This window comes from Nyctereutes procyonoides, unplaced genomic scaffold, assembly GCF_905146905.1.
Source record: "Nyctereutes procyonoides isolate TBG_1078 unplaced genomic scaffold, NYPRO_anot_genome, whole genome shotgun sequence".
Classification (NCBI taxonomy): Eukaryota; Metazoa; Chordata; class Mammalia; order Carnivora; family Canidae; genus Nyctereutes; species Nyctereutes procyonoides.
In genome coordinates, this window is record NW_026575131.1 from 38,071,029 (window position 1) to 38,996,489 (window position 925,461).

The window sequence follows — 925,461 nt, forward strand, 5'->3', positions numbered from 1 at the left end:
CGGTTACACACACAGAACCAAAGATGTGTGTATGTATGTGCTTCTGCAGGTACATAGTCACTGACAGGCACAGCAGGGATATCCTCACCTGCTGAGCAGATACCAGCATGAGCACAGGTACACTCGAGCCACAGACACAAAGGCATCCCTTGGAAGTAGAGGCTGTGAGTTCCCCAACTCCTGAGCCCTGAAGGATACCCTATGCTTGGCTCTTACACTCCTTGACCTGCTCTGCCTGTTTCCCGGCAACCTGGGGGAGCCTCTGGGACAGATTCAATGGAGGAGCAGCTGTCAACTGGGGCCACAAAGCAGGGAGTGGAGAGCCTTCAATATTCCTTTCCCCCTCTCACCCTACAGTACCTTGCCACATTTCCTCCCCTCCTCAGCCTGGGGGGGTACTCCTGCCCACTCCCAGCCTGTCTGCACTGGGCTCCTCAAGGTGAAACACACACACACAAAAGCACAGCCCAAATCCAGATGAAACAGGAAAATCATTTGCTTTATTCTGGGTCCTGGAAGCTCCAATGTGAATCTGAAAAAACATGTCAGAGGGGCGGTAGCCCCGGGGTCTGGGTGCAGAATATAGTCCCTGGCTTCTTTGGCCCTGGAAGCCGAGAGGGTGGTGAGAAGGCTTGGCTAGAGCCCGGGGCAGTGGAAGTCAGGTCCCCCTGAAACCCCTGGCCCCAGCTTGGGCCTGAGAGGTGAAGAAGAAGAGGGCTGGAGAGTCTGCTCAGTTCCTCAGCAAATGCACCCCAGAAGGGTACAGGCCTAGGGTTACTCCTCACCCTTTTCAGGAGTACTAGGTTCCCGGGGCCATTTGGTAGCCCCCAGGGGCTCAACCTCAGGGCTCAGCCTTGGCTCCCCCAGGGGTCCCTCGCCTTCCAGGTCCAACTCTTCAAAGGATGAGCCACTGGCGCCTGACTCGCTATAGCTGTGCTCACTGCGGGTATCACCGTCGTCCCAGCCACGGCTGCTCACTCCAGGGGACAGTGTGGCAGCTGAAGTCTCCCGGCTGCCAGGACCCACCTCCAGGCTTACAGAACTTGTGTCACTCGTCGTGTCAGCTCCTGTGCCAGGAAGAGGGAGCACACGTTAGCTAGGACAGGGAGAGGACAGACGCCCTGCCATTTGCTTAGGAACCGGCATACACAGTGTGCTCATGAATAATAAAGTAGGCCCTAGCTCAGGAGGCTCATTCCAGCTGCCCTCTGCCCTCACCAGAGCTGCACTGACAGGGCAACGGGAGGGAGGGAGAGGGAGAGAAAGAGAGAGAGCACAGGCAGGCAGCCTGCTATGCACTCCTCTCCCTTCCCCTGAATTAGCCTTACAACTCCCTGTGCTCTCACAAAGCCTGCTGTCCCCCTCCCCCCCCAACAGTCCATTAAGGACCACTCAGCCCTGAGGTGAGGATCTGAGGACAGAACAAAGAGACTCAAGCTAATGTCCCCTTCTCCACATCCCATTTCAGGCTTGGAGAGAGGTTTGTCCAAGGCCAGCTATAGATAGTACCCATAAGGCATGAGGACAGGAGAATGGACCAGGAGGCCTACTCTCTTGTCCCCTCCCCCATGCAGGGCTCCCCAAGGAGCAGCTATATCTAGGAAGGCAGCTGGCTTCAGCCTCTTGCCCCGGTTAAGTCCTAATGTGAGAAGGCAGCAAGGGTAGGGAGAAGTGGGATAGAGAAGTCCTGAGAAACCAGTTCCAAGGAAGGAGTGTACTAGGATAAAGCTTTTTATTTTTTTTATTTTATTTTTTTATGAGGAGGTCCTTTATTTATTTTTGACCTGTGCCTGTTTATTTTTTTTAATAAATTAATTTTTATTGGTGTTCAATTTACCAACATACAGAATAACACCCAATGCTCATCCCGTCAAGTGTCCCCCTCAGTTTTAAAGGCTTTCTTCCCCTATGCCTGGGTCACCCCAGAGGAACCCTTAATTATCCCCAACCATTACTGGTGGTTCATGCACCACAAAACAGCAGAAGGGGACCATGAGAGCACTATTCTGGCAGCTGGAGAACCCTGAGACAGGGCTGAGGGTCCAGATCCCTCCCAGTCTGTTCCTCCCACCCCTAACACATCTTCCAGGCAAGGAGACACTTCATCTGCCCTGTTCAGGAGCAGCCCCTTAATCCCTTAATTTATCTCCCCAGATCAGAGGCACTGACAACAGTTGGTGAGGGGCAAGGAGGAACAAAGAGCCCAGGCCCACTGTGTAGGAATCCAGATTGAAAGAAGGCTGATATGCCTCCCTTCTGTGTTATCCGGAGAGAGGCAGCTGTCAAACATCACAGAGGTGAGGGGTGGGCCAACTTCCCCAGATCTTGTCTCCATGGTGATGGAGCCCAGAGCCAGGAGCAGCTGGGGACTGTTTGGCATTTGGACTTGGCCTGCAACTTTCACTGAGCCTCAGATGGGGACTAAAGTAAGGGTGGGGGGATTTGAGGCCTGCTCTTCCTGTTCCCTTGGCTCCAAGAAGATGCCCCTTGGGCCTATTGGCAGAGATGAGGTGGGCTCTGGAAGTGCCAGGCTACTGGCCTAGGGCCCTCTTCTTGCTGGGGCCCCAGTCATGGCATCCAGAATACAGGCAGCCAAAAGTGAGCCTGGGCTATACCTTCAGTTATGAGTGGTTGCCTTCTAACTCTGGGGCAGGACTCCAGCTCTTTATTCCCTCTTTAAATGACAATCAGTGCCCCGAGTGCTACAGGCCTGAAATGAGGAAATGAAATGGGGCTCCCAGGCCCCATTAAACTGTCATGTTCCACCAGCCCACCTATCCAATGGCTCTCTTGGGACCCAGGATGGGAACCTGCCTGCTTGCCAGGAGGCTGACTCCTCCCTCTCCCAGCTTCTAGGATAGGAATGATCAGAAGAAGGAGTCCAGGGATGCCCCTTCAGGCTAGGGCCCAGTATGCTAAGATGAGGACAAGCCCTGGAGACATGTGGACACTTCTGGCAAATGACTCCAAAGCAAGAAAAGTGGCATCCCTCCAGCCCCACCAAGGTCTGCACCAGAGGAAGTTCCAAAGTCTTGGGCCTGTGTCCCAGGGCAGAAAAGGCCAGGCAAAGAAGGGCAGCACCTATGTCTCCAGGGCAGCTAGGGCAGGGAATGAAGCTGCCATCTTCACCCCAGTCCCTCCCTCCTCCACTGCCCACAGCCAGTGCAAGGAGATCAAATATTCATCGCCTCTCTGGAGCTAAATAATACATCAATGTAATAACAGGCATAAGGCAGCTAATCACCCCCTTTCACCTCCTAGCCCAAGTGGGGGCCCCAGTGGGGAGGCAGGCAGGGGCAGGCCAAGCCTTGGGCAGCCAGGCCCCCAGCATACATTGCTGTGCAAATGGCATGCACCTGGCAGGCACATACTCAGAGTCTGCCCTGAGTGTCAGGGCAGACCCTGTCAGAGGTAGGCAGACTCCTCGGCACTCCCACCAAGGAGTGGGCGGGCAGGCTAGTGCGGAAGACAGGCCAAGGCGCTGGGGGCGTGGGAGCCACACTGTAGCCAGCTGTAGCCGGTGCCAAGCAGTCCTTCAACACCCCTGGCAGGCAGTGTTTGGGAGAGAAGCTGGGTGGGTGGGCCAAGCACAGGGATGCAGGCAGCAGAGGGAGGTTGAAGGAAGGTCAAGACATCCCCCTTCTTGCCCTGGGGACTGCCTGGGCCTGCTGACCTTGTGCCATGTCTTGTGCTCACAGTAGGGGCACTGGAGAATGTCCGCCGGGCACTACCAGGCGGGTGGGAGCAGTGCCCCACGGAGGTAATTAAACAGCAGATGAAGTTAACTGTGTTGGACATGGCCTCTAGGGAGTGAAGACTGCCTGCCTCTCAGTACCCCCACCCGCCGCCACAACATACGCCTCTCTAGGGTGACCTTGGCTATTGAAGATTGGCTGGACAGAGGAAGTCTCCTAAAGAAGGAGGGATAGCTGCTCTCCTCCCCACTGTCCATTGGGGGGAGTGTACCACTCCCACAGGTCATGGACCTCCACAGTTCAAGGCTCCAGCAGCATGGACTAGGGCCCCCCTGCTCCTGGGGAAAGCCTAGGGTCACAGGAGATGATGGCAGGGAGGTGGGTTGAGAGCAGACAAATTACCAGCTGGCCTAGACATGGAAGTATGAAGGCTGGCTCTGGTGGAAGGGGCAGGGCACTTATCTCCTGGCCCCCCCTCTGCAGGCTTTCTGATTGTCCTTCAGCAGGGAGAAAGTAGCTGCCTCTGGGTGGGGCTCGGTACTGGAAAGACCCTATTCTCCTCTTTACCTTCCAGATCAGTGTCAATCTTATTTCCTGATGAGCTCCACCCAACTGATGCCTTTCCTGAACAGCCTCATTCTCCTCCCATGAGCATCCAGCTGTCTGTGATCTCTGTTTCCAGGGTACTCCCCGTTGCATCTGGAGGGAATTCGGGCAGGGTCTTTGTATCTGTACTGCCAGGGCTAACACACAGATGAAATCCAGATGGATCCACATATCTAGAAATATGCAATTCTGCATGTGGGTCCTGGGGTAGGCAGGTCTCCTTCCACCTCTGCCAAGTTTAGCCTGGAACACTCACAGTGCCAGCCCAGGCAGGAAGAAGTCTCTTCAACCATGCCCCACAAGTCCAGGGATAGGATTCACACAGGGCCCCACCCTCCATACCTGTGCCATCCATCTGGGTGTCACTGGCCTCCGCAGGCCCCCGGCTTTTCCGCTCTGTCTCCTTCACCTCAGGCACATAGAAGTCTCCCTGCCGTGCCAGTGGACACATGAAATAGATCTGGTCTTGCTGGTAGATCTCCAGCCGAGGGTGGGCACACAGCTTCCGCTCCTTGTCAGAAAGTGGCAGAAGGTGGAATGAGCCCTACAGGGCTTCTGACCCACTTGTCTCTGAGAGGCCCTAGGAACTATCTATTGTTCACTTCCTCCCAGAGGGCTGGCTCTGCCTTTTGCCTCAATCTCCCCCAAGTACCAAACCCCTGCTGAGGGAGGGACACCAGGACAGGGCCCTAGACTCCAGGAGGCAGTGATCTAAAGGACCAGGGGGTCCTTGGGACAATACACTGGGACAGGTGCTAGAAGAATCCAGGGGCCTGGCACCCTAAGCCAACCTACTTGTATGTCTGCGACCAAAAAGCTGTTCCAGAAAGCACTAGCCTCAAGCCATGATGCTTAGCATCCCAGACTACCCCAGGGACAGGGACCCCATGAACTCTGGCCCCAGGCACCCAAGCCAAGCCACGTTCTAACTTCCCATCCCAGGATCCCCTGACCCTGACCTCTTTCCCACCCTGAACAATGCTGACTGACCCAGAGCTCTCAGGAAAGGCCAGGGTCCCTGACCCTTAGGCTTTCAGCTCCTGCTCTTGCAGGCATGTTACCAACAAACCCTGGACAGGGGTTCCAGGCCAGCAGAACCCCTCTTCCACTCCCATTTCCTACTGGTTTGGGTCTATGCCAACCTCTGGGATTATCAGATGTGGTTGGTTCCCACCCCTTCTAGCACCTGTCCAGAGTTATAGCCAAGGGGAAAGAGGCAGACCCTACACCTAGAGGCATAGACAGGACAAGTAGAACTACCACTGAACATTATCCTGACTCCCCAGTATGCCAAAGTAGCAGCTTATAGGGCCCCAAGCTCTGAGACAGGCACACTACTCCCCTCTGCCCAGATGCAGAGCCCAAAGCTCCCCTCCCCCAGTGTGTATGGAATGGAGCTCAGACGCATGCTAGAGCTGCACTGAGGCAGGCAGGGATGATCAGAACAGAGGTCAAGAGCGCACTGCTCCCCAGCCTGTCCCCCTTTCCTGCTATGGAGTGCAATTACCCACTGAGATGACTGTGAGGCCCCGGCCCTGTCACTGCTCACCCGCCAACCTTCACAACACGACTATTTATAGCACCCGCCTGGCTCTCACCACGAGCTCTGAAATGAGCCTTCCACTTAGCGGTAATGAGACTTATTGCCTGGTAGGGAGAAGCCACTCTAGGGCTCCACTTGTCCGCCTGCCTGGCCAATATTAGGGTTGAGGAACCCCTTCCAACTAAAGTAGTGAAGAGGGTTAAAAAAATTGAGGCCCCCCCCCCGCCTCCAGGGAAAGAGAAGAAGAAAGGTGGGCCCATAAGATTTATCAGCCAGGATGTCCAGCAGCCAGTGGGGGGCAGGGTATGCCTAGGAGCCCACAGGGGAGATGGATGGTCTGGCCAGTCTAGCTATAGCTCAGCTAGCCTGACAACATGGGTAACCCAAGCACAGTCCTGCACATTAAGTCTCCATGTGCTCAAACACAGAGAGGAACACCCCAGCCCTGACACCGCAGGGTCAGTGAAGAAGTCATTACTTTTAATAGTTTTGAGTCCAGTATTTTTTTGCCAACATGACTGCTCTTTGTGCCACCTCATGAGTCCATGGATCCACCTCCTCCCATCTCTGCACACAATGATGGCTGCCTCTGCTTCTCCAACTGCCCACATACTTACCCAGCCCTGGTCCTCAGAAGGCTGAACAAGGAAGCCATGGAAGCAGGAGCTACCAGGCTCTGGGGCTACCCTACTGCCAGCACTTGGGAATGAGCATCTGCCAAACCTGAGCCCCATGCAGTGAACTGAGAAATGTCGCCAAGCCCAGGGTCAGAGGACTCCCTAAAGAAGGTCTAGGTCCTTCCCTGATAGCTAGAGGGAAGAAAAAGGCCACTGAGTGCAATCAGGGCATTCAAAAGGTCCAGAGAAAATCTGCTAAGTGGTCATCAACCTGGTAGCCCATCCCTCAAGGGCTGTAGACATTTGGCTTTGAAGGATGCTCCCAGGAACCACAACCTGTGACTACCAAGAAATTCCAGGGACAATGGAACCCCACCTCAACGCTTGTCAACATTCAAGCCAGGCAGGGATGATAAGAGGGAGTAGTCCTCTTTATCACTCTCCCTTCTAGGCTGGGCATCAGGGTGGGCAGTAGCAGGCAGCCACCATTACCACCTGCTCTGCCAGCCCCCTCATTGGCAGGCGGGAGGCAGCTCTGCGGCTGCTCTGCGCATCTGCCTCCTCCGGAGAGCCCGGCTCTGAAGTTGCCTGGCTGTGGACAGCCCCGTTGCCATGGAAACTGCATCCTCCATCCTTGCCGTCGCCTTCATCTCAAAGCCATCAGGGAGAACAGAGGAACAGGGGAGACAGAGGAGAGAGAGAAAACTGGCCTGGCTACACAGCCCTTCCTTCCCTGCCTAGCTCTTCCTTCTTATAGCATCCCACACAGGGACTGCCAGCCGCCCAAGCCTGCCCTCAGGCCCCTGGAGGGGCAGCCTCCCACCCAAGCCCAGCCTGGTCCTACCCCTACCACCTGGGGGCCCCTGGAACTAATTAAAAATCTCATTGACGGCTTAGCCCCAAATCATTTTAACACATGCCAGGTCCTGCCAAAATTCAGACTCAGGAGAGGAGCAGGAAGAAGGCAAAGGTGCAAACTTCCAACTCAGGCCCATAGGCAAGAAAGGGAGTTTTTAGTTGTCTCTATGGCATCTCAAGACTCACTCTGCATTCTGCCCCCAGAGCAATAATGAGCCCAATCAGGACTGGGGCAGGGGAGGAGGGACAGAACTAGCCATAAGCCCTATCTCTAAGTGATCAAGCAGAGGACAAGCCCTTTCCTTCCAAGCCAGGTACAGACTCTGAGGGAAGAGAGGGTAACCGTTGGCCAGCTCTCAGGTCCTCACTACACAGCAGGAGCTGTGGCCTGGACCACATGTCAATGAGCTGATAAATATTGGAAAATCATTGGAGGAAGGCAAGACCAGCTGCTTCTCCCTCAGCTAGCCCCAGGGAGCCCTTGGAGAACAGACTGCCAAGGGCCAAGGACACCAAGTCAATGGCACACTGGGCTAGGACTGCTAAGGAAAGGGGCCTGGATGGGCCTGATGTCCTTCCAGCCCTGGGAACACCCCTTCCCACAGCCCAGACAGCCAGACGCCCCAGGAAGCATCACCAGGACAGGGGAGCCTGCTCTGGCCACTGAAGCTACTGGCCATCTGATGAAGCCACAACCCAGAGCAACTCACTCCTACACAGAATCAAGGGGACCACAAGGTTCTCTCCAAAGGAGAGATGCAGACATCCACAATCCTCCTCACCTAATAGGAAGAAGTCGCCATGTTAAGGTGCCATCAGGAACTGCTAGAAACTGGATTCGGGAGTTCTAATCTCTCAGACATATATCTCCAAGGCTTGCTTTCCACAGCAGAAATAAGAGAGGGACTCGGAATACTATTCACAATGCAGGGACTTCTAGACGGCCTCAGTCACCAGCACTTCCCCCAATACCACTGCTGCACCGACATGGGCTCACCCCCTGCCAGGGGTGCTGGCAGACAAGGGAAGGAGCGGTGTACATAGGCTGCCATGGTGCCACTGCTTCAGCTACCTTGGGAACACACCCCACATTCTCTTCTCACTCTAGGCTGAGCTCATTCCTGGGTAGTGGGCATGGATTTAGCCCATGCAGCTCAGGGCTCCCACAGAGACTTAGATGGCCAAGGTTGCCCCACAGCACCCACACTGCTTCCCCTGTGAGTTTATACTGCATCAGAAGAAGGGAGGAGGGGGGAGAGAGAAGACCTAACTCCTATTTGGGCACCAAACAACCCATGCCTTTGGCTAGGGGTGGGGAGGAGGTGTGGGGCAGAAAAAGTCAGGTCCAGGTGGAGACTGAGGGTGGATCCTACTCTCAGGCTGCCCAGAGGCTGGGTTTGCTCAGAGCTGGGTGGTCTCAAATCCCCAAAAGGATGAGGCAATGGGTACAGGCCAAGGATTGGGTCACACATCTCCCACCTCTACTTGAGCCCCAGAAAAAGTTCTGCTCTGTTGTTTCTACCCAATCACAACCCCCTAACCTCCTACCTCACTGGCATGAGGGACCCTGGGCCTTCCTGTTCACCATGAGCTGCCCAGTCCTTCCTTACATCCCTCCACTCCAGCCTGGACAGCTGGGCAGCTACACAGGCAGCAAACAGCTGTTGCATCCCACCCGAGGTGGTGGCGTCTCCTCACTGGGTGAAGTGAGGCATGTTCATTTTTAATTACACAGACACCAACGTGTACCCGCCTGCACACAGCACTCCCTGCAAGTGGAGGCTCAGACCCTAGAGGCCCCTTAGGCAACTGGTCTGCATCGCACGTGCAAAGTGATGGGGGAGGCACAGCAGGCGCTGTTGCAGCTAGAATGTGGCACATTGTTATTATTCTGCCCAAGAGCTTCCGTCAACTTCCCTCTCCCTGGCTGCCTCTCATCCTCACTGGGCCTCCCAACAGCCTCTGGCCCAGAACCTAAACCTTCTATGGGGCAGGAGGTGACAGCAGGAGATAGCTCTGCAGGCCTTGCAGAGCCAGCAGGGAGAGCCTGCAGAAGGGTTGGTGAGCATCCTCCCCCTTGTAGCAGGAGGGCCCAAAGCTATGAAAATGAAGGGTCAAGGAGACAAGGAGAGAGATGGGGCTGCCATGGAGGGAAGTGAGGAAGCAGAAGTGGCAGAGAGAGCTCAGGCAGGATCCCAGAGCCTGGCCATTGACAAATAGGTAGTTTCTCTCTGTGTCTCAATATCCTCAACTGTAAAATAAAGAGACTGAAACAGATGATCCTAAGAAAAGTGAGAACTGGAAAAGGTGAATAAAAACACCATCACTGAAAGATAATTATATACTTGAAAAACCCAAAAGGAATCAATGGGAGAAATTACCACAAATGTTAAGATTGCAAAATTAACAAAAAAGCACAGCCCAGTTTTCTGTGTGCCAGTCAGCCAGTTAGAAAATAAAATGAAGCAACAGATGAAGGCCCTCTTGGGGTTAGGTCTATCTGGGAGCCCCTCAAATGGCAGAGGAAGGGATGGCAGAAGAGCCAGGCCTGGGTGGGAGGCTGGGGAAGACTGCAAAAAGGGGAAGGTGTGAGGAAGAGCGGGGTGCGGAAGCAGGGTGCTGTGCCTGGCACCCCAGCCTGCTGTGCCTGCTGGTGCCACTGCCTCAAGACTTTTCATTTTCACCTCAGAGCTGACAGCTTGCCATGTAATTTACACCTCTGCTCATATTCCTGTGCACCCAGGCTCTGGCTTCCTGGGCAGCTTGAGAGGGGGCCTTGGCAGCCATCAGAGCAGGGTGGGCTGGGGCACTAAGGAGCAGGGGAGGGTGATTCCTTCTAAGTAGGCACAGGGGACCCCTGCTCTGAAGCACCCTAGTATGTATCTGGACCAGGAAACCTAGCCTTTCCCTCACTAGGGCCCACAGAGCCAATTTCCAACACCAGCTCAGTCCTACTCTGGCCTTCTTGGGCTCTCGTGGAACAGGACCAGGAGAGGGGAGTCTGAGGGTACTCAGGGAGACTATGGGAGGCTTGGGGACTCAGCCCTGGGATCCTCCACTCTCCTTTCCAAATCTGGGAGGGAAGTCACCGACTCCAGATGCTGTTGCTACCACCACAGGCTCACCCCTTTCCAAGATCCAGCCATTCTCTGCAGCATCTGTGCAGTCAAGGACCTTGAGCCCCATCCAGTTCACAGGCTGATGAAAATGCTACTGATTGATGATCCAGCAGCAGGAAGGCTGCTCAGTGCAGATGGAACCATGAAGGCTAGCACCTGGGAGCCAGAAGCATCAGGAAATGCCAGAGGGGAAGGACAGGTGGGCAAGTAAGGATGAAGAGGAGAGGGGGAAGGAGAGGAGGTAGGTGAGGAGAAGGCAGCCCTGAATTTCTCATCTCCAACTGGTATCTCTGACTTCTGTCTTCCATTACCCCCAGGAAAGCCCTTCTCCCTAGAGCCTTAGATTTCCCATCTATATAACCAGGCAGCTAATCTCCCCTTATACGAAGGCTCTGTTAAAGGACAAAGTGATTCTGCTCGGGAGGGCAAGCCTCCTCAAAATCTCTCCCCCTTCTCCTCCCTCGTTGCTGGAATCCCAAGCTTTCTGGAGAAGAGCAATAGAATTCTTCCTTGGTAAATCCCATCTGCCTGGGGAATAAGGCTCCCTCTGAATTAGTGACAGCCCAACCCCACAGAACCATCCAGACAAGCCTCAGCCCCCAGGGTCCTGCAGGGCTGCCAAGCTACCACATTTGAGCTGGTATTTCAAGAGTGGTGGCTCCCACACCCGCCCCAGCAAAGGCTGGCTTTGTGCTTTCAGTTCTGAGGTAGGGGAGTGGGGAGAGGTGTAGCCAGAGAGACTAAGGAACAGGTTCCAGGGCCTAGGCCAGCAGTGGGGAGACCTGGCCTCCTATGGGTAGCCCCCCATACCTCAGCATCCACGGCAGCTCCCTAAGTGGAGAAGGGAACCCAGGCCCTGGTAAGGGAGGGGGGTGGGGGCTTCTCTTGGCTTGAGGGTATCTGGGAGTAGAGTCATTCAGAGCTCAGTTCTGTGGCCTCCACCTCTCCCTCCTCAACTCCCTGTGCTGAAGTCCTATTCCAAAGCCCAGCCTAGACTAGAAGCAGTCATTTATCCACTCAGACACCATCAACGGTTCCCTAGGGCTTCATCTCCTGGGTCCAAACGCTTGCTCCTCCCTTGCACTCTAGCCACAATGTACATAAAAACCATGCTCAAATCAGTAACTCTGCCTGACCTGCCTTTTCACCTAAAGAATGCTACCCTTCCTTCAAGGCTGAGGGCAAATGCCACCACTTTCCAAAGGTTGCTTTGCCTTTCCTGGTGAATCCATCCTTCCTCTCCCTATCCCACTCTCCCTGGGCATGGCTAAATCCTGTGTCTGGGAGAAATGGGGGAGAAAAGAATTCTGGGGGCCCATCACTCAGCCCCAGGTCTTGGTGCTGCTGAGAGTGCTCCTCTCCCTGAGCTGAGACAGGCCAATTAGCATTCGGCAGCACTGGCAAGTGAGCTGGCCCTGGAACACCAGTAAGGGAAGCCTGGGAATGGAGCCGTCTCTACCTCACTGAGGGTGAGGACATGAAGCCCAATAAGGCACCTGCAGCAGCTGCATCCTGTGCCCAAAGTGACTGCCAATGTCTTCCATAATGGGCACCTGCTGGGCAAATGGGCGGCCAGGTTCTCCCTGCCCTTTGCTTTTGGCTCCTCAAGCTAACTCCCAAACCAGCAGTTTCAGCCTTGACTCTGCCCACCGGGCCTACAGACAAGGGCCAATTAGATGTTGACCAATGTGCTGCCATCCCAGGCCCACCATGGGGACCATCTCAAGTATATCCCAAGTTCATGACAGGTCTTGGGCCCAGCGCTACTCATGGATGGGGCAAAGTGGCAGAAAGCACATAGCCATCAGAATGATCCTCAGCCCAGGGCACCCAGTCTGGACTCAGCCACTGCTTCATCCATTGACCCTGCGTAACCTCCCCTCCTCAGCCCTCAAGTCTCCCCATTTGTAAAATGATGGGAATGTTGGCTTTGATTATGACCCTATGATTGCCTCCTAGTTGCTTCCCCCATCCCCTAAATAATACCATATAAAAGGCTCAGTAAATAACTGCTGAGTAAGCAACTGAGCGGAAGGGCCGCCAGGTGGCCTCCCTTATGAAAAATAAAGTTCCAGACCCTTCCATGTTGTTCAGCACAGGTGATAGGCACATAAAGAGAGAGGACCCCAAATTTCATACTCCACTGGGGCATCCTCACCTAGGTTCCCACTGCCAGGGCTATGTTGCTTCCCACTGGTGTTCTAGCCCCAGAATGGACTCAAATTCCCCACTTCCCTGCACTGACTCCCTCAAAGTTCCCCAGGTAGGTTAAGGGGAAACACAGAAGATTCTGAGCCACTGGACAGGACCCTAGGCTCTGACCATGCTGCCTCTCAAGAAGAAGCAACAGACTCCCACAGCTCAATAGACTGACTCACCCCCACAAGCACCTTGCTGAGGCCACTACTCCTTAGGGCCAGCTGGCTGCCCTAGGACAACACCATCTGATCCACCACTCAAGAGTTCAGTCACTACCACCCCAGGGAGAACTGCAGGGCTCCCCTCAGGTCCAACTCCCAGTCAGTCATGCTCCCCAGAAACAACTGCCTCTTCTGGCAGCCCTGTCCCTGCCTGCACACAGGACAAGCCCTGGTGTCTCCCAGATCCATTCACACTGCAGCTGCCACAGTGTCCTCAGGATCTGCAATGGACAAGCAGTAGGCCAGGGGTGAAGCAGGATATTGCCAAGCTGTGTACCTCTCTGAGGACTGAAGTTTCAAACCACTTAAATCTCAGATGCCCTCCTCCAAAGAAAAGATCACGAGGTCATCTGGTTCATTAAAACCCAGAGGAAGAGCTACTCCAGTTGAAGCAAGTAAGGGTCCAAGTGCAACCCCCAAACCTGGCAGCCAAGCCATGGGGACACCTCAGCATAGCCATAGGCTCCTGCCCCAGAGAGGTCTGAAAACTATGGTCTGAGGTTCCTGCTCACTTTAAAACCCCTAGTATGACAACCCTGTCAACCCAGTTGTCCCAGAACTTTACCACCAAGACACCTTCCAACCAACCAGCTCACTATATCCACCCTACCCACCCTATCCCCCAATTTCTCCACAATTCTATGGAGAAAGAGCCAATGTCTGACTCCCAAGGCCTGCCTGCACTTCCCAGCCAACCAGCTTCCACATGGACAATGCCCTGTGTCTTCCTAAACTCAGGAGAAGATAGCCAAACATCACAAGGACCCTCTCCCTGAAAACTCCTGGAAGGCAGGGACCCTGGGAAGGGGATTTATGAAGATTAAGGATCCTGTTGAGAGGAAGTCAGGCACAAGGGGGAATTGGCTAAGCAGTCTAACACTCTCAGTGACCTCTCTGCCAACTGCTGAGTTCAGGGGCCTCTCACACACAAGGCATCCCCAGTCCTCTCACTTGGTCCTGGTCTGTCCAGGTGCCCAAGCCTTCCCTGGATACTCATTAAGACTGGTTTTATCCTGTGGTGAATTCTGGGGCCCTTGCTTTTTGCTCTGGATAGACACCTGGACCCCAAATCAACTGTGGCCCTACAATTTGATGGAAGTTCAGTACCCTCCTGCAGCTGCCAGAAGACCCCCTCATTCCTGAAGCTCGGGGGTGATCTTTTTCTGTCCAAGTAGGCCACCTCCTTGGACTCTGGTGGAGCAGCCTAACAAAGCTGGGGCACCTTCCACATAAAATGATAGTCACATGGTACCCAGGCATCCCCTTGCACAGACGCTGTCCAGATTGCTCTGCCTGGGGCCCCCCAGTGGTTTATGTGAAGAAAGGCAGAGTTTTAGCCCTTACAGCTCAATTTGCCAGGCTACCAAGCTGAAGAGGGCTAGCCAGAGAGTCAGGGGCTGTCACATAGATCACAAAGCTGGAATCTACACATTCCACAGAAACCTGACAAATGACTCTCTTTGGGTTCCTCACAGTGACCCCTAGGACCTTTCTGTCCCATCAGGTCAATCCTACCCCAGTCTCAGGCACATCTGCAACTGCCACGACAGCAGCTGCTCTCTACCTCCCTCACCCAAAGTTCTGAGACCACTCACCCCTGTCGCCTGTCCCAGCCTGCCAAGTCCTCCCTCCCATCCTTCTGGCAGCAGGGTTACTGGCCTCCCTTACCCCTCACGCCTCCTGAAACAGAAAGCCAATGGTTGCTGTCATTCTATTTGAAACACCTCCCCAGCAGACCTAGCCTCAGATCCAGAGAGAAAGCAGAGAGGTGGAGAAAAAGAAGGGTGCACATATGCGTACACACACACACACACACACACACACACACACACACACACAAAGGCAGCCAGCTGTCAGAGCTGGGAGAGCCCACAGTCTCATTATCAGCCTCCTTTCTCTGGTCCCAGGCCAGTGGGGAAGAGGGCAGCTGTGGGAGGGAGCTTTCTATTCTTTTCTCTCTGTTTCCCAGGCTAAGAGAGGCCCAGGGCCACTCCTCTATCCACTGCAGGCTGAGCCCCTTCCTCGTTCACATGGTACGCCCCCCAGAATGTAAGATCAGGCTAAACACAGGGACAGAGGTGACCTCTGCCTCCAGAAACCATCAGAGCACCTTGGGCCATGTCTCCACTGTGGGAAGGCTGGCATCTCTCTCACTCTCCCAGCTGGTAGCCAAGCCACAGCAGCATGCCTCACAGACATCCCTGGAGAAGCCCCTTGCTCTCTCTTGTATCCTTGGCTTCCTTATCCAAGGCAGGAAAGAGAATGGTGGCCCCCTGCTCCAGGCCCCACCCCAGGAGAATCAAGCCCAGAACACAGCTGACAGGCTCCCACGGGAGGAGGAGGAAGGAGGAAGGGCTTTCATCAAAGAGGTGACGTCAAAACCAGGCAACTTGTGAAGCTGTCAGGGGCCGGGAAATTTGGACAAAGGTGTCTAAAAATAAACCCCTGAAGCCAGGAAAAGGCTTTGGTGGCTGAGTTGCTCGCCACCACACCACATGCTACACGTCCTGTTCTGAGGTCTGGAACCCAGAAAGTCTCTTCCCGGGGTGCACCTCCAATCCTGAGGTTGAGGATGGCATCTACAGGACTAGAGACACTGCCCAGCAGCCTTTCTTGGGTGAAATGGTTGAGGCCCCCTCAAGATGCATACTAAGCAGGCCTCAGGCACCAATGTCTGCCTTCCTGCCCTCATCACCAACCAGCTACCCCACCTCCTGCCTCACTCTGCCTCACTCAGAGTCTCCAGTCCAACTCAACTCCAGGCAAGCAGCTCCTCCTCAGCACACTTCCGGCTGCCACTGGCCAGCTCACAAAGAACTCCACCTCTATTCTCCCCTGCCCCTGCCCTACCACAGCAATAGCTGTCCTGTTTCTTCTCTTCCTGTCCTTGACCAAGAAGGCCACAGCTGGTGACCTATTTATACATTCCCCAGCCCTAACACCAGACTCCTTTCATCTCCTTAACCAACACCTGTCTCAGCTCCCATTTCCATCACCAAGGCCTTGTCCCTTCCTCTAGGCTGCTCTGGAAAACACCCATCAGGTTCCCTCAAATCCATCAAATTCAAATTCCTGCTTTCTTCCCCTGAACCTTGACCCCAGCCACAATAGCCATGCCCTCTGCACAGCCTCTGCTGCTAGGAGCTGCCCCCAGGGCATATACTTTCCACAAGCGCAGGTCCCTTAAGATAACCACCAGCCCAATCTTCTCTGAGGTCTAGATCGCACATAGCACTGGGGATTCCACACCTCTCCCTGAATGTTTCTCAGGCAGCTCCCCACTACACAGCCTACTGAGCTGGTTGCCTCCCAAACCAGATCCTCCCTCTGATCTCCGTATTTCAGTGAAAAGCACCACTACACACCTGTCCACCTGCCCAGGCTGAAAGGAACTGGAGCCTGCTGTGACTCTGCCCTCCCAGCTCCTCCACAACATCCAATCCATACACAAGTCCATTAGTTCTGGGACACCTCAATAGCTCAGTGGTTGAACGTCTGCCTTTGGCTCAGGGCGTGATCCCGTGGTCCCAGGATCAAGTCCCACATTGGGCTCCTCATGGGGAGCATGTTTCTCTCTGTGTCTCTCAATAATAAATAAATAATACCTTAAAAAAAATCCCAACAAGTCCATCAGTTCTATCTCCAAAATAGATGGTAAATTTCCACCTTTTCTGCACCTCAACAGCCACTGCCCCAGTCCAAGACAACCATTCACATAGAAATCCTGCCTCCTTAAAAAAAAGAAAAGAAAAGAAAAGTAAAAAAGAAAAAAAGGAAATCCTGCCTCCTAAGCACCTCTGCTGGCCCCTGTGATCTGGATCTAGTCCCACCTTGCCCAGGATGAGAGAGCCTGTCTTGTACATGTATGACTAAGACGGTCAGATCATGTGTTACTTTCCTGGCTGGAACATTACAGTGACTTCCCAGTATCTTTAGGTCACCCCATGCTCCCACTCCGCTCTGCTTGGAATCTTCTTATCCCCTTCTCCAAGGTTACCTTGGAGAGGTTACCTCCTCCAAGAGGCTATACCTGACCACTCTATCCAAGTTAGTCCCCGCACTTCCTCACCATTCTTTTCTAGCACATATCCCATTTTTGTCTGACATTTATTTTTTCTTAAGATTTTAAGTTATCTCTACACTCAACGTGGGGCTTGAACTCACACCCTCAATATCAAGAGTTATATACTCCACTGACTGAGCCAGCTAGGTCCCCTATCTGACATTTATTACCTGTCTCTACCACTTGCTGTAAATGCCTATTTCATATACCAACGCTTCACATTATATCCAGCACAGTACATAGACATTCAATAAATTCAAGTTGAATGGATGACTTTCAAGCCCAACTATGTCATTCCCTAGTACTCAACTTTACAAAATGTTCTAGAGGACGAAGGATGTGCAACAGGGAAAGTTTAAAAAAATCTGTGGAAACAGAGATGCACAATCAGATCTCCTGGTGGTTGGCTCTTTTCCTTCCTCCAAGTAGCCCAGTCTGCAAGCACTGCCAATGACCAGGTCAGGAACTAAAGGAGACAGGCCGCTGCTGCCCCAGTCCTGTGCTCAGGGAGGAAGTGCATAAGCTCATGCAGGGGCCAGGCCTGGGGCAACACATGAACACCTGGGGACTGCCAGCCCCTGGAAGCCTCAGAGCTCTTGCTCTGTGGGCCCCCAGCAGGAAAAGGTCGGGGTGGACCTCTCCATCCATCTGAGCCTGGAGTGGGGAGCTGAGAACTAAAAATGTCTCTGGTCCAAGCCAGAGCTGAATTGATCAGGCTAGGTTTCTGAATAAGCTCCCTACGCTCCTAGTAGATGCCTTGGCATCCATAAGGTCTCGGGCATTTGGGATGGATGCAACAACCTCTACCCATCTTCCTAGCTCCACAGGCTGCTCTATGAGGGCCCCAGGGTGCTGCCCTCACAAAAACAGCTTTTCATCCCAGCCTGGACAGTCCTCTCTGGCTCCTACCCAAAGGACTAGCTGTCCCCCAACATACACATACACTAGACCTGTTTCTCACCTTGATGTAGGCATCCAGGGCAGGGTGGACACGGCGGGTAGCCAGCCAGATGGACAGGGTAGAGGTGTAGGGGAAGGTGGTTGTCACCACATGGCTGGGTGCTGGGAAGGAGAACACCTTGAAGCCAAATTTCTGGTAGAGCTGAATGAGCTCAGGGGAGGGTGACTCCTCACCCTCACTCAGAATGCTGCCCACTGCACAGCGGCACTTCTCAGGGGGTACCTGGGGAGGAAGAAGAGGTGTGTCAGGGTTGAACAAAGGAATGAGGCTCTCAGAACTCTTGCCACCTAGGTTCTGTGCCAGCTTAGGCCTGGAAGAAGCATGAGTTCCAAAAGGCCACAGCCCCAGATACCACAATGGAGAAGAGTATATTCCTTTTGAAACTTACGTGGCCCAGTCTATGGCATCCTGCTATAGGACGCATCCATCCTTTCATTTATGCCTCCAACAAATATGCTAGGCCCTGTGCTGTGGAAGGGGTACAGGAAACACTGGTCAGGAAGCAGGACCACGCTGAACTCTGGGTTGCTGATGAAACAACCATCTTTGGGGAAGATCCTCATCCCCAAACCCTCAGGCTGGGCCAGCTACCATCACCAAAGCCTCCAGACCTCCTCTGTAACCTGTGCCCCATCCCAGGCCCTGTCACACTTGCCAAGTACCTTCTTGTCTCAGCTATAGATTGCTGGTTTCCCTCCAAGTCTCTATGGGCCCCCAGTACCTGGACATCACTGCACTCTGCTCCCCTCCCTAGCTGCCCTCCCTCCCCTGGATCCCATAAACCTAAGGCAGGTCGGCTCAATATTAGTCTCCAACACTTACTAAGCCTGACCCCAGACTTGCAAGGTCCAGCACTCACCTCTTCTCCTGGCATCGAGGAGCCCCAATTTGTCTCACTTCCTGCACCTGAATATATACCAGTCCCTGATACCCCTAGGGGTATCTGATCCTAAATCTAAGACACTTTTCACGGACCTTGTTCTGTTAATCTTGGATTTCCCTCAACCTGAAGGTCCCTCTCTCCCACCACCTGGGTCCCACTGGCCCTTAAATTCAAACTTCCTCTACCTTCAATTGCTTCTCTTGGCTTACCTTCACAGCACCTGAAGTTATTTTTACCTGTTCTTCCTTCTGCTCTCCCTTTCTAAGCCCTGTCAACAATCCCCTAGGGGTTTCTCAGCCCAGTCCAGCCCTGTCCTTGGAATCTCACTTTGCCTGGGACTAATGCACCCACTCCAGGTTCTCACTTCCATGCAGTCCCTGGGGGTCACTCCCAGCTCTCTGCAGCTAGGGGCCCCTTGCTGCCCCCTAGAATCCTATGTCATTAAGCCTAGTTCAGGACTTTTCTGGCAGGCAATATGGTGCAGTGGTCAGGACCACAACTTCTGGAGAGAAGCAGGACTGGGTATGAATCTTGAGTCGTGTAACTTTGCATAAGTCTCTTGGTTTCTTGGAGTGAAAGTTCCTTACAGGATTGATGTATTGAATGAGATACTTCATATTAGGGTTCAGCCGGGTACAGCACTCAGAAACTGCTATAAAGGTCATTGGTTATCAGCAGCTATGACACAGGCCAAAGAAGTGACCCTTGGCCTGCAATTCACCAATTCACCATTCACCAAACCTCTGAACATGTAGTGCCTCCCGCCCATTCTTTAGGTTCAAGCACCCTCCAGGGGAGTCTTTCAGGGTAGCTCGGTGTCACACACCAGCACCCCCTCCACACACACAACATTTTGCTGTGAACTTCTGCCTCCATCAACTCTACCTGGTAGCAGTCACTTTGGCTGGCCTGACACTCCTCCCACCCTACCCAGGCAGAGGCACCGGAGACAAGTGCAGTACCACTTCTCGACTACAGATGGTGCAACTGCTCCATTCACATCCCAGGCTTGAGGCAGGAGGCTCTGGCAAGGCCTCCCGCTGACAGACTTAGGGACAGTGCCCACTGCAATGCCAATCACTATGATCCTGAGCCCAGGAACTTATAGATGTACAAAAGAAATATTCAATACAGTTTAGATGAAGAAATGGGTTAGAAGGTCACCTGACTGATCATCTCTGGCCCACCTGGGTTTGGGTCCCAGGGTCTTTTGTGTGATCACTTCAGCAGCCTTTATGGAGCTCCCAAGTTCAATATCCTCCTTGATCCCCCAAAAGCACAACACCCCAGAAAGCACCACAACACCCATGACCACCCTGCTCAAAACTTTTCAATGGCTCCCAATTCTGCTCTAGGTTGAAACTCTTGAGTCCAGCATGCAATGTTGTCTTAAGTGATCCATGCAACACTGCCTGGATTTGTCCACACACTCCCCTAGCACTCCTTTTTTGCATTCCTAGGCCCCAGAAGGGGCCAGAACCCAGGTGAGCAGGTGTCCACTGAGCATCTGAATGGCAGAGGGAGGGGCAAATCCAGGCTTTGGGCCAGCCCGCCTTGCCAGCCTCCTCTCCCACCACAACCCCGCACACACCCACACAGAACTATTTGCAGCTCCCCAAACATGCCACGTCCTCCCATGCTTCCTGCCTTTGCATAAGCTACTTTCTCTGCTTGGAATGTCCTTCTTCACCTTACTCCAGGGTCCCTTCTGCCTGGGAAATTCCTGCCCATCCTTCAAGATTTAGCTCAAACAACCTCCTCAAAGCCTTCTGATGCTCCCTGCCTAGAGCCCTTCTTCTGTAATCTCAAATAACCAACTGAAGGAGCAGGCCTTGTGCTGCACAGTAACTGATGGTCTCTCCATCTCTTCCCACCACTCCAGGCTTCTAGGCAGAAAGGCCCAGGATCCTGGGTACACATTAAGTTCTTGGGGTATGCTCAGCAACAGCACATGCATGCATGCACATGCACACACAGGCCCTGCACATTAGCAAAATTCTTCTCCCTCTACCTCGAAAGAGGAACTCCCACTACAGGGAAGGGAAGAAGCTAATAAAGAGACAGGACTCAGGACGCCTGGATGGCTCAGTGGCTGAGCACCTGCCTTCCGCTCACGGTGTGATCCCGGGGTCCGGGACTGAGTCCCACATCAGGCTCCTCACAGGGAGCCTGCTTCTCCTTCTGCCTATGTCTTTGCCTCTCTCTGTGTGTCTCTCGTGAATAAACAAATAAAATCTTTAAAAAAGAGAGAGAGAAAGAGACAGGACTCCTGAGATCTGGGAGGTGTGTTAGCCACAGGTATTCTCTTTCTGCCTGAGCAACCCCTCAATTCCACAAGTGAGGATACTTCCTGCCCTGTTCTGCCCTGGCCAGTGACTAAAGGGCATCCTAGAAAGTTACTCAGCAAACCCATCACCAGCTAAGCAGCCCTGTACTGAGCTGGAACCAGAAGGAAGCTAAACCAGGCACCAGCAAAGAGATGGAACAGGCCCTAAGACCAGCTGGGGAGTGGCAAGGCTGATCAGGGGAAGGCTTCCCTGGACTCCCTGGAGAGCCCATGCCCACCACCAGGAGAATGGCCCACTAAGGTTGTCAAGGGCATGGAAGATAGAAGAGTGTCCTGATAGCTAGAAATTTCACACACCTTGGTTCAATGCAATGCCTCGATTTGGGCCTGACCCTAGGAGGTCAGCCTGAGCCTTTCAGTTCCAACTGCTTATTCCCTTTCTTCCCTGAATCAGTCATTTCTTTAGGTACCTGAGCCCAGAACAAGAGCTGTGAGAACTCTTGAGTCCTGGCATATGAGAAGAGGGCAGTCTGCTTGGAATCTAAAGCTTCTGGGTACAAGCTGGCCCCAATGCTCCTTCCAAAGAGGTCTTGCAATACCAGGTTGCCCTTGTCGGTGAGGCCATCATGAAAAGAAGTCCCTGCCTGGCCAAGACTTCATGGAGTCTAGAAACTGGACAAGATTGTTATCTTCCAGGATCCAGGAAGAAAAAATGGTGTAAGCTGGCCCAAACCAAACCCAGATATTGAGTTCAATAGAAATGGCCAGCCCTAGATCCATAACCTGCAACATCTGATGAGGACAGCTGCAATGCCTGCCGATCCCAGGCCTAGAAGGCTGCCATGACTCCTGCCTGGCCAGCAAACCCAGCCCTGAGTAAGGTGACAAGTAGGGACAGTACCCTTCACTGGCACTGGTACCCCTGAGGAGAAACAGAGCAGCCACAGCTGTTCATTATTGGAGGGCAAACAATGGGTTCATTTAACCTTCAGGGTGCTGCAGGTCAACACATCAAGCCCCACAGGTCCAACTTCCCCAAGCAGGTGGTATCCAAAGGCAAAAGCTGGGCTGGTACTAGGTCAGGATATGGGTGACACAAACAGCAGGGCCAGAGGACAGGACCTATATTTCAGGCTGGAGGGGAGGGGAGTCGGCAGGACACCAACCTCCAAAGAGGGGTCCAGGGGCTTTCTGGGAACTCTCACCTAGAGGTCTTTCAGGGCCTTGTTTTCACCCCCAAGCATAATCCTAACAACAGCTGGTATCTGACAAGGTGCTGTCTGCCCCAGTTGTTGCCTTCCACCCATCAGCTTATGCAATCCAAACAACACTGTGCAACAGGTACCATTATCAACTCTGTTTCTGAGACCCAGACAGCAAAACTATTCAGCAAGGCCCACACAGCAAGGCATTGTTGGAGTTAGGATTCGAACCCAGGAAGACTGGCTCCAGAGCAGTGCCACAGGACCCAAAGCCACCTGGGAGCCCTAAGAAATAGGTCCTGGCTAGGAACAGCCTGTATAACAGAGTCTCCCTATGCTGCACCTCCTCTCATGGCCCAGGCAACCTGCAAGAGCCTAGGCCAGAGGTAGGCAAGCATGATTCCCAAAATTACAAAGTCCTAATGGCATGAGGCCCAGAGGAGGGGACTGCTAAGTATCTATTGGGAGCCAGGTACTGGGCCTCATCCTTATTTAGTCCCCAGAAAAACAAAACTCGAGGTAGGGATTCTCAGAAAGAACAAGTGACTTCCTCAGAATCACACTCTAGTAAGCGATGGGGCCTTGATTCAAACTCAGAAAGAGTCCAAAGACCTCTTCTCCCATACCTTCCTCCCTACCAAAGGCAGCTCTACTAAGAAGAGAGATCTGTGTCTTTCTAGTGCTGCCCCACACAGTTAACCCACTGCAGAGCAAAAGCCTGGACTCCATCCAGAAGAAAAATCATCACACTGGGGTAGGGAATGGCCTGGGCCCTTGGAAACAGCAGTTAGCCCACATTCCCACTGCCCTTGTTGAGAGGTCAACCCTCAGAAATCCTATACTCTCTCATTACTTCCCAGGCTCCATGTGGTCTTAGTGCCTCCAGGGATGGCAGGGGAGGCCCCATCCCCACACACACTAAAGGGGAAGGGGAACTGTGGCATAAGCCTAAATCAATACTTTTACCAGCCTTAACCCCTGCAGACTTGAAGGTCCCAGGCTGACTCTCAGTGGACTAGGAGAAAAAAGGGAGCTTCAATACAGTCTTGTTTATTTTGGCAGAACCCAAGCACCACCAGTTCTCCAATCTGCCTGAGACCTGGGGCAAGCACCCCCTCCTAGGCTTCAGCCAGGTAAACTGAACCAGCTGCTATGCCCCATTTGCCTCAGCCAGACTCCCCATAAGGGCAGGCAGACAGGTTGCTTAAGGCAGTGTAGGTGGTAGCAGCAGAGGGTGGAGCAGGAGGTAGAGGGCCAAGATGACACACAGGACAGATCCATGGGCATGGTAATAGCCACTGAGCCAGAAGGGTCCATCCACAGGCCAGAGCTGGCTAGGATCCAGTGAGCCACTCATGATCCTCCTGGCTCTTTCATTCCCCTCTGACAACCCCAGGTTCCCCGAGGGACCAGGCTAAAGTCACTGTCTAGACCCCCATACCCCACCTCAGAAGCAGGGATGAGGGCAGAGCAATCTTGATTCTTCTCTAGCTTTACAAGAATAGAACTGGATCTGTATGTCTATGTTCCCATGTACATTGTGGGGAGGGGGCAGGCACAAATCGGTGACTGACTCTGGAACTCACTCCTTTCCCTTGGTACTTAGAAGAGGAAATGGCCGCACTCCAAGAATGCTGGGCCCTGGAGAGGAGAGGAACACCTATGAGCCACTGCCAGGGTCTCTCTACTTCCTGTCACATGTTCTCTCATTCATCCTCCTACCTCTCCAAAGGCCCTCAGGCATGGAGAATGGAATCCTTTCTCTTGACCAAGAACCAGTTGCCCAGATCCTAAAACTCCCTCCATACAAAACTCTCACGACCTGGAGTTGACTGACATATATAGGGTGACCCTCCAGGACACAGAGTTAATGATATACATGCTCCAAAAGCATCTGACATGAAAGAGTCTACAGCAACTTGCCTTGGCGGTGCCCTTTCCTGTGTCACTCCTGGGCCCACAGTCAGACCAAGTGAAGGCCTTTCTCAGAAACCCTGTCCAGCTGAATCCAGGAGCTGAGGCCTGGAAGGGGAGTGGCTAGAGAGCTGTCAGTCTGCACCTTATGGGGGAGGGCAGCGTTGACTGCAGGTGGCCACCTCTCACCTGGTCACTCCCTGCCCCACTCACAGAGCCTGAAATAGCCTCATTCCTCCGTACGCACACTCACACAGAAGCAGGTTCTGGCTCCCATTGTGCTCACTGGGGAGGGAGAAGGTATGGGGATGGGCCACACAAAAGCTCAGCCTATATTCTGTCCCCTCTATGAATCAAAATATGCAGGGTCCCATGCTGGACACTGCTTAGGGAGGCAGCCTAGGGAGAAGGCTTGGGTTCTTAGCTTTCCCCAGGCCTGGATGGGGTCTCTCACCCAGGCTCCCCTGATACACCCACAATGAGAGGTCCTGAAGGCTGGGCCCCTTGGCCCTCACGGAGCCCAAGTGTCCAGCAGCGTGGCACAGATCAGGTGCTCAAACATGTGTTAAATAAAAACAAGAAGTATGAGCGAACTGTATGAGATCAATACCTCAACTCTTGCTCTCTGATCCTCAGTCTCCTCCTCTATAACATCAGCAGTGTGGACCAGACAGTCTGCGATAACCAAGAGCACCTAAAATCTGGGGGTCCATGGTTCCTTAAACCCTCTGTGAGAATCCCTCCTAGGTAGAGAATATACTGCCCAGCTCTCAGAGTAGATGGAGACTATACATCCCTAAGCTATTCCAGGTGTCAGGGTATGACCCAGCTCTGACTGGGGACACTGGTATCTTCTGAAGTGACCCAGGACTGAGAGGGACAGGATCAGAGGGGCCACTTTGACTTATACATTCATCCTCTGAGCTAGCCAGATGTCCTCAGTCAAGCCAAGGATCTAGGCCTTGGTCCTGAGTGCACAGGATGATGCTTCAGTGCACCTAATTAGCATGGATGTTTTATCCACCCTTTTTTTTTGTTGTGGTTAAACAGCTATCAAGAGCCAAGTGGCAGGATGAATGCCTCACATATGTCACCTAATTTAACTCTTGCCAGACAACATACGAAGCATATATCTTAACATAGCTCTATAGATGAAGAAACAGAAACTCAGAGATATTATATGATATGCTCAAGATCACACAGCATGACAGTGATGAAACAGAATCAGAACTCAGGACTGCCAGCCTTGAGGCTGTACTCTCAGGCTGTGGCCCCACCCAGACTGGCACCCAAGTCAGGCTGCACCCAACCAACCCTGGACATCCAGGCCCACCACCTCCTCAAGGACAGTTATATGGTGGGTTGCCTTGAGGCAGTGGCTGGGCCAGGAGGCCATGGGGAGAGCACACCATGCCAGGATTCTTCTATCTCACTGCTCCCATTGTGCTCACTGGGGAGGGAGAACAGCCTCCCTGGATCAGCCTCTAGCACTGACCCCAAGGTACATTGCTTCCTTGGTCCTTTCCTATTCTGGAATTAGCATTTCCAACCTAAGAGGCAATGCGCTGCTTTAGTAATAGAACATGTGGATGAGGAAAGAGGTGACTGCAAGGACTCTCCTCCTTCCCACCAAGGCCTTGCAGAGGGCTCCAACTAGACCAGATACGGAAGGAGGGGCTAAAACTTACAGAACAGAGCCTGTAGGATTGGGGGTCGAGCATCTGGTCGAGCTCCTGCACCACATCACCTAGGCTCCAGCAATCTTGACTCCCACTTACTGCCATCTCCCAGCCATGTGGCCTCAAATCCTCACTGTCTACTCATCCCTCAACCAGGCCATGCCACCTCTCACTTAGGGCAAGCCCTATCTCCTCAATGGCCTCCCTGTCTCGTTTCCTCCTCTCCTCCATCTGCCATCCAGTTAGCTTCCTAAATTATAGGGGGCAAACTGTTGCACCTTGCCTCCCAACCTGCTGTTCCTCCCACTGCCTGGCCCAGCAAACCCTTCTACCGCTTTCTTCAGCCACCACGTGTTCACTGGCCACACTTCCCCCATCGTCTCATGTCTGCAAGCCTTTACTGTTGTACTTCCCTCAGCCAAGAGGCCCCTCATGGCACAGCAAAGTTCGACTCGTGGGAGAAGTCCCAGGTAGAGTCCACCTCCTCTCTGAGCCTCTCAGGCAAACTTGAGGTATCCTCCCCAGACCCAGAGCTCCAAGCTCTGTGGGCATCAAATTACAGTGCCTATTAGAGATTCATCTATAGTGCTGACTTGCCAACTGCATGAAACTTTTTGAGGGCAGGGCTAGGTTTGTTCATCTCTGGAGTGTAGGTGTCGAGCAGAACCTGGCACAGAGTCAGCACACCCTTGCTTCTTTAAGTGCCCCCGTGAGGCTTGGTAGCAGATAGCAGGTAGGCAGTAGACCTTGCTTACTTGAGCTCTTCAGGCAAGAAAACCAGAGCTGGGGATTCCCAGGGCTCTATCTGCCAAGACTCAGAGCTGAAGGCTGAAGAACTCTTGGTAGAGCTGCCAGCCCATGAAGCTGTGGGCAGTACCATCCCATGGTATGGCAAAAGGCCACATTGGTGAGACCTGACTCAGGACAGGCTGTAAGTACAGCCAGACACCCACAGGGTGCCAGTGATGCTAGGCTCATCTCTGACCCCAGCATCCTAAACATTCTGGGCAGCTCACCTGGTTCCACTTGTCACTCCCTTCACTCCCTCTCCAAACCAGGCAGTGTAACATCCAAAGAAATGCCATATCACTGAGGCAGGGGCCACTAGAATGAGGTAGGATTTTAAGCTCCATGCCCAGGACTTGCTCTCTCAACAGCTTGAGGAGCTGTAGCCACAGCAGGAAAGCTGAAAGAGGGAAGGCACAGAAACAAGATACGACCCCAAAGAGCAGGTGGAATCTGAACAGCTGGTCTTAGAGTACTAGCCTCAAGTGGGGATGGAAGAGAGAGGGACAGCAAGAAGAGGCAGGAGACCAAAGCCCTGGAAGAAACTAGGGACACACAATGATGTGGCCCCTGCATTCAGAAGTACATGGGTAGCCATGAGCCGAGAACCAGATCTGGAGAAGTAGAAAGGATGCCTGGAGTAAGACTCCAGACTAAATCTGAAAGGAGCTTCAAGCTCACAGAGGAGGTGGTCTGTAGGACCAACAGATTTTCCCACCCTTTCCTCAGAAACTACAATACCCCTGCCCCATGTCCAGCCATGGGGTGGAACCCTAGCCAGGGAACAGAAGGTTCCTTACCACGTGGGGGTTGTCGTAGTAGATGGCGATGGAGCGGAGCTTGGGGGAGACACTGCAGCTCTCGGTGAAAAGCCGCCCAGTCTCGCTGTAGGGCCCAATGTGGAACTTGTAGGCCACGGTGACATTGCGGATGGGGGGTGAGCCGGCACTCACGGTCACCCCAGCCAGCAGCCCTGAGTATCCAGCAAAGGCCAGCAGTGTCAGCAGGAGCAGCAGAGTCAGGCCCCCAATCAGGCCTAGGAGGAGCAGGTCAGACATGGCTCTGTGCCCCCCACACCGTGCCCCAAGACAGCTGCAAAAGAGACAGGAGGGAGAGGAGGCTGGTAGCCTGCTCTGACCAATGTCCCCACCTGCTTGCCAACCACTTCTGGCCCAACCTCAGTCCTGCCTTGGGTGCTCTGACCCAGGAGGGGGAGGAGCCAGGGTGTTTACACACAGAGTGACCCAGAAGAGAGCTATAAAGGATGACTGAAGCCACAAGCCTCTTTATTTCTTAATCACAATTGTTGAGGCTCTCAGAGCAGCTCTGCCTGTCAGCTGGCAGCCTTGGTCACACCTGGGGAAACTGAGTCATAGAGGAGCACAGGAGTGAGTCAGCCAGGGACATACTTCCAGCACTGACCAGCCTCCCCAAGATGGGCAAGATGTCAGCCAGGCTGCCTTTTCCCTACATTACCTCTTCCTTCCCACACACTGCCACACTGCCTGCCCAGCCTCCCCAGGCCTCATGGACCACTGCCAAGGGGAAGATGGGCAAGTGCTAGGCCCAATCATTTATCAAAAAATAGGGAAACCATAAGGAAAAAACCCCAGGGAGAAAATGACCCAGGAAGAAACTCTCACAGGAAACTCTCCTTTGCTAAAGCACATCTGTCCCTCAGAATCTTGTTATCCAGCCAATTCATCTATCCAGAACCAAGGAAAGATGAAACCAGCCTGAGCAGCCAGAACAAAGTCCAGCACTGTGCTGCCCAGACTTGAGCCACTGGTGCTAACAAGCTTCACCCCCACTTTTTCAGCCCATAGATTAGAAACAAGGGGGAGGAAGGAAAGTTTGCTAGAAATGGAAACACACCAGGGAGAACAATTACTACTCCCTGGCCCAAGCACTTCATCCCATGGGGAAAGGGTGCTGGCATCGGGGGAGTAACAGCTGGGGCCACTTGCTGCCTTATTCTTCCCCTCCACCAGCATCTCCAGGTGTTTGGAATTTTTTTGTGGTTTTGATCCTGCCACCCCACCTCCTCTACTAGATAGTTCACAGCAAGGCATGAGGTGAGGTGCGGGAGTCTTTTTTTCTTTTTTGTGTTTATGTTGTTTACCTGACAATTGCCCCTCCTCTCCACTGGCCTTTCCTCATTCCTTTTTGTGTAGTACAAGACATTCATATCAAGGAAAGAAAAAAAAAAAAAAAAAGCAGAGAAGCTATCCAAGAGCAGGCCCAGAACACAACAGAGGCTGGTATGTGAGCCATTTAAGGCAGACCATTCAGCCCTCCATGAAGGTTGGGGCCAGAAGTCTAAACCTCTTATACAGAGGGCTTGACCTGAATCACCCAGGGGGGAAAAGAAAATCACAGCACAGAGAAGACTGTTTAAAGAGGAAGGGAAACATATGACCCACTAGAGGAACATAACATTCTCACCCCAAGAATTTAAAATTCAAAAGATTTGGGAGCTGCAAGACAACACTTCAGCTCTATAGAAAACTTAGTTCTGTGGAATAATTTGTACCCTGTGGGTTCTGGGAATCAATTTTTTTTTTTTACTGAAAAATTCTTTGGAGTCAATGTACACATAATGTTTGCCTCATAAAGAGGCAAACTAAACTCCTACATCTTTGATGTCCTAACATTGAGGTGCATCACATTGGTCTTCTTACCCATATGTGTTCCTGCCCCACAGTTGTGCTTCTTTTTGGATGCATTTTGCCTCCACTTAATTTCATTCCTGTTCTCTTTGGTGATAATGATGATGATAAATCTTTCACCAAGTACTTACTATATGCCAGGCACTATCTAAATGTTGAAACACAGCTACTTTATTAATCTTCAAGACAAGATAGATAGGTATGAATCAAGAGGTTAAGAGACTTGCTTAAGGTCACACAGGTACTAAATAGAGCCCCAGACTAAAATGCAGGCAATGGGAATCCAAGCAGTCTGAATCCAGATCCATTTCCACATTCTCCTTCCCGATGACAGGGTTTCCTCAAGCATTTGATCCATGCTGGGACATCTCTGAACCCAAGGCTCTCAGCTGGGAGCTCTCACTCAGCAGCTAGGTCTCTCAGTTGCCTTGAGAGTGACCATCCCTCATTTGACCTACCCTCTTTGCTGCACACTCTCCATCCTCCTCAAAGCAACGCAGTTCCCACCTCCCTCTTCCTCTCACCTCCTGAACTACCCAGAAGAGAGGGGAAAATGGGATCCCAGAACTTAGGTCTGCACAAGACTGAGGCAGGGAAAAGTGAATTCCCCCATATTCCAGAGAAAGGGCAGGAGGAGGGCTGGGGAAGCTCACCTGAAAAGACAGGCTCACTTTAGCAACTCATAGCATCCAGCGCCGCAGGGACCAGGTGCTTCAAGTGCTCCAGTGCTGGGGGCAGAGAGAAAATCACCACTGAGCCGGGCACCCCTGCCTTGACTGTTCCCTTTTCAGGGAAAGCCCACTAGGGCCTCTACAATAACTCTCTCTTCACCACAAGGTTGCACCTCTACCTCGTCCTCCTACCCCTTACGGAAATCAGAAGCCCAACTGGGCCTCGGAAGGTCAACTCAGAGTGGGGCCATGCTCATGCCCCCGTTCTTGGAGTCCTCTTCCTGGAGGGTTCCGGCCACCGCACCTGGCTCTGAAACAGCCCCGGCCGCTGACACGGGGCAGGCTGTCCCCCTCCGGCTTCAGGGTCTCCTCAGGTCGGAGACCGGGGGTGGGCGCCTCAGGCGGCGGGGTTGTGGGCGGGCTGTCCCGCGCCGGCTTCCTGAGGCTGCTCACTTGCGCCGCGGCAGCGGGCCAGGCCTTTCAACTTCGGCGCCGGCGGAGAGCAGACAGACCGGGGTTCTGAGTGGCCTGAGCGGGAAGGGGGCGCGCCGCCTCCCACTCTGGGCTTCCAGCGCTGCTCACCCGCACCTCGCGTATTTACCCAGAACCTTTCTTTTCAGCCACGACCTCACCGGGCCTCACACACCTCCCCGAGTTAAGAGACGCTAAAGTTTGTAGCCACCGCTGCGAGGCGCGGCCTCCAGGGGCAGGGGCGGAGTTAAAGTGCGGTTCTGGCCTCAGTTCCCCACCCCCACACCCCGCTCCGGCTTCACTGCCTCGGGGCGTGCCCCGCACCGGAGGCCGAAGCAGGGCGGCCCGGGGTGGTGGACTGGTCCAAGACCTTTGAGCCCTTGGACCGGGTCAGGGCCAGCTGCGGGTGAGACGAGATGCAAAGAGCGGCCTGGGCCGCGAGGATCACGGAGGGGACGCGGGGGCCCCTGAGGCCACGCCCAGGCGGACGGAGGTTCCAGGCCCTCGGCGCGCGTGGGGCCGCCCCGGCGGGGACGCCTCTCCTCCGGCTCGGCCCTCACCTCAGCGGCCGCCCGCCGCGGACGCCGATCGGCGCAGGCGGCTCCGGGCTAGGTCGCGGAGCCTGCGCGCGCCCGCCGCGCACGCTCGCTCCGCCCCTCTCGCGGCGGGACGTGGCCGTGGCCGTGGGCGCGTGCGCGCGCGCGCGGGACCCGGAGGGCGGAGGCCTGCCCCGCCCAGTCTCCATAGCAACGAGCGGCGCCCATTCCCCTCCTCCCCAGCCGTCGGGGGCGGAGCCCGCTGAGCACCTTCCCGCCTTCCACAACTTACCGGGCCTCAGTCGTGGGAGGCTGATGGCAGTCAGCGTGGTGGGTCACAGTAGAGAGCTGGGCTGGGCTCCAACAGGGAAGACCGCACCAGAGTGAAGCGTTTGAAAAGGCTTGGGAAGTTCAGCACAGCAGTATCCGCCTCTGGCATTTATTTGTATCACACTTCGTCTTGCCACTTTCTCTCACTGAAGCTTCCCGGCAGACCTGGGAACCCAGCAAGGCAAGGCTACTTGCCCCCCTTTTACAACCGAGGAAACTGACGCCCAACTTGGACTCAGGGAAGAAGCGAGCGGATCCAACCTCTGGAACAGCGCAAGTGTCAGTCATGTCTCCCAACACTCCACCCCACCGCACCCCTAACCAGAGCACAGGAGTGGTCATTCATTGGTCATTCATCCACCCAACACTTATTCAGTAAGCTCTCTGCCAAGATAGTTCTAGGGATTGGGGATACTGAGTGAGCAAAACCAACGCCCCGCCCCCTTGGAGCTAACCAGGAACCGCCCCCCTCCGGGCTCCTTTCTCTTGAGCCCAGGATGTGCTTGGGTGGAGGCTGGTCTGCCCTTCTAGTTAAAAGTGTTCTAGGTAACTCCCAGATCAAGTGTAAGCTCCTCGAACATAGGTTGAATCTTCAGCTCATATTTCCGAGGACCTACAAACTACAAAGCACTCTTCTAGAGCCCCAAAGATCAAACTTTGCCCTCCTGAGAGGCCCAGTCCTGCAGTGGAGGGGCAAGGGGATGGGACAACTATGCTCCTAAGCTTGGCTACAAGACAGGCTGGGCCAAGAGCTAACTTGGTGCTCCTGACACGGAAGATTGCTATTGGAAGAGGAATCATCTTAAAGTGGATCCCACTGCTGCACTAGCAAAGGGCAGAGTGGGCACAGAGGCACTCATAATCCTGGCTTCCTTTCCCACCACTTCACACAGTTCCTTCCACAGGCAGGAAAGGATGACCCTCATCCACAGGGCCAAGACTGACCTCAGCTCTCCAGACAAACACTGGCAGAAAGAGCAGCTGGCCTTTCACAGGCACTCAAGGTTGGGTTGGCAGGGTCATGGCAGTTGTTTTGCTTATGGACATCAAATACATGATCAAATCCTTTAAGTGTTCCAGGTAAGTGGGCTATACACTTAGAACCATTTCCTGTGAGACAAGGGCCAGTTCATGGTTCAGAGACCATACAGCTTCTGCCCATATTTGCTGGGGCATTTTTCTTGTTCTCAGAATCTGATGAGCTTCTCCTAGGAAACCCGTTGTATGGAGCTGCCTTTCCTCTTGCCCTCTCTGCTCACTTCCTTCAGGCTGGTTGGGGAATTCCAAAGGCCAACTCATAGTTCAGGGTGTGCCTTAGGAACTTCACCGCCTCTGTTGTGAGAGTCAGCCCGAGACTGAGGCTGCTGGCCAGAAGACCCCCCCCCCACCTCCTTTATCTCTGTCAGCTTCCCAACTGAGCAAGCCCAACCCTGGTAGGGATCTCCACAAGACCTCTGCTGGCCACCAGGAGGCAGCAGCCAAGACAAGCTACCAAGTGAATTGTTCCTCTTCCCTTTTGAAACAGGTGAAAGCTGACATGTTCACCTAGCCATCTGCCCTACCCACACTCCACTCCCAGTTCTCTCCCCCAGTAACATATATTCTCTCATGAGCCCGTATTTAGCCTTTTTTCCCTCCTGCCTTTCTCTGTCCAAGAAATCCCCACAGAGCTTCTTTAATTCTCCTCCAGTAAACTTCCAGAGACTGTTTCCCTAGGGCTCCTCCCCTTACAGGGGTCAAACTTGGAGAGACAAAGGGTGGACTACTCCCACCTTCCCTTATCTCCTCATATTCCAAAGCCTGGCTAATTCGGTGAGGCAGTGGTTAGAATCACTAACTCAGAGGACAAATGGAGAGGACATATACAGTGTAAGATGGTCTGCAGACCCTGCCACCAGCCATCTCCCACCCTCTGAAGGCATGCACGCTGTACCTAATCCCCAGCCACCCACTCTGGTTAGGGCTGCGCCAACAGGACTTGCCTTGATTGAGGACCATCTATCCTCAAACTACTCTGAGTCAGTTTCACTGTTTCCTTTATAGCCTGGAAATGTGGTTTTCTTCAGTGAGCAAAGGCAGAAAAAGCCTAGTGAACCCCACTGCAACAAAGCCTGCCAGCAGTCTGCCTTCTATTCCCACCTCCCTCTCCCAACCCACCAAACCCAAGTGGCATCTCAGTGTCCACTATACTCTGGTTATATCCCTTTCACCACCATCCAGCCAAATAGCTGTTCAGACAATTCCTTGATCAAACAACACTGCCTTCTTGAGTTTAAATTTTATTTTACAAAAAGAGAAATAAAGAAAACTGATAGGCAGTTATACTGACTTACAATTGTTCTGTTTGCTTTTTTAAAAAAGTGACATGAAACACAAGTAAAAATAAATACGTCATAGAAACAGCCAGTTGCCCAGTCTCTGGGGCAGGAGCACCTGCCCTGATGAGAGAGGAGGGAAGCCCATGATCACACCAGCAGCTGGAGCACCCAGCCACAGATGCTCCTCAAAGCCAGGTGCAGCAGGTCCCAGGCCTCAGGGGGCATCCTGAGGAAAGAAGATGGAAAACCAAAGCCAAGTGCCAGGTCCCTGGGGCCATTTCATATCCCCCTACTCTTCCCGGCAGCAGTGTGGCCTCAGTGGTTATCCACTGCGACCCCCTCAACCCACCTGGACCCTTCCCCTGACCCTTCTAGAGAGGGTACAGGAAAAAAACCAGTCTTGGGCAGGCTGAGGGGGATTTTTTCCTGTGAGCCCCCAGCCCACCCTGAGTAACACAACCAGATAACAGTTTACACCCATGCCCATGAGTGCACACTCTATCTCGCACGTGCACACGCACGCACCCATGTACACGCACACACACTCATGCACATACACACTTGGGCTGAGCTCTCTTCCAGAGGAGGGTCCTGGGTCAGGTCACAGTATGAGGTCCCCTCTTCAGAATATCATCCCAGTAGTGGTAACAGAGTATCCAAATCTCCCCAGCCCTCTGCACTAGACTCTGCAGCCTACCTGGCTACCTCTTCCCAATGCACTGGATTACTATAACCAACTAACTTGTGAAAGGAAAGGGGCAGACTCAGGTCCCTGAAGAGTGAAGAAGTTGGACACTGCCTGCTTGGGAAGTTCATCGTTAAGACTTGGGTATTCATAAAAGGCCTAGGGCCAAGCTAGTGGCACAGAAGAGACATGAAGGAGTCACATTGGAACACGTAGGGCAGAAGAGTCAGTAGAAGGGGACAGAGTCTGAAGGTGACTGATGGAAAGCGCAGCATTCTCAGGCCTTGAGGTGCAGATTTCCTGGGAACAAGTTAGAGGAGGGCCAGAAAGTCTTCTGTGAGTCCATTGGGGTTAAGAGCTCTTCTCTCAGAGGAGGTTTTTTTGGGGAAAGAATGACTTAGCTGAGTGCACAGGAGGCCATGGCTCAGAAGGGAAACTGGTTTCCTGAGAAATCACAGGAAACAAAGTGGGAGGAAGGGGGTCATGGCCAGGAACACTAGAAATAAGGAATGTAAACCCCCCAGACTTTCCCCAGGGGATGAGGACTCAGTTCCAGAGCAACGCTAGGCTCAAACGGACTGAAACCGAGGGCCTTGCTCTGCTGAAAGCTTTGGGAGTGACAGTCCCATCCAGACTGCTACAGTTTGGTTGAGTGTTTCAACCTATCAGCAAAACTTTACCCCAGCTATTTGCTTCATGCCCTAGAGAGGGGAATTTCATATTTAGTTTTGAATCACAAGTATACAGAGAAATACCACACACTAATTCCTAGGGAAGAGAGTTCCAGGGACCAGAAAGAAATAGATGCTCAAGAAGCATAACTTGAGGGGGTGAGGACTTGGCAGATATCCGATGATCTGATCCAACATGGTTCACTTACTTTCTTACTGAAATGGCTACTTTGTCTCTGGTTCAATTTTTATCCACAAAGATATTAAGAAAAGGAAATTGGGTATCATTACAAATGGTAATCCTGAATCATTAATGTAGTATTATATACCCTAGCCTGAGGATTTAGGCTAACTAAACCAGATGGATGGGGCTTGAATACATCCTATGGAAGACAATGGTGAGGGAAAATTCTGAGGGGCCTGACCTACTGCACCCCACCCCCACCTCCATCCCATATCACCACCCTTCCTTTACTCAGCCCTGGACGGATGGCAGGTGGAAGCCACCACCAAGTGTTTCTGATCAAAGAGGCTGTAAAACATGTAAAACATGTTCTTGGGCTCTGAGACGTTTCCTGCTTCCCTCACACACATGCTCATGTTTGGTGTGCATGCACACTTGCCTACCAGCATACATAAAGAGACAGCAGAAAAGTCAGAAAAGTGTTTTTCAGATTAAAAAACAAAAACAAAAAACCCCCAAACATGAAACTGGTAGCATTCCAATTTCCCATGATCCCACCCTATCCCCCCTATACAATAAATGCTGCACATATCAAAGAAAGTCTTCTCTAGCCAGGTCAGCCTCCCAAAACTATTGCCTCTTCTGACCTGAAACAAGACCCAGCCCCTGGAATCGGTGGGTAGAGAAAAGGTATGTGCTGCCTCTCAGAATACCCATTCACTTCCTGGTACCTTCAGAGACCCATCCCTCCAGTGACTGGTTTCAATTCCTTGCTGATAGTTTCCAGATTCTCAGAGCCTGCTGCTATAATTTCCTAGAGGTGAACACAGACATACTCCTCCTTCCCCAACACCATACACACATACACGCGCGCGCGCGCGCGCGCGCGCACACACACACACACACACACACACACACACACACACGTCTCTGGGATCTCAGTATTCCGGGGCCTTAGAGGCATCAATTGTAGCCCAGGTTGTGAGTGTGCTCTGCAAATCAGAGATCCAGGCTAGCTCACTCCTACTGCACCAGTCTCAAACCTGAGAGCCCACTCCAACTGAGTCCCTTCAGCATCCATTCTTGGGATGCATCTGGAAGAGAAAGCACTGGTTGGAACTGCTATTTTAAAATCATTAAAATAATTTGCATAGCTAAATTGTAGATCTAAGGCTTCTATGAGTAGGAGAGTTAAGTGTCTGACAGGGTACCTATGAAAACAGAGAGTGAAAGCTCCTTAAGTTCCACTTTTGGTGCAACCAGACAGCACATAAACGCGCGCATGTGCATGCACGCACGTGCGTGCGCACACACACACACACACACACACACACACACACACACATGCATGCAGCCCCATCAGCCATTTCCTTGTCTCTTCTCTGGGGACAATACCCCAGAATGTGCTAAAGCCCTACAACAATGGAAACAGGCTGGTCAGAAGAATTGCAGAAGCAGCTACTATTAGGGGTGACCTGGCTAAGCTGCCTCCAAAGTTGGGAAGAGGCAAGTGCAGCAGCTGCTCAGTGGGGAATGACCCATGAATAGGTGGCAAAACTCTAAAGCCAGACAGGTTTGTTCATCATAAAGAACTGCCTAGCAAAGTCTTGGTAGCAGGGGGAAAAACAGCCAATAGGAAGACAGCCAGTGTTTATACTTAAAGATTAGATGCCCCTTTCCCCACCACTGACAAGAAAGGTAGACCCAGAATGCCTGATGCATTCTTTCAGACAAAAGCCAGACTTAAGGCTCCTATAGAGGAAGGGCTGCTCTGTGTTCCTTCACAGAGGACAGAGCTAACAAACACTAGGCCCACAGTAATCATCTGATAGACTGAGGAGGCCACAGCATTTCCCAATAGGAAACCAACAGCCTATTCTCTCAACCCAGCAGTCACCAATGCATAGTTTCACTGTTCAGCACAGAGGGCCTGCCTCTAAGGTCATCCGAAGAGGACATCGTTCCAAGTTGGGGGTCACTGACTTCCCAAGAGCAAACTCCATGATCCCAAGTTTCAATCTCTGTGGAATGAGTCTCACCCCCACTAACTATCCAGTCACAAGATTCTCTGATCTTCCTGAGAGGCCATTTCCCGAAAACACAGTTGTTTAGTGTAACCTTTGGTCAAGCCTAACTCTCTTTCCTTGGTCAATTCACCATCTACCTGGGATTTATTCACCAGCAGTTATGGGGTCTGGGAGATCTTAACATTTCCCTTCCTATTCCCTACCCTTCCCAAATCCAGCCCCCCCCCCCCAAACAAGACACAAGGAAAGTCCGAATAATAAATAATTGCCCATAAAAAATAAATTAACATGGAGCTTTCTAGAGGGGAAGGAAAGGAAAAGGAAAGGCCACAAGGATAGGCAGGTGGGGGCTCAGTTCCATCCTTGTGAAGGTCTATTCTGGCCACAACTCCATGATCTCTTGCTCATATACCGCAGTATCCCTGTCCCAGCCTCTGCACACAGACAATCTCACACCCTGGGAAGGGAGATCTGCTCAGAGACAACCACTGGGGAAAGATACAGAGATTGATAATGCCCCATTTTCTCTCATAATTTCCCCTAAATTCAAAATAAATGTGGCTCTGATAACCAGGGACTTGGATTAGCTGGGCCTTCTTTTCACCCAACTAGAAGGAAACTTATGGGTTCCATGGCTCTTCTCCTGGGCTCATCCCAATGTTCCTAATAATAGTTGCCATGAACCACCACACTCTTATTTCCACTTTAAAAACAATAAATTCATTTTTTAGTTTCCCCCTTAGTCTCTCCCACCCTCCCCTCCCACCTCCATCCCTGCTGTTACATACACGTATAGACATAAACATACACATGCACGCGCGCACACACACAAACACACATACCTGGTCTGCTTCTTTCCTGCCCCTAAAAGGACTCCACTTCACATGAAATCTCCATCTGCTCTCCCTGCCCACCCTCCTTCACTTACCCTTCTTCCCTCCCCTCCCCTCTCTAGGCCAAGCTAAGTCACCCAGTAAGGCAGCTCTCTTGGGAGAGAATGTTCCCAAAGACAGAAATGGGATGTGAGCTTCTATACTCAGATGGCAAGCAAGCAAGCACACAGCATAAGCAAGGCAGGCAGGAAGAGAGGCAGGCTGCCCTGCCCCTCCATTCCTGTTTTGGGTCCCTGATTTCCCACTATTGCTGCTCTGTTGGCTTTTTTTTTTTTTTTTTTTTTTTTTTTGCCTCTTTTGTTAAACAGCAACAGAGCCCTGCCATTATGGTCAACCACCTTTCTTTGTCCTCTTCCTTTTCCCTCCTGCCAAGTGCCCAATCTCAGAAAGCCCAGATTGCTGCCTTTCAGCTTGGTGGGCAACCTGCCGGGGGCCCCAAGTGAGGTGGAGAGGGGCTCCCCAGCTATTTACCAGTGACCTCTATCACATCATCGTCCTTATCCTCATCGTCATTAGAGCTGAACCCCACCTCAGCAACCTCATGAGAGTCAAATGGAGGCACCTGGGACCGGAGGAGGCCACTAGCTGGGTAGCCTGCATGTGGGGACATGTAGCCTGGGTAGACAGACATGCCCCGTGAAAGGTTGCTGGGTAAGACAGGGGAAGGAAAAGGCGCGAACATCCTTGGCTCGGACAGGAGTGGCTGTGAGAATGGGAGTGAGTAGCTGGGTAGTATCCCTGGAACAGAGGGGTTGAGCATGAAGGTGGGGTTGCTGGCAGTGACTGAGGTAGCCGTGGAAGAGGAACTGACGGGGCCTGCTGGCACCAGAGGGTCAGTAGTCACTGGAAATACCAGGCGGGCATCTGCCAGCAAATTGGACAGCTGGTAGTAGGAGGGGGTACTGCCCATAAACAAGGAGTTCTCCCCAGCCTGGGAAGTGAAGGGAGCGGTGAGGTTATGGTTTAAGGAGACGGGTGGCATGGCAAACCCGCCAGAAACTGGATACCCGTGTTCATACGGCTGCACGGGGGCTGGCAGGTGGCCCTTCCTGGACCGCCGGCGGGCTGACTCCTGGGCAGCAGGTGGTGTGGCCAACTTTCGCTTATGGCCCCGTAAGTCCAACACTGGGTTCCTGTCACCACAGGGCTGGCCGGTCACCAAGAGGGAACTATTGAGGCAATGACCCCCATGTCGAGGCTCAGTCCCGAGAGCTGTCCCAGGAACAGCAGTGCTGTCCACAAGTTGGGCTGGGGGTCCAGGCAGGCAGGCATTGGAACTTGGGGAACTCTGTTGGGATTCCCTGGCGGCAGCCACATCTGCATACTGCTGGAGCTCACTGATGATCTCTGGGCTGTCTGGAGAGACGGGCCGGGCCAGCCCCTCAGGGTCGGGGGCTTTGGGTGATGAGGCACTGTGTCTGCCATTGCTTGTGGAGTCGAGAGAAGGCCCCTGGGAACCTGGGGAATAAAATGTAGGTCACTGAGAACCAGAATGGCCAGGGAGAGAAGGAGGACATAGGAAAAATTCCATTAAAAAATAATCTTGTCCTGTGGTCCTCCAAATTCAAAGAGTATGATATCCAAACAATATCCTTCAGTCAACTTTTCCCAGTCACAAAGAAAGAAATCATTTGATTGAGGAAACAAGTCTATGATAAGACATGTAACTTCTCCATATCCCAGTTCCCCAGTCTGTGAAATTAGATCAAGGTGAATCCTAGGAGATAATGAATATGAAATGCTAAGAAATCCTTCTTATAACTAGCTGGATTCTTTCTGAGAAGGGACAGAGACAACCAGTGACCAGGATGGGACAGAAAAGGAAAATGAAGTTTAAAAAGTGGTCCATTCTTGTTTAAAAACAAAACCAAATCCACACTGTAAAAGACAACTGGGACAAGTGAGAATACAGCCTGGATTTTAGGTAATACTATGGAGTTTTATGTTTTTGTTTCAGTGTGATAATGGTGTTGTGGCTAGGAGGAGAATCTCCTTACTCTTAAAAGATGTGTGCTGAAGTACTTAAAGGCAAAATGACATGACATCTTCAGCTTACAAATAGTTCCAGTAATAGGAGAGAGAAACAGAAGAAAGTTTATGAGAATAATAGTCATTGGATCTAGATGTGGGGTACATGGGTGCTGTTCTTTCAACTTATCTATAGGTATAAAAATTTCCATAATAAAAGTTGGGAACAAGAGCGGTGTAGTGCTCATACTCCATGGCAGGAGGATAGATGAAAGCCACGCTATAGAGGAGAACCTGGCCAGAGCTCCTAACATTATTAATGTGCCACACACACTCTCTTTTGACGTAATCCCACTGGTAATCCCACTTCTAGGAATTTATCTTTTAGACATATCCACATGATTATGACCTGTTGCTGTTAAGGGCGGGGGGGGGGGGCAGAGTGGGGCAGATAAAACAATCTAAATGTCCAAGGACAGGGAACTCGGTAATGCACTGTGTTATACCCATCTAATGGTGTCCTGTGCAAACCATCAATGAGGCACATCTAAAGAAATGATAAGGAACAAGCACTGAGATACACTAGTGAGTGAAAAAAATAAAAATAAACACTATGGTATTGTGAGTTAGCATTTATTTTAAAAACATGGAGAGGGGGATCCCTGGGTGGTGCAGCAGTTTAGCGCCTGCCTTTGGCCCAGGGTGCGATCCTGGAGACCCGAGATCGAATCCCACATCGGGCTCCCGGTGCATGGAGCCTGCTTCTCCCTCTGCCTGTGTCTCTGCCTGTCTCTCTCTCTCTCTGTATGTCTATCATAAATAAATAAAAAATTTAAAAAAAATTAAAAAAAAAAACATGGAGAGGGGTGCCTGGGTGGCTCAGTTGGTTGAGCTTCTGACTCTTGGTTTTGGCTTGGGTCAGGACCTCAAGGGTCATGGGATAAGGCCCCATGTTGGGCTCTTCACTCACCCCAGAGTCTACTTGTGATTCTCTCTCCTCTCCATCTGCCCTTCCCCACCCCCACTCTCTCTCTCTCAAGTAAATATATAAATCTTTAAAGAAAATGGAGAAAAGTTATGTATATATATTTAACACAGAGACTGACACACATACATAGAAGTGCACATACATTCCTGTATATGTATAATAGATCTCTGAAAAAAGCAAATGAGAAAAGCACCTCCAGAAAGGAGCAATAGATGGTTGGGGGCTTGTAGGGAGAAGAACTTACTTTTCACTTTACCTCTCTTACACCTTTTGTTGAATTGTGAACCATGTATACATTATTCAAAAAATAAACTAATTATATACCAAACAAAAACAAACAAAAAAAATGCCATGTAGATCTATAGAAAGTAGAAGCCACTATACCTGAGGCAGCCATCCGACCATCTTCTGGGACCTTCGGTTTGCCAGTTGCCCGGACAGCAAAGATCCGCCCATCACTGGTGCGGATGTATGTCCCTAAGAAACAGGAGGAAAACTGCTAGGAGCAGACATGCAATCAGCCAACTTTGGGAAACTCTAGGCCTAGACACCATGGGTTGGGAAACAGCTATAAAATTAGGTCTCATACCCTCTCTCAAGGTCCCTAAGATAACAAGTGGAGCACTGAGCTATGGACCCGAAATTATTCATTCATTCCACACAGCATGACTACCATGTTTGAGGTATTGTTCTAGACACTGAAGAGCACAAGACAGAAAAGGGCCCTGTCTCATGGGGCTCAGGCTCTAGAGGAGGAGAAAGACAAAGATGCCAGAAAATATCGGGAAAGGTTAACACAATGGAGGAAATAAACAGGTTGCTGGGAGAAAGAGTAAGATGGCTGCCTTGGTTCTGGCCAAAGGACTCTGGCAAGGGTCTTCTTGATCTGTGAGGAAGGAGCCTCATTGCCTCAACACCCTCTTCTCCCTTGGAATAATTCAAGACCAGCATTCTATTCCCATAGGACACTAACCTACCTCTGTCTTTTGATCAATCTCCTGGAAGGTCAGAGGTCAGCAAACATTTTCTTTCTTTTTTTTTTTTAATTTTTTTTTTATTTATTTATGATAGGCACACAGTGAGAGAGAGAGAGGCAGAGACACAGGCAGAGGGAGAAGCAGGCTCCATGCAGCGGGAGCCCGACGTGGGATTCGATCCTGGATCTCCAGGATCGTGCCCTGGGACAAAGGCAGGTGCTAAACCGCTGTGCCACCCAGGGATCTCAGCAAACATTTTCTTAAAGGACCAGTTAGTAAATATTTTTGCCTTTGTGGGCCATGAGGTTGCAACCACTCAACTCTGCTACCATAGCATGAAAACAGCTGGAGGTGGCTGTTCTCCAAAGATCTATCTTTATGGACTCTGAAATGTGAATTTCATATAATTCATATATTTCAGGTTCCACAAAATATTTTTTTGATTTTTTTCAATCAATTGAAAATGTATAACCCATGCTTAGCTCACAGGTACAGAAACAGGAGGCAGGCAGGATTTGGCCCATGGGCCATAGTTTGCTGACCTATGCTCTAGGCTAAGACAAGCCTAGTAAAGGGGCTGGTTATAATCTTCTCTTTATGTCATGTGCTTCATGGCATCTTTTTCCTGAGCCTAAAGGTAGGCCATCAAGGCAAGGTCAAAATCTCCTTGATAAACCCATCAAGGCAAGGTCAAAATCTCCTTGATAAACAAAGAACCCCAAGGAGGGGATCCCTGGGTGGCGCAGCAGTTTGGCGCCTGCCTTTGGCCCAGGGCGCGATCCTGGAGACCCGGGATCGAATACCACATCGGGCTCTCGGTGCATGGAGCCTGCTTCTCCCTCTGCCTGTGTCTCTGCCTCTCTTTCTCTCTCTCTCTCTGTGACTATCATAAATAAATAAAAATTAAAAAAAAAAAAGAACCCCAAGGAGCCTCATACAGTAAAGGATGATATGAACAATAGGCTCAGATTGCATCCTGACAATGTCCAGTCCAAACTTCTAATTCCAGCAATCTCATCTCCCTCTGTAAGAAGGCCAGAAGCAGTGGACTTTTAATATTACCACACTCAAGGGGTGTCTGAGTGGCACAGTTGGTTAAGCATCCAATCTTGGTTTTGGCTTAGGTCATGATCTTGGTATTGTGGAATCGAGCCCTGCATTGGGCTTCACACTCAGCACAGAGTCTGCCAAGGACTCTTTCCCCCTCTCCCTCTGTTCCTCCCCATCCCTCTCTAAAATAAATAAATAAATCTTAAATTGCCACACTCAAAATATCTGTCATGCAACCCACATATACTAATTCATCTACTCAATGCATTTCCTAGTTGGAGACCTCAACTCTACTCTGAGCAAGTGGGTAAGGGGACACAATAACATATATGTTCACTTATAATCCATTCCACAGCTCTTTCTCTCCACTTTTGGAATCCCTGTGTGTAGTTTAAATGCCAAGTATTAAGCTTTCGATGGCCAAGGCATCCATCTTGATTGAATAAACAAATTGCACCTGTATGACACAGCTCCTAACTAAAGAACTAGATAAGGAAATAGGCTGTCCTCACCAAGTTCCCCTTGCAGAGAGCCCAGAGTAACCCAGAAAGCTTGACCTTGAGTGGACCCTGCTTTTCCCTTCCCATGCCCTAATTTCTGCTCTTATGTTTTAAATTCATCAACAAAAGTAAACTCCAAGACACTAACCATCCCAACACCTGGACTCTAGTAAAGACGCAAGTCTCCTTTCTCTCTCTCTCTCTCTTTCTACCTATGACCTCACTGTGTGGCCCTGGAATGCTGTATGCCCTCCAGGATCTGTGAGTAATAAACCTTGTTTTTTCCAAGTTCACTGGTGGTTGTTGCTAAGGTACATCTTGCAATCATAGTAAGAACCACAAGTGCCAGTTCAGTCATGACACTGGCTCTGGTAAATGTCTGTGGGGGCTTGCCACAATTAGTATACCAACAGGTGAGTCATGAGGTGCTTTTAGCTAAGAATATCATTATCAATAGGCTGAGACTGACACAAAACACAGTTGTCTATACAAACCCATCGCAACATTCTCCAAAAAAACAATGGCGAAATGCACGGGCCCTAAGTCTCTTCTTTTAAGCCACTAACAAGTCTCTTTTGGGCCTGCTCCAACTCTGCTAAGCTCTTAGAATTGTCTTTTTCTCATGCTTCTTCCACATGTGACACTCTTATAGGATAATCCCTAACCTCCCTCTAACTCAAGCCATATATATTTCTTCTGCTTCCTAGCTCCACACTCTGAACCAAAGGTAAAGGATGGGCATCTTGATCAGGCTCTCACCTTTTGTCCCACGGATGATGTGGATGCTCTCACCAGCATTAATTCTTGCCTGCACATCTGTGGAGCTGTTGAGTCCAGGAATAACAATATCTAGTGAAGAGAAAGACCTCATATTTAGATTACTTGATTGAGAGGGCAAGAAGATGCTAAGTCTACATCCTCCCCTGTTCCTTAGTAGCTTCCCTAAAACCTCTCAGTGGAGTCTGAACCAAGGAGGATAAAGCAAGCAGGACTTCTTCTCACAGTTGTCTAACAGAGAATACTAGGAAAATGAGAAACTTTTTAGAAACCCAATCATCTTTCTGATCAATTTCCTTTGATTTAATTAAAAATTCATAGAGTTTTAGTTTGGAAAAGGTTCTAGTTCAGATGGTTTGTTTGTTTTCCTCCTCCCTAAGCTATCTGCATCCATCTGCTCCACATCTCTTTAGACTCCAAAAGTGGCCTCATCTTCTTCCTTGCTGGTATTACTTCACACCTAACTAAAAAATAAAAAGTATGCTCAAGAATCAGCAGAGAAGTAGGATCACAAGGGGTTCCCTTTTTGTTTTTACCCATTTCACAAATATTTTACAATAGACATGCATTATTTTCATACTCAAAAAAATCAAGATATTTTTATTAAAATTTATATACCATAAATATTTCTAGATAATAAGATGAAACACAGCTCCAAGAAATGCTTTCCTTCCCAATTACCCTGAATCACAGAACCAATCGCAGGGACAGATGGATTGCCAGCCTCCTACCACAGGCCCACCATGCTCAACCCGTATCACTCACAAAGAAAGAAGCAAGTAGCATTCACGTATTCTAATTAAGTAGGGAGTTTGATGTTGTCTTTTATACACAGCTAACCCTACAGTTAGGACTCAATACATTCATACCTCTCTCAGACTAACCCTGTGTCCCAGTGACATTTCCACAACCTCTGAAGTGCTCAGAGTCTATCCCACATATCACATTTAAAAAAACCCTGTTCTGCTAAAATTCTTAAGATACTCCATCAGAATGCAAATTCCTCAAGATCAGGGACTATCTTCTCTAGTTTTACCCACAGTGCCAATGCAGTAAGGCCTAGAATACAAAAGGTGTTTATAAATACTTCCTGAACAAACAAAGTAAAGGGACAGGCAGCCCCAGAAGAGGACCTAGGAATTCCCAACCTGTTGTGGTGACCACCTTCTGCACAAGGACCCCAGCGCGCTGCAGGTAGTTGATCGGGAAGTTCATAGCTGGATTTGTGCTAGAGGCAGAGCTTACACTGCCTCCCAGTGGGACATGCCGGGGCATCATGGGGATGGGGGTGGACTGCACAGGGCGAACACTGGCCACAGGCTTCTCATCACTCTTCAGTGTTGGCTGCCTATGAGAGAAGGACAAGCAAACTAATAAAGTTCAGCAGAACAGCCCTTACTTATGTTTCTGCAAAGGCTGCAGAGCTTCTCTAGATTCCCCCATTCTACAGCCTTACTTGCTGCTGAGAAGGATCAGAAGAATCTGTAGAGTAGGGGTAATTCAAAAGGAAACTGGAGGTAGGACCAAGACCAAGTGTAAGTGAGGGATAAAGCCTCTCAGAGTCTAAGAAGAATCAGATGTTGGTGAATAATACCTTTATGGAGATGCAAGGTGACACCTGCTCCTCTAGAATTCGGACTGTCTACATACTTTAGGAATTAGTCCTTGGAGGGAAGTTAGGGAGAGGTAAAGATGCAATAAGGGAGAAAAAAATCTTAAGAACACAGTGCATCGCCAAGTTGAAGACAAATGGGTGAAACTTTCCCACTCACCCAAGGAAAAAGGGCCACGTGATGTCACACATTCAGGTTCTCTTGAGAGAGCATCTGTCCAACTTCAACCATCTTTACTCTCTGGAATCTCAAGTTTTTCTTTTTCTTTTTTTTTTTAAGATTTTATTTATTTATTTATTCATGAGAGACACAGAGAGAGGCAGAGACATAGGCAGAGGGAGAATCAGGCCCCTCGCAGGGAACCCAATGTGGAGACTCAATCCAGGACCCCAGGATTACGACCTGAGCTGACAGCAGACACTCAACAGCTGAGCCACCCAGGCATCCCTGGAATATCAAGTTTCAATAAGTAATGCAGACATCTCTCTCTCCTCCACATTACCTTTCATTGGGCTCCTCCAGGGACCAGTGTCCAAAGTGGCCCTCTTAAGTCATCACCACCACAAAAGCAGCAGCAACAGCCAAAAAGCTGTTCACAGAAACCAGGCTTCTAAATGGCACATGGCCATGGCCATCCTGAGCACTAGCTATGCATGTTTTAAGCCAGCATGCAAAAATGCTATCCCATGGCACTCCTCATTCTTTTACATTTTCAACTGGATTTGGTACTCTGAGAAAGCTATTCCTGATTCAAGATTTAAGACCCTGTCTATAAGCATTCTGAAGTTTGTGCCTTTGGTCTTTAGTTTTGGGGGAGAACCTCCCTGGACTGGTATATTCTTCCTTACCCGACTGAAGAACATTGCTCTGAGGTTGCGATAGGCACCTTTGGGCAGCTCTCTGGGCCCTGTGGACTCCCACATTTCAAGATAGGCCAAACAGCACAGCTAACTCACCATTTCTGGGTCCCATTTCCTTAGTCTGCCCAGGGTGGCTTTGCAGGAGCTACAGGGCTCTCGTCAGATGTCAGTGGGACTCTTCCCAGGATCCAAAGTCAGATCAGAGTAAAGTCAGGGTAACAGGAACCTATTGTAAGCCCCCTACTCTGGAGGAGCTAAAGCGAGGAAACTGGGCCAGAAACGCCCTTCACGTACACCCAGACAGGAGGAGCAATCAGCAGGATCATAGTATGGCTTATCAAGTGCTATGAGAGGCTAGTGCCTCCCATAGGGCCAGAGCTGGGCCAAAAAAGGAGCTGACATTACCTCAGAGCCCAACCAATTTGTCACATCTTTCCCCCCCAAAAAATGGCTTTTCTTCCACTAGCTTTAGGTTTGGGCATTCCTGTTGTTACATGGGAAAGCCCAGAAAAGAGAACAAAAGGAGTGGAGGACAAAAAAGGAGAACATTCCCAGGCAACACTATCCTGGAAAATGACACAGAAATAAAGTCTGAAGGCTATGAAAGAGAATAACGTTTTTCTTCAAAGCTTCTTGTACCAAAAAGCAGCAAATTTACTCACCAAATATAAGAGACTTTCATAAAATTTACACGGTTTCAGTTCTTTTACAATCTCATTTGTCATTTTTTAACACGTAATTCTCAAAAGAAAAAAGTTTTAAATCGCTCCCCTCAAATAAAAGAATCTTTAATTCAAGATAATAAAAAAGTCTTAACAAACCACTTAAAAATAAAAAAAATTAAAATAAAATAAACCATTCAATCAGGTGGCTGATTCTGGTAAGGCCTATGAGGCACTTTGTCTTGAAATGAAAAAAAAAAAATAGATTAACAGTTTTGTAATGTCTTAGAAAGAGCAGAGCTCTCTCTTCACTCAGCAATTGGCTTCCATCACGTTAATACTCTGAGCAGTTCTAGAAGGATTCAAGAAAAGTATTTTTTTCTCAGGATCATGGCACAGCCACAGAATAAAATCTCATTAAGAACAGGAAAATTCTGGGGATCCCTGGGTGGCGCAGCGTTTTGGCGCCTGCCTTTGGCCTAGGGCGCGATCCTGGAGACCCGGGATCGAATCCCACGTCGGGCTCCCGGTGCATGGAGCCTGCTTCTCCCTCTGCCTATGTCTCTGCCTCTCTCTCTCTTTCTCTCTCTCTCTCTCTCTCTCTCTCTCTGTGGCTATCATAAATAAATTAAAAAAAAAAAAAAAAAAGAACAGGAAAATTCCTTGACGACAATCTAAGACCCACAAAAGACCTGGCCTTCACCCTTGAACTTCACTGCTTAAGCAAGATCTAGGACCAAGGCACTATAGACATGAAGGCAGCTATGTGGAAGGGTTAGGCCTCTGTGTCTTAGGAAGCTGCACTTCTCCAGGAGTCCAGAAGGACTCTCCTGCGTCATAAGGCCAGTGGCTCACTCTTCCAGCCAGAGCCATTTAAAACACCAGGGCTGCTGAACTGCTTTGGCACCTCATCCAAGAGCAGAACCTGTCAGTTTACAAAAGGCAACGAGCATGTTGTAGGCTCTCCCTTTGTTTAAAAACAGAACCAATCAAAACGTTTGGGCTGACCCAGCAGCATATCTTCCTCCTCTTTCAGTGACTCACCAGTTTCTCTGACTGAAAGCAGGGATGCTGGTTAGGCTCTGGTCACTGGCGGGGTAATACTGCGCATATGATGGGCGGGTGTAGGGGACGGATGTGCGCTTATCTTCTTCATAGCTTTTCTTTGCTGCTTTTTTCTCAGCCTTGGTCAGCTTGTGATCCTTTCGGTTAAGGAGCAATGACTCATGCTCAAAAGGCTCCTGGGGACACAGGAGGATGTTGATTTAATTACCAATCTTTGTGCCAACATGACTGATATACAATGAGGTTTCCTCTGAAAACAAAATAGGGATGGCTATTTCCAACACCTGCAAAGAACCTGCTCACAGACACCCAGGCAGGTTTACCTCTTTTTGACAAGAGTAGAATTCACGACTCTAACCCGGCCCCACCTTTACAAAACCCAAGTCTACTTTCTATATCAAAAGGATGTTAAAGTTCAGAGAATTAAGACTACATTTCTAGAATTTACTCCCTTCTTTCTGCTAGGAATAACTCATACTGGCCGAATTATTCCACATAGCTGAGCTGAGCACTCCCAGGACAAGACTGGGGTAGGAACAGGTGGCTGGGGGACTGCATGGGGCACGGAGAAGAATCAACTGAGTTCCAGTCCTCTGCATGGAACAAAACTTTAGTTTTGCCAGATAAGCCTCCCTCAGGGAGACTACTGTACCAGGAACTGCATGCAAGCCAGGTTCTGACCTTGGTGATGAGGTGAGGGTATTTCAGACAGGCAAGCTGCAGGACTGGCTCCTTGATCCCCTTTACATTCAAGGATGCTTGGGGAGCTGGCTCCTTCTCAACAAAGTGCAGTAGGTTCTCCACCTCCTTCCGGGTAAAGTTCAGCATTGGATTGAGATCATCTACCACCCGATCTAGAAGGGAGAAAACATGGAGAAAGTCAGTACATGGCAGAAGAGACTACAAAAGCATAGCTACAAAAGTTGGCAGAGAAGAGAGGTTGTTACCGGCATAATTGTCACTAAAGCTAAAACTACCTCAGGCCATCCCATATTTGAAAGGTCTGAGGCTCTGGTGAAATGGAAATATTATAAAAGAAACCTGCACACCTAGCTCAGCTCTTTTCATTACACCTGGCCTCGACAAGTTGAGTTCAAGTCCCTCTTAAAGCAATTATTTGAACTGGGATAAGATGTGAGGAACTGCTGATTTTCTGTGATTCAAACCCTACATGTGTTCCCACACAAGCCCCTCCCCTCCCACCACTCACATAATAAGGATAGTATTGAGCCTGAAGGATGCCCCACCTGACATGCCCTGCTTGGAAATCTGACGGTCATAGATCTTCTTTTCAAGGGTGAAATCAGCCACAAGGCGATAGATATGACAGGGCTTTTTCTGGCCATAACGGTATACCCGACATACTGCCTGGGCATCATGGCAAGGGTTCCAGGAAGCATCAAACACCACCACTCGGTTGGCACCGATCAGATTTACACCCAAGCACCCGGCCCTTTAAAACAGAAGCCAACAATCACAGAACTTTTAGTTTAAAAACAGTTTTAAAATTGGTTTTACTCTGTGATTCCTGCCCCAGTATTACCTCCTTTATCCTAAGCACAACATACTGGAAGATTCTACTGTTCTGCTGATGAACAGTACATTCCTCAAGCACTGAAAAATATGCCCTGATAATCCAAAACAGAAGTGCCTACCAGCTCAGAAAGAAAACCCACTCACTTGGGAATCCCTGGGTGGCTCAGTGGTTTAGCACCTGCCTTTGGCCCAGAGCGTGATCCTGGAGTCCCGGGATCAAGTCCCACATCAGGCTCCCTGCAAGGAGCCTGCTTCTCCCTCTGCCTGTGTCTCTGCCTCTCTTTCTCTGTGTTTTTCATGAATAAATAAATAAAAATCTTAAAAAAAAAAAAAAAGAAAGAAAGAAAGAAAGAAAACCCACTCTCTGCTCCTCTGTACTGGGAAAGGCTCCTGCATCCTGGCTCCAGAGCAATGTCACTCAAAGGGAGACATCTGTATCCAGATGTTTCTGGTGTGTTTAGTCTACCAGATAGGAAAATGACTATTTCATACCCATCAAGGGCATTGTGGTGGCAGAACAGAGCATAGCTTTCAAGCTGCTTGGCATGAGACAAATAATGCCACCAGCCTTTAATAGTTACATTACACTTTATACTTTTTAAAGCACTTTGATGTTAATCCCATCATCTAAGAGAATATTTCTGAGAATATTTCTGAGGGCTAATTATGCCCATTGTTAATGAAGTTCTCAAAGAACTTCATGACACTATCATGATCACCCTCCTGATACAACTTCCTTTTGGGATCCCCTGTGTGACCTCAAAAACAAGTCACACACCTGAGCAGATCTCTTCTGACGGAACTTGGATGAGCCTTTGGGTATCTGCCTATATGACCAACTGCCCTGAACACAGCACTCTGACCTCACCTCTCAGGATCCACTCACCTTGTAGACAGAAGGAATAGCCAGGTTGTGAGGTTGCTGGGATCATTGAACTGATTAATGAGCCGCTCCCTCTCAAAGGCAGGGGTGCTACCATCTAGCCCTAGGACAGAAGGAAAATCACAAGAAATGGACAGATGAGGGCAGAGGTACACAGCAAAATCACTGGGAAAATGTGTTTTAAAAACAAACAAAAACCAAATATACTACAATACTCAGATTCCATTCCCTTGGACATTTCATGGGTTTATGGTGAGACCCAGACATCTATAATTTAAAAACACCCCATGTACAACAAGGATTATAAACCATGTTTCTCCCTTTAGTATTTTAGGTCAATTCCAAAGTTCCTAGACTTCAGAGTGCATAAGAATTATCCTAAATAGGGCAGCCTGGGTGGCTCAGCGGTTTAGCGCCGCCTTTGGCCCGGGTTGTGGTCCTGGAGACCCGGGATAGAATCATAAGTCAGGCACCCTGCATGGAGCTTGCTTTTCCCTCTGCCTGTGTCTCTACCTCTCTCTCTTTCTCTGTGTCTCTCGTGAATAAATAAATGAAAATTTTTAAAATGCTTAAAAAAAAAAAAAAGAATTATCCTAAATAAGGAAGCTTGGTAAACATTGGCTCAGGGTGACCTCTCTGCTTCAGTCCTGTAAATCTTGGTGAGTGCAGAAGGACCAAGAGTTCTATTTTGATATGGATTATATCCCTCCATCAGGAATTTGTTAACAAACTCCTATGATTAAGGACTTGCTCTAAGGAGACATTAAAAGGAACAGATCTGGAACAGTGGAATGGGATACATGGCTGAAAAGAGGGAAGTTCAAAGGAAGGAGAAAAAAGTAATCTTCAGTTTAGAAGAAGCATGAATAAGAGAAAAGGGGGCTTTGTCACCCCAGGGAAAAAAGAGAAAAGGGCGAAGCTAAAGAGATGAAACACCACATGGAGAACTGGATTGCTACTGCTATAGGAAGCCTTAAAGTGCCTGTATTAGAGGCTCAATCAGCACCCAATCTGAGTTCTCACAATTTCCAAGCACAGCTCAGCACTGACTCACACTTGGTAACCCTGCAGTCAACACAAGGCTGTGAGCCAGGTCCTGTGCTAGAGGTCTTCCTACAACTCACTGCACCTCCATTCTCTAAATACTTCCTTTAGGCCAGTGCTTCTCAACAAGGGTGATTTCCTTGCCCTCCTCCTCTACAGGAGACATTTGGTAATGTGTGAAGACATTTTTGGTTGTTAAAACTAGGTGGATATTAATACCATCTAATACCGGGATCCCTGGGTGGCGCAGCAGTTTAGCGCCTGCCTTTGGCCCAGGGCGCGATCCTGGAGACCCGGGATTGAATCCCACGTCGGGCTCCCGGTGCATGGAGCCTGCTTCTCCCTCTGCCTATGTCTCTGCCTCTCTCTCTCTCTGTGTGTGTGACTATCATAAATAAATAAAAAAAAAAATTAAAAAAAAATACCATCTAATACCAGGGACGCTGCTAAACATCCTACGATGCACAGGACCACCCGCCTAAAAAGAACTATTTGGCCCAAAGTCAATATGCAGACAGTAAGTACCTGAGGTTAATAGTTCTCAACTTTTGCTTTTCATTACCACCCTCCTAAGGAGCCTTTTTATACATTTTTTTTTACCAATCAACATGCCCTTCATGAAATTTTAAATATCACAGATAAACTGCATATGTTTATTTACTACATGCCCATTTGTGCCCTATACTTTTGAAAAGTTAAAAAAAAATTTGTCCCCTCAAGAACTAATTTTTACCCGTTTAGGGACACGATCTCCCCTATAGAGAATGCATGATCTGGGCTTATTTACCTTCACTCTGCTTCTTCTTCCTAGAATGACCTTTGGGCCACACTAACTCTATATATTTAAGTTCTGCCCATATTTGCAAGTCTACTGCAAGTTCTACCTCCTCTTTAAGGAAGCTTTCTCCAACCATCCTCCCTGCAATGATTCTGTTTTCCTTAGAAACTGTTAGGACACTTAACCAGTACTACTCTGCATTTGTCTTAGAGTTGTCAAATGAAGACAAGGCTTATGCTTTCTACTTCTTTCTCTGCTCTCCCCCTATCTCACCCAAGCTCCTCAGTCTCCAGAATAATGCCTCACACACAGCAGCTTGTTCTCAGTGTCTCTCTGCTCCTTGGCTACTCCAGATACTCCTATGCAGTTGATGGAGAATGGAGTAGAAGACAAAAAGGCAGAGAAGGAAAGGGAATCCTTAAGCAGAACCTGCCAACACTCTAGAAACAAAGCAGCAATGAACTCACGGAAGTAGCTGACGTTTCGAACCCACTTCTGTACTCCTTGCCCATCAGCACCAGGTAGACAGGGCACTTCTCGTTTCCCTAGGAACTCCTCGATGAGAGCCAAGGTGGAAAGGCTCTGGCTGGAAGGGACAACATTTGGTTCAGAAGGCTCCCAGACCCAAGGGAATCTTGTTCCCCAATGGGCTCATAATCATGTGCAGCCTTCTGACAGTGGGAGCTACTAGAACCTGGCCCCTTGAGGCATAACCCCACAAAGAACCCCCAAGGGTATTCTCCCTAGTTCATAATGGGAGCAAAGTCATCCACACATTTATTATCACCATCTCACTACATATGTTACCCTATTACTTCCTCAGTTGAAAAATTCTGGGGTTTAGCTCAAGGCATAGTAACAAATAGCATCATCAAAAACCAACATTGCATGAATATACATTAGATGTAATTATAGGCCACAATCAATATTATCTGTCTCACTAAGGAGACAGAATTATTTGGCTGCTTTCAAAAGTTATACAGAGAGAGAGGCAGTCTTGTATATGTTAAGTGATAACATAAAACCAGTGGAACACTAGACTGTCCCCTAGTTAGAATCACTGCTGTGCTCTCAAAGTGTGTCACACATGGAAATCCTTACTCTGGGAGGCTCCCATTAGCTCTTGTTGGAGCATTATTTCGTCAGAACAACAACAAAAATCAATCAACTCTATGTCTATTTCCCTGAGGAGTCAGGCCTTGATGGACATCAAAGTTCTGGCCAGACTGAGAATGTGACTCTGGAACAAATTGTATTATTTATTTGGCCTTATAAACAAAGTATATGTAAGTTCCACACCCAACATTGGGCTTGAACTCATGACCCTGAAAGTAAGAACTGCATGTTCTACCAACTGAGGCAGTCAGGTGCCCCCCACAAAATCTATTTAGTTAAAAAAAAATAAAGGCTGGGTAAGGACTGAAGCAGATTAGACCACAAGTCAGCAAATGTTCTCTGTAAAGGGCCAGATAGTAAATATTTTTAGGATTTGCAGACTATACACAGTCTGTCAAATATTCTTTTTTTAAAAAAACCCTCTTCTTCTTTTTAAAAACACTTAAAAAATGTAAAAGCTAGGGGTGCCTGGGTGGCTCAGTTGGTTGAACGTTCGACTCTTGATTTCAACTCAGGTCATAATCTCAGGGTCATGAGATCCAGTCCTATGTTGAGTCTGCTTGTCTCTCCCTCCTCCTCTGGATCCCCCCACTCAGCTTGCTTATAAGCACTATCTATCTATCTATCTATCTATCTATCTATCTATCAATTAATCAATCTTTTAAAAACAAATGTAAAAACTAGCTCTATCAATCAATCTTTTAAAAATAAATGTAAAAACTAGCTCTCAGGCAGGCCATAGGCCAGATCTGACCTGGGCCATAATTTAAAGAATTAGACTATGACCTCCGATGTCAGCCTAGGGTTATTTATTTATTTATTTATTTAATTTTATTTTTTTTTTTCCAGCCCAGGGTTTTAAATTGTTCTCTGCAGAGAAACCACATTGGGTAAAATAAGAAAACTCCAAGAAAGAGATGAAATGCAAGAAGGTCCTCACAAAAAGCACTGGGCTGAAGAGGCATGAAGGAAAAAAAGTGGGGGAGCTGTGGTGACCCAAGATGGTCTCACTCTGCAGGGGCTGTGTCACTCTTCTACAGAGACACAGTGTCATAGGGGAATTTCTCTTCCTACCTGAATACAAGAATCTTGTCCCCAAGCTTCACACTTTCCTCAATCAGGTGGAAAAGCAGTACCATCTTGGGAGAGTTCTCTAAGACCCCAGTCTGGTAATTAGTCAAAAGGTCCTTAGCCTGTAAGACAAAAATGAGGCAGCTTAGAGCAGGTCCATGACAGAACACTAGAAATAAAATTCAGTCTTTCCCAAGCAGAGGCTCATGGGCAACCTTTATAGTTCCCTGCAGAGACCTTGGTAGTATAGTACACTGTGCAGCCCCCACCATTTCCCCACATAGAATTTGTACCATCCCTTCTCAGCAGTGGTTTATGGGCACAGAAGGATCTGCTTGACTCACCCATTCATATGTAACAATGTTGTTGCCTCGCTCCTGGAAAGGGTTGAAACCAACCCCCTGTAGGAACTTGCTGTTGGTTGCCTCTCCCATCGAGGAGGCCAAGGTGCTGTCTTCCCCCTTGCCTTTTGTTCCCTGGGACGGGCAGCGGGCACTAGTCCCCGCTGAGCCAAGCTCTTCCACATCTAGGTCCTGCTCATTGGCCAGACTCTCCTTCTGAAGGGCTTCATACAGCACATCCGGGTGATTCCAGATCTGAGATTCAAGTTAAAGGAGAAATGGCACAGGGCAGAAACAATCTAAGGGTATCCCAGGAAGCCTGGAAACATGCACTTGCTCAAACACACACCTCCCATAGCATAGTGTCACACCAAAAATCAAAGTATCTCCAACCCCCTCATATCCAAAGAGCCTACACATTCATTTTAACTAACCAGCTGTGACCATCATAATGTGAGTGAAAGAGTTCATACCAGTGGGCATGCCCATGTTTGGTACATAATCAGAAAGGCTATGTCAAAGGCTTGCATTCTTATTTAAATAAGAATAATAATGTTCCTGATTTGCTGTGTGACTATAGCCAACGACTATATGAAACTATGAAACAAGATTAATCTCTCCCTATGGATAAATGTATCTGACTTACAGATGACCAACCAGAAGTCATTTCAAGGACTACTCCTGGCAGGAGTTGAGAATTAGTGGGGTGCACGGGGCTGGGGGAATGGGCGGGTGGGGGGACAGGAAGGGCATGTTGGCTCAAACACCATGTCTGCTCTAGCTTTCTGGCTCTGGTCTAGGACTGTGGCTACAAAACAAACAAACAAACAAACAAACAAACAAACATTTTGAAATCTCATCTGTCCCCTGACATACACCTTCAGCTGACTTATTAAAGCAGTGGTCAATTGGGAATAATAACCAACAAGTCAGCTGAGAGCTGTCAAAGAAACAAGCCCCTCATTAGGCAACAGGGAGCACATACTAAAGATAAGTCAGGGTTCATCCACCTGTTCATGAAGCTTGGTACTGAAGATATCTGGGCCCTGCTATCCCCAAAACCATCTCAAGCATTACGAGGATGAATGATATCTCAATCTCATTAAACACAGAATCAAACAGAAGGTACCCCAATAACTTGTCTAAGCTATATATTTCTTGAATCTTGATTACATTAACAGTCATAAACTGCCCCACAATGTTCTTTCATTACCCAATTTTTCCAAGGGAAAAAAACTGGTGAGAAAGGAAGTGGTTCCCAAATTTTGTACAAATTCTACAAATGAATTGCACAACCTCAAGAAACACCATTTATATCCTCGGCTATGAGTGGCACCCCCAGGAATTGTGCAGCACACATTGGCACACCTCTCTTTGGGCTCCCCTGTTCCCTGATGCAGCCAACCAGGGAAGTAGCCCCTCTCATTTTATTCTTCCTTTATCAAGGACTCCCAGTAGGAAGAACTCCCTTGGGACTGTGTGCATCCTTCATCTGTGTGTCAGTATTCCCTGAGGCCTCAACACACCTTGCAGCACACGCAGAAAGCCTTGAGGGGGTTCAGCCCCAGCCAGCCACTGCTACCACAGTCTCGGAAGCGGTCCATAAACTGTGTGTACAAATCTCGCTGGATCTTCGAGAGCCGCACCAGGATTACATTTTCTTCCTTGGCAGGGAGATGAATCTTCAGCACAGTGTGGCCTCTCCTACAAAGGTAGAGATCAGAATTGTCAAGCCTGTGTGGCCAGGAGAGGTCAGTGCAGGAAAACAAGAGAACCTTGCATTTCTGCCATACCTCCTCTTGATCTCACCGTTCACAGCAGCCTTGCAATAATGAGAACTGGTTTAGCGACCATCAGAAGAATCACATTTTAAGACTAAGAATTAAAGCAAAGAGGATAGGGTGGCAGAGACTGGGAACTTCAGGTTGGTACCTGGATCCAGGGCTATTTCTTTAAGCTTTCTGCACACATGCCATCTTAACAAGGAAAAACAAGGGGATTGCTTTAGACTATCCTAACTACATCTACCAAGATGATGAAATGGGTGAGGCCACGCCCCTGAGAACCAGCACTTGTATGCTTTTGCCAAGTCAGCAGAAGGCTAGCTCTCTTTTGCTTTTCAGTAAGTAAGGCAGGTATCCCTGGAAACTTCAAAGATTAACTTCTGAGGGAAGCACTTCTAAGCCAAACTTTCAGAGGACTGAAACAGTGGCTATCCATCATCTGTGTGCTATTCAGGAAAAGCTACTCACTAAAAAGAAAGTTTTACTATCACCCACTAGGAATGGACCCTCCTGCTGTAACAGCTCCCCTTTGGGACACCTTTGCATGCCCATTACACCAAGGTCTCTCTGAGGGTTCAAAACACAGGGCCCTAAGGATGGCTCACCTTTGCACAAAGCCCTCTAGGAGGCTGTGCAATACGTGGCTCCGGTAACGCATTAGGCGAACATCCTGAGGCGTGCTGTCAATACACTGTCCATTCAGGATGGGGCGTTCAAACATGTTGCTGAACTCCTGCCGGGTGCCAAGGAAGTCTGGGCGCACAAAGTCCACCATGCACCAGTACTCAATGAGGTTGTTCTGCAGGGGGTACCCGGTCAGCACCACCCGACGGCGAGAGCGAATGTTCTTCAGGGCCTGCGAGGTGCTGGCCTGGCAGTTTTTGATGCGGTGTCCCTCGTCACAAATCACCACATCGGGGCCAGGGCGGCATAAGGCCTTCTCAAACTCTAGGGAGGGAAGAGGATCCGGAGTCAGAGGGTGAGAGGGCCTGCTCTTAGTCAACAATATGAGAAGTAGGGGTGCACCCTGGAGGAGACAGAAGAAATGAAGGAAGCAGGAAAGCAAGAGTCAGCCCCCATTAGTGAAAGGGAGCCAGCCATCCAGGCTCCTGTGCATTTGGTGTGACATGTTAACCTGGACTATTGACTCTTGCAGTAAGTATCTTTTCCTTTCCTTATTTTTTTTTCCTTTAGGCTAAAAGTAAAACACCTTGCATTCCTAGGGCTTATACCAACTGGGTGGCAGAGAGTGTGACTTTACAAAGTACCAGACTAGGATTAAAAAAGAGTCTGGGTGAGACCGATGGGAATCATCCAGACACTGAGGTGGCTCTCACCCTTGTCAGCGTCTTGGCACCATCTATGGACTGGCTGGTGGTGAGCTAGCTAAAGGACAAAGTCTTCCTGGAGTTACCTGCCAGAATTTGCCATCTAGCAAATTCATCCCAGCACTACCAAAGAAGCAAACCTAGAACATAATCTACAGATGAAGAGACCCCTATAAAATGAAACAGCTTCTGAACTTAAAACAAACTTTTTTCCCCAAATGGGCAAAAAACCCTTAGAAGAGGGAACAGAACTAGAACTATGAATGGAATGGCTTTCAGTAAAAAAAACTGGGTTAATTCTTTTATAAATTCATAATATTATCACTGCTCTGTATACCAGTGATATAAATTTTTTATAAATATTTTCTTATTGCTATTCCAGAACACCTCTAGAACGAAGTGAGGTGAACGGTCACTCTCCCAACTGCTCTGTGAGAGAAACAGGGCCAGATGGGCAGAGGAGTCTTCCTGAGACAGCCTGTATGTGGCCCACCCAGAATTCTATAGCAGGCAAGGAGAGCAGTACCTTCTCAAAGCTATTGGAGGTCATTCCACCTATCTTAGGGGTCAGGATTTCTGGTTCATGACAATACAACTCACATCAATAATCTTCATATCTGACTTGGTGCTACTGCAGACACTATTTCTTTTTTCCTGAAATACCACCCCCAAGGGTATCCAGGGATAGGCTGCCTACCTCTCCGAAACTCCTGCTGTCGATCTTCCTCATCTAGATCAATGATGACCGGGTGAGAACGTTTCTTGGTTTTCTTCGATCTACCTGTGGCAAAGGATTTCTTCAGGGTGAGGAGTCTGTACATTTCGTAACCCATCAGCAGCACCCCACCCTCTGACACCCAATCAGCCATCACTTTAGCACGAGCTGCCATTGTCCTGCAAGAGTGAACAGAGAAAAAATTACTGCTTCCACTGGTCCCTAGGAAGAATTGCTCACAATCAGAGCCATGTTGATGGACATTCAGTGGCAGCATCACAGTGGCCGGCCAGCTGCCCCTGGACTTTCCCAGCATCTCAGAGATGTTCATCACACTGAGGACGGACTGGTTGGCTGATGACAGTTAAATAGTAGAAAAACAGAAATACAATGGCACAAGGCAAACAAAAGTGACAACTCCTGGGACACCTGGGTGGCGCTCGGTCAGTTAAGTGTCTGACCCTTGATTTTGGCTCAGGTCACAGTCTGAGATTAAGCCCATGTTGGGCTCAATTCACACCCAGCACAGAGCCCGCTTAAGATTTCTCTCTCTCCCTCTCCCTCAGCCCCACCTCTTTGTCTCTTAAAGAAAAAGTGACAACTCCCTTAGATATACATGCATGGCTATAATTCTACATTTGAGAGAAAGAATTTCAAGTTATTCTCATAATAAATATAAGGTAAAAGCAAGGACAATATTCCACATTTTACCTGTCCAGGCCCTGGTGAGTAAAGAACCAAGGATAAGCAGTAAATGAGAAAAAGCAGCAAAGCCCAGATGACACTCAGCACAGTTCCTCTACTCCTAAACAACTGAGCCCTGACTGTAATTCATTAACTGCATGTGGACTAACAGTCCTGAAATCCAAGAAAGAAGAGCAGGTGATCAAACCATTTAGGGGGCCACTCACAGTTTCCTCATTTTGATGTATGTGACCAAACATCACAAAAGGCAGCCTCTGCAGAAAACAAAGTCTATCTTCTCAATTATCCATGCCAGTAAGGGGAAAGGATAGCATGGATAGCTAGCTTGAACCAAGAAACAGTTTTAGAGTTTTGGAAATCAAGTTGAATTTATGGAATGGAAATATAAATAATTTTATTTAAATCTAAAACAAGGGATCCCTGGGTGGCACAGCGGTTTAGCGCCTGCCTTTGGCCCAGGGCGCGATCCTGGAGACCCGGGATCGAATACCACGTCAGGCTCCCAGTGTATGGAGCCTGCTTCTCCCTCTGCCTGTGTCTCTGCCTCTCTCTCTCTCTCACTGTGTGCCTATCATAAATAAATAAAAAACAAAAACAAAACAAAACAAAAAAATCTAAAACAAAAGCTTGTACTTTTCAAAGTTGGAAGTTGTACCATTAAAGGTCAACTATAGATGAGTGCTGAAAAGAGACTGCTGATTACGCTTCTAAGAAAGAGAAATGTAAAAGGTGAAAAGTTAGAAGGTGGACAGTTTTATTTCATCATGTTGAATTCTATTACTATCCACATGGGAAAATAAGACGATGTATGCATATTTTTCAGAATATAAAAGCATCTTTAAGCAGAATGTAAGAAATTTCTCAGGCTACCCAACTCTGACTTTACTAAAAAGCTAGGTGGGGAAACAAAAGAGTAAGGGGGGAGGCGGGGCAGGACACATTGAGAAACCAAAAGAATCTAGGAAGGCAGGATTCAAATGCAAATAGACTCCCTTAATATCCAGACCCAGGGAAGAAGTTTAAAAGGAAAGGGCAAAGAGGAGAGGGTAGGCCACCTACTTGTGCTCATCATTCAAAATGTGAACTTTAAAGAACCGAGGCTGGACTTCTTCAGGCTTGTTGTCAGCTGGAAGGGCTTCAGGAGCTGGAAGCCACATGTTGAACTCTGCCAGCCAATTCTGAAGAGTATTAACCTGTCAGCCAAGTCCAGAAAGACGGTTTTAAGAAATAACTCAAAACAAAAACAAAACAACAAACAAACAAACGAGCAAAAAGAAACAAGCTCAAAGCTGGGCTCATTGAGCTTTTCAGTACCCAGCAAGGCATTAACTCAGACCTCCTCTGGGGCTGACTAAACAATGCCTTCCCCAACTCTTACCGGCACAATGGCAAGGACAGTTTTGGCTGGCGTGTGGCGGAAGAGGACGTCAATGAAGGAGATCACTTGCAAAGTTTTCCCCAGACCCATGCTGTGGGCCAGAATACAGCCAAAACCACTACTGGTCTTAAACCTCTCAAGAGATTCAACCAGGTTATCATACAGGAACCGGATCCCACCAATCTAACAAAGGACAAACACAGACAATAGTTAAAGGAGCTGGCAAAGACCAGGGCTCTAGTTTTATTCATCTTGGAATTAGTTAGAATTAAGTAAATGAGCAGGCACCACAGCAGACAGTTGGTATGGACAGCTACAGAAGTTTTCCTGTACCCTGACTAGTCTATAGGCTGGTGACAGTTTTCTTGGAGAAAACACAGAAAATCATTCACCTGGTAAAATGGCCCATATAAGGCGAAAATCTGCAGTACCAAATTCTTGACAGGGCCTCTCACTCAACCCTTGGTTCTTACCTCAAGAGAGTCCATTCCATTAGGAGTAGTTCTTATTAAGGGTTGTTATGTTAAGTCATCTCTATCTTCATGGAACTTCCACTCATTGGTCTGGGTTCAGGGCTCTGGGTCAATACAAACTACTCTGCCCCCTCCTATCAGAAAGTCCCTCAGACTTCTGACTCCTGAATCTCTTCTGGAACGACTTCCAGAATCAAATCAATTTCCTAATCAAAGCACTGCCCTCTAGATAGCATCTTAATCAGTCTTGCAGATCTCACAGAAGGAAGCTCAAGATCATCAAACCAAGAGATCCAGCACCTCCTACACAATAGGGCATCTAAGGCTTGACCTTCCCATTCATCAGAAATCCTGAAGCATCAACTGTTAGGAGGAAGGATCAGGCCTTTGCAATAGCTGCTTGAGGTACCAAACAAGTATTTCATAGACTGTGGTGCTAAAAACTACCAGCAGGTGATGCCCTCAGCAAGGAAGCTGAAAGGAAACAAAGGAGAGTCAAGATCTGCTGTACCTGATGAGGTTTCACTGCCCTTGCCAACTGCGGGGCCAGGAAGACATTCTCCTCCTCTGGAGGGTGGTTCAGGTTGACGAGGACCCGCCCCAGAGCATCACGCTGGTTTAAGATGTCATTCACATGGGTGCCACCCTTCTCCTCTTCCTCATCCTCCTCACTGACAGACTCACTGCTGTCTACAATGTGCAGAGTGTCCTCCTCTCCAGAGCTCAGTTCAATCACCTCTGAGACAGCCAACAAAACCAAACAAAAACCCAGGGAGCAGAGATAATTTATTGCCCATCATTAAAGCATTATAGCATGGAAATAAAGTTAGAATTTGTCATCACTTGTAAAATTTTAAGTTTTATTATTTCTCTCTTCCAAGTTCAAATTAAGATAAGATAAGGGAAAACTCTACATTTACAAGGAGACTCAGGGACATTTGTTATGGTCAGACCCCAAACCAAATGGAGAAGGACTAATTTTTATTCAGAGGTACAGCCAATTACTCAGGGTGAACACTGAGTAAGGAGAAAGTAGAGGTACCTCTGGCTCAACCTTACCATCTCTACTGCTTTTTTCATCCTCACTGCCACTGCTGCTGTCCAAACAAATGACTTCCTGGGCCAGCACCCGAGGAGGCAGCTGGGGACCATCGCTTGCTCTTAAGACAATTTCCTCTAGGGAAGGAAAGATGGAAAGGAATGTGAAAACCACATTTAGCTCAAACCCATCTCCCCAAATGATTCATCAGTTTCTTTCTTTGTTGCTTTCAAGGGGACTGAGGAGAGAATTAGAGGGGGGTGTCTCAATCACCTTCTGTCCCCCTAACTTCCCTTGTCTTTACTAGTTCTCACCTCTGAGTGTCCACCTGACCACTAGAAGAGATCCTAATCCCTTGGCAGGTTATGATCCAAAATTATGGGAGAAAAAAAAATCTAAATAATAGGTCAATCTGAGGAGTATATTTTTTAAAAACCCACTTATTATCATTATTGCTTTATTTTGTTTTTTTTTAAAGTAAAGTCTATGCCCAATGTGGGGCTTGAACTCACAACCCTGAGATCAAGAGTCACATGTTTTACCCACTAAGCCAGCCGGGGGCCCCTGAGGGGTACATTTTTACTCATTTAACTTTTTAGATGTTTCTGATCATTTGCTCCTAGAAAACTGAATGACTGAGCAGCCATGGTCTTATTTCCCACGGTTTTATTTCAGATATGCCCTTCACCACTGTGTGTCCAAGGCCTCTTCTCCCTACACTGAAGGGCCTCTCCTCCCACCACCTCCACTGCCCCTGGCTTACCGGGAAGGAACTCCAGGGGAACTGTAGGAATGGGAGCTGCATAATCCTTCCTCTGCTGCTCCAGGCGTTTCCTTCTTTCCAACTCTTCCTGTTGTGCTGCTTTGGTAACCGGCTCCAATTGATCCTCCCGGAGCAGCTTTCTAAATATTACAATAAGAGTGAGCATTTGGGTTGGTTTACTTGAGATTTGGGCAACATAATGTCAAACTAAAGAGCTCACTGCTGAGCTCAGAAGTCTGAGGCAAGAGAAGGAGAAGCTCCGTCAGTCCCCACACATCCATGCAATAGGCAAGGTTTAAAAAAAAAAAGGACTTCAAGGCTCAGGTGATTCTGGGCCAACATTTTTTCCATATTATTTAACTTCCTGAGACATGCCACTGAAGATTCATCTTTTTTTTTTTTTAAGATTTTATCTATTTATTCATGAGAGACACACAGAGAGAGAGAGAAAGAGAGAGAGAGAGGTAGAGAGACAGAGGGAGAAGCAGGCTCCATGCAGGAAGCCTGATGTGGGACTCAATCCCAGTAATCCAGGACTACTCCCTGGGCCAAAGGCAGGCGCCAAACCACTGAGCCACTCAGGGATTCCCCCCCCTGAAGGTTCATCTCTGCACATAACAGATCCAAGAACAAAACAGAGCAATTCGTGATTCATAAAATTGAAAAACAATATTTAAAATAGAGTTGTTATATGGGAAAGTAGGGTTATAGATGATTCTGCATCTTTATTTCCTAAATTTTAAGTAATGTTTTTAAGCTATCATTATGATTTTTAAAAAAAATGAAAGTAGGAGGAGAAAAAGATCTCGGTGATCTCCTTTCAATAGCAAAAAGGGTTATGTGGCAGAAGGAAGGGCTGTGAGAGATCTGGACAGTTAAGGAAGCTCACATCTGCCACTCACTTAGGTCAAGGAAAAAGCCCTGCTTTGGACCAGACAGTTCCTACCAAATGAAGGTGAGCTCTAAGAAAATGAGGATTCAACTTATCTCCTCCTGTGTTTTTTGTTTTGTTTTGTTTTTATTAAGATTTTATGTATTTATTCATGAGAGACACAGAGAAAGGTAGAGACAGGCAGAGGGAGAAGCAGGCTCCATGCAGAGTGCCCAATGAGGGAATCAATCCTGGAACTCTAAGATCATGCCCTGAGTCAAAGGCAGATGCTCAACCACTGAGCCACCCAGGCATCCCTATCTCCTCCTGTTTTGAAACATAAGGGAAAAATAAAGGAAAAAACAGAGTCCAACCAGAGTTCTCTATCATCTTTAGGCTGCCCCCAGAGCCTCCAGAGAGTAAGAGACTCCCCAGCACAGCTTGAGCACCAACCACGTTTGCCCATAACCTCTCACAGCATGAGGTTGTCCTGAGCTGCATCTCTCTATAAATCAGGAACACAGATTACACCTTTCTTCTTTGATAAAGGGACTCTCTTGCTCAAACCAGTCCTGCTACTGACAGACTTCAAATGAAAGTAATGCCTCTATTCCTTCCCTTCTCCTCTTATCCTGAGCACAGCTCACCGTATGTTTCTCCTCATATGGGAGGGCTTCTGAGCTCTCTTCTTTTTGGGGTCCTCGGAGGCTAGGCTCTTGCCTTGGTGGCGCCTAAGCTGCTCTGAAGGCTCAGACTGAGATGAGGTAGTTGAAGTGCACCGTGGTGGCCGCTGCCCATCTTCGTCCAGCTGGGCACACTCAGTGCCACACATGTCTTCCAGGGATGGGTCTGAAAAGACAAAGAGAGAAAGGTGCCAGGGACTGAACTTTACAGGGAGAAAAATTGGTTTTGATGCCAGGCAAACCTGGGTTCAAATCTCAACTCAGCAACTTATTAGCTGGTAAGCTAGGGCAAATGACTTAAAGCTCTTTGAATTTCAGTGGGCTGATCTATAAAATGAGAGGAGTGATGTATACATTTCAGAATTGTTATGAGAACTAGTGTGCATGTCTAGAACCACGCTGCTCCAGAGTAGGCTCACAACAAATGATAGCCATCACGCTTGCTTTAATTTAGCACTCTGCTCAGAGTGAGGAAGCTTCATGGCCTCAGAATGCTCTGAAAGGGGCAGTAGATTCCAAATTCAGCTCACACTCATTTGTGTCTCATCTGCCAACAAGAGAAATATCCCTCCTTTCAGGGTCCTAAAGCGTTCATTCCTTCTTTTTTTTTTTTTTAAGATTTTATGTATTTATTCATGAGACACACAGAGAGAAACAGAGACATAGGCAGAGGAGAAGCAGGCTCCCTGCAGGGAGCCCAATGCAGGAGTTGATCCAGGGATCACCACTTGAGTCAAAGGCAGACGCTCAGCCACTGAGCCACCCAGGTGCCCCACATTCACTCCTTCAATTCACTGGCCATTTAATGACGGCCTCCAACATGCCAAACTGTTTCAAGATGCTTCAAGGGATGTTTAGAAGACCTCTTCCTTGTAAGAAGTTTGTTTTCTAGAGATAATAAGGCAAGATGTGCTAACCACCACAGGAAGGGCAGGCTAACTGACCTAAAGAACTTCAAAATGTAAGACATTACTTTTCTAGCCAGAGATAATTAGCTAAATCAAGAATAACTGCCTTAGGGTCACAAGAATATGGAAGATACTACTTTGTGGTGTGATCACACAAGAATTTTTGAGAGGTAAAATCTGAGTGAGGCCTTGTAAAGTGGCAATGTCTAAAGATACTGCCTTAAGGGGGGGGGGGCGGAAACGAGGAAATTCCTGGCAGAAAGAATGTCATTTGTGGCATCAAACACCAGCAAAGACTGGGGTTGGTGTAGGAGGATCCGTGTGCACATCCCTCTTCCTCGGTCTGCTGAGCAGCATTCTGTTTACTGGATGGGCAAGCCTTGACAGTCACACAGACCGTAAGCCTGTCCCCAAATCCACCAGAGCCTCCCAACTATAAGCACTACACAACTAAAAGGTCTTCCCCAAAAGTAAGAGCAATTTAAAACAAGATCATAGGGATGCCTAGGTGGCACAGCGGTTGAAGTCTGCCTTTGGCTCAGGTCGTGATCCTGGAGTCCCGGGATCAAGTCCCACATCGGGCTTCCTGCATGGAGCCTGCTTCTCCCTCTGCCTATGTCTCTGCCTCTCTCTCTCTGTGTCATTCATGAATAAATAAATTAAATTAAAAAAAAAAAAAAACTAGGGATCCCTGGGTGGCGCAGCGGTTTGGCGCCTGCCTTTGGCTCAGGGCGCGATCCTGGAGACCCAGGATCGAATCCCATATCGCGCTCCCGGTGCATGGAGCCTGCTTCTCCCTCTGCCTATGTCTCTGCCTCTCTCTCTCTCTCTGTGTGACTATCATAAATAAATAAATTTAAAAAAAAAAAAAAAAAACTAGATCATAAATGCTGTAACTAAGGTGTCAATGGAACTTGGCTTTCAGGCAGGCAGGAAGGACTCAGGAAGTCTGGGGTTTTGGTGGGATTTTTTTTTTGTTTGCTGTAATTTATTTTTATTTTTTAAAATTTTTTAAGGATTTTACTTATTTATTCATGAGAGACACAGAGGGAGAAGCAAGCTTCCCATTGGGAGCCAGATGTGGGACTCGATCCCAGGACCCTGGGATCAGGCCCTGAGCCAAAGGCAGACACTCAAACACTGAGCCACCCAGGTGTCCCTTTTGTTTGTTTTTTAACTAAAGATTTGCTTGTTTGCTTATATATTTATTTTAAAGATTTTATTTATTTATGCATGAGAGAGATAGAGAGATGCAGGCTCCCCACCGGGAGCCTGATGTGGGACTCAATCCCAGGACCCAGGAATCACTACATGAGCCAAAGGCAGATGCTCAATCACTCCCACTCAGGTGCCCTGATTTGTTTATTTATTTTAGAGAAAGAGAGCATAGGCAAGAGGGGCAGAGGGAAAGGGAGAGAGAACCTCAAGCAAACTGCACTGACCATGAGGCTGAAAGGGGGCTCAATCCTACAACCCCAAGGTCATGATCTGAGCCGAAGTCAAGAGTCAGACATTCAACCAACCACACCACCCAGGCACCCCATGTTTTTAACTAAACTTTAAAGTTTATTTGGATTTCACCAGTTTTCCACTAATCACTAATATCCTTTTTCTGTTATAGGATTCCATTCAGGATATCATACTGCATCTAGCTCTCATGTCTCAGTCTCTCTAAACTGTGACAGTTTATCAGGCTATTTTTGTCTTTCATGACTATGACAGTTTTTTGAAAAGTACTAATCAGGTGTTTTGTAGACTGTCCCCTAATTTGAACATCTAATATTTTCTCATGATTAAACCACAGAAGTAAAGTGTCTTTCTCATGACATCTTACCAGGATACATGATATCAATATGACTTATTACTGGTGATATTAACCTTGATCACTTGTTTAAAGTGGTGTCTGCCAGATTTCTTCACTATAAAATTACTACTTTGTCTTTTCCATATTTTTATTCATTAGAAGCAAATCACTAAGCCCAGTCCACATTCAAGGGGAAGAGAATTAAGTGCTATATCCTGAGACGGGCAAAGAATTTCTGGACATATGTTAAACCAGTGAAAATATTTGGAGTGGTAGGGAACTGTGAGGCTTTGAGAATGCAAATATCCTGTTTCTAAAAATTTACCCACCAGTTTTAACATTCATCAATGGATCTTGCCTGGAGAAATTATTACTATGGTGTTCTAATGGTGGCTATTTCCCTCTTCGTGTCTACATTTATTATTTGGAATCCTTCTCTTCTGTAAGGAAGATTTTGTCCCTTCTCCCTCCCTCATTTACCTCATTTACATATTCAAAAACTTTTTTATGTCAGTATGGACTCAGATGCCAAAGGGGGGTAAATAAGAAACACTGAATACTGTAGGCTTTGGTAAAAGATACAGTGTTGCCATAGGCCTCAATGAGTGAACCAGTAAGCTGATGTCCCCACACCAAAGGAAAAACATACCATAAGTCATCACCATATGCACTTAATCACCAAAAAAACAACAAATGGACCATCTCATCAGCCAGTGGCAAGTCACAGAATCATGAGTGTCCCAGACACTCCATCACTGCTTACCTGCTGTGGTTTAGTATACCTCTATTACCATTGTGAGTTCCTTATGATCTCTTTCATATTGATGCCAGGTTCTAGAACAGCATGGTGTTGGAAACTAACGTTTCCTGAGAGATAACCAGGCACAGGGGTTCACTATGGACACTGAAACCAGACTTCTGGGGTGTGAATGTCAGCTCTGTCCCTTATTTGTTCCTCAATTATAATAAGGGAATAACAACTGTCATGCTATTCCTCAGTCTGATGGTTGAAGAGATGGTTATGTGAGGTAGCCTAGATGAAGCTCTGGAACAATGCTCGACATGTAATAAATACCATATAAAACAGCTGCTGCTTTTTCTAGAACTACTACCATTCCAGGTACAAGGAATGGGTTTGGTTTCTTATCTCCTTTCTTTTTTAATAACTGCAAGGTGAATTTTGCTCCCTTCATTCTAAATTTGAAAAACAAAGCCCTAGGGATCCCTGGGTGGCACGGCGGTTTGGTGCCTGCCTTTGGCCCAGGGCGCGATCCTGGAGACTCGGGATCGAATCCCACATCGGGCTCCCGGTGCATGGAGCCTGCTTCTCCCTCTGCTTGTGTCTCTGCCTCTCTCTCTCTCTCTCTCTCTATCATAAATAAATAAAAATTAAAAAAAAAAAGAAAAACAAAGCCCTAAAAAGTTAAAAAAGAAATAGCTGGTCTATGGGTATATCATAAACAAGCAGAAACACAGGAGCAGACAGTTAACAGAATGAGCTTCATAGGCAGTACTAGTGTTGAATCCTGGCTCTGTCACTTACTTACTAGCTCCATGTTCACAAGTTCAATTTCTCTGAGCCATAGTTCCCCACATTTGTAAAATGGGGATGTCAATAGCTCTCTTCAGGAAAATATTCTTTTTTACACCCAGGTCTGCACACTCCCTGGAACTTCATACTCCCAACGACATTGAACTGTCTAGCAGCAAAGCTACAGGGCTTAGTCAGCCATGCAGAATAGTAATATTTATTTGTGTGGAAAATTCAAACTTTAACTTTTTTATCCTAATCAAAAATCAGAAAATAAGAAAGCAAAAGGAGGAGAAATGACATAAACTGCTTTGTTCTCACAAAGTGTTTCTTACAAATACGCATTTGTGTGTATACCCCTCACACACATACCACCAGCCACATGAGACTATTGACCACATCTTTATTCTAAACCTCTCTGAATGAGACTACTGCAAACTAGCCACTGATGCCTTTTCCTGCCCCTTGCCTTTTAGTTTAGCCTAACACACTAAATGAGCATTTATATGAGCATTTGAGTACCAGCTCTGCGCCAAGGCACAATGGAATGATGCACATGGGAAAACACATGAGGTGAGCGCCTAATAGCAACAAATCTTGGGGAAAGGACACCCAATCCAGCCTTGCCTAGGGCTGGGCATGGGGGGCAGAGTGCTTCCTTGAAAGGTGAAACCTGGGTTTAATCTAATACAGTAAGTAGGCACCAACTACTACAAGGGGGAAAAAACATTCTAGGGAGATATAGGAGCATAAGCAAGAGGAATAGAGACTTTAGACAAGGTGGAATAGTTGGAAAGATACCTGCAGTTCAATACTGGCTAAAATTAATTAAGCAAAACAGCAGCAGGAGGGGCCTCCCAACCCAACAACCACTTCCCTACCTCTCCCCAGGGAATAACCCCTTATCCAAGGCAGACTGAGGTGTAGACCCAAAAACCTTCCTGGATGCTGGCACAGACATCAACCCCTGTCCCAGGGAGGACTACTTCCAAGACCCTTTTTTCCTAGCCTTCTACATTCCACTGACAACCGTTTGGTAAGGAGAGGAAGTTAATGTAGCCAATGTAAAATTTGGGGCTGGAGGAGGGTAGTGGGTGTGGACATGTGTGCACAAATGCACACAACACTCACATGTCAGTACCCAGGGTGATTTACTCTCCTGCAGCAGCAGTGGAAGCATCTTCCTTGGCCCTCATGCTGAGTGGCCACTGAAGGTTTTTAGTTAAATAACTTTTGCTTTTTGAAAAGCAAAGGGGAAATGGCGAAGGGAGGCACCAGTCAAAAAATGTTCATGAGCGGTAATGCAATACCATTAACAGGAGGGAGAAGTTAAAACATCACACTCCCCTCTCCATTACCACAGGATCCACAGCAGGCCTTTTGTAAAAAGGCGTCCCAAAGACAGCAGAGTCCAGGGTGACAAAGAGCATTGGGAATGCAACAGGAACCTTGGCTCGTGCACATCTTCCACCCACTGAGAAAGTAAGGTGCTACTGCTTGTGTGTCCAGCCAGACACAAGAACTAAAAGAGAAGCTCCATAAGAGCTGCAAGTCTCACTGGCTGCCCTCTCAAGTTTATTATCCTCCCATCAAATAGTCCTCTCCTATTTCCTCCTGAAGCACAAGAGGAAAAGTCAGCAATTCTGTTTTCCTTAAGAAGAATTACCATTCCTTCAGGCCTCTCGCCCCTCAAAAGAGCTAATATTTCCATGGCATTATCACATATTATTGTCATCTCTCTCCTAACTCATAGCCCTCAATTTTTCCCTCCTAAAGGAGGAGGCTATTATATTCTTCCTCCCAAAGGAATAGGTGGCTGGACAGCAGAGTCCCTAAGAGGGGATCTCTCTTGCTAAATGGCTACTTCCATCAACACTGCAGCTTGCCCTATACAATTACATGAGGCTGGGTTGGTACACTACAACTTGGTGTTTTGCTAGGTCCTCTGACCTGGTTCTGATAATGAAATTTGATGTTCTCCTGGCCTTAAGGCCTTTTGTTTCTATTTCACAAGCAAATTTATTGAGTAACCACTTGGAGGGAACAGGTGGAAGCAAAGTTAGAGAGTAGGCAGATAGGACAGAGTCACAGTATAGAGGGTAGGCCTTGAATGTCAGATTAGAATCTGAACTTGGTTTATTGGGCAGTGGAAATTTGTTGCCAACTGCTGTATTTCCTTTTTCTGGTTTCTGTCTTGTAGAGACGACTGTTTCTGGGGGGAGAAAGACAGAATCTGATAACTTTTCAATATCACAAATTCACAAACATCCAACTTGTGAGGTCTCGCTATAATTCCTGTTTGAATCAGGGTTGAATGTGGCCAAGTACAGAAGCAATTTTAAAATGATCATAGTATACACAATTCTCACATACACATAGTAGAGACAAAGTAGAGACAAAGGTTTCCCCTTTACACTGAGGATACAGGTCCAAACCGGCTTCTTACCAACTGGTATTCTTTGAATGAATCTTCAGCTTCTGGGTTCAACAATTATTATTTATTTGTTAAAGAGTTTTAGTTTATAGATGTACTAATATTTAAAGTTTGTTGTAATGTAAGTCAATGTTTTACAAGTGCTTCATTGCTGCTTCATGATGCTTATTATGAAGTTTCTGGTTTTTACAAAACATTTTGTACCACATCTTAAACTATTCTTGTTAATAAATTATTATTTCAAAAATTCTATAATTAATTTTCCCTAAATCAAAATGTAACTTTCCACTGCATGCTCTTTTGTATCTTCTGAATAACGTACCATGTGAATTTACAACCTAGTTAAAATAAATTTAACTTTCAAAAAAATAGCCCTCCCTAAAATTCTGAAATATAATCTACCAAAAGCCACTAATGAAAAAGAGAAAAGAGTCAACAAAGAGGTAATGAGACATGTGGTTTAAAAGTTAATGATTATTACCACCCAAATGCAGGATCATAGAATCAGATCTGGTTGCAAATACCCCTGAACTTTCTCCTTCAAAAAAATAGCCCTCCCTAAAATTCTGAAATATAATCTACCAAAAGCCACTAATGAAAAAGAGAAAAGAGTCAACAAAGAGGTAATGAGACATGTGGTTTAAAAGTCAATGATTATTACCACCCAAATGCAGGATCATAGAATCAGATCTGGTTGCAAATACCCCTGAACTTTCTCCTTCACGTGAGCCAGCTGTGAGCAGCAATCACCAGAGTTATATAAACACCAATGAACACTTACATAAGCTTCTCAGGAATGAGTTATGAACACCACCACGACAAATATGACTAGGCAAATGAGGAACGTTGAAAGAAAAATTTGTTTCACTCATTGGGGGTATGAGATATAAGCACTTCCAGGACCCTTTCTCTAGCTGTTCCACCTCTTCTTCTTCCTTCCCAATCCCATCTGTATAAACAAAGTTCAGTGAATTCCAAGTCTTACTATATGCCTCCTGATGTTATCCAATAGGATGTATACACTACAGCTATTATGTATGTGTGCCAAAACATTACTTGAATCTCAACACACCTTGAGATCTCACTACTGGTTTGCAAAAATACAGGGAAAAAGGACCATGTTGACAGAGTGGAGTGGCCACTGGAGATGCCTGACACTCTGTTCTAAGGAGTGACCAGCTGTGTGATGGAGCAGGCCAGGGATCGCTTACACCTGAGATATACTACAGGACAGCACGTACCAGAGGTGGAAGTCCAAGTCAAACGCAGAAGGACAGCCTCACTGAGCAACCAAGAGTGTCATCTGTACCCGAAGCGATTTCAGCAGCAGCCAGTACCTGTGGTGGATTTCCAGGTGAACTGAGGCATTCTTAGCTGAGACACCAAGATGTGGTTAAAGCAGTATTAGAACATCCAGGTAGCTGACTTCCAAGCAAAAAACCAACTGACAATGTATTGATGTATTTGAATCAGTTGACAACGTAATAAAGATAATGTCCATGGTTTTTAGAAAACAAAAGAATTATGTTAAATTTGTTAAGCAAGACCACAAGGATGCAATCAGCAAAATCTAGAAATGCACAAAACTACAATAACAACTGAATCCTTTTCTTCTGCAAGCAAGTTGCAAGAAAAAAAAAGAAAAAAAGAGGTAGGGAAAGTTCAGATTGAAGAGATTTAAAAGACAAATGAACTAAATGTGGAACTTGTATGGATTTTATAGCAAACTGGCAGTAAAAATAATCTTTAAACGATAATCAGGGATTATCTGGATATTTCATGTTATAAGGAATTACTGATTTAAAAAATTTAGATGCGATAATGGTATTGTGTTTGTTTTTGTTTTTGCTTCTAGGAGAAGATTGAGTAAATACACTATGAAGTTTACCGATAAAGTGTTACAACATAAGGATCTACTTCCAAATAATCCAAGGTTGGGGGGAAACAGATTAAACAAGACTAGCCTTGTATTCACAACTACTGGAGAGAATACTGAGAAATACAGGGTTCATTTACTACTGTCTCTTTTTATTTCATTTGAGATTTTCCAGAATAAAAACTTCATGGCTGTTTAATTTTAGAAATTTTAACAGAAAATATAATAAGCACTAATCTCTAAACTATTTAGATCTCAACTTTTCCACATTTGTTAATATACATTTGCATATTTTATCCTGGTAACCAATGAATACACATCATTTTGTGTTCTGCTTTGGTCACTTATTACATACATATAAGTATTTCTTTGACATAGTCCACATACTCATCATTTTAATGGCAGGCTATCAGTATATCACAGAATGCTTTGTCATTCAGACTAGTTCTTAGTTTTTATTTGCGTCTACAATGGCATAAATATCTTTGTACAAATTATTTTTCCTTTTGATTTATTTATTTATGGTACAATCCACTTCAGTTGGGGAAATGAGCGAAGAGCTTAAATGTTCGGATATTGGCAAACTTTTTCTATGAAAAGCCTGATAATAAATGCTTTAGGTTTGTGGATCATAAGGTCTCTGTTGTAACTACTCAAGTTTTCCAGAGTAGCTCAAAAGCAGTCATACTTAAACATATAAGTGAACAAACATAACTGTGTTCTAGTACAATGCTGTTTACAAAAATAGGCAAAAATAATTTTGAAAAAGAACAAAAGAGGACACACACTTCCTGATTTCAAAACTTACTATGAAGCTACAGTAATCAAAACAATGTGGAACTGGCATAAAGACAGACGTATGAATCAATGAAAGGATAGAGAGCAGAGAAATAAACCCTCAAATACATGGTCAAAGGATTTTCAACCAGAGTACCAATACCATTCATAGGAAAAGGACAGTCTCTTCAGCAAGTGGTGATGGGAAAATCAAATTTCCACAGGCAAAAGAATGAAAATGGACCCTTACCTTATACCATATACAAACATTAACTCAAAAATGGTTCAAAGACCTAAATGTAAAATCTAAAACTATATAAAACTTAGAAGAAAACATAAGGGGAAAACTTCATGACACTGGGTTTGGCAATGATCTCTTAGGAAACCAAAGGCACAGGTAATAAAAGAAAAAAAAAGACAAACTGAACTTCATGAAAACTTAAAAACTGTGGGCATGAAAAGACACTGTCAACAGAGTGAAAAGACGACCCATGGAATGGGAGTAAACATGTGCAAACCATGTATCTGATGAGGGATCAATATCCAGAATATATTAAAAAAAACTCCTAAAATTTCAACAGCAAAAACTAAACTGACTCAAAAATGGCAAAAGATATAAATAGACATTTCTCCCAAGAAGATCTATAAATGGCCAATAAGCACCTGAAAAGATGCTTAAAATCACTAATCACTAGGGAATTGTAAATCAACATTACAATAATGTATCATCTCACACGCATTTAGAATGGCTAGTACTAAAAAAACAAAACAAAACAAAACAAAACACACAACAACCAAAGAACCAGTGTTAGCAAGGATATGGAAAAGTTGGAACCCCTGTGCACTGCTGGCAAGAATGTACAATGACACAGATGCTATGGAAAACAGTATGGCAATCCCTCAGAAAGTTAAAACATTGGATTGCCGTATGATCCAGCCATTCCACTTCTGGATGTATACTCAAACTGACAGTAGGGTCTTTTTTTTTTTAATTTTTATTTATTTATGATAGTCAGAGAGAGAGAGAGAGAGAGAGAGAGAGAGAGAGAGAGAGAGAGAGGCAGAGACACAGGCAGAGGGAGAAGCAGGCTCCATGCACCCGGAGCCTGATGTGGGATTCAATCCGGGGTCTCCAGGATCGCGCCCTGGGCCAAAGGCAGGCACCAAACCACTGCGCCACCCAGGGATCCCGACAGTAGGGTCTTGACATGACATGCAGCCATGTTCATAGTATCATTTCTCATAAATAGCAAAGATGTGGAAACAACCTATGTATCCACTGATGGATGAAGGAATAAGCAAAATGTGATAGATGCATACAATGGAATATTATTCAGCTTTAAAAAGGAAGGAAATTCTGACACATGCTACAGTACGAGTGAATCTTGAGGAGATTATATTAAGTGAAATAATTCAGTCACAAAAGGACAAATACTATATGATTCCATTATATGAGGTACTTAAAGTAGTTAAAATCATCAAGACCGAAAGTAGAATAATGGTGGTTCCCAAGAGCTAGGAAGTAATGGAGTGATGGTTTAATGGGGATAGAGTTTCAATATGGGATGATGAAAAAGTTTTGGTTATGGAGAGTGGAGATGGTTGTAGAACAATATAAATGTACTTAATACCACTAAATCCTACACTTTAAGATGGTTAACATAGGTGCCTGGGTGGCTCAGTCAGTTGTGCATCCAACTCCTGATCTTGCCAGATGTGAGACTTGATCCTGGGACTCCAGGATCACGCCCTGAGCCAAAGGCAGACCTAAACCACTGAGCCACCTGGGCATCCCTGGACTGTATTACATTAATAACTGTCTGTCCTTGCTCAAAATCATAATTAATGTAGTTTTAATCAGGTAGTACAAGAATTGCAACTTTGTTGTCTTAAAAAATTATTTTGATTACTCTAGGACCTTTGCATTTTCATAAAAATTTTAGACTCATCAATTTCAGTTGCAGTCAGATAGTGGCTGCAGTTAAAATAGCAAACTGGGTGGAAGCTACATTGCCTTTTATGCAACTTTGGAAGTTACAGTTTCACTTCTATGCTGCTCTTTTGGTTATAACCAGGTAATAAGCCTACCCAGACTCAAAAGAAAAAGATTAGACTCTACTTCTCAATAAAAGATATTACTGCTTTCATCTTTGGAAAAAACTGTCTGCCGCATTCCACCCTCTGGCCACAGTAATTTACATCATTCCCTATGCAAAATATGCTGCCTCCTTTCCTCAGGACCCCCAAACTTTCATCCCAGTACAGCATCAGTTTATAGTCCAAGACTATAACTCAGATCTATGTATGAATGTGGCTTTCAATCGTTGTTTCTTAAGTTCACTCCTTAAGTACAGTTTCTCTTATCTGAAGACTTTTATGAACTAAAGAGACCAATTACCTGCCTCTCTATCAACTTAAGATTATGGGGACAAGATATATACTCTCATTCAAAAGATGGAGCAGAGGAGGTTGGGAGAGAGAAGGGAATGAGAGGCACACAGCAGTCATTGATCCATAGCAGTTCTGAAATCACTAGCTGAGCATTTTGCTAGTTTCTTGATTAGAACTCAGTATTACTTATTGGGAGCTCAATATTTCTCCAGGGATTTTGTTGTTGTTCTCTAGGATCTTAGTTCTACCCTCTGAATAATCCTTCCATTTCACAAAAAGTAGCTTGGATTGCAGTTGCACCCCAGCTTGCTGGCTGATTGCCTCTAGAAGTTTGACGGTCTAAATCCTTTTTTCCTTTTGTATTGTTTATATCCCTTTTAGTTCAGGCTCATATATTTCCTTTATAAACTTATGTATCAGCATAAAATCCACTTCATTAGATAAAAACTGTATCGGGATCCCTGGGTGGCGCAGCGGTTTGGCGCCTGCCTTTGGCCCAGGGTGCGATCCTGGAGACTCGGGATCGAATCCGACGTCGGGCTCCCGGTGCATGGAGCCTGCTTCTCCCTTCTGCCTGTGTCTCTGCCTCTCTCTCTCTCTTTGTGTAACTATCATAAAAAAAAAAAAAGGATAAAAACTGTATCCATAAATCTCTTCAAGATAATTTCTTTTCTGGTTGGCCTTCTTGTGAGGTTGCTATAGGATAATACTCTCAGATTTTTCTAAGTTCTGTGTTTTTGTTTGTTTGTTTGTTTTGTTTTGTTTTGTTTTTAACAGGGAAAGATCAGTTAGGCATGCCTGCAGAATCTTTAGGAGGCCTTTTGTCTGAAAAGGTCAATGAGGTATTACTTTAAATATTTCTGATATCATAACAAAGAATCTTACAGATCTACCCTGGATTTGATTTCAAGTTTTCATGTTTTTTAAAAAAGATTTTATTTATTTATTGGAGAGAGCATGCACATGATGGAGAGACTCTGAGGGGCCCAGGAGAGGGATAAACAGATTCCCTGCTGAGCGTGGAGCCCAATGCAAGCCAGACCCAGGACCCTGAGATCATGACCTGAGATTGAAGTCAGATGCCTAAAAGACTTAGCCAGGAGGCCCATTAATTTTTTGTTACTGCTGGTGATAGAGTTGCTAAACCTTCTGAAACAGTGTTTCTTTTCCTTTAGCTTCCTATAACATTTTCCTTTAAGCCTTCATCTCCTTGAGGCCCTGCGGGCTTTTAATAAAGTCTCCTCATGGCTCTTTTAGCTTCCACTAACCACTTGACCCCAAACATGAGGCCATAGTTTTATTTTTTATTAAATTTTTAATTTTTATATACCCAGAGTACCAAGTTTCTGTGTCAGTTACTAATACTATGTCATAAGTTTCCCCAAAACTTAAATGATTTAATACAGTAACATTTATTATTTCTCATGGTTACTGCTTGGCTGACAGTCCTAACATTTAGGCCATCAAAATTTCCCTTCCTCCTTCCCTATATTCCTACCTTCCTTCCTTCTTTCTTCCTCCCTTCCTTCCTAAAGTAAGCTCTATACCCAACGTTGGGACTCAAACTCACCACTCCAAAATCAAGAGTTGCAAGCTCTACTGACTGAACCAGATAGGCACTCCTAGATTTCTCTTGATTCAGTTTTTCTTGACTATGGGTATTTTTCCTGTTTGTTTGCATTATTGGTGATTTTTAATTAAATAGAATGGCCTTTGTACATAATTATCATAAAGGCTCTGCATTCTGTGATCTTCCTCTAAAGAGTACTCATTCTAATTTTAGTGGGCAGTTCAATTACTGATTGATCACCTTGAATTTGTGAAGCCTTGGTTTTATGCCATTTAGTACCAATCTGTGAAAAAAGTTCAAGATATTTCCCAATCTAATTTAGTAGGACTCAATTTTTGAATTTTGCAGACCATGTCAGGGCTTGGTTTTAGGCTTTTCAGGGAGGATCTAGTATAGGTCTTACTCTGGAGTATGGTTCTTACTCCTAGGGACAGCCTTTCTTTTGTCTCAGCTGGATGATAGGGGTGTTTTATATAAGATGTTAATGAGATCTTTCAACTCTGGCAAGTTTAGAACTCCCTGGTTGCCCTGGCACTGCTCTTTTTCTAGCACTGCTAGAATTTACTATCTCTATTCTGCTCCTACTGTGGCCAGATACATATAATGAATGATTCCATGTTTGAAATTTGTTGAGATTTGCTTTATGGTGCAGGAAATGGGCAATTTTGATAAATCCTGCATAAGCTGTTGAAAAGAATGTGTGATTATAATGTGTGTGTGGGGGGCACATTTAGAATGTGTGATATTTGTTTATCTCATTTGTCATTGTCGAGTGAAGTGTTCTAAATAAGTTCGTTAATGAAACTAAATTATATTTCATTCAGTTCTTGTGTGGCGTGACTGTATTTTTTGTCAATTGGCTTTTATTCTTGAAAGAATCATGTTAGTTTCTACACTTGCTCTTAGCCAAAAGGCCGAGAAGTGATCATGTTAGTTTCTCATCATGATTGTAGATTTCTGAAATATAGATTGCTGTATTTCTTCTTTCAGTTTTGTCAATTTTGATCTATTTTGAAGCTAAGGTATTGTGTGCATACAGATTTGATACTAGTATATTTTCTTTGTACATTGACCTTTTTGTCATTATGAAACATCCCTTTTTATTTCTAGTAAAGCTGCTTTTTTTTTTAAGATTTTATTTCTTTGAGAGAGAGAGCGCATGAGCAGAGGGGCAGAGGGGGCACAGGCGGGGGATGGGAGAGAAACAGACAGCCCAATGTGGGGCTGGATCCCAGGAGATCATGACCTGAGCCAAAGGCAGATGCTTAACCAACTGAGCCATCTAGGTGCGCCCCCCCCCCCCCCGTAATACTTCTTATGCTAATATCTCTTTCACCTGGTATAGATGTGTCAGCTTTTAGTTAGCTGACATTAAATTAATGTCTGGTTTTTTACTTTTTTTTTCTATTTCAATTTTTTTCTATTAAGTTTTTCATGCTAGCACCAGTTAGTTGGGTTTTGTTTTTTTAATTCAGTCTAACAGTTTTAGTTTTTGAATTGGAACATTTAGTCTATTTATATTTAATGTAATTATTGATATAGTTGTGTTAAAATTTGTCATCTTGGTATTTATTTTCTATCTCGTCTTCTATCTTGTTCTTTTCCTTCCTTTGGATTAAGTTGTTGTTTGTTTTGTTTTTTGTTTTTTTAATGACTCAGTTTTCTCCCTACAGGCTTGTTAGTTACACAGTCTTTTACTATGCTTTTAGTGGTTATCCTAAATTGCAGTATATGTCCTCCTCTCATATAAATCATTGCTTTTATTACCTCCCAATTTCTTAGAACATTTTTTTTATTTTAAAATTTTTTAAAAAGATCTATTTATTTGAGAGAAAGAGAGCAAGAGCAGGAAGGACAGAAGGAGAGGGAAAGAGGATCCCAAGCTGACTCTGCCCTGAATGTGGAGCTGATGTGGGGCTCTTTCTCAACACCCTGAGATCACAACGTGACCCAAAACCAAGAGTTGAATGTTTAACTGACTGTGCCATGCAAGCACCCTACCTTAGAACATCTTAAATCTGTTTACCTCTTTCCTGCCTTTTATGTTATATATCCTTATTTTAACTCTACACATTTTAAATGCCACAAACTGTTGTTTTTCTTAGTCAGTATTCATTTATATTTCCACACCTAGACCTGTTTTGTTGTTCTTTTTGATTTTTAGGAGTTTATTTGAATAAACATCAAATCAAGCAGTGCCAATTGGAAATGGCTAGGAACACTTCCCTTTTTGTTGTCTTTCATTCCTTCCTTCATTTCTCTTTTTTGTCTGAGATAATTCTCTGGAGGATTTCCTTTGGTATTTATTTTGGATATGTTTCTTGGCAACAGATTTAATCTGTGTTTTTGTTTGTCTGAAAGTAGCTTTATTTTGTCCTCATTTTTTAAAAAAGATTTTATTTATTTATTCATGAGAGAGAGAGAGAGAGAGAGAGAGAGAGAGAGAGAGAGAGAGAGAGGGGAATACAAGCAGGCTCCATGCAGGGAGCCCGACACGGGACTCGATCCCAGGACCCCAGGATCACGCCCTGGGCCAAAGGCAGGTGCTAAACTGCTGAGCCACCCAGGGATTCCCTTGTCCTCATTTTTGAATGATATATTAGCTGGTACAAAATTCTGGATTGCCAGTTATTTTCTTTCAAAACTTAGAAATTTTCCACTGTCTTCTAGTGTCTTTCATGTCTCAAGAATCCATTGTTCTTATTGTTGCTCCTTTGAGGGTAATGTATTCTCCCCCACTCATGACTGCTTGTACAATTTTTCTTATTAGTTTTCAACAGTTTTGCTTTATAATCTCCATAGGAATGTTTTGTTGTTGTTGTTGTGTTTTTAGTTTTTTTCTGCTTTATCCTACCTGTCATCCACAGAGCTTCTAGATTCCAGTTACTATATGTTGTTTCTAGAATTTCCTTTGATTCTCTTTTTTTAAATATTCTGGTTACCTAGTGACATTATACATCTTTTCATTTTTTTCTCCATTTCTTTCTTTGTTTTTTTGCACATTTTATTATTATTTTATATCTAGATCGCCAGTGATTCTTGTTCTGTTGTCTGTCCCTCTTAATTTTTGATCATTTGATCTTGTCTCTGGCACACCTGGTAATATTTCATTGAACACTGAGCATGTTTATAAAAAAATTATTGAGACTATGGATGATATCTTTAGAGAGGGTTTCCTTTTCCTCTCCTAGGCAGATATAGTGGGGCTGATCACCTTAATCCAGCAGGACAAAGCTGATTAAATGCTGATCATAGGCATGATTATAAACATGCCTTTGTTTACTTTTGGCACACCCCTGTTTCTAGAGTGTGGCCATCCCACATGGGTTCCAGCTGAGAGCCAAGATGTTCACTGGGACCATCTACTCTAGTGGTTCCTAAATTCTAATCCTTATCTTCTCTGCACCTCAAGATTGCAGAAACATCTGCTCTGCTTTTCAGTGGTTTTCTGTGTATTTTCTTTTTTTTTTCTAATTTTTATTTCTTTATGATAGTCAGAGAGAGAGAGAGAGAGAGAGAGAGAGAGAGAGAGAGAGGCAGAGACACAGGCAGAGGGAGAAGCAGGCTCCATGCACCGGGAGCCCGACGTCGGATTCGATCCCGGGTCTCCAGGATCGCACCCTGGGCCAAAGGCAGGCGCCAAACCGCTGCGCCACCCAGGGATCCCGATACAGTTTTTATCTAATGAAGTGGATTTTATGCTGATACATAAGTTTATAAAGGAAATATATGAGCCTGAACTAAAAGGGATATAAACAATACAAAAGGAAAAAAGGATTTAGACCGTCAAACTTCTAGAGGCAATCAGCCAGCAAGCTGGGGTGCAACTGCAATCCAAGCTACTTTTTGTGAAATGGAAGGATTATTCAGAGGGTAGAACTAAGATCCTAGAGAACAACAACAAAATCCCTGGAGAAATATTGAGCTCCCAATAAGTAATACTGAGTTCTAATCAAGAAACTAGCAAAATGCTCAGCTAGTGATTTCAGAACTGCTATGGATCAATGACTGCTGTGTGCCTCTCATTCCCTTCTCTCTCCCAACCTCCTCTGCTCCATCTTTTGAATGAGAGTATATATCTTGTCCCCATAATCTTAAGTTGATAGAGAGGCAGGTAATTGGTCTCTTTAGTTCATAAAAGTCTTCAGATAAGAGAAACTGTACTTAAGGAGTGAACTTAAGAAACAACGATTGAAAGCCACATTCATACATAGATCTGAGTTATAGTCTTGGACTATAAACTGATGCTGTACTGGGATGAAAGTTTGGGGGTCCTGAGGAAAGGAGGCAGCATATTTTGCATAGGGAATGATGTAAATTACTGTGGCCAGAGGGTGGAATGCGGCAGACAGTTTTTTCCAAAGATGAAAGCAGTAATATCTTTTATTGAGAAGTAGAGTCTAATCTTTTTCTTTTGAGTCTGGGTAGGCTTATTACCTGGTTATAACCAAAAGAGCAGCATAGAAGTGAAACTGTAACTTCCAAAGTTGCATAAAAGGCAATGTAGCTTCCACCCAGTTTGCTATTTTAACTGCAGCCACTATCTGACTGCAACTGAAATTGATGAGTCTAAAATTTTTATGAAAATGCAAAGGTCCTAGAGTAATCAAAATAATTTTTTAAGACAACAAAGTTGCAATTCTTGTACTACCTGATTAAAACTACATTAATTATGATTTTGAGCAAGGACAGACAGTTATTAATGTAATACAGTCCAGGGATGCCCAGGTGGCTCAGTGGTTTAGGTCTGCCTTTGGCTCAGGGCGTGATCCTGGAGTCCCAGGATCAAGTCTCACATCTGGCTCCCCATGGGGAGCCTGCTTCTCCCTATAGCTGTGTCTCTGCCTTCCTCCCTCCCTCTCTCTCTCTCTCTCTCTCTCTCTCTCCTGAATAAATAAGTAAAACCTTAAAAAATATAAAACACAGTCCAGAAGTAGACCGCATATTTGTGGTCAACTGATTCTTTACAAAGGTACTAAAGTAATTCAATGAAGAAAGATAATCTTTCCAAAACAGCATCTGCAATAGATACAATCCTCACCTCATTCCATAGCATACAGAAACAATTCTTTTTTTTTTTTTAAGATTTTATTTATTTATCCATGAGAGACACAGAGAGAGAGGGAGGCAGAGACACAGGCAGAGAGAGAAGCAGGCTCCATGCAGGGATCCCAGGACTCCAGGACCACGCCCTGGGCTGAAGGTAGACACCCAACCACTGAGCCACCCAGGGATCCCTGAGAAACAACAATTCAAAATGGATCAAGGCCTAAACATAAAAGCTTAAGCTATACTTTAGTAGATAACATAGTGGGAAATCTTTGCAACTTTAGAGTAAGTAAAGATTTCTTAAGCAGGACACAAAAAGCTTGAACCACAATGGAAAAAACTGATAAACTGTCCTTCATCAAAAGTAAAAACTACTGATCCTTAAAAGAAAAATAACAAATCATAGTCTTGTAGACAGTGTGTGTGTATATATATATCTATATATGTATCTAATAAACAACTTGTATCCAGAATATATATATATTTTTAAGATGTATTTATTTATTTATTTATTTAGAAAGTGCGAGCATGTGGAGGGAAAAGGAGGGTGGGCAGAGGGAGAGAGAGGCCAACATGGGTCTCAATCTCATGACTCTGAGATCATGACCCAAGCCGAAATCAAGAGTCATGCACAACCAACTGAGCCACCCAGGCACCCCTATAATATATTCTTTTTTTTTTTTAGATTTTATTTATTCATGATAGACGGGGGGGGGGGGGGCAGGCAGAGACACAGGCAGAGGGAGAAGCAGGCTCCATGCTGGGAGCCGGATGCGGGACTTGATCCCGGGACTCCAGGACCATGCCCTGGGCCAAAGGCAGGCACTGAACTGCTGAGCCACCCCGGGATCCCCAATATTCTTTAAAAACTCTACAGCTCAATAAGAAGATAACAACAAGCAAAAGAGGAGGTGCAAATATTCCACAAAAGAGATACACAATGTTCAATGAACACATGGAAAGATATTCAATATCATTAGGGAAATGCACATTTAAACTACAATGATAGAATAGCTAAAATTAATAATACTAACTGAAAGAAGACGTCAACTACTTCCATTTTGACCTCAAACTTTCTAATTGATTAAGCTCTTCTTTTCAGCTTATCTCTTAACTAAGGCAAAAGATCCTGCAGGTAAAACACTCCCTGATGGGAACCAAAACTACCACACTTCAAGCAATAAGAACTGTCTTGAGCCAGCAAGATCTCAGGCAGTGATTGACCCTAGGACAATGATTGACTTGACCTTCACTGCCCACCTGCACATAACCACTGACCTTCGTCCCACATTTTCCTTATATAAACCTGGAAGTATTTTTAGCACTTTGGAGACAGCTTGGGACACTAGTCCACTATCTACCCCATGTTGGCCTCACTAAAATAAATTCCTTTCTTCTTTCACCACCACTAGTCTCTCTGCCTTTAGATTTCTTCTTTCACCACCACTAGTCTCTCCGCCTTTAGATTTTGTCAACAGCAAGCCAAACCTGCTGTGTTTGGAACCCCAGAGCCAGGTGCTCTTACATCTCTGTGCTTGGCTATATGACCATACCAAGTGCTTACATGCACACTACTGGCAGGAGTCTAAAGTGGTGTAATCATTTTGGAAAACATTCTGGTAGTTTCTAATAAAGTTAAATATATACCTACCATATGACCTAGCAATTCACATCTTGGTATTTTATCCAAGGGAAATGAAAACTTATCTCTAATGATTAAAAACCAAGTTAACTTCACAGGAATGTTCAGAGCAGCTTTACTCATTAGATTAAATGTCTATCAATAGGTGAATGGGTAAACAAGTTGTATTTAACTTTTTACAGTTGGAATACCATTCAACAAAAAAAACGAACAAACTAAGGACATGTGCAACAACAGATGAATCTCACAGATATTATGCTAGCAAGAGGCTAAACGCAAAAAGAAAAAATGTACTATGTAATTCCATTTATATGAAATTCTATAACAAGAAAAGCCTATCTATAATGACAGAAATCAGTTCAAGTGATTTCCCAGAAAATGGACTACAAATGGGTATGAGAGGACTTTCTGGAAAAATGGGTATTTTCTGTACTTTGATCAGGTAATCATATTGGTCAACAGTTACCAATTTATATATGTGAATTTTACTGTATGTAAGTTATACAGTAAAACTGATTTTTAGAAAGATTTTATCCATTTATTTGAAAGAGAGAGAGCAAGAGCAGGGGAAGGGGCAAAGGGAGAAGGAAAAGCAGACTCCCCACTGAGCAGGAAGACTTATGTAGGTCTGGATCCCAGGAACCTGGAACCACAACCTGAGCCAAAGTCAGATGTTTAACTGACTGAGCCACTCAGGTGTCCCTAAAGTTGATTTTCTAAAAATCTGTGATATTGCTAAGTTATACTTAAAAATCTGTGATATTTAAGTTATACTTAAATGTAAATCCACAGCCTAAAATCAGTAATCAAAAAATAATAAAGAGGGCAGCCCCGGTAGCGCAGCGGTTTAGCGCCGCCTGCAGCCTGGGGTGTGATCCTAGAGACCCGGGATCGAGTCCCGCATTGGGCTTCCTGCATGGAGCCTGCTTCTCCCTCCGCCTGTGTCTCTGCCTCTTTCTTCGCTCTCTCTGAATGAGTGAATGAATAAATAAAATCTTTAAATAATAAAATAATAATAATAATAATAATAATAATAATGAGTGAAAACCAATGCTGTAAACTTTCTTCTCAAAAACTGACAAAAGAACAAGAAATTAAACCTAAAGAAAGTACCAGGAAGAAAATAATAAAGATAAGAGGAGATGGGGCGCCTGGGTGGCTCAGTCAGTTAAACATCTAACTCTTGATCTCAGGCTTCTGAGTCCAAGTCCCATACTGATCTCCAAACTGGGTGTGGAGCCTACTTAAAAAAAAAAAAAAAAAAACAAAAACAATAAGAGCAGTTGAATCAAATAGAGAAGCAGTTGAATCAAATAGAGAGTAAGTTCTTTAAGAGCAAAAAACAAAAAAAAAGTTGGTTCTTTGAAAAGACAAGCATAGTCCTACATCCTCAGAAAGCTCTACCACCATTCCCACCACCACCCTGGTTAAAGTAGACCCTTCCTCCTTACCCCTGGGGCTCTTTCTCTTCCTTTATGGTCTACATGGTTCTTTTTTGTTGTTGTTGTTTTTTGAGATTTTATTTATTTACTTGAGAGAGAGAGAGAGAACATGAGTAGGGGATAGGAGTAGAGGGAGAGGGATTAGCAGATTCCCCACTAAACAGGGAGCCCAATGTAGGACTCAATCCCAGGACCCAGAGATCATGAACTGAGCCAAAGGCAGATGCTTAACCGACTGAGGCACCCTGCCACCCAGGCAACCATCTACATAGTTCTTATCAAAATCTGAAGTTACTTTAATAATTTGATTCAACACTTAATCATCTGTTTCTCCTTCAAGGCAGGGACTCTGTCCATTTCATTCACCAGTGTATCTCTAAAGCCAAACTTAAAATGCCTGCCACATAACAGTTGCTCAAAAAAAACAAAAGTCTTGATTTTTTTTTTTAAATGAGCTTGTTTATATAAAAATTGCTGGGGAGTCCGGGTGGTTCAGCGGTTTAGCGCTGCCTTGGGCCCAGGGCCTGATCCTGGACACCCGGGATCAAGTCCCACATCGGGCTCCCTGCATGGAGCCTGCTTCTCCCTCTGCTGGTGTCTCTGCCTCTCTCTCTCTCTCTCTCTGTCTCTCATGAATAAATAAATAAAATCTTTAAAAAAAAAATTGCCACTAGAGGGGCACCTGGGTGACTCAGTCGGTGAAGCAATCAACTTGATTTGGGCTCAGGTCATAATCTCAGCATTGTGGGATTAAGCCTCATGGTGGGCTCCACACTCAGAGGGAGAGTCTGCTTCTACCTTCTCCCTCTGCCCCTCCCCCTGCTCATACAAATACACTCTCTCTCTTTAAAATAAATAAATGAATAAAAGTCACCCTCGTGGCTCAGTCGGTTAAACATCTGTCTTTGGCTCAGGTCATGATCCCGGAGTCCGCAGATTAAGCCCCATATTGGGCTCCCTGCTCATCAGGGAGGCTGCTTCTTCCTCTACCCCCCACACCTCACGTGTACTCTCTGTCTCTCTCAAATAAATAAATAAATAAAATCTTTAAAAAAAAATAAACGAATCTTTTAAAAAATTACTACTAGAGAAAAAAATGTGTATGAATAAAAAAATCTACTGAAGTATATCAGATCTTATTAAATATGTTTATTTATCATATGTAGGCACATATTGACGGTTGTCTAGGACCAGACTTCTCTGACTCTGCAAATGTCATGGAAAGCCAATATATTTGCCAATAGGCCTTAATAAGTTTAAAAGTTATGCAAGCCAAATGTGATTCACATTCAAAATAATGCTGGAAACCAGATTAAGAGAAAAAAAAATTCTCATTATACTTGCTCTTTGGGAAGAATAAATTTTCATAGTATTAATATACTAAAAAGCATTAGTGGATTCTAAATTAAACACATTTTAAAAAATGAGATCCAAGAGCAAGGGAACCAATACCATTCTGACTATTTCATGAAACAAAATAAGACACAAAGAGAAAAAATGGCCAGCCTTCCCACTTGGCTCTCACAGCAGAGGGGAATGAATGCAAATCATTTTCAGATATCAAGCCTACACAGGGTTTCTCAACCTCAGTACTGCTGGCATTTTAGACTGAATAATGCTTTGTTGTGGAAGACTGTCCTGTGCATTGTGGGAGGTTTAGCAGCATCCATAGCCAGACTATAATCACACCTTCCCAGTTGTGACAACCAAAAATGTCTCCAGATATTGCCAAACGTCCCCTTGGGAACAAAACCACTCCCTATTGAAATACACTGCTTTTAGCACAATCAAGACAAAAACTATAAGGAAACAATTATTTCTAAACACAACTACACACCTTTTCAATCAATCTGAAATTCTAGCCCTGTGCTGTGAATGATTTAACTTGGATTCTGCTCAGCATGATGATGATTTTTGGCCTTCTCTGCAACCACAGGTAAAAATTACCGGGTGCTCAGCAAAGCAGCAAAGCAGGAACCTCTGAGCAAAAGGTGGAAAAGAAGACAGACTAAGGCTGATTCCTTGAAAGAGTCTAGTCTCATTTCTGAATAACATTTAAGGAGTTATGAGAAAATTTAAAGCAAATGCCTGGTTCTACGAGAGTCTTATAGAAAAGTGATATCTAAAATAACTTCATAAAATCAAAATTTAAAAATCCATATAAAACCATAGATGCTGATGAAAACCACATTCCAATCTTTAAAATATGCATTCCCTATGTCCTCTTACTTTTTTCGCCCATGAAATAAATGACTATCAAATCATGGAAAAGCTTATTTAAACTGACTACAATAAAATTACAGATTTTTTTTTATAACAAAGAACACTGTAAATGATGTTAAGAGATAAGCTACAGAATACATGCTATTTACAATGTAAATAACAAAGGATTAGTATATCCAGAATATAATAAAGAACACTTATAAATCTGAAAAACTTCAGGACCTCTAATAGTCAAATCTGAAATCATGACTTCAGAAATTTAAGTTGGTTCTTAAAATATTTCTTCACTTTCTCCAATCAATTTTATTATTCCATCAGCCACAAGAAAACATCCTCTAATTTTGTCTCTCCTTAACTAAAGTCTTCACGTTAAACACAAATGCTGAATTACATACTCAGCCTGATTAATGCCATCCTTCCATCCCCCAGAATTCCAGAAGCAATCCCATACCTAGCCATCGTAACACGTTAAGGAAAGGAAACCCTAGTGCCCAGGGTGCGAAGGTGGAGAAAGAGCTAAAGCCTATCTGAAACTGGCTACAGTCCATCCAAGAGCAATACCTGAGCCAAGGTACCTAAGTGACTGTAGCATCAAGCAACATGCAGCTAGGTGCCTGGGGCAGGGTGTCTTCCTTTCAGACTCTGCCAAAGGCCTCAAGTGATAATATACTAGCCAGTCTTTCCTCAAAATTTCCCCCTTGCAATTTTACTTCCAAAAGTCTTTCATCTCACAAGTAAAAAGAAATAGGTTAGGGGTGCCTGGGTGGCTCAGCTGGTTAAGCATCTGCCTTTGGCTCAGGTCATGATCCCAGAGTTCTGGGATCAAGCTCCAAATCAGGCTCCCTGTTCAGTGGAATCTGCTTCTCCCTCTACCCCTCCTCCCACTCATGCTCTCTCTTGCTCACTCTCTCTAATAAGTAAATCTTTTTTTTTAATTTTTTTTATGATAGTCACAGAGAGAGAGAGAGAGAGAGAGAGAGAGAGAGAGGCAGAGACATAGGCAGAGGGAGAAGCAGGCTCCATGCACCGGGAGCCCGACATGGGACTTGATCCCGGGTCTCCAGGATCGCACCCTGGGCTGAAGGCAGGCACTAAACCGCTGTGCCACCCAGGGATCCCTCAATAAATAAATCTTAAAAAAAAAAAAATTTTTTTAAAGGAATAGGCTAGAAAAAAAAGGGGGGGGGATCCCTGGGTGGCACAGGGATGAATAAATAAAAATTAAAAAAAAAAGGAATAGGCTAGGGATCTTAATGGGAAGACAGAATCAATGAAATGTTTCCTTGCTTCTCAAAGTATGAGTGATTCAAACATGGAAAAAATAAAAATAGAATTAAATACTCAAGCTTAAATTATCCCTGGAAACTTCAGAATTACTAAAGGGTCAGTGCTTCCTCCACTTGCCATTCAGCACTACAAGGAATACAGTGGCTCCAGAAGCTGCAGCTGCTCGATGTTATATGACCAGTAAGAGGTATCAGAACTGGAGCTAGTTCAAGGGCCATGTCAGTCCATGCTGGGCTTCCTGCTCTTCATGGGAACTCCACCTGGCAAGCCTCTCTCAAGGAGGTTAGAAAGCAATCTCCTGGCACCCCCATTGAGCCTGAAAGCTGAGATTTACAGGAGCAATCAGGATTTCTGCATCCCCAAAATGAGGATTTTAAAAGAATGAAGAGAACAAGCCTATTTGTGGCCTTAAGGATCTGTGGCCCCTCCCTCTGGAGCTCAGGCTGGTAAAGCCCCACATACATTCCCCCACTTGGAAATCCATTTTAAATGGTAGCAGAAGCACAGAATAACATACAACTCTTTCCATAGCATGAGAACTCCACTAGGGCCCCATGTAAGGGTATTCACAACAAGCAAGAGGAAACTAGGACAGCGTAAGTGCTGCCTCTTTTAAGAGGGAATTAGCAAAGAAATAAATACCAATAGCTCATTCCCTTTCTTTTGAGAGAGGACTTGGGTACACAAACTAAGGTGATAATCCTCCAAAATTGTTCTCGCATCTGTGAACCTAAGAGTGAAGAAGACAGTAAAACTGGTCCAATGGGCAAACAAAAATATGCTAGTAACCTGTATGGCAGTGGGGGTGGGGTGGTGGTTGGTTGTAAATTAACAGAAACTCCTTTTACTATTCCATTCTACTGATGAACACTTTGAAGCACTGAGGCTACAACCACAGAAAATAAAGCCACAAAATTCCCAGAGGGACTCATTAGTTGAGAAAAGGCTATGAACAAAGACTGGGGTTTCCCAAGCACAACATCAGACTTCACAACAGAAATCATGGTGGGAAAGCACAGAAGAAAGAGAGAAGATACCTTCATAAAATGCCCCAATTAGAGAGAATCCTGCTACAGCACATAACTTCCTCTACAAAATGCATTCATGTGTAACTGAAATATTTAAATGATCCCTTCAGACTCTAAATGATCAGAATTTCTGATCTGACAGCAGAGAAGAGGGTAGGTTGAGAAGCAAATACTGTGGAGGGCTGGGCCCAATGACCAGTCCCCACAGTCCATCCTCAAGAGAGCATCACTGAAAGTCACATCTTGGCAAAATAATAAACTAGTGCACATCACAGATCTTTGGAACAGTCTTGTTGGTTGGAACCTTAAATGTTAACTCTATGAATGCAAAAGACTATAGAGGGTGACTTTGATCAGAGAAAGAAAGGTAAGGCCTTTCCAATCGATCACATTAAAAATTAAACAACAGGGATCTCTGGGTGGCACAGCGGTTTGGAGCCTGCCTTTGGCCCAGGGCGCGATCCTGGAGACACGAGATCGAATCCCACATCAGGCTCCTGGTGCATGGAGCCTGCTTCTCCCTCTGCCTATGTCTCTGCCTCTCTCTCCATGACTATCATAAATAAATAAAAATAAAAATAAAAAAAATAAACAACAAACCTTTTCTGTGGGCAAAGAAAATATGTACTTATCCAGGAGCACACTGCAGCCTTGCTTCCTGATGGGTGAAGGGGATAATTAAAAAAGAGTGGCTAAGAACAGAAGTACAAAGTCTATGGTGAAAGAGCATTCCATAGCGGCTCTCCTAGCACCCTGCACCAGAGCAGCAACTCTTTAGACTTCCACTAAGCCTCATCCTTCCTTTTTTCCTCTCCTCATATTTAGTCATGAATTCTATGCCTGAAGAAGGTACCTAAATATCTCTCTCCTCTTCTCTCCACACAATGGTACTACCGGGTCTGGTTCCTGCTCTGGTCTCTAGAGTCTCCCTGCCTCTGGCCTGCTCCCCCTATAATCCACACTGCAGAGTGAGCTTTCTGAATCTACTTCAGTCAGTTTCTAGGCACTCAGGATCTTTTAAAACACTTTAAAATGGTCCCTTCTGCCCTTAGGATAAGACCTAAAATCCATCAGGCCTTTCCAGATTGCTAGCCTCCAGCCTTCTTTCTGACCACCAAATACTTCTCCTCCACCCACACCATGCTCTCTAGTCTCAAAAGCATGATGCTGTGTCCCTCTTTCCCCATCTCCTTATCTAACAGGTATGTATTAGATTCTAATTTCTAATTTACTTCTAACCCATACTCTTTCAGGTCTCTGCCTGAAGGTTAGCTCCTTGAAAGCCTTCTTTTTTTTTTTTTTCTTTTTTTTTTTTAATTTTTATTTATTTATGACAGTCACAGAGAGAGAGTGAGAGAGGCAGAGACACAGGCAGAGGGAGAAGCAGGCTCCATGCACCGGGAGCCCGACGTGGGATTCGATCCCGGGTCTCCAGGATCGCGCCCCGGGCCAAAGACAGGCGCCAAACCACTGCGCCACCCAGGGATCCCTTGAAAGCCTTCTTTAAGGTTTCTTCCTTTATATTTTTATTTCAGTGTGTTCCCAAGATTGCTAGGCTGCAGTGCCTGTCAATATATCTGTGGAGAAAAGGTTAATAACTGTCGCTTTCTCTCTTGGTATGCTGTTTGGGGAATTTTATTTAAACTGGCACACTCTGCTTCTGTACTCTTAATTGGACCAAAGATTACTTTAAAACTTCAGAAGACGATTCAGAGAATATTTTAAAACCTTCCCTTCAGGAAGGTTACTGGGAACTCTGAAGTCAGGGCAGAGAAAGCAGCTAGTGAATGGCTATAGACCCCACAACAGGTCTGTGGTGAGCCCTACTAGATAACGGACCCAATGCACTGCCTCCCCACTCATGCTGGAGGCCAAACAACAACCCCTCCAGTCACTAGAACTGCCCCCAGAAGCACTGGGGCTCACCTCACCAATAATACTATCAGTTAGATTCATGTTACAAATATTATAAACAGGGATCCCTGGGTGGCGCAGTGGTTTAGTGCCTGTCTTTGGCCCAGGGCGCGATCCTGGAGACCCAGGATCGGGTCCCACGTCGGGCTCCCAGTGCATGGAGCCTGCTTCTCCCTCTGCCTGTGTCTCTGCCTCTCTCTCTCTCTCATTCTGTGTGACTATCATAAATAAATAAAAATTAAAAAAAAATTTAAAAAAAAGAAAAAAAAAACAAATATTATAAACATTGGGGCGCTTGGGTGGCTCAATCAGTTAAGTGTCAAACTCTTGGTCTCAGCTTAGGTCTTGATCTCACAGTTGAGAGTTTTGGAGTCCCTCTTTGGGCTCCATGCTGGGCATGGAATTTATGTACATACATAAATAACATTAACTCATTCAGTCCTCAAAACAGCCCTATTAAGTAGATGATACTATAATTATTCCCATTTTACAGATAAGGAAACTTGCTCAAAAAGCTGTACATAGTAAAGACAGGATTTGAACCCAGGTGACTGATCTGTCTCCAGAGTTCATGCTCTTAGCCACCATACTGCATAATTTATCCTCTATTCCCATTTCCCGTCATGAAAGTTATGTAGAAAAAAAAAAGAGTTCAGAGAAAGAGCTACATATGTACTGTGCCTCGGTTTACAACAAAAGGTGTAAGAAAATGCAATACAGAATTCTGGATCAATTAGATGATCATATTTGGGGAAGAGAGGGATGAACCTTGACCCTTACCTCATAACATACAAAAATCAATTCATGATGGATCACAAACCTAAATGTGAAGGCAAAACACTTAAAGCTTCTGGAAAATAGAATATCCTCTTAACCTTGAGGTAGCACAAAGCACTAAACATAAAAGAAAAAAATAAATCTGATTTCATTATAATTAAAACATCTAATCATCAAAAATACAATTGAAAAAGGAGCATAAAACTGAAAAAAAAAGGAAGAAAAAAACTCAATCAAGAGGGTGAAAAATCAAGCAATATAGAAGGGAAAGATGTATGTGTAAGTGTACCCAATAAAATTCATATCCAGATATGGAGAATTTCTATAAATCAATAAGATATAGATGAAAGGAAAGAAAAATGCTCCAAAAAATGTGTTCAGACACTTCCCAAAAGTGAAAATGGTCATAAGCATGTGGAAAAAGGCTAAGGTCTTAAATAATCAGGGAAAGGCAAATTAAACCCACAATCAGAAGCTCCCATCCCCTGGATTATTGGGAAGAGGGTTAAAGGTCCTTCAAAGTCACTCTGAACAACTGTGTCAATATCTGACATGCTTTCCTTTTTTTTTTTTTTTTTTTTTAATTTTTATTTATTTATGATAGTCACACACAGAGAGAGAGAGAGAGAGGCAGAGACACAGGCAGAGGGAGAAGCAGGCTCCATGCACCGGGAGCCCGACGTGGGATTCGATCCCGGGTCTCCAGGATCGCGCCCTGGGCCAAAGGCAGGCGCTAAACCGCTGCGCCACCCAGGGATCCCCTGACATGCTTTCCTAATGCAGATTTTAAAACAATCTTCTCCTCCCAGCACACCCAAACTCTACCTATTTGTGTTTTTAAGCTTGGAATGCAGAAAAGGACAGGAAATGGTATTAAAATTTGCACTACTTCATTTCTAACAAGAAGTCAACCTATCTTTCTCTGACTTATTTCACTTAGCATAATACAGTCTACTTCCATCCACATCATTGGAAATGTTAAGTTTTCATTCTTTTTGAGGGCTGAGTAATATTCCATTATATACACATATATGTATATATAATGGAAAGTATGTGTGTATATATATATATATATATATATACACACATATACATACAAACACACACATATACCTACCTACACATCTTCTTTATCCATTCATCAGTCGATGGACATTTGGGCTCTTTTCATAGGTTGGCTATTATTGATAATGCTGCTGTAAACATTGGGGTGCATATACTCCTTCAAATCTGTATTTCTGTGTCCTCTGGGTAAATACCTAGTAGTGCCACTGCTGGATCATATAATTCTATTTTTAACTTTTTGAGGAACCTCCATACTGTTCTCCAGACTGGCTACACCAGTTTACATTCCCTTTCTTTCTTTCTTTCTTTCTTTTTTTTTTTTTTTTTTTTGCTTGTTTTAAAGATAGTATGTATTCATTTATGAGAGACACAGAGAGGCAAAGACATAGGCAGAGGGAGAAGCAGGCTCCTCACAGGGAGCCCAATGTAGAACTCAATCCTAGGACCCCGGGACCATGACCTGAGCCAAAGGCAGATGCTCAACTGCTGAGCCACTAGGCCTCCCCTAGTTTGCATTCTTAAGGAAGGCACATGTTGTGCTATATGTAAGTGACGAATCACTGAAATCTACTCCAAAACCAATACTGTGTTGTATGTTAACTACGTAAAATTTAAATTAAAAAATTAAACATTAAAATTTAGAAACACTCAGAACAGTTTTTTTTTTTTTTTAAATGTCACTCTACACTCTCAATTTAGGCTATTCTGAAAGATCAGTCCAATGACAGATATTCAAGTTGTCTCAGGAAAAAGTTATACAATTTTCTGGGGCAGGGGAGAAGGAGGATAAAACAAATACAGAATAAAAAGATCTGTCTTGGGGCACCTAGATACCTCTGTCAGTTAAGCATCCGACTTTTTTTTTTTTTTTATAACAATTTTTTTTTAACTTTTATTTATTCATGATAGGCACACAGTGAGAGAGAGAGAGGCAGAGACACAGGCAGAGGGAGAAGCAGGCTCCATGCACCGGGAGCCCGACGTGGGATTCGATCCCGGGTCTCCAGGATCGCGACCTGGGCCAAAGGCAGGCGCCAAACCGCTGCGCCACCCAGGGATCCCCAGCATCCGACTTTTGATCTCAGTTCAGGTCTTTGATCTCAGAGTTGTGAGTTCAAGCCCTACATTGGGCTCCATGCTGGGTGTGGAGTCTACTTAAATAAATAAAAATCTAAAAAAAAAAAAAAAAAAAAGATCTGTCTTAAATCTGTAATTTTTAAGAAAACAAACAAACTTCTATTTATTTATTCCAGAGAGAGAGAAAGACAGCAAGTGAAGGAGTAGGGGAAAAGCAGAGGGAAAAGGACAAGCCAACTCTGTACTGAGTTCTGAGCCTGACGCAGGACTAGATCCCAGCATCCTGAGATCATGACCTGAGCCAAAACCAAGAATCAGATGCTTGACTGACTGCGCCACCCAAGCGCCTTTGTCTTAAATCTGTAATTTAAGGAATGGTGCTGGTCATCTAAGTTGAGAAAAAAATGCTGAAATGCAATAGAGATCTATTTACCCTGTCTGTTGTCTGTACTGCATTCAGTCACATGGCTAAACTGCCCTTTCAAGCTCATTCATAGCCCTTTTCTCTGCTTTGGTGATTTCTCTTCTTTGTTCCTAAAAAACATGCCCATCCTTCCCTGTCCTCATCTAGAACAAGAAAACAACAGATCTAGAGTTTAGGTTGCAGAATTTCATCTTGTGGAAGTGAACCAAAAAGGCTTAGCAAGGTCTTGCCCAAGATCACAAAAGTTTAGATGAAGATGATTACTTTGGCCTGAGGGCCCCTTTAGCAGCTGAGGCAAAGGCTTTTTCCCAGGCCCTAGGCAGTATGGACTGCCCCCAATTTTCCTGCCTCATCTATTTCTCCTTCCCTACCTGAAAAGCCCCATTGGCAAAAAGTTAAGATAAAACCTTTCAACTTTTAAAAAAGCCTCTCCTTGGTCTTAATTTACTGTTTTGATTTCCTTGTATACCAAAACTCCTCAAAAATACTGTCTGTTCTTGGGGTCTCCAATTTCTCTCCACCTCTTCTTGTTTATGCCCCTATCATGGCACGGAAACTGCTCATCAAGGGCACCAAGGACTCCCATACTGCTAAATCCAACAGCCAACTATTCTCCTTTAATTTTAATTCCAGTGTAGTTAACAGTGTTATATTAATTTTAGATGTACATTATAGTGATTCAATAGTTCCATATCTTACTCAGTGCTCATCAAGATAAGTCTATTAAGGGGGCACCTGGGTGGCTCAGTCAGTTAAGTGGCTAATGTTGGCTCAAGTCATGATCTAGCCCCACGTTGGGCTCCATGCTCAGCAAGGAGTCTGCCTCTCCCTCTCCTTCTGCCCCTCTCCTTGCTCATAAAATCTCCCTCAAATAAATAACTGAAATCTTAAAAAAAAAAAAAAAGATAAGTCTATTCCTAATCCCTTCACCTATTTCACCCATGCCTCCACCCACCTCCCCTTCCGTAAGCATCAGTTTGTTCTCTATAGTTAAGAGTCTATTTTTTATTAGGTCTCTCTTTTCCCCCTCCTTTGTTCATTTTTTAAATTTCACATAAGAGTGAAATCATATGGTATTTGTCTTTCTCTGGCTTATCTCACCTAGCATTATACTCTCTAGATCCATCCATATTGCTACAAATGGCAAGATTTCATTCTTTTTAATGGCCAAATAATACTCACAATAGAGTGAGTATAGAGTATTATCCACCTCACATCTTCTTTATCCATTCATCTCCTGATGGATACTTGGGCTACTGCCATATTTGCCTATCCTAAGTAATGCCACAATAAACATAGTGGTACATGTAACTATTTGAATTTGTGCTTTTGTAATTTGGGGGTAAATACCCAGTAGTGTGATTCCTGGGTTACAGGGTAGTTCTATTTCTAATTTTTTGAGGAACCTCTATACTGTCTTCCACAGTGGCTGCACCAGTTTGGATTCCACCAACAGTAGTACACTAGGGTTCCTCTTCCTCCACATCTTCGCCAACACTTGTTTCTTGTGTGAGATATCACTCAGTGATATCTGTCATTTTGATTTGCATTTCTCTGACGATGAGTGATGTTGAACATCTTTCCATGTGTCTGTTGGCCATTTGATATCTTCTTTGGAGAAATGTCTGTTCATCTCTTCTGCCCATTTTTAATTAGATTATTTGATTTTTTTTCAGTGTTGAGTTGTGTAAGTTCTTTATATACTTTGGGTACAACCCTTTATCAGATATGTCACTTGCAAATACCTTCTCCCATTCAGTAGGCTGTCTTTCAGTTGTGTTGGTTGTTTCCTTTTGTGCAGAAGGCTTTTATTTTGAGGTAGTCCCAATAATTTATTTTTGCTTTTGTTTCCATTGCCTTCAGGAGACGTATCTAGAAAGATGTTGCTATAACCAGTGTCAGAGAAATTACTGCCTGTGCTCTCTTCTAGGATTTTTATGGTTTCAAGTTTCATATTTAGGTCCTTAATCCATTTAGAGTTTAGTTTTATGTATGGTGTAAGAAAGTGGTCCACTTTCATTCTTTTGCATGTAGCTGCCCAGTTTTCCCAACACCATTGTTGAAGAGACCTTTTACCCTTGCATAATTCTTTTCTCCTTTGTCAAAGATTAAGTGACCATGTAAGTGTGGGTTTATTTCTGGGCTTTCTATTCTGTTTTATTGATCTGTGTGTCTATTTTTTGTGCCAGAACCTTACTGTTTTGATTACCACAGCTTTGTAATATAACTTGAAGTCTGGAATTGTGATACCTCCAATTTTTTTTCTTTTTCAAGAATACTTTGGCTATTGGGGGGGTCTTTCTTGGTTCCATTCCAATTTTAGGATTATTTGTTCTAGTCCTGTGAAAAATGCTGTTGGTATTTTGGTAGGGATTGCGTTAAATCCGTAGGTAGCTTTGGGTAGTATATACATTTTAATAACATTTGTTCTTTTGATCCATGAGCATGTAGAATATCTTTCCATTTCCTTGTGTCTTCAATTTCTTTCATCAATATTTTATAGTTTTCAGAATACAAGTCTTTTACCTCTTTGGTTAAGTTTATTCCCAGGTATTTTACTATTTTTGGTGCAATTGTAAATGGGACTATTTTCTTAATTTCTCTTTCTGCTGCTTTTTTATTAGTGTATGGAAATCCAACAGATTTCTGCATATTGATTTTGTATCCTGTGAACTTACTGAATTCATTTATCAGTTCTAGTAATTTTTGGTGGAGTCTTTAGGGTTTTCTATATATATAATCATGTCATCTACAAATACTGGAAGTTTTATTTCTTCCTTACTGATGTGGATGTCTTTTATTTCTTTTGTTGTCTGCTGTGGCTAGAACTTCCAGGAATATGTTGAACAAAAATAGAGTGTACATCCTTGTCTTGTTCCTGATCCTAGGGGAAAAATTCTCAGTTTTTTCCCACTGACAATGATGTTGGCTCTGGGTTTTTCATATAAAGCCTTTATTATGTTGAGGTATGTTCCCTCTAAACCTACCTTATTGAGTGTTTTTTATCATGAATGGATGTACTTTTTCTGCATCTACTGAAATGATGATACAGTTTTTATCCTTTCTCTTAATTGATAGGATGTATCACATTCATTAATTTATGAAAATTGCAAATATCCAACAGTCAATTCTTATTCCTCATAGTACTCTGGCTATTGCTAGACTTTGACACAGTGAATCACTTCCTCCTTGAAATAATTTTTTGGGGGGCTATCATAGCAATTTTCTCTTTTCTACAACCTCAGTGGCCATTTCTCCTCAGTCTTGTTTCCTAGACCATCTTCATCCCCCTCCCCACCGCTGAGTGCCTAGCACTTAGTCACTCAGACCACTTTTCTCAACTTCTCTTATTTCTGGGATGATCTCATCCTGTCCCATGATATATATTTATACACAGATATATCCCATGTTTTTATCTTCAATGTAGAGTCTCCTCTGAACTTCAACTCCATAATCTGCCTTCTGGATATCTCAACTTATCAAATTTAACATGTCTCCAAAACGAGGCTTTTGTCTGTCCCCAATCTGTTCCTCTCCCTCAATCTTCCCAAGCTCAGCAAATGGCATCTTCAAGTTGTTCAGTCCAAAAACTTTGGAATCCATTCTTGTCTTCTCTTTCACACAATCTATATTCACTTTATCAACAAACCCTATTGCTCTATCTTTAAAACATATCCAGAATCTAACTACTAACCATCAAGCCACCAATCACCTCTTGCCTGGATCTTTTTTTTTTTTTTCTTGCCTGGATCTTGCAGTATCCTCCTAGTCTGTCTCTCTGCCTTTTGCCCTTATCTCCTTTAGCCTATTCCCTACATATCAATCACAGTGATCTTTTAAAACCTAGACCAGATCTCATTCCTCTGCTCAAACCTTCTAGTAGCTCCCATCTCACATAATAATGCCCCACACGGTCTGATCCCAAGGCTAGCCTCTCATCCAGACATATTCTGCTTCAGCTACCATGGCTCCCTTGTTGTTCCTCTCACACATTGAGAAAACTCCTGCCTTTGGATCTTTGATCTTGCTATCCTACCTGTCTGGAATGCTTTTTCCCTAGACAATCACCAGACTAGCCCCCTAACTTCCTTCATGGCTCACTCAAAAGTCACCAGTTCAAGTGAGGTCCTTCTTGACCATGCTACATAAAATGAATGCAACATCGTCTCTACCTAATGAATAAAAATCCCATGTGTAGAGGCAATTTTATCCCCTGTTACATTTTCAATGCCCGTGACAATGCTTAACAAAGAGTAAGTGCTCAATAAATATTACTGAATGACTAAGTGAATGCATTCCTTTCCCCTGCCACTCTTGCACACTGTATTGCACTCCTAATGTCCTCTGCTCTCTTGGCAACCTGCCACTCTTTTAGGCATTGAAACTCACTGGACTACACAGATTTTTTACATAATTTGACTCCTAAAAGACTCTATTAGGTACCTTTCCCACAAAAACTTCATTTTGGGTGCCTGGATGGCTCAGTCAATTAAGTGTCTGCCTTCAGTTCAGGTCATGATCCCAGGGTGCTAGGATCAAGACCCATGTCTGGATCCCTGCTAGCAGGGAGCCTGCTTCTCCCTCTGCCCTCACCTTGCTCATGTTCTCTCTCAAATAAATAAAATAAAAATAAATAAAATCTTTTAAAAAAATTTCATTTCAACGAATGCATTTAATAGCCTACTCTAATAAGAGTCTTATAAATAGATGGTGGTTGGTGGGCTGGAGAATAGTCATTTGGACCTACAGAGAAATAAATAATCTTATTCACTGAACATCTAAAGAGAAGTCTCTAGCAAAATGTCATTACATTCAATTCTCAGTTCTGATTCCCCATGACTTGGATAGCTAATAGAGATGACAAAAACCATCATCCAAGTAAAATGAAAGCACATATCCATACAAAGGCTTATATATGAATGTTCATAATGGTTTTAATTATAATAGCACAAAACAAAAAGGAAAGAAAGATGGAAGGAGGGAGGCAGGGAGGGAGAACCCACAGGGAATAGATAAACTGGGGCATACCCATGCAATGGAATACTATGCAGCAATTAAAAGAAATGAACAATTGATATACACAACATAGATGAATCTTAAAATAATTATGCTAGGTGAAAGAGGCCCAACGCCCCAAAAGAGAATGAATACCCTACATGGTTTCAATTATACCAAAATTCTAGAAAGTATAACCAATAAGGACAGAAAGCAGTTCAGTGCTTCAACAGGGACAGGGTTCAGGGCAAAAAAAGGAAGGAATTCAAAAGGGAATAAGGAAACTTTCAGGGGTAAAGAATATGCTCATTACCTTGATTTTGAGGAGAGTTTTAAGGGTATATACATACCATACAATTAAACCTCAATAAAGCTGGAAAGAAACAAACAAAAATCCAAAATACAGTACCCTGACTATACAGCTTAAGTGGGATATATTAAAAGAAAAAAAAAACTGCAAAAAAAAAACCCCACACTATTGAACTTTAGATTTATTGTCTGTAATGGAACTATCTGAAACTATTTTGAGTCTACCGTAAAACCGAGCAAATGAAAAAATACACTGATGCTACTGAGAACCAGGTTCTCACCATGAGAGAAGGGACTTCAGATATGGAATGGGAGAAGGATTAAAATTTAGAGCATTGTTCATGAACACAATTTTTAAAATAAACGTATTTCCTAGCTCTACAGACCAAAAGAACCTACAATCAGGGATATGTGAGTGGCTCAGTGGTTGGCATCTGCCTTCAGCTCAGGGCATGATCCCAGGGTCCTAAGATCGAGTCCTGCATCAGGCTCCCTGCAGGGAGCCTGCTTCTCCCTCTACCTATGTCTCTGCCTCTCTCTGTGTGTCTCTCATGAATAAATGAATAAAATATTAAAAAAAAAAGAACCTACAATCAATGATATCCCAGAAGTACTGAACACATGTATAGCCCAGATCTTGGTTTCTCAGTACCATTTCCTTCTAAAAGAAACCAGGAATCTTTGGAGAAAAAGCCAATTCCCAGGTTGGAACAGAGAAAATACAAGGTAGGCCTGGAACACTGCTGTGCCAGAAAGAAAAGGTAGTGTTCATAAATTGTAGGAAACATGTCAAAGAACACTGAAGTTACCTGGAACACACGCTCCCACTAGCCAAATCTAGGACAATTTGAGCATCAAAATGAACAACAGAATGGATTCTATCACTCTGAAATTTTTTTTTACAGATTTTATGTATTTATTTAAGCAGCGGGAGGGACAGAGCAAGAGAGATAGGGAGACTCCCCACTGAGCATGGAGCCCGACACAGGGCTCGATCCCAGGACCCTGAGATCAGGACCTGAGACGAAGTCAGACACATAACCCACTCAGCCACCCAACCAACTCAGCCACCCACCCAGATGCGTCTATCACATTGAATTTTTAAAAAAAGGATCTGAGACCCTATGGGTATTTCTAAAATAATAATAATGATGATGATGGTGACGAAAAATAAAGTGAAGAGGGAAAACTCATCTTTACCAAAAAATACAAATAAATGTAGAAGGAAACAGAATCAGGTAAGTCACCATTTTGCAGCTACCATATTAAGAAATTATGTAGGTAGGAATCATAAATGGAAGCTGAAAACACTGGGTAAAAGACTGGAGGCACAGGATATTCCCAGAGTTTTAGGTTCACAGCAAAACTGAGAGAAAGATACAAAGATTTACCATATATCCCTGCCCTAACACTCGCATAGCCTTCCCCCCCCCCCCCCGAGAACCTATTTTTATTCCCGGTTGAGACCCTGAGTCTCTTCTCTCCATGTAAAGATGTAAAGGGTACAGCAGTGTCAGGGCACAATGAGGTCAGTATCTGCTCCTCACCAAACCACCCCCACCAGCCCCTGGGCCACAGCTCTAATGCTAACTGATGAGGAGCTGAGCCAGCCAGCTTTCCTCAGGACGGACAATGGCTTCATGAGAAATACAAACATGTTTGCAGTAAAATAAGAAGTCGCTATCTTAACCAGAAAGGGGGTGTAAATGGTGGCATCTCAGGCACTGAGACAGGCGAGGGGAGATAGGGTTTGAGGATTAAGGGTCTCCCGCGGTATGTGTATGTGGCGGGGGCTATCCTTCCCTCTCTGCATTGAGAGTCTCTGATCCCATGCCCCATTATCAATATTGCCCAGCAGAGTGGTCCATTTGTTACAGTGGATGAACCTACACTGTCACATCATTATTACCCAAAACCCATAACTTACATTAGGGTTCACTCTTGATGTTGTACATTTTATGGGTTTGGACAAATACATAATGACATGTATCTATCATTATAGTATCATACAGAGTAGTTTCACTGCCCTAAAAATCCCCTGTGCTCTACCAACTCACCCCTCCCTCCCCTCTAAAGCCCTGGTAATCATAGTTCTTTTTTTTTTTTTAAGATTTTATTTATTTATTCATGAGACACACACAGAGAGAGGGGCAGAGATACAGGCAGAGGGAGAAGCAGGCTCCCTGCGGGGAGCCCGAAGTGGGACTTGATCCCAGGTCTCCAGGATCACACCCTGGGCTGAAGGGCGGTGCTAAACCGTTGAGCTACCCCAGCTGCCCAACCACCGTTCTTTTTATTTTTACTTTTTATTTTTTTTTAAATATAAACAGAAAAGTAAAAATAAGTGGAATATCATGGAATTACAAAGCCACCATAATTCTGAAGAATTTTAAATGGCACACATAAAAAGGGATACACAATAGCATTCTAGTTTTGTAAAAATACATATTTGCATAGCAAAAAGACAGGAAAAACTATGACAAAATATCTTGCTATCTCTGGCTGAAGGAATTATGAGTGATTTTGTGTCCTTTATAATATTCTGTATTTCCAAAATTTACCTAATAAAGCAAATATTACTCATGATCACAAAGTTATTAAAAAGTAAAAAGGGATCCCTGGGTGGCGCAGCGGTTTGGCGCCTGCCTTTGGCCCGGGGCGCGATCCTGGAGACCCGGGATCGAATCCCACGTCGGGCTCCCGGTGCATGGAGCCTGCTTCTCCCTCTGCCTATGTCTCTGCCTCTCTCTCTTTCTCTCTCTGTGACTATCATAAATAAATAAAAAGTAAAAAAAAAAAAGTAAAAAAAAAAAAACCACATAAATCACAAAAAAAATAGTAAAGTCAACAAGCCACTTGGCATTACAGATTTTGAAATATTATCCAAATTCTAGCCACATTCTCTAAAGAAGGATCTAGGACATTAGGCAATCATAGGGTCCATAATGTTTCTTTAACACTATTCTTAGAAAATAAATCTAGGTTCAAAATAAGGATATTTAATGTGACAGAAAGACCATAATAAATGGTGCAAACTTTATAGTTTTCCATTAACCTATGCTGCCTTGTGAAGGGCTCTGCGGGCTTCCATATGAGGGAAAGAACATTGGGTAGGATTCCCATTAGATTGCTGAAACCATTCCTCCCAGGTGCAATTCTTTATGAAATAAAACCACACATTCTGATCTTAGTACAAATTTCTGGAAGTTCTCCCACAGTTCTTGCACTTCCAGCTGCTCAGAGAGCATGACTTTTACTGCAGGGTGTTAACCATTTACTGATATGTCCAGAACTCACAGTGAGGATCTGAAAGAGCAATGACTAAGACCCAAACAAATAAACCTGGGCTTCCAAGTATATCTCAAACTGCCACCACTGGCCCTACCTGCTGAGGGACCTGCCTATTGTCATCCCAGACCACTCTGGCCTTTACTCTAAGCTCCAGCCACCATGGCCTCTACATTCCTGATTCTTAAACAAGCAAATTTATTCTCAACCAGGGCCTTTGCCCTGGCCCTCTGCCTAGAACATTTTACCCCTGATTCTTTACATTGTAAGCAAAGAGGACAAACAGAAAGGGGTCAGAGAAAAAGCAAAAAACAAACTCCCTGCAGAAGAGTCAGAGATCTAGGGGTTGAGAAGGAGATCAGCCTTCCCTACCCAATGGTACAAGATGAAGAAAGTCAGCCTGAGGCCAGAGTTAGCTTTCTGTCAACAAGATGGCTATGAAGCAGGTTCCAGAAGAAATATATCTAACTGCAATTCCAGGATCTCAGTACCCTGATATGCCATGTAAAATGGACAAGAATAAAACGAAAAAGAAAAAAAAAGAAGAAGAAAAAGGCCTTCACATTCTAAAAAGATGTACCCATCAAGGCAGTCTGTGCCCAGATCTTGACTAACTTAAACTAGGACTTGTCAAATGTTTCCACTGAGGTGTTCCTAAATGCCTGCAGAAAACGTTCTTATCCTTTTGGGACTCTCAGGGTATCACTCAAACTCTACTCTAAAATTTATTTGAAAAAAATTCTATTTTACTTTAAAAATGCATATGAATTCTAGTTTCTATGTCTAATTTTCATTACAGAAATGTTTTTAATTCTTTACCAGTTAAAGTACTAAGCCTCAAGCCCCAACACCATTCCCCCCAATCTCCTGATAAAATTGGCACTCCAACAAGGTCTATCATGTTCATCCTGAAGCTCCATAAACTTCCAATATGCCTACCACAACCCAAGGAACCAAGTTTGGAAATAAAACTCTTCAGCAAACAATCATTCTTAGAATAACCAGGAAGTTCTTAGTCTGCAGTTTTTGGCTAGGGCTTTGGTTTGTTCTCTGGTAAAACTCCTTTAGAAAAACCCTACTCTTCTCTTAGCTTAAGAAGGCTGCTCACAACATGGGCCAAACAGCTTCAATGAGTAGAATGCTCTCAGAAGAAAAGGGCAGTGGTAGCCCCAGAACCCTGCTAGAGAACCAGGCAAAGGCTGGAGAAACTGACACAGGTAATAAAGTAAAAATACCATAGGAAAGAAGTGGGGCATCTGGCTTTTCCTTGCAAATATTTCACAAGAATAAAGGTAGCCTACAAGAAGTGCAAGTGGTAGTGGAAGGGGGAATCATATTATTAACTAAGATTCATCATGCACCTGGAGAACAAGCAAAATTAGGAACTGGATCCATTAATCCAGGTGAATGTTAACAAGAAATACAAGTTCTTATTTAATAAATATCTTAAATTTTAAGCATCTCCTCCACTCACCAAACCTTTAGGGCATATTTAGGTTCAGGTTTCTTTCCCATGTCTCCCTGCTGAAGGGTTACAAAAAGCTACCTTGGGGAAACAGATGTTAAGATTTTTGCCATTTGTATAGATGGGAAAACACTTGAAAATATCTCTTGATCTAAACTCTATCACTTGTGGTTGCCAAAGCCATGAAAGGAAGAATCTACTATAGGCTTAGAGGTGGAGTGGTGCTGAGGAAAACAAATGTGCCAACAAACCACCAAGGCAAAGGAAGATCTCTTTACAAAGCTAAGTAAACATAGGACTCTGTGACATGAACAAGCCATGTCTTACTTTCACATCCACTAAAACACACATTAAACAGCAACTGAGGGATGCCTGGGTGGCTCAGCAGTTGAGCGTCTGCCTTCAGCTCTAGGTGTGATCCAGGGTCCCGGGATCAAGTCCCCACATCGGGCTTCCTGCATGGAGCCTGCTTCTCCCTCTGCCTCTGTCTCTGCCTCTCTCTCTCTCTCTCTCTCTCTCTCTCTGTCTCTCATGAATAAATAAATAAAATCTTAAAAAAAAAAAAAAAAAGCGGGGATCCCTGGGTGGCGCAGCGGTTTGGCGCCTGCCTTTGGCCCAGGGCCCGATCCTGGAGACCCGGGATCGAATCCCACATCAGGCTCCTGGTGCATGGAGCCTGCTTCTCCCTCTGCCTGTGTCTCTGCCTCTCTCTCTCTCTCTCTGTGTGACTATCATAAATAAATAAAAATTTAAAAAAAAAGCAACAACTGAAAACAAACCTTTTTTATAAAAGCTAAATTATTCTAGGAGTTTCCTTCATCTAAATATTTCAAAGTATCTTATCTGGGGTAAGATATTGGACCTAAAGCTGAGTTAGAAAAAAATACCAAGCCAGAAAAACCACATTTCATAAGGAAAGTCAATTCCAGAGGCACCAGGTTTTTTTTTGTTTTTAAAGATTTATTGAGATGCCTGGGTGGCTCAGTGGTTGAGCGTTTGCCTTCAGCTCTAGGTGTGATCCTGGAGTCCCAGGATCAAGTCCCACATCAGGCTCCCTGCAGGGAGTCTACTGCTCCCTCTACCTATCTCTGCCTCACTCTCTATGTCACTCATGAATAAATAAATAAAATCTTAAAAAAATGTATTTTATTTATGTGAAAGAGAGAGAGAGAGAGAGCACAAAGCATGGAGGCGTAGCAAGGGAGAGTGAGAAGCAGACTCCCAGGTGAGCAGAGAACCCGACTCAGGGCTCGATCCCAGGACCCCAGGATCATGACGCAAGCCAAAGGCAGACATTTAACCAAATGAGCCACTTAGCCATCTCCAGAAGCACCAGGTTGTGAACTTCTGCCTCTGATAATGATAGACCCTAAAGGTGCTGCCATCTAATTTCTCCCACCATTCCAAGAGAATAGAGAAAATCCAACACAGACATTAGGAGAAAAAAATGGGAATGAAAAACCAATCCAAAATGTCTCACAACATGCCATAGTCCCCCAATATGTTAGAAATGGAAATCAGTCTTCTCCCCACTCTTTTTTGAAAGATTTTATTTATTTATTCATGAGAAATACAGAAAAAGAGGCAGAGACATTGGCAGAGGGAGAAGCAGGCTCTGTGCAGGGAGCCCAATGCGGGACTCTATCACGCCCTGAGCCAAAGGCAGATGCTCAACCACTGAGCCACCCAGGGGCCCCTCTCCCCACCATTTTAAAGATAAAATCAGGGTGCTGCTCCCCTAAAGCCAAAGCCTCCATGTTCTCAGACTGCTATCCCATACGTCAACATTCAAAGATCAGTATCAAGGGGAGTCAATGCCCTAAATTAATATAGCAAAGCTAAAAATATCTCTAACTCCCTCACCCACTTCCTATCTATCCCATTCTTCCCACGTTTGTATAGATTTCATCATCCTCCCCAAGTTTTACCTGTTCCATCTTCAACTTGCCCCACATATGCAATAAGTCACCAAGTTCTATGAATTCCACCAGAACAACTCTGACCTTTTACTCCTCCTATGGGGTGAAGTGACCCCAACAGTTCAAATACTCACTAACCTTTCTACCTAAGGTAGAAAGTGCTACCTTAAGTGCTACCACAGACCTAATTGGTCTTTACTATCTACAAGCTATCTCTTCTGTACACTGCTAAATAACATTCCTAAAAATTAAAGGTCTAATGAATGTTCTTCTGTAAAAACTTCCATCAATTCCATGTTGCCTTTATTTTGTTTTTCCCATGCTGCCTTTAAAACAAATTCTAACTCCTCCCTAACTTGATTCCTGGCTATCACTCCAGTCTCACTCTGGTCATCCCTCTAATGTGTAACCAGTTCTATACCAAATAAGATAGGTCATCATTCTTTAGCATATGTCATACTTGCCCTTCTACTATGCCTTTACTCATGCTATTACTTCTAATTATCCTCTCATGTCTAGTCAGCAGTATTACCAATCAACCTCTCTCCTAAAAGTACAAATTGAGAGAGAAAGCAACCCATCACAGGCAAGGTAATTACATGAATCTATAGTCTCAGAAGTAGCATGGGTTTGAAAAAGGAGCACCACTTTGGAAACCAAAGTCCCAGCTTTGTCATTTTCTGCCAAAGTTATACTGAGTGAGCCATTTGCTTTTCTGAGCCTCAATCTCATCTCTAAAGTATATCTGCCCTACCTAACACACAGGATTATCAAGATAATCAAGTAGGATAAAGTGTGCTAAAATGCTGTGAGAGGATGAACTAAAGCAGTACTTAGAGGGAAATTTATAGTTTTAATTGTTTTTATTAGGAAAAAAACATAAGCACATTCTTTAAGATTTATTTATTTATTTGAGAGTAAGCAAGAAAGCACAAGCAGGAGTGGCAGGGAAAAGGGCAGAGAGAATCTCAAGCAGACTCCCTAGTGAGTACAGAGCTGATGTGGGGTTCAATATCATGACCCTGAAATCATGACCTAAGCCAAAACCAAGAGTTGGGGGATCCCTGGGTGGCGCAGCGGTTTGGCGCCTGCCTTTGGCCCAGGGCGCGAACCTGGAGACCCGGGATCGAATCCCATGTCGGGCTCCTGGTGCACGGAGCCTGCTTCTCCCTCTGCCTGTGTCTCTGCCTCTCTCTCTCTCTCTCTCTCTGTGTGTGTGTGTGACTATCATAAATAAATTAAAAATTTTAAAAAAATTTAAAAACAAACAAACAAAAAAAAAAAACAAAAAAAAAACAAGAGTTGGGCGCTTAACCAACTGCACCACAGAGGTGCCCTGGTAAGCTCATCCTTAAAAAGTTTGAAAGTGGGCAGCCTGGGTGGCTCAATGGTTTAGCACCACCTTCAACCCAGGGCGTGATCCTGGAGACTAGGGATCGAGTCCCACATCAGGCTCCCTGCATGGAGCCTGGTTCTCCCTCTGCCTGTGTCTCTGCCTCTCTCTCTCTCTCTCTCTGTTTCTCATGATAAATAAATAAAATCGGACAGCCCTGGTGGCTCAGCGGTTTAGCGCCGCCTTTAGTCCAGGGCCTGATCCTGGAGACCCGGGATCAAGTCCCACGTCGGGCTCCCTGCATGGAGCCTGCTTCTCCCTCTGCCTGTGTCTCTGCCTTTCTCTCTCTCTCTCTCTCTCTCTGTGCCTCTCATTAATAAATAAAAAATAAAATCTTAAAAATAAATAAATAGGGATCCCTGGGTGGTGCAGCGGTTTAGCGCCTGCCTTTGGCCCAGGGCGCGATCCTGGAGACCCGGGATCGAATCCCACGTCGAGCTCCCGGTGCATGGAGCCTGCTTCTCCCTCTGCCTATGTCTCTGCCTCTTTCTCTCTTTCTCTCTCTCTCTCTCTCCATGTGACTATCATAAATAAATGAAAATTAAAAAAAAAAAAAAAAAAAGAGGGATCCCTGGGTGGCGCAGCGGTTTGGCGCCTGCCTTTGGGCCAGGGCGCGATCCTGGAGACCCGGGATCGAGTCCCACATCTGGGCTCTCGGTGCATGGAGCCTGCTTCTCCCTCTGCCTATGTCTCTGCCTCTCTCTCTCTCTCTCTCTGTGACTATCATAAATAAATAAATAAATACAATTTAAAAAAAAAAAGAAAAATAAATAAATAAATAAATAAATAAATAAATAAATAAAATCTTTAAAAAAAAAAAGAAGTTTGAAAGTACTGTTAAATAAACCCTAAAGAAGTAGAAGAAAGAATATTATAAAGTAGAGGTTACAAAGAAATCAAACACAAATAGAGGGAATCACAAAATTCAAAGGACAGTTTTTGAAAACATTAGTAGAATTATTCAGATGTTTGTGTAAATGAGGAGGAAGCCTATAAAAGTAAGTTATTGTCATCCAGTAGAGATGAAACTTAAAAAAAAAAAAAGGAGCTGAAAGGTCTTTTCCTTTTCCTTCAAAAAGGAAAGGATTTCTCAACCTCAGCACTACTGATATTTGAGGACAACAATTATGTGTAGGATGGAGTTTTCCTATGCAATGTAGGATGCTTAGCAACATCCCTGGTCTCTGCCCACAAGATGCCAGTAGCATCCTTCCCTTACCTTCCAGAAGTCATCACAGTCAAAACTGTTTTCAGACATTGTAAATTGTCCCCTGGGAGGCAAAATCATCCCAGGTTGAGAAACACTGCTCTAAGAGAACAAAAGGCCACATCACATTATACCAGCTAAGACTATTCATAGCTATTTCTAATTTTAGAATAGCTTGCTGCTCTACCCATTAAGACTGTGGGATGACCAGCAAGCCAAGGCAGGAAGGGCAAGACTGAAAAAATAGGCAGGTCTCAGATGTTCAGCAAAATTGCAGTATTCAAAATGAGAGAACCAGGAAAACTACAAGCTCTAAAACAGAGGAAGAGTTGCCACAAGTAACAGAAGTATCACTTCTGTCTGGGAGTGACTGGATGATTAGAGCTCAAAAACTACTGTGAAACATCAAAAATTGATCAAATTCCAAGAAGTGAAATACCCTAGCAGAGCAAGAGAAGACAGTACCTATGGAATATATTTTTTAAGACTCTGAACTTCATAAGTAATAAAATAATTCATTTCAAATTTTTAAAAATCATCTCATCTGAGAATTATATATTTATTCTTTTTTAAAAACTCCAGTCATGGGGCACTTGGGTGGCTCAGTGGGCTAAGTGTCTGCCTTCAGCTCAGGTCATGATTCTGGGTCCTAGGATCGAGCCCTGTGTCCGGCTCCTTGCTCAGCAGGAGCCTGCTTCTCCCTCTCTCCACCACCTCATTCATGCTTTCTCATGCTCTCTCTCTCAAATAAATAAAATCTTTAAAAACAAAAAACAGGGCAGCCTGGGTGGCTCAGCAGTTTGGCGCCGCCTTCAGCCCAGGGCTTAATCCTAGAGTCCCATGTCGGGCTCCCTGCATGGAGCCTTGTTCTCCCTCTGCTGTGTCTCTGCCTCTCTCTCTCTCTTTCTCTCTGCGTATTCTCATGAATAAATAAATAAAATCTTTTTAAAAATAAATAAAATAAAAACAAAAACAAAACAAAACACTCCAGTTACATAGCTATACTATTCTGAAACAAACCACAATTAAATTCTCACCACTTCTAAATAAATAATAATAAAGTCCACAGAAGCATGACTTTTTTTTTTTTTAATAATTAAGACTCTAACAAGGAAAACAGAATTCCAAGAAGCCAAGATAGAAGACAGCGTGTATATATCCATTATACCCATCAGGAGCATCTAAAATCCAATTTAAACTTGACAAGATTCTAGGGGGTGTCTGAAAATATAATTCTGAGAACCCAAATGATAAAAAGCAAAAAGTGATGCAGACACCTGGGAACTCTAATGCCATCTTAAGAACCATGAGAGCCAAGTAAGACAGTCTGGTGGTGTACCCCTCCAGCACTATCCTCCACTATTTCTATTTATTCTACTTTATAGAAAGGAACTACAGAACCAGTTGGGGAGACTCCAACTGAACAAACTAGCAGTGGATAGCAAACCATATCAGGACAAAAATAAATTAAAATGGTAATTTCTCTCCCAGCAGTGAAGTGGAAATGGAGCAGAGACTCCTAGACAGTAAAAATGAGGGAAAACTGATCCCCGAACCATATGACATCTGTTAGGATGAATGAGAACTGAACATAGTACTTCAGCAAAGAAAAAGGACCAATGTTCATTCTTTTTGAATCTGGAAAAGAGTAGTAGCACATTTTCCTAGGCTCCTGCAATGCTCAGTTCTACCAAGGTGGTTTGTTATAAACAGACAAAAACTATTCCTCAGTCAATAGGAAGCTTACAAACAACTAAATCCTATGTCATGAAAGGCTAGAGTTAATTGAGAAGCCTTGTGGCTGGCCAGATGACCTGACATTAGACCGAAGATGAAAAGAAAAAGTCAATGGAACTTCAACAAGTTGGGGGCAAAGGAAAGGGTGGCCAAATAGGAGTCCAGAGGGTCTACTAGCTATGGAGGTGCAGTTCTCTACCATTAGGAGCAATTTACAGTTACTGGTAGTGACTGAAAAGCAAAGCAGCACCACAGGAGATGCAATAAACTTTCTGGAGTGGTGAACTTACCATCCGAGAATCTCTCCCCACATAATCCCCTCATGTCCATACAAGAAGAATTATAATTTCAGGAAACTCATGGTTACCCCCATGCCTGCCTATGGCCACCTGATGAATCCATGACTCCAGACCACAAAGTCTCACCACAAGGACTCTGCCATTGACTCCTCTATGACTTGGGCAAGAATGCTTCAACTCTCAAATCTTTGGATCTGAACCTGCACATCTGTCAAAGACAAGTTAAACACTAATGTTTCTTCCAGCACTAAGGTGAAGCCTCTGTAGAAGGACAATCCATTTCCTGAAAAACAGCATATGGGTTAACTGTTGCTGTTACCAGTCTCTGCCTTCTCACAAGAGATGACCTAAGAAATCCAAGTGAAAATACCATGCTCTCCCAGCAAAAAAAAAAAAACCCATGACAAGAAAAGATAAGGCCATCTATGTCACTCACTAAGAGCCACTTACCATCTAGTAGGTCTTCCGCATCATCCCTGCCGTGCTCCTCCACTGCCACCTCCTCCTCCTCCTCCTCCTCTTCCGCATCCTCCAGCTCCACGTCCGGGTCCAGGTCTGGATCGCTCCCTGAGGCAGATTCGTCTGACATGGCTCCCAGAGGTCCTCAGTGGGCATTACCGACTCATGGTCCACCACAGGGGTCCTGGAAGGAGGACAAGAGGCATCAGAATCACCAAGCACTTCACTTAGGAACAGGAATCTTTCAAAGAGAAAATGCCAAGGATGAATTTCAACCTTCCTCACCAGTGCACTGACACTGATATATGTTTTGGGGACTCTGCCAGCTCAAGCTTTTCTTAGGTGCTTGGACAAGAAAAAAAATTTTTTAAGAAAATATTTTAAAGTGAAAAAACAAACACACTCTATGTCTCAGAATTTCCATTTCTTCATTCCTTCAATTTCCTGAGCACCAATTCTTCATATCTTGATATATCCATACATATACATATATACATTAAGGATATTTAATCACAGACATTGTACTAGGCTTTGGGGACACAATAGGAAGCACAACAAATTATGTTGGGGAGTTGGTCTATGCCAGAAGGAGATCAGAGGCCAGAGGGTGCCACACAGACATCTGGAGGGAGTGTGTTCCAGGCAGAGTGAGCAGCAAGGGCAGAGCCCTGGAGTGAGAGTAACTGGGAATACTCAGGGAACAGGGAGTGGGTCCTGCCTGGAGCTGCCTTAGTGCACCACCTAGAAGATAGTACACTCTCCAATCACCTGAATGGAGGGCGTCTAGCAGGCACCACACTGCCATTCTTCCTAAGTATGTGGGGAGCTTCAGGCTCCTATAACCATCTCTACTCTCAGGCCCTGCCCTACCTCTTATCCCAGTTCCAGCTCCATTTCTTCCAAGAAGTCTTGGTCAACTGCCCCTAGTCTTCTGGAATCAATTCCCTTTTCTGAACTCCAGTAACCATACTTGACCATGCTGACCTTCACATGGGCTACCCGGCAAAGTGGTTTGCCTTCTGTGGTTTCTGAACTGCAGACCCAAAAGAAACCACTAAGGGCAGGAAATTAAGTGGGAACTGTTTCTTTGTATCCTGGAGATGGAAGCATGTCCTATTCAGATCATTCATTCATTCACATTCACTCCCACATTTGTCAATTTGCTCTATTATGTCTACTATGTGCCAGGTAGTACGCATGTCTGTCTGTCTCTCTCACTTGCTCTACTTTACTATTAGCTATAAAGGTCATTTCTCCTTGAGAGGGAACACAACAAGATAAAGAGAAAGCTAGACAAACTGCTTTGTGATAGAGCAAACATTAGCAAAATGTTAACATAAAGATTCACTGACCAATTCTTTCAATTATTCTATATATTTCAAATTTTCCATAATGAAATGTGGGGGAGGAGCACAAAATAAATAATCTTTTCTAAGACAAACTGCTACAGACAACCACATCCACAATCAGGTTATCCTAAAATTCCTCCCTTCTCCCAAAATAAAAACCAAAACACAAGTCTCTAATTATTCAACACAAAAACTATTCCAGAACTGAAATCTCTTATTAAGGTCCAGACACAATTTGAAACAGAACTTTTACATTCTCCTAAGAAGACAGAAACAAAATGAAGTAAACTGAAACCTTAGAGTTCTGGAAAACTAGAATTTAAATTTAAGACTGTTTAGTTAACAACCATAGGAATTACGAATGTTGTGTGTACTGATGGATCATGTACTTAGCCTCTCAAGGAAATGAAAGCAAAAAAAAAACAGCTGAAATATGATTTAGTAATAAAATTTAAATTTTCTCGTTAATAGCATACTTCCAAAAACACCTACAAAGGGTATTAAGGCAGAGGAAAGAAAGGTGTTCCACAAATACAAATTAATATAACTAATGCATTCACTGAATAACAAGCATATTCTAAATTTCTGAGGGAATAACTATCTTATATCTTTAAGTTCATTAAGTTTTAGAAAGGAAGCAGTAAATCAATTAGATGTCATCAGCTTCGGAAGTGAAATTTATTCTGAATATGTGTATGATGATAATTCAACAGCAGCTACTCTGTGCGGAAGTCAATGTTTGTAATTAGCATAACCCCTCTGGTTCATCCTACACTGCTTGAGATAAGTGTTTTGCTTACAGCATGTTTGCCTGATTATGGAGTAGCTTTTAGAGGACAATTTTTAATTAGCTAGTACCTTTAAGTAATCTGAATGCCTGTCATTTTAGAGAAGAAATTGTGTAGTAGTGAAAGAATGACAACCACTTTGATGTAAACAGTAACAAGGAGACACCTCCTGTAAGCCCCCAGTTAATGAATATCTTCAAAAACCTCAGCCCCAAGCTCCTGATAGAAGCAAATATCACTTAAACATCAACAACTACACATACTATTAGAATATGAGACATTGGTCCAGACTCCTACTCAAAACATTTTAAAAACAGGACACTTTGGAGACGACTGGGGGCTCAGTGGTTGAGCATCTGCCTTCTGCCCCAGGGCGTGATCCTGGAGTCCCAGGATCAAGTCCCTCATCGGGCTCCCTGTATGGAACGTGTTTCTCTCTCTGCCTATGTCTCTGCCTCTCTCTCCGAGTTTCTCATGAATAAAAAATAAATTAAAATTTAAATTAAAAAAAAAAACACACACACACACACAAAAACCCAGCACGCTTTAAAACAATACCCAGGTGATCAGATGCCCAAAACGGAGAATACACTAGAAGTGATGGATTTCTTAAGTCCCACCAAAATTGGTTATTTTCTTTCCCTACCTTCTTTGAACCACCAAATTTCTTTACAGAGATGACACAATGAATTCTTTACTCTTCAGAATCACACCAACTACTTAAGGGGCAAGTTTTGCTGTTACTGATCTCCTTCAAGAAAGTAACAAAGGGAAAACAGCAGGGGAAAAGCTGATCCTGGCCGGCAGCAGCGCAGTCAATTACATTCTGTCTCTATGGAGCTCCACCTACACATACGAACACTTCCAAGTCAGTACAGCCTTTCAAACACAAAGAAGGCAGCCCTGATTCAAGAAATTAACTCTCAGTAGAACTGTTAAGCAGACATAAGGAAAAAAGTTGGTAAGGCAAAAATGCATCTCCCTCATTTGCTCCTCAACCCATGTAAAACTCTGTCTCAATCTCCAGGGAATAGGAGCTCTAGGAGAGATTATGGGTGTGCTGTACCTTAATGAGGACCTGTATTCCTACAAAGCAAATTCTGGGAATCAAATTCTATTTTAATGAAACTGGAGAACTAGCTATTTAAAGAAGCTCTGAAAAGAACCACTCGGAAAAGTAAATATTCAATCTCTAAGTAATATGTTAATGTCTATAGTTTAATATATTGGGTTTACTAAAGGAAGCTGTAATTATGAAGAAACCCACAGCCAATCCCTTTCCAGCCCTTTATAGCAATCTTTTTTTTTTTAACTTTTTTTTGTGGTATATTTTTTTATTGGAGTTCGACTTGCCAACATATAGTATAACACCCAGTGCACATCCCATCAAGTGCCCCTCTCAGTGCCCCATCACCCAGTCACCCCTTCCCTCCGCCCACCTCCCATTCCACCACCCCCTGTTCGCTTCCCAGAGGTAGGAGTCTCTCATGTTCTGTCACCCTCTCTGATATTTCCCACTCATTTTCTCTCCTTTCCCCTTTAATCTCTTTCACTATTTTTTATATCCCCTGAATGAATGAAACCATACAGTGTTTGTCCTTCTCCAATTGACTTACTTCACTCAGCATAATACCCTCCAGTTCCATCCACGTTGAAGCAAATGGTGGGTATTTGTTGCTTCTAATGGCTGAGTAATATTCCACTGTATACATATACCACATCTTCTTTATCCATTCATCTTTCGATGGACACCGAGGTTCCTTCCACAGTTTGGCTATTGTGGACATTGCTGCTATAAACATCGGGGTGCAGGTGTCCTGGAGTTTCACTGCATCTGTATCTTTGGGGTAAATCCTCAGCAGTGCAATTGCTGGGTCATAGGGTAGCTCTATTTTTTATCTCTTCGAGGAACCTCTACACAGTTTTCCAGAATGGCTGTACCAGTTCACATTCCCACCAACAGTGCAAGAGGGTTCCCCTTTCTCCACATCCTCTCCAACATTTGTTGTTTCCTGTCTTGTTAATTTTTACTGTTCTCACTGGTGTGAGGTGGCATCTCATTGTGGTTTTGATTTGTATTTCCCTGATGGCAAGGGATGCGGAGCATTTTCTCATGTGCTTGTTGGTCATGTCTGTGTCTTCCTCTGTGAAATGTCTGTTCATGTCTTTTGCCCATTTCATGATTGAAATGTTTGTTTCTTTGTTTAATAAGTTCTTTATAGTTCTGGGATACTAGCCCTTTATCTGATATGTCATTTGCAAATATCTTCTCCCATTCTGTAGGTTGTCTTTTAGTTTTGTTGACTGTTTCTTTTGCTGTGCAGAAGTTTTTTATCTTGATTAAGTCCCAATAGTTCGGGGATCCCGGGTGGCTCAGCAGATTGGCGTCTGCCTTTGGCCCAGGTGTGATCCTGGAGTCCCAGGATCGAGTCCCGTGTCAGGCTCCCTGTGTGGAGCCTGCTTCTCCCTCTGCCTATGTCTCTGCCTCTCTCTGTGTGTCTCTCATGAATAAATAAAATAAAATAAAATAAAATAAGTCCCAATAGTTCATTTTTGCTTTTGTTTCTCTTGCCTTCATAGATGTATCTTGCAAGAAGTTGCTGTGACCAAGTTCAAAAAAAGGTGTTGCCTGTGTTCTCCTCTAGGATTTTGATGGATTCTTGTCTCACATTTAGATCTTTCATCCATTTTGAGTTTATCTTGGTGTATGGTATAAGAGAAAGGTCTAGTTACATTCTTCTGCATGTGGATGTCCAATTTTCCCAGCACCATTTATTGAAGAGACTGTCCTTTTTCCAGTGGATGGTCTTTCCTGCTTTGTCGAATATTAGTTGACCATAGAGTTGAAAGCCCATTTCTGGGTTCCCTATTCTGTTCCATTGATCTATGTGTCTGTTTTTGTGCCAGTACCACACTGTCTTGATGATCACAGCTTTGTAGTACAACTTGAAATCCAGCATTGTGATGCTGGCTATTCGGGGTCTGGTTTTCTTTTTCAATATTCCACTGGCTATCTGGGCTCTTTTCTGATTCCACATAAATCTTAAGATTATTTGTTCCAACTCTCTGAAGAAAGTCCATGGTATTTTGATAGGGATTGCATGGAATGTGAAAACTGCCCTGGGTAACATTGACATTTTCACAATATTAATTCTTCCAATCCTTGAGCGTGGACTATTTTTCCATATCTTTGTGTCTTCCTCAATTTCTTTCAGAAGTATCCTGTAGTTTTTAGGGTATAGATCCTTTATCTCTTTCATTAGGTTTATTTCTAGGTATCTTATACTTTTGGGTACAATGGTAAATGGGATTGATGCCTTAATTTCTCTTTCTTCAGTCTCATTGTTTGTGTATAGAAATGCCACTGATTTCTGGGCATTGATTTTGTATCCTGCCGCACTGCCTTCCATCTTCAATCTTAAGACCTTCAATCTTAAGATGAAGAAAAAGGTTCCTCTGATTTGCTAAGTTCAAAAACATGGACACCTGTCTATAAAGCAGTGCCTAGCCAAGAATCAGTGAAATTAATCATGCAGGCACAGCCCTAAGACACAACCCTGGGGAAGAGAATACACAGAAGAGAAAAACACAAAGACAAACACATACTTGCAAAGTCTTTCTTCACAAAGCAGACCATGTTTAGAGAGTCTACACTGAAATCATAAACTGTGGCACATACTGCCTCCCTCCTTCAGGGCAGCCCATGCAATTTCAGAGATGTCTTTCTGGTCCTCAGCAGCATCCTGATGCTGTGTTTGATATAAAAGAAACCATTCCAAGGGATGCCTGGGTGGCTCAGCTGCTGAACATCTGTCTTCAGCTCAGGGTCATGATCCCAGGGTCCCGGGATCAAGTCCCACATAGAGCTCCCTGCATGGAGCCTGCTTCTCTCTCTGCCTCTCTCTCTCTGTCTCTCATGAATAAATAAATAAAATCTTAAAAAAAGAAAGAAACCATTCTAAACTGCCATGTCCTCATTAATTTTGGTGACCCTGAGTTGTATTAAATTTCCTCAAATTATCTCAAAGCAATTCCACAGCCGAGTGCCACACACACTTCTTTTTCCATTAAGAATATAAACAGGGATCCCTGGGTGGCGCAGTGGTTTGGCGCCTGCCTTTGGCCCAGGGCGAGATCCTGGAGACCCGGGATCGAATCCCACGTCGGGCTTCCGGTGCATGGAGCCTGCTTCTCCCTCTGTGTCTCTGCCTCTCTCTCTCTCTGTGACTATCATAACTAAATAAAAAATTTTTAAAAAAAATAAAAAAAAAAGAATATAAACAAAACCATGCATTTATGCTAATATACAAGGGGGGAAAAGCCTTAAGAGCATGAAAACATTCAGTCTAAAACTTTAGGCAACACTTATCCAAAGAAATTGCATTATTCAAGCAATTTATGTAATTCAAAGACTTAAAAAAAAAAGTTTAGTCCATTTCCAGTACTCACAGAGTAAAGGATTCTTCCAGCCTGCTGAGAGATCCACTATGGATCTCTTAAGTTATTTCAAAACACCTTTTCTGGGCAAGAGAAAAACCTGACACATATATATATGTAGCCCAAATGCCTTTTGATTATCTTTCAGTTACTTAAAAACACATTTAATACATACAAAGCAGCCACAGAGATAGAAAGTGACACAGCTCAAAATATTTTATTTGGAAATCTAAGGAGACTTCTGGCGATATGGACCTTAATTAAGACAGAATAAGGAAGAGAAGGTGAACAAAACATTCAGGACTCCAAGGAGCAGGGCCACAGGAGACAACTCTCTCTAAACGGCAATGCAGTGAAGCCAGGTCCAGGGACTCAGCACCAAGCACAACGAGGAACTGGAGCCATGTTTATATAATCAGTCAAGAAATCTAAATTCTAGCCATGCCTTATGGGAAACTAGTTGCACGACCTTGGTCAAATCAGTTCTCCCTCAGCTTCCATCATCCCTTTACACTACCCAGGAGATAGACAGACCCAAGTTCATCTTCCAGATTCTATGACAGCAGTTCTCAGAGGGTGGTCCAGGGACCCCTGGGATCCTCAAGACCCTTTCAAGGCAGCCACAAAGTAAAAATCATGCATAGGTTAAAGAGTCATTCAAAGTGCAAGATAGACCAATAGATTTTAATGCAACAGAATATAAACAGTTCTTTGATATAATTTCAAATTCTATATTACAATTAATCTTGAAACTACCACTAGTCAGAGTTATGGTACAGTATCAAAGAATACAATTATCTGAAAAGGCTGTTAACATAGTCCTCCCTTTTCCAACTACATTCTTCATCTACTTCAACAATACAGTAAGTCAACAAAACAGTAAGTCACGACATAAAGAAGCAGATCTGAGAATCTGTCTCTATTCAATCAGACATTTTCAAATTTTCAAGTGTGTAAAACAATTCTATTCCTAATTTTTTCATTTTGGAAAATATAGTTATTTTTTATTAAAAATTATTTATGTTTTGGACTACGAAGGGTGGAGCAGCAACATGGCAGTGCCTGGTGCAGGTGACTCTCTCAATGCTAAGAGTGGACAGGCCCCTGTGGCTCAGTGCATCGACCCGACCTGGGAGAAGCTGACTCCCGCGCAGTTGCAGTTCATGTGGCAAGTGGAGCTCGCCAAGTGGCAGAAGAGGCTGCCGCAAAGGCGGACCCAGAACATCCTGACCAGCCTGGGCATCGGGGCTGTGGTGTTAGCTATTTATGGCTACACCTTCTACTCCGTGTCCCAGGAGCGTTTCCTAGATGAGCTAGAGGATGAGGCCAAAGCTGCCCGAGCCCGAGCCCTCGCGAGGGCATCAGGACCCTGAACCAGATGGACACTGCACATCTCCAACCCGCTGGAGCTCCTTTCATGTGGTGGATGATGCCCGGTGACCCTGTGGAAATCCAAGCCTGCACACAGCATTGATGACCTCAAACTTGAACGATGATTGAGCCCAAGAATTTATTGCATTTGGCCAGGTCAAGGGAGTATTGCCCACCTTACACAAACTGTGTCCACTGAGCCCTTCTTGCAGTTTGTTTCCTTTTTTGAGAGCTGTATAACCTTGGCTTTTCTCAGGCTTTCAGACTTTGTGGTTTACCCTCTTTACCTCCCTGGGGCTTAGCTGTTATGGAGGTGGCAGCTGTGTATAATGTTGGAGCCTCAAGTGGGAAAGATGGAGTTAGGTTGAGAATAATAAACTGAGTCACCTCTCTTGGAGCCAAAAAAAATTATATATATATGTTTTAATAAATAATGAGTTTATAATTTTTTTAAAGAAATTGATATTTTTGTTTTAGTTTCTAACACAGTAAACATTGACCATTATAACCCACATAAACAAAAGCTTTTTGGGATCTTCAATAATTTTTAAAGTATAAAAGGATTTAAGAACAAAGTGTTTGAGATCTATGGTCTTAGAGTCCCTATTTTCAGGTATCATAAAGAAAAATTAGCATTTTTTAAAAAATGCAACAAACAGAACCACATTACATGAATAACATAAATGTTTAAACAGCTCCATTCTGTATTCAAACAAAAAGTACAAGATTAAACTAATATATTAATGATATACATGGGTTATTTTATAAATATAATTAACCATCAAGGGCAAACTTTCCCAGTGACTTAAGTTAATATTACATTTCCAAAGTCAAATTTTTACTTTTGCTATGGAATCTCGACTATCCACATGCCACTTTAAATAAGTGGTCAAGGATTGGGATGTCTGGGTGGCTCAGCGGTTTAGCACCTGCCTTTGGCTCAGGGCATGATCCTGGAGTCCCAGGATCGAGTCCCACATTGGGTTCCTTACATGGAGCCTGCTTCTCCCTCTGCCTGTGTCTCTGCCTTTCTCATTCTCTCTCTCTCTGTCTCTCATGAATAAATAAATAAAATATTTAAAAATAAATAAAACATTTTTTTAATTTTTATTTATTTATGATAGTCACACATAGAGAGAGAGGCAGAGACATAGGCAGAGGGAGAAGCAGGCTCCATGCACTGGGAGGCCGACGTGGGATTCGATCCAGGGTCTCCAGGATCGCGCCCTGGGCCAAAAGCAGGCGCTAAACCGCTGCACCACCCAGGGATCCCATAAATAAAACATTTTAAAAAATAAATAAAATGGTCAAGGGCTGAGGTTCCCTGTGCTTGCCCCCAAAGCTTCCCTAACTTAGGTCCTTCATCCAAGAGGTCACTGAGCAGCATATCCCTGCAGGATCAGTCCCAAGCATTTTGAAGAAGTAGGAAAACTCTAGAAGGCTGCTACTGAAGGAAGCAAATTTTAAAAACTCATTTTATTCTCCATGGAGTCAGCTGGAAAAAAAAGGGAGAAAGAGGGTGATAAACAATTGTGTTGGGAAGATATAAGCTAAAGCAGAGTGACAGCTTTGGCTACGAGAAGGCTGTATGATATAGGCTCTGCTCCTCAGAGGGACCTGGGCTCTGAAAAATTCTCTCCCTCTCTCTCTCAATCACAAACACACCACATGAACATTTTAAACCATCAGTATAATGTGAGGGTAATTTAAAAAAAAAAAGAAAAAGAAGAAAGTAAGTTTCCTGAATCTCTGAATACAGAGGATGAGGCATGAGAGCCCTGCAAACATTAGGCACCAACTTTGGTGAAGACTTCTCTGTATCTAGTCAACCTATCCACCAGACACAATCCTGAAAACCTCTAAGCCAGTAGCATTTCGACAAACCAAAGCTTTTAAAAATAAGACTATAGCAGAAACTCTACATAAATCCTTCTATAATACAAACAATAAACACAATTTTCCGAGTTGATATGGATCACTTTTGAGTTCCAATTGTCATTCATTTTAAAATAGCTGTAACTACATGGTATACAGGTTGCATACTATGGTTTTTCCTAAAATGGCATCTATTACAGACAAAAGTTTTAATGTAGGGCTACTATTTTATGACATATACTCATATTCCAAAATATTCTACAGGAAAAAATACAACATACTAACATGACTGTTTTTACATGGTTACTCAAGTTTTTCACTTTGGCTTTGCCAAGTGACTTGGGCACTCCGTGTGCTTAGCTCCTTAAACACAAAGGTAAATTCTTAATATCTTTTTTCTTTTTTTAAAGTAGGTTCCACACCCAACATGAGGCTTGAAGTCATGGCCTTGAGAACAAGAGTTGCATGCTCTACCAATGAAGCCAGCCAGGCAGGTGTCCCAACATAGGTAAACTCTTCTGGCTCTGCTTCTCTCAGTTCTAAAATAAATGGTAATATTAGTCAGGTGCAGACCCCTATGGTGCTTGTGGTACAAAACAAAAATGTATTTGGTCTTTTCCCTTGGTTCCTGGCAGAGCTCCCAAAATCCTTGGAATTTTCTGAGTGACAAGAGTGTCTTTTGCTGTTTACACTGAGCCTCCTTTTGATCAGACCTGAATTTGTGCCAATGAAGTGACTTGGGTGAGGCCCCCAGATAGCCTCAGGATGGGACTGGTCATCAGAAAGATTGAGTCTAGAAGGTTGGCACTTTCAGCCCTACCCACCAACCTCCCAAGATGGAGATGGGGAGCTGGAGATTAAGCTCTATAAAAACTCTTGAACATTTAGATTCAGAGAGCTTCTGAGGTCAGTGAACACATCAAGATACTAGATGGCACAACTAGAAAAAGTATTGAGCTCCATGCCACCCCTCCTCCATACCTTGCCCGATGCATCCCCTAGGCGTCTTCTTCCATTTGGCTGTTCTGAGCTACATCCTTTAAAATAAACCGGTAAACATAATCAAAGTATGTTCCTGAGTTCTAAGAGTCATTCTTAGAAATTACTGAGCCATTTTGAGTTTATCTTTGTGTATGGTGCAAGAGAGTGGTCTAGTTTCATTCTTCTGCATGTGGATGTCCAATTTTCCCAGCACCATTTATTGAAGAGACTGTCTTTCTTCCAGTGGATAGTCTTTCCTCCTTTATCAAATATTAGTTGACCATAAAGTTGAGGGTCCACTTCTGGATTCTCTATTCTGTTCCATTGATCTATGTGTCTGTTTTTGTGCCAGTACCACACTGTCTTGATGACCACAGCTTTGTAGTACAACCTGAAATCTGGCATTGTGATGCCCCCAGATATGGTTTTCTTTTTTAAAATTCTCCTGGCTATTCGGGGTCTTTTCTGATTCCACACAAATCTTAAAATAATTTGTTCTAACTCTCTGAAAAAAGTCCATGGTATTTTGATAGGGATTGCATTAAACGTGTAAATTGACCTGGGTAACATTGACATTTTCACAATATTAATTCTGCCAATCCATGAGCATGGAATATTTTTCCATCTCTTTGTGTCTTCCTCAATTTCTTTCAGAAGTGTTCTATAGTTTTTAGGGTATAGATCCTTTACCTCTTTGGTTAGGTTTATTCCTAGGTATCTTATGCTTTTGGGTGCAGTTGTAAATGGGATTGACTCCTTAATTTCTCTTTCTTCAGTCTCATTGTTAGTGTATAGAAATACCACTGACTTCTGGGCATTGATTTTGTATCCTGCCACGCTGCCAAATTGCTGTATGAGTTCTAGCAATCTTGGGGTGGAGACTTTTGGGTTTTCTATGTAGAGTATCATGTCATCGGCGAAGAGGGAGAGTTTGACTTCTTTGCCAATTCGAATGCCTTTAATGTCTTTTTTTTGTCTGATTGCTGAGGCTAGGACTTCTAGTACTATGTTGAATAGCAGTGGTGAGAGTGGACATCCCTCTCTTGTTCCTGATCTTAGGGGAAAGGCTCCCAGTGCTTCCCCATTGAGAATGATATTTGCTGTGGGCTTTTCGTAGATGGCTTTTAAGATGTTGAGGAATGTTCCCTCTCTCCCTACACTCTGAAGAGTTTTGATCAGGAATGGATGCTGTATTTTGTCAAATGCTTTCTCTGCATCTAATGAGAGGATCATATGGTTCTTGGTTTTTCTCTTGCTGATATGATGAATCACATTGATTGTTTTACGAGAGTTGAACCAGCCTTGTGTCCCGGGAATAAAGTCCTACTTGGTCATGGTGAATAATTTTCTTAATGTACTGTTGGATCCTATTGGCTAGTATCTTGTTGAGAATTTCTGCATCTTACACTGTTGGTGGGAATGTGAAATGGTGCAGCCACTCTGGAAAACTGTGTGGAGGTTCCTCAAAGAGTTAAAAATAGATCTGCCCTATGAACCAGCAATTGCACTGTTGGGGATTTACCCCAAAGATACAGATGCAATGAAACACCGGGACACCTGCACCCCGATGTTTATAGCAGCAATGTCCACAATAGCCAAACTGTGGAAGGAGCCTCGGTGTCCATCGAAAGATGAATGGATAAAGAAGATGTGGTTTAGGTATACAATGGAATATTACTCAGCCATTAGAAATGACAAATACCCACCATTTGCTTCAACATGGATGGACCTGGAGGGTATTATGCTGAGTGAAATGAGTCAATCGGAGAAGGACAAACATTATATGGTCTCATTCATTTGGGGAATATAAATAATAGTGAAAGGGAATAGAAGGGAAGGGAGAAGAAATGGGTAGGAAATATCAGAAAGGGAGACAACATGAAAGACTCCTAACTCTGGGAAACGAACTAGGGGTGGTGAAAGGGGAGGAGGGCAGGGGGTGGGGGTGAATGGGTGACGGGCACTGAGGGGGGCACTTGACGGGATGAGCACTGGGTGTTATTCTGTATGTTGGCAAATTGAACACCAATAAAAAATAAATTTATTATTAAAAAAAAAAATTACTGAGCCAAGGACACCTGGGTGGCTCAGCGATCGAGTGTCTGCCATCGGCTCAGGACATGATCCCAGTGCTGGGATAAAGTCCTGCATCAGGCTCCCTGCAAGGAGACTGCTTCTCCCTCTATGTCTCTGCCTCTCTCTGTGTGTCTCTCATGAACATATAAATAAAATCTTTTAAAAAAAAAAAAAAAGAAAGAAATTACTGAGCCAAAGGAGAGACTCATGGAATTCTTGATTTACGGTCAGTCAGAAGTATGGGTAATCAAGGACTTGCAGCTGGCATCTGAAGTAGGGGCAAGTCTTACAGGACTTCGTCCTTAGCCTTAGGGTCTCTGCTAAATCGAGATAGTGTCAGAAATGAATTGTTGGATCCCTGCTCGGTATCTGGAGAATCAGATAACATCCCAGTGCCACAAGGATTTAAGTGACAAATCACAGAAAAAAAATTATATCTGAAAAGTGCAGAAAGTCGGAAGATCCACTGTTTCTTGACTTCCCATGTACAAAAATAAATTGTGTATTTACTTCAATGCAAGAGGTAACCTGCACCTTTAAACTATTAAATGTCACATTTCTGGTGGACTTAGATTATTAAGTGGTACAGAGATTAAAAATGAAAATCCGTATTAGGTTCATCTCTCAAATCACAAAAAAGGAAAAGAACCACATATCAGTCAAATCTGTTTCAGATGCATTCTTTCCTGTATTTCTAATGGACGATAAAAACTGATTAGGAGAAAACTCACAGAACCAATAAGGATCATTAGTAATTTAAGCAGTTCAAAACATATAGAGTCTAACCATTACTTGTCTATTAGATACTTCCCTTAGCCAACAACACACCCTCTTACACTGCCAAATTTATTAGCAGCTGCCAAACGTGGAAGAATAAAAATGAGTCCTATTCAAACACAACCCCTTTCTTCTCAAAGTGGCAGCACCCTTCTCTAGAATGCCATGAGGAAGTCAGGATTAGAATGCGAACTAGAAGGTAAGAATACTGGGGCTAACTGTGTACACCCCACCATATATGTAAAATAATTCTTGAAAAATTGTTTCAGATTAGAGGAGACTAAATGCAATGTGGGATCCTGGATTAGATCTTGGACCTGGGGAAGAAAATAGCTATAAAAGCCAGTCCTGAGGACAACAGTTGAAGCAACTGAATATGAACTATGGGTTATACAATAGTATTGTATCAGTATCATGTTTCCGGATTTTGAGACTTGTTTTGCGGTTATATTAGAAAATGTCTTTGGGGTGGGGGGCGGTGCTGGGTGGATTGGTCCATTAAGCATCCAACTCTTGATTTTAGCACAGGTCATGATATCAGGGTCCTGAGACTGAGCCCCCTGTCTGGGCTCTCCGCTCAGGGGGAAGACTGCTTCCCCTCTCTCTCCCTCTGCCCCTTAACCTACTCATGTGTACAAGCATACATATGCTTGCTCTCTCTCTCTCTCTCTCTCTCTCTCTCTCAAATAAATAAATCTTTAAGAAAAAAGAAAATGCCTTTAGGAATTACACATGCAGCATTTGTGTATTTAAGAAATACACAATGAAATTAAAAATCTTCTAAAAGACAGTTTAACAAGAGAATAAAATCATCTATTCCTAGTTCTCCAAAGATTTAAACACCTGAGTACGAAAATCTTATTTCAAAGTACAGAATTGAAAGATTACCTATCTGACTATTCTCTATAGTTAATTAGTAACACATCAGTATGAAACTTCCTTTTAAGACACAAAAATGTAGGGTTAAAAGGCTTATAATTAAGCTTCCCAGCATCCCCATGTGCAGACAGAATGTCCTCTTGGTAGGAGATAGGCCTCTCTCTCTCTCTTCTCTTGAGCCCAGCAGGAGCTGGAATCATCTCTGAGGCAAGTCTCACCTGGGTTCCCTCTGGAAGGCTCTAGGTCTGGTCAATGTCATAAACAAATAGCACCCCACAGGCAGGTAGAAATTGGACTCACCAGCTCACCCTCCCTCTTTGTATAGATGTGGTCCAATCTGAACAGTCTTCTAAGGAGCCTTATGTAATTTATCTAGATTACATGTTTCACTGTTACTTATGGCCAAGGTTACTGAACCTGTGCTCAGTTCTTAGGCTCCTACACACACATACACACACACACACACAGATGCATGCGCATGCATGCACTTCAGCATTACAGAAATAAGGAGTTTAAAATTCATACCACTGAACCACTTACTTAAGTACACTTGCCCTATGTCTCTCTCTGGTCATGAGTATTGATGAAAACAGTGATATCTGAACATTAGCAAAACTAAGTGGAAAAAAGAGTGTACACTTGACCTAAAGCCAATATAGTGAAGTAGAAAAAAAAAACTGCTTCTTTCAAACTTCTCTCTTCTCTGGGGAAAAGCATATGGAGTCTGGACAAAACTCAGGCTTCAGATTTTGTAAGTAAGAAGAGGACCTGCAGGGGGTGCCTTGGTGGCTCAGTGGGTTAAGCATCTGCTTTTGGCTCAGGTCATGATCCCAGGGTCCTGGGATGAAGCACCAGAGTCTGGCTCTCTGCTCAGTGGGGAGTCGGCCTCTCCCTCTGCACCTCTCCTCCACTCATGTTCTCTCTCTCATGTGCATTCACTCTCTCAAATAAATAAAATCTTAAGAAAGAAAAAAAGAAGAAGAGGACCTGCAGGAAAACCTCACCTCTATAAACACAAAATAGCAGATGTTGACCATCTCTCAAAGACTGGAACATGGCTTGTGTAGTAGATGCACACACCAAACCAGGTACCTCTCATCCCTCTTCAGATAAAGATGCTTTATTCCATGAAGACAAGCCGTAACTTCATTGCACCATATAGGATGTACAGAAACCAAGATAATTCACACAAGAATCTTATGGCCATGATACTGTCTTGGTAGAGGGGACAAAGGGCACAGATTGAGATGAACAAAAAGTCTGAGGAAATACTTTAAAGAAAAAAGTAACTGACAGTTATTTTGTAGAAAGAATGGTCAAAGGAAAAGGCAGAAAGGTTAGTGATGAATTCAGTCCAAAACCTAGGTATGATATAAAAAGACACTATGCTAGGCATTGTGGGAATAATACAAATATATGCCTCAAAGAATGATGCAGAGTAAGAAGCTATAAGACTATCTGACTCCAAAACAGAAAGAATCAATGTCATTTTGCGACACCAAAGAAATCTGTAGCATTTGAGTAAATAACAAATACCAAGTCAAATCTAGTCTTAATTTAAAATGATGTCCCATGGGACGCCTGGGTGGCTCAGCGGTTGAGCGTCTGCCTTTGGCTCAGGGAGTGATCCCGGAGTCCCAGGATTAAGTCCCACATTGAGCTCCCTGCATGGAGCCTGCTTCTTCCTCTGCCTGTGTTTCTGCCTCTCTCTCTCTCTGTGTCTCATGAATAAATAAATTTTTTTAAAAAATAATAAAATAAAATGATATCCCTAATACAAAAATGGAAAATGACATTTTTGTCCCACTAGGAAATTTACAATGCATTTTCCCCCTAATTATACTAAACATTTGCCCTAAATACATTCACACTCTCTTATTTGATCCCTGGTGCCCAAGATATTCATTCACCCTCATGCAGTTAAGGGTACAGTCCAGACCTACATGGTTTCTCTCAAACCAGGGTGAGGCTGCCCTGGAATTAAACCACAAGCCTCTGCCACATCAGCACTTACTATGCCGACCTACAACAGTTGGCAACCACCATCCTAGAATAATCTAGTTGACTGAGAGTGAAGAATAAAAGTGGAACACCTAGAGACAACTGCCAAATCTCAAGGGCAGAGACTCCAGGCCTGTGTTTGGGTGAGACTAAGGAAGTTCCAATCTTCTGATCATTTACTCAACAATTAGTTATTACTACTTGTTCTTGTGGCTTGTTCTCAAGTGAACATTGCCCCAGCACCATGGCCCAAATAAAAATGTACAAAAAGGAGAAAAAGAGTGACAAAAAAAGGAAAAGATGAGGAGGTAATCCTTCCTCCTGCTCACCACAGCATGCAAGAATGAGTGTGACTCACTGTTACATCACAGTGAAGCTAAACAAAAAACCTAGCTAAGTCAATGATGGCTCTGGCATAGTTAGAAATACAGGGCTAGAGGCTGCCACTCTGCCAACCTAATTGAGAAACTACTAAACTACTACTGTCACAGGTAGTTCCAGAATCTCCTAATCCCATTAAATAAAGATTAAAAAAAAAAAAAAAAAAGGGCAGCCCCGGTGGCACAGCGGTTTAGCGCCGCCTGTAGCCGGGGGCGTGATCCTGGAGACCCAGTGGTTTAGGGCCTGCCTTCGGCCCAGGGCATGATCCTGGAGTCCCCGGATCGAGTCCCAATTCAGGCTCCTTACATGGAGCCTGCTTCTCCCTCTGCCTGTGTTGTCTCTGCCTCTGTGTGTGTGTCTCTCAGGAATAAATAAATAAATTCCTTAAAAAAAAAAAAAAGAGCTATACTCTCAGAAAAGAGTGGTGTAGAAAAAAATCTAACCACCAATAGAGAAGACAACATAAAAGCTTATGTCAACCTAGTTTGGAGGAAGGATAAAAAAATTCAATCTACATGGTCCAAGAAATTAATCAATACTAAAATGGTCCAGGAGCACCTGGGTGGCTCAGTCAGCTAAGCATCTGACTCCTGATCTCAGGTTAAGTCTTGATCTCAGGGTCATGAATTTAAGCCCCACATTGGGCTCCATACTGGGCATGAAACCTACTTAAAAAAAAGGTGGGGGGGGCACCTGGGTGGCACAGTCAGTTAAGTGTCCAACTCCTGGTTTCAGCTCAGGGCCGTAAGATGGAGCCCCACACTGGACTCTGCGCTCTGCGTGGAGTATGCTTGAGATTCTCTCTCCGCCCCCTCTCCCTCAGCCCTTCCTGATCAAATAAATAAATAAATGAATCTTTAACAACAACAAAACCACTAAACCAAAGTGGTGCCAGGCAAGTGATAGATACGAGTTGCCAAGAAGTAAATGTAACACATCCCTGGGACATACCTCAACCTGAGCCATGTATGAGTCCCATAGATAAAACATTACTGAAGATGAGCATACAACCCCAAATTACAAACACATAAGCAATTAATCAAACAAAAGTTTTAGTTTCCTAAAAATTTCTGATAATAAAACTACCAGATTAAAGGAGATAAACTACATACTATCTGAAAAGAGGCAGAAAAAACTTTAAAACCAGGACGTCTGGGTGGCTCTGTGGTTCGGTGTCTGCCTTTGGCTCAGGGTATGATCCCAGGATCCAGGATTGAGCCCCATATTGGGCTCCTTACAGGGAGCCTACTTCTCCCTCTGCCTGTGTCTGTGCCTGTCTCTCTGTGTCTCTCATGACTGGATAAATGAAATCTTTAAAAAAAAAAAAAAAAACCTTTAAAACCCATGCATGATGACAAAAGCAAACAAACTCTTCACAAACTAGATGAAAACTTCTTTGACTGGATAAAAGGAATCTACCAAAATCCACCACCCAAAATAATAAATAAAAATTCTGACAGACAGCCATCCCGAAAAGTCATTTCTCAGCATTAAAAATCAGTTTCAAAAAAAAAAAAATCAGTTCATATAACACATTTAGTATGAGACACTGGGGCATACACTATAAATTCAGGAATAAGATACAACTGCATGCTACCAATACTTCTAGGATTCTTTTTTTTTTATTCTTTTTTTAAATATTTATTTATTTACTTTAGAGAGAGAGAGTGAGCGCAAGCAGGAGAAGGGGCAGAGGGAGAGAATACCCAAGGAGATTCCCACTGAGCGCAGAGCCCAACATAGGACTCAATCCCAGACCCATGAGCTCAGGACCTGAGCTAAAACAAGAGTCAGATGTTCAATCAACTGAGCCACCCAGGCACCCCAGAGTTGTTAGAGATTCTAACAAACAAGTAAGACACACACACACAAAGCATAGAGATTGAAACAAAGAAAGAAATTGTCAACAATAGAGGATCCTATTATTTCAACATAGAAAATCTACAGGTAAACTACTATTAGAAATACAGAAAAGTGGGGATCCCTGGGTGGCTCAAGGGTTTAGCGCCTGCCTTTGGCCCAGGGCACAATCCTGGAGTCCCGGGATCGAGTCCCGCGTCGGGCTCCCAGCACGGAGCCTGCTTCTCCCTCTGCCTGTGTCTCTACCTCTCTCTCTCTCTCTATGTCTATCATGAATAAATAAATAAAATCTTTAAAAAAAAAAAGAAAGAAAGAAATACAGAAAAGTTTAGTAAGGCAATTAGATGAAAGAACAATATGGAAAGGTCTATCTTTTAAAAATATTTTTTTATTTGTATTTATTTGAGAGAGAGAGAGAAAAAAAAAAACACACAAGCAGGGGGAGAGGCAGAAGGAGAGGGAGAAGCCAACTCCCTCTGAACAGGGAGCTCAATGCAGGGCTCAATCCCAGGGCTCCAGGAACATGACCTGAGCTGAAGGCAGACACTTAACCGACTGAGCCACCAAGGCACCTCAGATCTATCTTATTTCTATACACAGTCAACACTCACTTAGAAAGTATAATGTTAAAAATAATACCTACAAGAGTAACAATGACCATAAATTGTCTGGCAATAAATCTAGGGAAAGATATGTAAGACTTCTGCGGCAAAAAGTGTAATGCTTCACTTAAACAGACCTAAATAATCAGAAAGATTTGACATGTTCTAAGATGGACACTATTACAAAATGTCAACTTTCTCTAAAAACTCCACGCACTTCTAATCAAAATCCCAAGGCACAAAATATGTAATATAAAGGGAAAGATCAATAAATTTCACTACATCAAAAATGAAAATATAAACAAAGATAAGCAACAGTCTGGGGGATATCTGCAAGCATAGGACCACAATATACGAGAAACTCTTAAAAACCAGTAAGAAAATAAAAGATACAACTAGGTAACTCTTCAAAGAGAAAACTCAAATGACCAAAAACCATTTCACACACATTTGAATAATTGGAAATATCTAGCAAGGTTAAAGATTCCCAGCCCTATGAATCATAAATTTTGCCCTTAAAAAATTCTAGAACAGGTATACAAGGAAATTTGCAATCTACATTGTATCATTGTAAGGATCAGTAGGCGGGGGGGGGGGGGAGCAATCATTCATCATTCATTAATAAGAAAATGCACAATTGTTGTCCTCTCACCTAATGGAATATTATAACACAACTTAAAAATAAATGAACCAGAATATAACATAAATCAATATGGATAAACTTCAATAACATAATATTAAGTGAAAAAGAAAGTTACAGAAAATTAAATACAAGATAATATCCATTTATATAAAGTTTTAAAATATACAAAACATCTAATTGTTGTCAAGAAAACATACATGCAGTAAAAGAAGGAAAACATGCATGGGAATAATATATAATTCAGCAGAGTGTTACTTCTGGGGGTAAGGAACTAAATGTGACTAAGAAGTTAAATATCTTCACTCTGGTTTGTTTTTTTTTAAGTATGAATATCTGAAACAGAATTATGATATAATATTGAGATATGACAAAGCTGGAGGGTCATAAGTATTTTTTGTTATATTATTCTGATTACTTTTCTATATGTTTGAAATAAATGAAATGAACAATATTTAACCACTACCCAAAATAATAAATAAAAGTTCTGAGAGGCAGCCATCCCTAAAAGTCATTTTTCAGCATTAAAAATTAGTTTCAAAAAAAGCAGTTCTGGGGCACCTGGGTGGCTCAGTCATTTGAGCAACAAACTTTGGCTCAGGTCATGATTTCAGAGTCATAGGATCGAACCTGAGTCGAGCTCTGTGCTCAGTGTGGAATCTGCTTCTCCCTCTCCCTCTGCTCCTCCCCACCCCCACCCGAAAATAATAATAAAATAAATAATAAAAATAAAATCCTTTAAAAATCAGTTTCAGCTCTTATGATGGAAACTTGGATAAGTGGAGATTCATCACATCATTCCAGCTGGTAACCCAACCCTCAATCACCTTTGTCAGTGACTTGGGGACACACACTACTGGCAATATGATCTGCTGAGTTTCCTTCCACAGGCATGCTAAGTTTCACAAAATTCTCACATTAGTTCCAACTGTATTAATATGTATAGATTTTTTTTAAGTAATAAGAATCAACATTTGATTAACATAAACACACTGTGAAGGAAGACCATACTTGCCAATTAAACAGGACAGCATCTAGGCTAGTTTCTTCAATAGGCTATCTCTGGTTTAGACAAGAAGCCAATATCCATGGTGTACTAAAACCTAAGAATATTAATTAGCCTCTTCTTTAGAGGGTTAAAGGAAAAGAAAACTCCATGTTTGTTTGTTAGTTTGTTTTTATTTTAAGTGGGCTCCATGTCCAACATGGGGCTTGAATTCAATACCCTGAGATCAAGAGATACATGCTCATGCTCATGTTCTACCAACTGAGCCAGCCAGGTGCCTGAAAAAGGAAGACTCCAAGAGCACTCCTTATACTCCAAGAGCACCCCTTATGCCTCATATCTAGCCCATTTCTAACTCCTTGCTCTGTTTATATTTGGTTAGGTGTCCTAGATAACAAACTTCACATCTTCATTTATATATAACGTAGGATTCCAAGTCTACTGTATTTTACTAACTGGCCCACAGTAGGCATGTGTTTTCCTATGTAAGGCAGAGAGATAAATTCCTTCATTCTTTGGAAAGGATATTCCTGGACTGTAGATTTCCTGGGTCTTTACCAAGCCCTGGCAGCAGCTTCAAGGACTTCAGAAGATTTATTATCTATACAACACATTAACACCAGGATAAAGACATTACCACCTGCTGACTCAAAACCCCGAAAAACACATCAATAGCTGAATCAGTTATTTAAGTCTGCTTTCCAAAAAGTGTTTCCTCTAGTCTGCCTCTAAACTTGACAGAAAGTATAGTGATCCTTCCCTTATCTGAGATGGTCTTCCTTCTGATCTATCATCAGAAGATCACTGGTAACCTAACACTATGTCACGATGCCTAAGTCATCCACCTCACTTCATCTCATCACACAGGCATTTTATCATCTCATATCATCACATGAAGGGTGAGTACAATAAAGATATTTTGAGAGAAAGTGACCACATTAACATAATTTTTATTACAGTATAGTTATAATTGCTCTTAATTATTGTTAATCTCTTACCATATCTAATTTATAAAATTCAACTTTATTGTAGGTATGTATGTAGAAGAAAACACAATATATACAGGGTTTGGTACTATCTGCAGCTTCAGGCCCCCCACTGGGGCTCTTGAAACATATCTCCCACAGGTAAAGGTCAGCGAGGGGCTGTTGTAATCAATTTTTAAGGAAGATTCTAAAATAACCACAGTATAATTAGGGAACTGAGAGGAACATTAGTGAAAGGAAAGGGATTATGATCGTGGAGGACAAGCTGATACTCTACCACCTAGTAACTAATCCTCCCATACCTGGGCATTTTCCAGTGTCAGGGAAAGTCAATACTTCCATTATCTGCAGACTTAACAATCAGTTAAAACTCACTAAATGTACTACCAAATGCTTACACATGGAAAAGAGTTAAAAAGGAATAAACCGTTCTCAGCAAAATGATAAAGCAAATACTATGGTACTACTACATTCTAACTGGTGACCCTTGTGATTTTTTATAAATACACTGGGGCTGATGGGGGGTGGGTGGTAGAAGGTAGAAGGAAGGTATAGAGACCATGACTTTACAAACCAAGAGGTTCTTTTACTAAAATTCTCTGGGAGGTGCTTGGGTAGCTCAGTAGGTTTAGGCATCTGACTTTTGATTTCAGCTCAGGTCATGATGTTGGGGTCATTGGGTAGAGCCCCCCAACAGACTCTGCACTCAGCATGGAATCTGCTTGTCCCTCTCCTGCCACTTCTCCCCACGTGCACACATACATGCACACTCTCTCTCTAATAAATAAATAAAATCTTTTGAAAAATAATAAAAATAAAATAAAATAAAAATGCACCTTCTCTGTACTCTGTCATAAAGAGGCTCTGCAATCTTGGATCAAGCTCTTCTATGAAGCTTCAGAGAATGAATAGAAGTGATGATGGAGAACCAGTACTTGAAAAGCTCAAATACCATATAAAACCAAAGCCAGTATTGGTTTGGCTCCTGGGGTTCTAGTCAACAAAGAATACTGAGTAGCAGTAGAGGTCCACTCAGCTCAGTATTTAGCATACTCTAAGTTCAAAATATGGCCTAGATCTATACTCTAAAAACTACAGAACACTTATCAAAGAAATTGAGGAAGACACAAAAAGATGGGAAAATATTCCATATTTATGGATTGGAAGAATAAATATTATGAAAATGTCTATGCTACTCAGAGTAATTTACACATTCAATGCAATCCCTATCAAATTACCATGGACTTCCTTGACAGAATTAGGACAAATAATCCTAAGATTTATATGGAACCAGAAGAGACCCCAAATAGCCAGAGGAATGTTGAAAAACCAAAGCTGGGGGCATCACAATGCCTGACTTCAAGCTGTGTTATAAAGCTGTAATCATCAAGACAGCATGCTATTGGCACAAAAACAGACACGCAGATCAATGAAACAGAATAGAGAATCCAGAAATGGACCCTCAACTCTATGGTCAACTAATCCTCAACAAAGCAGGAAAAAATAACCAATGCAAAAATAGTCTCAGGATGTCTGGGTAGCTCAGTGGTTGAGCATCTACCTTTTGCTCAGGGCATGATCCCCAGGTCCTGGGATTGAGTCCCACATCAGGATCCTCTCGGGGAGCCTGCTTCTCCCTCTACCTATGTCTCTGCCTCTCTCTCTGTCTCTCTCATGAATAGATAAATAAAATCATTTAAAAAAAATAAACAAAAAAAAAACAGTCTCTTCAATAAGTGGTGTTGGGAAAATTGGACAGCCACATGCAGAATGAAACTAGACCATTCTCTTACACCATACACAAAGCTAAACTCAAAATGGATGAAAGATCTAAAAATGAGACAGGAATCCACCAAAATCCTAGAGCAAAACACAGGCAACAACCTTTTTGAACTTGCCCACAGCAACTTCTTGCAAGACACATCTATAAAAGCAAGGGAAACAAAAGCAATAATGAACTATTGGGACTTCATCAAGATAAAAACCTAGGATGCCTAGGTGGCTCAGTGGCTGAGCATCTACCTTCGGCTCAGGGTGTGATCCCAGGATCCGGGATCGAGTCCTACATTGGGCTCCCTGTGAGGTGCCTGCTTCTTCTGCCTATCTCTCTGCCTCTCTCTCTCTCTCTGTGCCTCTCATGAATAAATAAATATTTTTTTAAAAAAGATAAAAACCTTCTGCACATCAGAGGAAACCATTGACAAAACTGAAAGGCAACCTACAGAATGGGAGAAGATATTTGCAAATGACATATCAGATAAAGGGCTAGTAACCAAGATCTATAAAGAACTTACCAAACTCAACACCCAAAAAGCCAAACAATCTAGTCAAGAAATGGGCAGAAGACATGAAGAGATATTTCTCCAAAGAAGACCAACACACAATAACCACATGAAAAAAATGCTCCACATCACTTGTCATCAAGGAAATATGAATAAAAACAATGTGATACCACTTGACACCAGTGAGAATGGCTAAAATTAACAAAACAGAAACCAACAAATGTTGACGAGGATGCAGAGAAAGGGGAACCCTCTTACACTGTTGGTGGGAATGCAAACTGGTGCAGCAACTCTGGAAAACAGTGTGGAAGTTCCTCAAGAAGTTAAAAATAGAGCTACCCTATGACCCAGCAACTGCATAACTGGGTATTTATTTACCCCAAAGATACAGATGCAGTGAAATGACGGGACACCTGCACCCCAATATTCATAGTAGCAATGTCCACAATCGCCAAACTGTGGAAAGAGCTGAGATGTCCTTCGACAGATGAATGGATAAAGAAGATATGGTGTGTTTATATACATACATACACACAATGGAATATTACTCAGCCATCAGAAAGGACCTACCATTGACATGGATGGAACTGGATGGTATTATGCTGAGTGAAATAAGTCAACTGGAGAAAGACAATTATCATATGGTTTCACTCATATGTAGAATATAAGAAATAGTGAAAGTGACCATAAGGGAAAGAGGGGAAACTGAGTGGGAAAAAATTAGAGCGGAAGACAAATCATGAGAGTCCTAACTCTGGGAAAGAAACAAAGGGTTGCAGAGGGGGAGGTAGGTGGGGGGGTAGGGTAACTGGGTGATGGGCATTAAGGAGGGCACATGATATAATGAGCCCTGGATGTTTTACTGTATGTTGGCAAATTGAATTTAAGTTAAAAAAATTTTTTTAATTAAAAAATAAACAAAAAACATGGCCTGGGAGAAAAATCTTGCAAAGATGGAGTAAAACAGGAAATAGAGCCAGTTAAAAAGATAGAGGAAAGGCCAGAACTGAGAACTATTTAGGAGATAAACAGCTAATGGAAGAAGACTGTTCTTCAAGTCTCAGTGAAAGTGTAAAAGACACATGAGGCATCTCTTCCAGGTTTCTCTAACCAATGCCTAGGGTGCTGCTGTCACCTCCTCCTCAGACACCAGCCCAGGCTGGAGACCAGATGTCATGCATATGCCAGCTTTTACTATCAGCAATGTTGAAGAGGAAGTGGGTGTATCACAGAGTGGTGTTAGAGAGACTCAGGTTAAAGGCACCACTTAACTGGAGCAAATTATTTACCTTCTCATCTGAGTAATGACACCTTACACATCAGGTGCAGTAAGGTTTCACAGAGCATATGACCCAGCAACATAAGTACTTAATAACCTAGCACAATGCAAACAAATACTACATCAATGTGAAACTTATTACACTTATTACAAACTTATAGCCTTATTGCAGCTCCAGCCCATTTGAAAACTCCAGTAGGTGAGACTGCCCAGTATACAGTAGTATGTTGGTTCTCATATATTCAACCAATGTTCCACTTAGGGAGAGACCTGTTTTTCTTTCCAGTGTGTGTGTAACATCTTCTACCATAATATGTACTATCTGGTTTCTAAACAAATAAAACTGTTTTTGGAGAGCTCATCTCTGTGGACAGCAGCTGAGTTACTGTACAGTTTTACCCAAAAGTTAAGTAAAAAATTGGTCCTATGCCCAGAAAATAGGCATTCCATCCAGACAAAACTGGATAAACCAAGTCTACAAACAATGAGTGAATAAAACAGCAGGGAAGAGAAGAATACACAGACAGTAAGAATAACCCACACCAAAAGGCCCACTCACAGAACCAAATAGGGCTCTGAAATATATCAGTTCATATCTGCAGCAATCAGGTGAGGCAAAAGTTAACAAGTTAACTATTAAGATACCACCAAAGTTACTAAATGAAAAATATCCAGGACAGAGATATTCTCCCTTTAGGCTAGAAATAAGATTTATGTAAGCAGTAAGAACCAAATGTTCTACCCACATTAAGATTCAAGATTCCTTGTAAGAGGCTAGATAGCTTGAGAGACATAACCTGGGAAAGGAAGAATATCAGCAGATACAAAATTTAAACATATTAAATGTGAAAGACAAAACAGTTTTCACTTCAATAGGCTACCTTACTGAGCTGCTACTATTGCACAGATTTGATTTCTTGCAAGTAATGCAATGATTTTATACTTCACAAGGCACTCTTTGCTACTTTCACTTATGGAATAATAGTGCGAGAAGTGAATCTTCAAGGGAGAAAAACTAGACAAAATGCCCTTGATGTGAAATTGTTAAGATGCTATCATAGTACATGGTTTCAATTTAATTTTAATTTAATAAAAGAAAAAAAAATCAAGCCTTCCTCTAAGCATCTAAAATGTTTTTTAAAACATTTAATATGAAATATCCACTCTAGTGTCAATAGATGAGAAACAAGTCTAGAAGGGACCATCTGATAGATGAGACCAGGTCACAAGTCTCTCTGATGGAGAAATTTAGGCTGAGACACTGGTTGGGTCAATTGCGTGAATTCCAATTTGCCCTAATCAGAGCTTGCAAGACAGACCTGGTGAGGTTCATGAACAATTAAGTCTACCAATATATGAAACAGATGGCTCTATCAAAGAGGCTTCTTACCTTTACAGGAAGAATCTGAGAGCATAGACACAGTAGAACAAATTTCAGGAAAGAGTTTCAAGACCATTTTTATAATACACTTTTTTTTTTTAAGATTTTACTTATCTATTCATGAGAGACACAAAAAGAGAGAGAGGCAGAGACACAGGCAGAGCGAGAAGCAGGCTCCAAACAGGGAGCCCGACGTGGGACTCGATCCCGGGTCTCCAAGATCACACCCTGGGCTGAAGGCGGCAGTAAACCACTGAGCCACCCGGGGTTGCCCTATAATATACTTTTGTATAAAAAGTACCCAAATGGCTTATTAATATTTAAATCCCAATTTAAAAAATAAAGTAACACTCATGCAAGTATTTATATATGCACAGGAAACACACAAACACAAAGGAAGTGCACCCAAAGGTTAACTGTTTTTATCTCTGGGTGGTAGTTTTACCAAAAAAGTTATCGTCTTTATTCTTTTGTTTTATAATAGATATGACTTTATAATTGTAAAATCAGCATTTTGCCTTTATACAAGTATTCTCTCTCTCTGTAAAGTCAAGCCATCAGAGAACAAATTCACCTTGGCCTCATCCCTATCCTTAGTAGTATCGTATTTTTCAGGCTGTGACTGCCCCTATTCATATTCACATCCAGTGACCACACTCTCATTCTGCCAACAAAAATTCACTAGGTACCTACTACACAGGCTCCATCTTAGCTAGGGCCCCCATGAAGGCCTAAAGCAGCATGTGAAAAAAAATCATCAATAAAGTCACCTTTGAAAAGCCTTTTCAGGATGCCTGGGTGGCTCAGCGGTTGAGTGTCTGCCTTTGATTCAGGGTGTGATCCCGGAGTCCCAGGACCAAGTCCCACATCGGGCTTCCTGCACGGAGCCTGCTTCTCACTCTGCCTATGTCTCTGCCTCTCTGTATGTCTCTCATGAATAAATAAATAAAATCTTAAAAAAAAAAAAAAGCCTTTTCAATTTTTCAATTGTCCACATAAATACAGTATAGTTCCATGTATGTACTCCTGTAGAGATATATACACTGAAAATAATTCCAAAATGGTTATAGTATTCAGAAATTAATGTGTTTTGTTGCTTGAACCAGTCCAAAAATTTTATGAAGATTCCAGCTTGCAGACTTTCCCTATTTATCATCTTCCTTATCATTTCCAACAAATGTTTTTAAGTCAACAATTCTCTATGACTCCCCATTATCATTCTCCTTATCATACCACCTAAATAATATCTCTCCTACCAATGATCAAGAATTCTTTAAATGTATAGATTTTGTCAACCATATTAATTATAACATCACTGCCTGTGGGTACTCATTCACTGAGTAAAGTGGTGAGTAGAAATTACCTCACTGTTTAAGTCATTATTTCTTGCTCCTTTTTTTTTTCCTTTTGCAAGGAATAGTTCAATTTAAGGTAAAATGTTAGATATAACTCCATTACATAATTAGAGTACCTTTTTATTGGGAGTACAAAAAAGGAATCAGTGTTGGTGGACCTACTGTCAATCCAGTTAAGGACAGAGTTAAGATTATATTTATTAAGTGCCTAATGAATGATAGAAACCCCAAATGCACCAGAGTTCAGACTAGGAAGCAATAGCATCTTCTACAGAGGCTACAGGTTTGAATACTCTTGGAAGGCTTTCTAGAGAAGGCTGACCTTGACACAACCCTGAAGCACAGCAGAATTAGACAAGTGAGGAGAGAAGGAGAAGACATTATCCACACAGGAATCATAGCTTGGATCTGAGGGATGCTGAAAAGGCAGAAAAGTGTCAGGTTTTCTAGAAAAGGAGATAGAAGGGCAGCCTGGGTGGCTCAGTGGTTTAGTGCCGCCTTTGGCCCAGGGTGTGATCCTGGAGACCCAGGATCGAGTCCCACATCAGGTTCCCTGCATGGAGCCTGCTTTTCCCTCTGCCTGTGTCTCTGCTTCTCTGTCTCTCTTTCTCTGTCTCTCATGAATAAATAAATAAAATATTAAAAAAAAAAGGGAGATAGAACAATTCATCACTGAATAATGATTAAACATCTACTGACCAGTACTTGTAGGCACTAAAGATACACAGAATCCTGGTCATAGAGTGATAAATGGAGCCCTTTAGGGATCATCCCATCAACTGACACAGATATGTAAGCATACACTGTAAGCAATCTGGTAAGTACAACATATGACTAAGGTTCAACTGATGAGGGCAGCCCTGGTGGCGCAGCGTTTAACGCCGCCTGCAGCCCAGGGCGTGATCCTGGAGACTGGGATCGAGGGTCATGTCAGGCTACTGCATGGAGCCTGCTTCTCCCTCTGCCTGTGTCTCTGCCTCTCTCTCTCTCTCTCTCTCTCTCTCTCTCTCTCTCTCTCTCTCTCTCCGTGTGTGTGTCTCTCATGAATAAATAAATAAAATAAAAATCTTTAAAAAATAAATAAACAGTATTTCTTTAAAAAAAAAAAAAAAAAGGTTGGGATCCCTGGGTGGCGCAGCGGTTTGGTGCCTGCCTTTGGCCCAGGGCGCGATCCTGGAGACCCGGGATCGAATACCACGTCGGGCTCCCGGTGCATGGAGCCTGCTTCTCCCTCTGCCTGTGTCTCTGCCTGTCTCTCTCTCTCTCTCTCTCTCTCTCTCTCTCTGTGGGACTACAATAAATAAATTTAAAAAATTTAAAAAAAAAGGTTTAACTGATGAATGGATTAACAAAACGTAGTATATCCACAGAACGGAATATTATTTAGCAATAAAAGAGAACGAAGTACTGACACACATGCTGATGAACCTTGAAAACATCACACTAAGTGAAACAACCCAGTCACAGAAGGCCACATACTGATTGATTCCATTTATGTGAAATGAGAATAGGCAAATCCATAGAAATAGAAAGTAGATTAGCAGTTACCAGGAGATAGGGGGAAGGGAGAATAGGGAGTGATGACTTAATACCTATGGGTTTCTTTTTGTACTAATGAAATGCCCTGGAATTATATGGTGGTAATGGTTGTATAATCTTGCAAATGTACTAAGAGCCACTGAATTGACTTAAAAATGGTGACATTTATGATATGTGAATTATATTTCAGAAGAAGGAAGGAAACAGGGGCACCTGGATGGCTCAGTTAAGCATCAGTCTTGCTTTCTTTCAGCTCAGGTCATGATCTCAGGGTTGTAAGATCGAGACTCATCGGGCTCCATGCTGGGTGTGGAGCCTGCTTAAGATTATCCTCTGTCCAGAACACCTGGGTGGCTCAGTGGTTGAGCATCTACCTTCAGCTCATGGCATGATCCCAGGATTCAGGATCGAGTCCCACATCGGGCTCCCTGCAAGAAGCCTGCTTACCCTTCTGCTTATGTCTCTGCCTCTCTCTCTGTGTGTCTCTCATGAATAAAAAATAAATAAATCTTAAAAAAAAAAAGAAAGATTCTCCTCTGTCCTTCTCCCCCTACCCCCTACTTGCATACATGAGTGGGCTCTAGCTTTCTCTCTCCCTTTCCCTCAAAAAATAAATAAGTAAAAAATAAAAACACAAATAACACTCTGGTGACTGCATGGAAGCAAGATTAAGTAGGAAGCTGCCATAACACCGGGCAAAAGGTGGTGACACCATGAACCACAGCAGGGACAGTGAGAAAGGAGAAAACTGGAAACAGTAAAGACTGAGGACACAAAACCTGTAAGGCTTCAGGTGCCAACTGGAGCTCCACTAGGGCAGCCTTGCTCACCAATATCTCCCCAGCATCCATCACAGTCCTTGGTACATAGGGAGGGCTCCATAAAATTTTTTTTAAGATTTATTTACTTATTTATTCATGAGAGACATAGAGAGAGAGAGGCAGAGACACAGGCAGAGGGAGAAGCAGGATCCATGCAGGAGCCCGATGTGGGACTCAATCCCAGGACTCCCGATCATGCCCTGAGCCGAAGGCAGACACTCAACCACTGAGCCACCCAGGCATCCTGGGCTCCATAAATATTAATGAGATAGTTATTTTATTGACATTCTCTCATTATATCTTCAAAATAATACCATGAGGAAAGTAATGTTATCCCCATTCACAAAGAAGAAACCTAAAGTTTATTAGAGAGGTTAAGTGACTTATCCCAATTATACTCAGCTAAATAGTGGTAGTTCAACTCAGACTTCTAACTCTAAGTTCTTATCGATGGCCCAGGTTTCCAGCTTGAACAATGGTGTAGGTAATACTGTTGTTAAATAATAAAATGCCAGAAACAGCTGGAAAATGAAATGGGGTCAGAGATACAGATTTGAGTGTCCCTGCCATACTCTGGTAGCTGAAGTCCCAAATATGTAAGAGACTCAGGGAGTATGTGTAGAGGGGGAAGGAGAGTAAAGGAAGGCCAAACCATGAGGGAGTGGAGAAGAAAGCCTGCAGATAAAGTCGTAGAGGCAGAGGAAGAACCAGCCAGGGGAGTATGCTATTCAGGAAAGACATCAGCAAGATGGGCATAATCAAGAGTCAAAAACTACAGAAATTTCACATATGGAGGGATCATGGAACCACAGAGACATTTTAGAAGGAATTCTAAAAGGAACTGAAGGCTGCCTGGTGTTTCCGAAACCTGGTGCTTTTCAGGGCATCAGAATCTGAAGACCTTATTAAAAATACATAGTTCCCAAGTTCCTACCAATAGTGATCTAGTATAAGTGCCTTGGTCTCATGAAGCCTCTGTTTTCTAATCTCTAAACTGCAAATAATAGCATCAAAGTCATACTGTTATTCTAAAGACTTTATAAGCATTAAAGAAGCCCCACAGATAATTATGACACTATTTGAAAACTGGTTTTTAGAAATCACAGCTACAGGAACCACAGGACTTTTAACTGGAGGTAGATGGGTGAAAGACAATCCTTTTGTGAAGAACTACAAAGATTGAAGAATGGAGGAAGGAAAATCAGCTGTCACAACCCCGGACTAGACTCAAAGTGCTTGAGTTAAGGGAAATGCAAAGAAACCAGAAAAAAATTAAGAAAGGGTAAGGCATTATCAAGGAAAATTCAACAGAATTTTCTGCACAGGAAGGAATAAGAGGAATTAAATAGGACTCTGGGGGGGATCCCTGGGTGGCTCAGCGGTTTGGCGCCTGTCTTCAGCCCAGGGCGTGATCCTGGGATTAAGTCCCACATTGGGCTCCCTGCATGGAGAAATAAATAAAGAAAGAAAATAAAATCTTTAAAGAAAAATAAAATCATAAATAAAATAAAATCATAAAGAAATAAAATCTTTAAGATAGAAAGATAGATGATAGATAGATAGATAGATAGATAGATAGATAGATAGATAGATAGATAGGACTCTGGGCCTTAAAATCTAGATGATTCCAAGAACAATGGCATACCTTCACCAAAATCAGGAAGAACAGAAGGGTACTTGGTTTGGGAAGGAAAAAATAAATTCACACAAGGTATTCAATAAGGAATGAGTGAAAATAAGCATCAAAGAGTTAACTGGCAGTAAATGTGTTCTGAATAGGAAAGCAGTAAATCAATTAAGAATATGGGCTCTGAAAAAAAAAAAAAGAATATGGGCTCTGAAAAAATAAATAAATAAAAAATTAAAAAAGAATATGGGCTCTGAGATAAGATGGTCTGGGTCAGAGTCCTAGCATTGCCACTTCCTATCTAAAGAACATTAAAGAAGTTCCCTAATTTTGCTAAGCCCACATTTAATTTATAAAATGAGAATAATGAAGTGTATGCTTCCTATAAGATTTTTTTAATTAAATGAAAAAATAATTAGCACATTGCCTAGCACACGGTAAGTTAAATTTCTTTTTTTTTTTAAGATTTTATTTATTTATTCATGAAAAACACAGAGAGAGAGACAGAGACATAGGCAGAGGGAGAAGCAGGCTCCATGCAGGGAGCTCAATGTGGGACTTGATCCCAGGATTCCAGGATCATGCCCTGAGCCAAAGGCAGACACCCAACCGCTGAGCCACCCAGACACCCCAGTTAATTTCAATAAATGTGATTACCTTTAGCTATCCTATAATGACACAGTGTTAACAAAGATTCTTCAGAGAAGCTAAGTCATATTATTCAAGAGTCAGAAAAATCTCACAACTCTGAGACAGGACAGGAAAGGAGAGGATTATTTGAATTTTGAAATCAAGGAATTAGTACCCATCTGTACCATTTCACAATCCAGGCCTTCTTTATTCTTGACTATGTAATTATCACATCTTTTGAACACTCAGGTTTAAAAACATTTCTTTTTTTTTTTTTTAAATTTTTATTTATTTATGATAGTCCCAAAGAGAGAGAGAGGCAGAGACACAGGCAGAGGGAGAGCAGGCTCCATGCACCGGAAGCCCGATGTGGGATTTGATCCCAGGTCTCCAGGATCGCGCCCTGGGCCAAAGGCAGGCGCCAAACCGATGCGCCACCCAGGGATCCCAGTTTAAAAACATTTCTGTAAATGTTCTTACCTTGAAGCAAAGTCCACTTTATTTTTTTTAAGTTTTTATTTATTCATGAGAGACACACACAGAGAGAGAGAGAGAGAGAGAGAGAGAGAGAGAGAGAGAGAAAGGCAGAGACACAGGCAGAGGGAGAAGCAGGCCCCATGCAGGGAGCCTGACATGAGACTCGATCTCGGGACTCCAAGATCACGCCCTGGGCTGAAGGCGGTGCTAAACCGCTCAGTCACCTGGGCTGCCGGCAAAGTCCACTTTAGTTCAGGCACTTACTCCATCAGTATTTATTGCAAAACTATAAGCAAAACAAATTGTATTAGACACTGTATGATGCAAAACTACACATAATGTAAATGTGGTACCTGTACTAAAGGGGATTACAAACTAGAAGGTAAAAAAACAAAAAAACTTATGCAAATATATGAAACCAGCCATCCCTGGGTGGCGCAGCGGTTTGGCGCCTGCCTTTGGCCCAGGGCGCGATCCTGGAGACCCGGGATCGAATCCCACGTCGGGCTCCCGGTGCATGGAGCCTGCTTCTCCCTCTGCCTGTGTCTCTGCCTCTCTCTCTCTCATTCTATGTGACTATCATAAATAAATAAAAATTTAAAAAAATTAAAAAAAAAAAAAAAAAGAAACCAGGCATACTGTGAAATGTCACTGAAATAACGCTAGTCATGAAGAGTCGGAAGAGGGAGGACTCAATTCCACAATGTGGATGAAGTGGTCACCTGAACTAAGCCTACAAAGATGGTCATAATTTCAATGGCCCAAACACAGGTTTGAGGAAACAACATGAATACCACCAAAGGATACAATGTGAATACAGATACAAAGCTGAAAAGGCCCAAAGATGTGTTCCAGGAAGAGCCAGGAAACAAGATTACCTGAAGATCTATCCATGAGGTAACTAGCCTTATGCTGACGACAAATGAGAGCATAGAGTCACAGGGTAAAGCCTGGATTTCCCAGAAGAGGCCCTGTGGGGAAAGTCAGAAACTTGTTTGGGGAGCAGAATGGACGCTCTGGTTCCATCTATGCTGAGGACATTTCTAAAACTACCTTTTCACAGCTGATAGGCCTTTAAAGCTACAGAAGACTTCAGACTCTAATCCAGCCCTTCTGTCCTTCTGCCTAAGGACATCAAGACCAAGAGAGATGACTGAACTGCCTAAGCCATGACGTTAGTGGCCAAGATGGAGTCGCAACCCTAGTTTGCAGACTCAATTCAGTGCACTTTACACTCATCCCACTGGCCAGACAGAAATGTCCAAAAGTCAAGATGAAATGTAGGTTTGCTGCTTGGAAAAGAAACCACAGTTATAGAATTGAGTCACCTGGACAGACTGAAGTGGTGGAAGTGAAAAAGCAAGGTCTCTGAGGGCCAGGAATGGAAGAGAAAAACAACAAATCTGGGTTACATCCATATCCAGGGGGATAAAAGGAAGGGCTTTTACAAAAGCACATCTGAGAGACAGGCAGAGAATCAAGACAATGTAGAACCCTGGAAGTCAAGGTCAGTGTTTCCTCTTCACCTAAAACATACATGTTCAAAAAATATCTGCTGAATGAATGAATGGATAAAGACAAGAGTGAGACAAAAAATATTTGTGCCTCACACAGGTAAAGCACTGTGCTAAACACTTTATGTAGGAGTATATATGATGATCTCACAATAATCCTATGAGATAGAATTATCATGATTATCCTCACTACCATTCAAGAGGGAAAAAACATGCTTATAAATTACCCAAATTAAACAGCAAGTATCAGAGTCAGGATTAAAAATCATGTCCAGCAGTGCCTGGGTGGCTCAGGCTGGAAAGTGTCTGTCTTCAGTCATCATCTTACCTGGGATTATGCCCCACATTGGGTTCCCTGTTCAGCAGGTAGTCTGCTTCTCCCTCTCCCTCTGCCCCTTCTCCAACTTGTGCTTTCTCTCTCTCCTTCTCTCTCAAATAAATAAATCTTTTAAAAAACAATAAAATAAAAAATCAAGTCCTCACAAGTCAGGAAATAGTGTTAATTTTTATTAGGGTAGAAAATGGCAAGGTAATGTTTAAAAAATAGAATGTTCTTAATAGTAAGGCATAGTGACAATGTCTGAGATTTCGCTTTGAAATATGTCAAAAAGAACAAAAAAGTGGGGAGGACAATTGAGAGAAAAAAATTGGGGAAATGTTGATAATTGTTGAAATTGGGTAACGGGTACATGGTATTCATATATTATATTCCCTGTTGTTGTTGTATATGTTTGAAATTTTCCATAATAAAAACTCCACTCCTGCGTGGCTTCCCTCCCTGCAAAGATGGTGGAAAGTGAGTTGGTCAAAAGAAGAAACAAACATCAAGAAAAAAAAATCACTGTCCCAGCAATAAGGAATTCACCTCAGATAGTGTTCAGAAGAAATGCAAGACCAGAAGCCAGACTACAAAGCAGTAAGAGACATAGATAAAACAGGTGGTAAGGAAATGGCAAGTAAAATTGCACTTTAGATAAGAAACAGGGATAAGGGGCGCCTGGGTGGCTCAGTCAGTTACACATCTGCCTTCAGCTCAGGTCATGATCCCAGGGCCCTGGGATCAAGCCCAGAATTGGGCTCCCTGGAGCCTGCCTCTCCCTCCTCCTCTTCCTCCCCCCTGCTGGTGCTCATGTTCTCTCTCCCTCTGTCAAATAAAATGTTAGGAGAAAGAAAAGAAAGAAAGGAAGGAAGGAAGGAAGGAAGGAAGGAAGGAAGGAAGGAAGGAAGGAAGGAAGGAAGGAAGGAAGGAAGGAAGGAAGGAAGGGGAAAGAAAAAGAAAGAAAGAAAGAAAGAAAGAAAGAAAGAAAGAAAGAAAGAAAGAAAGAAGAAAAGAAAGAAAAGAAAGAAAAAAGAAAAGAAAAGAAAAGAAAAGAAAAGAAAAGAAAAGAAAAGAAAGAAAAGAAAAGAAAAGAAAAGAAAAAAAAACGAAACGAAATGAAACAGGGATAAGAAAGAGAAGACTAGGGTGACATGAGAGGCCCAGAACTAAGTAAAGTTACTATGGTTCTACCTTACATGTACGTAAAAAACAAAAGGGGAGAGGAGGATAGGAAGATGCTAGAAAGGAGACACTGATTAATCAACTAATTAATCAATCAATTAATATATACAAACACATGAAAAGACGCTCATCCTCCTCAATAAGAAAATGTTACCCAGGCTTCAAAAAAAAAATTAGTTCAAAATTAGGCTTCAAATTGGCAAAGATTAAAAATATTGATAATGTTCAGTGATAAAGGAGAACGATAAATACAATCTTTTCAGTTATTTGCTATTATCTCGAAAATTTTTAAACATGCATATCCTTTTTTTTAAGGTCTTATTTATTTGAGAGAGAGAGTCAGCACACACAAACAGGGCTGAGGAGTAGAGGGAGAGGGAGAAGCAGACTCCTCACTCAGCAGGGAGCTGATGTAGTGGGATCAAGACTGGAGCCAAAGGCAGAAGCTCAATTGACTGAGCCACCCAGGCACCCCAACATGCATATGTTTGGCACAGAAATTCCACTTGTAAGACAGTACAAAGAACTATACAAAGTATAGAAATATGTATACAATGTATACAAAGAATACAAAGATATATAGACACAAGGATCCTTGTAGCTACAAAGACAAAAACAAATGTCTATCACCAGGGGACTAGAAAAATTGAGACAAATATATAATATAATATGTAACTATTAAATATATGATAGATATGTGTATTAAACATGGGAAAATGCCCAAGATAAAAGCATTAAATGGAAAAAAATCACAGAAGAGTAGATACATTGTAATCCCTTTTCTGTAAAAAGGAATTACTTTACCTCCCTTCCTCTCACACACATATACATTTACCCTTACACACATTAGCATACACAGTGGGAAAAAATGTGGATATAGGTCAAAAAAATTTTTTTAAGATTTATTTATTTGAGAAAGACAATGAGCACACAGACCCACACAGAGGACGGGCAGAGGGAAAGGGAGAGTCTTAAGCACACTCTGCCCCATGCAGAGTTCTATCTCAAACACCCCAACATCATGACCCCAGTCAAAATAGAGCAATTTTTAATGGTATTTTATACTGAGACACAGGATTATGGATTTCTTTCCTTATTTAAAAAGGCCTAATTTTGCTGTACTCAAATACGACTAGTATAATCGGGGGGGGGGGGGTTAAAAAGCCAAGGATTTTCCAAAAGCAAAAGACTGAGCGATGAAAGTGTCATGATAGAAAGGTTAGGGTTGAAAAAATAGGGAGCAGGAGCCTTAAAGTGAGGACACAGTCAAGAAAGAGGAAGATGGAGAGTAGGTAGATCCAGGGCCTACGGAAAAAATGAGCCTTGAGGTACCTGGCCAGCTCAGCTGGTGAAGCTGCAACTCTTGATCTCAGGGTTGTAGGTTTGAACCCAAGTTAGGTATAGAGAATACTTAAAAATTTTAAAAAGAAAAAAAGATGCTTGGGAAACATACAAGCAGTTGCTATGGGAAATGCCCTGAGAAGGCAAAGGAGTACCATGAGGGACAGACAGAGCTCAACTCAGGGGGGAAGTGGGAACTGCTGTCAATCAAGACATCCCATTTTCTTGACTCCCCCAAAACACTTAGCAGCCTAGGATTGGTTAGCAAAAGAAGCCCTGGGATCAAATCCCGTATCAGGTTCCCCGCAGAGAGCCTGCTTCTCCATCTGCCTATGTCTCTGCCTCTCCATGTCTCTCATGAATAAATAAATGAAATCTTAATAAAAAAAATAAAAAAAAAAAGAGGGCAGCCCGGGTGGCTCAGTGGTTTAGCACTGCCTTCAGCCTAGGGCATGATCTTGGAAACCTGGGATCGAGTCCCATGTTGGGCTCTCTGCATGGAGCCTGCTTCTCTCCTTTTGCCTGTGTCTCTGCCTTCTCTCTCTCTCTCTCTCTCTCTCTCTCTCTCTCTGCGTGTCTCATGAATAAATAAATAAAATCTTAAAAAAAAAAAGAATTTTTTCCCAAACTTTATTTTGGTCCAATTGCTATACATCATCACATTAGGAGGAAGATCACTACTAGTGTCAACTATTGCAAAAACATCTCAACCTGGGCAGCCCAGGTGGCTCAGCAGTCTAGCGTCGCCTTCAGTCCAAGGCCTGATCCTGGAGACCCGGGATTGAGTCCCACATCGGACTCCCTGCATGGAGCCTGCTTCTCCCTCTGCCTGTGTCCCTGCCTCTCTCTCTCTCTCTCTCTCTCTCTGTCTGCCTCTCATGAATAAATAAATAAAATATTAAAAAAAAAAATCTCCACCTGGCTCTAGTTTTTCTCTTGAGCACTAAGTGATCTGTGAGGAAGGTGGGGCTTCCTCTAGGTTCCTTCCCCATCCAGCTCTTTCAAAGTTTCCTGGCTGTTGTTAACAGAACAGGTGGTCTACGCCCTGTGTGGCACTACCTTCTTTGTGTGTACCTTGTACTGGCCAGAAGCCTGAAATAAGGAATAACTGTAACCCAGAGTGAAGCCCAAACAATATCCTATAAAGATATAAATGGGGTCCTAAACTTAGAATCAGAAAATCTGGCATCAAGTCCCAGCTTTTCTTCTTATTGGCTTTGTGCACTTGAAAGCAAGCCACTTTGTCTCTTTGTTTTGCTTCCCCATCTGTAAAATGGCACTACCTGCCTCATAGGGTTGTTGGGAGGGCAAAGTAAAGGAAATGTATATTAAAGTATTTTATGAACTATATCATTCATATGCAAGGTATAATTATCATAAAGCAAAATTTTCATTTCTGCCTATGTACAACTTTCACTGATGGTATCTTAAGACCATTAAGTGGGCACTGGTACTCCCAATGTGTCTATCCTGGCTGAAATGATCCTTGTTTTTATTGCTTCTAACCTATAATATAACAATTTCCTTCTCAAAATCTCAACACTCCTCACAAAATATCTTCAACTTAAGAGCTACTTGCCATAGTTAACAAGTCTTAAACTTTGCTTCAGTTTTCCTTATATCAATTTTTATCTTTAACTACAGTTAATTTTCATGCTTTCCTTTTCTGCAGCCTGTTATGTTTGTTACCTGCATGAAACAACTGCATTAAATAGGCTTTAAAAAGGTTCCTCATACCTAGCCCTTCAGTGGGATTCCTATGTGGTCTGATCAACCATGAAAACTAAGGCAAAGTAATTTAGATAGTACACTCCCAAGTTAATTTACCAAGAAGAACCAAGAGGGTGACTTAATGAATCAGCACAATTCCATAATTTCTAGGTTAGTAACTCAGAACACATAGCCTCCTACCAAAGAATTAATTCATTAGTTTCAGTGTTAGTCCGGTATTAAGCTGAGCAAAGAACTAGTGTTACAGATAATTTCATAGTCACTGAACTCAAATTCCTGAATAAAGTTTGGGCAAATAATCCTTTATCCCTGAAAATGCTGATATTGAGCTCAACTTCCAAAAGAAAAAGTCACAACATACTGGTGTTAAATCCACTACCCACTCCCAGGCTGGCTGGCCACTAGTGTCTGGAGACCTTGTGACCCAAACTGACTAATTACTCTTCTTCACACATGAGAACAAAGTCCTCAGAGTAGTAAATGGCCAAAGGAACATCTAGATAATACCAATGAAAAACTTTTATTTCTTCCAAAGCAAACTGTTCTAAGACCCACAGAAAGCAAGGAATAGCCCCCCAGCCTGAAACCAAAAACATATGGAATAAGCAATACATTTTCAAGCAAAATACTACTTTTAACAACATGGAAGTACAAAAGCAGAAGCACTATTTCAGCTAGGATGAGATGCAGCCATAAAATCAGAATTCTCATCACACCACCAGCTCCATAAGGAATGACTTCCTTCATTCATTTTGCATTCAAACAACATTTACTGAGTACCTTTTCTGTGCCAGAGATGGTTAAGTATTAGAATATAAGGATAAACAAGACAAGGTCCTGCTCTCAAGTAGGGCACAACCTACCATGGAAAACACACAAATATACCAAAAGTTAAGAGTACAGTCTAATTATGAAAGAAGCTTAAGCAGATTGCAATGGCCACACAAAGAAGCATTCAGCTTAATCTAGAAAGAATCAAAGAATCTTTTAAGAGATAGTGGTGCCTTAATTCCTGGTAAATGCAAGCCTAGGAGTCAGAAAATCACTAGAATGGAGAGGAAAATTAGCAGGAGAAATGTCCTACGCATGCCAGGACCCTTAAGGAGTTTACTATCACTAGGGCCTCAAGTGCCAGAGAAATTGTGGCAGAGGAGGGACTAGAAAGGAAGATACAGAAGAGGCTAGGTCATAAAGGTCCTTCTGAGATGTTGGAGTAGAGACATACCAGGATCTAGATGTTCACCATATTTTAAGGTCAAAGGAATACTATTTACTTTTTTTTTTTTTTTTTTTTTTTTTTTAGAATTTATTTATTCACAGAGACAAAGAGAAAGAGGGAGGCAGAGACACAGGCAGAGGGAGAAGCAGGCATCATACAGAGAGCCTGACGTGGGACTCGATCCAGGGGCCCAGGATCACGCCCTGGGCTACAGGCGGCGCTAAACCACTGCGCCACTGGGGCTGCCCTATTTACTTTTAACTGGAATTAAAGACCAGCCAGAATGGAGGGGGAATTTGACTGAGGAAGACTAGAAGAGATTTGGGGCCAGTTATTTCTAATCAGTTCTATCAGGTTCATATTTATTTTTCTCTTGACTTTTTTTCCTCTCACAGGGGAAAAAAATAAAACTGAACAATTCTGTAACAAAGGCTGTGAACCTTCTGTTCGTCAAAAACATTTCTGAACAGAGTGCTATATTCTATCAAAATAGACCAAATTAGAGAGAGATGACAAATCCCTCCAGCATCTGGAGTCTTCCTAGCAGAAAGACAAAACCAGGTCTCTGATAAGACGAAAACTATAGAAACATCCTGACCATGGCCTACACAGAACATCATGCTGCCTGGCATGGGAATGCTTACAGTTCTCAAAACAAGGACATACCGAACAGTTACCTCCTGGCTTCTCCATAGAAACTGCCAGGAAAAAAACCTACCAGTGCCAGGAATGACCTTGGACTTTATAGTATGATCTACTGCCCACCAGTACTAGATAAAGACTACCTCGACAATTCTCTCACCTGTCCAGAGTGCAAACAGGTATAGGCAGCAGGCTGCCTTCCTCAACAAAGAAACTGAGCCCCTCATCCACGCATGGCACCCAGCTATATTCCTAATTAATACTACTGAGAATAGTGCCACCATTACTACTTCTAACTACACTAACAGCTACTAACAACAACACACTACTACTAACACCAAGTACTGACCACCCACAAAACACTAGGCCCTCATCTCCAGTCCTCAATACAATCTGCAGAGAAGGTTATAGTAACCCTATTTTACAGATGAAAAAAATAAAATAAAAAACAAGGCTCAGAGAGGCTAAAAGCTTACCCAGGTAAAAAGCAAGCAAGAGGTGGAGGTGGGGTGACTCTAAAGATATGCCCTCCCTATTGTACTAGGTATCTCAGAACTTTCCTAACTAAAAAAAGCAAAAACTCTGAGCTTTCTTTCCAAGAGTTCCTGAAGTTGATCCATTTGACTAAAAGGTAGTCAAATCAAAACAACATATGTAAGCTAGTTTTTATTTTCTTTGATCAAGTGGATATTCTAGATAGAGAATAAAAGGTATTTCAAAGAATTTGTTATGTGAATGCCTTGCTTTTAAATTTCTTCATTTATTTTTGGCCAAAATATAAACACAGAGAAGACAGCAAAGGATAGAATTGCATTCTACTAGATCAGAATGGAGATTAGCAATTAAGGCAAAAAAAAAATTTTTTTTTCAAATAAAATTTACATTATATTTTACACAATGAATAACAAAGGGCAAGCAATTTCAAAGAGACTGAGCATTACCTCAATCTTATTCCTCCTGTTCTAGGGGACAGCACTCCAAGTGATCAGCAGATATTCCCAGCCTACATACAGTGAACCAGACAAAGGGGATAAGCAACGCCTTCATGCTCCCAAACCACAGTGGAAAGGAAAGTGTGATGGCTTCCTGGGGAACCCAAGCACATATACAGTATTCATAAATCACTTTTCATCCAGACACACAGAAACAAAATGTTACCTGTGGTTTGTCTACAGAAATATTTAGTTAAGGGGTGTATTTAAATGAAATCATGCAAAAACAATCCCATAATAATGTAGCTAACCTTTTTCATGTAAATATATAACCAGTTTTCAATAGTCAAAATTAATACTGTATAAAAACTTCATTCAACAGTTTTACCAATTAAGAGCTTCATATACTTGAATCACTTCTTCCTTCACAGGCCTATAGCCACTTCTGAACTAAGAGCTACTATTAAAATGTCAAAAATATCACCATTGTGGAGATGCCCTACATGGTATCTCGCACAATTCAACAGATATTGGTTTATGAAAAAATTAATGATTTAAAATAGAAAAATTTTAAAGGAAAAAAGAAATGAAGGGAAATAAATGATTTTTTAAAGATTAAGGGGAAAAAAACCAATCCCAGAACGATTAGTACAACTACAGATAGAATTACCTCACATTCCACCTGAAAATTTATAGTATACTCCAGTACCTCTTAACACTAAATAAACTCAGAAGGTGCAGTGACTCTGATACTGTTTTTTCCATCTAGGATTTGATACCTCATCTACCTTCCCTACACACCAACTTTTGTCTGAATACTACAAACAGAGCTCTGGTGCACAGCTGCAGGCCTCAGAGCTGGAGTTTGCACACTGCCTTTGAATAATACAGACGAGACACAGTGTACAGACCAAACTCATTGGAGGCGGATAACACTTCTAGTGAAGATAACGTCCTGTGAGAGCTCAAATAGCAGTCACTAAGATTTAACAGATTTAACATAATGACTTCATGGCAGTAGGAGAAAACGAAGTTTCATGAATTTGGGGATACAAAGAACTTCTAACAACATAAACAGTTGGGGTCTTCACATCCCCCTCTAGAGTTGCACACATTAAACAATGACACAAAAGTCAGTGAAAAAGGGATCTTAAATTAATCTAGATTTATAAGAATTGGACTGAAAACCCCTATAATTTACATATATCACAGTGTCTAAGTTTGTCTAGCATTACAAACAATAGTCCCAGTGCTGAAAAGAAAGTATGAGTCACAATTCAAAAACAAGAGGAAAAAAAAAAAAACTGAACAGAAGAAAGCTTTGGATCCAAATAACCACACACACACACACACACACACACACACACACACACACACACACACAATTCTTTACTTAAAATATTGTCAATGACAGCCACCATTGTGACTCGGGAGTGAGAAGGAATGATTTCACACTACCTTCTACTCAGGAACAAGCTCCTTCAAACCGCCAGAAGCCCTTCCCATTCCCATCCACCTTGGTGTCCTGCCACTGATAGAGTCAGCCACATCCACTAGCAAGCACTGGAATTCAGACAGATCTGAGTCACCCACTCCCCCGCAGGAAGAGGTCATTCTCTATCGGGAAGCCCACTCTGCGAAGTTCTTGATCATCTCCCCAGGCTGCCACCACCATGGCCCACATAAAGCAGCCTACCAAACTCGGCAGCCTACCCACACACTCCTCTACACTCTCGACCTCACAACTCCGGCCTCATCCTATCGCCCAGGTGGCCAACGCTACTCACCGTGGGGCACTCTTGTGACACTCGGTTCCCCTGCCCGAGAATCTCTCAACGCCAGGATGCACCTGGGCCCCGGAGAATCAACTCCCCCGTGCGGGGCTGAGCTCCTGCCTTTCCAGGAACTGAATCCCTGGACACCCCACCCCCACCACCACCCCACTACCACCACCACCACCCCCACCCCCACCCCCACCAACCCACCCCGCCCGCAGAGAAGCTAAACTCTCAGTGCCTCTTCTCCCCAGCCAGACCCCATCTAGTCCGCCAAGTTCACAGACCTCGGGCGGCGGCGGCGGCGGGGAGGGAGAAGACCCATCCGATGCGCCTTAGGCACCAGGCACAGTGAGGCCCCTAGAATTCCAAACGCAAGCACCACCACCACCACCACCACCACCACCACCACCACCACCCCACCCCACCCCACCCCCAGCCACCCCACTACGGTCAGCCTCCAGGGCGTCCGCATCCAGCGTCAAGAGCGCACGCCGCTGGAGTTAGTCTCCGTGCCCCTGTGACTCCCTTTCCTGGCTACCACGATACAAAATAGAAGCCACCGAGGCCCCAGGTCGAGGCCAAGACCAACCCCCTCCCCCCCACCAGGCTCCGGCCACTGGAGTTTCCCAGTGAGGATCCAGCTCCCCAAGGCCCGGGCCGCGGGGACCGGCTTGCTGCCCCAGGCCGCTCAGCGCCATGGGCCCGGGCGGGCCGCGTCCCCACTCGGTCCCCATTGTTGCGGGTCCCGGCGGCCCGAGCCGGGGGCCGGGGGCCGGCACCGGCACTCACCTCCCGCGCCGCGGCTCTGGGCCGCGCAGGGCCGGCAGGGCCAAGTGGCCGCGCGTCCCGCGGCTCCGGCCTCGGCGGCGTCGGCGCCCGGCGGAGGCGGGGGTGGCGGCGGAGGCGGGAAGCGGCCGGCCAGGCCCGGGCGCCGCGGGCTGGCTCGGGCCGAGCGTCGGTCTTCTCCGGCGGCGGCGCTCGCAGGCTCCGCTCGCGGTCCGCGCCAGAAAGCGTCCCCCTCCCGGCCCGCGCGCCCGGCCGCCCGGACGGGAACACGCGCCGCCGACAGTAAAGTTCCGCTGAGAGCCGCCCGGAGGCCGCTCTCCCCCAGCGCCGGGTGAACCGTGATTCTTCCCTCCCGGATGGAGCCATCTCTGCCACAGATGACCGTTTCAGGAGTGAAAGCGGTACGAAAATACCAGGCCTGAATCCACCTGGGAACGGTTCCGGGGTGGGATCGACAGAATGGGTCGGCACCCCGCCAGCCACCTGGCTACTAAGTGCTTCGACTGAACCTGGTTCCTCTTCGCTCTTCACTTAGGGGAGGCTTGTTAGGACTGAATGAGATGATGCAAGTGCCTGGCACGGAGATGTGGGGCCCAACATTGGGGCCCGATCATTGGTGATGCTGCTAATGATGATTGCTGCTGTTACTACCATCTCATACAGAGGTTGTGCACAGCCCTCAAGGACCCTTGAAATTGATGCGCGCCCTGTAACTCTTGGTTCACACACACACACACACACACACACACACACACACCTCCTTTCTTTTCCTATTGACTGAAGCTATCTTCAGAACCCCCTAAAAGAAAAGCAGGGAAAAGAAAGGGCTTTTATAATCACTGACACGGGGACAAGAGGTAAGGATGCAGATTCTCCTCCCTTGAGTTGGGAATTGCTGCCTTGTGGGCTCTAGTTAATGAGAAGAGTGTACTGTGTCAGCTCTCTCCCTACAACCTCAGGTTTTCCTCCTCCCTGCTCCTCCTCCTCCTCCTCCTCCTCCTCCTCCTCCATCACCACCTCCTCCTCAGCCTCAGGTCCTCCTCCTCCTCCTCCAAGGAAGTGAACATCGGCAAGATGGTTTAAAAAAAAAAAAAAAAAACTCAAGACGGATCTTTTTTTGGAAGGTTTGTTTTGTTTTCTTTATAAAATCAAGAGGATAAAAAATCTTTTTCTCTTTCCCACTTCCTTTTCCTTCTAGGCCTTCACACCTCTGGATATCAGTCATAGTTATTTTCGGAACAAATTAGGTTATAAAAATCCAAGTGTGTGTTCCAAACTATTGATGGAAATTTAGATCTGCAGAGGTCCTCCAAAAAATATTATTGCTTTTCCATGTTCTCAAATGTCCCATTCTCAGTCCTGTGGCTACTGAGACTCAGGACATTTTGCCTTGATACCCTTCTCCCTTGTCTGAAGGGACTTTCCAGAAAGGCTCTGATATCAGTCACTTGCACCTGAATAAAATTTTGTCACTGTGTCACACACTTATACATTTCCTTTTAGATTATCCCCTGGGAATAGGGAAAGGGCTCTGTCTAAAGGCATTTTGATAACCCTCTGAAAACGCAGGCTTGTGGATTAGAAAGCAGCTCTCTCAAAGCCTCTGGAGGCTCTCTGCTCCCTCAAGTAAAAGGACTTCATCCTATGCTCTTAAAAGACAAAGGATCCCTCAAAAGCTCATTCACTTTTCTTAGCATCCTGAGGTCAGATCAAAACTCTGATGCCTCCTTGCTCCAGGTCTTGAATTTTCCTAATTGGCCTCTTAGTTTGGACTCCTTGTGTGACACATAAAGCAGATTTGGTCTCAAGGATTGAAGCAGGTTTAGATAAGAACCCTTAAGATAACCAAAGTGAGAAAAAAGAAACCAGTGAAGCTAGGCAGATGCTGGGAAAAGGAATCATATTGTTTATCTCCCCTCTAAAAGACCAAATACACAACCATCAAAGACACTTACACTTATCTTCCTCCTTTGTTACTGAGATTGGAGCAACAAGGGCCAGCACTTGCTCCCCTTCTATTCCCTCTTCCCAAGATGCCATTGTCCTTCTGTGACATCACTATTTCCTTTCCTTCCAGGAGCTTCCTTGACTACTTCGATAATATTATGCCCTCATGATCACCTCTAGGGATCATAGTATCCCCAATTCACCTATAGGAAATGGATTCTATTAGGAGGAGTCCCTAGAGTGAGTTAAATGCATACCTTCTTGTTGATGGCCCTATGTTCAAGAGAGGTTTAAAAATCTGGATCTTAAAAAATAAAAAAAATAAAAAAAAATCTGGATCTTCCTGCTAAAATTAGGGAATTCACCAGCAATTTGCTAATCAATCAGAAGCTAGAACTAGGCCTCCTCCATCACTGTGAACTCACACTTGGAAAAAACACCCCCTACCTTTCCCTGTTTCACCAGCTCCTCATTCCTTAGGAGCCAGCTTAATCCTTCCTCCACCAGCCAGACTTCCATCCCATCCCCACTTCTGGATGCCAAAGATCCCAGATGCCATGATCACTCTGAACCAGGTTCCAAAATGGCAGATGATTGTATTTCTTTCTTCAACACCCATCTTATTCTTGGAATGTTTTTTTAAACTATCTGCTTACACACCACTTCCTTCCTACTAGATTATAATCTCTAGGAGACTTTTTAAAGAAATCCACCAAAGTCTAATGAAAGCCTGGCAAAAATGCTATACCATAAAATTCCATGTTCAGCAATTATTTATTGAGTACCAGACACTGCTGGATGCTAGAGAATAGTAATAAGACATGCCAAACATAACTATAAGCATTTTATAAGTATTAACTCACTTAATCCTTACATTGACATTGTGAAGTATATACAATTAGCATCCCTCCAAAGTTGGAAAAACTAAACCTGAGAAAAAGGAGGTTGGGGTTTGAGTACAGAACACTTAGGGCCAGAGTCCACTCATAATCACACACTAAAGTGAATGAAGAATTGAGCTTGGAGGACTCTCCTCTGTAGAGTGTGAACTAATAAAATCCTGTTCCATGTGGATGTTCATTCAGCAGATATTTATTGTCCTGTCCCCAAACTGTATTTCAGATGCTGATCTAGGCCCTGAGGAGCACAGCACTGAACAAGAGAAAACATATCTCTGCTCTGAAGTAGCTCTTCTAAACAGGAAAGATAAACACTACAAAATCAAATTCTAATGATTGCTGAAAAGAACATACAACAGAGATCTGTATGGGAGAGGGAGTCAGGAGAGGGGAGACACTGGATAAGACCCTGATGAGGTAAGACCCTGAATGCCAAGAATGCTAGAAAGACACGCATAAAGGCTCAGGGAAGAAGAATTCTAGGCAGAAGGACCAGAGAGCAAGGGCAGCACGGTGTGTAGTGAGAGTCCCAGACGATTATCCTAGAGAGAAGTGGCCTGTAACTCTGCTCCCAGATTGCATGGTTTTGAGACATCACTTTTAGGGTTCGCCCTGGAAAGGGTATGAAAGATGCTGTTGATCAACTGTTCTAGGGAAGCAGCACAGATTACTGTACCTGATAATTGACCATGTATATCTGTTAAGTCCATACACAGTTGTCATGGAAACAGTTGCTTTTAAGAAAGAATATTTCCATTCAGTTCCATCAACTCTATCCGCTTCCTCAGAGAAGCCCTCCATGACTACCTACCCAGTCTAAGTAGCTGCCCAGGCACCATTTTACCACCCTATTTTCTCTATCTGCAGAGAATTTAATGCTATCTGATATTCTTCTTCATTGGCTTATCATCTCTCTCCCCTAATTAGATTGTGAAGTCCATGGAACAAAGAACTTTGTCAATCTTATCAAGATCCCCAAGACCTAGAAGAGGTACAGAAAAACTCAATAAATATGCTTACCAAGCATGAATATGTGTTGGGCCCATCCTTGAAGCAGGCCTATGAGGCACTGGAGATGAAAGGGGAGGAAATAAAGAGCCCTTGGACTTTCTGGCATACCTGGTGGAACTTACCTGAATCCTGATACCCTACAGAATGAGGTCATTTCTCCGAATCATGGGCTATGGGAAAGTAAAAGGGGTGGAAAGAGATCCCCTGCACTGGGCGGGGATGTAATGAAATGGAAGACTTTCCAAAAAGAACCCTTAAGGATAAGGCCTTGGGGAACAGCATGAGGAAAATCGGGGAAATAGAAAGATAAGAAAAAAGTCATCTTACCTCTTAACTATAGAGAATCAACCAATGGGTACCGGAGGGGAAGTGGGTGAAATAGGGATGGGGATTAAGGAGTGTATTCATTGTGATGAACACCAGCGATTAAAATAGAAACCTCAAGGGCAGCCCCGGTGCCTTAGCAGTTTAGCGCTGCCTTCAGCCCAGGGCCTGATCCTGGAGTCCCAGGATCGAGTCCCATGTTGGGCTCCCGGTATGGAGCCTGCTTCTCCCTCTGCCTGTGTCTCTGCCTCTCTCTCTCTCTCTCTCTCTCTCTCTCTCTCTCTGTGTGTGTGTGTGTGTGTCTCTAATAAATAAATAAAATCTTTAAAAAAAATAGAAACCTCAAAAAATAAAAATTAAAAGGGATGCATGGCTCAGTCATTTGAGTATCCAACCCTCGATTTTGGCTCAGGTCATGATCTCAGGGTCATGGGATGGAGCCCCATGTTGGGAATCCATGCTCAGCAGGGAGTCTGCTTGAAGTTCTCTCTCTCCCTCTCCTTTTACCCCTCCTTTTTTAATCATGAAAAGGCCAATTTGGATGCTTTTTCATTTTTCTCACCTAATTGCTCTGACTAGAACTATAATTGACCATGTATATCTGTTAAAATAAATAATTATTTAAAAAAACAAAAATGAATCATCCTAGCTGGACTTTGGGATTTGGCTTGATAGGTTGGGATGTATAACTTCTGATAGCTCTTTAGTGGCCACTCCTAGATCACCTCAGAGCCAGAGGTTTGGTGGGCTGGGTGGGAAATGCAAAGGAGTCTCAACATAAGAGTCATGAGGTTTTGCCTACCCTCACTACACATGGATCCTCCCAGAGGCAGGGTTCACCTCCATGATAAAAAACACTCAGAAAACTAGGAAAGTGGGACGCCTAGATGGCTCAGCGGTTGAGCGTCTGCCTTTGGCTCAGGGCGTGATCCCGAGTCCCATATCAGGCTTCCTGCATGAAGCCTGCTTCTCCCTCTATCTATGTCTCTGCCCCTCTCATGAATAAATAAATAAAATCTTTTTAAAAAAGACAAATAAATTAAAAAAAAAGAAAACTAGGAAAGCAAGGACCTTCCTTAACATGATAAACGGCATTTATAACAAATTCACAGCTAATACCATACTCAAAGGTGAAGTACTGAAAACTCTGAAAGCTTTCTCCAGACCAGGAACAAGATCAGGATGTCTGTTTCACCACTGCTATTTAACATTGTACTGGAAGTTCTAGTCAGAGTAATTAGGTGAGAAAAATGAAAAGCATCCAAATTGGCCTTTTCATGATTAAAACAAAAACAAAAAGAAAAATACCTCAACAACTAGAAATAGAAAGAACTTACCTCAACATAATAAAGGCCTTATAAGAAAAGTCCACAGCTTATATCATATAGTCAATAGTGAAAAACTTAAATTTTTCCCTCCAAGATCCGGAACAAGACAAGGTTGTCCACTCTCACCACTTCTATTCAACACAGTACTGGTGGCCCTAACCAGAGCAATTAGACAAGAAAAGGAAATAAAAGGCATCCACATTGGAAAAGAAGAAGTAAAATTATCTGTTCACAGATGTCATGATTTTATATGTAGAAAACTCTAAAGATTCTCCACCCTCACAAATGGACTAATAAATATTCAGCAAAGTTGTGGAATACAAAACCAAAATATGAAAATCAGCTGCGGGATCCCTGGGTGGCGCAGCGGTTTAGCGCCTGCCTTTGGCCAGGGCGCGATCCCGGAGACCCGGGATCAAATCCCACGTTGGGCTCCCGGTGCATGGAGCCTGCTTCTCCCTCTGCCTGTGTCTCTGCCTCTCTCTCTCTCTCTGTGACTATCATAAATAAATAAAAATAAAAAAATAGGGGATCCCGGGGTGGCGCAGTGGTTTGGCGCCTGTCTTTGGCCCAGGGCGCGATCCTGGAGACCCAGGATCGAATCCCACATCGGGCTCCCGGTGCATGGAGCCTGCTTCTCCCTCTGCCTGTGTCTCTGCCTCCCTCTCTCTCTCTCTCTCTGTGACTGTCATAAATAAATAAATAATTAATTAAAAAATTAAAATAAAAAAAATTAAAAAATAGTTCTTTATTAAAAAAAAGAAAATCAGCTGCAATTCTATATGTGAACAATGAATAATCTGAAAAAGAAATTAGGAAAACAATTCCACTTACATTAGTATCAAAAGATATAAAATACTTTGGAATAAACTGAAGACCAAAGACTTATACTCTGAAAACTATAAAATATTGGTATAAGAGATTAAAGAAGATACAAATAAATAGAAATTCTGTGTTCATGGACTAGAAGACTTAATATTGTTAAAATGTCAATGCTACCCAAAGCAATCTACAAATTTGATGCAATCCCTATCAAATTGCAATGTTTTTGTTTTCTGCAGAAGTAGAAAAATCCATCCTGAAATTCATGTGGAGTCTCAAGGGATCCCAAAGGGCAAAACAATCTTGTAAAAAGAACAAAGCTGAAGATTATCTGATTTGAAAACTTACTACAAAGTTACAGTAATCAAAAGAGTGTGGTACTGGCATAAAGACAGGCATGTAGGCCAATGGAATAGCAGAGAACCCAGAAATAAACCCTCACATATACGGTCAAATGATTTTCTACAAGGATACCAAGACCATTAAGTGGGGGGGGGGGGGGGGAGAATCTTTTCAACAAATGGTGATAGTCACATGCAAAAGAAGGAAATTGGACCTTACACCATACACAAAAATTAACTCAAAATAGATCAAATACCTAAATGTAAAACCTAAATCTATAAAACTCTTAGAAGAAAACATTGGGCAATAGCTTTATGACATTGAATTTGGCAATGATTTCTTGGACATGACAACAAAGGCACAGGCAACAAAAGAATGGTCAAAATTGACTTCATGAAAATTAAATACCAGTATGCATCAAAAGACACTATCAACAGAGTGGAAAATGCAAACCATGGGATGGAAGAAAGATGTCAAATCATATATCTGATAAAGGATTGATATCCACAATATATAAAGAACTCGTACAATTCAATAACAAAAGACAAGTAACCAGATTAAAAAATGAGTGAAGGACTTAAGCAGACATTTATTTCTCTAAAAAAGATATGTAAATAGTAGGTATGTGAAAAGATGCTTAAAATCACTGATCATTAGGGAAATGCAAAGAAAAACCACAATGAGATACCACTTCATACCCATTAGGATGCCTTTTATAAAATAATGCAAAAAAAAAAAAAAAAAAAAAAGAAGAAGAAAAGAAAACCCAGGAAATAACATGTGTTAGTGAAGATGTAGAGAAATTGAAATACATATTGACGCTGATAGGAATGTAAAATGGTGCAATCACTGTGGAAAACTGTTTGGCAGTTCCTCAAAAAGTTAAGCATAGAGGTGCCTACATGGCTCAGTTGGTCCAGCATCTGCCTTTAGCTCAGGCCATGATCCCAGAGTACCAACTCTGGGCTTCTGGTCAGGCTCCCTGCTCAACGGGGAGTCTGTTTCTTCCTTGCCTTCTGCCCCTCCCCCTCTCCCTGCTCTTTCTCTCTCTCACTCTCTCTCAAATAAATATTTTTTTAAAAAAGTTAAGCATAGGGCAACCCCGGTGGCGCAGCGGTTTAGCGCCGCCTGCAGCCCGGGGTATGATCCTGGAGACTTGGGATCGAGTCCCACGTCGGGCTCTCTGCATGGAGCCTGCTTCTCTCTCTGCCTGTGTCTCTACCTCTCTTTCGCTCTCTCTGAATAAATAAATAAATAAATCTTAAAAAAAAAAAAAAGTTAAGCATAGGGCAGCCCCGGTGGCGCGGCGGTTTAGCGCCGCCTGCAGCCTGGGGTGTGATCCTGGAAACCCGGCCACGTCGGGCTTCCTGTAGGGGGTGTGCTTCTCCCTCTGCCTGTGTCTCTGCCCCTCTCTCTCTGTGTGTCTCTCTGAATAAATAAACAAAAATCTTTAAAAAAAAAAAAGTTAAGCATAGAATTATTACTATTAACCTAACAATTTTATCCTAGGTACATATCTCAAAGAATTGAGAAGAAAAAAAAAAGAAAAAAAAAGAATTGAGAAGAAAGACTCAAAGAGATACTTGTATGCCTATGTCCATTGCAACATTATTCACAATATCCAAAAGGTGGAAACAATCCAAGTGTTTATCAGCAGACAAATGGATAAACAAAAGCAGTATATTCATACAATGGAATGGAATGTAGCCATAGAAGGAAAGAGGTACTGTGATATGCTACACATAGTACCATATTGAAAATATGCTGAATAAACCGATCTAGACACAAAAGCCTACATAGCATATGATTTCATTTACATGAAATATCCAGAATAGGTAACTCCATAGACACAGAAAGTAGATTGGTAGTTGCCAGGGCTGAGGGGTAGGAGCCAGCAGAGGGGACAGTGAGTGGAATGGAGAGTAACTGCTTCATGGGTAGAGTTTTATTTTGGGGTGGTGAAAATATTTTGGAAGTAGAAATGGTGATTGTATAACATTGTGAATGTACTAAATGCTACTGAACTGTTCACTCAGAGTGGTTAACTTTATGTTATGTGAATTTTACCTCAATTTTTTAAAAAAGAAACTAAAGCTCAGAAGTTGAGCCAGCATCTGGTAGAGCCGGCAACTGGTGGAGTCAGGATTTGAACCTAGTTTAAAAATTTTTTAAATATTTATATTTTTATGTATGTTACACAGTGAGAAAGTAGGAGAATTTATTTACTTCAGGGGTAAATGACTTAATACTAGGTCTTTTTCTGAGAGCAGGTTTATTATTTACAAGGGAAAAGAAATAATGCCTTCTACACCATAGGTGTTCAATAGTTCTTTTTTCTGAGCAGAGGAGGAAGAATGGTCACCATTTACAGTCTTCAAGGTTTGGAGAGAACTTGAGATTATCTGGAAGGAGCTGTAACTCCCTCCACGCAGTGGGAAAGAGGGGTGTCTTCCTCAAGGATGGGGTTTGGGGGACGGACCAGCTCCTCCCACATGTTGTATGACCTTGGGCAAATCATTTAACCTCCCTGAGATGGGTTCTTCATCTGTAAAATGGGAATAACATGCTTGCAATGGTGAGAAAGAATTGAGAAAATGCCTAAAAACATTCTTTGAAAGCGCTAAATGTATGCGCAGGTTTATTTGGTTCAGAAGAAAATTAGGCTAACATCTTTACTGTTAAGTCAATCCCACTATCTTCTTCTAGGGAAGATTATAGGCTCATATTCACCTCTACAGGAGATTGGCTGGGATTCCCAGACTCAGCTACATTTTTGCAATTATCTCAGGCATCTATTTCGTTCTTATTGGAAATTGTATTTGACTCTTTCAGATAGAACTAGATTGGCCCATCTCAGTAGCCCCAAAGTCTAGTACAGGATTGGATTCCATGAACATGTATTGGACATAATATTAGGGGTGTCCATGGTCCCTATTTGCCATAAGGGGATTTAGTTGCATTCAAAAGACCCTGGGGATTTGTTATACAAAGATGAAAAGCACACAGCCCCTGAGGCTCCTGGGAATACAGGCACACAAACATAATTATGATACAGTCTTAACTCCTGTGAGAACAAACTATCAGTGGGGGTTCAGAGGAGGAAATATTTGGTTTGGACACTCTAAGAATCTAATCTCCCCTTTGGCTCCTCCACGCCCCTTTCAAGGCCTTACTCTGCTCCCATATGTGTTTTTAATTGTTGGGTGCCCAGTAATGTGTGATTGGACCAATTCAGGCCACAGGGCCACCATCCTTCCTGCTAAACCTCTACTCTCAGTTAGTAAACTCACTCTGCTTTAATGGCTGGGCCAAATGTCATCCCATTTAGATGTCCTACATGAATGTGAAGGCCAGTCCTTTCTCTGGGCTTTCTTGGCACCCACAAATATTTATTAGTCACATTCTGTTTCAGCCCTGAAGACAGTTATACAACTTGTCCTAAGAACTTATGTCCACTGGGGGAAGCAGACCAGTAGCAGACAGACCACTCAAGAGAGAAGCACAAATTAAATACCATAGGAGTTGCAGGAGATACCTTTGGGGACTACTTAGCACATACTCCCCTTTCCAATCTTCCCACCCACTCAGGAGTGAGTCCGGAAGAGTATGTTTGTGTTGTGTGACACTAATTACAGATGGGTCAATTGGACTCTGTACTCCAAAAGTTTGGAATTAAGTTTCAATGATACAGAAAGCTAGGAAGGAATCAGTCAGAGGGCACTGGGCTGAGAGTCTCAGAAAAGGGGAGGGAGGGGATCCCTGGGTGGCTCAGCAGTTTGGCACCTGCCTTTGGCCCAGGGCGCAATCCTGGAGTCCCGGGATCAAGTCCCACGTCGGGCTCTCGGCATAGAGCCTGCTTCTCCCTCCTCCTGTGTCTCTGCCTCTCTCTCTCTCTCTCTCTCTCTCTCTCTCTCTCTCTCTCTCTATGTCTATCATAAATAAATAAATAAATCTTAAAAAAAAAAAAGAAAGGGGGAAGGGAAGGAAGCACAAGGGCTCCCCCCTGAGGAGTCCAAAAAGTACCCCCTTCTCTTACAGTCAGTACCTTGTTTAACTTACAGGAGCTTCAGGGGTTTTGAACATCATCACAGTGGCCCCAACTGAGCCAGGCAGGCTCCCAACCTAGACTGGGGTAAAAGGAGAGGAGGAGACAGGTAGGTCAGCTCAGAAAAAGGAGTGAGAGTTGATTGAAAGACAGAAGAGGATTCTGAGCAGGTGCTGAGTCATGAGAGCCTCTTGAACTTTATTGCGGTCGTTTGGGTTGGGTCCTTAGCATCTGTGTTTCTATTAAGCTTTCAAGTGAAGCCAGAGCTGTTGTTTCTGGTCCCCCTGCTTTGAGCAATGAGGCTCTAAGCAATCATACCCTCTCTAGCTTCTTTGCCTCTCAGGCAAGCTCCTCTCTCTACAAAGAATATCTTCAGGTAGGTAGGTGTCACCCTGTCTCTTCCCTTGCCTTAACCCCACTTTCAGTTATGAAGACCTAGCCATGCCATTTCCTAAACAGCTCTGACTTCAATTTGTCCATTTGTGCCCTCTTTTCCCCTCCAGTTTAGTACAGCAATAGCTCCTGCTCAGACGATCATAAAGTTCTTACTCCTCCCGGCCTTCATTCCTATTGCAATTTAAATTGCAAGTTGTCTTAGGCTTTCTTTTCTTTTCTTTTTTAAGATTTTATTTATTCATGAGAGACACACAGAGAGTCATCAGTGTCAGCCCCATTCTTTTTCCCTTATCTTGCTCTCTATCCAGTTTAATCTATCAGGGACCATAGAGAATTTTCAGCTCTTCACCAAAATTTTTACGTAGAGATCCCTCCCTGGGTTTCAGGGATCTGTGAAGATCCTGAACATGTATGTAGACTTTGAGGTGTATGGGCAGTTCTCTGAGGAGATGATCCATAGCAAGGTAAAGACCTATAAGCTAAATAAAATAGACAACAGGAAAATAGAGAAAATTCATGAAATCAAAAGTTGGTTCTTGGGCAGCCCAGGTGACTCAGTGGTTTAGCGCTGCCTTCGGCCTGGGGCCTGATCTTGGGGTCCCAGGATGGAGTCCCACGTTGGGCTCCCTGCATGGAGCCTGCTTCTCTGCCTCTCTCTCTCTCTCTCTCTTTCTCTGTCTCGCATGAATAAATGAATAAAATCTTAAAAAAAATACTAGCAAATCAAATTTAGCAGCATAGTAAAGGAATATATACCACATCCAATTGTGATTTATTCCTGGAATGCAAGGATTGTTCATCATACTTCAATCAATCAAGGTAACCCACTACATTAACAAATTGAAGAGGGGGAATCCACATGATCTCAACTGATACAGAAAAAACATTTCACAAAATTAAACACCTTAATATGATAAAATCACTAAAAAATTAGTAATAGAAAATACTTTAACATGTAATATTATATTATATGTCATATGTAAAAGCCCACAGCAAAAAAACCAAAAAACTTGCAGCAAAAATCACAAAAGCTTTTTTTAAAGATATTTATTTATTTTTTATAAATTTATTTTTTATTGGTGTTCAATTTGCCAACACGTAGAATAACACCCAGTGCTCATCCTGTCAAGTGCCCATCACCCAGTCATCCCCACCCCCCGCCCACCTCCTCCTCCCACCTCCCGCTCCACCACTCCTAGTTTCCCAGAGTTAGGAGTCTTTTATGTTCTGTCTCCCTTTCTGATATTTCCCACTCTTTTTTCCCACTCCTTTCCCCTTTACTCCCTTTCACTATTTTTTATATTCCCCAAATGAATGAGACCATATAATGTTTGTCCTTCTCCGATTGACTTATTTCACTCAGCATAATACCCTCCAGGTCCATCCACATGGAAGCAAATGGTGGGTATTTCTCGTTTCTAATGGCTGAGTAATATCCCATTGTATACATAAACCACATCTTTATCCATTCATCTTTCGATGGACACCGAGGTTCCTTCCACAGTTTGGCTATTGTGGACATTGCTGCTATAAACATCGGGGTGCAGGTGTCCCGGAGTTTCACTGCATCTGTATCTTTGGGGTAAATCCCCAGCAGTGCAATTGCTGGGTCGTAGGGCAGGTCTATTTTTAACTCTTTGAGGAACCTCCACACAATTTTCCAGAGTGGCTATACCAGTTCACATTCCCACCAACAGTGCAGGAGGGTTCCCCTTTCTCCACATCATCTCCAACATTTGTGGTTTCCTGCTTTGTTAATTTTCCCCATTCCCACTGGTGTAAGGTGGTTACATTGTGGTTTTGATTTGTATTTCCCTGATGGCCAGTGATGCGGAGCATTTTCTCATGTGCTTGTTGGCCATGTCTGTGTCTTCCTCTGTGAGATTTCTGTTCATGTCTTTTGCCCATTTCATGATTGGATTTTTTGTTTCTTTGCTGTTGAGTTTAATAAGTTCTTTATAGATCTGGGATACTAGCCCTTATCTCATAGGTCATTTGCAAATGTCTTCTCTCATTCTGTAGGTTGTCTTTGAGTTTTGTTGACGGTATCCTTTGCTGTGCAAAAGCTTCTTATCTTGATGAAGTTCCAATAGTTCATTTTTGCTTTTGTTTCTTTTCCCTTCATGGATGAATCTTGCAAGAAGTTATTGTGGCCAAGTTCAAAAAGGGTGTTGCCTGTGTTCTCCTCTAGGATTTTGATGGAATCTCATCTCACATTAAGATCTTTCATCCATTTTGAGTTTATCTTTGTGTATGGTGCAAGAGAGTGGTCTAGTTTCATTCTTCTGCGTGTGGATGTCCAATTTTCCCAGCACCATTTATTGAAGAGACTGTCTTTTTTTCCAGTGGATGGTCTTTCCTGCTTTGTCGAATATTAATTGACCATAAAGTTGAGGGTCCACTTCTGGATTCTCTATTCTGTTCCATTGATCTATGTGTCTGTTTTTGTGCCAGTACCACACTGTCTTGATGACCATAGCTTTGTAGTACAACCTGAAATCTGGCATTGTGATGCCCCCAGCTATGGTTTTCTTTTTTAATACTCCCCTGGCTATTCGGGGTCTTTCCGATTCCACACAAATCTTAAAATAATTTTTTCCAACTCTCTGAAGAAAGTCCATGGTATTTTGATAGAGATTGCATTAAACATGTAAATTGACCTGGGTAACATTGACATTTTCACAATATTAATTCTTCCAATGGCTTCCCTGGGGAATTCTATCAAACGTTTAAAGAAGAAACCATATCTATTCTACTAAAGCTGTTCGGAAAGATAGAAAGAGAGGGAGTACTTCCAAACTCGTTCTATGAGGCCAGCATCACCTTAATTCCAAAACCAGACAAAGACCCCACCAAAAAGGAGAATTATAGACCAATATCCCTGATGAACACAGATGCAAAAATTCTCAACAAGATACTAGCCAATAGGATACAACAATACATTAAGAAGATTATTCACCATGACCAAGTGGGATTTATCCCCGGGATGCAAGGCTGGTTCAACACTCATAAAACAATCAATGTGATTCATCATATCAGCAAGAGAAAAAACAAGAACCATAAAATCCTCTCATTAGATGCAGAAAAAGCATTTGACAAAATACAGCATCCATTCCTGATCAAAACTCTTCAGAGTGTAGGGAGAGAGGGAACATTCCTCAACATCTTAAAAGCCATCTACGAAAAGCCCACAGCAAATATCATTCTCAATGGGGAAGCACTGGGAGCCTTTCCCCTAAGATCAGGAAAAAGAGAGGGATGTCCACTCTCACCACTGCTATTCAACATAGTACTAGAAGTCCTAGCCTCAGCAATCAGACAACAAAAAGAAATAAAAGGCATTAAAATTGGCAAAGATATTTATTTATTTATTCATGGGAGACACAGAGAGAAAGAGACACAGGCGGAGGGAGAAGCAGGCTCCATGCACGGAGCACCACCTGGGAATGGATCCCGAGTCTCCAGGATCATGCCCTGGTCCAAAGGCGGCACTAAACTGGGAGCCACCCAGGCTGCCCCCCCCCCTTTTTTTTTAGATCTTCTAACATCAGGAACAAGGTAACAATTCCCCCTTAGGCCACTTCTATTCAACGGAGTACTGGAACTTTTAAATGGAGCAATTAGGCAAGTAAAAGAAATTAGAGCTATCCTTTTGGAAAGGAAAAAGTAAAAAAATTCTTGTTTGAAGATACTAGGATCTTGTAGAAAACCCTAAAAATTCTACACTAAAAAACCCTGTTAGAACTAACAAATGAATTCAGCCAAGTAGTAGAATACAAAGTCAATACTCAAAAATCAGTTGCATTTCTATACATAAGCAATGTAATAAACAGAAATAACAAGTGTTGGCAAGGATGTGGAGAAATTGGAATCTTTCTGCACTATTGGTGGGAATCTAAAATGGTAATCCACTGTGGAAACAGTATGGTGGGGTAGCCTGTGTGGCTCAGCGGTTTAGGCCGCCTTCAGCCCAGGGCATGATCCTGGAGACTCTGGATTGAGTCCCACGTCGGGCTCCCTGCATGGAGCCTGCTTCTACCTCTGCCTGTGTTTATGTCTCTGCCTCTCTTTCTCTTTCTGTGTCTCTCATGAATAAATAAATAAAATCTTAAAAAAAACAGTATGGTGGTTCTTAAAAAAATTAAAAATAGAATTACCATATAATCTAGTAATTCGGCTTCTGAGTATGTACCTCAAAGAATTGAAAGCAGGGTCTCAAAGAGATATTAATTTATTTATTAATTTATTTTTAAAGATTTATTTGTTTGAAAGAGAGAGAGCATGAGCTGGATGGGCAAAGGGAGAGGGAGACAGAATCTCAAGCAGACCCCACACTAAACACAGAGCCTGACACGGGGCTCAATCTCACAGCCCTGAGATCATGACCTGAACTGAAACCAAGAGTTGGGGGCTTAACCAACTGCAACACTCAGGCACCCATCAAAGGTATACTTATATACTCATGTTCATAGCAGCATCATTCACAAGAGCTAAAATGTGGAAGGAATCCAAATGTCCATTGATGGATAAGTGGATAAATAAAATGTGATGTATACACATAATGGGATATTATTCAGCCTCTAAAAGGAAATCCTGTCACATCCTGCAACATGGAGGAAACTAGAGGTCAGTCATTGGAAAGACGAATCCTGTATGATTCCGCTTACATGAAGTATCTAAAGTAGTCAGATGGAACAGAAAGTAGAATGGTAGTTGCCAGGGGCTGGGGAGAACAGAAAATGGGAAGTTAATGTTAATGGGTATAGAGTTTCAGTTTTAAAAAATAAGAGTTATAGAGACAGCAGATGATGGTCATGGTTGCACATTATGAATATATTTAATGCCATTGAACTGTACACTTAAAAATGTTAAGGGGGATCCCTGGGTGGCTCAGCAGTTTGGCGCCTGCCTTTGGCCCAGGGTAGGATCCTGGAGTCCCAGGATCAAGTCCCACATCAGGCTCCCAAATGGAGCCTGCTTCTCCCTCTGCCTGTGTCTCTGCCTCTCTCTCTCTCTCTCTCTCTCTTTCTCTTTCTCTCTCTCTCCGACTCTCATGAATAAATAAAATCTTTTTAAAAATGTTAATAAGGTGAACTTTATGTTATATGTGCTTTATTACAAAAAAACAAAACAAAACAGAAAAAGAGTGGAGAACTCCTGGGATCCAGAGAAATGTTTTCACAGTTGGATGTGGGATTATAAACACAATGGAACACTCAATATTGAGAGCAAATTAAACTTTTTGTTTTTGTAAAAAGCATTTGTTTCCTATGTAAGCATATCTGGGATTTAAGAGACACAGATCTGGACCTTAAAGAGGTACATGTCAACTGTCCTGAATGCTTTGAACTTCTAAGCAGCCTTTGGGGTCCTAAAACATGTTCATTAAGACTTTGTCACACTGTATGGCTGTTTGTGTGGCTGTCAACCCTAGGAGCCTGTGAACATGAGGTAAGACCCTGTTTCCTGCCCAGCATATGGTACTTCATGAATGAATGAAAGAATGAGCAAATGAGTGACCATTAGGAGAGAGATGCTTCTGCAGTTCTAAGGAGGATGAAGGAAATAACATTGGGTTCTTCCCTATATACCTTCTATCTCTTTCCACTCTTTGCAGCCTGCCCCTGACATTTACCACTTGCAGAAAGCCTTCCCAGATCATGCCCAGCTACCACTTTGAAGGGCTGGGCCTACAGGATAACTCATCTTCACCATTCTCCCTCTCACCTGGGGAAGGAGGTAGGCAAGGAGGTTCATGCAGGGAACCATGAACTCCCTTTTTAGGCAGGTAGGCCAAGGGATGGAGGATGAAGAATCAGGCCCCCTGCCCTAGACCCCAAAGGAAAGGGGCTAGGATGCTTGTTCATCCTTCCCTAGGGCAGGGGTCCCAATAGCATGGTGGAGGCCAATGAGCTGCTCAAGTACCTCTGGGAAGAAGATGTTGTTCTCCAAGGTGGCATCTTCAATAAGTTGCTGGAGAATACGTATCACAGGCCAAGCAGTCTTTGGGGTGCTGGCTGAATGCTCTCCTTTCCTGACAGAGGAAAGAGCAGGAGCTCTGGACTTTGTCCTTATAGCTGAAAAGGCTCGGACAAGTTAGTTAACTTCTCTGAGCCACAGTTTACTCATCTGTTAAAATGAAGCAATGATGCCTACCTTGTAGGACTGTTGAAAGGACACTTTGAGGGGCTGAGCATGAAGCCTTGCTCAAAGGAAGTGCTCAGTGCCTGCCTGGACTTAGCACAGAACTCAAGCTTCACAAAAGTCAGTAACTGCCACCAGAGGCCTGACTGCAGCATCACCAGTTAAACCATGTGACTGAGCTAGTGACAAAGCCTCTGGTGCCTCAGCATCCTGAGATAAAGGGTGGGAAAGATCTGCTCCCACCATCTCTCTCCCATGAGTGGCAGCTGAGAGGAAACCATGGGACAGGGACAGCTTTAGAAAAAACAACAATAACAACAACAACAACGCAAAAAGCCAACCCATATTGAGCAATTACCTGGGTCAAGCTAAGTCTTTTACGTCCATTAGTTCATATAATCCTTGCAAACACCATAGGAAGGACACTATTCTCTGTATATATCAGTTTATTTCTGTCTACTTACTATTTTTAGAGCAGTTTTAGGTTCATGGCAAAATTAAGCAACAAGTACACAGATTCCCAAAACCCCCTGCTCTCCCACCCCCCAGCCTCTTCAACTATCATCATCCTCCACCATAGTGGTATATTTATCAGAGTCAATGAGCTACAATGAAGTGTGGACTAACACATCATCATCTCCTAAAGTCTATAGTTTACATTAGGGTTCATTCTTGGTGTTTGTACATTCTATGGGTTTGGAAAAATGTATGGTGACAAGTATAGTTTTAATTTCAATACAACTTATTTTTACAAAAGCAGTACATGCTTAGTGGCTTCAAAGCTAGAGTACAAAAAAAAAAGCTTATATGAAGAACCAACCCTGGGATGTCTGGTGGCTCAGTGGTTGAGCGTCTGCCTTTGGCTCAGAGTGTGATCCCGGGGTCCTGGGATCAAGTCCCGCATTGGGTTCCTGGTGGAGAGCCTGTTTCTCCTTCTGCCTGTGTCTCTACCTCTCTCTCTGTAGCTCTCATGAATAAAAAAATAAAATCTTTAAAAAAAAAACCCAACCCTGCCCTGATCACTCTTCCTTTCTAATCCTGGGCCCAGACCCCAGTGGCAGAATGGCATCCTTATTATGTGGTCCTCAGCCTCAGGAGGTTGCACCCTTAGTACTGAGGTAATGAACCTTCTTTCCTGGGTCAGGAATATCAAAAGGGACTGGGGACAAATAGACCATTGGGGCCAAATGGTCAGAATGGCTGAATATACCCTCTACCCCAAGGTCAGCCAGGCATCTCCAATAAGACATCCTAGAGGTTACTATAAAATCCTCACTCACTTCTTTAGAAGCCCCAGCAATCACTTCTCAGAAGCCCCAGCAATCAAGTTTGGACTTTTGCCAGATGAGGAGAGCTAAAGCCCAGCACAGGAAGGCTGCCTTTGTGAAGCTGCTGGGGTGGAGGAAGATTGGGTTGTGGCTGTCTTTGTATCCTGGGCAAATTTCTCCCCTCTGGACCTTGAGATCTTCATGTAAAAAATCAGAGGGTTGGACAACTTACCACTAGGACATTGCCTCTGCTGAAAGAGGGAGTCTGAGGGTTGGCTGCTTAGCAGCCCAATCTCTGGTGCTCTTCCTGTGAGCTGGGTACTTCCTCTTAACCACCCTCAAAGTAGGCACTCATTTTAACAGATGAGGAATTAAGACCTAGAAGGGTGTCAGGGTCACATAGCTAAAGAGGGACAGGGATAGGGTTCTAAACCAGGATGCAGGGGCATATGGGTGGCTCAGTGGTTGAGCGTCTGCCTTTGGCTCAGGTCATGATCCTGGGTCCTGGGATTGAGTCCCACATCAGGCTCCCCTTGGGGAGCCTGCTGCTCCCTCTGCCTTTGTCTCTACCTCTCTATCTCTGTGTCTCTCATGAATAAATAAATAAATAATCCCCCTAAAATAAATAAACCAGGGTGCATGTTCTCCTTCTCTGGAGCTGGATCACTGACCCTTCTGTCTTGTCTGGCTTTCACTAGAATAGGTGCTCTGGTGTATGTGTGGAAGGTGAGTGGGTGTGTAGGTAGGTGGGAAACAGGGGATCCCATGGCTTCCAGTAGCAGCAGGGTCCATCTCGGCCCCCAGGATTTCAAGCCTCTAGGCTCCATGTCAGGGTGAAGAACATCACACTCATGTCCTATTTGATGCCAGTCTCTACTCCCAGACCAGTATTTCTCTGCCTTGGCTGTAATGGATCCCCTGTGGAACTTTGGGAACCAATGATGCCTATGACCGGTCTGTAGAGATACTGATCTAGAGTTGGCACTCCACAGGTGATTCCAACGTGTAGCCAGTGTTGAGAACCCAGCCTGTCAGCTTACTGAAGGGCCTCGTTTGTTGGCTCATCATGTCTGGCCATAGGGAATGTCTGCTTTTCTTTGTTTGCCTCCCTAGCCATAAGGGCAGAGCAACCTTTGCTTTAAGGTACAATGTAACTATCTCTCCCTGTAACAAGGTCCACAGAACCATTACTCTGGCCTCTTGAATTTGCTGTCCTCAGAGTAGTCAAGGCCAGGATGCTTTTTATAGATTCTTTCAAACAGAAAGCCCCTGGAATCCAGTCTTGCCTGCTTTGGGGGCAAGGAGCTCATCTTACTTGAATCCCCTCTACTCTACATCTTTGAGGAAAAGAAATGGTGAGGGCAAGGCTTGCTCTCTGCCCAGGCTGCCTTAGGTATCTTCTGGCTCCTAGGTAAGGCTTGCTGGCCCCATGAAATCAAATATGTCCTGCATTCAAAAAGGACAAGAACAATTCTGGAGGCTACAAGAATCTCAGGAGAGAGTCAGACAAATTTGAATGCTACCCCGAGAATGAGAATCTCCCATCTCCTGCTTAACTGAACTCAGGTACAGAAAGGTGCCCGTTTTAGGGTATCTATGTGGCATTGGGCCACAGAGTCCTGGATGCTGATTTCAGAACCCATAAGTCTAAGTTAGGAGCAGATGGCCAGGTGAGAGGTGAGTTGGGGATGCAGTAGCCGTTATAAATAAGCTGGACCAGAACCAGGAAACAGAAGTGGTAGTGGGGAGAAGATTCTCAGGACAGGACCCTGAGGTGGCTACTAAATGTGGTATTTGTTGGCTTGTTCTCTTTCTTTGTAAAGCCTGGAGTGTGAAGTCACAGATTAATGGCCGGTCAAGCTTGGACGGGGCTGGAAGCCACATGACAGTTTTCTAGTTTTTTTTTAATGTTCAAATGTAATTTTATTTTTTTATATAATAAATTTATTTTTATTGGTGTTCAATTTACCAACATACAGAATAACACCCAGTGCTCATCCCGTCAAGTGCCCCCCTCAGTGCCCGTCACCCATTCACCCCCCCCCGCCCTCCTCCCCTTCCACCACCCCAAGTTCGTTTCCCAGAGTTAGGAGTCTTTATGTTCTGTCTCCCTTTCTGATATTTCCCACACATTTCTTCTCCCTTCCCTATATTCCCTTTCACTATTTTTTATATTCCCATATTCCCTTTCACTATTATTTATATTCCCCAAATGAATGAGAACATACAATGTTTGTCCTTCTCCAATTGACTTACTTCACTCAGCATAATACCTTCCAGTTCCATCCACGTTGAAGCAAATGGTGGGTATTTGTCGTTTCTAATGGCTGAGTAATATTCCATTGTATACATAAACGACAGTTTTCAAACTGAGTTCCTTTGAATCCTCGGGAGTTCCTCAGAATTGGTAGTAACTCTGCCACACCGTGTCTTGCAACACCTAACATAGCTTCTTTTATCTACTTAATGAATAGCTGTATAAGATTTCACTGGGAAAAACAGGATTCTACAGTAAATTAATACTAACAAAATTTGAAAACCACAGATCTAGTAAACTTCTGATGGGGAAACTCGCCCAGGATCATCCTCTATTCTTTTGCTTAGGCCAACCCTGTCCCTACAGTTCACTCACAGGCTCCACAGAGTAGACAACAAAAGGCCCTCTGGGAGGCATGGCTTGAATGCTGCAACAAAAATGGCAATGAGAGGAGCCACAAAGGGAATGGCTGCTCTCAACAAATTGAATGACACAAAACCCAGAACTGCAGTGCCTGAGAAGCTGCCCTGCCCTGCAGTGCGAAGCTGCCCTGGCTCTAATGTCCAAAGCCCTCAAGATTCCAGTGTGTTCTTACTCTCAGGGAAATGTGGGGGCCTGGCCTCAGAGGCAGGGCTCTAGGGTTCCAGGCTGCCCCACTACTTCCTGGGAGATTAGCCTTCTCCTTGAGAGAGGCAGCTGGGCACAGCCACTGAATCCCTAGACTATGGGCCCTTGTGGGCAGGACATGAAATCTCTACCTTGTGCTGCATTCTCCTCAGCCCAAGAGACACAGGGCACAAGGCTAGGGATAGAGACAGAACTCAGGGATCCTCAAGACTGAACGTATTTTTTTTGTTGATTTGTTTTTGAAACAAGGCTTCGCTCAAATAGCTCTCCCTATCCCTCACATACAAACAGTGGCTGACTTTCCACCCTACATGTAGTGAAACTTTCTTCTTCCTTCTGTCTTTTTTTTTAAAGATTTATTTATTTGTTTGTTTATTTATTTATTTATTTACTTATTTATTCTGAGAGAGAGAGAGAGAGAGAGAGAGAGAGAGAGAGAGAGATAAACACAGGCAGAGGGAGAAGCAGGCTCCATGCAGGGAGCCTGATGTGGGACTGGATCCCGGGTCTCCAGGATCACACCCTGGGCTGAAGGCGGCACTAAACCACTGAGCGACCAGGCTGCCCCTCCCTTCTGTCTTCTTTCCTAGCTTGGCTTATATGGTGGTGAAAATCTCTATACTCTGGGGAGAGTGGGCTCCAGGCACTCCGATTTCTTATCCCAACTTTCTTCCTCTGAGCAGTCCGATGGGTATCGGGGCTATTTATCAATGCAGGAGAATTTGAGATCATGTGCTTGCCCAGAAAACAGGTGGAATATTCAGCTACAAGTGAATCATTGATGTATTGCACTGAGGAGAAGATTGGGTCCCCAGCTCAAAGGTTTTAACCTCTCTTTGCCACAGAATATCCAGAACATCAGATTAGAACTTTCCTATGTTCTCAGTTTGTGTGGGGCCCTCTAGCTCCCCTCTTCCCTGGTTTCAAGGGACAGAATGATGGCCAAAGACCACAGATCCAGGCTCCTGCTGTTCTCACCTGCTGACCATGACTAAGATCTGAGAAATTGTCCTCATCCCCAGGTCTGTGACTGACCCCCTCATGCTTTACAATCTGAGCCTCTCCAGACCGTACACATCTCTCCAGAGGTCAAACGCCGCTTCTGAAACCCTCCATACCACAAGTCATGCCTGCTTGTCCTAGTCCCTGGTCCTAGTCCCTGGTCCTGTGGGGAGGCAGCCAGCTTTGTGACTTCACAAATGGCTATCTTGTGACAAGTTTGGACCGGATGAAGCAGGAGCTGGGCAGAGGGGCTCCCCCCAGAAACATCATGTGACTTTTCATGGAGAGACATCCCCACCTCTGAGGGAATGAAGAGGAACTGCCTCATGGTAAGAGCCCAGGACATCTTCGACACGTAGAGACACCTTCCTTGATGACTTTGGGTTCCAGTCCTGACTGGATATTCCTGGCTACACTGGCAATATTTTTCAGAGGTCCAGGCCCATTGCGACCAGGTTTAGGCAGGGGCAGGAGGTGATGGTTACTTCAAGTGATAGTGGTGGGCCTCTGGTTTTTGAATCTGAAGTCAGACCAGCTTCCTCTCATTAGACAAAGCCATTCTTCTCCAGGCTTTCCAAAGTGAAAGGACTGATAGAAGCTTTATGTGGCTCAAGTCTTCATCAGGGTTGGCCCCAGCAGTCTCCATCCAGTATGCATCCAAATGGTTCAGGACTGAGATCCCTGAATTCCATAGAAAGGTCTCATGACCAAAACAGGTATTGTCAAAAATTCAAGGTCTTTTCTCTCCAGGGCTGACTCCACTGTTGTTTATCCTGAAAGAATTTATGATTCCAGGAACCTGAGGCAAAAGAGGTTGGGGGTACTTTCTCTTTACCTTCCTTGCACCTGTTCCCCCACCTCTGGAGCATAGCCTGTGGAAAGGGCAGGCCCCAGGAATCAACTGGTAGGGGCATCTGACAGGTCCTGGCGGGGGGTACCTGGAAGGCAAAGGTTGGCCCTCTTCATGCACCAGCGCTTGTTTGTGCTGGGTGGGTTCATTGAGAGGGGAGCCCAGGGTATATTTCTGGCTAACCCTTCCACCCTCTACTTTGATTGTGACATCACTGTCCTGATCAGAGGACCTAGAGAAAGAAGCGAGCGTGCTCTGGGAAAGGGTTCCAGATGTAGGTTTCATCCTGGCAGGGAGCCAGGGTGGATAGGCTGGTTTGGGGAGAATGACATGTCTGGCTTCACATCCATGGGGCTCCTTGGCCTTGACTGCCTTCACCTTTTTTTTTTTAAGATTTAATTTATTTATTCATGAGAGACAGAGAGAGAGAGAGAGAGAGAGAGAGAGAGAGAGAGAGAGAGGCAGAGACACAGGCAGAGGGAGAAGCAGGCTCCATGCACCGGGAGCCCGACGCGGGACTCGATCCCGGGTCTCCAGGATCGCGCCCTGGGCCAAAGGCAGGCGCCAAACCACTGCGCCACCCAGGGATCCCCCGGCCTGTCTAATCTTTAATGAGACCCATTGGGAGCCAGCTGTTCTGATTCACTTCTAAATATTTTGCAGATGATTTAAAAGGGGCTCTGGGGGCCACTGGTGGGGAGTCCTTGGGGTCTGTGGCTGAGCAGTGGTTCTGGGGTTGCCAGATAAAATATAAGATGACCAGTTCACTTTTAATGTCAGATAAACCATATTTTAAAAAATATAAATGTGTCCTAAAGATTGCATTCTTGGGGTTCCTCAGTCTTGCTGGGCCCCTAGTAGGTGGGAGCTGGGGTGGGTCTGGGGGTTAGGGGGAAGGTCATTGCTTCATTTTTCACTTGAGCCTCAGGCCTCTCTATAGAGGAGGGGAATAGGAGGCAGGACTGGATTCTGGAGATGCAGGTGCAGTGGCCACTGGACAAGGTGGGCTTAAACTTGTCTTTGTGGAGCTTCAGTTTCTTCCTCTGCAAGAAAGAGGAATGGATGGTGGCTGCTGCTTTCTGAGGCACACCACAGGGAGGGTTTGGGCACAGGCAGAGCAGGGGTAGATGGTCCAGAGATGTTCTTTCAAAGAGGCCCAAGAATCTCTTTCCAGTGATTCAGGAGTAATGTGCCAGACCAAGCCAGGTGTGTGGGTTTGTGCTTGCATTTTCTTAGATGTGAAAGTGATGTCTTTGCATATGTGTGCCAATGCATAGGTGTGCATTCTTGTGTATCAGGTACATGTTCCTGTCCTGTGAAATGTGTCAGTATGCCTGGGAAGTGTATGTAGCCCAGAAAACCAGGGTGTTGTCCCTTCTGCTTCCCAGAATGGGAATCTGGATGTGCCATCAGTTGTGTGGCTGTGTGTATGTGTGTTGGTAGGGGTAGGGAAACTGCAGGCATTATGGAGCAAAGATTCTGGAGGGAACAGCTCTACAGGCCCTGTAAAGCTCCTGCTCTGCTTCCCCAGTCTCTTGGGTCCTGGCTTCTCCAAAGCCATCTGTGATGCTCTTCAATCCCATCATTGACCTGGGGGTGGGGGGGTGAGGGGGGGGGTCCAGTCTGGGTTTCTGAAGGAGAGCAGTGCCATCTGGTGGTAGACTAAGGTTGCACCAGGAGCAGGTGAGCTTGGACTGTGGGTTCCTGTAAAGGCTCTTTGAGAACCCCAGCCAAATGGGAAGTCACCACTGTGTTAGCTAGACCATGGACAGAGAGGGAGGGTATCTAAGGCTTACATGTTCCAACCTCATGCATTTTGGGTATGTGGCTCAGGGAGGCATGGCAGGGAAGTCAGCCAAAGGAGTGCTGGAGGATAGGTGTAGGAAAGTTGTGAGTGCAGCCTCTGGACCCACAAACCTGGGCCCCATTTCTTGAGCCACCTCTCTAGGTTCAGATTTCTCATGTGTATAGGTGGCTAACTGTATCTACCCTGTGGGATGGTAGTGAAGGTTATATGAAAAAGTTTGGCTTAAACACTTGGCTCAGAGCTGAGCCTGAGGTGAAGTCAAAGGAAATGGTAGTGGCCATTATTAATACAGGCAAAGTTCCAGAAACACAGAGGAGAGAGCTGTGTGTCATGGCAGGTGAAAGGTTTGCAGAGAGGCGACAGGTTTGTGGCACTGCTGCCCCACACTCTAGAATTTTGTGCCTGAGCAGTTGCTCCAAGTTACACACTTAAAATGAGAAGGGAAGTCTCTTTTCTAGAAAGAGAGGAATGGAATCAAGAGAACTACATCCAGGCTCTGGCTAGCTTCTTAAAAGTGTGGAACCTAAGCATAGCAGCAGGATTGCTGCATCCTGTGTTCCCACCCCCTTGAAAGTGGTGTCTGTGAGAACTCCATAGAAATGCATAGAAACTTGTTCAGTACTTTTTTAAAATTTTTATTTATTTATGATAGTCACACACAGAGAGAGAGAGAGGTAGAGACATAGGCAGAGGGAGAAGCAGGCTCCATGCACCGGGAGCCTGATGTGAGATTCGATCCCGGGTCTCCAGGATCGCGCCCTGGGCCAAAGGCAGGCGCCAAACCGCTGCGCCACCCAGGGATCCCCTTGTTCAGTACTTCTAGAGAAAGAAAGACTGGGTAGGATCTTGTCAGGGAGAGATTCTGCTCAGCTGTGGCATCACATTTATTTTTCATATCCCTAAAAAGGGATACCTGAGTCAGAGTCAGGAGTTGTTCTGGTTCCACTGCTAATTGGTTGTGGAACGTGTTGGGCAACTCATTCACTCTCTGGGCCTTTTCTCAGACGCAAAATGAAGGAATCAAAATAGATAACCTCTGAGGTCAGCCCTGCCTTACTCTATGGTCTTTTAATTTTTTCCTTTTCTCTTCCTCCCGTGAGACTTAGGATAAGTATTTATTGATCCTACGGGTTAGGTCTTGAACAGAAAGACAAAGAAAAACCAGTGTCTTCTATTTAATGAGTGCTGTGATTTCTGATACTCCTGTGTGTAATATTTTCCTAGATGCTGGTATACTCTAGGTATAATGGGGCCAATGAGAGAATAGAACAGAGGTTCACCCCTGCCACAAAGGGGAGAATAAGGTACTGAGAATGTGTCAAGTGGTTGTAGCGCTAGCTTGGATGGATCGGGTCCCCTCTCTATTCGCTTCCGCCTTCCGAAGCCGCCAATGAGTACACAGCAGTTCGGGTCTATGCGGAAAAACTACAAAGCCCAGAAGTCACTGCGCGGGGAGTAAGTACTCAAGCACCAATCAAAACTAGCGGGCGCCGTTCCTATAAGCGGAACTTCATTTCCCAGACGACCCCGGGGCTCTTCGATTTCTCCTCCCGCCCCCTGCCGGCGAGCCTCGCGCCAAGTCGGGGCGCGCGCGCGCTACCGCGCGCGGGGCACGTAGCACGCGAGTGACGCATAATATGTGGGCCGCTCTGGATCTGTGGTCGCGCTGTGTGTGAGTGAGGGAGAGTGAGTGCGGGACCTGAGGCGGTGTGTGTGAACTGTGGCCGCTGGCGGGGTCAGGGGGGAGCGGCGGAGCCGCCCGGGAAGGTGAGTGGGGAAAGGAGGGAGACGGCTCTCTGGGAAGGCGGAGAGAAGACAGGGCGCGTGGCCGGGCAGGAGGGAGAGTGGGCGCCGGACTGGGGGAGGGGCGGCACCTGCCTGGGCCGCCGGCGGGGAGGGGGCGGGCCGGGCCGCCAGGGAGGCTGGGTCCGGGGCCTGACAGGACTTTGCCTCCTCCAGATTCTTGGCTCGGGGGCGGGGCCTCCACGTTCTTCTCCCAGTCCGCAAAAGAAGCTTCCCGAGAGTAACTCTTCCGCCCGGATTGGGGGGTGGGGGTGCGCTTGCCCCTGCCTGGAGGAAGGGTGCCTCTCGTTCCCCTCGTCAACCTTTTTCCTTCCAAGTCTTCCCATTTTCCGTTCCGTACGGGCTGGGGGGCTCCATCTTCCCTGCCGTACGGCGGCCCCCTTCCCAAGCTGTGTCTCCGCCTCCAGCTCCAGTCACCTGGGCGGGCTCTCCCCTCCCTCGGCCTCGTGCCACCTCCTTTTGCACCCGTCCGGCTTTCTGACCGGGCGAGGAGGGCGGAGCTTTCCGGGCACTCCTCCCACCCCCATGGTGGAGGGGAGGGGTGGAGAGAGAGGTGTTTGGGTCTTGCCGCGTGGAAACAAACCTCGGAGTGCCTGCCTAGCTTCCCGGGAGCCTATTTCCGGGGGTTATGGTCGTTTTCAGCTGGGGTGATAGGCATTTCCTTAACTCTTCTCTTCCTAGACGGTTTCTCACTTCCTCTTACTGTAGGGTTAGCGCTTGGGTTTCGCATCTGTTGAAGAATAATTTTGGAGTGTGTAATGGTTCTTTTTAAACCCCAAACGTATGGAAACGTCCTTCCATACCGTCCCATTGTCCTGTTTTTTTTTTTTTAACTCTCCTTCTTCAGTGAAGCCTTTTAATTAGTGTACGCGTTTAATTAGCATCATATTCCTGTCCTATATGCTTTGTTAATGTACAGATTGAGAGGTTCATTGGCAATGTCGTCCTGTAATTTTCTTTTTCCAGTGTATTGGAGTTTAAAGTTTACATAAGCTTGTATATTGTAGACTCTTTAGGAATTGATTTGGTATTTTTTTGCTTGATGCTGGCGAGATTTTTGTATAAAGCAGTATTATTTTTGAGTTGTGATATATTTTGGATGGCAAGGAGGTAATGGATACAGAAGGTGGATAATATAAAGGAAGTCATTTTATGAACAAAATCTCTTTAATTGAGCACAGTGTTTTACTGTTCTTGTAAAGTTTTTTGATAGGGGAGGAATCTGAGAATGAACCACAAACATAGTTTGAAGTTAATGAAGTTGGGTCTATATCAGTTTCCTTATTATTATTTTTGTAATTGACATGGAGGCTAGTAGAATATTGTTATATGTGATCTTCTTATCTGTCCTACCAATTATTGGGTAAATTTTACTTGAAGCTCTAAACTTGGATTTCTCACCTCTCTCCTCCTCTTTTTTTTTTTTTTTTTTAATAAAGAAGAATGCTTTTAGATTTGTTTCAGGATTTTAACCTTGTGAGATCTGTCCTTAACATGTACTTGATTTTAGTCTTTCGTATAGTTTCTACTGAATAGACCATTATGAATCATGTATTCGGGGAGGACAGATTTTATGATTCAGAAAATTCTAAAAGTTTACAAAATAGCAGAAAAATGATAGAACTAGCATACTCTGAAAAATCCTTATCCTACCATTATCCCTCAGAAAGTCTGTTACTTGCACAAAAGTAATAGGTATTATCTGTTTCTTGTGTGTTCTTCCAGAGATATTCAAGGAGCAGGTGCATACACACGCACACACACATTTTGCTTTTTTCTTTCTTTTTTATAATTTTTTTTTCTTGTGATGAGAACTCTTAAGATCTGTTTTCTTAACAACTTTCTTTTTTTTAAAATATGTTTATTCATGAGACACACACAGAGAGAGAGAGAGATAGAGGCAGAGACACAGCAGAGGGAGAAGCAGGCTCCATGCAGGGAGCCTGACATGGGACTAGATCCCGGGTCTCCAGGATCACACCCTGGGCTGAAGGCAGTGCTAAACCGTTGAGCCACCTGGGCTGCCCACATTTTGCTTTTTTCATTTGGCGCATATATATATTTTAAAGATTTGTTTATTCAATGAGAGACACAGAGACAGACAGAGACACAGACAGAGGGAGAAGCAGGCTCCATGCAGGGAGCCCAACATGGGACTCAATCCTGGGACTCCAGGATCAGGCCCTGGGCTGAAGGTGGCGCTAAACGGCTGAGCCACCCAGGGATCCCCTCATTTGATGTGTATTTGAGATTTGGTGCACATTAGGAAAGGAAATGCTTTTTAATTTTTTCAACTTCTTAATTATGGAAATTTTCAAATAGTTGAACGAATAGTGAAATGAACACTTGTTTATCCATTCAGATTCAATAATTATTAATATTTTGTTATATTTTCTCTATAGATGTGTATTTTTCTTATTTTGTGAAATCATTTGGAAGTTAGTTGCAGACACATCACCCCTAAATATTGGCAGGCAACATTTAGGATAAGGATGTTCCGCATATTTTTTGCAGGGCTTTATATTATTTCATTACATGGACAGTATTACCATTTAATCCTCACGAAAACCATTTCCATTTTACAGATAAGGAAATTGAGATTTGGAGAAGTTAAATAACTTGACCAAGATCTCACAGGTTTATCTGCAGAGTTGGCATGTGAATGCTTGAAACCCTTTTCTACGAAGTTACCAGTTGATTGGTCTTTGGGACTTCTCTGAGCCCTTTTTATCATATGTAAAAAAAAAAAAAAAAAAGGGACGGTGGCTGTGAAAATTCACAATAACATAGAAATCATCCAAATGTCTGTCCAATATTAATATTCAGTAATTGGGGGATCTCAGGGTGGCTCAGCTGTTTAGCACCTGCCTTCAGCCCAGGGCCTGATCCTGGAGTCCTGGGATTGAGTCCTACATCGGGCTCCCTGCATGGAGCCTGCTTCTCCCTCTGCCTGTGTCTCTGCCTCTCTCTCTTTATCTCTGTGTCTCTCATGAATAAATAAATAAAATCTTAAAAAAATTCAATAATTCGTAACTATTGTGTTATTACGGATAGGCCATAAATTCTGTATACCACTTAGCTCACTTTAAAACATGGTGAATTGAGTAACACACCATCACTGTTGGATGCATAACAGGATGACTGCAGCTTTAACGTTTTATATTAATTGTCTTTCATAATTAAATGAATTATCATTGTTATTATTTAGCCTGAGCTTATATTTTTCTTGGGCAAGTGATCATTCCCAAAGTTATAATTATTCTTCATCATAATTAATTGCAAGTTTTGAAAATGATGCCAAAAGAAGATGTTTCTGGAGATCCCTGGTGGCTCAGCGATTTAGCGCCTGCCTTTGGCCCAGGGCGCAATCCTGGAATCCTGGGATTGAGTCCCGTGTCGGGCTCCCTGCGCGGAGCCTGCTTCTCCCTCCTGTGTCTCTCTGCCTCTCTCTCTCTCTATGTCTATCATAAGTAAATAAATCTTTAAAAAAAAAAGAAGATATTTCTAAATTAAACTCTAAAATTTTAGTATTTTGGGGCACCTGGATAGACACTCAGTGGTTGAGTGTCTGCCTTTGGCTCAGGTCGTGATCCTGGGGTCCTGGGATCAAGTCCTGGATCAAGCTTCCCAGGGGGGAGTCTGCTTCTCCCTCTGCCTGTGTCTCTGCCTGTCTCTGTGTGTCTCATGAATAAATAAATAATATCTTAAAAAATTTTTAGTATTTTAATGCCCTTGAGTTGACCTTTATTAAATGTAATATTTTCCTTAAACTTTGGCTTTATGTGCTCTACTGTGTTGATCACTTAAGTTATCAAAGAGACATTCCCTCCTGATCTTTTTTTTTCCACTTTATTTTTTAGTTATTTTTAGTTTTTTAAAGTGGGCTCCATGGGGCTTGAACTCATACAACCCTGAGATCAAGGCCTGAGCTGAGATCAAGAGTTGGACCCTTAGCTGACTGAGCTACCCAGGCACCCCGTTTTTTCCGCTTTTAAAAGAAATTGTGGTAAAATTCACATACCATAAATTGATCGTTAAGCATCCATAGGAGTTGTTTATATATCCTGGATACTAGATCCTTATCAGATACATGATTTATAAATATTTTCTATTTCATGGTTTGTCTTCTCATTTTCTTGATTATATCATTTGATGCACAAAAGTTTTAAGGGTTGGAACCAATTTTTCTGTTTGCTCTTTTGTTGCTTATGCTTTTGGTGTCACAAGTAAAAATCCCTTGCTAATTTCAAGGTCATGAAGTTTTATCCCTATGTTTACCTTTCAGACTAGTATAGTTCAAGCTTCTACATTTAGGTCTTTGTTTTATATGATATGAGTCAGGGATTCAACTTTATTCTTTTTTTTTAAATTTTTATTTATTTATGATAGTCACAGAGAGAGAGAGAGAGAGAGAGAGAGAGAGAGACACAGGCAGAGGGAGAAGCAGGCTCCATGCACCGGGAGCCCGACGTGGGGATCGCGCCCTGGGCCAAAGGCAGGCACCAAACTGCTGCGCCACCCGGGGATCCCTCAACTTTATTCTTTTGCATGTGGATATCCAGTTTTCACAGCACAATTTGTGTTTTTTTTTTTTCTTTAAGATTCTAATTTATTTATGAGAGACACACACAGAGAGAGGCAGAGGCCTAGGCAGTGAGAGAAGCAGGCTCCCTGTAGGGAACCTGATGTGGGACTCGATCTCAGGACCCTGGGATCAGGCTCTGAGCCGAAGGCAGATGCTCAACCACTGAGCTGCCCAGGCATCCCTTCACAGCACAGTTTGTTGAAATACCATTAGTCTTTCTACTAATGGTCTACTGGTCTTTCAATAAATTATTTTCCCTGTTGAATGGTCTGGCACACTTGTTGAAAAATAGCCATAAATGTGAGATTTTATTGCTGGGCTATTGCATTGGTGTTTGTATCTATCCTAATGCCATTACCATACTGTTTCGATCACTATAGCAGTATCTAAGCTTTGAAATCAGAGGTATGAATTTTCCAACTTTATTCTTTTTAAGATAGTTTTGGTTTTCAGTATTTCCATTTTTGCAAAAAAAAGGTCAGTAAAATTTTGATAGGGATTTCATTGACTGTTGACCACTTTAGAGAGTATTGTCATCTTAACAATATTAAGTCTTCTAATCCATGAACATAGGATGTCTTTCCATTTATTTATTTAGTTTTTCTCTAATTTATTCCAGCAGTGTCTTATAATTTTCAATGTATAAATCTTGTGCTTTCTGGGGTAAACTTATTCTTAATATTTTATTATTTTTGATGCTATTTTAAATGATATTGTCTTCTTTTTTGTAAGCTTAACTTTTTTTCCCCCGTGATCTCTACATTCAATGTGGGGCTTGAACTCACAGGCCTGAGATCAAGAGTTGCATGCTCTTCTGATTGAGCCAGCCAGGGGCTCCAATGAAATTGTTTTCTTTCTTTCTTTTATTTTTTTTTTTAAGATTTATTTATTTATTCATGAGAGACCCAGAGAGAGTGAGGCAGAGACATAGGCAGAGAGAGAGAGAGAAGTAGGCTCCATGCAGGGAGCCCAATGTGGGGTTCGGTCTCGGGACTTCAGGATCACGCCCTGGGCTGAAGGCAGACGCTCAACTGCTGAGCCACCCAGGTGTCCCTTGTTTGTTTTCTTGTTTTAAAGATTTATTTAGTTCTTCCTTTCCAACTTGGATACCTTTACTTTTTCTAGCTTACTCTGGCTAGAACTCCAGTACAATATTTAATATAAGTGTGAAAGCAGGCATCCTTGTCTTTTTTTGTAATTTTAGGGAGAAAGCTTTCAGTCTCATCATTGAGTATAATGGTAGCTGTGGGTTTTTTAAAATACCCTTTACCATAATGAGGAAGTTCTCTTCTGTTCCCAGTTTGAGTTTTTTTTTTCTTTCGCAAAAGGGTAATTGATTTTATCAGATGCTTTTTCTTTTTTTTTTTTTTTTAATTTTTATTTATTTATGATAGTCACAGAGAGAGAGAGGCAGAGACACAGGCAGAGGGAGAAGCAGGCTCCATGCACCGGAAGCCCGATGCGGGATTCGATCCGGGGTCTCCAGGATCGCGCCCTGGGCCAAAGGCAGGCGCCAAACCGCTGCGCCACCCAGGGATCCCCTGCTTTTTCTTTTTTAAAAGATTTTATTTATTTATTCATGAGAGACTTAGGAGAGAGAGAGGCAGAGATAGGCAGAGGGGGAAGCAGGCTCCCCACAGGGAGCCCAATGCGGGACTTGATCCTGGGACACCAAGATCATACCCTGAGCTGAAGGCAGACACTTAGCCATTGAGCCACCCAGGCGTCCCTCAGATGCTTTTTCTTTCTTTTTTTTTTTTAATTTATATATGACAGTCACACACACACAGAGAGAGAGGCAGAGACACAGGCAGAGGGAGAAGCAGGCTCCATGCACGGGGAGCCCGACGTGGGACTCGATCCCGGGTCTCCAGGATCGCGCCCTGGGCCAAAGGCAGGCGCCAAACCGCTGCGCCACCCAGGGATCCCTCAGATGCTTTTTCTATATCAATCAGATGAGCATGTGTTTTTTTCCTTCATCCTATTAATATATTACATTAATTGATTTCTGTGTGTCACACCCACCTTTGCATTTCTAGGATAAATCCCACTTGGTCATGATATGTGTTTCTATTAATGTGCTGCTGTATTCATCTTGCTAGTATTTTGTCAAGGATTTTTGCATTTCTATTGATAAAAGGTATTTGTAGTTTTCTTGTGATGGCTTTATTTGGCTTCAGCATGAGGGTAATACTGGCTTCATGGAATAGATTAGGAAGGGTCTTTCCTCTTTTGTGGAAGAGTTTGAGGATGATGTTGATTTTCTTTAAATTTTTTAAAAAATTTATTTATTTATTTATGATAGTCACAGAGAGAGAGAGAATGGCAGAGACACAGGCAGAGGGAGAAGCAGGCTCCATGCACCGGGAACCCGATGTGGGATTCGATCCCGGGTCTCCAGGATCGTGCCCTGGGCCAAAGGCAGGCGCCAAACTGCTGCGCCACCCAGGGATCCCTTCTTTAAATGTTTTATTAGAATTCACCTGTAAAGCCATTTCGCTCTCTTACTTTTAGGACGTGCCTTAAAAGCTTAATTTTGCTGTTAAGTGCTTTGCACAATTTCTAGATCTTTATCATAAAATCCCCCCTTTCCCCAATATTCCTCAAGATTGTCAAGGTCGTGGAAAACGAGGAACAACTCAGAAAGTATCATAGACCAGAGTACATAAAGGAGACATGACACCTCAATCCAATGTAGTATCCTGGATAAGATCATGGAATGGAAAAAGGATGTGAATGGAAAAACTGGAGAAATCTGAATCAAGTTGATTCAGATTTTTTTTTTTAAATCATTTATTTTTTTTAAGATTTTTAAATTTATTTATTCATGAGAGACAGAGAGAGAGAGAGAGAAGAGAGAGAGGCAGAGACATAGGCAGAGGGAGAAAAGCAGGCTCCATGCAGGGAGCCTGATGTGGGACTCAATCCCCCGTCTCCAGGATCACGCCCTGGGCTGAAGGCAGGCGCTAAACCGCTGAAGCACCCAGGCATCCCTCAAGTTAAGTTTAGGTAATAGTAATCTACCAATGTTGGGTTTCTTAATTTTGACATTATATAACTATAAAATTAAATGGCATCATTAAAAGAAACTGGGTGAGAGGTATATGTGAATTCTACTACCTTTGCAACTTTTTTGGTAAATCTAAAATTATTCCAAATAAAGTTATTTAAAAAAATGCATAGTCGATTGTGGTTGGGTTGGGTTTTCTCAAGTTAAAGCTTGGGTTTTCTCAAATTAAAGTCAGAGGTCCTATTAGTCACACTGCAGCATTTCCTTTTTGTGACTGGCTAGAAAGACTGAAAATGTGGATTCTTCTCTGTAGAAAATAATGTTTTAAATTAAAAAAAATTTTTTTTTGAAATATTTATTCTTCTTTGGTGACATGAATCACTGTTCATTATTAGAATTGCCTCTACTTTATTAAAACACAATGTTTACATTTTAGAGTTGGTGGTATCTTTCCCATGTATTTCCTTTGGCCTTATGGTGGGTATCTTTAGAAGAGTCCATTATAATCCTAGATCAGCCAGTAATCTTGTGCTAATATTAGACTGTTTTCATAGAATTGTTGCTTTTTCTGTGAAAATACAAATTTTGCATGGAAGGTCTGCCATTTTGATCCTAAGGCCACTTTGGCAAATAAGTCGATCTGTAAACCATATAAACAGTTGGGTCTTATCCCTTTTGGAGCCCTTTATAAATAACCCTCTCTTACTCATGTGAATTTCTCATGCAACTCCTTCAAAGCTTGTTTCAGCTCCCTGTCCTTCTATATCCCTGGGCTGACCACACTCAATCCAGCAACTTCTCTCTCTCTAGCCTCTCATGCTCCTTTCAGGAAATCAGCTGTGAGAGAAGTTAGGAAGCCTGATGGACAAATGGGCTTATAATTATTATACACCTTCCCAGTTTTCATGCTGATAATGATATCCGCTTTAGTTTTTGGCCTTCTGTTAAGAATTGACAGGGGGAGACGCCTGGGTGGCTTAGCAGTTGATCATCTGCCTTTGGCTCAGGGTGTGGTCCTGGGGTTCCGGGATCAAGCCCCACATTGGGACTCCCTGCATGGAGCCTGCTTCTCCCTCTGCCAATGTCTCTGCCTTCTCTCCATGTCTCTCATGAATAAAATAAAATCTTAAAAAAAAAAAAAAAGTATTGACAGGGATAGGGGTACCTGAGAGGCTCAGTCAGGATTGAGCCCCTGCATGGTAGGGGGGTCTGCTTCTCCCTTTCCCTTTTCTTCTGCCAGTCCCCCTGCTTGTGGTCTCTCTCAAGTAAATGTTCTCTCTCTCTCAAATAAATTCTTAAAAAAAAAATTAACAGGGACATGTTGTTTATCTTTCATAAACTTCACTTGGAAGACTTAGAAGAGCAAAATATTTTGGAGCAGTGGTTTTTGCTATTAAAAAAACTTAGCTTCGGGGATCCCTGGGTGGTGCAGCGGTTTGGCGCCTGCCTTTGGCCCAGGGCACGATTCTGGAGACCCGGGATCGAATCCCACATCGGGCTCCCGGTGCATGGAGCCTGCTTCTCCCTCTGCCTATGTCTCTGCCTCTCTCTCTTTCTCTCTCTGTGACTATCATAAATTAAAAAAAAAAAAAAAATTAAAAAAAAAAAACTTAGCTTCAAAAAAAAAAAAAAACTTAGCTTCAAAGTTTGGACCTAGAGGTCTAGATTAGGGTTTTGTGTGTCTGATATGTAGGTGTATGCATTTTTTTTTAAATATTTATTTATTTTTAGAGAGGAAGTTGGGGGAGGAACAGAGGGGAAAGGAGAGGGAGAGAGAATTCAAAGCTGACTCTGCATTGAGCCCTATTTGGGAGATGCTCCCATGACTGGGAGATTATGACCTGAGCCAAAACCAAGAGTCAGACACTTAACCACCTGAGCCACAGAAGTGCCCCAGGTGTATGCATTTTTGAGGAGAGAAAATGAGGACCCTAGCTTTCTGTCTGTTCTTAGAGGGGTTTCTAATCCTAAAAAGGGTAAGAATCATGATTTTGTTTCAGTTCCTTGTCTCATTTGACAGTTGAGCAAATTGAGGTTGGGAGGGGGTGAAAGGACTGGTTCTCAGTGCTGAGTTTCCCATTGTGCCACAAATAAAATTATCTGAAGAGTCTAGAAGTTAAGCTTTGTTGCTTGCTCACCCCTTTTCTCCGTCCTCACTTTTTTTTTAACTTTTTTTTTTTTAAGATTTTATTTATTTATTCATAGAGATGCGGAGAGAGAGAGAGGCAGAGACAACAGGCAGAGCGAGAAGCAGGCTCCATGCAGAGAGCCTGACGTGGGACTCGATCCAGGGTCTCCAGGATCACGCCCCGGGCTGCAGGCGGTGCTAAACCGCTGCGCCATTGGGGCTGCCCCCTCCTCACTTTTTTTTAGGAAGTATGTCAGGTTTATTTGCCTGTGTTCATGTGTTACTTATGTATATTTTTGATTCCTTAGGCCAAGCCATGACTACAGTAGCGGTGCATGTGGACTCCAAAGCTGAGCTCACTACCCTGCTGGAGCAGTGGGAAAAGGAACATGGCAGTGGGCAGGACATGGTACCTATCCTTACCAGGTATGAACAATTATTATTATTTTTTAGAAATTCATTTTAAAAAAGGGAAAAATTAGAGAATAGTATGGGAACATTTTCATCTTGACTATGAATTCTAAAACCGTTTTGTCTCTCAGAACTAGTCTTTATCTCACTACTTCTTGAAGCTCTTTAAATTTCTTACTTTTCCTCTCAGGCTGTTGGTCCTTATTCTCCTTTGTAGGTTCTTTTCTTGTGTTTCAACCTTAGGGTTTTGTTGGTGGTTCTTTTTTCTATTTACCCTATATATTCTACCTAGATAGTTTCATTCCTGCCCATGATTTAAAACATTATTCTTAGGTTAACTTTCAAGTCGCTATTTCTACTTTAAACATTTTTTAAAATTTCAGACTCTTTTCTCAGCTGCTTGGTGTACACATCTTTACCTGCCTGTTTGTAGACACTTGAAACATACCATGTCTACAATAGGGCTTATCATCTTCATCCTGCCTCCTTCCTCCTTCAGTTTGTACTTTTGTACTCCCCACCTTGGTGTACAGTGTCTTCTTGTACTAGCACAGTTCAGTCTCTACACCCTGTGAGGATTTCTACTTTCTCTTCTTCCCCAGTCCCCCATACCACTTCCTTCATTAGATACTGGTTATGTTTTGACTGGCCTCTTAGGCAGTGTGAATTTTCTCTCCATCTCCAGATTACCCTCTTCTAATACATCTTCCTCTTTGCTAAAGAGTCTTTTTCCTTATATACAAATCTAATTGTCATACCTTTGATCATAATTCTCTGGCTCTATTTTTCTTTCAGAATAAAATGTAAACTTTTTAGAGTGGCCAGTGAAGCCATTTATGGTTTGGCCTCTATCTCCTTTCTCTGCCTCCTAATGTTAGTTTCCTTCAGTAAGGGATAGTACCATATTTTCTAATGTCTGTGTGTGTTTACGCTTGCTATTCCTTGCCTGAAATGCCTTTCTTTGGTACATCTATCTGCCTGGCAAACTCTCACTCAAAAAGCAGTTTGAGAATCATGTAGAATTTGTAGAACCTTCTCTGACTTTGACATCCACAGGTGTAGGTTTGGGCACTCCTTTATTTTCTTTATTAATACTCCAGTTATGTGTGTGTGTGTGTGTGTATACACATACAAATGTATATATAAAATGTGGTATAATTATAATTCCCCCCTTTTTAACTCTTACCACATTGTACTAAAATTATTTTTTTGCATGTGTAACTTCACTAAATTGTAAGTTTTTTTTTTTAATTATAAATGCTTTATAGACAGGTACTGCACTTTTATTGGTGTCTCCTCAGGCAGTGACTTGTGCATGCCTGGTACATAGTAACTGTGTGGGACATTATTTTCCTGAATGATTGTGTGAAACAGGAGAGTGAAAAATAAAGGCTGGAGAGGAATGCCCATAGTTTTTCTAAGTAGGAGGTTCCTGGAACATGGAGATCTTTAACATTTAGCCTTTGATATAGCAGAGGAAAAAGCCTTTTGTTTGTGCAGTGATGTAGTCTATACGAATAAAGAGAACTATGGTCCTATGAAAGTTTAAGAGGAGATAAATGCTTTGTTGCTCTTGATGGGGGAATATGTAAAAAGTACAGTTTTTTAGGGACAGGATTATTGCTGACTGGTGGAAAGTGGATTTTAATTTGTAGAGGCATTGGAGATTAAGAACTACTAATCACAAGATATTTGAAATGCAGCCACATGAATTAAAGAATCTGATTATTGTGCAGTTAAAACGTGGATTATTGATGTAACTGTGAGAGGATAAAGACATAAATGGGGATGATAATGTCAATGGTAGAGTCACTTAATTGGAAAAATATTTATTGAGAACATATACTAAAGATACTCAGTGTTTTATTTTTAAGATTATTTCATATCCATGATCATATTTGACCCTCAACTTTGTCACTGTGCTATGATATTCAGTAGTGCAAAGCCAAAAATAGAGGGACTCTGTCTTCAAGGAAATAACCATCTGGGAAGTAACTAACAGATATGAAACAATGCAGAATAGTACAAATAAGTATATAATGAGGTGCTAAATTTGGGAAGTATGATTCCTGAATATTGCATGGGTTATGAGAATGAATGAGTCAGTTTCTTTTATTCACTCAACAAGTATTTGAGGACCTTTTGTGTGTGGGAATTGTCAGATACTTCCCTGAACCTAATTTCCTCTTTTGTCACTAGAAGTATCACTGAGAGCTACATTGTTAAACTACAACCATTCTTGGAGCTGCTTGGAAAAGACAACATAGGTAGACAGTGGAAAGCTAAGCTTGGAATTTTGGATTTTAACTCCTAACTCCACTGGGCTTTCCAGTATAGGATGTGGTAAAGTTTTTTTGGAATAGGGACTTGAAAGGTGGTAGAATATAGCTTGATGAAAAGCAGAGAATCAGACTTTTCTAGGAAAAGTGAAAAATGTGACTCCCTAATTGAGAGGAGAAGGAACCAGGACATGTTTTTGTGACAGTGAGGAAATGGGCCTCACCAGGGTGGAAGGTGAATATAAGGTAGAAATGGAAAATAAAGTTACATGGAGCAAGATGTTTAAAGGATCAGCAAGTGTGAGAGATAGTAGGATGAATTAAAAGTATAGTTTATTTTAGAAAGGGGCAATTCCCATTATCCAAATTGTGGATGTATTAGTTCTTTGAATATTTCCTGAAGTTCTTTCACATGTCTGTGGTCTCCCCCTTATCCCCCAGCTTAGCTGGCTGTAGGTTTTTCATTAGAAAAACAATGAATTTCAGGCTTGCCTATTTTATTGGCCACATCTTTCATGATTTTTGGTCAGTTTTCCTAAGAAAAATGTGTGGCTTCTTATAACTTTGACTTTTTTTTTTTTTTAAGATTTTATTTAATTATTCATGAGAGAGACAGAGAGAGAGAGGTACAGACACAGGCAGAAGTAGGCTCCATGCAGGGAGCCTGATGTGGGACCCGATCCCGGGTCTCCAGGATCACACCCCAGGCCGAAGGCAGTGCTAAACCACTGAGCCACCCGGGCTGCCCCTACCTTTGACTTTTTATTTATTATTTGTATTGTTGTTTTGTTTATTATAATCAAGCCTTTGACTTGATTCTGTGAAAAGGGACTAGCATCGGACCAAGCTATGTGAGTACTACCCAGGTTCTGTGATTTGTTTTTTTATATTACTGAGATATATACTGTATAGTACTCTGCTTGATGGATTCTCTACTTGTAAAACTATCACCTATATCAAGTTAAAGAACTTGAATACTGTGTCCACAGACTCCTTCCTGTCCTGTCCTAGTCAAATCTACCTTAAATTACTTTTCTGTTTTTGATTCTCAGTATTCATTACAATAACACTTAACTAGCTTTCACATGTCAGGTTTTGTTTTAAGTAGAGAACATATGTTACCTTAAACATCAAGGAAGGTATGGCCCAGCTGGCCCCAGAATCCATGTTTTTAACTTCCATTGTGCTATATTGTTAGTTTCAACGGAAGATACTGATAGATCTTATATTGTGTAATTCTAAACATATTTTTTGTGGTAGCCCTTTGTGGCAAAGTGAATTTTCACAGTTTGAAGGGGAGAGTAGAAAAGTAGAAATATTTTGAGCCTTAATGGGGAAAAATATGCTAGAGTAGGCACAAGTTTTTCCAGGGAGCTAACCTTTTAAGACTAAGAAATATGGTTTTGTGGACATAATACATATAGGAGAGTTTGAGTTAGGACAGAGCATGATATATGTTGGAGAGTGTGATAGCCTTGTATTTGACTGTCATGATAGGTTAAAATGTCATTCTTGCTTAGAGTATTCAAAATGTGATTTTTCTTGTTTCAAAAAGAAAGAATGCATGAATAAAAAAAAGATGATTGATACATGCAAAAAATAACATGGATCATTCAAAATATGCTGAACTCAAGAGGCCAGTTATGAAAAGGGTATATGTCATTTCATTTGTATGACATTCTAGAACAGGCAAAACTAATCTGTGGTGAGAGAAAGCAGATAATTGGTTGCTTGGGATAGGGGTGGGAGCTTAGAGGGGTGAGGAATGTTACAGACTGAAGTAATAGGACTTTGGCCGTGGAACAGTTATGAACTTGGACTCTTTGAAGAGCAAAGAAGGCCATATGACTGAAACTTATGAAGGGAGAGTGGATAGTAGAAGTCAGAGATGCAATAGAGGCTAGATTAGTGTAAGCCATGGTAGTACTTGGGTATAATTGGAGTTATTGTGGTAAATTGTTGGGAGATGGAGAATGAATTGTGTCAAGCACTAAAGCAAGAAGTTGGGGAAAAGGCTGTTACAAGTAGTTCAGGCAGTTGATGGTGTTCTGGGCAAGGACAGGAATGGTCAAGATTGAAAGAAATGATTGAAATCAGGAGATGGTAGGTAGGGCTAACAGGAATTGTGGGGGATGAGGAGAAAAGGAAGGTTTTAATGATGACTTAGGCTTCTGAGGAGATGGTAGTGCTATTTTTTGAGACAGGAAAGTGGAGATAAGGAGTTTGGGAGTGGAAATTGTTTTATGAGATGATTGCTTAGATCTCTGTTCATCAAGAAAATACTTTTTGCTAACTTTTTGCTTTTATTTTACACCTTCATTGTTGAATTGACTATTGTAGGTGGTGGTACATTTTTTTGTATACTTGTTTAGAGTTGACCCTGTCTTCCCTTTGTGCTAGGATGTCTGAATTGATTGAAAAAGAAACTGAAGAATATCGTAAGGGGGATCCAGACCCATTTGATGACCGACATCCTGGTGAGACCTGTGTTCTCTTAAGCCTGGCTCTAATTTTCTTAAAAAAGAAAATAGCTTAATAGGAAAATTTACATTGAAATAGCATCTTTCATGATAAGTTGTAAGATCATCTAATTGTTAAAATATCGCTCAAGGTGGAGGTAGTGAGGAAAAATAAATTCCTGGAAAATTGAAATATTTGTAATATTTATCGAATAGAAGATAACTAACTTCAGGGAACTAAATTATGTTTTATAGCTTACTTGACTCCATTGGAATGTTACTTAAAAAGAGAATAATGTTCTCTGTTCTTGACTTTTAGCCCCAAAGAGGTTATACTCTGTGCCTTCATCTTTCAAACAACAGTTTGAAACAGTTATGTACTTGGATTCTTTGAAGCAGAAAAAGAGATAATTATGCCTTAACTAATGAGGAAATGTAGTTGAAAATACATTCAGTGCCTTGTTTTTGGTTATAAAATTGATACTTGGAACCTTGAATAATAAACAGGTTTCTTGATGTCTGCTTTAGTATCTCAGCAGCTAAAGTATGGCATCTCATGTTAATTTGGTTTTATTTTGGGCTGATTAGAACCATGACAATCCAGTCTGCTTTGGCATGGAATTAGGTATGATATAGAGCTATATGAGACTGGAGACTTTACCATTTTATGTTTTCTCTAAGGTAGAGTACTAGTGGGTAAAGCTTAAATCATATGAGCCCATGCTGCATATCAACTTTCTCTGTGTAAAGTCAGAAGCAGTCTTTTGTTGGAAAAAGAGATTGTATGTGGAGAGATATGAGAATGAGTGAGACTAATTAAAAAAAAGGGCGTTGTATGCCTACCTGAATGGTATAGGTTAATTTCTATTTCCTAGATTTTTGTTCTCAAATATAAGTAAGTTAGGCATTTCAGATTGAGTATCCAGTTATTTATGTAATACTTGTTGCACTTGTCCTAGGCATCCCCACTTGTGACTTTAGAGGATTACTCACCTATATAATTCTTCAGTAAGGCAATCAAAGCATGAAGAAGTACGAATGTGAATGTGAATAAGAAATTAAGTTAACATTTGGGGTTATGAAAAGAGTTAAAAGAGAGATGATCATGTTTAGTGACCTTGGAAGGGATGAAATGGTAATGAGGAAGAAGGAAGCAATGGAATGATACCCTTTTTTTAGTAGTAAATTTAAAGACTTTTTTTTCCTCCCTACCTCTTACGTTAAGCAATAGTTGTCATTAGGCATAATTTCTATTAATAAAAATGAGGGTGTCATTTTCATCATTTGTAAAAAATAAACAGAAAGGTAATCTGAGGTCCTCATCTGGTTTTTATGATACCATTCTGTAACTTTTCTTTTTGTGATTTACTTTGGAATACTAACTATAGCTTGGTAGAAACTTTGAATCAGTAGCTCATGTCTTTTCTTCATCCTAAATTGTATCCTTTGACTAAATTTGCCACTCTAATGATCTTAAAGGAAAATTAAAATAAATGGTATCTGTTATAAAAACCAATAATTCCCTCAATCATTAAGTAATTCTTTTTACCTTTAGGCTGTGTATTGAGTAGATCCTAGGTTCCTGGCCTTTCTTTCCCCAGGAACTCAGAAAGTTAAGATGGCCAAAGTTACCATATCTTTAGAGTTGGTGATTGCTTAGTGGGATTCCCCTCCTGTACCCTGCCCCCACAACCTGGGGTATCATTACAGGTTTGACTATGCATCTCTGCTATTGTTGGCATTATAGTTTAAAGATTGGACTTGGAGTCTTATCTCCTCCAGGCCACCCATCACAATAAGTTGTGCTTCCTACCTTAATCTGGCTGGGATATCAGGGTTTTTCTTTCTCTTAAATCTCCTTTATGATTCTTTTTTAGACTTTGTACACTCTTAGTAATGCTGGTCTGGGTCTATTGCACAATTATTTAATTTAGCATTGCTGGGAGATATGCTGGCAGATGGAAAAGTTAGAGAGCAGTGTTTTGAGTTTTTATATTAGCACTTTTAATTTTAGAGTATGTTTCTTATGAAATCTAATTCATCAAGAGAATCTTTTCTTTGTTTCCATTTATTTTTGCAGCATTTTAATAGTACTTGTAACAACCTAGGTGCCTTTCCAGAGGTTTAATTTACTTGACTGGGATGACTTACTCATTCCTTTGTTTGTTCCTCCCCTCTTCTTTTGGTAGGTCGGGCTGATCCAGAGTGTATGCTGGGCCACTTGCTGAGAATACTCTTCAAGAATGATGATTTCATGAATGCAGTAGGTTTGCTTTTTACTTTTCTCGAGAGATTTTCATCAGCAGATGCTATACACTTTATTATTTGTGAATAGTTTGCTTTCTCCTAAAGTCTTGACAAAATTGGGAATAGAGTGTGTAGATTTTTTTGTTTGGTATTGGTTCAATGAGATAAGCATCATGGATTTCTTTCTTACCAAAGTCTTGGTTGTGGCCAAGGTGTTTTCTTTTGGCATATACCTTGTTCAGTTGAATATCGTCAAGGACTCACAAGGCGTCTGCTCATCCTTGGGCAAGATGATTTTGAGTTTGGGAATATAGACATTTTCTTGGGTTTCTGAATAGAAAACTAAAAGTAATATATGAGGCATGATTCTGCACTGAGACTGTGGTGTGTGCATGGGGCATGTGGAGGGAGAGAAAGATACTAAGTCGGCTATTGAGAAGTAAATATATCTATTTCTAGTGTTCACAGCTCCTGAGACATAGTTATGGTTCAGTAAGTTGTAGCTATTAGGTTTGTTTTGGGAGGCCGAATTGCATGATGTTTGAGAGCTTGGGTTTTGGGGTCCATGTTTTGGATTTAAATGCAGTTCTACTGTTCACTGACAGTTTGATCTTGGGGCAACTTAAGCTTCTAACAACCTTCATTTTCTCCAAGCTTTATTTTCCTTTTTTAAAAAAAGATTTATTTATTTACTCGAGACAGAGGTAGAGACACAGGCAGAGGGAGAAGCAGGCTCCATGCAGGAAGCCTGATGTGGGACTTGATCCCGAGACTCCAGGGTCACGCACTGAGCCAAAGGAAGATGTTCAACCACTGAGCCACCCGGGCGTCCCAAGCTTTATTTTCCTAATCTATAAAATAGGGACGATCTTACCTTAAAAATGTTTTTGTAGTCTTTAATGAAATTAATCATGAAAAGTTCTTTTTTTTTTTTAAAGATTTAATTAATTTATTCATGAGAGACACAGAGAGAGAGGCAGAGACCTAGGCAGAGGGAGAAGCAGGCTCCATGCAGGAAGCCCGATGTGGGGACTCGATCCAGGGACTCCGCCCTGAGCCGAAGGCAGATGCTCAACCGCTGAGCCACCCAGGTGTCCCATAAAAGTTCTTAACGCAGAACCTGGTACATGAGGTACATGAGGACTCAGTAAGATTAGCTATTATTATTGTCTGTATTGTATTAGCTCCTAAGTTTATTTCTCAGTTATCAGTGTCTCTTCTGTACCTCAGGTTATTTCCAGCAGCCTTCTAAATATTCCCACCTGGATATTCTCCACAGGCACCTTGAATTCCACATGTCTAATTGTTGCTCTACAGTCTGTTTCTCTTGTTTTCTAGCTCAGTGATGGTGTCCTTGTGTAGCCAGCTAGAAGCTATCCTTTATTTTTCCAAGCTCTCTTATTCAGTGAATTTACAGGTCTTACCATTCTCATTCTATTAACCTTCACAAATTCCTCCACTTCTTTCTGCCCTTGTTGCCAGACTTTAGTTTAACCACTACCATTTCCTGGCTATTACAATAGCCTCTTAACTGATTATCATCTTGTCTGTTCTTCAACCTATTCACTTTATAGCCCAGAAATTTTTCTAAAATGCAAAAAGTGATGGCACCCTTTTGCTTACAATCCATTAGTGGTTTCCCATTGCCCTAAAGATAAATTTTAAGTTCCTTAGTTTGAAATACAAACCCAATTTCTCTCTGGCCTTTTTGTTCTCTTAATTTTAAATTGTCACCCTTTGGCTCTCCTCTCCTCCCTACTCCTTAGCTATTCCTACTTTTCTTTTACAGTCTGCCTTAGAATCCCTTCTCCTTTAAAGTCTTCTTTGATTCCTCTGCAGGGGTTGCGTGGCCTCCTACAGGCTTCTATAGCATTCTGTATTCAATGATATTTGTTTTTCTGTCACCTCTTTTGGATTATGAGCCCTTTGATGGTGGGACTGCATCTTATTCACTGTTGTATACCCAGCACAGAACACAGTGCCTCTTAGTAGTAGAGATTGAGTAATATTTGAGTGCCAAGAGGAAAGTTTCGTTAATACATTTATATATATAATTAGGATTTATGTGTAATATTAAATGTATTTATGGTGTAAGTACAAACTTCAAGTTTTTTATTCACCATTGTCAGGAATGGGCAGGGGGTTATCTTGCCCTACTTTATCCTTCTGAAAAGGAGTAGGGGGTAAAAAAATGATACTCTTTGAGCTTTAATTCTGTGGTTGTTGATAGGTTGTTTTGTAGGGGGATTTGATTTTAAAGCTGCAGAAGAAATAATATATGACTCCATCATGGCTCAGCAGGATTGTAACTGTTTATAATAAATAAAGGTGTAATGAGAAATCGTTAGTTCTTAATATCCCTGAGGCAAGTGATGGGAATATATTAAGGATTTATTAGAATTTATTTACTTATTTTATTTATTTATTTGTTTATTTTTAAAGATTTTATTTATTTATTCATGACAGACACAAAGAGAGAGAGAGGCAGAGACACAGGCAGAGGGAGAAGCAGACTCCACGCAGGGAGCCCGACGCGGGACTCGATCCCGGGTCTCCAGGATCACACCCCGGGCTGAAGGCGGCGCTAAACCGCTGGGCCACCAGGGCTGCCCTTTATTAGAATTTATTAATATGATTGGGTTGAATTTCAGATGAAAATTATTCCTCCTTTTTTTATAGCTGGTTAATGCTTATGTGATGACAAGCCGAGAGCCCCCTTTAAACACTGCAGCTTGCAGACTCCTACTGGACATCATGCCAGGGCTGGAAACTGCTGTTGTCTTTCAAGAAAAGGTATTTACTAAAAAGAAAAGTCATCATTTTATTTTTAAGTTGAATGTTGATCTGTTTCATTGGTCTTTGTTAAAATATTATAGATTTTTATAACAATAATGTAGAAATGTAAGAAATCAAACAATAAGAAAAAAATCTAACTGTTTTCATGCTGCTTAGGTGCTATAGTATTTCTTAAAATCTTAAGGTCATATGTTTTTATGATCTCATTCAAACTCTTATTCTTAATGAGTTGTCTTAGTGAGGAAGGACTTTCTACTTTGAGGAGGCTCATTCTCTTCTTCTTGGTATTTATTTTTTAATCTTTAATTTTTTCTTTTGGGTATTTAAAATTTCTTAATATTTGAAGACATATGCTGTGTTTTATCCTAGGGGTTGGTAATATTTTGTCAGCAAGATGGAAGCTTACATTCACATAATGTGTCTGGGAAGGCAGACACAGATAAACTGATAATTTCAAATAAGGATAAGTACTAGGAAGACCAGAAAATGATAATTTGATAATGACTGTGTGTGTATACTTTAAACATAAAAAATTACTCTATTTTTATAAGTAATGCAGATATTTTTGTTCTCCGCATTAAGAATTTGCACATGGCTTTCTTTTTTTTTTCAAAGGCGTTAAAATTTAATCTTCTGAAATAGTCTGTAAGCCTTAATGTAGTTAAATGTATAAACCATTCTTTTTAAGATTTTATTTATTTATTAATGAGAGAGAGAGAGCGTGGCAGAGACACAAGGCAGAGGGAGAAGCAGGCTCCATGCAGGGAGCTTAATGTGGGACTTGATCCCGGGTCTCCAGGATCAGGCCCTGGGCTGAAGGCGGCACTAAACCGCTGAGCCACTTGGGCTGCCCTAAATGTATAAACCAAATGGAAATAGATTTTCACTTAACTTTTAAGAAAATTTTATTATAGAATTGTATAACATAAAGGCTTTTCAAGAATAATGTTGCAATTAATGCTACAATTGTATACAGACTAGATTTAAAAATCCCAATTAGTTTACTATTGTGGGAGACTAAAAAATATCTATATGCTTGTCAGAAATATTTTAATATGAATTCTTTTGAAAACAGAATGACAAGTGAAGCATTTATAGCAATGTATTTATATATGCAAGATTTGTAGATTACAGATGATTTTACTGTGCTTTGTGAAAGTTTCCTGGTTGTCATTGTAGGAAAACCATCTCTGGTTCCTTTATAGTTTCATCATTGTATATTTAGAATGAAGTACATACCCTTTGGATGTCAGAAACACTAAGGGATATTTTGAATAATAAAGTTTTCTGCAGTTGGAGAACACTTTTGTTTCTTTTTCTTTTCTTTTCTTTTTTTTTTTTTAGAGGGGAAGCGGGGGGGGGGGGGAGGGAGAGAGAGAAACCCAAGCAGGCTCCATGCCCAGTGTGTGGAGCCTGATGTAGGGCCTGATCTCACTACCTTGAGATCGTGACCTGTGCTGAAATCAAGAGTTAGCTGCCCAAATGAATGAGCCACCCAGGTACCCCAACAGTTTTGTTTATGAATAATTTCTTTTGGGAGAAGTGAATTATTAAGGAAAATCATAAGAAATGACATAACCTTGAATCCAGTGTCCTAGAAACGCAGATTAAAGACTTTTTTTTTTAAGATTTTATTTATTTATTCATGAGAGAGAGAGAGGTAGAGATACAGCAGAGGGAGAAGCAGGCTCCCTGCAAGGAGCCTGACGTGGGACTTGATCCTGGGATCGCGGGATCATGCCCTGAGCTGGAAGCAGATGCTCAACTGCTGAGCCACCCAGGTGTCCCACAGATTACAAACTTCTTGGATATTATAAGACCTTACTGTTGGATTACATGATCTTTATCTTTCAGAAGTATCCTATGCATATTTTTTGATATGAATCAATATTTTATTTCTTTAAAAACATTTAATTATAGTTTGTTAATGAGTTGGAAATCATTATTTTTGGACAGATTGGCTACTGGTGTTTCACAGAGCTGTGGTTAAGATGCATTGCTTAGGGCAGTGTTTCTCAAACTTTGTGAAACATAATAATGTTTTTACATGCAACCCATTACATACATTGTATGAAAAGTTTTTTGAACATTGTTTACTCTTTGTGTAGTGCATTCATATTTTGTTTCCTTTTTAGAGGTGGTTGCAAGTCACTAAATTGATTCTACTACTTCTAGCCACTATTTTATAAAGTTGCTAATTTGTACTTTGAGATACTGAAAATATCTTTAAATTTTATCTTGTTTTTTTTTTTTTTTTAAATTTATTCATGAGAGACATAGAGAGAGAAGCAGAGACATAGGCAGAGGGAGAAGCAGGCTTCCTGAAGGGAGCCCAGTGTGGGACTCAATCCTGGGACTCTGGGATCATGCCCTAAGCCAAAGGCAGACGCTCAACCTCTGAACCAACCAGGCATCCCAGTTATTGATTATTCACTTCATTCCATTGTGATTGGAGAACATTCTTTTTTTTTTTTTTTTTAAGATTTATTTATTCATGAGAGATGTAGAGAGAGGCAGAGACACAGGCAGAGGGAGAAGTAGGCTCTCTGTGGGAAGCCCAGTGTGGGACTCAATCTGGATTCTGGGATCACACCCTAAGCCAAAGGCAGACACTCAACTGCTGAGCTACCCAGGCATCCTTGGAGAAAATGCTTTATAAGCATTTATTCTTGGGACACCTGGATGGCTCAGGGTTTAGTGCCTCCCTTTGGCCCAGGTCATGATGTTAGAGTCCTGGAATTGAGTCCCACATCAGCCTCCCTGCATGGAGCCTGCTTCTCCCTCTGCCTATGTCTCTGCCTCTCTCTCTGTGTCTCTCATGAATAAATAAATAAAATCTTAAAAAAAAAAAAAAGAACTTTTAAAATTTATTACCAATGGTGTTGCCTAACATGATCTATCCTGGAAACTGTTCCATGTGTACTTAGGAAGAATGTATATTCTGGTCTTGTTGCGTGGGGGTATTCTCAATATGTCTATTAGGTCTAATTGATTTATAGTGTTCAACTCTGTTTCCTTACTTATCTTCTGTTTTGTTGTTCTATCCATTATTGAAAGTAGGGCATAGAGTTTTCTGTTGGGATAATAAGTTCTGGAAATATAGTGGTGATGGTTATGCAACATGGTGAATGTACTTAATCCCACTGAATTGTACCCTTAAGAATGGTTTAAATGGTTCAAAATTATTGAATGTAAAAGAATTAAAACTCTCAAGAAAAGTCCAAGACTGTGGGAGACAAATGGCCATTTGGGAAAGGAACCAGAGAACTACTGGATATAAAAAGTAACAGTTACTGAATTTAAGAACTTAGTAGATGAATTAGAGTTAAGTTTAGACTCAGCTAAAGATAGAATTAATAAACTGGAAGATCTGATAGGATAACCAGTAATAAAGCCCCTAGAAATGAGAGCTGAAAAATAGGCAAGAAGTTGATTTATAGAGACTAGAATTAGAAAGTTCCAAGTGTATCTAAAAGTAATTTTTAGGAGGAGAGAATAGAAAGAAAAGGGAAAGGTAATATTCAGGGAGATGAGGCTAGGATTTTACAAATTAGTGGAAGACGTGACCACTCAAGATTCAGGAAGCTCAATAAAGAAATACCAAAGACAGATGCAATCTTAAAAGCAACCAGAGTAAAAAAGATTCCTGGTAATAATCAAACAGAGTGAACTTTGCCACAGCAGCAAAGGTAATAGTAGAGGCCAGGTACTAGTAGAAAATGTCTTCAGAGTACCCTTTGTAAATCTAGAAGTATTGACCAAATAAACAAAAGAGGGAACAAAAATTCTGAGTAAAATGTAGATAGAAGGAGCTCATTGGAGTTAGTATTTTAAAGTTACACTGTTTGGAAAGAGGGGAAATAAAAGGCACTTAAAATAGTAAATATGTTTTCATGTCAAATGTTTTTTTTTTTAAAGATTTTGTTTATTCATAAGAGATAAAGAGAGAAAGACAGAGACATAGGCAGAGGAAGAAGCAGGCTTCTCACAGGGAGCCTGATATGGGACTTGATCCCAGACCTGGGATCATGCCCTGAGCTTAAGGATCCAGACGCTCAACCACTGAGCCACCCAGGCTCACCTCATGTCAAATGTTTTAAAATAAAAATTTTCAAAATGTATTTTTCAGAGTGTTAATTTTTTGAAAAGAGGTTAAAGTATATAGAAATATATGGGATAATGACTCCATGACTCTAAGGAAAGGTTTAAGATACACAAAATGTACAAAATTTAAAAGAAAATCTTGTTAAGTCTGATTACATAAAAATTAAGAACTTGTGTTTATCATAAAACACCTTTAAAAGATGTGTATTTCATAGAAGTAGAAGCCTGAACGGTCAGTAGGCATGAACTGTGCCTAACCTTATTAATAAATGAGGAAATTAAAATTAAATGCAATGCCTTTTTTCTTTTTCTTTTTTCTTTTTTTTATTTTTTATTTATTTTATTTTATTTTTTCTTTTTCTTTTTTTTTAAAGATTTTATTTATTCACTCATGAGAGACACAGAGAGAGAGACAGGCAGAGACACAGGCAGAGGGAGAAGCAGGCTCCAAGCAGGGACCCCGTTGCGGGACTCGATCCTGGGTCTCCAGGATCACGCCCTGGGTTGAGGGTGGCGTTAAACCGCTGAGCCACCTGGGGTGCCCGCCTTTTTTTTTCTTTAAGAGAGAGCATGTGAGGGTCGAGTAGGGGGAGGGACAGAGGGCAAGAGAGAGAATCTTAAGCAGGCTTGCTCCACACCTTAGCATGGAGCCCAGCACGAAGCTTGATCTCATGACCCTGAGATTGTTGATCTGAGCCGAAATCAAGAGTCAGACACTTAACGGACTGAGTCACCCAGATGTCCCTGCAATACTGTTTTTTTTTTCATTTGTTTTTATTGAAGTTTGATTTGCCAGCATATAATGCCCAGTGCTCATCCCATCAAGTGCCCTCCTCAGTGCCTGTCACTCAGTTAACCCGAACCCCCCCCCACCCACTTCCCCTTCTGAAATACTGTTTTTATACCCACCAGACTGCGGAAAATAAAAATTGTGACAGTGGCCAAGTTTTGACAAAGGTGTAGAAAAAAGAACTATTCACTGTTGTTGGAAATATGAATTGTTGCAGTCACATTGGAAGATAACTTGGCATCCTTCAGTAAAGTTGAGCGCATACATATCCTGTGATTTAGCAGTTCTGATCTTAGATTTCATCCTAGGGATATGCTTGCACAAAAATAGTTGTAGTTGCTTAAACTAACAAAATAGCAGCAAAATATGGAGGTGAAGAACATCTGGAGGTCGCTACTTGGGATCAGACACCCTTCTGCCACTCATATTTCTTAACCTTATTGTGACTCAGTTTTCTCTTCTGCAGGTACTTACCCAAACATATAGGGTTGTTACGAGAAATTAATAAGTTTTTTAAAAAGATTTATTTATTCATTTATTCATGAGAGACACAGACTGAGAGAGAGAGGTAGAGACATTAGGAAGAGGCAGGCTCCTCGCAGGGAGCCTGATGTGGGACTCAGTCCTGGACCCCAAGATCATGACCCGAATGAAGGCAGATGCCCAACTGCTGAGCCACCCAGTCATCCCTAAAGATTTTTTTTTTTTGAATTTATTTATTCATGAGAAACACAGGGAGGGAGAAGCAGGCTCCATACAGGGAGCCTGATGCAGGACTCGATTCTAGGATGTCAGGATCCTGACCTGAGTGAAAGCAGATGCTCAACTGCTAAGCCACCCAGGTGCCCCGAGAAATTAATAAGTAGTTATGTCCAAAGCCTATCTTACGTTGAATGCTGTGGGTGACAGCTTCATGTAACCATAGGTGAATGTAAAAAACATGTTGAGTAATAAGTTGAAGAAAAATACAGTACCATGGGGTTTATATAATTCAAAGCATGAAACATTTAACAAAAGTTTAATAGGAAAATTGTTAAAATTCCATAACTGTAGATACCCTTTGGGGAGAGAGCATAGGAGTGGCACAAAGAGGGACATAGGGAAGGTTTTTATTAATCTCAGTGGTAGATCATGGGTGATTTTCATTTTCTTTGGATTATATATGTTTGCATGTATTATTTCATAATAAGTTTGGGATATGTGGAGTTAAGTACTTCTTTGATGGATGACTTCTCATTAATATTGTTAATTGTGCATTGTGAATTTCAAAGGAGGACATAGAATTTTTAGTGCTCTGTACTTGATTATTGAGCATTTTGGGTCTTAAACATCTAATGTAGGACTATATTATGTGGTTATTGACCTTTAGCTTGAATTTTAATGGCTAAATAGGAATCTATTTCACAGATGCTCAGCTATTTTTTTTTTTTTTAAGATTTTGTTTATTTATTTGAGAGAGCAAGAGCCAGGGAGAAGGACAGAGAGAGAGAAACAGACTCCCTGCTGAGCAGGGAGTCGATGTGGGGCTCTGAATCCCAGGACTCTGAGATCATGACTTGAGCTGAAGGCAGACACTTAACCAACTGCCCCGATGGATAGCTATTTTAACTAAACCATTTGGAAACTTAGTTTACTTGTGCTTTTTAATCTTATAAGCAACATTGAAGTATTTTATTAACTTTTTTTTTCACAAGACTGAAGTCTTTGCTTATATCTTTAATTATGAAAATGATCTTTGCTGAATTGTACTGTTTCATTTTCTTTACTATATAGGAAGGAATCGTTGAGAATCTTTTCAAATGGGCCCGAGAGGCTGATCAGCCATTGAGGACGTATTCTACTGGATTGTTAGGAGGTGCTATGGAGAATCAAGATATTGCTGCCAATTATAGGGATGAGAATTCACAGCTGGTAAGGATTATGTTGGAATTTCTTTCTGTATCAGATTGGAGCATATTCACAAGTTTTTTCTTGCTACCTGAACTCAAATAGGTAGATCTTATTCATTACTTTGTATTGGAGTATAGCTATAATTTCGACATTGGAAGATTATTTTTCACGTTTTGATTTTACTTTTTTTAAAACAGATTTTATTTATTTATGAGAGAGACAGAGAGGCAGAGATGTAGGCAGAGGGAGAAGCAGACTCCCTGCAGTAAGCCCGATGTGGGACTCGATCCCAGGACCCTGGGATCACAAACCCAAGCCAAAGGCAGATGCTCAACCACCAAACTACCCAAGCGTCCCTGATTTTACTTTTTTTTAACTTGAAATAGACATTTTCCATTTTGTCAAGGATCATGATAGTTTGTACTAGGTAAAGAATAGTACCATCCCCTTTCTTTTCCCAACATTTGCATTATGAAAAATTTTAAGCATATAGCAAAATAGAATTTACAGATAGTAGCTATATACATCCACTTAAATTGTGATTGTTTTAGTATACTTATTGTATACCCATCCACCCACCTTTCTTTCTATTCATCCACCATTTTTTGCAGATAACTTTTTTTAAAGATTTATGTATTTATTCATAAGAGACACAGAAAGAGAGGCAGAGACATAGGCAGATGGAGAAGCAGGCAGGGAGTCTGATGCAGGGCTCAATCCCAGGACCCAGGGTTCACAACTTGAGCCAAAGGCAGATGCTCACCCACTGAGCCACTCAGGCGCCCCTGTTTTTTTTAAAAACTAAGCATACTACTACATTTTAGGGTTGGCTTAAAAAAATAAGTACTTTTTTTTTTTAGATTTATTTGTTTATTCATGAGAGACACACACACACACAGAGAGAGAGAGAGGCAGAGTAGGCAGAGGGAGAAGCAGGGTCCCCACACGGAGCCCGATGTGGGACTCAATCCCGGATCCTCGGATCATGCCCTGAGCTGAAGGCAGACGCTCAACTGCTGAGCCACTCAGATGTCCCAAAAAATAAGTACTTAAAAGAAAAAGTGAAAACGCGGTAAACTTGAAAAGTAGATCATGTAATTATGTAGATGGCAGTATCTAACAATACAATTTATGGGTAGCCCTGGTGGCGCAGTGGTTTAGCGCTGCCTGCAGCCCGGGGTGTGATCCTGGAGACCCAGGATCGAGTCCCACATCGGGCTTCCTGCATGGGGCCTGCTTCTCCCTCTGCCTGTGTCTCTGCCTCTCTCTCGCTCTCTCTGAATGAATAAATAAATAAAAATCTTAAAAAAAAAATAACAATACAATTTATAACAGGTACAAGTTTGAGAAAACCTTCATGTTTTATTTTCAAAGATACTTTTTAAAAATCATGAATATGTCTGGTGTCTGCCTCATTAGGTGTGATGGTCCAGCCCAGCTTGATCTAGGTAGATCAATTGTGAAGGATGTGTGATATGTAAATGTGGTTTAGGTTTTCTGGGACGTTTTATGAGGAATGAGACTTTTAGCTATTGCTTATTTTATCAAACTATAGAAATAAAGTCAAAATATTTATGAAGTCTTTACCATTTCCAGATACTAAGATGACTGCTTGAAGATTTAGTTTTCCTTAAATGGAAATAAGAATATTTATTAAGAATCCTTTAAGATGCAGGAGAAATAAAGGTTTTTACTCCAATATCTATTGATAGGTGGCAATAGTACTTCGAAGACTGAGGGAGCTGCAGCTTCAGGAAGTGGCTTTACGGCAAGAAAACAAGCGTCCCAGCCCACGAAAGCTCTCCTCTGAACCTCTTTTGCCGCTGGATGAAGAAGCTGTGGATATGGACTATGGTGACATGGCTGTAGATGTAGTGGATGGCGAACAAGAGGAAGCTTCTGGGGACATGGAGATCTCTTTTCATCTTGATTCAGGCCACAAGACCAGTAGTAGAGTGAACTCAGCAGCCAAACCTGAGGAAGGAGGATTGAGAAAAAACAAGGCAGCAAAACAGGGTGACAGAGAGAGTTTTAGGAAAGCCAAGCAGAAGTTGGGTTTCTCAACATCTGATCCAGATCGCATGTTTGTTGAGCTTTCTAATAGCAGCTGGTCAGAAATGTCACCTTGGGTGATTGGCACCAATTATACCCTTTATCCTATGACTCCTGCTATTGAGCAGCGTCTTATTCTCCAATATTTGACCCCCCTAGGAGAATATCAGGAGGTAAGGTTACTGTTCATGCTTTGGGACTATTGTGCTTATTTCTGAGATAATTTATGGTAGCATTTTATACTTTGATATGTTTTTACTCTAATGCAAAAAAGGCTTTGCCCTAAACTGGTGAAGTCTTATGCTACTGGTAAAGTCTTAGGTCCCTTCTGATGCAGGTCTCTTTCATAAAAGTGTGTTTGTATGTTCATAAAGGAATAGAGGAGAGGTATCTCATTTTTAAAAATTTTTTGTACTCAGAATAGGAAATATGTGAAAATAAAGCCAGTGTTAAGATTTATTTTTGTCTTCATTTCAGTTACTTCCCATATTCATGCAACTTGGATCACGGGAACTGATGATGTTCTATATTGACCTGAAACAGACGAATGATGTCCTGCTTACGTTTGAGGCCCTCAAGGTAAAATTCTTTTTCTTTTAGATTTTATTTTTACACAGTCTCTACAACTCAATATGGGGCTTGAACCCATAGCCCTGAGATCAAGAGTTGCATGTTCCATTGACTGAGTCAGCCTGGTGCCCCACTCATGGTAAAATTCTTAAAAATATTAGATACTGACCATTTTATTGACATGGATCTTACCCATGTGTTTGGTCTATGGCATCTCTGGATTTTATTGCTCAGGGCTTTCTATTGCCAGATGTGACAAAATTGTAATGAATGAAAATTTCTTATTTAGATAGAACACACGAGGCTTACCAAGTGCTTTCACAGAAATTCAGGGGTCAATTCTAGGGGGTTGAATATTAATGTAGAAACTGGATCTAGATTTTGGAGTGGCCTCAGTTATTATTGCTGAATAGGAATGGAAAACTGTGTAGTACCTTATATCTTACTAATTTTTAAAATATTACCCCTGTCAGGCACCACCACTTTTTCTGAATTTGTAATTATATATACTGTGTGATGTTAGATTATTTAGATTGAACAAAATACAAATCAGAAAAGACGTAAAGAAATAAGAGGCCCACCTGAATTCAGTAGAGGTAAATGATTTCCTAGGTTGCAGAGGTATTAAATATGGGAAGGCATTTTAGTCTAGTCCACCAAATCCATACTTTTCTATGATAATAAAAGTAATCTGTATGGAGAGAGAGAAGTTGAATGAATAACATTGTGGCTGTCATATACTTCTACCAAGCAGGTAACTGATGAACAGAGTGCTTTTCTGTGAATGTTTACAATGTTAAGATAAATCAAATCTTTATGATTTGGTTAAGAGAGACAGTCATGTAAGCCTATGATTTCTTTTAGATATTACAGGTGTTGTGGAAAAAAGTATAGGATATAAAGGAAGAGGTGGTTTCTTCTACCTAAGAAATGATATATCACCTATCAACATATATATAACAAATATATGTATATATGTATATATATATAGAAAGGTGTACTTTTTTATTCAAAAGGAAAACTCAGTTGTATAGGAGGAGGGACAGGTATTGAAATTAGTAGAAACAAAATGGATTAAAAGTAATTTGAACCAGCCCTTATATGGAGACACATCATAAGGACTGAAAATAGAATCTCTGTTTACACTAGTGATCTAGGTTATAGGCTTTGTATTGGTATATGTGCTGCTGAAGCAAGCACATAAGCTTTGTATTGGTGTAAAGGGTGAGCCTGCTTATTCTGTTTTCCCACCTACCTATCCTGGCAGTGAAATTGCCACTTTATGGTAGTGGCAGACATGTGAAAGACTATACATTCAGTGGCCTAAGGGTAGGAGGGGAACCATACATATGTGGTTTAGCTACTTCTTGGGAGATGGATTTGTTTAACAGACAAAAAGACTAGAGGGGGAAGGGATTTGAATTACATATAAGGATTAATTTGAATATGGATGTTGAGAGAACTTCCGAAGAGGATACATGCCTGTCTTTTTAGCCATTGACCTTGGCAAGATTTGTATCAAATTATGGACTTGCCAATCTGTGTTGTCTGCACTTGTGCAACTTGTGTCACCACCCAGAAGACACCTTGGTAGGAGAAACAGGAGGGGGAGCTCTAGTTCTTCTGAGGCCCTGTCCACATTCGCCTAGGTTCAGTCATCAAGTAGCCTGCTGCTTAGCATTATACTTCCTGCCTTTAAAATTGACCCCGAAGATCAGGTCCAGTGGAGAAGCTAGTGGTTATTGAACAGTTAACAAAGTTTTAAAGATAACAAACTTTTTTTTTTTTTTAAGATTTATTTATTTATTTGAGAGACAGAGCAGGGAGAGGGGCAGAGAGAAGGAGAGAAGCAGACTCCCCACTGAGTAGGGAGCCAGATTAGGGGCTTGATCCCACAAAAGTCTGAGATCACAACCTGAGCCAAAATCAAGAGTCATCACTTAACCTATCCTATGGAGCCACCTAGGTGCCAACTTTTAAAGGTCAATTTAAGGTGCATTCTGATAAGTTTCAAAAATTTTACTAGTTTTGGTAATTTGTTGAAGATGGTATGTGGGGTCATATATATTGAGAATCAGTATAAAAGAAGACAAAGTTTGTTATTTTATAAGATGATGAATCCGTGATCGAGCCAAAACTAGAACATAGAACTGATTATGTTAGAAGGATTTATTTTTATTTTTTTATTTTTTTTTAAATCTATAATTTTTTTTAATTAATTAATTTATTTATTTATGATAGTCACACAGAGAGAGAGGCAGAGACACAGGCAGAGGAAGAAGCAGGCTCCATGCACCGGGAGCCCAACGTGGGATTCGATCCCGGGTCCCCAGTATCATGCCCCGGGCCAAAGGCAGGCGCCAAACCGCTGCGCCACCCAGGGATCCCATGTTAGAAGGATTTAAATGGGAAGGTTAAAAATCCTTTAGGGAAGCTATGTAATAAAATGATTATGGGATTATTGGGATTATGCCGTTTTTTTATAGCAGTATCTTTCATATCTTGTTTTTCACTCTTATGAAAACCTTTGATGTTAGAAGGGAATATTATAAAATCTTAGAGTTTTTTTGGATTTTTGGTTTTCCTTTTTTAAAATCTTTTACTTTATTTTATTATTATTTTTTTTCTTTTACTTTATTTTAATTAATTAATTTAGGATTTTTGGTTTTCCTTTTTTTTTTTTAAAGATTTTATTTATTTATTCATGATAGTCACACACACACACACACACACACACAGAGAGAGGCAGAGACATAGGCAGAGGGAGAAGCAGGCTCCATGCAGGGAGCCCGACGTGGGATTTGATTCCGGGTCTCCAGGATCGCGCCCTGGGCCAAAGGCAGGCGCTAAACTGCTGCGCCACCCAGAGATCCCCGGATTTTTGGTTTTCCTTAAGCAGTACTGGTTTTACTTCTATTAGGGAGTGGTTGTCTGCTTCAGGGGATTCCTTCTATTTAGCAGTTTGACTTAATGTTTTGTGAAGAGATTTTGTGATTATTCTAGATTGTTCCACAATAACATGTGTCCCTGTTGCTTATTAGCACCTTGCATCTCTCCTGCTCCATAACAAGTTTGCCACAGAATTTGTTGCACATGGTGGAGTACAGAAATTACTGGAAATTCCTCGTCCTTCTATGGCTGCAACTGGTGTATCCATGTGCTTGTATTACCTGTCCTACAACCAGGATGCTATGGAAAGAGTAAGTCCAGTTGATTTAGGGTATGGAAATGGAATTGGGTGGGCAGTTACTCTAACACATTCACAGAATGACTTTTGGGTAAGACAAAATGAATAGAGTAAATTTTATTTTATTATTTTAAAGATTTATCCATTTATTTTAGAGAGTGTGGGTGGGTGGAGGAGGGGGAGAGGGAGAGGGAGAGAGCATCCTCCAGCAGACTGCCTGCTGAGCATGGAACCTGCTGTGGGGCTCAATTTCAGGATCCTGAGATCACAACCTAAGCTGAAACCAAGAGTTGGACGCTCATCTGACTGAGCCACCCAGGTGCCCCTTGGAGTAAATTTTAATGAAAGAAGCAAAGAGCATGAATATATGACCTACAGAAAGCATTCTAAGATGTAAAATTGTTTGCAAAAGTTTGTTTTTTCCTGACTTCTGAATAAAAACAAGCAAGATGGATTAGAGTCTCGGAGCTTTATTTAGTTTATGCCATTTCTGTTGAATTAATATTAGTTTTGGGGCTCTCTTCAGGAGTACCTCCCTCATGGAGTTATATTTTGGATTTTGAGTCAGCCTGTTATAAAAACAGTAGATAAGACTTTGTGTATGTTATCAAATATTGGGTGGTGGAGATAATAAAATAATTCCAGTTGTTTTTGGGGCTCCAGAGGTTCCCCATCTGGTTCTTCAGTTTTTCCAGTTAAGACTTTTTTATTTAGTGATTAAAAAAATATTATTAAGTTATATTTGAAAAATAATGGGTCCTTAGACACACTTGGGGAAGCTTTTATCATTTCTATGCTTGGAATATTTTTCTAATATTCTATGTGGTGTGGCTTTGCTGGTAGAGTGAAGTTGGTAAATTCTTGGGCTATGGCTTGATTCATCTTTGCATATGTATTAAAAGGTAATGTTTTAGTTTTAATTTTTTTTCCCTCAAGATCAGCATTATGCAAAGATATGTAGTCTCTTTGAGAGTAGTAACCTAATCAATCTGTTGGTGTATATACAAAATTAATTATGGCTAAGATAAAAAAACAAACCTGGGTAATGCTGTAGAATTCATCCATCTATAAGAGACATCAAATGTGTGAAATGAATCAGTGAGTGGTTGGATAACAAACTTGTAGCCTTTAGTATCAGAAGGCTTGGTCACTTTTATCACCCTGGGGAAGTCCTTTATCTCTTTGAACTTCTTTCTTTCTCTCTCTCTCTCTCTCTCTCTCTCTCTCTCTTTAAGATATTTATTTGAGAGAGAGAGACAGCACAAGTAGGGTAAGGGGCAAAAGGAAGAGAAGCAGACTCCCCATTGAGCAGGGAGCCCAACACGCGGCTCAATCCAGGACCCTGGGGTCATGACCTGAGCCAAAGGCAGACGCTTAAACTATTGAGACACCCAGATGCCCCTCTTTTTTACCTTTTAAGGGGCAATCCTAATACCCATGGAACTGAGAGCACTGTGAGCATTAAAGGATGTTAATATTTGCAAAATTTGGCACTCAGTAAATACAGCTCAGATTTAAGTATGTATCTAAATTTAGGTTTTCAGGTTTGGAATAGATTGTTATAGAATTTCATTTGTAACTTAAACTTTAAACTCAGAATGACTGGATTAGTAGTGATCATTGCATTCTGCAAAGATATTTATACACTGCAAAGATACTACACTGGTGAATTTTTCATCTCTTTTGAAGGTTCCTTTGCCTGAAATTTTTAAAAATTATGTTTTGTTTATTGTTTGCAGGTTTGTATGCATCCCCACAATGTTCTGTCTGATGTGGTGAACTATACCCTGTGGTTAATGGAATGTTCTCATGCCTCAGGATGCTGCCATGCTACCATGTTTTTCTCAATTTGCTTCTCCTTCCGGGCCGTGTTGGAGCTCTTTGACCGCTATGATGGTCTTCGTCGTCTGGTGAATTTGGTGAGGTTCTCGATGGCTCCTCAAAGTGAGGAGTAGGGGTCCAACTTCTCTTCACTATCTTTCAGCAGTGTTGAAGGGAGGAAGCTTTTTTTTTCCTTTTTTTTTTTTTTAAAGATTTAATTTTTAAGTAATCTACACCCAACGTGGGACTTGAATTCAAGAGTCATGTTCCACCAACTGAGCCAGCCAGGTACCCTGAGAGGAAGCTTTTGACTGGAGGAATTTTGCTGTTATTCTCTGTGAATGAAGTCTTTTTCCTCTCTACAGTCACAAATTTCTCTTTCTCTTAAGTGATTAGAGGACCCTATGCTAAAAGACATGTCTTGAATATAGTAATTTCATAAGGGGATTTGTGTCTATAATCTTGATCTTCTTAAAAGCAATGGCTATGTACCTGAATGTCTTTCAACATGTTTAAGAGCTATGTAATTTTGGGACAGCTGGGTGGCTCAGTGGCTGAGTGTCTGCTTTCAGCTAGAGCATGATCCTGGGGTCTGGGGATCGAGTCCTGCATCGGGCTCTCTATGAGGAGCCTGCTTCTCCCTTTGTCTATGTCTCTGCCTCTCTCTCTCTGTGTCTCTTATGAGTAAATAAACAAAATCTTAAAAAAAAAAAAAGCTACGTAATTTTTCTTTTTTCTTAAATTAATTTATTTTAGAGAATGCATGTGCCCAAGCAAGGTGTGGGAGGGACAGGGAGAGAATCCCAACTGGACTCCCTGCTGAGCAACAGAGCCCAACATGGGGCTCAGTCTCATAACCCACGAGATCATGACTTGAGACAAAACTATGAGTCGGATGATTTAACCAACTGAGCCACCCACGCACCCCAAGCTATATAATTTTTCAATAACTTTATTTTTTATTATTATTTTTAATAACTTTATTTTTAAAAGCCGTTTTGCTTTCATATGGCTACTCTTAGCATGTTGTATGGATAAACTTTGATGTTTGTCAGTGTTGTTGAGCATAAAATTTTACTGTAATCTTTTTCTTCCTTTTACTTTTTTCTCTGTTTTTTCCTTCCTCCTCTTTTGCCCTATTTTGTCTCTTTCTTAATAGATTAGTACTTTGGAGATTCTAAATTTGGAAGACCAGGGTGCACTTCTGAGTGATGATGAAATATTTGCCAGCCGCCAGACTGGGAAACACACTTGCATGGCCTTGCGCAAGTACTTTGAGGCCCACCTGGCCATTAAATTGGAACAAGTGAAGCAGTCCCTTCAGAGAACTGAGGGTGGCATTCTTGTCCATCCTCAGCCCCCGTACAAGGTGAGAGGACCTTGTCTTAAAAGGAAAAATTGTTAGCTCTCCATAGAATCTTAGTCTTGAAAGGCATTCAGATCAGTATGGCATATCTGTTGTTGGTGTATACTTGCCCTTTGGAGGCAGAACACGTGAAAATGGGTGTACCAGGGACTTGTTTTGCTTCCAGTTCTAGGTTGCTGCTTCTCTGGGATATTAGAACTAAAAGATGAACTGAGGTGTGTATAAAAGGGCTTTCTTTTATGAAAAGTACTAGATATCCTACCTCCTTTGTGGAATTTTTTTCCTGAAATGGTACATCTGTTACTCCACTTCTCTATCATTTTTTAACTTGCTGTGTTTTAGAGTGAAGATTAATATCTGCATGTTACAAAAATCACATACTGAAAACAGACCAATTATTTTATGTGGTGCTTCTGTAGCTGTAAAACATGCATCAACATGTTGAATGTTTTGTTAACTTTTTGGGCAAAATGTATTGTGAGTCTGGTTATAAATAAAAGGTTAAACAAATATTATTTCACATGTGAGCTATTGACTCATTTGTGGAATTCGAAAGCTCTTATTACTTAGCTTTATTAAAACCTGTTGGCCATTGTGCTGTGATGGAGAAGGTAGCAGGCAGGTGATAGAATTCCTTAATAATATGTATATTTCCTTATAGGCATGTTCATATACTCATGAACAGATTGTGGAAATGATGGAGTTTTTGATAGAGTATGGCCCAGCACAACTGTATTGGGAACCAGCTGAAGTCTTCCTCAAACTTTCTTGTGTTCAACTCTTGTTGCAGCTTATTTCAATTGCCTGCAATTGGAAGACCTATTATGCAAGGTGGGATTAGGGAAAGGTTTTAAATGAAATTGGATTTTGCTTTTTGGTATAGTTGATGTTGGTTTGTATATAGTGTATGCTTAGCAAACCTTTGTTGAACTGAAGTGAAATTTTGGGTGTGAATTTGAGAAATTAGAGTAAGGATGATAATATCTATATGTTTTTTAAAGATTTCATTTATTTGAGAGAGCAGAGAGAACATGAGCGAGCAGGTGGGGAGAGGGAGAAACAGGACTCCCCACCGAGCAGGGAGACTAACATGGGAGCCTGATCCCAGGATCCCGGATCATGACCTGAGCTGAAGGCAGATGTTTAACTAACTGAAGCCACCCAGGCGCCCCAGGAGGATAATATTTTTAATTTAAAGAATACTTGTTTGTATTTATGGTTCTGATGATGAATACTGCATGATATGCAGAGATCAACATCTCTACTCTCAAAGAAGCTGTATAATTTACACAGCTACAGAGGTAGGGTTGAAGTCCTATCTTGAGACTGCAATCTAGTATTTTTTGGTACTTAGACTGTAAATATGTCTCTACTGTTTGACAGCCACATGTAATGTTTATCTTCCTCTCACATAAAACTGTATTTTGTGCTTTTGTTAATGATTTTCACGATTCAGTTAAGATTCATTGGTGCAAAACAGAAGAGGCTCAGAAAAGGACAGCTGATAGAATTAGGAGCTTGGGTGGCTTCTATTTGAGGATGATGTAAAAGAATGAAAACTATATTTTGGAAAAGATAGAATCTGAAGAGAAGATAACAGTTTATAAAGAGTGGCTCTTTACTTTTTTTCCCTACCCAGCCATTGCTATTAAAGACAAGACAGGCTTATTTAGGGTGCATATGGCTTGTTTGAGAAATGTCAGGATATCAAATCTTGAGATAACTTTTTGCAGCAGCCATTTCTAACTTTTTGGTCTCAAGACCCTTTTATTAAAAATTATTGAGAACCTCAAAGAGCTTTTGTTTTTGTGTTAAAATCTATTGATAGTTAACATTTGAAAAATAAAACTGAGAAAGTGTAAAAATACTTATGAATTTACTTAAAAATCTGAGTTAATGACATCAATTAGCATTTTTTATGAAAAATTTCCATAATAAAATCCGATAATTTCAGCAGAGTTGAATAGAGTATGGCTCTATCTACTTAATATTTAAATATCTACTTAATACTTCATATCTGCCTCTGTATTTACTCTTTCATGACATCACACATGACATAGCCTCTGGAAAGCTCCAGTATCTATCTGCCTGTAAGAGAATAAGAGTGAGAAAGTATAATATCTTGGTGTTATTATGAAAATAGTTTTACATCAAAGGACTTTCTGAAAGGGCCTCAGAGAACCCTGGGGTCCCCTAACCACACTTTGTGAACCATTGTTTTAAAATATTAAAGTAGGTTATTATAAGTACTTAAATGTTGTTGAAAAGATGATGAAAGCTCTAAAGAGAACTAGGAAGATTATAAAAAAATTTTTTTGAGTGGTAAATCCATAGAAATGTAAATATATTGGGAATACATACTGTAAAAGTTTATTTTTAGAAATAAAATTAAGTACGTCTGTTTAGAATATACAGATCCTTAGAAAATTATTCTTAGCGACTGTTAATTTCTCCAGTCTTTTTTCTATAATGTATGTAAATATACATAATTGAGAATATAGCATTTAACCAAATTCATCTTTTTTATGAAATAATTAAAAATATAAAAAGGTACAGAGACCAATAAAACAACTACTTAGTGCCCAGGGTTGGCATGTGGTGGCATTATTCTTTCTCAGTTCCTTTTTCTGCCTTCCCATAGTGACCAATCTTATGAAGTGCATTCTCTCCATTTTTTTTCATGTTTTTTTTTATATGTATGTGTGTGTATGTAAACAGTAATGTAATACTTCGTTTTTTAAACATATATTATCTTGCATGTATCTTTTGCAACTTGCTTTTTTCACCCTGTGTTTGAGATTTATGTGTGATATTTATTTGAACTCTTGTATTTCTATATTAGTTTATGATCCTATTGATGGGTATTTAGTGCTCTTTACTTCTTTTTTGCTGTCACGTGAATGGTACCACAAACCTCTTTTTGGAGTTTTTTTGAGGATATGATGTATGTAGTCTGGATTATAGGGCACCTGCATTTCATCTTTAGTAGATGTTGCATACCATTTTCATCTCTCACCAGCAAGATATGGGAGTTTTCATTTCTCTACCTTTTTTTCAATAACTGGTAATGTCAGACATAAAATATTATCTTATGTTCTCCATTTCATTAATGTTGTATTTTAGCCTTTCCCTTTGTCCTTTAGAGTTCTTTGAAAACAACTGTCTACAGTGCAGAGTAGTTCATATGAATGTACCATAATTTGACACCCATGTATTCCTATTGTCTTTTAGATTTTCTAATTCTTTTGTTATTTTAAATGATGGGGTAATGGACATCTTAACACCTAAATGCTTGTTTGTACTTTTGATTATTTCCTTAGGACAGATTCCTCCAGGTGAAATTTCCTGGACCAAAGTTTATGCACATTTTAAGAATCTTGTTTCCTATTTCTAGATTATTTTCTCAAAAGAGGGTCCTATTTCTACTTCCACCAAAAGTTTGAGAGAGCATTTGTCTTTATACATCCTTACCAGCATCGGGGATTATCCTTTGTTTTTAATCTTAGCAGCGTGAGTGGTGAAAATTCCATTCTCATTGTTTTGGAAGTAATGTCATGGTGACTTACAAATCCTCTCTTGATGTCATGTCTAGGGACAGAGCCACACAGGTAGTAGTTCTGATCCATTGTGTATCTCTCTCTTTTTTAACTCTTGTTTCTTTTGGCTGTATCCTAGTTTCTATTTGAGTAATTGTTTTTCCTGTCCAGGAATGACACTGTACGCTTTGCTTTGGATGTCCTGGCTATTCTCACTGTTGTGCCAAAAATCCAGCTCCAGTTGGCAGAATCAGTGGATGTGCTGGATGAGGCTGGCTCTACTGTCTCCACTGTAGGTAGGTTGTACCTTTCCATTTTTGTGATTGCTTGGTCTGGATTTGTTTTTGTTTGCTATTCTGGCCATGTTTGTTTACTTAATTTGCAACATTAGAACAGAAGGTAGTAGTGGAGGGTGCGTTGTCCCATCTATGTTGTGCCATACACTTTTATTTAAGGGAAGTTATGTTAGTGAACTCAGGTTTTCTGAGTAGTACATGTGCTATGATGGTACATGTTCATTCTTGAAAACCTTGTACATTGTAGAGTCTTGTGCTAAAAATAAAGTTTGTGGGAAAAATGGGTTGGGACAGACAGTAAAAAACTTAAAACTACTTCATAATCTGAGCTCTAACAAAATCCGTACTTGGCAAGCAGCTCAGAATGGACAAAAGCAATCATACACAAGAACAAAAGGAAAATACAGTTTTTTGAAATATACTTTATTAAGAGAAGGGCTGGTAAAGGCTCTTGCTAAGGTGAGCATGCAGAGTGGTGTGACTGGTTGTGAGTCTTGGGTGTACCACTTTGGGGAGAAAGCCTGAGATGCAGCTATTTGTTTTTACCTTTCTTCATATGTAGCAAAAGGGGTTCTTGATGCCACTGTGGCATCCAGGCTGAGGGCTCTTCCCTTTTTTGCTAAAGGTTTTAATTTATTCCTACTATTTTTGTTCCCCTTACCCAGGAAAAATTGTACATAACCCTTGGTGACTTTCACATAATACTGACATCATTCCCCTATTTAACAACTGCATATGATGTATTGCATCATGAAGATATATTGTAGTAGAACTGATTGTATTTTATTCAAAAAATTCTTGTACTTTAATACAACAGTGTGGTAGTTTTAAGTGGAACAACATGAATGGAAGTCTGAATTTTGACTCTGGAACAGTCATTGAAGTTGCTTGTTAGTTTTATGAGGAACAATATGAAATGTTTTGTATTTCTACTCCATAGGTATCAGCATTATTTTGGGAGTGGCTGAGGGTGAGTTCTTTATCCATGATGCTGAAATTCAGAAGTCAGCACTTCAGATTATTATCAATTGTGTGTGTGGCCCGGATAACCGAATTTCCAGTATTGGCAAATTCATCTCTGGAACTCCTCGGAGAAAGCTGCCTCAGACTCCCAAAAGCAGCGAGCATACCCTGGCCAAGATGTGGAATGTGGTCCAGTCCAACAATGGCATCAAGGTGCTCCTGTCCTTACTGTCCATCAAGATGCCCATCACTGATGCAGACCAGATAAGGGCTCTGGCCTGCAAGGCCCTAGTGGGCCTATCACGCAGTAGCACCGTGCGGCAGATCATCAGCAAACTGCCTCTTTTCAGCAGCTGCCAGATTCAGCAGCTGATGAAGGAGCCTGTTCTGCAGGACAAGCGCAGTGACCATGTCAAGTTCTGCAAGTATGCTGCTGAGCTCATTGAACGAGTATCAGGAAAGCCACTTCTCATTGGCACTGATGTGTCTCTGGCACGACTGCAGAAAGCAGATGTTGTTGCCCAATCGAGGATTTCCTTCCCTGAGAAAGAGCTGCTTCTGTTGATACGAAACCATCTCATTTCTAAAGGGCTTGGGGAGACAGCAACTGTGCTGACGAAAGAGGCTGACTTGCCCATGACTGCTGCCTCTCATTCTTCTGCCTTCACCCCAGTCACTGCTGCTGCTTCTCCTGTCTCTCTTCCCCGAACCCCTCGCATGGCCAATGGCATTGCAACTCGACTGGGCAGCCATGCTCCTGTGGGTACCTCTGCCCCTCCTGCTCCCACTGCCCATCCTCAGCCACGGCCCCCCCAGAGTTCACTAGCTTTGCCTGGCCCATCTTATGCAGGCAGTTCCCCCTTGATTGGTAGGATCAGTTTTATCAGAGAGAGGCCATCACCCTGCAATGGCAGGAAAATCAGAGTGTTGCGGCAGAAGTCGGACCATGGCGCCTACAGCCAAAGCCCAGCCATAAAAAAGCAATTGGACAGACATCTTCCGTCCCCACCTACGCTGGACAGTATCATCACAGAATATCTTAGAGAGCAACATGCTCGATGCAAGAACCCAGTTGCCACCTGCCCACCTTTCTCTCTCTTTACTCCTCATCAATGTCCTGAGCCAAAACAGAGGCGGCAAGCGCCAATAAACTTTACCTCAAGGCTAAACCGCAGGGCATCATTTCCAAAGTATGGAGGGGTGGATGGAGGGTGCTTTGATAGGCACCTTATCTTTAGCAGGTAAGGAGAGGCCACCTCCCTGGGAATTGGAATGATTCTTCTATTTAAAACAAAGTGTATGGGTGATACTAGTATAGAATGATGAATCCAGAATGCCAGACTATTTGTTGGCCTGAAATTCCAATGATTATCTCCTTGTGTGAATACATGAGTAATGTGACTATACCCCCTTTTGTCAACCGTGGGTTCTTTGTGTGATTGTTGTATATTGTTAGGATACTCTGTGTTCTTGTTATAACTATTCTGTTTTCTAGAACTCATGCACCATGGTGTGCCTAACTAGACTCCCAAACTTTTTTTTTATTTTTTATTGGTGCAAGTTGTTTCCTACTCTGATCCTTCACAAATTTCACATAAGATGATGGAATCGCAAGGTTTAAACATGGGGATTTTTGTTAAAATTTGTAAGTAGAGGTCCTTTTCTCTCACTTAAAATGCAAATGAACCACTGAACGTCACTGTGATGTTTTGGAAGAATTTGAAACATGTGTTTTGTTTCTTCTTTCAGACTTCTAGCAAAGTTTTCTTTTTTGGAGTCCTTGTGCATTCTTTGTTTCTGATTCTTCTTTTTCCTTTCTTTCTTTCTTTCTTTCTTTTTTTTTTTTTTTTTTTTTGCTTAGGTTCCGTCCAATTTCGGTGTTCAGGGAAGCCAATGAAGATGAGAGTGGCTTCACTTGTTGTGCATTTTCAGCACGGGAGCGGTTCCTGATGCTTGGCACCTGCACTGGGCAATTGAAGCTCTATAATGTGTTTAGTGGACAGGAGGAGGCCAGCTATAACTGTCACAACTCGGCCATCACACATCTTGAACCTTCCAGAGTAAGGATCCCTTCTTAGGTTGTTCTAGGTCATTCTTCTAAGGTGGGTTGGTGAGCTGTGGGCTTGTAGGCTGGCTCTTTATTTTTTTAATTTTTTTATTTATTTTATTTTTTATTTATTTTTATTTTTTTTAAAGTTTATTTTTATTTTTATTTTTTTAATTTTTATTTATTTACGATAGTCACAGAGAGACAGAGAGGCAGAGACACAGGCAGATGGAGAAGCAGGCTCCATGCACCGGGAGCCCGACGTGGGATTCGATCCTGGGTCTCCAGGATCGCGCCCTGGGCCAAAGGCAGGTGCTAAACCGCTGCGCCACCCAGGGATCCCAGGCTGGCTCTTTATTTGTATATAAACTTTTATTGGAACATAGCCATCAGCTCATCCATTTATATACGGTCTGTAGCTGCAACTGTGCTACAATGGCAGAGTTGAGTAGTTGTGACACAGACATGGCTCACAAAGCCCTTCAAGTGAAAGTTTACCAATCCTCTTCTAAGAGGGGGAGCTGTGTGTGAATGTGAAAAAAAATTTTTTTTTAATTTGCCTCAGATGGAAACAGTCTATTAACTATGATCACAGAAGTTTTCTTTTTGTATTAGGAAGAAATCTCAAAGTACTGTTTTTAGGAAAAAAGCATTATAGGATCCTAGTGGGTCCTGGTTTATTAGTATTATTCTGTGGATGGAATTGATACTTTCGTTATTTCTTTTTTTTTTTTTTTACTATTTTTTATTTATTCATGAGACAGACACACACACACACACACACACACACACACACACAGAGGGGCAGAGACACAGGCAGAGGGAGAAGCATGCTCCTTGCAGGGAGCCTGATGTGGGACTCGATCCTGGTTCTCCAGGATCACACCCTGGTCTGAAGGCGATGCTAAACTGCTGAGCCACCCGGGCTGCCCTGTTATTTCTATAAGTCATTAAGAAGTCTGTAATTCATTAAGATGACAAGGGTAATTTTCTTGATTTTAGAGTAAAGAAGACTCAGCTCTTATTGGGCTTTTTTTTTTTTAAGATTTTATTTATTTATTCATGAGAGACAGAATGAGAGAGAGAGAGCGGGGGAGGCAGAGACACCGGCAGAGGGAGAAGTAGGCTCCATGCAAGGAGCCTGACTTAGGACTCAATCCTGGGTCTCAAGGATCACACCCTGGGCTGAAGTTGGCGCTAAACCGCTGAGCCACCCAGGCCTGGGCTTTTTTCTTTTGAAAGAATTTTAAGAGTTTTTAGCTAAGAAAGTCTAACAAATGTTTTCAGTTGATTGGTATTTCAGATGAGGGAGACTGAGGTATAATATAGCCAAATATTTAAGAAAGGAGGAACCATCTTTGACATCCTTCCAAATTTTTTCTTCCCCTACCCTTGTAACTATTATATTTTTTTGTTACTAGGTCAGGAGGATTTAGTATTTCCTAAATTTAAGTATTTTTTTAGGACATTGCATGTGCACATATTGAAATTCTAGCAGCTTCAACCATTTCTTGGTTGTTTGTGGAGTTTTTCTGTTTTCTATATAATACAGTAGTATTTTTTTAAGCTTGCATTTTAAAATGCTAAGGGCAGGTAGCATTTATATAAACGTGATTACCCACTGTGGGCCTCCTTCTTCTTTTAGGATGGGTCCTTGCTGTTGACATCTGCTACTTGGAGCCAGCCTCTGTCTGCACTTTGGGGAATGAAATCAGTATTTGATATGAAGTATGTATCTACTTTTATAACCCTAGTCTTTCTGTTCTATAAATCACCTAATTTGTATTCCCCTTCATTCAGTTCTTCAACCTGAAGCCTTTTGGGAAAAGATGCATGCTGTGAGTTATTGTTAGTTTCTCTTTCTCATCTGTGGCTCATATTTAATAAGATCGTATCCTTTTTAATTCCAGGATATTCTTACCAAGTATTCTTACCACTCCCATCACACAGCTGACCCTTCACTAATCCAAAATGACACAGCTGTGTATTTCCTCATGTTCACATATGACAGTTGCACTCTTTATCTTTCAAAGACATGTGTGGCCATTTTTTTTTTTTTAAACCAAGTAACTCCTGTTAATTACCTGTAATTAATTCTTTTGGGTCTTCTTGGTCAAACATGGAGGAAGAAAATTTTTTTTTTTTAATATTAAACATACAATTTTTCCTCTTTCGTTGCTGGGAATCCTGAGATGAGTATGGTCAGGCAGGAGGCTGAGAATCATGTTTATTTTCAGTGTTGAGTGGATATGTTCTGAAGGTCCATTGCTTATGTACTTCTGTTGTTTGTCTGTAGGCATTCCTTCACAGAAGATCACTATGTTGAGTTCAGTAAGCACTCTCAGGATCGGGTCATAGGTACAAAAGGAGACATTGCTCACGTAAGTACTTAATCCCCTGCTTTCAAGCTAATTATGCCCATTTGTTTGTGCCCAAAGCTCCTGGACTGAAGGACAGTCCTAAGGGCAACAATAAATTACTTAGTGATATTCTTTGTAGATAGAATCTAGAAGTGTAATTAAGTAGTTCTAAGCTATATGGGTCCAAACATGAACTAATCTAATCTGGCAATTCGAAAAAGATGTCATTAGCATAGCAGTTATTTTCAAATACTTACTAAGTTTTAGATGAATTTTAAGTCTCTGCCTTTATGAAGCCTCACTGGGGAGACAGTATATAAGCAAATATATAGTAGGTCAGTTGGTAAGTGCTGCCAAGAAAAAGAAGCAGGGTAAGAGGAAGTGGTGGTGATGGTGTGGGGGACTTGTATTTTATCTAGGATAGTCAGTATCACTGAGTGGGTAATGTTTAAGGAATATTTTGAAGGAATTGTGGATGTCATGTAGATATTTGGGGGAAAAGTATTTTAAGATAGAGGGAATGTCAAGGGAAAAGTCCTTACTTGGGAGGTGGGAGAGAGAGGAGGGGGAACAGCTCAGGTCAGTGTCAGGGGGAGAGGGTGACATGTCATAGTAGCATCTGACAGGCTGTTGTTAGGACCTTTGACTTTTCCTGTGAATGAGATGCAGACACTATAGGGTGAGCAGAGGACACATGACTGGCTGTAAAGTTCCTAAAATGTGAGTCTAGAGCAAGAGCAGGCTTTCCAGTTAGGAGGGTGTCATGACAACTTACATGTGAGGCCTGCAATGGGCTGGGCCCAGTTGAGCATGGCACAGGTGATGAGAAGTGATACAGCTAGGCCCTGGGATTCTGGATGCATGTAGTTCTTCTATTAGACATCAAGTAAGGAATGGCAGTTGAATATACAAAATAGGAATTCAAGAGAGAGGTCTGGGATAGCAGATATTAATACAGGAATTACCTACATGTTGATAGACTTTAGAGCCATGAACCTGGATGAGATCATTAAGGAGGCTAGAGAAGAGAATTGTGGGGACAGTCCTAGGATGTGCCAATATTTCAGATTTGCCATGTGACTAGGACTTGGGAGGGAGACCAAAGAGAATGGCCAGTAAGACAGCAGGAGACCTTATGAAAAAAATATACCACAGATGGCAAGAGAAGATTCTTTTGAGGAAGACTCGATCAGCTGAGTCAAAAACTATTCATGAGTTTTTAAGATGAGAGTTTGAGAGGTGCTTTTGATTGAACAATTGGAGCTTTTTATTAACCACGTGAGGAGCTAGTTCTGTGCATCAGGGCGACAGTCTGATTAGAGTAGGTTCATGAGAGAACAGGGAAGTGGAGACACTGAGTAGAGACCAGTCTTCTGAAGTATTTTTGCTGGAAAACAAAGCAGAGAAGTGGGGTGTAGTAGCTTGAAGGGGGGAATTCTCTCAAACTCTTCACTTGAAAATGTTAAAATACATAGAAAAGCTGAAAGAGTAGTACATATACCGACCACCTAGATTCAGCAATGTAATGTTTTACCATTTTTCTTTCTAAATATATGTATGTGTTTCTGAATCATTTGAAAGTTGCAGACATCGGGACATTTTATCTCTAAGTCTTACAGCATGCAAAGTCTAGCAATAAGGATATTTTACTACATAATCATATTCTATTATCAAACATAAGAAAATTTATATTAGTTCCCAAATAATCTAATATTCATCCATACTCAGTTTTCCCCATTGTTCCTTTGTTCCTGATGTGTTTGGTTTCAAGTGCCTTTTTTTTTTTTTGAACCAGGATCCAGCCAAGATTCACATAATTGCATTTGGTTGTTACGTCTCACTAATGTTTTATTTTATTCTATTTTTTTTTTAAGATTTTATTTATTTATTCATGAGAGATACAGAGAGAGAGAGAGGCAGAGACACAGGCAGAGGGAGAAGCAGGCTCCATGCAGGGAGCCTGATGTGGGACTCAATCCTGGGTCTCCAGGATCACGCCCTGAGCCAAAGGCAGGCGCTAAACTGCTGAGCTACCCAGGGATCCCCTCACTAATGTTTTATTTTTTTTTATTTTTATTTTTTTTAAATTTTTATTTATTTATGATAGTCACAGAGAGAGAGAGAGAGAGGCAGAGACACAGGCAGAGGGAGAAGCAGGCTCCATGCACTGGAAGCCCGATGTGGGATTCGATCCCGGGTCTCCAGGATCGCGCCCTGGGCCAAAGGCAGGCGCCAAACCGCTGCGCCACCCAGGGATCCCCCTCACTAATGTTTTAAAGCCAAGCAGCATTTCTTTAGTTTTCATGACATTGACTTTTGAAGGGACCAGACTAGTTGTCTTGTCTCATGATCTCAATTTGTTTGTTTTTTTTTTTTTTAATTTTTTTAAAAATTTATTTATGATAGTCACACACACACACACACACAGAGAGGTAGAGACACGGGCAGAGGGAGAAGCAGGCTCCATGCACCGGGAGCCCGACGTGGGATTCGATCCCGGGTCTCCAGGATCATGCCCTGGGCCAAAGGCAGGCACTAAACTGCTGCGCCACCCAGGGATCCCCAATTTGTTTGTTTTCTTGTGGTGTCTCCTTATTTGTTCCTATATTAAAGGAGGATTTTTTTTTTTTTTTAAGATTGGAAATATTATATGTGTAAGCTGATGGGAAAGATCTGGTCTCTCTGCATGGGTTTCACATTGTAGACTTTGGAACTGTTAGTGTTGTAGGCTAAAATACTGGGAAATTTTAAGGAGAAAAGGGTCTTTCATTGATACCTTTCTCCAAAAAGTGACCCTTTAATAGTATCTATGGGTAATTATTGGTCCATCCATATGAATTTCTCCATTTCAATCATAGAAACATTTTCTGTTTCTTGAAAGGAGGAGGGGTAGAAGAGGGTTTTCATATCTTTATTGCAATCTCTTTTGTTTTTTTTTTTTTTTTTTTGCAATCTCTCTTTTAATTTTCATGTGGGAAAGAGACTTTTCAAACCTTGAATGGGAGCCAAAGCACTTAAACTTTGCTTGGATTGGTATAGTCTTCCTACTTTTCAGGTATTCTACAACATTAGGACTTTTATGATTTTGGTGGGATTTGGAAAGCATGGAGAGATATTTTACACAGCTTCTTTTTGAATTGTCAATGGATGGATTGTTCTGATTTTTCTCTTCCCACCCCTTCTTCTCTAAAGATTTATGATATTCAGACTGGCAACAAGCTGTTGACTCTGTTTAACCCAGATCTTGCCAACAACTACAAGAGGAACTGTGCCACCTTTAATCCTACAGATGATCTTGTCTTAAATGATGGCGTCCTCTGGGATGTCCGCTCTGCACAGGCCATCCACAAGTTTGACAAGTTCAACATGAACATCAGTGGTGTTTTCCATCCGAATGGACTGGAGGTCATCATTAATACTGAGATTGTATCCTTCATACCTATGTCTTACTTCCCATTTGTTAGCTGGTTTGTGATGCAGAAATAATTTATCTTTCTACCAACATCCTGTTAAAGTATCCACACAGGTAATAATTTGGTGCCTCTCCTTTGATTGGAAGTGTTAATCTCCAGTGGTTGATAATTACCAATGACTTTGATGAGCATGTTTTTCTTTGTATGGAGAAGAGTGACCAGATTCCTCCTTGTGCTTTTCCAAGTATTAAACAGATTTTCATGTCTTCAGAACAATTTTACTTTTGCATTACAGAAGTCACTTGCTAGATGTAAGAGTAAAATGAAGTGCTACTATTGAGAAGAAGGGAATTTGTATCACTTTCATGTATTTATGTGAGAATACCATAGTAAGTTTTCAGGGACATAATTCTATAATACGCATTCTAAATGCTTTTGTTTTACTTTGAAAGCATTTTTATTCTGTCTTTAGAAAAGTGTACTTTTAAGGCATTCATATCTCACAGGAGGAGGAAAAAAAGTGGTATTTCAGAATTTTCCTCATGAAGTTGCGTAAGAAATTTTGTATAAAATAGTTTTCCTTGACCACTCTCCTCCTAGTGGGATCTTCGCACTTTCCATCTTTTACACACAGTTCCTGCTCTGGACCAGTGTCGTGTGGTATTTAACCACACGGGGACAGTGATGTATGGAGGTAATAAACTTTTTACTTTTCTACATTGTTATTTTTCTCTTTTCTCTTCCTCCTCATTAATTTGTTTGGAAATGTCTTTCAAATGTGAATTGGAAAGCATTTTAAGGCTGTAACATAAAAGACAAAATGATAGCACAAATGGTGACAAAGTTTGTTGATGAAAATAATGTTGATTTAGGGTGAAAGGCCACTAGTTTTGAAGATAACAAACCTTGTATATAGAGAAATTTCATGCATTAATTTCCCATCTGTATCTTTATGAACTTGAAGAATCTTTGCATTTGTGGTCTTGTGATGTTGTAAGCCTTTAGCTGTAATACTTGCTGAGAGCTAGATGAGAGGTTGAGGATCCTGTTTGGTGTATGCAAGGAGGATGCATTGAGAGGAACTAACTAGATAGAGTGAATTTACTACAACGAAACTCACTAAAGTCTTGATTGTCCATTTTTACTTCTGCACTTGTGAGTAGGGGATGTTTCTTATGTCTAATTGTATTTTGCTCCTTGCCCCTTTTATCCTTTTTTCCCAATTAGCTATGTTGCAGGCAGATGATGAAGATGACTTAATGGAAGAGAGGATGAAAAGCCCTTTTGGATCATCCTTCCGAACATTTAATGCAACTGACTACAAACCTATAGGTAAGCATGAAGAAACAGACATTATTCATTTTGTCATGTTTTGGTTTTCCTTGTTTAATCCATCTCTTTTCTGTAGTTTTTCATTGAAAAGCCAAGAAGTTATGGAAATATTTATGAACAATCACCTTGAAATTCCTTTGGAGGAATTTTTAAGGTGATTGTTTTAAGGTCACAGCAATAGTCCAGTCCTGAGTCTTGTCACATTCTGTTTTCCAGCAACCATTGATGTGAAACGGAACATCTTTGACCTGTGTACAGACACCAAAGACTGCTATCTTGCTGTCATCGAGGTAAAGTGAGCCAACAGAAACCTTGCTGTTTTGTTCTGATGTTTAGAATCATTTTCAAGTTTTACAGGCATTTTGTCTGATCTAAGATATGTTCTAAAGTTGATACATTTCCGAAGGTGGTTATTGATAACCTACTCATTTGATCAGGAGATAGACATTGTAAGAGACATAATAAGAAAATTCCAATATAAAACAGTATGGACAATCTTATCTTCTAATATCTTGTATTCACTGTTATCCCTTTCTTTTTTTTTATTTTAAAAAATATTTTATTTATTCATGAGAGAGAGAAAGGCAGAGACACAGGCAGAGGGAGAAGCAGGCTCCATGCAGGGAGCCTGACGGTGGGACTTGATCCTGGGTCTACAGGATCAGGCCCTGGGCTGAAGGCAGTGCTTAACCGCTGAGCAACCCTGGCTGCCCCTGTTATCCCTTTCTTAAAGGAGTCTAGATCTCTTGCCAGAGCAAGATAGGTTCATTCTAAGGATGGTGGTCTCTCTTTTGTATCCCTTGCTCTTCTAAAGCCTTCTCATCCTGCTTTCTTTCCCTTTCTGTGTTCCAGCCAACATTTTCAGAATTAGTTCAAGAATTTTGAGTGTCAGAAGCTTTGACAGTTATAGGGTCAAGGTGCATGGGTGCTAGTCATAATTAAGATGTAGATGTGGGCCTTCTGAAAACTAACTGCTCTTTTTGGACTGGGTGTTCTATTTCAGAACCAAGGCAGCATGGATGCTCTGAATATGGACACGGTGTGCAGGCTGTATGAAGTGGGCAGGCAACGTTTGGCAGAGGATGAGGATGAAGAAGAGGACCAGGTCAGTGGTCTTTGAGATTTCTTGTTTCTAAACAATGCTTTATAGAACAATAGATTTTGCTCTTCTGCTTTTTGCCATAAAGATTTTTTATTAGTCTTTGCTACCTGTTGGTATATTCTGCAGGTGTATCAGCCATACAATTACTAAAATAACTAAAACTCAGAAGAAAGTAGATTTTTGTTATTCTAAAACTTTAACCCCAGTACTTGATGGTCTTGTGAGTTCCATTTGTAGATTAATTTGGATGTTAGCAATCTCTGAAATTGTTTTAGATGTTAGATGTTTCCTTGAACTCACTTTTGGACCAGTGCCCTGTATGGCTTCAGGATGAGCAGTCCCCATATTCCCAGTGTCAGTACAAAACAATGTCAGTCTGCTGAGATGGGTCTTAGAAAATGGCTTAATAAGCCTTGTAAAGGTCTGGTTTTCATTTTCTGTTTTATGACATAGTCTCTTTTCACAGTAATAGATTGGAGTTTATAAGTAAAGATTTTGATGCTTTTGGAAATTAAACATTTATTAAATGTGGATGGATAGTATGTTTCACAGTTTTTTTCATAGGGAATTTTAAGTTATGGTCAAACTATGCTAGATGCTTGCCTATGTGGTGTGTTGGTATCTGTTATGAAGAGTTTCTTAAACTTCTGACTTTCAGCAGATCTTTCCTTTCAACTGGGCTCATATCACATTCTCTATGCATAAAGCTCCTATAAATATCCATGCTTTTGTGTGTTTCAGCTCCTTTGGTTAGATACTAAGGAGTGCTTTTGCTATGTTGTATGGGAAGATTTATATTTAGTTTCATAAGAAACTGACAAACTCTACCAGAAAGGCTGTATACATACATTTTGCATTTTCACCATCAGTAAATGAGAATTCTTGTTCCACATCCTTACCAGCATTTGATATCATGTTTTGGATTTTGGACATTGTTATCAGTGTTTTGGATTTGGGACATTCTGATAGGTATGTAGTAGTATATATCACTATTTAATTAAATTAAAAAATTGATAGACATTCCTTTTACACACAGTCAAAATGTGTGGTTTGATTTTTTTGGAGTAGAAAGGAATTAGTCTTGTAGTTTTATGAACCTCTACAAATGTTCTCTGAGAATGATTTATGAACCTTTGACACCCTTCCTGATGGCTGATACCAGACCAAAAGGAAGGAGACTTTCTCTACAATCCCTTTTGGGCTCCTCCCGCATTTCAGGGAGCTTCTTTTCAAGTGGAAGGCTCTCATTATTTTAATTTGCATCTCCCTGATGGAGCATCTTTCCGTATGCTTATTTGCCATTTGTAGATCTTTGATGAGGTGTCAAAGTCATTGGCCTATTTTTTAAATTGGGTTGCTTGTGTTTTTATTGAGTTTTATGAGTTCTTTAATATTTTGGCTAATAATCCTTTACCTGCAAATATTTCCTCTTAGTTTGTAGCTTATCTTCTCATTCTCTTGACAGTGTCTTTCAGAGAGCAGAAATTTTTGTCTTCATGAAGTCTAGTTCATCAGTTATTTCTTTCATGAATTGTGCCTTTGAGGTTGCATCTGAAAAGTTTTCAAACTCAAGGTCATCTAGATTTTCTCCTGTTAATTTTCTAGGAGTTTAATAGTTTTGCATTTTGCATTTAGGTCTGTGATTCTTTTTGAGTTAATTTTTGTGGAGGGTGTAAAGTCTGTGTCAAGATTCATTGATTTTTTTTTTTTTTGGATGTCCGGTTTAAATTCCATTTGTTAAAGACTTTTTTTCCCATTGTATTGCCTGTGCTCCTTTCTCAAAGATCAGTTGACTATTTGGGGGAGATGGGGAGCAGATGGAGAAGGAGAGAATCCTTTTTTTTTTTTTTTTTTTTAATTTTTATGATAGTCACACACAGAGAGAGAGAGAGATAGAGGCAGAGACACAGGCAGAGGGAGAAGCAGGCTCCATGCACCGGGAGCCCGACGTGGGATTCGATTCGGGGTCTCCAGGATCGCGCCCTGGGCCAAAGGCAGGTGCCAAACCGCTGCGCCACCCAGTGATCCCTTAGGAGAGAATCCTAAGCAGGTTCCATGCCCAGCACAGAGCCCGACATGGGGCTCTATCTCATGACCATGAGATCATGACCTGAGCTAAAATCAGGAGTTGGACACTTAATCGACTGAGCCACCCAGGCTATTGACTAGATTTATTTCTGGGCTCTCTACTGTTCTGTTGATCTATTTGTCTATATTCTTCAGAACCACCGTCTTGGTTACTGTCATTTCATAGTAAGTTTTGACAAAAAGTTGGTATAGTGTCAGTCCTCCAACTTTGTTGTTCTTCAGTATTGTGTTGACCATTTTGGGTTGTTTGCTTCTCCATATAAACTTTTGAATCAGTTTGTTGATATCTGCAACATAGCTTGCTGGGATTTTGAATGGAAGAGCATTGAATTTATTTCTATACCAGGTTAGGAAGGTCTGACATCTTGACAGTATTGAGGCTTCCTGTCCACGAACATGGACTCTCTCTTCATTTATTTAATTATTTGATTTTGTTTATCAGAATAATGTAGTTTTCCTCCTACAGATCTTGTACATATTTTGTTAGGTTTATACCTAAGTACTTAATTTTGAGAAGTGGGGCAAATGTAAGTAATACTGTGTTTTTAATTTTAGTTTCTATTTGTTCATTGCTGGTGTACAGGAAAGCTGTCCTAGGAAAGATGATGAATTCACTTTGTGTCCTGCAACACTGCTATAATGGCTTAATTCAGTTTTCATTGTCAGTTCTTTGGGATTTTCTGGATAGAAAGTCATATCACCTTCAAACAAAGAGTTTTATTTCTTCCTTCCCAGCCTGTACCCTCTCCCCCCCCCATTCTTGTCTTACTGTATTAGCTAGGACTTTCAATATGATGTTGAAAAGCAGTGATCTTGATTCTGATGTTAGCAGGAAAGTTCTGAGTTTCTTACCATTAAGAATGATGTTAATTGTGGTTTTTTTTTTTTTTTTTAAATTTTTATTTATTTATGATAGTCACAGAGAGAGAGAGAGAGGCAGAGACACAGGCAGAGGGAGAAGCAGGCTCCATGCACCGGGAGCCCGATGTGGGATTTGATCCCGGGTCTCCAGGATCACGCCCTGGGCCAAAGGCAGGCGCCAAACCGCTGCGCCACCCAGGGATCCCCTAATTGTGGTTTCTTTATAGATAGATGTTCTTTATCTAGTTGAAGAAGTTCCCCTCCATTCCTATTTTACTCAGAGCTTTTAGTTATGGGTGTTGGGTTTTGTTAGTCTTCTTCTGAATGTGTTGATACGATCTTTTTTCTTTAGCCTGTTGAAGTAATGTATTACATTAATTGATTTTAAAATGTGAACCAGCCTTGCATAGCTGTAATACATCCTATTTAGTTGTGGTGTGTAATTCTTTTTACACAATGTACAATATGATTTGCTAATATTTTTTGAGGGTTTTTACATCTGTGTTCATGAGAGATGTTGGACTGTAGTTTTCATTTCTTGTATAGTAGTCCCTTCCCCACCCTCCAGCCCCCCATCTGTAGTTTCACTTTCTGTGGTTTCACTTTCCATGGTTTCAGTTACTTGCAGCCGACTCCAGTCTGGAAACAGATGGTCCTCTTTCTGATGTATGGTCAGAAGGTCATTAGTAGCCTACATCACAGTGCCTCATTCACCTCACTGCATCTTACCATGTAGGCATTTTATCATCTCACATCATCACAAGAAGAAGGGTGACTACAATACAATCAGATTTTGAGAGAGAGACCATATTCACATTAATCTCTTACTATGCCTAATTTATAAACTAAACTTTATCATAGGCATGCATGTATAGCAAAAATATATATATAGGGTTTGATGTTGTCCTCCGTTTTCAGGCATCCACTGGGGATGGGGTATCTTGGAACATATCCTTATATCCTTATTGGATAAGGAGGGGGGCCTTAGTGTAATATCTTTGGAGTTGGTATTAGGGTAATGCTGGATTCTTACGATGAATCAGAAAGTATTTTATCTGCTTCTTTCTCGTAGAAGAGATTTTAGAGAATTTATATATATATATATATATAAATGTGTGTGTGTATATATATATATACACACACACATATATAATATTATATTATATATGTATGTTTAAGTAGGATTCATCAGTGAACCCATGTGGGCCTTGTGCTTTCTGTTTTGGAAAGTTATTAATTATTGATTAAGTTTCTTTAATAGCTAAAGCCCTATTCAGATTGTCTATTCTTCTGTGCATTTTGGCAAATGGTGCCTTTCAAGGGGTCAGTTCATTTCATCTAGGTTATCGAATTTGTGGTCATACAGTTCATAGAATTCTTTTATCCTTTAAAAATTTTTTCTTAAATATTTTATTAATTTATTTATTTTTAAAATATTTTATTTATTAGAGAAAGACTTTGTGTGTGTGAGCAGGGGGAGGTACAGTGGGGTGTGGAGCCTGATATGGGGCTTGACCCACAACCCTGAGATCATGACCTGAGCTGAAGCCAAGAGTCAGCTGTTCAACCGACTAAGCCACCCACCCAGTTGCCTCAGAATTATTTTATTCTTTTAATGTCCATGGGATCTATAGTGATGTATCCTGTCTTTCATTTATGATATTAGTAATTTCTGTCCCCTTTTTTTCTTAGCGTGGCTAGAGGCTTATCAATTCTATCAGTCTTTTTTTTTTGAGATTTTATTTATTTGAGAGAGAGAGATCGAGCAGGGGAGGAGCAGAGGGAGAAGGAGAAACAGAAGCAGGCTCCCCACTGAGCAAGGAGCCCGAAATGGGGCTCAATCCCAGGACCCCGGGATCATGGCCTGAGCTGAAGCCAGACTCTTAACTTACTGAGCCACCCAGGTGCCCCCAATTTCATCAATCTTTAATATTTAAAGAACCAGCTTTTTTGACTGCATTGATTTTTCTCTGTTAATTTCCTGATTTCAATTTCATTGGTTTCTACTCTAATTTCTGTTATTTCTTCTTCTGCTTGCTTTGGATTTTTTTTTTAATTTTTATTTATTTATGATAGTCACACAGAATGAGAGAGAGAGGCAGAGACATAGGCAGAGGGAGAAGCAGGCTCCATGCACCGGGAGCCTGACGTGGGATTCGATCCCGGGTCTCCAGGATCGCGCCCTGGGCCAAAGGCAGGCGCTAAACCGCTGCGCCACCCAGGGATCCCTGCTTGCTTTGGATTTGATTTGCTCTTCTATTTTTAGTTTTGTTCTCTCTGCTTTTCCGTTTTGGTGTGGTGTCTTTGGAGATATCCTCGAGCTCCGAGATTCTTTTCTTAGCTTTGTACAGTCTACTAATAAAGCCTATCAAAGCCATTCATTTCTGTCACAGTGTTTTTAATTGATAGCATTCCTTTTGGTTCTTTAAATTTCCATCTCTCTGTTCCCATTGCCTATCTCTTCTTGCATGCTGTCCAGTTTATCCATTAGAGAGCCACTTCAGCATCTTGATCATGGTTGTTTCAAATTCCTCGTCTAATAACTCCTGTCATATCTAAGTCTGGTTCCATTGCCTTCTCTGTCTCTTCAAACTGTTTTTTTCCCTTTTAGTAGGTCTTAAAATTTCTTTTTTTCGAAGATTTTATTTTTAAGCAATCTCTATAGCCAACGTGTGTTGATGTCTGGGGCTCAACCTCACAACCCTAGATCAAGAGTCACGTGCTCCACCAACTCAGCCACCCAGGCATCCTGTAATTTTTTTCTTTTCTTGATACCTGGATATGATGTGCTGGGTGAAAAGACCTGCTGTAAATTGGCCTTTAATAATATGGTGGCAAGGTGTGGGGGAAGGGAAGTGTTTTATAGTCCTATAAGTAGGTCTCAGTGTTTTAGTGAGTCTATATCTCTGTGCTGTGAACTTCACACATGGTTCTGAGTCTTTTTCCATCTTGTTTTGGAGGGAAAGGAGGGCTACAGTGGACTGGAGTTTGGATATTTCCCTTCCCCCAGATCAGTTAGGCTCTGATAGTGTCCCAGCAGGTTATCCTCTAGTTAAATACTTCTCCGAAGGGGAGGCCTTGTTAAGAAGAACAGAATGCTCTCGTGTATTTCAAAATGGTCCCCCCTCTGCCCTCTTTGGGAAGGCCAAAGGGATTTTTCTCCAGTACTCACTATGAAAACCTGGTCAAGTTCCTGGAGGTAAAATTCACGTAAGTGTGGGGGCCCAGTTGAGTGGGTCTTTCTAGTTTTCTCTCTGAAGATTTATCCTCAGAATTGTGTTTAGTAATTTATCAGTTATAGTTCAGGTTTTCCAACCTTGGCACTGGTTCCTATGGACGTTTATCCTTTTGGATTTATGCCCTGATAAGTTGCAATTTTCTGCATTTTCTTGCTGGTGTCTCCAATTTTGGGGGCATTGTGCCCCTGTGACCCCCAGCCCTCTGTCAAATCTAAAAAGAGTTGTTGATTTTTCAGTTTGTTCAGCTTTTTACTTGTTAGGATGGTGACTTCCAGCTGACATGCCACTTTGGAAACTAAAAGCAGTATCATGTTGTTATTTTCTAAGATTTTATTTTTTTAGAGAGAGAGAGAGAGAGCGCACAAGCAGGGACAGAGAGAAGGAAAAGCAAGGAGCCTGATGCAGGGCTCAATCACAGGATCCTGGGATCATGACCTGAGCCAAAGGCAGAGACTAACCCACCCAGGTGCCCATTACCATGGTTTTTGAATGCCTTATCTATTAAAAGACAGGCTTTGGATTTTAAACCACTTTACCCAGTGCTTCTAGGGAATTCCCTAGTGTGGAAGGGGGTTTCTGTTAATGCTTTCCAGCTTCATGGCTTGGAGAGTCCTCAGTGATCTCCTTGGTTTCATGGATGAGAAGGAGCCTGTTTTGTTGAAAATTCATGTGAGTTTTGAGATACAGACAAAAGGGAGAGGTCTTCAGAAGGATACTTGAGGATTTATTTATTTATTTTATTTTATTTTTTTTAATAGGCTCCATATTTAGCATGGAGCTAAAACATGGGGCTTGAACTCACAACCCTGAGATCCAGACCTGAACTGAAATCAAGAGTTGGTCGCTTAACCAAGTGGCTCACTTGAGATCTTTGTGACATGGATCTTCATGTTCTCTTGAGTGTTATACTATTTAACTTGTACATGTTGGTAGTGTTTCTTGGTAGCAGAGCCCACAAGTGCTACTAGATCCTCCAAATGTTACATGGTTACCTTGATTTGGTGGTTTCTTAATAGTGGCCAACTGTTATCTTAGTCACCTCACTCACTGCATACTCTTTTGAACTGTAACTGTCATGAAACATGATGTAGTTTATCCTTGAATAGATACAGAAGATGATGTTGTTGAGCTATTTGTCAGTATGTTACAGTGGTACAGAAGATCTCATCCTCTATGGCTTCATTCATCACTACCCCCGTCACCTGTAGATCATTACCACTTATCAGTTGTCTCAAGCTTCTTGGATGTTGCACATTGTACTGTAAATTTAAAGCAGAAATGGAGTTTATTTATCAATACCATTATTCCTACCCTCCTAACACCCTTGCAGTTTATGAGGGAGTGGCAGTAATAGTCTTGGGACTGTCACCTGGATCCAGTCCATGTGGTACCTATTATCTTTGAGGAAGAGGTCAGGAGAAGTAAAACTAGCATTGCCCTAGACACCTTGGGATCTGAAAGGCTGCTGTTCTCAGGGTTGGCCTCATTCTTCTTGCAGACGTAAAGTGATTAGAAGTGAGTTTTCTCATGGCTGGCTCTGGAAGCAAGAGACCACCATAAAAGAACAACTTAAGGGAAGGGACTTCTTGATTCTTTTCCTATGCTTCTGTTTAACTTTCCTTTTGGTAAGGTTAAGAGAGAAGGAGAAAGGGGGCTGGGTAGGGTAGTTGTTAGGACTTCTGACTGTGGTACAGGAAGGAAAAATAGAGACTTTCTTGTCACAAATAGCCAAGGTCGAGAGAGGCAGGCTCAAGAAGGCCCTAATGAATGGCTATAGGCCATTGTGGACTATGTGTCTGTGTAGGCAATGTAGGTGAGTTAGCATTGCTTCTGGATTTCAAGGCTTGTTTCATTACATAATGACATCACTGTCCTTAGGGATCATCTGGTGCATTGCATTTTTGAAGGACCTCCTTAGAGATCTGGTTTTACTCTCAAGCCCTTGGCGTTTTGATTTTGATTTAGAGTTGTTTTAGTGGGAGATACCATATCTATCTAAGCACATTTCCTTTGTCTCCTGAATTCTGTTGATTTACGTGTCAACTTGGAATCTTGCAGTAGTAGTATTTTGCAGTATTTACTACTATTTCCATTAGATTTCTCTCTTCCCTGTGCCAGCTTGATTTTATTTTTAACTCACTTTCCTTTGTGTGCTTCACCTAATTTTAAAATTAGAGACTTAATTTCCTTGCAAGTCATTTGCCATTCAAAGTTTTGTCCTAGTCTAGATATCTGCTCTCAGGTCTCCTCAGATGTCCCAGGTATAACTTATATGGCTCAGGGATGCCAGCACCTGTTACTGACACTTTGAATTTGCCTTTTCACCTTAGCAAAATAAAATTAGAAGTATGAATGATCAGCTGACACCTGATAAAATGGTCCAGCATAAAGTGCCTATATAAATATTAGAAAGCTTTATTGAGATATAATTTACATACCATAAAAATGGTTGTTTTTTGCCCTTACATTTCAGTAAATTTGGAGATTAACAAGAAGGAACAAATGGAATCAATATATTGTTGAATGAAAACATCTATGATGTATTTGGCTTCCATAAATATTTGGTTCCTAAGGTTGCTAGTCCTCCAGCCTTCAGGCATTTGATGAAAGCAGAGATAAGCCAGTCATTTATCAAAGCTCATTCTATCCATTGGAATTTTGGTATTTGTGTTGTTTTTTTACAAATCAATTCAGTCAACTTTGATGTTGGCTTTTAGGAAAATTATAAAATAAGATTAGTTATTGATCATTGTTTCTAGATTTTGAAAAGGCAATACATTTCAACTAATTATAGTTAACCTTAAATTTAAAAAACAAAAACAAGGGAATAATGCTCTCTTTTCTCCACTCCATTTTGGAATCTGGGACACACTGTGTGCTGTGCTTCCTGTGTGTTCTCCACTGCCTAGAAGCGGATGGTAAGAGTCTTTACTGATTACACACCTGCTATAAGCCTGGTCATTGATTCCTAAAAGACCTTTTTCTCCCCACTATAAATGTATGTGAGTTAGATTCTACCCGTGAGATGAAAAACCACAAGTTTATGACTCTGAAATGAACCTTTTAATGATTGTTAAACACCAGGAACAACTGTCAAAAAGAGAAGCAGGAGTTTAACTTTTATAAGAGAAGACATGTTGAATGAACTGTCAAGAAGAGTAGGCTCAGATTTCATTTCATTTCATTTCATTTCTTTCTTTTCTTTCTTTCTTTCTTTCTTTCTTTCTTTCTTTCTTTCTTTCTTTCTTTCTTTCTTTTCTTTCTTTCTTTCCTTTCTTTATTTCATTTCATTTCATTTCATTTCATTTCATTTCATTTCATTTCATTTCATTTATTTACTAGAGAGAGAGCACAAGCCAGGGGCAGCAGCATGGAGAGAGGGAGAAGCAGGCCCCCTGCTGATCAGAGAACCCATTGTGGGGTTCAATCCCAGGACCCTAGGATCATGATCTGAGTGGAAAGCAGACGTTTAACTAACTGAGCCACTCAGTCACCTCTAAGCTCAGGTTTTAATTACATTTCTATAAAGTTATCTTGATTTTTAGATTGACTATTCTTAAAGTATGACCAGAAGTTTGGTTTTCTAAGAGGTTGGTTATATTTTTGAAGGTAATATATGCTAAAAGAAAAAAAAAAAATATATATATATATATGTATGCTAAAAGCTATTTCTCTTGAAAATAAGACGTATTCAAGAAGAATTTTGAATGGTCTAGAAACAAATGCTGCACTGATTTAAAAAATCAAATTGTTTAAGTTCTAGACAACAGGACAGTTGGATGTAGCAGAGAATATCAGTGAAATACCTGGAATTACCTTTTTGGTTCTGTTTTTGGGAGTCTGTGGATAGGGTATATTATTACAGAAAAGGAGAACATTAGAAGATACTTATACAGAGGTTCTTCATTAGGGGTGCACTTCACAGTTTCTGGGGAAACTTTCCAAAATCCATCTGTGTGAGCTTCACTTGTAAAGGTTAGCTCTGTTAGCCTGGACCCTGGGTATGGTTTAGAAATTTGTATTTTGGGAAACTTTTTCCCAGGTGCTTCTGATGATCACATTTGAGTAGGAGCCACTCACCTCTTTGCAGGTCTCGCTGCATGGAGCCTGCTTCTCCCTCTGCCTGTGTCTCTGCCTCTCTCTGTGTCTCTCATGAATAAATGAGTAAAATCTTAAAAAAAAAAAATTGAGACAATTCTGGATTCTAGCAAGATTTTTGTTTCCATTAAGTAATAATTTTTAGTTTCTTTTCTTTCCTTTTTTTCTTTTTTTAAAACCACTTTTGACAACTCCTTAATTCTTTAGATATGAAAGAGAGGGGCTCATGTGACCAACTAGGTAACTAAACCAGCAAAGAATGCTGCTAAAATTACTTTCTAAACTCACTTTTGGGTTGAGCTACAGAATTAGATTCTATATTTTGTTTTCTTTCTTTTTTTTTTTTTTTTTAAGATTTTATTTATCTGAGAGACAGCACTAGTGGAGGGGCATAGGGAGAGGGAGAAGCAGACTCCCCATTGAGCATGGAGCCCGATGTGGGGCTTGATCCCGGGATGCTGAGATCATGACCTGAGCCAGAGTCAGACACCCAACTGACTGAACCACTCAGGCGCCCCAGATTCTACAGTTTTTTGGACAGATCTTGTGAGCCTCTGTTTCATGATTCGGGTTTCAGATTTAAAATTTAGAAAGTGAGTATACGGTCATATCCATGTATAACAAAATACGTGTTAAACCAGCATTGGTCATTAACCATGGAGTTTAAAAAATGATGGATTCAGGTAGATTTTCCTACTTGTTTCCCTTGCCCTGTCATGGTCACATAAGTCCTCATGGCCTTCCAGGATGAATATATATAAACTATTTCTTCTACAAGATTAGGTAAGGTTAGATTTGTAATAATCTGGAATGTTATCTGTAGTTCAGAGCTCAGACCCTGATTGACCTATTTTCTAAGAATGCTTTTGATTTAGGAGCTGTTTTGCAGTTCTGGATCAGCTAGGCTTTGATATTTTTAGAAGTGAAAAAGAAGGGTCTACCTAAATTTGTTGGTTAACAGGTGCCTGTTTGAACCATGTAACCTTTTATATACCCACTCAGCTGTGGACCTTTAAAAGTTATGGGACATTGAAAATTCATGTAAATTGCCTGTGTTCACACAACATGTAATTGTCAGGGCTAAGATTCTAACCAGGCATGTTTGATCCCAAAGCCCAGGCATTTTCTCCTGTCCCATACTCTTTAAATAATGCCAGATGTGTATCCGTATCAGTAACTGTGTATTAATTTCGGAATCAAAAATAAAAATAAAAAAGTTCTCTTAATTTTTAAATGTAATTATATTGTCCCATAGAGGCTTAAGAACCATAGGGCTATGGATACTCTGTTCTTTAGTGTACTTGTTTTTAACTGGTACTTTATTAATGGATTAGAACTAATTTTGGTCAAGGCCATGAAAATATGCCTGAAGAGAGGCAAAAATTGTAATCTGGTAAGCACTTTGGATTATGTTCCTGAATTTTGACCTTTCTCCCTTTTTCCTAGTATTTGTATGAGTTGATGTGCTTGTAGGGGCTAAGGAGCTTGTCTGTGGTTCAGTTTGTCATTACTGCCTCCAAGCACTCTCAATGCCTTTCCAGTAAGTGAATGCTTAGTAGCCATCCATATGGAGGTAATAATGTGGCCTAGGCTGTGGAACAGTGATCTAGGCTGTCATGTGTGTTCTCATATACAAGCACGTGCAAGCTCTGGTTTAGGACCATACACACATTTGTACAAGCCTTAGGTTTACTGGGTAAAGGGGTTAGTCTTTCCCATATAGCTGCCAAAAATTGTTGAAAAGTCTAAGTCACTGGGCCAAACAGTGTATCAAAAGTCTCTAAAGGGTGGTTCCAAAATTATCAAAAGTCCATAAAGCATGGCTACTCTCTCTGCTGAACATTAGTCTAGTTTATATTATAGATGATGAACACTAGTGGCCAAATAAGTACACATTTTAGGTTTTTAAGTGATTGGCATGCAGCAACACTTTTTTTTTTTCCCAGCAACACTTTTAAAAATGTGTTTTACCTATTTTTTCCTGTATATCTTGGGCTTATTCTTTTTTGACTCTCCTTAGGATGATGATGTATTAAATGAATTTTATATTTTATTATTGCAGGAATTAGAGTCCTTTTGCTACTGGCAAGGTTGACAGTTGGGGTTTGAGAAGAAGAATAAGTGAATGATGGTCACATTTGGGAATACCTGTTACTCTTTTCAAAACAGGGGTGTCTTTGTTTCCTTTCAAGCAGAAGACACAATTTGGATTCTAGTGCAAAGTTGAAATCTGTGGCAGATGCTAGAATGTATCCTTTACAAAGCCCAGTACCCACAGCCAGTATTTCATTAGTTTTCTGGTAGTTTTCCTGACTGTCTGAAGATCTCTTAAGAATGGAGGGAAGGACAGTTTGTGTAGCACACTTTGTGTTTTCATGTGTGTGGCTTGTAACAGAAAATGTACATATCTATGTTCTGTATTATAAAGTCAGTTTTATTGGATCATTAGATACTTATGATAGCACTGTTAAGAGGTTTACCTACTTCTTTATAAGATCAAGGGCAAGACCTTGTAGGGTTTAGGCATTGACTCAGCAGTTGTGTTCTTCCTCTGTCTTGTTAAAGCACTGATTTTTAGATTCCAGTAGAAGCTTTTGTTCCAGTTTTCCAACTGATTTCACTTGGTTTGGTTGATGCAGGAGAGAGAGAAGAGCTCCCTTGGTTTTGTTATTAGGTATTTAGGAACCTAGAACGTTGATGGCAGAGCCTTCTGTGAATGAGCTATGTGTTTTTTCTTGGATAAGGGCTGTGTAACCAGTAATGCCTTTGTGGAGTGACCAGTAATCCTTATCTGAGAGGCGCTTTGAGTATCTTGGGGGCCATGTGTGTACCTGTCTCAGGCTTCATTAGATTCTCTAGATTACCACTCTCTCTCTACTGACAGTTTCCTCCACTGCCCTTTGGGAAGGAGGGAAAGACTGCCCATGTGGCCCATGTGGGTTAGGCCTCTCTGTTTTTCCTAATGGACCTCATGCTCTCTTACCAGGAAGAGGAAGAACAGGAAGAAGAAGATGACGATGAAGATGATGATGATACTGATGACCTAGATGAGCTTGACACTGACCAGTTGCTGGAGGCGGAGTTGGAGGAGGATGACAACAACGAGAATGCAGGGGAGGATGGGGACAATGACTTTTCTCCCTCTGATGAGGAGCTAGCAAACCTTCTAGAGGAGGGAGAGGATGGGGAGGATGAAGACTCTGATGCAGACGAGGAAGTGGAACTGATCCTGGGGGACAGTAAGTCTAGGGCCGACCCTGAGGCTGAACCTTGGCACCCAGGGGAAGGTCCCTTCCCTGCACCCTCCCAGGAAGCAAGCCACACAAGGGTTCTGTGCCCCCATAACTATAGATTCACCACTCTGACCCCTTGAGGAAAAGCAGTTTCATATCTCTGATCCTCTGTTCTTTTACCAGACTGTGTTACTAAAAGGCTGTTGTCTTTAAAATAGAGGTTGGCAAACTTTTTTTCTGTAAAGGCTGGACAGTTAAATATTTTACACTTTGTGGGCCATATGGCATCTCTTGCAGCTCCTTGGCTCTGCTGTTATAGTGTAAAAGCAGCCAGAGATGAGACGTAAATTAATGATTGTGGCTGTGTTTTAGAAGTAAAACTTTACTTACAAAAATATGTGGTGGGCTTGGTTTGGCCTGTGGATACTAGTTTGTTCACTCCTGCTTTAGAGGCTCAGCCTTAGAATGGAAGGCCAAAAGGTAGTGCTTCCCACCTAAGTGCCCCATCCTAAGGGGCAGAGCCAGAATTGGCAGCTGCTTATGGGGTGCCCTCCCTGCTTCTTTCTAAAGTTATAAAGTAAAAGCCCCTTTGTGGAAGAGTCTTCCTGTATGCTTTTGCCTAAGCCCTCTTAAAGGCCAACTGACAAATGTTTCTCTTTGGTTTGTTTTGTTGTCCCCACCCCCTCTACGTTATAAAGTACAAGCTCTAATTTTTCTAGTAATTTCCCTTTAGGACAGGTTTCTGAAGTCAAATTGTCCCCTGACTTTGCTAATGAATCCTGAATAAACCAGCTACTAGCTCTAAGAGTCTGCTACTTCTGCAGTTATAGTCTGCCCACTTCAAGAGGATATATCTGGCAGCATCACTGTGACGTGTGTCACTGCTGACAGACTTAATGCTTGCTGTGATCTTGGTTCTTGTGCTACCCCGGCTAACTGGGGGGTAATCCCTGTGATATCCAGCCATTTTCATGTTGCTAACCAGGCCATGATGCTCACAACTATGGCACATATTATGCCTACTGTGGTAGCCACTAACCACATGTGGCCATTAAAATTTAAATTAAAAATTCATTTCGTCATTTTGTGTCCACATTTGAAGTATCTGGTAGCCACATGTGATTACCATATTGAACAGCACAGATAGAGAACATTTACAGGAAATCTGAGTGCTGGCCTAGGCCCAATTTATGCTAAAGCTCTTCATAGTAGATCCTTGTTTCATATAATCATTGGTGGTTGGTGGTAGGAGGAAGAGTGTGCATGTACATTGCGTGTGGTAGCAGAGGGTGGGTGATAGTGTTTATTTAAGCATACGTATAAAAGATTCTATTCTACAGTGACCCAAGTCCATTTTCTTTGGGATAAATCTTACATGTGCTTCTAGCCCTCAAGATTGAAGGTGGATTTGGCTTAAGGGAGGCTTTTTCTTACATAAGTCCTCTTACCAAAGTTGTATATTGAGGAAACTGGGGCGGGAGGGAAGGGGGGCTGGGAGTGAGTGCTTTTTATCTGCTCATCTGCTGTTTACAAGCTTCCATTTTTGCATATTTGGAGGTTGAGGTGATTCAGTGGAGGAGGACTTGCCTTGTCCCTAGCCGTGGTCAGAGAGCCAGGTAAGAAGGATTAAAGGGCAAGGCACACATGACAGTATTCAGAGTAAAAGGGCAGTTTTTACTGAACCTTTTTGTCATCTGTGAATAGTGCCATGTGGGATACAAGTTCTGTTTCCTTTAATTACAAGTAACAAGGTAGGAGAGCACTAGTATGGTATGCCTGACATGAGAGGATCACTAATTTTTTTATTCTTAATTTGAATATAAAGCCACTAAATTTGTATTTGGCCTGTAAAATTACTGCCTCTTTTAACTCTTTAGGAAATTCCTTCCTTTAGGCCCAAGAGGTACTGGAAAAGCTTAATTCTTTTATGAACAAGAATATCACCTTATTTTTGTAGGAATATTTATGATGTAAAAATGCCATAATAGTTGACAACTTGAGGACATTTCAGTTCAGGCATTAGAATTGAGGTGGTGATATGGACGTGGCATTAGTAGTGTGTCCTGCATTCCTGTTTGTTTTAGAGAGGCCTCCAGGAGCTCACAATAGAGCAGGCAGGAAGAGCATTCTCTGTACCCTTGGTGTGCTGATATTTGGTGCAGTAATCATCTAGAACATTAGTTCTTAACCTTTCTGAGCTTATAGAGCTCTTTTAGGATGTGATGAAAGTCCCCGAGACTATAGAAAACCACACTCCCATGCTATCCCATAACTTTGTGAGGCCCCAGATCCCATAGAGCCCCAGTGATTGGTTTCAGATGTAGAACCCCAACCCTAGGAAGAGAAAACACCTTGACTCTAAAGTCTTTTGTGTGTTTCTCTGTTCTAGTCAGTTCTACCTTCTCTCAAAGCCTGTATGTTATAGAGCAGCAGGTTAAGCTTTGTAGGTATTATTTACATCTAGACTGCCTTTGTCTCAAAGGGCCTTTCAGAAGAGGCCCTGACCAGGGTCTGGAGTTGGGTATTTAACACTTGAGGATGTGAAAAGGCTGAGGAAGGTAGAGAAAGGAGCCATTGGCCACCTAGAGGGAGTCCGTGCCCGGTCCTGAAGGTTCTCAAACACTGTGCCTGATGGTTATTTGTGTAAAGAAGACTGTGTCCTGGTCCTCATCCACCTGCATTCATACTCCTTACATGTGATGCAAAGTTATTCAGACTCTTAGCAGCCGTAGAGCTGATGGACTGGTCTCAGGCAGTTGGTCTGGCATGGTCAAATCATAGATTGCAGGAGCACTGGGAGTCTCTGGGGGTCTGCCTGGGGCAGGACACGGCGCCGTGCCTGTTGTCCCTTGTTGGCGCTTCCTCTCGGAGGTTTTGCAGCAAGGAAGCTGATGAGGCCATTGGGCTCACCTTGTTAGGTGTGTGTTTTCCCCACTCTTCACCAGCTTTTGGGCTCTGCTTATGCCCTCTTAGTCCCAGGAGTCCTGGCTTTTTCCAGACATCTCTTTTGTTTACATCCAGGACTTTTTTGTATCACAGCCAGGCGTTTGTTGATTTTTCTTTATCTGTTTCAGTTTTCTTTGTAAAGGAGATTGTGGTGAATGAAAGATTTGGGAATGTGAGGCGTCTGGGAAAGGCTGATGGGGAATTCTGTGGAGCCACTGGTGTCCCTCTCTGCATGGGAAGCCCACGCCTGGGGATTCATAGTCTATCCGCCCACTTCCCTGGAAACCTTGTTATAAAATGGTTTCACACCTTCTTGAGCTATAATCAGAGGGGGCACGGACATCTTTTCCTTACCTTCACTCAGCAAATACTGGAGCCCTGAGGAGCTAGGTACTATGTTTCCCTCCAGTTTTGACCAGCCACACATGATGTATCGATCTCATTTTGAAGGTTCTTTTGCCTAGTTTCAGTCCTCAGTGGTTCCTTGCAGAGGTATTACTTAGTGTGGTCTGCTCACTGCCTGAGAAGGCAGGTGGTCAAGTGTAGGGCTCCTCCTGTGCCAGAGACCTGGTGCCACCTTCCAGGAGGTCATAGTTGCTGCCTGCTGGCCTCTGGTCTGGAGTTTCCAGGTACTTGTTCTCTGGTATTGCCACATGCTGGGAACCCTTTTGGGAACTTGTTCCCTGCTGATTCTGTTCAGAACTACAGAGGAGTGAGTCCTAGGGTGACATCTAAACCTTTATGAGGCCTTCTGTTAAGAGCTGTTGTTTGAAAGAAATCTCATTCTTGCCTAAGGCTCAGCCTGCTTAGTGGTTCTAGGTGGGTCAGGTAGGTCTGTGCACCCATCCCAGGAGGAGGATGTGAGGCTAAAGAGCTGCCGAGGCTCATTCATTTCTCCCTTGGCCCTGTCCCTTCAGGGCCCCCCAGTCAGGGAGAACCTCTAAATGGCAGAGAGTGTTGCATCCAGGTCTTTTGAAAGGTACAAGAGCAAGAGGTCCCAGGAGTGGCCACTGTTGCCAACAAGTATATTCTCCAGAGCCAGCTCCAAGGAGTTAATTGGTGTGTTTTCTTCTAGAAACTGGTGATTAACTTTGCTTAGGTATAAATGTATGTATATGTAGGTGCTTCCTTTGTGAAAGCTTCCTATAAGCCTGATGCATAACCTAGTCTTTCCCTCTTACCTTTCAGCGGACAGCTCTGACAACTCTGATTTGGAAGATGACATCATCTTATCTCTGAATGAGTGAGGAGCCATCACCATGTGGAAGACATTCTTGATAGGCGAGGAACTGAGTCAGATGAATTCAGAACACCTTCCTTTCCCTTTCTCCCAGGGCTGTCTTTTAAGGAACTGCATGCCCTGCATTCAGAGGATTATGGCTTAGAGAGCCTCACTGGAATCTGAGGGTCCTTCTAAAACAATAACAACCACAAAAAAGACAACAGGGGTTAGGCCCTATTCTGCTTCCCCCTTCTCCTAGGATGGACAGCTCTTTCCTCAAGAGGAAAAAAAAAACATGTCTCTGGGGTTATTTCACAATATATTTTCTTTGTATAACGTTCTTTACTTAAAGAACAAGAAATAGTTTTTTATAAAATTTAAAAAGAAAAAAAAAACAGGCATTTATAACTGAGGGTATGAACTTATATCCACCAGGTCTCTTGTCCCTGCACTTCATTTTCTATGGAAGAAAATGATGTCTAAAGAACAATATAGAGGCATTTTTACATACGTATTTAAATGAAAAGGAAAATCGTGGTTTCTTAAATTGATAAGGATTAAGAATATTTTATTATAAATATAATATATGATTTTTTAACCTGTTCTGTTGCCTCATATGCTGCCAGGTTAATTTGTTTTCCTTCGTGCCAGAGGTGGGGAAGAAGGTAGTGCATTGCTTGCTGAGTAAATGCCTAGATTCACCCACCTTCATGGTTTGGGGGCAGCAAGGTCGTTGTGGATATTGGTTTTGTGGAGTTGAGGGAACTTAGGATATAAGTTCACTCCCTCTATTTTTCTTTGCGATTCAGTTTTTCAAAAATTTTTTTCTTCCCTTTCTCCCCAATGTGGAAATTACAAATCAAAGGCCTTTTTCTTTAATGTAAAGTGTATTTATTTAAAAAAAATACAAAATAAACTACAAGTCTGTCTTTGTTTGTTTATGGCCTTTCCCTGTTCTCTTTTACCAAAGTGCAGTGGTCCCTTTCCCTGCACCTCTACCCAGCCAGTAGAGAAGACGCCTTCCGACAGGCAGTCCAGGATGGTGGTGAGAACACATTCTGCCCAAATAAAGCACTCTGGGGAGAAAAGTAGCTTAGTCACAGTGTCTAACCCTGGTCTGCTGCCCTCCCCCAGAGGGAGTATCGGTTTGTGCCCGAGAAGCACACTGGGGTGGAGGAGGAGGTGCTTGGGCCTGGTCAGCTGTGGACACCTCTCTGTCCTAGGTTCTGACTAAAGAAGGCAGCTCTGCAGTACAGATCTAGTGGAGCTGACATGTTAGTGGTCCTGGGTGCTGGCAAAGCTAAGGAGTGGCCACCTCTAGTTAGTTGGGTGACTGTCATTACGATTTCCTCAAGGTAGAGTTAACAGCGGACCAGAGCTGTTTTTCACTTTTGGCAGTTTGGAGGCAGCGGGGGCTGGGCCCGGCTGGGTTTAGACAGGTCTCAGGCCTCTGAAATCAGCCTGTGGTTGGTGAACATGGGGAACCGCCAGGGAAAGTGCCACATGCTCTGACCTTTTCACGTAGCGCACCTCACCCTTTCCTCCTACAATAAATAGGAGATTGCAGTCTCTTCGAGTTGTCCAAGTAACAGCTTCTTGGTTTCTATTATGTAGGTATCAAATAGCTAGGGACTTTCTCCCTTTGCTGAGAGAAGAGGGGACAAATTTGGTTGTGAAATAAACAAGACAAGACGGCTATAACTCACCAGGGGCCAGCAAAGCCCTGCTGGGCTTCAGAGCACCATACAACTGATCGCACACTGAAGTGGGCCTGTGTCACACAGGTACCTCTTGGTCCTTTAGAGAGCAGAGGTCTCAGCTCTTATGTTGCTTCATGCCTCAGCTTAAATGGGTTACTAACACCTAACCAGTGGAGTAGCCTTGACTGCTGGTGCTGGATGGGTGCATCAAAAGAAAGCAGGTTAAAAGTCAAGAAGTAAAAACGCTATTCTAGTCATGAATTCAGCTGAGCTGCTGCTGGCTGCCTCCCTCAACTCTGCCAACAGCTCTTGGGAGTGCCTGCAGGTCTCTGTGGTGGCAATGGGGGCCTCCAACAGGGAGGCGCAGTTCTGGTTGACTTGACAACCCGCCCTTAGGGCAGCGCCCTGAGAGGCTAAGGAGACATCAGCCCTCTTTCTTATTATACCAGAGCTGAGAATCTGAGTCACTCAGAAGAAACCCGTACAATTTGCCTCAGATTAATTTCCCGCCCCCCATTTAAGCGACACCTCAGACAGGATCTGAACCCGCAGATGGAGGCACTGGACCCCTGCAGTTAAATTGTTCTCTTTGTGGGGCAGTCCTACATCAACCAGTGCCTTGACCTCCTGCCCTACTAGGGCTGGCCAAGGCCTGAGAGTTCACAGAACCTGTGTCTTAAGAGCCAAAGGAAGGAAGTGGTTGAGAAGAGGGTCACACAGTGGGCTGTGGTTCTTTACCAAAACTCTATAGTTCTTTTTGGGGCCAGAGAGCACCTATCCCTGGAAAGCAGACAAAACAAAGGTTGAAGTATCTTCTCCAACCACATTTCCTAGCAGGTTTATATCTGGAAATGCTGCTAGGTGGTGTAGTATTCTGGGTTCTGAGCACCCACCCTATGAAGAACAGCCCAGAGAAGTTTTGGACGTAACAGGACAAGGCACCTCTGGCTGATGTGTGACCGAGGCATTTCTCAGACATCTGCAGGAAGCCCTGCAATATGCCTTCAAGCCACACCTACCTTGTTTACTCTGAACAAGCCCTATTCCTGCTTCTGGCAGTACAGCTACCCTGGCATGGTGGCGCTGGGGTCAGCTGGTGCCCCCCACGGACTTGCTCAGACACCTGGCAGTCGTGCCGCAGCTCAAGTGCAAACTGGCAAACACATTTAACACTTCCTTTGTTCATGTTTTCTGTTGTGAACATGCCTGTTCTCTCATGAGCACCAGCTATAGCCCAGTGAGCAGTACCTCCCCAGGCACCTTCCCATTTTAAATCCCTAAGGTCTCAAAAAGCCACCTCTTCCCTGTCCTTGTGAAGCATGTATCATCCAGGCAGTCCACCCTCCAGGCCTCACCCTCCACCTCCGGATGGTCTCTCAAAGCATCCCAGCCGTCCCGTGTTGCCCTGCATGGACTGGGAGTGGACCAGACCAGGAGAGCGGAACAGAACCTGGAGTTCCTGGCCATCTGGGGGCTCACTTCTCTGAGGCTTCTGTTGTCCCTCAGCTCTGACAGTGATCCTTTGGGACATCCAGACTGCCACACAACACACTCTGAAAAGTCTATTTGGGCAGTGTTCTATGTTGACAACTGCTCTATGACTGGCTTCCCTCCTTGGTCGACGGTGCTGGCTTCGTTTGTCCTATGACCTCATTAGAGACCAGGGATGACAGCATTTTTCTCTTTCAAGCCATCTTTCTCTCCCAGCTGGAAGATGCCTCCACATTCCTCCCCAGCTTGGCTTCAGTGGCTCTGACAAGCACTGCCCAAACACCTTGGCACCTGTGACTTCATTTCCCCACAGAAGCACCCTTCTCCCACCTCAGCAGTAGGGCAAGAGGCTGAGGCACACATTCTCACCTTACACCCATGAAATTGATTAGTTAAGAGTATCTGTCTAATCCACCGTGCTCCCTGTTAGCACTGCAAAAATTCTTCAGTCCAGGGTTTGTAGGGTCCCCTACAAAGCTCTAGGTACTGGGAAGAGGTCCCCTCCACTATACATCAGCCCCAAAACAACCAATGGAAGAACCAGAATTCACAAACACTGGGTAAATTTCAAGAATTAACCAAGAGAAGCTTCCTCCCACCCTCCATTCCAGCACCTGGCCTTCAGGGGCCCTGGGGAGTCTGAGGCAGCTCTGCCTCCAACGGGGTGCTCCTGGGCTGCCATGTTAAGGCTGGAAAGGAGGCTGAAAAGAAGGGGAGCCTGCTTCAATCTGTGACACCAAGACGCTGTGGCATCAATACTGTACTCTTCTTCCCCATGTCTACAAGACCACAGAACTGTTAAAGACTACCTGCCTGCAAAAGGCCTCAAGATTAGGCACATTGTCCAACAGCTACGGTTCAGACAGATCAACACACACATTTAGGGCAGAAAACAAAAACTCCAAAACTACCAAAGCTGCCGGCTATAGACCTTAGTTAGGCTCACCCCCTTCCTTTGCATGGGCTCTGCTCAACCAGGCAAGGCAGGGTGCCAGAGGCAAAACGAAGCCCACCTACTCTCAGCCAAGGTTAAAAACAAATGTGAACGCAGTCCCGACTCGGCCCAAAGAGCTGAGGGGCCGAGAGCCACCAACACAGCAGGACTTTGAGCTAATACCAGTGCTGTGAAGTTGACGTAGGGCATTTGTGTGCGTGCAGTGGGGAAAAGTCTTCCATTCATTGAGGAAAAACTCGATTAAACCAGGACTCTGAACAGGATTAAAAATCCATCCTCTGACAAAGGTTTTACTGACAACTTTCCATACAGTTAGTCAAAAAATAAAAAAAATACAGAACACAGCAGACAGTATCTCGTACACTAGAAATCAACGTGACAGGAGTCCCTTTTCTCATTGCTGGAAAAAAACAAAACAAAACAAAAAAACAAAATCCCCAAATTTAAGAACTTAGTTTTGGTGGGGGTCAGGACTCTGGTTCCCCCATCAAATGAACCAAAATAACCCAGCAGAGAATTCAAACCAAGGGGTAGGATGTGGGGAAGGGTGGTGGTCGGATTTTAAAAGAACTGCTTTTGTGACACAAACGCGGAGCTGGAGCCAGGTCTGGGCTAGGCAGTGTCTCTTACTATAACTATCACCATGTGTTCCTCCTCTAGCTTGCCCAATGTCCTCAGTGCTGACTGGAGGTACTGCTGTGAAAAGTCGCAGGGCGGGAAGGCGTAGAGCATGCCTGTGCTGTCTCTGCCCTTGGACCCACCCACCGGCAGGCTGATCACCCCTGCGGCCTGCTTCTGTTTCAAGTAGGAGACCAGGTTCCTGAGAAGCCGCCTCTGTAGGCCTGGCTCCACCGTGGGCATCCCCTCAGTGCCAGGCCCGCTGGGGGTCGCCTGGGTAGCTAGGAGCACTGCATAGCCATTGGGGCTCCCCTGCTTGATGCGCCGCGTGACCTCATCGAGCTTGGGCTGGTCCAGCCGCAGACGCTGGGCAATCTTCAGCTGGGTCAGCTTGCTCCCGGAAGTGTGGTCTTTGAGGAGGCCCGTGATAACCCCTTGGTCCCCCTCTAGGATGTGCATAGATGTTGGGAAGCAGCTGTTTTTCAACACTAGGAGCCCATTCCAACCCAGTTGCAGTGTCTGGGCATACTCGGAAAGATTCTTGAGCTTTTTGGTCTCGTGTTTTGGCTCTTCCAGAGGCTTGGGTTCAGCCTCAGCGGTCCGATGATTGCGCTCGCTCTCTCGGGTCTTCTTCCCATGGGAAGAGTCTGGAGCCTCGTGGTGGTGGTGGTGGCTACGCTCCTCAGCCCCGTGTCTGCTGTTGCTGAGGGAGTTGCTGCTCGACTCCTTGGTCCCATCACTGGAGTGATTCTCCTTACGGCTGCGCTCAGGAGTGCGGTCAGAGCCCCGGTCCACCTGTGGCCCACCACCCTTGGTCCTGCTCCTCTCCTCATAAGGGGAGTGGGTTGTCCTCCCGCGGTCACTGGAGAGGCTCCTCCGCTTCCGCCTCTCCTCCCAGGGCTTGGGCAGGCCCCGGTCCCCATCTCCCCAGCGCTCCCCACTCCGGCTGCGCACTGAGCGGCTGTAGCCCTCCAGGCTGTTTCGGCGGTCAGAGCTTTTACTAGGGCTGGTCCAGTCCCCTTCCAAAAAGGTCCGGTCCCGGTCTGAGTACAGGAGGTGTGGGGGGGTCCTATCCCGCACTCGGAGGTCTGCATCCAGGCTTCGATGCCGGGTATATCCATCTGGGAGCAGCTCATAATGCACAGGGAGGGGTGAGGGCTGGTACTGCTGGGGATACCGGGTCTCCTCTGCTTTGGCAAAATCCACACGCAGCCTTCGGTCTGGACCACCCAAGGGAAAGCCCCTCATTTTTGCGCAGGCGGCCTGAGCTGCATCCAAGCTCTCATACTGGATGTAAGCAAAACTATCTCCCTTGACGTGATCAATGGTCCGAATGCTCCCGAAGCGGTCAAACTCCCGGGCCAGAGCGGCCAGTGAGGTGTTAGGTCCCAGGCCGCCCACCCAGAGGCGAGTGGTGGGGTTGGCCTTGCCATAGCCTATCTTAATGGGGTTTCGGCCAATCACCCGGCCCGACATGGCCACCTTGGCCCTGTGGGCCATGTCTAGATTCTGGAACTTGAGGAAAGCATACGCACCACCCTGGCCACGAGCAGGTCTCTTGATGACCACCTCCTCAATGATGCCGTACTTCTCAAAGGCCCGCCGCAACTCCACCTCGGATACGCTGTGGTCCAGGTTCCCGATGAAGAGGTTGCGCGTGGCCCGCTGGTCGTCCTCAGGCATCAGGTCCTCCTCGCACACGGCGGGGTAGCCGTATGGGCGCCCGCGGTCGTCGTACAGACCGTAGTAGTCCAGGGCCCGCTCCCGGGACAGTCCTACTGCGGCGGCGGCGGCAGCATCCAGGGCAAAGGCCGCCGCGGCGTGGCGGGCGCGGGGCTCCCGTAGCGGAGGGGCGGCCACTGGGGACAGAGAGCGCTGCTTGTACTGGTAGCCGCCGTGCAGCGGCAGGTAACCGAGCGGGTCGGCGGGCGCGGGCGGCCCTGGGGGCGGCGTGGAGGCGGCAGCACTGCTGCTGCTGCTTCGCCGGCTGCTCCCGCCGCCGCCGCCGCCGCCGCCGCCGCCGCCGCGCAGGTACACCGGCTCCACCTTGAGCGGCCGGTCGTAGAGCAGCAGCTGGCGGGCCAGGGCGTGCTGGCGGGCCTCGCGTGCGTCCTGCGGGTGCCGGAAGTTCACGTAGGCCACGCGGCCCAGCTCTGGCGTGTGCGACAAGCGCAGGCTGATCTCGCCAAAGCGCTTGAACTGGTGAAAGAGTCGGTCCTCGAGGTGCTCGGCGGGCAGCGCGGGGCTCAGGCTGCTGATGAGCAGCGTCTTGTACTCGGGTGCGGCCGCCGATGAGCCGGGCCCCGCGGGCTCGGTCCCGGGCGGTGGCGGAGGTGGCGGCAGCGGAGACGCGCGAGGTGATGCACCTGAAGCGCCTGGGTCCCCGGAGGCCTTGCCACCGCGTCCCCCGCCGCCAGCGCCCGAGCCCGAGGAGCGGCCGCTGCTCGCACGGTGATTCGCGTCCCCGGCGCCGCGGCCGTCGCGATGCCCACCCCCGCCGCCCCCGCTACCGCGGGGTTTGTCGCGGGCCCGCGTTGGAACGGGATGCTTGGCGCCGCCCGAGGCCTTGTGCGCCGCCCGCCGCCCGCCCGCCTCCGCCTCCCGTTCGCGCTCCCGCGGCCGCTTGGCCGACGATGACGAGCCGCGCCCGCTCGGGCTCGAGTCTCGCTCGCTCTGCCTCTTCATGGCGCCGGCGCGGCGGGCGGGCGGGCGGCCCGCAGGCCCCTCACAGCGGCGGCGGCGGCGGCCGAGGAGGCAGCGCCCCCGGCGCCGCCATCTTGGACAAAAGGACTCGGCGCGGCGGTGGCGGCGGGGCGGGGCGGGAGCGGCGCCCAGGGGCTGGGCGTCGCGTTATCAGGCAGCGCCGGACTGTCACGTGACCCCGCGGCGGGCGGGGTGAGAGCTACGCCGGGTGTGCGTCATCGGACTGCGCCGCCCCCATCACGTGACCCACCCCGGGGGCGGGGCAGGGACCGGGAGGCCGGCGGGCGATCGCGGCCCGGCTTTGAGCTCTGGCGCCACCGCGCGGCCTTGGGGCCGGGCTGCGCGGAGATGGGGGCCATCGCGAGAGCCGGCCTGGTTCGCTCCTGCCGGCCCTAGGCTTCCCGCTTCCGGCTCGGGGGCCCGCGCTGCGTGGAACAGGAGTGGCAGTGCCTGTGGGCGCCGGGCTCCCGACTCTTGACCCAGCTGTCTCTTTACGAAGCATCCCCCGACTGGTCCGGGATCGACGGTGAAGAGGATCTAAGCACGCCGCTCCCTAAGCCCTGTCCAGCGCCCACGCCCCACAAAGCAGGGATCCTCCGCATTCAGGTATCACCTGCTGCGGTCCCTGGAAAGGCCGCGATGACCAAGGGCTGTCCATGCAAAAGGCGAGGCTCAGCAGGGTTGAGGCAGAGAAACCCGAGCCAGCAAACTCGCCGTTTACCGAGTGCGAATTGGCACCACTAGGTCCACCCTCTGCTGCGGCCCTCCGAGCAGTGGGCTGTGAGGGCAGGGCCACGGAGCCAAGGGCGAAGAGAAGGCCAAACCCAGTCGTTAGCACAGCTTGCTACGCTTACCTCTTGAGGCTGACCAGTGCCCTTCTATCCACTTCCAGGGCCAGGACCTCTTCTCCAGAGGTGAGGTGCGGGGGAGGCGGGGAGAATCCTGCCTGGGTACCCAAGCGGCCTTGGGATGGTTTTATTCCCGAGAGCTGCTGGACGCATCGCAGAACCTGACCCTTCTGCACGGAAACCGTGGGGGCGGGGAAGAGGCTGCCAGTTCCTCCTCCTCCTCCCAGGACCATACTTAAAGCAGCTTCTGGAGCAGCTGAGGCAAGTGCAAGGGGAAAGCTCTTAAAAGAAACATCTGTAACATTGTCTGATCTTAACTCCGCTTCCAGCAGGAATGAGTTAACCCTTCGTAGATAACCGTGGGGGTCAGCCCTAGAGTGGGAGTGGTTGGGTTGTTTTTCTGTTCCTGTGTTCAGTGTGGCCTGTAGGCCATGGCCATCTACTTCCTAAGATTTCTATCGTCAGCCGTGGATTTTCCCAGCACCTATAAGGGGCTCAGGACACACTGCGCTGGTCACATCTCAACAGCCCACCTATTTTCCCCAAACAAGAAAGTGTTGGCCTGAGGAGTAGCTCAGCATTCTTGCTTTCCTCTTAGACATCGTGATGAGGATGTGCTGGATGTGGGGCTGCTGTTGGTTGTCATTTGTGGAAGCCACGGCAGGTTGTAACAAGGCCTACATAGGCAAACTGAATTCAGCCAACTGCACAAATGTGATCTGCAGTCTTCCTAGGAAAGTACTGCTTTAGTCCTTCTTTCCGGTGGTCTCCGCAGGCCTGAGATGCAGAGAGGTCTCCACCAAGTCACAGCTCATGCTGACAACTGGGTTTCCCAAAGCCAACCCTGGAGATGAACTAAAAAACCAGACTTGGGACAAGACCTCATCAATTAGCCTTAGCTTGGGAAACAATGCAAAAGGTAGTCTCTCACTGATTCTTTGTATAAACCAACTCCTGCAAATCGAGCAAAACTCCAATTAGGCATCATAAACTTGGGGCTGAGAGCAGACCACAAACTCAGATGACCACGTAGATGGCCAGATCTAGACAGTGCTTGGCAGAGGTAGCCAGGCTGAGAGCATCTTAGAAATGTGATGGTACAGGATGCAGGCAGTTACTGAGGTCATCCTCCTGGAAAGCCACACCAATCATACTCTCAGTCCTGCAAGAAAGCCCCTCCCTCCTAACACCAGATGCAACCCCCTGTGCTCTGCTGGGGGCTGTGTGGCCTCCTGCTCCTCTTGTGTGACTTCGCCTCAGTGACCTCAAGGGACCTTGGAGGGGGCGCCTCAGGCACAGCCTCCTCCAAGACTTGCTCCAGTCCTGCTCAGCACCCCCGCCTCTGCCTCAGTCCTGCCCTGGCATCTCCAGCCCTGGAGGACTAGAAAGCATAAACTGGTGGGATCTTCATTAGGGTCCAAATCCTATTTCAGATTAACTTTAATTCTCCAAGGACAGCTAGAAATTTTCTTCCTTTAATAAAAAATTCCCAGACACACTTTGAAGTCCTAGAGAAAACCAGCAACAGAATAAAGTGAATCCCCCCAGGGGGGCGCTGGAGAGCCAGCATTGTCAGGAAAGCTCCAGGCTTCACACAGACTTTCAGGAGCCTGCCTAAAAAATAAATTACAAAACGGCTGTGGGGAAGGCGCAGGTGCGTGCGCTGCCTTCCCTCAGGGGCAGCAGGGGCGGGGCAGACTACAAGTCAGTCCGTGAACTGGCTGCCTTGGGGGCATATTTAGGCATCAGTTCATTAATCTTCCGGATGTAGTCAGACTTCTCTGCACAGCCTTTGCATGTCTCCCCCCAGTCGTCCAGAATCTTCTTGAGCTCTCTAACCCGGAGCTTCTTCAGGTCCACCGTGCGCAGGTCGATCTGCTTGTCTGGGGGAGAGAGCAGGGAGAGCTGGTGGGAGCAGCAACAGACACCTCCCTGCCTCAGACACGGTCCCGGGACGGGTCACACCCACAGGGCCCCCCAACCCTTAAAACAAGCAGCCCTACTGGCTGGAGGAGGGACAGATGCTTCCAGATGCATGCTGGTGTGTCAGCACCCACGGCCCCACACCAGGGGCACTGACCGGAACGCTGGTCTCCCGAGGGCAGTGTCCTCCCATATGTGCGGTGCTGCCAGGGACCGGGATGGAGGCCATGTGGTCCTTACAGGACAAAGGTGGTTCCCGCTCCCCAAGTGCCTTGACAGTTAGTCAATGTAGAGTGACAGCTCCAGGGTGACAGAGCAGATAGACCCCCCAGCTCCAATTTCCCACCATAGGCCCTGGTCGGAAGCTTGCCCTCCATGACTGCTTGTGACCAGAGGCCTGGGGCCAACCACCCCTGTTCCAGGGCACCTCAGGAGACCAGACATCCTTGATCCAAGTGGGCAAACACAGGCCCTTGGACACTTGAATTGCAATAAAATAAGTTGGTGTTTAAATTTTATAGATAAGGACAACTATTCCTGGTCCTCTTTCTGAGCACCTGGCCTGCTTTGTTCTACCAGAGAGCTCTTCCACAAGAGGTGCTGCAGTGCCAGGACTCTTCAGAAGCACACAGCAGTTCTCTTCAATATAGTCAAGATTGCTGGGCCTTCAGCAGGATGAGCCTATTAAGCCCAAGTCAGCCCAGCAGGATGAGCCTATTAAGCCCAAGTCAGCCCACATCCCTTCTCTGCTCAAAAACCCATGTCCCTGGGGCCTGGGTGGCTCAGCCAGTTAAGCGTCCAACTCTTGATTTTGGCGCAGCTTGTGATTTCAGGGTCATGGATCGAGCCCCTCATTGGGTTCTACGGTCAGTGGGGAGTCTGCTTGAGATCCTCCCTCTGTGGCTCCCACACCCTAAAACAAATCTTAAAATAAAAACCTCTCTGTCCCCCACCCCCACCCCCTGGACAAAACCAAAACAAACCAACCCATATTCCCAACTTTATTCAGATTAAAGATCTGAAGCCAAATCTTCACCAACTTGCAAGGCCCTCTGTGACCTGTCCACATATCATGCCACTGCCTGCCTCTGCACGGCCTATTTCCTCTGCCTGGAATGCTCTTCCATTAGTTCCCTTTGGCTCATCTTCTACCGCCTTGAAAGTTGGCTCAATGTCCCCTCCTTGGGGAGGTTTGTTCTAACCTCCACCGACCAAGAATGTCAGATCCGTAGCCCCTCACTTCACACCATCTAGCCTGCTGTAGATCTCACGCGCCCTGGCTCTGGTTTCTCATTGGCCTCTCCCAGCTAGAAAGTCAACTCCATAAAGCCTGAGCACACATGCTCTGTGTTGGTTACATAGGCCTGGCCACACTCACCATACTTTAGCTCACAGATCTGGCTGTCCTTCTTCTTGAGCTTCTCACAGACCTTCTCCACAGGGATGTGGTGGGCCAGGGGCTTTGACACCTCGTTGATGATTTTAGTGGCAGCATCGTCTGTGGCCCCAATGTAGTAGCACTGCAGCAAGAGAGGACAATGGCCTTTAGGCGCTGGAGAGCCTTCTCCTCCACAACATACTGACACCTCAAAACCTCTGTTTCTGGCAGGGACCTCATGTTCCCATGCCCTACCTGTACTGCCATCAGACTGTCAGTGTAAACCCTGGGTCTTAATACATGCCCGGTCCTCAAGCAGACAGCCTCCAAATAAGTTTACGAATTACCAGGATTCAGACCTTTACACAGACAAACCAGCAACCGCCAGGGAGAGTAAGCTACAAAAGCTGTCATTTTGTCAGGGCTCTTGTCTTCAATTCAGCCCCAGCCCACCCTGTGCCCACTGTTATCCTGTGTCCTCACACGTGGCCTCTGGTACTCACAAAGGCTGTTCCCTCGGCCTGGGATGCTCTATCCTGTCCAACAATGACGACTCCTCCTCAGAGAGATTCTTGACTATTCTGCCTAAATCAGCACCCACCCTCTCTGCCAGAGCACCCTGGTCATTTTCTCCAGGACCCTCATCTCACACCATCATTTGTTTGCCTGTCATTTCTTACCACTGATACTCCCGGTGCCCAGCACATAGTAGGTGCTTGATCAATTCTAACAGGATGAAAAATATCCTAACTGCAGACCGCAGGAAAGCACTTGCGTCCCACACCAGCATCCGGGCAGAACAGAGGACCTCCTGAACAGCAAGTGGACAGGGCCAGCCGGGGAGGGTAACCAGTTACTCACCAACCGATTCTCTTTGCCTCTTGCTTCCCGGCAGAATTTTATAAGTTCTTTTTCAATAGAGGATGGTGAGAATGTGACATCTCTGTCTTTGAGGTCCTGATAAAATCTTCCCAGATAAGAGATGCAGACTGGAAAAGAGAGGGGAGATGCTCAGCAATCACCAAGTTGTACCCCAATCCACCAGGAGGGAACTCCGTCAGCAATTTAACAGGAGACACGGAGGTGAGTTTTTCCATCACCGGGGTTTCTCAGGTGCCCGACTCAACCCGGCTCCAAGTTGCTGGGGTCCCCCCGCCCCCCGTACACCCAGGGCACGCGGGGTACGAGCATCACCCGGTGACCTACACACGGCTCCTCCCTGCTTCTTCCACAAACTTTAAGGCGAGAATGAACACGTGTCCTTGAGATGGACTGACTGTGACCTCATAAGAGGCCAAGCCGGAGGGCGAAGACAAAAACGATCCAAATGCTTCTCGTTTCCAAACACAACGCCGAACCCCGAGGTGCGGCTTCGCAAGCCCACGGGCCCGGCGCTGTGCCCACGGCTGGCCCTAGGGGCTCCCGACCTGAGCCTGGGAGAGCCTCTGCTCAGTGATGGGAAACGACAAAAACTCCGGCGTTCTCTCAATGTGAAGCCAAGTTTTCTGCACGACCTAGTCCCAACTTTTTCTTGTCGGGCCAGTTTCCTAGCCCAGGAACTATGTTCTAGGCCGGCGTCTGCCACTCGGGCAGACCCCGCTGGGGCCGGTCGCCGCCCCCTCCCGTTCCCACCCCGGCCTCTCGGCCGCTCGGTGGTTTTCGGCGCCGCCGCCGCCAGGCGGGCCTCGGGGCGCGGACCCTGGCCCTGCCGCACCTTCGCAGTCGCCCGGCCGCAGAGTCCGGCCGCCGGGCAGCACGCTCAAAGCCAGCGCCACCGCCAGCCCGTGCGTAGCCCACATCCTCCACCGCCTCCGCCGCCGCCCGACTGAACCGCGCCCGCCGTGCGGCGCTACCTCCAGGTCCCGGCCGCGCGCCGTAGTTCCCCATTGGTGGGCGGCCCCCGCGCCCTCCTACTCGCCGCGTTCCCATTGGTCCACGGGCCTCGGAGCCCAGACGGGCGGCTCCACGCTCCCCTTCCCTATTGGCTTGTAGCGTCGCCCGCCCTTGGCCCTAGACAGTTGTCGGCCGCTGATTGAACCAGGGTGGCCCGCAGGAAGCGGCGGCGGGGCCGGCGGAAGCGCCCGGGCCGCCATCTTGAGTAGGGGCAGCGGCTGCGGCTGAGGCCGGACTCCCTGGATTGGAGGGGAGGTCGGCCGCACCCCTGCGCCCGCTGTACCGTCCTGAGTAGCCCCTGCTCTGGGCACCACGCCCTCCCGGGAAACCCCGCGGGCTTCCCCTCCCGGCGCTCGCTATCTTGGCGCAGGCCAGCGACTGTGGAGTCAGCCGCGGCCCGAACGGCAGGCTCCGGGCCGCTTCCTTTTCTTTGCATTTTTTCACACCATCCCGTGGGCGGGGGATCCAGGCTCCCGCGCCCGCGAGGCCCGCCGACTAGATCCGAAGGTCCGCTTCAGGCCGGAGGCCGCCTTGTTCGGGCCGGCCGGACACTGGCAGGGCGGACAGACGCCGGGCTGGAGGACTTCCCGGAGGAAGGGCCCCCCCGAGCTGCCGTCCTAGGCCCCAGGGGAGCGCCAGGCCCGGTTGGGCGCTGCGGCTTGTGATCCGAGCCGGCCTCCCCGGGAGCGCTGGGGCCCTGGCCGCCGGGGGGCGCCTCGCGAGTAGGTCGGCCGACTGGCACTTGGAGGGGGCTTTCCTCGCCGGCTGCCTCCTTTCGAGTGCGAGGCTTGGCTGGCTGGCGCAAGGCAGGACGTTGTAAGGCTGGCTCTGTGCTCGGTGCAGAGGTTCCTGTGGGGCTAAAGGGCTTGGAGCCCAGCAGCGAGGGTTGGAGAGGGGCACTTGGGCTGCTCCCATTCAGTGAATTCAGTGGGTCAGTATCAGGTATTCATCTTTAATTCATTTCACAGCAGTCAAGGGAGTGGGGAAAGGGGGAAAATCAAGTGGCAGATATTTACATCTAAAATTCACATTACTTGTTGGATTTAGAACATGCTACCACAATATATACAGTAAAATACTTCTTGGGACACTAGTACAAATTTTTTTTTTTTTAACTTTGCTTTCTGGTACAGGTAAGATCATTTTTAAATCACTTTTTTAAAACATAAATACACAAAAGAAATGGTTAGAAGTTTTCTTATTTTAAATAAGCACAGAATGCCGGAGGTTAAAAACACATTTATAGGGCTGAATACCAATTGGACATCACACTCTATACATTTTTTGCTCAAATTCCTGTACAAATACACAGCATTCAAATAGGTATTTACAAATAAGCTTGAAAGAATGAAAATCAGTATTTCACAATCTTTTCAGAGGATTCTCATTTCTGACCTCCCACTTCCCCTCAGACTGGCGTTCTCCAACGAAAGGGATTTGGATTATGTCCTTTTCATCCAGTTAGGGAAAATGGAAAGGGAAAACACAAACCTAGTTCACCTTGCATAAAAAAGCAAGGCCAAAGCAACCCACACTCCCCTCCCTACTATCCTGTGCTACCAGGTGGAGAAGGTCGATGTTCTTATGTGATGACTGCCTTGTCCAGGGAGTGATGTTCAGAAGTGCCCTAAGATCTAAAGATGCCCTCCTACCTAGAACTCATACCCAGAGCTAGCCCCTGACCCTCTAACACTTGTGAACACCAGATGCTTCAGGCCTGCCCTCTGATGTTGAGGTTGCCATGACTGACCCACTCTGCCTGAAGCCAGCCTTACAGTATCAGAAAGGACCCACACTGGTGAGAAACACCCCCCAGATACCCTGAAGGTAAGCAGCCCTCCATCTTTCCCAATAAGTTACTTGCTGGTATTCCTGTTCAATAAGCTGGCGTTTGTTTAAAAGAGAACACCCTGACTGGCCTTGTCTGTTTGGAAAGAGGAACTGTGGGGAAGGGATGGGATCTAGGGCCCCAGCCCTAGCCACGGAGGTCAGGCCAGTAGAACTATGGGAGAACACACCTGCTCAACAAGGAGAAGGCCGCCTTGTGACCATCAAAGTTAGGAACTCAGGCAAATGAAAGAAAAATATTTTATCTGTAGGCTTTTTTTTTTTTTTGAGAGAGTAACTTAGAAGCACCCTGGTAAAATACTATTACCACCCCATCCTATCCCCCCAAATAATAAACCAAGAGGAAAATCAGTGCCCTGACCTGAAAGAGTTTCCTATAAAGATACCTCTGCACTCTGCCCAACAGACTGGGGAGGCTGGAGAAACTGCCTTCCTGCCCTCCTGGAACCCTGAGTGCTGGTCCCTAAGGGCCTGGAGCAAGGGGTGGGGGGGCGGGGACAACTGCACTTGGCCACTTGGGAGAGGATAATTCAACCTGCATGGCTCTCTGCTTCCAAAAGGAGGAGCTCAGTCCCACCCCCTTTACCCAGGAGCTTGCTGAACCTGACCAGGAGTCCTCAGGGCTGGAAGCCTGGCTGGGCAGCCAGCCCCACGGCTCAGAGGTAGTGCTGAAAATCCCTGATTCAGGAGCTGGATAACAGGCATTCTGGCCACTTCTGAAAGTTCAGAGGATTTCCGGCCCCTGCCACACCCTAGCCTCATTACTATGTCAGCTCTTTTCTCAACACTTGGCCTCCTGGGCCCTGGGGAGGAAGGTGGCTAGGGTCGTCCCTCTGGCTCCACACCCCTCCCACAAACCCCAGAGGGCAGAGAATCACCTTTGCAGATCCATTTGCCAAGGGGGCTCCTGCAGGACATGAGGTGTATTGAGAGTGGAAGTGAGCAAATGGTCAGAAATAAAAGTGATGGAGGGAAAAGTCCAAGGTAGAGTGGGAGGCAGGGCTGGCCCATGGAAGCCTGGCAGTGTGCCCTGGGCGTGCAGTTAGGCCAGGTCACATGCCTGAGCTGGCAGGATGGCTCAAGCAGCCCCTCAGTTGCACACTCCTGGACTCAAGACTGGGCAGGTGGGTAGGCATTTGTGCAAAACGGCTTGTAGCTCCCCTGTCCACCTGTGACGTGTAGTCCACGTGGTCCTTGCAATCCCTGAATACAACCATGAGCTCTTCTGTCCATGCAGCAACGAAGAAGTCCCTAGTGCAATTTCCATTCTTCTGTGCATCTCTGCCCTGGAGGGAGGACCTGGGCTCCTACCTCTGGGCCCCACAAAGCTGCAAAGCAATTCTGTCTGTGCAATATCTCCGAATAGCTCCACGTGGTCTGGAACTGCAGGAGGAAGAAAGCATCTACTGCACAAAGGAAAGAAAGGAAAACCCATAGAAATGGAAACGTAGAAAACGAAATAAAAAGAGAAGCCACAAGCCTTCATGCTGCTGCGGCCTCTGCACATGGCAACACATGAGTTCACGGCAGTAGAACGTAGACTCGGGGTGGTTCTCTCCTGAGTGCCAGGCCTCTCTGGCTCCCTGGCGGGGGGGACTTGCTTTTCCAACCTGGAGTGGTTGGGCAAGCTGCTCACTGAGGGCGGCATCGTAGCCGCCCCCCCCCCGCCCCTCACTGTTCCCCACGGCCGTGCTCCCATGCCATGCGGGCTTGCTCTTCCTTGGCACTCCCGGGGGGCAGCGAGGCTTTGCGGTGCAGGCCTCGAGGTCTGTCGGCATCTTCACGTAGCAGCACGCCCTCATCGTGCTCTAGGGCCGGCAGGCGGGTGTGGTAGGGCTTGGGGGGCAGCGCAGGCGGGTCCATGGGGTCCTGAGGGATGACGCACCCTGGGGCTGAGTGGCTTCGGCATGGCTGGGCCTTGATGGAGTCCAGGACGGCGGACTCAGAGAGGCTGTAGTGGACAGGGAGGTAGGGTGGCTCAAGATCTTCATCGGCGTTCCAGGCCTGGCTTGGCATGGAGTCCATGGTGTCGGTTCGAGGTGGGGCCTCCGAGGAGTGCCCAAAGTTACTCTCGCTCAGGGAGGACACGCCGCTGCTGGCACTGCCAGACAGTGTAGAGTTGCTGCCGTCCAGACCCGACTGGGGGCTGGTGGGGGAGGCCGGGATAGGGTGGAGAGGAGACTGCAAAGGAAAGGGTGGGCACGTTAGAACCCCTTCTCCAGGTGGGCTGGCTCCCGTGGGAAGAGAGGGCCAGGCACTTGTACACATCAGCTGTACACCTGCATCTTTAGCAGCCATCCCCTGGCTCCCCCTGCCCCCAGCAAGCTAATGGAGCCCCAGAATCAGCTGCATTTGTGTGGGCAAAAATGGCCCTGCCCTGGTTGCTAGGCACTTGTACCCTGTGGCTCTGGGGTGCTGACAAAAGGGCTGGGTCATCAGGCCATTGGGGACAGCAGAAAGAATCCTAGGGACCATGGGCCAGATGAATGCATTCTGCTGCTAAAATCTGTGATAGAGTCCATCTTTTCCAACGTGCAAGAAAATGAATGAGTTTTCACGAGGCTTTGCTGCTGCCTGCTTCTTGCTTTTGACTGGACTCTAGTTTAAAATGCTCTACCATCTACCACGGGCTTATTTCTTTACTTCTTGAAGGGTAGTGTGCCGATACTCCACGGTGTCAGCAAGGAGCCCCTCCAGCCCCTCACTGCCCCTTGCCCATGCACTCTGTGCTCTGGGTCCCACGTGTTGCTGTCCCCAGGACCCTCTAACCTCCCTGTCCCTGTAACTTTGGTTGCAGGACACATCAGTCATCTGCATCCCGAGCGTGGCTCTGGCTGCTCCCAGCTTCTGCCAGGTTGGGATCTCTGGGACAGAGGAGCAGGGGAGGACTGCAGTTCTTTTTGTAGAGCCAGGTGATTCCAGAGGAGATGAGAAGATTCTTCTCACACCCTGGTGGGGCTGTTGCTTCAGTACATTACCTTGCGCAGAGTCCGGGCAGGCAGGGCTGGGGGGGTGTCACCCAGGGGGTGGTGGAAGGCGTCAAAGTGTAGGGAGTAATGACCTGCAAAGGGAACAGAACCAGAGCCTCAGCTGGGGCCCTTCTTGGGCTGTGTGCCAGCATATCCTGCTGGGCCAACTGGGCAGCCATAGGAAGAGGCTCCTGGGGACCCCTCAGCATTGAAGGCCACAGAAAAACCTCTTTTCACTGGAGTTCTCCAAAACAGGCTCCTGGAGTAAAAGACACCTGTGCCACACAAAAGGTCAAGAAAGTCGAGTATGTCAGAGCCCATGGAACGACGGGCCGCAAGCAACTGCAGCTCTCTGACAAGTTGGTAGGCAGCGGGCTCAGCACAGTCAGTTCCATGGTCTTCAGCCCCGCTTGCTGGGAAGGCATTACTGAGTTCACCTGCTGTACTCTGAAACCTCACTGACCCCAAAGCCCAGCAGGATCCTTCCTGTGGATGGGATGTGTTTTCCTTTGCTGAGTCAGCCCAGAGAATGGCCCATCTTCTTAGTTTGGAGGGCTCTGCTGCCCTTGCCCCTGAGTAGAGTCTGTCCCAGGGACTATCTGGGGGACCCGCTGGAGGTCTTCTTACCATGCAGCAGGCTTCGGGGAGGCACTGGGGGGGCCAGGATGTGCCCCATGTGGGCAGACAGGAAGGGCTGGGCCTCTTGGGCTCCGCTATCCAGGCTCCAGCTGCTGGGGGCTGCTGGCACCGCTGAAGGGTGGAAACAGATGGCATGAAGGGAGGTTACTTCTTGAGCCATCCTCAGGGAGAAGCCTGTCCTACAGCCTATGGCTTCTCCAGGTGTCTGCTAAGTACCCAGCACATGTGAGAACGGCATGCCAGCCTCTAAAAATGCTGGCCAAGTGAGACATTGTGGCCCATGAAGGAGGGACAGAAGCTGCTTAAGAGGATGGCAACAGAGGGAACTGACATCTGAAGAGTACTCGGGGAGAAAGCTGAGAGGGCAGCAAGAATCAAACAGCAAGAATCTGCCTCTGGGACTTGCCAGGAGGAGGATAGAGAACAGAAGAAGTGAGCAAAGCAGAGTGGAACGGGCTGATGAGAGAATGCAGACATACAGCAGGCCATAGAGCTCCTCCCCAGAGCTAGGTCAGGGCTCTTCAACTGCCCTGGCCCAGTGGGAAAAGCAGGGAGCATGGTGGGTGGGAGCCAGAGACCACCCCTCCTATAGCTAGTGCACGGATAGGGGGTGGGCAAGGGCTGTCTTCCAAGGTGCCTGTGGTAACAAACAAGCTGTGCTCATCTTACTACTTCTCTGCCTACTGACTGGGTTTCGGAAGCACAGGGGTTTTCAGGCAAGGACTAGTGTTCACTGTGCCTGCTGGTGGAGAGTATACAGCTCAAGAGCTGTGGCTCATGTCTGGCTGGACTGGCAGCTTCCCAAGAAGAGGGAGGACTATAGAGCCAAGGGTGCTTTTAGGCCTGCAGAGAGGCCCAGTTCCTGGCACCCACATGTCATGGATACAGGGTAGAGTGGGCACTGGACAAGGGGAAACCAAGAGTGTCTACCTATGCTAAGGAAGGAGTTCAGTGCCAGAATGCTTCCCCTTCGTCCCCCAGCTATGGCTAGGGTGAGTGACTTTGCAGGAAGGGAGACAAAAAGAGGAATGGCTGGAACTTGAACTCTGAGGGTGCTACTCTGTAGGATGTAAATCCTGTTGGCCAACAACTGGAGACCAGATCCCACTGACAAGAAATGTAGCTTTTCTCTGATGGGGCCAGGCAAGCATAATAACCCTTTTGGGCTGTCAGCAGCAGGGAAGAAGCTCACAGTCCAGGCACCTAGGTGCTGGCTTTGTTCTGAGGCAGCTATAACTAAACTGTGCCTCACGGGGCTGGGTTTTAGAGTCTCCATGCTCCAGGTACTGACTGGGGAAAGCTAGGGCCTGATGGGACCTAAGAGGTTCAGGAAGGGAAGGAGCTGGAATCTAGCCTTCAAGAAGGATGTGGCCAGGAGCAGTCGGGCCCACATAGTCTGGGGATAAGGTGGTGATGTCCTTTCTCTTTCTCCCCATGCTTCTGGAACTATAGTGGGCCTGCAGCAAAACACAAAGTAGAACTCCACTGTCTGAACAGCTTCAGTTCTCAGGACCATTCAGTGTCTTGGGATGGTTGATGGCTGGTGGTAGGAGGGAGGGAATGGTGGTGACCAGGTGGGTAGACCCTCAATTGTGACTAAAGAGAGGAAAGAATTCTGAGTCTGATGAGCACCACCAGGTAGATTCCACCATAAAGCCTCCTCAGGAAGCCAGGAGCACTGGAAGAACAGGACAGACCCATTCTCACATAGGCTTCCTCAAAATGGAGCAGGAGCTTCTGGGTCCTCAGCACTGAAGCTCTCTATCTCCAGAGAGAGGTTCCAAAGAAAGTCACCTAATGTCAGGAATTAAGAAGCTTGGAGATGGGTATGGGCAGCTTCTTCAAAGGGGTGCTAACAGTGCAAGACCTCACATGTACATCTAGGCCCTGGAAGACCTGTGGGGCCATAGAAGTTCACCCACAAGAGCCAAAAGAAACCTGCAGGCAAGGAGGCAAGGGAGGCTATGGGGGAAGAAAGCTGGCAAGGCTGCAGTGCTTTACAAAGGGTGCCTGCTTGAGTCACTCCATGTGAACCAAAAGTCATCCAGTTCACCTTGTAGCCTGAGATTAGTGAGTAATGAGGCCTATGGACTTTTGCTATGTGGCACAAGTACACTGGGACTAGTGGAAAATCTAAGATAGAGTGACTTAGCATAGGAGAGGGGGGGCAATCCCTGCTGTGGCCTGGCCATTTCTCTCTCTCTCTGTTTCTGTTAACAGAGGTCCAGCACTGGCCTGAGGTCCTCACTGCACAGCCTACAGCCCTGAGGGCAGGCTTATCTGGGCTGGGAGTCACTGGCAAAGAGAGATGACTACAAGTGAGAGGTGGAGTCCTTGTGGGACTCAGGATCCTGATGATAAGAATGGTGACAAGTATGTACAGCTTCGGCCCTGGAGGATCCAGGTAGAGACTTAGGGAGCTATTACTCTGGCCTGTGTGTTCCCACTAGGTAAATGTCTCATTTGCTGCCCTCGAAGTGCCGGCATTGTGGAGTGGATGTGCTTGCAGTGGGCTCAGACTCTTTCCTTCCCACACCTGGGTGGGCGTGTCCAGCTTCTTGCTGCAGCCTGGTCTGAGGCTTGATACTTTTCTGTGTCCAGCTGGTGTAGAGTCCTGGTCTGGCCACCAGCACCAATTTGAGCTCTGAGCCTGTCTGTGCTCTTGGCTAGCTGTCAGAGGGCTCCGCATCTCAGGTGAAGAAAAGGCACTGTAGATTTGGGCTGCTGAGGCACTCTGTAACAAGTGCAGGGTCCAGGTAGGCTGCATATTTCAGGGATGTTGCCGCCTTGAGGCTAGGAAAGCATCTTCAGCCGGAATCTCCGTGGCCTTTATGGTTGAGCACCTGGTGCTGATGTCCACCAGCCACTGAGGCTGTGGACCTTGTGTCTGGTCTCCTTAAAGAAGACACAGAGGCCTGTCCTCAGTGGTGAGAGAGGAAAGAACAATGACAGTGGGGATAGCAGACAGCAGTTGGTGAGGAGGTGCAATGACAACATGACAGCTTTTTAAGGACAGGTTCTGATGGGACAGCAGGTTGTATACCCGGGGACTGAGTGTGCCCTACACTCCAACATATGGGGGAGAGGGAGGGGAAGCTACAGGGAGGGGGGCTGGTATGGGCCAGGTTCTGGGTGGCAGGTGTGCTAGCACAGTCCTCATAAAGGTATTGCTCTGGGTTAAAATGAACTCAGATCTCCTCATGTGAGGCTTTGGGCCAAGGTCCTGTGGGTCCAAGTCTGCTTCTTCCATCAGCTTGCTATGGTGGAACACCAGGTAAAAGTGCACTATCCACACAGCCTCTGTTCTAAGGATTGCCCAGCCTCATGCCCAAGCTGATGGGCCTGCAATGTATAAGACGGACTCACAGAAGCCACTGGCCAGAGTGGTTACAGGAAGACTAGACTCAGAGTACCTGGGCCTCCCTTAGAAATGACTGTCTCTGGGAAATTCACTTTGCCATGGTCTGTCCTTCCCATTCTTCTAGGGGTTTGTTTGGCCCAGGCCTATTCTGGACAAGAAGGAGAGGTACCTGAGGGCCCAAGCTGAGAGTGACCAAAGGGGCCACAGGGCCGGCTGAGTTCTGAGGCTGGTTGGAAGGAGCCCAGAGGAGTGACTGCCCACAGCCTGAACACAGCAGCCTGAGTTTCCATAAAGGTGGGCTCAGGGCAGGTGGAAGCTGGAGCCTCTCTGAGGGTGGACCCTGGGGAGGGAGATCTATAAACTAATAGGATCAAAACTTAGCATCAAGCCAGACATCGGTTTAACAGTGAGCACAGGAGGTGATCAGGACTCTGGACAGACAGACAGGCCTGGGTGTTGAAGTATGGCACAGCCTTGGCCAGTTGGTGCTCAGGGACAAGAGTCAGATGCTCAGGATGGGAAAAGACATGGGGGGAGGCCCCCTGGGAAGGGAAACAATACCTTTTTCAGCCACAGACAGATTGGGATCACTGCAGGGTTTGCAGGATCCGACCACTTGCTGGAACAGGGCCCGCTGGAAATTTGGCAGCTGAGGGAAGGAGAGAAGTATCAAAGAGGGTGAAAACAACCAGTTATACCTTGGGGAGCAATGCTGTGGGCCCAAGAGCCAGGACATTTTAAGAGAAGATGGGGAAATCAAAGCAGTGGTGGGGTTCATGCTGGAGATGTGTTGAAAAGCTCAGGCCAGCCAAAAGAAGACTGTCCCTCGCTGTCTGGCTCTGAGTGCTGCCATGGCAACATTGGAGTCACCTCCCTACCATGCCTGGTTGGGCTCCAAGCTGTCTTGGGCATGGCCAAGAGAAAGGACATAGGCACGTGAAGGTGTCTACCGGCATCCCTCTGTCCTGCAGGGAGACCCACTGGCAGAAAGGGCTGAGGGACCCCTTGACCCCTCAGCAGTGGAAGACTTGGCCTCCTGAGGTCCTCACACAGGCCCAAGTCAGCACTGAGGGTAAGAAAAAAGGGCAGCACTCAAGCCGAGAAAGTCACAGACAGGACCCACTGTTCTGATGCGCAGCTGCCAAGCAGGCCTGTTCCCTCTGCCTGGCGGGGCTGATCAGGCACAGAGAGGTACTGCTGAGCAACTCCTGGCACTCTGGAACTAGGTAACAGTTGCTTGGAGGTGACTCTCATGGACTCTGATAGAAGGGTAGGCAGGCTGGGTGCGGAAGGAGTTAATCTCCCACAGCTTCTGGTTCAAGACCTCTAGGTAGGGTGTCTGGAGAGCTGTGCAAATGGCATGGAATAGTCCCAGCAGCCAGTGAGGGGTTTCCGGCAGATGGATGGCCAGATGAAAGAGGCAGAGTTTGCCCAAGTGAAGATGGCCTTTACACACACGGAGAAAGGCCATCCTCCAGACCCACATCTACCACTGCCTTCTAGGGACAGGAAAGAGCCAGTTTCCTCCACTAGGGGGAGAAGTCCAGGAGACAGGCAAGAAGGACGGATAGCTACACAGGCAACAGTAGCTCCACCACAACACCATTCTTCCCACAGTTGCACTCCATCTGGCTTGCCGAGCCTCAGAGCCACTGTAGTCCCCATTCAGGGGCCCAGCAGCCTTCTGAGGGTCTCATGGCAGAACGAAGGAGGCACGGAGGACAATACAATAAGCCTAGCAGATGCAATGAGAAAAGCCCAGGCTGACGTACTTGCAGCAGAGGGCAGTCAGGAGTCTGTGTCTACTACCTGTCCATTCTCCAGAATGGCTGCGGGATACATGGCACTGCTTGGGCGGTCCCGGTGTGTGGGCAGCAGCAACATCATTTCCCGGGCGTGGCGGTACTTATCTGGCAGAGAGGGAGAGCCTGTAACCAAGTGAGAACAATCACGCACAGATGACAAGCCACAGATGAAGGGCCCAGCAGGCAAGCATCCTTGGGGCCAGGGAACCAGGGTAGATGTCCCCTTGCAGCTGGGGTGAGATGAGCTCAGCAAGCACAGGAGGAATGAAGCAGAGCCTGCTGGTGAGATGGGGGGTAGGGGTGCTGAACCTGACGTTCCGGTGGAAGTGGGTATACTGTAGACCAGGGTGATGCAGGCCCACTGACAGAGCCCCTTCACCATGCTCAGAGGCAGGAGAACTGAGGACTGGAGCCAGGCCCCAAAGGGCCCCCTGCACCCAGCACTCTTGGGAGATGGATGTGGCCTGGATCTGGGCTCTCTCAGGGGGCCCAGGCATGGGCACAGGCCGGCTTGCAATGGAGTCATCACACAGAGACAGACACTCAGATAACATAGTGGTACAGTTCTTGTTTGATACACTATGTCTCCATACACTTACCGTCTCCAGACACCATTGGCCCTGTTCTCAGCTGGCTCCCTAGCACCTTTTCCCAGAGGCTTCTCCTTCCCAGATTCCAGGCCCCCAGAACCTGGTCTCTGCTTTGCTGGCCATCCTACTGCAGCCCCAGAGCCAGACTGGCAGGAGCTCCAGAGCCCTGCACACAGGTGGCTCTCTAGGGTTTCTCACTCTGAGACTTCCCTTCAGTGAATTTGGGAGTCATGGAGCTAGGCTGAGGGTTGTGGGCCTTTAACCTAAGGCTCTTGAGTTGACTTGGTTCATGCTTTTCTCTTGTGAGGTTTCTGTGGTGACCTCTAGCCCGAGGGGCTGTTACAGAGGCCAGACCACACTAGATGTGTGGCCCAGTTTCCATCAATGCAGGCCATAGCTACAGGCCCAGAAACCTGCTAGCCCATGGTCCTTGAGGGGACCTTCCACAGAAACAGAGCATAACTTGCTGGCTTTCCTTGGGGATGGATAATTGAGAAGGCCCTCCACATGTGTACCACTCATTCTGCCAGACACCAGCACATCCATGAGAAACTGGCTGCCTCTGGCTGGCTCAGGTGGTTGAAACCCTTCCGTGGCATGCCCTCTGTGAAGCTGGTAAGCTCATGAGCTCCAACTGAGAGGTGAAGCTGGAGCTCTGGAGGTGCTGTGTCCCTGAGACCCAGGGTCCCTGGGTGTGCAGTGCCCCACACACTGTCAGGGCACAATTATAAAAGGTCTCTCTAGTCAGCCTGCCCCAGGAGTCCTTGAGATAGCCCTCCTGTACTCATTTTAGACCAAGAAGATGAGGCATAAATTCTTTGCAGAAGTCAATATAATAATAATCAGTGACTGTTTAGAGAACAATGGAAAAGAGCTCCTAATCCCACTGATTTCTATAGAGCCTTCCCACCAAGAAACTGAATGCTCCCTGAACCCTGCCAGCCACAGCTCTGGACAGGGCTCCCCTCCACATAATGTGCTCAGAAAGAGATGTGCGCCTTTTCACCAATTCAGTTACATATGACTCCTACTGACACCCGTTCTACACTAGGCATGTATCTGGCACATGACATACTGCCTCACTGGGGCTGGCTATGGTCCTTGACCTTGCAGAGCTCACTGCCTGCTTATCAGGCCAACCTCAGATCTGCATACTCAATGTCCTGATATGTGTTGGGGGTGTTAGGATGCAGGGATGGAAGCCTGCAGGCCCTGGGTGCTCTGCAGAGGATCTGAAACAGTGTGATGGGGGCCTCTCTGGTACTATAACAAAGGGGTGCTCTGTGCTACGGCTGCTTTTCAACTCTACCATCTACTTCTCTCCCACTGCCCTCAGCCCTGGGAAGCCAATCCCATGGGAGCAGAGAGTGATGGCTACTTTTTGTGAATATATTTAAACATCACAAGAACTTTTTTGTCACAGGACTTCTGCACTACTTGAGCTGTGGTCTGGGTAAACCCAAAGGAAGCTAAGTTCCAGCACAACTGAGTTATTTAAGGAGGATCAGAATCCCCGTTTCCTAACCCCAATTAGTATTTTCACCACTAGAGGGAGCTACCTACTTACAAGAGTTTAGAGTGTGCCTTCCACGCCTTCTGGAAGGTTTCCAAATCAACAGGGACCACAGCAGAGAGTATCAATAGGCTTGGCAAGGAAGGCCACTGGTGTCATGACCACTCCTGGGTGTGGAGGAAGTACTTCCAATGCCAAGGACCCTCCAGAACACCTTCTCCTTCAAGGCCTTCCCTTCCACCCATAACACCAGAAACAGAGTGGACTGCTTTCTTCCTTCTGGGCCCCCAGCGCATCTCCACTGCATCTCCCACATTTATCTGACAATATCAGCTTCCTCTGTGATGTCTGGTCTAGGTCTTCTCTCTATTCTCTCTCATAGGGCCCACCGCTGGTAGGTTACATACAGGGCCCATGGTTTCCTCCATATTGGCCTGCACATGGATTGCATGGATGGTGTAGCCTGAAGTGAATCCTGCTCTTTCTTAGTTGCCTCTGCCATCATCACCATACCCTGCCAAGTTCCATTTAACCTTTTTGTTTACTTTGTATTTAATGTCTACTCCAGAAATGGAAAGGCCTTCTGTAAACCTTTCTCTGTGATATTCTGGAGTTTGATCCTGGTGATAGCTTGCCTCCAGAGATGGCAACCATCAATGCCTTCCCTCCAAAACACAAATGCCACTCCTCACATGAAGAGATGGAGTCTCCTTCCCCACCCTGGTATCTAGGTTGGCCTTAGTGACTTGACCAGACAACAGAATGTGGCAAAAGGGACATTCTGGGATTTCCAAGCCTAGGTAATAAGAAGCCTTGCAGCTTCTGCCTAGGTATCTTGGAATGCTTGCTCCGAGAAAATTTAGCTGCATGTTGTGAGAAGCCCAAGCCAGGGTGAAAGGCCCTAAGTAGGGAGGGACTCAGGTCAGTAGCCCCAGCTGACTCCCAGGTAACAGTTACCATCAGCTGTGTGAGTGAGCCATCCATCCTGGATGTCCAGCCTAGTTGAACCTTTAGATGATTCTAGCCCTAGGTGACGTCTGACTGTAGGCTCATGAGAGACTGCAAGCCTGGCAGCAATAGCCAGTAGTGACTGGCCGGTGAGCTCTGACCACTGTCTTCTGTTGCCATCCCGCACAGTCATTCTGGGAAGCACTAGTTACTACAACCAAGTATACCATTCTACCACAAATGCTCCTGTCTAAATGGACAGAGAATCAAATTTCACTGTGAGAACTAGGATCAGACTTTGAAAAAGATGCTTGCTCCCAGAGAACAATATTTTTTGCCAAATGATAAGAAGTCAGGCAATAACTGGCAAAGTATATGGCTTTTCACAGAGCTTTTTACATCTCTTCTGATTAAGCCTTTCTCAATTGAACAAGGTCTTTTTGATTGTTGTTACTTTTTAGAATAATATTTTCCAGGGTTAAATTTAGTCTTCAAATTGAGTTTTCACACTGTGCATTCACATTCTATTCCTCAAGACAAGACTCACTGTTGCCTTCACTTTGATTTTTATTCTTGCAAACATTTCAATGGAAAAGAAATGAGCTTTCTCATGGACTGTATGTCCTCTTACTGAGGTGGAGATGTGACAGCGGGCCACCTCTGTGGCAGCACAGCAACATCCACTGCTCAGAGCAGAGCCTGGAGCCAGCCAGAGAGAGAGAGCCAGGGCTAGGAACCCTTGAGTCCTTAGTGCTCAAAGGGGAGCATTCTCTAAGTCCCAGGGCCACTTTCAAAGACAGAGCCACAGATGAGAGGAGGACAGGTGGGGCTCATGAGGCCCTCTCCTCTCCCTTCTGCAAGCAGCGCCCTGCCCTCCTTACCTCGGGCACTGGAAGGGGCAGAGGTAATCATCTGGGATGGTGCTGAGTGAGTGGAACTCAGGCTGGAGGAAGAAGGGCTTGCCTGGGACGAGGACAGAACAGAGACGTTGGTGACTGAGCCCTGGTACCTGGGGTTGGGATACGCGAGCTGCAAAGGGAGAAAAATCAGCAGGATAGAGGGTCTCAATGGCCAGGATTGTAGGGCTGACCCAGAGTTGGCTTCTTCATGCCATGAGGTGCCCAGACCCGGTGTCTGATGCAATACCCTAGGTCTGATGGAGGCCAGGTTAGTGACTGGCACTAAGGATCACCCACACCACCCATGGAGCAGGGTTGTTGGGTTGACTTTAGTGATGGTGCCCACTGAGGATGCAGGACTTAGCCGTCAGGAATGCCAAGGAAGGAGGGCAATTTGGTGGAGGACCTCTCCCATGTGATCTCTAAGAGCAACCAGGACTGAAGCTAGATTTCCTTCTCGGGAAATAAAGCCTGGGAACTGTGACATGGGATGGTGTGGAGGGAAGGCAGTTTTACTGGCTCTGGGTGTTCTAAATTCAGAAACTAGAAAACTAGGCAGTGATGCCAGCGCTCAGATCAAATCAGCCAGTAGAGAGGTGAGTAGGTGAGTCCTCCTATGGTGCCCTGGCCCATTCTCTTTGGACAGCTCTGGTACCTGCATATGATGGTATAGGTCCTCGGGAGCCTCGCCCATGGAGCTGTCACCCAGCATCACCACGTTTCCCGCTTCACTAGATGCGTGTGAGGAGAGAGAGGATGATGAATGGCGGCCTGTGCCCATCAAGTTCATGGGGCTGTGAACAAGAGTGGTAAATAGGGAGGAGTCAGGCCTGGAGCTGAGAAACCTTGCTAGGTGGTAGGAGGACAGTGTAAGGGGATGTGTGAAACAATCACCTCAAGCCTCAGCCACTAGTGGCCTGGAGGGTTTCATACCTAATACTTATGCCTATCTAAGGTTTGGAGCAGTTGTGAGCCCAACCTGCTGCTCAGGGTTCCCCTGGTCTGGGAGGGCCAATAGTAGGCTGGCAATATCTCCACTTGGAGTTAAATGGTTTATGGCCACTCAGTCTGATAATAGCAGCAATTTCTCAGGAGGATTGAAAATGATATGCTGAATCAGGTCAAGGATTCCAGGTCCCCTTGCCTATGGGGTGTTAGTCTGAGCCAGCAGCCACCCCCTGCTGGGATCTGCTCCTAGGCCAGGAGCATCTTCCTGGAATGGGCAAGCTATTAAATAGCTGGTTGGCAACCATCTGTTGGCTTTTTTACATGTGTGGTCACAGGCTTGCTAATACTCTTCTCTATCAACAGTAGGCAGCCCCTCATTCATTCCTTCCATCTCCTTTATGGAGGCCCAGTCTGTGCTGATTGACTGTTTATGCTGCAAAACAAACCCAAGAGTGAGGGGCTCCTCTCCCTGGCTCCTTCTCTGAGCTGGCCTTCATGCCCTGGAAACTTGGAGTATCTACAATTGAGCCCAGACAGACCAGGACTCCTGAGTTCAGAGTAGCTACACCTTGATGTGTTTCTACTTTACCATGTGCTTTTCTCCCTTAAACCGCCTAGTGATCTTCATTCCCCTTGGGATCAGGTCCAAAGGCCTGAATAAACGTGGCCCATTTAGAGCTGGAACTGTCCCCCTTCCATGTTCTGGAATCCTGCATTACAGCCACGAGGCTCTGCTGGTGGGGATGACCAGGCTGGCTTATTTACTTCCTGAGGCATCTGCATGTGTCTGTCTCTTTCCCAGATCCTGTTTCATCACCCTCCTAACCTCAGCTCGTTTCTGCCTCACAGACTTCTACTTATCCCTCTAGACTTACCCCAAATGCCCCCTCCTCTGTGGTCTCATGATATCATGCACACTCCTTTGTCATCCAGAATGACTGGATGTGAGCGTGGGTCCTGTGGCAAGAGCTGTGTGTTTGCTGTGTGCCATGAGTAAGACGGTATGTGAGCAAGTACACACACCTACTATTTCAGACTTCCTAGCTCTGACCTTTGACATCCAGACTTCCCTCTGTGGAGGGGACCCTCCCCAGCCCTAAGGCCATACCTGTGCCGGTGGGTCATCTTGATGTTCTCAGGGCTCATGGGACTATGGGATGCTAGGACATTTCCCCGTGGGGTGCTGGTGCCTGAACATGCAGGACTTAGCTTGTCCAAACCCGGAAACTCCTGTTGAGAAATGAATGCCCCTTCATCAGAGTAAAGAATGAGTAAGTAATTAAGGGGTGAGTGGGTAGAGTGTGGGTTGGTGGTAAAAATATAAAAGAAAAAGAATCTGATACTGTTGGTTGAACCTGAACTGCTGACTACTTTTGGGCAATGGCCCCTTCATGACTAAAACACCCTTCTAATGGCACTGGAGTCTAAACCAGAGGCCAGGAGGCCCTGGGTTAGTCCCACTAAGAGAATGCATCTGGAAGAAGCTGACATTGCTCTGAGTTCATAGGAGTGTGTTAGCAGGCATTCTCAGGACAGAATAAGAGTAATAAGAGCTGGGAGCAGGAGAGGAAGAGTTGATTATCAGCTGTCAGACAGTGGGCACCTCTTACAGAAGTTGGGTTTCTTGGATTGTTAAATGGTTCGGCTCTTAGGGACCTGGGTTAAGTTGCCTATGACACAGTCTATGGGAAGATAGGATCCCAAATCCTGATATTAGTCCCTGAAAAAACAGTACAGTTCTATTTTGGCATGGTTAAATTCTTATTAAGTAGACAGACATCTTAGCAGAAATTTTTGAACCCAAACCCTCCTGGGTAACACACATTGGTCTGTGTTCCTATCTGTGACTCTGGAGAAACAAAGCACAACTGTCTAAATTCCTTCAATCCTTCACAATCTGTGGGTCCTAAGTCCTACTGGGGATGTTTCTGAGCTTGACCTGAAGAAGCAGCTGGTTTTCCAACCCCCTCCTGCCACAACTTGGTGAAATGAAAAACAAGGGCAAACTGGAAAAACACCTGCATGTGTTTCCTAGTGGCTCTGATGTATGCAGGTGAGTATTTTCTGATTTTTGCTGCAGTGACCCAACAGTCTTGCATGGCAGAGAACATTCCTCACCCCATTGGCCAGGCTCCAGTCTGCCTGGGTCACCTGCTGTGATGTGGAAGTTTGCACACAGTAGAGACCAGCCAAGAATGAGGGTTAATGGAATACCCACCAGATTCAGTGCTATTACCCAGTTCTTTACTAAATGGACATCTTAATTTTAAGGGGGAAACACTTTCTTTGCATGTTTCACCCTGAAATACCATGACAGAATCCTTACAAAAAGGACAAATTTCAGGCTCTGGAAAATGTACCCATTTGTCAAACTACAGACAAACTTCTTTTTCTCTTTTTACATTTCATGCTATCTATACCTGTGCAGGAATGGCTGGGGGCCTGAGATCACCAGAACCTCCACCATCAAGAACAAGGCAGGTCAACCCCAACAGGTCAGGTCCACTGAATCTGAATGGTCCAGCTTCCCCCAGCCCAGTGATAATCCCTGAATAAGAAACTCTTGTTTTTGATGGCCTTGCCCTACAATGAACAGCTACTTCCCTTGCCACAGTACCTGGGTTCACACCCCTTGAGATCTGGCAGTCAACCTGTTCAGCAGGTTAAGTTTTTCTAGAAAACACTTGGAGTGTTTTGAAAATGGTTGAAAATGGGGTAAGAGTATGTAAACAGGGGGCTCAAGACCACTGAACTCTAGTCCTGGAATACAGGCTCTTCTTTTGCCTGTGTGAATCATTCCTCAGGCCAAACCCTGCCACGGAGGCCTAAGAGCCAGGTTAGAGTCAGGGAGAGCTTCTGGAGCCTGGGCCCACCCTAGGTTTTGTCAGATGTGAGTCTGGGTTACCAGACATGTTGGAGGAAGAGGGATGGACAGACAGAAAGTAGGTAGAATTTGGGAAAGGTAAAGAGAAGGAAGAGGGATGGGGGAGGAGATGGCATGCAGATGGCGAGGGAAAGATGGGAAAGAGGGAGATGGGGAGAGAGGGCTGGCTCAGGCTATGCCTTACCTCTGCAGGGTCTTGGGATGAAAAATATCTCCAAAGAGATATCTACGTGTGGGCCTTATACTTTAGCTCTTTTCTTTCTCATATGAAAATCTCTCGTCACCAGCACAGTATCTTGAAAAATGTTCTTTCCCTTGAATCTGACTCCTCCTCAGGGAGGGGAGTGAATGAGGGGATCCTGGGCATCTTTCCCCTGGATAGAGCACTCACCTCTGCCTCCTGCCCCTCTGTGGTGGGAACAGCTTTCCTTCACATTCCCCGCCCCTCTCCCCTTCCTTTGGCTTGTGGCACTCTGCAGGAAATGACACCCTTTTCTACTGCAGCAGGGGCATGACAGGGATCAGCTTACATGGTAGAGACTGGCACGCATCATCTGGAACTGATCAATCAGCTTCTTATGCAGGGGGCGCATCTCTGGGTGCACAAACTTCTCGTGAACTGCCAGCCCAACTCCAAGGATGTGGACCTATTAGGGTGACAGACAAGGCCACTCTGCAAGCCAAGGGGGTAGCCCTTGAGAACTACAGGCATCCTGTGGTAGATAGCTGTTCCCTCCTGGGCCACTGGCCTCTAAGCTCTGCAAGACATACCTGCTCCTGCATGAGCTCCTTGAGCTGAGTAATTTTCTCTGCATCTCCTGGGTGCTTGGTGATATAATCTTTATCAAAGAAAGCCTGTGAAAGGGAAGGCTAAGTCAGGAAGACTCTTTCCAGGACTACCACTTACAGGAGGTCTGGGAAGCCTGAGTGTAAGATGCCTCTTGAAAGGCAGATCCTCCCCCCTCACAGGTATACACACCATCTCTAGTCTGGCCTGCTTGAACCTCCTGCAATCACAGGTGTGTTTTTTGTACCTAAGAAGGACTGAAGGTAGCCAAATAATTTAAGCCTGGAGGCTGGTCCCAGTCCCTCAGGGAGCCTGGATGGCCTGGGTGGGGCAGGCAGGGCTGGTGGCCAGGGTGTGGGACCACTCTCTTAGCCACACACAACTTGCTTCTTGTGAAGGGCTGAGCTCCAGGGCTCCTCTTGGAGGCCACTTAACACCTTTCATAATCAGACAGATTACCCATCTGTCAGAGTTCAGAGAATAAAAAAGAAGAGAAGGTCCCCTGGGAGAGCCAGGCCACAGAAAAAGGGAGTGGTAGGGAACTTAAAAGCCTTACCCCTGGACCATCCTCAGTCAACTGAGGCACAGTGAAGAGAGGGCTAGTTGGGAAGGCTGTCTTAGGAGGTTGGAGTCTCAAGAAGAGGCACCCAACCCACCTTCCCAGCAAGATCATGGGTTTGGTCCAGGACCTAGCTCACCTCTTGGTAGCGTGCAATGCCCCCATTGACAGCTGCATCGATGACACCATTCAGGCACATGCTGAGCAGGTTGATGTTGCCATGCACCTGTTTGTGTTGATACTGGCTGATGAGGGCCCGTAGCTCCTGGTTCTTATTCTCAACCACTTGGATGGCATTCTCCAGAGGACTTACCTCCACCTGAGGGCACACAGCATACAGTGTCATCTCAGGTACAATGACAACCCTTCCCTTAGCATAGTCCTAAGAGCAGTGGTGATCTAAGACCAGTGGTGCTGATTCCCACCCTTGTTCCTGTGGATTTAAGATTCCTTGACCTCTTTTGAATTTTCTCTTCTGATCTGTAGGTACTTAGAAGTACAGTAAATAGTGAAGAGCATCAGTTCTGAAGTCTGAGAGCTCTGGCTTCCTGAACCTCAGAGAATAGTTTCCACATATGTAAACTGGGAGATTAAAAATACTTGCTGCCTAGGGGTGTTATGAGGATTCAAAGAGAGAAGGTGTACAGAGCTGCTGGCATAGGATTGGCCTGTGGCAGCCCAAGCCAGGCAGGTGGCTGAAGCTCGCTTTCTGTCTTCAGTCCTTAAAGGAAGGTCCCCAAAGCCAGGGCTGAGGGTCAGCACATCTGAAACATATCTCACCAGTTCCCTCCTCTCCACTTCGAACCATCGAGAGATGCCGGGCAAGCTGTGGGTGAGGGTCAATGTGGTGCGCTCGATCCACAGGCTCTGTAAGGAGGGCACAGGCGGGTACAGGCCATTAAGTAATTTTTGCCGTGCCTGCCTGCCTGCCTGAAGGATGAGACACTGATGAGATTCCGAGAAAGTGGGGCTTGCCCGGCTTTCCTAGAGTTGTTCACCTTGAATTCATTCTCCTTGTCCTTGGGGCCTTTGTGAAAAGGCCTGTCGTACCGGAACTTCCTCACATTGTTGACACGGTAGAAGCTCTTGACGCGATCTGGGACCCTATCCATCTGCAGGACATCCACATAATCTGGAATGGGTGTCACTGCGTAGATCTGCAAGTCTGGGCAGGAAGTAAAGGGGAAACCCAGGCTTGCCAGAGAAATGGATCTGAGTACTCACCCCCGTTATCCCCTAAAGGAGAAGAGAATACCACAGCCCCTGTCCCCTACTGGTGGCAGCAGCTGCATCTCAAGGGCCAGATGAAACCCAAGTGCAGTTAGACCAAACCTCCCTATCTGTATCCTCTTCCTGCTCTAGCACTGCATCTCCTGAGCACCAGCCAACATGAGATGTCAATAGCCAAGAAAAAATGGAAAGGGGTCAGGAGAATGCAGGTGCCCACCCTGCAGGAGCAAGAAAGTTGCAAGAGCCAGGGCCTGCCCACTGTAGGTAAACTGTATTTCCTGAAGAAGAATATTTTATTTTTTTTTTAATTTTTTTAAAATTTATTTATGATAGTCACAGAGAGAGAGAGAAAGAGGCAGAGACACAGGCAGAGAGAGAAGCAGGCTCCATGCACCGGGAGCCCGACGTGGGATTCGATCCCGGGTCTCCAGGATCGCGCCCTGGGCCAAAGGCAGGCGCCAAACCGCTGCGCCACCCAGGGATCCCGAAGAAGAATCTTTTAATAACAGTACTTTTTGGGGTCTTTGTGGAGAGATATCATGGGAGTCCACCTGCTCTCCCATCTCTGGAACAAGCCTGTACAGTCATCATGACTGTCATGAGGTCTCCAAGGAAGCTATGTGAAGGGGAGGAGGGGCAGGCTAGTGTTTGCAACCAGACTTCCAAGTGCCACTAAAACCACAGGCACTCCCCATCGCCTTCCTGACTCCCTCCACATCCACTCCTAATGCTATACCTCAGTCCTCCTCACACAGACTAGGCATAATAACAGATGCACATAGAAGCAGGGCACAGAAGTGGTGGTTATCCCTGTGGTAAGAGCCTTGGTGGACCCTAAATCATCCTGTTCTGTGACTGTTCCTAGATGCCTAGACAGGTCCTTCACAGGGCAAGGTAGGGACTAAGGTAATAGTAGCAGTGAACCTCAGGGATAAAGGTCCCCCTGAAGCCCTACTTAGGCACTCCATGGCTAAGGGCATGCCATGGCTGCCTCTGTGAGGCATGAGGGCCCTCCTACATGTGGGTTCAGTGATGAGGACACACTCTATTCAGGACGTATGGGTAATCTAGCCTGTAAGGCCAACAACACAACAGAGACACAGCTGACTGGGTGGGCCTCACCTCCCAGGACCCCCAAAATGCCTTCCCCCACCAAGCATCAAAAGATACACTGGGCATCACACTGCAGGATGGCATCGTCAGGGTGGTTGGGGTGCTGCATGGCAACAGCCTGTGGGAACTCGCTGAGCATCCTCTGCTGGAAGGCCTCCAGTCTCTCGTAGTCATGGCCTCGGCACACGTATTCTTTGTTCTGCCACAAACAAGAGAACATGCTCTATGCCTTGCCTCCAGTCTCCCGCCTCCACATGGCTGTCACCAGCTACTCACATCACAAGCATGTCCTAGGAGCTCCTGTGATAGGCACAGCAGTCAGTCCCTGCCCTAGGGGAAGCGATGATCAGAAGGAGGGGGACAGACAAAGGGAGACTTGCACTGTGATGTGGCAACCTGGAGGCAGGGCACAGGCTGTGGGAAGCTTGGAGGAGGGAGGGTATCTTACCCAGGAAGGGGTTGAGGTGGGGGGGGGCGGATTTTAGAAAAAGTCATGCCTGAAGGGAGTACTGAAAGGCCCAACTGGGTCAGCTCTAAGAGAGAAGTGGGGAAGGGCACTCTGTGTGGGTACAGTGACAACCAGGGCCTGCTTTGGAAGGACTACTTTTATTAGCTGGGAAAACAGTCTAAATATCGCCCAGTGTTCAGCAGGTATTCAATAATTACTCATTGCACTGGCAATAAATTCCTTTGCAATTACATCAGCAGAACAAACTGTTAGGACATCATCCTAACTACACATTTCTTAAAACCTGTGTTACATCATATTTGGTTTGAGTTAGGTCTCAGTTTCTCTCCTGGTGGGCTGATGTCATGACAAGGCGCCCTCAATCCTGATGCTCTGCCTACCTCACAGCTGGTCACGCATGAGTGAGTGGAAAACTCGTTCAGACCTCTGGTGACATGGGTCTGCCTGCCCAGCTGCCTCACTAGATTCACTTTGACAAAGTGGCATCAGGCACTGGCAACCCCTCCTCTTGGCATATTTTCAGAGGAAGAGAGACAGAAAGGTCCACAGGGCCAGCCATATACTTACCGGTATGGGGATGATCACTGGCCAGGCCTTGGAGGACCTTAAATTTTTTTGGAATAGAACCTCTGCCCCCTTTTCACTTCCCCTCTTACTATGGGAGAACTCAGCTAAGGCTGGGCCACATGTCTGGATGGATCAGAATGAAAATACCAGAAGAGAAGTCAAGGTCAGGAGGAGCAGGCTGGCCTCCCTGGTGGAACACACCAACAGTCAAAGGACAAGAGACATTTCTAAGTCCCTTGCTTGATAAGCAGAACTACCAAAAAGATAATGATAAAGAACTGGTCTTTTCATATCAACTTGCAAATGTACTATCCTTACCAGTATTTATTCATGGGTCAAATGAAGAGAAATAGAAATTCCCCCAAGAAGGGAGGGCTGGATGTTTTCCTGACTCTGTGCAGATTAGTAGATAATCTCGCTTTGTGAAGCGAGAGAGGCAGATGGTCCAGAGAAACCAAGCTGACAGAGCCAAAGTAATAGATGGCCTATGTGTTCAAAGGAGGTGAGGGAGTAGCCTAGCTTTCTGGGGAAGACTCAGCAGGAGGAAGGCACATAGCATTGACCTTGAGGCTTGTTGTTGGTTTCAAGTTTGCTTGCATAATCTTCATGTGAGACAGATCTGTCTGCCATTGCTTTGTACTTGGTCCTTGCCATCTACCAGGCAAAACAGCCACCTCCACTGGGACTTATTCCATTTGCCAAAGATTAACCGAGCAGCTGCAGTAAGGGAAGGCAGCATGTGGCTAGGCCAGGCAGATTTGTATGCATGAAACAGCTCCTAGGAACTGCACCTTGTGTGGAGATGGTGATGGACTGGTGTGTGATGTTTCCTAATACCCACTGCTATTCTTCCTCCATTACTGGCACCACTGAACATTCAGACCGTTGTTTCCAAGCATTATTTGGATGGGCCAGATGCATGCTCTGCATGTCGTGAAACACCGAGATGCCCTGTGACATGAGCATGTGGGGTGGAAGCCAGGGAAAACTATGATGGAGACCTCTGTTTGGCAGGGACAGAAATGAGGATACCAGGGCCCGATTTTGTAACATCCAAAATAATGATGTTTGAATGATGATGATTTTAAGAGTAAAATCTGGTTTTGATATATAAATTATGGGACCGAACAAGGAAAATAAAATGACAATAAAGCATAATTTGCAAAGACAAAATGAGAAAGAAATAAGTTATAAGGCCAGAATCATTAGTTTGTCTAAGGACTTTCTAGAGATGCTTTTGGTTTCTGATTCTTGTGTGATTCCTTCTTTCCCTTCTGCTGACCTCTACTCCCATTGCTTTTGCATGACCTAAGCTTGTGCAGGCAATAAGGATGCCACTTCTGAAATGCCTGAGGTGGATGGTCCCTAGAGAGTGAACAAGTCCAGTTCCCCTGAGGAGACCCTTTAACTAATTAATTAATTAATTTAAGGGAGACATTAAGGGCACCTGACCAGGGATCCCTGGGTGGCTCAGTGGTTTAGCACCTGCCTTCGACCCAGGGCGTGATCCTGGAGTCCCGGGATTGAGTCCTGTGTCGGGACTGCATGGGGCCTGCTTCTTCCTCTGCCTGTGTCTCTGCCTCTCTCTCTATTTGTCTCTCATGAATAAATAAATAAGATCTTAAAAAAAAAAAGGGCACCTGACCTGTAATGTGAGATCAAGCTCATCGCTGATCACTGGCTAAAGCAATTTCTCCGATAAGACAGGATCTCAAACATATCAAAGTGATTCTATGAACTTTCCCAACTGCTTTTTGAGAATTGCAGACACAGAACTTTAGTAATATATTGGAACTGGGGACATTCAGAGCTAGCCCTAGTTCTCAAGGGCCCTAAGGCCCTTTCAGCAGCACAGCTTCATTTTTTTTTTAAAGATTTTATTTATTCATTCATGAGAGACATGGAGAGAGAGAGAGAGAGAGAGAGAGAGAGAGAGAGAGAGAGAGAGAGAGAGGCAGAGACACAGGCAGAGGGAGAAGCAGGCTCCACACAGGGCCCCTGACATGGGACTCAATCCTGGGACTCCAGGATCACGCCCTGGGCCAAAGGCAGATGCTTAACCGCTGAGCCATCCAGGGATCCCCATCAGCACAGCTTCATTTAGGCCACCTGAGAACACTCAATCCTTCTGGGCTACAGCCTACAAGCCTCCGACTGCTCCTGGAGCCTCTGGCTTTTGTGAAATAAAGAAGAAAATTACAACTGTTCAGCTAGTGTCAGTCCATCTATCCTCAGTCATTCCTTCCACTCTGTTGGTGTACCCAGCTCAGACTTCCAGGGAATGATGGGGAGAAATGGCTTTTACCCTGCTGGGCCAGAGATCTGGCTGCTTAGAAAAGGCTTTCCATAACTAGATCCCCTCTGGCAGCTCCAACAAATTTCTCTGAAATCAACAGGTTCTCCATCCTGGCTGCATAGCCTATAGTACAGCCAGAGGGAGAACCATTATCTTAAATGACAAACCAAGAGGAGGCCATCCTACTACTGAGGTCAAGGCTGTATTGGTATCCTATCTGGCTGAGAATGGTCACAATGGAGGATTCCAGGCACTGGAACTTGAAGTTGGAAGGTTTCTAGAAATACCTTATGGGACGTTCTCAGACTTGGTCATTTCCTAAAGGAATAGGTTTTGGTAAGAAAATCACCCTTATATATTCCAGGTTGCTACAAAATAGTACAGCAGAATAAAAGTCTAAAGTTGGCAGCCAGTCCAGTCAAACAAAGTCAAATGCCTTTTGTTCACTAGTTAGTCCTTCAAAAAATAGTATTCAGTAGAATAGGGATAAAGGTTTTAAAAAAAACCCAGTTGTAAATGAATTATGTGTAAAATATAAGTTCTTGTGACTACCTCAATGGACTCACCCGAAGAAAGAAAGGAAACTTCCTGCCATAGAAGCCGACCCGAAAGAACTCGGGTTCCAGGCGTTGCTGCTCCATGATGTTGTCATAGTAGCTGGCCTCCATTTTCTGTGAATGAAAAAGGCAGTTGCCTTCAGCCTGGCCTGACTGCTAGTGTTGTCCAAAGCAAGTTCTCCCAGGCCCAAGAAGACATTATCTTTTGGAAACAAAACATGGCAACTCAGACTGTGTAAGAAGTGAGCCCTTTACCATGATCAGCCTCTCCTCAGGTTGCAGCATGATGGCAGAAGCAGACCTCCTCCTTCATCATCTTCTGACAGTGGGGTGGGGACAGTGGCTCAGCACTCTGAGTGTCCTACCCAGTGTGTAGACCCAACCCCACACAGATCCAGGCTTCTTGGTCTTTCAGGGGCACATGTTTAACATGGACTTCCCCCCAGGGATTTCTGGTTTTGGTTGACACTCATTACACACAAGTTGACTTCTGGTTGGTGTTAGTTATAGGTGGTTGGTTAATAGCTCTTCTCAGCACCACTTTCCATCAGTCCAGCTGCATTGCTCTTGTCCATCTATCATCTGACTGACGAGGCTAACAGTCATAGTGAGAAAGTCTCAGTTGCCAGTATCACTGGTACTGTTCCAATTTAGGAGATCTTAAACTTTAAAAATTCAACTAATATCCATGATATGTGGCATTACCAAGGTGAGTATATTTCTTAGTACTGGCTGACCTGGCTTTACATTCAGAAAAACTCGCTGAATTTTGACTAGGAAGGTAGCTCTAATGCATTCAGTCAAGCTAGCTTGCTGGAGAGCAGTGGCCGTCAAAGACCAGTCAAGAAGCTACTTCTAGAGAACCCCATTTATTATATAGACCCCAATCCCTACCTGGAGCAGGGAACATGGCAGAGCTAGCCACACGGACTGGGTGGAGGAGGAGGGTGAGCTGAGACTGCTGACTTCTCTCTGCTAATGAAGTCTGTAGCTGCTTTGACTCATAATCCAGCACTAACAACCAGGAAAATTTGGGGAGACCTTCAAAGTCCATGGGACATTTCACTTAATTTTTGAATATTTTGCATCAAAGAATGGAGTAAGAACAAGGTACTTGAAAGTGACCACAAGCCAAAGCAGAAAAAGATCTTATAAAGTTTTCAGATGAAGTATCCCTGAACAGAATCATTTTAGGAAAGCTTCTCTATAAAGTTGAGCTGCCACCTCTTTCTTCCTTGAACCCCCTCCATCTTATTCTGCATATGCTGCTTCTCCCTTCCCTGAGCACCAGTGCTCCTGCGGTCTGGATATCATCCTTTGTCATATGCGTGTTTTAACTAGTTCCCCAGTCAGACTGTAAGTGTCTTGAGGGCAGGAACCTTGGCCTCTGCTTCTCTCATACTGTCCGCAGCACTTAAACAAGGGCTAGGCCCGCAGTGAATGCTCACTCAGAAGTTGATGCCAGGAAAGTGCTAGCACCTCCAGTCAGGTTTGGGATAGGGGAAGGGGCCAAGCTCACCCGAATCCAACTGAGGCTCTGATAGTCGTAGAGGCTCTCATACTGACATGCCAGCTCCCTGCACAATGGGATCCCAAACTCCCAGCTCTGTGTCAGAAATAAAAACAAGGCTTCAGCACATCAGACATCCTCAGAACAGTCCAAGCTCACATGGAACACATCAAAGGGCACAACCAAAGGCCTCCTTCAACTCATCACAAGGAACATCCACTCAAGAGGAATCTGTGGAGCACAACACATAGTGCTGTGGCTTTCTAGCTCAAGGCATAGCTCTCAAGTTTCTCCTCAAATGTCTTTACTTCAAAGAGGCCTTTCCCTGATTACCTCATCAAGGACAGGAACTCCCCCACCCCCTGCATTCTGTTTTGTTATTCTCTAGTTATCTTAAAAAAGTATTTACTTTTTTGTGTATTAGTCTCAATTAGAAGACAAACTACATGAAGACAGGAACCCTGTTTATATACTTTATCCTCAGAGCCTAGAGCTGTGCCAAGCATGAGCAGATATTCAATAAAGATTTATTTAATGAGTGAATGAAGATAACAATGACTTTTATTATTTTTAAGTTTTTATTTAAATCCCAATTAGCTAACATACAGTATAGTATTAGATTCTGGTGTAAAATACAGTGATTCAACACTTCAATACAATATTCAGTGCTTACCACAACAAGTGTACTCCTTAATCCCTATCACCTATTTCACTCATCCCCCCACTCTCTCCCTCTCTGGTAACCATCAGTTTGTTCTCTATAGTTAAGAACCTGTTTCTCAGTTTCTCTCTTTTCTCCCCTTTGCTTATTTGTTTTGCTTCTTAAATTCCACACGAGTGAAATCATAGGGGATTTGTCCTTCTTTGACTGATTTATTTTGCTTAGCATGATACCCTCTAGCTCCATCCATGTTGTTGCAAATGGCAGGATTTCATTCTTTTTGATGGTTGGGTAATATTCTCTTGTATACATATATACCACCTCTTCTTTATCCATTCATCTGTTAATGGACACTTAGGTGGAAACAATGACTTTTAAATTAAGATTACTGAAGCTCAGAAAAAAGTATGGAAGCCAAGCAGGTAGTGACTACCCAAGGACTTAGTAGTGGCTCTATTTCCCTTATAGAAATATTCTAGTCTTAAAGAAGGTTTCAAATGATCCTTACCTAGTCAGATCCCAGGGTGCCTCTGAGGTGTGGCCTCTGATATGGTGATAGGCCCACATAACGAGTGCCTAAGGAGGGCTTAAAAGGCCTTCACTGAAGGCCAGTATTGCTCATTTCCTCTGCTTTTTAATATAGTGCTTTGTTTTGTTAGATTGGGAATCATTGGCTTACTTGATATTTCAGCTAGGCTCTTCTCCCCAACTTCTAAGTTCTAATTAAAATTTTTTATTATAAGCCATTTTAAGCATATAGAAAAATAGAAGAATGAACCCCTAGGTACTCATCACCCAGCCTCAAGAATGTCCAACTAATCGCCAGTCTTGTATCATTCAGACCCCAATTGCTTATTGCCCCCCAGAGTTTTTGAAGCAAATCTCAGACATCATATAATTTCACTGAGTCATATTTCAATATGAATGCATAAATAATAAGAACTATATTTTAAAAAATATTTGAAATAGTATCAAGGACAAGGATAACACTATGTCATTTGGGACGTGTTTCTCAAAAAGAGCTCATTATTTCTATCCTTTGAAAGAATTAGTGCCATATGGATTGAAACTGCAGGACCAATTAAAAATATTAAAACAAATCAAAGGGAATTTTTAAATAAACTCTAGCTCCCTGAGCCAATACAATGCCTCTGCCTCAGTGGGCTAGAAAACCTCTTACACCCCCATACTGCATCTTTCAAGGGGGGACATGTCAGCCTTCTTTCTGGCGCCAAGTGCCACTAAGGCAGGCTTCAGCCAAGTACCCACAACAGGGTCTGCCTGGCAGGCAGCTCCATGGGGGCTGGCTAAGCAGCCCAGCTGTGCAGACTTCTGGTCAGCTTGCCAAGAGCACCCCGTGGGGAGCTGCTCATTTAGGTGATGAGAACCCCACGTGGAGCTAAAGGCGCTCAGTCTGCTGACAGTAGCTCCTGCTAAAGCAGATCTTCTCCCCTACTGGGATCAATGCTCATCTGCTTTGCTGGCATTTCTGCCCTAATTTGTGTAATTTGCCCTCCTGCTCTAAGCCCTCCTCCTACCTACTCCCAATTATCCTTAGAGTGAGCCAGGACCAAGAGTTTGAAGACATTCTGTCACCCTTAATGGATTGTGCTGGAACCCTGGTAGGTCTGGGTGCTTTGAGAGCTGCCTTTCAACAAGGGTTAAGGAATGTGCTGCAGGTATACTGCATCCCTGCTATAGTTTTTCTCTTGGTCTCCTTCTTCTGGCAGAAGACAAAGCCAACTCTAAAACTCCTTATCAATGTATGAAATCCAGTTATTTCTACCAACTCTGGCAGACGTATGCTTTTACACATCCTTGTGGCCTCTCTGAAAGGGACGGCAAAAAAGTTGCATGATTTAGGGCTCACTCTAATAAAACTGGAAAGGAAGCTTTGTAAAGGCCTGGGACTCCAGCCTGGTGGTCTTTGTACTTCTGTTTACACACAGCACATAAGAAGCAACAGATTCAACATTCCTTCAGAGGAACATGGGCAACAGCAACCCTTAGTAGGAGAGCCCAAGCCCAGCTCCACAGAGAAGGCTGTGGAATACTGATCGGGTACTGATGGTCTGTATGCCAGATAATTAGAGGTCAGAGGCCTTTGTCCAGCTTCCCTTCCTGTTTGCTCCCTCTGCCCTTTGATGGAGGACTTATTCCCATCTTCACACCTCTTCTTCCTTCTTTCAACTCCCACTCTGCCAGACCCTTTTTGAGTGCTCCTCTCTGTCTGCTTGGGAATGCTGACCCTCTGTGGACTGGAGCCCAGTCCAGCTTGGGGCAGGCTTCTAGGTTAACCACCTCACCACTGGAGAGAATGGCCCTGGGCTAGACTATGACCTTGAGTTGAACTTCTGACTCAATCCTTCTAGGTGCCAATGAATAAACATGGCACCACAGGATGTTGAGTTGTCTGTACATGGCAGATAACAGAAAGGCTGGATGTGTATGGGAGAAAAGTGGAGAGCCCGCCTTGTGAGGCAGGGTGTGCTGGCAGTGCTGAGGGCTAGAACTACTTTCCCTGCTCCTCCCCAGATTTTCCTTTTCTGCCTTCCTCCTGCTGCTAAAGTAGGTTTTCTCCTGGCACCAAGAACCCTACAGGAACACTTTTTTGTGTGTGTGACAGCCATGTTTTGCTTTTTTTCAGCCCATAAAAAAACTTGAATGCTTTCAAGAATTGGTTAGCCCTATCTACTGGTTCTATCAGGTACTGATACACAGAAACTGGACCTTCTGTATCAACCCGAGAGGATGAATCTGACAAACATCTCTTTGAGGATGAGCTTATGAAAGGGCACAGAACCTGTTCCCTCAGCAACTCACAGCAAAAACAGGGCTGCTAGAGGAAGTGGGAGATGCTCAAGAAGGTAGTCTATGGAGTGTTCATTCTGGTCCTCTCCCCTATTCTGGTCATCTACAGTACTCAGGCAGGTTTTGCATTTCATTCTCTTGTCTTAGTTTACTAAGCTGTAAACTTCCTTTTCTAAACACTACTGTGTGCTTAGAGTGTGGAATAAAGAGGGGAACCATTCTCCTACTGGTAGGCTCCATCAGATTGGGTTAACTCTCCACTCTGTACTCTGTGTCCCCAGAAAGAAAAGAAAATACACTAAAAACACTCATGCACACTCCTACAATGCTCATGCCACTCCTTCCAAGCTGGCAGGGCTTGCTGGGCATGTGGATAGACGGCAGACTCAGCTGGGCTGGGTACCAGAAAGGCAGGCCTGAAAGTGTACTGGTGTGGCCCCTAAGTCCCAGCCCTGGACTGGCAAGGAGAGGAGGCTTCGGGATGGCACTGTGGATCAGTCATGCATGGGCCTCCTTCCTGCGTTAGGTTACATGAGAGCTCCTGAGGATTTGGAAAGGTTCCTGCATGGATGAATGCTTTTAACAAAGATGTCTCCTATGTTAAATAAAACTGATGAATATTTCCTGATTTCTGTGCAAAACCCATCAATGTTTAAATCTTTCTTTTTTATGATGAAAAAATTCATTTAAAAAAAAACAATTTCCATTCAGGTCAGGAATTCAGCCACAATCGTCCCCTGAGTGATCCAAATTCAGCTTTTTAAAGCATATTCAAAGCTGAATAATCATCAAACACTATTAACAAGACCCACAACCAGCCCCCTTCCAGTACATGGGCCACCAACATTAGATGGTCAGAGGGTCCCATGAGAAGCCCTCTGGAAAATGGGAACAGGATAGCTGGGAAGTCTCCAGGAGGCCAACACCAATGCTTACAGTGCCTGTCAGGATTACAGATTTGAGCTTGAGAGGGAAGAACCACAATGAAAGAAGTTCAGTCTGTGCTGAGAGAAATTCAAGATAACATGTACAAGGCAGGACATACCTCCTTTGACTAAGGTTAAAATCTACTCATTCTTACAGCTTATATTTTCTATGGCAGATTAGGAAAGCTACATTAATTCTTTAAGTAAATCTAATAAATGTAAGTGGGGCCCAAAAGCCCCTGCTAGGAGCAGCAGCATTTATAGATGTGCAAAGCTGGTATGTGGGGTTGTCTCTTACACCCTCAATCTGGAATTGGCTTCTAAGCCACAGAATTAAACTGTTATATATCTTTTTTTCCCCAGAGAAAAAAATCATGCTGCCTCCAAAGGTAATGCACACCCATGGGCATCTACCCACTCACCGTCCCACACACCACCCTCTAGCTTTTACCCTTCCCTATGTGTCAAGATGCCATGCATTATAGCAGAAGTGTAAGAGTTGAAAGGCTAGAGTAATGGCACCTACCTTGCCTTTGTTGAAGTAGTGGATGATCTTGCGGCATAGTCCCTCTTTCCGCTGCCACTCTGTCTGGGATGGGTAGTGCAGGAATTCCCGCAGTGGCCGTTCCTCCCACTGCAGCAGCTCACAGTAGAGAAGCAAAGTGAATGCGGCCTCTGTGGGGACAGGCAATGTGGAGGTCCAGGGGCTTCTGATCAGGGGTCCAGGAGTAGCCTGGTGCCAGGGGACTAGGCTAAACACCATGCTAGGGCAGGGCATGTGCAGCCTGGATCAGGGACACTGGATACCAAAGGTAAGACAGAGGGACTGTGCAGCCAGTCAATAACCCTTGCCCATAGCTTTCAGGGGCCTAAGATCCTGGCAGACATTTTCCTCTCATGGCCTAATCACTAATGTGGGGCTCCAGATAAAGATGGCCTAGTTCCCTGAGAATCTGTGCACAGGTTGCCTTACTTTGGGACACTGACCTGTCAGAGAGTTGTTGGGTTCCTTTTTGGTCAACTAACTACAGCTTCTTTCCCAACCTTTTCAGACTGGCTCTTGTGGGTGAGCACTGACCAAGACTTCCCTCAGCCCTCCCTAAGCCAGCCCCAGTGCCTCTAGCATGATTTTTTGACCTCAGCATGGCCCTTATCTCTACTATTTCTAAGAGGACCAGAGAGGAGTATAAATGGTGGTAACTATCTGATGGGCATGTAGCCAGAAGCTCCATTCCAGCATCTAAAGTTGATGCTGGAGCCAGACCAGAGGACCAGTGACACCTTACCCTGGATGTGGAACTGTTGGAGAGGGTTACAGAAGACAAAAGCAACTAAATACTATGGTTCCCTAAATTCTAAGGCATGTGTCACCCTGAATTATAATCACTGTTGTACTTGCTCATTTTTAGTGGGCCTCTCCTACTGGCAAGGTGATTAGCCCAGTTTCTGCTTGGCCTTCAAGGCCTACTCACATCCGCGCCCCATGACTGTGACGAATCTCATTTCTAACTATCCCATAACCCCCTTCTAGTTTTAGCCAAATACAGCTACCTCCAGCCACTTTCCAGGCTCCTTCTCATAGCTTCTCTGCCTGTGCTCTGGCCACTGACCTTCCTGCCCAGGGATGCACATGCCTCCTCACTGGATCCAGATGGGAAGTCCTTTCTTTCTGGGGGCAAGACCCTGAGGCACTCAAGGCCTCCTCTGGAACTGAGGAAACCAGGTGAGATCTTTTCCTTTCTTGGCTGTATCCTTTACAGATGTTATTCCTGAGGCCACCAGAGATGTGGTTCAGCACCCTCTCTCTATCCAAATCCCTGACCCAGCTTCACAGTCATGGCCAGTCCTTGAGGAGTTTAGTAAATGCCTCTAGAGTCCATGAAATTTATCAAAGTCTATTACTTCACCACTTTCTCAGAGGGTTGCTGGAATCATGAGTGGAAGCAGACAGAGATTGTCAGAGTCAGTCCAGTCATTTCAGATTTTAATTCTTGCCAACCTGTGTGGTCAGGAAAGGTTGTATCTATGCCATACAGTCTCTTACATTTAGATATAAGGAAGGAGGATTCTGTGTTTCTATAAATCCATCTAATTCTAGTCATGTTTATGGACAAGAATAGCTTGAATTTCCTGGTCTGTCACACAAATTCAAGTTGTATGGCTCAAAAGCAAGGATATGGTGGCTGGTCACTACAGTGAAGAAGGTGGCTATTTGGGGGGAACTATGGTACAAGGTGATCAGGCAGGAGAGACATGCACATATACCCACCTAACTAAGAGTGGTACTCAGTAAACAGCATGACAGGCAGGCTGACTGCTGTTAAATTTATTTCATTAGAAAAGGCCTTGGGATGCCTGGGTGACTCAGTGAGTTGAGTGTCCGACTCTTGATTTCAGCTCAGGTCATGATCTCAGGTGGTGAGATCAAACCCGGAGTTGGGCTCTGTACTCTAGGGAAGTCTGCTTAAAATTCTCTCTCTCCCTTTCCCTCTTCCTGCCCCTACCCCTCCAAAAAAAGAACAGGCCTTCGTATGGATTAAGTTGTAAATACAATGAAAAGGTGTCTAGCCTGTCAGAAAGCCAGATGAACACTCTCCATATTCTCCATTGGGAGCTCAAAGTGGGGCTGCTGTGCAGTTGCAGGGCAGGGCAGCGTAGGCTGCAAAGCAGTTCTGCCAATGAGTTCTGGAAATCCCAGGGTTAAGTGGGTATTTCTGTGTTATGGTCTCACTTAGCTCTGGCTATGGAGGTCCTTAGGAAGGCTTTGCTCATGGAGTGACACTGAGCTCAGGATGCTCTGAACCTAGCACATCAGAATTTAAGGTTACCCTTGAGGCCTCACAGTGAGTAGATATGAGGCAAGGAGAGAGCAGAACAGCTTCAGACAGCAGAGGACCTGGCATGGCAGTACAAGGGCGATTTCTGCCCACTTTCTCTCCACTACATGTTACAAAGGAGTTGAGGGAAAGCAGTGAGGTGAAGGCACAGCACAGACCCCAACACTCTGCTAAGATCTGGAAGGTACCAGATCAGAGCCTTTTTCTGCCAGCTGTGCATTCCTGTCCAGCCTGTCCTCAGGGGGAGGCATGACTGTCCCCCTTCCACTCACCTGTATAGTTTTCAGCCTGCAAATGCATATCACAAAGCTTATGGATGTAGCGGATATACATCTCTTCTTTGTTAATTTCAGATTTGTAAAAATTCTATAAGAGAGAAGGAAATATACATAAAGATGAGGGAGGCTTCCACCAGTAGTGGCCATACCTGAGCTCCAGGCAGCTGGCCAAGGTCCTGGGTGTGCTGGGCAGGAGAAGGAGGGCAGGGTATGGAGGCACTCAGCACCAGAAATAGAAAGGACCAGTCAGAAGGCACACCTGTTCCCCAGGTGTGGTGGAGCCTGTGACAGATCTGCAGGAATCCTAAGTAGTGAGAAAGAGGAAGAGTGCCAAGGCAGACTGAGAATTAGGATATGTCAGGGTTGACTTGACCTTGCCAAGAGGCCAGAGTGGAGTTTTGCCCAAAGAGAAGCTCATGTCATTCCTTTTCCAAATGGGAATGTGACTGATGAGGTGCCATTCTCCACGATACCAGGGACAAAGCTGAAATCTTGACTCAAACCCTTAGGCTCACAGCCACTGTAGAAGGGCCATGCCCCATCACAGTGCAGGACAGAAACCATTCCACTAGGTAGATAGGAAGAAGGGCCCATGTCCTCTCACCATCAGGTTAACAGTGCAGCCAATCTTCTTATTCTCTGTTTCCTCTCCTTTCATGCAGTCCCTGGAAGGGAGAACACAAAGGAATGACCCATGGCATAGAACTGCAGTATCATGGAGGTATCAGTATGACTAAACCCTAAATTAGGATGCCCTCCAACAGGAAATGCTTCCACAGATGGGGACTGTACAGTGAGCAACCTCTGAGCTTTGGGCCCACTTTTAGGGTTCAAAAGTCTCTGTTCAACTGAACCCCTCATTCTGGCGGCAGAGAGTAGGGCCCAGATAGTACATAGGGCATTAAGTGGCACTGACCAATATCCTCAGCACAGAAGAGTTTATCAGTAAAACAGAATATTGAATCCCCAAGTCCCCAAGGAGAGGCACAGAGCTTTTCTTTCAGGGAAGTTTCCTTTTTTTTTTTTTAAATAATAAATTTATTTTTTATTGGTGTTCAATTTGCCAACATACAGGGAAGTTTCCTTTTGTAGGATAGTGTTTAACAGAAGCTAAGATGCTCTACTCCATGGACTGAGCTTCAGGACTCTGTGGCTACAGCAACCATAGCATGGTTGCCATGTTAACCACCTCACTGGCTTTTCTCCCTGTGGTCTCCTTCCTGTGCATTAATGAGAAGCAGCACATTTGAAGTTTCTTTCTGGCTTAGGGGTAGCTTCAGCCAGGGCTGGGTGTAGGAGGGGTCAGGGCTGGCCTGGGAGACACAGAACAAAGGGAACCCTGAGAATGGATCTTTCCCTATGGAGAGAGAGGTCAAAACTAAACTCCTCTTGAAGAAGCAGAGGCATGGCACGAGGAGACAAAGGAGAAGGAGAACCAGACTGGTGAATCCTGCAAGAAGCCTCCTGTGCACACAGCCAGTCAGAGTCCCATTTGCCTGTTGTGCCTCTTTGGCACCCCATACTGCTCTGGTATATAGATACAGTTCCTTGTATAGCTGTGGGTTAGGGAAAGGCTGCATAAGCGGGTTTATGGAACACTAAGATCAGGTGGAGAGGGTGCCTTGGCTTTCTCCACCTACAGGCATGGGGCACAGTGAGGAGCATCACGACTGAGAGTCAGGAGCCCTAGTCCAAGTCACTGAACCTCTGGGTGATCGTTTGACAAATGCAGTTATCTGCACCTTCCCAGCTGCAATCCAGCTCCCAGAAGGATGATGACTTTTTTTTGGAAGAAAGAATACTGAGAAATCTACACAACTCTCATGATATTCCACAAAGTCAAGTGTCCTACCATCTATGGAGGGTTACTATCAGAGTTGGTGGCTCTTTGGGATTTGAAACCAAGGTCCTTCTTGTTGGGTTCCCTAATATCAGCCATAGGTATTTGGTTCCTTTGTAGCCAGATATGGGTGTCCTGAACATGCCACTGCAGAACCTTTTGGATGAATAGGAAATGCCCCTTTTGGAGCTAGCAGGGATGGGAAACTGCTGTGACTTTTCAAGAGGAGGGCCAGATGGTCAACTTGTTACAAGCAACACACAAGGTAGCAGGAGGCATCTGTCTCTCCAATAAGTTGGCTCCACATAGGGCAGTGAGATCTCAACTAGCTACTTTGGCATTAAATGGTTTGTTTTTTTCTAGAAAGCATCTGAAACACTTACCAGGCATCACCTTCTGTTTGGCCATAACTAGAACTTCACTGCCAAGTCAATTAAACAAAAGCAGTGGCCTCAACCCTGTGGTGCTAAGGGCATTTCCTATTCATCTTTGTGTGCTATGACCACCCTTCCGATGCACTGCAAACAGCTGACATTTTTCTTCTGTGTGGCTACTCAACAAAGATGATACCTTTTATTTTTTATTTTTTAAAGATTTTATTTATTTATTCATGAGAGACATAGAGAGAGAGAGAGAGAGAAGCAGAGACATAGGCAGAGGGAGAAGCAGACTCCACACATGAAGCCTGATGTGGGACTCGATCCCAGATCCCAGGATCATGCCCTGAGCCAAAGGCAGACGCTCAATCGATGAGCCACCCGGGCGTCCTGAGAGGATACCTTTTAAAGCCAATGACTTGGGTGCAGCCACTGCTCTGCTCTCCCTCACTCTTTCTCTGGAGGATGAACAGGGAAGACTCTCCTAAAAAGGCTTCTGAAGCAACTGGCTGCGAGCATCTTGCTGGTGCTGATCTAGAGTAGGGCCAGGGCAGCCTTTAGTGAGACTGGAGAGGTGTGAGAATGAAGGTTCTATAACCTCCAGTTCCTCTTCCATGTGGATGATTCCACTTAAATCCTCAAGGGTTTGGCAACTCTATCTCTGTCCCTAAGAACCACTCCCCCCAACCCTGACCCCCAGGGGGTCTGCTTCCTCACATGGAAAGTATAGCTGCCACCAGTGAGCATCTTTATATCTGACATAAAATGTCACTCACACAAAAGCTGAAGACATTAACACAAAAGTTGAAGAGGTACTCAGAGGAGGTTCATGCTGGTCTAAAACTGAGTCTCCCACTCTAGGTTCAGGTCATTCTGGAGTATAACCTAAACCTATTAATTATTTGTAGAATTAATGTATATACATTTAACTGCCAACAACTATTTTCTTTTCTTTTTTTTCCAACTATTTTCTTAGTAGGTTCTTACTGAACTAAACTGCATTGTGGTTGAAGAGACTTCCTTGGTTTCTGCATGGTCTCCCAATCAATCAATATGTACTGTACACCTGACAGAGAACCATCAAGTCTCCATGCAGGGAACCAGGGAGATAAGGACAAGGTCCCTATCCTTAAGGAGCTGCTCTCTTCAATTGAATGAGTCAGAAAGGTGACAAATGATCATCATTCAAGGTGACTGATACTTTGAAAAAAGTATGTGTAAAGATCCAGGTAAGCTCCTATCTGCAACAGCCTCCTTGATGGAGCTTGGTGGGACACAGTATATAAAGAAGCCTAAAGAGAAGGATGTGAGTGGTGACAACATGAATGAAGGGGCAGGGCAGGGCTCCTGAATCAGATGTGGGTTCAGATCCTAGCAGTGGCATTTCCTACCAATGGTATTTCTTCACTGATAAAAACCAGGATAACTCTTCAGGACTACATATGGGCTTAGAGACAATGTTTATCAAGCACAGAGCACATGGTATATATATATATATATTTTTAAGATTTTATTCATTTATTCATAGAGATGAGAGAGAGAGAGAGAGGGGCAGAGACAGCAGAGGGAGAAGCAGGCTCCATGCAGTGAGCCTGACATGGGACTCGATCCTGGATCTCCGGGATCACGCCCTGGACCGAAGGTGGTGCTAAACCACTGAGCCACCTGGGCTGCCCCACATGGTATGTTTTTAATAGATAAGAGCCATTATAAACATTATGGTGTTTCCTTTCCTGTTAACAAGGAGCAACAGTAGGAGGTTAGAGTGTACACATGGGCAGTGGGGACTGTCAGGGGACAGGGCTGGAGACATGGGCAAAGGCTAGTTTATGAAGGACTTTTATGCCTTGTGAAAGAGTATGAACCTTGTTTTTTTTTTTTTTTTTTGGAACCATTTCTGAGACAATAAATGGAAGAGAATGAAATTGGTTTTGGTCATGAATTTGAGTTGTTTGTACAATGTAGGTACAAAAATAAAAAAGACAGCTAGAAATTAATTTTGACTCTTTTTGGTAGGCCACAATGAATAGAACTGACCTTTAGTAAATGTTTTGGTGGAGAGGAAGGTTACAGAGTTTTGTCCACCCTTCTTCCCTGTCTGATGGCAGGTGCAGAAAAGGTTGGGAATGTGGCATGAGCAAAGGAGTTCACTATTCTAAAAGGGGTCCCCAAAAGGCCACTTGTGACCTCCTTAGACCCCCCCCCCAAATGGGCTAAAACTCACAAAAGCACAACTGTGCTACAGGAAGAAGGGATGCTTAAGATGCAAGCCCATTTCTCAGGAATCTCATTTCCATGTCTGGCTAGTGCACTGGACACCTGAATTTTTGCAAAGCAGAAGTCTTGGCATAGCAGTACCCTCTATTCAGCTGCCACTGAAGATGGCCTCCACTCCCTCATTTCCTGATACGTGGATTGAAAGTGCTCCCCCTAGTGTTTGCACATCTTGTAGCAGAGAAGAGACAACTACTGCTTGGTGATGGATTTCTTCTGTTATTCTTCCTCACTCCCTAGCACCTTCCTCTAAGCTCCCAAAAGGTATCCTTAGCCACCATATGAACTCTGCTGGGAAAATAAGCCTGCCATGGGGGCTTCATTGCCACTTCTGGAGTAATTCAAAACCCATGATATGACAGAAGGCAAGACTTCATGAAAAAATTAATCTTACATGAATTCTCAGAGTGAACACAGCATAAAGATCTCTCAGCTCACAGTCTGCTTCCTCTAATCTGTTCATGGCCAGGACCAAGGAATAGAAATAAATAGACTTTAGGCAAAGAATAGAGGCATGGAAAAGTAGGGTCTCCAGTCCCTGGAAAAACCAACTGGAAGTCCTATGAGGTCACACTTCTGCACCAGGTGACGTTTCCCTACCCATCTGCCATATAGCCCTCAGGAACATCTGCACAAAGGTCTACAGTTGTTTCCTGCATTGCTATGCTGTGCCCATTCCTCTGAGCCTTTTCTGGATGGAAAGCCAGTTGGTGGCATGTCCCTGGGATACCCCCCGGTGGCACATATTATGGGGGAATCCCAGGAAGCCCTGGACTACTTGTGGGAGAAGGCTCTTTCCCTCTCTTTCCTGCCCATCAGTAGATTCCTAATGACTAGTGATGGCACTGAAAACAAGAACATGGTTCTGAGGGCTACATGGGCTCAATTTTAAGGTCAGGGGATGTCCTTGCTGAGGAAAATATCCTGATCAGAGAAGAGGTCAGGTAGGTAGATGCCTGAGAAGATACCTGTAGTCAAGCAGACGTTCCATGAGGCGGGTTACTGAGGTCACAAAGGAAATGCCGGTTTCACGCCATGTTTCCTGTTCAACCTTCTCCAGCAGGCTATTGGTAGGAGGGTAGGGGAAACAAACACAACATACAATTCATGAGCCTTCCCTGGGCACCAGAGTGAGGTCCCGGAGCCCATGGGGCCTGTGATGGATCTGGAGACGGCAGACTTACCACACTGCAGTCTTACCTGGGGTAGGGCCCAAACAGCTGGGTTCTACTCCATGCAGCAGAAAGCAAAGACAAGGTGATTACTGAACTGGCAGGAACAGATGAGCATATTTTTCCATTTTCCTGTATAAGTTCCTAAGGATGCCAATGAACTGAGGAAGGTGTTTTAAAGCCCAGCCCTTTAATGTCACTGTGAGGTTTAAGGTGAAATAGCAGCTGAATGAGAGCCCACTGAGGATGGATGTGGCTTTGTAGTTGGCTGTCTACCTCTATCACTGCTCAAGAGGCATCCTTGGCAAACATACAAACTTATCTTTTCACATAAACCAAGAAAAAGGTTCCGACTACTCTTCAGGGTCCAGTATGAAGAGTAGTGAGGTAGCTCCAGGAGCTATATCTAGTCATCTCCACTGTCCAGGGATGCTTTCCTGTGAAATGTACCAGAGCCAAGAGCTAAACGCCCAGGTCCTTTTCTCATCTGCCAACCCATGTTCCTGGTACCTCAGGGCAGCCTCTGGCTTCTCTGCTTTCTTACATATCTCTCCTAGGGGATGATGACCTGGACTCTCTGCTTGCTCCAGTGATAAGCCCAGGTCCAGGTCTCTTTCCTGATTCTTTTCCACACTGTCTCTCACTCCCTAAAAGTCATGAAAAGTCACCTGGAATGGCAGGTTCAGATAGAGGTCCAGCCTGGCTGCTGTTAATGCTGCCATGACGGTGATGGTCTTCCCCACACAGTGTGTGGCGTTAGCCGAAGCTTTTGGGAAAGTGAAGCTTTCCTATGTGACCCATACTACTCTAGAGAGAAGGCAGAACCATTGCTCTGGCCTCTAAACTGTGTGGATGAAGCCGCTGTCAGTATTTCTCAAACTACAGAGCTCTTCTGTCTTGGAGGACTGAGAAAGGTATTCTGTGAACAAAGAAGCCTGGGAAATGGTAGTCACACACCTTTTGGAGGTATTTCACATCTTTCTTTGTGTTGTAGGCTTTGAGAAATCCTAAAATACAGAGGACTGTTCAATTTTGTCTAATTGAATCTTTTTCTGAACTGATTAGCCCATGATCCACATATTTTTTTTCCCAGCATCTTCTCCTAAACACAAATTGGGAAATGCTGCTCCATGGCTCTCAGCAGCTTTTTATCCTCAGACATGACTTAGAAGAGTTTATGAAACACTATTTGGTCAGGTAATCAGTAACTACAAGTTATTTGTGTGCTTTTTTCCTCTGTAATAAAATCATCTGCTAGTGACTTAGGAAGAGATTTCTCTGCATTATTTTCATAATTAGAAACATCTTCAGCTAAAAGAAAAATACTATAATATGGATTAATTTTCATGAATTATAATTATTTACATTTCAAATAAATTCAAATTTATTGTGTGACTCATCCAAGAACAAAGTGGGCAGGATATAGCAGAAAGATTTCCTGCTGTCAAAATTAGAAGATCTGAGTCTTCCCTCACAGAGCTGCTTCTCACTGGTCATTCAACTGAAGGCCTGCTAACACTTACTTTCTTGATCTCAGTTTTATCACTTCATCAGGGTAATTTTTGCTCTGACCACTTCACAGGTGTGTTGTGAGGATCAAGCAAGAAATGTCAACATATTCTGTACACTGTAAAGTTCTAAGCAAATGTACAGTATTATTATTGGAAAAATATGTTACAGGCTTATCTTTAAAATGGCACTAAAACAAAATATTAAAGTTGGAAATAATGAGTAAGATGTGAGGGGACTTTAGAGCTGAAAGAGTCTTAAGATTTTGTTTTTTAGGAAGATAAAGTGTCCAACATCACTATCTAGGAGGACCATGGCTCCCCGGAGTCCCTCTTTTGGACTTAGCCCTATGGCAATTCCTATAAGGTCTCTTGGCCTCCATCAGTTCAAGACAGAAGCTATGAATGGTGGACTTGGGAGAACCTTGACATAATTCAGTACAACCTCGTTTCACAAACAGGGAAGCTGGCCTGGAGAGTGGGTACAACGTGTTAAAGTCACAATACCCATGGTAATGTTTTTTTTTCAAGCTAATTATATCATGTTACAAACCAGGGACTTAACTTTTTTCCTCTTAGAAATGCCAGCACTGAGCCCTCACTGAGTCTCCATGGGCTGTTTGCCCAGCTGGATACAGTGCATGCTATGAAGACATATGATGATCCTTTTCCTATCAGCAAATATAAGAGCTCGGAGTTATTGCCCATCTCTACCTCTTTAGTCAACTATGGCAATCCCTGAGAGAGCTTGCTGCCTAAATGCCACCTTCCTGTTGACTAGGAACAACCCAGGTCTCTCCTGATACCTACCCTCTGAAGCTTGGGGTGCACTACCCTTTATCAGCCCACTTCACCCCCTCCCCCAGCGTGGGGTGCCATGGGCTGAAACAGCTTACAGCAGGCCGAAGAGCTCCCTGTAGCTCTCGTCGCCTTTCCCTTCTGACACCATGCTGTCCAGTTTGTCAATCAGCTCGGCCTCCACCTAGAGGGAAGCAGAGACTTTGTAAACCCATGCTGACTTCAGAGGAAGGATGGGAAATCCAGGTCCTACCACAGGTGAGGATGGTGGGGGAACTCCTTCCTGATTTTTTCCTTGTACCAAATAAATCCTAGGGAAGGCAGGATCTCATCTACGGCACCAAGAAACCACCCTGTCTCCCCCGATTAGGAAGGCCTCCCACTCCAGTGGTTTAAATAAAAGTTGGAACTTACACACCTCAGATACTCTTTTCCCAGTCTAGGGACAAAAGGCAAGGATTCCCTGGAAAGAAAAGTATTTTGGATCCAAAAGAGGCCTTTATCAAGTATTCATCTTTCTTTAAAAATGCTCATTCTGAAAAATTTGTGTAAGTAAAATATATTTGGTTAGAATTTTCCCCTCTAGTCAGCCAGTCAGAAAGGAAGCCTGCTGCAGAGCTCGTCCTCACTGTAATGGCTGATATGATTCTGAGGTGAGCCAAAGATGAGTGCTTCATTCAGAGATTCTCCTTCAGGATACAAAGCTCCACTGTTTGTCCTAGGACCTAAAAGCCCTTGGAGGTGCTGCTGCTGTCTCATCACTGGGGCCTCTGCATTTGTTATTGAATTCCTAAACTGTAGGGAGCAAGACTGCACTTGTTCCCACCTCACTGATCTGCAAGGCATTCAGCAGTGCTCAGCCTCTTTTCTAATAAGCCTCCCTGGATTTACTCTTAGGTGGGAAATTAGTTGTAAGTGGTGTGAGATAAAAATCTTTAAAACCCCTCATTAGCCTTTAAAATGTGGTATTGTGGTATTATTTATACAGATAGTTCATATAAACAAAAATGGCACGGCTGCTTTTAATGATGAGCTATAACAGAAGCATTTTCTCACTTCACATAGGGCCAAAGAGTCCTAAGGCAATGAAGTAATAAAAAATAATTGAATTAAGAAATTCATCAAAAGCAATTATGGCTTCTGAAATCCCTTCAGCAGAAAATGAGAATGGATGAAGAAATACAGTCCTGTTATAGTGGGTCTGCTATGTGGCCAGGATGGACTCTCATACATTTATGTTTGGCCTGGTGAGTCAGCTGCTTGAATATACATTTCAGAGAAAATAGAAAATCTGAGACCAGGGGTCCTTAGGGATAAATGCCATCCATCCTTTTTTGTATGGAGAAGAGCCTTCAGCAAGGACTTGCCTGGAGTTATACAAAGTCAGAAAGAGCCAAGCCCAGAGGCCAAGGTATCTCCTTCTTGGTTCAAATCTTGTCTTGTCTTACTGGGTCAATCATCTGGCTACAAGCCTCCTAGGGGAAGAAGGGTCTGTTTATAACAAGGGATCTCTCCTAACACATGCCATACAGGAAGACTGTATTTTCCAGAACAGGGCAAAGGTGGGGAGGGGACCTGGAGCAGCAGAGAGTAAAATAGTGCACACATGGGTGCAGCAGTTCCCTGGAGTTCTCAAAATGGGTCTCTGGGCTAGCATTATTAGTCATCAGAGATGTTATAGAAGTGCAAATTTTCAGGGTGCCTGAGTGGCTCAGTTGGTTATGCATCCAACTCTTGATTTTGGCTCAGGTCATGATTTCAGGGCCATGAGATTGAGCCCTGCATTGGGCTCCAGGCTCAGCAGGGAGCCTGCTTAAGATTCTCTCTCCCTTGCTCTTTACTCCTACCCCCACTTACGTGCCTGCAGGTGTGTTCCCTCTCTCAAATAAGTAAATCTTAAAAAAATGCAAATTCTTAGGCTCCCAATGGATCAGAAACTTGAGAAGGGGAGATGCACTCTGTTTCAAACAAGCCTTCCAAGGTAGTTCTGATACCTATTCAAGTGTTAGAACTTCTGTGTTAGGCAAAGGAGCTGGTGATAGAAGGCTGTGGGGACATTACATCATCAACCTCTGCAGTCTGGATAAAGGAAGAAGTTTTAGGAGAAACTGAGAAATCCAAAATAGGGAAGGCTGCAGATCAATGTATGCAAAACCAATGTCTTTAAGTCAAATGAAATGCTAAGTTCTTCAAATATATCATGTCATAATTGGCAATACTGACAATTTTAGGTTTGCAGAATTACTTTTATTCTATGGAACCAGGATTCCTAAAGTGACAAGTGACACCTTGTTATTCATTCATTCAACAACATCTGTCCTGTGACAACCAGCCGCCTACTTCTGAGCAAGATATTTCCTCTTTCAGCCTATGTTTCCTTGCTTTTGAAGCAGTAACAGAGGTTAACAGTCCTCTTTGGTATTCCTGTGCCCTAGCTCTTGGAAGTGTTCAATGAATGTTAGTTTGGATTTTCGTCTCCATGAATCTAGCATGTCTCAGGTACTATGTTGAGTTCTAAGGAATAAAAGCACAAGAAATAGCCCTGTTCCCCAATAGCTAGCTCATCATCTGGTAGAGGAGGGAGGGACAACAGCTGACACAGCTCAGCATGATCAGCGCTTGGGACAGTGCACAGAGAGGGTGGCCTGCAGTCTGAGACATCAATGGACAGCAGAATTTTGAAAAGTAGTGTTGTAAAAACTTAAGGAAGGCTTTTTGCTCTTTGATCCAGTGATTACAGGTGAGTTTACCTAAGAGAGGAATTAGGAATGGATATGTTTTTTTGCAATATTAACAACAAAAATCTGGAATGAATCTGAGTTTCTAAAATTAGGAGCCTAACTAAAAACACTGTGATCTAAGCCATGCAAAGGAATATTCTGTGGCCTCTAAACTGACATTGCAGTACCAAGAAGCATTAACCGACTGGAACAGTGATGACAAAGTATTACTAAAAGGGAGATGAAAACTCTATTGACACAATGGTCCCTGAAACAAAATACACTTTTTTTTTAACTTCAAAACCTCAATGTATGGAAAATGTCTAAAAAAGACATACCACACCCCACTACCCAAGTTACTAATTAGTAGGTATGGATTACATTTTTTCATTATAGCTTATTTACAATTTAAATTTTTCTACATTAAATAACTACTGGTTTTATAAGTAAAAGAAATATTTTTAGTAGGTGGGAAGAAGTAAGGGAATAGTTAACAGAGCCAAAGCTGTGGAAAGCAAAATTGGAATCAAGACAAAAAAGTCACTGAAAATTGATGATTAGAAGGTAATGGGTGATCTTGAAGACAGCAGCTTCAACAGTAGTGGGTACATAATACACACTACACTGAACAGATAGGAGGAGGATCAGAAGCAGAAAAAGGGGGATGCAAAGAGTAGACCACTCTGTTAAAATATTTGATAGGGAAGCAGCAGCAGGATTTTTCTAACCAGGGACAACAAGGTTTACATGGCTTGCTAGATATCAATTATTCAAAACAGTCTTTTTCGGGGGAGGGCGAGGCCAGAGGGTGAGGAAGAGAGAGAATGTTAAGCAGGCTCCATGCCCAGAATGTAGCCCAACATGGGGCTTGGTCTCACAACCCTGAGATCATGAACTGAAATCAAGAGTTGGACTCCTAACTACTAAACCACTCAGACACTCCACAACAGTCTTAATGAGTGAAAGAACACAGCTTAACAGCTGAGTCTTAAAGTGTGAGACAAAGGAGTTCCAACTTAGTCTTCCACAAAGCTAACCTTCTTTATTCAGGAGTAGTAATGGAGGAATGCAGCCTAGCCCCTCTTTTAACAGACTCAGATGATCCATGGTGCAGCTCTGCAATGCCATCTACTTCTTGGTAACTAGGTTCTCTCATCAGGCAGTTGTGAATTTTGCACAATTAGAAGGCTGTGACAACACAGAAAAGCAAAGTTTTTTTTTGTTTGAGGTTATTATTTCCCCAAAATATAAAGGCATTAGAGCTGCATGCTCCCCAAATGGATTTTATGTTAAATACTATTTACCCATGATAAAGAGCATCTATAAAAAACCTAGAGCTAGCATACTTAATTGTGAAATACCAAATGCTTTCCCCAAAGATAAAGAGCAAAGCAAGGTTGTCCACTCTCATTACTCTTATTTAACATCAGACCAGAGGTCCTAGCCAGTGCAATGAGGTAAGAAAAAAAAATAAGGGGTGCCTGCATGGTTCATTCGGTTAAGTGTATGACTCTTGATTTCAGCTCAGGTCATGATCTCAGGGCTGTGAGATCAAGCCTTGCATCAGGCTCTGCACTGGGTGTGGAGCCTGTATAACATTCCCTCCCTCCCTCTACTTCTACCCCTACACCTCCATTTGCACCTGCATACATTCTCTCTCTAAAAGAAAATATAAGAAGAGAAAATAAGAAACATACAGATTAGAAAGGAAGAAACAAAACTGTCTCTGTTTGAAGGTGATATGATTATCTAATACAAAATCCCAAAGAATTTCCAAAAACCTTCTGGAAGTAGAGGTGAGTTTAGCAAAGGTGCAGGAAATAATATTAATATATAAAACAACTGCATTTCTATGTACTAGCAACAAACTGAAAAATAAAGTTTAAAAATCAGTATAATTTATAATAACACCAAAAAATAGGAAATACATATAAATCTAACAACATGTATAAGATATGTATACAGAAACTATAAAACATTAATGAAAAAAATAAAAGAATATCTAAAAAAATGGAGATACATTGCCTTCATGGACTAGAAGTATTAAGTATTACTAAGATAGCAATTCTTTCCAATGTGATCTATAGATTACAATGTACCCTCAATCAAAATCCCAGCAAGAAGTTCTGCAGATGTTGACATGCTAATTCTGAGACTTATAGTTAAAGGAACTAGAATAGCTAAGAAAACTTTGGAAAAAAAAAAAAGAACGAACTTGGAGGATTTACACCACTTGATTTTAAGACTAACTATAAAGCTACCGTAACCAAGAGAGTGTGGTAATGGTAAAAGATAAGACACAGATCAATGGACTAGTAAGTCCAGAAAGAGAACTGCACACATATGGTCAACTGATTTTTGACATAGTCTTTTCTTTCAATAAAAGGTATTGGACATCCAAGTGGAAAAAGAAAAAAAAAAGAGTCTTGATCCCTACTTCACATCTTATACAAATGTTACCTCAAAATAGGTAATAGATCTAGATATAAAATTATATAACCTCTAGAAGAAACACAGGAGAAAAAAATATGTGGTCCTGGGTTAGGCAAAGGGTTCTCAGATATGATTCCAAAAGCATGATCTATAGAAGAAAATCACTGATAAACTGGACTGCATAAGAATTAAAAAATTTTGTTCTATAAAAGACAGTTTGTTGTAAATGAGAAGACAAGCTAAAGACTGGGAGGAAATATTTGTAAAACATATATTCAACAAAAGACTGACACCCAGGTTACATAAAGAACTCTCAAAATTCAACAGTAAGAAAACATATAACCCAATTAAAAATGAACACAAGTTTTGCATAATAATTTCACCAAAGTATAAATATGGTAAACAAAAATATTAAAAGATACTCAACATCGTTAATCATTAAATAAATGGAAATTAAACCACCATTATATACATCTATATACCTATTAGAATGGCTAAAATAGGGGCACCTGGGTGGCTCAGTTGGTTAAGCGTCTGACTCTTGGTTTCAGCTAGGGTTATGATCTCAGGGTCCTGGGATCGAGCCCTCTATCGGGCTCTTCACTCAGCAGAGAGTCTGCTTGAGGATTCTTTCTCTTTCCCTCTCCCTTTGCCCCTCCCTCCACTCGCATACACACACTCTCTCTCTAAAATAAACACATACATCTTTAAAAAAGAATGGCTAAAATAAACATGCAAAGAGATAATACTGAATTCTGGTGAGCATATTGATCAACTAGAACTCTCATACAATGTTGTTGGGAAATGGTATAACCACTTTGGAATAAAATTTGATAGCACCTCATAAAATTAAACATATATTTACCACAACATCCAACAATCCTATTCCTAGATATCTACCTAAGAAAAATGAAAGTTTATATTTATATAAAAACCTGTAAAGAAATGTTTGTTAGCAGCTTTATTCGTAATCAACAAAAAGTGGAAATAATGCAAATGTCTTTTAGATGGTGAATAAACTGCAATGGAATACTACTCAGCCATAGAAAAACTGACATGTGCAACAGCATGGATGAATCCCTTGATGGCATTATGCTGAGTGAAAGAAACCAGTCTCAAAAGGCTACAGGGTACACGATTCCACTCACATGACCTTCTGGAAAAGGCCCACCTACAGTGGTGGAGAACAGATCAAGGGTTGCCATAGGTTAAGGACAGGGGGAAGGTCTGACTACAAAAAGGAAGCAAGATGGAACTTTTAGGAATTTAGGAAATCTTGGTTGTGGTGGTGGTTACATGCCTATATGTTTGCCAAAACTTGGAGAACTGTGAATCACAAAGAATGAGTTTTACTCTTTGTAAATTTAAAAATAAATAAGAATTAAAAAAATTATTGTTTGCTGTTTCTTACTGTTATAATCACTCACTTTAAGATCACTGTTTTAACTCAGAGTCACAGGGTTGGGAGGGAACTTAGTGGGGAACTGGTACAGTCCCCAATCTGATACAGAAATTTCTTAGAGGCCTCCTGGGAACTTCTGCTTGAGAATCACCAGCAAAGAATTCCTCATCTCCTAAAGCAGGCCAGCTTACACTGGACAGCTCCTGTTACTAGCAAGTTATTTCTTTTATTAGATAAAATCACTTTCCCTGACACTGATCCCTACTGATTCTAGGTCTATCTTCTAGAGCTACACAGAGAAAGGAAGGGGCATCTCCTTTACCTTAGAGGTAGCAGAACGTCTGCACAGAGGGACAGCTTGAAGCTACTTAGTCAAAAGCTAAGGGCTTACACCTCCTGAACCCACCTCTCTCTGCAAGGGTCTGTGTAATTCTGGGCTACCCTGAGCCATGTGAAGTCATCTGGTCTCGGCTCTAGTCTTAGAAATGCCCAGATCATGCACCAGAGAGGAAGGACAACATGCTTCCAGGGCCCTCTCCTGAATGAAGCTGGGAGGTTACAGTCTCAGCCATTCTCTCCTTGAACAGAAAGTTTCTTTCATATGATGCTCATTCCTTTCCTCTGATTCTTTTCTGACCTCTAACTTCATAAAGAAAATCCATAAATCAATTCTGGCTAGCAAGTAAGGGAAAACCCCTGAATAGGATTCAAGATGGCCAAGCTCTGGCCCATTCCCACTGGAACCATGGTCTGGCCATTTGGATCATCTGCCTGGAAAGAAGGGGTCCATGCAGAGGAGAGCACCCAGAATACCGTCAGGCATTGTCTTACCTGCTTGAAGTTGCCGTTTTTCCTCTGCTCCCAGTCCATCATGTCATGAAAGATGGGAATCATGATATTCCGCACTTCTGGCTGTGGGACCAGTGTCACACCCAGAAAAGGACCAATCATTCCCGGAATAAAGTGGATCTTATGTTCACCTGAATAACAAAACCCAACAGATATTAGTTTATGCTTTCTTTGCTCCTTCTACAGAAGCTTCCCAAGTAGGGCCACAGTATATACTTTCAACTGCCCTGGAAGCATCTGAGAACAAAGCAAGCTCTCCCCTATGGCTTTCTGAGAATTCATAGGTAAAACTGGCCTAGCCCAGCTAAAACAAATGTTCAATAGGCACAAACTGCCTTTCCAAAGAATTCATGGGAGGCTCAGCAAACTATCTGAAAATCATTCCGAGGTCAAGGGACAGAATTCATTATGTTAGACAGAAAAGGATTTTTGAATAACCCTATGATAGTTTCAGATTGTCCTGCTCAGGGTTTATTTAGCAAGGAAAATCCATATATTTCTGCTTAAACACTATCTTTGGGGGTTCTACCTCTGGTCTAGCAGCTATAGGCGTAAAGTTCATGAGCCTCTTCACTGCCTGTGCTCATGTATGCCCAAGAGGTTTTCTCCTTAGTTAGCAGGAGCCTCCTGCACAGCCCTAATCGGACAGAATAGTTCAGGGACTGTCTGTGATCCTCCCCATCCCTGCCCCTTGTCTTCCCATTGCATTTTTGATGGTAGCACTACATCTACCCAGGCCAGCTCAGCATATCCTCCAATGTTCTTATGAGGTCTTCCCATAGGAAGTGGGTAATGCAGGTTTCCCTGTGACTGGCCTGTAATCTGAGGTGTATTTCTAGAAGCCAGGGCTAGTTCAGAGGACTGTGGGACAGAACTTTCCTCTTCCTAGTAGTGGTGAAACAGAATGAGCCAACTTCTAAGAGCTCTGCTTTCAGTCCTTCAGAAACTATAAAGAAGACAAACTGTGGGCCTTGTAATGATTGCTCCAGCCAAAGTAAAATCAGTTCTTGAGGACCAGAAAATTCCATTTGCACCAAAAACCAAAATGAAGCAAGAATGGCTTTATCAGGCAAACTTGGCATCTATTTTTATTTCCTCCATTGTGAAAGCCTATCTAAGGAGCAAATGTTAGCCCTGAGGCTGACTCTACATATTCCAATCTCAGTATTTGGTACGGTTTGTTAGTACCTTGTGTTCCTGGGAATATGAATGTCAGGTTGAGGATTAAAATCTATACCCTGACTATGCTGGATGAAGGATGTAGGAATACTGAGGCTGGAAAGCCTTGGTTAAATGTATCTTCATTCATGGAGGGAAGCCTTAGTGTTAACTGGTAGGGATGCCTCATACCTTGTTTGCTGCTTCCAGGGTTAGTGATTGAGATGGTTAATGGAAAAGTAAAATTTTATGCCCATCATTGCTAAGGCCTCAGAATCATGATCTCAGTTGAAGAGTAACAGTTAGGAAGTGTAATGGCCTCTCTAGCATCCTGAGAGGCCACTTAGAAGCCTATATACCAAAGGATGGCTCTCCTAGTCACTGGGGCAATCCAAGGATTCTATCAAACACTCTGATAATTTCAGATCAAAAGCACTGGATATTAGAGAAGCTACAAATAGAAACTGCCAAAGGAAGCGGGATAAAATCAATTTCACCTAGGGGCTACAATTCCCTTCTTGTGTGCAATATTCATGTAATTGGTGGCAGAAACCTGATCTGCATGGTCTTAATACCAGAGACACCAAAAGTGTTTCAATATTTATGAAAATGAATAGCTGCCCTTGCTCATTTGCTGAGTATTTCCAATATCTATGCTTCTATACACCTATCATGATAAACACTGAGTAATGTATAGAATTGCAAAATCACTATATTGTATACTTGAAACTAACACAACACTGTATGGTAACTATATTGGAATTAAAATTAAAAAAAGATCTATGCTTCTGAACCTGCAACATCCTGAGTGGGATAGCACAAAGGATCTTACCAGCATGAGTCCTTAAGCTGGGAAAAACTCCAAGAGCCTTTATATTCTTCTCTTTTTGACTTCAGTTCTCAAAAAAAGGAGTGTGCATATGTGTTACTGGGGTCTTGCTTCTCGGCCTAACTCTCTTTGCCAAGAGCTCCGTGCATGTGTGCTATGCCACCCAGCTGAGGTGTTATATTAAAGATATGTAAAGGTCTCTTGGGTCTGAGTTAGTATTCATAAATCTGGGGGAATTTGTTAGTCTTGTCACTTTTTATTTGGCTATGCAATATGTGGAAGGAAAAAATAGGGAGAAAAGACCTACCCAAATTCTGCCACATGCTGAACAGTTCATAAGCCATCATCACACGCATGTCCCCATACCTGGAAATAGTAACAGCGAAGCCAGCTTTCAGTGGAAGAAAGTTCAGGAAGGCAGGGCCACAAAATACAGTAAGGCTAGCACTTCTGTTTCTAATGCTTCCCCCCCCCCCCAATACTAAGTAATTTGGCTGTCAACTGAACTCTCACACTTGGGTCCCTGGGAAGCTACCCAGTGAGAACCTTGTGGACTTCTGAGGAGCCTCTCACTTAAACATAACCGCATCTGGGCATGTGATAGGGAGGTGAAGAAGAGACATATGTCTTACTTATCTAGAATCTTCTTCCTCTTGGCTGAAGTGATGATTTCTAGCTGAAGGCTTGGCTGATTTATGAACAGAACTGCCAGGCTAAAATAAGAATTCCACACCTAGAGAGACAGAGAAACAGAAAACATGTGACAGCCTGAGTCCTTAACCCTGCAAAGAGAAATTCTAAATATATGGATGTAACAGAGAATTCATTTCACAATTTTAAATCTTGATTTTTTTCTCCTTTTCAAGTATCTTTGCAAACAGAACTTTTTTTTCTTTCTTTCTTGACTCCTTGAAACCAGTAGTGTTGATTCTGGGCTAGAAAGCCTACTCCTGGTTGTCTGGCTCCCAGTACCTCCAACAGGGGGGATCTTAGGTTATATCCTAGTCACTCTCAAACTTGGAAGTGGTTCAATACTTTACAAACATTTTAATAAAGCAAAAATCAGTCAGCTTGCCCCAGCTCTTAGCCACCCATCCGACACCTAGCAGTCCTTCTGAAATTCCTGACCTGAAGAACTGTTAGCAAAATAGAATGGTTTTATTTTTATTTTAGTAAAAACAAAACAAAAATAGTGAGCCTGTTTTCTGGCATCCTAGTGTTATTACAAAGATAGTGATGGATTTCAGGAGCTCCTACCTTAAAGTCAAAGTCTGTCTCTGTGAAATTCTTGTGCAGTGCAGAAGACAGGTACTGGACAGTAGTGACGATAATACTGCAGTAAGGGAACAAGGCATTGGCAGGATTAAAAGACTAACAATAGTGTCCAATAACTTAGCATCTATGACCTATGAGTAAACATCTTGAGTACAACTTGTTCTCATATAAGATGTGACTATAAAGAGATAGATGGCACAAACCTCACAGAAAACTGATCTTGGAGAAATGCCCCATAGTTGGCAGTACAGGATAGAACATCAGTGGGTCCTAGGCCTGGTTTTGCCATTATCTGGCTTTGGCACAACTTCTGTCTGGGCCCCAGTTTCCCTGCCTATAAGAGGGGATGGGAGGAATTAGTTGGTTCTTTAAGATTTCTTCTAGTTCAAAGAGGGATTCTAGTATTTTGAGGACTTCTGGGTAATGAATGTATATTATGGACTTCCAGAGGGCTTAGAGTATAATTTTATTATTTTACTTGATAATAAGGGCTTATAATGATTAAATCCCTGTTGTTGTCACATAGTATTATTTTTATCTATAAGTTACTTGTTTTCAGTCTTTGGTCTAGAATATCAGTTCCTCAATTTTAACCTGGGTATATATAAGGAGCAATGCGAGGCTGGCTTGCTGGAGCTGAGGTTCAAGTAGAAAGGAAATGAAGTGGGACAGGCAGAGAAGGGTTTGATTGCCTTGGGTGCCTGGCAAAGGAACACTGAGCACTCTGGCTTTGGTGCAGAAGAAGGGCAAGGCAAAAACAGTGCCTAGTCTACTGGAAAGGCAAAAACAGAGAGCCTAGTCTACTGGCAGAGGAGGTGACAAATTTGAAGGGTAAAAGCCTTGGAAGAAGAGGCTGTTCCTGTGGGATGGGCTCAGGGCCCTGAGTGCGCTGAGGAGAGCTAAGAGATAGAAACAAGAGGGGGGAAAAATAAGAAACAAGAGGGAGTCAAATGGAAAATCCACTATTTGAGAAAATATGTATGCAACTTTGTTTATAACCATTCTTGCATTCTATATGTTTGCAGTTTTGAAAAAAGAAAAAAGTCCCCTTTATATAAAAGGTACAAAGTGGAACGATCATGGTGATAGCTTGCTAACAAATCTAACATAAGTAATATCACTACGTTCTGCATAATGTTGACATAAAAAGCAGATCAGGGTGCCTGGGTGGCTCAGTCAGTTAAGCATCTGACTCTTTTTTCCCCCCCCAGAAATGGCCATTTTAATGCAGAAAACCATGATAATTTACAAAAGCATCTGACTTTTGATTTCAGCTCAGGTCATGATCTCAGTTGTGAGATCAAGCCCTACATTGGGTTCTGTGCTGGGCATGGAGTCTGCTTGGGATTCTCTCTCTTCCTCTCCCTCTGTCCCTCTTCCTCCACTCTCTCTCAGAGAGAGAGAGAGAGAGAGAGAGAGAGAGAGAGAGAGAAGAAAGAAAGAAAGAAAGAAAGAAAGAAAGAAAGAAAGAAAAGAAAGAGAGAAAGGGAGAAATAAAGAAAGAGAAAGAAAGCTGATCAGTGGGAGAAGGCAGCAGGTTAGTGAGTGGAGGCCAAATGGCCTTCTCCAGAGTAGAGGGAGACCTGATGAACCAGTACTATGTTACCTGCATCACCCATCTGGTTTGCCAGTTAGGCTAGAAATATGAATGGAACAGGCAATTTGGGGGCAGTCTAAGAGTCCTGGAGTCAGAAGTGGTCAGAGCCTTACAGCCAGTTTTCAGGTGGGTAATTAGCACTAGCTGTGGGAGGTAGATAGTGTCTGGCAGACAACAGAAGTCAAATCAAGAGGAGGTCTTGGGATAACTACCTGAAACTATAGAGCAACAGAGGCCAGTGGTCCATGGAACAGGCCTCCCTCAAGGAGGAACCTTCTTTAGGTATTATTAATTCACATTCTGTACATTCCTTTTCTGTCCTGACCATGACATCTCTGTGAGGCACTTAAGGCTCCATTTTGAACTACCTTTAACACTTTCGTCTTCTTGAATTTATGGTAAATGGTCATGTTCATCTGATTATGCTTCCAAATATTTTTCAAATTTACCCTGTCTTCTCTGCCCCCATGGCCTTCACAATGATCTCTGTCTTGCTTTCTCTCTCTGTCACACATATACACACGCACATACATACTCTCTCCTTAGTCTGAGAATAGCTCTGTTGATGCTGGGTGCAGGCCCCTTCCACACTCACTTGCTTGTAAGAAGTCTCATCACCATCCAGTCCCGAGGGAAGACACTCATTTTCATCAGGTTCCGGAAGACACAGAAAATCTTCAGCAGGAATTCCTGATCCAGCAGGAAAATCTGATGTGAGACACCACCACTACCACTACAGCATGCATTTAATTTACAGGGCTCTCCTGACCTCTAGACCAGGAGAATGGATGGGACTAGTGGGTTAGATTCTGGTTTCCATTGTGAGTTATTTTTTTTAGAGGCCTACATGAAAGTGAGATCTACGCACTCTATCAGGCCAGGTGGGAGCAGACCCAAACTGGGTAGAACAGAGCCAGTTCTATACCCAAGCCCAGTAGCTAAAACCCAAAGTGTAGAGAAGGCTACAGGCCAGCAAAACTGGTATCCAACTGGGTTTGTGAGTCTCTTTATTTGGGCCATGACCCTTGAGCACCTGACTATAAGAACCTGTCTTTTGGCGCGGGTGCCGGGGTGGCTCGGTTAGGTGTCTAACTCTTGATTTTTGGCTCAGGTCATGATCTCAGGATCCTGAGATTGAGCTCCATGCTCAGCCTGGTTTCTGCTTCTCTCTCTGCCCCTCCCCCCACTTGCATGCACTCTCTCTCTCTAAAATAAATAAATAAAATCTTAAAAAAAAAAAAAGAACCTGCTTTCTTGGATGTTAAGAACACATTGACAGGAGAAGCATTTTAGGAATGGCAGAGTAAAGACCTCCATAATGTGCTCCTTCATTGAAGTAATGAGAATACTGGCAAAGTCAGGTTAAGCAAAGATTTGTAAACAATCCAAGGAGTGTTATTCAAGAAAAATAGTTGAATTTCAATAGAAATAGTGAACTTTGTTGCACTTTAGCTTGTCTCATTACTCTTCCTCTTCCTACCTCTATGGTATCCTCTTCCTACCTCTATGGTATCCTTGAAAATAAGCAACTGCACAACCACAGTGGTAGTGAGCTCCTGAAAAAGCACCCACCCCAAACTGCTACTTTTCTATCTGTCTGGCAGAAACCTGGGAAGTCTCCATTCAGAGGGCTTATTTGATCTGACCCAGAGCTCACTCAGTGAAGGCTTTTTACCTAGAGTATTTATGGAAAAAAAAATCAGCCATAATAACTTAAGATTCCAGCCGTATGAAGCAGCCATATTGTTAGGGCATCAAGAAAACTGCCAAAAGAATTAAAAGAAAAATCTGGGGAATGGGATATCTCTAGGGAACTTTGAAAAGCTCTGACATACTCCTTGGTACCTGGAAGTCCACACACATGTTTAGGGCTGTGCATATTCCCAGGAAAGACCTGAGAAGCCTAAACTCTTATCCTGGCTGATTTTGAGGCTCTTTGTGAAGCAGGACGTGAAAGCTAAGGCAGTAATATAAGCTGTTGGAGCACTGAAGGTGAGCCCCAACACACACATACAGACATTCAGCAAAGTATCAAAGACTTATTGACTTAAGACATTTTAGAAAATTTCTGTTCAGGTATTAGCTGACCACTGAGCTAACAGAAAGAAGATCTCAGTGGCTGGACACAACAAAGAATATAGACATTGTAGAATTAGTCCAAGACAGTCACTAAACAAGCAACCAAATATATATTAATAACAACAACAAAACAATAAAAAGTAAAAACCCCTGGGATGTGGTGGGGGCGGATATAATTTCCAGAGTTGCTGAATTATTTAAATTGTCCAATTTTTAACAAAAAATTATAAGATATGAAGTTAAACATGGAAGTATGACCCATACACAGGAAAAAAGAAGTCAACAGAAACTTTACTTGAGGTAGCTCAAATGTTGGACTTATTGGGGAAAAAACTTTAAAGTAGATGTTTTAAATATGCTCACAGAATTAAAGGAAATCATGCCTAAAGAATTAAAGGGAAGTACAAGAACAATATCTCAACATATAGAGAATATCAATAGAATAGATAGAAATCATTTTAAAAGCATCATATAGAAATTTTAGACTTTAAAAGCACCATAAGTGAAATGTAAATCTTGCTAGAGGGGCTCAACAACAGTTTTGAACTGACAGAAGAAAGAACTAGCAAATTTAAAAGATATGTCAGATTATCCAGAGGAATAGAAAGAAAATGAAGAAAAACAAACAACATGAGACCTGCGGGATACCACCAAGTATAAAAACATTATAATAGGAGTGTCAAAAAGAGATGAGAGAAAAAGAGGAAGAGATTTTGAAGAAATATTTGAAGAAACATTGGTTAAAAACTTCTCAAACTTGAAAAAAACCTTTAATCTACACATCTAAATACTTCGATGAACTCCAAATAGGAAAAAAATAAAAGAAATTTACAAACAGACATAGTCAAACTATCAATTGTCAAAAAAAAAGAGAATCTTGAAAGCAAGAGGAGAAAAATAATTTATCATGTACAAATTATTCTCAATAATAATAGGTGACATACAAGCAGATATGATGGAGGTCAAAAGGTAGTGGAATACCATATTCAAAGTACTGACATAATGTCAATAAATAATCTTAAATCTAGCAAAACTATCATTAAAAAATGAAGAAGAAATTAAAACATTCTCAGATTTAAAAAATACTGTGAAAATTTGTTATTAATAGAACTGCTCTAAAAGAAATACTAAAGGGAGTCTCAGACTTAAATAAAAGGACACTAGACAGTAACTTGAATCCATATGAAGAAAGAAAAAGTACTAGGAAAAATGGCTCTACAGGTAAATATAGAAGATAATATATAGGTAAGTTTGTAACTCTTTTCCTATTTGATTTACAAGGCAACTGTATAGAGCAATAACTATAAATTATGTTGATGAGAGTATAAGGTATAAATATGTAATTTATATGATAGAGACAGCAAAAAAAAGGAGAAAGGATTGGAACTTTAGTGGAGTTAAGTTTTTGTGTACTATTAAATGAAATTGGTAGATTGTTTTGAGATGTTAATTATAATTCCCAGGGCAATTACTAAGAAAATAACTATAAAAATACACTAACAGAAACAATGAAGGAATTAAAAATATTAAACATAAAAGAAGGAAGAAATAGAGGAATAGAGGAAGAAAGAAGATATAAGACAGATTTAAAACAGCAAAATGGTAGGTGTAAATGCTAACTTATTGGTAATTATACTAATTGTAAATGGATTAAACATTCGAATCAAAAGGCAGAGATGGGAAGATGGAAAAAATACATGATCCAATTGTATGTGGCCTACAAGATACATAACTTTAGATTCAAAGTCATAAATACATCAAAAGTAAAAGGATAGGAAATATATATATGATGAAAAATGCACCCAAAATAGAACTGGTGTGGCTATTTTAAACAATAGAGACTTTAACAAAAAGTGTCATTAGAGACCAAAAAGGGACATTTTATGACAAAAGAGCCAATATGTCTGAAAGACTTAATTATAAACACATATGCATTTAAAATAGAACCTCAAACACATAAAGCAAAACCTGACAGAATTAAAAGGAAGGAAAAATAGACAATTCAACAATGATAGCTGGAGGCTCCAATATACTACTTTCAATTGTGTATAGAAAAAACTAAATAGAAGATCAGCAAGGAAGAAGAAATCTTAAAAAATACTATAAACTAACTAGACTTAGCATCTATACGACACTCCTTAACAGTAGCAGGATATACATAGAAGGATATATACATTTTCTTCTCTAGGACAGACGTGATGTTAGTCCAAAAGAAAGCCTCATTATATTTAAAAGAACTAAAACTCATATAAAGCATGTTTTCCAACCATTATGGAAGTGAGTTAGAAATCAATAACACAAGGAAATTTGGGAAAGTAAAAAAATATGTGAATTAAACAATATATTCCAGGTAACCAATGGTCAAAAAACAAAGCATAAGTAAACAGGAATACTTTGAGAATAATAAAAATGAAAATACACCAAATCAAAATGTATGGGATGAAGTTAAAACTTACAGCTGTAGTGCCTACATTAAAAAGAATGAGGTCACAAATCAATAACTTACTTTATGCCTTAAGAAACTAGAGAAAGAAGAGCAAACTAAACATAAAGCAAGCAGAAGGAAGGGAATAATAAGTGATACAGAGATAGAAAAATAGAGGAAAAAATAAAACCAAAAGTAGGTTCTTTGAAAAGATCAACAAAATTGAGAAACCAAGAAAAAAAAAAAAAAGAAAAACAAAAGCGAGAAAGATGACTCAATTACTAAAATTAGGGATGAAAGAAGGGAATCATTACCAATGTTAGAGAACCAGAAAGGATTATAAGGGACTACGATAAACAAATGTATGCCAACAAATTATATAACTTAGATAAAATGGACAGATTCTTAGAAAGATACAATCAAAATTCATTTAAAACTAAACAAAATCTGAAGAGACCTATCATAAGTGAAGAGATCAAATTAATAATTTAAAATCTTCACACAAAGAAAAGCGCATGACCAGATGGCTTCACTGGTGAATTCCACCAAATATTTAAACTAGAATTAGTACTAGTATTTGTCTTTTTGATGATATCCACTTTCAGTGTGAAGTGGTATCTTATTGCAGTTTTGATTTTCATTTCCCTAATGACTAATGATGTTGAGCATCTTTTCATGTGTGTTTTGACTGTTTATGTATCTTCTTTGGGGAAATGTCTATTAAAATACTTTGCCCATTCCTTTTTTTTTTTTACTTTGCCCATTCTTAAACCAAGTTGCCTATTCATTCTTGAGTTGTAAGAGTTATTTATATATTTTTCATGCATGCAAGTTCTTTATTAGATATATGATTTGCCAATATTTTCTTCCATTCTGTGAGTTGTCTTCACTTTCTTGTTGGCATCCTTTGAAATATAGTAATTTTGATGAAATCTAACATCAATTTTTTCTTTTCTTGCTTGTGCTTTCGGTGTCATAACTAAGAAATCATTGCTAAATCAAGGGACATAAAGATACACTTTTTTTTTTAAAGATACACTTTTGTTTCCTTCTAAGAGGTTTATAGTTTAGCTTTTACATTTAGGTTTACAATCCCTTTCCAGCTGTTTTTTTCATATGGTATAAGGTAGAGGTTAGATATTAAGTTGTTCATCATTTGCTGAAAAGACTTCTTTACTCTTTGTATTGTCTTGATAATATTATTGAAAATCAACTGAGTGTAAATATAAAGGTTTATTTCTAGACTCTCAATCCAATTCCATTGATCTTTATGTCTATTTTTATGCAAGCACCAATTCTGATTACCATTATTTTGTAAGTTTTGAAACTAGCAGTGTGATCCTCCAATTTTTTCTTTTTCAAGATTGTTTGGCTATTCTGAGTCCCTTTCATTCCTCTATGAATTAAAAATCAGATTGTCAATATCTACAAAAAGGTAGCTGAAACTTTGAGAGGTCTTGTATCAAACCTGTAGATCACTCTGTGAAGTACTGTCCTCTTAATAATATTAAGTTTTCCTATCTATTAACATGGGGTGTCTTTCCACTTATTTAGGTCTTTTTAAATTTCCTATCTATTTTGTGTTTTTATACTATTATAAATGGAATTTTCCTCTTAATTTCCTTTTTGAATTGTTAATTGCTAGTGCCAAGAAATATAATTGATTTTTGTATATTAATTATATATTGTGAAAATTTGCTGAACTTGTTTATTACTTCCAATAGTGTTTTTATGAATGTCTTAGGATTTTCTGTATTCAAAATCATGTCATCTGAGGATAGAAATAGTTTTACTTCTTCCTGTCCAACTTCGTGCCAAATTGCTCCAGCTAGATCCACCAATTTAATGAGTGTAAGTGGCTAGACCAGCTATCTGTCTTTCTCTTGTTTCCGATCTTAAGAGGAAAGCATTCAGTCTTTTGTTATTAAGTATGATGTTAATAATTTTTCATAGATGCCCTTTATCAATCTAAAGAAATTCCTTTCTATTTCTAGTTTTTGAATGATTTTTATCATGAAAGTTTGGTGGATGGATTTAAAAAATGTTTTTTTAAAGATATTCATTATGATGGTCTTGTTTTTGTCTTTTATTCTATTTAATGGTGTATTATGTTGATTAATTACCGCATGTTAAGCCAATCTTGCACTTCTGGGATCAATCCCACATAATCATGGTGTATACTTCTTTTACTACGTTCCTGGATTCAGTTTGCTAGTATGCTGCACTTATATGTTTATAAGGGATATTGATTTATAGTTTGCTTTTCTTGTGATGTCTGCCTTTCGTTTTCATGTCAGGGTAATACGGACCTCATAAAATGAGTTGGGAAGTGTTCTCTCCTCTTCTATTTTTTATGAGAGCTTGTAAAGGATTGGTATTAATTCTTCTTTAAAAATCTGGTAGTATGCACCAATTAAGCCATATGCTCTTGGGCTTTTCTTTGTGGGAAGTTATAAATTATTAACTTGATCTTAAAAAAAAAAAACTTGATCTTGTTATTTTGTGAGAAGTCTTTTAAGATGGATATAATCAGAGACACTGAATTGTACCATTTAAAAGTGTAAATTTTATGGTATGCAAATTATATATCAATAATGCTGTCATAAAAAAAAGAATAAATGTGCTGAACTCTCTATATTTGGTGTGGTGGACTGCATATGTTCCCTCATCTGCTTCAGCTCAAATCCTCTAAAATGACAGTCAAGTAATAAATATATACCCACAGAGACAAAGGAAACAGGAAATAAGAACACAGTAATGAGAAGAGGTGAATACATTTTGAAAGCTTGTATGTAACTGACTTAATATACTTGAGAAAGATGATAGCCAACAGCCTTGGGAAGTGACAGCAACAGGAAGCAAGAATCTCAGAAACTGCAGGCATCACTAAGTACCTCTGTGGGACTGGGATATGAAAGCTGAAAACAGGAAGACTGATTTACAGTCTCCCTAAGACCTCTTCTGTCATCTCTTCTCATCTCATGTCCTTGGGTGACGAGGCTTTCCCCATCCTGTCAGAAGACTGAGGGCTGCTTTCTGGAGTAGTTGATCACTGAGGATCTGTTCTCAAGGATACAGCAACAGGTAAGGGCTGAGATACCAAAATGAAAATAGGCATGAGAGAAAGTTCACCTGCTGAGCTGGAAGGTTCCCAGCCTCTTTTTGCTATTTGATCCCAAAATATTGGTGGGCTATTCCATTCCTAGGAAGGGAAAAGGATTCTTTTCTCAGGAAACAGACAAGTCCAAGAGCACAGACTAGTTGATACACAGATTAGAGGAGGCTCTGATCAGACTTTCTTCAGTCAGCTACAGGGAAGGCCTGCACACAGATACACATACACAAAGAGCTTCTCATTAGCACCAGAGTGCCTCACTTTAGACATAGACTAATATTCAAAAGATGAATGGATAAAGAAGATGTGGTTTATGTATACAATGGAATATTAGCCATTAGAAATGACAAATACCCACCATTTGCTTCAATGTGGATGGAACTGGAGGGTATTATGCTGAGTGAAATAAGTCAATCGGAGAAGGACAAACATTATATGTTCTCATTCTTTTGGGGAATATAAATAATAGTGAAAGGGAATATAAAGGAAGGGAAAAGAAATGTGTGGGAAATATCAGAAAGGGAGACAGAACATAAAGACTCCTAACTCTGGGAAATGAACTAGGGGTGGTGGAGGGGGGAGGAGGGCAGGGGGTGGGGGTGAACGGGTGACAGGCACTGAGGGGACCACTTGACGGGATGAGCACTAGGTGTTATTCTGTATGTTGGCAAATTGAACACCAATAAAAAATAAATTTATTATTAAAAAAAAGGAACAACGAGAAAAAAGGTCTCTAGTAGGAGGAAAGTCTCTAACATGAAAGTTAGAGACTGAAATAAATAAAAACAGGGCAAGTTTCTAGGAAAAGAAAAAGTGACTGGACAGTATCTGACAGATCTGATCTTGGGGAAAGCTGGAAGAAGAGGTTTATTACAGAAAGGGAAAAGAAGAAATCCTAGCCAGATTTGAAAATCAAAAGAAAACAAAAAATGTGCAAATAACAAAAGAGGCAAATAATTCCAGGAAAAAACCAATAAGTTTTATAAGAAAGGAAGTGTAATAGTGTAGCAGCTGGCCTGCCACAGTATTTACCTAGCTGTAATAAAGAAGAGTCGATTGCCGATTTAAACAAAAATGTATGCAAACTATATTGGAAGAATGAGAGGAAAGACTTGTGTGTGAGAGAGGAATGATACAGGAGAGTCACTCTCATTTTCCATGGGAATACGAAAATAGATAATAACTACCAGTTAAAATTTAAAATGGCAGTAGAAGTTTAAAGAACAGCTTTTGCTGTTCAAAGTGACTGCTTTTTGGGGAAATAGAAACTGGATATGAGGCTGGACCAGGGAACAACCATTTCATGTTATAAGCTTTGTAACATTCTTTTGGCTTTTAAGATTATGTATACATATTCACTGTATATTAAACTATACTAGAATTAAAATTTTAAAAACCCATAAGGTCTGGGTATAATGCTTACTTATAGCAGGCTTTCAATAAATGAAGAATAAATTTACAATTAAAAATATGTATACATATTGCTGTTATAAAAATAAACTTGTAAATAAAAAGTACGAGAATGATGACAGCCTAAGCTTCTGATTGCGAATCAGTTAGTAGAAAACACAAAGGATGAAAATAATCTAGAATAGCTAACACTGGATTTTGGGCTCTACAACCCAGCTCAAGCACTGCTTTGGTCTCTGGCTAACTTTTGGTTCACTTCAAGGGCTGTCAACTCATCCCTCCAAGAAGACAGCCTGACCTTACTGAAACGAGTTAATGACAACAATCTGCAGAGCTCCATGTCTGTGGAAAGGCAGGCAAGACCAGATACTAGAAAGTGACACTTAATACTTATTAACTGATACAATATGATTAATAAAGGTCATAAAAATGAAAACAGTGTAATGCATTACTATGAAATGCAAATGACTTGGTTCTGAATAGAGGCAGAGCATACCACTAAAATTTGCAATAGTTTGTTTATCCAGGGATGAATTGAGTAGGGCATTCTAAAGCAAAGACACAAGCCCCAGAAGTTTGTCAACAGCTAATACCGCATGAAGCTTGGAAATGTTCTTCTGTTTTGTGGATCATGGGCCCATTTTTCTGCACTATCTGCCCCAGTGGTCTAGATCCTGAATCTGGTAGCCAATGGGCACTGCTCACTTTTGCTTTCTACAGGTCACTTCCAGAAATACATGCTAATGAAGAAAAGTCATCATCATTATTATAATTATAGCTATTAAACAGCAAAGTCTGGTTTGCAGGGGCAAAATATAAGGTGACTGTTGAGTCAATAAGAAAGGGAAGAGTTCTGGTTTGTGGATGACTACTATGACCTAGAGCAGCCTCTCACTGAGGCACAGTCATAGGACTGCTAGGACTCAGGGAAGTCTTGCTAGTGTTACTAGAATCTGTCTAAAAATATAAAAAATTAAAAAAATAGAATCTGTCTGTCTAAGAACATTGCTGGCTTTTAGCTTCTGGGAGTCATACATACCCAGCTGTAAAGGGGGCTGGTGAACCCTTCACCCCAGGCAGTCCTGATCACTTGCACTTGCACCCTGGTAGGAGGAAAGCCCCTGGAGAGTCTTAGCTGCATGCATCCTTTCCTCAAAAGTCAGTTTTGAGATAGGTTTGTTGCCCACCTTGAGTTCATCTTTGCTCTGGAAGTTGTCCAGGAGGTGCTGGTAATGGGTGTCACACATCTGGCGGAGCAGTGAAAGAAGGCAGGACACATACTCACCCTGGGGATCAACCAAAAAAACCACTCAGCACAGCTAGTCACAAGGGCTGTGTTTCCCCAATCCACAGAGGGCAAGGAGAGAAGGAAGGGTCTGAAATGGCCCCAATGATCATGAAAGGGAAGGGGAGGACTCTGGCCCTGAGAATGAGTTTTCTTTTCTGCTAAAGAGAGGTCTGAAGGGCTTGGGAGTTTTAATAAGACCTCTGCAGCATGGGGCTAATGGAAAAACTTTAACCTGTAACAAAGAAGTACTGCAAAGTGAGACAGAGAGTCTAGATTTTTCTCCTAGGGAATTTCTGGCTAAACAGTCCATTGTCACTATATATTTCCAGGCCACCACACTGAGGTCTAAAGGGGTTCTTCAGAACAGGGTACTTGGCCTTTTCTGGGCAGAATTTGGGCTCTTCCCATCATACTGGGTTGGAGTAGCCCTTCTACAAGGATCTCTTGGGGACCTCCCAGAGCTTATATGTGGTTACTGGACCAGGAAGATGGAACACAGTAGGTCAACATAGCTTTCTGGAAACCAGAGGAGTCAAAACTGACCTTTATGAGAAGATGTTAGGGGCTTTAAGATAAGAAAAAAACCCAAGGATAAAAAAATGAATCTTTAAAATTTCTTTAAGTTCCAACTGCAGTAACATGGAAGAAAATCTTGTTTTAAGGATTTCAAGATTTTCACCATCCTATAGCAATTTCTGTCATGGGGCAGCTGACCAAGTGTTTTTAAACTTATGGTAATTTTACAATAGATTTTATTGTCTCTCAAAGAATTTCTAGACACACAAAATTATTATAGCATATGTATACACAGAATATATATACATGTGTGTGAACCACGGTTTTATCTGAGAAATGGGCATAATAAGCCATAATTCATAGATTTGTTATGAGGGTCAGAGGAATGAATATATACAAAGCTTCTCAGTGGACAAGTCCAGTACATAAAGGTGTACTTGGTAAATTATGCAGTTATTATCATCTTCATTACATCTATGTGATTTAATATTGCTAAATGAAAGGGTACAGAGTAGAGTTTGGCTCACAGCAAGCACTGTGTGGTTGTTGGATAGGACGGGTTACCAGGACATAGCAGGGCACAATTGTTTTTACCTGCAGCCAGAGTGCCCTCAATAGGAGCTCCCAAGGGAACAGACATTCTTTCTAAACCCAGTGCTTCAGAACACATGTCTGCTCTCTGCTCTCCCTAGCATGCTGGAGCTTGGCTTACTCCCACAGAGGACTCACTTCAAAGAAATCACTGTAATCTCCCACCTGCCAACTGGAAGAATCCATGCAATCTGTTAATGGAGTTCTAACATCAGGGTTAAGAAGTCCACTCTGGGTACAGGAGTGGGGGCTGTCTCTCTGCCTCTTCTGGGAAGCCTCTGCAGGCCACTTCTCTTCTGTCCAATAAAGCCAGTGCAACTCTACCTCATCACAGTTTTCCGGACACTAGATATTTGGATACAAACATTGTAGACAAAACAACTAATCTGTAGATACAACCTAATTCTAAGACGATTATTCTGCTGGTGCACAACATTTAGGAGAACCTGCTCCTGTAAGGAAAAGTCTATTTTTCACCTTCAATCTCTTACTACATCTCTGCTCCATTCTACACAATAGAAAATGAGTTGGCATAAAAGGAAAGGCCAACAGAGACAGTGTGCAGAAAAACAGGACAAGAAGCATTCCCTGCATCAACTCTATAGTAAATTTCTGGGACTATGAACCTAGAGCTTTCAGAGTGGAGATGGGAACCAGGTGCAAAAAGGGAAGAAGGCAGCATGCTGACAACCATGCAGGAAGGGAGGTGGAGATGGAGGTGGTGCAATGAGGAGGTGGGGGTTGGTGTGGAGGAGCCCCAGGTTAGAAAAGAAAGCAAGAAAACCTGAATGTTAGTTACTAACAGTGATCTCGGCTGTGCACTGCGGGCACCGCTGCCCTCTTACCGCCTCCTGAGCGTGCGATTTGCTCATGATGGTGAGCAGAGTCTGCAAGAGCACATCCAGGAGGCTCTCCACCATCATTTCTACCTCCTCCATGACATCTGCCTCCTGGAGCGAGCAGCGAGAGAGCACACCGTTAGCACCCAGGCCAGGCTGACACACAGCTGGCAGCACTTACTAAGTCAGCGACGTCAGGAGTGGTCTTCTGACTGGATTCTTAACACTGAGCTCCGGCCTCACTAGCATGCAGTGTCAAGGAACCTGGACAACAGCTCTGAGAGAAGGTGAGGCGAACCTGCCTCTGTTGCCTTGGTATGGTGGCCAGGGCCTTCGCCTAACCCAGCACCACCTGACACCCACAGTTCTGAACCTCAAGTAGATACATTAATAACAATATACAGGACAGAAGTGACCGTCTTGAGTTACATGTTTTCTTTGGTTTCCATAGAAAAATCAGGAAAAAGCACAACACTGCTAACACTGTGAGAAAATGGTAAAGTGTTCACGCCATAGGGTGTGGTAGTAGCACCTTCACTATTGCTAACACAACTGCTAATGCACACAGAAGTATCTCAGTCTTTAAGATGACTGTTTTCTCCTCAGGATTTTCTCCTTAGGTGATCTCAAGCTTTGCTGGCCCCAACTGCTGCTCAGATATGGCTGCATCTCACTTCTAGCTCCTCAGCATTTTTGCTTGTGTTCCCTAGTTCACCTGAAGGACTCTGGTCTCAATGTGTCTTTCTTGGGCAGACTCACAGAAACAACAGAGCATACCTCCTCACTAAGCTCTGCTTCTCAGCCACCACACTCTAAATTTAGAAAGAGTCTGTGCTATCCTTTTACAGGCCTCTCAACACTGAATCTCAAATCAGATTTTATTTATCTGAAAGATTCCCATTGTCCCTTCTCTAGCCTCTTAATATTATTACTGGTATAAATGTCCATCTGTCGATCCATCTACCAATCCATTATTTATTAAGCCTTTACCATGTGCCAGTCACCATTTGTGAACCTGAGTATACAGAGGTAAACAACAAAGATAGTATTGCTACTCTCATGGAGCTTAAATTCCACCCCAACCCATTCATTCAATGTAATTATATTGTACCCTATTCCACATGAAAAATGTGAGGAGCTCCTGGGGCCAAAGTCCTCTTTCTCATCTGCTGAAGTGACTGTAACACTCTTTATTTGGAGTAACAGTGTGATGTCTGACTAGTTGTAAGCTACTAATTGCACCCAACTCTCTAGCCCCACAAATACAACCAGACCATTCCCTTCAGGCTTTTACCTGTTTCCATTCCTCTTCCATTCCTCTCCCGCCCTTTATTTTCTCCCTTCAATTTCTCTCCTTCCTTTAGCAATAAGCCTCCAACCTCCTCAAGTCTTACCTTGGGCTGCTAAAAGACCTTAAGTGTCTAGTGTTGCCTCTCTGAGGCCCAGTGGGAAGGAGAGCTGCCAAGCCTTGCCTGGAGCCAAGAGCAAACAATAGGGCCACTACAACCACCGTAGGCACTCTGCCAAGTCAGGCCCCTGACACCAGATGGCACTTTAAGTCTGGAACCAGAGCACCCTATTGGGTCCCTAATCCTGCTCAAAGCAACCACGCTCTTTTCTTTCAGGACTTCTCCTGCTCTACATGGATAGCCTAACCTTATACATTCTTATCACCTGGCTTCTGGCCTTCATTTTAAATGTGGTTGAAATTTTATTCTCCAGAAACTTTATTTCAGCTTAGTACAATGTTGTAATAAAAAACTCATTCTTGTTCTTGATTTCTCTCTTTATACTTTTCTACAGTTTACAAATTTTCTCTAATATGCATTTCTTCTACTATAATATGTATAAAATAAATATCATTAAAATAGATTCCTACCCTTATTCATGCCTAATACATGTCTTTCCTTCCTTCCCTCCCCTCCCACCACAGAACTCTTTTTAAAATAAAAAGTAAAGAGGAAAGAAAATAGACAAAAGCATTACTAGTTGCAACCTCATCTTTAAAGTGCAATTCTCCCATCCATGAGGCTCAGAGCTCCTGTGGGCAACAATTATCTCTCGTACATCCCGACCTCATCTGGCATGGTATAGGAATGCCATATGGGTGGAATCAAGCTGCTAGGAAGCTGACAGAAAAGTCTGAATGAGCAAGCTGCCTCTCAGCCTGGGCCTGCCTCCCTGTGCTTGTGCCTGAGTATCCTCAGAACACTCCCAGGAACACAGGATTAATACCTTTTGATAGAAATAGAACATGGCACAGGATTCGGCTTTCTGGTGTTAAAGATAACTACATTTCTGGGTGGATTTATGGAAACACAACTTTTTCAAATAGCAAAGCTGCTGTGTGAAGAAGCCTGCTGGGCATACACAGGCCTCCATTCACTTGGGCACCTTCCTCTCACTGATGAAAGCTTCTCTGAGGAATGTACAAAGTGGTGTTTGTTGCTTTGTGTCTGGCTAAAGTAATATAAGACTGGGGCAGAGCTGACGGGGAGAGAGGGGTGGAGCAGATGTGGGGCCACTACCAGAGAGCTGGTCTTGACGATGGAGAAGATGCTGCCGAGAATCCCTGAGCAGATGAGCAGCTCTTTCTGCTGCCTCAGGTGAAGGTGAATGTGATGGAGAACCACGGGAAGCAGGATGCGGCGGGATTCTGAGAGAGAAAACACAAGGGTGAAGCAGCCCTTCAGAGAACTAGCTACCTCTGGAAGCCAGTGACACTAGGAGTCTTAAATGGTCTTAAAACAGGTGGGGCTAAAACTGGTGCCAAGCTGGAGGTCACTCCTTCCCTTCTGAGGGCGTAAAAGACCACTTCTGGACATTACGAAGACATTCCACAGCATTGTCTTTCCATCTCTCTTTCCTTCTTTCTCATTTTAAGCCTCAATGTCTATGGCATTTTGTGCAGGATGAACATTAGGTTACTTCCAAACAAAATTTCTTTAATGACTAGATTTCAAATTAAAAGCATAGCTTACAGTGAAAATTCCATTTACATGACACACCTAGTTCTGTGAACTCTACTGATTGGACCTGCAGACTTGATATGGATTATAAATGGTCGCTTTTTATGACACTCTGGCTAGGTGGCCTGGCATGAGCATTAACTTGGTGGCAGCCATTAGGTCTATCTCCTAATGGCTCAGGGGACAGGTTTGGCATGTTCAGAGCAATAAGTAGAATAGTAGCAGGACTTTGTTTTGTCCTAAACCTTTGATAATGAGCTAATGCTAATGCTTTTCTCCTTAATGTTACCTGAACAACATTTTCATCAGGAGATGACTATATTTAGAACTGTCAGGAAGGCTGAATCCTCGTTCAAATTCCTTTATTAACTCACCCTAAGGAACCTTAGGCAGGTTCATTCCTCCTATAGGCTTGCTTTTTCCCATCTGTATGATGAGGTACTAATGGCCTTTTCTGCATTTACTTCACAGGTGTGATGAGAAGACAAAGTGAAATACAAGTGTGAACACTCCTGGTGCTCTGCACTTTTATGTGGTCAGTGACTGTGTGACTCTGCAGGTACTCTCCTACCTGGCCAACATGATGTAGTCAGATTACCAATAATAACAATAAACAAGCCAGGGCATTTTGGATTTATTGTTCACGTCTGACCATAATTAAGTGTTCCAGACAAAATTCAGAAAGAATTTTTTTTTTTCAGCCAGAGACCAATTACATGACTTACAAGAGATTTGGGGCTGTCTTGTCAAATACTTAGAATATATTCAAATAAAATGAATGACAGCTATTTTATGTTTAAAATGATGGTTGGACAAAAGAGGAATTCATAATACATTCTGCAGACCAAAATACCAACAGAGAAGAATTTATAACAACCAATAACTACCTGCAGAGGAAACAGTAGTTTCTTGCCAGAACCTGCTGAAGAAGAGACCAAACTGATGTGCTCTGAGAAGACTTTTAAGTGTTGCCTAAAAGACACCACTGGTAAAAATCTCGCTTCAAGGGAGATGCTGCAACTCAAACATTCAATGAAACAGAGATGCAAATGAAAATCTGGTGGTGGCCTGTCATCTCAAAATCCAACTACAAAGTTCCACTGTCACATAAAGTTTAGAACGGTTGTTGTTAAGTGATTATGGGAAGGAGTAAGTATGTGCAAAAATGTTAGAAATAAAGGATGTCAGTGAGGGCGCTTTGCTGTCCCCCTTCCCATGCTTTTAAAGAAAGCATCTTCTTTAAGCAGTGCACAAAGCTTGAAGGTATGCAGTGGCCTCCGTGTCAATGCATCCAAACCAGTGCTAAAAATCTTCAGCCCATGAAGTGGTGAAGGGAGAAGTGTTTACTATAAATAGTTACTGGTAGAGAAAAGCTAACCTTCTTAGTGTCAGCTTTGCCATGAATAATACACTAGCAGAATTAAGTTAAAGGGAACATTTATTTAGTATTGCAATTGTGTAGCATTTGGTTGAGAAATTATTGTTCTTATATTTTAAAAGTCAAAGATTTTTACTACCAAAAATTCTAAAGGTAAAAATTCTAGAGACACCTGGGTGGCTCAGCGGTTGAGCGCCTGCCTTCGGCCCAGGGCATGATCCTGGAGTCCCAGGATGGAGTCCCGCATTGGGCTCCCTGAGTGGAGCTTGCCTCTCTCTGTGTGTGTCTCTCATGAAATATTTTAAAAAAAAATTCTAATAACAACTATTTCATTACTGTTTGAGATTTATTTTTGTAACACAGAAGTTTATCCTATGACTGTGATATTCCATTTAAAGGCTAAGGCTCATATTGATCTTAATTAACATTTGGCCATTGAGCACTTGGTACTACTGCCAGGCTGATAATGCTAAATGTAGTTTCAGGTATGAATCCAGAGGTTCTTTCTGAAGGGAAGTCTGGGATGTTTATTATTTGTTAGGCTGCCGTGAGCTCTTGGGGTGTGGAGGGCTTACTGTTTATTTCTTTATCTAATCCTTAGAAGTTCTTTCAAAGACTGGAAAGGAATCTATCTGAGACAAGGAACAAAGTAAACACAGTGGGTCATCAGGGCTCCCTTTCAGGGTCTCTCTAATTTCCTTAACTTACTCTTTTTTTTTAATAATAAATTTATTTTTATTGGTGTTCAATTTGCCAACATACAGAATAACACCCAGTGCTCATCCCGTCAAGTGTCCCCCTGAGTGCCCGTCACCCATTCACCCCCACCCCCCGCCCTCCTCCCCTTCCACCACCCCTAGTTCGTTTCCCAGAGTTAGGAGTCTTTATGTTCTGTCTCCCTTTCTGATATTTCCCACACATTTCTTCTCCCTTCCCTTATATTCCCTTTCACTATTATTTATATTCCCCAAATGAATGAGGACATATACTGTTTGTCCTTCTCCGATTGACTTACTTCACTCAGCACAATACCCTCCAGTTCCATCCACATTGAAGCAAATGGTGGGTATTTGTCATTTCTAATGGCTGAGTAATATTCCATTGTAAACATGAACCACATATTCTTTATCCATTCATCTTTCGATGGACACCGAGGCTCCTTCCACAGTTTGGCTGTTGTGGACATTGCTGCTAGAAACATCGGGGTGCAGGTGTCCCGGCGTTTCATTGCATCTGTATCTTTGGGGTAAATCCCCAACAGTGCAATTGCTGGGTCATAGGGCAGGTCTATTTTTAACTCTTTGAGGAACCTCCACACAGTTTTCCAGAGTGGCTGCACCAGTTCACATTCCCATCAACAGTGTAAGAGGGTTCCCTTTTCTCCGCATCCTCTCCAACATTTGTGGGTTCCTGCCTTGTTAATTTTCCCCATTCTCACTGGTGTGAGGTGGTATCTCATTGTGGTTTTGATTTGTATTTCTCTGATGGCCAGTGATGCGGAGCATTTTCTCATGTGCATTTTGGCCATGTGTAGTATCTGTTCTTATCAGTTTAATATCTGATACGTCCTCTATCCTTAACTTACTCTTATCCCTTTGGGCTATACCCTTCACTCTTGTTCCCCCTCCTTTCCTTCTGCTTTCCCAACCTGCTAGAAGTGTGGCAGGCCCTACCCTTGGCAGCTGTAGACTTGTGAGCCTGGAAATTGCTCTGCAGGCCATCCCATGGGCATGGCCCAGGCTGTGGGTTCCTAGGGATAAATCATGAGTGAGGCAGTAGGCCTACATCTTGGCTGCGTTATCTAACATAGTTCCTCAAATACTCTGCATTTTTAGGGCCACAGGCTTCTTGCATGATGGCTGATAAAACCAATCCTTTGGTTACAACTTGATAACACCCTGGAAAGGAGGAAAGGTGATTCTGACTCTCATCCCAAAGTGATTTACCTGAGAAAGAAAACAGGCGGCTATCCACAGTTCTGGCGATGGACTGTAGCTTCACCACATCCATTGACTGTCCAATGTGCACAGTGCTGGGCATGCTCCCTAGAGTCCCTCTGACAAACTCTGCCACCTCCTGCACGGTGAACATCTGCAGCAGCTCATCAAAGATGGTTGGGAAGGAATTAAGGAGTGCAGCCTGCAGAGGCAAGTGAGGCTGTGGTTAGCACAGAGTAAGGTGTCTAACTCATGTGATCAGACAATCATACCCAGGGGTGAGAGGCTGAAAATGCATTGCAGCACCCCTGCCTCATGGAGGCTCCTCCAGGGCCTTTAACTCCACACATCCCCTACAGCACTCTTGGGGCATGGAACACAGGAGCAGAAAGGAAACTAAAACAAGAAAATTTGCCGGGGCCCAGGCCATTTGAAGCTTTCATAACTTGCCAATACATTTGCTGGCAGGAGAAGGGAATATAAAAAGAAATCAGCTCAATATGGTTTAATAGCCATAGCTGTTTTGCTCACAAAATGGATTTAAACTTTTTGTCTGTCTCTATGGTCAAACTCTCAACTTTCTAATTTTGGTCTCAAATTCAAGCCGGGAATTGCTCAAAGAAAATACGGTGGAGAGAGCTGAGCACCACCAAGCAGCATGAGCTGAGCTCTGCTCACAGCCCTGTAGCCAGCAATCTAGCTCTGAAAACTGAACCATTTTCCCAGGATAGGGACATTGACTTGAATACATAAAATCTGACGACTTTGTAAATCATGTCCTTCATGTGATGTTTGGCAGTGGCAAGTATAAATCCACAAGGTTGGAGAATGTGTGGATTTAGTCAGCTGTGAACTCTTGAAGACTGGGGGTGATGCTGGCATACAGTCTGGCAACCTAGGTGGCCCAGACAGGAGTGTTTGTATTTGGAGATTTCTCTTCACGTATCTCAGCTCTGGTAGACCCATGAAGTGGCCTCTTCAGGACAATCTGATAATAGTTCCAGAGCCTTTCAGAGGCAGTGTAGTATAGGAAAAAGAAAACGGGTATTAGAATTAGACAGACATGAGTTCAAATCTCAGCTTTACTACATATCTGTCACATAATCTTGGGGAGTTACTGCCTATTTCTCTGTTTTTCTCATCTATAAAATGAGAATGATGCTATCACTTATCTCCTGGTATTGGCATGAAAAAAGATTAAGTGCATTAAGTTAGTTTCCAGCAGAGTGCCCAGCACCTCATTGGTCTTTGATAAATACTGGTTCTCCTTCTTCTATGTGGAAGCAACACAAAAGAGGCTTTCCTACCTCTCAGTCCTCTTACACAATTAACTCAGAATCCACAAAGGGGAATGGAGTGTCACTGTGAGATCAGAAGGTGAGGGTGCATTCCTCTCACGTGGCAGGTAGTTATGGGGAGTGGGGTGGGGCTGCTTTCCTTAACTGCTTCAGCAGGCAGTAGATACTTGCTTACAGTAAGTGAAAATTTATGCCATGGGGAAACAGGCTGGTTATCATACTGTAGTCTGTATTCAGGCCAGACCTAAGGACAGAACTTAGATGAATTCTATCTACAGATTTATAACTCCTTGGGATATCAAAGAGATTGTTTTTTTGCAGCAATTAGAACAAGCACAAAAACCTATTATCATAAGCAGTTAGATACAAAAGACAAAGTGGGAAAAACAGGCCTTTCATAATCCACAACAAACCGTAAATGTTTTCTTAAATGGTGAGCTTTTCTATACTTATGCACTGGGACAGAAGGACATTGGCATCCTAACATCTAGTAGTCAAAGAAAAGACATATAATCTGACTGAAAACACAGACTTGCTGAGAATTCTGAAACTCATGAAACATGAGCCTGACACCAAAGAAGCAGGTCTAAGCTGAGACTAGATCTGAACTCTCCTGATGTGATAGGAACATGCCACTGAGTACAAGGCATTGCTAAGTTCTGAGAAAGCATATCTGCCTTGCTCTGCTAGCTATCTCTGAGCACCTCATATCTCTGTGTGCTGAGGGGAAAAGTAGGTGTCCTGGGCCCTTCTTGGTTTGAACAGATGGGCAAGAGGACAGATAGGAGGAGGAGGATGCGTTGTGTGGGGTGTTTCACAAGGGAGGCCATGGAATGACCTTTTCTTATAGAGACACTAGAAACCTTAGGGAATTCCCACTCTTTTATAAAGTCTAGCTTGCAGTTGCTCACATGTTCTTTGGTCCAAGGGGCTTAAAGGCAATTGGCATCAGGGGCAACCTATGGTCAAGTGGAAAACAAAAAGCAGACTATTCTAATCTTAAAGGAGGCATTTAAACATACATTTGCACTCATGACAGTCCTGGTAGCAACTGAATGAATGGACGGGAGAGTGATCATTGCTGATAGGTTTTGAGTAATAATTGGCTTCAAAAAAAATCAAAGAAATGCATCTATTAGATAAAATTCTGACATTTATTTATAAGAGAAAATAACCCCCTTGTGATAGGGTATGTAATAAACAATATCCTTGATCCTTTCTAGGGTGAGGCTCCCTGGAAAAGGTAACAATTTAGCTGACTGGAGACTTGTAATATAAGGAAGCAAATTTTCTTCCCACACTGATATTTCTAATAAAATTTAATCTTAATTCTTAACTGAAGTTTTCTAGTTATGTCTGCCTATTTTACTCTTAACTTCTGGAATGGATAAGTACTAATCTAAAGTTTATTTTTTTAAGTTTCTTTAAATTAATAGAGTGACTAGGAAACAAAATTCTCTATACATTCTGACCATTCCCTCTAAATAAGATGTTCATAAATGACAAATATTATGGTAACTAAATAAATGTGGTGCAAAGAGGGCTTCTGAGAATAAGTTGTGCTTCTTCTCTACCATAAAGCCACTGGGCTGTTTTTTATTTGGCAGCTGGGGCAGAACTGGCTTTGAAGTAAAAGTAGCGTTTTGTTCTATTAGGTATTTCCTTGCAAATCACCTCTCACCCAAACCCCAGGAGTCTGGCAGGGCTTCTGCAACTCTAGAAGCCAGAGGACAAAGAAACAAACAGGGAAGGCAGACAAGAACTCAGCAGCAAAACATCCCTGCAGCTCAAAGACCTGAGTGAAAAGAAGTGTTTCCGAGTTTCTGCTGTCCAGACTGAGCACAAAGCGGATGGACTGGAAAAGTTCTTGGATGCTGGACCGGAACTGCTCCTCCTCCATCCCACAGGTGGCTCGGGAATACAGGATCCTTGACTGAACAATAAACTTGAAAAGGTACTCCAGGGCCTGGAGAGGATAGAGAGGTATTACAGATGGCCAGAACTAACACAGTAGGGCATCAAGGGCAAAGTAACAGTAAATTCTACACCAAAATCAGGTGATGGACAATTTCAACTGTGGAGACAAGCACTTTTTTTTTTTTAAGTTTTCCTCAAAAGTCCAAATGGGCACTGAACAGAAGCTGACTTCTTACAGAGAGAATCACCATATTGTTTCACAACTCTTTTTGTGGTTCTGGAAATGAGACTGTTATGGGAGCAGTTGAATTCAAGAACATACAGGATCAAAAGAAAATTAAGTTTCTTTGCATTTTTTTTTCAGGTTTGGAAATAGGAGGCTTCAAAAGCAATGATTTAACTTCTCTTGAATTTGTTCCAAGAAGGAATTAAGGAGACTTCTGCACCTTTGAGATATAGCTAGGGCCTGATACAGTGCCAGCCTTCTCACTGGGGATCAAGTCTAGAGAAAGCTTACCCCAGGTTGCACAGCCCCAGGCAGAACTGACACATTCACTCTCTATCCTCTTCCAAACCAGGACACATTCCATACCCAATTTTTGACCACTGCAGAAGATGAAGCTCTCATAACATGTTTTAGGAGCAGACTCTCACTCTGAGGAGTCCCTGCAGCTTGGGCCATGCTTATGAGCACAGTAATTATCTTTTAAAAGAACAGATTGAAAATCTAAGACTATGCATTCTCATCAAAGAAATGCCACAGATTTTCCAGTTACTGGAAAGGCAGAGACACTAGAGAAACTTATCCAAGAATGAAACAAATGGAGTTCAGCTACTTAAAATATATAGTAGGAAATAATTCTTAAGCTACCTTTCATGACCTACGCATATATAAGGTTTGGCAAAACAAACAAACAAACAAAAAAACAAAACAAAAAAAACCACTTTGTTTTGTGGCCCAGATAGAATTCAATTGGCATTGCAGAATGGCTAGGTCAGAAAAATGCATCTTCCAAACCTTGTACCAGTAGAAAAAAGTTACAGTGTGTGGCCTTATCAGCATAAATGCTACAGCCTCTGTTTCTGTAGCCTTTTAATGGTGGTCTGGAAAGAACCAGGAAAATCTGTGCTACATACTCTAATTTTAAAAAGAAAAAATGACCATTTTTTCTTCTTTCAGTTTGAAACAGCTAACAGAAGAAAAGTATTGAATGGCTTGAAACATCCACTAGTTTCACAGTAAAAGACAGAACTAAACAGCAGAATTTCTTGCACTTCCTGAGCATGAGTGGTGGAGCCTATGAGATTTATGTAAAGTTCTAGGGTGCTCCTAACCCTGTGTGGAGACAATGGACACTTAAACTGTGGGTGAAGAGGTTGCTCTGTCAAATTCTACTTAAGTTAATAAACCTGAAGGGAAAAGCGATCCTAAGAATTATTATAACCCTCTATCACAAGAAGATCCACTGTGCCTGCTCTTTCCTGATGCCTGGAGGACCTGATGCAGCTCAGCAGTGAAAAGTGTGCTATCTTTTTAGAATGTTGCCATATACCATCCTCAAACCCACCAAAGATATCTCCTACAGGCCATTCACAAGGGAACAAACAACCGAGTAAGAAAATAAAGGACTCTTTATTTTCACTTTCCTTAGTGGTCAAACTTTCTTAGAAAGGTCATGACTTTGAAAGTGAAAGGAAGACATGGGGTATGGGTGGCAACATGTATTGAATCAAGAGTAATGAAGAACAGGTTTCCTGGTCCACACTTTATCACACCGAAAGGAGAGTTGCCAGACCAGAACTATGTGTATACCATGAAGGATGAAAAGAGGATTGGATATGGACTTACTGATTTAGTCAAGAGGATTTATCAACTAAAATTTGATGAAGGGGGGGATCCTTGGGTGGCTCAGAAGTTTAGCGCCTGCCTTTGGCCCAAGGAATGATCCTGGAGGCCTGGGATCGAGTCCCACATGGGGCTCCCTGTGTAGAGCCTGCTTCTCCCTCTGCTTATGTCTCTGCCTCTCTCTCTGCATCTCTCATGAATAAATGGACTTTTTTAAAAAAAATTTGATGAAGCGGAAATGACCTGATAAAACCTTAATATGGTATAGATTAGTATGAGATGCCAGTCAAACAAGCTTGAAATGATGAGAATAAATATGAAAGTACCTCAAAAAAGTGCTCCCCCAAAGGGAACTCCTCTTTCTCTTCACCCAAACCTGATATCCTGAAGTACATCTCCTGAGGTAACCCTGAGATCAAACTAGCTGATCTAGCTAGACTCCTTGGAACCAGCCTCAGTTTTTCCCTTCTGTTACCTCTCACATCAAATTTATCATTTGAAATCCCTTGCTTTGGTCATTATCAGCCACTTTTTGGTTGCTTGAAAACTCAAGCTTCCCAGGGTTTTGTTTTTGTTTTTGTTTGTTTTTTGTTTTGTTTTGAGAGCAGAGAGAGAAACTTAAGCAGTCTCCATGCAGGAAGCTTAACCAACTAAGCCACCCAGGCACCCCCTAAAGAGGGTTTTAAACATGCTGTTTCCTGTTTGGAATGCTCATCCTCCTACTCTGAACATTGATTTAAGCCCAGAGGTTACCTCCTCAGAGAAGCTTTCCCTAAAATCTGTCTGAAGTAAACCTTCCTCTCCAGCTAGTCTATCCTATGATCCTGTTTATTCCCTTCATAGTATTCATCAAGTTTTTTTTCACGGACTTTGTGTATTTATCTGTGTTACATGTCTGTCTCTCCTCCACTTGAATGGAAGTGCTATGAAGGCCTAGTCTTTTCTGCTTGGGCCCCTGCTGAATCCCCAGCGACGACTACAGTGTTTGACACATGGCAGGTATCAAGCAACACTGAGTGACTGGATGACTGAATGAATGATTCTTAGGAGAACAACTTCTGTGTTTGCTTCAGTATCCTGAGCAATTAATTTTGAGACTCACATAGAATATCTTGCATTTAACTCAATTTTTATCCCCTCAAATATCTATGAGGCATCTGACAGGTACTGGGTTAAGAGAAGAACAGAACTCAGGTCCTGCCCCCACATCAAACTCAGAACACTGCTCTACATCTGTGCTTCATGCATGCTTCACTGGGAATGTTTTCTTCAAGGGGAAAGGCTTGTCTTACTCCTCTTTGCATCCTAACACCCACGATAGATGCTGACTGCTTTGTAGATATGTATTATTTGAAGGAGCACAGAAATAATACTTGTGGCCTTAGAGTTTTACAGAATGTAAAGAGAAGAGGCAAGGGAACACAGACCTATGACTCTGTCTCTTCAGTCTGATGATGCTTGGGGAAACACCTGTCTCACCTGTTACCATGTGGATAAGAACAGCAAAATCACAGGCCCAGTAGTACTTAGAGGAGATGATGTGAAATTAAAACAGGACAGAGAAAAAACAGAACTTTGTTGCCCTTCTTTTATTGCTAACTGGAAAGGGTGGGAAATACATAGTTAAAAAGCAAATGAAAAAAAAAGTAACTCAAGAACAAGAAAACATAGGGGCCAAAAGGGAGAAAGCACGGACTCGCTGTGAGTTCCCAGAGGATATGGTGGCTTTCTTTAAATAGCTATCTGGAGAACTGTTGAGCAAAAGAGGGATCAATAGTCTCATAGGTGGTTCATTACAGTAGAAGCAGTACCATAAAAAGAAGTTACCAGAAAGTTAACTTGCAATGAGGATTTCAGTACCCTGAAAACTGGAGCTGCCCAGAAATGCAAAGGGCTGCCTTATCATGGAACCTGTCCATAGAGGGGCACTGCCAGGGGTTACCCTGGGTTCCTCCAAAGGTCAAGGTTTTAAGATTATCTTCTTCTCAACATATCCATAGATAGTGCATCCACACTTAGGTCTTTTTATTTAAAACAATTCTACAATGTTTAGTTACCACTGAACAAGGGAAATTGTTGGAAGATCAGTTCTAATCAATGTTGCCATCAATATTTAGAAGGAGATATGATGCTTTGGCCAGCAGAAGCAGAGATGGATGCTGTTGGCAAAAACTAGGTAGGCAGGATGGCCAGAAGCTACATGGACATCATCCATCCTGCCTGCCTTAAGATAACATTATCTAGAATAAAGATCTTCTGGGGCAAAACCAAGGTGAGGAAAGGGGAGTTATGTGGTCAACAGCATTCCTGAAAGCACACTAGTGTACTAGGATGTCTGATTGTCCTGCACACTATAAACCATTGAGATTACTGACAAACAACTGCAGGGGTGGTCCCTTTATGTACAGTGAGCTTAGTACATTACCCGCATGGCTTCCTGAATATGGTCCTGTCGAATCAGTTCTGCTGAGCAGTCCATGTACCACTTCAAACAGCGGATGAGCTCCCTGGGAAAGAGAACAGTTCCAGAAACCCCACTTTAATTCAAAAGCAATGCAGCTTGAAATTTTTGCAGCCCAGAATTAGCCACACAGGAATAATATCCTGCTGATGAGCCAGAATGTAATGATGGATCCATTAGGCTGTGGAATCTCCAGATCATCTGAGACCAGACAACATATCTCACTCAGACAGCATACTTCCTCCACAGAGGTGCTACATTTTAATTAGCAATTATAATCATTCTTTCTCACTCTCCTTGACACACATTTATTCTTTGATTATAAGAAAGTTACCCCAAATCCCGGATTTTACATGTATTTTTATTTTGTCTAAAATTGCTATGTCTCCAGAACATACAACAATTACTAGTAAATAGTAGACACAGATAAAGGTATACAGTCCTGTATGCTCCTCCTTGCTTCACCTTTATCCTATATATTTTATTTCCTTAGGCCCAAATAACCTGAGTGAAAGGAGATGACAAGATCAGAAGGCCTGCTCCTTTATGTGGCAATAGAGCACAGAAGTCAAATACAGGCCTTGGTCAGACAGCAGGGTTCACATCTGTGGCCTATCAATTTCTAGCTCTGTATTCTTGGGCAAGTTATTTGATCTCTTTGTGCCATTTTCTTTATTTAAAACACAGAGAAATCAATAGTACACTTCAAAGTTATTGTGAATACTAATGAGATGATGATGCTTAAAGCACAGCATAGTGTCTGCCCTACAGAGTGACATCAAAGCACCAGAGTACCAGTAACTCCACAGTCTTGTTACCTTGGGTTTTACTTATATTTACAAAACTTGTGGTAATTCCACAGAAGAAAGTGATGGCTTTTTAAAAAATTGCTTCAATGGTTTTAAATAACCTGTTTCCCATGTTAACTATTTATATCTTTTATCAACTTTTTATTTCTTTGACATTTATTTGTGGGTGCTATATTTACCTATTTACGTTTCTCATGAAAAAAGCAAGACTTACTTTTAGTAGCTTTGCCATCATTTCCTAGAAGGAAAAGTATGACAAGTATGTAGTAAACTATGGTTTAAAATGTCAGCTCAAAGACCATATATAGCTAATACCCTACTCAACAGTGAAAGAAAGTTGTTTCTCTAAGATTAGGAATTAGGCAAGGATGCCTGCTTTTGCCATTTCTATTCAACATAGTACTGGAAGAACAACAGTTAAGCAAGAAAAAGTAATAAAAGGCATCCAAACTGGAAAGGGAGAAACAAAGTTATCTTTGCAGCTGACTTGGTGTTATATATAGAAAAAAACTGAAGATTCCACAAAAAACCTTTTAGAACTAATAAATGAATTCAGCAAAATTACAGGATATAAAATTAATATACAAAAGTCCTTTGCATTTCTATACACTTACAATGAGCACTTCAAAAAAGGAAAAAGGAAATTATGGGAAAAAAATCCATTTATAGTAGCATCAAAAAGAATAAACTACTTAGGACCAACTTAACCAAAGAGGTGAAAGACTTGTAGAATTGTACTTTGAAAACTATAAAATGTTGAGAGAAATTAAAGAAGATATTAATAAATGGAAAGACATTCATGTTCATTGATTGAAAGACTAAATACTATTAATATGTCAACACGACCCAAAATGATCTACAGATGCAACACAATCTGTATCAAAATCCCAATAGCAATTTTTGCAGAAATAAAAAAATTCATTCTGAAGTTCATATGGAATCTCAAGGGTCCCCAAATAGCCAAAACAATCTTGAAAAAGAACAAAGTTAGAGGACTCATATTTCCTGATTTCAGAACTTACTATAGAGCTACAGTAACCAAAACAGCATGATACTGGCATAAAGACAGGCATACACATCAATAGAATAAATAGCCCAGAAATAACTCCTCACAGAGACAGTCAAATGATTTTCAACAAGGGTGCTAAGACCATCCAATGGGGAAAGGATCGTCTTTTCAACAATTATATTAGGAAAACTAGATATCTATGTACAAAAGAATGAAGCTGGATTCTTATGTAACACAATAAACAAAAATTAACTCAAAGTGGGTCAAAGACCTAAATGTAAGATCTAAAACTATAAATTAAATTTGTAGACAAAAACATAGGGGAAAAGCTTTATGACATTAGATTTAGCAATGATTTCTTGGGCGTATCATCAAAAGCACAGGAAACAGAAGAAAAAATAGATAAACTGGACTACATCAAAATTGAAAACTTTTGTACATCAAAAGATACAACAAAACCAAGAGAAAGAAATGCAATGGGAGAAAATATTTACAAACTGTGTACCTGACAAGGGGTTAATACTTAGATTACATAAAGAATTCCTACAACTCAACTATAAAAAACCAACCTGCTTAAGAACTGGGCAAAGGACTTGAATAAATTTTTTCTCCAAAGAAGATACACAATAAATACATGAAGAGATGCTAAGCAACATTAATCATTAGAGAAATGCAAATTAAAATCACAATGATATACTACTTCACACCAATTAAGGGTGTTTACTATAAAACCCCCACTCTTCCCAAAAAACCCAATAGAAAATAACAAGTCTGGGCTTGAGGATGTGGAGAAACTGGAACCCGTGAACACTGTTAGTGGGTATGTAAAAATGTGTGGCCACTGTGGAAACTAGTATGGTCGTTCCTAAAAATTAAAAAAGTAGAACTATCTAACTAACAAACTCATGATCCCACTCCTGGTATATGTCCAAAAGAAATGAAAGCAGGGTCTTGAAGATATATTTGTATACCCATGTTCACAGCAGCATTATTCACAACTAAAAGGCAAGAGCAACCCAAGTTATTTATCAATGGATAAGTGGATAAACAAAATGTGGTATATATGCACAATAGAACATTATTCAGACTTTAAAAGGAAGGAAATTCTGACACATGCTACAACATGAATGAACCTTGAAGACAGTGTAGTAAGTGAAATAAGCCAGATACGAATAGGTAAGTATTGTATTATTCAATTGACATGATGTATCCAGAATAGGCACATTCAGAGATAGAAAATATAATGGTGGCTGCCCAGGGGCAGGGGGAGAGGTGATGGAGAGTTAATATTTAATTGGTACAGAGTTTCAGTTTTGGAAGATGAAAAAAGTTCTGGAGATGGCTGTTGTACAACAATGTGAACATACTCAATGTCACTAAGCTATATACTTTAAAATAGTTATTTTATATTCTATGTGCACTATGTACACTTAAAAATAGAATATTTTATAGTATATATATTTTACCACAATTAGAAAAAAATTAATTTAAAAAAAGGTCAGCTGAATGAATGGTGGTTGTCACTGAGCTTTTTTTAAGCTTGTCCTTCTATCCAAACACAAGTCCTAATGCTAAATGAACTTACTTGTATGCCAGGGCTCCAGCAAAGTGCTTCTGGATGTATGTGTCCATTACAGGCCGGAAGTGGAAATACTTAATGTCTCTGAGCAGGTTGATGATGAATACCTGGAGGACATGAAGGGTACCAGGGTTCACTGAAGGCCTTGGACTTCTCTCCAGCAGAAAACAGAACTCATGTTTCTCTAAAGAATGACAAACTGTCGGTATTTTCTCTAGTGTTCCCCATGGGAATGTAAGATTTCTATTCTGGGTCTGTATTTCTGTCTTGTCTCTTCTATTCCTATGGCCCCCAATCTCTGAATTCAGACTTGGGGCTTATCTGTCTGTTCTAGTGTTACTATAAGTCTCTCTCTTCTCAATAATGTTGGGTGGTGCAATACAGATTAGGAAAAAGCAAAACAGTACCTATGTAAGGTGGCATAAATACTAAGGTGTCTCAAAAAACTTAGAAAAGAGAGGGAAAAAAATTTTTTTTCCTCTGATCTAGCTCAGCCTATGAGAGGCTGTGATCTTCAGAAATGGGGCTGGCAGGCCAGGAGAGCAAGGAAGAAGAAAAGTCAAAGGGGCAAGCTATGCAAGAGTCATTTTAACTCACACTTCTTCTCATCTATCAAGTAGACTTAGAGTATGTGGTTCCCTTTGAATGGACAGCACTTCTATGGAACTGGATATATTAAGCTAAATGCACAGAACATTCAAATCACTGCCCATTCTCACTAAGCAACCTTTGGAGACTCCAGTTTCCAAACAACTGCACACAGGGAGACAGTGTGATGCTCAGACCAGAGCAGGTGAGTCTCTGCTTTTCTTGGTGGTTATATCCTCCTGTGTAGGTGAAAGAACAAGCCATCTGGTTTCCTATCTTAGTCTCTGAGCATTCTGTTTTTATAGGTCTCTATTTCAGAGGTTAGGCAGCTCTGCAAAAATGATGAGACTGAGTATCCGAACTGCAAAGTTGAGGCATGGACCAGACCAGGCTCAATTCTTCAGATCCGATACTGTAGGGATCTGCCTGGTAAGTTGTTTGGGTGGTCTTCCTTAGGTGACACTTTTCAACTAGAAACTTCTGTATCTTGTGTTGACTCATTCTATAAATTGTTTCCCTTGGATTTTTAAAAACATTTGACAGAAATAATTAATAAGAATGAAAGTCAGGAAGGAGGGATCCCTGGGTGGCGCAGCGGTTTGGCGCCTGGCTTTGGCCCAGGGCGCAATCCTGGAGACCCAGGATCGAATCCCACGTCAGGCTCCCGGTGCATGGAGCCTGCTTCTCCCTCCGCCTGTGTCTCTGCCTCTCTCTCTCTCTGTATGACTATCATAAATAAATAAAAAAAAATTAAAAAAAAAAGAAAGAAAGTCAGGAAGGATGAGAACTTACCAAAGACTGAAACACCAACAGGCCATATTTCTCTGTATTATCATCCAAAATCACAAAGAGTGTATCTAAGATGTCTTGCAGAAACTGTAACATAAAAATCAGGGGGCTCAAGTGTTAGGACCTAGTACACATAGTCAAACTTCCATACACCAATGAATTTATCTTCCAATAAACAAACTCAAAAATCTCCCAAAATCTCAAATCACTGTTTAAAAATAAATGAGTATCCTAACGTCTACCTAGCTAAAGGATAACTAGGTGGACTCAGGGTGTTTGCATACAGCCCAAAGGTCCTGAGAGAGATTTTCAGAGGCTCTTTCTCCTGGGTAAGTGCTAAACTTCTAAGAGCAGTTACCTAAAAAACACAGGACATCCATGTAGATTATAATTTTTTTTATAAATTAATTTTTTATTGGTGTTCAATTTACCAACATACAGAATAACACCCAGTGCTTATCCCGTCAAGTGTCCCCCTCAGTGCCCGTCACCCACTCACCCCCACCCCCCGCCCTCCTCCCCTTCCACCACCCTAGTTTGTTTTCCAGAGTTAGGAGTCTTTATGTTCTGTCTCCCTTTCTGATATTTCCCACACATTTCCTCTCCCTTCCCTTATATTTCCTTTCACTATTATTTATATTCCCCAAATGAATGAGAACATACACTGTCCTTCTTCGATTGACTTACTTCACTCAGCATAATACCCTCCAGTTCCATCCACGTTGAAGCAAATGGTGGGTATTTGTCGTTTCTAATGGCTGAGTAATATTCCATTGTTAGATTATAATTTTGAAACAAAGACAATTGTAAGTGATTCTGATGCCAAATTAATTTTGAGAAAAAGAGCTCACTTTCCCAGGACCCCAGAGAGTGCAGGAGTTCCTTACTCTCTACTGTAGCCTAACTCGATAGAGGACACTTGTACAAGGGTGTGGCAAGTAGGCCTTAAGTACAGAAACCATGTTTTGGTCTAGAAATCAGTATTCTGGGAGAAGAGAAGAAGCTGCTGATGAGGGCTATCAACAAGGGTAAAAGATCTGGAAGCACCATTTTGGTTTTGTTTTATTTCTAACATATGCCTTTTTCTTTCTGAGATGCAAAATCCATGGAAAGGATGAATACTCACGGATATTGGCAGTCTTTAAAAGTCAAATCTAACATTCTGTCAGTCAAAAGGCAATTGAATGATACTATGTTTACAGTTTATTTTATAGCAATGTCTAATGTGGTAGGTGTGGATGGGGGTGCTGATGGGCAGGACTGGCCACAGGATAATGATTGTTGATCATCTAGGTGATAGGTACACATAGGGTTCTTTATACTATTTTACTTTTGTGTATGCTTGAAATATTCTAAAAAAAAGTCAAAAAAATTTTTTTTAATTCTAGCAGATTCTTTTCATCCTCTTCTGGTGGCTTGAAATCAATTATTGATGCTAAAACCAGATATGCTGATAGGATATTCTCTTATCAGGAATAAAACAACTCAGCCTTAAAAAGATTACAGAGTTTTTAAATACATTTTTGTTTACTAATTAATATTTTTAATATTTAGAAGAAAAAATGCCCTGAAGATAAACTGATTTTTAGTTTCAAAAACTAGTATTAGCAGGAGCACCTGGGTGGCTTAGTTGATTAAGTGCTCAACTTTTTTTTTTTAAAGATTTTATTTATTTGAGAGAGAGAGTAGAGAGAGAGAGAGAGAGAGAGAGAGCATGAGCAAGGAAGGGCAGAAGGAGAGATAGAAGCAGGCTCCCCACTGAGTAGGGAGCCTTGGGGCTTGATTCCAGGACCCTAGGATCATGACCTAAGTTGAAGGCAGACGCTCAACCATCTGAGCCACCCAGGTGCCCCTAAACACCCAACTCTTGATTTCAACTCAGGTCATGATCTCAGCGTCATGATCTCAGGGTTGTAAGACTGAGCCCAAGTCAGGCTCTGTGCTGGGCGTGGAGCCTGCTTAAGATTCTCTCCTTTCCTCCCTCCTTCCCTCTCTCCCTTCCTCTCTAAACAAAACAAAACTAGTATTAGCTTGTTTAAGAGTTCTTTGTCTCTGCCTCTCTCTCTCTCTCTCTCTCTCTCTCTGTGACTATCATAAATAAAAAAAAAGTTTTTAAAAATCGATGATACTATGATTAATTGACAAAAACAAAATTCAGACAAGACTTTATAAAAATACACAGACTTTAAAACTGTTTCTCATTGGGAGACATCATGTATGTTACTGAGTCAATGGAGCTGTAAAATTAAAGTTTTGGCAGGATATCTGTGTTGATTTGGTAATTACAATGACAGAACTAAGAATGCTCATTGATGGACAAGGTGCCTTCTGAGATTTAGTCTCTATCCTACATTCCACTGCTCTTGCTGATCATCAAAAGCACCTCCATTTTCCTCAGCAGAGTTCAGTCCATCGTGTAGAATCCACCTGCAGGCCTTACAGCATCAGGAGGTACTTCGGGGTTTTCTTGTGCTAAAACCAGGTGGGCAAACACTTTGTACAATGCAGAGAAGCCCTATGGAAGACAACTGAGGACTGGTAGTATTGTTGTCAGCCTGCTCAGGTCATTAGATGGGAAATGTCACAAGAGAAAGAGTTGAGGAGAGAGAAAGCAGTTGAGGCAGGGAGTAGGGAAGGATCCCTGGTATAGACTGAGAGACTGGGCAAAATCAGCAGCTCTAGGTTAATGGAGAGTATTTTGAGTTCTCCTATATAATCAAATGAGCAGAGTCAGAAAAGACTTCAGGCTAGGTTTGTGGTAAAAGGGTTACAAATAAGGAAAATGAGAGAGACCTAAAGAAGGGAGAGGAGACAACACAAAGCACTGGGTGTGTTTCTGAGAGGATGGTTTGACCACTACCCTCTAATTATTGTTTTGCTTTCTAGGGAGAAAAATGAGTCAGAAAATAGAATTTATAACCTAAATATAGTTTCTAAGAGGTATGAGCCCAATGTGATACCTCTAAAAAGGGAAGCTAACAACAGTAACAAAAAGGAAAAACAACTTTATTTCTACTCATCTGATTATATTTCAAGAAGTGGTCTTAGAGGGGTACTGGTAGAAATCAAGGGGAAGTAAAGACCTTCTGCCCAGCTTCTTGCTCAGGCAGCATGTATGAATTTCAGAAAGCCATACCTTAACAATTTCTTCCCCACTGACATGCCGCAGTCGCCCTAGGATGTCCATGATCCGGTCTGGAAAAGCCTTCCATTTCAGCAGAGCGAGGAGGTCCACTAAAAAGCAAGTGCAAAAGATGGTGAACACTGGCTATACCAAGGGCAAGCAAAACCCAGTCTCTCCCTGCCAAGGACAGGCGGAATCTAGAGGAAGAGAAATAGCCACAAGCATTAAAACAAATCTCTTTAGTGCTGATGTTAAGGCCAAAGGCACATCCGTGAAGTCTAGAGGTATACTCCAGAGCTGCTAAAACCACGGGAAATCTTAAAGGCTGTTATTGCCAAGTGGTTCCTCCAACTTCAGGTGAAAAGAATGCCCTCACTGTGGCATGAAAAAGCAATGAATTTCTGTCTCCCTTAGTATGCATCAGCAGTATGAAACCAGCCACTGAGGACAGGGAGGGCAGTACCCTGCAGATCCCATCACCTACCATTCTGGGTGAGTTTGGTGGAGGAGAGCTGCGTGGAAATGAAGAAAGACTCTTTGGTGCTGCGCTGGAAGATGAGGCTGGAGGGGATGTTAGGGCAGCCATTGTAGTCCTCTTTGCAGCAGGGCAAGCCCAGGTACAGAGCATGGTTGTTAAAGGTACTATTCTCATCACACTACAGGCAAAGGTAGAGAACAAAGAATGTTTTCTGAACCATGCCATGTTTAAAAATCAGGTTGCAGGAGATTTTTTGATGTTGATGTTTGCTCTCATCTTCCTGAGACTAGATCTTGGGCCTCAGGTCCCCTTAGAAGAGTGATTTCTGTTTGGAAACTCCCCAGAATGGCTCACATGCCTTTTAAAGAGAACATGTTGGGGCAGGTGGCTTCCACCTGGTGTGCAGGCAACTTTGGGTGGCAGCTGTGTTGCAACAGCTGACAGAACCATGATCTCAAATGGCAGGTCTCTGAATGTTTGAGCCAAGGCCACAATGGCACAGAGGAGTTGGTAACAGACTTCTATTACTTGTGAAGTGGGAGGTGGGAAACAAAGGGACTGCTGACATTACTTGTGGAAGGAAGGTCACTGTGGCTGGAAAACAAAAGCCTGTCCACAGTTGTCCTGCTGTCATCCACCAGGGCATTACCTTGGATCCTTTGTCCTGCCCACTGAAAACCACCTAGCTGAGAACTAGGTGTGAGAGTTGTCTCAGGGGTGTGAGGGTTGAGGTAAAAGACAGCCAGGCTCCATACCTTGTACACATAGAGCTCATGGATGTCATCTGAGAGAGTGGTGCCATCATCCCGCATCAGGGGTGAGAATGCAAAGCCAAAGAGTTTCTTTTCCCCTTTGTCCTTTGCTGCAACCAGAGCTAAGTGTTAGTTATTTTTACCCCTCACACTGCTTTTTAACAGAAATTACCCTGGTGCTTATCACCTACATTCTTTACTTTTTCTTCCCTTGCTTTCATTAATTAGGTAGCTACCTGACTGCAGGACTGATGTACTGGACTGAATTTCCATTTATATCCCAAGGTACACAGGCTACCTAGACCCAAATAGAAACTAGATTGCTGGGCTTGATAAACCAGAGGCTCTTTAAGAAGCAGTTTAATATGTAGAAAGGAAATACCCAAAGGAGAATGACACTGGTAATTATTCAGTGTCTCGGTCAGACACTAGGAAGGGCCAGTACCAGGTGCCACGGTTTGAATAACCATCTCAACAACAGCCTCTGATGACAGCCCATCCCTGAGGACCCATTTATTTGGAACTCCTCATTTTCTTGTCCCAATAATAAGAACCCTCTGAATTCTCTTTCTGAGGAAAGAGCTCTGAGACAATAGAACATTCATATCCTCCAAGGAATGTGGAGAGAAGTCTCACTCACTGGAACAATGTCTGAACTCGAAGCGCAGGTGGGAGCCCCGGAACCGGTCAATGGGGATGGGCAATTTGATAATTTCTCCCCAGCGAGGACTATTACTGTGGTAGAGGACAAAGGAGTGGTAGGAACTCCTATTTGGCTCTCCTGAACCCAAGCTTATGCAATCCTGAAAGAGAGAAGCAAAATAAAGTGTCATCCTCCCAGAGGAAGACCCTGGATTTCTCTGTGGCACTAGAACACTTTCTTCTTTGTCCAGGTCTTATTTTCCCACCAGGCCAAATCTACAAGATGAGAAAATTCATTTGACTTAAATTAAATACTTTTGGAAACAACTGTGTAGATGGCATAAAGAATCAGCAGTCAACAATGCTCCTTCTTTTCCTTGGGGTGGAAGTAACCACACACACAAATCAATAAGCTGAAGAAGGTACCTAAACCACTAAGAAAGGCTCTTCATCCTCATTAAGAAAGGAAGCAAGGAGTCCACAGGAGAAATCAGCCATACATGCACTTCACCTGATCAGAAAATTAATTAATATATAAAGTGAAAAGACCTTGTTTTCTAATCTTCCTTACCCCAATGTTGCACTGGCATTTTAGGTTGCCCTTGGCTGACTGTCCTTGGATATAGATAAGGCAGACCAGATTTAACTTGGCCCCGTTTCCGAATATTGCCATGAAGATGTAGTCCCATATTCCTGGAAGACAGGCAGTTGCAGGCAACACTATCAGGAGCAGCTCCCTATCTGCACATGGGTGGTATGAGTAGCTGACAGCTCTGCTGACCTTGGCATTATCCATGCAAACAATGAAACAAAGGATGTGCCTTAGGCCTTGAGGTAGGTTTTTTTAATTTTTTTTTTTTTTTTTTTAGTAATCTCTACACCCAACATGGGGCTTGACCCAAGATCCTGAGATCATGAGTCAAATGCTCTTCCAACTGAGCCAGCCAGGCACTCTTCTTTTAAATTTATTTCCTTGAGGTGAGTTTTTAAAATGAAACAGAAATCATTGTTTCTATCACCAATTAAACATTCTCCTCTATTTCTTTCCAGTTTGGAAAGAAACTTTCCAGATGATTTTGACTACTTTTACCTTTTTTCTTCCACAAAATGTGGATGATCATTCCTGTTCTGCCTACTTCACAAGGCTATTGTCAACATACAGGAGTAAGATCTGTAAAAGAGTAATGTGCCTTCTATCAAGTACTATGCAAATGATGCCTTGTTGTTTGTCAGGGACTTCCCCATGACATACCAACCATGGAAAAACAACATTCCAGGACTTCACTTTGAATGAAGAATGACAGAAAATATACTTGCACTTTATATTGGCATTGGTTGGAAATAATCTTTTAGAGCCTGACTCTGCTATTCCTTGTCATATTACTTGGTACCAGCAAATGAGTGCCTAAGTCCCACAATTGACCAAAGAGCAAATGTAGCTTTATTAGCTTAAGGAACAAAAAGAGTGGGACCTAACAACAGTTACCAAAAGTAGGCAGCTTGATGCTAGACAGAATGGCATAAAGAGGAACATGTAGGACAGAACTAGAGGGAACAGGTCTAAATTGGAGCAGGAAGGATTGAGGTAAGACACAAGGAAGAGTTTCTAAACAGGTTGTCTGATACTGGAAGTCATTATCAAAGCATACTGTAGAGTTTCCTTGAAGAAAAGAAAAGGCAGAGAAGAATGCATATGCAGTGATGTGAGTGCAGTCTGCATGAAGAGAATGGGTCTTTGGACAAAGTCCATAGACTTGCTAGAATTATTACAGGATAAGCCTCCATTCCAAACTGACTGGCAAATCTTACCTTCAGTATTTCGCCATCTGCGTAAAGCACATACATGGTCACTTCAATATTCTTTTGTACACTCTTTCCCCCTCTCTCGAAATCTCCCTTCTCCAAGGTTAGGTACAGGTCATTGCGGATATCGCCTACAGGGAAAGAAATGCCATTTCTTCACAACCACAGAAGCCATACTGCCCCTTGTGTATGGACCAGGCTAGCATTTGGGTCCTCCAGGGTTCAGGTGGGTGCTCAGGGCATTGCAGGCTTGGTTAATAAGAGTGGACAGTCTACCCATATCAGTGCAGCAGTACTCAGGTTGGTTAGTTGGACATGTGTGCTCTAAGTCTGGATTCTAAAGGTGTTCACCACACCTTGTCCAGGGTGGGAAAAGGTGGGGTGGAGAATCTTTTCCTTTATCATAGATGACTGCTCAGTCTCTCAACCCTCTAGGAGAATAGCTGAAATCTAAGCCTTCCAAAGGGGAAAGACTTTAGAATATAAAGGAATAACACCTATTTTTATCATGTCTATATGCTTTAACTACTAATCCCTCCTCCTTTCCCTCCAAAATAAATTAAAAAGTAGCTCCCTTTTTATGGGTTTTCTTTTTTCGACTCGTAACCCTTCTGAGTCTTCCTTTTTTAAAAATTTACTTAAATTCAATTAGCCAACACAGAGTACATCATTAGTTTCAGATGTAGTGTTTAATAATTCATTAGTTATGTACAGAGGATACACTAGTTTTTCCTTCTGGAGGCTTAGATCCAAATCCTGTCCCTTGAAGAGTGCCAGACCCAGGTCCCTGGGCTGTCATTTTTTTTCTTCTTTGTGTTGCAAGTGCTCTGGGAACAGGTGACTCCAGAGTCACAGGTGCTAAAGCACTGGGGTGACAATCTGTTGTTGCTCTCCCTGCTACCCTGTGCTCTGACTCCTGCCCACTTTGGCAATATCTGTTGCTAAAGACTGTTCAGGAGAAGCTCAAACTGCAAACTGAAATGACCTAAGAAGTGACCATATCTGCCTTTTTTAGGGGAATGGGATTGTCTGTTCAGATATAAGAAGAGCTCATTTGCCTGCTCTAAGCTTCTAAATTTGTAACATGACCAGTTTTATTCACATATTCTAAAGGGCTTTTGAATTTCAGAAAAAAAATGTAGTAAAGTCTCTGGGAAAAAATCTTTGAAGAAAAAATGGCAAAGGAAAACACACAAGGCCAAAGTGAAGATGTGTTAGTCTGAAGAATTCAATTGAGAGGTGATGGAATGATTAACTTGCAAAGCAAGTCAATTCAGAGTATTTTTTTCTACCTCAGTTCTTAGCAAACCTGGCATATCTAAAAATGTTTATTACTTGGAATCACAATGGCATACAGGTATTGTTTTTGGTTAGCAAGTGTCTTTCTGGTACATGATGATGGCTCCTTTTCCGTACAGACCACCTCTCTGATTGTGGAAGTGTCTCAATGTCTCTTATGAATGAAACATGACAGACTAGGACTGGCATATACCTGGGTTTTGAGTTCTTCATGACCAGACATTCTATTCTTCAGGTCATCTTACTATACCAGGAACGCAGCCATAGTTATTTGGTTGCATAATGAAGCTCTTAAAATATTTCCGCTCTAGTGGAGAAGAGCAGCCCATAAGAAGCAATTAATTATTCTCTGACAGCCCAGAGAACTTTCTCTAATATGTGAAAAACATCATGTTTCCCAAATAGCCCTGAGGCTACCATGAAGGGAAAGGAAAATACATTCTGGAAATCACATACAAATACAACTAACTGCTGGATAGGTAGGACACCCTAGAGGGTGTCTCTCCTTTGCAGTTTACACAGACTTCTCCCCTGGGGTGAGGAGAGCCTCTACTTTGAATTCTCCTGAGTCTGCACTTTAATCTGCCTCCTTTGGGCATCTCTGCTTGGGCCTTCCTAGTATATCATGAAAACAGCACTCAGGTGTGCAGGAAGGGTAGGAAAGGAAAACAGAAGGGAAATTCAAATCCATCAGTTTGCTACTATATGGGCAGAAGCTGAGTAAAACCAGTACTGAAAGTAAAAATCAAAATTAAATGGGAACTTTACTGTAGGTTATTGCTATTATAATGGGATAAATAAGAGTTGGTTATACCTTGAATTTTTAATAACCAAAACATACATTTTAGAACTTTCTTTTGATGTCTTTTAGTTACACATTAGCCTTTCTATGGAATTTAAGTAATTATTAAAATTCTAGGCTGTTTTGGCACAAAGTAAATAGTTCGGAGAATTTTAATATCTAATCTAAAGAATAGGTGCTTTGTTTAACTACTACCCTTTTTTTTCCTGAAGATTTTATTTATTTATTCATGAGAGACACACAGAGAGAGAGAGAGAGAGAGAGAGAGAGAGAAAGGCAGAGACACAGCAAGCCCCATGCAGGGAGCCTGATGTGGGACTCGATCCCGGTACTCCAGGATTACACCCTGGGCCAAAGGCAGGTGCTAAACCTCTGAGCCACCCAGGCAACCAGCACTCTCTAGAAATTATTCAAGATAATACACATGACTTGTAAAAGTAGATACTAGCTCTTGGTAATAGTATTCTAGCTTGTACAAACATTTTAAATTTCTGTGACTCTATACAAAAGTTAGCTATAAATAAATGTGTCCTTCAAATGAAACATTTAAATGTTTCCTAACAATATGTGATATAGAATACTCATGCAAAAGAAAGTATTATCTTGGAGACTGATGACAGAATTTGGTCTGTGTTGATTTTATAGGGTGAGCCCATGGTTGCTGGGCAGCTCCTCCAAGGCATTTTAAATCAAAATGTCAATTTCATAGGAAAGAGCTGAGCTAGATATTCCTACAGTTTTCATTCTTTTTAAATTTTCTAGAATGCCTTTAGTGGTATCTTGCTGAGAAAATTTATCAATAGAAGTAAACATACCCTCTGAGTTACAGACTGAAGCAGCTTGATTTCATCAGATTTTTTGCTGCTCTTTATTTGGAGAACAGACTTGCCTAAGACTGGGGCTATTCTCAGCAGAATGGATATTAGCCTGCTTTATGGGTTGCAATTTTGCAAATTATGGCCTCAATTTCAAGAACTGTGATAGTTAATGTTGCTGGGGCTTTCTTGTCAAAAGCTCTCTGGGGGATCATTTAAATAGAGCTCTCCACTAATTCTCCTGGAACTAGGAGAAAACCTAAGAAACGTCAATGTGAAAGCCCTCAAGATTTAATGACCTAGCCCTGCCTTATCAATAGCCTCCTAGGTTCCCTGATCTTCAGCTGTCCCTGTTACATGTTATATGTTCACAAAGCCTACCAGTGGAATCATGCATTTGGATTAAGGCACTGTCTCCAGGAGGCTCCTGTAAATTTTAGCATCAATTGCAAGGAAATATTATGAGAGGTTTGAGGACAGGCAAATTACAATGAGGATGGGAAAGAGAAGGCCTGAGCAGTGATTTGTGATATTAGTTTGCAGACCACTGGGTGGCTGGCTGTATTCTAACCACCTAGGGAGCTTATTAAAACTATATTTCTAGCATCTACCCCTTGAGATTCCAGTTGGTCTTGGGTGGAGTTTGTGTACGTACATTAAACGAACTAACAACATCACCAGGTGATTCTGATGCTCTCCAGGGTTTAAAGCCAGGGGACCATAGTTTAATGCCATGGGGTTTGCTGGGAAGATGCTTATGAGATCTGACTGGGTGTGCGGGGCTAGGCAGGTCTTAGGCAGCACAGAGAAATGCTGAAAGTGTTCTGGGAAGGGGAGGTTTCTCTGTACAGTGTGGGAGTCGGCATCATTGAGGGTGGCTCTGCCTCCCTGTATTATATGACCTCTGCTTCCTGAGGTTAGCCGAGTTTTTGTAATGGCATCAGCAACGCCTTGTATCTCTGAGTGCTTAGTTCTCAGCTGACATGCAACAGTTTCTTGAATGGAAAAATGAATGAATGAAGTTGTTCTAGTCAGAGGGCCTCAGAATATATTGTCTCTTCCTTTTCACAGTCTCCCAGAGTAGCCAATGCCAGCTGATGGTACAGCTGCATGCCAGGAGACTAGAGACTTAAGAAGGGTAGGCAGAGATTGGCAGACTTTTTCTGTAAGGAGACAGGTAGTACATATTTTAGGTTCTTTGGTTCACATAGGTCTCTGTTACATGTCGCTTTCACAACCCTTTTAAAATGTGAAAAAACATTCTTAGCTGGCAGGTGGTACAAAAATAGGCTGCTGGCTGGATTTGGCCCAGGGACTATAATTTCCTGATACCTGGCTTGGGAGAATTTACATGTCAAGAACAGTTTCACTACACTACAACTATACATCAGAAATCCAGATTCTTCTAAGTCTACACAAGCAGGTGCTAGGCAGGTGCAAGGTAATGAAACTAAGACCACTTTATTACACCAAGGATTGGTCTGAAACATTCTGGGGTCTTTATGGAGTGAGAGGTCTTAAAAGGAAACTGCTTTTCAGCTACCAAAAACCTTAGGGGGCTGGGAGCACTGTGACAGAGCTGCATCCAACAGTGATAGAGAACCGCATGCCTCAGTGGCCAGGTGTGATCCTCTGAAGACCAGCATCCTAGTATGACACTGAAGAAACTGAACTCACAATGTGTTTGCACTTCTCTTCTGAGAGCAGACTCTAGCAATTTCAGAACCTCTGAAGTCTGGCTCAGGCACCAGAGCATCTGTTAGCAAGAGAATCTCCTGCCAGACACTCCAGCTTTACTAGGAATTTTGGGGCCACACGGTTACAGCCTATCTGGAATTCTATCCCAGGAGAAATGATCCAGGACAGCCCACACAGGTTTGGGCATTCAGACTTGTTTGGATTATCATATTCATGGTCCTTCTGTATAAATTAGTCACACCACATTTTAGGAGGCTTTGGGTTCAAGGATACTAGTATTTATTACTGTATTTATACCTTGTCTACTTCTAGATAGGGTTATCAGGGATAGTGCTTTCTTTCCCTTAAGACCATGTGAAACTAGAGCTAACCTACTCTTAGAAGACACAGCAGTCTGCTCAGGATGGCACCAATTTTATCTCTTGGCAGAATAGGAGTGAAGTCTCCTGACAGCATCATGGAAATATGGAGACATTAACAACCATTCAACTTAGACAAACGACTGATGTTTTATTTTGTTGTAGTTCTTATTTTAAGGAAGAGACCTTCTCTCTCCAAAAAAAACCTCTTCTTCAGAATATCCAGGAGGGATGGGTTCATTACTTTTAAACTATGTCTTCAGTGTCACACTTCTAGTGGTTTGTACTGTTATGAGGTCACGGATGTTCTCTGCTCTACCAGGAAGATAGGAATGGGCATAGTACGACATCATTATGTTGTTATTCCTTTCTTGGGTCAAGGATGTGATGATCTTTCAACCTGCTCTGGGACCAGATGTGATCATTCCTAAACTATCCCTTACATATTGCCAAAACCTCATTTGACACCCAGACTTACCACAGTCCTATAAATCTACTTGTGGTAAATACTTTCATCACTCCCTTTGAGGAGAGCTTTCTTTCAAAAGTCAGGTGTCTGTGTGTCTGCTTTTTGTGTGAGATGTGTCCAACAGAGCAGAAAAAAAGCTTTCTACCTTTGTGATTCTGTGTAGCTTGGTATAAGTATCTCTCATTTTTTTTTCAGTGGAAGTGGCTGATGCATCTCCTAAAAATCTTTCCGTGTAGTTATACACCTAGGGCTTGTTAAGGTTTTTTTTCTTAATATTTTATTTATTTATTCATGAAAGACACACACAGAGAAAGAGAGGCAGAGACATAGGCAGAGGAAGAAGCAGGCTCCATGCAGGGAGCCCAACGTGGGATTCGATCCCAGGTCTCCAGGCTCATACCCTGGGCTGTGGGCGGCGCTAAACCACTGAGCCACCTGGGCTGCCCTTATTAAGGTTTTTTAAACATTCCAATATGTTCTTAGTTTCCTCAAATCTCAATGAGCACCTAAAGTAATACATAGTATTCTAGGCTGGGCTGGTACCTTCTTTTGTTTTATGTTTTGTCAGTTACCCCAAAAAGTGAGGCTGATGAAGGATTAATAATGTACATGATACCCCACCCAATATTACAACATTCCATGAGACAAATGAAGATGGAAACAAAGCAGGCAGAAGCAGACAGGGCACACAAAAGCAGGAACTTACACCCAACTATCTTCATCTCTGCACCAGAAAGAAAGGGGCGAGAATGAAGGGACAGCACAAAGAGAGACAAGAACAATTAAGACAGACAGGAAAAGAGAAAAAAAAAATCATCACTTGCAGGTCGGTGATGAAGCATGCGCTTTTTATCAAGGGTCAAAGCAAAGGATAGAGTGTATTTCCGAGCACGAGGGCAAGAGTCAGAGGGTCCCCTAGAAGGAAGCCATGCCTGCAGAGCTGCCTTCTAAGGGCAAGTTCGGAGCAATGCAGAGAGGAGCACTACCTGTGCCAGGTCTGACTCAGGGAGGGACAAAGCCTCCCTAAGGCAGAGTCTCCCAAGGACATGGTTCTCAAAAGGGGTCCCAAACTAGCAGCACTACCATCACCTCAGAGCTTGTAAGGAATGCAAATTGTTGGGTCCCACTCCAATCTTACTGTATCAGAAACTCCTGGGGGGTGGCCAGCAGGTTGTTTCTCCAAGCCCTGCAGGTGACTCAGATATGTACTAAGGATGGAGAACTACTTCTTTGGGGGAACACCTAGTCCTCAGCCAGAGCACATTACATCAAAGGGCAGGTTTCTTCTGACAAGATGGAAGACCATTTAACTCATATGAAACATGGCCCGTATTGCCCACAGTAAGTGAAAACCTTTAAAAATTCAAGACTTAGAAAGTAAGTTAAAATGTAATTCCCACAGGCCCCTGACAGAACTCTGTATTCCTACTGTCTCCAGAAAACAGACTTAACAGGAAAGCTAAACATTACAGAGGGATATATAGAAGGTGGTAGCCAGGCTCTGCTGGCCAGGCATGGTCTGCAAGGAAGAGGGGATAACCTCTTCCTGAGCAAAAACTTTTAAATCATTCCTTTCAGTTTACAGTCTCCTGGCCGGCAGTTTTCTTTAAAGTTTTATTTTGGCTACTTCACTGAGAACAATGTTAACTCCAACTGGTTCACCTAGAACATTTGTCCTGCTTTAGTCATTCCTGCCCATCTTCTTGAAAATAAATCTAGGAAGGGAGTTATTAAATGAGTTTGGAGAGAAGGAAGAAGTACCCACATGAATATGGTAACCAACCTATAAAAGGCTGTGAGGGCTTGGTTTCAAAATTAGGCTTAAATTCTCATATCTATTTGTTCTATAATCTAGTATATCATCTGGTTGGTATGTCTTCTCTGAGACCTCCTAGAGCACTAGCAACAGCAATTCTGCCTCTTGTTCACCACCATGAGTCATGAGCAGAGTTGGACCTCAGCTGTGGCACAGAGTAGCACATCTGTGGTTCACAGTGGTCACGTGGTGTGTTACACACCCATGGAAAGCAAAGGGAGACCATCAAAGAGACCTTTTTCAAAATGATATGTTGGATACTGGGGTGGCTAGAGCCTGGTTGAACTCTGTAACTCAGAGATCTAAGCTCTGTCAGTATGCTTTGACAAAGTCCCATCTAGGCCATCCTGGCAAAAAAAAAAAAAAAAAAAAAAAGACCTCCCCAAATAAGTGCCTGGAAATTTCTATCAAATTTTGGATGGTTTTAAAACAAGAATCACAGTTTATGAGTCATTCTAATTTTTCCATTTACTCTAATTTCTCAGACTTAAGTGTTGAAATGCTCAGTTACTGACATAATTCATTGCCTTATTCATTTCCCATATATATGTCCATGTATCAAGAAATTGCAACTTCTTGTAACTTGGTCTTACCAGCACTATATGGGCTGGGGGGACTGCTGTAGCCAGTACAACATTCCCACAGGGGAAGGGTGGATCAGCTGCAGGAAGTCTCACCAAGGGACTTCAGAGCATATGGTTTCCTAAGAGAGTGGACTGTGATGTAAAACATTCCTGTACACTTCCTGCTGTTCCAGCAGAACCTGCAGGCCAGCCCTATTACTATGTCTGAGAATGGCAAACTCACTCTGATGATATCTTGGAGTGCATTAAGAGGTCAGTCAGTTGTTAGCTCACAACTCTGGGAGTGGCCATCTGCAAAAAAGCTCTTTCCTCACGGGGTGGAAGGGTAGAGGAAGAGACAGATTATGCACAAAGGACTGCTTTCTGCCTGTGAGGCAATCCTTAACTTTCAGCTCTAGCACTTAGTACTCAAAAGGCAGGCAACCCAGGAAGCAGCATACTCACAGGCCTGGCCTGGACCTTTCAGGGTCGCCCAGTGTCTCAGTCCTGGGAGGGGAAATCATATGATGGTCCCTTAGGTGACAAGGGAAGAGAACGTAACTACCTTAGCTTTAGCTTGCCTCACCAGTGCCTACCTAATACAGCTGATTCCCGGACAGGCCTAGCATACCCAGAGGTCCTTTATACACCTATTTATCATTGATGCAGAGAGATGTGTTTTGCTCCACAAAAAGATTTCTTTCCACAGATGAGAGTTAGACAACATAACTCTTGAAATTAAACTTTGTTAAAAAAATTTTTTGACTGAATTTTGTTCCTTTTTAGTCTCTATTCACTTGGTTTTAATTCTCTGTGAAGACTAAAAGGAAATAAATGTATAATCTTAGGCAAAAAAGCTCTTAAAAGATAGGAAGAACTTTAAGTATATCTCTTAGAATATATTTTACCACCTCATGAGCCTGGATAGCTAAGTTTAAAAAAAAAATCACCAGATCAATTTTGGTAACCATCTATTTTTTCTTCCATGACATTTTGCTAAGAAGCCAGGACTATGCCTGGGCTCTTGTCCTGATAACCAGGGGTGAGAAATGGTGTCAGGACAGGATGGAAGAAGTGCCCTATGAAGGATATTGATGGGAGCCTTTCATAAGTATGAAGTCTCCCTAGCATTTAAAGATAAACATGGAATTGATTGAGTGGCCTAGGTTTCCCATTCAAAAGATTTTTCTGTGTGCACGAGCAGGAGATGAGGGCTGTTCATAGCAGCTTCCTCTGCATTCATAGTATCTATGGGGAGGGGATGCAGGCAATAGAAAACAAGTCCAGGCACACTGTGGGAAGTTGGAAGGCAGTTGGAATCCATTACAGGGCCCTTCCCTGTGCTCAGGTCCTACTCCTCTTTGGGTATGTGCTGACAAATATTTCCAACAAGGGGATTTAGAATACCACGAAGAGCTCCAAATAGGTGATATATAGTAGAGTGGTGACAATCAGTTCAGTCTGGCCTGCCCTGGCTCTTTCAAACAGAAGCAAACAAGCTTTTATCAGATCATTAAAATTCAATGGAAAAGGTAGGTCCATAACTCCTGTAATCCTTCAGAAAAGCAGTTATTAGCCTGTTCTGATTTCCTTCTCTTTGCTACTTATCAGACTACCTGCCCTCCATCTGAGCCACGCCTCTATCTTTCCCTCACTCTCTAGAGCCCCCTTGGCTCTGATGGTTTCAATCCCCTTCTCTAGCTTTGCCTGCATCGACCTGACTAGGAAACATGAACCTGGGACTGACTTTCAAGAACCACACTTGACAGTTGATGCATTCCCACTTTCTGCTCTGGCTCTCCACTGGGCATTAAATGAGAAGAGTGAGCCAATTCCTGAGAAACTGGCTAGGTAGTACTATTCCTAATGCCTAACATACCATTTGCCTGATTTCTTTTCTGATACATTAAAATGTATCTGCTTTTTCTACATGAATTGGATTCATCAATACTACAGGCACATATTTTGGAGTATTCTTCCCATTAAGGAGGAAGGTCTTGTGAGCCAATTCTTTTCTAAGAAATGTAATGGAAGAGAAGAGCGTATAAGACATCCCCATGAAGAGTTCTATGTTGGTTCCTAGCATCCAGTCTCTACAGGAGACAACAAAGCCCATCTGCTGGATTGTCATGTTGCATAGGTGAATATGATGTGGGGGCTTTTGGAAAAGAACAGATGCCAACAGAGAAACCCTTGACTACAGATTGTAGTCAGCAACTTGACTTGGAATTCTGCAGCTTTTAATGGCTGCAGGGCTTCTCCACAGTTCACCATCTGCTCATGAGAACACCAGACCTCATCCTTCTAACCCCTCTTCCAACCTAGCCCCAAGAAGTACGGCCTACCTGGCATGATGACATCAGGAAATCCCAATTTTCTTGTTATTGCCAATCCCCTATTAAATATCATGGGGTTTTCTCGCCTAATCTGTTCCATGTCTCCACGAAGAAGCTGTAGAGAAATAATAAGACCTGCAAAAACAAAAGCATTTTCTTATTCAGAATACATTTCTACCCTGTATTCTGGTACTAGAAAACACAGCGAAGAGTCACATTTTTTTTTTCTGGAGGAAAATATGCAAAGTTCAGCACTTGAGAAAAATGTTGATGCAGAAAGTATATGTTATTCTAAAGAAACATTCTAGAAAGCTAAAGGATGTTTTTTATTGTTTCAATTTTTATTTGAATTCTAGTTAACATACAGAATATAATACTGGTTTCAGGGGTAGAATTTAGTGATTCATCACTTACATGTAACATCCACTGCTCAACACAACATACATGTCCTCCTTAATATCCAACACCCATATAGCCCACTCCCGCCCACCTCCCCTCCAGCAACCCTCAGTTTGTTCCCTATAGTTAAGAGTCTCTATGGGGTGCCTGCATGGCTTAGTTGGTTAAGCATCCAACTCTTGATCTCAGCTCAGGTCTTGATCTCAGGGTTTAAGCCCCTGTTGAGCTCCGTGCTATGCATGGAACCTACTTAAAGAAAAAATAGAGTCTCTTGTGGTTTACTTCCCTCTTTTCCCCCCATGTTCATATATTTTGTTTCTTAAATTCTATATATGAATGAAATCATGTCTTTCTCTGACTTATTTTGCTTAGTATAATACGCTCTAGCTCCAACCACATCGTTGCAAATAACAAGATTTCCAGTGTGTGTGTGTGTGTGTGTGTGTGTGTCTGTACAACATCTTATCCATTCATCAGTTGATGGAGATATAGGCTCTTTCCATAATTTGACTATTGTTGATATAGTATTGCTACTATAAAACTATAAACATTATACATCAGGGTGCATGTATCCCTTCAAATCAGTATTTTTGTATTCTTTGGGTAAATATCTAGTAGTGCAAATTGCTGGGTCATGGGATAGGTAGTTCAATTTTTAGCTTTTTGAGGAACCTCCATATTGTTTTCCAGAGTGGCTATAGTGGTTTGCATTCCCACCAAGAGTGCAAGAGGGTTCCCCTTTCTCCACATCCTTGCCAACATCTGTTGTTTCCTGTGCTGTTAATTTTAGCCATCCTGACAGGTGTGAGGTGGTATCTCATTGTAGTTTTGATTTGTATTTCCCTGATGATGAGTGTTGTTGAGTATCTTTTCACATATCTGTTGGCCATCTGGATGTCTTCTTTGGAAAAATGTCTATTCATGTATTCTGCTCATTTCTTTTTTCTTTTTAAAGATTTTATTTATTTATTTACTCATGAGAGAGAGAGAGAGAGAGAGAGAGAGAGAGAGAGAGAGAGAGGCAGGCAGAGGGAGAAGCAGGCTCCATGCAGGGAGCCTGATGTGGGACTTGATCCAGGGTCTCCAGGATCACACCCTGGACTGAAGGTGGCGCTAAACCACTGAGCCACCCAGGCTGCCCATATTCTGCTCATTTCTTAACTGGATTACTTATTTTTGGGGTGTTGATTATGATGAATTCCATATAGATTCTGGATACTAACCCTTTATCAGATATGTTGTTTGCAGATATCTTCTCCCATTCTGTAGGTTGCCTTTTATTTTGTTGACTGTTTCCTTCACTGTGCAGAAGCTTTTCATGTTGATCAAGTCCTTATAGTTTACTTTTGTTTTTGTTTCCCTTGCCTCCAGAGACATGTCTAGTAAGAAGTTGCTGAGGCCGAGGTAAAAGATATTGCTGTCTGTATTCTCCTCTAGGATTTTGGTGGTTTCCTGTCTTATATTTAGGCCTTTCATCCATTTTGAATTGTTTTTGTGTGCCTCCCTGCACTCTGCAGGTGCCTTTTTCACTAGAGCAAGTATGACTGAGAACCAGAGCAGCAGTGGGTCCCTCTCCCATAAGACCAGCACAAATCCCCTGCACACACCAGGTCTATGGATCATAGAGTACTGCAAAGCTTCCACTTTAGTAGAAATAGGACCATTTCATCTTACGTTAAAGATTGTCCCATAAGAAAGTAATTGCACAAACTGACATTTGTGTGGAATATTGGAGAGTCAGCAACCTGGTCCCTGTACTCTCCCCAACCCCATCCCTGTGGAAGAGCTGGATGAGGATTAATAATATAAATTAACCCCACCCCAAGACATGTAAATAAAGCTGTATAACAGTCATTTAAAATACACAGAAAATATAATGTGTCAACTGTTTTATTTGTCTTCACTTGTTTTTAATGACCTTCGCGCTATTAGAATTACTAAAAATTAGGTCTGTGGCTACGTGTCTAAGAGGCCAACCTAAGGGAGTTAGTGCTGAATGATATACTTTTAGTCTCAGCATTTAAAACTAATATAGCAATTCCTTCTGCATTTTTGTATGATTTGACTGGAACAGAAAGCACTACTGATTTCTGAAACAGAATTGCCAAGGCAATGACCTGTCCTTGATGTTTAACAAAGATGAGTGACAGTTTATAGCAAAGTAAAATTTCAATGATGATATATCTTTAATTAGGAGACTAATAAAGACCTGAACTATTACTTGAGTAATCTATAAAATTTTCTGAGATGAAGACTCCAGAGTCTTCCTGCACTGGAAACCCCATGCTCAGAAACTTGGCAACACAGTGGAAAGCCAGTGACCTGGAGTTTGGAAACCTGGGTTCCCTGAGTCAGCCACGAAGTCATTTCATGGAACTTCAGTTCCCTCTTTTATTTAATGAGGGAGTTGAAACAAGTAATTTCAAAGATCTCAACCAGCTTCTAAGTCAAGCCTTGCCTAGAAGATGTCAGATATATACTTCAAAGAGGAGCAGCCTATTTCTCTTCCTGGCTATTCTATAAGTGTATGGAGACCTTCTCTAACTGGGCTATCCTCACTGAGGCTCTCTGATGTCTGGGAAGCCTTTGTAACACTGTGAAAAATGGCCAGTGTTTGTAAGTTCTGGACAAAAACCACAGACACTGAAGATCGTACCATCCCTGCTCACTCTGGGGAGTGAGACACAATTCAACATCTTGACCTGGGGAGGTGATGGTGGAAACTAATTTTTCAGTTGTTTAAAAAAACGTAATATTACTACCATCTTTCTTTTAAAATATTCTCCATATTTTAATCATACAAGAACTTGTAGCCAAGGGCAGATCTTTACAAATCAAGTAAGTAAATAAAGCAAAGAACACCATAAATATAAGTGAATGGTAGTCTTCCAAAGTACCAGTAACTTTTTTATATTTTAAAAACAAGATTTTATTTGCTTCTTGCTTTAGCTTTGTTTTAGAAATATGGGCTCCCCTCTCCTGTAAGCACACTGCATGGAGCTCCTTGGCATGCAGACATATACATAGGAAAAAAACAGTCCCTTAAAAATAGTGAGAGAGACCCTGAGGCTTTCCGTGCTAGAGTTTTAGAGAAACCAAGTACTCCCAGCAAAGGTCTCAAACTTCGCAGCCTCTGGTGTGGAGCTGCTCTGAGGACCCTCATAGTTAAATATCTGCTGACCCTGATAAAGAAAAAATTAAGTTCTTTTTTTTTTTTTAACTTCAAATTAGTTAACATACAGCACTGATTTCAGGAGCAGAATCCAGTGATTCATCACCCACATATCACACCCAGTGCTCATCCTAACAAGTGCCTTCCTTAATGCCCATCACCCAGTTAGCCTACCACCCCACCCACGACCCCTCCACAGCAAAACCTCAGTTTGTTCTCTATATTTAAGGGTCTCTTATGGTTTGCCTCCCTCTCTGTTTTTATTTTATTTTATTTTCCTTCCCGCCCTCAATTTCATCTATTTTGTTTCTTAAATTCCATATATGAGTGAAATCATATGGTACTTGTCTTTCTCTGATTTATTTTGCTTAGAATAATACACTCTAGATCCATCCATGTGGTTGCAAATGGCAAGATTTCATTTTTTTGATCACCGTGTAATATTCCATTGTATATATGGACCACATTTTCTTCATCCATTCATCAATGGACAATTTGGGCTCTTTGCATAATTTGGCTATTGTTGATAATGCTGCTATAAACAAGGGTGCATGTGTCCCTTTGAAGCACCATTTTTACCCTTTAGGTTAATACTTGGTAGTGAAAACTTAGTTCTTAATAACTTTGGAGAGTGCCATGCCTTGCAGTGGCTTTGCACTTTCTGTGCAAACAAAAAGGCCCACTTCCTGTTTACAACAAGGCTATGGAAGTTAAAAAACAAAGAAAATTATGTAAAAGATTATGAGATAACTGAGAGATTAAAACTATTAGAAGAAACATGGTTCTGCATACATTTGATAGCTATCTTCAAGTGTGCATAAAAGCTCAAGGCTTTTAAATAATGCTTCTAATTTAATCAAGCAATTAATGTTTAATTTAGGTAGTATAATCTTTCTAATGTGTGGAATTGCACCAAGATTTAGATAGGAATCAAGCAGTTTTAAAAGAAATGGAGGGAAAAGGAAAATAAGTTGAGCTAAGATAAAAGCTGTTATAAAATAAAGATTGTTTATTCCTGTTCTGAATGATATTGGCACACTAATCACTGATTCTCATTAGTGTCAGGCTTTCTTGGTGATGCTAACACTGAACAGGAATAGAAAAGGTGATTATTAATATCTGTCTTTTATTTTTGGCTGGGGTGTCTATTATTTGCTCAGGAAAACACAGACTTCACAATGTGACAAACCCTGCAACACTTTTGTTCCCTCTGGATTTAAATTGGAACTCAAGTTACCTATCAAAGCACATGGAATCGATTATAGAAAGAACAGAAAAATGTATTTTGGTTGGAAGTAATTAGGAGAGGTCTCAAATTATCACAAAAGAAATAGTGGAAAGTGATTGCGGAGGAGAATAAATGTCTGTAGGGAATTGAACTTTACATATGGCAACTGATCAAGCACAAATTCACTGAGGTCTGTATGATTAGCAACAGCAAATGCAAAGCAAAGTTTTCTAGCCAGAGAAGTATGTTACCATGGCTGGCGCTGGGGGCAGAATACTTGGCGCTGGACTTGCGGATGATATTCTCATGGATCTGGGACCACTCACTCTCATTGTTGCACCTGCAACAGAAGGACAGGCATTATGGCTCTTACGGCTTTTTCAACATCTGGTCTGATGTTCCAACTGAAATGCTAACTTTGAAGGGAAATTTCAAACTCACTCTCCTATGTTTTACTAAAGGCCTGTTTTCCATTTAGGCCCATAGAAGATTCACACTTGGGGGAAGTGCTGAAATTCTAAAATGAATCTCAACAAATATTTTAAGTGGCAAAATATCCTATTCTCTGTAGCAGCAGTCTCCCACATGACAAGTTTTTCTCTTCCAGTCCCTTATACACACACACACACACACACACACACACACACACGGTTCCAGAGGCAAGTTCCTGAGAGGGAAAATACTAGTTCCTTTAAAAAAAAATACTACTGTTCAGACACTGCCGTGACTTGAGCATTGGTTTTGTACGATCATTCAGTAGTCATTATACTGGCCCCAGAGGAAAATCCTGCTAATAAGCTCCGGGCAGTGTAGATATTTGCTTGGGGCTGTTTTAGCCAAACCAAGAGAGGAAGAAAAGTTTAGGAGAGCAGTGAGTTTGATCCACTGTGAAATCCTCTGTAGTCAAGGAGAAGGAGGGCTCTGTTTGGAAAGATAGAAAGAGATGGAGTACTTCCAAATTCGTTCTATGAGGCCAGCATCACCTTAATTCCAAAACCAGAAAAGACCCCACCAAAAAGGAGAATTACAGACCAATATCCCTGATGAACATGGATGCAAAAATTCCCAACAAGATACTAGCCGATAGGATCCAACAACACATTAAGAACATTATTCACCATGACCAAGTAGAATTTATCCCCGGGACACAAGGCTGGTTCAACACTCGTAAAACAATCAATGTGATTCATCATATCAACAAGAGAAAAACCAAGAACCATATGATCCTCTCATTAGATGCAGAGAAAGCATTTGACAAAATACAGCATCCATTCCTGATCAAAACTCTTCAGAGTGTAGGGATAGAGGGAACATTCCTCAACATCTTAAAAGCCATCTATGAAAAGCCCACAGCAAATATCATTCTCAATGGGGAAGCACTGGGAGCCTTTCCCCTAAGATCAGGAACAAGAGAGGGATGTCCACTCTCACCACTGCTATTAAGCACAGTACTGGAAGTCCTAGGCTCAACAATCAGACAACAAAAAGACATTAAAGGCATTCAAATTGGCAAAGAAGAAGTCAAACTCTCCCTCTTCGCCGATGACATGATACTCTACATAGAAAACCCAAAAGCCTCCACCCCAAGATTGCTAGAACTCATACAGCAATTTGGTAGCGTGGCAGGATACAAAATCAATGCCCAGAAATCAATGGCATTCCTATACACTAACAATGAGACTGAAGAAAGAGAAATTAAGGAGTCAATCCCATTTACAATTGCACCCAAAAGCATAAGATACCTAGGAATAAACCTAACCAAAGAGGTAAAGGATCTATACCCTAAAAACTATAGAGCACTTCTGAAAGAAATTGAGGAAGACACAAAGAGATGGAAAAATATTCCCTGCTCATGGATTGGCAGAATTAATATTGTGAAAATGTCAGTGTTACCCAGGGCAATTTACACGTTTAATGCAATCCCTATCAAAATACCATGGACTTTCTTCAGAGAGTTAGAACAAATTATTTTAAGATTTGTGTGGAATCAGAAAAGACCCCGAATAGCCAGGGGAATTTTAAAAAAGAAAACCATATCTGGGGGCATCACAATGCCAGATTTCAGGTTGTACTACAAAGCTGTGATCATCAAGACAGTGTGGTACTGGCACAAAAACAGTGGAACAGAATAGAGAATGAGAGAAGAATAGAGAAAAACAGAATAGAGAAAAACAATGGAACAGAATAGAGAACCCAGAAGTGGACCCTCAACTTTATGGTCAACTAATATTCGATAAAGGAGGAAAGACGATCCACTGGAAGAAAGACAGTCTCTTCAATAAATGGTGCTGGGAAAATTGGACATCCACATGCAGAAGAATGAAACTAGACCACTCTCTTGCACCATACACAAAGATAAACTCAAAATGGATGAAAGATCTAAATGTGAGACAAGATTCCATCAAAATCCTAGAGGAGAACACAGGCAACACCCTTTTTGAACTCGGCCACAGCAACTTCTTGCAAGATACATCCACGAAGGCAAAAGAAACAAAAGCAAAAATGAACTATTGGGACTTCATCAAGATAAGAAGCTTTTGCACAGCAAAGGATACAGTTAACAAAACTAAAAGACAACCTACAGAATGGGAGAAGATATTTGCAAATGACGTATCAGATAAAGGGCTAGTTTCCAAAATCTATAAAGAACTTATTAAACTCAACACCAAAGAAACAAACAATCCAATCATGAAATGGGCAAAAGACATGAAGAGAAATCTCACAGAGGAAGACATAGACATGGCCAACACGCACATGAGAAAATGCTCTGCATCACTTGCCATCAGGGAAATACAAATCAAAATCACAATGAGATGCCACCTCACACCAGTGAGAATGGGGAAAATTAACAAGGCAGGAAACAACAAATGTTGGAGAGGATGCGGAGAAAAGGGAACCCTCTTACACTGTTGGTGGGAATGTGAACTGGTGCAGCCACTCTGGAAAACTGTGTGGAGGTTCCTCAAAGAGTTAAAAATAGATCTGCCCTACGACCCAGCAATTGCACTGTTAGGGATTTACCCCAAAGATTCAGATGCAATGAAACGCCGGGACACCTGCACCCTGATGTTTCTAGCAGCAATGTCCACAATAGCCAAACTGTGGAAAGAGCCTCGGTGTCCATCGAAAGATGAATGGATAAAGAAGATGTGGTCTCTGTATACAATGGAATATTACTCAGCCATTAGAAATGACAAATACCCACCATTTGCTTCAACGTGGATGGAACTGGAGGGTATTATGCTGAGTGAAGTAAGTCAATCGGAGAAGGACAAACAGTGTATGTTCTCATTCATTTGGGGAATATAAATAATAGTGAAAGTGAATATAAGGGAAGGGAGAAGAAATGGGTAGGAAATATCAGAAAGGGAGACAGAACATAAAGACTCCTAACTCTGGGAAACGAACTAGGGGTGGTGGAAGGGGAGGAGGGCGGGGGGTGGGGATGAGTGGGTTACGGGCACTCAGGGGGACACTTGACGGGATGAGCACTGGGTGTTATTCTGTATGTTGGTAAATTGAACACCAATAAAAAAATTTATCAAAAAAAAAAGGAGAAAGAGGGCTTAGCAGAGAAGGCTGAATGTCTGAACATATAAAGTCCTTTCCTAGGGGTTTCAGGATTGGGACAAAAGAGAGAACAGAGGAACAGCACTGCACCTCTGTTAATTTCTGACATTTCAGAGTCTTCCTGCAACCACACAAGTACTTGTTATAGTTTAGAAACAGAGACTAGGAATTCCTTATTCTAATGCAGACACCACAATGAAACAACTGAAATGAGACTAGGGTCATCTGTTGAAAATTCCATGTGACACCAAGAGTCCCCATAGCCTTGGCTCCACCCCTCTCCCTGTTGCATAGGAAGGTATGGATCCATACCTTCTGATCCTAAAATGGAAGACCAGGACAAAGAAAAGCTCACAGGATCTTTTCATGGTTACTCAGAAGGGTGCAGTCCAGTACAGCCACTTCAAACAGGAAACTCAGTAAGAGTCTTATCATGAGAAATGATTATGATTTTTGATTTTCTCAGTCTGACTTATTTCATTTAGTAAAATGCCCTCTAGGTCCATCCGTGTTGTCAAAAATGGCAAGATCTCATCTTTAATTTTTTTTAATTTAAATTCAGTTTAGTCAACATACATGTATTATTACTTTCAGGAATAGAATTTAGTGATTTATCAGTTACATAGAACACCCAATGCTCATTATATCAAGTGCTCTCCTTAATGACCATCACCCAGTTACCCCATCTCCCCACGCACATCCCCCTCCAGCAACCCTCAGTTTGTTTCTTATAGCTAAGAGTCTCTTATGGTTTGTCTCTCTTTGTTTTTATCTTATTTTAGTTTTCCTTCCCTACCCCTACATTCATTTGGTTTCTTAAATTCCACATGAGTGATATCATATGCTATTTGTCTTTCTCTACCTTATTTCACTTTGCATAATACCTTCTAGTTCCATCTGCATCCCAGCTAATGACATTATTTCATTCTTTTTGATGGCTGAGTAATATTCCAGTGTGTGTGTATGTGTGTGTGTGCGTATGTGTGTGGGTGTGGTGTGTTAAATACATCTTCTCTATCCATTCATCTGTTGATGGACATCTGGGCTCTTTCCATATTTGGACTATTGTGGACATTACTGCCATAAATGTTGGGGTGTATGTGCCCCTTTGAATCTTTTTTTTTAAAGATTCCACAATATTCCTGTGTGTGTGTGTGTGTGTATACCACATCTTCTTTATCTATTTGTATATCAATAGACACTTGGGTTGCTTCCATATCTTGGCTATTATAAATAATGCTGCAATAAACATAGGGGTGTATATATTTTTTTTGATTAGTGTTTTTGTTTTCCTTAGGTAAATACCCAGTAGTGGAATTACTGGATCATAAGTATTTCTGTTTTTGTGGTGAGCATAGCATAAGGTATAGAGAAGATGAACTGCTATGTTGCACACCTGAAACTAATGTAATGTTGTGTATCAACCATATTCAGATAATAATAAAAAAGAAATCAAAGAGTAAGGAACTGAAAAAATAGTATAGACTTAACAGAAAAAAAGTCATATCATGTGCCATCCAAGAGTATGAAGATTAACTACATAAAAGGGTTTATAATATAGAAGCCATTCAGAGATAAAGGAAATTATTCATTTTGTTGACTTTTGTTAATTTTGTTACTCAATCAGTGGCTTTTTAGAGTTTTTAGTCAGTAAAAATAAGTCTCATTTACTCAGAGATGCTGCAAAAATTATCAAAGATGAAGTTCTCATAGTCCAGAGCTGAAAGGATAATTTCTACTTACAGAATTCCTTCCAAACAAAGGAAGGGGGAGAGTGTTCTTTAAGATGAGCACTTGTGATTTAGCAACTCAGTTGGAAATCAAAAGTGAGAGGTGCTGGCAACAGCACATCTAGCCCTTCCTGTCTGACATGCACACTGTCTCATCTCTTCCAAACAGTCGGTACATCAGAGAAGTGCCCAGCTGGTGAGGATTCAAAGACGTGTCTTTCTGTCAGTTTTTTTTTTTTGTCACTTTCTAGGTTTACAAGATCAGTAGTTACTTTAACAGAAATCTGACTACAGTTTGTCATAAATAACATACTCCCTCTCTCACTTCAAAAGAAGAGTCTTGAAAATTAATTCCCTCCCTCCAATAGATGGTGTAATTTCAGCATTTCTCCTGTAAAATACTAATTATTTTTTTTGCAATATAGTGGAGACAGTGCTTTGTCAACCACGTTCACAGTGACAGTGTCTATTAATTCATTCATCTCTCCTCTTCATGGCCTTGGTTCAGCCATTATCATCTCTTTTCTGGACCTGTGTAGTCACCTCTAACTGATCTTTCAAATATCTCCTTTTCCTGAATGGCAAGGAGCTGCTCAAATCATCTGAAAATAAGTGGAAGTAGTGTCATCAGCATATTTTAACCAATCACTAGGATATTTTGTAAGGGAAAATTATAAATGTAAGCATTTATTAAATAATCAAATGAGTTGTGATTATAATGAAGCATGATTATGTTATATCCAATCAAATTAATACTTAGAGCATGATTACTGATGTTGCCAGTTTGTCCTCAATCATAAGACACATGAGAGACTATGATCTAAAAGAGGTCTGTATGCCTCTGTAGCAGTCTGTTTCCTCACAGAGGAGATAAGCAGCACAGCACTTCAACTACTACATGTCCAGGGATTTTACTCAAGGAATAGAACAGAGAGGTGAGAGGTTTTTGGTTTTTCTACATGGAATTCACAAGTGCTCAGAGGCACCGGAGCAGGAGTGTAGGTTCTTCTCAACAGAATTCAGAGTACTCTTCTCATTCACTCATGTACCAAAGCACATGCTAGCATTTGCCTCTTCCCTACAATGTCTATAATTTCTTAATTTCTGTGTTTCTGATGGTTATTCACCCAACCTTTCTTCTCCTCTTTCTCCAGGGTAAGCAACACAAAAAATGTTTAAGAAATTTTAAAGGATTGTAAGACCTTTAAGTTTGCATTTTATTTTTTATTTTTTATTTTTCTTAAGTTTGCATTTTAGAAGGAGGCCTACTATATAGATAGGCAATGGTTGGGGTATATTCCCATATTTTATTTCACCTTAAGTGAATTAATCTCATAATCCGGTAAGATAGGTATTATCATGTTCATTTTACTGAAAAGAGTGAAGTGGAGCTGGAGTCTAAACACAGATCTACCTGGTCCCCAAAGCAAGACTGGTAGGCAGGGTTGGGGTTGGGGGCAAAGAGAAAAAGGCTGAGGACTATAACTCTGAAACCTTACTTCTGCACCAGGCTTCAGGGCACCGTGTCTCTGACATCAGTCAGCATTCTCATTTTGTCTCTACCTAACTACAACTATTTGGTCGTGACTATGGTTGACAATTGAATTTAGTGCAAATATTCCAAATAAAATTCTTTTTCTTTGGGTGTTATTTTGGCCTTTATTTGGTTGAAAGTCCTAGTAAGCTAGAAAATAAGCAACAACCTACAAATTTAAAACACTACCGATGCTGACCATTGTTTCATGTAGTCCTTATTCCTTATTAGAATGCAAAAAAGAGACAGAAGTATCCAGAGGATGAAGAAAAACAGCACATATTTCTATAAAAATGGGCTAATTGAACAGAATCTCCAGGACCAAGCTGACACAAATAAAACAATTTTATACATTCTTGATATGCTCTCATAGGCCATGAAATTGCAGTTTATTTATGAAAAATTTAAACTGTTTTACAACCTATATATGTTTATTTTGGTACAGAGTATTAAAAAAAGACAAATAGTGCATGCATACACATACACACTTTAACAGGAATACTTTTACTCCTTCTTTTTCCAGGTGGTAGAAGGGCTTCCATAAGTAATATTTCTGCCCCATTTAGTCACTTTCCTGGGAGAAAGAGTGACCTCTTTGGCCAGAGCTTCTAGAAGAAGGACCTGGGCACAAACATCTCAGTTCTGCCTCTTCCCTCTTTTGGGACCAACCTGTTTGCAGAGAACACACAATCCCCTCTGCACCACCAGGTTCCATGTTGATGACGACTTTAATAGTCTTTCTGACTCAGGGTTCATGTTAATCACAAGTTGTGGTGGGTTGAATGGTGGTCCCTAAAAAGATATATCCATATCCTAATCTCTGGAACCTGCAAATGTTACCTTATTTGGAAAAAAGGGTCCTTGCAGATGTAATTAACTTAAGGATCTTGAGATCACAAAATAATCCTGGATAATCTGGGTGAGTCCAATTTCAATGACAAATGTCCTGAGAGTAGCAGAGGAAGATTTAGGACATGGGAGAGAAGAAAATGCAGATAGGAGAGGAGGAGGCAATGTGACCACAGAAGCAGAAATTAGAGTGATGAAGCCCCAAGTCAAGGCATGCGACAGCCCCCAGAAGATGCAAAGAACAGATTTGCCCCTAGAGTCTCCAGAAGGAGTGCGGTCCTGCTGGCATCTTGATTTCAGACTTCTGGCCTCCAGATTGTGAGAATAAATTTCTATGTTATAAATCACCATGTGTAGTAATTTGTTATAGTAGCCATAGGAAACAAATACAAAAGTCCATGTGGCTCATAGATCTAAACCATGATTTCAAATAAGTTTTCTTGCTAATCAAAGTGACATGTTTATATATACTATTTATACATATTTACACAATACATATGTACATACACACATTATAAAATTCCATCTATGCTATTCTATATTATATACCCATTTTTATCTATATCTGCTTATTAACATTGTGCTCTTAGAACCTATCTACTGATATCTTTTAACCCCCTCAAACTGCAACAAACAGCATTTTATTCTGAGTTTACTAAGCTGAAATTGTTAAGTAATTGGGAATGAAGACTGACCTTTGTCAAGTATCTTTTTTGATATCAGGATGAGTATAGGTCTTTTCCCTTTTGGATGACTAATATGATGCATTATATGATAATTGCACTGTGATCAGAGAGTGTGGCTTGTGCCTTATGTAATTTATGGAAATTTTTTCTATGAATAATTTCTTAAAATATTTTATTTATTTATTCATGAGAGATACAGAGAGAGGCAGAGATGTAGGCAGAGGGAGAAGCAGGCTCCATGCAGGGAGCCAGATGTGGGACTCGATCCTGGGACTCCAGGATCATGTCCTGGGCTGAAGACAGGCACTAAACTGCTGAGCCACCCAGGGATCCTCAACTATGAATAATTTTTTATAAATGTTCCATGGACACTGGAAAAGATATATTCTATTTATTGGATAAAAGATTTGTCTAGAGGTGGGAGGACCACATGGCCTGGCGAGTTGGGATACTCCATTTATGCCTGCTGTCCTGGCAACAGCAGCATTCCTTTTGACTATCAGAACGTCCTGATTTAGATGATAAATTATGCTCACCCTATTTGGAGGTAGGACAAGAGGTTAAGAGCCTCTTAACCAGGCTGCTCAGGCACATGCCTCACCACTCTGTGCCCTGTTACCTATCTGTAAAAGTAGGGTAACAACAGCCCATGGTGAGCATTCAAAGATGCTGTTATTATCTGTCACATCAACCTTATTCAGATTCTCTCTTAAGTCAGAGTTAATTACTTGATTTAAGTATTTATTTCCATCCTTCATTTTTGTCTTTCTGTGTGTCAAGAGGCATGTTAAAAGTCTCTTACTTTTATTGTGCTTTTATCCTCTCTTTGTATTTCTAATAAATTGACTATAACAAATACAAATTTGAGTTAATTTTATTTTATGCATAAGGGTCATGACAATTAGATCTTCACTATAAATTACACCATATATCATATAAAATGATATAAGATCATATAAAATGCTCTTTATATCCCTGTGAAGGAATAAAAGGGCTTTCTGGAACTCTGGCAAGCTGGAGACAGAGATGTTGGCAAGAACATCTGGGCTTGGGCAGCCCGGGTGGCTCAGTGGTTTAGCACCACCTTTGACCCAGGGCGTGGTCCTGGAATCCCAGGATCGAGTCCACGTTGCGCTCCCTGCATGGAGCCTGCTTCTCCCTCTGCCTGTGTCTCTGCCTCTCTCACTCTCTCTGTGTGTGTGTCTCTCATGAATAAATAAATAAAATCTTAAAAAAAAAAAAGAAGGAACATCTGGGCTCTTGGGCTGCTTTCTCTCACCAGTTAAGAAAGATGAATTTGGTTAACTTCTTCTTTAAACTAAAGTACATGGACAGTTGGGCAAATTTTATGTGACTACCATAGGTAATGAAGATATTATACATTGAATTATATATTGTAGTTCAGATGTAAAAGTGGAGCTTACCTATAACCAAGAGTCATTAGTAAAACAAAACAAAACAAATCCTAGGAAACTCCTTTTTAGATGGCATGTATTATACCCATGATTTGGGTATATCTCATTTCCTGAGCCACTGGTCCACCTGTTTATTTACCATCTTTTTCTGTTTGACTCACTAGTTCATATGGATTTCTTTTTTTGGTCTCTTATATTACCTTATTCCTTTTTTTTCCTTCAATTTTGTAGATGAAGAAACTGAAGTTCAGAGAATTAGGGTGATTTTCCCAAAACTCACAGCTTCTGTCTACCAATCACCTCATCTATCTAATCTATTCATCTATCTAATAGATGAAAGCATTATCTTTTTTAAAAACACACACACAAAAAAAACCAAGATGGAATCACACATACCACTGACTACTTTTAAATCAGCTAACAGGGACAGGGACGCCTGGGTGGCTCAGTGGTTGAGAATCTGCCTTCGGCTCAGCCTGCTTCTCCCTCTGCCTATGTCTCTGCCTCTCTCTCTCTCTGCCTCTCATGAATAAATAAATAAAATCTTTTTAAAAAATCAGCTAACAAAGTTGTTTATCAAGGCAGATCTGTGTTTGTCTACTCTTAGAACCATCATTCTTTCAATGTGACTTTCCTGCAGGAAGAGCACAACAGAAAAGGAAGGGGGAAGACAGATGTGTTTTTCAAGCCTGTGGCAGAGAATATTTGAGACCTCAGTGTGCCAACACTTCTATGTTAGAGTCGTGAGCCTCCTCGCCTCTACATGAACAGGACTCATCCTGAGCTGACTTTCTTTACTCTGGCTCATTATTTAGTGAGTTCTGTTTTGCACTAGCACTAACACACAAACAAATCTAACTAGGCTGTGAGGCTAGAGATGGTGGGCACTGCAAATCAAAACAGAATAATTCCATGGGCACGGACCTACTGGATTTAGATCTTCTTTGAAATGGCCCAAGCAGACATTTGGCACAGGTCCTCACACACTAATAATACAGCATATAATAGTCCTGGGTGGATGATGATCCATGGAAAATTGTAAAGGAATGATCCATGGAAAATTGGGAAGGCCTAGGCTAGGAGAGGGAGAAATATGAATCATTTACTTCCTTAAATGATTTGTAAGTGAGGAGCAGCATTTTCATCCAACATTGTTTTATATATATAAAGACTTGAGCCTTCTTTTCTCTGTACGAAAATGAGGATGGCCCAATGGTCCTTCACTCCTTTTAAGAATGGGCCTCCATTTAAGAATGCCTCTTATACAAGTACCCTCAACTCGAGGCAGTTTCATGGATAAGGTGGCTATGAAACAAAGACCCCAAAGTGTTCAGAGGAAATGCATGTCTATCTCACAAAAGGAGAGAGTCCCTTCCAGTCATCACAAAAGAGAACAGATTGCCATCTTATATTTATTTCCATTCTCACAAATCCTCTCACGTTATGGGGCATTCTCCCCTGTATCCTTTTATTTTGGATGTCACAGCTATTTTGGGTAAGTTACATAGCTTGAAATTATCTGAATCAATGCAAGTTTTAGATGCTTATATAACTTATCTGACAGAATTGGTTAGACACTTTTTTAAAAGAGCAAAACCACATAGATTTAGTAATTACCCTTGGTATGACCTCCAAACTGAATAGCTGGATGTTACTGTAAAGCTCACCTTAAAAGCAGCATAGTAAGCAACTCTATCATTAAGGTCACATACCTGGGTCTATAGGACAAATAAAGACACAGAAACAGCAAGTGTCCAAATATTCAGCAAAAATGTAATTGAGCCTCAAGATGAAATTCCAGTGAAAGCATTATCAAGGATTTAAAGAGTGAAGTATCAAAACCAACCTGATGGAAGTAAAAGAACACACCTTGGAAAACTGTATCAGATGACTCAGAAAGTGGCTCTAATGCTGACAAAGACCTGATGGCATGGTTGCATATGAGGAATTTGAATAAAATCTTCTCGTAACACATGAGAGTGGAGAAAATATAATAATACTTCTCAATTTTATATAACATGTGATTGAATATGTAATGGGTAATATACATTTTTTATAATATGACTTAAAATATAACTGACATAATAGATTTAATATTCTAGGTTGTTATTTACCTATTTCATTAAGGTTGGCCTAAAAATATATATTTAGACTGTGTTGCACTGTGAATTTTGAGAATGGTCATTGCATATGCAAAAGCATCTTGTATTGGTCACATGCATTATTTATGGCACCTTGACTTCACCCTAGTGTTGGCTTTAGCTTCTTAGCATTCCTCTCCTTTTGTGTCCTAGGCTCCAGGTTCAACATGTCCTGGGCCTGCCTGTGACTCTAGTCCCTCTGGCCACGAGGAAACATGATACCCGTATTTGACTGAATTGCAAATAGTGGTTATCTATGATTTTTCAGGATTCTGTCTCATTAGGAAGCAACCTAGTTTTCATGTCTCAGCTTCTTATTGATATTTTCTTAAAATTATGTGGGATCTTCACCACATACACACATGATATTAAACAACATCTATAAAACCAGAGTAACGGCTATAGCAAGAGACACACAGGTCCTTGAAACTTCATTGGTTGAGGCCAACTGAATAATGAAAGAAATGATGAAAATGTCAACAGCTAATGAGGTATTATGCCAATTCACTGATTAAAACTATACAAGGGTTTTTTTTTTTATCCTTGCAAAATCCTGTCCTAACAAAGGCTAAAGCACTATCAATACCAATTATTAAATCCTTAAAGCTTCCAATTCAATCTAACAAACATGTGCCATGAAACGTATTGGAAAATATTGCTTCTCCTGAGGGCTAGATTCACTGTGCTGATGTGGATTTAAAACACTAATCCTAGAGGAATTCCATACTCTGCACAAAATCAATTTCACAAACATGAAGTTGAAAGTTTATTTGACAGTCTTAATATTTTCAAATGGAAAAATTATACTACATTTTGACTGTATTAGTCCTTAAAATTTTTTTTGATAATGGTCTTCTGTTGTTTTAGAAGCAATTAGGCCAATTAAGCCTGACAGCATGATTTCAAGAGGGATGCTGTGTAAGCCCCTATTCACAATGAGAATCAGTAGTAAAGCAAGGAACAGCTGATACATGCAAAGAGATGCAATTTGGGAGTGCTACCTATAAATTTTGGGAGTGCCCCTGGGAAAAATAGAGTGGAGTAAGAAGATAATGATGATGATTTTGGATTTCATTTAGTCCTCTTCAAAGGAGGAAAGTATATCAAAAGCAGTTCCCAATAGCCATCAATGAAGAGATTTGGTATATGGAGAAAGTCTGTGACTAATGAATAAAAGGAAGAGAAAACCCACCAAAATTTCCTTTGTAAGTTACTATTCCAAAGGAAGATCCTTATCCCATAAAGAACACCACTCTTAACAGAACAGTGCTTAAAGCAAAATAGGTAAATAAGGAGGTCTAGACTTTTATTTTAAAATTAATAAAATGTAGTTGATATATAAAGGTTCAAATTAAGTGTAATGGTGAATTAAGTTCATTTCCTGCCTGAATCAGAACAGATAGTACAGAAAAATATTAACATACATAAAATACAATATTATGATAAAGATATATTATCATGGTGATGGATAGTATTAGATTTCAATTGGAAAAACAGTATTGGGTTAAAACCAAAATAAGACAGATGATTTTTTTAAAAAAATTCTCATAGTTACAAACACTTAATTTAAAAACTCACTAAACTCACCACAGATCATATTTTCAGCACTACTATTCACTCCTAAGTCTGCAAAGACGGATGGTATGCCTGGATTCTGTCATTTTCTTCATTTATTTTTTTCTACTGCTTAACAAGAATCAGGAGGAGATGCATCCCTCCTATAAGGCAGATCCACTGGTTAATGAACACTAAAAATAATGCCATGACTAGTTGGGTGTGACTTATGGATCTGTGGTCACAGAAATTAAGAATGAAACCACAGATCCTCAGAAAAACTTGCTTTTCTTCAACTTGACTTGTGATCATTCTCTGAAGCAATTTGTATCAAGATCTAGCTCAGTTACAATAGCTAGGGGGCAAGTATTAGACAAAGAAGACTCTTTTATATCCAAAACACATGAGAAATTACATTATTAGTTTTTCTGTAAATATGTAATAATGTTGGTTAATCCTAGACAGAAGAGGTAGTAGAGAAGGCTATATACAAGATTTCTAGTTTAGGCTAGAGGTTTCCAAATTCAGCTGCTTCAGAATCACCTGGAAGGCTTATTAGAAATATAGATCTGATTAGAAATATATTAAGAACGTATTAGAAATATATAAAAATCTCTGCATTTTCAAAAAACTCCCTATCTTATACTGCTGCTTTCAAGGGTCATGCTGGAATGTCTTATGTTGTAAATTATGAATATTTCTGATATCTATTACTCACGTGTAAACCTTAAGAACAAAATCCTTTTCTTCCTTTAATTCTGTGAGAGACTGTAGAACATCCAGGATGCTTAGGACTGCACAGCCATATGGTCGCCGGTAGTGCAGGTGAGCGGGGCCTTTCTTTGAGTCATTCAGGAGCATCCGCCCTGAAGCACAGTAGAAAAACACTGGTCAGATTGGGAACTCCATGCTCTTCTCCAGTATCACCTGACTGTCATCCAAGGATGCCAGAGTGATAGGCACCTTAGAGGTTATCTCTAAATTGGAAGACTCATTTAGAATTGAAAGGAGCCATCCAAGGATGCAGAATATTTATGTGGAGGAATGCTAAACAGACCTTTGGCCAGGGCTCTCCCCCTGCACCACATTCAATCAATTATCCTTATTATCTATGTTAATACCAATAGTTAGTTTATTAATCATATGAGAATGAAACAATGATTTTATGAAATTCTTAGGAAAATCAGTATGTTAATAGATTTAAATTTCTTAAGCATAGTAAGGATACAAAATTTAATATTTTAGTTGCCAGGTAAAAATTATATATGCAAAGATAAGAACAATGTGTTATTCTTCCAGCCAAATTTTGCTGTCAAAGCTGCTCCTAAACCACTGCCAGAGTGAAAGTTGTCTCAGAAGGAATGGGAGCTTGCTCTTCCTCCTACTGAGGCTGTGCCTATGGTGCTGGCAAGAGGACTTGCAAAAGCAGAACCAGAACTTCAACAAATGCTTATGAAGTATAGCAAAACAAAAGTTACAGCAAAATTGGTGTTTTGTTGGCAAAGGATTAAAAAATATCCTTTGACAAAAAATGTACAAGATATGCCAGAATCCAAACCTATGGAGGAAGACTTGGTTAGTCCTAGCACCCCAAATTATGCCAAATGCTTCAAATAAGGCTGAGTAAATCAACCACAGAACAGTAGCAAAAATCACTGTTTTCATCTTGGGTGGGATAAAAGTGAAATACCATACATTGACTGCAGTAAGGATAGTTAACTGTCATTTTGTGGAAAATAGTACAGATACATACTTCTGGATACAAAACACAGCAAAGGCCGTTTTCCACCTGTTAAGATGGCAACCCGCAACCTGTCGTAAGATCTCTGCAGTGGAAAAGGTGGTACAAAGGCAAGACACTGGGATGGAAAGAATGCCAAAAAAGCAGACCACTTAAAGAGTCTGGGTCCAAAAACAAGTTGGGAGCAGAAGATTTCAAGTGGAAAAAAAAAAGCTTTCATTTATGTCAAATTCAGCTACCATAGCAACTGAGCTTAAGGTAGAGTTCCAATACAAGCTGGACTCTCATCCTGAGACCTAACATTACAGGTAAGAGTAAGGCAGATGACAAAGCTCAAACACAGTATAGATCCTTATCCCAAGGGGGGCTGGTCTTAGTCATGTGAACAGATAAGATTGACAGTACCTATTCGTATCACATGGGCAACTATATATAAATCTCTCTTCATATCTTTGCTGCTCAGATCCTAAGAAAAGAAAAAAAAAGTAAATTAAGGCATTGGTTATACAGAAAATAGTAAATTTCATTTTGAACCTCATAATCATCAGCTTTTGTTACTTTAGCATATGCTATAGGTGGGGTGGGGGACCAAAAGCACATTGTGGTTTAGTGTTTATAAGATTCCTACAGTGAAAGTTTGAATAACTTATATGCCTGTGGAACTCTATTTTATTTGTAATATTTTCCCAGCTTTTATTTAGGACACCTAACAAGTATCTCTAAGAATTCTCACATTAGAAATCTTCATAATATTGCCTTATCTATGTTTATTCTAACATCACATAAAATATTTTAAGACAAAAGAAATGCTTAATGCAGAAAAAAATGGGAAAACAAATAAGTTTATTAATGACTGAAATTCTAAAAGTTTACCCTTTACTAATTTTATCTTTATTCTGTGGTCTACAATGATTATTATACACTAGATATATTCCCTTGAGAAAAAATTACTTTGGCCTTAGTGAAACCTCAATAATTTGATCTTCATTTCTAAATTTATATATGCATCATCTGTACTGAAGTATAAAGCTGAAAATAATCTTATCTAAAAAATTCTAAAGGCTTCCTTTAAGTAAACAAATCCGATCCAATAAGTAATTTTTAAAACTAGAGTTATGAAAATAATTTTATACATTAAATTATGTTTAGAACACATTTTGAAATAAAATGTTCATTTATGGGTATGTATTTTACTTTAACATGTTGTACTTAAAATAATAAAACTTTCTTTAAATATACTGTTTCAGACTTCTCACCAGGTCAACTTGCTGCTCACTCAGACACACTGTTGTGAATCAGTGATGATTGGTGGAATAACCTCTGTCCTTAATGGGACAGTTTCCCAAGATTTCTCTTTGGCTTCTAGGAAAAGGTCCCTTAGATCCCTTTCCTTCCCATCTTTCATCTTTTGATTGGTCCCAGATGCTTGTCTCTTCTTAAGAAAGCAGGGAAAAGGACAACCAAGTAACAGTTATAATTGCAAATGAGCTTTGAGATCCAGAGTCTCCATGTTTGCTTTATTTTTATAAAAAAAATATAAAACTTTCTTACAGGGTTAGGACTATGGTAAGGCAGGCAAGGCACCCAAGGTGCAAAGTTTAAGGAGGTCTCACTATCAGGATCTTGTGCTTTGCTTGCCTTCTTGTAGTCCCAGCTCTGCTCTGTAGAGTGGTCTTAAACATATGAAAGGAAAGGAGACATTATAAAGTAATGTGCAATGGTGAAATTTAAACTTTTAGATTCTAGATCATTATGACGTTGCACCAAATTTTTGATGGAATAATGAAATATGCTTAAAATGAAATGGGTTACAAAATAATTCAACATAAATTTGTATCTTTGGAATCACGAAGAAATATTTTTACATGAAAATTGTCTTTTGAAACTGAAAAAGGATGGTTCAGGCTCCATTTCACCAATTCCTTTAATTTAGAAATGGAGTTTAAAATTATATCCTCAAAATATCTCTGTATTTTAACACTTAAAATGGCTACTAAGTAACAAATAAAAATAAAAAAAAACAGATTACCACTTTCATGTGCTTTTTTGGGGATCGAAACATGTCTATTTACTGAAAGATAGAGAAATGATGACACATTTTGAAGTGAAATGGTTCCTTCTACATAGCTTGGGCTGTATTAATCTGAACTACCAAATAACGTACGATAATATCTACATCTAAGAATTCATGCCAGTTACCAAAGATGATCAAACACTAATCAGATCAGTTGTACATATCAGCATAGGACCTCTCTCTTGGCTCTAAGTGATGAAAAGAAGAAAATGGAAATATAATTTATGGTATTTTCCAAGTAGATGGAGTAGGGGCCCTTTCTATTTTGTAAAAGGTACTCAGAACTCTCCATGGTATATATTTGAAGTCAGTAAATATAAAATGGGAATAATCAGTGCAAAAAAGTATTTTAAGTAAAATTATTGTTTGTGAGTTCTACACAATTTCAATGTCGAATTTCAATGTGAAAGGTATCTTATTAAACCTAAGTGTATGGTTAAACACAGTTACCATAGAGTAAGTAAACATTCACTCTTCAAGATTAAGCACTGAGTGTGACTATCCATGTTAAAATACTCACAAAACCTGTAAAACCAAGATGGGAAAAGGGATTCCCACCATTCACTTGGTGAGGACAGTTTCAATTTAGATTTACTCACTGAAGCATACCCTCCAATCCTACATAATTAAAAGCTGGTTCCCAACTATATGGTAGTCATAGGGCAGTAACTCAGGGTTCAGCATCTCGGACTCAGTTACTGATGTTCCATTTGAAACATGGAAAGATCAACTCATTTTCCTGTTCCTGAACTGCCCTTTTTCTGTAGAGATAATAGGATTTACAAATATAAAACAAAACCAATTTATTCATACTTATGCTATAGAAGAAGCAGAAGATACGAATAAATATAGAAAATACAATGTCAATGAATGCAGGGAAAACAGCACAAGTTTATTTTTTGAGTTGGTCATTCAAATATAATAAAAAATAAACATATTCATTTACTTATGTAACAAATCATTACTGAAGTCTTAGTATTTGCCAGGCATTGTATGTGATGCACTGGATATCTAATAAGAAGTAAGTTCACAGACATGCTCTCACATGCTCATACACATAGCCATTGTTTATCAAGAAAGTTAGGAAATCACAGTATTAGACATCCACATAAATATGAAACACCTCCTTCTAGATACAATTCTTCCTTGATAGGGAGCTCTGAACTCTAACAAGGTAAAAAACAAAAAACAAAAAACAACCACCAGATTTTACAGAGAACAAGGCTGAGCCATAAATAATGTGATGGTCTGCAATGTGGCTCTGAAGTCTGCTTGAGTAATCCTGCAAAACTGCTCAGTTTGTCAGGGTTCCCTCTTCTTGATGCTAAGGTAAACTAACAGGTTGGCACTGACCACAGCTGTAGCTGCATTTTCCTGTATTACTCTCACATTTTGTAGCAAATATGTCAATCTGGAAAACTCCTTTAGCGCACGGGAGGAACTCAAGTCTTAGATGAAAAATAGGTTCCATCAAAATTATTATTTCATATAGCTTAAAGCAAAACATGAAAATCCTGGCTAAGACAATCTTGTTCAAAAATCTCATGTGCTAAAAAAAATTTCATGTGCTTTGTAAAAATCTCTCAAATCATTCTTTGGGATCTTAAAAAAAGGCTGTACACTGCAAAGGGAACTATAGAAGTGGTATTTTTAGCAGCCTTGTGTCTTCCCATTGTGGCAGAATAGGAGCACAACATGAATGTTATATGCATCTTTGATTTATAAAGTCAGAGCTACAACTTATGCCTCTGGGCCCATACAGATAATTAAAATGCTGCAAAATGAGAATTTTGATTTACTGTAATTACATTCAAATATCATCATAATTAAGTTCATTTTTCAAGAGAAAAGGACTGCACTCCTAGTCAGGATAGCACAAGCACACAGTTCTGTTCTCATAATGCCAAAGGACAAGGAATCAGTGATTTCTTTTGCTGCTTTACCAAAATAGTATCAGAGAAAGGATCTAGAAAAACCTCCTAAAGTCACTGAGGCATTCTAGACAGATGGTTGTCTCATTTCTTTCTATTTCTGTTTCAGAAAGGTAGCCCCAAAGGACCTCCTCAGTGTTTAGACACTTTCACTTCAGAAGCTCTCTCCCAATATTTTAATCTAAATCCCCATTAACTGCAACTTGTACTTTTTCCTACTGAAGAAACAGTGTTGCTTCTCCCAGACTATACCATCTCAACTCCCTTAACTATCTTCATAGGTCTGCTTTATCTTTTCTTTCTTCCTGAATTATCTCCTGAGGTCTGAATGCTGAGCTCAAAGATGAGTAAAAAAAATCACTTTAGCTTAACTAGACTTATAAATGCTTCTGCACATGTGGAGCATTTTCAATAGAAGCTATCCCTGTGAATGTGGCTTCTGATTCTATAGTAACATTGTTTTGAGGTTTTGAAAAATAAAGTTGTAGTAAATGAACAAAAAAAATCCAATTTTATCTTCCAGAGAAAGTCACATATCAGGTGCCTAGGTAACCCCATTTATGTTTAAGAGGTACACTGTAAAAAAAAAAAGAGGTACACTGTAAGCTCTGAGACACCTGACTGTCAGCCATCAATCATGCACCCCATACCAGGGCAGTGGCACTGTGAGATTATCACACCTCCCAGTGTTAATGGGTCTTAGTGTATCTCAGTATCACTGAAGCAAATCAAAGACTCCACGACAATCAAAACTTGTTTAAAATTGTAGCACAGTCTTGTTTTCTCCTTCAGCAAATAAATTAACTGAAATAAACAAAGCTGCACACTAGTTTTTTTTAAACTAAATAAAAAACATTTAGTAAGTCAGAATCAACTTGAAGAATACATAAGGCACTATGGTATTGTGAGGCTGAGCACCTTCCAGAAGCAGATTACTATGTCTTCTTTGAACTGATGAGTGTGTGATCCTGGAGACCATGAATGACAGCATGGTTATTCAGAAAAAATGAAACTACAGATCAGAGGAAAAGATCCTTCATTTGATATGTGAGAGAGAAGAACTACTTAGTTTGTCTCTCTCTATATGCATTCACTAAAAAACTGCAGAACTGTAAATTTGGTTGATGCCTTTAGAAAATTATACTTCTACATCAGAGAAATTCCCAGTGGCCTTGAATAAGAATAGTAAGAAAGACTTCTTTCAGATTTCATCTATTATATTAAATAGCTTCTAAAATCTACATTAATAAAAGGTACTTGATTATATTTCTTTAATGAAGAATTCAATTAAAACTATAGCTGATTTCAGTTTTCTTTAAATATTTCATTAAAACTTGATAGAAGCATAAATCAAGTCCTAATCTCCCCAGTGTGTGGGGAGGTAAGAATAAATGCTCATTTCCAGGGTGACAATATCCACATAGCAGACCCCTGGTTAGAGTCAACAGCAGAGAAGGGAAAGAGAATTTGCACATACTGTAAAAAGGGCACACATTCGTTCTATCTTCTCTGGGTTCCTTGGCCCACCATTCTTGTTCAGTCTCACCAGAAACCGCTCACTGAAATGTAGGAGAGAGAGACAGAAAAATGTAAGGGACCACATGCTCCAGAACAAACAAAAAGGGCATTTATAGAGAAGCCCTAAACACTTTCAGAACAGCTCATCATGACAGGCAAGGCCAAAAGTACATATCTAATGGCAGGACACTATTTTTCTTGCCAAGCAGCATGCAATGGACACTACAAACTGCCTAACAGCTGTTGCTATTTATTTGCTGGGAGGTGGCTCTTATCTCCCTAAGGGTGTGTGTTCCCTGAGGGGAGCAATGAAGATTGTATCTTCTATTTTTTTCTCCAAATACCTCCAAAGCTCTAGTCATAATACTAAGCCCATAACAAGCATATACATTCTCTGATGTGAACACTCAAATCATAAAAATATCCATCATACTTGAGCCAAAAGAATCTATATTATCCAATTTACATCTCTTAAGAATAATTTCAGGACTAAGAAAAAAATGTTACAGGGGCTTACAAAATTTGGGCAAAAAGTCAAAGAGAAATAATGTATTATAACTAGCTGCAAGGTGCCTGGGTCGCTTAGTAGGTTAAGCATCTGCCTTTGGCTCAGGTCATGATCTCAGGATCCTGGGGTAGAGCCCCACATTGAGCTTCCTGCTCAGTGGGAAGTCTGCTTCTCCCTCTCCCTCTGCTCCTTCCCTCTGCTCATGCTCTCTCTCTCAAATAAATAAAAAAATAATAAAAATAACTAAAATTGCAATCAGAATTTAGTAGGGCCATTAAAATATTTTACTGCATAAACAACACAGGTTAATTCCTGAAGTAAATTATTGGATTAAAAACCTGAGATACAGTGTTTATGACATCTGCAGAGGTGTCTCCTCATTCTCTTACTCCTGCCTGCTCCTTCTTAGGATTTCCCAATTTCCCATCTCTTCATCCCAAGGCTTCCCCATCAACTGCAACAAGAAAACTGAGCCATGGCAAAGACCAGGTATGTGATTCTAAAAGTAATTTACTTCTCCTGTGCCTACAATCATGGACTCACCACATATATGTGGTATCAGTGAAAAGGTCAATATTAAAATATTGTCTTAGAATTATAAGATATAATATCAATTTCACAGGTTGCATACTTTGTTCATGTATTAATTTGTTCTTTTAGTCAAATAGTTACTATGTTCTGGTGCTAAACATGGGAATACAAATGTTGACAGGATACATACAAGGTACTTTTCTTCATAGAGCTTGTCATTCTGGTAGACATATACAGAAATGAAGCTCAGAAAATATCTGGGCCAGATACAAATGAGATTTTTTTCAGCCAGAAGGTTGGATGGTAACAAAGAGAGAATGCGCATAGAAGGAGCAGGAAAAAGGGCTTTGGGCTGAATCCTGAGAGATGTTGATATTTAGGAAGAAAGAAGTAGAACTAGCAAAGTAGACACAGGGACAAATAGGAAAACAAGAAAAAGGAGGAGGTGGGATGCTATGCTAGTCAAGGGAAGAAAATGTCTGAAAGAGGAGGGAGGGGTCAGTGAGGTCCAAGGCCAGTGAGAATCACATGAGATAAGCACAAGAGCGTCCCTCTAGCTGTTCAGAACAGAGACTACTGTGATTCTTGCAATAACTGTTTTAGTGGGATGGTAGAAACAGCCCAGTGTGAGGAATAAGAAGTGAGGAGGTAGAAACAATGAGTCTAGACTACTCTTTAATAAATGGCTATGGAAAGGTAAAAGTGATGAACTTCTATTTGAATAGGTACATTGGGTTGAGGGAGGTCTTTATTAACATGTGGGATAACACATATGTTTATATTTAATTAGTTGTCAATAATTTCAACAGAGCAGAAAAATTTCAACAAATAGTACTCAACAATCCATATGAAAAAAACTAAATCCTTGATTTAGTTTGCCTTAATCCTTGCCTACAAAAGATTAACTTGAATGGATCACAGACATAAATATAACAGTTAAAACTCTAAAATTATAAGAAAACACAGAAGAAAATGAAGACAAGTACCTTTGTATATATTATTCTTATTTGTATTTCCATATTTAGCATAAAAGAGAAAAATCTTTGTGATCTCAGATTTTTGAGTATCATGAATCACAACAAAATGATAAACCGAACTTTTCCAGAATTAAAACCATCTTCTCTTGAAAAGACACTGTTAAAGTGCAAAGACAAGCTATCGACTGAGAAAATATTTATAAAAACTCATCTAAGAAAGGACCGTATTAAGAACATATTATGGAGTTCTGAGAGTTCTTTATAAGTAACAACTCAATTTAAAAGTGGACAAAAGATCTGAGTAGATCTTTCACCAAAGAACATACAGGGATGGCAAATAAGCTCAAGAAAACATTAATCATTAGAGAAATGCAAATTAAAAGCATAGTGAGATACCTCTACACACCTATGACAATGGCTAAACTAAAGATGAAGTATGCCAAGGGTTGGTGAGAATGTAGAGCAACTAGACCTCTCATAAACTGTTGAGGGGAAGGCAAAATGGTATAGCCAGTTTAGAAAACAGTCTGACAGTTTCTTATAAAGTTAAACTTAGACTTATTATATGATCAAATCATTCTACTCCTAGGTATTTACTCAGGAGAAATGAAAACTACGTCCACACAGAGGACATATACGTGAATATTTATACCAGCTTTATCACAACAGCCAGATCGCCAGAATAGCCATAAGGAGATGAATGGACAATCCAAATAATGGAATCTCCATACAATGGAATATTCCTTCACAATAAAAGAACTACTGGGATGTATAATAATATGGATGAATCTCAAAAACATATGCGAAGTGAAAGAATCCAATCAGTCACAAAAGACCATATACTGTATGTCTCCACTTATATTATAATCTGGAATAGGCAAACTATAAGGAAGGAAACTAGATCAGGAGTTCAGGCCTGAGGAAGGAGGGCAGGGAATGACTGCAAAGGTGCATGAAGGAACTTTCTGGGTGGTTTCACAACTATAAATGTGTTAAAACTCACCAAACTATGTATTAAAAAGAGCAAATTTTGCTATACGTAAATTACAGTTCAACAACCTGACTTCCAAAAAAGATGGGGTACACTGAAGAACATTTGCTTTTAATAGGACAATGTTTGTAGATGGTGAAGTCCTAAAGACAGAGGAAAGAGAAAATAACTGACAAAGGAAAAGGAAGTTCCCACCTCCTTGGGAAAACTGAGAGAATCAAGGAAAGAATGGAGGAGGAAACAACACGTGTAGATACACATAAGTTAGTAGTTTTAGTAATGGAAAGTTGAGGTTTATCAGAGGAACAGGAGATAAGAACATCAAAGTAACATCTTTCTTTTACTGTACTGGATCTATCCTAACATGTATATTTGCATTTAACAATCACCCAGTTAGCTCTTAACTTGATACACGAATAGAAAAACATTGGAAGTTTATGTCTTCTCAAGAGAATTTATCATTACTTCTGCACTCTTTGTTGAAGGAACACCTGCAACTGCTCTATCACATTACCAACCGCTCAAGGACAGACATCTACAAAGCAGGCTGTTGTTGGAGCTGCTGGACATCCACAGAAGGGTATATGATTTGGAGGGGCTACATCAAGCTCTGGTCCAAAGAAAAAGGGTACATAAAGCAAATTCCTGAGTGGACAAGGTTGCTGGCCCTATCAGAACCCAAGAACTTCTCTTTCTCAACAGTGAGAGGAGGCCCCTCAGTTCTCACAGTGCCCACAGGACCTTCACATGTCCTAGAGCCTTTCATGCTTCTGGTTTTGCCTGGCCTTCTTCACAATTTGTGAAACTGAAAATAACTTTTTTTTTCATTTCATAGGGCTGAGGATATACATCTAGTTATTTCCTATTTTGCTAGCTTTTCCAATGGGAATGATAAACAAATAATGCTTTCTGTTAACATTCACACTATTTGAAGGCAAATATCTATCCAGTGTTTCCTGAAGTGGCCCTCCCCTGACCAAAAAAAGTGGGAAATACTGCATTAAACATGGTTAAACAGTTTTCTATCCTCTAGGACTTTTCAGAGGCTTAAAATACTATATGTTTTAATATCAATGGGACAGATGACATTTGTCTCCACAAGCTGCTTTTATGTAAGGCAATAGAGTCTGTACAAAGTTTGATAAATGCTTATCAAATCTACGTGCCAATGAAAGCTACAGCAACCACTCACATTTCCCAAAGGTCTGAAAGGAACTGTAGCCAAGAGAGTAAAATTTACTAATGAGATATTAGGAACATCACCTATATGAGAGCAACAGGTCAATTTTCCTCTTTGGTAAGAAATATGGGTAAGAAAACTCCAATTCTTTCAAAAGAAAAAAGAGATGGTATTAAATTCTTACTTTTCAATAAGCAACATAATAAGAGAACTGCTCCACATTTAGTTGTCTTTATGATGAGCTATGCATGAAGAGTATATGAAGTTATATTAATTTTATAATTTCATATTATTGAGCATGTTGCTACAAATGAATTCCATAATTTGAATCTGTGGCAAGTCTAACAGTGTTTCAATTTTAAGATGACTTGATTTTATGAAAGTTCTAATTCACACACTCATACACATCTCTGTCAATAGGAATTCATGCATCCCTACAGCAAATGTTCAGTGGCCACCAATAAGATGCCAGCCTATGTTGAGGCAGAGAGTCTCTGATACTTAGGAAGGATATTTTTTGAAGACTCTGTTTTGGAAATACAAGCATGCTCCTTAAATAAGTTCAGAGGAATTCTCTCAACTCTTTCAATTTAATCTTCATGTTTCTCATTTGGTTCTCTGTGGAGATGGATGGCAACTACTTAACATCTCTTTCCTGATAACCTCCCAGGTGCTTAAAAACAGACAAGTAGCCCCAAGGCCATAATACATAGCACAATCAAACAGATTAAAAAATCTCTAGTATTTCCTCACAGATTCATTTTCCAATTTAGATCATTTGGCTTTATTTTTCAAGTTCTTCAAGTTTTCCCACTTCATTCTGAAGCACAAGAGCAGAAATGCATAAAGGGGTTTCATAAAGGCGAACCAGTACTGTGGCTTTCAAATTTATTTTTAGTAGCAGCTTTTTCTTTTCAATAACACCTTACACTGTTCAATATATGCAAAATTGATAAAGATGGCTACTTTAGCTCAAAGAGAGGAAAGGCTGGGGGTGGGGGAAAGAATCCTCCCAATTTAGGCCTCTCTCCTAACCACCACCTGCCCTGAGACACTTCAGGGCTCCAAAGAATACTTTTGTAACTTAGTAAAATTCAAGGATTCGTTCCAGCCTTCTTCCTCCTTTTCATTCATTTGAACAGGCATTCATGAGCCTCTACCATATCCCAGAAACTGAGATGGATACTGGGAATAGAGAAATGAATGGTGCCTCCCTATCCTCAAGATTTTGAGTCTACTGGGAGACAGACACACATAAACCCAAAATTACAACACAATGTGAAAATGCTAGAATTACACAGAAAGGGGCTACTGACAAATTCTATTGGGATAGGGATAGGTTGCCCAAATGAGATACTGTAAAGTATCCTTGCAATATTGCTAGGCTTTCAGTATTTGGTAAGATGTAGTTAGAGATGAAAAGAAGGGGATTCTAGGAGAGTGCTCCAAGCGCAGATTCTCAAAGGTCTGAGGCAGCTTGATGGTGAGAAGGATTCAATCATGAGTTAGGAGGGCAGTGGAGATCTGAGGAGTGGTCAAGGATGCTATGCAACACAGAGTGGACAAATTCAAAGTGGACTTGTGAGTGTTCTCCAAACTTGGCTATTATCAGAAGTAACTGGCAACTTATTAAAATACAGATTCCTGGACTCCGTCCCATGTTTTCTGGATCAGAATCTTTATAGGAGGATGCCTGGGTGGCTCAGCAGTTGAGTGTCTGCCTTTGGCTCAGGGTGTGATCCCTGAGTTCTGGGATCGAGTCCCACATCGGGCTCCTTGAGAGGAGCCTGCTTCTCCCTCTGCCTGTGTCTCTGCCTCTCTCTCTCTCTCAGGAATAAATAAATAAAATCTTTATTAAAATAAGAATTTTATAGGAAAGGACTCAGATTTCTGGAGAGAGTGCAAAAATCTGCATTTTAAAAAAAGTCTCAGTTTTTAGGATTAGCAAGTTTGGAAAATCCCCATTACGCCCTAGAGAGGCCCAGGAAGTTCACCTATGAGAAGCAGTGTTGACCATCCTAAGTTCTTAGAATGATCACTTGGGCCACAAAGTTGAAAGCAAGTTGAACATAGAAAATACTCTGAAGACAACTAGAGTAGCCCCAGAAAGTTATGATGCAGTTTGGGAACAGAAGAGAGGAGAATGGATGTAAGATACAAACTGACCACATGCAGTAGTTGACTGGATGTGGTAGTAACCAGGGAAGATAAAAAGTTCAGACATATATGTTGAATTTGAAGTCTCCGTAGAATATGCAGGTGAAAAAAAAAACAGGAGGATCAAAGCCCAAGTCTGAAGTTCAGGGGAAAAGACATGGGTGGGAGATGAAGCTCTGGATACCCATCAACTTGCTATAGCAACATGCAGCAGCAGCCACTTACTATCTTTTATGTACTGGGCATTGTTGTTTTTTAAAGATTTTATTTATTTGAGAAAGAGAGTGTGCAACATGAACAAGGGAGGGGCAGAGAGAGAAGTAGAAGCAGACTCCTCGCTGAGCAGGGAGCCCAATGCAGGGCTCCATCCCACGATCCTGGGATCATGACCTGAGCCCAAGGGCAGACACTTAACCAACTGAGCCACCCAGCGCCCCTGTACCAGGCATTGTTTAAACTGTTTCTTTTCTAGCCTAATTGTATTTAATCCTCATAACAGATATTTAATCTCTGAAGAGACAGAGACAGAGGTGCAAAGTTCCTGGTGTGAGATCAGAAAGTAGAGAGAGAACAGTGAAGTTGGAATTATAATCTGAATCTGTTTGACTTCAAAGCCCATACTTTATCTGTATTTCATCCTGTGAAATGAGCATTGGAAAAAAAAAAGTGGTGCGGAAGCGGGAGAGGGATTCCATGGGTAATGCTTGCCCATGAAATACACAGTGAATGTCTGTGTCACATGGGCTCCCAAAGGTGCTGCCTGAAGGAAATCCAGCTAACCCCATAATCCCTATTACCTATAGGGGACACTTAACCCATTTGATTAGAAAATTATACAAACTAGGGGTGGTGGAAGGGGAGGAGGGCGGGGAGTGGGTGAATGGGTGACGGGCACTGAGGGGGGCACTTGACGGGATGAGCACTGGGTGTTATTCTGTATGTTGGCAAATTGAACACCAATAAAAAATAAATTTATTATTAAAAAAGAATTTTGATTGAGATTTCACTGAATCTATATATTGGTTTATGAAGAGGATTTTAATATATATATATATAAATAAATATATATATTTAATGTAAAAAAAAAAGAAAATTTATGCTAAACTCTCATCCCAGTTCTGCTGGTGACACTTAGTCTGTTTGAAGTTTATGGCACTCCCATCCAGGAGACTGAGAGGTGATGGGAACAATGGTTTGCCTGATTTGGAACAAGCAGAGACTTGAATGACAAACAATCCCAGGAAACAGATTCTTTTCATTTTCTCTGAAGCAAAAGAGACACATGAGTAAACCTGTTATCACATATTATCCAGTATGTGATAATAGTAAACCTATTATCACTATTCTTGAATAGTATTTTTCTAATTATACAGCCCCTACAGGGTCTTTAGAAATCATGTACTTCTCATGAAATCAAACTAAACGGTAGCTTAAGGATCAGTTATGTGGGAAGCTACAGTTTTTTACTCTAATGATTTACGCTCTCACTCCAGGATCAAGCTCCCAATTCTAACAACAAAAGCACATATATGAGTAAATGGGGGTGCAATGAGGGTGAAGTTTTGCTGACAGGACAGCACAATGCTGAGTCAGTTCATCTTTGTCATCTTCAACATTCAAGTCAAAATGCTTCTAAGAAAAGTGTATATCCATGTGCCGAAGTTGGGCAGAGGGAATGACCCTGCCTTTTGTGTTTTGCTAATTACATCTATGGGGTCTAAAGAAGTATCACACCTTTATAGTTCTTAGCTGTAGGTAAAGCAGTCTGAAGTGTTATAGGAAAATAATATTAGCCCTTGATGCCAAATAAGCAATGTTAGAACAGTGGTTTGCTTCTCTGTATTCAAGGACAGCTCTTTTGTCTGGCGTAGACAAATGCACCCTTCATAGATAGGTCCTTTGGAACTTCTTAAGAGTAACTCAGACTTAGTAGTTCAGAAAGAATGCTAAACAAATAATTTAATGAAGGCTGAAAAAGACAATTTCTCTAAGAACACATTCATCAAGTGTATAGAAAGAATACTACTTCATAATTTATCTGACTGTACTTAAATATATGGCCAAGCACTATCATAGAAAAATAAAGCACTTAAGAGCAAATCACTGATAACATGATCTAATTAATGTCTTTCTATTTATTTATTACAATGTTTCCCAATGTATTTACTATGCAAACTGGAAAGACTCAAATGCTAAAGTGTGCTTACATACTAAGGCTTCATGTAAAAACTGTCTTGGCAGTAATACAGAAAAATGACTGTCTTTTATGAAAGATCATACCCAACATAGTCCAATCATGCTGTTTCCTAATGGATATTCTACTAATTAGAAAAAGATGACCACAAAAATTCACTCTTTCACTAGTAGGTTCTGATTGTAAGTAAAACAAACTTTGAGCAAACGTCACTCTCTCCAGGAATTCAGTGCATGAAACTTTTCAGTCTTCACAGTTATGCTCTGGAAATTTCTATACAGCATAACGTAAATGAAACACACACCAAGGTTTTGAACAGGATGACAGCAATTATCAACGCGTGTACTACACTTTATAAAATTTATCAGCATTTTTTCATACATTACCTCGTATGATATGCAGGAACCTGGCAGGAGTACTCCAAGTTTTCATTGGAAAGAGTATCTTCCTGACCCTGCTCCCTTTCTCCCTTGTCACCTATATCTATATTGATAATATTTTGTTCTGTGCTTTCCAGTTCTTTGTTCAGAATATAAACATTTTTGTCTCTTAAATTTCATTCCTTTACTCACTACACGTTTTTCTGTTTGGCATGATATAGAGTAAGAAGAATATATATTCACAGATGGAAGCAAAATCATAGCATTTGCCTGAGGTTTTTCATGGTCTGCTATAACTAACTCTCTCTCTCTCTCTCTCTCTCTCTTTCTCTTTCTGTCTCTCTCTCTCTCTCTCTCTCTGTCTCCGCTACAGATTTGGGATATTGTAACTACATAAGTCCTCTAAGGATACCAGAATATACATCATTTATATTTATTAGCTTGTTCTTGTCATTATTTCTGCTGTTGTTTCTATGCTTCAATGAGGCTGTTTTGCTGTTTAATATATTATATGTCAAGAGGGAATCCTGATGGGAATAGCAGAGCTTACAGAAACCAAAATAAATATACACAGAAGAAACAGAAAAATCTTGATTGTTTTCTGAGTGGAAGCTAGAAAACTGAGCCAACTTGAAAGCCCAATGAATATTTAAATCCATCAGACATTTTACTAGACATTTTCTAAGCTTTTAAAGAATAACACTGAGAAGCCCAGAAATAATCTCAAGGAACAACAGCAAATAAAGATTTCCTAAGTACTAAAACTGAAAGTATTTAAAAACTCTAATTTTTTTCCAGGAAGTTTAAAATATAGGAACAATGTTCACTGTAACTATGTCAAATTCTTTTTTATTCTTCCTTAATATGGGACAATTAGTGATGTCATTTTTTGATACATATATCTGCTTTATTATCTCAGTTCATTTCAAAATGTGCAGTTGCAGTCACAATTGTCCATCATTACATGTACTGTAGATTTTATATGATTTTAATGTGGTGAAGGTGTGCATAAATTACTATGTCTTTGATTTTTTCTTTCACTTATTTCATGACCCTCACTCAGATAGGCTCATCTGTGCTTGTAACAAAATAAGACCCACCAGCTACCACATGAGTGTGTACTTTCTTCCTTCCCAAGCTTTTCACCTCACCTGATTCAGTAAATGTTCCGATCCCCACCAGATTCAGTAAATGTTCATTGGGGATGGCCACCACTGAGGCAGGCGTGCTGGGTTCCTTGTGGAACCCAAAGTGATGTCATTTCTAAAAAAGATTTATTTATTAAAGGAGAAGGCCAGGGGAGGGGCAGAGGGAGAAAGAGAATCTCCAGCAGACTCTCTGCTGAGTGTGGAGGTGAAAGCAGGGCTTGATCTCACAACAACCTGAGCTGAAATGGAGTCTGATGCTTAATTAACTGAGCCATGCAGGCGCCCCTAGTGATATTATTTTAAAAATAATATTATAGTAACATAGCTAATAAGGTATAGAGACAAGATTTCTACTCGCGTCTGGATTCTCCAAAGCCTGTACTCATTCCCATTGTCTTTCTTGATATATATTTAAATGATGAAAATAAGAACATTGATCAAAAAGCAATAAATCAATTTGAAAGTAACTACACATCTCTAAATATTACATACCTATAAATGTACACAAATGTATACATCTGAGACTAAAAAAGGATTTTCTTGTTCTTAATTTTACTATTTTGCTTCATGTTTTCCCCTCCTCTTGATATTCCATGCCCACAGACTCAATCTACCCACCCTTTCTGCCATGATCCTTCACAACCAGTTCAGGAGATCACTCAGCCTACCAGGTTCTATGCTGTGCTGTACACAATATGGTAGCCACTAGCTACATGCAGTTACTGGTATTTAAACTTAATTAAAATTAAATATAATTAGAAACTCAGTTCTTGGTCAGTGTTAAATAGCCACGTGAAACTAGTGGCTACCATGCACACCATAATGTTCTGTCATACATAGAACATTTCTATCATTCTGTTAAGTTCTATAGGGTCTGTGGGGGGTCAGTGGGACAAAAGACTCTGTACTGCATAGCAGCACTATTCCAAGGTACAAAATTATAATGCTAGCAACACTAGAGCCAGTCTGCATAGGCAGGGTTTGAGGGTTGGAGGAAAGGTGTTCAGAGGGCCAGATTTAGGAATGACACTCCCTAGGTGCAGACATTCTTAGTTCCTAAAGCTTAGAAATGGGCATGTGAGAGGTAAGTTGACCTCTAAAAACCTAGCAACCAAAGCATAGATAAGGAGTGGTCTGCACGGATGGGCTAGGCCAAAATTCTGTGAGCCAGGAGCATATGGCCAAAGTGAGACAGTCTGAGACGTCAATAGCCAAGGATATGGGACAAGAATCCAGGAAGTCCGATAAAATATAAAGAAATGCCAGTGAGCATGTCCCATGTGGTCTGCCCTCTGGCCCTTTCCAAACTTTTTCTTGAGAGAGAGGCAGCCTTGTAGCTTCATGAAAGAAGGTGTACTAAGGTCAGAGATTTGTTCTACCTGTGCTTGTGGCTGGGCCAAGACAGCCAGATACTTGGGGATTTGGTAGTTTCTGAGTACTTTGATCAGTGTAGGGTGTACAATATTTTTCAGTAAACATAATCTCTTTTCTGCATTTAGAATGCCACAGCACAAATTCACTACACATGTTAAGACAGACTTAGCTAACTCTTGCCTATCAGCCAGGCTACTCTGGGTACTTTTAAAGCACATATAGAGTCAGACTTTACCTTTCCCATGTCTTGTATGTAACTCCTATAGAGTGAGGTGGACCAAAAATAAATGGGCAGATTCTGAAGCCCTGGTCCTTTAGGAACAAGTCCAGGTATCTTCAGTAACCTTCCATCTCTAGGCAGGTCAACCTGTATTATCACCCCTATATGCATCTTCTGCAAACATAGCTTGAACTATACAGGACTTCCTTTAAAAAAAAAAAAGATTTCACTTATTTATGAGAGAGAGAGAGAGCGTGCGCGCACCAGCCAGGGCTCCTCTCCCTGAATTTTTTTTTAAGATTGTATTTATTTATTCATGAGAGACACAGAGAGAGAGAGAGGCAGAGACACAGTCAGAGAGAGAAGCAGGTTCCATGCAGGGAGCCCGACATGGGACTCGATTCTGGGTCTCCAGGATCACACCCTGGGCTGAAGGCGGCACTAAACCAATAAGCCACCTGGGCTGCCCAGGACTTCTTTTCTTAAAAAAGAAATCTTCAGTACTGCTCCAGCTCTGCAGATGAAGCTCATAAGCTTCCACCTGGCAGACCAGACCCTCTAGCATTTGTCCTCTGTCTCCCTAGATTCTTTTACTTCTATCAACATACCTTGTTTCAGGCCAGATGGGCCTGCTTGCCTTTCTCTAAAAAGCATTCTTTTTTCACTACATCCTATCTTTCCACTTTCCTCTTCTGCTCAAACTCTGCCTATGCTTTGAGGCCTAGCTCAAACATGCAGTGTAATGAAGGCTTCTATGGCCCTGTCAGAAAGCATCTGTCCTCCACTAACATCTAACCATTTATGGCTGTGCCTGTGACAGGCTAGCATTAGAGTTGTGTACATATGTGACACCTTCTCTATGCAGAAAAGAGTTAACATAGCAGGCCTGAGGCTGTTATCTTAGAAAGGTATGCTTTCAAGGTTAGCCTTTGGCTGACATCTGGGAATTTACTTCTTAAAGAAGTAAACAGAACAGTTAGGGGTGGCTCACTGTGCCTAGACTGTTTTTGTGGGCAATATGGTTTATGCTGAACATCGGCTTCCTTTCTGGGAATTCTGTACATGGTAATCAAAGAGTGCCTATGTGACAGCTCCCTATAAACATGGGATAATGAGTCTTTAATGGGCTTCCTAGGGGAAAACACCGCACAGATATTGCTGCACTTTCAAATGCTGGAAGAGTGTGCTCTGTGTGATCCCTTTACGTGAGGGAGAAACCATAAGTAAGCCTGCACATGGATTCTTCTAAGCTTTGCCTGTGTTTTTCTCCCCTATGATCCAGCTCTGTATCCTTACTATGTCACTGTAATAAACCTAAGCTATGGATACAGCTATATGCTGAATCCCAGAAGTCCTTCTAATGAATGACCACTAGGGGTTGTCCTGAGGTTCTCTAACATATCCTTTAAGTCCAGCGTCCTTATCTGTAAAGTAGCAGGGACAGTATCTCCTGCAGCCCTCAAAGAATCAAGCATAGAGGCTTACAGCTTACAGAGACTTACTAAATAAAAATAAATTTTACCTAATAAAATCTTGACTTCTAATGACTTTATGTTTTTAAGGATGACACAATTAAAATATCAAGGTAGCTGAGAACAAAATAAGAAATAATAAAAGGGTAGTTTTCCCCACAGAAGGCTCCTATCTGTACATACACAGCTTTTTTTCCTGCTTTAAAGGCTCTCAAGAGCTTCACAGCAATAAATGAATATTCTGAATGTGCCTGCTGCCACCATAGGGCTCTGATGATATCTTAGCATCATGGAATCTCTCTGCTATCCTGTCACCCAGGCAAAGCTGGCAAAGATCATGCTACTTAAGTCCTAGGGAAGACTGCCTGCCAGGTGCCTAGCAAAAGCAGGGTCTCTGTGGTGGGAAGAATCTTTGCAGTGACAACCAATCTTTATATGCCCTTCCTGTCTTTCACAAGCCCAGCTAAAGCATATAAAGAACACTGATGTTTATATTCAAGAGCAAAGCTTAAACATGTATAATAAAGATGATAACTGTGAATATTTACTGAAATTTACTATCTTCTAGGGCCTTGTTCTAGGGACTGTATTGTCACTTTAATTACGGAGACACTACTATTTTGTTTTTTCAAACAAAAGGTCTCACATATTTATTACTGAACCAACCTACTGGTGCAGCAGCAAAGTAACAGAAAAACCATCTTCTCAATAAAACATGTTGTTGTTCAGGTAGTAGTGATGTTTACAGAGTGATATGATGCGAGCAAGTGACCTTCACGCAGCATAAATATGTGTGCCATCTTATGTGTGATTCCTTATAGACCCAGCTTGGTGGTTCTCCAATGTCTCCTCTTGGAGTTATACTTGATTTCATTACCAATTTTCATCCAAATCCATTGGGGAATGTGATGATTCTGCTTTTGTTTCTTGGCCAGGAATCACCTGATACTGATATTTCTGTGAGAAGATATGGCAAAGAACAGTCAACTACACATACTACAATGGGGGAGAAAAGGCGAGATACTATTTTATAGTTGAGCAAATGAAGGCACAGAGGAGTTAAGCAGTGTAGCTTAGGAGGCAGCATTAACCATAGTAAGATAGGTAGGCTTGCTCTGGCAGGAATGTGAGTTCAGAGTTTAACACAAGGGCAAGGACAAACTTTGGAGATCAAGTCCAGGAATCTTGATAGGTCCTGACTTACAGGAGTGAGGCAGGAGAATCTCAGGCAGAACTGGGATTGGCGATGAACCATGGGTGGGTTGAATTATCTTCAGGGGCAGTGGGATAAAGCCACAGACTGGTGATGGATGATCACACCCTGGTCAGAATCAGAGTGTGGAGCCAGAACAGACAGATGGAATAATGTGGATGCCAAGGCATAGCTACTAAGATAGCACAGGACCTGTTCCTAGGGTGGGCTATTTATGCCTTAAAGGGGAGTTCTCAACTTGTGATCAGATAGGTTTCAGAAGCTCTGTGTACCCTCAGAAGACGGATGTAAAGGGGTTATGTTAATTGCCTGTGTGCACAAGCAATCTTCCAAGAATATAGTACCAAAGGATCCTGTTCTCCTCACTGGTTTACATCTGTGTCTTCATTCATCCATAAATCTTGCAAGCCCATGTGCGATACCAGGATGCTTTTCTGGGCATGGGAAGCTCACTGCAAGGTGATTCCTCCATTTTCTCTATAGCCATATATATATATTTTTACTTTTGGCCCTACACAAACGTCACTAACCAATTAAGATAAACTAGGTCACTTGTAATTCTGAAGCCATCCATAGGGTACTCAGCATTATCAGTTTAAGTTATAATATACTCCACAAATTTCTTTTTTGTTTTGTTTTGTTTTAAGATTTATTTGAGACAGAGACAAATTGTAGAGTGTGGGGGAAGGGCAGAGGGAGGGAGTCTTAAGCAGACTCCACGCTGACTGGGGAGCCTGATTCGGGGCCCAATCCCATGACCCTGAGATCATAACCTGAGCTGAAACCAACCAAGAGTTGGACACTTAACCAATTGTACCACCCAGGCAGGTGCTTCTATCCCACAAATTTCTTAATGGAAGTAAAAAGACGTTTCAGTGCAGAAATTCAAAGCAAACCAAGAAGTAAAACAACTTATATTTCAGGGTTTCTGAAGCAAATAAATGTTTAATTTTTGACCTCAGTTTTTCCTTCAGCTTTTCTCTTAAATCTGGGCTGCTGATGTGCTTCCAGTGATATAACATTCAAGCATCGAGAATCTGTATCTTAGGGGATTGCTGATGGAGAAATCTACTTATTTTTGGAAGGTATGGTAGGCAGTCACCAAGTACAGATCCCTTGGCTGCTGGAATCCATGACTATGACCATTAAGTCTCCTTAAAATTTTCTGATTTCTATCTTCTGGTGTTCCTGCAATCTGCTTGCCTATTCTTTCACAAATCCCTGTGACATTATGATGTAACAGAAATACAGGGGGTGGGGGGGGGCAGACCAGGACTTGAATCCTGGACTGGACAGCAGCAAACTGTTCACACTCCAAGTGGATGTAGGGACTGAATTAGGTGACATTGTAAAGCTCCTGGCATGGGGCTTGACACATCATATGTACCCAAGGAGTACTCACTTGTGTCCTTTTCTATTTCTCCTTTTCCACAAAGATTGATCTAAACCTTTAATTCTTCCTTAATCCTCAATGGAAAGTAAGTCTTTGGAGAAGGATGTATTCCAAATTTATCATAGCCTAATCCAACTTATTTGTGATTCTAGGCACTTCCATTCCTCCTCTCCAGCCCTTGTGTGACCATGCCCCATTGCACTATCTCTTCTCACTACCTTCATGTTCCCTTCTAAAAGCTCCTTCAGCCCTGCTGTTTTTTTTTTTTTTTACCAAACTTCCTCTGAGTATCCTCATCCCTGCCTCTACATTTCTGTACTACCCATTCACTCAATCACCTGTTAGCTTCTTCTTATCCAATGGTTAAAACACATCATTTAAAACCTCCCGATAATCTCCAAATTTAGTCATTGTCATTGTGTCTCAAAGTAATTTTCCATCCACTAACTTCCAAACCTGCACTTTGGCTATAAAATTCCCATTTTTCCTTGTAATCATAGTTGAGCCCAGTCTCTCTCCTCTAAGACAAAATCCTATTGCAGTGGTCCTTATACCCGTCATAATGGTTCTGAAATTCTGTCTTACTGTCTTTAACAGGTGTCTGAATAATATCTTTCTTTAACAAAAGCCCTTTGGCGATCAGTAGATATCCCAAGCAGGGCCCTGACATCTCTGGCAGAAGCTTTCCACTGGCTCTAATAGACTGTGGTCTGCAGCAGCTGTATTTGAGAAAACTATAGCAGTTACTTAAATGATTTTTGGGGCCAGGATGGAGCAGTGGATCCTTTGAGAGCTCTCTTCTGTTGACTAGCAACTGGTGAGAATGAGCAGGCCAAGGTGTGCAGTCAAGTAGATGCTGGGACAGGAGTGGGACTGACTAACCTGCCTGAATCACTCTATATGTGGCTTTGGACTTGAGGCAGGAGTAGAAATGAGGGAAAGGAGAGAATGCTTTTTATCTGAATTCATCTAGATTCTACACAAATTCATTTTTCCAACTGTAGACTTAATGCTGGAAGTCCATCTTGATAGTTTATAACAAGTCATTAGTTCTTTTGATAAATGTTACCACCTCACTTCAGGCTCTGTAACATTTTTGGGTTGCACATATAATACTCAAAAGAGAAGTGAGGGAGGAATTAATGTGTGTGTATCATGGCAATTATCTAGTTTTCAATTTAAGTTAAAAAACTTGCTCAAAAGTTATTGCCACTTTATTCACAAAGGATTTTCCTTCTACCATAAGTTCTCTGTTTTATTCTCTAGTGTCTTGATGATTTTGACATCTACAACCTAGCAATTTTCTAATAAAGACTAATTAAATTTAGCCACAGAAGCAATTCTTATCATTTTGAATATACCTGAAATTTTTTTAAAAAAGATTTTATTTATTCATGAGAATACACAGAGAGGAGAGAGAGAGAGAGAGAGAGAGAGAGAGAGAGAGAGAGGCAGAGACACAGGCAGAGGGAGAAGCAGGCTCCATACAGGGAGCCTGACATGGTACTCAATCCTGGGTCTCCAGGATTACTCCCTGGGCTGAAGGCGGCGCTAAACCGCTAAGCCACCCCGGCTGCCCTATACCTGAAATTTTTATACCTAAAATCATACCCTCTTAATGTGGAGTTGGCTTTTAAGACACCATGAACATGTAGTTTAGAATGTGAAAAAACAAAGGACCAAAATATTTCTAGGCAATATTTTAGGATTCCATTTAATTTACCTATGGTATTTTTATTTTTTAAAGGATTTTATTTATTAAATTGCAAGAGAGAGCGTGCACACACAAGAAAGAAGGAAAGGCAGAGGGAGAAGCAGGCTCCCCACTGAGCAGGGACCCTGACATGGGGCAGGATTCCAGGACCGAGATCATGACCTGAGCCCAAGGCAGCTGCTTAACCAACTGAGTCACACGGGCACCTCTATTTGTGGGTTTAGCTATACTTCTTTGTATTATTTTATATATCCTTAATTATTCATGATAAATTTAGTGTTAATATTTTCCCATTTTACATAAAAGGTAGAAATAATTTCTACTTTAGAGGTTATATTACCATTCTCCATCATCCTTTCTGCTATAGTTGCCATATGTACTACATGTACATACATTATAAATCTTCAAAAAATGTTATTTTTGCTTTAATAGTCATGTATTTTTTAAAGTTTAGAAGATAAATAAACTTTTATATTTACCCATATATTTACCATTTCCAGTGTTCTTCAATCATTTCTGAAAATATGGGTTTTGCTCCAATTCTTTCCTTTAGCCTGGAGAATTTTGGTTAGCATATCTTGAAGTGCAATTCTGCTGGTGATATATTCTCTCACTTTTTCTTTATCTGAAAATGTCTTTATTTTGTCTTCATTCTTGACTTTTTCCACTAGATATATAATTTTGTGTTTGTTCTTCAAAACTTTAAAGATGTTTTTCTACTTTCTTCTGGTCTCTATAGTTCCTGATAAGAAGCCCACAATCACTTGAATTGTTGTTTCCCTGTATCCGTGTATACAATGTGACATTTTTTACTAGCTACTTTTAAGACTTTATTATTTTTTTATTTTTTGGTTTTAAGTAGTTAGACAATTATGTGTCATTTATCCAGTTTGGTGTTTAACAGGCTTCTTAAATCTGTAAATTCATGTCTTTCACCAAATTTGTTGAAGTTATTTGTCATTATTTCTTCAAATGTTTTCTCTGACCCATTCTTTTTCTTTTCTCCTCCTGAAATTCCAGTGTGAGCCTTTTGAAATTGTCATCCAATGGTTTTGTTGTTTATTTTGCTACATTTCAATATTTTTCTTTTTTCTTTAGACTGGATAATTCATATTGGTATTTATATTCACCGATTCTCTCTGCTACGATCTCTTGGTTCAATTAACCTCACATCCAGAGATATTTTTATTCCAGATATTCTTAATATATTGTATTTTTCAGTTCTAAAATTTCCATATGGTTATTTAAAAAAGTATTTTATATTTTTGTTCAGATTTTTACTATTTATTAATTCATTGAATATGTTATAACAGCAGCTTTAAAAGCCCTATCTGATAATTTCAACATCTGAGTTATCTCAGGAGTGGCTTCTGTTGATTGCCTTTTCACCCAATAATGGGTTGCATTTTCCTGGATCTTTGTCATGTCCTAAAATTTTAGACTGTATCTTGAACATTGTAATTGTTGTGCTATGGAGATGCTGGATTCTTTTATAGTTTCAAGAGGGTTAGTATTTTTGTTTTAATAAGAATTAGCTTGGTTAGACTTAATCTGTAATGTTTCTCCTATGATTGATGACAAGTCTCAAATATCAGTTTTCAGTTTTCTTTCAGCTTTAAGTTGCTGTCTTGAGTTTCTCTTGCCTATTTGTGGTTCAGGAATCAACCTGCTGACATGGGCAGAATTCATATAGAGAATTTGGGACTGTCCATCTCCTACACTCTCTCCTCTCCAATACTCTCTGCAGTGGTCATGCTTGCTCTAGACTCCATCCCTTGGTTCCTCAGACTAAAAATATGACAGGCTTTCTGCTGGAGTTTTAGCTACCCCATGGTGTTCTGAGACCATACTCAGACAAAAACCACAAAAGCAGGAAATTCAACATGTGTTGATTCCTTTCTCCACATTTTTACTCCCCTCCAATATTGGCCTGCTTTTGTTCATTCTGCAGAACCTTAAGGTGATTGTTTTTTTTATTTTTTATTTTTTTAATTTATGATAGTCACAGAGAGAGCGAGAGGCAGAGACACAGGCAGAGGGAGAAGCAGGCTCCATGCACCGGGAGCCCGACGTGGGATTCGATCCCGGGTCTCCAGGATCGCACCCTGGGCCAAAGGCAGGCGCCAAACCGCTGCGCCACCCAGGGATCCCCTGTTTTTTTGTTTTTTAACCAGTGTTAATAGGTAATTGTGAGAGGTCTTGCCTGTTAGAAGCTCACTCCACCACACCAGAAATGAAACCAGCATAGTTCTACCTTTAAGGCACCCTCATTTCTCATCTATCTATTATCTATCTATCTATCTATCTATCTATCTATCTAGTTTATTTATTTATCCTTAAATTGGCCAAGGGTGAGGAAACTGATATAATTTCATCCCTTGGCTCCACCTTATTAATTTGGAAGTCATTTTGAGATCCACTGATGAGAGGATGGTAGACAAGAGGTCTTTCCCCTGGAAGACAGCCCCATAGTATATTCACCTTCTCAGTAAGACCTACGCTGATTACTTTATTCAAGATAGCAAATACTCCCTTACAGTTTACTTCTTTATATTAAAATAACATTTATCCCTCCAAGTATACTATACACTTTATTTATTATATTTATTGACTGACTCCCACTACCAGAACGTAAGCCTTACGAGAGCAGGAATTTTTGTGTGTTCTATTCACTGCCATATCTCTAGAGACTGTAGCAGTGGAAGCACATAGTAAGTGCAAATTAAATATCTGATTTACAAATAAATGATCACACCAATCTACTATAACTTCTACTTCTGGTACCCCTTAATTCTCCATAAGCCTCTCTAGGCAGGGATTTTTTTTTTTTTTTGAACTTAGGTCAGAAGCATTAGTTGCACTGTGCATTATCGTCTAAATAGAGCAGAAAGCAAATTTCTTCAAACAAAGATCTTCTTAAAGAACGTGACCATTTCTTTAACTGTTTTCATTTAAACTCTGTAAGACACTGTATTAAAATTTTTTTGTCGCCTGACATCTAAACTCAGAGCATGATAACCACTGGCAACTTCTAATGTTATTCTCAGATGAAAAAAGACATGGGTTTAACCATAGACCAAAGTACATGTCTAAAGGAAGTTTCACTTTGTGTATTCCTTAGCAGATTTTCACTTTAACGTTTCTGAACAAGACCTGATGCCCTGGGCATATATATGAAAGCATGCTGGGTTGGCTTGGCCACTGGAATGAAATATATTAGGTTTAAACCAGATTTACATTCATTCCATATTTTCAATTTTGTGTTACATAAGAAAATATATTAATGAAAAAACTTGCAAAATAATAGGATTATATAGAGATTCACTCAAATATTTGTGTGTGGGTTTCTCCATCCATGTCCCTGGCTTTCTTTATATGAGAGAGAGTGAGCTAATTTTCATATCCATAGATCTCTAATATCTAAGGAAGATATGCATATTGACAATGACTCTAGAGATCAGAATAGAAAAGGAAAGTGACGGTGCCAGTCACCTAAGCCAGGGTACTAGCTCCTCTTATTTCTCCTGGGACTCACAAGAAAATCCTTGGACTGGGAGTGGGGTGGTGGAGGGGGGTGGAGGGAGAGGTGGGGAGTGGAATGTTGGGTAGTGAGCTGGAGGCTATGTCCCAGACCAAGTTAAAGTAGGCTAGACCATACCATGGGGCCCTGAGTGGAAGGACCAGGACTGAACTTCAGGTCCCTCACTGGCTGCCTGAGCTCCTGCCAGTAAGATCCAGTTGTATTGTAAGACATGACCTTTTTCGCAGAGGGAAGCAAAACTGTTTGACTTAATAAACAAAATTCTCTCACATCATTTTAAAAGAAAATTCCTCTCCATAACACCTGAGATTTTCACAGAGGCAAATTATCTCATTTGAGTAGCACACTGGACTCTCAAGGAGAGTTCTGTACTTCAACTATAGAAACAGCTGATTTTCAAGAAAAAGTTAATTCCACACAAGGGTATTCAAAAGCTGAATAAACTCCAGGAGAATAATAAATAAGCATTTTAGCTTGCTTTGCACAGCAGCTATGAGAAGATAGCTAACATAAGTGTTTTCATGTGATAATCAAGAAAAGATGAAGTTTTTGAAGGCAACTTTGTGTTCCCAAAGCCTAGCAGAAAAACCTGGCATACAGAAGGCTCTTTAGGGAAAGCCAGTTGAGTGATGAAATCAATCACTGGTACCCTGAGAATTTAGAGCACTTTGCTAAATTGGTAAAGGGCCAACAAGAAAACTAGGCACATTAACCAGAGGTACACAGAAAATAAGCTAGTTACCCAATAACACTCCTTGCATGAAAAAGGAAATTCACATAATAGAATAAGTGAATCCATACAGAACCAAATACAAGCCATAACACAAATTCAATTCTAAAAAAAAATTATTTGTACTATTTTGAGGAGGTAATTATGTGGTAATTATTAACTAGATTAAGATAACAGTTAATGATCTTAACAGATATGTATTCAGAAAAAAATTAAGGCAATGCATTCCTTTTATAGATGGGGAATCTATGATATTGGAGAAAAATACAAAGGACATTTTAAACTCTGGCCTTTTATAGGCTTTCTTCTTCTATTACCTAATTGTCACTTAACACAAAGCAGATGTATATTCCACACTGACATCTGGAGCTGGCCATTTGATGAAGGGGAGAAATATAAATGAAACATTCTGGTCTATTTATCTACTCATATAGCAAAGTCAGTGTTTGTTATAACTTCCTATAATTGTCTCTCTCCTAAGAAAGTTGCCAGTCACTTTAAGAAAGTATCACTACCAAAACTTTAAATGCCTGTCAGTCCAAGAATTCTTAGAAATTTTAGTCCCTTAAAAAATTATTGAAGATTATAATGTACATTATATGCAAACAGACATATATTTTTGACCCCCACAAATATAACCCATACTAAACATACAACTGTAAACTTACTGTTTTCACTGAAGAATATTTCACTAACTTTTAAAAATATATAGAACAGGTTGATGTAGAGATAATCCCTGCTGTAGGCAGATTCTAATATGGTCCCCCAAAATTTCCTCCTCAATCTTGGAGTTTCATAATCCCTGTGAGTGTAAATATGGTGGCATTTACTCTTATGATTAGGTTATGTTATATGACACAATTGAATGCAAGATAGGGAGGCTGACTGGGTGAGTACGACTTGTGCCATGAGTCTTTTAAAAGTGCAGAATTTTCTTCTGCTAATTGCAGAAAAGACAGTCAGAGGTTCCAAGCATGGAAAAGATTCAATGCACTGCTGATAACCTAAAGATGAAAGGGCTGCATAGCAAGGAAAGCAGGTGACCTTTAGCTGCTGAGAGCAGCTCCTAGCTGAAAGCCAGCAAGGAAATGGAACTTCAGTCCTACAACTACAAGAAACTGAATCCTGCCAACAACAACCAAAGATCTTGGAAACATATTCCCCTCAGAGTTTTCAGACTAGAATGCAGCCCAGCTGACACTCTGACTTCAGCTTTGTGGTACCCTGAGCAGAGAACCCAGTCATGTCTTGGCAGACTTCTAACTGACATAATAGTAAACTAAAAATATTGGTATTCTTTTATCCATAAAATTTGCTATACTTTGCTGTGCAACAATTGAAAATTAATTCAGTTCCTCTCTCACTTCTTTCACCTCAATCTTTTCAAAGGTTATACTATTATTTAGTTATCTCTCTACTTATAGACATTTAGACTGCTTCAAGATATCTGCTATTACAAAAATAACACTCATATATGAACCCAAGTTTATTGATGTCAAGTTGTTCATAGCATAGGTATACAATTAAAAAAATGTGTTCTATGACTCCGAAAGCACAAGCAACACAAGAAAAAAAAAACAGATAAAGTGGACTTCATCAAAATTAAAAACTGTTGTGCATCAACGGACATTATCAAGAAAGTGCAAAGACAACCAGCAGAATGGGGAACATATTTGCAAATTATATATCTGTATCTAGTATTCAGGAAATACAAAGAGCTCTTACAACTCAACAAAAAGACAAACAACAATCTTGAAAAAGAAAAACAAAACTGGAGGTATCACAATTCCAGACTTCGAGTTATATTACAAAGCTATAGTGGTCAAGACAGTATGGTACTAGCATAAAAACAGACACATAGATCAATGGAACAGAAGGGAAAATTCAGAAATAAACGCACAATTATATGGTCAATTAATCTTCAGCAAAGGAGGCAAGAATGAAATGGGAAAAAGTCTCTTCAAACAAATGGTGTTGAGAAAAATAGGACAGCTATATGAAAAAGAATGAAACTGGACCACTTTCTTACACCATACACATAAACTCTAAATTAATTAAGGACCTAAATGTGATACCTGAAACAATAAAAATTCTACAATAGAGCCAAAGCAGTGACTTCTCGGACATCAGCCATAACAACATCTTTCTAGGTAAGTCCTCAAGGCAAGGGAAACAAAAGCAAAAATAGCTATTGGGACTTCATAAAAATAAAAAGCTTCTGCACAGCAAAGAAAATGACCAACAAAACTAAAAGGCAACCTATGGAATGGGAGAAGATATCTGCAAATGACATATCTGATGAAGGATTAGTATTCGAAATATATAAAGAACTTATACAACTACCAAAAAACAAATGATCCAATTGAACAATGAACAGAAGATATGAACAGATTTTTCTCCAAAGACATACAGATGGCCAACAGACACATGACAAGATGCTCAACATCACTCATCAAGGGAAATGCAAATCAAAATGACAATGAGGTATCACCACACCCCTGTCAGAATGGTTAAAATTAAAAACTCAAGAAATGACAAGTGCTGGTGAGGATGTGGAGAAAAAGGAACGCTCGTGCATTGTTGGTGGGAATGCAAACTGGTACAGCCACTGTGGAAGACAATATAAATGTTTCTCAAAAAATTTAAAACAGAACTACCCCATGACCCAGTAATTATACTACTGGGTATTTACCCTAAGATTAAGAAAATACTAATTTGAAGGGATAAAGGCCCCTATGTTTATTGCAGCATAATTTACAACAGCAAATTATGGAAGTAGCCCAGTGTCCATCAATGGATGAATGAAGAAGATGTGGTGTGTGTGTACACACACATACACACACACACACAATGGAATATTACTCAGCTATCAAAAAGAATGAAATCTTGCCATTTGCATCAACATGAATAGAGCTAGAGAGTATAATGCTAAGTGAAATAAGTTAGAGAAAGACAAATACTATATGATTTCACTCACATGTGGAATTTAAGAAACAGAATAAATGAGCAAAGGAAAAAAAAGAGAAAGAGGCAAAACAAGAAACACACTCTTAACTATACAGAAAAATTGATGGTTACCAGAGGGGAGGTGGATTGGGGTATGGATGATGGGGATTAAGGAGTACATGTGTCATGGTGAGCACTAGGTGGTATATGGAATTGTTGAATCACTATATTGTACACCTGAAACGAATATAACACTGTATGTTAACTACAATGGAATGAAAAATTTTAAAAATTGGTTGTTTATAGCAGCATTATCAACAAGAGCCAAATTATGGAAAGAGCCCAATGTCCATCAACTGAAGAATGTATAAAGAAATTGGAAAAAAGGAGCTTGTGGTATATCTATACAATGGAATATTACTCAGCCATCAAAAAGAACGATATCTTGCCATTTTCAAAGATGTGGGTAGAGCTAAGAGTGTTTTATGCTAAGCAAAGTAAGTCAGTCAGAGAAAGATAAATACCATAGGATTTCATTCACATGTGGAATTTAAGAAATAAACACATGAACATAGAGGGGAAGAGAAAGAGACAGGCAAAGTATAAAACAGACTCTTTTTCATAGAGAACTGAGAGTTGTTGGGGGGGTAGGAGTGGGGGAATGAGCTAAATGGGTGATGGGTGTTAAGGAGGGCACTTGTGATGAGCACTGGATTTTTTTTTTTAAATTTTTATTTATTTATGATAGTCACACAGAGAGAGAGAGAGGCAGAGACATAGGCAGAGGGAGAAGCAGGCTCCATGCACCGGGAGCCCGATGTGGGATTCGATCCCGGGTCTCCAGGATCACGCCCTGGGCCAAAAGCAGGCGCCAAACCACTACGCCACCCAGGGATCCCGAGCTCTGGATGTTTTATGTAAGTGACATATCACCATTCTATACTTGAAACTAATATTACACTATATGTTAACTCACTGGAATTTAAATAAAAACTGAAAAAAAATATTCAGTTAAAAATATATTTTAAATTTCTAAGAAAAAAGGACAAGTAATCTAATTAAAAATAGGCAAAGAACTTGAATACACATTTCGCCAAAGAATATATACAAATGGGGAATAAATACATGAAAAGATGTGCACATCATTAGTTACCACTAAAATGCAAATTAAACCACAGTGAGGTACTAATTCACATTCACACCAGGCAGGATAGCTAGAATAAAAAAAAAAAAAAGAGAAAAGAACAAGTGTTGCTGTGGATATGCAGAAATTGGAGCCCTCACTCATCACTGGTGGGAATGTAAAATGGTTACATCTCTGTGAAAAACAGTGTGGCAGTTCCTCAAAAGTTAAACATAGAAATACTATATGACCCAGCAGTTCCACTTCTAGATATATAACTATAAGAATAGAAGGCAGGCGATCAAACAAATACATATACATATATGTTTGCAGTAGTACTATTCACAATAGCCAAAAGGTAGAAACAGTGCAACTATTCAACAATGAATGAACAAATAAATAATTCATGGCATATCCATACAATGGAATATTAATTAGCCATATAAAGAAATGAAGTACTGATGTTATGTGCTACAACATGAATGAACCTTAAAAAATATTATACGTGAAATTAGTGATCACATATTTTATATATGATACGATTTATGTGAAATATCTAGAATACATAAATTTATAACAATGGAATGTAGACCGGTGGCTGCCAAGAGCTATAAGCAAGGGTGGCCTGAGGAGGGAAATAAAGAATAACTGCTTTTTAGATTCAGGGTTTCCTTTTGGGGTATGAAAATGTTTTGGAAGTAGACTGAGGTGATGGTTGTACAACACCGTGAATGTAATAAATGGTACTCAACTATTCATTTTAAAATGATTAATTTTATGCTATGTCAACCTTACCTCAATTTAAATAAATGTGTTCCATTTAATTTTTAATATTTATAGCTTATCTGTGTCTCTTTTCTTGATTACTCTTGCTATTGGTATGCCTATTAAATTATTTTAAATTGAAGATAATTAACATACAGTGTTATATAAGTTGCAGGTATACCATAAGATGATTCAATAATTCTATACATTTCTCAGTGCTCATCAAGATAAGTGTACTCTTCATCTTCTTTTTCACTCCTCCCCTTCCCCACCTCCCTTCTGGTGACCACCAGTCTGTTCTCTATATTTAAGAGTCTGGTTTTTTTTGTCTCTTTGTTTGGTTTCTTAAATTCCATATATGAGCTAAATTATGTAACCTGTCCTTTCTGTCTGACCTACTTCACTTAGCATTATATCCTCTAGGTCCATCCATATTTTTGCAAATGGCAAGATTTCATTCTTTTTAATGTCTGAGTAATATTCCATTGTGTGTGTGTGTGTGTGTGTGTGTGTACACATACCACATATTCTTTATCCATTCATCTAATGATGAACACTTGGGTTGTTTTCATATCTGGGCTGTTGTAAATAATGCTACAATAAACATAGGGATGCATATATCTTTTCACTAGTGTTTTCATTTTCTTTGGGTAAAGATCTAGTAGTGGAATTACTGGATTACATGGTAATTGTATTTTAAGTTTTTTAAAGAACCTCCATACTGTTTTCTACAGTGGCTACACCAATTTGCAACCTCACCAACAGTTCCATACCAACAAATCATACAACTCTTAGAAAAAAACACAGGCAGTACTTTCTTTGACATCAGCCACAGAAACATTTTTCTTGATATGTCTCCTCAGTCAAACCAAATCTTGATATGTCTCCTCAGAAATCAAACCAAATTAAGCTACTGAGACTACATCAAAACAAAAAGCTTTTGTACAGCAAAGGAACCATCAACAAAACAAAAAGACAACCTACAGAAAGAATGGGAGAAGATATCTGCAAATGATATACCTGATAAGGGCTTAGTATCCAAAATATATGAAGAACTAACAGGATTCAACACCAAAAAAAGTGATCCAATTAAAAAAATGGGCAGAGGATCTGAATAGGCATTTTTCCAAAAAAAAGGTATATCAGATAATCAGCTTTTATTATATTGACCCTTTAAGTTCCATTATTATTTTTTTTCTTCTGCTTTCATTAGGTTTACTTTATTTTTCTTTTTTTTTTATAAATTAATTTTTATTGGTGTTCAATTTACCAACATACAGAATAACACCCAGTGCTCATCCCGTCAAGTGTCCCCCTCCGTGCCCGTCACCCATTCACCCCCACCCCCGCCCTCCTCCCCTTCCACCACCCCTAGTTCATTTCCCAGAGTTAGAAGTCTTTATGTTCTGTGTCCCTTTCTGATATCTCCCACACATTTCTTCTCCCTTCCCTTATATTCCCCTTCACTATTATTCATATTCCCCAAATGAGTGAGAACATACACTGTTTGTCCTTCTCCGATTGACTTACTTCTTCTAGCATCCCAATCTCAAAATGTAAATAATTTATTTTTCACTTTTTGAGGGGTGAGGGGCTACTTGCCAATGATCTGGTTTGTTAACAATTGATGTGTAAACATGGAGGAGATACTCAACAAAACAGGGGCACAGGAAGGCATCCACGCACTGACAAACATTTATGCAATTTTTAGGCAGCTGCCCACAAAGGCCAGCAATGTGGAGGTAGCTAAAGAAACAGCTGTATCATGGCTCTTCCATGAGAGTAATGTGCACTGTCAATGGCAGTCTTTGACCGTATTTAAGGTCACATCTGATTCTATGTTGGATTAGAGAATCTAGGGGTTTGTGAACAACTTTATTTCTTAAATTTTAATTGTATCTGTGTGCAACAGTGCTTTCTTTAGAAGTCAATTAGGGGCAGCCGCGGTGGCGCAGCGGTTTGGCGCCGCCTGCAGCCCGGGATGTGATCCTGGAGACTCGGAATCGAGTCCCACGTTGGGCTCCCTGCATGGACCCTGCTTTTCCCTCTGCCTGTGTCTCTGCCTCTCTCTCTTTCTCTCTGAATAAATAAATAAATAAAAATATTAAAAAAAAGAAGTCAATTAGTTCAAAAGTTTTTTTTGATTGTTGTGGTGGTGACACCTTTAATCAAAACACCATAAATCATCAGTGAGCTTCATGTCTTTCCCCAATTTATATTCTATCCATTAAGAACAAAGCATTTGGGCCCAACTTAGATGTTCTAAATTCACCATCACCATAGAGTGAAATGGTGGGGAAGAGAACAATTTCTATTTAACAACTTTGGCTTTTCCATCCTCTGACAACTGTCAAAGAGTGCATGGTTCCTGAGGAAAAATCTTATGAGAGCAAAGCAAATAAGCAATCTTTTATTTGTGCCTTTATGTCTTTCATCAGTAATGAAAATTTTCACTCTTTTCTATTGTTCTGTGATTCTAGTTAGTGTTTATTATACTCTCCCATTCTATTCTCCATGTCCCATAATACTTCTTTCATTTTTCATCTCCTTATGTGTCTTTGCTACATTCTAGATAGTTACACTCATTTATTCAACACATATTTATTGAGCACTTAATAGGTGGCAAGCACTGGTTTAGGCACTTGGGTACCTCAGTAAACAAAATAAAAACATCACTGCCCAGGAGGAGCTTTTATTTAAAAAGGTAAAATGAGAAAACAGTTAAGTGATAAACATGATAAATGACTAACCTATGTAGAATATAGGAAGTGATAAATGCCATTTAAAAAAGAAGGGAGTAAGGTTAGTTCCTCCTATTTTTTTCTTCAGAAGGAAAGATAATTTTATTTTTCTATAATAAGATCACTGGTTATCTTAGAAAATTCTGTTTCAGAGCATGAATAATGTTTGTCATACTGGTTATGTGATACATATAACATTTGAGCTAGTAACTCTTAAACTGTTATCAGGTGCAACACTTGCTAGGAAAATTCACATCGCCCCATATTCCTTTTTTTTTAATGACTTTATTGAAGTATGATTGACATGAAAAGTTGTATATATTTCATGTATACACTGAATGAGTTTGTAGGTAAGTATATACCCATGAAACCAGCACCACAATCTATGCCATGAACATATGCATCACCTTTAAAAGTTTCCTCCCACTCTAATTATTATTACTGTTTTTTATAGTGTGAGATAAAAATACAAGATATGATCTACCCTCTTAGCAAATTTTAAGAAACACAACACAGTACTGTCAACCATAAACACTATGCTGTACATAGAGCTCTAGGACTTACTTCATGTAACTGGAACTTTGTATACCGAATACCTCTGCATTTTCCTTCTCCCCCTCAAGGATCTGACAATCATGATTTTACTCTCTGCCCCTATGGGTTTGACTATTTTAGATTCCTCATATAAGTGGTATCACGTAATATTTGCGCTTCTATGTCTGGGTCATTTCACAAAACATAATGCCCTCCAAGTTCATCCACATTGTTGCAAATGGGAGTATGTCTTTCTTTTTTTAAGGCTGAACAATATTCCACTGTATGTATATACCACATTTTCTTTATACATCCATCCACTGATGAATATTTAGGTTATTTCCATGTCTTTGCTGTTGTAAACAATACTCAATGAACATGGGAGTACAGCTATCTCTTTGAGATTCTAATTTAAATTTGTGTGTGTGTGTGTGTGTGTGTGTGTGTATGTAAAGGTGGGATTGCTAGATCATAGGGTAATTCTATTTTCTATTTTGTGAGGAATCTCCACATTGTTTTCCACACTGGCTGTACCAATTTACATCACTAACGTGTACAAGGGTTCCCTTTTCTCCACACTCTTCCCAATACTTGTTATCTTTTGGTTTTTGATGATAGGTATTCTAATAGGTGTGAGGTGATATCTCACTGTGATTTTGATTTACATTTCCCTGTTGATTAGTCATGTTGAACACTTTTCATAACCTGTTGCCTATGCATACGTATGTCTTCTTTGGAGAGATGTCTACTCAGTTCCTTTGCCCATTTTTATTTATTTTTATTTTATTTATTTTTTCCTTTGCCCATTTTTAAAATGGGTTTTCTTTTCACTACTGAGCTGTAGGATTTCCTTATATATTTTGAGTATTAATGCTTTACCAGATACACGGTTTGAAAATATTTTTGCCAATATCATAAAGCTGCTTTTTAATTTTTTTGTCTGTTTCTTCCTTTGCTGTGCAGAATAAAATTTTTAGTCAGATATAATCTCATTTGTCTATTTTTTGCAAAAAAGCTTGTGTTTTTGGTGTCATATGCAAAATATCATTGCCAAGGTCAAGGTCAATAAGCTGTCTCTCTGTGTTTTCTTATAGGAGTTTTAAGATTTAATGTCTTATGCATTAAGTCTTTAATCCACTTTGAGTTAATTTTGGGGAATGGTGTGAAAAATTTCATTCCTTTGCATATGGATATCCAGTTTTCCCAACACCATTTATTGAAGAAACTATCCTTTTCCCACTGTGTATTCTTGGTACCCTTCTCAAAGATCAGTTGACTATATATGTGTAAGTTTATTTCTGGGCTCTCTGATCTGTTCCATTAGTCATTATGTCTGTGTTTATGCCAGTACCATACTGTTTGGATTATTGTAGCTTTGTAATATATTTTGAATTCAAGTACTATGATGCTTCCAGTTGTGTTCAGTTTCTTTTTCACTGGCATTTATTTTCCAACCTTAAATGAATTCCTAAATTATTTGGCAGTAGATTATTGTGCATGTTAGGTATACATAAAATGTTTTCTTAATGACTGAAATATTCTCTGTGTTTTGCCCTTTGCTCTTCTCACATGTTCTCACTTTTTCAGATAGTTTTGTTTCTGTATGCAGAAACTATTCCCATGAAAATTCTCATTTCTGTGACATCTTACCTGTATCCCAGATGCCCCCACCACATGACCTGTGGGTTATTTAGTTATCACTTCAAACTCAACAAAGCCCTTCACTCAGCTGGCTTCAAAAATTATAGCACCACTCTCTGTCTCCAAAGTAAAACAAACAAACAAACCAAAACAAAAAAACCAACCCACTGAATTATAGGTTTTAGAAATAGAAAAAGTGATTAAGAGGAATAACTAAGTTTATTGTTACATTTAGTAGAACTCATAATTTCAGCAAATAATTATTGAGTACCTACCAAATGCCAATACTCTGTTAGGTTCAGGGGATTTGCTGGTGAATAAGATTAAAAAATCTGTTCTCATAGTGCTTACAGTCCAGTGATGGAAAACAGATAATAAAAAAGGTAAATATGTAAGCTATTTAGTATTCTAGATGGTGCTAAGTGCTAAAAAAGAAAAAACCCATAAAACAAGGAAAAGACACTGAGAATATGCATGTGTATGTGGGAGATGGTGGTAATGATGATTTTTTTAAAGATTTTATTTATTTATTCATGAGAGACACACACACACACACACACAAAGAGAAGCAGAGACACAAGCAGAGGGAGAAGCAGGCTCCATGCAGGGAGCCCAACACAGGACTCGATCCCGGGTCTCCAGGATTGCGTCCTGGGCAGAAGGCGGCACTAAATCGCTGGGCCACTGGGGCTGCCGGGTAATGATGATTTTAATTCTAAAATTTTATTTGAGAGAGAGAGAAAGTACAAGTGGGGGATGGTGCAGAGGGAGAGGGAGAAGCAGACTCCCTGCTGAGCAGGGAGCTTGATGTGGAGGTGGTGATCCCAGGACCCTGAGATCATGACCTGAGCTGAAGGCAAACGCTTAACTGACTGAGCCACCCAGGTATCCCTGATAGTTTCAATTCTAGATAGGGTGGCCAGGAAAAGCCTGAAAGGATGATATTTGAGTAAAAACCTAAGAAGTGAGGATGCAAGCACCGTGATGATATCTGGGAAATAGCAGATGCAAAGAAAGGCCCTAAAGTAGAAACATGTTATATTTCAGGGAATAGCAGAGGCCAGTATAAATTAGAGTGATCAAGGGGAACAATAGGAAGTCAGGCTATAGAGGTAACAAGGCTGGGCATGATGCCCTATCTTCTCTTATCTTACTACTAGTTTCCTTATCCTGGGGCTTTATCACTTCATGGCTGCAACAGCTTCTAACTTACCTGTTTTCTAATTTAACCTATATATTACCACTGTGATAATATCAACTCACCATTTTCAGCATGTCATTCATGTCATCCCCTTGCTCAAGGATTCATAAGGGTTATTCATAAGCTTACTGTCAATACAAACCTCTTCCTGTGTCTAATAACCTCTTCTAATTTCCTGCATATATACTTTGGTGTCTTTGTTGTGTCTGACTCATGCTTTTGTCTTTGCTACTTTTTGTGCTTGAGTATCTTCTCTTCTTGAATTTACAATAAAATCCAAAATGCATTCATGGGAATAAGGTCCTGTATAATCTGATCCTTGACTATCTCTTCAATCCCCTCTTTATATATTCTTTCCTTTTCTCGTTTGCAACATTCTAGCAACACTGAATGCCATTCAGTTCTCTGAATACAGTTTTTCCATGCATCAGGCCTTCTGTTTAGATCTCATTATCTACTCTTTCTGTTTACTCATACTTTAAGCCTTCAACATGGATGCCCTAAGTGCCTCCTCCCACTACAATTCACATGAGGTTTCAGAGCACTTTGCATGATTTTCCTTCATAGCACCTATCACATTTTTTAAACTAATATACTTATTCATGTCATCATATGTTTAGTGATCTCTCTAGTAGAGAGAGGTGTTCTCTCTTATAAATCATGAGCTCTAGGAAGACAAGCAGGTATTTCTCTTGTTCACCTCAGTATCCTTAGGTTCTATCCTAATAGCTAGTAGATGATTAATAAATATCTGCTGAACAAATGAATTAGCACATTATCTAGATCCTGACCACTCTTAATTATACTACTTTCATTTTCTCCAAGAGCCTGGCTTCACAGCCTTTCAATGATCCTCTTCTTCTCTAACTTCTTTTTCAAAAAATTGTTCTTTGAATATGGAATTCAAAACCTTGGTGACAACTGATCTAGCTCACTATGACAGTAAAAGCCGTCTCTCTCAGTGTATTACATGGTAAAGTTGACTTTATCTCTTTCCCACACTATAGTTTAATTCTAAATACAAAGCAAGGTCTAATATGTAATTGATTAGAAAAAAACCAACAACCAATGATTTACATAAGACTGCTCACTTTTTTTTAGCCTAAAAAACTCAGTAAAAGCTTCTATCTAAAAAGATTGTATTTTTTGTTTTTTCCTGACTGTTTATTGTGCTTAAAGTCTTGCTGCATCTCAGTAAGACATATATATGCCTTAATCTTACTTTTCCACTTAGCTTTGATACTTAAAATTGGGAAAATATATTGTCACACCTTCTAGAAATCCTGTAGTGCCCTGATCAGACCTCCTCAGGGTCAAGGACATTCCTTTTTAACCTCTAAATCCCAAACAATTATTACAGGGGCCCACAAACAAGAAATTCTTGCTAAAATATTCAACTAAATAAAAATTTCTCGATCAGTACTTATTTGACAGATGAATGATTATTCATTCATTCACTCAATAAATATTTATTTAATGCTCTAATATCCAAAGTCCTGTGCTTAGTACTGGGGCAGGGGGTGGGAGGGATGGTACAAATACCACAAGAATGCTCCTATTCCAGTCGGGGAAATCTACATGCATGTGTGTAATTACAATTTCACATCTAATTATGGAATAAAACTATGTACAGGATGTTAACATGTGCACAATGAAGTCCCAGGGCCTGACTATACTCATAAATATTGAGGAAGGTTTCATATAGCTGAATTTCAATGGACAGGAAATTACCAAGCCAACAAGGATAGAGAGGCATCAAAGAGCAAGGTATGTTTAAGGAAAGACAACTAAGTCACCAAGATGTAGGAAATAAGGTTAAAGAAATATATCATGCTGGTCCTTTTATATCACGTTAAGTAACAAGGGCTGTAGGTTAACTGAGAGCTGACATGAAGTTTGCATTTTTAAAAGGTAAGTGTGGTGGTGGCTGTGGACAATAACTGAGGGTAGTCAGTAGATTCAGGGAATCTGTATTTGGTAGAAACGTGAAGGATCTGGGATGACAAAAGGGATGGAGTAGGGGGAATGATCTGATTGATATTCGGGAGACAGAAGTTGCTAAGATACAGTGATTAATTGAGAAGGGAAGGAGACAGGAGCCTAAGAGGATGCCAAAGTTTCTGACATGGATCTCTGAGCAAATGATAATGCCTTTCACTTGATTTAAGGAGCACAAAAGGAAATATATGTGTGAGGAAAGAAAATGAATTAAGTTTAGGTATCCTGAGGTAGAAATATCTGAGGGACATCCAAGGACAGATGTCTGGTAGGAAAAAGGAAATGAAACTCTGAAGCTCAGGGGAGAGGTCTTAATAGGAGATTTAGATTTCAAGGCTAAATATTTATGATTTTGTACACAATGATAAAATGTCACAAAAACAGTTACAGCTACTAAGGCCCTACCAGCTGCTGCTTCCTCCTTCCTGCAGATCTTTTTAATACTCATCAGTCAATATCTATCAGGATGTGCTATGCAGGTTTGCAGTTTGTCATTCATGGGAGCCTCTCTAGGTTTGCCTGTAAGATCAGCAATGAGACTCAGAGTGCAGGAACATCTGGTCCTCTCTTTAGCCAGCTCCCCCTGCTCACGTATACTTTTAGGCACAGAGGTGAGAGTGTCCTGGCAATACCGAATACTAGACTAGCACTGTTTGATTGATAATCTGATTGCTTTGTATCAACACTCTGTGCACCTAATGTAATATATCCCTAACCTTGCATGATTTCTAATAACTGCTTCTAGGAAGTAATATATGCCTAATCATTATGATAGCAAACTTAGCTGGTATCATCAGCTCAATGAACTAAAATTTTTGAGGGCTTATACAACTATACAAATGCTAATGGAAAGAAGAAGGAACACTTACCAATAAAACCTAGATCTAAAATTCTGCAAAAAAAAAAATTCTGCTTATTAGTTCACTCTTAAAACTAAAAGTAAATGGTTATTTTCAACTAAGGACCTTACAGGTTTATTATATGAATGGAAAGGTAGTATAGTTCTCTAATAATAGGGATTTTTAAATGAGCAAAACATTTCTAGCAACTCTACAAAAGATTTTTTTTACTTTCTTCTTTTAAAATGTCTTATTGTTTCCTGAGGCTCAATTATAAAATAATAAGTGATGCACTTACGATCCTGCATGGATTATAAACCAGAGCAGGGTTGTCTCTGCTGGGTGTGGATCTTCTCTGTGCAGTAAGCCCGATAAAGCATGTATTGGGCATGTACTGGGATCATGGAAAGAGAAGACACTAGCACTCAAGGATGATAAAGTAGGGTACTCTGGTTTTCAAACTGCAATCCAAGGGCTTTCAGTGGTTACACACAGCACTGAGTGGGGGAAAGGGCATAGTGAGATTCCTATTATTTACCTTTTCCCTCCAATAGTAAAGTAGTTCTATTTCATTTATTGAGCTTTCTCATATAACTTAGCTTGAAAAGAATTCTTCCACATACAAAAATAAGTAATAAAGTTTACAAATCTGGCCTACTAGAAATACAGAGGCAGCAAGAATCTGTATCCACATAGTCCTGGCCTAAAGTCTTCTTGCCTGTGCACAGCAGCTGTAGCTACTATTCCTGCCACAATTACCTTCTAACACAGCTTTCCTAGACACACATAATGGGAGACACCGTTGACAAGAAAACCCACATGCTCCCATCAATGAACGCATCATTTTATCTCTATACCAAAATGAAGCAAGGTGCTTTAATTTTCAGGGCAAGGTGTGTCAAGGTACTGTGGAACATGCTAATTAATTGCTTTTTATGGGTACTGTTATAACTTCCATTCTTAATTTTTCTATATATAACATACATTTGGAAAAATGGAACACCTGTTTTCAAGTTTTATGTAAAAAAGCAAAATAAAAGACCCATAAAGCACTCTGAATACAGGAAGTTTCCAAGCAATATAGAAGTATCCCCAAGTTTATTTTCTCTCTGCCCCACATGGAAGACAACCAGAGAAGTGTTTGGACTCCCTAAAATTGGCTACAATGATCATATCACCCCATCAAAGCCTTGCTGGCCTGTAATGAAAGCAGAGCCTAGAGTGTCTCCTTGACTCCTCTCCACCTTTCAAGAAGAAAGCGCTGCTGCAGTAGCTCATGTTTAAATGCTTCACTGCTTTGCCAAGATACATGGTCTACTGAGTATCAGCCCCATTCTGTGGCCTCATTTCCAATCCAAGGAGAAGAGGAATGATGGAATCAGACCGACCTTCCTGTCTGTCCAGAAGATGCTCTCCCCTTTGCAGGGCTGGAATGGCATTGAGGGCTGAGGCTGCTCTCAGACAGGAAGACACCATTAGCCTATTCCCCTGTGAACCCTCTCTTCCACATGTAGTAAGGCAGGGGCCAAGGCTTCCTGCATTCTAGAGCTGGGCCTCTGCTGAATTTGCTTCATTCTGTGTTTCTCCTATGCATTTCCTCTGGCACTGAATAAATGCATCCTTTTCTCTCCCTGAGGTGGTGACAGCCAAGACTGAGATTTGAATTTCCATGTGGAAACAGGCATAGGATAAAAAAGAGGCCACACACGACTTCAAGGTACACTGGGATTTGAGGCAAAACTCCCAGCTAAGTAAGAGGTTACTTTAGCTTGTTTTTCCTTCTCTGTGCATCTATCTTCTCTGAAGGCCAGAAATGCTTATGACCCAGGCAATACCATCCTTCTACAGTCTCAATCTCACCACAACTTCTACTAACTTTTACCTGATCTGCTTGCCTTCTCTCATATCATATAAGGAAAAGAAGACATCGGTGTCTTCCCCAATGGTATTGTAGGTGAAACTCTTCAGGCTGAGGAAGAAGTGGTGTGGGACTGGCATCCGACAGGCTTCCCCATGACGTGGGCGCATTGTATCTACCTAATGAGGAAGGCAAAAAACAGTGATTCCTACTTTAGTTATTCACTATATTGACCATAAATAAAATGAAACCTAAATGACTAACTCTCTTCATACTACCAAAGGGGATCACTGAAAAGAGACAGAGGTGTCTTCTGCTAGTAGGGGAGTGCTGCATCAATATGCTTGGTTTGAGGTGAGCAAATATGCAGCTGGGAGAAGTAAACTGAGTGAAGGAGTTATGGGAACAGCAATTCCAACTTATGAGTGAATTATATATCTTCACCAGGTCACACACTTCTAAATCCTCCAACTTATTCCTTGGAGATGCTGTCACCCTGATGATGTACTTGATTTACATTGATAGATGGTAATAGATACCATTCTAAATGACATTCTACTTTCTTCTAGATGGATTCATTTCAGTCTCCCAGTCCACATTATTTCAATTTGTGCTTATGTAAATTTGCACAGAGGAATGAGTGGAATGGCCAAATCTGCTTGGAGGTCAGGGCTATTTAGACGAAAGGAATCACATGATCAAGATGTCAGTGATGGCTATCCTTGCTTGATGCATTCCCACGCTGTGATCTCTTAAAATGAAGTGCTGAGGCAAAAGACTGGGAGGCCTAGTTAAGCTGCTTACCTGGGATGTGCTTTGCTGGACACTCTGTCGGCTAGATAAGTGCTGTAGAAAGAAAGAAAAATTCACTCAACTGGGAAGGAAACTTTTATTAAGCATCCTCTACATGCTAGGCATTCTGGAGTCTTTTACATATATGTTCTCATTTAATTCTGAAAACCTTTTTAGAACAATGTTATTTGTATTTGATTGAGGCAACTAAAGGTTGATGTAAAGAAGTGATGTGCTGAAGATCATTCAGCAAGAAGGTGGCAAAGTCTGGATTCAAACTCAAGCCTCTCCAGCTCAAAGTACCAGTCAAATCACAGGTGCTTGCTACTGGATTTATGCTTTGGCACTGTTCTCTCCACCCTCTACCACATCCCAAGCTGTAAGATCCAGCTTCTTCAGGCTCTCTACACTGGAGGGTCTTTAAATCCCTCTCAAACATGCTGTTCCTTTGCTGCTGGCTGATGTTAAAAGCATATTTCAATCTCAGCTACATGTAAATGAATTATGAAATCAGTCTCCCCAAGAGATATTTTCCTTGACTGTAAAACTGACATAAAAGCTTTTATTATTTTCCTCATAGAGTTATTGTGAGGCTCAAGTTATATAATAGGATGTAGCACATTAGTTAGGGACCTAACTGCAGAAGTCAGGACATTTAGTTTTACATCTTGACTCACATTTGTGTTTGCTGATCTACAAAGTAAGGATAATATTTTGTACTGAACTCAACCTCATAGGGTTTTGTGCAGATTGACCTGGCACAGTTCCTATTATATTGTAAGTGGCTGATCAGTCTCATTTTATTATTACCGGTATTCTTCTTTATAAGTAGTTATTACAGAAAAGTCAGTCACATTTAGAAGGAGACCCTGGCCAGGAAGAATTGTGGGTTCAAACAATTCAGTCTCTGGTCTTGGTAAACTCAACAATGAGAGTTTCTATCTGTTTCCTTTGGGTCTCAGAAGTGTGAGACAGCACTCATTTGGTGAACTACTCTACATCACATGAGTAGGAAGGATGGTCGCTAAGTAGAATAGTTTCATTTCTTTTATTTAGGGTTAAATGTATTTGGAAAACTGAATACAATTAAATATTAATTTAGATGTATTTTACTAGCTGTATTTGCCAATTATTAAATATTCATGTGTATTATTAACTATATTAGTTTATTATTGGCTATTAATGTTCATTCTTGGGACTAGATTATTCCATGATACATATTAAATATCACAAAATAGGCCACCATCAGCTTGGGAAATCATCGCATAAAATGTGATGTAAAAAGAAAGCATCATATGCAAAAAAGCTTTAAAAAAATCAAGTCTCCTATGGTTCACTGGCCCATATACTACTGGGGAGTTTACTGGCCTAAAATGCTTTCCTTGGTTTTATTTTACTTTCAGGGGCTGCACTAAGTCATTCTTCTCAAGTGGATTTACTGATTAACTCTTAAAAATCACTACCAATCTTAATCATAAATGTTCAGTTATACTATATATAGAATTTTACAGCTAATTTCAGTGTAAAACATCCCTGTCGACAATAACAAATGTCATTCTAGATTTCAGAAGCATAAATTTGAGGAGAACTTTCAAACCAGTCTAAAAGCACACCACGAGTGGCCAGAGAAGGGCATCAAAACTGGCATTCTGGAACATTTTTCATGGCACTATAAGGAAAAACCACTTCCCTGTTACCAGGCAGCATTCAGCTGGCCAGCTGATACATCCCTCTTCAGAACCACCACCACCTGTATTAGAGCTATAACATATTATGTATATGTCTCCATGTTTGCTACCCAATTCTAGACTGCCCTCCCAGGGAGCAAAAAACCCTATCTTAATCGTCTTTATATCCTAAGTACATCAAAAGTATAAATTAATTAAGAATTTCATGGACATTGCTAGTGGGAGTATATATTGTCATTGTGAAAAAAATATGGCCTAATATATTAGAGCTGAAGATGTGATTACCTAATCATTCAGTAATTTGTCTCCTGATTATAAACCTTCAAAAAATTGCTTACTGTTAATGTTATAATTATATTTTCTAATTAATAATATAAAATATTCAAAGGCTTTTGTGAGTATATATAAAATATTTGGCTGGCCAGAGGTCTATCTATCTGGTCAGCCAAATACTAATACTTCTTTCCTTTAAATCTGTATTTCTGGAGCACCTGGGTGGCTCAGTGGTTGACTGTCTGCCTTTGGCTCAGGTTGTGATCCCAGGGTCGTAGGATCCAGTCCCCCATTGGCCTCTCCGCAGGGAGCCTGCTTCTGCCTCTGCCTATGTCTCTGCCTCTCTCTCTGTGCCTCTCATGAATAAATAAATAAAATCTTTAAAAATAAAATAAAATAAATCTGTATTTCTGATAATATGGGTAACATCTTTTCCTAGGGAAACCTTTTTATTTTAGCCAAGTTTTCTCATTTATTACTAGATAATTAAAATATTCTCTTATAATTGCTTCTGTGTTCCTTTATGTTTGGAATAAATTTTCCTTTCTCATTAAAAAAAATGTATGCACTACATTACTGTTCTGCTAAATTTCCTCCATATAGAAGGCGTTTTCATCCCTTTGAAGTCTCTGTAGCCTACAAAAATCTACCAATATGAAAAAAAAAACACTGCTGCTTTAGACATTCTATTCAGCTGAATAACACAATTAATTGCCTGCTATAAAGGTTTAGAATTATGTTAACTATTGTGGGTCTTACAAGGAAATATAAGACATATCTAGTCAGGATCGCTAATAAAATGATGCTTCATTGTTGGTAAATAATCCAATCATTTAATTTAGTCCAGAAATGAAAGTACAAACACTGATCTAATAAAAATATTAATTACCACTGGAAGATAACAGACTAACACAGTTCCCAACACATGCTAATGTGGAAAGATAATAACATAACAGGAGGTTATAATATGAGTGCTCTGTTAGATCCTCGCACAATTTAGAAGCTCTTATACAACCTTCAAGTGTCTACATTCCCCAAAGTGGCACAGCTAATTAAAATTAACATAAATACTTTGTTGTTGCCCTTTGAAATGCTCTCTAGTTTGGGCAGCACCAATTCTCTGTTGCTAAAAGTGGATTTGGACATGTTACTATGCAGAAGCAAGAAATGAGGAGCATTAGTGGCTTCCTCTGGCTCCTGTCATATAGAAGAGAAAATCCATTCGTGCATTTAAAGAGATTTTTATCAATTATTACCACTCATCATTTGCACAGGGGATTGTTGCCTTTTTTTTTTTTTTAAGAAAAACAAAATGTTCTAAATGTCAGCTTAAGGTATAATCCTATTCATAAAGGTTTCCTTGTAAAATGAGTGACAGAGTATTAAAATCAGAAAGTTTCACATAGAATCTGTAATCTCTAGTAATAAATACATTTTATTTATTTATTTGTTTATTAAAGATTTTATTTATTCATTCATGAGGGACAGAGAGAGAGGCAAAGACACAGGCAGAGGGAGAAGCAGGCTCCATGGAGGGGGCCCAACGTGGGACTCGATCCCTGGTCTCCAGGATTACACCCTGGGATGAAGGTGGCGCTAAACCACTGAGCCACCCAGGCTGCCCTCCAGTAATAGATTTAAATGTTAATACAAAAATGTTCTAAATGGTTATTCCTTTGAAACTTGTTGATAAATTTAAAATATAACCCAAACACTTACTGAGCATTTATTTACTGTACGCAATTTAACATAAAAATAAGTGGTTTTCAATAAATGTATGGACTTTCAAAAGGTTGGTTTCAAATGGTTTTTCTTCACTATATCTAGTTCTTTCTAAAAGCAAATACATGGGATAAAATACAGAAAAAAACAAAATGAAATGAAAACAATTAAAAGGGGCTTGAACTTTTCTTTGGCCTTTTTGGTAAGTTAACATTTTAAAATTAACATTTAAGTATGCTAAACATAATATAAGCATACAGTATTAAAAGTTAAATAACCCTAAAAGCCTTGCAATAAAATTATCAGTCCTCTACTCACCTGTACTATTTCCTAGAAGTAAGTACTTCAAACTTTTTACAACTTTTTTTCTAAAATTTGTCGAATATTTCTAAAGGTCACATTTAGTTTTAGATTTACCTACTGGCTTCTTATAATGGCAGCTAAGGATTTCCACATCTGTTTAAATCAATTTCCCTTCATTTATCTTCCTAATATTTCACAAGTTTTGGTTAAAACTTGTTTATAAGATTGTAACTTTTAAATATTGTTTACTGGTGAGCCAAATAGTGTACTTCAATTACATTTCCTTTCTTCTACTACATTCTGCTTTTCTTTGGAATCTCAGTTGTATTTAAACTATAGAATCTTCTCTTATGCCCTCCTACAACTCTATAAAATACTTTTCTTTTTAAAATAAAATACCTTTGAAAAACATTCTCCATATGGTAAAACTATCAAATATTGTCTGAATTCGTTTTCCTCCTGGAGAGGTTTCCTGGTTGCCCTCTGCCTTCATCTGAATCAGTTACTCTCCAGGTCTATTGCATGAATGTCATCCTGGAACCTCCCTCTGATGGTAATCTGAGAATTCTTTGCACCTCTCCTGGTAGTCAGAATCCTTTTGCTGGATGGCACATAACAGCATCTTTTGGTTTATTCCTTCATTTTAAAGAAATAATTTATTCTTCAGTAGTTTCCTGAAAAATGGTTAAAGAGACTTTTTGTTTTGATAATTTGGGTGACCAAAATTTTCTTTAGGCTACTTTCCCATTTGATTGATAATGTAGCTGAATAAAAATAACATTCTAGGTCAAATTTTATTTTCCTCAGAATTTTAAAGGCAATATTTCATTATTTTCTAGTCTTCAACGTTACTACTAGGAAGACAAATGTTATTTTTATGACAAATCCTTAGTAGGTGACTTATTTTTCTTGCTGGAAGCGTTCAGCTTTAGTGAGCTGAGATTTCATAATTAAGTGCTAAATATTTGTTAGGCCCTTTCAATCTGGACACTCATATCTATGTTCTGGAGAAGTTTTTTCCAGCTTTATTGAGGTATAATTGACATAAAACATTATATAAATCTAAGGAACAGAACATGATGATTTGATACACATATAATACTGCAAAGTGATAAGGTTAATTACATACTTCATCTGACATAATTACCTTTTTGTTATTGGTATGGTGAGAACATTTAAGGTCTACTCTTTTAACAACTTTCAAGTACAAAATACACTACTGTTAACTACAGTCACCATGCTTCACATTAGATCCCCAGAACTTAATCCTCTTATATCTCATTTTCCCTTCTCCCCAGCCCCTGGAAACCATCAATCTACTGTGTTTTTGGGTTCAGCTTTTTTAGATTTCATATATAAATGAGATCACAGTGTTTGTCATTCTCTGGCTTATTTCATTTAGTATAATGCTCTAAAGGTTTATCCATGTTGTCACAAATGGCAGGATTTTCTTCTTTATTATGTATGATTAATATTCCATTGTATGTATACTATATTTTATTTATCCATTCACTCATCAATGGACACTTAGATTGTTTCTGTGTCTTGGTTATTGTAAAAAAGGCTGCAATGAACAAGAAAGTCAGTTATCTCTTTGAGATCCTGATTTCAATTCCTTTGGATATATAACCAGAAGCGGAATTGCTAGATCATATGGTGGTTCTATTTTCTCTTTTTTGAAGATTCTCCATTCTGTTTTTTATAGTGACTGTACAAATTTGTATTTCCAACAACAGAGGACAAGAGTTCTTTTTTCTTTCTTTTTTTAAAAAGATTCGTTTATTTATTTAAGAGAGAGAATGAGCAAGCAACAAGTGGGGAGAAGGGCAGAGGGAGAAAATCTCAAGTAGATTCAAGTGTGGAGCCCAAGGATGCAGGGTTCAATCTCATGACCCTGAGATCATGACCTGAGCCAAAATCGTAAGTGGGCCACTCAACCAACTAAGTCACTGAGGTGCCCTAAGAGTTCTCTTTTCTATACATCCTTGCTGTTATTTATCTCATCTTTTAAAAATTGTTTCTTTTATTTTTGATTATTGTAATATAAATGACATGTTAGTTTCATGTCTATAACACAGATTCAAAAATCCTATTATTAAATGTTCACCAAAGTTGTGCAGTCACTTTCTGTCATCATTTGATGTTATTACAATATTACTGACTATACTTCCTATGATGCACTTTACACTCCATGAATCATTTATTTTATTTTATTTATTTTTTTTTTATAAATTAATTTTTATTGGTGTTCAATTTACCAACATACAGAATAACACCCAGTGCTCATCCCGTCAAGTGTACCCCTCAGTGCCCGTCACCCATTCACCCCCACCCCCCACCCTCCTCCCCCTCCACCACCCCCAGTTCATTTCCCAGAGTTAGGAGTCTCTATGTTCTGTCTCCCTTTCTGATATTTCTCACACATTTCTTCTCCCTTCCCTTATATTCCCTTTCGCTATTATTCATATTCCCCAAATGAATGAGAACATACACTGTTTGTCCTTCTCCGGTTACTGTGGCCAAGTTCAAAAAGGGTGTTGCCTGAGTTCTTCTCTGGGATTTTGATGGAATCTTGTCTCACATTTAGATCTTTCATCTATTTTGAGTTTATCTTTGTGTATGGTGCAAGAGAGTGGTCCAGTTTCATTCTTCTGCATGTGGATGTCCAATTTTCCCAGCACCATTTATTGAAGAGACTGTCTTTCTTCTAGTGGATCGTCTTTCCTCCTTTATCGTATATTAGTTGAGCATAAAGTTCAGGGTCCACTTCTGGGTTCTCTGTTCTGTTCCATTGATCTATATGTCTGTTTTTGTGCCAGTACCACACTGTCTTGATGAACACAGCTTTGTAGTACAACCTGAAATCTGGCATTGTGATGCCCCCAGATATGGTTTTCTTTTTTTAAAATTCCTCTGGCTATTCGGGGTCTTTTCTGATTCCACACAAATCTTAAATCATTTATTTTATAACTGAAAGTTTGTACGTACCTTGTCTTTCTGATGACAGGCATTCTAACAGGTATGAGGTAATATTTCATTGTGTTTTTGATTTGCATTTCCCTAATGATTGGTGATACTGAGTACCTTTTCATGTATTTTTGTGTCTTCTTTGGAAAAAAGTCAGATCCTTTGCCCATTTAAAAAATCAGATTATTTGCTATTTGCTCTTGAACTTGAGGAGTTCCTTGTGTATTTTGATTATTAAATTTTATCACCTATATGGTTTGTGAATATTTTTTCCAATTCTTTTTTTTTAAGATTTTATTTATTTATTTGAAGGAGAGTGAGAGAAAGGAGCAGGGGTAGGGGTAAAGAGAGAGGGAGAGGCAGACTCCCTGTTCAGCTGGGAGCCTGACCTGAGGCTCAATTCCTGGGACTCCTGGATCACAACCCAAGCTGAAGGCAGATGTTTAACCAACTGAGTTACCCAGGCACTCCTATTTTTTCCTATTCTGTAGGCTGACTTTTCATTTTGTTGATTGTTTCTTTCTTTCTTTTTTTTTTTTTTTGTTGATTGTTTCTTTTGCTGAATAGGAGCTATTTTGTTTTAATGTTGTCCCACTTGTTGATTTTCACTTTCACTGTTGTGCTTTTGGCATATTCAAAAAAACACTGCCAACACCAATGTCAAGAAGCTTTGCTTTGTGTTTTCTTCTGGGAGATCAGTTTCAGGTCTAATATTTAAGGCTTTAATCCATTTAGAGTTAATTTTTGTGAGTGATTTTAAGACAGAGACACAATTTCATTCTTCTGAATGTGAATATCCAGTTTTCTCAATATTTACTAAAGAGACAATCCTTTCCCCATTGAATATTATTGGATCCTTTGTCAAATATTAGCTGATCATATATGTGTGGGTTTACTTCTGGGGTCTTAAATCTGTTCCATTGGTCTGTGTGTCTATTTTTATGCCAGTACCACACCATTTTGATTACTATAAATTTATAATATAATTTGAAATCAGAAAGTGTGATACCTCCATCCTTGTTCTTTCTCAAGATTGCTTTATCTATACAGGGTCTATTGTGGTTCCATTTGAATTTTAGGATTTTTTTTCTATTTCTGAAAAATTCCACTGGCATTTTGATAAGGATTATATTGAATCTATACATGGATTTATGCAGCATGGACATTTTAAGAATATTTCTTCTTCCAATTCATAAACATGGGTATCTTTCCAATTACTTGCATCATCTTCAGTTTCTTTCATCAATGTCTTATAATTTTTAGTGTATAGCTCTTTCAGTTCCTTGATTAAGTTATTCCTAAGAATTTTATTGTTTTTGATACTATTGTTATTGGGATTGTTTTCTTTATTTCTTTTTCAGATAGTTCATTGTGAGTGTATTCTGACTTTTGCAATTAACTTTTGTGTGTTGATTTTGTATCCCTGAAACTTAACTGAATTTATAGTTAACAGTTCTGGGGGACAAACTTCAGGATTTTCTATATATAAGGTCATGTCACATGCAAATACAAACAATTTTACTTCTCCCTTTCCAACTTGGATGCCTTTTATTTTTTTCTTGTCTAATTGCTCTGGCTAAAACTTCCAATACTATGTTGAAAAGGAATGGTGAGATTAGGTACCCTTGTCTGTTTCTGATGTTAGAGGAAAAGTTTTCAACTTTTCACTATTGGGCATGATGTCAGCTGTGGGCTTGTCACATATGGTCTTTACTATGTTGAGGCAAGTTGCTTCTATGTCCATTTTGTTGAGAGTTTTTTTTTTTAATTATTTTAGAGAGCGAGATGAGAAGTGAGAGGCAAAGGGAGAGGGAAAGAGAGTCCCAAAAAGACTCTGTGCTGACCCTGAGATCATGACCTGAGCTGAAACCAAGAGTTGGGCACTCAACCAACTGTGCCACTCAGGTGTTCAATTTTTTTTTTATCATGTTAGGATGTTGAATTCTGTCAAGTGCTTTTTCTGCATCTATTGAGATGATCCTATGATTTCAATGTATCATTTCATTAATGTGGTGTATCACCTTTATGCTGAACAATCCTTGAATTCTAGGAATAAATCCCACTTGTTCATGGTGTATGATCCTTTTAATAAGCTGTTGAATCTGATTTGCTAGTATTTTGTTGAGATTTTTTTTTAATTTTTATTTAGTTATGATAGTCACAGAGAGAGAGAGAGAGGCAGAGACATAGGCAGAGGGAGAAGCAGGCCCCATGCACCGGGAGCCCGACATGGGATTCGATCCCGGGTCTCCAGGATCGCGCCCCGGGCCAAAGGCAGGCGCCAAACCGCTGCGCCACCCAGGGATCCCTTGTTGAGATTTTTTTGCACCTCTATTCATACAGATTTTGGTCTGTAGATTTCTTGTAGTGTCCTTATCTAACTTTTGGTATCAGGGTAATGTTGGCCTTATATAAAATAAATTTGGGAAGGTTCCCTCCTCTTCAATTTTTTTTGGAAGAGTTTGAGAAGGACTGGTATTCAGTCTTCTTAAATGTTCAACAGAATTCACCCATGAAGCCATTTGGTCCTCAGCTTTTGTTGGGAAGTTTTTTTTTTTTTAAAGATTTTATTTATTTATTCATAGACACACAGAGAGAGAGGCAGAGACACAGGCAGAGGGAGAAGCAGGCTCCATGCAGGCAGCCCGATGTGGGACTCGATCCCGGGTCTCCAGGATCACACCCCAGGCTGCAGGCAGCGCCAAACTGCTGCGCCACCGGGGCTGCCCTGTTGGGAAGTTTTTGATTACTGATTTGCTCTCCTTACTTGTTACTAGTCCGTTTTCTATTTCTTCTTGATTTAGTCTTGGTAAGTTGTATGTTTCTATCTAGACTGTCCAATTTGTTGGCATATAATTATTCATACTACTCTCTTATAATCATTTGTATTTCTGTTGTATCAATTGCAATGTTCTCTTTCATCTACAATTTTATTTGAGTTCTCTTCTTTCCTTGGTAAGTCTAGCTAAAGGTTTTTCAATTTTATCTTTTCTAAAAACAAAACAAAACAAAAAAACAAACCCTTCAAATCTTAGTTTACTTTCTTGATCTTTTCTATTGTTTTTCTATCCATTTTCTATATTCTTAGCAGGACTTTATCTCCTTCCTTCTGCTAATTTTGGACTTTGTTCTTTTTCTAGTTCTTTGAGCTATTAAGTTCAGTTGAAATTTTTCTTTTTTTTTAATGCAGGCATTTATTACTGTAAACTTTCCTCTTAGAATTGCTTTATTTAATGTTTAATAAATTTTTAGCATGCTGTGTTTCCATTTTTTTGTCTCAAGATGCTTTTTTAAAAAAAATTTCTCTGATTTCTTCTGCGACCCACTGGTTATTCAGGAGTGTGGTGCTTAATTTTCATACATTTGTGAATTTTCCAGCTTTCTTTCTGTTATTGATTTCTAGTTTCAAATAATCATTGTCATAAGAAAAGATATTTCATATAATTTTAATCTTCTTAAATTTGTTAATACTTATCTTGTAGCTTAACATATGATCTGTCCTGTAGACTGTTCCATGTGCACTTGAGAAGAATGTGGATCCTATTTTGTTTTAGGATTGAATATCTGTTGGTGGTAAATGTCTGTTAGGTCCATTTGGTCCTAAGTATAAGGACCTAAGTCAAGTCTAATGTGTCTATGTTTTTCTGTTTGGATGATCTATCCAATGTTGAAAGTGGGGTATTGACATCCCTGTTATTATTATATTGCTATTTATCTCTTTAGTTTCATTAATGTTTGCTTTCTATATTTAGGTGTTCTGAAGTTGGGGACACATATATTTACATCTGTCATATGTTCTTAGTTAACTGATCCTTTCATCATTATATAATCACCTTGTCTCATTACAGCTTTTGACTGAAAGTCTATTTTGTCTGATATAAGAATAGCTACCACTGCCATCTTTTGGTTTCCATTTAAGTGGAATATCTTTTTTCTATCCCTTTACTTTCTGCCTATATGTGTCCTCAAAGCTAAAGGAAGTCTGTTGTAAGTAACATATTCTTCGATCATTTTTTAACCTATTTAGCCACTTTATATCTTTGATTGAAAAATTTAAACCATTTACATTTAAAGTAATTAATGATAGGGAAGAATTAATTATTGCCATTAAAAAAAACCTGTTTTCCAAAAAAAAAATTATTTCTTAGCTCTTTCTGTAGTTCCTTTATTACTGTCCTCAGCTCTCTTGCTGTCTTTCTTTGTGAATTGATGTTTTCCCATAGTGGTATGCTTTGATTCCCTTCTCTTTATTTTGCATGTATCTACTGTAGGTTTTTGCTTTCTGGTTACATGAAGCTTACATAAAACATCTTATAACTGTAACAGTCTTTTTTAAGAGGATTACAACTCAACTTCAATCCCATACAAAATCTCGACCCTTTTACACAACCCCTCCCTCTTTACATTTTTGATGTTCCAATTTATATTTTTATATTATGTAACCATTAGCAAATTATATTAGCTACAGTTACTTTTTCATGTTTCAAATTTTTATTTAAATTCTAGTTAGTTACCATATAGTGTAATACTGGTTTCAGGAGTAGAATTTAGTGAACTGTAACTTACATACAACACCCAGTACTCATCACAACAAGTGCCCTCCTTAATATCCATCATTCATTTAGCCCATCCTCCACCTATCTCTCCTCCAGCAACCCTCAGTTTGTTTTCTATAGTTAAGCACCTCTTATGGTTTGCCTCCCTCTCTCTATTTTTCTTCCCTTATGTTCATCTGTTTTGTTTTCTTAAATTCCATATATCAGTGAAACCATTTGGTATATATAATATATATATATATAACATCTTTTTATCCATTCATCAAAGGATATTCAGATTCTGTCTATAATTTGGCTATTGTTGATAACACTGCTATAAACATCAGGGTGCATATGCCCCTTCAAATCAGTATTTTTGTATCTCCTGGGTAAATACCTAGTAGTGCAACTGCTGGGTCATAGAGTATTTCTATTTTTAACTTTTGAGGAACCTCCATGCTATTTTGCAGAGTGGCTGCATCAGTTTGCATTCCTACCAGCAGTATTCCCTTTCCTCCACATCCTAGCCAACACCTGTTTCCTGTGTTGATTTTAGACATTCTGATTGGTGTGAGGTGATATCTCACTGTAGTTTTGATTTCTATTGCCCTGATGATGAGTGATATTAAGCATCTAGATGTCTTCTTTGGAAAAGTGTTTATTCATGTTTTCTGCCCATTTCCTAACTGAATTATTTCTTTTTTGAGTGTTGAATTTGATACTTTTTTTTTTATAGATTTTGGATACTAACCCTTTATCAGATATGTCATTTGCAAATATCTTCTCTCATTCTGAAGGCTGCCTTTTAGTTTTGTTGTTTCCTTCACCATGCAGAAGTTTTTATCTTGATAAGGCCTCAGCAGTTCATTTTTTCTTCTGTTTCCCTTGCCTCCGGAGATATGTCTAGTAAGGAGCTGCTATGGCTAGTGTCAAAGAGGTTTCTGCCTGTGTTCTCCTCTAAGGTTTTAGGTCTCACATTTAGGTCTTTGATCCATTTTGAATTTATTTTTGTGTATAGTGTAAGAAAGCAGTCTAGCTTCATTCTTCTGCATGTTGTTGTCCAGTTTCCCCAACATCATTTATTAAAGAGACTACCTTTTTTCCATTGGATATTCTTCCTGCTTTGTCAAAGATTAGTTGACCATATAGCTGTGGGTCCATTTGTGGGTTTTACTATTCTGTTCCATTGATCTATGTGCCTATTTTTCTGTTAGCTATAGTTATTTAAAATTTTTCTGTCCCTTAACCTTTTTTAAAAAAGATTTTATTTATTTGTGAGAGACACAGAGCGAAAGGCAGAGACATAAGCAGAGGGAGAGGCAGGCTCCCCATGGGGAGCCCGAAGCAGAACTCGATCTCAGGACCCTGGGATCATGACCTGAGCCAAAGGAAGATGCTCAACCACTGAGCCACCCAGGTGTCCCATGTCCCTTAATCTTTATACTAGAGTTATAAACCACCACACTACAGTATTGGAGTATTGTGATTTTGACTATATACTTACCTTTACCATTGTGTTTTATCTTTCCATCAGTTTTCATGCTACTATTTTTTTTTTTCATTTCAGCTTGAAGAACTTGCAGCATTTCTTGTAAGGCAGATCTGGTAGTTTTGAACTCTCTCAGCTTTTGTCGGAGAAAATCCTTATATCTCCTTTATTTCTGAAGGACAACTTTCCTGGGTAAAGTATTCTTGGCTAGCAGGACTGGGAAAGGAGTTGGGTTGGCAGTATGCAGATACATACTTGCAGGGGCTAGCTTTAGGTGAGCCCAGTGATGCAGGCCATTGACAAATGTCAAGGGCAGATATGGGTCCATAAGCGGCTGTGGGGGCCTTGGCTGCTGTATACACTTCTCTGTCTACAGGAGCTCACCATGGGAGCATGCATGACAATGGAGGCCAGTGATGGAAGTCAGGCCAGCAGTGTGCAGGTATACAGTTGCATGGGCTAGGCATGAACATATACATAACTGTGAGGGTCAGCCTTGGGAGTCTAGGCTGGCATATTACATATTCATAGCCACAGAGGCTACAGCTGGCTGCTGCATATTTCATGCCCCAGCAAGGGGTAGGGAGAGAGCATGAGATGGTCAGGGGGCTGGCATCTGTGAATGCAAAGTCCTATGGAGTGAAAAACTTGGTAAAAAAAAATCTGCAGGGGTTCTGTGGCAGCTTTGCTGGCCATTGGTTTCTTCAAAGGTGAGAGATGCTGGGGTCCTCTGTGAGCAGTCTGCTGGGATCCATGACGAGGTCCTCAGGGATGAAAGCTGAGGGAGTTTGCAGCATCTATAAGGATTGTTGAAGTCCAGCATTGAAGGATGCTGGGATCCTATGTGGAGCAGCCCAGTTGGAACGATGGTCACTCTCACTGTATGGCTGACATGGGTAGCCCCTACCCTTTTCCTTGTTCCTACCTATCTCTAGATGTATCAGCTTTGCCAGGCTCTAGGTGGGGTAAAACTAAAGTGGGTCTTTGTACAGTGGCCTAAAGGGCTGGGAAGCTGGTAGCTCAAGGACTCAAGGAGAACTGCTTTAGGCCAGGGAGCTCTTTCTTTTCTTTTTCTTTTTTTTTTAAGATTTTTATTTTATTTATTTATTCATAAAAGACACAGAGAAACAGAGAGGCAGAGACACAGGCAGAGGGAGAAGCAGGCTCCCTACGAGGAGCCCGATGTGGGACTTGATCCCGTGACTCCAGGATCACACTCCAGGCCAAAGTCAGACGCTCAACCACTGAGCCACCCAGGCATCCCTAAGCCAGGGAGTTCTTTCTTGGTGCTGAGCAGTACCAGTTTGGGGTATGGAATGATGCAGGAAAATGAAATTGTTCTTCTTACCCTTTTTTATGGTTATTCTTAGGTTTTGCTCTACTGTGTTACTGAAGCTTCTTAAGTGAAAGCTTTCTTCTGAGCTCTCCCAGAGCTATTTTTCATTTGTGCCGAATTACTGATCTTCATGGGGAGCAGAGGATGGAAAACTCCTATTCCACCATCTTGGTGATATCACCACCCTGGAAAAGTTTTTAATAAGATTTCTTTGGTAATTTTCTTTCTTTTTCTCTATTTTCTCTTCTGAAACTCCATTATCTGGATATTGGACCTCTTGGACCAAACCTCTAACATTTCTCTCCTATTGCTAACTTTTTGTTGCTGTCATCCTATTTTCTAATCTTTATGTCGAGTTTATCCCAGTTATCTCATTTGTAATTTTCTAGAGCTTCTTCGATTGCTTCTTAGATTGCTCCAGTTTCCTGGTTGTTTCCTCATTTCTCTTTGCAGACAGCAACCACCATATTCTTCTACTGACTTGTCTGTTTCTTCCAAGTTCTTTTCACATGTATTTGTTCTGGTCTCTAACTTTTATGTGGGAGGTTTGCTTCAATGTTTATTGATTCTTGGCTGTCTGGAAGTGCTATGTAGGATCTGCTAACGCTGGGTTTCACTGTATGGAGATCTAGCGAAGGGAGTGGTCAACTCCTTCAACAGCTTTAAATACCACATATACTCTGATGACTGAAATTGTTATATCTGAACTTCACTTCTGAGGTCCAGACTTTCACCATCTCAGTTTGGCAGTTTAAAAGTCATCTCAAACTTGAAAGGAAAAACCAAACCAATACACTGATTCCCACTGCTATATTCCCAAACCTGCTTCTCCCACAATATTTCCTATTCCACTTTTTAAGATCAAAGTCGGGAAGATCAAAACATGAGAGTCATTCTTCTCTGACCTTTCTCTTTTTGTAGACACATACCAAATCAATCTATTAACAACTCCAAATGGATTTATCTCCAACACACATTCAGAATCCAACAATTTATTATCTTCTTTGTTCCAACTCTAGCCTAAATACTGAAAATTAAAATATTTTTGTTTGAATTACTGCTCCCTGCTTCCATTCTTGCCCCACTCCAGTCCTTCTGCATACATCTGCTGGAGGGAGCCATTTAAAATATAAGCCAGATCATGTAATTCCTCGGCTCAAATGCCTTCACAGATTTTTGTCACACCAGTAGATACTTCTCAAATACATAACTCCTCAAAGGTTTTACTCAGTCCCTTAGTCTAAGCATAATAGTCGCCAGAAGTTTCTGATGTTTGTTTTACCTTAAAAGTTTTTACCTTTCTTTTAGTTACTTCTCATTCAGCCTGTAAAATATAATCTTGATCGTCAATTAACTCAATACATTTTAATAACAGCCAACAGACAGCTAAGGATGTATCAGGTCTGTCTCACTTAGAAATATTGGTACCTTATTTCTAGGTTTAATCATTACATTAACCAATAAATTGGCTCTTTACAGCTTCAACTGCCTTCTATTTTTAAGAAGTGGGGAGAGAAAGAATTTTGGTAACTTCTAGAGGCTGAAGGAGCTCCATTCACCAGAAAAACAAACAAATAAATGACCCCTGGATATTATGGTACAGCATTACACAGTAATGCCATTTAGAAAACTAAGGTGGTATGTTGTGTCAAAATAAGGAAGACCCCTTACCTACAGTGGGACTGACAAAGGAACAACTTTAGCAATATTGTTTCATAGTATAACTAGGGATGAAAAAGGAGGAAAAAATGATAAAAAAACGAGGTGTACAGGAACACGCATACTCTGTGTAGATTTCTTACCATTTTATAGAGATCCGAGACACTAATCTGGTCTGAATCCACTACTTCAAAGTCCTTTCGAGGCACCAAATCCAGGCCCAAATGTCTAGTAAAAAGAAAGAACACACTCAGCATGCCATGTCCTCAGATTACTCATCTTTCTTTATGTAACTGGAAGCTCATAACTGCCATGACCTTGTGGACAGAGATTAAGACACTACCCCAACAGGGACATGCTTTTATCCAGTAATACCTAACTGTGCTCACCTAAGGTAAATAAATGGGGCTGGAGATTTTAAGACTGACAATTTTAATCACCAAGAAGTTTCCTCTTGTGATGGTAAAAAGAATCCATTCAGTATCATGTCTATAAGAGAGTGTTTGAGTTCGTTAAGGATATATTTTCTATAGATCATTAATAAGTCGTGTTTTTTCTCTTCCTCCCAATCCTACAAGTATGCTCAAGACTCAGTCAAGCATTACTTTCATTAGGATGAAAAAATTATTCAGGGTCCAAGCAGATTTGTAATTCAACACATAAAAAATTGCCTCCAAAAGATACTGAACCCAAAGAAAGGTATGTTTGAGTTTTTATCTCATTTTCAATTTAATACTGACACTGGTTATAGTACAGACCTTAGCACATATTAGCCAATACCTTAAGAAACTTTATATGAAACTGTAGCCAAGGAGTATTACTCCTAAAAAAAATACCCCATATTTGGAATTTCTGGTATAATTTGGGGAGGCAAGAATAAGAGATGGTGATTAGTGACTAACTAGGGCAGGCAATATGAGGCAGTGTAAATAACTCAAGACAGTCAGAGACCTGGGTTCAAATATGGTACATAATTTATGTTCAGTAAATGTTTTAGCTCTTTTCTCACTCTCTAAACCTGGAGTCAAATGGAGTTATGGGGCTGTGGACTCCAAAATTGCTTACAACAGTATGTATGTGTGTTCATGTATGATTTTTTTTTTTGAGGAGAGGATCTATAACTCTCATCAGGCTTTCAGAGCTTCTTGGTGACCTTACTATACACTCGAACACTAGGATTATAAATTACTGCATCTGGCAAAAGTATCCCATAGACAATGAAAGAAGTATATATATTTTTCTCTTCAACTAGACTATGAACTACTTTTAGAAAATGCTAGCAAAACTAATTCTGTAGGCTCTTTCTGTGGATAAAACTACCATTATTTAAAATAAAATAGAAGATGGCGGAAGAGTAGGGTCCCCAAGTCGCCTGTCCCCACCAAATTACCTAGATAACTTTCAAATCACCCTGAAAACCTACGAATTAGGCCTGAGATTTAAAGAGAGAACAGCTGGAATGCTACAGTGAGAAGAGTTCACGCTTCTTCTTCTTTTTTTTGTTTGTTTTTGAGTTCACGCTTCTATCAAGGTAGGAAGACGGGGGTGGGGGGGTGGGGGTGGGAATAAAGAAATAAAAAGCAACCAAGGGGTAGGGGCCCCAGGAGGGCCCGGGCTAAGGCCACAGGGCGAGTACCCCCAGGACAGGAAAGCCCCATCCCAGAGAAACAGGAGCTTCACCAATCTTCCCAGAAAGAAAGGTGCTCACAGGGAGTTGAAGCAGGATTCCAGGAGGGGCGGGGATGCCCTCAGGCTCTAACAGAGGACCTGCACCCCGGGGGGGAGAGTACACCACATACCGCAGCCAAGCTCCCTAAAGGGCTGGAGCGCTTGCGGGGGGGGCCCGGGAGCAGCTCTGGCTGTGGCTCAGGCAGAGGGGGCTGTGCGCCCCGGCGAGCGCAATTCCATCAGCGCAGGTCCTGGAGCCCAGGGCACCGGGGGACATAGCCCATATCCGGTGTTCCCCCCCGGGATAGGCAGAGGCCTGAGGGCCCAGGACAGCCAGGACGCTCCTGCCACCACCGGGCGGCAGGGAGCTGTGCAGATCAGCAGCCTCCGCCCCCGGAGCATCCAGGCCCCTGCGGACTGGGAGCTGAGGTAGTTACTGCGGGAGCTGACTCCAAGGCTGGAGAGCTGGCTGCAGCCACTGTTGTTCCTTCTGGGGCCTCACAGGATAAACAACCCCCACTGAGCCTCACAGTGGCCTCACAGGATAAACAGGAAAAACAACTCCCACTGAGCCGTGCACCAGGCTGAGAAGCTACCCCAGGTGCTCACACCTGAGAATCAGCACAGCAGGCCCCTCCCCCAGAAGACCAGCTAGATGGACAGGGGGAAAGCAAGTTATTGACCAAGCAGCACTGGAAAGTTCCAGGGGAAGTCGAGGGATTTACAGTATATAGAATCAGAGGATACTCCCCCTTGTTTTTTTGTTTTGTTTGCTTCCCCCCCCCTTTTATTTTCTTCTTTTTTCTTTTCTTTTTTCTCTTCTCTCTTTTTCTCCTTTTTCCAGTACAAATTTTTTTTGGCCACTCTGCACTGAGCAAAATGACTAGAAGGAAAAACTCACCTCAAAAGAAAGAATCAGAAACAGTCCTCTCTCTCACAGAGTCAAAAAATTTGAATTATAATTCAATGTCAGAAAGCCAATTGAGAAGCACAATTATAAAGCTACTAGTGGCTCTAGAAAAAAGCATAAAGGATTCAAGAGACTTCATGACTGCAGAATTTAGATCTAATCAGGCAGAAATTAAAACTCAATTAAAAGAGATGCAATCCAAACTAGAGGTCCTAACGAGGGTTAATGAGGTAAAAGAATGAGTGAATGACACAGAAGACAAGTTGATGGCAAGGAGGGAAATTGAGGAAAAAAACAGAAAAACAATTAAAAGATCATGAGGATAGGCTAAGGGAAATAAATGACAGCCTCAGAAGGAAAAATCTACATTTAATTGGGGTTCCCAAGGGTGCCAAAAGGGACAGAGGTCAAAGAATATGTATTTGAACAAATCATAGCTGAGAACTTTCCTAACTTGAGAAGGGAAACAGGCATTCAGATCCAGGAGATAGAGAGATCCCCACCTAAAATCAATAAAAAACGCTCAACACCTCGACATTTAATAGTGAAACTTGCAATTCCAAAGATAAAGAGAAGATCCTTAAAGCAGCAAGAGACAAGAAATCTCTAACTTTTATGGGGAGAAATATTAGATTAACAGCAGACCTCTCCACAGAGACCTGGCAGGCCAGAAAGAGCTGGCAGGATATATTCAGGGTCCTAAATGAGAAGAACCTGCAGCCAAGAATCCTTTATCCAGCAAGGCTCTCATTCAGAATAGAAGTAGAGATAAAGAGCTTCCAAGATAGGCAGAAACTGAATGTGACCACCAAGCCAGCTCTGCAAGAAATATGAAGGGGGATTCTGTAATAGAAAGAGGAAGCCCAAGGGAACAATCCACAAAAACAGGGACTGAATAGGTATCATGATGACACTAAATTCATCTTTTTTTTTTAATTTTTATTTATTTATGATAGTCACACAGAGAGAGAGAGAGGCAGAGACACAGGCAGAGGGAGAAGCAGGATCCATGCACCGGGAGCCTGACGTGGGATTCGATCCCGGGTCTCCAGGATCACACCCTGGGCCAAAGGCAGGCGCCAAACCGCTGCGCCACCCAGGGATCCCTAAATTCATCTTTCAATAGTAACTCTGAACGTGAATGGGCTTAATGACCCCATCAAAAGGCGAAGGGTTTCAGACTGGATAAAAGAGCAAGACCCATCTATTTGCAGTCTACAAGAGACTCATTTTAGAGGTAAGGACACCTACAGCCTGAAAATAAAAGGTTGGAGAACCATTTACCATTCAAATGGTCCTCAAAAGAAGCAGGGGTAGCCATCCTTATATCAGATAAACTAAAGTTTATCCCGGAGACTGTAGTAAGAGATGAAGAGGGATACTATATCATACTTAAAGGATCTATCCAACAACAGGACCTAACAATCATGAATATTTATGCCCCGAATGTGGGAGCTGCCAAGTATATCAATCAATTAATAACCAAAGTTAAGATATACTTAGATAATAATACACTTATACTTGGTGACTTGAATGTAACACTTTCTACAATCAACAGGTCTCCTAAGCACAACATCTCCAAAGAAACAAGAGCTTTAAATGATACACTGGACCAGATGGATTTCACAGATATTTACAGAACTTTACATCCAAACACAACTGAATACACACTTTTCTCAAGTGCCCATGGAACTTTCTCCAGAATAGACCACATACCGGGTCACAAATCAGGTCTTAACTGATACCAAAAGATTGGGATTGTACCCTGCATATTTTCAGACCATAATGCTTTGAAACTAGAACTAAATCACATGAAGAAGTTTGGAAGGATTTCAAACACATGGAGGTTAAGGACCATCCTGCTAAAAGATGAAAGGGTCAACCAGGAAATTAGAGAAGAATTTAAAAGATTCATGGAAACTAATGAGAATGAAGATACAACCATTCAAAATCTTTGAGATACAGCAAAATCAGTCCTGAGGGGGAAATACATCGCAATACAAGCATCCATCCAAAAACTGGAAAGAACTCAAATACAAAAAGCTAACCTTGCACCTAAAGGAGCTGGAGAAAAAATAGCAAATAGATCCTACATCCAGTAGAAGAAGAGAGTTAATAAAGATTCGAGCTGAACTCAATGAAATAGAGACCAGAAGAACTATGGAACAGATTAACAAAACTAGGAGTTAGTTCTTTGAAAGAATTAATAAGATAGATAAGCCATTAGCCAGCCTTATTAAAAAGAAGAAGTCTTAGAAGAAAAGACTCAAATTAATAAAATCATGAATGAGAAAGGAGAGATCACCACCAACACCAAGGAAATACAAACGATTTTAAAAACATATTATGAGCAGCTATACACCAACAAATTAGGCAATCTAGAAGAAATGGACTCATTTCTGGAAAACCACAAACTACCAAAACTGGAACAGGAAGAAATAGAAAACCTGAACAGGCCAATAACCAGGGAGGAAATTGAAGCAGTCATCAAAAACCTCCCAAGACACAAAAGTCCAGGGCCAGATGGCTCCCAGGGGAACACTATCAAACGTTTACTTTTTTTATTTTTTTTGCCATCAGGAAAATACAAATCAAAACCACAGTGAGATACCACCTCACACCAGTGAGAATGGGGAAAATTAACAAGGCAGGAAACAACAAATGTTGGAGAGGATGTGGAGAAAGGGGAACCCTCTTGCACTGTTGGTGGGAATGTGAACTGATGCAGCCACTCTGGAAAACTGTGGAGGTTCCTCAAAGAGATAAAAATAGAGCTACCCTACGACCCGGCAATTGCACTGCTGGGGATTTACCCCAAAGATACAGATGCAGTGAAAGGCTGGGATACCTGCACCTTGATATTTCTAACAGCAATGTCCACAATAGCTAAACTGTGGAAGGAGCCTCGGTGTCCATCGAAAGATGAATGGATAAAGATGTGGTCTCTGTATACAATGGAATATTACTCAGCCATTAGAAACGACAAATACCCACCATTTGCTTCAACGTGGATGGAACTGGAGCATACTATGCTGAGTGAAATATGTCAATCGTAGAAGGACAAACATTATATGGTCTCATTCATTTGGGGAATATAAAAAATAGTGGTAGGGAATAAAGGGGAAATGAGTGGGAAATATCAGAAAAGGAGACAGAAAAGGAGACAGAACATGAGAGACAGCTAACTCTGGGAAACGTACAACGGGTGGTGGAAAGGAAGGTGGGCGCGGGTTGGGGGTGACTGGGTGACGGTCACTGTGGGGAGCACTTGATGGGATGCGCACTGGGTGTTATGCTATATGTTGGCAAGTTGAAACTCCATTAAAATAAAAAAGAAATATAGAAGGTGTTAGAATGCTAGCAGCTATAAAAGTAAAATAAATGGAGATATGTGTATCAAAAATAGGTCAAACGTTAGACAAAGACAAATATATGATATCAGTCACTTGTGGAATTTAAGAAACAAAACAGACGAACAAAGGGAAGAAAAAAAGAGAGACACACAAACCAGGAAACAGACACTTAAATATAGAGAAGAATCTGGTGGTGACCAGAGGGGATATGGGTGGGGGATTGGAGAAATAGATGATGGGGATTAAGGAAAGTACTTGTGATGAGCACTGGGTGTTGTATGGGTGTTGAATCACTGTGTTGTACACCTGAAACTAATACCACACTGTGTGTTAATTCATGGAATTTAAATAAAAACATAAAAAATAAAATAAAGAGGTTTTATCAGGATAAAACCTGACACAGGCCTTGTAGAGACCAAGGCCCCTGAACTGTGTGGATGGCTTTGTTTGCAAGGGGTGTTGCAGGGGCCTTGCCTAAGCTTGCGGTGGGTATTGTCCATGGCTCTGTCTGCCCCAGGGCCTTTGCCCCTCCTCTGGGGCTCTCAGCTTTTCTCTGTGGCTCTTTCCTCTGCCTGACCCAGACTTAAACACAGCCCTGCTGGATGGAGCCTCAGAGAGCCCTGTGTGAGTCCACACTCACTCCTTCCACCACCCTCGTCCGCTTAACGTTGAGCACCCATAACCCACGACTTTCCCATCAGTTTTCTGGGGCTGACTGTCCTCTGTCTTTGCTGTCGGAGGCCTGGGGCCTCTTAGAGAGCTGCTGCTAATCCTTTTGGGATCCAGGAGGAGGGAGACCTGGCAGTGTCTGAAGCACAGCCCATCAGGTCAGCTTCCATGTCTCCCTCTTTGCCGCCTGTGTAAGCTAATTAAAATGACTTTCCAGGAAAAAAAAAAAAAAGGCGCGCGCCATGGCTCGGAGCCTGCGCGGCCTCCCGCGACGCAGCGTCTGGCTGCTGCTGGTGCACCACCTCCTCGTGGCCACGGCCTGCCAGGACGCCGACTACGGCGCTCTCCTCCAGGAGCTGTGCCTCACCCGCTTCAAGGTGAGCATGGAGGCCATCGGGAAGACGCTGTGGTGCGACTGGGCCAAGACCATCAGGAGCTACGGGGAGCTCACGGACTGCACCCGGCACGTGGCGGACCAGCTGGACTGCTTCTGGCCGAACGCCGCCGTGGACAAGTTCTTTGTCGCCGTGCACCAGCGCTACTTCAGAAACTGCCCCACGTCCGGCAGGGCCGTGTGTGACCCTCCCCGGAGCATCCTGTGCCCCTTCATCGTGGTGCCCATCCTGGTGACCCTGCTGGTGATGATGCTGGTGGTGTGGAGAAGCAAGCGCCCCGAGGGCATCGTGTAGGCCAGGGGGTGGCCGCCCGCTGAGGGGGAGCCCTGGCCTGGCCCGGGGACAGCTGCTGCGCCCTCACGGCAGAGCCGGGCCCCGTCCCCGTACTTCTCCCCAGAAGGGCCATCAGGAGTTCGGTGTTAACCTGAGAGCCCCTGGCTGGGGGGTAGAAGTGACGGGGGTGGGGGTAGGGGGGTTGCATCGCTGGCTCTGTTCCCAGGGAGGGTCCCGGGCTCTGCCTCCCAATGTTCCAACCTCAGGCTCCAACTTCAGGCCGGACTGTGGCCAAGTAGTTTGTGATTAAAAGGCCATCCTCGGGGGGGAAAAAGAAAAAAGAGGCCTGTATCATGGTTTTATCCATGTGAAAAAATAAATTATTTTATTTAAAAATTAAAACCATCTATACATCCAAAATACATTTGTTTTATAATTTGTGACCTATTTATAGGAAAAGGTATGAAGAGATTAAAGAAGTTTCAATAAGATTGCTAAAATAAAAACAGAAACTCAAAACTATATGAAAAAGGTAGAAACAAACATATTAATTGTATAGGCTAATATGATAACCATGATTAAGAATGAAAATTTAGATTGGTACTTTTTAGTGGGGAAAAAAAAGGATAAACCTATTTTCCTACTAAAAAGATAAAATCTCAAGCCTTTCTATTATATATTATAACTTACATTATTCTTTAATAGAAAAACATGAGTTTTTATAGGGTGCCTGGGTGGCTCAGATGGTTAAACATCGGACTCTTGATTTTGGCTTAGTTCATGATCTCAGGGTTGTGAGATTTAGTCCTGTGTTGGGGGGCTCTGTGCTGGGTGCCAAGCCTGCTTAGGATCCTCTCTCTCCTTCTGCCCCTGCCGCCCATGCTCTTGTTCTCTCTCTCTCTCTCTCTCTCTCTCGAGAGAGAGAGAGAGAGAGAGAGAGGGAGAAAAGAAAAACATGAATTTTTAAAGAAGAAATAACTTCGGGTACGATTACTGAAGTTAACGTATTTAAGTTGAGAAGAGATTTGATTTTTCTAACACTAGGATCCTGCCTTCTTATATCAAAGAAATATTGCATTTAGTCACTATATTAGTTATCCTTAATTTCTTTGATATAATTTCAGGTCTCTAGCCTCCAACACTTACTGCAGGTAAAGGCAGCAGTGTCATGGAAAGTAAGAGAAAGCTGAAGCACAACCTTTCCACCTCCCTTGTCATGAAAAGCAATTTACATCATAAAGATAATTTTGCAGATACGATCTCAAAAGTATTTAAAATACTTTTATAAGCATGTAGAAAAGCAGTGGAAAGATAATAGATGACATTAGTATTTATATTAGGGAAATGGAATCATACATTTGAGCACTAAAAAACATTTTCCAATTTTCTATAGTCATGCTATCAAAACTTTTTTAAATACAAAAATGAGAATCAAAATTCCATACATATTCTTTAACCATTAGTGCTCATAACATATATGATAGTTAAATGTCACAATTAAGTAACAAAAAGGCCTGTGTGAATATTGCAAACAAAACAGGTATTTTCAAAACGATAGGATTAGAAATAAATCCAATGGACCTAAATCAATACGGCTGGGATTCAGTGTATGTGCTGTGTGGTTGTGCACCATACACAGGGATGGGCTGTGTAGACTGGCATTTATGCAAATTCTGTCTCAGCACTATGACACCCTTAGCTTGCTTGTCCACTCAACTGTCCATGCATACACCCAACCACTCACCCACAGGGATTCTCTGAGGACCTATAATTTCCCCCCCATGATCTTGGATATAGGGAATACAGCAGTTTTGAGGCAAGCAAATGTTCATAATTCTCCCAAGAATAGTACTTTATGTCTCCTAGAAGTCACTAGAGCACAATACTTTTTAGATTCTTGATTTCATTATTTAGGAAATAAGAAAATTATTAAGGAGCAATCTGCTAAAACTGAAGACTGAGTTCCTTCTACTAGTCCACTAGACTTCAATGGAGGAAGAGTAATTTTCAAAAGCTAAATCGGAGGACTGGCCTCATTGGAAAAAGGGAGAGATGCTGCATGGTGAAAAGCCACAGAGGCTCACTACATATTTCATTCCGGATAGGAGGTTTCTGGCTATTTCTGTCTGTAGCTTACCCTAAGAATAGTGAGCAGCAAGTACAGAGCGTGGTTAATTTAGTCTCTTCTTTGTCTTCCTAGCACAGGGAGGTAGGGCAGCAGAGTTCTGAGGAGCATGGGCTCTGATGTCAATTGCCTGGTTTGCATTTTGGCTCTTCCCCCAGGCCACACTGTCATATCTATCATAAGCTACTGTAAAGCATTTAGCAGACTGTCTGGCATTGTAAACTGCCACTCCTGTTATAATTATCATAAGTATGTGTTACTTTACTAGCCAAAACATGGCCTAAAGTATAAGGACTGTGATCAAAGAGATACAATGTCTGAAAAAGAGACTCTTGAACAGATGGACACAAGCAGGAGGTATACATCAATGCATGTCGGTATACAGATGTAGTATAGAGCTGTTTTCAAAAATGGTCTTACTAATTGTTTAGGTGAACAGTCTTCACAGAAACATTTAGTGTTATCTCACCACATGCCATTGATCACTCACTCATTTATTTCAATAATTCAATAAATATTTATTAGTATCTACTCTGTGCTAGGTTCACGTTGAACTTAGGGACACAGTGATGAATAAGAGATACTTTCAGTCCTACATTCTTTCAGGCACACCTCTTTTTTTTTTTAATAAATTTTTTATTGGTGTTCAATTTACCAACATACAGAATAACACCCAGTGCTCATCCCGTCAAGTGTCCCCCTCAGTGCCCGTCACCCACTCACCCCCACCCCCCGCCCTCCTCCCCTTCCACCACCCCTAGTTCGTTTCCCAGAGTTAGGAGTCTTTATGTTCTGTCTCCCTTTCTGATATTTCCCACACATTTCCTCTCCCTTCCCTTATATTCCCTTTCACTATTATTTATATTCCTCAAATGAATGAGAACATACACTGTTTGTCCTTCTCCGATTGACTTACTTCACTCAGCATAATACCCTCCAGTTCCATCCACGTTGAAGCAAATGGTGGGTATTTGTCGTTTCTAATGGCTGAGTAATATTCCATTGTATACATAAACCACATCTTCTTTATCCATTCATCTTTCGATGGGCACCGAGCCTCCTTCCACAGTTTGGCTATTGTGGACATGGCTGCTAGAAACATCGGGGTGCAGGTGTCCCGGCGTTTCATTGCATCTGAATCTTTGGGGTAAATCCCCAACAGTGCAATTGCTGGGTCGTAGGGCAGGTCTATTTTTAACTCTTTGAGGAACCTCCACACAGTTTTCCAGAGTGGCTGCACCAGTTCACATTCCCACCAACAGTGTAAGAGGGTTCCCTTTTCTCCACATCCTCTCCAACATTTGTTGTTTCCTGTCAGGCACACCTCTTAAAGGCCCTGAATCTCTATAACAAATTTTTTGAATTTTACATTTCCTTAGAATGTTCTCTATTCTCTTCTATTTTCCATGTTACCTTTTTCTTCTGTGGTTCCTCATCTGAACCACAGAACATAGAAAATAATGTGAAGTTAACTAATTACAGACAATGGATGTTTTAAAGCATCAGCACTTAGTTCTCCCCCAAAATTGGTTGAGAAAGGCTAAAGATACTAAGATTTCCTGTATGTACTAGCTTTTTCTAATACTCATAATAAAGAGAGCATACAGATAATAACTACACTAATGAAAGTATATTTATATAATAAGATATAAATAATAATAGCTACATGGGACGCCTGGGTGGCTCAGCGGTTGGGCATCTGCCTTTGGCCCAGGGTGTGATCCTGGGATCCGGGATCGAGTCCATATAGGGCTCCCTGCACGGAACCTGCTTCTCCCTTGGCCTATGTCTCTGCCTCTCTCTCTTGCTGTATCTCTCATGAATAAATAAAAATCTTTAAAAAATAAAAAATAATAAAAAATAATAGCTACCCTTTGCTGAACATTTACACGGGATAGGATGGATGGATCTATCTATCTATCATCTATCTATCTATCTATCTATCTATCTATCTATCTATCTATCTCCTATATAGGTAGGCACCATGGGAAGTAGACAGTATTAGATCCATTTTATAATTGATGAAACTGAAGTCCAGAGAGGTTAATGAAGTCAACTATGAAGGGCGCAGAGGTGGGCTTGTCTCAAACTATATCTATCTTACTCTGAGCCTATGGTATTTTCACTGTACCTGCTATCTTCCTACTAACAATCATAAAAGTTAAACACTAATAAGTGACTGTAATCAATTCAGTCATTAACAATTTGAGGGATAATTTTGTGCAAATATATCAATCCAGAAGGAAACAGATACAGGTTGGCGAATGAGTGTCCACCAGGCATAAGAACAAACCTATTTTATTACTTAGATTCACATTCACGTAGTGCCTGTCAAGTGCAGACATTGTGCTAAGTGCAGATGAGCAAAACAGATGCACAAAGAGTGAGAGAGAGATAAAGGAAATTTACTGATTTGAATATAACTTCATGGAAGGATTCTGACACATGCACACTTTAAGCATAGTTATCTCTGACTTCTTGGATACAGCAAGATAGTAACTGATGGGCACAACACCCTATATCAGAATAACTCTAAGAAGAAGTTGTTGGAAACTTCTACTAATTTCAGATGTCCTGAAGCTAAAAAATATAAGCACATTCGTAAAGGCAAAGTACTGAGCCATAAGTCCTTCTGAGTCCTAGCTACAAATCTATTCAGAGGAAACTTGTTGGCACAAAGGCTGGGGTGGCAGTATTTTCTGCATACTACAATCCAAACTTCTGCTTGTGTCGCTTCTTCTAAAAGAAATTCCCTTGGTGAGGAATATAAACTATGGAAAAAGAAGGGGATATGGGTGGGTTAGGACATATCAAAGTCTAAGGGAGAGAGTACAAAATAGAGAAGGAGTAGAGAGACTATGATAGAGGGAGAGAAAAATAATATAAGAACTAGAAGTTATATATTTATTGGTGATTTGTCTTAATCATTGAGACCAGAATATAAATATATGAATTATTTCATTTGATACTTATAATCTACAGAAACAGCATTCTAACTCAACAAAAGCTTATAAAGTTTTTACACTGTATTCAAATCTGTACTTTCTACCTAAAGAAGAAATACAAAAATCTTACAAATTATTCTATGAATAAAGCATTTACTTAGATATTTTTCTAAGGCAAAGATCAATTAAGCTGTGTTGGTTCTGGGTTAACACAAGTTCAACTTAGGTATGCTATAGTAGTGATGACATTAGAATAAAAAGAAACTTTTAGCAACACTTCTATGGAAGGTGTTGAAAATATTAACACAATGAAATTCTATTGCTAGATAAACTTTTAAAATTCCACTGGAGAGGATATAATTAACTGACTTAGTCTTTGTATAGGAGACTTACGCAGAGATAATGGCTAGTTTATTTAAGCAAACTTTGTTTTATGCCCTTCCTGTATTTCAGTTTCTAAAAATATAAGAACACAACTTACAAGTACTGATTTTTACATGATATAATTTTAGTAATTTTAACTTATGGAATGAGTGTACACATATGCTAACAAGTATAAACCAAATAAACAAAATAAAAATTGTGGTTATAAAGACGTGGAAAGCTCTGCATTTATTTTAAACTCTAAATAAAAGAGTATAATACCAATTTAGTTTCTATCCTAGAAAGTTCTAATTCAATGTGAAATCAAATATACACTATGGGACATACAGTGTTCATACTAGGAGACTAGAACAAAAATCAAATAACTCATAGACTAGAAATACTGGCAATAATTTGCTTGGTTTTAAGATTCGCACTTAAAAATAATCAGAGAGATGGTAAGGTCCTGCATAAAGTTTATGGGCTTTGGGATCAGCTCTGGGTATAAAAACCAGTTCTACCACTCACTGTGCAACAATAGAAAAAGTACTTTGGAGCCTCAGTGTCCTCATCAGGTAAAATGGAGCTCTTGTCTTGGAAGAGCATAATAGCATTTTATTGTAACAATGCATATGTTAGGGGTTCCTGGGTGGCTTAATTAAGTGTTCAACTTTTGGCTTCAGCTCAGGACATGATCTCATGGGTTGCGAGAGCTCTGCATCATGATCCCTGAGGATTCTGCTTGATTCACTTCATTTGCCCTTCCTGAACTAACACTTGGACACACTCTCTCTCAAATAAATATTTGAAAAAACAAGCAAACCCAACAATGTATGTTAGTCCAAGCACTTACCACTGTGATATAAGTAGATGTACTCAATAATTAATACCTGTTATTAATAGCTTCTAAAATAGGTTCTGAAAAGGCAGAGCTATGATGTCTGTGTAAGGGCTTATAGAAAAGGCATAAAAGTTAAAAAATTATAAATGATTCATATTTACTTTTATCAATTAAAGCATAAAAATATATTCCACAAACACTGGAATGCATCTCCCACATGCCAAGATATGCTAAGCTTCAGTATTTTATGGCACTTATAAAAGTGTGGTGGTTCAAAAAATGTGGAACTCTGAGGCATAAAACAGGAACAACAGATATGGTTATCAGTGCTCAGGTACTGTGTGGAACATGTCTTCTTTACATAACTTAATGGTACAAAGTGACTTTATTTTTACAGTATACTATCCCTTCTTTCAAAGTAAGAAGGAAAATTTTTTAAGCAAAAGTTATTAATGAAGGTGGGATAACTGCAATTTACTGACAGGTATTTACAATGGCCTTTGCCTTTTTAAAATATAATTTGAACTCATTTCCAAGCTATCATCTTTAAGTTTTCAGATTTGATTGCAAAATCTGATGGGTCTGCTCTCCAAGTTTTATTACAAAGATGTACTGAGGGGATCCTGGGTGGCTCAGCGGTTTAGAGCCTGCCTTTGGCCCAGGGCGTGATCCTGGATTCCCGGGATCAAGTCCCACGTTGGGCTCCTGCATGAAGCCTGCTTCTCCTTCTGCCTGTGTCTCAGGCAACAACAACAACAACAACAACAAAGATGTACTGATATTTGTTAGTATTTTTCTTCATTTACTGGTATGCACAACTGCAGCTAAACTATAACATAATGACTTATATACAATTTAGTGTCATCAGTTCAAGTTTACAGTTTGCTTGGCACATGGTGATGTTACTTTTGCAATTATTACTGTCATTAATTTATTAAATAAATGTAATAATGCCATTTTATAAGATGACACTGTTTGAGGCTGAGGGACAGAATCAGCAATGCTGTAAGCTAACATACAGCATTTTGCCAGATTTTTATTGCCCAAAATTTGATCTAGAGAAAGCTGTCTGATCTGTGGTACATCTGAAGTCATATTATATCATACCAGGAGTCTATGATGCATGCCAAGCAACTCTACTGACAATCATGAAAGGGTGTAATTTAATGAAACAAATTTAATGAAACAAACAAGGATAGTATGCTATCACTTTAAAAGGTCAAAAATAGCCAATTTAGGGTTGTACTTGTTTTCTTTTCTAAGGATGAACAGCATCCACTCTGGGTTGGATTGGCTGTATTAGATTCTATTTCCTCTTTCCCAATTTGCTTTTCCATTTCTTTTTCTTTTTTTTTTTTTAAGATTTTATTTATTTATTCATGAGAGACACACAGAGAGAGAGAGAGGCAGAGAGAGAAGCGGGCTTCTCACAGGGAACCCCATGTGGGACTCGATCCCAGATTCTGGGATCACACCCTGAGCTGAAGGCAGACGCTCAACCGCTGAGCCACCCAGGTGTCCCCTGCTCTTCCATTTCTGTAAGAACATATTCTCAAGTCTCCCCCCCCACCCTTTTTTTTTTTTAAAGATTTTATTTATTTATTTAAGAGAGAGAAAAAGAGAGAGACAGAGAGTACGAGCAGGGGGGAGAGGGAGAAGCAGGCTCCCCACTGAGCCAGGAGCCTGACATGGGGCTCCATCCCAGGACCTAGGAATCATAACCGGAGCCAAAGGCAGAAGCTTAACCAACTGAGCCACCCAGGCGCCCCTCCCAAGTCCCTTCTTAAGAAACAGGTCATCAAAGGTAACTTTCACATTCAGGAATGCTTTAAAATGGCTTTGGTTGGCCTTTACACTTGATTAGATAGTTTGGCTGTTTATAAAAATGTGGCTGGCCAATCATTTCCCAACAGAATTTTGAAAAGATTATTTCACTATATTCTAGGATCCATTGTTACTGATAAAACTTTCGAGGTTGGTGTGATTCTTATTCTTTTGTAAGACTTGTGTCCCTGCCTGAAAATCTTTTAGGATCTTCTCTTCATTCCTGGAATATTAAAATATCTTAAAGTACATTGCTGTGGGTTTTGGGTCCCCACTCCATTCATTATACTAGGTATTGGGTGGGTTCTTTCAATCTAAGACTCCTGGCTCTTTGGCTCTGGTAAATTCTATCACTTCTTTAGAATTTTCTTTTTATTGCCTTTGCTCTTTTCCTGGAAATTATAATATCTGATGTTAGACTCCCTGGATTGAACTGCTCTATTGCTCTTTTTCCTCAACCATTTCCCATCCTCTTGTTTTATTTTCTCAGAGATAATATAAAATGATCTTACTGCTCTCTTCTTGAATGTTTTATTTTGGAAATCACATCTTCATTACTTTTTCAGAGTATTTTATTCTACATAATGGATCTTGATTCTCTTTGAGGATGCACAGAGGATTTGTTTTTTGTTTTTTGTGTTTTTTTTAGAAGTTCTTTACTACTAATCTCTAGTTGCCTCTGGGGCCAGGTTATTTCCTTGGGGGGTGGGCAAAGTATTTTTTGTTTATCCTGGTCTCTCTCTCTCTTTTCTCCGGGGAAGGATTTTAAATACCTGGTGATACTTAATTTTCCATCTCAATTTAAGAGGCACTAGAAGTGTGGGGAGTTTTTGCACATGGTGGGTGACTAGCAAGCTTCTCTTCCCAGTAAGTAGAAGGGATCTGGTCATTATATTTTAGAACTCTTAAATGGTAAAATATGGAGAACTCTGCAATAAGGTCCCAGGGCACACTCTTGTTGCCCAATTCCCCCCAGGCAGTCTGTCTTTGTATATGTTTATCTGAAGGGGAAACATCTGGCTGCCAGTCTTTCTACTTGTGGCAGTGGGTTATTCCTTTTTATGTACTTTTAAGCACCAAGGCACACTCCTATCCTCCATGATTCTGCAAACTGCAGGACAGAACAACTCTTTCATTAGCTAGTTTCTTCCACATATACTTGGCTTCCTCCATCATCACTAAATATTCTATACATTTTCCACCTTTTAGAAAGGATTTCATATACCCCATTTATTGCTGGGCCCTCTACCATTCTTTTTATATCACTTCAATGATGTCTTGAGAGACATGGGAGAGGGGATAAAGACTTGTACTAAAATATATTTAAGGTATATGTATATCTTAAATAGAAAGCAAACTGCTCATTTCAAAGTTTAATGGACTTGACTTTAAGATAATGAGACAAAATCGCTTGAAAATTATATTAATTATATGTAGGAAGAAATACATTTGAATACTATCTACTCTAGCTTCCCATGCCAAAGTCTTAGAATACTACTTATATAAAAACAGCAAACAATCATACCTACTGCATAAATGCAGGACTACCTTTGAATGACAAATTAGTTAAGAATACTCTCAAGTAGAGATGTAGACAGGGTTCATTTGTAGTATATGCTTAATCAGATTAATTGTGTGGCTATAAAATATAAAAGACAGAATTCACATGAAAAAATAGATACTAAAAGATGAAACAGAAGTGTACTCTGATTCATGGATCCAGAATCAAGTAATTTGAGCTAGAAGAAACCTCAGAGGATAATGCAGTCCAATTATTTAATTTTCAAGAAGTAAAAATAAAGACTGAGAGAGTTTCAGTGTATAGAGCCAGTACTTTGCTAACCTAAAAGAAACAACTACTCATAGTAAAAATAATCAAAGCTTACTGGAGAATATAACAACATCTTTTCATCACTAAAGAGAAGCTTTGATCAGGTACAAACTCTGGAAGAACTGAGTTAACATATATGTAACTGAAATGCCCAAATGATATTCATACTTACTCATTACCCCAGTCCAGGCGCACGGTGATATGCCGTTTAACCTCCCGCACCTGATCCTGAGTGAGGTGACCAGACAGTAGCTGCCTTCGAAGGTCAATAAGTTCATTCATCACATGGCGTAGCTTGTAGAAAAGATCTACTTTGTGTTTCTGAAAGGGCATTTTTGGTGTTGGGTGAAATGAAAAAGGGATATGGAAAGAGAATGAAAAAAGAAAGAGAAATAGTTAAACTATGAAAAGTGTTCATTTCTCTAACCTAAAAAAGGCAATGTAAAGAGGAGCATATTTATGAATCTTAAAGTCCTTAGTTCCTACTGCCTAAAATTCTCTATATAATGACATATCAAGTAATATAATTGACCTGGATCATGCAGAATACCATTTATCTCTACTCCATTCTGGAGAATTCATTTTATAGTAAATCAGAGTTACTAAACTTTATCAGAACATAAAGTTAAGCAGGGGCCTAGAGTTGCTTTCTCTGTCAGAAGTTCCTATCTACGTAACATCTCTGTTTCTTTAGGAGGGATACTCAAATTGCGGAGGGCACAGGGAGAATCACTTGCCCTACTTTGAAGGAACTAAGGTTTCAATAAAGAGCTACAGTCTCTAGAGTAACATTGATACTCCAGGTTTCCAGGCCTCATCTAGTTTTAATTAGCTTTTGTAAACAATATGTGTCCCTAGTGTCACAGGTTTCTATTCTTTTCAGTTTAATAAAGTGTCACCTTTATAAGAGTTAAGTGGAAACATCTTAATGAACTTAATTATGGTCATCATAGGGGTTTCAATCTTATAGGCAAAAAAATTTAAATGCCATGACAGTAGATGATTGAGGAAAAAACTTACTCAAGACTATAGATTTAAGAACTAAAGTCTTATTTGTTCACAAGTATCATCTTGGTTTGGAAATTTTTAGGTTTATGTTTCTGTTATAGAGAAGCATGATTTTATATGATAACTAAAAGCCTTGGAATGTAAGTTATCCATAAAGAATGCTCTTTAAGGTCATATCAACCTGTACCATAAGATTAGGAAAGCATCTATCTAGAATTTCCCCTAAAAAGATCTCTGCCAAAATAAGCTTGATTAAAGTAACTATAAATAAAATTAGTAACAAAGCAAATTACAAACTAGCAGAATCAGCTAATATTCTTAGGTGGCAGTGACCTTATGATTAAAATGTTCAGGACATCATGCTACTTAGAAATCATCTAATGGAGCATGAGACCTTTAAAGGTCTATCTCAGAGAGAAATTATTTTTAAATAGAAGACCTTAGGAATCATGCACTCTAATGATATCATTTCAAATAGCATGCGGTCCTTTCTTCACTTGATGATCATATGAAGAAAAGTTAAGTACCTTGATGGCACACAATGCTGGCAGAAGGGCAGAACTCACAAATTCTTGCCAGTTCAAGTAACAAGGCCTAAGCAAATTATATCATCTGGAAAATTGAGATCTTAAGGTAAGCAATAAAGGCAATGTGGTCTTTGCTTCCAGCACATGCATTTGTTTTTTTTTTTTTTTTTTTTTATAAAACAGGGTTACCTGTCTAAGTTTAAAACAGAAAGTTAAATTCCCATCAAACCATATGCAATAATCTACTGCATACACACATAAGCATTTATTCATTCACTTGGTATACAAATGCTTATGGAGCACCTGATGAATGCTATCACTTTGTTGTGATCAGAAGTCCCTACTTTCAAAACAAACAAAGTCCCTACTTTCAGGACACCTGGGTAGCTCAGTGGTCTTCAGCTCAGGTCGTGATCCCAGGGTCCTGGGATTGAGTCCTGCATCAGGCTCCCACAGGCAGCCTGCTTCTCCCTTCTGCCATCTCTCTGCCTCTCTTTCTGTGTCTCTCATGAATAAATAAATAATTTTAAAAAATTCCTTACTTTCATGGCTTCATTCTAGAGAGCAGAGACAGATCAGAGACAAATAAATAATGGTGGTGATATGTTCTAAAAAGAAAATTAAAGCAGAATAGGGAGAGTAGGTGGCCAATGGTGGGTTGGCTGGGGGAGTAGGGGAAGATACTGCTTCAGGTAGGGTGGTCAGGGAAAGGCTTCTTTGGAAGCTGAGCTTTAAATAGAAACCTGAATAAAATAAGGTGACAGCATTTGGGAGAACCAGGGAAGTTTATTACACTGTTTGTTAACTAACTAGAATTTAAATAAAAACTAAAAAAAAAAAAAAAAACCTGGGGAAGTTTTTGAAGCATAAGAAACAGCAGGAACAATTGCCCTGATGTGGAAGTAGATGTGGCATGTACATGGAGAACATGCACCTGCAACAAAGTCAACAAGGGGGGAGAGTGGTGATGATTGAGTAAGAGAGGCAACAGGGACCATATTAGGCAGGGCTTTTGTGTAAGCCATGTTAAAGGGTTTGGCTTTTATTCCAAGTAAGACAGGGAGCCACTGGAGATAGGGAGCAGAAGAGTGACATGATAGGACTTATGGCTTGAAAATGTCACTCTGAGTGCTGCATTGAGAATAAACTATGAAAAGGTAAAGAGGAAAGTAGGGGTTCCAGTCAGGAGGCTATTTATTACAACAATCCACAGGATGGCAGATGACTAGACAAGGGTAAGAATGGTAATGTAAAACTTTTAGGGCTTGGAGGTTTCTAAGTTTTGTATATAGAGATGTCAGGATCTGCTGATGGATTAAATGTGGGATATGAATGGAGTCAAGGACTACTCCTTTTCCTGGCCTGGGGAGCATGTCTGGAGGAGGGAAACAAGGTTCAATTTGGAACATGCTGGGTTGACACTGAGATCCAACATCTGGAGTATGGAGTATGAGATCCAACATCAGGAAAGTGAGGAATATCTAGCAAAGGAAACTAAGAAGGAAAAATCAGTGAGATGACAGGAAAAGGAGTGTACTGAATATAGGGTTTAAAGGAGGACCCTGTCAAATGCACTGAGAGTTTAAATATAGACTGAGAGTTAGCCACTGTATCTGGCATTGTGGTGGCCACCAGTAACTACTATAAGGGCAGTGTTTAATTCAAGAGTATTGGGAGTAAAGGGAATGGGAACAGAGTACAGATAACTCTTTTGTAGAATTTTCAGTAATTGGAAGCAGAGAAATGAGGTAGTAGAACAGTATTGTGCAATCAGGAGAGGGTGTTATTAAATGAGACTATTTGTATGCTGAAGAGAATGATCTAGTGAAGAGAAAAAATTTGATGATGCAGGTGTTAAGTCCTCCAAGAAGAGATGCATTCCAGGTCAGAAAGGAAGGCTCCATTTAGGCTGAATATTCTATATATTGTCACAGAGGAAAGATTTGGGAGATTTGGTGACAGGAGAACTAAATTTTTCCTCTGGGTGCCTTATTCTCAAGGAAATAAGAAGCAAGGTCATCAACTGAGAGTGAGTAGGGTGGGAGGGGGTGTTAGAGATTTGAGAATAGAGAAGATATAAAACAATTTCATAGGGAGTGGTAACACAATCTCAGCAGGTGATAGGTAGTTCAACTGTCAGATGGTTTTGAGATTTGTGAACACCAAGAGTGTGGTTATGTGTGTGCTTTTAAGCCAAGTGTAATGATGTATATTGATACTGAAATATCATGTATGTATGTATGTATATATGTAGTACATTTATGTATGTGTATGCATGTATATCTATGCACAAATGCACATACACAAAATATTTATGTAATATATACATGCACACATATATTATATTCATTTGAGAGAGGGAGTGAGAGAGATCACAGAGGGAGAAGGGAGAAGCAGACTTGCTGCTGAGTGGAGAGCCTAATGAAGGCTCAATCCCAGGACCCTGAAATCATGACCTGAGCCAAAGGCAGACACTTAGCTGACTGAGCCATTCAGGCTCCCCACTAATCAAGAGTTTCTAACAGACTGTACTGTCCAAAGATGACTACAGTACCTCCCAAGTACTATTCTGCAAAAACGTGACCCTCACATTCCTCTAGTATGAGATGGAATTTATTTCTTCACACTTCTGAATCTGGGCAGGCCCTGAGACTACCCTGATCAATTGAACACAACAGCAGGGAATTAAAGCAAGTCCTAGAAGCAGCCCTTAACTTGTCTGGCAGCTTCAGCTTCCTGCCTCTTGGAATACATGCTCCTGAAAGATTCTCTCTCAGGATCCAGCTGTCATGCTGTGAAAAGTCCAAGTTGCATGGAGAAGCCACAAGGAGACACTCCAGTAAAAGCAGTCCCAGATGTATGTGTGAGCCATCTGAGATGCTATGCCTAGCCCAGTATAACCTTCAGGGGACTATAGCTCCTACCCAAATCTGACTGCAACAGAATGAGAAACCCTATGTGAAAACCATCCAACTGTGCTCACTCTATACAGAGAAGAATCAAATATAATAAAGGGTGTTTTAAGCCACTAAGGCTTGGGGTAGTTTGTTATGTAGATAGTTGGGAAAATTGTTCAGTATTTTTTCCAAATAGAATAATCAGTTATTGCTTCTAATTATACGAAGCCAGGAATGCTAATCCTGCACTAAGAATGAAATGGAACACATAATCAGAAAGTAGAACTATTATTACAATCAATGTGGTGCTAATTTTTCTTCAGTCCAACCTAATGACCTCTTTGACCAGAGGACCTAGCATTAGAGGCTGTTCCACTAGCACTGCTCTGATGCCACACTGCACTCTTGAGTTTGCTACCAGAAAACACACCATTCAAGGTGAGCAATCCTGAGTGACTGGCACCAGAGCAATTTACCTAGGATCACTTGACAGCACAGGACAGCTGAATATCCCACTCAGGCTGAACAATCCTATTCTACTAAGAGTCCTGCTCCTCAGTAAGTTAAAATAACAGTACAATTAGGTTGGTGGTGAGGTTTAGCTTTCCAGTGTAATCATCCCTAGATCCTGTCAAGGCTAAAATAAAAGCAGGAAAATTAAAAAAAAAAAAAAAAAGAACAAAAGGCAAAAGAAATCTATGGCCCATCTTAACAACACGCTCAGCCTCTCCAAAAGCTCTATAGTCTAATATTTGTCAAAAAAAGTTGTAAAATATTTGGGAAGTATATTGAGCAGTCAGTAGAAATGATACATTTAGAACAATTAAACTACTCTGCAACCACATGCCAAGCAGAATTTGCCTCCTCATTGTGAAAGAATCCCTGGAACTCTGCAAGAAAAAATGTGAGTTTTAATACTTCCGATTTTACTTTATTTTTTTAAAAAGATTTTATTTATTCATTTGAGAGAGAGAGTATTAGTGGAGGGGAGAGGCAGACTCTCCATTGGGCAGGGAGCCAGACACTGGGCTCAATCCCAGGACCCTGAGATTATAACACAAGCCAAAGGCAGATGTTTAACTGACTGAGCCACCCAGGCACCCCTTAATACTCCTGATTTTAGAATTATTTTTACTAAACTGATTGTAATCCAATGTGGAAAGAAAGGCTGTGCTGCAATGCTGCTTCTTACAGTTAGCAAAGGAGCAAGGCTACTAAGTGTCCATCACCAAGTATGCTAGCTTTATTCTAAAACTACAATGCACAAAGACTGGTTAACACATGCTAATGAAAGATTATAAAAACCTAATTTAAAAATTACATCAAAGTACAGCTACCCTCAAAAAGAACAATGTCCTGCCATGAGTACTAAAAACGTAAGGTGAAAACCAATTTAATGGACGTTAGACACTGCATCTAACTTAAGTTGCTCAAGTTGTTAAGAGCAGATTCCCAATCTCTCTACATTTTACTTCTTATTTTTGAACATTCTTTTATTTATATATAGGGAGATGGCTTATTTTCTCACTTTATTTCTTGAAAACAAACTAATCATAAAGAACTTGGGTTTACTCAAACTTCTGAAATTATAACACTGTATATTAATTATACTTGAATAAATAATTTTTTTAAACTCCAGAGATACCTGCATGGCTCAATGGTTAAGCGCCTGTCTTCAGCCCAGGGTGTGATCTTGGAGTCCCAGGATCAAGTCCCACATCGGGCTCCCTGCATGGAGCCTGCTTCTCTTTCTGCCTGTGACTCTGGCTCTCTGTCTCTCATGAATAAATAAATAAAATCTTAAAAAAAATTTTTTTAAACTCCAGTATTTTTTATTGCTGTTAAATAAAGTCTACTATCATGAAGTAACCTCTAATCCTATTCAAACTGTTTACATTATACATCAGAGCTCTAGGACTCATCCCAGTGTAATGTAAAAATATCTATAATGCAGTACTTGCAAGCCCAGTGACTTTTCTGCCAAAAATATCGTTAAACTCAGGAATTTAGACTGTCATTTTAGGTTGTTCCACACATAGTTGGGCAAGGCTTGAAACTGAGTTCAAAAGAGAAATTTCTGTGAAACGAAACAGTATCTAAATCCAAGCAATTTTACAATGATCTTCAAGCACATATTTGCAGGGAATAAAAATACAAATGTGGGAATTCTTTTTAAACTGTTCACAAATATGGGAGTATGCCTAATACAATCTACTTGCCTTGCATATGTATTTATTCCTCCACCTCTGGGGGGCCAAGATATTTTCCTCATTTCACTCTCAACCCAAACAGACCCTCCCTCACGGAATTAATGAGAACCAAAATAGCACCCTTCATAATGTCAATCTTTTTTTTATAATACAAGTATTTGCAGGAGAGCTAAGACTTTAATTTTTTTTTACTTTAGTTTAAATAAGTTGATCATATTCTTTCCCTAGAGCAGATATGAATCTTCATAAGAAGGGAGCAAAGTCAACTGAAAGGTAAAGAAAATATTAGCGATACAAAAACTGGAGACAGCAGTTGCTGCTGTCAAAGTCACACATTCACAATTCTGAACATGATGAATTTACCTGACAGTGGGATGTGGACAGCTCAGGCATTCTCAGGCTCACGGTTGCCACCCTTCTACACAAGACGGAACAAACCCTAAGAGAGCATTTAATCTGTCTCCAGGAGGTACCTACCTCTTCTTAGACAGAAACCAGTAAGAAATCAGCCCCAATCCTACTCCAAATGCTAAAGATAAAAGCTGGAAAGTAGGCAACTTGTCAGAAATTAAAAGACTGAAAACTAAGCCCTGGGGACAAGGAGGGGGAATCCAGCTGGGGAGGGTAAGAGGGTCAGAGTGAAATCAGTAAGAACTGGGTCTGTTATCTATACAGAAAGATTCAGGGATTGGAGGTACCAGGAACCCCTGAAGGTGTGTGTGTGTGTGTGTGTGTGTGTGTGTGTGTGTGTGTGGCAGGTCTGAAGTGAGTACCTGGGGAATGGAAACAGAAGTGGTTATAAGTCTTTTAAAAGTTTGTAAGACTCTAACTATGGAGAACAAACTGATGGTTACCAGAGGAGAGGATGTATGGGGGAATGGGTGAACTAGGTGATGGGGATTAAGGGGCGCACTTTGTGTGATGAACACCGGGTATCGTAGGAAAGTGCTGAATCACTAAATTGTATAACTGAAACTAATATTACATGGTATGTTTATCTGAAATTTCAATAAAAACTTAAAAAACAAAGAGAGTTTTCTAAAGTAAAATAATAAAATAAAGTCTATCTTTTTTCTATTAAAAAAAAAAAAGTCTGTAAGACCTTCAGGTCATTATCCCTAACTCTATTCTGCCAGGCTTTCTCTTTTTCCATGTGATAGTTAACTCTCTGCAGTGGTTATAACAGGGAACCATACATTGGAGGGCCCCAGATAGAGCTGATGGTGTCCAAAATAGTGCAATTAAGTAAAAAATTATGTATTAAATGATAGAATCCCTGGTGCCCTTCCCACACTGAGCTCCCGAAATGCTGCCAGCCAGGCTTATACTTTCCTAGAAAGGAGTATGCAAGATTCCTCACTAGGAAAATTAAGCCCAGGGGAAAAGACCCAGAAATACTGATGTTGCTCTCCTTCTCCAATGAAAAGTCAGTTCCTCTTCTGATCATTCGATATTAATCTCCTCTGGCTAGTAAATACTAGTCCATTCACAGAGCTTTCTGGCAACTTTACCACTCTTAAAGATCAACAGAAAAGTATAACATATAATGAAGTAAGCTTCCAACTTGAAGTAAAGAGACCAAAACAATCAGAAAAATGGAAACTGGGGAAACATACAATGCCAGAAGTAAAAGAAAATTTCAAAAAGGTAATAGTTAGTATTTTCAGATAGCATAAAGATTATAGTATATCCATGAAATAAGAAGAGGATATAACAGAAAAGGAAAAAAAAAACATCTAGAGCCCAAAATAACTTTTGAAAGTTATAAGTAGGATCAATGTAATTTAAAGCAAAATTCAGTAAAAGTGATAAAATAGAAAATTGAAGAATTCTGCCAGAAAATAGAACAAAAAAAGTAATACAATGGAAAAATGGAGGATAAAATACAAGAAAATTAGTGAATCTTTCCAGGATGTCCAATTCTAATAAAAGAATTGTAGGAAGAGAGAATTATAGAAACAGATGGGAAAAAACCATCAAGGAACTAATATAAGTCCTAGGACTGAAAGAAATGAGTTTCTAGAATGATAGAACTTACTAAGTAGCATAATCAAGGAAAAAAGATAAAACTAAGACACATTATTGTAAAACTTAAGAACACTGGGAACAAAGAGATGACCCTAGAATCTTTCATGGAAAACTTGTCAATAAAAGAATGAGGAACTAGAATGACATTGGAGTCAACAATATTAAAAGCTAAAAAATAATGAAAGAATGCTTTTGAAACTTCTGTAGTTTATTTATAACCAAGAATTTTATATCGAGACAAACTATCAACCAATCTAAGGGTAAAGGCATTTCAAATATGCAAAATTTCAAAAAAAAATTCTCACATATACTTTTCTCAGCAAGCTATGCAGACAGTGATTCATCAAATTAGAAAGTAAACCAAGAATTAAGATCCCACTGATTTAACCCAGGAGACAGAGGGACCTAGGAGAGGGGCAAAGAAAATCCTAAGGCCAGATTAACTCAGGAGGTTAAAGGGTTCCAGACAAGACATCACTGAGAAAAAAAGTAAACTGGTATAATACATACAATGTTTGAATACGCTCAAAGATTTTCATTTTTGCCAGAAGGTTAAGACTTAGAAAACAGAGGAAACAAAACAAATAAAAAGAGAGACAATTATTAACTACAAAAAAACCCCCAAAATTACATAAGGAAGGAAATGTAACCTTAGTTCATTATATGGCTCAGATATGAAAGCAGTCATATAGGCATAGTAGCAATTGTGTATTGATTCAACAACAACACAATGCTAATACAACTACTTAGTAAGTATTGGAGGAGGGAAGAGTATACACGTATGGAGAACATTCAGAGCTTAATTTCTCATCTTCTATACTAGGAAATCATGAAATGATACCTAAAATAGAAAAGAAATCAAGATACATATTAAAAGAATATATTTAGATGTATGAACTATCAGAAGAAATAGCTAAAAAAACTGAATCATATGCATGTGCAATGGGAATCAGAAATGGGGAGAGACAGGGCCAAAAACCACTATTTTCATTAAAAACCCAGTTGCCTTGGGGATCCCTGGGTGACTCAGTGGCTTAGCGCCTGCCAAAGGACTGCCAAATTCTGGAGTCCTTGGATCGAGTCCCACATCAGGCTCCCTGCAAGGAACCTGCTTCTCCCTCTGCCTATATCTCTGCCTCTCTCTCTCTCTCTCTCTCTCTTTCTCTGTGTCTCTCATGAATAAATAAATAAAATCTTTAAAAAAAAACCTCAGTTGCCCTTAATATATATGATTTTAAAACCCATATAAACATATCTTTGATTTTTTTAAAAGATGAAATTAAATAACCTCTACCATAAAAGGTCCTCCTATACCCTCTACCCCAAGTGGCTTGCTCTGGGTCACAAACTTAAGCTATCCAATCCAGGCTTCACTGATGTTTATTACTTCACATATTAACATGAAACCAACCAAACCTAAAATAGGGCAATGATTCCCTGTCAGAATCAACAAAAAAGAGAGACCATTTATATATCTTATTCCCAGAGTGGATGAGAAAGGAAACACGTTACACAGCAGAAGAATGCCCTAGAGAAAGCTTTGTCTCTTAACTACAGCATAGTATCTGTTCATTCAGAGCTTTCACACTCCAGTGACAATACATACAGAACTGGGATGATAGCTGCCCTGCCAACCAAGCCCCTTCAGGATATGACTCACCCTGCTGCAGCAAAGAAAGGGAGAAGGCAAAAAGTGCACATTTGCATTCAGTTATCTATTTTTTTAAAGATTTTATTTATTCATTATGATAGACATAGAGAGAGAGGCAGAGACACAGGCAGAGGGAGAAGCAGAGGCTCCATGCCGGGAGCCCGACGTGGGACTCAATCCTGGGACTCCAGGATTGTGCCCTTGGCCAAAGGCAGGTGCTAAACCACTGAGCCACCCAGAGATCCCCCTGCATTCAGTTATCTAGAGATGCATCACAAACAGTACTTTCACACCAGGTTATAATGCCAAGGGCATTAAGGGACTGTGTTGTGCTAAATCCTACCAGTCTGCTCTAGCCCTTTTAAATGACTCTGTCTTACTTACTGAAACAAAATAGCTGGAAACTTTAAACAAAAAACACAAACTTCTTCACCCTCTCACTCCACCCTTTACCATTTTCCCTCAAGTTTAAGACCATTAAAAACACTGAAATTTATCTAAACAATCTCCTGCCTTCCTACTACTGAATCTTGCTCTTGAGTTTCATGATTCTTTAACGTAGAGACAACATACCATAGTGGGTTAAGAGTATTGGTTCTAGGGTCAGAATGTGTGGTCTTCTATTTCAACCTTGCCAACTATGGTGCTTTGGGGAAATTTATTAAACTCTGTGACTTTTAACAAAAACAATAAAAAGAAAGCATTTCTCTGGGGTTATTATAGGTATTAACTGTGCCTGGAAACTAGTCAGTGCTCTTTTTTTTTTAAAAAGATTTTATTTATTTATCCATGAGACACACACACACACACACACACACACACACACACAGAGAGAGAGAGAGAGAGAGAGAGAGAGAGAGAGAGAGGGAGGCAGAGACACAGGCAGAGGGAGAAGCAAGCTCCATGCAGGGAGCCTAACGTGGGACTTGATCCTGGGTCTCCAGGATCAGGCCCTGGACTGAAGGCAGCACTAAACCGCTGAGCCACCCGGGCTGCCTGGGACTTACTTATAAAAGCAGAATTCAAAGTAAACCGCTAAAATGAATATACTATGAAAACTTTGCTGATAAAATTTTAAATTTTTTAATTACAGTGTAATTAACATGCAGTATTTTATTAGTTTCAGGTGTTCAATATAGTGATTTAACAATTCTATACATTTCTCAGTGCTCATCATAATAAGCATACCTTTAATCCCCAACACGTGTTTCAACTATCTCCCAACCTACCTCCCCTCTGGTAACCATCAGCTTGTTCTCTATATTAAGAGTCTGTTTGTCTCTTTTTTTCTTTGTTTGGTTTCTTAAGTTCTACAGATGAGTGAAATCATATGGTATTTGTCTTTCTCTGACTTATTATGCGTAATGTAATACTCTCTAGATCCATCTATGTTATTGCAAATGGCAATATTTCATTCTTTGTTGTGGCTGAGTAATATTCCATTATACCTTTATAAATATATATTTAAATATAAATAAATATAAATATACACACAAACACACCCCACATTATCTTCATCCATTCATCAGTGAACATTTGGGTTGCTTCCATAATTTGGCTATTGTAAATAATGCTACTATAAACATAGGGGTGCATATATCTTTTTTGAATGAGTGTTTTCATATCTTTTGATAAATACCAGTAGTGGAGTTATTGGATCATATGGTATTTAATTTTTTGAAGAACCTCCATACTGTTTTCCACTGCACCAACTTACACTCTCACCAATAGTACAAGAAGCTTCCCCTTTTTCTATATCCTTGCCAATACTTGTTATTGTCTTTTTCACTTTAGTCACTCTGACAGGTGTGAGGTGATATTTCAGTGTGACTCTGATTTGCATTTCCCTAATGATCAGTGATACTAAGCATCTTTTCATGTGTCTGCTGGCCATCTGCATGTCTTCTTTGGAAAAATATTCATTCATGTCTTCTGTACATTTTTTAACAGAATTATTTAGTTTTTGGGTGTTGAGTTATAGAGGTTCTTTATATATTTTGGATATTAACCCCTTATCAGAAATCTCATTTTCAAATATTTTCTCCCACTCAGTAGGTTGTCTTTTAGTTTTTTGACTGTTTTAACTACGGGAAACCAACTGAGGGTTGCTGGAGGGAGCAGTGGGTGGGGAGATGGAGTAACTGGGTGTGGGCATTAAGGAGGGCATGTGATGTAATTAACACTGGGTATTATATACAACTGATGAATTACTGAACTCTGCATCTGAAACTAATGATACACTCACTATATGTTAACTAACTGAATTTAAATAAAGTTAAAAAAAATTAAAGCACTAATTCAAAGAGATGTGTGCACCCTTGTGTTTATGTTACAACATTTACAATAGTCAAGATATGGAAGCAACCTGAGTGTCCATGAATAGACAAATGGATAAGGGAGATAGAGTGTATACACACACACACACATACACCACACACACAGGAATATTATGAAGCCATAAATATGGATGAGACCTTGCTACTGCAATAACATGAATGGACCTAGAGAGTTAGTGAAATAGGTCAGACTGAGAAAGACAAATACCATATAGTTTCACTCTATGTGGAATCTAAAAACTAAATGAATAAACAAACAAACAAAAACGCAGAATCAGAGCTGTAAATACAGAGAACTGATGGCTGCAAGAGGGATAGGTGAAGAGGAGTGAGAGGTACAGGCTTTCAGTTATGAAATGAGTAAGTTGTGGGAATAAAAAGCACAGCATAAGGAATATAATCAATGATACTGTAATGCATTATATGGTGAAAGATGGTAGCTACCCCTGTGGTAAACATAGCATGATGTATAGAGAAGTTGAATCACTATGTTGTACACCTGAAACTAACATTGTATGTCAATTATAATTTTAATTTTTTAATTACCAATTAAATACTTTGTACACTTTAAGTATCTTATATTTTATCAATCATATAGCTTTACCTTAATAAAGCTGTAAAACACAAGAGAACAAAAAAAACACAAATAGAAGTGAAATATACACAATAATCGAAAAATTAGAAGGGGAATACTAAATCTATTCTGGTATAAGGGTCTTACATAGGGTTCTGATATGGCATACATAATTTGTACATCATTATATGCAGTATATTCTACTGTAAGGTTTTCATATAAAGTTCTTATAGATTCTAGATACTAGTCCTTTATCTGATATGTCATTTGCAAATATCTTCTCCCATTCTGTAGGTTGCCTATTAGTTTTATTTTTTCATAAGTTGCCTTTTAGTTTTATCGATTGTTTTTTTGCTGTGCAGAAGGTTTTTATTTGGTGAAATCCCCAGTTTGTTTTTGCTTTTGTTTCCCTTGCCTCAGGAGATGTATCTAATAAGAAGTTGCTCTGGTCAAGGTCAAAGAGGTTGCCCTCTGTGTTCTCTAGGATTTTGATGGATTTCTGTCTTACATTTAGGTGTTTGATCCATTTTGAATTTATTTTTGTTTATAGTGCAAGAAAGTGGTCCAGTTTCATTCTGCATGTGGCTGTCCAGTTTTCCCAACACCATTTGTTGAAGAGACTGTCTTTTTTCCATTGGATATTCCTTCCTGCTTTGTCAAAGTTGACTATTTAGTTGCAAGTCCATTTCTGGATTTTCTATTCTGTTCCATCAATCTATGGATCCGTTTTTGTGCCAATATCATAACATCTTAATGATTACAGCTTTGTAATACAGTTTGAACTCTGGGATTGTGATGCCTCCACTTTCCTTTGCTTTTTCAACATTACTTTGGCTATTCAGGATCTTTTCTGGTTCCATACAACTTTTAGGATTCCTTGTTCTCTTAAAAACACTGGTGTTATTTTGATAGGGGTTGCATTGAATGTGTAGATTGTTTTGGGTACTATAGACATTTTAACAGTATTTTTTTCTTCCAATCCATGAGCATGGAATGTTTTACCAATTCTTTGTGTCTTCCTCAATTTCTCTTTCTGTTGCTATTTTATTGGTATATAGAAATGCTTTTATAACCTGTGACTGTACATTGCTTTTATAACCTGTGACTATACTGAATTTATGTATCAGTTCTAGCAATTTTTTGAAGGAGTGTTTCAGGTTTTCTACACAGAGAATCATGTTGTTTGTGAAGAGTGACAGTTTGACCTCTTCCTTGCTGAACTGGATGCCTTCTCTTTCTTTTTGTTGTCTGTTTGCTGAGGAACTTCCAGTACTATGTTGAACAACAGTGGTGATAGTGGACATCCCTGATGTTCTTGACCTTAGGGGAAAAGCTCCCAGTTTTTCCCCATTATGATATTAGCTGTGGGTCTTTCATAAATGGCCTTTATGATGTTGAACTATGTTCCTTTTTTCCATACTCTCTTGAGGAGTTTTATCAAGGAAGGATGGTGTATCTTGTCAAATGCGTTTTCTACATCTACTGAGAGGATCATATGATTCTGATCCTTTCTCTTACCAATGTCATGCATTATTTTAGTTGTTTTGCAGATACTGAACCACCATGGAAGCCCACTAGATAATGATGAATAATCCTTTGAATGTACTGTTGGATTCAGTTAGCTAGTATCTTGTTGAGAACTTTTGCATCCATGTTCACTGAAATCGACACCCCCAAAATAAATAATCCCATTAAGAAATGGGCAGAAGATATGAAGAGACATTTCTCCAAAGACATACAAATGGCTAACAGACACATGAAAAACTGCTAAACATCTCTGATCATCAGGGAAATATAAATCAAAAATCACAATGAGATACCACTTGACACCTGTCATAATGGCTAAAATTAATAACTCAGATAACAAATGTTGACAAGGATGTGGAGAAAAGGGAACCCTTTTACACTGTTGGTGGAAATGCAAACTGGTGCATTTTGCATTCCCACCAACAATCTAGAAAATATAGAAGTTCCTCAAAAAGTTAAAAATAGAACTACTTTATGACCCAGCAGTTGCACTACTATTTACCCAAAGGATACAAAAGTGCTGATTCAAAGGGTCACATGCACCCCAATGTTTATAGCAGCACTATCAACAATAGCCAAATAATGGAAAGAGCCCAAATGTCCATTGACTGATAAATGGATAAAGATGTGGTGTGTGTATACACACATACTCACACACATATACACACGAGAATATTCTTCAGCCATAAAAAAGAATGTAATCTTGCCATTTGCAACAACATAAATGGAAATAGAATGTATTGTGCTCAACAAAGTAAGTTGTCAGAGAAAGACAAATATCATAGGATTTCGTCATGCAATTTAAGACACAAAACAGATGAACATAGGGAAAGGAAAGGAAAAATAAGACAAAAATAGAGAGGGAGACTCTCTATTTTTGAGATAGAGACCATAAGAGACTCTACAGTTAAGAGAACAAACTGAGGGTTGCTGGAGGGGAGGTGGGAGGGAGGATGATCTAAATGGATGATGGGTATTAAAGAAGGTATTTGTTGGGATGAGCACCGGGTGTTATATGTAAGTGACGAATCACTAAATTCTATTCCTGAAACTAATACTACACTATATGTTAACTAATTTGAATTTAAATTGAAAAAAAAAAAAAAAAAGCAAGAGATGCCTGGGTGGCTCAGCAGTTAAGCTCCTGCCTTTGGCCTGGGGTGTGATCCTGGAAACCCCGGTCGAGTCCCACGTCTGGCTCCCTGCATGGGGTCTGCTTCTCCCTCTGCCTATGTCTCTGCTTCTGCGACTCTGGTAAATAAATACTAAATAAAACAAACAAACAAACAAAAAACATGACCGATAGTTACAGCCATTAAAAAAAAAAGCAAGTTCTTATATATTTTAAAAAGTCAATCTCAGAAACAAAGAGTTGAATGCTGCTTGATGGGATGGATGGGGGACAAGGAGAGATATTGATCATAGGGCCCAAACTTCACTTACAAGATGAGTAAGTTCTAGAGATCTAATGATACAGCATGATGACTATACTTGCTAATATTGTATTGTATACTTGAAATTTGCTAAGACAGTTGATCTTAAGGATTCTCACCATACACACAGAAAAAAAGTAACTATGTGGGGGAATGGATGTGTTAATTAAATTGATTGTGGTCAAATATTTCACAATGCATATCTATATCAAATCATCTTGTACACTTGAAATATATACTATTTTATTTGCCAATTTTATGGGGATCCCATAAATAAAATCTTTAAGAAAAAAAAAACTATTTGTAGCATCAGGAAGTTGGAGGCAAACTAGGAGCAACAGCAAGAAATAATAATCTAAATGTACACAAAGCAGGGGAACCCTGGGTGGCTCAGCAGTTTGGCGCCTGCCTTTGGCCCAGGGCGCATCCTGGAGTCCTGGGATCAAGTCCCGCGTCGCGCTCCTGGCATGGAGCCTGCTTCTCCCTCTGCTTGTGTCTCTGCCTCTCTCTCTCTCTATTATGAATGAATGAATGAATGAATGAATGAATGAATGAATGAATAAATAAATGAATAAATAAATCTTTAAAAAAATAAATGTACATAAAGCAACATTATATTGTTTGGGGAAATACAAATTACAATAATTTATGCAAAATTAAAAACACATACACAAAATCTGGGAGGAATAATAACATATCTAAGAACATATGTTAAATATATTAGAATAATTGCCCACAGTAGTGGTAGGGGAAGAATAGGAGTAGAGAAAGAGAATAATGGGAGACATATGTAAATAAACAAGGGAGAAGCCTTAAGTGGACAGATGATAGTGTGTGCCATAAACTAGCAGCTTTGAATATCTCAAACCTCACCCGAGGCTCAAAAGAAAATATAATAAACACAGCAGTATGTCAAGTTATTACTCTACAATGAGAAACATTAATAGAGCCTGATATTAGCACTGACCTTGGCTATACATAACAGTATACATAAACAGTAAAAACATCAGAAGGTTGCATATCTGGAATAGACTCTAACAATGGGAAATGAGTGTGTTACTTGGATATTCAAAGGATAGTTTGATGGTCTCATGGATACATTTCCACAATGTAATGAAACCAGAACTCTCTCTGCTGTATAAATGCCTCTCTGCTTCTATGAAATTTCCACTGGTTCTGATTATTCTTAATGGTTTCTACTGCAGTACCTAGCTTTTTTACCTCTCTCTGGGGCAAATCTTAACTTCTACTTTATTTTATAGCTGACTTCTGAAAAATCAGTTCTCTCCCGCCTGGATCCTGGAACCTTGCCAATCCATTGCATATATACCTCAGCTTACCATATAAAACATGCCCCAAGAAGGGAAGGTGTAGAGCCAGTCTAACTACAAACTATCTGGTTGGGCAGTATTGACATTCAACTCTGAAATACTCCTTTTTCCTCTACATGTCTATTATTTAAAAATCACCCTTCTGACTAACAATTTTTCTTAAGATAAATTCATATTAGTTCCTAAAAAGTCTAAGAGGCATTATTATTTTCCTAAGGTAATTGCAAGATGCTACTATGAACAATTATATATTGCTTTTGTCATTAACTCTCAGTGATAAAACTTATTTTCTCATTTCAAAAGTTCTTGGGAATGATAACTTCATTTTTACTTTCTTTTACTGCCTTTCAGGCTAGATGTAGCACTGAAGTAAGACCTAACCTCTAAATTGTTTCTTACTGATATTCACTGACTGACTTGATGCAATGAATTCCTCCCCAGTAAGCCTTTTCTCTTAATCTTCAGTATACGTTGTTTATAGGAACTTTGACTCTGACTAGCATTTGTTAAGCTTATGGTAGCTTTATGTCATAGTTCAAGGATCATGAGCAGAAAATCAGAGTTCTCCTTTAGTTGAAAATAAAATACTTTGGAATGCAGTAAGATGAAGTGATATTAAGTGACATGAAGTCACTTTAACAACACTGCTATTAAGTAAGGAACAATACAACAAATAATAATAATCTTTTAATTACTGTCAGTGTTGTTCCTTATTTTAATGGCAGAATCACTCTACTTGCATCTTAGAATAAAAGAACTCATGTCATGTTATGACTATTTATAAAAAGTAAGTTTAATTCATAAGCAGGATCACTTTCAAATACAAAGGAGAATAAACAAAAGTCTATTTTTGAATTACACTCGGGTAAAGCGATTTCAAGGCTCAAATCCAAGGAAATGACATATGCAAAGAAAGAGCACTGGAATGCTCTTAATTCTCTTTTAAAAAGTCCTTTTCTTTCGGCATTAGGAGCTATTGTCAAACACTAGGAGAACATGACTAATACCCAAACCTGTTATCACCATACTCTATAATTAACAATGAATCAACATGTGCCCAACTTCTTAGCTCCTCTCAGATATTTGCTAAGAGAAATAAAAGTTCAAGAAATCTAAGCTAAGTTACTCTTCTTTCCCATGTTAAAAATAATAGGGGCACCTGGGTGGCTCAGTGGTTGAGCATCTGCCTTTGGCTCAGGTCATGATCCCAGGCTCCTGGGATTGAGTCCCACATCAGGCTTCCTGTAGGGAGCCTGCTTCTCCCTCTGCCTATGTCTCTGTCTCTCCTGAATAAATAAATAAAATCTTTAGAAAAAAAATTTAAAAGAACACTACACCAGAAAGATACCACCTCACACTCGTCAGAATGGCTAAAATTAACAACTTAGAAAATAACAGATGTTGGCAAGGAGACTGAGAAAGAAAAATCCTATTACACTGTTGGTGGGAATGCAAACTGGTACAACCACTCTGGAAAACAGTATGGTGTTTCCTCAGAAAGTTAAAAATAGAACCACCCTAAAATCCAGCAATTGCACTACTAGGTATTTACCCAAAGGATACAAAAATAGTGATCTGAAGGGGGCACATGCACCCAATGTTTATACCAGCAATGTTCACAATAGCCAAAATATGGAAAGAGCTCAGATGTCCATTGACTGATGAATGGATAAAGAAGATGTGGTGTATATATACACAATGGACTATTCCTCAGCCATTAAAAATAATGAAATCTTGTTATTTGCAATGACATGGATGGAACTAGAGTGTATTATGTTAAGCAAAATAAGTCAGAGCAAGACAAATAGCATATGATTTCACTCATACCTGGAATTTAAGAAACAAAACAGATGAACATCAGGGAAAGGAAGGAAAAGTAAAGTATGATGAAGACAGAGCAGGAGGCAAACCATAGGGGACTCTTAACTATAGGGAACAAACTAAGGGTTGCTAGAAGGGAGGTGGGTGGAGGTAAGGGGTAACTGGGTGATGGGCATTGGGGAGGGCACATGATATAACTAACACTGAATGTTATATGCAACTGATGCATCACTGGGTTCTACCCTTAAAACTAATGATATACTTTATGTCAACGAACTTGAATTTAAATAAAATCTAAAAAAAGAACAACCCAAGAAACACTACTTCTCTTTAGAATTCTTAGGGGTAATATTCACTTACCTAGACCAATTTCCTTTCTATATATTTAGTCTTAGAAATGACTGACTTAATATAGTTGGTATAATACTGTTGCTTTTAACAAGGTCATCAATGGTTAAGGAGAAGGAAGACTACTTAAAACGCAGTGCTTTTTTTTTTTTTTTTTACATGATAAGACAATGTCTCAGTCCTTTTGGGCTGCTATAACAAAATACTATAGATTGGATGGCTTATATACAATAGAAATCTATTTCTCACAGTTCTAGAGGCTGGAAATGCAAGGTCAGGGTGCCAGCTTGGTTAGGTTTTGGTGAAGGCCCTCTTCTGAACTTCAGACTGTGGACTTTTCACTGTGTCTTCACATGATAGGAGGTCTTAGGAAGCTTACTAGTGTCTCTTTTATAAGTGCTTTTATAAGAGCACTAAGTCCATTCATTGGGCTCTACCTTCATGACCGAAGCACTTCCCACAGCCCCCACCTGTGCCATCACATCAAACATTAAATTTTCAACATATGAATTTGGGGGGGGACATAAACATTCAGACCATAGCAGATAACGATTTAGCTTAAGACTCAGGTGACAGATTCATCAGATATTACTAAAATAAGCTGAAAGAGCTGGGGGACTCATTCCTTATCAGTAGGTTGTCTTCAGGAAAGAAAGCCAACATGTTTATAGGGACTGGGATTTTTGCCAGTTTTGGCTTACTGCTACTTTCTAGGGCATAAAATAGTTCTTTTAAGTACAAAAAGTTTGATAATGATTAAGAGAATGAGATAATGAAAAAGAAACCTTATTAATGGTTTATGGGTATGATGCTATTCAATAAATCTTTTTATAGATTCTCTGAGAAGTATTTTAATAAAATTCACCATAAAACGGAGGTCCTATAGGCTGTAAAGTTCATGAAGATAGGTATTATGCCTATTTCATTTACAGCTACATCTCTAGAATCCATAGCAATGTATGACATGCAATAAATGATAATTATTTCAGAATGAAAGAATAAATGAAAAGCTCACAAAATCATCACATAGAAAATCATAGAGAAAAAAGAAGGAAATGATATCACAGAAGTCAAGATAATGGTGATTTCAGTAGGAGAGGGTCACAATAGGCTTTCTAATATTCTATGTGTGTGCATGTGTGTATACACACATCTTCCTTAACCGTCTGTCTATCCAGGGACACTTGGGTTGTTTCCACAACTTGGCTATTGTAAATAATGCTGCAATAAACACAGGGATGCATATATTTTTTTGAAGTAGTGTTTTTGTTTTCTAAATAAAATTAGTGTTTTGTTTTGTTTTCTACCCAATAGTGGAATTACTGGATCATATGCCATTTCTATTAATTTTTTGAGAAAAGTTCATACAGTTTTCCATGGTGGCTGTACTAATTTACATTCCAACCAATAGTGCACAAGAGCTCTTTTTCTCCACAACCCCCCAACACTTGTTATCTCTTGTCATTTTGATTTTAGCCATTCTAACAAGTGTGAGGTACAACTCATTGCAGTTTTGATTTGTATTTCTCTGATGATTAATGATATTGAGCATCTTTTCATGTGTCTATTCTCCATTTGTAGGTTTTCTAGAAAGTATTTAAATAAAAAGTAGAGTAAAAGGTGTGCATGACAATGGCAGAGTAACAGGTATAAGACTTTAGCATAAGAGAAACTACCTGAAGGTAAAATGTTCATCCATTTATGTTGATTACCTCTCAAACTGCCAGGTAAAGAGTATTTTTGTCTCTAGACTTAGAACTGATTAACAAGAACGATAAATTCTGTGAAGGTTTGTTGTATTATAAACAAAGGGTACCAGGTATCAGAGCTTGGTAGATCACAGTTCTACTTCATTCTAGCCTCTCAAGAAGGAATACAGTATTGAAGTTTCACTCCCCAAAGAACAGAGTGACTATCTAACAAATCAATCCTTCCACAAACCCCAGTTTAACTCTGGGCAAAATACAAAACAAACAAACAAACAAACAAAACCCAACTATCTGAGAGTTCTGGAGACTGAATGAAGGCAAACAGATTTTGGAAGGGAGTCAAATGTGAAGCTATTAACATGAAGTAAACAACACCTTCCCCACACTTTTTGAAAAATTATTTTGTCTTAATGGAAGTTGCAGTCTTCATTGCTCCCAAAACTCTAATAAAAAGCCAGTATTTTTTACGGCTAAAGGAAACAGGAAAAGATTCTGGGCAGTCAGGGTACTATAAAGGGGAGAAAAATAACTAATAAGGAGACAGTCTGATAAGGGTAACCCTGAATTCTGCGTTTAAATACAGATCAAGGGGATCGCTGGGTGGCTCAGCAGTTTAGCGCCTGCCTTTGGCCTGGGGCGTGATCCTGGAGTCCTGGGATCGAGTCCCACGTCGGGCTCCTGGCATGGAGCTTGCTTCTCCCTCCTCCTGTGTCTCTGCCTCTCTCTCTCTGTCTCTGTCTATTATAAATAAATAAATAAATCTTTAATACATACATACATACATACATACATAACCAAGTCTCTGGCTGGCTCCTGAACCATGCCTCCTTGGAGCAAACTGAAAGCAGCTTGCACCCAAGGCTTAGAGAAATGAACCAAGATCTGAGCTACTGTACTGCTTTACATAGGCATAAGAGCATGCAGTTAGCATCGAGCCAAATTAACTGTTTGCTAAAACCAAAACCTCAACACTCTTAGGAGCAATGTAAGAGAATCCAGATTCTCCACAACATAACATTCACCATGATCAGGACATAATCCAAGGTTATTAATCTTTTAAATCCAAAGTTATTTGATCTGAATCTCATGAGCTTGGAAAATGTTACTTAGTTTCAAGGGAAAAGACAATCATCAGATGCCAAATCTGAGATGTCAAGATATTGGGATTATCAAACACTTTAAAGGAGCTATTATAACTACATTCAGTGAAATAAAGTAAAATATGCTATTATTAATGACAACAAATCTCAGCAGAAAAATAGAAAATATAAACAATTTTGGAAATTTTAGAACACAAAATATGAGAAAATTTAAAAATTCACTGAATGAGCTTAATGGCAGAATAAAAATAACAGATGAAAGAGTCAATGAACTTGAAAACAAATGAACAGAATAAATCTGATTTGTAAAGAGAAAATAAACTTGAACAACAAAAAAAGTAGAGCCTCAAAGATCTGTGGAACAACTTTAAAATTTCTACCATAATTAGAATCCCAGAGAGAGGAGAGGAGAAAGAATGAGGCAGAAAAAAATATTTGTAGATGTAATGGCAAAAAAAAAAACAAAAACAAAAAAAACAAAAAAACAAAAAACAAACCTTTCCAATACTGGTGAAGGACATAAATTTAGAAGTTCAATAAGCTTATTAGCAAACTTGCAAACATACTATGTATAGTTATACCATATCCAAATTATGAAACACCAAATATAAAGAAAAAAACCTTAAAACGGTAAATTATAGACAGCAAAATAATGATTCACATTTACACTGATTTTTCATCAGAGACTACAAGGCCAGATCACAATGGAACAGTATATTTAATGTACCAGAAAAAAGGCAATCCAAAATTCTAACTCCAGAAAAATATCATTCAAGAATTGAAGATGAAAAAAAAAACATTTTAAGGAAAAGGTAAATGGGATGCCTGGGTGGCTCAGTTGTTTAAAGTGTTTGCCTTTGGCTCAGGTCATGATCCCAGGGACCTGGGATCGAGCTCTGCATAGGACTCTTTGCTCAGTGGGGAGTTGGCTTCTCCCTCTGCTCCTCATCCTCTCTCTGCTTGGGTGTGCTGTCTCTCAAATAAATAAAATCTTTAAAAAAATAAAAAGGAAAATTAAAGACAATATTGTCACCAAACTCACATGACAAGAGATGTTAACAAAAGTTCTTTATAATTGAAGGGGAAAAGACACCAAAGGAAAACTCCTGGACTTCATAAAAGAGTAACATTGGAAACACTAAATATATGGGTAAATATAAAGAATATTTTTGCTCTTAATCTTTTTTGTTAGAAGAATTTGATGTGTAACACTGTATATACATTTAAGGTACAAAGCATATTATATTAATACATTTGTATATTATAATACAAATGTTGATATAGCAATATTTATCACATTACATAATTATAGTACAATATTATTGTCTATATTCATTATTCTATCCATTAGATCTGACTACTTACTACTCATTACAAGTTTGTACCCTTAAACACTATCATTCTTATCCCTCCCTTCATCCCCTGGTAACCACCATTTTACTTTGTTTTTTACAGGTTAACTCTTAGATTATACATATAAGTGACACTGTAAAGTACTTCTCTTTCTGACTTATCCTTCTTAGCATAATATGCTTAAATTCCATCCATGTTGTCATAAATAAGAGGATATCCTCCTTTCTTGTAGCTGAATGATACTGCATTATGTATATGTCCCACATATTTGCCTACTTATCTGCTCATGGGGTTTTGGGTTGAATCTTGGCTATTTGTGTGAATAATGCTGCAATAAACACAAGAAGGCATAGATCTCAATGAAATCCTTTTATTTTCTTTGGGTATATATCCAGAAGTGCAATTGCTGTGTAGTATGATAAATCTATTCTTAATTTTTTGAGGGAACTTCATATTGTTTTCCATAGTGATTGGGCCAATTTATATTCCCACCAATAAGAAATAAAGGTTCTCTTTTCACTGCATCCTCATTAACACCTGTTGTTTTTTTAGTCTTCTTGATAACAGCCATTCTAAGAGATATGAGGTGATCTCTCACTGTGGTTTTGATTTGCATTTCCCTGATGATTTAGTGATTATTTAGCATCTTTTCATATATCCATTGGCCATTTTGATATCCTCTTTGGAGAAATGGTATTTAGTTCTTCTGCCCATTTTTAAAATAGAGTGTTTGTTTTGAGTTGAAGTTCTTCATATACTTTTGGATAGTAACCTTTTATCTAATATATGGTTTGAAAACATTTGCTCCCATTCTGTAGGGTATCTTTTTATTTTAATCAATTGTTTCTTTTGCTGCAAAGAAGCTTTTGGGTTTGATGTAGTCCTGTTTGTGGATTTTCTCTTTTGTGGCTCCTGCTTTTGGCGTCCTGTCCAAAAAAATTACTGCCAAGACCGAAACTGATGAACTTCTTCCCTAAGAGCTCTTCTAGAAGTTTAATGGTGTCAGCTCTTATGTTTAAATCTTTGATCCATTTCAAGTTAATTTTTTATGAGTGGCATGAGATAGGGGTCCAATTTCATTATTTCCCAGTTGTTTTCCTAGTTTTCCCAGAACCATTTGTTGAAGAAACTATCCTTTCCCATTGAGTGTTCTTGGCTCTGTTGTCACATATTAGTTAACCATATATGACAGAATTTAATTCTGGGCTCTCTAATCTGTTTCATCAACCAAAGTGTCAATTTTTGTTCCAGTATCATATCCTATTTTTGTTACTATGGCTTTTCAGCATAGTTTTAAATCTGGAAGCATACCTCTGGCACATTTGTTCTTTTTTTCTCAAGGTCACTTTGGCTATTTTTGTGGTTTCACAAGAATTTTAGGATAGTTTCTTCTATTTCTGTGAAGAAGTCCTTTGTTTTTGGTAGCGGTTACACTGAATCTGTAGGTGACAGCCATTTTAACAATATTAATTCTTCTGATCCATGAACAGGATGTCTGTCCACTTGTTTATGTCTTCTTTTTTTTTAATTTTTTTTAATTGTTTATGTCTTCTATTTCTTTCAGCAAAGTTCTGTAGTTTTCATTGTACAGAACTTTCACTTTCTTGATTAGACTTATTCCTAAGTATTTTATGCTATTGTGAATGGGATGTTTTCTTTTTCTTTTTCAGATGCTTCATCATTAGTGCAAAGGAATGCAATTGATTTCTACATGCTGATTTTGTATTCTGCCATTCACTGAAATCACTGATTAATTCCAACAATTTTTAAATGGATTCTTTGGGATTTTCTATATACAGGATTATCAGTGAATAATTATAATTTTACAAAAAAAATAATTATAATTTTACTTCTTTTCCAATTTGGATGCATTTCTTTGCCTTGCCTAACTGCTCTAGCTAGGACTTCAAGTACTATATTGAACAGGAGTGGTGAGAGTGGCTATCTTTCCTTTGTTCCTGACCTTAGAGGGAATGCTTTCAATTTCTCTCCAATGAGTATAAAGTAAGCTATGGGTTTGCCATATACAACCTTTATTATGTTCAAGTATGTTCCTTCTACATCCAGTCTGTTAAGGGTTTTTATCATGAAAAGATGTTGTAGCTCTTAATTTCTTCAAAATCTGATTGACTAAAAAATTATAATACTGTCTTAAGTGACTTATACTATATAAAGATGTAATACAGATGACAAATACAACAAAGAATGGCAGTGGGGTGTGTTTTGTAAATATACATATACAGTTGTAAGGTTATTTATATTTCATATGAAGTAAAACAATGTTAGCACTACATGACTATGAAAAGCTATGGATGTATATATTATAATTCCTAGAGAAATAATCCAAAAATGCAAAGAAGTACAGAAAACAGCCAATACATAAATTATAATGGATTTTTAAAAAATATCCAAATAATTCCAAAAAATATGATAAAGGGGAAAAGAAGAAGAAAAAAAACCAGATGAGACAAACAAAAAAAAAATAGCAGTTGTAAATCAGTATTAATAATTACACTAAATCTATGGAGAATCAATACTCTAATTAAAATGCACATAATATCATAAAGGGTAAAATGAAATACTCAACTAAATGCCACCCACAAGAAATGTATTTTAAATACAAGGACACAGAGAAGTTGAAAGTAAATGGAAGAAAAGATATTTTATGCAAACAATAAGCATAAAAAGGCTGGAGTGGCTATATTAACATAAGATAAAATAAACTTCAAGACAAGAATACCATTGTCAAAATTAATAAAATTTTACCCCTTAAGTGGATATGCTATATTATATGTAAATTATTCCTCAACAAAAAAATTTTAAATTATACAGTATTATTAATAAGCACTTATGGAAATAGAGTGTCATTTAGGGGTTGGGATTACTAACACGAAACTGCCGCTGAGGGGCTAAAGCACATTATGGCTAAAAGCAATTTCCTGTTTTGTTAAAATTACAAAGTAGTTTGGGATGCCAGCTACTTCTCCCAAAATAAACTTCAGAAAAACAAAATGAGAAGTGAAGATTCCAGGGACTAACACACACAAGGGGAGGGGGGAAGAGAAGAAGGAGAGGTAGGAGTATGAGAATAAGAGACAACTTGGAAACAAAGAGGCAGAAGACTATCTCTTTTGTTGTTGTTGTTGTTAAATATTTTATTTATTTATTCATGAGAGACACAGAGAGAGAGGCAGAGACTAGAAGCAGGCTCCCCACAAGCAGCCCAATGTGGGACTCGATCCTCGATCCTGGGATCACACCCTGAGCCAAAGGCAAGCGCTCAACTGCTGAGCCACCCAGGTATCCCACACAGAAGACTATCTTAAACTGATGTGTGTAGAAGGTGGGTAACCATAGCACAGGACACCACTTTCAATAATTTTTTTTTCTTTCCCAAACATTGAGAACGTTATTGTTGGTTCTTTTACTATAAAATCAGCAATAACAATTAGGGTTGTTCCATCAGCAGGATAAAATCAAGATAAAGAACATACAGGGGGAAAAAAAAAGAACATACAGGGGAGTTACAAAAAGAGGGAGGCAGTTGAATCCAATAAAGACAACAAATATGAACCACCCTGAGTAGAAGATAGGATCATCAGTTTGAAGTTAGGGACATCTCTACACTCCTATTCAGCAGGAAGAAGTTACAGAAGATAAGATATTCTTCCTTCAACAACCTTAAAGATTTAAGGGTCAAAATTGTTCAGGGGGGAAATGATGATGGAACAGAAGGCTCGTTGAAGACAAAGCCCAAGCAGACACCATGTAACGTCCCCGCACCAACCCCAACCCACACTCCAGGATGGGATATATGTGATATTCCTACAGAAAGCTGTCAAATGTCTTAATGTTAATGCCTTACTAGAGGGAAAAATAACCCTGACTTGACAATGGTAAGGCCTCTGGTATCCCGTGAGTCTTCTTTAACATAAGAAAATCCTTTTGAAATTTCCCTTTTCCTTATCTCCCCCAACTCCCAAGTATATATATAATCAATCACCCATTATGACCCCAATGCATCAGCTCTTTCTGCCCACAGATCCTTTCTACTTTCCCTGCAACTTAATAAAGCTACCATTTTGCGCGCGCATGCACACACACACACACACACACAAGAGATAAAGAACAAACTTTGCTGGAACAAAAGTACTGCTGAAAATGAGTGTTGGCACAAACATCTACTTTCTCTTGCTTCTCCACTCAAGCCCCAAGGCTTGTGAATTAAAACATAAAACAGCTTCCATCCAATGTTGCTCCTCCTTAAGAATTTAATAATACAATAATGACCAGAGATTGCCTGGAAAAGTAATGAAAACTAGAGTTATCAACATGGTTTTGTGATTCTTGTATTTTCTTTCCTAAAGTTGATTTCTTAAAACTGACAAGGATAAATAGGCATTAAAGCCCAGATTTCAACTCTAGTTCATACCAAGATATATTACCAACAGTGTATATGATCAAGGAAAAAAAGGATGAAAGGATGAAAATAAACAAAGCATGGAACCAGAAAAAAAGGTCACTGATTAAAGATGTATCAAACTGAAAAGTATGAAAACTTCTGCCTCTCAGTGATATAGAATAGCTGGAGCAGTCCAATGCTCCTGTGAACAGAACTAAAAATGCTAGAAATATACAAAGTGCATCTTTTTAAAGCTTAAGAGTTTTCAAGAGAGCCAAGCCTTACAAGGCCAAGATTCAAGAAAGAAGGAAAACAGTGAGGTGGGTTCTATGATGTGGGAAACAAAGGTCGAAGAAAAATTACTAAATTTCCTTATTACCTACAGCCCATTGACAAGTTGTTGAAATAGGTAGAACTTTTATTGAAAGATTAATAAAAATAAGTATTAATCTAATAATTAGATTATTACTCTAATAATAGATTAGATTATTAGATAATTATTATATCTTCTCTTATATATTATTAGATAATTATATATATATTATATTATATATTAATTATAATTACCATTACCCACAAACAACATGACCTATTATATATGCACAGAACTTCCAAAAGAATCTACTTGTAGGGATCCGTGGGTGGTTCAGCGGTTTAGCGCCTGCCTTCAGCTCAGGGCATGATCCTGGAGTGCCAGGATCGAGTCCCACATCAGGCTCCCTGCATGGAGCCTGCTTCTCCCTCTGCCTGTGTCTGTGTTTCTCTCTCTCTGTCTCATGAATGAATAAATAAAATCTTAAAAAAAAAGAATCTACATATAAATCATTACAACTAATTAATGAGATCACTAAATACAAAGTGAATCTACCAAAAATACATGGAGTTTAAAAACTGGAAAATAAATGACTAAAATTTTTAACCTGCAATAGGAACAATTAACACATATTTCTAAGGATAAAGCTAATGAAATAAAGGTAAGACCTCTAAACTGAAAATTACAAAACACTGAGAAAAATTCAAAACTTATATAAATAAAAGAGGTATAGGTATGTCATTGATTAGAAAACCTAATATTGTTTAAATGTCAGTTCCCCTAGAAATGATCTACAGGTTCAAATATAATCCCAATCAAAATCCACAAGGGATTTAGTGAGGGGGAAAGAGTAAATTTAACATTTCTTAAAACTAAAGAAATGCTCACTTTAAAATTTAGGTAGAAATGTCAAGGGCCAACAATAGCCAAGAAAATCTTTTAAATATTCCTTAAATCTTAAAGACTCTGGAGAATTTATACTAGCAAATATCAAGACTTGTAAGTCCGTATTAAGACATGTTGTATTAGTACAAGAATAAATAAATAAACCAATAGGATAAAATAGAAGCTATAAACAGACTCAAAGATATACGGTCACTAGGTTTGTGACAAAGGTAACACTGCATTATAGTAAGAAAAGGATTTCCTTTTTGATACGTGTGCTAGGTCAACTGATAAACTGACCTCATATTTCCGTGACCAAAATTCAACTTCAGATATACAGATTTTTTTTTTTATTTATGATAGTCACACACAGAGAGAGAGAGAGGCAGAGACACAGGCAGAGGGAGAAGCAGGCTCCATACACGGGGAGCCCGACATGGGATTCGATCCCGGGTCTCCAGGATCGCACCCTGGGCCAAAGGCAGGCGCCAAACCGCTGCGCCACCCAGGGATCCCCAGATATACAGATTTAAATGTGAAAAGTAAAATAATAAAACTTCTAGATTATAACACAGTCATGAATTTCTGTTAGACAATTATTTCTTAAACAGGACACAGAAAGTGCTAAGTATAAAAGAAAAGGCTACTACATTAAACTATTATGAAATGAAGACTTTCTGTCCATTAAAAGACACCATTAAGAGATTAAAAATACAGGCTGCAGTGTAGGATAATATATTTCTAACAGTTTATACAACAAAGAATTCTATGCAGGATAAATAAAAATGTCTACAAATCAATAAAAAATATATATTTTTAGACAGGAGAAGAGAGAGAGACCAAGCAGGGGAGGGGCAGAAGGAGAGGGAGAGAGAAAATCCCAAGCAGGCTCCATGCCCAGCACAGACCTCAATGAGGGGCTCAATCCCACAACCCTAAGATCATGAGCTGAGCTGAAATCAAGAGCCAGAGGCATAAGTCACTGAACCACTCAGGTGCCCCAATAAAAACATTTTTAATTTAATAGAAAAATTTTAAAAAACCATGAAACTTTAAGAAACTGATACCCAAATAGACCGTTATCTTATGAAGAGATATTCAACTTCAGTAGGCAAAAACAAATTAAAAAAATAAAGTCACAGTGAAACACTGATATGTGCTAAACTGAATGGCTAAAATTAAAAACACTGACAAAGCTAAGAATTTTGATGGGGGAAAAAACATGAAACAACTGAAATTGTCATATATTGCTGCTAGGAAAGTAAATTGCTCTATTTAGAAAGTTATTTGGCAGTGTCTATTAAAGTTGGCTATTTGCCTACTTAGGTGTAATAGGTAATAACCCAGCAATTCCATCCCATCCAGCAATAATTATATTGCAACATCTTTGCGAAAGCCTTTAATACCTTCATGGATATATATACATAATCCTGAAAAACAGGTGTGAATTGACCTACGAACTGACAGTCCACTCAATTTAATTCCAAATCATCATTATCCAGTCTTTCTGGAAAGGCTATATTCTATTTATATTTCTTTTACTGTCTTGGATAATAGGGATATCTGAGAAATTAAAGTACTGTCATTTCTTGGGATATTTAAGATATTTATGAGAAGGGACTACTTTCTTCTATTCACACCTCCACCTTCAAAAATTATCTGGGTTTCACAAATCATCAAATCTCTCAAAGGACCAGAATAATCTCTTCTTATATGAAGAGATTGATAAATAGATGATGCAGGTTAGAGTCTCTTACCAGTCTTCCTAAGCAGGCCACTTGGAATTCACTCCTGAGCAGCAGGAGTTTGGTGGGAAAGATCAGGAAGTGGTTGGTATAACTGCTAAGGAAACAAATGCCCTACAAGAATCAATTGCTGAATTATATATGCCATATGTCCTCTGTTCAAAGGAAGAAAGGGACAGTGGCTCAGTGGTTGAGCATCTGCCTTCTGCTCAAGGAGTGATCCTGGGGTCCCCAGATCAGATCAAGTCCCACATTGGGCTCACTGCAGGGAGCCTGCTTCTCCCTCTGCTTTGGTCTCTGCCTCATTCTGTGTGTGTATCTCTCATGAATAAATACAAAAAATCTTAAAAAAAAAAAAAGGAAGACAGAGTGCCAGTTTACAGAGAACACAGTACAGAAGACCAAGCTGAAAGAATTAACAATTATCTCTACTGTGTGTCTACTTCTAGAATATGTTTCTGTGTGACTTAGGCAAAAGTAATTTTATGACTAAAAGAGTAAATGCAAAATTTTTAATTTGGAGAATGTAAGCCTTGAAATGGGCTGAGCCTTTAAAAGCACACAGACGCTGTAAGCTCAGAGAAATAATTACATTATCATGAGGTTTATGGGGATAAAGTTAAATAAAGTAGAATATTACCTCAAAGGAAAAAAGGGTTTCAAAAAGGTCTATAAAAGCTAGAGATAAAGGAAAGATATCTTTTCTGAAAAGAATCTGAAAAGTTTAAGTACTCGCATGGACTGAAAATGACAAAGATTTTGGCATTCCCAAGAACAAATGCTGAAACAGAGAAAGAAAGTAGCAATTACATAACAGGGAACATGAAGTAAGGAAAATAGGAAAATATATAAAGCTCCTAATTACATTTCAGATAGTTAAACTCTTGCAAAATACATCTCTTGTAATCTTCACCACAAACCTGGAAGGCAGATATTGTTGTACTCTCCTCCACTTGGTAGATGAAGCATGTAAGGTTTGGAAGGGCTATATGACTCACTCACTCAGGTCACTGCTTAGATGCAGCAGGGGTAAGACTCAGAGCTCAAATGAGTTTCCTAATGCACAGAAGCATTATAGCAGCACTGTGAGATAATACTATCACCTCCATGTAGTGGTAAGGAAACTTTCAGCAGAGTGCTCATGTAACTTCATCAATTACGTTTTCATGATGTTATTATGCCTATCCATTAAGTCACACATTTACCAAACACTACTATGTGCCCAACCCCATGGTAAACATTATAGATGAAAAAAAGTCACTGACTTTAAGAAGCTTAAACTCCAGAAGGGTTGGTGACAAGGCCTGATGAATGAACGAAAATTTAGAATATACTCAAATAAGTGCTATTTCAGACAGGTAGCTATGGGAGGTGGGCACTGAACTCTGGGAAGGTTTCTCAGAAGTGGGTATGCCGGAGCAGGGATTAATGGGATGAAGATACTAGAGGTGTGGAAGAACTAGCACCTTCCAGGACTAGTCTTCTGGAATGATTTAGAGCACTGGATGTTTATGGGGAAATAGGAAGATTAAGCTAGAGAGGAAAGGAGAGCTAAATCACAAAAGGCCTTGTATACCATGTTACAGAGCCTAGGCTGCATTCTGTACATGACAGCAAGCCACTGAAGGCATTTAATCAGAAATAAAATGATCATACTTATGATTAGGAAGTGACTCTGGAAGTAATGTGAAGAATGTTGGATACAAGTGATGAAGGAGGTGGAAACTGCAAGGGAGAATGAGTCTGGAACAGTAAAACTAGGTAGGAAGTCCAGGTAGGAAATGCTGAAGGTCTGTGGAGGTACAGCCAGAAAGGAAGTGATAGATTTCAGAAGTATTTAGGAAACAAGTGGTGAAATTTGATCAAAGGGGTGAAGAAAAGCGAAGAGCCTATGAGGACTCCCAGGTTTCTTCATGAGGTGTTTGAGGGGACTGTACTGGAAGCTACTGGAGGAGCATTTTTAAACATATTGAGTTGAAATATCTATGGGATCTAGTAGAGAAGTACAATAAATAGTTGGCTATACAAGCCAGAAATTCATGGCAGAAGTCCAGGATGGAGCTATAGAAATTTAGTTTGTGACTATAGTGGGTATGTATGAGAACACCCAAGGAGGTTATACAATGGACAAGAAAACATGGCTAAAGACACTGAAGGGGGAAAGGCTGAAAAAGAGAGATCCATGAAGCAAAACTCTCACATAATTGTATTTTACATATCCAGATATAGATCAGTACTCCTAATTCTTCAGATTTTTACACTTCAGTCAGCATAATACACATACAATGAGTAGATGAATACTGAAGGATGTGAGACATAGATAAGGCTATCAAATAAGCTAGGTGTTCTGCAGGATCCCCAATCAGTACTATTTTTGCCACAGAATAACAAAATGTTCATGCAATTCTAGTACTTTTCCCTAGACTGTCATCATCTAAAGGCAGCAGAAAGATACTCTGTCAGACTTGGGCTATTTTTTCCTTTTGAAAATACTGAAAGTAAGAAAAACTAAAATGTAGAGTAAGAATGCAGGTTCTGGACTGGGTTCCATAGACAGCTGGTTTGTCTTTCGGATGATGGCAGTGGAAGTGCAAGGAGCCATCTTTTTGAGTGCTCTGGGCCTGTCATCACAGAAGCCTCTCAAAAAGAGCACCCTGCAGGCCCCCTTCTTCCACTGAGTGGAGAGGACAGCTTTGCCTTCTGTTAGACTCAATTTACTCTATGACTGCAGCTGAGTCTTGAACAGCATGGGCTTGAACTACACAGGTCCATTTACACACAGTCTTTTTTCCTGATAAATACAGTACAGTAAATGTATTTTCTCATCCTTATCATTTTCTTAATAACATTTTCTTTTCTCTAGCTTATTTTAAGAACACAGTATGTAATACATAAAACATATAAAAAATGGGTTAATTGACTCTTTATGTTACTGGTAAGGCTTCCGGTCAACAATAGGCTGATAGTAGTAAAGTTTTTGGGGAGTCAAAATTTGTACAGGGAGTCAACATCCGTAGCCCCTACATCGTTCAAGTGTCAAGCGTACTTCTTGGATGTTCATTCTTCAGCAAGTACTGACAAGGTAGTTAAGATCCAGTCTACTATTTATCACTCAGAAGTACCTCTGAGATTCAGTTAGTAACAGTGTCTTTAGCAATGGCAGTTGAAAAGGTACAATGCAGTTGAATGTACAATTTCAATAGTATATTCCTTATATTGTGTGTGGAAGAAATGAGAAAAAAATTTTAAGTAACAAAAAAGGCATACATAGTGAAAGAGTTCTATTAATAGTGATCTTAAAAATCTCAAAACCATTTTCACATCAAGAGTGCATCTATACATCATCATGTAATTCTGTTACTGACAATAATTAAACTGCATAATTTGTCTTAGAAAATTCTTATTTAGTGATATTTCATATGCATAGCCAAATTACCAGCTATCTTATTAGTTTGAATATGAAACTGTCGTTTTTTTTAGGTCCAAACAGATCAAATATCAGCAATTTTACGTGATTTAACTTAACAGATCCAAAATAGATGCTTCTTCAAGAAATTCCACCAACAAAGGCATTTATGGTAAATCATCAATATTTACGAAGGACCCACAATGTGCCATGCACCATTTTAGATACTAGGGTTACCACAATGCACAAAATTTTTTAAAAAAAATCCCTTCTCTCATGAAGCTTCCATTATAGTAAAAAAGAAAAAAATTACATAAGTAGAATATATAATATCCTAGAGGTGATAAATGCTACAGAGAAAAAGCAGGATTGGGAAATAAAGGAGTGTGAGAGGGAACATTTATAATTCTTTTTTAAATTTTTTTAATTTTTATTTATTTATGATAGTCACACACACACACACACAGAGAGAGAGAGAGAGAGAGAGAGAGAGAGAGAGAGAGAGAGAGGCAGAGACATAGGCAGAGGGAGAAGCAGGCTCCATGCACCGGGAGCCCGACGTGGGATTCGATCCCGGGTCTCCAGGATTGCGCCCCGGGCCAAAGGCAGGCGCTAAACCACTGCGCCACCCAGGGATCCCAAACATTTATAATTTTAAATATGATTACCAAGAGACTGTGGCTAAGACTACAACATCAGCAGAGATATGAAGGATAAGATGGCGAGACCTATAAAGAAGTCATTACTCTTAAATGAAGTAATGAAGGAATTTAAAATTTTTTTTTTTAATTTATGATAGTCATACAGAGAGAGAGAGAGGCAGAGACACAGGCAGAGGGAGAAGCAGGCTCCATGCACCGGGAGCCCGACGTGGGACTCGATCCCGGGTCTCCAGGATCGCGCCCTGGGCCAAAGGCAGGCGCCAAACCACTGCGCCACCCATCCCATAAAGGAATTTTAAAGTCAAATTAACTCCATCTCTACAAAACACTGTTCTCATATGAAGTATGAAACATTAAAAATATATAGGCCTGAATAACCAATATGGCTTAAAAACAGAAAGACTATGGGAAATCTATTCCATTTAAATAAGCCACATCCTTAAACCAAGTCACTGTGATCATCACTATTCTACATTTCCATAGAATAAGGAAATTCTGACCATCTATTGAGAAATGATGCAGGAAGGGTATACTCACCTATTTTACAGACTGGGGTTATGTCAATGCATAAAACAATTCTTAAAAATCTCTCATGAAGGTTGCATTATAGTACAAAGGGGAGAGAAATTACTTAACTGCAAAGTAGAAAATATAGTATCTCAGGGATGATTAATCATGTTTTAGGCTCTTACTGGTTCCAAAATTCTGTTTTCATAAGCATGGGTGTAATCATAATCTCTAGTATACTCATGGTAAGAGAAGGCTTAAGTGTTTGTTATCTATTAACTATTTTAGTTACCTATCTATTGCTGCATAGCAAAATACCCTACAACCTGGTTAGAAATTAAAAACATGATCTCATAGTTTTTATGGATCAGGAATCTGAGAATGGCTTGGTTGAGTGATTCTGGCTCAGGATCTTTCATAAGGATAACAAGTAGTACATTGACCAGGGCTTCAGTCATCTCAGGATCTGGCTGAAGTAAAATCGCTTCCAAACACACTAATTGGGCCTCTTCACAGTCTGCCTTGAAATAAAACAAAACAAGTAAGCAAAGGGAAAAAATGAAAGAAAGATAAAGCAAAAACAGATTCTTATTTATACAGAACAATCTGATGTCATCAGAGTGGGAGGGGGTTATGGGGATGGGTTAAATAGGTGATGGGGATTAAGGAGTGCACTTGTGATAAACATAGGGTGATGATTTATGGAAGTGTTGAACTATTAGACTGTATACCTGAAATCAATATAATACTGTATTTTAACTAACTGGAATTAAAATAAAAACTTAAAAAAGAAATATGGCAGCTAGCTTCCCCCAAGGTGATCCCAGAGACAGAAACAAGAACCCAAGATGGGAATTTTAGTCTTTCTAAAATCTAATCTCAGACGTGAAATCCTGTATCTCTTCTGTTGTATTCAATTCATTACAAGCAAGTCATTTACATTCAGCCCAAACTCAAGTGGAGATTTCACAAGCATGGGAATACCAAAAGATAAGGTAAGGATCACAGGGGTACATTTTAGAGGCTGCCTACCACAAACACTTTTGCCAGATATATTTACATATTTAAAATTTACATATTTAAGATTTCCTGATCTTTAGGAAGGTATTTCCTAAATATTTTTACATGAAAATATTTATGTAAATTTTTACAGAAAAAAATTATTTTTATGTATTTTTACATGAAACATGTTAATTTTTGGTTAATACCCTAACAGCTAGCAGAGCCAAAAAGCAAGAAGTAGGTCCAGTGAGACCTACCACATATAAATCCTTAGAGTAAATGTATGACTTTCATTTATTTGCACTTTTGTGAATTGTTCTGTTAATGGAAACTGTACCTATAAATTTGTCTCTCGTCTTAAGGTTTAACCAATAACAAAATATATAAGGAAATGTGAAACAGTGATTCTAGACTTACACTTTTATTGTAAATAGACTCTGTCTCTTATGCTTTGATATATGATCCTCTGCTCTCATTCCCAACTAATCTACAGACTACAGAGAATAATAATATATTACTCAGGTTGAACATATTGTTTTCTGCTAAAATTGCTAAGTGGCTCTTTAAGAAATAAAAAAAGCCACTAAGATCTCTTTGAGGTTTTCTTCTCATTTTCTTTTTGTTACTACTTTTTTAATGAATTGACAGAAAAATTCAAAGCACTGAAGAGAGCTATGGAAAAACTCTAGATGTCTGAAACATTATTTTATGTTGGGAACAAACATTCACAAGTTTGCCTCTTTTTAAATGTTTCTAGACCCTACACCATATGATCTAGAAATTCTACTACGAGATATTTACCCAAGAGAAATAAAAAGACATATACATAATACATGTACATGATGTTCATGACTCTATTAGTAAGGGTTCTCCAGAGAAACAGAACCTACAGGATGTGTGTGTGTGTGTGTGTGTGTATGTATGTATGTATATATATATATATAGACTTATTACAAGGAATTGGCTCACAAACTTATGGCATCTGAAGAGTCTCAAAATCTGTACTCAGTAAGCTGGAAACTCAAGAGAGTTGATGGTATAGTTTGAGTCTAAAAGCAGGAAAAGACCAATGTCCTAGTTCAGCAGTTAGGCAAGAGCCATTCCCCCCTTACTCATGGAAAAGTCAGCCTTTTGTTCTATTCAGGCCTTCAACTGATTAGATGACAGCCAACCACGTTAGGGAGAGCAATCTGCTTTATACAGTCTACGAAGTCAAATGTTAAATCTCAATCAAAACACCCTCACAGACACACATAGAATAATGTTCAAACAAATATCTGGACATCCTGTGGCAATCAAGTTGACACAGAATTAACCATCACAACTGCCTTATTCAGAATAGCCCCAAGTAGGTAACAAGACAAATGTTCACAAACAGGTAGACAACTTGTCATATATCTTGTCCAATGTAGTACTTCTTAGGATAAAAAGAAATTAACTGTGTGACATTAGAAAATGGTACACTATGCTCTTAACAATAAAAGAAAGTTAGGGTGAGAGATGGAGAGAGGTGAGTGGGGAATGGACTAGAGGGGTTATAGGTATTAAGAAGGGCACTTGTTATGATGAGTAGTGGCTGCTTTAAGTGATAAACCACTGAATTCTATTCCTGAAACCAACATTGCACTGTATGTTAATTAACTAAAATTTAAATACAACATTGAAGGGAAAAAAGGAAATGGCACTTTAGGCAGCTCCAAGCATTTGTTTTCTCACAGAAACACTGAAAAACAAAACAAGCAAAACTATCAAAACCAATATTCTCAGAACTCTGGAAAATAATCAAAAGATTATAGAAACCAAGTGAATGCTGAACCAAGAAAAATGCAACCTACAAATGATAGGAAAGTTTTGTGTTGTTTTTCTTGCCTAAGACCCTTTCTAGTATGGCACAGTTCTAAAGCAGTAGCAGTCTTAAAGTGGCAGCAGGCTGTGTTTCGAGTAAGGGACACTGGTCTTTGGTTCTAAAGGGAGCAGAGCAGACGTTACTCAGAAATAATTGTGTGTGTATGTTTTAACTTGTCTGGGGGATCCTGACGGACTGATGGAAGACACTGTCTCTCTTTAGCCTAATTTGGACACAGGTTGGAAAAGCATGCTTCCTTAGAAAATGGTATAAAGTAAACTAACACCACAGACACCTGAGACCAAAATGGTCTCAATACATAAAATAGACAACTTAAGGTCTAGAAACAAAACGTGGGATAGGTTTTTTTGAAATTAAGACACTCAAAAGTACTCATGCCAAGACAAGACCAGAGAAGACCCTCAGCTTCCACCTTGGGCTGATTCCTAGGGTCAATGTAAGCCTAGCTAAGTTTTAAAGAAATACTTACCACAGAATCAACATCAAAAGACAAGAAGTGCTTGGTGTTCTTGTGTGGTATTTTTTATTGCCTTCTTACAATTAGCATTTAAAGAAATCTCTCTCAAAATCACAGCTGAACCACACTCAAGGAAGAGCAACTTCAGTGACCACACATGACGAGGAATATATATATTTAAGTTTGGTGAAGTCAAGAGACTTTAATGTTTGACCTGAGGTACACTAAGAGAATAGAATTGCCATTTAGCAAGATGGGGAAGAGCAAACTGAGGGGACAGGGTATAAGAGTTTGTTTTGCACATGCTGAGTTTCATATTTTTTTTTTATGTTGAGTTTCATATTTTTATTAGACATCCAAGTGAAGATGTTAGCTAAACAGTGGATATACGGGTCTGGTGTACTAGGAAAATGTCTAGCTAGAGATATAAATTTGTGAGTCATCAGTATAAAGATCAGTATTTAAAGTCACAAAGCTGAATAAAATCTAGAGTATAAGGAAAAGCTAGAGGAATGACCCTGTGGTGCTCTAAGTTTAGAGGTCAGAGGATATCTACTGTATAGTTAAAACTGAGTTTCTATTTTGAGAAATACCTAATATAAATATGTGAATGAAAGCAAGGGGAGGACTCCTGGGTGGCTCAGTGGCTGAGTGTCTGCTTTTGGCTTGCGTCATCATCCTGGGGTCCTGGGATGGAGTCCTACACCAGGCTCCTCATGGGGAGCCTGCTTTTCCCTCTGTCTATGTCTCTGCCTTTCTCTGTCTCTCTCATGAATAAATAAGTAAAATCTTCATAAAAAATCTATATAAAAAAGAAAGGGCTAGCTACTATCTCCAGCCCTTGACAGTCTACCATATAAGTCTCTACCACAGACAGCCAGTCCAGTGTCTAGCCCTAAAGGTCCTCCATGTATGAATACATGAATTATTTATTTTTATTTTTTTAAAGATTTTATTTATTTATTCATGAGAGACAGAGAGACAGAGAGAGGCAGAGACACAGGCAGAGGGAGAAGCAGGCTCCATGCAGGGAGCCCGACATGGGACTTGATTTCAGGTCTCCAGGATCATGCCCTGGGCTGAAGGTGGTGCTCAACCGCTGGCCACCCAGGCTGGCCACCCAATTCTTTCTTATACATGAATTATAAGAAAAAAAAAAATACCACAGAGCTCTATTGCAATGGCTATGCCACAGACTGAAAAGGATATATGGAAAAATCAGAACCTCTGCTAGTAGGAATGTAAAATGGTGCAGCTACTTTGGAAAATAGTTTTGTAATGCCTCAAAATGTTGAACACAGAATTACCATATGACCTAGAAATTCCATTCCTAGATATATAGCCAAAAGAAAGGAATTGTACATGAAAGTTGATAGCAGGATTATTCATTCTAGACAAAAAGTGGAAATAGGCCAAATGTCTACCAATACTCAGATAAACTATATATATAGTATACCCACATAATGGAATATTATTTGGCCACAAAAAGGAATGAATACATGCCACAATGTGAATGAACCTTGAAAGTATGCAAGGCAGAGGAAGCCAGACACAAAAGTTCAAATATTGTTTGGTTCCATGGGATTTCTTTTGGGAGTAATAAAATAGTATGTATGGTATTAGTGATGATAGCTACACTACTTTGTGAATACACTAAAAAGCCACTGCATTGTGTACTTTAAAAAGTGACTTCAAAAGCAATAAAACTGGGGCTCCTGGATGTCTCAGTGCATTGAGCATCTGCCTTCAGCCCAGGTCATGATCCCAGAGTCCTCAGTTCAAGCCCCGAACTGGGCTCCCTGCTTGGCGGGGAGCCTGCTTCTCTCTTTCTCTGCTACTCCCCCTGCTTGTGCTCGCTCTCTTTCGCTCTCTCTGTCAAATAAATATATACAATTGTTTTTTTAAGCAGTAAAATTAAGTGTCTCTGTAAAAATCAGTCAAGAGAGTCACAAAATAGAAGGATATAAAGTATGATACCATATACCTAAAACATGGTAGAAGAGTAAAACTTTAGGGCTCTTAGAATGAATTCAAACTTAAGCAATCATCAAGGTAATATAGACTGCTATATGCATAAGATGTCTTATAACCACAAATCAAACCCAGGAATAGATATGCAAAAAAATAGAAAGGAATCTAAGTATATCACTAAAGAAAGCCAGAAAAACATGAGAGAAGAAAGGAACAGAGAGAAAATACAAAAACAACAAGTAAGAGGGATACCTGGGTGGCTCAGCAGTTGAGCATCTGCCTTTGCCCCAAGGCGTGATCCTAGAGTCCCGGGACTGAGTCCCACATCAGGTTCCCTGCATGGAGCCTGCTTCTCCTTCTGCCTAATGTTTCTGCCTCTCTCTCTGTGCCTCTCATGGATAAATAAATTTAAAATCTTTTTAAAAAATAGCAAAATAGTAATAAATACATACTTATCAATAATTACTTTGAATGTAAATGGTCTAAACATTTCAATCAAAAAATACAGGATGCAGAATGGATAAAAAAGCAAGCCTTATCTATATGCTGCTTACAAGAAGACTCATTTAGACCTAAAGACACATGTAGATTGAAAGTGAAAGGATGGAAAAGTATTTATCATGCAAATGAAGTAAAAAGAAATCTGGTATAGCAATACTTATATCAGACAAAATAGACTTTAAAACAAAGATTGTGACAAGAAACAAAGAAGGACACTAAATAATCATACAGGGAAAAATCCAACAGGAACATAAAAAAAACTGTAAATCTTTATGTCCACAACATGGGAGTACCCAAATACATAAAACAGCTAATAACAAACATAAAGGAAATAATCATTGTAATACAATAATAATAGGGGACTTTAACACCCCACTTACACCAATGGATAGATTATCCAAACAGAAAATGAACAAGGAACAGTGACTTTGAATGACACGTTGGACCAAATAGATCTAAAATGTTCCACCCTAAAACAGTGGAATACACATTCTTTCAAGTATACATGGAACATTTTCCAGAACAGATCACATGTTAGGGCACCAAAAAAGTCTAAGCAAATTCAAAAAGACTGAAGTCATACCATGCCTCCTTTCTGATGATATAAACCTAGAAATCAACCACACACAAAAAAAAATCTAGAAAGTTCACAAAGCACATGAAGGTTAAATAATACGCTACTAAACAATGAATAAGTCAACTGAGAAATCAAAGAGGAAATTAAAAAATACATGAAGATAAATAAAAATGAAAATATAATAGTTCAAATTTTTGAGATGCAGCAAAAGCTATTTTAATAGGGAAGTTTATAGCAATACAAGCTTACCTCAAGAAGCAAAAAAAAATTAGGTAAACAACCTAATCTTATACCTAAAGGATCTAAAAAAGAATAAACAAAAGCCAAAACCAGTAGAAGGAAGGAAATAACAAAGATTAAAGCAGAAATAAATGAAATAGTTCATCTGTTTCTGAAATTCCACATATGAGTGAAATCATATGGTATTTGTCTTGTTCTGACTTATTTCACTTAGCATAACACTCTCTGGCTCCATGTTGTTGTGAATGGCAAGATTTCATTCTTTTTGGTGGCTGAGTAATATTCCATTGTTTATAGATATGACATTTTCTTTATCTACTCATCAGTCGATGGACATGTGGGCTCTTTCCATAGTTTGGCTATTGTTGATAATGCTGCTATAAACATTGGGACACATGTGTCCTTTAAATTCATATTTTTGTATCCTCGGGTAAATACCTAGTAGTACAATTGCTGGGTCATAGGGTAGTTCTTTTTTTAACTTTTTGAGGAACCTCCATGCTGTTTTGCAGAGTGGCTGCACCAGTTTGCATTCCCATCAACAGTGTAAGAGGAAGCTCTTTCTCCAAATCCTCACCAATATCTGTTGTTTCTTGAGTTGCTACTATTAGCTGTTCTGACAGGTATGAGGTGGTATCTCATTGTGGTTTTGATCTGTATTTCCCTGGTGATGAGTGATGTTGAGCATCTTTTCATGTGTCTGTTAACCACCTGCATGTCTTTTTCAGCAAAATGTCTGTTCATGTCTTATGCCTGTTTCCAAACTAGATTATTTATTTTTGGAGTGTTGAATTTGATAAGCTCTTTATAGACTTTAGATACTAACCCTTTATCAGAAACAGATGAATATATGGGAAGGGAAAAAAAGAGGGAAGGAATCAAACCATAAGAAATTCTTAACTACAGAGAACAAACTGAGGGTAGATGGAGAGAGGTGGGCAGGGGCTGGGCTAAATGGGTGATGGATAATAAGGAGGGCACTCATGAAGAGCACTGGGTGTTATATGTAAGTGAGAAGTCACTAAATTCTACATCTGAAACCAATTTTACCATATATTAACTAGCTAGAATTTAAATAAAAACTTAAAAAGAAAAAAATAGTAATTAAAAAAAGATAAAATAGAAACTAAAAAACCCCAATAGAACAACAGATCAACAAACCCAGGAGTGGTTCTTTGAAAAGATCAACAAAATTGGTAAACCTTTAGCCAGACTCATCAAAAGGAAAGAGAGGACTCAAATAAACAAAATCGGAAATGAAAGAGGAGAAACAACAAATGACACCACAGAAATACAAAGAATTATCAGAGAATATTATGAAAAATTACATGCCAACAAATGGAGCAATGTAGAAGAAATGGATTAATTCTTAGAAACATATAACCTCCCAAAACTGAATCAGGAAGAAATTGAAAATTTGAACAGACCAATTACCAGCAATAAAGTTGAATCAGTAATTTAAAAACTCTCAACAAACAGAAGTCCAGGATGACACAGCTCCATAGGTGAATTGTGCCAAACATTTAAAGAAGAGTTAACCTCTTCACAAACTATTCCAAAAGACAGAAGAAGGAAAGCTTCCAAATTCATTCTATGAGGGCAGCATCACCAAAGCTAGATAAAGACACTATAAAAAGAGAGAGAGAGAGAGAGAGAGAGAGAGAGAGAGAACTACAGGCCAATATCTCTGATGAACAAAGATATAAAAATCTTCAACAAAATATTAGCAAACCAAATCCAATGATACATTAAAAAAATCATTCACCACAATCAAGTGGGACTTATTACCAAGATGCAAGAGTGGTTCAATATTCACAACTCAATCAATATCATACATCACACCAACAAGAATAAGGATAAAAACCATGGGATAATTTCAACATATATAGAAAAGCATTTGAGAAAGTATAATTCAAAATAAAAATCTTCCACAAAGTAGGTTTAGAGAGAACACACCTCAACATAATAAAGGCCTTATCTGAAAAACCCACAGCTAACATCATACTCAATGGGGAAAACGGGGAGCTTTTTCCCTAAGATCAGAAACAAGACAAAAAGGTCAACTCTCACTTTTATTCAAAATAGTACTGGAAGTCCTAGCCACAACAATTAGACAACAAAAAGAAATAAAAGGCATCCAAGTTGGTAAGGAAGATGTAAAGCCTTCACTACTTACAGATGACAGGATACTATAAATAAAAACCTCTAAAGACTCTACCAAAAACCCTACTAAAATTGGTAAGTAAGTTCAGTAAGGTCACAGAAAACAAAGTCAAAACACAGAAATATGCTGCATTTCTATACACTAATAATGGAGTAGCAGAATGAGAAATAAAGAAGACAATCCCATTTATAATCTCACCAAAATAATAAAATACCTAGGAATAAACTTAACCAAGGAAGTGAAAGGCTTATACTCTGAAAACTATAAAACACTGATAAATGAAACTGAAGATGACACAAACAGAAAGATATCCATGATCATGGATTGGAAGGATAAATATTGTCGAAATGTCCACACTACCCAAAATAATCCACAGATTTAATGCGATCCCTATCAAAATACCAACAGCATTTTTTACAGAACTAGAACAGATAATCCTAAAATTTGTATGGAACCACAAAAGACCCCAAATAGCCAAAGCAATGTTGAAAAAGAACAGACTGAAGGTATCATAATCCCAGATTTCAAGATATACAAAGTGGTAGTAACCAAAATAGTATGGTACTGGGACAAAACAGACACATGGATTGATGGAACAGAACAGAAAGGCCAAAAATAAATTTATGCTTATACAGTCAATCTATGACAAAGGAGGCAAAAATATGTAATGGGGAAAAAGTCTCTTCATTAAACTGGACTGGAAAACTGGACAGCAACATGCAAAAGAGTGAAACTGGACCACTTTCTTACATCACACACAAAAATAAACTCGAAATTGGTTTAAAGACCAAAGTGTGAGACCCTTAGAATCCTAGAGGAGAACACAGACAATAATTTCTCTGATACCAGCCATTATTACTACATTTTTCTAGATATGTCTCCTGAGGCAAGGGAAACCAGTAAAAATAAACTATTGGATAATATAAATATATATATATAAAAACTTCTTCACAGCAAATAAACAACAATCAAAACTAAAATACAATCTACTGAATAGGAGAAGATATTTACAAATGACAGATTCAATAAAGGCTTAGTATCCAAAATATAAATAAACAACTCAACACCAAAAAACCCAAATAATCCAATTAAAACTGGGCAGAAGACATGAACGGATATTTCTCCAAAGAAGAGATATGGATGACCAACATATACATGAAAAGATGCTCAACTTCACCTATCATCAAGGAAATGCAAATCAAAATGACAATAAGCAATCACCAGAGACCTGTCAGAATGGCTAAAATTAACAACACAAGAAACAACAAGTATTTTTGAGGAAGTGGAGAAAAAGAAACCCCAGTGCACTGTTGGTGGTACTGCAAAGTGGTGCAGCCACTATGGAAAACAGAAGGCAGGTTCCTCAAGAAGTGGATCCTAGATCAGGTAGGATCTAGTAACTCCACTACTGGGTATTTACCAAAAAAATATGAAAATACTAATTCAAAAACACCTATGCACCTCTATGTTTATTACAGCATTATTTACAATAGTCAAACTATGGAAGCAACCCAAGTGTCCATTGACAGATGAATGGATAAAGGAGATATGGGGTATATAGATATAACAGACTATTACTCAACCATAAAAAAATAAGAGATCTTGCCATTTGCAATGACATGGATGGATCTAGAGGGTATATTGCTAAGTGAACTAAGTCAGAAAAAGACAAATACCATATGATTTCACACATATATGGAATTTAAGAAACAAATGGAGAAAATGAAAAAAAGAGACAAACAAAAAAATAATCAAATATAGAAAACAAACCGATGTTACCAGAGGAGAAGTAGGGAAGGGCAATAAGTGAAATAGGGTAAGGGGATTAAGAGTACACTTATTGTGATGAGCAACAATATATAGTTGTTGAATCACTGTGTTGTATACTGAAGCCAACAGAACGTTGTATATTAAAAATAATAGAATTTAAAAATTTAAGAATAAAAGGGTGACTTTGTGGTGTATGAATATCTCAATAAAATAATAATTTTTAAAAAGGATATAGGCCTTTGATACCTCTCTTCAAAAATTTCAGATTGAGTTGAAAAACTGACAAGTTAACCAACAACTGTTATCTGTACTTCTATTAAACTGATAATGAACACAGATTTTCAATTTGGGTTGTCATTTTCTGGTATGTCATTCTATGGATTTTTTCAGCAGAAAAATTCTTTAGTAGTATTTGCTTAATCGATAGCAAATAAATGCTATACTACAATAAGCAGCGATTTTAACTTCTATTTTTTAATTCTTAAAGAAACCTTGCTGTTAATTATATGAACTTAAAATTCAATAAAAATTAAATAAGGGGCTCCTGGGTGGCTCAGTCTATTGAACATCCAACTCCTGATTTTGGCTTGGGTTGTGATCTCAGGGTAATGAGATTGGGCCCCATGTCAGCTCTGCTCTGGGCATGGAGTCTGCTTCAGATTCTCTCACCCTCTTCCTCTGTCCCTCCTCTCCCCTTAAAAAAAATTAGATGAATATTACTTAAGTACAGATTAATGATAACATTTCAAGCCAACATTTTGGGATGACTGTTTCAAGTTTTGAAATTAACCAAAACAATGTCCAAAAGAAAAAATTATATAATCTATTTACTCAAACTCCAGGATTCGTGTTTAAATATATTTCTTACCTGAATTATAGTTTTTTTATTTATAAAATAAAGATTTTTAAACTAACCTAATTTATTGCTTTGTATATTAAATTTCAGTAATCCCTTGCTTACAAAGAAGTCATAATATTCAGTTTTATAAATTCTTTATTGTTCAGTTTTATAAGTTCTGACTCATTAGTATCCAAAACATCAGATATGTCATTCGCAAATATAATCTCCCACTCCAAAGGTTGCTTAATTTTGCTGTTTCCCTCACTGTGCAGAAGCTTTGTATTTTGATGAAGTCCCAATAGTTTATTTTTACTTTTCTTTCCCTTGCCTCAAGAGAAATATCTAGTAAGAAGTTGCTATGGACTGCGTTAAAAGGGTTATTGCCTGTGTTCCCCTCTGGGATTTTAATGATTTCCTGTTTCACATTTAGGTCTTTAGGCAATTTAGAGTTTATTTTTGTATATGGTGTAAGGAAGTAGTGCAGTTTCATTCTTCTGCATGTCACTGTCCAGTTTTCTCAATTAGCACCATTTTTTGAAGATACTGTCTTTTCTATTGGATATTCCTTCCTCCTTTGTCAAAGATTAATTGCCATATAGCTGTGGTCCATTTCTGGGTTTTCTATTCTGTGTGTAAGTGATGAATCACTACATCCTATGCCTGAAACTAATATTGCACTGTACATTAACTAGCTGGAATTTAAATAAAAACTTGGGAAAAATTTTTTTTAAAGTAATAAAGAATGTTTATTCTTAACAAACATAATGTTTGTTAAGTTCAATACAAATATATTCATTCACTTATTTGATTTTATTAGGCCTAATGAATATTTATTAGGAAAATGAACAAACATGTATACATACAGGTGCACTATTAGGTGATATACAAAGATAAAACAAATACTTCAGGGAATTTACAGATTAGTGGGGGAAACAATAAAAGCTTAATTATAAACAGAAGAAATCATTGAATGTAATCCACATAATAGTGTGATAACAAATAATCAGGACATCTACTTCTGTCAACTGCTAGGGAAAGTGTCTTAGAGGAAGCAACATGTAAGTAGAAACCAAAGAATAAGGAAGAGTCGGAAAACAAAGAGCCAGGGGATGAACATTCCAGGCAGAAGAACAAGCAAGAGCAAAGATCGCAGGTGGGAAACAGTTTGGTGCTTTGGAAAACCGGACAAGGAAATAGAGATGCAGGCAGGGATCAAGACCAGTGTTTGGCATTTATTCTAAATGCAATGGGAACCACTGAAAGGCTGACCAGTGAAAGGACACGATGATCCCACATGCATTTTAAAGAGATTATGGTTCCTGTAGTGTGGAGAGACAAAGGGAAAAAAAAAATGCCATACACATCCCACTTCTTCTCTTTTAGGCCAGTGTTACATAGACGGTTTCCCCTCCTCAGATTCAAATCAGCAAAAAAAAAGCAGACATGGAGAGAAATTGAGAGACTCAAGATATATTATGAAGACAGAAATAATGGGGCTTACTGAATATTATTTATGTTTTAAAGAATAATTAAGAAAAAGGAATTACAGATTTAAAAAAAAGCACTGGGAAGAACACTTCCTGAGAGGGCATATGAGATTTTTTTTGAACTTTATCAAAGAAATGAATACATCATAATTCTTTTAACTAGTCCCTACTGAAGATTTTTTGGTTATTACTATCTTCTACAATTAGCAATGATGGTCCCACAGATTTTCTTATACTGATATAAGACCAGGGAAAGCTTATCTGTGTCATAGTCTTAGAAGTGGAATTGCTTTGCAGAAAGATGTGCACGTTTTACAGATTGAGAGATATTGTCAAATTGTACTCCAAAATGGCTATATCTAGGGACGCCTGGGTGGCTCAGTGATTGAGTATCTGCATTTGGCTCGGGGCATGATTCTGGGGTCCTGGGATCGAGTCCCACATCAGGCTCCTTTGTTGAGAGCCTGTTTCTCCATCTGTCTGTGTCTCTGTCTCTCTCTGGGTCTATCATGAATAAATAAATAAAATCTTTTTTTGAAAAGGCTATATTTACATCATCAAACTCTGGGTATTGTCAATCTTTTTTGTTTTGTCAATCTGATAAGTAAAGTTCCTATCTCCTCTTAATTTGTATTTACTTGAATGTATGGTTGGACATGTTTCCACATATTTATTGGTAGTTTGTACTTCCTTTTTAATGAAATGCCTACATAAACATTTTGCTATCAGCATTTAGAAAAATATCATCGGGGGGGGGAGGGGCAAGATGGCGGAAGAGCAGGGTCCCCAAATCACCTGTCCCCACCAAATTACCTAGATAACCTTCAAACCATCCTGAAAATCTACGAATTCGGCCTGAGATGTAAAGAGAGACCAGCTGGAATGCTACAGTGAGAAGAGTTCGCGCTTCTATCAAGGTAGGAAGACGGGGGGAAAAAGAGATAAAGGAACAAAAGGCCTCCGAGGGGGAGGGGCCCCGCGAGGAGCCGGGCTGAGGCCGGGGCGAGTGTCCCCAGGACAGGAGAGCCCCGTCCCTTCCCGGAGGAGCAGGAGCTGCACCAACTTTCCCGGGCCGCAAGGGGCTCGCAGGGAGTTGGAGCAGGACCCAGGAGGGCGGGGATGCCCTTGGGCTCCCGGGGACACTGACACCTGCGAGCGCAGGAGAGTGCTCCGAGCTCCCTAAGGGCTGCAGCGCGCACGGAGGGACCGACCGGAGCAGCTCGGAGGGGCTCGGGAGCGGCTCCAGGGAGGGAGCTGCGGGGCGGGAGCGCGAATCCAACAGCGCAGGCCCCGGAGCACAGGGCTCCGGGACACAGCCCAGGATCCGGCCTCCCCCGGGACAGGCAGAGGCTGGGAGGGCCCAGGACAGCAAGGACGCTCCTGCCCGGAGCTGAGCAGATCAGCGGCCCCGCCCCGGAGCCTCCAGGCCCTGCAGACGGAGAACCGAGAGCCCCGAGCCCCGAGCCCCGTAGTTCCTGCGGAGGCTGAATCCAGGCTTCCAGAGTTGCCATAGCAACTGCTGCTGTTCCTCCTGGGGCCCCACGGGGTAAACAACCCCCGCTGAGCCCGGCAGCAGGCAGGGGCAGAGCAGCTCCCCCAAGTGCTAACACCTGAAAATCAGCACAGCAGGCCCCTCCCCCAGAAGACCAGCTAGACGGACCAGTGATACTCCCCCGTGTTCCAATACAACTTGTTTTTGGCCACTCTGCACTGAGCAAAATGACTAGAAGGAAAACCTCACCTCAAAAGAAAGAATCAGAAACAGCCCTCTCTCCCACAGAGTTACAAAATCTGGATTACACTTCAATGTCAGAAAGCCAATTCAGAAGCACTATTCTACAGCTACTGGTGGCTCTAGAAAAAAGCATTAAGGACTCACGAGACTTCATGACTGCAGAATTTAGATCCAATCAGGCAGAAATTAAAAACCAATTGAATGAGATGCAATCCAAACTAGAAGTCCTAACGACGAGGGTTAACGAGGTGGAAGAACGAGTGAGTGACATAGAAGACAAGTTAATGGCAAAGAGGGAAACTGAGGAAAAAAGAGACAATCAATTAAGGGACCATGAAGACAGATTAAGGCAAATAAATGACAGTCTGAGGAAGAAAAACCTACGTTTAATTGGAGTTCCCGAGGGCGCCGAAAGGGACAGAGGGCCAGAATATGTATTTGAACAAATCCTAGCTGAAAACTTTCCCAATCTGGGAAGGGAAACAGGCATTCAGATCCAGGAAATAGAGAGATCCCCCCCTAAAATCAATAAAAACCGTTCAACACCTCGACATCTAATAGTGAAGCTTGCAAATTCCAAAGATAAAGAGAAGATCCTTAAAGCAGCAAGAGACAAGAAGTCCCTGACTTTCATGGGGAGGAATATTAGGGTAACAGCAGACCTCTCCACAGAGACGTGGCAGGCCAGAAAGGGCTGGCAGGATATATTCAGGGTCCTAAATGAGAAGAACATGCAACCAAGAATACTTTATCCAGCAAGGCTCTCATTCAAAATGGAAGGAGAGATAAAGAGCTTCCAAGACAGGCAGGAACTGAAAGAATATGTGACCTCCAAACCAGCTCTGCAAGAAATTTTAAGGAGGACTCTTAAAACTCCCCTTTAAGAAGAAGTTCAAGTAACTCTGAACGTGAATGGACTTAATGACCCCATCAAAAGGCGCAGAGTTTCAGACTGGATAAAAAAACAGGACCCATCTATTTGCTGTCTACAAGAGACTCATTTTAGACAGAAGGACACCTACAACCTGAAAATAAAAGGTTGGAGAACCATTTACCACTCAAATGGTTCTCAAAATATACCCTAAAAACTACAGAACACTTCTGAAAGAAATTGAGGAAGACACAAAGAGATGGAAAAATATTCCATGCTCATGGATTGGCAGAATTAATATTGTGAAAATGTCAATGTTACCCAGGGCAATTTACACGTATAATGCAATCCCTATCAAAATACCATGGACTTTCTTCAGAGACTTAGAACAAATTATCTTAAGATTTGTGTGGAATCAGAAAAGACCCCAAACAGCCAGGGAATTTTAAAAAAAGAAAACCATATCTGGGGGCATCACAATGCCAGATTTCAGGTTGTACTACAAAGCTGTGTTCATCAAGACAGTGTGGTACTGGCACAAAAACAGACATATAGATCAATGGAACAGAACAGAGAACCCAGAAGTGGACCCTGAACTTTATGCTCAACTAATATACGATAAAGGAGGAAAGACGATCCACTGGAAGAAAGACAGTCTCTTCAATAAATGGTGCTGGGAAAATTGGACATCCACATGCAGAAGAATGAAACTGGACCACTCTTGCACCATACACAAAGATAAACTCAAAATAGATGAAAGATCTAAATGTGAGACAAGATTCCATCAAAATCCCAGAGGAGAACTCAGGCAACACCCTTTTTGAACTTGGCCACAGTAACCGGAGAAGGACAAACAGTGTATGTTCTCATTCATTTGGGGAATATGAATAATAGCGAAAGGGAATATAAGGGAAGGGAGAAGAAATGTGTGAGAAATATCAGAAAGGGAGACAGAACATAAAGACTTCTAACTCTGGGAAATGAACTAGGGGTGGTGGAGGGGGAGGAGGGTGGGGGGTGGGGGTGAATGGGTGATGGGCACTGAGGGGTACACTTGACGGGATGAGCACTGGGTGTTATTCTGTATGTTGGTAAATTGAACACCAATAAAAATTAATTTATAAAAAAAAAAAAGAAAAATATCATCAATGGCTGTTATTTAGTACTGCTTTTGGTTCTGGCCAAAATTCCTCCAGAAACTTTATTTTTTTATTTTTTAAATTTTTTTTAATTAATTTATTTATTTATGATAGTCACACAGAGAGAGAGAGAAAGAGAGAGGCAGAGACACAGGCAGAGGGAGAAGCAGGCTCCATGCACTGGGAGCCCGACGTGGGATTCGATCCCGGGTCTCCAGGATCGCGCCCTGGGCCAAAGGCAGGCGCCAAACCGCTGCGCCACCCAGGGATCCCCCTCCAGAAACTTTAAAATCATTCTGCTATACAATCTTTCTTAAGACATGGAGCTGTGTTTTTTTGTTTTAGAAAAAGTAACTGCTGTGATGCAGAAAAAATAGCCAAATGACACTTTCATTTATAGACTAATACAATGGCAAAATGTGGGAAAGTGAAGCAAACTAACACTGTGGACATAAATGTTTGTAAATCTGTATATATAAATACGAGCATGGCAAAAATAGGCTGAAGGTCTCCAGGGGTTACACAGATGCCAGCCACAATCTATTTCTTTCAGGATATGTTTGCCAGCCAGCTGCCTTTAGGTTGAGTTCCTCGTCTACTAGCCAACTACTAGACTAGTATCTACTAGAGTCAACTCACTCTCAAAGAAAAAAAGGCATAAATGATATGAGATCACCGAAGAACAGAAAACACAGAGCTCTCTTGAGAATGTAAAAAAGAAGACTGCACCCCCAAGTAAAGACGGTATAAAAAGCTACAGCAACTTCCCCCCGCCTTTTTAACTGTTTATATTTGGGATGGCTATACATATGTGTAGTCAGCAATGTTTAAACTAAGTTTCAGGATGATATTTTTATATGCCCACTTCTCAATTCTGACTTATACAAAACTGCCTTCCATGATTTGTATAAGAAATTTTGATTGCCCTTCACATTTCTGGTAACTTTAGCAATGTTATTAAAATAAATTCCTTATAAACATATCTACATCAGAATTGATATCCAAAACTAACTACCACTGTTAACAGACATTAGGTGTGGTCTCAATATCCTGCATAATACTCTATAAACAGGAGTTTGACAATACTTAATGCAAGAACAAATGGCTAAATAAATTGATGCACCAATGCCTGACATTACGAGACTCTGAACACTTTCTCTAGGTTGGAACACTTCCTATTATGTGCCTACCAACTAATGATCTTCCTATCTTTTAAATTTACTTTTTCTTCTTGACCATCCTTCCTGAACTGTCATTTATCTCCAACTTTTAAGACCTGCAGTACTCACTGCCTTTAGTACTTATTAGGGAGTAGGCTGAATTTTTAAATTGCCCTTTATCACCTCTCCTCTGTGAACCTTTCCTTCCCCCAAGGTCTGTAAGTATCTTGAAATTTGGGGCCATATTTTATAATTAAGTGCATTCTCTATACTGCAAAACACAGTCCTCAGAGGAGGAGGAGGAGTGCAAGAAATAATGGCTGATCACAAATTATTTTTTTGCTTAAGACTCCCCCCTAATCATAGATTCCATACTGTAGCTCTTTGGTAGCTTCTCAGGTAACCTGGCCTCCACCTTCTCAGCATGTTAAACTGGAAAAAGCTATGTGAATGATGAACAGCACTTCAGAGCCCAAGTGACATTTTAGAGCCTTATTGCTAAGAACTGTGCCTCTTAATTAAATATTAAATAAGTTTTGTAGGTGGCACTGATTAAACTGCTAAAAAAACTTCCATATCTGAATCTGCTTAAGACAAAAAAAAAAAAAAAAAAAAACTAGCAGCAGTCACTCCTCTGTCAATTAAAATTAGGGTCTTTATTACAGGTGTCAAAGGTTATTTATGTCAATTGGCTCTTCCAGATTAATTTAATCATCCAAACAAGGATATTTCTCCTACTGAGAATGTTTTAACAAGTGACAATAATACTTATGTACATCAATACAGAATGCTATATAAAAAATAATCCTAACGATGTCAATCCAAATCCTTTTTGCTGTTTCAGGAATAGAGAGTTACTTATGGCCTATGGAATTCCTTATCTTTCACCACATACCTAACATACCATCATAATTCAATTTAAGTAATATAATTCAATTTATCACACTGTTATGTGTTTAAAAAATCAAAATTGTTGCTTTTGTTGCTTCTCATCCTTTTTTTATTCTTTATATATATATATATATATTTTTTAAAGATTTTATTTATTTATAGAGAGAGAAGCAGAGACATAGACAGAGGGAGAAGCAGGCTCTATGCAGGGAGCCCGATGTGGGACTCGATCCTGGGACTCTGGGATCACACCCTGAGCCGAAAGCAGACACTCAACCACTGAGCCACCCGGGCATCCCTCATCCTTTCTTTTATATGCTACACAATATTAATGATAACAGGTACCACTCACTGACCTCTCAGTGATCTAGCTACTGTGCTAAACACTCTTCACGTGTCTTATCTAACTGAATCCTCAAAACCAGGCATACAAGGTCACACTTTTCCTTAGATAATTTTGGGACTTTCTATGGCTCTGATAAACATCACTAATGACTGTCTATAACCTCATTCTCCAATTCCACTCTCCTTTGCAAATCCACACCTAAATTTTCAAACGTTTATAGAGATCTCCTAGATGTCCAAAAACAAACTAATCTATTTTCCCACTTTCTTCCTCATCTTCAGACATATACACACTATTCCTCAAAGTCTGCTCATCTTCTTATGTTTCATATTTTAGTTAACACAACTACAGTACACTGGATTTCTCAGGCAAGAAATAACACAGGTTTGAAATCACACTGTCAGGGTTTGAAATATCTCAATTGCTCAACAGCCATGCCAAATAGGAAAAGTATTTAATCTCTCCATGTCAGAATTTCCTTTACTGAAAAACTGAGGATATTAATAGTATCTATCTCATAAGGTGACTGTGAAGAATAAAAGAGAATATACTAAATTGTTTATAATACTGTTTAATATACAGTATTGCTTGATAAATTTACATGTGAAATATTTTATTATAATTTTCTTTGACTTCTCCTTTTCCCTTGCCAACCACATACAGGAAGATGCTGCATTTCACTAATTCCAATTTTAATTTTTTTCTTGTATGCAACCTCTGCCATCCTTCTGGCCCAGGCTCACAGTATTTCTCACCTTCACAGATTCCTCAGTCTCGCCACTCTACTCTGCTCCATTGTCAATGCTGCAAGAGCAGGCATTATTATATCCTTCCATTGCTTAAAAACCTTATCAAAAATTTTTTTTAAAAACTTCATAACCTAAAACTTTTAGCCTCTTCTAGTTATGTATTATCAAGACTTACCATTAAGGCCCTCTGGCTAGGGGCAGCACAGATTAGACCCTATGAGGCCTGATCAACAATAAGGATTTGGGTTTTGTCCTGAAAATCAAGGTAAGCCATTAAAGGATTCTAGCTGGGCAATGTCATGATCAATTTTTTAACTGAAGTGTAACTGATATATAACATTATATTGGTTTCAGATATACAACACAGTATGTGCATACATTGCAAAATAATCACTACAATAAGTCTAGTTACCATCTGTTACCATACAAAAGTTACAAAAACTTTTTCTTGTGATGAGAACTTTTAAGACTTACTGTTAGAAACTTTCAAGCATGCAATATAATATTACATACTATAGCCACCATGCTGTACATTTCATCCACATGACTTATTTTATAACTGGAAGTTTGTACCTCTGGACTCCCTTCACCCATTTCACTACTCCCCAACCCCATTCCCCTCTAGTGGCTGTTTTATGTATTAGAAGTTTGGTTTTGTTTGCTTAATGTTAATTTTTTAAAAGATTTAATTTATTTATTCAAGAGAGACAAAGAGAGAAAGGCAGAGACATAGGCAGAGGGAGAAGCAGGCTCCCTGAGGGGAGTCTGATGCAAGACTCAATCCCAGGACCCTGGGATCATGACCTGAGCCAAAGGCAGATACTCAACCACTGAGCCACGTAGGTGGCCCTGCTTACATTAATTTTTAAAAGGTAATTTTGACTATAATATGAAGACCAGAATATAGGAGCCTAAAAATGGAGTTGTACATTATACTACAGTTTAACTGGTGAGAAAGGATGGATCAGAATGGAAGCAATGGAGGTGGAGAGATTTAAAAATATGATGAAAGAAGAAAGAAAAGAAAAAAGAAAAGAAAAGAAAAAAGAAAGAAAGAAAGAAAGAAAGGTAAAAGGAAAAGATATGTAGTAGCAAAAACATGGAAAATTAGGTGATGAGTTTACAGTAATTTTTCATATGCATGGATAAGCTGATATGGAATGGAGAAAGACCAAGCTAGAAAAGCAAAAGAGGCTGGGAGTCTTATTTTGGAAGTACCAGGTTTGACATGCTTTGAGACAATCACAGAGAGAAGATAACTAGGAAGGTTTCCAATTCCAGTTATTCCAGGCTGAGTTATTTAAATCTTCATGCTAAAAATATCTAAAATTACTGCATAAAATATTTCAAAACCCAGTTTCTTAAAAGCATCAAAGAGCCAACAATACAATAAAGAATTATTAAGCCAAATTTGAAAGAAAGTAAAAACCCAAAGAAAGAAGCTAAGCAACCTAACTCCATTCCCCTAAGGGCAATGGCTAATCTAGGCAAAACCACAGCACTGAGCCTGTCCAGGCTAGAGACACAACGTGATGTGAGAACTCACCCAAGTGAAAGGTCTAATGGGAGACACTCCCACATTAAACTAGCACCTCAAAAGACTACACTCTGGATATAGAGAAACTAGAAGTAAATCACATTACTCCACAGGACTGAGGAGATGGTCTACCACTACAGAAGATGACAGTAGGGAACCTTTTCCCTAAGGGCTGTAATCACTATTTTAGTGCTTTTCTGTATATTTGATGTTCAATGTACATCCTGGTGTAGGCCAAAAAACCTCAACTTTATTTGTTATAAGTGGTTCCAGACTAGCATTCCTAGATCTAACAAAATTAAATGCAAATTCTCTCCAGAGGAAGGCTCTTCTTCTTTAGTCCCCAAAGTACCACTATAAATAAAATTTCAAAAAAAATGAGCAACATAGCCAAATATCCAAGCACCTCAGGTACCAGAGTAAAACTAGTAGCAGAACATCAAACATCAAAAGCAGACTTAAGTTACTGGAATTATCAGACAGACTGTAAAACAGCTATGCTCATTATATTGGAGGTGGCAAGTAGGCAGCTGGATATATGGCTCTAAATATCAGAAGAGAAGTCAAAGCCAGAAATACCTTTCTGGTAGACACTGGTAGAGAGACAACTAAAGCTGTGGGTATGACCTAGGAAGAGAGTAATGAGAAGAAGAAAAGGGAGTGTAGGACTAAGCCTTAAGGAACTCCAACATTTAAAGCCACTGGAGTTCACAGAACCACTTTGGATCCAAACCTATACCCAATTCCCAATCATTTTGAGGCCTATGCACTTAAGATTTTACTGGGTTCCTGTGTAATAAACTAATAACATTACTTATAATAGTAACTGAGAAAGTCTTTTCCTGACAACTGGAAAACCTAAATAGTATGATGAACTTTGTTTTCCTTTCATGTATCAAAAGTTATGCTACACACACACACACACACACAAAGTTATGCTACACAAAACCATCTACAATCTTCTGAATATCCTTGTACTTTCACATCCTCATGTTCCTTCTGCTTGGAAAACTTCCCATTTTCTCTACTAATGAGAATTCTAATTATCAATGAGATAGCTCATAATTCTGTCTTTTGGTATCCTTTTTATCACTTCCAGACACAGTAAAATTTCCTCCACCCCCACCTCTACTTCCTAGAGCCCTTTCCTCATATCTCTTTTACAGCTCTTATCACATAGCCCTATTACCTGTGTACTGGTCCCTTTAGTAAGAACAAGAGCTTCCCGAAGGCAAGGACTACATGTAAGTTATCTGCAAGAGTAGGTACTAAAATATTAAATGAAATGTGTAGTGAGCTTATTAGTTGCCAATAGTAAAAAGACAGAAAATTTCCAGGTAACACTAAAACTAACCCCATTTATAAAAGTGCTTTTAATCTTCATTCCCACTTTAAATTGTCATTTTTTGTCACTGAATAAAATATGGTCACATGAACATCCAGATTAAATTAAATGTGCACATCAGTGATGTGTATTTTATCATTTAGATTCTAAATATGTGGGATTTTAGTATTTGGTGGCTACACATAGACACAATGAAAATCTCTTTTAATTATCCAAGAAAAAGAAGCTATGGGTAAACTGTCAGTATTTGTCATTATTTTAACAGTCATGAGTATGAATAATATATCTCACCTAAACACAGGATTCTAGTCAACAAAGTCAATGAAAAAAATTCATTATTTTCTAGTTTCTGAATATGATAGTTAAATATATCAAATGAATGAGGTTACTCCTATAACAGCAAGATAATAAAAATCGCTTTGAAAAAGCTCAATCTTGAAACATTAGGACTTTAGTTCAGTTACTCAGAAAAGCAACTGGACAGCAAGCCATACATTAATATATTTCTTTTATTTAACCTTAACATGAAAATTAATTTTAAATGTAAGACTCTAAGTATTTCTCTAGTGTATTCTTGCACAAATAAGCCATAATATAGTTATTTTCTCTTCAGCTAGAGATAGGGGGTAGAAGGGAGAAAAGTAAGAACATGGGACTAAGGCAGAGTTGGAGGAGTTGGATTGATAATATACTCATTATGTGGCCTTGAAGCAAGATTTTCCTGCCAAAGTCATGTTTCTTTTACCTGTCAAAGGTTTTTACAGCACTCTGCAAGCCAGTACTCTTTACACTGCATCCTATTAGTCACTCATAAAATCTACCTAGAGGGTTGGGATAAGCAACTACTTTAAAATAAACCAGAAAAATAAAGATAAATAAAAAGAGGAAAAAAATAAAATAAACCAGAAAAAATCATAAGAGTGCAATGTATAGAAAAAGTATTGTTTTATTACTTTATAAAACATTTTATTCTTTTATACTTGTTTCAGTGTATCTCTGGGTATGTCTTTCTTTCTTTCTTTCTTATTTATTTATTTATGAATGATAGTCACACACACACACACACACAGAGGCAGAGACACAGGCAGAGGGAGAAGCAGGCTCCATGCACCGGGAGCCCGACATGGGATTCAATCCAGAGTCTCCAGGATCGTGCCCTGGGCCAAAGGCAGGCGCCAAACCGCTGCGCCACCCAGGGATCCCTCTGTGTTTATTTCTTATAGATATACTTGTATACATAAATTTTTTCTATATATGTGTATTGGGTTGCAATATAAAATATATTTATTTTTTTAAAGATTATTTATTTATTTTAGAGAGAGAAAGGGTGTGAGAGGAGGTAGGGAGAAAGAGAATTTGTGAATAGAATCCCCACTGAGCGCAGAGCCCAGTGTGGGGCTCAATCCCAGGACCCTGAGACCACAACCTGAAGTAAAACCAAGGATCTGCTGCTCAACTGACTGAGCCCCACAAAATGTATTTCTAACTGTGGGTTGGATGCAAAAATTTTACAGTCACTTGACACCAAAAACACTCATTAAAAATGAGCAAAGGACCTAGATAGACACTTCGCCAAGGAGGACATAAAAACAGCTAACAGACACATGAAAAAATGCTCAACATCACTGATGATTAGGAAAATACAAGTCAAAACCACAATGAGATACTACCTCACACATGTCAGAATGGCTAAAATTAACAAGTCAGGAAACAACAGATGTTGGTGAGGATGTGGAGAAAGGGCAACCCTCTTACACTGTTGGTGGGAATGCAAACTGGTGTAGCTGCTCTGCAAAACAGCATGGAGCTTCCTCAAAAAAGTTAAAAAATAGAACTACCCTATGACCCAGCTATTACACTACCAGGTATTTATCCAAAGGACATAAAAACGCTGATTTGAAGGGTCACATGCACTCCAATGTTTACAGCAGCATTATCAGTAATAGCCAAATCATGGAAAGAGCCCAAGTGTCCATTGACTGATGAACAGATAAGGAAGATGTGGTATATGTATACTATGGAATATTATTCAGACATCAAAAAATGAAATCTTGCCATTTGCAATGATGTGGTTAGAACTGGACTGAATTATGGTAAAAGGAATAAGTCAGAGAAAGACAAATACCATGATTTCACTCATATGTGGAATCTAAGAAACAAAACAGATGAACACAGGGGAACAGAAAGAAAAACAAAATAAGATAAAAAGAGACAGAGGCAAACTGTAATAGACTGAACTATAGAGAACAAATTAAGGGTTGCTGGAGGGGAGGTCAGTGAGGGAATGAGCTAAATTGGTGATAGGTATTAAGGAGGATACATGCTGTGATGAGCACTGGGTATTATATGTAAGTGATTAATCACTAAATTCTACTCCTGAAACCAATACTACACTATATGTTTACTAATTTGAATTTAAATAAAATCTTGGTGAAGTAAGTCAATCGGAGAAGGACAAACATTATATGGTCTCATTCATTTGGGGAATATAAAAAATACTGAAAGGGAATAAAGGGGAAAGGAGAAAAAATGAGTGGGAAATATCAGAAAGGGAGACAGAACATGAAAGACTCCTAATTCTAGGAAACGAACTAGGGGTGGTGGAAGGGGAGGTGGGCGGGGGGTGCGGGTGACTGGGTGACGGGCACTGAGGTGGACACTTGACGGGATGAGCAATGAGTGTTATTCTGTATGTTGGCAAATTGAACACCAATAAAAATAAATTTATAAAAATAAATCAAGTCTTTGAAGTAAATAATAATAATAAAGGACATATTTGCTACAGATTTAATATATCAATCCTACCAATGTGTGCCCAACAGCAGAAAATCAGTATCATGGTAAAGAGACTATAAGGAAACAAAAGGAATTAAGAATGCACGTATCTCTTGACATATAGCCCTTATGGGACGTAATCACAAAGAGAAGCAGCAGTCTTTGCTAAAACATTATAATGTCTATGGCTGAAAAAGATGAAACACCAAGATATTCAAAATGGACTGGAGAATAAACAAAAAGCAGAATCAGAACTATAAATATAGAGAACTGACAGTTGCCAGAGGGAAGGAAGGTGGGGAGAGAGGCAGTATCAGTGAAGGGGAATGGGCTTCCAGTTAGAGAATGGAAAGAAAAGGCGCTGCATAAGGAATATACCAGATAAGGAATACAATATAAGAAATATATAGTATTTTATTAATAGAGTTGCATGGTGAGAGATAGTAGCTACACTTGTGGTGACTATAGCATAAAGTATAGAGTTGCTCAATTACTATATTGCACACCTGAAACTATGGCATAATTGTGTGTTAACTATACTTAAAAAAAATAGACTGGAAATTAGAGAATGTTGCCCAGAAAATGGACAGAGTTAGTATGTGGTTGCTAAGCAATGAGTTTCCAGACTGTAGCACTTTAGGATTACAGTGTATTGTTTCTATGAATGATACTTTTCCCACAAATCAAAGCACTATGCTTGAACAACTTTTGGATTCTTCCATAACACCCCTTCTTGTAAGATATAAGCCTAAGCTTAGATTGATATAAAGAGTTCAATGTAAATGTATACTGTTTCTATGATATGTACTCTAATCTGCTCATAAAGATTTTTAATGCTATTCTTTTAAAATATAAAATGTGCCATATGTAAGGCAGAAGCAGAAAGAACAGATCTAGCATAATGTCAAGAGAGAAAACCCCAAAGAATGTGGTTATTCAGAACATCCAGAAAGGCAATGCAAGCTGTATTTGGTTCATTTTGAAATCCCACAAGATATTCTAGTAAGAGTGAAAACCAACCTAAGAAAGACTGTATCAAGATCATGTCACTCTGCAATTGGATGAGGACAAGAGTACAGTGTGTGTGTGTGAGTTAGTCACATTTGCATATTTGAACATGGAATTTATAGTATCCAAACTCATCTTCACAGTTGAATATGGAATTTGTCATTCTTGAAGATACATGTCACAGACAAAACCAAAGAGGATTAAAGGGGTTTATAGTAAGGAGGAAGGAATGGACACAATGTAGTTGGGTTTTGTTTTAGATTGTAATTCCACATGTGCATAGTTTTTAAAATAAAGACTTTTTAATAAGTTTTAGCTTCACAGCAAAATTAAGAGGAAGGTAGAGATTTCCCATATATGTTCCTCCACACGCATAGCCTCCCTCATTATCAAGGCCCCCACCAGAGGTGGTACATTCCTTACAACTGCTGGCCCTACATTTACACATCATTATCATTCAAAGTCCATATGTACAGAAGGGTTCACTCCTGGTGTTTTATGTTCTACAGGTTTGGATAAATGTATAATGACATAGATCCATCGTGATAGTGTCAAAGTAGTCTTAACTGTCTTAAATCCTCTGTGCTCTGCCTAGTCATCTCTTCTTCCCCCGAACCACTGATAACCACTGATCTTTTTTTTTTTTTTTGCTTTTCAATAGTCTCCATTGTTTTGCCTTTTCTATGTCATATAGTTGGAATCACTCAGTATGTATTGGCTTTTCTCACTTAGTAATATGCACTTGCAGCTCTTCCTTGTCTTTTCATGGCTTGATAGCTCATTTCTCCTTAGTGCTGAATAATATTCTATTACCTATACCATAGCTTGTTTAAGATTCTATGTTTTTATTTTGGCCTACTGGAAGATTTTTCAGTATTTAATGAAAATACATGTGTTTTCATTAAAAAATTATTTTGAGTATAGTGGGCATATAATGTTGATTTAAGGTTGGACAATATAGTGATTTGACAAGCCATACATTATGCTAGGCTTACCACAAGTGTGCCACAATTCATTAATCTATTCAGCAATTAAAGGACATCTTGATTCCTTCCAAGTTATAGCAAATATGAATAAAACTTCTATAAACGTCCATGTGCAGGTTTTTGTGTGGACATAGTTTTCAACTTGCATAATTTTTAAAAATCAGTTCATTCATCTATTTTTTCTACCACTCTTCAGGGTAAAGATCATAGGCCATTTATCTTTCTATTCTCAGGTCCAATACAGGGAAGGTCTGGGGTAGAGTCTCAATAAGTATTGCTTGAATATGATAGACTGATTCAGACCAATTCTATTCAAGTAAATATGCTCAAGGATTCAGAGTCCAAATATCTGGAAAGTAAGGAGTAACAACATATAGAATAGATAGATATTTAGTAAAGGCAAACACAAGACACTGTGCAGAAGACAAAAAAAAAAACATGTCATACTGGCTTGGGATAAAAATGCATTATTAAAAATAGATTAAGAAAAAATATTGGAAGAGGAATATATGGGTATGTTATGGAAATAATACATTCCTGGTTTACTAAATGAATTTAAAATATTGTTTCAATACCTCTCAAAATACATTCATACAGGAAAAATGCTGACCTTAAGTATTATAGAGGTTTTTGAGTTCAGTAACCTGTCTTAACCATTTTTATACATTCTGGTGCCCAGTACAATGATTGAGACATCATAGTACGTACTTAATATATATTTGTTGAATATATAGGCAGAGTTGTCATTTTAAATAGGTAATACAATGTATGTCAGTCCAACAAATAAATACATCCTCTCAAATCCATGAATGTGATAAGCTATAAAATCAGGACCAGGTAAAATAAAATATTTCTATGATGCCCCTATTAAAATCATTAGAGACCTTTTTCATCTATTAAATGGAAAATAAAAATATTAATATTTAATATTAGTGAGGATGTGGGAAGAAAATCAGATTTATCTAACATATTGGTAAAAATATAAATGAAAAAATATTGTTGAAAAGCAAAAATTCCTCTTCAACAAATCTACTTAAAAGGACAATGGAAGGGCAGCCCAGGTGGCTCAGCAGTTTAGTGCTGCCTTCGGCCCAGGGCGTGATCCTAGAGTCCCGGGATTGAGTCCCACATCAGGCTTCCTGCATGGAGCCTGCTTCTCCCTCTGCCTGTATCTGCCTCTCTCTCCCTCTCTCTCTCTCTCTCTCATGAATAAATAAATAAATAAAATTTTTTTTAAAAAAAAGGACAATGGAAGACACAGCTTAAAATCAGGATACAAAGATGTTTGCTAAGAGTTTTTAATAGTAATTAAATTTTAGAGCATTTATCCAATATAGTAAAAATTAGTATGCATCCAAATGACACGGAACTGTTCATTCACTTTGAAATTGTTAATGAGTGCTCATTTCGGCAGCACATATACTAAAATTGAAATTGTTAATGACTGAGAAAACACAAGGTTTATATTTAATATTTTTAAAAATAACAAGATTAGTAAATATTGTGAAAATTTAATACAAAAGTGAACAAAGTCTCATAAAAATATATATGATTTACATGTGTACTTAAGACCCGTACATTTCTATGCATATGTGAGAATACATTTGTGTGTATATATATGTGTATAGGTGGATAGATGGATGGAGACACAGATATAGTTATTTTGACACACAGGGGGCCCTTTCTGTCTGAAATTTATAGCATGGGAATTATGCTTTTATATTATTTCTAGCTATTTTCATTTTTATTTCCTAATTGGTAATTAGGAAGCAGATATTAGATCCTCTGAATGTTCTCTGTATTTTTTAATAATTCTCTCATAATTTCTATCTGTATTTTTGTTGTATGTTGCAAGATTTTCCTTGATATTAGTTGGCAGATCTCTAATTTATTCTTTGGCTATATCCATTCTACTATTCACCTGTTCTGATAAGTTTTTTAAAAACATTTAACTGTAAACTAAAACACAAATACAGAAAACTACACAAATCAAAAGTATGGCTTAATGAATTATTTTAAGGTGAACACTTCCCAGGTCAAGAAGTAGAACTTTGCCACCAGCCCAGACATTCATTCAACCACAGCCCTTGTCCCTCCCATCACAACCACTCATTATTCGGTTTATAAAATCAGTTCCTTTAGTTTTAACACCTATGTGTACATTCTTAAAAACTATAGTTAAGCCTGTCTAAAAAAATGTGATGTCTTTAAAGTCTTTCTTAAAGATTCTCACCCCACCACAATCACTTTATTTCCTTAACATTTATCTATTTAAGAAACTTGTTCATCTTATTTACAATTTTCCACAATTTGGATTTTGTTGATTGTATATTACTGATGCATTTCAACATATTTCCTTATATTTATTGCAGATTGGCATCTGGATTTAGAGTCTGTTATCAGTTTCAGTATCAGTCCTTTTGTCAAGACTGTAGGTAGTGTTTGGCAAGACTAGAAGAAATACGTCACATCTGGTTGAATCTTTTGTGCATGTGTGATCTCAGCACCTGGGTTTTTTTAAGATTTATTTATTTATGAGCGACACACAGAGAGAGGCAGAGACATAGGCAGAGGGAGAAGCAGGCTCTCTGAAGGGAGCCCGATGTGGGCCTTGATCCCAGGACCCCGGGATCATGACCTGCGCCAAAGGCAGATGCTTAATCACTAAGACACCCAGGTACCTCTCAGCAGCTGTTAGTTAATACCTCTAACCTATTCAGTACCAGTTGCAAATGTTAATGTTATAATATTCTGTTCTACTTCTATAATTTCTTCACTTATTAAATTAAAATAATTTGATAAAGAGATATTTCCCAGGTGCACCTGGGTGGCTCAATCAGTTAAACATCTGCTTTTGGCTCAGGTCATGATCTAAAGGTCCCAGGATCAAGCCCTGCATTGGGCTCCCTGCTCAGTGGGTATCTGCTTCTCCCTTTCCTTCTGCCTCTCCCCATCATTCGTGCTGTCTCTAAATTTTTCTCCCTGCCAAATAAGTAAATAAATTCTTAAAAAAAAAAAAAAGAACACTTCTCAACTTGGCTATCTACTGGTACAGGTCACAGAAAAGAGGCATTATAAATATTTGGGTCTGTCCTCAGTTTTCAGAAACATCTGTATAGCTGTGGTACAATCTCATCTTTTAACATTACATAAAATTTACTAGTGAAACCATCTGGAACTAAACTTGTCTTTCTAGGAATATGTTCAGATACAAGTTAAATTTATTCAGTAGACATAGGGCTATTTAGATTTCTTCTTGAGTGAATCTTGGTAGTGTCTTTCAGGGAATTTGTATATTTCTTCTAAGTTGTCAAATCTACTGACCAAGTTGTTCTCAATATTCCCTGATTATCCTTTAAATATCTACAAAATCTGTAGTCACCTCTCTCTTTCTTGATCCATAAATTTTTCTCTTCTGATAGCTTTGATTTTGTGGACTTTATCTATTTAGTTCTTCTATTTTATTGATTTCTGCTCTGACCTTCATTATTTTCATTTTTCTATTTACTTTACATTCATATGCTCTTCTTCCTCCATTTTCTTAAAATGGATTCTGAGATTATTGAGGTCGTTTTTTCTTTTCCTAATTTTTTTAAAAATAAATTTATTTTTTATTGGTGTTCAATTTACCAACATACAGAATAACACCCAGTGCTCATCCCGTCAAGTGCCCCCTTCAGTGCCTGTCACCCATTCACCCCCACCCCCCACCCTCCTCCCTTTCCGCCACCCTTAGTTTGTTTCCCAGAGTGAGTTTTTATGTTCTGTCTCCCTTTCTGATATTTCCTACCCATTTCTTCTTCCTTCCCTTATATTCCCTTTCACTATTATTTATATTCCCCAAATGAATGAGAACATACACTGTATGTCCTTATCTGATTGACTTATTTCACTCAGCATAATACCCTACAGGTCCATCCACGTTGAAGCAAATGGTGGGTATTTGTCATTTCTAATGGCTGAGTAATATTCCATTGTATACATAAACCACATCTTCTTTATCCATTCATCTTTCGATGGACACCGAGGCTCCTACCACAGTTTGGCTATTGTGGACATTGCTGCTAGAAACATCGGGGTGCAGGTGTCCCGGCGTTTCATTGCATCTGAATCTTTGGGGTAAATCCCCAGCAGTGCAATTGCTGGGTCATAGGGTAGCTCTATTTTTAACTCTTTGAGGAACCTCCATACAGTTTTCCAGAGTGGCTGCACCATTTCACAATCCCACCAACAGTGTAAGAGGGTTCCCTTTTCTCCACATCTTCTCCAACATTTGTTGATTCCTGCCTTGTTAATTTCCCCCATTCTCACTGGTGTGAGGTGGTATCTCATTGTGGTTTTGATTTGTATTTCCCTGACGGCAAGTGATGCGGAGCATTTTCTCATGTGCATGTTGGCCATGTCTATGTCTTCCTCTGTGAGATTTCTGTTCATGTCCTTTGCCCATTTCATGATTGGATTGTTTCTTTGCTGTTGAGTTTAATAAGTTCTTTATAGATCTTGGAAACTAGCCCTTTATCAGATACGTCATTTGCAAATATCTTCTCCCATTCTGTAGGTTGTCTTTTAGTTTTGTTGACTGTATCCTTTGCTGTGCAAAAGCTTCTTATCTTGATGAAATCCCAATAGTTCATTTTTGCTTTTGTTTCTTTTGCCTTCGTGGATATATTTTGCAAGAAGTTACTGTGGCTGAGTTCAAAAAGGGTGTTGCCTGTGTTCTCCTCTAGGATTTTGATGCAATCTTGTCTCACATTTAGATCTTTCATCCATTTTGAGTTTATCTTTGTGTATGGTGCAAGAGAGTGGTCTAGTTTCATTCTTCTGCATGTGGATGTCCATTTTCCCAGCACCATTTACTGAAGAGACTGTTTTTCTTCCAGTAGATAGTCTTTCCTACTTTATCGAATATTAGTTGACCATAAAGTTGAGGGTCCACTTCTAGGTTCTCTATTCTGTTCCATTGATCTATGTGTCTGTTTTTGTGCCAGTACCACACTGTCTTGATGACCACAGCTGTGTAGTATAACCTGAAATCTGGCATTGTGATGCCCCAGATATCGTTTTCTTTTTGAATATTCCCTTGGCTATTCAGGGTCTTTTCTGATTCCACACAAATCTTAAAATAGTTTGTTCTAACTCTCTGAAGAAAGTCCATGGTATTTTGATAGGGATTGCATTAAACATATAAATTGCCCTGGGTAACACTGACATTTTCACAATATTAATTCTGCCAATCCATGTGCAGGGAATATTTTTCCACCTCTTTGTGTCTTCCTCAATTTCTTTCAGAAGTGTTTTATAGTTTTTAGGGTATAGATCCTTTACCTCTTTGGTTAGGTTTATTCCTAGGTATCTTATGCTTTTGGGTGCAATTGTAAATGGGATTGACTCCTTAATTTCTCTTTCTTCAGTCTCATTGTTCGTGTATAGAAATGCCACTGACTTCTGGACATTGATTTTGTATCCTGCCACGCTACCAAATTGCTGTATGAGTTCTAGCAATCTTGGGGTGGAGGCTTTTGGGTTTTCTATGTAGAGTATCATGTCATCGGCGAAGAGGGAGAGTTTGACTTTTTTGCCAGTTTGAATGCCTTTAATGTTTTTTGTTGTCTGATTGCTGAGGCTAGGACTTCCAGTACTGTGCTGAATAGCAGTGGTGAGAGTGGACATCCCTGTCTTGTTCCTGACCTTAGGGGAAAGGCTCCCAGTGCTTCCCCACTGAGAATGATATTTGCTGTGGGCTTTTCGTAGATGGCTTTTAAGATGTTGAGAAATGTTCCCTCTATCCCTACACTCTGAAGAGTTTTGATCAGGAATGGATGCTGTATTTTGTCAAATGCTTTCTCTGCATCTAAGGAGAGGATCATATGGTTCTTGGTTTTTCTCTTGCTGATTTGATCAATCACATTGATTGTTTTACGAGTGTTGAACCAGCCTTGTGTCCCGGGGATAAATCCTACTTGGTCACGGTGAATAATTTTCTTAATGTACTGTTGGATCCTATTGGCTCGTATCTTGTTGAGAATTTTTGCATCTGTGTTCATCAGGGATATTGGTCTGTAATTCTCCTTTTTGGTGGGGGTCTTTGTCTGGTTTTGGAATTAAGGTGATGCTGGCCTCATAGAACGAATTTGGAAATACTCCATCTCTTTCTTGTTTCTAATATAGACATTTAGTGTTTAAGTTTTCCTCTAAGTACTGCTTTAGCTGCATCCCACAAATTCTAATATGTTGTGTTTTATTTTTTTTATTCAGGTCAATTATCTTCTCATTTCCTTTTTAATCCTTTAAAAAAATTTTTTTAGTCAGATGTCCTGTTTATTCAGGTTCATAAATCAGTAATCACAGAACTGTATCCTGATAGGTCCTGCATATCCCTCTTCTGCCACTGTCACCAACAACCTCATCCCTTATTTCCTTTTTCTTTCTTTTTTGTCTCATGGACTTTTTAGAAGTTATGTGTATTTTTTCCAATATTTTTGCAATTTTTCTGTTATGTTTCTATTGCTAACTTCTAATTTAACCCCACTGTAGTCAAAGAACATACTTTGTATAACGTAAATTCTTTCCATTTTATTAACACTTGTGTTATGACCCAAATGGCTTACTCTGTTAAGTGTTCTGGGTGTACCTGAAAAAAATATGTATTCTGCTGTTGTTGTGTGAAGTATTTCATAAACACCAATTAGATCAAAGTTGGTCAATACAGTTATTCAAGTCTTCTATAATTCTTACTAGTTTTCTAATTGTATCTAATTATATTACTGATTGAGAGAGAGAGAGGTACTGAATTGTTACTGTAACTGTACATTTGACTATTTCTCCTTTCAGTTCTAGGATTTTCTTCATCTATCTTGAAGCTTTACTATTAGGTACAAGAATGGCTGGGTAGGACTCTTACATCCTCTTGATGAACTGATCTCTTGATATAATAAAATGACTCTCTTTATCCTTGGTAATATTCTTTGCTCTGTAATCTACTTTGATATTAATATGGCCATTCCAGTTTTATTCTGATTGTTTTCACAGAATATCTTTTTCTATAGTTTTGCTTTTAATCTATTTAAAGTTGGATGTGTTGGGGTGCCTGCATGGCTCAGCTGGTTAAGCATCTGATTCTTGATTTTGGCTCAGGTCATGATATTAAGCCTCAAATTGGACTCTGTGCTGGGCACAGAGCCTGCTTAAGATTCTCTCTCTCCCTCTCTCTTTGCCCCTCCTTCTGCTTGCACACATGCTCTTTTACTCTCTCAAAAAAAATTTAAAAAATAAAGTGGATTTGTAATAGGCATCATTAGTTGGGCTTTTTTTCTTTCAAGATTTTATTTAAATTAAAGTTAGTTAACATATAGTATAGTATTAGTAAGGTTAAAATTTAGTGATTTATTACTTGCATATAACACCTAGTGCTCATTATAACAAGTGCCCTCTTTAATGCCCATCACCCATTTACCTCATGCTCCCATCCACCTCCCCTCCAACAACCCTCAGTTTGTTCCCTATAGTTAAGCACCTGTTAAGGTATGCCTCCTTCTCTGTTTTTATCTTGTGCTCTTTTTTTAAAAAAGATTTAATTATTTATTCATGACAGAAAAAGAGAGAGAGAGAAAGAGAGAGGCAGAGACACAGGCAGAGGGAGAAGCAGGCTCCATGCAGGGAGCCTGACATGGGACTCAATCCTGGGTCTCCAGGATCATGCCCAGGCTGAAGGCGGTGCTAAACCGCTGGGCCACTGGGGCTGCCCCATCTTACTTTTTAAATCCAATTTGACAATCTCCATCTTTTAATTGGGGTGTTTAGACCATTCAACCTCTGCCATTTAAATTGAGTGTTTAGACCATTTACATTTAGTATGGTTATTAATATGGTTGTGGTAAAAATTTACCATTTTTCTATTTGTTTTATATGTTTCCCACCTAGTCTATGATTCTCCATTCCTCTTCTCCTATTTTGGATTAATTGGGAAATAGTCATGATTTCATCTTATCTCCTAGATTGGCTTACTAGTCATAACTCTTTGTTTTATTATTTTATTTTTTAAAAGATTTGAGAGAGAGAGAGCAGGGAGGGAGGGACAGAGGGAGAGGAAGGGAGAAAATCTCAAGAAGACTCCCCACTGAGCCAGAAGCCTTACTGTAGAGCTCAATCTCACAATCGAGATCATGACCTGAATGGAAATCAAGAGTCAGAAGCTTAACCGAGTCACTCAGGTGCCCCTGCTTTGTTATTTTAGTGTTTGCTTTAGGCTTTATAAATATTTATTTATGTTAGAGAGACAGCATATGTACACAAGTTGGGAGAGGCAGAGGGTGAGAACCTTCAGCAGACTCCCTGTTGAGCATGGAGACCCCTGCGGGCCCGATCTTATGACCTATAAGATCACATTCCATGATATCATGACCAAGAGTCTGATGCTTAACTGACTGAGCCACCCAGGTTCCCCTGACTTAGGCTTATAGCACATGTCTTTAATTTACCACAGCCTATCTTCAAGTGATATTATATCACTTCATGTAAAGTATAAAACTTTACAAAAGCATAGTAGTACACTTCTATTTCTCCCCTCCCAGCCTTTATTACTATTGTTATTCATTTTACTTACACATATGTTATAAACCCCACAGTGCACAGTTAACATTTTTGTTCAAACTATCAGTTATCACTTAAAGGCATTAAAGTAACTAAATTGCTGTTTGAAACTATTTTTTTTTCCATTTTGAGTCTGTTAATCCCATCTAGTGTCAATTTTACCCCAAACGCTGAAGTTTTCATCTCTAGAAATTCAACTTGTGCTTTTTGTATCTTCCATGTACCACTAAAGTTTTTGAACATACTAAATCTAATTGTAACAACCATTTAAATGTCCTTGTCTTCCACTCCTAACATCTATGTCAGTTCAGGGTTGATTTCAAATGATTAATTACTCTTCTTTATGGATCATATTTGGGTCCTGGTAATTTCTAAATTTCTTTTTTTCTAAGTTTTATTTATTTATTTAAGAGAGAAAGACAGTGTGTGTGTACAAATGGGGGGAGAGACAGAGGGGAGATGGAGGAAGAGAATCTCAAGTAGACTCCATGCTGAGTGTAGAGTCCAAGGCAGGGCTCAATCCCACAACCCTGAGATCATAACCTGAGCCAAACATAGAGTCAGATGCTCAACTGACTGAGCCACTCAGGTGCCCTGGGAATTTCTACATTTCTATAAATATTCTTGAGTTTTATTCTGGGACACAGTTAATCATTTGGAAATAGTCTGATCTTTTCAGGTCTTGCTTTTATGATTTATGATTTTCTGTGTTCAACCAACAGATAATAATTCCACACACCTGAAGTAAAACCCTCCTGAACAGTCTACCTAATGTTCCATGAATCACAAGTTTTTTTTCAGTGCGGTTAGTGAGAATAGGCACTATTACCAGTACCATGTGTCAGATACTGTACTATAATCCAATCTTATGATTTTTTTCCCCAGCCTTGAGTAGTTTCCTCACATGTGTAAACTGGTCATCACCTTGCTGATTACTTTGAGGGGACCCTCTGAAGATATCTAGGATTTCTCCTCTTCCTTCTTATTCTGTCCTCTTCTCTCTCTGTAGCTCTCTCCTCTTAAATACCATTACTTGACAACTTTGGCTGTCTTGTTCTCACCAGATCTCAAGTCCTGGAGTCCACTAGGCTCCACTTAAATTTCACCTCCCTGTGATGCAATGTGGAAACTCTTTTAAGGCAGTAGGCTGAGATAATCTTAGGGCTCACCTTATATCTAGTCTCTCAAAAGTCACTATTCATTGTTGTTTGATGTCCAGTTTCTTGATATTTTGTCTGTGTTGTTGTTCAAGTGAAGGGTATATAGAGTCAGTTACTCCATCTTGGGCAGGAATAGAGGACTACATTGATTTTTAAATGTTAAACTAAATCTGTATTTCTGAGATAAACAATTTTTGGTCATGATGTGTTATCTTTTTTATATAGCTAGATTCAATTTGCTAATATTTTGTTTCATGTCTAAGTTCATGAACTAAAATAGATACAATTAATGCCACAAGGGGAGGGATAACACTGCCATCCCATCATATTTACTATAGGTAATTAGAATGAGAAAAGCCTAAAGACAATCACAGAAGTACAAAGCTTATGTAATACTTTAGAGATGCTGATAAAAGCAACTCAGAACTTGCATGTAATATAGTATGGGTACATTCCACAACATATTTTACAAGAGTATTTAACAAACAATGTATTTAAAAAGCTAGTTTGATGCATTTAAAATTGAGATTAACAAAGCTATTACATAAAAGGGGGAATATTTATATACTCTATGACTACAAAGATCGATATACTCTATGACTACAAAGATCTATAAAAGAATCAAGTAGAACACAGAAGGTATCAAAGCACAAACAAAGAAGAACAGGATTTTAGATAGATATATATAGAATATCCGTATCCTATATATATCACATATATGATACACACACAGAGAGCCCTGGTCATTAGCCATATTTTCTGAGCTACAGATCTCACTGGATTTGTCTCCTTGCATAATAATAGTGTTTTCCTGCAAGTCTTTGAGTTTTAATAGAAATCTGGCTTAAATATTGATAGCATATATGGATTTACTGAAGATCTGGTAGTGTCGGCCATTCTTGCTCTTAGAATGAACTGGATATTCTCTACATCTGTCTAGAAATATAACTGTTTCCCATGGCAGGTATCATTCTAAGCCCCCATGGAAACTAGGAAGTGAGAAATAAAATCTCATACAAAAGAATTCCATAGACTTCACAAAATTCACCCTGGTGTGAAAAGTGGAGAGAGTCACTTTAATACCAAGATGAGGGCACCTGGGTGGCTGAGTGGCTGAGCATCTTCGGCTCAGGTCATGATCCCAGGATCCTGGGATCGAGTCCTGCATTAGGCTCCCCATAGGGAGCCTGCTTCTCCCTCTGCCTATGTCTATGCTTCTCATGAATAAATAAATAAAATCTTTAAAGAAAAAAAAAACAAGGTCGGGGAACTATATAACAGTTTTTAGCTATCAGCTGAGGAACCTTCACTCAAGCACACATTATAAATCATAACTTTAATAAAATATACCTTGGAAGTCTTTTGTTGACATGGGTTCTTGTTAGGTGGATGATTTCAATGACTTCTAGTAGTTATATACTATGGACTAAGCAAAATTATGCTTTAGATTTCTCTCCATAAGAAATGAGAATGGAGAAACATTTAAGGATCCTAGTACCTTTCTATTAAAATTCTGAGACCATTTCATACACATTATACTGAATGGATCAGAAGTGTAATAAGAACAAAGGAATGAATCAAATGGTAAGAGGATAAATTATATCCTGCAATGCTTGTACTGCCTTTGGAAGAATCATATTCACCCTAAAATAAATGTTAATTGACTTTCATTTCATTTAACCTTCAGATAAATAAGATAGTTAAATAAGTTAAATAAGTCTAGTTAAAGCCATACTACTATGATCTCATCTTTGGTCCCTGGAAAAACACAGTGTGTTCCTGAGTTGGTAAACTCAGAGTTTTTGAACTTGTTCTTTCTCTGACAAGACCACTTTTCAGATACTGCCATGGTTCATTTCCTCACACTCTTCCAGTTTCTGTTCAAAAGTCACCTTATCCAGAAGGCCTTCTTTCACCACTGTTTATAAAACAGCAATGCAATATTATCCCTAATGTTATTTCTCTCACCTCATTCTTTCTTTCCTTTGCATGTAACATCATTTGATATTTTACCATATTTACTTGAATCTAAGATACCATCCAGTGTAAGTCACATCACTATAAAAGAAAAAAGGCTGAAAATTATAAGAGGTCATTAACTGGAAGATATTTTTTAATTTCTTTGACAAGCTAACCTGAAAATTTATATGGAAATGCAAAGGACCCAGAATAGCCAAAAAAAAAAAAAAAAATCTTAAAAAAAGAAGAACAAAAGTAAAGGACACACATTTCCAAACTGTAAAACTTACTATTAAACTATTGTAATCAAGACAATGTGGTGCTGGCATACAAACAGGAATATAGAACAATACAACAGAACTGAGAGTCCGAAAGTTTTCCCTTATCATACTTTTGTTATATTAATTTTTTACTATGGAGGAAAATTTAAGTCTTCTCAACAAATAATGTTGGAACAATTGCACATCTACATGTAAAAAGATTAGACTTTTATCATATACCAAACAAAATATTAATTCAAAATGGTAATGGGGGACGCCTGGGTGACTCAGTGGTTGAGCGTCTGCCTTCAGCTTGGGTTGTGATCCTGGAGTCCTGGGATTGAATCCTGTACAGGCGCTCTGCAGGTAGCCTGCTTCTCTGTGTCTCTCATGAATGAATAAATCTTTAAAAACAACAACCACCACCCAAAATGGGTAACTGGTCTAAATATAAGGTCTAAATTCATAAAACTTAAGAAGAAAACATACAGAAAAAAAAAAAAACAAACATATAGTGACCTTGGGTTAGGTAAAGAGTTCGTAAATATGACAACAAAGAACAAGTCCTAAACAAACAAACAAAAAAAGATAAATTGGATATTAAAACTAAAAATCTCTCCACTTCAAAAGACATTTTAAGAAAATGAACAGAACAGCCACACATTGTGAGAAAATAATTGTAAATCATGTATCTGACTTTTAAAAACCTTACAGAGAATATGTAAATAACTTTTTTAAAATGTTAGTTGGAATATAGTTAACATACAGTATTACCTTAGTTTCAGGTGTATAACATATGGACTTGACAACTCTATACTTTATGCTATGTTCACCAGAGTGTAGCTACCCTCTGTCACCATACAACACTAGTACAATACCATTGACTATATTCCTTTCATCTCTGTGACTTATTCATTGCATAACTAGAAGCCTGTACCTTGTATCCCTCTTCACCCCTTTTCCCCTAGCTCCTGACCCCCCCTTGCCTCTAGCAATCACCAGTTCATCCTCTGTATTTATGGGTTTGTTTTGGTTTTGTTTCTTTTGTTTATTAGATTGCACGTTAAGTGAAATCATATGGTATTTGTCTTTGACTTACTTCATTTAGCATAACACCCTCTACATCCATTCATGTTGTCACAAATGGCAAGATCTCGTTTTTTATGGCTAACATTCTTGTGTGTGTGTGTGTATGCGCACGTGTGCATGTGTATACACACATATACACTACATCTTTACCCACTTAAATATTCATCTACTGATGGACACTTCGATTGCTTCCGTATCTTGGCTATTGTAAATAATGCTGCAATAAACATACAGATGCAGGGGCCTCTGACTCTTGGTTTCAGCTCACATTGTAGTCTCAGGGTGGTGAGATCAAGCCCTGGGTTGGGCTCTGTGCTCAGCATGGAATCAGCTTGAGATTCTCTTTCTCCCTCTCCTTCTGCCCCTTCCCCCAGCTTGTACATATGCATGTTCTCTAAAACAAATAAAATCTTTAAAAAAATATGGATGCATATATCTTCTTGAATCACTGTTTTCATTTTCTTTGGGTAAATACCTAGTAGTGGAATTATTAGGTCATATTATATTTCCATTTTTAATTTTTTGAAAATCCCCCATGTTGTTTTCCTAAGTGGCTGCACCAATTTATATTCTAATCAACAGTGCACAAGGGTTCCTTTCTATCTCCTCACTAACATTTGTTATTTGATACCAGCCATTCTGACAGGTGTGAGATGACATCTCATTATGGTTCTGATTTACATTTCCCTGGTGATTAGTGATGTTGAGCATCTTTTCATGTGTCTGTTGGACATCTGTATGTATACTTTGGAAAACGTCTATTCACATCTTTTTTCCATTTTTTAAATTAGATTAGTTTTTGAGTGTTAAGTTCTTCATATATTTTGGGTATTAACCCCTTATTGGATATATCATTTGCAAATATCTTCTCCCATTCAGAAGGTTTCCTTTTTGTTTTGCTGACAGTTTTTTGCTGTGTAAAAGCTTTTTATTTTGATGCAGTCTCAACAGTTCATTTTTGCTTTTGTTTCCCTTGCCTCAGGAGATATCTCGTAAAAAGTTGCTGATGCCAATGTCAAAGAGATTTTGCCTATACGTTTTATGGTTTTAGGTCTCACATTTAGGTCTTCAATCCAGTTTAATTTTGTGTTACGTTGTGAAAATATGGTCCAGTTTCTTTCTCTTGTATGTAGCTGCCTAGTCTTCCCAGAATCTTTTATTGAATAGTCTGTCTTCCTCATTGTATATTCTTGCCTCCTTTGTCACAGGTTAGTTGACCATATAAGCATAATTTATTTCGGGACTCTGTTCTGTTTCATTGATCTATTTTTGTGCTAGTACCATACTGTTTTGATTACTATAGTTTTGTAGTACATCTTGAAATCTGAATTTTTTAAAAGATGTATTTATTTAAGAAAGAGAGAGAGCAAGGGGAGGGGCAGAGGAAGAGGGAGAGAAAGAATCTCAAGTAGACTGCCCACTGGGTGGGGAGCCCCATGTGGTGCTCAATCCTACCACCCTGAGATCATGACCTGAGGTGAAATCCAGAGTCAGATGCTTAACCAGCCACGCCACCCAGGTGCCCTGAAATCTGAAATTTTGATATGCCCGTCTTTGTTCTTCTTTCTCAAGATTCTTGGGCATTCAGGTATCTTTTGTGGTTTCATACAAATTTCACAATTATTTGTTCTAGTCCTGTGAAAAATGCTATTGGTATTTTGATAGGGATTGCACTGAATCTGTGGATTGTTTGGGGTACTATGGAATTAATATTAATTCTAGTAATACACAAGCATGTGATATCTTTACATTTGTTTCTATTGTCTTCAATTTCTTTCATCAGTGTTTTATAGTTTTGGGAGTACAGGCCTTTCATCTTCTTAGTTAAGTTTACCCTTAGGTATTTTACTCCTTTTAGTGCAACTGTAAATGAAATTGTTTTTTAATTTTTCTTTCTGCTACTTCATTATTGGTGTATAGAAGTGCAACAGATTTATGTGTATTAATTTTGTGTACTGCAACTTTACTGAATTCATGTATTACTTCTACAAGTTTTTGGTGGAGTTTTTAGGGCTTTCTACGTAGAGCATCAGGTCATCTGCAAATAGTGACAGTTTTATTTCTTTAACTATGTGGATGCTTTATAAAGAACTTTTTCATATCAATAAGATGGCAAAGAACCCAACAAAAATTGAGCTTAAGATTTGAATAGACATTTTACAAAAGAAGATATATGAATGGCTATTAAGCATTTGAAAAGATGCCAAACACAGCCATTAGGGAAATGTAAATCAAAACTGCAAGATATGCCATTTATAACATAGATGGACACAGACAGTATTACATTAAGTGAAATGAGTCAGAGAAAAACAAATAACATATGTTTCCACTTATATGTAGAATCTAAAAAACAAGGTTACCTCGGTGGCTCTGTCAATTAAGTGGCTGCCTTCAGCTCAGGTCATGATCTCAGGATCCTGGGATCAAGCCCTGGTTGGGCTCCCTGCTCAGCAGGCAATCTACTTCTCCCTCTCCCTCCACTCTTCCCCTTGGTCAAGCTCGCTCATGCTCTCTCTCTGTCTCTCTCAAATAAATAAAATCTTTAAAAAAGAATCTAAAAAAAAAAAAGGAAGAAGAAACAGACCAATCAATCTATAAATACAGAGAACAAACTGATGGTTGTCAGAGGGGAGAGAGGTGGGAAGATGGGCAAAGTAGGGGAAGGGGAGTGGGAGATACAGGTTTCCAGTTATGGAATGAATCACTCACAGGAATAAAAGGTACAGGATAGGGAATATAGTCAATGGTAGTGCAACAGCATTGTATGGTAACAGATGGTAGCTACACCTTTGGTGAGCAGAGAGCATAATGAATAGAGAAGTTGAATCACTATGTACACCTGAAACTAACATAAACATAATGTGTCAACTATACTCAAAAATTTTAAAAAACAGCAAAAAAAAAAACCCAAAACACCAAACCCTATAATAAGATACTATTTCTCACCCACCAGAAGAGCTTCGATTTTTTTTTAAAAGGCAGATGATAACAAGTGCTGCCAGAAATATAAAGAAAATGAAACCCTCACACACTGCTAGTAATAATGGAAAATGATACAGACACTGTGGAAAAGTTTGGAAGTTTCTTAAAAAGTTAAACACAAATTTACCCTATAACCAAGAAATTCTACTCTTAGGTATCTAACTCTACCCCAAATGAACATGTCCACAGAGAGACATGTAAATAAATGTTCACAGCAGTATTATTCATAATAAAAAAATACGTACAATCCAATGTCCACTAACTACTGAATGGATAACAAAATGCACACACATAGAATGGGATGCAATTCAGGATTAAAAGGAACGAACTACTGATACATGAATGATACAATGAAATATTGATACATGCTACAATGTGGATAAACTCCAAAAACATTTATGCTAACTAAAAGAAGCCAGATACAAAAGGCTATGTATCACAAGATTCCATTTAAATGAAATGCCCAGATAGGGCAAATATACAGAGAAGGAAAGCAGATAAATGGTCACTTGGGGCTTTGTGGGAGTGTGGATTGATTATAAATGGACATGAGGGGCGTTCTTGGAGTAATGAAAATATTCTAAAGCTGGATGTGGCGATGTTTGCACTACTCTGCAAATTTACTAAAAATCATCTAACTGTATACACAAAATGGATGACCTTTAAGATATGTAAATTATTAAACTATTTTAAAAGATGCTTCCCAATTTTTGATGTTAATCAGAAATATGAAACACCCTGTTTTTCACAATGTATTAAATACATTTCTTGTTTGTTCATTATCTGTTTTCCACTCTAGAAAGTGAGCTTTGAAAGGACAGGGACTTTATCTTTTCTGTTAACTGCTGAATCCCCAGCAGCAAGGCAGGGCACTGTAATTATTGAACATCGAACAATATGCTGAAATGTATTGAACATTTAATATTCATGAATGAATACATGAATTATTGTTTTCCTCTGAGAATATCAAACACGTATGATGCTCTGCATTGCCCACTATTAATCCCATACCCTTCTACAAGTGTACCCCGAACAGTGATTATCAAAGACTTATATAGGTATTATCATAGTTGATCCTCACAAAAGCCTGAGGACACAAAAAAGATGACAGGGAACAGAGACTGGGACGGACATGTTGGTCTTGAGCCACCTATAGTACATCTGGGCAAATATCACTAACAAGCCAATAGGCAGCTAGAAATAAAGGGATGCTGTTTAGTGGCGTGATCTGGCTCATCATTTTTGTGAAACCACAAGTCTGAGTGAGCAGAGGCAGTGTATATAGGAAAAATTAATGTGCTATTCTTTCCACAGAAAGCAACTTAGTCAAGGAGAGCTTACAAGTAGAAGAATAACATAATAAGAGTAACATAAATAGAGGAAGAAACAAACTAAATCTTACCAGAGAGGATGAAATTTCAGATGACAGAATATGGGACTGGATAGAAAGAAGGGAAGCTGAAAGTCCTATCAAAGGAAGAAGAATTGCTACAGGTAAGAAAATATATGGTGCCTGCAGGGTAGGAGAAAAAGAGAAGAACAATCTACAGAAAAGAAAAATAAACTGAGAGTCCATAAAATTAAAAAAAAAAACAACTTGAAAATAAGCTTTCAGAGAGACAAAAGAATAAAGTAAGGAATATAGAGTGAAAAGTATGGTTATGTTAGGTAATATGTAATTTAGAAATCCTTCTTTTTAAATTTACCTAAATGAAGTAAAAAAACAAATGAGGAGAACCAGAATTATTCTCACACCTTGCTCAACTGCATGTTTTAATACAAATATTTAAAATGTAATAAAGATATTTAGGGAATAATACAAACAATCTGTCATGTATCAGAAGGTTTCTGGATGAAAATTTGAAAGTCTCCATCTGGTGTATTCTGATATTCTATCTGGCGTTCAACAATGTAAGCATTCCTTAAAATAGTTACCTGAGCGCCACAGATTTGGTAAACAGAAATGCTATTTGTCTTTAAAAAAAAAAATCCCTCCCTAAAATATTGTTCTATTTTAACAATGTGTTGCTATGGAAGTGCTCAGAATGAGATAAAAAGCCAGTGCTCTGTTTTTAGCCACACCAAAGGGAAAAGTGTCCCAGCATTTGGTTCTGACAGATTAGCAGTGTTATTTTCAGAATAAGGCAATCCTAAAATCATCCAAGATTTGAAACGCCAACTAGGTAATGTTAGATTACAGAGGCTAAAGGAGTAATCAGAAATGAAACCTAATACTCATTAAATGTCAGTTTTTAAAAGCAAGTTATTTTATATTAAGTTTCAATTTGAAGCCAAACTGAGTATCAATACCCAGCTATAAAAATTTTCTTCTCTGTTGACAGAAAGGTTTTCTTTCCATGTTTACACAATAGCTATTTATTTGCAATATTATGAATCAAAATCTTAAAGTTTTAAACATTTGAAACAAATCTAGAAATATTAACGAAAAGGCTTAGTACAATATTATAATTTGTCCACTTCTTAGAAGTATCCAGATGTTTCAATGAAAACTGATTAACATAAAATACCAACTTAAAAAAATCCTTATAATTAATAGTTAACAAGAACTGTCAGTTTGTTCAACTTAAGTGAAGCATGGAAAACTTGGGAGTCAAAGTAGGATACCTTATTCTATTTCCATTTGGCCTACTCATCTAATTAGAATTTATCTCCTTCAGCTGATTATGATATTCTTTATTCTCTAATTTTCAGTTTCCATATCTATAAAACAGAAGCAGAGGGTAAAAAAGCAATCTTCCTTCCCCAACTTCTTAAACATAGTAAAGATAAAGTGAAAAAATGAACGCCAAGCACTCAAGCTCCAATATACCAACCACATATATGACAATATTATCATACCAAAATTCAACCTGTACTTCACAAAATCAACTAGGCTAGTTGTTTTTATTCAATTTCAAATCACAAATAGCCGAAATGAGTTAAAGCCCAACTCTGACTCACAAAGGTACGGATAAAGAATCTCTGAAGACTCCGGGAATCTTCCTCTGACAATGTGTGATTCTTAAAATAACCTGTATGCACCAACATAATCTTGCAGTCACTAGTGCATGGGTACTCAAATTTTTATTTTTTATTGGAGTTGCTCTCCAACCATGGACTTTTTCCTATTCTCACATATTTCCCCAAAAAATCTAACATAAAAGGCAATTTGTTGTTTTTAAAAATTAGTGTCTTTTTTACTGGTTTCTAAGAGATCATTTATGACTAAGGATGTTAGCCATTTGCCATACATTGCAAATGAAATACCACATTTTCTCGTCAATACTTTACTGTGATGTTATACTGTTTGGCTGGACAGAAGTTGTATATTGAAATATAATCATGTTCTGCCTTCAAATTTTCTTTTAAATTCTGAACAAAATACAAACACAACAGTCGCTGATGGACTGATGAGCTTAAAAAAAAAGTAGTGTATAGGAAATATGCAGCTGTCCTCAGTAAAAAGTCAGAATCACAGTCTAGGCAGGCTCAGCTGTGGATGAAGTCCCATGAATGAGTAAATACTGATTTGAAATGATAATCTGCAGCACTAGTGTCATCATCCTCAGAGGGCATGGAAAAGCTAACAGCACACATACATCAGAGTCATTATTTAGAGCTGGGAGTAAGGGTAACAGCAAGAAAATATATGCAGCTTCTAAAAGCAGGTTTCTAAAAAAAAAAGGTCTTTCTTTAGGAGAGAATTTTGAGAAAAGCAGGCATCTGCTTTCTTGGAAATACTCTTTTCTATGAACAACAATAACAATTTCTTAGCCCCCAGTTTAGTCTTTTGGGGAAGAAACAAATTTATACCCTTTGAACCAGTTCTAAAACTGTTGTGTTCCTCCAAGTTTTTGATACCTACCTTTGGAACATCTAATACTTGAAATAATCACTTCCAGCTCCTGTTAGGTAAAAATATTTCCCAGGAATTAGGAAAGTATTGTAATATTTTAGGCATTTTAAATATGCTGCTGTTGTAACTCAAATTCACAAAAAGCTAGTCTCAGAAGTGGTTATGTTACATTGAAAGAATGTCCTTGGGTATAACTTGCTCACCCAATGCTCTGCAAAGAGGACATGCAACCCCACTGGGGCTGCCTCTGAGAGAACACAAGCTTCCCAGCCAGTCCATCACTGTTTGCCTGAAATATTAAATGCATTTCTATTGAAAGTGTGTTTAATGAAGACTAATAACTCAGCCCAAACTACATTAAACAGGATGCCCTTTCTCACAGAAACTTCAATTTTACAGAATGTCAGAAATGAGTGCTGTGATATAACTGCCACAGTTCATAAAGGTATCCAAGGGTAAGTACAATGGAATCAAGTGTTAAGGCATCATAGCAGTAATGAGGTCCTAGGTTTCATTTTTCTCAGTCTTATTTTAGAACTGTGTAACTCCTCATAGTTTTCATAAAATGTCCTTTCTCAAGATTGTTTAAAACAAGACAACAGCTTAAAACGTTCTTAGTAAAATTATGAATTATTACTATTAAAGAATTATAGGACAACCCAAACAGCCTTACTGATCCTAATATGAATGAAGGAAAAGTTCTAAAAACAGATTAGACAAAATAATACATCTTTAAATAATCGTTTATATCCACTCTTCTATGGACATAGATCAGGACCAAATGGTCACCAGTGGATCAATATTTCAATGTCATTTTTACTCTGATAACTGCCCCTAAATTGGTTTAAAGTAAAAGCCATTATGAAGTCCATAAAGAATTCATATTGGAACAAGATACTGGTTTTTTATTTGTGAATTCACATGAAGTCAAATATGGAGAAGTAATGAGAATTATTTTTACAATGTACAAATACAGTGAGTCTTTCTGGGATTTGGTTAGAGACAAGGTTTGAGGCAAAAAGAATACCTCAGATTTGTTCACCCATCAACTCCCATCTAGTAAAACCCAGGAGAGGAAGCAAAAAGAGAGGTAGCATGTTACCATGTCACCTTAAGTAACTTCCTAGTTCTGCAATTTACCAGAGTATAAAGTGAGAAGGTTAATGCCATCTCACAAGACTGTTATGAGTAGAAAATGGTTATAAATGTATAAAGTGTTGAGTCCATATAAATCATCAATAAATGATGGTTAGTTTTTGTTAAGGGAAGAGAACCCCTGGGGAAAGCTGTTTTAAAGATGAAACAGAATCATTCTGGAACATAGAACACTTACTCTAAAATGTAGGACTATCACAAATCAGATAGAGATAACCCCTCACATAACATAAAACCTAAATAAATAACATCAAAATGAAAACAAAACATCTAATATCTGACTGAGTAAGAAAGTAAAGCCAGAAACTACTATAACATCAAAATACAGAGAACTTATCATTGCATCGGCACTTATCGTCAGGGCACCAGCTAATCCCTGGGTTTTAGCCAAGTATCTTAGGTCAGAGCTAGATGGGAGGTGGGATCAAACCCTGCAAGGCTAGGATTCTAGAAGGCAGATACCCTTGGCGAATAAATTAGGAGGAAATAAATCCCATCATACACAGAGATACACATGATGAAGTATGTGCCTCAGCCTTCATGATGGATGGAATGAGGCACAAAAAGGAATACTAACTCCAAATGAGCATTCCCATGGGTCTGAGGAGGGAACCCACTCTACTGTTACAGCTTAAGAAATTCCAATCTAAAATTTTTTAGGTTTTTACTTAAATTCCAGTTAGGTAACATACAGTAAAATATTAGATTCTGGTGTGCAACATAGTGATTCAACACTTCCATACAACAACTGGTGCTCATTACAGCAAGTGCACTCCTTAATCCTCTTCACCTATTTCACCCATTCCCTCACCCCCCTTCCTTTTGGTAACCATCAATGCATTCTCTATAGTTAAGAATCTGTTTTATGGTTTGCCTTTTTTCTCCCCTATGTACACTGTTTCACTTCTTAAATTGCCACATGAGTGAAATCATATGGTATTTGTCTTTCTAACTTATTTCCCTCAGCATAATATACTCTAGCTCCATCCATGTCATTGCAAACAGCAAAATTTCATTCTTTTTAATGGTTGAGTAATATTCCACTGTATATATACACACGACATCCTCTTTATCCATTCATCACTCAATGGACACTTGGGATGTTTCCTTAATTTGGCTGTTGTTGATAATATTGCTATAAACATTGAGGTGCATGTATCTCTTTGAATTAGTGTTTTTCTATGTGGGTAAATATCTAGTAATGCAATTGCTATATCATAGGTAGTTCTACTTTTAACTTTTTGAGGAAACTCATACTGTTTTGCAGAGTGGCTGCACCAGTTTGCATACCCACAAACAGTGTAAGGGGGTTCTCCTTTTTCTGCATCCTCACCAACACCTGTTTTTCCTATGTTGTTAGTGTTAGCCATTCTGACTGACGTGAAGGGATATCTCATCATAGTTTTGATTTGTATTTCCCTGATGATCAGGGATGTTAGCATCTTTCATGTGTCTGCTGGCCATCAGTTTTGGAAAAAGTGTCTATTCATCTCATCTGCCCATTTTTAACTAGATTATTTGTTTTCTGAGTCTTGAGTTTTATAAGTTCTTTATATATTTTGGATCCTAACCCTTTATCGGGTATGTCATTTGCAAATATATTCTCCCATTCCAAAGGCTACCTTTTAGTTTAGTTAATTGTTTCCTTTGCTATACAGAAGCTTTTTCTTTTTGATGAAGTCCCAATAGTTCATTTCTGCTTTTGTTTCCTTTGCCTCAGGAGACATATCTAGACAGAAGTTGCTATGGCCAATGTAAAAGAGGTTACTGTCTGTGTTCTCTAGGATTTTAATGGTTTCCTGTTTCACATTTAGGTCTTTAATCCATTGTAAATTTATTTATGTGTATGGTGTAATAGAGTGATCCAGTTTCATTCTTTTGTATGTTGCTGCTCAGTTTTCCCAACACCTTTTGTTGAAGAGACCATATTTTTCCCACTTGATATTTTTTGTTGCTTTACCAAAGATTAATTGACCATATAGCTGTGGATTCCTTTCTGAGTTTTTTATTATGTTCCATTGATCCATGTGTCTATTTTAGTGTCAGTACCATACTGTCTTGATCACTACAGCAAACCAAAAACCAATAAATATAATCAAAGGAATAAAACTAATCAAAGAGGTAAAAGATTTGTACTCTAAAAAATAAAATAAAAACCCCGATGAAAGAAATGGAAGAGGACACAAAGAAATGGGAAACACTCCATGATCATCAACTGGAAGAACAGATATTGTTAAAATGTCTATACTACCCAAAACAATCTACACATTTAATGTAATTCCTACCAAGAAAACTCAATCTAAATTTTAACATGTTTTCAGATACATAATACCACAAGAACCTGGCAAAAACAAATGCAAACTTTCTCTGAGAAATGTTTTAACCCCAGCTTTAAAAAATTCCTAGAGTTAGAACTCCAAAGAACATCAGCTCAAAAAAACACCAAAATCAGGATTAAAACAAGCAAATATGAGCAAGTCAGCAAAAAGACAACTGAATCAGAATAACAAAAAATGAAGACTGAAATGATTACATACAGAATATTAAATGGGTATCTATATGTTTAAATGAGTACAGTATATACCAAGAAGAAAAAGGCTGTAAAAATTAACCAGACTTAAAAAATAACCGAACAATTCTTGATTTGACTCTTACTATTTTCCTTGTGCTTGTTTTCTTATATTCCACACGAGTGAAATCATATAAGATATTTGTCTTTCTCTGACTGACTTATTTCACTTAGCACAATACTCTCTATTCCATCCATGTCATTGCAAATAGCAAGATTTCATTCTTTTTACAGCTGAATAATATTCCATTGTGTATATACCACACCTTCTTTATCCATTCATCAATCAATGGACACTTGGGCTACTTCCGTTATCTCGGCTATTATAAATAATGTTGCTATAAACATCAGAGTGCATGTATCCCTTTTGTTTTTTTTTAAAGATTTTATTTATTCATTCATGAGAGACACGGGGAGAGAGAGAGAGAGAGAGAGGCAGAGACACAGGCAGAGGGAGAAGCAGACTCCATGCAGGGAGCCTGACGTGGGACTCGATCCTGGGACTCTAGGACCACGCCCTGGGCTGAAGGCAGGGGCTAAACCACTGAGCCACCCAGGGATCCCCATGTATCCCTTTTGAATTTGTGTTCTTGTATTCTTTGAGTAAATACTCAGTATTGCAATTGCTGGTCAGAAAGTAGTTCTATTTTTAACTTTTTGAGGAACATCCTCAAAGGTCCCACTGTTTTCCCCAAAGGCCCTACCAGTTTGCATTCCCACCAACAATGTACAATGTTCCTTTTCTTCCACATCCTCACCAATACCTGTTGTTCTTGTGTTACTGATTTTACCCATAAGACTCTTAATTATAGAGAACAAACTGATGGTTACCAGAGGGGACGTAGGTGGAGAGGATGGGTTAAATAGGTGATGGGGATTAAGGAGTACACTTGTTGTGATGAACACAGGGTGATCTATAAAAGTGTTGAATTACTATACTGTACACCTGAAACTAATACAATAGTGTATGTTAACTGGAATTAAAATTGAAACTTTTAAAAAGTAACAAAAGAATTTCTAGAACTGACAAGTATAATCAGTGAATTCATGGCTCATTAAATAGCTGACCAAACATGTCTAAAGAAAGAATTAAAAACAAATGAGCTAAGTATCCAACTGTGTAAGTTGGAAAAAGAAAAACTGGATAAACCCACAAAAAAGAGTTGAAGGAAATAAAACGAGAACATAGATTAAATAAATGGAAAAAGAGACTATAATTGAAGGTTAACAAAGCCAAAAGATATTACCTGGAAAGGTTACTAAAATAGAGGGGCACTTAGGTGGCTCAGTCAATTGAGCATTGTACTTTTGATTTTGGCTCAGGTCATGACCTCAGGGTCATGAGATTGAGCCCTTAGCCAGGCCTGAAGCAGGGAGTCTGCTTGAGATGCTCTCTACCCTCCCCTGCCCCTCTTCCCACTTGCCCTATTTCTCTCTCAAATAAATACATCTCTAAAAAATTAAAATTTAAAAATTAAACAGACACCTCTGGCAAGTCTGAGATGAATAAAGTGGCAAAAATAAAGAATATTAGGAATGAAAACAGGAAGTAACTATTGCAGAAGGCAATTTATGTCTTTTTTTTAAAAGATTGTATTTATTTATTTTAGAGAGTGCGCACAGGCGGAGGGGCAGAAGGAGAGGGAGGAGCAGACTCCCCACTGAGCAGGGAGCCTGATGCAAGACTTGATCCCAGGACCCGGATCATGACCTGAGTTAAAGGCAGACACTTAATTGACTGCACCACTCAGGTGCCCAGAAGGCAAATTTTGCCTTTACAATTAAAAACTTAAATGAGACAGAAAAATTCCTAGATCAAAGAAATTATCAAAATGGCCAAAAAATCCTGAATGATTCCAAAATCACTGGAGAAATGGAATTGGCAATTTAAAAAAATCATCTCCCAAAACAAATACTATCCTAATTTAAAGGTTAGTTCTATCAAATATTCAAGAAACAGGTAATCACAATCTTTAAAAAAAATTTTAAAAAATAAAATGAGAAAACTCTTCAGTTCATTTTACGATGTTAATATAATCTTGATACCAAAACCAGACCAGGTCTATTGGAGAAAGGAAAATCATAAACCAGTCTCACTCTTGAACACGGGCAAAAAAAAAAATGGAACTAGCCTTAATATCAACCAACAGTGGAATAAATATGGCATAATCATATGGAATACTACATAATCATGAAATGAACTGCTAATACAACATAAAGAAATACAACATGAATAAATGTGAAAAGATACTATTGAGGGATAAAATAAAAGGAAGTTGTAGAAAAGTATGTACACAGAGTAATTTTAACCATATAAACACCCAAATGTATATCATTTACGATTAATATGTATTATAATATACACAGTCTAAAAATATTTTTATATAACATATACAGTATCTAAAAAACAAAGTATAACTTAGAGAAGCAGAGAGTAGATCAGTAGTATCAGAGGCTGAAGGAATGGGGAGACAGTTGCTCAAAAGGTACAAAGTTGCATTTACACAGGATGAATAATCCAGAGATCTAATATACAGGTGTGATGACTAAACTTACTATTACTACACTGATTACTAAAAATATGCTGAGACAGTACATTTCAGGGATACTCATCACACACAAAGAATGGTAACTATGTGAGGAGGTGGTGACATGTTAATTAGGTTGCCTCTAGTACCCATTTCACCAATTACATATGCATTGAATCATCATGTTGCACACCTTAAATTATATGCAATCTTCATTTTAAATATATAAGTAATGAAAAAAATTAATTGACCGCATCTGTCTGGTCAATTATTGTCTCTATTCCACTGATGTATATGCCTATCCTTTTGTCAATACCTTTTGTCTTGATTATTACACTTCTTAGTAACTCTTGAAATCACATATACAAAGACCTCCAACTGGGTTCTTCCTCAAGTTTGCTTTGGATACTTCAGTCATTTGCAAGTCCATATATATTGTAGAATTAATGTAATCAATTTCTATTAAAAATGCCACTGAAATTTTGCTTGTTGCTGTATTGATGCATACATTAATTTTGGAGTGAATGGACATCTTAACAAAATTGAGTTTACCACTCTACAAGCATGACTTCTTGCTCCACTTATTTAGGTCTTCTTTAATTTCTTTCGGTAATATTTTACAGTTTTTAGTAGGCAAATGTTACACATATTTCATTAAACTGACCTAATATTAACTAGACATGCTTCACAGTTTCTTAGCATATTTTGTGTGCGGGTGGTAGTGGGGGGTAATTCCAGGCCTTAAAATAGGATGTAAGTGTATGTAAGATAGAAACAGTCCAATTTTAACATTCTGTTTCCATACATCTATCCCTGTGTTATATTATTGTGTTAAAACAATTCCCCACTTGACGGGATGAGCACTGGGTGTTATTCTGTATGTTGGTAAATTGAACACCAATAAAAAATTAATTTATTAAAAAAAACAATTCCCCAATGATGATATAAAAGTAATCTAGGAACCCTAATAAATCATTTCTTTTGCAATACTTTAAAAAGAACACTGAAATAAAAATTCACTTCACAAAAAATTTAGCTGACTAGAAAAGGCAGTATAACAAAATGAAATAATATCTACTACTTAGGTAATCTGTTCTTTAGTTATCACATCTTCATGAATTCAGTAACTTTTCAAACAAATGTAAATTGAATATGCCTGCATTTGTATAGAAACAATTTAAAATCTTTTTCTTTCCATTTCAATAAATATAGACAATAATAAAGACAAGTCCACTGTTTTACAGAAAAAATAATATTAGTGAATTAAAAGTAGTGGTAATCAATCATTTATTGAGTCAATTCACTTTTCCTTCACTGACATCTCATATATCAATTAGATTTGTGTTTGGCTACATTTTATAAACCTGATAAAAATAACCAAAGATGATTATTTTTTCACATAACAAAAAGTTCCAAAGTGAATAGTCCATGGCACTAAAGTGACTCTACAGTATCAGCAATATCTTAGACATCTATTTTTGTGCTCTGTAATCCTTGGAAGGTGATTTTTAACCTCATAAATGTCATCTCCTAGCAATAAGACGGTAATTCCACCATATACCTATGTAGTAAATTCACTTGTTTTCTTATAGAAAAACAATGGCTTTTCCAGAAACCACTTGTAGAAACTTCTGCTTATAGCTCATGGCCAGAAATGCATCACATAGTCTCTGCTAGCTTCAAGGGTATCTAGAAAGGTTGTACTTTAGCTGTACACACTGCTGAGCTAAACAGTTTGGGGCTCTTTTAATAAGGAAAAAGAGGAGTGTGGATACCAGACAGCCACAAGGATGTCCACTGAAATATTATTTTAGATTTTAAACCTAGCTAAAAGAAAATATATTAAAAGTTATCCTCAATTGAAAATACCAGGCTTAAAAATCATTAAAAGGGTAGGAAATATCAGAAAGGGAGACAGAATATAAAGACTCCTAACTCTGGGAAACAAACTAGGGGTGGTGGAAGAGGAGGAGGGAGGGGAGTGGGGGTGAATGGGTGACGGGCACTGAGGGGGACACTTGACGGGATGAGCACTGGGTGTTATTCTCTATGTTGGTAAAGTGAACACCAATAAAAAATAAATTTATTATAAAAAATAAATAAATAAATTTATTATTAAAAAAATAAACAAAAAACCCCCACTGATTTACAGAGTATATATGGAGAGAAAACCTTTTAAAACTATCACTTTGTTATATATAAAATATATTTGAAAAGGCAACAAGAAAAAGAAGTTGCCCTTCTAAAGATTAATATTTTTAGGATAAAGTGGAATGGAGGCTAGGATATCTTTGTAAAAAATGTAGGACTAACGAAGATGGAAGAGTTGCTTTAGGAACAGACTCCTACAACAGGAAACGTTATTCCTATTAAATAACAACAAAAATGAAATGATGAGTAAGCATTTAATCAAGCATTTAAAAACAGGCCAACCACCATTCTAAACTTTTATACCATTTAAGCGACCTGACAACCCTAGGAGGTAGATACCATTATTATCTCCTAGGAGGAAACTAAGAAGCACAAAATCACACAGCTACCAAGTTTGAATTTGAAGTCCAGGAGTATCTCTTCAGAGCTCATGCACTTAGCAACTCTATCATGTCTCTCTGCTGAATTCCTCTCATATGGACCCTAAACATATGATGAGGTAAGCACATATGTTCTTAATGCTTGGCAAATCAATATTCTTAGGATGACCATAAAAATGAATTTTCTATCCTCTGTTGTTTAGGTGGACCCCAACATGACATGCCACCTTCAATTTATAAATTTAATCTTCCAAAGATTAGAAAGATACTATAGAGCAGAATTTAGAGAGCTGTGCTTTCTTTCTAGTAAAATCTAGGAACTGTTCATTTCTTAGGGCTTCCTAAAAAAAATTAAAAACTTTTTACTTAATACAAAGTAGAAATGTTAAAAAGCACACTTTAATATCTATATTCTATTAGCAATGTGTGTAATATCTTCCTATAACATGAAAATATTGTTATGTTAAGGTATATTCCATCACAAAGGAAAAGTAAACTACAGGATAAAATTCACTACAGATTCCACTTAAATAAAGGTAAGTTTTAAATATGAAAGCAAAAATTCTAATATCATCCTAAAATAATACAAATAAATGACTAAAACAATTTAGCTACCATTATAAAATGCTTCAGTTATATACTTAAGGAAAAATTAATAGTCCAAAATTAATGCAAGTACACATAATTTTATATCTATAGTGTCACCTTTTTTGTTTTTAAAGTAGGCTCTGCGCCCAACATGGAGCTTGATCCTGAGATTGAGCACATGCTCTCCTGACTGAGCCAGACAGGCATCCCTATACTGTCATCTTAACAGACACTGTAATTGCTTGTTAAATCCACTCATAGAAAATGAAAACAACTATATATAGTTATTTGATAAAGACTTCTTACTTGTTGGAAATTCTTTTTTCCCATTGCAGTGAGAACTCTAAAAATGAAGAATAAAGATAATTCTGGATAATACATTTATTTTCTACTTTTATTAATAATTGACCTCAACTGTTATCTTGGCAAAAGGAGAAAGATACCTTTTTGTGTGATTTTTTTTTAAAGATTTTTAAACTTATTTTTGAAAGAGAGAGAGCATGAGAACACAGACGGAGGAGAGGGAGAAGTAGACTCCCCACTGAGTGGAGAGCCCAAGTAGGGCTCGATCCCAGGTTCTGGGATCATGACCTGAGCCGAAGACACACACAACCAACTGAGCCACCCAGGTACCCTGCATGTGATTTCTAATGTGCTTTTGTTTAAAGAAACCAAAAAGTACTTGTAGCATAAATATTTAAAATTTCACAATCTTTTTTTTTGACAGGAATGGGTAATGATATCACCATTTTCCATAAACAATGGTTTTCACATCAGAATAAGGTTACTGGAATGGGAGATTTAGGTTTTAACTGTCTCAGAGGGTTGGAGATTTTTCCATCCTGGCTCAAGTATTACATACACTCTTACCCTAGCACTTCATTATACCTCATTATACAAATGAAGTCCACTGCATTGAGTCTATATTTCTCTACAGAGAGAAAGAAACTTAAGTGATGAAAGTATCATTCTAAGTATCACCTATATCAGAAAATAGATGTCAATTATGTATACCTGGAGAGACATATAATTCATATCAAAAACAAGATAATATAATTAACACTGAGTGCTTAAAGATTTATATGCAATTTTATTTAATCTCTAACAACCCTGTGAAATAGTTTTCTTGTGTATAAATGAGTATTATAAATCTAAGACTTAATAAGAAGCCTAACATAAGGTGACAGGCCCAGATTTGAGCCTAAGTCCAAAGCCCTTTCTCTAGAATTTAATATATACTTGCTGATGCTGTGATAAAAGCTAAATACAGCAAATTAATTAGTATAATCTCCTATGTTCAGCTCTTGTACATATATCTTATTCACTTAACACTGGTAGTATTATTTTACAATATCATTCATTATTTTAATGAAAGTTTTATTTTTTCCTAACAATTAAAATAATATATATTAATAATTCAAAATTTTTTAAATAGTTAAGAAAAAAATATCTAAAATCTTGGCCCCTCAATCTCCATTAAAATTATGGTGCATTTTCTTCATGCATATTCCAAATATATTTTCATAATACAGGTGGAATTATACTTTATATATAATTTGTACGTAAACTTACCTTATTATATACTATTTAAATTTTTCTAATGGCTCTTTAGATGTAAACATTAAGTCATCTATGTCTTAACTGGACCACAGTTGGCACATTTGGAGAAGTAAATTTATTTTTGTTACTGCATATACTGCTTCCATGGAAATATTTATGAAATAGAGATTTACTCCATTCTCATATTTAACCTTATTATCTTAAAACAACTTCCCAGAATTAGAATTACTTTTATTACTTAAAAGTCTGAAGAAATTTAAGGCTTTTCCTAAATTATTTTTTAGATAGGCTAACTAAAACTTGATATCCACTAGGAAAGTATGGAGAAATTCAATGGTAGAGGGTAATTTTTACTTTCTTAACTGCTAATTTGAAGGAGAGTATCTGGGAATGGTTAGGGTTATCTCATCATCTGATTGATTTAATCACCTCTTACTAGTGATACTGAGTATTTCCTTAGTATATTGTTTTGTGAATGTCTTGTCTCTATCTTTGCTGATTATCTACTGGTGTTCTTACTGGTTTTCTTATTTGTATGTACTTTATACACAGAAAGATGTTAATCTTTATAGTTATATGTGTTGAGACTTGTTTCTCAGTTTACTCATCTTTTATTTATATTATTTTTCTTTCATTTTCAGAATCAGATAAATTAGACTTTAAAAGTTGTTACCTAGATTCATTTTGGTTCTTAAGTATACTTTTTCCTCAAAGGACAGCTACGTTATTACTTACCTTTTAGTAAAGTCACATTAAGAAGAACTATAAGGCTTGAAATTAAGTAGAGAAAACAAAAGAGAATGTTTAGCTATCTTACTGACTTCAATAATACAACAAATTTATTCTCTTCCAGTAGAAAGAGTCATGTGGAGAAAATGTATATTCATTTGTTTTGAATTTTATTGGCTACACATCTGACCTCCTACATCCATTATAGAAAAACAACAATCATTTGACTACTTGTCATATTGACATTTTTAAAAGAACTAACCAAAAACACTGCAATTTGTTAAAATAAAGAAAGGCAATATTCCATGTCAGAAGGTAAATTTAAAAATTACCATGGCAATTTCAAATTTTAGTTATAAAATATCAAAAACTACTGTTCGCAGCTGTCCTTTCCAATACAGTCTCCTCCTACTCTCAAGGTTTTCCATGTCTCTCAAAAATCAGTGAGTATATTGGCCTCAAAGCATACCTGAAAGATTTTTCAAATTTTAAATGTTCTAAGCTATTGCATTAAATAGCAGCTCTAATTTATTCACATTTCTGATCCTGAATCCTTGATAGACTGTAGAACTGCCATAACAGATCCAGAATGCCTGTGCTCTCTTGAAAAAGAAAAAAAATGTATTTTCTTTAAAACACCAGTACTGTTTTCAAGTTTTTATTTAAATTCCAGTTAACACACAGGTAATATTAGTTTCAGGTGTAGAATTTATTGATTCATCACTTACATTCAGCATCTCGTGCTCATCCTAATGAGTGCCCTCCATAAACCCCATCATCTTCTTAATGTATTGTTGTATCCTACTGGCTAGTAAGTTGTTGAGAATTTTTGCATCCATGTTCATCAGGGATATTGGTCTATAATTCTCCTTTTTGGTGAGGTCTTTGTCCGGTTTTGGAATTAAGGTGATGCTGGCCTCATAGAACGAGTTTGGAAGTATTCCATCTCTTTCTATCTTTCCGAACAGCTTTAGTAGAATAGGTATGGTTTCTTCTTTAAACGTTTGATAAAATTCCCCAGGGAAGCCATCTGGCCCTGGGCTTTTGTGTCTTGGGAGGTTGTTGATGACTGCTTCAATTTCCTCCCTGGTTATTGGCCTGTTCAGGTTTTCTATTTCTTCCAGTTCCAGTTTTGGTAGTTTGTGGTTTTCCAGAAATGTGTCTATTTCTTCTAGATTGCCCTAATTTATTGGCGTATAGCTGCTCATAATATGTGTTTAAAATCGTTTGTATTTCCTTGATGTTGGTAGTGATCTCTCCTTTCTCATTCATGATTTTATTAATTTGAGTCTTCACTCTCTTCTTTTTAATAAGGCTGGCTAATGGTTTATCTATCTTATTCTTTCAAAGAACCAACTCCTGTCATCTATAACCCATCCACCTCTCCTCCAGTAGCGATCAGTTTGTTCTCTATAATTTTGTTTCTTAAATTACACATATGAAAGAAATCATATGGCATTTGTCTTTCTCTGACTTAGTGTGCTTATAACATACTCTAGCTCTATCCACATCATTGCAAATGGCAAGATTTCATTTGTTTGATGGTTGAGTACTATTTCATTGTGTATATATATCACAATTCTATCTGAATCATTCAGCAGCCAATTGACATTTGGGCTCTCTCCACAGTGTCACTATTGTTGATAATGCTGCTGTAAACATCAGTGCATGCACCTCTTTGAATCAGTATTTTTGTGTCCTTTGGGTAAATGCCTACTAATGCAAATTGCTAAGTCATAGAGTAGTTCTATTTTTAACTTTCTGAGGAACTTCCATGCTGTTTTGTAGAGTGGCTACACCAGTCCACATCCCCATCAACAGTGTAAGGGGGTTTCCCCTTCCTCCACATCCTAGCCAACACCTGTTGTTTCTTGTGTTGTTGATTTTAGCCATTCTGACTGGTATGAGGTGATAGCTCTCTGTAGCTTTTGTTTCTATTTCCTTGATGATGAATATATTGAGCATCTTTCTGTGTGTCTGTTGGCCATCTGTATGTCTTCTATAGAAAAATGTCTATTCACATCTTCTGCTCATCTTTTAGTTGGGTTATTCATTTTGGGGGTGTTGATTTTCTAAGTTCTTTATATATTTTGGATACTAATCCTTTATCAGATATGTAATTTGCAAATATCCTCTCCCATTCCATAGGTTGCCTTTTAGTTTTGTTGTTTCCTTCACTGTGCAGAAGCTTTTCATTTTGATGAAATCTCAAGAGTTTATTTTTGCTTTTGTTTCCCTTGCCTCAGGAGACATATCCAGAAAGATGTTGCTATGGCCAATGTCAAGATGTTACTGCCAGTGTTCTCTTCTAGGATTTTTATGGTTTCAGGTCTCCTATTTAAGCCTTTAGTTAAATGGTACTTTTGTAAAAATTTGGTTTCCAAGTGCTCATTGCTAATATATGGCAATATAATTAATTAATTGAATGAATGAATGAAAGAAAAAGAGTATTTTGAGTTAATATCCTGTAACTGTTTAGGAGTATCTTTGGAACACTCTAGTGGGTTTTGTTGTTTGTAGATTATTTGGGATTTCCCATGTAGCCAATCACTATCTGCAAACAGGATTAGCTTTTCTCCTTCATTCTAATCTGTATCTCTCTTCTTCCCTTGCCTTGCCTTATTGCACTAATCAGGTCTCCTAGTAGTAAGCTGAATAAAACTGTTAAAAGCAGACATCCCCACCTTGTTCCCAAAAGCAAACTCTCACAATTAAGCATGACATTTGCTGTAGTTTTCATAAATGCCCTTTTTCAGGGTGAAAAAGTCCCCTTTATTCCCAGTTTGCTGAGAGTTTTTAATCATGAGAGAGTGTTGGATTTTCTCAAATGCCTTTTCTGAAACAACTGATGTGATCTACTAGTTTTTTTTTTTTTCTTTAAACTGTTGGTAGAATTTACCAGTGGAACCATCTGGGCCCAGACATTTCCTTTTTGGAACGATTTTCATAAATTTAATCACTTTGAGGAGCACCTGGGTGGCTTAGTGGTTGAGCATCTGCCTTTGGCTCAGGTCAGAGCCCTGGGACCGAGTCCCACATCAGGCTCCCCACAGGGAGTCTGCTTCAGCCTCTGCCTATGTCTCTGTGTTTCACTGTGTCTCATGAATAAATAAATAAAATCTTTTTATAAATAAATTAAGATTTTATTGCTTTGATAGCTGCAAAAAAGCTTTGATAGCTTTTTTGTAACTGAGATTACCTATTTTTATCTTGGGTAAATTTTGGTGATTTGTGATTTTCAAGGACTTGTTTTATTCATATAGATTCTCACTTAGATGTATGAAGTTGTTTATAGTTTTCTCTCATTACCCATTTAATGTCTGTGGCATCCACAGTGGTATTTCTTTCTTTAGTCCCAATATATTGGTAATTACTATTTTCTCTCATCTTCTACGCCAGTCTTGGCAGATGTTTATTAATTTTATGGATATTTTTTAAAACTGACTTTTGGGTTGATTTTTCTTTTTTTTAAGATTTTATTTATTCATGAGAGACATAGAAAGAGAGAGAGAGAGAGGGAGAGAGAGAGAGGCAGAGACACAGGCAAAGGGAGAAGCAGGTTCCTCACAGGAAGCCTGATGTGGGACTTGATCCTGGGACTCCAGGATCACACCCCGAGCCAAAGGCAGATGCTTAACTGCTGAGCCACCCAGGTGTCCCTCTGTTTTTCTATTTTTAACCTCATTAAATTCTGCTCTAGATTTCCCTTCATCTGCTTTCTTGGGTTTATCTTTTTTTTTTTTTTTCAGATTCTTGAATAGGAGCTGAAATTACTGATTTGACACCATGGATTTTTTTTCTATTAAATGCAGTTAATGTTAAAAATGTCCTCTCAGCACTGCTTTACCTGCATCCCACACATTTTAATATATTTTCATTTATGTTCACTTTAACATATTTTTTGTTTCTTGATACTTCCTCTTTGACCATGGATTATTTCATAGTATATTAATTTTTAAGTGCTTCAATATTTTCCTAGTGTCTTTTGGTTGTTGATTTCTACTTTTTTTCTATTACCATCAAAATATCCTTTGTATGATAGGAGTTATCATAAATTCGTTGTTTTATGACCCAAGATATTGTCAATCTTCCTAAATGACCCATGTATGCTTGAAAACAACCTGTATTCCAATTTTACTGGATGAAACATTCTAAAACTTTCAATTAGATCCTGATGGTTGATGGCACTGTTCCATTCTTAATTATCCTTGGTGAATTTTCTCAAGTGGTTGTATCAATTACTAGGGAAAGGGTTATAAATCTCAAGTATAAGAGATGATTTCTCCATTTTCTCTATCAGTCCCTTCAGGTTTTACTTCATTTATCTTGCAGCTCTATGTTTTGGTGCATGTATATTTAATATTTTTATGTTTTCTTGGTGAATTTTAATAAATTTATTTTTTATTGGTGTTCAATTTACCAACATACAGAATAATACCCAGTGCTCATCCCGTCAAGTGCCCCCCTCAGTGCCCGTCACCCATTCACCCCCACCCCTCCCTCCCTCCCTCCCCCCTTTCCACCACCCCTAGTTCCTTTCTCAGAGTTAGGAGTCTTTATGTTCTGTGTCCCTTTCTGATATTTCCCACACATTTCTTCTCCCTTCCCTTATATTCCCTTTCACTATTATTTATATTCCCCAAATAAATGAGGACATATACTGTTTGTCCGTCTCTGATTGACTTATATCACTCAGCATAATACCCTCCAGGTCCATCCACATTGAAACAAATGGTGGGTATTTGTCATTTCTAATGGCTGAGTAATATTCCATTGTATACATAAATTGCATCTTCTTTATCCATTCATCATTCAATGGACACCAAGGCTCCTTCCACAGTTTGGCTATTGTGGACATTGCTGCTATAACACCGGGGTGCAGGTGTCCCGGTGTTTCACTGCATCTGAATGTTTGGGGTAAATCCCCAGCAGTGCAATTGCTGGGTCGTAGGGCAGATCTATTTTTAACTCTTTGAGGAACCTCCACACAGCTTTCCAGAGTGGCTGCACCATTTCACATTCCCACCCACAGTGTAAGAGGGTTCCCTTTTCTCCACATCCTCTCCAGCATTTGTGGTTTCCTGTCTTGTTAATTTTCCCCATTCTCACTGGGGTGAGGTGGTATCTCATTGTGGTTTTGATTTGTATTTCCCTGATGGCAAGTGATGCAGAGCATTTTCTCATGTGCGTGTTGGCCATGTCTATGTCTTCCTCTGTGAGATTTCTCTTCATGTCTTTTGCCCATTTCATGATTGGATTGTTTGTTTCTTTGGTGTTGAGTTTAAGAAGTTCTTTATAGATTTTGGAAACTAGCCCTTTATCTGATATGTTATTTGCAAATATCTTCTCCCATTCTGTAGGTTGTCTTTGAGTTTTGTTGACTGTATCCTTTGCTGTGCAAAAGCTTCTTATCTTGATGAAGTCCCAATAGTTCATTTTTGCTTTTGTTTCTTTTGTTTTCGTGGATGTATCTTGCAAGAAGTTACTGTGGCCGAGTTCAAAAAGGGTGTTGCCTGTGTTCTCCTCTAGGATTTTGATGGAGTCTTGTCTCACATTTAAATCTTTCATCCATTTTGAGTTTATCTTTGTGTATGGTGCAAGAGAGTGGTCTAGTTTCATTCTTCTGCATGTGGATGACCAATTTTCCCAGCACCATTTATTGAAGAGACTGTCTTTCTTCCAGTGGATCGTCTTTCCTCCTTTGTCGAATATTAGTTGACCATAAAGTTCAGGGTCCATTTCTGGATTCTCTATTCTGTTCCATTGGTCTATGTGTCTGTTTTTGTGCCAGTACCACACTGTCTTGATGACCACAGCTTTGTAGTACAACCTGAAATCTGGCATTGTGATGACCCCAGCTATGGTTTTCTTTTTTAAAATTCCCCTGGCTATTCGGGGTCTTTTCTGATTCCACACAAATCTTAAAATAATTTGTTCTAAGTCTCTGAAGAAAGTCCATGGTATTTTGATAGGGATTGCATTGAACGTGTAAATTGCCCTGGGTAGCATTGACATTTTCACAATATTAATTCTGCCAATCCATGAGCATGGAATATTTTTCCATCTCTTTGTGTCTTCCTCAATTTCTTTCAGAAGTGTTCTATAGTTTTTAGGGTATAGATCCTTTACCTCTTTGGTTAGGTTTATTCCTAGGTATCTTATGCTTTTGGGTACAATTGTAAATGGGATTGACTCCTTAATTTCTCTTTCTTCAGTCTCCTTGTTAGTGTATAGAAATGCCATTGATTTCTGGGCATTGATTTTGTATCCTGCCGCACTGCCAAACTGCTGTATGAGTTCTAGCAATCTTGGGGTGGAGGCTTTTGGGTTTTCTATGTAGAGTATCATGTCATCGGTGAAGAGGGAGAGTTTGACTTCTTCTTTGCCAATTTGAATGTCTTTTTGTTGTCTGATTGCTGAGACTAGGACTTCCAGTACTGTGTTGAATAGCAGTGGTGAGAGTGGACATCCCTGTCTTGTTCCTGACCTTAGGGGAAAGGCTCCCAGTGCTTCCTCATTGAGAATGATATTTGCTGTGGGCTTTTCGTAGATGGCTTTTAAGATGTTGAGGAATGTTCCCTCTATCCCTACACTCTGAAGAGTTTTGATCAGGAATGGATGCTGTATTTTGTCAAATGCTTTCTCTGCATCTAAGGAGAGGATCATATGGTTCTTGGTTTTTCTCTTGCTGATATGATGAATTACGTTGATTGTTTTACATGTGTTGAACCAGCCTTGTGTCCCGGGGACAAATCCTACTTGGTCACGGTGAATAATTTTCTTAATGTACTATTGGCTAGTATCTTGTTGAGAATTTTTGCATCCATGTTCATCAGGGATATTGGTCTGTAATTCTCCTTTTTGGTGGGGTCTTTGTCTGGTTTTGGAATTAAGGTGATGCTGGCCTCATAGAACGAATTTGGAAGTACTCCATCTCTTTCTATCTCTCCAAACAGCTTTAGAATAGGTATGATTTCTTCTTTAAACATTTGATAGAATTCCCCTGGGAAGCCATCTGGCCCTGGACTTTTGTGTCTTGGGAGGTTTTTGATGACTGCTTCAATTTCCTCCCTGGTTATTGGCCTGTTCAGGTTTTCTGTTTCTTCCTTTTCCAGTTTTGGTAGTTTGTGGCTTTCCAGGAATGCGTCCATTTCTTCTAGATTGCCTAATTTATTGGCGTATAGTTATTCATAATATGTGTTTAAAATCGTTTGTATTTCCTTGGTGTTGGTAGTTATCTCTCCTTTCTTATTCATTATTTTATTGAGTCTTCTCTCTCTTCTTGTTAATAAGGCTAATGGTTTATCTATCTTATTAATTCTTTCTTGGTGAATTAATCCTCTTATGATTTTGTGATATTCCTTTGCTCCTGGTAGTTTTCTTTTCTGATGTCAATTTTTTCTTATAGTAATATAATTTTTAAAATATTTATTTATTTATTTATTTATTTATTTATTTGAGAGAGAGAGAAAGAACATGAGCAGCATGGGGGAGGAGCAAAAGTAGAGGGAAAGAGAGAATCTCAAGCAGATTCCCTACAGGGAGCTCAATACAGGGCTTGATTTCAGGACCCTGAGATCATGACCTGAGCTGAAACCAAGAGTCAGATGCTTTAACCAACTGAATCACCCTGGGTACCCCACTTATAAAAAGTAATATAATTAATTTTATTTTTATTTATATAAGGAAGAAATAATCCATAATTAATATAATAATCTCTTTTTAATATAGCTTTCTTCTGATAGTGTATGCATTGCATATATTTTTCTAACTTTCACCTCCTGTGTTATTATAAATGAAGTCCGGTACTTAACAGACAGCACACAGTTAAGTCTTTTTTATCAACTCTGTCAATTTATATGTTTCTATTATTTATATGTTAGGATTTAAATCCACATTTTAGTATTTGTTCCCTGTGTTTCACTTTCCTCTGTTTTCCCTTTCTTAATTTCTTATAAGGTTACTTGAACATTTTTAGTTATTCCGTTTTGGTTTATTTACAGTATTTTTATTATGTTACTTTATTAGTATTTTTAATGATTGCTCTAGAGATTATAACATACATACATAAATTATAATCTACTTATATCAATATCAACATCTTACCACTTGAAATAGAATGCAGATACCTTACCATAATCTATGCCGCTTTCCCTCACCACTTTAGATACAACTTTCTTAAATATAACCTTGATATACATTGAGAACTGTACCAGTGTCATAATTTTTGCTTTGTATCCTCTAAGACAATTTTAAAAACTGAAGAGAATTTACCCCTTCCATTGATTACTTCACTCCTATGTTCCAAGTGTTCTTCCATAATTCTTCCTTTATAGTTACTATTTTAAAACCAATCCACTAACAATACATTTTCTTAGCTTTCCTTTATCTGAAAATGTGTTTATTTCTCCTTCATTCTTGAAGTATATTTCTCCAGGATACACAATCTGAGGTAACATCAGTTTTTTTCTTTCAATGGTTAAAAAATGTTGGGCTACCTTCTTGTGTCTTCCATAATTTCTTATGAAAAATCTGCTGTCATTCAATTGCCATTTCCCTAATAGTAATGTGTCATTTCCCTTTCAAGATTTTCTCTTTAGTCGGTGGGGGAAATGGGTCAAATAGGTGAAGGGAATTAAAAGTGCACTTATCTAGACACACTTCCAAAGAAGACATCCAGATGGCCAATAGACACATGAAAAGATGCTCAACATCACTCATCAAGGAAATATAAATCAAAATCACAATAAGGTACAAACCTCACACCTATCAGAATGGCTAAAATTAACAACACAAGAAACAATAGGTGTTGGCAAAGATGCAGAGAAAGGGGAACCTTCTTATACTGCTAGTGGTAATGCAAACTGGTACAGGCATCCTGGAGAACAGTTTGGAGGTTCCTCAAAAAGTTAAAAAAAGAACTACCTTAAGACTCAACAATTGCACTATTTATCCAAACGATACAAAAATACTGATTCAAAGGGGGTACATGCCCCCTGATGTTTACAAGCAGCACTATCAATAATAGTTAAACTGTGGACAGAGCCCAAACATCCATTAACTGATGAATGGATAAAGAAGATGTGTTATCAATGCAATACCACCTCACACGAGTGAGAATGGTGAAAATTAACAAGACAGGAAACAACAAATGTGGGAGAGGATGTGGAGAAAAGGGAACCATCTTGCACTGTTGGTGGGAATACAAACTGGTACAGCTACTCTGGAAAACACTTCGGAGGTTCCTCAAAGAGTTAAAAATAGAGCTACCCTACGACCCGGCAATTGTACTACTGGGGATTTATCCCAAAGATACAGATGTAGTGAAACACTAGGACATCTGTTTATAGCAGCCATATCCACAAAAGCCAAACTGTAGAAGGATGTCCTTCAACAGATGAATGGATAAAGAAGATGTGGTATAGGGATCCCTGGGTGACGCAGCAGTTTAGCGCCTGCCTTTGGCCCAGGGCACGATCCTGGAGACCCGGGATCGAGTCCCGCGTTGGGCTCCCTGCATGGAGCCTGCTTCTCCCTCTGCCTGTGTCTCTGCCTCTCTCTCTTTCTCTCTCTGGGACTATCATGAATAAATAAATAAAATCTTAAAAAAAAGAAGATGTGTTTTTTTCAGTTTTTTTTTCTCCAAAAAGGCTCAAAAAAATATACACACACACACACACACACACACACACACACATATATATATACACACACACACACACACACACACATATATATATGTATATGTATATACACAATGGAATATTACTCAGCCATTAGAAGGGACAAATACCTACCATTTGCTTCAACGTGGATGGAACTGGAGAGTATCATGCTGAGTGAAGTAAGTCGATCAGAGAGACAATCATCCTATGGTTTCACTCATACAGGGTATATAAAAAATAGTGAAAGGGATTATAAGGGAAAGGATGGAAAGTGAGTGGAAAAAAAATGAGTGACAAACCATAAGAGACTCCTAACTCTCTCGGGACACCAACAAAGGGTAGTGGAAGGGGAGACAGGCAGGGGATGGAGTAACTGGGTGACGGGCACTGAGGAGGGCACTTGATGGTATGAGCACTGTTATACGTTGGCAAATCGAACTTCAATAAAAAAAAGATGTGGTATGTATGTATGTATACACACTCACACACATATATAATGGAGTGTTACTTAGCCATCAAAAAGAATGAAATTTTGCCATTTGCAATGACATGGATGGAGCTAGACTGTATTATGTTAAGTGAAATAATTAGAGAAAGCCAAATACCGTATGATCTCACTCATATGTGGAATTTAAGAAAGAAAACAGATGAACATATGGGAAGGGGAAGAAACAGAAAAGGAGTGAGAGAAACAAGCCATAAGAGACTCTTATTGACAGAGAACAAACTGAGAGTTGATGGAGGGAGGTGGGGAGATGGGCTTGACATGTGGTGATGAGCACTAGGTGTTGCATGTAAGTGATGAATTCTACTTCAGAAATATTGCATTGTATGTTAACTAAGTAAAATTTAAATAAAAAATTTAAAAACATGAAAAAGGGGTATACTTAATGTAAGTACTAAGTAATGTGGAGAATTACTAAATCACTATCTTGTACACCTGAAACTAATCTAACACTGCATATTAATTAAATTGGAATATTAAAATACATAATTTAAAAATACATATATACTTATGTATATATAAAGATTTTTTCATTTAATTTTCAGAAGTTTAACTAATGTGACTGTACATGGATTTATTTACGTTTATCCTGTTTGGAGTTCACTCAGCTTCTTAAGTCTCTAGGCTTACGTCTTTTGCCAAATTTGGGAATATGTAAGCCATTATTTCTTCACAGTTTTTTTTAGGTCCACATTCTGTCCTATCTAGTATAGAATGCCTCAAATGTTAGATCTTTTGTTATTGTCCCAAAGGTCTCTGAGGCTAAGCTTACTTTTTCATTTAGTTTTTCACCATTATTAAGATTGGATAATTTCTTTTGATCCATCTTTAAGCTCACTAATTCCTTCCTCTCTTCTTTCCATTCTGGCATGGAGCCTATCCAGTAATTTTTAAATTTTGGTTACCGTATTTTTCAGTTCTAAAATTCCCACTTGATACTTTACATTTTCTACTTCTATTGCTGCAGTTTCTTATGTTTTCATTTGTTTCAAGAGTGTCTCTAATTGTTTAGTGGAGCAATTTTACAAAAACAGCTTTAAGATCCTTGCTGATGATTCAAACATCTGTGTCATTTCGAAGTTGGCATTGTTGATTTTCTTTTCTTATTAGAGTTGAGATTCTTCATATAACAAGGAAATTTGGTCTGTACACTGGACATTTTAAGTATTATCCTATGACATTCGGAGTCCTATTTAAATCTTTTAATTAGCAGGTCACCCAGCTTAGCTTCAGAATGCAATCCTAGGCTCACTTTTGTGAACTGTCAATTTAAATATCAATTTAGTATATAAAGTCTTTCCAGTACTCTTCTAGTTTCCCCCATTTGTGTGTTATGTAGATAGCAGAACTCCACTTTACTTACACTCCGCATGGATTTGGGTGGGGAAAAGCACTGCCTTATTTCAGCAGGACAAGGATGAAAAACAGGGTATTCTTGACATGGTGTACTAGAGAAGGGCACTGTCTCATTAATTGGGGAGATGTGAGTCAGTCCTGCCTACAGGCTCAGCTTGGGAGGGACCCACTTATTATTACAGGGGAAGTGGAAATCAAGAGCTCTAACCACAGGGTCCTCTGTAGAAGGATGCTTCTTCCTTACTTCAGAGCACAGGAGGAAGTCAGAGTTTTGCCCACAGAACTCTGTAAAATAAGGGCATCACCTTGTTAACACTGGGTAGTTGTGAAATCCAGAGTCCCACCCACAGGCTCTGCTGAGGAAGGTGCCACCTTGCAAGTACTAGTGAAGTTGCAGTCGGAATCCACCTACAAGCCCCACTCAAGAGAGGTACTGCCTCATTACCACAGCAGGAAGGGGTAGAAGTCAGAGTTTGGCCTGAGGTTCCATTGGAAAGGGACATCTTATTATTGCAGGTGTGGGGAAGAGTGTGTGTAAGATGGAAGTTCTGATCACCAATTCCACTACTGTAATGCCTGTTGGGTGGGTACAAGGGGGTGCAGCTTTTATTGCAATGTTCTCTAGAGAACAGAAAGGATAGGTTAAAATTAAAAGGTTTCTGTCTTGATCCTTTTGTAGTTCATAAGCATGGTGATTGAGTGTTGATGCCACTATATGACATGTGCTTCACTCAAACCTTATTACAACCTCTGCACATAACTGGTCTGATATGAAGGGGAAAAAAGGTTTCTGTCTTGCTGGGTCATCCCTTTGGCTAAAAGGAAAAGGTTTTCTTTGGTGCTTTCTGTGTGCACCCATTAGTATTCCAAGTGGTGGGCTTCTCTAGAGCCCAGACCAAAGTATATGAGAGGCAAGAAAAAACAACAATCAGGGACCTCACTCAATCCTTGAGTTCAAAGGTCCCTAGTCACTCCACCTTCCTTTTCTTTCAGAGTTTTCTGGTAGATGATTTATGGGTTTTGTCCAGGATTTTTGTTGTGATTAGTAAGAGGAGTATAACAGTATGTTCAGATGGAATAAACAGAACCCAAACCTTGACACTTATTTTTAGCCTAGATTTTGTGTCCTCCACTCACTTTACACTTCCAGAGTATATGGACTAGGTTTTTATTATTCTTTCTATTAATTGTGGGCTTAGAGAAACATGTCCTATATGGCATACCCTTTATGCTTAGTAGCTGTAAGAAACTGTTGAGACAACTTCTTGGCCTTTACTCACCTTTAGGTACACAATGAAACTCTTAAGTTTGTACATTCATTCAGTAAACACCTGTTTTATGAAAGCTTCTGGGGCTCCAGCAGTAAGGCAGCTAAAATTCCTGGTGTTATGGAACTTATATTCATTCTAGTGACTAGAATAGCATACAGGGACCGGAGGCATACGAATAATGTGTTTTCTTCAGGTTGAACAACACTCAGTATACAATGTTTCAGTTAATATTAGGAACATTGAAAAGTTGCGATTATTCATAAATCTAAAAATTTGTAATTGGCATATATAATTCTTTTTTCATAATAGAACTTTAATGATCTAGTAAGCTAGTTATCAATACTTACCACATAGAGTTGTTTCCACAGACTGGCCCATTCTTGTAGAGTTGCTGTAACCTCAGTCACAATAGAATCTTCAAGTGGAACCACAGTTTCATACTGCCTAGAACCAGAGCCACAACAAACAGCCACATTATCTTTCATAAAATACCAGAGTACTATCTACTGACCTTTTCAATGTGTGTAACTCAAACTTTAAATTCATGCAAATACAAAGGAGAGTTACACCCAACCGACTTTAGACTCTTTGCCATAATATACTGCAATATTTAAATGAACTAAATTAACATAAAAACATCTGCGTTTTCTATGTAAGTCCTCATTTTACTTTCAGAAATACTGTCTTTATTTTTTTTTAAGATTCTATTTATTTATTCATGAGACACAGAGAGAGAGAGACAGAGGCAGAGAGGCTCCCCATGGAGAGCCCAATGTGGGACTCAATCCCAGGACTCTAGGATCATGCCCTGAGCCAAAGGCAGACGCTCAACTACTGAACCACCCAGGCATCCCTAGAAATACTGTCTTTAAAACAGTTTTTTTAGGGGCACCTGGGTGGCTCAGATGGTTAAGCATCTACCTTTGGCTCAGGTCATGATACCAGGGTCCTGAGATTGAGCCCCACATGGGTCTACCTGCTCAGCAGGAGGCCTGCTGCCTCTTCTCCCTCTGCTGCTACCCCTGCTTATTTCTCTCTCTCAAATAAATAAATAAAATCCTTAAAAAAAAGTAAAACAAACTTTTTAAAAAGGCTTTTTAAGCATTTTTTCTTTAAGGCCATATACTGCCCACATCTTGCTTAAATTAATTTTTTAAATTATTTGTGTCCTTTAACATTTACTAGTAATGCAAATTAGCTCCTGCTCTTGGTATAAAAGATCTGATGAAAATGGGATGAAGGGCACCCAGGCACTGGTTTTTGAAACATTTTATAAACTCTCCCTTATATGGGTATTGTATTTCCTTTGAAAATTGTGTCAGTAGAGGAATTCTGGGTCTGGTAGAAGAATTCTGATCTTGGTAAGTATCAGAAAGATGCTGGGATTCCCTCAGTCCCATCCAGTATGGTGTCAGTCCCTGTGCTAACTGCCAAGGATTTATCAGTGAACAAAAGTGGACAAGGTCCATATCTTCAGAGATAGGGACCAGATAAGGTCTCATCTGAAGATAGGGACCTTGCTTTGGGGAATATAAAAAAATAGTGAAAGGGAATAAAGGGGAAAGGAGAAAAAAATGAGTGGAAAATATCAGAAAGGGAGACAGAACATGAAAGACTTCTAACTCTGGGAAATGAACTAAGGGTAGTGGAAAGGGAGGTGGGTGGGGGGTGGAGCTGACTGGGTGACGGGCACTGAGATTGGCACTTGACGGAATGAGCACTGGGTGTTATTCTATATGTTGGCAAATTGAACACCAATAAAAAATAAATTTACAAAAAAATAAAAATAAAAAAATAAAAGTCAGCCTGCAGAACCAAAAAAAAAAAAAAAGAGAGAGAGAGAGAGAGAGTGAGAAACAAAAGCAAAAATGAACTATTGGGACTTCATCAAGATAAGAAGCTTTTGCACACACACACAAAAAAGAAGCTTTTGCACAGCAAAAGAAACAGTCAACAAAACTAAAAGACAACCTACAGAATGGGAGAAGGTATTTGCAAATGACGTATCTGATAGAGGGCTAGTTTCCAAGATCTATAAAGAACTTATTAAACTCAACACCAAAGAAACAAACAATCCAATCATGAAATGGGCAAAAGACATGAACAGAAATCTCACAGAGGAAGACACAGACATGACCAACAAGCACATGAGGAAATGCTCCACATCACTTGCCATCAGGGAAATACAAATCAAAACCACAATGAGATACCACCTCACCCCAGTGAGAATGGGGAAAATTAACAAGGCAGGAAACAACAAATGTTGGAGAGGATGTGGAGAAAGGGGAACCCTCTTGCACTGTTGGTGAGAATGTGAACTGGTACAGCCACTCTGGAAAACTGTGTGGAGGTTCCTCAAAGAGTTAAAAATAGATCTGCCCTACGACCCAGCAATCGCGCTGTTGGGGATTTACCCCAAAGATACAGATGCAGTGAAACGCCAGGACACCTGCACCCCGATGTTTCTAGCAGCAATGTCCACAATAGTCAAACTGTGGAAGGAGCCTCAGTGTCCATCGAAAGATGAATGGATAAAGATGTGGTCTCTGTATACAATGGAATATTACTCAGCCATTAGAAATGACAAATACCCACCATTTGCTTTGATGTGGATGGACCTGGAGGGTATTATGCTGAGTGAAATAAGTCAATCGGAGAAGGACAAACATTTTATGTTCTCATTCATTTGGGGAATATAAATAATAGTGAAAGGGAATAGAAGGGAAGGGAGAAGAAATGGGTAGGAAATATCAGAAAGGGAGACAGAACATAAAGACTCCTAACTCTGGGAAACAAACTAGGGGTGGTGGAAGGGGAGGAGGACAGGGGGTGGGGGTGAGTGGGTGATGGGCACTGAGGGGGGCACTTGACGGGATGAGCACTGGGTGTTATTCTGTATGTTGGCAAATTGAACACCAATAAAAAATAAATTTATTATTTAAAAAATAAACTAGTGTTTTCTTCTTGTTGCAAAAAAGAAAAGAAAAGAAAAGACAAATACCCACCATTTGCTTCGACGTGAATGGAACTGGAGGGTATTATGCTGAGTGAAATAAGTCAATCGGAGAAGGACAAACATTATATGGTCTCATTCATTTGGGGAATATAAAAAATAGTGAAAGGGAATAAAGGGGAAAGGAGAAAAAATGAGTGGGAAATATCAGAAAGGGAGACAGAACATGAAAGACTCCTAACTCTGGGAAATGAACTAGGCGTGGTGGAAGGGGAGGTGGGCGGGGGGTGGGGGTGACTGGGTGACGGGCACTGAGGGGGACACTTGACGGGATGAGCACTGGGTGTTATTCTATTATGTTGGCAAATTGAACACCAATAAAAAATTTAAAAACAATTAAAAAAATAAAGATAGGGACCTTGTCTGGAGAAAGAATCAACAGACAAATAATCACAACATATTGATATAAACAGTGATGAATCTAAGAAGGAAATTAAAGTGTAAAACCAGTGATTTTAGCTGGGGGCATGATTTTTAAAAAGGATTAGTGAAATCTTCTCTAAACAAGTGTTAAGGCCCAAAAGATGCAAAAGGTCATAACAGGAAAAATGTATAGGGAAGAAGTGTGTAGGGAAGAAGAGAAACAGGTATGGTGCCACCTGCAGAGGAAACAGTATACAAGAAGCCACCGATAAGGGAAAGAATTTCATGATAAACAAGAACTTTAAAAAGGCTGGTATGCTGAGGCCAGCTCTCAACAAACCTTTTCAAATGATACTAAACATTCCAGATCTTAAGTAAAATGAATGAAAAGTTACTGAAAGGTTATTCAAAGGAGGGGCACCACTTGATAATATTTTTACAATGTTTATGCCAGTTGTGAGAGATAATGAAGTTATTTTCTGGACTAAAAATTTTAAATACTGATATGCTAAGGTGATTAGAACCCATAATTCTGATTTATTAGCCACAATCAACCACTTGGAAAGTGCAAAGGTAAGTGTATTTCAAAAAATTAGCATTATGTATTATGTCTTTACACAGGAAGATAGCTGACAAACCACACTGTATTCAAAGATGACTCAGTGCATTAATATCAAGTGTCAATGAATAAAGTTACTTGATGATGTTTTATGGCTTTATTATTTTATTTTGTGTGCTTTATTTCAGCAGATAAAAAGAATCTTCTTGGAATGATGCCAGAGCATTATCCACATTCATCAAATTTATAAGCTGATTAAAATAAAAGCTTTCATCAAGGACTTTGTGAGAGTAAAATGTGATACATTTTTTTCCTTGTGTCATTAGCATCCAAGGTAGTGATTCCTAGACTCAACTTGACCAATTATTTCAAGTACTACTACAATACTTTTTTAAATAAATGGTTTAATTTACTTTAATTTTTTTTACTTTAATTTTAAAAAAGTAAGTCATACTGAACTTCTCAGATGAAGAGTAAAGCCAATGGCAAATGCCAGACCTGAAAAAGAGGAAGTCTTCATGACTTCCTACGCAAAACTGAACTGAATGATAAGCCATCCTTTATTTCTCCAAACTACTGGATAACTGGATAACTGGGTATAAATGTTAATTTCTGAAATTATTTTTATATGTGTTAAGAATGCTATAAAGATAATCAGGAGATTTATAGAAACAATCAGGGAAATTACAATTTTTTCCCACTTTCCTGAACTTTATTAAAGAAAAAGGAATGATGGTAAATCTCAAGAACATAGTCAATTTTCTAGGATTCTTCCCTCAAAAATGTGACATTTGATTTCCAAACACATGCCAGAGCATACATGGCATACATGGTTCCCAATTATACTAAGTAGGTGAGAAGCTGAAATCCTAAAACATTCATCTTCAAACTTTCTCCAGTCTGTGGTTTGTCTTTGGATCAGCAATAATTGCCTGAACAGCTACTATGGCTTCATTATTTTTTTTTTCTGCAGCTCTCTGAGCTATATTCAGCAATTGCAGAATTTGAGCAGTTTCATTATGAACTGCATCTCCTGTGTCAAAACCAAGACTGTGTTTATCTATTGCAACAGGCAAGCCCTCTTTTGTTTGGTTTGCTTTAGCAACTGCATCTTGTGTCAGGCACTCCTGGACCAAAATGTGAATTGCCTTACGCATTACCAGGTAATCATCAGGACGCTAAATCTGAAGAAGGTTAGCCAAAGCCATTACACCAGCCTTAAAATCAGGATTATTTACATCCAAATTGATAAATAGCTCAGCATCTTTAGCTGCATTGTCAGCATTTTTGTATTATCAGGTGCCAAGTCCTTGTATTTCTCAGCATTATCTCCACATTCAAGTCTAACAGCTAAACCAAGAAGCCAGTCAATTGCATCTTGTCAATCTTGAATCTTGAGAAGACAGTTAACATCTCTGAGATACTTTTCAAAGAACTTGGGCCAGTCACTGCTGTGGATGTTTCTTAAATCACCTCTCTCTTCGATCTTGTAGTGTCTGATTTTCTGGTCTTCAAGCCAAACAATAAAGTTTCTAAATTCTGTTTCATCTTTGCAGTTGAAGCCAGCCAAGTTGTGGTAGTTGAGGGCCATCAACTTGCATCGGAACATGGTCCCCGTGTCTCGCTCCAGTCCCCGGGGGCTTCAGTTGGGAGAGGGGAGGCAAGGAGGTACGGGACGAGAAATTACAATCTTAATGACAAAACTTAAATATAATTTAAGCACAAATAGGTGCTATGTGGTATCAACTATGAGTTCTAGTGCAGTTCAGAAAGACAGAGTTCACTGTAAACTGATGATCAGATAAAGCGTCATGAAGGAAGTAATGTTCCTAAAGAAAGGTTAGGTCTGAAAGGCAAGGAGGTAGAAAGAGCCCTGTTGGCTCTAACAAGCTATGAAAAAGGTACAGAGAAATAATGAGCAAAACTTTTTAACATATTAAAAAAGATTCATGCTGGGGACACATGGGAAACTGAAAAGATAGAAAGGTATTGTCAGGGCAAGGTTAAGAGATTTAAACTTGACCCTATGGAAACAGACATGGAGATGTTATAAGAGTGCTGTGGTTTGTAAGATTAAAGCAGAAATGATGTATGGAATAAAGGAGAAAGTTTCATCTATTACATGTTCAGCTATTTTAACTAGGGAGACCTATGGGAAATTTAAAATGTTCATATTTTAAAACCATAAGGTTTTGGACTCACCTCAATTTATACTAATCTAAGTTTAAACTAAAACTAACTTATTTTTCTTAGATCATAATACACAATCAGTATCACAGAAACTCTTAAGATACATATATAGAATTATTACAAACACATTTTTCCACAGGCCAAGTAGAAAAAAATTCCTACTGAACCTCACTTGGAACTATGGCTTTTAGCAAGCTCAAGGGCTAAACAGATTGGACCTGAAGCAGTCCCCTCCTCCCCTCAGCCTAAGGTCAGGATCTGCCATAGCCCCAAATAGCTCTAGGGAAGGAGATCTAGCATTCTGTTTTAATACTTGGTTCTACACAGAGGCTTTAGGAGCAGGCAGAGGTAACTGCAGAAGCACTAGAGGGATGTGCTCAGAAGAAGAGAAAGGAAGGAAAAACAAAATCTTTCATTTCCAAAAGCCAATATTCTAAAACATATGAAAATATAATGTCAAGGCTTAAAAATAATATTAAAAAATCTTTTCAGAATATTATAAAAATCTGATAAACATTTTTATATGTTTATAATGTTTAGAGAAATGAATAACTTCCATTTTAAAAAGGAAAAGTATGGCGGGCCCCTGAGTGGCTCAGTTGGTTAAGCATCTGCCTTTGGCTCAAATCATGATCCAAGGGTCCTGGGATTGAGCCCTATGAGCTCCCTGCTCAGCGAGGAACCTGCTTCTCCCTGTCTCTCTGCCAACCTCTCCCCCTGCTTGTGCTTGATCTCTCTCTCTCTCTGCCAAATAAATAAATAAAATCTTTTTAAAAATAAAAAAATAAAAAAGGAAAAGTATGAAACACAGGCAAACACAAATAAAACAAGAGCCAATGAATGTGGACAGAAGAACCAATGAGAAATTTTCCAAATGAAAAGTATTATGAAGAAAGTGTCCCATTGATGGTTTAATAGAAAAATGAAATGTAGTATGTATATATAAAGGAATAGTATTCAACATTAAAATAAATGAAATTTTGATACATTCTACAAAATGGATGAGCTTTGAAAACATTATCTTAAGTAAAATAAGCCAAAAGAGCAAATACTGCATGATTCTATTTACATGAGGTACCTAGAATAGGAAAATTCATAAATAAAGAAGAAAGGTTCCCAAGGGCTGAAAGAAGGGGGAATGGGGAGTTACCTGTCTAAGAGCTACAGAGTCTCTGTTTGGGATGATGAAAAATTCCAGAGTTGAATACTCATGAAGGTTGCACAACACTGTGAATATACTTAATGCCACTGGATTGCACTCTTAAAAAAATGGTTGAAATGTTCATTTTATGTTATGAATATTTTACCACAATTTTTAAGATGTCAAAAAATAATAGCAGTGGGGAAAAAATAACAAATCTCAACAGAAAAGATACATGTTGGGCAGAATTCAAGAGAAAATTAATAGCAAGGTAGTACTGAATAAATCACTCCAGAATATAATCAGAGCAAAAGAGTAACCCAAGTATGAAAGACTACTTAAGAGACATAAGGGAGGGGATGCCTGGGAGGGGATGCCTGTGTGGCTCAATAGTTAAGCATCTGCCTTTGACTCAGGGCGTGATCCCAGGATTCTGGGATCAAGTGCTGCACTGAGCTCCCTACAGGGAGCCTGCTTTTTCCTCTGCCTATGTCTCTGTCTCTCTCTCTGTGTATCTCATGAATAAATAAAAATTAAAAGAGAGAGAGAGAGAGAGACATAAGGGAGAAGTAAAAGAATTCCAATCTACCCGTAACAGGATTCCTAGGAGAAAAGAATGGCAGTGTTATAGAAAAGTGTGGTTTTCTTTTTCTTAGCTCTCCATTATTATAACTCCTTTCTTTGATAAAAAAAAAACCCAAATGTAGAGACAGAGTGGCCTTCTACTATACAAGCAGAAAATAATAGACACTTGATTTCTCAGCTCCTCTATGACTATGGTAATGGCTAATTACCTGAGCTCCATCTATCCCAGACTTAGAAAGGGAAACCAATTACCCAAAGAAACAGAGACTACAAAGAAACCAACTTGGTGGCAGCTACAGTTAGTTTCCAGAGGCAGCAGTCCTGCGGAAGGATTCAGTTTTAAGATAATGAGGGAACTGGAGGAGGCTGAATTAAATATGGTAGTCAGGATATGTCTCATTGAGATTTGAGAAAAGTCTTGAAAGAAGTGACAGAGTTTTAGCTAGGCATAGTACTCCAAGGAGAGGAAACAGCATGAACAAAAACTTTAAGGCAGAAGCATATCTGATATGTTTGAATAAAAGCAAGGAAGCCAGTGTAATTGAAGCTGACTGAGAAATAAGTAGAGCAGAGGGGGCAAAGTCAGATCATAAAACCCTGTAAGCCTTTGTAAGAACTTTGGTTTTTATGCTGAGATAGGAGCCATTGGAAGGTTTTAAACACAGGAGTAACATGATCTAACTTCTATTTTTTAAAAATTACTCTGGCAGCTATGTGGAGAATAAACTGTAAGAGGGCATGGATAGAAGGGGAGACAGCAGTTAAAAGATGTGGAAATAATATAAGTAAGAACCATAATCATAGAAAGTCCCTACTTGGGGAGGGGGCAAGATTGCGGAAGAGTAGGGTCCCCAAATCACCTGTCCCCACCAAATTACCTAGATAACCTTCAAATCACCCTGAAAATCTCGAATTCGGCCTGAGATTTAAAGAAAGAACAGCTGGAATGCTACAGTGAGAAGAGTTCGCGCTTCTATCAAGGTAGGAAGACGGGGAAAAAAGAATTAAAGAAACAAAAAGGATCCAAGGGGAGGGGCCCCGCGAGGAGCCAGGCTAAGACCAGGGCGAGTGCCCCAAGGACAGGAAAGCTCCGTCCCAGAGAAGCAGGAGCTGCACCAATCTTCCCGGGTGGAAAGGCACTCGCAGGGAGTTAGAGCAGGACTCTAGGAAGGGAGAGGATGCCATCAGGCTCCCTGGGACACTAAAAGACACCTGCGCCCGGGAGAGTGCGCCGAGCTCCCAAAAGGACTGCAGCCTGCACGCATTCACCCGGGAGCAGCACCGAGGGGCTCAGGCGGCGGCTCCGCAGAGAGGCAGCTGCGCGGCCGGGAGCGCGAATCCAACAGCTCAGGCCCTTGAGCACAGGGCGCCAGGACACAGCCCAGGATCCGGCCTCCCCCCGGGACAGGCAGAGGCGAGGAGGGCCCAGGAAAGCAAGGACGCTCCTGCCCCAAACTGAGCAGATCAGCGGCCCCGCCCACGGAGCATCAAGGCCCCGCTGACAGAGAGCTCTGTAGTTACTGCAGGAGCTGAATCCAGAGCTCCAGAGCTGGCCGCCGCCACTGTGGTTGTTCCTCCTGGGGCCTCACGGGGTAAATAACCCCCACTGAGCCCTGCACCAGGCAGGGGCTGAGCAGCTTCCCCAAGTGCTAACACCTGAATATCAGCACAACAGGCCCCTCCCCCAGAAGACCAGCTAGAAGGACAAGTTCCAAGGGAAGTCAAGGGACTTAAAGTATACAAAATCAGAAGATACTCCCCTGTGTTGTTGTTGTTGTTGTTGTTGTTGTTGTTGTTGTTGTTTTCTCTTTGATTCGTTTGCTTCCCCCACCCTTTTTTTTCCTTCCTTTCTTTTTCTTTCTCTTTTTATTCTTTTTCTTTTTTTCTTTTTTTCTTCCGTTTTTCTTTTTCTCTTTACTTTCCTTCTTTCTTTCTCTCTTCTCTTTTTCTCCTTTTCCCAATACAACTTGTTTTTGGCCACTCTACACTGAGCAAAATGACTAGAAGGAAAACCTCACCTCAAAAGAAAGAATCAGAAACAGTCCTCTCTCCCACAGAGTTACAAAATCTGGATTACAATTCAATGTCAGAAAGCCAATTCAGAAGCACTATTATACAGCTACTGGTGGCTCTAGAAAAAAGCATAAAGGACTCAAGAGACTTCATGACTGCAGAATTTAGATCCAATCAGGCAGAAATTAAAAATCAACTGAATGAGATGCAATCCAAACTAGAAGTCCTAACGACGAGGGTTAACGAGGTGGAAGAACAACTGAGTGACATAGAAGACAAGTTGATGGCAAAGAGGGAAACTGAGGAAAAAAGAGACATTAAAAGACCATGAAGACAGATTAAGGGAAATGAACGACAGCCTGAGGAAGCAAAACCTATGTTTAATTGGGGTTCCCGAGGGCGCCGAAAGGGCCAAGGGCCAGAATATGTATTTGAACAAATCCTAGCTGAAAACTTTCCCAATCTGGGAAGGGAAAGAGGCATTCAGATCCAGGAAATAGAGAGATCCCCCCCTAAAATCAATAAAAACCGTTCAACACCTCAACACTTAATAGTGAAGCTTGCAAATTCCAAAGATAAAGAGAAGATCCTTAAAGCAGCAAGAGACAAGAAGTCCCTGACTTTTATGGGGAGGAGTATTAGGGTAACAGCAGACCTCTCCACAGAGACGTGGCAGGCCAGAAAGGGCTGGCAGGATATATTCAGGGTCCTAAATGAGAAGAACATGCAACCATGAATACTTTATCCAGCAAGGCTCTCATTCAAAATGGAAGGAGAGATAAAGAGCTTCCAAGACAGGCAGGAACTGAAAGAATATGTGACCTCCAAACCAGCTCTGCAAGAAATTTTAAGAGGGACTCTTAAAATTCCCCTTTAAGAAGAAGTTCAGTGGAACAATCCACAAAAACAAGGACTTAATAGATATCATGATGACACTAAACTCATATCTTTCAGTAGTAACTCTGAACGTAAACGGGCTTAATGACCCCATCAAAAGGCGCAGGGTTTCAGACTGGATAAAAAAGCAGGACCCATCTATTTGCTGTCTATAAGAGACTCATTTTAGACAGAAGGACACCTACAGCCTGAAAATAAAAGGTTGGAGAACCATTTACCATTCGAATGGTCCTCAAAAGAAAGCAGGAGTAGCCATCCTTATATCAGATAAACTAAAATTTACCCCGAAGACTGTAGTGAGAGATGAAGAGGGACACTATCTCATACTTAAAGGATCTATCCAACAAGAGGACTTAACAATCCTCAATATATATGCCCCGAATGTGGGAGCTGCCAAATACTTAAATCAATTAATAACCAAAGTGAAGACATACTTAGATAATAATACACTTATACTTGGTGACTTCAATCTAGCTCTTTCTACCTTCAATAGGTCTTCTAAGCACATCTCCAAAGAAACGAGAGCTTTAAATGATACACTGGACCAGATGGATTTCAAAGATATCTACAGAACTTTACATCCAAACTCAACTGAATACACATTCTTCTCAAGTGCACATGGAACTTTCTCCAGAATAGACCACATACCGGGTCACATATCGGGTCTGAATCAATACAAAAAGATTGGGATCGTCGCCTGCATATTCTCAGACCATAATACCTTGAAATTAGAACTAAATCACAACAAGAAGTTTGGAAGGACCTCAAACATGTGGAGGTTAAGGACCATCCTGCTAAAAGATGAAAGGGTCAACCAGGAAATTAAGGAAGAATTAAAAAGATTCATGGAAACTAATGAGAATGAAGATACAACCGTTCAAAATCTTTGGGATGCAGCAAAAGCAGTCCTCAGGGGGAAATACATCACAATACAAGCATCCATTCAAAAACTGAAAAGAATTCAAATACAAAAGCTAACCTTACACATACAGGAGCTAGAGAAAAAGCAGCAAATAGATCCTACACCCAGCAGAAAAAGAGAGTTAATAAAGATTCGAGCAGAACTCAACGAAATCAAGACCAGAAGAACTGTGGAAAAGGTCAACAAAACCAGGAGTTGGTTCTTTGAAAGAATTAATAAGATAGATAAACCATTAGCCAGCCTTATTAAAAAGAAGAGAGAGAAGACTCAAATTAATAAAATCATGAATGAGAAAGGAGAGATCACTACCAACACCAAAGAAATACAAACGATTTTAAAAACATATTATGAACAGCTCTACGCCAATAAATTAGGCAATCTAGAAGAAATGGACGCATTCCTGAAAAGTCACAAACTACCAAAACTGGAAAAGGAAGAAACAGAAAACCTGAACAGGCCAACAACCAGGGAGGAAATTGAAGTAGTCATCAAAAACCTCCCAAGACACAAAAGTCCAGGGCCAGATGGCTTCCCAGGGGAATTCTATCAAACGTTTAAAGAAGAAATCATACCTATTCTACTAAAGCTGTTTGGAGAGATAGAAAGAGATGGAGTACTTCCAAATTCATTCTATGAGGCCAGCATCACCTTAATTCCAAAACCAGACAAAGACCCCACCAAAAAGGAGAATTACAGACCAATATCCCTGATGAACATGGATGCAAAAATTCTCAACAAGATACAAGCCAATAGGATCCAACAATACATTAAGAAAATTATTCACCATGACCAAGTAGGATTTATCCCCGGGACACAAGGCTGGTTCAACACTCGTAAAACAATCAATGTGATTCATCATATCAGCAAGAGAAAAACCAAGAACCATATGATCCTCTCCTTAGATGCAGAGAAAGCATTTGACAAAATACAGCATCCATTCCTGATCAAAACTCTTCAGAGTGTAGGGATAGAGGGAACATTCCTCAACATCTTAAAAGCCATCTACGAAAAGCCCACAGCAAATATCATTCTCAATGGGGAAGCACTGGGAGCCTTTCCCCTAAGGTCAGGAACAAGACAGGGATGTCCACTCTCACCACTGCTATTCAGCACAGTACTGGAAGTCCTAGCCTCAGCAAACAGACAACAAAAAGACATTAAAAGCATTCAAATTGGCAAAGAAGAAGTCAAACTCTCCCTCTTCGCCGATGACATGATACTCTACATAGAAAACCCAAAAGCCTCCACCCCAAGATTGCTAGAACTCATACAGCAATTTGGCAGTGTGGCAGGATACAAAATCAATGCCCAGAAATCAGTGGCATTTATATACACTAACAATGAGACTGAAGAAAGAGAAATTAAGGAGTCAATCCCATTTACAATTGCACCCAAAAGCATAAGATACCTAGGAATAAACCTAACCAAAGAGGTAAAGGATCTATACCCTAAAAACTATAAAACACTTCTGAAAGAAATTGAGGAAGACACAAAGAGGTGGAAAAATATTCCATGCTCATGGATTGGCAGAATTAATATTGTGAAAATGTCTATGTACCCAGGGCAATTTACACGTTTAATGCAATCCCTATCAAAATACCATGGACTTTCTTCAGAGAGTTAGAACAAATTACTTTAAGATTTGTGTGGAATCAGAAAAGACCCCGAATAGCCAGAGGAATTTTAAAAAAGAAAACCATATCTGGGGGCATCACAATGCCAGATTTCAGGTTATACTACAAAGCTGTGGTCATCAAGACAGTGTGGTACTGGCACAAAAACAGACACATAGATCAATGGAACAGAATAGAGAACCCAGAAGTGGACCCTGAACTTTATGGTCAACTAATATTCGATAAAGGAGGAAAGACTATCCATTGGAAGAAAGACAGTCTCTTCAATAAATGGTGCTGGGAAAATTGAACATTCACATGCAGAAGAATGAAACTAGACCACTCTCTTGCACCATACACAAAGATAAACTCAAAATGGATGAAAGATCTAAATGTGAGACAAGATTCCATCAAAATCCTAGAGGACACAGGCAACACCCTTTTTGAACTCGGCCACAGTAACTTCTTGCAAGATATATCCACGAAGGCAAAAGAAACAAAAGCAAAAATGAACTATTGGGACTTCATCAAGATAAGAAGCTTTTGCACAGCAAAGGATACAGTCAACAAAACTCAAAGACAACCTACAGAATGGGAGAAGATATTTGCAAATGACGTATCAGATAAAGGGCTAGTTTCCAAAATCTATAAAGAACTTATTAAACTCAACACCAAAGAAACAAACAATCCAATCATGAAATGGGCAAAAGACATGAAGAGAAATCTCACAGAGGAAGACATAGACATGGCCAACACGCACATGAGAAAATGCTCTGCATCACTTGCCATCAGGGAAATACAAATCAAAACCACAATGAGATACCACCTCACACCAGTGAGAATGGGGGAAATTAACAAGGCAGGAAACAACAAATGTTGGTGAAGATGTGGAGAAAAGGGAACCCTCTTACACTGTTGGTGGGAATGTGAACTGGTGCAGCCACTCTGGAAAACTGTGTGGAGGTTCCTCAAAGAATTAAAAATAGACCTGCCCTATGACCCAGCAATTGCACTGTTAGGGATTTACCCCAAAGATTCAGATGCAATGAAACACCGGGACACCTGCACCCTGATGTTTCTAGCAGCCATGTCCACAATAGCCAAACTGTGGAAGGAGCCTCGGTGCCCATCGAAAGATGAATGGATAAAGAAGATGTGGTTTATGTATACAATGGAATATTACTCAGCCATTAGAAACGACAAATACCCACCATTTGCTTCAACGTGGATGGAACTGGAGGGTATTATGCTGAGTGAAGTAAGTCAATCGGAGAAGGACAGTGTATGTTCTCATTCATTTGAGGAATATGAATAATAGTGAAAGGGGAAATAAGGGAAGGGAGAAGAAATGTGTGGGAAATATCAGAAAGGGAGACAGAGCATAAAGACTTCTAACTCTGGGAAATGAACTAGGGGTGGTGGAGGGGGAAGAGTGCGGCGGGTGGGGGTGAATGGGTGACGGGCACTGAGGGGGACACTTGACGGGATGAGCACTGGGTGTTATTCTGTATGTTGGTAAACTGAACACCAATAAAAATTAATTCATTAAAAAAAAAAAAAAGATCTGCCCTATGACCCAGTAATTGCACTGTTGGGGATTTACCCGAAAGATTCAGATGCAATGAAACGCCAGGACACCTGCACCCCGATGTTTCTAGCAGCAACGTCCACAATAGCCAAACTGTAGAAGGAGCTTCGGTGTCCATCGAAAGATGAATGGATAAAGAAGATGCGGTTTATGTATACAATAGAATATTACTCAGCCATTAGAAACGACAAATACCCATCATTTGCTTCAATGTGGTTGGACCTGGAGGGTATTATGCTGAGTGAAATAAGTCAATCGGAGAAGGTCAAACAGTGTATGTTCTTATTCATTTGGGGAATATAAATAATAGTGAAAGGGAATATAAGGGAAGGGAGATGAAATGTGTGGGAAATATCAGAAAGGGAGACAGAACATAAAGACTCCTAACTCTGGGAAACGAACTAGGGGTGGTGGAAGGGGAGGAGTGCGGCGGGTGGGGGTGAATGGGTGACTGGCACCGAGGCGGGGCATTTGACGGGATGAGCACTGGGTGTTATTCTGTATGTTGGTAAATTGAACACCAATAAAAAATAAATTTATTTAATAAAACACATATTTTTAGGACAGTAGGAAAAGGCCTCTAGAAAATGACATTGAAATTTTAGAGGCAACAGTAAGGGTATGTCACCAATTCTACTCTAAAAGTGCTATCTCTTAGGATACATTCTTCAGGGTCTTAATATTTTTAGCATACTACTAACATTTTCCTATATTATCTTTAACATTCTTGCTTCTCTGTTTAAATATGACATTTGACTATGATTTTCTTGTAATATCCTTGACAAGTTTTGGTATAAAGATTTGTCTAGTTTATAGAATAAATCTACTAACCTTCATACTATTTCTAGACTTTGGAAAAGTTAATGTAGAGACTGATCTTTAAAGATCTGATAAAACTTGCTTTTAAAAATGTCTGGACTTGAAGAGTGACAAGCAAGACGGTGTAATGGGAGTTTTCTACCGTGTCCTCACAGAAGCATCAATCTTGAGAACCAGCTATGGACGAGATTACCTTTGTGTAATCTGGATGCAGGACTTACATAATACACATTACGTTCAGGATGCTACTTTTGAAGTTTTACATTGTTTTCCATTTCTGCTCTGTTGAGATTCCATTGAAGAAATGTAGCATACTGTTGAAGCGAAAAATCTGAGAATAGATGCATTGAAGAGGATAAGAACAGTTTCACTTTACCTGTGTCATCCTTCCCAAAGGAGTCACAGCTTATTGCCAAGAGAGATTCACTTGGCCTACAGTTTTTCTACTGGGGGAATGTGAGAGCAGTGAATGAGCACTTAACTTTCTAGTCATATAGGATGCTGCCCTGCTTTTTTCTCACCATACCTAGAATCCTGAAGTAATCAGTACAGCAAAGTGGTTGAGAAAGGCTGGAAGCAGTTAAGAAATGTGGGGACTCACAGCAACCAGAGCTCAGAAGTCATCAAAGAACCCCAGATCTGACTGACTAACCACTTTAGAGGCTCCATACTTAGAATCCTGAAGTAATCAACACAGCAAAGTGGTTGAGAGAGGCTGGAAGCAGGTAAAGAGATGTGAGGACTCATAACAACCAGGGCTCACAAATCATCATAGAGCCACAGATCTGACTAACTAGCCACTTTAGAGACTCCCACCAAGAAGCCTGCCTATAAACCAGTGGGAACATCTTCCTACAGATTCTTCTAACTGGCTCATGGACACTTAGAATGTTCTGGATGCCTTACCCACTCTTCCTGTAACTATATCACCTACATTTCATGTGCCCCATGGATGGTGAGTTGCAAGCCTTTGAATATGACTTCTGCAGAAAGCCAGATAAGCTCTGCATGATCAGGAGAAGGCATATGACTCAAGCATTTCAGGGTAATGCTCTAGGGAAAGTGAGAAATTATCAGTCAGCACCTGGCCTGGCTTTGTGAGATCAAGAGAAGGCATATAATATTAAGAATTCTCACTAAAGCAGTAATCAGATATGTGGAGCTATAGCATATATAGAAAAGATCTAAGAGAGCTTTAGAATTTATTCCTGGACTGACTAGTAAAGGCATTTCTCTCCTGAGGGCCCTCAGTAAAGACTGGAGAAGGTAACTTCTTAGAATAAAAGACAGCAATGCAAAATGTCAGGGAATAAGAAAAATCAAGGAAATATGACACCACCAAATAAGCACATTAATTTTCCATTTACCATCATGAAAGAAATAGAGTCTATAAATTGCCTGGAAAGGAATTAAACATTATTTTAAGGAAGCTTAGCAGGTATGAGAACGCAGATGGATAATGAAATCAGGAAAAGAACAAATGAACAAAATGAGAGGTTCAACAGAGAAATGGAACTCAAAATTCTAGAGCTGAAGTATATGGTAAACAAAATAAAAACTGTAATTAATAGTGTCTACAACAGACTTGATCAAACAGAAGAAAATATCTGTGAACTCAGAAATAAGTCACTTAAAAATATCCAGTCAGAAGAGAAAAAAGGGAAAAAAATGAATGAAAAGGAATGAACACAGCCTACTGTGTTTATGAAATCATTCTCTTAAACTAATATATGCCTGTGGTAGTCCCAGAAGGAGAAGAGACAGTGAGTTAGGGGCAGAAAACTAGTTTAAAGAAATGACTAAAAACTCCCCAAACCTGAGGAGAGATATGGGCATCCAGGCCATCAACAACACAAAAAGCCAACCTCCTGAATGGTAGATCTTTACAAGTGATGGACCCAATAAGGGGTTATGATTCAAAATATATAAAGAATTGATATAACTTAACACCAAGAAACCAAATAGTCTGATTAAAAATGCGCAGAAAAAGATTGACTGTATAGTTGTCAGTTTTCTGTTCTATTGATCTGTGTTTATTTTTGTGGCAGTACTAAACTGTTTTGATTACTACAGCCTTGTTATATAACTGGAAGTCTGGAGTTGTGATGCCTCCAGCTTTTCTTTTCTTTTCTTTTCTTTTCTAAGGTTGCTTTGGCTATTCAGGGTCTTTTGTGGTTCCATACAAATTTAAAGATTGTGTGCTTTAACTCTGTGAAAAACGCCATTCATATTTTGATAGGGATTACATAAAATGTATAGATTGCTTTGGGTAGTAGAGACATTTTAATAGTATTTTTTCTTTTGATCCATGAACATGGAGTCTCCATTTCTTTTTTTTTAACTTATTTATTTATTTATGATAGAGAGAGAGAGAGAGAGAGAGAGAGAGAGAGAGAGAGAGAGAGAGAGAGAGAGAGAGGCAGAGACAATAGGCAGAGGGAGAAGCAGGCTCCATGCACCGGGAGCCCAACATGGGATTCGATCCCGGGTCTCCAGGATCACGCCCTGGGCCAAAGGCAGGCGCTAAACTGCTGCGCCACCCAGGGATCCCGGAGTCTCCATTTCTTTGTGTGATCTTCAATTTCTTTTTTAAGTGTTTTTATAGTTTTCAGAGTAGATCTTTCACTTCTTTGGTTAGACTTATTCTCAGATATTTTATGGGTTTTGATGCAATTGTAAATGGGATTGATCCTTGATTTTTTTTAAAGATTTTTATTTATTTATTCATTAGAGACAGAGAGAGAGGCAGAGACATAGGCAGAGGGAGAAGCAGGCTCCCCTCAGGGAGCCTGATGTGGGATTTGATCCCTGAACTCCAGGATCAGGCCCTGAGATGAAAGCAGAGCTTAACCGCTGAGCCATCCAGGCATCCAGATTCCTTGATTTTTCTTTCTGCAGCTTCATTATTGGTGTAAAGACATGTAATAGATTTCCATATGTTGATTTTGTATCCTACAGCTTTACTGAATTTGTTCTAGCAAAGGTTTTGGTGGAATATTTCTGGTTTTCTATGTGTAGTAGTATCGTGTCATCTGCAAATATTGAAAATTTGACTTCTTCCTTACTGATGTGGTTGCCTTTTATTTCTTTTTGTTGTCTGACTGCTGTGGTTAGGACTTCAGTACTATGTTGAATAAAATTGGTGAGAGTGGACATCCTTGTCTTTTGTTCCTGATCTTAGGGGAAAAGCTCTCAGTTTTTCCCCATTGAGGATGGTGTTGGCTGTGGTTTTTCAACTAAGGCATTTATTATGTTGAGGTATATTCTCTCTAAACCTACTTTGTTGAGGGTTTTTTATCATGAACGGATGTCGTACTTTGTTAAATGCTTTTTGTGCATCTATTGAAATGATCATGCAGTTTTTACCCTTCTCTTAGGATATTTTAAATTTTTGACTGCAATGATTATGTCTCTCCTTTTATATCTCCTTTTATTACTGCTTTTAAAATTTTATTTTCATATGATTATTCCTTTCTGTTTGTCTGTTTTGATATAGCAAAGAATTTATGTTGCTGATCCTCCCTATTGTCTCTCATTGTTTCATTAATGTGTTTTAATTTCTAAAGTAAAAAATTTTTTTTTCAAAAGTAATATTTTCTAGTTTCTATTTTTTGTGGACCTCTGCTTTTTAAAAAAATTAAACAATTTCTTTTTTATATAAATTTATTTTTTATTGGTGTTCAATTTGCCAACATATAGAATAACACCCAGTGCTCATCCCATCAAGTGCCCCCCCTCAGTGACCGTCACCCAGTCACTAACCTCCTCCCCGCCCACCTCCCTTTCTACCACCCCTAGTTCCTTTCCCAGAGTTAGGAGTCTCTCATGTTCTGTCTCCCTTTCTGATATTTCCCACTCATTTTTTCTCCTTTCCCCTTTATTCCCTTTCATTCCTTTGGGGAATTTTTTATATTCCCCAAATGAATGAGAACATATAATGTTTGTCCTTCTCCGATTGACTTATTTCATTCAGCATAATACCCTCCAGGTCCATCCACGTGGAAGCAAATGGTGGGTATTTGTCGTTTCTAATGGCTGAGTAATATTCTATTGTATACATAAACCACATCTTCTTTATCCATTCATCTTTCGATGGACACCGAGGCTCCTTCCACAGTTTGGCTATTGTGGACAGTGCTGCTAGAAACATTGGGGTGCAGGTGTCCCGGCGTTTCATTGCATCTGTATCTTTGGGGTAAATCCCCAGCAGTGCAATTGCTGGGTCATAGGGCAGGTCTATTTTTAACTCTTTGAGGAACCTCCACACAGTTTTCCAGAGTGGCTGCATCAGTTCACATTCTGATTCCACACAAATCTTAAGATGATTTGTTCCAACTCTCTGAAGAAAGTCCATGGTATTTTGATAGGGATTGCATTAAACGTGTAAATTGCCCTGGGTAACAATGACATTTTCACAATATTAATTCTGCCAATCCATGAGCATGGAATATTTTTCCACCTCTTTGTGTCTTCCTCAATTTCTTTCAGAAGTGTTCTATAGTTTTTAGGGTATAGATCCTTTACCTCTTTGGTTAGGCTTATTCCTAGGTATATTATGCTTTTGGGTGCTCCCGGAGCCGCGCAGCGTCCTCCGCACGGAGCCTCTTCCTCTGCCCGAGCCCCTCCTAGCTGCTCCCAGGTCAATGCGTGTGCACTGCAGCCCTTAGGGAGCCTGGCGCACTCTCCTGGGCACGCAGGCCTCTGTTAGTGTCCCAGGGAGCCAGAGGGCATCCCCGCCCTCCTGAGGTCCTGCTCTAACTCCCTGCTGGCGCCTTTCCGCCCAGGAAGATTGGTGAAGCTCCTGCTTCTCTGGGACGGAGCTTTCCTGTCCTGGGGGCACTCGCCCTCGCCTTAGCCAGGCTCCTCGCGGGGCCCCTCCCCCTTGGATGCCTTTCGTTTATTTCTTTTTTCCCCCCGTCTTCCTACCTTGATAGAAGCGCGAACTCTTCTCACTGTAGCATTCCAGCTGTTCTCTCTTTAAATCTCAGGCCGAATTCGTAGATTTTCAGGATGATTTGAAGGTTATCTAGGTAATTTGTTGGGGACAGGTGATTTGGGGACCCTACTCCTCCGCCATCTTGCCCCTCCTCCCAAAATATGTGGTTTAAATGAGTAATGATTTAATCAAATGGGTTGTGTTTTTTGTTTGTTTGTTTGTTTTTGCATCTATTAAATCCATTGCATACACACAACCCAATCTCTGCTCTTCTGCCACTTTCCTGATAATGTGAATGTCAAAAAGAGCCATACGGATTGGAAAATAGTAAAACTTGAAGAGTGGTACCCAAAGAGACTGTTCATTAAGTAAGTTGCTGTATCCAGATTTACAGAACTGTTCTAGCTTTTATCCTTTTATAACTGGTATCTTATCTTTTCCTTTCATTCTGTGAGCTATGTTAGATCTTTCTAAGAATTTTTTTCTAATAATTTTAAGGAAAAGTTTTAATTTCTATTTCTAGGTCATCTTGTTTTTTATTTATTTTTTATTTACTTATTTTTTAAAGATTTACTTGTTTATTTAGAGAAAGCATGCACAAGTGGCAGAGCGGGGCAGAGAGAGAGGGAGAGAAATCTTCAAGCAGACTCTCTACTGAACCCAGGGCTCAATCCCAAGGACCTTGAGATCATGACCTGAGCCAAAATCAAGAGTCAGACTCTTAACCAACTGAGCCACTCAGGCACTCCTCATCTAGTTGTTTTTATTAAATATGGCTATGGATTAGGGTTATATCCCATTGTTTGCCATCAGAAACCTACTATATTAGTATCAAATTATTAAAGTCTCTAACTTACTCATTTACCCATTATGTTTTACTAAGTATGTATATATTTCAGAGAATGAGCTGAAGATGAAGACATACAAGTAGGAACTAAGAGAAGTATAATAGATCATTGGCACAAAGAAAGAAGTGATAAACATTCCTGGACAGATGTTCAACCAACTACAAACACAATTAACTTTGTTCTGGTTTTCCCATAAACAGGCTTTGCTTATTTTACGCTATTGGTATAAGTACGTTTTGTTACAGAATTATATGTATGTGTTTTTAAAAATAAAAACTATAAAGAAGGCAAAAATGAACATAATGTACCAAATATACTTATTCATATTCAATAAGCACTGTTGCATAGCCACTCTTGAGAAATTTTGCTGTGAAAAAAACAAGTAATGAGTTCAAGAAGTTGTAAGCTGATGAAAATTATCTAATAAAGAGGGAAAATGGAACATTTAGAGGAAATTGATGCTGTTCTATGTGCTCCTTATAATGGCACATGTATGCTCCTATGTATATCCTCCCACACACACTCACTCCACTTTGAAACCAGGCTCATTAAACCAGACTAAAGAAGTAATATCCAGGGGATCCCTGGATGGTGCAGCAGTTTGGCGCCTGCCTTTGGCCCAGGGCGCGATCCCGGAGGCCCGGGATCGAATCCCACGTCGGGCTCCCAGTGCATGGAGCCTGCTTCTCCCTCTGCCTATGTCTCTGCCTCTCTCTCGCTCTCTCTCTCTCTGTGTGACTATCATAAATAAATAAAAATTTAAAAAAAGAATATCCAAAAATTAATATGAACATGAATAATTCCTTGAACAGAAAGAACATAACAGTATGTCACTGGCCTATCTTTAATATCTGGTATCTCCCTCCTAAAATAAATTTAGTCCATTATAATTTGACCCTAGATTTAGAAGCTTTTTTTCTGGGATAAAAGATATATTTTTCCTTTTATTCTTTTTTTTAAATTAGTTTCAGAGGTAGAATTTAGTGATTTATCAGTTGCATATAACACACAGTGCTCATTACATCAAGTACCCTCCTCAATGCCCATCATCCAATTATTTTTCAATTAAACTGAAATTTGGTTAGTGATCAGTAAAACTGACAATTCCTAAAACTACAGAAGTTAGCCATTCCTAATTCGAATGACTAATTTTCCACAATTCAAAATAAAAAAAAATATTTATAAGTGTTTCAAATGTAATGGTGTTACATAAATGTGTGAAAGTGACCTCCTCTATATTGGGCCCTTATGCTATTTACTTTTTCACAGCAAGGAAACACCATTAGCTCAGAGCCCACGAGTGCCAAGATTTTTATACATCCAACTGCTTTTAATATGATCCAAATAAGCATATTTTTAAGCCATTTAGAGCCTGCCATTTTACATTGTACTCAATACCTGCTACCCAAAGATTAGACAAACCATGGTACTATAAAAGATCATAAACTGCTGTTATTCTATGGTGCTGACTCAGAGATTTCCCATATTTCAAATGAGTAACATAATCTAGACACACAAATCCATTCTCTCCCAGGGGTTCCTGTGCACTCTTCCTGTTAAAGGGGTGGCCCTGCATTGTGGTCTCTGGAAGGTCTCAAGCTGTGAGGGACTTACCTTTACAACCTGTCAAAGCAACACAACTGTCAATTTCCACTTAGTCACAGAATCCATTTACACTTAATCATTTATTTTATAAACATTTAAAGAGTTAATACCTATGCTTCTGAAACCGTTCCAAAAAAAAAAAACAGAAATGGAAGGAAAACTTCCAAATTCATTCCATGAGACCAGCACTACCCAGATTCCAAAACCAAAGACCCCACTAAAAAAGCAATCAGGGCCCAATATCCCTGAAGAACATAGATGTAAAAATTCTCAACAAAATACTAGCAAATATAGTCCAACAGTACATTAAAAGAATCATTCACCATGATCAGGTAGGATTTATTCCGGGGTTGCAAGGGTGGTTCAATATCCACAAATCAATCGACATGATATATCACATTAATAAAAGAAAGGATAAGAAACGTATGATCTCAATAGATTAAAAAAAATTGACAAAGTACAATATATATCCATGATAAAGACCCTCAACAAAGTAGGTCTAGAGGAAACATACCTCAATAATAAAGGCCACATACAAAAAAACCCACAGCTAACTTCATCCTCAATGGGAAAAAACTGAGGGCTTTTCTGTTGCATTTCTATACACCAATAATGAAAATTTAAATTTTTTTTATTTGAGTATAGTTGACACAGAATGTTACATTAGTTTCAGGTGTACAACATAGTGATTCGACATCTCTATATATTATGCTATGCTCACCACAACTTCTGTCACCATACAACACTTTTACAGTGACTACATTCTTTGTGCTGTATCTTTTTTCCCCATGACTTATTCATTCCATAACTGGAAGCCTGACAATACTTAATTCTTGATTGGATCTTGGACCATACCCCTACCAAAAAAAAAGCAAACAAACAAAACAGCTATAAAGGACGTTCTTGGGAAAATTAGGGATATTTGAATATGAACTAGGTATTTTTTTTGAACTAGGTATTTTATAGTACTATTTGTATCATTAAATTTCTTGAGTATATTATATTGTGATTATGTTAAAGAATGTCTTTTTCTTAGAAGATACATACTCAAGTATTTAACAGTGAAGTCTTAGAATGTCTAAAATTTACTCTTATATTAAAAGCAGAGGTTAGGGAGACTCAATATGGCAAAATGATGGTAACCAGTGAATCTATGGAAATGGATATAAGTGCTACTTATATTATTCTTGTAACCTCTGTATAGATTTAAAATTTCTCAAAATAAAATAATAGTTAAGAATCAGATAATTTTTTTAATTTAAATTCAAGTTAGTTAACATATAGCATAGTATTGGTTTCAGGAGCAGAATTTAATGATTCAGCACTTACATATAATAATACCCAATCCTCATCCTGGAAAGTGTGCTCCTTAATGCCCATCACTCATTTAGCCCATCCCCTGCATACCCCTCTTCCAGCAACCCTCATTTTGTTCTCTAAAGTTGAGTGTCTTATGGTTTGCCTCCTTCTCTGTTTTTATCTTATTTTCCTTTCCCTTCTCCTATATTAATCTGTTTTATTTCTTAAATTCCTCATGTGAGTGAAATCATATATTTGTCTTTCTCTGACTGACTTATTTTGAATCAGATGATTTCTTTAAAGATTTGAGTGTGCGTGTGTGTGTGTGTGTGTGTGTGTGAGAGAGAGAGAGAGAGAGAGCAGGGGGAGGGGCAGAGAGGGAGAGAATCTCAAGCAGACTTGCTGAGATTGGGGCCAAATGCAGAACCCGATCTCATAACCCTGAAATCATGACCTGAGCCGAAATCAAGAGTCAGATGCTTAACTGACTGAGCCACCAGTGCCCTAGATGATTCTTCTGAAAGGACTACACAGAAAAATTATCCCCAAACCAAGTATGTTGCCATCTGCCATCAGTTATGGTTTAAGGGCCATAACTTGAGTCTTTACTGTATTCTAATTCCTCTTCTTTCATTTTCTGTCAAATCTTTTATCAGGTTTTCACTCTTACCACTATACGTGAAGTGCTAACAAGATCTTCAGTCTTACTAAACTTCAACAACACCAGACATATTTGATTAATCCACTCTCTAATTATTTCCTTTGATTGGTCTCCAAGACACTACTGTTACATTATCTACTTCCCTGGCCACAACTTTTCAGATTCTTTTTTTTTAATTTTTATTTATTTATGATAGTCACACACACACACACAGAGAGAGAGACAGAGAGAGAGAGAGGCAGAGACATAGGCAGAGGGAGAAGCAGGCTCCATGCACCAGAAGCCCAACGTGGGATTCAATCCCGGGTCTCCAGGATCACGCCCTGGGCCAAAGGCAGGCGCCAAACCGCTGCACCACCCAGGGATCCCAACTTTTCAGATTCTTTTGACAGATTCTCCTCTTTCTCCTATCTTTAAATACTACAATTCCCCAGTACTCTCTCTTCACCTTGCTTCTTCTTCATCTATAGTAATTCCTTTTCTGTTCTTATCCAGTCCTGTACCTTTAAATATTGTTTGAAAGCTGATGATTCCAAATCATGGAGTCTGAAGCTCCAAAATCTCCCCAGAACTCCACATTCACATAGTCAGCTGCTTACCTGACACCTGAGTATCTAAGGATCATTTCAAATTTAACCTGTCGAAAATTGAATCCTTCAATTTCTTTCCTAAACATCCATTTCCAAACATCCACATTTCAGTGAATGGCAACCACATCCTCACAATTATTAAGACAAAAGACTCTGGAGTCATCTTCAATTCCTCTTTGTCTCTACATGCTCAGCAAATCCTTTCAGCTCTAACTTCAAAATATATACTGCACCTTACCACTTCTTATCACTCCAGTGAACACATGAATTCAAGTTATCATTTTGTCTTCCACGAACTAGTGTAATATTCTACCAAGTCTCTCTGCTTCTAACCTTGTCCCAATATAGTTCTAGTTTCAACAAAGCAGCCCAAAATAATACATTTAAAATTAAATAAAACATATCCCTTTTCTTTCTGAAAGTTTTTGGTGGCTTCCTGGCTCATTCAATAAAAGACCTCCCCTCACATGGCCTACAATCCCCTACAATATTTATCCTCTTGCTGTCACTCAACTTATTTCCTTTTACTGGTCTCACCTCTACATCCGTAATTAAACCATCTGCCTTATTCTACCCAGACAAGACAGGCACGCTTTGCACATAAATGATGAGAGTAGAGATAAAGCTCATGAATCAATAGTATAAGGGCTTGGAAGAGGAGCAGGAGTCTGAGATGAATAACAAAGGGGAGCCCAAGAGGAAGAATGAAAACAGGAACAGTCATAGGAACTAAGGAAGAAAAAAAAACAAAAAAAAAAAAAAGAAAGATATACCATCAAGGTAATATTATTAAGCGTGGGGAAAGAAGGATAAAGGATAATTAGCTTATTACAGGGAACAGAGTAAAACTACCATGCATAAAAAAAATGGGAAATACACTAACCCATTACAGTTGCTATTTCTGGACGACCGTATTCAGTGTTTTTATGTTCTTCTAACATCCCGTGTGTTTTCAGAGGTTTACACTTTGTTAGGACTGGACTATTTCACTTTTGCCCACATACCTTGTTTTGTCCTTTATCCAAGAGCATGGCCCTACATTTAGGGGATATTCCTTTAGGGATCTCAAGAGAAAGAAATGTTTTACCAAGGCCCCTATAACTTGCCAGTCCTTGAACTCATCAATATTTTTTTCATCAATATTATGTGGCTGGTAAGGTCTACTCAGTTTGTTAGCTGTACTTTTCTACTAAGATTCCTTGAGTCTAATACAGCCCAAAAGAAGCTAAAACTCATTCTATTACTTAGGGGGAGTCTGTAAGCAGATTAAGGTCCTATTCTCTGAGGTTCTCTCCTTTCTGGGTTTTAACCTCTTACTTCTTATCAGTTCCCCTGAGAGTTCCAAACTCCAATGTCTGTTTCCTTATCCCAGAAAGACTACTACTTTCTGTTTGGGATCTGCTTGCTCCACCACATCATAGTAAACTAAAAAATTCTCTGTGGAAAAAAGCCAAAATAAACATGAACTCTTCCCATATGCATCCCTTCCTTCAAGAATCAAAGTTCCTCAAGATCCTCCCTACATTTAAAGAAAAGAGAAAGAGAGAGGACGAAAACCAAGAAACAGACTCTTAACTACAGAGAACAAACCAACAGCTACCAGAGGGTAGGGGGCTGGGGAGATGGGTGAAATAGATGATGGGAATTAATGAGCGCACTTGTTGTAATGACCAATGGGCATTGTATGGAAGTGCTGAATCACTAAATTCTGCGCCCAAAACTACTATTACACTGTATGGTAACTGGAATTTAAATAAAAACGAGGAAAAAAAAGACCCACCTATACATTGATTGCTTTTCAACACCCAAAGACGTTTTTTTTTAAATACTTTTTTTTTCAGATTTTAGAAATCTTATTCTGGACATCACAAAGACTGTTTCTCTGCCTTCCTGAAACAAACTGAATCTAGGTACGGATTTTTCTGCTAACAAAGTGGTCCCAAATTTCCTTTACAACTATTATAAATAGAAACAGTGCTCCTGGATTTAAGATGAGTCTCTTGTTATCAGGAAGTGTATGATTTTGCTGGCATTTTCTAAAGCACTGTATTTCTAGATCCCTAAACATTCTATCTCCTTTTCTCATCTCCCCTTCATGTTGCTTCTGCCACATTTCAGCTCTCATCAGTCTCATTACAGAACTAAGTGTTATAAGTCAGAGATAATATTTTTGTGTTTCAAGTTGAGCTATTCACATTCAGAAAATGTATTTTAGAAATACATGCCTTCCTGATCCTGATCTAGGCACTCCCTTTTCCTTTTTCCACACAACTTCTAGCAAATCTTGATGCTTTTGGCAATCCTTACCTATAAATTTGAAGTAGCATATTATATGTTGCAAAAGTTCACTAAAAGAGGACTTTCAAGTTTCCTGTCTCTATATCCTTGTATCTCTGATATTTTATAAAAGAAGGGGAACAATAAAAAGTATGCTAGTCATGCATTCATATAAGAATCTTATTAGTTATAGTCTTACTATTCCTCAAAAACAAATTTTATCTTAGAAGGCATACCAGTCATTTACTAATACTTCTTATCTCTAAATACACCCTTCTAAGCACTGACTCTTGAGGCTGGGATTTGCTCTCAAGCTCCTTTGTCTGGTGGGGAGCACTAGAAAGATACTGGGGAAAAGGAAGTTAAGTGTTTCCCATAAACCGTTCCACCAGAGAAAATTGGTTCCAGCCTCCAGTTTCTTTTGGTATTCCCAGAAACAGCCTCACTGCTCTTCTTCATACATACCAACAGCAGCCATGTGATGCCCTTTCCTCAGAATCTGAGCTCAAGTGTCTCAACAAGATCCATCTTCCTGAGTTCTAGTATCCCCAATCCATTATCTTTTGCTTCCCCAGCCATTAGAGACTTCTTTATGCAGTTGTTATTTTGGGTTCTATCTATTTATTACTATTTATTACTTAACAGACAGAACTATTATCTATTTCCTCTTTTTTTCCTTTCACTTCTTAAGCATGTGTGTAAACAATTCCCTACATTAAATTCTATCTTAGAAAGTAACTCATAAGAGTCTCTTTTCCTGACTCAACCTTAACTAAGCCGATGCTTTCTCAACCTGTTCAAAAATATTTCTAGAACCAAAAGCTACCATACCTACCTTAAATTTTGTATTTTAAAATTATGAATTTTGAAAAATAAAATCACAATTTTATAATAATACATATTTATTACTTTTAACATGAAGGCATGATGGTAAAGAATTTCTAAAAATCACTCATAATCTGAATGTGCAAAAATAACAAATGTTAACATTTTGAAATATTTACATCTTGTCTGTCTTCTATTCAGAGATTGCACTTGTTATCCTATCAGAAATTATTCCTGAAATGTAAATAACTGTAAAAAACATACTGCATGCATAATTGTTTTTATAAAATTCACAAAAACACAAGTTACCTTTCCAGTATACAAGAAAACAGATTAAAATTGTCAGTATTTTAAGAAATAGTTATGTCCTCAGAATTATATATATATATATATATATATATATATATATATATATATATATATGATAAAGTAAATTTATTTTTGGTAAGAAAACAAGTTAATAGCATATTTTATACTACAAACCAAAAAGAAAGCAAGCCTTCCTCTGCAACCTATAAAAATTATAAATAAATTTAGTAAGGCCAACTACTCACCCCCTATTACTGACAATTGCCTTTTTCAAGTGAATGTAATTTGCAGGAAAGATCCCCTGTAAAAGAGAAAAGATTTCTCATTAGAAAAGGAAATTTGTAATTAATATCTCATATATACTAAAATAGCAGCCAGATTTCAGCATGGAAGTACTCTATCAATAATACAGTAGATCTCTTAATGTAGCAGCTACCTTGTATATTAAGAATGCAGGGCAGCCTGGGTGGCTCAGTGGTTTAGTGCTGCCTTCAGCCCAGGGCGTGATCCTGGAGTCCCGGGATCGAGTACCACCGGACTCCCTGCATGGAGCCTGCTTCTCCCTCTGCCTGTGTCTCTGCCCCTCTCTTTCTCTCTCTCTCTCTCTCTCTCTCTCTCTCTCATGAATAAATAAATAAAATTTAAAAAAAAAGAATTCAAAGTTGCACAAACTATATACATTAGATAGGAATTTCATTGTCTATCCTCAGGGGAAAACTGTGATCTTAGGTAACCATCAAAAAGATTTTTTAAGTTATGGATTGGAAATATTCTATCTAATCATTCTCATGATACAGACTTATGTACAGAGTTTGGTATGTATCTATAAAACCAACAATATCACCTAACCAACAGCTTACATGTAATCCAGCTCTGAGCTAGAGAAACAATTCTCAGACTCTGGCTAACATTTATATTCACAAGAATGAGTAAATTCGGAAGTTTATATAAACATTTCTTCTTTGGGACACCTGGGTGGCTCAGAAGTTGAGCGTCTGTCTGCCTTTGACTCAGGGCTTGATCCTGGGGTCCTGGGACAGAGTCCCACATCAGGCTTCCTGCAGGGAGCCTGCTTTCTCCCTCTGCCTATGTCTCTGCCTCTCTCTCTCTCATGAATAAATAAATAAATCTTAAAAAAAATCAACAACAAAAATTTCTTCTTTCACTCTTTCATTAGAGTTTCCATTTGGATATTTATTATAATTTGATTTAAATTCCTAAAAGATAAAAAATGAATTGTTTTTAAAAACAACTGAGTTGGGGATCCCTGGGTGGCTCAGCGGTTCAGCACCTGCCTTTGGCCCAGCGCGTGATCCTGGAGTCCCAGGATCGAGTCCCACATTGGGCTCCTGGCATGGAGCCTACTTTTCCCTATGCCTGTGTCTCTGCCTCTCTCTATCATGAATAAATAAAATCTTAAAAAAAAATAAAAAATGAAAACAACTGAGTTTTCTAATCAGCACTTCATTCCTTCTCCTGATGCATGAAACTCCCTTGAAATAAAATACAAATCCTTTATTTTTTATATTCTCTGGCCTACACCACCACCAATCTATACCACACAAGGCCATCAGCAGCTGGACTACAGTAATGCATTTTATAGTTTTCAATGTACAGATTTTCACCTCCTTGGTTAGATTTATTCCTAAGTTTCTGCTTGCTTTCAATGCTATTTTGAACAGAACTGTTGCCTTTCTTTCTTTTTTCAGATATTTCACTGTTAGTGAACAGAAATACAACTAAATTCTGTGTGTTAATTTTGTATCCTGCAACTTTACTGAATTTGTTCATTAGTTTTAAGTTTTTTGGTGGAGTCTTTAGGATTTTCTACATGTATCATATGCAAGCAAGCACATACAATTTTATCTTTTTTTTTTTTCTGATTTGGATACCTTTTGTTTCCTTTTCTGACCTGCTTGTTCTGGCTAGGCCTTCCAGTACTTTAATAGGAGTGGTGAGAGTGAGAACTCTTTTGTTCCTCATTTTCAACCTTTTACCATTGAATATGATGTTACCTATGGACTTGTCATATTATGGCCTTTATTATGTTGAGATATGTTCCTTCTAAACCCAATTTGTTAAGGATGTTGCATTTGGTTAAATGCTTTTTCTGAATCTGTTGAAATGATTATAACATTTTTATCTTTCATTCTATCAATGAGGTATATATCACATTTATCAGTTTGATAAGGTTGCACCATCCTTTCATCCCTTGGATTAATCTCATTTGATCATGGCATATGATCCTTTAAAAGTGCTGTAAAATTCGAGTTGCTAACATTTTGTTGAGAATTTTTGCATCTGTATTCATCAGGAATATCACCTTTGTTTTTCTTTTCCTTTAATGTCCCTATCTGGCTTGGGTTTTACTGGCCTCATAAAAATGAGTCTGGAAGTGTTCCCTCCTCTTTGATTTTCTGGAAGAGTTTGAAAAGAACTGGTATTAATTTTTTAAAGTTTGGCAGAATTTATCAGTAAAGTCATCAAGTCCTGGACTTTTCTTTGTTGGAAGATTTTAATTGCTCATGCCATCTCCTTACTCATTATTTGGATGATAAACAGTTTTTGTTTTTTCTTGATTTATCCTTGGTAGGTAATAGGTTTCTAGGCATTCTTCCATTTCCCTCCAGGTTATCCAATTTGTTGGCATTAATTGCTCATGGCATTCTCTTAACAATCTTTTCTATTTCTGTGATATCATTTTTGTTAAAGATTTATTTATTCTTGAGAGACACAGACTGAGAGAGAGAAGCAGAGGGAGAAGCAGGCTCCTCACAGGGAGCCTGATGTGGGACTCGATCCCAGATCCTGGGATCACAACCTGAGTCAAAGGCAGGCGCCTGACCACTGAGCCACCCAGGTGTCCCTGTGATATTATTTTTAATGTTTCCTATTTTATGTCTCATTTTATTTGAGTCTTTCCTTTATCCCTTAGTCTCTCTAAGGGTTTGTCGATTTTGTTTAGGAGAAAAAAAAAACAGCTCTTAGTTTTATTAATCTTTTCATAGTTCTCTGGTCTCTCTTCCACTCTTTCTACTCTGATCTTTGTTATTTCCTTCCTCCTACTAAATTTGAGCAGTTTGTTCTTCTTTTTCTAGTTCCTCGAGATGTAAAGTTAGGTTGTTTATTTGACATCTTTCTATTTTTTTATTGTAGGCATGTATTACTACAAAATTCCCTCTTAAAACTGCTTTTGTAGCATCCCATAGATTTTGGTAGGCTGTTTCCATTTTAATTTGTGTCAAGATATTTTTTTATTTCCTTTGTGATTGGTTTGGCCCACTGGTTGTTCAGAACTGTGTTAATTTGCACATATTTGTGAATTTTCTAGTTTTCTTCCCACTATTGATTTCTATTTTCATATATTGTGGTCTGAAAAGATACATGGCAAAATTTCAATCTTCTTAAATTCGCTAGGCCTTGCTATGTGACCTGTCCATAGGATTTATTCTGAAGAATATTCCATCTTCAATTGAGAAGAATGTATATGCTGCTGGTGGTGGATGAAATGTTCTATGTCTGTGAGGTTCATTTGGTCCAAAGTACAGTTCAAGTCCCATGATTCTTTTTTGATTTTCTGTCCAGATAATCTATCTACTGCTGAAAGGGAAGTACTGAAGTCTCATACTACTATTGTATTATCTTATTCTCCCTTCAAATATGTATTTAATATATTATATGTTAATATACTAGTTTCTGATGCACCTTTATGTATGACTGTTATTATCTTCTTGAGTTGATCCTTTTATCATTATATAATGACCTTGCTGGTCTCTAGTTATAGTTTTTGTCTTAAAGTCTATTTTGCCCAATGTAAGTATAGCTACCTGTACTCTCTTTTGGTTTCCACTTGCATGAAATATCTTTTTCTATCCCTTTACTTACAACCTACATGTGTCCTTAAAGTTAAAGTAAGTTTCTTATAGGCAGCATGCAATTAGTTAGGCCTTGTCTTTTAATCAATCCAGCCATATTTGTCCTGTTTAGAGAATTCAATCCATTTACATTTAAAGTAATTATTAATAGGTAAAGACTTACTACTACTACCTAACGTTTCCAGTTCTTTCATAATTGCCTTGCTCCTTTCTTCATCTCTTGCTGCTTTCCTTTGTGAATTGATGATTTCCACAGTGGTGGAATCAAACCAATGCTTTGATTCTCGTATCTTTCATCTTCTATGATTCTACTGTAGATTTTTGCTTTGTGCTTACTATGGTTCTATGTAACACATCTTGTAACACTATTTTTTTTAAGATAGATTTATTTATTTATTTATTTATTTATTTTATTTATTCATTCATTCATTCATTCATTCATTCATGATAGACACAGAGAGAGAGAGAGAGGCAGAGACACAGGCAGAGGGAGAAGCAGGCTCCATTCCGGGAGGCCGACACGGGACTCAATCCCGGGACTCCAGGATTGCACCCTGGGCCAAAGGCAGGCGCTAAACCACTGAGTCATCCAGGGATCCCCCTTGTAACACTATTTTATATTGATAACTTAACTTTGATCATATACAAAAACTCTACCCTTTTACTCTCCCCCTTTTTTTTTTCATGTCACAATTTACCAAAATTGTATTGTATGTTTTAAAATTACTGCAGCTATGTTTTTTAATTCTCTCATCTTTTAATACTAGAGTTAATACACCATTATACTATAGTATTAGAGTATTCTAACTTTGACTATATAATTATCCTTACCAGTGTGTTAGGGATTTTTTTTTAAAGATTTTATTTGAGAGAGAGAGAGAGAGAGAGAATGAGAATGAACAGGGGGAGGGAGAGAGAGAAGGTGACTCTTTGCTGAGCAGGGAGCTCGATGTAAGGCTCTATCCCAGGGCCCTGGAATCATGACCTGAGCCGAAGGCAAACCCTTAACTGACTAAGCCACCCAGGGTGCCCTTTACCAGTGTGTTTTATATTTTCATGTTTCCATGTTCCTAATTAGTGTCTTTTCATTTCAGCTTGAAGAACTCCTTTGAGTATTGCTTGTAAGGCAGGTCCACTTGTGATAATTTCCTTCAGCTTTAGTTTAGCTGGGAAAGTTTATATCTCTCCATTTTTTTTAAGATTTTATTTATTTATTCATAAGAGACATAGAGAGAGGCAGAGACATAGGCAGAGGGAGAAGCAGGCTTCCCACAGGGAGCCTGTTGTGGGATTCAACCCCAGGACCCTGGGATGATGAACTGAGCCAAAGGCAGATGCTCAATCACTGAGCCACTGAGATGCCCCTCTCTCCTCCATTTCTGAAGGACAGCTTTGCTAGGTAAAGTATTCTTGGTTGGCCAGGTTTTTTTCCCTTTCACCATTTGGAATATATATCCTATGCTTCTATGGCCTGTAATATTTTTGCTGAGAAATCCACTGATGGGGGGTTACCTTGGAAATTACAAACTGTTCCTCTTGCTGCTTTTTCTCTTGTTTTCCTTGTCTGTGACTTTGACAATTTTATTATAATGTGCTTGGGGGAGATTTCTTCAATTTGTCTGGTGACCTATGAACTTTATGAACTTGGATATACAAATTTTTCCCTAGATTTAGAAAGTTCTTAGCCATTATTTCTTTAAATAGGTTTCCTGTCTCTTTCCCCCCTCTTCTCCTTTCAGAACTCCAATGATTCACAAATTGGTCCTATTGATAGCCGCCACCAATCATGAAGGCTTTATTCACTCTTCCTTGTTTTTTTTCTTCTTTTCTATTCAGGTTTCCTCTGTCTAGATCATTTCAAAGTCCATGTCTTTAATTTTACTGATTCTTTCTTCTGCTTGATCAAGCCTGCCATTGAGGTGCTCTACTGAATTTTTTTCCATCTCATTCACTAAATTCTTCAAGACTTTCTGTTTGGTTCTTTTTCATTATTTCTATCTCTTTGATAATTTTTTCATTTTGTTAATGTATTGCTTTCCTGATTTCATTGAATTGTCTTTCAGTGTTTTCTTTAGTTCATTAAATTTCTTTAAAACAGTTTTGAATTCCTTATCAGATACATTGTGGATCTCCAAGTCTTTGGATGAAGTTACTGGATGATTATTGTGGCACAGGTTTCTTTGGTTTTTAATATTTCATGGAGTTTTGTGTTATAGTCTTTACTTTTGAAGTTGCAGTCACCTCCTCCAGTCTTTATTGTCATAAGGATAGAAATACCTTCCATCATTCTTCCAAGAGATTATGAAAATTTCTCAAACCTTTCATGAACCTGCTCCATGCTTCTTGCTCACTTTTGTGGCAGGGCAGAATTCTTCAGCATGAATGCCTTCTATTGATCCTACAATGCACCAGGCTGAGAGCTGACAGTCTCTCTTGTGTTTTCAAAGAGATGGCACTACAACTCAAGTTTGTGGTCTCTGGACTGCAGATTCTGCCTGCTTTCCAAGTGTGTTCATGAGCAGTCTTCCAAAGCTTGTTCTTGTCACTACCTTAAGAAGATTGCACAGTGACCCAGCTGCAACATGGGGGGTGGGGGTAGTGTGAGACACACAAAACACTAGGTATACTCGTGACCCAGTGGGGGAATCCATTAACTTCACAGCAGCTAATGGGTGGGTTTCTTGATAGAGTATGCTGAACAGTAGGTTCTATGTCTCTTTAATGCTGCTCAAAAATCCTATGTACCGCTTTCCCAAACTCGTTCTACATCTCTGTCATGGAACTCTCAATTTAGTACTCTGGATAGGGAAAAACAGAAATGAGCCTCTCTGGCAATATCTGTGGAGCTGAGAAGCTGGATGCTCATTCACAAGCTCTCTCTTGCCCTCACAGGAGAAATCATGGGCCTAAAAAGATGATCTATAGCCTTAATCTATGCTACTCTATGGTAAAGTTGATGCAGGTAAAGTGAAATTGTTCCTACTACCTATTCCATGTATCCAAACTCTTGCTTTCTGCTCTAACAGAGTGCTGGATCTTCATCTATAGAAACCTAGACATCCAGAAAGGTTCTCTCATCCAAGAGTGATTGTGTTCATAAACTCCAAGATGACAACCAGGGTCACTTCAGGGTACACAGCTGGGACTGAGGTCTGTCTGCCTAATACCCAATGCACAAATGAGTTAGACTTCTCCTGGGTCCCTTGTTATATGACACAGGATGCTACAGATCCCCAAAACACTTTTGTTTGTGGATGGATACAGAACGTTTGTTGTTGAGAACAAAAACTAGGGACAACTTACGGCACCATGATTCTGACATGAAGTCTACCAGTAATATATTTTATATATTGGTCCATAACAAAAAATAACCTATACCAACAGGGGAATCCTAATACAGGAGAATATGGACTTAGAATAAAACACACAACTGCACACACCCAAAACTAAGTGATGACAATGCATTATCTATAAAGGAAGAACAGTAAAAAGTAAAAAGACAGGATTAGTGTATGCTTTCAGGAAGATGGATGAGACATACTTTTCACTATTCCTCCTGCTAAGTACAAAGAAAAATTGTAGACAAATACGTAATATATACATAAATATACATATATTTCACACATATAACATGTATATCATATATAAAGCATATGATATACATCATATATTCTTAAAACTCTAGAAATAAATATGTTTTTTAAAAAGGAAGATTCTGAAAGGTAGAGAGAAAAGGCAGATCAACTAGGGACCCTGAGATGCAAGAAAAAACACAGTAGTGAATTCCCTAGATTTTCTTTTACCTTTTACAACTGCTACTTGAAGCTGAAAAGGCTAGAAACTTAGAAACACCAACAGGCACAGACAAAAAAGGACTTTCTCTCTAGCTTAAGAACCAGGAGAGAGTCAACCTGTCAACAAAGAAAACATCTCAATAATAATCACTATATTGCTTCCAAACATCACCAAAAAAGAAAGAAAGGAAAAAAGCTATGGCCCAACTCCTACCCACACAAGCAAGGTTAACAGGAGAGACTGAACTTTCACCCTCATTGAACTATAATTAACACATTCAAACCCTGCACTGGTATAGTATCTGAAAAGGCCAAGTTGGGAGTCAAGACATTCTACCCAAGTGGGCAATAACAAGCCACAATCATTGAACGGCAGTGGAGATTACCTGAACTTCTATCCCAAACCTGCATTAGTGAGACTCCTCCATCACTCTCCCCTGTGGTGTCTGAAGAGGCCTAAGAGAGAGTGGGGGCTTTCACCATGGCTCAGCAATAACAAGGCCACCACCGTCCTCCTGGTAGTATCAGAGGCCACATGGGTCACAGAAGATGGCTCTACAATGCTTTCTAGACAGTGAATAATTAGTGGAAGACTACTGGAAAGCTAGAATTCCCACACCTATTCAACAGTAACAAGGAGCCTGCACCCTTCAATATCAAGAGAACCTGAGTGGGAAACATGGACTTTCAACCCCCAAATGGCAGTAATGAGGCAAATTCTGTCCTTCCCCTACAGCAGCACTGTCACAAAAGCCAGATAAAGCAAAAAGTCTAAATAAAAGCAGTATCTCATAACATAATACCCAAAGGTCCAGGTTTTGTCATACCAAGAACCAGGAAGATCTTAAATAGAATGGGGAAAAAAACAATACATGCCAACACCAAGAAAACAAAGATGTTAGAACTATCTGACAAATATTTTAAGGGAGCTATCATAAAAATGTTTCACGAGTAATCACAAATATGTGTCAAACAAATGGAAAAAAATTTCAGCAAAGAAATAAAAATGTCTCAACAAAGAAACCAAAGAAGGATGGATGCACTCAACAGCAGAATAAAGGAGACAGAGGAAAGAAATCAGTGAGCCATACGTCAGAAAAATTTAAAATGACACTGACTGTGATATTGTGATACAATAACATATATTTCTTCATCCCCAATCCCTGACATAAGAGTTTCTAAAACTCTTGGAATTTCTGGGTAAGGATAGGAGAAGCATCAACTTTTGTTATTCATGATAAACCCCTTTCAATTGTACTGGGATTTATGTTAATGAGATGACCCTTGGTAGGCCCCCAGACAGCTTTAGAAAGGGAGATACCAGGAGAACCATGTGATTAGTGGGTTGGAACTTTCAGCTCCATTCTCCAACCCCCAAGGAGAGGAGAAGAACTGGAGAATGAGTTTATCACCAAGGGCCACTGATTTAATAAATCATGCCTTCATAATGGAATTCCCATAAAAACAAACAATAGGGTTTGGAGAGCTTCCAAGGTAATGAACACACAAAGTTGCTATGAGGTTGAAATGCCAAAAAGGGGCACAGAAGTTCCGTGTCCTTGTCTACATACCTTGCCCTAAGCATCTTTTCTATTTGGCTGTTCCTAAGTTGGATCCTTTATGATAAACTGATAATAGTAATTAAGTTGTTTTCCTGAGTTCTGTGAGCTCTTCTATAAAATTACCAAACATGGAAAAATGGGATATGGGAACCCTCAACTTATAACTGGTTGTTCAGAAGTATGAGAAGCCCAGGACTTGAGACTGGCATCTGAAGTGAAGGTGGGACTGAGCCCTTAACATGTGGGGTCTGACACTAACTACTTAGTGTCAGAACTGCACTGAATTGTTGGAAACCCAGTAGGTATCCCAACAGTTGTAGAAATGGTTGTTGGGTGTTGGAAACCCCACACTTTTTATGTGAGAAGTGTTGGGAGACTAAACAATAAAGAGAAAACAAACTGAAAAAAAAAAAAGTGAATAGAGACTCAGGGGCCTATATGACTGTGGCAATGACAAAAAGGTATCTAACATTCTTGCCATCAAGTCCTAGGAAGAAAGAAGGAAAGGGCAAGGCTTAAAATGTGCATGAACAGAATAAAGCCTAGTGAGAATATGGAGCAACAAGAACGCTTACCCATTACTAGTGAGAATGCAAAATGGTACAGCCACATTGGAAGACAGTTGGGCAGTTTCTTATAAAACTAACATACTCTTACCATATAATCTAGCAATTGCATTCCTTGGTAATGACCAAGTGAGCTGAAAATTTATGTCCACACAAAAACCTGCACACAAATGTTTTTATAGTTACTTTGTTAATGCCAAACTTGGAAGCAACCAAGATGTCTTTCAGTAGGTGAATAAATAAACAACCCATAGTCCATCCAGACAATGGAATACTATTCAACAATACAAAGAAATGAGCTATCAGAGTGCCTGGATGGCTGAGTCAGTGGAGTATACAACTCAATCTCGGGCCATGGGTCGAGCTCTACATGGGTGTAGAAATTACTTTAAAAAATAAAATCTTGGGATCCCTGGGTGGCTCAGCAGTTTGGCATCTGCCTTCAGCCCAGGGTGTGATCCTGGAGACCCGGGATCGAGTCCCACATCAGGCTCCCTACATGGAGCCTGCTTCTCCCTCTGCCTGTATCTCTGCCTCTCTCTCTCTCTCATGAATAAATAAAAATCTTAAAAAAAATCAAATCAAATCAAATCAAATCAAATCAAATCAAATCTTGGGGCATCTGGGTAGCTCAGTCGGTTCAGTGTCTGCCTTTAACTCAGGTTATGATCTCAGGGTCCTGGGACTGAGCCCCACGTCGGGCTTTCTGCTCAATGGGAAGTCTGCTTCTCTCTCTCTCTCTCTCTCTTTCTCTCTCTCTTTCTCTCTCTCTCTGCCACTCCCACTCTTGTGCTCTCTCGCCCTCAAATAAATAAAATCTATTTTTAAAAAATCTTAAGGAAAAAAAAAACAAATGAGCTATTAAGCCATGGAAAGACATGGAGGAATCTTAACTGCATGTTGCTGAGTGAAAGAAGTAAATCTAAAAAGGCTATAGTCTATATGATCCCAATTAAATGGTATTCTTTAAGAGGCAGTAAAAAGATCAGTGGTTGCCAAGAGTCCTGGAGAATAAGGAAAGGAGTGAATAGGTGGAGCATGGGGTATTTTAGAGCAATGAAACTATTCTTATGACAATGTAATGATAGATCCATGACATTATGCATTTGTCAAAACCATAAAACTATACAACACAGTGAACCCTAATGTAAATGATAAATAATACTAATAGTATATAAGTATTAGTTCACCAAATATAATAAATGTACCACACAAATGCAGAATGTGAATAGGAGGAGAAACTGGGAGAGGGAATCCTGTACTCTTTGTACAATTTTTCTGTAAACCTTAAACTGTTCTAAAAAATAAAGTCTAATAAAATTTAAAATTAAAAAAATGACAGAAAATTTCCCAAGTTTGGCAAAAGGCAAGTCTACATATTAAAGAAGCATAGCAAACTGAAAGAAGGATAAACTAAAAGAAACACATATCAAGATACTACCAAGATACTACATAGTTACATTTCTAAATACTACAGGCAAAAAAAAAAAAAATCTTAAAATTAGCAAGAGAAAACAATGCCTTACCTCTACTGGAAAAAATATTCAAATGACAGTGAATTTTTCACTAAAATCAGAGAGAACCAGCATCACTACTCACAACAGCCAAAGGTAGAAACAACTCAAGTCTCCATCAATTGATAAGCGGACACACAGACTGTGGTATACCCATACAACGGAATGTTATTCAGCCATAAAAGTAATTAAGTTCTGATACATGCCACATCAATAATGAATCTTGAAAATATTACACTGAGTAAAAGAAGTCAGACACAAAAGGCTATGTATTACATGATTTCACTTATATGAAATATCCAGAATAGGCAAATCCTATCCTACTATCTGACAACACAGATAGTTGCCAAGGGCTGGGCGGCAGGGGAATGGTGGGCATAAGGTTCCATGTTTGGGGTGATGAAAAGGTTTGGGAATTGGATAGTGGTAATGCTTGTAAAATACTATGAATGTACTAAATGTCAACATGGAGGGGTGTCTGGATGGCTCAGTTGGTTAAGCATTTGACTCTCAATTTTGGCTCAGGTCCAGCTCCATGCTCAGTAGGGAGTCTGCCTGACATTCTCTCTCTCTCCCTCTCCTTCTGCCCCTCCCCTCTGCAATGTGCTCTCTCTCTCAAAAAAATAAATCTTTTTTAAAAATTCACTACAAGTATAACAACACAGGCAAATAACTAAAAGCATTAAAAAACATGTTATGCAAAAATTAATGAAAAGCAAGAGTTAATATTAGGTAAAGTAGACTCAAGAACAAAAAAAAAATCAGACACAAAAAGGAACACTATACTGATATAAAGTCAACCACCAAGAAAACAGCAATCATAAATGTATATGCACTAAACAAGAGAAACAAAACTCACAGAAATAGACAAAAATAGACAAATTCACAATTATAGAGACTTACAGAACTAAACAGAAAAAGAACAATGATAGAGAACTCAACAACACCATTGACCAATAGGATCCAGTGGCATTCACAGAATACTCCACTCAACAAAAGCCGATAGACATTCTTTTCAAGTACCCACAAGACATATACCAAAATAAATCATTCCTGAGCAAAAACACAAATGTCAATAAATTTAAAACAATCAAAAACAAACACAGAATGTTTTCTTAACCACAATGAAATCAAATTGGAAATCAATCACACAAAAATAAGAGGGGCAGCCCGGGTTTAGCGAGGCTCAGTGGTTTAGCGCCACCTTCAGCCCAGGGTGTGGCCCTGGAGACCCGGGATCTGATCGAGTCCCATATGTCAGGCTCCCTGCATGGAGCCTGCTTCTCCCTCTGCCTGTGTCTCTGCCTCTCTCTTTCTCTCTCTCTCTCTCTCTCTCTCTGTGTGTGTGTGTATGTCTCTCATGAATAAATAAAATCTTTAAAAAAGTAAAAAAAAAATAAAAAATAAATAACAGAAGAAAAATCTGGATATGTTGGCTATAAAACATATTTCTAAATAATCCATGCATCAAAGAGGACTTTTCAAAGTAAATCTAAAAATTACCCTGAACTGAATTAAAATGACAATACAATATATCACAGTTTTGGGACAAAGGTAAAGAAATGCTGAAAGGGAAATTACTGGCATTAAATGTGTACGTTATTTTTTTTTTTGTCTCAAGTTTTTATTTAAATTCTAGTTAGTTGGGGCACCTGGGTGGCTCAATTGGTTAACTGTCTGCCTTCAGCTCAGGTCATGATCTCAGGGCCCTGGGATCAAGCCCTATATCAGGCTCTCTGCTCAGCAGGCAGTTTGCTTCTCCTCCCTCTTCCTCTGTTCGTGCTCATTTTCTCTCTCTCTCTCTCTCTCTCTGAGATAAATAAAATCTTTAAAAAATTATTTTAAATAAATTCTAGTTAGTTAACATATAATATTGCTTTCAGGAGTAGAATTTAGTGATTCCTCACTTACACATAACACTCAGTGCTCATCACAAGTGCCCTCCTTAATACCCATCAACCATGTAGCCCATCTCCCTCCTATCTTCATCACCAACCCTCAGTTTATTCTCTATGGTTATGAGTCTCTTATGGTTTTGCCTTCCTCTCTTTTTTTTCCTTCCCCCTATGTTCATCTGTTTTGTTTCCTAAATTCCACATATGAGTCAGAATGGCTAAAATTAACAACACAGGAAACAATAGATGTTGCCAAGGATGTGGAGAAAGGGGAATCCTCTTACACTGTTGTTCGGAATGCAAACTGATAGAGCCACTCTGCAAACCAATATGGAGGTTCCTTCACTCATATTAGGAATCTAAGAAATACTGCAGAGGACCATAGGGGAAGAGGGAAAACTGAATGGGAAAAAAATCAGAGAGGGGTCAAACCATGGGTTTGAACAAAAACAACAACAAAAAAAAAAAAAAAAAAAAAAAACACTACCCTACAACTTAGTAATTGCATTTACTAGGGATTTTACCCAAAGGACACAAAATACTGATTAAAAGGGATACATAAACCCTGATGTTTACAGCAGCATTATCAACAATAGCCAACTTAGGGAAAAAGTCCAAATGTTCATCAACTGAGGAATGGATAAAGAAGATGTGCAGGCACTTGAGTAGCTTAGTTGGCTAAACTTAAGCATCTGACTCTTGGTTTCAGCTCAGGTCATAATCCCAGGGTTGTGAGATCAAGCCATATTGCACTGGACTCCATGCTCAGTTTGGAGTCTGCTTGTCCATTCCCCTTCCCCTTCCTCCCTGCCCCTTTCCCTCTCTCCTCCTTCCTCACACGCATGCACACACACTCTCAAATAAATAAAATTTTCAAAAAAAGAAAAGAGATGTGACATATATACACAATGATATATTAGCCATCAAAAAAACGAAATCTTGCCTTTTGCAACAACATAGATGGATCTAGAGTATATCGTGCCAACTGAAATAAGCCAGTCAGAAAAAGACAGATGCATTTATCAAAAAAGAAAACTGCATGGGGCACCTGACTCAGTCAGTAGAAATGTGACTCTTGATCCTACTTTAAAAAAATAAATAAAATTTAAAAATAAATTTAAAAATAAAAATAAAACTGCAAATCAATAATCTAAGCTCTCTCATCAATAAATTATAAGAAGAGCAAAATAAAACCAAAGCAAACAGAAAGAACAAAAAAAAAGTAGAAATCAAAAAAATTTAAAATAGAAAAACAATAGAGAAAATATAAAGCTGGTCTCTGGAAACATTAACAGAACTAATTTCTACCAAGACTAAAAAAGGAAAAAACAGATGAGACACATGTTATCAATATCAGGAATGAAATGGGATATTATATATTCATTAAAAAGATATTAAAGGAATATTTCAAAAACTCTATATAAATAGACTGCATACATGAAATGGACCAATTCCTTTTAAAATATAAAGTACCATAACCCAATCAATAAAAGTATATACAGTTGATTCTTGAACAACACAGGGTTAGGGGCACCAATCCCCCACACAGTTAAAAACCCATGTATAACTTCTGACTTCTCAAAAACTTAACGACTAATAGCCTACTGTTGACTAGAAATCTTACTGATAACATAAACAATCAACACATATATTGTATATGTAGTATTATATAGTTTATTCTTACAATCAAGTTAGAGAAAAAATATTTTAAAAATCATAAGAGAAAATATTTACAGTAGTACTATATTGTATTTGTCACAAATCCACACAAATGTGGACCCACACAGTTCCAACTCATGTTATTCAAGGATCAACTATAATTTGAATAGCTTGAACTGCTCTATGACCATTAAGGAAACTGAATTCATATTTTAAAACTCCAAAGAAAAGAATCCCAACCTAGATGGCTTCACTGCTTTATTCTACCAAATGACTGAAGAATGAACACTACTACTACCCAATCACTACCATAAAATAAGAGGGGAAAGAAATTCCCAATTCATTTTATGAAACCAGTATTACTCTGATAACAAAATCAAAAACAGTATAAAAAAAAAAAGAAAACTATAAGCCAATATCCCTCATGAATATAGATGTAAAAGTCCTTAACAAAATGTTATCCTGGGTCTCCAGGATCAGGCCCTGGGCTTAAAGGCAGTGCTAAACTGCTGAGCCACCCGGGCTGCCCTGTAATCTACCATATTAAATCTAATAAAGAAAAATCAAATAATTACATTAATTGCATAAAAAGCATATGACACACTTCAACACTAATTCATGACTAAAATAAGACTCGTAGGGAAAAAGGTAATAAAATCATAGAGTAACATACATAAAATGGAGGAATAAGAGTTTTCTACCATTTTTCCACCAAAGAAAACTGATTTTAACAATCAACCATAGACAAGAAGAATGACCTTGTGCAAGTTCAGGAGTCCAGTGGGAAAGTCCCAACACAGTGTGGGAAGAAAAAAAAAATCTGAGACTGGATGCACTGAAGAGAATAAATAGAACAATTTCACTCTACCTGCATTATCCCTCCTATAAGACAGCCCGGCTCAGTACCAAGAGAGGCCTTCCTGATCTGTGATTTCTCCCATGGGGGAAAGTGAGAGCATCTGAGTGAGCAACTGGATTTTCCCCAGCTTTATGGGATGCTGCTGAAGAGGCTCATTTCTTTCTCACTCCATCCAGCATATTGAGGTGTACTACACAACTGAAGGGTAAGAAGGGGATATTAGGAGAGCAGCCAGGACTCTCAAAAGACATCAAAGAATCCTACTAATCACTTTATGGACTCCCTGAGGAAGCCTCCATGAGCCAGTGGGGACATCTTACCTGAAAATCTTGCCAAATGGCCCACAGGCACCCCCAACACACTACACACCTCCCCCAGCTACTCTCCAACTCCATGGCCAGCTCCCTGTGCAATAACAAATATAACCCTTTGCAGATGGTTATTGAGCATATGCAGGAAGTTACCCAACTCTGTGGGACTGGGAGAAAGCACAGAAACTTGAGCATTCACCATTGCCTTAGGTAAAGGACACAAGAGACTTAGCAATTGGCTTGATTTTTGCGGGACTGAAAGAAAGCATACAATCTTAAGAATTATACCCCAAAAAGGAACAAGAAGTGTGGAGCACGTACATCCAAAGGAAAGGACTAAGAGAGTTTCAGAATACCAAACAGGGCTAACAGAAGTTATTTCTCTACAAAAGACAATGAATAAAAATGGAGGAAATGACTGCTTCTTCAAATGCAAAAACAGCAATGCAAGCGTTCAAGAACATGAAAAATAAAGGAACTGAGTACCACCAAAGGAATATAACTTTTTCTAGTAACCAAGACCAAGGAAGCAGATCTGTGATTTGCCAAATAGATATTCAAAGTAATTGTTCTTAAAAAGCTCCAGAACAAAAAAAAAAAAAAAAAAAAACAGACCATCAAACAAAATCAGGAAAATACACAAAAAGAAGTTTAATAGATAAATAGAGATCATTAAAACAGAAATTCTAGAGCTGAAGATTACAATGAATTAAATGAAAAATGTAAAACAGAGTACCAAAAGCAGACTTATCAGCAGAAGAAAGAATCAAGATTAAAGATTAAAGACAGGAACTGTGAAATTATCTAGCAAGAAGAGAACAAAGAAAAAAGAATGAATAAAGAGTAAAGAAAGTCTATGTGAATTATGGGATACCATTAAGGGAAACAATCTATGAATTATTGCAGTTCCAGAAGGAGGAAGGAGAAAAAAAAAGGGACAGAAATTTGATTTAAAGAAATAATGGCTGAGAAGCTCCCAAATCTGGGAAGGGATGTGAATATCCAAGTTCATGAAGGTAGGTCCCAAAAACAATCAATTCAAAGACCCATAATTAAACTGACTAAAATCAAAGACAAAAAGAATTTCAAAAGCAACAAGAGAAAAAAAGTTTGTAACTTACAAGATTAACCCCCATAAGGCTATCAGCAGAATTCAGCAGAAATTTTGCAGGCCAGGAGAGAGTGGGATGATATATTCAAAGTACTGAAAGAAAAAAATTTCCAACTAAGAATACTTCATCTGGCAAAGATGCCCTTCAAAAACAAAGAAGAGATAAAGACTTTCCAAGACAAAGAAGAGCTGAGAGTTCATCACAACTAAAGATGCCTTACTGGAAATGCTGAAAGAAGTTCTTCATGTTAAAATTAAAAGACCCTGATTAGTAACATAAAAAACATATAATAAAAACATAAAAGACACTGGCAAAGGTTAAAGTTTATTAAATTAAAATTAATTATAATTAAGTTATAAATTTAAATTCTTATTTCTCTAAAACTGTAATATGTCAGCATATTAATCAATTAACTCTAATAAAGAATAAAGAGCGGGATCCCTGGGTGGCGCAGCGGTTTGGCGCCTGCCTTTGGCCCAGGGTGCAATCCTGGAGACCCAGGATCGAATCCCACATCGGGCTCCCGGTGCATGGAGCCTGCTTCTCCCTCTGCCTATGTCTCTGCCTCTCTCTCTCTCTGTGTGACTAACATAAATAAATAAAAATTTTAAAAAAAAGAATAAAGAGCAAAAGTATTAAAAATAACTATAGCTACAGTAATTTGTTAAAGAATAAACAATATACAGAAATGTACACTGCAACATCAAAAATATAAAATGTGGGTAGGGATAAAAGAATATACTTTTTATATGAGATTAAAGTCCAAATATTATCAGCATAAAGGTGTTTTATGTAAGCCTCATGGCCACTACAAAGAAAAACCTACAACAGTACTCGAAAGGAAAAGAGAAAGAAATCAAACCATACCATTATGAAAAATCATCAATTCACAAATGAACACAACAAAAGGGGGAAAAAAAGGGCCAAAAAACAATAAACAAAGTAATATTAGTAAGTCCTTACCCACTAATAATGAAATGTAAATAGGTTAAATAAACTAACCACAAGGCTAACAGTTGCTGAATGGACTAAAAAATATAACTCAACTGCATGCTGCCTACAAGAAACTCACTTCACCTTTAAGGATAAACATAGGCTCAAAGGAAAGAAATTAAAAAAGATATTCGCTGTAAATGTAAACCAAAGAGAACAGAGTTAGCTATATTTATATCAGACAAATTAGATTTCAAGTCACAAACAAGAGTCAAAGAAGGCATTTTTATAATGACAAAGGGGTTAATTCATCATGAGAATAAAACCATTGCAAATATATACACACCCAAAAAAACAGAACACCTAAATACATTAAAAAAAATAATGAAATCTGAAGGGAGAAACAGACATACAAAAAAAGTAAGGGATTTCAATACCCTCTTTCAACAATGGATACATCCAGAAAATTTGTAAGAAATTAAGCTTAAATTATATTTTAGACCAAATTCAGCTGACAAACATATAGAGAATATTCCATCCAATAACCACATAATACACATTCTCCTCAAACACACACAGATTATTCTCAGCATAAATAACATGTTAGGCCACAAAACAAGTCTTAAATTCAAGAAGACTGAAATCATACCGATTATTTTTTCTAACTACAATGATGAAACTAGAAATCAATAAAAGGAACAAAGCTATAAAATTCACAAATATGTGGAGATTATACAACACACTCCAGAACAACCAAGGGGCCAAAGAAGAAATCAAAAGAGAAGTTAAAAAGATAACTCAAGAGACACCTGGATGGCTCAATGGTTGAGCATCTGCCTTTTGGCTCAGGGCATGATCCCAGGCTCCAGGATCAAGTCCCATATCGCGCTCCCTGTGAGTAACCTGCTTCTCCCCCTCTGCCTATGTCTCTGCCTCTCTCTCTCTCTCTCTCTCTCTCTCTCTCTATGTCTCTCATGAATAAATAAATAAATCTTAAAGAAAAAGGTAACTGAATATAATGGAAATGGAAGCATAACATACCAAAACTTATAGGACACAGAAAAAAATTGCTCTAAGATGAAGTTTATAGCGATAAATGCCTACAATAAGGAAAAAACTCAAAAGAACAACCTAACTTTATACCTGAAGGTATAAAGATAATTAATAAGCCCGAAATTAGCAAAGGAAGGATATATAAAGATTAGAGAGAAATAAATGAAATCGACACTAGAAAACAATTGAAAAGATCAATGAAATTAAGATCTAGTTATTCGAAAAGATAAAATTGAAAACCATTTAGCCAGACTAGTAAAGAAAATAAGATAAAGAATCAAATAAAATAAAAAATGAAAGAGGAGGCACTACAACTGATTCCATAAAAATACAAAGGATCATTAGAGACTACTATGAAGAATTATACACCAACAAATTGGTTAAGCTAAAAGAAATGGAAAGATTCCTAGAAACATACACTCTGACAAAACTGAGTCAGAAGTAGAAAATCTGAACAAACTAATTATAACTAAGATTAAATCAGAAATTTAAAACTTCTCAAGAAACAGATGGTTTCACTAATGAATTCTACCAAAGACTTAAAGAAAAATCAGTATCAATCCTTTTCCAGTCTTCCAAAAAGCTGAAAAGGAAGGAATACTTCCAAACTCATTTTACAAGGTCAGCATTACCTTGATACCAAAGTCAGACAAAGAGACTACAAGGAAAGAAACTTAAAGACCAGTATCCTGATGAACACGGATGCAAAAAATTCTCAACAAAATATTAGCAAATTCAAGAGCACATTAAAAGAATCACACACTGTTATTAAGTGGGATTTATCCATTAAATGCAAGGATAGTTCAACATATGAAAATCAGTGTGGTACACACATTAATAGAATGAAGGATAAAAATCACATGATCATCATAATAAATTCAGAAAAACATTTGACAAAATTCAACAGCCTATTATAATAAAAACTTCAACAAATCAGGTATAGATGGAATATATTTCAACATAATAAAGGCCATATATGACAAGCTCACACCAAATATCATACTCAATGAAAACTGTACCTCTAAGATCCGATAAGACAAGGATGCCAATTCTTACCCTTTCTATCAAATAGAAGCAGTAAGAGCAACTAGGTGAAAAAAGAAATAAAGACATCCAAATTGGAAAAGAAGAAGTTAAAATTGTCTGTTTTTGCATATGACAAGATCTTACATAGAGAAAACTATAAAGCCTTCACCAAAAAATTTTCATACCTGATTAACCTCTTAAAATTGCAAGATACAAAATCAATATACAAAAACTAGGTTGCATTTCTTTTTTTAAAAGATTTTATTTATTTATTCATGAGAGACACAGAGAGAGAGGCAAAGACACAGGCAGAGGGAGAAGCAGGCTCCATGCAGGGAGCCCGATACGGGACTCGATCCCAGGTCTCCAGGATCACACCATGGACTGAAGGCGGCGCTAAACCACTGAGTCACCCGGGCTGCCCTAGGTTGCATTTCTTAAACTAACAATGAACTATCAGATAAAGAAATTAAGAAAACAATCTTCTTACAATAGCATTAAAAAGAATAAAATATTTAGGATTAATTTAACCAAGTAAGTGAAAGATCTGTACACCAAAAACTGTAAGACACAGACAAAAGAAATTGAAGACACAAATAAATGGAAAAATATCCCATGTTCACGCATTAGAAGAATTACTATCATTAAGGTGTCCATACTATCCAAAACCATCTACAGATTCAATGCAACAACCTACCAAAATTCCCATGGCACTTTTCACAAAATAAACAATCCTAAAATTCACCTGGAACTACAAAAGATCCTGAAGAGTTAAAACAATCTTAAGGAAGAAGTGCAAAGCTGGAGGCATTACACTTCCTGACTTCAAACTATATTACAAAGCAATGTTAATCAAAATATTAAGGCAATGGCATAAAAACAGACCTATAAATCTATGGAACAGAATAGAGACCCCAGAAATAAACCCATATATACGGCAAATTAATTTATGACAAAAGTGCCAAGCATAGACATTGTGGAAATGATAGTTTCTTCAATAAATGGTATTAAGATAACTGGATATACACATGCAAAAGAATAAATATTAACCCTTACATACTATACTCAAAAATCAATGAAAACAGATTAAAGATTTAAATATAAGACCCCAGGGCAGCCCCAGTGGCGCAGCGGTTTAGCACTGCCTGCAGCCCAGGGCGTGATGTGATCCTGGAGACCCTGGATCGAGTCCCACGTCGGGCTCTCTGCATGGAGCCTGCTTCTCCCTCTGCCTGTGTCTCTGCCTCTTTCTCTGTCTCTCTCTCTCTCTCTCTCTCTCTCTCTCTGTCTCTATGAATAAAATAAAATCTTTAAAAATAAATAAATAAATAAATAAATAAATAAATAAATAAATAAATAACCCCAAACCATAAAAATCCTAGAAGAAAACACAAGGAAAATGCCACCTGACATCGGTCTTGGCAATGATTTTTCTGGATGTGACATCAAAAGCGTAGACAACAAAAGCCTAAAGTAGATAACTAGGATTACATCAAACTAAAAATTTGCCTCTGTACAACAAAGGAAACTCAACAAAATGAAAAGGCAACTTAGAGAATGAAAGAAAAATATCTACTAAAAATAACTCTTACAACTCAGAAGTAAAAAACAACCTGACTTTAAAATGGGCAAAGGAACTGAATAGACATATTCCAAAGACATACAAACAGTAAAAGATAGGAGAAAAGGTGTTTGACATAACTAATCATCAGGAAATAGAAACCAAAACAACAACAAGATACCACCTCACATATGTCAAAATGGCTATTATCAAAAAGTTAACAAGTCTTGGTGAGGATGTGAAAAAAGGAAACCCTATCACTACTGGTAGCATAAAAACTGGTACACCATTTTGTAAAACACTATTTAGGTTCCTCAAAATAAAAATAGAACTACTATATGGATCAAGGAATCCTACTTTGGGTATATATCTGCAAGATATAATCTTAACTATAAACTCAGTCATGTCTCAAAGAGATAGAAGAGATGATAGCTGCACTCCCACATTCATTACAGCATTATTCACAATAGCCAAAACATGGACATAACCTAAATGTCTATTAATGTATGAGCAGATAAAGATGATGTGATACACACACACACACACACACACTCAAACACACACATAATAGAATTTATTCAGTCAATGAAAAGAAAGAAATCCTGCCATTTGCAACATAGATAAAATGGGAGAACATTGTGCTAAGTGAAATTAGCCAGACACAGAAAGACAAATACTGCATGATTACACTTGTATTTGGAATCTATAAATAAATAAGTAAGTAAGTAAATAAATGTCAAACTTACACAAAGTATAATGATTGCTACAAGGGGCTGGGGGATAGGGGAATTGTAAATGTGCTGGTCAAAGGGTACAACCTTTTAATTATAAGCTGAATAAGAAACACATAGCTGATGAATGAACTCTGAGGATTTGACATATTACGTATTATTATTAATAAAACTGGGTTGTATACTGGAAATTTGCTAAGAGGATAGATCTTATGCATTTTTACCAGAAAAAAAGTAAGTACATGAGGTAACAGATATGTTAATTAACCTGACCATGGTAAATTTCACAAAGTATACATATATCAAATCGTCACATTGAACACATTAGACATATACAACTTTATCTGTCAATTATACCTCAATAAAGTTGAAAAATAAGTAAAATCAAAACTAGGAACAGATAAAAAAAAAACTAATTTGATGAAAAGCACCTACAGAGAAGCATTATACTTAACAGTGAAAGAATGAAAACTTTTCCCTAAGAACAGGAGTAAAGCAAAGAAGTTCATCTTCATCACCATATTCACCATAGAACTGGAAGTTCTAGCCAGTTCAATAAGACACTAATTTTAAAAAGGAAACAAAAAGGCATACAGTTCAGAAATGAAATAAAAATAACCCTATTTACAAATTACATGATTGTCTATGTAGAAAATCCCAAGGAAGCTTTAAAAAAAAAAAAACCCTTCTACAATCAATAAGAGAGTTCAACAAGGTCAAAGGATACAAATAGACATATACAAATCAATTGTATTTCTATATACTACCAATGAATCTGTGCACACTGAAAATAAAAATACGATACTATATATAATCTCTCAAAATCAGGATATTATATTATATATATTTATTATATTTATACCTAAATATTTATTTATATTTAGGTATAAATCTAACAAAACTGATACATAACTTGTATGCAGAATAGTCAAAAATACTGATAAATCAAAGAGATATGCTAAGTGCATAGACTTGAAGACTCAGCATAATGTCAATTCTTCCCAAACCAATAGACATTTATTCATATAATCCCTATAAAATCCTAGCAAGATCTTTTACATACACTCAAGTATTCTAAAATTTATATGGAAAAGAGGGAAACTAGAATAGTTAAAAGAATTTTTAAATACACTCAAGTATTCTAAAATTTATATGGAAAAGAGGGAAACTAGAATAGTTAAAAGAATTTTTAAATAGAATAAAGTATGAGGGGATGCCTGGGTGGCATAGTCGGTTAGGCATCAGACTCTTGGTTTCAGCTCAGGTCATGATCTCAGGGTCATGGGATCAACCACCACTTCAGCCTCTGTGCTAAGGGTAGAGTCTGCTTGAGATTCTCGCTCCCTCTCCCTACCGCTTGTGCACTCTCTCTCTCTAAAAGAAATAAATCTTTTAAAAAAGAATAAAGCATGAGAATAAAATCAGTCTATCTGATTTTAAGAAATGTTACACAGCTACAGAAATCAAATATTGGCAGAGGAATAGAAAAACAGATCAATGGAAAAGAAAAGAGAAACCAAATTTAGGGAGATCCCCTGGGTGGCTCAGTGGTTTAGCGCCTGCCTTCAGCCCAGGGCGTGATTCTGGAGACCCGGGATCGAGTCCCGGGATGGAGACCCACATCAGGCTCCCTGCATTGAAGCCTGCTTCTCCCTCTGCCCGTGTCTCTGCCCCCGCTCCCCCCATCTCTCATGAATAAAAAAATAAGATCTTTTTAAAAAAAGAGAGAGAGAGAAACCAAAATTAGACTCACACAAACATACCTAAATATTTTTACAATAGCAATAGGAGGAAAATAACCTTTTCAACAAATGAAGCTGGAGCAATTGGACATCCAAAGCTAAACAATAACCCTGACACGAAAATCAAAGACAGGATAAATCACCCTAACCATCAAATCTGCTCTAAAAATTAACTTCATATAGATCACATAAAATTGTGTAACTTTAGAAAAATATAAGAGGAAATTCTCTACACAGGAGATATAGGGATAGGAAAGAACTTTTAAGACTTTACATCAAATGCACAATCCATGAAAGAAAACACTGACAAGTTGGACTACACCAAAATTTAAAACTTTCTCTATGAAAGACTCTGTCAAGAGCACAAAAGGAAAAGCTACAGATGGAGAGAAAATTTTTCAAACTACACATATGATATAAAACTAGTATCTAGAATATATAAAGAACAAAAAGAAATAAAAGGTATTCAAATTGGCAAAGAAGTCAAACTCTCCCTCTTCGCCGATGACATAATACTGTACATAGAAAACCCAAAAAGACTCCACCCCAAGATTGCTAGAACTCATACAGCAATTCGGCAGTGTGGCAGGATACAAAATCAATGTCCAGAAGTCAGTGGCATTTCTATACACTAACAATGAAACTGAAGAAAGAGAAATTAAGGAGTCCATCCCATTTACAATTGCACCCAAAAGCATAAGATACCTAGGAATAAACCTAACCAAAGAGGTAAAGGATCTATACCCTAAAAACTATAGAACACTTCTGAAAGAAATTGAGGAAGACACAAAAAGATGGAAAAATATTCCATGCTCATGGACTGGAAGAATTAATATTGTGAAAATGTCAATGTTACCCAGGGCAATTTACACGTTTAATGCAATCCCTATCAAAATACCATGGACTTTCCTCAGAGAGTTGGAACAAATCATCTTAAGATTTGTGTGGAATCAGAAGACCCCGAATAGCCAGGGGAATATTCAAAAAGAAAACCATATCTGGGGGCATCACAATGCCAGATTTCAGGTTGTACTACAAAGCTGTGGTCATCAAGACAGTGTGGTACTGGCACAAAAACAGACACATAGATCAGTGGAACAGAATAGAGAATCCAGAAGTGGACCCTCAACTTTATGGTCAACTAATATTCAACAAAGCAGGAAAGACTATGCATTGGAAAAAAGACAGTCCCTTCAATAAATGGTGCTGGGAAAATTGGACATCCACATGCAGAAGAATGAAACTAGACCATTCTCTTACACCATACACAAAGATAAACTCAAAATGGATGAAAGATCTAAATGTGAGACAAGATTCCATCAAAATCCTAGAGGAGAACACAGGCAACACCCTTTGTGAACTTGGCCACAGCAACTTCTTGCAAGATACATCCATGAAGGCAAGAGACACAAAAGCAAAAATGAATTATTGGGACTTCATCAAGATAAAAAGCTTTTGCACAGCAAAAGAAACTGTCAACAAAACAAAAAGACAACCTACAGAATGGGAGAAGACATTTGCAAATGACCTATCAGATAAAGGGCTAGTACCCAAGATCTATAAAGAACTTATTAAACTCAACACCAAAGAAACAAACAATCCAATCATGAAATGGGCAAAAGACATGAACAGATATTTCACAGAGGAAGACACAGACATGGCCAACAAGCACATGAGAAAATGCCTGCATCACTTGCCATCAGGGAAATGATGCCATCATCAAAACCACAATGAGATACCACCTCACACCAGTCAGAATGGGGAAAATTAACAAGGCAGGAAACAACAAATGTTGGAGAGGATGTGGAGAAAGGGGAACCCTCTTACACTGTTGGTGGGAATGTGAACTGATGCAGCCACTCTGGAAAACTGTGTGGAGGTTCCTCAAAGAGTTAAAAATAGACCTGCCCTATGACCCAGCAATTGCACTGCTGGGGATTTACCCCAAAGATACAGATGCAGTGAAATGCCGGGACACCTGCACCCCGATGTTTATAGCAGCAATGCCCACAACAGCCAAACTGTGGAAGGAGCCTCGGTGTCCATCGAAAGATGAATGGATAAAGAAGATGTGGTTTATGTATACAATGGGATATTACTCAGCCATTAGAAACGACAAATACCCACCATTTGCTTCAACGTGGATGGACCTGGAGGGTATTACGCTGAGTGAAGTCAATCAGAAAAGGACAAACATTATATGGTCTCATTCATTTGGGGAATATAAAAATTAGTGGAAGGGAATAAAGGGAAAGGAGAGAAAATGAGTGAAAATATCAGTGAGGGTGACAAAACATGAGAGACAGCTAACTCTGGGAAATGAACAAGGGGTAGTGGAAGAGGAGGTGGGCAGGGTGTTGGGGTGACTGGATGATGGGCACTGAGGAGGGCACTTGGCAGGTTGAGGACTGGGTGTTATGCTATATGTTGGCAAATCAAACTTCAATAAAAAATAAATTAACTAAAAAAAAGAACTCCAAAACACAACAGTTAAAAACAGAAAGTCCCCCACAGCTAAGAGTCTCTCATGGTTTGTCTCCCTCTCTGATTTTTTCCCATTCAGTTCTCCCTCCCTTCCCTTATGGTCCTCTGCACTATTTCTTATATTCTGCATTTGAGTGACACCATATGATATTTGTCTTTTTCCAAATGGTGATGTGATGAACCCTGGGTGTTATACGCAACTGATGAATTACTGAAAACTACACCTGGGCCATCGCTCACTAACGCCAGCATCGCCTCTAGCCCACAGAGCTCAAGTCCAAGAAGAGAAGTAAGGAAGGAGGTCTCTGTAACCATGGCTGCTACAGAGCAGATTGCAGGCAAATCACAAATCCACCTGTAGTAAAGCACCAAGGAAGCAACTAGCTACAAAAGCCGTTTGCAGGACTGCACCCTCTACTGGACGGGTGAAGAAACCTCATCATTACAGGTCTGGTACTGGGGCACTCCAGGAAATAAGACGTTGTCAGAAGTCCATTGGACTTCTGATCCGCAAACTTCCTTTCCAGGGTCTGGTGCAAGAAATTGCTCAGGGCTTCAAAACAGATCTGGGGATCCCTGGGTGGCTCAGCAGTTTAGCACCTGCCTTCAGCCCAGGGCATGATCCTGAAGTCTTGAGATTGAGTCCTGCATCGGGATCCCTGCATAGAGCCTGCTTCTCCCTCTGCCTGTGTCTCTGCCTCTCTTTCTCTCTCTGTGTGTGACTATCATAAACAAATAAAAATTTAAAAAATTTAAAGATTTTATTTATTTATTTGAGAGAGAGAGAGAGAGAGAGAGAGGCAGAGACACAGGCAGAGGGAGAAGCAGGCTCCATGCACCGGGAGCCCGACGTGGGATTCGATCCCGAGTCTCCAGGATCACGCCCTGGGCCAAAGGCAGGCACTAAACCGCTGCGCCACCCAGGGATCCCAATAAATAAAATCTTTAAAAAAAATTCTCTTCTTCCTGTTTTTGGTAGTTCTGAACGTTAGATTTTTTTCCCTCATGGGGTCAAAGGTACCTAAGTATATGACTGCAAGTGGAAAAACGGGACAGAAATCAAGTATTGGCAGTTTTCCCATTTTCATTTGTGTATGAATTTTTAATATAAATGCAGGGGCATAAAGCATTAATGCAAGTCAAAATGTTTCAGTGAACACGTTTCAGCAGTCTGACTGTATAACAATTATAAATAAACCTGTTAAAATTTGCTGGACAATGCTAGCATTTGGATTTTTTTAAAACAAGTAAATTCTTACTAATGGCAACTAAGTGGTGTTTGCTGCATCTTTATCATACAATAGATTCCATTCATTCACTATACTTTTCTAGCTGAGTTGTCCTACATGTAAGTACATGTTTTTAATGTTGCCCATCTTCTGTGCTGTTCCTGTAAGTTTGCTATCAAAATACATCAAATTATTTTTTAAAAAAAGAAAACTACATCTGAAACTAATGATGTCCTATATGTTAGCTAACTGAACTTAAAGAAACTTTTAAAAACACAGGAAGTGCAATCAGAAAATGGGTAAAAGGCCTGAAAAGCATATATAAATTGGCAAATAACCATGTGAAAAGATAGGTGTTCAACATCATTACCCATTACGGAAATAAAAATTAAAACTACAAAAAAAAACTACGATGAGATATAACTACACCTATCAGAATGACTAAAATAGAAAATAGTGACAAAATCAAATGCTGCCAAGAATGCAAAGACCCTAGATCTCTCATACACTGCAGTCAGAAATGTAAAATGCCACCACCTGTCTAGAAAATGGTTTGGCAGTTTCTTAACAAACTAAATCTGCCACTATCATATAAGCCAACACAAGTGCATGCCTGGGCATTTACCACAGGGAAATATAAACTTTTGTTCACAAGACTATAAAAACGTGTACGTAAATGTTTACAACAGCTCTCTTTTAAAAGTAAAAAACTAAAAACAACTCAGATAACCTTTAAAATGTGAATAGCTAAGCAAATGGTGGTACATTCATACCATGAATATAACTCAAAAATAAAAAGTAATGAACTATTAATACATGCAAAAACCATGGACAAATTTTGACAGAGTTATGCTGAATGAAAATCTCCAATTCCAAAATGCTGCATACTGTATACTTCCACCTACATATATTTTTTTGAAGATTTCATTTATTTGAGAGAGCATACCCATGCGGGAGAGAGAGACAGAGAAGGAGCAGGGGCAGGAGAGGGAGAAGCAGACTCCCCACTGAGCAGGAAGCCCGGTGCAAGGCTTGATCCCAGAACACTGCGATCATGACCTGAGCCCAAGGCAGACGCTTAACCAACTGACTACCCAGGTACTCCCATCTACATACATTTTTAAATGACAAAATTATAAAACAACAACAACAACAAAAAGAACAGAGAAGGAATTAGCTGGTTGTCAGAGATTATCAGGCAACAGAGGTGGAGGGATGTGGGTATGGCTATAAAAGGGCAACATGAGAGATCCTTGTGGTGATGGAAATATTCTGCCTCTTAATTATATTTATGTCACTATCCTGGTTTTGATACTGTACTACAGTTTTACAAGATGTTTTCAATGGAGGACTTGGATATCTATTTATTATAACTGCATATAACTCTTTAATTATCTCAAAAATATAAAGTATAATAAAGAAAACCACATCTATCATCTGTCAAAAACAACTAAAAAACTGAACAAATTATGTGAAGCAACTGTTTTCAGACACTGGACAACCAGCAGCACAGGAATGTAGGAGAAGGGAAACAAATGAAGTGAGTGATACAATTTTCCCAACATTTTTTGTCTAGAGGCCTTTATAGATCAGAAAGAGACAGTACAAAGCAAAGCACTGTCAAGCATTATTAAGAGTGGGAGAGGTGAATTCTGTGCAACAGAACAAAAGGGAATCATGAAGACCAAGAATTAAAGAATTCCTCACAGAAATTTCCTGGAGTCTTTGCCTGAAAACTAAGCTGTAATTGCTGAGTGAGACTCTACAAGTCCAGGGAAATGGCAACTAACTAACGGGCAGCTAGAAGTTAATTCCTGAAGCAAACATAAGGTTGGTACACATTCAAGTTCTAACCCGGCAGAGTAGAAAGAATTTAGTGAACCCATGGGTATTTCAATAAAGACCCAATAAAACTGAACGTCAAGATTAAGGTCAAAGAATCCTAAAGTAAAGGCTACTCTAAACATATTCTAACAAACCTTACGGATCAAGCTGAATTATAAGTAAATCAATTCCCTGCACAAATGAATTAAACTTTTAGGGGCACCTGGCTGGCTCAGTGATTCTTAATCTCAGGCTCACAAGTTCAAGCCCCACACTGAGCATAGGGCCTACTTTAAAAAAAAATTAAATTTTCTTTAAAGAAAGGTAACAAAATTCAGATCAAAAAATTCAACAACTTCAAAATTCTAGAAAAAAAAACTACTAGGTATGAAAATATATAAGCCATAAACAGGAGAAAAAGTAGCTAGTAAAAAGACCAAAAATGATACACAATGGGAACTAGCAGGAAAGAAGTTTAAAACAGCCATTAAAATTATTGAACACTACATCTGAAACTAATGATGTACTTACTATATGTTGGCTAATTGAATTTAAATTTAAAAAAAAAGAAAAAATTTGCTCAAGAATTTAAAAGAAAACATGAACACAATGAAAGTGCAATACATATATAAAATGGAACAAAATGGAAATAAAAGAGCTGAAAAACACATCTAAATGAAAATGCTCATTCAGGGTGTTTAGTAGCAGAATAAATACCATGGAAGAAAGAGTAGCACACTTGAAGACCTAGTATTAAAACTATGCAAGTAAGAGAGTCGAGGGAAAGGCTGAAAAATAAAACAATGGTTAAAAAAAACTATCAAGTAATATAAAACAGTGTAACATATGTAACTGGAACACCAAAAAAAAAAAGTAGCAACGAAATATTTGAGGAAATTGTAGAAAAAAAGGTCAAAGTTTTTTTTTTAATTTCTACATTATTTCTTTTCAAGTTTTTATTTAAATTCCAGTTAGTTAACATACATTGTAATATGATTTTCAGGTGTAGAATTCAGTGATTCATCACTTACATACAATACCTGATGCTCACCACAAGTACACCCATCACCACATTAAACCCATCTCATTCTCTATGGTTAACAATCTGTTTTCTGGTGGCCCCCCTCCCCCCCATATCCATCTGTTTTGTTTTTTAAATTACACCTATGAGTGAAATCATATCATATTTGTCTTTCTCTGATTATTTTGCTTAGCATTAATACTCTCTAGCTCCATCCATGTCTTACAGATGGCAAGAATTCATCCTTTTTGATGGCTAATATTCCATTGTATGTATATACATCTTTTTAAACCATTCATCAGTCCATGGACATTTAGGTTCTTTCCGTAATTTGGCTATTGTTGATAATGCTGCTATAAACATCAGGGTCCATGTACCCTTTGAATTAGTATTTTTGTATTCTTTGGGTAAATACCTAGTAGTATAATTGCTGTGTCATAGGGTAGTTCTATTTTTAACTTTTTGAGGAATCTCCATGCTATTTTGCAGAGCAGCTGCACCAGTTTGCATTCCCACCAACAGTGTAAGAGGATTCCCCTTTTTAATTTCTATTAGATGACAAACAAAAACTCACAGATATAGGGAGCTCCATGATATAAATTTGGATAAAACACAGACACACACAACACCAAAATATCTCATAAGCAAATTGCCAAAAAAAAAATGATGAACAAAATCATAAAGGCATCCAGAAATAAGAAAAAACAAAATTTTAAGTAACTATAGTATAAGAAACAAAAACAGGAATTAATACTTTTCATCAGAAATACTGTAAAGCCAGAAGACAATGAACTGACATATTTAAATATCAACCTAGAATTGTATATCCCGGGGAAATCTTTTAAAAATAAAAGTGAATAATCCCAACGTGAATAAAATGCCTATGATAATAAAAAACAGAGATCCTTGAATAATAGACAAAAAAAATGTTTAAAGTCAAAAGTTAATTTTTTTAAAGATCAACAAAACGAAATCTACATAAATTTGATCATGAAAAAGGGCCTAAATTCCTAAAATCTGGGGGCACCTGGGTGGCTCAGTGGTTGAGCATCTGCCTTTGGCTTAGGTTGTGATCCTGGGATTAAGTCCTGCATCAGGCTCCCAGCAGGGAGCCTGTTTCTCCCTCTGCCTATGTGTCTCTGTCCCTCTCTGTGTATGCCTCATGAATGAATGAATGAATGAACGAATGAATGAAAAAATAATCTTGAAAAAAAGCATTAAAAATAATAGCTTGTACAGTAACAAAAAGAAAAAAACAAAATAGACAAATTTCCTACAAAATACAACTAACTCAACTGACAGAAAGTGAATTGGGCAATACTGAAGACAGAACATTAGCTCTACCATGACAAATTAGACTTCATCAAAATTAAAATCTATTCTTCAGAACAAAACATTAAGAAAATAAAAAGGCAAGCCACACACCAAGAGTATATTTAAAATATACAAAATGAAGAATTCATATAATTCAATTTAAAAAAAACAGTAAAATATGAGTGAAAAACTTGAATAGACACTCCACAGAAAAATGAGGTGAAACGCCAATAAACATTTGAAAAAGTGTTCAACCTCATTAGTCATCAGGGAAATAAAAATTAAGATCATAACAAGATACTGCTATCCCATTCATATGAATGGCTAAAATTTTAAAGACTAAAAATGAAAAGTATTGCTGAAATCGCAGACCAACTGAAACTCTCATACTTATTTTTAAACTTAAATTTGGGGAGGGTTCTCACCATTTGCTGGTAAGAATAATTCACAGTGCCTAACTATTTGACACAAAGAATATCATTTATGCTGAACACCTTTTTTTCCTTCTGGGATTGTGGAATTTTGTTACATGCTAGACAGAAGCTGCCTATATGACCAGTGCCCATTAAAAACTCTGAGCACTGGATCTCAAACAAACTTCCCTGGTTGATAACATATCACATGTGCTGTCACAGTGTTGTTGGGGGAATTAGGTTTGTCCTGTGTGACTCCATTGGGAAAGGACTCTTGGACTTTAACCCATGCATCTTTTCCTTTTATTGATTTTGATTTGTATTCTTCACTGCAGTAATTCATACCTTTGAGAGCAACTATATAATGAACCCTGTGGGTCCTCATAGCAAATCTTCAAATCTAGAGTTGGTCTTGAAGACTTCCAAACACAATAAAAAGTATGCCTGGTACAAAATACCACCTCGCCTTCATTCTTTCAACTTCTACCACTTTCTCCCCACCTACAACAATACAAATACACTAATAATAAGGTGCATCAATGAAGTACACTTAACATGTCGCTGTAAGATAAAATACAAACCACAAACATAAAATGCCAATGCTGAGTAACAATGATAAAAGTTATTTTTTAAAAGTTTTCAGTTAGGAGAACTCCTACTGGTAACTAGTTTTCTTTCATTTAAAAAAAATCGTTAGATAAGGTCTCAGTATTACTTGATATTGACCAAGCCTGTATCAAAACTAACCACTAAAACTAAAAGTAAATTGAAAAACTGAGATGATAACTCTCAGAGTGAATGTGAAATCACATATTCAGGGTTTGATATAAAAATCTTTTTTTGGGCAGCCCGGATGGCTCAGTGTTTTAGTGCTGCCTTCAGCCCAGGGCCTGATCCTGGAGACCCGGGAAGAATTCTCAGGGCTCCCCACATGAAGCTTGCTTTTCCCTCTGCCTGTGTCTCTGCCTCTCTTTCTCTGTGTCCTCATGAATAAATAAAATCTTTTTTAAAAAATCTTTTTTTAACAATTGAGGTATAGATGACATACTACACACTGCATATACAAACTACACATAGTATAGAATTTGATGCCTTTTGGCATATAGTATATTTGCCAGTGAAATCATGAGCACAATTAAAATAATAAAATTTGCACCATCCCCAAAAGTTTTCTCACATCTTTTTGTAATCCATCCCTCTCTTCAACACTATTGGCAGGCAACTACTGAACTTTTTTAAGGCATTATAAATTATTAACATTTTCTAGAATTTTACATAAATCAAATTCAAAATGTTCATCAGAGTCCTCTACTCCCCAAACCAACAACCATATACTCCGTAGAATCTACATCTACTTCATTCCTTTCACACATAACCTACTCACTAGATTCTGGCTCTGTGCCACCGTTATGCTATTAAAAGCGATTTCCTTAAAAATCACCAGTGGCCTTCTAATTGCCAAATACAGTAGGCCCTACTCAGTACCCATTCTACTAGACTACTCCACAGTACCTGAAATCATTAATTACCTTTGAAAGAAAAAAAAAAAAACACCTTTCTTCTCCTTAGCCAACTATCACTTCTATTTCTCAGTCTCTTTGTGCTAGTTCCTCTTATTCTGTCCTCTGAGTGTTGTCAAGTCTTTAAAGTCTTATTTGCAGCCCTATACTATCATAACAGTAGTTGTTATAGAAACAGAAGTAAATATTTATTGTGCTGTTATCATGTGCTAATAAGCACTGTGTTAAGGGCTTCATGTAAGTTCAATGATTCCTCATAACAATTCTATGAAGTAAGTATCCCTAAGGATAATGTTATCCCTAAGGCACCAGGGTGGCTCAGTGGTTGAGCGTCTGCCTTTGGCTCAGGTCGTGATCCCGGGGTCCTGGAATCGAGTCCTGTATCGGGCTCCCTGCAGGGAGCCTGCTTCTCTCTCTGCCTATGTCTCTGTCTCTTTCTCTGTCTCTGTCTCTTATGAATGAATGAATGAATGAATGAATGAATAAAAAAAATAAACTTATAATTATCTCCATTTAAGATACATCAGAATTAGACAGAATAACATACTCTACACGAACCTATCATTCAGCTTTAATGATGATCAACGTCAATCTTTTTTTTTAAGATTTTTTTATTTATTCATGAGAGACACAGAGAAAGAGGCAGAGACATAGACAGAGGGAGAAGCAGGCTCCATGCAGAGAGTTCGATGTGGGACTCGATCCCGGGACTCCGGGATCATGCCCTGAGCCAAAGGCAGACGCTCAACTGCTGAGCCACCCAGGTGTCCCAACATTTTGCCAATCTTGATTAATTAGTCCCCACATACACATTTTTACCTACTGCAGTACTTCAGAGAAAATTTCAGAATTCATCCATAAATACTTCAATATGTATCTTTAAGAGGTGCTTACTATTTTTCCAATAAACTCTTTTATAATTATGCTGTATTTGGGCACCTGGGTGGCTCAGTGGTTAAGTGCATGTCAAGAGTCTGACTCTTAATTTCTGCTCAGGTCATGATCTCTCAGGATCATAGACTGAGGTCTGAGTCAGGCTCCATGTTCAGTGAGGGGAGAAAGGGGAGGTTCTGCTTAAGATTCTCTCTCGGAAAAAAAAAAAAAAAAAGATTCTCTCTCGGGATGCCTGGGTGGCTCAGTGGTTGAACATCTGCTTTTGGCTCAGGTCATGATCCTGGGGTCTTGGGATCAAGTCCCACATCAGGCTCCCTTCAGGGAACCTGCTTCTCCCTCTGCCTATGTCTCTGCCTCTCTCTCATGAATAAAATCTTAAAAAAAAAAAAATGATTCTCTCTCTCTCCTTCTGCCACTCCCTCTCCACTCTCTCTCTCCCACCATCCCTCTCTCAAGTAAATTTATTTTTTATTTTTTTAAAGATTTTATTTTTTAATAATAAATTTATTTTTATTGGTGTTCAATTTGCCAACATACAGAATAACACCCAGTGCTCATCCCATCAAGTGCCCCCCTCAGTGCCCACCACCCAGTCACCCCCACCCCCTGCCCTCCTCCCCTTCCACCACCCCTAGTTCGTTTCCCAGAGTTAGGAGTCTTCCATGTTCTGTCTCCCTTAAATAATAATAATTATTATTATTATTATTATTATATTATTATATAATATAATATTATAATATAATATAATATTATAATATATAATATTATATATTATTATATATTATATATATAATATAATAATAATAATAATATTATTATTATGCTCTGTGGCAATCGTAGATCCATGATTCTGTTAAATGGCAGATTTCCTGTTGCCAGAGAGACAAAATCCAAATTCTTTAGCATTCTTTATATTCTTTGGCATATAACAGTCTTCAAATATGGATCCAACCTACCTTTCCTTTCCTGCCTTGCCATCCATCACTTTCCTGTACTAGGCTCTACCCAGTTTGGACTATGTAATAATCCTTGAACATTTCTTATAGTTTCATGCCTCTATCTCTCTACTTGTGATATAAAACATTCTATAAGGCCCTGTAGCTATCCGGCAGAATTCTTGGTATCCAGCTGACAGTAGTTACATAAAAGCTAATCCTGAAACTACAAAATGGAAAACATAAACTCTCTTGAATTTTGCTCTTTTCCTCTTAAGCACTCATTTTATTTAAAAAACCCACAAAAGGGATCCCTGGGTGGCGCAGCGGTTTAGCGCCTGCCTTTGGCCCGGGGCACGATCCTGGAGGCCCGGGATCGAATCCCACATCGGGCTCCTGGTGCATGGAGCCTGCTTCTCCATCTGCCTATGTCTCTGCCTCTCTCTCTCTCTGTGTGTGTGTGTGTGACTATCATAAATAAATTTTAAAAAAAATTAAAAAAAAAACCCCACAAAATTGGGCATCCTGGTGGCTCAGTGGTTTTGCACCGCCTTCAGTCCAGGGTGTGATCCTGGAGTCCCAGGATCAAGTCCCACGTTGGGCTCCCTGTACAGAGCCTGCTTCTTCCTCTGCCTGTGTCTCTGCCTCTCCCTCTCTGTCTCTCTCATGAATAAATAAATAAAATCTTTTAAAAAAAAAAAGCCCACAAAATTATCATCAAATATCTATTGTTGTTATCTTACTCTCTTATTCTTTATGTATGTTCTTAAGAAAGCTAATATTTGGGATCCCTGGGTGGCGCAGTGGTTTGGCGCCTACCTTTGGCCCAGGGCACGATCCTGGAGACCCGGGATCGAGTCCCACATCGGGCTCCTGGTGCATGGAGCCTGCTTCTCCCTCTGCCTGTGTCTCTGCCTCTCTCTCTCTCTCTCTCTCTCTCTCTCTCTCTCTGTGACTATCATAAATCAATAAAAAATTAAAAAAAAGAAAGCTAATATTTTGGCAAGCCTAAGAATTATATAACATGACATTTCACCAGAAGATAATATTATGTATCAAAACTTTTGATTTCTAAAATTATAAAACCAAAATAAGTTCTACCCTACAGTATATGCTGTAAAAATAAAGTCTTCAAAGAAATGCAAAAGACAAAAACCTATCATTCTTAAGATAAATGAGCATAAAACTGAGTAGCATATTTTTTCCTACATACTATCCTTCTCTTAAACTGTACAATTTTATTATGTGGTCACAAAAATATATAACTGAAAGGGTATTTTATAATCATCCTGTTTTCTCTTAAGAATGTAACATCTTACTACAGAAATATTCATAGGGAACAAAACAATTCAGCTTTGAGACTTTCTTGTTTTATAGAAAGAAATGTTTTACCACTTAGTAAGATTTTTTAATATGATATTTGCTATCTAGTTCAGATATTATTTTATTTGGGCTATTTTGAATTTTAATTTTAGCATAAGTCATACACAACTAAAGACATCCTAATAAGCCACCTTGTAAATTTATTTAACCACTAACAGCTACAAAAAACCTACTGAGACCATGATAGAGAAGGGAGGGGCAAGATGGCGGAAGAGCAGGGTCCCCGAGTCACCTGTCCCCACCAAATTACCTAGATAACCTTCAAACCATCCTGAAAATTTACGAATTCGGCCTGAGATGTAAAGAGAGACCAGCTGGAATGCTACAGTGAGAAGAGTTCGCGCTTCTATCAAGGTAGGAAGACGGGGAAAGAGAAATAAAGGAACAAAAGGCCTCCGAGGGGGAGGGGCCCCGGAGGAGCCGGGCTGAGGCCGGGGCGAGTGTCCCCAGGACAGGAGAGCCCCGTCCCGGAGGAGCAGGAGCTGCACCAACCTTCCCGGACGGGCGGAAAGGGGCTCGCAGGGAGTTGGAGCAGGACCCAGGAGGGCGGGGATGCCCTCGGGCTCCCGGGGACACTAACAGACACCTGCGAGCGCAGGAGAGTGCTCCGAGCTCCCTAAGGGCTGCAGCGCGCACAGCGGGACCGGAGCAGCTCGGAGGGGCTCGGGCGGCGGCTCCGCGGAGGGGGCTGCGGGGCGGGAGCGCGAATCCAACAGCGCAGGCCCCGGAGCACAGGGCGCCGGGACACAGCCCAGGATCCGGCCTCCCCCGGGACAGGCAGAGGCCGGGAGGGCCCAGGACAGCGAGGACGCTCCTGCCCCGAGCTGAGCAGATCAGCGGCCCCGCCCCGGAGCCTCCAGGCCCTGCGGACGGAGAGCTGAGAGCCCCGAGCCCCGTAGTTCCTGCGGAGGCTGAATCCAGGTTTCCAGAGCTGCCGCAGCCACTGGGGCTGTTCTTCCCGGGGCCTCACAGGGTAAACAACCCCCGCTGAGCCCTGCGTCAGGCAGGGGCAGAGCAGCTCCCCCAAGTGCTAACACCTGAAAATCAGCACAGCAGGCCCCTCCCCCAGAAGACCAGCTAGAGGGACCAGTGATACTCCCCCGTGTTCCAATACAACTTGTTTTTGGCCACTCTGCACTGAGCAAAATGACTAGAAGGAAAACCTCACTTCAAAAGAAAGAATCAGAAACAGCCCTCTTTCCCACAGAGTTACAAAATCTGGATTACACTTCAATGTCAGAAAGCCAATTCAGAAGCACCATTATACAGCTACTGGTGGCTCTAGAAAAAAGCATTAAGGCCTCACGAGACTTCATGACTGCAGAATTTAGATCCAATCAGGCAGAAATTAAAAATCAATTGAATGAGATGCAATCCAAACTAGAAGTCCTAACAACGAGGGTTAACGAGGTGGAAGAACGAGTGAGTGACATAGAAGACAAGTTAATGGCAAAGAGGGAAACTGAGGAAAAAAGAGACAATCAATTAAGGGACCATGAAGACAGATTAAGGGAAATAAATGACAATCTAAGGAAGAAAAACCTACGCTTAATTGGGGTTCCCGAGGGCGCCGAAAGGGACAGAGGGCCAGAATATGTATTTGAACAAATCCTAGCTGAAAACTTTCCCAATCTGGGAAGGGAAACAGGCATTCAGATCCAGGAAATAGAGAGATCCCCCCCTAAAATCAATAAAAACCGTTCAACACCTCGACATTTAATAGTGAAGCTTGCAAATTCCAAAGATAAAGAGAAGATCCTTAAAGCAGCAAGAGACAAGAAGTCCCTGACTTTTATGGGGAGGAGTATTAGGGTAACAGCAGACCTCTCCACAGAGACGTGGCAGGCCAGAAAGGGCTGGCAGGATATATTCAGGGTCCTAAATGAGAAGAACATGCAACCAAGAATACTTTATCCAGCAAGGCTCTCATTCAAAATGGAAGGAGAGATAAAGAGCTTCCAAGACAGGCAGGAACTGAAAGAATATGTGACCTCCAAACCAGCTCTGCAAGAAATTTTAAGGGGGACTCTTAAAACTCCCCTTTAAGAAGAAGTTCAAGTAACTCTGAACGTGAATGGGCTTAATGACCCCATCAAAAGGCGCAGAGTTTCAGACTGGATAAAAAAACAGGACCCATCTATTTGCTGTCTACAAGAGACTCATTTTAGACAGAAGGACACCTACAACCTGAAAATAAAAGGTTGGAGAACCATTTACCATTCAAATGGTTCTCAAAATATACCCTAAAAACTACAGAACACTTCTGAAAGAAATTGAGGAAGACACAAAGAGATGGAAAAATATTCCATGCTCATGGATTGGCAGAATTAATATTGTGAAAATGTCAATGTTACCCAGGGCAATTTACACGTATAATGCAATCCCTATCAAAATACCATGGACTTTCTTCAGAGACTTAGAACAAATTATTTTAAGATTTGTGTGGAATCAGAAAAGACCCCAAACAGCCAGGGGAATTTTAAAAAAAGAAAACCATATCTGGGGGCATCACAATGCCAGATTTCAGGTTGTACTACAAAGCTGTGTTCATCAAGACAGTGTGGTACTGGCACAAAAACAGACATATAGATCAATGGAACAGAACAGAGAACCCAGAAGTGGACCCTGAACTTTATGCTCAACTAATATACGATAAAGGAGGAAAGACGATCCACTAGAAGAAAGTCTCTTCAATAAATGGTGCTGGGAAAATTGGACATCCACATGCAGAAGAATGAAACTGGACCACTCTCTTGCACCATACACAAAGATAAACTCAAAATAGATGAAAGATCTAAATGTGAGACAAGATTCCATCAAAATCCCAGAGAAGAACTCAGGCAACACCCTTTTTGAACTTGGCCACAGTAACCGGAGAAGGACAAACAGTGTATGTTCTCATTCATTTGGGGAATATGAATAATAGCGAAAGGGAATATAAGGGAAGGGAGAAGAAATGTGTGAGAAATATCAGAAAGGGAGACAGAACATAAAGACTTCTAACTCTGGGAAATGAACTAGGGGTGGTGGAGGGGGAGGAGGGTGGGGGGTGGGGGTGAATGGGTGACGGGCACTGAGGGGTACACTTGACGGGATGAGCACTGGGTGTTATTCTGTATGTTGGTAAATCGAACACCAATAAAAATTAATTTATAAAAAAAAAAAACCTACTGAAATTTTTACTTATTATGACTATAATATTAAGACATAGGAATTTTTTATCACTTTAAGTGTATGGAATCATTAAATGAAGATATTTTACAAACTAAAGAATTATCAGCGTGATTCCACAAAATATTATTGCCACAGGAAATGAAATTGCTATTTCCATTAAATTTTTAAAGTTTAACAAGACAAGTATAAACAATATAAATACAAGCTATTAAAAGTATACAGATGTCATTAATAAATGCTACAATCTAAGTTTCTAGAATGAAGTTGGTATTACCAAAATAGACAATCTCAGGAGTATCACATTAGTCAAAAGTAAAGAAATTAAAAGAGTCTGATCAAACAAAATGAGCCCTAAGACTTAAGATTAAATTTGGTTTCTTCATTTTGATTAGCTTATGAAATCACCACTAAGATTAATCACAAGGTGGCCTCTCCCACAGTCTGTAAATATCTTTATTGCAGAAAAAAGAATTTAGAAAAAAGGTATGAGATTCTGAGCATCTTTCCCTTACTCTAAAACAGAATTCTGACTGGGGCACCTAGGTGTTCAGTTGGTTAAGCATCCAACTCTTGATATCAGCTCAGGTCATGATCTCAGGGTCATCTGATCAAGCCCTGTGTCAGGCTCCACGCTGAGCACAGAGTCTGCTCATCCCTTTTCCTCTGCTCCTCCCCATTCTCTCTCTCTCAAATAAATAAATAAATAAAACATTTTAAAAATAAATAAAAATAAAATAGAACTCTGACTACCTGCTAGAGAAGCCATATGGAGAAGGACAGACCTTGAGACTAGATGGAAGAGTCTAGCTATTTCAGAGATTTGGCTAAGGACAGCCTTCCAGCCATCCTTGCCAGGTTGCCAGACCTGTGAATAAACCCTCCTGGACACTCCAGCCAGCTGAGCCTCCAGATGATTGTAGCCACAGGTGGTATCACATATACCATCACATGTATATGTCTCACAAGAAGGTTTTCAAACCACACACCATTCATCAACTGGTTATTTTAATTACAATCATGTAATAATTTCAGTGACCATCGTCTCCACAATGATCCTCAAACACTAGTATTGGAAACAAGGTGATGGGGTGGCCAAAGTCACAAATATTAACTAAAATAAATAAAAAGCATGTTATATCATAAATTACAACTCTCTGATCATTTATAAAATTTCTCATTTATTCAAGTTCTAATTTTTTATGATTTTAAGTTAAGATAAAACACATAAAATACAAATAGAAATTATTTCCACAAGAGCACTCTTCTTTTTTTAAAGAAATTTTCTTTTTAAGATTTTATTTATTTATTCATGAGAGACACAGAGAGAGGCAGAGACACAGGCGGAGGGAGAAGCAAGCTCCATGCAGGGAGCCCGATACGGGATTCTATTCCGGGTCCCCGGGGTCACACCCTGAGCCCAAGGCAGGAGCTCAACCTCTGAGCCACCCAGGCGTCCCATCCACAAGAGCACTCTTGAGGTAGAAATAATAGCTGAAAGTTTATTTTAAAATTAGAAACACAAGAGACACCTGGGTGGCTCAGTTGGTTGAGCATCTGCCTTCATTTTGGGTCATGATCTCAGTCAGGGTCCTGAGATGGAGCCCCATTTTCAAGTCCCTGCTCAGTGGGGAATTTGTTTCTCCCTCTCCCTCTGTGTCCCCCAGCCCCACTGCTTGTGGGTGCACATCTGCTCTCTCTCTCAAATAAATAAATAAAATCTTTCTTACAAAACCAGAAATACACAAAAAAATTACCTATAAGCAATGGTTCTCAATTGGGGCAATTTTACCACCACCACCACCACCACCACCCCATCCCTAGGGATGATAGGGGAGGGAGGACTTTGGCAACGTCTGCAGACACTTTTCATTGCCACAACTTGAGGGTGGAAATGTTATTGACATTTAGGAAGTAGAGGTCATATATGTTGCTAAACATCTTAAAATGCACAAGACAACTCCCCACAATGAAGAATTATCTGGCCCAAAATGTGAACAATGCCAAGGATGTGACGAATTAAAATTTGAAGATACTGTCCTCTTAAAATCATTATCTTAAAAACAAAAATGAATGATTCTACTGGAAAAATTGATGGTTAGAACTCTGAACAATTTTTTTAATAAAATAGTAATTCTGATATTTTTCAGTATAAGAAAAAAGCTAATATATTAAAATTCAAGCTACGGAAAAAATATAAGAAAAGCTGTTAATAAAAAAAAAAAAAGAAGAAGAAGAAGAAGGGCAGCCCAGGTGGCTCAGCGGCTTAGCGCCTGCCTTTGGCCCGGGGTGTGATCCTGGAGACCTGGGATTGAGTCCCACGTCTGGCTCCCTGCATGGAGCCTGCTTCTCCCTCTGCCTGTCTCTGCCCCTCTCTCTCTGGGTGTCTCTCATGAATAAATAAATAAAATCTTTAAAAAAAAAAGAAGAAATAAAAAGAAAGAAAGAAAGAAAGAAAGAAAGAAAGAAAGAAAGAAAGAAAGAAAAAGAAAGAAAGAAAGAAAAGCTGATAATATTAATTACATGAAAGAGTAAGTAGAAAGAAATTTTTGCAAATGCATTACTGGAGAAAAATGTTCCTAAATATATTATATCCAGCACTTAAAATATACTTTGTTTGATCAAATTAATATTATTGGTAACAGAATATATAAAATCCAGTTCACAAAAAGTCATATTTAAATCCATATTTTAACAAGACTATCATCATCAACAAAGACATATAACTGAAAATTATTTGAAAGTTTTTTTCATTTTGTATTTTAGAAATAAATTCTTCTAAATAATCACACGGCTCTACAGGACTAGGACTCTGAATAAGTCAACTTACTTTTCTTTTAAATTTTTTATTTAAATTCAACTTAGTTAACATATAGTATATCATTAGCTTCATGGGAAGAATTTAATAAGTCATCAGTTGCATATAACACCTAGTGCTCATTACATCAAGTGCCCTCCTTAATGCCCATCACCCAATTACCTCATACCCCCACCCACATCCCTTCAACAACACTAAGTTTCTTCTCTATAATTAACAGTCTTTTATGGTTTGACTCCCTCTCTGTTTTTATCTTATTTTTCTTTCCCTTATATTCATGTTTTATTTCTTAAATTCCACATATGAGTGAAATCATATATTTGTCCTTCTCTGCCTGATTTACTTCACTAAGCATAATACACTCTAAATTCCATCCACGTTGTTGCAAATGGCAAGATTTTGTTTTGATAGCTGAGTAATATTCCATTGTATACATAATATCACATCTTTATCCATTCATCCATTTGGGCTCTTTCCACAATCTGGCTACTGTGGACATTGCTGCTATTAGCATTAGGGTGTAGGTGCCCCTTCAAATCACTGTTTTTGTATCTTTGGGTAAATACTTGGCAGTACAATTGCTGGGTCATAGGGTAGTTCTACTTTTAACTTTTTAAAAATGATTTTATTTATTTATTCATGAGAGACACAGAGAGAGGCAGAGACATAGGCAGACAGAGAAGTAGATTCCCTAAAGGGAGCCTGATGTGGGACTCAATCCCAGGACCCTAGGTTCACGACCTGAGTCAAAGGCAAATGCTCAACCACTGAGCCACCCAAGTACCCTACTTTTAACTTTTTGAGAAACCTCCATACTTTTTGTTCCAGAGTGGCTGTACCAGCTTGCATTCCCACCAACAGTGTTAAGAGGGTTCCCCATTCTCTGCATCATCGCCAACATCTGGTGTTTCCAGGCTTGTTAATTTTAGCCATTATGACAGGTATGAGGTAGTATCTCATGGTGGTTTTGATTTGTATTTCCCTGATGCCAAGTGACATTGAGCATTTTTCATGTCTGTTAGCCATTTGTATGTGTTCGTTGGAGAATATCTATTCATGTCTTTTGCTGATTTCTTGATTGGATTTGCTTTTTGGGTGTTGAGTTTGATAAGATCTTTATAGACTCTGGATACTAGCCCTTTATCTGATATGTCCTTTGCAAATATTTTCTCCCATTCCATAGTTTGCCTTTTAGTTTTGTTGCGTGTTTGTTTCCCTTGCCTGGTAGAAGCTTTTTATCCTGATAAAGTCCCAATAGTTCATTTTTGCTTTTGTTTTCCTTGCCTCTGGAGACATGTCGCAAGAAATTGCTGAGGCCAAGGTCAAAGAGGTTGCTGCCTGTGTTCTCCTCTAGGATTCTGATGGATTTCTGTATCACATTTTGATCTTTCCTCCATTTTGAATTTTTGTGTATGTTATAAGAAAGTGGTCATTCTTCTGCATTTGGCTGTCCAGTTTTCCCAGCACTATCTGTTAACACACTATCTTTTGTCCATTGGATATTTTTTTCCCGCTTTGTCAAAGATTAGTTGACCAAAAAGCTATGGGTACATTTCTGGGTTTCTATTCTATTCCACTAATCTAGTATCTGATTTTTGTGCCAATACAAAACGGTCTTGATGACTACTGTTTTATAATACAGCTTGAAGTCTGGAATTTTGATGCCTCCTGCTTTGGTTTTCTTTTTCAACATTACTTTGGCTATTCAGGGTCTTTTCTGATTCCATACAAATTTTATAATTGTTTCTTATAGCTCTGTAAAAAAAATGCTTGTGTTATTTTGATAGGGATTGCATTGAATGTGTAGATTGCTTTGGGTAATATAGACATTTTTTAATATAGACATTTTAACATATTTTTCCTTCCAATCCATGAAAGCGTGGAATTTTTTTCCATTTCTTTATGTCTTCAATTTCTTTCATAAGTGTATTATAGTTTTCAAAGTACAGATCTTCTACCTCTTTAGTTAGGTTTATTTCTAGGTATCTTATGGCTTTTGGTGCAACTATAAATGAGATCAATTTCTTGATTTCATTTCTTTCTGCTGCTTCATTATTGGTATACAGAAATGCAACAGACTTGTGTGTGTTAATTTCATATCCTGCAACTTTGGTGAATTCCTAATGAGTTCTAGCAATTTTCTGGCAGAGTCTTTTGGGTTTTCTACACACAGTATCATATCATTTTCAAAGTGTAAATTTGACTACTTCTTTACTGATTTAGATGCCTTTTACTTCTTTTTGTTGTCTGACTGCTGAGGCTAGGACCTCTAGTACATTGCTGAACAACAGTGGTGAGGGTGGACATCCCTTGCTGTGTTCCTGACCTTAGGTGGAAAAACTGAGAGTTCTTCCCCAATGAGGATGATATGAGCTGTGGATCTTTCATATGTGGATGGCCCTTATGAGGCTGAGGTATATTCCCTCCATTCTTACATTGTTGAGAGTTTTTATCAAGAAAGGATGCTATAGGGATCCCTGGGTGGCGCAGCGGTTTGGCGCCTGCCTTTGGCCCAGGGTGCGATCCTGGAGACCCGGGTTCAAATCCCACATCGGGCTCCCAGTGCATGGAGCCTGCTTCTCCCTCTGCCTGTGTCTCTGCCTCTCTCTCTCTCTGTGACTATCATAAATAAATAAATGAAAATTTAAAAAAAAAAAAGAAAGGATGCTATATTTTGTCAAATGCTTTTTTTCTGCATCTACTAGAGGATCATATAGTTCTTATCCTTTTCTTTATTAATGTGGTGTATCATGTTGATTGATTTGTGGATATTGAACCACCGTTGTAGCCCAGGAATGAATCCCACTTGGTCGTGGTGAATAATCCTGTTAATGTACTGTTGGATCCTATTGGCTAGTATCTTGGTAAGGATATTTGCATCCGTGTTCATCAAGGATGCTGGTCTGTAATTCTCATTTTTAGTGGGGTCTTTGGCTTGGGGATCAAGGTAATGCTGGCCTCCTAGAATGAGTTTAGTAGCTTTCCTTCCATTTCTATTTTTTGGAACAGCTTCAGAATAGGTATTAATTCTTCTTTAAACATTTCATAGAATTCTGCTGGGAAACCATCCAGCCCTGGATTCTTATTTGTTGGGAAGTTTTTGTTTACTGCGTCAATTTCTTTGCTTGTTATGGGTCTGTTCAGATTTTCTATTGCTTCCTGTTTCAGTTTTGGTAGTTCATATGCTTCTAGGAATTTATCCATTTCTTCCGGATTGCCCAATTTGTTGGCATGTAATTGTTCGTAATATTATCTTAAAATTGTCTGTATGGCTTTGGTGTTGGTTGTGAGGTCAATTTACTTTTTGACAAATACTTGAAGGAAAAAATAGTAAATAATCTGAACAGGCTTTTTCAAAATAAGCTTTGTAGCTATGTTCATACAGGTATTTTCTGTCCTTTTAAAAAAAACATGTTACTATTGCTGACAAAGAGCAGAGTCTGATTCAGCTCTGTAAAGGAAACAATGAGTATAACTATTGCAAAAGATTAGAAGATGGACAAGTAACAATTGTTTTTATATCAAATAAACATACGAGGTAGCTTCCTACATTAGAAAAGGTAACAATAAACTTTTACCTTTACATTTGGCTTCTTTGTTGAAACTCCTCTGTACCAACCTAAAACAAAGCATACAAAGGATATTAAAATCATAATGTTATTTTCTATAAAACACATAATATGACTTTTTAAGAGGAAAAACTAATGCAAAACAAATAGTGTACCTTTATTAGCAGTAGTTTGCTCTAGAAGGAACAGTCCTAGAATACACTTCCAATTTTCTTCAAAAGGTAAAACTTTCAACCGAATAAAGCCCCCAAATTAAAAAAGACCTCAGAGAACATGTAATTCAACTCCATGAAAATTCAGATGAATTAGGGGCAGGAAAATGCCAAAATCATATAGCTTTTTTGGTACCAGATAGGGAATACAGCCCAGACTTTCAGTTTCCTGGTTTTATTCAAAGTTCCATGCACAAAACTACATTTCTTGGCTTTCCAGATGCTAAAGTTGACATCTCTTCTTCAGTTATTCCTTCTCAGCATTCACACAGCATTAATAATCAAAGTTTCAATTACAAAATAAAAACAATTTTCAGGAAAAAATTTCATTATCAACTTTTCTCGATTCCAATCTATTATTTTTAGAGTTTTGTTATAGTTTCTCTCCTTGAGTTTTAAGAGGAAAATGTTCCAATGAGGTGTATTGAATGAAGAAAATGAAGAAAAGGAGATTATTGATAATAATTAATAATAACTAAGAGCTTATAGTTCTATGTACTGCAATAGAGATGTTGTTCTACATGAGAGACTCCTAACTCTGGGAAACTAACTAGGGGTGGTAGAAAGGGAGGTGGGTGGAGGGTGGGGATGACTGGGTGACGGGCACTGAGGGGGGGCACTTGATGGGATGAGCACTGGGTGTTATTCTATATGTTGGCAAATTGAACACCAATAAAAAATAAATAAAAATAAATAAAAAAGAGAGAGGTTGCTCTATATTAATCTTTAAATCTTGCAAAAAAAGCTATGAGGAAAAAGCCAACTTTCCTGAAATCATAACAAACAATAAAAGAAGAAATATCCTTGTTTATGTTTAGTACAACAGCCAAGATAAGAAATTTGAATAACTCAATTCTACCTGGAGAGTTTCAGTATCTTCATTTATTAAAAAGAAAAAAGTGATTTACCAATGTGACATTTTATAGTAGCTTAAGAAACAGCACAGAGAATGATATCAGCTGGAATGGCAGAGTAAGGATCTCCAAAAAAGCCTCTCCTCAATAAAAGGAATAAGAATGCTGGCAAAAACTGTCAAAATCAAATTCTACAGAACTCTGGAAGTAAACCAAAGACATGATGTAATCCAAAAAGTACTTATTCAAGAAATCTGATTCTTGGTAAGAACAAAGACCTTTTTAATTTGCCCTGCAAAGCCTTGTATTAGACTTGAAAACCAAAAGTCCCATGTTAGAGATGAAAACCAGAAAACTAACAGCCCCTGAAGAAGACAGAACAGGGGAAATAATTAATTAATTAATTAATTAATTAATTGGTTTATCATGTGTACAAAACTGCAAAACTCAGTACTATTAAGATGTCAATTATCCCTAAATTGGTCTATAGATTCAATGCAATGCCAATCAAAATCCCAGCAAAAATCTTGGTAGGTATAAAGTTCTTTCTAAAATTTAGGTAACTGACTACTAGAATAGTCAAAATAATTTTGAAAAGAAATAAAAAATGTTATTTCCAATGAAATACACTGGAAAACAAAAAAAAACCCACATGTAAATGAACAACTGATTTTCAAAAAGGGTGCAAAGAAAAATAATAGTCTTTTTAACAAATATCCATTGCTGAAACAATTGGATATACATAAAACAAACAAAAAAAACCTCAAACCTACACACAATTGCCTCAAAATATATCACAGAGTTAAATGTAAATGGTAAAACTGGTACAAGAACAAAAGTAGAATATTTTCGTGACCTTGGTTTAGACAAGGATTTCTTAAGCATACTCTATAAAAGAATTAATAATGTAATCTTCATAAAAGTTTTAAAATTTTGCTCTTCTAAGAGTCACAAAACTCTTAGAAGAAAACAGTGAAAATCTTCATGATATAAACTTGAAAATGATTTCTTGGATATGATACCAAAAGCACAGGTAATGGTAAAAATAGTAAAGTAAAAATAGATAAATGGGACTACATCAAAATTTAAAACTGCTGTGCATCATAAGACACAATCAACAGCATGGAAAGACCACCTACTGCCAATAAAAATCTCAACAAGTTGTTTTCTGAATACTGACAAACTGAGTCTAAAGTTTATAAGGGAAGGTAAGAGACCTAGAATAGGCAACATAATATTGAAGGAGAGTAACAAAAATGGAAGACTCACACTACCTGACTTCAAAACTTACAATTATAAAGCTACAGTAATCAAGATAGTGCAATATTAGAGCAAGAACAAATAGATCAACAGAACAGAATAGAGAGCACTGAAGTAGACCCACATAAATAATAGTCTGATCTTTAAAAAGGAACAAAGATGCTACAACTGGTGCTCAGAAAACTAGACACAACATTTTAAAATAATGAATCTAGACACAGACATTTATGTCCTCACATTCTTCACAGAATTAACTCAAAATGGATCAAAGATCTAAATGTACAACACAAAACTAAAAACTTCTAGAAGATAACATAAGAGAAAATCTAAATAACCTTGTGCATAGCAATGACCTTTAAGGTTGTACACCAAATGCATGATCCATGAAAGAAACAATCAATAAGCTAGACTTCATTAAAATTAAAACTACTGCTCTGCAAAAACACACTATCAAGAGAATTCAAAGACAAACCACAACCAGGAGAAAATATTTATAAAAGGCACATCTCATATAAGACTTACCTAAAATATACAAAGAATGTTTAAAACTTAATAATAAAAACACCTCAGTTGAAAAATGGGCAAAAGACCTGAATAGATACCTCACCAAAGAAGATATACATATGGCAAAATGCATATGAGTGTTCAACACCAAATACGATTCAAGAATTGTAAATTAAAATGAGATTAAAACATATCTACTATAATGGCCATAATCCAAAACACTGACAACACCAAATGCTGATGTGAAGCAACAGAAACTCTCACTCATTGCTGGTGGGAATTCAAAATGGTACAGCCATTCTGAAAGGTGGTTTAGCAGTTTCTTAGAAAACTAAATATAGTCTTACCACAGGATTCATCAGTCTGACTGTTTGGTACTTACTCAAATGAAATGAACATTCATGTCCACACAAAAATCTGCATCTGGATGTTTACAGCAGCTTTATTCATAACTGCCAAAATGTGGAAGCAACCAAGATATCCTTCAGGTAAATGGATAAATAAACTCTGGTACATCCAGACACTGGTATATGCTGAATACAGTGACAAAAAGAAATGAGCTATCAAGCCACAAAAAGACATGGAGGAACTTAATGTGCATAATACTAAATGAGAAAAGCCAAATTGAAAAGGTCACATACCATATGATTCCAACCATATGACATCCAAAAAAGGCAAAACCATGGAGGCAATTAAAGTATCAGTGTTTGCCAAAGGCTGAAGGGAGTGAGAGTGGGAGGAATAAATAGGTGGAGAGAATCTTTAGGGCAGTAAAACTATTCTATGTGATACTATGATGGTAGATACTTGTCATTATACATTTATCCAAACCAATAGTACAATACGAAAAGTGAACCCTGATGTAAACTTTGGATTTGGGGTGATAATAATATGCCAATGTAGGTTCAATGATTGTAACAAATGTATCCACTCTGGTGTGGATGTTGATAGTGGGAGAGGCTATACATGTATGGGGGTAGGGGGCATATGGGAATTTCCTGTACTTGTTGCTCAGTTTTGTTGGGAGCCTAAAACTACTCTAAAAAATAGTCTATTTTTTAATGCATTTTCTATGTGATCCACAAATCCCACCTCTAAGTATTTAATCAATAGGAAAAAAACCCATACTAAAATCTATACACAATGTTTATAACAACTTAATTCATAATCTTCAAAAATAAAGCAACTCAAATGTCTATCAACTGCTACATGGATAAATAAAATGTGGCTTAAATCTGTATGACAAAATACTACTCAGAAAAAAAACAAGCCACAGACACATACAATATGAATTAATTTTGAATGCATTATGCTAAGTGAAAAAAGCCAGGCACAACAGGATATACAATGTATGATTCCATTTATATAACATTTTAGAAAACACAAAACTAGAGGGACAGAAAATAAATCAGTGGTTTCCAGGGCTGGGGAAAGAGGATTAGGAAGGTTGGCTGACTACAAGGAACATGATGTTACACGTGGGGGTGACAAAAATGTTCTGTATCTTAACTATGGTTACAGCTATAAGATTATACATTTATCAAAATTTAGAGAAACGTACTCCAGAAAGGGTGACATTTACTGTTCATAAATAATACCCCAATAACCTGACTAAAACAAACACACACACACACACACAACAGGATAACACTTCACATCTACTACATTGGTTAGAATTTTTATTTTAAATTCTAGCAATAGCAGATGCTGGCAAGAGATTGTGGAGCAATGAGATAGTGCTAGTGAGAGTGATAATAAATGGCCCCCACTTTCAAAAACAATGCAGTATTTATTATACGTGTATTGTATAACACTAGAAATGTACTTCTGTATCTTATCCCTCCCTTATACAGTAGCATTGATTTGGAGATATTACTGCATTCTAGAGAAATTTTTGGAAATGGGGAGGGTCGAGTTAAAGACATTAAAAATATTTATATTTTCAAAATGCAAAGATTCTTAGGAGAAACACAGTGTAAGTCATGATCTTAGGTTACACTGTTTCATGCACAAACAACAACAAAGAAAATAAATTTGACTTCATCAAAATTAAAAGCTTTGTTCCTCAAAGGCCATAAAAAATTAAAATATAACCCACAGAATGGACAAAAATATTTACAAATCATATACCTGATAAAAGACTAGTATCCAGAATATATAGAGAACTCATAACTAATTAAAAAGAAAATTTTTTAAAACAGGCAAAAGATTTAAATAAACATTTCTCCAGAGAAAATACACAAATGGCCAATAAAAACATGAAGCAAAGTTCAACATCATTAGTCATTAAAGAAATACAAATCAAAACTATACTGAGATACCATTTCTCCCCCAATAAAACAGCTGCAGTGACAAACACAGACAGTGGCAAGCATTAACAGAGATAAGGAGACACTGGAATGCTAGTACATTACTGACAGGTTTGTAAAATGGTGCAGCCACTTTAGAAAACAGTTTGCCAGTTCCTCAAAATGTTAAAGGTAGAACTACCATATGACCCAACAATTCCCCTCTTGAGTATATAACAAAAAATTTTAAAGCAGGTATTCAAACAACTATCTGCATACAAATGTTCACACCAGCACCATTCACAACAGCCAAAAGGTGAAAACAACTCAAATGTATGTCAACTGATGAATGGATAAATAAAATATGGTATATGTCTACAATAGAATACTACTTAACTATAAAAAGAAATCAAGTTCTGATACATGCTTCTACATGGATGAATCTTGAACACTGTGCTAAGTAAAAGAAGCCAGACACTAATTCAGTAATTACGCTTATATGAAATGTCTAGAATAGGCAAATCCATAGACAGAGAAGGTAGGCTAGTGGTTGCCAGGGTCTGGGGGGAAGAAGATTACAGGGACTATTTGCTAACAGGAGTGTGGTTTCTTTCTCAGGTTATACAAATATTCTAAAGTTAGTCAGTGGTGATGGTTATAGTTGCACAACTCTATACTATAAAAAGAGTGAACTGTGTGTTTTTAAAGGGTGAATTTTATGGTAAGTGAATTATGTCTTAATAAAGCTATTATAAAAGGGAAAAAGGGGCAGCCCAGGTGGCTCAGTGCCTTAGCGCTGCCTTCAGCCCAGGGCGTGATCCTGAAGACCCGGGATGGAGTCCCACATCAGGCTCCCTGCATGGAGCCTGCTGCTCCCTCTGCCTGTGTCTCTGCCTCTCTCTCTTTCTGTGTGTCTCTCATGAATAAATAAAATCTTAAAAAAAAATAAAAAATAGAAAAATAAAAGGAAAAAAGGCAGGATAGTACTGGGTCTGAAAAGATTGAAAGCTGTGCCCTTAGAAAATTTCCTGTACATATGCACTGAAAGACATTTACAGGAATGCACTGTTGCTGTTAATATATTACATACAATATCAAAGTACTGGTCACCCTTTCACATTTTCTCATATTTCATAAATCCTTGGGGCCACTTTGTTAAATCTTATGAAAGGTCATTTTTTTATCTGATTGCAATGCCATTCATGTTAACATTTGAATCTCCCTTATAATACTCAAAGAAAAACTATTAACAAGTCATGTAATCCATATGCTCCAATATAACTAACAGATGTTTTGGTGCAAATTACTATATTTCACTTATTTTTTGTTTTTATAAAATGATAATGAGAGAATAACTAGAATGAAGCACCACCTCAAGATTTCAAGTAAACAATCAGATAACATGTTTACAAGTCAGTAATTTGTCATCCAATGAATTCTCACAATATTGCTTATTAAAAGCTGCTTCCTTATTACTTAAATATTTATATTAGAATGCAATATAAACTCTTGCTTCTTAATAGGAGGTCAGGGGACAGAGGAGAGAAGCCTGAGACCGGTTCTGTCAAATACTTAACAGCTTCAAAAACACAATATTATCACCTCCATGGGATGCCAACATTGTGAGGGTCATGAGGGCTGTGCTCAAAGAATTTCAGGCATCAGCTTTTCTTAAAATCAAATCTCTGCTACAAATTTTGCTAAATGTGTTCACTCTATGCATGTAAGATTTAAAACTGAAGACAGTCAAGAAAGGATAAGAGAGAAGGAAGAAGATAGAGAACTCATTCCTTTTATGCCTTTTACATACAGAACAAAAGCTCATAACTTCTCAGATAAAAGAACCAAAAAACCAACTCAAACATTTCCAAAATCATTAAGAATCAGTTAAAAAAAAAAGGATGTTTTTAATTAGCTAGCACAATAAAGCATCTTTTAAATGTCTGTTTTTCTATTACAAGAACCCTGGACAATCTACCTTTATAGCTATAAATCTCTCCTTTCATTTTCCACATTGATCTTTGACTTACCAAGATTTCACAGTGCTTGGTCATACTGCCTGAGACCTCATCAGTTTTACCATCATCATATGCATTAAATTGAAGAGTATACTGGAGTCATTATCATCTTAAGTCAACATCTGATGGTTTGATCACTAAGTTTAATCTGAACTTAAGATTCAGAGATATTTTTATCCTCTAACATTTTCAGATCTCAATTTTTATGGAAAAGTGAATGAGTAAAGGAAGGCATTATTACAATATTCAAGATTTTAATTTTCTACAAAGACTGTTCCCTTCAGGGAACCAATTAACATGTGTATTTTTAACTTAAGTCATAATATCATGATTGAATTCTAAGAAATGCTAAACAAGTACTGCCTCCAGAAACACCAGATCTTCCCTTCCTTAATAATTGGTTGCAACTCTCTAACTTCTAAGCTAGGGACATGTTACTCAAGGGAATATTGGGAGAAACAGAATTCTTCACTTCACCCAAATGTCTAGTGATGAAACTTTACAATGCAAGAACTATTGGGAAAAGTTTGGGTGTTGTCTTCAAATTCCAAAAGCAAAGTAAAGATCTTTGAGCCTCAGAATACCTCTGCTTAAACTGTCTAACGTTAGTTATCCCATCTCAAAGTAAAATCCAAAATCCTACTACAGGCTCTGCTGATCTTATCTCCCACCACTCTCTCTGCTCCTCCCCAATTAACCCTTCTACTGAAGCCACACCAGTCTCCTTGCAATTCCTTCAACTCACTAAGTAAGCTGCCACACTGCAGGCATTTATACTTTCTGCACATATGCCTGGACTGTTCTCCTAGAAAACCACAGGATTGCTTCCTTACCTCCCCGTATTCTCTGCCCAAATGTTATTTTCTCAGAGAGACCTTCCATGATTATCCTATATAAATACATAGAAGAAGCCCACCCCACCCCATCACCCTCCCTCAATGCACACAGTCACTCTATCTGCTACCTTCTGTTCTGTCCTTCCTTAATCTTCTCATTAAGAACAGGGACTTTGCTTTATTCTTTTAGATCTGAGCCCCAGGAGCTACAAGAGTGCTTCATCTCCCTTAGGCACTCAAATATTTGGTGAAAGAATGAATGAATCTATAACATACGAGGTGATAACACCTACCTGGAAAGTTTGTTGATAAAATGTAAAGTACCTTGAGCAATTTCAGACACACTGTAATAACTCAGTTATTGGAGTGGGCAAGGTGTGACAGAGGAGTAACTTACACTGAAACTGTTTGCTAAATAACACTGTCAAGTGGAGACTTTACAGAGGAGACTGGACTTATGAAATAAAAGAACTGCAACATGAAGTTTCTTAATATAAATGGTATTCATTCTAAAAACATTAGGGGGTCCAAAAATACAAACTCCTAAATAGCTCTCTTAACTCATTTTTGGAAAAGGATGTAAATTTTTTTAAAAATACTCTTACCCATTTAACAAAGGTTCAAATTAGTGCATGAATTAACATCTACATCTTCTTTTCTTACGAGCAAAATGTTAATACACTCTAACAGAGATTTACCACCTGCAACAAAAAGTACAATCACGGAACATAAAACCATAGTAGATGAGTAAAGAGCCTCCAAACCCATGGAAAGTAAATAACTCTTCCAACAAAAGATTTTTTCACCATATAATCTGTCCAAAATTACTCATCATTAATGGAACCTAAATTCTTTGCCTGACAAATATGATTTTAGCCACAATTATATTAAAAAACCATCTCTTGGGCAGCTCCGGTGGCGCAGCGGTTTAGCGCCGCCTGCAGCCTGGGCTGTGATGCTGGAGACCCAGGATCAAGTCCCACATCAGGCTGATCAAGTCTCACATCGGGCTCCCTGCATGGAGCCTGCTTCTCCCTCTGCCTGTGTCTCTGCCTCTCTCTCTCTCTCTCTCTGTCTCTCTCTGAATAAATAAATATTTAAAAAAAAATCTCTTGTGCTTATAGCTCAGTTTTTTTTTTTTAAGATTTTATTTATTCTTGAGAGACACAGAGACAGAGGCCAAGACATAGGCATAGGGAGAAGCAGACTCCCTGGGGGAGCCTAGATTGGATTTTAGTAATTTGGTGAAAAACATATAGTGATACTGTGGCACAAGTATCTAATAAAAATACTTGTTTATGGCGTTCATATTTCTCCAGTCTTAGCCTCATCTGATACAGAAACAGTCCCATGCTATGCAAACTTCTTTTACCCAGACATCATAATCCTAGTGGAGAGCTCTGAAAAACTGACACATATGCATTTCATCAACTAAAACAACACTGATTATGTTTACTAAGAATGGTAATATTACATAAATTTTAAAAGTATATACTACTGAAATTAGAAAATTTATTAATGTATTTCCAAGAATTCTACATTAAAAAATATCATACACCTTAGCTCTAAATATGTCATTTTATAAATGTGATTAAAAATTAAGGTAATAAATAAAATAAATTTTGAGCTGAGATGTAGTGCTAAATCCTATTTCATACTGACATCACCAGAGATTTTAGAATTTAAGTTATTTAAAATAGTTCAAAAAGTTATTCAAAGAGTTATTTTACTTAAGCAATTAGTTCAGTAATAAGATGAAAACAAATATAGAAAATATATATTTTTAAAAATAACCACATAACATTGAAGAGCCAGAAGCATATTATAAATTTTAGACAGACTAGGATTCACTATATTCAAAGATAACAGAACTTAGAAAAGCATTACATTAAAATATATGTCACACAAAGTTTGCCATTTTAATCATTCTTAAGTGTACAGTTTAGTGGCATTGATAGAATTGTGCAACTATCATCATGATCCATCTCTATAATTCATCTTGCAAAACTGAAAATCTGTACCCATTTACCAATCAGTAATTCTCCATTACTCTTTTCTCCCAGACCCTGGAAGCCACAATTCTACCTTCTGACTCTGGAAATTTGACTACTCTAAATAGAATCATATCTTTTTGTGTCTGGTTTATCTCACTGAGCATAATATCCTTAACATTCATCCATGTTGTACCACAATTTATTCCTTTTTAAGGCCAAATAATATTTTATCCTGTGGAGTTACCACATTTTGTTTATCCATTCATTCATCCATGGAAACTTGGGTTGCTTCCACCTTTTGGCTATTGTGAATAATGCTGCTATAAATAGGAGTGTGCAAATAGCTGTGTGAGTTCTTATTTTCAATTCTTTTAAGCAAATGCCCAGAGATGAAATTGCAGGATAATATACTAATGATATTTTAATTTTTTAAGGACTCACCATTCCATTTGTTTTTCATATTTCACTATTTCATATTTCCACTAATACTACTAGTTCTTTTTTATCCATATATATGATTTGCGAATAATGATAACTTTACCTGTTCTCATCCAATTTTTATGCATCTAATATCTTTCTTTATCAAATATCAATAAGGCACAGTTTTCTGCTATAAAATTTTCAGTTATATAACATGAGATAGTTATCTTCAGGATTTAATTTAATGAAATGAACCAGGTTCACTCATTGTCAAAAAGCAAGATTCTAAACCAAATATTTCAGAACACAATAAATCATTACTTTTAAATGAAAAAGAATCTCTATTAGCTAAAATATTACCATAACTTGGCTATAAGACCTTTGTATTTTACTGATCTAATAAACTGTCACAATTCAGTATATATTTATAATTAATTACTAGTGTGAATTCTTCTATTTTGAGTTAATGTACAACACAAAATAAATGTTAAACTCTGAGTAAATTTGACAAAGGTAAATTGCAAGTATTTGAAATTTCTAAAAAATATATTATGGAACATATTAAGCTATTACTAAGTACTATGAACTAAATGGTGTTCCCTCAAAATTCACATGTTGAAATTCATATGTCCAAACCCACAATGTAACTATATTTAGAGTTAGGGAAGCAATTAAGGCTAAATGTGGTCCCAAGAGTGGGCCCTAATCCTACAAAACTGGTGTCCTTATAAGAAAATGAGAGAGACCAGAGGACTTTCTATCTTCCCACTGGTACAGAGAAAAGACCACTGTGAGCATACAACAAGAAGGTGGCCATCTAAAGTCAAGGAGAGAAATCTCACCAAACACTACCATGTTGGTACCTTGAATGTAGACTTCTCACCTACCGTACTATGAGAAAATAAATGTCTGTTGTTAAAGCTTAAAAAAAAAAAGCATTATACTATTTAAAGGTAATTAATTAAAAATATAGAACTGAGAATACTAGATAATTGTCATAGAAGTAGGACAGCAGTAGACTAGTGTGTATCTGTCCTTATCACTAAGTGACTTTTCAGTAAATACTTACTGTATGAATGAACTGGGATAGTTTTAAGAATATGCATTTGTCAACTTAACTCTGGATTATGACTTCCATGATTGATCATGCCAAAAACACTTCGTGTATATACAAAAAAAGTCACTTAACTGTTTTTTTTATTTAAATCCAAATTTTTTAATATGTAGTATAACATTGATTTCAGAATTTAGTGATTCGTGACTTACATATAACACCCAATGCTCATTATAAGTGCCCTCTTTAATGATCATCACCCATTTAGCACTTCCACCACCCTCCTCCTTCAAGTAACCTCAGTTATTTGTCTGTGTTAAGAGTCTCTTATGCTTTGCCTGTTTGTTCTTATTTTTCCTTCCACTCCCCATATTCGTGTTTTGTTTCATAAATTCCATGAACGAAATCATAATATTTTGTCTTTCTCTGACTTATTTTGCTTAGTATAAAACACTCCAGTTCCATCCACACTGTTGCAAATGACAAAAGTTCATTCCTTTTGAAGAATGTATACATACATATATACATGGACATTTGGACTCTTTCTACAATTTGGCTATTGTTGATAGTGCTATAAACACTGGGGTGTAGGTGCCCCTTCGAATCAGCATTTTTGTATTCTTTGGGTAATACCTAGTATTGCATTTCCTGGGTCATAGGGTAGTTCTATTTTTAACTTTCTGAGGAACCTCCATACTGTTTTCCAGAGTGGCTGTACCAGCTTGCATTCCCACCAACAGTGTTAAGAGGGTTCCCCATTCTCTGCATCGTCGCCAACATCTGGTGTTTCCTGACTTATTAATTTTAGCCATTCTGACTGGTGTGAGGTAGTATCTCATTGTGGTTTTCATTTGTATTTCCCTGATGCAAGTTATATTGAGCATTTTTTCATGTGTCTATTGGCCATTTATATGTATTCTTTGGAGAAATGTCTGTACATGTCTTCTGCCCATTTCTTGACTGGACTATTTATTTTTTGGGGTGTTGAATTTGATAAGTTCTTTATAGCTCTGGGATACTAGCCCTCTACGTGATAAGATACTAGCAAATATCTTCTCCCACCCCATAGTTTAGTTTACCTTTTAGTTTTGCTGACTGTTTCCTTTGCTGTGTAGAAGCTTTTTATCCTGATCAAGTTGCAATAGTTCATTTTTGCTTTTGTTTTCCTTGCCTTAAGGACTTATCTTGAAAAATGTTGTTATGGCTGATGTCAGAGAAGTCACTTGCCTTTGGAGACGAGTCTAGCTAGAAGTTGCTGCTATAAAAGAAGTTGCTGCCTGTGTTCTTGTCAAGGATTTTGATGTTTTCCCTTTCCTACATTTAGGTCTTTCATCCATTTTGAACTTTTTTTTGTGTATGGTGTAAGAAAGTGGTCCAGTTTCATTCTTCTACATGTGGCTGTCCAGTTTCCACATTTGTTGAAAAGACTTTTTGTCCACTGGGCATTTTTTCCTGCTTTGTCAAAAATTAGTTGACCAGATAATATTGGGTCCATTTCTGGGTTTTCTATTCTGTTCCACTGAACTATGTGTCTAGTTTTGTGCCAGTACTATACTGTCTTGATTATTATAGCTTTGTAATACAGCTTGAAGTCTGGGATTGTGATGGCTCCTGCTTTGGTTTTCTTTTTCAACATTCCTCTGGCTATTGAGATGCCCTTACCAATTTAGATGCCTTTTATTTATTTTTGTTGTCTGACTGCTGAGGCTAGGACCTCCAGTACATTGCTGAACAACAGTGGTGAGAGTGGGCATTCCTGTTGTGTTCCTAACCTTAGGTGGAAAAACTGAGAGTTCTTCCCCATTGAAGATGATATGAGCTGTGGGTCTTTTATATATGGATGGCCCTTACAAGGCTGAGGTATATATTCCCTCTATTCTTACACTGTGGAGAGTTTTTATCAAGAAAGGATGCTGTATTTTGTCAAGTGCTTTTTCTGCATCAATTGAGAGGATCATAGAATTCTTGTCCTTTTCTTTATTAATGTGGTGTATCATGTTGATTGATTTGTGCATATTGAACCACCCAGGAATGAATCCCACTTGGTCATGGTAAATAATCCTATTAAGGTACTGTTGGATCCTATTGGATCCCAGGAATGAATCCCACTTGGTCACGGTGAATAATCCTGTTAACGTACTGTTGGATCCTATTGGCTAGTATCTTGGTAAAGATATTTGCATCCGTGTTCATCAGGGATACTGGTCTGTAATTCTCATTTTTAGTGGGGTCTTTGTCTGGTTTTGGGATCAAGGTAATGCTGGCCTCACAGAATGAGTTTGGAAGTTTTTCTTCCATTTCTATTTTTTGGAACAGCTTCAGAAAAATAAGTATTAACTCTTCTTTAAATGTTTGGTAGAATTCTGCTAGGAGACTACCTGGTACTGGACTCTTGTTTGTTGGGAGGTTTCTAATTACTGCTTCAATTTCTTTGCTTGTTATGGGTCTGTTCAGGTTTTCTATTTCTTCCTGTTTTAGTTTGATATTTTATATGTTTCTAGGAATGCATCCATTTCTTTCAGATTCCCTAATCTGTTGGCATATAATTGCTCATAATATTTTCTTACAATTCTATTTCTAAGATGTTGGTTGTGATCCTTTCATTCATGATTTTTATTAATTTGGGTCCTTTCTCTTTAATTTTTTAAAGACTTTATTTATTTGAGAGAGACAGAGCTCGAGCAGGGGGAAGGGCAGAGAGAGAACCAGATTCCCCACTGAGCAGGGAGCCCAATGTGGGACTCAATCCCAGAACTCTGGGATCATGACCTAACTGAAGGCAGACACTTAAATGACTGAGCCACCTAGGCACCCCTCTCTTTACTTTTGGTAAGTCTGGCTAGGAGTTTATCAATTTTGTTAATTCTTTCAAAGAACCAGCTCCAGGTTTTGTTGATCTGTTCTACTAGATTTTTAAATTTCCTATGTTACTTATTTCTTCCCTGATCTTATTTCCCTTTTTCTGCTGGTTTTAGATTTTATTTGCTGTTCTTTTTCCAGCTCCTTTAGATGTAAGGTTAGGCTGTGTATCTGAGACTTTCCTTGCTTCTTGAGGAAGGCTTGTAATGCTATAAACTTCCCTTTATGAGCACCTCTGATTCATCCCTGGACTATCATGTTTTCATTTTCATTTGCCTCCACATATTTTTTTTTATTTCTACTTTAATTTCCTGGTTAACCCATTTATTCTTTAGTATGATGCTCTTTAACCTCCAAGGATTTGTGGTCTTTCCAATTTTTTTTCCTGTGGTTGACTTCAAGTTTCCCAGCACTGTGGTTTGAAAATATACATGGTATGATTTCCATCTATTTTTTTTTTTTACTGGTTGAGGCCTGTTTTGTTTTTTTGTTTTTTTTTTTTAATTTATTTACTTATGATAGTCACAGAGAGAGAGAGAGAGAGAGAGAGAGGCAGAGACACAGGCAGAGGGAGAAGCAGGCTCCATGCACCGGAAGCCTGATGTGGGATTCGATCCCGGGTCTCCAGGATCGCGCCCTGAGCCAAAGGCAGGCGCCAAACCGCTGCGCCACCCAGGGATCCCGAGGCCTGTTTTGTGACCCAGTATGTGATTTATTCTGGATAACGTTCCATGTGCACTTGAAAAGAACGTGTATCCTGTTGCTTTAGGATGAAATGCTTTGACTATATCTGTGAAGTCCATATCGTCCATTGTCATTCAAAGCCATTGTTTCCTTGCTGATATTCTCCTTAGATAATCTGTCCATTGCTGTGAGTGGGGTGTTAAAATGTACTATTATTGTATTATTACCAATAAGTTTAAGTTTGTTATTGATTTGTATATTTGGCAGCTCCCAAATTGTAGGCATAAATACATACAACTGTTAGATAGTCTTGTTGGATAGACCCCTTTTTTCTTCATCTCTTATTAGTCTGTTTTATTTTTTTTTAATTTTTTTTATTTATTTATGATACTCACAGAGAGAGAGAGAGAGAGAGAGAGAGAGAGAGGCAGAGACATAGGCCGAGGGAGAAGCAGGCTCCATGCACTGGGAGCCCGATGTGGGATTCGATCCCGGGTCTCCAGGATCGCGCCCTGGGCCAAAGGCAGGCGCCAAACCACTGCGCCACCCAGGGATCCCTGTTTTATTTTTTATTATTATTTTTTTATTAGTCTGTTTTAAAATCTAGTTTGTCTGATATAAGCATTGCTACCCCAGCTTACTTTTGATGTCCATTAGCATGATAAATGGTTCTCCACCCTCTCACTTTCAATACAGAGGTGTCTTTGGATCTAAAATAAGTCCCTCTTGCAAGCAGCATATCGCTGGGTCTTATTTTTCTAATCCATTCTGATACTCTATGTCCCCTAATTGGAGCATTTAGTCCATTTATATCCAGGGTAATTACTGAAAGATAGGACTTTAGTGCCCTTGATTTACCTATAAAGTTGTTGTTCCTGTAGATTGTCTCTGTTCCTTGCTAGTCTTTGTTGCTTTTGGTCTCTTTCTCTTGCTCAGTGGGTCTCCTTTAACATTTCTTGCAGAGTTGAGTTAGTGTTCATGAACTTCTTTAGTTTTTGCTTGTCTTGGAAACTGTCTATCTCTCCTATTCTGAATGACAGCCTTGCTGGATATCGTATTTTGGGCTGCATGTTTTTTCCCATTCAGTATGTTGAATATATCATGCTACTTTTTCCTGGTCTACCAAGTTTCTGTGGACAGGTCTGCTGCTAACCTTGTGTGTCCACCCTCGGAGATTAAGGACCTTCTGTCCTTAGCTGCCTTCAGAATTCTCTCTTTATCTTTGTATTTTGCAACTTTCACTATGATATCTCTTGGTTTTGACCTGTTTTTGTTGACGTTGAGGGGAGTTCTCCGTGCCTCTTGGATGAGAAGGTCTGTTTCCCTCCCCAGATTAGGGAAGTTCTCAGCTATAATTTGTTCAGGTAAAACCTTCTGCCCCCTTTTACCTGCTCTTCTTCTCCTGGGATTCCTTTGACACAGGTATTATTGCATTTTGTGGAATTGCTGAGTTCCCTAAGTCTATTTTCATGATCTATTAGTTTTCTTTCCATTTTCTTTTCAGCTTCATTGTTTTCCTCAATTTTATCTTCTATATTACCTATTTGATCCTCTGATTCTTCCATCTTCATTGCAATTACATACAGTGGGCTTTCACTTATAGCACTTTTTTATTTTGACCTAATTTTTAGGTCTTTTATCTCTGTAGCCAAGGTTTCTTTGATGTCTTCTATGCTTCTTTCAAGCCCAGTTAGTGGTCTTATAACTGCTGTTCTAAATTCTTGTTCAGATACATTGCTTACATCTGTTTTGAGCAAATCCCTGGCTGTGATTTCTTCTTGATCTTTCTTTTGGGGAGAATTCTTCCATCTTTTCATTATGTCTGGGTTTCTGTCTTTTGTGTATTAAGAAAGATTGTTATGTTTCCTGCTTCTCAGAGTAAAACTATATTAAGAAGGGTCATACACTGTCCAGGGCCTGGTGCTTCAGGGAGTGTTTCTGGTATATGCTGTGTGCACTCTGCTTTTGTGTTTTGGCTGTTCTTTCCCCCAGGTCAGTCCTCTACAGAGTTTCTCCTTGCTTGCAGTGGGAAGTGTTTGGACCTTTAATTAGGTGTGCTTTCAGCAAAGGATACAGTCAACAAAACTAAAAGACAACCTACAGAATGGGAGAAGATATTTGCAAATGACGTATCAGATAAAGGGCTAGTTTCCAAAATCTATAAAGAACTTATTAAACTCAACACCAAAGAAACAAACAATCCAATCATGAAATGGGCAAAAGACATGAACAGAAATCTCACAGAGGAAGACATAGACATGGCCAACATGCACATGAGAAAATGCTCTGCATCACTGGCCATCAGGGAAATACAAATCAAAACCACAATGAGATACCACCTCACACCAGTCAGAATGGGGAAAATTAACAAGGCAGGAAACAAGAAATGTTGGAGAGGATGTAGAGAAAAGGGAACCCTCTTACACTGTGGGTGGGAATGTGAAATGGTGCAGCCACTCTGGAAAACTGTGTGGAGGTTCCTCAAAGAGTTAAAAATAGACCTGCCCTATGACCCAGCAATTGCACTGTTGGGGATTTACCCCAAAGATTCAGATGCAATGAAACGCCGGGACACCTGCACCCCGATGTTTCTAGCAGCAGTGTCCACAATAGCCAAACTGTGGAAGGAGCCTCGGTGTCCATCGAAAGATGAATGGATAAAGAAGATGTGGTTTATGTATACAATGGAATATTACTCAGCCATTAGAAACGACATATACCCACCATTTGCTTCAACGTGGATGGAACTGGAGGGTATTATGCTGAGTGAAGTAAGTCAATCGGAGAAGGACAAACAGTGTATGTTCTCATTCATTTGGGGAATATAAATAATAGTGAAAGGGAATAGAAGGGAAGGGAGAAGAAATGTGTGGGAAATATCAGAAAGGGAGACAATATAAAGACTCCTATCTCTGGGAAACGAACTAGGGGTGGTGGAAGGGGAGGAGGGCGGGGGGTGGGGGTGAGTGGGTGACGGGCACTGAGGGGGACACTTGGCGGGATGAGCACTGGGTGTTATTCTGTATGTTGGTAAATTGAACACCAATAAAAAATTAATTTATTTAAAAAATCTTTTAAAAAATAAATAATAATAATAATTAGGTGTGCTTTGATAAAAGCCTGATAAAAAGAAAAAAAAAAAACAGCCTGATCCAAGAAAAGGGAAAGGAACAGAAAAAAAAACAACTAAATAAACAAAAACACTATAAACCTGATTCCAAAGAAAAAGAAAAAAGAAAAAAAAAAGGAGCCAGATATATATATATATTTGTTTATATATATATATATATATATGTTTCCTTTTATATATATATAAAAGGAAACAAACCAACAAAAACTATAAGCCTAATTCCAAAGAAAAATTAAAAGATTAAAAAAAGAAATTTATTCCTATTTCCACCAGAAATGAAGCTGACATTTTGGAGCACTATGATCAGTAGACTTGGTTCATGTTGGGGTAGGGTGACCGCTGTATTGGTCTTCCGAGTGAAATGCCCACTGCACTGGCTCATAGTCAGACCTGCCCTAGTAAAGATGTCCCTGCAGAGTGCAGGGGGGACAGTATTTGGTGTAAGTAACTTCAGCCTCCATTGGAAGCGCTGTGTTTCTCTCTGAAGTCCCACTGTGCTAGTGGGCAGGGGATGGTGAGGGCAGAAGATCATATCACCCCGCCCTCTCACCCCCAGGAAGGGGAACTTGTGGCATTGCTGTTCAGGTGGCCATCACAGAAAAGCGAAAAATCTTCCCTTCTGTGTTCCAGGCTTTTGTCAGATCTTTGCCCTCAGCCATTAGCATGCTGGGTGCCACAGTTCTCCTTTGTTTCATCTCTGGCCAGAGGCTGGGATTCAAAATTCCAAATCTTAAAGGACCATAAAGGCCCACACCTGCTCCCCTCCCCCAGAGGAGAGCTTCCCAGCACTGCACCCAGCACTGCTCTGTCCCAGAAAAGCAGTCACATACTTGTGAAGGTGCCTAGAGTCTATGGTGAAGCCCCGTAGACAGCAAAAAGCTGTGACCAGGTAATCTGCCCTCTACTGTGCCTCATTCCTTTTCTGTTGATCAGCTGTTCAAAGGTGCCCAGCGGGCCTCCTATACTTGAAGAGGCAAAATAACCTCTTCTAAATGTAATCCAGGAAGGGGAGCATTCTCTTCCAGTGCAACCCAGGGGATCCCCATACTGGGATGTCTAAAGCAAACCCTACACCCTGTTCTCTCTCCTGCTCTCTTCCTGACTTCTCTCAGGAAAAAGGGCTGCCTCCTCTTCGTATCACTAGGGCTTTTCTCTCCCCCAATTCACATCTCTGAACCTTGCATCTGCCATGCTCTCCCTCCAATTGTGGAAGCTGTTTCCATAATCCTCAGATCAATTTCCTATTCAAAATGATTTGATGTTGATCTAGATGTGTTTGAGGGACAAGGCAAGCCCAGGGTCCCCCAATACTCCACCATCTTAACTTCTCACTCTGATTTTTTTAAAAAACACTTTTCTTAAAAATGTAATCCCTTTAGGTTAGAATAGCAATAAGTAAGAAGGGAAATACAAATTAATCAATAGGGAAGGCTATTTAGAAAAATACTCTGGGTCTTGTGTATAAATATATATACAAATATTTATAAATCTATATATAGATAGATATTTAAGTCATCTGAAAGTTACAATTACTTAAACATATAGGCAAAAAGTAATGGTCAGGGCATCGGTCTGGCTCAGTCAGTACAACATGCAATCCTTGATCTCAGAGTCACAAGTTCACACCCCATGTTGGGGACAGAGTTTACTTATTAATAAATAAATAAAGTACCAGGGAAAACTTTCCCTTTAAAAAAAAAGTAGTGGTCACCTGTCCCTGTGCCATGCTCTGTGCTAGGTGTTTTCACATTTATAATCTCAAACACAGCTGACCACTGCTTTGTTAAATATGCATTATTTAGGTTGTGAATTGTCCTTGTCAGTCTCCCAATATAAGTGAAGCTATACTATCAAAAAGAGCCAACAGTACCACTACAATGGCTACTGGCAGAGAGGCTGCAGAACAGAGTCAGCAGTGTTAAGTCAAAAGAATGAAGCTTCTATAGAGTTCAGGACATGTGACAGTCAACAATAAGCAGTCCTTTACAAAGATACTGGGTACAGACCAATTAAGTCAGATCAAAAGCACCAAATGCAGTTTAACAAAAAGTACTGTTCAACAAGAAGTTTCAAGCTTTTTATTTCAAAGGTGTAATATATCTTCACCGACAAAAGGAAAATAAATGCAAATTTATTACCCCCACCTACTATCCTGGAAGAGGAGCAGCACAGGAAATAGAAACAGGTAGATGACAACCACAACTTCTATTCCATATCATGATTTTTTTTTAAGATTTTATTTATTTATTCATGAGAGACACAGAAAGAGAGAGAGAGGCAGAGACACAGGCAGAGGGAGAAGCAGGCTCCATGCAGGGAGCCTGACGTGGGACTCGATCCCACAGTCTCCAGGATCACGCCCTAGGCCGACATGCCCTAGGCCGAAGGTGGCGCTAAACCGCTGAGCCATCCGGGCTGCCCCCATATCATGATTAAAAATAGCTTAATAAAAAACTCACGGTCCATTGTAAAGGGCAGACTTCCATGTAGATCAACTTTAGAAATCATTTAAGTAACCAACTATAAAATCAAGGGCCAAAAACAAAATCTATAATTATCTAAAAATACTGATTTTTTTTGATACATCAATAAAAACATGCACAGCTCACACAATTTTTCATCCTTTTCCAATTACATAATAGGCAAGAAAGAAAGTGCCAGCCACTTGTATCAACTTTTATAGAGAATTCAGCCCCAAAACAGGAAACAAAATTATTCAAAAGGTCCACATTCAAAATGATCTTGCCAGTATTTTTACTGAAAACAAAGAACAATCTACTCCACATATCTGCATAACTTAGTGCTATTTTCAATCTTCATTCATCAGCAGTTAAATATAAAAGACAATTAGCAATAAATAAATGCACATTTTAAAAATGAGGTCTTTTACTTCTAAATGAGTTACTTTTTCCTTAAAATTAGTCCCTTTGGAGAGCCACAAATTTCAATAATACTGCCACTGATTAAGATATTTTTAAAACTCTATTAGAATTCAAAAGTTTATAAACTTCTGGTCTTAGTCCTGACAAACTATTTGCATTTAACGAATACAAACCTGAATGAATACATGAAACAATTGCGTAAGAGCACTGGAAAGCAACTATCATAGATAAGACCTGAAGTACTATAATCCTTTAGAAAAGAGAACATCAAAATGAGATTCTCATTCACCTGACTTTCCATGAAGGGATCCAATAAAAAAATGACAGTTTCACTGAGATAAGAAAAAGATTAACACTGAGAGCTACCATTACAATCTCCACTTTTGGGACTGCCCAGTTCCTAAACAGGATGCAGGGAAATGCTCCAACAAGCCCAGAAGAAAGAATCAGCCAAGAGGCTAAAGAGTTGAACAGAGCCACATTACATTTACGGGAATAATAAAACATGCACAGTAACTTTTCAACAGAAACTACAGAAATCAAAAATTAATGAGTAAAATCTTTAAAATATTAAAAGAACATATTCATCAACCTTGACTTTTATATCCAGGGAAAACATCTTTCAAAAATGATGACAAATTAAAAACTGATTGGGACACCTGGGTGGCTCAGTGGTTGAGCGTCTGCCTTCAACTCAGGGTGTGATCCTGGAGTCGCGAGATCAAGTCCCACATCGGGCTCCCTGCATGGAACTTGCTTCTCTCTCTGCCTATGTCTCTGCCTCTCTCTCTCTCTCTGTGTATGTCTCTCATGAATAAATAAACAAAATCTTTTAAAAAATAAAAAAACTGATTCACATAGAAGCTGAATGAATGTGCGGCAAACCTGCACTAAAAGAAACACTATTAAAATGAGTACTTGGGGATCCCTGGGTGGCGCAGCGGTTTGGCGCCTGCCTTTGGCCCAGGGCGCGATCCTGGAGACCTGGGATCGAATCCCACATCGGGCTCCCGGTGCATGGAGCCTGCTTCTCCCTCTGCCTGTGTCTCTGCCTCTCTCTCTCTCTCTCTCTCTCTCTCTCTCTCTCTCTGTGTGTGTGACTATCATAAATAAATTTTAAAAAAATTATAAAAAAAAAATGAGTACTTGAAGTTTTCACTCAAGATGACAGAAGAGTGGTCACCTGGTCCCTTAAATTTAGCTAGATAACTATAAAAGCATTCTGAACACCCATGAATTCAACCTGGGATGTAAGAAAATACCGGAACTCTTCAAGTAAAAATGTGACCACTTTTGGCAAGGTAGGAGGTGCAGAGAAGTGAATCTGGGGGAAGATAAACGGCAGGGTTAGGGGGGAGCCTCTGTAAACAGGCTACTGGAAAGTGATACCACTCCCGAGGGCAAAATCACAACCCTTAGAAATCTACTCCAGTGAGAAACATCCCCGCCTCAAAGGTGCTCAGGTGGTGAAATGGGCAGAATTCTAGGTGGGACAGTATGGTCTCAGGATCCTTAGAGTCACAGAATTAATGCAGTGGCCTGAGCTAGTGGAGTTCCCAGGTAATGGGGCTGGAAAACTGGCTGGGGTCAGAGAGCCCAGGAGGGGGTTCTCAACTTTGTTCACCACAGACCAGGAGCCAGCCTATTGGGTGACTTCTCTGCCTGCAGAACCTGCAGAGGACTCAAATGCAAGGACCCTCCATCTTCCCCTGGGAAGGGGAGAGCAGGTGCATGCACATCCCACCACTGCTCTCACTGCTAGCCCCCTACAAAATGCAGTAAGGCAAGACACTCCGACATTCCCCAGGAGTATTGGTATAAGCATGTACCACAGGAGTATGCAGACTATGGCACACACAAAAGTGAAGACCATTTATCCCTGAGGGTTTACTGAAGAGAGGGGACTGCCATCTTTCGGCTCTAGGGCTAGAGATCAAGGCCTGGTTATTTTTATTTGGATGTCTAAAGAGACCAAAAAGCCTTCAGAGAACAAAAGCTACACTGAGGATCAGCTTACACTGAGCCCAGCCCCCTGGCAAGGTTGGGTGCAACTCCGCCCAGGCAGACACCTGAGAAGCAGCACAGCAGGCCCTCCCCCAGAAGACCAACTGGAAAAACAGGTGCACAGCAAATTTACAGATCCCATAAGACTAAAACTCCAGAGCTAGGGGAAAATAATATATAGCGTTCAAGGCTTTTTTCTCATGATTCATTTATCTTTCAATTTATAATTTTCCATTACTTTTTTCTTTTTTCTCTTTACAACTAGTTTCTTATTTTATCAACTCTTCGTTTTTAAGTTTCTTTTTTTAACTTTTTTTTACATTTATATTTAATAGGTATATACTTAATTTTTGGCTTCATTTCACTCTATTCAATTTTATTTTTGTATAATATAAGTTTTGATTTATTTACAACCTTCAGATTTAGTGTCTGCTAATACAGAGACCAAAATACACTCAAGAACAAATGGATTATCCTGTTTTGTCCACCCTGTGAGATTGTATTCCCTCTTCCTCCCTTTTTGCTTTTTTTCCTTTTGCTTTTTCTTTTGCTTTTCTATTTTCCTTCCTGACCTCATCAGATTTGTCTAGTGTATATTTTGCTTGGGTCATGGTTGATATTTTTGATTCTGTTCACATGTTCATCCTTCTCTGGACAAAATAACTAGAAGGAGGAATTCGCAACAAAAGAAAGAACCAAAGGTACTACTCTCTGCCACAGATCAAATTGATATGGATTTACATAAAATGTCATAGATGGAATTCAGGATAACAATTATAAAGTTACTAGATGGGCTTGAAAAAAGCATAAAAGACACTAGAGAATCTCAGGGTAGAAATGAGACCAATCAGGCTGAAATTAATAATACTGAGATGCAGCCTAAATTGGATGCTCTAACAGCTACAGTAAATGAGGCAGAAGGGACAGTAAGTGACAAAGACAAATTGATAGAAAGGAAGGAAGCTAAGGAAAAGATTTAAAAAGACTAACAGCCCATGAGGAGCAGCTTTGAGAAATCAGTAATGCCATGAAAACAACCAACATCAGAATTACTTTAGTGTCTGAGGGTGAAGGGGGTGCCAGAAGGTATATCTGAAGAAATCATAGCTGAGAACTTCCCTAATCTGGGGAAGGAAACAGACATTCATATTCAAGAGGTAGAGAGGACCCCTCCCAAAATCAATAAAAATAGATCAACACTCTGACATATAATAGTGACGCTTGCAAATTTCAGAGATAAAGAGAAAATCCTCAAAGTAGTTCAAGACAAGAGATTCCTAACATATAGACGCAGAAACATTAGATTTACAGCACACCTATCCACAGACACCTGGCAGGCCAGAAAGGGCTGGCATGATATATTCAGGGTACTAAATGAGAAAAACATGCAGCCAAGAATACCTTATCCAGCAAGGCTGTCATTCAGAATGGAAGGAGTGACAAAGAGCTTCATGGACAGATAGATACTGAAAGAATATGTGACCACCAAGCCAGCCCTATAAGAAATATTAAGGGGGATCCTCTAAGCAAAGAGAGAGCCCAAGAGTAACATAGGCCAAAAAGAAACTGAGACAATCTACAGAAACAGGGTTTTTAGAGGTAATACAATGGTACTAAATTCATACCTTTCGATGTTATTCTAAATGTAAATGGGCTAAATGCTCCAATCAAAAGACATAGGGTATCAGATTGAATAAAAAAGCAAGACCCTTCCATATGCTGTCTACAAGAGACTCATTTTTGACCTAAAGACACCTCCACACTGAAAATGAGGGGGTGGAGAACTATTTACATACAAAAGGACCTCAAAAGAAAGTTTGGGTAGCAATCCTTCTAACAAATTAGATTTTAAACCAAAGACTGTATTAACAGATGAAGAGGAACACTATATCATACTTAAAGGGTCTATGCAACAAGAAGATCTAACAATCATGAATATTTATGCTCTTGAGAGCAGCCAATTATATCAACCAATTAATAACCAAAGTAAAGAAATACATATAATAATACATTAATAGTAAGAGATTTCAACACACCACTTAGAGTGATAGATCATCTAAACAGAAGATCAGCAAAGGAACAAGGGCTCTAAATGATACCTGGACCAGATGGACTTCACAGATACATTCAGAACATTCCATCCTAAAGCAACAGAATTCACATTCTTCTGAACTGCACATGCAACTTTCTCCAGAAAAGATCACATACTAGGTCACAAATCAGGTCACAACTGATACCAAAAGACTGGGATCATACCCTGTATATTTTCAGACCACAATGCTTTGAAACTTGAACTCAATCATAAGAGGAAATTTGGAAGGAAGTCAAATACCTGGAGGTTAAAAAGCATCCTACTAAAGAATGAATGGGTCAGACAGGAAGTTAAAGAAGAATTAAAAAGATTCATGCAAACTAATGAAAATGAAAGCACAAAACCTGTTCAGAATCTTTGTGATACAGCAAAGGCAGTCCCAAGAAGGGAGTATATTTCAATACAAGCTTCTCTCAAAAATTTTTTTAAAAACTCAAATACACGAGCTAACCTTACACCAAAGGAGCTGGAGAAAGAATAGCAAATAAAGCCTAAACCAAGCAAGAGAAGAGAAATAATACAGATTAGAGAAGAAATCAATGAAATAAAAACCAGAAGAACAGAGAACAGATAAACAAACTAGGAGCTGATTCTTTGAAAGAATTAATAAAATAAATAAAACTCCTAGCCAGACATATCTAAAATAAAACAGAAATGATCCAAATTAATAAAATCATGAATGAAAGAGGGGAGATCACAACCAACACCAAGGAAATACAAACAATTTTAAGAACATATTATGAGCAACTATATGCCAATAAATTAGACAATCTGAAACCAATGGATCCATTCCTAGAAACATATAAACTACCAAAACTGAAACAAGAAGAAATGGAAAACCTGAACAGACCAATAACCAGCAAGGAAATTGAGGCAGTAATCAAAAACCTCCCAACAAACAAGAGTCCAGAGCCAGATGGTCTCCCACCAGAATTCTACCAAACACTTAAAGAAGAAATAATACCTATTCTACTGAAGCTGTTTCAAAAAATAGAAATGGATGGAAAACTTCCAAACTCGTTCTGAGGCCAGCATCATTACCTTGACCCCAAAACCAAAGACTTCATCACAAAGGAGAATCACAGACCAGTATCACTGATGAACATGGATGTCAAAATACTCATCAAGAGACTAGCCAGTAGGATGCAATAGTACATTAACAGGACTATTCACCATGACCAAGTGGGATTCATTCCTGGGCTGCAAGGGTGGATCAACGTTTGCAAATCAATTGTGATAGATCACATTAAGAAAAGAAATGACAAGAACCACATGATCTTCTCAATTGATGTAGAAAAAACATCTGACAAAATACAGCATCCTTTCTTGATTAAAAACTCTCCACAGTGTAGGGATAGAGGGAACATATCTCAATATCATAAAATCTATATATGAAAAGCCCACAGCCAATATTATTCTCAGTGGGGGAAAACAGATCTTTTTCCCTAAGATCAGAAATACAACATGTATATCTACTCTCACCACTGTTGTTCAACATAGTACTAGAAGTCCTAGCCTCAATAATCAGACAACAAAAAGAAAGAAAGGCATTCAAACTGGCAAAGTAGTAGTCAAACTCTCACTCTTTGCAGATGACATATTCTATGTGAAAAACCCTAAAGACTCCATCCAAAAATTGCCAGAACTCATATAGGAATTCAGCAATGTGGCAGGATACAAAATAAATGCACAGAAGCCAGTTGCATTTCTTTTTTTTTTTAATTTTTATTTATTTATGATAGTCACACACACACAGAGAGAGAGAGAGAGAGAGAGAGAGAGAGAGAGGCAGAGACATAGGCAGAGGGAGAAGCAGGCTCCATGCACCGGGAGCCCGATGTGGGATTCGATCCCGGGTCTCCAGGATCATGCCCTGGGCCAAAGGCAGGCGCCAAACCGCTGCGCCACCCAGGGATCCCAGCATTTCCATATACTAACAATGAGATTGAAGAAAAAGAAATTAAGGAATTAATCCCATTTATAATTGCACCAAAAACCATACGATACCTAGAATAAACCAAAGAGGTACCTTTACCTCTGTATTCTAAAAACCATAGAACACTTATGAAAAAAATTGAGAAAGATGCAAAGAAATGGAAAAACATTCCATGCTAACAGACTGGGAAAACAAATCCTGTTAAAATGTCTATGCTACCCAGAACAATCCACACATTCAATACAATCCCTATCAAAATACCACTAACATTGTTCACAGAGCTGGAACAAATAATCCTAAAATTTGTATGGAACCAAAATAGAAGAGGAATGTTGAAAAAGAAAACCAAAGCTGGGGTACCAGAATTCCAGACTTCAACCTCTATTACAAAGCTGTGATCATCAAGACAGCATGTACTGGCAAAAAAAAAACAGACACACAGATAAGTGAAACAAAATGGAGAACCCAGATATGGACCTTCAACTCTATGGTCAACTAATCTTTGACAAAGCAAGAAAGAACATCCAATGGAAAACAGAGTTTCTTCAACAAATGGTGTTGGGAAAACTAGACAGCCACATGCAGATGAATGACACTGGACCATTTTCTTATACACAAAAATTCAAAACAGAGGAAAGACCTAAATGTAAGACAGGAATCCATCAAAATCCTAGAGGAGAACACAGGCAGCAACCCCTTTGACCTTGGCCATAGCCACTTCTTTTAGACACATTTCTAAAGGCAAGGGAAACAAAAACAAAAATGTACTACTGGGAAAATACATGTAGTATATTCCCCTATTCAATTCAAAGTTTGGCTGATTTTGATAAAATTCTAGGTTATTAATCATTTTCCATCAACATTTTGAAGACATCACTAGACATCACTCCACTGTCTCCCACAGTTAAAGTCCAGTCCTTTGTATACACCATGCTCTTTTCTATCTCTGAGTGCTAGCTGAATCTTCTTGGTCTCAATACTCTGAAATTTCACAATGATATGGCTCTATTTTCATCCATTTGTGTTAGGTATTTGCTGGGTCCTTTCAATATGAAAAGCCATGTCCTCCCATTCTGGAAAATTTTCCTGAATTATTTCATAGCCAATTTCTTTCCCTCAGTTTCTTTTCTCTATGTTTCTGAATCTCCACCAACTGATGTCTTCTTAAAGCCGACTTTGCATTGTCTTATCTTCTCTAATCTTCTATGACTTGTATTTTTTTTATTTTCCAACCCTTCTACTGAGATTTTCCATTCCTGCTATCATGTTTTTTAATTTCCAAGAACTCCTCTCTGTTGTTTAATGTTCCTTTTTAATAGTATCCTGTTGTAGTTTCATGAATGCAATGTCTTCTTTTATCTCTGAGGACATCATTCACAAGGCTTGTTTTCTAAGTTTTCTCTACCCTATGTAGTCTCCTTCCCATGAGTTTCTTTTTCTTTTCTTTCTTCTTTTTTTTTGGAGGAAAGAAGAGCCATTGTTCATATTAAAGGCATCCTCAAATACCTGGTATCATTGGTTGTCTGCTCATATTTAAAAGAAAGGAAATCAAAAGTATATTAGAAGCTCTAAATGCATGGGTGAATGAATCTTGCTGACCTTATGATTCACTGTTTAGAGAACTCACTACCATTTGTTGTGAAAACCCTGATATCAGAGTATCAACTGGGGTCTAGTCAGGAGACAAAAACCAATCTTTCAAACAAGAAAAATTTATTATTAAAAAACCATTAAAAAATAAAAATAAATAAAAATAAATAATAAAAACCATTAATAGGTAAAAGATGGTAAATGACTAAAATATAAACGAGAATTCTAACATATAAACAAGGTAGCAACTATGAAAATATATTGCCATCTTTACAGCTAAGAGAAAAGTAAACAAGAAAAACAGCTTAGTAACTTACAGAACAGGTCTCAAAAAGCGAAGATACTGATCTTTGATGAAATGGTGGGCCACTGCAGAAACATGCTATTCTGCTACAGTGGTAATTGCTGGAGGCCACTCACCAAAACCAAGACTGCTACTTGCCATGAAGAATAGTGTAGAGACCAACTGCCTGAAGAGCAGTTAACTACAGGGATAAAATAAAAACAGGAAGAACCAAGTCCGTTCATCACCCAAGAAAGTAGTCTCCCTACAGTACCTCTTTATTGGCAGAACCTAACAAATATTCAGCTGGCAAAGAAGAAATGTGGTTTGCAGAGTCTCCAGCTTTAGCATCATAAAAAAGGGCTAAGAGGGCAGGTTCAGAATTCAGACAATAAGTCAATAACTGGCACAATCAATATTTCTAAGTCCCTCATCTTGCCCTATTCAGACTGTCCCCAAAGAGTCTTCTAATCTTTTGTTTTGGAAGGTAAAGGTCTGAGGTAAAGACTCCATCCAAAAATTGTCAGAACTCATATAGGAATTCAGCAATGTGGCAGGATACAAAATAAATGCACAGAAGTCAGTTGCATTTCTATATACTAACAATGAGATTGAAGAAAAAGAAATTAAGGAATTAATCCCATTTATAATTGCACCAAAAACCATACTATACCTAGAATAAACCAAAGAGGTACCTTTACCTCTGTACTCTAAAATACTCTTCCAGTATTTCCAGAGCCAGGTGGGAGAAGAAGGCTAGAAGTTTCTGTATTCAGTATGCACATTGTCACAATCCCCAGTTTTCAATACAAAGCCTATCTCCTATGGAACTGTGAAGTCTCCCAACCAACATATGCTCTATTTATCCTCTAACAAAAATAAACCTCAAAACTTCTACCAGGATGGGGCACCTGGGTGGCTCACTTAATTAAGTGACTGACTTTGGTTTCAGCTCAGGTCATAATCTCAGGGTCATGAGATCGAGCCCTGTGTTGGGCTTTGTACTTAATACTGAGTCTGCTTTGGCCTCTCTCTCTCAAATAAACAAACAAACAAACAAACTACCTTGTACCAGGATAAGAGAGGCGCTGCCACCAAATGAAATGAAAGGGAGAAGAACTATATAATTTCATCCTCATTTCCAAAATTCCTGTCTTTCAATTCCTGTCTTTTAAGGATCTGCAGTATAAAGAAGTTTGGTTCCCAGCTTTTTACTACTACATGCCTGGGATGCAGTTACCTTCGGTGGGTAAAGCCATAGTTTCCACTCTTCCAATGCCTTGCCAACTTTGCTTATTCTTGTGGGTGCACTGCAATTTTAAACCTCTATACTTTCATTCTGTAGTATTACGCCAATAAATTAGGCAATCTAGAAGAAATGGACGCATTCCTGGAAAGCCACAAACTACCAAAACTGGAACAGGAAGAAATAGAAAACCTGAACAGGCTAATAACCGGGGAGGAAATTGAAGAAGTCATCAAAAACCTCCCAAGACACAAGAGTCCAGGGCCAGATGGCTTCCCAGGGGAATTCTATCAAACGTTTAAAGAAGAAATCATACCTATTCTACTAAACCTGTTTGGAAAGATAGAAAGAGATGGAGTACTTCCAAATTCATTCTATGAGGCCAGCATCACCTTAATTCTAAAACCAGACAAAGACCCCACCAAAAAGGAGAATTACAGACCAATATCCCTGATGAACATGGATGCAAAAATTCTCAACAAGATACTAGCCAATAGGATCCAACAACACATTAAGAAAATTATTCACCATGACCAAGTAGGATTTTTCCCCAGGACACAAGGCTGGTTCAACACTCGTAAAACAATCAATGTGATTCATCATATCGGCAAGAGAAAAACCAAGAACCATATGATCCTCTCATTAGATGCAGAGAAAGCATTTGACAAAATACAGCATCCATTCCTGATCAAAACTCTTCAGAGTGTAGGGATAGAGGGAACTTTCCTCGACATCTTAAAAGCCATCTACGAAAAGCCCACAGCAAATATCATTCTCAATGGGGAAGCACTGGGAGCCTTTCCCCTAAGATCAGGAACAAGACAGGGATGTCCACTCTCACCACTGCTATTCAACATAGTATCGGAAGTCCTAGCCTCAGCAATCAGACAACAAAAAGACATTAAAGGCATTCAAATTGGCAAAGAAGAAGTCAAACTCTCCCTCTTCGCCGATGACATGATACTCTACATGGAAAACCCAAAGCCTCCACCCCAAGATTGCTGGAACTCATACAGCAATTTGGTAGCGTGGCAGGATACAAAATCAATGCCCAGAAATCAATGGCATTCCTATACACTAACAATGAGACTGAAGAAAGAGAAATTAAGGAGTCAATCCCATTTACAATTGCACCCAAAAGCATAAGATACCTAGGAATAAACCTAACCAAAGAGGTAAAGGATCTATACCCTAAAAACTATAGAACACTTCTGAAAGAAATTGAGGAAGACACAAAGAGATGGAAAAATATTCCATGCTCATGGATTGGCAGAATTAATATTGTGAAAATGTCAATGTTACCCAGGGCAATTTACACATTTAATGCAATCCCTATCAAAATACCATGGACTAAAAAAAAAAAAAAATACCATGGACTTTCTTCAGAGAGTTAGAACAAATTACTTTAAGATTTGTGTGGAATCAGAAAAGACCCCGAATAGCCAGGGGAATTTTAAAAAAGAAAACCATATCTGGGAGCATCACAATGCCAGATTTCAGGTTGTACTACAAAGCTGTGGTCATCAAGACAGTGTGGTACTGGCACAAAAACAGACACACAGATCAATGGAACAGAATAGAGAACCCAGAAGTGGACCCTGAACTTTATGGTCAACTAATATTCGATAAAGGAGGAAAGACTATCCACTGGAAGAAAGACAGTCTCTTCAATAAATGGTGCTGGGAACACTGGACATCCACATGCAGAAGAATGAAACTAGACCACTCCCTTTCACCATACACAAAGATAAACTCAAAATGGATGAAAGATCTAAATGTGAGACAAGATTCCATCAAAATCCTAGAGGAGAACACAGGCAACACCCTTTTTGAACTTCGCCACAGTAACTTCTTGCAGGATACATCCACGAAGGCAAGGGAAACAAAAGCAAAAATGAACTATTGGGACTTCATCAAGATAAGAAGCTTTTGCACAGCAAAGGATACAGTCAACAAAACTAAAAGACAACCTACAGAATGGGAGAAGATATTTGCAAATGACGTATCAGATAAAGGGCTAGTTTCCAAAATCTATAAAGAACTTATTAAACTCAACAGCAAAGAAACAAACAATCCAATCATGAAATGGGCAAAAGACATGAACAGAAATCTCACAGAGGAAGACATAGACATGGCCAACATGCACATGAGAAAATGCTCTGCATCACTTGCCATCAGGGAAATACAAATCAAAACCACAATGAGATACTACCTCACACCAGTCAGAATGGGGAAAATTAACAAGGCAGGAAACAAGAAATGTTGGAGAGGATGCGGAGAAAAGGGAACACTCTTACACTGTTGGTGGGAATGTGAACTGGTGCAGCCACTCTGGAAAACTGTGTGGAGGTTCCTCAAAGAGTTAAAAATAGACCTGCCCTATGACCCAGCAATTGCACTGTTAGGGATTTACCCCAAAGATTCAGATGCAATGAAACGCCGGGACACCTGCACCCCGATGTTTCTAGTAGCCATGTCCACAATAGCCAAACTGTGGAAGGAGCCTCGGTGTCCATCAAAAGATGAATGGATAAAGAAGATGTGGTTTATGTATACAATGGAATATTACTCAGCCATTAGAAACGACAAATACCCACCATTTGCTTCAACGTGGATGGAACCGGAGGGTATTATGCTGAGTGAAGTAAGTCAATCGGAGAAAGACAAACAGTGTATGTTCTCATTCATTTGGGGAATATGAATAATAGTGAAAGGGAATATAAGGGAAGGGAGAAGAAATGTGTGGGAAATATCAGAAGGGGAGACAGAACATGGAAGACTCCTATCTCTGGGAAGTGAACTAGGGGTGGTGGAAGGGGAGGAGGGCGGGGGGTGGGGGTGAATGGGTGACGGGCACTGAGGGGGACACTTGACGGGATGAGCACTGGGTGTTATTCTGTATGCTGGTAAATTGAACACCAATAAAAATTAATTTATTTAAAAAAAGAAAAGAAAAGAAAAATTGAGAGGAATACCATCCAGCGTATCTGAACATACCTGTGCTTTTCCTGCGAGAAGCCCAAACTTCACCTATCAGCCTAAAATGTCTATGGAAAAAATAGCTATTTTGAATATCTTACAGAGCAGAACCTAAGGCATCACAAAGTCATGCTGTTATAAATCATCCACAACAGAACTAGAAGTAGAACCCTGGTCTCCCAAGATCCATTCCATTTATCCTATTCACAAAACCAATGGTGTATCCTGATGAAGGTATACTAGGAAACAGCAGTGAATAGGTAGGAAATGAGAGTACAAAGAGAAGAGAGAACAGTTTAAGATGCCTGGGCTCATCAAAGGTCTCATGAGACTTAGATTATCAGCATCATTCTGATCCCCTGACAAATCTGATTTCAAGTATAAACACAAAACTACAAAAAAAATTTACAATCCTCCTCTGCATCACAAACCCAAGGGAGTCAAACACATATCTATTTAAACTTCAAATCCTGAGGCTTCTTTTTTATAACCCAAAATATATTAGTAACTTAACAAACTCTCATACAATACTCCACAAATGAAAACCTTCCTAACCTCTATTGTTCAAATGTCCAAAAACAGAAAGCCTCATAAACACACCTGTTAAGTGTTTATTTGTTTACTTATGAAAGTAACCTATTTGGAGAAACAGCAAGCCCTACACAACTCAATAGACTTTAGAAGTGAATCTCAAGAAATAGTTGTTTTTCCAAAACTAGAGTCTCAATGAATTCCAAATAGCTTACTCAGAGCAGACAAGCAGAATCCTTTCTGCCACATACTACCTATCTGCTCTTCACTCTCATAAGGTTCAGTTTCCTCAAATAAATATGGAGGCAGTAATGTTTCACAGGTCATATTAAGTATTAGCTGAAATAATGAATGTATAATATCTACCACTATTGCCCAGAACATGGTAGAGAGCAAATGATTATTACGAAACTCTTAATTACTTTTAAACATTAACTTAAGTTGCAAACATGATTAAAAATCTTCCAAAGGCATTTAAAAGTAATAGTTAAGAGTTCAGAGTTATATTATATAAATGTACACTAAGTACCATGATTTGAAATTCTGTGACAAATATATAAATCATACATAAATCATTTCTTAAAGTGAACAGAAATAGTCTTTATAGTCACAAGGAGACTTTATCAGAAAGATGCAAATTTTCTTATCCATAAAATTTCATTAAAACTTAAAGTTTTTATTTTTTTCAAGTTTTTATTTAAATTCTAGTTAACAGGTTCAGTTGGATCCTGGCGGCAGCTGCAGCGGCTCTCATCTCTTCTGACCCGTTTTGCTATCTCCCTTTTGCTTCCAGAAACATGGCCTCTGGCGTGGCGGTTTCTGATGCTGTCAGAAGTGTTCAATGACATGAAGGTGCGTAAATCTTCAACACCAGGTGAAGAAGCGCAAGAAGGCAGTTCTTTTCTGCCTGAGCGAGGACAAGAAGAATCCTCGAGGAGGGCAAGGAGATCCTGGTAGGTGATGTGGGCCAGACTGTAGATGACCCCTATACCACCTTGTCAAGATGCTACCAGACAAGGACTGCCACTATGCCCTCTATGATGCAACCTATGAGAGCAAGAAGGAGGACCTGGTGTTTATCTTCTGGGCACCTGAGTCTGCACCCCTTAAGAGCAAAATGATTTATGCCAGCTCCAAGGATGCCATCAAGAAAAAGCTGACCGGGATCAAGCATGAGTTACAAGCAAACTGCTACGAGGAGGTCAAGGACCGCTGCACCCTGGCAGAGAAACTGGGGGGGGGGGGGGGCAGTGCCATCATCTCTCTGGAGGGCAAGCCTTTGTGAGCCCCCTCTAGCCCCCTGCCTGGAGCATCTGGCAGCCCCAGACCTGCCCATGGGGGTTGCAGGCTACCCCCTTCCTGCCAGACCGGAGGGGCTGGGGGGATCCCAGCAGGGGGAGGGCAATCTCTTCACCCCAGTTGCCAAACAGCCCCCTCACCCTCTGGACCTTCCTCCTCCCTCTATCCCTGACGGTTCTGGCTTTCCCAAACCATTTTTGATCTTCTGATTCCTCTTGGGTTGAAGCAGACCAAGTTCCCCCCCAGACACCCCAGTTTGGGGGGGGCCTGTATTATTTTTTAACGACACCCCAGCTCCTCACCTGTTCCTCCCTTTTCCCATGCTGCCAACTTCTAACCGCAATAGTGACTCTGTGCTTGTCTGTTTAGTTCTATTTCTAAATGGAATGTTGTGGAGATGACCCTTCCTTGCGCCACCTGGTTCCCCTCCCCTTTTCCCCTGGTCTTGGCACTCATGGAAACAGGACCAGTAAGGGACCTTCAATTAAAAAAAAAAAAAAACCAACAACACACACAAAAAAAAATAAATAAATAAATAAATAAATAAATAAATAAATAAATAAATAAAATAAATTCTAGTTAACATATAATGTAATTTTGGTTTCAGAAGAATTTAGTGATTTAATGTTTACATATAATATCCAGAGCTCATCACAAGTGCCCTCTTTAATACCCATCACCATTTACCCCATTCCCCTGCCCACCTCCCCTCCAGCAACCCTCAGTTTGTTCTCTATAGTTAAGAATCTCTTATGATTTGCCTCCTTCTTTTTTTTCCTTCTTTCCCCTTTCTTTGTTTCGTTTCTTAAATTCCACATTTGAGTGAACCTTTCTCTGACTTATTTCTCTTAGCATTATATTCTCTAACTCCATCCACATCATTACAAATGGCAAGATTTCATTCTTTTTGATGGCTGAGTAATATTTGATTTTATACAGATATCACATCTTTATTCATCAGTTGATGGACATTTGGGCTCTTCTCATATTTTGGCTATTGTTGATAATGTTGTTATAAACATTGGGGTGCATGTGCCCCTTCAAATAAGTATATTTGTATCCTTTGGGTAAATACCTAGTAGTGCAATTGCTGGCTCATAGGTAGTTCTGTTTTTTGTTTTGTTTTGTTTTGTTTTGTTTTTAAAAGATAAACATTTTATTTCAATAGCTTCACCAAGAATATTTTTCCTCCTTTTTGTTGTCTTTTTTTTTTCAAAGATTGTATTTATTTACTCATGAGAGACATACAGAGAGAGGCAGAGACATAGGCAGACAGAGAAGCAGGGAACCTGATGTGGGACTCGATCCCAGGATCCCAGGATCATGACCTGAGCCGAAGGCAGATGCTCAACTGCTGAGCTCCCAGGTGTCCTGGTAGTTCTGTTTTTAACTTTTTGAGGAACCTCCATATTTTCCAAAGTGGCTACACCAGTTGGCATTCCCACCAACAATTTAAGAGGATTTACATTTCTCCACATCCTCACCAACATCTTTTATTTCCTGACTTGCTAATTTTAGCCATTCTGATGAGTGTGAGGTAGCATCTCAGTATAGTTTTGATTTGTATTTCCCTAATGATGAGTGATGCTGAACATCTTTTCATGTGTCTTTTAGTCTTCTGTATATCTTCTTTGGAAAAATGTCTATTCGTGTCCATTTCTTAACTGGATTATTTATTTTGGGGAGTGTTGAGTGTGTTATGTGGACAGCAACATGTAGAAGAATGAAACTGGACCACTTCTTACACCATACACAAAATAAATTCAAAATGGATGAAAGACTTAAATGTGAGACAAGAAGCCATCAAAATCCTAGATGAGAACACAGGCAGCAACCTCTCTGACCTAGGCTCTAGCAACTTCTTACTAGACACATCTCTAGAGGCAAGGGAAACAAAAGCAAAAATGAACTATTAGAACTTCATCATTCTGCACAGTGTAGGAAACAATCAACAAAACTATAAGGCAACCTACGGAATGGGCAAAGATATTTGCAAATGACATTATAGATAAAGGGTTAGTGTTTAAAAGCTTAAGTTTTTAAATGCCATTAGAAAGTGGAAGCAAATACTAATCCAAAAAAGTACAATAGAAACTAATAAAGATGGTACCCAAACTTGGAGTCTCTTTATTTATTACATAATTTTTCAACAATACCTTCTTTCATTTCTATATATATATATATATATATATATATATATATATATATATATATATATCAAAGTTTACACTGGTTTGCAGATGCTGATACTGACTCTTAGTCTGAATATTATAGAAAGGCAAGATAAGAAAAGGAAAACCAGGGGCAGCCCGGGTGGCTCAGCAGTTTAGCGCCGCCTTCAGTCCAGGCATGATCCTGGAGACCCGGGATGGAGTTCCACATTGGGCTCCCTGCACGGAGCCTGCTTCTCCCTCTGCCTATCTCTGTCTGTCTCTCTATCTCTCATGAATAAATAAAATCTTTAAAAAAAAAAAAAAGAAAAGGAAAACCAAATATTAAGCAAATGAAAAGTTGATACAAAATAGTCTTACTGGTTGGAATATGCATGAATCAAAAATTAGAAGAGGAAATCAGGAGATTTCTATATGACTTATATTGGCTCACCTTGCCTATTCACTGATAGATTCACCTTGAGCAACATGAATACTGAATTATTTCTTTTCTCCCTCTGCAAACAAAATAACTATTGTACATTTGGATTCATTCTAATCACAGAGAAACTAAAGAATTAATAAATATTTACATTACTTAGATCCCTTGGAATAAAAGATTACTTTTAAACTTTTTTTTACAAGTTGCTTTTTCACACCACTTTAAAAAAGAAACCTGTTATTAAATATATATTATATATATATAATCGTATCTATAATATAATTTAAGAAAAAATCAGATGTACACTCTCCAGCTTGGCAGTGGAAATTTTCTTACAGAAAAGCCAGCATCAACTTTAGGACTAAGGACAGCACAGGAATAGGCAGATAAGTCAAATCAGACTAAGACAATGAGAAAGGGGACAGAAGACAGAAATGTTCAAAGTAAAATGGAAGAAGGAATTGAGTGAGAAACCCATAGTAGGAATACCTACAAGACCCAAAGTCAAAGCACCCTATGGATCATGAATCTAGACAGTAAAACAAGGTATGAATAAGACGGCTTCGGAGAGCTATACGGGTAACAAATCAGCAAACAGACACAATGGGGATAAGTGACATGAGTCTTCCAGCACAAAGCATATGTCATAAGCAATAAATACTATCTCGGGAAGTATTCTCTAAGGAAGCCAGAGAATTTTACTACACACTGTCATTTATAAACATGAGCCCAGCAAGTGAATTTAAGTGGAATTCCTGGCTTGGAGGGAATGTAATGAAAACAGAGTACCTACTTGAATTGGCTCTTGAAACAATTAGAATTTGGTATTATTTATGACAGGGAAAATGATGTTAACTAACCAACCAAAATCAAGTCTGAGGCCGCCTGACTGCTCTCACAAAATAACTTCTAAATCAAAATTCTAAATTTAAATTCTAAGCCAAAACACAATGAGATATTACCTCACATCTGTTAGGATCACTATCATCAAAAATACAAGAGATAACAAATGCTGACAAGGATATAGAGAAAAGGAAACCCTGGTGCACTGTTAATGGTAATTTAATTTGTACAGCTACTACAGAAAACAGTATGGAAGTTCCTCAAAAACTTAAAACTAGATTCTTTTTTCCATTGTTCATTGTAGCATTATTCACAACAGCTAAGACAAAGAAACCTAAGTGTCTATCAGTGGATGAATGGATAAAGAAAAGGTGATGTATGTATGTATGTATGTATGTATGTATTTATTTATTTAAATTATATACTTGTTAAATATATATGTCAAATATTAATTCTAGAAACCAAATAGTAATACAAGATACAGTGATAATATACTATATATGTATCAGCCATGAATTAATCATAGTAATAAAAAAAATACTAATTTAACCAGATGATAAGTATACTGGAAGAAGGTAAGAAGCATGTTTGTATATGTTTGGAGGCCCAGCAGTGCTTATCTCAGCCACCTCCACAGACAAGCTATGGCTCTTAGGCTCTGGCATCTGAGGAACTGCACGTATGGACCAGCTCTGGCTCACTCATACCATTCCATAAGTTTTACTGCTACCCAGCAGGTTGTTGCTATTGGCCAGCTCTAACCCATGCCTTCCAGCAAGTTTCTTGACCACTGACAGGCTACATGTTCCTATGGCAGCCATGGCCTTTCCAAAAGGATCTGAATCTTTGCCTTGAGACAGGAGAGTGTTCTTTTAAATTAATTCCTTGCTTACTGACTTTTCCTCAGTAGTCACTGACTTTGGCACCTGTTACTTCTATAAATTTTTAATGTTTTTTTACCCCTTTTAGTAATTACTTTTTACCAGTTAACATTTGTATTAAATATTCCCTATTCAAATTATTACTGTAAATAGATCATAACTGATATAGCAAAATATTCCTGATATTTTTATTAATGTTGATAGTGAGCACTAAATGAAATTTGTAATCCACTAATGATTTGATGAGGATAGCTTTAAAAACACTTCTTTAAGGTATACACTTAGCCATTTAAATGCTAAATCATAGGATATGCACATCTAACATCACAAGATATCCCCATTATCCTCCATATAAGAATTCCCACTGAAAAATATCTGGGTCAACATCTGGATAGATCAGACTAATCTTATTCTCAAACTAGTATGCATGGACTTGTTCATCACTCTGATTGTAACTTGCTATTCTTTGTTGACAAGACTGAGCATTTCTATGGAGTCCATAGTCATATTTTTGTTCATTTTTCTATTCACTTGTTATTTATTAGCATTGGTTTACATGAGTTCTTTTATATTATCCTTGTCATTTATATCGCAAAAAAAAATTTTCCAGTTTGTAACTTGGTTTTTCATTAATCCATTTCATTGATGCATAATTTACATACAGTATCATGCACAGACTATGAATGTACCATTCTATAAGCTTTAACAAGTGTAATACACCCATAACCCAGATTTCATCAAGACACGGAACTCTTCAATCATCCTGAAAGTTCGTTCCTTCATGCCTCTTTCCAGTCAATACTCTCCTAGGCAACCACTATTCTATCATCACAGATTTATAGTATTGCTTGTTCTTGAATTTCATATAAGTTGAATCATAGAGAATGTAATTTTTCATATCTGGTTCATTTGTTCAATGTATTTTTTAGATATAACCATGTCTTTTTGTTTTTTTTTTAGATATAACCATGTTGTTGCATCTTTATACTTCTCATAAAATTTACCAAGTCCTTTTATTTTTTAAATTTTTTTACTGTTATGTAACATTCATAAGTGTGAAAATCATTAGTCTACAGCTAAGTAAACTTGCAAAGAATATACAACTGTATGTCCACCACTCAGATAAGTAAAATAATAGCAGCATCCCAAATGCCACTCCTGTCTCTTTCAGTCATTAACATGCACACACTCTTAAATTGAAAGTGATACAGAAAGGAAAATGGATTGCTACTACAAATAACAATATCACAGATACAACTGTAGTAAAAGAAGCCAGATATAAGGGTGGTTATTTCAATATTCCAACAAATATCACCAGGTATATTAGTTTTACCTGATTCAGTACTTTATGTGTACAGGACCATAATGGCATGAACACTTACATCTGACTTCAATCAAGAGTGTATCTGTGAAACTGTGGAAGGAGCCTCGGTGTCCATCGAAAGATGAATGGATAAAGAAGATGTGGTTTATGTATACAATGGAATATTACTCAGCCATTAGAAACGACAAATACCCACCATTTGCTTCAAAGTGGATGGAACTGGAGGGTATTATGCTGAGTGAAATAAGTCAATTGGAGAAGGACAAAAATTATATGGTCTCATTCATTTAGGGAATAAAAAAAATAGTGAAAGGGAGTAAAGGGGAAAGGAGAAAAAATAAGTGGGAAATATCAGAAAGGGAGACAGAGGGATCCCTGGGTGGCACAGCGGTGTGGCGCCTGCCTTTGGCCCGGGGCGCAATCCTGGAGACCCAGGATCGAATCCCACATCGTGCTCCTGGTGCATGGAGCCTGCTTCTCCCTCTGCCTGTGTCTCTGCCTCTCTCTCTCTCTGTGTGACTATCATAAATAAATAAATAATATTTAAAAAAAAAAAAAAGAAAGGGAGACAGAACATGAAAGACTCCTAACTCTGGGAAACGAACTAGGGGTGGTGGAAGGGGAGGTGGGCGGGGGGTCGGGGTGACTAGGTGGCGGGCACTGAGGTGGGCACTTGACGAGATGAGCACTGGGTGTTATTCTGTATGTTGACAAATTGAACACCAATAAAAAATAAATTTATTGAAAAAAAGAAGAGTGTATCTGTGAGACTCATCTGTAATGCTGTACGTAATAATACATTCACTTCCTTTTTGTGTCACATTCAATTGTATGAATATACCATCCTGCTGTTGAAGAACATATATTTTTTCCAGGTTGGTTTGCAACAATTATGAATAAAGCGATCACTAACATCTTATACATGTATTTTGCTGTTGGATTTATACCTATGAATAGAAATGTTAGATCATCAGGTATATGTACATTCAACTTTAGTTAATAATGCCAAATACTTTTCCAAACTGGTTACCCCATTTCCTCTCCCACCAGCAGTGTATGAAAGTAACAGCTGTTCTACACCTTACCAGCAGTTTAGTATTGCCAAAGTTTTGAATTTTAGTCATTCCAGTGGCTGTGTTGTGGTATCTCATTGTGGTTTTAATTTGTATTTCCCTGCTGAATGAAATTAAATACCTTTCCAAACTTTTTTTTTTAAGATTTTATTTATTTATTCATGAGAAACACAGAGAGAGAGGCAGAGACACAGGCAGAGGGAGAAGCAGGCTCTCCAAGGGAGCCGGATGAGGAACCCCCACCCCGACCCAGGATCACGGCCTGAGCCAAAGGCAGACATCAACCGCTGAGCCACCCAGGCGTCCCATCACCTTTCCAAATGTTTATGAGCCACTGGAATATGTTTTGTGAGGAGCCTAATCAAGCCTTCTGCTCATTTTTCTATTGGAATATCTTATTTTTGATTTGTAATAGTTCTTTAGATACTTTAAATACAAGTCCTTTGTCAAACATCTCTCTCACTGTGACTTGCCTTTTTTCTCTCCTTCATGATGTCTTTTGAAAAGCAAAATTGAAAAGGTCAAGAAGAATATTTTCCTATATCTCCTTCAAGGTACATTATGGTTTTACATTTCACATTTAGGTCTACCATCCATCTGAAATTGTGTTTGGGACAAATGCTATGAGGTAGAGATCACAACTCACTGCTTTCGATATTGACACTATAACACTTACTGAATGTGCTATCATTTTTTATTCCAGGTGGCTCCGTATCATCTCTTGCAAAGGATATCATTTCCCCAGTGCACTGCAACTTTCACTTTTTTCATGTATCACTGATGATGATACACATGATGGTAGGTTTCTGGCCCCTCTATTCTGTTTCATTTATTCTGTCTTTGCCCCAAAACCACAATGTCTTCATTTATAATAAGTCTTCATATCTGGTTGTATAAACCTTCCACTTTCTTGCCTTCTTCATGATTGTGTTGGCTATTTGTTACCTTTTGCATTTTCAAATGAATGATGGAATCGGCTGTTCAATATCCATAGAAAAAAAAGAAAAAACCTGATGGATTTCTGTTGGGATTGTATTAAACAAAGATCAATCTGGGAAGAACTGACATCTTTATGACAGTAAGTCTTTCAATCTAAATATGTATATGTTTCCACTTATTTAGATTTTCCTTAATTTCTATCAACAATGTTTTGTAGCTTTTAATGTAGATGTCTTGCATTTTTTATTAGATTTACTTCTAGGCATTTGATGTTTGTGATGCTATATAAATAACATTATTTCTTTAATTCATTTTCTAGTACTTAGTTGCAAATAGATATAAAATAATGTATATTTAATATATTGATATTGTACCCATCATATTTTTAAGTTCCCATATTTATTCCCAGAGTTTTTTTAACAGAAACTATTGGATGTTCATATACACAATCATGTACAAATGATAGTTTCAATCTTATCTCTCCATTCTTTACGTATCTTATTTTTCTTACCACACTAGCTGGTATTGCCAGTATAATGTTCAACATATACAATGATACTAAGTCTCCTTGTCTCATTTTTAGATCTCAATGAAAAATCTTTCAATATTTTATAAATGAATAATGGTATTTGCTATAGGCTTTTTATTAGACATCCTTTACCAGATTAAGAAAATTCCCTTCTATTATTTTGCCTAGAGATTTTATCATGAAAGGGTACTGATTTATATTTGTTTTAAGAAAATGTTAAATGACTGCTGCACAAGAGCTCCCTTTCCAGAAAAGTGCACTCCCAAACTTACATATTCCTGGGTCATGGTAGGTTATACTTACTTCCATATCCACCTAAACAGTAGGCAACTGGATCAGAGCTCCATTTACATGGCATTGTCTCCCCTATCCCCATGCTCATATAGCAACATTTCCATTTTGTTATATAATTTTTTATACATTTATTTTTTATTGGTGTTCAATTTGCCAACATATAGAATAACACTCAGAGTTCATCCCGTCAAGTGCCCACCTCAGTGCCCGTCACCCAGTCACCCCCACCCCCCTCCTACCTCCCCTTCCACCACCCCTAGTTCATTTCCCAGAGTTAGGAGTCTTTCATGTTCTGTCTCCCTTTCTGATACTTCCCACTCATTTTTTTCTCCTTTCCCCTTTATTCCCTTTCACTATTTTTTATATTCCCCAAATGAATGAGACCATATAATTTTTGTCCTTCTCTGATTGACTTATTTCACTCAGCATAATACCCTCCAGTTCCATCCACGTTGAAGCAAATGGTGGGTATTTGTCGTTTCTAATGGCTGAGTAATATTCCATTGTATACATAAACCACATCTTCTTTATCCATTCATCTTTGGCCACAGTAACTTCTTACAAGATACATCCATTCTGTTATATAATTTGAGATGGCTTCTAGTCCTGCTGAACTGCCAGCCTAGGCTGCCCAGATACCCATGGTATCCATTTTGGTTTTGTCAATACTCTGATTTTATGTGATTTCTCCCTAACTTAATTTTTCCTATGTATCTTGTTGATCTGAGTGCATGATTTTTTTTAAAGATGTATTTCTTTTAGAGATGGAGAGAGAGTGAAGGGGAGGGGCAAAGAGTGAGGAAGAAAGAATCTTAAGTAGATTCTGTGCTGAGCCCAGAGCCCAACACAGGGATCAATCCCACAACACTGAGATCACAACCTGAGCTGAATCCAATAGTCAGATGCTTAACCAACTGCACCACCCAGGTGCCCCTGAGTGCATGATTTTGAAAAATGTTACATTTTTCAATAATACATAAATGTTATGGCAGAAATAACTATATACATCACAGAAGAGGCTAATAGTCAAGCCAAACTTCATTTGAGCATATTTACTGCCTTGTTTTAATTATAACTGATCACATCCAGTCAGTCAAACAGAAACACACAAATGAACTAATTACAATTCAATTCTATTCAAATGCAGCTAAGCATGGGTGGAAGATTATTTGATTATAAAATTAATCATTTAACATAGTATGTAAAAATTATGTTCTGAGGGCCAACATTGAGTTATTTAATTGTTGCTATTAGATTAGAACCAAAATAGACTACATTTATGATAAACATAGATTAGGAAGGATTTTATAACAATATATCATAATGTGGTCAATTATGCTTTCAAAATGATTGCTTATAATCTAAGACTACACAATAAATGTATATAATACTACCCAAAATTATCACTAATTGTGTACTATATAGGTCCATACTTACCTTCACATTTTTCAAGAATCTGAACTGTTTCTCCTATTTCTAAGACCAACCCTTGAGGGACAGATCCTCGAAAGCTGCATATCACTAGGAAAACAAAGGTAAACACACCAATTAGCATTTTTTAATACTGAGACAAGGTCAGTGTCACAGAAAATAATCACTAAATTTTCTTAAATACATACTTTCCTTCTTCACTAATTCATCTTTCAAATACATAAGCTCCCTTCAATTCAATCTATATTTTGAATAGTAATATAAAGTAGCTCAGTATATTGAAGGACATTTTAGCAAAATTACCCCATACCACACATGTGTATAAAAATGCTTCTGTAAGCAGAGTCTTTCTTTCCCTCAGCATAACTTGTGTTCACCTGTCCTTTTGGGGCAAATATGTTTCAATTATCTAAAAAGAAATTAACACTGGAGGCTTCTTATCTAATATAAACAGTTTTATATTATATTTGATTATGATTATAAAGATGATTATACTTTGAGAAACAAAGTCCCCATAATAAAAATATAAACAAAAATTAATGAAATAAACAGCAAATGTACAAGGGAAAATCTATAGTATCAATCAAAATTCCGTATTTATTGCAGCACTATTTACAATAGCCAAGGTATAGAAGCAACTCAACTGTCAATTCATAGATGAGTAAATATGTAGTGTATATGTATATACATGCATGTATATATGTAGTATGTCTGTATATATACATACACACAATGGAATATTACTCAACCATAAAAAAGAATGAAATCTTGCCATTTGTAACAACATGGATGGATCCAAAGGGTATAATGCTAAATGAGATAAGTCAGTCAAGAAAGATAATGCCATATAATTTTAATCATATGTGGAATTTAGGAAACAAAACAAAGAAAGAAAAAAAAAAGATAAACAAAAAAGAAGAGACTCATGAATACAGAGAACTGCTGGTTGCCAAAGGGGAGGAGATGGATGGGAGATGGGTGAAAGAGGTGTAGGAGACTAAGAGTACACTTATCATGATGAGCACTGAGTAATGTATAGAATAGTTAAATCACTATATTGTATACCTGAAAATAATAGAACACTGTATATTATTATACTAGAATTAAAAATTGTTTTAAATTTCATCCCATGTCTTTTTTTTAGGAAAATGATCATTTTATTTCAAAATTTATATAAGAATGCAAAGAAACATAAAACAGGGATCCCTGGGTGGCGCAGCGGTTTGGCGCCTGCCTTTGGCCCAGGGCGCGATCCTGGAGGCCCGGGATCGAATCCCACGTCGGGCTCCCGGTGCGTGGAGCCTGCTTCTCCCTCTGCCTATGTCTCTGTGTCTCTCTCTCTCTCTCTGTGACTATCATAAATAAATAAAAAAAATTAAAAAAAAACAAAAAAAATAAAAAAAAAAAGAATGCAAAGAAACAAGAATAGCCTTGTCAATCTTGAAGGACTTCTACTATATACCAAATCTTATAATCTAAAATCAGTTCTTTGAATGGCTAGTGTCAAAAAGACAAGAAATAACAAGTGCTGATGAGGATGTGGAGAAAAGGAAACTTTCACACACTGTTGATGGGAATGTAAATCAGTCCAACCACTGCAGAAAATAGTATGAAGACTCCTAAAAAAAACTTAAAATAAAATGGGACGTGACTCAGTAATTCCACTACTAGGTATTTACCCAAAGAAAATGAGAATATTAATTAGAAAGGATATATGCATTGAACACCAATAAAAAATAAATTTAAAAAAAAACTGGTAACTCTCCTAGCATAAAACAAAAAACAAACAAAAAAAAGATATATGCACTCCTTTGTTGACTGTAGCATTATCTACAGTAGCCAAGGTATGGAAGCAACCTAAGTGTCCATCGATAGATGAATGGACAAAGATGATGTGGTGTGTGTGTAATAGAATATGATTTATAAAAAAGAATGAAATCTTCCCATTAATTATAATATGGATGGACCTAGAGGGTATTATGTTAAGTGAAATCAGTCAAAAAGAAAAAGACAGGGATCCCTGGGTGGCTCAGCAGTTTGGTGCCTGCCTTCAGCCCAGGGCGTGATCCTGAACCTGGGATCGAGTCCCACATCGGGCTCTCTGCAGGGAGCCTGCTTCTCCCTCTGCCTGTGTCTCTGCTTCTCTCTATCTCTCATGAATAAATAAAATCTTTAAAAAACAAATCTTAAAAAAAAGGGGGGGAAGAAAAGAAAACCCAGATAATGGTAGGAAATATTTGCAAATAATATATCTTACAAGGGATTTGCATCCAGAATATATAAAAGAACATTTACAATAAAAAATTAAAAATTGAAAAAGGATCAGAACAGGTATATCTCTAAGGAAGATATACAAGTACCAATAAAACATGAAAATGCGGGATCCCTGGGTGGCTCGGCAGTTTAGCGCCTGCCTTCAGCCCAGGATCCAGTCCTGCATCAGGCTCCCTGCATGGAGCCTGCTTCTCCCTCTGCCTGTGTCTCTGCCTCTCTCTCTCTCTCTCTGTCTCTCTGTCTCTCATGAACAAATAAAATCTCTTAAAAAAATGAAAATGCTCTGATTCACTTATTTCACTCAAAATAATACCCACCAGTTCCACTCATATGTGGAATATAAGAAACAGTGCAGAGGATCCGAGGGGAAGGGAGGGAAAACTGAGAAGTCATCAAAGAGGGAGAAAAACCATGAGAGACTCTTAATTATAGCAAACAAACTGAAGGTTGCTGGAGGGGAGGTGGGTAGGGAGATGGGGTAATTGGGTGATGTGATGAGCACTGGGTGTTATACACAACTGATGAATTAGTGAACACAACATCTGAAACTAATAATGTGCTATATGTGGCTAATTGAATTTGAATTTAAAAAAAACATGAAAATGTTCAACATCATTAGTCATTAGTGAAATGCTAATCAAAACCATGAGATGCCATTTCATACCCACTACAATGGCTATAATCAAAAAGACTGACAATAAAACTGAGGGATGTATTGCTGGTAGAAATGTAAAATAGTACAGCTGCTGTAGAAAATCGTTTGGCAGTTCCTCAAAAAGTTAAACATATAATTATCACATGATCCAGCATTTCCACTCCTACATATATACCCCAAGAGAACTGAAAACATTTACTCACACAAAAAGTTATCCATAAAGGATAATAACACAACTTGTAATAGACACAAGTGGAAAGAGACCATATATCCATCAAATAAATGACTGGATAAACAAAATGTGGTATATCCATACAATAGAATATGATCATGCATAAAAAGAAGGAAGTACTAATATATACTAGTGTATGGATGAACCTGAAAACCTATGCTAGGGCAGCCCAGGTGGTTCAGCAGTTTAGCACTGCCTTCAGCCCAAGGCATGATCATGGAGACCCGAGATCGAGTCCCACGTCAGGCTCCCTGCATGGAGCCTGCTTCTCCTTCTGCCTGTATCTCTGCCTCCCTCTCTCTCTCTCTCTCTCTCTCTCTCTCTCTCTCTCTCTCTGAGTCTCTCAAAAAAAAAAAAAACCCTACGCTAAGTTAAAGCAACTGGACACAGGGACGCCTGGGTGGCTCAGCGGTTGAGCGTCTGCCTTCAGCTCAGGGTGTGATCCCAGTCTGGGGATAGAGTCCCATATCGGGCTCCCTTGGAGAGTCTGCTTCTCCCTCTGTCTGCCTATATCTCTGCCTCTCTCTCTGTGTCTCCCATGAATAAATAAATAAAATCTTAAAAAAAAAAGAAACTAGACACAAAAAACCACATATTGCATGATTCCATTCATAGGAAATGTCCAGAATAGGCAAATCCCATGGACATAGAAAGTAGGCTAGTAACTGTGATTTTCTTGGAGAGGAGAGAAAAATGTGGAGTGACTGTCATTGGGTACAGGGATTCTTTATGGAGTGATGAAAATATTCTGGAATATGATCGTGATAACAGTTATTCAACCTTCTAAATACATTAAAACCACTGAATTATATACCCTTATTTTTTAAGGATTTTTATTTATTTGAGAGAAAGAGAGAAATGGAGAGAGAACACATAAGCGGGGGTGGGAGCAGAAACAGACTCCCCGCTGAGCAGAGAGCCCAATGCAGGGCTTGATCTCAGGACCCTGAGATCTGAGCCAAAGGCAGCCTCTCAACCAACTAAGCCACCCAGGCACCCCTGTATATCTTTTTTAAAAGGCAAAGAAATACTAGCGGCTTCCCTTGATTTTTTGTTTTGTTTTGGTTTTTGGGTTTTTTGGGTTTTTTTTTTTTTTTTTTGCTTCCCTTGATTCATGAGTCAACATGTGTTACTGATCCTGCTCCGTTATATTCAAGAAGTCAATTCCAAGTCTGAAGTGACTGAACAAATGGAGTCAACACTAACTCAGTACCATCTGATGTGGAAGCTACTAAGATGTGTTATGACTGATGTAGTGAAAATATACACGGACAGAAAATAACTTGGACCAGTTTACAAAGCTTGTAAAAACATGGAAGATGTTTAAAATCTATGGTTATTCAATATTTGATTCATTATCAAATACTCTGTAGAAATTATATGACTATTTCATGTGTTATTCTGCATCAGTCAACAAAGAACTTCATTTGCTCTCATGAACTTGATCAGCTTCACTTCTGTGAATTTTTATAAGAAACAGAAGGCAAGTACCCTGACTTGCTCAAGTGCACAGTGGCAAGATGACTTAGTAGTGCTCAAGTTTTATTGTAATTTTATCGCACTTCAAGCTGTGGCTGAAATTTCTGTGAAAACTTCCCTCATCCACTATTTTTTAAACATTTTATTTTTAAAAAAAATCTCTAGGGCAGCCCCAGTGGCGCAGCAGTTTAGCACCGCCTGCAGCCGGGTATGATCCTGGAGATCCGGGATCGAGTCCCACGTCAGGCTTCCTGCAAGGAGCCTGCTTCTCCCTCTGCCTGTGTCTCTGCCTCTCTCTCACTCTCTCCGAATAAATAAATAAATAAATCTTTAAAAAAAATAAATAAATAAATATAAATAAATTTTAAAAAATCTCTACACCCAATGTGGTAGTTGAACTCACACCCCAAGATCAAGAGTCACATGCTCCACTGACTGAATCAGCCAGGCACCCCTTCCCTCATCCACTATTACTGTCAAATAATAAATGATTTTGGAAATTAGTTTTTGATTCAGTCTTGATAAGGCTTCTTAATGAATGCAACTTAAAACTGCACTTATTTGTGAAGCATATCTATATTAAAGATATTCTGATGCCAACTCAAATCACAACTAATGTTAAACTGCTTTCCAAACTTCTCATACTTTCAAAAGTTAAAAAAAGAAACAATATCTCCACCATTCTAAACCAAATTTTGATTACACACACATTTTTGTACTCAAAATACAGTTCCTATAGAGTTTTTTTAAACTTCAATGCAACTACAAAGGAAATTTCCATATTTCAAAATCCATATAATGGTCAACTGAGGAACTTCCACCTAACCATCAGTTGGAAGTCTAATCTGCAATATAATAACATGCTAAATGGCAAATAACAGGAAAAGATGCTAAACAAATTCCATAAATGCCTTCCAAGTGATGCATAGTCTCAAATTAAAACGTGTCTATGACTGACATCAGTATTTGGCAAAACTTGTCTGAAAAAGTATTTATAAAGATGAAAAATATAAAATCTCATTACAGGTCAGCATTAACAGAATAAGATTTGTGACTGATTTTGATTATAAGGAACATTAACACTAAAGACAATTAATCCAAAAAAAATTATATTCTTATCATTAGAGATATATTACCAAAAACATTGTGCTCAATTATTTTTAAATTTCATCAATAAAAACTGTGTGGAAATTTATTTACTTTCTTATTGCCTAAGTATATCTACAAAACATACATCAATTTTGCCTCTTAGCCTACAAAGTTAAAAATATTTTACTATCTGGTCCTTTAGAGGAAAAATTTGCCAACTCCTAGTCTGAAACAAAATAGTTCCAATGTGTTGTGTATTTGTAGTATTCTGAAAAGTAAAATGTGTGACAAAAGTAACACCAAGTATAGGAGGGAGGAATTTATAGTGTGTTGTGTGTTCACTGACTGCCTCCACTTTATGGTCACAGAGTAGTTTTTTTCCTCTTCACTAGCATATTTTAAAACTACATAACACATTTTTTAAATTTATATATATATATATTTTTTTTTATATTAGAGATAGGGAGTGCAAAGAGGGGGAGGAGCAGAGGGAGAGGGACAAGTAGACTCCACACTGAGTGCAGAGCCCAACACAGGGCTGGACAACAGGACCCTGAGATCATGACCTGAGCCAAAATCAAGTTCCACACTTAACAAACTGTTAAGGCGCCCCTGCATAATACATTCTTCTTACAAGGAATTCACAAACCTTCCTATGAATTATCATTTTCCACTTGATAACTTCCCTATGAAGCAGGAAGGAAAGTATAAACAAAGAAAATTTCTTACGGGTACTGGAGTTTAATTCAAACATAAAAATATAAGAATGGAGGGCACTTGGGTAGCTCAGTGGGTTAAGCCTCCAACTCTTGATTTCAGCTCAAGTCACAATCTCAAAGTTGTGGAGGCAGGGCAAGATGGTAGAAGAGTAGGGTCCCCAAGTCACCTGTCCCCACCAACTTACCTAGATAACTTTTAAATCATCCTAAAAATCTATGAATTTGGCCTGAGATTTAAAGAGAGAACAGCTAGAATGCTACAGTGAGAAGAGTTTGAGCTTCTATCAAGGTAGGAAGACAGAAAAAAATAAATAAAAAAGCATCCAAGGGGGAGGGGCCCCCCGCGAGGAGCCAGGCTAAGGCCTGGCAGCGAGAGCCCCCAGGACAGGAAAGCCGAGTCCCAGAAAAACAGAAAGTTTACCAATCATCCTGGACGGAAAGGCGCTCGCAGGGAACTCAGGCAGGATCCCAGAAGGGGCAGGGATGCCCTCAGGCTCCCAGGGGCACTAACAGAGGAACTGTGCCCCGGGGGAGAGCACACTACACACCGGTGACGAGCTCCCTAAAAGGCTAGTGCGCATCCAGCGGGACCCGGGAGCAACTCAGGCAGCAGCTCGGGTGGCAGCTCCACACAGAGGGGGCTGTGCCGCCCTGAGAGCATGATTCCAGCAGTGCAGGCCCTGGACCAAGGGCGCTGGCGGACACTGCCCAAGATCTGCGCCCCTGCCCCCCCGGGACAGGTGGAGGCTGGGAGGACACAGGGCAGCAAGGACGCTCCTGCCGCTGGGCAGCCCGGAATTGTGCATATCAGCATCCCCTGCCCCCAGAGCAGCCAGGCCCCTGCAGGCTGGGAGCTGCGGTAATTACCGCAGGAGCTGACTTTAGAGCTGGAGAGCTGGCCGCCGCCACTGTTGTTCCTCCTGGTGTCACCTTGTACTTGGGACTGAGCAGGGGCTTCACAGGGTAAACAGCTCCCATTGAGCCTTGCACCTTACAGAGGCCTGGACAGCTCCCCCAGGTGCACACACCTGAGAATCAGCACAGCAGGCCCCTCCCCCAGAAGACCAGCTGGAAGGACAGGGGAAAAGCAACTTATTGACCAAGCAGCTCTGAAAAGTTCCAGGGTAAGTGGAGGGATTTACACTATATAGGATCAGAGGATACTCCCCCTTGTTTTTTGTTTTGTTTGTTCCCCACCCCTTTTTTTTTCCCTTTTTCTCCTTTTTCCAGTACAACTTGTTTTTGGACACTCTACACTGAGCAAAATGACTAGAAGGAAAAATTCACCACAAAAGAAATCAGAAACAGTATTCTCTCCCACAGAGTTACAAATTTTGGATTACAATTCAAAGTCAGAAAGCCAATTCAGAAGCACAATTATAAAGCTACTGGTGGCTCTAGAAAAAAGCATAAAGGATTCAAGAGACTTCATGACTGTAGAATTTAGATCTAATCAGGCAGAAATTAAAAAAAAATTAAATGAGATGCAATCCAAACTGGAGGTCCTAACAATGAGGGTTAAAGAGGTAGAAGAACAAGTGAGTGACGCAGAAGACAAGTTGATGGCAAGGAAGTAAGCTGAGGAAAAAAGAGAAAAACAGTTAAAAGATCATGAGGACAGGTTAAGGGAAATAAATGACAGCCTGAGAAGGAAAAATCTATGTTTAATTGGGGTTCCAGAGGGCGCCGAAAGAGACAGAGGATGCCGAAAGAGACAGAGGACCAGAAAGTGTATTTGAACAAATCATAGCTGAGAACTTTCCTAACTTGGGAAGGGAAACAGGCATTTAGATCCAGGGGATAGAGAGATTCCACCCCCCAAAAAAATCAATAAAAACCGCTCAACACCTCAACATTTAATAGTGAAACTTGCAAATTCCAAAGATAAAGAGAAGATCCTTAAAGAAGCAAGAGACAAGAGATCCCTAACCTTTATGGGGAGAAGTATTAGGTTAACAGTAGACCTCTCCACAGAGAGCTGGCAGGCCAGAAAGCGATGGCAGGATATATTCAGGGTCCTAAATGAGAAGAACATACAGCCAAGAATACGTGACCCAGCAAGGCTCTCATTCAGAATAGAAGGAGAGATAAAGAGCTTCCAAGGTAGCAGAAACTGAAAGAATATGTGACCACCAAACCAGCTCTGCAAGAAATATTAAGGGGGACTCTGTAAAAGAAAAAGTCCAAGGAAACAATTCACAAAATCGGGGACTGAATAGGTATCATGATGACACTAAATTCATCTTTCAATAGTAACTCTGAACGTGAATGGGCTGAATAACCCCATCAAAAGGCGAAGGGTTTCAGACTGGATAAAAAAGCAAGACCCATCTATTTGCTGTCTACAAAGATTCATTTTAGACGTAAGGACACCTACAGCCTGAAAATAAAAGATTGAAGAACAATTTACCATTCAAATGGTCCTCAAAAGAAAGCAGGGGGAGCCATCCTTCTATCAGATAAATTAAAGTTTATCCCAAAGACTGTAGTAAGAGATGAAAAGGGACACTATATCATAAAGGATCTATCCAACAAAAGGACCTAACAATCATGAATATTTATGCCCCGAATGTGGGAGCTGCCAAGTATATCAATTAATAACAAAAGTTAAGACATACTTAGATAATAACACACTTACTTGGTGACTTGACACAGCGCTTTTACAATCGACAGATCTTCTAAGCACAACATCTCCAAAGAAACAAGAGCTTCAAATGACACACTGGACCAGATGGATTTCACAGATATTTACAGAACTTTACATCCAAACACAACTGAATACACATTCTTCTCAAGTGTCCATGGACTTTCTCCAGAATAGACCACATACTGGGTCACAATTCAGGTCTTAACCAATACCAAAAGATTGGGATTGTACCCTGCATATTTTCAGACATAATGCTTTGAAACTAGAACTAAATCACAAGAAGAAGTTTGGAAGGATTTCAAACACGTGGAGGTGAAGGATCATCCTGCTAAAAGATAAAAGGGTCAACCAGGAAATAAGAGAAGAATTAAAAAGATTCATGGAAATTAATGAAAATGAAGATACAACCATTCAAAATCTTTGGGATGCAGCAAAAGCAGTCCTAAGGGGGGAAATACATCGCAATACAAGCATCCATTCAAAAACTGGAAAGGACTCAAATACAAAAAGCTAACCTTACACATAAAGGAGCTAGAGAAAAAGCAGCAAATAGATCCTACACCCAGCAGAAGAAGAGAGTTAATTAAGATTCGAGCAGAACAAAACGAAATCAAGACCAGAAGAACTGGGGAACAGATCAACAAAACCAGGAGTTGATTCTTTGAAAGAATTAATAAGATAGATAAACCATTAGCCAGCCTTATTAAAAAGAAGAGAGAGAAGACTCAAATTAATAAAATCATGAATGAGAAAGGAGAGATCACTACCAACACCAAGGAAATACAAACGATTTTAAAAACATACTATGAACACCTATACGCCAATAAATTAGGCAATCTAGAAGAAATGGACGCATTCCTGGAAAGCCACAAACTACCAAAACTGGAACAGGAAGAAATAGAAAACCTGAACAGGCTAATAACCGGGGAGGAAATTGAAGCAGTCATCAAAAACCTCCCAAGACACAAAAGTCCAGGGCCAGATGGCTTCCCAGGGGAATTCTATCAAACGTTTAAAGAAGAAACCATACCTATTCTACTAAAGCTGTTTGGAGAGATAGAAAGAGATGGAGTACTTCCAAATTCATTCTATGAGGCCAGCATCACCTTAATTCCAAAACCAAACAAAGACCCCACCAAAAAGGAGAATTATAGACCAATATCCCTGATGAACATGGATGCAAAAATACTCAACAAGATACGAGCCAATAGGATCCAACAGTACATTAAGAAAATTATTCACCATGACCAAGTAGGATTTATCCCCAGGACACAAGGCTGGTTCAACACTCGTAAAACAATCAATGTGATTCATCATATCGGCAAGAGAAAAACCAAGAACCATATGATCCTCTCATTAGATGCAGAGAAAGCATTTGACAAAATACAGCATCCATTCCTGATCAAAACTCTTCAGAGTGTAGGGATAGAGGGAACTTTCCTCGACATCTTAAAAGCCATCTACGAAAAGCCCACAGCAAATATCATTCTCAATGGGGAAGCACTGGGAGCCTTTCCCCTAAGATCAGGAACAAGACAGGGATGTCCACTCTCACCACTGCTATTCAACATAGTATTGGAAGTCCTAGCCTCAGCAATCAGACAACAAAAAGACATTAAAGGCATTCAAATTGGCAAAGAAGAAGTCAAACTCTCCCTCTTCGCCGATGACATGATACTCTACATGGAAAACCCAAAAGCCTCCACCCCAAGATTGCTGGAACTCATACAGCAATTTGGTAGCGTGGCAGGATACAAAATCAATGCCCAGAAATCAATGGCATTCCTATACACTAACAATGAGACTGAAGAAAGAGAAATTAAGGAGTCAATCCCATTTACAATTGCACCCAAAATCATAAGATACCTAGGAATAAACCTAACCAAAGAGGTAAAGGATCTATACCCTAAAAACTATAGAACACTTCTGAAAGAAATTCAGGAAGACACAAAGAGATGGAAAAATATTCCATGCTCATGGATTGGCAGAATTAATATTGTGAAAATGTCAATGTTACCCAGGGCAATTTACACGTTTAATGCAATCCCTATCAAAATACCATGGACTTTCTTCAGAGAGTTAGAACAAATAATTTTAAGATTTGTGTGGAATCAGGGATCCCTGGGTGGCGCAGTGGTTTGGCGCCTGCCTTTGGCCCAGGGCGCGATCCTGGAGACCCGGGATCGAATCCCACATCGGGCTCCCGGTGCATGGAGCCTGCTTCTCCTTCTGCCTGTGTCTCTGCCTCTCTCTCTCTCTCTGTGACTATCATAAATAAATAAAAAAAAAATTAAAAAAAAAGAAGTCTTAAAAAAAAAGATTTGTGTGGAATCAGAAAAGACCCCGAATAGCCAGGGAAATTTTAAAAAAGAATACCATATCTGGGGGCATCACAATGCCAGATTTCAGATTGTACTACAAAGCTGTGGTCATCAAGACAGTGTGGTACTGGCACAAAAACAGACACATAGATCAATGGAACAGAATAGAGAACCCAGAAGTGGACCCTGAACTTTATGGTCAACTAATATTCGATAAAGGAGGAAAGACTATCCATTGGAAGAAAGACAGTTTCTTCAATAAATGGTGCTGGGGCAATTGGACATCCACATGCAGAAGAATGAAACTAGACCACTCCCTTTCACCATACACAAAGATAAACTCAAAATGGATGAAAGATCTAAATGTGAGACAAGATTCCATCAAAATCCTAGAGGAGAACACAGGCAACACCCTTTTTGAACTTGGCCACTGTAACTTCTTGCAAGATACATCCACGAAGGCAAAAGAAACAAAAGCAAAAATGAACTATTGGGACTTCATCAAGATAAGAAGCTTTTGCACAGCAAAGGATACAGTGAACAAAACTAAAAGACAACCTACAGAATGGGAGAAGATATTTGCAAATGACGAATCTGATAAAGGGCTAGTTTCCAAGATCTATAAAGAACTTATTAAACTCAACAGCAAAGAAACAAACAATCCAATCATGAAATGGGCAAAAGACATGAAGAGAAATCTCAGAGAGGAAGACATAGACATGGCCAACATGCACATGAGAAAATGCTCCGCATCACTGGCCATCAGGGAAATACAAATCAAAACCACAATGAGATACCACCTCACACCAGTGAGAATGGGGAAAATTAACAAGGCAGGAAACAACAAATGTTGGAGAGGATGCGGAGAAAAGGGAACCCTCTTACACTGTGGGTGGGAATGTGAACTGGTGCAGCCACTCTGGAAAACTGTATGGAGGTTCCTCAAAGAGTTAGAAATAGACCTGCCCTACGACCCAGCAATTGCACTGTTGGGGACTTACCCCAAAGATTCAGATGCAATGAAACGCCGAGACACCTGCACCCCGATGTTTCTAGCAGCAATGTCCACAATAGCCAAACTGTGGAAGGAGCCTCGGTGTCCATCGAAAGATGAATGGATAAAGAAGATGTGGTTTATGTATACAATGGAATATTACTCAGCCATTAGAAACGACAAATACCCACCATTTGCTTCAACGTGGATGGAACAGGAGGGTATTATGCTGAGTGAAGTAAGTCAATCGGAGAAGGACAAACACTGTACGTTCTCATTCATTTGGGGAATATAAATAATAGTGAAAGGGAATATAAGGGAAGGGAGAAGAAATGTGTGGGAAATATCAGAAAGGGAGACAGAATAATAGTGAAAGGGAATATAAGGGAAGGGAGAAGAAATGTGTGGGAAATATTAGAAAGGGAGACAGAATATCAGAAAGGGAGACAGACTCCTAACTCTGGGAAATGAACTAGGGGTGGAAGGGGAGGAGGGCAGGGGGTGGGGGTGAATGGGTGACGGGCACTGAGGGGGGCACTTGACAGGATGAGCACTGGGTGTTATTCTGTATGTTGGTAAATTGAACACCAATAAAAAAATAAATTTATTATAAAAAAAACAGGGAGGAAATTGAAACAGTCATCAAAAACCTCCCAAGACACAAGAGTCCAGGGACAGATGGCTTCCCAGGGGAATTGTATCAAATGATTAAAGAAGAAACCATGCCGATTCTACTAAAGCTGTTCGGAAAGACAGAAACAGATGGAGTACTTCCAAACTCGTTCTATGAGGCCAGCATCACCTTAATTCCAAAACCAAAGACCCCACCAAAAAGGAGAATTATAGACCAATATCCCTGATGAACACAGATGCAAAAATTCTCAACAAGATACTAGCCAATAGGATCCAACAATACATTAAGAAGATTATTCACCAAGACCAAGTGGGATTTATGATTCTCGTCTTTTAGTGCAAGTGTTAAGTGCCATAAAAATTCAGCTTCAGCAACCAAACAAGGAAAGTGGTCACACTCACCTTAAAAACTGGCAGCCAAATGACCTATCAGATAAAGGGCTAGTACCCAAGATCTATAAAGAACTTACTAAACTCAACAGCAAAGAAACAAACTATCCAATCGTGAAATGGGCAAAAGACATGAACAAATTTTACAGAGGAAGACATAGACATGGCCAACATGCACATGAGAAAATGCTCCGCATCACTGACCATCAGGGAAATACAAATCAAAACCACAATGAGATACCACCTCACACCAGTGAGAATGGGGAAAATTAACAAGGCAGGAAACAACAAATGTTGGAGAGGATGTGGAGAAAGGGGAACCCTCTTGCACTGTGGGTGGTAATGTGAACTGGTGCAGCCACTCTGGAAAACTGTGTGGAGGTTCCTCAAAAAGGTAAAAATAGAACTGCCCTACGACCCAGCAATTGCACTGCTGGGGATTTACACCCCAAAGATACAGATGCAGTGAAACACCTGGACACCTGCACCCCGATGTTTCTAGCAGCAGTGTCCACAATAGCCAAACTGTGGAAGGAGCCTCGGTGTCCATCGAAAGATGAATGGATAAAGAAGATGTGGTATATGTATACAATGGAATATTACTCCATTAGAAACGACAAATACCCACCATTTGCTTCAACGTGGATGGACCTGGAGGGTATTATGCTGAGTGAAGTAAGTCAATCGGAAAAGAACAAACATTATATGGTCTCATTCATTTGGGGAATATAAAAATTAGTGAAAGGAAATAAAGGGAAAGGAGAGAAAATGAGTGAAAATATCAGTGAGGGTGTCAAAACATGAGAGACAGCTAACTCTGGGAAATGAATAAGGGGTAGTGGAAGGGGAGGTAGGCAGGGGGTTGGGGTGAGTGGGTGATGGGCACTGAGGGGGGCGCTTGGCAGGATGAGCACAGGGTGTTCTGCTATATGTTGGCAAATTGAACTCCAATAAAAAAATTAAATAAAAAAATCAAGGTTATGAGATCAAGTCCCACACTGGGCTCTGTGTTGAGCTCCGTGTTGAGCACTCTCACCACTGTGTCTCTCTAAAAAATAAAATTAAAAAAAAAAATAAGAATGGACCTGTGTTGGGGCACCTGGGTAGCTCAGCTGGTTGAGCAGCCTACTCTTGGTTTCCTTTCATGTCATGATCTCAGGGCCTGGCTGGGATCAAAGCCCATGTGGAGCTCCACACTCAGCACTAAGTCTGCTGAGGATTCTTTTTCCCTCTCCTTCTACCCCTTCTCCTACTCATGATCTCTCTCTAAAATAAACAAGTAAACCTTAAAAAAAAAAAAAAAAGAGGAGGGAGGGGCAAGATGGCGGAAGAGCAGGGTCCCCAAATCACCTGTCCCCACCAAATTACCTAGATAACCTTCAAACCATCCTGAAAATTTACGAATTCGGCCTGAGATGTAAAGAGAGACCAGCTGGAATGCTACAGTGAGAAGAGTCCGCGCTTCTATCAAGGTAGGAAGACGGGGAAAAAGAAATAAAGAAACAAAAGGCCTCCGAGGGGGAGGGGCCCGCGAGGAGCCGGGCTGAGGCCGGGGCGAGTGTCCCCAGGACAGGAGAGCCCCGTCCCAGAGGAGCAGGAGCTGCACCAACCTTCCCGGGCGGGCGGAAAGGGGCTCGCAGGGAGTTGGAGCAGGACCCAGGAGGGCGGGGATGCCCTCGGGCTCCCGGGGACACTAACAGACACCTGCGAGCGCAGGAGAGTGCTCCGAGCTCCCTAAGGGCTGCAGCGCGCACGGAGGGACCGACCAGAGCAGCTCGGAGGGGCTCGGGAGCGGCTCCAGGGAGGGAGCTGCGGAGCAGGAGCGCGAATCCAACAGCGCAGGCCCCGGAGCACAGGGCGCCGGGACACAGCCCAGGATCCGGCCTCCCCGTGGGACAGGCAGAGGCCGGGAGGGCCCAGGACAGCAAGGACGCTCCTGCCCCAAGCTGAGCACATCAGCGGCCCCGCCCCGGAGCCTCCAGACCCTGCAGACGGAGAACCGAGAGCCCGAGCCCCGCCCCGTAGTTCCTGCGGAGGCTAAATCCAGGCTTCCAGAGTTGCCATAGCAACTGCTGCTGTTCCTCCCTGGGTCCCACGGGGTAAACAACCCCCGCTGAGCCCTGCAGCAGGCAGGGGCAGAGCAGCTCCCCCAAGTGCTAACACCTGAAAATCAGCACAGCAGGCCCCTCCCCCAGAAGACCAGCTGGACGGACCAGTGATACTCCCCCGTGTTCCAATACAACTTGTTTTTGGCCACTCTGCACTGAGCAAAATGACTAGAAGGAAAACCTCACTTCAAAAGAAAGAATCAGGAACAGCCCTCGCTCCCACAGAGTTACAAAATCTGGATTACACTTCAATGTCAGAAAGCCAATTCAGAAGCACCATTATACAGCTACTGGTGGCTCTAGAAAAAAGCATTAAGGCCTCACGAGACTTCATGACTGCAGAATTTAGATCCAATCAGGCAGAAATTAAAAACCAATTGAATGAGATGCAATCCAAACTAGAAGTCCTAACAACGAGGGTTAACGAGGTGGAAGAACGAGTGAGTGACATAGAAGACAAGTTAATGGCAAAGAGGGAAACTGAGGAAAAAAGAGATAAACAATTAAAGAACCATGAAGACAGATTAAGGCAAATAAATGACACTCTAAGGAAGAAAAACCTACGTTTAATTGGGGTTCCCGAGGGCGCCGAAAGGGACAGAGGGCCAGAATATGTATTTGAACAAATCCTAGCTGAAAACTTTCCCAATCTGGGAAGGGAAACAGGCATTCAGATCCAGGAAATAGAGAGATCCCCCCCTAAAATCAATAAAAACCGTTCAACACCTCGACATCTAATAGTGAAGCTTGCAAATTCCAAAGATAAAGAGAAGATCCTTAAAGCAGCAAGAGACAAGAAGTCCCTGACTTTCATGGGGAGGAATATTAGGGTAACAGCAGACCTCTCCACAGAGACCTGGCAGGCCAGAAAGGGCTGGCAGGATATATTCAGGGTCCTAAATGAGAAGAACATGCAACCAAGAATACTTTATCCAGCAAGGCTCTCATTCAAAATGGAAGGAGAGATAAAGAGCTTCCAAGACAGGCAGGAACTGAAAGAATATGTGACCTCCAAACCAGCTCTGCAAGAAATTTTAAGGGGGACTCTTAAAACTCCCCTTTAAGAAGAAGTTCAAGTAACTCTGAACGTGAATGGGCTTAATGACCCCATCAAAAGGCGCAGAGTTTCAGACTGGATAAAAAAACAGGACCCATCTATTTGCTGTCTACAAGAGACTCATTTTAGACAGAAGGACACCTACAACCTGAAAATAAAAGGTTGGAGAACCATTTACCATTCAAATGGTTCTCAAAATATACCCTAAAAACTACAGAACACTTCTGAAAGAAATTGAGGAAGACACAAAGAGATGGAAAAATATTCCATGCTCATGGATTGGCAGAATTAATATTGTGAAAATGTCAATGTTACCCAGGGCAATTTACACGTTTAATGCAATCCCTATCAAAATACCATGGACTTTCTTCAGAGACTTAGAACAAATTATTTTAAGATTTGTGTGGAATCAGAAAAGACCCCAAACAGCCAGGGGAATTTTAAAAAAAAGAAAACCATATCTGGGGGCATCACAATGCCAGATTTCAGGTTGTACTACAAAGCTGTGTTCATCAAGACAGTGTGGTACTGGCACAAAAACAGACATATAGATCAATGGAACAGAACAGAGAACCCAGAAGTGGACCCTGAACTTTATGCTCAACTAATATACGATAAAGGAGGAAAGACGATCCACTAGAAGAAAGACAGTCTCTTCAATAAATGGTGCTGGGAAAATTGGACATCCACATGCAGAAGAATGAAACTGGACCACTCTCTTGCACCATACACAAAGATAAACTCAAAATAGATGAAAGATCTAAATGTGAGACAAGATTCCATCAAAATCCCAGAGAAGAACTCAGGCAACACCCTTTTTGAACTTGGCCACAGTAACCGGAGAAGGACAAACAGTGTATGTTCTCATTCATTTGGGGAATATGAATAATAGCGAAGGGGAATATAAGGGAAGGGAGAAGAGGTGTGTGAGAAATATCAGAAAGGGAGACAGAACATGAAGACTTCTAACTCTGGGAAGTGAACTGGGGGTGGTGGAGGGGGAGGAGGGTGGGAGGTGGGGGTGAATGGGTGACGGGATGAGCACTGGGTGTTTGTTGGTAAATTGAACACCAATAAAAATTAATTTATAAAAAAAAAAAAGAAGACAAAGTCACGATCATCATCAATTTCATCCTTTTTTCCAGTTTGTGCACTGATTATAGATCCTGTCATATTATATCCATTGTCCTTGTCAACTCTCAAGCCCATCAAATGCCTGCAAATAAACATTTGATCATACAAGGACCATAATTTGCCTCTTCGCAAAATTCATTTCACTTTGATAAACTTCACAGATATTCACTGGGAATAAATGTTATTTTGTTTCCATAAAAAAAAAAAAAAAAAAAAAAAAGAACCTGTGTGTTCCTGTTACTGTACATGTAATTCATTGCTGTTACAGTATCGTAGTAATCTCAAGATAGAAAACTACTATCAACTTAACTTTTATTTATATAAACTTTAATACCTATGATTTATTACAATAAAACTAATTATAAAAAGTCAACTTGGGGCACCTGGGTGGCTCAGCCGATTGGGCATCTGCCTTCAGCTCAGGTCATGATCCTAAGTTGCTGTGATAGAGTCCCACACCATGCTCCCTACTTAGTAGGGAATCTACTTTTCTCTCTGCCCCTCCCTCTACTTCTCTCTCTCAAATGAATGAAAATTTTTAAAAAGTCAACTCTTCTTAAGCCCCTGCAACAAACACATTGTATGTCCAAAGACACATGAAAAAAATCACTTGAAAGTATTTTTTTTCCATATAGTTTAAATATAGACTATGTATATATACCACATGATCACCTTAGTACTACTTTAGAAACTCACAAAAATATTATCAGTATCTTAAATATTTTATTTTTTTTTATTTCTAGGTTAAAAAAATCAAAATAGTTTGCATTCAACACATTACTGCTTTGCTACTTAGTTAATCTCAGGATGAATATATTAAATGAGAAACAATCCCAATAAGTCATTTCTGTATTATCCATATCAATGAAAAGAAAAAAAAACATAATTCAAACAAAAATAATTTGTTTGGCTTGGCAACACATCATTTTCCTTCAGCAGATTTGTCCTCTTAAACTAAGTCTTGTTTGGGCCCAAAATGAAGTTAATTTGCATTCCTTCAGCAGGATGATGGAACAGATCCTGGGAGGACATGGATAGCAAAGAAAATCTAGCTTAAGGCACACTACAATTGGCCATGAATAATGCCAAAGTAATTCCCTTTGAGGAAAGACCTCTTTCCCAACGGATAATTAACTATTACTTTAGCACTGCATCATGCAAAACAAGTGAAGCACTGTAATATAAAATAAAAAAGTGTATTCCTTCAGAGCTAATAGAAACTGGCCAAAGTCTATTGTATATAATAATTTGAAAACAGAGATGGAAATAAGAAAATTAACTATAGAGCTAGGTTCTTAAAAGAAAAACACTATCAGTTAAATGCCACCTCAATCTGTAATGATTACATTTACAGCAAGGGCCCAAGACTTTTATCTGATCTCTTACTAGAAATTAAATATAACAATTTAACTGTAATTTGCTTCTAGAGAGACTTCCCTTCCCTTCTTTTTAGAAGAACTAACTAAGTGATAAGGAACACCTATGATAGAATTTTTCTATAAGCCATGCTTAATCCTTAGTGGTAAAGGTAGCTACAGATGATACCCACTGATAGGACTGAGAAAAATTTAAAAAAAAACAAGTTTGGGGGCAGCCTGGGTGGCTCAGCGGTTTAGCACCACCTTCGGCCCAGGGCATGATCCTGGAGACCTGGGATGGAGTCCCACATCAGGCTCCCTGCATGGAGCCTGCTTCTCCCTCTGCCTGTATCTCTGCGTCTCTCTCTCTGTCTCTCATGAATAAATAAAATCTTAAAAAAAAAAAAGTTTGGAAAGGGATATTGACTATAGATTGATTCCTGAAAATATCTATCCTTAATAACTTAATACTTATCCTTAATAACTATACACTTAATAACTTAATAACTCTTAATATCTTAATTACTTAATATCCTTAATAACTCTATCCATAATGACTATACACTTAAGCCAAACATATTTACTAATCAGCTCTCTAAAACTATTTAAAAGGCCAGGTAGAGAAGAAAACCATAGCTTTTACTTTTCTTTCAACTTCCCTTTGCTCTAAATATAATCTTTCCTTCCCTATTCCCATTCCCCCATGCCATATCATACTAAAAATGTACTTCCAACAGAACGTAAGTGACAAAAACTATATCATCTACAGCTATGCAAACATTAAATGTTCAATGTTAAATTGTCTTAGGCTGTGAAAACAGAATAAGATGTTAATTAAATATGAGAAGGAAAGACTATTTTTTAAGATTTATTTATTTGAGAGATAAAGAGAAAGTGAGCACCGGGAGAGAGGGAGGCGGGGACAATAGGGGCAGAGGGAAAGGGAGAAATGATTTTAAGCAGACTCCTACAATGAGCAGGGATCTTGGGATGCCTGGGTGGCTCAGCAGTTGAGCATCTGCCTTTGGCTCAGGCATGATCCCAGGGACTGAGATCAAGCCCCACATCGAGATCCTCGCAGGGAGCCTGCTTCTCCCTCTGCCCACGTCTCTGCCCCCACCCCATCCCCTCTCTCTCATGAATAAATAAATAAAATCTTATTTAAAAAATGAGCAGGGAGCCCAACCCAGGGCTTGATCTCATGACCCTGAGATCACAACCTGAGTGGAAACCAAGAGTCAGATGCTTACCCCACTGTGCCACCCAGGCACCCCCTGGAGTAAGATAAGACTATTTAAAACTATACCTACAGTGGCACTTGGGTGGCTCAGTCAGTTAAGTGTCTGACTCTTGATTTCAGCTCAGGTCTTGATATCAGAGTGGTGAGTTCAAGCCCCATGTTGGGCTCTACACTAAGCATGGAGCCTACTTTAAAAAAAAAAAAAGGTATACCTACAAAGGCTATAGGGAGGAAATGAGCATTGATAGATATAGACTGATGAAGGCCTACTCCTGTCTCCAGCACTTTCCTAGGCATATCACACATATTATCTCATTAAATCTTAATTTAAGAAGGAGGGAAGGGAAGGAAAGAGAAGGGAGAGAAGGAAGTGGAGAGGGAAATTTAGTTATTAGCAGGCGAAACCTAGATGAAAGTATTCTAAAAGACCTAAAATAGAACATTATTTCTTACAACAAATAAGAAGGCATTCCAGGGACGCCTGGGTGGCTCAGTGGTTGAGCGTCTGTCTGCCTTTGGCACAGGGCATGATCCCAGGATCCAGGATTGAGTCCCACATTGGGCTCCATACAGGGAGCCTGCTTCTCCCTCTGCCTGTGTCTCTGCCTCTCTCTCTCTGACTCTCATGAATAAATATATCTTAAAAAAAAAAAAAGAAGGCATTCCAAGAGACTTCATCTGACACCCATAGTTACCCCAATCTAACCCCTCAATAATCAATCCCCAAAAATAACCAATCTACTACATAGCTTTTTAACGTACAACTTTCTTTCCCAGCATCCAAGACATGTCCACTTTTCAAAGCAATACTACTGGCAGGAGAATATACAAGCCAATCAGAAGGTAATTTGGTAAGCAAGAAACCATTGTAAAAGGAGAGTAAAGAGTTTAAAGGCAATATTTCATCCAAGTCATGCAAAACCTAAAAGTACCATCCTTGTCCCACCATTAAGCACTATTCTCTAGAAACTGTACTTTGTTCAAAAACTCTCTTCTCTGAAAAACACACAAATGCTACCAACATCTGGCTCTCTGGAGTTCACTTTTCCACTCTCTTGACCGACCATGCCCTTTATTCATTCGTTCCCCCGTTGTGATCACACTGCAGTCTTTGCTCCTGACAGAGAACATTGCAAACTCTCTGGCATCCTGTATCATTTCTTGGCTTTCCTCCACAGTGGTTACTGACATTCACTGTGATAACTCACTAGTTTAATTTTCAGAAGTCAATTTATAAGACTGAATCCTTTCTCTCTAAGATGAGAAAAAAGGATGCCCACTCTCACCACCTTCAAAACTGTATTTAAGAATCTAGCCAGCATAGTCATGCAAGAAAAAGAAATAAAAAGCATAAAAATTGGAAAGGAAGAAGTAAAATTCTATTTGCAGATGACATGATTATCTAGAAGAAAATCAAACGGAATCTACCAAATAAGTAACGAGAAAAGGTAAGTAAGTTTAGTATGTTTACACATTACAAGATCACTAAACAAAAATTAATCACAGGGATGCCCAGGTGGCTCAGCGTTGAGCATCTGCTTTCAGCTCAGGGCATGATCCTGGAATCTTGGGATCAAGTCCTGCATCAGGCTCCCTGCATGGAGCCTGCTTCTCTCCCTCTGCCTGTGTCTCTGCCCCTCCCTCCCTCTCATGAATAAATAAAATAATAAATAAATAAATAAATAAATAAATAAATAAATAAATAAATAAATAAATAACAATTCTCCAAACTGATCTATTGATTCAATGCAATCTCAATCAAAATCCCAGTTTTTTGTTCAAACTGACAAACTTATTTTTTTTAATTATATAGAAATGAAAGGACATAGAACAGCCAAAACAAATTTGAAAAAGAAAACAGTTAACAAGAGACAACTGGGGGGCTCAGCAGTTGCGTGCCTGCCTTCTGCCCAGGGTGTAATCCTGGAGTCCTGGATCAGGTCCTACATCAGGCTCCCTGCATGGAGCCTGCTTCTCTCTCTGCCTATGTCTCTACCTCTCTGTGTGTGTCTCTCATGAATAAATAAATAAAATCTTTAAAAAAAAAATAAAGAAAATAGTTAACAAGATTAACACTACCTGATTTCTGTAATTATTATAAAGTTACAATAATCATAACAGTATGTATTAATGTAAAGATAGATGTACAGATGGGTGAAACAGAATAAAGCACCAAGAAAAAAATCCACACATTATACAGAGAGCTGATTTTTAAAAAAGATACAACAAAAATGCAGTATGAAAAGGATAGCATATTCAACAAATGGTGCCAGAACAACTGGATATCAATATAGAAAAAAAGAAAAATGAGCGTAGGTCCATACCTTGCACCATATCAAAAAAAAACAAAAACAAAAACAAAAAACAAAAAAACTGGGATGCCTGAGTGGCTCAGCAGTTTAGAGCCTGCTTTCAGCCTAGGGTGTGATCCCAGAGTCCCAGGATAGAGTCCCACACCGGGCTCCCTGCATGGAGTCTGCTTCTTCCTCTGCCTATGTCTCTTCCTCTCTCTCTGTCTCTCATGAATAAATAAATACATAAAATCTTAAAATAAAAAATAAAACAACAGCTTGAAATAGATAACAGACCTAAATATAAACCTAAAACTATAAAACTTCCAAAAGACAACATCAGAGAAAAGCACTGTGACCTTGGGCTCGGCAAAGATTTCTTCAATAGGACACTGAACACATAATTCCATAAAAGGACAAAGTGATAAACTGGACATCATCAAAATTTAAAACTTTTGCCACTTACAGACACTTTTAAGAAAATGAAAAGACAAGACTCAGACTAGAATAAAACCTTTACAAAGCATATATCTGATAAAGGACTTTTGTCCCAAATACGTTCTTTAAAATTGTTAAAATATGGGATGCCTAGGTGGCTAGTGGTTGAGCATCTGCCTTTGGCTCAGGGTGTGATCCCAGGAGAGCCTGCTTCTCCCTCTGCCTATGTCTCTGCCTCTCTCTGTGTGTCTCTCAAGAATAAATAAAATATTTAAAATTAACTAATTAATTAATTTCTTAAAATCCAGCAAGAGTGATATTACACAGAATGGCAGAGTAGCAAATTCTGTGAGTTGATCCCTCCACTGAAAGAACCTGTAACTGGAAAAAATTACTAGAATCAACTATCTTAGAACTCTGGAACCTAACTGAACACTTACAACAACCAGAGGAGTACTCACTATGAAGGAATGAAGGGAGATGTTGCAGATCCTGGGTAGTAGAAAAACGTATGTAAATCGGCTATCCCAGGCCCGTCCCTCAACCCTGTTCAGCAATGAGAGAATAGCAGCCTGCTTTCCTGGAGCGGCTGCCTGGTGCCAGAACAGGCAGTGTGGATCTCATCCTCCAAAAAATTCAGTGTTACACATTGTGGATGATCTGACAGGTTCCTGAAGGACCACTGCAGATACATGCCTTGGTTGTGACCCAATTCCATTTACAACACCATCAAAAAGAATAAGATACTTAGAAATAAATTTAACCAAAGAGGCATGAGACTTGTATGCTAAAAACTAAAAAACAATGCTGAAAGAAGTTAAAAATATAAATAACTGGAAACATATCCTATGTTCATGACTGACAGAATAGTTAAGATGACAATACCACTCAAAGCAATCTACAGATCCAATGCAATCCCTAGCAAAATCCCAAGAGTATTTTTTTGCAAAACTAGCAAAACCCACCCTAAAATTCATATGGAATCTCAAAAGACTCCACATAGCCTAAATAATCTTAAGAAAGAACAAAACTGAAGGGTCCCTGGGTGGCTGAGTCAGTTAAGCATCTGATTCTTGATTTCAGCTCAGGTCATGATCTCGGGGTTGTGAGATTGAGCCCTGCCTCAGGCTCTGGACTAAGCGGACAGTCTGCTTGAGATTCCCTCCCTCTCCTTATACCCCTCCTCCTGCTCATGTTTGTGCATGCTCTTTCTCTCTCTCTCTCTAAAATAAATAAATCTTTAAGAAAAAAAAAAACAAAGTTGTTCTCGTATGTTCTAGTTTCAAAACTTACTACAAAACTACAATAATCAAAACATACGGGAGGCACCTAGTTGGCTCATTTGGAAGAGCATATGACTCTTGATATCACTTAAAGTCATGAGTTTGAACCCCATGTTGGGTGTAGAGATTACTTAAGAATTAAAAAGAAGGGACACCTGGGTGGCTCAGTGGTTGAGCGCCTCCCTTTGGCCCATGGTGTGATCCTGGAGACCCGGGATCAAGTTCTGCATCGGGCTCCCTGCATGGAGTCTGCTTCTCTCTCTGCCTGTGTCTCTCATGAATAAATAAATAAAATCTTTAAGAAACAAAAAGAATTGGGATCCCTGGGTGGCTCAGCAGTTTAGCACCTTCCTTTGGGCCCAGGGCATGATCCTGGAATCCCAGGATCAAGTCCTGCGTCGGGCTTCCTGCATGGAGCCTGCTTCTCTCTCTGCCTGTGTCTTTGCCTCTCTCTCTCTCTCTCTCTCTCTCTCTCTGTGTGTGTGTGTGTGTGTGTGTCTCTCATAAATAAATAAATAAAATCTTAAAAGAAAAAAAAAAGAATTGAAAACCTTTTAAAAAAAGAAAGAAAACCAATATAGTACTGGCATAAAGACAGATATACAGATTCAGTGGAATGTAATTAAAAGTCAGAAATGAATCCTGACAAATATAGTCAAAAGATTTTAACAAGAGTACCAAGACCATCAAACGGAAAAAAAGACTCTTCAGGAAATGGTGCCAGGAAAAGAATACCCACATGCAAAAAAATGAAGTTGGATCCTAACCTTTTGTATACCATATACAAAAATTAACTCAAAATGGACCAAAGACCAAAACATAAGAGCTAAAACGATCAAACTCACAGAAGAAAACACAGAGGCAAAATATTTGTGACAATAGATTTGGCAATGATTTCTCAGATATAACATCAAAAGATCCAACCAAAGAAAATAAATAAACTGGACTTCATCAGAATTTAAAGTTTTTGTCCATCAAGGGACACTGTTAGGAGAGATAAATGACAGTCCATAGAATGGTATAAAATATCTGTAAATCATGTCTTTAATACACAGAATATATAAGTCCTACGACTCAAAAAAATTAAAATTAAAATTATATCCAACTCAAAAACAGGCAAAATATTTTAACAGACATTTCACAAATGGCCATAAGCACATGAAAATATGTTCAACATCATTAGTCATTAGGAAAATACAAATGGAACCTGCAAGATACCACTTTACACCCACTAGGATGGCTGCTTTTTTCTTTTAAAAAATGGAATATAGGGATCCCTGGGTGGCGCAGCGGTTTGGCGCCTGCCTTTGGCCCAGGGCGCGATCCTGGAGACCCGGGATCGAATCCCACGTCAGGCTCCCGGTGCATGGAGCCTGCTTCTCCCTCTGCCTGTGTCTCTGCCCCTCTCTCTCTCTCTGTATGACTATCGTAAATAAATAAAAAAAAAATTTAAAAAAAAAATGGAATATAGTAAGTGTTCGCAAGGATGTGGAGAAACTGGAATCCTTGTGCATTGCTGGTGAGAACATAAAATGGTTCAGGTGCTATGAGAAACAGTTTGGTGGTTCCTCAAAAAGTTAAACATAGAATTACCATATGATCCAAGAATTTCACTCCTACATTTATACCAAAAAAAACTGAAAACAGGGACTCAGATAGTTATACATCAATGTTCACAGCAGCATTATTCACAGCAGACAAAAGATGGAAACAATCTAAGTACCCTTCAACAGATTACTAAACAAACAAAGTGTCATACAGACACACACAAACACACAGAAATACTGTGGACCATAAAAAGTAATTAAGTACTATTACATGATACAAGTGGATGAACTTTTATGCTAAGTGAAATAAGCCAAACACAAAAGGACAAATGTTACATGATTCCACTTATAAAATATCTAGACTGAGGGAGAGTGGAATGAGGAGTTACAATCTGATGAGTTCAGGTTTTGTTTAGGATTACGAAAAGTTCTGGAAATAGACAATAGTAATGATTATATCACACTGCAAATATACTCAAAAAATAGAAAACAGAATGGAGGTTCCTCAAAAAGCTAAAAATAGAGCTACTCTATGACCCAGCAATTGCACTACTAGGTATTTACCCAAAGGATACAAATGTAGTGCTCCCAAAGGGACACATGTACCCAATGTTTATAGCAATAATGTCCACAATAGCCAAACTATGGAAAGAGCCAGATGTCCATCAACAAATGAATAGATAAAATAGATAAAATTATACACACACACACACAAATGGAATATTACTCAGCCACCAGAAAAAGAAATCTTACCATTTTCAACGACACGGATATAATTGGAGAGTATCATGCTAAGCAAAATAAATCAATTAAACACAATTATCATATGACTTCACTCATATGTGGAATTTAAGAAAGAAATCAGGATCAGAGCAGAAGGGAAGGAAAAATAAAATGAAATGAAATCAGAGAGGGAGACAAACTATAGTTTCTTAACTTTAGGAAACAAACTGAGGGTTGCTGGAGGGGAGGTAGCTGGGGGGTATGGGGTAACCAGGTGATGGGCATTAAGGAGGGCACATGATGTAATGAGCACTGGATTTTAAATACAGATGATGAATCACTGAACTCTACCTCTGAAGCTAATAACACACTATATGTTAATTTAAATAAAATTTTACAAAAAAAAAAGGTTAAAATGGTAAAGTTTATGTTATGTATAGTTTACCATAATTTTTAAAAGCTATTATGGTAAAAAGAAAAACCCAGATATGGGGCATGAAATTTTAAGATCATGGAAAGCATGGCTAAAATAAACAATTCTAAAACTTCAAAAACAGTGACAACAAAAAAAGCCCCAAAACAAGAAAACAGCCTAATTTTTAAATGGGCAAAAAGATATGAACATTCACTCCAAAGAACATTAAAGGATGCCCAACATCATCAGTCACTAGGTAAATGCAAATTAAAGACACAGTGAGATACCATTACGTACCTACAGATGGCAAGCATTAAAAAGACTGACCATACTAGCAAGGATGTGGAAGAACTAGAATTCTCATGTACTGCTGGTGGGATTATAAATTAATAACTATCAGGGATCCCTGGGTGGCGCAGCGGTTTGGCGCCTGCCTTTGGCCCAGGGCGCGATCCTGGAGACCCCGGATCGAATCCCACGTCGGGCTCCCGGCGCATGGAGCCTGCTTCTCCCTCTGCCTGTGTCTCTGCCTCTCTCTCTCTCTGTGTGTGTGACTATCATAAATAAATAAAAATTAAAAAAAATAAACTATTTAAATTAATAACTATCATTTTGGGGGAAAAAAAGTTAAACCATATTTACCACATAATCCAATCTTTCCAATCCTAGGTATTTCCTCAGGAGGAAAGGAAAAATACAACCATTCAAAGACCTATACATGGGTGTTCATTGTAGCTTTACCTGTTACAACAAAAAGTTGGAAACAACACACATATCCATCATGGATGGATAAACAACTGTGGTATGTCCATACAATGGGTTACTATTCAGCAAGAAATAAACTATCAATACATGCAACAGCACAGGTAAATCTCAAAATAATTAAGCTAAATGAAAAGAAGCAGGCAAAAGAAAAGTACATGCAGTATGACTGATTTATATAAAATGCAAACTAATGTAGAGTGACAAAAAAGTAGGTCAGTAATTGTTTGAAGATAAGAGGCAAGAAGGGATGCAAGGGTGGGACCAAAGAAACTTTTGGAGGTGATTATAGTGATGGATTCAAGGGTGAATACGTGTGTCAAAACTTACCAAATTGTACACTTTAAATAGGGGCAACTTACTGCATGTCAATCAGAATTTGATAGGTTGGTTTTTTTGTTTTTGTTTTTGTTTTTTTAAGGCAGTCAAGGTTAACTGGGATAGCTCAAGTTAAATCCAACAGGTTTAGTTGCCAAGTCTTATAGAGAAAGAAAAAGATAACAAGTTGTTCAATTAGCCAACCTCAGGTCACAAAACGGGTAAGAAGTCAAACCAGGATTCAAATCCAGTACTGTGTAGTAATCAAGACCTTTCTCTTCACTCTGGGAAACGAACTAGGTGTGGTAGAAGGGGAGGAGGGCGGGGGGTGGGGGTGAATGGGTAACGGGCACTGAGGGGGACACTTGACGGGATGAGCACTGGGTGTTATTCTGTATGTTGGTAAATTGAACACCAATAAAAATTAATTTAATAAAAAAAAAGACCTTTCTCTTCATACTTCTTTTGAAGAAGAGAAGCATATGAATGGGTAGAGATCCATTCAGTAAGTATTTATTATACTTGGCACTACTGCAGGCTCTGGGGATATAGCAGTAACCCAATGATACAAAACCTTTGCACCTGTGGAGCTAAAACATTCTGGACATAAACCGATTATTTAAAAAAATAAAAATTATGGGGACCCCTGGGTGGCTCAGTGGCTTAGCACCTGCCTTTGGCCCAGGGCATGATCCTGGAGTCTGGGGATTGAGTCCCATGTCAGGCTCCCAGCATGGGGCCTGCTTCTCCCTCTGCCTGTGTCTCTGCCCCACCCACACCCACCCCCACCCCCGTGTGTGTGTGTGTGTGTGTGTGTGTGTGTGTGTGTGTCTATCATGAATGAATTTAAAAATCTTTTTAAAAATTATTTAAAAATCAAAAACATATGGTACAGTGTCGAGTACATGCTAAGATAGGAAATAAAATGAAGTGCTATAGAATGGGTTGTTTAATTCTTTTAAAGTAGAAAAGTTTGAAGGAACAATACAAAAGACAATCACTAATGTGAAAAGGACAGGTGGGAATGGAGGACCAACAAAATGACAGCTGACCTAAAAATAAAATAAACAAGAAGGAAAAGATACATTAGTAAATTGGCTCTACCTTAAAAAAAATTTAATTTATTAATCCAATTCACTGGTATATATCCATTCTGCCTAAGTACAGTTATACCATTCCCGACTATAGGTCAATGAGAAAAACAAAACAGCAAGATGATACAAAAAGCTACAAGAGATGAATATTTGAGAAAATTAATGAACTAGAGATACTTAAAAGTATACTGTATCTAAATCTAAATAAAACGCCAAAAACCTCAAGTGGAAGAACATAACTCCAAAAGTTAGTATAATAATCATACAATCTCAACGTGCTGTTTATTTAGCTGGAAAACTGTCACTATGTAGTAGCATAATTATAAAGAACTGTTTCTGCCTGGAAGTACAAAAAATATGATTTTAAAAATATTTGCAATCATAAACCGAGATCTGAAATATAATAGTTTAAGGCTACAGATGCAAAATCACAAACCTAGAAAATTAATACAAACCAGGCTCATTAGACACAGCAGACAAACTGAAAACAAGTTAATAAAAATAAAGCGATACTTTATTTCAGGCAGAAAAAACACCCTACAATTTTCTATTATGATTTGCAAACAGTTCCTCACTGTAACTGACTGCATAAAGGCCAACACTGACAAAATGCTGGGATTCAAAGGGTGGATCTAATCTTTACCTATGATAGAAAACAGAATAAAATCCATAAATCACTTCACTTTAATACGTAACTTCATGCCTCAAGCAGAGAAACTTAATTGAGAATTTGATCAAAGTTATGGCCACTCTTTAAGAAATATGCATCTAAGTTCACTGATATCTATGAAAAAGTTAATTGATTTCTAAAAATCTTCCAAAAATATAGCACTCAATCTTAAATTCCTGGGTCAAGCATTCAAGAGAATAGGACTTCTGGTTCTTTATGGGAAAAACCTCTTCAGACTATATACTCCTCTGATATTGGTATCCCAATACCTAAGAATTAATTCCTTGATGATTTACCAGGTTTGTTAGGATATGAAAGTTTAAAAACCATCATTTCCTTCTGCTCCAACAAATACTTGAGCCATAAAATTTTTAAATTTAAGTTGCAAAGGAAGCTAGCCAAATGCAAGCATCCAATTTCACTCCCTCCTAAAATCTAAAACCATAGTTAAGGAAAAAATTATTTTTAGTCTTGTAACCCATAGGATGAAGAAAATGGGAAAGGAAACAAAACCTAAATAATTTTGAAAGCTGAAAAACAGATGGGCAAGTCTGAGAAAACCAAACCCATACCAATAGTAAAAAGAATCAACCCAATTTACACCTCAAAATCCTTAACAAGCTCAAGAATTGGCAATAACAGGTAACTACGGAAGTGGTGGGAAGGCGGTAGGGAGGAAGGTGTTCAAGGGAGAAGCTAAAATAAGAAAAGATGGATTTAAAATTTCTAGACATTTAAATCATTAGATTCACCTCCTTCAATCCACATCTCAGTGTGTTCCCTTTCCTCCACTGGAAAGTTTATTCTCCAAAAGAGTAAATGGATTTTTACTCTATATTGGCTGACACCAGGCTCATCTAAGAGTCGAGATGAGTACAAAAAAAATAGAAGAGAGATCTCTGGGTGGCGGAGCGGTTTAGCGCCTGCCTTTGGCCCAGAGCGCGATCCTGGAGACCCGTGAATCCCACGTCAGGCTCCCGGTGCATGGAGCCTGCTTCTCCCTCTGCCTATGTCTCTGCCTGCCTGCCTCTCTCTCTCTCTCTCTCTCTCTCTCTCTCTCTCTCTCTCTCTCTATCATAAATAAATAAAAATTTTTAAAAAACTTTAAAAAAATAGAAGATTATATGAACATACACAGGAAAAAACTCCAGCCCCCTTCTAACCCTAAACTCTCAGAATTCTGGTATCCTAGGCTTTTTACCTCTGGGCTTTCTCATGCTATTAATTTAGAGCTAATCAAAACGGCCCCCAAGGACCCAACATGTTGGACAAAAATAAACCCACCCTAAGGAATATACTGTGAAATCTCAGAACCCTGGCAGCAGAATTATGGTTCTATTAATAAGCTTCCAAATATGAAAAACAGATCATATCCAAAAGATTCAGAGTCACAGGCTTCTTAATACTAACACTTCACACCAGAAGACAATGGACAATGCCTTAAAAATGATGAAGGAAAAGAATTTCTGAATAGTTTTTTTTTAAAGACTTTATTCACTCATTCATGAGAGACACAGAGAGAGAGAGAGAGAGAGACAGAGACATAGATAGAGGGAGAAGCAGGCTCCCTGAGGGGAGCTGGATGCAGGGGACGACCCCAGAACCCTGGGATCACCCCCAAGCTGAAGGCAGACGCTCAACCACTAAGCCACCCAGGCATCCCAAGAATTTCTAACCTAGCATTCTATACCTAGCTGAAGAGTTAGAATAAAATGAAGACCTCTTCAGACATGCAAATGATTTATACTGTAGAAGAAAATGTTAACTGAAAGCACCTGGGAAAACAATTTCTGGCATTGTCTTCTCAGATTGGACTATGCATATGCTACAATTCAGCAATTCCTCTCCTAATCACATATCCTAAGAAAAATAAACATGTATGCCAGGAAGCAACACAGAAGGTTCAAAGCAGCACTGTTCTTAATAACAAAAGAGAAGGAAAAAAAAAACACATAAGAACTGACAGAAGTAAGGATTAATGAAGTACAATATATTAGAGCTATGCACAACACTGGTAAATCTTAGACTTACATTAATTTTTTTAATTATAAGTTGAAACTTTTTCTTTCCCAGTGTATGATTCTATGAATCTTAGCACATGCATAGATTTATGTTACTATGTTATATTCAGAATAGTTCCATCACCCCAGAAAAATCCCCTTATGATATCTCTTTCAAGTCACTCCTTCCCCCATCTCTACCCATGGCAACTGCTGATGTGTCTTCCATCACTATAGTTTTGTCTTTTTGAGAATGCCATAAAAATCTAATCATATAGCATATAACCATTTTGATTGACTTCTTGATTCAGCATAAGCCTCCACAAACTCACTTAAGTTGTTGCATGTATCAATAGTTCGTTCCTTTGAACTGTTAAGCAGTACTTTATCCTATGGATACCTCACACTTTGTTTACTCAACCAATGCCAAACTGATGACTGGGTGATGAAGACGTGGGACATGTTGGAGCCAATGGCTCAGTTCGTTGACCACTGGTATGTCTTCTTTTGTAAAGACTGTTCAAGTCTTTTGCCCATTCTTTTGTTGTATTATTACTGCAAGTTTTGAGATTACAAATCATCTCCCATATAAATGGTTTGCAAATAATTTCTTCAAGACTATGTATGACTGCCTTTTAGCTTTCTTCACTGCATCATCGGGCTCCCTATGGGGAGCCTGCTTCTCCCTCTGCCTATGCGTTTGCCTCTCTCTCAGTCTCTCATGAATGGATGATAAAAATCTTTAAAAAGGAAAAAAAAAAGGAAAGAAAAATATTGAGGTTATTTTTCATACAGAAATCCAGCTGCTCCCACACCCTTTGTTGAAAAGACTGTCCATTCTCCTGCTGACTTGCTTTAGCATATCTGTCAAAATCACTGAGCATGTAAGTACGAGTCTACTTCTTTTTTTCTTTTTAGTTTCAGAGGTAGAATTTAGTGATTCATCAGCTGTCTACTTCTGGATTCTATCCAATTTAATTGATCTATATGTCAATAGTTATGCCAATACTACACTGTCTTACTTATAGTAGCTTGATGTAGGTCAGTCTTGAAATCAGGTATTGTAAATCGTATAACATTATTCTTCTTCAAGATAGTTTTTATATGTTCATTGTCTTTCCATTTAAATTTTTGTAGATGCCCTTTAATCAGGCTGCAAAACTACCTTTTATTCTCAGTTTGCTGAGAGTTTTTATCATGAATGGGTGTTTAATTTTGTCAAATGTTTTTGCATTTATGAATCAAATTATGTTATGAATTATTTAAGTTATATATGTCAAATGTTTTGCATTTCTTATTGATCCTAGTAAGCAGATTAAACTGAATGATTTTCTAATGTTAAACCAATCTGAATATTCCCAGGATAAACCCCAAATGTTCATGATGTATTATCATTTTCATGTACCTTTGCATTCAGTTTGCTAAAAATATAGTAAAGATTTTTGTGCCAATGTTTATGAATTTTGGTCTGTAGTTGTCTTGCAATATGTCTGTCTGATTTTGGTATCAGGGTAATATCAAATAAATAATAAATAATTGGGAAAGGTTCTCTTCTCTATTTTCTGAAACAGTTTGTTTAGGGTTGGTATCATTTCTACCTAAAATGTTAAATTTGGGGGCAGCCTGGGTGGCTCAACCGTTTAGCACTGACTTAGGCCCAGGTTGTGATCCTGGGGACCCGGGATCGAGTCCCACATTAGGCTCCCTACATGGAGCCTGCTTCTCCCTCTGTCTCTGTGTGTGTGTGTGTGTGTGTGTGTGTGTCTCATGAATAAATAAAATCTTTAAAAAAATAAAAAATAATAAAAAATAAAATAAAATACTATATTTGTCAGTGAAACCATCTGGGCCTGGAGTTTTCTTTGTGGAACAGCTTTTAGTTACAAATTCCATTTCTTTAGCGGATATAGGGCTATTATAGTTTCCTATTATTCCTTGAATAACTTTTGTTAATTTGTCTATTTCCAAGAATTGTCCATTTCACCTAGGTTGCAAAGTTCATAGGCATAAAATGTATAATATTCCCTTTTTATCCTTTTAATGTTTATGGGATCTATAGTGATACACTCTCTTTTGTTCTTCATATTGGTAACTGGTATCTCTATTCTTTTTTCTAAATCAGCCTGTCACCTTAGTGTCCTTCTGTCTTCAATATATAAGCTTTCATTCTCATTGATTTCCTGTATTGTTTTCCTAGTCCCATTTTACGATTTATATTTCTATCCATTATTCTTTACCCATATATATATATATAGAAAATTATTACTGCAATAAGTTCAGTTACTATCCATCATCTCACAGTTACAATTATTTTTTCTAAACTAAGAACTTTTAAGATTTACTCTTAGCAACTTTCAAATATACAACACAGTACTGTTATCTAGTCACCACAGTGTCCATTATATCCCCAGAATTTATTTTTCTTATAACACGAAGTTTGTATCTTTTGACTATCCTCACCCATTTTCCTCATTCTCCATCCCTGCCTCTAGCAACCTCCAAACTGTTCTTTCTATGAACCTGTTTTTTTTCCACTATCACACAGTATTCTTCTTTATCTGCATGACTTATTTCACATAGCAGAATGCCCTCAAGGTCCAACCATGTAGCAAATGATAAGATTTCCTTCTTTTTTATAGCTGAATAATATTCCATTCTACATATAACACCACATTTTTTTAATCCATTCATTTGCTGATGGAAACTTTGGTTGTTTCCATGTCTTGGCTATTATAAATAATGCTATAATGAACTTGGGGATGAAGGTATCTCTTTGTCAATACTGATTTCATTTCCTCCATGTATATCCCATAAGTGGAATTGCTGGATCACTTGGTAGTTTTATTTTCAATTTTTGAAGACCCTCCACACTATTTTCCATAGTGGCTGCATCAATTTACATTTCCACTAATAGTGCACCAGAGTTCCCTTTTCTCCACATCCTCATCAACATTTATCCCTTGTCTTTCTGATAATGATCATTTTTTAAGATTTTATTAAGTTTTTATTTTTAAGTAATGTCTACACTCAACATGGAACCTGAACTCACAACCCTAGGATGAAGGGACAAGCTGCAATGACTGAGCCAACCAGGCACCCCTATAATAACCATTCTAACAGGTATGAGGTGATATTTCATTGTACTTTAATTTGCATTTCTCTGATAATTAGTGATGTTGAGTATTTTTTTCATGTACCTCTTGGTTATTCGTAGAACTTCTCTGGAAAATATCTATTCAGTTCCTCTCACCTTTTTTTTAAAGACTGTATGTATGTTTATATTTATGTATTTATTTGACAGAGAGTGAGTAAAAGCAGAAAGAGCAGTAGAGGGAGAGGGAGAAGCAGACTCCCCACTGAGCAGGGAGCCCAGGGCAGGGCTTGATCCCAGGACCCCAATATCATAACCTAAGCTGAAGGCAGGCATTTAATCACCTGAACCACCCAGGCACCCTAGCCCTCTATCCATTTTTAAATCAGATTTTTTTTATTGAGTTATATGAGTTCTCTACACATTTTAGGTATTACCCTCTTATCAGATATATAACTTGAAAATATTTTTATATTATTTGGGAAAGAATAGATCCAAAAAAAAAAAAAAGAATAGGATCCCATTACATAGAAGAGTCAAAGGGCATACTGTGAAATCAAAAGTGATCACTTCTCGGCCTTTTGGCCAAAATCAAGTGTGAAATCAAGAGACTATAGTCAGAACAGTAAGCAGTTTTCAAATGACAACAATGCAGAAGGATAACCAACTAAACACCACTGAAATCTGGATGCTTTTATATTAAAAATTTGCTACACATGGTTTGGCGCCTGCCTTCGGCCCAGGGCGTGATCCTGGAGTCCTGGGATTTGAGTTCCACATCAGGCTCCCTGCATGGAGCCTGCTTCTCCCTCTGCCTGTGTCTCTGCCTCTCTCTCTCTCTCTCTCTCTCTCTCCCCTCTGTGTCTTCCATGAATAAATAAATAAAAATCTTAAAAAAAAATTTGCTACACAGCAGTAGCAACTACACAGTAATTACTGCTGCTTATACTATTTTGAGATTTATAAAACCTTCAAGACAGTCATTTGGCTTCCATTTTTTAGTTCTAGGGTAGTCAACGTATTGGCAGTTACATAAATCCAAATCACAACACATCCTCCCAAACTCTATAAACCAAAAAGGAAAAGACATCAAAAACAAACAAATCAGGGCAGCCCAGGTGGCTCAGTGGTTTAGCGCCGCCTTCAGCCCAGGGCGTGATCCTGGTGACAGGGGATCAAGTCCCACGTTGGGCTCCCTGCATGGAGCCTGCTTCTCCCTCTGCCTCTCTCTCTGCCTCTCTCTCTCTCTCCCTCTGTGTCTCTCATGAATAAATAAAATCTTTTTAAAAAATCAATTAGGAAGACAAGAAAACTATATTGATATCAGAATTCTCAAAAACAAGGCAACAAGCAGCATTTTCAAGAAACCATAGGAAAGAAAGTATGAATGAAGGACTGTCTATCAAATCAAACTGTCTTTCAAGTACCAACACATTTTTTTAAATTTTGAATTCAAGAATTCAGGGAATTCTATATACCCATGTCCCCTTCTTGAGCAAACTATTAAAGAATGAGACTCGTCCAACCAAAAGATGACTGGAGAAAGAATTATAAAGGAAATGACTATAAATCTGATATACTTAATTATAGATCTAATAAAATATAGAGGTGAAGGCAAAAATAATATATAAATGTTATATATTTTGATGACGTATAAATAATGCAACTAAATATTAAAGAAAGGAGGAAAAGGAACAAAAGTGAAATTAGCTTACTGCTCATTGTATAATAGGTGAGAGATAAAGGATAACACCGGAAAATGGCAAACTATATAGTAATATAGGACATTAAGTGCATTGAAAAAAAGTATAGCTTGGATAAAAACGTAAGTGTTGCTAAATATCTACAAGATTGAAAAAAGGCACAAAAAGATGTAGAGAACATCACACTATAACAAAGATAACAAATATAAATCACATAGCAATTATTTTAAAAAGTAGGGCAGGGTCGAGACCAAAATTAAGTCTTATCTATAAATGTGAATGGGCTTTATTCATCCATTAAAAGACAAACATTTTCAGTTTGATACACACAGCAAGACCCAACCACATGCTTTATTTAAAAAGGAAACACATATAAAATAAAGCGACTCAGAAATGCAAAAAAAGGAATTTTTCAGTCTATGAATCATTTCAAATTTGTTTTTGTTTTTGTTTTTTGGGTTTTTTTTAATATTTTATTTATTTATTTATGAGAGAAGAGAGAGACAGAGAGAGAGAGAGAAGCACAGAGAAAAGCAGGCTCCATGCAGGGAGCCCGACGTGGGACTCGATCCCGAGACTCCAGGATCACGCCCTGGGCCAAAGGCAGGCGCTAAACCACTGAGCCACCCAGGGATCCCCTCAAATTCGTTTTTGTATACGGCGTGGACTAGAAGTCAAAACTAATTTTTCCATGAATATCAAGTTCTTCTAGTACTATATGATTAAAAGATTGTTCATTCATTATTCACTGAATTACATGGTCTCTTTGCCAAAAATCTCCATATACATAAATCCATGTGTACATAAATAAATCCATATACACATAAACTAGTTATGTATATATGGATTCTATTGCATTCCACTAATCTAAATGTCTATCTTTGCACCAATACCATAATGCCTTGCTTATTGTCGCTTCAAAAGAAGACATGAAATCAGATTCCATACACTCTCCAACACTATTCTTTTTAAAAATTGTTTTGACTATTCTGTGTATATATATAAATTTTAGCTTATCAAATTATGCAAAAAGTCTGCTAGATACTGATTGGAATAATAATACGGAGTCCTCCAATCCATAAACATGTTATCTTTCAACTTACTTTCAGTTCTCAGCAATGTTTTGTTATTTTCAAAACAGAGATCTTACATATCCTACAAATTTTGTTGTATTTATTCCTCAGTATTCAATGTTTTTGCTATTATTGTAAAGATGTTCTATAATTTCACAAACTGTTCATTAGAAAAACAAAAATATATAACTGATCTTACATATATCGGCCTTATTCTGACACCCTGCCAAACTCCATAATTAATTCCAGTAATCTCTTTTCAGATTCTTTACAATTTTCTATGTACATAATCACGGTGATCTATAAGTTTGAGTGTTCTACCTCTTTATTTCCAATATTCATGTTTGCTATAGGCATACTTCATTTTATTGCACTTTGCCTTATAATGCTTCACAGATTTTGCATTTTTACAATTGAAGGTCTATGACAATCTTGCCTCAAGCAAGACTGACAGTGCTATTTTTTCCACAGTGTTAGCTCAATTCAAGTCTCTATGTCACATCTTGGTAATTCTTGAAATATTTTAAACTTTTTCATAATTATTATTGTGATCAGTGATCTCTGATGTTACTACTGCAACAGTTTTGGGTGCCATGAACTGTGCCCATAAAACAGGTAAACTTTATCAATTAATGTTGTGTAGGTGCATGTTCTGACTGCTCTACCAATCAGCCATTCCCCTCTTTCCCTCTCTCCTCAGGCCTCCCTATTCCCTGAGACCAAAAATATTGAAATGAGGACAATTACTAGTCCTACCATGGAGTATTCAACTGAAAGGAAAACACACATGTCTCTCACTTCAAAATCAAAAGCTAGAAATGATTCAGCTTAGTGAAGAAGGCATGTTGAAAGCCAGTAGGCCAAAAGCTAGGCCTCTTGCACAAAATACTTAGCCAAGTTGTGAATGCAAAGGAAATGTTCTTGAAGGAAATTTTAAGTATCACTTCAGTGAACACACAAATTATAAAAAAGCAAAGCAGTCTTATTGCTGATATGGATGATATATGCTGGATAAGAGATCAAACCAGCCTCAACATTCTTTAAAGCCAAAACCTAATCCAGAGCAAGGTCCTTACTCTCTTCAAAGGCTGGGAGGGATGAGGAAGCTGCAGAAGAAAAGTGTGAAGCTAGCAGAGGTTGATTCATGAGGTTTAAGGAAAGAAGCCATCTCCCTAACACGGAAGTACAAGGAGAAACAAGAATGACTGATGTAGAAGCTGCAGTAAGTTATCCAGAAGATCTAGCTAAGATAAGTAATGAAGGTGGCTAAACTAAACAATAGAATTTATATGTAAACAAAGCAGCCTTATATTGGAAGACGCCATCTAAAACTTTTGTAGCTAGAGGGAAGTCAATGCCTGGCTTCAAAGCTTCAAAGGATAGGCTAATTCTCTCGTTGGGAGCTAATGCAGTTGGTGACCTTAAGGTGAAGCCAATGCTCACTTAAATTATGAAAATTCTAGGGCCCTTAAGAATTATGCTAAATCTACTCTGCCTATGCTCTATAAATGAAATAGCAAAGCCTAAATGACAGCACAGCAGTTTACAATAGGGTTTACTGATTATTTAAGGCCACTGTTAAGACCTATCATTCAGAAAAAGGTTCCTTTCAAAATATTACTGCTTGGTGACACTGCACCTGGTCACCCAAGAACTCTGATGGAGATGTACAACAAGATTAATGTTGTTTTCATGCCTGTTAATATAGCACTAACACAACATCCATTTCAGCCCATGGTTTGTGAAGTAATTTCAACTGTCAAGTCTTATTATTTAAGAAATAAATTTTGTCTAGTTTCTAAGGATCATGTCTGCCATGTCAAAATTCCTGATCCAGACACAATGGCCCCAATGGGACAGAGCCCAAAGGTGTCACTGAGAGTAACTGGAATGAGCTTGTTGACAGCTAGATGACATGAACCTCTCTGAGTCCCTTTTCCATGGCATCTATGCCTACGGTTTTGAGAAGCCTTCTGCCACCCAGCAGCAAGCCATTCTTTGTATCAAGGTTATGATGCAATTGCTCAAGCCCAATCTGGGACTGAAGAAACAGCCACTTTTGCTATATTAATTTTGTAAGAGACTGAACTGGATCTACAGGCTACATAGGCTTTGGTCCTGGCACCTACTAGAGAGCTGGCTCAGCAGATACAGAAGGTAGTCATGGCATTAGGAGATTACATGGGTGCCTCTTGCCATGCCTGCACTCAGGGAACCAATGTACATGCTGAGGTGCAGAAACTTCAGATGGAAGCTCCACATATCACCATGGGTACCCCAGGTCATGTATTTGATATGCGTAACCAGAGATACCTATATCCCAAATACTTCAAGATGTTTGTACTAGTCAAGCTGATGAAGTGTTAAGCTACAGATTCAAGGACCAAATCTATGACATATTCCAAAAGCTCAATAGCAACACCCAAGGGGTTTTGCTGTGAGCTACAATACCTTCCAACATGCTTGAGGCGACCAAGAAGTTCATGAGATATCCCATTTGGATTCTGGTCAAGAAACAAGAGTTGACCCTGGAAGGTACCCGCCAGTTCTATATGAATGTGGAACAAGAAGGGTGGAGGCTGGATACACTGTGTGACTTGTATGAAACCCTAGCCATCTTGCAGGCAGTCATATTCATCAACATCCAAAGGAAGTCTGATTGGCTCACTGAAAAGACTTCATTATGTTTGCCATGCACAGAGATATGGACCAAAAGGAAAGAGATGTTATCACAATACTCTGGCTCTAGCAGAGTATTGATTTGCTGGCCAGAGGCACTGATGTGCAGCAGTTTCTTTAGTCTTTAACTATGAACTTCCCACCAAAAGGGAAAACTATATCCACAGAATTGGTCAAAGTGGACAATTCTGCGTTAAGAGTGTGACTATTAAAAAAAAAAAAAGTGTGTGACTATTAACATGGTGATAAAAGACAAGGAGACTCCTTGTTCAAGATATCAAGACCATCTATAATACCTCCACTGAGGAGATGCCCCTCAGTGTTGCTGACCCTATCTGAGGGGCTATTCTGCTACCTAGCCCTACCCAGGGTTCAGTCCATGGGGGGCTGAAGACAACAAGGAAGGGGAGGGAAGGGAGCCAAGGGATAGAAGTGTCATTTTTTTTTCTTTGAATAAGTGTCACTTAAGGAAGGAAGGAAGGAAGGAAGGAAGGAAGGAAGGAAGGAAGAAGAAGAAGAAGAAGAAGAAGAAGAAGAAGAAGAAGAAGAAGAAGAAGAAGAAGAAGAAGAAAGAAAGAAGAAGAAAGAAAGAAAGAAAGAAAGAAAGAAAGAAAGAAAGAAAGAAAGAAAGAAAGAAAAGAAAGAAGAAAGAAAGAAAGAAAGAAAGAAAGAAAGAAAGAAAGAAAGAAAGAAAGAAAGAAAAAGAAAGAATGAATCTTTAGTGATAGTGATTCCTTTTTCTGGACACAGCAAATTGAAAACCTTCTGGAAAGGATTCACAATTCTAGATGCCATTAAGAACTTTTGTAATTCAAAGGAAGAGGTCAAAATATCAATACAGAGTTTGGAAGCAGCTGATTCCAATCCTCATGGGTGACTTTGAAGGATTCATTATTTTCATGGAGAAAGTAACAAAAGATGTGGTATAAACAAGAGAACCAAAAATAGTAGTAGAGCCTGAAGATGTGATTGAATTGCTATAATCTCATGATAAAACTTGAACAGATAAGGGGTTACTTCTCATGGGTGAACAGAGAAACTTTTTTTTTTTAAGATTGTATTTATTTATTCACGAAAGACATGGGGGGGGGGTGCAGAGGGAGAGCAGGCTCCATGCAGGAAGCCCAATGTGGGACTTGATCCTGGAACTCCAGGATCACGCACTGGGCCAAAGGCAGATGCTCAACCGCTGAGCCACCCAGGTGTCCCAAGAAACTGGTTTCTTAAGATGGAATCTACTCGGGATGCCTGGGTGGCTCAGCAGTTGAGTGTCTGCTTTCTGCTCAGGGCATGATCCCAGAGTCCCAGATCGAGCCCCACATCGGGCTCCTTGCAGGGAGCCTGCTTCTCTCACTGCCTATGTCTCTGCCTCCCTCTCTCTGTCTCTCTCATGAATTAATTAATTAATTAATTAATGAGTAAATGAATAGTGGAATCTACTCATGGTGAAAATGCTGTTAAGACTGCTAAAATGACAACAAAGGATTTAGAATATTACATCAACTTAATTGATAAAGCAGCAGCAGACTTAAAAGGACTAACCCCAATTTTGGAAGTTCTACTGTGGTTAAAATGCTATCATGAATAATAGTGAAAGGGAATATAAGGGAAGGGAGAAGAAATGTGTGGGAAATATCAGAAAGGGAGACAGAACATAAAGACTCCTAACTCTGGGAAACGAACTAGGGGTGGTGGAAGGGGAGGAGGAGAGGAGGGCGGGGGGTGGGGGTGAATGGGTGACAGGCACTGAGGAGGACACTTGACGGGATGAGCACTGGGTATTATTCTGTATGTTGGTAAATTGAACACCAGTAAAAATTAATTTATTAAAAATAAATAAAATAAATAAATAATAAATAAAATAAAATGCTATCAAACAGCATCACGTGCTACAGAGAAAATCATTGTAAATAGAAAAGTCAATTGATGTGGCAAACTTCACTGTTATTTAAAGAAACTGCCACAGCCACACCAACCTTCAGCAACCAGCACCCTACTCAGTCAGCAGCTGTTAAGACAAGACCTTCCACTAGCAAAAATATTATAACTTAATGAAAGCTCAGATGACAGTATTTTCTTCTTTTTTTTTAAAGATTTATTTTTTTACTTATTTATGATAGACATAGAGAGAGAGAAGCAGAGACACAGGAGGAAGGAGAAGCAGGCTCCATGCCAGGAGCCCGATGTGGGACTCAATCCCGGGACTCCAGGATCATGTCCTGGGCCAAAGGCAGGCGCTAAACCGCTGAGCCACACAGGGATCCCCTTGACAGTATTTTCTTAAAGATTTATCTAAGGGGAGGAGAAAGAGGAGAGAGAGTGAGAGAGTGAATCTCAAGCCGACTCCCCACTGAGCCCAATGCAGGGTTTGATCTCATGATCCTGAGATCATGACCTGAGCCAAAATGAAGAGTCAAATGCTCAACCAAGTGAGCTACCCAGGTGCCCTAATAGTTAGCATTTTTTTTTTAACAATAAAGTGTTTCATAATTTGGGGGGAGGGGACTATAAATACTCTTTTAAAGTGTTTTTTAAAAGATTTTATTTATCCATGAAAGACACAGAAGAGAAGCAGAGACATAGGCAGAGGAAGAAGCAAGCTCCTTATAGGAAGCCCAATGCAGGACTCCATCCCGGGCCCTGGGGCCATACCCTAAGCCAAAGGCAGACACTCAACCACTGAGCCACCCAGGCATCCCTTAAGTTTTTATTACAATTCCAGTTAGTTAACATGCAGTGTAACTAGTATTATTTTCAGGTGTACAGTATAGTGATTCAACACCTCCAAGCAACACTGATGGTCATCACAAGTGTACTTCTTTTTTTTTTTTTAATTTTTTATTTATAATTTATTTATGATAGGCACACAGTGAGAGAGAGAGAGAGGCAGAGACATAGGCAGAGGGAGAAGCAGGCTCCATGCACCGGGAGCCCGATGTGGGATCCGATCCCGGGTCTCCAGGATCGCGCCCTGGGCCAAAGGCAGGCGCCAAACCGCTGCGCCACCCAGGGATCCCACAAGTGTACTTCTTAATCCTCATCACCTATCTAACCCATTCCCCCATCTACCTCCCCTCTGGTAGCACTCAGTTTATTCTATATGGTTATGACTCCTTCTTGGTTTGTCTTTCTTTTTTCCCTTTGCTCATTTGTTTCTTAAATTCCACAAACAAGTAAGATCACATGGTATTTGTCTTTCTCTGACTTAAGGTATTACACTGTTTTATAAACATAATGCTATTGTACACTTAAAAGACTATAGTTTAATGTAAACATAACTTTTACATGCCCTGGGAAACCAAAAAATTCATTTGACCCACTTCATTGTGATATTCACTTTATTGCAGTGGTCTTGGAACCAAACTTACTACAATTTTGAAGTATACTTGTCCTTCTAGATTTATGGGACTAACAAAGCTCCCAAAACAATGTCAAATAGAAGTTGTAAAGGCAGATGTCCTTATTTTGTTCCCAAAGTTTGAAGAGAAACATTCTATGTTTCATTAGTAAGCATAATGTTAGATGTGGGTTCTTCATATGTGCCTTTTATTAGAGTGACAAATCCAGTATTATATAAAATATATAGGCTATATAAATTTATATAAATTAAATATTTGTTTATATTAAGGGTTTTTACATCTATAATCATAGGGGAATACTGGTCTACAATTTTCTTTTAATATCCGTGTTAGGTTTTAGATCAAGGTTACACTGGCTTCCTAATGAGTCAGGAAATGTTTCATCCTCTTTTGCTTTCTATAAGTATGTTTTGGGCCCTGGGTGGCCAAAACATACTTATAGCGTCTGCCTTCAGTTCAGGTCATGATCTCTGGGTCCTGGGATCAGTTCCACATTGGTCTCCCTGCTCCTCAGGGAGCCTGCTTCTCCCTTTGCCCCTCTTTCTTTCTGTCTCGTAAATAAATAAAATCTTTTTAAAAATAAAATAAAATAAAAGTATGTTTCATGGAATTCACATGCCAAACCATCTGAGACTTGAGTCTTCTTTGTGAGAAAATTTTCTTGATAGAAATTTAAGGGCATCTGGGTGGCTCAGTCAGTTAAGTGTCTGCCTTTGGCTCAGGTCATCCCTCTGCCCCTCCCCACCACGCTCATGCTCCCTCTCTCATTCTGCTCCCTCCCTCAAATAAAATCTTTGGAAGAAAAATGTAATTTATTTAATATATTTATCATTCTGATTTTCTATTTCTTTCTGTATCAATTTTGTTCAAATATGCCTTTCAAGGAATTTGTTAAGATGATTCATAATATTCCCTTATGTCCCCTCTTTCATTATGAATATGTTCTATTTAGATCAGTCTTAGTAAGACTGATCATATTTATATTTATCAATCCTTTCTCTTTTTTAAAAAATCTTTTTATTTATTTATGATAGTCACACACACACAGAGAGAGAGAGAGGCAGAGACACAGGCAGAGGGAGAAGTAGGCTCCATGCAGGGAGCCTGACTTGGAATTCGATCCCGGGTCTCCAGGGTCACGCCCTGGGCCAAAGGCAGGCGCTAAACCGCTGCGCCACCCAGGGATCCCTTATCAATCCTTTCAAAAAATTACTTTTAGGGCAGCCCTGGTGGCCCAGAGGTTTAGCGCTGCCTGCAGTCCAGGGTGTGATCCTGGAGACCCCGGATGGAGTCCCGCGTCAGGCTTCCCGCATGGAGCCCACTTCTCTCTCTCTCTGCCTGTGTCTCTGCCTGTCTCTCTCTCTCTCTCTCTCTCTCTGAATGAATAAATAAATCTAAAAAAAAATTACTTTTAGTTTAATTAGTTTTCTCTAGTCTCCATCCATTTTCTACTTAATTGATTTCTGCTCTGATTTTATTTCTTTCATTCTATTTTTAACTTGCTATTGTTTTTCTAGTTTCTCTTGGTAGGTAACTTGAATCACCCACTTTAAATCTTTCTTTCCTTCCAGCCACTCTGGAAAAAGAGTATGGAATTCCTCAAAAAGTTAAAAATTGAACTACTCTATGACCCAGCAATTGCACTATTAGGTATTGACCCAAATGATACAAAAATACTAATTTGAAGGGATACATGCACCCTGATGTTTATAGCAGCATTATCAACAATAGTCAAATTATGGAAAGAGCCCAAATTTCCATCAACTGATGAATGGATAAAGATGATGTGGTGTGTATAAATATATATGTGATATAAATGGAATATTACCCATCAGAAAGAATGAAATCTTGCCATTTGCAATGACATGGATTAAGTTAGAAGGTATTATGCTAAGTGAAATAAGTCAGAGAAAGACAAATACAATGATTTCACTGATACGTGGAATTTAAGAAACCGAACAAAAAGGGGTGCCTGGGTGGTACAGTCAATTAAGCATCCAACTCTTTGTTTCAACTCAGGTTGAAATGATCTCAGGGTCATGGGATCAAGTCCTACACTGGGCTCTGCACACAGCACAGAGTCTGCTTAAGACTCTCTCTCTCCTTCTCCCTCTGCCCCTCTCCCCTGTGATGCTTGCTCTCTCTCTAAAATAAGTAAATAAAGCTTAATAAAAAAAGAAACAAGACAAATGAATATTGAGGGGGGAGGCAAACCAAGAAACACATTTTTTTTATTTTATTTATGTGAGAGAGAGACAGACAGAGAGAGACAGAGAGAGAGAGGGAAAGAAAGAACATATGAGCAGGGTGAGTGACAAAGGGAGAAGCAGATTCCCCACTGAGTAGGGAGCCCAACATGGGGCTCAATCCCAGGACTCCAAGATCAAGACCTGAGCCACAGGCAGATGCTTAATGGACTAAGCCACCCAGGTGCCCCCAAGAAACAAATTCTTAACTACAGAGAACTGATGATTGCCAGAGGGTAGGTAGGTGTGTGGTAGAGGGATGATGGCTTAAATAGGTGATGGGGATTAAGGTGAGAGCACCTTGTGATGAGCACTAGGTGTTGTAGTATGTAGGCGATGAATCACTAAATTCTACATGTGAAACTAATAGTACACTGTATGTTACCTAACTGGAATTTAAATAAAAACTTGAAAAAAAAATCTTTCTTTCCTCCAATATAAGCATTTAAAACTATAAAATTTCCCCCTGCTATGAGAAGTGCAGTTGCCTCTGTGGTATTCCCCCTGAAAGCCCAGAACTTCACCTTACATCAGACAGACCCTGAATGAAACTCATTGAGACACTCTCACAGTCCAGAACAGGCTCAGAAGAACTGCCAAAGATGAGGTGGGGCCTGGCCAGACTAGGCCTGAGAGGCACACCCAGGCAACAGAGCCTTGCATCAGTCAATGGACCAACACTGCTTCCGTGAGTTAGACCAAATCACCATGGAAATCTGAGATGCTGGCATCAGGGGAAACTGAGCAAGGGGTACAGGAGCCCTGTACCACCCTCCAACTTCTCTGCAAACCTAAAATCACTCCAAACTAAGAAGCTTATTAAAAAATAAAAAATAAATAAGACTCTAAAATTTCCTCTAGCATTGTTTTACTGCATCCACAAATTTTGATGGTATGTTTTCAATATTAAATTCAAAACATTTCCTAATTTCCTTTGTAATTTTTTTAAATTGATGGATGGGTTTAGAAGTATTTCCAAATAATTGAGGATTTCCTGATTATCTTATCATTGCTCTAATTTTATTCTAGTTAGAGAATATCCTCTGTATTATTTCAATCCTTCAAAATGTATAAAGATGTTTTTTGGGTTAGCATATAGTCTATCTTGGTGACTACATTATGCAATTTAAAAATCTGTCCTCTGCTGGGTGTAGTGATCTAAAATTTCAATTGTGCCAAGTTTGAGCTGATAGTGTGGTTTAAATCTTCCAAAATCTTACTGATACTTTGTCTACTTGATCTACCATTTATTAAAAGACATATGTTAAAATCTCCCAATTATTATACATATATCTATTTCTCCCTTTAGTTCCATGAATTTTTGTTTCATGTGTGCTAAGGTTCTATTAATTGGCACATACACATTTAGGATTTTTGTATCTTCAGTAAACTGAAACTTTTATCATTATTAAATGTCCTTTGTCTCTAGTAGTATTCCCTGAAGTCTACTTTATCTGATAATACAACAAAATCAGTTTTCTTATGCATAATGTTTGTACAGCATATTTTTTCTATCCCATTTTAGGTATTATCTATCAATATCTTCATCTTAAAGTGCATTTCCTGTTAACAGTGTACTGCTGAGTCCCACTTTTTTTATTCAGTCTGATAATGTTGGTCTTTAAAATGGATTAGTCTACTTAGAATTAACATAATTTTTATATGGTTTAAGTCTACAGTCTTGGTTCTCTGTTCCTCTTCCTCCTTTGTTTTTGGCAAAACATCATTCTCCTAGATTCCCTTAGTTTTGTGCCCATGGTTTCCTTTAGCTCTATGAGTGTGTTTAAGGCAGATGATAAAAAGTCACGTGTAGTTAAAGTCCAGTGTCCAGGCATTGTCAGGGACAGTTTCTGTTAATTTCTTTTTTTCCTATGAATAGGCGATAGGTTTTGTTTCTTTGTATATAAGTTTTTTTAATTGGAAACTGGAAGCTCTGATTATTATAATGTGGTAACTGAAAATTTAATTCTTCTCCCTCCCCAGAGTTTATTGTTGTTGTAGGCTATAGTCATTTGTTTAGTGAGTTTCCTCAACTAGCTTTGTAAAGTGTATTGAGAGGTTTATGGCCACTGACATCTCTGTTACATTGGCTTAGTGCTCAGCTTGTGATTTTACAGAGATTTTCTTAAAGGCCTGGAGCCAAAACGGGGAAGTGAGGAGAAGTACTCCCCAGTCTTTGCAGTCTGGCTTGAATTAGGGCACTTCTTCAATGTTTAGCCAGTCCATTTGCAATTCTGACTTAACCTTCACTTTCTGCTCACACAGAGCCTGAAGACCGGCCAGAAGTGCAAGTTCAAGTCTTCTTGGGTCTTTTTGAGCATGTGTCTAGCTCTTGATATGCACACAGACTTTTGATTCCCTGGCATACACTTTGTAAAGCCTATTATTCCCCCACTGTATCTCCTTCACCAGCCTATCCCTTCCTAGGCTTTTCAGTGTCTCTGCCACTTATCCCATCTGTGGTCCCTTGCCCCAAGTGATTATAACTAGTATACGCACAAGGAGGCTATTCTAGCCCTGAAAGAATTCTGAGGGAAGGCAAAACAAAGGCAAGTCCCTGAGCTGATCCCTCGCAGCACTACTAGACAGGTCAAAGTACACAACCTCAATTCTTTCAGAATCAAGTCCATATTGCCCCCACTCTGGCCCTAGCAAACCACACCAGGAATGTGGGCTATTGCTCCCATAGCTGCTACCAGCCAGGGAATGGGGGTGGTACTTACCATAATACCCTTTTACCAAAATTTAGCAGCCTCCTTCCCTTAAGTATTCACACCTGGTGGTTATAGTTGTTTTTTTTTTAATTAGATTCCAATGCTCAAAAGAAAAGCTCATCATGACAGTTTTTACCAGCTTGATCACTGCTTCAATAGAGGGGTGAATCCTTAAAGTGCCCTACTCTGCCATTATTGGTGACCTCATGTCCCCCCTTTGTTTCTGGTTAATAGAGAACGTTTTACAATTTCAATGGTTTCTTTTTTTTTTTTGAGGGTAGTTTGTGTTTTGGGTTTTGTTTTGTTTTGTTTTTTTTTTTAGTTTCAGATGTAGTGTTCAATAATTTATTAGTTGCAAATAACACCGGGGGCTCATCACATCGCTTGCCCTCCTTAATGCCCATCACCTACTAAGCCAGTTCTCACATTGTTTCTGAGGTAATATTATTACTTAAGGAAAGACTACAGTAAATTAAGGATGCATACTGTAATCTCCAAAGTTCTAAAAACATCAAATAACATACCTTAAAAAAGTCAGTTGAAGACTATCTTCACTATCTCTATTTTCCCATCATCTGTGCTCCTATTGTCCTATTTTGCCTCTAGATATTTATAAACTCAACCAGACATTATTCATTCCTGTTGTTTCCCCCCTTAAGGTGCCTTCTAACTCTGGCTAATTTTAAGGTTTTCTTTGAATGTATTTACCTAGGTAATCCTATTTGGGTTTCTGTGAGCTTGTTGGGTCTGTGCACTGGAGTCTTTCATTCATATTGGAAAATTCTCAGGCATTATTTTCTCAATTATTTTTTGTTCAACTTTCTGTCTCCTGTTAGAATTCCAAGTACCCACATGTTAGTTTGATTTTATCCCACAGATCTCAAAAGCTCTGTTCAGTTTTATTATCATCCATCTTTTTCTTTATAGTTCAGTATGGATAATTTCTATTCAGTAGTCTATGAGTTGCCTCATCCAACTGTTGTGTCCTCTCTGCAGCTAAGCCCATCAAATGAATTCTTCATTTCTGACCCTGTACTTTTTGGTTCTAAAATTTCTATATGGGGCAGCCCGGTGGCTCACCGGTTTAGCGCTGCCTTCAGCCCAGGGCGTGATCCTAGAGACCCGGGATCGAGTCCCATATCGGGCTCCCTGCATGGAGCCTGCTTCTCCCTCTGCGTGTGTCTCTGCCTCTCTCTCTCTCTCTCTCTCTCTCTCTCTCTCTCTCTCTCTCCTCCCCCCCCCCCGGTGTGTCTCTCATGAATAAAGAAATAAAATCTTTCTAGAAAAAAAAAAAAAGAAATAAAATTTAAAAAAAAATAAACTAAAATCATAAAGAAAAAAAGAAAAAAAGAAATAAAATTTCTATATGGCTCTTTTACAGTTTCCATTTCCCTGCTGAAATCGTTCATCTCTTTGTATATGTTGTCCATCTTTCCCATATACCCCTTAGCATATTTATCAAGGTTACCTTGGAGTCCCTATCTGTTAATGCTAACATCTCTGAGGCTGCTTCTATTGACTATTTTGTTTTAGACTGAGTCATTTTTATCATCATTCATTGCATGTCTCACAATTTTTTATTGTAGGCCATACAACCGCGCTTTGTAAAGCATGCCCTTTCCTCTATCAGGCCACTAGACTAGAAGACTAAGTCCATCTTGGGTACTTACACTAGGTCTGGCTTTATTTCACCTTTAATTTGATTATTTCAACTTTATTTTGATTTAGCTGACCACTGTTTCATGAATGTTTGGACACAGAATCATAGCTTTCTCTTCGGCAAGGTTAGAGATCTGGGTGCCAGCAAGATTTTTAAGATCTATGGCTTTCTAGCCCAGCTGAACCACAAAAGCTCTCTCTGCTTCATAAACCACAGAAGCTCTCAACCTATCTCACTCTGGCTCTCTCTCTGACTGACAGCCAAACTACCAGCCTTTTAGATTCCTGGATTTTTATATCTTGGGAAATCACTTTGTACCTACCTGCCTTCTCTTAGTTTTCAGTAGCTGCCACTATGCTCTTGATGAAGTACTCCTGCATCTCAGGGAGATCTCTCTCAGCTTTCATGCCTTGTTCCCAGCCACTTGCACATCACTGCCATGCATTTAGTAAAGATCAATGAATCTTGGGGGTTTCCTCATAATCTCCTTGCCTTTTCCTCAGCCCCTGGCACACTTTCACCCCACGCTAAGTGAATACCGATGGGAAATAACTGGCAGGTAAGGGCAAACTTGCTCTGTGACTCTTGGTCTTCAAGATTCTGACGAATCATTAAAAGTTCATTGAAAGTTAACTCCCCCCTACCCTGTGATGAGTTCTCACCTCCCCCCCACCATTCCCCCTGGGATAAAAGCAGCCAGCTATGATCTATTTGGTCACAGAAAATATATGTTCCTCTCTAATCTAGTAGCAATACTACTCAGCAATAAAAAGGAAAAAACTACTGATATATGCATCATGAATGAATTTCAAAATAATTATGCTGAGTAAAAGAAGTCAGGCCAAAAATTAAATGCATGCTTTTGATTCCATTTACATAGAATTCTGGAAATGCAAATTAATCTATAATGACACAAAGCAGAGCAGAGTTGCCTAAGAATGGGTGGGGGAGAGACAAGAAAGAGGGACTGCAAAGGGAACTGAAAACTTTTGAGAATAACTGATATGTTCATTATCATGATTGTAGTGATGGCCTTACAAATATATACATGTTGAAATGTATCAAATGGTACACTCTAAATATACACAGTTTACTGTGTGTGAATTATACCCCAATAAAGATGCTTTTTAAAAACAACCAGAGCGGGGATCCCTGGGTGGCTCAGTGGTTTAGCGCCTGCCTTTGGCCCAGGGTGTGATCCTGGAGTCCTGGGATCAAGTCCCACGTCAAGCTCCCAGCATGGAGCCTGCTTCTCCCTCCTCCTGTGTCTCTGCCTCTCTCTCTCTCTCTCTCATAAATAAATAAATAAATAAATCTTTAAAAAAAAACAACCAGAGCAGTACAGATATAAAAATACTAAATGAAAAATGGTGGACAAGAGCAGCAAAATGTACGAGCAGACAAGGAATATCCTTCACTATCATAATGGAGAAAACAAAAGTTGCGATCAAACATTTCACCATTAAAAAACATAATAAAGCCTATGAAAAAGAACCACAACGCATTAAGTACAAGAACTCAATAAGAAATGTTAGGACAACAGAAGAAAATGAGACAAAAAAATGACACAACTCAAGGAAAAAAAAAAGATATGAAGACAAAATTAGGAGGCACAAGAAAAAATAAGCACTACAGAATGGATAGTAAAAAGCAGAGGATGGGGTGCCTGGATGGCTCAGTCAGTTAAGTGTCTGCCTTTGGCTCAGGTCATGATCCCAGGGTCCTCAGATTGAGCCCCATGTGTGGCTCCCTGCTCAGTGGGGAGCCTGCTTCTTCCTCTCTGACCGCAGCTCCCCTTGCTTGTGCTCACTTGGGTAAATCCCCAGCAGTGCAATTGCTGGGTCATAGGGCAGTTCTATTTTTAACTTTCTGAGGAACCTCCATACTATTTTCCAGAGTGGCTGTACCACTTTGCATTCCCATCAACAACGTCAGAAGGTTCCCCATTCTCCACATCCTTGTCAACATCTGATGCTTCCTGACTTGTTAATTTTAGCCATTTTGACTGGTATGAGGTGGTATATCATTGTGGTTTTGACTTGTATTTCCCTGATGTCAAGTGATGTTGAGCATTTTTTCATGTGTCTGTTGGGCACTTATATGTATTCTCTGAAGAAATGACTATTCATGTCTTCTGCCCATTTCTTGACTGGGTTATTTGTTTTTTGGGAATTGAGTTTGATAAGTTCTTTTTTTTTTTAAGATTTTATTTATTCACGAGACACACAGAGAAAGAGAGAGAGAATGAGAGGCAGAAACACAGGCAGAGAGAGAAGCAAGCTCCTTGCAGGGAGCCTGATGTGGGACTCGATCCTGGGACCCCAGGATCACATCCTAGGCCAAAGGCAGGCGCTAAACTGCTGAGCCACCCAGGGATCCCCGATAAGTTCTTTATAGATTTTGGATACCAGCCCTTTGTCTGATAAGACATTTGAAAATATCTTATCCCATTCTATAGGCCGCCTTTTAGTTTTGTCAACTGTTTCCTTGGCTGTGCAAAAAAGCTTTTTATCCTGATGAAGTCCCAATAGTTCATTTTTGCTTTTGTTTCCCTTGCCTTTAGAGATTGTCTAACAAGAAGTGGCTATGGCCAAGGTCAAAGTGGCTGCTGCCTGTGTTCTCCTCTAGGATTTTGATGGATTCCTGTCTCACATTCAGGTCTTTCCTCCATTTTGAATTTTTGTGTATATTATAAGAAAATGGTCCAGTTTCATTCTTGCATGTGGCAGTCTAATTTTCCCAAAGCCATTTGTTGAAGAAACTGTCTTTTTTCCATTGGATGTTCTTTCTTGCTTTGTCAAAGATCAGTTGACCATAGAGTTGAGGGTCCATATCTTGGTTCTCTATTGTGTTCCATTGATCTGTGCGTCTGTTTTTGTGCCAGTACCATGCTGTCCTGATGATCACAGTTTTGTAATAGAGGTTGAAGTCCGGAATTCTGATACCCCCAGCTTTGGTTTTCTTTTTCAACATTCCTCTGGCTACTTAGGGTCTTTTTTAGTTCCATACAAATTTTAGGATTATTTGTTCCAATTCTGTGAACAATGTCAGTGGTATCTTGATAGGGATTGCACTGACTGTGTAGATTGCTTGGGTAGCATAGACATTTTAATAGGATTTGTTCTCCCAATCTGTGAGCATGAAATGTTTTTGCATTTCTTTGGGTCTTCCTCAATTTCTTTCGTTAGTTTTCAGAGTACGGATTCTTTACCTCTTTGGTTAGGCTTATTCCTAGGTATCTTATGGTTTTTGGTGCAATTGTAAATGGGATAGATGCCTTGATTTCTCTTTTTTATGCCTCATTGTTAGTGTACAAAAATGCAACCGACTTCCGTGCACTGATTTTTTTATCTTGCCACTTTGCTGAATTTCTGTATGAGTTCTAGCAATTTTTAGAAGGAATCTTTTGGGTTTTTTTTTATTTTTTTTATTTATGATAATCACATACAGAGAGAGAGAGAGAGAGAGAGAGAGAGAGAGGCAGAGATACAGGCAGAGGGAGAAGCAGGCTCCATACACCGGGAGCCCGACATGGGATTCGATCCTGGGTCTCCAGGATCACGCCCTGGGCCAAAAGCAGGCGCCAAACCGCTGCACCACCCAAGGATCCCTCTTTTGGGTTTTTAACACAGAGGATCACGTCATCTGTGAAGAGTGAAGAGTTTGACTACTTCTTTGCCAATTCGGATGCCTTTCATTTCTTCCTGTTATCTGATTGCTGAGGCTACAACTTGCAGTACCATCTCAAACAACAATGTTGAGAGTAGACATCCCTGTCGTGTTTCTGACCTTAAGGGGAAAGCTCTCAGTTTTTCCCCATTGAGAATGATATTCACTGTGGGCTTTCCTGTATGGCTTTTATGATATTGAGGAATGTTCCCTCTAACCATACTACACTGTGGAGAGTTTTTATCAAGAAAGGATGCTGTATTTTGTCAGTGCTTTTTCTGCATCTATCAAGGGGATCATATGGTTCTTGCCCTTTCTTTTACTAATGTAGTGTATCATACTGATTGATGTGTAGATGTTGAACCATCTTTACAGCCCAGGAATAAATCCCACTTGTTTGTGGTGAATATTCCTGTTAATGTACTGTTGGATCCTATTGGCTTGTATCTTGGTGAGAATTTTTGCATCTATGTTCATCATGGGTATTAGTAATTCTTTTTGGTGGGATCTTTGTCTGGTTTGGGGATCAAGGTAATGCTGGCCTCATAGAATGAGTCTGGTGGGTTTCCTTCCATTTCTATTTTTTGGAACAGCTTCAGAAGAATAGGTATCAATTCTTTAAATGTTTGGTAGAATTCCACTGGGCAGCCATCTGGCCCTGAACTCTTGTTTCTTGGGAGATTTTTTATTACTGTTTCAGTTTCTTTGCTGGTTATTGGTCTGTTCAGGTTTTCTATTTCTTCCTGTTTCAGTTTTGGTAGAGTATATGTTTTCTAGGAATGCATCCATTTCTTTTAGATTGCCTAACCTGTTGGCATTTAGTTGCTCATAATCTGTTCTTATAATTGTTTGTATTTCTTTGGTGTTGGTTGTGATCTCTCTGCTTTCATTCATGATTTAATTTACTTGGGTCCCTTCTCTTTTCTTCTTGATAAGTCTGGCTAAGGGTTTATTGATCTTATTGATGCTTTCAAAGAATCAGCTCCTAGTTTTGTTGATCTGTTCTACTGTTCTTCTGGTTTCTACTTCATTGATTTCTTCTCTATTCTGTATTATTTCTCTTCTCCTGCTTGGTTTAAGCTTTATTTGATGTTCTTTCTCTAGCTTCTTTAGGTGAAAGGTTAGCTCGTATATTTGGGACTTCTCTTGTTCCTGAGGAAGGCTCATCATGCTATATACTTCCCTCTTATGACCACTTTTACTGCATCCCACAGGTTCTAAACTGTTTGTTGTATTTTCATTTGTTTCCATGAATCTTTTTAATTCTTCTTTAATCTCCTGGTTGACCCACTCATTCTTTAGTAGGATGCTTTTTAACCTCCATGTACTTGTAGTCCTTCAAATTTTCTCTTGTGATTGAGTTCAAGTTTTAAAGCATCATGGTCTGCAAATATGCAGGGAATAATCCCAATCTTTTGGTACTGGCTGAGATCTGATTTGTGACCCAGTATGTGATCTATTCTGGAGAATGTTCCATGTGCACTCATGAAGAATATATATTCTTTTGTTTTAAAATGAAATGCTATAAATATATCTGTGAAGTCCATCTGGGTCCAGTGTGTCATTGTTTCCTTATTGATCTTCTGCTTCAATGATCTGTCCATTGCTGAGTGGAGTGTTGAAGTCCTCTACTATTTCTGTACATCTATCAGTGTGCTTCTTTAATTTTTCTAATTGGTTTATATAATTGGCTGTTCCCAAGTTAGGGGCATAAATATTTACAATTGTTAGATCTTCTTGTTGGATAAACCCTTTAATTATTATATAGTGTCCCTCTTCACTCTATGATAGTCTTTGGTTTAAAATCTAGTCTGTCTGATACAAGGATTGCTACCCTAGCTTTCTTCTGATGTCCATTAGCATGACAAATGGTTCTTCACCCCCTCACTTTCAATCTGGAGGTGCCTCTGAGTCTAAAATGAGTCTCTTGTAGACAGCGTATCTATGGGTCTTGGGTTTTTTTAGCGAATCTGATACTGTGTCATTTGGAGCATTTAGCCTATTTACATGCAGAGTAACTACTGAAAGATATGAACTTAGTGCATCATATTACCTGTAAAGTCACAATCCCTTTCTGTTCTTTGTTACTTTTGGACTTTCTCTTTGTTCAAAGGATCCCCTTTAATATTTCTTGTAGGGCTAGTTTTGTGATCACAAACTCTTTTAGTTTCTGTTTGTCCTGGAAACTCTTTATCTTCCTTCTATTCTGCATAACAGCCTAGCTAGATAAAGTATTCCTGACTGCATAGTTTTCTCATTTAGCACCTAGAATATATCATGCCAGTCCTTCTGGGCCTGCCAGGTCTCTGTGGACAAGTCTGCTGCCAGCCTTGTGTTTCTACCCTTGTAGGTTAAGGACCACTGTTCCCACACTGCTTTCAGGATTTTCTCCTTATCTCTGAAATGTGCAAAATTCACTAGTATATGTCGAGGTGTTGACCTATTTTTATTTATTTTGAAGGGGGTTCTCTGTGCCCCCTGGGCTTGAATGTCTGTTTCTTTCCCCAGATTGGAAAAGTTCTCAGCTATAATTTGTTCAAATAAACCTTCTAGCCTCCCCCCTCCTTCTCTTCTTGGACACCTATTATTTTAATATTATTTCACTATATATAGAGTCATTAATGTCTCGAATCCTCCCCTCATGATCCATTTGTTGTTTTCCTCCCTTTTTCTCAGATTCCTTATTCTCCATCATTTTGTCTTCTATATCACTGACTCTCTCTTCTGCCTCATTTATCCTAGCAGTTAGAGCCTTCATTTTTTACTTCATTTTGACAGCCTTTTTAATTTTGGCCTAATTAGATTTTAATTCTTTTGTTTCTCAATTAACAGATTCTCTAATGTCTTCTATGTTGTTTCAAGCCCAGCTAGTATCTTTATAATCATTGTTTTAAGTTCTAGTTCTGACATCTTACTGCTATCCATATTGACTAAATCCCTGGCAGTGAGTACTGCCTCCTGTTCTTTTGGGGTGAGTTTCTGTCTCGTCATTATGTCCAAAATAGATGAGACAGAAAATGCAAAACAACACTTGAAAAATATAAACAAAACAAATAAGAACAGAAACCAAAAAGAAAAAAAGAGAGAAAAAGAGAAATCAAACAAGAAGTAAAACAGAACTCATAGCTAACATCATACTCAATGGGGGAAAACTGAGATCTTTTTCCCCTAAGTTCAGAAACAACACAAGGGTATCCACTCTCACCACATTTATTCAACATAGCACTGAAAGTCCTAGGCACAGCAGTCAGAAAAGAAAAAGGAATAAAAGGCATCCAATTCAGCAGGAAGAAGTAAAACTTTCACTATTTACAGAAGACTTACTATATAGAGAGAACCCTAAAGACTCCACCTAAAAACTGCTAGAACTGATAAATGAATTCGGTAACATCACAAGATACAAAATCAATATATGGAAATCCACTGCATTTCTATACAGCAAAAATGAGGCAGCAGAAAGAAATTAAGGAATCGGTCCCACTTACAACTGCACCAAAAATAATAAGATACTCATGAATAAACCTAACTAAATTGCTAAAAACTTGTATTCTGAAAACTATAAAACACTGATGAAAGAAACTGAAGATAACAGAAAGAAAAGGGAAACATTCCATGCTCATGGATTAGAATAAATATCATTAAAATGTTTCTATTACCCAAAGCAATCTACACATTTTATGCAATCCCTATCAAAATATCATCATTTTTCATAGAGCTAGAACAACCAATCCTAAAATTTATATGGAACCACAAAAAAGAAAAAAGAAGAAAAAAAAAGGAAAAAGAAAACCTGAATAGCCAAAGCAACCTTGAAAAAGAAAAGCAGGGATCCCTGGGTGGCGCAGCGGTTTGGCGCCTGCCTTTGGCCCAGGGCGCGATCCTGGAGACCCGGGATCGAATCCCACATTGGGCTCCCGGTGCATGGAGCCTGCTTCTCCTCTGCCTGTGTCTCTGCCTCTCTCTCTCTCTCTCTGTGACTATCATAAATAAAAAAAAAAAAAGAAAGAAAAAGAAAAAGAAAAGAAAAGCTGAAGCATCACAATTCTAGACTTCAAGGATTAAGGAGAGCACTTGTGATGAGCACTAGGTGTTGTATGTAAGTGCTGAATCATTAAACTATACACCTGAAACTAATGTTACCCTATATGTTAACTGGAATAAAAACATATTTAAAAAAAAGAGGGGTGCCCGGGTGACTCAATGGTTGAGCATCTGCCTTTGGCTCAGGGCATGATCCCAGGATCCCAGGATTGAATACCGCATCAGGCTCCCCACAGGCAGTCTGCTTCTCCCTCTGCCTACGTCTTGGACTCTCTGTGTCTCTCATGAATACATAAATAAAATATCTTTTAAAAAAGAGGGATCCCTGGGTGGCACAGTGGTTTGGCGCCTGCCTTTGGCCCAGGGCGCGATCCTGGAGACCCGGGATCGAATCCCACGTCAGGCTCCCGGTGCATGGAGCCTGCTTCTCCCTCTGCCTATGTCTCTGCCTCTCTCTCTCTCTCTGTGACTATCATAAATAAATAAAAATATATATTTTTTTTAAAAAAGAAAAGGAAGGAAAAAAGGATCAAAGGAACAGAAACAGACCCATGCAGAAATTATCACTTAATTAACGATAAGGAAGCCAAGAATATACAATGAAGATAGGGTAGATTCCTCAGCAAATATGGTGCTGGGAAGACCAGACAGCTACATGCAAAAAGATGAACCCAACTTCTACTTTACATTATATACAAAAATCAACTCAAAATGGGTGAAAGATTTGAATATAAGACCTGAAACCATAAAACTACTAGATGAAAACATAGGGGGTAAACTCTGTTTCTGTTCTGGAATTAGACAGTGGTGATGAATGCACAACTCTGTAAACAGACTATAAACAAGTGAGTTGCATACTTTAAAGGGTGAACTATATGGTTTGTGAATTGTATCTCAATAATACTACCTTTTGAAAAGACAAAAACAGAAAGGAAAATAGCATGCAAAAGGTGACAAGTATTATGAAAGAAAACTAATCCCAGGAAAGAGAAGAAATTTTTTTTCTTACCAGAGTAAAAAGGAACTTTTATATAACTGATATTTATCTCAAAAAAATAAAAAAGGCACAGACTTTAGAACCTAAGACCAAATACAGCCATTAATCAAAATAAGGATGAAAGCAGCTATCTGTACAGTCAGAAAAAATCCTCACAGGAGAACTTTAAATGCATTACAATAATTTGAGAATTACAATCAGAATGACTGATTCTATCATACAGAATTAAATAAAAATATATGAGTATGTAATGATACTAAAAAAAGAAAAAATGGCAAAATAAGAAGTAGAAACAAGCAAAAGAAGTAGAAACGATATATAAAAAGGTAAATTAGGGATCCCTGGGTGGTGCAGCGGTTTAGCGCCTGCCTTTGGCCCAGGGCGCGATCCTGGAGACCCGGGATCGAATCCCATGTCGGGCTCCCGGTGCATGAAGCCTGCTTTTCCCTCTGCCTGTGTCTCTGCCTCTCTCTCTCTCTCTCTCTCTGTGACTATCATAAATAAATAAAAAAATTTTTAAAAAAAGGTAAATTAATAACATAAGAGCAGGCTAAAAAAATGTGTACACAATGGAGAGAAAAGACAAATTGAAATGTTGCAAGTAAAGATTTTCTTCAGCTCAGTCCAAAGATGAACTTAAAGTCAATAAATACTCTGATATGACCAGTAAAATTTTATTTTTGCATACGTGGATGTTCCTGAAAAGAGATGGTCTGTAACATTTAACAGATTCTCAAAATGGAATTTGACATTTACCCCCAAACCCCCTCAAAAAAGCACTACATGAGAGAAAAGATGACAGCTTTAAAAGACCAATGATACATAGTAAGTGTTTACCTAAAAGGTTTTAAAAACAAAACCAAGATTTGTTTTCTCAAGTCGATGATCTGGGACAAAGGTAGGTTTGTTCTAACTTAGTCCCCACAGGGAGGGAGGCATCTTCCCACTAAAGCTAGTGGCTGAAGACACAAGCTCCAAAAGCAGAATGCCTGGGTCTGAATCTTAGCTCTAGCACTTACTGGTTATATAACCTTAGGCAGGTGCTTAGCCTTCCTGTGTCCCAGCTTCCTCAACTTTAAAATAGGAATAATATATACTTCACAGAATTATAGTGAGGATTAAAGAGCTAACATATGTAATAGTACCTAGTACAAAGTAAATACTACATAAGTGTTTGAAATTATCACTCCACTATTTACTCTGAAAAACGTATGTACATACATATATTTTAGCTACACATAGAGTCTGAAATACCAACCACGAATAGTAGTTACCTGAACTGGGTGAAGGGAGAAACCAGGATATATTGGGAGGACAGGGTGGGAGAATGAGTTAAAAGGAGACTCTCACAAGTTTTATTTTCAAATTTTTTTTAAAACCCATAACGATTTTTAAGAATTAAGTACATTGGGATCCCTGGGTGGGTCAGCGGTTTAGCGCCTGCCTTTGGCCCAGGACGCAGTCCTGGAGTCCCGGGATCGAGTTCTATGTCGGGCTCCCGGAATGGAGCTTGCTTCTCCCTCCTCCTGTGTCTCTGCCTCTCTCTCTCTCTCTATCATAAATAAATAAATCTTAAAAAAAAAGAATTAAGTACACTGTATTTCCTTATGTCATATATACACACATTCCATCTGCATAAGCATTCCATAGTGTCTCTAAAGCTCAAGCACACCACCTAGGTGCCCCCATAATATTTTCTTACTAAAATTGTATATGAACTCTGATCTCATATGAGGAAAGATAAGCATATTTATTTTACTGAAAAGGCAAATAGAAAACAGGTAAGTGATCTGTTCACAATTATTATACATTTTTCATATTACGAACAGTATTGCCTAGTTCCTCTGGAAAAAATTCCATTATTTTTTTATCTAAGTTTTCTGATCTAAAATCACTCTTAGAGGGGATCCCTGGGTAGCACAGCGGTTTGGCGCCTGCCTTTGGCCCGGGGCGCGGTCCTGGAGACCCGTGATCGAATCCCACATCAGGCTCCCGGTGTATGGAGCCTGCTTCTCCCTCTGCCTGTGTCTCTGCCTCTCCTCTCTCTCTCTCTCTCTCTCTCTCTCTGTGACTATCATAAATAAATAAAAATTTAAAAAAATTAAAAAAAAAAAATAAAATCACTCTTAGGGGCCCCTAGGTGGCTCAGTGATTGAACATCTGCCTTTGGCTCAGGTCGCGATCCCAGGGTCCCAGGACTAAGTCCCGCATTGGGTTTCCTGCATGGAGCCTGCTTCTCCCTCTGCCTGTGTCTCTGCCTCTCTCTGTGTCTCTCATGAATAAATAAATATTTTTTAAGAATAAAATAATAAAATAAAATAAAATAAAATAAAATAAAATAAAATAAAATAAAATAAAATAAAATAAAATAAAATAAAATAAAATAAAATAAAATAAAATCACTCTTAGGCTCCTCCATTTACCTTTCTAAAATACCTTTTTTCCCACGATCAAAATATTTCAATGGTTCCTCACTGCCCACAGAGTAAGGGTCAAATTCCTTATCCTAACATTCAGGGCCCTTCACACTCTAAGCCAAACACATCTTCCCAGTCTTCTCTAAGTCACAGGATTTGGTCTATTCACAATTCTCCAAAAACATTTTGCATAAGTCTCTAGTTCATACCTCACTGTTTCCTACTGCCTGGATCTCCACTCATGCTTCCTCTTCACTTACAAAAATCCAATTCACTCACCAAGACTCCGTTATTTCACTTTGAGGAATATTTCCTGACATCCCAGGGTCTGAACTCCTATGGCACATTCTACTTCTATATTTGACACCTACTATGGTTTTGTGTGCGTGGTGTGTACACATGTCAGGCAGTCTTCCCTCCTTACTCTTTTGTATGCCCAGCATTCCTAATCCTCACCCTTTACAGAAATTCTCCCACTTTATGTGATTCAGTAGGGCTGTCAGGTAGAACACCTTCAACCACATGATGGCAAGTGAAGTAGACTGGGCTATATCATTCATTCCCTGAAGTCTTTCCAACAGGAAATAGCTCTTTCCTATTCCATCATGCACTATAAAGATATAACCCCAGAGCTGCCAGGAGCTATATTTCCCAATCATGAAAGAAGCATATTTAAAGAATAACTGCAAAAAAAAAAAGAATTTAATACATAGACATATGCCAAAATGCAAGAGGGAGACAGAGTGGTCTTGATGTCTTGAGGCCCTGATCCCAGTCTATCCTGAAGCCAGATTCACTCATGTCTTTTCTGGTTACATGAACTAATAAATTCTCCCTTCCACTTCAATTTGAGATGGATTTCTATTACAAATGAAAGAATCCTTTGCATAAACTCCTCAAAAACAGGAATGTTTGTTTCCTTTATTAATTCTACTATATAGAAGGCATCTGATGAATATTTCTAGACTGATTCCCATCTTCTTCTGACTTTTTTTTTCCCCAAGATTCAATATATAGGAGAAAAAGCCCTGTACAGGAAATTAGGATCTGAATTCAAGACCTAAACATCCAAACTGGGTGACCATAAGCAAGTCACTATACATCTCTGACCTTGCTGATATCAGAAAAACAAACATTGGGATCCCTGGGTGGCTTAGCGGTTTGGCGCCTGCCTTCAGCCCAAAGCGTGATCCTGAGTCCCGGGATCGAGTCCCACATCAGGGTCCCTGCATGGAGCCTGCTTCTCCCTCTGCCTGTGTCTCTGCCTCTCTCTCTCTCTCTCTCTCATGAATAAATAAATAAAATCTTAAAAAAAAAAAAAACAAGGAAAACAAAGATTGAACTACATCATTGTGGTCTGTTCCAGACCTAAATTCCATGAATATATAATCCTAAAATATATATATATATATATATATTCCTTAGCTAAAAATTCTTATCCACTGGCACTGTCTCAACTATTATCTTCATAAAACTTCATAAAACAACTTCCCAAATCTAATTTTCACAATCCTCTAGATTATAGGTCTTTGGATAGAGCTGTGCCGTCTTCCTTCATTATTCCCCAGAGCCTAGATACCAGATCTTCAACAAATGTCTACCAAATCAATAAAAAAAAAAAATTCAATGAGATATCTTAACTTGCCAGTTAGACTTACACTGTTAACTTCATGTTACTACCTATGTTTTTCATTATCTCAAAAAAATATCTTCCTCTTCCACTTTTGCCAAGAAACAAAGTTTAACGTTCCTTTCTTCCAACAACTGTAGTTGATTCAACTACCCAATCTTTGTAACCTGTTAATCTCCATACCATCTTTATCCTCCATCTCTAAATCATAACTAAACTCATCTCCAAGTCTACATGTTCAGGGCTGAATTGTTCTTTAACAATTTCTATCTACTTATACCTTCATATTAAATCTGTCTGAAATGCTTCTACCAACCTTCCACTGACTACAACTGCATGAGTTCCTTTCTCTCAACATTGTAGTTTATTTTAAACTACATGGTTTCTATGGAGTGAAGAATTAGCTAGAACATCCCCAAGTGAAAGTACATGTGAGAACCACTTTTTTTTTAAGATTTTATTTATTTGAGAGATAGAGAGGAAAGGGGCAGAGGGAGAGGGAGAAAATCTCAAGCAGACTCCATGCTGAGCACGGACCCCAGGCAGGGCTCGATCGCAAAATCATGACCTGAGCTGAAACCAAGAGTCCAACACCTAACCAAGTGCACCGCGCCCAGCCACCCTGGGAGCCACTCTTATGTGTTGATTCACGAAGATCAGATTGACTTTAAATAACTTATCTTCAAATTCAACTTTCAAATCATTTTCATTTGATTAGAGGAGTCTGAGGGGAACCATAAAAAATAAGTATCTCGGGCAGCCCAAGTGGTTCAGCGGTTTAGCACTGCCTTCAGCCCAGGGCATGATTCTGGAGACCCAGGGTCGAGTCCCGTGTCAGGCTCCTTGCATGGAGCTTGCTTTGCCCTCTGCCAGTGTCTCTGCCTCTCTCTCCTTCTGTGTGTGTCTCTCTCATGAATAAATAAAATCTTAAATAAATAGATAAATAAATAAACAACTCTGGGTAGTAAGATCTGAGCTAAATAAATGTGTTTTACCCATTTCTACCTTTTACTTTTCCAACAATAACCACAGGTTAACTTGTGTAATTTTAAACTACTGTTTAAAAAATAAAATAACAAAGTTATTAAAAAATATTCTTTAGAATTATATAAATAAGTTTTTAGTATCTTCTCTTCACTGTGAGTATTAACTTTATGGCAAGAAAGAATCAGGACTGAGGAAAGACACAAAACTACCAACAAAATGAGGCATGAATTCTGAGAGGAAGAATGAGATTAAATGCCCATATTCAGGTGATACATTTTTACAGATAAAAAACAACATGCAAAACAGGGCCACTAACAAGTAGTAGCATGAACTAAGTGAAATGGAAATTAATTTGCAGCTAAACAAAAAAATAAGAAAAACCCACAGCTAGCATCATACTAATGATGAAATACTGAAAGCTTTCCTCCTCAAACAAAGATGCCTGCTTTCACCTGTTCCACATAGTGCTATAAGTTCCCACTAGAGCAATTAGGCAAACAAAACAAAAAAGAAAAAAAGAAGAAAGAAAGAGCATCCAAATTAGAAAAGAAATAAAATTATCTCTCTTTGCAGATGATAGGATCTTATATATAGAAAACCTTACCAAAAAAAAGAAAGAAAGAAAGAAAGAAAGAAAGAAAGAAAGAAAGAAAGAAAGAAAGAAAGAAAGAAAAACCTTACAGAATCTATATGCTCCCCCACAAAAAATCAGAGTTAATAGATGAACTCAGAAGTTGCAGGATATAAATTAACATGCAAAAATCAGTTGTATTATATGCTAAGAATGAACAGTACAAACATGAAATTAAGAAAAAAAATTTCATTTATAAAAGCATCATTGAAAAAAAAACTCAAGTATAAATTTAACCAAAAAAAGAGATGCCTGGGTGGCTCAGCGGTTGAGCATCTGCCTTTGGCTGAGGGCGTGATCCCAGAGTCCCGGGATCAAGTCTCAGGATCGTGTCCCACATTGGACTCCCTGCATGGAGCCTGCTTTCTCCCTCTGCCTGTGTCTCTGCCTCTCTCTCCCTCTCTTTCATGAATAAATAAGTAAAATCTTTAGAAAAAAAAAAATTTTACCAAAAAGGTGAAAGACTTGTGCACTGAAAATTACAAGACACCGTTGAAATTAAAGACAACCAAAACAAACATAAAGACATCCATGGTTATTGACTGGAAGACTTAATTTTGTTAAGATAACAATACTATCCAAAGCAATCTACAAATTAAATGCAATTCTAATCAAAATCTCAATGACATTTTTTGCAGAAATAGAAAAATTCATCCTAGAAGTTCACATGGAATCTCAAGGGATCCAAAAGAGTCAAAAACAATCATGAGAAAAAAAACAAAGTTGAAAAACTCACTTCCTGATTTCAAAACCTACTACAAAGCTACAGTAATTAGTACAGTATGGTACTGGCATAAAGACACATATATGCCAACAGAAGAGAGCCCAAAAATAAACACTCACATTTACAGTCAAATGATTTTCAAATAAAGATGCAAGACAATTCAATGGGGAAAGGACTCTTAAATAGTGCTGGGAAGACGATATCCACATACCAAAAAATGCAATTGGACCCCTACATTACACCATATATACAAATTAACTCAAAATGTATCAAAGATCTAACATGTAAAAGCTAAAACTATAAAATATTTAAAAGAAAACATAGGAAAAGCTTCATGATGGATTTGACCATGATTTTTTTTTGGGGGGGGGGGGATTTGACACCAAAAGCACAAGCAACAAAAGAAAATATAGATAAAGTAGACTTTGTCAAAATTAGAAACTTTTGTGTATCAAAGGACACTATAAAAGAGTAAAAAGGCAAACCATGAAATGGGAGAAAACATTTACAAACCATGTATCTGATAAAGGATTAGTACCCAGAATAAAGAGCTACAACAACAATAACAAAAGATCTACTTTAAAATGGGCAACATAATAAAAAAGAATGAAATCTTCCCATTTGCAATGAAGTGGATAGAGTTAGAGAGTACTATGCTAAGCAAAATAAGTCAATCGAAGAAAGACAAATACCATATGATTTCACTCATATGTGGGATTTAAGAAACAAAGCAGATGAACACAGAGGGGAAGAGAGCAAACCGGAAAATAGACTTAACTATACAGAAAAAACTGAGGGTTACTGGAGAGGAGGTGTACAGGAGAATGGGTTAATAAACAGGTGATGGTGATGGGTATTAAGGAGGGCTCTTGTTGTGATGAACACTTGGGTGTTGTATTTAAGTGATAAATCATTAAATTCAACACCTAACACTAATATTACGCTGTGTGTTAGCTAACTGGAATTTAAATAAAAACTTGAAAAAGAAAAAAATGGACAGAGTACTTGAATAGACATTTCTCCAAAGAAAAGATACAACTGGCCAATGATCATATAAAAAGATGTTCAACATCATTAATTAGGGAAATGCAAATCAAAACCACAATGAAACCCACTCCACACCTATCTGGACAGCTATTATAAAGACATATTTTTAAAAAACAGAAAGTAACATACTGGACTGGCAAGGATGTAGAGAAATTGGAATTCTTGCACATTGCTAGTAGGAATGTAAAATAGTGCAGGCACTATGAAAAACAGTATGGGGGTTCAGTCGGTTGGGCGTCTGACTCTATTTCAGCTCAGGTCATGATCTCAGGGTCCTGGAATTGAGCCCTACATTAGGATCCATGCTCACTGGGGTGTCTTCTTGAGATTCTCTCTTTCCTTCTCCTTCTGTCCGTCTCCCCAGGCACTCCCTCTCACACGTGTGCTCTCTCTCCCTCTCTCTGGAATAAATAAATCTTTTTTTTTATTTTTTTTATTTTTATTATTTATTTATGATAGGCACACAGTGAGTGAGAGAGAGAGAGGCAGAGACACAGGCAGAGGGAGAAGCAGGCTCCATGCACCGGGAGCCCGATGTGGGACTCGATCCCGGGTCTCCAGGATCGCGCCCTGGGCCAAAGGCAGGCGCCAAACCACTGCGCCACCCAGGGATCCCTGGAATAAATAAATCTTCTTAAAAAAATATAGTGGTTCCTCAAAAAACTAAATACAGAATTACCGTATGATAAATAATTCTACTTCTAGTTATATACCCAAAAGATTTGGAACCAGGGAGTCAGATACTCATATGCCAAATGTTCACTGCAGCATTATTCATAATACCCAAAAGGAAGAAACAACCCAAGTGTCCAAAAACACCGGATAAACAAAATGGAATACACACACACACACACACACACACACACAATGGAATACTTTTCCAAAGATCTACAGATGGTCAATAAGTACATGAAAAGATGGTCGACGTCACCAATCATTAGCGAAATGCAAATCCAAACCACAATGAGATAACCATTTCATATCTATTTAAGATGGCTATTATCAAAAAAAGGAAAATAAGAAATGTTGGTGAAGATGTGGAACTCACACACTGGTGCTAGTAAGGGAAAATGGTATGGCTGGTAGAGAAAATGGTTTGGTAATTTCTCAAAGGTTAAATATGGAATTACTATTTGATCCAGCAATTGAAAATAAGGACTCAAACTGAGACACTTGTACACCAATGTTCATATAGCAGCCTTATTCAAAAGAGCCAAAAGCTGGAAACAACCCAAGTGTACACCAGCAGATAAATGGATAAGCAATGTCATATATATACATACAATGTAATATTATTCATTCACAAAAAGAAATGAAAGTCTGTTACATGCTACATCATGGATGAACCTTGAAAACATTATGCTGTAACATAAGCCAGAAACAAAAGGACAAATACTGTATGATTCCACTTATATGAAGTTTCTAGAATAATCAAATTCATGGAGACAAAAAGTACAATAGAGATTTCCAGGAGCAGCAGGGGTTGGGGGGGCAGTAAAGAGTTTCGGTTTGGAATGATCAAAATTTTCTGGAAGTAAATAGTGATGTTTATACAACAATTTAAATACATTTAATGCCACTGAATTATACACTTAAAATGAGTAAACTGTATATTTTACCATAATAAAAATAATTTTTAAATATTAAAGAACTGTGATCCCTGGGTGGCTCAGTGTTCAACACCCGCCTTCAGCTCAGGGAATGATCCTGGAGTCCCAGGATCGAGTCCCACGTCGAGCTCCCTGCATGGAGCCTGCTTCTCCCTCTGCCTGTGTCTCTGCCTCTCTCTCTCTCTCTCTAGCATGAATAAATAAATTAAATCTTTAAATAAATAAATAAATATTAAAGAACTAATCAATTAAAATAGATCATTACTAATACAGAAACCTGCTACAGCATCTGAGAAAGTAAATCAATAAAAACAATGAGTGTTTTATGGGACACAGTATCATTACTTACAATCATAAACCACAGTCTCCTAAAAGCTTAAGTATTCCAATACGTTTAAATGTATCAAGGGCACTTGAGTGGCTCCTCAGTTAAGCATCCAACTCTTGGTTTCAGCTCAGGGTCATGATCTCAGTATCATGAGATCAAGCCCAGTGCAGAGCCTGCTTAAGACTCTCTCCCCCTCTCCCTCTGCCCCACCCCTCCACACTCTCTCTAAAATAAAACCTTTAAAATTTTTAAAAAATAATAAATGAATCAAAATATTTTCTTTTCAAAGGCTCCTTCCCTCCAACCATAGTACTTAAATCCCTTTTCCACACTGAAAAGTAAAACGAAACTTCCTTCTTCCTGGCTCTCCTCATAACAACAAAAATGTTGCAGCAGTACCAGATCATGTCCTATCTACATGTACCCGTCCACAAGGAAAAGTGTCCTCTGAACAGACTAAATTTGCATTAGGTTTTATCACTCTCAGAATACTCTCTGTTTCAAAGACAGGCCTTCATACAGAACCCAGCCTTGACCATGAGTCAGAAGTTTCTTTTAACAGGACTGAATCTATCATAAAGGCACTGACTCTCACTCCAAAGAAGAAAGGAGCCACTTTAGTTTTTCACACGGCTGATTACCCAATTTTCCTTGAACAAGTTCAATGCAGGTCTAGCTTGCAAGTGTATTGCTAGGGAGAGAAGCAAAACAGCAATGTGTGGCTAGCAAATGCAAAAAAGAAAAGGATGATACTCAAAGTAGCTACCAAGAAAAGAAATGTACAGAGAAAGAATACAAAAAAACAAAAACAATTTCAAGTCATCAATAATGAATCAGAGTACCACATATCCCACCCCAAACTCCCTAAGCACATCACAGCCAGGTGAGAAAAGGAGCAAACGAGAATCACCAAACGGAATTAGGGATTTCAGTGAGGAAGCAACAAATATCACTGTATTAACATTATAATCATTTGTTTCTATAAATAATACCAAAAAGAAAGTTCAGTTAAACAACTGATGCCCAAGAAATCAAACAGTAGTAGGAAACACTTTATTTTTGTAATGCTTAAGGATTTATTCCCCTCAAGTATGTATCAATTTTGAATTTTTGAAAAATGCAAATCAGTAGAGAAAGTATTGTCCTAAAAGGACAAGGGTGCAGAGAAATAACAACCCTCATTGTCCTGGAAATCATTTCAACCAACCAACTATTCAGAAGTAGGAGTAGTACATCAATATTATGGAACAGTAGACATTAAAGCAATGAACATTCCAGACATAAGAAAAGGTTCAGAGCATAATAGAAATAAAAGATTGTAAGACAATATACACAGGATGGCCTTAAATTTAGTGTATTTTAAAAGCCAACTTACTACTTTTTTAAGTAGTTTCCATGCCCAGTGTGGACCCCAATGCAGGGTGCAAACTCACAACCCTGAGCTCAAAACCTGAGATGTTATCAAGAGTCAGACGCTTAGCGGACTGAGCCACTGAGATGCCCCTAAATGCCTATTTAAATGCGTACATAGAAAAAAAACTAGAAAGATATACTAATAGGTTGACAGGAGTTATGTATGGGTTACAAAAGTAAGATATCACCCATATTCTTTGTGTATTTTTCTATATTTACTGACATATTTCTAATGAATATATAGCTTATGTAATCAAAAGGAAAATGTTAACACAGAAAGAGAAGGCTTGAATGTATTTCACATATTGAAATCACAATACAGGGAAGAATATATTTTAGAAAAATTTCAACAACAACAGACAAAATCTTTTCTTGGTGCTTTTAAAGGTTTAACCTTGAGTTCTCTGGAAAAGTCATTCACCCAAAACATAGCTTCTCCAAAGATGTCAAAGGAAAGAATTGTTGGGGTAATTTCAAACTACATCCCAATTACCTGCTACAAGATTTCTGAATCACTGTTGTGATAACTGTGAAACTCTAGGTGAAATGGATTCATACGGGAATTCTAAAACTGCCACCCCAAGTCAGTTAGTTGAACTCAGCAGTAAACCTTTCTAACAGGCTTAAGAAATAGAAAGGCTAAGGGGAAAAAAAGTGTATTCATGATGGCACAAATTTCTAACTAAATATTATTAGATTTACAGCCTGACTTTTAAAATACTACCAGGATTAACAAGGAAAATAAATTAAAACTCCTGACTAGACTGGACTCCTAATTAAGCATTTATTGATCACTCACTCTGTGCTAGGTCCTGAGGTTACAAATATGAAGATAAAGTTCCTTCTCCTGGAGAAGCTCAATCCCCTGAGGCAGAGAGGCAATTATGCATCCAAAGGGATAAGTACCAAGAGGTTGGTACCAACTGCTGTAGGAGCAAACAGCAATGCTTATTTATATCCAGCAGAGCTGGGGAAGGCATCAAAGAGATGACATTTGAGCTTTTTTAAGCTGGCATTCCCTAGGCAGAGAAAGGTATTTCATTCATCATATTATAAGAACCTAAGCAAAGTAACAAAGGTAGGAAAGTTATAAAGCCTGTCTGGAAAAGGGTGAGTTGAGTTGTCCACCCAAATCTAGTGAAGCAAATGTGAAGACCATGTCAGAAACAAAACTCTAGAAGTCTGGTGCCACCCTTCCTCCTAAACACGAAATGCACATGAAATCTGATACAGACGATGAAAATGGACTTAACATCTTTCTAATGCTAAATTTCCTTGTCCCCCACACTTAAATGTACAGCTACACAGATCTCTTAGCAACATCTTTCCTCTGTGGCTATAGAGTCCATCCTAATCCCAACCACCATCAGGTTCACAAAGGTGGCAACAGCTGGCAATTTCATAAAATGTTCAATAAATCATCCAGATAATTTGTTTTCATAACACAACATAGCAAAATCTATTTGTCTATAAACTAGACACTTCCCTCTAGACAGTAAAATTTTTCTGATTCTGTTCAACACTTCTATCAGCCACTTGGAAAAAGAAGACAAGTTTATCAATTGTGTAGATAAAAGTTCAAAGAAAAGATAGTATGTGAGATCAAAAACTCAAGCTTCAAAAAGACTTGACAGACTATACTGCTGAGCCAAATACATCTAGTCCCCCACCAACTCAGAATCTACAGTGGCAAATCAAATATGCTCCCCCTTGATAAAACGTAATGGAAATATAAAATCTTTTTAAAACGAAACTAAAATTTTAAGTTTATGTTTATTAGTATAGAAATTCAGGGTGGAAGAGACCTAGCTTGACTCCAGTTCATGTAACAGAAAACCTAGAATTACTATAACTTCAACATGAGTAATCAGTGTGAAACGGTAGCCAAAAGTCTCCAAAAATCAGGCTTTATGCCACATTAACTTAAAATGTCCAATTCTATTCTACAAATATGTGTATAAAACCTTCTACATGCCTGGCACTGAGTTACGTCTGCCAAAAATACAAATAAAAATATAACAATCCCTACTTTTAACAGTTTATAGCCTAAAGCAGCATTTTTTCAACAATGGGTCACAAAGTCCATTCAGTGAGGTACCACCAATATTTCTTAGTGAAATAGAAATTAATAGAAAATATCAGAGCACACTGTACAGTCCTATATCATTAAACTTTTGTTTAACTTTTTCATATCCTTATATATATGCATATATAGATACACATACACACAAAAGAGATAGCAACTTTAAATCTATTTCTTATTGTAGAGCACAGTCAAAAGTTGGAAAGATACTAGTCTAGTGGAAGAAGACAAATATACCACTGCAAAGTACAAGGTTCCATGAATTTTAAAAGAATAAAATCTATCTGGCTGGAGAAAGAGAGGGTCAAGGGTCTAGAAAAAGACTTACAAAGATAACAATATATGAAAGGAACCTTGCCAGGCAGGAAAAACTTGAGATGTGGAAAAGGAAAAAGACCCCACGTAAAAGGAATAACATGAACAAGACATGATGCAGTAAAAATAAGAAGTGTTTAATAGGTGACAAGTAGTGCTGGCACATGGCAGCACTGGTATAATTAGAGACCTGGAAGACTTGGGGAAAGTTCAGTTTGGCTAAAGTGTAAAGTACAAGCAGGTCTGCAGATGAAACTAAAAAAGCTAATTTGAGCCGTAACATAAAAGTGTTGGGCACAGAGTAAACACTTAATGAATGTTAGCTATTCCAATAGACTTATTTAGTTCTAGAACCTTAAACCAAGTATCTTTAAGATCCCTTACAATTCTAACATGCTATGAATTACTGAAGGGCTATGACGCAAATTATTCAAATGTAAGCACAGGACGTGGACTTATAAGAAATTACAGAGTATATTCACTAAGGAAGATGTTCAAATCATAGCTGTCTAAATAAAATGGAGCTGTCCCAAAAAGTGGTAAGGGCACTATCACTAGATGTATCTGAATAAAGGCCAAATGCACATCTGAGGTATGATACTAAGTCTATAATATAAAGCTCTGCATTCATCATACGTTAATTCCCCCAACAATCTTGGTTCTCACTCACCAATGAGTAAGAGCTCATGAATGAGTTTTGAAGAGAGAAAGAGAAACAGATGAAAACAGGAGGTTGGGATTTTATTCCATTAAAGAAAAGTAGGAAAACAGGAAGCTTCTGAATAACATTTCCCAACACGGTAATTATCTCTACTAGAGTATCCTAACGTGTGATATAGCAAATCAACTGCAAATACCTGGACCACAGCTAAAATAATTTGACAACATATTTATGAAAAATGTTTTAAGTTCCTAGAGGCTTTATGTGAAAAAAAAAAAATCTTACTTCTCCATACAAAATCTGTCAAGAAGGGTTATGCAAGAGTTGAGAGCATAATCATAAACAAGTTTATTCATTAGAGTAAAAGCATAACATTGGAATTAAAACCCTAATATAGCATACTCTATAATGCTTACACATTGGAAAAAATTTCCCAAGACACAGAATAAATCATCAAGAATAAAGACACAGAATTCAAAAAAAAAGGTTCAAAATATAAACTATTAAAAATTAAAATTCAGCACCAATGTAAAAATATGGTATAAAGTACTTTCAATCTCAATGATCATTATTTTGAAACCGCTATGCTTTCAAATGTGTCTAAAAATGCTAAATAGAAAAAGGTGTCATGTTTATAATTTAACTTAATGTTTCCACAGCACATTCCCTTGTAACAATGCATGATAAAATGAACTGTAACATTTGAGTGGACTACAGAATATTGTTGCATAATGACTTTTCTATTTAAAATGTTGATAATTTCCTGTTGGTTATTTCCTGTTTGCTTTACAGAATGACAGGTCAAAACAAAGACCTCTTGGTTTGAGGAGGCACTCAATAAGTATTTGCTAAATTCACCTTCTTTCCCCTCAACCAACAGTGTCTTAAGAAAAGGCAATACAGGGGATCCCTGGGTGGTACGGGGGTTTGGCGCCTGCCTTTGGCCCAGGGCGCGATCCTGGAGACCTGGGATCGAATCCCACGTCAGGCTCCCGGTGCATGGAGCCTGCTTCTCCCTCTGCCTGTGTCTCTGCCTCCCTCTCCCTCTCTCTCTCTCTCTCTCTCTCTCACTATTGTAAATAAATAAATCAATAAATAAAAATTAAAAAAAAAGAAAAGGCAATACAACCCAACATACTGTTCAGGGCTGTTTAAAACTCGTCATGCTCTGAATATGTACTCATTACCAATGCAAATTATTATAATTAGAAGAACAATAAATACCATGTAGGCTTATAAAAATGTTTAATATAGAAATAAAATTCCTTAAGTGTAACTATCAAATTTAAATTGAAAAGTCTGTAGAGAATGCCTTATCTTTTGAGCCAGAGACATACACTACCAACAAATTCCTTTCAGAAACAACATGATATAATGAAAGCAGCTGTGGCTTAGAATCCCAAAATCCTAGGTTCAAATCTCAACTCAGCAGTTACTGGCTTAAATTACTTAGATCAGTCACCTAATGTCTCAGTTAAAGTTTCTCATCAGTTTTAATAAGAGAGAAGAGGTGATATTAGAGTAGAATAATGACTTGGAAGTTCCTGTGAACACTAAACCCCAATCATTAAAGATCAAGCACAGCCTCACTTTTCAGAACAAAATAAAGTCTTGGGTATATGACATTTTCTCTACTCTAGTGGATGCCTTTACTAAACTCTGAAAGGGATTGGGGCCCTTTCGGAAGCTTCAAAGACTGGGATTCCCTTGTGAAACAAGTAACTAAAAAGCCTACTGCCTTCACACTATTTTAGTAAGTTGTAGCCTATTTACCAACAGATTTACTAAAATTCTGTGATCACTGGTTCTTTCCAATTTGGTTTCATCAATCTATTCCCTCCCCAGTTTCAGCTGTCTCTGCACTATGGGATCTTCACAAGCTAAATTTCTTTTAAGGACTCAGGGCTTCTTTTTTAAAGTGCTTTTTTTCCTTACCTGGGGAAAATCAAGCAAAACGAAATCTGGTAAAAGTAAGGCAGAAAATCTAAATTACTTTTTAAATTAGATAAAAATAAACATAACAAATCATTTTAATTACATAAACAAAACATTACAAAACTAAAATATAAGTTATTCTGGTTACTAATGAGGAAAATTTGTCATGGTTTACTAAGTGTAGATTAGAAAATCAGCAAATAAATAAATAAATAAAGGAAATCAGCAACAAATGCCCTGAGTATTTTTTAAAAATTGCCTTATGACAATATGACATAATAACAAATTCCCTTATGACATATAACAAATGACAACCTGAAGCAAGCTTCCACTCCTAAAATGCCATACAAGTACACATGTACTAAAATTTTGCTGCTATTCTATTTTAGAAGTTAATTATAAACATCCTTGTTTTGTTATTGGTGGTTGCTGCTGCTACTACTGCTTCGGTGATTAGAGGATGAGAAAAACACTTTCTTGGTCTTCGGTTTCTATATTTGGTAGTATGGGTGCCATCAGTACGGGAAAAGACAAATGTTTCACAAAAATTGTTGGACTGTTCTCACCTAATGCACTTTAGAACAGGAAGCCTCTTGGAAAGGTAAAGAATGAAAGATGCAGGGCTTTCCAAGCATAAATGGCAACAAAAGCAGAGCAGAGAACCTGAGAGGGAAAGAGAGTCCCAGAACATGGGCTAAAGGATTCAGTTAAAAAACAGCCCCTTTAATATTAGAGAAGGATAGCAAGAAAGTCAAGTATATTACAAAATATTGCCCACTGCCAAAAAGAAAATAAAGGCGTATATTCCATTTATGAAGGACAAAAAAAGACTAACAACCCCTGAGATCCAGTTAGATCTGCTCTACAAATCTACATGGTGTAACATAAGTGAGAATTCCTAGCAGCATGCTGACCGGCCCACAACTAAACCTCAAAAAAGGACAGTTTCCTCTCCTTCCTCTAAAGTCAACCACAGAATATTACAATAAAAATGGAAGCTCAGATACCTACTTCAAAGTGGATAAATCAAATAATTTGAAAATGCAGTGCAGAATTTCTGTATTTTAAAAAAATTAAAAACTAGTAAGATGTTTCTACAGGATCTCAAACACCTTACCAATGTCAAATACAGATGAACAGCTGCAGTGGAAAAAAAACTCCTTTGCACTGCTGCAACAGGGGACTCCTTCCCTAACATCCAGGCAATTTCTCCAAATTAGTAGGAAGTAGGTACAAGTTTTCCCTCCCTGCTATAAGGATTATGGATTAGCAAGCAGAGATTGAGACTCGTGCTCCACACTGGTCATAAAAATCAAAGTTGAAACTCAAAATATTTTCTCCTAGGAATAGTGGTAACAGATTTTTCAAGCTAGCAATTAAATAATGCAGCTAGAATACTATTTTTGATTAACTGGTTTTCTTATTGTAAGTGCAATATTTAAACTACTTTATAGCTAAACTGCATTTTATTAAATAAAAGACCTAGGAGTGTAGCCCTAACATGCTTATGGAAAGAGATGTACCCTAAATTTTGAACAATGTTTCAGATCATAACTGAGGAAGAGACAGTAGAAGAAAGCTATGAGAGAAACAGGAAAAAAGATGCCTTGTTTGGCAGAAAAGGCATCTAAATTACACTAAGTCACTGCTGTCAAAGTCTTCCGAGTAACAGTCTCTCTCATTTACCAAGCATTTAGGTCCTGCCCTGTACCCAATGTTGTGCCCCTTCCTGGGAAATAACCATTTTTCTAAAACTAAACCCACAGTCCTCAGAATACAAAAATTTTATTCCATCTTCCCATTATATCACACACCAAATCTTAGTGCTTTGAGATTTACATATACCTATCTTGATTACCTTGCATTGCCTCCTTCTAAGAACTAACACACCAGAGGAAATACCTAGTGTTATTATTACTCTAAGTACTAAAGGGAAAAGAAGAAATTAACATTTATTAAGCTCTTGGTATGCTCTCATTTGATTTTTACGACCCTATAGGTAAATACTAGCCCCTATTTACACATTAAGAAAACGATGTTAAATAACTTGCCCACAACGCCAGTAAAAAAAGAGGCCAAGACTCAGAATTTGGCTAACTCCCTTCTCAAGGGTTCTTCCCCAGAAGGAATTATCACTTAGATGCCACTGAACAGTAGACCACTTTCATGTCAATTATTTGCTATTACAGTTCAGCAGTTCTGAAAGCAAGTTATGGAGAAGATAAGCCATCAACCCTTCACTTCATGGAATCTATATAGTGTTTAGAGAATGCTCTAAGAGAAAGGGTAAAATGTCCCCAAAGGTGAATCCGGGCTCTGAGCACCATTCCCCAATTCCTTCTCAACAGTGACTCAAGCTCTAGGACTCCTTTTATCACTTCCGTCCTAGCATGTTATCCTGCCATTATTGCATAGCTCATTAAAAACTTCAGAAAGTTACCTTCCAAAACATGGTTGTCTACCAGCATAGATCTCTCTGCAGGTCCTTAAATTTAAATAAATTCAATTTTCACATGATAACTTGCCTGATGTTATTCCTAAATGTTTGTAACTACTGTCAGTTTGAAAAGTTATTTCATAGTGCATTGTGAGCTAAATCTTGATTGAACTGCAGTTTTAAAAAGGGAAATAAAAGTCTATGTTTGGAGAGATTCCTCATCTATAGCTTTCCATTACAAGCTTGGGAGGGAGAGGAATCTGTACGTTCAACGTTTTAAATCTGTTTTTGACTCAACAAGATGACCGATGACTTACAATAATGCAATGTGGCTGAACCTTTCTATCATGTTATTGCCACAAAACACGAACATAGTAAAAGGAAAACTGACGTCCAATCCCTTAAATTATTGAACGTTCCTTTTACACAAGTGTAATGTTACAATGTTAGTTTCTAGAGTTAACAGATAAAAAAAGAGGATTCTAAAGAGGACTAACAGTCTCATCTGAAAACAGGTCTTGGCTGCTGTTTTGTTGTTTTAACAAAACTGTGACCATAATACATACTGAACGCTGAGACATGTCCAAAAACACTTCTCACTGTAAGGTAATTATTTCTAATCCTGAAGGCAAAACAAATTAAAACAGATCAAACATTCGCGTTCAAACGTCTGCAAAAATTTGGACTGGAGAAAAATGATGTCAACGTGGTTTGTTTTTTTGGTTTTGTTTTGTTTTTGTCCTTTTATCTGAAAGGTTCCAGTCCAAAAATAAACAGTCATCGGGCTCATCAACTCAGGTGCAGAAACTCATTAAAATTGAGAGCGGAAAAAACAAGCCCCGGATTTGGCTTCTTAGGTAAAACCGCCTTGTGCCCCACGCTAGAGAGCTCGCGCGGTCACAGGGGCCCCGCCCGCGGGCCGCACCTGCCGAGGCCGCGCCGCCAGCGCCCCCTGCCGCCCTCCCCGCCCCCCGCGCCCCGCTCCCCGCCCGCGCCCCCGCCCGCGCCCCCGCCCGCGCCCCCGCCCCGCGCTCGCCCCGCGCTCGCCCCGCGCTCGCCCGCGCCCGCGCCGAGGCCGCGCAGCCTGCGGGCAGGGGCGGGGGCGCGCGGGCGCGAGTCGAGGCGGGGCCGCGACGGGGCCGAGAGCACGGGCGCGTCCCCGGGACCCCCGCTGCGGCCAGGCCGGAGCCTCACCTACCTACGCCGTATTTCTCCTCCTCCGTGGGGGTCCACATGGCCGGGCCGGGCGCGGCCCCGCGGGCGCGGCGGCCGGGCGACAGCGCGGCGGGGTCGGCCGCGGGCCCGGCTGTGGCGCACCGCAAGCCGAAGCGGGGGCGGTCAGGCGGCGCGGGGCAGTGGGCGGCGCATCCCTCACAGGCCGTCCGGGGACGCCGCCGCCGCCGCCGCCGCCGCCGCCGCCGCCACGTCCGGACCGCGAGGCTCTGCGGGCGGCCCAGCAGTCCCGGGCGGCGCGGCCGAGGGCTCTCCACCTGTCCGTCGCCGCCGCTCCCGCGCCGCCGCTCGGTCCCTCACAGCTCCGCTGCTCGGCTCCCGGCGCCGCCGCGGTTCGGCTCGCCTCAGCGGGCTCGCAGGACGGCCGCGCATGCGCCACTCCCCGGCGCGCGGGGGCTCGCGCCGCCCGGGCTCGCGCCGCCCGAGCCCGCGCGCGAGCCCGCGAGCCCGCGAGCCCACGCGCCGCCGCCGCCGCGCGCCAGCGGAGGGAAATCCGCGAGAGGTGATTGGACGGCCCCGCGGGGCGGGGGTCAGGCTTAGCTGCGCGGCGGACCCCGCCCTCCGCGGTAGCGAGCGCGGGAACAGGCGGGCTGGGCAGGTGGGAGGCCGCAGGCCCTTCGAGCCTTGCTCCTCCGGCACCTCCCGCCAGGCGCACCGAGGTCGCCGCGAGACCCCTGTCCGACAAGGGAAGGATGCTGTTTTCGGACCCAGCCCAGTGTCACCCACAGCGTGGTCACGGCCCATCCCCGGAAAGGTCCCTGGAACCACCCTGCGTATCGCCAGACCCGAAAAGGTGGTGAAGTCGCAGCCGCGGGAGAACCAGGTGGAGCGTACTGAGGCCCCTCGCTCTGCCCTTCGTCCCTGGGATGCCTTCCAGCCCAAAGTCCTGCCGCCTCTTCCATTTCTTGTTTCGCAGAGTTGGCCTATGCGGTAGATGCTTGGAGTCTAAACAATCACAGTAGGCTTCCTAGTAAGGAAGCTCTTCCTCACTGGGATCCTAGATCCTGCCCTAGGCTGGATCTAGGTCACTGCTGTTCCTAAGTCCCTTGCCTTACAGGCTGCACGGATTTTCTGGCTCTGTCCCAAAACTTTCCTCCTTTCTCTCCTCCCCCAAAAATCTGTTCCCTCTTCCTTCTGCAAATATCACCTTGTGACTCTAGGTCAGCCATTCGCCAAAGACCAGTATAATCCTGGCAACTACAGGACTTCTCCTTTCCGCCTACATCTGTACCACATTGTGTTCCCAGCCCTAATCCCAGCAGACTCATCCATCTCTGTTACCAGCACTTCCAAGCCAAAACCCAGTGTCATCCATCCCTCAATATCATTCTTGAGCAAACCCACTCTTCAAAGCCCAGATCAGTGTACTTCCAGGAAAGTTCGCCTGATCCTGCAGCTAGCAGACTGGATCCTTCCCTCTTTGGGCTAGGATTCCAATTCTGTGTGTTTGTGCCTTATTTCTCTCATAAGACTGACAGTTCCCAAAAGGCAAGCTCCAGACTAAAGTCATCTTTTTGGTTCCTCAGCACCTCACCTAACATCTGACACATACCTGTTGAATAGGAAGCAAGACTAATACAAGAATATCCTGGTAATCAACAGATTTTGTTGACTCTTCATAATGCCATTTATGATTGGTTCCTCCTCCCAGGCCTGACTAAGCTCAATTTGCCATGGACTTCTAACTCCTTCCCTATAGACTCTTCCCACAAACAAAGGCTGCCCACTCTTGTCCTGGGAAAATATTCTGTAAATAATTGAGTTTCTCAATGGTTAGATACATTGAGGTTCGGGGTAGTTCAAGAACATAATAAAAGAGAGACCCTTATTTATGCAGCTAACTGTTCCAGAAAGACCTCTGCCCAGTACCACCATGGACTGTCACAACAGAATGAAGCCACATTCCCACAAAGCTTTCTCCAGGGAGCTATCTAGTAAGTGATCCAAGTTATACAGACTTTCTGAACAACCTTACAGCTCTTATTTCACCTCCTGAGTTCCACCCCATTGGCTGATGTACATGATCACAGTCTCAGCATAAGGACTGGTTTTCCCAAAGCTTACTCTCTTATTCCCAGTCTGAATTCACCCTAGGTGACAGCTTCCCCCAGACGAAGACAGTCCCAATCAGCAACTACACACCACAGCTCGGGGATAGGAATGCATTAATCCCAACTTTAAAGAGAAAAGAAAAGGAGCCACGGTGAGAAGAAGGGTATCTGGTAAGTCCCAGACTCGACAGTCTTTCTCTTTATACTAAATTTAGATTGTTTTCTTGAGCTGAAGCAAAAGAGGGTAGAGCACGTCACAGAGAATTGGCCTTCAGGAGGGATATACACCTGCTCTCCTGTACCCACAGCATCTGCTCTGAGCCCTTCCTAGTGCTGTCTGTCCACTCTCACCCCACATATACACACCCCTCTCAGCATGTGAGCCAACCTCCAGCTTGCTTCTGAAAGTCAGGACCCTCGGTGCCCTGCCCTCCCCTCCTCTCCATCCACTTCCTTATGTTTTCACCACCACCCAGCTTTACTGTCTGCTCCTTATCAGGATCCTCAGGAACTCACTGCACCATTGTTGCTACCTGCACTCCTTTTTCACCTGGTTCTGCTCCACAGGTTCCTTCCAGGAACATCTGCTCTGTTGGTACTCTCATCCACCATTCCCCCTCTTCCTCCTCTATCTAGACTTTGAAGAAGAATCATCCACTCTGGATTATTTCAATGTAATTCATCTGACTCTCAAAAGGTCTGGTTTCTGACCCTGTTACCTCCCAGAAATTGCTCTCCCAGAAATCTCTAGGGCCATCCCAACTCCAGATACAAGCAGCTGCCCTTTCCTGGCTCTGGGTGGGCCTTTGCATACAGTATCCCTCAACCTGTGTATTCTCCTCTCTTGAAACTCATGGACCCTCCTCACTTTCCAAGGACCAATCTCCCCAGGATTGCTTCCCCAACTGTCTTTGGCTAAAGGGGATTTTGCTTTCCCATGAGGGCCTTTCCTGTAGCACCTACTCATCCCACCTTCCTCCAAGAGACCAAATGTGTCTGCCTTGCACAAACATCTGTTTCCTTTTTCAGTGGCAAAGATTGCTCTTTGTTTATTTTTACCGCACACAGAGACTAACAATGCCTATCACCTAAGAGGAAGTCAACATAAACTCTTGGGGAGTGATCTACTTGTATGTTTCCTGAGACTATGATGCAATAGGTTGGAAAGAGAACTGAGAAATTTACTTCAGCAAGTCACAAGTCTCCAAATTCAGAAATCTGAGTTAATAAGAGTAAATTTCCTTGATATAGGTACATTGACTTTAAAATGCATTGAGGGACACCTGGGTGGCTCAACAGTTGAGCGTCTGCCTTTGGCTCAGGGTGTGATCATGGAGTCCTGGAATTGAGTCCCGCATCAGCCTGATTCTCCCTCTGCCTATGTCTCTGCCTCTGTGTGTGTCTCTCATGAATAAATAAATAAATAAAATCTTTTTAAAAATGCATTGATACATCTTACTAAGTAGCTATGTAAAAGATAAACATGCTTTCTTATCTAAAAAAACAATTCTGCAAACAGTTTGACTTAACATGTCACTATTACTTTTGGACTGAACTTATTACCTAAGATGATAAATTGCAACTTGCTGGCTGAGGAAGGGATCAAGTCTTCAGCAGGAATGTCCTTGAAGATGGGTGGCTATTAAAAACAGCCCATAACCAAACAGATTTTGTATATAACATACAAGGCATGCAGACAGCATCATCTTTTTCACTTAAATTAAACTTATGTTAGTAAAGTTTTTACCATAAGCAAACTCCATAATGATAAATCCGCTCATCACTTTTGGCCAATGAGATCGGCCCTCTCTGCAGAGCTCAGTGAGCTACACTTCATATCTTCTCCCATTTTTTCTGCTGCCTGGAGAATCAGATAGCAGCATTTAAGGAGTCAGCCAGTCTGATGACTCAGCTCATAAAACAATGTGTGGCCACAAAGATGATGTTTATCCAGGAGCATTCTGGAGGCTTTTGCTACTGAAGTCAGTGAGCGGTAGGCAAGTGGTACATGATGCTCAGTCTCCCAAGAGTTTCTGGCCATGGTGCCAGAGCAGTACTCACTTCCTCTTACCAGTGGTTGATCTCATCTGATACTTTATCCAAGCAGAATGGTGGGGAAATTTCAGAGAAATACAGTGACTAAAGAGGTGAATCTAAGAGTAGAGGTGATAGTGGTGACCATTCTGCCTTCTCTTCAGGCAGTGCCTGCAGCTGGGGCTTATGGCCATAAGCAGCCCAAGGGCAGGTGGATAGGATGCTCAGAAACACCTGTTACCCAACATCTCTGCCTCACTGGGATCCTCTAGGAGTGAGTCTACTCTGGTTAATAAAGCATCTACAAAACTAAGTTTTCTTCATGGCAGAGAGACGCACAAGCTAGTCTCACTTCACCTCCACCCATTATGTTCCCTCAAAACAACACCTTTTTGGAAGCCTCCTCTCAGGAGGCAACACTGGAGTAAAGAGCTAACAGAGTAGGTTACACAGAGCTGGCTGACAAAGTTAGGGTCCTTTCAGGTAAGAGACCTAAGTGACTAAGAAGATATTATTAGTAATTTGCTTTAAATTTTGCTGCATCTGAATATCTTCGAGGTGGGGAGGGGATAGAGAAGAGTGTGAAAAAGAGACAGATTAAGCAGTGCAATATTTCATTATTTTCCCTAAAATGACAAACTTTAACCATCTGTTCCTGTTTTATCAATCCATTCAAAATATTATTAAAATGCAGATTCCTTGCGGTTAGCCAAGGTCTTTCAAATGAGAAATGACCAAAAGTTCCCTGGCTTCAAAAGCTCCCTGGTCTCCATCACTGAAGACTGATGTGGCTCTTCTGCATGGGCTGTGGCTATCAAGCCCCACCATGAGAGGCACCCATGGATATGTCCCAGGCTCCTCAGATGCCCTGCTCACTCAAGATTGTGAGCTACATGGAAACAGTACCATGCTGTAGTCTTTCTGGTATTCTCAGTGACTTGCACACAGGATTTGAAACATAGTAGGTGCTCAGTAAATATTGTTTGAATGAATACATTAGTAGATGAGTGCTTTTGCTTATTTTTCCACAAATATATATCATTGTTCCAAAACGAGTTTTGTTTGTTTGTTATTTCTTTCTGGCCAGGAAAAAGGGAGGAGAAAGTAAGAAAAACAAATACCACCCCCCCACACACACACCCAGAAGGAAGGGCAAGTAGATACCAAACTTGGCATTACTCAGTTCTCCTTTCCCTTTGGGGGAAATAACTGTGCCCTTGAATTTCTGCATTAAGTCACCAAGGAGGAATTGAAAACCTTGGAGAGTAATTAGCAACAAAACGTTCTAATGTCAAGAAGTGAATTTTATGGGACCATATTTGTAATATTAATTGGGCCTCTGTGTAGCCAAATGGTGAAATTATTGCTCTAATACAAATAGGGCCAAAAGAGAAAAACAGCCCAAAATAGCACGGATATTGCAAATCAGGACAGAGGTAATTTCTCTACACATAAAAAGCAACCAATTGCAGTGCCTTCACTAATTCACTTAAGTGCAAAACAATGCCTGTTTGTTTGGTGTAGCACCACCTACCTTATCTCTGAATTGCTATGGGGCTGGGGCTAGAAAAGGAACCTTCATTCCTACCAGCTCCTCACACTTTTCACCTTGAAGTTTGGGAAATTTTAATCATTCATTCACCAAATATTTATCAAGCACCTGCTATGGACCAGGTCCAGAGTAGAAAATGTTCACAATTTTTCCCATCACTAGAGTTCCCATCTAGTTGGGGGAAGAAGAATTCAACCAATTATCACACAAGCGAATATCTAGTTGGTGACATAAGTACTAGAACAAAAGAGTACAGTGTACAAAGGGAGCATATACCAAGGGCCCTGACCTAGTTTGGTAAATCAGGGAAGACTTCCTGGAGGAAATGGTGTTTAAACTGGAACCTGACAATGCAGACAAATCAGCCAAGTAAAGAAGGAAAGTGCTCTAGACAGAGGGAGCAGCATTTTGGGAGGGAGGTCTGGTAAGGAAGGAGCTTGATATACCTGAGGAATGGAAAGGCCAGTGTGACCAAGGTGTGATAAGTGAGCAAGCAGAGAATGGAGAAAGATGTGGCTGGTATGGGAAGCAGGTACTGGAGCCTTGCTGGGTCCCATAGATCTTGGGGGTACCAACCATTGTCAGACCTTGGGTCAGAAGCAGAGATGAGAGACATGAGTAAGACCAGGCTCCTCAAGGAGATTGTGGGCTTGTTAGGAGGACAACAGAAGCAAAGTCCTGTCCCTTTATATGCTGGGCTCAAAAGCATCAGTGCACACTCCCCAATTCTTAGAGCACCCAACAAATGCTGCACAGAGCCATTCTCACCCAGGACCACTCCAGACTTCCCTCTCCTATTCAAGCCAATCTTTCCTTGATTCTCATGATAGCACACTTGAGCAGAGACTCAGCCCTCATCTCTCAGGCTCAGAAGGGAGAGAAGCTTATCCCTTGTTGGAGCCAACTCCCCAAAGTCTAGAAGGGTCTCTGCCCCCTCTTCAACTGTGTTCTAAACACCTTGCTTGTCATGTCCAGCCCTGTCCATGCTAAGATTTCTAGAGAAAGAACATCACCAAGCATGCCAATCAACAACTGGCTCTGAATCCAGAGACCACTGCTAATCTCTTCCTTCAGGAACGTTTATGCAGTAGAGGATACAAAAAAAGAGAAAAGAGAAGAAAGAAGAGAGAGAAGAGAAGAGAAGAGAAGAGAAGAGAAGAGAAGAGAAGAGAAGAGAAGAGAAGAGAAGAGAAGAGAAGAGAAAGAAGAGAAGAGAAGAGAAGAGAAGAGAAGAGAAGAGAAGAGAAGAAGAGAAGAGAAGGAAAAGAGAAAAGAGAAAGAAGAGGAAAGAGAAAGAAAGAAAGAAAGAAAGAAAGAAAGAAAGAAAGAAAGAAAGAAAGAAAGAAAGAAAGAAAGAAGAAAGGAAGGAAGGAAGGAAGGAAGGAAGGAAGGAAGAAAGAAAGAAAGAAAGAAAGAAAGAAAGAAAGAAAGAAAGAAAGAAAGAAAAGAAAAGAAAGAAAAGAAAAGACGGCAGCCCCGGTGGCTCAGCGGTTTAGCGCCTGCCTTCAGCCCAGGGCCTGACCCTGGAGACCTGGGATCAAGTCCCACATCAGACTCCCTGCATGGAGCCTGCTTCTACCTCTGCCTGTGTCTCTGCCTCTCTCTCTCTCTCTCTCTCTCTCTCTCTCTCTCTCTGTGTGTGTGTGTGTGTGTGTGTGTCTGTCTGTCTGTCATGAATAAATAAAATCTTAAAAAAAAAAGAAAGAAAGAAACTCTTTGAAGAACTCTCTTCTGAGAACACACCTTGGCTGTGTACTCAGAACATGTAGGACAGTGACGCAGGCATGGCAGGAGCAGGACTCGTCCTGTTGACACTGAAGAAGAGAAACTCTAAGAAATAGAGACTATTTTCTTCTCCAGGTAGCACTGAGGTTGATGGATCAGAGTCCATAATATGCGATCATGAATTATGGAAAGATTGGGGTAATGATCACAAACCAGAAACCTGTCATGCCAGGATCCATGGCAATTTTCCATGAGAACTGGTTACCATGTAGCCCAGCAGAAACCACAACCTACACTCAGACTGCTCCAAACCCAACTTGTCACTCATGGACTTTTTTCAAGTTTAAGTGACCTGGTAGCAACAAATAGCATTTGAAGTCCCTGGGTTCACATCCAGCTCCAGACACTTCCCAACTGGGTGATCCCAGGCAAGTAGCTTAACCTCTCTGAGCCCAGTTTCCTCCTCTGTCAAGTGGCAATAATAGCTTCTGCGTCAAAGATGCTTAGGAGGGTGATGCCTGTGAAACTCTCAACACAGAGCCTTCCACAGGGTAAGTGTTTACTCAACATTGGAACCCCACTCCCTGCCCCAGCAACTCCAATCACTCCCCGGAAATGCTGGGTCTCCTTGCCTTTGTGGAATCAGCTTCTCCTTAGAGCCAGCTTGTGATGCAGTCACCCCCAGCCAGCTGGGCTGGCCTCCTGCATCCGCCTCTCACCAGCCAGCTCTTAGCTCAGCACCAGCCCTTCTCTCTATCTAATACCAAAAGGTATTGATTTCCTCGACCTATTTCCAGGATGCAACACCCTTGAAAGCCACATAGTACCCTCACTTTTCCTCCATGACCATCACATTCCCTACTCACAGCCACTTTCCCTAGAGCCACAGGTTCCTCAGGGGCCGAGGCTTAGATCAGTTTCATTTTACACTGGTTTAAAGGTCAAATATGAATTTTTCCCCATTATTGTACTGTGACTTGTCACACAGACTCTCTCTGTTTCATGCATTAGTCACAGTCTTGCTATCAAATTAAATATTCCTTGGTGGTTATTTTTAGAGAAATCTTTTTCTAACTCTACGTGGTGCAATGATGTGTGTGCACCCACAGCTCTGGGATCCAGGCATTACCAGGTGGGCTCCAAATTGTGTGAGGGCTCAGATTCCTCTAGAAAGCAGCAGCCAGTGGAGCAGTGGAGCTTGTAACCTGGCTCTGTCCATGGAATCCCCAGCCGAAAAAAAAATAATTAATCCCGAGGCCTTGGATGATCCAGTCATTCATCAGTCATTCCAGTAAAGGCTCAAAGTAGGCTCTTAGCCTAATTGTGAGTTAAGCAAAGCAAGTCTGTAGCACTCCACTGCTAGTTTGGTTCTCTTCTCATTCCTACTATGAGGGTACCAGCAGTAATTGTGTCCCCACACCCTGCACCCCCATGGAAGCCTGTTCTGAGGAAAGGGCCTGTTACCTTCCTGACTGAGCCTGAGTGAACCACTGGCAGTGGCTACACAGCTACCTATGCCCATGGGGTCTCCAGCTACTCAGGCCAGCATCAGTGGAGAAATGAAGCCCACTGAACAGAACTACAGACCTCACCGGTGTGGGTGCCCATGAAGGGGCTTTCCAAGAGCCAATTCTCTTCGCCCTCTCCGAAGGCACTGTGAGGATCAGAAGCCATACATACCTTAGAATGAAGGAGCTCACAGTGGAGTAGAAGCAGCAAAACCCATGGAAAGTGACTGTGTAATAAGACAGGATTTAGCACTTCTCCCTGGTCATGGACTGCAGGGAAAAGTGTGGACTTCTCACTTTCCACATGCTGGTCTCCAATGGCTGTGATGCCCGGGCCTCACTCCCCCAGAGCAGTGACAATGGGGAAGAGGGGTGGAGAGGAAGGAAGTGAGCTTAATCTTGGGCCCAGTTCACAGGTCCAGCTGGCCTCACTGAGCTGCTTTTCAATGAAGAAGATGATGCTTTTGCCTCCATCTAGGTATTATTTCTCAATTTGTTCAGAAGTGGGATGGGGCAGAGGGGACGATTTATTGAGGGCCCTCTCAGGGACCTCATAGAGTCTAAATGCTATGGATGTTCAGAGGCAGGGAGGCCAAGTGGACTGGAAACCAGGAAGGCTTGACTGAGGAGGCAAGTTCTGTGAGGATGAGCCTGGTTGAACATAGGTCAGGAGTAAAGGGGCACTCTTGCTGAAGGTCTCATGACCAAGGCACTGAGAGAAGTAGCCAAGACATGGGGAAAACAGCAATAGGCCACTGACCAGAGCCCGAGACGTCCTTGGGAGAGATGGCAGTTGGGTGGATGAAGAGGACTGAGAATTCCTAGCAGCCAGTAGAGACTAGATTGGTCAGTCGGTCAAAGCATGTTACCCAAAGACTTTGTCAGGTCCAGGGGAAGTGACTGTGGGCAGAGTTGAGGACAGCTTAGAGGAGAAAGTACAGGACAGGCTGAAAGGTTACTGTGACTGTCCCACAGGTCCCTGATGCTGGGATGTGGGCCTAACCTGGGGAAGTGGCACTAAAACCCCTGCAATTTTATGCAACTAATAATGATGATGAAAGCCATATATCCACATGGAGAAGGTCTGTTATATAACATTCAGTGGAAAATAATCACACCTAAAACTCTGTTCATAGCAAAGTTATAATTACGCAAGAACAATTACATGTAAAAACAAAACTGAGTAAAATATACCGAGAAGTAAACCTTTCCCTCTTCTGTAATTCCCCAAAGAGTATGTGTTGCTTTTAGGACGAACTTACCTGTACAAAGCAGTGCAGCTTTCTTAGGAAACAACACACACAGGCAGGACGTGCAATTAAGCCATACTGCACTCTGCTGCCCTCCACCCAGGCAACCACTGCCCACCCTCCTTGAGCTCATCCCTCCTGGTGATGAGCATGATAAGTTCTAGAAGCTGGACGTTTGTTATAGAGATCCAGGGCCAGCACTGGGCATGGATTCCTATGTTTGCTTCATCCTCTCATCCCTTCCCAAGGTGTCTTGCCTTCTCATCCACCCTGGTTGACCCAACCCCTGACTTCCAAAGCACAGGACCCATTTTTCTTTTTCCCCACAGCCAGTGAGGGCTTTGGTCTCTTTGCAGACACCTAGAACTCTGCAAGACTCCTTACTGGGTGCTTGAAGAAAGGCTGCCACCTCCTTCACTGTGCTACCTACAGTTCCCACCTCCCCAGCTGGGCTTCAAGCTATATCACTCCACTGAAATGCCTGTGTTGGGACACCTGCGTGGTTCAGCGGTTGAGCATCTGCCTTCTGCTCAGGGCCTGGGATCAAGTCCCCCATTGCTCTCCTTGCAGGGTGCCTGCTTCTTCCTCTGCCTATGTCTCTGCCTCTCTCTATATGTCTCTCATGAATAAATAAAATCTTTTTAAAAAATTAAATGCCTGTGTTAAGGCCACCAAGGACATTTGTGATGGAAAATCTGATGGTCGTCTCTCTGTCCTTGTCCCACTTTTCCTGCTCAGCAGCAGCCAACACAGTAACCACCCCTTTTTTGGAACATTTGCTCCAAGAGACTTCCAAAAAACTATACTCTTGGTTTTCCTCCTACCTCACTGTTCCCTCTCAGTCTACCTTCCTGGCTCTTTCAAGTTCCTGGGCCTCTGCCCCAGGATTATGTCTCCTTTTCATCCTTCTCCACATTCTTTCCTTTCTTGTCTGGTCTTATGGCTTTGGATCCCATCTAAGTCATGATGTCTCCCAAAAGCTGTGCCCCAAGCTTCATCACTCATGTTGCCCTCCTGACCCCTTGGATGTCTTAATAGTATCTTGAAATGAAAGTGGCCAAAGCTGCATACCCCAAAGTCTCCTCACCTCAAGAGACAGTATCTCTATCACTGCCCCCACAGATCATGGCAATACTAGCAATCATCCTTGGTGCCCTTCTCCTCCCCTCCCCACCCTCCAGGTCTATTCTATAGTGAGTTCTATGACTCTGACTCCAAATATATCCCAGATCTCCCATCATCCCAGGCCAAGCTACTCCCTTTCTCAGAATTCTCAGGAATTCTGCAGCCTTTTGTTGGTCTCCCTGCATCCACTTTGCCCCTACAATTCTTCCCTGGCAGCCAGAAGAATTTTTTTTTAAGTGTAAATCACAGCAGGTCATTCCTCTAGTCAAAAGAATGGCCTCCCAAGAAACAAAGCCTCTACTCTGCTCTCACTGCAGCTATCCTACATTGTATTAGAAAGTCCCAGTCAGTGTACAGGCAAGAAATATAAAGGCATAAAGATTGGAAAGGAACAAGTAAAGCTGTCTTTATTCACAGATATTATTGTGAATGTAGAAAACTACTAGAGCTAATACATAGATTTAGCAATGTCACAGAATACATGATTAATACATTAAAAATCTATTGTAGTTTCATAAACTAGTAATAAGCTATTGGAAAATTTAAAAATTTTTAGATTCTACTTTAGAATAACACCCAAAACCTAAAAATACTAGCAGTTAATGTAATGCAAGATGTACAACACTATAAAATTTTGCTGAGAAAAAAATGTTAAAAGACTTAAATAGAAAGATATGCCATGTTCATGGATTGAATGTAATCAAGAGCATATGGTATTGGCAAATATATAGACAACGAGGTCATCAACAGAAAAGAATAGAGTCCAGAACTAGACCCACACATATATAGTCAAGTGGTCTTTTATAAGAGTGCCGTAACAATTCAACAGGGAAAGAAATGTTTCTTTTTCTTCAAGATATATATAAACCTCAATCCTAAGTTCCTACCACACTCAAAAAAATCAATAACAGGTGGATCATGGCCCCAAATGTAAAAGCCAAAATTATATAGATTATGAGGGAGAACATAAAAAGATGTTCATGACCTTGGCGTAAGTAAAGATTTCTTAGAACATAAAAAGCATTAATCATAAATATTAATCTTCAAAAAAACTAAAAACTACTGTTCATCAAAAGCACCCATTAAGAAAACAAGTAGAGAAGTAGATAAACCCAAACACTTCCAACACATATCTATAAAAATGGGTGTGTATCCAGAGTATATAAAGAACTCCCATAACTCAATAATAAAAAGGCAAACAACCTGATGTTTTGAAAACAGGCTAAAGACTTGAACAGATTTACAAATGGCCAGTAGTCACACGGAAAAGTCCCTAGCATTGTTAACCATTAGAGAAATGCAAACTAAAATTATAGTGAAATACACTGAAAAATAACAACGAAAGACTATACATCCATCAGAGTAGCTAAGATAAAAAGGACTGATAATACCAGATGTTGATGAGGATGTGGAGCAATCAGAAGTCTCATAAATTATTGGTGGGAACATAAAAGGATACAACCACTTTGGAAATCTTGCTTTTCTTAAAAAGTTAGATATATCCTTAATGTACATCCAGAAATTTCACTTCTGGGTATTGACTAGCCATTTCAATCCTAAATAGTTACCCGAAAGAAATGAAAATATATGTCCACATAAAGACTTGTGCGTGAATGTTCCTAGCAGCTTTTTTCATAATAGCCCAAAACTAGAACAGCCCAATAACCATCAAATTGTGGTCTGTTCATAAAATGTAATACCACTCAACAATTAAAGGAAAGAACTACTAATCCAACAACATGGATAAATCTTGAAAAGTAGCAAAAGGCACCAGACACAAAAAGCTACATACTTACCTACTTGTATAATCCCACTGATTATATGAATTTCCAGAATAGGCAACACTTATATATGGTGATAGAAATCAGATCAGTATCTGTGATAGGGGGTTATTAGGCACTTTCTGGGGTGATGGAAATGTCCTATATCCTGACTGGGATCCTGGTTACACGAGTATATGCATTAGATTAAAATGATCTAATTTAGCAAAATCAGACCTATAAATACAGAGAACAAACTGATGGTTGCCAGAGACAAGGGGAATGGGAGGATGGGCAAAATTGGTAAAGGGAAGTGGGAGATAGAGGTTTCCACTTATGGAATGAATAAGTCACGAGAATAAAAGGCACAGTATAGGGAATATAGTCAATGGTACTGTAACAGCGGTGTGTGGTGACAGATGGTAACTATGCTTTTGGCGAGCACAGCATAATGTATACAGAAGTTGAATTACTATGTTGTACACCTGAAACTAATGTGACATTGTATGTCAACTATATGCAATTTTTTTAGAAAGGGAGTGGGGGAGTTGGTGAGGGGCAGAGGGAGAGGGAGAGAAAGAATCTTAAGCAGGCTCCATGCCCCACACGGAGCCTGAAATGCGGCTGGATATCACAACCCTGAGATCATGACCTGAGCCAAGATTAAGAGTTGGACACTTAACTGACTGAACCAACCAGGCTCCCCAACTCCACTCAAATTTTTAAGAATTATTTTTTAAGTAAACCTCTTGAAAAAAAAATAGAAAAAAGTATATGTCCTTAAAAATATTATTTAAAATAATACAATAAATATTTTAATATATATTTTTAAAATAAAATAATTTACCTTTACACTTAAGATTTTACTTTATAGGGAAGCCTGGGTGGCTTAGCGGTTGAGTGCCTGCCTTTGGCTCAGGGTGTGATCCTCGAGTCCGGGGATCAGGGATCGAGTCCCACATCAGGCTCTGCATGGAGCCTGCTTCTCCCTCTGCCTATGTCTTTGCCTCTCTCTCTCTCTGTGTGTGTGTGTGTGTCTGTGTGTTTCTCGTGAATAAATAAATAAATAAAATCTTTTTAAAAATTTTACTTTATATAAATTATAATGCAGAAAAAACTTGGGAAACGACTTGTTTATCCACAACAGGGGCCAACTAACAAATCCATGGACTGTTCTTAGAGCCCGTCACAGACCCAATGCTACTCCTTATAGGAACTGAGGTGTGGATGTTTCCCTAGCTCCACCTCAGATGTGCTTTGGAGGATTAGACAAATCAAGACTGAAAGCATATAGCCTATATTTGACCTGTTTCATTCATAGGTCAAGGCCAGGTATTGACTTCTGGGCTCAGAACTCTGACCTTGGAGTGGGTACCGGTCTGTGCTCTGAGAGATAGACAAGACTGTCAGGGAATGGGCTGCAGCCAGGGGCTGAAGTCTTTCCATCTTTGGACCAAGAACCAGATGGTACCCTCAGGGTTTGTCTTATGCTTGGGAAGTGGACGTTGGCCTCACCAATCTGAAGCTTTCCCATCCTGTCAACCGGTTCTGTGGGCAGGAGGTGGGAGACTAACTCTCCCACACCCAAGGCCTGAAGGAGGACTCAGGTTCACATGTAGTCTTTGGAAAAGACAATCCATCTTCTACTCCCTCCCTCCACTGTCTCCTTCCTCCAGGCAGGCTCCCAACACTGCTTACTTTTGCCTCCCGAGACCCCAAGCTTTGGCTATTAGGAACCCTTCTGGGTAAATGGCACACCACCCTCGGTGTCTGTACTGCAGAGGTCTTGGCAAGGCATAGGAGCCTCTGGATTCCTAGATGCCTCAGTCTTCTTGTCAGACCAGTTTTCACTTCCCCTCCAGATCCTTCTCTTCTCCCCATACTAGAAAGAGTCCTGAGCTACCAGGTGAGTGGGGCTATCTCAACTCTTGGAGCAGCAGACTCTGTAATTATGGTGTTTTCTCCTGCGTTCTCACGTTGAATCCTCTCAAGAACCCTATTAGCATCCTTGTGGCCATTTTATGGGCAAGAAAACTAAGATTCCAAAGAGGGAAAGAGGCTTGCCCAAGATCACATAAAGCAGCAGACCCCAGAGCTCCAGGTGTTTCCTGGCATGGAAACCCCTTCTCCATAGCGGGGAAGAGCAGTGGCCAGTCTTCGAGGGGCTGGTCTTCAACCTTCTGCAAAACTTGGAATAGGCAGTGCCAGACCTAGCACTATGACATCTGCAGGGAGAAGTCTGGAAGCTGTGGAAGATACTTTGGAGGAGAGGAGTAGGGAAGGCTTTTCCCTCACCCCCACCCCCATCCACCTCAAGGATATGGCCCACGTTTTGGGCTTTTTTTTTTTAAACATTTTTTTTATTTTTTATTTATTTATGATAGTCACACAGAGAGAGAGAGAGAGGCAGAGACATAGGCAGAGGGAGAAGCAGGCTCCATGCACCGGGAGCCCGACGTGGGACTCGATCCCGGGTCTCCAGGATCGCGCCCTGGGCCAAAGGCAGGCACCAAACCGCTGCGCCACCCAGGGATCCCCGTTTTGGGGTTTTTGTCTAGATGCAGTGCTGGCAACCACTGGCCAGTGAGAGACCACTAAGGGTGGCCAGCTGGGGTCAAGGTCACCAAACCAAGCTTAGTAGCAATGTCATTCAAGGAGCTAGTAATAAATGTAGGTGCCATCCAGGCTAAGGCAGGTTCTCTTCTCTGGAGACTCCACCTTGAAGGAGTCTGCAGGGAGCAGTCACACCTTCAGCCAGAAAGCAAGGACTCCAGATCAAACAGGCCACAGGTTCCAACATTTCCACAGCTGCAGTCCTCTCGGTCCTCAAGGCACAGCCAGGAAATGCCTTGTGCATTCAGGTAGTCCCAATCCTGGGAGTGGCCAAGAGGGAGACATCAACAGTCAGCCTGGGAGCCAGAGGTCTCAGACTCAAAGAAGCCCCCTGGGCTCCAGCAGAATCTGCACAAGGAAGCCCTACCCTTCAGGCCTCACACTTCTTGGCTGGAGCAACCCAATGCCTCTAGGACCAGCTTACCCGCACACCTATCCCTCTCTGCATGTCCCTGGCAGAGCCCCATACCCCTGCCAAACACAAACCCTCCTGTCACCTGAAGGCCTCTGGAAAGGAAGCCCAAGTGAGAGCCGTGGAGGCCCAAGCAAGTCACTGACAAGTCCTATTCAGGAGCGAATGAGAAGGGAAAACAGTTCTGCAGAAGGAGGTGAGAGCCAAGAGGGCCAAGAGAGAACTCTGAGGCCAGGGAAGCAGCCCCGGGCAAACCAGGAGGCAGGCAGTGCATGTGTGGGGTAGCTGTCTAAGCTCAGAGGCTGGCTTGTGAGCCTCAACTTTCTCATTTATAAACTGGGAAATAAATACAATAAGGCACCTTCCAGCTCTGACCTTCTCAGATCCTATCTAGATCTGCTCTCAAAGCTGTGTCTGAACTTACCTGTGATGACTTTCACTGATCCTGGGTCCACTCCCATCTCTGGAGGGCTGGGTTTGGCCCACCCAGGAGGACACATAGAGAGATGAGAAAGTACAGGGACCCGAGAGGCACCACTTGCCCTCCAGGTAATCTGACTCTGAGAAGCCCTGAAGCTGGAAGCCACAAGCTCTTCTGGGCCCCTCCCATCCTGATGCCCTCCTCTCTGCCCCCAACTTTATGGCCATTTCAGGAAGCCTTCCTCTGTCCACAGCTTCACTACTAGCTTCTGTGTGGCATTGGATGAGCCAGCTGGCCTCCGACCTCCTTCTTCCCCAGAAGACAGAACATGGCCACCTGCCTTTCTCCTTAACTTCCTCCTACCCATTCCACATTTGTCTCCTCCAGGCAGCCCTCCGAGCTTCAGGTGGGCAGAATTTATTCCACAGAATTAACTGAGAAAACCCACCTGACCTCAAGAGCAACAGAGAAAAGAAAATCTTCCAGGGTCAGGCCCAAGGGCAGGCATGGGAGGTGGGGTTCTTGTTCTGGGAAGAATACTTTGGGGTCCCCTCATCCCTTGGCAGTGTTCCCAGCCAAGGGATGGGTGGCCCACATCGAGTCATGGGCTGGAGAGAGGAGGGCCTTCTCTTCCCCTGGCTGAGATTATGGTGGGTGACTAGTGCTAAGAATCTCTGCACATCCCTTGCCCCAGGATCTCCCACCTGAACAGTCACATAACTCCAATAAGAGTGAATCCCAGTTACAGTTGCTCATTAACAGGAATCAAGCCCCTCTCTCCTGGGCCCAGAGGGCCACAGCCTACCTGCCTCTAGAGAGAAACTCTACCTTACTGCATCTTGTGTAGAAACAGACACAGCCACTGGCTTTGCTGATGTTAACAGCCCCAGCGAACTTTAGATCCACAGTTTAATGGGTTCAATTTATTGCCAACAATTAGATATTAAAGCTGTTTCAGGAGCTGACGTTCTATTTGTAGAGATAAGGGCCTGATGGGGGCCGATTCACATTTGTTTAAGTGTCCTGAGCCCTGGGCCAGACCCTATTCTAGATGGTCAGTGGCAGAGCCCAGAGAAAGACACTTCCAAAATTCCTATTTCCTGGTGCTCCATAAGGCTGCCCACACATCCACTTCTGTCCAGCAGCGGCTGAACTGAACTGGCATACTCTAGGCATATTGTGCTCAGTTTTGCCTCTTAGATACTTGAAGGTTTTTTGAGCCCCAGGGTCTTTACACTTGCTATTCTCTCTTTTTGGGATGCCTTTCCTCTTGCTCTTCTTACAACCAACTCCTTGTCATTTGTCCTCAGTTAAGTGTCCCCTTCTCAGAGACATTCCCTGACTTCCTGTCCCTGCCTGTCACCCCACTTTGGTATGAGCTCTGTCATTAAAGAAGGAGTTCCAACTGCTTAGCCTGCCCCTCTCAATAGCCCAGAGAGATCTGCTCACATTGGACACTCTTGAGTCAGTTCATCCTCTCATCTGGCTAATGTTGTGACCAGCACGTGTCCCATAGGACCCCTTCATGACCCTGTGAGGAGGAGTTCTCTGGACCTGCCTGGTTGCCATTGCTCCAAGCCTCCTCTGCCTCACCTGTCTACCCGCCACACCCCTGGCCAGTCCCTATGCACAACCCACTAGGCCCTGGTCTGACAGGAACCTTCAGAGAGAGAGGCCCCAAGGGCAGGTGGGCTGCTCAATCAGATGGGAGCTCTGACTGCAGCTTTTCCCAGGAAGACAGCCTCCTTTCTAAAAGCTTTTAGCTTGAAACTCAATACTTTCCTGGACACCATCAGACCCCATAGTCTCTCAGTGAGATGACATTTCTCAGGACCTAAAACATGCTGAGAGCTCTGCAGGGCTCTGTGCCTTCCCTTTCACAGTCTCATCGTCCAGGGGAGAGGTATCACTTGTCCACATGTTCTAATGAGGAGATGGGCTCAGAGAAATTAAGGGAGTTGTCCAAGGTCACAGAACAGAGCTGGGAGGAGACTCCAGGCTGTGCAACCCCACCCAACTTCTATCTCATCCTCAGGGAAGTTCCCTGACCATAAACCATCTTAGGAGGTGGCTGGTGCTCCCTTTCCAGGTTCAGGGGTTAGAAGGCATGAGCAGTCACCCTCAAGAGCCCTTCCTCTGGCAGCCAGGGGCAGAGAAGCCCAGGGGAGAAAGGGGGCAGGTCTGTGATTCCTCCAGCCAGGCCAGGTCAGGGGACAGGTCAGCTGAGGTTGGGACTCTTTGGACAGGGACAGCCTTCCTGTTAGGGAGGGTATTCTAGAGCCCCATACTCCCAGGTTCAGACCTAGCCCTGCCACACACCACATTTAGAAACCTGGGCATTCTATCTTGGTGCTGCTCAAGCCTCAGTGACTTTGTCTGCAAGGCATAACCTCTGCCTAGGAGGGCTGTTGGAAGGAAAGAAATGTAAAGGAGATCTTGTATGTGACATTCCTGGCACACTCTAGGTGCTCGAAACATGACTGGAAGGCTAAGCCCAGAGCTGGGAAACCCAGCCCCCTCACCCACCCGACCTTCCCTTGGGCCCTGAGACCTTCCATGCAGCCCCAGCAGCCCAGTTGGGGAGACATGGCCCATGAATCAAAGTCCCATCAGCTGGAATTGAAGGCATACCAGGGAAGGTTTCCACATAGGGGCTGTTCCACGGGGTGGCTCAAGGACTCATCGAGTTCCTACACAGAGAATCCTGGCCAGGTCTTACAGCTGACTGGCTTGCTGTGAACACAGATGAAGGCCTGAGGTGGGGACTTCACCCACACTGCCCCTGCAGCCAGAGAAAGCATCTTAGGATAAGACCAGCTTGCCAATGCCCCCTCATCCCTATCATTTCTTTGTCCTAACTTTCTCTGAACTCCCCACAAGAAAGAGGAAAGTAAGCCTGCCTAAAAGAGCCATGATCACCAGTCACCTCTGCTCCCTCTTAGTGCTTGGCTGCTGCCCACCAGAGAGTGCAAGTAGCTGCTCCCTGCCTGTCCCGGTGGATTCTGGACTCTCTGAGGGCAGGGACAGTGGAGAAAGGACAAGCCTGAAGTCAGTCTGCCTTGTCAGAGCCCAGTCATGGACCCTGGAAAGCCATTTAGCCACTCTGAACCTTGGTTTCCAATCTGGAAAATGGGATCATAATGCCTACCTGCAGGATTTGAGATAAATTTTCTTAAGTGTTTAGCTCAATGGCCCATAGAAATTTTTAAGCACATAAACTCTTTTTTTAAAAGATTTATTTTTATTTATTTATGATAGACATAGATAGAGAGAGGCAGAGACACAGGCAGAAGGAGAAGCAGACTCCATGCCAGGAGTCCGACGCGGGACTCGATCCTGGGACTCCAGGATCGCGCCCTGGGCCAAAGGGAGGCGCGAAACCGCTGAGCCACCCAAGGATCCCCAGCACATAAACTCTTGTTCAAATTACATCTCAGGAGAAACCCTAATACACAAAATAGCTCTGTTGGAAGCAGGGGTGGAGGGCCCTAGGACTCCTCTCTCACATCCTGAAAACCTGAGAAGTCAGGTGTGGAAAGATCTGGCCCCTAACAAGCAACACAGGAGCCACCTGGAAATGTCACAGCAGCAAGAGGGGGTGGATGGGGTTGTTTGACAAACATGCATCAAAAACCAGGTTGAGCATCTGCCTTCTGCTCAGGGCGTGATCCTGGAATTCAGGAATCGAGTCCCACATCGGGCTCTCCGTGAGGAGCCTGCTTCTCCCTCTGCCTGTGTCTCTGTCTCTCTCTCTGTATTTCTCATGAGTAAATAAATAAAATCTTAAAAAAAAAATGAAAAGGGTACATTTGTAAGGAGGCACATATGAATGTGGGGAGGGGGGAAGACAGAGTCCACTTGGAGTGCTTAGAGGGAGAAGCTGCTACCAGGTGCCCATCTTCTCACCCCTGAGGTCCCCACTTTCCCTCCCTGTAGGAGATGGTATTTAAAAAAAAAAACAGGGATCCCTGGGTGGCGCAGCGGTTTAGCGCCTGCCTTTGACCCAGGGCGCGATCCTGGAGACCCGGGATCGAGTCCCACATCGGGCTCCCGGTGCATGGAGCCTGCCTCTCTCTCTTTCTCTCTCTGTGACTATCATAAATAAATTAATTAATTTAAAAAATCAAAACAAAAAACAGAAGTCTCGGGGTGGGAGTGAATGGGTGATGGGCACTGAGGGGGGCACTTGACGGGATGAGCACTGGGTGTTATTCTGTATGTTGGTAAATTGAACACCAATAAAAAATAAATTTATTTTAAAAAAACAGAAGTCTCCTTGTTTGAACACCAATAAAAAATAAATTTACAAAAAAAAAGAAAGAAGGAAGAAAGAAAGAAAGAAAAAAGAAAAAGAAAGAAAGAAAGAAAGAAAGAAAGAAAGAAAGAAAGAAAGAAAGAAAGAAAGAAAGAGAAATTTCCTTGCCATGGCTGCCTCTCATTCATTAAACCTACTTGTTCGCCATTCTTCACACAAGTAGAGCCCATTCCTGCCTCCTCGCTTTGCCTCCCCCTCTACCTGCCAGCTGGAATGACTTTTCCTAAATGTTTTTCTTTCCAAATCTGACTTGCCCTTCAAATTCACACATCACCACATCTGGTAATCCTTCCACAATTGTCCCCATCCAAAAGTAGTATTCCTTCCTATGACCTTCTCCAGCAGAGAGGGCAATGGCTAAGAACTTGGGGCTCAGTCTCCCCATCTGGAAGATGGGAATGTGAGAACTGCAATGGTCCACATGAAGTCCCTGCTCCATCCTGGCACACAGTAGGCACTCAATAAACAGCAGCTGTTCATTGTGATGCTGTGGCCGCCCCCTCCACCCAGGCAGGACCACAGCTCTCTCAGGCTCTAGCACACAGTAGGTATCTACTGAATGCTCACTTGGGTGACCAGCAGGTGGCCCCACACCCCAATTAACCTGCCCTGACCAATTGCTTCAGGCCTAGGAAACGGGGCTCCCTGAGTCTCCTGCTGCGTTCTCCTGGGGATGGGTGACAGAGAAGCAGCAGAACTGGCCGAGTCCTGGCACCTTGGTGTGTCACCCAGCAGTCACCTGGGCAACACCGGTGACCAAGGCCTCTGGGCTTGGCTGTCCCTCTACCCTTTTCCACAGCCTTGCCCACCCTTGCAAGGATTACTACCGTCTAAGAAGAAAACCGAGGCCCTAGGACGGCTGGGTGGCTCAATTGGTGAGCATTTGCCTTCAGCCCAGGGCATGATCCTGTAGTCCCAGGATCGAGTCCCGCATCGGGATCCCTGCATGGAGCCTGCTTTCCCCTCTGCCTGTGTCTCTACCTCTCTCTGTATCTCTCATGAATAAATAAATTAAATCTTTAAAAAAAAAGGAAAAAAGAAAACCGAGGCCCAGCAAAGTGCATAATCTGCCTTCGGTAGGTGGCAGCACATATGCCAAGGGTGTAGGAAGGATCTGACCCTGCTTAATCCATGTTTCATGTTACTGGTGAGGATGGGGAACCTCAAAAACTGGAGCAGCCTTGCCCAAGTCCTCCAGTAAACCAATGCTCAAGTATCCTGGCTCTAAACTAAAGGCATAGTTTAGTTAAACTAAACTAAATAAACTAAACTAAATAACCCCACCCCACCCCACTCCAACCACTGGGAGGAAGGTGGATCTCCCAACCCCTCTCCCCACCTGCTGGCCTTGATTCCAAGGGGTGAACATGTCGGATGCCCAGTGAGACAAAGGGAAGAATTTTACCCTGCTGGCTTTGAGGGCAGCTGTGAGGACCCACCAGAGAGGCAAAGGCTCTGTCCAAGGCGGTCAGGTCTGGAGATGGCTACCCCAGGGCCTCTGCCCCATCCCTGGGCCTGCCAGAGAGAATTTCCAGCAGGCCTGGGAGCACTGAGCCCCCTACAGAGGTTGCAGCAGGCTGCATTTGAGGCTCAATTCTGACGCTGCTGTGGAGGGACTGAATCGAGGGCGGAGAGGGGCTGGTGTGGAATAGCAATGAGCTGGGCTGCTGGAAGCCAGCCAGCACCAGGTTTGCAAGACAGAGAACTCTGCTGTCAGCTGGGTCAGGGGGAGCATCACTGGGAAGCAACGTGTCTCTCTCTCTCTCTCTCTCTCTCTCTCACACACACACACACACACACACACACAGATGTGCACTCACTCGTGCACACATGTGAATACATCTCTCAGGGATTTTTATTGAAAGCTCCCAGGGAAGCCACCATGGAGGCCAAGCAAATGCCTGTGTCTGAACAGGCTGATGAGAATATGTGGCTACATGGCTTTTTCACCTAATTCCAGCTGATTGTCAGGGGTTTGTTATTATTTCACAGAGAGCCACACTGAGGCCCAGAGTGTGACTTAGCTGGGCATCCGGCCTCCTAGCCCTGGCTTGTGAGAGCTGTACCTGATGCCAGAGATCAGGGGACCACACTTCTCTTCGGCTCCCGGAAGTGCCCCAGCAGACATGGGAGATCCAGGGGCAATCCTTCCACCCTCTCCTTCACTAACTACCTCTTGGGCACCTCCACCAACCTAGTCACCCACCTCCTTCCCCAAAATAGCGATGGGCCAAGTATGGCTGATAAGAATCCTTCCCTGGGTCCAGAGTGTAGGCCCCTGGCAGATGCCTCCTGCTGGGACTGTTGAAAGCCAAGGTCTTCAAGGTCAGCCCCAGGAAGAAGCAAAGGCAGAGCTGAGGGCTGCAGAGTCCCTCTGTCCCCAAGGCCGTGGTCCCTGCAGTTCTACCTTCAATCTTATAATCCTATAAACCAGGCATGCTCCCCAGCTACTGCGGTGCATTGATTCTCTCTTTGGTTTAAAAGGCCCTATGACACAGCCTTCTCAAGCCACGCCCTTCCTTCATAGACCACATGGGCCCGTGATTCAGTACACATTTGTGTGATATTTTGTCCTTCTTTCTGAGGAGTGTAAACTCCCTGAGGTGAGAGCCCTGCATGCGGCTTTCCTTGCACCCAGCAGGGGGGCTCAAGTACAGTGGGTGCTCAGCAGCTGAGTGAAGAGCCTGTCTGAAGCTCTGTGACTAGACAATTTGCCTTTGCATCTGGCCAGTATTTCACTGGCCGAGTACATGACGACGACAACGATGAGGATGATGATGGTTGGTCTGAACCACAGGCTCTGTGAGTCCCCCAGAATTCATCTGGGGAGTGTAGGGGCCCTTCAGTAGGGTGGGCCACCCTCCTCAAAGCCCAGGGCTTTGCCTGAAGCTCGGAAAACCTATGATGCTGCTCTGGAGAGCAGGCCCTTGGGAGTAAAACTGCTTGGGTGGCAAATGCCTGATTTTGGGGGTGGAAAGTCCCTGTGGTAGATTTGGGGATGGGTGGCTTTTCCCTCTTGCAATTTCAGGTACATCTCTCCTTCCTGATGGCTAAGGGTGGCAGATGGGTGATGGACACAAGCCATGCCCCAGGCAACCCACTAGGCATGTCACACAATCATCAGCCTGGATCCCCCAGATGACTGCCCAGGGTGGGCACCACCTCCTGGTTGCAGTTGAAGAAATTGAGGCAGGAAAGCTGGGGGATTTGTCCAAGGTTGCCAAGCTAGGAAGCAGCCCACATTCAGGAGTGCTGGCTTCTCCCTGCCTTCTACCACCTGTCCCCCCTCCCCAACATCTCCCAGGGGACAGGAGGTGGAGGAGGGAGAGCTGTGGGGCTTGTTGGGCTCTTAGAAAACTGGGAGGTTTCAAGAGAGGAGCTGAGGGAATATGCCACAGTCAGGGCCCCCCCTCGAGGCTGCCCGCAAGGGCTCCCGAGGGCTGAGGGTGCTCTACTGCCGAAATAGTCAAAAGACAGTCTCCAGCATCCCGCCCCCTCCCATCTCCGACATTCTCACTGCCAAATGAAATCTGGCAGCTTCTGAAAATAGCTCAGCGCTGCAGCAGGCTCTCTGCCCGCCCTTCAGCAGGCTGGCATGCAGCTGGGGGTGGCCACTGTGGGCAGACACTGGCGCACGCGGGGCCTGGGGGTGGGTGTCACACACACAGTGCACTGGGTGCCCCAGAACTGGTGGCATAAGGCAGCTGCCACTCCTCTGCTCCTCTGACCTTTCCAATACCTGGCGAGGCCACAATGGCCCTGGAGTCAGCCTGGCATGTTTACTAGGCCTAAAGGGAGGGAAATTACTAGTAGGTGTGAGCAGCTGCCCTTGGGCCACTTTTGTCCACTCATGTAGACAGAGAAATCCAGGAACCAGGAGGGAAATGCCAAAATGTATTTATTACTATCTAGATGTAAAACCCAGCAGTGTTTTTCTATCTGATGTGGGCTAGGCTTTCCCAGCCAGTGAGTGAAAGGTCAGGAACCAGGCTGGGTTGCAGGCACTTGTCAGGCCCATATCAGGCTCTGAGAGCCATGAGGCTACCCTGGGCAGTGTGACACTGGGTAAGCCTGAGCCAGCAAGGAAAGGATCCTCTCTGGAGGGTCCAGACCTTCTAAGCATCACTCAGCACTTCTCTCCACTGCCTTGGGTCTGACCAAGAGTGTAGAAAGAGACCCCGATTAATGGGAAGCCCCCACCCTCACAAAAGTACACCAGGAAACAGCCCCTGCCATAAACCAGAACAAGGTGAAGGATGAACCGTTACAGAGAGAAGCTTTCCTGCCTGGGATCCACTGAGTGGGTGGGGGCAGGAGAACTGTACTGGCTTTTGTCACAGTGACATTTTCCAAAGTAGAAAAGGGTTAAAAATACCTCCCACCCTCCCCTGAGATGAAAGGCCACTCTTTGGGTAAAAGGTAGTAACAGGATCGGTAGGCCCAGGGACTCAAGGAGGGAGCTCCAGGGGCCATGTGCGATGGAGTTGCAGCAAGATAGGCGGGACTGCCCAGCAAGGCAGGCAGACCAACCCTGGGCCTCGGACCCTGCGGCCTCCCTGAGGCCTCTGGAGACCGAAGGGAGGAAGCCTGAGAGGATCGAGCAGCGTGAGGGGCCCAGCCTCCCCAAGCAGGCAGAGGCAGACCCTCAACTGCCCCTTCTCCCTCCCTGGCTCTCTCACTCAGCATTCACAGACAGCAAGCCGGTCCCTGGTCACCATGGCAACCAATGGCCAGCCGCCTTTCCCAAGGCCAGGCCCATCTGACCACCCTATAGGGGGGTGTCTCCGAGGGACGAGGGAAGCCTGCCACAACTGCTGGTACCCCAGAAGTCTAAAGCCATGCCCCGGCACAGAACAGAGCTCCATCTCACTCAGATTGCTCTGGCCAAAGGCACTGCAGCTACAGCAGGTGGCTCCCTACTCCCAGGCTCTGGGCCCCCTCTAAGGAGGTTTGGAGTCACGGTCCCCCATCCTGATGTTCTAGGTGACAAATTAAAACACAACAAAATGATCATTTTGTTAAAAAAAAAAATGACCCCAGGCCCTCTGGGGCAGGACCTCAGCACAGTCCCGTCTGTCCCCCACGTGGAGAGGCCTGGCTCGTCCATGGCCCCATGCGCTACTGGTTGTTGCAGCCCTGTGAGGCTGAGGAGCCACCGCCTGCTTGCTTCTTTCTCCGCTTGTTGAGCAGCCGGTTGTTAGAGGTCTTCAGATCCTTGATCTGCACCTGGTCGTAGTCCACACGCATGGTTGCCAGGGCACTGGTCATCTCCTCCTGATGACAATTGTCCGCAGAAGTCAGGATGTACTAGCCTCAAGAGCCATCACCCTCTTGTCTCCAGCCCCTTACTAATGTCAATGAGGGCAGTGATAGCCAGTATTGCCCGAGCACCCACTGCACACCCAACAGTAGGTCATCCCCTGTGTCACATAATCCACACTCCATTTCCTTTGTGACTTATCTACTAAGGCAGAAAAAGTATAGTGACCCCCTGCGACCACACCAAGGGTGAGTGGGACAGGGACCTGGACCTATGCCACTTGCTAAGAATCACAGGCCTGCAGGGGACACCATCCTGTGGGGGACCCAAGGGACTGAAGCCTAAAGACTGTGCCTGGGGTGTCCTGGGGCTCTGAGCTGCTGTCCCATATGCTCACACCAGGCTCAAACCTGCTGAGTCTAAAGCCAAGCTGACCTCCCTCCCAAATGTAGATTGTAAGGGGGGTTATGGCCAAAGCCCCTTCCTTCACTGAGCCCCTGGCCTCAAGTCCCAGTGTGCCATGAGTGCCATCCTGAATGGGGTCATGCCACCCAGTGCTCTGAATGCCCCGCTGGACCACTGGTGCAGTTAGTGACACCCTGTGTACTGGAACAGGGGAGAGGCTGATGACTCAGGCTCTCGGGAGCCACCCCCCTGGAGTTCCTTTTCCCAAGACCGTGGGAGACTAAGACAGTGTTCACTCACCTTGACCTCATCCCAATGGTCTCTATCCTCCTGCAGCACTCGGGCTGTGTGAAGAGGCGTCTGGGGCACCACCATTGATTGCTGGAAGGAGCCCCAAGCCCATGGATTAGAACAGGTGCATGGGACAGCACTGGCTCCCAGCCCCCACCCCCTTTCTTCTGGCCTCAGATATGGGAAGCAAGGCTCAGGGAGGTAAAGGAGCCTAAACAGAGCAGTGGCAAAATCAGGCTCATGGTGGGGTCCCACCACCCATCTGTGGCTTGCACCAGGGCCCTCCAGAGCTGTTACCTTCCTGCCCACTGCCCCACTCCAGCTCACCACCCCCCCCCACCACAGGACAAGGAGGTGCTCACGTTGATCCAGGGATGGTTCATGAACTGTGTGATGGTCAGCCTCTCTGTGGGGTCAGTCTTCAGCAGGAGACGGATCAGCTGCTTGGCTAGGGAATAGGGGGGGTGGGGGGGTTGCAGAGTTCCTCAGAGCCAGTTGCCCTATTTCTACATGTGCTGCCAAACTCCTAACCCACCAAAACTGAGCTAATAACTGTTTCTTGTTTTAAGTCACCAAGTGTTGGGGGCAACTTATTAAGCAGCCATAGAGAATGGATACAGGGCAAATTTGTCTGTGGTCCCCAAAGGGAAAATAATAAGGGATAGGAGTTCAAGGAAGTTTTGAGGAGGCAAGTTTTGAGCCCATTTAGCAGATATAGAAACTGAAGTTCAGAAAGTTTGGGTGACTTGCCTAGGGTCACACAGCTGGGAAATGGGAAGTGGGATGTCACATACCCAGGATTTGAAAATAGGTTGCTTTGACACTGAAGTGGTATCTCGCAGGATGAAGGCTAATGGGGTCTGGTGGAACGAACTGGGGCAGAAGGTTCACTCACCATCTTCAGAAACCTCCGACCACTCAGGATTGGGGAAGCCATACTGGCCTAGGCGGATCCTCCTCTTCATCCCTGGGGAGATAGCCTGGCCCGTGTTGGAGTAGAAGGGCGGGAAGCCACACAGGCTGGGAGAGAGTGGAGGTCATTCAGCACAGGTATGAGGGCAGCATCAGGGTGGACTCATTCCCCCCAAATCCCTGACTGGGAAGACAGCCACCAAGGCAGCCACCTTGGCAAGAATACTAGCCCTCTGGACTCTGGGCTCATCCCAGGATGTCATCTGCCCTTGGCATGGAGAGACCTTCCAGCAACCTGAAGGAGGGATGTCCCCTGACCAGAAGGGAAGAGCAGCCTGCATGATGAATGGCCCAGTCAAAGCCCTCACCAAGGGTTGGGGTGGGGATGGGGGCAGAAGTGGTACTGAGTACACAAGGAAGTAGGCAGTATAGGAGGTTGAGGGGGGTGGTACTCACAGGATGTACATGATGACGCCCAGGGACCACATGTCACACGATTTGTCGTACTTCTCTGGACCCAAGACCTCAGGAGCTACCGGGGCAGAGGGCACAGGAGGGCTCTCAGCCCCAAGGGTCTTGGAGCCCAGATAGGAGCCTGAAGCCTGAGCAAGGTGGGGAGCAGGTGCCTGGGTTGGGGGTGGGGCAAAGCAGACTGGTGTCTGGCACCTTCTGGGAAGGCAGCATGTGTGTGAAGTTGGGGGAGGTAAAACAGCTCCCAGAAAAAATAAACCCACTTTTTGGCTAGGTTGTAAAGAATGATAGCCTCCTAGCTTCTTTGGGGACGATATCAGCCTTGGTGAGGAAGAAAGGGAGAGAAGGCCAGTCTAGAATTTGGTATGGCCCCACCACAGGTGAGAGAGCCTCAGCCCCCCAGCTGCCCTGGGTCCCTGGTCTCCGTGGATGCATGGCCTAGGCCGCGGACAAGGCGGGGGCTGGAGGAGAGCTCCGGTTTCCACCTTCAGCTTGGCCACCATCCCATGGGGCCTGGTTCTTCCCACCTGTGTGATAAGATGGGTAGGCCAGAAGATTTCTAAGCCAAGAAACTTCAAAACACATCCTGGTAAACAGGATGCCATCTCAGCCATCTCAGGGGCTCCCTACTCCTTAAGTAGCTCGCTGAGAAGGCCTCCCCTGAGGGGAAAGAGCCCTTGGTAAAGCGAGGCATCACACCTCTCAGGTCAGGGGCCTTTTCAGCAGGGGCTTTTCCAGATCTTGGCTCCCCACTTGCAAGGGAGCAGGAAGTTTCTCCAAGGCAGCATGAGCATGTGCCACCTCCAAGTCCCATTCCTGCCCTGGCCTAAGGGACCCTCTCCCTCAAGACAAGTGGCTGGCTGTATCCTTCTAATATGAGAGGAAAGGCCTTTCTGAATATGAATCCCAGAAAGATAAAAACTGGAGAAAAACAACCACAGTTGGGCTCCGTCCCAAGCTGATGGCAGCCTTTTATCACGTATATATTTAGAGCTGCTGTGATGTCATTCAGCTCACAGGCCACAGCCAGAATTTTCCTGGATCTATTTTCAAAAGCAGAAGCTGAAGTTTGGGAGAATATTTTTGCAGCCTCCGGCCCCCCACATCACCGCCTCCACGAAGACAGAATCCTTCCTCCTTACTGGGCTTTAACCCTGTGGCTTCTGCCACTCACAGGCCCCACAGCTAGCAGGGCCCAGGACTCACCCACATAATAGGGAGTGTAGCAGGGTGTCTGCAGGGCATTTTGGGTGGTCTCCTTGGCAAAGCCAAAGTCGGTGAGCTTGAGTACTGCATCCTTCTCCTTGGACGTGTAGAGCAAGTTTTCAGGCTGGGCCAGGAAGAGAAAGCATTGGTCTGGAGTCAGGCACCAGGTGGGGGTAGAGTGTCAAGATGACCTTCAGGCAGACTTCCATCACCCCAATCAATTCAGAAGGAGCCAGCTCCATCTCACTAAAAAGACCTGGGCCTTGGTCGCCAACAATGTGGGTCAAATATGGAGAAGACCAAGGTGGCTAGGAGGTGATCCTCCTTTTGCAGAAGGGAAACAGAGGCAAGTGTTCAGCCAAAGCTGTGAAGAGCCAAGTGCCACAGAGGCCAGGGGTAGGAAATTTGAGCCTGAGTTGGTGATGCTGCCATGAAATACCAAAATGACCATTCTGGGGCAGGATAGGCTGCTCATGTCGCCAAGCACATGTCTTGTACCCAACCCAGAACAAGGCAACAGGGCAACCCACCTGAGGTTGCTCAGGGAGAAGGCCCCCACTACTTAGACCCCAGGAGCTGCACAGAGGCAGAGGCCTGGAGGAAGACAGCAGTGGGGAGGTATGAATGGAGGGGGCAGCCCTGAAGCTAGATTTTAATGAATGGGTAGTACCTAGGGCCATGTAGGAAAGGGGCGACTGTCGAGCAGAGCTAGGCTAGAAAGACAGGGTGCTGGATGGAGTTCCAGTCTGGGGCCAGTGAAAGCCTTTTCTCTGGTTCTATTTGAGATGATCTGACCTTGGACTGGGATAAAAACCGGAAAGTATGTTTAGTCTACACAAAGGAGTCACCTCTACAGAAGGTTTTTCTCTCCTTCGGGGGGAAAACAAGGAAGCCAGAGCCAAAATAAAGCAAGGGTTCAGAAGGTGAGCCTGTCGTGGGTCCATGTGTATCCAGAATCAAAGGATAAATGGGCTGGCAATACTCAGCCAGAGGAAGAACGATGCCGCAGCTGGGCCCTCAGCTCCTCTCGGCCCAGTCTCAGGAGGAAACAGACCTCAAGATGATACTCTAGACCTGGGGCAGACGACTCAAGACTTGCAGATTCTGCGCTGGTGGTGGGCACATATATGTGTACGTACATGGGGCTGCCTCACATGGTTTGCATTTCACCCATTTGTTCCTGCTGACTTCTAGGACCCAGTCCTCCCTGGATAGGACATGTAGAGAGCTGAGCCTCCAGAACATGTCTGAAGCCCATCCGCTGAAAGAGCAAGCAGACCCAGGAATGCGACCCCCTCTGCTCATTCCTCCTTGCCTCCTAGTAAACAGCTTCTTTCCCTTAAAATCCTGGCATTAGAGGCACCCAGGTGGCTCAGTCAGTTGAGCCTGGGACTTTTGATTTCAACTCAGGTCATGATCTCAGTCTCCTGGAAAGGAGCCCCACTCAGCGGGGAGTCTGGTTATTACCACCTTCTCCCTCTGCTCCTCCCTCCACACCTCTCTCCACTCGCACACATGATCGCTCTCTCTTGCTCTCTCTCTCTCTCTAAAATAAATGAAATAAGTCTTTTCTAAAAATGCTGGCATTAAAAAACTTTTTTTTTTAAATGCTGGCATTATAGGGCCTAATCTATCGAAACTAAGGCTGTTACTTCACAGAAGCCCCAACAGTGGCAGGCAGCCTCTGCCTCCTCAGATCTGGCACACTGAATGTTCACAAAAAATCCTTGATGGGCACCTGGGTGGCTCCATCAGTTCTGCACCCAACTCTTGGTTTTGGCTCAGGTCATGATCTCAGGCTCCTGGGATGGCTCTACATTCAATGGGGAGTCTGCTTGAAGGATTATCTTCCTCTGCCCCACCCCTCCCCTCCTCAAATAAATAAATAAATAAATCTTAAAAAAACAAAATCCTTGCTGAAAGAATGAGTTAATGAATACCAGTGCAGCATCTGTTCAGGGTTAGGCAAGACACAATCTCTGAGACTTGTTTTCCTCTTCTGTAAAATGGGTAATGGCACCTACCTCATAGGGTTAGGTAAGGATTAAACAGGATGCTTGTCAGGGTCTACTGGCTTGAGGTAGGTATCCAGTTCTTCTAAAGCCTATTGGGGGTGGTGCCTGGGTACCTCAATGGTTGAGTGTCTGCCTTTGGCTCAGGATGTGATCCTGGGGTCCTGGGACTGAGTCCTGCATCAGGCAACCCGTGGGGAGCCTGCTTCTCCCTCTGCCTGTGTGTCTGTCTCTCTCTGTGTATCTGTCATGAATAGATAAATAAAATGTATTTTTTAAAAGCCTATTGGGATTACACAGTGTTTGAAAGAAACAAGGAGACTGATCTGGCTAGAGCAGAATGAGTATGCTGGAACCACAGGAGAAGTGGCTGTGAAGAGCGGACTGGGCTGAGGGACAGAGAATGCAGATCAAGAAAACCTGCCTCCATCTAGCGGGTGCTGGGAGCCATTGGGGGTTGTGTATTCCCTTCTCTGGTTCCCCAACCTAGTGTTTCACCTTGACATCTCGGTGGGCAATGTTCTGGCTGTGCAGGAACTGGATGGCGGTGCCGATATCCCGCATGATCTCTGCAGCTTCTGCAGACACAGAGAGAGGAAGGGCCAGTAATGCCAGTCAAAGGTCCAGGAGCCTGGGGCTTCCACCCTATCATTCCCCCCTGCAGCAGCACAAGATGGTGATAGCAGTCCTGCTACCCAGGACACCCATCCTATACCCCAACACAGTCATCCTAATTTCCTCTGGGGATGCCGCAGCCCATCTGGACTTCTTACCTTAGGCCTGGGCTACCTCTTCCCAGCTAAGGTGCTGGTTGTCACCAAGAGGCTTTGAAGCCTACATCCCAAGGCCATGGACAATCCATCTCCGACAAGATGTTACAAACTTATAGAACTCTTGGGGTATGGACATCCTGCCCCACCCTCTCTTGTTCAACTGGGGAGACAGGCATAGAGAGGAGCAGGGCCGTGCCTAGCATCACACAGCAACTCTGTGTGGCCCCTCTGGCCCTGATACACACATGTACCTCTTTCGGTGAAAGCCTGGTCACCACGCTCCTGAATCCGGCTGAATAGCTCACCACCTTCCATGCTGGAAGAGAAAGTGACTAGAAGTAGGGCCCCCTGAATCAGGTGTCAGCCTGCCCCTGCCCTGAATCGTGGGCCCAGAGATTAGGCTTTGCCCACCCTGCCCCTGGGGAACAGTTACGGGCAGCCTCCCTGTGCCCAGCTGTATAGCAGGCCATCAGCTTGGGTGGGTTGACCTGGTCTCCTAGAACTAGGGTAGGCTCAGATCCTCAGGTCATCAGGGGGCCCTTGCATTCCTAGGGCAGGCCAATCCTCATCCAAGTCTGAGTTTTCCTCAAATAAGGGAGGAGATGTCAGTTGTCATCATCATAACCACTATTTCCTGAACACCTACAGTGCTATGTGACCCTGGCCTGGTCCCTTTACCTCTCTGTGCCTCAGCTTTCTCTTTTGTAAAATGAGATTTATAGCACCAATATCACAAAGTTGTGCAAACTGAATAAGCAGTATACACAGAGCACTTAGAATGTGGAGTCAGGTATAGGCAAATACTACCTTAAGATCTTCTTCAAAAAAAAAAAAAAAAGATCTTCTTCCACATTTTAGACAGCAGTTACAGAAAATCAGAGAGGTTAAGAGCTACCCAAAATCATACAGCTAGTGGGTGGTAAAGCCAGAATCTGAACCTCAAATCTGACTCAAGAGCTGCTAACCTGTAGGATGATGGGGTGCTTAAAGGTAGATGGGGAGGAGCTCAAAGTCCAGACACAAGACTCAGGGTTTGAGGAAGGCTAGGGCTGAGCCACAGTGCTACTGGGAGAGCTCAAGGTCCAGACACAAGACTCAGGGTTTGAGGAAGGCTAGGGCTGAGCCACAGTACTACTGGGAGAGCTCAAGGTCCAGACACAAGACTCAGGGTTTGAGGAAGGCTAGGGCTGAGCCACAGTGCTACTGGGAGAAGTACAAGGTAGAAGAGGTCACTGGCTCCTAGTATCTGGTGGGACACGGGAACAGAAACCCAGGTAAGAAGGAAAAGGTGGAGGTGATTGTGTGTGTCCTGCTCCTCCCAAATCTCTCCCCAACCCCCGACCCCACCCACACTCAGGGCCTGCCTACCTTTTCTGACAACTCTTTCAGCTCTTCCTCACAGAGTGAAATCACACCCAGGGAGCCATATAGGAGGCCCTGTAGTTCCCCGCCCACCCTGGTGGGAACAGCCTTGTGGCAGCCATATGGCTCCATGGGCAAGGCCTGCAACTGCCCCTCCATTACTGCTCAGGGGTTGGGGTGCCTCCCAGAGCTGCTATCTTAAGAGCAAGAAGGTCCCCTAGAAGAATGGTGGGAGCCTGGGGACCACAAGAGTACCAAAGAGGCACCAAAGCTGGATGGGCCAGCATACCATTCCATGACGATGAGGAGACAGCGCTTGCTGTGATGCATGTTCTCATACACGTCCAGGATGCGCACAATGTGAGGGCCACCCGAGGCCTGCCAGTGGTGGTCCACCTCCTGCCGGGCCTTGGGGCTGTCATACAGGAGCTGAGAGCAGGTAGGCACAGAAAGTGTCAGGCACACAGCCCACTTCCCCAGCAGCCACCCAGAGGGTGCCACCACCCTCACTTTGCAGACAAGAATATGTGAGCTCAAGAGAGGCCTGTGACCTGCCCAAGGTCACCCACCTTATGAGGGGAAGAATGAGGATTCAAATCCAGGTTTCTGTGATTTGTGGTCCAATGACCACAAGAAGGCCCTGGGAGGTACTTGATGGCTTGGAAAGGCTCAGAGGCCAGAGGAAGCCTGCTTTCCTTCTTGGGGGCTGCAAGTGAAGTGGCAGTTGAGTGGGCTTTTTGGACAAATCACACATCAGATGGAAGACCCCAGACATATCCCTTGAACTCCATTTTTACAATGGGGTGGCTCAAGAGTTGTAGAGCCAGAGGGGTACAAGAGGGACCCTAGCTGAAGGAGGGGACAGCCCAATGGGCTGAGGCCTGGGTTTGGGGCTGAATTCCTCCCGTGACTCAGTGTGACCTCAGGCAAACATTTACAGCTCCAAGCCACAGCCCACAACTCTGTGAAATGGAGTAATAACAGAATCATCCCCATAGGATGCATCACAGCATGGTATGCAGCGGGTGGGCGGGCATCAGGATCCCTGCTCAGGTTAACTCAGCCCCAGGCTGCCCCTAGGCTATGGCTGCCAATCAGAAGGCCAATCACCAGAAATGAGCAAGGCCCTGAGCAGTCCTGCTGGGTGGAGGTGTAGGGGAGAAAACAGCATGCAGGGTGAGGTGGTCCAGAACGCGGATAGCAGAGCAAACCATCCTCCCACAGCACTGCTCACCCGAGACCCTGCCTAATTTGTTTCCTAGTTGATCAGGGTTGGGGACCACGGTCAGACCTCAAGCTAGGCCTCAGATCAGCTTCATCTTTCTCAGCACCCACAGGACCCTGGGCCATCCCTGGCCTTGGTGTCCTCCTCTACAGGACTATTTCCCCTCTGCCAAGGCACTGCATGGGGCAGACTCCAGGACCAAGCTCTCTAGGCAAAGGTCGACTGAGGTATAGAGGAAGCCTGTAGGTTCTCTCATCTATTGCCCCGTGGCTGCTCCTCCATCTCTGGAGCTGCTCACCTTGGCCCTAGCCTGGGGGTAAAAGGCCCTCCACCAGTTTTGGGTGGGGTCCCTGCTCCATTAAGCAGTCCAGGATGGGGCACATAGAAGCTGCTGTGGACAGACTCCCAGCTTGGAAACCAGTCCTTGCTCCTGCTGCCTTTGCCTCCCAGAACATCTCTCAGCTCCATGCCCACACGGCTACTAAGCACCAGCTTTTTGCTCACATTTCTGGGCACAGGAGCTCAGTCATCCCCACTCACCACACCAGCTCACCCCCACTGTGTTGAGGTGGTTCTAGCCAAGGGTATCCCAGTCTTTAGCCACAGGACCCAAGATGCACCATCCTCCCTCCCTACTCTGTCTCCTCTGCACCCTTTTCTGCGTGGCCTCCCTACACTTCTCTCTGCCCCCTGCCATCTCCTCCCCAGTCTGGCCTGACTTGACAGTGTCCTGTAGACATCTCCAGGCTGGTTCCTGGATCCCCTCCTCACTCTGCCCTGCTTCTGGCATCTTACCCTACACCCAAATCCTCTCTCTTCTCTCGTAAAATCCCAAGTACACAGCCAGAAACCTCCCAGTGGGGTCCTCAGCCCCACCTATCCTTGCCCCCACTCTTTATCCCCACCTCCTTCCCTGGCACTCAGGCTTGCCTCCCTCTCATTGCCTGCTACCCCTGACCCCCAACCCTTTCTGTTCTGGTCAGAATGATGTACTTGTTGACTGGAGCAGTCCTCACTCTGCCTATGCCATGTGCACTCTTGCCCTTCTCCTTCTCCATTGGGTCAAATCCCTCTTTTTCAGGAAACTTCTGGGCTCAGTTCAGATGTCTCCTCCTCTGGAAAGACCTCCTGGCATCTCCTCCTATGGTTTTTGCCTCTCTATCTCCCACCAGGCTGAGAATAGCTTTAGGGCAATTCCAGTAGGGTTGGCCTACAGGTTCCTGGCCAGGGCCACAGAAAACACTGGGCTCCTGAACAAACAAAGGGTGGGAGGGTGGACATGGTGTTAGAAGGAAGGCCTGTGGAAGGGAGAGGAGGAGGGGAGCAGATGGCCAGGGAGCGGCCCAAGGGCTTCATGGCCTGAGCCTATACCCTGCGCCTCACTGAGGTGGGCGAGCAGGTGAAGCTGCCCTGAGTTGGAACCTCTGAATGCCTCCTACCCTACTCAGTCCATATTTAGAAACTCATTTCCCACACGGATGAAAATAGTCCTTTTCTGAGTGCCAAGGCTCTGAGAACAGGCACAGGGGTGGGGAGAGGACCATACCCAGAAAACACAATAAATGTCCCCACTAGCCTCTTTGTAGGGGTGATGACAGAGGCCAGAGCCCTGCACCTGACCCACCTAGGCCCAGCTGCCAAGAAACCTCCTGGGCTATCATTCTCGATCTTTTGGGTTGGCCTTGAGTGTGGCCCCAAACCTCCTCAGTTTCCTCATCTGTCTTCCCCATAGCCAGAACCTTCTCCTCTTCCCTTTCCCCTTTCCTTTCCCTCCAATATCACCTCTGTCTTCCCCATAGCCAGAACCTTTCCCTTCCTCTTTCCTTTCCCTCCAATATCACCTCTTCTCAGAAGCCCTCCCTGACCACCCTGACAAAGAAGGACATCAAGGATCCCTCACTCTCCCTTCACCTTTTCTTTATTTATATATGTGTTTTGTTCACTGAGGTATACTTCACATATAGTAAAGTGCACAGGTCTCAAGAGTCCATCTTGATGAGTTTTGACAGCTATGCACCCCTATGTGACCCACACCCCCAAGACAGAAATGCTTCCAGCTTCCCAGCAAGCTCCCATGTCATTGCCCTTCCTACCACCCTCCTGTGCTGCACTGGCTCACAACCTACAATTAGCTTGTTCCTGTGATAACTCTTTAAACAAACACACATGTATAGATACTGCACTTTCGATGTGCCTGGCTCTGTTCTGAGCCCTTTCTAAATATTAGGAGCAAGGGGCTTCATTTTCCCCATTCCTTAGCTGAGAAATAGAGGCATAGAGAGGGGAAGTAACTGGTCCCAGACCCCACAGCTGATCCCCCAGCCTGGTGGGAGATAGAGAGCCTGGTGGGCACCAGGCTGCCTCCCTTATCAGATCATGGGCCCTCAAGGGCATCGTCAGCCTGCTGGGTCACCTCTGGGTCCTAGTACTGGGACTCAGAGCCTGGCACAGAGCACTGGCTCAGTTTATATTTGTAGGCTTATTGAACAGATCTGTAAGGTGGGGTAAGAGGAAGAAACCCTCACAACTCATCATGAGGACAGAATAAAATTAAATTGAGAAGGACCCAGGAAGGGTCAACAAATGAGAGACATGACAACCTGGCCAAACTTGCTCCCCACTGTGCCTCACCCACCCTCCCTGGTGAACCAGACTTTACCTTCTCTTCCAAGGAGCCCATCCTGACCACTTCAGCCCACAAGGCCATTGTTATAAATGGCAATCCATTGGCTTCATTCACGCAGGTACATGAGTCCACATAACCCTTCATATAAGATGTCCCCAAGCGAGAGCCCCAATATTCCCAGGCATGGAAATGAGCACCGGTCTAGGAGAGGAGGCTCAGATCCTTCTCTTACTTTCAGAGTGACCTTTGGTGGTTCCTTTGCCTCTCTGGGCCTCTCTTTCCCTAATGTTGAGCTACAGTGCTTGGGCTAGATTGGGGGAAGGGAAAACTCTGGTCAGGGTCTCCTCCCAAAGTAACTACTATGGCCCCACTCCCACATCACCTCCCCATGGCACAGCCCCTGGGGCTCCACAGACCCACATCCAAATGCCTGAACCCAATGAGGCCTACCTGGTCCTGGATCACAGCTAGGAAGGAAAGAAGATAGCATAGTCCTCTGACAATCCAGTTCAGCAGCCTCTGCCCTTGCCTCCCTCCCACCCCCTGTCCCTGGGCCCCCAAGGGGTCCACCAAAGCTGAGGGCCTGTGATGGCTCCTGAGAGCTCCAGCCAGTGCCCAGCAGGCACCCACACACCCAGGAGACAGAACCCTGGCTTGCTCCGCAGGGAGGGGCTCCTGGCTGTACTGGAGCTGTGGCCCCCACTGGAGTTAATGAGTCTCAAATCTGAGAGGACATTTCCTTGAACAAATGACTCTACTTTAGCCTCAGGCTGTGATGAAGCAGTTTCCACCTCTCCCTTCTCCCTCACTCTCCTTTGCCAAACTCTCTGAGCACCCAGAGCCTACCGCCACATGGCCAAGACCCCTGCCAACCCCAACAGACAGTAGACCTCAGCCTCAGCAGATTTTGAGGCAGAGGGGCCTGTGCCACCTACCCACCCCACCCCGCCGCCCGCCCCAGCCCCAGCAGCACCAGGTGGAATGGGAGACTTGGCCTAGCAGGGCCCAGGACAGCCTTCACAGGGAGGACTCCCTAGTTCAGGAGCTGGGAAAGCCAGAACAACATTTGACTGGAAAACAATTTGCAGTTTACAAAACACTCTCTCCCTTTATCTCATGGGAACGCTGGTGCCGCCCTGTGAGGCCAGCTGGGCAGGGCCAGCAACTCCAATTTACAGACTGAGGAAAGAGAGGTCCAGGAGAATGAAGTCACTGCCCTGGGGCCACCATGCTGGAGTGTAGCAAGGCTGAACAGGGAAGAGAAGGGACTTTTGAGTGTCCAGACAACCCCTCCCTGAGGGGAAATGAGAGAAGGGGGTGGCACCAAGTTGTAGAGGCATCGACCAAAACTACCACTTACAGGCAACGGGAAACTTGCTCTGAAATTAATGTGTGCACAGGCATGGGTTCCGCAGGGGTGTGGGGGGGCCGGGAGGGTTGCACAGGAACATGGATGCAGGCACATATAAGGGGTATGCCCCTGGGGCTGTATAGGTCTAGGGAGCATGGGGGTGGTGGATGTGTGCGAGTGTGGGGCCATGGGCATGCATGTCTCCAGCCCCTGCAATAGTGACTCTGAACCCCCAGAGAGTGGAACCCACCCATCTGTCGATTTATTCATCCAATATTTTCTATCTCTCAGAATTGCCTACCGGGGTACTGGGCACAGAGAGGTGCCCAAGAAAGACTAGAGATCTTGTTGACACTACTCATCCTGTGACAGCCTTGCCCAAGCAGGTGACCAAGCCCAGACCCCTCCACTCAGACCTCCTCTCCCATCTTCTGCATCACCTCACATTGCCCAGAGCTGTAAAAGCACTCTGTCTGCTTTCCTAGAGCATCAAACAGAACTGGGATGTCTGTAAAGACACAGCTTTGGGACAAGCCCCCAATACCCTACTCTAGCCACCTCTTAGCCCCCAAAAGGCCACCTACTCAGGCCCATGTGCTCACTCACATATCCAGTAGTCCATATCTGGCTGACCCCACGGCCAGGGGTTTCTCAAGTAAAAAGTGTTCATAGTATCTCCATCTATCTCACACACAAGGCCACTGGCCTGGACAGGCATCCTCCCCAACCAACCCAACCTCCACACTCCCGGCCAATTAACCTACAGCCTGGGCCAAGCTTCTCTGTGGCCTCTGTGAGAACACCTACTCCTTCCGGGGAAGAGATATGGCTTGCAATCTCTCCCATCAGTGAGGCTCTAACAAATTAAGAAATACTAACTCTGGATTTCATAACAACCCACAGACTGAGAAACATCATCCTTACAGCAAAGGGAATCTCCTGGAGGCCAGGTATCCAGTTGTTCTCACTGCCCAGTGGGCCACTTTAAGTCCCATTATTTCCACTGCTCTATTCATGGACAACAGGATTTCAGGCATTCTATAATCCTAAAGCATGACAGAAATCAAATAAAACAAAACAAAAGTCAGATTCTCTTTAGAACGCAGAGAAAAATAAAATTTACCAAAAACCCATGTAAGCTCATAACTATAATTGAGGACAGACACATTTTAATTCTGAGCTTCCTGAGAGTCTTGGCAAAGAAGGAAACCAGATAGGCTCTGCTAGCTTTCATCACCTCATAAAGAGAAGCATAGACATTCACTGAACTTTTTCCAAGACCAAATTCTTAAAGGGATTCAGCATCAGATCTTACATGAGGGAAAAGTATAACACTCTGAGGATGCCTTCAATAATAATTTTGGTACAGAAAGATTCGTATGAAACTATCTGATATAAATCCACTCCTAAAGACCAGGGCCAGCATGTGGCATTGGAGCCTGGCATACCCACCAGGGGCCTGAGATAACATCACCAGACCCTCTGCTTTCTGGGAATTCCAGCTTTGTTCTGTGCTAGAGTATGGAGAAGAGGGAGACACATAAGAAGGACTAGTATGTCCCCCCACAATACCTCGTCTCCCACTTGGGGTCTCATCCCAGCCTCAGGCAAGGAAGGGCAGACTTTCTAGAACATTGAAGAGCTGCATGTCTGGGCTATTGATTACATTGTGCTGCACACATTCAACACCAAACACCCAGGCTCCAGAATTTAATGGAATGTTACAGGAAAATATGGGTTTTCAACTCCTGTTTTGTTCATTGTGAGAAACCTCTATTCTCTACAGAGAATAGAGGTCATGGATAAGAAAAAGCACTTTGAACCTAACATACTCCCTCCTTGATAAGAGTGTTCAACTCATCCACGTCTAAGGTCCCTTCTGGCGCCTGGTTCTGATTATTTGGGATTATTTTCCCCATTAGACAGATCTCTAATGTTATGAGAGACACACCACTGGAGTAGCTAAATTCATTTTATGGTCAGTTGTTGAGACCACTCCTGCCTTGTGCTGCTAGCACCACAACACACCTCACTGTGGTCCCTGGCCAGCCCATGATCGTTGTAGGCTGCTCTGTCCACTCAGAGCAGAGGCCACAGCCTCAGGGATAGGATGGGATAGACTGACCTCAAATTCAGAATTCAGAAGCAGGAATTTCTTTCTTAAGTCCTCAGTATCCTCTTATAAAGCCAGACCCATGGTCCCCCCTCCCCCAATGCCCATCCCTTCCAAGGGCACTAGTGCTATTTGGAGAGTTGCCGGCAGTGTCAAATCTAACTTTCTAGCCACAGTTTCAAATTAGAGCCTCAGACATGTACCGCTACTCACACACACTCATTTGCCCAGCTTTTGTAGCTCATTAAAGGAGCTAATGGAACCAATTTTGCAGCTATGGATTAGTTGGCCTCATGCCAGATCAGACCTCACTTCATTAAGTTCTGACTGTATCCTGTCCTCTGGCTTGCCTGGTCCATTTACCACTCCTCCTCACAGGCTAAGTTCCAGGGAGGTCAGCTCGCATGACACCACTGACCCCAAATGCCCAGGCCCAGGCTGGATGCTCAGGGCCTGATAGAGTCGGATCAGTTTTAGCAACCCCCTCATGACAGCTGTCTCTCCCTGGTGCTCTGCCAGTGGTGTGTTGCCCACAGCATTTGATCACAGACATCACCTCATTCAGTATTCACCATGCCCTGAGAAGAACTGGTATTATCCTTGAACTGTGGGGAAACTGTGGGTTATGTGACTTGCCCAAAGTCACACAGCTGGGCAGTGAGAGTCAGGACTTGAACCCATCTGTTGGCTTCTAGGCAGTGGGGCCAATGCAGATAGCCACTTTGCTCCTTTCATATGCAGGGCTTGGCCCCATATCTTGGGGTCTAGACTAGGCTCTGCACTTGGTGGTTGTTATAACAGTGGCCCAGGAGACTGAGGCTCAGGGAAGTTGTGGCTTACATGTGGCCACCTCTGCATCCGGGAGTCTTCTGGGAACCAAGATTCATCCTGATGCCCAGGGAGGCCTGCCCATTTTATAGATCCCACCCCTACTTCTGCCAACATTTACTGGCCCTGCCTGAGGGCTAGGCCTGGAGCTGGAGCTGGAGCTGAAAATATGGTCACAGGCACTCTGTCCTCAAGGATTTGGGGGTCTATGGATGAGTTACTGCCAATTAGAGTGCTTGATGAGGATATAACCCCTAGGGAACTGGTCCTGGCTCCTTCTCTCCCTTTTCTTTTCTTTCTAGAGCCAGACCCTAGCAGAGCAGGCAAGACAGGGTAGCCCACCCAAGGGAGCCCAGGAAGAAGAAGAGCCCCCAAACAACCCCCTTCCAGGCCAAGTTCAGAGCACCTGATGGCAGGGAGTAGAGCACAGGAGTGAGGGTAGGGAAGCTGCTGGGCTGGGAGCCTCCCTGACTGCCTCCTACCAGGTCCTGAGAGAGGAGAGGATGGTTGAGGCTCCAAACCGGCTGTCTTCCCAGGAAGCTCTGTCAACAGGAGATCCAACACACATTTGGAAATTGTCGAGTCTCAGGAACAAAGGCTCCTTCAATTTGCTAAATTTTGATAGCCTGTTTATCTGTTTCCCACCAGCCACAGATGACCTGGAAACAAAGGCAAAAGTACCAGGTCTGGGGAGAGCTAGAGATGGGTGGGAGAGGAGAAGAATGCTTCCAGAAAGAGGGAGCTGAGCTGGGCTCCAAGGCAGGGAGGGAGAGGGACAGCAAGAACATAAGTGCTAGTTGGGGGCAGGCTCAGGGGGTCCCAGTGACCTCAGCCAGGGGACTATGTACTATGAAGGACCCACTGTGGGCACAGGCCTCCAGGTCAGACAGATCTGGATGCCAGATGCAGGGGTCACTTCTATCTTCCACATGCCTATAGCTTTGGACAGGCCATTCAACCTCTCTGAACCTCAGTAGTCCAATCTGGAAAATAGGAGCAGTAACAGGAGGACCTGGGACACATGTTCCCAGGTGGCCAGGAGGATGGAACAAGAACACATAGAGAGCTCAGATTAGCACAGTGCCAAGGGATACTGAGTGGAAATGGGCTTTGAGATTTGCCCAATGGGCTTCAGGATTCCCCTGGGTCTGCCCTGAGGTACCCCACACTCTTTACCTTCAGAACTTGGGGAAATCCAGATGCAGCCTCTGGGACCAAGGGGAGACAGACTCCCTGCAATCCAGCATGTCACAAGAAATGGTCTCAAACCCTGAGAGGGACAGGATTGGACCTGGCTTTGCAAAAATGGACCAAAAATCAAGAGTCTCTGGAGCCTGCTTTGCTGTGAAAGGCCCAGAGAGAAAGGGACAGACCCTCGGGGTGGTGAGAAGATAAGATGGCTGATCCCAGGGGAGGGACCCTGGGATGGGGGTGGGAAGAGCAAGGTAGAGCCCTGATAACCTAAGCCAGCTCTCAGCTTTGGCCAACCAGGGAAGGGGCACATCTTCACTCTCAGATGGCAACCACTTTGATACCCCTCAACTCCTCCATGCAGCCTTTTGAGAAATGTCCCCTTCTTCAAAGTATGTGGTGACTCTGGGCTGATCACTTAATGTCTCTCAGCTCCAGCTGTGGAAATGGGTGTGCAGTCTCCTCACACATGGCAATGGGGACAGGAGGATAGGCAGGTCTGGGACTACCAGCATCTACTTCATAGGAGGGGAAAGAGGCCCAGAGAGAGCTACAACCTTCTCTCTCTCTCTCTCTCTCTCCCTCTCTCCCTCTCCCTCTCCCTCTCTCGGAGATTACATAAGAGTAAGTGGCAGAACCAGAAGTCCCTTTGCCCCAGGCAGGCATTGGAGCCCAGCATTCCACCCACAGAATTCTGACAGAGGGTTTGAGGAAAGACTACTCGGGTGCCTTTTGAGGCCCCTGACTGCATACTCAGAGGTCCGGTTCTATTATCCTCCTTTTAACTTCTTAGAGGAAAAAAAGCCACCTTTTTGGAAAAAATCAGCTACATTATTGGTGAAACATTATCTTGGTTTTTATTTCTCCTATGACAGTGTAAAAATAGGACATTTTCATCCTAAGACTGGAAAATTTCAGCAAGTGCAAGTGTTTTATTCTAATCTCAGAAGCAATGTCCCTTTAATGGTCCCTCCTCGTGAAGAGACCCCCCCCCATCTCAGCCACTATCTAAGCCCCCAAACAGCCAGTTGTGCCACAGTGATGCCTACACAGGCAATGGGGCTACAGAGGGCAGTGGCCATGTTCCCTAAGCAGGAGGTGACCAGGGCAAGTGAAGCCATGCCCAGGGGACTCCTGCTGAGGCACCCAGCAGGCCATGCCCCTGGCCAGCCCTAGAGATAGGAGACCCAATGCCCTCTAACTCTGAGATGAGTGACAGCTGGTCTCTGTCCCCCTGGAGGAGATGTCACAAAGATAAGAGAGGAATAAATGGTGGGGGGGGGGGGGTACAGACTAGACTACTCCTAGAGGCATAGTGTAGAGATCCTAGGGGACCTTCTGACTCCATCCCCCTAGATCTGCTCTTTCTGAAGCCAACAGCCAACATCACATCTGCTGGCAGCTCTATTTCCCTTGGCTTCATCCATGTCCCTATAGCTCCCCACACAGGCTTGGGTGAACACAGACAGCTATTGCTTTACTCAGGTTCCTCCCAGCAGAGGCAGGGACAGTGGCTTCCAACTTCCTTTGGCCCTGGCCTTCTCTCTCCCTTGCTTGTGTTCCTGCTAGAGGGCTCTGATAGTTCCAACTCCTGGGAAGATGTCCTGGTGTTTGAGCATGCCCTGGAGCCATAGCCACGAGGAGGGGGAAGTCCTCTGAGAGACCAGGATAGTAGCCTGGCAGCACTGAAGGACACTCCCACCCTGGGAACAGGCAACAGTGACTCTTTCCCATCTTAGGCCTTCCTATGGTAAAGATGCACCCGGTACAGGCTCAGCCTGACTAAAGGTTTTAGCTGGGCAATGGAATAGAATGGAAAATATCTTCAAACCTAAGTCAGAACTCTGAGTTCCTGTCTGTAGCAGGACACAGACCCTGCTAGTGGAGCCACACAGCTGACTGTTCTCCAGTAACATCATTTACTAGCTAGCTCGGGACAAGCATCTTGGAGGCACCTCTAGCCAGTCTCTACACTGCCCATCTACTTGCACCACTACTTACCTGCCTACTTCCCTGGCAATGCCCACAATCACTGCCCACTGAAAAGGTCTTCAGAGCTAGAAGGGGGGCTCTTGTCAAGCAGAGAATCCAGCCCCTCAATTTATAGATGGATGGACTGTGGCCTGGGAAAGAGGTCTGGCTCCTGACCCCCAGGGATAGCTTCCAGCCCAGCCAGGGCATGTCTCTGCTCTGACTCTGAATGAGTTGCTTTGCCTTCCTGAATCTCTCTGTCTCCATGACATGGAGGTGACACAACCCATTCTTAGATTCTTCTGTGTTCGTGTTTAGCATGTAGGAAGCACTCAAGGGATAAGTGGGTGCTCTTATCCCCATCCCCCCACCCCCAACTTCTACCCCATGTGCACTGCCTGCCAGAGAGCGTAGAGAGTACCTGCCTGTTCCTCCACCACAACCTGAGAAGAGGGCTTGTTTAGGTTGGGGGAACAACTACAGAACAAGTTGTGAGTCCCTTGTTGGAGGCTGAACCCTTAGGAATGGAGTGGTGGGTGTGGCAAGTTCAGGCCCTGGCCCATCACACCCCTGAAAATAGCCTCAAGTGTCACTGAGCCAAGGGGGTCAGGTGCAGGGTGCAGGCCAGAGAGTCGGATGCTCTGGGGTACTCATCCCAGCTGGTGCAGGGCAGCTCACATACAGCTTGGGCCCCTAGAGCAGATGTAGGTTGCACTTCATGTTCAAGCCCTCCCAGTCTGTCCACAAGTTCCTCCCACTGGCTCTGAGGCTCTGGCCCTGACCCGAGCCCCTTCTCTACTCAGCGTCAGCCAGAGAATCCTTGGGAGTCACAGTGTTCCTGGTCTCACACTGTTGTCCTGAGCAAAAGTCTCAGACCACTGAGCCATAAAAGGAGACCCAGTAGAGGTCACAGGCCACGGCCAAAGCTGACTTCCCACACTCCACAGGGGACTCCTCAGGTTACAAGCTTGGCCCAAATGTTCCTGACTTCACTGCTCTGACTGCCAAGGCCAGCAGCAGGAGAGGACATTGTCAGTGGCATGGTTACAGCCAGATGCTCCTCCTTCCTGTCCTACCCCTACCCTAGGCTGTCGCTGTCAGGGGGAGACTTTCAGGGTGACTAGGATGACTCTTCAGCACCTGACCAGCCCCCATCTGTCCTCTACCTGTCCTTGGCCTGCGGGCTGCAGAGAAGAGGCCCATTAAGTCTGAAACTCTTGAGACAGAGAGTAGCAAGGCCAGAGATGGAAGGGACTAAGTGACAGCAGGGGAAACAGAGTGGGGAAAGAAGAAATGAAAGGGACAAGGAGGAAAAGAAGAACAGAAAGTACCATAAAGAGAAAGCAGCAAGGACAAAGCCCTAGTCTAAAGAAAAAGGCAACCCAAGTACCAAATCTGCAAAAAAAAAAAAACCAAATCTATATTCTCTGTGTCTCTCACCTGTCCAGTGCTAAAAAGGCCTCCTGAAGCTCCTTGTCTCCTCAAATGGCAGCCTCCTCTCTTACTCCTGCTCTAAGCAAAACCCCCACAGTTTCCAGGAGCAGGATTTTATCGACAATTCCACAGGACCTAGTCCACCTAGTTCCAAAAGGGTGGGAGGGCAGGGAGGAATCCAGGACCCAAAGTTCCTTTCATACCATTCCTTCTCACCCCCACACGGGGCTGGCTTCCCCAGGTGCACAATGGGCCCAAGGGAACCCTCACGAAGGCCAGTAACAGGCTACCGAAAGATGTACTCGGCAGCCCTCGGAGAGTGTCTGCTAGCCTGTGCTGTCTCATAGCAGGAATGCAGGGACAGTTATGGCCACCAAGACTCAATCCCCCTCTGGCCACATGTTCAAACCCAGGGTTCAACTGCACCACAGAGATGATGGTTTTGCAAAAGATTCTCAAACTGCGTTTTGTCCAAGGTCATTCAGGGAGAAAGTGTCAGGAAGGGTTTCAAGCCCAAAGCCCTTCCCTCTCTCAACCCCAGGGAGCCTCTCATATGGGAACACATAAGTTCTTGAATAGACAGAAGCAAGGCTAGCAGAATCGAAATTCTCCTAGAAAAATACAGGAGCCATGTTCTTATTGCCCTAAGAGCAGCAGACCCACACACAAAGGAGGGCTGGGTGCATATTCTTACCGCACCTAGGGATCACCACTGTCTTCAACTCTTGCCTGGTGACCAGCATCTTTGGACACCTGGCAACCTGTCACCAGGCTGGACTAAAAGAGGTGAGGGGACTACACAAGTAGATGCTCCATCTGCTGCCCACTCACAGAGGTATCCTGTGATGATATCCCAAGGAGGCCCTCAGAGGAAGAGATGAGGAATCCAAGTAGGGAAATAGCTCCCCCAAGTGCAAACCCCAGCAGAGACCTAAACAGACCTCTGTTGCCACAGAGACCAGGCCCTTCCTTCCCAAACAGCCTGAACTAAATGACAGCCCAGGTGACCTAGAAGCCCCTAGAGCACCCTGAGCAACAGTGTTCCGTGAGGGTTTTGCTGATGTCATGAAAGAAAATTCTGGGGGAAGGAAGGAGAATTTTTGCCCACTTAGTGAGGGAAGATACCAAAGACAGAAAGAGGCCCCTGGTGGTTAAGGTATGAATCTGAGTTGTGGGAGAATGAAAGGGAGAGTCGCTGACCTTTTTTCAAGGCCCTATGTAAAGAACTCTTCTTCCACAGAAGAAGACGCAGCCCTCAGAGTCCTTCCACAGCTCCCAGCATCTGTCGGGGCCTGGACACTTGCCCCATTGAGATCAGCCACATCCTGCCAGGACACACACGACTGTGAGTGGGGAAGTGGTACTCTACAGCAGGTGCTGAGCAGTCAAAACAGGCATGTTATCACATATAGCCTGTGCCCCCCTCTGTCATTCACATCCTTCTCAGACCAGAGGCTTAGAATAAAGCTGGCAATCTCTTCTAGGAAGTCTCCCCTAGCTGGCCCAGCCCAGACACAGTTTCCTCTCGCCCACTGACTGACCTCACTTCCTGCCTGTGGCAGTCTGGAGTCTGCTGGGCTGGGCTTGTCTGAGACTCACAAGCCTTGGGATGAACCACACAACCTTTCTGAGACAGTTCCACAGCCATCATGTCCTTGTGTGCTGGCCTGTGGGACCATCTGTCCACTCACAAGCAGAGAGTCCTGCACAGTGAGAAGAGCTGGGCAGATATAGACAAATATGAGCAGCAGCACTTGGTCTCCTGGTGGAACCACAGAGGATGGTGCCAGCGGCCTCCTACATCCCCATAAACTAGCATGAGGCATGAGTGATTTAAATGCTGAGACTCTGGTTTCAAACTGCTAGGCTCACATCACAGCCTGCCACTCTTCAGCTGTGCATTTAGGCAAGTCATCCACCTTGCTGAATATCAGTGACATTATCCTCAGAATGGGAATGACAGGAATTAGGTAAGAGAATATATATCATGCACTGGGGACAGGGCCTGCCAGACAGAACAGTCTGGAAAACTGTTAGCCATCTATGAGAATATTAGAATCCATAGTACCAAGGCCTGAGGCCTAGAGAGATGGCATTTGCTCCTGGATAGGATGGGAAGATCCTGGCAGTCCCAGCAGAGGGGATCCCCAGCAGAGGTTTAGGCTTTGAGCACAGTTTCTAAACCTGTGAGCAAGGCCACCTGGGCAGATGTGAAGCAGCTCAAAACAATCTCTGCCAAAAACTTCACTATTTGCATTTTTTAGGATTTGATGACCCTCCTAGAATCTTTTTTTAAACAGAAGATTAAATTAAATGACAGCTCAGCAGGTTCCACCAGCATGGTAGCACACGAGCTCCTCAGCTTCTTTCCTTCCAGGAGAGGGGCAGCCTGGGGAGGAGGCTGGGTACAGTGAAACCCCTACAGGGGACTCCATTGGACAGGGCTGCCAGCCCCTCCACATGCTTCCTGATTTGTTGACTCAGTAACAAATGGTCCTGCCAAGGCTGATCTGACAGGTCGGGGGATGGCAGGTGAGGGGGTGGTAGCTGCCAAATGAGAAAGTACCTGGCCTGCCTGGCAGCCCCACCCAGCCTCAAATCCAGCTCTACAGCACCAGCTTCAACAGGTCAGCCCCACCCATGGAGCAATGTGGGAACTCCCCAGCACGTGGATCCAGCACCCCAGCACTCTACTTGGTTTGATAAAGAAGAGGAGAGAAGAGCACTGGGGGCCCAAGGGGTTTCCAACATACTCCCGTGGTCAGAGAGGAGGGCTCCTAGCCCCAGAGCCCAGAAAGCAGGGGCAGGAAAGAAGACTCTACTTCTCCTCCCACGTGCAGAGCCCTTCAGTCTTCTTAAAACCTCATATTGCTTTTATTTATCTAAGTGCCATGGTCACTTCTGCCTGCCATGAGGCAGAGGACCGTAAGTGGGCTGGGCAGGAAGTTAGTAGGGAAGGAGATGCTGGCCTGTGATACAATCTCTCATCCCAATCAAGCTACATGATTTCTGACCACTGACTCCAGTGGTCAGGGACTGAGGGAAAGGGGAAGAGGCCCAGCATCCCGGGGAGGAGCCTGTCTCTCCAGGGCCCCCAGCTACAAGGACACTGACCACAACTCTTCCTGTTTTATGAATGCCTGTTACATTCCAGGCTTCAAGCTAAGCATTATCTGCCATCTTGAGCAACAGGCATGGAGTAAGGCCAGGGCACTCAGCCTGTACCACCAAGAAGGACAGAGATGGCAGGGGGCAGAGGCTAAGCAGAAAAATGCCACTCTCCTCCTCAAGGCTAGAGTCATCACTCACAGTACAAGTACAATATTTCAAAGTTGTGCTAGCACCATCTTGGAAGATGGTAAAGACCTCCCAGATGGTAGAAAATTCCAGACTTGGTCACTAGAGGAGGGCTGGGGGCCAGCAAAGGAAGGTGATGGAGTGGGAGGCACATTTAATCCATGTTCTCCTAGGGCCAGGTCCTGAAGGCCCAAGGCAGTAGCTCTAGCCATATTCACCCATAAAACCTAAAGGGGTCTCAGAGGGGAATTTGTTCTAGGCCTGTCCTACTTCCCAATCTAGATCAGAGAAAGCATTGAGGCCCTAGATTCAAGAGGAGGTATCTTGGAAAGTGTTGCAGTCAGAAGTTCCCTCAAAGTCACTTGTCAGACACAGCACCTATGGAGAAGAGATTGGACCCAGCCCTGCTTAAACCTGGTGCTACCTGGCCCAAGATCTCTGTCTTCCTACTCCATCTCTGCCTTGCTCACAGCATCTGAAACACCGCAGGGGTGGGTCAGAGCCCAGCCCTGGCTCACAGGGCCAAAGCCTTGGTATTAAGAAGAGTTCTCTGGCTTCCATTGGCCCCTTGTCTACCCAGACCGCCCCTGACCCGAGCACAGATGAGAGAGCTAAGACGGTACTGAGGGAAGGGATAGAGACTCTCCTCTGAGAAGAGCCACTTTTCCCCTAAAGGAATCGGAGATAGGGCCCCACCCCCCACCCCATTCCACTGCTGGGTTAGTAGATGAGGAAGCTGTGCCCAAGGCTCAACCTCACCAGCCCCCTCACCAGCCCAGCCCTGAGCCTCCTCCAGACCCATCCTATCAGCCCTAGTGCCTCCAGGAAAAACACAGGGAGTTGGACCCAGGTCCCTGCTCAGATACTTGCAAACACTGTGCCTTAAATAAGTCCTATAACCTCTCCAGGCCTGCATCAGGCCTAGTACCAATTACTCTACGGGCATCATCTCATTCCAAGCTCACATAAACTCTTTATCTTTCCCCCTAAGCAGAGGCAGAAACCTGGTTTCCAGAGTCCAGGACCTAGTCCAAGGTCACAGAGCTGGCAAATGCAGGCCAGAGATTAGAGCCACGTCTGCAGAACTCTGCACTCAGGCTCATAATTATAATGTCTGTAAAATGAGAAGATCATTTGCAGTATTCTAACCTCCAGGAGCCACTTTCCTTGCTATGATCTACCTGTCCAGGTGGCCAATGGCACAAACTGCTCTTGAGTGAAGCTCCCAGTGTCAACAGATTCAAGGCATTCTGGGTATGGGGCAGGGTCCTGGGCCCGGAACTAAATGACTTAAGCCAGAAATATGTGGCTAGATCAGCCACCCCCAGAACTCCCTGGATTCCACCTGTATCAGTGAGTTCTTTACCAGGCCTCCAGGGAGCCTGTGGTGTGACACGGATAGATGGCTAGCCTGCCCTCCGCCCAGGAACCAGGGTGAGTCAAGCTTGGAGGAAGACCTGCCCTTTTTGACGACGTAGGGCCAGTGACTCAGCTGGAGCCCATCAGCAGCCTCCTGCTCACAAGTGTGATGGGCCAGTCCTGGGAGGCTCCCACCCCCTACTCTAGCCCATGCCATCAGGGGCCACAAGAGAAAGCAGCCTCACCCCAAGGCTTGGTGGAGACTCAGTCTCAGATAGAGGGAAACTCAGATCCATTCCAGTCAAAAGAGTTTCTCATGAAAAAAAAAAAAAAAAAAGAGCTTCATATGGAAGGAACAACCAAGCCAAGTAAGCCCCTCCCCCCCACCTTTGGTCAGAACACAGAGGCCCAGCCACAAACCCAGAGTCAGGAACCACTCCTTCCCTGTTTCCGGGACCAACAGACTCTACCCATACTGACTCCACCCCTTGCTCTCTGGGACACCCTGAGTTTAACTAGACTAAGCTTTGTTTCCCCCATCTGTAAAGCAAGGAGAACAAGGAGCCTGACCTTACAGGGGAGTGTGAGAAGGAAAAGAGATACTGATCATAAGAAGCTTAGTAGGGGTCCTGGGCATATCTTGGTGCACCCCCAGGCCTCTGCTGTTGGGCCCTCCAGGTACCCACGGAGCAGTGAGGGGCCACTAACCTTCAGGGCACATTTCTGCCCAGTGCGCCGGTGGAAGCACTCCAGCACCTTGCCGTTCACACCCAGGCCCAGCACTTGCTTGGACAACTGGTAGTCATCGGTCACTGCATACTTCTTGGGCTCCCGCCGCCCCCCGAGGGCAGGAGCGCCAGCTGAGCCAGGTCCGCAGGGTGCTCCTTGAGGGGGCACAGGCTCCTCTGCTGTCTCACCATCCATGGCCCCCGCGGGGCGCTCAGAGGCGACCCCAGCCTGGCGCGTCCGGGGTCACCTAGAGGGTAAGAGAAGAATGAGTTCGGCCTAGACTCCTCCAATACACCCCAGCCTGGAGCCCCTGAGCCTGGCGGGGCTGCGGGCAGCAGACTGCGCCGGGAGCGGGAGCCGGGAGCCGGGAGGGAACTGTCCGAAGTACGGACGCGAGGCAGGGGGCGGTGGTGGCGCGACCGGGCGCTAGCGAGTCCTGCGGGACACCTGGCAGGAGGGGAAGGGGCTGCGCGCCGGAGGGGGTGGGAGGTAGAGGGGGCCTAGGAGGGCGTACCTGGCGAGGGCGTCCCTGACAGCAGAGTACCTGGCTGGCGCCGGCGAGGGGCAGGGACCGCGGTCCCGGGAGCCCGGGGCGCGAGCGCCTAGAGCCGAGTCGCGCCGGCCGCAGCCCACGTGACCGCCCCCCCACCCCCCACGAGCGTCCCGGACTTGGGGCCCAGCTCGGTCAGCCTTAAAGGGCCAGGCGGGCCCTGGCAGGACCGGGGGGGGGGGGGGGGCGGGCAAGAGGCTACGGCGGGCCCCGCCCCGGAGCCTGGGCAGAGCAGGAGGCGTGGCTTCTCCAAGGGGGCGGAAACCTCCTGGCTCCGGGCCCACAGCGGCCCGCGAGGACTGCGCCAGCCCCGGAGTTTGCCAGCGACCTAGGAAGTGACAGCGCAGAAACTCTTGTTTCTCTTGGAGCTTCAGGAAGCCCTGGAGTCGGGCGTGTTCTCTGCACCCTGCCGACGGCCCTCCAGCAAGGCTCCTCCGGCTTGCGACTTCCTTAGTGGTGGCCCACCGCCAGCGTACCCAAAGTCCTAATTTTTGCCACCAGGCAGAGTGAAATGGCATTTCGTTGTGATTCTCCTCTTTCCAATCCCTGGGGGTTCTGGATGTCTTTCACACTGTGTGCATCTCCTGCTCATATCTGTGGCTTATTTTTCCCCTTGGGATACACAGGGTACTTAGACCAGATATCCTAAATTCTCATTTTGCCAGATCCATTAACTTTTCACTTTATACTTTGAGCTTTTGGTGTCGTGTTTGAAAAGTCTCCTCCTACTACTCTATATACTCCGTATTAGCTATGGTGCTGCCGTTCACTTTTAGGTTTCTATTCTGAGCCCATCTTAGACTATCTTAGGTATTTTGAGCCAGTTTTTCCATCACAGGCTGTTAAACAACTCTTATTTCACGGATGAGGAAACTGAGCAACCCCCCCCCCGCCTCCCCCACACACACACCCAGAGGAAACAACTTGTATAGAGCCGCAGGGGGTGTTGCTCTCTGCTGAGACGAATCTGCACTCTTCCAGCACACCGCGCCCATTCCCCAACCCTCAGGCTGAGGGACTGGAACTTGGTGGCTCACTTGGGACTGGGTGGGTGAGGCCTGGGTCAGGGTCCCTGCGCGAGCCTCTGCTGCCATCTACAGGCCACTGTCAGGACTGCAGGCACTGAGGCCTCGGCCCCTCCCGTGTCTCGGAGACCCTGCTGTTGGTAGGATTGGGCCCAGACAGCTCTCCCACCGACTTCCCCATACCCCAGCACACACGCAGGTGGATGCACGTGGACTCCTGGGCTGAAGATCCAAGGCTCTTCAGATCAGCAGTTCCTGGAGAACTGGCACCTGCTGTGTACAGGGGTTGAGCCAGAAGAAAGGGCCCGGCACTCTGCCCTGTCACCTTGAGACAACCTTCAGGCTAGAAGAGTTTGGTGAAACAAAGACCCTGACGATGGCCTCAACTTACTGAACGCTTTTCTTGGATCAGACACGGAGAGGGTGTTCTACCTGGGAACTCCATGATCTCACTGGGACCAGAGGCAACAGGGTTATACCCACGTCATGCAGCCTACAGGACAGATGCAAGACAGACAAGCCCTGAGAGATCAAGCAACCAGCCTGAGATCAGTAAGTCTCATGGCAGGGTCTCCATCTGAACCCCCAGAGAACAATTCCAGGGCCCAGCTCTCACCCTCAAATGATGCCCTCCTGTCCTGTGCCTTCCTGCCCCCTCCCACATCCACTTGTACAAATATGCTCTTACACATGCTCACAGATGCACAAGCACAGATTTGCTCATGTGTACAGACACATGGGCATACATATGCACCCCCCCACACACACACACACTCACATTTATGCCCAGCTGGACCCAGTCCTCGGTCCCTGAGCCCCATCTCAGAATCTGATCTAATATCTCAGAGATTTGGAGGAAGCTCTGTGATCTGGAAGCTTCTACAGCTTGGAGAGTGGAGATGGTTCCTCCCTCTAAAGGTGATGGTTTGGGCCAGATGAACCCAAAGCTGAGCAAGAGCTTTCTGGACAAGCAGGGTCCCACTCACAAGCAGAGCGCTGAGCAGCTGAGGGTGGGGGCTGGCTCCTTTCCCAGCCAAATTATCTCAGTGTATGCTGTGATTGCTATCTTAGTTTCTAAAAATCGAATCTGATTATAATTGTTCTAAACATTTTATAATTGTATTTTTAACTGATCTCTTCTTAATTCAAATTTTACTTGCATAAGTAAAACTTCCTTGTTACAATAAATTCAGACCATAGGGAAATGTGAAAAGTAAGCAGTGGTGGTGATCCCTGTCCCTTTGCAGTCTCCCCACCAATGCCAATGCTTACACAAGCACACACACATGTCCCACATAGATCCATCATAGATGTTCTGAACTATTGATTCAACCCAAGAGACTCAGAATACATGGTTTCCCCTAGATGCTCATTTTCTAACAACCACTTGCACACTGGTGTGAGAATTCACTATTTGGGATGGCTGGGCCAGGATAGGGGTGGGTTCATGGTGGCAGACTTTGTTAAAGGGGTCCAGTGTATGTGTGTGCGCACATATCAAGGAGTAGGGATGGGGAGTAGAGGACTGAATATACATACCCCCGAAACATATACACACATACACACCTGTGTGGACTATTCTTCAGGGAGAGGAAAGGCTGAAATGATGAGACTGGAGAGACCAAATGAGCCAGACTTTGAGGAAGGCACTGCTGTGTATTATTATTGTGATGACCCATCTTGTGACTACTCCTGGTGGGGAGGAGCAGGGATTCCCTGCAGCAAGGTGCAAGGAGTGCCAGGAGGCCTTATCCTGGAGAGAACAAGAAAATTTGACAAGTGAAACTGAGAGGAATTACCACTGGGTGGCATTGTGGGCCCAGCAGTCAGAGCAGGGTTGGGTAGGGAGTAATCAGAGCAGGAGTGGTGATAAGATGGCCAGGAACCCACAACACCTGGGGCAAAACAGGGGCATACCACATACCAAGCAGAGACGTGAGGTGCTTAACTCTGTCAAATTCACAAAAGGTGGTTGGAGGGCAAAATCCTTGGGGCCCTTTAACCCACAGAACTGCATAATCACTGACATCTGTAAGGGAGCTTTCAAGGGGACGGCTGTGGTGCTCTGACATTGACTGGCAGGGAAGCTTCACCGAGGACCTTAAAGCTGGACCTTGAAGGATACCTAAGAGTTGTTAGGTCAGGGCACCTAGATAGGATGGGGGAGGGGGTGGACTGGGCTCCAAGCACCAACTCACCACTTGCCAGCTGTGAGATTCAGGGTACATTTTAACTTCTCTGGGCCTCCATCTCCTCACCTGTGAAGAGGACCCAATATGTAGTGGTTAGATGAGGCTGGAAATCACTGATATAGTACATGGCACATACTAAGTGTCCAGTTAGAGGGAACAAGTAGTCCCGGGACAGAGAGCTTGGGATTTGGTCCCATAGAGACCCAGGTTCACATCTTAGTTCTGTTGCTTGGCAGCTGTGAAACCCCTTTGTCTTCATAGTAATGGGGGCGGTAGACAGTTTCTACTGAAGAGACTGCACCCTGCATAGGTGCCCCATGGTGGGGTCTCCCAGTGCCCCAGCCATCAAGTGGGTAATGAGGTCGCCACACCTGCCCCCATCCCAAAGTTGGGGTGCGCCTTCTCCCCCAACTCTTTCAGAGAAAACGTTCTCGCTGTGGTGGATCCTTGACCCTCGAGGACCTGTTCGGATCTGAGGCCCGCCTCTGCACTCCTCCCCTCCTCCTATGTTCGCAAAACCCCCACCCCATGCCACTCACTTCCCCACCACCCCACGCAGAGTCCGGGGATCCAAATGCGGCCCACAGGGGGCGCTGGCACAGCAGACAGACCGCTATGGGGGCGGCGCTAGCTGGGAGGACAGGCCCGTGACCCTGCTCTTGCCCTGCCACCAGGTCAACAGAGAGATAAAGGCGCCGGTCCCCAACGAAGCGGAAGCGGAATGCCCAAAAGAAGTCTGGGCTCGGGCAGGTACAACCCCTACGCCTCCCCGGCCTTCTCCAACCGGGTCTTTCCCTACTGGCGTCGAGGTCACGTTCGGCCCAGCTCTTTCCTCAGCCTCCTATCCCAAGGCTGCAATTGGCCCGCCCCGGCCACTCGGCTCCGCCCCCCGAGCTGCGATTGGTCGGCGAGCGGGACCCCGCCCCATTTTCCTGGAAAGTTCTTGGAAATCTGTCAAAGGTGTTTCCTCTGGCGGCCCCCAGCGCCGCACTAGGCCGCCGCTGCGCCCCCGCCCCGCGGCTCCCCGGCCCGGCTGCACGGCCGGCGGTTCTAGGAAGACGTCGTTTCCGGGAAGGGCCGGGACACGGAGGACAAAAGATTAGGCGGCCGCCGCGCCCCGCCTCCCGGCCCGCCCCCGCGCCCTGCCGGCCCGCCGCCCGCGCCGCCGCCTCTCAGTCCCAGCCCGCCGCCGGTGCGCCCGGGGAGCCTGCCCGCGAGCGAGAGCTGCGCCCACGGGTCCCTCCAGCCGCCGCCGTCGCGGCCGAGCCCCAGCTCCGGAGCTGCCGCCGCCGCTGCCGGGACATGGTCCTCTGCGTCCAGGGGTAAGCGCGCCCGCCGCCCCCCTCCCCCCGGCCCCGGCGCCCCGCGGCCTGTGCGGAGAGCGCCGAGCGCCTCGTGCTCGCTGCCGGCCGTCGGGAGGGCCTGACGGGTCGGAGATGAGCGGGTGCAGGGGGACCTCGGGGTGACCAGCGGGAGCGGGGGGTCCCGAGACGGGAGGTCGGCCGGCGGCGGGGTGGGCCAACCCTGGGTGCTGGCTGGAGCAGCTGACGGCCAGCCGGCGAAGCTCGTCCTCCAGGCGCTGGCTCCCCTGCCCCGAGCTCTCTAGCCCGCCCGCAGGCCGCAGGCCGCAGGCCGCGGGGCCTCCTGGTGACCTTGGGCTAGCCCCTGCCCCCTCCGCCCCACCCGCCGTTCTGCCTGGGCCAGCAGTTAGGCTCTTCTTGGGAGGCCGGCCTGAGATCCTCGCCTCCCCCCAGGTTGGCCCCTGCTGACCAGCAGCTCTTGGAGAGTCTGATCTGGGCCTAATTTTGCCTGTGGTGCCCCATCATTGCCTCACCCCTCCTTTCGGCCCAGTCTGGGATCCCAATGTGAGGACTTGGCGCCTGCCTCCCTTCTCCAACTTTCCCCCCAAAGACTGGGGTAGGGTGGGGACTGATAAGAGACAGAGTCTTGGCCTCAACTGAGCATTCTTGGTACGTTCCTTCCGCCTCAGCATCCCTTTCAACCAATAGGTCTGATGCTCTCCGGACTGATCTGACAGGAATTCAGAAAGCTCCAGGGAGATAGAAAGGAGAGATGAGTGTGTTCCCCACCCAGGGAAAGCTGGGAGGCCCAGTGGCTGTTGTTATCAGAACTGGCATAGTACCAAGTGAAGAAGGGTGGAAGGTGGGGCCAGGCTGAAGTGTCCCTTGCTCTGAGCAGTTGCCAGGGAGGAGGGCTGGAGGTGCTAGGAAGACTACACTACTATACTTTTCCCCCTAATTGTCTCCAGTATCTCCTCCTCTGAATTTTGGGACTCCTAAACACCCCCCACACCCTTGTCCTCAGGACCCTTCCCCCAATTCTAGGGTCCTACATTCTCTTTTTACTTTGTTCCAGATGAAGCACTTTGGAACCTCAGGGCCAGTGTTCACAGTCAGGGAGCAAGATTTTTAAGACCTCCACACACACAGCCACAAACCAGCTGGTGCCCTCCTGGGGTAGGGGACAGAGACTCCCAAATGTAGGTTTGGGCTACCAGCTTTGTGTGAGGGGTCCACCCTTAGGGCGGAGTAGGCTCCACTGGCATGTGTCCCCAGTCAGGACTCACAGATTGCGCTCTGCAACAGGCACACACACGTACAGGCCACCCACACCTGGAACACACCAGCCATCACCACCACCATCACGATGACAGTTGTGGACACACCCCTCCTCAGATACACAGTTCTCAGGAGGTTGTAGAGACCAATATAGCTGGGTTTTTTACTTTTTTTAAAAAAGATATTGATTTATTGATTTGTTCATGAGACACATAGAGAGAGGGGCAGAGACACAGGCAGAGGGAGAAGCAGGCTCCTTATAGTGAGCCTGATGTGGGACTTGATTCCAGAACCCCGGGATTACGACCTGAGCCAAAGGCAGATGCTCAACCACTAAACCACCCAGGCGTCCCCAATACAACCGTTCACACACCCAGACACCACATTGACTCTAGAGGTGCCCACACCTACAAGTGCCCTGCTAAGCTGTCTGGAGATGGTCAGAGCTCCTATAATGCACCCAGAGTGGGTGTGGGAAAGTATTAGTCAGGCTGTGGTGAGCCAGGGTCCTACAGCCCCTTCTCCTTATTTGTCAAAATCTTCTAACGCTCACCTATAACCTACACTATGAGATCTGGCTCTTCTGCCTGCATCCTGCCAAGGCTCCTGTCTACCTCTCTCTGCCGCATAAGAAACCTGGCACTGTTCAGCCATACTGTCATCTCTGCCTGGAGTGCCTTCCCCCCTGCTCCTTCCTTTGGCCTGACAGACTCAGCTCAGCAACAGGCAGACCTTGACTCCCCCACGACACCCTTTGCTTTTATGACTTTGGATTATAAATTCTCCGGGAATACAAGGCCCATGGTTTTGTTATCTTGGTGTCCTGAGGCCCAGGAGGGGACGGGACCGAGAACTGGGGCCTGAGGATATTATTTCCTGAAGACTGAGTTAGGACCAGTGGTCTCTTCCTTGGGAGTCAGGGCCTACACCCCTCACTCCCAGAAAGCCCCAGGATCACCAAACCGGGTGACCTTTCCCTAGAGAAAGTCTACTGCTCAGAGTGAGGCTGGCTCAGCAACCAAACTCTAGCCACCTGGGAATATGGTATAGCCAAACCCCTCAGGATCTGGACTGGTCACATCCCTTGTTAGGGGATGGAGAAGCTGAATAGCCCTAGTGAATAGCAAGGTTTACATAAGATCATAAAGCCTAGTAGGGCTGGCTTGCCAGGGTGAGATCTGGAATGTGGAATGGGTACCCTGCCCTTTGCTGGGAGCTCATGTTTATGGGAGGTGGGATGTTTCAGTGCCTTCAGAGGCCACTGTCCACCCTAGACCCTTAGCTAGGAGGAGGAAGAGACAGGATAGGAGTCTGACCTGTTTGGGGAGATTGTTCCAGACTCTCAGCCCTAGCCAGTGTGGACCTTGGTCCCTCCGACAAATACTCCTGTCCATTGGAGGTAGCATGTAACCTCAGGCATCCTCCCATAATTTGGGGGCCTCTCTGGAGCACTCCATGAAGGCCCCAGCCATGGCACAAGCAGGACCAGTGTTTTCTGATCAGCCCTCAGCTTACAGGGCACAAACGTGAGGCTTCTTTGCACTGGATCTTACCAGTGGCGGAGACACCAGTTGCCCATTCTGAGCTGGAAACGCCTTTAGGGAATGATCTGTGTTTCCGGTTGGTGCAAAATAGAGAGACTAATTACCGTTCAATAAATACAGGAAGGTGGAGAAGTCTGTTTCAAAAGAGACTCCACATGCGGGGGAAGGCATCAAGGAGGCTTTTGTGATAACTGGGAGGTGTGGTGTGCTGACCTCATTGAGCCCATGAGTGGGCAGAGGGGAAACTGAGGTGGGAGATGGACTAGCCAGAGGTCATGTAGCTGTCCGGGGCGCAGTGGATCTCTGGAAATAGGGAGCGCACAGAGCTGCCACTCACTGCCCATCCAACCCCTTCTAGACCTTGTTCTTTGCTGGCTGTGGAGCAGATCGGGCAGCGGGCCCTGTGGGCCCAGTCCCTGGAGCTGCCCGAACCAGCTATGCAGCCCTTGCCTGCCGGGGCCTTTCTGGAGGAGGTGACAGAGGAGACCCCAGCCGAGCCAGAGAGTGAGCCCAAGGTGCTGGACCCTGAGGAGGATCTGCTATGCATAGCCAAGACCTTCTCTTACCTTCGGGAATCTGGTGAGTTTGAGGAGGGAAGCAGGCCTTGTTCTGGGAAGTCCACTGGGGAAAGCTTAGCTCTGTCTGCTGAGTCTGATTTGAGAGACATGGCTCCGCCCAGGAGAGTCTGATAGGGGAGGTACAGCCCTCCCCAGGAAGCATAAATGGGGAGGCAGCGTCCTCCCCTGCCCTGCTCTGCCCCGCATTGGTGCCCCCAGCTAAATTCCCCTGTGACCAGTCTCTTGGCCCCCTCTCCACTTGCCTAGGCTGGTATTGGGGTTCCATTACGGCCAGTGAGGCCCGGCAACACCTGCAGAAGATGCCAGAGGGCACATTCCTAGTACGTGACAGCACCCACCCCAGCTACCTATTCACACTGTCGGTCAAAACCACCCGAGGCCCCACCAACGTGCGCATCGAGTATGCCGACTCCAGCTTCCGCCTGGACTCCAACTGCCTGTCCAGGCCGCGCATCCTGGCCTTCCCTGACGTGGTCAGCCTTGTGCAGCACTACGTGGCCTCCTGTGCCGCTGACACCCGAGGTGACAGCCCTGACCCCGCACCCGCCCCAGCCCTGCCTACGCCTAAGGAAGACGTGCCCGGGGACGCAATGCCGCCTGCCCCCGCAGTGACCGCCGTACACCTAAGGCTGGTACAGCCCTTTGTGCGCAGAAGCAGTGCCCGCAGCCTGCAGCACCTGTGCCGCCTTGTCATCAACCGTCTGGTGCCCGACGTAGACTGCCTGCCACTGCCCCGGCGCATGGCTGACTACCTCCGGCAGTACCCCTTCCAGCTCTGATCCGGCTGAGCATCTGCCTAGCCTCCCCCAACCGTACCCTGGAGGGGACAGCGGCCCCAGCTGGACTCGGGCCCCCGGCACCCCTCCTCCAGTCATCCTGGTGATTGCATGCACCTGACAGCTGGACCAGGAAGAGTCCGCAGGAACAAGGCTGGGGGTGAGGGGTAGAGAAAAGCATCACACAGCTTGGAGGTCAACACCCCCAGCATCCTTGTGGCTCCGTTGTGGTGAGCCATGTGTCAGAAAAGAGGGAGACAGGCAGGACCTTGTCTCACCCTGTGGGCTCGGCCCAGGCCCCCACTCGCCCGCTCTGGCCTCCTGAACTGTGTAGACTTTGCTGGCCCCGGTTTTTCAGTCCACAGGGTGGGGCGGGCCCCCTCCTTCCTGCCACCCTGTCTCAGGGAGGATGGCGGCCAGAGGAACTGAGGTTGACAGTGACAGTCCCCTTATGGGGTAACAGGCCAGGCTGGGGGACTGCAAAGTTAACCTGTATTTATTTATTTATTCTCCTTGGGGTGGCCTCGAGGTGAGCCAACCCCACCTCTCTGCCCTGAGCCCTGAGCTCTGGAGACCCCAGCTCTGCCCCAGCTTCTCTGGTTCCTCCTTGTGGAGAGCCCCATTATGAGACATGTTGCTGGACCCAAGGCAGTTCTGGCTCTCCTGGCGCTGACCCACCCAACCTGTGAATGTGTCCCCGGTCTTCTGCCCCCAGCCCTGCTTTGGGAGGGTGGGTAAATAGACAAGAGATTGGAGCCAAAGCGTCAGTGCCCAGCAGAGCCTGCCGCTCGCCCCTCGCAGGGCAGAGCCCTATCTGCACAGAGCTGATCTGGCTGGGCTGCAGGCCTGCAGAAGACTGTGTGCTGTGTCAGGAAGCGGTGTCTGGCTCGAGGGCCACCGCTCCAGGTCTGCTGGGCCTGCTTTCTGCCCAGGAAGGTGCCTGCACATGAAAGGGAAAGAAATACATATCTGATAAGACTTTATAAAAGAATTATTATAACAAGCAAAACCCAGTTTGGTAGTCTTTTTCTTCTACTGATTTTTCTGTATTGACAATAAAATTGTACTTTTCATTTAAGGAGCCCCCAGTGGGTCCTCTTTTGAGTTCTTACACTATTCGTCCCTTTTGATATTATTATTATCCCCTACTCTATGTCTGGGTCACCTGGGGCCCAGTGACCGTATGTGGCTGAGCAGGGCCTGCTAGGGGACTCACTAAACAGTGGATGTGACCAGGGGGCAGCCTTTCTCTCTCACTACCTCTTATTCCCCTTGGAGGTTGGGAGGCAGGAGGTGAAGGCCAGCTGGACTGCCTGCAGGGTGACTGACCAGGCCACTGCCAAGTAGGGGGTGGTGGCGGAAGAGCACCAGACCCAAGAGATGTGTAAACAGGAGATGTCAATGAAAGATTGAAAGTGGAGAATGCTGGGGGATGGGTGCTGTGGGGGCGTCCACTCCTGGGGACAGTGTCTTTTGAGATGAGGTCAACAGAGAAGTCAGGGCCGGTCTTTCCAGGGAGAAGGTACAGGGACTGCAAAGGCACCAGGGCACGACTGGGAAGCTCATTCCCAACCATAAGGAGGCGTAGGGAAGGCTCATTCTGTGTGGTAGGGCAGAACAGTGGAGTTGGGGAGAGCGGTCAATAAGCTGGCAGGGCCCCGGGGGACCCAGAAGGGTTCTGGCACAGGCTAGCTGGAGTTGGGGGACCCCTCTCCTCTCAGGGCCCTATACCCCAAAAGCAGATGGGAAAGCAATAAAAATGAAAACACTCTCTGTCATCTGATGGTCTGACTTTGTAACATAACACTTCAGTACCTGAAATTCTGCTGTATCCTGAAATTTTCTGCACTTTTACTTGAATAACTCACAGGAAAGCTCCTCTGAAACTCATTTATAGCCCTCTAACCCTTATTTTAGAAATAGTCCTAACCTTCCTGTTTTCTTGGGCCTTAGGTGATTAGAAGAGACAAATGTTGGCAGATTGAGAGCAGAAGGAGTGGTATATTGATTTCAAGGAGGAAGCAGGAAAGGATAAAAAGCCAGAATTGTGGAGGCCCAGAAATGTGTGGGCATGGAGATAGAGAAAAGAAAAGAGCTAATACTGGATGAGAGTAAACAAGAGGTGAGGGTAGACTGACTTCACTGGGATGGGTGCCCAGGCCCAGGTGCCCAGCCTGGCACCTTCTGTGTTGCTGGCTGCAGGGCCCGACGGCACGCCTCCTCCAGGTCATCATGGCCCTGCCAGGGATGCTTGCTGTTCCTCATTGCCTCAGCCTGGATCTCAGCCCCTTTGTGACTCCCAGAGTGCTTGAGGTGACCATTCTGTCTGTTTTAACCCCAGATCTGAGTCACCTGATGGGTGAGTAGTGGACACAATGGGGGCAGAGGCAGGGTGTTCTCCACTTCGCGACATGGCTGGGCCCGAAAGCTGCAAGAGGAAGCCCACAAACTCTTCATTGTCTGCAGAGGGGGAGGCATCTCAGGGTGCCTGCCAGCTGCTGGCAATAGACGAGGGCTTTGCACCCCATGCAGTGTTCACCAGAACTGTGAAAGTAGAGATCCCTGGGTGGTGCAACGGTTTAGCGCCTGCCTTTGGCCCAGGGCGCGATCCTGGAGACCCGGGATTGAATCCCACGTCGGGCTCCCGGTGCATGGAGCCTGCTTCTCCCTCTGCCTGTGTCTCTGCCTCTCTCTCTCTCTCTCTCTCTCTGACTATCATAAATAAAAATTAAAAAAAAAAAGAACTGTGGAAGTAGATCTAAGTATTACCCATACCCCACAGATGAGGAAACTGAGGCCCAGAGGGGGCAAGACACTGGCTGAGCTTGCCTTGGGGGTGTCCCAACGACCTATCTGCCCCCGGGCTACTACATGAGCTGGCAAGAGCTGGCCACGGGGGCTGGCAGCTTTCAGGCAAGATGAAGTTAGATGCTGGTTTTGTCCCCCTATGTCCCTTCCTGCTAAGGTCTCTGGGCCGGACATTGGTCTGGTCAACAGGCTCCTGCCCCCCCTCACCTTTGCCTCAGTACAAGCCAGCATCCAGCTCTTGGCTGAGGAGGGGCTGCCGACTACCTCAGACACCTGATATTTCTCTGCTTCAATCTTTTCGTGTTTCCCTCTGAGGGGAGTGAATGATGCCTGCCCAGAAGAGAGACAATAGAGGGCATGTCGTCAGGCCCAAACCCAAGTCAGAGACCCAGCCTAACAGATGCTGAAAATCCTCTCGGTGGTGCAGTCACTGCCGGGTGGTTCTGGGCTAGTAAAAGGGGGGTGCCCTGCCAGCACTGGCTGGGGACAAATGGGGGAGCCTTCAGTTAAGTCCTTTATTAGCACACACACTCCTCAGACACCAGCTGGGCCCAACTCCATCTGGGCCCTGGGGACACAGCAGGGGACAAGAGGGATGTGGTCCCCATCTTCATGGGGCTCCTGGGCTGCTGAGCAAGAGATGAGAAGTGAACAAATGGGCACTCAGAGCAAGTTTTAAGAGTGTAAAGAAAGCAAAGCTGGGGGCAGGACAGAGGGTGGCTTTGGATGGGGGGCACTACCACCAATTGGACGATCAGGGAGAGCTCTGGGGGCACTGAGCCTGGACATTCGAGCAAAGAGCAAGAACCGGCTGTGCAGAAAACATAGCTGAAGGACATCCAAGGAGGAGGAACTGTCAATGCCAGGGCCTTGAGGCAGGAACAACCTACTGTGATCAGGAGTAAGAGGTCCAGAATGGCTGCCCAGGAGGGCTGAGGAGGTCAAGTTCCACAAGGAAATGCTATGGGTGCCACAGGGTGCTGAAAGCACACAGAAAGGAGTTGGGGGTTCCGGAGCACTTTCTGGAGGAGGCAGTGGGGAGCCCAGGCCTGCAGAGGCTCCACTTCTCCTGGCAGAGGAGGACCTTTGTGAGGTCTCCAGAATCCACCTGCTTCTGGGAGGGGCTGATGGGTTTGGAGAATGATGCTGCATGGTGTCCCCTTCCTAGACTCACAGGAGCCTTCTGGAACGACTGGGACAGAGATACAACTGGGCCATCCAGATTTCTCTCGTCAGTAGGGTCTTGCTGGGATGTTTCTTCCATGATCACCAAGTGTCCTAACACCCCCTGGATCATAGGTGCCCCTGTACCCGGACTCAGCTTTTAATCTGCCAACTGAGCAAACGTCGCTGGGCCAAGGCCAAACGCAATTCTGAAGAGGGCTGGGGGCAGAGCTGGGCAGCTCGCACTCTCAGCTGGGAGCCCTCTCACCCTGCACAGCTGCTCACGGTGAGGTGCAGGCGGGTACTTGAAGTAAGTCCTGACCAAGAAAGCAGGAGGATTCTGGGGACCTTTGTGAGGTCCTTCTTCTTCCAGAAGTGGAGCCTCTGCAGGCCTAGGCAGTCCCTTCACACCAACCTGTTAGACCAGTTTTAATATAAAGCAGGTTCAAGCTTTGCCAGAAACTCAACAACCTCTGATGGTGAGTCCTCGCCAACTGGACTGCATGGCATGGGCCTTCCTCCCCAGTTTAGGCTGGCCATGCAGCTAGCCCCTTGGGCAGCAGGCTGAGCCTCACGGATCTGAGATTCCAGAAGAGGAGGCCCTGGAGATTTAACCCTGGCTAACACGACCCCACCCTGGTTTTACCCCCATTCCCCTCCAGTCTGGATTGTGTGCCGTGCGCTTGGCTCTGGGGAGTCTCAACCTCACTGGCCCAGGAGAGATTCCTGGCTGTGAAGTGAGGAGAATGACAGCACCTCCCTCAGGGCGGACATGGGGAGCACAGGAGGATTTATGAGGTGATGCTGAGGAGAGCTGCTGCGGCTGTCATTGCAACTCTCCCCAGTCCATCATTCTCGTCTTTTTTGAGAGGAGGGCTGGGCAGGTGTTGATGTCTGCTGAGGTCCCCATCGGGGCTGTAGGGGAGCTGGGCTAGAACCGCCTGGAGTCATAAGCTGGCCCTCTCCCAACTAGCTCTGCCCTCTACACCCAGCCCTCCACCCTCAGGAGTCAGTTGCCAGGGACCTTGGGTTCTGGTCCTGGGGGAACAGACCCTTTGGTCTGGTTTATGTGTGGGTTGGGGTGGAAGTGAGGCCAGCCCAACCTTCTAGCAACTTCTCTCATAGTAATAGTAAAGATTAGGCCATTTGCTACCCTGCCCCAGACCCAGAGGATGGCCTCCCTCAAGGTTTGTTCCTTATCTGGCCATCGGTATTCTGCGCCCTCAGAGGTGAACTACAAGTGACAGAGGTGAGCTGGGCAGGGGCCTCTGGGTCTGCCTCCATTTCAAAGATGCAAGCCTGAAACCTACAGAGGCAAAGTAGCTTGTCCATAGTCTCCAGGAGGAAGTGCACATATGGGGTTAGAGCCAGGGCTCTGAGTCCCACCCCAAGGCTTGTCCCTCTCCCCCTCGAACTCTTGCACTGGAATCAGCTGCCTGCTGGCTGCAACTTGACGAGCCTGGCTCATGGCCCCTCAGACTCCCCGTGTCTAAAGCTGGATTCTTCTTCCTGGAGCCTTAGCGCCCTTATCCGTCTAACAGAAATAGTTAGTGGTCAGGCCCATGCCCCAGGGTGATTGGAAAATGGCTGGGTCTGGCTTGCAGAGTGAGTGGAGTGATGCTCACCTGTGAACCCCAGGAGATGAGGTAGGCCCAGAGCAGGAGGAGCCTTTTTGGTGCACCCAAAGCTTTATGCTGAATGGAAAGATAGTTGCTCCTATGACCTTGGCCTGGCTGAGGCAGGCAGGGCTCAGAGTGCCAGAAGTGGCCTGCGAGGGCCGAGGGAACTTGGGACTGCCATGACTCCTCCAGACAGTCCTCCCTAGTGAGACTCACACTGAGATGGTGCCCAGCAATACTCCCCAGGTAGAGCCCTATTCTGAGGACTCTCACTCACACAGCATCAGTGAGCCAGACTGGGCTCTTCCTCAGCAAAGCCGGGGTCCTCCTCCATCAGAGGGGAGAATTTTACTTAGTCTGGGTTGGGCCAAAACTTTGATCTGGAAAGGGCCCTCTCTAGGCCCTCAGCCTCCTCCCAAAGAGCATTTCACTGCTCTCTACCCCCATTAGTCCCACCCCTGAACATCACTGAGTGTGTGTGTGTGTGTGTGTGTGTGTGTGTGTGTGTGTGTGTGTGTGTTGACCTTTCCACTTGGCCAACATTCCTTTGTTTTTCTCAGCTCTTTTGGATAGATGGCCATGGTAGGAGGAGGCATAAGGAGAGCAGGTTCTCAGGAAACCTTTTCTCCAAAGCCCCAAAGACATGGAGCCCAGGGAGACACTAGATGATTAAGGCCTATTGAAAAGAAAGTGAGTTCCCAGGGCAGTTAGAGGAGTGTGGGTAAGAGACAAGGACCTCCTCACAGACAGCACTCTGGCTCCGGGCTCCAGCTCCAAGGTGACTTCGGGGGCTGCCCTGGGGCATCACTGCCAGGTCAGTGTTGTCAGCCTGGCCAGCAAAGCTGGGTGACCCCGCACAGCTAGTTTTATCTCTCTGAGCCACATGGGTCTCAAAGAAGCCGAAGTCCTGAGTTTGCCGTCCGCACGTGATCCGCACGTGATCTCTCTACCCCAGGGCCAAGGCTGGGTCTCTGTAGCCCTCTACCTCTTGGCTCAGAGCCAGCGGGCCCCCGATTGGGGCAGTAGCACCCCTGTCAGTACCTTGACAATCACTCCCTTTCTCCTCTGGGTCTCACTGGGCAAACCAGGGCATGCTAGGCTCCAGGAGGATCCCTGGGCCTTTCAGAGGGCGGAGAAGGCGTGGTGTCGCACCCCTCCCCCGCCCCCACCCGGGGTGAGGTGTTTTCACTAGAATCGGAGCAGCTGCGGCTGGAGGCCTCTTCCCAGGAAGAAAGAGCAGAGCGCCTCTTCCAAGAACTCAGAGGAGGCCCACAGGCAGGGGAGGGAGGAGTGGGGGAGTTAATTTTAAACCAAACAGCCTTCAACGCTTCTCAGGAACTGGTTGCTCAACGTGATCTGGCAGGTCCCAGGCGGGCCGGGCAGGGCTGCCAGCTCAGCGGTGGTGGGGGTGGAGGACTGGTCCGTGACCTTGAGGGAGGTTGGGGCCTGTCCTTGTCCATGAACCTGATCCTGTCCCCCGGACCCCCCTCTACCTGACCTGACTTGCTGAGCTATGCGGTGGGGTGACTTCCTCTGTCCTAACCAGGCTAGGTGAAATTTTAAGAGTATTAATAATGCAGATTTCACATCCTTCCAAGAGCCCCAAGACTGACAGTCCCATTCCCCTCTTGCAGCTCTGAACCTGCCACTCCTGTCCCCTGGCCTCTCCCTCTGGAGGTTGTCTGATGAAGGCCCCACTTCATGGGGCCAGAGTAAGGCCTGTGCCTTTCGTCCATAGGATGGGACCCCAGGGTGCCAGGCTAGCAGGGGCACAGAGTGAGATGTTGGGTGGAATTGCAGCAGCCTACTAAATTCCTGGGCCCAAGGAGCGAGCCTCCTGTGTGTGCAGCGAGGCTCTGAGCTGAACTCACTGGACGCCCCCCCGCAGCAACAAGGGGTCAAAGCACCCTCACACTCACTGACTTTCTGGCCTCCATCCCCTCCAGGCAGACAGCCTGGGCCCCCCCTCCCAGTGTCTGGTTGCTCCAGAGGCTCCTCCCAGGGTACCCCCTCCTCCACTACCTCCACCAGCTGCCCAATAGGCTCCAGCAGCCTGGGCGGGGCAAGGCCTGTGTTCTAGGAAAGGATCCTGAGCAAGCCCTGCCAGGAGCTACATTTCTTGGAATCAGCACTGCAGGGTGAAGGGACACTTCCTGGAACCTGCTGGCTACTCCAGGGAGAGAGGCTCAGAGGACAGACAGTGACCTCAGTGAGGGGGGTAGGGGTGCTGAGGCCTCATTTTGGGTCCTCACCTCCAGGAAGCCCTACCTGACTGCAGCTGCCTCCTGAGACTCCACCATCTCAGCATTAAGTCTGCTGGGCCCCAGAAGAGGCCTAGTTCTGGCACAACCTCTGCAGTACTCAGCTTCCAGCCCAGAAATGGGCACAGAGTGGACAACCAGAAACAGTAGGGAAGGGGTGTGTGTGCATGTGTGTCTGGGGATTGGGTCAGCATGCGGGTGTGAGCACACAGGTATAGGTGGGATGTTGGGCACAACTGTATTGTTCAGACCAGTGAGCAGCAGTGTGGGAAGGGCTAAGGAGAGCAGGAGGGAGAGCAGGGCCAGTGGTGCCAGGCCTGGCTCACAGAATTCCCCTTCCTGATGGACAGACAACCCCTGGTCAGAACTCCTGTCATTCCTACAGGCAGTCTTTTCCTTTGTGGCCTTTCACTCAGATCCCCATCCCACAGTTGGGGTACAGGCCTCAACCTTGCATCAGGCCATGTAGAGCTGTCCCAACCCAATGCCCAGCTGGGCAGCCTTCAGCACACAACCAGCCAATTGGAGCCTCAGTTTCCCTGCCTGGCTAATGAAGATGATATGCTACAGGGCCCCTAGGAAAGCCCTGGGGGCTATGACCCAGGTCTGGGACAGGGCTGGGGTTCAGCTACGTTTTGTGAGTGTGGCTCAGTGTTCCCCTTACCAGGTCCCAGGGTGGTCACCATCAGAGTAGGAGCCTGAAAGGCTGGCTGAGGGGATTGAGGACAGGTCAGGATCAGCACAGAGAGCAAGTAAGGGCCTCCCTCTCTGGCTGGGTGGCCTCAGGGCAGCCTTCTAACCTCTCAGGAAAGGTTTGCCTTCAGAAGAATGGAGAACCCTCTCTAGCCTAGGCTGGACCAGAGGCAGGGACTTATCCCTCCCCTCATGCCCTCAGGTCACTCTTTGCCTCTCACTGAGCACAGCCCCAAGCCTGCTACCACCCACCCCCAACACATCCTCCAGGGCCAGTCCTGGCATTGAGAAGTCCTGAGGTTCAGTGCCCGGGTGGGGCTGTGAGTCAGACCTGTGACAGAGAGGTCCTTTGACCCCTACAGGAGAATGCCGGGGCAGCCTAGGGACACAGGTCATCTATGTGCTTGTGTCTGGGCATGCTGGTGCTCTGAGGCTACCTGAGGCAGCTGGCAGTGGGGGAAATGCTGCATTCTCCACCACCTAGAGGCCTTGCACCTTCACCCAGGTCAAGATGGCTGGAAGGAACCTGAGTAACAGAGCTGCTGGGTGGCATCTACTAGGTTTGCAGGGGGATACTGCTGCCCTGCTGTAGGTGGTTTCAGAGCTAGGCAACCTGCGTGACTTGAGCCATTCACGAATCCTCTCTGAGCCACCCTCTGTAACATGGGGATGATGAAAAAAAAAACCAAAAACATGGGGATGATGTTATCACTTACCTTTATCACAGTAAGGAGCAAATGTGTAGATTAAGTGATTTCCTTTCTCCTTGGGGTTTCCTCCTTAGTCTTACCACACCCCCCACTCCCCGTTAACATGAACCCACGTAGATGTGAACCCCAGCAGCACTCTTTCTCTGGCCATTGTTGGGGCAAGAAGTACCCATGGACATGTCTGCTCTTCCCACCAGAGCACCGGCCCTGACTCTTTAGTGCTCTGGGCAAAAGGACACATGCAGGGCCACATTACAGAATCTACATATTTAAACATCATAAATCAAGCTATAAAGTGCTAGTAAAATATGTTCTATCCTCCTATTCAAGAAAGAAAATTTCATAACAAAACAAAATCTGTGTATCTGTGGTTTTTCTATGTCTGGAAGTCACATAAAGATATCAGGAAGTCGATATCAAAGATGATTAAGTTTCATGATTATTGCTCACGTCCAGGTGTTCAGTGGTGTTAAATGAGTAACATCTAGAAAATAAAGACATGCCTAACTCATAAAGTATTATATATTAATTCTGTAACATTCACTGTTCTTGTTTTATTCCAGTTAAACCTATTGGTTATCTTAATTATAATCAAGATTTTTCATATAATTACTATCCTATTGGCAGTAATGATTTAAAAGAGTAAAGTGAAATATTACATTCAAAGAGCACAAAAACAAAATATAAATTAAATATATTTAAAAACTGAAAAGAAAAAAAAACTGAAAAGTATTGGGGAGCATGAGTGGCTCAGTTGGTAAAGTGTCTGACTCTTGATTTTGACTCATGTCATGATCTCAGGGTCGTGAGATCCAGCCCTGCATCAGGCTCCACACTGGGCGTGGAGCCTACTTAAGATTCTCTCTTTCCCTCTGCTCCCCCCTGAAAATTTTAATAAACAAAAATGGAGGGATCCCTGGGTGGCGCAACGGTTTGGCGCCTGCCTTTGGCCCAGGGCGCGATCCTGGAGACCCGGGATCGAATCCCATGTCAGGCTCCCGGTGCATGGAGCCTGCTTCTCCCTCTGCCTATGTCTCTGCCTCTCTCTCTGTGTGTGTGACTATCATAAATAAATAATTTTTTTAAAAAATGGAAAACTATTTAAAATATACTCAAAAAGCTATTTTAACAATAATCAAAATTAGTACAATTAAAAGGCAAAATATGTTACAATGAATTGATAACATTTAAATTAAAAAGATGTAAAACTATAACTTTTTGAAATTTTTATTCACTGTTAATTATTTTTATAGAAATAAACCTTCCCAATTCACATTCAAATCCTCTGTGAACTCTGAGGCAAGGTCATAATCTCTCTGCATTTCCCCAGGGCCTGAATGGTATCATCACGAGTAGGTGTTTGGGTCTGTCTCACCCTGTGCCAGCACTGAGGGTCAAATCCCCAATGATCATGATGCCCACATATTCTTAAGCCCATTTATTGTGAATTGATCATTTGTGTGTTTGTGATATGTTCTAAATGACAGGCCCCAGTCAGATGAGAAAAGAGCAGTAAGAGACCAGACACAGGGATCCCTGGGTGGCGCAGCGGTTTAGCGCCTGCCTTTGGCCCAGGGCGCGATCCTGGAGACCCGGGATCGAATCCCATGTCGGGCTCCCGGTGCATGGAGCCTGCTTCTCCCTCTGCTTGTGTCTCTGCCTCTCTCTCTCTCTGTGTGTGACTATCATAAATAAAAATAAAAATTAAAAAAAAAAACAGAGAGACCAGACACAATTTCTAATAAATGGTATTGGAATGCTTTGGGAAAAAAAACAACAAAGTCCAATGTCTACATGACACAGGCAACCACCATAAATGTTAAATATTTAAACATGATAAAAGAAACCCTAAGAGCCCTTTAGAGCACCTCCCTCAGGGTCACAACAGTATTGATTCTGGGTGAGGAAGCTTCTTCTTTTATGTGCTCCCCTGAATTATTTGCAGGGCATGTCAGTCTGCGGAAAGGAGAGTCACATCAGAAATCCATTAATGCCCTTTTAGTGTAATCTCCCTGTCTGGGAGGTTGGGGAGGACTTCCCCAGAAGTAGGCCCTAAGACAATGATCCAAATGCAAGTAGCTTATTTGGGAGGTGATGCCAATAATCACCAGTAGGGGTGCGCCTGGGTGGTTCAGTCAGTTCAGCATCTGACTCCATCTTAGCTTAGGTCTAGATCTCAGGGTCATGATTTCTTTTTCTTTTTTTTTTTTTTTAATTTTTATTTATTTATGATAGGCACACAGTGAGAGAGAGAGAGGCAGAGACACAGGCAGAGGGAGAAGCAGGCTCCATGCACTGGGAGCCCGACATGGGATTCGATCCCGGGTCTCCAGGATCGCGCCCCGGGCCAAAGGCAGGCGCCAAACCACTGCGCCACCCAGGGATCCCAGGGTCATGATTTCAAACCCTGCGTTGGACTCCATGCTGGGTGTGGAACCTACATCAGAAAAAAAAAAAAAAAAAAAAGACTCACCATTAAGGTCTTGGGAGACATTTCTCCATGGTTCTCTTCCATTTCCGTATCCTTACCTATAGAGGCAATGACTCCCTTGTTCCAAACAATCCTATCAAGAGTGATTATTAAACTGAGCAGCCTTAGAAAACAGAGACAATATCTCTCTCCAGGGAAAAAGGCAGATTTCTTTCTTCTCCAGCACAGCAAAGACAGTAGCTCCCTCTGAGGCCAAGGTTGGCAAGTTTGCTGGCAGCCTATTACAAAACATTCAGGCCCCCAGCCCCAGGGCTCCTCTCCTGTAATACAAACCCACTGTATGTGCAGGCCCCATCTGGTGCTTCCTGGGTCACCTTTGGGAACTGGGGTTCAGGGAAGTGGTGCAAGAAAATGTTGATCCTCTGTCCCCTGCTGTTACTGTAACAAACCAATCTTTATTTCTGAACCATAAGTCTTGTGCCTTCTGGCAGCAGCTTTGAGAGTATAATGGGCTAACTTGTTAGCCTGTGAGTCAGGCAAAATCATAGAGCCTTCCCAGTAACTGACATAGAGGAGAGAGGAAGGCAGGGAAGGAAACTTAGCTAGGTATGGTAGTGAATGGGTTCCCTCTGTGGGCAACTGGGGCTCATTCCTCAGCTGAGAGATAGAGCAGAACATACCTCATGGTTGTCCCACCCAAGGAGTGAGGAAGTGGGGGTGTGTAGCCAATTCCCACCTTCCCTGGCTTGGGCCTGCTCCAGGGCATAGGCTTGGAGCCCACTTACCAAGCTGGCCTGTGTATCAGAGAAGGCCTCAGGCTGAGCACTGCAACTGCTGTGTGGGAACTTCAGTGGGAGAGGATATGAGGCCCCCCCACCCCGGGGCTTTAAGGCAGCAGGGCTTTATGTGAACATGGCCACCCCAGTGCCCTGCATGGTGCTGAGCAGACAGCTGCCAATTGCATGCCATGTGGCTGAAAGACAAGGACCTGTTCACTTGTCTCTAGCCTCCACTGGGTAGTGCACTCCTTAGGGGCAGCATCTATGTCAGAGTATGAAGTTTTCCTTCATACTCTGGTACCAAGGGTAGGCCTGACATCAGCACTCACTGAAGGTTTGTCACACAAATGATGCAAATAAAGAAGCTTCTAAAATAAACAAACAAAATGGAGTCATCTAGGACTAGAATGGAGCCATCCTTAACTAGAGAAAGGCTGTCTCTCCAAAATCAAAGCAAGTGCACTTAATAGGGAGGCACCAGTTTCCCTACACATATGGGAAACAAGGTACAAGTGCTCTAGCCATCACTATTTTACAATATTATATTGAAGGTCTTAGCCAAGCCAAAAGACAAGGAAAATAAATAAGAGCTATAAATATTAGAAAGGAAAAGACAAATATGTCATTATTTTCAGCGGTAAAATATCAATGTAGAGAAGGTACCCTATGATCTCACTCATGTAGAATTTAAGAAAGAAAACAGATGAATATATGGGAAGGAAGGAAAAGAAAAAAGGGAGAGAGGGAAACAACCATAAGAGACTTTTTATGACAGAGAACAGACTGAGGGCTGCTGGGGTGGGGGGCTGAATGGGCTAGATGGGGGATGGGCATTCAGGAGGGCATTTGTTGGGATGAGCACTGGGGGTTTTATGTAAATGGTGAATCACTGGATTCTACTCCAGAAACCAATATCGCATTGTATGTTTAAAATTTAAATTAAAAAATTTTTTTTAAACAAAAGAAAATTAAAATTAAAAAAAATCTAAGAGAAGCAACGAACAATGGAGCTAAGAGAAACCAAGAAGTGGTCAATTATAAGATAAACCACATAAATTAACACTTTCCCATGCATCAGCAAGAACGAGTTAGGCCATCCCCCTGTATAATAAATAACAACAAACACTGTATGACTGTATAACAGATAAGTAGCAAAGCTAAATTTTCATGAGGGGCATGGACCTGAAAGAGCCAGGAGAGGAAATGAGGCGTGAGAAACTGAAAACCGCTTTCCTCTTGACTGTAACTTTTACCCCCCTACCCCCCATAACCCACTGAACCTTCTCTGGGGCCCCAAGCCAAGTGCACAGGCGAGATCCTGATATGCTCCCCTGCATGGCCCCTCTGCACTAGAGGCTGGACACAAGCTGGCCATTCCAGGGGCTGGGTGGGCTGGGTCCATTCCCTGAGACACAGCAAAGCTAGCAGCTGTAGGCCTGGACAGAGTTCTTAGCTCTTTGGGGTGGGGAGGAGTGAAGGCATGGCCAGGTAGCGATGGGGCTTAGAGCCTCATGGGGCAAAGGCAGTCCCTCTGCCCCCTTCCTGAGACCCAAGTGGAACTAAAGAGCTCTGCAAAGGAGCAGAGAACTCAGTCCGGGGCCATTTAATCAAAGAGCAGCACCCATCAAACCCGGGGTTCTGTACACTTTGTCCAGCCCCCATCCTTCACCTGGCCAGACATGGGCACAGGCCTAGCACACAGCTGAGGGGTGCTCAGAGTGAGGAGGGATAAACACAACCCGGAATGGCAAATCATGGGGAGCCCATCTTGCCTAGAGCACAGTCTCCTCCACCCTCAGAGGACAGGGCTTTGCTGTGCCTTCAGAGAAGCAGCACAGTTGGGGGCAGGTGGTGATGCCTAGGAGAGGCAGTTTCCTGTCCTAGCTCTGGGCCCATATCAGTGATTGGCGAAGTCTGAAGGGCTGGGATGCCTGGGTCCACCATCACTGCCTCAAGGACCCTCCACTGCCAGCCGAGGCCTGTAGAGACCAATTTTATATTTATTAGTGGGTGAACAGTAGGTGAAAGTAAGAGGGAGAGATGCTTAGCAGACTCCAGAAAGAGGGAAAACTTACATGGGGTCACAGAAGGTAGAGGAAGCATTTAAACAGAATATAGAAGTCTGGATTTCATTCAAGTAATAGGGAGGGAGGGGGGAAAGAGAGGAGAGAAAGAAAGAGAGCATTCCAAGAATCTAGGACAAACCAACCAAAGATGTGGTGTGTGGAAAATCCCTGGCAATGGTCCATAAAGCTTGAGAAGACCCCGTAGTTGGTCCTCAGGTGAGTTTGCTGGGAGAATCACCAATCTCATCTCCCAGAGTTTAATGCAGTGTGGTCATCACGGAGTTTCAAACCCCAAGTTCCAGGTCAAAGAGGTCAGGAATGTAGGCAAGGCACCCAGGTCTGGTTCACTGACTGCTCAGATCTACCCTAACTTACTGTGTGATCCTGGCTGAGGCATGAGCCCTCTCTGAACTTCAGCTTTCTTTTCCAAGAAATAGGGTCACAGCACTCAAGTTCCCATGGGTTCCCATGACTCAAGAGACAGTGGTTAGGCCTCCGAGACAGGGTGAGACCCCCCTACCCCCCACCCCCCACACACAAGGCCTTGACCTGGCTCCCAGAGTCTAGAACTCCACCAACCATGGGAGGCCCTGCATGGATACCTGTGATCATGGACATAGACCCAAGTGCTCAAGTCCCACACCTATGCACATGCATGTACACACAGGTCCCTGTGTAGGAGTGTACAGGTCCCTATAATGGGCGTGTGTGATGTGGCCTTGTTCCTCCAGAGCCTAAAGCTTCCATGGTTCCCCATTGCTGACCAAAGCAAACCTAAGGACCCAGCCATACATTGGGGGCCTGTCAGAGGGAGTCCCTGTACCAAGTCCATGAGTTCCTCAATGACCAGGGCCCACCTGAACCACCCCACCCCATGGATTGGTTTACAGTTGGTACTCAGTGCTTGTGGGTGAACAATGGGCCTGGCAATGGGAGGGGAGACACAACAGCTAAATACCTCAGTTCCCCCAAGCTTGGGAGGTTAGCCTCAGCCCTCAGTAACCTCACAGAGGATGTTGGCAGGAAAAAAGGACTGTCCCAGATGCTGCATCCTCACATGACCCTGAATCCCACCCCACCCAAGTGGCCCCAAGAGGAGGCTAAGCTACTAGGCTCTTGGCTGTGACTCAGCGGAAGGAAGACAGGAAGGGGGGGGGAGCTGCTGGGCACTAGGGTTTTGCTTCTCATTTCTCTCTTTCCAAAGCATAGCAAGTTCCCAGAAATGAAGGTACCCAGAACTATAGAAACCCCAGGCTTTCAGGGGCACTGGGTTCCCCAGTCCTCTCACCCCTGGAGACACCACCAGAGGGCCCAGGGAAGCCCCTAGTCTCTGGCCCCTGCTTGGCACCTTCTTACCTGCCACAGAACTAGGGATTGAGTACCTGGAAGGTCCACACTGGAGCCAAGGAGATTGTGGATTCCTGAGACTTTTCAGTGAATCCGTGACCCAGATTCATTTGCTGAGACAGATGCTAGGTGAAAAGAGGCTCTGGGAATCCCCAGGATATGAAGGGGTAGAGCAGTCAGGGCAGGCTTCCTGGGAGAGGCAGAAATGGAGGCTGCCAACACCAAGAACCCAAAGGAGCCCCACATAAGCTTCCTCACCCTTGGCTTCTTCCTCATTCCCTTCTCTTCCCTTCCTCCTTTCCTTCCCCATGCTTTCCCTCTCTGTTCTTTTCATATTTTTAGTTATTGTTAAGAGCCCAATTTGGGGTACCTGGGTGGTTCAGTTGATTAAGTGTCTGCCTTTGACTCAGGTCATGACCCAGGGTCCTGGGATTGAGCTCCACATCAGGCTCCCTGCTCAGTGGGGAGCCTGCTTCTCTCCCTCCCTCTGCCCACCCCCCCCCCTTCTTGGGCTAATAAATAAAATCCTTGGGAAAAAAGAGCCCAATTTAAAAACCCACACACAGACTCAAACAGGCACACTATCAAATTATGACCCATGTGTCCAGGGAACCGGGTTTGTGCCCGGTTGAAACGAGGCTTCTCCTGCTGTCCCTGTGAGTGAGTGAGACTGTGAGATGGCCTTCAGAACCACCACCACCACTTGTAACCACATATCTGTGAGAGTCGGGCGTCACCTGGTCCTGTGTCACTGAAATCAAACATGGAAAGAAACTGATCTCCGAGGCTGACACAAGACTGTAGCTTCTATCTCAGCCCTCAGTACAAACGTGTTCACTGCTGTTTTTGTTTTTATCTTTGTAAAAATACATATTTGAATTCCACCTGAAACTTGGTTTGAAAGAACAAACCCCATGGCTCTAAGGGGCTGGGCAGAATGAGGAATCGATGGTGGACTTGTGAGCAGGCAAAGAGGGAGACCTGTGGAATGCCTTCGAGAAGGGCACATCCACTGGGCGCCTCCTTCCAGAACCCCCCAGGCCTGGGGACCTAAAATTCCTTGACTGCCTCAGCTGGCTTGATCCCCCTCGTGCTGAGATGGGACTTTCTGTACCTGCCTATCAATGGAGAAGCAGAGTCTGAGGTCTCAGTCCCACCCCATGGCCAGAGGACATGTCTCCTTTCAGTAGTGGCCATGCTCTGCCCTGCACGCAGGGCCCTTTGCCTGGTTCCTCCCATGCTGAGCGTGAAACCTGCATACCTGGAAGGGAAGGATGCTTGCTCTACACTTGATGCTTCTGGATGATTCAGCACATTCCCCTCTACCTAGAAGACCTGGTCAGCCCTGCTGCCCCCCCCCCCCACAGGTAGGTGGGGACCCTCCTGGGAACTGAGACCCTGGGCTACAGTCAGCCTCCCAGGCCTGCTCATTGCCTTCCCCTTTCCCCCTCCTCACTCCCCCCACTCTGGCCTCCAGCTGGGACATCAGAGGACCATGGCCACTTCCTGGTTGTGTGACGTTGGGCAACTTAAGCTCTAGTCTCTTCACCCGTCTAGCAGCCAAGAAAGCCATCCCTGATATATGGATGGGATTTCTGCCAGTGTGGGCAGCACCTGGCACCAGCTGGCACCTGGAGATGCCCTGTTAGTTGCTGGCCATGTTCAGGCCTGGGAAGAGTCTTCCCAATTTCATCTCACCTTCCCAATTTGACCTCTGCCCTCACTGGTGGCCTCTGGATCTCCCGACACCTGCCCATTGTCTGACACTGCCTCTGAGATGTCCTGATGGCATCCCACACTCTCAAGCTGACTATCCCTACTACCCCACTCCCGAATTTATGGTGGCCCCGGGAACCCCAGGCTCCAGTCAGTCAAGGGCCCCACTGTGGTCCTGGCCACCCACTCCTCCATCCAACTCCTCAGCAATGGTTAAGTCAGTTTTGCTTAGGAGCCACATGAAGAGCTATATGAAAGAGCCACACCATCCAAGTAAATGACCTCAGGCCCTTGGCAGCAATGGAGGCTGAGTCAGGAGGCAAGTGTTATGCGACCCTGAGTAACCCCCTTCCTTCTGTTTAGAAAAAGGGAAGATCAGGGAGTGGACATGAATCTTGCTACAATCTACCCCATCTAATACAATCAGGCCCTCTCAGCTTCATACAAAGCGTATCAGGAGAATCCACAGTCCCAGACATGCCATGAGCACACCAGCCCATGTCTGGCCTCCTAGTAGCTCTCCCTGTGGTTCCTGAGTTGGGACTGTGGCTTCAGAAGCCCCAGGCCTTGGCCAGGTGGGATGGTGCCTCCAGATCCCTGAGTTCCCTTCATCTGGAGTGGAGTCTTGGTCCCAGCCTGGACAGACACAGGGTCAAGGACTCTAATTGACCACTTTAGCTTTGGGAACCACAGGGCTGAAAATCCTAGGAATGATTTAATTCTATCTGAGCCACATAGCCCAGTCCAGGCCTGTAGCAAGAGCTGGGCACTGGCTGGTGGCTAAAGCTGAATCTTCCAAAGCTTACAGAGAGGGGTCGGGGTCATCAGCTTGAAGTCAGGGACTATGGTGCCCATTTCACAGATGTGGTACCTGCATCCCAGAGAGTACAGGGCCCCTACTCATCCTCAATACTCAAGAGGTGCTGGGCCAGCCACATGACTCCATGGGGGCCAGAACCACACTCAGATCCAGTCTCTGAGATCCTCTCTGAAGGCCTGGGTGGACCCCATGCCACCAGAGATGGGCCATGGAAACCAGCCTTGCTTCCTCTCCCAGGATCATAGTCCCATTCCCCAGCTAACCCAGGTGCCAGGTTAGCTTCTCCAGGGCCCACCCTGAGCACTCTTCTAGTCTTTTTGCTGTAAGGGCCAGCTCTACCACATGTGAGACCTGTAGATGGGGGGCCAGGGCAGCTCAGGTCTCCAGATGGAGAAGGGTTTCCCACCCCAGCCACCCCACCTCTCAGAGCAGAGGCAATCTATCATCACCTCAAAATTCCTCCAGCCCCTGCCCATTGCCAAAACCACTTCCATTTTTAGGTATTTGTTACAGCAGCACTTCAAGTACCACAATCTGTATTAGTTTCCTATTGGTGCTATAACATATTACCACAAATCCAGCAGCTTAAAGCAACACAAATTTAATCATCCTCCAGTTCTGGAGGTCGAAAATCCAAAATTAGTTTTACTAGGTGAAAATTTAGGTGTTGGCAGGATTCTACTCTTTCTTGAGGCTCTAGGGGAGAATCCATTTCCTTGCCCTTGCCAGTGTCTAGCGGCTGTCTGCATTCCTTGGCTCACGGCCCTTTGCTTCGGCTGCCTCACTGTGACCTCTGCTTCCCTCATATCTCTTCTGATAGCCCAGCTCTCCTCTTCTAAGGACACGTGTTGATTACACTGAGCCCATCTGAATAATCCAGAATAATCTTTCCATTTCAAGACCCTTAACTTGATCACACCAACAAAGTTCCTTTTGCCAAATTCACAGGTTTGGGGGATTTAGGACACGAGCATCTTTGGAGCCATTTTCCTATCTGTCACAGGAGGGGCACGGTAGCTTTGGCACTCCCACGCCCCATCCAGGGGGCTGATCTAGGACTGAGGAGTCATGATGGGGGGGATCAGGCTGCTATTCTGGCCAAGACTCTGGCTGGGGGCTGGCTGGAGCCCAGAGCTCCAGGAAACCTGGCGCCTGCCCCTGCTGCCGCCAAGGACAGCCTGTACTCCTGGCGCAGCCACTGTGCACAGATCAGGTGCACTTGAGCCCATTAGTAGCCATGGCTCAACTTGAATAGCTGTCTAGCTCGGATGGGAGGTTGGGCCCTCATGGCTTCTTCTCCCTACTGGTTAGAATATGCAAAAGCTGCTATCAGAGCAGATGTGAGCCACACAGGAAGTTCCAGCTTCATTCTAAAAAAACACATATATTGTTGGTTTATTAGTGGATATGACTGACCTTGGGGTGTACCAGACCCACACAGGGCCCTGGAGAGATGAGGGAGACCAGAAGGTTACCAAATGCATGAGGCAGAATGTCACTGGTATTGGCAGAAGTTTCAACTAGGGGCTGGCAGGGAGAAAGAGAAATCAGGAAAGGCAGGTGTTCTGGAGGAGGCAGCATTTGTGTTGGAGCTTAAAGGAAGGGATCGTTAGGACTGGCAGTGGTGGGCAAGTCACTCCTGATGGGAGGCATACCTAGAAGAAGGGAAGGAGTTGCGTTTAGGGAATGGAAAGTTCTGCAAGGAGGCTGCAGTCCAGGGCTGTGGACAGGGAAGGACATGCTGGTCTGAAAAGGTTAAAGCAGTTCTCAAAACTGTTGAGCAGTAGAACCCATTGTTTTAATGGACAGGAGTGCTTACTCAAAGCGCTGATGGGGCCCTAAAAGGGTTCCACAGGGCCTTTCCTGGAGCCATCCTGCCATACCTCTTCAGACCTGGACTCTGTAAGCCACAGCAAACACACTCAAGTTATGATGAGACAGCCATGGGTTTGAGGCAGGGATTGGCAGCAGTTAATGGCTCAGGGTTCAGTTGGGGGGGGCAGAAAAGGGTTTGGGGGGCACACTTCAATAGAGCAGCTAGATGAGCCCTCATGGAGAAACGCATGGACAGCTAGGACAAGCATCCAACTGTGAGGCAAAGTCTTGGTTTCCTCAACTGTCAGCAGAGGGGATGGAGTTGCTTTCAGAGTACATCAGTCAAGGACTCCTTCACTCGGTGCCCATGCTTAGGGCTTGGCTGAAGGAGGCTGGACAGGCAACAGGCACATCCCTCAAGACCTCAGGGACCTGAAGATGGACTGTATCATCAGTTTCATGACACATGCCAGAGGGGACAACTCATCACTTGCTCTGGCCCCAGGAAAGCAGGAGGACAGGGCAGGTGAGCCTGGCTTTCTCCAGGCAGAGCCACCGGCCGTTGTGACCTGGACCTCAGGACATTCAAGCCCTGTGAGGAGGGACAGGAGGGGCTGAGGGAAATCTGGGCAACCAGGCTACCAACCTCTCAGGGGCTCTATCTCCAGAGGGCAGGTAGAAGTCAAGAGCCCAAGAGTAAAATCCCAGCCTTCCCTCCTTTCCAGACTGCCATGACTCTGCCTGCTTTGCATTGGTGACAAGCACCTGACAGACCCATGAGGGTACACAGGCCCTCCATCTCCCCACATCTGCTCTCTGAAGCAGCAGTGAAAACACTCACAGTGCCCCATGGAAGGTGCATCCCAGTGACTCCTCAGAACCATCCTATGAGATAAAGCATGTAGTTCCGTTATTAGGTATGGAAGCCAAGCTGAGGGAAGTGAAGTCACCTGCCCAGGGTCACATCTCGGCAAAGGGCAAATGCCGGGATCTGCACAGGTTGTTGCAGCTCCAACATCAGAGCTCAACATTAAGGCTCAATCAAGCCAGTGGCTATAGGCTTGAGGCCCTGCCTGTCAGTCCACTTGGCCTGAACCTCTTTACCAAAGGAATCAAGCCTCACAGTTTTCTGGGAAGGGTTGTTCCCAAAAGTGGCTCCTGCTTCAGTGACCCCAGCTGTCCCTACACTGTCACTCTCTTCATTATGTCCTTTTAAAGTGCCATATCCACATGCTTGCCAAGACCTTTCCTCAGTGATGGGTCTGAGGCCAGGAAGGTGAGACCATCTGGGAAGCCAGCACTGGCAGAAGTGTAGCCCAGGCTGTGAGACCAGGGGTTAACTGATGGCTAGGTCAGGACAGTGGCCCTGAGATGCTGCTGAAGACAGCACGAGTCGAAGGGCACAGCAGGAGGGGAAGGGCAACACCAGTAAGGACCTACACAGACAAAGGTCTGAGAGCATAAGGGGCTCTGAAAGCCAGGAGCCTACTCTAGCTGTGCTCTACACGGCACCCTCCCAGGTTCCTTCCAGACAGCTGTGACAGGGAGTCCCTGCAGCTGGGGCTGGGCAAGGGGCATGATATTGGAGCCCTGGGAGCTGCAGTGTGGTCCCTACTAAGCCACAGTGTGTGTGTGGGGCGGGGGGGGGGGTGTCATTCAGGCCAGGTAGGATCCCAGCAATATAGATCTCAAAGGCAGGGATCTCACTTCCCATCTCCACTTGGCTACCTCCCAATGGGATGTCAAGCAGGCCATATCTCTTGGGGAGTCCCTGTCAGGAGAGTGAGAATTCAGATGCCAGCTACATACACCACTTGGCTTACAGAAAGTAAAATGAGGCTGCTATCTTGCACTGGGCTTGGAACCAGTAAGAGCCAGCTTCTTGAAGGAAAAGGAACTGCCTGAGGTCCTGGTGCAAGACACAGCCCTGGAACCCAGCATCCTGGCTCCAGCAGAGGATGCTGCTCACTAGACCACACTGCCTCTGGCCACCGCACCATGAGGTCAGGACCTTGAAAATGCCAGTGGGGTGAGCTAGTCTGGTCTACCACATTCCTCAGGACCCAACCTGATGCAGGTTCATACCAGCACCTGCCAACTTGGAGGTTTCTGCCGCTATGGACAGAAGGGCTGGGCTTTTAGGCCTCCTGCCGCTATGGACAGAAGGGCTGGGCTTTTAGGCCTCACACATCTGCACAGACCAGAGCTGGGGACACAACTGGGTGCCTGCTTTTCTGGACCTCTCACTCTCCCCAGCCCCAACCGGGGACAGATGGGTTATCTGAAACTCCAAAGTCAACCTGGAAGGAATGTTTTAGCCAAAAGCTATGAGAATAAAAAGTAAAGGGATGCCTGGGTGGCTCAGCAGTTTAGTGCCTGCCTTCAGCCCAGGGCATGATCCTGGGGTCCCGGGATCGAGTCCCACATCGGGCTACCTGCATGGAGCCTGCTTCTCCCTCTGCCTGTGTCTCTGCCTCTCTCTGTGTGTCTCTCATGAATAAATAAATAAAATCTTTAAAAGAGAGAGAGAGAGAGAGAGAGAGAGAGAATAAAAAGTAAACATAAACCCTGCTCTCTCCTCACTGACACAAGCCTCCCATTAAATAAAAGCGGATATGTGATAAGAGAACAGTGCAACAAAGTCCCTCAGCCCACTCCCCTCCAGCAAAGCAGGCAGCTGTCTCTGAACTGAAGCTCAGATGATATTCCTGTGCTCAGAACCTAGACGCAGTCAGGGAAGTGTGTGGGAGCACATCTGGGGCAGTGGAGGGCTAAGTCAACCCCAGGAGTGAGCTGCTCAGAGCCGTGCACCCTGAGATCCAAGGCCAGGAAGAGCACCCATGTGCCATTCTCCACACTGTGCTCCCAAACCCCCACTTAGCTGGGAGACTGATGGATTGAGGAGGAAGCTTTTACCCCAAGCACTGGGGACAAGGGGGTTAGGGGACCCACAAATCACAGTAACAAAACATTAGATCACTATTTGTTGGTCTCTCAACACTTTATTGGCCAACCTCCCAACTTCCCCAAGGCAATTCCACCCACAGAGACATTGAGCAACCTGCCCTTGGCCACAGTGATGTGATGGAGCCAGACTGGGATCCTGGGCCTGCTCAGCTCTGAGCCAAACTATAGATGCCCTTGTTCTTTGCCACTCCACCCTTCTACCCTCAAGTCTCCTAGGATATATAGAACATACAGAAATGTAGAATCACAGAACCATGTGAAATGTCAAATGCACCTGGGTTCTGGAAGGTACCATCACCTCCCTCCGAGTAGCATTCCAGGAAGAACTATCAGCCAGGCACTCTGGCAGGCTGGGGCCCTGGCCAGGCATCTGCAGGGCAGCCACGTCGTGGCCCAGACCTCTGGATATGCAGGAACCGGGGCCTAAGGAGACAGGAATAAGAGACCAATTACTGCCTAGGTCCCAGGGGATGAGCAGAGTGGAAACAGCACACACTCTCCCTATAGCCAGAGCTGTAGAAAGACAAGTGTGGGGCAGCCCCGGTGGCGCAGCGGTTTAGCACCGCCTGCAGCCCGGGGTGTTATCCTGGAGACCCAGGATCGAGTCCCATATTGGGCTTCCTGCAGGGAGCCTGCTTCTCCCTCTGCCTGTGTCTCTGCCTCTCTCTTCGTTCTCTCTGAATGAATAAATAAATAAATCTTTAAAATAAATAAATAAATAAAAGAAAGACAAGTGTGGGGGTGGAGGTGGGGTGGGTAGAGCTCACCTCCCACAGAAGTCTCTGCGCATAGCCACGAGATCAAGGGACAAGTCAGGCTGGCTCTGAAGCCAGTTGCCAACAAGCTCTGGATGTCTTGGGTCCACTTCTAAGAAGATGCTCCTACATGGGGGAGAAATGGGTCAGCTCAACCAGGCTAGAGCTAGGACCTGCACTTCTGCATTGCTTGGGCAGGGAGGACTGGGATAAGAAAGACTGTTAGGACAGGCCCAGTACACACTGGGACAGATCCAGGAGACCTGCTCTATCCATACCCAGAGTCCTTCAGAATCCAACGTGCCAGGGCCAAGATGTGGATAATGATGTCCATGCCCTCCTCCCCACCGTCCAAGGCTAGTGGGTCTTCATAGCTGAAGGGGAAACAGAGGGAGGTGAGAGCCTAGAACACGGGGTATGTAAAAAGTGTGGAAGAGCTAAGCAGGGCTGTCCACAAAGGGGCCCTATGGAACTTACACTCTCTGCCTCAGAAAATCTGAGGAGCCAGAAGAGGGGGCCCCCAAATGGCAGCTCTGATTCTCCTACCTCCCACAGGCAGCACCCCACCAGGCAATGCTGGGCGTTCTCAGTGAATCCCACTGAGAGCAGGGCATGAAGATCTACCCACAACAAGGTTGTTCCCATGCTTGGTCTGGAGAGGCCTGGAGCTGGCCCAGACCACTCCTGAGAACCCAGAAAAGGGGAGCCAGCACCCTGATCTACATTACCGCTGCCCTGTCCAAGGACTCCTGGGCTACCCTTGGTTCTCAGTCCCTATTTGAGAACAGGATGGCTCAGAGCAAAGCTTGGAGTAGGGTCTTAGTCCCAGCTTTCCTGCTCCGCCCCCACATGGCCCTGGACCAGGCATCTTTCTTCTCTGGGCCTCAATCTTCCGTAAAATGACATACCCATCTGAGCACCTTCTATGTATCCTATACCACATTTGTTATGTCAGTCATTGCTAGGTCTTCCCCATGGCCCTACAAAGCTCTAACACTCGCCTTTCAAAAGCCAGAAATGGGGCTCAGCGAGGTTCAGTGATTATCCAGTGGTCTTAAATGGGAAAGCAGAAGCCAAACCAAGCAGATTTGTGGGCTCCAGAGTGAGCCTCCCTTGGAACATCGCTGCCCCTTTCAGCCCCTTCTCCCTCCCTGTGTCTCCCAGTGGTATAGTCCCCCAGGGTAGACACACAGCCCACTAGACCCTCTCAGGCCCAGCCTCCCTCCCACCACACCCTGCACCTGCGGATCTCAGGGGCCAGCTGCTCCATGTCCTGGTGGAAGACGTAGGGAGGGTTGCTGACAACCAGGTCCACGGGGCCCCAGGGCAGGAGGTGCGCCCAGCTCCCTTCTATGGTCAAAGGGAACATACAGCAGAGAAAGGGTGACAACTCTCCTTCCCACCATGTCCCTTGGGTGTCCCTCTCCCCAAGCCATACCTTGGGCCTGTCTCTGGCCCTGATAACCTAGACTTACAGATTAGTGCCCAGGGTCCCCGTCAACAGATGGGTCAGGAGTGGGTATACTCTGAGATGACAGCTCTTCCCTAGAATATCCTGCCCTCTCTTCCCGTCAAAAATTTCCCCAATAAGCAAAATTCAGTTCATGTGCTACCTTCAGGAAGCCCTCTCTGATTGCTTGGTCAAAGCAAGAGCCTGTGTCCTCTGCAGCTCCACTGGCCCTGCCATACACTGTCTCATAACCAACATGGGTTGAGTGTATGGAGGGCATGCCTGGTCTCAGTTAGTCAATTCCTGGCAACTGTTTACTGGGTCTGTCCAGGAGCCATGTGCTATACCCAGTGTATCACACTCTAGATGGCGCACACAAGGCTCAAAGATCCTACAGATGCGTAATGAAGCCAGAACTGGAGCCAGAACGCAAGGACACTCTGCAAAGGTGTGGCTGAGCCGTACAACATCTGGGCCAGATATGGACAGGGCAGGCAGGCACTAAAGTATTAAAGTATTTTGGTCCTAAAGGCTTTCTCTTGAGCTTCTGTTCATCTCTTAACAACAAGCAAGCCCTAGTTATACTCATTAGTTATGAGGGGTTCAGAAAGTAAGAAAGGTCCTGTGGCCAATCCCTGCATGGGTCAGATCAGCCTATGATGCAACAGGGCCTTGTGTGTCCTCAGCAGGGATTGGTCTGAGATACCCCTATGTTTGCGTGTGCATGTACAAGCACACGTATGAATGAACGTTGGGGAAGCTCTCCTTTCATCTCTGCAGAATCCCCACCCACAAAGCAGTACCCATACCCAGGATCCCCACCCCAGGGAAGGTCAGTAGAGAAAGTACCTAAGGTCACATCAAGGGGGACAATCCGAATTCTGTCCAGCAACCGAAGCCTGGGGAAATGGGAAGTGAGGGTGAGCACGGGGGAGACTCCTACTCATGGCTACCAGGACTATGAGAATAAACCCTTCTTGGACTGACAGATCGCTGGTGCCCACCGTCCCTCATAATCCTGTGGGATCCAGGCTAGGCCATCCTTCCCCGTCTCCCTTTTCTTAGGAGTGGAAAGCAAACGTCAATGAGTTTAACATCTGAATAGGGACTGAGATCAGGGCCCAAAGTTGGATTTCCCCAATTCTGACCTTCTGTTCCCCCTGCCCACCTACCTCTGAGCATTCTCCTCGGTAAGACAGATGGCAGCTTCTCCTTTATCCACAGCAATGACTCGGCTCTGCACCAAAAACAATCAAAGGGTATGTAGGAGGCAGGGTGCCTGGAGAAATACTCAACAGCTGCCCCCTCTTTGTAGCCAGGGTCTGGCCAGACATAAGAAGATGGGAGTTAGAGGCTGTAACCATGATGGGCTGGAGGCAGCCCTATCCTCTCATGTGTGGCCACCTCCCTTCAAGTGCTTCTAGCAGAGATGGGTGGGGAGAGGACCAGTGAGTGGCAGTCCCAGTCTACTCAGGGTGGGGCACAGGGATGCAGAGGGGGCTCACCTGGGGAAGCTGACTCAGTAGACTGAGGGAGATCGCTCCCGATCCACAGCCCACCTCCAGGATGAGGGGGCCATCTTGGGTTCCCATTGCACAGGGACTCTGGGCTACCTCCTCTAGCACCCACTCAACCAACTCCTGTGAGGCAGAGGGATCTGAATCAGAGTTAGCGTCAACCTGGCCTCCTTGGGGGGTCTTTGCAGAGAGGCCCAAGCATGGTTAGCTCTTGTGTGAATGCAGAGGGGGTGACTAAAGCCAGATGGCTTCATCTCCCTCTCTACACCTCAGATTCCCCATCTGTAAAACTGAGCCATTGAGGATAACCAACCTCATCGGAGTGTCTGAGGTACTAAACAGAACCACATTCATGAAACACAGATCCTGTTCCCAGTACATGTTAAGTGTCCAATAACCCCAGCTAGGTCCTTTATAGACAGTTTTCTGTCTCGTGCTCATGGCAATGCTAAGAACCACACCTGATGGTTCCTGGCCACTTCTTCTGTGACTGGCCCTGCTTTCAGAGCTTTCCTTCCTTTAATCTGTTGCATCCTCACAACCAGCTCATGTGGAAGCCAAGGCCCAGGGGTCAAGGCCCCTCCTGGAGCCCAGCTTACAGCTCATAGTGGCCAATTATCAGGAGCCAAAGTTTCCCCAGCTTCTTCCTAGAGCTGAACTTAGGACGCTCCCAGGGAGGTTCCCGGGCCAAAAGGACAGGGAACTCCCTTCATGGGGGTGGGGCATAGTAGAGACAACAGAGTCCTGCCTGAGCCCCATCCACACAGGGCATGGGATAAGTGGGCATGGAGTGATGGGAGGTGCCTGACTGCACCATACCTGTCTTGGAGGCTGGGGGACACTTCTAGACACTGTCACTTTGGAAACAATGGTCTTGTCCACCATCTGCCACCTACGGGGGACTGTGCATGGAAGCCAATAGAGGGAAGAGGTGAGGGCTAGAGGGGGCTACTGCTGCCCAGAAGCCAATCATTTCTAATGAGTAGTGGAGTGAGGCCCCAAGTAGCTGGCATGGGGCATGGTGTCCCTCCTTATCAAAGGCAGTCCTGAGGAGTGATTGTCTTACTTGGGACTCCTGGGATCCCAGGCAGGGCTGGCTCAGGGAATGGGCAGAGGGGTTAGCAAGTGGGTGCTTCCATCATCTATAAAGAAGTCCACCTCCTCCAGAAAGGCTTCCTCACCCCCTGGCAGGGTCTCTCTCATGGTTTTCCTCACCATGAGTCTCAAGTCTATGATGCAGTTTGCCTCTCCCACCAGACTGAAGGCTCCATGATGGGAAGACCAGGGATCTAACCCATCACAGCGAGTAACACAGGCAAGGCCTGACCCTCAGGAAGGCCTCTTGACTACTTCACAAGGGCTTTGGAAAGCTCTTTCTCAGTGATTGTGGGAAGTTACCCTCTGAGTTTCAGACTCTCTCACCAGGTCCCCCCAAACCTCCAATGTCAACAGTCAGGCTCAGTGGCTCCAGGTCGCTCAGATCCATTTTCCATATAAGCTCCTCAAGTGGTGAGTCCCAAAAGGCATTTCACTCTTACAGCACCCCCAATACCAGGAGCAGAGAGCTCACCTGTCCCTAGGTAGCAAGTCCAAGACAAGTAGAACTTGGTCAGTGGGTCCAACCCTTTCTATTCCCTTCACTTGCTCCCGCCAGCGCTGTAGCAGGCACTCCTGGAGACTGTAAGGGTGCTTGCAGCAATCTGGCCCCACAGTGTTGGGACTGACATAGCGCAAGCAATCTAGGGCTACAGTGGAGACTGTGGTGTCAGCGCTGAGGCCACGTACTGAGCGGCTGATAGAATAGCTGAGACTTGTCAGTGGTGTGAACTTCTTTTGGTTTCCTGGCCACTGACAGACCTACTCTGGTTGGAGAATGACCTCTTGACCAGACTCCTCACAGAGACACCTCTGACCTCAGAGACGCATACCACATATATGAATGGCCACCCCAGGCAGCATGTGAAGCTGTAAGACTGGGCCCCCACTGCCCCCAGTGCCCTCTAATCCCTCTGTCATACTCCAGACCACTCGAGCATTATCTTAGCTATGGGACCACCTGGGCGCTAGGGGTAGAGACCACCCGCAAAAAGTCCAGAAACTTTCCTCCTCACCAAGTGAAGAGCCTCCAGCCTCCATCAGCATGAAATTGGTGGCTCTTTAGGGGAGGCTGAAAGCCAAATGGTCACAGACCCAGGGCACCTCCTCCAGGTAAATAAGAATCCAAAACCATGATGGCATGGGGGATGGGAGAATGTGGGGAACAGGCAGCTTTTTGGCTCCACTGGAGCCACTGTCTCAACAAGACCCCAGACCCCCTCAAGAGATCAGCCAAGGCCTCAGCAGGACCTGGGATGGGGGATGGGGAAATGTGGGAAATAGGCAGCTTTTTGGCTCTGCTGGAGTCACTGTCTCAACAAGACCCCAGGACCCCTCAAGAGGTCGGCCAAGGCCTCAGCAGGAACTGAGTGCTCTGAGTACCCTCCATTAGGATCCTCTTGGTGGGCAGCCCCAGGAGGGTGGCACTGTCTCCCACAAGCCAATCACAGACAAGGCGTTGAGCCTCCTACACCCCACAGAGCCTCACCTCTCCAGGTTGGATAGGGATGGCTCACACTCCCAGCCTTGGGTTTCCCACTGTACACACTGGCAGGCCAAAGACTAAGCCACCCTACCACCCCCAGGGAAAGCCCAACTCATTGAGCCACATGCCACCTACACCTTCACATTTCTGACTTCTGCCCCCGTCATCAAAAACTGCCTTTCAGTGGATGGAAAGAACATAGGCACCATGATCTCTCCCCTGCAACTCATTCTCCCTACTCCCTGCCACAGGCCACGTCCTTTCAAGTTCTTGGTAAAGCACCCCCAATGTGGCTTCACAATGGGGCAAACCTGGCAAGTTCTCAGAAACGTCTGTACAGTGAGGTGAGGACCTGGCCTCCCAACCACAGCCTCCCCCTCTGTCTTCCCTTTCCACTCCCCCTTGCAGCAGAGCTGCTCTCTTGGCTCAGACCCACAGAGGAATGGGGGCAGGGGGGCCGATGAGAGCTGGAAGTCCACATCCGATATTCAGAACCCTGGAGCACATGGCTGGTGCCAGATCAGCCCTGAGGAGGACTAAAAGGTTATCACTGTAGTTTCCCTCCCCTGCCCTGACCCTTAGCAGCCTCAGAAGACTCTGAGTGACCTCCCAGCCAAAGTTCACATGCCTGGGAAAGACACAGGGTACCCTCCCAAGAGGCTACAGGTGGCAGGTCACATCCTGCTCTGGATCTCTGCACCCCATCCCAACTCATCCAATCTCAGATAGAGTAGCCCCATGGGAAGGATGGGGCCCCGACTGAGTCAGGAAGTCTAAATGCTGCCCCTATGCTCCTCCCCTTGGCAGCCCTATGACTTCAGGAAGTTCTCATATTCCCTACTGTCCCTCCCAACACTGGGCCGTAAAGTGAGGACCTGGCTTCTCAACCACATGATATGGAAGCAAATGGGGTCAGAGAGTTTCTTGGCTCGGGGGGAGAGGCTAGGAAAGTGAGGAGGGGTTCTGGGTCCCTTTTTGGGCAGGTGAATGAAGCCTGATCTTTCCCAGGAATGGTTGTATGCCTGGGTACATTTCAAGAGACACCCCTGCTTGGAACCTGGTGCCCTCCTGCCCATCAGCCCTATCCATCTGCTCTGCTCTCTCTGGCTCCCTACAAGGTTAGGGGGAAACCCAAGAAGGGCCACAGAGAGCATCTCTCCCAGAATAAGGGTGTATCACCAAGGAATAGCAAACTGGGGCCACACAATCCCTATTAATAGTAACATGAGGGACACAGGTGATTACCTGACCAGACAGTAGATCTAAGAGGACCAAGTCACAGATTCCCTCCCTAGGCTAGAGGCCCTTAGGTTACACAGCTGTACCAGGCCTCTGGGTGTCCTGTTGGAACCCTATCCACTTCACCCATGCTTCCTAAGAAGGAAGACGGCATTTTTTCCCCCACCATGGATTGGGTAGGCCAGGCCTGGGACATGAGGACAGTCAGGGAAGCCAGCAGGAGACCTCAGTACTCTTGGCCCCTCCTACTCAGCCAACCATGAGACACCAGTAGCAAGAGAAGGCCTCTGAGGACAAAAATCATAGGGTCCCAGCGCCCCCTGGAGGAAATACGGGGCAAGAAAGGTGCTCAAAACCCCACTGTTCTTATCCATGCTGCCCTGCCCTGGTAGCACACCTACCTCAGTTTCCGGGCGAGGAATGAACACTGGGGGGGCCATCTTCAGACTGAGCCCTTGAAAGTCCCATTCACCCAGGATGTACTGCACAGGCATCCTGCAGAGGGGGCAGCTGGGTGATCATCAGTGCCAGAGCCTGGACCAACAGGACCACGACTGGGTTGAGAGATACCCCTTGTGGGATACCAGAAATGTCAGGGTCATGCCTCCTGTACCCCAGGACTCTGAGGCAAGGCATTCCCTCCTTCCCTTCTACTTGCCTGATCCCCCTCTCATCCATACCTTATACCAACACCTCCCTAGTCCTTGGATACTTTCTTCCTCCTGACCGTGCATGAGTCGGCCTGGTGGAAACCAGACACCTGTTCCTGACAGAGTCCTCAGGTCTGGCCCATGGGTGCTCACCTTTGCAATCGGCGGCTACTCAGCTCCTGGATGCACTGCAACTGCCAAGGGGTCAGGGGCTGTGTCCAAAGTTCTGGCCTCAGGCTCTGAAACTGCCCCACAGAGAATGTGAGTGGCTGACTCCCCAATCGAGGGTCTGACCCAGGTTTATGTGAACAATGCCTGTGGGCCCAACACCGACCACCTTTGTCATCCCTGGACCCCTACTGCCTGACACACACTGTAATAGTTCATTGGATGAATAAATAAGTATCTACTAAAAACATTCCTCCAGAAAAACCCATCACTCTCAACTCAGCATTCTCAGTGGGGCAGAAATGCCTGGATGTTCTTCCCTAGGTCTCTCCCTCCCTCCTCTTCTGCCCTCTTGACAATACTGCACTTAACTGTTTTGGCTCCAAGGACATGAGCCACGATGTACTCACTGGATGCCTGGGCCTCAGGGATCCCCCTCTTCTCAAAGACTGCAGTCCAGTGGCTGACCAGTTCTTTGGCATTCAACAACCCAGCCAGAGGTAGATGGGGTTGCCATGAGCTGAAGGCCCAGCCCCTGGTCCCTCCCCTCCTCCCAGGGCCAGACAGGAGGGCCCAGAGCATTCGGCCCCCAAGCTCCATATCTTGGGGAATGATTCTCCTGAGCACTCCTAAGTCCGTAAGTCTTCCTTGTGATGTCAGTTGCCAAAGATGGTCATGGACACTGGTTCCTCAAGGTGGTTCTGCTCCAGATGTGGCTGCTGTCCTGGGAGAAGGAAGGAGAACCAGGAGAGCAGCTGAGCCTTGTGTGACCCACTCCCCTCTGACCTGCTGCCTGAGACAGAGCATGCCCTTGCTCTGCTAACCTCAATTCCATTTTAGACCCTCAGTCATCTATTTCATTCTTCTCCTCTGTGACCAGTTATGTCTTCTTCATGTTTTTAGCTGAAGTGGGCTGAATCCGGAGCTCAGTCCCTGGCAATGCATCGTGGCCCAGGCTTGAGGGTTGAACAGATCTGTTCCACCTAATGTGTGTGACCTTGGGAAAGTCATTACTTCTAAGTTCCAGTGTCCTCCTCCATGAAATGGGGGGACAATAACACCAACTCCATAGCAAGCAGTATATTATACAATGAACGTCAAGGGCCAGGAACCAGTTCAACACACAGAAGGCACTCTGTTGCGTGTCCTTAACTACTTACAAGAAAGAGAAGACTGCCTTTGCTTAGGAGCTTTGCTTTTGACATTTTCTTGTACTGTGACTGACCTGTATGCTACCCCCCGGCAACCCCATCTCACCCATAATCCTAAACATCAGCATAAACTGCCACCTTAAAAAAAAAAAAAAAAACAACTGATCACTTTTGTTAACTTTAATTTGTCACAAAGTCTAACAGAAGGGTTAAAATCAGTGGTTCCCCTGGGAAACGAACTAGGTGTGGTGGAAGGGGAGGTTGGCGGGGGGTGGGGGTGACTGGGTGCCGGGCACTGAGGTGGGCACTTGACGGGATGAGCACTGGGTGTTATTCTATATGTTGGCAAATTGAACACCAATAAAAAATAAATTTATAAAAACATAATAAAAAAAATCAAATTAGGGCTTCCCTTTCCCTTGGCACAGACCAAGGTCCAAACTAGCATGTATTGAGCCCCTGCTGGGTGTCACATCTCCAAAGAGAACCTGAAAGAGAAAGGAGGCTACAAGAGGGAAAGCCACTGGCCTACCATCACCTCGCTAGACGTGTCCCACGCAGGACACAAACCCAGGTCCCACGGACTTCAGAGGCGGCTCTGCCCACTAAGCGTTGCCCCAGGAGGCGCCCGAGGTCCGAGGTCAGGGACGCAGCTGCTTCCCTCTCAGCTCTGCAAGGCATTATTAATGACCCAGGCGACGTCGCCTCTCCCCAAGCCCGTTCCAGCATCTGTATAACGCGGGGGGGGGGGGGACTCAAGGGTGTGGCAGTCCGGGGGCCCCGTCCCGGTTCCCATTGCTAGCGCATACCTGCCTGGAGGCTTCCCCCCGCCGGCCCGCCAGGCTGCGCAGAGGCCGGGGCTCAGCTCCCGGATATGCCGGACCCGCGCAGCGCCGAGCGTCGCAGAAAAGGGTCGGGCGGACCCGGCCGCTCAGCTCCAGGGTTCCTAGCGCTCCTGGGTTCCGCCGGGGGAGCCCTGGGGACGCTGCAGCGGCCGCGCGAGTCACGCCCGCAGCCCCGCGGGCCGGGGGAGCGCGTGGATGTGCGGGAGCTGGCTCCCTGCGGGCCGCGACCGGCGATTCTTCCTGAAGGTCACGGAAGGGACGCGGTCGCAGCCCGAGGGGACTACTCCGAGCTGGCGTTTGGGTAGCCGGCCGCGGCGGCGTGCCGGCCGTCCGAGCGGGGGCGTGTCACCAGCCAGCTCGGGTTCGAGAACCCGGGCGCCGGGTCGGTCCGGGGGCGTGGTCTAGCGTAGCCTCCCGCCGGCTCGGCAGCACGTGGACGGATTCCAGGGTTGGGGGCGGGACCCCGCGTCCACTACTCGGCGGAGGAAGCTGCCGGAGCCGCGCTGGGGGCCGGGTGGCCACTAGACCCCCAGGGCCGCTCTTGAGCCTCTTGCTCCCGGGTTTCAGGGTTCAAAACCGAACGCCGGAGACCTGAGTTCGAGTCCCGGCCGTTGGCAGCTCACTCTGTGGGCCTCGGTTGTTCCTTTTACAAAATTCATGACAGTGTCCCACCAAGTGTGGCCTGCGGACGCCCTACCCCACCAGAATCTCTTGTTAAGTAGATCACTGTTAACTGATGTCAAACATGCAGTTTCCTGGACTGGGTCCCAGACCGGAGGGGAAGGGGGGAGGGGGGCTCAGGGATCTCCTTGGTAACAGAAGCTTCTCCGGTGATCCCCATAAACTCCTTTGAAAACCCGAGGATTAGAAGGTATCGGAGGGTCCCTCCCCTGAGATATCGCGCCATAGATGGGGGCTATTGTTAGGGGTATGTGTAGTCTTGCTTGTGTCCGGCCGACCAATAATAATAATAATAATAATAATAATAATAATAATACCAAAGGCTCCCAACTTTTCTGGACTAAGCTGCCCTATTTTTAGCCCGAAGTGGGTGTCGTTTACCAAGAGCCCTCTCAGTAGAGCCCTTCTAAGCAGGAAGCCGAGCCCCCGGGAGGGGAAGCTGCTCGGTCAAGGTAACAAAGCAACAGAGGGGGGAGCCAGAGGTCAATACAGATCCGAGGACTCCCAGTACAGTGCTCTCCCCGAGCCTCCAGCATCCGCCTGCGTCCTGGGAGCACGAAGCCATCGGCGGAGGTGGAGCTCCGCGCGAGTTCTGGGGCAGGAAGGGCTTGGCCACCCCCACGGACCCCCGCCCGACCTCGGCGTAGGCCACGGGTGGTGACGGGTGGTCTCCAAGACCAGAGACCTGGTGTCCGGCTCCTACTGGGGGCGGAGCCAGATCCAGCGGCTGGCGAGAGGGCCAGGGCCCGGCCGGCTGTGGGCCTGGCAGCCAATCCGGAGCCGGGGGCGCGGAGCCGGCGGGGAGGCGAGGCGCCGGAGCGCGGGGGACCCGCGGGGCTCCCGGCCTCGGCCCCGCCCCCGCGGTGGGTCCAGGCCCTGCCTGCCCGCGCCGGGCTGGCTGAGCCGGCGCTCGCGGCTGCCGGCCGTGCGCTGCAGCGGGCCCAACCCGCGGCTCGGAGCTCACCGGGAGGGCGGACGCGGGGTCGGCCCCGCCGCCCGCCGCCCGCCGCCCGCCGCCCCCCGCCCCGGCCTCCTGCCGATCGCCAGCACCCCTAGCCTTTGCGGCTGAGCTCGGCGCCCCAGAGAGGATTAAGTAAGTGCTGAAGCCGCAGCTTCTGTGCAGGAATGGAGGAATCACCGAGTCGCAGAGGCGGGGATGGGGATTGGAGCAGGGAGGACTGAGGAACCTGGCAGACAACGGTATGCGGGTTCTCGAAGGTCGCGGTGCCAACCCATTTCGCCCGTTTCCTTCTCTTGCCCTTTGGACCCCCAGGCAGTCCCAGACAGTGAAGAGCAGGACCTTTTCCCTGCTGTGGACCCAGGAATAAACAGCCCAGAGCAAGAGTTAAGGGTCAGGCCCAAGGTCACGGTTTGGGGTCAGAGGCAGAGCCAAGAAAGAACCTGGGACTGCTGTCGCGTTCAGCCTAGCCAGAGAGAGAGGGCAGAGAAGGATGAACCCCCACATCTCCCTGCCCACCTTGCCCCTTCCTGAGGAGCAATCATTAGTGTGTACGTGCCTCACACACACCCATGCACCTGCACAGGGAGGCACCCCACAAACACCCATGAGCTAGTGCAGGGATGCATGTGTACAGCCAGGAGCTGTGTATCCCCCCGCCCCAGGCCCCGCCCTTCTGCACCTTGGCTGGGACCCTGTCCCACCTTGCCTTACCGGGGGCCTTCTGGCCTGGGAAGATGTAAGCCACACCCTGGTCTGGGCCCATCTCTCACCCTCTGTTCCCAATGGAGGAGGGAGAGGGAGGAGAAGCACCTCAGAGTGGGAGCCCCATACCTGCATGTGAATATATGCTCCCTGCTCCCCTTGTCTCCCTTGTCCCTGGCAGCCCCTAGCTCCCCATGGAGGTCCAGTGACCCTAAGAGCCTGCAGGGAAGCCCTGCCAGAGGACCTGACTTTAGCTGTCTCACCTTCCTGCCTTCTGGTCTCTCCATGCTTACCATCCACCCCCCTCACCCCTGTTCCACAAACACAGCTTGGATTACACAGTGGGCTAGGTAGGGAGCTCCTGTGGCTCCTCTTCCCAAGCTCCAAGAAACAGTTGACTGGGGGGGGGGGGCGTCCATATACTGGGTACTTACTGTGGGCAGGGGTTACGCTGAGCTAAGTCTTTGCTAAGGACCAGTTCATTCTGACATTTCAATGACCTTATGACCTGTGAGGCTGTGAGGGAGGTGGGGTATCGTTTGTTTGTTTGTTTGTTGTTAATCTCTACCTAAGACCCAGGAGATCTGAGACCCAAGAGGTGGAGTGACAAGCCTAGGGTCATCTGATTCTTGGGCAAATGTTTCCCTCCTGGAAAGGAAAAAGCTGCAGTAATTTTTTTTTCCTCCAAGAAGGAGGTAAGGGATATGGGGGGCAGGGAGTGAGGAGGTGGGAAATGTGGGGAGTAGAGGGGTGGAGAAGTGGGTATTTTGCAAGGGAGAGACTTTCTTTCAAATCTCCCGACTACTTTTCATATCTTCTAAGTATGATCACTATGGTTATCATACCCTCAAAGAAGGGGCAGGGCTTCATTTTCACATTCCTAAATCCACGAGGGAGCTATACTTACAGCACATGTCCTGATGTCCCCTGAACCTGCCTTTGCCCTCAAACTTTTATTACCCCAGTACCTCCAGAACTTGGGGGTACTTGATGTCACCACTGAGTCCTGTCCGAAGCCTCATGTTTTTCATTCTTTTCCAGCACCCAGGGGGCCAGGGAGCTCCTTTTCTCCCAGGAGGTGGCAACCTGCAAGTATAGGAAGGGGCCACAGACTGGGACACCACTGATGTCAGAAGCGAGCTGGCAGGTTGACTGACCACAGGCAGTCGCTCAGCCAGGGCCCTGTCAGTATCAGCATGAACTCCAGGATCCCCCCTGCCCGGGGCTGGTTCAGCAGCCGCCCACCCACCTCTGAGCGTGACCTGGAGCCTGCCACAGAGGGGCCAGCCTCCGAGACCACCACCCTCAGCACAGAAGCTACCAGCTTTAATGACACCAGAATCCCTGATGTGGCTGGTGGCACAGCTGGTGTGGGCACAATGCTTCTGTCCTTTGGGATCATCACCGTCATTGGACTGGCTGTGGCCATGGTAAGAGCTGGGAGGCTGGGGCTGACCCAGGTGGCTGCCAGTTGGAGGAGCACGGCTGGTGTTTTGATTTTAGATACTCTAATCAAAAGACAATCGTCTATGAATGATAGCACAGGCTTCCCCTTCTCCAGGGATTTGTCCACTGGAGATCCAGAGACCAGAGGGGCTACCTCCAATTGGAAGAACGAGAGAGGGTTCTGAGGATACATGACAACTTGAGCTGGGCCATGAGGGCCACGTAGGAGTTGAGGAGGAGGGTGTTCCGGGTGAGGGTCCTGATGGGCAAAAGTTTGGAGGCAGGCAGGAGGTTCTGTGAGCATCAAGCAGGATGATGAAGCAAGTGGGGGAAGGGTTGTGATAGGAGTAGAGGCCGGAAGGCGATGGGAATAGATCATGGGCCCCGGAGTGTGCCTGGGCATGGCAGGCTGCTGGCGGCGTTCATTCACTTGGCAGGGATTTCTTAGGCCCCTGCCCTCGACTGAGCCTTCAGCTCCCTAGGGACTAGGGAGACCAAGTCCTGCCCAGTGGTTCTTCTGAGGAATAGGAGACAGATAAAACCAAGGCTGCCAAGGGAAGCCCAGAGGGACTGGGTTGAGGAATTGAGCAGGAGGGCTTTCCAGGCTGGGCCGTAAGGGACAAACTATAGAAGCAATGTTAGAGCTGAACCAACCCCAAAGTGGAGGCCTGGCCCCAGGACCACAGGAAGGAGCAGAACTGGGCAGACCTCAGGATGGAGGGGAGCTGGGGTGAGGACTTGATGATGGATATAATCTTTCCAGATCTGGTGCCTGTCCCTGCAGATATGGGCGCTCCCCCTAATCTGCCACATGGATGCTCAGAATGTCGCTGAGGGCCTGCTGGGGATTGTGCTGGCTGAGACCAGGAAGGGGAGGATGTGCGCCTGAGGTCCCCCAGTGGGCTGACAATGGTTGCATCCTGTCCACTGCTCCTCCAGGGCTCTGATGGCTGGCCTCAGGCTCAGGACCATGTTGCTCTGGCAAATAGGGCTGCGGATGGTCCATCCATAACCTGGCTGGAGCTGCTATTAAACCAGGGTTGCCATATGGGCCCTGTCAGCTCCGGATCGCTGCCAGGGGACAACTGCTGGCCAGTGAGCAGGGCCAGGATGCCACACGCAGAGCGAGTGGCCTCCTGGGGCGAGGGTGAGGCAGAGCGCCAGTGTTTCCCCACAGCCCCCGTGTGGCCGTTAAGCAAATCAATCGAAACAACCTTACCTCAGGGGAAAAGTGGGGTCTGGGATCTGCCCTTGTAACTGTAGGCAAAAGATTGTGTCCGGGAACTTGGGAGGACTCCCTTATGCTTTGTTCTGGAGGAATTTTCAGAGCGCCAGAGTAGAGGCCCTTCTTGCCCAAACCAGATGTGGGAAGATTATGGGACCAAAGCAGTGGAGGGCAGGAAACAGCTCCTGGGCTTTAGGGGACAGGTCCAAAGATGCTCCCGATTGCTTCTGCCTCTCGCCTCATGCCAGCCCCAAGTAGGGCCATGCTGGAGACAAGGAAGAGCAAATGAGTGCCAGGCTGCGTGCCTCACACACACAGAGCAATATGGGTGAGCTTCTCAGAGGAGATAGGATCGTAGCTGGATGGTGAGGGGTGGGGAAAATTTGGAAAGGAAGGTATGTGGGAGTATGTCAGCAGTTTGGGCAGAGGGAGCAGCAGGGGCAAGGCTGGAGATGGGATAAATCTCCGGCCTCTTGTGAAGATCCCTCTGGAGAACAGGGCCTTGGGGCAGGGAGGAGAATTTGGGGCTGGGCCAGAGTGGAGGGAGAACAGGGAGTCTGGGTGCTGGGCTAGTGCCACTGGTTCAGAGCAGGCAGGGGCTAGGCCTGAGACCTGGAGCTCCTCCAGCATCCTACCCACAGGAGAGCATCCCCTGGAGGGAATGGGGAGCAAGGGACACCTCAGTTTCTTTTCGGGACTTTGGGGCTTCCCAGGAAACAAGCAACAGGAGGAACTCTGGGCCAGGCTAGAAACCAAACCAGATTAAAGCTGTGAATGAGGCACAAAGGGTATGAGAGCCATAGAGGGTTTGAGACAGAGTCTAGGGACATGGCTTTCCCCCAGGCAGAAGTGGTCGTGCTCCTGGTGGTCAGAAACTACCAGTTTAGGGAACAGCCCGATGGTGGGGGAGGTCCCTGGAGTCCTTGCCCCACTGGTCAGCCCTTTCTCCCCTCTCTCAATGTGTTATATACAGGGATGTCCTGCTCCAGCCTGGAGCTCTTGGGTCTTGTATGTTTTTTCAGGCTGCCTAGCTTAGGTCTACAATGGGGGTTAGAGTCTAGGGGCCTTCCTACCTTCCTCCAGCATCTGGGTTCTGGCATTTAGTCTGGGCTGCTGGACATCAGCCTCCCATGGAAACCCCGGAAGCCCAGCCCTGAGTCTTGCCTCAAGCACTGCCCCGCAGAGTCTGGCCACTACCCGTCCCCTGTTCTTTTTTTCCCATATTGGCTCTGGCCCTTAAGGGAGTTGAGAGGAGGGGATGTACTAAAATCTTCCCCTCCCTTTTCAGCTGGGAAAAGTCCCAGGCAGGTGCTGAGTGGCTGGAGCTGGGGTGTGTATTGGCAGAGAGAAGGCCCTCTTGCTTCCGGGCCAGGCCTGACTATGTGTTCTTCCCAGGCTGGGCTCCCCTAGCACAGGCCTCCTCCCCCTTGGAAGCCCAGACACTGTCAGCATCTGATAAACATCAAAAAGAGGCACGAATGCAGGACGTGTGTGTCCCTGGGAGGGAATCCCTGAGGACACGGGGACCCACTGCTCTCCTATTCATCAGCCTCAGGCTGTCCCTTCTCCCAAGGATCTGCTGGTTAAACAGGGACGTCTTAGCCATTTGACGCTGTTCCTTCTTTTGCAGGTTTTGTACATCAGGAAGAAGAAGAGGTAACTCCCCAGTTGCCACCCAAAACTCCAGCCTGTTACCAATGTGGAGCTGGACTCCAGGGGACGGGGGTGGGAAAAGAGAAGCCCACCAGCATCGGGGCCCTGCTCCCTTGTTAGGGAGCCAGGTCCTCTTCTGCCTGCTGATGGCTGGGATGACTACTTTCCCTCAGGGAGTGCTGAGCCACCCTCGCCCCACTGCCCCGAGCTACAGGTCACTGACTCCCTTCCCCTGCCTGGACCCCGCAGGCTGCAGATCACACAAGGCCCTGGCCTAGGCGGTCCCTGTAGACCCCACAGATGATGCCTCTGTGGGCTGTGGTCCCATCTGGTCTCAAGAGGGGGTAGCTATCCATCTGAGGGGGGAGGGGGTACTGCAAATACAAGAACATCTTTCCTTTAATCCCAAGGGAAATCTGAGCTTCCCTCCCATCCTCTCTGCCAAAACATAGTTGTGTACTATGGCTCAGGGGGACAGTGGGCAGGCCTGGTAAGAGGAGGAAGGGCCTGCCATGCCCCCAACAGCCTCTGCCCCCACCCCCAGGCTGGAGAAGCTCCGCCACCAGCTCATGCCCATGTACAACTTCGACCCTACGGAGGAACAAGATGAACTGGAACAGGAGCTGCTGGAGCACGGGCGGGATGCTGCTTCCATGCAGGCTGCTGCCTCTGTGCAGGCCATGCAGGGCAAGGTGGGCACCGACCGGGCTCCCCCACCCAGCCTGCAGCCTGCTCATGACCCTTCCACTGCCACCCTCCCTCCTTTCTCCTGCAGCTTTCCAGCACCTGCCATGTGGTCAGGTGGTGCCTATTAGTCATATAAGGTTTGTCGGGTTTGTTTAGCAACTGGTAGAATTTCTCCAAGGCCACCTACAAACTGACTGCACAAGGCCAGGGAGCCCTGGGATCCAGCCCGGCTCTTCCCTGGCTAGCCTAATGATCTTGGCAGCTCCCTTGGTCTCTCTGAGCCTCTGCTTTCTCATCTGTGACTGAAAGTCCTAATTCTTGCCCTGTGTCCCCATGTCTTGGCAAGGAAAGCAGGAGAGGACTGATGGGAGAGATTGTGGAGGGCTAAGAGCCTTTGGCCCCCTGAGGGCCCATGTTTCCTGAATGGATGGGGTCAGATTCTGGAGCAATGGCCCCTCTGAGTAGACTAGTGGGTGCTAGTAACTGACAGACTTTGGGCAGGTGGTGACCCCAGCCAAACTTGCCTCCTAAGTCCAAAGGGTTGGATACCCATGTGGTCATGTGGCCCGCCCACCCACCCACCAGTCCCCCAAGCCCCCAAGGGCCAGAGCACCATGAGGAGGCCTGGTCTTTCCCTGACCCATGAAACCCCTTTGCATTTCTCCTTGCCTTGACCTCACAGGTTGCTGGGGGCATCTGGCCTTGCCAGAGGCAGAATTAAGAGACTGGACTCAGGAAGAGTCCAGACTGGGAGTCCAGAGAACCCCTGGTTTTGCCACCAGTACTGTGGCAACTGATCAGGACATATTCCCCACTTGGGATATTCAGGAAATCAGGCTGAAAACCTTGGTCCACCCGGCCCGTGGGACCACTGACAATTTGACCATTGTTTCCTGTGTGCTTCCCTCTGTCCAGTCCTTGTGCCATAGCTAGGGGATGCGGAGGCGAGCCCCCTTCTGCTGGGAGAGAGTAGTGCATACATAATTAATACAGCTTCTAGGCCCACAGGGAAGGGCTCGCAGGCAAGCTGGTGATGGCTGTGGGGGGAGGAGTCCTCAGAGCCAGATGGTATTTCCAGGCTGACTTGCAAGGAGGGCATTCCAAGCAGAAGGCATAGCTAGTGCCAAGCACAAACAGGCAAACCAGGAAGCAAGGATAGAAGTGACTGGGCCAGAGAGTACATGGCTTTGGCCAAGGTCCCTAATGCCCTTGACATCTCTCCACAGACCAGTCTCCCCTCTCAGGGCCCACTGCAGAGGCCCAGCCGGCTGGTGTTCACTGACGTAGCCAACGCCATCCGTGCATGATTGGCCCGAGGACAGACCTGGACCTCTGGTGAAGACATCTGCCATGGTGCCCCTTGAGCTGCCCACTCCGTGATTGTTCAGACCCACTCTCAGGACCCACACTGCTGAGGCCCAGCTGTTCCAAGGACCCACCTGCTGACTCTCTAGGCTCTAAGAGAGGGCCCTGGCCAGGCTGCACATCTGGCTACTAAGGTCTCCTGATTAGGAAGAGCCACTACTGGCTTCCTTGTGTCCTGCCCAGACCCCTCACATCGGGGTCTGCTCCTCTAATGTGGAGGAAGTGGAGGGAGAGATGGGATGGGAGGCGGAATGGGAGGCGAGTGGGGAGGGGTTCCCCTTTGTCAGGGAGAGACCTGTCTTTGGAAGCTGGGGCCTCCTCTGGAGCAGGGAGGGGCAATCAACCGGGTCTTGGGGACAGGGTGTGGTAGCACCCCGGCAGAAGCCCAGGGATGGAACTAGAACTGCCTGGTGGGCAAGGATGCCAGGAAGAGGGCTGCTCCTACCCAAGGCCCAACTGTATCTTGGAGGGTCCCCAAGGCCTCCCAGTGCCTGCCGCCTCCCCCCTGGCAGCCAGCCATTGGCTTGGTAAGGGGAAAGAAGGCAGGGGAATAGGTGTAGAGGGCCCCAGGCATGTGCTTGTGTGCAGGCATGTGCCTGTCCCAGCACAGGGTAGGAGGGACATGCTCTACATGGGCTCCACCCTCCAAGTCCACCCTACCCCATGATGTGTGGGGTAGCACCAGGATAGGCCGCTTACTCTGCCTCAGTGGTCAGGGACTGAAAGGAGAGGGAAGCCAAGGTGAAGGCCCTGCTGCCCACCACATCACTTCACTGGGCTCTACAAGCCAGGTAACCTGCTTCTGAAAACAGTTCCCCATCCTGGTGTATACTGGGAATCTAGGGTTGTGGGAGAGGCTACCGGTTAGAGGGCAGTGGTCCCAGGCTGTGGGGTATCTGGGGACATTCTGAGCGCCTGAAACGGGGTGGGGGTAGCCCTATGAGAAACAGACCTATTTTTGGATAGCACAGCCCACCCACCTGTCATCCACCCACCCCACATCCCTCAGGAATTCTTCTACCAGTCTGGGGCATCTGGGCAAGGCATGGGACCAAGCCAGACCCCACGAGCTGAGTGACTTTCTACTCTGGACGAAGATGCCCAGAAGCATGCTCTGTGCCCAGCCTCTCCACCATTGCTGCCCTCCGCTGCTTGGAAGGGGACGCGGGGGCGGCAGCACAGCTCCTCTGTCGGGCATATAGCATGTGTCAGGAGGGGAGGGCCAGGGAGACCCATGTGGGGAAGATTTGGGATGTATTCCCTCCTCTGGAGGTTATAAATACATTAGCACTTGAACCAACTGGAGGGCTGTGGGTAATTTAGGATATGCACAGACGCTGTAATGGAACTCAGCACCTCCATGTGAGAGCATTAAAGATGTAATTAAGATGTTTACACAAAGAGAGTGTGAGCCTGTGACACTTGGGGTGTGAAACCCCAGGAGGGACAGGATGAGTTAGGGGCCGTGGGGGGCCTGGGAATAGTCACTTGGATCCCAGCTATGAGCTGGCAGCCCAGCTGGTTTTCCTAGATCTGTCTGATGAAATGCCTCTGGCCCTGAGTTCAGGCTGCTCTGGGACCTTGTGCCTCAGCTGTGGAAAGGAGTCACAATGCCTGCCATCCCCTTGGGTGGCAAGGTCAAGTGGGCAGAACCTTGTGGGGCCTGAGGAAGGAGGGGGCTTGGGCTCCAAGGTGCAGGGGTAGGTGTGATGTCTCAGGATCCATAGGAGCTGGGTCTGAAACAAAAGAATGTGGTCTTTCCAGAGCACAAGGGTTCAGGGGATGGGTAGGGCTGGGAATCATTAAGGTTATCTGCATGGAAACCACCTACAGGGTTCAGAAGGGTTTGGGGAGAATGACACTAGGGTGACCAACTGTCCTGGTTCTCTCAGGATGGCCCAATTTACAGCATTGGAAATCCCACAAACCAGGACTCTATGTGACACCCAGATCCTCCCCTAAAGAGCTGAGCCTTTGGGCCAGAATAGGAAACAAAGATGGGGTGAGCACCCCAGTTCTGTGGTAGAGGGCTGGGTGGAAGGGTTGAGGGGCAGGGTCTTGGGTAACGGGGAGGCCCCAGGACCCCATGGGCCATCCACGTTGGAGTCAGACAGCTGGCATTGACAATGATGACCGTGGTCTTGCAGAGGGGGTCTCCTTCCCCCAGCAGTTAACAGAAGGATTCCTAAGGGCCATAGGGTGAGAGAAGTGGGGGTGGGCTCTGTGCCCCCATCCTGCTGGGTAACCCCTCAATCCAAGAATGTGGGAGCTATAAAAGACCCAATGTCTGAGGGACCCTGAAAAAACCGGGCCTACAGAGTAAGGCTAGCACATAGGATCTAGGGCCGAGGTGGGGACTCCAGGTGGACCCCTGGCCTGCCTCAGCCCCCTTTCCCACAGATGGGCCTAACTAAGTGGTGGACAGGGCAGCTTTTCATGGGTGATGGGGCCACTGCCTCATCCCCGTCCCCTCAAACACCTCCTCTTTCTTCTCCCCACCTTCTGTTTGCTGGCTCTCTTTCTGAGTCCTGGAGGAGAACCGAACTCCCCACAAGTTCCCAGGTCTTCCACAGGGCATGGGGTCAATAAATATTGGGGTGAAAGGATCCAGTTGGCATGTCTTGGTGACCATGGGCCTGGCAGGCTGACTAGAACTCCCCTCACCGCCCTCGCCAGGCAGAGTAGGACAATCACCTGCCTGCCTTCATTGCTCCCGAAATTGTCTGCTAAAGGAACCCCTTGGGAAACGCCCCTGCAGGACACACATACATCGATCGGCGAAACCCCTATTCATGAGTAGCAACCAGGGCTTCAGGGCAGAAGCTAGAGCAGCTTGCAGTGGGTGCCATCAGGGCGGACGCGAGTGGGTGAAGTGAAGTGTCAATACAATACAGTGAATACAATAATCCGTTGCCTCGCTGCAGACAGATGCCAGGGACACCTACAGAATGTAAAGGAAAGGTCTTGTGGACGTGAGCCCCAAAACTCCAGTAGAGCCATCTGACCAACTACTATGGATTCCTTCCAGAAATGTTGCTGAGCCCAGTGCTGTGGTCCTGTCAGTGAACCAGCTCCATTGGTTGGTGCTGCATCTCCATTTGAGATGGGAGGAAGCAGATGTCAAATAGGAAGAAAGGATGAATGTGTGCATGTGTGATGTGTATATATACACAACTATTTGTCTACATGTTTACATCTATATGTAAAAGAAGACAGGAGTACCGGGGGGCAGCCAGAGGTCAAGGGCAGATCATCCCACCCTATCCTGTCCAGTAGCACCCCTCACCAGTCCTCAGGATGGAGGGTCTTGACTGAGGATACCCGAGGGAACCCCAGGAGCTGCTGGTCTGGCATCCCCATCCTGCCTGAGGTCTGTGGGCTGAGTACAGGGGCCAACTGCAGACAGGGGTATCTATGGCTGTACAGAGGCCACTCTTGAAAGGCCAGCCATGCTGAGAAATGAACAAGGATGTGAGCAGAAGGTGCAGAGAGAGGAGGAGGGAAAGGGGAGGGTGTAAAGACCCTCAGGTGAGGCTGAGAGGGATGAGGCTGGGATGCCATCCCACCTGCACCTGGGTCTGCCCTCAGCACTTCTCTAACTCCCACCTCAAAGCCCCTTGGCAGTGATCCTCACCCCCATTCATCACCCTGGTTGCTTGGATTCTGCAAGTGGAAGCTCAGGGCAGGTGTCTGTTCTCCCCAGGGAGGATCATCTGCACATGCCTGCGGGAGCCTGCTGAGGAAGGTCAGTAAGCATGCCTGGGGAGGAACATGAAGGTCTAAAGAATCCCTGAGGTCTAGAGAATTGCTCAGGCCAGGAGGGTGTCTGTGTGAGGAGCCGAGGGGTTGGTGGGACTGAGACCCATCTGGGAAGGGGGGTTCCTTTTTCCAGTCCCCCGTCGGAGGAATGCCATCTGGCTTGGAGACCACCCATCCGGGGCAGGATTTCCCCTCAGCTTTGGAGGGTCCCTTTCTTTCTCAGGGTTCAGCTTGAAAGGTAACTCTGGGTGCCTGGATGAATCCGTGAATGTATAGGCCGCCTGGGATTCCTGTGTGGGCTGCGGAGGGAGGAAGTCCCCAAGTATCTCGCTAGGGACCAACATGCATCATGTCTGATGCCCACAATGGCTTAGGAAGGTGGCCTGTCTCACTCCCGCTTCATCAGTGAGGACTTTGCAACTGAGCAGCGAGGGGAAAGCAGCCCAGGGCTCTGGGTACAGCCGGTGAAGGGCACATCGGGGTTTGGTACAGCCTGGGCACAGCAACTCATGTAACCCAGGCAGGTCTCAATGTGGAGCCTTTCAGTACTAACAACACTGCCTACAGCCTCTAGGGTGGCCCAAGGTGCCCTGAGCCCCTGCCCTCCTGGTCCGTAGCCTGGCGGGTGGCTGGGCATGTCCCAGACCTCTTACACACAGGCATCTCAGAGGAGACGGTCATAGATTCAGCCCAGCTTTCTTAGGCAAAGGCTAGGACTGGATCCCTTCTGAGACTTTGTAGCAGCCTGGATCCCAGCCACCACTACCACCACCCCTACCCCACTTCTCCTCAGGCCCCATCCTTGAATCTCAAGCCTGCACTCAGCCTCTCCCCCACTTGGTGTGGAGAGCAGCCCTCACTCTGCAAGCCCCACATCAGGGGTTCACCTGGCAGGGCCAGGACGAGGGTGAGGTGAATGGGGGCCCCGGATTCCAAATGTAAGAGCCACTCACTCAGGGGCTGAAAAGGCACATGGACCAACCTGAATGTGAGCACCTCCTTAAATTTGTGCCCCACTCGCCTCACTCGCCTCGTCCTAGTCCTGGTGCCACTGCCTGGTCAGGGTCCAGCAGGCAGATGCTGATCCCTACCCACCCCCCCCCATGCCAGCAGGCTGGAGGCCCCAGGAATCTGGGCAGGGAAAGTGAGGGCCCCTGCCCTGCTGGAGCTCACAGACATGCTCTTCACTGGGAGGAGGCTGAGAACACCAGATTATGGGAGATTTAAGGGGCTTAGCAGCAGTTCAATAACAGGTCAATAAGGTGAAGCCTTGGGCGAAGGAGGAGGCCAGGACTCCTGCTGTAAGTCCCTGTGGGCAGGTCAGACCCAGAGTCTATGTGTGTGAACCTCCTGGGACACTCATGGGCAGAATCAGAACCCATATAACCCCCTAGCAGCCCCAGAACAGGGGCATCATTTGTGCCCTCATATCACAGATAGGGAAACTGAGTTTGCTCAGCATGAGGCAGGGCCCGGATTTGACCCCAGATGGCCAGCCCCAGAGCTTACACCCAACATTCCCGAAGAAGGAAAGGAGATTCTCTGAAGACAGAGAAGCCACCTCCTCTTGCCCCTCATTCATTCCCTTCAAAAGCCTCCCAACTCCCATACTAGGGCCTCTGCTGGGCTCTGGAGCTGAGAGGCATCCAGGAGGGGCTGGCCATGGGAAACTCCCACCTGGTATGCAAGCCAGAGCAGTGACAGGGAGAGCAACAACAAACCCTCCTCAGGAAGTGACAAAGATGCAATCAGGTGACAGGAGAATTCGAAAGAGGCCATCACTTCTGGCTGGAGCCAAGGCAAGGCTTTCACCGACCTGGGTCTTGCACCGGGTTTGGACACAGGTGGTGGGGGATGTTTCAGGCTAGGCAAGGTGTAAGGAACCATGGGCTTCCTCACATCCAGGGCGTGAGGGATGGGGATCTCCCCAGGTGACCCCACACTCATGGAGGGCTCACGCTGTGCCGGCTGGTAGGAGAGTGGATCCATCAGAACCTGCTCTGCAAAAACCAGGACAGTGGTGTTACTGATTAATGGCTCCCCCAGACAGACCATACCCATCTCCACTCCCTCCAGAAGGCCTCAGGGGGCCTGGCCCCACTCCCAAGCCGTGACCTTCCCAGGCCTGCTGGAGACAAGGGCACGCAATTCGTAGCCCTTTACCAATATGACCACCAGGTGGCGGTACAGGCCCAGATTTGGGGGCGGGGGGTGTTGGCAGGGGGAGGTGCGCGCTGGGAGGTGGAGGGTGATGTGCTCTGAGTGAAATTTGGCCTTGAGACTTTTTTTCAGGACTCTGAATGGCTGGTGCACTGAAACTGCTTGCTTCCTGCCAGGAACAGGTCTGGACTGGGGACAGTCAAGGCAACTGTTCTTGACTGTGGCCTGAGCCTCCAGAAAGGAGCCCTGTGCATGGTGGGTGCTCAGGGTTATTTAATGAATGGAGGATTGATAGGTGGTTCTTGCCTCATGAGGAATTAAATGAGTTAATATATAAAAAGCACATGGAGGGGATCCCTGGGTGGCGCAGTGGTTTGGCGCCTGCCTTTGGCCCGGGGCGCAATCCTGGAGACACTGGATCGAATCCCACGTCGGGGCTCCCGGTGCATGGAGCCTGCTTCTCCCTCTGCCTGTGTCTCTGCCTCTCTCTCTCTCACTGTGTGCCTATCATAAATAAATAAAGATTTAAAAAAAAAAAAAGCACATGGAGAGTCTTCAATAAATGTATGTAGTTATTTGTACTTTTATTATGAAAGATGATTCTTCCCAGAGCACGGCCCCATAGGCCCTACCACCCATCTTGGGCTTAGGGATCTGAACTATGGGCCCCACCACAGGATCTGGTCAGCTTTGCCCAGGAGGGGATAAGAACTGAACGCCAAAGGCCTCACCATTCAATGCAGCAGTCCTGTGGATATTTGGGGACAGCAGGGATCTGTGCCCAGCACTGAGGGTAGCAGGGGGTTTGGGTTCCCTCACCTCCACCAGGAGTGTTCCATAGGAGGAGAGAGAGCCAGATTCTTTGTCCTGGCCCGCTGGCCCGCTGGCAGGGTCAGGTGGCTGGAGCTCGGGCAGGGGTGAAGCTGGGGAACTTGACCTTTGGTGGCCATGACCCAAGCATACAGATCAGCAGATCACCCTCTCCTGGAACACTGCCACCTGTGCCTCTCCTGACCTCCACTGTAAATGCCAGTCCTGTACCTCAAATCCCAGCTCCTTACTGTGCGCACCAGGGCATCAGGCAGAAAGATGATAACTGTCTCTCCCTTCCCCCAACCATGGAGGCTTTTCTCCCCTCTGAACTCTCATGAGATCTGTCAGCTATTCCACCTGAACCCGAGTTTCAGCAAGGTTGAGTGACTTGTCTTAGGTTGCACAGGGTTTGAACGCAGCTCTGTGGCCATCCTCTGAACGGATCTGGTTTATTCCTGCATTCCTTGTGGCAGTTTCTGGTCTGGTCCTGGGCTGAGGCCGGTTCCTGGGTACACACCGAGAGGCCCTTTCCCATTCAGCTGTGGTATCCTCATGAGTGAACACGTGAGATGGGGCGTTTGCTGCCTGCAGCAGCCAAGCTGTGTGTCTGGGGAGGGCAGGAGCTGCACCATCTCATTCCCATACATCATCTCCAACAAGGCAGAGATAGCAGGAAACAAGCGGCTCCTGCAATGTGATTACCGGCGGTCAAGTGCAGCAGGCAGAATGACTCCGAGGACGAGGTGGTGGTACAACTGGCCCTGGATCCTCTTTCAGCTGCCAAGAGGAGGTATGGCTCATGGCAAGTCAGCTCTGCCTTCCACCATGGGCACTGGTGCCAAGGGTCCCAGAGACCCCTGCCCAGGGACTCCAGGACAACTGGACTCACCTGAATGCCCCCTACTGCATGAACAAGCTGGTCTGGATCCCAGCTCAACCATTGTGCAGCTCCAGACAAGTCTCTGAAACTCTTGCCTCAATTTCCTCATCTGTAAAGTGGGGCTGGTCCTCCCTTCTTCATAAAATGAAGAATTCATATTTGTGGAGGGCCCTGAACAGTGCCTGACACATAGGAAACACTAGGTAAATAAACAGCGCACTGAAGATCTAAATGGTGGCCTGGAGAGTAGAGGGCCTTCACAAGAGAGAGAGGAGGCACAAATAGGCTCAGGCTTCCAGCAGCGGTGAAGGCAGGGGCTGCAGGTCCACCTGGTCCAAGTCACACCTCCTGAGGTCTTGCCCTCTAAACCCTGAGTCGCCCAAGTTCTACAGCTGCCTCTGCCCACGGTGCATATGGCCCCACTCAGCCCCCCTTGTCCAAACCTGACCTGACTTGGGGCCTTCTGGGAACACAGCTCAGACTCTGGGATGTGGCCTGGGAGGGACAAGTGGTAGCAGCTAGGGAAGGCAAGGAGGACAGGGCAGAGCCAGATAGCCCTCTGACTTGGCTCGAAGCCACCTCCTTGAGTATTTTTCCTCTGGGACAGATGGGATTCCCCCCGGTTCCTGACAGTTCCTGAAAACCAGAGGATGGCAGAGGCTGCTTGGCCACTCCCCACTACTCCTAATGCAAAAGCCACAGATGTGCTCAGACCCAGGAGGCCTGGGGTCCACAAGCTGCAGGGGAGGGGCTGGCCCCTTGTCCCATCACTTCCTCTAACTGGGGAATGCCAATTGCTTTCCCAGTCCCCAGGCCAGAAACTGGTCTTCTCCCATTGTGCAGCCCTCAAGACCAAGTACCTACCTCCCCCTACCAAGTTTTTTTTTTTTAAAGATTTTATTTATTTATTCATGAGAGACACAGAGACAGAGGCAGCAACATAGGCAGAGGGAGAAGCAGGCTCCCTGTGGGGAGCCCGATGCAGGACTTGATCCTGGAACCCCGGGATCATGATCTGAGCCAAAGGCAGACGCTCAACCACTGAGCCACCCAGTTGCCCCCAACCAAGTCTTACCCACACAGAGCACCTGGTCATCTTCCCTGGGCCTCCCAGCCACCCCAACTGGGCTCCCAGCCATCCCTATTACCACATCACCCCCATGGCCCTTCCATCCACTCATGGGCCAGCAAGGCTTCCACTGAACTCTGGAGCTCTCTAGTCTAGTCCCCAAGGCCATCAACCTGCTGCCTTCTCTGCCCAAGCCATGTACTGAGATCATTGCCAGCCCCCTGCCCTCTAGCCCCATGCCTGGGCTGGGGTCATGCCCTGCGCTGCCCCTGGCTAGCTCTTGCCCCTAGTGGGCCGTATCCACCCTCCCTGCCCTCCTCCCAGCTCTCTGGCAATTACCCGAGTGATTAATTTGGTAATTAATTTGGTAATTAATCATGCTCTGGCTGCTCAAGATGCTTCTCTTCTGCTGGCCTGGCCTAGAATATAGATCTGCTGGGCTTTACTTTCCTGGAAAGGGGGGCCGAGCCCTGAAGACAGGAGGGTTGGCATCCACTCTGTGTCCATTGCCTGCCCTCACCTGGACGCTGCCAGGCACACAGGGGCTGCTTGTAAAGGTGGCCATGATGAGAATTAGCTGAGAGAGAGAAATTCTCTGCCTCTGGGGAGGCCCTGGGGGTGTCCTAGGATGCTCTTTAGCACTGCTTCTCAGCCTGATTCTTTCCTGTCATGGGAGCACACTACCCCAGTGGCAGCCCCCCCTCTTGGCTTCTAGGGGAGCTGAGCAAGTGATACAGAGATTCTGTGAGCTGGGCACTGGTGGAGAGCCATAGTCCTGGTTCTCCCGGTTGTGAGCTCCCAGTTTCTCGAAGCCTCCAGACAGACCAACTCCCCCCATCTGGATGGAGGAATAAGATGGCCTCCTGACAGAGACAGTTTCAGGTGGGCTTTAATCAGCAGTAGTATTTGGTGGCCCAGGAGAAACTGAGTTCTGTGCTTGGTGGGGTTTGGGCCAAGTCCAACCGAGGTGGCCCTGACTTTGCCATGGGCTCCAGTGGGGCTAGTCACCAGATGTGTGGCGCTGCAGGTAGCGCTACCAGATGCACCACCAGGACAGGGTCCCTATGGAGCCAGCCCTGTGGCATTGATTGAAATGGCCCCCTGCCAATTAGGATTTTTTAAAGAAATGTATAATGATTCCTAATTGGCACCCTCATTAGGTGCCAATTAAACACTTAAGCATTTCTTACAAGTTTAACACATTAATAAGGCAACTCATTACATGTTAACGAGATTTATTTCTCATATTTATTATATTGTTTCACCACTGCTGACAGCAGAGATATTTTTAAAAACGTGACTTCTGGTTGCACACAGCCCTCTTCCTACCCTGTCTTGACAGACAGCCTGTCCTACTAGGGCTCTCCCCTGAGTCTTGGTCTCCAGTCCCCTGGGTCCTCCCTGGACTCTTTTGGTCCAGCCTTCCGTAAGTGAGTCAAGTAGGGCACCTTCTTTCCAAAGTCTGGGAGAACCAGAGCTGGGCCCCACAACAGAACTCCGACTCGGAAGGTTTTTCAGAGGCCAAGAACCTTGCAGAACTACTGTCCATTTGGCCAAACTCTGCATTCCAGGAGCACTGGTGGGGCTCAGGAAAGAGCACCCCTGCTTTCAGCCTCCTGGCAGAGCCCAGCCTAGCAGCAGGCACTACAGTGAGGGCTGACACTATGAGGGCAGGAGCATAGCAGCCAGGAGAGGACAAGTTTGGCATGGGAGGCTGTCCCCTCAGGTAGGAGCACATCACAGGCAGAGGGAGCTATGGTAAGACCAGGAGCCTGGGAGAGATTTGGAGTTACAGAAGACAGGGAGACGGCCGGAACAGACCCTCAAAAGCCATGGTGGGGCCTCATGATCAGAGGTGGGGATTGACTTCTACTCAGAGAGGGATGGGAAGCCACGGAGTGTGAACAGGGAGGAATGTGACCCAATTTCCATTTAGAAAAATCAAAAGGAGGATGGACTGGGAGGGACCAAAGGAATAAGCACCAGAGAGAGGGCGGAGTCAGATAGAGGACACCCAAGGCTCAATTTCCTGGGACAGGGTAAGGAAGACAGGGGCTGAGAGGTCTGGAGGGCACCTCAGTGTTCCAGAACACTTACCCTTCTTTACAAAAACCTTAAGATTAACATCCTGTGCATACACTGCACCTTGTTCTTACCTCCCTACATGGAGCGCCGCCCCACCCTCATCTGTTCTAACAGTTGTGTAGTCTGTACAAGGAGGATGCTCCATAGTCACTCAGCCAGGCTCCTGGGGCGGGGTGTTTCCAACCGATTACTCTTAGAAACATCACACAGTGAACGTCCTGGGGTATAATTTCACATGCATATGAATGTATCTGTAGGATAAATTCCTAGAAGTGGGCAGTGCTAGGTCAAAGGACCTGTGCATTTTTAATTTTGATAGATATTGCCAAGTTGCTTTCATGGAGGTTCTACAATTTCCACTCTAGGAAGCAGCTACGAGTTGCTCTCATGGGGGAGAGCATGCCTCCCCCATGTTCTCCTAAAATGAAATGCGAAATGTGGAATGTGCAATGCTGAATGCGAAATGCTCGAAATGCTCAGTGACCTTTCACAGCTTTGCCTATTTAATTTGCATTTCTCTCAGAGGAATGAGGTTGAGCCTGGTTTCAGTGGTTGAGTCTTTTGGATTCCCTTTTGTGTGAACTCTATGTTCATCTCCTTTACCCATTTTTCAGTGGGATTGCTGGTCTTTTCCTTCCAGATTATAGGAGCCTTTCATATGTTATAGAAGTTTGCGACTTTTTCCTTAGTTTATTGTTTGCCTTTAAACTTTTTTTCTTTTTTTTTTAAGATTTTATTTATTTATTCATGAGAGACACAGAGACAGAGACATAGATAGAGGAATAAGCAGGCTCCTCACAGGGAGCCCGACGTGGGACCGATCTCCAGACCCAGGACCATGCCCTGAGCTGAAGGCAGACGCTCAACCCACTGAGCCATCCAGGCGTCCCTAAACTTTTTTTTCATGTGGAAATGTTTGATGTTTATGTAGTCAAATGTATCTGGTTTGTTTCTGTTTCTTCTTGTGACTTTTATGGGTTTTATTGCTGCTGTTGTTATACTTAGAAAAAGTCCTTTCAAATTAAAACTCTGCAAAAATCCCTTTCTTTTCTTGTGGAAATGTGTTCTTCATTTTTGGTTCCTCTAGCTTTGATCCAACTAGAATTGGTGTTTGTTTTAAGGTGTGAGGTAGGGATCCAAGTTATTTTCCCCTCAAATTACTGCCTAGTGATTTTAGCATCATCTTTTCTTAGAGGTTATTTTCTTTTTATTATTAAAGATTTTATTTATTTACTCATGAGAGACACACAGAGAGAGGCAGAGAGAGAGAGTCCTGCTCAATGCAGGCCCTGAGCTGAAGGCAAATGCTCAACCACTGAGCCACCCAGGTGTCCCTCTTGGAAGCCATTCTTGATGAGTCACTGATACTTGGGAAATATGCCACAGGAGGAATAGCATGTCCTGTGGCCTGGTGTCCTACTGGTGGGTGGTCAGGGGCAAACAGCGTCAGGAGATCAGCACCAGTAGGACAGGGTGGCAAAGTGGATATAGCCCTTGGAGGTTAAGAAAAGGGAAAGAGAAGCCCACATTAGGGGCTGCATTTGATTTTTTGCTTGGACTCCAGAAATGGTCATTTTAGGTACTCAGTTTTAACTTTACCTGTCACATCATAGTTCCTTCAGTCAGTTTTGTGACCTTGGTATAACCTTGATGCAGGCAGAGTGGTGGGGAATTAAAAGACAGCAGGAAGGGAAATCTGTTCCTGAGAACCATTTGAGGGGTCAGTTGGCCAAGGCCTAGCCTCCCCAGTTCTGGTGTAGGGAGAACTATTACTATGCGTGAGGCAGGGCTCAGCTGGGCTGCACCTGCCTCCCCAGTCCCCCTTCTCTCTGCTCCTCTTTTTCTCTGCTCCCTCCAGGCTCCTATTCCTTCCCCTTTTCTCTGCCACCAAGACCCATTAGCTGTGATCTTGGATGTCATTCTGGCCCCTGGTCCTCCCTTAATACAGTGGAGGTCAGATGGGAAATCTCTAATGCCAGACCTGCTTTGAAGGCACTGTGGGAAGTTCTGATGTGTGTCTGATGGCACCTGGAGTTGCTCTGGGCCAAGGCAAGTGAGGGCCCGGGTTCTGTGCCAGGAAGCTAGCGGGGGTGGTGGTGGAGGAGTGAATATAGTACACACACACCCCCACCTCCTCTGGGCTTCTGCCCCCAACCCTAAGGATGTCCCTCCCTCCACCTCCTCCTGGAAATTGGAATAGCAGATTTGTTACCTCTTTCAGCCACTTGGTGGCAGCAGTGGAAGCCTTAGTGTGCCTTGTTCTGTCCTTTCTCAGTGGAGCTGTAGACTTGACCTCCAAGGAGACCCTGAGGTTATCTGCTGGTCCTGGACCTCCAAGAAGCTTAGGCAAGATGGGGCCACATCTCCTCCAAGGCACAGGATCTCCTTCCATCTCAGAGGGATGAGGGGCCGTGGCCCTGACTCCTCTCTCAGCACCACTTCTGTAGAGGCTCCTGGGGCAGTAGCTGGGTAAGAGGAACAGAGACTGGGGGCTGCTCCTGAGGTGGGTCTCAGGAGCTTGGCTACCGTGACCATGCCCACTGCCTCCCAGTCGGTAACCAGAGAGGATCCTTCCTGGCGTCTGAGGATCCTTCCTGGCGTCTGAGGACCCTGGAAAGATGAAGGAGGAGGAAGAGGGTGAGAGGAAAGCCAGGACTGTTGGACAAGATCCCACTGCCCCCTGCTTGGTCCCCCATCCCAAATTCAGCACTAGGGTGGCACTGAAGGCTCTAACATTACCTATCCGTGGGCTGAGACTGAACTTGGCCCACCCCTCCCAACCGCAGCATATCTCCTTTCTCTCCACAGAGAGATGAGGGATGGTGTCCTAGAGGGTTTATGAATTCTCCCAGCATCTCATCCCCCACTGCCTTGTCTCCCTCCCCAAGCTCTGCATCACTCAGGCTGCACCAGCCTCCTTGTCATCCACTCCAGCTCCAGACGCCTCTCGTTTATCTCCATCATGTTGGATGAGGAGGTGCCCAGACTTGGTGCCAATCTCCACATGTACCGTCTCTGTGCCCCAGCCACGGGGCCTAGCCCAGGCAGGGCTTAAGGAACCTGTTTTCTGGGTGTGTAGGGTTCATGGAGTCATGGCCATTTGAGCCCCTTCTGACAGGCTGCATCAAAGCCTTAAGCCTCTATGTGGGATCATCAGCGACAGGCAGACCATTGCCCTGGCAATCATCCTCTTGTTCCTGGCCCATGAACAGGGCCTGCCTTATGCTGACCTGACTGGCCCTGGGGTCCTGGGCACTCACGGACCAGTAGGGAAAGCAGCTGAGTCCTAGCTCCTAGGAAGGGCTTGGTGAGGTGATGGCTCCTTTGGGCTCCCCAATGCCTGGGAAAGACAGATGATAAACAGACGAACCAATAAACAAGGTATTTTTAGGCTCTGAGGGAGACAAAACAGAACTGTATGGAAATAAGAAGTGGAGGAGGAGCTTCAAATGGGCGCTAAAGGAAGTGCAGCCACCTGAAGCACAGGGCTGACATTCCAATGTCCCGAGTTGCTATCCACATGTGCACCTGGGGCAGGAAGGTTCCAGATGAGAAAAATGACAACAGCAAAAACAGAGGCTAGAGGTTTCTTAGAGAAATAGCCAAGAGGCCAATGTGACAGAAGATGCCAGGGAAAGGGAGGGCCTGGCCTCATTGGGTGGAGAAGAGCTTCTAGCAGGCCAGAAAGAACACCAGGGACAGACATGAGAACAAATGAAGAGGTGAATAAATGAACACACAAATGAGGCCTGAGGCCAGGCTCTCCAGAGCTCAGGTCTTGCCCTGGACAAATACCTCCAGGAAAATGCGCCACTTCCTGTCTGGACAGGAGCTTGGCCCCCAGGGCAGCTGTGGACCCAGCAGGGCCTCGGCTTCCACATCTGTGACAGGGTGGGTCCAGCCTCTCCCCTCCCCCAGACTCTCAGCCCCCAGCAGAGGTGGGGCTGTGAACAGCTGGGTCCCTGCTACATGGGCAGATCCACTGCAGGAGGCCTCTCCAACTTCCTGGCCCAGCTCTCAGTCACTTGTCAGGCCCAAGGCCACCTTACCCAGCCCTGACCCCCACCCAGACAAGGACCATTTATCTCCATCAGCTGTTCCCAGCAGCCAGGCCCTCGGCCAACAGGTCCTATCTCTACCCCATGGGGCTGACACTGGGCAGCCCTTCCCTAACTCCCAGCCTCATCAGCTGGACCCCCCCAGGGAGGAAGCCACCACAGGTAAGTCCCCACACTGTTCTGCAGGGTCCTGGAGAAGGAACCCCTTCCTACCAAGTCCCTGGGAAACCCAGCTTCTAAGAGTTCAAGATTCATTCACTGCAGGCATCTATGAGTGCCCATAACATGCTCACGTGGGTTGGGTATTGGGCACAACAGAGCGAACAAGGCACAGATCCCACCATCACCCATACCAGGAAGGACGCTATCACCAGGCCCAGCCTTATGACCAGTGCAAACTCAGGGAGCCTCAGGCCTGGGTTCCTCCAGCTCAGAACAGGGGCCTGTAGGCCTCCACCAAGGGCCTGCTTTATCCTGCTTCTGGAGGTGAGGAGGAGCGTCCTCAGGCTCTAACTCTGAGAATGACAGCTGCCACCAGGGCTCTTACCCCACCTGGTACTGCCCCCCGCCCCTGCCTAACTGGTATGGGCGTGTCTCCCATTCCCCTACCCACCCCGGCCCCAGGTGAGAGGCCCCAGGTACCAAGCAAAGGTGGGGGTGTCTGAGAGACTATGTGTGGCCATCAGTAAGGACACAGCTGCATAGGACACATATGTGAAGGGTAGTGAAGCTCCACCAGGGCAGGGATGGTCCCTGTCACCTCCATGCCTGGCACACGTACCTGCCAGGGTGTGAGCATGCCAGGCTGGCATGTGGTGGATGGGCCATAGCCATGAGTTGCCTTCTTTGATTGGAGGTAATAGGGTTCAGGGCAGGCTCTCCCCAAAACATGGCATTTTGACATACTGACTTCTTGAATCAAAGTTACTTAAGAGGCAGCTGGTGCAAGAAGGATGTTCTGACCCTCCTCTGTCCCCCTGAAAGCAGGAAATAAATCTCCCACTTGAAGGGTACCTTCCCCAGACCAGGAGGTAGAGACACATCCTTATTACCAGAGATGGGGAATTCAGGGTCAGGAAGGCCGCATAAACAAACCTTGTTATTTCTTCACCAACTTCCTACCCCTGGCCCAAACTTCTTTTTCTTGTCAGCTCTTCGCAAATTTAGTATTTCTTTGTCTGAAAGGTACAAAAGCTGCCTGTTTGGTCACTTCTTTGAGTCTCATATTTTAAGAGCTCCTATACATATGAAATGAAATGTTTTTCTACCGTTAATCTGTCTTATGTCAATTTAATGATTAGGCCAGTTGAAGAGCCCAGAAGGGAAAAAGGGAAAACTTTGCCTCCCCTACAGGGGAGGCCCCTGAGCTCAAGGGATCTTCCACCCTGCCTTGTCTCTCTGGCTGGGTCCAGGCCTGAGCCTGTTCAGGAGGCTCACTGGGCTGCAGAGATGAATGGGGGTGGGGCTTTTCTCATTGCTCCCCAAAGGCACAGGGGTCCTCTGAAGTAAGATCTCTCTTTTCTCTCATCCCTTCTCATAGGGCAGCCTCCCTTCTTCTTGAATTTCCACCCACAGGCCCAGGACAGGCCCTTGGAGCCCTTAATCCCTGCGCTCCCATCAGCCACGTCTTTCTCCCCAACCTTATCTATCTCCTGCAGCCACCGAAGGCTCCCCTGCGGTCAGCCTTCCCCTCCCTCTAGCCTCACTGCAGGTCAGGGTGTGTGGTTGTATGTCTGCCTCCCCTCCCCTCCCTTCCCCCTTCCTCCCCTTCCTTCCCCTTCATCTCCTCTCTTCACCTTCCTCCTCCCTACCTCTCTCCCTCTAGTCTCCCCCCACCCCGTCAGCCTCCTCACCCTCCTCCCTACCTCCCCTCCCTTTTCCCTCTTTTCTTCCTCTGCCGCTCCCCCTCCTCCTCTTCTCACCGCCTCTTCCTTCCTCCCTTGGGGAGAGAAAGGAGTTGGAGGGATGCCTATGGAGAGTAGCCACTGTACTCACTCATCCAAGGTCAGCTTCCCAGGCCAAGTGCTGGACAAAGACCCCTTTGGTCACTTTCCTTCAAAGGGGAGGAGCAGCTAATGGTACCCCACAAAGAGAGGCCCCAGGGGCTGTGGAGATAAGAGGGCACTGGATGTGAGCTGTGGCCTGGGAGGGTTTGCATCCCATCCCTAGACATGCTCCCTGTAATCTGGAATCCAATCTGCAGGAAATTCTCAGGAGGAAGCTTTGTCTTCCAGAAAGAATACCATGTATTGAATACCATGCATGCTGCAGGGCATGGAACCACCATGCATCTTTCTTTCTTGGCCTCAGGGCTTCCATCTTCCTACCTGTCTAGAAGATGTCGAAGGAGTTGGATATCAGCCAGCCCAATGATGACTTGATCCAGGGTCAGTTCCTGCCTCTGCCACTTTCTACCTGTGAGCTCCCCAGCAAGTCACTTAAACTCTCAACAACTCACCTTCCCCATGTATACAGTGGGGTTATGAGGCACACCTCTACCACAGAGCCTGTGAGGACCTAAGAAGCTGCCTGGCACGTGGACCTTGGCCAGAGGAGGCAAGATCAGAGAGCATCACGGCAGAAGCAGCGAGATGAACCTAGGTTAGCAGTGAGCGAAAGGGACAATAGAGCCCACTCTCCCCCTCACCCCCTTCCCCAGGGTTCCTGCTTGGCCCAGAGAGCAGGTGCAACTGGGATTTATCCTTGGCCAAGGAATGCTGGAGAGGGGGAAGCAGGGCAGTGTGACTTGGGATGGGCACTCCCCGAGGAGCTTACTGCTAGTTGGAAGGGGAGGGGGGACATGGAGCATGTGCAGGCAGGGGACAGGATGGCTGGGATTGTGATGAGCACCAAATGGGACAACAGTGGTGTCAAAGCTCCTCACATACTAGGTGCTCAGTGAGGGCTCATCGTCTGACTCTGCCTCCTCCAGGACGGGTCTTCCTTGTCACCCCTCCTCCTTCTCCAGAGCTCGAGGTCAGCTCAGGGCTAGGCAGAGTCCAGGTGCTGCCCAGTGTGGATTTGAGAGAGGAGGGAGATCGTGCATGAGTGCGAGGCCTGGCTCAGCCCTGCCCACCCTGTCAGGCTCTGCGAGAAGTGCCTGTAGAGTGGAGCCCCCAGAGTGACTGGTGCCTCCCCAGATGCACAGACAGACTGATGGACAGAGATGGAACGCCTCCTCCTCTGGTCAGCCCCCAGCGTCCCCGGGGATACCTTGAGGAAGTGTGGCTGGCATGGTCTGTTGAGGCTTGATCATGGAGGCCTTGAATGCCAGGCCTAGGAGAGACAGCTGTTGGCTGTAGCTGGTAGCAGAGTATGCCAATGCGTGTTGTGTGTCCAAGAATGCATGTGTGAGTAGGTGGGTGCACTCCCCTACCACTGCCCCGGCCTCTCTGGGAAGCACATCCGTACTGTAATGCTCCCAGGTGGGCAGGCAGGTGCCCACTCAGGCACTGAGACACCCCAGCTCTCTGCCTACCCACCACCTCAGCCACCTCTGCCAATAGGCCACGTGGGCAATGAACACATCAGGCAATTAAACAGCAGATCAATTCAACTTAACTTCTTAGAGGAAAGCAGCTGTACTCAGTGGAGGGAGGGCAAGGCTGCAGGAGACAGAGGCTGCACTGGGAGGGAATAGAGTTGGCAGGGCAAGGTGAGGAGGGGGTGGAGGGCTGCTAAAGACAGCTACAGAATGCACTCTGGGGAAGAAAGCAGAAGCCAAGGGGAGGGCAAAGGAACTATGACCAAGGTCACTGACCAAAAGGACCAGGGCAGGACTGGGTGGTGGCAGAGAGAATAAGAAAGATGGAAAGGAGACCCAAGGTGGGCAGAGGAAGAGCTTGTGTCTTCTCAGCTGCCCTAGGGTCCCCTCCTGGTGGGGCAGGGGCCAGTGGTAAGAATACACACATATGGGACACCTGGGTTGCTCAGTGGTTGAGTGTCTGTCTTCAACTCAGGGCATGATCCTGGGATCCTGAGATTGAGTCCCACATTGGGCTCCCCACGGGGAGCCCACTTGTCCCTCTGCCTATGTTTCTGCCTCTCTCTGTGTGTCTCTCATGAATAAATAAATAAAATCTTAAAAAAAAAAGAATACACACACTTTACCAAGCTTGCAGGATGCTTTAGGACTTGCTCTATTGGTCACGCTGGTCCCGGGCTCTCCCAAGGGTGCCCTGGGAGGCCTCTTTGACCACATCTTGCACACAGGAGAACTGGCCCCATGGGTGAAAGTGCTGGAAAGTCACTCATTCATTCATTCATTCATTCATTCATTCGGTGATGTTCTCTGAGCATCCACTAAGCACCAGGCTCAGGGTTTGGCATAAGCAAACCCGAAGAGGCATCAATGCACACATGGGTAAACATCCTCCTGCAGGGGAGAGGACAGGACAGAACGAGTCTGGTTCAGGGAAGAGGGCACAGAAGGCTCCCTAGACTGGGCAATCTCTGACCTAAGGTGGAAGAATAGGAGCAGTTAACCAGAGGAACGTATGGATGTAGGGAGAAGACAGGAAGGGAAGGCATTCAGGCATTGGGGACAGCAGGGGCGTGGCCAGAGGGCCAATGAGCACACCCTCCGGAGACGGCACTTTGTCTATCTGTGGGGACCAGGGGTCTGTGGGTGGGTTGGAGCAGTCAGTGTGGTGGGAGTGGGTGGGAGGAGCTCAGGCTGGTCCTGAGGGCAACAGGGCAACAGGGAGCCAGGGATGGTTTTGAGCAGAGGTGGGATGGGAAGCCCCATCTGGAGGTTGGATTATCCAAGCCAGAAGCCCTGCAGGAAGTGCAGGGCTGGGAGGAGGGGTGTATTGCTTGTGGGTGGGAGCAGCATGTCTGAGGATAGATCTGGAACTCAGCATAGAAGATACCCCATGAATCTCCTATATGAATAGGACCTATATGTGCTACAGCCCAAGGGTGAGAATGAGGCCACAAGCAAGGATGGACTCAGAGAGAAGGTGTAAGATCAGCAGTGGGGACAGAGCCCTGGGACAGGCATGATCCAGAGAAAGCTGGAAGAAGACACGTTTGAAGAGACTGAGGCAGTGTAGCCAAGGGGCAATTGTGTGATGTAGAAAGCAGTCGCTAACAAGCCGCATGCTGGTGAGGGGCTGCTGTGTGCATGTCAGAATCAGTGGGGGGCCTGGGAGCTGCACGTGGCAGCTTTGAAACAGAGGAAGTAGAGATCACAGTGTGGACACCCTGGGAGGAGTTTAGAAAAGATGAGTAGACAGACAGGCAGACAGCTGTAGGCACATGCGGGAATGGGGGTCGTGTGGTGTGGGGGGGATGGCCGTGGGAATGCTAGGAGGAGGTTGGGAAGAGGGGTTGATGGAAGGATAACGGAGATGACATGAGGAACAAAGCACAGGGCCCCTTAGTATGAACACAGATGTGTGATCTTAGCCAAGCCCCTGCCTCAGTTTCCCCATCTGTAACATGAGGGGGCTCCTCCTCACTCATAGGCACTGAGGATCCTGTGGTGAATAAGACAGGCTGGTTCCTGCCTCTGGGCTCACAGCCTAGAGGGGGCCAGGCAAGAAGAGAATTGCCCCTAGAGGAATGAATCAAGGAAAGAGAAGTTAAGGCAACAAGCAAGCCCAGCAGAGGCCAAGCCTGCTCAGGTGCTCATTCCCAGTAATCCCTGCGGAGTCCCTGACCCCATCATTCTCCCTCCTTGGGTTGGAGACAAGCACATTCCCCCTATCCTTGGTGCAGGCCTGGCCAATCAGCTTCCTCCAGCTTCAAGACCACAGTGACTTTCTGGGATGGAATGTGACCTACTCGGCACTGAGGCTTCTGCTGGCAGTATGAGAATGAGGTATCCTGAGGGGGCAGGACCGGGAAGTCCCAGAGGAGCATGAAGTTCATACTCAGAGAAGTACAAGATGGAGAGTCTATGTTCTGATAATAATGTTTAAGCATTTACATCTAGCCATGCTCAAAGACCTAGACTTTTCAGTTACTTGTGCCAATAAATTCCATATTGTTAATGCAGTAATATGAGTCATGGTTCCTACTTCCCAATTTATGACCTAAAGGGTGAAAGTACCCTCGTGCTTGCTCAGGCCAATGAGGGGGGAAAAGCTTCTCAGCAGAGAGAATAACATGAGCAAAGGCCCTGGGGTTGAAAAAAGCTTGACACTACTGAGGAATTGAAAAAAGCTGCCAGGGCAGGGAGGCCAAGAATGGAGATGGGAGATCAAGGAGCTGCTGGAGCTGCCATCTCGGTGAGAGCTAATGGGGTCTGTTAACTAAATCCATCAGTGGTTGAAGTGAGCAAGAAGGGATGGTGGGCAAGAAGGGATGCTGGGTCCAGTGAAGAGTGAAGAAGACTAGCCCACAAGGCTTTCCATTTGGGGCTCAGGAGAGAACCTGGAAGATCCCAGGAAGACTGGAGTCTTAGAGGGACCGATCTCAGAGATGGAAGAGGGACTACTGGAGTAGACTCAAGATGGAACCCTAAGTAACAGGCAAGTAATGGGGCAGAAGGAGGGCAGTGGGGTCTGGGGAGCCAGGCCACCTCATCCACTGTGTGCGGTATGCCTGGTGAGGTCTTTGGTGGCCTTGCCCTGAGCCATTTCCAGGGTGGGACAGGGGAGCCGAATGGGGATGGGAAGGGCGCATGAGGCTGTAGACACCTGGGCTCGGCAGATGGCAACAGAGAGGCTGAACAAGCATCTTCTGGGCATCAGATCCAAAGACTGAGGCGTCTCGCCCCACTCCTCCACCAGGGCTTCGGACAGGAGACACAGGACCAGTGAGGAGGAGCCAGGAAATTAAAAGTGGGGCATCTAGAGACTCAGCGGAGCAAGGGATCCTAGCGGGGGTGGTGGGTGGGGGGAGTCTTCCCAGACTGTATGGCAAATGCTGAGGGGCTAAAGGGGACTATTCCAACACAGGAGGCGAGCAAGAGAGGGGGTGAAGCAGACAGCCTGACGGTAGGACCCAAGAGACACCAGGAGGCACGGCGGGATCCAGAAGGAGCCTTGGCTGCTTTCTCTCCTGGGGAGATGGGCTGCCCCTGTGGCCCCCAAGATGAAGGTCCAAGGGGCAGATACCCAGGCCTTGCCCTGAATCAAAGCCTTCCCAGGCCCCACCCTACCCCACCGGGTGGCTAAAAATAAAAGCAACGATAATTTCCCTAAATGAAACCTCCACTTAAACACTTAAAAAGCAATAAAAACTCAATTTTCTTTCTCTCAATTATTTTACTTATTCCATTTTCCAAAAGGTTCACCCTGTTATGAAGATGTATTTTTCCCCATCAGCGGCAGCGTTCTCCACCATTACTCAAACTGACTCAGCCTCCCTCTGCCAGGAGGGTCGCCTGGTCTCCGCGGCAACCGGTGCAGCGCACCAGGGAGGACCGTGAGTGACTTCACCACCACTGCCTTGTGGCGGGACATGGAGGGGGTGGTACCTGCCACCACCACCACCATCTCCCCCATCACCCCCAGTTTGTGCCTCCGTTTCCCAGGCTGGCCTCCTTGCCTCCTCCTCAGCACTGTCCCTGGGCCTCCCTGCCTCCTAGTGTCCCCACCAGCCAGTGCCCTCTGTCCCCTGGTTTCCCCGTGCAGGCTCCTCTGATGCGTGGGGAGGGAGACCAAATGCCACTGACCTCAGATGGCAGGAGGCTGGTTCAGGGGAGCAGGCCCAGTGCTTCATCACACAGTCCTGACACCGTAAAAATTAGGTTTCCCGATGTCATTAGCGCTTTGTGATCAGCTCCATTTGTATCGTGCCTGCCCTGTTGCCTCATCTCTGCTAATTGTTTTACTCACTCCTTCCATTTTTAAACTGCTGTCTTGTTGGCTTTTAATTTTTAATTATTGCTGTCTCCCCTTCCTTCCTAATTGGTCCCGGCCTCTACTGAGGCTCGCTGTGCTGTGGCTGGAGCTGGCTCCCTCAGGGTGGCTTTGGCTTGCTCACCATCTGCCCTAGTTAGCCCAGGGGGGTTACAGCCTTGCTCCAGAGGCTGGCCACACAACTGGCTCCTGATGCAGTGAAGGCATCTCAACCTGGGTCCATCCTCCAAATGCACATTGGGCACTGTGCAGAGCTAATGGGTACAGCCACCCTTGGGGTGCGATAATACCCCCCTTCCAGAACTGCCTTTGTCCTGTTATGGCCTTGCCTGGGGTTGGCAGGGGCATGGAGGGGGACGTACTCACTTCTTCTCCCACCTCCCAACCACTTGCCACCCCAGCCCTGCCTTCTGTGTGGCCCTGGGTCTCTGAGCTTTACTTAAAGAGACACCAGCCTCCTCCCCAACTGCTCAGAGCTCCGAGATCATTCCCAGCCTCCTCTCAGAGCCCTTGCTCACCCGGGCCCTCCTGCCTGGAATACCCTTCCTCCTCTCAGGTCTGTGGAATCCTGCTCAGTGCTCTCTGTCTGTTCATTGTCTCTCCATTTGTCTATCCACCTGTCCATTGTCAACCCATCTATCTTGCGCCTCCATCTATCCATCTCTCTGCCTGTATGCGTGTTTGTCAGTTTGTCAGTAGGTCTCCTAGTCTGATCATCTGTCCGTTAGCCTGCCCACACCCCTCTTTGCATCTGCCCTAGCTTCATTCCTTCCCTTGGTGCTTGTCCCCTAAGATTTCTGGTTTTCCCTTCTCCACAGAGGCCCCTCTGACATTTCACTTCAGTACAAGCAGGTCAGAGCCAAATTCTTTGGAAGTTTCAAAATTGAACTTGACCTCCACCAGCCTGTGTCACACATGTTCTTTTTTTTTTTTTTTGTCACACATGTTCTTGCCTCAAGATCTTCACTCCCAGCAGGGATCCCTGCCAGATATGCTGGCCCTTCCCCTTGATCCATCCAGTGACTATAGACTCCCTCCACCTAGAGCCAGTAGGCCTGGGCCCTCTCTTGGGTCTGCTCTCTCTTGCTGTGTGACGTTAGCGAGATCCTTTCCTTCTCTGACTTCCTGCTGTTCTCATCTGTAAAATGGGAACAAATCATGGTCTCTGCAAGGCCCCTCACAGAGCCGTTAGGAAATCCGTGGAGTTTCTAGAGGAATACATAACCACGTAACTAGTGGGCAGGACCCCAGTCCTTAACCTATCCTTTGGGGCCTCATACCCAGACCCACCTATCCTTTCTGTACCTTCTCCAAGAATGGAGTCTTTACTGGGTTTCAGGAACTGTGCTATCTCATGCCATTTGATCCGCAGCACAACCTTATGAGGTAGGGACCATCAGCAGGCCCAGAGAGGGAAGGGATATGCTTAAGCACCCACAGTTAATAACAGCACAGTAGAGGGGCACCTGGGCGGCATAATCAGTTAAACATCAAACTCAGTTTCAGCTCAGGTCATGAAATCAAGCCTGGAGTTAGGCTCCACGCTCAGTGCTCAGAGTCTGCTTAGGATTTTCCCTCTCCTTCTGCCCCCCCCCCTTATGCATGCACTCTCTCTCCCCAAAAAAAAAAATAAATAAATCTTAAAAAAAAAAGACAGTAACAGCAGAGTAGAATTTATTTATTTATTTATTTATTTATTTATTTATTTATTTATTTATTTATTTATTTTTAGCAGAGTAGAATTTAAACCCAGAGCTGTGGCAGCTTGTTTTGGTGTGGGTTAGTGGTTGCTGGTGAGTCTGGGTACTCTTGAGGGTTGGGGTGGGCAGCACCAGCCTTGGTCAGCAGTATTATTTCACCTGAGCACTGGACCCATGTTCCAGATAGAGACAGCCCAGAGAGGGAAGGCACCTGCCAAAGTCACATGTTAATCCTGGCCTACCAGGGGCTCCATCTCCCAAGCTCCTCAGCTCCCTGGTGGCAGGGAGATGGGGCCCCACTATGCAAGGGGAGAGCTTGCACGGCCAGCTGGTCTGGGGAATACTGTGGTCACAAGTGATCTCACACTCAGTTGTCCTTCCTCCCTGCCCCCATTTGTTTGCTTCTTCAGTTGGGGGAGGGGGTGGGCAGCGCCAGAATGGGAAGGAACTTTTATTTATTTTTTTATAAAAGATTTATTTATTGGGATCCCTGGGTGGCGCAGTGGTTTAGCGCCTGCCTTTGGCCCAGGGCACGATCCTGGAGACCTGGGATCGAATCCCACATCAGGCTCCCGGTGCATGGAGCCTGCTTCTCCCTCTGCCTATGTCTCTGCCTCTCTCTCTCTCTCTGTGACTATCATAAATAAAAAAAAAAAAAAAAAAGACTACGGTGGTAAATTTAAAAAAAAAAGATTTATTTATTTATGATAGAGAGAGAGAGAAAGAGAGGCAGAGACAGGCAGAGGGAGAAGCAGGCTCCATGCAGGGAGCCCGACGTGGGATTCAATCCTGGGACTCCAGGATGGCGCCCTGAGCCAAAGGCAGGCATCAAACCGCTGAGCCACCCAGGGATCCCTGAAAGGAACTTTTATTGAGCAACTACACTGTGCCAGGCACAGTACTGGACGACACTTAATTCCTGAAGCCACACAGTTCAGGGAGCTATTATAGTCCTGCTTTGCAGATGCACAGCCTGATGCTTAGAGGGGGCAGTGACCTGCCCAGGGCCTACCCCTGGGAATCTGATGCTCCTCACTCGCCTGCCAGAGCTGCCTGAGCCAGAGAATATCTTCCTTCCAGCCGCTTCTGAGAAAGCAGGGTGGGGTCTGTAGTTCGAGCCTCTGGGGCAGACCCCTCCCCTGTCTTGCTCATCCTCCTCCATGTCAAGCCCCAGCACAGGCCTGGCTCAGAGCAGACGTTCTGACATGTCTGGTGGTGACTGAATGCATGAAGGTATAAGGAGGAATGAACGTCCCAGCCCCACTTGGCCGCTACTGAAGGCAGCCCCAGACACTAAATGGACCGCTTATCCAGAAGCACCAGGACTTCAAAGGACGACGGGGAGGCGAGGCCCTGCTAACGGAATCGCCTGCGGCAAAGTTGGGAGATGGCCGGAACGGGTTGCACGGCCACCGCGCCCCGCAGCCGCCCAGAGGACCGGGGCTGCCGGTCCGCTCTGCGGTCCGGGGGTCCCACGCGCGCGTGGGACTCCCGCAGGCCCCTGGAGGCGGTGCTGCGGCGGCCGGCGGGCTGGGGAGGGCTGGGGAGGGCAGGGCCCCTGGAGCGGTGCACATGCGCGGAGCCGCCGGGCCCTGCCGCCGCAGCGCCCCCCGCAGCCGCCCGCGCCCCCGACGCGCGAGAAAAGCAAACAAAGACGTATTGGTTTCTGCTCTATTAGAGGCTCAGGAGGGGGAAATCAATGTTTAGTAAATGGGAAAAGAGAAAATCGTTCAGGAAAGACTATTTCCAAGCTGGAGAGGGGTTCGTAAACAGCACAGGCCATTGCGGAGGAAGCCCCGCGGGCCATCAAGCTCCCCAAGCGGAGGAATGCGCGCTTAGCGAGCCCCGCGCCCTGGCAGCCCGGGCTGACCCTGGCTGACCCTGGCCAAGGGGAAAGGGCCTGGCGTCCTCCCATTAAAGCCACACCCAGGAGCATCCGTTGGTCACGCTGTTCCCCCTCAATCCTTTCCATGGGTCCCCATTGCCTGGGCTGCTGTCTGCGCCTCCTCCTTGGCCTGCAGCGGCCTGCAGGGTGGGGCCTTGACAGATGCTCTGTCCTCCCTCACTGCGTCCAGTCTCGGGGCTCTAGTCACCCTGACTGCGTGGGGGTTGTTTGTTTCCAGGGAGGCGAGGGCCGGCACGCTGGAAGAAGGGCATTTGAGGGGCACCTGGGTGGCTCAGTGATTGAGTGTCTGCCTTCGGCTCAGTTCGTGACCTTGGGGTCCTGGGATCGAGTCCCGTGTCGGGCTCCCACAGGGGGCCTCCATCACCTTCTGCCTGTGTCTCTGCCTCTCTCTCCCTGTATCTCTCATGAATAAATAAAGTCTTAAAAAGGGGGGGGGCTTTTGAACTGGACCTTGAATCATACAAAGGAGTTCCTCAGGTTAAGAAGGAAAGGAATGGTGATCTGAGGTGAGGAACAGCCAGTAAGTATATTCAAAGGCCAAGGGTACTTGAGAAATGGCCACAGATTCTGAGGGGGTTGAGTGCAGGCAAGGAGAGGGGAGCTTTTGTTTCAGAGCAGTAGCTGAGGGAAGAAAAGGCTGGGCACAGAGGAGTAGAATTGAGTGGAGACTGGCATCCAGGTAGTTGGAAAGGCTCAACCCATCCTGTGGTCAGGCTACAATGGCCCCAAAGGCCCAGAAAAAGCACAGCATCAGAGAAGGAACATCTGAACCTCTGGGAGGCTATAGATGGGAGACAGACTCAGAGTAGTTCCTGCTCTGGCCCCAACTGGGCTGCTAGAGTGTTAGGGGGCCCCTTTTGGGATGGCTGGACTGCTGCCCTGCTGCCCTGCCTCTCTGTCCCTACTTGACCCCTCATGGCTGATGGTTAGATGTTCCAGAGAGCAGGGAGTGTGGGTAAGAGTCTTTGTCCTCTCCATTCATCATAACCCAATGGGATACATTGGGAAGTATTGTATTTTAGCTTAAGATGGATGGTACGACTGGAGTCTCCTTTACAAATGAATTATATTATCTTTACTATTTGTGCATGTGTATGAACATGTGTGAAGACTAGATGGGAATGTGAATTTGAGGGGCACACCCCCACAGGTGAGTATGTGCATGCAGAGAAAGTGGTGGCTGGGGTGCAGGGAACTCTTGCAAAAAGTTTGATAGAGACATTATCCTCAAGGGTGGGGCCAGGGCCAGGGATGCAGGAAGGGCAGCAGCTTTATTTATTTATTTATTTATTTTTAAGATTTTATTTATTCATTCATGAGACAAACACAAACACACACACACACACACACAGAGAGAGAGAGAGAGAGAGAGAGAGAGAGAGAGAGAGGCAGAGACACAGGCAGAGAGAAGCAGGCTCCATGCAGGGAGCCTGATATGGGACCCGATCCCGGGTCTCCAGGATCAGGCCCTGGGTTGAAGGCAGGTGCTAAACCGCTGAGCCACCCAGGGATCCCCAGCAGCTTTATTATTACCATTGCTCTTATTATTATATTGGTACAGGACCCTGTTCCCTGCACTAAGTCCTTTCCAGGTAAGTTAGCTTCATAAGATCATGTGAGATTGTGAGGTCAGCTCTGTCATCACCTGCATTTGCTGGAGAAATGGAGAGACTCAGAGAGGTGAGACGACCTGCCAGAAGTCATGTAGCAGGATCCTGGAGCTGGGACTCCAGAGTATGACTGGATCTGAGATGATTTTCCTGATGGGGAGGTGGCCCTAAGAGAAAGCCAGGGATAGAGAAGAGACAGTAGAGGGCAGAGGTTGAGGGATGTGGGGGGAACTGGAGCACCCAGGGCAGAGCACTGAGATCTTGATTGCTCTAGGCAGGAATAAAGGCTGGAGAGAAAATTGGGATCCCTGGGTGGCGCAGCGGTTGGGCGCCTGCCTTTAGCCCAGGGCACGATCCTGGAGACCCAGGATCGAATCCCACATCGGGCTCCCGGTGCATGGAGCCTGCTTCTCCCTCTGCCTGTGTCTCTGCGCCTCTCTCTCTCTCTGTGTGACTATCATAAATAAATAAAAATTAAAAAAAAAAAGAAAATGCACCCAGGTGAATAGCCCAGCAGAGAGGCCTGTCTTGAGGGCAGTGAGGGAAACCAAGTGGACTCCTAACCCTAACCTCTCCTTGGGACTTTGCAACCCCACCTCCCATCCAGGATCCCTGATTCCATTTCACCCTTCTGGGCCTCTGCTTTCCCATCTGTACAACAGGGTATTTGGACTGGGTTAAGGAAGTGAAAGACTTCTGGGCTTCTCTGGGCTCTGATTTTTGTTTCTTTTCTTTTCTTCCTTTTTTTTTTTTAAAGATTTTATTCATGAGAGAAACAGAGAGAGAGAGGGAGAGAGAGAGAGAGAGGCAGAGACACAGGCAGAGGGAGAAGCAGGCTCCGACATGGGACTCGATCCCGGGACTCCAGGATCACGCCCTGGGCCAAAAGCTGGTGCCAAACCGCTGAGCCACCCAGGGATCTCCAATGGGCTCTGGTTTTCTGGAACTCTGTTAGACATATGCACAGGCATGTGGATACATGTTTTGGGGGGAGTGTGTGCCTGCCTAGTGGGGAGCACAAGTACAAAATGGGATCCAAAGGAACGTGAACATGTGCTTGTGTGCATCCTAGCCCATAGGCGTGGAGTGGGGGGGAGCATGTTCACACAGAGGAGGGGGTAATTCAAGGGTCAGCAGGTCAGCTGAGCCCAGGATGAAAGGAGGGAATGAGTGTGGGCATGAATAATGACTTAGGGTAAGCCAGGCCTGTGCCTGGTCCAGGGGTGGGGGAGTAGGGACAAGGTTCGGGTGCAGAAAGAGGGGGCAAAGGAGACCCTTGGATCTCAGGACTTGAATTTCCACATATCGTGGCCCAGTCCCATCCCTGCACTCACTCGGCCCCACTGCTCAGGGCAAGCACAAAGAAAACAATTTTGCTCCAGCTAAGGCCTCGGGAGATGGAGATTGTGATAAGGGAGCTTCAAGGTGAAATCAGCCAGCATGGCCCCTATGCTGGGCAGGGGAGGAGTCCAGAGTGGGGAAGAGGTTAAGAGAAGGGGACTCAAAGAGGCTCTGGGATGAGGAATGCCTGAATAAGGATGGATGATGGGAAAGGCTGCCCCAGGGGCCAAACTATGGGGAGGGGACAACAGGCTCAAGGACACCAGAAGGGGACAGACAAGTCAAACAGAATTTTGGCACTGAGGAGGGGGCTTTTAGGCCCAATCTCCGTGGGGCCCTCAAAGAGATCTTTACCCCCAGATACCTCCTGAGTCCTGCAGTTGTCATCATTATGAGCATCCAGGGTAGCTGTACCTGGGCTCCAGAGTCAGGGAGCCCAAGTGGCAAGAAGAGGCCAGGGCCAGGCTTTGACCTTGACTGCCAGTGGAGAATTAAACATGACCAGCCTCAGGGCTACTGAGCAGGAAGGTGAATAGATGTTCCAGAGGTGGTGCACCTCCCCGCTTCAGGAAAACAGGTGGCTTTCATCTAGCCACCTAGTATCATGTGGGTACCTTCACCAGAGAGGGGTCATTTCCAGGCAGGGGCCCACTTGCTGATAGGGGGGGCAGGCACTAGAGTGCAGGACCTATCAGCTGACCTGCTCTATCTAGTTCTACATCTTACCACACTTTGAGGTCAGGCAGTACTTCACCGTAGGCTTGAGAAGTGGGAGCAGCTAGGTGGGTGGGACCAGGGGTAGAAGATGACGGAAAGGGAAGAGGTTCAGGCAGGTGCCCCTGGTGACAAGATGTCTCACCCCGAGGAACTTGACCCCCAGCTCAGGCCTTGTCCAGCTACATGGCCCTTGCTCCCTTACCATGCCTAGTTCATTGTTGTTTCATGGCAAGCACCTTACAGATGTCCCTGCTGTGACTACTTTCAGAATAGGAAAGGGAGCCTGGCAGGACTAGCTTAGAGCATTCCTCCTCCCATGGCTGAGGGTGTATGTGTGAAGGACCCAGGGGCTACTGCTGGGAGTGGGATGTCATTTTAATGCATTTTGCTTATTGACGAAACAGATGGGTCCCTCAATCTGAGGCCAAGAAGCCTCTAGAAAAATAGCTGCCACCTCAGAATTCTCCTGGTTCCTTCAAGGGGGCAATCTAGAGGTCCAGGCAATCTATGGAGGGATGGGAGGAAGGACAATTTTTGTCACTCCAGCCTTTATCAGCCAACCCTTTTAGGGGTTGCTGTCTATTCCTTTGGACCCAACACCCCCCATGCTCTGAGTATCCTCCCTGCCTCAGCCCAACTTCACAGGCTCAGGGATGCAGAGATGCTAAGTACCTGGCCTTAGCTTCAAGGTACTGTACATCTAGTATCTGTATCAGACCACAACGGGAAATGCCATCTGCTATGGAAACATCATTTTGGATATGGTCCATCTGCCCCAGGCAGTGAGGGCCTTTGTCAACCCTTCAGTCTTTCTTTTGTTTCTGCCTTTACTGAAGCAGCTTTGGGAAATCTCATCTTTCTCAGGGGGAGAAGAGAGGAAGAAGGTGAGGAGGGACCAGGAGAGGAGTGTTTCTGGAGAAGGAACTGGATAGGGGGGACAAACTGGGCCCTCATGTGCCCCGCTCCCCAGGTCCCAGAACTAGGCGGAGAGGGAGGGATATAACTAGGCTATAACTAGGCTGGATGGGCAGGGCTTTCACCCAGAGGATGGGAATCAGAACCATGGAGAGCTCCCACAACCGACCCAGGCCCCAGGCAGAGAGAGACAAGTCTTGGCCTGTGAGTCAGTGTCTGGGGTCCCTCCTGGTGAATCAAAATGGGTCTGTTGTCTCCTCAGTGAGTGGTGTCACATCTTTCCTGGCCTGGATGGGCCAGGATTTCAGGAGCAGTTGTTTGTTGACCAACTGAATCATGGTCTCCCAGGCTACTTCCACCCTGCCCAGGCTGCTCTCTAGTCCTGGGGACCATCTTCCCACACTCTCCTTCCTCTCAAAGTTTTAATTTAACCAAGCCATCTTTTCTTTTCCCTGAAGAATCAATATTTTCTCTGTCTTTTGACACTTATTTTATTTTATTTTTACATGTGGCCTCCCAAAGGCTGTAATTTACGGCTAATACCATGCAATCAGAGACAATGGTTGGGTGCCTGTGAGCAGGAGCAGGCAGGCTCCCTGCCAGGTGCCCCCAACCCCCCTCCTGCCCTCACCCACTCACAGGGGTGCCCGTGGCTGAGAGGCCTCTGGATGCAGGGTCTATGAAGAACCTGGGAAAGACATGAGCCATGGCCTCAGCCATTATTTGGAGGGCACAAAGGATGGATCCTCCAGCTGGGGAGAGGCTCTGGAGCAGCCTAGAGGTGTGGAGGCTTCTATAGGGCCCTAGTCTGAGTGGAAGGGCAGGCAAGGTGTTCATGGGCTCCCCGCTGGGCTGGCCTTAGCTGCAGAGAGCTCCCCCCCCCCACACCCCAACTGAGGTGCTAGAGCTATGCCTCTCTTGGCCCGTACCTCCTTACCACCCCCCACCCCTGCTTTGCCTCTGCTGTACTGTGCCCACGTGGCTCACGTGCTGTAATCTATGGCGCTGTTACTCTGTGTCAGTGATTTAAATCCTCTGATGGAGCTGGTGACAGCTTAAATGGCTGCCATCCCCTCCCCATATTCCGCGAGCCCTGACAAGGCCCCATAGGGGGAAGGGGGGGCTGCTGAGGTGGGATTCAGACAATATTTTCCAAGCTTGAGGGTGGCCAGGCTGCTGTTCCTCACCCCTCTAGAGAGGAGGGAGCCAAGCGTGCCCTCTCCTTCCCCTCACTGGTGATCAAAGAGGAATGATAAAACCCTCCATAAATTCCCAGGAAATGGAATGTCTGGAACACGCTCAATTCTACCTGCCCGCAGGTGAGAGGTGCAGGGATTGGGGCAGGGTGCCCATCCCCAGAGATCCTTCTCTGTGGCTTTGTAGGCCAGGACTATAGGGAGCTAGACAGGCCTGGAACCCAACCCTGTGCCTCGGGCCCAGCTTCAACCTTACCACTCACCCCCAATTATACTGGCACTTAAACCCCAGCCCTGCTCCTAGATCCTTGCTATCCTAGAGTCTTGCCTCCATTCAGCTGTTTAATTCTTAGTTACAACCCTGCTCAGCTAACAGGATGGGGGGCATACATGTGAGGAGAACTGAGGCACATAGAGACAGAGCTAATCAGGGTATGTAATCCAGAAATTAGTGGCAGGGCAAGTCCTCGTCCCAGCCTCTGCCTCATCTTGGGTTTCTTGTTGGGACATTCTGAGACTGGGGTTGACTTCCTTCCCTGGCAACACATCCAGAGCAGAGCCCTAGGGCTGGGTAGGGGAGAGAGATGAAAGCTCTTGCTGCTGAATAGGGTCTTTCAGCACTGGATAAAGAGACCCTATGAAGGCCTAGCACTGTCTTATCCTTTGGCTCCGGGGTCCTGTACCCTCCCAACAAAGCCCCAGAAAGAATGGCTAGCTCATTCCAGCAAGGTCTCAGGCTTGGTTAGGGTGGGTCTCACGTGGAGGAGGGCACGAGGTCCCAGGTCTGCTGGTGGATGTTAGAGACAAGACTTGACTTTTGGGGGGCCATGCCTAATGGGGCAGATGAAGCCCTTGTCAGGCACTGTGTGATCAAAGGGAACAGCCCAGGGGCCATGGGAACACCCAGAAGTCCCATTCAGATTTAGGGAAGATCCTTATAGCAGAGGCTTGAAAGTGGAATTCTCTAGAAGTAAGACCCATGGGAGAGGGTAGGTATTCTAGTCAGAGGGAACAATATAGGTGAAGTAGCCCCCAAGGGAGTAGCCAGGACTTTGCCTTGATGGCAGAGAGGCGGGGGGTGACATGACACCCCGCCACCCCTCTGCCATCCAGACCAGGAAAGACAGACAGATCTTGTGACCTGCCTTGCCCTGTATGAGGAGACAGGTAGCAGCATCCTCTTTCTCCAAGAATGGAAACTGAGGTGCAGCAAGGTTAACTGACTTTTCCAAGGTCAACAGTTTGCAAGTGGGTTGAGCTGTGACTTGATCCCAGGTCTTGTTGCTGCCCCTCAGCTCCCACCCCAGACAGGACACAGGCTAAGCTGGGCTTGTAGATTGCCAGCCTCCTAAACTCCTGCAAATCCCTCATGGGAGTAAGAAGTGTCAGAGGAGTAATTAAATGATTGAGTGAGCAGGGCCAGCTACTGGAGCAAGGCACCCGGCCACACCAGGTGTCCTTCCAAATAGCCACATGTCCTCAGTTGGAGGCTCTGAGAGTCCGAGCTAGTAGGAGGGGCTGATCTCCCCGTCAGAGGTGGGTGAGAGTCAAACAGACCCTCAGCTTTCTGTGCCTGACCCTCAGGACTGCTGCAAAGTGGGCTCAGGGAGCAGTATGCCAAATTGTTCCCAGAGGGACCCTTTACTTCCACTGCTCTGTCCCATGGAGCTCACGGTCTGGAGGGACAAATTCTAGACAGCTGAATAGGCATAGGACAGGGTTGCGGGGGTGGGGGCAGACACTGACTTTTAAGGTCTCATTTCACCTTGAACAGGCCCCTTGGATAGAGTTAGGCTTAGGAGCAAGACAGACCTGGGGTCCCCTCCTGCTTGCAGAGGTCCCCTTGCCTACTGCCACCCCCAGATCCACAACCCTGACTCAGCGGCTTAGCCCAGCTCCCTGCACCTCCCACTCCAAGTGCCTTAATGACTTTTTAATAAATTGAAAAATTGTTTCAATACCAAATGCGATCCTGGGACATTGTTCGTGACTATATTGAGCTTAAGTCAAACGCTTTGCATCCTCAAATCCGACTGATTAATAATTACAAGGAGCAAGTCTGTCTTTACTGTAATGTGTTTAGGAAAACTGATGGATTTAATTTTTTTATCGGCCAAAGTAAGAAAATGTAATCTTTCTGAAAGTATCTAATACAACAATGCACCATAATTAGTTTCTCTGGAAACAGGCATAATGGAATAGAATAATAAATCACTTCTCCTTTCGTCCCTTCCCTCTGATGGAGAGAGATTTCCCCTCTGTGGGGCTGGAATAGGACAGGGAACAGAACTGGGGGATCACGGTGGCCATGGCTCTGTAGCCCTGGCTCCTCTCTGCTGGTTTAGCAGGTTTTGGGCCTGCTCCACCTTCCAAGGGACTTGGAAAGCAGGTCTTCCATTCCCTGGCCAGAAGCCAGAGCAGCTCTCCAGAACTGGGATCCAGGTTCCATAGTGGTGGTTCCTCCCCCGCCCCTACCACCTCCCCGCAGCCAGACTCGTACCCACTGCTTTGGATACTCCCCTGTCTGGGAAGCCAAGACAACATGCCCTCAGGGGCTGTGGAGACAGATTATTTTGTCTGAGTGTTTAGGGATCCCGGGATGTGGGAGGTGGGATAGGCGGACAGAGGATGGTTCTTAATTTGTAACTAGGATCGCTCACAGTTACTACCTTCCCTGATGTGTCTGTCCCCTTCCCCATGCTTAGGCTGCTCAGGGAGAGGGACACCAGCAGGAGGGGAGTGGGTAAGAGGGTGGGCCAACCAGCCCACTCAGAGCCAGGTGGGGACTGGCCTGCATCCCACCTCCTTCAGTTAGAGCTTAGTCCTCCTGCTTTGCTGGTTCCAGGCCCTGCCCCCTATTCCTGGGCAGCCTTGCCTGGCGGCCTCCACAGTCCTCATCTCCTGCAGCTCCCAACCTTGGCCAATACCCCAGGTGTGGGCTGTCCTCATCAGAAGCTCCCCCACACCCCAAGTGCTCCTCCCTCAGCTGCTGCTTCTGCCCCAGGCTCACAATCAGTAATGACAGGATAATTGTTTGTTTTATTGATCATAACCAGCCTTCTGTGGCCCAGTGATGGATGATGTGGGAAGAGACACATTTGCCCTGGCACAGGCACCCCAGCACCAGGGGAATCAGATGTGGCCTCACCTGGATCCAGACTTTCCCCATCCTGCCACCTCATCACCCACCTCCAGCCTTGGCCCATGGTGGTGGAGCAAAATGAATGCTAAATTGGGAATCTGGAGTCCTGAGGCTGATTTCCAGAATTCCAGAGCCAGTACCCAGAGCCCCCAAGCAACCCCTTTCCCCTCCAATCTCTAGTATCAGATTTCCTCCTACAGTCTAGCCACTTGGGAGGCCTGGCTGCAGGTTAGAGGTTTGGAAGAGCAGTGTGTAACTGGGGTGACCCAGGTGGTGCCTTATAAATGCCTGTGCACACAGCCCAGAACTAGCCAACCAGCCAGTCACCCAGAGCTGCTGGTCACCTCTCTGGCCACCTAATTCATCATTTTCCTCTGTCATGGCCCTCTATACTGAGGATCCCACCAGCAGCTGGCCCAGCCTCGCCCTTTCAGAATCCCTACGAGACGCTACTGGCTAATCTCTGCCTCAGCCTCTCCCAGCCCACCCATCACCACACCTGTGACCAGTCATGGCCTAAAGCTCAACATGGATCCTCCCTCCCTTTCCACAAGGCTCCACCAAGACAGGACAGGCTCCAAGAACTTCTTGGCTCATCTAGCCTTATCCTCTGGGGGACTTCTTTTCCTGAAGCAGGAAGCCCAACTCATGATCCCGAGGGACCTGAGGAAGCCGCATGTCAACCCTCGAAGTTCAGCTGGGCTAGCATTTGGTGAATGTGGGTGCCCTGGGTCTGGAAGGTGAACGGAAGGAGAAAAGGAAGCGGGAATCTCACAACCACTGTTGGCAATTGCCAAATTCCCATTTTCCCTGTTTCCAGCCTAAAGGCAGAGTTGCTCCTTCCTGCCCCCTGATGGTCAAGTGGAGGAGCATAGTGTCTGGTTCTGACCAGTGAGTAATGAACAGAAGCCACACTTCCAGGCCAGAGCAATTAGTTGATGGTGTGAGACCTTTCTGGGCCCACACGACAGTTTCCCAGACTTTGGCTGTTTCATCAGCCTGGCCTCAGTATGAGGATGACATAGGGCAGAGCCTTGGTTACCGTGAAGGATACGTAGCAGCACAAAGAAAGAAATCTTCGTTATTTGAAGCCACTAAGATTTTAGATTTGTTACTGCAGCCTACGTAAGCCTAGCCTGACTGGTATGGGGAGGAGGGATACACTCTGAGACCAGGTAGTATTGGGAGAAAGGAGGAGAGGGATGGTAGTGAGGGTAGGCTGTATGCCAGGAGGCCAGGTTCCCCACCACCACCCCCGGCCCTTCGCTTCTCTATGCCTCAGTCTCCCCACCAGCAAGACACCTGTATATCTTTTGGATTGGGAAGAAGCAAATGAGGGGACAGTGTGAAAGCTGCTTGAATTGGGAAGAATAAGCACAGGTGGGTATGGATGGGGATAGGGACAGTGAGGCCCTAGCCCGATGTTGATGCTACTATGATGGTGACAGCAATGATGACTGTGAGGGTGACAGCAACACTGAGCTGCTGGAGGCAGTGTTGGTGACAGTGTCTGTGCTGGCAGTGGGGTGCTGACAGCAATGGAGTCCAGCCCTGTCAGCCTAGCCCAGGCCCTGACTTCCACCAGGGCACTGGCTCAGCAGTGATCACAGCAGACCCAGACGGAAGGCCTCGGACGTTGATTAATTACCTCCGCTGGGGCTGGCTAATTGTCTGCTGATCTCTGCTCGTCAAGTGCCCTGCCTGCCTGACCTGTTCGAGCCTTCCAGAGCAGTACTGCATGGTGTCAGGGCAGAGGTTTCCCAGATATGCCAGCCCCCAAAGACCTCTTCATTTGCCTTAGCTAAGCATTCCCCCACTGGGCACAGCAGAGGCTCCTCCCGGGGAGCTGGGTGCTGGGCTGGGCAGCTGTACAAAGCATCAGATGGTGTTTTCCTGACTCTTGATGAGCACAATATGGAGTTGCCATGTGTCAGTGATGTGCGCGGGGTCCAGGGCTGGGAGGGACTCTCAGGGACTTGGCTAACGGAGTCCTCTCTTGGATACTCCTTGCAGATGTCAGGGGAAGTAGCTTTGGCTCCCGCAACAAACATCTGTGTCCGATCCATGCAGGGCCACGTATTGGCCACTGGGGGCACCACCGACTCAGTAGTAACTCCACTCTGGCCTGCCCTCTGGGAGTCCGGCTGTTGGGAGTAGGCAGTTCTGGACACAGACACACCGGGTGTGATGAATTTGCCTCATATGCCTGGGCGAGGGCCAGGGCAGAGCAGCTCTTGAGCTGTAAGCACCGCGGCTCCAGCCCACCTCCTTCCTGGTACCAATGGGCAAACTGAGGTCAGGACCGTGTGAGATAGGTCCCAGGTCACACAGGGACTTAGGGGTGAGCTGGGCCAGAGCCACATTCCTTTCTCCAGGTCAGGGCTCCTCACAGCCACCCCAGCTCCTCATTCTGAGCTTATTTTTGCTGGAAGGCACAGATGAAGATTAAAAAAAAAAAAATCCTCCATTTTGTTTTTGCTGAATCGGCACTTCTGTCATCCCAATCTAAGGGGCTTGGCTTGTCTGCTATGAGGGGGGGGAAATGCCTCCATTTAAAAGCAGAACCAAAAGAAAAACATCCACAGGCCCCATTTCACTGCAGCAGACATGATGAGCAAACCATGGTCGTTAACATGATAAAAGTCACTTTGTCTGGGTGTAAAATTCATTTTTCCCCATTTAGCACATGGTGCATTTGCATCGTGCTGCAGTTCCTGGGCTGCGGTCTCCTCCCAAGGATGCCCTGAAATTGTTCCCATTCCCTAGGAAGTGTCCCCGACACTTGGGCCCAATGAGGCCAAGGCCACGGCGCTGGGCGGGGCCCACTGTTTGGGCGGTCCCTCGGCCATGGAGCTATTCTGCCCAGGTAGCCTGAAGGGGCACCATGGGGCCCCACACTCTCTGGCCGGGCCTGGAGGGGCCTGATCCCAAGGAGCCCCCTCTGGCCCAGTCCTTGCCCCGGCTCTGACACAGAGTACCCACACAAGGCCACCCAGTCAGCCCAGGTGTCTCATCACCCACCTCAGCCCCAGGGGTCCTGACCTCGGAGGCAGGGCATCACGGGGCTCCTGACTCAGAGAGGGGATGGAGTGGCTTACAGTCACCAGGGCACCTGAGGCAGAGATCAATGTGTCCCACCACATGAGGGCTGAGGCTTCAAATCCCATCATTTGTGCCAGCACTGCACCCACAAGGGTTTAATGTTTAATGCCAGAGCTGACATAGACAGCCTGGGTCGTGTTTCCCATCCTGTCTTAGAAATATAGCCTTGGGGGACGCCTGGGTGTCTCAGCGGTTGAGTGTCTGCCTTCGGCTCAGGGCATGATCCCGGGATCCGGGATCGAGTCCCACATCAGGCTCCCTGCGTGGAGCCTGCTTCTCCCTCTGCCTGTGTCTCTGCCTCTCTCTGTGTGTCTCTCATGAATAAATAAATAAAATCTTTTTTAAAAATTAAAAAAATAAAACTATAGCTTTGGATCTTCCTTTCACTCAGACTCAGTGTCCCCAACCATATAGTGGCAGGTTCTATGAGCCAGACTCTGAGGTCTGTTCCAAGTCTATCCTTCCCTGAAGGGTGTTCAAATATTGTCTGCTGTTCATCCTGATTCTTGGGGAGACCCAGCAGCTGTGGGCTGAGGGGCAAGTGGACAAGGAGAAAGGGAAGGCAAATCTCTCTGCCCCTCTGTGGCAGGCCAAAAGGCCCTGCCTCCAGCTCCTCCCCATAGAGCCTGGGCTGGCTCCAGGGAGGAGGTGGCATGGGGCCCACAGTGGCCCAGGTGGAGCTGGCTGCTGATGGAGGGGCTATGGTTGAGACACAGCCCAAGAGTTTTGGGAGGTGGGAACCTCTTTCTGGAGAGCTCTGCCAGCAGACATGGGAGAAAGGAAAAGACCCCCGGGACCTTGGCTTTGGCTCTGGGGGGTTTTGACACAGTTGAAATAAAGCTCCTAGCTCTGGTGGGCAGGGAACCGAGCAAAGATTCCTTCTTGAGAGAAGGAATGCTGAGGCCTATGGGTGGGAGTAGAGGAGGCTCCAAAGAGGGGTTGGCAATTGGCCCCAAGACAGAGGAGCGGGGAGCCCCTGAGGTAAAATGCTCACCTGGCCCCGAGGCAGGTCTGGACAGAGTGGACTCAGAAAATGCACAGTAACCATAATGAAGTTGCTGGGTAACCCTGTCCTGCCCCCTTTGATTGGAAAGAAGGAAAGGCCAGGAAGTCCTGAGCAGTGGATGCCCATCCTGTCACAGAGGAGTATATGTCCAGGTCACATGGCAACAGGGTGGGCTGGAGGCCCTCTAGCACTGACATTGGGGTGCCCACATCTGCTTTCCTGGAGAAGGCAGGACTCGGGTAAGGCCATGGTCTCCTAAGCAGGGGGAGGTCCAAGTCGCCCTCTCCTCCAGCCCGGAGGAGGGGGCACCATGCCTCGCACCCCACAGCTTACATTCTGCTGCCAGAACAGGAGTCCCTGACTGCCAGCCAGAGTAGAGTTCTTGGGGACTCTGGGGCGCCTGCAGAGGGGAGAGATGCCCCCACCCGGTGACAGGGTGCGGGAAGAGCATTGTGCATGGCGGGCGGGGCCCAGCAACAGCTGTTCACTTACTGAAGCTATTTTATAATATTGCTGGAGCTTTTAAAATAATCCCATTTCTGCAGAATATTCCCAGCTAATTGGAGCTGTCTCTTTCTTATTAAACAGAAAGGTTATAAAAATGTGTGTTGAGGGTTTAAGAGCAATACCTCTCGGCTGTTCTGATTGTTATGACAAGGATAACGTACCGGAAGCCTGTGCTTGGTGGGCTAGGCGGAGCAGGCTCCGGTGGCTGGGCAGGGGCAGAGCATGGGCTGGGGCCTGGGCAGGGCCAGGCTGGCTCTCCCCTTGGAGCCTTGCACAGCACAGGCTTGAGGAATGGCAGCCTTCCCCAGAACAATTGCTCTCTAAACACTTAGGCTGCTGTGACAGGGCTGTCCATCACCCAGGCCTCTGACTGGGGGAATTCGCATAATTTACTGAGAGGCAAGGGAGAAGGGGGAAGCAATTCCAATTAGCTGAGCCAGGAGGCAGATGAGTTCCCCATGACTTCAGTGCTTCGGGAAGATGAGTAAATACCCCCTCTCTGTGATGGGGGGAGAAGTCTCTGCCCCTGTTTTAGCAACTGAGGGCAAAGGTACTAAAAGGTACCCATTCTGCAGATGGGAGCATGAGACCCCGGCTGTAAAAGGCCTTTCCCAAGGTCATCCAAAGAGGGTGGAAACAAGTACAGATCTGTGGAGCCAAGGCCTTGTGCCCAGTACCCAGCTCTCCCTGTACCCATCTTTGGGGTGAGGTGTACACCCTAACTCTGTTCTGGAAGCCTCTAGAACCTCTTCCCCTCTGCCATCCTCCATCAGACCAGCCCCACCTTAATCTGTCATATATGGGGGATCTGTGTCAAATTTAGTTTAAAATGAATTCCATGTTGCTTAAGAAGACAGTTGGAAATCCAGTGTCCTGGAAGAGGCTGACAAGATTTCCACGGACCCTTCCCTGCTTGGCAGCTGCCCCCATCTGACCCATTTAGTGAACAAGTCAGTTTATTCCCTAGGATCCTTCCCTGGCCCTCTCTCACAGAAAATAAGCTTCCAGACTGACCTGGGCCACCCGCCACCTGTTTCTGTTTATCACATTTCTCCACAGGCCACCCTACTCTCTCTGTGTATCTCAGGGGCTGCAGGAAGGTCTCTGTACATTGCCCCAACTTCACTGACACATCACTCTGAAATGTGATCCAATCCTAGTCCCTCCCCTGGCTTGGGGCTCACTTCCAAGCTGTCCAGGGCAGTGTCAGTGTGTGCTGGGCCTGGCTCACTGCCTCAACTAGATTGTGTGTGTAGGGGCGGGGCAGTACTCTTGCCCCTCCTCCCCCATGGTTTCTGGAGGACCCCTCTCCCCACTCAGGTGCAGCTCTTCTAGCCTGCTTATGATTCAGCAATAGATCAAGCCCCAAATGGCTTCCCAGCAGCTCTAAGAGGAAGATGAGGGGGTTTATTAAACCCATATTACCTTCAAGGAGACTGAGGCACAGTGACATTAGGTAATGAGCTCAAGGGGTCACCTGGGCCGGCTGAATGTCCGCTGCCTCCCTAGCCATGAATCAGGCCAAGCATGGGGATGACTGTCCTTTCCACCCTGTGCTCATGGGACATTTCTCCTATGATTTGCAGCCACAGCTATATCCAGCTCTGCCACCCGCCTCCTGGCCTCTTGGCTTGCCTGCTCCAGTGCAATGGGCTCTTTCATCATGGAGAACTCACTTCTCGAAACAGAGCAGACCTTAAATGCTCTGCTGGCTTTCCCTGTTGCAGATCTTACCTTCACACCTTTTACTAGTTCCTCAATGTTCCCTTCACCTAGAATGCCCTCTCCTCTACCTCCAGAAAGCCTTCCCATATCTCCCTGAAGAAAGCAGTCGCTGTCCTCATGCATCCTGAAGTGCCCAAGTTCAATTCTACTGGGCCAGGGGCTTCATGGATGGGAAAGGGAGGAGGCGGGACAGGGCCCCACTGGGGACAGATCTGAAACTGCTGCCTGCAAAGCCCTGCCTGGAAGTGCCTTGGGTAGGCAAACAGTGCAGAGAGGTTCAGTCCAAGCAAGAGAGACAAGACCTGTTAGACATTGGTCAAACTTGAAGGCTGCACTGCCATCCTGGGAGCAGGCAGGAAGTGCTATTTTGCATGCGGTGTGTGTCGTTTTGCATATTGAGATAAGATGGACTTATTAAAAAAATTCTTTTTTTTTTAAAGATCACATTGTGCTCCTCATGACTCAACCCAGGAGGAGCTAGACTGGGAGTCAAATCCCATCTCCGCAGCTTCCAGGCCAGATAGAAAAACTCACTCTGAACCATGGGAGCCTTAGTTTCCTCCTCCTTTCAAGGGGGCTAATGCTATGTACTTGGCAGTTTATTGTGGGACTGAGGCCTCCTCCCAGCTGTGCCTGGTATGTGTGGGAAAGGAGGGGCTGGACTGGAGGGGGAACACTGATGGGACTTATTATTCTCATTCATTTTCAAAAGGAAAGGTTCTCCCTTGAAATTCACAGGAAAGCCAGAGTGACCCAAGGCAAGTTCTTTTCCTCGTACAGGAACCAGAAGGTTCTCATTTCCCAGGAAAGTTTGAGAGCAGGGTCACTCCTCAGTGCTGTTTAACAGGAAGATGCAGCAAGACTCTTAACGATGTCCAAGTATGGTCCTCGGACTCTGCCAAGAGCAAGTCTGGAGGGCTGGGGTGTCAGCAGAGCCTGGAGTGAGGAGATTCCAGATTTGCCCAGCTTTCTATAAGAGCAGCTAGGCCAGTGTTCTGAGGCTAGCCTGAATGGGCAACGGCTCTCCTGGAGTGTCCAGCAGAATCGCTATAGTGTGAGGGTGGCGGAGCATCAAGAGGCTGGGGCTTATGGGGAGTCCTCAGTCCAATCAGTGACACGTAGCGGGCAGAGAACAGCACAGGAACCTGGGAGGAGTCTGAAGGCAGTGTCCACCTCGCTCCCTGGGATCTGACCAGCAGGACTGGCAGTGGTCACATGGCAAGCCTGACTCCAGACCCCAATACAGTGGAGGTGATATATTGTTACATAGTCATTTAGTCATTCATTAGTATTTGATAATTCCCTGCCCTTTGGGGGGCCTGAGCATGCCCAGCATACCTACTGCCCCTTGGTTCAAGCACCATCCCCCACTCCTGTCCCATGCCTGAGTCATCAGCAGTCTTTCCTGTCCATGGCGTGCTCCCAGCCACCCGAAGGCAGCTGGCTTGGCTTTTCAGGCAAGACCTGAGTGTCTCATTGCAAAATGCTGAGTCTACATCCTGATCCTCCCTGAGGTCTCTCTCTGTCTCTCTCAGCGTGTCTCTCCATCCGCCTCTGCCTCTCCAAAACTCCTCCTCGCTCATTTAGAAATTAAGACCTCAGCAAGATGGTGCACTGGAGCTGCCAGACTGGACTTAGTGAGGCCGTGGCAGTGGGTGGGGAGGATCCCTTCCAGCTGGGGGGGAATATAAACAGGCAGAAACCTCCTGTCTTCCCCCTGACTCTCACTGGCCTACCGGGGTGCACCTTCCCAAGCACCCCCTTCTGCCTGCCTTGAGCCCAGTGAAGCTCTCTGACATCCTTACTTTACAGAGAGGCTTAACTCTGCCTTGAGGGTTCCCTACTGTCCTTTGAAATAGATTCTGGGGCCCAATCATCTCCAGAACAGCCAGGATGTTTCCCACCTGCCTAGACCCTGGGCCCAGCTGGGAAAGGATCCAGAATCCCTGCAAACCACAGTCAGCTGTGGCACTTGTGCCCTGGACAACCTCCCTTCCCCCGCCCCATACCTTCTGGACTGTGAGTACCCCTCTCTCAGCTAGCCCATCTGGGGCACAGTGGTCCCAGGCCAGCCTCTGCCCCTGTTTCCCACCACACAGCACAGGCTGTGCCTTCCATCAAGACCAGGTGCCCCCTTCATTTGCCTAACCTGGTACTACTTCATGCCTAAGAGGGAAAAGAGGGGTATGTTTCCACTCAGGCCAGGGAGAGGAACAGCCCTGCCTGTTTGCCCCTTTGTGTGGCCTGAGGAGCTGGGGCTTCCAGCTCTGCTGCCTGCCCAGCCTGGGCCCATCTGTGTTAAGCTCCCCAAGCTTCCACTGCACCCCTAGAGAGCAGAGTAGCCTCCAACCCACACAACGTTCCTGAGCAGATCCTAATGGCTCACTCATTCCCCCTTGAGTCAGCATCACTGAAGGTTTCACAGGGGATTGGGTTGGAAAATCTCCTCCTTCTCCAAGGGCCTGGGTCGTTGGTAAATCCTAAGTACACCTGGATTGTGCTTAAGGCTAATGTCCTGGCTTCTGTGACAACAGGTCCAGCCTAAGAGGGGCTTCTCTGTGATCTACATCCCCCGGCCATGCCACCAAAATGGGAGGAGCCCATGCCTCCTTCCTTTGGGCTCCCTGTTCTACTTCACTTCAGACCCTGGGCTAGGCAGGGGTCTCAAAAGATCTAGCCCAGGGAGATAGTGAGGTTGAAGACAGAGCCACGCTTCTGAGAGTGGAGAGACTCACACCCAGTGCTAATGGGAAATCTGGACCGGCTCTTGGCAGAAAGCCTCCCTTCTCCTCCTTGGTGTCCAAGGACCTCAGGGGGAGGGTCCTTAGTGCTAGCACCAGCCCCAGGAGGCAGCAGCCTCATGGAATAGGACAAAGCACCCTCTCTGGAGACTTCCAGCCTCTTACAACACACTGTTCTGAGTGGTCCTCCTGCCACCTCCCACAGTGTCAGCGTCCTTCAGTAATCGAAGAACACCTAGCCTCATCCATCTTTCAGGCTCAACAAATGAAGTGCTAACTGCCCCTCACAGGAACAGCAGCCATCAGTTAAATTAAGTGATGGTGGACCTGTGTCCTGCCCTCCCCTCCCCTCGACCACCTAGCAGAGGATAATCCACTAAAGGGTTAGAAGGCAAAAGCCAAGGAATGCTTTTAGCAGAAGAAGCAAAAGGACCTTCCTCAAGGAGTTTCCCTAGCCCATTGCTCAAAGAGTTACTCCCTGGAGTCCAGCATTGGTCTCTCCTACCATTTTATGTACCATCAGTACTTATTGCCCCCATTCAAGCACCTTTTGCTGTTGGGGAGGGGAAGGTGGATGGCATGAGGTGTGGACTTGGCCTCAGAGAGCCCTCCCTTAGGAAACAGATTTCTCACTCTGTGCTCACACTGAGCAGAGCTAACTCATTCAGATGACACATCCATCAAGGCACAAAAACCCTCTGTGCCTCAGTTCCCTCATTTGCTAAAGGAACAAGTTAGGGACAGGTTATTCTCTTTCCCAGTCTTGGTGGAGGAGGCCAGCACCCGCTTGTCTCTGCAATCTTGAGGGCCTGGAGGGGCGGCTATCAGAGGAGGCAATTTGCCGTGGCCATTCTACTGATGGGGCGTTAGGCGGTGATGGAAGGCAGAGTCCGTCAGAGCCTGACTTAGCCCACCGCTGACACTCTTCACTTCCACCTGGAGGCAGAAAAACATGTCTAGTGGAGAGTTAGAGCCACTGTCAGTCCTGGCCAGGGGCTCCGAGGAGACTTTTATTTATTTGGAAGCCATTTAGACACCTAATGCTCTTCTGAGGGGAGAATTTCTCTCTTTTATTTGTCCTCATTTTCTCTTGCCATGGTGGGATGAAGGCCCCAGGGCCAGGGGGTGAAGCCAGCATCTGAGCCTATGTGCCATGCAATCAGCACTGCATGTGGGACATAGGGGCAGCCCCTGGACCTCCAGGGGCTGATGTTCAGGTCAGGGTTCTCCCAAGAGGAGTTCTGGGAATGCTCTAGGTGCTGGGAGGGGCACAGAGTATGGAACCTAGACCCAAGCCTATGGCCTGAGTCTCTTTGCCCACCATGACCCCTCAGGGGTCAAGTCCTGCCCCTCCCTGGGACTCAGTTTCCTCATCTGGAAAAGGAGAGGCTGGACCTCTCTGAGAAAAACTGCAAACTGTCCAGAACAGCTACTGGTGGGAGTGGGGACCACCAAGACAGGGGCTACTCGTGGACAGTTGTGTCCATCGCCATCCTGCCTAAGTTGGTTAAGGTTGGTTAATTTGGCTAAGGGCAGCTAGGGCAGCAAAGGTGTGCTTCCCTGTACTCACACAACCAAATTTCCTTCTCTAAGGATGAGGCCACCTGGGCTTCTGGAATCTCAGTGGAGAGGGGAACAGGCTGTCCTGACACCCTCGCTCATCGTCACCCCTGAGCTGAGCCCTGCCCCACGCTGCCTGTGAAGCTGAGCCATCCTGCCATCCACCTCCCTGCCTCTGCCAGGAACTCCTCTGGGGGGCTGTGTTCCTACCTCCGCCTCGAGAAGAAGTCCAGGGAGAAAGAAGCCAGAGCCTGGGCAGACAGTCTCCTCACTGCAACCTGTATACGTCTGGCACCATCCTGCCTCAGCCCTTTGCTCAGATGCTCTTCTCTCCATCTCCAGCCACTCATCCATTCAAGCCCTCCCACTTCTTCTGTGTCAGTTTCAAAGCCTCTTTCTCCAGCAAGCCTTCCCTGATCACCAAGCCTCACATTGCTGAGTGACCACATACTCTGTTTCACCCACAGGATGTAATTCATCATTTGAGGTATTCGTTGTGTTTTTGCCTATGTCATATTTCCCTACTAAGTGGAGAGTTCCCAGGGGCCAAGGATCAAACCTCTACACCTGCCAGAACCTACTTAATTAACTAATGTCTTCTTTAGGTCAAATAAGCAGTGTTCAGTGTCGCTCAAGATGATGGAGGACTTTCCACGGAGCTTCCACTATAGTACCAGGAGGCCTGGGAGGCCAGGAGCACTGTACTGGGTTCTTGATATCAGAGGCCATGATGGGGACACAAAGGTCTGGGTGACTGGCATCACTCTTGGTCATGGGGAGACAGATCTGGGATGACAACCTAGGCCTTCAAACTTGAAGCTCCACCCTTGATCTGCACTGACTGCCAGCCTCAGGCAAGTCTCCTCACCAATCTGGGCCTCAGTTTCCCTCTCTAACAAGGAGGTCCTACAGGCTCTGACAGTCTGTAGCCTAGGACTTGTCCCTGACTTTGACCAGTGGTGATGGTTTACATTACCTGAAAGGGTTAAGCTCCAGCCCCTTCCATTTATTACAATAAGTGACACTAAAGGGATTGTGGGTCATTTACTGTGCAGAGAATCCTTGAAGGATTCTTAAAGTCTTTGGAAGTGGGGTCCTGTCTGATTACACCTGGAGGCCATGCTGCATCTGCACCATGATCAGGCAGAGGCATTTGTGGGACCATCACATCCCTGGATGTCCCTAAGGAGTTAGTGGGCGAGCCAAAGTAGCCACTGGCAGGTGTGAGCACTGGCAGTCAGCCCATACATGGAAGTGTCCTGGCTGGGGGCCCTTAGGGACCACTGGCTCTAGCCCAAAGTGGGCAGAGAATCGGCACATCAGAGGGGGTTAAATGAGGCGAGGACAGCCTCCTCTTATAGAAGGATACTTGCCAGGACAGAGGCAGAGCTGGGTCAATGGGGCTCAGAATGGTGGGTCCTGGCTCAGGTCATGGTCAAGTCTGGGGAGTCTCCTTTCTTTCCTTCTCTGACATGCCCATCCCATCTTGCTTGTCTTACAAGGCCAAACTGGAATGTCTTCTTTTCTAGGAAGACTTCCCTCCCTGCCGGCAAGTAGGCCCTGCTCTTCCTGGGGATGCCTGAGTCTCTCTGTGGTTTCCTTTCATTAAGCCTTTGCTAGGTGCCAAGCCTTGCCCTTGAGGTTTTACATGCTTTGGGTCTTCAGAATGCCCCTTCCAGTTGGGTACCATGGGTCCCATTACATGGACAAAGAAACGGAAGCTCAGAGAGGCAAAGTGACTTACCTATAATATCTGATGCCAAAACTTTCACTTCTCATGCCCAGACTAGACCACTCTTCCCAGACATACCCCCAAGCTCCTGAAGATGTCACTCAAAAGTCCTTATGTCAATAATTCCTGCATTCTCCTAATGGCCAGGTTCTGTGTGGGACCCTGAGGACGTGACAGGGACAAGGGAGGCTCAGGTCCCAGCTTAACAGGAGTCCAGTGTGCAAGCATTTTCCTGAATCTAAGATGGAGGCTGCAGGCTGTGTGTGTGTGTGTGTGTGTGTGTGTGTGTGTAGAAGTGGGGCCAGGAGAGTAGGGACTGGAATGGGAAGGGCTTCCTGGCATAAGCAGTATTATGGTTCCATAAATATCCTGGGTTCAAATCCAGGCAACCATAGGAGGAAAGCCCTAAGAAAACAGGGAGCTGTCTAGCCCACTGGCTAAATGGAGTGGCAAAGGGTGATGAGAGGGAGGCTGGAGGTGAGGGAGTGCTGGAGGGGGGGGATCTTTCTGGCCCAGGTATCCCAGATGGACATTCCTGATGGGCTTCCTCCTCCCTTGTATGGCATAATCAAACCTAGGACTTGCTTGGCCCACTGGAGGGTTTCCATAAAGACTTCTTGGTTTCTTATGGTCTGCTGAGATGACCTCCCCTCAGCCTGCATGCAGAACTGGCACCTGCCAGGTCCCCTGCCATGGTTGGCCCCCATCTGCCACCCCCTGTGTTCCAACACAGGCGCTTCTGGCCAGGTGGGTAGCCCCAGGCCTTTGCTGCCAAACATATCAATGTACCTGCCATGGAAGTCCCCGCGTTTCTGGGAAGTCTTGATTTTTCCTCCCATGACTTTATACTGTGGCTGGAGCCAGCCGCCAGGAAACCGAGGATGTTGTGAGCCTCAGAAGTTGGAATGTGTAAACTCTTACTACCCGTGTACTCTTAATTACCTCCCCTCCTTATTTGTCTTCCTTTAACGGCCTGTCAACCAAAATCTCCCGCCTTTCCCTCTGTGCCAGCAGCCTCAATTAGGTGCACATCTGTGGTGGCTGGAACTGAAATGCCCTACTACCAAGGCCCACTCACCGTACCCAGTCTGGATACAGGTGCTTGATGGCTTGTGCACTCTTCAGCTACAGTACTGTC

At 42.3% G+C, this 925,461-nt stretch overlaps 13 protein-coding genes, 1 non-coding gene and 2 pseudogenes across 31 annotated transcripts; 9 read left to right on the forward strand and 7 right to left on the reverse strand.

Annotated features, from left to right (window-relative positions):
- Window positions 1-472: 472 nt before the first annotated feature.
- On the reverse strand, window positions 473-31,095 carry TEX264 (testis expressed 264, ER-phagy receptor). Of its 3 annotated transcripts, none has more exons than XM_055342815.1 (6): window positions 31,005-31,095; window positions 29,956-30,030; window positions 27,434-27,725; window positions 17,883-18,104; window positions 4,644-4,812; window positions 473-1,067 (listed from the first exon to the last, which is right to left on the reverse strand). In XM_055342815.1, exons 3-6 carry the CDS (start codon window positions 27,689-27,691, stop codon window positions 775-777), a joined length of 942 nt encoding a protein of 313 aa, XP_055198790.1. In that variant the 5' UTR covers window positions 27,692-27,725; window positions 29,956-30,030; window positions 31,005-31,095; the 3' UTR covers window positions 473-774. The 3 variants fall into 3 exon arrangements, with proteins under 3 accessions (XP_055198790.1, XP_055198791.1, XP_055198789.1); XM_055342816.1 differs by lacking the exon at window positions 31,005-31,095 and adding an exon at window positions 30,815-30,989; XM_055342814.1 differs by lacking the exon at window positions 31,005-31,095 and adding an exon at window positions 30,278-30,742.
- A 1,598-nt stretch (window positions 31,096-32,693) lies between these two features.
- Window positions 32,694-158,330, reverse strand: RAD54L2 (RAD54 like 2). Of its 3 annotated transcripts, none has more exons than XM_055342810.1 (22): window positions 158,194-158,329; window positions 113,338-113,530; window positions 65,021-65,222; window positions 63,503-63,642; window positions 62,760-62,876; window positions 62,212-62,438; window positions 61,228-61,410; window positions 60,909-61,042; window positions 59,127-59,323; window positions 57,707-58,049; window positions 56,844-57,021; window positions 55,321-55,572; window positions 54,980-55,098; window positions 53,257-53,375; window positions 50,971-51,070; window positions 49,796-50,001; window positions 49,230-49,402; window positions 48,528-48,724; window positions 45,497-45,696; window positions 44,331-44,420; window positions 41,429-41,521; window positions 32,694-39,546 (listed from the first exon to the last, which is right to left on the reverse strand). In XM_055342810.1, the coding sequence occupies exons 2-22, from the start codon at window positions 113,474-113,476 to the stop codon at window positions 38,552-38,554; spliced, it is 4,404 nt and encodes a 1,467-aa protein (XP_055198785.1). In that variant the 5' UTR covers window positions 113,477-113,530; window positions 158,194-158,329; the 3' UTR covers window positions 32,694-38,551. The 3 variants fall into 3 exon arrangements, with proteins under 3 accessions (XP_055198785.1, XP_055198786.1, XP_055198787.1); XM_055342811.1 differs by lacking the exon at window positions 158,194-158,329 and adding an exon at window positions 72,975-73,070 and having other exon boundaries at window positions 113,338-113,399; XM_055342812.1 differs by having other exon boundaries at window positions 39,103-39,546; window positions 45,513-45,696; window positions 158,194-158,330.
- Window positions 72,920-73,096, forward strand: LOC129521429 (SNRPN upstream reading frame protein-like). The gene has a single exon (XM_055342818.1). The coding sequence runs from the start codon at window positions 72,920-72,922 to the stop codon at window positions 73,094-73,096; it is 177 nt and encodes a 58-aa protein (XP_055198793.1).
- On the forward strand, window positions 120,973-121,293 carry LOC129521428 (cytochrome c oxidase assembly factor 3 homolog, mitochondrial-like). Its single transcript, XM_055342817.1, has one exon. The coding sequence runs from the start codon at window positions 120,973-120,975 to the stop codon at window positions 121,291-121,293; it is 321 nt and encodes a 106-aa protein (XP_055198792.1).
- Window positions 158,331-184,894: 26,564 nt separating the features above from the next.
- DCAF1 (DDB1 and CUL4 associated factor 1) lies at window positions 184,895-254,422 on the forward strand. Its single transcript, XM_055342949.1, has 24 exons — window positions 184,895-185,026; window positions 195,094-195,211; window positions 199,876-199,952; window positions 202,124-202,197; window positions 204,861-204,974; window positions 211,645-211,782; window positions 213,474-213,986; window positions 214,291-214,392; window positions 217,425-217,583; window positions 219,310-219,489; window positions 220,551-220,760; window positions 221,419-221,588; window positions 224,465-224,589; window positions 225,530-226,793; window positions 227,414-227,612; window positions 229,245-229,327; window positions 229,896-229,980; window positions 233,152-233,385; window positions 233,973-234,066; window positions 234,600-234,704; window positions 234,921-234,994; window positions 235,708-235,809; window positions 249,079-249,331; window positions 253,460-254,422. The coding sequence occupies exons 2-24, from the start codon at window positions 195,102-195,104 to the stop codon at window positions 253,516-253,518; spliced, it is 4,524 nt and encodes a 1,507-aa protein (XP_055198924.1). The 5' UTR covers window positions 184,895-185,026; window positions 195,094-195,101; the 3' UTR covers window positions 253,519-254,422.
- A 3,469-nt stretch (window positions 254,423-257,891) lies between these two features.
- On the reverse strand, window positions 257,892-261,073 carry RBM15B (RNA binding motif protein 15B). The gene has a single exon (XM_055342950.1). It carries the CDS (start codon window positions 260,940-260,942, stop codon window positions 258,252-258,254), a length of 2,691 nt encoding a protein of 896 aa, XP_055198925.1. The 5' UTR covers window positions 260,943-261,073; the 3' UTR covers window positions 257,892-258,251.
- A 2,188-nt stretch (window positions 261,074-263,261) lies between these two features.
- Window positions 263,262-267,038, reverse strand: MANF (mesencephalic astrocyte derived neurotrophic factor). Its single transcript, XM_055344920.1, is given in 5 exon segments — window positions 263,262-263,691; window positions 265,110-265,251; window positions 265,971-266,098; window positions 266,824-266,999; window positions 267,001-267,038. Coding segments are annotated over 5 exon segments (669 nt in total). The 3' UTR covers window positions 263,262-263,506.
- A 902-nt stretch (window positions 267,039-267,940) lies between these two features.
- On the reverse strand, window positions 267,941-773,717 carry DOCK3 (dedicator of cytokinesis 3). 2 transcript variants are annotated; one of them, XM_055343227.1, is made up of 53 exons: window positions 773,656-773,717; window positions 695,143-695,226; window positions 650,285-650,325; window positions 603,753-603,808; window positions 574,802-574,898; window positions 467,083-467,231; window positions 449,857-449,941; window positions 433,754-433,795; window positions 432,974-433,128; window positions 395,540-395,621; window positions 390,463-390,523; window positions 389,035-389,182; window positions 375,089-375,177; window positions 370,048-370,173; window positions 359,888-360,012; window positions 358,077-358,239; window positions 357,440-357,546; window positions 356,691-356,862; window positions 356,219-356,316; window positions 353,086-353,169; window positions 351,712-351,812; window positions 348,273-348,354; window positions 343,880-344,050; window positions 340,796-340,988; window positions 337,031-337,158; window positions 332,456-332,554; window positions 322,835-322,929; window positions 320,625-320,700; window positions 320,000-320,100; window positions 319,675-319,733; window positions 317,363-317,511; window positions 310,075-310,160; window positions 307,699-307,725; window positions 307,467-307,562; window positions 302,612-302,672; window positions 302,002-302,095; window positions 299,419-299,567; window positions 294,504-294,590; window positions 292,994-293,098; window positions 289,153-289,294; window positions 287,751-287,917; window positions 287,533-287,619; window positions 286,892-287,071; window positions 286,178-286,261; window positions 285,937-286,053; window positions 283,631-283,752; window positions 282,230-282,368; window positions 281,557-281,704; window positions 277,629-277,747; window positions 276,381-276,468; window positions 272,447-272,569; window positions 271,829-271,911; window positions 267,941-271,031 (listed from the first exon to the last, which is right to left on the reverse strand). In XM_055343227.1, exons 1-53 carry the CDS (start codon window positions 773,690-773,692, stop codon window positions 270,522-270,524), a joined length of 6,069 nt encoding a protein of 2,022 aa, XP_055199202.1. In that variant the 5' UTR covers window positions 773,693-773,717; the 3' UTR covers window positions 267,941-270,521. The 2 variants fall into 2 exon arrangements, with proteins under 2 accessions (XP_055199202.1, XP_055199201.1); XM_055343226.1 differs by lacking the exon at window positions 272,447-272,569 and adding an exon at window positions 334,467-334,613.
- Window positions 456,555-457,032, forward strand: LOC129521604 (receptor activity-modifying protein 1-like). The gene has a single exon (XM_055343228.1). The coding sequence runs from the start codon at window positions 456,556-456,558 to the stop codon at window positions 457,000-457,002; it is 447 nt and encodes a 148-aa protein (XP_055199203.1). The 5' UTR covers window position 456,555; the 3' UTR covers window positions 457,003-457,032.
- Window positions 573,851-573,954, forward strand: LOC129522615 (small nucleolar RNA U13). Its single transcript, XR_008666923.1, has one exon. It is a non-coding gene; the product is annotated as a small nucleolar RNA U13 (small nucleolar RNA).
- Window positions 684,729-685,216, forward strand: LOC129521602 (cofilin-1-like; annotated as a pseudogene).
- On the forward strand, window positions 733,468-735,681 carry LOC129521590 (eukaryotic initiation factor 4A-I-like; annotated as a pseudogene).
- Window positions 773,718-798,337: 24,620 nt separating the features above from the next.
- MAPKAPK3 (MAPK activated protein kinase 3) lies at window positions 798,338-825,966 on the reverse strand. 2 transcript variants are annotated; one of them, XM_055343311.1, is made up of 11 exons: window positions 825,787-825,966; window positions 825,252-825,519; window positions 807,438-807,577; window positions 806,038-806,102; window positions 805,512-805,591; window positions 803,002-803,125; window positions 801,781-801,856; window positions 801,308-801,432; window positions 800,775-800,860; window positions 800,422-800,502; window positions 798,338-799,730 (listed from the first exon to the last, which is right to left on the reverse strand). In XM_055343311.1, exons 2-11 carry the CDS (start codon window positions 825,465-825,467, stop codon window positions 799,575-799,577), a joined length of 1,149 nt encoding a protein of 382 aa, XP_055199286.1. In that variant the 5' UTR covers window positions 825,468-825,519; window positions 825,787-825,966; the 3' UTR covers window positions 798,338-799,574. The 2 variants fall into 2 exon arrangements, with proteins under 2 accessions (XP_055199286.1, XP_055199287.1); XM_055343312.1 differs by lacking the exon at window positions 825,787-825,966 and adding an exon at window positions 807,718-807,854 and having other exon boundaries at window positions 825,252-825,407.
- Window positions 825,967-829,997: 4,031 nt separating this feature from the next.
- CISH (cytokine inducible SH2 containing protein) lies at window positions 829,998-835,594 on the forward strand. 2 transcript variants are annotated; one of them, XM_055343313.1, is made up of 3 exons: window positions 829,998-830,361; window positions 833,521-833,741; window positions 833,987-835,594. In XM_055343313.1, the coding sequence occupies exons 1-3, from the start codon at window positions 830,342-830,344 to the stop codon at window positions 834,517-834,519; spliced, it is 774 nt and encodes a 257-aa protein (XP_055199288.1). In that variant the 5' UTR covers window positions 829,998-830,341; the 3' UTR covers window positions 834,520-835,594. The 2 variants fall into 2 exon arrangements, with proteins under 2 accessions (XP_055199288.1, XP_055199289.1); XM_055343314.1 differs by lacking the exon at window positions 829,998-830,361 and adding an exon at window positions 830,535-831,733 and having other exon boundaries at window positions 833,517-833,741.
- A 22,139-nt stretch (window positions 835,595-857,733) lies between these two features.
- Window positions 857,734-868,255, reverse strand: HEMK1 (HemK methyltransferase family member 1). Of its 8 annotated transcripts, none has more exons than XM_055344501.1 (12): window positions 868,033-868,122; window positions 867,762-867,893; window positions 866,445-866,796; window positions 866,058-866,149; window positions 865,656-865,749; window positions 861,423-861,557; window positions 861,090-861,154; window positions 860,767-860,816; window positions 859,709-859,817; window positions 858,746-858,841; window positions 858,480-858,593; window positions 857,734-858,135 (listed from the first exon to the last, which is right to left on the reverse strand). In XM_055344501.1, exons 3-12 carry the CDS (start codon window positions 866,670-866,672, stop codon window positions 858,042-858,044), a joined length of 1,077 nt encoding a protein of 358 aa, XP_055200476.1. In that variant the 5' UTR covers window positions 866,673-866,796; window positions 867,762-867,893; window positions 868,033-868,122; the 3' UTR covers window positions 857,734-858,041. The 8 variants fall into 8 exon arrangements, with proteins under 8 accessions (XP_055200476.1, XP_055200473.1, XP_055200474.1 ...); XM_055344498.1 differs by having other exon boundaries at window positions 867,756-867,893; XM_055344499.1 differs by having other exon boundaries at window positions 866,897-867,893.
- Window positions 868,256-869,762: 1,507 nt separating this feature from the next.
- On the forward strand, window positions 869,763-878,153 carry CUNH3orf18 (chromosome unknown C3orf18 homolog). 4 transcript variants are annotated; one of them, XR_008666867.1, is made up of 6 exons: window positions 869,957-871,107; window positions 871,454-871,842; window positions 874,714-874,739; window positions 875,281-875,428; window positions 876,650-877,579; window positions 877,798-878,153. XR_008666867.1 is itself a non-coding variant. In XM_055343755.1 (5 exons), exons 2-5 carry the CDS (start codon window positions 871,609-871,611, stop codon window positions 876,728-876,730), a joined length of 489 nt encoding a protein of 162 aa, XP_055199730.1. In that variant the 5' UTR covers window positions 869,763-869,842; window positions 871,454-871,608; the 3' UTR covers window positions 876,731-878,153. The 4 variants fall into 4 exon arrangements, 3 of the variants coding, with proteins under 3 accessions (XP_055199730.1, XP_055199729.1, XP_055199728.1); XM_055343755.1 differs by lacking the exon at window positions 869,957-871,107 and adding an exon at window positions 869,763-869,842 and having other exon boundaries at window positions 876,650-878,153; XM_055343754.1 differs by lacking the exon at window positions 869,957-871,107 and adding an exon at window positions 869,870-869,949 and having other exon boundaries at window positions 876,650-878,153.
- The last annotated feature ends 47,308 nt before the right edge of the window (window positions 878,154-925,461 follow it).

Bases quoted from the DNA above. Each gene is read 5' to 3' on its own strand.
- TEX264 (XM_055342815.1), bottom strand. From the start codon at position 27,691: ATGTCTGACCTGCTCCTCCTAGGCCTGATTGGGGGCCTGACTCTGCTG. The intron at 18,105-27,433 runs GTAAGGAACCTT...CTTCCTCCCCAG, and splicing joins ACTACGACAACCCCCACGTG to GTACCCCCTGAGAAGTGCCG. The intron at 1,068-4,643 runs GTATGGAGGGTG...TTCCTGGCACAG, and splicing joins CACCCAGATGGATGGCACAG to GAGCTGACACGACGAGTGAC.
- LOC129521429 (XM_055342818.1), top strand. From the start codon at position 72,920: ATGGAGCAGGCCAGGGATCGCTTACACCTGAGATATACTACAGGACAG.
- RAD54L2 (XM_055342810.1), bottom strand. From the start codon at position 113,476: ATGTCAGACGAATCTGCCTCAGGGAGCGATCCAGACCTGGACCCGGAC. The intron at 61,043-61,227 runs GTAAGAGTTGGG...CTTGGCTGACAG, and splicing joins CTGTCCTTGCCATTGTGCCG to GTTAATACTCTTCAGAATTG. The intron at 59,324-60,908 runs GTAGGTGGCCTA...TCACTCTTGCAG, and splicing joins ATTTTGAATGATGAGCACAA to GACAATGGCAGCTCGTGCTA.
- LOC129521428 (XM_055342817.1), top strand. From the start codon at position 120,973: ATGGCAGTGCCTGGTGCAGGTGACTCTCTCAATGCTAAGAGTGGACAG.
- DCAF1 (XM_055342949.1), top strand. From the start codon at position 195,102: ATGACTACAGTAGCGGTGCATGTGGACTCCAAAGCTGAGCTCACTACC. The intron at 220,761-221,418 runs GTGAGAGGACCT...ATTTCCTTATAG, and splicing joins ATCCTCAGCCCCCGTACAAG to GCATGTTCATATACTCATGA. The intron at 227,613-229,244 runs GTAAGGATCCCT...TTCTTCTTTTAG, and splicing joins CACATCTTGAACCTTCCAGA to GATGGGTCCTTGCTGTTGAC.
- RBM15B (XM_055342950.1), bottom strand. From the start codon at position 260,942: ATGAAGAGGCAGAGCGAGCGAGACTCGAGCCCGAGCGGGCGCGGCTCG.
- LOC129521604 (XM_055343228.1), top strand. From the start codon at position 456,556: ATGGCTCGGAGCCTGCGCGGCCTCCCGCGACGCAGCGTCTGGCTGCTG.
- DOCK3 (XM_055343226.1), bottom strand. From the start codon at position 773,692: ATGTGGACCCCCACGGAGGAGGAGAAATACGGCGTAG. The intron at 277,748-281,556 runs GTAAGGAGGGCA...ACTTGGTTACAG, and splicing joins TGCCCCTTCCAGTGCCCGAG to GCTCTCCCTCTCTGCCAGAT. The intron at 271,912-276,380 runs GTATTGTTTCCC...TTCCCTTTGCAG, and splicing joins TCTGTCTGTGGCTGAAAAAG to GTCATTACTCCCTACACTTT.
- MAPKAPK3 (XM_055343311.1), bottom strand. From the start codon at position 825,467: ATGGATGGTGAGACAGCAGAGGAGCCTGTGCCCCCTCAAGGAGCACCC. The intron at 801,433-801,780 runs GTGAGTACCACC...ACTCTCTCCCAG, and splicing joins GGCGTCATCATGTACATCCT to CCTGTGTGGCTTCCCGCCCT. The intron at 799,731-800,421 runs GTGAGTGAACAC...AATTGTCATCAG, and splicing joins ACCATTGGGATGAGGTCAAG to GAGGAGATGACCAGTGCCCT.
- CISH (XM_055343314.1), top strand. From the start codon at position 831,604: ATGTGTCCCCAGTCAGGACTCACAGATTGCGCTCTGCAACAGGCACAC. The intron at 831,734-833,516 runs AGATACACAGTT...ATCCAACCCCTT, and splicing joins TTGTGGACACACCCCTCCTC to CTAGACCTTGTTCTTTGCTG. The intron at 833,742-833,986 runs GTGAGTTTGAGG...CCACTTGCCTAG, and splicing joins CTCTTACCTTCGGGAATCTG to GCTGGTATTGGGGTTCCATT.
- HEMK1 (XM_055344500.1), bottom strand. From the start codon at position 866,672: ATGGAGCTTGGGGGCCGAATGCTCTGGGCCCTCCTGTCTGGCCCTGGG. The intron at 861,558-865,655 runs GTAGGTGTGCTA...TCTGCCTCACAG, and splicing joins TTCCTCGCCCGGAAACTGAG to GAGTTGGTTGAGTGGGTGCT. The intron at 859,818-860,766 runs GTACTTTCTCTA...CTTTGACCATAG, and splicing joins CCCCCTTGATGTGACCTTAG to AAGGGAGCTGGGCGCACCTC.
- CUNH3orf18 (XM_055343755.1), top strand. From the start codon at position 871,609: ATGAACTCCAGGATCCCCCCTGCCCGGGGCTGGTTCAGCAGCCGCCCA. The intron at 874,740-875,280 runs GTAACTCCCCAG...CCCCACCCCCAG, and splicing joins TACATCAGGAAGAAGAAGAG to GCTGGAGAAGCTCCGCCACC. The intron at 875,429-876,649 runs GTGGGCACCGAC...ATCTCTCCACAG, and splicing joins TGCAGGCCATGCAGGGCAAG to ACCAGTCTCCCCTCTCAGGG.